The sequence below is a fragment of the Myotis yumanensis genome, unplaced genomic scaffold (genome assembly GCF_028538775.1).
Source record: "Myotis yumanensis isolate MYYU_CA2020_CCGP unplaced genomic scaffold, mMyoYum1.0.hap1 SCAF_10, whole genome shotgun sequence".
NCBI lineage: Eukaryota > Metazoa > Chordata > Mammalia > Chiroptera > Vespertilionidae > Myotis > Myotis yumanensis.
In genome coordinates, this window is record NW_027223761.1 from 27506277 (window position 1) to 28535026 (window position 1028750).

Here is a 1028750-nt window from a genome sequence, read left to right on the forward strand (position 1 = left end):
TTGGGGTGTTCCTTGTGGTAGACAACTTAACTGCACACATCTGGATCCCACATTTCTACACAAATTAAATAAATATGATGGTTTAGTTTAATCATAAATAACTAAATATTCAAATTATTGAGGGCAGATCCTTGATGGTGATGGAGGTAAAATCTCTGAGAAGTAGGAAAGATTGAATAATAAGTGAATGTTTTCAGAGAATCAAAACTTTAGTGAAATTTAAAATTCAAATATATAATTGAATTCTTTCACCAGAGATAAAAGAATCTCAAAGGAGAAGAAATGATCATTTCAAACATTAAGGCAAAATTAAATAGGGAGGGAGGGAAAAGAGACACATCAATTTGATGTTCCACTTATTCATTGATCGATTGATTGATTGTTGTATGTACCATGTTTTCGGATCAAACCTGCAACCCTAGTGTATCTGGATGATGTTCTAACCAACTGAGCTACCAGGCCAGGGCATGGTCTAACTCACTTTAAACATGGGTAAGAGTGAGGGAAGATAGGTATAAGCAAAGGGAGTACTCTCAGAAGTTTAGTTTTGGACATGTTAATTAATTAATGTTAACAAATTATAGTTGTACAGGATGTATGAGGGTCTAAAGGGAAAAAGCAAACTTCAGCTGGTAATCATCTTAATATTAGTATATCATCATACACAAAACTCACTCTTAGTTTTCAGATTCCATCAAACCTTCTTCTTTTTTCTGTGCCACATCCTAGCCAATCTGACTTCCACATTTTATTCAGGGACTTTTGTAGAAAACCATCCTCCAGTATGTCTTCTTATGAATTCCCAGAAAACCACCCTTCACTTTGCAACTCTTAGAACACACAATCCAGAACTCAATTTGAACCTTCCTTGCTGGTATGTGTTTTATTAGACTTTTCTCTGGTGTTTTCTTGTTCCCTACATTAGCTTCTGACCTGACTCCTCCAGAGCAAGAACATGTATCCAGCATGTTTTCTACTTTCCTGGGACCCCTTTGCTGTCTTCTTGTCCCTGGTTTTGTTTAACATAAGGATTATAGCATGTGTCACAAATGTAAAGAGAATGAAAAAGGACACAGCTTTCTCAGATTTTCTTGGGCAGCTTCGTACTTATCTTTCCCCTGCCTTGGCTGTTTTTTGGCTGCCTCTGAGCTTCAATAGAGGCACTACATACTGGACATTTTGCTCAGTTTCACAAGGGCAACCAGCTGCTGATTAGAGTCTTCAGTTTCTCCTGCCATGCCCACCCCACAGTGTGTGGGATCTGACTGCCACTTACCATGTAGCTGGATGATGCAAGCCTATAATGCAGGGCAAATGACTCCCTGAAAGGAAATTTTAACCAATGATAGACAGGAGATGGGAAGAATCTAGAGATAAATTCTCTATCTGTTCCTCCCTCTAATGGACTGTTTTGAGGTTTCTCAGCACAACATTCCAGAAATCATTTCAAATAGCCTGATGGATGTAGTGGCCAAGAGATCAGTTGATTTTCTTAGAATGCTAAACTATGATATGTGTCAATACTTTACAGGTTCTGAGGAACTTGGCATTACAAAACCCATTTAATCTTATATATCTTAGAAACCCCCAAATGTAGGACCACTGGACTGTGGAAAGCATTATTTGTCTCATGACATCTAATATCCTGGAACACACAGTTGGGGAAATTGTGCTTTAACTTCTGAGTCAGTCTAGCCAGCTGAGAGGAGCCTGGAGTCTCCATCACCCTCCTGAGTTCTTAGCTTTACCTCCCCTTGTTGCAGTCTGCCCAGCAGCAGCTCTGCAGGAGAATGAGAGGTGGGCAGCAGAAAGATGGGTCATGAGTCTTGCAAAGTCTGCACTGAAGCAAAGTGCTTGCAGGCAACATTGCCTGGGAGAAAAGGGTGGATTGTTAGACCTGATTCACATGTTTCTGACAGATAGTTGCTGTGTTTAGGGGCATTATTCACGGAGTAGCTTTTTAAATTTCTGGATATAAACAAGGATTCTGCCAGTTTATTGGAACAATTCTGGGCTTTCACTCCAACCGTTCTGAACAGATGGGTGTGAAAGGATGTGGTGTTCATGGGGGCTCCAAAAAGGAATTATGGCACCTTTGATCTTTTTCTGTGTAACATCCAGTGTGGATCACTTTTCACATTGCTGCTAAACCTGGTTGACAGTCTGCAGCTCCCACCTGCAATACATGAATACACGTGAGCTTCTGCCACAAAGAACACAGGAAACCCCTTTCTATTAGACCATGGATTCCTCTAGTAACCACCAGTGTTTCCCATGAGGGCCATGACTTGTAGAAGAACCATTCATCGATGAGAAAGCATTTCTTAATTATTCTATTACAACCACTTTTACTCACCTTTGTGGGACTGCTCCACTAAACATTTGGCCCCTCATTGGAAGTAGAGGCATACTTTTAATGAACCTTTGGATTTGAAAACATTAAATTTTCTTCTTTAGTTCTCAGGCATCTATGTTAAACCATGAATGGGTTTTAAGGACATTTTAAATCTTCTGATCACAGCATGATGGAGGGTGCACAGCTTGTAGCATAGTACAGAGAGAATATTATAGCAGGTTCTACCATAGAATGTTTTCAAATAATTACATAAATAAAACATTAATTGAGAAAACAGAAACATTTTTAAGGTCTGTCTCACAAGAGACAGAAATCTGTAGAAGTCATCCTATATGCTTAGCTATTTCTTAACAGTATTGGAATAGTAACACATCAGTGGTAATAATATGTGCGGGGCACTGACTTAAAAGCTATATAAGTGTGTTCTTATTTGTTCTCTCAAGCAATAATAATCAATGTTTATTTTGTCTTTGCTTAGTGGCACTGCCTGGACTACTAGACACAGGGAAACTCATGTAATTCCCATGGTGGTCTCATGAGATACCATAATTATCCTTAATGTGCAGATTAGGAAACTAAGCCACTAAGAAGTCAGTGTCATACTAAGAAGTTGTAGAGTGAGAATTCAAACCCAAGAAACTCCTTACCCATGATGCCAAACAGCCTTCTAGGTAGCTGTGAGTAGCTTTTTACAACATACAATACACTTAATATTCAACAGTTCTGACAGTCTTATGAGGTTGGGCATGGGTACTATTTTCTCCTTTTTACATAGGAAGATTCAAGTGTAATTAAATAACCAGCTCCAGCTTGCATAAGTCGTAAGAGGTTAAAGTCAAACAAACTCTGGTCTTCTTGTGTGAAACCCCATTCATTTCCTGGCATGCCATTCTGCCTCTTTTTCTTCTCTAATATTTCTAGTTCTTAAATTCGTGTCAAATAGAGGATCAGGGTTATCATGGACCCCACTACCCTTAACCCTATTCCAGGGCCACAGGAATTATTATTTTTAAAATATGTTTTTATTGATTTCAGAGAGGAAGGGAAAAGGAGAGAGAGAAATATCAATGATGAGAGAGAATCACTGATCGACTGTCTTCTGCACACCTCCTACTGGGGATTGAACCACAACCCAGGCATGTGCCCTTGACTGGAATCAAACTCGGGATCCTTCAATCTGAAGGCTGATGCTCTATCCACTGAGCCAAACCAGCTAGGGCAGGAATTCTTTAATGTACAGCTGAGAAAGATGACCTGCCTCAGCCTGGAGAAAAATATTGAGGACAGATACCATATCAAATATATCATTGGATGAAATAGGAAAATCTAGTGCTAGAAGCAGCGAGGACCCCAAGATACTAGTAAACTAAATGCCATAATATGGCAGAGAAAATAATATGCTACAGAATTTTTAAAAAGAGAAGGTCTTTGTGAGCAAAGGTGACCAAGAATGAATTCACATGATACACATCAACTGATATGTAAAATTCATACTGAATGATGAGGAGTGGAAAGGAGTAGCATTCCATCTGAGAGCTCATGTTTGCCTTTCACGTGTCCAGGCTGAGATAGCTTGTCCACATATTCTCCCAGAATGCTATGGAACAGTCACTATGGTTTAATTTTTGCTCAAACTCCCCAGTACTTAATAGTTGGTTGGCCCCCTCTAGCTTCCTCATCTTCCCCCACCCACATTCTCTTCTAGTAACCACCATTCTGTACACAGATTACATATTATAAAATTGTACACCTGAAACTTATAGTATATTGTTATTAACCAATATTAACCCAATACATTTAATTAAAATGTAAAATTAGGGGAAAAAAGCTGGTAGGGGCAGCTCTGAACATAGCTTTAAATATTCCTACTGCAGATGAAACCAATACTAACACTTTTTGTCAGGTAAAGGGTGCCGATCTGGGTCACGGGCCACAGCTTTCATGATAGTACAATAATTAGCCTCTTGGCGTTTCATTTAAATAGGCCCTTTCCCATTGCGTGTTAAGCATTATTTCATATTCTATTATCGGTGTCTGTTTGCATTTGGTGCAGTTGTTTCATTATTAATGTACAGGAGCAATTCAGAATTTCATGATTAATTTTAATGTAGATCTTTCTTCTGTAAATAATTGATGAGAAATATGATCACAGCAGTACCAAAGCAGAAGCTGATATTCTTTCTGTCAACTCCTATCTTCTCAGTTGCACACATCTTCAAATCCCCTTTGAGCACCTTCATTTGGTTGCAGATGTTTTGTATTCCCTGACTTCCTGTCACTTAGTTCTTTGGTTATATGCCTACAAATCCTATGATCGCTTCATAAAGAAAATAAAACACTATTTCCCCCCATTTTACTCCAACGATTTATAGGAAGAAAACCCAAGGCAGCAGAAATCAAGTTATTTCTATCCTCCTGGGATGTTGAGACCAGTGGCAAATGAGTTAGGAGAAATCCGAGAGAGGAAAAACAACTTACATCTCTATAGCCCATTACACAGTGCTTTTAAAATTAAAAACCGAGGTGCTAAGGCTCATAGCTCAGTAGATTGTAGGTTGTTTCTTTCACTCTTCCTCTCTTCCAGGGCCATTCTCCCCTCCCTGTTGAATTGGTAGTCACTGGCATGGGTTCTTTGCCTGGAAAGTCTTGTGTGCGCCCCAAGCATTGCTATAAGGAAAGAGAAATTACCAGCCTCTCTGCTGCTGGGCACAGCATCCTTCAAAAGCACACTGTTGTTTTCTGTTAAAGATTGAAATGGCTAAGAAGTCAGGAACTGTACTTCTTAGGCGCAATGATTGAATGACCTGAGAGGTATGTAAAGGACAACTTCAACATCCCCCTCTGGGCTGACCAGGGCAGCTCTTCCTCCCACATGGCCCTGGAGCAGGTCTCGGGCTCCTGGGGCTTCCTGGTTCTCACACTTGGATATTAGTTCTACTTGGCTATCTGCCTCTCCTTGTCCCAATTACAGTAAAGCAGGAATAAAAAGGAAAAATTAGGTTTATGGAAATTATACATTGAAATTGGTGCTGAACAGGGAAAATGAGTTATAGAGTGGGGGAGAGGCCTCATTTGTCTCTGGCTTCAGATCTGTTTGCAACAATTAATTACCCTTCTCTCTTCCACCCTTGTCTCTTCCACCCTACTCACGTTATGTGTGAGGAGTTCAGCTCCAGGCCAACATCCTTTCTGTGACCCTTCAGGCCTGGCCACAGCCTGTTACAAGGCTTAGTCTGACCCACCTCACAGGGATGCTGCCCTCCCCACACCAAACTTGGTGCATAGTTTTTTTTGGAGGGAGTTGCAGTGGTTGATTCAGCCCCCTGGACACTCCCTCCCAGGCCAGCAGTGCTCATAGGAATGGAATATCTGCCTTCCTAACTCAGGCACCTCCATTTAGGAAACTCTCTATTAGGGGCCATGGCTCAGGCTTTCTTTTACAATGTCCTATAGTTTTCCAAATACAGGTCTTTTACCTCCTTGGTTAAGTTCATTCCTAGGTATCTTACCTCTTTTGTTGTTGCAATGGTAAATGGGATTGCTTTTGCACCTCCTCATCATGGACCTTGATCAAGGCACTTTTCTCCTCTCTGATCAGTACTTTTTCATTCCTAGCTTGTTACTCTGTCCAACTCCTGTCACCTGGATTCCTAAAAGGCTGAGGCCTTCTGTGTAATGTGCCTTAGTGGTGGGCAGTGAGAGAATCCCCACCTGCTCTGCATGTCATCTGGCCCTTGTTCAGTGTTTTATTGTGGAGAAAAATGGACCCCTGAGGAGCAGTGCCTTCTCTCTGTCTTTTGTCTGCCTTGCCACACTAAGTGGGGAAAGGCTTGATTATTCCTTTCAGTTGACTCCTTGTCCTAATTGACGAATGAGCATGGTAAGCAGGGGGTCAGTTGAGCACCATGCCATTTTGGAAGTGCAATAGGCTTGAGGGTTTCTCAGAGCACTTTGTCAGTGGAGCCCGGGGAGTGCTAGCAGATTGTGTACAAGCACCTGTCAGGGTACAGAGGCACCGCTGGCCCTTCTCTCTAATTCACAACAACCTGGCTGAGCTCACCCAGTAGATCTAATCACAAAACCAACAAAGGGGCTCTAAGAAAAGTAGGCAGCACTTTCCTCACCAATGCCCATGATTCTCTGACAAGGAGGCCAGATATCATTGGAGGCCTTTAGCTAAGGTGTGCCCAATAATTCTAAGCAGTTCCCTGAATGTGAGTAGCCATAGAAGCTCATAAGAAAAAGAGGTTAGGGGCAGCCACAATGTATAGAATGGGCTAAGTGGGAAGGGAGATGGGATGTTGTCAACTCAGAGCCAGAATTACCCACCCAGACAGATGTGAGACAAGCATGCTAGTTGCTGAAGCCGCCCCAGTTATTCTTGCCTGTTGTTGCCTAAGGTTTGCACAACCACCAGCACTGGAATGTGTACTTATAACCCCCATGCCATATGACTGAGTGAGGAAGACTCCACCAAGTCATGCTCGTGCAGAACGCTATGCAGCTTTGACTAACACAGCTTCACTGAAACACGAGAAGAGGGTCTCACACAGAGTAGGTTCTATGCAGAGTTGCAAATGTTTGTTAAAGAAGAAATGAGTAAGCAAAATAATTAAAAGCCTGAGACAAAAATAACTGAGAGACTATCAGGAAGGATGTTTCTCAGTGGAATGGAATAGTAGTCTCAGTGAAAGTTAAGAGAGAGAGAGAGAGAGAGAGAGAGAGAGAGAGAGAGGAGACTGAATTAACTGGTATTGGGGGATAACACAGCCTTAAATAAAATTCAACATATTTTTATTGGAAAATTTTTTGAAAATCTAAATTATACATTATATAGTGTTTTCCAATCTTATTAAAACAACAACAAACCACTAGCCTCATTTTAAAGAGTAGATTAAGAGGATACTGATATACAGAGCACAAATTGCTTAATTCTTAAAGCTCGGTCCTCTAGATTAGTGTCTTCCATGTATAATCATGTATATGAATGAATGCATGCATATAAGCCTAACAATGGACACAGACAACAGGGGGGTGAAGGCATGAGTGGGAAGTTGGGGGGTAATGGGGGCTAAGGACACATATGTAATACCTTAATCAATAAAGAAATTAAAAAAGATAAAGTTTTTGTTAAAATGCAGATTCTGGTTAAGTAGGTCTGGCCTAAGATTCTGCATGACTAACAAGCTCCCCAGTGATGCTAATGCTGTGATGCTTAGCAAGTCAATTTCTCCTCTGAATAGTCTAAGGGGAGTGGAAAAGTACAATCAAGGATCTCCATCAGGTTTTGACTTGAACAATTGGGTCAATGTTGGTGCCATTCATTGAGTTGGAAAATCCAGATAGAGGAATTGGTGTAAAGAAGGAAATAGATTTTTTTTACTTTGAACATATTGAGTTGACCATAAGCTACTCAAGTGAGACTTTGTGATGTTGATTAGATATATAACTTAGTGAGACCAGGTTTGGGTGTATGAATTCAAGAGCCAATGGCATTGAGATGATATTAAACCATGAGACTGAATGGTATAATCCATGAATAAAATGTAAATCAACAAGAGCTTTGAAAATTAAGGGGTCTGACTTCTACATTGTGAGGTAGCAGCCATCCTAAATAACAAAAGCCTAATATGCAAATTGTCCCCTCCACCAGGAATTCAACCACTTGCCATCAAGTGTGCTGACTACCAGGCAGCAGCGCGGAACATGGCGGGCATCGGTAATGCGCTGCGACCTCTTGCCGGCTACCTGAAGGTAGGATGATGCGGATGCAGGTGCGGTGAGAATGTGGGGTGTCCACCGAGCTCGCTCTCACTCCCCCTGCTACCCCCTGGGACTCCAGAGCTCACATGCTGGGGAAGCCCCCATGCTCAGGTGCCGGGCACCCGGAGGAGCCTGCCCCGCACCCACACAGTGTCTTCCGGGTGAGCCGGGCTGCAGCTGCTGGGACCACAGGGGCCGGTTGGGCTCCCTGTGGGTTCGAACAGGAGCAGGTCTATGAGGCTGGCTGGGAGAGAGCACACTGCCCACCCTGCTTCCATGCGGTGCTGCTGTGTGGCCCAGAGGCTCACACTGCGCCTCGGCCCACAGTGTCCAGCCGTGCTCAGTGCATCTTCGTGTGGGGATTTGGGTACCATGACTCAGGTGGAGGGGGGCATGTCGGGGTCCGGGGGCCCAAGTGCTGTCCAGGACCCAGAGGTCAGCTAGGACCTGCCCTTCTATGACAGATGCTCACGCTTTGATCGCCAAGCCAAGCCTAGGGACTGCACCCTTGCATGATTTTGTGCACCGGTCCGCTAATGAAGAATAAGAGCCAATAAAGGAGGTAGAAGGAAAACCAGGATACTGAGATGTCCTGAAATCCAAGAGATGAAAGCATTTCAAGTAAGGAGAGATCAATTGTCTCAAATACTGCTGAGGACAAATGATCATTGAATTTGGCAAGATTGAAGATGTTGGTAATTGTATTAGTTATCTATCACCAGATAACAAAGTACCCTAAAAATGAATAGCTTAAAACAACAAGCATTTATTATTTGAACATAGTTTCCCAGGGTCAGCAAACAGGGCTGCTCAACTGGGTGGTTCTTACTCAAGGTGTTCCTTGAGGTTGTAGTTTAGATATTGGCGAGGGCTGTAGTCTTCTGAAGGTTCTCTCAGAAAGACCTGATGTCATGCTCACTTGTGTGGTCACTGGCAGGCTTTGTTCCTTGCTACCTGTTGGCCTGAATCATCCAGTTCCTCACCATGTTGGTGGCTTTCCTGTAGGCTGACAGCCGAGCAATCCCACAGATAGATAACATACACATCCAACATGAAACCTGCAAGCTTTATAAGCCAATCTCTGAAGTGCTATATCACTATATGTTATCAGTCACACAAACCAAACTTGGTACAATGCAGAAGGGGGCACAGAGACTAAATAGCAGGGTGTGGGGATCACGGGTGTCACTTCAGAGGCTGGCTACCATGGTGACTTTTCCAGGCCTGTTTAGTATAGTGTCAGGGACTACAGTCCATCTAGGTTATGATGAATAAAGAATGAGAGGTGAGGAAGTAGAGACTAATGACATGGATAGATCTCTTATGAAGTTCTATAGACGAGGGAGCAGAATAGTGGGACAGTGGCTGAAGGAAGATATGGAATTGAAAGAGATTTTGTCTTCCTCTTTCTTAAGCATCCTCAGTAGGACTTATTCAGAAGAGCAAGTATGGGAGGTTAGAGGTTAGAGGAATGAATCACATGTTTCTGAGAGTGATTTGATTAATTGTTAACAGAGGTGGGCTCTAGTTCTTGACCCATCACTAGCTCAGTAACCTTAGGCAAATTACTTCACTTCTTGAAAGTTAGTTAAAAATCTGCTAAAATATAAGTGCGAATGTACCTACATCAAATGACCTTATAAGGCTTACTTGCTGTTATGTATGTGAAAGTGCTTGATGAATAGGAAAGAGCTCTCCTAATGTGAGGGAAAATAGCAGCTATTCATCCATTAGCTTTTACCAATAGTCATTTCCCCAAGAGAAATCAGGTTTTATCCATAGGTGCTCTCTCTGCACAGAACTCTATCTTGATCATCCAGTTTTAGATAAAAACAGTTCTTGCACATGGCTCTTTATTCATCTTGCAATATAATTAGATGTACTTCTGGTACTTTTTATAGAGTAAAATTTCAGAGCCATCATGGCTCATTTTGCAAAATGTGGTTAAAAAGCACTATTGATGGGGCACTGACCAAAGGCTCTGCTGTTCATTAACTCTTCTCAATCATTGCTGGAAACACATTAGACTCATCTGAGAAACTTTTGAAAAAATATCTTTCTGTGGTAGTCACCTACAGAGGTTATGATTTAATTTATTGGGAATGGCATGTGCTCATTAGTACATTCTAGTACACAGTTGGGGCAAGAACCATTGATCTAAATGATATATTATCTACTTCTGCTCTCAGCTGGATCCTCAGAATTTCATTCTTGTGCTGCATCATATCACTCAAGCTCATATTCTCTCTGGTAAATTATAAGTGGTTTAATGTGTTTATAATTGGAATTATGGCTGCTAGCCTATATTGAGAGCAGTTATTTGAAACTTATTCTGTATTTAGAATAAAGACTTTGCTCATTATGTTACAAGGTATCCTTTCGTTAAAAAATACCTGGGAGGAGCCTGGCCAGTGTAGTTCAGTGGTTGAGCGTCGACCTATGAACTAGGAGGTCACAGTTTGATTCCCAGTCAGGGCACATACCTGGGTTATGGGCTTAATCCCCAGGAGGTGGCAGATTGATGATTCTCTGTCATCATTGGTGTTTCCATCTCTCTCTCCCTCTCCCTTCCTCTTTGAAATCAATAAAAACATATTTTAAAAACCACATGGGAGGAAATATGTTCTTGTGATAACAGGTAAAAGTTGTTTTTCTAAAGTCACTGGTTCATTTTCCATCTTTTGGTCACTCTGAATGATGCAGACAGTAATGTTTCTCTATGACTTTTGGTTGCTACAAAGCTTGAAGACAATTTTGCTCTCTACCTAATGCAAGTTGAGAAGTGAACAATTACTGTTTCCAACTGAGTTTTGATCCCACCTTAATTCTTTACCCTCCATTTCCATCTGCTTCAATTTTCTTCTCTATTTCAAGTTTCTAAATCTACTAAATTGTAGGCATTGCTTTAACTATCCTAAATCCTTTCGACAACAAGGTAGGCTGTTTTCAAACCAACTGATAAAACACACCAAGAAATAGTATAAACAAAAGGCTCTATTGTTTGGGTTATGAATTAAAATATCTGGTCTGACACTCTTTGTATAAATATGATGATCTGCCCTCCAGTTTCACAAAGAAATTGCATCCCTTCCCCATGGAAGTTTCCTCTTTTGAAAATGTGTTTTACATATTGAATAGGACTGAATATTGTAAGCAAGAAATAAGCCTAATGGAGATATAAATCTCTTATTTCACAAACTTAGTACATCTTCTGTCAGAAGTTTACTCTCAGAAGTGAATTTTAAAATCTAATCCTTATCTACTTCAGTCAGGCCTTCTGGAAGCCTTGGGCTAAGTCTGTTCCATGTTAACATGGCGAAATAACTGGCTTATCACCAGGTTTCCAAGCGAAGTTGACCACATGGAGAACAGTGGGTTGATTTTAGACCATCTATATATATAATAAGCCAGGGGCCAGAACACTGTAACGACTAGAACAGTGATGGCGAACCTACGACACGAGTGTCAGAGGTGACACAAAAACCAATTTTTTTGGTTGATTTTTCTTTGTTAAATGGCATTTAAATATATAAAATAAATATCAAAAATATAAATCTTTGTTTTACTATAGTTGCAAAGATCAAAAAATTTCTATATGTGACATGGCACCAGAGTTAAGTTAGGGTTTTTCAAAATGCTGACACGCCGAGCTCAAAAGGTTCGCCATCACTGGACTAGAACAACCAGTTGCTATGATTCCCACTGCAGCTAGTGAACCAACCCAATGGGGGGTGGGGCCATCTGGACAACCTCCCATGGCCCCTACCCCCCAGCCACCCCACCCCTGATTGGCCTCTCTCACCCCGATTGAGGGTGGGGCGGTTGGTCAACCCCCTGCAGCCCTTCCCCCTGGCTGGCCCCACTCCCGATGGGCCCCCACCACCCCATCAGCCTGTAGCTCCTCCCCCTGGCTGGCCCTGCCCCTGATTGCCCCCACCACCCCAATAAGGGGTGGGGCTGGCCAACCTCTTGCAGCCCCTCCCCCAGGCCGCTGGTCCCCTTTCAGCTCCCCTCCCCAATCTGGGGTGGAGCCCACTGGCTAATTGCCCACAGACCCTTCCCCCCAGCTGGCCGGGCCCTGATTTGGCCCCAATTGGGGCGGGTAGGCCAACCAACCTTCTGCTGTCTCCTCCTCCCATAGGCCCAACCCCTATACCCTGATTGGGGCCAGTCCGGCTGGATGCCACCCATACACAAATTCATGCACTGGACCTCTAGTTTAATTATAAAGCATAGCAAATGTGTGGGGGCGGGCACTGGTTGGCAAAGGGCTAGGCTAGCACTTTCAGTATAGTATCATCATTTTACTACATGTCACTGGAATGACCTACGCTCCAAAGTGAACAAAATGACACTGCAGGCAGGGAAGTTTAGCATCTGTGTTTATGGAATATGTCTCTGTGGCATGCTGAGTTGAATCTTAGGAGTTGTAGGAAAGGCATATCATAGCCTTATGCCCTACAAATCTTCCAGGATTGAGGGTGAAAATTTCTTACTCTGCATTTCGTTCTGGCTTTCTGGCAGGAGAGATGGCTGCCTGGCTGAGCAATTAGGCCTAGGGACTGAACAGGGAATCTCTTTTCATGGATCATCTAACTGGTATCTGCCAAGAAAGCTGTGCTTTCTTTTTCTAATTACCAACCTTTTCTTGTTCCTCTCTGCCTTTTAATACTCCCAGCCTCCCCCAGCTGTGTCAATTGCAGGATTTCCAATGCTCTCAACCACTGTGGTATCATCTAGGTGCCTGATGAGCATCTAGAAGGGCTTCCGGGGACCCCGGAGGAGTGCTGGGGGCTTCCTGACAGTGTCAGGAGCTGCCAGGACCAAGGCACAAGGAGATATTCTACCTTATAATTCCATCATCTTTCTGGTTAATACTAATCCACTAATGTTCATTTTTTTCTAATATAAATATTAAAGGAGCAGGCACAAATTCATCTGTTTGTTTGTTTTTCATATCTGTACTGTTATAATATAGGGTAGCCAATTCTAAGTGCTTTTTGGTAACAATTTACCATTTTAAAGGCCCCTTTGCCTGTAAAAATACCTAGTTTTTCCATACTTTCCTATGTGTTATTTATTGCTTTTAACTCTTCATTTTACTTTTGAAATTGCACAGATCTTATAGAAATCTAACAAATGCTAATTCTACACATTTATATGTGAGATCTTATAGAAATCTAACAAATGCTAATTCTACACATTTATATGTGCAAAAAGCAATCCTATTGAGAATAATTCTATTCTGGCATATTTTCTACACATATTAAGTTTATAAAGATCTGATGAACGGGGGATAGGGAGAGGTAAAGGAGAGCATAAGGGGGATAAATGGTGATGGAAGGAAACTTGACTAGGAGTGGTGAACACACAATACAATATACAGATGATGTAATATAGAATTGTTTACCTGAAACCTATATGCTTTTATTAACCAATACCATCCTGATAAATTAAATAGAAAGTAAACTAAAATAAAAAGATCTGATGAGTATTATTGATTTAAGGATGCTATTTATTGATCATCTGCTCCCCCAAAACATGTTCTAATTGTAAAAAAGAAATACATAAAGTGACAGAACACTTGCCTGAAACTAAGTAGCTGTTCAGTTATTTAAACATTGATATAGAAAACTATGTTCCCTTGACTGTAATCTATTCAAAATATGATTATTATTTTTATATTTTCTCAGTTCATTTGAGTGATATTCAAGTATCAAGATGCTGGTGGCCACCTTTCCCACATAGGCATACTAGTTGTCTGGTCAGGGAAGGACTTTGAAAAAAGTGGCATTAGAGCTAGGTACTGAATAATGAAGCCAGACACTCAAAGGCCAGGGTAAATTTCATTTCAGCTGGAGGGAATACTAGGCCCTTTAGTGGGGTAGAGATTCCTCCCATGAGAGTCAGAAGTAAGACTGGAGGCTTATAAGAAAGGGGGTGATGTAGAGGAGACAGCATTGGAAAGGGACTAGAGAAAAGCCAGGGAACAGTGTTTGGATTTTATTCTAAGAGCCAAGGTAAGTCCTAGGCAGATCAGATAAAATATTCTATTCAAGAAACCCAAGAGATAAAGTCTATTATTTAGGGTCCCATCAGAAGGCAGAAATATTCAATAGGCATGACATCACCAGGTAGTGCAGGTGACAATTTGATTAATTGTGATGCCACTGCCTGTCATGCATTGCTAGCACCCCACTTTTCTCTGGCAAGGTGCTCAACTCTGCATTCAAATTCAAGGACATTTCCAAACTAATCTACAATCTTGTCTTGGATGGTCTATTTTATGGTATCAATTTCTTTAGATGTGAAAAGAGTTAGAAATCACACCAGCAATTTTAATGGGGAAAATTTTATTATAAGGAATGGTTAACTAGATATACAGCTAACTAGGTGAGTGAAAGGGTAAAAAATAATTCTAAGATAATGATTGCAAGAAGCAGATAATCTGCTAGGATTGGGGAACAAAGGCAAGAGGTTAGACTAAAATGACTGAAGGAGGGACTAGTTGGAGCTGAAAATCAGTACTTTGAGGACTTTTCCTTGGCATGTGCTGAATTCCAAACTTCTGAGGTGGGAGGCAGGCCAGGTAGCTGCTGTGGATGTGTGGGAGAGGGCTCGAGGAGGCTGTGAAAGATTGCAAACTAGATTCAATCTGGTTCCGAGGCTGTGAGGGCGGAGAAAGATTGATGGACTGATCACCAGAAGGATGGAAAACAGAAAGAAAGGAGCAAATCTATTCTTCTCACTCCTGCAAAAATGTGGTTTGCACACCTAAGTCTGTGATGAAAGATAGAAACTTTCATTAGCTGCCCAGGACTGTGATACAGGAAAACTCAAGCAGCAGATGAGGGACTTGTAGATTTTGGCAAAAGCTAAGATCTGTTTCCCAAGACCTTCTTCACTATATGGTTCCAGGTTAGAGCCAGCCAAAGAGGAAACTGCTTGGGATTAGGAAGGTGAAGGGAAGCAGGAGCCAGTACTTTCTGAAGACTGCCATGAGCAGACCTGGTGATGGGTGAGTGTGGAAATCCCTGGCACTTTCAGCTCGCCCTCTCTGTCCTTCATGGCACAGCTAACTCATTTTACCAGCTGGCCCTGACGACCAACAATGACACACCCTACAATCAGGCACTTGGCTGTGGACTCACAACAGCAATAGCTACACAGAGGCAACAGTTTCCCATAGAGCCACCACATTGCAGCCTTACTTCAATGGCCACTTGTGCTTGGCCCCTTACACTTATCTTCAAGCTCTGATTTTTCCATCCATATCAGTCTTTCAGGCTGACTGGGTAGTGATGATTTCTCTGATCCCCTCTAAACCTCATCTTCCAGACTTTTATATTTTTCACATTTGTGTAAGGTTTCATTCGCATAGCAAATGCCTTAATTGTTTAATACTTATAATAACTCTGTTTTCTCATTTTAGCCTTAACTAACTAGGATATCTGTTTGGATGAGGTTGTAAATAACAAAACTTGGCATAAAGTAATGGCACAATAGATGGTACCTGTGATTATTATTATCTAAATGTTGTTATATATCTTACACTTATGGTGTTTCTCTTTGGGCTTCTGCCAACTGTCATTTTTATAACTTCAGCTTGTAAATGGTCTTCAGTGGATGCATTAAGCAAAATCTACTTTAGGAAAAATTGAGCTTCCACAAACAAATGGTGCTTTGGTCTCTGAGTGTAGCCAATTCTAAATTCCTAAGAGAGCCATCCGTCTTTATGCAACTGGACTCTATCAACAAGAATCACAAATTACCTGGTCCTCTGAACTAGCATGAAAATAGGCAGATCCTGGTAGCTGGACATAATCAACTTGAATACAAACTCTAGTACAGGAGGTCCTTGAAAAACATTCTTTCATTCAGTGTCATTTCATTATAAAATTAATGAGATTCCATAGGAACTTAAGTCTTGTTTATATCAATTGGCAAGTGGAAAAATTGGTTTCATTATATGTCATTTCATGTAATGTTGCAGAACCTATCAAGGATGTTAGATGAGGACTTACTGTATATGATAGCATTCCATTTTCTTACAAAGCAGACAAGCAATATAAAGCAAGCATCCTCCAGATTTTATGCAAAACAATGTGAAAGAGAAACTAAATTAAAAGTGTGACCAGTAGAGAAATTTTGCTAAGGTAGGCTGTCTCATAGAGCTGATAAATTCTTATTTTCTCATATTTTTTATTAAGGTATAATTTGCACCCAGTGAAATTAGAGTATAGTTTGATGAGCTTTGACAATTGCACACACAGGTATTCAGTGGTATGCTGGAACCAGCATTTAAGTACTAATTATTAAATTTCTAAAAGCTTTGCAAGTCATCTATTAAACCATTTGTGGTTTAAAAGCAGCCATAATGGGGGTGTTTATATCAAAAGAAAAATCTAAAATGCCACAAATGAGGACTATTTGTTGATGAAAGTCAGTTTGTCAGCATACCCCTGTAAATTCTAGATCTTATCAAGGTAGCAAACATACCTTCATACTAGAAAGATCCTCTTGCTCCTTCCCTCTCTATCCCAACACCCCAGATTCAACTACTTACTGATTTTCTTCCCTTACATTAGTTTAACCTTTTCTAGACATTTACATAAATGTAATAATGTAGGTAGTACCTTTTTGTGTGTGGCTGGTTTTGCTCAATATTTGAGATTGCGTTTGCTCAAGGTTTTTAAGATTTGTCTATGCTGTTCCAAGTAACAGTTGTACATATTTTTTTTTTGTTGCTATGTAGCATTTAACTTTTATAAATACACCAACAATTTTTAACTCATATCTTGTTGCTAGACACTTGGGTTTCTTCCAGTCTTTGCCTTTATGAGTAAAACTGCTATTAACATTCTTGTACAATTTGTTTTGTGAACATATGCTTTTATTTCTCTTGGAATCTATCTAGAACTTGAACTACTGTCTCATAGGACAGGAACATGCTTATCTTTATGAAAAATTGTTAGACTTATTGCCAAAGATGTTGGATAATTTTTTCTTTATCCTCACATGAGGATATATTTATTGATTTTAGAGAAACAGAAGGGAGAGAGAAACATCAGTTGCCTCCCATATGCACCCTGACCAGGGAGGATCAAACCCACAACCTTTTGGTATATGGACAATGCTCCAAGCAACTAAGCCACCCAGCCAGGATGAGGTTGGATAATTTTACACTCATGCCAGTAACATATGGAAGTTCGAGTTGCTCCCATCCTTGCCAGTATCTGACATTGTTTGTCTTTATTTTAACCATTCTGCTTGATGTGTAATGGTATTTCACTGTGTTTTTAATTTTTGTTTCCCTGGTGACTAATAATACTGAGCACTTTTTTATTTTCTCAATGACCATTTACATATCTTCCTATGTTAAGCAACTAAGTATTCTGCCCATTTTTATTGGGTTGTTTGTCTTTATTATAGAATTATAAGAATTTACTTATATATTCTGAATACATGTAATTTGTGAGACATATGTATTGTGAATATTTTTTCCCAGTCATGGCTCATTTATTCATTGTATTAATGTGTTTTAATGAGCATACATTTTTTTTTATTTTGATAAAATGAATTTTATAAACTTTTTACTTTTATGATAAGTCTTATTTATATATATATATCCTGTTTATAAAATATTTTCTTATTCCCAAAGTCACAAAATTTTTCTCCTATGTCTTCTTCTGGATGCTTAATATTTTAAATTTTCATGTTTACATCTACATTCTTTTATACATACTATAGGCCTGATGCATGAAATTCATGCATGGGGTGGGGTCCCCTCAGCCCAGGCTGCACCTTCTCCAATCTGGGACATCCCTCTCACAATCTGGGACCACTGGCTTCTAACTGCTCAACTGCCTACCTAATCGCCCCTAACTGCTCCCCCCCCCCACCGCCAGCCTGATCACCCCTAACCACCTCTGCCTGTCAGCCTGATTACCCCTCACTGCCCCCCTTGATGGCCAGGTTGCCCCCAACTGCCCCCCCCCTGCCGGCCTGGTCACCCTACACAGCCTGCTGTTCAGTTGTTTGGTTGTCCCTCACTAACCCCCCTGCTGACCTGGTTGCCCCACACAGCCTGCTGTTTGGTCGTTTGTTTGTCCCTCGCTAACTGCTCTGCCAGCTTGGTAGCCCCACGCAGCCGGCAGTTCAGTCGCCTGTCCGGTTGTTTCAGTTGTGACGGCCCCTGGCTTTTTATATATTAGGATACTAGGGGCCCGATGCATGAAATTTGTGCATTGGAGGGGGTGGGGGTGTCCCTCAGCCTGGCCTGCTCCCTCTCACAATCCAGGACCCCTTGCTCCTAATCACCTGGGATCACTGCTCCTTAACACTGCCGCGTAGGTGGGAGAGTCTCCCACCATCACCACTGTGCTCACCAGTCGTGAGCCCTGCTTTCAGCTGAGCAGTGCTCCCACTGTGGGAGTGCACTGACCACCAGGGGGCAGCTCCTGAGTTGAGCGTCTGCCCCTGGTGGTCAGTGCACGTCATCATCATAGTGACTGGTTGTGCTGGTCGTTCTGCCATAATGGTCGCTGGGCTTTTATATATATACTAGAGGCCCAATGCACAAAATTCATGTGTGTGTGGGAGGGTCCCTCAGCCCAGCCTGTACCCTCTCCAATCCGGGACCCCTTGGGGGATGTTTGATTGCCGGTAGTCGGACATCCCTCTCACAATCCAGGACCGCTGGCTCCTAACTGCTCACCTGCCTGCCAGCCTGATAGCCCCTAGCTGCCCTTCCGTGCTGGCCTGGTCACCCCTAACCACCACTGCCTCAGCCCCCACCATTGTGGCTTTGTGCGGAAAGACATCCAGATGGGTGTCCAGAAAATGTCTGGTCTAACTAGCATATTACCCTTTTATCAGTATAGATTATACAACATAAGTTTTAAGGTAGAATTGCATTGGTAGAAATAAAGAGACATTTCATTAAAAAATGTATATTGTTTTGATATGATTCAAATCCACTTGTTTATGACAAAAATCAAGTCTTTGAGAACAGGATTGCTTGCTCTAGCTGGTTTGGCTCAGTGGCTAGAACTTCAGCCTGAGAACTGAAGGGTTCCAGGTTTGATTCTGGTCAAGGGCACATGCCTGGGTTGCAGGCTCAATCCTCAGTAGGGTGCATGCAGGAAGCAGCCGATCAATGATTCTCTCTCATCATTGATGTTTCTCTCTCCATCTCCCTTTCTCTCTGAAATCAATAAAAAACTATTTAAAAAATAAAAGAATAAGATTGCTTTGCTATCAAAGCCAAGTAAGGTGTGTCATTCGTTGTCCCTGATGAAGTCTGAGCAGCTCAGTTGCTAAGTGAATTCGCTGGGTTCTTATCAAATAAAATCCGCGGAGAAGCAACTAAACCCACCATGCATTTAGGCTATAAAGACCGAAAGTTGGGGAGGACAGAGTGTTTCTGGGGTAGGAGACAGTGAGGGTCAGTGGCTGGGAGGTAGGGAAGATGCAGGAATGCCCAGTGCCTGGAAGTACCAGAGGGTCTGGGATATGCAAATCTGCTGGGGGCGGGGTCAGGCCCTGTGCTCTTAGAGGTCCAGTGGGGAGGGAGGGCAGGAGTGCGGTTCCAGGGAATCCCCTTCCTGCAAAGCTCCTCCTCCTCCCCTTAACCCCCTAACCCAGTGGTTCTCAACCTTGGCTGCACATTAGAATCACCTGGGAATCTTTTTAAATTCCTGATTTCTGGGCCTCATCCTCCAGAAATTCTGTTTCTTTGTTACTAATGTTGTGGCCCCACCCCATAACAAGAAACAGAATTTCCGGAGGATGAGGCCCAGAAATCAGGATTTTAAAAAGATTCCCAGGTGATTTTAATGTGCAGCCAAGGTTGAGAACCACTGCCCTAACCTGTCCATTTGGATAAAGTGGGTGGGAAGCAGGTACGCAATGCCTGGGTGGGTCCCCCCTCAGTCCCAGATCTCTCCCGGGCAGGGGAGGGGTGTTTGTATTGGTTTATTTGATTCTTCTTACACGTTGAAGTGGGTGGCAGGGGAGTGTCTGCCAGACATGGTTTCCTTCTGCTTGCTCGCCAGAGTTGCACCGCGTGATGCCTTTTCCCTTCCTTCCCTGCTGCCCCGAGCTAACGTGCATGAGATCACCAGGGACGAAACTGGGGCCCCCGTTGTATTGTGTGGAGATTGCACTCCACAGGAACCTGCCTGATCCAGGGAGGCTTGGCGTCATTCACTGCTGGAAAGGCTCCATTTAAACCAAGCCTCTACTTGCCGCCGCTTAGACAGGCACTGGCTGAGCCATTTGCAGAGGGTTTATCATTCCTCCTGGCTGTTTCCTTGGAAACCACAAACTCAAGATAGCAGAGTCTCCTCAGTCAGCTGCTGAATTTACTTGAAGGATGTAGAATAATTTGTAAATGATACTAAAGTGTGTACAATTAGGTCAAAGCATTATGCAATTGTTTCCTATTAATTTGTATGATTGAGGGTCCTGAGTGTTTGAGGATGTCAGCTCTCACAGACCATAGTGATTTTGACTATTGAATTTAACAAAGGTCTCCAGTGACTCTTTCAGCCAGGTGGTCTCTGGGGCCAGGCACAGCGTTCCTGCTCGGGCCTCCACCAGTGGCCACTTCCGCAGGGGCCGCTCCTGGGCTGCTCCTGACTGGTCGTGACTATTAAGCACCTGACTGGTCGTGACTAATTAGCATATCTGGGCTAATTAGCATATCCCTCTTTTATTATATAGGATATGTGTGTGTGTATTTCAGAGAGGAAAGGAGGAGAGAGAGATAGAAATATCAATGATGAGAGAGAATCATTGCTAGGCTGCCTCCTCCACATCCCCTACTGGGGATCGAGCCCACAACCCAGGTATGTGCCCTTGACCGGAATCTAACCCAGGACCTTTCAGTCTGCAGGCTGCTCTATCCACTGAGCCAAACTGGCTGGGGCTCTACATTCTTTTTAAATAAATTTTTGCATATGGTTTGGGATATGAGTCAAGTTTTCCTTCTTTGATAACATAGCCAATTGTTCCAGCACCATTTTGTGCAAAAATGCTTTACCTTTCCCTTCAGATATGCTTTATGGTCTTAATGAAATAACAAATGAATTTTTATGGTCAAAAGGGGTCTATTTCTGGGCTCTCTATTCTTTTCCATTGCTCTAGTTGTCAATCTGTATGCAAGTACCATGCTATCTTAATTACCATATTTTTATATAAATCCTAGAAGTAAGATAAGTGCTTCAATTTTTGATGATTTAGTTTACAATTATTTTGGCATTTTCACAACCTATCTAATAAAGAGGGAATATGCTAATTGAATGTCACACCCTCAAAGATGGTGGCACCCACAGCCAATAAGGAGGGAATATGCTAATTGGCTGCCACGCCCTCAAATATGGCGGTGCCCACAGCCAATAAGGAGGGAATATGCTAAATGGATGCCATGCCCTCAAAGACGGCAGCGCCCACAGCCACAAGATGGCCACAAGATGGCAGCACCCAGTCCCCTCAGCCCTGTGGGGGTGGCAAGCACGCAGCAAAGCCTTGCTGTGCACCTGCCTCCAGAGTCCCCCCAGTCACTTCAGCCTCCCCAGCCACCCAGGGCTCAGGTAACCAGGGCCGGCTGAGGCTTGCGCTGCCGGCAGTGGCAGCAGCAGAGGTGTGATGGGGCATCACCTTCCCCTAGCGCCAAGTTGCCTCCTGCCCCTGAGGGCTCCCGGACTGTGAGAGGGGGCAGGCCAGGCTGAGGGACCCCCCTCCAGTGCATGAATATTTATGCACCAGGCCTCTAGTTTTAGAATAAGCTTGCCAACTTTCACAATAAGAAAAGCCTGTAGGGACTTTTATTGGGATTATGCTGAATCTATAGATGAATTTGGGGTAATTTGATATCTTAAAATACTGAAATGCACAATTAATAAAAATTGTATATTGCTTTACTTAAGTCCTATTAAATATTTTATATTCTTCAGCTTCTCACACATATTTTGTAAAGCTTATTTCTAAGTCATGTATGTATTTTAATCCATTGCAATTTTTAAAATGTCATTTTTAATTTTTTTTTGTTGCTGTTATGCAAGAATACAATAGATTGCACATGTTGACCTTGTCTCCTGCCAGGACCTGCTACATAATTTGCAGAACATAGTGTCTTTCTCTGTATGACTTATTTCACTAAGCATAATACCTTTTAAGGCCATCCATGTTGTCACAAATGACAAGATTCATTCTTTTTATGGATGAGTATTCCATTGTATATTTGTACCACTTCTTCTTGTGTACTTCTCTATCAATGGACACCAAGGTTGATTCCATATCTTAGGCATTGTAAATAATGGTGCAGTGAACATAGGGATGCATATATCTTTTCAATTAGGGTTTTTTATTTATTTGGATAAATATCCAGAATTGGAATTACTGAGTCATATGATATTCTATTTTTAGTTTTTGAGAAAACTTCACACTGTTTTCCATAGTGGTTGCACCAATCTGCATTCCCACCAACAGTGTATGAAGGTTCCTTTTCTCCACATCCTAGCCAACACATCTTTGTTATTTTATTGATGATAGCCACTCTGACAGGTGTGAGGTCATATCTCATTGTGGTTTTAATTTGTGTTTCTTTGATGATTAGTGTGCTGTTGAAAATCTTTTCATATGTCTTTGGTCAACTGTGTGTCCTCTTTGGGGAAATGTCTATTTGAGTCCTCAGACCATTTTTAAATGTAATTATTTGGGTTTTTTTGGTGTTAAGTTGGGTTAAAAGTCCTAAAAATATTATGTTCACCTATTCTAATGTGTCATTAAAAACTACTGGTTTTTGTTTGTTTGTTTGGTTGGTTGTTTGGTTGGTTTTCACTATTATTTTTTAATATTTTTCTGTCTAAATTATCTCCCCATTGATGTCAATGGGGTGTTGAAGACCCATATTATGACTTTTAATTACTGTTAACCTCTTCATTTATGTCCATCAACATTTGCTTTATATATTTAAATGCTTCTATGTTGGGTGCATAGATGTTTATGAGAGTTATATTCTCTTGTTGGATTGATTTTTTTTTTAAATGTCCTTTTTTTGTCTCTGGTTACAGGCATTGTTTTAAAGTCAGTTTTGTCTGATATAAGTATTGCTATGCCAGCTTTATTGTTGTTTGTTTCTATTTGCATAAAATATCTTTTCCACCCTTTACTTTCAGTCTCTGTGTGGGTTTTGATCTGTAGTGAGTCTCTGGAAGGCAGTATATGTAAGGATCTTGTTTTTTAATCCTCTCAGCCATCCTATGTATTTGATTTGAGCATTTAGTCTATTGACATTTAAAATGATTATTGGTAGGTATGTAATTACTGCCATTTTGTTAATTTTCTTCTCTTGTATATCTCTTGTAGATTTTTGGTTTGTGGTTACCATGTGCTTCCTATATACCAAGCTAGGTTTATAGCAGTCTATTTCATGTTAATAGTCACATAAGTTTGAACACATTATAAAATCACTAAAATTTTTACTCTCAACCTCTAAATTTATGTCTTGCTCATTATTTTATACTTCTTTTGTGTGCGTGTCCATTAATTTGTTCTAATTACACACAGTTTTCCTACTTTTGCTATTTAACTAATGTACTACATTTCTAGTTGGTTGATCCACTGTTTTTACGAAGTGTTTTATCTTTGTCAGTGAGCTCATTTTTCTTTCAGTTACAATCCTAGCTAGTTTTCACAGCCATATGTTATGGGGACTCCTCTTCCTGGCACTGGTGCCCCAGGCTGGGGAGCTCAGTATGGGGTTAGGGCCTTGCTCCTCAGGGAAGACCTCTGCAGACATGATATCGCTCTTGATTCTTAATCACCACACTATGGGTAAGGCCTTGCCTGTTCACATCTCCATCCCCTCCTACCAGTCTCAACTTGGTTTCTTCTTTATATCCTTAGTTATAGGACTTCTGTTCAGCTAGTCTTCAGGTGGATCTCAGTGATGGTTGTTCTAAAACTTAGTTGTAATTTTGATGTGGTCATGGGAGAAGCAAGCACAGCATTTACCTACTCTGCCATCTTGACTGGGAATCCTCTGAATTTTATTTTCAAAGATTGTTCTGTGTATATTTAGAAGACCATATGTTTGTCCCCTCCCCCTTTTTTTTTTCACTGAGTGATTTTCAAATGTGAAACTAATCTTGCATTCTTGGAATAAGCCCTACTTATTCGTGATGCATTTGCTTTTTATATACCCTGGCATTTCCTACATAATTTATTTAAGAATTTTTGTGTCTATGTTTTAACTTCTTGAGATGAATGCTTATTGATTTTTATTTGTTATTCTTTTCTAATATATGTATTTAAAGCTTAAATTTCACAGTAGGGTCTGCTTTATACTAACATCACATTTTAATTATTTCAAAATTGCTTCAAAATATTGTATAATTTTCTCTTTGATATACTTTTCCATCTATTGGTAACTTAGAAGTATTTTACTTTAATTTTAAACTTTAAAGATTTTCTTTTGACCTTTCTATTACTGATTTCTAGTTCAATTCCACTGTAGTCAGAGCATATAGTCTGTGATTTAATCCTTAAAATTTCTTGAGCCATCATTTATGTCATAGTATAGTTTATCTTTACCATTATTAATGATAAAGATTATTAATACCTTAAGTTATTAATGATAAATTTCAACAGTGATCTATGGCTGATTTCAAAATACTGTGCTCTTCAATTAGGTTATCAACTGGAAGACCAGTAAAAATGTTTACAACCATGACTTACAAGATGAGTGTTTATATTATGAGCTAGAGCAGGTCTCTTATTCTCAGACATTTCTTTGTGATGGGTGGCTGTCCTGTGCATTTGGCAGTCTGCTTGGCTTCCAACAATTGCCTAATATCCTCTGGGGGTTAAATCACTTCCAGTTAAGGACCACTGACAAAGAAACACGCTTTTATAAAACATACATATGTTACAATAAACAATCTGGCTTTTATTGTAAAAGCATGGCTGTATGTTCAACAATAGTTACTGTTTGTGATGGAAGACATGCACAATAGTACTTGCTTAGCAAACGAAGTAATAAACAAATTGAAATATATTTTAAATAAAATCAATTTCTATAACATGAAGCTCTAGAATTCAAGGTAATGTACAAATTAAAGATGAATGACCATCAATATCCAAATGAAAAATAAATGCTTTAAAACAGCCCCCAGAGAAAGAGAGAATATATCTAAACATGCAGTGCATTTCTCCACTTCAGATTTGCCTGAAGCATTTAGGAATCCCTAAAAATTCATGGTGAGTTTATGAAAAGTTTGATTATACTAGCTAATACATGTAGTTACAAAGACTATAGCAAGTTCTTAATTATTAAGCAATATCTGTATCATCTTGGTACTATGTCCTAAGCCCTCCTTCGGGAAGTCTTGCACTAGAAAAGGGAGTATGTGATTTCTACCCAAAATGTTGATTAGATGATATGCAACATATAACAATGCCCCAACAGCTGTGAAATTTCAAACAGATGCAAAGTATTCTTACGTGTCATGGTTGGGAACCATGAGATGCACTCTATTCTATTCTCCATGCTTTGGCAGATGCCACGATTCAATATGACACTGCTTTCCCACTGAGGCCAGGTGTGTCCCCAGAATCCTTTTCAAGAGAAGAACCCTGATGTTATCACCAATAGATCAGAGTGAGGAACTCTTTGTCATCCTTGCATATAGCCTTTAGATTCTTCTCTTCATATTCCACTTCCACCCATTCAGTCAATGATCTTCACGAGGAATAGAGGGTAAAGAGCCACCATTTGCTCTCTAAAACAGCACAAACTCTCTGTTTGAGGCTACGTGGACCACCAGGTTGACACAAAGAGTTTGGGAACCCTATTCCAAACAGTGAAACAGCGACAGCACTGGGGAATAAACTGATTTTTCAATACAAATCCACTCTTCTGGTTAGAGATGGAAATATTTTTCCCACCTTCAAAAATAACATTCCAATAATGTGAGTTGTGAATAACAATTGTGGAAACACTTGTCTTGGCACAAACAGATTGTATAGTTCTGCAACACTCAAAATCATCCTGCTTACAAATAGAATCAGAAGCAAAATGTGTGCAGACTCGCCCTAACAAGTTTGGCTCAGTGGATAAAGCGTCAGCCTGCAGACTGAAAGGTCCCAGGTTTGATTTTGGTCAAGGGCATGTACCTTGGTTGTGGGCACATCCCCAGTAGGGTGTGTGCAAGAGGCAGCTGATGGATGTTTCTCTCTCATCGATGTTTCTAACTCTCTATCCCTCTCTTTTCCTCTCTGTAAAAAAAATCAATAAAATATATTAGAAAAAAAAAAGCATGCAGTCTCATGGCACCTCCAACAGGCAGAGAGAAAATGTTGAAGAGGTGGCTCAGAGAGGAGTGTATCTCGGTAGCTTCCCCTGACAGAATGCCAAGAGTATAAGAGGAAGGAGTAGGAGGAAAGCCACCATTAAAGAAGAGAGACAGAGCGAAACCCAAGTTTTGCTCTAAATCAGCACAAACTCTTTATTCAAGAATTATTTTAAAACTGCATTCCTGTATCTTGATACTCCTTCCTATTATTTTGCTAGGCATCCTTTTTCCCCCAAGAAATGTAAGCCCAGAAAATAACATCTTTTGTCACAGAAATGACAAATTGATAAGAACCCCAGAGTACTTCTTGAGTATTGTGAGGTGAAAAACAATTCTACATTATTCCAAAATAACTCCAGCAGCTAAGAGTTGAGGAAGTAATACCTCAATAATGGTGGAAAAGAAACGAGGAGAATTGTGAACTTTTTAATAGGGAGTTTTCAGCCTGAGCTCAGATATAAATATCAGCAAATGTTTCACAGTGCTTCATTGCATTCCTCCAGCGCGATTTGTTTAGTGCTTCGAGATATGAGACAGCCATATATTTTACTCTCACTGCTAGTAGCCAATTTGCAAGAAAGCAAGCAATATAAAAATGGCTATTTACTCTGTTACAAGTGGTACAGTCCATTATCACTCTCCACTGATGCCGTTACAAGGATAGCAAATCAATAATCAGTTCTCATTCCCTCACTCCGTAAACCATCTGCTTCCATTATTGTAAACCATGCTCAGTTTGGATCCAACCTTTACTGCTGTGCCAGAAGCTGATTCATTTGCAAAGACCACAAACATCACCACAGGAAAATTATTCCTTAATTACCTTTCTCCAAAATTTAAACAGTTAAGGGCAAGAGAATTTCTTTGCAATAGGAGAAACCCAAATTATAAGACATCCTAAATATATCTGCTAAGAGAAACACATTGTCTAAATTGTCATATTACATAGTTCATCTTGCACAGCTTTTCCTGAATTAAGATTGCTCAAGTAAATATTGTTTCTGCATGGGGAACCTCAGTTAGACATTTTATCCCATCCTGTAGGACATAGCTTCCAGAGCAGCCATTGAGATCAAGTACACACAGTTCTGAAAACTGAGATGGAAATTGATGAATACATTGAAGGTAAAAAAGTTAACAGCCCTTGCTCAGCCAGCATTGCTCAGTGGTTGAGCATCAACCTATGAACCAGAAGGTCATGATTTGAGTCCCAGTCAGGGCATGTACCCATTGCGGGCTCCATCTCCAGTGTGGAGCTTGCAGGAGGCGGCTGATCAATAATTCTCTATCATCATCATCATCATTATCATCATCATCTCTCTCTCTCCCTTCCTTTCTGAAATCAATAAAAATATATATTTTAAAAAGTTAATGGCCCCAAGCCTAAGTGCGTGAAATAATTTCTTTGTTTTATATAACAGTTTAATTAGTGATGCCAAGTCTCCATTCAGCCGGATTCAGAACATGTCAACCAGTAACTTCCAAGCAGATTCACTAAAATTCTGTTTTCTTAGTCAATTCACATTTTAAATTCTGTCACTGCCTCTTTCCAAGCCCACTCTTCCCCATCCTCTTGCCAGGGTTCAAAACTAAGTTCTGAAGAAGCTAATACCAATGTGGGAGGAGGGCCTCACTTGCAATTTTATCTGTTTGTTTAAACTAGCAAATTTTGAGCTGCTACATGCCCCATCTTTTCTCAAGTGTTCCCCCTTTGTCACACCGCTAATGCATCAAAATAGAGATACAGAGGCACAGAGATGGGTGAACCTTTTGTGATTTCTTGTCAAGTTCCATGTTCTGAGCCTTCTGGTCTACAGGCTCCCTCTTTGGGCTAACTTCTGTGCCCCTTCCACAGGCAGGGGAAGAATCAGTTGCGGTTTTGTGTCACCTTGAAACTACAGGTGGATCCAGAGCAAACATACATCCTGGAAATCAATTTTATGAAACCCATAGTAACTATCAACCACATCATATCCTCCAAATAGTTCTATTTAACATTTTTTAAAATTTCTCCATTCTTTTTCTTTACTTTTGCTCAATTGCTTCTAAACTCAGGCAGGAAACAGGAATGCTCATTTATGAGGGCTATTTTTACTGATAGGCATTATCAGTCCTAAGGTATCTCTTTCAATCAGGATTTTCACAATGACAGGAACTATGGGTTTCTATAAAAACAAAACCAGACATTGAGAGCCCAGGGAGGAAAGGAAAATAGGTTTCTGTTTTAGAAATTCAGACTTAACTATATAGGTAGTTTAAACTTAAACTATATAGGTAGGTACATTGTTATTAACTTAATTATGGTGCTCCTAAGACTTAGGAAGAGCCACACTCAAGGGGCCAAAGAGCCGCATGTGGCTCTTTGTAATTTACTTACTTACTATGTAAGCTTTTTCTCACTTCATTGTTATGTCAAATGTTCTCAGGCTGTCTACACAGGCAAAATGAAATATGGAGATGCAGTAACAGCTCAGCAAATTTAGACTTATAGAGAAAAAGATGCCACATTAAGATGTCCTGGAACAAATTACTGTTTGGGTTTGAGTTCTAGATTATCCTTGGAAATAGTTTACATTCCTTTGTTGTTGGTGGTGGTGGTGGTGTTAATCCTCACCAGAGGATATTTTTCCATTGATTTTTAGAGAGAGTGAAAAGGAGGGGGAGAGACAGAGATACAGACACATCAATTGGTTGCCCTCCACACACCCTGACCAGGACCTGTGATCAAACCGGCAAAGAAGGTATGTGCCCTTGACCGGAATCAAACCCAGGACCCTTCAGTCTGAGGGCCAACACCCTATCCACGTAGCCAAAGCCGTGGTCAGCAAACTGCGGCTCGCGAGCCACATGCGGCTCTTTGGCCCCTTGAGTGTGGGTCTTCCTAAGTCTTAGGAGCACCCTAATTAAGTTAATAACAATGTACCTACCTATATAGTTTAAGTTTAAAAAATTTGGCTCTCAAAAGAAATTTCAATCATTGTACTGTTGATATTTGGCTCTGTTGACTAATGAGTTTGCTGACCACTGGAAACAACCTACATTCTTAAGTGTGGTATCCTTCATAGAGGCTTCTGACCAACTGGATTGGAGACTTGTGAACTCAGAGTCTTTCAAGATGTGCTATTCTATAGCAGTTTGGATGCACATAACCAGAAATGAAAGTTCCTGAAAGTAAAATTGAATGAACAGCATCAGGTCATGATCCAGGATAATAAGGAAGCTTGGTAGGAGGGCTACTTTGTGCATTTTTTAAAAAAAATCAGGACTTCTAGTGACAGCAACACCACCAGCCACAATCAAAAGTGTAAAGGTAGCCAAGTACTACATTTTTCAGGAGGGTGAGAATGGGGCCCTTTTACTGGGTCTTATCTCAGACATTCCGAGGTCTCTGAATTACTGCAGAAGGTAACTACTACAAGAAGGTAGTTGACTGTCTGTCAAAATGCTTTAATATACTGTCTATTATCCAATAGTTCTTTTAACTCTCATACATTCACTTTATTTTTCTTAACAAATATTTGCCCATATGAAATGTTGCATGAAAGAAAATTTTGTCTGTTTTTTTCCAAAATGAAAAAATATAAATCAATTCTGCAATGAATGGTGTTGTCTTTTGGGAGCTCCTTTAAAAGTTATTAGGGGGTGAAATACATTAAGAAGTTAATGACCTAATATATCTAACCGTGGCATTGAAAGTGAGACCTAACTTCCTTAGGTCATTAATTTCCAACGAAGGTACCATTTTCTTTTCTAACTTCTCTCCATGCCATGTGTCACTGGCTACCATCCAAGGGAAAGATGACCTGTTTCCCTCAATAGTGCACATGTCTGTATTCTATGTCACAAACCCTATCTTTGAAAATAGATGCTTGACTTTCACCACTTATGAGCAAACAACATCTTTGGTTTGATTGTTAAAATGCGCTCCTCGGGCAAATGCCCACCAGCCATTTGCAGATTTACTCTCATATTTCCTCCAGTCCGTTCCCTGTTCTATTATATTTTCCAAACTTCCTATCCTCTTTCTCTTAGCTAGGAGAAAAGGAAGGAACCGGTAGAATACTAGAAGGTAGAAGGAGGGAAGAGGCCAGGGTGTTTCTCTTGTCTCTCTGCCTTGGGCAATGTCCTCACTAGTGCCTGTTTTTTCTGTGACTCCCATTCTCTCCCAGCAAACTTGCTCTTTGTGATCCCTCCTAGCAGAGCGGCTCTCACCTTGTTTCTAGCTTCTGCTGGTTCATGGCCACCAGGACCTTACTGGAAAAGTCAACACTGAAACATCTTTTCCCCACTTTTAACTTTCATATTAGATGATCAAATGATCTTTCCTGCTCCATGTCTAATTGCTCCATATATTGACATATAAATCTCTCCAAAACTTGACTCCTGCTTCCTCTTCAAATGTCCTTATCACTTTCCTCTACGTTCCATTTCACATTTCTATCCCTGCAGTATGGAAGTACTTATAGATGCCACCATATCACTTGTAAGGCAACATGGTTTCTGGTGCTCGACTGGATTGATGCCATCTTAAGAAGCAAATTGCTCTCAGTGAATGCCAATTCATACCCAGATAAGTAGGCCCATTAAATTATTTACTGCTTTGGAAAATACAGCTTTTAACAAGCACATGCCACTTGGCTTGTCCTGCTGCAGCCTCACTCCTCTTAGATCTGCAGTTCCCTTAACAAACTCAGTGTTTAAGTTGGAGTTGTCAGCCTCTTTCCTGGGTATCCTGGCCCCATCCTCCTTTGGAAGTCAGTTCCAATACACCTCAGGACATTTTTCCAACAATGACTTCTCCATGAATTTCCTAAGGTTGTTCTCATCTCTTGGGATGCTATTCCTTTGAATATTTCCAACTCAGTTCAGTCCCCTTGGGACCTTCCCTGACAACTTTCCCCCAAAAGGATGGGTTACATGCTCCTTCTTTTCATTCCTTAACATCTTATGTTTATCTCCATCAGAACCTTACCACAATGCTTTTAAATTTATCTATATATATAGAAGCCTAAGCGACCAAATGACTGAACAACTCGTCTACCGGACGCTATGACGTGCACTGACCACCAGGGGCAGATGCTCAATGTACTGGATTGGGCTCCCTCCTGTCTAGATTGGGCCTGCGGGGATCAGGCCCAAGCGGGCTATCTGACATCCCCCGATGGGTCCCAGATTGCGAGAGGGCACAGGCCAGGCCAAGGAACCCCATCAGTGCATGAATCTGTGCACCGGGCCTCTAGTACTCTATAACTACTTACAAGTTTTAAGCTCCTCAAAGACAAGGGTCAGTATTATTTCATTCTTTTCCTTTCTTGATTGACATACAATGTATAATACTTTTGCTGAAAAACAGGTCAAAACATGTGTCCCAAAAATTTTAGCCCCAGGGTTTCAATATTCTCCTAAAATCTAACTATTCAAGCAATTGCATTGGTTGTCTTTTCCTTAAATTGTCTAGATAATTGAATATGTAAGGGATAATTATAATATCTCATGCCTGCTTTTTGAATATTATGTGAGTCGCTTCCTTTTCGTGAAAACAATATGATAATGTTCACGTTTTATCTAATTCTATCCCTGGGAAAAAGTCATTTGTTGATTCTTTCTCTGCCTTATGACAATGAGTATTAGAATCTGTGTGGGATAGGAAATGACTCACCCGTTTCAGTCACTCATCTGCCATCTTTGAAAAACCAAGGCTTTATTCTCAATACCTGGCTATTGTTTTAAATATCCCCATGTAATACAGTTTATTAAATAGTGGTTGATCTGGTTGATGGATAAATCTATAGAGAGCACTTGGCAGCCCTCATGGTCTTGAACACATGGTGGAAACTGAGAGTGGATTTGTTGAAGCCGTCAAAATAACAGAAATTTGAGTCAATCTACTCAAAGTCTTCTGTATAATTTAAAAAGCTCTTTTTTGTCCTTTATTATTTGAAAAGTGTCACCCAGTATATTCTTTCTTCTGAAATTCCCTCCATTTCTTAATTTTGTGGAGGAATAGGGTGCTCTGCATGTAGCTTTAAAGGTAAAATGTTTCTTCCCTAACCGGTTTTCCAAGGGAAACAATACCCAGCTTTTTCAGCACCATAATGTTTATCAGATCAAATGACTTCAAATTACCCAACTGCTCTTTACAGTTGGATGTTTGGTCCTCTGGCCAGTAGGTAATCATTTCCAATCATTACCTACTTGCTTGCAACCACTTATCTGTAATACACCCCTTTATCATTGTGCCACTTCCCCACACAGCTTGACAGCAGAATTCAACTGCTGAGCAGTTGCAGGATTTACCTGGCTTGTTAGCAGTTTGTCATGCTTTTAGAATATTTTCCCCTGAAAGCAACTTTGGATGTTGAAGTTACTCATTCATTTCCTTGGAGGGGAAGAGAACAAATTGGATAAGCTGTGTATTTTCTTGGTGGCTCATTAGTACAGCTCAGATGTTTTGAACTCTGAAGAAGACCATGGCCTAAACCCTGACCAGTTATTTTGTAATTGCCTAAGAGGAGGAGGCAAGAGGGGGCAGGGCATAGGAAGGGGTCAGTATGAGAAAGCATCAAAGACAATTCTAATAATTTTATTCACTGAGGATCTGTAAAGTTTATGGACTTCATAAAGTATTTCCTAATCTAATGAAACCTCCTCAAGGTATGTGGTATTAATGTCTTTAAAAACACACACAAGGATGCTGCAATTTAGGCAAAATAGTAACTTGTTCAGTCATCTCAACTCAGTAATGAAACTGGGACTCAAACCCAGGTCTATCTGGCTCAAAGATGGGTGCACTTTCTACTTTATCTAGTTTATTCTAATTCTTTCACTTGCCACTGTGTTTTCTATTGTCTATGGTGCAGGTAGCTTCATTCAGATCTCTCACTATGGCATCTGAGTCTTATTCTATGACGTACTCTCCATGCTCACAATTAGACACCTCCTACATGAAAACTGTAAATCTGGCCAGGTGTCAGAAAATAGGCAGATCTCAGATGCTGACACCAACCCCCTACAAACCTGCTGGCTGCCCTCTGATGATTATGCTCCAGATCTCAGGATTGCTGTCCTAGTCCTGGTCCCCTGTACTTCCCTGTACTCTGACACCACAGCCAGCCACTGCTGAGACCCTGCTTCTTACAGTGCCTTCAAAATAGCCCACATGGCTTTTGTTCTAAACATTAGCACTTGAACGCCAGCCTTAGGAGCTTTTTTACACAGAAATGTTTTCTTTCTCAGTGGGATGCTGTGTAATTATATGCCTTTATCTGGGTGCAACATCTCTTTCTTCTGAATGCCAGTAACATTTTTTTTTCTGTACCTTGTTTGTATTTATCCCTGTTTTCCTAAATAACACTGTCCAAAATAAGTGTTCAATAAAGTAAGTATTCAATACCTAGCCTAAATATATATAAGTTCATAAATGATTGAAAGAATAAGTATGAATCATAGGCAGTTGGTTTCTTTACAATAAAGAGAGCTTTTTGAACCAAGATGTGTGTATGTGATTGGGGGACATTCTCAGGACATCTACTGCAATTCCCACTGTCTTCATTTTGGGCTCCAAAGCTTGAGCTAAATACAATGACTTGTAATATTACCTTTTAAGCTACCACATACTGCCTGTTTCAGACTGTTGCAATTGTGCATTTTGTGGGCTGTTCACAAAGGCCAGTCAAATTTTTTCTCTTGTTCTGAGTTCCTCAGCTTTACAGTTAAATTTTGTCTTTCTCACAATATGTCATTTTTTTGTGTGTTTCAAAGAATGGGCATTTTTAGTAGTTTTGTCCATTGTGGAGTGAGAATGATGTCTGATATTTTCTAAGATTGCTATGTAAAGTGACTAGAAAGATAAATCTCCCCACTGGAAAGCCGTGTGATTGAACCATCAAGATCCAGAGCAAAGAGGCAGATGATAAACAAGCTTCTGTCAGGGCAGTTCAGAAGCATGCGTTTCACAGCTCACATTGCAACCCTCCTCATAAGAACAAAGGAAGAGTTAAAGTCTGCAGAAAAGCAGCAGTGGGATGGCTGAAGACAGCTGAATGTAATTACTAACCTCACCCAGAATGAGAAAGTGAAAATCAACATCCATTGAATCATGGGGTAAGAGGGCTCTTCTAAGCATACATGTGCCGGGCACATACTTAAAAAAAAAATCAGATGTAGTGTAGCAAAGTCCTACGGAGAATTATAGTAAAAATGGCAGTTGTACAAGAATCAGAGTGAATCTCAGGTCCTGTGCAACCCGTCCAAACCACTCAGCCTTCCATAAAAGATCTGCTCTAATCTTTACTCATGTCACCGTACTCTCAGTGCCCACTCTTCTCTGCATAATTATTTCATTTCCCTGTCTTTATTCTGGAAAAGCCTCCTTGTTCTAATTCTTCAAGACAACTTAAGATTTCCTCTTTAAGTGTTTCTTGGTTACTCCATATGGCTTGTTAGCTTTAAAACCACAGAACCTCTACTAACAGCAGTGTTATATGTCAAGCTCATATCTTCATTTCTTCATTAGTAAAATGTGGATCATTATCCCCAGCTTTCAGGATTAGTTTAGGTATGAAATGAGATAACATTTGTGTAATGCTTAGTATAGTCTTTGTCAGGTAGTAAATTAATTCTAGATTCATCTTCTTGTGTCAGCTCCAGAGTTATAGAGCTTGGGTAAGTTGCCCATTAAACACTGATTTGATATTAACTGAAGTGGATTTGTTAGCTCATAGTCTACTTTCTGAGTACAAAATGCCCACATTTCTTCAAATGCCCATTTTACCTTTGAACTTAATGAAAAGAAAAAATTATGATAAATTATTTTGAGTATAATTTAATATACTCCATTGTATAATCAAAAGATACAATATAGTGCCATTAAGTATTCTAGAGAGATTTATTTTTATCTTGATGGGAAAAGGGAGATATTTTCAATACATACTCATATACAAAGCTTAAAGAACATTGGTCTCAATCTTTATCTGGAATATTATCTATATATATAAAAGCCTAAGCAACCGAACGATGGAATGACTGGTTGCTATGATGCATACTGACCATGTCAGTGTGTTCCAACAGCCAACATCCTGTGGCCGGCCAAACTCCTGTGTTCCCAACCCCCCCCCCCCCCCCCCCGCCCACCCCAACCCCGGCCAGCCAACTTCCTGTGGCTCCCTCCACCCCCCAACAGCCAACCTCCCTCGGTCCCTCACCCTGGCAAGCCAGCCCCAATCAGCCCAATTGCTGGCCCAGTGGAGGGAACCCACCTGTGCATGAATTCATGCACCAGGCCTCTAGTCAAGTATAAGGGAAAAACTTGAAATTGACTTCACAAGAGAATTAATGAAGCTACTAGGGTCAGCTTGAAATTCCAGATAAATATCTGATAGACTATTGGTTGTTGTGTGGTCATAGGTCTTTTTTAAAAAGAAAAAGGAGCAGTTAGCTCAATTTTCCATTTCTGAATTTTTGTGATGCCTGTGATGAACTGTGAATGGACACCAAGTACTGTTGACTATAGTGTCTTATGTGAAAATGAAGTAGCAATGACCTCATTACCTCCTTTTTAACTTTTATAATTGCCCTCTTAACTCCATCCAGGGTTTTAACCCTTCAAGACCTTACATTTAAGATTCTCTAGAAAACAATTGTGGATGATAGAAGTTCTAGTCTATGGGTCTTTGTAAAAATTTGGATGGAAGGGCATCTTCTCTATACATAGTGAGAAGTACACAGTCAGTATCTACTCCAGTGCATAAAAAATGAGGAATATCACAACTCAACACATAAAGGGATTAAATCAGAATTTTTTTAAAGCCTTTAATCAATGTATAGTAAAACAAATTACCATTTGTTATGTTCACACCTTAGAATAGCCCCAGAACCTGTTAATGGTATCTTATTTGAAAAGACTGGTCTTGGAGAATGCAATTAAGTTAATGATCTTAAAATGAGATTATCCTGAATTGCTGGGTGAACTCTAAATCCAATGACAAGTGTCCCTATAAGAGACACATAAACTAGAGACACAGGAAAGAGGAGACAATGTGACCACGGTGGCGGAGACAGAAGTGTTGTGGCCATAAACCAAAGACCAAGTAGAGTCATCTGAAGCTGGAGAAGGCAAGGAAGGATTTTCCTGTAGAGCCTCTGGAAGGAGTATGGCCCTGCTTACACTTTGATTTCAGACTTTTGGTCTGAAAGACTATGAGAAAACAAATTTTTATTATTTTAAGATACTAGGTATGTGATAATTTGTTACAGCAGCCACAGGCATCTAGTACACAAGGCTAGTTTATTTTTTATTATTATTTTCTGAGAGAGGAAGGAAGAGGGAAACAGAGACAGAAAAATCAATGATGAGAGAGAATCATCTATAAGCTGCCTCCTCCACACCTCCTGCTATGGATTGGGCCCTCAACCTGGGCATGTGCCCTGACTGTCAATCAAACCATAACCTCTAGGTTCCTGGGTCAACAATCACTGAGCCACACTGACTGGGTCACAAGGCTAGTTTTACTTCTAATACTCTTCAATATAATATGGGGTCCCTTTTTTACTCTCTTCAATTATAAAAAATTTCCAGCCTGCTTTATTTTTATTTATTCTCTGCATTTTTCTTCTCTGCTGAATAACAGAAAGGAATGCCAAACATTGTTTTCTCAGATGTACTGCAGCTGCCAAGATGCTCTGCCATTGTTAATGAGAAGGTGTTGTGTTTCCCTTTCTGCATCTCTGCAGATGCCACTCCAAGCTCCTGCCAGCAGGTCACAAGCTTCCTGTTGTCTTATCCTACCTGGGCTTCCCTGGTCTGCTGCATTTTATCTGCTTGTGAATCAGAGTAAGGTTGGATCCTGGGTCCCACTGTCTTGTTGTTCCCCCAATTTAAAACATCACATTTAGTCATCATTAGTACACTGTGTGAGTTAATCCTTATCTGTTGTCTTGGCAATGAGCACTTTTGATAACGAATAAGAAATTATGATTTTAAGCCTTCTGAATGAGTACTTCCTATGAGAGAAACAAATATTAATGGTGACTGATGATAGCCTTCTAAAAGTTAGGTAGGATGCTGATGTTTCACTCACCTAAGAAAGATTTCCAGTTCCAATGGAATTGAACTAATCAATAGGAATATCAATACACATACTTTGCAAAAACATGTACAGAACATAACTGAGGAAATTCTGGGGTTTAGGCACCAATAAATTAAATGTGATTAAAGTGAACGATAAATAGGAGGATGATATTAAGGTGTGAAGAAAAGTGATTCACTGACCTATAAACTTGGAAGGAGTATTAGGTAACTTCTAGCATTCCCTGTGGTTCTAAACCAGAGGTCTGTGGCGAATTGATTCTATAGGTCAGATCATTTCACAGACACATTTAGTGTGGCCTGAATGTATTATTTTAAACTTGAATGCAGTTACTAAGACTCATAGTATCATACATTAAAATCCAAGTTTGTGGCTCCTCTTATAAAATGGAAAAGTCTGGGAATACCTAGCCCACAACTTCAACTGACAACAATTGGCTGATAGTCTACTGAGACCTATGAGATACACACAACTTATACCACTGCAGTTCTCATGATTCCCTCCCTCTGACTCTGTGTACTTCTATAAATGACTTTGTCTCTTATAACATTTGATATTTTAAAATCTGTTTCAAGCTTCTGTGACCCAGATTTCTAGTTTAGTGACTCATTCCTTTAATAAGTCATTTTCAAATTTTATATGTGAAATTAAGAAAATTTCTTCCCTGGGAGTCCACAACAGGATCATCTCAGCTCTGTTCCACATGCATGATTGAAGGCAATACTTCACCATTTGTATTATTTTTTCAAGTACTTTACTGATCTTAGAGAGAGAGAAAGGGAGAGGGAGAGAGAGGAACATCAATGAGAGAGATACATCATCATCAGCGGCCTCCTGCACACCCCCTACTGGGGATTGAGCCTGCAACCTGGGTATGTGCCCTGACCAGGAATCGAACCTGTGATCTCTTAGTGCATGGGACAATCAATGTTCAACCCACTGAGAAACAGCGGCCAGGGCTAATTCACCATTTTTAAACATCACAGCATGTAGTACCCCCAGATTTTTGTTTTATTTTCTTTACAGAGTCTTCAAGTTCCCCAAGTTAAGTTAGCGTTTTATGTTTTTGATCAAAAGTATGTTTTTATTTTGCATTTTAAAAAAGACTTCCCACTTCCCACCTTCACCTTCATTTGGTTCTTTATGTTTTTTTCGCCTTTTAAAAATTATAGTTGCATGCAATATTGTATTAGTTTCAGATATACAACATACTGATTCAACATTTATATATCTTATATGATCACCACACTAAGTCTAGTAACCATCTGTCACTGTGCAAAGCTATTCAACTGACTGGCTATATTCTTCTGTATCTTTTCCATCCATTTCTCTACCCCCACCACTCTGTGGCAACCATCAGTTGGTTCTTTGTTTCTGAGTCTGTTTTTTGTTTTGTTGTTCTGATTTCTTTAATTCCACATATAAAATGAAACCATGCAGTATTTGTCTCTGAATTATTTCATTTAGTGGAGTACACTGTAGGTCCATCCATGTTGTTGCAAATGGCAGGATTTCATTCTTTTTTATTGCTGAGTAATATTGCTGAGTATAATTTTTTGTTTGAAAGTCTAATTTGTCTGATATGAGTATTGCTACTCCAACTTTCTTTTTGTTTCTAATTGCCTGAAATATCTTTTTCCATCCCTTTCCTTTCAGACTATGTGTGTGTATGTCTTTCAATCTAAAGTAAATCTCTGTGGGCAACATACAGATGAGTCTTGTACTTTTTTTCCATTAAGCCAGCCTGTATATTTGGAGCATTTAATCCATTTACATTTAAAGAAATTATTGATAGGTCTGAGTTTATTATTATTTTGTTAATGTTATTTTGTTATTTTTATAGCACTTCTCTGTTTCTTTTCTTCTCTTACTCTTTTTTTTTCCTTTTTATTTGCTGGTTTTCTTTAGTTTTTGTTCGGGTTGCTTTGTCTTTATTTTTTGTAGGTTTTTTTGTTTCTTTGTTTGTATTGTGTTGTTTTTTTTTTGTTGTTTGTAGGTTTTTGGTTTGAGGCTCATAGATATTCATCTATTTAGATAGCAGTGTGTTTTGAGCTGATAGGTATTTAAGTTCAAATGTATTCTAAGATAAAACAAATTTACTCCCTCCACTGCACTTTGCTTTTAATGTCATATTTTATATCTTCTTGTTTGTGTATTTCTACTATTTATTATAGTTGTAGCTAATTTTGTATTTTAACCTTTATATTAGCTTTTTAAGTAGTTTCACTGTGTTGATTATATATTTGCTTTTACCAGTGGTATTTTCCCCTTTCTTATTTCTGATTATGGCCTTTTCTTTTCCTTTTAATATTTCTTATAAAGCCTGTTTAGTGGTGGCGAACTCCTTAGTTTTTCCTTGTCTGGGAAACTATACTTCCATTCTGAATGATACCTATCTAAAGTGAGATTAATCAGTTCCCCTCCAGTTTATCACTTTGCCTTTTTTTCTTCTTCTTCCTGGTACTAATGTAGTCTGTAGTTATATTGCTCACTTAATTATTTTCTTGTTTTTCGGTCATATTATTTATATGAAGCTACAAATGCCATGAAAATAGAGACCAATTTTGTGTATTCATTTCTATATTTGCAGAGCCTGCCACAGTAATGTTAATTTAATGGGAGATAAATGGGTGAATGAATAATGTTATCAGAAAATAGACTACATACAGGATTACCTTTCAATACCAGATTTCATTATATTCTGAGGTGTGTGTGTTTGGGGGGGGGGGTGTTTAATCTTAAGAAAGGGAATTACTGTATTTTTAATTTTCCTGCAGTTATTTTTCTATAAAGCATGAGACTGGGGGATTGGATAAAGGACTTATTGCTATTATGGGTTTAGATATGCTGTCTGGGCTTTTAATCTGAACATTTCTTAGTTCCTATTATCATAATTTTTATAAAACAATATCACAATCAGGAGGGATATGTAACAAAGAGACAGTAAACAGATATTACAGCTCATCCATGATTGTCTTTTACTGTCACTCATTAAGAAGTAGTAAGAAAAGCTCATTTGAAATTGAAATGTGGAAAAACATTTGGAATCATTAGAAGGATGGCAAAGGGGAAAACTGCAGCTTGGGTGGTAGTTCTAGGTCTATGACTAATTAGTATGAACTTTGGGCAAGTAACTTAACATCTCTGAGTGCTGGATTTATTTGCAGAAGTGAAGGGGAGGCATTGGGTCAATGACTTTCAGGCTGTGTGTGGTTAAAGTCTGTGAGTTGTGGTGGGATGTGTAAAGGAACTCTGGTTCTACAACCCTTGTCCAAGCAGAGAAACTCTGCTGTAATCTGATTTTTATATTAGTGCTGGGGTCCAATCCCAGCAGGTCCAGGGGTCCCCAAAGGTGTGGATGGAGTCGGCGAAGAAGGAATGACACGAAGACAGCCTTCAGTTGATCAGCAGCCTAGTCAGGACCTCTAGCCAGGATCTCCAGCCAAAGTTCTGGTCGGAGTTCTGGTTAGGAACTGATGAGGATCTGATGTTTATTGTCTTGTTACATCCGTATTTATACCAGCCGATTTTAATCCTGTCAATTTCTATTACAAAGGTTAGGGTGTTTCTTATCTCCATTCCTGGGAGTAAAGATTATGTAGCTTAACTACCCGCCTGGCACTTAATTAAGGGGTTGTATCCCCTCCCTAACCTCAGGGAAAAATCCCCACCTGGGGAAACAACCTTTCTCAGAGAGGTGACCTTGGTTAAAACACATGGCGCGAAGGAGAGAAAACATATTAAGAACAATATGCTATATATGCCAGGTCCCTTGAAACATATGCTGTGCAGATGTTTCTTTCCTGAAGCAACTGTGTCAAGCAGCAAGGATGGACCGGCTTCTGGCAAATTCCCCCCGTTTTTATTTTTTAAATGATAGCACATGTAAATCAGCGGCCACCTCTCGGATTGGGTTGTTTAAAACTCGGAAGAAGACTGGCAAGCAATGACAACAAGCATAGCTATAAACATAGTGGATGGAGCGCACAAGGAGCCCTGTTCCTTAGGAGGTTGCCGGCCTCTTCAGTCAAGAGATTTCAGCTGTCCTCAAGTTGTTGGTTTGATTGTCTTTGTTGGTCTGGCTAGCGGGCAGCGTCACTGGCGACGGGCTTCCCGAAGTGTCAGCGAGTTGAAGGGCTGCATCAAAGGGTCCATCAGGGCCGTGCTTGATGGTGGTGTCGGTGTCCAAGGAGGAGTAAGCTGTGTCCTCTGGGTCAGCTGTTATGGAGGATGGAGGGTAGTAGAGAGAAAAAGAAAAGGAAGCAAAAGAACTACAAGGCATGGAAGTGTTTAGAAAAAAGAAGGAGAAGAAAGGGAAGAAGGCAGCATCCTGACACAGCCCTTTCCTTCAGCTGCCCCTTTCCCTGTGGTCCAAGGTAGAAATGGGAAACAAGTCCTGTTGCAGTGAGAGGGCAGCTTCTGTCAGCCAGTCTCTGTCTTTACCTGGGTCCCGATCTGAGCTGGGCCAAGTCTCTTTCTGTTATCTGGGTCCCAATCTGAGCTAGGTGTGGGAAGCGGGAAGCAGCCATGGGGGCAGGAGACCTCCCTCAGAAGGGGTGAGTGTTCAAGCCCCTGCATAGTTGGGGGGGGTGAGGATCTGTGCCCCACCTCTGTTGACCCCCAAGTTCTCTCCTGCTGGCCCCTCTGCGACTGTGCCTGTCTTAGGTTGTTCCTCCCTGAGGAATCTTACCCGTCTTTGACTAACCAGCCATCCTCCAGGGCCAAGCAGGGTGATGTGAGGTTCAGTTCTGTCTCCTTGGTAGCCTATGCCCCCATGGCCTCCACACCCAGCAACTGCCTTGGGATTCTCTCGCCTGCTGGCGGGGCCCCGGCATAGATCACATATCTTGGGGAACCCAGGTTTCTTCTCCAGGGAGGGCCCAGCTCACACCATTGGGCAAGAGACAGATCCTTGGTACCAGCCACCATGAGGCTTCAACCTCAGCAGGAACAGAAAGCTCAGGCAACAGTTATGGGCAATTGGATTGTAAGAAGAGGGTCCCTCTTGACACAAGGGTAAGAGGGGCCAATACAGGACAAAGGAGAGTCCCGGGACAGGGCTTTCTCAGCCCAGGATGTCAGGCTCTTGGCACAAGACAACTCGGTGGGAGAAGATGCTGGGGTCCAACCCCAGCGGGTCCAGGGGTTCCCAAAGGTGTGGACGGAGTCGGTGAAGAACGAATGACACGGAGGCAGCATTCAGTTGATCAGTAGCCTAGCCAGGAACTCTAGCCAGGATCTCCAGCTAAGTTCTATTGCTAGGTTCTCTTGCTAGGTTCTGTCTCTAGGTTCTGTCTAGGATCTCCAGCCAAGTCCTGTCTCTAGGTTCTGTCTTTGGGTTCTGTCTCTGGGTTCTGTGTGCTGTTGTCTTGTTATATCTGTATTTATGCCAGTTGATTCCAATCCTATCAATCTCTATTCCAAAGGTTAGGACATTTCTTATCTCCATTCCAGGGAGTAAAGATTATGTAGCTTAAGCCTGATTGTTCATAGTTAAAGTGATTAACTACCCGCCTGGCACTTAGTTAAGGGGTTTTATTCCCTCCCTAACTTCAGGGGAAAATCCCTACCTGGGGAAACAACCTTTCTCAGAGAGGTGACCTTGGTTAAAACACATAGTGCCAAGAAGGGGAGCAAACATATTAAGAACAGTATGCCATATACGCCAGGTCCCTTGAAACATATGCTGTGCAGATGTTTCTTCCCTGCAGCAACTGTGTCAAGCAGCAAGGATGGACCGGCTCCCGGCATATTAGAGCACTGAATGCATTTTTATTTTAAAACAGGTATTACTGCTTCAGAACATTTGAAAGCCACTAGAGTTGTTTCCACTATTCCATGATAACTTTGACACTATAATAGATAATGAATTCAATTTTAAAAATAATTAATTGAAAACCCACACTATGCAAAGCTTTATGCTGGATGCTAGTAGAATTAAATTGTACATAGCCATATCACTTAGCCTATTATAACCATAATACAAGGACAATGTTTATTAAAAGTCCATAAAACTGACATAAACACCAAACTATAAAGCTCAGAGGAGGGGAAGCTCTGGGATATCCTATATAATCAAAGGCTAATATGCAAATTGTTCCCTTGGGAGTTCAACCAACCAGGAGTTCTACCACTCGCTATGACATGTGCTGACCACCAGGGGGCAGTGCAGAAAAAAGGAAGGCCCCGGCTGGCATCTGGCAGTGGGAGGGGCGGGGGGGGGCGGGGGGGAGCGGGGGGAAGGGGAAGGAAGGCCCTTATCACTGGCGAGGCCTAGGGATCCTACCCGTGCATGAATTCTGTGCATCAGACCTCTAGTATTAATGTATATTAATTATACATAATTAACACATATGCATTATAAATTATACAGGGGTAGGCAAAAGTAGATTTACTGTGCCATTGTGATTCTTTTGAGTTACTAAAGCCGTTGTAATAATCATAACCTGCATATCTTACATACAAATAACTGTAAGCCTACTTTTCCCATCCCTGCATATATTATATATTGATATATCTGTAAAGTGTGTATATATATATATATATATATATATATATATATATATACTAGAGGCCCGGTGCACAAAAATTTGTGCACTCGGGAGGGGAGGGGGTCCCCCAGCCCGACCTGTGCCCTCTCGCAGTCTGGGACCCCTCGGGAGATAACGGCCTGCTGGCTTAGGCCTGCTTCCGGGTGGCAGAGGGCAGGCCCAATCCCTAGGTGCAGCCCCTGGTGGGGCTCAGAGCAGGGCCGATTGGGGGGTTGGGGCACTGCCCCCTGTCACACTCAAGGCAGGGTCGATGGGGAGGTTGCGGTGCCACCCACTGTCACGCACAGAGCAGGGCCCATCAGGGGGTTGAGAAGCTCCCCCCTGTCATGCACAGAGCAGGGCCGATCAGGGGGTTGAGGAGCTCCCCCCCTGTCACTCACAGAGTAGGGCCGATAGGGGAGTTGGGGCACCGCCCCCTGTCACACACAGAGCAGGGCGGATCAGGGGGTTGGGGCGCTGCACCCTGTCACACTCAGGGCAGGGCCGATGGGGAGGTTATGGCTCTACCCTGTCACACACAGAGCAAGGCCCGTGGAGGGGGGTTGGGGCGCCACCCTATATCACCCACAGAGCAGGGCCGATCAGGGGGTTGGGGCGCTGCACCCTGTCACACTCAGGGCAGGGCCGATGGAGAGGTTATGGCTCTACCCTGTCACACACAGAGCAGGGCCGATCAGGGGGTTGTGGCGCCGCCACTGTCACACACAGAGAAGGGCGGATCAGGTGGTTGGGGCGCTGCACCCTGTCACACTCAGGGCAGGGCCGATGGAGAGGTTATGGCTCTACCCTGTCACACACAGAGCAGGGCCCTTGGGGGGGGGGCCAGGGGTTGGGGCGCCGCACCCTGTCACACACAGAGCAGGGCCGATCAGGGGGTTGGGGCACCGCACCCTGTCAAACACAGAGCCGCAGGGTGATCAGGGGGTTGGGGATCTCCCTCCTGTCACACACAGAGCCGCAGGGTGATCAGGGCATTGGGGAGCTCCCCCCTGTCACACACAGAGCCGCAGGGCGATCAGGGCATTGGGGAGCTCCCCCCTATCAGGCAAAGAGCAGGGCTGATCAGGGGGTTGGGGTGCCTTCCCCTGTCACGAACAGAGCAGGGCGGATCAAGGGGTTGGGGCACCGCACCCTGTCACACACAGAGGCTCAGGGCGATCAGGGGATTGGGGAGCTCCTCCCTATCAGGCACAGAGCAGGGCTGATCAGGGGATTGGGGCGCCTTCCCCTGTCACAAACAGAGCAGGGCGGATAGGGAGGTTGTGGCCCTGCCCCCTATCACTCACAGAGCCACAGGGCGATCAGGGGGTTTGGGCACTGCCCCCTGTAACGCTGATCCCAGTGCCAGGAGGCCTCATGGCTCCGCTGATCCTGGTGCCGGGAGGCATATTACCCTTTTACTATATAAAATAGAGGCCTGGTGCATGGGTGGGGCCGCCTGGTTTGCCCTGAAGGGTGTCCTGGATCAGGGTGGGGGTCTCCACTGGGGTGCCTGGCCAGTCTGAGTGAGGGGCTGAGGGCCGTTTTCTGGCTGGTGGGTGACTAAAGCTCCCAACCGCTCCTTTTTTTCTTTTTTTTTTAATTCTGGGCCAGCTTTAGCTCTGAGGCTTCGGCTGCTGAAAGCCGGTTTCTGGCCTTTGTTTTTCCTTCTGTATTTGATACAATGTTGCGGTCCGACTGGCTGAACCTGGCTGACTGACAGCCGGTTTCTGGGGTTTTGTTTAGCTTCTTATTTGCAACATAGTACGTAGTTGCTTAGAGTTGCAGCTGAGAGGCTGGCAAGTCAGGCAGGGAACGTTGGAGTCCGCAGTCACTGGAGCAAGCAAGCCTCCCTGTTCGCTTCAGTGCATGGCTGCCGGCCGCCATCTTGGCTGACAGTTAATTTGCATAAGGATATGCTGATTAGCCAATGGGAAGGGTAGTGGTCATACGCTAATTACCATGTTCCTCTTTTATTAGTGTAGATATATATATATATATATAGATATATATATATATATTTCATATTAATAGGGAAGGAAAGAATGAAGCAAAATGTGTATATATTTTTTTGTTAATCCTCACTCAAGGTTATTTTCCATTGATTTTTTTCTAGAGAGAGTGAAAGGGAGGAGAGACAGAGAGAGAGAAACATCTGAGACAGTCACATTGATTGGTTGCTTCCCGCAGCCCCCCTGATTGAGCCTGTATGAGATAGATGCCCTTCACTGGAATCAAACCCACAATCCTTCAGTCCACCGGCCAATGCTCTATCCATTGAGTCAAACCAGCTAGGGCACAAAATTTGTATTTACGAGGTGTATCTAGTTAACCAGTATGGCTTTCATCTCTCATATTCTACTCTTCTGAAACATAATTCTGTCAGAGTATTGATAATTGGAGGGTAGCTATGTATTTGCTTATCTATTCATCATTGTTTCTTCTCAATGCATATATTAGCATCTTTATACTTGTGATGGTGCAGACAGTGGTTATGATCTGTAAGGAGATAGATTTGTCAAATACTGCTTTGGTTCATTAAATTGACATTCTTTGAAATATGATCATAAATTGGCCATAAATATATCCTCAAATAAATTCACATTATTTTTACACTGCAGATTGCAGCATAAGAGTTAAACAGATTGCATCAGGAGATTTATCACATTATTTTAAAACTAAGTCTTTTTTCAGTGTCTGAATCAAGAAGGTATTTCAAGCAGTAATTTATTTCAATAGGATCTTCTAATGGATTCAGAGATTGTCAGTACTTTCTAAAAGTGATCTTTTTACAGTAAAGACTATTTTGTTCATCCTATTTCCCTGGCAGAGTACCTCATGTATAGAGCACTCAATAGTTTTTAATGAGAAAATGTCACCAATTATTTGATAGGAAGTAAACTCCTTATTGATAGGAGCTGGCAGTAGTTTAAAGTGTGCTAAATATCAATTCCATTTTGTCATCGAGTTAGCAAAGATTAAATTTACCCCACAGGCTCTAATGAAAAGAAGAAAATAATGAGTCTTATGATTGTCCTTGTAAAATACCAGCATGGCTCTGCAGTGTAGTATAAACATATACATATATTGGATATTAGCCCCTTATTGGAAGTATTGTGTGCAAATATCTTCTCCTATTTGGCTGGTTACCGATGGTTCTTTTTCAGTGCAGAAGCTTTTAAGTTTAATGGAGTCCCATTCGTTAATTTTTTTTATATGTTACTTTGCTTGCCTTTGAGGCTAGTTCACAAAAACTCCTCAAGAACAAGGTCTGTAAGTGTAGTGCCTATTTCTTCTATGTATTTTATTGTTTTATATCTTACATTAAAATATTTAATCTGCCCTAACCGGTTTGGCTCAGTGGATAGAGCAGCGGCCTGTGGTCTGAAGGGTCCCAGGTTCGATTCCAGTCAAGGGCATGTACCTTGGTTGTGGGCGCATCCCCAGTGGGGGGTGTGTAGGAGGCAGCTGATGGATGTTTCTCTCTCATCGATGTTTCTAACTCTCTATTCCTCTCCCTTCCTCTCTGTAAAATATCAATAAAATATATTAAAAAATATTTAATCTATTTTATGTTAGTTTTTGTGTATGGTGTCAAATAGCAGTCAATTTTTATTCTTTTATATGTTGCATTTCAATTTTCTAAACAGCATTTATTGAAGACTTTACTTTCTCCATTGTATGTCTTTGGCTCCTTAGACAAAACTTAGTTACCCACATATGTGTGTCTTTATTTCTGAGCTTTTAGTTCTGTTCCATAGGTCTGTGTCTGGTTTTCTTCCCAAACTCGAATGTTTTGATTATTGCAGCTTTGTGGCATAGTTTGAAGTCGGTGAGTGTGATACCTCTGGATTTGTTCTTTTTTCTTAAGCTTGTGTAGGCTCTTTCAGGTCTTGTGGTTGCATACATTTTGAGGTTTTTGTTGTTGTTGTTCTACTTCTATTAAAAATGCCATTAGGATTTTGTTGGGGGTTACATTAAATTTGTATATTACATTAGGTAATATGGCCATCTCATGTTAATTCTTCCAGTCCATGAACACAGATTATCTTTCCATTTCTTTATGTATTTAGTTTCTTTCAATGATGTCTTATAGTTTTCAGTGTACAGGTCCATTTCCTCCTTTGTTAATTCCCAGGTATTTTATCCTTTTTATTGTAATTGCAAATGAGATTGTTTTGTTTTCTTTTCTGATATTCATTGTTCTTATATAAAAACATCACAGTTTTTTTGTAGATTGATTTGGTATCCTGAAACTTTATTGTATTTGTTTATGGATTCTAATAGTCTTTTGGTGGAGTCTTTAGGGTTTTTTTATATATATAGAATCATATCGTCTATAAAAATAACAGTTTTACTTCTTCATTTCTAATTTGGATGCCTTTTATTTCTTTACTAGGGTTCCAGTGCACAAATTCGTGCACCTTGAAAGGAACTGGGGGCCGCAAGGCTACAGTGGGCACAGGGGTGTGTCTCGGCCCATCCCTCCTGCCACAGTCCCTGGTCCCCTCTCTGCCAGCAGCCCCGCTTCTGCTGCCACCACTCCCACGTGCTGAAGGCACCAGCCCTGCTCGCACCCGCTGATGGTGCGGAATGACTGGGGCTGGCACCAGCAGTGGATGCAAGCAGGGCTGGCGCCATCAGTGGGTGTGAGTGGTGACTGCTGCCCTGATCACCCCTCAGGAGCAGGGGGAGGCAGAGAAGTCCTGAAGGGCAATCAGGGCTAGCAGCCACCATTCGCACCTGCTGACAGTGCCCAGTGATCGAATCTGGTGCCAGGCACTGGCAGTGGGTGTGAGCGGCAGCTCCAGCGCTGGCTGCGGGTGCAAGTGGAGCCAGCACTGACAGTGGGTGCAAGCACCGGGAAGGACTGCAGCACACGGGAGCAAAGAATTTTCAGTAACCACCAGAGGCTCGCCCAATAACAGCAACCTGCACCTTGCCTTAATCTGGAGCCCCCCGCTCACCTGCTCCACCATCCCGCTGTGGCTGATGCCCACCATGTTCTGCGCACACACCCCTTGGTGGTCAGCGCATGTCATAGTGACCAGTTGTTTGGTTGTTCAGTTGTTAAGGTCATTCTGCTGTTTGGTCTATTTGCATATTAACCTTTTATTATATAGGATTGGGCTTAATTGTTCTAACTAGAGTTTCCAGTACTATGATAAATAACAGTGGCAAGAGCAGGCATACTTGTCTTGTTACTGATCTGAGGAGAAAAGTTTTCAGTTTTTCATCATTGAGTATGATATTAGGTAAGGGTTTGTCTTATGTGGTCTTATAGGTTGAGGTACTTTCTTTCTATGACCACTTCACTGAGTGTTAATCATATAGGGATGTTGGATTTTGTCAAATGTTTTTCTCTGACTCTATTGATATGATCATACAATTTTTACTTTTATTTTGTTAATGTGGTATTTCACATCTATTTGTGTGTTTTGCCATTTTTGCATCCCTGGAATGAACTTACTTGATCATGATGTATGATCCTTTTAATGCATTGTTTATTTGATTTGTGAATGTTTTGTTTAGAATTTTTGTATCTCTGTTCATCAGATACTGGCCTGTAATTTTCTTTTTTTGTATTGTCCTTGCCTGGTTTTGGTATCAAGGTATTGTTGATACCAGCCTCCTGAAATGAGTTAGGAAATATTCCCTATTGTTCAGTGTTTTGAAAGATTTTGAGAAGAATAGACAATGTTCTTTGAATGTTTGGTAAAATTGACCAGTGAAGGCATCTGGCCCTGGACTTTCATTTCAATTTCCTTACTAGTGATCTATTTAGATTATTCAATTTTTCATTATTCAATATAGGAAGGTTATATATTTCTATGACTCTTTCCATTATCAAATTTGGTGCCATATAGGCTTTCAGATTACTCTTGCATAATCCTTTGTATCTCTACAGTGTCATTGTAACTTCTCTTCTGTTTCTGATTTTATTTATTTGCATCTTTTCTTCTTTCCTTTAGTAAGGCTGGCCAGAGTTTTGTCAATTTTATTTATCTTTTCAAATGTTTCATTCATTTTTCTATTATTTTTTATACTCTATTTCTTTATTTTTCCTACTCTGATTTTTAATTACACCTTTCTACTGATTGGGCTTTGTTTCTTCCTCTTTTTCTTGTTCTTTAAGGTACAAAGTTAGGTTATTTATTTGAGATTTTTTTATTTCTTCAGTTAGGTCTTCCTGTTTTGTTTTTTTTAAATTTTTTATTAATGGGGTGAATTTAATTACTCACATATGCTTTGGTGATAGGAGTTCTCACTGGAGGCTGGATAACTTTATTTTAAGACTGTTTTTTTTTAGAGCAAGTTTTAGGAACACTGCAAAATTGAGAGGAAGGTATAGAGTTCTCATATACCACCATTCATCACACATGCAGAGCCTCCCTCATTATCAGCAAACCCCACCAGCCTTGTACCTTATAATTGATTAACCCACATTGATAGCCCACCAGCCTTGTACATCCTATCTAATAATAGACAAACATGGTAATTGACCGTACCTTCGCTATGCCTCCCATTGGCTAATCAGCGTGATATGCAAATTAACCACCAACAAAGATGGCGGCTAATTTGCATATGCCAGCTGGGAGCGAAGACTGAAGACACTGTAGAAGAAAGCCAAGCAATGGAGCTGAGGTAGTGGAGATGGGCGGGGTAGGATCCGCAGAGAAGGGCGAGGTAGGAGCCACTGAGAAGGGCGGGGTAGGAGCTGCAGAGAAGGGCGAGGTAGGAGCTGCTGAGACAGGCAGGGTAGGAGCCGCGGAGATGAGCGGGGTAGGAGCCGCAGGGAGCGAAGCCCTATTCTTGCAGGAATCCTCCTGCAACAGGCCTCTAGTTTATTATAATTGATGAACCCACATTGATACATCGTGAATATTCAAAGTCCATAGTTTCAATTACAATTCACTCTATGTGTTGTCTTTGCTATAGGTTTGGACAAATGTTTAATGACATATACCCATCATTATAGTATCACAGAGTATATTCACTGCCCTAAAAATCCTCTATGCTCCACCTGTTTATTTCTTCTACCAACCTCTGATCTTTAAGACTTTTAAAAATTATATTAATTGGTCTGATATTAACAATTATGTACATTTTAAGTGTACAATTCTATAATACATCATCTGAATATTGTATTGTGTGCTCACCACCCAGAGTCTAGTCTCCTTCTATCAGCATATATTTGACCCCTTTTGCTTTCTTCATCCTCCTTCCAACCCTCTTCCCCTCTGGTAATAACCCTTATGTTGTCTGTGTCTATAAGTCTGTTGCTTTCTGTTTTATATTCCACATATGAGTGAAACCGTATGGTTCTTATTCTTTGTGTCTGACTTATTTTACTTAGCACAATATTTTTTAGGTTCACTCTTCTTGTACAAATGGTTGCATTTCATTCTTTCTTATGGTTAAGTAGTATCCTATTATATATACCGAGGTAGGCCTTTAATGCCATAAACTTCTCCCTTAATATTGTCTTTGCAGCATCCCCAAAATATTGACATGTCAGACATTCATTTTCCTGTGTCTTTATGTATTTTTAGATCTCTTTTTTTTCTTTGACCCAATAGTTGTTCAGTAGCATGTTGTTTCATCTCCATATATTTGTGGTTTTCCAGCATTATTCTTATAGTTAATTTCTAGTGTTATACCATTATGATCAGAAAATACACTTGGTGTGATTTCAATCTTCTTTTATTTATTGATACTAGTTTGTGCCCAACATATGGTCTCTTCTTGAGAATGTTCCATATGCAGTGAAAATAATGTGTATTCTATTGCTTTGGGTAGAAAGTTCGTCTAATATAAATTAAGTCGATATTTGTCTAATGCATCATTTAAAGCTAATATTTCCTCATTGATTTTTCTGTTTGGATGATCTATCCCTTGCTGTCAATGAGGTATTCAGACCCCTACTATAGTTGTATTTTTGTCAGTTTCTCCCTTTAAGTCTGTTAGTAATTGCTTTATACATTGTGATGCTCCCAAGTGGGTGCATATATATATGAAGTTGATGATTTGTTCCATTATCATTATAAAATGTCAATCTTTGTATCTTATTATCTTTCTTAGCTTGAAATCTATTTTGTCAGATGTGAGTACTGTTACACCCACTTGTCTTTGGAGGCATTTGCTTGAAGTATCATTTTTAAGCAAATGTTTGTCTTTGGAGTTCAGATGAGTCTCCTACAGGTTTATATAGTTGTGTCTTACTTTTTTAATCTAGCCCCACTATTCTGTGATTTTTGATTGGTGAGTTCTGTCCATGTAGCATGATAATTGATATATGAGGACTTAACTACAGTCATTTTATCTTTCATTTTCTGGTTGCTCTGCTATGTATCTCCACTGGTTTCCCCCCCACACTTGTGTGCTATTTTAGTTTGGCAGTTTTCTGTGACTTTTTCTTCTTTTCCTCTTTTTTCATGTTTTGCTTCTCAGCTCTTAATTTTTGTTTTATGGTTACCATGAGGTTTGCATAAAACGTCTCACACATACAACTGTCCTTTTTCTTCTGATTGCCTCTTATCCCTCTTATCTCCATTCATATGTACCCATTCCATCCTCTCCACATCTGTTTTTATGATTTTTATGCAATACTTATAATTATTTTAATTCCTTTTCTCCACCTTAAATTTTATGTTATTATATATATATATATATATATATATATATATATATGGCTAATATGCTAAGTGTCTGACCATCTGACCAGTCGTTATGACATGCACTGACCACCAGGTGGCAGATGCTCAATGCAGGAGCTGCCAAGCTACAGTGACTTGACAGCAGCAGTTCTCAGGTGACATACCCCGAAACCAGAGAGGAGGGAGCCTGATTCCTCACAGGGCTGTGCGATTCCACTTTTGGCCATGAGTTATGTTATTGTTGTGGCACTGTCAGCCCCGAATATGGTTTACTGCACACTTGCATTTGCGTTCCACACCCTGTACGACAGCAACTTTGCAGAGTGCCCTCTTGCACTCCGGGGACCCTCAGGGGATGTCAGAGAGCCAGTTTCAGCCCGATTCCTATAGGCCAGGATGAGGAACCCCTCCCCCCCCCGCACACACACCTGCTGGAGGGACCCGGCTCACTCCACAGATCCTGGGTTGGGACCTTGGGAGGTTGGCTCCAGGGAGTATCCAGCCTGACTCACCCAGTCTCACCCCGCCAGCCACCTTCTGATTAATTTCCTTTCAATGTGCACGAATCCATGCACCAGGTCACTAGTTGTTTAATAATCTATTCTAAAGTAGCTGCACAGTTTCCTTCTTCTGTCTTCTATTAACCAACTTACTCAGTTTTGTATAATTTAGTTTCTTTTTCTGGTAAAAGAGCTCCTTTCAACATTACTTGCAATGGAGGTATCATGGTGGCAAATTCTTTCAGCTTTTGTTTGTCTGGGAAACCATTTATTTCTCCTTCATATGTAAAGGATATTGCTGGATATATATTAACCTTGGCTGATGATTCCTCTCTAAATATTTTGAGTATTTCCTCCAATTCTCTCCTATGTTGTAAAATTTCTCTTGAGAAAGCTGATGGTAATCTAACAGGGTTTCTTTTGATGGTTATAGTCTTTTTTTTTCTATCTTTGCCCTGATAATTCTTTGTCATTAATATTTGAGTTTGAATACAAGAAGATCTTTTTACACTGATATGATTAGGTGTTGTATTAGCTTCCTCTATTTTCACTCTGGTTCTTCCCCAGGCTTGGGAAGTTCTCATTAATTTCACCTTGAACAGGCTCTCTGTTCCCTTTATCCTCTCTTTTCCTTTGGTTTATCTAGTTGATCTTTCTACTCTAGTCACATAGTTCCTGTAGAGGCCTTTCTTTCTATAATTCTTTCTTCTTTTCTTTCTTTCTTTCTTTCTTTCTTTCTTTCTTTCTTTCTTTCTTTCTTTCTTTCTTTCTTTCTTTCTTTCTTTCTTTCTTTTCTTTCCTTCCTTCCTTCCTTCGTTCTTTCTTTCTTTCTTTCTTTCTTTCTTTCTTTCTTTCTTTCTTTCTTTCTTTCCTCTTTCTTTCTCTCTCTCTTTTTTCTTTTTTCTTTATTTCTCTCTTTCTCTCTCTCTCTCTCTCTCTCTCTCTCTCTCTCTCTCTCTCTCTCTCTCTCTCTCCTTTCTTTCTTTCTACTCTTAGCTCACTCTCCTCTTCCTCCTGGTTCATTTATTGGTTTCTATCTTTGAGTTCACTAATTCTCTTTTTCATCTGGACTGAATTCCTCATCTTACTTACTGAATTCTTCAGCTCCAGCATATCTGTTGTTTCCTTTCTATAGTTTTAATATCTTTGGTAATGCACTCCTTTGGTTCCTGAGCTCATTGCTCTGCGCTTCTGTGCTTCTTGTACATCCTTGAGTTTCTTCATAACTGCAGTCTTGAATTCTCTGACGTGAATCACAGTTTCCCATGACTCTGAATTTGGTTTCTGAAGACTTTTCATTTTCTTTCTGTGCTTCCAAGTTATCTTGGTTGTTTGAAGCATTTGATGAATGTTTCTCTGTTGGTGCATTTGAGGTAGTGCTCTCTTTTCTTGTTTAAATATTTGTACACTCAGTAATTCAGCATGATGATAGGTATTTCCTTTTGTTTCCCAGTAGATGCTGTTGCAGCCCAACTTTTTGTTTTTTCCTCCCTTCACTAATTTGGGCCTCTGAGATCTCGTGTGGAGTGGCATCACAGCAAACGCTGTACCCATTGGTGTGGTGGGTGTCTCACTGAGTCCAGCCTGCCTCCTTTATAGGCCCTCTCCATCGCTGTGGTGGAGAACTGATTTGTGAGCTCTCAGAGCTCCCTCCTTTTTCTGCAGTTTTTGGCTTTATAGGTCTATGCAAAGACATGTGGAGGAAAGGAGGCAAGTTCCTAATGTCATGGCCCCACCTCCTTCCATTTACGGCTTTCAGTTCTGCTGTTTTATTTACAGCTTTCTAGCCACTTTTGTCATGATGGAGATGTGGGAAGGGAGGTGAAAACAGCTTCTGTCTCTCTTACACTCCAGGTTGTACTGTGAGGACCGCAGCCCGACTCCTCTTCTGCACTCACTGGAGCCATGGTGGGTGCTCAACAGCATCTGCAACCACCTTCTTTGTCTTTCGCTTTGTCCTCCCTCCCTACCCACTCCAATATGCCCACCTTCAGTTGTCCTAATGCATAGATCTTCCAGGCATGTTTGTGTGTTGAGCATGACATCCTTTGTTGAGTGAGTCTCACTCTGCCATGATTCTATTGTCAGGCTCCTAAATAGTTTTTCTTAAAAGAGTTGTCTTTTACCATGTAGAGGTTGTGTAATTTAGTGAACAGTAGCATTAGGCAGACATTAGGTGACCTGGTTACCAGTCCCAACGTGCAAATAATCAACTAGAGCTGAACAAATTGGCTGATCAAGAAATATTAATTTACTTTTCTGTAATGGAGAAATAGTAGCACTAACCAACTCCTGTTTTTCATCATAAAAGTCCCTTGTAAGTTATCAAACATTATATAAAACTAATGGACACATATTTTCTCTTTCAATGCCAAAAAAATGCATTGCTGTTTCTAAAATGACTTAAGATTTTGTTTCACCTTATCTGGTAGAGGGAGTAGGAAGTTCTTTTTATATTAATTATTTAATTATGTGTGGTCTTTCTTTATTATAATTGCTTTCAGCTTGTTTTAACTGAATGACGGGGCATCTAAGTGTGTTCAATAGTTTGAAATATTAGTAGGATGCAATTATACTCTACATGCATATTTATCAATACATTTCACAGGGATCTCAATATGAAGTATGCAGTGGATGGGACAATTTCACAACAGGCAACTTTATTTGTAGAATTTGTTCCAAAAATTAAAAATAAATAAATAAATGGAGCAGAGTCTCTATTATGTTAGTACACCAAATAAATCAACAACAACAAAAAATACATCAACGTTTACCATGGGATCATTTAAATGTATTTGCAAATGATCTGATTAGGGAAACGTGATTTACAACACGGGCAACTTCTTTAACAACCATGGACTGAAATGCACTGTACTGTAGGTCACCTAGACTAGTTAGCAAGAATGAGCAAAGTGTCAGGTCCAAGAGGCAACCCCCAAACACCTTCCTTAGATGGAGACTTTGGTAACTGTCTGTGGTAAAAATCACGCCAACTCCCGTTCTTCATCATGTTGGATGGGCATTTGTCCATTTTTTTCCCACGATGATGAGTCCATTTTAAATACCTCAGTTATTATGGAGACACTCCAAATCCACCGAACAGCAGACACTTCCATTCTGTGCAGCAAGACACAAGCATTAGCCAGTTGAGACACAGGGTATAAATAAATTAGCAGGATATACTTTTGTATTCAAAATAAGCATCTACATTTTGAGACAAACTCCATGAATGCTTTGGAGAAATTTATTTGGAAAGAGCAGGAAGGAAGAATGTCTGAGCTCAAAGCATATTTGGGACTTTCCCCCTTGTTTCCAGTTTATTCACTGGACTTATTCCAAATGAGATTGTTTGCAAAAACAATTTTCTGAAAGATAATAATTTACCATTAACAATGCTATCCAAAAGTACCTGAAGGGTTCCAGAAAGGTTGGCATATTAGGAAAAATAAACAGTCTCTCATGGTGACAATGAAGGGCAGAGTACATATTTAGGTATAAAAAATGATTTAAAAAATAATTAAAATCAATTACATGTATTAATGTAAATATACATTTACAACCCCTATAAGTAAATCTCAGACCTAATCTCATAGAAATAATAATCTATACAAATAAAAGGGTAATATGCTAATTAGAGCAGATGTCTTCGGGACGATCTTTCGGATGTCCATCCTGACATAGCTGGGTCTGGGTGAAGCTGCCCACCTGGGATCCTGGGCACCAGTGCCTGAGGCGGCTGCAGCCCAGGAGAGGGAGAAAAGCCACTCGCCCATGATCCCCTGCGGCTGCAGCTGGCCTGGGCAAAGCTGGCCCAGGTCCCAGCTGCCTGTGGCCGGCCAAAGGGAGGGAAGCCCGGGTCCCGGGTGCCTGCAGCTGGCCAGAGGAGAGAATCCTGGGTCCCAAGTGTGGGGATGAGTCAGAGGAAGTTAGGGGTGATCAGGCCAACAAGGGAGCAGTTAGGGGCAATCAGGCAGGCAGAGGTGGTTAGGGGTGATCAGGCAGGCAGTTAGGAGCCAGCAGTCCTGGATTATGAGAGACATTCCCCGAGTAGTCCTGGATTGGAGAGGGTACAAGCCAGGCTGAGAGACCCCTCTACCCCCCACATGCACGGATTTCGTGCACTGGGCCTCTAGTAAATAATAAATCTCCTGTCATTTTGTTTGCTGGGCCATAGGTACACATGGAACTGTGGCCCTTTGGCTACATAAAGGTTGATAGGGCTGTACCTTAAGATAATATTTTCTGGAAAAAAGGGGAAAAATCCACATTTATAAGACCATAAAAAAACAAGCTGGGAACCTTCCACTGGTGCTGAGGCAGGACTTGATAAAAGCAAATTGACTAGTATTGTTAATAGGCTTAATCATGGGAATTTTAAACAGATGTTTTGGCAGCAATTTGACACTGTCTCACCCCTCCGTCAGGTCACAGCTCTTCAAGAGCTTTGAAGGGAGGAAGGAATGAGTGTTTAATTTTAAAGACATAGGAGGATATCTCTTGGGAACTCCTCCAAAGAGAGAAAAACAATTAAATCCTGCAGCAGAGGGTCACGTCCCAGCATTAAGCACCGTGATAATTAAACAAAGCAAACAACTTCACAGAGTGCTTTTTTCCTAACTGTGGCAGTTTCATGAAAGAGCTGGTAATATTTTCCAGGATGAAATGTCTTTTTTGTTCCATTCTTCCTTTTTAATATATAGGTCAAAATAGCTTAAGTCAGCCATCATTGGGACTAGTGTCAATTGTTAAAATTCTGTAATTTAAAGGCAAGGGAGAGGACTATTCTATTCCATGTTCATTTGGAATTTGCCTGAATACACAGTGCAGCTATGACCCATTCAGACATAGACCTCTTGTGAGAAGTAAATGCTACCTCTGGCCCTTGGCAGCTGTGCATTCAGAAACCTCAGGAGTGGACCTCCTGCGAGTGTTCTCTGGCAACTGTGTGAGGCATGGTTATCCCCAGGACATCCAGTTACCTTGCACTTGCAGGTTGTGCAGGGAGATCCAGCCATTGTCCATACTGAGCCGCTAAGCCTTGAAACGCCATAGCTATCCAGGCAAGTTTTGCTGATGTCGTAGGTGATGCTATCAGCCAGGCAGGGGTCACTGACGCAGCGAGGACAACACTCCCCTTCCAAGGTGGCTGAGTACTCACAGCTCAAAGTGGGGCATGCGAGTGGCCAGCAATCTACCTCCCCTTCCTGTAGAGAGAAAGCCAAAAATGCCTCATCGTTGTTCTTATGCACAGTTCTGTTGCTAACGTCCCAGAGAGGGAAAGAGGCACAATAATTCTCATCATTGTTCTCACTGAATGTTCCCACTTTAGCACCATTATGGGTACAGTGTGCCTCTTCCAGGGGACTTTTGATGACCATCTGTATTGCAGCCCCAGAAGAGTTAGTTCCCATGTCTGTGTCAATGGCAGCCTGTAATTATTTTGTATTACGATAATTATCATCATTATCAATACAATTCCACAGTAAGTGTTGAGCTTTCAGGTTGTGGGCTTAGCTCAGTTTTGGTCAAATAAATGCTAATCAAATAAATGAACTGATGGTAAGGTACTGGCTAGTGTGTAAAGAGAAATTCCTTTCTTTGATGGTCAAAGGGAAACCCGGAGCCCTGTAATATTTCAACCATGTTGTAAACTGAGTTGCTAGTTTCAAATTTAAGGTTAAGGTTGGGCAAATTCAGGTGAACCCTTTCACAATGGTTTTAACTGTGCCATGTAACTAGCGGACTTCCTGTGTGACACTTCAAATGGAGTGTTCACACGTCTCAGAATCTGATCACTGGGGCTCCACTGGCCCATAGTAGAACCGTTTCTCTAGGTAGCTGCTGCTTCTGTTATCATGGCACTCATGTCTAATTATTTGGTCAGCTTCACAAGGCTATGGCCTTTGATCAGCTTCATGATGGATCGTGCTCACCCTCCAGAGTCTGGCACAGGCAAACACTTCAATGAATATTTCTTAAATCTGACCCACATTATTCTTCAGTAATTATTTGTTCAATAGCTTCAATTTTTCCCCTAAAATAGTAAACTTAGGGCTAGGGATGGAAGAGGAGACATTTCTGAAATTTTGCAAAAATTTCATGTCTAAAACTAGTACCAATTCTTCTGAATGCCTGATGATTGACATCTTGAAAAGAAAATGGAATTTTCCAGACTGATTTGCAAGCTCTGTTCTCTAGTTGTGTTGGGTTTGTTCCTGGATGCAAGTGTGAAAAAATGGCTATGGTTTGAATTTAGCTGAGTTATACTCTTCAGTAGTAGGAATGATTAAGAAGGATGTGTTCTATTAAAATTATCTGTACATTCACCAGGAGATTTTAGACAACCCAATAGAAATTTGAAGCATAATTTCTTCAAATACTTGTTTCCATATAGTATCCATAGAGTGAATCAAATAATTAACTCTGGAACGCAGCTAATAGTTTCCATTAAATTTGACTTAGTTATGACTTAGCTCCAATGGTTATGTATGACTCCACATAGAGGAAACATCATTACTTAGATAATAAAGTATCCTAACAGTCTTTACATTCTTGGAAATCTTTGTTTATAGTATAATTTAAAACAGAAATTAAGCATTTTCTCTGGACTATCTCAAATCTGATTATACCATTATTATCCCTATATTAAAATCCAAATTAGCATTTTTTCTACATGAAGGTTTAGCATCTGAAACACATTTTTTTTCAAACCAGGAAATATGAACAATAGGAATTATTGTGCAGCAGGTACCTTCTATGTGCCAAATATTATATTTCCCCTTCACCTATCCTCTATTATTCATAACAGCCCTACAAAATAGATAATGTTCATCCATTTTCGTACATTGGCATGTGTAAGAATTGATTAGTGAGATGCTAACACTGGCCCAAGTTAATCACACAGAGCTAACACAAGGGAGCACCAGGGTTGGATTCTCAGCTTCATGACTCAATCCCTGACATTTATGTTCTCTCCCATATTGGAACTTTAATGGGTATGTCCCAAGAAATGAAAGATTTGGCTCTATAAGAACGATAAGTCAAGGTTTTGAAACTTTTTATCAAAAAGGGATTTTTCATTATATGGATTTGCTAAAAAGTAGCAGTTGTGAGCTCACATAATAACTTGGTCAAATGTGTCCCATAATTATGTTCTTTCTGTCTTGCACAGTGTTTTAAATAGTGGAATCTGAGTGTCTTCAGGCAGAGCACGTACTCCTTAGCGACAGTACCCACAACTCCCTGCGCCGGATTGCAAACAGCAGGAAACTAAAGCCCACGGGCCACCCTCCAGAGGAACAGGCTAACCCCCTCGGAAGGAAGCTGACATACCAAGCACCGGCACTGCTGGCAGCTGTGCGTCCAGTTGTCTCCACTTCGATAGAGCTTGTGTCCATTTTGATCTAAACATTGACTCGTGACCCTGGTGTCACACTCCGGGCAACAGAAAAGGTCAACGCTTGGATTCTGGCAATCACAAGCCGTCCGTCGGCAGAATATCTTCCCGTCCTGTTTAGAAATGAGGTTAAGGAGGTTTCATCATGAGGGCTGCAGGATGAAAATCAAACCTCAGGCTTTAGAGAGCTCATAGGAAACATTTCTTACAGTCACGGTACGCCCCTGGCTGCCTCCTGATTTTCAGAACAGATGCACAGGTGCGTCTCCCATACACATGCGCTTTTCTTTCCCTGACCTTGCCTACGAAGTGGCGCGAGTGAAAATAGAGACATTTGCAACTTTAAAAAAAAAAAGGTCAGTATATTTTTTGAAACCTTTTTCTAAGTGTTCTTAAGTAATCATATTTCTAGAAGTATCATTTCTAAGAACAGTTAGGAAAAAAAAGAGTTATAAACAGATAAGAATGCAAATATGAGCAAGAATTCATTTGAGTTCAAAATCATGATATTGTACTTTTCCCAGTTCATAATGATACTAACACTTTCAAATGCATTCATCTAATTTATCTCTGCCTCAACTCTGGGAGGAAGTCTGACCATCCCCTTTTACAGGAGAAGCAACTGAGGCCCAGAGGGGTTAAATGTCATTCGGTATCACAGAGGTAGTGATTCTCTACGCAGCACCAGGCCTTCTGATTTCATAACAACCTGTCTTCTACAAGACAGTCTTTAGGTTATTGCCGGAGGCTATAATCGGGTGCCACCTTAACGCAGTTAGGTCCCCAAATTATAAACACAGTAAAATTTCTGCAGTAATAGCTCTGAAATTATAAAGGTACTTTATAATGAGTCAACAGCGCTCAAATATTAAGACTGAACGATTTTCAGCATATCTCTTTTATGTCGGTTGTTCATAGTAACTTTTCACCTCATGCAAGGAAGCTGAAAATGTAAGGTGAGACCTGTGGTCAACCATTTATGATTATGACTGCTTTGCTGGGTATTTACAAAACCACAGAGTCTCAGGGCCAAGGGTACCTTAAAGGACACATAATGAAAACTCTGACCTATACTTTAATCCTTCCTAAGGCAAAAATATTCAAAAGTCATCAAGCCTGTGCATGAACCTCTCCAGTCTCTAGGAACTCACTGTTATGGAAGTCATTTAAAGTATATGTCTCTGTACAGGTCCGAATGATAAAAATTGGACTTTTTGTTGCCTGTAATCATTGAGCCTTGTTCATAGCCTTGGTAATCATAGAACTACCAACCCATCTGTTACATTTCAACTCTTCTGTTTTTAAAAGAAAGCATTTATGTATCCACTGAGTGATCTCATCTCTGGATTAAAGATCTCCAATGTTTTGACTAGTTCCCATAATTTTGAAATCTATTATAGTTGCCTTCTTCAACAATTTTGAGTATTTCCAATATTACTAATGTACCATAATTTCAACACTTATTTTGTACCACACATTGTGCTATCTTTTCAATGCATTATCACATTTAATCCTAATAATTATGTAGAGTAGAAATTTATATCTCCATTTATCAAAAAAAAAGTAGCTCAATTAGAGAACTAAAAAAATTCTTCAGTAATGATCTGACCAACACAGAGTGAAGTGGGATTCATGGTAATCTTATTTTAAGTGCTGTACTTTCTTACTTACTCTGGTTTGTCACAGTGTTGACTTATATTGAGCTTAATGAAGACTAAACCCCCATTAAGCCCTATCCTATCTTGCACAGTTGCTTGTTTGGAAGCAGAAAGTGTAAAACTTGATGTTTATCCATATTGTATTTCACCTTGTTAGATCCATTTCATCTCTGCTGCCTGTCACAGTGATTTCTAAATGCTGTTTCTGTCATCCACCATATTTTGTCCTACCTCATCAATAACAATGTTGAATAAGATAGCACTTACTGATATAAGCTTACAGTCAACTAGAGTGGAAATCTTTAAATGCTTTACACTCTTTATGGAGAATGAAAAGGAAAATGCTAGCTACATATACAATAACTTAACAGGTTGAAAAATGCTTTCTCTCAAATTCTATGCATCGGATCTATTATATAAGAGATCGTAAGAAATAGGGAGTGACATCAGCATCACAGCAGAATGAGACTCCATTGTTCCTTTCCTTAACTTTACAATTTGGATAACTTTAATACAGACACACCTGAGAGATCTATGCCTCAGGACATCTAAAGATGGGTGTATTGGAACAGATGGAGGGCAGCGATGATGCCCACCATGGCTTCAGTGAGAGCAGTAGTGGGAGAGGAGTTGTCTACAGTCCTCACACTATGGTCTGGAGTGTAAAAAGGGGCAGAAGCAGTTTCCATCTCCCTTCCTGTCCTCCTCATCATATAGGAACTGGGTAAACATGGCTGGGAAGCTTTAAACAAAAAGGTGGAGACAAAAGCCATAACCCAAAGAGGGTAGAGCCACTAGATCGTGAACCTGCCTCTTCTTCCCCAAAGGCCTTGGCAAAGCCAAAAACAGCTGCAAAAGAAGGTAGCTCTGGAAGCTAGCAAATCGGTTCTTCACCACCTGCCACATTCCCCCACCACAATGGTGGTGCCCCATAACTGAGCTGAGCTTGTCACAGACAGCACACAAACCATCAAGGTGAATATGAGGCACTCTTCTTAACCAAAGCAATGCAGCTACACCAAGATCCAAGAAACACAAAAATGTGTGCTATAATAACACCCACTAAAAACAAATAAAGCACTCTCCTTACCAACCTGCTGAATTATTGAGCAAACCAGTATTTACACAAGAAAAGAGAGCACTACCTCCAAATGTACTGACAGTGAAGCAATCCATCAAATACCAAGAACAACCAAGATTATATTGGAGTAATGTAAGAAAATAAAAAGTGTCTAGAAACCAAGCTCAGAGGCATGAGCTACTGTGGTTTAAATAACAGAGAACTCAAGATTGCAGTCACAAAGAAATTCAACAATATATGAGAAATGAAGGCTTTCCAGGTAAAAGAATTTGCCACCACAAGAACTCCATTACAAGATATGTTGAGAGGAGCTCTCTTACTAGAAACCAAAGACAAAATTATTGGAAACTGCAAATATACTTCAAAATAAATTACTAAACAATTACAACATAAAGGTTAAAGTGGGAAAGAGCATTAAAAATGCTGTAACTACAGTAATTTGATAAAGAATACACAACATAAAAAGGGATACTTTGTGACAAAATCATCAAAGGGGTGGAGGAAAAGGACTGAGCAGGTACAGGTGAATGAAGATACACAGCAATTAGAAGAAAAAGGATTATTGTATGTATGAGACATTTTACACAAACATAATGGTAACAAAACAAAATTCCAGAGCTAAGACATGAAACACACAGAAAAAATGAGAGAAAAACCATCAAATTACAATAGAAGACAGAATCACTAGAGAGAGAAAAATGGAGATACAGAGCAACCAGAAAACAAAACAAAAGATAAAATAGCTGTAGTAAGTCCTCATATAGCAACAATTATCCTAAATGTAAATGAACTAAGTTCATCAATCAAAAGGCACAGAACTAAGTTCATCTATCAAGAGGCACAGAGTAGCAAGATAGATGAATAAAACAAGACCTAATTATGTCACCAACAGGACACTCATCTCAGCTCCAAAGACAAGCATAGGCTCAACAAGTGAAGTCATGGAAGATACTTTAAGCAAAGAGCCTCCAGAGAAAAGTGGGTGTGGGGGGTACTTAGACAAAGTAGATTTCAAGATACAAACAAAAAGTAACAAGAGACAAAGATAGGCAGTTTATAATGATAAAGATGACAATTCATCTAGATGACATAACATCAATATATCTGCACCCAACTTGGGAGTACCACAATATATTAAAAAAATTACTAAAGAGAGAAAGTGAAAAAAGCACAATTATAGTAGAGGACCTGAATATCCCAATGACAGCAATGGATAGATCACCTAAAAGACAGTCATTAAGGAAATATTGATCTTACATGACATATTAGACCAAATTGACTTAATTGATGCTTTTGTTGTTGATGTTAATCCTCATCTGAGAATATTTTTTCCAGTGATTTTTCTTTGGAAATGGTGGGAGGGAAGGGAAAGCTAGAGACATAGACTGGTGGCCTCCATTTAGATCAGGAATGAGACAAGATGCCTATTCTTTTCACTGTTATTTATCATACTGCTAGAAGTCCTAGCTAGAACAATCAGGCCAGAGAAAGAAATAAAAGGCATCCAAATTGTAAATGAAGAAGTAAAACTGTCACTTTTTGCAGAAGATGCAATTATAAATATAGAATATTAAAAACTATTAGAATCCAATAAGTAGCTAATATGCAAAATATATAAAGAACACATACATTTCAACAATAAAATAAAACAATATGATTAAAAAATAATTGTTTTATTTTGTTGTTGAGATGTATGAGTTCTTTATTATATATTTTCATTAACCAATGTCACTCTATTAAATTTAAATTTTAAAAAAAGGAAAAAAATAAAAACTGAGCATAGGACCTGAAGAGACAATTTTCTAAGGAGGACATACAGATGGCCAACAAATATATGAAAAGATGCTCAACCTAACTAATTATAAGGGAAATACAAATCAAAACCATAATGAGATATCACCTGTCAGAATGGCTATCTACACTAATAAAAGAGAAACATGGTAATTGGCGTACGACCGCTACCCTTCCCATTGGCTAATCAGCGAATCCTTATGCAAATTAACTGTCAGCCAAGATGGCGGCCGGCAGCCAGGAAGCTGGAAGCTAACAGGAGGCTTGCTTGCTGTGGACTCCAACGTTCCCCGCCGGCCTCTGAGCTTCAGTTGGAAACATCGTAACATTTATAGAAGATAAACAAAACTCTAGAAACCTCCTGTCAGTCAGCCGGGATCTCAGAGCTGGAGTTGCAACATTGTTTCGAATACAGAAAACAAAGGCCAGAAACCTGCTTTCAGCGGAGCCTCAGAGAGAAAGCCGGCTCTCAGCTCCAGTGACAGCCATAGGAGGTAAATAAATGCCAGAATAAAAAAAAAGAAAAAAAGGAGAGGTTTGGAGCTCCAGTTGCCCGCCAGCCTGAAAACAGCCCTCAGCCCTTCACCCAGACTGGCCAGGCACCCCAGTGGGGACCCCCACCCTGAAGCAACAAGATGGCGGCTAATTTGCATACTGAAGGCAGGCGGCAGCAGGCAAGGCTGTCTGCGGTCTGGGACCCGGATCTGTGACCCTGCCGGGCGGGATCAGAGGAGCCTCAAGGCCTCCCGGCACCAGGATCAGCGTGACAAGGGGCAACGCCCAAACCCCCTGATTGCCCTGCGGCTCTGTGTGTGACAGGGGGCAGTGCCCCAACCCCCTGATCGGCCCTGCTCTGTGGGTGATAGAGGGTGGCGTCCCAACCCCCTGATTGCCCTGCGGCTCTGTGGGTGATAGAGGGCGGTGCCCCAACCCCCTGATCAGCCCTGCGGCTCTGTGGGTGATAGAGGGCGGCGCCCCAACCCCGATTGCCTGCGGCTCTGTGTGTGACAGTGGCGGCGCCTCAACCCCCCCACGGGCCCTGCTCTATGTGAGACGGGGTAGAGCCATACCTCCCCATCGGCCCTGCCCTGAGTGTGACAGGGTTTGGTGCCTCAACTACCCCCCCCCCCCACGGGCCCTGCTCTGTATGTGACAGGGGGCGGTGCCCCAGCTCCCCTATTGGCCCTACTCTGTGCGTGACAGGGGGGAGCTCCTCAACCCCCTGATTGGCCCTGCTCTGTGTGTGACAGGGGGCAGCTCCCCAACCCCCTGATCAGCCCTGCTCTGTGTATGACAGGGGGGAGCTCCCAAAACCCCTGATTGACCCTGCTCTGTGCATGACAAGGGGGAGCTCCCCAAACCCCTGATGGGCCCTGCTCTGTGTGTGACAGAGTACGGAGCCCCAACCCCCGATGGTCCCTGCTCTGTGAGTGGCAGGGGGTGGCGCCGCAACTTCCCTATCGACCCTGCCTTGAGTGTGACAGAGGGCAGTGCCCCAACCCCCCAATCGGCCTTACCCTGAGCGTGACTAGGGGTGGCATCACAACCTCCCCATCCGCCCTGCTCTGTGCATGACAGGGGGCGGCGCCCCAACTCCCCAATCGGCCCTGCTCTGAGCCCGACCAGGGGCTGCACCTAGGGATTGGGCCTGCCCTCTGCCACCCAGGAGCAGGCCTAAGCCAGCAGGTCATTATCTCCTGAGGGGTCCCAGACTGCGAGAGGGCGCAGGATGGGCTGAGGGACCCCCTCTCCCCCCCGAGTGCACAAATTTTTGTGCACCGGGCCTCTAGTCTATATATATAAAAGCCTAAGCGACCAGATGACCAGCCAGTAGCTAGGACATGCACTGACCACCAGGGGGCAGATGCTCAATGCAGGAGCTGCCTCCTGGTGGTCACTGTGCTCCCACAGCTGGAGTGCCACTCAGCTGACAGACGGGCGCCAGACGCCAGGCTGACAGCTGGCGAGCGCCGCTGCACACCCGAGCAGCGGTGGAAGGTGCTGGGATGAGCAGGAGCAGTGCAGCACCCAGCCTGGGCTCAAGCTCCTCCCAGCTGCCTGCAACTTCAACACAGACAGCGGGCTGGAGCTGACAAGGTGGTGGGTAAGGCAGGGCTGCTTCGGCACGGAGGTCCACTGATTCTTGCAGGCCAGGCCAAGGGACCCCTAGTTATCAATAAGACAAGAAATGAGTGTTGGTGAGGATGTGGAGAAAAGGGAATCCTTGCACACTGCTGGTGGAAATGTAAATTGGTGTAGCCACTATGGAAAACAGTATGGAGGTTCCTCAAAAAATTAAGTATATTGCTACCATATTAACCAGCAAGCTCTCTTCTATCTGAACAATTGGAAAAACATTTATTTGTTGTATATATATACTGCTATGTTCATTGCAGGTTTATTAACAATAGCCATGATATGGAAACAATATCAGTGTCCTTTGATGGAGGGATGAATGAAGAAAAAAATGGTACATATATTCAATAAAATACTACTTAGACAGAAGAAAGAAGAAATATTGCCATGTGCCACAAAATAGATGGGTCTTAGAGTATCATGGTAAGTGAAATAAGTCATACGGAAAAGAGCAAGAGCCATATTATTTCAGTCATATATGGTATATAAAACAAAAAGCCACAAAGGAACAAACAAACAAACTTCATAGATACAGACAGCAGAATGTTGGTTACCTGAGAAGGGGGTAGGGGAAGGACAAAGAGGGTAAAGGGAGTTAAATACATGGTGACAGGAGACCAGACTTCAGTTGGTGAGCACACAATAGAATATACAGATGATATGTTATAAAGTTGTAAGCCTGAAATTTATGTAATGTTATTAATCAATGTTACTCCAATAAATTAAAATTAAAATGTCAAGAAATCATAATGTTCCAAAATATTACAGGATGAAAGATTTATACGTAAATGGTAGAAAGATCATTCCATGATGTGTCCACTGTCTGAGCACAGCCGGACCTGCCACCTGGATCTGAGGCAGAATACAGATTGTTTCCCTTAAATCCCCTCAAAGACAGCCTGATTGACCCCTCCCTGGGCCCCACAGGGTGCTGGTTCTTGCAACAGTCTTTTGCCTTACCCTGGGAAAGCATGGAAGGTGTTTTTCCTCTTATCTGCGGTGAGTCACACCCCAGCACCCCATCCATCCTGCCCTGTCCTCTTAGAACATTCTGCAGTGGTGCAGCTGATATCTATGTCATCTTGTCACCAAGCAAGATGAACTTCTTATGTATATTCTCTTAAGAAACTTATAATGTAATGCTGGAATTGATAGCCCCTTTCTGGTCTCTTGGCCCCTGGGGAATTTTACATAAATATATATATATATATATATATATATATATATATATATATATGCCTATATACACAAATATTCATGTATGTGTGTTTGTGGAAAGAGAGCAAGAGACTCTAAGCAATGAGTTGAATCAGAATTCAGCTAGTCTGAACAAAGAAGTGTCTAGATTCTGGGAATCTTCCAATAGAGTAATAGCTTATAGCTCATATACCATTATTTTTAGCTCACTAATATATTTTGCTCATGTACCCATTGTCTAAATTACTCCCTAAGGGCTTACTTTAATCAACAGAAGCTAAGAAAAGCAATAATAGCTATGACATGATATGATGTGGTCAGCTCAGCGGGCACAATATTACTCCCCCTCAAATACAAAAGGACCAGGCTTCAGGACCCTGCATGGCTATATCCATGAGTACCAGGAACACTTCTTTTAGAAGTGGCTGCTAAGCAATAGGCAATGAGACCCAATCAGAGTGTCAGGATTCTCCCAATGTGCAGACTAAAAGGATGAATAAGAATAAGCGAATAGCCTCCAGCTTAGTGTAAAATAAAGCAATTTCACATCTCATCAATTATGTGAAAATGCCAAATGGGCCCCTCTTAGTCTCTAACATGCTCAGAACAATGGCTATGTTCACTTTGGCTTTAAATTACAGGGTAACTGTCAAGAAAATCATTTTTAATAATGAAAATGTCACAGGTGACTTCATTAATTCAATGAGAAAGCCATTATAAAACCTCAGCTCACAGAGCACAATTGCACTAGAATCCAAATTTGGCAAGAGAATGGTTCCAACTGAGGGTGAGCAATTCTTCTTGCCATGATCCCTGGGGTCATTCTCAGAGCTTGACCTTTACCCCAGCTGGAGTGGTCAGAACAATCCCCATTTAAATGCCAAAGATGTATTTTCCAACCCTTCTACCATAGGATCTAAATGCATGTATGCAGTTTTATACTGAAAGTTCAGCTATAAACAACTAATAAGTATTGTAATATTTAAATTGCTTCTGAATTTTAAAAAGCAGGAACACACACTTCCCTAGCAAATAAAAAACTAATTTATTCTTACTCTGTATCAGAAAATTACAGATTTTATTATGTAAATTACACATTTTATTACTGAATAGTCCACACATTGATACACTTACTCCAGATTGCATAATTATTACTGGTTTTCTTTCTGCCACAGTTTCAGAACTTTTAAATCAAGAAGGTGGGCCCTAACCGCTTTGGCTCAGTGGATAGAGCGTCGGCCTGCGGACTCAAGGGTCCCAGGTTCGATTCTGGTCAAGGGCATGTACCTTGGTTGTGGGCACATACCAGTAGGGAGTGTGCAGGAGACAGCTGGTCGATGTTTCTCTCTCATCGATGTTTCTAACTCTCTATTCCTCTCCCTTCCTCTCTGTAAAAAATCAATAAAATATATATTAAAAAAAAATAAATCAAGAAGGTGGACTTAGGTAAAATTATTTATGTAAATTGAATAATAATCTAAAGCAGGATTTGGCAAACTTGCCACCCAGAGTCCAGATTTGGACAGTCAGCTGATTCGATAATAAAGTTTTATTGGAACATAGATTCCCTTATTCATTTACATACTGACTGTAGCTGCTTTCGAACAACAATGTCAGAATTGAATATGTGAGACAGAAACCTTACAGTATGCAAATCTTATCTGGCCCTCCACAGAAAAAGTGATTTGATCCCTAATATAAAGTATACAATTAGGCTTGGTACTATAGACACATCTGTTCTACCTCCTCAGATATAAATTTATTAAACTGTGATATCCAATTGTTTTATAAAATATTAATTATTCCTTCAGGTTACTCCCACAAACTAATGTTAGTCCTCTTTAATTAGCTCATAGGGTTGAAAACCTTTAGCCATCATTTAATCCAACTGTCTCACTCTAATGAAGAGGAAACCAGGCCCAGAGAGACGAAATGACAGTCCCATGTAATAACAAAACAGGAACTAGATCCCAATCTGGAATTTTATAATAACGATTTTATATCATAAGGAGGCTAGAGGGTAGGAAAAAATGATTTCAGACAAACTGAGATAAGAAGGGTTCTTGGGGCTTGGTTCTCAAAGTGCAGTCCTCTGACCAGCACCATTAGAATCTCCCAGGAACTAGTCAGAAAAGCAAACTGTGCCTCAACCCAGACCTACTGAATCACAGTGTCTGAGAGTAAGTCAGTGATCAATGTTTCACCAGCCCTCCAGGTCATTCTGGTACGGGAAAGTTTGAGAATCACTGATGGAGAACCAAAGTGTCCAGTCAATTAGGGAATTAGCATGGTGTAACCTTCAAGCTCCTGTGATGAAAAGAAAGGATTTGAAACAGCATAGTAGGGAGATGGAGTGGGGGAAATGGACATGGAGACCCTGTTTCCTGACAAAACTAGAATTTTGAGGGCAGAACTAAAATAGGCAATATGTTCATCTTTCAAAGAAAAGAAAATAATCGTAGAGCTCATACAGCCAACTTCTAGCATCAAGAACACCCTAGCCAGGAAGGTATTGACAATGCTGCATGTTAGGCTTAGAGAACAAAGAAAAGCATTTTCCTTTTAATGAGGAGGTTGCAGGATTCCAGAAAGCTAACCTCTGCCATGGCCCCAGGCACAGTCTGACTCATCCCTGTTCTGTACTCTATGAGTGTGGAGAATGGAAGGACTCTATTACTCCTTGCAGACAGGGTTATTCTCTCCTTGCCTGAAGGAAGTGAAGGAGCCCTGCCATGGCCATCTTTTCAGTTGCAGGGCAGAGACTTATATGAGGGCAGGTGAAATGGCCAGCATTCTAGACAATCTTGTGTCAAAGGTCTTCTTCACTTTGCTCGCCCCCCCTGCTGTGTTGCCACAGCAATTTGGCCCTGACTTTACTATGATATGATGGGTAAATGGTTATTTATGGTATGCATTTACCTACCTACCCATCTCTGTAATTCCCAGAAAAACTCAAGACCTGGTATTGCTCAGGTCTTCAGTATTATATTTTGTTTGGGGATGGGTGCTATTCACTTCTCTTTTTAATTAAAAAAACACTGTACAAAGCACAGAAATGAAATCTGGTCTTAGTATATTGTTCTCTTTCTCCCACTGGATTTTCCAGTTACTAATGATAGCAGTGGGTAAAGGTGTAGGTGTGAGAGTAAATGTAGGTACTAGAATACTTAACATTTATCAAGTGCATGCAAGCCTAAAGGGCAAACCCTGGCTCTTTCTCTTGTCTGTGGCACCTGAACTCTTTTCACCTAGGAAATAGGGCAGCTAAGTCTCAGCGGTGCCACTCTGAAGCTTTCTCTGTGCTCACAGGATGAAGGCACACATCATGACAGAGGCTGATTGTCTGACATCATCACCCATCAGGACCCATCATTTCATTTCCGCATTATATTTCATGTGACCTTACCTCTCTATCCATCTTTCAGGTTCTTTTCTTTACTCTCCTGAGCCTTTACTTCAGCCTATGTGATATCTCTCCATTTAGATTTGATCTCTTTGGTCTTTCCCTCATGCTGTCAATCAGGCTTTGATTGGGCCATGCCAATCCTAAATGAAAACACTCTCATGATCCTCTGCTTCCCATGGCCCAACACTGTCCTGCCAGCCTTTACCTCCAGGCTCATCACCAATTATATCTTTCTCAGACTTTACTTGCTCCTGATATTCTAATCTCATCATTCACTTCAGATTTCCTTTAGCACAACAGATATTGTTATGTTTTTGTATCTTTCTTCTAGCTGTTTTCTCTGTTTGAGATTCACTTTCCTACATCTCTAATTGGTTAAATTTCTTATCTGTTAAGGTCTTACTCAAAGGTCACCTACTCTGTGAAGTCATTCCCTATTCCATTCTGCATCCTCCCAAAATAGAGCCTACTTCCCCACCCTATGTTCCCACAGCAAACTGTTCATGACTTTACCATGGCACGACAGTTGGTTAATTGTGTTTCCATTTCACTAATCATCTCTGTGATCTCCAATATAAAAACACTCCATTTCCTAGAATCTAATAAACCTGAGATCTCTCCATCTTCCCATGTGGAAAATAAAGATGTCTTCCTAAGGTCATGGACAAATTTTTGAATGAAAGAGCCACACATGGGTATCTATGAAAAGAAGTTGAACTGTAACTAAGATTTAAGAATCAAGCTCAGAGAAGGACCATTTTTCAATCTGGGTTTCTGTGGTATGGGTAATGCTGGAGAAGCATGGGTTCTAAACAATACAGCAATCATTCTGTGCCTAATCAATTACATGGCCAAAAGGTGCACAAAATCATTGTCCCTGCCAAGGAAGCACAAAGCATCTAAACAAAAGCCCAAATCCACTGTGTCAGCCTACCTTTATCTTTGAACTCCATTCAGCATTGGACATATTTCAAGAACTTTTTTTCAATCAGCATGAAACACTAAGCTGGTATGTTGACTCTCAAGGGGAAAGTGGCCTTTGAAAAGAATGCTGACCCTGTTTTATTTGGTTTTTTGTTTGTTTGTTTTTTAGTAAGCATTGACCCTGCTTTGGCTTGTGTGATTTGGTTTTACTTGAATTTGATATGATTAAAAAGCCAGTATTTTATATCCCAACCTTGATTTTATTTCTTAGCCTCCAAAATAGTCAATTTGGCTGATTAAGTACTGGAGATTTTTTAAAATGTATTTTATTGATTTTTTACAGAGAGGAAGGGAGAGGGATAGAGAGTTAGAAAGATCAATGAGAGAGAAACATTGATCAGCTGCCTCTTGCACACCCCCTATTGGGGATGTGCCTGCAACCAAGGTACATGCCGTTGACCAGAATCGAACCTGGGATCCTTTAGTCCGCAGGCCAATGCTCTATCCACTGAGCCAAACCGGTTAGGGCAATGGAGATTTTTTTTTCTTATCAAATTAGAATAGAACAGAACAACACCTACTACTTCTAGCAGAATACATATACTGCCTATGAGAGACCCATTTCAGATAAAAAAGAACACACAGACTGAAAGTAAAAGGATGGAAAAAATCTTTTATGCAACTAGAAATGAAAAGAAAAATAAGCTGGGGTAGCAATACTTATGGGACAAAATAGACTTTAAAAAAGGGCTGTAACAGACAAAGAACGGCATGTCATAATGATAAAGGGATCAAGCCAACAAAAGGATATAACTCCCATAAACATTTACACACCCAATGTAGGAGCACCTGAATATATAAAGCATATATTGACAGATATAAAGGGAGAGATAGGCAGTAATAGAAAGATACATTAGGGAACTTTAACATACCATAGTTATCAATGGATAGATCATCCAAACAGAAAATCAAGAAGAAAGAAGTAGCCTTATTGACACAAATAGAACCTATGCACATAATTGATATTTTTACACCACTTCACCCAAAAGAATACATTTATTTTAAGCGCACATAGAACATTTTTCAGGTAAGACCACATGTTAGGCCACAAAACAAGTCTCAATAAATTTAAGAAGAATGAAGTCCTATCAAGCATCTTCTCTTATCACAATGGTATGAAATTAGAAATCAATTCTAGGAAGAAAGCTGAAACATACACAAATATGTGGAGGCTAAATAAAATGCTACTAAATGTTGAATGGGTAAACAATGAGATCAAGGGAGAAATCAAAAGATATCTTGATACAAATGAAAATGAAAACAAAACCACCCCAAATCTATGGGACACAGCAGAAAAAAGGGAAATTTATAATAATACAGGCCTATCTCAAGAAATAAGAGAAATCTCTAATGTACATCTAAAGAACTATCAAAAATAAAAAAGAACAAACAAAGCCCAAAGTGAGTAGAAGGAAGGAAGTAATAAAGACTGGCAAAATAAACAACAACAAAAAAACCACAATAGAAATATTAATGAAACCAAGAATTGGTTCTTTGAAAAGATAAAATTAATAAAACTTTAGTCAGATTCATCAAGAAAAAAAGAGTGCCAGAGTAAGTAAAATAAGAAATAAAAGATAAGTGATAGCTATCACAACAGAAATGCAATGAATTATGAGGAAATACAAACAATTACTAGTATATGTCAACAAATTGGAAAACCTGGAAAAGTTTATTAATTTCTAGAAACATACCAATCTTTCAAAGATGAATCAAGAAGAACAAAAATCTGAAGAGAATGATAACTTTAATAAAATTAAATCCATAATAAAAAAAAACCTCCCAACAAATAAAAGACCCAGACCACATGGCTTCAAGGTGAATTTTACCAAACTTTAAAGAAGAATTAATACCTATTCTTCTCAAACTATTCCAAAAAATTGAGATGGAAAGAAAACTACCAAGCTCATTTTACAAAGCTAGTATTATACAGATTAAAACACACACACACACACACACACAAAAAAAAAACTACAAAAATTTTTAGAAGAATGTCCATGATGAACATAGCTGCAAAAATCTTCAACAAAATATTAGCAAATCAAATTCGACAATACATGAAAAAGATCATATACCATGATCAAGTAGGACTTATTCCTGGGATGTCAGCCAGGATCAATATCCACAAATTGATTAACATGATACAACACATAAATAAAATGAAGAATAAATATCATATGATCACATCCATAGTTGCAGAATTTAACATTTGACAAAATCCAATACCGATTTATGATGAAAACTCTCAGGAAAGTGGGAATAAACAGAATATAACTCAATGTAATAAAGGCCATAAATGCCAAACACACAGCTGACATCATATTCAACAGTGGAAAGCTAAAAGCTTTTTCTTTAAAGCTAGGGACAAGAAAAGGGATATCTTTTATTTAACAAGATATTGGAAGTTCTAGCCATAGCAATCAGACAACAATAAAAATAAATAAATAAAAGACATTCGAATTGGAAAGGAAAAAGTAAAATTGTCATTATTTGCAGATGACATGATATTATCTATAGAGAATCCTAAAGAATCCACACAAAAAATATTAGAATAAATGAATTCAGTAAAATAGCAGGACACAAAATTAATATTTGGAAATCAGTTGCATTTATATGCACCAATAATCAATTATCAGAAAAAGACTTTAAGAAAACAATCCAATTTACAATTGTATCAAGAGAAATAAAATACCTAAGAATAAATTTAACCAAGGTGGTAAAAGACGTATACTTAGAAAATTATAAGACACTGAAGAAAGAAATTGAAAAAGAATAAAATAAGTGGAAGGGTATACTATACTTATGAATAGGAAGAATTAAAATGTCTATACTTCCCAAAGCAATACTGATTCAATAAAATCCCTGTCAAAATACTAATGCCATTTTTCACAAAAGTAGAACAAATAATCCTAAAAATTATATGGAACCATAAAAAAAACTAAATACTCAAAACAATCTTCAGGAAAAAGGACAAAGTTGGAGGTATCACACCATTTGATATCAAACTACTACAAGTCTGTAGTAGTCAAAACAGAACAGGAAAGGCATAAAAAAAATGACCCATGGGTCAATGCAGAATAGAGAAGGCAGAAAATAAACCCATGCCCATATGATCAATAAATCTATGAAAAAGGAAACAAGAATATACAATGGGGTAAAGCCAGTCTTTTCAATAAATGATGCTGAGAAAATGGACAGATACATGCAAAATAATAAAACTGGATCACTTTCTTATACCATATACAAGAATAAACTCAAAGTGGACCAAAGACTTAAATGTAAGGCTCAAAACCATAAAATTCCTAAACGAGAACATTGGCAGTACACTCTTTGACATTGCTCTTAGCAATATTTTTTTGGATATGTTTCCTTGGGCAAGGGAAACAAAAGGAAAATAAACAAATAGGACTATATGAAACTAAAAAGTTTTACACAGCCAAAGATTCCATCAAACAACCTACTTAATGGACAAAAATATTTGTCAATATTTGCCATTTGCAACAACATGGATGGACCTAGAGGGTATTGTGCTATTAAGTCAGACAGATAAAGACAAATAACATATTATTTTACTTATTGTGGAATAAAAAAACGAATATAAATAAACTAACAAAACAGATGGTTGTCTGATAGGAGGGAATTTGGAGGATAGATGAAAAAGGAGAAGGGATTAAGAAATACAAATTGCCAGTTATAAAGATAATCACAGGGATTTAAAGTACAGCACAGGGAGTATCCTATATAATAAAAGGATAATATGCAAATAGACCAAACGGCAGAACAACCAATCAATCAAAGCATGATATGCTAATGATATGCTAACGTGCTCAACCACTCGCTATGATATGCACTGACTACCAAGGGGCAGATGCTCGGAACAGTAGGTTAGCTTGCTGCTGGCGTCTGGCCAATTGGGACTGAGCGAGATGGACTGGACACATTCTGGAGCTCTCCTGCAGTCCCTTCCCAGCCCAATCGTGCACCGGTGGGGTCCCTCAGCCTGGCCTGTGCCCTCTCACAATCCGAAACCCCTCCGGAGATGTTGGAGAGCCAGTTTCAGCCCATCCTGCAGGCCACTCCCCTTGGGAGGGTGCCAGACATAGGGCTGGCAAGCGCTGATGCAGCAGCATAAGCTGCTCCTAATTGATGGGACTGATTGGGCTTGAGCAGGTTTGAGCCCACAGCAGGCACAGTGGGGCCTGGATGAGCGGGTGAGGCAGGTAGGAGCTGCAGGCAGTATTGGACTATGGGTTTCAGCCCGATCCCTGCAGGCCACTCAGAGGGACCCCACCCATGCATGAATTCATGCACCAGGCCTCTAGTACTCAATAGTAGTGTAATCACTACGTATGGTGTCAGATGAGTTCTAGACTTGCCAGGGCAATCACTTCATAAGTTATATAAATGTTTAATCACTACGTTATATACCTGAATCTAATATAGTATTGCATATAAACTGTAAGTGAAAAAAAAATTTAAAAAATCATAATGGAACACCTTCAACTATAAATATTGAAAACAAACAAGAAGGGTCACAAATAAATTCTTTTTTGATGATTATTTATAGAATTTGATTTAAGGGTCTTTATTCAGCTCATTAAATAAGACTTTCTTTATCCTCCACAACCTCCTGAAAGATATACTATTAATGAATAATAAATCCGACTAGAAAGAAAAAATATGTATGAAAAGAAATCTGCCTAGTACTTTATAAAGGAGTCAGTGGCGATGGCGCTGGCATTATATTAACAAAATAAGATTAAAAATACTGTTTATCTCCTGTGGCAACTTCAGTCTAATTCTCTTAAGACTTAAAAGGAACTCTACAAGTGAAAATTAGAATAAATCAACTTAGGCTGGTTGGGTTGTTAGCACAGTTAATGAAGCTTTGGAAAACTTTAAATGATTGATAAGTCCCATGCTTTATCATGGGCTTACATAAAACAAAAACTGAAAAAGAAATGTTAGTTTTACCCTAATCAAGATTCAACTAAAATGTTTTGCCGATTCCAGGGCCTGGGGATCTAGAGGGCGTCAAATAAAGATGGGGTCAGGTTGTGATCATCCTCTACAGTTCAGAAAAAGAATATTTTCTAGAAAAGAACTAGTATAGGAAATTTTCTACATTTTGCTTGCAGGGAGACCTAAGTGCCAATCTCTTCCATAAGCCCTACTCAACTCGTCCAATGCACAATGAGCTTCTCTTCTCTTAAAAATGTTTTCCCTTTGAATCCGTGCCACATGGTTTAATATTTGTACTTAATAACTTGAAAACTTCTTAATGGAAAATGTCCCACACATTCATTAATTTAGTACTGAATTGGGAGTTTGAGCTCAGGCAAGTTGGATTGACTGATTGCTTAATAGGTTTCACATATGCCAATTACATCACCATATCATCTGTAGAGTGTTATAGGACATAAGGCAAGATGAGAAAACTATGAAATTGGGGGCAAGCAAGTGGAATTCAAGTCCCAGCTTAAACATTTATATCTTGTGATATTCAGGACACATTATTTGCCCGGTGACTTAGAAACTCAGTTTCCTCATCTTTCAAAGTTGAGCTATATTAAACGTGATACTGTTTTTAAATTACGGATTGCTTGGAACATGGGAGGTGCTCCATAAGTGGGGGCAGTAGACCTAAGTTTGAATGTACTAAACTAGGTTTATTAATAAGCGGAAAAATGGGTGTTGTGGGTAACGACCTAAAGACCTGATAATAGGTATAGCTCTCCTAAGTAGGTGTCCCAGGTCTCTTGGAGGTATAACCGATTAGAAGGCAGGTAAAAGAATTACAGCTTTTCAAGGTCTTTTAAAACTGTTTCTAGGGAGCAGTTGGAATCTCTCAGGAGACCAGCTCTCTGAGGCTACTCAGCAAGTAATTTCTCGTGGTTCCCATGCTCATAAAGCCCAAGATTAAACAGCCTCATCCCAAAAGACATAACTATACAATGCAAGAGCTACAGCAAAGGAAACTGAATCGGCAAGATCAACAAAAACTGAAATAACGCACAAGGAAATCAAACACTTGATAGGTCCATTTTGCAAAAGCATAAAGCAAAACCATTTGATGACAGAATTTTGTTTCTATAAGCATTAAAGTCACTTCCGAACAACTTAATGTAAGGAGCAGCCTGGCGCTGAGAACAACAAAGAATGTATCATTTAAGAGGAGGCTTCCATATTATCATTATCATTTGTTCAGCATGGAGGTCGGGCCTGTCTCTGATCACTGGAGGCACGTCTCTGAGCCTTGCTTTTCTGGATAATGTCACCAACAGAAGGGAGCAAGTTCATACGGGTGATCATTTCAGGCAAAGACTAATTCTAATTAGCAAATTTGTATAAGTGCAGGATGAGGGCTCATTAAAGCTCTCGGCCGACCAACCTGAAAGGCACTGCAGGCCCTCAGTGGGAGGATTAACTGTCTTCTCGGCCCTGCAGCCCCTTCTCCAGCTCACACCTCACTTTCCCTTAAGAGCAGGTACGCCTGCCACCCAGCATCATCATTAGCTGTTGGGTGGATTAGAACAGGAGAAGCCTTTTCAGGAACCACAGGACGCCCATGGGTCAAGAGGCTGGAGGAAGCGGTGGGGAGGAAGAGAAAAAAGTACCATCACACGTTCTGCAGCATACATCAATCTTACCTTGCAGGAGCAGACAGAACACCTATCTTCTTTCAGGGTCCACACCTGCCCGTTGTGCTTCACTACTCCTCCGTGGGTGCAGTCACCGGAACAGGAGGGCCCAGAGGGACAGAGACAGTCGAAGCCCCCTGCCAGGTTGATACAGGCAGAATCGTTCCAGCAGGTATGGGTTCGTAAGGCACATTCATCAATGTCTGCAATAAAGAAAGCATAGAGCTTTCGAATCCAGCCAATTATTAGAAAATACTAATCACTTACAATAACATCAATTAACATTACTGAGCATTGACCTTGTGCAAGGTACTGTGCCAAGCTGCTCGCATGCATAATCTCATTTATGCTGCCAGGCAGCTTTGTGGTGGAGGATCTGTTCTTATCTCTATTTTGCAAATAATGGAGCTGAGGTTCATCACCGAAGTTAATTATCATGCCCACTGTCAGTTAGCTAATAAGTGGCAGGTCTGAGATTTAAACTCGCAACTATTGCACTCCAATGACTAAATTATCTGGTAGTAGCTCTGTATTAACTTTAGAATAGTCTCAAGAACTATACCATCCTTAACAGTGTAGATGCACCCTATGGAGAATTGGGTCTTTTAGCAAAGGTGTGAATAGATTAATTACACCTGAGTAGGAACAAGTGGGTAATTAGGGAAACCCTGAACCAGTAGACTTCAAGCAGATCCTGGGGCCAAGGATGAAAGAAGAGGGAACAGTTCTTGGGAGGAGCTTTCCTAATCAAGCCTCACCATCCTAATGGCCAGCAGCATGTTACCAAATGAGAAAACATCTCAGAGCTACCGTAGGGTATGGTGCTGATGGTGATGAAAGACACACATTTATTTTGCTTTTTGTTTCATTGATATCCAGGTATGGAAAAAAAACATAAATCCAGTCAGCCCTCCCCACATTCAAAGCTCAGGTGACCTTAACAATAATCCAGGGAGTTGTTCAGCCCCAGCAGGCAATCTATCACCTCACAAGGTAACCAATTCCATCACTGAATTACTCTTACAAATGTCTTCCTTAAATTGAAATGAAATATATTAAACAGTAGCTTTTACTTCTTGGTACTAGTTCTGAGACCATCCAAGGAAAGTCTTTTTCTTATGTATGACATTATTTATGCTATTGGAAGACATTGGTCATTTGTCTATCAGAGTATTCTACTCCACTGATCAGTCTACTGTCAGGCCCTTCAATTATCCTCCAAATGACAACATCGATTCCAACAAATTGTTGCCAAACGTTTGCTATGCATAAGATTCTTTGCATATGAGACATTGTCCTCATGAGACGATAAGGAGAAACACAAGTTAGAATAAGAACAATGTAAATTAGCTTATTCTACATCCCAAATTTCATATTAAATATGTATAAGGTTGCAAGCACTTGATTACGGGCTAAACTAAAAAAAAAAATTGTCATTGGTGTTAGGGTCACCAAAGGAGGGACACTCAAAGCCAAAGTGGTAAGGGGTTATAAATGTATTAGGTCATCTGGATGGCAGATGGGCTGAGCACCAAAATGGCACCAACCCCCAAAGATGGGAAGTCAGAGGTTTTAAAAGTTCTCTAGGCAGGATTTTTCTGGGCAGAGAATTCTCTGTGCAAGTCCAGATTCTGGAAACTCCAGAGGCGAGAGATTACGGTCTTTGCAAGTGGAATGTGGTCTAAGCAAGTGGAATATCCCTTGTGAAGTGGCCTAAAGGTCAGTTCCCAGGGGAGAGGGTATCAATTCAATTATTTGATCAGACCTAACAGTTGGCATTTTCCCCTAAAGTGCTCAAAGCAATAAAATGCTCAAAAGTATCAAATAATTTAACTGCTACCACTTTTTATATATTGCTTCAAAGTATTTCAAAACCTTTTTCTCATGAATTATGCCATATAATTAATTGCAAGATGAAAGAGTTATTTACATGATACAAAAGAAGAAACTAAAGTGCAGAGATGGCTAACTGGTCACACAGCTAGTCCACGTCAGAGCAAGGATTGTGTCCTGGAGCTTCTGATAGGTGCACTAGAGTTCTTCCCACTCCAAAAGTCTGTGCCACCTTTCAGTGTACTGTAATATTTTCTGGTTTGTCTACTTTCAATGATTTACCGTCTGGACATTGCAACTCATTTTCAAGGATAAGATCTTATGTGAATCTTCTTAGTATTTTTAGTTAAAATTTTGAGAATGATACAATTAGTCAAAGTTTGCTAGAATTTTGAAACTTCTGTAACTTAAAAATAACGAGAGAGACATGACCTATCTTTTCTGCCTGAAGGCAAGCACTGTATTGGTATAATACTTGGCTTCACAGCACAGGTACAAAGTAGAAGATGTTAAGGAATTCCAATAATATTTCTAGAAGCTAATTCATTCTGGGGTTTAGTTTTTTATTTTGTCCCACCAACTGCAGCCTCAGTCAAGACATTTAGTTGATGAATAATGATTTCTTCTTTGAAAACTATGGAGATAATCCTAAATTAAGATGCCTAGATTCCAGGTTAACTATAATCAGACTGCAATTACTCCTCATTGTTCCTGGTCATGCCCACATCATTGCCAAAGCATTTTACTAGATGATGTTCCTGCCTAAAACCTCTCTCATCTTCCACTACTCCAAATCCTCCTAACTAAAAGTGTGGGAGTCATATTTGAAAGCAAGATCTTTCATTTAATTGAGTGCATACTATGTACAAGTCATTTGACATATCACACTATGTGTTCTTGATCATATTATCGAGCCTCTTTGACCCCCATTTATCTCTTGTATAAAACCATATCCATTTAATCTAAGGTTGTTTGAAAATAAAAATGTAGATAACATAATAAAGTCTGACTAAATCTTTGGATTTGATTTATTGAATATAAATATTTTAGACAAAATTCAAGCCCCACCTCCTCAGCTAAGTATCTCACAATATGAAACAAATTCATATTAACCATTCACATCTGAATTCCCAACTGTAATGGCATTAAGTGGAATAATACTAAAGTGATCCATTTGCATTATTCTGACTCCCCAGTTTTTGCTGAAAGAAACAATTAAATTATTCAATCTTATACTTCTCTCATCACATTTATAGTTGAGTTTATATGTTTAGGAGATATAGATAGAGAGTAAATTGATAGCTAGACCAATGGCTCATTACATACATAATTATAACAAATAAAATTCAGATTTTCTCAAACTCTGTGTTTGCTCAGATCAACATTCTTATCACTGGGACTATTTCATTAGCCTTCTTTCTGGTCTCCCTGACTTTAGTCACTTCTCACTCTTATTCTTGGAGTTTAAATTGTGGGCCCAATCAAAAGAATTTAGTGAACCTTGAAAAAGTACTGGTGGACAGTTCCCACTACTATAGAATGATTTAATTGATATAAAGTAGCATGCAGACATCTTGGCTCTGTTCAGCCAGATGAGGATCATTGCTCTAAACACTTTCCACATGGGAGTGGTGTTTGTTCTAAAAGCAAATGTGTCCATGTCACTCCTTTGCTGAGCACCTCTCAGTGGTTCTCTGGTGCTTAGAATAAAATGTTCAAACTCCCAGCAAATCCTATAAGACCCAATCTTACACTTTGATAGTTACCTTCTGCCTTTCTCCCTTTCCACTCGAAAGCCATAGGTGATACACAGACCATCTTGTTTCCTCAGTCTGTGACTTAGAACATGCCTTTTCTTATTTGAGTACTCCTCCCTTTCCTAACTCTACTCTTTCTCAGCCCATTTGCAATGGGGTGGAGTATAAGCAATTCATTGAAAAGGTAAGCACTTCCCTTCCCGTGCTATCTTAACTACCATGTATTCATCAAAATTGTTATCAGATATCACCACCCCTCATTCTGCAAGACAGTCACTATTCACATTTTGCTTTCTCTGTACTTCATATACCATGCTGTTCCTGCATTCATCTCTCAGGAGTTACATGTTTAATATACCCACCTCCCTAGATAACTAGTAAGCTCATTGAGTGCAGAGACTAAATATTTTCGTTTTTCTCTCCTCAGTGCCAACTACGATGTAATACACTGAGGATGTTTGGTGTATTTATTTAAATTACTTAAATTCAAGAAATTTACAGGCTGACACTATTATAGAGCCTACTTTGCCAAAATTCATTCTCTGGGTTGTTCACTAAGCCTAAGACATAACCACAACCCTCTTCTTTAGGGAATACATTTAATTGTGAAGTTTTTGTGTGGAAAAGTCCTTGGGTTTGGTTCAAAGTATGATAAACACAGCAAAATAGGAACACACTCAAATAGCAAGGCAACTTACCCTCCTCCCTCCCATCCCAGTTTCTTGTCAAATGTTTGAATATAAATACAGAGGAAGGCCCATTAACAAATCACTAAATTGTCTGGGAGAATAATTTAAACAGATCCGCAAACAGTGGCTACAGAAGGATATTTAATTTATGGTCTCCTCTAAAATCTCTAAAGTGGCATTTAATGCCCAACTATAGTATGCTTTCTCAACATTTTGCATCACAAAGTTGCACACATATTGGCAGTGTTTTCCTCTCATAAATTAAGACACCTGAGCATAAAGATGAACACGCCTAGTGTGAGCACTAAAAACGAAGTGCAAAACCTGGATTTGCCTTTGTCGTTCCAGAATCAAAGGATTTCAGACTTGAATATAAGACCACATTGCCTACAGAGCTCCATGTAATTGCTGTACTTATGACACAGAAATCTCATTCTGCTTCCATGCAATTTAACAGATTTATGGAAAGCCAGATGTTAGCAATTATGGAAACTGTCATTATTCATATTCTTGGTAATACAGACCTGTTTGCTCTGCACAAAACTAACTTAATCTATTATACATGTCCCAAGGCATCCAAATGGAGGAGGCACCCTATTTACATATAGCAACTGTTCTCTGCTGAGCAAACACAAAGACATTCACCCATGATATTTACCCACATCATCAGACCAATGACAAAGGGGTGATGAAACAAAAATCAGGCAAGATATTCCACACTCAAATCTATAATCATTAAAGTATACTTGTTTTTTTTTCTTATTGTAAGTCATGGCTTCTGTAATTTTCTTGTTTTTCACTTTGTACATTCCCTATTTAAATGGTCCATGCTCAGATAAAGTTTCTTTCAATAAAATTCCACTACTAAGCTTACATTAGAGTTAATTTTCTTGCATTGACATTTTCACAATTTCTGAAAGCTATCATTGTACTCAATTTTGCTTTTAAAAAAGTCTGCTTGTGCCTAAGACTAGTCGATCTGCTTTGTTCTTTAATTTGAGGTTTTTAGATTACTTGAGCATGTAAGAAAATACAATTCAGAGCTATTTATACCAGCAGCAAGTAAACCAAGCCCAGCCTAGCCCCAAACAATCTTCCCACCCTTCTAGAAAAAAAAAAAAGTGGCTTTGCAGAAGTTTGAATAACATAACCACTGTAATGGTACCTGCCTCAGGAGCTGAAACTTCTATGAGTTCATTTCAGAGATCCAGAGAAACATTTGTCCTCCAAGTGGTTTGTTAGCGGTTAGGTCAAAGGAGAGAACTTTTTGATTACCCCCTTTTCTTTCTCTTGAGTACTTTTCACAACAATCTAGTTTTACTTTCAAACTCAAAACAGGTGATGTGTCAGAAAACAAAATTGAACTTGGGGTTTGACTACACAGCTGTGTGTTCTGACTTGGAAAGCATTATCAGACATTAGTAGCTTAGAAGTGAGCACAGAGCTGGGGGGCTTAGAAATGATAAATAAGACAGAGCACAGAGGCCTCTCCCACAGTTAAAGCAGGATCAGTACTGTTTCCTTTACTGGCAGAGAGAAAATTACAGAAAAAAATATATACAGGCTGCACATGAGCAAAGTGAAGTGAAAGAAACAGTAGAGAAATCTGAGGTCTGACGGGGCTTGCAAAATGCAAGGCTAATGAAATTTCAAGCTGCAGAGTATGTTTCAGGTCAGAACAAGAGAGGTGATAGCTGAGCTCTATGTGTGCAAGTCTTACCCCACTTGAATGTCTTACGAGCCTTTTAGAGAGCCTTTTAGAGAACAGACTATTAGGAGTGGGCTGACACACTTTGGATACATCAGAAGAGACTTACCAGCAAAGTGAGGGGCTCAAACTCATCTTGCTTTAATGACACTGAGGAGTTCTGCCTGAAAAGGCAAAGCCTGAAAGATTAATGAACTACAGCTTCATCTACTTGAGATGCTATTATGTATCTCTCAGGAGGAAGGTCCAATACCCCTCCAGTGTTGACTCTACAGTTACTGCCTCTAGTCTCTCTGGAGTAGGAAGGAACCCTGTCCTGTGGCCTTCCTCTTATTGCCCAGTGTGTAATTTTGTTATTCTCCAGTGAGTCATCCCCTTTTCCTTTAACTAAGTAGACTTTCTTGGGCAAAGAAAAAAAAACACCTTGCTTAGGCTCACTCTTTTTTAAATATATATTTTTGCTGATTTCAGAGAGGAAGGGAAAGGGAGAGAGCGATAGAAACATCAACAATGAGAATCATTGATCAACTGCCTCCTGCATGTCCCGCCCCCCAATTGAGGATGGAGCCCGAAACTCAGGCATGTGCCCTGACCGGGAATCGAACCATGACAACCTGGTTCATAGGTCGATGTTCAACTACTGAGCCACACTGGCCAGGCTTGGGCTCACTCTTATCTGATCCACTCCCTAGATGCAGGTCTTATTTCCAGTGTCTACAGCAGTTACCCACATGGATTTGTGACCCTCTCTTCAAAGCCCAAATACTGAAGGTTCTCATGACCATTAGTTTGCACAGTCAGCACCCATCACTTAACAGATATTGTTATTAATTATTTCAGTCTAAGAGCTGGCTTCTTGACCCTTCCAGGATATAATACTGCCCTATTTATCCTCTTATTTCTTCATTCATCCAGTCACTAGTAACCAATCACCAGTCAATTAACTAATTACACATATGTTTATTGAACATCTACTCAGTCTTAGACATTGTGCTATGGACTGGGGATAAAATGGGCAAAGAATACAGACATGATCCTTTAAGTATGGGCCAGATAGTCTTCTCCCATTTTTTAGGTTAGTAACATTTCCTAAGGTTCCATCTCTGGTTCTGGGTTCATTTCTCCTCAGTGGAGGCAGTATTACATACCAATTCAAAACTTAGGGTTTGGAACCCAGCAGCTATGGGTGCCAGTTAATGTGACCTGTTGTTCCAGTTTTCCTGGGGCTGTAGGGGGTGGGGGTGTCCCTGAGATAGATGACTTTCACAGCTAAAATCAGACAAAGGGGACAAATGAGTCAACTGCATCAGTCCTATCCCTGCAACTTATTGTTTGTATGACCATGGAAAACTTGCCTAATATCTCTAAGCATTGGTCCTATCATCTGAAAAATGTTGATAAAAATCCCCCCTGGGATAATCTGGTAATTTCAGGAAGTACATGCGTATCTTACAATAAAGGCTCAAAACTGATTAGCTGCTGTTCTTGTTCTTGTTTGTATGGTCTGTACACTTTCCCTCTCATAGAAATCACTCATCTCCTGAATGCCAAGGTCACATCTCTTCAGGATATCTTCAAATCTGCACCATTAGCCCTGAGCTCTGTGTATGCAGCCAACCCCACCGCTGCCTGCTAACTGGGGATTGCCACTTGAATTCTGAATTCCCACACAAATTTCCAAGGATTTGATCAGTACTTTGGGTAGCCTAAGCCAAGAATGCTGACACTCCACCTCTCTCATGAGCCTCAGTCAGTAGACCTGGGCTCATATTATGTGACTCATATTGAAAGGATATAGTTTGCTGACCCTCCATGAACTTGCCTTGGTCACTGACTGCATTTTACTTGCAGGCTGTACACATTTAGGTGTTTTACTGCAGATGGAGAAAAAGGTTTCTTCTAGTCAGGAAAATGAGAGTAAAATAAAAGCAGAACAGCCTTCTGAATTAACCGTTAGTCTGCTTTCTGCCATGAACAAATCATGCTTAAGTGATAAAAAATTGTTTAAAATCAATTCAATTCTGACCAAGGAGAGAATAAATTTTTAAAAATCTATAAATATAGAAATACTTGGTATCCAAAGAGAATTTTACTGCATAGAGGCTACAGTATTGATGCCAATGATTTTAGATTTATTCATTTTTATAGCTGCTGATAGGTGGGAGGGGGTTGTATTATTACTGCATCTGTATCACAGAGAAGTAGAACAGATATGTTTTTATAAACTAATCAATGCCTAACCCTGGGCCATATACATTCTATTGTTATATTCATTGTGTTGTTAATCTCTTTAACAAAATGTCACCCTCAACTGAAAAGAATTATCCCTCCTACTTTTATTTTGTTATTATATATCTTTATGTTGCCTTGTGTACTTAGCTGTGAACATACTTTTCTATTTTTCTTATTCATTCAAAAGTAATATTCTGGTTTATTTATCTTTGTGTCCTCCACCACACTTTTTTTTTTAAGAGAGAGAGAGTGGAAGGGAGGGGTAGAGACAGAGAGAAACATCAATGTGAGAGACACATCAATAGGTTGCCTCCTACACATGCCACCAACCAGGACTGGTGATCAAGCCTACAGCCAAGGTACATGCCCTTGACTGGAATCAAACCCAGGACCTTTCTGTCTACAGGGTGATGTTCTGTCCACTGAGTCAAACCAGCTAGGGTTCACCATTCCTCTTACAGTATATTTCACCTACTAAGAAATGGGGAAACATGTATTGAATTTGAATCTGGTTGAGCTGTGATTTAAGAAGGAACCCTGATCTTTGGATCCTCAGTGTTTTCTTTACACGACTGAGCTAGAACACACGTGGTAACAGATGAAGAGCAGGGTAGAGGTGAATGGCAGAATCCAGCTTCAGGATAACAAAGAGCTTTCTGAGAATTAAATAGCCTTCTCGGACATTCCATATTTATGGAAACATCCCCAGTCTCTCTTAGCGAGTATTTGCCAGCAGGTGCCAAAGAGAAAAAGCCCGGCATGGAACAGCGTGGTTTCCTGGTCTGCACTGCAGTGTGGGCAGTGGAATCCTTAGTGACAAATATGCAGGGGGAGTCCAGCCAGGGGGAAACCAGAACTAACTCTGGTGTTTTTTAAAAATACATTTTTATTTATTTCAGAGAAGAAGGGAGAGATGGAGAGAGATAGAAACATCAATGATGAGAGAGAATCACTGATCGGATGCCTCCTGCATGCCCCCTACTGGGGATCGAGCTCACAACCTGGGCATGTGCCTTTGACCGGAATCAAACCCTTGAGTCCACAGGCCGATGCTCAATCCACTGAGCCAAACCAGCTAGGGCAGAACTAACTCTGTTTTGACAAATCATTCTCTCAAGCAAGTTGTCAGATGAGAAATAATTTCTTCTCTCTCCCACACCGAGGAAAGGTTTTAGGCACACAGAGGTCACCAAGGAATTTCATTTACTACCAGAAACACCCTGCAACCTATGCAGAAAGCGAAGGTGGAAAAACACTGTTAGAGGTGCAATTCTAAAATCACGTCTCAATGAAAATAACAAGAGGGTCACATTACAATCCCCAAGAATTCAAAGACCTTCCATGGCTGTTATTTATTGTTTCTTTTCACCACTTCATTTTGGCCCCTGACTTCCAGGAAGTGACAAACCTCTTCCAGAAACTATCCCCGGGTAAGGAGAGTTATGGCATTGATCAAGAACAATAATTGGGACTACCACAGCCAAGAAGGGCAGTCCCTACAGAGAAGACCGAGGAGCTACAAATAAATCTTAATGGGAACCTCATTATCTCAAAGATTTTTTAGCAGGAAAATGGCCTAGTCTGAGTTGCTACAAGGTCATGTATCTAGGGATTGGCAGAAACTTATATTGGAACCCATATTTTACTTATATGTGTCCCCACTAATGGCTTTAGTAAGTCATATCACAATTTCTCAGCTGGGTGGCAAAAGAAAATTCAGACTGTACTGTTTTTCAAGTTTATGCATCTATAAAATGGGGGATCATAACAAATAGCTGTTATGAGAACTATAGGACAAATTGTTAGCACATACTAGTTTCTTAATGATGATCACAGTCAATATCTGGCTAATTTTAATGGCTTCCCTTTTAATTTTTTAGGAAAGGCATTTCAAGCAAAAGGAATCAGAGAACAAATTTGCACAGGTATATAGAAAATCACATCAATATAAGCAGAGGGTAGGAAATTTTGTCAGAAACACTACTATATCTATAGAGTTATATTTTATACTAAAATAGCTTCACACACACATATATATAAAAGTACCAACATGTTTTTACAACAAAATAAATGTTTCAACAACATTGAGAAACACTAATATTATGAAATAGGATTCACAACTTTCAACTCATCCTAGAATACAGGAATCTTTATAACCTGGTCTCTATTTCCATATTCAGGGTTCTTTTTTGTCGCTCCCCACCCACAACACACCATGCACTAGTATATCAGGAACTTCATCTCCACTGAAGTCTCGCCATCCCTGGGGCACATTTTGATTTCCTTCCTGACTCTGTTCAATCCTAGTGCTATTCCTGCCTGAAATGCTTACTTTAATGCCTGCTTTTCTTCTCATCCAATAGACTCAGTGAAAATATATTTTCAGTGAAAGAGTCTCAGACACATTGCCATCCCCACAGGCCCCAACTCCAAGAGGAGGTAGTCACTTTTTTCTTAAAGTCTTTTAGTTTTATTTATTTATGTATGTAGCTACTCTACAGCTCCACCTGCCCTACCTCCTCTCGCCCCATTCTAGACTGGAAGGATATTCTTCTCTGTGTGTCTTAGGCTCCCACATCGACGAGCACAGACCAGAACCTCTCAATAAATGCTCGCTGAACAAGTGAACGATGACTTTATGCTCAGAGTGCTTTGTTTGGTCTGAGTACAGCAGGTTAAAATCCCCTACTCATAAACCCACAGGTAAATATTTCAGAGCAACATGAGTAATCTCAACTAAAACAAACAAATCAATATTCATTTCAAAGATGTTGTAGATGCTGATCTTTGAGTTGCTGCAGAGACAGGGTTTTGGTTCTAAGACACCCAAGCCAGACATCTCTCTAATGAAATACTTGCTCACACTGTGCTTCAAGGAGGCAGGAGGCTGACAACTACATGGAATTCATTACCAAGAAGCGCTCAGAAACAAGAAAGCAGATAACTCTCCCTTGAGACCAAATTGTAGATCCCTAGGTGGAAAACATGGAGAAATTAGGTCAGAGTTGTGACTGGAAACACAGAGTCTGGATCCTGATATTTCAATAGTAGTTTCTGCATCATTGGGGTCAGTGTCATTCTGAGATCCCAGTGACAATTGGTTCTGCTTCCTCCCAAAGATGCATATGCACACATATACAGGGCATTCATGGACACCTCTGAAGGCTTTTAAATAACCCAAGTAAGTGGTTTTCAAATTTGAGTCCACAATAGAATCAGCTGAAGGGGGCTTGTGAAAAAAACAACAACCAAATAACCAACCAACCAACCAACAAACAAACAAACATCTCCAAGCCTGACCCTCATATTTGCTGATTCAGTAGGTCTGGGGTGGGGTAGAGAATGTCCATTTCTAACAACTTCCCAAGGGATGCTGATGCTGAGGGTCTGAGAATCACACTTTGAGAATTACTGCCCTAACCTCCACAGAACACTGAGTTCACAGGCACTAATGTTCAGACAACTATTTTTTTTTTAGGAATACCCTACTCATTCTGTTGTCACTCAGTTGTAACTGCCAACTACTCAGGAAAAAATTTAAAGAATAAAGTCATTTAAAACCTATAAATAAGATTTTGCAGGGTATATGCTTCAAGACACTGTGCAGAAAAAAAAAAAATCAATGTGCTACTATTGTTGCTTGATCTTTCCAAAAATGTCAAGTTCATAGTGAAAAGGAGGCCTTAAAGCAAACCATAACCACAATGCAAAGAACCTTTTAGGGAAAAATGTCAGTCATTTCCTGTGTATCAGCCACATTATTCCTCTAGTGTGCAGTCCACCCCTCCAATAAAGCCTTCCTACAGCGCCCATCTCTTCTTGCTTCCTTTTCCCAGAACTCCCACGGGGCCTGTTCCCACAATACAAAACTGTCATGAGTCCCCCTTACACCCCTAGAGTCTGAGTAAGCAACTGGCTTCCAATTACTGCGTCTGAGTTGCCGTGGCCTGAAATATAACATTACCAAGTCTCCACTTACCACAGTGAAAAGGAGAGCAGTCGTCAAAATATTATTAAATAATTAGAGAGTAGGCTGGCAAATGAAAAGGAGACAAAATATCTATTCAAAAGAGAACTACGTTAGTCAAAAACATGGGGACCTACACCATTTAGCTTAGAGACAAAGCAGCTATTCATACCGAAAAAGCCTTTAGAAAAATCACTCAGTACAGTATGGTAGAGCTGAGTGGATTACATTTTTTAATAATTAGAGAAAAAATGAAAGTAATAGATAAAAATTCCCATGTTAATAAGTTCCTTACACCAAAATGAAATGGTATTGTAAAAATTGCTGGCAATGAAAGGACAAGTAGTGTGCTTAATAACTTTTTGTTGCAGAAAAGCACACGCAACACGTCTTTTGAGCAGCTCATAATTCCATAATACTGAACAAAGAAGGTTTCCTAGAAATCCCTAGAGTAGGCTCTATTCATTCATAAGTTTTCAGTTAGTGTATGTTGTAGAGTGCCAAGTCCAAAAGGTGCCCGCCAGAAAAAAAGGGTTTTTAAGCCCAATAAATTTGGGATACTAACAATGCATCCTAAAGGCTCTGAAACTGCAGTTAATAAACTAGCTAAATTCCATTAATTTAGAATATCCCACACATATTTCCTCATAGAACCCATTGTTGAAAAATACCCCAGCATTAGTGTCCTAAGATCCAGAGTTTAATAAGTGCTCTGTTGGAGTCACTGCCCCAGCTGGGCTTTTACCACTGATGCCAACTATAAGGCAAAGAACAGGCTTCAATTAGTCAAAATCACTCTGTTGTTGCTCTCTCTCTCTGCCAAGCAGAAGCCAGACTCCACTCAAAAATATGTGGCCTGCAGTGCAGAGCTGTGCTTCTTAGTTCCCTGCAGCTGGGGACAGAAGGCAGTGACCACTCAGACCTCAGCTGCGGAGCACAGGTGAGCTAGCTTCCTCACCTGCCTGCCAGGTATGCTTGTCTTTTTGACTCATAAGCTTTTGATCCCCATGATGGTGACTGGACATCATCCTGTAGCAATATTAGACATTCCCATCATCATGAGGCTGCTTTTCCCAGGGAACATGCTGATGCACTCAAGTGACCTCTTAGATGGCCATCAATCTAGGTCATTTGTTCAGGTATGGGGTCGCCCCAGAAGGCACGGGCATGAAGCAAAACTTGAATTCCTCTGTGCACACACACACACACACACACACACACACACACACAATAAACTAAATAAAGAGATCAAGCACTTTGTACTAGGGTGTATGTACAAGAATACAATGAAGTAGAAAATGAGGCAATTAGCTGAATAATCATCACTGTTTACACCTTAATTTAATCCTTTCATAAGTTATCTCCAGTTAATAAACAACCAGCTGAGGCATTTGTGGGAATGGAAAGATACACGGCTCTTTCACACATGGCTGTGCCACCGGATGTTTCTCCTTATTGGCTACCTATCTCACACGGAGGCTCTTGTATTATCACTGGGACAGCAAGCCCTGAGCAGGTAATAAAGAAAGAAATATTCCTGTTGCTTAATATTTCAAAAATCGTAAACATGTCTACAGTCCTTAGGAAGGATGTTGAATACCATTTCCTGGAAGAAGAAATCTACATGATCACGCCTGATATACTGGACATTTCCCTGCCTCATTGTCTTTGCCCCATAAACAGATATTATAACAGCTCCCACCTGGTTGCTTTGTTCTGAGGATAAAAGGAGTTAGAAAGTGCACAACTCTTAGAAGAGTGCCTAGAACATGAAGTAATTGTTTTTTTCTTAGCTATCATTAGCATTTATTTTTATAACTATTATATACCTAAACCCTCCCATCCTTCAGGTATAATCCCCATGCAATCTGGAAAGACTGCTCTTTAGTTCTCTCTCTTCCCTAATTACCTACATATTTTACAAGGTTGACAGTTTCACAGTTAATTACAATCATATCAGAGTGCTACTGGTCAGTATGTGCATGTTGATTTTTGTCTCCAACTTGGCGTTTTACACTCCCTGAGGGATGAATTCTCTGCATCCTCCATACCATCTAGATTAGGGGTAAGACCACAGATTTATTTTTATGGATAAAATACATATAACAACACCATGATGATTATGAAGAGTTTTGTTTTAATAGTGTTCTAATTCTCCTCTTCTTCGTTATCACCCACGTTAGTGTCACCGGGACTAGACCCGAGGTCTCTTAGCTCCCCACACAGGAGCACTGCTTCCAAGGCCAAACCTGTTCCCTCTGCTCCAGGGCTGAGCATGACTGCCATTCAAAAGATGTTTGAACAACAGGGAAATTGTCATTGGAAATTTACTAAACAGGGCTGGGCGTGGCCTACAGAATAGACTCTATAGTTGTTTAATGTTCTGTTAGAATAAGTCCCCAAAATGTGTAGTTTTAGGTCTAAAGTTCAAGTGGAGAATAGCCCACAGGCCAGTCTGTGTCAGCTGGACAGGCTGAGGGTGAACAAGAACCGTGGGTTTGTGACTGAGTTTAGAGCAATGAACTCTTTCCGGTATCATTTTGTGAAGTGTTTACCACCGAACTTGAGAGTGTACATTGACCCTCCCTTAGAAGTCCCAGAATATATCCAGTTTATCCTACATGCTGAACATCTCCAGGTGCATGTATGTATGGCTGCACTTGAAGGGGAGCAGAAGGCTCCTAGAGGGTCTCATGGGACATCTGCAACGTGTGCTCATGACCACTGTCCCTTTTCTACTCTGGATTTATATCACCCGCTGTGCAGGGAAGGTACTGACATCAGCGGATAGCCAGGTGATGTTATTGTCAAGGCTAAGGTGAGATCGGATTAACTGTTAAGAACCTGCTGCCTTGACATCCTGCCCCAGCCCCAAAGCCCTGCCCCTGAGTTCAGTGGATAAAGTAACTCCCCAATGCTCTTAGACCAGACTGGATCGAGTATCTCTCCATCTGGGCCACATTCATTTTCTCTCATTCTATCCTTGCCTTATCTCATTGACTTCCAGCTGCTCTATGTAGAGTAGGGTACATAACTCTAGTGGTGGGTTTATCACTGATCTTACTTCCATTAGCATATTAAAAGCAGAGGCTTTGAGATCAAACACACCAAGTTTATGGCCTATGTGTGCCATTTATGGGCTTTGGAATTTGGAACAAGTCATCTTAATCCTTGGGCCCTTTTCTCATCTTTAAAATGGAAATAGTAAGGGGGCTTCCTTCCTACGGTAGTTGTGAGAATTCAAGTAGATAATGCATGCAATTCCCTGGCAGAGTGTCAGGCTCCTACCACAGGGGGCTCAGTTGGTGAGGATGGCTAACATTATGGGGTACTTACAATGCAAGTGCTGAACCTGCTCTTCCCATGCTAGCTTATTTAATCCTCTCAATTCTGCTGGAGCAATTATGAGGATGACACTTTTGTAAATTGCTTAGAGCAGTGCCTGGCACAAAGTTAGCTCTCAGTGTTAGCTCTCATAACTATTACTGTTCCTGTCTTCATTTGACAGATGAGGGAGCTGAGGTGAAGGGGGGTTCAATGTTGACTATTAGTACCTACTACTTGCCAGGACATTTGCATAAAGAATACTTATAGCAGGAAACATTTCACCAGCACCTATTACTTTAATTATTCTACGGTAAGGACATGAAGGCTTAGAGAAGTTAAATATCTTGCCAAATGCTCCTCAGTTAGAATGTGGCGGAGTTGGGATTTGAACCTATGTGGACTTACCACCTGCCTCTCCACTATACTTCACTGTTACCTCTAAGGTTTCATTGCCCCTCAGCCCACCTCCTCAGTGAGGTTAGCCAGGGAGCATTTCCAGGTTCCAGCCGTTTTCATCTCCGCTCCTATGAGAACCACACTCTGGGCAGGAACAGCAGGACCAAATTCTTCTCAGGCCATTTCAGTCAACCCCGACACAGCAACACGTTAAAACTGACATCTTCCGAACACATTCCCTTGTACCCTCTCCTTGCTGGTCTATGTGGCTGTGCATGTTGATGCCAGTTGCTCAGCTGCTCTGACCACACAATCCTCACTGAGTTGGTTACAGGGACCAGAGAGCAGGCTCCAGTGTCTGGGAACTGGCTTCCCACAATCCAGTTCTGTGGAGGAGGCAGTACTAGGAGGCCAAGAGGGGCTGTGTCCCATAAGACTAGCTACTGACCAATAAAATGGGGTTTACTGGGATTTGAAAATCTTCTTTGATGCCCAAATTGTATGACCAATATAATTTAATTCAATACAAGGTTATAAAGGATAGCAAAAGGCCTAAACTGCACTCTGGGCTATTGAGAACTGATGGAAAAGACAAGCCTGATATGTAAGTTTCATAAAAGAGGTACAAACATATAACTGTAGGGATATATAAGAGGGAGGCATTTTTTTATTATTAGAGAAAATCTACAACAGTGATTCTCTACATTAGCTGAATATTCTTCCTAATCATTTGGAGACTTAACACAAACAATGACCTTCATCTAAATCCTACAATAGATCAATTGAACTAGAATCCCAGATGTGATGTTTCACTGCAGGTATTTTTGAAAAGCTACTCAGTGGAACCCATTGCAAAGCAGGTGTGAACATCACTAGTTTAGGGGAAGGCCCTCATCAGGAATTTGACAAGAGGAAATGGGGATAGAGGGGTGGTCAGGGAAAAGCAGGCAAGAAAAGGAGTATAGAACAGAGAGTACAGGGTTTGGAAAGAGTGCGCGATGTATTTGAGTAGGCTTGATGAGCCACACAGAGAATGAGGGGGCGCAGAGGAGAACAAAAGATTCATGCACACAAGAAAGATCGTGGAGACAGATTGACATCCGAGGGAGTTGGAATCTATTTTTAAAATATGTAAAAATCCTGCTCTTTATACATGCCACTGTTAACTATATATCAGTTTTCATTGCCAAATGACCCAGATAATTATCTATAATAATAAAGGCGTGATATGCAAACCGAACAGTGGAACAACCTTCCGGATGATCTTCTGGACGAAGCCTGGGCTGCTACAAGGGCCCAGGCAGCAGCCAGGGAGGCTGTGAGGGCCTACCCTTGCATGAATTTCATGCATCGGGCCTCTAGTGCCAATATAAAAAAGCAATTTCTCATCACTTCTGTTAAAATAAGAATAATTGATCCCCACCATTGTGTCCAAACACAGAGTGCACTGTACCCTAAGGAACAATGAGTCACTGTCATCCTCTTTTGCAAATACCACTTGGCTAATTTTTATGTGCCCCTCTTTCCTGGAATTATAAAGATACACTGAAAAAATGACAGAGAGAAAGAGAGAGAGAGAGAGAGAGAGAGAGAGAGAGAAAGAGAGAAAGAGACACTCTGCTTAATCTTCAAGAACTCCAATTCTGTCTGTCTAAGACTAGTCATTTCTTCAATAATGTGATCTACTTTAGGAGAAATAGGCAAATCTTAAACACTTTTAGTCATGAAAGAGTAAACCTTGTGTGGTGCTGTTCTTTATGGCATCAATAACATTTGCTGCTTACAGTAACTGATGAAGTCAACAGAGCAGGTGTTATCCTCATCTAACAAAAAATGGCACAGAGTGCGTTCCACTGTTCTCCTAAAAGCCTACAACTGCCACATTTTGGTTTCTACCATATGCCATTCCTGCTATCATCTGGGGGAAAAGCATATTGCTAAAACACTTAAAACTATTTTTAAAGATTGTTTTAGTTGCTATTTTTTTGATGTAAGCATTAGTAGCTGATGTTATTAAGGGCTTATTCTGACATGATAACATTCAGTGCCATTAAGATATGCTCTTGCAATTCATAATATTTCTGGTCATAAATTCCTTAAGAATGAGATCTTACCTCTTTCACTCCCATATTCCCAAAGACTGTGCTAATGCAATGGTTATTCTCAATAAATATTTTTTCTGAATGACAATACTCACATGATTTTGTGGTATTTGACATCCCATGTATGTATCACACTCTATAAAGTGAGTTATGTTAAACTAAATAGAAAATAAACCTGACCTTGATGTGGTTTTCATTGTCTATTCCTCAATCATTTGTGCCTCAAATGCCTACTACTGCGTGCATACAGTGGTCTAGTGCAGGGGTGGGCAAACTTTTTGACTCGAGGGCCACAATGGGTTCTTAAACTGGACCGGAGGGCTGGAACAAAAGCATGGATGGAGTGTTTGTGTGAACTAATATAAATTCAAAGGAAACATCATTACATAAAAGGGTACGGTCTTTTTTTTTTTTTTAGTTTTATTCATTTCAAACGGGCCGGATCCGGCCCGTGGGCCGTAGTTTGCCCACGGCTGATCTAGTGGTTGGAGGTGCAGTGGTGAAGGACAGACAAGATCTCTGGCCTCAGGGAATTTGCATGTTTGTGGCAGAAGACAATCACACGCAGGCATATGCACAATAAACTTGAGCACAGAAAATGGTATAGAAGATGTGGAGGAGAGTGAGCGATACAATGGAACTGACCGGGGAAGGACTACTTTAGATAAAATGTTTTTTCAAGGGACCATCTCCTTGAAAAGGTGGCACTGAGCCGCCAAGAATTAAATTTAAAGAAGAACAAAGTCATGTGATAAGACAGGAGTCGAGTGTTCCAGACACAGAGAACAGCAAAGGTCCTGAAACTGGGTGAGTTCACTGTCATGTTCAAGGTGTGAAAAGATAAAAAGGCCAACATACATAGGGCATGAGTCCAAGAGTTAGCCCTGGAGGCCATGCAAAGAAGTTGAAAATTTATCTTACATTCAGTGGGAAGGTAATAGAAGGCAGAAACAAAACAGAGACATGAACTGATTTATAAACCTCTTTCACCAAGAAATAATTCTGAACCAATAGAGTTCCCTGGACTACCAAAGAAACACTAAATGGCGCTCATATTTCTGTTCTTATTAAGACTCATTTAGAAAGATATTTCTTAAAGTGTGGAAATGAAGGAGGATTCAGATGAACAATTACCCAAGTTAGAAATGCCACTAATAAAAACAACTCTGTTCCCTTGGCAAGGAATCCTGTTTGTGAGGTTTTCCTGGAAGATCAGGGATCAGTTCATGGATGAACAAAGTGCCCCCCAGGGATGCAGGAGCTTCTGACCCCACCCTCCATGCCCCAGGCATGCCCCTCAGCAGAGCAGAGAGAAACCAGCAGGTGAGGGGACATGACATCTGTCATCCTATCAGGGACATTTATGAGAGTGACAGGGAACACACTGATGTAATTGATAGTTACATAAGAACAACAGGTATAAGCAGGGACTGCCCTTGGGACCTGGGATGCTGAGTCACTCTTGACCCAGGCTTGAGTCTCCACTTGTGTGACAACAGCGATGGGCCAGGGGGCAAGGTGTCATCCTTTCTGTGACTGTGTTTCTTTACCAGCACTTGATGTGGTTGCATTTTTTTGCGTTTATTGAACACCGACTACCAAAGGGTGTCATGGGAGAGACAGAAGAATAAAAGCCTATTTCATGCTCACAGTATATATAGTCTGAGAGCACAAACATTGTGTGGTGGTGTAATAAGTCAAGATGCAGAAACACACGCCAGAAGCAGCTCTAGTTAGCAGAGGGGAGGAGTGATGACTCCTCTGAAGACATCTAAGAATGCTTTCTCAGGGTGCTTGAGCTTGATCTAGTCCTATTCACAGAACACCTGTTTACTAGAATACTGAGCTGCACATTCCGAGCTGTATGTAAAGCAGGAATATGAAGACCCAGGATAAATGCAAACTGCTCCCTGTGGTTGCATTAACAATAAAGAATCATGGATAGAGCATGGGGCAGAATATGCAGGAACATTTAAGATCATAATAACTAACGTTTATTGAACATTTAACAGATATGAATACAATTAATTCTCACAACACTCTTATGAGGTACAGACTTGCTAAGACCTTGCCCAGAATAACCTACTTAGAAGAGGCAGAGCTGGAATATGACTGCGGGGAATCTGGCTCAAGGGTCCACGCTTTTAACAAGGACACTGCAGGCTTCTCAACAGCAACTCTAAACTGTGCTAGATTGCTGGAAGCCGATCCACCTTGGCTGCTTGAGGCAGTCTCTGCAGAGATGTTTCAAGTAACCTTGTAATGGAGATGAGAAATGCCCTAGCCTTTGGAATGGAATGGATGGGATTAAGATCAAATAGGATAAATGCAGATGTAAGAGAACAATAGGGGAAGGAACCTGGCTAGGAGAAGAGAGGTTGTTTCCCCAGGTGAGGATTTTTATCAGTAAACCCTTTAACTGAGAGTCAGAGGGGTGGTTGGTCGCTTTGATCTTTGCTTGGAGTGACCTCCTTCAGTTACTTCCTTGTAGCTTGGTGGAAAAATAGAGTAACCTTTGAATGGAGTTGGGAAGCCCCCTGGCCTTTTGTATAGAATGGATAGAACTGGGACTAAATAATATATATACAGATGATAGATGACAATAGAGGTAGGTACCTGGCTAAGAGGAACCTGGCCATGATGATCACCTAAACGCTGCCTCCGTGTCATTCATTCTCCGCCGACTCCGTCCACACCTTGGGGAAGCCCTGGACCCGCTGGGGCTGGACCCCAGCACTAGATAATTCATGCTGTTGCCTCTTGGCTCCTAATTCATCTTTGCTTTAAGACAATCTCAGGGGAGAAGTTAAAAACACACACAAGTATATCCCTGTAGCGACCTTTACAAAAAGAGATATGCAATGAGCAGAGACAATGAATTCTAACTCAGCCACCTTGACTTTGGGAACCCATGGTCAGAATGCCTGCCTGCTAGGACTGTCCAAATCAGCCTTAAGAATCAGCTGAGTCCACATGACATAAAAGAACTGAACCATCCAAGGCTCTCATATCAACAATTGCATTTTTTATCAGCTGTTTGGATTTCAGGAAAGTAGTGAGGTCCTGAAGGTGATGAACTCCATTGCTAACTTCCTCCATTCAGCATTTAATAGAAGCGCAAGCAGGACAGTGATTAAAGGGGATCTTGCAAGGATGGTGGTGGCATTAACAATAATAAGGTTAATGCCACTATATGTTCGTGCATTGATTCAAGCATGTCATCTTTAAATACACAGTATCCAATTTAATCCTAACCATGCATGAGTATTACTATTCACATTTTTGCATATTTACAGATGAAGGTTCAGAGAGGCACCGTGACTTTTCTAGTACAAAAGCTCCAATTCAAACGAAACTTTGGAAGTTCAGCTACAGTTCCTTCTCTCTCACAGCTGTGTCTCCAACAGTTAAACATTCCAGCAAGCCACCCTGATGTCCTTTGGAAAGAACTAAATGTCTTAGCATACAGACCCAGACTCTGCCCTCTGACTCCTCCTGTTTCTGTTTAAAAAATCGAAATCCCCACACTGCCTAATTCCCGGCCTAATCCCTGAATTGCCGAGGGAGGGAGTTTGAAAACAGATGGGTTTAACCAGCGAGCGGTCATATTTTAACACCAGGAGCTGAAGAGAGTACCAGAGCTGGCTGCCCCTCCTGCAAAGGCCCTGAAGGATGGAGGGCAAGGCTGAAAGCTGCTTACCAACACAGGACGCCCCGGACAGTGAGTAGGTCCCATCGTCATGGAAACCGCTTCTGCACTCACAGTGGTACCACCCTGGCAGGTTAACGCAGCGGGAATGGTGGTGGCACTCAATGATTCCCTCTGTACATTCATCAATATCTGCCTCAGAGAAAAACACAAGCCCACCAGGACATTAATTCTTTTGGCACTAACCCTTCAGCAAACACCTAAATATGCTCTTGTCAACAAAGCAATTACAACTGCTCAATGACCTAAAATGCAAGTTACAGGAAGAACCAAATCCCATTTTCTCCAGAATCCAAATTGAAAGCTTCATCTTCAGATGCTTTCTCATTTATGGACCAAGGAAGGGGAGCTGATGGCCGTGGAGACAGTCCCAACTGCAAGTGCTGTGTAGGCTTCAGAGACACCAAAAACGAAACTGAGGATGTCTGGCCCAGCTCTGTTACTGCATGTGTAGGCCTTTTCTCTTTTTCAGTAACTCCAAAGTAGTAATTCCAGATATTATTTGGGATTTTCTTATCATATTCATGGACAAATAAGTTGAGTAAACTCTGGATTCACTAGTGTTAAACCAATGTTTCCTATAGTACGGTCTTAGAGGCTTAACACATTTACATACCCGGCACAGCTTCGAGAGGAGAATACTATAAATGCCCTGTTTCCCAACCACATTTGGCTGGGGGAAGCTTTCTTTTGGGGGGGGCGGTTCCTCAATATCTTGGAAACTGGTGTTCTGGGGAGCAGGGTTTGGAAACTACTGTTCTAATTATTTTAAACCTTCTGATTCACTAAAGGACTTGATTTATGACCGTCAATCAGAGATGCTCATTCTCAGTCATTCCTGACAAAGGAAAGTCCCTTGGGCTGTGTCTGCTGAGCGCTAAGAACCACAATTTTTAGCCCAGCAAACACCTGGAGCGTGCATAGGCTCTCCAGCCCAAAGGCTGTCTCCGGGCTGGAGGGCCTGACCTTTGCAGAAAGAGGAGCTGTCAATAATGAAGCCAAGTGTCAGCTCATTCCCGCCATATAATTATTTCTTGGAATACAGCCACTATTGGCTGGGAATCGTCCCCTCGCTCTCCTGGAAATATCTGAACCTTGGCAGTGTTATATGAATAGAAATCTAATTAATATTGGGATATAGCACATCATGATTAAAACCCTCTTTGCGGTCTTTTTCAACAGTTCCCTGCTGTAGGTGTCAGCTCGGGGCAATCAGCCACCAGTGGTCCTATTATCTAGACAAGTTCTGAACTGTGTGAGGAGCTATAAATGCAGCTTGAAACCTGTCACTCTCATCATGCCATTTCAGCCAAGAAAAGAGAGAAAAGGGTAGTCTTTATTCCAGGCAACTCTGGCTTTAACTTTAGCTTTAGCTTTTTCCCACCAACTGCCCTCTTCTTCCTTTATGGCTTTTCCCTGGTATGAAGGGTCCATGCAGTCTTTTGACATACAGTATCTCTTAGGTTTCTAAAATCAGTCTGCCCTCAGGACCCAGGGCTTCTATGGCGCCTTCTGCAACTGCAGCCAGGGTGTGTGGACATGTATTATAAATCTCCACAGAATGAATTTGCAACATCTACTTTGTCATTTCTAAAACTGTACAGGTGTACAGCTCTATAGGACACACCTTGGGTCACTAGAAACTTCAAAAATTGAAACAGAGAAGTGACTGGAGGCGATGTTTTACCGAGAGGCAGGGCTGACCCTAGACTATGGAGGCAGTTCTGTATTTTTTAAATATGGGTTACCCAGGGACACACATAAACAAAAGACTGATTTTCAAAGGTAACGTCTCTACATTCAGCTCAAAATACTCTCTGCAACAACAAATTCTACCTCAGGCATTTATTTCCAAAGCTCCTATGAAGGCAGTCTGGATCCCCACAGACCCTGTCACTTCTAGATCACCAAGAGTATTTAAGTAGCAACCATCTAGCCATGGTGAGTGTGGTGGGGAACCAGGAGATACCAAAGCAAAGCTTCTAAAATCAACAAAACAAGGCTATGTCCTAGCTGGCCGGAGATGGGCCTTGTTCACATATGCTGCCCTTTCACACTCAAAACCACCCCCATCTGGAGGAAAAACCATTGGAAAATGTTACCAATAATTCCTCCAGGCTTTGATTTCAAAGGCAATTCCTAGGAGGAGGAGTGGTGGCGAATGATGTGCAAATGTTGAAAAAAAATGTGCAGGTAGTTTTATTCCCAAAATGGAATGATAAGAGAGAGCAGGAGAAGCTTCCGTGGCCCAGCGGGACTGAAGCTCTCTGGGCAGGGCTCTCTCAGGGAGTGAAGAACATTACAGGAACACATCTATGATTTCCCCTCAGACAAGCAATCCCTGCGTGGCATTGAACATGAGAGAGGCGTGGAGCTGTCCCTTATCTGTGAGCTACATGGCCAGGGACTCGCTGGGAGTAGTAGCCAGAGCTCATCGCACACTGGCACCTGGTAACAAGGCTGCGCGTTGCTGATGTGGGTGCAACGTTATACCTGAAGCCAAACATTTCATTCCCCATGCAAGCAGACTCTTTGAGAGGCGCTCACATTTTCATCGTGCTCCTAAAACCGCCTGTTTCTTCTGCATAGTCACAGCAGGGTTAAAAGCAACCACCAGACTCCAATCCAGAACACGCTCAAAGGCTTTTTGGCAACATTGTGGGGGCTTTAGACATTATAAATGGGCCGTGGCTGCCTTTGTCCTCAGAGATCCGTTTCTCCTAGCCGGCACTTGCCACAGGCAAACAAACAAGACAGATGCTCTGGGAACGAGGTCTAGGTGAGTTCACTGTGGAATCCAACTCTGTCTCTCAAGGATTTCTGATAAATTGCAGTGAGCCTAGCTCATCACACAGGTTGTCAGCCATCCCAAGGGAGAGGGACAAACAAAAATAACCATGTTTCCTTCCTATTCCAAGTCCTAGGATTGTGTTTAAATTTCAGTTTAATCCAACACAGACCTGAAAATGTGGCAGAGGAAACAAGAGATGCTGGGGGGTTGAGAGTGGAACCTGTAGTATTCAGTTCTGGGCCCTCAGTGCCAAGTGTCGGCAACATAAAAACTCACATTACAGCCCAGGTCAACGGGCTAACAAACGGTGACACCGGGTTCAGAGTGACACAGGACCTACATTTGTCACTAGTCTATCAAGAAAGAAAGTTGATCCATCAAGAAAGGAAGTTTCACAAAAGATAACTCTTATTCAAGTCATATTAATTGAGCTGGAACTATGTGCCAAGGATGGTTTTTGCACCATGGTGGCTGGAAAGGTGATAGACACATGATTCCTGAAACCCAAGAACACCCAATCAAGGGGAGGGGATATACACACTCATCCTTCAAATCCCAGCCAATATCACCTTCCCCAACTCCTCCAGGTACACAGTCCCCCATCCCCAGGGACTCTATATACACACACACATCTATGTCAGCACACATCTTACTCTATATCACACCTATTTTCCGTTTGTGTCCATCTTGCAAATGTAAATTTCTCAAAAACCTAAGAGACATCTTAGGTTGACATTTCTTGTGATAGTGAGTATCAAGAATATGAAGGTGCCCCCAAAATGTTTGTGGGAATGAATGACAAAATAAATGACAATGAACTAAATGAAAGGAACAATGAAAAAGAGCTATCCCAGAGACTCAAAGGGCCACAAGATTTCCTGGTGTTTGCAAATCACAAAGATGTAATGTCAATTCACAAAACTAAATATAATGGGGTTAGTTCAATCTTTATATGTTATTTACCATTAAAAGACACCATGTGGTTTTATTTAATACTTGCTTCTATGTCTAATCTTTAGAAATTTTTAAGGAGGCACAATAGGCAACAAAAAGACATAGTTATAATTGCCTTCAAGGAAGGATCCTGACTATACCTGGAGTTTTTTATCAATATCAAAAAACAGATGACTACCCAAGGTTTTTTCATAGGATGTGCCCTAAGCAACACACTTAATCCTATTTGGAATGTACAGTGAATTTGCTCCCAAAAGCCATTTGCAAACAAATCCTTCGATTCTTGCAAAATGCTAGTGTCTTGAATTGGATGAACATCTTCCTTTACCCGATATCCTGCCCTCTCAGATTTGCTACTTGAAGATTTATAAAAGCAGACAAGTTTTTCTTAAAGCTTATTTCCAAGGAGATATTTTTTTGTATTTCATATTAATTGGTTCACAGTGAAGTACAGGCTTAAGTTGCATTTGAAATACATATTTTATCAGGATTTATGAGGAGGTGGCATCATCAGAAAAACTTTTGATACATTCATTCATTCAACAAAAGCTTATTGAGCACACATGTATAAAGGATTGTATTACACCCTGTGATACCAAGATGAAAAGGTAAGTTTCCTGTGCTCCTTACACTCAGAGTCTATTAGGGCAACCTGAACTGTAAAAAAATAACTGTGGTTAAGAACATGGGCTTTGGAGACAAACATGACTTCAATTTCCCACTCACCACCACAGGAATACATTGTTTAGATTTTTTTCAAATCTTTGTTTTCTCATCTGTAGATTGAAGAGAATAAAAATAAACTTCACAGACTTATGAACAAAGAAGACTTTTAAGCAAAATCTATTATGTTTCTTCTTTTGTATAGAATATTCACTTTGGACTCTTTATTTCTGCTAACAATGAGCAGATGGGCAAATATAACTCATATTAATTTGTAACCAGGAAACTGGTAGGGATTGCAATATGACTTCTGGATCTTTAAAAACATTCACTTCGCCCTAACCCAGTGGTCGGCAAACTCATTAGTCAACAGAGCCAAATATCAACAGTACAACGATTGAAATTTCTTTTGAGAGCCAAATTTTTTAAACTTAAACTATATAGGTAGGTACATTGTTATTAACTTAATTAGGGTACTCCTAAGTCTTAGGAAGAGCCACACTGAAAGGGACAAAGAGCCGCATGTGGCTTGCGAGCCGCAGTTTGCCGACCACGGCCCTAACCGGTTTGGCCCCGTGGATAGAGCATAGGCCTGCGAACTGAAAGGTCCCAGGTTTGATTCTGGTCAGGGGCATGTACCTTTGTTGTGGGCACATCCCCAGTTGGGGGTGTGCAGGAGGCAGCTGATCAATGTTTCTCTCTCATCGATGTTTCTAACTCTCTATCCCTCTCCCTTCCTCTCTGTAAAAAATCAATAAAATATATATTTTTAAAAAAAAAAACAAAAAAAACATTCACTTGTATTTTGAGATAATTATAATATTGTAAAACATTCAGGAATAGAATCAATGAATCTATTATATATGCCCCCGTTAAAATGTGAATTATCTCCTCCCAAAAGGGACACAAGTACACTGAACACAAACCTAATTATTATCGAATATTTGCAGAATGCCAGGATTGTACTCAACAAAACATGCATCAGAATGTTTGTGGGAAACTAAAAAGACAAATAAATGAGAGAGAGAGAGAGAGAGAGAAACTCTGTGGTAGAAAGAGGCTAGCTTTCCCATTTCCTCCTCTTCCTGGGCTCCCAAGGCTGTGTCTTGAGCACACCTCCTTTGCCGATGGGTGAGGCCATGTGAGTAAGCCAGAAATAATGTAATTCCAGCATGGCTCACAAAAAAAAAACCCTCCTATGAGCCTCTGCGCTGTTTCCACCTGCCCACAGGGGCTAAGGTACAGGGAACCTTGAAGCCACTTGTTAAAAATGGCAGCGTCTCTGTCTGCCTGGCTTCCTGCAAGACTGCAGCGCAGACCGGGCCCTGTCATGGACTATTTATGCTATTTATACGAGCAAGAATGCATTTCTGTTTTACTGGGCCAGGACACAGTTTGGGGTGCCTTATTGCTACAGCCAGCATTTTCTGTTTGGATAGACTCTTTTCCATATTCAGGGGAAAGACTGTGCTCTGGTCAGAACTCACACAGACACAAACAAGCAATCTCTGAAAGGAAAACAAGCAAACAAGAAAAGAGGCTCCGCACCAATCACTGACTATTATACTTAAGTCAAGGGCCAGATAACAACATGCAAACAAGACCACACTTTGTAGTCAGCTACGGTTGAGTTTGAGTCTTGGCTCTGTTCCTTCCTGGCGGGGTGACTCTGAGCAAGTGATTTATCTTTTTTCAGCTTCACTTTCCGCCGCTCTTAAATGAGGACGCTATTGCCTAGCTCATAGTGTTATTTTAGGGATTGAATGAGATCAATGTAGAGCCACTCTACAAAGCAAGGCAGGAAATCATTAGGTATGCGAAAATGAACATTCTCTAGTTTCTATGTCCATGTCAAGACAGTCCAAGTGTTGGGGCTTCAATTCCCTACATATAAAATGGAAGGATTGTGCTACAGCATACTCCAGTCCTCTCTAAGCTCTAATACCCTAGGACGGGAGACATGGGTTATGGGCTTATGCCTCCATCTGCTACTGACCAGCTCAATGGCTGCTATAAGGTTTAAGTGGCCTCTTTGAACCTTGATTTCTTCATTATCCAAGTTGCAATTTTTTTTAAAAAAGCATGTTTTGTCTGTTTCACAAAGAAAACTCTTGATAAGGTATGAAGAAGCTCTGGAAGTCAATTGACTGCTACACAAAGTATATGGTGATATCATTACTACTGTGTCTTCTTTATAAGTCCTGATTAGCCACTAGTCTTGGCCCATTTAAGCTGAAAGGTGCTTGTTATGAATAACAGTGGCAATGACATTGGTTATAGGACTGTCTGCCTTTTGTACATCTCTTTCTTTACTGACTTGGCACGAGAGAATCAGTCTCTTCTTGGTGTTGCCCTTTTCGTGTTATCTCTAAAGTCTTTCTTTTTTGTCTGTCTATTTTCTAAACACAGCATTGCCAAATCCTTCCATAGAGGACCAATTTGTTTGCACTTCAACTCTCCTCTCTAGTCTGCAGGCTCAATGATAAACATCTCTAAACTGACCTCTAACATAAGTTCGTATGCAAACTTGTATCACCTAAGAATTCACTAATCTCAGAGGCCTCTTCATTTCAAACTCCTTCTGCCCAAACATACAGGCTGGGGCAAAAGTAGGCTTACAGTTGTGAGTATGCAAAACATAGAGTTTACTCTTGTATTATTTATTAATTATTGTGTTATTTTCCATACAAACAACTGCACACCTAATTTTGCCCCACTCCGTATATCTTTCTATATATCAAACTAATTTTCCTCCCCAGCACTCTTCCCTAGCTCTCCTTCCTCACAATCAATGAATTAAAGGTTTAAGTTTCTATAATGGCTTATGTGTTACCTGATCTGCCTGCTCTTATCTCTTTGAATTCGTCAAACATTGTTTTTTCACCTTACCCAGGACACTACACTGATTTCCTAGCTATTCCCCAGGCATATCAGGCATATCTTGGCATGTGTTGTTTGCATATGCTGTTCCATCTTAGAATGTTCTCTCAGATGTTCCCATAGCTTTATCTCTCAACATCCAAGTCTTTACTTGCATATCCATCTTCTCTGCAAGTCCTTCCACTGGCCACCATGTCTAAAATTGCCACATACCTACTCACTTCAGCTCAAAATTCCCCATCCTTTTTCTGTATTTATCCTCTTTGCATGCACTGCCACCTAACATACTTTACATTTTACATGCATATCATATTTTGTGTCTTCTTCACCTCTCTAGAATTTAAGCCCGATGAGGTGATATGAGAACAAAACAGGACCTTGGACTTGGAGGGAACAAAGTAATTTGAGGGATGAAGAAAAGACAGAGGAAGGGAAGGAAAATACACTGGAAATTCTATCTTTGACATCCATTCTCTATATCTGTTGCCCACACCCTGCTCCAGTTTCACTTTTTCTGAAACCTGAATGAGTACAATATCTCCAGGCTGTCCTTTCAGCCACTGTCCCCTCCAACCCATAGAAATATTTGGCTACTGTTCCCAAAACCAATTACTCAAAAAATTTAATTAAAGTAACACCAGCTATTCTGGCACTCAATAGCGAATTCAGCTTGGAGATGTCACTTTCCAACTTTATATTTTAATTATATAATTTTTATAATAAGCAAAGGTTAAATTAGATCTGTATTTTTCATTCCATACTCTACAGAGCACTCTTTGGTAGACCAAGTGAATCTCAAGACGCACCTACTTGGAGTGACCATGGAGCAACTGAATGTTTCTGTGGCGTAGATCAAGTACAGTTTCATCTCTAGGAACGTTGATGATTTTAAAAGCACTGACATAGATCATATTCACCCCCAGCCTGAAAATCCTAAGATTCTGCAATGTTATCACACTGTGCTTCTCTAGTACTTACAAATGATCCTTATTATAAAAGTCTTCCACCAGGCAAAGTCAGAAATGACAGAATTCCTGACATACTCCTGCTGTTTAGCAAGCTGGATGGAAGGCTTGATGACTGGAGGTGCAGCCAACTGGGTACCATGGGGGAAATCCCATCAAATCACAGACACACAAACTGGCCTTCTAATAACAGTGCGCTACTAAACCAACCCTGCCGCCAGATTTTTTATCATGAGATAATTTAGGATTTTATAAGTAACTCACAATCACTTGAGTTTCCTGTTCCTTGCGACCAAAAGCAATTCCAACTAGCAGGATATTCTTATCCCTATATTTCAGATAAGGCACCCTGTCCCTAAGAGAGCAAATCATTTCTGGTACACAGTATGGTAGATTGAAACTTGTTTTTCTCTGATTCCAAATCATCAGTAGGTTAGTCTACCTTTCAATAGGTCACACTGTCACTCTTAACAAAGTTGATCCCTGTGGCCTGATGTGATCAGGGTACTGAACTGGCTAAGCTTTACTTTTCCCTCTCATGCCACCCTATTGAACCCTGAGAACATCAATCCTTGATTAAGACAGTGGTGAAGCCATCTTGAACAATGCTTTGTTTTCCTGCTTAAAAGGAGGAATGCAAGTTTGTTTTAAATTTATTCTTGCAGAATGTTAAACCTATCCCTTTAAGACAAATCCACTTTTTTTTTTTTTTACTTTGAGTATTTTCAAAAGCCTGTATTACTTGTAATGGAGGTATTTATGCAGACACAATAAATACGATAATTTACCTGCAAATAAAACGGAGAGCTTCAACCCCCAGTGAGAAATGGAGAATTTAAATAAGTCCTTTAGAAACCGTTACCATATTTCTGTCACCATCTGATTATACTGAGAGAAAAATTATTTCATGTTGCGTAATGGCAGACAAGCAACAATTATAATGAAAAAGTTCTTTTGGAAAAAAAATAAAAGCTTTTATTTGTCACATTTACAAAGTTCTGTGATTTTTTTTTTTTTGAAAGAAAGAAAATTATCTTTTTTCCTCTCTTCTGTGAGTTGGGGGGAAAAAATCAAAAGAGAAAAGTGAAGCGCACTCTTAGACAGAAGGCCCTGGGCTTAAGATTCCCAAAGGCATGTAGGCTGGTTTGTCTGGCCGTAGCTCCTCAGCATCCTAGATGCCTTTGGTTTGAAAATGTCTTTGCAGGACTGATGCCGCTCACATGGGACCCAGAGACCAGAGCCAGGACCAAGTAACTACAAGAGGAAACAAGGTGTATAAACAAGTTCCCTTTGAACAAACAACCACTCAAATTGAGAAAGCTCTTAGGCATCTAGAGAAGACAGGCTACCAAGAGCGTAGATGGCATGGGGTGAGGATCACTCAGAAATGAATTAGAGGATGTTATCATTGCCTGTGGTCATGTGCTTTATGTCCTTTCTTAGTGCTTATAAAGAAACAATTGCTCCTTTGAATGGTGTGATTTAGCCATTGTAATGCCTGTGATAACTAAGAAAGTCTAAATTCTATGTGATTAGAAAGCATTGAATCATAGAGGAACAGAGGAATGGAATTTTTATATGCTACCATAGTCAAGGTCATACACTCCAAGGATTAGAGGCTCCAAGCAGGCAGTCTAGTGGATGATATAGCTCAGGCTTCAGTAAACTGGGCAAAGAACATGCCCTGCCATGGGGAGCAGCTAGTACTTAGCTGCAGGAAATGTCCCCACTCCAGGCCATGTTGGAATCCCAGCAAAGACCACCTCTTCATGCAGTTGACGGTTCACTGGCTAATTCTGACTATATGGTTGGTTTTATTACTATTATTATTTTAAATACCAGTAAGGCCAACACAGGGCAGGACACATGAAACGTATTTTCTTTGAACTTGAGCCTCTGTTGGCAAATGTTGAATCCTATTACCATCCTTTTAGACATAGAAAATGTGAAGCTCAATGTAAGAGGTGATTTACCTAAGGTCCTCTACTTGGTAGAAAAATACCTAATAACATACACCATGAATCAGTTCAACAATTGTATTTAAAGTAGTGATTCCAAACTGCTAGACATACTTGGAAGGCACATTCTCTCTCTCTCTCTCTCTCTCTCTCTCTCTCTCTCTCTCTCTCTCTCTCTCAGATATTTATCACCTCACATGTACCCATAAACTTTTCTAGATGATGAAACATAAGTAAGAGAATGAACATTACTTCAATGTCTATTAAGTGCCAAGGCACTATGATTCAGTCTCCATGGCAGCCCTAAGAAGTACCACTTATTCTCCCCATTTTACCGTTAAGAAAACTGAGAACCCATGTCACCCTCCCAAAGCCACAGGACAGTCCATGAAGGAGCTGAGATTCAAGTGCAGGGTTACTAATATGAAATACTCCTTTTCCTGCTATGCAATACTACCTCTTCATGGTGCTTTCTGTGGAATCTTAGGTAAGCGTACATGAGTACATGGACTCTTTCTTTGAGAACCTCACAGCCTATTGAGGGAAACAGACTTAGAAACAAACATCTCTCTGGCAGAAGCCCTATGCTAACTACATGGAGAAACTATATAATTTTTGGGGGGGGGGGGGCACACCTAGCACCAGGTCTGCAGGAAGCTACTCACTCAGCTCAGTCAAGCTTCACTTGCTCCTCCCTCACCAACCTGCAATGAAACAAAGTGGAGATGCCAACCTACTCCCTGCAATTTCTAGAGAATGTTCCGGCTTCCCAATCAAACTCAGACCATGAGTTCCTAAGGTGTGCTTTTGCTGTGAAATGCTGTAGGCTTGGCAGCAAGAATGACCCCTTTGGCAGGTGCAGTGTGGCACCATGTCCAATGTGCTGTCAGGTGCCGTATTTTGTTTGATCCTCACACTCCCACAGTGAGCTGGGTGCGTTGGGATTCAGACGCTCCCTTCAAACATGATGAAAAGAGGCTGCGAAAGAAACTGCTCAAGGTGGAGAGCCCCGCAGACAAGTTCCGCCTCCTGGATCAGCGTTCTCTGTAGCCTTACATGCTAACTATTTAGGCACTTGGTGATAGAGGAGAAAGGATATTAGACGCAGGAAACGGAAGGAAGTTCCCCCAGAGAGAATTCGCTAACATGTTGCAGTGGAATTTGATTGCTGTCGGTGGTATTTCTATAACCTCCTTCATCTCCTGAGCTTTCACTTTTATTGCATCTTTTTGGTTTAGTAATTTTCCATCAGTTACTCTCATTTCTTTTCCTTGGTTTGCACCAAACACTGAGATTTTCAGAAAGAAGGACAAACACAATAGCCATCGAATCCCCTGACTGTTTAGGTTGAGGACCACTGAAGGTCAATACTGTAAAAACGATGCAAATGTCTAAAAACAAACAGGAAAGAAGAATGAGTAAATAATTTAAGCATCCACTCATGATTGCTCAGGAAAAGTAAAGTCATCCTTCAGTAGAGCGTTTCACTATTGTTGTTGTTTTTTATCCTCACCCAAGGATATGTTTTTGTGTGTGTTTTTAATTGATTGCTTCAGAGTGAGGAAGAGAAAGAGAGAGAGAGAAAGAGAGAGAGAGAGAGAGAGAGAGAGAGAGAGAGAGAGAAAAGAGAAAGAGAGAGAGAGAGAGAGAGAGAGAGAGAGAGAGAAAGAAACAACAACAAAACACTGATGTGAGAGAGAAACATTGGTCAGTACCTCCTGTACCTGCCCCAACTGGGATAAAACCTGCAACCCAGGCTTGTGCCCTGATCAGGAATTGAACCTGCAACCTTTTGGAGTACAGGACTATGCTCCAACCAACTGATCCACCCTGCCAGGGCTCACCATTTTTTATTATTGCTATTGATTTATCCTCAGTCCTATTCCATCTTTAAGCTACAGGAGAACTTTCTTTTAAGAAGGTTTCCATCATCCATTACCATCACCCTGAACATCGGTATCACCTTCATCTCCTAATTCCTGGCTTCTCAAGAATGAATGACATTGCCAAAGGAACAAATGCATTGAAAATCGGTCTTCAACAAAATGAACAGGAATGAAACTGTACAAAGAATAGTTTCCCATTTCCTAGGGCAGGGCTTTCTTGTCACAAAGCACAGACCTCTGAGCCAGATCTATTCTGTAGTCTCAGGACAGACGACCCAAACAGTCAGCCCTGGGAACAGAAACAGCCCATGCACATCGCATGCTTTTGCTTGGCATGCAGAGAGTTATATTTAACAACTGACCCAGGTGCCAACGGAAAGGATCTTTAGATTTCACATACAAATTTTGGATGCCTGGCATCTCTAAAAAAATCTGATCTAGCAACATTGGACCCACATTGCCACATGGCAACCACTGGTAGGAGATGAGCAGCGGCTGCTACCTTTAAAGAGGGCTTAGTCTCTCCATGCAGAGCAGTCCATACGTGGTTCACTTTACTCATGCTTGACAGGTGTCAACATCTGAATTTACGGCACCTGCCAGAAGAGGCTGCCCTCATGCTGACAAAGGCAACAGAATTTCTACACTTTCTGTATGGTGCTCATCTGATATTACAAATATTCTTAGTATACAATATCTATAGAGGCATTTTGATATACCAAATAAACACAAGAGTTAAACTAAAATCATAAGGCAAATATTTAAATTAATATAAATTAATTTGCTCAGGATTTCAAGTCAGTGGATCTGGTGAGATGGAATGTAAATGGGCTTTGTTGGTCTACATCTGTTGCAAATATTTTTTTCATGGTCATGTAGCTTATGTTTTCAGATGGTTTGGGGTTGAATTCATAGACCTGCCCTTTCCTTATTGTGTGATTTTGGATTCTTTCTCCTCATCTTCCTTACCTTTAAAATAGAGATAATAATTCTTGCCTTGAGATTGTTGTAACTATTAACTGAGAGAACTACTGTTTGTAGCAGGTGAATAAACACGCTGGTTTCCTTTTACCCCACACCTTTGTTACCAAGGTTACAAAGTAGAATTTGATCTATTCCTGCCTTTTAGGAGACACATACATATACAACTAAAATATACAACAATAATATAATATAGTTATAAATCAAATACAGTTAACTACAAAATCAGAGCTACCACATTATTCTCTCTAGCAGTAAAATCCTGAGATGGCATACTCCCTGGTAACATGAATTCAAAGATAGTATAGTTTCTGAGCGGACATTACTTCTCATTCTCTGCCTAGCCCTCATGATCAAACATAGGTCAAATAAAGTGCTTATCTTTTGGGGAGATAGAAAGAGAAGAGAAGGCGAGGCCACCAGTAAACAAAAGACGACCTTGTTTCAAGAATGAGAATGTGCCCCATTTGCCCAATATTCTTGTGGGATCCTTTCAACCAAGAGGTTACCAACTTACTAGGACATTTCAGAAAAACAGCAGCATAAACCAGCCAGGACAACCATCCAACCTCAATGTGATAGTGAGGTCTGAGGACGATCACCACCAGGTGGCACCAAATAGCAGCTCGGCTTGGGTGAATGTGGATCCTGGAGCTGGCTCATCTGGCCAGGCTCATTCCACCCCGTTTCCTCAATTTTGTTATGAAGTATCCTTGCATTTCACACAAATTAACATTTTAGGCCCATTTTCTCTTATGCATGGTTGTTACTGTATTTGGATTTTAATACTATTTGAACTCTATTACAATTCCCTATAAGATCTGGATGCTCCTTACCTCCTTACTCATCTCACACCACTTTTCCCTGAGCTCCCCACACTCCAGGCACTCTGCCTTTCTCAAATCCGTCATCTATACTGAAGACTTTGCACTAGCTGTTTCCTCTTCCTATGTTCTAAATACACACAACCTGCTTCTTCTATTATTTAGGTCGCAGCTCAAATGCCACCATCACAAATAATCCTTCCTAGACCACCTTTTGAAATAGCTTCACCTCTCCAGTCGCTCCCTGCTCCATCACACTGTGTCTCTTCTTCAACAACACTAGTGAGACTTTGACATCTGGTATATACGTTGGTGTATTACCTCTTTTCCTCCCCTGACTCTAGGCCCACCAGGGCAGGGACTTTTCTGTCTTGCTTACCGCCATGTCCCCGGATCACTCTAAATAGTTGTTGGTGGGGAGGCAAGCTCAGTGGAAGGCTTCTCTGGGTTACTACCTGGGCTTAAGATTAAGCAAATAGATTAAGCCAATTAGTAACCCTAGAGGAAAAGTACAAATAGGGAAGTTTCAGGAAACTAAGCTGGGTTGGAGGATGTAAGAGAGTATTCCAGTGAGTCCAGCTGCTGGAATGTATAGGAGCTAACATCTTAATAATAATAGTGATAACAACAACTAGTATACATTGAGGGCTTACTCTGCCAAGCACTCTTCTAAGTCCCTTTCGGGTCTCAACTCATTCAATCCTCTCAACAACCTGATGGTATAGATATTCTTGTTATTCCTAGTTTACAGATGAGGATACAGAGGTTCAGAGAAGTTATGTCACTTGTCCAAGATCACACAGCTAGATAATGGAGATGAGACCTATACCATGGTCATCTGTTTGCATTCTCTTAACTGAAACTACCATTTCAAACCAAATCATAAAAATGCCCAACACTCATAAAAGTTATTCTTAAAAGAAAGGGAAAGAATAGCCAAGGAGCTAGGAGAGATGGGTCCAAGTGTCTAGTCAACATGAAAGTAGGTCACATAATAAAGAAGAAGATCACTTGTACGGTGGTCAAAAGAACAATACATATGAGGCAATAGGGGTTGGGGGATGATTACCAAACTGCTGAAAAGGCTCAAAAGCTCAGGCTGGAAAAAACGTGTTCACACCACAGGTTGATCTTTCATGCTCCAGTAATTCATACCATCATTTAAATACGCTTTTGCCAGGCTGGATCATGACATTTTGGCAGATTTGGACAAGAGCAAATGCCTTACCATATGCCCTCTCAAGTTATATGTAAGTTTAGCCCTTAACACATGCTCATATTTTATATCTTCCATATCTACCAATCAGACAATGTGAGAAGGAAAAGACTGACACCAAGAAAAAAACTAGATTGAACTTTCCTTAGGGTTTCTACACAATTCAATTACAGGGCAAAAATGGGAATTTTCCCAGTTCTGCTTTAAGAAAATGCTGTTCAAATTCCATCGAGCATATCTAAATTGCATTTGGATTCTGTGTTCCACTCCAGCATGGTTATTTATGGTGTTTATTGAATACAGCCACTATTCTCTGCCTCTCTGCACATTTATAAATACAACGTCTAAAAGGCATCCATTAAGCTTTATGATCTATAATTGCAAACAAGATGTGACCAGTCATGCATTCACCAACATTACAGAATCATGTAAAGTCAGCCTGGCCTACTCAGAAAGGGCTGGAGAGGTCTTGTAGTTCAACACAAGTGCCCCTGATGTTAATTAGGCCTCAGCCCCTGGACTTTTCAAAAAGACTTCCAGTTCATGGGTTATCACTGTGTACATGCATTCCCTGCCTCTCTTAATAGATCAAATACAAGGATCAACGATATAATCAACAGCAGTAATCCTCAGCAGTTTTGGAATTAATTTTAATCACCATGAAGGCATTGAGAATACTAGTAGTCTTTATTGCTCACCCGTCGTTTTTATCAAATACTAAAGTAATTAAAATTATAAAAGATAATACAATAAAAGGATCAATACCCACCACCAAGTTAAGAAGATAGATCATTACTAATACTGTTGACAACACCTCTGTATGCCTGCCTCCCTGATGACATTTTCCTAGAATTAACAAACATTCTCATTGCACTTTTGCCATTCCCATCTATTCTTTTTAAAAAAAGATATTTTATTGATTTTTAGAGAGTGAGGAAGGGAGAGGAAGAGAGAAAGAGAAACATTAATGTGATAGGGAAACATTGATCAGCTGCCTCCTGTATGCCCCTGAACGGACATGTGCCCTGACAAGGTTGGCAATCTTTTGGTGCATAGCACGATGCCCAACCAACTGAGCCACACCAGCCAGGTCCCATATATTCTTTTATATATAATTGATTTTTTTACAGAGAGTAAGAGAGAGGGATAGAGAGTTAGAAACATCCAAGAGACAGAAACATCGGTCAGCTGCCTCCTGCATGCCACCTGCTGGGTCTGTGCCTGAAACAAAGGTATATGCCCTTGACCAGAATCTAACCTGGGACCCTTCAGTCTGCAGGTTCCACTGAGACAAACTTGTTAGGGCAAGGGCCCATTTATTCTTTATGTATAAATCCCAACACAATGTATTGCATTTTGAAAATGATATAAATGGCATCAGGCTGCACACGTATTTTGGTAACTTGCTTTTTTCACTCAAAATTGCTTTAATATTTACTCACATTGAGAGGAGTAAGCCTAATTTGTTCATTTTCTGTGCTATTATTTTTCCTTAATAAGAATTTAGTTCTCAGAATCCTAATACATATAAAGAGCTAGGTGCTGTCATGACCGAACAGGCGACCGGTCACCATGAAGTGCATGGAGCACTTTTCGGTCCCCTCCTTCCCCCGGCTCCTGAGCCGCTCACCATGAGGGGGTGCTGGCGGTGGGGTGGGACTGGGGACTGTTGAGCGGTGGTGGCGGGCTGCTTCACAGGGTGGCTGTGAACTTAGTGGAAGAGTCACCTGAGCAGCAGCAGCAGTGAGTTTTGCAGAACAGTGGCAGGGCAGGGGGAGTTTCACTGGAGCGTCCAGCAGCAAGCTTCGTGGGGTGGCAGCAAGCTTTATGGAGCAGTTGAGGGGCAGGGGGAGCCTCACAGAGCGTCCCAGGGCGGGGAGCTTCACATAGCATTGCAGGGAGGCAAAGGCCATGCGATGGAGGCCAGGCTAGGCCTAGGGACCATAACTGCGCTGGGCCTCTAGTTTTGCAATAATAACCAATGAAGCTATAAACATTCCTGTAGATGTATTCTGGTGTGCATGTGCAAGAGTGTCTCCTGTATATTTCTATAGGTAGAATTGTTAGGTTCCAGAGCCTGGGCACAGTCACCTTTATTAAAGTATAAAACAATTTGCCAAATGTGCTTATAAATTTACCTAAATATGTGCTGCAGCTAAAAGTGTGCAATTTTTCCTGTTGCTTCATTTCTTTCTCAACACTTGGGATTATCCTAAGTTTTGTTAACACAATAGCTGCGAAATAGCAGCTCACTGTGTCTACATTCCCCTGATTACTAGTGAAATAACATCTTTCCTCATGGCTTATTGATTTTTCTTGTTTCTGTAAATTATCTGTTTATAATTTTCCTACATTGTTTGCCTTTTTCATATAGATTTTAAAAGTTATTTATATGTTCTACATAAAACCTTTGTTGGTTTATTTCTATTACACATATCTGGTCTCCAGGCATGCAGCTTTATAATTTCACTTTTTCCAGGAGATGGTTTCTTTGATGAACAGAAGTTAATTTTGGCTCATATGAAATGATTTTCAATCTTTTGCTTTATTGTGTTTTTTAAGGGGTAGTTTCTATTGATTCACCATTAAATTTGAGGCTTGATATAGGTTTTAGTATAGGTCCCATATTTCAGTTGCTAAGATTTTCTTTCTATAACACAGTGAATAAATTTTATTGAAAGCTTTTTCTATTTGACATGATTCAATATATTTCTCTCCCTGTCTCATTTAATATAATGAATTGTATTGATATGTTAGGTATTGCTAAACCAATCTTGAATTTGTAAGATAAAAGCAACCTGTCCATGATGTTTTTAAAACACAATCTATTTTTGAGGTTGTTTTCCTTATATTTGTTCTCAAAAGAATTTTTCATCAAAATGATATTGAACTGACTATGATTTTCCTTTACTAAATTGATTCTTACTAGTTTGTGAATACATATATACTACATATATTAAGTGAAAGTGCAAAATTTACCCCTTTTGTATTACCTGGAATATTTTGTAAATATCAGTATTATATATTTCCTGGATGTTCAATTGACTTTGTTGTATAATGTTTATGCTTAAGTTGCAATATCTATGTGGATAGTTTTATATAATTGAAAAATTTAATTGTTATATATCTACTCAATTTTTACATTTCTGCTTGACTAATTTTGGTAAATTATATTATTCTAAAATATGTATATTTCATCAAAGTTTACAAATTTTAACAGAAACATTTTTTTTTATTTGCCATTTACACAATGGACTACTACTTGGCCATAAAAAATAATAAAATCCTACCTTTTGCTATAGCATGGGTGGATCTGGAAATTATTAGCTAAGTGAAATAAGCCAGTCATGGAAAGACAAATATCATATCATCCCACTTAAATGTGGAATATAATTAGCAAAATGATGTAACATACAAAATAGAATCAGAACTATAAATACATAGAACAGGCTGACAGCTGTCAGAGGGGAGGGAGTTTGACGGGCTGGGTGAAAAATAGGTGAAGAGATTAAGAATTATATATATATTAAAAGCATAATTTGCTAATTAGACCAGACAGCTGGACGACCTGGACGAAGCTGGGGCTGTGAGGGCCAAGGCAGCTGCCACAGCTGTGAGGGCCAAGCCCCTTGGACAGATTTTGTGCATCAGACCTCTAGTATATATATACATACATACATGGACAACTACGGTAATAGCCAGAGGGAAGAGGGGTGGGGGGTGATGAAAGAGGACAAAGGGGGAATCAAAGGGGTTGGAAAGATACTTGACTTTGGGTGGTGAGTGCATGATGCTGTGTGCAGATGATGTTTTATGGAGCTGCACATTTGAAACATGTATGGTTTTATTAACCAATGTCACTTAATAAATTCCATTTTAAAAAGAAAAAGAAAAAGAAAATGTACCTAAAATATTGTGTTTTTATTTTTAGAAATAAGTTGTTGTATCAGTACTTACACTTAAGTCCCCCATTTTATTCCTAATAATGACTGTTTGTGCCTTGTCTCTTTCTCCTTGATTAGTGCCATGAGGGTTTTGTTTACATAATGGATTTTTTCTAAGAAATAACTTTAGCTTTGGATGATCCTCCATTTTCATTTCTAGTTTTACTTACTTTGGCTATCTTTATTATTTGCCTCTTTGATTTCCTCATTGTTTTTCATTCTGTGGTTCTTTTTACTAACTTCATAAGTTGTATACTTTTATCATTAATTTAGCCTTTCTTCTATTCTCAGAAAAGATGTGAGGTACCTTATAAAACATCTAAGCTGTAGCCAACAAATTTAATACCATGTTTTAATGCCTGAAATATCTGTTGGGTTCCAACAATTCTCTTTTTTGAAGCCCTTGAGCAAGTTATTGAGTTTATTATTTTTCTGACTCCCATTCATATTATTTAGAGATTTTTGAGTTGGACAATTGTGTTCAATGGAGATACACCTGTGAGAACCTGGTAAGACCTGAGTTCCTCCAGAAAGAATGAGCCTTTGTTTCTGCCAGATGTCCCAGGAGGATAAAATTTTTTTTAAAAAAACATCAATTTTTCAGATTCAGGTTCTCCCCATTCACAAAAGTAGTATAAATCGAAACTTTTTGTTGTAATATGCTTTTCTTTTATATGAAGAGAAGCTATTCAATGAAGAAGAAGAAAAAAAACTGCTTAAAAAACTGAAGATACATTTTGATCAGGATTGTCCAGGCATTGTGAATTTATGGAAAGAATTTAGCAGTCCTGAGTTTGAATCCTGACTTTGCTTCCTCTGAATTATGACCTTGAACAAGTTTTTAAAAAATCTTTACTATTGAAAGTATTACTTATGTCCCTTTATTTTTTTCTCCATTGACCCCTTATATCCCGCTGAACAAGTCTTTTAGATGTGTAAGAGTATGATCCTGATTCTTTAAGTTTAAAGTGTGGGGAATATATTACATCAATAGAATGAAGATTACATACACATAGTATAATCCCACCTAACAGAGTACCTAGAAAATAATGTGTTTAATACATGATGTGATAAGCCCTGTCCTTTCTTCTTGCTTTTCTTTTTTGGGCAAGATAGACTGACAGCTGAGTAAATGAAAGGACCCCTAGTCTATTGTCTGCCTAGCCATAATCCTAAAACCATGGCATCTATTCCAGCAGTCACCAACCGGTGGTCCGCGGACCACTGGTGGTCCATGAGGTCCGAAAAGTTGGCAACCGCTGGCAACTACTTATTGACTTCATCCATGCTAGGCTGTAAAGGATAGGGTTACATGGTAGGAAATATTAGAGTGGATCTAACATCTCTCTCTAGAGCTTCACATTTTAATGGACTTAAGTTGCAAGATGTTTTGAGGTAATCACTATGTGTGTGCTTCGCATATATTATCTTCTCAAATCCCTCCACCAACCTCATAAAGTGTTTTTCCCATTCCTGATGAGAAACAGAAGTCCCAAATCACACAGTGAGAACACATCAAAGCCGGAGGAAAGCCCAGGCAATTTTACTCCAGATTCTACATCAACTGTCTTAAATAGTGGCTCCTACTAAAGGCATAAGTCATAATGTTACATTGTTTTCTTAAGTGTCTTAGGACCAATTAGGCCAGAAAATCACAGACACGTCATCCCAACCATACTGAGTGCCATGACGTGGGGTGAGTGTGGACCTATGAATTGTTGGGGGACCCAGGGGCATTACATTGCTGAACAACAGCCACACTGAGATTCTGAGTGTCTGGATCACAATGATCAGGCTGCCTTCGGTATTCTGAGAATGTTGGAGAATAAACTTGTCAATTAGCAAATGACAACCAAATTGACAATTCTTTAAAGGATAATAATCCAACCCTCTTTGGGTGTTGACCTTTCTAAAAAATATTACTTTAAGACAGCACACTGCACTAACAACACGTATTTTAACACATGCACCAGCGTGATTTTTTAAATTAGTTTTCAACCCATCTCATCATATTAGGATATTTGTATTATGAGATTCTGACATACTGATGGCCCTGAACTAACCAGATGGTTTGAGATTTTGATGTATCCACTTAGGGGAAAACTCAGAATTCCAACTTTCATTCAGTCATCAATCATTTACTGAAAGGCTACTGTGAGTGAGAAGAAAGCACAAAAGACAGACAGAGAAAAGACATGGTCCCCAAATAGAAATGTCTTAGTCCAGTGGAGGAGAAATAGACAAATAATTACAACATATTTGAAACCTTAAAGTTGAGGAGATGATGCAAGATGTTTTCAAAGAGATGAAGGGGAGCTACCTATGGGATAGAGATGAAAATTAGAGAAATGGCATAGATGAGACATCTAAGCAGGGCCTTGAAAGGCAAATAGAGTTTTACCTGATGGAGATAAAAGAGCACGACAAGGCCCAGGAAATGCCATGTGTAAAACACCTGGATGCAGAATAGAGTGCACAGCATTTAGGAAACACCGAGGTGGTCCAGGCAGATGGAGTGCAGGGCTTATGGAGGAGTGAGGAGAGGAATAGATGAGTTTATAAGGTCCATGGAATTCCTCAATGAAAGACCTTGATTTAAATCCTATGTGACGTTAGTCACCATCACATAAATAGTGGGAAATCATCCAAAGGCTTTTCAACAAGAGCCTGTCATAGTGAGATTTCTATTTTGGAAAGCTCACATTGGAGACACAGGTTAGCAAAGACTGGAGGAGGATTGGTTACAAACAGGAAAATCATTCAGGAGGCCTTAGAAGACAGATAGTCCTAATGTCAGTATGACAAGGAGGCTTTATCTCATTTCTTTTTAAAAAATATATATTTTTATTGATTTCAGAGAGAAAGGGAGAGGGACAGAGGGACAGAAACATCAATGATGAGAGAAAATCAATGATCAGCTGCCTCCTGCATGCCCCACACTGGGGATAGAGCCAGCAACTCAGGCATGTGCCCTGACCTGAAATGGAACTGTGACTTCTTGGTTCATAGGTCGATGCTCAACCACTGAGCCACACTGGCTGGGCTTTATCTCATTTCTTAAGAAAATGTATTGACAACTTTAAAAAAACAACTGTTTATTATGAAAATTTTTTCTTAACTCTAAATCCCACCATATTGAAATAATCAAAGCAAGAACTACCGAAGGTGACAGCCATAGAGTCTGCAGAGAGGAGAGATTTAAGAGGGGAATCAGTAGTATCTGGTGGCAGCCTGGGGATGAAACAAAAAAAGAAACAAAGATAATCATGACTTTGGAATTTCTGCTATGAGCTAGTGGAAGGATAAGTTTAAAATAAATAAAAACTCATTCCAATAAACATTAGAGTAGTATATATTCTCTCTGACAGTCAGAGGAAAAGCAGAAAAATGATCAAACCTACCTGACTAGGGAAAAGATAGAAAAAGAGAGAATCAGAACATTTGAAAATCAAGCTTCCCAATGCCTATTACTGGTACATCATGATGAGAATCAAGTTCATTAAGACAAGAATTACATAGGCACCCTGCAATCTCATTCACTTATGCACAAAAATTGGAGTCAGACAGGGGGAGAAGCTGTAGAAGTTGAAGAAAGTAAACAGGCCTTGTGATCAAAAGACATGATCTCCCACTGTTTACTCACCTCTCTGAGCTCCTGCCCCTACATCCGAGAACATGAAATAATAGTCCCTGCATGGAGCTCAGGGGAGGATCAATGGATCTGAATGTATTTATAATCTGCAAAGCCCTTGACAAATAGGAGGTATTATTCCGATGGTATTATCACAAGAAAAGTTAAATGCACTTGGGTAAAAGCACCCTAACTTCCAGTTACTCTGTCAAAATATTTATTGGACATTTATGTGCCAGGCCTGCTGCTCTAAACCCTGGAGGATGCACAGGTCCCTGTTCTCACAAAGCTCTCATGGAACAAGCATGCTCACAATTAACAAAAAAACAAAGTCAGAAATTATGGTATTCGTGAATTCAATATGGCTTTGGCAAGAGAAAAATTCAGCTAAATGCTTCCTGGATCCAGCATCAGGCAAGGGATACAGACATGTCTCCCAGTGATGAGACAGTGTTCATTATACTAGTATTCAAGTTGAAATCAAAGAAAAATTTGGAGGTGAGGAGGGTTCAAAGAGCAATTGCTGGATGTCAAAAATAGGAGCCCTGGCCAGTTGGTTGAAGCATCGTCCCATACACCCAAAGGTTGCGTGTTCTGTTCTCGATCAGGGCACATACCTAGGTTGTGGTTTGATCCCCGGCTTGGGACAAAAGGAGGGCAACCAATAGATGTTTCTCTCTCACATCGAATCGATGATTTTCTCTCTCTTCCATTCTCTCTCTCTAAAAATCAACAATAAAAAAAACAAAACACCTGGGTGAAGATAAAAAAAAAAAAAAAAAAAAAAAAAAAAAGAAAAAAAAAAGAAAAAGAAAAAGAGCCAAGTGCCATAGCCACGAAAGAAAATCCAAAATTTAGAACTAGATTGGGTAAGTGAAGAACTAATATATAGAGACTCAGAGAAGCAGAGACACCATCTGAAGTAGACTATTTGCAGGGTCTACCTGGCTGAGAATAGTAGATTTTACACGACTGGATTTATACTCAAGTTGTAAATGCTGTCTGCTACCCGAGAGCCCCTCAGGAAGGACCGGGGCACAGTAAGGGACGAACTCCAGCCTTGTCATAAACACAGCACAGCTTGCCTGGCCTGACCTTCCTACAACTCTCCAGACAGCTGTGCAGCTGTCCTCCGGGCTGCAGATGTCAGCCTTGGTGTGGAGGCAGCTCCTGTGCTGTCTAGAGTAGCGCTGTCCAATAGAAATATAACATGAGCCATGTGCAAAGTTTCCAATTTCCTAGAAGACAAATGAAAAAAGTTTTAAAAAAGAGGAGTTAATTTCACTGGGCTGGCAAGGCTCAGTGGTTGAGTGTCGACCTATGAACCAGGAGATCATGGTTAGATTCCTGGTCAGGAAACATGCCCCAGTTGCAGGCTCAATCACCAGTGTGGGTTGTGCAGGAGGAGGCAGCCAATCAATGATCCTCTCTCATCATGATGTTTCTATCTCCCTCTCCATTCCTCTCCAAAATCAATAATATTTTTAATTGAGTTAATTTCCATGCTATATTTTAACTCAAGTATCTAAAATACTATCATTTCAACATGCACTCAATATGGAACAATTATTAATGAGATACTGAGAAGGATGATAAGAAGTCAACAGTCACCCTACAACACTGATAATGTCTTAGTTAACATAATGTGATGGTTGAAGTGAAGTGCAGTCCTACCAAAACAAAGTTGGGCCAAAGGAAAATATCAAATATTTTTGACATTTCCATTAAATACTTAAAATTTACAAAAACAAAAAGTTGCTTGTCTACTAGTCATATTTCAAATGCTTAACTAGTGGCCAGTACTCTGGACAGCACAGATCTAGGGTTTAGAAAGAGTATTAGGACTTCAAGGGAACTTAAGGATCATCAGATTGTACTTTAACACTAGGAGAATTTTTATACCCATTTCCCAGATGAGAAAATTCAGGCTTACACCAATAGGAGGGTTTACCTAAGACACATGGCAACAGTGTGATACAAAGGAGTCACATCCAGAATTCCTGATCTTCCTTATTTGATTTTTGTTTTAACATTAGTACATCCATGTGTCTTGATCCTACATCTCAAATGATACGTGGTTTATATGGGGAGTTTCAACTTACTCTTTGGGAAAAAAAATGGCATAAACCTGAGCCTCTATTTATACTCAATCCTGTTTCTATCAATTTCCTATTTATCACTCAAGATATGCTGTGTGCGATCTCTCTTTGAGAACAAAGCACAGAAAATGAATTATTCTATAAACATTAGAAATAGCAGCCAGCTTTCCAATAACCTGCTCGAGGAGGAAAACCATGAACAGTTGTTATATCGGTTTTATTCCTTCCTTTCATAGCCACCATGTGGATATATAGCCAGAAAGGGCCAGCGCAATTTATCTGCTCACTGAGAGAAACCTAAAGCTCAAAACTCTCTGAAAGGCAAGAAACCATAATGAAGACTGTGAAAAACACGATACAAACAGGGAACAGATATATTATTGACATCACTTCCTTCAAAATCCAATTGAAAAGGATTCTGATGACTCAGGCTGCAGAAACCCCAGGAGTGCTTAAGTCCCCCAGGCCATGTGGTAAATGTGGGTGATAATACAGCTGCCAGAGTTAGGCAGAGGCAGTGGAAAACGATCAGAGTTGGAATTAACGCGATAACCAGTTTTGTTTAAAGAAAACCTGCACTTTTACGGCAGTATTTTGCAATAAAAGATTGTGGATTTGGGAGCCAGAAGCTCTACTTGAATCCTAACACTCCCTTGTCCTGTGGCCTCTCTATTCCTCAGTTTTCCCATTTAACCCTTGTCAGGAAATCAATAGCAGTCCCTCAACAAAGACTAGTTACTTATCCAGTATAGAACTCTCCTATGCTAAACTGATCATTTTCATTCGCTTCTCCATTCTTTTTGAGTTTTCATGTTACCATCCCCTACTCCATAATTAATAATATTATCAATAAGAAATCAATGCTGTGGCACATGGAGGACATTTGTCAACTCTAAGTCATCAGAGGCCTCCACCATCTGCTTTCTAAGCCGTCAGCGAGTTCTTTCCTGGGAGAGAGTTGGCAACATGCATCAGTAAGGACAGAATTTCAAAGCTATGGTCACTGTTTGCCAAAGACCAAAGGCAAGAGTGGTGCTGAGCCTTGTCCAGGGCAGGTGTTAGAACAGATTGAACCATTGGGTCTCGGAAAAAAGTACAAAATATTGGAGAAGGAGGAAGCGCAGTAAGAAGAGCTATAAAACATAAACATGTTGGCTCCTAGACACTCTTTGTACATAAGACTTACTCTAGTTAGTCCAATTTTATGCCATCACAAGCAGATCATCAGTCATGTAAATGGTGAACTAAGGGCACCCAGAGGAGAACCTGACCTACTCCATAACATCATTGGCTGAAAAATAGCTGTCGATATTGTTTTGTCATTTAGGACAGATTTGTAATAATTAGAGCAGATGGAATAGACCTGTTTAAATCCCAATAATGCACACATTAGTGCCCATAATTGATTACACATTCTTTTGTCTAGTTCATTGGGAGTGACTCGAATAGTGGGGTTTCCTGCTTCTTTGCCTTACAGCATATGCAGATGAGGAGAAATAGTAGTTCTTACAATGTTCTCCCTGTTAACAAATACCAAAAAAAAGGGCAAGCCTTCAAGGTAATTGCTCACGTGAGATTTTAAACACAGTATCCAAGAAGTATGAATCAAACTCTAGACAACATCTGGTAAGGTGAGACAACTGCCCCAGCAATTTCCTAGTACAAAATCACACATCTTCATCACTTTTCAGATTGAATAAGAAAAAAAAAACATAGGGAAACTGAACAAGTCTCAAACTCAGAGACAAAAATGTTTCTCTTCCTTATAAAAGTGTGTGAGATAACTTTAGCAGTAAAAAAAATTATTGTGTTTTCTCTCTCTCTCTCTCTCTCTCTTACACACACACACACACACACACACACATACACACACACACACACACCACATTAAAAAAACACAGATTATGCATCCCGTCAAAGTCATCCTTACTTTCAGGGCTTATTTATTTATTTATTTTTATTTTTGTTTTATTGCTTAAAGTATTACAAAGAGTATTACGTATGTCTCTCCCCCCCCCCCCCCCCCCACCCTTGACCTTCCCCGGGCCTCTCCTATCCCCCAGTGTCTTGTGTCCATTGGTTATGCTTATATGCATGCATACAAGTCCTTCGGTTGATCTCTTACCCCCCCACAATCCTCCCCTGCCTATTTATATTAAAATACTAGAGGCCCGATGCACGAAGATTCATGCAAGAATGGGCCTTCCTTCCCCTGGCTGCCATCACCACCTTCGCTCCAGCCCAGAGCCGCCTTTCTGCCTTCCCATGCTGCCCAAAGGCCTGGAGTGACTGGTGCGGTGCAGAACGCCCCCGGCCACTCAGCGCCTGCATATGCAAATTAACCCACCATCTTTGTTGGGTTAATTTGCATAGTCACTCTTGATTGGCTGGTGGGCGTCGTGAAGGTAGGGTCAATTTGCATATTTCTCTTTTATTAGTGTAGATTCTTCCATAACAACATTCATAGACAGTACACAGTATAAAACACATCTACAAACATCAGGACCATCACTGGCAAAAATTAACCCTCTACAGTGGTTAAAATATTTAAATGCTCTGGATTTTAAAATATAACACAGGGTGGGGGGAAGTAATCAACAAAAGTCAGAAAATGTAAGTTTTAGTCCTCTCTTACATTTGATAAATTTAAGTATGATGTTGACCTCATTTTCCTCATATAATGGCAAAAATAATGCCTTCTTTGCAGATTAGAAAGCAAGTTCATATGAGATTGCATATAAAAAAACACATGGTCAGTAAACTTGCACAAGTTTGCAAACACAACTAAACCATTCAACAATACTGAGAAACATAGGATTATGTCACTGTTAGCAATAAGGATATATTGTAAAAGATGTAAACATTTAAATGAAAGCTTTTGTCTTCTTCTTAAGAAATGAAAAATAATCATTAAATTAAACCAGAAACCAGGAAGATAGAATCAATTTAAAGGCCAAAATTTGTGAATTATAAATAAAAAGACAAGAACAAAAGTACTGGATCTATTAGAAGCCTAAGAAATGCAAAGGAGGAAAAAAAGACCAATAAAAGAAGGAATGGGAAAAGGCATAATCATAGATACTAAAATATTAAAATAATTACATGGGACACTATAAGTAATATGTGCAAATGCTTAGGAAATGTATAATTTTTCAAAACATTAATTACTATAATTGTGCATAAAAGAAGTAAAAATATTTTAAAAAATCTATACTTAGAAGAGTTTGGAAAAGTGAAAAAAATCTATATTTTCAAAGACTTCAAGATCACTTGACTTTATAGTCAAGTTTATCTAATTGTTAAAAAGCCTATAATCTTACATGTTTTCACATTGGAGTAAAAAACAATCGAGCTCCCAAATATATTTTATAAAGTAGCATTACTAGATGTAGATAATAGACAAATAACAAAAGCATCATTCAACTCATGTGAGAACATATGAAAATTCTAAAATAAATATTATAATATGCAAAATACATCAAGAAAAAATAAAACCCAATTTAAAATTGGGCAGAGGACCTGAATAAATATTTCTGCAGAGAAGATACACAAATGGCAGATAAGCACACAGAAAGATGCTCAACATCATCAGCCATCAGAAAAATGCAAACTCAAACCAAAACATGATACCCCTGAAAACCCAGCAGGACAACTAGAATCAAAAAATCAGCTAACAAGTGCTGGTGAGAATGTAGAGCAATTGGAACAGTAATACATTTCTGGTGATGATGTAAAATATGGCAGGTGACTATGTAAAACAGTTTGGTAGTTACTAAAATAGTTAAATATAGAATTTTCATATGACCCATCAACTCCACTCATAGGTGCATACCCAAGAGAATTAAAAGCATATATTCAAACAATAACTTATACAGAAATATCCATTGCAACATCACTCATTATAGTTAAAGAGTGAAAACAACCCAAGTTCCATTAAATGATGAACTGATAAACAAACATGGGATGTGTGTATGTACATAAAGTGGAATATTATTCACCACAGAGAAAAATAAGGTACTGATAAATGCTAAAATATGGATGAATCTTGAAAACTTTGCTTACTGAAAGATGTAAGATACAAAAATCCACATATTATATGATTTGATTAATATGAAGTATCCAGAATAGGCAAACCCATAGAGACAAAAAGTAGCTTAGTATTTGCCAGAGGTTGAGGAAAAGGAATTATTGGGAGTGACTGCTTAATGGATTCAGGTGTTTTTTTTTTTAGGTGATAAAAATATTCAAAAATTAGTTATTGATAGTGGTTGCATAACTCTGTGACTATATTAAAAGACACTGACTTACATACTTTATATGAGGGATTTTATGGCATTTGAATTATATATCAAGAAGATATTATTAATTTAGAAAAGACTAGCAATTGAATTCTACACCATGACCAAGTGGGATTTATTTAAAACACAAAAAAGATGTTTCAACTACACCAGTGGTTCCCAAACTTATTTGGCCTACTGCCCCCTTTCCAGAAAAAATATTACTCAGCCCCCCCGGGAATTAATTTTTTTTAAATTTTAATAGCAATTAAACAGAAAGATATATGTATTAATGTTTCTACCTTTTTCGTAAAATATAGTAAAGAAAGGTGTAAATTAGAAACATTGAAGTTTGAAATTATGAAACTATTTATTGAACTCAGAATAGAAAGGTAATACAAAAAAAGTTAAAACAAATGCACCTGTGGCCATCACTGCCCCCCTGGATCGCTGCAGCGCCCACCAGGGGGCGGTAGCGCCCACTTCGGGAATCACTGAACTACATTAATAAAACAATCAAAATGATTCTTGATCGATCTCAATATCTTATTATAGGTGCAAAGACAATGGATGCAGCCTTTTTATGACACTTTTTTTCCAATAAAATTATATTTAAAAGACTCATCCATATTACTGGAAATATCTAGTGTTCATTTATTTTGTAACAATCTATAATATTACATTGTGTAAATATACCATAATATACTCACCTAGTCTGTTATTGAACATTTAGATTCTTTCCAGATAAATGCCATTTTACACAGTGCTGATGATTAGATATGACTCCTGTACACATATTTATGAGCATCTCTTTGGTGTATATCTAAGAGTAGAATTTCAATGTGGTAAGGGGTGGACATATTTATTTCCCAAAATATATAGTATAATGCCATTTTTATAAAGCTGAAAAACCAGTAAAAATATATAGCATTTGTTTAAGTAGATGCATTGTGTGTGTTCAAATTAAATATCTTAAAATGTAAAGGAATAATGAATATGCAATTCTAGAAAGATTTTGCACGTAAGAATAAGGGACAGAAAGGATAGTGAACAACGGTAATATAAATTCAAATTATGGGTAATGTTTCTTATTTTTAAGTGATTTTATTCATGAGTTTTCACACTATATGCCTCCTAACATGTTTATGAATTACAAATGCTATTTTATAAGAATAATATTCTAACACAATAGATGCTTAAAAGATATCTGACAATTTGTAGTAACTATTCCAAATAACAGATTTACATAAATTAGAAAGATGAGAAAATTAGTGAACTATCTAAAGTCTAACAAAAAACAGCAGAACCAATATCAATGAATAACCCTAAAGTTAGTTGTTAAAAAATAAAGAAAAAGGCAAACATAATCACTATCATCTTTATTATTATTATTCAGGGATGTAAGAAAAATTTTAGCCTAAGACAAGACAAATTTAAAAGTTTTGCAAATATCAAAAATATTATTAAAATCTGTCTTTGTTAATAGTATATGCAAATGATTCTGTTAAAATCTATATCCTAACAAAAATATATTCTTCATATATAAGAGCATTTGTTATCCAGAATATATATAAAATGATGATTACTGATGTATTATTGGTTCTGAGAACAACAAAGAAAATGCTTATCAATAAAGAAAAGGTTGAGTAAATTGGGGTTTCTCCAAACCATCGAATATCATTTTCCAATTTTAAAATCAATGAGTCTGTTGACTTTAAATTAATATTTTGTATACCAAAAGCAGCTGAATATTAGCCATTTCATTTGTTATTATGACTTTGCATATATTCATACAGATCTGTATAATATGTAGTATATATATGTACAGATAATATATACTTACATATGTATACATGGACACATAACTGCTACATGCATGTATACCTATGTATATATATAATATAAACATATATGTAAGCACAAGCCTACACATACATAGTCTTGAAGTGTGTATTTGTAAATTTGTATATTAGATGATTACATGGAGAATAGGTCAAATTACAGAAAGAAGTGGAAGAAAAGAAAAAAAAGAAAGATAAGGAGCAAAATCTAATTGAAAAAAGTTGCCTGCCATAAAGTATTATAAATGCCTTTTAAATAACTGTATAAGAACATGTCTATATGCAAAAAAAAAATAATGCTAATGAAAATGATCACCAAAATAATGGTCTCTCAAGGTGTGCAGAGATGGATTTTTTTGCATGCTATGTTTGAATTTGTTGTATTGGCAAGTGTTTTTGTTTTTTTAGGATAAAAAACAATAAGGCTATTTTCGTCATAGAAGAAAAAGAAATACTATGGAAACCTTGTAAATTTATATAAAAATAAAACAGGGGAAAATTACTCTTAAATCTCACTATCCAAGACAACCACTATGAGCATCTGTATGCATTTTTTTTGTACAATGAAAGTATATACTATATACACCATTTGATATTTTCCTTTTGTTACTTAACATTATGCCAAAATGTAATAATGGCACAATATTCCATTATTTATATATCCTAATTTACTTAATTATATCCCATACTAAACACTTGGTATTTATAAATACTAGTTTACATGTTTCCCTAGGAAATCCTGACTCCAAATAGAATATGACTCCAGAAGTGTGAAGATATTTGAACATTTCAATACTTACTGCAGAATTGCTTTACCAGGAGTTTTACACAGCAGCTAAAGCGCTAGGCTAATTACTTCCAAAAGCAGCACCTCTACCTCAGACATTATATTAAAATCATTGTACTCATGAGATCCAGAGCTGCCTAGGTGGGTAACCATAAATAAACCTGCCTAAGGATTCATTCAGCTTGTTAAAGATGTATTTTGTAGGACGCAAACTGTGGCATGTACTTCAAATGAGAAATTTTTGTTTCCTTTCTTTGGGGTAATAGGGTAGGTGCAGACAACATTGGCTTTACTAGATGCAGCCCTTCCAACCACACTATTGCTACAGTGATCTGGCCTCTAAGTAATTAAACAATTGGAGCTCTTAATCATTAAAAAGATGATTTGATCTATTTTCAGGCACTTGAATCTAGCTTTTAGTTGGGCCATTGATACAGAACAGCTATACCAACAGGTACCTGTTAGAATTACCTAGAACACTTAATTAATGTCAAAAAGTGCAGTTCTGAATGTTATTTTTCTATAAAGATTATAGACATCTAACAGTAAACATTATGGAGTCAATAACCGTTTATCAAATGTGGTCTAGAAATCCAGAGGAATCCTGAAATGAATTTTCTAATGTTTAAAAATTCTATAATAATTTTGTTTTCATTTTTTTAATATATTTTTACTAGATGCCTGGTGCACAGATTTGTGCACTGGTGGGGTCCCTCCCTCAGTGTGGCCTGCGGGGATTGGGCTGAAACTGACAGTCCAATGCTGCCTGCCACTCCGGCCTGCTGCTCCTGCCTGCCACATCTGTCTGTCACTCCTGCTTTCCGCAGCCCTGCTGTGTCTGCCACCACCACTGGGTAGGCTCACTGCTCCTCAGCTGAGGTCTCTGGGCTGTGGCCGCCAGCCGTGAGACCTGCACCTGGTGCCCAGAGGTCAGCTGAGTGGGACTCCCGCTGTGGGAGCACACTGACTACTAGGGAGCAGTTCCTGTGTTGAGCGCCTGCCCCCTTGTGATCAGTGAGTGCCATAGCAACCGGTCAACCAGTCGTTCAGTTTGTCAGTTGCTTAGGCTTTTATATATATATACTAGAGGCCTGGTGCACAAAAATTTGTGCACTTGGGGGGGGCGTCCCTCAGCCCACCCTGTTCCCTCTCGCAGTCTGGGACCCCTCGGGGGATAACCACCTGCTGGCTTATCCACAGGAGGCCCCGATGGCAGTGGGGCGGGCGTCGGCTCGCGCCACCATGGGTCACACACGGGAGGCCCAGATGGCAGTGGAGTGGGCAGTGGCTCACGCTGTCCTGCCCCACCGCCCCGGGTCACAAATGGGAGGCCCGGATGGCAGCTCACACTGTCCCACCCCGCCTGCAGTATGCAAATTTAATGGCCATCTTTGTTGGGTTAATTTGCATACATATCTGACTGGCTGATGGGCATAGCGAAGGATGGTCAATTAGCATCTTTGTCTTTTATTAGTGTAGATAGATTGATAGCAGAGAGGAAGGGAGAGGGAGAGAGAGATAGAAACACCAAAGATCAAGCCTGCAACCTGGGCATGTGCCCTTGACTGGAATCGAACCTGGGACCCTTCAGTCCACAGGCTGATGCTCTATGCACTGAGCCAGACTGGCTAGGGCTGTCTTCATTTTTAAAATGAATATTACATAGGTAAAAAGACACTACACTGTCTCTCAGTGGTAAACTGTAACTGAGCAATATTTTTCCTAGAAGCAGAGTTAGATTCTTAAGTGTGGAGCTTGGCCATGGCCTAAGCAAATATGAAAACAACATGAATGAAAGAATACCTTCTCATTTCCCCTTCACCACCAGGATTTTTTTTTTTTTTTAAATATATTTTATTGATTTTTCACAGAGAGGAAGGGAGAGAGATAGAGAGTCAGAAACATCGATGAGAGAGAAACATCGACCAGCTGCCTCGTGCACATCTCCCACTGGGGATGTGCCCGCAACCCAGGTACATGCCCTTGACCGGAATCGAACCCGGGACCTTTCAGTCCGAAGGCCGACGCTCTATCCACTGAGCCAAACCGGTTTCGGCTTCACCGCCAGGATTTGATAATTCCTTTAAGACAGGATGATCTGAATTCCAGAGCTACATGCAGGCTTCTTTTCTCCTTTTCATATTATTCTAGCTAATTATTTGGAATATCCAGTATGAGATTGTTTATTTGTCAAATGTTCACAGTTTAAGATTCTCCAGATATTGATCACCCAAACATAACACTATGGTCTATAAACTTTTCGGGCCCTAGTAGAAATTCAGATTCCTCTTTGGCATGTAAATTTAGATAATGCAAAACCTTCTACATGAGATGCTGGCTCTGACTCTAGAAAATAAGAGATATTAACAGTTTGTTTCTGTTGGAGATGTTTGTCCTAAAAGTCAAGAAGAATATATAACTTTGCAAAAGATGGGTGTCAGAAGTCTTCCTTCCTTACACGTTTGAAAGAAGCAGGTTCTGTTATCTACATGAGAGATAAGTAAAAATATTAGAGATTGTAAAACATTTAGACACCAGCTTGAATCTTCTTGTGGCCCTTTTCCACGAGGTTCAATGTTAGGAGGATAAAAAAAATTCCAATATCATCTAAATAAATTCTACTTTTATTCTTTTCAAGATGATTCTGGAACTTTCAGGACAGGTGCATACTAGCCACCTGTCCTCTATTCTCTTAGTTCTAGTTCTGCATTCAGCTGGAATACTGACTCACAAACCTGGTTGCACCTTGTAAAAATGGCAGTGCCCACGTGCCATACCCAGAGGTTTGAATTCAAATCATTTGGTCTGAGTGCCTGGAATCCGTATTGTTTTTAACGCTTCCTTGCAAATTCTAATGTTCAACCATCATTTAGAGTCACTGACATCATTGGAGAGTCAGCAATCCCCCCTCAAGGAGACCAAAATTAGAGGAAGTTAGAAGTTATCCAGACCCAGACCCTCCTGCACAATTTCTCCTAATACTGCACCACTGCCATAGTTTTTATTAAGAAAACTAGCATTCGTCATGTTAGTATATGTCATGTGCATCAACCATAATGGTAGAATTTTACCTCCATTTTGCAAAAGATAAAAGTCTTTAGCAGGCCCTGTCACACATTCACTGTGAGTCAGGCTCTGTTTGGGGTACTACCTCAGGTCAAGAGACAAGACCACAGTCCATAGGCAGAACTCAGGAAACTGCATGAAGTCTAAGAGGCAGAGCATTCTCCAAAATGTCCAGCCTCCAGCAGCCCAGATCCTGCCTCTGACAAGTACCCAGGGGGGGTTTCTTCTCGATTCCAGCATCAGTATCTGTTGTCCTTAGCAATAGGAGCCTTTTCCCACCTGCCTGTGCTCTTAGGAGATATCTAGCAGGTCTTGGGAAAATGATAAGGATGTGTTTCTACTTTAATGCAACCCTTTCATTACTCTTTCAGTTACTTACATCAATCATGCTTGAAGACCATTATTACGTTATGCTGTAATCTTCACCTGCCCAGATTAAAGAACCTGTCTCCTCTAACCTTTTCCTGGAGGAATGCCTCCATGGACCTTTTATTGTATTCACTGCTCTTTTCTGAGCTCTCTTCAATAGTCATTAAGTCTTGTCTGAATAGAAATCATGAATAATATGTATAAACCCTTTAGGAAGGTGCCTTTGTGGGTTTGCCCTATAGGCTCTTTGAATCAGAATAGACATTACTTGCGAGGCATTCCCATTAAAGAAACATGATTTAATATTTCATAATTCTAATTCTGATTTGAACACCATTTATTGAGCAGTTACTTATGTGCTAGGCAGTATCCTATGGGACTTTCCCATGTCATCTTACTGATACTTACAATGGCCTTTGGGGGAAGGCATTGTGAATTCCCATTTTATTGAGGAATAAAACTGAGGCTCAAAGAGGTTAAGTGACTGGTAATCCATCTAAGACCATAAAGCCAGGAGCCAGAAAAGAGGCTGGGAAGAAGAAGTAAAAGGCAGCAAGCCACAACAGTAAAATTCAATTCAAGGAATATACTCCCACCCATGCAGCTCACTTAATCTAGGAGGGAAATACTAAAGAAAAAAATTAAATCAAACTCTTTTGAGAGGAACAGAATGCCATCTACACTAATAAAAGAGAAATATGCAAATTGACTGTACCTTCATGACACCCACAGCCAATCAGGAGTGAGTATGCAAATTAACCCAACAAAGATCGCAGGTTAATTTGCATATGCAGGCACCAAGCGGCCAGGGTTGGGACGCTGGCACCAGAGTGACGACGCCAGTGTCTTGCGCCCAGGCTGCAGGGGAAGGGAGGGCTGTGGACACAACACGGGGCTACTGAACTGGGGGCGTGCCCCCATGGTGGCTTCCTTTGCACAGAAGTGATGACGAAGCCCCCATGCCCGGCAAATAGAGAGCAGACAGCAGGGCATGGTGGCTTCATCACCAAGGCAGCGGCGAAGCACCCAGGCCCGGCAGACAGAGAGCGGACAGCAGAATATGGAGGGTTCATTGCCATGGTTTCAAGTGAAGCCCCCAGGCCCGGCAGACAGAGACAGAGAGTGGACAGCAGGGTGTGGTGTCTCCGTCCATGTGGCAGCGGTGGTGGCAGTGAAGCCCCCAGGCCTCGCAGACAGAGGGCAGCAGGGCGAAGCAGCCAGGCCCCACAGAGAGCAGAGAACCACAGGGAGTGGGCCGAAGGCATCAGTAGGACATCCCCTACTGATTGGAGAGGGTACAGGTTGGGCTGAGGGACACCCCACCTCATGCATGAATTTCGTGCACTGGGCCTCTAGTAACATTATAATTGGCTGAACTGCCTAATTCCCTCTCCAGTGCTATTGGTTAGGCACGTGTATATGCTAATAAGCAATTTCTGGAGGTGAGAAGATAAGTCTCCTTCCCATTACTCACACAGGAACTTTAATCAGGTGTTCTACAGAAGAGTTCAGATAGTTTCCCTGTAGACAGAGGTCTAAAAGCTCTTTTAACTCAAAGAAGGAATTTTCTGGGTAGAATTTTCTGTCAGAGACGTGTGGCAATTTAGCAGGTCTGTGCTGACACTGTCAAGCCAAATGGACAGTCTAATAGCTTCACTTACAAAGGAGTCTGCCAGGTTGTATGACATCCAGACTTAAAATTGCCCTTCTTCCCCACCCTGTTTGACCAGGTCCTGCTGCTAGTACAATCTTACACTTGACTGATTTGCATTTATTCTTGAATGTGAACAAGAGGCAATGTGTAGGAACAGCAGCCCTGGTCTCTTCTTGGTAACTGAATGGTTAAAATAAAAGTAGCCCCTGGGCTTAGAGTGGCTTCAAGTTTTGCTGAGTCCCAAACTCATAGTAAAAGCTTCAGGAATACTTCTTCTCATGATACTTCAGAAAGGGAAGGGTTTTTGTAGTTAGACCAAAGGGAGTTGACCATTAGTCATTTGTTGTTTTCTGAAGTCTCCCATTGTGTACCAATTAAATTTGAGAGACTGGGGGGAAAACGTGAATTTTATATGAGTAGTTTTCAGACAAATACAATTGTTCACACATGAGAAAAATTTTATTTGTTCTACTCACTTCTGCACCAGAGGGAAGGAACTTGACAGAAGGAGACTAGCCACAGCCCTAAACCACTCTTTATTGATTTATCTTTCCCTCTTCCTGGTAACAAGGAGTAGGACTCAATTATCTAAGACCTCCTAATAATTTTTGTTAAAAAAAGAGAGAGAAAGGCCCACAACTGTTGGAATAGAGCACAGCTGGAATTAATAATGTTTCGTTTCTATAGTTTGTGTATTTATCAGATGACCTTTGCTTTAAAGCAAGCAACTGAAACCTTTTTGGCAGTGATAACAAGTAGCCTTGTTAATTAATTTATTTAAGAGTTGAATTAAAGAGGAATTATAGGTAATTAATTACACAAGTGCAATTCAGTATCTTTACAATATCACTCCAATAAGATAAGTTCCATGAATGCTTAAGTAGTTGGCGAGATAGGTTCTTGTGAGTAGAGATTTTCAGGCAGTGGCGTGATGGCTGCTTTGTTATGATATTTTAGAGTCCCATACAGAACTCAATGGTCTCTGATGGATCTTCAACCTTGAGATTTTATAATTCTTTCCTTTCCTTTCTTTGAAACTCTATTATTCAGCTTCTGCTACACTAACAAACAAACACATTTCCCAATGAATCACAACAAAAACAACAACAAAACATTTGTTTTTTGCTCATGCTACATAAGGCTGCCAGTCAGCCCAAGCTCTGTTCCAGGTCTACTATGAATTTGCTCCACATATCTTCCTTTGTGGACAACAGGATGAGAGAGCAGCCCCTTTGTAAAGCACCTGCCTGGATGCCATCTACATCCTATTCACTCTCATGCTAACGGCCAAAGCAAGTCCCATGGCCTACAGGGAACACTGGAAGTGATGTGACAAAGGATGCAGATGTATATCCTCATTTAAGGGTGGGAGTAACAGATAGCTATGAATGACACTGAAATTTACCACAGAACCATTCAGGCAGGGGACATGTGGATCATAATTAAAATTTCCCCAGTAGGGCACAACGTCAGACATCAACACTTCCAATTAAAATGACACTGAGATCTAGACCTGCCATGTCTTCACATAATTAAAAAAGCATAGATAAAATGAATAGAAGAGCTTTCGAGGAAGTTGGGTTATAACAAATGTTAGCACGAGGTAAAGGAAACATTTATGGCATTAAGATAGATTTAGTTTTTAGATTTTATCCCTCCTTTTGTGTTTCGCATAGGCAGGTTGTAAGGCTGCTGGCCATGTCAAAAGGAACATGGATACTCACTGCAGGGACACACAGGGCCACAGAAATAATCCCTTTCCACTCTGGTTCTCTCCCTAAGATGTCTTCCAGCTCTGATATTCTTTGAACTGAGATAAGAGATGTGAAAAAAGCTTATTTTTTTTTTTACCATTATGTCAAATAATGGGAGGGAGGGAAGAAGGGATGAATCATCATTAATATTAGTTGTGTTAGCTAAAGTTAATATACTTTGTGCATTAATCAATGACTACCATGTGTTATTCTCCAGAAGATGACAACCCAGATTAGGCTTTATTGAAATGGGAAGTGAGAAAAACAAATACCAATTATAACAGAGGTATTGTAGAAGGAATGTGGTGCTTACCTCAACCTCTGCAATACAAAGGCGGGGGAGGGTTCACTACAGGGAGCACTTTCAAGGCCTTTTGGAGTACAGGGTTAGAAGCATTCTGGTTTCATTTCCCAGCTGCTTCAGTTACTACCTGGGAATCTTGAGTAAATTTCCAATCTCTATTGACCACAATGTGTTCCTCTAAAACAGGGACAGCAATATTTACCAAAAATGTAGTATATTTTGATGAACTGCCCATTATGTGCTGGGCATTGTTCTAGGCTTTGGGTATTCAGTTGTAAGCAAAGCAGAAATTTCTGTTTTATCGATGTTTACAATGTAGAGAGAAACCCAGATTATAAATAAATGTATTAGTATATACCATAATGTTAGGTGGTATTACTTAGGATGGAGAAAACTAAATTGGATGGAAAGCAGCCAAGATCAGTGGTAGAAGTTTTATGTTACAGCAGGCAGTTAGGGAAGGTCTGTTGGTGCAGAGACCAGAATAAAGAAAGAGTGAGAACCACAGGCTCTTTTTTTTGGGGGGGGGGGCAGGGCAGAGGATGACCACTCCAGACAGAAGATACACAAAGTGCAAAAACCTCAAAGAAGACATGAAGTTATTATATGAAATAATAACTTGAAGTCAACATGACTAAAGCAATTTAATGGAGGAGACGAGAAGAAAGAGGTCAGTGGAGGCCAGATTATACAGTTTCATAGGCCCAGGTTGAGACTACATGTTGATATGGATGGGATGATATGTCAGGAGACAGCTTTGTAAAGAATTAACAGCTTTGAAATAGTACATGCTACATAATGTTATTTAGGAAAAACTCTATTTTCTGTCCCTTATCCCTCACACAGTAAAGTAGAGCATCCCACAACTTTAAACCACAAGATTTGGAACAGAGATTTGTGCAATTTTAAGGGATATTTTATCATTAATGCAGAGTTAGTAGAAGAGTTGACTTCTAAGCCTGGTTGGACTAATATATTACAGGTTGCCCATGAAAATCTCATAATTTTCCCCTAACTCATTTGTCTGCTCCTCTTCCAAATAGTACTGGTTACATGCAAACTATCTTGTCCACAAAATCCAGATCTGCTCCAGGTTTTCCTGTGCCAGGTGACATTCAACAAATGAAATGCCAAGTTAGCTATGAAGACAGTCATCTCTCTAACATGGGGGAAAATTAAAAGTATTCTCACCTTCTTAAAAAAATATACTCTGATAATCTAATCCTATATGAGTAGAATTTGAGGTCATGTCTCAGAAACTCCTTCTTAAAATATGAACAAGTAACCTCAAATGAATAATATAGTAGACCAATGATATTCTCATGTAGAAAAGTCAATAGATTAGCCAGTTGGTCACGTAAAAGGCCCTAAATATCCTTCTAACACACAGAAAATGAATTTGACCTTGTAAAATAAATAAAAAAGAGTCTGAAAAGGTTAGGGCTCAAGGATTGCTGGCCCAGAGGCCCAGAGTCATGGAGCAGAAATGAGGAAACTAATGCAAACATAATATTTCTCATCTCTCTATTGTTCTATATCCTCCACCTGGAATGTTGCCCCCATCTCAACACTCATATGTTTTTTTTCTGAGTCCAGGTCAAAGGCTGCCACAGTCACGGAGATTCCCTGATTCCCCAGCAGGAAGAATCTCTCATCTGAACTTCCACAGGCCTACCTGTGTCTCTCTATGGCACTGAGCACTTCCTAACTTGGATGTTAGTTACATTTTTGCCCTGCATTTTTTTTTTGCCTCCCCTATGATTATAAAAAGAACTCAAGGCTAAGTCTAAGCTGGATTAATCCTTGAGTTCCCCCTCTCCAAGTCTGGGAGCTTTGCACAGTGCTTTATCCAAAGTAGGCATCGCGTAACTAGTAATAACACGGATGGTTTAAGTGGAAGGAAGGGAGGAAGGGAGGAAGGAAGGAAGGAAGGAAGGAAGGAAGGAAGGAAGGAAGGAAGGAAGGAAGGAAGGAAGGGAAGAAGGAAGAAAGGAAGGAAGGAAGGAAGGAAGGAAGGAAGGAAGGAAGGAAGGAAGGGAAGAAGGAAGAAAGGAAGGAAGGAAGGAAGGAAGGAAGGAAGGAAGGAAGGAAGGAAGGAAGGAAGGAAGGAAGGAAGAAGAGGAGAGGAGAGGAAAGGAAGGAAGAAAGGAGGGAGAGGGAACTTCTACTAACATTTTCTATTTGATTGTTTCCTCTTGGACATTCCTGTCACTCATCAGACATCAACAACACAGATTCCACAGATTATCCAAGTAAAGCAGAGCCGTGTCATTTCTTTCTAGGTATCGCTCCCTAATTTTTCATTCCAACCCACCTGCTTTGATTCAAATACTACACTGATCCTTCTCCTCCTCTCAGTATAATGAGAAAACAAGACGTAGCAAGTAGAGGAAATTTTTATTTTCTGAGAGGCATTTCAGAATGCGTTATTAGTAGCTAACAGCAAACCTGGCAGTGGGTAAAGGCCAGGGAGTAATTTATGACTCAATAATAATCAAAGGAGTTATGTACTCAGTGGCAGGAGTTAAAATAACGTAATGCTTCAAAGCTTTAAAGTTCAACAATTTTCATTAAGGGAAAGCAAGTTGTACTTGATAAGCAGTATCTCCTATATCTGAATGTACAATCACACTAATGATGAACGGAGCTGGAGGCAGGAAGGGGGTTTGCTAATCAGGGAAAGGAGTGAATTGAATTTTTCCAGTGACTGGAGGTGTTAACTGAACAGCCAACCACCGCTGAGCAAAGTTTCAAAAAAATACAGAGAGTGAATGTTGTGTAATTTTTTAATACTCTACTTGCAGCTTCATATACTCAGGAGTCTATATCCACTGCTTTCACTCATACATGCAGATGAACATGTCTGTATGTGTATGTGTCTGTTCAGAGAAGTGATGAAGAGCATGAACTTGGCAGTCATATAAAATTAGTGGAGTGTCTCATTATACCTTTTAATTTTGGACAAATCCCAAGATGTACAAGCCTCAGTTTCTTTATTCCTATAAGGAGAATAATGATGTATAATTCCTCGTTGAATTGTTGTGATGACTAAATGTAATAAGAGATGGAAAAGAAAGTCCTTATCACAACAGGCAAACAATAGATGGTAGTTATTATACTGTTATATCACATTCATCTAATGTTTGCAATTATTTTCAGTTCCTTAAAATCTATATTAAGGGCATCATCATGCTTCCGCCATTTATTTGCCAACATTTCTAGCTCACCAGTTAGGAAACATGGCTCTGTGAATTGGAAAGACCGAGAATAAATCAGAAAAAACACACAGACCGAAATAGTTTTATTACCGAGTGTCCTAGTGTGCAAAACTGATAAATTTATCTTGGGTTCAATTTTATTCATATTCCCCAGGTTACTTTCCCTCAACTTTCTGAATTCATTTCCAAGTCTATAATCTTTTCTCAAACATAGAGAAAGAGATGCTCAAAGAGTAAAAAATGAGTGATACACAATGTGATCCATGTACAGAGGCATTTCCCTGTAGTTTCTTGACTATAAGGATTGACAAACGCTAGCAAATGGCGGGGAAGGAAATGTGGGAAAAATTTCTCTGAAGGTTTTGTAGTCTTAATCAGATATGCTTTTGTCTTGGTTTGGGTATGATCTTTTCTAAATATAACGATGAGAACCAATGACTATGAATGTTTCTAAGGGACAATCATGTACAAAAAAACTTGCTATGTATTTAACTTTCATCATTGTGTATAATTTCCACAACAACCATGGTAAAGATAGTCCTATTTTTTTTTTATCATTTCACAAATGAGAACATTGAGGCTCAAAGAGTTGAAATCATTTGTCCAGGCGACACAGCAGTGGCTGGGAATGCAGGATCTGAAATCTAGAGTTAGAGCTACTAACTGCAGCCCAGCACAACCTCTAGACCAGGACCTTTTAACCAATGTGTCCCGAGCATCCACTCTGTTCTATTGTGTCAGATGCTGGCACTATCAGAATGTCCCTGAGGCATTCACAGGCTAGTAAATAAGAGAAACACTTAAGTGAATGTCGCTGCAGTGTGGTAACATCTGGCTATAAAGATGCACACACTGCCAGATACATATACATAGGATAGGTACCACCGGTGGCCTGAATCTAGCAGGAACTATCCTAGAAGGGGTGACACTGAAGCTAAGTCTTCAAAGAATAGGTAAATAAGAAGTTGGTATCAGGCAATTTAAAATGATGAGGACAAAAATATAAAAAGAGGTACATTTGGAGGTTATATACATATAATATATATACATATGGCTGAAATATATAGTTAAAGGCAAGAGAAGGCAAGAAATGAGAGTGGTGATGTGACCAGATCAGAGAGAATCTAAGACAGCACAAGGGGCACTGGATGTTACCCTCTTGATTGTAGGCGAAGGGAGCCATTGAGGCTTTCAGTCAGGAGAGTGATGTGATTATATTTGAATTTTAGATGCATGATGACTTTACTAGTAGATGAATCTTGGGTTTGTCTGGGTTAGAGTAAAGCCTCAGTCATGGTTAGGTGTTATTTATTTTTATGAATGGAGGTTAGAAAGCCTTAACTAAATTCTATTTTTCATTATACTCTTCAGGTGAAGAATCCAAAGAAGGGTGCTAAGTGGCATCATTGGGAACATTTGCATTCAGAAAGGCCTATTGTGTGTCCCAATTCAATTTAAAAAGGGGAGAAATCTGGCTGTCTGGATGCATAGAAAGAGACCTAATCTTTCTCTAAACACTGTAGAGGTACTTATGCTTTGACAATGTCTGTGAATTCAAAGTGCTGAGAACCGACACCCTTTATTTCCATAGTGCACCTTACTATCTCAAACAAAGTGCCACCTCATTGCATCATCAATGGACTCACTTGTCTGTACCAGGAAGACCTTGGATTATGACCAACTTGAAACCAGGTTCTCAACCTTTGCATCCAAGGTGAAGAGATTAGCCAAAGAACATCCTAGTACATGTATAACCCTTGGACACAGACAACAGCGTGGTGATGGCTAGAGGGGTGGGGAGCTGGGTGGAGGTAGGCCAAGGGTAGATGAGAATGGGGGGCATCTATAATAGTGTCAACAGTAAAAATAAAGTAAAAAAAAAAAAAACAACAAACAGCTACCTATATGCACAATCTTGAAAAAAAAATGAACATAAACTCTAAATTTAAGATACAAAAGAAGTATGCATAATAAAATAATACATACTCAATGTGTAAGAGGCTGGGCATAGCTACCTTATGAAACATACTAAGGCAGTTGGATGCTTACTCCTGATAAGTTATGATTTAAGTGAAATAGGACAACAGTCAATGATTGATTTTAATACTTTTTCTCATAGTTGATACTTTTAAAGTAGACTTAAATATATGTAGTCATACTCATATCATAACCATCAGGAATACAGCTGGCCCTGCAGAACAATGCAGGTATGACTATATCAGAACCACAGACCACATAAATTACATTGCTGGAGTGACACAATTTCCAAGATCAAGTCACAGGACTAATGTTATGCCAGGAAGTGCTCTAAGTACATGCCTTATTGGCTCATTTAATTCTCACAACATTCTAGTTAGGCACTGTTATTCTCTCCATTTATAGCTAATGAAACAGACATAGAATGGTTAAGCACCTTGGCCAAACTCACACACACAGCTCAGAAGTGTAAGTCTGTGATTAAAAGCCAGGCAGGCTGCCTCCAGAATCCTTGACTTTAACCCTTCTGCATGTCCCTTAGTGAGCAATTCCCAGTGAAGCACTTAAGAAGACAAAAAAGTACACTCTTCCTCCAAGTACCCCAGTTGTAGCATTTCTGCGAAATGCGGTGCATGTTAAAATTGTATAATAAAATGCTACTTGTCATATGTTAAACAGTGTTGGGTTCTAGGCCCAGTTACTTACAAATTACTTTTTCACATACATGACTATCTGGGGGATATTCATATAAATCATGAAAGACATGGGACAAGTCTTCAATGTCAGTAACTATCCTCCACTTTGCAAGGCATCTGACATCCCTGGCTACCACCCACTAAATAACAACAGCATCCCTTCTGATCACTATGGAAACCCACAGTATCACCAGAGATTTCCCAAACTCCTCCTAGTGCCCAAAGTCTTCCCTGATCATTAGTATCTGAACTCGGCTGACTGGAGCCTCAGAGGATGGACATCTATTCTCTTCCCAAAGTCACCCAGAGCAGCTCTGCTTTTATCCGTTTTATTCACTGGAGTTACAGGTAAGATTTTGTCTAAAAATAAAATAAAAGCTTTTTGCTACTTAAAAAAAAGTCTTCAAACTACTGCCTCAGACTAGGACTCATTTCTCATCCATTTTCACTGGCCATAATAGAAACACCTGTCTGCAGTCCCTACCATCTGCACGCGTCTTATCTCCATTTTTTTTTTCCAGATGAGCACACTGCTAATGCCCCAATCACTTGTCATAACAAAGAGTTACAGTGACAGACTGCTGGCACAGCTAGAGAATGCAGTCCCTGATGCTGCTAGCAGTGCTTCTGTAGTGACGTCCACTAGATCTTTGTGACCCTCCAGGCCTGTGTGCGCTCTTGACTTCAGCTAGTTGGGTGCCTTGACTGGTCCAATCATAGGACAGCCATGGTCTCCTGTGGTATTGGGAGCCTACGCCTCCAACAGGGTTTCATCTGGAGGGCACTGCGTTAGGCTGGATACAAAAATACACCTGCTATTGCTGATGGAGCCCTGGACCAGGGATGAGGAGACAAGGTTCTCTGCCACTAATTAGCTCTGTGGACTTAAGCATGTGACTCCCTGTCTCTAGGTTTTGGTCTCTTCCTGGGTAAAATAAGACTGGATTTCAAGATTCCAGAGTCCTTTCATCTCTGCCTCACTCTACTCTCTGATGCAGTAGACTATAGGTAGAAAGAGAGTGTGCGCAGCTCCAGGGCAAGGTCGGCTGAACAACCAGCTAAAAATGAGCAAGAAAAATCTTTTCTGGGGCTATGGCTTGCGTTTTTGACATGCTAACAAGCTACCAGGGTTATTCTGCCCACTTTACAAAATCAGCAGGAGATGGCAGCTCACGGAAATGGCTGGAATGGGATGAACAATAGCAATGATAACAATGCTTTAAGGAAAATGTTTTAGAATGAGCTTTTGCCTGGATTTTATTGTCTACTTAGTCACTGCATCCTCCTTGCCCCTTTCCTCTTTATACCAGAACATAACTTGTCTGTGAGGCTGTCCAAGGAACTAAAACGTGAATGAATGAGGCTCAGGGAAGAGGAGAAAAAACTGGGGCAGGAAGGAATTCTATGAGGTGATGATTGAAATGTCAAGAGTGGCTGGTCAGAAACAATCGGAAAGTGCTGTGGTAAGTTCTGGACAGTTGCTAAATGAGATTGTCAGGAGATGGACAGGGGAACTTCACAGCAAACAGAGGCCAATTTGCCAGGGAATCATTAGCATGTTGCATATTCAAAACAGGTCAGGCCTTGGAGTAGGAAGCTTCCAGTTGGAGTGCCAGCTTAGTTTTTAAATAATTGGGTGACTTTGGGCAAATTAGTTGGGGCTTCAGTTTCCTCATTGATAAACATGATTATTGCCAATATTTTCTATTACTAGCTGCTGATATTCTGTATCAGTAGAACTCCTTTCAAAATTTAAATCTTAATAAGAATCCTAATCTATACTAATAAAAGGGTAATAAGCTAATTAGACTGGGAGACCTGGGGCCGAGGCAGAGGTGGTTAGGGTCGATCAGGCAGGCAGACAGGTGAGCAGTTAGGAACCAGCAGCCAGGATTGTGAGAGGGATGTACAACTACCCACAATCGGATATCCCCCAAGGGTGTAGGCCGGACTGAGGGACACCCCTGGCCCCCTGCACGAATTTTATGCACTGGGCCACTAGTATCTGAAATAAACAAAAGAGGAGCTGCCCTAGGGCCCCTGCTACTTCCTCCCCACCTATCCCAAAGGTGACCTCTAAATCACCTCTTCAAGAACCTCAAAATGTTTGAAACCCATCAGATGGCATGCTCCCTAAGATCTCTTCTATTCTAAAGTATTCTGTCATGTATTCAACAAGCATTTATTGTGAGCCTCAGCTATAAGAGATACTGCTAGGCACTGAGTATGTAAAATAATCATGACATCACACCTGCCTTCCAGGGTTTTGTCCAATACTTACAAATAGTTTTCTAATTATTACTTGCTTTGTCATGCAGAATGCCTCCAGGGATAGACTGAGAAAGCCAGTGAATGGAAGTATCCCTAGCTAGTGTAGCTCTCCATAAAAATTAGTAAACTTGTATCTTATATACACATAGTCTCCTGAAACTAGCTTCATGTGATCTTATCACCAAATGCATGTAGTAACCAATACTGAATTTCAGATTTTCAAGACTATGGAGAAGATAGAGCTCAGATGACAGTTAAGAGCCTGTCTGCAAGATCTTGTAGCAGCCATACTCAAATACCCATGTGTAATATTTCCCTTTTAGGATGTGGTCCACTGGTCCCAACATTTTGTGGTAAATATTTTCAGAGGCAGCAAAGCCTCTGTCGAATTTGGAGACAACTAAAATGCATCCCATGAAGTCCAGTGATCAAAACAGCTGATGAAGCTAGGGAATGTCCTTTGGCATCCAAAGAGAAGAATGACTATAAATTGATGATGCTGGTGTTCTCCGGAGCCTCCCAAACTGGCCCTGAGCCATGACCCTGAGATATTTTTGAGCCATGAATATGTGTCTAGGTCCAAAGTAGATTGTACTAAATAAGCCATATCTATTTGGATTACTGGGATCTGGTGAAAAGGAAGTCTCATTACTTTGTGTTGCTGGTCACCAAATGTGGCAGTTTTAAAATATACTTTCCTACAAGAGGTGGGAGTGTATTGTTATCTACTCTTGATTCTGGGCAGGCTATGACAACCTCAACTTTTGGAGTATGAGCAGACCTGAACATGTGATATTGAAATCGAGGTCACAAAGACCATGCAGCTTGTACCTTGTTTACTGAAACACATGAATTTGGATCCCTGCATATCATGGAAGAGATCCTAGTACCCTTAAGCCACTATGCTGTGTGAAAGCCCAAGTTCCATGAAGATGCTATGTGTAGTTGTCCTGGTAGACATGTCTCAACTGAGCCCAGCCTTAAAGTCTGCCCAGCCTAGGCTCTAATATGTACATACTGTTACCTTCAAATGATTGCAGACCCAGCCATTAAAGTCACACCTATCTTTAGAATATTTCCAGTTGAGGCCCTACACATCATGGAATAGAGATAAGCCACTTCTGCTTGGCCTTATCTGAAGAACTGACCCAATAATCCATGGGCATCATTAAAGTGTCATTGTTTTATGCCACTAAGTGGTGGGGTGGTTTGTTAGCAGCAATAGATAAACAGAGCAGAGGAGGTCTGAGTTAGGTATCCTCTCAGGGACAGATAGAGTTCTCATCCCTTGAGAACGAAGAAGAGAGATCTTCCCGGGGCAGACTCTCTGCCAAACTAGAGATGACAGATCTGATCTGGAAATTAAAAACCTTCCCCAAACTGTCCACGACTGAGGTACTCAGCCCCTGAGGACTGGAAAGGATAACTTTAGGTTGAAACAAGGAGTCCAGAGCTGTAAAACACAGAGGAGGAGGACCCACATTCATCCACACTGTTCTGTGATCCTCACTAATGAGGCAGGTTGGTGTGAAGCTCTACTTCAATGTAGCCATACATGAATTTACTACAAATCAATTCATTAAAAATCAAACCACCAAGTGAGCAATTCTCCAAACACCATCCAAGACTTAGGCCACTCTCATTTCACTACAGAGTAGGAAGTAATAGCTAACTATTGCCCAAATGACAGAAAAGGGTGTTCCTCTTTTGGCACATTCATACTTTATTTTCTCTGCTGGATGGAGATCCACCACCATGCCTTGGAAAGGCAGGCAGAAGAGAGGTTCCTAGACCAGGACTCTGTAGTTAAGATCATTTTGGATAGGTTTTACACGATTACTCAGCGAGTGTATCCCCATTGAATTAGATCAAGAAACCTATATTGAATCTACGATGCATTCCTAGCCACACTTTTTCTGCATTAGTCCCTCTATCTCATCCAGTCCATCTTAAATGGTATCCAGATAGTGCCTGCACTAGGTGCTTGGTTGCAATTTTGGAGTTTTCTTCTTTGGCAACTTTGCCGAGTTTTTCTATGGGGGCAGGAAGGGAGCAGAAGCATCCAATTCTCAAAACTGTGTTGAGTTTGGGTCACAGGGAATATGTACAACTTGCCTAAGGTAGCAGATGAGGACAGCTTCAAGGATGCATATGAGCACAGGAGTTTGGAGGGGAGGCCGCGCTTAAGTCTGAGAAGTCACCAACTTTGAGAGCTCAGCTTCTGACAGTTTGTACATGATGAACAAGGGGTCAAAAAGAAACCAGTTCAGGGCAGGTACATTGGCCTTGGGGTGAGATGGGATGATGGATTGCTTCCTGTCCAAATGTCCTTCTCCAAACCATATGAAACCCTCTGTAAGATGAATAAATTATAAACCCCATTGTTTTACCACTCATACGGTTCCCATATCCCAAAAGGGAAGCCTTCTTAACCACAGAGAGAATGCCTGGTCTTAAAAATGTATCCATTCTAACATTCTTCTGTAAATTCACTAAGCCATAAACACTGCTAAAGTAGGACATGGAAGTTAGCTGTTAGGGTTAAGCTGAGGAGTAGACATGCTTACCCATCATGATGCAGTAAGAAGATTCCTTCACATGAAAGAATTTTTAAACTCCAAATGGAACATAGCAATGACTGCTGCCTTCCTAGATATATTTATTTGACCCAGTATGCTTCCCCTTTATTTAATTCTAATTGTATGAATCTTCACAGTGAATAGAGTTCCATGGCCTGATTTAATGAAATTCTCCCATTGAACCAAAATGTCCACCCTTTCATTGGACTTTTAAACTCAGCAGGCTTGCCCACACACAAGACCATGACTGACAGATAAAAGCAAACCACAGACAGCAGGCAGCAGCCCAGGAAAACCCCCACACTTCTCTCAGTTTATTCTCAGCTCACTGCTCCTGCTTCCGGCTCTGCTTTCGTGGTTCCCTAACTCTTTGCCCTGGCTCCCACATTGTCTCTGGCCCTTAGGAATATGCCACTGCAGAGGGCTTTCTCTTTAATTTCTTGGTCTTCGATTTCCTCTTGGCATCCACTGAACCACACAAGCTGATTGAATCCCCAGATTCGCACTGCGGTCACAGAAACTGTCTGTCTTCAAATCATCTTCTTCTGCTTCTTTGTTTTGTTACCTTAGGCAAGCTGCTGAAATTCTCTGTGCCCTTGTCACATCAATTACGGGATGGCGATGGTAACAGTATTAACCCCCAAAGAAGACTGTAAGAATTAAGGGAGACTTTATAGTTAAAAATCCGTAAGACAGAACCTAGCTTATAGTGATCCCTTAATAAACATTAATTTGCTACTGCTGTTAACTCCAACTCATGAATGACAGGAGGGGGATTGAAACCTTACATCCGTGTTTCATAAAGTGTTCTGGAGAACTTTGATTCCTTAAGAATTTAATAGGTTTTAAGGGGCAGAAAGGTCTGGCATTGAATCTATTGGGAAATGTTAGGTTAAATAAAGTTAAATTGATTTCTGAAATTCAGGGCTATCCAGAGAAACTTTATTGAAAAGTAGGTTGTCCTTGATCCTCAAAGCAGAAATGTAAGAGTTTAAAGAAAAGCTGAACTATCTTGAGGCTGAACAATGAGTGGATATTGGATACTGATAATAGGGCTGAGTTCTATTACACATATAAACTTAAGTGAATTAATGAGAACTTGCTTGGTGCCAGGCATTGTGCATTGTTCATCCAAATTTTCTCATTTATTTTTCATATCTACCCTGTGAAGCTAAACATTACTTTTGTCCTATAGATGAGGAAACTAAGGCTTAGAGAAGATAGATGCCATCTCCATGCTAGTAAATGGTGCATCCCAAGCCAAACCCAAGGCTTCTACCTCTGATTCAGCCTTCATGCCCTGGACTACCAAACTTCCTGTCACCGAGCACATCTAAGTATTTGGAGGGTTCTGTTCTCTGAACTAGTCAGTGAGCTCTGAGTTGTTTCTGTGTTTCAGAAGTGACTGATATCAATTATGGAATTATTAACAATGCTTCCCATCTGCCTCCAGTTTCCAGCTAAGAATGTTAATTAAAACACAAATCCATCCAAGAAGTTGGGGAATTTATGACTGAAGATGTTTACCAATGATTCTGGTAAAAACACCCAGCATGTGTTCAGTAAATAATACAGATATTGATTTCACAATTCACTAGATGTCGATAATTCTTCCTTTAGAAAATTATATTACCTCCAGGACAATGTGAGGGAGCTGTGGGTGTTCCTCTCCTCCATGATTCATCTAGTTCACCCATCTGCCTCAGAACTACTATATATTATCATGTTTTTATATGCACCACAGTGACATATCAGCTACAGAAATGAGGTTATATCACCTCAGAGGCTCTCCCCAAATTGTTAAAGCAGAACAATAGAACCAGGCGAGTAACAGAACTTGAGGCTTCATGCTTTTAGCAACCAGATGTCTACCTCTACATCACTGAGGACTAAGGCAATGGAAAAAATAGCGAATTCATCCCCAGCCACATAAAAAAGAGCTCTACTGTGATGGCTAGTTTTCTCAGTGGTTAGATTGTCAGCCTGCAGCAGACTAAGGGGTTGTAGGTTCGATTACCAGTTAAGAGCACATACCTGGTTGTAGGTTTGATCCCTGGCCCTGGTTAGGGTGGGTTCAGGAGGCAACCAATCTCTCTCTCCCCTCCTCCCTTCCACTCTCTCTCTCTCTCTCTCAAAAAAAAAAAAAGCTGAGCTCTACTTAAGGGTAGTTTCATCCAAGCTGCTCTATGATACCTAATTCTTGCCAAAAAAACCCACCAAAAAAACAAAAAAACCTGTCCGATAGCTACTTCAAGCCAATGATTCCTCTGGGAATGGAGAAGTTTACAGGCCTGCTAATCATTTCCAATAACCAAGGCAGAATTATTATTATTACTAGATGCCCAATGCATGAATTTTGTGCATGAGTAGGGTCCCTAGGCATGGCTGGCAATCAGGGCCAATCTGTGGGGTGACTGACAGGGCAATTGGGGGGGGAGGGGGCCCAATGGCACCTGCCTTGGCTGTCCTGGGGCTTGCGGGCTGGGGGTAGCTCCTGTGTTGAGCATCTGTCCCCTGGTGGTCAGTGTGTGTCAGAGTGACCAGTTGTTCCATTGTTGGGTCGATTTGCATATTAGCCTTTTATTATATAGGATTATTTTTGGTAATCCTCACCCGAGAATATTTTTCCATTGATTTAGGGAGAGTGGAAGAGAAAGGGAAAGACAGAAAGAAACATCAATGTGAGAGAAACACATCGATTGGTTGCCTCCTGCACAAATCCTGACCAGGACCTGGGCCGGGGAGGAGCCTGCAACTGAGGTACATGCCCTTGACTGGAATAGAACCCGGACCCTTTGGCTTCCAGGCTATGGCTTATCTTTTAAAAAAACCATCATAAAAGTTTGTCCATATCTTGCTATTTAAATACTGAGCAGACTGCTGGCTTTTACCACTGTTAGCTTCTCAGACTACTTAGGTTTCAGCCATCCCAGTTTTATGGACCTCAGAACAGTCAGTGGAAGGCACATCCTTTATGCCAGCTATCCCCAGTCACAAGCCAGAACACCAGTCCTTCCAATGAACAGCCTCTATATGACTCACATCCATTATTCTGTGCATTTTCCCATCGTGTTCTTTCATCCATTTCAGGTTTTCTTTACAGGTGCTTTCCATTATGACCTCTGGAACCCCATCTTTCAAGGAAAACAGCCTCTATCATTCCATCCTCAACTCTTCTCAGAATCCCTCTATCTCCTGGTGTGGACCACTAATTTTTGTTAAGTCATTTGTCTATATAAGGAGAATGAGTTTGCATTCAGCATTAATCGTGCATCAGGCCATGTTCTAAGCATGAGACTATAACCTTCTTCAAAGTGGAAATCCTTCTCCTTATACCACAAGGCTACAAAGTCCAGGATCATTCTCTTACTCCTCTTTGCTGACCTTAGGTCTTTATTTCATTGATTTCCATGCACACCCCTTTAATTCTTTCAAGCTTATGACATCCCACTTTCCCACCTTTGCTCAACCTCCCATTTTTATCAACTAGAGAGCTTCTGTCACTCCATTTCATCAACTACGCATTTTAAAATATGCCTCAGAGTCTGTATCTTCATTCTTTGATTTCTACATCATAGCAATGATGTAAGTACTCATTTTTTCCCACAGGAGTTTGGGCAGTTCATCTAACTATATAACCACATAACTTCAAAGTCTTTAATGTTCTTTATACCAAAAAAATTGTATCAACTTTCCACTTCAACCCTTTACACTTTATCCCTGACCCGCCTCAAGTACCACAGTCCTTCCTTCCATTTTCCTTTGCTCTCACCCCCTATAAAATTCCTGTAGATCCCATTCAGCTTCATTTATTGCTAACACCCTCTCTTTCCCTTGAAATGTCCTACTAAATCATAATTTTCAATTAATCCAATTTTCTTTTTAAAAAATATATTTTTATTGATTTCAGAGAGGGAGAGCAAAAAAGAGACAGAAACATCAATGATGACAGAGAATCATTGATTGGCTCCTTCCTGAATGCCCCCTATTGGGGATCGAGCCTGCAACCCGGGCATGTACCCTTGCCTGGAATGGAAACTGGGACCCTTCTGTTCGCAGGCCAACGCTCTATCCACTGAGACAAACCAGCTAGGGCAATCCAATCTTCTTTCTTCCCCTCTCCTACATCAAAGCATGTAATTGCATGTGGAGAAAAGAAATATAATTTTGTGATCTGGTGGCATTTCAAACAGATGATCTTAAGAAGACCCTGAGCACCATTCAGCCCTTTCTTTTCTTGTTGTCTCTAGTCAGAGTCCTCCGATTTCCCACAGTTATGATTATGTAAATTTTTAATAGATTTTTATTAATTTCAGAGAGAAAGTTAGAGGGAGGAGAGAGAGATAGAAACATCAATAATGAGAGAGAATAATTTACAGGCTGTCTCCTACACACGCCCTATTGAAGATCAAGCCTACAACCCAGGCATGTGCCAGGCCTGACCTGGAATTGAACTGTGACCTCCTGGTTCATAGGTTGATGCTCAACCACTGAGGCATGCAAGCCTGGCTGTAAGTTTTAAGTCTCTCCTTATCAAGGTTGCCCAACTCCTCTTTCAGCAGAAAGCTCTGAACTAGACTGTGGAGACACATAGACCTGGGTATGAATCTCAACTTCACCATTTCCGAGTGTGTGTAACTTCTTACCTTCTTGATGCCTTGGTTTACTTATCTTTAATAGTAGCTACTGTGAATATTAAAATATATAAAATACAAAATATGTCACAAATTAGTCATCTGTATGTTACTGATTATTGTGGGATTGTGATGAAAAAGGAAGGATTTGCCTCTCATTTAATGGAAAAAAATTAATTTCCTTTCCCACATCTATAAATATTCTTCTATTTTCCCATTTAGGTAGCAGGGTATCTCTACCTAAAACTAACCCTTAGGTAACTGTTGTGATCCAGTCTCTTTAAAGTCTACGCTGAAACACTGCTCCGTTTCCTAGTTTTTCCTACTCATTTATATATTTTCCCTTTTAAGTTTTATATTTCAACTTTCAATATTTGGGATTACTCTCTATATCCAGCTTTTTTATTTTTGTTTTTCATTTTTCACTCAACAGTGTGTTGCAAGAGCATTTCTCCCCTAATAATTTCAAAGCTTTTGAAAACAGGATGTCAATGGTTGTGCAATACTCTAAGAATACACTATAATTTGTATAACTATGCCTTATTTGTTGGACATAAAAATTGTTTCCATTTTTCATTACTAAAATTATGCTGTGATTATTACCTTTGTACATAAACCTTCATCTACATCTATGATTCTACCCACAGGGTAGAATTTCATAAGTGGACTTACGTGGTCCAAAGCTATATTTTTAAGGCTCTTTACACACATTATCAAATTGCTTTTCAAGAAGATTATATGAATTTATACACCCTCCAGCTGTGTATGAAAGAGATGGTCTCACCATACCCTCACTGTCATTAAGAATATTTCCTGTTAAATTTCCAACCTCTCTCTCTACTAGTTCTTACAACAATGGCTAAAAATATATTCAAGTGTTGTGCCTCCTAAAAATAATAATTTTCCCCCCAGTGCCTCACTTTGCAGGCCATCTTATTCTTTTCACAGCCAGGTTTCCTGGCAACTGATCAGTCTTCAGCCTTGGTCTCTATCACATAATCTTCCTATTGTCATCTTAATTAGACCCTCACCCCTCCACTAGCAAATATTTCCAGAGACCTCCTAATTACTCAGTCTAGCAGATTGTTCTTGCCATTTACTACACATTAAATGTAAGCACATGATACTGCGAACCTTCTTCTAGAAATTCTTGATTCCTTGGCTTCTGAGACACAATTTTCTTCTGTTTTTCTCTCATTTGTCCTTAAACTTTCTTTTCCAGGGCTAACTACTTTGTAGGTTGTCTTCTATTTCTCTTTACATTTCCTCCAGCTTACTTAATATATACTCATGGCTTTGGCAACAACCTATTGCTGATAAATCCCAAATCTTCACCTTTAGTCCAACTTACTCAATAAACCATAATAAGGACATTACATTTAAATGTGCATTGAATTTATTTAAGTAGATATCCATGGGAACTTACAGCCTAAAAGTCTGAAATTAAATTAATCCTCCCCTCAAGCTCCCTACTCTTTTATTGACTATATTGGTGAAGGGCACCACTCTCTATGCCTATCTTTAAGAAGAACATCTAGAAGTAATGGATTTACCTCATGGTTCCTAACCAATAGTCAATAAAATCTTACAAAATAATGTTCAACAGCACACAAATGACCCTTGCAATTGTATCTCTAACACTATTCATCTCCATTGCATTCTGGATTTTCTGCATTTCAAACTTCTCCTAGATTACAGAGCACAACAATATGACACATGTCTCTAAGACTTTTCCATTTTCTCCTATAATGTTCCATCCACATAACACATTATACCAACCTATGCAACAAAGAAATATTCAATTTTATTAGCACCAAGAAAAATTCCTTAATCGAGACTTCCTGCTTGCTCAGCTAGACTTGGCCTTTTCTTCCCCTGTGCTTTAAATTGAACATTTGCATATCTTTTCCTATTCAGACCAGAACACTTCCTTAAATTTTCTTATTTATACATTTTTCCTCTGTTCAATTGCCTATCCCTTAAGGTATGCACCATTTCTGTTTACCTTTGTAACCTTAGTTTATGGAATTTATTGAGAGTCTACAGAAATGATCCTGGCACTGTGAAGTCAATATATCAGGTTGAAGAAACTATCTTAAAAATCGCCTTCTTCAAAACATTTTTTGGTCTCTGCATCTCATGGAAAACAGGTGTATTTCTTCCTCGGTACCTCCTACATATTTCTGATGAAATTTCCACTATGCTTCTTCCACAAACCCCACCTTATTTTAAAGCATTTTTGATTTACATAGTTATCTTGCTTTTTAAGGATAGACCCAGATTCTTATTCATTTTTTTTGTTTCTATAAAGCCTATAGTAATAGATTCCCAATAAATATATGTTTATACAGGTGAATGTCAAATGTGATAAGATCAATATGAAGAAAATATCAAAAGCTACTGAGGGAATACTTTCACTCTACCCTAAAAAGAAATGCACTCCTGGATTTAAAAAATAGAAAACTAAAAAATATGTACATATTTACAAAATAAGTCTCTTAGACTATTGAGAATAGGCAGTACAGGGCAGTGATCCCTAAGAAAAAACAGGAAAGCCATATAATTTCCCCTAGCATAATGCTCAGTATCCAGGCCACAGTGCAGAGACGGATAACACCAAACAGCAGGTTAAACTTTGCAGATGATAAGTCAATAAAACTGAAGACATAACAATGGAATAAATGCACAAAGATAGAAAAACAATAAACAAAGTCTGATTGACCTAAGGGAGAATATCAAGCAGTCTAAGACACAAATTACTGAATCCCGAAAAAAGTAACTTATTTTAAGAAACAAGGGCTAAACTCATGGCCATAATTTTTCCAAAGTTGATGAGAACCATAACATTACATACCCAAAAAATTCAACAAACCCTAAGTAGAAGGACATAAAGAAAACCTCACGGAACTTTTATTAATCAAATGGATGAAAACCAGGGATAAAAAAAATCTTAGAAAGCCACCAGATTAAAAAAAATACATTATGTAAAAGAGAGTAATGATAAAATGATCACATATGTCTCTTCAAAAAACAAACAACATTCAAACCAGAAAAACACAGTAACTTTTTAAAGGATTGAAAGGAAAAACTGTCAACCTATAATTCTATATTCAGTGAAAACATCTTTAAATAATGAAAGTATAAGGCATTCTTAGACAAACAAAAGCTGAGAGAATCAATCACCAACCAACTGCAGTACACTGAATATTTAAGAAAACCCACATAAAGATGAAAGAGCTCTAGAAATGGTAAACATATGAGTAAATATAAAAGGCACTTTTTTCATTTCTTTGAGTTGGCCTTAAAGACCTAATATTTATCTATTTTGGAGTTTACAGCACATGTAGATATACAATTTATAACTAAAATAGCACAAGGGATCAAAAGGAAGGAATAAAAATTTAATGTTACATAAGATATAAAAAAATGTGATAAGGTGCTTGTTCTACATGTGAAATAATTTAATATTATCTGAAGGTAGATTGTGATAAGTTAAAGATGTGTATTGTAAACCCTGGAGCAAGATCTAAAAGAAATAAAACAGAGAGTTATAGCTAACAAGCCAAAAGTGAAGATAAAATGGAATCATAAAAAACAATCCTAAAGAAGCTGGGAAAAGAGAGGGGGAAAGAAATAAAGAAAAGATGGCATAAATAAAATACAAATAGCAATATGATAGATGAAAAGCCAACCATAAAAATAAATGTTTTAAATGAAAATACCCCAACTATTCTAATATACAGGTAGAAACTGTGAGATTGGATTAAAAAAAACAAGACCCAATTATACGCTACCAAAGTAAGTAATTGAAATATAAAGACATTGATCTAAGCTAATAAAAGAGAAACATGCAGATTGACCGCACCTCCACTATGCCCCAATCCACGCCCACCAGCCAATCAGAGCGACTATATGCAAATTAACCCAAACAAGATGGTGGCCAGCAGCCACGGAGCTGGAGTAAGAAGGAGGCTTGGTTGCCCTGGCGATGGAGGAAGCCAAGCTTCCCTCCACTCAAGGCAACAAAGTTTCAATTATAGAAAATAAAAAATCCAAGATACCTGCTTCCAGCCAGCCTCCACTGAGAGCTTGGGTGGCTGGGGGCCATGGCCAGACTTCAAACAGCCATCAGCCCCTCACCCAGGCTGGCCAGGCATTCCAGAGGGGACCCCCACCCTGAAGGGGGTGTGGCCAGTCTGAAAACGGCCCTCAGCTCCTCACCCAGGCTAGCCAGGTACCCCAGCAAGACCCCCACCCTGATCTGGGACACCCTTCAGGGCAAACCGGCCAGCCCCCACCCATGCACCAGGCCTCTATCCTATATAACAAAAGGGTAATATGCAAACTGACCCTAACAGCAGAATGACTGGGAATGACTGGTCACTATGACACACACTGACCACCAGGGGGCAGATGCTCAATGCCGGAGCTGCCCCCTGGTGTTCAGTGCATTCCCACAGGGGGAGCTCTGCTCAGCCACAAGCCAGGCTGACGGCTGCCAGTTCAGCGGTGGTGGTGGGAGCCTCTCCCGCCTCCTCAGCAGTGCTAAGGATGTCCAACTGCAGCTTAGGCCTGCTCCCCGCTGGCAAGTGGACATCCCCCAAGGGCTCCTGGGCTGCCAGAGGGATGTCTGACAGCCAGCTTAGGCCCACCCCTTGGAGAGTGGGCCTAAGCCAGCAGGTGGTCATCCCTCAAGGGGTCCCAGACTGCGAGAGGGCACAGGCCGGGCTGAGGGACCCCCCAGAGTGTACAAATTATTGTCCACTGGGCCTCTAGTACTAGTATAAAAAGTTATACCATGCACACACAGCAATAAAAATAAATCTAGGTTAACTATGATATCAACTACTTCAAAACAAGTAATAAGGAGGGATCTCTCTCTCTCTATATATATATATAAAAGCCTAATATGCTAAGTGTCCAACTGATCAGTTGACGTGTACTGAACACCAGGGGGCAGACACTCCAACTGGTAGGTTAGCTTGTTGCTGGGGTCCAGTGGATCGGGACTGGGTGAGACATCCTGGATATTCACCCTGGAGCCATCCCATGATCCATCTCCAGCCAGCCAGCTGGCCTCTATCGGCCTGATCAGCACTGGGCATAATGGTCCCTGATCGGCTTTGATCGCCTGCCCGGCTGAGGGACCCCACCCATGCATGAATTCATGCACCGGGCCTCTAGTATTATATAATGCTCAAAAGTGTCAATTAATCAATAAGATATAATGATCCTAAATGTGTATGTACATACTAATTGAGATTCAAAGTACACAAAGAAATACTGATAGACTTAAAGTTAAAACAGAATAATCTATAATTATTGTTTGATATATCAAGACCAGTCTCTCAAAATTAACAGAAAAATCATATATAATGAGAGGGTAATATGCAAATCGACTGAACGGGGAACTACTGGTTGCTATGATGCACACTGATTACCAGGGGGCAGATGCTCAACGCAGGAGCTGTCCCCTGGTGGTCAAGGCGCTCCCACAGGGGGAGCGCTGCTCAGACACAAGCCCCGCTGATGGTTGGTGAGCACAGCTCCCGCCTCCCCAGCCTTCACAGCAGTGCTAAGGATGTCAGACGGCACCTTAGGCTGACTCCCCACGAATGTCCTGCACTGGGCCTCTAGTTAGACAATATATTAGTAATGACAGAAGATTTGAACAAAACTATCAACCAACTTTACCTAACTCACATTTATAAAATCCTCCACCTAAAATTCATTTTAAGAGAAGATGAAACAATAAGTTAGATTATATGCTAGACTATTTAACAATTTTTAATAGATTTAAAAATACAAATCATAGTGACTTAAGTAATTTTTATTACAAAGCCAAAATTAAAATGGAAGTAAATAATAAAATATATTTGAAATATTCCCAAATATTTAAGAAATTTAAAATGCACAGACACGTATTAGGGGCTGGCAAATGTAGGTTTGCTATTGTTCATATAAAAAAATAATACAAGAATTAATCAACAACAATACAAAAATAAATTCTGTGTCTATGTACTCACAACTGTAAGCCTCCTTTTGCCCCTCCCTATATATCCATAGGTCAAAGAGAAAGTTACAAGTAAAATTGTAACATTGTGTGAATTATATTAAAAGAAAAACAGAAAATACAAAACTTTGTGATATGCTGTTAAAGCAGTGATTAAAGGAAGAAAGCACTGAATACTTAAATACATGAAAAGAAGAAAGATTTTAAATCAATGACCTAAAATTCCCATGCTAAAATTTAAAAAGAACAAACTATACTCAGAGTAAACAAAAGGGAGAAGATAATAAAGATAAGAGCAGCAATAGATAATATAGGAAAAGGACAACCAATAGAGGAAAAGCAATAAATTCAAAAGCTGGTTCTTTGAATAGCTCAGTAAAGCTATTAAACCTTTAGACAGAATTACTAAAAGAAAAACAAAAATAATCACTACAAATTTTAGAGATGTAAAATTGATGCCCAGAGAAAATTATGAACCATAAATAAGGGGGACATCTGCAATACATTCAACAGTAAAGATAAATAAATGAAAAATTCTTTGAAAGCACCAACTATCAAGGTCATTGAAGAAAAAAAAATAGGAGACTTCCACTCTGGCAAAATATAAATTAGGGACTAGTGTTACCCACATAATACCATAAAATTCTCTAGGAAAATACACAAAATAACTTTTTTTCATGACATTAGGCATCATACAATGAATGACAACAAATATTCTGTTATTTGAATTTTTCATCTATTAGATAAAGGAACTTCTTACCTGAGACATATTGTGGGGAGCAAATGAGGTTGTATATGTGAAATTCTCTAGCAAAACAACAGAAAGGTCAGTAAATGCTTCTTTCTTTCCCCACTTACCCTTTTGTTTCCAGGCATTACTTAACTTCTGCATGCCAAAATAATTTAAAGGCAATTATGTGTGTTACTGTGGAAGCTCTCCCCAGAACACTTCAGGTCCAAAGCAAATTCTAGGTAAAATTAAATACCACTTTTAAATGATGTTATCCTATCTCATACAAATACACAGACACACATGTGTGTACATGTGTGCCTACATATGCACAATAAAGAAATTAATTAAGGAACTTCTTAAAGAATTGTGTCCCTTAGAAGAGGAGAATCAGTCTCCCTAACACTTTTGTTAGCTCTAAACATTTTAGCATCTGTCAGGCTGAATTAAACACATATCATAATCTTTTAGTTACCAAATGTCACTTACTGTGATTTTCTGATTCTACTTTCCCAGAATCTTTTATATCTCTTTTAGTGGACTCAACATAAAAGGTATTACCAAATCAGGAGTCTGAATGCAGCCTCTTAAAAACAGCCTCTTTATTAACTGGCTTGCAGAGATTTTATAATAGTCAATATATTTGAATATTTGTCTAGGAAGAGCATGGGCTTTGGAATCATAAAATCCTGAAACTAAATTCCAGCTTCTCACACTTAACTAGTTTTCTGAGTTCCAAACCCATCTTAGCCTTAATTTCATATTCACTAAAAGGACATATCAGCTTTCTGGGGTACAAAGAATTAAATCAGAATATACAAATGAAATGTCTGGCACAGTGTATGGCACAAAACTTCTCTTCTGTTCATTCCCCACCACTGATATATACTAGAGGCCCCGGTGCATGAAATTTGTGCACTGGGGGGTGGGGGTACCTCAGCCCAATCTGTCCCCTCTCACAGTCCGAGAGCCCTCAGGGGATGTCCTACTGAGGGCTTCCCTTCAGTAGGACATCCCCTACTGGGGAGCAGGCCTAAGCCACAGTCTGGCTGCCAAGGCTCAAAGCGGGAGCCGTGTGTGTGTGTGTGTGTGTGTGTGTGTGTGTGTGTCCGCTGGAGGCCTGCCCGCAGCCGTGCCGCAGAGGCTCGGAGTAGGCACCCCATGTGTGTATGTCTGAGTGTGTGTCGGTGTGTCCGCTGGGGGCCTGCCCCCAGCTGCGTCGCAGAGACTTGGAGCAGGCACCCCTCTGTGTTGATCTCTCAGGCTCAGGGCCGTGCCTGCATGTTGTTCTCTCAGGCTCAGGGCCACCCCAGCCCCTCCTCTCTAGCTGGTCGTGACCATTATGGAATCCCAAACTCATTTGCATATTACTTCTTTTTTAATATATCTCTATATATAGATATAGATATAGATATAGATATAGATATAGATATAGATATAGATAGATAGACATATAGATAGATATATAGATATATGGTTATATAATAAAACATATGCATTTCAGTAATAAACCTATTCTAAATAAAATATCATGGAATATTGCTGTAACATGAATTCCAAAAAAAGGAACTATTCAAAATATTTTATAAGCCCTGATAGATGTAGAAGTGACCCAAAGTGCGTACAGTTCCACCCTCTCTTTTCCTGTGTATAGACATTTTGCTTTCTTTCAGATAAGTGAGTCAACATACAGCCTTTTTCCAAACCTATCAGGTAGACTTGAAATGAACATGATGGAGTTTCAGGAGGGAATTTGGGTCTTTAGTGACTTTGTGCAAAAGTAACATTTTCTATTTTCCATTGTACTTTTAAAGTTGTTGGGATTTCTGAGACACAACTTCATCATTTCACATTTCATCCAGATTGCAATTACTATCATCATAGACATATCATTTATAGCATAAATAATATTTCTATCTACAGCTATAAATATAAATGTTCACAACTATGAAGCATTTTAAAATATTGCAGACTGAGCCCAGAAGTCTTTTCCTTTTAAATTAACAGTGTTTTTTATTGTTTGTTTTCTTCTTCGTTAAGGCTTTGTAGAAAATTCATTGGACATCCCCCAGATTTTTCCTGCAGGGTTATCACAATAAAGTTATAGGGAAAAAGAGGACACATATGGTATATATATTTTTAATTATACTATCAAGTCAAAATAATCTTTTTATTTCTGGATGAATATTTTATTTTTTAAAAATCAAGTAAACAATAATAGTATAGAAATCAATTTCTACCTTTTTTCTGACCTTCCAGAAGTAAGCTACAGATGTATCATAACTATTCATTTTCATTAGTATTAACAGGTCACCAAACAAGCAAATTGAAAATGTTTTGATAGCTTTAAAAAGGATGAAATAATTTTGAAAATGATGAAGGTTTAACTCTATCTTATTCTAGGATTTATTATCAAGCTACAATGGTAAATTCACATGGTGATGGTTTAAAGAAAGACCAATAGATCAATGAGAAAGAATAGAATACAGAAATAGACTTAAGGCAATTCCATAGAGAAAGGGTAAATCTTTTCAACAAATGATGATGGAATAATGGGTGTCCATATGCAAATAATAAAATAAAAAACTAACAAACTTTGATCCATACTTTTCCTCTTTAAAAAAATTAACTCAAAATGTACCACGGACATAAATATAAAACCTACTAAAACATTAAAGTTTCCAGGGGAATACATTGGAGAAAATCTTTGTGAAATGGCTTAGCCAAACTTTTATTAGCTGCAACACAATCCATAGAAGAACAAATTGGACTTTATTAAAATTAAAAACTTCTCTTCAAAGAAACTGTTAAAAGAATGAAAAGACCATCCACACACTAGGACAGTGATGGCGAACCTATGACACGCATGTCAGAGGTGACAAGTGAACTCATTTTTTTGGTTAATTTTTCTTTGTTAAATGGCATTTAAATATATAAAATAAATATTAAAAATATAAATCTTTGTTTTACTATGGTTGCAAATATAAAAAAATTTCTATATGTGACATGGCACTAGAGTTAAGTTAGGGTTTTTCAAAATGCTGACACTCTGAGGTTCGCCATCACTGCACTAGGAGAAAATATTTGCAAAGCATATATCAGAAAAGAAATTTTATCCAAATATATAAGAACCTCTAAGAAAGAAAGGAAGGAAGGAAGGAAGGAAGGAAGGAAGGAAGGAAGGGAGGGAGGGAGGGAGGGAGGGAGGGAGGGAGGGAGGGAGGGAAAGAAAGATGCCCAATTTTTTAAATGGGTAGAAAACTTGAACAGAAAATTCACAATAAGATACATTTGAATGAAAAATAACCACATGGAAGTATGCAAAACATTATTAGTAGTTAGGGAAATACAAACTACAACCACACACACACACACACACACACACACTCACACACATGATGTATCGCTAGTCACCTCAAATAATTATCCATTGATTGCAAAGTCTAAAAAACTAATATAGAATGAGTGAAAGCAGGTAAGTAGTTTGGTTGCAGGGAAGGCAGAGAAGAGTGAAAAATAAATTACAAAGACAGATGAGGAAACTTTAGTATTGTTCAATATTTTCCCCACAAGGAGTGTGGTAATGATTTTGCAGGTACATAACTACATAAAACTTATCAAATTGTAAACTTGAAGCAGGTGCTGTTTTTTTCTATGTCAATTAGACCTCAATAAAGTGTTAAAAAGAAGATATGCACATGTTAAAAAGAATATATACACACAGGGTAGGACAAAACACAGATGATTCTTGTATTATTTATTTGTTATTGTATTATTTTCCACACAAACACCGGTAAAGTTATTTTGCCCCACCCTGTATCTAGATGAACTTTGTACATTATTTGATCAATTTTGTGCAACACTTAATATAATAATTATAAATAAATTATAATGACACAAGGAATTCTTAAGATAAGATTTTAAGACAGATTACCAGGTCAAAAAAATTGAAAATATTGTACAGACTTACTGGGTAGAATAAAATGTGAGCATAATGAAAAGAAGATACAAGAAACTATAATCATCAGATAGCACCAAATTTTCTAAGATCAACAGGGTGGGTCATTTTATAATTAGAAACATTATTTTTATCTAATTTCAAATGTCACATTAACAAAGACTCAAAATAATGACAATAGACAATGTTGGTAAAGTAATAAAATGCCATTCTCTTTCCCAGCTGATGGGAGTATTAATGAATATATCACTTATGGAGAACAATTTGTGTAATAGGACCCTTAAACTTGTGCATACCAGGGAACAATTCCACTTCCAGAAATTTTATCTGAGGACTGATGTGCAAAAAATGTGCAAAGAGAAAATACATAAGTGATCATGGCAGTTCTTATGCTAGAGAACCACCAAGTTTCCCTTTGCTGGTCAACAGTAAGAAGCAGCTTAGGGTGACAACATTGTAGGTCTGTTCTCTAAAAATATGCTCATGATAGTCTGTGAAGGGGAAAGGTTTGAAATTCTATATAGCATGATCTGTGTATCAGTTTATATGCATCGGAAGGGTGCTGTTGGGAGGAGTATGCAGGTTCATATATAGATAGAACATGTCTGTAATTATACATAAAATATTAATGTGGGTTATTGCCAGTTGGAGAAGCAAACAGTGATTACTTTTTCATTTTATGATTTCATATTATCTGCATATTCTACAATAAAACTGCAGCATATTTTAAAATCAGGGGGAAAAAAAACAACTTCCATTTTAAATGAAATAAGAACCAGAAAACCCTTCCATTTCCATTTTGAATGAAAAAAAAAAAAAGGACAAACAATCCTTCAGTTTCATGACTATCATGTTTTGCTTCTCACCATGATGTCTAAACAACTGAAGTCACTCAATAATATGAACACTGAAAATCATTCATTAGCCATCCCTCTAAAAGTGTAGAATGAAAATAAATAAAAAGAAGATAAGCACTTCTGCTTACAGGGAGGAGTAAAACTGATAGTGGCCTATTTCCCCTTCAGAGTGTGAATGAAAAAGGGGCCACATCCTAACGCTGACAAATGCAGGAGATGCCTGCATGGCAGGTCTTACAAACTCAGAGACCAAAAGAAACTGCATAGGACCGTCTCAACATAGACATTCCTAACTAATAGTGAGTCACATCCTAGGCCTGTAGCTTCCCTGACAAAGGTCAGTCTTTACATTAACTGAACCTCTCTATTGTCTTTTTGCATGGAAGGTAACATATCCTTGGAATGTTAGAGTAATTCCCTTTTCCAGACCCCTCAGGACATAAGCTCGCACCAGAGCAGGAAGCCATGGGACCCCCTCACTGTTATCTTGTCCCCCAAAACCCATCTTTGTGTGCTGCAAATATTAATTAACTATCCTATAACCAGTAACGTAAAAGAAGTATTTGTCTCTCCCTTTTACTCTTTATCCAATCTCAGGGATTTCCCCTCTTTGTTGTCTCCTGCCTCCCTAATTTATCACCAATGAATTTCATGTAATTCCTTTTATGTCTCCTCCTTTAATGGTAATCCTAATATATAAAGAGCCAGGGTCTGTCACAACCTAAATGACCAGATGGACGACCAGCGTGGCGGGAGTCAGTCTGGGTCCCGGCCGCCCGTGGTGCAGCAGCAGGAGGAAGCTGTGGGAACCAGAGCCATGCTGCCATCTTGGAATCGTGGTCCCTCTCCCCCAGCCCACAGGCCCTGGGAACCAGAGCCATGCTGTGATGGGACTGGACCCTACCTGAGGGGTCCTGGATTGTGAGAGCCTGCAAGCTGGGCTGAGAGACCCCCAGAGTGCATGAATTTTCATGCACTGGGCCTCTGTTGTATAAAATGAATGCAAAACTGCAAATCTCCAGAGCATTTTGTCAATTCACTGAGATTTTGCTTCCCAGCAATTGTTGTCAGTTTGGCTCAAATAAACTCATAAAAATTCTCTACAAGTTTGGATGGTTTTTAAATCAACAAGGGTCTTCAATTATTAGTGTTCTCATCCACTTCCACTTTGTTTACATTGTTGGCCTTGACTCTCACTTAAGCAAGCTCTCAACATACCTGATGCTGAGGTGTCAATGTCAAGTTGTGCCTCAGCTCCAGTGCTCTATTATAGACCAGCTTCTTGCAATCCTGTGTTGAGTGCACATTAGTATTATGGATCTCTGAAGACATGAGATGATTCTACTGAACCTATCGGAGGTCTATGCACATAATAGGGGCTTAATTAATATAGGTAAAATAAGTCAATAGGCTTCACATTTGAGGGACGATATTTAAACGCCCCTCCCCAAATTTAATTGAAGTACTTGACACAAATGGACGACCCTGAATATTTTACTTTCATGTTTATTAAAATTAACTTTGTTCAGCTTCCTTCCTGTTGCCCCATCACTTACTGCCTTCAAACAAGTGCTTATGGAGTGGCTCCTCTGAGGGGGTTATCGTGAGAGGAGGTGGATGATCATCCCTGATGGCGATGAACAGGAACCATGCAATCATGAATCTTAGTCTCCATTGTTGGATACAGAGGAATCAGGAAGTATTTGGCCAGGGTTAATACCAGGCTCTGAATCACAACCCTAGGCAATCAGAACAAGCTTCTTATCATATATTTATTTTAATTGACCCCTGAAGAATAAAGAGACATTAACCAAGTAAACAAAGTGACAAGGTGAAACTGTAAATCATTTTAAAAACCAATGTATTTTCTCCTCCAGTTTAGTAAGTGAAACAAAATAAGTCTTTTCTGATGACTTAGGTCAGAGTAAAGAACCTGAAGATGAACTTATGTAATAGAAATCTGTAGATATTCTTTGTTTTGCTAGTTATTTAAATTAAATTATTTATGTGCATCATTAAAATATCTAAGGGGTGATAAAAGTAGCAAAGTAAAATTACTGGTTAAATATGCATTACATTAACTCAGGCTCTTTTTAATCAAGTTTCCATTGTGTATCCAATAAAAAAACAATGTCAAAATAAATTGAATACAGGGCTATCTGTTTAGCCAAGACATTAATGAAACATCTTGAAGATGTATTGCCTACTGATGCCAGATCTGATCAATCAAACAATTGACAAGGCAAGATAACTAAATTTATAAAGAAACTAAATTACCAAACTCTTATTATACATTATTTGCATTTTCATAGCTGCTCTGTAAAGCAGGTATTTTTATCCCAATTTTATAGCTGGAAAACTGTGGCTTGAGAGTTATGATTTAAATCCAGATTTGTCTAAAGCAAAAGTTACAACATCACACAGACTTCAGTGATTGTGCATATAATATCAGTGCAGAATACTGTGAAAATACAAAGTACAAGGCAGCATCCTGACTCCAGAGTACTATGCAATACAGCTGGGAAGATAAACCAGATTGAAAGACAATTCAGAACATAACAAAGTATGCCAAGTGACAAGTGAGTGGTACACGCCCCCCCCCCCCCCCCCAAAAAAAAAATTGAGTGATGGTATGGTGGTTCAGGGTTGTCTTGAAAAACATTATAAATATAGAGATTTCAAAAATAGGCAATTTTCTGAAAGGCAAACCAGGGAGAACATTTGAGAAAGAAGAAACAACATGAGTCAAAGTTTGGTTTGGGAAAACTGTATTTTGGAGAATAGAGCCTGTTCAATGTTGGTTTGGAAATAATACTAGTAGGCAAGATGTGGGTGTAAGAAGAAAAAGATTTAACAATAAAGGAGTTTGGAATATTTGCAAAAACACAGCAGGCTCTGTGGAGTTGTGAACTAAGTATAAATAACACCTATAATCCTGCTTTTCATAAACTTTACAGACTTCAACATTCATTCAGGTAAATGTGACTGTCAGAGGGAAAGCCTTTAACATAACTCTGGTCTACAAGAAATGAAAGAGCTGCAGACTTCTTAGGAAGGCGAATAGTCATGGGACCCCAAGACTCTTAAGGGCACCAACATCATTGGTCTTCCCAGATCCCAGGACCTTTTTCTCCAAATCAACCTCTTTGATTGTGCAGTTCTGGATGCTGCCTTTCACTCCTCTTTATTTTTTTTTCCTTTTTTAAAATATATTTTTCATTGATTTCAGAGAGGAAGAGAGAGGGAGAGAAAGACAGAAACATCAGTGATAAGATAGAATCATTGATTGGCTGCCTCCCGCATGCCTCAAAATAGGGATCCAGACCACAACCTGGGCATGTGCCCTGACCGGGAATCGAACCCATGACCTTGTTTATAGGTTGACAATCAACCACTGAGCCACGCTGTCTGAGTGACTCTTTCTTTTTTTTTTTTTTTATATTTTATTGATTTTTTTACAGAGAGGAAGGGAGAGAGAGAGATAGATAGTTAGAAACATCGATGAGAGAGAAACATCGACCAGCTGCCTCCTGCACATCTCCTACTGGGGATATGCCCGCAACCCAGGTACATGCCCTTGACTGGAATCGAACCTGGGACCTTTCAGTCCGCAGGCCGACGCTCTATCCACTGAGCCAAACCGGTTTCGGCGTGACTCTTTCTTGACACACAAATTCCTCAGCTTCCAAGACACGTTACCAGTGAATCAATAAACATTTTCCCACCTACTATGTTCCAGACACTAACAATGTTCTTTCCCTGCTCTCTATTCTCCTTTATTTTTGTCATGCCTCTCTTTGGAAAAATGAAAGTTCCTTGAAGGAAAACATTATATCACATTTTTTCTTTCCCAAGAATGCCCAGCTTTGTGCTCCAAATATTGCTTTATTCATCAGTGTGTAAGGCAGCTAAACAGTGCGAAATAAGAAGAGATTGACAAAATGGGTAGTGTCTATTGCTAGAAATGAGCATAGTGCTTTCTATTTGCACAGGTATCTTTAGGGACCACATGAGAGCATCTGCTTTCACAGTAGTTAAAACCAACCACCAGGGTACTTCAAGGTGAGAGAATCATTCAGTAAATAGGCATAGCAGGAAGGTCTGAAGCCTGGATGGTCCTTCCACTCAAGAAATGTATAGCACACTGCTGTCTGCTGGTTGTAGAGGTTTTTAGACAAAGTGGTTAAGAGTCCTCAGTTTTCTGATTTACATAAAATAGAACATGATGTTCACAAGAATTCAAGACATTCTCATTATTCATAAAATACTATAAAATGTATATATTTGATTAAAATCATATAAGAAGCATCTTTAGTCAAAACAAATACAACTTTAAACTACCCCCAACATGTCAAAATATAGGAGAATAACCAAAGAGATGAAAGAATGGTCAAAAGCGTTGGATTTCAAGTCAGCTCTTAGTTGGATAGGTTGGTCAGAGATTATTTTAACAGGAAGCATAACAAGGCAGGTGTTATGTTTAGTTGTGATACCAAAAGCGTAACATCTTTGTCTTACATGCACTTGCTTCATGGACTTTTATTATCTGCCAGATACCACAAAGCAGGCCTAATACCTGTGGAAATGGATGGAAGAAGAGCATGTGACAAGTGTCTGATATGTTCCAAGCACTGCATAGAAGGTTGCTATTTTATTTCATCAGCCCTACCACTCTTTAAGGTAGACAGATGTTATTCTTATCATTTTTCAGATCAACGAATCAAAGGATCAAGGTAGGTAAGTCCTAGGATCCTTCCTGCCTCTAAACAGGAGGTACCCCTCTGAGGTTTTAGGGTTCCTGGCAAAGAGACTCTCTGAAATCTTGTGAACCCATATCCCAGGCTGGTCAATTTATCTTACAGACAGATACTGCCTCTTCTTACTATTAAATATGCAAAGGTGCCCTGACTGGTTTGGCTCAGTGGATAGAGCATCAGCCTGCGGACTCAAGGGTCCCAGGTTCGATTCCGGTCAAGGGCATGTGCCTTGGTTATGGGCACATCCCCGGTGGGGGGTATGCAGGAGGCAGCTGATCGATGTTTCTCTCTCATCGATGTTTGTAACTATCTCTCTCCCTTCCTCTCTGTAAAAAATCAATAAAATATATTAAAAAATATATGCAAAGGCTTCGTCATAAATCCAGTCTGACAAGGGAGAGTACATCATAGTATATGTTCCTCCTCAAAGAAGGTGAAGAGAGTAGCCAAAGCACATATATGCATAGCCCATGGACACAGACAACAGAGTGGTGAAGGCCAGGGAAGGGAGATGCAGGGCTGGGTGCAGGTGGGCAAAGGAGGAGAAGGGGGACATAGTGCCAACAATAAAATATAAATAAACAAAGAAGAAAAAGAACAAAGGGATTTATAAATTATCTGGTATTTGAATTTCAAAGATGCAGCAGTTCAGAATGTGTGGGTTTGGAATATCAAACTTGCTTGGAATAGCAAGTCATACTTTTGCTGGGCATTGCACTGAAATTGGGTTATATACTGTCAATACAGGATCAAAGCCCCTTTGCCTGCCATGGTTTCCATGCCTACAACACACTAGCTTCCGCATTCATATGCCAGTTCTAATAAAATCAAAAATTTCCCCTTTATCACTTTAATAGCTAAAATAAGAGACTCAGATTCAAGCACTGGATTGGAAATCAGTTAAGACATATGAATCATCTTTCATTCCTTCCAACTTGTCAGTGTTACTTTCATATTTAAGCCCAAGAGTTTTACCTAATTGTCTTAAAGATGTTTTAAAACATTTTTGACTTTTCAGTTTAATAGTAAGTGTTTTTAAATCACTATTTCAGTGAACAAAGCAATCAAATTGTTAAACCAATTTCTTTCCTGCATGAGCAAATGAAAAACACTACTTGTGAATGCAAAAGTGGAATCCACATCAGTGCTTTAAAAATTCAATGTCATTAGGAATAATAGGACCAGAGCAACAAAATGAATTGGTCTGGGACCTAGTGTTGGCTATGAATCAGACACTGCAACATGGAGGCTTATAATGGAAGTGGCCATGAGGCTCTTATTACCCACATACAAAATGCCAGTAGCAATGCTTAGCAGATCCAGAGGCCCCATGTGATCATCCATAGATTTTTCACAGATGATCACAGCCAAGCCAGTCACTGGTGCTGCTACCTTTCACACCTCTCAGAACTCCTAGATCAAGTGCATGTGCTTTAATAACCTTTGGGCCATATTTTATCATTTGTGAAGTAGACACATTTTTCTTCTCTCCCTTCCTTCCTCAGCACTTTCCCCCAGAGATCACCAAGTCTCTTCTCAACAGTGGCAGGTCAGCTAGGAAGGGAGGTCATTAGAGTTCCTTTAAGAAAGTAGAAGGTTCCTAAGCCTTAAATCTTGTGAAAATAAATGCCTCGCGGAGGTTTTCCTTTTAAGTAAATCAGGACAATTCTTGCTTTTCTATCTGAAACATTCTATCAGACAAAAATAAATAAGAAAGTTGGAGGGGAGTAAAAAATTACTATTTTTAAAATGTTTAAAAAGCAGTAACTGAATCCAAAGCCTTTGTCTAGAATAAAAATAATAACTTGATCAGAAATTCCTAAAATGAATTAATGAGTTCAGAGTACTTAAATTGGTTAGGAATGGCGTGAAAAACACACTTCTGTTTCACTCCTTTGCCAGGAAACTATTTGCATTAATGATACTCTCCATTAAAGACCTTAGCTCTGGCTCTACTAAGGACTCTAGGAAAACAGAGGACAAAAGATATTCCCCTGCAGATTTTCCCTGGAGCTCAGAATATAATACTAGCTCCCTATTAACGCTCCCTTCCTTCTTTCTCAAGTAAATTTAAACTAGAAAGTTTTTCCAAAGCCAATTGCTTGAAATACCCTATCTGTTCACTGAAAATCTATATCATTTTATCTTCAAGACAACAGTTCTACTTTTGATTGTAGGTACCTCAGGCTTTTCTACCTAGCTTCAGCACCCAGTTTCTTGAAAGCATAAACCAGGTCAAATTCATCAGGGTAACTATCACTCCCCCTTTTTTCTCTCCCCGCTCCCACTTCTTCTGACTCCCATCTACCACTTTACTAGACCTTAATTGACCAGCTCTTTCCACATGGGTATAAGATCAATTTATTATACTAAAATCCTTATTGCCATAATACTTATAATAGCTCAGTTATCTAATTCAATCCTGACTGATATATACCCCATTGATGTTGAACTTGGCTACATGCTCTGCCCAATGAAAGATTAGAGACTAAAACACAAGCAAAGGATTTAAATATTCTTGCAGAGTTGGCTTAGCTCTGTGATTCCACCACCACCATGGGTAAGAACATGTCCAATAGCTGAAAGTTCAAAGGGAATGAATAGATATCTGGAATATATCTAAGGCCAATCAGTACCTGAAGTTAATTCCAGCCAATTTTTTTGATGTACCCAACAGAGCCCTAGCTATCCTGCTAGCCAGAAGAAAAGAAATGTTTGCTATTGTAAGCCACTGTTTTTTTGTGGTTGTTTTTTTCTTTTGGAATTATTACATAGACTATTGCAATAATAATTGACAAATACACTCACAGAAGTTAATAAGAGATTTATAAAGATGGGATTTGATTCTAGGTTTTCAGAACCAAGTCCAGGATGCCTTTGCTCTGTCTTGGTATCCAATGGCTTGGTAATACTAATCACTGGGAGAGGGGGTAAATATAAATTATTTTTAAAGTATTTTATAATTGCTCTAATAGACTAAAATAGCTGTAATCGTCATAGCCAGTTTCATATCACTGCCACTTGGCAATTATTGTGAGGAATGTATCACAACTGAAGACAGGGAAGTCAACTCCAGATAGCTGGTAGTGTGATGCATATCGTGGTTAGAGACTGACTGAGATGACCATAGTGATTCAGCTGTGGACTCAACCTACTCAATGCCGTACGAAGGGACATTGTTAAAAGTGTATATAATTATGTAATACACTTAAAAGTTTTGAAGGTGAAACAATGTATGTGCCTGTATAGATATAAACACATTTCCTCAAATATGTTTCAAATACTCAATTTTCATGCAAAATCTTTCAAAGTATCTTCTTTCTCATATTAACCTGTGATTTATGATGCTCATAAAATAACAATAATGGTTATGTATTCATTCATTTTTTTAGCCAGAATTTCATTTATTCAACCACTACATATTGCCTGCCTTGAACTTTTACTAGATTCTGGGATAAGTTGATGAATGGGACCCAGAACTCAGCCCAAGTAGATATGTGCCACTGCTGTCACTGTGCTGGTACTACAGAAGCAGAGCTCAGGGACCAGTGCAGGGAACAGTCCCATGGACATAACATTATGATGTGTGGCATCCAATGGAAAACTCAATTTCAAGGAAAAGTAGAATTATTAAAAAAAAAATAGAAATGTGTAGTACATCTACACAATGGAATACTATGCTACTGTAAAAAAAGAAAGAACTCTTACCATTCGCAACAGCATGGATGGACATGAAAAGCATTATGCTAAGCAAAATACTATAAGCCAGTCAGAGAAAGATAAATATCACATGATCTCACTCATTTTTGGAATATAATGAACAGCATAAACTGATGAACAACAATAGATCCAGAGACAGAGAAGCATCAAAGAGACCATCAAACTTCAGAAGGAAGGCAGTGGAGGGGGTTTGGTAAGAGAGCAACCAAAGGACTTGTATGCATGCATATAAGCATATCCAATGGACACACACACTGGCGGGGGGGGGGGGGGGGGGGGAGGCATGTGCTGGGGCATGGGGGTGGCTGGAGAGAGGTCAATGGGGGAAAAATGAGACCTATGTAATACTTTAAACAATAAAGAATAAAACAAAAATAGAAATGGACTCTACTAGTGAAAAAAGGGTTTTCTCCTATCCTATCTCATCTCATTCTATTTCTTTTTGTGTATTTCTCGGCCTACATAATCTATAAACAGGGTTTAAAAGTATCAAGTCTTTCTTACTTCTGACTTCCAGTTTCCAAAGGCAAGCATATTCTTCCCCTTTAGCTATGTCTACTGTTATTTATGCCCATATTTGCCCATATTTAGAGATAGCTTGCTTTTAATTCCCATTTCTTGATTTTTCTAATGTTTAACTTTTTAAATTGACTTCCTTGTTTGGAAGATGAGGTCACCTTGTGCTCTCTGCTACTTGCATGTCACAACATAGTTATTACAAATTTTGTCTGCCAATATCCAGTGCTTACATTATGAATATGGAAACACTGTCTATGGTTGGTCCAAGTTGATCTTATAATTATGTATCCCGTCCTTTAAAATTTTTCTCCTGCATATAGATGCTCACTTTGCCAAATTCCCACATATTCCATGATTCCCAGCCTCAGTTTGGAGGAGCACATCTCCAGTAGCTTCCTAAGAAAGCAAGCATGGAAGCATTTTGGGGAACTGGCATCAACACCTATACTTGTCTTTATCTTCATAACAGAGTAATATTTAAGTAGCTGCAGAAACGTAGACTCTAAATAACTTCCCTCAAAAGTGTCTTTATCTTTGTATTAGTTTCCAGTTGCTTCTGTAGCAAATGACCACAGACTTAAACAACACAAATTTATCATCTTATGGTGCTAAGAGATCAGAAATCTAAAATATCTGAGGGGACTGTGCCCCCTCTGGAAGCTCTAGGGGAGGATCCGTTGCCTTCCCTTTTCCAGCTAAAGGCTGCCTGCATTCCTGGGTTCACTGCCCCCTTCTGGCAATGACATCACTCAAGCCCTTCCTTCCTTCAGTGTTCAAATCTCCTTATCTGACTCTGAGCCTCCTGCCTCCCTCTTATAAGAATGCTGTGATTACATTAGGCCCAGCCTGATAATCCAGGATAATTTCTCCTCATCTTAAAATCCTTAATTTAATAACATGTGCAAAATCCCTTTTGCTATGGAAAGTAGCTTATTTATAGGTTCAGAGAATTAGAACATGGATATCCTTGGGGAACATTAATCTGTCTACAACAATCTTCATAACTTACTGATGTTTACCTGGCTAAAGAACTGTAGACTATAATTCTCTTAAGATTTTGGACACCTTCTTCTATTGTCTTTCAGTTTCCAATTCCAGGGGTGGGAAGTCCATGCCATTCAGATTCTATATCCTTGATATATGACCTGTCTTCCCTTCTCTTCTGGAATCATTTAGACCCTTCCCCTTTCCTCTGCTATTTAAAATTTTACAATAATGTGATTTTTTAAAAAATGTACCTAGATATCTAGTGAGTTATTCATGTATGGCAACTCATGTCTGTGAGCTCTGGAAAATTTTATTCATTAAATCTTTGAAAGTGGTTTTCTAATTTATTATGCTTTCTGAAATTTCTGTTTTGAAGAATTAACCTTCTGAACATGTTCTCAAATTTGTTTATTTGTTCTCCTTTATTTCCTTCTTATCTTTTTCTTTTTGGCTTTTATTCTCTGTTCTTCAGATATCCTCAACGTGACCTTTTAACTAGTGTAATAAACTTTTGTATTTCTATCACACTTTTCTAATCTCCAAAACTTTTTATTTTGGATGTTTTGTTTTATAACACCATGGTACTGTTTCAGAAAGGCAAAGTCTTTTTCCCTTTCTGCAAATATCACAGACTTTCCCTTGGTGTTTTCTTCTCCTATTTTCTCATTCTCTGTGGGTTTCCTTTATCCATTTTGATTGTTTTGTCTCTACCTTTCATCTTTCAGACTTTCCTGGCTACTCTGTTGCAAGACATTAAAATTCTAGTATACCAAAGGGGCTTTTCTTTTGGGGTGGTCAGTGTTTTTAGAGAGGGATTCTCTAATCATCATTTTGAGTAGCAAATAGGAGAGGAAACGGAGTGGGAATGCTGTAATTTTGGAGGTTTCCTTTGATTCTCCTTCTACAACTTCACCTTACCCATTGCTATGCCTGGTCATCCTGTGTAAGATGTTTTTCTGGTACAATTTCTCCTAAGAGAAAAACTTCATATTCTGATGGGAGAAAAAAGATATAGCCTTTGTCTGCAAAAGGGAGGGGAGGGGACCTGGGCATCTAATTGCTCCTCAGACAAGTTTTCATCCAATCCTCTGTTCAGCCCATGCTTGATCTTCATCTTCAGAGGTAGCTTGTGGTATCAATAGGAATTGCATGTCCAAAGTCAAAGCAATGAGAAAGAGGTTCATATAAGCACATAAGCAGCCAGAATGAGAGACATTTTTTTTTAATTGTGATGTGATTTGTATGTGATGAAAGAATTTCTCCTAGGCTGACTGGTCTTTATCATCTACTAAAATTGTATATTTGCTATCACTTATGTGTACTCTTACTTACATCTTTCAGTTTTTGTCTTCATCAAAGTTACAACCACAGTGTAGACCTCCTCCCTCCCCCCTCCCCCCAGTACTTAGGTAAAGTTATATTCTGGAGTCACATGATAAATACGTGCATCAGACTAACTGCTTCAGGGAAAACTTCTTCCTTGGGACCAGCAACAGAGAATATTCAGAGAAGAGTGTCAGGTTTCTGAGAGAATTTCAGCACATGCCTTTGATGACAATGGTAGCTGCAAAGAAGTATGAGAAAAACTGAATTCATGACTAATTGGGACTCTATTTCTGTGACCCATCAAAGGCTCTTCCTCTGCAACATAGCAGTTTCTCTCTACTAACACCCAGGTTAATATTTATCTCAGCATTATAAAGAAAAAAAAGGCGATGGATTCCATGACAACTGATAGAAAAACTTAGCTGGTAAGATTTTTCCCCCTAATTTTATGTGGCAATTTCAGAACTCTCAAAATTGGTTTTGCAAGATTATAAGAAATCATTTGGAGCTTTTTCTTCATAAAGACCCTTTCTCTCAATTGCTTTTACCTTTACCAGGATTTTCTGCCTCTATTTTATACTTTTTGGTAGTAAGATAAGCTCTCCAAGTATGAGGGCCTTGGTCAAAGGTATTATATTACAGTGTGATGTAATGAGGGGCACATACTGTCCACCTGTACCTCAATCCTCTTCACTCATCCAGACTTCCTGGAGGAGGCCAGTGTGAGCAGGGGTCATTAAGAGGAAGAATGGGTGGGAATATTCTCTGTCTGCTTTTGGGAATTATATTGGTTATCTCAGGCTAGACATGCTACAGTAATAAACAACTCTAATAACACCTCTGTTTCTACAGCAGTGGTTTAATTCTCACTCACTGTACATGTGTGTTCAAGTGGCCACAGCTCTGCTCTAACCCTTTTCACTCTGGAATCCAGACAGAACGAACAACCTATATTTTGGACATGCCATCCTCATGGCAGAGAGAGAAAAAAAGAGATAGCTGAACCATGCAATGGGTTTTCAAGCTTCTAATCAGAGGTAACACAAGTTCCTCTCATTTATATTTCATTGGCTAAATCAAGTCATATGGCCCAGTTGGATACCAACAGGGTGGGCATATACTTCTGCTATGGAGAGAAACCCAATAAGGAATAGTTTAGCAACCTGGAAGGAAAGCCCTCCCCGCACCCCCCCCACCCCCCAAAAAAAAAGACTAAACAAAAATTTTAAACAATAATATAATCTACTTCGGGGAAGAAGGTACTGTTTTCCACTTTGCAGCCCTGGGTCCTCACTGATTTTCTGGCTCAGAAGAGCCCTTATCCTGATGAAAAGATTCTCCCTTTCCATTAATAAGGCAGTGAAACTTGGGTCTCTGATATCAACTACAAGATTTAGCAAATATAGTCTGAAAGCTGCCTACTTACAATTGGTGTCCCTGTCCCAGACTTATTCCCTTGAGAGAAGCTGATGGTTTCTTATTCATCCTTGTAATCTACGGTATTAAACTCAGTACATGCTGCAATTCAATATTTATTGAACTGAACTGAATTGAACTGAATTGCATGATACTGACCAGAAAAGACATAAATTCTACTACATCTTTATTCATGAATTTATTTATGTAAACATCATTTATTTAAAGGCCACGGAATACCTACTATGCATAAATAAAGACACAGCATCTGCCTTTATGGACCATATAGGCTAGGAGAATCAAACTTATTTTATTTCCTCTAAAGTGTGTCAAACGTTTTATGATTTTTGTGAACAGATATACTGCTCACATTTACCATGGAAAGCTGGCCTCAGGATGAGAGCCTGCAGGTAAACTTCAATTATTAAGTCTGAATTAAGTACAAAAACACATATTAAAGTGCCTCTCTTTTGTAAAGTAATAAAGGAAAGCTAGTTGTTTACATATATACTAGAGGCCCGGTGCACGAAATTTGTGCACGGGGGGGGGGGGGGGAATTCCCTCAGCCGAGCCTGCACACTCTCCAATCCGGGACAGCCCTCTCACAATCCTGGACCACTGGCTCCTAATTGCTTGCCTGCCTGCCTGGTCTCCCCTAACTGCCCCCCTCCCCTGCCAGCCTGATTGCCCCTCACTGCACCCCTGCCAGTCTGGTTGCCCCTAACTGCCCCCTCCACCAGCCTGGTCACCCCTTACTGCCCCCCCCCGCCAGCCTGGTAACCCCCAACTGTCCCCATCTGCTGGTCTGGTTGCCCCTAACTGCCCCCCTGCCAGCCTAGTCACCCCTAACTGCCCCCCCTGCCAGCCTAATTGCCCCCAACTGCACCCCCCCCTTCCAGCCTGGTCGCCCCTAACCCCCCCTGCCGGTCTGGTCACCCCCAACTGTCCCCCATGCTGGCCTGGTCACCCTACGCAGCCTGCTGTTCAGTCGTTTGGTCATCCCTCACTAACCCCCCTTGCTGGCCTGGTCATAGGCAGCCATCTTGTGAGGGATCCCAGTGAAACTAGCTACTTGGTTTCAAAGGCTATTCCTTCCATAGCTCCCTATAGTGTCCATCTACTTCACTTTCCTAAGTGTTAATAACATATTCATTTGCATGATCGCTTCATGCCCTTCACGTTCTTCCCCAGGAGCAGAAACCATGACTATTTTGTTCCCTCTTGTATATTTAGCATACCTCCCAACATAGGTAGATGCTTAATAAATGTCTGTTGAATACATTAAAGACCAACCAACTGGTTAGAGTGAAGAAAGATATCAGTATATCTCATCAGTATGAAAATAACAATGCCTAGCTCATCCAAAATTGGGAGGATTAACTGAGGAAATGTATGAAAAAATCAGCATGGTGTTAGAGAGATAGCAGGCCACTAAATGAACAGTGATTAGAAAGAAGAAAACTCCTAGGAGAAGGTATAGTTGAACAGCTGGGGTTTGGAGAGGACAGACATGCTTTGTTTTGTTGTTTCAGAGAAAATAAGGTATTCTATGTGAGGTGCGACAAAGAAGGAGTGGAGGGGGCATTTAGGAATTGGGTCTGAATCTGGTTAGAAATCAAAGGGTCAGATGCAGTTGCCCTTGGTAATGATGGAATCCTGAGATAACTAATCAAGCATTCCTAACCTATCAACTTTTTTATTCAACTTTAAAAGGCTTAACATAGGAATGCAATGTGGTAAAAGTCTGATTTAGAACAACTCTAATAGGAACATCAGAGATAATTTATTATCTGAACAGTCATGTTTAAGAGGTGAGCATATTATCCTCTTTCGGTTATGGAAGCTCCTTAAAGAAGGATTCTGAGTTTTGTATAAACCATGAGCATTGCTAATGTAAAAATCACCAAATACATGAGAAAATGTGAAACTTTCAATAATAAATGGGAACCTCTTAGTAATTTCTGAGTAAATGTCACAAAGAAGGTACTAAATACAGCAACTTATTTAATGGACAATTGTATCTGATATACCACATTGTTAAAATAAATATAGTAATAATTATTATATAGTGATGGGAGGAGGAGGAGGAGAAAGAGAAAAGGAGGAAGAAGTAGAAGAAGAAGGAAAAGAAAATAAGGAGGTAGGGAAGGGTTGGGGGGGGGGGAGGGAGGGAGAAAAATAAGAAGAACCTGCAGAAATAGAAAATACTCATATAACGTATCCTACATTATAGGCTCTGTTCTAAGTCCTTTACACATATTAACTCTTTCAATAGTAAGAGGCAGTATGTCATCCTGTTGAGGTATATGGACTTGGAGCCATGCTGCCTGGATTTGTGTCCTCACCCTGCCACTTACCAGCTATGACTCTTTGGAAATTATATAATTTCTTACTGCCTTATTTTCCTGATCCATAAAAAGAGATAAGCTCATAATTTTTTGTGAGGATTATGTAAATTAAATATATCACCAATATGAAATATGAGACAGAATATAAATGAACTAAAATGCAATTTACCCAATTGTTGTTGGGACGCAACTAAATATTGAAAGAAAACAAAGGACTTAGAATTTACTCCAAATGTGTCCCAGCAGGTGAAGATCAATGAGTCAAGTCGCCCACAAGTTGCTTCCAGTGCCATTTCCTGTCACTCGTCCCCCAGTTTAGATATATGATTGAAGAGCCAATTCCCCATTGTAAAAATCACCGCATTAAATTAACATCTTCCAGTTTAAAGCTGGGAAGATAGGAAATCCATTTATCTTGCTCTCCTCTCAACTTTCTTCAAAGAATTCTGGCCTGATTATGTGAAATTCAAAGGAGATATTTACAATCAAGAGTCAATTTCATCCCCCCTTTTCTCTTCATTTTTCTTTGCAAATGACCCATTAATGCAGGGAGTATAGGCACAGAGGCAGCGTGACATTCGAAGGGGAAGTGAATGCCCATAGTGGCCACCATTTGTGAAACCAGCCACTAATTAGTAGGCAAGTGGCCTCGCCCCAGAGTCAGAAACACTAAACTGTCCAAGGCAATACTCATTTTAGCATATTACCCGGCAATGAGTACCCATTTTAAGCTCTGACTTTTCTGAACTGACTCCCAAGCCTGAAATACACAGAAAAACTACAGTCAAGGGGTGGGGGCAGAAAGCAGACAATAATCTTGGTCTTCAGCAGAGAATCAGCATGCACTTGGAAACACCTCGCATGGAATTTTATTTTCTCTCTGAAGGAATATATTGGCTCCCCGGAGTGTTGTAGCAACAGGGCCTCCAGGAGACCAAAACATTGCATAGCTCAATTGTTGCAAGAGGCATAATTTCTTTGCAGGCACACTGCATCAGAAGTTGGTTTACCAAAAGGCTTCCTTCCCTCCTTCCCTATCTCTTCTGTGTCTGGAGAGCATGCTGAATTTTAAGGAGTGTGGAAATACCAGTTCCTGGTGGATGGAACCTAATTAGTGACAACTAAAATGTCACCATGGCTTCTACTTTTTTTCCAAGTGTTTGTGACAAAGAATAGAAAAAGCCCTCCCCTCCAACCAGTCTCCTTTTACTTAACCTTTTTTCCAGTAAAGCAACTAGAAGCAAAGGTTTAGGCAACCCTCTTTTACAGAGTAAGGGCTTACAAGCCTCAGCCTGGGTGTTCAGTTGTCATCAAAAGGAAGGACATCGTAGTGACACAGTGACTGCCCTGGACCATTGTTGTAAAATATAGAAAAATTGGGAAGAAAATGAAAGAAAAGGAATACGGAGCCAAACAAACACAAGAAACAGAGATCAATAAATCCAGTATCATCGTTACATTTTTAATCTCTACATGCCCAGATTCAACATGAAGACAGTCTTGTCAATCTGCTAAAAACCAACCAACAAACAAAAAACCCAAGATGGCCTGGTGTTATCAACCTCCAATCCTTTATAAATCCGGGAAAGTGGCACCTATCCCATCCCGTCTAAATAATTTGTTCCCCTCCAGAGCAACTGGCTTTAAGGCAGCCACAGACTGAGCGCCTCTGAACACGGCCGACAAGCAAAGGCACATTTACCTGTCTTTTTCTAATGGCTCTGGCCTTCCCTTCCATAAAATTGCTGAGAGCAAGGGCAAAGGAAGGTGGAGGAAATGATACTGAAATTGTGCTTTCAGGGATAACAGTTTATCTGGCAAATCCAGCTTCCTCTGTCAGAACTCCTGCTTAGTCTAGTTTCAGAGAGTTCTCCCAGCCCCGAGGAGTGAATGGCACGGACTTGGCATGGTTAACTGTGTGATTCGGAGGCACTTTAGAGATTACCTCAGCCCTCTGATTTTCTTCATTTCCTGCTGATGCCTTTCTTTGGGGCATTCATTCTTTAATGCCTCTTCTGAGGCTGAACAAGGGAGAGGAGAAGATGGAAACTGCTCCCAGTAAATGCAGTTGTCCATTAGAAACTCAGGAGGGGAGCGGAGAACTGTGCATTGACAGAGATAGAAACTATTCCAGAATGATCGGTGGAGTTCGTTCACCCAAAGTAACCCATATCAAGAGGGCTGATAACCAACGTCCCGTTTCCAAATAGCCCCAATCCCACTCCATAAAATGCCCCTTAACATCTAAAAGATGCAGTGAAAAACAATATATGGGAAGAAAGAAACAGTGTATTTATAAACTGTCTGGAGATTTTTCTCATTAAAGAAAAGGAGCTTGGGAGAAGAGAAAGGTATCTCAGGCCAATCACACCTGGGTTTGTCTTTTGCTGCATCCATGATTCTTAGGCTGTGGTCCATGGATGCCTAATGTCAGTGGATAGACTTTGGTCGTCACCAAAATCTTTTTCTCATTCACAAACATGTACACAAATATCTCTGGGGATATTATTTATAAGTTCCCATCAACTTCTCAAAGTGGTGAGTGTATGTGTGAATCAAAACGGTTAAACAAACAAAAACGCCCTGCATACACTATTCCCACCAGTTCTTGCTTCCTTGACCCACCACCCTGTCGCCCACCCTTCCTCCATAAAAATATTCAAATTAGCTTGATTTCCAGAGACCCTTCGCCAGAGCCAGTGGCACAGAACTCTCACGCATCTTCCACCTGCTTCAAGCTCATTAAACACATTAATTAGTCTCTGTGGATGAGCACCACGGTTGCTCAAGTTCATGAATTTCTTTTTCCCTGATCTCTAATTCTGTGTAGGTTTGTGTAGCAAGGCTTCAGAAAGACCAGCTTGTCATTAAATGAAGGGCTGTAAAGATTTTACTACCATCATGAGCAACACAAGCCTTGATCATACTGTTACTGCCTCCATAAGAGGAACGTAAACCAAAATGCCTTTCCCATGTCCCCACTGAGGCCCCCTACCTCCTGACAGCTGATGAAATATGTCCTGCATTTTGCCTCCAGAGGGACTGATTCAAATTGTGACAGGTCATGAGAGGAAATAAGTGTTGTTATCTTGCCATAGCCTCAAAAATGTTTTTGTTTTTGTTTTTTCCTACATCAGAGCAATTGCCCTGCGATTCCTTACAGATAACAAACAACTAAGGTTTGAGGAGGATGGGTGAGAAGTCTGTTCAGGTGCCTTGGACAGGTATGCAGACACATCCAGGCCGCAGTAGGGAGAAATCCTGAAGCCAGAAGTCAGAAGATTCAGGTTCCCATTTAGTGGAGTTAGTAACCCAGGGTGAGTCTCTTGGTAGTGGGATTTGATTAAAGATTTATTTAAGCTTCTCTTCATAAGCAGTAATTTTTTTTTTCTTCAAATCTAACCTTATATAGGAGCCTAATGCATGGAACCGTAAAAGTGAAGCTTCTCTAATTGACCTTGGGATAGCTGCTGAAAGCCCATTACCACATCCATTCCACCCCCAGCCACAGCATATCATCATGGGTCAGAGTGTTCTCCTATCTCATCTCTGGGAATGACAGACGGCTCAGCAATCCTGAATAGCTGTCAAATGGTGATACTCATCCTTAAAACAGTGACAAGGAGCCACTGAAAGGGTTGGAGGTGCCCTCTGAATTGGCAATCAGTCTTACTGGATTTAATAACGTTTCTCATGTGTGTTGTTACTGCCCACATTTTTATTAGCCAATTATACTAGATTATCCAGAATACTACATTCCATACACATGGGAGAGCAGGGAGAGTGTACCATGATCAGAGGCCAGGACCACTGCCCAGTAGGTCTGCAGAACTAGAGATTTACTTCCCACACCTGTGAAACCTCATGGTTGGCTAAAGGTTGCAAAGTGACACAGAAGCACTATCCAGGCTCATGCAGGTAGGGTAGGTGAGACTCGGGGGAAGACACAGAACCAGACCCAAACACTGTTCACTCAGGCCTCTGGTCTGGCCCTACATGGCCTTCCTCCCCCATGTCACACACCCTCTCATCAGGAGTCACACTGAAAAGGGTCATATTCCATCCACTGTGTTTCTAGAAGGTTACTTCTGTTTTTTCTATGTCTGGAAGCTTTTCAAAGAAGTTAAACATTTCTGAGGTTGATACCATTTTTCTTCCTGATACTTCATTTTCTGTGAACTCATTTGCCTCTAAATAAAAAGTAGAGATTCTCATGACTCAATCCTTCCCTTACTTAATACACATGAACATCAGAATTAGGTGACTGGGCTCAAATCCTACCTGTCACTAACTGACTGGGTGTTCTTGAACTCAACTTCTCAGGACCTCAGTTTCTTTACTTGTATATGACCCATGTTGTGGAGCTCATCTGAGCATTAAAGCACATAAAGATGAAATGCATTTCGCTCCTTGATTGGTATAGCATAGGCACTCAGAAATGATAACTTATTATTTATTAACAATAACATTAATTTCTATTTATCTACAAATTTACAGAATACAACCTAAACAGAATTAAAAAGTTTCTAATACCTAGATTTAGAAGAGGAAAACTTCTTTCTCTCGAACACAATTAAAAAAAATGGTTTTATTAATTTCATAGAGGAAGGGAGAGAGAGAGAGAAATAGAAACTTCAATGATGAGAGAGAATCATTGATCGACTGCCTCCTGCACACCCTCCACTGCGGATCAAGCCAGCAACCTGGGCATGTGCCCCCGACTGGTTCATAGGTCAAGGCTCAACCACTGAGCCATGCTGGACAGACTGAACATAATTTTTGATAACTATAAACTCACAGAAAATAAGTAACTAGATGAAAAAGCTGCTATTATTTTCCATCAACCAAACTGTTTTGACAATATAAATTAACACTTTCCTTGAAAAATGCAAACTTGCTAACATTGTATTAGAAAATTAGTTACCATTAAGTTTCCCTCTCCCACTATGGCCTCTGGTTAAGGTTCTTCACACAAGAAAATCTAGATGGCCACATATTCCTGTTATTGAAAACCAATGGGATAAAAAAGAACATCAATATAAGATAAGCCTCACATTATATTGATAGTCAAAGTCATTGAGTCAAGTTTGTCAAACTGTTTCTTCTCCAAAATCTCCCAACCAACACTTAAAATCTCCAAAAGGAAGTAGTTTATAAACTTCATACTTTCATTGACCTTCATACCAGCATTTTCCAACCCATGTCACTTACTGTACCTGAATCCCACTTCTGTTACATGCTCTCTTTATTAGAAACCTGGTATTTTGTTCATAGATTTTTTATATTAATTTCAATTTTAAAACTGCATTAGAATATTATTTCCTTCATTACTGAGTTTTTTGGCAACCTCTTGAATTTTGCATCTCAATTGAGTGCTTCCCCCACCTTGCCCTAGTTTCAGTGATGTTAGAGAACCCAAATAAAATTTTAACACCAGACTCCACTATTTGTACTCTCTGCTACCTCAACTAAGGTTCATCATTATTTATTGTTATTAATAGGAGCATATTCATGTACATGTGTGAACATTAAAGCCATTGCATGGAAATAAACATTCCTCAAGGTTATAGTTTCAAAAAAGGAATTCCTGAGAACTGTACAACAGAGCAAAGCCCACAAACTGGTTTACAAAACTCAATAAAACCATAAAGCGTCTCTGAGTGCTCATTTCCTCTTCCCCATCCTTCCCCTTTATAGCAGGATAGCAACACTTTTTCCTAAATGCCTACTATATGACAGATAGTACACCTGGGCATTTTCCAAGTATTGCATTTAATTCTCTCAACCTTGTAAATTAGATATTATTTTCTTCACTTCCAGATGAGCAAATTGAAAAGCAAAAAGTACTCTATTACCCCTGAGGTTATGATACTAATTCATGAGAAAACCAGTATTTGAACTTGGGTAATCTGACTTTCAAATTGGTGCTATCTCTACCACATTAGGTATATCAAGAGGAAAAAAAAATGGCCAGGTTATATTCTCTTCAAAAGATATCATAGTATATGCCATCTGTTGGAGTGGGGGGAGGTTGAAGGGGAGCAGAAATTTTTGGTTTATATTAAACTAATCCCTCCATAACTACATTGCTTTGATCAGCTTCCAGCTATAGCTTCTGTAATCCCACAGATCAGCACATGCCATATGCTCCTGTGCGGTGGGGAGGGGGGGGAGGCCTCACAGGCACACAACACCACGGGGACTTCATGGTAGGCACACTTGTATCAAATATTCTCTCTACTGAGATAAGGAAGAAGCAAATCATTTTTGTGATCAAACAGCATGAGGCTTTTAAATGGGTAGAGATTACATATTATATCTTATTGCTAAAAATCTCAATAAAGATACCATAAACAGAAATCCACACATATAACAAATCACACTTAACTGCGACTGGTATCTGATTTATATTAGGTGGTAAATTATTGAATCATGTGAATATACTGCTGGAATGGAGCCCAGAACAGGAAATGTGAAAAGGAATTTTAAAAAAAAATGTGGAGAAAAAATTTATCTCTTTTCTCTCCTCTCTTTTCCTCTCCCTACCCCACTTCCTCTCTGTTTTAAAGCAAAACCCGATGGAATCTGAAATTTACTCAGAATGTATTTCCCCAGTTGGCAATGCACTTTCCAAAATAACTAAAGGTTTCCCAGTTTACTGTGGAATGGAAATGAAATGAATGACATAAGCAGTGCATACTCGCTGCACCTCAGACATTAATCATCTTGTTCTCTCACACAGGTTTGTTTTCTTGTATCTACAGGATGGAGCAATGGAAGAGAAAGAACAATCAACATGTCCAACGTACCAGAAGAACAAAACCAGCCCCACAGAGAGAGGAAGGGGGATACCATGAAATGTAGAAAGAATAGTCATCAAGCAAGCTCTTTTCTAAACAAAACAAAACACAAAATGTTCATCTGAAATGTGTAATTATTTAAATTACTTTCAACATAAATGAGTTTTTAGTGAAATTATTGCATGTCCTAAAATTAAAAGTTCAAAACCCATTTGAATGGTGCTGTCTTTTCCTGACTTTGATTCATTTTTCTCGAATTCTTTCCTTCTTTGTGTGCTCATTGTCATGAGTGTATGTTGATAGTGGCTTCCTGGAGTGTTATGTTAGAAAGGATTCTGAGGTAGTTATTACCTGGGATTTCATAAAAGAGAGCTGTGGTGAACTCATGGTGCCCATCATGGGCACAATAATAGTATACATGCCAAGTACTTGCCACCCTATTATGTGCAATTAATAACTCTGTAACACAAGAAAAGGAAGGGGGGGGGAGGAAGCTACATTAGAAGCATGTAAGAAACATATTCTAAGGGTTCCAGAAGAAAGAGAGAGAGAGAGAGAGAGAGAGAGAGAGAGAGAGAGAGAGAGAGAATCCAATGCGAAGAATCATAAAATACTTTATGGAGGAGAGGGCATTTGAAATGGACTATAGATAGTAAATAGAAACTGAACTGGTAAAGAAAAGGAGAGGTCTTTGGGGTATAGGAAAATAGAAACAAAGTACCCAACAGCAATGCTTAAGGACTCTTTGGAGAAATAATGAGTAGCTTCCTTTATAGGAGGGAGATGAATGTATGAGAGGGATGAGACATGAGGTAGGAAAGGGAATTTGGGGAGATCCTGGATAAGGCATTGACTGCTGGTATGAAAGTATATTATCAGTCTTGGCAGGTGATGAGATCCACTGAAGAATGCTAAGGAAGAGAGTCGTGTAATTAAAGTTGGGCTTTGTAATAATGATCTGGCAAACAATTCAGAGAAAAAAAAAATTGACTGAGACCTTCACAGAAAACAGAGATGCAACACTGTGGACTAGAAGTGCTGGGAGCCTGAGCTAAAGACAGAAATCTCTCAATTCAACAGAGAATTCAGAGAATTTATTTGATGTCAATGATCAAAATAAGTAATTAAAAAAGATTCATCTTTTGAGCCCGAGTGATAAAAGTAGCATTAACAGAAATAAGGAGACAATTTAGTGAGATGGCTAATTGCCTAATTCTGAAATCAGATAGTTTAAAATGACCTTGGACAAGAAGCTCGTTTCCCTAAGCCTCATTTCCTCATCTTTACAAAGTATAATCCTGCTCACATCAGGGTGTTTTGAAATTGAGAAGTTAATGAAGATAAAGTACTAAGTAGTACCATAACTGGAAAAAAGTAATCAGTCCATAATCTTCTTCTTGTGGTAATTATTATTATTTAAAAATTCAGGAAAAGAAATGCCTTATATGGGAATAATTTGGTTGCCAGATATAAAACCTCACTTAAATTTAAGGGAAAGTATGATTATTTAAAAACATATAGAGGACCTTTAATCAACCCAGTGACAGAAAGTGGTGCTGATCTTGCCAGGAGCTAGATAATCTCAAAAATGAGCTGTTCCAGCCTGGCCATCGTGGCCCCATGGTTTAGCATCAATCTATGAACCAGGAGGTCACCATTAAATTCCCAGTCAGGGCACATGCCTGGGTTGTGGGCTCAATCCCCAATAGGTGGTGGGCAGAAGGCAGACAATCAATGATTCTCCCTCACTATTGATGTTTCTATCTCCCTCTCTCTTTTGCTTCCTTTCTGAAATCAATAAAGATACATTTTAAAGAATTTACTTTTCCCAATCTATTTAATCCACTTCTTTCTGCTCCTGCTGAAGACTGGCTTACAGTGCTCTTATTAATGCTTGCTTATAAGTTTAGTTTTCCTAGTACCAACTCTGCTTCTAAGAGCATCTATCTAATCTAATCAAAAAGAAATGCAAATTGCCTGCACCTCCGCTTCCCCCAAGCCACACCCGCCAGCCAATCAGAGCGACTATATGCAAATTAACCCAACCAAGATGGCAGCCGGCAGTCACGGAGGTGGAGCAAGCAGGAAGCTTGGTTGCCCCAGCAATGGAGGAAGCCAAGCTTCCTGCCTGCCCTGTCCAGCTGTGGCCTCCGCTCAAGGCAACAAAGTTTCAATTATAGAAGATAAATAAATCCCAGATACCTGCTTCCAGCCAGCCTCCACTGGGAGCTTGGGGGGCTGGGGGCCATGGCCAGCCTGCAAACAACCATGATCCCCTCACCCAGGCTGGCCAGGCACCCCAGCGGGGACCCCCACCCTGAAGGGGGTGTGGCCAGTCTGAAAAAGGCCCTCAGCCCCTCACCCAGGCTGGCCAGGCACCCAGTGGGACCCCCCATTCTGATCCAGGACACCCTTCAGGGCAAACCAGCTGGCCCCCACCCATGCACCAGGCCTCTATCCTATATAATAAAAGGGTAATATGCAAATTGACCCTAACAGCAGAAAGACTGGGAATGACTGATCACTATGACACACTGTCCACCAGGGGGCAGACGCTCAATGCAGGAGCTTCCCCCTAGTGGTCAGTGCGCTCCCACAGGGGGAGCTCTACTCAGCCACAAGCCAGGCTGACGGCTGCCAGTACAGCGGTGGTGGTGGGAGCCTCTCCCGCCTCCTCAGCAGCACTAAGGATGTCCAACTGCAGCTTAGGCCTGCTCCCCACTGGCAAGTGGACATCCCCTGAGGGCTCCTGGGCTGCCAGAGGGATGTCTGACTGCCAGCTTAGGCCCGATTCCCCAGGAAGCGGGCCTAAGCCAGCAGGTGGTCATCCCCTAGGGGTCCCAGACTGCGAGAGGGCACAGGCTGGGCTGAGGGCCCCCCCCCCCCCCCCCCGTGCACAAATTTTTGTGCACCGGGCCTCTAGTCTAATCTAATAAAAGGGTAATATGCAAATTAGCCATCACTCCACGACAAAGATGGCGGCACCCATAGTGTCCTGCGCCCCAAGCAGCAGTAGCAGAGAGCTACTAGTGGTGGTGGGCGTGGTGGCTGGGCTGCCCAGCAGCTGGCTTGGGTGGGCCGTACCCCGGGATGCTGGGGCCTGCGCTGAGGCGACTGGTGGTGCGGGCAACTATGGGGCGCACCGAGGCTGGGGTGCTGGGACACATTGGAATGCAGTCCAGGAGGTGAGGCGCCAGAGGACCTGGCCGCCACCGCCCCAGCATTGAAGCTGCCTCCTATGAGATGTATCCTAGCTTCGGTATGTGGGAAGCAGGTTCACGGAACCTCTCCCTTTGCAATGCCTAGAGCCTGGCTCAGAGAGGTATGGCGGGGAAAGGCCTCATTTTTTGATCAGGAGCAGCAAACCCGCCCTAGGCCGCTTCTCCTTGGGAATTTGGAGAAGACCCACTTCCAGTCCGGAGGCCGATGTGAACGTTGGGTGTGTTTTGAAGAATGATTGTTTTGCTTGGGAATATGGTTTGTCTGTAGAAGGCTGGGAAAGAACAAAATCTGTTACCAGTCCTCCTCCAAACAGACACCCTCTGGAGCTGAAAGCCTCAAGAGCAAGCGCTCTCACGCCCCCATCTCTGGTCCTACCAGCATCCGAGGCAGATCTGGTGAATAGGAGGCTGCCCTGCCTGTCTTCAGTCCAAAGGAGGCATGTCTGGGAGTAGTGAGAAGGGGCATCTTCTAAAAGAAGCTCCTCTGTCATTAACCATTTCATAAATTTCTCCACTTTGGTAACAAGACATTTACTTTTTATATATTCAGAAGTAGGATACTTCCCACATGCTCCAATCGGTAGTATGCAGCCCCTTGCTCTGCACCAGTCATAGCTGAAAAAAGATGCCCATTAACCACATACCCTTCCCCCACAAACTTCAAAAATTTGGGTTGGCTTCCTTTCCAGGGAGCTTGGACTGATTTGGGGGTCCCAGATACACTGGACCTGGACACTGTGGAGGAATCTACCTGCTCAAATTACAGGGACGGGATGAGACAGAGGATGTATTTGAGTTTTGTTCTGTTTTTTGTTTTTTTTTTCAAAATTGCCTGTTACAAACACTTCTGTAGTAATCCTCAATTGTACTCGAAGCACTGTATTTTCTCCATTTATATGCATACTCCTTTCTCCACATTTTAACATTTTTGAAACCAGATACATCTTAACAGAGAGGTTAAAAGGACTTCCTAGCTGCTAGGCATCTACGTGGAGAATATATATATATATATATATATATATATATATATATATATATTATGCAAAGTGTCCCTTGGGAGTTTGACCAGGAGACCGGGAGTTCGATCACTTGCTATAACATGCGCTGACCACCATGGGGCGGCGTGGAACAAAGGAACAAAGGAAGGTTCCGACCAGCAGCCAGAAGGCCTGATTGGCCCTGATCGCTGGCCAGGCCTAGGGACCCTACCCATGCATGAATTTCATGCACCGGGCCTCTAGTAGGACGATATAATTCCTGTGGCCAGTACAACCTTCCTCACTCAGTCACTGCATTCTGTTTTGGAAGACAGAATCCAGTTGGCTCAACATGTGTTCAGGGTCCATCCTGGCCCACTAAGTATCTTCTTAGGTGTCAGAACTTAATTTGGTTATAGGTCCCTCATTCCTGGAAGACTTGCAAAAAAAGGTGTTGCGGGGGGGGGGGGGGCACGGTGGGGAGGGGAGAAGGGCATGGTGGAAAGGAAATAAATAGAAATTTTTAGCAGAAAGAATTACTTGAGGACAAGAAAAGTTACTATGTCCATTTTTGACCAGTTCAAGGGTTCAACAAATTGAGAAACCAATTTCAAAGCAGCATGTGGATCTGCGGTTTGGAAAGGATTAGGCCCAGGAACACAGATTGGTGAGTCATCTGCTTAGAGGGTGATAATTGATACTGCAGAGGTAGTAATGAAAATTCTACAGAAGCAAATAGTACATGGGGAGAACAGTTTGTTTCGGCCAATTTTCTCATGGCCCAGAATCTAATTTCTCGTATTATCTTCGCTGGAAACATTTCCACTGACCTCAATTACCTCAGGCCATAGACCTTCATGTTCCGTTAGTACAGAACATGATGACAGGTCTGAAATAATAAGTACAGCACACACACAAGAATTAGAATCTTCTTTCTTTTAAAAAACCAAAGTATAAAAAAACCTAACCAAAGACAAGATAATCTTATATCCTTTACACAATTAGGTTGGGGCCATCGATTATAGTCATTGTTGGGATACTAAACAAGTCACTATTAAAATGAGTGATGGTGTCAGTCACGAGGAAGGCATGAAGAAGCAAGGCTGGTGCAGCAACGTGGCTTGTGTGATTGAAGAGGAGCTTGGCAGGCCCCGAGGGTCTCAGGGTAGAACCACACAGCCATCAGAAGTTCTTAGAGATCAAGAGACTCGGCCTCTTCCTGGATCTTTCTGCAAAACCTTACTCCATATGTAAGCTCGCTTAACATGCTCTGTCTAAAACAGAAAAAGGCAGAGCAGCTCTGGCTGGAGTGGGAGCGGAGGACTCAGTATTGGCTGATTGGCTCCCATCTCATCCCCAGTGAGTAGTAAGCTGACTCTTCTGAAACCCTGATGCTCCAAGAAGCAGAATTTGAAAAACATTGACAGAGACTAGATCATCTGGGCCACCTAGGACAGTCCCCTGACTGAGATTCAGGAGACCCAGGTAGAGATCAATCCCAAATCTGGGGCATACCAGCTACATTTTGAGTGCCTAAGATTCTAATCTGCATCATTATTGTTTCCATTTTACATGAGGCTATTGTGATGACTTAGTAGTAAAAAGTATCACCCTATCATGCCAGTGCCTGGCATCACTGCAAGCCCCCAAGAGAGGGGAGTCATAAGCATTATACCATTTTGAACAAGTCACAGTATGTTTGGTCTTAAATTTGCCTATAAAATGATAGTTAGTACAAGAGTTTCTAGGGGCCTGTGAAGCAGAACTGGACAAGAAATTTTAAATAAGAAAATCTGGTCTTACTTTAATTGCTGCAGTATGGGCCACATACTCCAAAGTTCCCGATAAAGCCTTTGCACTGTAGTATCTGCCCCCTAAATGCTATATGAGAAAAACTACTTGAAAAATGACAAGAATTAAGTCAATAAGCCAGTCCATTCTGAATGTGTGACCTACTGTGGATCAAGAAATGGATAACGTGAGTATAAAGCAAAAGTGTGGAAACATTATTTGTGGTCTCTTTCTTGTATTTTTTCATTCATTCCTTCCAGGAGTAGCCAGGCTCCTGCTATATTTCAGACCTGACAATAAAGTGTCTTTCAGGTCACATGCCTTTTGTGAAAACTAAGTACCACAATGAGATGGAACTAACATGTCTCCAGGGGGAGGAGCCCTGTGCTTTTGATCGCAGAGGTGAGAGCAAGAGGAAGAGAGCTCTTTTCTGCAACACCCATAAAAGGAGGGAGGAAGATGCTTTTCACAGGTAGTGGAAGCCTATGTCCCTCCTTCTCAACACCCCGCCCCCCCCCCCCAAAAAAAAAGCTGGAATTAGCAAGATAGTTGAACAGTAAAAGACAACTCTAAAAACTGGGCTCCCAGCTTTGGAAAGACTTCCATTTTCAGTGCCCAGGTAGATACTGGTTGTTTTTGCATGACCACCATCTATTCCCTAGCCTATCTAATAAAGACAGAATATGCAAATTTACCATCACTTCACAACAAAGATGGCGGCACCCACAGTCAATAAGGAGGGAACATGCAAATTGATGCAACAAAGATGGCGGCGGTCGGGCCAGGGATTCTTGCATCGTCGCCATGGCGATGACGCAGGCATTCTGCCCCACCCCGGCCACTTCAGGCCTCTGGGCAGTGCACAAAGGCAGAAAGGCAGCTCCAGTCCTGGCTGGAGTGAAGGTGATGCCGGAAGCCAGGGGAAGGAAGGCCTATTGTTATAGAATCTTCATGCATTGGGCCTCTAGTTCTTTCTATAAGATTCTTGACTTGTTTAGAGACTTCTCTCTCCCTCAGTCCCTGTGATTTGTGCAGAATAACCTATCAACACCACTTAGTCCAAACAGTGCAATGAGAGCCGATGAAGGTTACCACATTGGTTGGAAGAGCTATTAGGATAACCAGCATTTGAGAATGGGTGCCTTGTGTGGCAGGCAGCCAACATTTCACCATGAAGAGCCAGCTGATGAAGACATATATGGGAGAAAGATAATTCACATTCATTGTTTGAGCACCTTTATCTTGCTCTGCCCCAAGACCAGAATCTTCTTTGGAGTTTTCAATAGTATGGAAAACATTTCCTGTTTATAAGTAAGGAAAGTTAGGTTGGATTTGTGTCACTTGTAAAGCCTCCATTGTTAAAATGTAGTCAGTGAGCATCCCAGCACTGACCACTGTACACTATACAATATGCTCACGTTTTGTGCCTTCTGAGACTTCCTAAGACTCTCGGAAGAAACCCTCTTCAATACGGTAAATAATGAATTCCCACACGTCTAGGAAATGGGGGCTCATAAAAGAACTATAAATTAATATAATAAAAATAGAGTATGCGGCCTTTTGTGTACACCTGAATCTTTGTAGAATAATCTCAGCAGCAAAGAGTGGCCCCCACAGGAGGTCAGCTACCTCTTTCTTGATCCTGTCAGTACTCCCCTATAGATATTGATAACTGAGTCACTGCTCAAGTCTTCAGACATTAGCCAGTATCAATAGGTCCAGATAACTCTTAGCTGCTCTCACCTCTGCATCATTATCCAATTCAAACCAAGAGTTGTAATGCTCAGCTCTATTTCAGGGTGACTTTAGAAGTGAATGGGAGGAATTCAGATACATGTGCTGCTGATGGAAGACTAAGGAAGACCTTTCTTTCAGATGCTCTCTTATGTTATAGAATTGCAGTTAAACTACCCCTCACATGATGGGAGATAAAGCCTATATTTTTACTCTTTAGTAAGTGGTAGAGACCAAGGTACTAAGAACATACATCTAGATTAAAAGGTGAATTACTGAAAATACAATAATTAAAAAAGAATGCAGATTTCCATCACGCATTAGATTAGGGTACTTTGTAGCTGCAATTATTCTTCTTAATTCTGCCATTTTTCCCCAGATGAGCACAGTTGGCAACCTGATAACGGAGCAAAGAGGCTACATTTTAGGAATACCCAGATGCCTGGATCATGGCTGACACCACATACATTTGTGACACTGTCTGAGATTACACCATCAGAACACTGCTATTTCATGTCAAAACCGTAATCACTAGTCAAATTCAAATATTGTGGATGGATATTTTGCCTAAAGTCTTAAATATTTTCCAGCAGATGATGTTATAAAGTTACTGTCTTCCCCAAGTAGGAAGAGGATGAGGAACGGAGACTGCAAGAAGTATGGGAAAAGACAAAAAACAACAACACTGTTCTAGAGTTTAGTTGTCAAACTCATCTGTATAAAAATTTTAGTATGATTGACACCGAGAAACTCAGATGAGAAGCCAAGCATTACAGTGGCCAATTTTTGACAACTGGAAGGACTGATGAGAAGACAGATTGAATTATATGAACCTGCATATGCTCTTTGAGATTCTAGGTATAAATATTTAAAAAGGGTATCAGATTTGAACATCTTTTCTAACATTTAAGTGGTAATCTAACTCTTTTCCTGTTCAAAATATTCAAATCAAAAAAGGGATAGAAATTATATCTAAAACTATGCTATGGTTCAAGGCATTGTTGCACTTACTAATCACTGCAAATTTGTGAAGTACAAGTTATTATCCCATTTTTGTACTTTAAGTTTAAAAAGTTCATATGAGTCTGCATATATCACAAGGTTATTGGCAGGTGGAGACCGGATATACATCCAGGATGTAGGACTTGAATCTCACATTTCTGTTCTAGTATATTGCCTGCTGTAAGGTCAAACTTGCTTCATGTCCTTAAATCAGAGGTGCTAAGGAGCCTGCCTTGCTCTCTCTGACAGTTCAAACTTGCTACAAGCCCTTTCCTTAAGTGCAGTGAGGCATATTTCCCTGACAGCTACAGCCTAACATCCTTGGGACAATGCTGAGGTTACGAACGAAGCCTGCCTCCAGCAGGAACTCAGAATAAGTTTTCAGGTCAGTCTGCACCGTATGGGTCATGTCACCACAGGGGACAGATTATAACTTGCCTAAATTGCTGACTTCAGTAGGATGCCGAATGCCCGAGTGTGACAGTCCTTCATAGTCTTCACTTAAGGCCTTGGTTTGCCAGGTAAGCATTTTGCATTTAAGAATTTGGAAAAAAAAGATGCCATTTTTAAATCTGTCAAAGTAACAAAGTCTTCCAATTGCTCCTTTTAATGATCTGTTTCTTATCTTGTATCCTGGACAGCTTTCCGGTTCACAGGTGACTTACACTGTTTAAAATATTTTTTCCCCCCTAAGGACACCTGGCTGAAGATTTATATCATCATTCCAATAATTTTTATTTTTACATTTGCACTGAAAAGACACTTGTATATTCTATTAAGACTGCTTCACAGCAAGGAGTCTTTCAGCGTTAACTGTCAATGTTACAGAAAGAGTGGTATCATTTAACGTAGAAAGGAAGGCATAGAGATGGAATGAGGTGCTTTTCTTTGCCATATCCTGTCTATAACTGCAACATTCAAAGACACACTGTGAAATTTGTCACTGTGGCCATTACTGGGGTCTGAAATGTGTTATTTTCTGTATGACTGACACAGGACCTTTCAAAGTCTCTCTCTCTCTCTCTCTCTCTCTCTCTCTCTCTCTCACACACACACACACACACACACACACACACCTCTCCTCTTACATTCTCTCTCTTTCTATGACTTCTACATTTAGTGCTTCTCCCTGGCAGGGATGTGGACAGGAATCATTAACTATGAAACAAGTGGACAGCCAGATAGAGAAGAGCTGAGATCAGTGCAATCATATAGGAAGGTAGATGCTAAAAGGTGACAAAGTAATGAAACTGATAGTTTAATTTTTTTCCTGTGTTTGTGGTACAGACAAGACATAATACATGATGATTTTGCTTTATAATCTGGTTGATTTTGGCAGAGCAGAAATGAAAGTTTCCCTCAACTCAAAAAAATGGAGAGAGAGACAGAGGGTATGACACGTTTATAAACTTTATAGAGAAAATGAAGCTGGGAGGCAGACTGTGAAGACAGGATGGCAGAATTATGACCCAATAGGAATGTGACAGCCTGGAGCCGTAGGTCTAATCCAAAAGGGAAGTTAAGTGAGAATAAATTTAAGATATGCCACTTAGCTACTGGGAAGCTGTTACATGGAAGGAGTTAATTTCCTAATTCGTTCCAAGATGGAAAAGTAGGACGAACAGCTAAATTATACAAAAGCTGAGTTATATGAAGAGAGATTTTTTACCTGAATGTAGAAATGACTATAAATATTTGATGAAACGTGCTGCTCTAGTGGGAGTGAGTTCCTTTTCCAGAAAACAGACAAACAAGCACCACCACAACAAACAGACTAGAATGAGTTCATAAGAAAACAAGCTCTGGGTGCAGCATGGGGAATGGGGTAGGGATTGAACAAGAGAAAATGATGCTCATCCCCCATTTTGAGATGCTAGGAAAAATTATGTGACCCCCAATGAGGGTTTTATTAAAGTTGAAGAAGTGTGAAAATGAGGAGGAAAGAGACACACAGAGCTAGCTGTTGTGTTAAAGTCCTATGGAACCTCAGAGTAGGCTACCAGGAATGTGTACAGAAATAATATTCCATCTGTGAGATTCCACACCAGTAGGCCAGGAGAAAGAAACCTGCCCAGACTAAGGGCGCTAGTAATGCTCTTTCCTTGAGTTAGCACCGCTGTCTCTGTCAACCTCCATTATCAATATCACCATTACCTTCCATCAGCAGCATCACCATCATTTCTCATCAGCAGCATCAGAGCTTTCACAGAGGACACATTACCGCACAGTAACAGACAGAAGAGTGCAGTGTCTGTGAACCAGGTTGATTCTCACACGGGTCCACAAGGGGACAGCGCAGGGGCTGTTAATAACAACCGCTGTGGTCAAGGGGAATTGCAGCTGCCTGGGTTTATTTCGGAGGGGAAATGTATAAGAAAAACCTGATGGAAGCACACTTAGAATACACACTTAGAATACTGCACCATGCAGCATTGCCAATCTGAGTAAGTGGACTTTAGGGCAATCAATCTTAATTTTAAATTTATATAAAGATGTTAATTATTTGAGCCCAACAGGAGAGCCCTATCCCTGCTCTCTCCCTCCAACTTCCTCTCTGATTTGCAACTAATTCAAAGCAGAGCTGAAGCATAATTGTATTTGCTCTTGTTATCCATACAGCATTTAAAATAACCTGTTCTTGATAATTAATAAAAGGGATATTTACTAATCCATTCTAAATGGTACAGCCATAGATTAATTTCTGGTTTTACTCAAAATATAAATAAAGATGCTAAGTTTTTTAAAAGGGAAGAATCATAGTAAAATGTATAGCGTTATAACATTTAAATAAATTAAAAATGTAAAAAATGCAAAACAAAAAAAGAAACCCAACAAATAAATTCACATGAAAAGGAACACATATACGTAAAGAAACATATTAAATCATTGTCTGTGAGGTGGAATGAGGCAGGAGAATAGTGAGCAGTGTGAGAGAGAAAGGATTAAATAAACAAGAGAGAACATACAATGATAGCATGACAGTGTGCAACAACAGAGAGACATGGCTGACTCATCCTTCTGCATCTAAGCTAAATGCAAAAGTATAATCCCAAACTCCCTTGCAAACTAGATCGCTCAGCTTTCCCAAGCGGTTTCTGTAATTTCACATCACAAAATTTTGTACATGCCATTCTCTATGTCTGGAAGGCTGCTTCTCCACTTTGAGTTGGATGTGTCTGAATCATTCTTTAAACCTCCATCCAAATGCTGTCATGCATGGCCATTTTCTTGATCTCTCCTCTATTCCCCCCAAACAGAAGTAATATCTCTGATCGAAAATTCTACCAAAGCTTTTTATAGCTCTCTTACAGAATATATCATTTTAAAAACCCGAATTAATAATTATTATGTGGCTCTCATCTCCCCTGGTAGCTCATGATCTGGATTTATTTTAAATCATTTCTGTACATAGCAAGTATTTGGGAACCATTGGCCAAATGAGTACATGTGAATTCTGCAATTCACGTGAGGCCCTAGAGGCCCTAGGGGCCAGGTCATTGTCTTTTGTTAGTCCTTTCTTTAGAAAGCCGTTGTTTCACTGGGATGAAGTCTGTTTAGGCTCTTGTATCTAACATTCTGAAACCAATTCTTATTTTCTGGGTGAATTACAGATCATTTTATAATTTTGTATGTGTGAATGAGTTAAGCAATTCTATAAATGGGGTCATTTCCTTAGCTGACACTGGAAAATCGCTTTAGGAAACATTTGCACCCAATACTTGCTTCTCGCAAGCTTCAGTTTCCTATAGATTTCTCTCTTTAGGAAAAAGGTAACACTACAGGTGATGAGCACATTCACAGGTTATGATCCATTTATTTACTAATGCTTCTATGACAAGCATTGGGGCAAAAAATCAATTTATGTGATGAAGGAAGTTTCATCATCAGGTATGTGCAGGTGAACACTGCTTCTGCCATAACTTGCAACTGCATGGTCCTGGGACTGAAGACCGTGGCAGAAAGGCATTTGAAGTCTGCACCAATTGACCTGGTCTCTCTAGGTCAGATGTCCTCTCAGCTGGTGATTGGTTTTTCTTTTCCCCTAAATCAATAAATTCTCCTACTTGGTTGATTTTGAGGATTGATGTTTCTTTTTTAATATTTTTTCAGGCTGTTTCATTTTTTTGAGACTTCGATTCAGGTGTTATGTTCAGAGAGGCCAATGTAATTTCTACTGATGTCAAAAAGTAGAATTGTGCTCTTAATATTTCATGCTTTTCAAGGCTGGCTCTATGTGGTAACATGACCGGTGGTATCTCCCATACAGTGTTAAGTAAAGGCAAAATTACTATTACTATAATAATAGAAGGGATTCTATACTCTGCCTGAAGAAATTTCTCCACAATCACTGATGCCATTTTAGTGGGTGAAGTGAGCCCCAGAAACTGAATGAGTCATTTAAGTAATAGTTAGAAAGAAATATATCTTAGGTCTCTTGCCCCAGGGACCAAAACCGGGTTTTCTTTCCATGTGCTTTATCTAGCCAAATATAGAGTCAAAAGTTAGGAAGAATAGTCTTGTTACCAGTGCACTAAAGTCATTTCATAAACTGCTTGATCTCTCCCAGAGGGGACACGTGACTTTCCTAAATGTGATTAACTCTGAATTCAGACCACCTCACCTTTATTACAAACACAGAAGCCTCAGGAATTCTGATTCGTTACAAAGAGGGCAGGCATAGAGTCTAAAGCTATCCGTCACCCTAGACATCTCTTCCCACAGATAATCTTCTGGATTTCCCCTCACATCTTGCTCACTCTCCAGTAAAGCTGCCTACAGTTTATCCTTCCATTTGCCCATTTTTTAGTGTTTTTTGGTACACTTTTGATGGGGAAACTTTCTCATTTTAACTGCTTCCAAATTAAATCATAAAGTGTATCTTAATTCTCTGCAATCTACTGAATTTCTCTTACATTCTGCAGGTATCCTTATCAGCTCTAAACAAACCCGCATCATCCGGATATAGACATTATGAAAAAGAGACTCCTCCACAAATTAAAATACGTAAAGCTGCCATACATTTTAGGCATTTCACTTCTGGGTATTTATCTGAAGATAATGAAAACACTAAAAAAAAATTCAAAAAAACATATACACTCGTATACGCATTGCAACATTACTATTAATAGCCAAGATATGGAAGAAACATAGATGTCCCTCAATAGATGAATGGATAAAGATGTGGTACATGTATACAATGGGATATTATTTAACAATAAAAAAGAATGAAATATTGTCATTTGCAACAACATAAATGAACCTAGTAATGCTAATAAGTCAGAGACAAACAAACACTATATGTATGATCTCTTATTTGTGGAATTTAAAAACAAAAAATAAATGAATAAGCAAAACAAAGTATAAACAGACCCATAAATATAGAGAAGACAAACTAATGGCTGCCAAAGAGGGGGCAGGATAAAAATTCACTCAATAAAATAATAATAATAATACCAATAATAATATAATGGGGGAAATAAAATAAATTTGGTGGTCTAGTAGCCTATACACAAGAAATTGGTCATTATTTTTCTTTCTGAGTAGGGAAACTTATACCTGAAGGACAGATAGACTTTTAATGGATCTCCTTAATTAAGCTTGTAGAATATGTAAATATTCTAACAAGCATTACCTCTTAAAATATTAATTAATACTTACATTTTAAAACATGGTGACTCTTAGGAGTCTATCTAGATGACAACAGTAGGGAATGGCATTGATTATGTAATTTCTGCTACATGTTAATTAGTTAATGCATCTTCTCTCCCTAGACACATAATCAATTAACTCAGGTACAAATCGTTCTTCCTTTAAAATGATTTTGGGTCAGAAATTACAGAGGGAGTTCTGCTCACACACTTTATATACAAGATCAGCTCTGCCAATGAGAGTTGCAGAATAAAAATGTTTCTCTGCTTAGAACAAGTACCTAAAACTCTGAAGACCAAAGAAAATGTATACACACATGAGTTCTGCATATATTATTTATGCTAATATTCTATGAGAGATGGTATAACACAGTTGAAAAGAGAACCATATATAAATCTTAGAACCAGGCATCCCTTGGTTTGAATTTCAATTTCCCTATACTTATTAGCACATTTAACCTTAGGTGAAATTCTTACATTTTTCAGGCTTCAGTTTTCTTGATTGCAAATTGGGGATGAGAATAACGTCTAAGTCTGTAGGGTGAGTGTGAGAATTAAAGGAGTTAATTTATGTAAAGTGCTTGGAACAATCTTGACACAGGTGAGGTACTTGATAAATGCTTAACATCTTTTCTATGTGTGTCTTTGCATAGAGATGATTTTCATTCATGATATACCTTAACCCAGGCTACTCTCCAGCCCCCAGATCTTGGTGGGATTCTATTCTGTTGACATTGCCATTGAAATTAGACAAGCTATTTCAACACCCAGATCTGAGAGTCTTCCTACCATGAGTATTACAGGGACAGCATATAAAATTACCCACCAATCTTCCCAACTTGCCATCACATTAACACAAAGAGTCCACATCTGAAAGTTAAACTCAACGACTTCATAGTGTGTCCATTCTCAGTGGTCCCTCCCATGTCATATCATCCTCCTCATCACTTCTTTATCTTGACCACATTGATCCATTATATATGCATTCTACCTTACTAGAATGTAAGTATATCTGAGAGTTAGAGTAACTCTCACTTGTATTTGTAAAGCCAGCCTGTAATTAAATGTTTTGTGAATATTAGGCATACAATTATACTTAAAAGTGCGTTTTAAAATGAATGTTTTTCTAGAGCCACCAAGCTCTGTTCTTGTTTAAATAACTTACTCATCCGATACAAAATTTCTTTTAGCTTTACTATTTTCAAATCAGCATTAATTGTTTGCAGTTTAACTTCTATTTTTTTCATTGAACAAAGTGTATCAATTGTAATTACCCTCCTCAAGTTTAATTTTATTCTTCTGTGCTCAGAGCTATCAAAGCTCTTGACCCCCAGGTCTTTCTATATTATTTCTCAGTTCTCCCTGGTATTTGTAACTTCCACTAAGGACCATCTGTTGACTTAATTAACTTGTTGAATCCTCCTTCTTCCAGATCATTAATGAACTTGTTAAATAAGTCTGAGGCCAGTGCTCATCACTGTGGTATCTAGATGGTCCTACAACCCCAATTATGTACTACATTTCCCTTTATCTTTTCTTATTATTTATATTCCCTTGATCATTTCCAAAGTCATTGAAAGGCTCACTTCCAAATCATTTGAAATTATATTTTAAATGAAAGTCATGTGAAATAGCTCTTGATTTGTCTTTAAACTGACTTAACTATTCTTGGGAGAATGTCAATTTATAGTCCCAATTTCCCATTATGTCCTACAAATGTAAAGGGATAATTCAGATAGTTACATCTTAAATAATGCTCTATTGGGCTTTGAAATTAGAGAGATACTCTATTTCCAAGTGGGAAATGTCTATTTTCCCCCCAGAAAATATATTCTAATATTTTTTATAAAGGGTAATTGTCATGGGATAATTACAAAATAAAATTGTATCCTTCCTTCAAATCATCTTTCTTTAAAAAATACATTTTATGTAATTTGATTTCACAGTCCATTATACAACTATTATTGTATGTACATTTTCATGTTACCCAGGGTTCCTTGTGACTTTTCATCTATGGGTTAGAAGATATTTTTAAACTGAGGGGATAGCTTCCAGTTAAAAACACTAGACTAAATACTCACATTTGCCTCTACTTTCTCCACCAAATGCTAATAGAATAATATTCAAGACAATTATAAAGCCATAAACCCTCAAAGAAAAAGCACATTGGAGAGGAGACAAGAGCAACATAATTTTGGAAATTTGAAAAGAGATATATGAGTGTTAACTCACTCAGAAGACATGAAAGAAAATGATTCATAGCCCACAGTGAAGAAAGACAAGGAGCAACTTGATTTACACCACAGAACTCAGGAATTGGCAGCATCAGCTATCTCTGGAACTGTGGGGAATAGTGAGGCTAAAAGAAAAACTAATTGGAAATTAGATAAAGAAGCAGTTAAGATTCCTCAGAACTGCTCTCTCAACCCAGCCAAATTCCTGCCTTTATCCTGCTCCTGCAAAGACTGGAGGTTTATTCTCAGCAGAAGCTACCATTAAAAACTAAAAGACAGTTGACTGCCTAGTTACCATACTAAAAACAAGAAAGGTAAGTGAACATTTACATAATGAATTTTGAAAACCCTTGCTTTGTACTCCCTCCCTCCCCCAACCTGGCTCTCTCAGAATGCAAGCAAACAAGTTTAATTCTTCCAGAAATTTAAATAATTCCTTCCATTAGATTAGAAGTATCTTCTCTGCAAGAACTCTGAATATCTCAAAAGAATGAACCTAAAATCATTTACATCAACATCCCACTTAGGTAAACTAGGTTTTCAACCAATCTTTTGAGGTCTCAGCCATAACAGTGAATAGATAGCCAAGGTTACTTAGATGTTTGACAAAAAAACAAAGACAAAAACAAAGTAGCAGAAAAAAATCAACTTAGATAAAATGAACTCTATAAAGCAATAAGAAAACTTAAAAAAATTCTTATTTTATACACAGAAACATCAAAAAGAGATATACTATCTATAAGAACTGGAAGTAATAAAAAAAGAATACAGTGGGGCCTTGACTTATGAGTTTAATTCGTTCCATGACCGAGCTCATAACTCAAATTACTCATATGTCAAACCAACAGTGAATGAGTGAGACACGTGATGCTGGGCTGATGTTGTGGCATTCACTGTGACGTTCGCTGCGCCAACTAGCGGTGGGGTATCTGAAGCTGGCTTGTAACTCGAATTTTAGCTCGCAACTCAAAGCAAAAAATCGGCCTGCAACCAAGGTACATGCCCTTGATCAGAATCAAACCTGGGACCTTTCAGTCTGCAGGCCAACGCTCTATCCACTGAGCCAAACCGGTTAGGGCAGAACAGTGTTTTAATAACAGACCCTCACAAAGGTACCGCATCATCAAATATTATAACACTATGGTTTACAAAAGGAGGTTTAATGCTCCGGAAAAAGTAAAGTAGCTGTCGTACAAATGATCAAGAAGAAAATGGCACTGCATTTCTCAAAATTTACATTACAAAATATTACAATCATGTTATTCCTACAACATCCTGAAGAATAATTTTAATTAGCCTATGATTCTGTACCCACCCAAACTATCAATCTACACTAATAAAAGAGAAACATGGTAATTAGCGTACGACCGCTACCCTTCCCATTGGCTAATCAGCATATCCTTATGCAAATTAACTGTAAGCCAAGATGGCGGCCTGCAGCCATGCATTGAAGCGAACAGGGAGGCTTGCTTGCTCCAGTGATGGCGGACTCCAACGTTCCCCGCCTAACTTGCCGGCCTCTGAGCTGCAACTCTAAGCAACTATGTTGCAAATAAGAAGCTAAACAAAACCCCAAAACATTGTATCAAATACAGAAGGAAAAACAAAGGCCAGAAACCGGCTTTCAGCAGCTGAGGCCTCAGAGCTAAAGCTGGCCCAGAATAAAAAAAAAAGAAAAGAAAAAAAGGAGCGGTTGGGAGCTTCAGTCAACCCACCAGCCTGAAAACAGCCCTCAGCCCCTCAGCCAGGCTGGCCAGGCACCCCAGTGGGGACCCCCACCCTGATCCAGGACACCCTTCAGGGCAAACCAGCCGGCCCCCACCCATGCACCAGGCCTCTATCCTATATAGTAAAAGGGTAATATGCCTCCCGGCACCGGGATCAGCGGAGCAGCGAGGCTTCTGGCACCGGGATCAGCGTGACAGGGGGCAGCACCCAAGCCCCCTGATCGCCCTGCGGCTCTGTGAGTGACAGGGGGCGGGGCCACAACCTCCCTATCTGCCCTGCTCTGTTCGTGACAGGGGAAGGCGCCCCAATCCCCTGATCAGCCCTGTTCTGTGCCTGATGGGGAGAGCTCCCCAACCCCCTGATCGCCCTGCAGCTCTGTGTTTGACAGGGTGTGGCGCCTCAACCCTTCCCCCCCCCCCCCCCCACGGGCCCTGCTCTGTGTGTGACAGGGTAGAGCCATATCCTCCCCATTGGCCCTGCCCTGAGTGTGACAGGGTGCAGCACCCCAACCCCCTGATCCGCCCTGCTCTGTGTGTGACAGGGGGCGGTGCCCCAACTCCCCTATCGGCCCTACTCTGTGAGTGACAGGGGGGAGCTACTCAACCCCCTGATTGGCCCTGCTCTGTGAGTGACAGGGGGCAGCGCCCCAACCCCCTGATCGGCCCTGCACTGTGCGTGACAGGGGGTGGCGCCGCAACCTCCCCATTGACCCTGCCTTGAGTGTGACAGGGGGCGGTGCCCCAACCCCCCAATCAGACCTACCCTGAGTGTGACTGAGGGTGGCATTGCAACCTCCCAATCCGCCCTACTCTGTGCATGACAGGGGGGCAGCGCCCCAACTCCCCAATCGGCCCTGCTCTGAGCCTCACCAGGGGCTGTACCTAGGTATTGGGCGTGCCCTCTGCCACCCGGGAGCAGGCCTAAGCCAGCAGGTCGTTATCTTCCGAGGGTCCCAGACTGCGAGAGGGCACAGGCCGGGCTGGGGGCCCCCCCTCCCCCCCAAGTGCACAAATTTTTGTGCACCGGACCTCTAGTTAAATATAAAAGAAGTGTAAAAACATCTTCAGAATGCAACATTTGAACAATGTTTCTTCTACACACACTTTCTCAAGAAGCTAATGGAGTATCTGCTCGGTAAAAAGTAGGATATAATCCAAAATAAAGGAGAAATAGGCAGTATTCAGGAAATGGGCAATTGAATAAAAAGATATTATGTTTGAAAGAAGATCCAAAGAAAACAGCTGTGTTGTAGATCTAAAGAGTTTCCAGCATAAAATGGAAGAGGTCAGAAGAGTCTTGAAAAACTTTCCTTATGAAGTTAAAGTTATAAAAAATAAAAATCACTTCAAAATATTGGGGGATATTATTTGAGGAACATCTGGGGTTGAAATAAAAAACTGAGCAACAATAACAAAATGAGAAAATTGTTAAATCCAGGGAAAGCAAGCTTTTGTGTAATAGCGGAGAAATAATGATAGCTAACTCCATAGCTCATTTATAAATATCACTTACATAGACATAATAAGGCAAACAAAAATATTGATCTAAGAAAAATAGAAGAAATAAATGGCCTTAACCGGTTTGGCTCAGTTGATAGAGCGGAGGCCTGCGGACTGAAGGGTCCCAGGTTCCATTCCAGTCAAGGGCATGTACCTAGGTTGCGGACACATCCCCAGTAGGGGGTGTGCAGGAGGCAGCTCATCGATGTTTCTCTCTCATCGATGTTTCTAACTCTCTCTATCCCTCTCCCATCCTCTCTGTAAAAAATTCAATAAAATATATTTTAAAAAAAGAAAGAAATTGGAAGTGTTCATATGTGTAAATGTGTGCTTATGCCTGTGCACATGAGCCGTGGGTGAGGAGTAAAATTAACAACTAAATATTATCTTCCCTGGAGATTAATAGATAATACCTAAAATGGAGAAATCAAGAAATATTATTATTATTATTATTATAGATGTGGGGAAGTAAATGACTGACTCTGGAGAGCAGGAACGGAGTACTATAGGAGCAGGGAAGTGTTGTTGTTCTTTTCATAACTAGTCATGTAGAACTACTTGACTTTTAAAGCTATATGCATTAGAAAGAACAAACAGGCTCGATACTTAAAAGTGCTGAGGCGACTAGGCACTTCACAAAGCACTAAAATGAAATGGACTATACACATATAGCATAAGATCAACTATATTAGTCATCAGAAAAGTGCAAATAAAACTCCAACAGAACATCACAACAGCAGTATGGTTAAAATGAAAAAGACAGACAGTAAATAAGTACTGACAAAACTATGATGCAACTGTAATTCTTATTACTTCTTAGAATATAAATAGGTACAGTGACTTTGGGAAACTGTTTGGCAGTATCTATGAAAACTGAACCTACACCAACCCAGCAAATCTATTCTTTCATATACAAATAGAAATGCTTATATAGGATCACCCAAAGACACGTACAAGAATATTTATTGTAGCAAAATAACCCAAATTGGAAAAAACTCAAATGTCCAGCAACACATTTTGTCATATTCCAAAAATGAAATACTATTCCATGGGAGAATTTTAAAATGACAAATACAAGCAACAACGTGGATAAAGCTCACAAATCTAATGTTGAACAAAAGAAGACAGACACGAAGGCGTTCTTATGGTTTGATTCCATTTGCATGATGCTCGAACAGGCAAAACTAAGCCACAGCATTAGAAGTCAGGACAGTGGTTCATCTTGGTGGGGTCTTAGAAGAGGACAGGAGAGGGGGAGTCTGCGATACAGATAATGTTCTATTATTCAAACATGCTTTTAGTTTATAAAAATTCATTGAGGGGTAGAACCATGTCTTGCGTGCTTCTCTCTACTTGCAAACTTTCAATAAAAGCTCTTTTACTTTTTTTGCTTTCCAGAGCTCCTGCTTTCCCCTTTTCATTCACTGTTAGTATTATTTCAAGGCTCTAGATACCCCCGTAGATAAAAGGAGACAAAATGTGGTATTTACAAATCAAAGATCTGACTTGATAATAACTCTACTAAATATTTCACAACTGAAGATAGAAAGGGAGGGTGATTTAAATACATAATTCAAGAAATTATTTTTCAGGAATACCTTAAACAGGGCAGATAGCTAAGAACTTATGAAAACAGCAGAAACTGCCAATGGTGCTGTGGAAGCAAATTCCAGTCTCAAACCTAACAGTTTTCCAAGCCTCCATTTCTTCACCTATAAAATTAGGATAATAACAGTATCATTCCTATAATTCCTTTAAGTACTTACAATAGTGGCTGGAACATAGCCACCTCAAAAATACTAGTGATAGATATGTTAATAGACAGGGGAATAGAACAAAGGTTCCTCTCAAATGCCCAGCACTTGGGAGCTACTAACTACTAACAGGTAAGCAAGATGATTCACTTCATGAAAATGTATTTACTTGCCACTAAAATAGGTTTGAACATTAAATCAGGGAAATATCTTCAGATATATACAAAACAGACTTTAGATCTTTCCAGAAATGTCCAAATTGTTTATATAATACTTACTTGCAAACATCTGTTCAGAGATCTGGTTTCCTTCTGATTTCTAAAATTTCACTTCTGTGAGGATGTGGTCTGTCATGTACTAACTTGTAGGGGGTGTATTTTGAGAGAATATGTAATTACTAGAAGCCTGGTGCATGAATTCATGCACCGGTGGGGTCACTCATCCTGGACAGTGATTGGGCCAATCAGGGCTGGCAGGCTCTGGAGAGGGGCCACAGGAGGTTGGCTGTGGGAGTGCACTGACCACCAGGGGGCAGCTCCTTCATTGAGATTCTACCCCTGGTGGTCAGTGTGAGTTGTAGCGACCGGTCAACCAGTTGTTCAGTCAACTGGTCATAATGGTAACTTAGGCCTTTAAATATATAGACTAGTGGCCCGGTGTATGAAATTCATGCATGGGTGGTGTCCCTCAGCCCAGCATGCATCCTCTCCAATCTGGGATCCCTCGGACATCCCTCTCACAATCCGGGACTACTGCTCACCTGCCTGCCTGCCTGATCGCCCCTAACCACTCTGCCTGCCAGCCTGCTTGCCCTCAACTGCCCCCCCCCATGCCGGCCTGATCACCCCCAATTGTCCTCCCCTCCTGGCCTGATCTCCCTTAACCACCTCTGCCTTGGCCCCGCCACCATGGCTTTGTCCGGAAGGACGTCCAGAGGTCTTCTGGAAGGTCTCCCATTCTAATTGACATATTAACCTTTTATTGGTATAGATTAGTCTCTGTTGGGGTGGTGTCACCACCGAGAGGCTCACGTTGCCTTTATTTTATTTTGAGTTCAAAAATTGGGAAGGTATAATTGAAAGACTCAGATATTAGAATACCAGCTCAATGCTTATGAATTCTATAAATGTGGACAAGTCACTTTAAACTACATGAATACATTTCTTTGTCTGTAAGATGAAAATTAATCTAACTTCACAATGCTTTCTTGAGATGCTTCAAAAACAAAATGCCTTTGAAAGAGTCTGTGATTATAATGTAAATATCAGCTAGAAGTAATAACATTGCCCTCAAATACAAAAGCTGTAGATGACAGTCTGTATACTGTGTCTCTTTACAATCTACTAATTTATTATCACCTGTTATGTACTAACTGGACTTTCTCTAGTTCTTACAACAATGTTGAGAAGTAGCTGCAGATTGAAAAGTTATATAACTTGGACAGTGCCACATGGCAAGTGGCTGACCCAGCTTGTGAGGTTATATTATTCCCCACCGTCCTGTGAGAATGCCCAATGGGTAAAAGGATATTACAATGGCAACCTTCTGGCACTTTCAAAATTAAACCTCTATATTAATGACTTGGGGCCAAGAGAAATGACTCCTGTAGGAGGGAGGTTGGTTGGTGGCATGACATAATAATGAAGAAAAATAATTAAAGCATAAAATGTTAAACCACCAGAGAATAATTCAATTCCCAGCTGTCCCTCTTATTAGTGTTAAAAATATGAACAGTTTCTTAAATCTCTTAGCCTCAGTTTCCTCATCTGTAAAACTGGGATGATGATAATATATCCCCTGTGGAGTTGTTAAAAGACTCAAAGAGTGATGATATAGTGCCTGGAAAGAAGTGCTCAAAATTTGTACATGAAATACATGAAATATTACTGTTACATGGTCCCCTTCTAAGAAAGGGTGTATTAACTAAAGTATAACAAGGGAAGTTGGTCTCTCAGAACATGAGTGTGGTATAAATGAAATACAGAGGAATAATCGTGGCACACTCAGAATTTAGAGGTCAACTGAGAAAATAACATGCAAGAGATCAGCTCTGACAATTGTCAAAACCCTTTTAATCGTCTGGCCTTTTTGAGAAGGACAGCAAAGGACTGTGTTTTAAGCCTGAGCTTTGAGGTACAAAGAACTGTTCAAATCACAACTTTGGCACTTCTTCGGCCTGTAACCTTGGGCATATTACTGTATGTTCTCATTCTCAACTTATTCAATAAATGAGGAAAATCATTCAACCACTCAATAAGTATTTCTTGAGTGAATACTAAGTTCTAGGCACTAGGCTGAGGGCTGGAGCTATCACAGCAAACATGCACAAAAACCTCAACCTTCAGGGAAGGGGGACAATAAACAAGATAGAGGAGTAATATATTCCGTGTCTTAAAAGGCAATAAGTGCGATGAAAGAAAAAAAAGGCAGAGAATTGAGGTACTATCATTTGGGGCAAGATTTGGGGTTGCGATGTTAATAGAGCAGTAGGAAACGTCTCACTTCAAAGTTACATTTGAGTGGAGCCCTAAAGGAAATAAAGAAATGAGTCATGAAGATATGGAGGAAGAAAATTCCATAAAGAGAACATCAGCTAAAAACACCTTCAGTTACACTTATATACATGAAAAAATGGCCCAATGGAGTGGTATAAAATTATATGATGAAATCAGACAAGTAATATGGGGTTGGAGGATGCTGATCGATCCCAGACTTCTGAGCTGAGAGGTTTAAATAATAAGATCCAGCCTAAATTAAGGTCTAGCCTAAGCATTAAAATTGCTAGTAATTTAAACAGTTCCTTCATTATTCCTACTAAAATTTTCAGAGACTGGGGAAGTATTGATTCTGTAAGAGACACTGGTGAAAATATGTAGGAAAAAAATATAAACATCTCCAAAATGCCAATACATGAAGTCAATGGGCAAATGCACAGTGACTGTGGTATTTCCACATCTCTGGAGACCAAGCACCTGGAAAAAATAAAGCTTGCCATCATTTTAGTAAGAGACAGTGCCATAATAATTTGCTGACAGTAAATCAAAAGTGCTTACAATTGCATTTCACAGTTCAACATTTCCTAACAAGTGATTGGATAAAAAAGGGACTGCTTGGCAATTCAGAACCAGGGAAGAGCCATTTTGGGGCAGGCTTCTCAGTGTCGGGGATGGGCTATGACAGGCCAGGGCTTATCTATGAGAGGAAGGGAAGAGTTGCTTATCCTCCTGAAATGACCCATCTAGTTAGTGCATGTATATCAAAGTTTCTTCATAGATGCTAAAGAATCTGACATTCCGAAACATGTTATGCAACTCTCATAAAAATGTCATTTATATAAATTATCGTTAACACTTGGATGGGGGTCTACAGGACCAGCAAGAAGGAAAGAGATGGGAGAAAAATAGTTAGGACATATACCATTTTGGTTTGGAGATACTGTATGTTAATAACTGTTATATAAGTTAATATTTTGTATTTTGGGGAGAATAGAAATTAAACATATATGTTGGCTATGCTACAGGGATGGGTGGTAGGAAGGAAGGGAATGAAAACAGGGATGCAACAATTAAATGTGATACATTTTATGAAAGGGAACACCAGGTTGATATGATGGAACACAGGGGAGGGGACTTAACCTTATTAAGGAGCCTGAAAAATATTTCTGAAGAAAAGCTTAAGATCTATGTGAGAGAACAAAGGGAGATGGGGACTGGATGTGGTGGTGGGTGGAGATGGAAGAAGGAAAGTAGAGGAAGAAAAATCAAAGACTTCTCGGTGGAAAAAGTACCTCAGGCAGATGCCTGAAGTAGGGAGATTGCTGCTTTGAGAAAATCTGACAAAGTTCAGTGTGTGAGGACCATTGATTATAAGTGAATGAGGAAGAGGCTCAGAGTCATCAATAACTACTGAAAAGAGAGTGGAGTTTATTCCAAGGGCACTGGAAACCATTTAACATTTGTCAGCAGGAAAATAATTTGATTGCATTTGTCTTTTTAGGTATTATATTGGCTGCAATGCAGGAAGAAAGAACATTTTTTTGTAAGGGAGGAACAGGACTTGGGGTCTAGACACTTGCCTTCTGTCATCATTCCAAGAAAACACACACACACACACACACACACACACACACACACACACCAGCACCGCACATTTGCCAGTGGTTTAGACTAGGCAGGAGGATGCAGAAAATAGACTGTGGTGATTGATTAAATGGGAAAGTGAGCGAGAATGAAAAGTCAAGGATAACTCTGACTACATAGGATCTAAAAATATCAGGGATGAAGGTGTGTGATTGACAGCAATAATTTGCTCATTCTTCCCAAGACATATCATGATGACAGTAGTATGGCTTTGGAAACTAAACCAAAAACTAAAAGAGATTTTTATTAAATTATTTATTTATTCAACTTTTGGGCCGCTTCTCTGGGCCCTGGAGATACAGTGGCAGTAACACAAAAACACCTTGCCCTCATGGAGCTTATATTCTGGCAAGGCAGTCAGACCACAGACACACAAAAACATTATTGTGTCAGAGAATAATTGCTCTGAAGATAATGAGACGGTGCCAAAAATGGGGAGATGTATTTAGTTAAGGGTGAAGATCTCTTGGAGGAGATAACATCTGAGCAGAAACCTACATGACATGAGGGAACTGACCATGAAAATTCCAAGCAAACCCAACTGTAAAGGAAACATGACTAGCATGTCATAGGACAATCACAAAGTCCATTACGACTGGGAGGGAAGGTATACAAGTGAGGGGGAGCACAAGGACTAGTGAGGGCAGAGAAGTAATAGAAAAGGGGGTGCAGAGCATGGAGAGACTTATAGGCCACTGCAATGACTAGCTTTTACTGATTGACAATAGGGAGCATGGATAATTTGAAGCAGAAAAGCGACTGAGTCTAACTTATTTTTAAACAATGTTCCTTTGACTGTTACGTTGTAAAGAGGCTATAGTTGCACAAGAGTGAAAGGGAGATGAGTTAGAAGGTTTTTACATTAATCTGGATTACAGATGAGGATGTCTTGGGCAAGAGGAGTAGTGGTGGAAATCAGATGAAGATGTGTGAATTCTAGATATATTTAGAAGGTAGAGCCAGGATTTGGGGGGGAGATCTAAAAGAAAGGAGAAGTCAAGGATATCAAGATCTCCATCCAGAAAATGTGAAAGGCCAGATTTTGCCATCAACCGGAACGAGGAAGACTACAGGAGAAGTGATTTGAGAGGGGGAAGGTCAGGAGCATTCTAGATTAATGGAGATCCTCAATGACCAATATTTTCTATTATTTTTGAATTAATGTCACATATTTGTAATCAATATATAAGTCTGTTATGAACATTACAAACAAAAGCTGAGAGATTGGAAAAGTGAATGTGGGTTTCAGTGAACAGAAGTACTTTAGAACAGGCTGGGATTTGAAATGTATGTGAAGGAAAAGGAGGAGATAAAAATGGAGAGGTAGGCAGAGACCCATCGCAGAGGTCTTTAATATCACACCTTGAGATTTGGACTTTATCTTGTAAGCGCCGAGGAAGTACAGAAAGGTTTTTTCTTAGCAAAATATTCTTTACTGAAATAATCTCCCAGAATTTCCCCTCAGACTCAATCTACTAAGCTAAAATTGCTGTCATCCATAGGTAACTTCAAGTTCCTTTTAAATTAGAGAATGCTTTAAAAACCACATTAGCCCACCAAGCCAGAAGCTGCTTATGTTATCAACCACTGCAAAATGAATGCATAGATCTTGATGTTTGATTCATCATATTTTAGACACACGTGAACATTTTCAGGCAACTATCTTTTCTAATCAGTGGATCCTATTAGGAGAGAATGATGCAAATCAGAAGAGTTATATTCCTTCTCCTTCAGTCTACTGTCTTCAATTAGTCTTTTCCCACATGATTAACAGTGCAGTCCATATTCTTGGATACAAAGATTTCTTGGACAGCAGTTACTAGGGAAAGTTTATAATTTCCAGGCTCTAATTATTCATATTTTCACAGAAACATGGGTTTCCTTTCTGTTCAGCCATTGTGCTGCAAGTTACAGTGATGTCTGCATTCCCCAAGGTATAAAATTAAAAATGAGGGTATGAACCAAATCTTGACTTTCACAGTTCAACAGTAGGAGCTTGCCTGATGGGAAGGAAGAACTTCTCGTTATCTAAATATTCGGGAATTATTTTCTGCATTGCTAACTAGACAAGGTAATCCCTAATAGAATTCCTGTGTTCGACAGGGAAAGCCAATCTATTAAAAAAATGGCTTACCTTGCCTTGCTTTCTGGAAAGGCATGCTGACAAAGCTACTGGAAATACACAACATTTCTATACTATTCTTCTTAATGGCATTCTTCTGAATGGAATTTCTCTCCTCCATCCTCAATATGATATACTTACTAAAGCAGCATATTATTTGAGTCTCAATTTTACCAGCCAGTAAATTGAGGATTCCAAAATAGATATCATCTCTAGATACCTACTGTGTGCTACACACTCTACCAAGTAATTTAATTAGACTATATCATTCAATTTCACAACAATATTATGATGTAGGTAATACTAATATCCATTTTTAGTGACAAACTGAAGCTTAGAAACATTGCATATATCTCATTCAATATCACAGATTCCAGTAAACAGTGGAACTCCAACTCAAACTAAACTAGTATGGCTTCAAAGATTGTGCTCTTAAACCCTATGTTTTTACACTCTCTTCCTGCCTTAGGCACAATAAAGATATTGAAAGGAAGATAAAAATAATGTCAATAATGAAGTAGAAAAGTATGGCTCATTACTCACAGGAGAGCATCGTTTATTTGGCCTCCCCCATAATCTGTTAGGTTTAATTTGCCATGTACACAAGTAATGTGATCAAGAGGCAACTGGTATTAGAAGGAATATTTTGGATTCAGTCATACATGGGTTGGAATCCCATTTCCACTAGTGATTGGCTTACTAAACACTTACACAAGTCCTCATAAGTTTGATGGTTGCCAGATTAAAGGAGGTGGGGTGGGGTAGCTAAAAATGGTGAAGGGATTACAAAGTACAAATTGCCAGTTATAAAAATAGCCACAGGGATATAAAGTACAGCATAGGGAGTTTGGTTAATAAGAGTGTAATAACTGTATAGTGTCAGATGGGTACTAGACCATTAAGGTGATCACTTCCTATGTTACATAAAAATCAAATTACTGTGCATCTGAAACTAATATCTTGTATGTCAACTGTAATTGAAACATTTAAAAAATTAATTAGAAATAAAGGAACAGGGCTTTTAAATAGTTCCAAGTAGCTCTGAGAGTTAAGTGGCAACTCCATTTTGGAGCATGGGAAAGTGTATTAGGTCTTTAGCTCAGTTTCTCCATCACTGCTTAAAGGAGAAAGTTGAGTGGGTAGAACTGAGGAGAGGTCTTCTAGGTTCCACAGCTGAACTCATTACTGAGCTGCTCTAAAGATGAGATGTTCTTTGTGTCTGTGAGTGTGAGCTCCTCTCATGCTCCAGCACAATGCCTCTCCTCTTCCTTCTATATCCCTGCAAAGGTCCCGTGCAGGGCACAGCTCCTCACACAAATTCACATGCATATAACTTGGATAAAATTTTAAAAGAACATCTGTGTCCCTTCCTTTTTGGTGGCTTCAACTGCATGAGCAACTCAGACCTCACATCCTCATATTTCCCGTTTTAAATGATGCCACAAAAGCACTGCTTACTCTTTTCTGGGCATCTATCAGTTGCACAACAGCAACAACAGCAATGTTAATAATAGAAGCTGCCATTTGCTTGTGCCAGACAACCAGAAAGATCCTGTTGAGAAAAGTTAAATAAATCTGCAGACTGCCAAGATGTTGAAGAGGCACATGGGCACTCATCCTCTTCCCAGATGCCTTCCCCACAGTGCTGTGATGGGTGGGGAGAAAGCAGAAGAATATTTTCCATTAACAGAATGGAGCTATTATCTATCTTCTTAAAGGCTCTTATTTTTTTCCCCTGAAACAATGATGAGCAGAGAAACTGCAAATAGATGCATGCCAGTAGAGTTATCTGAAAATCAGGCAATATTTAAAAATTGGAAGAAGATAGAAGTCTTTGTTTCTGACCATTCTTTGCACCTGATAGGTGAATAATATGCATAGGGCAAACTATTACCCTCTGTCTACATATCTGCAAGTCCCTGAGGCACAGAGGAAAGAATAGAATAAATTAACTTGTAAAAAGTCATTTCCCTTTAAGAAAAGTTAAAAGATCCTCAGGAACTTTTAAAAAAATATATATTTTATTGATTTTTTACAGAAAGGAAGGAAGAGAGATAGAGAGTTAGAAACATCGATGAGAGAGAAACATCCATCAGCTGCCTCTTGCACACCCCCTACTGGGGATGTGCCCGCAATCAAGGTACATGCCATTGACCAGAATCGAATCCGGGACCCCCCAGTCTGCAGACCGACACTCCATCCACTGAGCCAAACCAGTTAGGGCAATCCTCAGGAACTTTTAAAAAGAAAGTCCTTTTCATGACTTTTATTTCCTCATAATTTTAAGCTTCAAAAAGTATCACTTCTTATTACAAATAATTTATACTATATTTACTGTAGAAAAAATAGAAAATTCAGGTAATCAAAATAGAAAAAATAACTACTGGAAGCCATATTGAAAATGCATAATGCTGGTAAACTTGTTGCTATTATTAATTTCCCAGAATATTCTTGACCAGATATTTAATACACTTTACAAAGCCTTGGGGACTGTGAGAAGTTCAATGGTTATGTGCATTTATTAAATAATATTTACATTCCAAAATGAACCCATTTTGGAAACCAATGGGGAAACGGTCAAGGTCTGTTATTTTTATAATATCAGCATGTTTTTAAACTATTTTTTAATACAACACTATGGTCTACGGCCCGCGGGCCGGATCCGGCCCATTTGAAATGAATAAAACTAAAAAAAAAAAAAGACCGTACCCTTTTATGTAATGATGTTTACTTTGAATTTATATTAGTTCACACAAACACTCTATCCATGCTTTTGTTCCGGCCCTCCGGTCCAGTTTAAGAACCCATTGTGGCCCTTGAGACAAAAAGTTTGCCCACCCCTGGTAGCTTATAGCTTGACTAATTTTATCCAACTATCCAACTCTCACTGTCTGATTCACTAGGCACTGGTTATAGGTACCTGATGTCTATACAATTGTATTTACACAATTTCTATCTCATGTAATATACAAATAGGAAAATGCAGTAAAATTAGCTGTCTGATCTATACCACCACAAATAACCATCTTGATTTATATGCAGTTGAAACTACTAATAAAAGTGACTAATTGAGAAGTCTTATATTAAAGAAAGCAATTTACAGCAAAAAAATTATCATTTTACTACATACATTGAAAAAATTATTCTAACAAAGTAATAACAAAGGATTTTCTTCTTCTTTCAGCAGAACACAAGAGTTAGAGTCACATTGTCCTTGGGTGAGGTTGAAACATCCATGTTTACTCCAACAACAAGAGGGTGAGGACATAGAACAGGCCCAGCTTCTACATCAATCTTGTCCCATAAGAAAATGTTCCCCATACAGCATATATGGATATTAGCCAGTCCCTGGCTCTTGAATGGTTAAGAATTCTCTAAATATAGTAATAAGCACTTCTAAGAATGTTCAAGAGATGCTTTAAAAATACTTGTCTACCAAAAGTGCTTATAATGTGCATGTTATCAAATACACTGAAATACATTTGCCTAATATATGTCTGTGTACACACACACGCATTTTAAAAATGTTTAAAATGCTACATCTAGACCCGGCATTGCCAAAAGGTAGATTCTGCCTCCCAGGAGACATTTGGCAATGTCAGGAGACATTTTTGATCATCATGACTGGGGGTTGGCGTACTAATGCTATCTAGTGGGTAGAGTCCATCGATGCTACTAAGCATTAAGAAACCCCTAACTAGACATAGTCTAATACCTTACATTTAATTTCTACTTAATGTTGCTTGCAAATTTGCTTAATGCCAAGTAAGTAAACAGTGTGATTCACATTTCAGAGGATAATGTTCTGCTGTTTTATGGCAGGTAACATACTTATGGATTTAGTGTAGCTACTTGATTTTACACTTGGAAAGTCTCTCAGAAGACTTTGTGTTGTTTCATTTTGTGTGATGGTTGGCTATGTATATCAGTATGACATGATATCCTTTCAGTTCTCTTAGGCTAAGAAGAGGGCTTTTGCCAGAAGCCCTTTTCTAAAGAGTAGCAAAACCATTTTTCTTACTGATTTCTCATTCATCTCTCTCATTATACATCTTGATATTAAATGTGAAATGAAATCAAAGCTAAGGGAACAGAGACAGAACAAAGGGTAAAAAGACTCAACATAATATGTTATTCAGAAACATATGTTTTCTGATCTTGAATGGGGTTATGAAAAGTTTAAGTTTACTAAAATCTCATCACCATAAAATAAATGGTGTTGTTCATCTTTGAGTTATATGGCAAACACAAGCGGGATTTTTAACTCCAGATAAGCATTTTCTTTAACAAATGATTTCAATAATTTAACTAACGGTACTTGAATTCTGAAAGGCTAAATATCACAAGCAATAAATAAAACCAGTAACTAGGGGAACCAAGGGAAATATTTTTACGATTAAATATAAGCAGATTCTGTATGGCTCAAAAGGGACCACTTAGTTTATCTTGAAATTAAAACAAAGCAAATCAGAGATTTAGTGTGATCATGCCATAGACAGTTACAATGCACTTGCATTTTTCCTTTGTGCCCTACGTCTCAAAGCATCTAGCATGACTAGTCTATGGCAAATAGCATTACTTAATGCTCACTGCTAATTATCTACATGATAAAATAATTCAAACAAGATATGGAATGCATTTTCAGTATTTATCCTATAATTTTTCTATATCCCTTGCACACAATGGACTGAAATATATGTACTTTATCCTCTCCACAAAAAATTTCATACAATTAGAATATTGGTGAAGATGACATACTGCCATTTATGACAACATAGATGGACCTTGAGAATATTATGCTAAGTGAATGAAACAAGTCAGTCAGAAAAAGCCAATATTTTACTCATGTGTCAGATATAAAACTGAAACTCATAGACACAGACAACAGTATGGTAGTTACCAAAGAGAAGAAGGTGGAGGTAGTACAGGGTAAAGAGGGCCAAATATATGGTGATGGAAGATGATGTGACTTCAGGTGGTGGGAACACAATGCAATATACAGGTCATGTATCACAGAAATGTTCACTTGAAACGTACATGATCCTATTAATGTCACCACAATAAATTTAATTAAAAATAATATTGACCACTGTGGAGAACAGTATGGAGTTTCCTCAAAAAATTAAAAATGGAACTCCCAATTGACCCAGTGATCCCACTTCTAAGAAACTAAAAACACCAATCAGAAAGGATATATGCACCCCTATGTGCATAGCAGCACAATTTACCATAGCTAAGATTTGGAAACAGCCTAAGTGCACATCAGCAGGTGAGTGGATTAAAAACCTGTGGTACATCTGCCCAATGGAATACTATGCTGCAGTAAAAAAGAAGGAATTCTTATCATTTGCAACAGCATGGATGGAACTGAGAGCATTATGCTAAGCAAAATAAGCCAGTCAGAGAAAGATAAATATCACATGATCTCACTCATTTATGGAATATAATGAACAACATAAACTGATGAACAAAAACAGATCCAGAGACAGAGAAGCATCGATCAAACTGTCAAACCTCAGAGGGAAAGTAGGGGAGGGTGGGAGTAAGGGGGAGAGACCAACCAAAGGACTTGTATGCATGCATTTAAGCCTAACCAATGGACACAGACAACAGGGGTGGGTTGGGGGTGAGGTCATGAGTGGGAGGAAATGAGGTGATAAGGACACATATGTAATACCTTAATCAATAAAGAAAAAAAATAATAGTATTGGCCAATATTAAATGGAATGGTTTTCATACTGATGGGAGATAGTATCACATGCAAAGAGACCTTGTTATTTTATTTTAATTTTACCTTAAAACAACTTTGCAAGAATTCAAGAATATGCAATGCTCAATCTTAACTTTAACTTTTACATGCGAACTCATGTCCTGCCTATCTCTGTTTTACCTTTCCCTCTGACCTTGACTTTCTCCTTTATTTCTAATGTTTCTTGTTTCAGGTAATAAAACAGAATGTAAGCATTAATTCAACCAACCTCTTACTAAGCAGAGAAGAAGATATAGTCAAATCAACAAGTCATAAGAAATGAAAATTAATTTTTCCTAGGCTGCCACCAATTCATCCCCAAGTCTAAAGTCAATGTTCTACCTCAATTCTTTATAATGTAAAAAGAATAAGAACATTAGATTAGATTATCTGGTTAAATATCACACTAATATATCAATAACTGATTTATAACAAGCAACCAGAGGTGCTTGGTCAAAGTTTAGCTTCATGGACCCTCCCCGAGATATTCTGATTGACCAGGTCTAGGTTGGTGGCCCAGGAATCTGGGTTCTAATAGGAAATCCATGTATTACTTTGAGAAACTCAGGCAAGGGTTTATAATGCAGGCTTTGTGAAATACAACTGGCATTTTATTCTCAGTTCTAATACTGACTGTAGCATTGCAAAAGTTACTTCGCTTGGCTAAGCTTTATTTTGCTATTTATAAAATAGAAGTAATAGTATTTATCTTTGTTGTTTATTCTTAATATATTAAAATATTTATTTAAAAGACCTGACACATAATTAACACATAATAAATGGTGTATCATTACTGGTAGTACCCATTATTATCAACACTATCATCATCACCATTTTTGTCCCCATTAATTCCTGTATACTCATTTTAGGGAAGCACAGCAGTGCTAGAGGACATAATGAGAAACCTTTACATGTACTTGTTTTTTCACTTTAGAAAACCTAATTAAAATCCAATGCACTGCAATGAAGGCATGTGTTCTGAGTTACCATTAAGTTTCTTTGCTTTTGGCAAGAATTCTCCAGCTCCATGTGGTAATTCTCATGCTGCTCAGAGGCAGTACTTGGCTCTTTTATGTATCTTTTTAAAAAACAAACCAATTAATTTTTATTTCATAAATGAAATTTGCTTCATTGATAATATAAAATATGGAAACAACAGTGCACATATTTTTTGTTGTCTTCCTTGTTGAATAATTTACATGTTACATTTTGAACTGTTTTTGAAAGGATTGGCTGCCTTATACAGGCAGTGCAAAGTAACACATAGAACAAGTTGGTGTAAAATAACCAGGATCATTTAAAAATGTATTATCTAATTTCAGAAATCTTTTTACATGAAGGAAAGGAAACCGGAGCTTTGCTTCAAAAGTTGGCATTTAAGCCATCCTCTCTCTCATTGAATAACAGACAAAATGACTACATCATCACATTTCCATATTTTTATGCTGTACTATAAGAAGTGTCAAGTGTGATATCTCAGACTCAGGAAAAAACACAATATGGTAATTTTAGGCCAATAAAACTTATGGGGAAATACACAGAAATATTCAATTTCGCATGACAAGCATTCTCGCTTGCATTGATATATATGTATACAGTGGCACACTGGCATTGCCCAATCAATTTAATTTGTACCCAGGTGGAAAGATGTCTCCAATTAATAAGACAGCTGATTTCACCAAATAGCATCAAGTGTAAACACTACATTTATTGCAAATAGAAGGATGCTCATAATAGAATCTTACAAACACTAAACTGGCTTCTATTATCAGGACCAGGAATGATAATGCTCCTAATAAACCAGTATTAGAACCAAATCCCAAGCACACCAATAAACCTGCTGCCAGAGTTATTTAATGTGCTTTAATTCAAGGAGCATGTGGCTCTAATCTAGATTCTGTGGGCACAGCAGACTGTTAACTCCAATAGTCCTGTATGATGCTACCCCGAATAGCTGATAATTGGGGCAGGTCAGTTCTTCAGGCTTTATCTCTCATTAGCACTAAAAAGGCACACTCCAAACTATGACAGAGAAAGACTCAATCTTGCTCTATTAGAAACATTAAAGGGAGGACAAATGAAGCTCTATTTTCAGAGGGAGGAAGCCAATTATACAATAATCAAACGTATCCATTTTGGGGAGCTACATCCCCCAGCGAGACATAGTGCATCAACTCAACCCACAATACTACTAGAAAAAGAGTTTCCCTTCTCTCTGAAACTCTCTCCCCACCCCACTCCCCCAAAAGGGCTAAGGTTACCTTTCTCACAGTGGCTTCCTGTGAATCCAGAAGGACAGACACATTTGTTAGGCGCCACGCATGTTCCACCATATCTGCAGCCCTCTTCGCAGAATGCTGTTGCAAAAGAATGAGGAATTTCTATTAGATAAAATGGGAATAAGAAAACTCATGGTAAATGGCATAAGCATTGAAATCATTCCTTCTTTGTTGCATAGGGAATACATAGTTGTGTTGACATATTTAAAAGTTTTGGCCATGAAAAGAAATAATACTTACTTCACTAATTTACATAACGTCAGTTGTGGTAATGGAGGTAAAGTGCACTGGGCTGGAATGTGCTAAATGGTAACTAGTATGAGCAGCTATTACTGTTGCTATTGCGACTTATTATTGACATATTCGAAATCAAATAGGATAGACCTAGTAACTAGAAAGAGTAGGATTGGGATAAAAGCAAAGCCAGGCATTTTAAATACTCATTTTGTAACCCCCGCCCCCTTTTTTGTCTAAACATATTTATTACAATAAAAACATTTTTACATCAACTTTAAAATAGGTGGACAGGTATAATTTTGATAACATAATAAATTCAACCACTTATTTTTTTAAAAGAATTATTTTTCTTTAATCCTCAAGGTAGGAACTTTTTTAAAAAATATATTTTTTATTGATTTTTCACAGAGAGAAAGGGAGAGGGATAGAGAGCTAGAAACATCGATGAGAGAGAAACATCGATCAGCTGCCTCCTGCACACTCCCCACTGGGGACGTGCCCGCAACCAAGGTACATGCCCCTGACCAGAATCGAACCTGGGACCCCTGAGTCCGCAGGCCGATGCTCTATCCACTGAGCCAAACCGGCTAGGGCCAACCACTTATTTTTTTAAAAAATGTAAGATGTTTCCAATATTTCTGTACCAAAAGTAATGCCTTTCCAGTATAGCTAGAATGTTTAGTACACCCCAAATTATCCCTTTAGGGAAAAGGGCTCAATGTGAAAATACAGTTTTAGAGAGTGTGGAGTTTGTTAAGCCTTTTGACAAGCATTGCAAAGTTATGCAACTCCCTCCCAGTGCTACCCTGCTAGCCTTCCCACGATGGGTAAGTTCCCCTCGTTACACACCCGAATGGCATAGCATAGCCCCATGCACAGCTCCATACACCTCTCCTTGGTAGTATTAAGTATTATTGTTTATTTATGTATGAATGCTTATCATTTCCTGTCTCACCCGTTGGGATTGTACGGCCCATAAGGATAAGTCACATACTTCTTTTTTTGCACCCCATCGTACATACAAAGCATTAGTAGCTGAGTGCATGGTAGATACTCAAAACATATTTGCCTAATGAATTAACTTATATTCTGCAGGTTGTTCTGACAGAAAAACTCTTCCTCCAACAACTCTGCAGCACTTCCATCCAGAACAACTTACTATGCAACCTTGCTGGATAACCGATAATTTAGTGTACTACCGCCGCAAAATGTCTCATTAAGGAAGACGATTGCAACTTGTTAACCCAGGGTTTCTTTTATTCACAGAAGAGCTAGGTGAGAAATTATTTTATTTTTAATTGCAGTTAGAAAATGTCAGCCTGGAAAAATGTCATGGTTATATTTTGCCATCATCACATAAATAATATAGGTTTAACTTCAAAAAAGCCTCTGAACATCTTTAGGTAGTTGAACGCTAGTTCAAAGACACAGAAATTCTCACAATATTGTCATTTTTCACATCATTTAATATCTACTATATGATTTAACATTTTGGAGCTTAGCAATTAATTGTGAGTTCCTTTGCTCCTGCCAACGGACAGATAATGGGTACCTTAGTATTCAAATACCATTTCCTCTTTCCAGCATTTAACTACCATGAGCCTATGTATACACACACACACACACACACACACACACACACACACACACACACAGTCTTGCCCCCAAAATTGCACCTTGTGGGCTCTGGTGATGGACCTTTCAAAAGTGTAGCTCCATATCAAAGTTAATAAGAGCACAGTAAACAGTAAAGTGTTTTTGAAGCTAAAAGTGACAAAAAGCTATAAAGGAAAGTTTCAAGTGGCACCAAAAGAAAACAGAGGTTTGGAAGCAGGAAGTTCAGCATGGGTTTCTTCAGTAATGTAGTCAAAGCAGCACTTGATCTAGATTTGTGTGTGAGCATACATTCAAACATGCATACTCACACACGTGTGCACGCACAGATTGTAGAACTTGTTAGGAGACTTGGTGTTGTTTCATGATACATGTGTGCTCTTGATTTATGCAACCCTTAAACAGAAACGATAATAGGAGGTTTTTGAAGAAAGCATAAGATGCCTGTGATGTCCTATGAATGTAAAGATGTGACAATGTATACCCCTATGTTCATAGCAGCACAATTCACCATAGCTAAGATTTGGAAACAGCCTAAATGCCCATCAGCAGATGAGTGGATTAGAAAACTGTGGTACATCTACACAATGGAATACTACACTTTTGTAAAAAAGAAGGAATTCTTACCACTTGCAACAGCATGGATGGAACTGGTGAGCATTATACTAAGTGAAATAAGCCAGTTGGAGAAAGAAAAATACCACATGATCTCACTCATTTGTGGAATATAAACAACATTATAAATTGATGAACAAAAATAGATATAGAGGCAAAGAAGCATTGAACAAACTGTCAAACTACAGAGGGAAGTTTGGGGAGGGTGAGGAGGGGGGGTAAGAGATCAACTGAAGGACTTGTATGCATGCATATAAGCATAATCAATGGATGCAGGGGTTAAGGGCATGTGCCGGGGTAGGGTAGGGGAGACCAGGGGAAGGTCAATGGGGAAAAAAAGGAGACATATGTCCTACTATTTGTAATACTTTAAACAATAAAATAAAAATCTAAAAAGGAACATACCTAATAAATGGGGTGTTACGAGGATGAAATGAGTTAACATTTGCCAGTGACTTTAAATTGTGTTTGGTGCATAGTGTTATAATGTGCTTTTTGAAATAAAACTAATTATAATGATAGCAATGTTATTATGACTGTGCATCATGGACCCAGAATAAATTGTCCATCTAATACTCAGATAATTAAACCCAGCCTGAAGGTGTCCATTTTCACCAAGACAAGTTGCTATGACCTTGTGATTGATGCTTGCTTTAGTTTCTAATGAAGGCAGTTGTAGCCCTTATCCTGGAACTATCAGAGAGCTGTTACTGTTTCCATTGTACACACACCGTAAAGTAGGGGCCCAAAAATCAAGTCGCCTCTAAGGCTACACAGGTAGTACAATGCAGGTTTATCTGCAATCTAATATTCACATAGGCAGGCTTCTTCCTTTTTTGAATAGCTTCATAAGAGCTAAGGAAACTGAATACAAGTTTAAAAAAACAACAATGTGTCACCCTAGCTGATTTGACTCAGTGGATAGACCAATCGGCCTGTGGTCTGAAGGGTCCCAGGTTCAATGCCGGTCAAGGGCACATGCCTTGGGTTGCAGGCTCTATCCCCAGTGTGGGACATGTAGGAGGCAGCTGATCAATGATTCTCTCTCATCATTGATGTTTCTATCTCTCTCTCTTCTTCTCTGAATTCATATACACACACACACACACACACACATATATGAAAAACAATGTGTCAAATTGCACATGTGACATTAAAAAAGGCAGGTAGGGAACTGTTCAAGTTCATGCACTTGTAATCTAACCTCCATTATGATATGAGCCTAGCGATATTTCACCTAATCTAGGCATATACTATTTTTAATGGAATGGATCTCAAGTAAAGAAGAAACTCATTGCCTACATGCACCTTACATAAAACAACAAAGTAATTTCAAAAAAAAATACCAAAAAAAGAAGAAGAAGAAGCATATCATTGCAAATTTAAACTACTGTGGGGAAATCAAGATCAACGCACATTTCTTTTGGATACCTCATAAAACATCTAAGTGTACTGTTGTATCTGAGTCTAAAGCTTGTGGATAGATCATGTGTATCTGGGTAGGTTCTTATTGGTCATTTAGGAACCTAGCAGTTCAAAGAAAAGGACTCTGATCCTCTGAGCACCTGTAATTTGCACAGCATTACTTGGCAGATGGCATGACCCAAACAAGTCCCCACAGCTTTTCTTTCTAGCGTATGAGGAGATGGGGTGGTAGAAACTACCTGGTCCAAAGCCTTGCTCTGTATGTAATAGGTCTGTGACCTACAGCAAATTATTTCACCTCTCTGGACCATAGTTTTCTCAAAAGCAAAACAGTAATGATAATAAGTATAACACCCAGGCTGTGCAGGTTAAATTAAATTACGACGGAAATGACCCAGGCACAGGCACTGCCAGTGGAATGTGCTCAAAAGCTACATGTGATTATTGTTATTTATCAATAGGACTCTGCTTTTCCGAATAACAATATCACTGTGCACTAGTTTCTGTTCTAGATTCTGCAGATGCAGTGGTGAGTCAGACAGCAAAGATCCCTGTGCTATGGAACTTATTCTACTAGTTCAGTGAGGGCACATTACCACTCCTTCTTGGACTTGATGGCCTTCACAGTGTCATGGGGCTTGCAATGGAACTTGCCCCCTCTGTAGACTCAGGAAAACTCAGGCATCCTGGTATGCTGCTCCCTTGTCAACCAATTTCCAGATTCCCAAGTATGGCTTGAATAGATTGTAGATACACAATAAGATTACAAACCTGAATCTGCCATTGGTTATTAACTTACACCCCAGGGAGATAATGGATGGGGTCAACTCTAAAATGGCTTGATTTCTATTCCTGAAAGGACTCTTCGCATTGTGTAAGAAAATAAAATCACAGAACTCAAAATTAAGGGAGAGATAATTCACAGAAAGACTACTTTTTTATATTCAATTTTCTCAGCATGAGAAATGACACTCGGAGGTTAAGGGAAACAAAATGAGAAGGTGGGTTTGCACATGTCAAGCATGTGGATGCCCAGTATTCCCATCATGTGCTCAGCTGGACAAGAATAGTTTTATACTAACAAAAAGTAATAGCCCTTCAAGTTCTAAACACTTTGCATGATCTTCTCAAAGATTTACTGGCATGTGTTTAGTTCCAAGGGACACCCTGTATCCTGATAAAATAAGAAACATACATGTTTCAGCCATCAGTTAGAAGGAAATCCTGCTTTTCACACTGCTTTCCTTGAGGAAGCTTTTTCCTTCAGATCATTTCTGACCTCTCTGCCAGCTTTGCTCATTCTGCCACTGGGGAGGTAGGGGAGATTATTCTATTGATAACTCTGGAAAATTCTATATCAGGCTGATGCGAGTCAGATGGGAAAAGCAGGAGGATGGGCTGGGAAGTGCCATATGATGAACATTTCTAGTTTATTTTGGACACTGAGGTATCGGGTGTGAATTACATTGTTAAAATAACTATCAGGATGTAAATAAACGCTGTTCACTATGCATAGTTACAGGGTGTCATGAACCAAAGATTGTAATTAATTTGATTATGTGCACCCAAAATCCCAAGGGAGGAGAAGATATTTACAATTTGGTCATGCCTAGCAAAACTCCATGCCCACCCCACTTCTTGACTTCAGATGGCATCAAGTTTCCCTCCTTCCATGGGATTGGTCTTCATTCTGTGTTCATTCTTAGCAAACTAGCTTGGTTTATAGACTTAAACTTATGTTTCCCCATCCAGCTCTGTCAATAATAGAAGCATCACCTCCATATTTGCTTTTTGGTTTATTGCTCACCTTGTTCAGAATATATTTACCATAGTTGCCTGAAATATTTTGATTGTCACAAGAGGCGTGTGGGGTCAGTGTGTTACTGGCATTTGGTGGGCAGAGGACCAGGATGTTGCTAAACATCTTACAACGCACAGGACAGCCCTGCATAACAAAGAATTGCCTGGCTTAAAATGTCAAAAGTGTTGAGGCTGAGAAACTCAGAACTTTACATAATTAAGTCTACTGAGTAGCTTCAGGAGCAAAACTATGTGATTTTAATCCCTTTTCCACCACCCCTTAAATTCTCCCCCCAAACACAGTTTAAAATATAGAGAAAAGGTCAGAGTGAAAAGCATCCAGATGGTTAGTCTTGTATACAAAACCAAACAGCCAAATGTCTGCAATGATCACTTTTCATATCTCCATTCTGGTCTTAAGCAAAAAATATAGTGCATAGTTTAATATTTAATCATTACCCCCCACCCCCAAATTACCTTACGGCTCTACTAACCATTTCCACTCTACTTTTCAATAGTAACAACAACAACAGTAGTAATGGTGATTCCATTTATCAAAGGCCCTTTAAGTGCTGTATAGACAGAATACTCCATTTCACCCTTACAGTAACTCCGTGCATTATTCATTCGTGTCGTCCTCATTGTCAAAAGAGAAAGATGGCTTCGAGAAGTTAAATAAGTTATCCTAGGTCACTAAGTGGCTTCCTGGGTTTCAAACTCAGAGTTGCAACCACATCATTAAGACATCTCCCTTTAGGGCTTGGCCACCCACTATATGCCGACAATGTGCTGGGGACTAAGAAGCCTACAACTAGGCATGGCACTGTCTCCATCCCTAAGAAGCTCACAATCGAGTAGCAGAGAGTGGCATGTCCAAAACCAAGCATAATGAAATGTGATAAATGCCATTGTAGCCGTATGAATAAAGTGCTGAGAGCATATGGGGGAAAACATGATTAATTGTGCCCAGTGAACTGAGGCAACGCTTTGCAACAATGCTGGCATTTGAGTTAGGCCTGGAAGAATGGATAGGATTTTTGTTAGGCAGAGAAGCACAGGAAATGGGACAGTTCAGGTCAAGGTTTTGTCCTGTGCAAAGGCACTGAATAGAGGAGTAAAATGAACAGGAGTTTATCAATGTTGGAGACTGAATGTAGAAGACAATGCAGTGGGCCATGCAGGGAAGCAGGGACATTTAAGAATCTGTGAGCCACCCTCTCCATCTCCCCATCTCCATCCACTTCCCGGAGTTATTAGTTACCTGAAAGCACAATAGTGTAATGCCTGGATATCTGTCTAGAAACTTCTCTTTTCTTCTGTTCATGATTCTAGTTAGCTGAAGACAGTGCTTAGCTAATGTCTTTTTTACTACACTGAATAGTAAAAAATGTTCAATCAGAAACCTTCACACACACTCATAGACATCCAGAAATATAAACCTTATTCTTAGTACATGTAATGCATTCTGATATTTTCCGTTGTATTGACTTCCATTGTATTGTATTGAATTGTATTGCATTGGAGTGTATTGCATTCTATATTATTTATAGAATGCAGCTATGATCCAATGACTTGCTTTCCTAACCCACTAAACCTGCAGTTTAAACTGTGCATTTGTTTCACACATTCTTGGTAGTTGCCATAGTTTTCTACTCCAGAACATTCTGTGATAGGATGGGGGCACAGAGTCACTTTAATCTTGTTATCTTCAAATGGAGATGTTGGTCTTAGCTCTAGAAAGACCGATAGGAAAATGGCCATTTTCTGTGGCTGTAGCTGCCAAGTTGAAATACTTACTGTGTAGGTAGGCCTGTATAGATAATCACTGTTACAGATTAACTCAATAGGGTTGATTCAGGTTGAGGAGAGAGATAATGTGTCCTTTTGCATTATTTTTGGCCTGTATACATGCTTCTCTAATTATGAGATTCTCGAGGACCAGGGTTATTTTTTTTTCCAAACTCTCCATTCCTCTATATCATCTTGAATGCTGGTGATACTAAACACATATTTATTGCCAGATTATATAGAGAAAATAACAAGTTTGATAAGACAGTCTTGTCTATAAAACTGTATCATGAAGTCTGAGATAAATACATGGCATGTAGTTATCAAGTCAGATCAATCAGTTTTAAATATTTATCAAGCATTGTCCTGGTAGGGTGGCTCATTTGGCTGGAGCATCATCCCATACACCAAAAGTTGTAAGTTCAATTTCCGGTCAAGGCACATACCTAGGTTGTGGCTTCAATCCCAGGTTGGGGCATGTACAGGAGGCAACCAATCAATGTTTCTCTCTCTCTCCCTCCACCTTCTCTTTCTCTGAAATAAATAAGAACATATCCTCAGATGAGGATTTAAAAAAGATTACATAAAAATTATCAAGCATCTACTATGTTGATACTCTTAATATGACATGATCCCTGTTCTCCAGGATCTGAGAGACTAATACAGTGTGACTCTCCCTGAAGACAATTCCCCCTCAGGGGGCATTTGGCAATGTCTGCATTCATTTTTAGTGCTTTTAGCCGTGGGAGTGCTACCAGTGTACTGACACCAATGATGCTGCTAAACATCCTACGTGCATAGAACAGCCCCCCAGAAAAGAATTATTCAGACCCAAACCTCAACAGTACCCAAGCTGAGCAAAGACAGGCAGTCATTTACTTAGTCATTCAGCAAATGGTTATTGAGCAGCTTCTCTATCAAGGATTATTCTGAGAACCAAGGCTCATGAAAAACAGCTAAAAATATTTCAAGGTATCGGTTTATATTCTTCTGGGAAAATATGAAATAAAAAAAATCAATGTGTAAGTTAGATGATAACAAGCTATGACAAAAGATACAGCAGAGCAGAGGACAGGGTTTGTGCCAGTGAGGGAGATTGTAATTAAACAGGAGGATCATGACCTGGCCGGCATGGCTCAGTGGTTGAACGTCACCTATGAACCAGGAGGTCAGGGTTTGATTCCAGTCAGGGCAAATGCCTGGGTCGTGGGCTCGATCCCCAGTGGGGTGTGTGCGGGAGGCAGCCAATCAATGATTCTCTCTCATTATTGATGTTTCTATCTCTCTCTCCCCCTCTTTCTTCCTCTCTGAAATCAACAAAAATTATATTTTGAACAGGGGGATCATGAAAGGCCTCACTGAGTAAAGGAGAATGAGTGAGTTGGGCAGATATCAAATAAAAGAGTGTTCCAGGCAGAAGCTACAGCAAGTGCAAGGGCCCAGAGGAGGGAGGAGAGTGTGCAGGTCATGAAGTACCTCACAGATCCCAGCAGTACTGCCTGCACGAGGGCAGTAGGAGGTAGACAATAGGAAAGGATTGTTTCTGCCTGGAAAGTCAAGAACAGCCCCTCAGAAGAGCCAAGGTCTCAGCTGAATCAGAACAATAATAACCAGGCAGATTGGGGCCAAGGATGTTTGAGTCACAAGACAGGGACAGTATGTGTAAAGGTGTAGAGGCCTGGAGACTCCTGGGTAGGTGGGAAATGGCTTCGGCTCTCTGGAGGATCTGCTGTGAGGAAGGAGGATCAGTGACTATAGCTGGTATTTTACAAACCCAGACTTTTGGTAATTTCACAGAAGAGCCACTCTGCTCGGCCTTTCTCACCAGGTGACTACCAGTCTTAGGAAGGATTTAGGACCGCCAATACTATCTTATTTTTCCACAATTTCAATTTCATTCAGAATAAGAGTGGTTGGCTTTTTCCTAGGAAGTCAGAGTACAAGTGTTGAATGAGTTTGTTTTTATGAGTTTAAAATCTCTGCAATGTATACATGTAAGAATCATATAAAAGAAATGGCAATTCAATAGGAAACTGCTAAGAACTTGGGAGTGAGAAATATTCAGCCTTGACTTTGTATACCAAGGCTGTGTGTGTGTGTGTGTGGCAAATGACTGACATATTATCTAAATAACCTGGTGCCTAGAGAATTCTTCCACACAGAACTTCGTGAGCAGTTAAGCACATGAATCTGGTAACAGAGACCTAGGGGCCAGTCTCAGTTCCAGCCCTTATTAAGCTGATTAATTTATTTCCAGCTTTATTCAGATAGAACTGGCATGTAATATTGTGTATGTTTAAGGTGTACAACGTGTTGACTTGATGCATTTATATATTGCAAAATAACTACCAGTATGACTGAATTTGAAAATTTACTTCATCTCCTCCAGCATCAAATCCCCTATTTGCATGATTAGGTCAATAAAAGAATCTATGTCATACAGGTATTACCAGGATTAAATGGGATAGTGGAAGTAAAGTGCCAGGCACAGTGCTCATGCATACTAAGTGCTCAATAAAGGTTAGTTCCTCTTTAATCCGTCAGCCTCTTTCTCTCCAGTGTAATTCCCAGAGTGCAGCATTTTCTTCTCAAATATTGAAACACTTTGCCATCTGCCTTCCCTAAGAAGATGTCAGAGTTTGAGAGCTGGAGGAGTACTGGAATCAATTGCAAAAAAAAAAAAAAAGATGAGGGATTAAGACAAAAACCTAAGAAGAGAGAGAGACAGAGACGAGATGAGAGAGAGAGAGAGAGAGAGAAAGAGAGAGAGAGTGTTATAGAAGCATGGAGAATCCTAGGTAGGACAAAAAGTGGTTTTCAAAAAAAGCAAACTTCAAAAAAGCTAACTTCAGGAAGTTAGGTGAGAACTCCTATGATGTAAAAGCTAAGGCAATTGTCAAATAATATATTTTCAACCAAAACTCTGAGAGCAATTCAAACTTTGGTGCTCAGCAATTATAGGAGCACCAAGAAATGGGAGCTGGAAAGTGAAAAGCAGCTGAGGAGAAAGCCAGGTGAGATGGTCAGAAGGTTGCCAGCTGCACTGTCATATTGGTGCCAACACAGCTATATTAACCCTGAATGAGAGTGGTGGCTTTTATGAAATAAATTTCAGCAAATTTTCCCAGGGAAAAGCATCCTTCTTTTTGTATGTAACCACATGAAATTAGATGCTAAACCCTGAGTGAGGCATGCATGCAAGCTGCAGTGATCCTAGCTGGGTAATGTGGGTAGGCCAGAGACCAGAGAGGGCTTCTCCACTTCCCACCTCTGTCTTGAAACCTAAGCAATTTCTCAGACTTGTAACACATTTTGTGCTTTTTTAAAAAAGTGCTTCCCAAGAACCTTAAAAGATAATCTGTAAGGATATCTTCATCTTTTGATGAATGGGGACACTGCAAGGAGAGAAGTTAGATGACTTGCCCAAGAGAAAGTGAATTAGGAAATGGACACTGAGAATTCCAGGCTCTGGGATTCTGACATAGCATCAGGTGCCTGAGCGGTGAGGCCAGCTTGAACCAATGGGAGAAAACTGTTGGGGAGTTTTAAAAAGTGGGGAAGAAAGGAGACAGGGTAGAAATAATGGAAGAGAGAGTTGAAAAGATAAAAGAACAGAGGAAAGAAAATGAAGAATTACCTTAGCAGCAAATACTGCCCCCTCCCCGCCCCCACCACCACCATTTCAATACTAACACAGACTCTGGGACATGGGCAGTCTGAGTGCAAAGCTCAGGTTCTCCTTCTTCTAGCTGTGCAACCTGGAGCTAATCTAGTAACATCTTGACACCTTATTTTTCTGATGACAGAACAGGAAGTTAAAAAACACTACCTTCTTGATATGGTTGTTTTAAGTAATAGAGGTTTCTGTAGGTTGAGCACTTAGATCCAGGTGCACTCAAAAGATATTGAGTATTATTGACATTATTATTATGATTAGTAGTAGTAATAGTTATTGTATTTGAAGTAGTTATATGCTTACATACACAGTGGGGGAACCCATTTGGGGAAAAATACGTTGACATGGGGAACTAAAGGTAAAAGAAACCATAACTCACAAGGTTATTAGGCTGTCATTTGTATTTTGTGGAAGATGTACTATTTTTCAATTTCCTGCTTAAAGATCTGAATCAAGGAATTCAGAGTTAGAATTATTAATTATCATGTTGCAGAATGCAAAGAATTCCAAGGAGCTCTGCTTGCTAGAGGATTCAAAAAACATACATTTGACCTTTCTTTGGCTGCCTTCAAAGTCAAAACGCAGGGTCCTCTTAAGCGAGCAGGTCTGATTAATGGCCGCTTTCATGCTGCACACGCCCGCTGGGCCTTGATCCTTCACCACTGCCCGGTTATCTGTCTTCCCGGATGTTTAGCAATATCTCATCTATAACATGCGCTGCCCTCATTCTTGAGCTAATGTTATTTTTGAAATATCTAGGCTCAAGTCCCTCAAAGTGTATTTCGAATTTATAGGCAGCATGGTGGAGGTAAAAAAAAAAGCACAGAGGAACCTGGATTAAATCACTAACTGTGTGACCTTCAGAAACTCACTCACCTTTTCTGAGCCTCAGTTTGCCCACTAGTGAAATAAAGACCTTAACAGCTCTTCTCTAAGCTGCTATGAAGGTTAAACGGCAGGAGAAACATGAGAACAAGTAGCCCAAAGCCTGATATATTGCCTCCCTCTCCAGATTTTTCCCTGGCCACTTTCCACCAGCAGTCTTATCCCAGCAGGTATAGTCCTCCAAACATTCTGAGGTTGCTTTTCTAACCATGTGGTCAGCTCACATGATACTGGCCATGAAGGGAGTAAGCACGATGCCCCAGCTGACTACTTCCTGAGGATGCTATATAGGAATTTGTATGATGTCCATCTTCCTGCCCTGCTCGGGAGCTATTCATGGAGAGAACTTTAAAGGATGTTCCACATATGCACAGTGTGCAGAGAACGCTGAATCTGACCAGTGCACTGATTCCAGCCGAGAAAAGACAGGTACAGAGTATCCAAGGGAGAGGGATGGAAAGAAAGGGCACCTCACAGCCCCAGCCAGCATTTTCTGAGTAGACAGAAGGTAAGAGCAAAGCCTCCCATAGAAATCATTGAATAACATTTGGCCTCCAGGACAGAGTAAGAAGGAGAAACTCAAGGGGGGGGGGGGGGGGGGGCGGGGGGAAGTACTTTGCAATAAAAACTAGCCTGTGAGGAGTCGAATACCACTGGACAGGATCCAGAATGAACCAAATCTACTATTAAAGCCACACTGATTAAGGGTCATCCTCAATTTTTTACTTGCTCATTTGTTTGTTATTTCAGTGAGAAGGCATGTGGGATCAATATCAGAATCCTCTGCACGCCTTAGAAATCTGTGTTCTATGATGCCACACTTAAAAAATTTATTTAGTATTATAATAAAGCATGAGTTCAGCTATTCTCATCAAACATTTTCATTTCTTTTATAAAGTTCTCAGTTAAGAAAAATCTAAGAATTGTTCATCCATTGACCTATCAGTTGAAATTCTACTATGCACCCAATGCTCTGCTGTGCAGTTAACATATCAAAAAACTATCAACTGAAATTCTTCAATGCATCAAGTACTCTGCTAAGCGGTTAACATACAGCAATGATCAGAGCATACCATGTCCTTGATCTTATGAAGCTTATCTTTTGGGGAAGGAAAACAAACAATAAGCAAAAGCACACAAAAAAATTTCAGATAACAATAAGTGCTATGGGGCAAACGAAACCAGCGTAGGGAGATAAGAAGTGTTTGGAGAGGAGTTACTATTTACTTAGGATAGGCCTTGGAAGGCCTTATAAATTGACATTTGCACAGAAACAAAAATGATTATAGAGTGCAGAGCAGGCAGGTATTGGGGTGATATGTGTCTAGGCAAAGGGAACATGGGACTACACCAGTGATGGCGAACCTATGACACACGTGTCAGAGAAGACATGCGAACTCATTTTTTTGGTTGATTTTTCTTTGTTAAATGGCATTTAAATATATAAAATAAATATCAAAAATATAAATCTTTGTTTTACTATGGTTGCAAATATCAAAAAAATTCTATATGTGACACGGCACCAGAGTTAATTTAGGGTTTTTCAAAATGCTGACATGCCGAGCTCAAAAGGTTCGCCATCACTGGACTACACTGACTGTACCCAGGAATTGCAAGGAGGCCAGGTAAGCCAAGAGCTGAGTCATAGGAGATGGCAACAGAGAGCTCATGGGAGGTCAGTTCTCCTGGGGTCTTCAGGACACTTAAGGGATTTGTGTGTGTTTTTGCTCTGAAAGAAATTAAGAACCACTGGAATGTTTTGTGCTAAAGAGTGACATAAAGTCACTGAGGTTTTAACAGGATTTTTCTGGCTGCTATGTGGCAGAAAATGCAGAATGGGGTGGACAGACAGTAATGAAAGTACCAGTTAGAAAGCTATTATAACAATTCAAATGAGGTCCCCCGAGCCAGTGCTACAGAAGTGGAGAGGTGAGAGAAGTTACTGATGCTTCCAGTATCTACAGACCCAACAGACTGCGTGTGTAGTAGAGGTGAAACCTTTGTCAAGAGGAGGTATGCTAGGCAAGCAGGGTGTCACTTGCCTTCTATAGAATTAGGAACCAATGAGGTGTTGTTGTTTGTGTGTGTGTGTGTGTGTGTGTGTGTGTTTCCCTTCTGACAATAATATGAGCTACATTTACATGTATTTTCTCTGCCTGTAATATTCTTCCCATTGATAAATAGAGTAAGTGCTACTTGGCCTCCAAATCTCAGCTGAAATATGTCCTGAACTGGGAGGCATTTTATAATGGATGACCCTCCCTCACCCCAGGCCTCCAGTCTAAGCTAAAAGCCTGTCTCAGTTTCTGAGGGCTGCCACAACAAATCGCCACAGACTTGATGACTTAAAACAAGTAAAATCATGCTCTCACGGTCTGCAGTCAGGTTGTTGTCAAGGTTAGTTCCTCTGCAGGCTCTGAGAACAACTGTGTTCCAGGCCTCCTCCTAGCTCGCAGTGGCTGCTAGGGATGCTTGGCTTGTAGCTTTCGAAGTCCACTCTCTACTTTCATCCTTATATTACCTACCCCGTGTGTCTCCATGTCAAATCTCCCTCTCATTTCTCTTTTAATGACACCTGCCACGTGGTGTAGGGCTCATGGTAAATCTAGGTTGCTGCTATCACTTCAAGATCCTTAACTAGATCTTTGAAGACCCTATTCCAAATAAGGTCACATTCATAGGTACTGGGATTAGGTCTTGGATATTTTGGGGGGCCACTATTCAACTCACTACAGGTCCCCTTTTTTATTCATCTTGTGAACCAAAAAATGGTGCTATAATAAATCATAAATTCCTGACTTGGAAGTTCCTGGTGGGTAATCTTTAGTGAAAGATTTTTAAGACAGCCCTGTGCATTGCTCTTGTGCATCTAGGCTAACATACCTTTGCAGTGAAATAAATAGTACCCCTTGCAGGTGTAACGACCTTCAAAAGCACACATCATAATTATCCTGTAATCCAATCCCTGCCTTAATTTCTCTCACCTTCATGTAATATTCCTTACATTCCCTCCTTCATTCCAGGTTCACAAGAGAAACTGCAAAAGTGGTCTTCTCCAAAGCATTTGAGATCTTGCTTCCTGGTAACTGTCGTCAGTTTTGGCTCAAATAAACTCTGATATAATCTCTATAGGCTTCAACATTTGTTAGGTCTAACTTCTTTGGCACACTTCCTCATAGCACTTACCATCCAGTCTTCTAATTGCCTTCTTACTGATCTGTTTGACCTAATACGTTTGAGCTTCTCAAGCAGACAGACCATGTCTTTTATCACTCTATCTCGTCCCATACACACTTCCCGGCACAATACATAATCAACAACTCCTTATTGAGTAAATTAATTACAGATCATAAGGCAGACTTGTTAAACCAGCAAAAGATTTAGCTGACTCTCACCAGGTAGTTTAAGCTTCCTATTATCATGAGAGAAGACACTCAGGTGTTGGCATCAAATACTAGACTTTTACAGATGCTTTGGCTTCCATTTCTTCTCCAACATAACGGAAAATGCAGTATAAATGACATTATGTAGCACTGGGCAATGGAGAACAAGAGTTCTTAACCATGACAACAAAGACTTTGTTCAAATTAGTGGGTTTCTTTGTTTTGTTTTGAATATATTTTATTGATTTTTTACAGAGAGGAAGGGAGAGGGATAGAGAGTTAGAAACATGGATGAGAGAGATACATTGATCAGCTGCCTCTTGCACACCCCCTACTGGAGATGTGCCCACAACCAAGGTACATGCCCTTGACTGGAATCGAACCTGGGACCTTTCAGTCCGCAGGCCGACGCTCTATCCACTGAGCCAAACCAGTCAGGGCAATATTAGTGGTTTTAAGTTGGTAAATAAAATCTACCTCTCTAGTTAAATTATTCCCTCCTTCTTTCACTAGCCATTCATAGTACTACTGTTTTGTATTTGCTGTTTTCAAGAGTAGAATCAGGAACCTTCAACATCCAGAATGATACCACATCCAATGATACTAGACCCAAGAAATTATTGGAGTGGAGAAACTGTGTCAAAGCAATGAACACAAGAGAAAACATCTAGGTAGCCAGAATAAGTGAAAGGAATTATTAACGAAAGTGTGTTTTGATTGTGTTAGGAAATTAGGAGTAAAAGTGCTTAATGACCACTATATATAAAAGCTGAGAACTTGAGGAGAGTAGTCAGGAAAGAAAGGGACATGAAAGAGGTAGATATCAGCATCCAACAACAGGAGCCATGTCAAAGATAGAAGCAGGGAGATAAAGAAGAATGATATTTATCAACACAAAGATGAGAAGAACACATGAAAAGAGAGGGTAGCGGGTGGTATGGTCTCTCAGACTAGGAGTTCCCTGAGCTCACAGTAGCAACCTCCTGGGTATGACTACAGAAATGTCCTTATCTATCAGATTTATAAAATCTGCTGGCTGTGTCAAGACAGCTGATGAAAGAACTAAGTCTTTACTTATTTCAAGAGCTGCATAATAAATAGTAATAATTATAATCTAGGAGATTGTGAATATATAATGAAAGGCCAAATCAATTTATGTTCATTTTATTGGTTTCATAGGGCCTTACTATAATCAGCTAGAGCCATACTGACAACACATTCACCAAACTAGAAACTCGGATGATATTCATTACAATAAAGTATAAAGCTAAACTGTAATCCTATCTAATAAAGATGGAATATGCAAATTAACCATCACTCCACAACAAAGATGGCGGCCCCCACAGCCAATAAGGAGGGAATACGCAAATTGACGTGACAAAGATGGTGGCAGCTAGACCAGGACACTTGCATCGTCGCCATGGCAATGACGCAGGCATTCTGCCCAGCCCTGGCCACTCTGGGCAGAATGTGCATGCAGGCACGGAGTGGCAGGGGCTGGGCGGGATGCCTGCTATGAGGGGGAGTGCGGGGGGGGGGGGGGGTGGAGGGAGCTACAGGAAGCCAGCAGGGCCAGAGGCAAAGGTGGAAGGTGGCTCCAGCCAGAGTGAAGGCAGAAGGCGGTGGCCAGAGCAAAGGCCCGGGTCCCGGGTGCCGGAGGGAAGCCGATGCCAGCAGCCAGGGAAAGAAAGGTCTATTTTTGCACAATTCTTCATGCATTGGGCCTCTAGTATAATAATATATGGAAACCTACAGTTTCATTATACATAAGTAGAAAACATAAAAAGGTACCACTATCATCAAAGACAATCTAACATACATTCCAAAACTTAAATGCAAAAATCAATTAGTATAGTTGGTTCATTGCTAATAAAAAGGGTAACATTTTACTAAGGAAATACAGTAGACTAAGTTTTATGTTTGTTTTTTCTTTTTCCCCAAAATAAAGGCATTTCAGAGTAAGACAAAGCCTTGTAGACATAAAAGAAAAACAACAAAAAATAAATAGAACACCATTAAACACCAAAAACATTTTTGAAGGGTTTTCAGCAACCTCTTTTCTTAATGTGGTACATTTCCTGAATAGTTTTTCATGCTGATAAAACTGAGGTAGATGCTTCCAGTACATGCCAAATAGACTTATCCAGGTGCTGGTGAATTACATTTTTCTGGAACCATATAGACCATGAACAGGTTGACTATTCTCAGGCATGGTAACACTGTCAGCTCCTATAAAATAACATCACTGATGAGTGGTAAATTTCATCTCACAGAGTCATTTAAACCATCACATGCATATCTCCTGCTTTCAAAGCAAAAATAATTTGTTTCTCTCATTTTTCTCTTAACATTCATCTAAGAGTTATAGGTATAATATGGAATCATCCTCCATAATTATATGCTCAAACACAGATATCCTTTAGGCCTCTTCTCTCCATCTCATCACCACTTAAAGAAGTCTTCCTTGGTGCTGGGGTCCAACCCCAGCAGGTCCAGGGGTCCCCAAAGGTGTGGACGGAGTCGGCGAAGAAGGAATGACACGGAGGCAGCATTCAGTTGATCAGCAGCCTAGCCAGGTTCTCTAGCCAGGATCTCCAGCCAAGTTCTGGTCGGAGCTCTGGTTAGGAACTGATGAGGTTCTGATGTTTATTGTCTTGTTACATCCATATTTGTACCAGCCGATTTTAATCCTGTCAATTTCTATTACAAAGGTTAGGGCGTTTCTTATCTCCATTCCAGGGAGTAAAGATTATGTAGCTTAACTACCCGCCTGGCACTTAATTAAGGGGTTGTATCCCCTCCCTAACCTCAGGGAAAGATCCCCACCTGGGGAAACAACCTTTCTTGGAGAGGTGACCTTGGTTAAAACACATGGCGCTAAAGAGAGCAAACATATTAAGAACAATATGCTATATATGCCAGGTCCCTTGAAACATATGCTGTGCAGATGTTTCTTTCCTGCAGCGACTGTGTCAAGCAGCAAGGATGGACTGGATCCCGGCAAATTCCCCCTTTTTTATTTTTTAAATGATAGCGCATGCAAATCAGCGGCCACCTCTCAGATTGGGCTGTTTAAGACTCGGAAGAAGACTGGCAAGTAATGACAACAAGCATAGCTATAAACATAGTGGATGAAGCACACAAGGAGCCCCGTTCCTTAGGAGGTTGCTGGCCTCTTTAGTCAAGGGATTTCAGCTGTCCTCAAGTTGTTGGTTTGGTTGTCCTTGTTGATCTGGCTAGCGGGCAGCGTCATTGGTGACAGGCTTCCTGAAGCGTCAGCGAGTTGAAGGGCTGCATCAAAGGGTCCATCAGGGCCGTGCTTGATGGTGGTGTCGGTGTCCAGGGAGGAGTCAGCTGTGCCCTCTGGGTCGGACGATATGGATGATACCGGGGAGGAGGAGGATGAAGTGGAGATGGAGGGTGGTGTGACATAAGGTCAGATTAGACGGTCTGGAATCCACACAGATGGGTCTGCGTCCTGTGGCAATATACAAGCATATCCTCTCCCCCAGGTTAAAAGTACATCAGGTCCCTTCCAGGCTCCTGTAAGTAAGTCTTTCCATTTGACGAAATAAGTGAGTTTCTGCTAAATGAAAGTTTCTTTTGCTGATTTACTCAGAGTCCTCAGACTTGGCTGAGAGAGTAGCTTCCACTTCCTGCTTTTCTACCATCTGTTGGGCCTCAGTTGTTAACTTCTTCAGCCGACCCCACGTTGGCACCTCAGTCCCTTGCATAGCCTTCCTTTTCTTCTTTTTTACACTTTTCTGTCATTGGGGCAACTCTAAGTCTTGGAATGATGGGACAAGGAGCTTCTATGGGTCCATTGTGGTGACGCATGTAATGCATTTACTTAATCCAAAGCAGGCATTAAAAAGAAAAACCCCAAATGCTCTCTTGTATCCATTTTAAGAGTAGGATTGGCACTTTCTGCTATTACCTGAGTCCTGATCTATCACCTCAGGGAGAGCTTTCCAATCCTGCACTTTTCCGGGGTGGAAAGGCTGCAGTGGGGTTAAGGATAAGGCTCCTTGGGCCTACCTTCTCCCATGCCTCTACATTTACCTTTCCGGCACCTTTCCTTCCTCAGAAAAGCATGGACATACTTCTTGTATAAAACATTCCGTCTGACTGGGAGTAACCTTAACTCCTCTGCTAGCAAGCATATGTGTTAAAAGATCAATACAGAGTCTTTTTTTCTTTAGACTCAGTATGGCACATCTTCTTAATCTAAAGATCAATACAGAGTCTTCTTTCTTTGGACTCAGTATGGCACATCTTCTCAATCTAAGTTCTGTACTATCCACCTTCTTACCCTACTTATCCTCTATAGGGGGGTCTGTAGCACCCTGGTGGAGTCCTATCCGTCTCGAATGTGGGGGTTCTCAATGGGGGTGGGGGGCTTACCTAGGGGAATCCTGTTCGAGGGGTTCCCAAAGGTATGGACGGAGTCGGCAAAGACTATCCACCCTCTTTCTACGGTGGAGTCCTATCCGTCCCGAGAGTGGGGCTTACCTAGGGGGATGAGGGGCTTACCTAAGGGTATGGGGGGCTTACCTAAGGGTCCCTGTTCGGGCGCCATATGCTGGGGTCCAATCCCAGCAGGTCCAGGGGTCCCCAAAGGTGTGGACGGAGTCGGCGAAGAAGGAATGACACGGAGGCAGCATTCAGTTGATCAGCAGCCTAGCCAGGTTCTCTAGCCAGGATCTCCAGCCAAGTTCTGGTCGGAGCTCTGGTTAGGAACTGATGAGGTTCTGATGTTTATTGTCTTGTTACATCCATATTTGTACCAGCCGATTTTAATCCTGTCAATTTCTATTACAAAGGTTAGGGCGTTTCTTATCTCCATTCCAGGGAGTAAAGATTATGTAGCTTAACTACCCGCCTGGCACTTAATTAAGGGGTTGTATCCCCTCCCTAACCTCAGGGAAAGATCCCCACCTGGGGAAACAACCTTTCTTGGAGAGGTGACCTTGGTTAAAACACATGGCGCTAAAGAGAGCAAACATATTAAGAACAATATGCTATATATGCCAGGTCCCTTGAAACATATGCTGTGCAGATGTTTCTTTCCTGCAGCGACTGTGTCAAGCAGCAAGGATGGACCGGATCCCGGCACCTTGGGATGCCATAAAGAGCCATAAATACTTTCATAAAGTTTCTCTCAATATTTCTCAACATGTTTTACGTATTTTACCATCAATATCTCCCCTAGAACACGTCATAGTATTTTGCATGATTTTCCAACCTGTAATGTTATTTCCCACTTATCCATTCATCCTCCAAGACCTAGTTCAAATGGCATCCTTCTATAGGGATTTTCCCAGGCCTCAAGAAAATAAGATATTTCTTCTTCCTTGTTATCCCAAACCTTTGCTGTAATCACAGGCCCTAGAAAAATCACTGTACTATATTCATACTTACTATATGCAGATAGTGCATTAAGCTCTTAATACTGTTTGTCTATTTTAATCCCTCTCTAAAATACAATAAGTAGGTGCCATTATTATTTCAACTTAAGGTAATAGAGGCTTTAAGATGACAACTTCCTTCTTAAATTTACATAGGTCTTGAGTGGTGGTGTGCCTGCCACATATTTTTGAAATTGTTGGTTTATATATCATGTATTGCTTAACAAGCTTATGAAAGAGCAAGAACTGGAAATGCTCATTTCAGTATTTCTTCCAGTATCCAGCCAAGGGCCTGGTACATATTAGATAAATGGAGAGCAGGAGTTTAACAACTGAATGAAAGGATGACAAATACAAAGAACATTATTCGATCTAACATGTTCTGTCCTATTTTTGCAATTCATCTCATGCCCAAAGTCTTCATCATACTGAAAAAAATAAAACAAGGCTTTGGGAAATAGCTTGATCATGTTTCTATCTCTTAATGTGATCTAAATGATTCCATCTAAGAAAAAAGACCTTATATTAAACAGAAAAAATAATACATATCCTAGGAGGCATTTCAACCCAAGTTGCACAGCAATACTTCACCTGGTTCTGAACTCCCAGCCATAGAGGATCATTCTGAAACTCCTTGCTCAGCCACATCAGTGTTGGCTCTCCCTGGTTAGGTTATAAGACTTTCCTCCACTCTCTTTCCAGCTCCTAGAGCTTAACCTTCTGAACCAGTTATCACAAGTCAAACCAGGACCCTTCTTCCAGACACGTCTTGTTCCAGGGGTTCCACATACCCCCGTCAGTGTAGAACACTTAGTAAGTGCTCTAGTCTCTGGCTTCCAGAGCTCTGCCTACAAAATCCTGTGCTTGGCTCAGCTCTAAACTTTCAAGAATGGAGATTCAATTAATAGACATTTCTTGTTCACGACAATGACTCAGTGCTTAATGTTATATGTGTCCATAATAATGTTGAAAGTTAAAAGTGACTATCTTCAGGGAAATGGCACCTCTGATTAATACCTTCTTATGATTCTGTTTCTTAAACAAGACAATTCTTTCCCACTTTAGGGCTTTTCCATTTGTTGTTCCCTTTGCCTAGCATATGCTCCTTCAAGGTGTTCACATGACTCACATCTTCCCTTCATTTTGATCCCCCACTCAAATGCTACCTCCTCAGAAATACCTTCCACAACTGATAACTTCCCAAATGGCACCACTGCACTGCGCCACTCCCCGCTGCCTCTGTTCTGCTTTGTGCTTCTTCACAGCACTTGTCTCTCCAAGATATCGTAGTGTCAGCAGCAGCAGAATGGCTGACATTCATGGAGCACTTAATTTTCACCAAAGATTGTGCTAAGCACTTGGCACAAATTGGTCATAGAATCTCTACAGCTAGCTTAACAGTTGATTATTTCTATTTTGCCCCATGTTGCAGATGAGGAAACTGAAACATATAGAGGTTAAGTGACCACCAAACCATCCCCATAAGAGGCTGTCCAATGCTTTGGAAACTGCAAAGCTGTGTGCAAATGTCCATTATTGTTATTGTCATCAAGAGATCCTGGATTGGGTTTAAGCTTTGGCACTCAAATTCTGTATGATCATGAGCAAGTCATTAAACTCTGGGGCTCTCATTTCAGTTCTTTCAAAGATGAGATAGAGGGGGAGATGGGAAAAGATTAATCAAAGAACTTATATATGCATAACCAATGGCCACAGACAATAGTGTGGTGAGGGCCTGGGGCGGGACAGGGGTTGGGAGGAGGCGGGTAAAGGGGGGTGGGAATTGGGGGACATCTGTCATACTGTCAACAATAAAATAAAATTTTAAAAGATGAGATTGAACTCAATGGTGTTGAATGTTCCTTTCAACTATAGCAATATTTTAGTAATTCTCCAAGTCTGCACTTTGCCTTTGTGAAAAAGAGGAAAATCACCTAAATTAACAAAGTGGCCAATTGGAATTTTCCAGAAGGCAAAATCCAAGCTACTTAGGAAGGCAAAGCCCAGTCACGGGTAAATCCCATAGCCTGTGCACCTACAATTACAGCACCGATAACTGACACAGAACTCCCCATGTTAACGCTGAACAGCGAATGGGTTAAATCTACATCGACTATTTGCTTAACAAAGCAGTCAGTGCATTGTGCAGTCTTAGAGAGATGCTTCCATAAAAAAAAATGTTAAAATTAAACTTCTGGCACTTAACGAATTAAATTACAAGGAAAATTCACTTAGAGTTGACACATCATTCCCTGGAGAAGCAGAATAATTGAGGTGTTCGTAACACAACAACTATCAATGCATGGCATTTTCCCAGCCAAAACCACTAGAAATTCACTGAGACACCGTGATGAGGCAGTCAGGCATTACCCTCATTGTAAAGATGGAAAACTCCTGATCTGATGCAACCTCACTCACATCCAAAATACACAGTTAGTATGTGGAACACGTGAAATTTGGATATGGGGTCTTTTGACTTCCAATTCTCTTTTAGGCTATATTCTCTCTGGGAATCAACCAGCCCAGGATTACTACCAGGTGCCACTGTTGTTGTTTTTTCCTTTATGTTATGCACATAAAGGAGACTGTTGAGTTTTTGGATGGGGATAAAAAGAAAGCTGTTATGAGAGATACCTAGACCTGCTGAGTGCCATTCAGCAAATTTCAGATGAGTTTGCTGTCTGGGTTTACACAACCACATACACATCAAGCAATACTACTGCTTCTAGGAGAAATTTCAGGCCCGATGCCCACATGTGTGATTGATGGAACTCAATTAATACTTCTCTCTACTGTCTGATTTGTTAGTGACACCAAGTTATCTCAGCATGCTACGGCTGCTCTGAAATCTCTCCACTGGCTCCTGCTACAATTGGGTATTGATTGGAAAATTCTATTACTGTACTTAGTTACACAGCTTTCAATAAACAGGTCACAGACCGTGCTATGGCTGGTTTCAAGGAGAGCTGAAAGACCTGAGGGCAACAGGATACCTGAAAAAATCAGCAAGAAGCCTTAAATGCTCAGGCAAAATGCAGGGATCTTCTTGTTAGAATGCCACCTGATAAGTTAGCAAGTACTGACTCACTTCTGGTTCTCAAATAAGGGACACCTGCTGTATACAAAATTTAAAAATGTTTAACAGTCACCTGATTGTACTTCAAATAAAAAACAAGAATAAACACTGGAAATGTGATTTTTTGGAGGAGCTAACACATGTCTAGTTCAATTAACATTTATTGAGCAACCTCTCTATCTCAGGCACCAAGCTAGACATGATTATCATGATCAAGAGTTGACAAACTCTAACCCACAGGCCAAATCTGGCTGGCCATCTTATTTTCATAAATAAAGTTTTATTGGAAAATAGTCAAGCTCATTAATTTGTGTATTGTCTTTGGCTGCTCTTGTTCTACCATGGCAGAGTTGAGTAAGTGACAGAGGCCATATATCCCGTATTTACTCCCTGGCTCCTCACAGATAATGTTTACTGTCATGTGGGCTAGACTAGTATAAGAGCAAAGATACTCATGGGTAATTTGAATATAAAATTCTGAATTCCTAATAATTGCACACAGTGATAAGAAACCATAACCATTAAGGAAAGGTTTCTTAAGCTTTCCTAAGGCTGCCAGGAGGAAGTGAAGCATGAGGTTTTTTTTTGAAAGAATGAGCAGAGTTGCCTAGGTGAAGTTAGATAAGGGAAAAAGAGGAGGTGAAAAACAGAAGGACCTGCAAAAGTACAAAGTCGTAGAACAAGGTCACTCATGCATGTGGAAATGCAACCTCCATAGGAGCAGCTGAACTCTACTGGTCTCAAGAGGAAGCCGGGGGTCTGCTTATGGGAAGTTTTATATGTCATGCTAGGGGGTTTGGGCTTTATATGCAGGAAATTCCAGGTGATTACAGGGATTAAACAAGAGAATACATAGTCAACTTTCTATTTTGAAGAGATCTCTCTTGGACCAAAGAGGAATATGAATTGTAAGAAACAAACTTGAAAGCTGTTAGACTTGTGAGGATATCCAATAGTCCCAATGACAGGTATAAGTTGTCTGGGCTATGGTTGTGGGGAAATTTCCATTCAATAATATCAAAAGGAGGAGACTAATGAAGAGGAATATGGGCCTCATTGATGAACTGCCTGAAAATAATGCTGACCAAAAACATAGCCAACATCTCTGACAAGCTTTTATGCATCTGATCTATATAGGGACAGAAAATCACAGCAAGACATCTTTGGTGGGTTCTGAATATAACAAGGGAAAGATGATGATTTTATACACCAACTCTCAACCTAACTTTCTGCAGGTACTCAGGTTCTAATGAGAACAACAGTTTAGACTTGGCCTTGACATCACAGAAGTTCCAGTCCATGGTACTGCTGTACACATATCTCTTAAGGTAGTGAGAGTAGAGTTTGGAAGCAAATATCAGAGTTTGAGTCAATTCCACATTTTGACCATATATATATATGGTGCCCCCAAAAATGTATGCCCATACTTTGAATAATTATAAAGGCAGTATTTATTAAAATACAATTCATTTTCAAAATTGAGTTATCAACTGTTAAAGTGTGTATACATTTTTTTGGGGGGGGGGAGGGGCACCCTGTACATAAACAAATGCACATGGTCTCCTAACTATGTTGGAAAATCTAAACAGGGAAAATGAGATCTCAATTGGTTTCTTCTAAAGAAAAAAGGTATTATTAAATATGCAAGTTTCTTTATTTGAAACTCTTAACTCTATGTGAAGTTTGCTTGCTTTTCCCCTCAAACCTGCATAAATTATACACGTCAAGTGTTAAAGTAATTAAACCAGGACACCATTAGACTGAGGTGATTCTAATGCATCTGCTGCCTGCATAGGCAAATGCAAACCTAAGCCAGAGTCAATTACTGTAAATGCCTCAAGATTAAGAAATTGAAACTTAAGAACAACCAAACACAAACAGTCAACCAACCAGGCTTTCCCAAATAAAGCAAGCACTGGAGCTATAGCCAATCAAATAATTTCCTTGCTTTATGTCCATGTCTTCTCTAAAAAAGTCTTCCCTTAGCTCCTGCTTTGGGAGGAGTGCTGCTCCATTCGAATAGATGTTTGTCCAAATAAACTCTAGTAAATCTTAATGTACCTCAGTTTATCTTTAAACACAAGAGTGGGGGTTCTAAGAGCTGGTTGGCTCTGCATTTAGCATAGTGTGAGGTGCAAATAAGGACTAAATAAGTGCCTTCTGAGGAGGATAATGGCTTGGTGTGGGGAATAGTTTCAGCTACTGGCCATGTGCACTTAGCTGGAGAAATTATATTTCCTTACCCTCCAGTATCAATTCACGCCCAATTAATACAATTCCTCACATGCACTCCAGACTCCCACAGTCATAAACACTAATTACTTCGTCTGAATTGCCAACATGGGGCCTTGTTTACAAATGCCTGAGTTTCCCACTTGAAATAAGATTCCCCTTTGCCTCCCACAAACCCACTGGTGAGAATTCAAAAATTTCCAGAATACACTAGACCTATATTTGTGCTGTTTAGAGATGCTAGGAAGCTACAGCAGAAAAACAGAATTCCCATAGTCAATAGTTTATTTTGTAATTCTGGAATCTTATGGTGTGACTCTCCTTTTACTGACCTCTATCCCAATATAAATATAACATCTGGCATTTTGTCTTAGCTAATTGCTGGGGGTATACAAATTAGACTGGCCTTGCCCAAAATCATGAGTTTGTTTTTTTTGTTTTTGTTTTTTAATGACATATACCTTTTTTTCTATCAATAAATGCCCAATACAGGGATAACCACACACATATTAAAATCAAAATAGGAGTAAAAGTAATATTAGCATAAATTTATGGAAAAAAGGGGGGGTGATGGCCAATTTAGTGAAAACAAGAAAGAGAAACGGAGAAGTGAGGTAGAGAACTAGCTGTATTTGTTTGCTAGCACTGTGCATGAAGGCAATCACATAAATTTTGTGGGGGTTTTTTTCAAGTGTGATTGTCCTTTCACACAGGAGGATTACATTTATTTCACTTTCTTAACATCTGGTCGATCAAAGTGCTCTGATGAGCATTTAGCAAATTGTATGACATGTGTTTGTCTGTTTCGGACTGCATTGTCTACATATCAAATATCTCTCAAAGACAGTGAACAACCAGAGTTTAGAAATCATGTCTGATTCTTGTATGTTCCTCAACTTAGAAACCACCTGGCACAGAGTGGCTGGGCTGGGACAAGGGAGAGGCAAGAGGAGCATCTAGGGCACATAACTCAGGAGTCATCCCTCTTAGCCTTGTACAGTAGATATAAACTTTGTTAGTGGCTGAATGAAGGGAAAACAAAAAATGATAATGAAGGAGCAGCACTGGAAGAAAGAGAGAACGAGAAGAATGAAAAGGGGGGTGGGGAAGAGCAGGGTAGCAGGACTGAGGAAATGAATCAGAGTTAATGGGTCAGAGGCATCACTGACCAAATAACTATTTGCTCTTCTACATTCCTCAGCCTCCCTTTCAACTGGCTGGGGTCATGTTATTTGTTTTAGCCAATTAGCCGTGAGCAGAAATAACACGTGCCATGATTTGATGTGTCTTGTCTATCCGTCCTTTCTGCTTCAGTAATAATGTTAAAAGCCATATGGGACACCTGGTGTAATCATCAGATGGAGGAGGCAACCCAATGCTCATCAGACTGTATATAAGCAAGAAAAATGTTCATAGCAGATGCTACTGAGATTGTGGGGTTTACTATCAGAATGGCACAGTCTTTCTATGCCAGTTAATACAATGACACATCAAATGTGATGGAATTATACAGATTTTCTTTGGTAATTTTGATCATAGGAAAAAAAGAAAAGGAAAATAGCCTTTACTATGATATAAATGATATAGACTGATAAGCACTTCCTGGCCCTCCAATGCAGGTCCATTTTTAGGAAATATTGTACTCAGTGGTCCTAAACCAAGTACCTTGAAAACTGCTCTTTCCCTGAGAAGAGCCTAGCCACCTGCCTAGTCTCAGCTTGCATGAAGAATTTTTTGCATTGAAACAACTTACAGGAGAGTTCCTCCTCCAAACATCATCTATTCTAATGATCACATATTGTTTAACTGAGCATAATACTTGCTGAGTTTTCACATGCAAAATCGGTCTCAAATTTAAACCCAGTTATCTCTTTATTTTAAGTGTTACCCTCTCGGCATTTCAATAAGATCTTCAAAGGGAATACCTTTTATTTGCTGTGATTTTTAGAGTTCAACTTGTTCTTGCTCTAATCCTTGAATGCAATAACTTCAGTAAGTAGAAGTTTTAAAGGGCCATTGGAGTATAGCAATGAAAAACAGGTAATAAAACTAAAAATAAGTAGCTTGAGTACAAAGAATGTTACGTGTGTATATTATGTGTATGTGTACGAGTCACAGGAAGTGTAGTGCCAAAAGCAACAGATTAGCAGAAAAAAAAAGATCTGAATTCTGGTGCTGCCTCTGCCTATTATTAACTATGCGCCTTGAGCAAATCAAACTATTATTTGTTTGTTTTGAAAAATTTGGAGAGAATTAAGCAAAATTAAAAAACAAGGTGGAAGATCCTAAATTCTGAGTACAACAGTCCTGGGAATGAAACCTAGCCTTCCTTACTGACTACAGCTTGGGCAAGTCACGGGCCTCTACCAACCTGAAATGGCTCAGGTGTACAAAAGGCGATGAACTTGCACCATACAGTTACTATGAGATTCAATAAGATAATATATGTCAAAGGGCTCAGCATAGAGCCTGGCATATAGAAAACACTAAATAAATGTCTTTCTGTGAGTGCTACACAATTATGGAGTGTTACTATTACTCATCATACACACAAATGTTCTAGTTAATACTCAAGGGCAAGTTTATGTCATAACCTCAGAAGTTTATAAGAAAGCGGGGCTCTGACATCACAATCACAGTTCTGATAATAGACTTAGGTCATATCTAAAGAATGTTGAAGGTTTTCTTTTTAATGTATTAAATAATGTGCATTAACTGATCTACAGCAATGACAGTTGATTTTGCATATGACGAAGACTGAAACAGACTTGGGATGAGCTGCAGTAAGAGGTGCCAGTCCATCAGAACTGAAGCACACTGTGCTCCAGAGTGGAGGCTTTGCGTCTATCACTTCTGCCTTTGGGCTTGCTTCCGATTAGCCATGTAAACTGATCTGACTAGTTATATGAACTTGGACATATTGGTTTAATCTCTATGAGTCTTAGTTTCCTCCTGTGCAAAAATGTGGAAAATAGTAGTATGTACTTTGCTAACATTTCTTTTTTGGGGGGTGCGGATATCTTAAAGAAACAATGTAAACCATTTAGCAGAGGATAGACTCAACACAATAAGTATTGACTAGGAGTCATAAAAGTTACCGTTTGTGGTAGTGTGGGGGTTATGATTGCAAACTACTTATGAGGAGCTTGATCCTGACATGTTGATTAAACTTTCTTTGGACCTGTTTCTATATCTAAAAATTGGGGATAACAATAATATCTGTTTCATCAAGTTCATGTGAGAATTAAATAAGCTAATACATATAAAATGTTGAGAATGATCAATAAGCAATGTGTGGACTATTATGATCATTAGGACAGGTTAAAAATTATGTGGTGGGGGGAGAAGAAAAGTTTTAGATATTTCCTCAGAAGGAAACAAATGGCTTCTGTTTCTCATTAGGGAATAATGAAGAGTTCCATGAAAACAGCAAGGAATTGGGAGGGGGAGGTATGAGACTCCTGTGGAAAACTTCTGTGGATATCTCATTCTGACAGCTACCCTATAGATGGGGCAAAACAGGTACTCATGGTGAAAGCAGGCATTATTAGGTCAATGAAATACTCCAAAGTTCTGTTAGCCACTCTCTGGTGCTTCAAAGGGAGTAGATCCTGTGTATCCAATAAAAATGTGTTGTGCCCGGCTGGTGTTGCTCAGTGGTGATCATCGACCTATAAACCAGGAGGTCATGGTTCCATTCCCAGTCAGGGCACATGCCTGGGTTGTGGGCTTGATCCCCAACGTGGGGCGTGCAGGAGGCAGCTGATCAATGAATGATTCTCTCTCATCATTGAGGTTTTTCTCTCCCTCTCCCTTCCTCTCTGAAATCAATAAAAATGTACATTTTTGAAAAATGCTTTGTAATCTACAAAACAAGATACAAATATTATCTTTGGTGCTATTGCTATACAACATCATGCCTGTAGAATATTGTTCATTCATTTCCAATGGATGTTTACTTATTCTTTCCCACTGTGTGCCAGACACCATCCTAGGGAATGCCTCAGTGAACATGCAATCCTGTGCTCATGAACACAGTCATGGGAGGAAATGGACATTACAAAAATATACACAAAGAAGTACAGAACTACAAGGTATGAAAACGTGATGAAGAAAGGAGATGGCACAGTGCTTAAGAGCAAAAGCTTTGTTCAAATCCTGGCCCTCCCACTAACAAAGGATGTGGCTTTGGGCTGACAACTTAACTTCTCTATGCCTGAGAAATTCTCCTGTAAAAGAAGAGAATGAATTTCTTACTTCATGAGGTGATTGTGACAAATCAAGTGAGCAAATATTACCTAGTATTATTTTAATTGCAGGAATTTCATAAAATGGCTCTTCGTTCACTCTGTTAAACAAATACATCCAGATGGCAAAAAATACAGTCTCTCTCTCTCTCTCTCTCTCTCTCTCTCTCTCTCTATATATATATATATATATATATATATATACATAAAGATTTATATATATACATAAAGATCATTAGTCACAATTATTCCTCTAATCTGTTAAAATTCATTGTGCTTTATATCCAAAATATAATGGCTTAATCAAAACTTCCCTCTCTATCTGGATGTTATGTAGAAATGGATGCAAAATTTTAGGAATGAAAAGGACCCAGCAATGTCACTGGCTCTACTTGACTGTCTTAGCAGGCAGCTTCCCAGCTGCCCTGACAGTGGGGATCCATCCACTTCTGAAAGATCTCCTGGGAAGGAGACACTTTAATCTCCATTGGCAGATAACAAATAAGTGGCACTGGAAATTTCATACCCAGATGAAGGGCAATGCTTAATCCTAAGTGATTTATGGCTTGAGTCACATGGTTATTATTGACAATTCCTTGATTAGATTTTTGGCATTTTCCCCAGTCATAGGTCTTTTTTCTCAGTTTAAATAAAATATGATCAGATAAAGTCAAGACACCAAGACAATTAGGGGAAATCAGAAAAGGGAAAGAGAGAGAGAGAGAGAGAGCGAGAGAGCGCGCAAGGGAGAAAGAAAGAGGAAAAAAGAAAATATTTGATTAAGTCAAATTGAATCCGTTTGAATTTTTTAATTCTTTTCCACTTCTTGGTGTAACTGCAAAAAAAAAATATTTAGAGGTATCTATAGGAATATTTGAAGCAAACTTTAGGATAGGCTTATAATAGAATACATCATATTCTGAATATTTTAAGTGTTTTAGGGATTTTTAAAATATCATTAAAAATCTTGTATTCTGCAATATCATTAATATTATAAGTTTTAAAAGGTAATAAATGTTCTAGTTTTTCCTAATTAAATTTGAATCCCCTTTTGGGGCCCATCTGAATAACTTAGTGTGTTCATACAGGATATTATACCTTTGATTTATTAAATACAAATAGATTTGTTTTAACCTGTGTAACAATGGAGAGTCAAAACTAACATGTTTATTAATTTTGCTCTGGGACAGTTAGACCTTTTAATTGTTCTTTTCTCTTCCCTGTCTGCTCCCTCAGTACCCAACCTCAATGGCCCTCTCCCGCTGCCTCAACAGATACAACACACTACAGTGATGGATTCACCAGCTATGCCATGGAATCTACACAATGCAGTAACTTACCACAAAAGGTGCCAGAACTTTGTATGAAAATTAATTAAAGGCCCTGGTAGGTGGCTCAGTTGGTTGGAGCCCTAACCCATACACCAAAAGGTTGTGGGTTCCATCCCTGGTCAGGGTGCTTATGGGAGGCAACTGATTGATGTTTCTCTCTCACCCCAATGTTTCTCTCTCCCCTCCTCTCACTGCAAAAAAGTACCAAAAGCATGTCCTTGGGTGAAGATGTTTTTTATAATTAAATAATTAAAGGGTTAAATCTGCTCTCAGAAAAGACAAAAGGAAAGCCAAATTAAAATATCAAAAAAGGAATTGGTAAACACGCATGCCATTTACATTTTTTAAGTTTATAGGATAGGATAAAAATATACACATAGAGATAAAAGAGATAAGTGGAAACAGAGACAGGGAGCTATCCCCCACAAAGATCCTTTAAAAGAATAGGAACCAGCTCTAACTGGTTTGGCTCAGTGGATAGAGCATAGGCCTGCGAACTAAAGGGTCCCAGGTTCGATTCCAGTCAAGGGCATGTACCTTGGTTGCAGGCACATCCCTAGTAGGGGCTATGCAGGAGGCAGCTGATTGATGTTTCTCTCTCATTAATGTTTCTAACTCTATATCCCTCTCCCTTCCTCTCTGTAAAAATCAATAAAATATATTTTTAAAAAATAAATAAAAGAATAGGAACCATTCACAGCACCTGGGTAGAGGTGTAGTACCCCGCAGACTGTATCATGTATTATGTAGTTGATGTAATTACAGATAAGCAGACCACAGCTACCACCTGTTTTTTAAAGTCCATGTGACCTAAGTGTGGTTTTTATTTTTAAATGTGAAATGTGAAAAAGACTATTGGCTCTTTGGTAAGTGCAGGGGCTCTATTTTGCCCGTTGGCCCACAAAGCCTAAATATTTACTCTCTGTCCCTCCACAGGAACATTTGCTAATCCCTGGCCCACACTGTGTACCACCCATGGTGCCTTGCACTTTCCTTTGCAGCACTCACCATCCTCACGCTCACTTGTTTAATTCTGTCTATGCCTCTAAATAAGTTCTTTGAGGGTAAAGACAAGGACAGGTTCTGTGTCCCTAGTACAAGATGCGGCATCTAACACGCAGAAATCCCTCAATGAGGATTTGATTTAAAAGTTAGTAAATGAACTCTAACACACATGCAGGACTTTCTCTGGCCCTTAAGCCAAACACCAAAATAGTAGCCAAAGAGGAGAAGGGATCTTCCCCAAACCACACAACTTAACAGTGGAGAAAAGGGAGTTTCAATGCAGTAATTGTTATACCTATTGCAGTGCATTTTCACTGCAAACTTCCATTGAGCAAAGGAGAAAAGAGCCAATTTTGCCTGATGTAGTTGGATCGTGTGTCCATGAAGAACAGATAAACTGGACAGATCACTCACTCCCCGAGTTACAAAAAGTCGGTAAACACGTTAGCCTCTGTTTCTCCCAGCCCTGCATCCCCTTCCCCCACCCAATGCTTCAATGCTTAACGAATTTGTACAAAAATCAGGAACTGAAATTGGCTTACAGTCATAACACAAATAAATAATACAATAAATAATAAATAATAATACAATAATAAACTCTATTTTGCATACTCACAACTGTAAAGTTACTTTTGCCCACCCCTGTATGGTAACTCATGGTAACAATAAGCAGAAAGAGATGGATGTAAGGAAACCACTTAATAATCATATATATATATATATATATTATATATACATATATATATATGAAATCAAACTTAGAAGCACATAATTCACACTACCCTACTTGCTTTTTAAATAAATCAAAGCCAGACCATACTCCTTCATCCTTGCCCACTTATATCACTCAAACTGCATGACCATTTTTTTAAATCTTTCTGATTTTCATCACTATAATCACAATGATAATGGCCATGGTGCTGATGTGTCAGGAACTCCTTTACCTACACTGGCTGATTTCTCTTAACTGTAACCTAGAAAGTGGAGTTAAAGTTCACAAAGGTAGTAAGTGGTAGATTGAAAATTAAAATGTAGATATTTGACTGCAAGTCTGGTCATTTTAACCATTGCCTTAAAGGAGAACTGCCCACCTTGGCTGCTGCTTTGACCCTTACTGCTTGTCTTTATATCCTCATTTCCATTTTTATTGCTTTTCAGCATATTTTATCTTTTAACTAGAAGCATACAGTATGATTTGTGTTGATCTCATAGTAACCAAGAATGACCTTCAACTCATGACAGGAGATTAATGTGCACTAATTCTGAAATAATTGACAATACGTAACAACTTTGCAGATATATATATTTAACACATTTATTTATACACCTTTGTCTACATATAATTTTAAGGAAATTAGGATAAAAGACTTACAAAACCATCTTATAATAGATACCAAAAGTAATCTCAGTAGAATAACAATTAAATAGAAGAAATGAAGCCTCCCCCCCCCCCCGCCCCCCCAAAAAAGTCCATAAAACTTAGATAAATGCTTAATCTCTAGTTGGGAAAAATTACAAAGAAAATACCAATATAAAGATGACAAAAACAATAGAAAATAAAGGCAAACTATATTTTTAAATGGCAGCTAATATAACAGACAAAGGTCAAATTATTAGATTTTTGAAGTGCCACTCAAATAAATAAGAAAAAAACAACACTAAGTTAAAAAAAAATAATGGGCAGGACTTGTACTTCCTGAGCTGACAGTTTAGTTAATATAAGACTAGTACTTCTAGACATACCTGTATTGCTATAGCTACATAAAATATATATAAAACAACTCTTTTCAGACATCACACAGTGGGAAGCACAAGAGATGATACCTCACAGAAGGAAAACAAATGAGGTAATCCCTAGGATTGCCTTAGCTTTCTGCCTGGAGGAACTTTCAATACATTATAAGGTAACCCAGGCAGAGCACAGTACTCTTGTTGAGGTTGGAACACAAAGATTAGAGTTCCAGGAAGCAGAAATGACTGGAATGTGAGGGCAGAGTGTCCCAGAGGAGGAAACCAGAGAAAGTTTAGAAAATCTGCCTAGGGTTCCCCTTGAATCTTTAAATGCAAAGCTGTGCATCCTTGAAGTAGTACTCAAAGAGGCAAGGTTAACACAACCGTGAGGCATGCAACCTGAAGAACTTACTGGACCTTAACAGGGTTGGAAGACATTTGAGTTCTTACAGTTGAGAGACCTTATTGAATGTCCAGGGCATTTAGTACAGATGCTAGAAAGGCCACATTAAGAAACATTAAGAAACAGGGCTAACTGATCCCTAGGATATAAGGCCATATATCCATATATCACACAAACTAAACTTAAGAACAAGCCTCCAAAGGCCATAAGAACAGAAAGTTTCAAAGCTCTAAAGATGCAAAAGACCTGTATTTAGAAAATTATGAGACACTGAAAAAAAGAAATTGAAGAAGATCCAAATAAGTTGACCCATATACTGTGTTCATGGACAGAAAGAATTAACATTATTAAAATGTCCATATTACCCAAAGCAATCTATATATTCAATTTAACTCTATCAAGATACCAAAGGCATGCTTCACAGAACTAGAACAAATATTTTGAAAATTTATATGGAACTATAAAAGACCCTGAATAGCCACACCAACCTTGAGAAAAAGAACAAAGTTGGAGGAATCACATTACCTGACAGCAAACTATACTACAAGTCCATAGTCATCAAAACAACATAGTACTGGTGTAAAACATGGACACATAGATCAATAGAACAGAATAGAGAGCCCAGAAATAAACTCATGCCTTTATGGTCAGTTAATATTCAACCAAAGATGCAAAAATGGGTAAAGAGAGCATATTCAATAAATGGTGTTGGGAAAATTAGAAAGATATGTGAAAAAAATTATATTAGACCACCTTCTTACACCATACACAAGAATAAACTGAAAATGGATTAAAGACTTAAGTGTACCCTGTGAAACCATAAAAATCCCAGAAGAAAGCGTTGGCAGTAAAATTTTGAACATTTCTCATAGCAATATTTTTTCTGATAAATCTACTCATGCAAAGGAAACAAAAGAAAAAAAAATGAGACTACATAAAACTAAAAAGTTTTTGCAGAGCAAAGAAACCCATCAACAAAATTAAAAGACAACCCACCGAATGGGAGAACATATTTGCCAATGATACATCTGATAAAGGGTTAATATCTAAAATGTATAGAGAACTTATACAACTCAACACACACACAAAAAAAACAAACAATCCAATAAAAAAATGGACAAGGGACCTAAATAGACACCTCTCCAAAGAGAACATACAGATGGCAAATAGACATATGAAAAGATGCACATCATTAATAATCAGAGAAATGCAAATTAAAACCGCAATGAAATATCACCTCACTTCTGCCAGAATGGCTATCATCAATAAACCAACAAACAACAAGTGTTGGTGAGGATGTGGAGAAAAGGGAACCCTTGTGCACTATTGGTGTCAATGCAGTGGTACAGCCACTGTGATAAACAGCATAGACTTTCCTCAAAAAAATAAAAAATGTAACTGCCTTATCACCGAGCAATTCCATTTCTCCAAATATATATGAAGATCCCAAAACCCTAATTCAAAAGAATATATGTGCCTCTATGTTCATTGCATTATTTACAATAGCCAAGATTGCAACCTAAGTGTCCATCAGTAAATGAGTAGATAAAAAAAAGCAGTGGTACATCCCTGGCCGATAGCTCAGGAGATTGAAACATAGTCCCATGAACCTAAAGGACTAATGTGGGTTTGAGTCCCTAGTCAGGGTGGGTACAGGGCAACCAACAACCAACTTCTCTCTCTCTCTCTCTCTCTCTCTCTCTCTCTCTCTCTCTCTCCCCCTCGGGTAAGCATTAAAACCAAAAAAGCATTGGTACACTTATGCAATGGAATACTACTTAGCCTGGAGAGTATTATGCTAAGTGAAATAAGCCACTCAGAAATGACAAATCCCATAAGATTTCACTTATATGTGGAATCTAATGTACAAAATGAACAAACAAAATAGAAGCAGACTCATAGACACAGAGAACAGACTGACAGCTGTAAGAAGGGAGGAGGGTTGGAGAACTAGGTGAAAAGGGTGAAGGGATTAAGCAAAAAAAACAAACTCATAGATGCAGACAACAGTATGGTGTTTACCAAAGGGTAAAGGGGATTGGGAGGTAGGAGATGTAAAGGGTAGATAAATGTTGATTGAAGGAGCCCTGACTTTGGTGGTGAACATGTAATACAATATATAAATGATGCATTATAGAATTGTACAACTGAAATCTCCATAGTTTTATTTAAAAGACTAGAGGCTCAGTGCACAAAAATTTGTGCACTTGGGGGGGTCTCTCAGCCTGGCCTGTGCCCTCTCGCAGACTGGGACCCCTTGGGGGATGAACACCTGCTGGTTTAGGCCCACTCCCTGGGGAATTGGGCCTAAGTTGGCAGTCAGACATCACTCTGGCAGCCCGGGAGCCCTTGGGGAATGTCCACTTGCCAGCGGGGACCAGGCCTAAGCTGCAGTAGGACATCCTTAGCACTGCTGAGGAGGCGAGAGAGGTTCCTACCACCACCGCTGTACTGGCAGTTGTCAGCCTGGCTTGTGGCTGAGCAGAGCTCCCCCTGTGGGAGCACACTGACCACCAGGGGGTAGCTCCTGCATTGAGCATCTGCCCCCTGGTGGTCAGTGTGTGTCATAGTGATGAGTCATTCCCAGTCGTTCTGCTGTTAGGGTCAGTTCGCATATTACCCTTTTATTATATAGGATAGAGGCCTGGTGCACAGGTGGGGGCCGGCTGGTTTGCCCTGAAGGGTGTCCCAGATCAGGGTGGGGGGTCCCACTGGGGTGCCTGGCCAGCCTGGGTGAGGGGCTGATGGCTGTTTGCAGGCTGGTCAAGCCCCCTCCACCCCAGTGGGGACCCTCACCCCATGGAGGTTTGGCCAGCCTGGGTAAGGGGCTGATGGCTGTTCTCAGGCTGACCACACCCCCTTTAGGGTGGGGGGTCCCCACTGGGGTGCCTGGCAAGTCTGGGTGAGGGGCTGAGGGCCGTTTTCAGGCTGGCCAAGCCCCCTGGCGATGAAAGCTCCCAGCCTCTCCTTTTTTTTTTTTTATTCTGGGATTTATTTACCTTCTATAATTGAAACTTTGTTGCCTTTAGTGGAGCTCAGAGCCAGCCAGGAAGCTTGGCTTCCTCCATCACTGGAGCAACCAAGCCTCCTGCTCATCAGCTCCGTGGCTGCTGGCTGCCATATTGGTTGGGTTAATTTGCATATAGGCTCTCTGATTGGCTGGTGGGCGTGGCTTAAGGTGTAGTGAAGGTATGGTCAATTTGCATGTTTGTCTTTTATTAGATTAGATGTCACCCCAATAAATTCAATAAAAATAAAGAGATTTTTTTCAGATAGAGAAAAGCTGAGAGACTTAACCAGTGACTCTGCACTGTATTAAAGGAAGTACTTAATGTAGAGAAAAAATAATATCAGATGGAAAACTGACTCTTAAAAAAGAAATAAAGATTACCATGGATGGTAAATATGTGGGCAGATAAAGAAGATATTTTAAATTTATTTTTAAATTAAAAAGTAATTAACAATTTAAAGAAAAATAACAATTTGAGGGTTTATAACATGCATAGATGTAAAATGTATAACAATAAAAACAGATGTTGGAAGGGAAAACATTGAAATACACTCTTAAAGATTTTCATTTAAGCATGAACTAGAATAATAGCATTTGAAGTTTGTAATAATTTAAAAATAAATAAAGATTGCCATACTGCAAGCAGTGCAACCATTGAAAAAAATAAAATAGGAAAGATTAAATGTAATAGTAAAAAAAAATACTCTATTAATCTAAAAGGGCAGGAAATAAGTAAAAGAGGAGCAAAGAACAGGTGAAACAAATAGAAATAGAGTAGATTTAAACCTCTCAAAAAACTTACTAGTAGTGTACTAGTAAGTCTTTATTCCAGGTTTACTCATAATAGAAAAAGAAAATGTAGACAGCACAAATGTCCATTCACAGGAAACTAGATAAACACATATTGGTATGTCTGTGCAATTAAATGCCATTTGGCAATAAGATGGAATAAACTACTGATATACCCAACCATAGATGAACCTCAAAAACGTTATCAAGAGCCAAGGATTCTTGTTACAAAAGCATTACACATTGTGTGATTCCATTTTTATGAAGTTCTAGGATAGAAAAAACTACTGTGAGAGAAATCAGAACAGTGGTTGCCTCTGGGTGAGGAGGGGCACAGGGAACTTTCTGGGTTGATGGGAATGATTATAGCTTGATAAGGATGGAATAAACAAGAGTAGGCATTTTTCATTGTTTGTTGGAAAGTGTAGTTTTGATGTGTGTATTTAATAATATGCAACTAATATCTCAATTTACAAATGCTTTAAAATAGGTAGAAAATTTTAACATACAAAAACATGCAAGAGACCAATACCCAAATAGGGGGAAAAACACCAACCTTCTTAGTAATCAAAAGGTTCACTTTAAAACAATGGAATATTAACATTTTACTCCAAAATTGGCAACAAATTAGGAGATAATATTCAATGCTGGCAAGGTGTGGCAAAATGAGCATTCTTATGCAATACTTGTGAGAAACTAAATTTGTTTAGCTTTTGTGGAAAGCCTTGATCTAATTCTACTTTCAAGAATTTATTCAGAGGAAATAGATCAGAGATATAGACAAGGATTAATATAAAAAGATCCTCTGAAGCATGATTTAGTACTGGGTAACATTGGAAACAAACTAAATGCTTAATAAATTCTAAGAGGAACAAGTCAGAAAACAGAATCATATATCCCACATGACAAAATATGCTATACAAAAAAAACCATGAAGTAGTCAGACTGTAAAGGAATTAACAATAGTATTTTCTCTGAAACTATAGTTGTATTTGTACTATTTTGTATTTTTAAAGTTTTCTCAAAGATGTTTCTTTCTCCAACATGAAAAAGAAACTCTTATTTAAAAATGATACACAGAGTACTAATAAAGAGAAAGTCAGTGTCAATTTACAAAAATTGAATGTAGATATGTTTATAATAAAGAAAAAGCAAATATGATTTGGAAATTCTTAGCAGACAGGAAAGAAAAGGGAAATGTAATACATTATTCTCTGTAACTAAAAGGAGAAATAAAATGCAATTCTTGGTAGAGATTAAATGTTTATTAAACCTTACTCCATAACACCATCTCTTCCTCCTCTTTCTTCTCGTCTCACCCTTAATTTTTCCTTTTACTTGCCTACTAATGTTGCCCCTTTAATTACTTCTGTAATTTAGACAGAACAACCATTGCATTTGAATGATCCTTCTTCTCTAGCACTTTGGCAAGGAGGTACAAATTGACAGATCACCCAGATTTCTCAGAACATTCAATTAACTACTGGAATGCATTTTGGTTCAGAGAAGATTCTATTTGCTTAATCTTTTTTCATAAAGCTCACACCACACTATCTGGAACCACAGGCACTTAGTAAACATTAATGTTGACTGAAAAACTTCAATCTGTTTCATGGGAGTTGCCACTAGGATTTCTCTGGTAAGCAGGTGCTTCTACCACCAGCACCACAGTTATTTGAAGAATATGCAGGGGGAAAAATAGTAAAATAAAATGTAAGACCCCTTGCAGGAATTAAGAGCACTACTCTTGAGAATCAAGATTGAAGTGACTTTACTTTAAAATTTCATTCATTAATTTTTGAAATACTTAAAATAATTGTCTACGAGGAGCCCAAAGGACCATAAGAATGAGAAAAGAAAGTAGAAGCAAATGCTCTTTTATGTGAATACCAACTCTGCCATTGACCAGCTAGATGAATTGAACAAATCTCTTAAGCTTTTAAACCTAGCATCCTCGTCTACAAAATGGGGTAATAATAACTACCTCATGGAGTTGTGGTGAGGTTCCACATAGGTAGATAATAAACGTTAATTCCCTAAATAAGATGTTGTGCTTTCCCTTTGGAGCAAGAGGTAGCAGAAGACTGGAACATTTACATTAGAAATGGACAACTGAGACAGAAAGTAGTACAAGAGCAAGTTCTTTGAGGACTGAGGAAAGTCAGCATTATTTTTTGTTTGTTTATTTGACTTTGTTTTTAGATTTTTAGTTTGGAGTTAGGGGGTGGACAGTAAACACCTAATATGATACCACATATTTTTACCAAGGCCCAAATGCAATAGGCAATGTTCTGGCTCTGGGTTACAGTGGGGAACAGATATAGTCCTTCCCTTCAGATAATCAACATGAATACAAATAAATAAGAAATTTCAGATGATAAAAGCAATGCTGTACAGTAAGAGAGAGTAACAGAGCCGAGAGACAGGAAACTAGTCCAGAAAAATGGTCAGAGAAGGCTCTTTCAAGGTGACAGTTTAGCTGAGACCTAAATGAAGAGGACAGTCCTCTCAGAGCCATGTCAGTGGTAAAATGAGGGGCACAGTCAGAAGTAAATGACCCTGGCTAGAGCAGAACACCCAATAGAGCTAAAGGTCTCACTAAATTCAAAGGTGTCTTCTAGACTGCTAAGAATGGGGGTAAAAATAAAATGGAACCCATGATGAAGAAAAATGGGGGAGAAAGCCACAATAAAGTGTTCCAGTAGGTTTGGTTAAACGACCACTTCCTTCTCCCCTGATCTTGTCAATAGCCTCCCAAGCAACACAACAGAAGTCCCGGGAGAAAGGACTCCATGGAGAGACCAGCCAGTGAGCTCAAACGTTAGCTCCTGATGCAAGGAAGTCACTGTCTGAAACCTCTAGTCTTTAGGGCTCTCAGCCTCAGTTTACAAACCTGTTGAGTAGCACAACAATTTCTCCATCAGGCAACAGGGAGAACAACTGGCTAATAATAAAGCCACGTCCCAAACTGCGAATGCTTTATGGCATTGCTGTGTACTGACAAAATATGGGTGATTATTTTTTCTCTCCAGTTAAGCTCCCTGCATTAGAGAATTTTAAAGAGCTCTTGGATGATTGAGGGAAGCAGTTTTATTTCAAGCTGAATTGGCTGATCACTTCTTCACACAACAATAGTTTGTGCGTCTATCCTAAGGGGGCACTTTCAATTCACTTAAAGGAGAGCAGAGGGTCTAATGCATCATGGAGGCAAAGCAGGAAATTGGGAGAGATTGTCTGCCTAGTTAAAGAGGGAGGAATGATCATCCCAGGGGCAATGAGGAAATTGCTCTTCAGGATGAAGATATGTAATTTTTTTAAATCTTTCAAAGCAAGCAAGAGGCAGATGCAGCTTGACCTTGGAAACTCTCCCTGGTGGTCTGATTCTATAGAACCAGGCACAGGTAGTGGGTTATAAAGTCAATATGAGGTCAACTTATTAGATCCTGATCAACACGTCTACAAAAATGAAACAATGAATAGGCTGCAATAAATGGAATACAATAGATTATTGAAGAGTATATTACATAAGTGATGGTATTTTATGAAACATTTTCCCCCTGATAGGTGTGTCTATGTGTATATGCTTGTATATTCAGTCACAATGCAAAGTGTATATCATATTATTGGTAATAATAATTTTTTTAAAAAAATTTAAAAGCCACTGTAGCATGGGGACATCCCACTCAGGACATATACCTACTGCACTCAAACTCAGAAGCAGAGCACCTGAGTTAGGACAAGCCAAGAATACCATCTATACATGTTATTTTGCAGACAGGGAAATAGCTAAAGAAGTGAAATTACTTTCCCAAGATGACACAGGGTTCAAGACATGAATGGACTTTTCTGTAATTCAAAGTATAGTGATCTTTACCCTATACTACAATTCAAGTCATAGCGTAACATTGAAGAGGAGTTGTTCTAAGAATCAGAGTTGTCCATGGATTTTCCTGCCACTGAAAAAGATGGGAGTTAACTTAGATTCTAGGAGCACAAAATCCATCATTCCTTGGGATCTTGCTGCCACACTGTCCCCCAGAAAGTGAGTTTAGTCTGACTCATTTGTCACACATCTGTTTCTTTTAATCACACATCAACAAGTGTTTATTACCAGCTCTCTTTATCTGTGGTGTTGTTTTAAGTTTATCTTTATTTTTGAAAGTATTACAGATGGCCCCCTACTTTTCCCATTGAGCCCCTCCACCCTGCACCAGCCCCCACTCAGGCCTTACTGAACTATTGTCTGTATCCATGGGTTATGCATATATGCATACAAATTCTTCAGTGAATCTCTTCTCACCCTCCTCTGCCTCCAACTTCCTTCTGAGATTCAATAGTCTGTTCTGTGCTTCTGTATCTCTGGATCTATTTTGTTCATCAGTTAATTTTGTTCATTAGATTCCACATCACTTAGCATAATACTCTCCAGGTTCCTTCATGCTGACTCAAAGGGTAAGAGACCCTTCTTTTTTATAGCTGCATAGTATTCCATTGTGTACATGTACCACAGGTGTGGTGTGTTTTTTTTTAATCCATTCATCTACTAATGGGCACTTGGGCTGCTTCTAGCTCTTAGCTATTGTAAATAATAGCTAAGATCTGGAAGCTGCTATGAACACAGGGGGGCATATATTAATTTTGATTGGTGTTTCTGGATTCTTTATTCCTAGAAATGGGATCATTGGGTCAAATGGCAGTCCCATTTTTTAATTTTTTCGAGGAAACTCTATACTGTTTTACATCAGTGTTTTTTCTTATTTTTAACTGAGTATAACTCCCTTTTTTAAAAGATAAAATATTAAATATGAGATAAAATGCAAACCTATTCAGGAGTGCTGCTGGTAGGCCTCCTCCTTGCCCCCAGCAATGACCCCTGAATCACCTCTGAGAATCCCAGGGTGGATCAGAATTCTGCAGGAAAATTACTCCCTGGGCCAAGGCCTTTCCCTCTCTCTGGCAGGATTACTGCTGAGGCTGGTAGGGATTGCTGAGACAGGTTGGAAATGAAGCCCTACAAGGAGCACCTGTCAGAGCCACATGATTACAAGTCACCTGGGAGACAGCATCCCACTGCTCCTGTATCGCACCTAAGATACATCCTTAGAACCAGGGAATTTCAGAGTTGCACAAAACACCACATCCTGTAAAAGAATCCAAGGGAGGACGGCCTGCTCTAAAAAAAAAACAAAAAACATGCAACCTGCAGAAACCAATGGCAGAGGCATGTGCCACTCTGCTACATTTCTGGAATTTATTGATGGCCCCACATCTAACAGCTTCCTCCAGGCACACATTTGCATATGGAAATGTGCAATGCTTTTTATTCGTTCTCATTTCTTTCTTAATGTTAAATTAACTGGGCCAATAAACCGCAGAAAGTATTACTTGAAATCTGACTTCAATCACTATTAACATAAAATATTTAAGTGCACGTATGGAAGGCATATTTCAGGGGGCTTGTCCTAGAGAGCAGCAAGTAGACAGAAACATCAGAATTTCATGTGAGGTAAGGGAAGGCGGTTAATGCTGCTCTCGAGCTGCCAAGGGGACCACAGGGAAGCAAATGGGAGGTTTTACTTGGCTGAGAGCTATTCGGAAGTCTGACTCTGCTGGGATAAACTGTGCAGCTTGAGCCTGTTGCTTTGGTACAGCTTCTCCATCTGTCAAACGGGAACCATACCATCTACTTCCCAGGGATGTCGTGAGGACAAGATAATGAATAAGAGAGTACACTGAGTTCCCTGCCAATACAGTGTTGTATTCACACCAAGTATTTTCAGTATTTAATGGGGAACTTCTCCACATCACAGTGAAGCTGTGAGTGCCTCTCAGGGTGATGCAAATGCACAATGTTAGGTTTTAAGTGTTTTCATGAAAGATGAAGGCTTCCCCCTCTTCCCATGCTCTCTGGGGCAGTCTGCTGAAGAGTTTGCGTTTGATTTCCAGAGGGCAAATACAAATAATTATTACAATTATTATAAGTAATGCCAATGACAGAGGCTCATTTTCAAATATATTTGCTTCGAATGGGAACCGAAACCAGTGTTTTGAGCAGAAACGTGACTGTTGCCAGCAGCGGGGGAAGAAGCAGAGAATTCCATCCTGCCGATGCTTGGCAGGGAGGCTCCAGCAGGAGCTGAGGGATCTGCAACGATTCAGGATAAATGAAGTGCCGTGATTTACTGGGAATCACCTTTGGGGGGGATTGAGGTATATCTGAGCCCCTCTGGCCTCTCCCTGCCATCAGAGCTCTCCTGGGTTCTATTCTCTCTGCTTACTCTAAATCTCATAAACTAGTTCAAATAATACCTGTTCCAAGGCACATTGGTGGCAAGGACGGGGTTTATGTATCTGTAGGTCTTTATTTATTTATTTTTTATTTTTTTATTTTTTAAATATTTTTATTGATTTTTTACAGAGAGGAAGGGAGAGGGATAGAGAGTTAGAAACATCGATGAGAGAGAAACATCGACCAGCTGCCTCCTGCACACCTCCCACTGGGGATGTGCCCACAACCGAGGTACATGCCCTTGACTGGAATCGAACCTGGGACCCTTCAGTCCGCAGGCCGACGCTCTATCCACCGAGCCAAACCGGTTTTGGCAATCTGTAGGTCTTTAGCACAGTGTTTGCCATATGCCATTCAGGCAACCAATATATGCCAGGCATTATGTTAGTTGCTAAATAAACAAGAGAGGTAAATATTGAAAATAACCTCAGCCCTCCCGGGGTTTGCAGTCCAAAGCAGTTCATGAGGTTGACAAGTGTAACAGTTACTAGTGCTTTGAAGAGTTGAACGTTCCAAATTTCTATGTCAGTTACATTTGATAAATCCTGCTGAGACCTCCCTATTAGTAGAGAACTTAGAGTCAAAGTTGAATGAGGCTCTACTTGAAAGAAGCTTCTCAGTTAACAAATCATATTAGCATGCATACTAATAATGATGAAAAAAAGCAAGTAACACAAGCTCATTACAAGTTATTATCCCATTTAACCCAAAGAACAGCCTTACAAGGTAACCCCACTTTACAGATGAATAAACTGAGGTACACAGAAATTGGCCATTTGCCATGGTCAGTCACACAGCTCTTAAGAGCTAGGGCCAGGATTCAAACCCCCACAGTTTGACTCTAGGGCAGGTACTCTCAACTATTATGTTTCAGTTCTATCAGAAACAGAGTATAGTAGGAACACCAAGGGAAGGATTCTTCCTGGGAAAATTATTCCATCATTTACTGTATCCATTTAACAAACACGTATTGAACACCTACTATGTTTTGGATGCTGGGAATGCAAAGATGAATGGGATGCATTCTGCCCTGGAATTTACATATTAGTGAGGGAGATGAATAAATAAAGAAGAGGCAGATGATATTAAAAAGAGAGGTGTCATGGGGCTAACGTCCTGCCGTAGACCAATTCCAGCATGGCATAATTTTAAGAGTTTCATCAAAAGGTTGATGAAACTTGGGGACTCAACAGGGTTGAGTCACACATGTAGTCACCAGCTGAGAATGGCTAAAGGCATTTCCTCAAACCTGATTGTGGCTGCCAGACAGTTAAAGGACATCTTAATCTACATGTTATTGCCTCCTACTGGTCAAACACCTGAACATAATTCCCCCGTTCTGACAATGGACTCTGTACCAAACCCTGACCCTTTGAAGTGTATATCTCCACCTTGCCTTAGGACAAATTGTGTTAATAAAAGCAAGGGTCCTAGGCAAGGAGGTAGTCTTCATTCCTTTAGCTGAAGGTCCTCTGACCCCCGATGCCTTTCAAAAATTATATCTCATCTCCGGACTCGTTATTAGTCCCCGGATTCCTATGTCATCTACGCACAGCCTTCTCCAGACTCCTGAACCCTTCTTTGATGCTGGGACAAGAACCCCAGCAACTTCCTTCCTAGAAGAAGGAGCACTTCAGAGGACCTTTGAAGGATAAACAAGACATTTATGGCGTGGTAGGGCCACAATGGCCTTGTTTCAAATTACTTACAAAAGTAGTAACTTCAGAAAGATGGGTTAGCCCCTTTCTAGGCAAAGGGGACCTCTTCTACGGCCTTCAAATACAAAGTTCTAGGGCGAACTGACTGTGGCTGCCTTCCAAAAGCAGCGATTTTCAATCTTTTTCACCTCATGGCACAAAGTAATTACTAAAATGCTGTGGCACACCAAAAAAAATATTTTTGGCCGATCTGACAAAACTAAAGTAGATATTATTTTAATTCACTCACACCAGACAAATGTTGTTTCGGCTACTATTATTTATTTATTTGACAATTTAAGGGAAAAGAGATCAGGGCCCCTGACTAGTCAGGTATTGCATGTTTGAAAAATTCTTGCATCACACCAGTTGAAAATTGCTATCCTAAAGCATTGCCTCCATTACCCCAAAGAGCAGATGGTGCCTACAGGACTAAGAACATGGATTTCATACTGCCCTATCTCTATGTGTCAATGTCAGATTTGGTTTGACTTACGTTTCCTCTAATTTTATAAGAAACTCTCTTTACATCAACAGAGAAAGAACACCCTGTGCTACCCAATCCAGTCAAGGTCAGGGAAACCAATATCCTCATAGGCTGGAGAGAAAACAAGAACTTTGGGGTTTTAAATTGTTCAAAACTAACATATATCCCCATGAATCATCCAGGGTTATTAATTATCTTCTGAAATTCAATAGCTTTTACTTGAAAGTATATGGACCCTCCACCCTCTACCCTATAACCAAGTGACATATTGAATATGTATTGAGATATAGAGAATTTTAATTTATTTAACTTGCATGATTATAGAACAACTAATACTAAAATTTTAAAGATGCTTATAACCATATAATCTAATCTTGTCTTTATAGCTTATGAAGTGAATGCCCAGAGAGCTAAGGTGACTTGCCCAGGGTCAAATCCCCTTGTTTGAGTCACCCAACCCACAAACATTTAGTCAAACTAAGCCCATGTTCAAAAAAACAATGGTTTTACTTTTCAACATCTGTTTTTGCTAATGTTTCCTTTGCTTAAAATTCATTCCCTCTCCCATGCCTCTTACTTCCCATGGCCAAAATTACCTATAGGATATCAAATACCCCAAGAAAATATCTAATTCCCTAAAGGAAATAGGACATCTCTTCCCTGAAAGCCAATAGAGTGCCTTCTGCCTTGTAGGCTCCCCATGGTTGCTACAGAGAGACAAAATATAACAGATCTTTTGATGGCAGTGTGAATTAAACCACTTTTGGGGAGGGGGCATTTTGGCATATATATCAAAAGCCACAGACTCCTTGCTAAACTTTGAGTCAATAATCCCACTTTGATGAATATATCCTAAAGAAAAACAAATCTGAAGCAATGAATAACAGAGCTCTATGTATCAAGATGATCACAACTGTATTATTTATAATTGGAAACAATTTACTGTAACAACAGTTCTTCATTTCATTAAGAATAATTAAGTAAATTTTAATTCATACAATCAATGCCATTTTATGAAGTGACTACAATTATGCTTACAAAGAGTTTTGGCAACAGCATTAGTAGCTTAAAGCATGAATTCTGGTTCCAGCTTCAGTTTTACCACTTACTGTGTGGTATTAGGCAAGTTTCCACAAATACTGTATAAGTGTAAATTACTATGATTATCATCATATAAGCTACCCTAAGAAAATGAAATGTTTGTACTGGATAAAATATATTAACTGGAGTAAAGTACTATCTAGGCAAATAATGATATCTTATGATCACAGTCAGAACTACATAAAATAAGGAACCATTATATCAAGATAATAATTTGTGTCCCCAGACTTTGTGCTTATGAAATGTTTTCATTACAGCTTGAGAGCTCACTCCTTTCCCTGTCCCTCCCCCACCTCCATCTGCAGGAAGAAGCCATCCCATAACCAGAGACTCAGTGGTACACGTGGACACCCAGGTATTTCTCTCTTTGCTGTCCAGTGAGGACCGGCTGCCAGCACTCTTCCTAAAAATGACCTATCATCAATGCCACTCACCAGTATTCTGAGACTTTCCCCAGACCATATCTAACTCATCTGTTATCTAAATAACTCTCCATTCAGCAATCTAGGACACTCTTTAGTCTTCAGGATTAGAGCACGAAGCCCTGGCTGGACACTTTAGGGGTACAATAATGGTGAGGACACCTGACCATGATGGGACTAGATAAAATCAGCTTGAAATTTATCATCAAGACAGGGCAGAAGCAGGTCATGTCACCCCTGTAACTGTATCTCCACCATAATTTTGATACTAAAGATCAAATTAAAGATTGGGATGAAATATATCAACACAAAAGTTGTGGTATTCTCTAAATACTAATATTTTACTATGAGTGATTATTTTTTTCCTTCCTTTTATTTACTCTTCAGTGTTTTCAATAATGGTTTAACTGGCCACATATATTCTATATAATTGGGAAAAATAAACTCTTCAAACATGTAAAAAAAATGGATGTTCCTCAGTGCTTCAAAGAAGTTTGGATAGCATGATGTCAAATAAAAGTCATTAAGTGGACTTTTTTTTCATTTTAGAAATGTTCCAAAAGAAGTCCCCTGGGCACCAGCAGATTTAAAAATCAGGGATTTAGCTGTGGGAACAGGGAGGATTAGAGCTGTGAATGGCACACAGGGAAGAGGAAGCTGGCTTACTGAGGATATTACTAAAAACCAACATCTTTTTGACACTCATATTCAGAAAATGCCCCAAATATGTACTAAGAAACACTAGGCCCTTTTGAACAAGAAATAAACTTAATATATCCATATGGTAAGAATATAAGATAATAGTTGAAAAGTCATTGTATTTGTAACTTAACTTTGCCTTTTAAACCTCTTTACAGGAATATATATATATATATATATATATATATATATATATCTCCTAAATAAAGTAATTCCTTTAACTGGCTGACTGGCCAAAAGTTTTAAAGCTCTGCAACATGTTTAAAGGGGGAAAATTCCACCACCCAATATATGAAGGAGAATGCTGTTTATTATATTCAACTTTGAGAGTGATTGACTGTGGAGAGATAATTGCAAGGCTCTAAATATTCTCCTAAAATGTAACAACCATTTACAGAGAATGTCCCAAGACCTTTGCAAATCTCCAAGATTTAGAGATACCTTCAACATAATTGAGATCACACAATGCAGTGACATCTGAGAAATTTCAGTGACCTCCACAGACCCTTTTAGAAGCATTACATTCAGTTGAATCCCATAGAAAGAGCCTGGCTTGTCTGGTATATCCAATCCTTCATCAAGTTCTGTCCATTCTTCACCTTAAACACTTCCTGGTCTGTGTACTGCTCTCCATCATTAATGCCTCTACACTATTCAAGCTACCACTGTCTTGCCTAGGTCACTGCACTAAGCAACATCACGTGGCTAAGAATATAGAATCCACTCTCAGCTTCACCACTTACCAGATGTGTGTCTTTGGGCAATTTATATTTTAATAAACTATGAAATGTTTCTCTTATCCATATACCTGCCAATATCTGTGTTGCATGCAAAAGTGTTTACTGCTGGGGCTGCTGCATGTACTGGTTAAGAGCCCTCATGCTGCACCCACTAGACTCGTCCTATAAATCATCCATTGTCAGCCAGTAATCTTTCCAAATCCTATGTAATAAAAGGGTAATATGCAAATTGACCAAACAGTAGAATGACTGCTTGCTATGATGTACACTGACCACCAGGGTGAAGACGCTCAACGTAGGAGCTGCCCCCAGCCCCCAATCACCCAATTGGGGCCTGCTGGCCAACCTCTAGGTCCCTTCCCCCGGCCAGCAGGCTCCAATCACCTGATGGTGAATGGGGAACAGGGGATGGGTGGCATCAGACACTGGCAGCACCAGGCCAAGTCTTCTGCCCTGCTGGTCGCCCCACACACAGAGGGTGACCCATGGTGGGGGGTGGGGCCAGCGAGCGGGCGGTTCCTCACCTCCCCCCCTGCTCCCCCCCCCCCCCCCCCCGCAGGCTAGCAGGCTCCGATCACCTGATGGCGAATAGGGATGGGGGGTGGGGTGGGGTGGGGCTGACTGTGGGCAGCCAGGGAAAATGACCCCAATCACAGGCCAGGCCTAGGAATCATACCTGTGCACAAATTTCGTGCGTCGGGCCTCTAGTGTATATTTAAATTTCACCTTTCCTTCTTAGCCACTTTAATGACATTCCATTGCCTTGAAGATTAAGGCTGTTACATTTACAAGCTCCGGTTTCATCTACCATCTCTTCCCTGCTTCCTGTGCTCCAATCATGCTGTTCTTTCAGCTCCTCAAACACTGGCTTCGTGAGAGCAGGGACCACCTCTGGGCTTGCTCATCATTTTGTCCCAGCACCCTGTAGAGTACCTGGAAAATGATGCACTTAATAATAACAGCTAACATTTACTGAGCCCTGACTGTGCCTCAGATATTGTGCTGAAGTGCTTTATTTATATTATCTCACCACAGCTCTTATGACATCAATTCTATCACTACCCACATTTCACAGATGGGGAACTAGGGTTGACAAAGCCAAGAAATGTGCTCAAGGTTGCAGTTAGGAAGTGACAGCGGGGATGTGAACCTAGGAAGGAGGGCACTGGAAGGTGTGCTCTCAGCCACCCCCAGAGACGCTCCATAAACCTTTGTGGAATAATTAATCGAGTAACTGTCTGTTTCCAGAGTGCCTAATGACTTGACCCTGAAATGTAACAGATACAAATCAGCACATCAGCAAAACTGAGAATTATCTCATGTTAATGGCCTTTGAAGTTGCCTGAAAATAGTCAAGCAGTTAAAGCCGTGAAAATAAGAGTCTTATTATAGGGGATTGAAGGTCATATTCCTGATGGAAGATTCAACAAGCCACATCTACTCTCAGTTTTTCTACTTCTTTCATTGAATTTGGTGCTTCTTTGAAGAAGGGGCCACTCCTCACACACTTCTCTGAATCCTAAAGGAGAGCTGGCATTGGGCGGGTCCAATGGTAAGTGCTGTATTCTGAAAGAGAGAGGACATTGGGCCTGCCCAATGCTAGCTAAGTGCCCCGGGTCAGGTAGCCAGATTGGCTGGCTTCATTACTAGGGAAGATTTTAAGAATCTCAATTTTAAAAAAGAAACCAGACAAATAATTATAGTCATTACCTGCTATTTCATGAAGATTAAATGAGACAATATGTAAAATACTTAGCATATAGTAGTTGCTCCATAAATGTTAGCTGTTATTTCCTTAGGTATCAGAAGAGGTTATTCAACTTCTTTTAATGCAGAATCATGGGGATTATACACCTTATACAGGATATGTTCAAAATGTCTCAGGGATAGCTCTAGTTTTTACACTGGAAGTTAATGTAGCATGTAAGGCATGGTCTATTTCAGAGGTTTTTAAAGCAGAATCCCAGGTACACAGGATCGTGTTATTAATATTTGCTTTAAATGATAATAAATATGTATTTAATTTAATTTTATGCCAATATGCAAAAAAAGTAGTTCCTAAAATGTATATGCCCTCAAAACCCCAATTAGACATATGCAAAACTAAAGGACAACAAGGGCAAAGTAATGTACATCTTTTCACAAGCACAGAAAATATATACTTTTGTAAAAAGGTAATTAAAGCCTTCCAATCAATACAGGCTAACAACATAAACTTCTTGAAGAAATATATTCCCATGGATTTATGCTTCCTATTTTGCTCCAATATAATTTTATAACATTTAGTTTACAAAAATTGACTAACTAGATATTTAGTATATTGCCTTGCAATGCAACATTTAATTTTACAGCATGGATAATGCATTTCTTTTTGCAAATGTATTGGTTCCCTGATAGCATCAATAAGTTTCTTCAGAGTCATTAAATTCTATGTGAGAAACCAGTAAAGCTACAGATTTTGCTACTGAAACACACAGATTAATTTTCAGCTCATAAAGCTACTACATGGGTGACTTGCCTGGTGTCTGCAGCCCACACACTGAAGTTTGAAAGGAAAGCCCAGTCAACTTGGATGACAGTTTGTACACAAATTAAACCTTTCAACGCATACTCATCAGATACTAGTAAAAAATTCTTAACATGCACTCAGGGTCTGCAGGATCCAGCCCCGTCACCTCATCAGCTTCCTCCCCTTCAGCTCCAACATGCAAATCCATCCTGCCCTTGAAACTGCACATCGGCTGTAACACCATCCTCTGAGTGACTGCTACCCTTCCGAACTACCAACCTTTGTGAAATTCCTATAATGTGACATCAACCCTAAGGGATGATAAAAAGGAACGTGTTTGACATACAGGGCATAAAGTGGTTCAAGGAGGAAATTAAACCATTTATTGTGTCTATAATTAGAAATAATGTCAGTGGTTTATGATGTTATCACAAGATATTGTCATAAGAAAATGGTTCCCCACTGCTAGATAAACTTCTGAGTAGAGTTGAAGAACTAGGAGTGAGTTGGAGAGAAGAGAGATAAAATAAACAGAAATAGGATTTTAGAGGAATGGAAGCAAAGTAAGATCTTGATGTTCCCTTTAATAACAGTTTCCTTCCTAGAAGACATAGTAATCTTAGAAATGGAACCATAAACTTTACGATAAGAGAATAAGACACTTGATTATACTTTATAGTTGATGCTGCTCCCATCACATTTCCATACCTAGATGCTCTTCACACATATTTCTTCACACCCTAACAAGGAAATCCAAGGTCTTACAGGCCAGTCTTACAAGTCTTCAGTCTCCCTGATGACCTACTATCAACCCTCTCAGAGGGAGAGTTTAGGGAAACTCATTCTCAGCTTTCTCGGTGTCTTCACTTAAAAACTAGATCGTCAAATCTGATTGCTTAGCATTTGACTTCACAAGACCTGTTTGTTTAAAGGTGTATCAGTTAATAATGCAGATTTTTTCAATAAATGGAGTTACACATATGTTGATATATATATGCGATTTGATATGTATGCTATTTTGTTGTATTGACAGCAAGCTTCAAAACTTCATATGTCAAATTTGCTGAAGGTGTTAACATCATAGATATTTTTATGCTTAAAAATGTTGAATTTCATGCCCAAAAAAAGAGCATTTGCAGGAAGTTTTAATTCATTACTTTACTTTGAAGAAAAAGTTATCGTATACTTCGGGAAGCTTATGGTGAACATGCTTCATTTCAAGATACTTGTGAAGGCTGGTATAAATGCTTTCAAAGTGATTATTTCGATGTGAAAGATAAAGAACTTCCAGGTCAATATGAACCACGCTTTGATCATAAAATGATCAGAATAGGCCAGAAGACACAGCAAAGTAATTTTGCTTCATGATAACGCACCATCACACACTTCAAAACCAGTTAAAGACACGTTAAAAGATCTTGCCTGGGAAGTATTAACCCACCAACCATATTCACCAGACCTTGCTCCTTCAGATTACCACTTGTTCTGATCGATGGCACATGTACTTTCTGAGCAGCACTTCAAAACATATGAAGAAGTGGAAAATTGGGTCTCTGAATGGTTTGCATCAAATCAAGAAAAGTTCTATTGGGATGGTATCCACAAATTACCTGAAAGATGAGGGATATGTGTAGCTAGCAATGGACATGACTTTGAATAAAGCAATTCTGATGTTTCTCTTGGAATTATCATGTTTTCTTTGATTACAAAATCTGCCATTATTCACTGGTATACCTAGTAGTTTGGCTCTGATCTATGACAAATAGCCCTGAATCCTTCTTAGGTGAAATAAGAATAGAGAATCATACTCCCTTAATAATATTTTAAAATTAATTCTGAACAGGTTTCCTTGTTTCTATCACTCACTAATAAAATTGGATCTTGGGTTCCTGACCATTTGAGTCATCCAGGCTGCTGAATTGTGGTTCAATCTGCTTGTTTAAAGAGGTTTAGCTGGACCTTTCCTTTGAAATAATATAGAAGGCATTTAGCTTCTAGCTTAGAATTGAAGCTAGGAAGCTGTGCCTATACTTAATCATAGTGTGGATGCAGAACCAGTGTGTCTGTCTGTCCTGGGCCGGTTTGAGGGGATGTGATTAGATCTCTGCCCCATTGCTGCAGCTGGATGTTCAGAACAGAGAGCCCAGAAAGGAACTACACCTGGCTGAGTTGAAAACAATTATAACTTTATTGTGATCAATTGTTCTTTTGAGGAGAGGTGTTTTGTTGTGTGTGTATCTATAAATATGTGTGACTGTGTCTGACAATGGGTGTTAAAACTTTCTAAAAAGGAGAAAGAAACTGTCCATTTTTTTTCCTGTTATTTTAATTTACTTTTATGAAAAAACACATACACATTTGCACATTAATATACAGGTGTGGGCAAAAGTAGGTCTACTGTTATTACAAATAAATTATGCGTTAATTAAGTAATCAATAATTATGCAAGAATAAACTACTTCGCATACCCACAACTATAAACCTACTTTTGCCCACCTCTGTATATATGTATTTAAGGCTAGCAGCAAATGGGTTAAATGACTGGAATATTTTCATCTATAACAGATCAAGTATAACCCAATCTATGCCACATGGATACTAACATCTGTTAAATTTTAATTAGCCAAAGGGCTGTTGATGTTGACAGCAGATGACACCTGCCAGGACAAAATAGCATCCCCTGATGCAGGATCTAGGCTCATTCCACCAGAACAAGAATACAGCAATAATGCATTTAGAGTGTCTATTTTTAGAGCAAATATTTAAAGAAACACATACACAAATTGCATAGCTGAATAGAAAATCCTGGGGAAAGGTACACTCTTTTTTTTGGGTTCTGTTTTGTTTTGTTTTATTGATTTCAGACAGGAAGGGAGACGGAGAGGAAGAGAGAGATAGAAATATCAGTGATGAGAGATAATCATTGATTGACTGCCTTCTACATGCCCCCTGGGGATCAAGCTTGCAACTCAGACATGTGCCCTTGACCAGAATCGAACCTGGGACCCGTCGGTCCACAGGCCTACTCTCTATCCACTGAGCCACACCGGTTAGGGCAAAAGGTACACTGTTAACACTCAATCCTCTGTCAAACAAACCTATAGTGAAAGCATAAGTTCCCATTCAAGGCATGGGATAAGATGAAAATAACTCAGACCTTTTTTGTGCCTGCTGACCTTGGCTCCTACTGCCCTTAAATGTTATTATCTCTCAGGGTCATAGTGGCAACGATGGGAGATATCACTACTAATAAAAAATCTTCCATAGGGTCAGGTGAAAAAAATTCCTTCTTTAACCTCCAGTGCAGTAACCTTGAACTCATAATTTCAAATAGTTTCATATCATCTCCTTATCTCTTTATCTGGCATGAATCCAACTGCAGAGTGCAACCCATGATAAATGAGCGAATGAGCTTTCTCATTTATTAAATGAAGTCGATGAGAATTTCATCTGGCGAAGGGTCACTGAAAGGAGAGAGTCAAGGCTGTTAATTTCAAGGGGAAGATTAGTCTCAGAACGTCCAACTGGAAAGGAGATAAAAGCAGTGACATACTGCAATTAGTGCAGAGGCTCCTAGTGTATGTGGAGAAGCAGCTGTTTCCTAAACTTTTTATGATCCTTATTATTATTCCTTGAAAAGAATCAGAAAGGAGGTACGTGTGAACTCATGAGCAAGGCACAAACTAGTTTGTGTGGCTTATCATCTGATTTCAGCTTTCCTGTCTAACATGAGTTGTTGGATGCATCTCTATTCCACCAGATGTTTCACTAAATTGATCCCCTCATATAGACGAAATGACCGATCATGTCAGGAGATTGACCAACTGTTCCAGTGAATTGATTAATTGCTTCAGTATATTGACAATTTGGCTTGACTGGGAGCCTTGGCCTCTGCATAGACGGAATTCTCGGTGTGATATCCAAATGAAAAACACTAGGCTCCCAGAGATGAAAGGTTCAAGTGCAGGAGCAGGTATTTCAGAGCAGAGGAAACAGTTAAATATCATCTCAACCTCATTAGAAGAAAGAAAGAAAGAAAGAAAGAAAGAAAGAAAGAAAGAAAGAAAGAAAGAAAGAAAGAAAGAAAGAAAGAAAGAAAGAAAGAAAGGGAGGAAGGAAGGGAGAAAGGAAGGAAGAAAGGCACTAACATGTGCCAATTTCCACTCATCAAATTAGCAGACAGAATTGATGCAAAAATAATTCATATCCTTTAACCAACTAATTGCATTGTGAGTATGGTCTCTTTGGAAAATAATACTTATTACAGAAAAAAAGGTGCATGAAGATATTCATTGCAATATTGGTTATGATGATGAAAACTTGGAAACTGAAATGTCCAAAGGTATGTAGAAGGGCTAAATAGATGGTTGCAAATGCTCAAAATAGAATAATATGCAGCTATTTTCTTAACATGATGCTTATGCAATGTTTAGAATAAGTGTAATATGTACATAAAATCTATATTGTCTAGATCATGCACTGTAGACAGTTTTGTAGCCTGTTCACCACATGGTTTTGTAGCATGGGTCTTTTGCTCTGCTCTTTATCATAGTTTTTTCATATCTTTTGGAAGCATCATTTTGATAAACACATTGCTTCATTTTACTTGCTAGAAAGGCAATTATGATTAATTTGGATGCATTTATGCTTGTCACCCATCAGGAATCAAATGATGTTCTAAGTACCCCTAGAATCTATGTGCTTCTCAAGTCTTTTCCAGTGTAACAATCCTTTAAATAGCAGATTTTTACTGCTAAATTAAATTTAAAATTCAATTACCATAAATAAGGAATAACACATCTGCATCTGCATCTGCACGTTTTTCTCACTGAGCGCAGAGTCTAACAGCTTTTCTTATTTCCTGGATTGCTCTTGTCATTGCCCAGGAAAAATTGACCAGACAACTGAGAAAAAAGTTAAATGTCACCTCCAAATACAATTAAGTGTCAAAGATTGTCTCTTGGAACCAAGCACTGGGCCCCTAGAATTTTGGTGTCCTAACAAGAATTGGTGACCAAACTGACTTTCTATCACTTAACAAATAAAACCTGGACTCTCATGTGTGACATTGAGGTCTGGCTCCACTGTGCATCCTACCTACAGTCTCATCTTCATCCCTCCTTGCTCCCTGACATAAATTAAACTCATCAAATAACTAAGACACCTAATGTCTTATTGTCCCTTCTCACCCCATATTCTTTATCCTGAAATGCCTCCTCCTATTTCCCACCTTCATAGCCCTTTAAAGAAATGGACACCATGTATTTAATGGAAGTCTTCTCTGTGCTGGAAAGCTTGGGAAGTACTTGACATTTATCTTTAAGCAAAGCCAAGGACAATCCCTAATTTACTGGAGCTTGTCCTAGAAATGGTGAGACAAAAAAAAAATGAAAAAATACAGAATAATATAGAATATTAGGTGATAAATATTAAGTAAAAAAATAAGAAAAAGTACAACAGAGTAAGGGAGATTAGACATGCAGAAGATACCATGTAAACTAAAGAAAATGTAGGCACTAAGTTAGCATAGAAATGTGGGCTGCAAATGTCTGTGCTTCAGAGAAGGGAGTTAACTTTTTCTTTTTCAAGCAGGAGAAGTTGATTTGTCCAAGATCACAGAGTTCCTTAGTTCAGTGCTTAGGACTAGAACTCAAGTTTCCTGAAGAGCATTCCAATATTTTTCCTCTTGCTAGTTCTGTGATACAAAAAGGTAAAGGAAATGAGCTTGAGAATCTAGAGCAGGGGTGGGCAACCTTTTTGTGAGTGCGTGCCAAAACCAGCAAAATCTCTGACTCAAAATTCTTCTGTGTGCCAACCCTAATATTTTGAGAACATGTTATGCCTACTTGATATCTCTTAAGGTGTACATATGTGAAGAACCTTGAAGAAATAATAAAATTCATTCAAGCAACAAAAACACAGTATGTGATGATAAAAAATACATTTATTTTTTAATGTATGCATGTACACTGATAGTCCGACAGAAAACTTTATGACTCCGTTTGATATTATCAGTGGGACTTTTGCTGCTGCATCACTGATGACAGAGATTTTACATCAGGTTTATATTTCGTGACCTTCAGAGATATGCACAAGCTACTACTTTCATCCGTCAGGCTACTCCTATTACGAGACTTAACAAAATGCATCACTGATAACAAAGATTCACAAGCGTATGGTGGATGAAACCAAAACACTGGTCGGATCTAGGAAGGCAGGGAGAGTTAAGGCAGAGGCATAGAAATTGCTCTTCCCCTCTCTCGTCAATCCATGTCTGTGGTCTTTAAGATAACTTGTTATGTAAAATTATTTGTTTATCTAAGGTGCACCTACACTGAATTTATCTGAAAAATAAAAAAAGTCGATATTAAGAAAAAAATTGTAAATGGAAGATTATATGAGAGGGTTTCGCGTGCCAGCAAAAGTTACTAGCGTGCCATATTTGGCATGCATGCCAGGGGTTGCCCACCCCTGATCTAGAGGATCAAAGTTCAAGCCCTGCCTCTGTGCCTTGAGCAAATTACTTAACTCTTTTACTTAAAACTTTCTTTTCTAGAAAATAAAGATAATTACAGTACCTACATCACAGACATGTACAAAGGTAAAAGGAAATGATACATAGAAGGCATTTAGATAGTGTCTGACATACTGTATGCACATGTTAAATGGTATTGTTGCTTTTTTTTATTTGTTTTTAACTCATTAGAATGCCAAACACCTTTATTATAATAAGGAACATCAAGTCTTAGCTTAGACCAGGGGTCCTCAAACTTTTTAAACAGGGGGCCAGTTCACTGTCCCTCAGACCATTGGAGGGCTGGACTATAGTTTAAAAAAGAACTATGAACAAATTCCTATGCACACTGCACATATCTTATTTTGAAGTAAAAAAACAAAACGGGAACAAATACAATATTTGTATTTGCATGTGGCCCGCAGGCCGTAGTTTGAGGACCCCTGGTTTAGACATTCAAATTAAATGAGCAACTATTTATATGTAACATTTTATATTCTTCAGAGATCTGTCATACACAAGATGAGTAGATTGAAACTTTTCATTCCAGTGTTGTGTGTGTGTGTGTGTGTGTGTGTGTTGTTGCTGTTGTTGTTGTTATTGTTGTTTTATTGGAAGCTGACCCTGGAAGATTTCAATGAAAAAAAAATCAATACTGCTTAGTGACCAAAACCAGTCAGAGATCAAATAAAGTTGGAGGTCATAGTAGCAGATGAAATTCTACTTCTTCAAACACTGAATTAAACTAGATATTAGTTCATCTTTGAGAAAAATTAACTTTTCACAAAGCCCTCTAATTTTTTGAAAAAATAAATGCTTCAATTCCCTTCATGATGTAGAAAATCATAGCAACCAAGAGAAAAGTATATAGTTTATAAAAAAGAACATGTCTTTGAAATTTATTGAGCCCTTCACTAAGAGCAATTTGTAATATATATAAGGAATATATTCTATCTACCAACTTTTGCCTATTTTTTTTTAGGTACTTACCTGGTAGCATAATATTTCTTCTAGACTCTAAGCACCTTGGGGAAAGGACCCATATCTTATTCAGTTCTTCACAGTGTTTCACTCATGGTAGGGACGCAATAAATGTCTTATCAACACATGAGTAAATACATATCTGGTACCTTAGCTTATCTTTAGTCACTGAGAAGAGTCTTACTATACCACAAAAGAGGAGCTACTTCCCATACATTTCTGTATAAAGGCAGAAGCTACGATAACAATGCTATAGGTTCTGGTGGATCCTAATGAATCTACCACCTATGTGGAGCCTTTTTCTTTTAATGTTGGACTTGTCTATATGACTTGTTCTGAGGTAATGTCATTATCAAGGGTAATAAAAGCAGAGCTTGATAAACCCTTGCACACTGGGGCTTGTATTTCTGGAATGCTCCCTCTTGGAGCTCATCTAACATACAGTAAGAAAGCCTGTCTAGCCTAATGATGGCTGAGATGTCACATGCAGGAGAACAGAGACACCCCAGCCACCTGGCACCAGCTGCCAGCCATGGGAGGAGTGAGGTGATCTTGGATAGTCCACGCCCTGATGAGCTCCCATCTGTTTACAGCCCCCTGTTACAATCCCAGGCAACAACACATGGAGCAGAAGAACTGCTCACTGTGCCCAGCCAAACTCCAAATCATGAGAAATAAGAAATCATTGCTGTTTTAAGCTATAACACTTTGATGGGAAATAACAGGTAACTGAAATATACATGAAAAGATCCCAAGAAAAGAATCAGAGAAGCATGGGTCCTAGACTCCCTCTTCCACTTACCAGTTTTGAGACTTCTGGCCCATTGAAGAACCTATTAGCATATTAGTTTTTTCATCTATTAAGTAGGTAAAGGCAATTACAAAATTGCTGGGAGGATTAAATGAAGCAACATCACACCTGCCAAGTACGCCACAAATAGCTATCACTGCGAGCATTACTAAGGTTATATAAACTGGACTTCATCTTTTGGTAGTGTTATTGATGAAAATCTCATTTGGTGGTCTGACCTGAGCTGAATATTATATCACTCTTTCTCCTCAGCTCCAATCAGATGCACATGTTAAGAAAAGTGTTAGAAGAGTCCATGGAAAAGCCTCTATTTTGGACTAGTCCCCTATTGCCCTCCTGGCCTCCACTCTTCTTCCCCATCACAGTCCCTCATCCACACAGCAGCCAAAGGGACCTGTCCAAAGGCCTAAACCATTTCCCATCACTTTCTAGCTTTAAACCTACCTATGGTCTAGCACTAAAATATTAATAAATCCCAGAGTCTGACCTGGCCTAGGACTACCTTCCTTTCTCATTACATGCCCTCCTCTTCCCCTCTGCAGTGGCCTCTCCAGCCTGACCAATCCTATTGCTTCTTCAAACACCCAAGCTTATCCCAGCTCAGGGTTTGCCTTCTCTGATCCTTCTACCTGGACCAGACATTCTCATGTCTCTCTGGCAACATTTGGAGATCAACTCAGATGCCACCTGAAGAAGCCTTCCCTGAGCGCCTATAGCAACCCACACCCCACCGTCCCTCTACCGCCAGTTGCCCTCAGTCACTCTACCTATGTTTTATTTTTATTTTTTGTTTTCTTCTTTCTTCCTAGCCCTTAGAACTTGACATAACATTCATTATTTATATGTTTCCATGCTCACTGTTTTCCCTCCTGGAAAATGAAAGTCACATGAGATCAAGGCTTCGGTCTTGTTCATTACTTAAGCCCCTTTGCCTATAGTAGTGGGTCAAAAATTATGGCTCACAGGCTTACTTTTGTATGGCACACGAGCAAAGAACAGCTTTTCCACTTTTTAATGGTTGAAAAGAATCAAAACAAAAACAGTATTAGATGGCATGTGAAGTTCAAATCATAGTATATCCTTAAATAAAGTCTTATTAGAATGCAGCTATGTTTACTATCTACTAGAGGCCCGGTGCACGAATTTGTCCACCAGTGGGGCCCCTCGACCTGGTTTGCATGGATCAGGTCGAAACTGGCTCTTTGACATGCCCCAAGGGGTCCCAGATTGAGAGAGGGTGCAGTCCAGGCCGAGGGACCCCACTGGTGCATGATTGGGGCCGGGGAGAGACGTGGGAGTTTAGCCAGCTGGGGAGAAACCATGGGAGGGCTCCAGGGCATGTCCAGCCTTTCTTGCTCAGTCCTGATGGGCCAGACCCCAGCAGCAAGCTAACCTACCAGTTGGGAGTGTCTGCCTCCTGGTGGCCAGTGTGCATCATAGCGACTGGTCAAACAGTCAAATAAATGGTCGGACATTTAGCATATTAGACTTTTATTATATAGGATGGCTCCCATTATTTTAAAATGGGAGAACTGAATAGCTGCAACAGAGGCCATACAGCCTGTGACGTGTAAAATATTTACCATTTGACCCTATTCTCTCCCCACACAAAAATTGCTAACTCTGGTCTACAGTAGTGTCTGATTTATTACAGGTGACCAATCCACATGGGTCCAAGGAACTTTTTAAAAGGAAAACAAAAACAAAAACAAAACAAAACAAAACAAACAAAAAAACATTCAACAGAAAAAACGAATTTCTGCAGACCCAGGCACAGGCAACACCTGACCAGGAATGTGCTTCTTTGTGAAAAACCAGTTAGGTTCAAGTTTGTGACAAAGCCCTTGGATATCTCCCAGGTTCTCTGCTCTTCTCCTAAGAAAGTGCATTTCTATGAGGAGCAGGACCTGATGTCTGCATTCTTAATAAGTCTTCCAATTGATCCACACACAGAGAAATGCTAAGTGAACAGCAGAGAAGATGATTGGAAAAATTAAACACAGATTTTTTAATAAAGCTGAAAATAGCTTAATAAAGCTGAAAATAGGCTCCTGGCATCCCAAGGCATGTTTATTTTCTGTTTAAATAGATGGCTTCCCATAGACTATTATCAGCTCAGAGGGGATCCTAGGAGAGAGTGCTTTCCTCCTCTTGTGCATTTTAAGCTCTTTCCCGATGAAACTCACGCAGACACTGTGAAAAGCATCTGTCAGTCTGAATAAAAACAATAATCACGGTCAAGTAAGGCTCATACTTTCAGCTGCCCATTCCTGGAGGGCTCTACACAGATCCCAAATAGCTTCAGAGGAGAAGATTGAGAGCTTGAAATCCTTTTTGTAGAAAGGCTACTTGGAGAAAGATGAGCGAATCAGGTAGAAGAGTCATAGAGTCATTCTCATTAAAAATGCTCTTTGCAGTTGGTTGGTTTATTTAGCTAAACATGGAGTGTGGTGAATGTTTTGGCCATGGGGGGATTGACGGCACTGGGACTATGACAGACACCCAGGCAGAGGCTGGCTGGCCTGTGAAGAGCTGCTCCAGACAATCAGGAGAGTAGAAAGAGGGACAGTTGAGGAGAGTGATAAATAAGATATCAAATGAACTCCAAGACCATTTCCAGAAGGAATAAGAGATCAAAATGATATCAGGACAGGGAGTTCATTCAGCAAAGAGGAAGGGGAAACGATCTCTTTCTAGAAATCTATTTCACTACCAAGAAGGCATTTGAGGAGGCATGAAGAAAGCAGGAGGTGTGAAGGAAAGAACAAAATGATGAAACCCACTTGCTCCCAGAGAGGAATATGAAAAAGAACAAACAGGCTTTGAAGAGGCAGCAACTGGGCTGAGCGGTAGCTTAAGAAAAACAATAAACCTTCTAATCACAAGAATTAGAGCCGCTGCCAACCAATAGCTATCTAATTAGGCTAATTAATCAATGTGGAGAGTTCATCATTCCCCCCAAAATTACTTCATAGAAAAATCAGATGTTCACCTTAAATCTTGAAACTCTCAGCTTATAGGAGATCAGAATCAGGGCAAGTTTTTGTAGGTAAAATGAGTTCAACAATAATTATATGCAAGATAAGAAATGATGGGGGGAAAGTAAAAGCTTTGAATACCAGGTAATGAGCAGATGGTGGCCTGTGATGACAGCTCTCCCAGCTGTCAGTGTCTTTGAACTCACCCAGAATGCCCACCCTTTCTCTCTCCTCCTCTTTCTTCTCCCTCCCTCTACCTCCCCAGTTCTTCCACTCATCCATTCACTCATTCCTAGAGAGACAGGAATGAGTTTGGGCAGCCTTCTGATTTCCCCTCTTGTGTGCTCTCATAGCACCTGCTTATACTTCCATTACAACTGCCCAAAGATTGTTGATTCCCTCAACCCCATGAGGTACTGGAAGGAAAGGACATTGATTCTTAAAGCTGCCACCTCTTTGGCTTGCAGAGCGCCAGGGTCAGCTCAAAGCAAATACTCAATGAAGATAAGCAACATTGTGTAAATGCAAGTGAACAAACAAAGAGATGAAGGTACTGTGTAAACAAGGATCTTGCTGCTGACAAAAATAAAGTTGGGGTCAAAATAACCCAATTCCATCACAACATGAATACCTTGAAAGGATCAATCCCAGAGACTTTTCTTATCCTGGAGAAAACAAGATATTTATAAATCGGGCCTTCTAACATCTCTTTTTGATGGCTTAAAGTGAAGGTCATTTTTATACCTTTTCACAGAAATAACACCTTTTATCAATCTGAAAGACCAAAACTAGATGAAGTTATTTTGGTGTGCTCTAGCCACAGCCTTAAATAGTTAAATATAATTTCATTTGAATGTCCTTTGCATTTCTTCCCACAATACTACTTGTATATCCAGATATCTCAATTTCTTCCTTTGCTATTATATATTATTGCTCAATAATTTCAAAATCTCCTTTCCTTTTCCACAGAATGTTCCATTTAGGATGTAATGTAAATGCCTAAATAAGAAGCAACCACCAAAATAAGAAAGATGATTCCCTGTTTATTAATGATAAGATCTAAATGAAAGAAAAATATGCTGAACAAAGCTGAATGACTTTGAGGAACATATTAACTAGATAAGTATCTGTGTATAATGTTTGATTAATGGATTCACTTATGCACAGGTTATTAAATACATTATTTAACAGACTATATTAAATAATAAACTAATTTAGAAATATTATTTTTTCTTTACCATGATATCATGGAATAATTTCATTTAATCTCTTCCCATGAAACTTTACTACAAGGTCTTTCCCAACCCAAAGCCATTTTTCAACTTCTTTAAAGTTTTCCAAACCTATCCCATCTGTCTAAGTTGTTGAGATAAAGCACTTTATGAATCCATGTTTGATGCTTTCATTGAAAACGTTAAGTGAAGTTGCAAAAATCCAATTGCATCATATTAGGACTACTTGTTTCCCCATTTGTCTAGTAGGTATGTTTGTGACCAAAAAACTAAACTGTCAAGTGATTTTTAAAAAGCATATATCTAATGGCAACCAATACCTGCAATTGTGAGAACACTCTCTCAAGAATAATGAGTAGAATTCTTAATTGAGGGTTTTGCCTCTTTTTAAAATTTATTCTCCTGATAATTTCTATAAAAATCCAGAAATGGCACTGCTAATGTTATTGTTTTCCTCAATAGAGTAGTTTCTTCTTGTTCAAAACAAACAAACAAAAATAAATAAAATAAAAAGCCAAGAGAATAGCTGATAATATAAAAACATTTATAAAGATTTGAATTTAAGGCAATTCCTTTTTTTTTCTGAGGAATAGAAAAAGTATCACCTTGCATTTGGACATAAATATTTTCTCTCTCTTTGTAGCAACATTCATTCATTTATATCCATTCTGCATGGACTAAATTTGCATTAAACTGTAGCAATGCTGATTGGAGCCAGACTAAAGTTTTCCTCCAAAGACACTGTTTTGACTCAGGCTGTGTCAGTTTCTAAGCATTTACAAAATTGGTGGCAAGACATTCCAACTTTCTAAATTGCTTTTGTGAAAGTAAGCCTTTTTTTCCCATTGAAATATGTCTCCTTTCCCTTTACGTGTGTTTTGGCACAATCACAAGTGCAATACATGGAGCTTCCCATATCAGTGTAAGCAAATTCATTTTGGTGTGAAGAACACTTTACCATATTGAGTTTCTATGTTGTACAAGTTGTCAGGGAAACTCCAAGGACCAAGTGCCTCTCTTCCAAAAATGTCTAGGTCTGTAATCAGCTTCCAGAAGATATTTTGCATATTCCCAATTGAGCCATTAGTAATATTATCAGTGTTTAGCAACCACAGTAATGACCCAGAAATGGATCAATTTCTTGCAAATCCCCCTCCTATTTTCAAAAGTCCGCATTGCTTTGTTTCCACTTCACATATTATTTTAGTTTATTCTCTTGCTTTAACAACACATAATTCCTCTAAGTTTTGTCTCTTTTTGTCTGCCATTACTACAAAAAAGTAATTTCACTGCTTGATTTACCATTTTTAGAGATGTCCTCTCTAATCTTGGGTTCAGGACCAAATAGTCTTATTTATCTGGGTAGTCTGCCTTTCTCATCCCGGACTATATATGTCACCCAATGTTTTGAGAAGCAGCTACAGTAGCAGTAGTTGGGACACTGGTGCCACCAGCTTGATTTTCTCCTGGCTCCACTCCCTGACTGACCTTGAGCAAGTCAGCTAACTTTTCTGTGTGTCATTATCTCTCTCTGTTAATATAATTGGTTCATGTGAGAATTAAACAAGTTAATATATGGATACCACTTAGGACAGTAGCTGACACATAACAGATGCTCAAAAATGTTAGCAATTACTTTCCCCATAGGTTACACAGGGAGAGAGTCATGGGATAATGAAAAGAGAACTGTATCTGGGATCAGAAGCACAGTCCTCATCCTGACTTTGCAATAGACTAGCTGATAAATTTGCCTTCCAGGATTAATATATAAAATGAGTGAGCATCCTAAAAATGTTTTAGTTTTATACGTCTATGGAATTATTTTCACGAGGAAACATTGATCTATGGCTGAAACCTAGTCCACTTTCCAATAAGTGTATGAGAAATTCACAATGCACACATACCCGTGATGAGGTCACACTTGGGTGTTGGAGTTCCTGCTAGAACTGGAACTCAGCACTCACTTCCTGTTACTTGTGTGTCCTCAGGCACATTTCTTAGTCACACTGAGCCTCAGTTTTTGTATCATAAGATGAGGATTAAAATAATAATTGCCTAATAGGGTTGATATAAGAACTAATAAATGCAAAGCATATAAAATAATGCAAGGCATGCAACAAACACAAAAAACTATAATCATTATCATATTTAACCCAATTTGGTATGTTTTTACTTAGTACCTACTTAATGCAAGGCACTATGCTGAGTACTACAGGATCCAGACATTGGCTAAAATATGTTCCCTACCATCAATGAGCATAGAATCGATTAAGGCTCAAGTCAAGTAGATAAACAATGAATACAAGACATAATGTGAAATGAAGTAGTTCAAAAGTCCAATAAAAGGTTTCTGAGGTTTCATAGAGAATAAAAGAAGTATCTCTGGAAGGGGATAATCAGGGACCTTTTCATTAAGGAGGTGCCATTTGAACTAGGCCTTGACTAATGGACAGACTTGAAATGGCAGAGACTCAATTAAGAATGCTCTTAATGAGAGGAGAGTCATCATGTGGGAGGTAAAGGACAGGTCATATTTAGGTAAATGAAAGCATCAATACTGGCTAGAACATATGGCATATCTAGGAAAATTAAACCCTCTAAGAGTGGGAAGAAGACAGTGTGAGCTAAAAGTTTGGAGGGCCTTGAATATATCCCCAAATGGAGGGAACATTGAAGAAAACTTAACAGGGAAAGGGCAAGCTAAACACTGCTTTCAAGAGACTTAGTTGAAGTCAATGTTGAAAATGGACTGGGATGGCCCCAGCCAGTTTGGCTAAGTGGATAGGGCATAGGCCTGTAGACTGAAGGGTCCAGGGTTTGATTCTGGACAAGGGCACATGCCCCGGCTGTGGGCTGAATCCCGAGTAGGGGACATGTAGGAGGCAGCCAATCAATGATTCTCTCTCATCACTGATGCTTCTATCCCTTCTCTCCCTCTCCCTTCCTCTCTGAAATCAATAAAGATTTTTTTTTTTTAAAGAAAATGAACTGGGATGAAGAAAAGGAATGTGAAAGTGAAAAACCCAGTTTTTCCTTTTGTGTTTAACTTGTGGTTTAAGTGGCTCACAGTAAAACAAAACAAAATATAAGAAAATGGAATAAAGTAAAATACATTAAAATCAAGCAATAATATAGAATGGAAAGAGAAAATTTCATAGAGAAAAAAAATGTTCAAGGCTTTTACCTCCATTTCCTAGTAGCCAAAACAATGTGGGAAATTGTCAATGGATTAGATACCTCACATTATCTAGCAGGAGGAGGACATAAATGCATGGTAGTCCTCAATTTTGAGAGGAGTCTTCCCTACTGGCCTTGAAAACAGATCCATTGTTCTCCCCAAAAATGAGAGATGACCCCCAACAAGATTTTGCATAGCAGATTTTGAGGGAAGCTGTTAAAAGCACTCTTCTATGAAACAAGTCTATGAAAATGATGGTGAGTAGAGATATTTAAAGGGTGATTCTATCTAGTTGTGCAGCTTTGTATTGATGCCAGAATTTGACATCAGTTAGATACCCTTTTAATAATCCTTCAGAAAGTATACTCATGAGAAATAGCACCACCCTACAGACTCATATCAAATAATTACTTTTTAAAATTAACTGAGATTGATGGAGTGAGGGAGAGAGGGGGAGAGAAAGAGAAAGGGGAGGGAGGAGAGAGGGAGAGAGGGAGAGGGAGAGAAAGAGAGAACATCGATTTGTTGTTCTACTTATTTATGCGTTCATTGTTTGATTCTTTTGTTGAATGAATTAAAAAGACAAATTACTTTTATATCACCGACACCCCTCTACAACTTTAAGGTAAATTTCTGTTTACAGAAATGTAGAAGATAAAATAACAAGTTAAATGACATCATAAGGAAGCAAATAGACAAATCCAGAATGTGAAACATTTCCCAAAACAAGTCATCTAAGTCCTTCAACAAATCAATAAAACACAGAAAAAGAAAGCAAGGGCAATAGTTCTAGATAAAGACACATGACAACAAAATGTCTTCTGTGGACCTCGATGGACCCTATTTTGAACACTGACTGTAAACAGACATCTTTGAAACAATAGGGGAAATATCTTAATAGGTCAGGGTATTAAAAGATCCATAAACTTACTATTAAATTTTTTTAGGTATGATATGGTTATATGATAAAAAAAATCTTTAATTTTTATGAGGCGTAATGAAGTACATAGTGGTAAAATGAAACAATGAAATAGAGAAAGAGAACAGATGAAGCAAGTGTAGCAAAAATGGCCCCAATATCCATGTTGCATTGAATAAATGGGAATTCATTGTATGATTCTATTTTTGTATATGTTTAAACTTTTTCATAAAAGAAAAAGTTATAAAAATAGTCAATAAAATTACTTTGCTTACCTTTTATGCCTTTTGTGGAAAGCCTCCACATTCTTATAGTAAACTTTCAGGGCTTTATATTATGGACCTAACAATTATGTTTCAGATTTCAATTGGACGCTCTAGAAAATACCTCTTTTGGCAGAGATGAATTACCATGTGTAATTTAAACTAGAATATAGTTTAAATTTATACCGTAAACACTGTGGTATTAATAAATGATTTAATAAATTAGTATATCAATTTTAAGCCATTCAGAGGAAAAGTCTGTGAACAAACCAGCTTAGATTAAGAGCTTAACTCAAATAAGCTTCATGGTGGGAAAAATGAGAACTTACATATCTCATAATAAACATTTAAATGAATGCAAGGAGGGTCCAGGATAAATTGGTGCTTCTTTCATCTTTATGTTTGCTCTCACTGTATCATGAGCAATAAATACCTCAACTCCCTCTTCTTCCAACATCCCAGTATGCCTTCACTATTTCTCCCTTCTGCATTATTTGATGTTCTTCAGCTTGGGATTCCTTCTTAATTCACCTAAATTCATCAGTCAGTGAGAGGAAGACTTACACTGGTCTTGCAACGGTATTATGTGCCCTGACCAGGGATCAACCTGCAACTCTGGCATATCAGGATGAAGTTGTAACTAACTGAGCTAGTGGGCCAGGCCAATAATCACTTATTTTAAGCCACTAAGTTTTAAAGTGGTTTCTTATGCAGCCACGGACAACTAAAGCAATGTTATTTAATGTTTACAACAATCCTATGAAGGTAAGCATTTGCCTTTATTTTACAGGTGAACAAACTGGCGATCAGAGAGGTTAAGGAACGTATTCAATGTTACAGAGCTCCTACATAGAAGAGCAGGCACAAATGTCAGCTATGCAGCCCGAGGGACTGAGCAATTTGTAAGGCCATGCACTCAGTTACTGAGAAAGAGTTAATTTAGAAAAAAACGAGACAATTTATAGTCCACATCAGGACTTTAAAGCAGAGTAAAAAAAATAAATAAATAAAGCATTACAGACGGTGAAGCGGTAAGCATGGAGTTTACATTCTATGGTTCTGTTTGTATAGCAAATAATCCTGGGTCCAGTACCTGTTAACAGGGGATTTAACCTGTAGACTCTCAAGCACAACCGGAAGGAATTTAAAAATCCACTTCCAGGAATGTCCATGTGTGAAAAATTACTCAAGTGAAAATACCCTCCTAACATGAACAAGCCCACAGGGGAATATGGGATATCTGGGAAGGAGTGAATGCACTCTGTACAGGTCAGCTTTATAGCACCTTATTTATTGTTGAGGTTGCAATCTCTATTTCACAGGCAAATTTTATTGCACTAATTAACTCATTACCAACCTCTAGAGCAGTCGTCCCCAACCTTCCTAATGCCTCGACCCTTTAATACAGTTCCTCATGTTGTGGTGACCCCCAACCATAAAATTATTTTCATTGCTACTTCATAACTGTAATTTTGCTACTGTTATGAATCGTAATGTAAATATCTGATATGCAGGATGTATTTTCATTGTTACAAATTGAACATAATTAAAGCATAGTGATTAATCACAAAAACAATATGTAATTATATATGTGTTTTCCGATGGTCTTAGGCGACCCCTGTGTAAGGGTTGTTTGACTCCCAAAGGGGTCGCGACCCACAGGTTGAGAACAGCTGCTCTAGAGAGAAGGCAGACTTCTCTGTAGGCTGGTTTCCTGAATTTCAATGACACACAGAGAAAAATCCATGTGCCAGGTTCTGGGAGATTCCTAGGACTCTCCAAACAGCTTGGATTTATTTAGTGTATCACATCATAAAGAAGTATAAATAGTGGCTTAAAATAGAGAAGAATTTCTCAATATATATACACAACACAATAAGTTTGGCAAATTTAAACAAGCAACATTTATGGCATTGATGGCATTTTAGTTTAATAGAAAAAAGACCAGATTTTTCACTCCTCTGCCTTTTCTGAGTTGAGGCAGAAGCTAATTTATTCTAGAGTCCACACTAGCCAAGCTGGTGGGGGGTTCAGAGTGAGTAGAGTGAGGTAGAGAGTGGGTAGAAAGGACTTTGGGAGATAGCTCAGCCTCCAAGGCACTGACCATTTAATTGACAGTACTAATTGGTTGACAATATTATTAATGACATCTGATGTGGTACCCTGGCCTCTAATGCTAGAGTACAGACATCTTTGTTCTGCAAAGATGCCAAGGCTGCAGTATGAATGGGGGTGGCATAGGAGTGGAGCTTGAAGTAATCCAGCATAACACAACCTGCCAGCAGCATGCCAGTAGGGCTGGCCATATTCTTATTGGCTATATCCTTGCCTGACTGTCATGCAGCTGTTTCAAACACTGCATATGTGGCACCATAGTTGGCACCAGGCATGAGGCCTGCTCCCCCAACCAACCCTGTACAGATATTACTGACAATGTTGCCATCAAGATCTGGCCCTTGAGTCTTCTGTTCACCTTCTTGTCAATGCCTCTGGGTTTCTGCTAGTTTCACTTAATTTTGACATGTCAGTCTAACTGGTGCCAGATGAACTTCTTGGTCCTCTTTTTTACATTCTTGTGTTTCATGAAGGGTCTGAGGGCAGCCATGATGTCTAGTAGGAGATGGCTTATGTTACCATCTATTTTTGAGAACTTTCTGCATTCATTGATATAATCATGCATTTTTTTCTTTTTCAGCCTGTTGAAGTGATGGATTACATGAATTGATTTTCTTTTATTTTTCAATTACAGTTTACATTCAGTATTATTTTGGATCAATTTATTTTGAAATGTTGAACCAGCCCTGCATAGCTGGGATAAATTTCACTTGACTGTGATGCATAATTATTTTTATACACTGTTGGATTCAATTTGCCAATATTTTGTTAAGGATTTTTGCATCTGTGCTTGTGAGAAAGTTTTCTTTTTTTTAAAATAATATCTTCATCTGGTTTTGTCACTAGGGAAATGTTTGTCTCATAGAAAGAGCTACATCATATTTCCTCTACTTCTATCTCCTGAACTATGTTGTAGAGAACTGGCATAATTTTTTTCTTAGATGTTTGGTAGAATTCTGTTTTGAAAGGCTATTAAATATTGATTCGATGTATACATAGGTATACTCCAGAGATACTGTGGGTTTGGTTCCAGACCATGGCAATAAAGTAAGTCATAATCAGGACCCTGGTGGAGAGTCTTGCCTTCAATTTGTAAGCATCACAACATCTATGAAACACAATAAAGCAAAGCCCAAGGTATGCGTGTACAGGACTATATCTGTTTCTTCTTGTGTGAGTTTTTAGAAATTGTGTTTTTTAAGGAATTGATCCATTTCATCTAGGTCATCAAATTTGTGGGCTAAAATTGTTCACAGTGTTCCTTTATTATCCGTTTAAAGTCTATAGGATCTATAATGATGTCCCCTCTTTTGCTGCTGATATGATTAATTTGTATTCTTTCTGTTTCCTTAGCCTGACTAGAGGCTTATCGAAGACCAGTGTTTGATTTTGCCGATATTCTCCACTGATTTTTCTCTTTTCAATTTCATCTTGAATTCTTAAGATTTATTCTCTTCTGCTAACTTTGGGCTTAATTTACTCTCCTTTTACTAGTTTTCTAAGGCAGGAGCTTAGATTATTGATTTTAGATCTTTCTTCCTTTCCATTATATATATTCATTACTATACATTTCCCTCTGAGCACTGTTTTCACTTCTTTGTACAAACTATGTTAAGTTGTATTTTTATTTTGTTCAAAATATTTTTAAATTTTCTTTTGAGTTTTCTTTTTTGACTCATGTGTTATCTAGAAATGTGTTGTTTACTCTCCACATTTATTTTTGGATTTTCCAGCTATCTTTCTATTATTGATTGCTAGTTTAATTCTCCTGTGGTCTAAGAGCAGATATTGTAAGATTCCAATTCTTTTGAATATGGTAAGGTGTGTTTTATGGACCAGAATGTGTGTGATCTGTTTGGGTGAATGTTCCATGTGAACTTGGGAACATTGTGTATTCGGCTGTTGTTGAGTGAAATAATCTATAGATGTCAAACATATTCAGTTGATTAATGGTGTTGAGCTCAGCTATGTCCTTACTGACTTTCTGCCTGTTGGAGTTGGTTCCTTTTTATTGTTGCTAACTTTTTAAAAAACTGCCAAATACTTTTCCAAAATGGCTGTACTATTTTATATCCCCACCAGCAGTGTAAGAGAATTACAGATTTTCACATCCTCACCAATACTTGATATTGTTGTATTTTAATTCCTAGCCATTCAAATAGATTGTGGTCATATTTCACTGTTTTTTATTTGCATTTCCCTTTTCACTATGATGTGGTGTCTTAGAGCTACCGACATTAATATCTGATATTTCTAGAAATCAACCAATCAACTCTGCAAAGCAGGCCACTTCTATGCTCCCCAAAGCCATCCCAACTATGCCATTTTATTGAAAATTAAGCACATCTTTAAATATAAACCAGCCACAATCCCATTCTCACTTAACTTTCAGGCACCAATGGCCCTGATATAGACTAGCAGTTGTTGGAGGAGGTAGGTGACTTATTTATAAAGACTTCCAAAGGGCTTTTAAAACCCAAAAAGATGAAGATACAGTCCTAATAGGCCTGCCATTATGGGACACTTGCTCCCCCTAGGACGCTAGACTGGATATTTTACACCCATCATCATGACCCACCAAGGCAAGCAATACAGTCCCCATTTTATAGGTGAAAAAGCTGGTTTATCACAGATCTTATAAAATCATATTATTGCAAATAAACAGAGAATGGCAATAGCTGAAGTAAGCATTTCTAAGGGTTGCTAGAGACCAAGGCCAGTGCTTCTGGAACTTGATCAACCTGTTACAGGATTCCAGGGCAGGAGGATTAGGGAAACTGAAACAGGAAAAGTAAAACAAGGCCAAACAGTGTGGGCAATTTGCAGCCAGCTTGTAACTAACAAGCCATTATCTTCCCCAGCCAAGGACATGAGTACAAATGCTTATGCCTCTCCCCCTAATGAGAGAATTCAGGAAGGGAAGAGAAAGGGGGGAAAAAGGCCATTTACTCCCTAAGCAGAGAAGTCAGTAATCTCAAGGCTGGGCAAGATAAAGTTGCCAGGTGCTTTTCATGAATTCTAGGAAGGCCACAACAAAGTAAAAAAAAAAAAAAAGGAACTTTGAGAATTAATCTATAACAAAATAGCAGAGGAATTTGAGACCTATAGACAGGAGGGTATATAACACCTCAGATCCCTACCCAACTCGCTCTTCAGATTAGCTGAGAGCCTGTCTGTACTTCATAAGCCAGATGTATAGGTTTGCTTGCTTTGCTTTTTCAATAAAGATTCATGCTTTGATTGCTATAATAAATTGGCTTTTCACAATGCAGACAAGGATCGAGGTTGGGGACAGCCCTCTCGCACTGGCTGAGGGAGCTGTCCCAGCAGATAACACCTCTCTGGTGTAAGTCAGAGGCGGCTATAACACACCTAGGTACTCGCTGAACACTGAACTGCAGGTTCGGATTCAGCAGTGCTATTGAGGAAAGGTGCGGGGAGGAGCTCCCAGTGATACAGATTCCACAGGTCCACACTTTGAATCTCAATGGCCTGTCTTTACCTCCTCACAAGGTCCTGTCAGGTCAGGATCAGCACTTGGTGTGCTTGGAGACAGCTGCTCAGAGTTTAAAAAAAAAAAAAAAGGAAGCAGTGCTGCTTTCTCTTCCTAAAAACTGATATAAAGTGGCTGCAGAGTAAGAGCCAGCTGGGTACCTGTTTGTCACTTAATATGTCAAATAAGATAGATAACAGCTGTCTACCACCAGTGCCAGAGGCAAGAGCAAATGATAATACCAGGAGAGAACGCTGGCAAAAAATGACCCGGACCCAGCTACACAATTTTGTTTCCACCAATGGGCCACCCTTACATACGCATACACTCCACTCCTCTTCCTAACACTGGAAAAGAGAAATCATTTAAAGCTATGATTAAAAAAAACAAAGCAAGCCCTGATGGTTAAGATTTTCATAGCCAGAGTGACTAAAACTATCCCTGGACCATGGCAAAAGCTCTTAACTTCAATAGAACAGAAATAAGATGCTTATTGTCCAGGTATAGGATGGCAAGACTGCCATGGTTTCCCATATATAAGTAGCAAAAGTTCAACCAAGTCTATTACAAGTGTGATATTGAGATAGTAAAAAAAGGTTTAAGTAAGAGATAGATGTAATCAGACTTGTATTTTTAAAAGAATGATCCTTTGGCAGGGTAATTTGGAGGATAAACAGTAAGGCGGCTAGCTTGGTGGCAGGTGGCCAGTTAAGAGGCTAACACTGTGGTTCTCAAAAAGTGTCCCAAGGGCAGCATCAAGATCACTGGGAACTGGTTAAAAATGCAATTTCATGGAACTTGATGAATCAGGAAGTGTGGAGTCTGGAGTTGGGGTCTAACAATCTATGTTTTAATGATTTTGATGCATGCTCAAATTTGAGAACCACTGGGCTCTGAAATGGTCCCAACAGAAAAGGATGAGCAGTTGTGCAAAGGTGGAGAATAAAGAGAGATACTTTCAGAGACATTTAAGAGCTACATAAGACTAGGCTATTCACCTGGGAGACATTAAATATTACTCTTATTTTTTTTAAAACAGACTGGCTGAATGATGATTCAATTAATGAAAATGTATAACACTAAAAGAACAGTTTGTGTGGGGGAATAGGTTAGAAATTAGTTCAGTTTCAGATACAATGTGTTTTGTAAGCCTGTTAGAACATCCATGTAAAGATGTCCAGTGGGTGGCTTAATATATAAGTCTATAGCTCCAGAGAAAGAATTGTGGGTGATTATATAGACTCAGAAGTCATCCACCTATTGGAGAGAGTTAACCACACAGGAGTGTATAAAATAGCCTCAAGCAGAAGTTTTCAACTTTTCTTCTCCTATGACAGATGAGAAACGGCATTCATATGAGACACTCCCAGGAGTATACCCAGATTGTAATGAAAACCAACATACTCACATATGAACAAAAATAGTTGGTCAAATAAAGCAGAGCTCCCAAGATGTTTTTTTTTAAAATATATTTTATTGGTTTTTTACAGAGAGAATGGGAGAGGGATAGAGAATCAGAAACATCAATGAGAGAGAAACATCAATCAGCTGCCTCCTGCACACCCCTACTGGGGATGTGCCCGCAACCAAGGTACATGCCCTTGACCAGAATTGAACCTGGGACCTTTCAGTCTGCAGGCCGACGCTCTATCCACTGAGCCAAACCGATTAGGGCCCAAGATGTTTTTATAGGTCATATTTACAAAAGCATTTTACTAGCAAATGATGAGCAAAATCATCTATTAAATGATCTCAAAACATCACTTTTGGTGAAAAATATATATGGCTAATCTACTTATATAAAAACCATGGGTGGTGTTCATCATGTCCAGAAGCACCGCCGCGACCAAGCGGAAGGAAATCAGTCCTGCAGGGGTTGTATTGGCAATGGCCGCGCCCTCCCCCGAGCTGTTTCCCAGAGCTGTTTCCGGTGAGAGCGGGGTTTGAGGCAGGAACCCACCCTTAGAGCATGGAACCACTGAATCCTGGGTCATTTTGCCAAGGGCTGCACCCTCCCCAGCTGTTTCCCATGTGGCCTGAGGGAAGAACCCACCCTCAGAGCACCAAGAGTGCCCAGCAGCAGTCAGTCCTGGGTTGCTGAGTTGGAGGCCACGGCATGGTAGAATTCTGGGTCTGGCCCAACAGGGAGCATGGCCAACCTTCAAACCAGACCCTGACAGTAGAAAGGAGGGAGCCCTATTCCTCACAGAATCCACTGTTGGATCGCTTGCTGTCAATGGCCTGCCAGCCAGGAACCCCATTCACCTGCAACCCAGACCCTGACAGGAGGGAGGAGGGAGCCCCTTTCCTCACAGAATCGACAGGTGGCCAGTTTGCTGTCAGAGGCCTGCCAGCTAGCAATCCTATTCACCTGCACCCTGGCCCCTGACAGCAGGGAGGAGAGAATATGTTTAAAGACCAACTATTGGAACAAAGTACCTCTGAAGCCAAAAGAAGCCATTGTTGGCGACAGAATAGAGAGTTAGAAACATCAATGAGAGAGAAACATTGATCAGCTTCTCCTGCACACTCCCCACTGGGGATGTGCCCACAACCAAGGTACATGCCCTTGACCCGAATCGAACCCGGGACCCTTGAGTCCACAGGCTGATGCTCTATCCACTGAGCCAAACCGGTTAAGGCAATTAATTCCCTTTTAATGTGCATGAATTTCATGCTCCGGGCTACTAGTATAATATAAAAATGATATAAAACTATTTTTTATTATTATTATTGATTTTAGAGAGGAAAGGAGAGAGAGAGAGAGATAGAAATATCAATGATGAGAGAGAATCATTAATCCTGCATACCCCCCCCCCCCCCCCCCGCGCCCACTGGGGATCGAGCCTGCAACCTGGGCATGTGCCCTGACTGGGAATCGAGCCATGACCTCTTAGTCTATGCTCAACCACTGAGCCATGCTGGCCTGGCTAAAATTATAAAGATCAAAGGCAGTCCTCTATAGTTATTATAAACAAAGTAAACATGCATTGATTAAAAAAAAAACTAATATTTTGTCATAAAGTTAATATAAGTAATTTCATTGCACATGTCATCTGGATGATCACACTACCTTTAATTTGAAAACTATAACTACAGTCTCATTCTCATTTCTAGGCTATGCAAATGTAGATGGCTACACATGCTTTCTTCATCTCTCTCCTTAGTAAAAATGTATCCAAGAGTAAATCAAAGACACAAACACAATTGAAATCCACAGTTTACAATTTATAATATTTCAAAATTGCTCTATCAATGACACATCAATAACCATAGTTTATGGATATTTTCAGTCAATATAAAATAGACTATGAATTATGGGCAATTCCCTTCCAGCTCACTCTACTTCCACCTTTCTCCACACACGCAAGCACACACTATTAAAATGCAAATGAGTAGCTGTGACATCCTTATAATGATAACTTTGAGATGAGTCTAATTATTTTAAAAACTAAATCATTCACAAGTGCTTGTAACTTAATGTTTATGAATAAGTGAGTGGTTTTGACACATGTCATGACTGACTATAACACTGTAATGTGTCATGCCTCTAAGATCAAGAACTACTAGGCTGGGAAGATGACTGTAGAGAAAGCACAGAAAAATGATGACAAAATTGGGGACCATTACTATTTGAATTATTACAGGAGGATGACTAGAAAAGAAGTGATCTGGGTGGCAGGAGGGCAATGGAGAGAAAATGTCATAGAAGCCGAGAGATGTGAAACACTCAAGGAATGAGTGTTCTGCAGTGTCGATATCTCATTGGGAGGTTAAGTAAAATTAGAAGTGACAATGATGAGGTCACTGACAAACTCCGTGAGGCTGTGTAGGTTAATGACTGAGAACATGGGAGCCAGAGCCAATTGTCTGTCATGTATGACTTCTATGACCTTGGCAACTTTCATGACATCTTTTGGAACTTATATTCCAGTGGGAGGATAAATGATAGATAGACAGACAAGTAATACATTAGTAGATCTCTGAATATCAGAAAGAAGAAATTCCATAAAATAAACATAAAACCTGCTGCCTTCAAGGAGCTTACATTCTAGGCAGAATTAAACTAAATGTACCTCCATGGAATGTGAATTGCCAGTGGATGCGAACTGGATGCTGAAGGACTTCGCTGAGACGTGAAAGTGCAGAGGATGGATTGACTGCGTACTTGGGCTATGGTGGTTAGGAAAGGGCTTACATCAAACCTTAAAGAAGGGATAGCAGCAGGTGAGTGCAGAGGAAAAAAGGGGAATTTCTGAGATGGATGCAAACTTGAAAGGCCTGTAGGGTACACTAAGCATTCCCATCCAACTGAAAGGAAGGGTTTATATAGGAAAATAGTGGCAGAAAAATGGGGAAAGTAAATTGGGGTCAGAGGGTAGACAACCTTGAATGTCAAACTAAGAAAAATTACAATACCCTGAAGGCAGAAGAGAAACATTTAAGGTTTTCTTGAAAAGAAGACAGGTGAAGGCTCAAAATTACAGGTAAACTGGAAACAGCTTATCTTTTATCTTTCCTTGTAACTAAACTTTACATCTCCATGAACAATTAAATGCTTTTCCATTACTACCTCGGCTTTGACTAAGGCACTCCAAATTCTCTCTCCCTATCTACCAGGATGGTGATCTTCCAAGGACTATTCACAAATGTGATTATAATATTTTTCTTCATTTTCTACATTTGAGAGGCTTTCCTCTTAACAGGATATGTCAAGATAACCTCTTTTGGTTAATAATGACTGGGTGTTTCAATTAAGTCCTCTCTATTATGCCAATATCGGTTTTTAGTTCAACACACACACCTACAACTACACACACACACACACACACACACACACACACACACACACTCATCCCACAACTCTTAACACCAGCTCAGGCAACCATACACTGTGGGTTTCCCCAAAAGTTCCAAATTTCAATTCACCCAAAATCATAGTCCCTATAATGCACACTCCATGATTGTTAAACCAGTGTGAACCAATTTTTATAAGATTATTATAATAATTACAAAATCTGGAAATTAGAGAAGGCTATCTGAAGCCAGTTATTTTTGTCAACTGGTTTCTTCCTGATCAATATTAGAAAGTATGCTCTCAAATGGATTCCCACCAGCCCCTCCCTTCATTCAAGATGGAAAATGGCCTTAATGTGGTACCATATCCAAGACTGTGTGGAGTATCACCTTATCTCAATTGATTAATAAATAAGAAAAGTGATATGCATAGTGGATTAATAACTCCTGCTAAGTCAGCAGAATATTCAAACTTGGGCCTCTTCCCCCTAACCTTGTGCTTCTCTCCAACACCATGCAGCTTTTCTTCTTCTGCTCTTTTATGTATCTCCATGTACTACCTTCAGCTCCCACTCCTATCCCTGGGAAGGGAAGGGAGGGTCTCACACAAAAAAACAAATCACCATGGTAGGCTGTTAGGCATCTAACAGAGAGATTGTAGTTATACAAAGTTAAAGATATCCACAAACAAAGTCCCAAGTAAAGATAACTAGTTACATGCAGGTACTTGCAAGCGCTCCTTCTTGAAATCCCATTAAATCGCATTTAAGTGTTTTGGATTTTTTTTTAAGATTGTTTACCTACAAGGACGAGGAGAATGACAGAGGAGACAACAAAACTGGAAACCGAGAGTAGATGAAGGAAGACTGACTTTGAAGATCTGAAAATGCTTAATCACAAACACTCCGCAAGAAAAGTTAAGAGACCATTTGTTTTGCACCACAGAATCTAAAACGCTCAGGAATGAGCAGCACCAGATACCTCTGGGAGTGGCAGGTAAAGAAGGTTTGAAGATCTCTTTAAGAAGTAACACCAGTTACATGACTGTCCCTCAACCAGCCTAGAAGAAGATGGAACATTTATGGTGTACAGCAGGGAACACCATGCATAATTATTGCAAGTTCAATATTGAACTCAGGGGAAATAAGTTTGTATAGCAAATAGAATGCTGGAAAATGAGTTTAGATTCCCTTGGAAGGGGTTTAGAATAGGATTTTCTAAGGAAACCAACGAACTAAAACTAAAATATTTAAAGATATTGACAATCAAGATTTTCCCAAGATAATATTCCAGATCACCCTAAAATGGATTTCACTGTTAACCGTCACATACCCATTTGTATAGAACTTCTGACTAGGGTTTTTATAGTTTAGTTCTTTCATATGAGCGAAGAGCCAGGTTCAAATATTTGAGGGAAGGTTCTAATTTTATATAATAAAACCCTAATATGCAAATTGACCGAACGGTGGAATGGCCTGCCGAACGACCAGTCACTATGACGTGCACTGACCACCAGGGGGCAGGTGCTGTTCATCCAGAAGCCAGGTTCATGGCTGGCAAGTGCAGCAGAGGTGGTGGGAACCTCTCCCGCCTCCACTGCAGGCAGGTGGTAAGGAGCGAGGGGTCCCTGACTGCGAGAGCCCCGGACTGCGAGAGGGGTGATTGACTGCCTGCTTAGACCCAATTAAGCCAGCAGGCGGACATCCCCTGATAAGTCCCAGACTGCGAGAGGGTGCAGGCCAGGCTGAGGGACCTTCCTCCCCAGTGCATGAATTTATCTAGTATCCTATCTAATAAAAGAGTAATATGCAAATTGACCATCACCCCAACACACAAGATGGCCGCCCCCATGTGGTCAAATATGGCTGCCCCCATGTGGACACAAGATGGCCACCACAAGATGGCCAGCAGGGGAGGGCAGTTGGGAGGGATCAGGTCTAAAAGAAAGGGCAGTTGGGAGCAACCAGGCCAGCAGGGGAGGGCAGTTGGGGGTGACCAGGCCTGCAGGGGAGGGCAGTTAGAAGTGACCAGGCCAGCAGGGGAGGGAATTTGGGGGGACCAGACCAACAGGGGAGGGAAGTTTGGGGCAATTGGGCTGGCAGGGGAGCAGTTAGAAGTCGATCAGTCTGGCAGGGAAAATAATTAGGGGCAATCAGGCAGGCTGGCAGGTGAGTGGTTGAGAGCCAGCAGTCCTGGATTGTGAGAGGGATGTCCCAGATTGGAGAGGGTGCAGGCTGAGCTGAGGGACACACACACACACACACACACACACACACACACACAAAGGCTAAAAAGTCAGAAAGGTATTGGGTTTCTCAAATTCCACATTGGAACCTAGTAGAAAATGGAACAATGCCTTCAAAATTCTAAAAAATATATTTACAACTTAAAACTCAATGCCTTACCCCCAGCCAAAGGACTTATATGCAAGCATATAGGCCTAACCAATCGACAAAGACAATGGCGGTAGGGGGTGAGGGCATGAACAAAATAAACTGACAAACAAAATAGAACCAGATGCATGGATGCATGGGACAGATCTTAGAGTGGAGAGGCTGGGGGTGGGGGGGAACTGGAAGAAATTAACCAAAGAACATATATGCATGTATGCATTACCCATGAACACAGACAGCAATGTGGAAAAGGCAAGGGGAGAAGTTTCTGTGGAGGGGAGGGGGGAGAAATGAGGGACATCTGTAACAGTGTCGACAGTAAAAAATAACTCCTTTAATAAAAGATAACTTTCAGAGAAGCAAGTTCCCAAAACGTGTTCTGCCATGTACACTTTGTCATGTAATTCATGAAGAATATGCTCCATCTGGCCAGAGCAGTAAACCAAGAAAGAGTAAGCCTGATGCACAGGAGCAGGGGCTACACCCCAGGAAGAGGTGTAGGGAACTCCCAGACTCGTGCTGAGGAGAGATTCCTACCACATGAGCTATAGTTAGCCTAAAAATCAACCAACATTTGGGGGAGATTTATTCAAAAACATGAAAGGGTTAATGTCTTTGAGGTATTCATACAACTGGTGGAAGTTTGGGGATAAATTATGGGAAATCCATAGTAAGCAATAAGACGATAAACTAGATGATTATTAGTGACAGGGAACAAAGAGCTGTGTAAGAAAGGAAATCAAATATATTCGATAATTCATTTATCAAGCAAACACAGTCATGATAACATAAATACAGAATATTGACCTAACAAAAAGATGTGTGGAGAGATGTGTGAAAGATGGCCAAATCCCCATCTTTTGTGATGTTAAGTCAATAAAATATGCCAAAATTGGGAACATGAAGAAGTAGCAGAGAAGCATGCTATTTAGAGATATGGAGAAAAACACCAAGTGAATCTGTTGAAAGCATGAAAGCAGTTAGTTGCCTCTGGGGATAGGAAATGAGGAAAGTTTTTCAGGGGATTTATCTTTATAAAGCCTTCTGATTTACTTCTTTAAACCATATGCATGTATATAAATTTTGTAGAAACACAAATTAAATTTTTAATGTTAAAAATTGATTTTCCTTTGAGCAGCAAAGTATATGGGTTAAAAGCCAGCAGATTGCTTGTGTTCTGATTCTGGCTCTTTCATTTATAACTATTTGATCTTGGGGAAATCTTAAATCTCTCCTTGCCTCAGTTTCCTCTCATGTAATAACATGAGGGTAATAATATCTTCCTCAGAAAGTTTTGTGAGAATTAAATGCATGCATTTTGAATAGTGCCTAGATCAATGCATGTTTATAATCATTATTATTGCTGCAAATGCAATATTTTAGGGTATTTTGTATCAGTCTAAAAATAACAAAAGAAATTAAATTACAACATATGTTAATTCATTTTATTTCAATTCCAAATTAGATATATTGGCCTAAAATTATAATTTAAAAATTCTAAGAACCAACAGACTAACATTCTAAAGAGTAACAATTTATTAAGCAAACATGTGATAACTGCATATAGTTGTTTATTCTATTCACTTGAATGCTTATTCAATAATGTATAGAAGGTTCCTTAATATTATATCCACTTAAAGAATATTTATAGCCCTTAATCTTTTAATCTTCATCTACTTAACCATTTGAGAAATTGATGAAAATATTAATATGTCTTCTAGGGGAAAATGAATTAACTTTCATTCATAATTATGTCCTTATCAAAAAAATATTTCTAAGTCTATTTCATATTTCACAAGCACTCCCTAATTTTTTAACATTTTAGGGACAATATGAGCTAAATTCATCAATCTCGAATATGCCAAGTAAAAAGAGAGGCTCCTTAATAACCCTCAAGAGGGAAGATCATTTTCCCTCAAGTAGATAGGACTCTATCTGATGCATATTCATTACTCTGCTCCGTTACCAGCTAGCAGACAGACAATTCTCCAGCAACTTAAAACACTTCTCTTTACTGAGCTACAGTTTGCTATGGAATGTCAAAGCATGAGAATGTGCATATTTAAGTGGTTAATTGAAAGTGAATGTTCTATATGGTTTTGGTCTCAAACTGCCAGAGACGGTGTTAAAAAGGAACTACATCAGGATTCACGAAGTTACTAATGAGCCATGTTTGAATATCCACAGTGCCAGCCACAGGATCCTGGGCTCCTCCAATGGTACAAAGGGACATCTAATGAAGACATTCTCATGATACTAACACAGCCTCCTGGATAGTCTTCTCTGTTTCCTAAGGAGGCTGCAATACTGCTTGTCAAATCCAATTACCAACAGAACAGAAACCTATCACTTGTCTAGTACCTTGTTAACATGTCCCCAATGAGCCAATATGAAATGAATGCAATAACAGTGAAGTCCACTGGAAAAAACCTGGGAAATATCGTCTATGGTATTTCTCAAGGTCTGAGCATCAGAAAGATTATTATGTGATAAAACTGAATATTTCCAGATAAATATGTAATGTGCTAGGTTTGCCAAAATTAAATTCAGTCACAGGTGAGAATGTGAGTGTTTTCTGTATACCTATGGTCTACTTTACTTAGGTACTACTTGATAAAATTATTTTTGGAAGGTGGTAGTATGTCTGTTCTGAATCTACATATAAAGTGAATGTATCAGTTTGTGCATCTGAAAATTAAAAAGAACATTTTTTTCTTTCATTAATCTCTTCTGGAGAAATGCTAGTTCCTCACATGTAACAGCTAACTCAACCATGGCAGTTAGTATAGTCACTCCCATGGTCGGCAAACTGCTGCTCTTGAGCCACATGCAGCTCTTTGGCCCCTTGAGTGTGGCTCTTCCTAAGCCTTAGGAGTACCCTAATTAAGTTAATAACAATGTACCTACCTATATAGTTTAAGTTTAAAAAATTTGGCTCTCAAAAGAAATTGCAATCGTTGTACTGTTGATATTTGGCTCTGTTGACTAATGAGTTTGCTGACCACTGGTCTAGTGAATCAAAGAAAAGAGTTCAGCTTACAGTGGAGCAACATGTGTACATTTAATGTTCTGTGAGTAGCAAGGGAAGTGGGTAGGGAGGGAGGAAAGGGGAGAAAGAGGAGAGATGGAGGAAGGGAGGGATGGAGGGAGGGAGGGAGGGAGGGAGGGAGGGAGAGCAATAGGAGAAATATTGTAGCCTGTTGGTGATTCTTTATGCCATTCTACTTTACTTCAATAAGTGTTTGCTATAAAATGAGAGAGTACTATATGGAAAATGGGAATCTGTTGTTGTCTAAATCAATCTGCATTATTCCTTCATGCCTATAAATAGAACTGTTATTTAACTGACATAGTTTTAATGTTTAAAAACAGTATTTATTTTTGGTTGCCTCCAATGTGGCTCTAAAATATTCATCTGGTGCTTGACTAAAGAAACCTGAATCTCTTAACTCTGCATGAAAACTGGTTGTGTTGGACTTACCGAGTTCAACAGCTGTTCTCCTTGCTTTTTTGTCCATCTCAATATATGATCACCCTTACACCTTATTGTCTCTTACACTCACACCCAGTCCATCAACAAATCCTTTGATTCTAAATTTAAACTTTGACCCAAATCCAACCACTTTCAAGTCCTCCAGTGCTACACATGAATTACTGCTTCCATTTTGCCTCCTTTCAGTGTAAAATCCTCACACAGCCAGAATAAACCTTTTAAAAAGACAAACCTAATCATGTTCCTACCCTTCTCAGAAAACCTCTAAAGACTTCCCTTGAGACACAGAATAAAAATCTGAAGCACATACTTGACCAAGACTTGCCAGTCCCTGGTGATGTGGCCCTAGATCCTCTGAATGTAGCTGCTCCTATTATTCTTGATCCCTTTCCCCAGCCAGCTAGGTCTACTGGCAGCTCCTCCAGCCTCAGGGATTTCACAGTAGCAGTTTCCTTTACATGGAAGAGTCTTCTCTGATACCTATGGAACCTTCATCCTCACCAGGTCAACTCTCTCAGGTATCACCCTATCAGAAAGGCTGTTTATGTTGAAGAACAGCCTTCCTCTATCCTTCACTCTGTAGTTTCTTACCATCCTTATTTTTCTCCTTGGTACACATCACTAAATGAAAACATTTATATACTTATTTAGTTATTTGTATAATCTAATGGGCCAGCTGCAGAGACTTAATCTGATTTCCTGCTACCCTCACTGTATCTTGAACAAATCTTGCCACTCAATATCTGCTGACTAAATGAACTGAGAAACTCTGCCGAGCTGTATGTACTTTATAGGAGAGTTAAAAGACTCAATGGCAGCCCTGACCGGTTTGGCTCAGTGGATAGAGCATCAGCCTGTGGACTGAAAGGTCCCAGGTTCGATTCTGGTCAAGGGCATGTACCTTGGTTGTGGGCACATCCCCAGTGGGGGGTGTGCAGGAGGCAGCTGATCGATGTTTCTAACTCTCTATCCCTCTCCCTTCCTCTCTGTAAAAAATCAATAAAATATATTTTTTTAAAAAAGACTCAATGGCAAATTTTAATTGTATATAAATTGCATTTCAGGGTTTATTGCCCACATATGATTCCACTCTAAGCATATGATAAGGAAAACTCAATTTAAATTCAACTTAAATACAAATCTGCTATATAGGGTGAATTGTTCCATTGATATAGGCTGGGTTCCCAAGAGCTAGGCAAGTACAACCCTGGAAATCATTTCTGAGAAACAAAAAAATAATGAACTAATGGTCTTTTAACTAAGATTGTCTAGAGAAACTCATCCCTGGTGTTTTCTATCTTCTTTTCTCTGCAAAACACCAGTGAGACCATCTCAGCTTTTGCCCTGGATACTGGCCCAGCCTATCCCTTGCACCCTTCCTGAAACTCAATTTTCATCTTCTGTTTTTCACTAACCTAGTGACCAGTATCATCACATTAAATTCTGTTCCCCAAAAAGATCATGAGCAATTGTACCTCCATATCTCTGCTCATGCTATTTATTCCTCTGCCCAAAATGTCTTTCCCTCATTTCCATTTGGCAAACTTCTACCTGTCCCCTAAAATTCAGATAAAATGTGACCACTTTTTTAGAACCTTCCCTGACCTCTTATTACAGCAAGTCATTCCCACTATGCTTTATAGTGATACCTTCTTTAAAGTATAATCCTATATAATAAAACCTAATATGAAAATCGACCGAACTGCAGAATGACCAGAACAGCCAGTCTCTATGACACACACTGACCACCAGGGGGCAGATGCTCAATACAGAAGCTGCCCCCAGCCTGCAGGCCCCAGGCCAGCCAAGACGGGTGCCAGCAGGGGCCCTCCGATCACCCGGCCGGTAGCCCCACAGATTGGCCCTGATTGCCAGCCAGGCCTAGGGACCCTACCCATGCACAAATTTTGTGCACCGGGCCTCTAGTAGAATCATAAAGTTATCTAAAGTTTACCCATCATACATTATAACATCCTCAAGGGCAGAGATGACATCTTATTCATCTTGAATCTCCAAATACTAGTGCAGTATTTGGTTTATAACAAATGTTTAAGAGTATTAATCAATCATTTTTTTTCCCTTTTTCAACAGATACAATATAAGAGGTTCTTTGTCCAAGACCAGATTTACTTTAGGATTCAATTTCTCTTATCCCAAGGATATTCTTTTCCTCCTCCCCTGACTGCTGGCTCACATTTGATTCTGTGACTATACTCCTCTGAGTTCCCTATTTCCTAAGCTTGGGTCAAATTCTTGCTTCTCTGAATGGCCCCTCATTATTAATAATTATGGTCCCCATTTCCTGAGCCTCTAACTCTGCCCATGCTTCTCAACCACTCTCACTTATTCTCTACACAGCCCATGGTGTGACAAAATAGATTCACAGAGTGGGACTGTGCTGGTTAATCTTACATGTCAACTTGACTGGACCATGGAGTACTCAGATATTTGGTCAAACATTATGTTGGTGTTTCTGTGAGGGTGTCATTGAGTTATATTAACATTTAAATCAGTAAAACACATAAAGCAGATTGCTGTCCGTAATGTGGGTGGGCCTTACCCAATCAAGTAAAGGCCTGTGAAAGAACGAAAGGCAGAGCCTTCCTGAATAAGGGAGAATTCTGCTGTCTGACAGCCTTCATACATGAAGGAAGGAAATATGTTTAAAATTCTGTTTTGCTAGCATTTTTGTGGACAAATTAAAAATAGAAAGAATTAATGTGCAATCAGGAAACACAATAATTAGATTGTTTCAGGAAATAGGGAGAGGAGATACAGATTGATTACTATACAACTGTATGAGAAGCAACTACCTTAACAATGTGTCTTCATTTCCAGTTTCCCAGCTATCCTGAGGTCCTTTCCTCCCCCACACCCTGCCCCAGATGTTTGCCCGGATGTAATCTCATCAGTTGTATCCCAATTCCCCCTCCATATCTAGTTCATAAAAGCTATTTTGCTACCAAACTTGGAGTGTAGTTTTTAGCTCTGTAGTAGATGATCCAAATAGAAAAATCTATTTGCCGTACAATATATCCTGAGGGTTTCGTAAGGAGAGCTCCTCTGTGCTTCAACTACTAAAAGAGCATGGCAATTACTTTCCTAGGAAACAAAGTATAAAGAGCATAGATGATCAACAAACATAAGACAACTTAGGTGTCAGACTGAGCAGTTCAGCTTCTGTGGACAGGCTAGATCAATGTTAAACCCCTGCTAACCATGGTGGGGGGAAATGCTGGCACTCCAAACCATTTTGCCCAGACCATCTACCCATTGCTGAGGATATTCTCACTAGGCTATATGAAAGGCCTCCAGATAGTCCATCAGGCTCTTAGTCTCTTGGTTCTTAATTTCCTCTGCAAATCAGTTCATCCTGTCCAGTTTGGCTGTCATTTCAGATCAGTGCCATTCCCTCTGCTCCTTTCCATGTCAGAGAAAAGGGAAGGAATGTGCTTCTGGAAAGTAATTCAGGGAGTGTTTCAAGGTTGCAGGGCTTGCTCAGCTGCTCTCAGATGTCCCTGAGCTATAAGCAGTCACACTGCTTCTTCCCCCCAACCCCCCACCCCAGTGGCCATCTCAGCACAGCTGGGCTCTTTCAGAAATGGCTGTGAAATGTACTGTGAAAAGAAGAGATGGTCAAGCGCCACTTAATGGCAAAAAGGAAGCTCACCAGCTAGACAGCGTGGTTCAGTTTGCTGGTCTTTTCATCAGTGACCACCAGCGTGTCTGCCTCCTTCATGGCCGTTGAGTTAGCAACAGAGACAAGCCTGATATGAGATTGTTGAAAATGGCTGGTGGGCAAAGATGAATATCCAGGGAGTTCAGCTCCCTTGGGCATGTGCCTGCTCTCCTGCTGTCCAATTTGAAAGCTCCCTTTTCATCCATCCACCCGCTTCCCTGTGCCAAGTCCCTTTTCTTTACACAGAGGAAATGGAACGTTAATATTAACCTTACTCAAGATAAGAAATTTATGCATTTGTTTTCTGGGGAGTGGTTTGTTTGTTTTTTAAGACATCTATTAATTCATTCTGATGATGCAATTTCCATAATGCAATTTTGTAGGTAGCAAGGAAATAGCCTTTCTTCCATCATTGCATTTTCTTCAGGAACATTATGAGTGTTTCATTTAGTCTTGCAATTAGTCTTAGATTTAACATATGCTGACTTCACAGAGACGCATTTATTTTCATTACCTAATACTATGAAAAGAAGTTCTTGGCATAGATCAGTGGCCAACAATTCTTAGACAATTTTGGTAGTTGGTAGAGAGGGAACAGTTCCATACACTTCTATGCTTTCTTGCTACTGGTCCACATTGCTCTTTTTACACTATCTTTTTCTCCTTTTCATCCAGGCTACCCTACCCCTCTATGCAAACCTCTGATCTTATTTATCTCACAGATGTCTACTCGCCCTCATTTGTCAGCGTAACAATAACCTATTCAGTCCTTCCCAGACCCCTCTCCCAAACTAAGACTGAGGTTTTGCTCTGACAAGCACATCTCTGGTTTTAAACATCTGACATATTCATGACTGACCAAGAAGTGCAGAGTGAATTATGACTACATGTACTACCCCAGTGTGTCTAATACGGTACTGCTATATGTACCAATGACATTAGTAATAGCTCCCTCTTTTACTCTCAATATTGTCAGTTGGATATTACAGTATCTGGTAGCCTTTATGACCAGTACATTGTAAGAAGAGTATATTCTCTATTCAAAGAATGTACATTTGACTCTGAGCCCTAGTATGTCTTTGGTGTGTGGCCTTGAACAAGTTACTTCCACTCTTTAAACTCAGTTTCAGCATCTATAAAGCAGGGTTGAAGATAATATTTCTCTCAAGGGTTAACTGGGAAATAACAAAGTGAAAATTACTTTGAGAACAGGTAAGTTGCTGCGTAAATCATAGTTACCACTCTATTACTATAGTTGTAGTATGTATAGTAGTGTATAGAAATAGCTTTGAAACATACCAGTCCAGTAAGAATGTTTTAAAATTTTTGCTTTTATTAAGGCAAAGCTTTATTATAAAGTAGTCTTAGTCATTTAAAATGTACTGTTTTTTTAAGTGCTAGCTGTTCTTATCATGGTAGGGGTGGAATGACTTGACTCTGGTGTGCCCATTTCAGTCACGACTCTGGTGACCAAAGTCACATTCAAACAGCGACCAAGTGTACTAGTAGATTACTTGTGCTTCCCAGGAAAATGTAAAACCCCTTTTTCTACATGATACAGATACCTAAAAGTGAATTTTAAAGAAAGTGAAATTAATATTTTCTGGGTTTATACTATGTGCCAAAGACTGGAGGTAAGTTATCTTACTTAATCCTCATGACAATTTTATTACTTATTTTCCTCAATAAACATTTATTAAATAACCCAAATGTTGACTAGGACATGCTCTCTACCTTCCCCAGCCAGTGAGGAAGGTAGATTAAGCAAATTAGCAATTACATCACAGCATGAAAAATGCCAAGAAAAAGACTGATATGGAAGAACACAGAGTGGGGGTGAAGGCATATTGCATGAAAGATGTAAATGTTTTTAAATTTCACTTTGAAGAATAGCAAAAAAACAAAAAACAAAAATAGGGGGACTATATTTCATCCAAAGAGAAAACACAGCAACTAAAAACATAATAGGTATAAGCACATTATTTAACCCTCAAGTCTGAAAAGTTTAAGAACCTTCCAAGGTCATGAAACTGCTAAGAGCTAGAGACCAGTTTTGAGCCCAGCAGACTGACTTCAAAAATCCATGCACTTTACCATCCAGCTATGCCATAGCAAGGAACACTGTAAGTAGCTTGACTGAAGTTTTGTTGAGGAGGAAGTGGCAGAAAATAAGGCTACCGAGGCAGGTGGAAGCTGGATCCAGAAAGGCCAGTGTCCCAGGCTAAGAAGTGTGAATTCCATCCTCAAAGTCATGGGGATGCATGGGAGGGTCTTCAGCATAGAGTCATGGAGTAGATAGCACCCACTCTATGCCAGGAAGCACCTTAAGCACTTACCTCCCCTCCTTGCACTCCCCCAAAAGCCTGTGGAAGTAGATACAATTATTTTCCCCACTTCTAAAAGTGAGGTACAGATTGGTTGAGTGACTCGCCCAAGATGGCACAGTTAGCTAAGAAGAAGAGCCAGGCTCCCAAGAAAGCAGTCTAGCTCCTGAAGCCATGCCACTCACACTTCTGTCATGCTGCTGCAGGCAGGCCATGGAGGATCACTCTGGACATCTGCTGAATGGATGGAAAAGCAGCCAAACTGCAAAATACTGGTGGTGCTGATATCTACTCCAGAGTTTGAGACATTTCCTCCATGTTCCTTAGGCAAGCAAGTCAACTCAGTGCAGTTAAGAGAATTTGCTCTAGATCACACAGTATGTGTCAGAGACGAGATTTAATTTCAAGAGTGTCAGACTCAAAGCCCTTGTATTTATAGTGTCTGAGGGCTCCACCTGCTATTTCAATTTCAATAAAATTATCACAAATTCCAAGTTATCTGGGTCTAAAATAAGAGGTTTTGTTCTCTGTAAATCCAGCATTTGAGTATGATCACACTGTGTTAAGCGTGTCAGATAATTATCCACAAAAGGCCATGTTTCCCTTCGAGAATGCATGGCTCTCCTCTGGCTAATGGCTGTGACAAGAGACTCTAGAGCATGTCACTATTTAAAGCTGATAGGCATCATTGCACTGAACAGGTCATTATGAAAAGCATTATGTCTGCTCTCTTATGAAGTGTTTTTAATATGAAATTGATCTTGAAATGCAACCAAAGTAAATGCTATAGACTTGTTTTCTTTTTCCCCTCTACTCTTTCATCTGAGTGTAATTGGAGTTTTGATGAATGCTCCTCATTTCTATTCAATATCTGACTTCATGGTGAAATTCCATCCTGAGACAGGAAATGTTATACTGTGGAAGGAATTAGACATTCTCAACCCCTGGCATATGGATTCCAGTCATCTGTTTAATAAACACAACTGTTTTTGTATTCAACGGAAAGCTGGACCTGGGTTGCTCAATATAGCAAAGAAAATCATAGCAAGTACCATTTCTTACCTTATGGGAGCCATACTTCCTCCCCAGAGACCTCTTCTGTGTGCTTAGGGACACAGATGAAAATGTGCACCATATTAATTTCTTATTAATTGAAACCTACCCTGAACATTTTAGCACTCTGAGGTAGCCAGCCCCTAGCCACAGGTGGCTTCTGAGCACTTGAATTGAGATATGTCAAATATATTTCTTCTCACCCTTGTTAAGGCAGCTTTTAGAAAAGTTAATATGTGTGTTTTATGTTATATCTTCTAATTTCAGAGCTTACACTTGTGCATGTGTATGTGTGTTTTGTTTTGTTAAACATGAAGCCAGTCCTCTTCCAAGGAATTTACTGCACCTTGCTTTTCCTCTACTTAATATAGTCATCAAAGAGATACTGTGATTGACTATATGAAGGCCCAATATCCTTATCTCTGCAAAAGGCTGCAAAAACTGTTTTCCACCTGGATGCCAAAGATGGTTTCCTGGTTTTAAACAGCCCAGGAGGCTGAATCCAAACCATTTTCCAATCTAGTCACATCTCCAAACACAGTCTATGTTTTAGAGGAATATCTACAATCCCTCCTTCACCTATAAAACAATTTATACAAGCAAAATATCCATACTATGAAATTATATTCTACATACAAAAAGGTATCTTAAACTAGTATATTACCCCTCAATAAAATTAAAAGTATAGTTTAACTAGATTTAAATAAATATTTGAATGCCTGCCTTATCCCTGCCCAATATCTTTCAGAATAAGCCACGTTTAAAAAGAGTATTATCTCCAAATGAGTAAGATGTTACAAGAACACTGTGCAAGAGACCCAATACACAATTTATTTCTCTGTTGTAAGTTTAAAAATGGAAAATTCACCAACTAGGGAAGGAACAATCATGATCATTAACCCCAGGAAGAGAACTGTCTTATTAACCAGCAGGATTCCGTTATTTAATAGAATTCTGAGAGGCCCAGGGGGCAGATGGAGAGCTCTGTGTCACTGGCAGTTCTATTCAAGGAAGATGTAATGATCCCAAGTTGTTTGCACTACTTTCAAGTGACCCATGAAGCAGTGTCTCAAATCATCTAAAAACTGGCAGGATCAGAAGTTTTGATAAGAAGTTAACTGTCTTTAATTTGATTGAAGCCAGACAGAAGTGGCGATGACATGGTTGAAAGGAATGAGTTCACTCAGCTGGAGAAAATTTTAAGCCCTGGATACGACCACAAGTGATCTTCACAGGGTATCAGCTAGAATCCACTTCAGAACTGCAAACAGAGGTTTATTTTCCACAATAATAGTTCAGCCACTTTTACTCACTTAGCATTTTATTCATAACAGCAATATTGCAGAGATGGATAGAGCCCACACACAGCTGCGCCTTCCCCTCCTTCCCAAGCACACAGACACTCTGCTCTAATGTCAGATATCACTATGAACCGAGGTCTACCCAAGGCGATGGGAGCCAAAGCATATATACCACTTTCAGGTCTGGCCAATAAAAGCCTCCTAGGCATGACCTAACTTTCCTTCCCCATCTGCCAATCAGAGTGGTGAGGAATCTGAAAACCAAGGCCTCTGTGAATCCATCCAGAGGTCACAGCCACAAGATGAAAGGCGAGTGGGTTCCTGAATTCTGTGTGGAGCACAGCCTGCACTCATCACCAGCTCTTAGTGAACAGTGATGAGTCATACATAAGAACTGATTGCTTTGGACATACTGAAAGTTCGGAGCTTGTCTATTACAGCAGCTATTGGTGTTTCCTTACCCTACACAAGCAGCTTCTACGTGTTAGCCATTTTACCCTACGGTTTTCCCATTTAGGAGCTGAGGGTAAAGTTTAAAAATGGCATTATGTCTATTAACAAATGAGGAAATGACTGACAAGAATAGGTCACATGACTGGTTCATTATCAAAGGACAAGGTGTAACCCAGATGTCCTGGCCAACAGCATCTAAAAGGAAATCAGGTTAGGCAAGGGCAATGGAAACAAACACGGAATTCAATTTGTGGTCATGTTGGAAGACAACTGTATTTTATGGACTAAACTTTGAGAAACTGTCAATAGAGCTGAGGCACTGTGTCATGAGCATCTCTGACTTTACTCTGTACAACAGAGGAGCATGCATGAGGCTGAAATGAATAAACCCATCATCGTGTAGGGCAGCGGTTCTCAACCTGTGGGTCTCGACCCCTTTGGTGGTTGAATGACCCTTTCACAGGGGTCACCTAAGACCATCCTGCATATCAGATATTTACATTACGATTCATAACAGTAGCAACATTACAGTTATGAAGTAGCAACGAAAATAATTTTATGGTTGGGTCACAACATCAGAAACTGTATTTAAAGGGCCAGAAGGTTGAGAACCACTGGTATAGGGGATAGGATGAGGCAGAAAGGCAAGGGCAAAACACAACACATTCTACTGGTCTGTACTAGTTAAGCATTCCACCAATATCCTATTAAGGAAGGGTTGCAATTAGTACTATCCCAAATTATGTGGATATTTGAGCATTATTTGTAAATGTTTTTCAACTTATCCTTTGTATCCTTAGAGTCAAGAGAAGCCTCTAACTATTAAAAAGTATCTAGGTCAACCCTGCCAGTGTGGCTCAGTGTATGAGCATTGACCCATGAACCAGGAGGTCGTGGTTCAGATCAGATTTGATTCCTGGTCCGGGCACATGCTCAAGTTATGGGCTCAATCTCCAGTAGAGGGTGTTCAGGAGGCAGCCGATCAATGATTCTCTCTCATCATAATTTCTCCCTCTCTCTCTCTCTCTCTCTCTCTCTCCCTCTCTCTCTCTCCCTCTCTCTGAAATAAAAACAAAAAACAAAAACAAAACATACTTAAGAAAAAAAAGAGGTTTCTGGGCCAAGCAGAGCCTGCAATAGTACTTGATCTAGGCTCCTGACTGCTTAGTTCTCACAGCACAATAGACATTAAAAGGGACCAGATTTATTGAAGCCAACCTTGCCTTAAAATATGGCACCCAACTAGGTACTACAGTTTCTTTGTTTTCTGTTCTACGTAAGGTGAATATGCTTTGCACAGATTCTGAGCTACTACAATGGGCACGTTAAGTATAGGTGGCACCATTCTAGAATAGTACCAGTTGTTAAATACTTTGAATTTATTGCTCCCCAAACAGACCATAATCCAGCAGGTAGCCTAGAGATTGCCTATGACATGTTTCAATAATGTTGCCTAAAGAAAGTCTCCTGGTCCACTGAGAATTGTTATTTAGAAAGGAAATACAGTCTTAAATTGATTGCTCAACAGAAAGTCGATGTTCAGTAGCCTGTTATAAAATAAAATTGACTGATATATATTTATTTGGCTCTGTTAATCTCATGAGTCATCTCAGATGTGACAATTATGGATAACAAACATCTATGTACCTCATCAAAGTGCAACCTCAAAATGCACTCAAAAGAATCAGCACTTGTCTAAGTGTCAGAACTCCACACCCTCTGACATACAGGCTGGTTTAACATGTTTCCTCAAACCCCAAGGGACATCGTTACTGTCCACTGGGCTGCAAACGTTAAAAGTAAGCACTGGCTCTGGTAAGTGATGGAAAGTGCTGTAAGTGCATCCAAGAGGCTCTTTTTTGACCAGTAAAAATGTACTTTAAGGAGAAGAATGTTAGTGGCCAGGATGAGACTATAGCAAGGTCAGCCTTGTTAAGCCAAAATAACACAACTGATATACTGTGTCCAATGCTACACAAGTTCCCTTGCCTTGCAGTCTTGTGGCACTGTTGCTGGTTTCAAGCCTGCAGTATAGATCCTGTGTTGCCTGCACGTCTTTGACAAATTGATGAACATAATGTCTCTTGATAACTCAGACTAGACAATCAGTTTCATTTTCTTGTTTCAGTCACATTTTTCAAATAAAGCATCATTAAACTTTAAGCATTATAATCTTCCCTTGGCACAGATAACTTTCCTTCTCTTAAAATTAAATCAGCATTATAAAGTGCCCCCCCCCACCTTTAGCAGTATAACAAACATACCCATGTTTAAATTTAGTGACATGTAAATATTTGTATGACGATGAGTTTGCACAAAGGTTTGAAGTTATTTAAATACTGCTGAACTGATAACAAATAATCATGGTAATATTACTACCCATCTACTTTTACAATTACTAGTAATAGTGCATCTATAATCAGCAAACATTTCTGGAGCTGGAGGAGTGGGTTGCGTGAGTCCTTATCTGCCGCATCCCTTCGGAGAAAATGGTAGTGGGATGATGGTTTTAAGCTTCTTTGTTTCTGTACCTAAGTCATAGCTTTTCCCTTTATGAAGAGGAGGGCTGGTTTGGCAAGTCTGAGGAAAACTGGTACAAGTGTGTCAGAGACCATGGCTCAAGCATGGTACAAGCCACCTCTTCTCTCAGACCTCCTGCACTCAGGCAGCGAGATCCCCAGAGTTTCCCGGCCCTGTGCCAACACTAGGGCAAAGATCTGACCAGATCTCTGCATCCCCTCTTCCAGCTTTAACCCTACGACTAAGAGGATGAGGGGCGATTCTTAAAGTGGGGCCTGATTATCCCAGAGAGACCAAGGTAAAGGCAACACTGTGATTCCCACACTGACCCACAGCTATTTTCTATTGATTCAACCCTTTCCAAGGATTGGAGAGGAAAATGGCATCACTCCAAACCTCCCGCAGGCAGTGGCAGAGTGATACTCTATTTTTATGAAACAAAGTGATCCTAAGTTTATCTATGGTTAAAAGGGTAAGGACCAACAGAGAAACAGATTCCATGTTGTATTAAATAACATAATGCAACAAAGATCTAAGCCTCATCAATGTTTTCCATTGGTCACAATGGAGCCACAATATGAAAGGACAACATCCCACTCAACAGCACATGCCACACTGGGATGGGTGAATGTCTATGAAGGTCTCGTAGGACATGAAGGACAGTTATGTCTTGAGTAACTTGTGTTTCCCTTGTTCCCTTGATTGCCCAGCATGTTAAGTGCCTTCTAGCTCTACCCTGAACCTATATTAAGATTGCCGAGTAAATAAGTGAATGAGAATCAAGAGGGTCCAAGTAAAGATTTTGAAATAGATACAAAAAATACATGCAAATGGATGTAAAAAAAAAAAGTAGCCACACCTGGGCTGCTTTGCTTCTCAATTTAGGATAGCGGATTTGATCATTTCAGATATAATTATGTTTGGTATTCATAAGATATTCAGTATCCATGTGGTACATTCAAATCTATGGGAATGAAACATAAAATAAATGTTCTACGCACAACAGATATTGTCTTTGAGCTTAAATAGCAGACCCATTGATGATTTTCTAAAACATTAAAATAGAAATAATACTATCTTTTACTTTACAATTTTAAGTTCCCTTTGATTTTCTGAATGGTGGTGTAGTAGTAATTAATACATCAAGCCACAAGAGCAGAGTTGACCTGTGTCAGAGGAACTGGCCAGTTCTCTTTTGCCATCAATATATGTTTACTGAGCACCCAGGAAGCATAAGGCCTCCTGTCAGTGGAAAAGGCTGATGTATAAACAGCAAAGTTTAATGAGGCATAATGCATTAAATACTATAATCAGAGTAGAGAGGAGAAAATTTATTCTGAGAAGATCAAGGAAAAAATAGTATTTGAGCTAGACTAAGAGGGATGAACAGAATTTCAATTAGAAGAGGAGAAACATGGAAAAAGTTGATCCTGTATATTAAATGATCCCCAGTAAAGGGAAGGGGACTTGAAATCACCTGGGCTGGCCTATTAGGAGAAAGGTTAGCTCCCTCTCCAGAGTGACTGGCGAGGTATTGGGGACAAATGACATTGTAAGAGAAGAGGCTTCAAATATTCAGATGGGGCCAAGTTGTTGCAGGGTCTTGAATGTTAAAGAGTTCATGTTTTATTCATTAGGAAACAGCTTTACTAGTACAAAATTGTGTCATCATTCTGTAGCCCACTCCTCGGGTCTATACATATTTAAGCATGGCATTATGGTTCTGAATATTCTGAACAAACCATTTCTTACCATTATATATTAACATTTGTATCCCTGTGTTAAGAACACTTTCTAATAACTGTTTGAACTGAGTTAAAATATGTTTTGTCATCCACACCCACATGAGTCTTGTCTTTATGTTTATTTGTGTGTAGTTAAATCATCTAATAATAGTAAAAAATAGATAAAGTCACATCTCTTACACTCATCTGACCTGGTCCAATTATTTCAATATGATCCTGAAAAAAATCTTAAAACACTACCAAAGGGACCCCTTCCACCTCATCTTCCACAGGTGGGAAATTTTAAGTGGCTCTAATTGCGAGAGGTATAGTCCACATTTGTTGCAAAGACTTTTTCTATTAATAGAATGTAATCCTGAGCTACCTCTAATCAACCTTCTTTTTAATTTTATAAATGAATCGGTGTAAAGTAGAACTTCAAATCCTACCTCGAAATGTTGTGAAATTGCTCTACAACCAGAGGTGCACTCTTAGAAATACACTCACAACCCTTGTCCATTTATCACTATGAATGTGTTTTTACAAAGGGCCTGCTCAAAATGGGTCAAGCCATCCTATAACATCAGTCCACTTTGCCTCCCGCCATTCTCTGTAACATTTTGTCTCTACACCTAAAGGCTGAGTTTTAGATGGAACCTTCCTGAATGCTTCCTCATTACATTAACCGCATTTGAAAACTACATCTAGAGTGCTGTAAGTATTTTTGCCAAAGGCTCTCCTATTCCCCTTGCTATTTGCTTTAAAATCCTCAAATATCATCTTCTCTGATTCACAGCCCAGCAATTTATCAATTTTATTATCATCAGTGATGTCTTATTAAAACAAGTTACCTTTCTATTCTCCCTTTCTCCCTCCCATGTTGCCTCTGAGTCTCTGGAAGCATCTTTGTGCATATGAGACGCCTATATTACTTATTTAATTCAGTATTTCATTTCCATCTTTAACATGAGCCATCACATGTGATATAATCTTCCTGTTTATATTATACAAACCTTCTCTCACCTTCTGTTCCAGATTACCTGTGTCTTTTTTGAACAATTTTCCCAGCATCCCATCAAACAGAAGCTCCTAGGAAGCAGTGTGTCTGCAGGTGCACCTCAATGTCAGCCAGCATATAATGAATGACTTCAGAGCACGTGGGATTCGGAAGTGCCTTAGAATAAGCATTCACCTATGATGCAGGAACTTTGACAGTGAACTGGATTTTATGATAATGATTTTCTTTGAAAGCCAGTCATCCATTAGCAATGCAGACTCCACATTAAAGTCAGTTTGCACAGCTACATTTGGGAGCTGTGTTTTCTTCAGGCTGGGTGGGGGTAACGCTTGAGTGGCCTAAGTGCTTCTGTGTCTCAGGAAGACTTTTTCTTTTATGTAAAATCTTCCAGATAAACCATGCATGTTCTATTAGAAAGGAATCTTGAAGTGTTCACTCATCAGAAAAATGTTGAGCATCTATAACATCTTTAGTTTTTTGCTAACTGTTGGCTACACAGAGACACATAGCCTTGGCCTGCAGGAAACAGACAAGTAAACAGTCAAGGAGAACATGGGATTATAGGGACTCAAGTGGTGTTTGGAAGGGGTCTGCTGCTCAGAGAAGGGTGGCTCACCCAGGCTGAGGTCAGGGAGGGCTTTCAGGACTTGAAAGGGAAAGACAAACAAAACTACATGGACATAAACTGTAAAGTCATTAAAGAGCCCCCTCACGTTGTTTGAAAATAAAACATTGGGCAAGGGAAGTTGAATTAATCTACTTCTCTAGAAAACAGGAAGGTGAGGGGATACTAGGCATGTGAGACCATCCACTGTCTCTGTAAATGCTGAAGTATGTTGGGCAAGGACATCACATAGCTTTGCAATAGTCTCTGGAATGACTCTTCCTACAGTAAAGACTGGCAGCAGGCAAATGGCTACTCAGATGATGAGCCAATAACACCCCCAGCTGACTCCTTGGCTGTGATTTCTCATTTAAATAATTCTGAATTTTAAAAAATGGGGTCCCTGCATATCTTTTACTTAAGAAAGAAGATGAAACTAGACACAAACATTTTGCCACTTCTTAACAGAAGTTGTTAGCAGAGTTGGGGGGGAGGTGCTTCCTTTCCACTAATCTAATTTCCCAAAGAGCAATTCCCCCTGGGCCTCTTGGCCTACCCTTTCCCTCTCCCTTGACTGATTGTGAGCTGTAGAGAGGAACTGCACATGGGTAACCCTGCTCTTTCCTCACTTGTTCCCGAGGGACCAGGAGGCCCTAAAATGTGCAGAGGAAGCCCTATGTGCACATGCTCTATGGGTTGCCTTGGATACCTGTGACTGGCTGCAGGAGCCTAGTTTGGGGATTCAATATTATAAATACTATTGACATGTATATAAGTCACATTCTTGGGCATGATCTTTATCAGTATTGATATTGATGTTTTGGTCTCCACTTGCTTGATTTGTTTCTCTGTTTCTCTGTTCAGGATGCAGGCAGGAAAATTAAGGGTATCATTTGTAGGCACTACTCAAAGCAGGAAAGCTATCATAATAAATTACTATATTGGTCCATAAGATATTAATCACCTCAGGTACCCTGAGAAGGCCAAGTTTCTGAACCTATAAAACAAGGGTCTGATCTTCAACCACATGGATGAATAACCATAAAGCAAGCTGGTAATGAGAAAGAACTGTGACACCAATCCTCAGAGAAGCAGAAAGGAGGCAGAGGAGAGCACCAGCAGCACCCCTGCTCCTGCAGTCATCAGCTCTGAAGTCCCCCACTTTTTGCCTTTAGGTTCTATGACACCTGGAAAGCTCACTAATGCTAGTAGACAGCCAACTTCAGAAGCACACGGTGTCCGACATACGGGGGTTGAAGCTCTGTGGTCACCATCTTAAAGGTCTCAGTCATTTCATCTTTGAATTTGTGTTTTGTAACAGAGGTCCCATGGGACAATGGAGCACATGATTGGGGTTTAGAGCCTGAGCTCATGTGTAGCCCCACCTCCTATTGTCTCCCTGTCTCTCTAGGATGGGTTCTCAGCTCTCCATTTCCGACCCCGGGGGCCCCAGATCCCTCATAGCCTCTCCCTCCCCATCCATCAACAACTGCCTTACTCTGTCCCCAGCAGAGTCCTGTGTACAGACACACAAGGGTCAGTTTGGGTATGCACTCTTGCTCTGGGTGTTTCCAGGTGGAGCATGGCTATGCCATCCCTGCCCCTAGCTGGCAGCACTTGGGTGCATTCTGTGGGAGATGAGGGAACTGGTAAGGAGGCTACAGTCCTCTTGCGTTGTCCATCTGCTGTGGACTAGGGGTGGAAGGAAAGCTACAGAACGGGCCTCCCCTGCCCCAGCCAGGTCAGAGTGCATAACACAGGGGAGCCCCGTAGACCGTGGGGGACGGGCCTGAAGCTCCTATGATGGTCAGTGCTCAACCCAAGACTATCCCTGTGGCCAAGGTAGAGACATTAAATAGCAATTAAAAACAACACGATAGACTGAGATAGAGACCACAGAAGAATGATAAAAGCATTATATTTTACTACGTTTAAACAGCAGAATTTTCCTACTCCTTGAACAAGGACCCCACTTTCATTTTACTCTGGGCTCTGCAAATCACACAGACACTCCTACCGGTAGAGTTCTTTGACCTGAAACCAAAGGCGTCCTAATCAACACCTAATATGCCTTTTACGTGGCCCTATATTAGAAGTAATTCTATATAAGCCTCTTTCCCTGAGATAATATCACGTTGTATATTGTTTTAGTGTGTTGAAAACCCTTGTTCAAATCCTTTTCCTACTCTAAATGGCAAAATCTCCACTGACCCTATCTTTAGTTGTTTTTTGCTCTTTGTGTGCCTAAAATTAGTCTCCTGACACAGAATTCCCACTCACCGTATGTTTATGAACTACATGTCAGTCTTATCAGTCATTATCAGTTTTCAAGGGTCATCATATCCAGCCCCAATGACAGACAAGAGCACAGGGTTAGCCTATCAGCAACTTATGGACAACTGCCTGCTTAGAGCCCACCTTCAGTTCCAGGCAATCTCAGGACTGGGGAAACAGATCAACACTTCCACAGGCAGCCCCAACCCTCATGTCGGGTTGTGTAAATCTAATTTGAAACAGTTTGCACATGTTTTCCCCACTTAACCCCAAATATTTAGCAGCAGCTACTGCCTATTTTCACAAGTACTTTAGTCTGTTTACAAAAATGTCCACAAAAATATTTTTAATTATAGATTCTCATTGCATTCTCTCTTCCCTTTTTATTTTCTTTACGGTCTTTAGTTAGAATATCAAAAGACAAGAGAGAGAGAGAGAGAGAGAGAGAGAGAGAGAGAGAGAGAGAGAGAGAGAGAGAGAGAGAGAGAGAGAGAAAGAAATATGATGAATAGCCAGGGAGGAAAAGAAAGTGAAAGCATAAATGGAAAAGAAAAGGAGTAGGAAATAGGAAAAAAAATGATGAAAGAAAAGAAAAAGGAAGGGAAGGAGAGAAAAAAAATGATGAAAGAAAAGAAAAAGGAAGGGAAGGAGAGGAGGGAAGAAACGAAAACCAGTCACACTAACTGAGTTAAATCAGATTCAACTATGTCTTATTCAGGTTTCACCTGTGAAATAGACTAGTGCTAGCAGCCCGCCGGGGATACGGTGGGAACTGAATGAGATGACACACATGAACACACCCAGCAAGGTGTCTGGCAAGTACATACTTGCAACTATTATTGAAGCTGAACTGGCATTTTCCATCCTCGTGAAAAATCAAAAACTCCTCATATGAGCATCAGCCACTAGGAAAGCCCATCTGAGAGAATTCACACCAATTAGTATTTTTGAGAAATCACTGCCTTGTGTTTTGGTTGTTAATAGAAGTGTGAACAGGTAGTCGATTCCATGAACAACATCATGTCTAGAAAAGCTCTTACACATTGCCAGAAAAAAAAAGAATTACTTCAAATTGTCTGGTGATCCTTATCCACCCACCTCTGTAAATGTTTCAGTTACAGGTGGGAAAGTCACCTATCAAATGCCTGTGCTGAAACCGAGAGACAAATTTGGGTACAGGTACACCTCAGAGACATTACAGGCTAGTTTCAGACCACTGTAACAAAGCAAGTATCAATAAAGTGAGCATCACAGGAAAGTGAGTATTGCCATAAAGTATCTTGATCATTTTGGGGGTGAAGGGTTGTCCCTTCAGTTTATGTTTTTAAATGCAACATCTGTGATGTATGATAAAGGGCAGTGCAATAAAATGAGGTCTGACTGTACTTCAGTCAGAAGGCTGCGCTTCAAGCAGCTCATGAGCTGCCTCCTCCTTCTTCCTCATCTTTGCACCACTAATAATACTGCCTTCATTTCTTATAGCATTTGATATTTTAAAACTCTCCCATACATACTCCTTTAATAAGGCTTTGCAGTAGCATTGTTGGATAAACACAGAAGGTGGTACTAACCCGATTTTACTATGTAAAAATATAGACTTTGCAACTCACCAGTGATAAAATCAGGTCGAAACCTCAATTCTCCAAACTGTTTGTCTAATTCTTCAACAACACTGCACTGCCTCCCCAAGCAACATTTATAAAACATAGGATTCTTCCACCTTACTGAGGTCAACACAATTGACCATGAAAATCACTTCAAGAAAATTATTTTCCTAATTTATAACTTTCAAGAAAAGATGTATTTCTAGACACCAGAAACATTATTTGAACACATAATTTTCCCACAGTTGAACTTTCAAATTCCACAAAGGTGAAGTGACCACTTATCACAATGCTGTTAGAGGACTTAGCAAACACAAACTCACTGCACCAGCGCAATTAATATTATTTGACAAGGTAACATAATTCGGAGACAAACGCATTAAAATCAAATCCCTGTGTTGCTCCCTCCTCAGATTTACAGCATGAACGTGCAGTTACTAGCAATGGGCTTTGTAATCTGGGGAACTCTATTAATGTTTATGTGTTTTGTGTTGCTTTGAAAATAGTTGCAGCCTTTTTCTAAAAGCTGAGTACTGGTTTCTTTATTTGCCTCATGGAACTGAAAAAAAACAACCCCACAAATATTACATACATAAATTCCCATTGTAAGAGATGCAGACAATATTGAATACATAGCAATGAGTGAATTCTATTTCACACACACACACCCATGGGGAAGACGGAGAACAGTTTGCATGTTTCCAGTGCCTATGCATTTGCATAAATGTGCGTGCAGACATTTTAAAATAATGAATTAGATATGTGAGGATGCTATATGTATTGTCCTGTAACTTGATTTTATTTATTTTTCTTTTCTTTTTTCTCCAAAATATGTCTTGGAGATCTCTCAGTATGTATGTATACGTGTGTGCATGTGTATATATGTGCACATGTATGCATGTATACACGTGTGCACATACATACACTTAGAGTTTCTAACCACTCTACTCTATTCCATGATACATCAAATAGACTAAGTTATTCCGTTACCGAGGAGCATTTGGGCAGTTTCTGGTTTTTGATGAATACAAATGCCACAAAAACATCACTGTGTTTGCATGTAATGACCACATGCTTTTCTAGAACACATTTCAAGAGGTGGAATCAAGAAAATTCCTACATTGCTCTTCAGATTTATAAATATTGATAGGTTTTGTCAAATTACCACTAGAAAGGTTCACCAATTTAAACTCTCTTATGTATGAGGCTATTTACCCCAAGATCACCAATAAAATGAAATTAATCTTTTCAAACTATCCCTTCACCTAATTATGAATGTGGTGAAGTAAGTCATTATTTCTCTCTCATCATCAGGATGTCATCTCTGTAGAGGATAATGTGCTGCGTGTCCTTGGGCAAGGTACTTAAACTTTCTGTGTCTCAGTTTTGTCACCTCTGAAATGAGGGTGAAATAATACCTATTTTTTTCTGTTTGTTTGTTTGTTTGCTTCGGGGGATGGGGAGGCTGGGGCTGTACATTTTGCCTCTTCCAACATGATTGTGTCTCCTTCCCCTTTGGTTGATTCAGTCACTTAACACTTACTTAAGGAGCACCTACAATATGCCAGGCACCCTTCCAGTTGCTGGGGACAGAGCAGGCAGACAAGACTAAGTGGTCATTCTCATGGAGCTGACATCCCAACGGGGAGACAGACAATGCATAAACATGTAGATGTGCATTATTCTATCAGGTTGTGTCAGCGAAGGAAAAATGAAGTAGGGCACAGAAGTAAGAGGTACTAGGGTGTCGTTTTAAACAGGATGGTCAAAGGAAGTTCCTGTAATGAGTGATACTGAAAGAAATGAGCCTGGGGGCTAAGGGGACAACAAGCAAAGTCCTGGGACAGGAATGTGATGGACATGTTCCAAGAATAACGTGGTCACGAGAAAGGAATGAGGGGGAGAGAAAAGAGAGAGGCTGAGAGGACACAGGGACCCAATGCTGAACCAAAGGGAGGAGTTTGTATTTTATACTAAATGCAAATGAGAGCAAAGGCACTGACCTCGGAATTTGCTGAGCTGCTACAAACACAGAGAGCAGCTGAAATTTTAGGCTTCCTCCCTAAATAGATGCCTCGAGTGTGACCACGAGCAGTGCCCACTTGCTCTCTGAGCAAAGCCTCACAGGAAATGGAGGCAATCAGAGCATTCTTCACCAGCTCAGGCCCAGAGGCAAAGCTGAACAGCCATTGAATTGTGGGACCATGCCCCTGACACGCACGCATTCCTCTTTCATTCAGCCCAAAAGGTACACTCAAAGCATGTCTCCTCTCCTCTGATGCCCAGTGCCCTTTCCAGCTGATAAACCAGGAGCAGGAGCCCTGACCATGCCAGAGTGTCGAAAGCATTCTGCACATGAGTACCAAGAGCCCAGGTAGGGTGGCAGCTCACAGCATACTCCCAGGGCAGCAAGCCTACCTCTGCAGATGGTCCCGTTCCCCACATAGCCGGGTTTGCAGGTGCAGCTGTGTCCTCGGACAGTGTTGGTGCAGATGGCATTCTCATCACAGTTGTGCTGCCCACTGCCACATTCGTCGTGCTCTGTACACAGAGGGAAAAAGAAAGAGAGACACCTTTATTTAAGTTGGAATCACCGATGTTGAAAAAATTAGTTGGGACTCCCCAAATAGGAATGACAGTGACTACCATCCGTGCACCGGGATGTTACTGTGTACAATCAGGTTTCTCTGCCTGATGTAGGTGAAATCTCAATGACTCTAAAAGATGATGTTATTCTCCCCACTTTGCAGGGAAAGTGAGTGTCAGAGAAGTCAAGCAACTTATGCAAGTCACAGGACTGAAGTGTGCTTGTCTAAGAACATTGCTTCTTCCACGTTCTGTGAAGGTTTCTGCAAAGGCAGTGGTGCTCAACAGGGGGCCATTTGGAGTCCTCTTTACCCCTTGAAACATTTGATGGTGTCTGGAAATATTTTTGATTATCATTATTTGGGATAAAGGATGCCATAAAACCTAGCGAACAGAGGCCAAGGATGCTGCTAAGCATCTTACAATGCACAGGAAAGCCCACCACAACAAAGAACTCATTAGTGTAAAATGTCAGTGGTACCAAGGATGGGAAGCCTTTCCTCCAAGGTTAGAAAAAGAGACAAACCTACATGAGAGATTCTATGGCTTCTTTCAAACAAAGAGGGTGAGACTGGAAAGGAAGACAGTTACATAGCCTGGCAAAGGAGCACTGACCAAGTACTTCCCAAAGGCTGGCACTGGTCACAGGGAATGTTGGCCAGGCCCAGGCTGTGCTCTGAGTAGAAAAGCAATTTACTCACAAGACTCTCTCTAAGGGCTTTCAGCGGTTTAATTTTCCATAGAATCAGTTTACATAGGGTTCAGAATTTAATCTCTGGTTTAAATGTGTAGTACTGTGGTTATATACAGGGTGGGGCAAAAGCAAGTTTATAGTTGTTCATATATAAAATAATACAATAATTAAATAATAATACAAGAATAAACTGTGTTTCACATACTCACAACTGTAAACCTACTTTTGCCCCACCCATATATTCAAATAGTGGTGATATCCTTAAACCACAAGATGTGTGTATGGAAGAGGGGGGGGGGATCTAATAGTACACCATGGACTAAAAGATTCCAAGTATGAAATCAAGATTTCACAGACAACTATACTTTCTACTCATAATAAGAAAGTTTAAAGCATCTAAATGATTATTTTGGAAATAAATAAACAATACAGGAAAGACTATGTCTTTTAATCTCTTTCAACATCTGCTAGTACAACATTTTAGAAATTTTAAGAAGAAAAAATCAAGTAGGGTTATTAAATCATAAAAGGTTCTAAAGTAAGTGTTGAAGTCCTAGGTAAAAACCCCAACAAAATAACACTAATTGAATAAAAATTAAAATTCAATACAATCTGTTAACTATCATGTCCTGTTCGATCAATGTAGAAATATCATCTATCTGCATTAATTTCCATTCTGAATTTCGTAACAGAGACCCAGAAATGAACTGTTTCAGTCATGCAATTAAACTAAAAGCGCACACATTTGACTGGATTTAACACCTTGGCTTTTTCCAAAGGAAAGTCTTCTTTAGGCCTCAAGACCAAACCGAACTGTCAGTGAGAAACGTGCACAGGTTAGCAAGCACTGGGAAGGGAGGAGATTTATGAGCGCACACTTCTAGTCTGCGCTACAGTCATTTCCAGCACACTCCCAAAATAGCATAAGTGGAAGTCTGACCAAATTTACAGACCTATCAAGCACCTGGTATGGGCAACTGCAATACCAGATGGTTTTAGGAACAACAACAACAAAAAAAAGGTCTAAGAGTACAGAGTTCGACTCCAAGAGCTTTCGTACCTCCTTATTTAAATTCACTTAATAAATAATTATTAGTGTCTGTACTGGGAACACAAAATGAGTAGATACGATCTCAACTCACGTGAACATTTTAATAGGGGCCACCAGACGGCCATATATAACACAAGGGAAGAGAGATAAGAGTTATAAGTGGGTGACCTCACATTTTATCATACAAACAAACATATTTCAGAGTCAAGGGGGATTCTGCTAAATAACTATACTGGAATAATAGGCACATAACACAGGATGACCTAAGCAAACCTGCAAGTGTAGTTACGCCAGATAAGAACAAAGATGGACTAAGAATTCCTTACAGGAAATTTCTGTGAATAGGGAGAAAAGTCTTCTTGTAAAACATAGTACTTGAATTAGTCTTTAAAAAATGGTCGTGATTTTATTAGCCAGAATTATCCAAAAAGGGCACTCCAGAAAAAAAGAACAGTGTGAAGAAAGGTATTGTTTATGCAACATTCCAAAAGTTTGGTCTCTCCTTTCCAACCTGGTTTTTTTTTTCAGCTTTGTTGAGGCATAACTGACAAATAAAATTCTAAGATATTTAAAGCAGCATCGAACAGACTGTCAAACTACAGCGGGAAGGCCGGGAAGGCCGGGGAGGCCAGGGGGGAGCGGGGGGGGTGAGGGGTGGTAAGAGATCAACTGAAGGACTTGTATGCATGCATATAAGCATAACCAATGGACACAAGACACTGGGGGGTAGGGGAGGCCGGGGGAATGTCAAGGAGGAAAAAAAAGGAGACATATGTAATACTCTTTGTAATACTTTAAGCAATAAAACAAAATTTTTAAAAAAACTGAAAAAAATAAAGTGTATGTTGTGATGATTTGATATATTATACATTGTGAAAGGATTCTCCCTATTGAGTTAATTAACACATCTACTGTTCCTGGTCTTATCTCCTCATATCATTAAAGCAAAGCTTCTTCTCTAATGAGGAGGCCCCATTCTGTCCTGCAAATGTTTGTGTTCATTCCCATTTTGTCATGGTGTTTCCCTGACTCAAAATATCATTTCCCAGTTGGAAAAACCTGTGTCCCTGCCTGGCTTCACACACCATTCCACACCCACACTCTTGCCATGAAGCTTTCTTCACCCGCTCCTCATACCACATGAATATTACCATCTTGAAACTTTTATTGCATTTAATATTTTTACCTCTTTGGAGGCAATCACAGCACAATATGTAGTGATACTTATGAGTTTTATCATTAATGTCTTATTAAGTAATTAACTTTGAAGAGAGGAATCATATCATATTTTCTACAACCCTGACATTTTCTACTACCATCACTACTTTACATAATTAATGATGTTGAGCCCAAAGAAATCCAAGCATTGAGTGAAACATTGTACATGCATCATTGAATTATCCCAACAATCATATGAAGTTATGTTTGCTCATTTTACAATGAAGTAACTGAGACAAGAAGACATTAAATAACCTTCCTAAAATCACAAAATTAGTAAGTAGAGGAGCTTGGATTTGTGACTCTAGACACCAGAGGTGACCTCCACATTACTGGGCAGTTGGAAGCAATTTGGGTGTGGTTGAAGCTAAGCCAAGACACAAGGGAATGATTCCATGATGCCAAAAATGAAGACTGTTTTGTGTTTTCTTTCTATACTGGCCCCAAATACCTACTTAAGATGTGATCTATCCCCAAAGGGCACTTACTAGCTTCCTGAACTTGACTCAGCCAATCTATGTCTTAGTTGCCTGATATGTACAAGTGTGCATAATAATGGAACTTATCCCCTGGGATGGTTGTGAGGATTAAATTACTACTGCGGGTAAAGCACTTACCACAGCACATCACAACTAAATGCTCCATAAGTGTAAGCTATTTTACTGTCACTATTGCTATTGCCATTACTACCACTAGTAGTACCACTTCTATACCACGAGTACTACTATTACCATTACTACTGCAATTACTTGTGAAGAGACTTCATTGTTGGGTTGTGGTAAAAACTGACTAAGAAAATGTTCTCTTTCCTTTAAGGGTGATAGTTCAGGCAGAAAGGCTGTGAATAGATATGCTCTTGAAGACAATTAAATTAGAACCCTCTGAAGATCCAAGGAAGTATTTGCTTAGATTCAATTATGGTCCCCAAGAAACAAGACTATGGATTGGGAAGGTGAAAGATGTATGCTTAAGATTGTTGATGTGTGACCCGACTTTGGAGTGTCAGACCTCTCAGGACAAAGGGTAATGATGATAATAATGACTGTTATGCTGGCTAATACTTACTTAGCGCTCATAAGCGCTGCCATTGTCACGTAGTTCCTTGCTCCGTTCTCTTTTCTCTTTCACAGGGTAGCTCAGAAGGACTCTAACTAATCCACCTCGGTAACATTGCAATCAATTGCAATCAATAGCCACTGTCAATTAACACATTGTTTTCCTGAGAAAACTAATCAGGACCCACACAAGCTACTAAAACAATCAATGCAGCTGTGGCTGCAAATGCCTCATGTGTAGGGTCTGGCTGACGTGTAGCTTTACTTCGTTCAAGGAAATATCTTTTGTACTTTACAAACATATTACAATAACCTCACTGGGATATGCCAAGCTGGTCTTATCAGTCACATTTTACAGATGGAGAAATTGGAATTTGGATCACATTAGAGGCTTTTCTTATAAGTACATAGGTAATAAGTTTTACATCTGGAACTCAAACTCCCATCTCCTCATTCCTTCTGCATTCTTTCCAAAACCCCACTTAGACCACAGCGTAGGTCATATTTACTTAAAAATAATTGAATCAGGCAGCCACGGGAAACTTAGAAGAAAAGAGCTTGTAAATTAAATAGAATCAGGTAATGATATGTTGGTGTGTTTATTTACCACAGTGACTTTGTGAGGAGAAGAGAAAGGGATGTGTTTCAGGAGCTCTCTTTGAGGCAGACCTTTTGTTTCATAAAGAATTGCTAGAGACACAGTCCCTGGACTGTGAGAAAATATGTACAAAGCATATATCTTATTAGTGCCTTGAATCCAGAATATATAAAGAGCCTTTAAAACTCAATCATAAAAATATAACCCAATTAGAATATAGAAAAAATATTTAAATAGACAATCTCCAAAGAAGATAGCAAATGGCTAATATGCACATAAAAAGATGCTGAACATCTCCAGTAACCAGAGAACTCCAAAGCAAAACCACTGCACAACCACTGAAATGGCTATCATTAAAAAGACAGACAAGAAGTATTTGTAAGAATGTGGTAAAATTGGATCCCTTGTGCATTGCTAGCAGGGATGTAAAATATTCGGGAATACTTTGGCAGTTCTGCAAACTATTAAAGACAGGATTCCCACATATCCCAGCAACTCCATTCCTAGGTATATACCCAAGAAATATGAAACACATGTCCACACAAATACTTGCACACTGATGTTCATATCAGCATGATTCACAATAGCCATATTGTGGAAACCACCCAAATATTCCACAACTGATGAATGCATCAAGAAAATGTGATAAAGTCATATAACAGTATTCAGTAATAAAACAGAATGCAGCACTGCCACATACTACAACATGTATCATGGATTAACCTCAAGAACATTTTGTTGCCCTAACCGGTTTGGCTCAGTGGATAGAGTGCCGGCCTGCAGACTGAAGGGTCCCAGGTTCGATTCCAGTCAAGGGCATGTACCTTGGTTGCAAGCACATCCTCAGTAGGGGGTGTGCTGGAGGCAGCTGATCGATGTTTCTCTCTCATTGATGTTTCTAACTCTCTCTCCCGTCCTCTCTGTAAAATAATCAATAAAATATATATATTTTTTAAAAAGAACATTTGGTTAAGTGAATAAAGTCAGTCACAAAAGATCATATGCTATGTGATCCCTTTTACATAAAATTTCCAGAATAGGTCAATCTATAGAAATAGAAGTAGATGATGCCGAAACCTGTTTGGCTCAGTGGAGAGAGTGTCAGCCTGCGGACTGAAAGGTCCCAGGTTCGATTCCGGTCAAGGGCATGTACCTGGGTTGCGGGCACATCCCCAGTAGGAGATGTGCAGGAGGCAGCTGATCGATGTTTCTCTCTCATCGATGTTTCTAACTCTCTATCTCTCTCCCTTTCTCTCTGTAAAAAATCAATAAAATATATTTAAAAAAAAAAAGAAATAGAAGTAGATGAGTGGTTACCTAGGACTGAGCTGGAGGTAATGGGGTATGACTGTTAATGGGCACTAGTTTTCTTCTTGGGGTGATGAAAATGTTCTAAAATTAGATTATTATAATGGTTGTACAACTCTGAAAATATCCTTAAGACCACCGAATTATACACTTAAAGGAGGTGGACTTTATGCTATGTAAATTATATCTCAATAAAGCTATTAAAATTATTAAGAAGAAAGTTCTGAAATAAGTTAACACATTAATCTGTGTCATGTTTTAGGACAGTGCTGTAAAGACCCAGCCGAAGTCATTCTTGGATTAATTGATCTTACACAAATGAGGATTAGAAATGTTAGTTATATCTAAGAATTATGCCATACTTCCTTACTTGAAAAACAGCATTTATTTAATAGCAATATTTTTTAGAAAAGTATTTATGTATAAAATGTATGCATCAACTACAAAATGATCTAGTTTCTTAAATGTGAAATCTGAACATCTTTGCCTTAGGCTCAAGAACATATTTATAATCCAACACAGTGCTTGAATTCAAGAAACAACTTTCTAAATCAAAATAAATACTACTCTACACACCTTACTTGCCAGAATGGACAACTAAATCTCATTCATTATCAGGCTCCTTGCCACCCCACGTAGCCCTCCGCAGGAACCCACTATAGTCCTGGAAGTCTTAGAGGAAAGCTTATGAAAGAGCTATCTGATTTGTACACTGGTTATTGCCCTACTTATAAATTGTAGCTTGGAGCCCTGCTAATTTTCTGCTAAACTCAGGTGCTGATATTTTTTCCAAGAGCAGGTCCTTTAGTGTCAGGGCCCTGATTTTGGGGAGTACCACAAATCCATTCTCCTCACTCTGGGAGACACTATGTAAAGAACCTACAGATCTCCACCTTCACTCTCCTGGGTCTAAGCTACTTTAGTTAAGACCACTTTTACCTTCCAAACACCAAACCCAAAACCCCAGTGCCTCTGGTTAGCACAGTCTCATTGAAAATGTGGACTAATTCTTTGCATTGGCTAAGAGGCTTTGGGTCCCTGGGAAGCTATCCTTGACTGTAAGCCCTAAGGAGGGTTATGGGCAGAATGATATAGTAGTAGGGTTGCAAAGAAGAAGGTGGGGATGAAGAGTGGAAGGGGACTAACTAGTTCCCATCCTTCGTGTGTGTGTGATTTGCATAATATAGTCTTCAATTTTTATTATTATGCTTTATATGCATCTTTTCTCATTTCACCACAACAGTAAGAAACAAATCACAAAGTAGTAAGTCAATCAAGAGCTTTTCTTCTCAGATACATAGTATTATGTATTAAATATGGCAAGTTATTTGTAGTATTTATTAATCACTTATATGTGATATTTGTACATATACAGAAAGTCTATAAAAAGTATGTTAAACTATTAACAATTATTTACAATAGAGGATGGATAGAGGATAAATGGGAGGTACTTATTCTATTTATTCACTTTGTACTATTTTTATTCGTTTTTTATTTTTAATTGATTTTTAGAGAGAGAGAGAGGGAGGGAGGGAGGAAGGAAGAAGGAACAATGATTTGTTGCTCCACTCGTTTTTGCATTTATTGGTTGACTCTTGTATGTGCTGATTGAACCTCAGTCTTGGTGCACTGGGACAACACTCTAACCAACTGAGCTACCTGGAGAGGACTATTCACCTTGTACTTTTAAATTTTTTACAATCAACGTGTATCTTTTATTACTGCATACTGGATGTTTTGGGGGTGTTTTAATTGTTTGTGTTTAGGTGTTCTGTTTTGTTTTAAGAAGAAAATGGTCTCCAGATATATCCAGAAAAGACAAAGCTTTAGCGGTTGACAGACTGGGATACAATTCCCAGAGAGATTTGACACACTGTCTGCGCTGCAGTTTCTGTGTGTGTAAAACATGGGCAATGATGTCATGACTAATGAGTTGAAAACTTGATTTAGTCTCTGTTTTCTAAGACCTGTACAGATTTTACTAGGGAGATATTCAAGAAGCATTTATATAATGAACATTTATGGAACGAAATTTTGTAAAGCACCTTGTATCAATTGGGGAATATAGTAGGTGCTCCAAAAATTGCTAGGCCCTCACCACCACCACCACCACCACTACCACCACCACCACCATCCCCATCATTATTATGGTGTGGTGTTGGCCTGTATTTCCCATGAACCCTTCCTTAATAATTCCAGGAAGATATTACTAGGAGCTTTGTTAGTCTCTGATGCCGGAGACCAATTCCAGCATGACAGCAGGGCTGCATCTGGGAATGGATGAAGGCATTTCCCCAAACCTGAATAGGATACATTAAATTGATTTCTTGGCTGCCAGACAGCTAAAAGGCATCTTAATCTACATGTTATTGCCTCCTACTGGCCAAACACCTGAACAGCCTTAGGCTAATTCCCCCATTCTGACAATGGACTCTGTACCAAACCCTGACCCTGCCTTGCCTCAGGACAAGTTGTATTAATAAAAAGCATGGGGTCCTGGGGACAGGGAGAACCTAAGACCTTAGACTTAAGACCTTAGAACTTAGCTCCTTTAGCTAAGTTCCTCTGACCCCCATATGCTTTTCAAAATTATATTTCGTCTCTGGACTCTATTAGTCTCTGGATTCCTACTTAACATCTGCGCACAGCCTTCTCCAGATTCATGAATCCTTCTTGATGCTGGAACAAGAGCACCAACACTCTTGAGTCCAAACCCAGCATTGTCACTTGCTCACTTTGTGATCTAAGCAAGAACAACTACTGTCTTTGAGCCCCCAAGTTGTTATCTGAAAATAGAAGCAAGAAGAGCCATTGCACAGAGCTGTTGGGAAGATTAACAGAGAGAGCTTGGGACAAGTATCTGGCAGTGTGCCAGCCAAGTAACATGGATTCGGTGACTGTTAGTTTTGTTCCACAGGGATACTTAGAAATGTATTGCTAAACTACAAAATTAATGAAAAGCAGAATTGCAGTCCACTGTCTCCGGGTTTCTTTTAAAGCACCTAGTCCAATAGGAATATCCAAAACAAGAATAAAAGAAAGAAGTGAAATTGTTGTTTGACTTTGTTTTTATAAAATGGTCACATAGCATCCCCCAAAGTGACCCTTTTTCTGAGGCCCTTTATCTCTCTACTATGAAGAGGTTGGTCTGTGTTTCTTTTGGTTCCACAACCACCCAGAGGAACTCAGAAGAAAACCATCTAAATATAATACATAGCAAGAAAAATAATACAGCGTTTTCTTTATCAAAGAAGTTTGCCATCTCCTTTAGGGGATCTTGGCATGAATGTGTTATTCTTTCCTTTTCTGAAGCACGGTGATGGTGCAAAAACAAATAAACCTAAGAAGCCTGGGAGAATGACTGGCACAGGGAAGAAGGTTCTTTTCCTCCCTTTTCACCAGTGGTTGTAACTCCTTAGTCAAGTGCTCTGGGGGCCGGTTGACGTATGAGGTCCCAAGGCAGATAGAACAGAATCAAAGGGAAACACAGAACCCTGAAAATGTGCTAGTCCTATCACCCTGCTTTCCAATACATCCTACTGATGTCTTTCTCCATACCCTACTGTGGGGGGTTGAATAGTGTTCCCCAAAAAAGTCATGTCCACTAGAACCTTAGAATGTGACCTTCTTTGTAACAGGGTCTTTGCAGATGTAATTAGTTAAGATGAGATCATATTGGATAAAGGTGGGGCTTGTAGCCAATGACTGTTGTCTTTATAAGACAGTGGTTCTCAACCTTGGCTGCACATTAGAATCGCCTGGGAATCTTTTTAAAATCCTGATTTCTGGGCCTCATCTCGGAGAAATCAGGATTTTAAAAAGATTCCCAGGCGATTCTAATATGCAGCCAAGGTTGAGAACCACTGTTATAAGAAGAGAAGACACGCAAAGTTACACAAGGGAAGAAGGCCAGGTGAAGATGAATCAGAGATGGAGTTCGGTTGCCAAAAGTCAAGGAAAACCAGGAGCCACCAGAAGCTGAAAGAGGCAAGGAAGAATTCTCCCCCAGAACCCTTGGAGGAAGCATGGCCCTACTGACTCCTTGATTTTTGATTCTGACCTCCAAAATGTGAGAGAGAAAACTTTTGTTGTCTTAAGCCACCCTGCATGCGAAAATTTGTTACAGCAATGCTAGAAAGCTAATATACCAACCTCATGTACAATTTCATACCATAAGGTACTGGGGAACACAGGAGAGGCAAGGGGCCAGGGAGGACTTCCTGGAGGAAGTGGCATGAAATGATAAGATTGACTGTGAGTAGCCAGGCAAAATGAGGCAGGGGATCACCTTTGAAAATGACTGACTCTGACACGCGAACTCATTTTTCTGGTTGATTTTTCTTTGTTAAATGGCATTTAAATATATAAAATAAATATCAAAAATATAAGTATTTGTTTTACTATGGTTGCAAATATCAAAAATTTTCTATATGTGACACGGCACCAGAGTTAAGTTAGGGTTTTTCAAAATGCTGACACGCCGAGCTCAAAAGGTTCGCCATCACTGGACTAGGTGGATAGAGAGACAAACTTAGTACAAAGATGGAAAAGTTTCCCTGGCCAGGTAGCTCAGTGGGTTAGAGCATCATCCCAATAGGCCAAGGTTGCTGGTTCCATCGCTGGTCAGGGCACATACAAGGATCAACCAATGAATGCATAAGCAAATGGAACAACAAATTGATGTTTCTTTCTCCTGCCCTTTGTTGCCTTTTCTCCTTCCAGATTAGACATGTAAAAAGAAAGCAACTCTCTTGAATAACAGGTAATTATTCAGCACATATTACCTCCCTCCCTCTGAATCCTGGCTGCCTTCAGAAACATGCTTGTAACCAAGGGAATGTGACAAAGTATATTGCATGACTTCTAAGGCAAGGTCAGAAGAAGTCTGGCAGCTTCTGGAATGCTCATTCTCCAGGTCCCCTATATCTCAGGAACTGCCAGGTTGTGAAAAGCTGAGGACACACAGCCAAGCACAAGTCCATACTCCAATCAGTGGTCCCAGCTGAACTCAACCCAGGCACAAGACATGTGGGAGAAAAGCTTCAGATTATTCCGTTTCTCAGCTATCTGATTCTCCCCAGTTCCTGAAGTCTTCCCAGCTGAGGTCCAGATATCAAGGAGATAGCAGCCATCCTTGCTGGACCCTGTCTGGATTATTCATCCACAGAATTGATAAGCATAGTAGACTGGTGCTTGTCCTACACCAATTGCTGGCCACTATACAGCAATCAATAATCAAGGCAGTATCTTTGGCTCTAAGCCCAGGGCCTGGTGAGAACCATGAGCTCTAAGAGGTCTTGCAGAACTATGCTGAAATGCAAAGACTGTGTGTGTTCCTCTGAGACAGCCTTCCATCTTAAAAGGGAGATGGATTAAGGGATGACTCACTAGCTGTCAGTTGTTTCACACTGTCTTTATTCTGCAAAGACTTCAGTTATCATCTAACATGGACGGACCCTAAAAGGAACCCAAACGAGGGCAAGTTTGCAGCAATCAAAATATGTTTTCAACAACATCAACTAAATGATTGCCTCGGGAACTCTAATGCACATGTTGATGGCACTGTCAAAACCTGTCACCAAATTCTACATCCAGTTTCCTAGTTGAAGCTGTCTGACAAAGCACTCATAGGGGAGGAAGTAGAAAGTCATAGAATCAAAACCAAAGGTTTTATTGGAAAGTTTATAGGAGGCCAGAGCATAGCTGAAGGTCAGAGACAAGGTCCTATCCTAATCGAGAACGGGGCGGGGCGGGGGGGGTGGGGCGGGGGGGTGTTGCAAAGTGCCGTGATGAGCTCTGGACACACACAGTCAGGTTAAAGTCTCAATTCTCCTGAATGACTATGTGAACTTACACTTGTGATGGGTTACCCCTCACACTGTTTCTCCTGGAGTAAGAAAGGCTGGATAAAGAGTAAATTAGATAATATATATGCAATGTTATTCAAATATTTATCATGCACCCACTGGGTTTGCACCACTCCAAGCTCAGAAAACAAGATGGTAAACAAAGACAATTTCCCTGCTGTTATGGAGATCACCCTCTAGTGAGGGAGACAAACAACAAATATTCATGCAAAGAAATATGTGATGTAATTTGGGGTAGCGATAACTAATATGGGGGAAAAGAAAGCAGGTGAGGGGATGAGGTGTGATGAGGGTACTAAATTAGACAGAGTGGTCTGGGCAATCTTCTCTGACAACATTGTACCATAGACTTGGATGAAACATCTAGGCAGAGAGAATGCCAAGAAAAAGGCTTGAAGATAGAAAAAGAAAAATCAGGAGGCCTGGGTGGCAGAAGTGGAGTGAGGAAATGGGATGATGATACAACATAAGGTCTTCCATGTAGCTGTGGGTCAAACCAAGGAGGTCCTTTTAAGCCATCAGGATTGTATTCTCAGTGCAAAGGGAAGCAATTGGTGGGTTCCCCATCACCTTCTACATGAATTGCTTAGCACAGTGCCCAGCATATCACAGCACAAGATGAATAAGCAGTTGGGTTGTCACGTTATTATGGACTAATGTCAAGATAGGGCAGCAGAGACACATTCCCAACCAGCAGGTCTGTGTCAAACCCACATTCAAAGTGAGCAATAAGGCTCATAGTGTAGGGCCTGCAGATAACAAGTGGGGCTGATATTTTTGGCCAGACACACAAGATGTAAAAACAAGGAAACAAAAAGGAGCCTGAAAACATGACAGGCATTCTGCTCTCACACAGACCACATTATTCTGTTCTCCATGAAAATCCAAGTTGGGAAGTGATGATACTTCATGCAAGAAAATATTATTATCTGCTTGTGACTGAGTCACTGAATAAACTCTGAGCTTATTTTAGCTACGACCAGGCCTTGTTTCTGCACTTCACTTAAAGACCTGGTGTCTCACTGTCTAACACAGCAGCCTCTAGTCACATGTGGGTTTTGAGCTCTTAAAATAGGACTATTCTGGATTGAGATGGGTAAAATACACACTGGATTTCAGGACTCACTTCCATAAATAAGAGTGTAAAATACTGCAATACCTTTATATATTGATTATATATCGAGATAATAATATGTTGAATATACTCCATTAATATAATTTGTCAAATTTTATTTCACTCATTATATCTAATTTTCTTAATGTGGTTACCAGAACATGTTATATTATACATGTGGCGAGCATTGTATATCTATTGGACACTAATATATCAGGTGCTCCTTAAATATGGCAGGAAATAAATAAGGAAAAGAAATATCTCTCTTATTTTTATTATTTTATTTAATTTTTACATTTTTAGCCAGAGATGACAAATTAGCTTTATCTCAAAAGCCAGGTCTTTCTGACTGTGATTGCCTGGAGTGCTCTATTAGAAAGCAAACAAGTCTCTAGCTTGTTGGAGAGATTGCTCGGATTGATTTATAATATTTACCATGTATAGAGGAGGAGAATGAGACAGTCATATACAGAGTAATGATTATTTTTATATGGGAATAATAATACCAATAATTTCCTGAGACTGCATTGTGCAGTGGACATGTGGTAGATAGTTAGTCTTACTAGATATTTTCCAATCACAAGTGTATTCCATTTTTCACAACCCTGAAAGGTGGTAATTACCATCCCTGTTTTAACTATGTGAAAAAATTCAGAAAGGTTATTTTCCTAAACTAACGAAACACCAAGTACAGGATTCGGACCAGAGCAGCATCTCTCCAAAGCTCACACTCCAATCAACTTGCTGGGACCAAATATGACATCCTAACAACAGAACTCCCTGGAATGCTGGAATCTCCATCCAGACAATATGGATCTCTATCTTCTGCTCGCTCCCAAAAGGTGGTGTTTGACTTATTCCTTGACTGGGATCTGTGCTGCCCACCTTTTGGATATAAATAATGGCCTTAGTGGAGTGCACCCTCAAACCTTTTGCCTAATTTAGAAGGTTAGTCTAGACCAGTGATCCTCAAACTTTGGCCTCCATAAGGATATGGAGAGCTATTGAAACACAGACTGCTGAATCCTACCCCTAAAAAGTTTCTGATGCAGATGGTGCTGGGTAGGGCCTGAGGACTTCAATTTCCAACATGATCCTGAGCAATGCTGATATTGCTAGTGCAGGAACTATACATTGAGATTCCTAAGTATGGATCCAGCTCCCAGATATTCTTGGGAATTAATCTTCTGAGGAATGTTTCAAATGAACCAATGTCCAACTAGCAGAATCTCAGTGGTGGAATCCAGACATAAACATTTTTAAAATCTCCCAGAATAGATGTGAAGGTTGAAAACCACTAGACTATCTGCTCCTTCTGTTTAATCCTCTTTTCTTCCTGTTCCAAAAGATAAAACTGGAAAAAAAAAAACACCCACCAAGCCCACTCCAGGGAGGGGGCCAGGCCGAAAATGTTTCACTGTGGGCAAGCACAACCTCGGGACTGAGCTCCTGCCTGAGTATTGGTGGGTAAGTGCAGGGGAGTCCGGAGGTCACTGGACATGTAAGGCAGCAGGAGGCAGAGCCCCTAGAAATGCCACTAGGCAGCTGACATTCATCTACCCTATAGAGATACTTTAATAGTGATTAAAGTTCAATATGGGCTTAGTCTCTGTCCTTTGCTTCATAGCTGGAGAATGTTCCAATGTGAAGGACACTGACATTATAACTATCATTTGGCTCAACAGGAACGAAATTGGATGGAATGGAAATCATCTACATCTATGAGGCTCCCCAAGGAGAAGGCCCAGTGCAGCTTGCATCTAATCCTATAAAATCTACAAAGCCAAGAATTTCAAGTATAAACACCATGCTATTTTTTTTTCATAAAAGTAGGACAAATCCTAGGACTCCAGAAATCTGATGTTGACTTCTCCCTTTGCAGTGCCAAAAGTGAAAACAGCTGACGGTCTCTAAAACCTTTCTTTTATCCCTGTCACTCAAAAAAAAAATCAAAAACATCAAATGACTTCTTCTTATCTGTGAAATGTCTGGTGTTTGGTAACTTTCAAGAAGTGCAACTTAACACCACCCAGCATCTCCTGGACACACAGTCCTGAAATATTTCTAGTTTAGATTCACTTACAGAAGGATTTCCTCCCTTTGCAAAGACATATCCCCTCTTTTTAAATGCTTCTTTATTGCCTTGTGGCTATGCCAAAGATGCTGACTGGATCTAAAATGCAAACACATTTCCAAATATTTATTGATTTGATTTTTCAAGACTTCTGAAATGAAATGCCTTTTACTTGCATGGTTCTCTCTATGCGGTCTGCATTCATACCCAATCTTTATCTAGTTCTTGAAAAATGACCCAATTCCCACCATTTGCTATATTATATATCAAGAGATATTTTCATTCCTTATTTCTGGTTGACTTGAGATTACTGAATTTCAAATTGCAGTTTTCCTGACCCACAGCCTTTTTAAAAAGGAAGCTTATTCTTGTAGAAAGCAAACCACTATTTGCAACATTAAAAATTACTCTGTTTACCTATCCAATCTTAACTTGTGGATTGTCACCCATTAGTAGTCAAGTAACCAGATTTTCTTCCTCATATTTCATGTTAGAATAGAGGGGTAACAAGAAATAAACTATCAGGACATGCATTAGAGTCATCTTGATTTTCATTGTTTAAATATTACAAATGTTATCACTCCTTGCAGTGGTTCTCAACCTTCCTAATGCTGTGGCCCTTTAATACAGTTCCTCATGCTGTGGTGACCCCCAACCATAAAATTATTTTCGTTGCTACTTCATAACTGTAATTTTCTACTGTTATGAATCGTAATGTAAATATCTGGTATGCTATATGTGTTTTCCAATGGTCGCAACCCACAGGTTGAGAACCGCTGCCTTAGAGATAAATGGTTTAAAAGCATTGAATGAAAGACTTTCAAAGACCTCAGTCATTAAAGACTACAAGACATCCAAATTGTTCTTCTTCTTTGGACTGAAAATTGGGGGAGTACATTTTGTGATAAGTTTGCTCTATGAGGGAGTAGAAATAGCTCAAACGCTAGACCTGATGTAACTGCTGTTGACTACCAGCTGCTGCCAACCTTTCGGACCTCTAGGGGGCACCATGGTCTGCAGACCACCGGTTGACAACCGCTGGACTAGACTATTTATCCAGAGAAATATAACCACACTCCCTTCATTGGCATCTAGTTTTAAGTTTCTGATAGGCTCCTACTAGCAAATCTAAACAAACCTCTATTCATAAAATCTCTATAGGAAGCATCTGTTTTTATTTTTTTTTTTTTTTCGCTTAAAGTATTACAAAACATCTGTTTTTAAAATCTGTCACTACAAAAGATGCCCTTTAACTATGCCCATGAATTGACTGAAAATTATGAACCTGATAACACCATATCTGCCACAGTGCATACAGCCATGTTTGTGAAAATGTAAATAGTGAAAATCAATTATAATAGCTTTATGTTGACTTTTCATTAATACACATACATGCACCTGATATGCTACTGACCTAGATAAAGCAATACTTTACAAAGCAAACAAAACAAATAAGTCTTAATTTTATCTGTTCAAATTTACCTCTGTAACTGTATATTTAATCAAGATTCACCATAAATATTTGTGAAATGTTTAATCATTAGCAAACAGTACAATTGGAACACTGCCATCCCACTTAGTGAAAAGTGATACATCTTTTAAAATACTCAAAATTTATATTAGGGGAGGTATGATAATTATATCCTAGTCAAATAAGTGATTCCTCCATTTCCTCCTCAGTAGAATATTAAGTCAATATCATTGTGCTTACATTCAGACATTAGAAGCAAGGGATGCAATTTAAAAAATAATACACATCTTTAAGATTTGGAATAAAGAACCATAATTATTAGCCCATAAATAGAAAAAGAAAATTCTATGAATATAGAACTTCTAAAAGGAAAAACATCATTCCATTATTTAGTACCAATCATTGGAATTCATACCACATATTACTCCAACAATTTCCTGTAATCAAATAGTGGTTCATGTGTAATATTTTGCCTTTTTACATACATCTTTCACAATCTAAAAAGCCCAATTGAAGTGTGTAAGTTAAATTATAACAAGAAGTTGCAGCTGAATAATACTTTAGTTAAAAAATAAAAGTTAAGACATAATTTCATTTGCTTCTCACATCAGTTCCATAGAAAAGGCAAGACCTTATTACTGCCCTCATTTGGCCTGGGACCGTAACCCAAGTCCCCTGACTTCTGGTACAAAGATTGAATCTTAACCAAGAATAAGCAGCGTGCCCTGCACAAGCACTTACATCTTACAACCAGCATGGGGGGAGGGGGGAGGTTCTACTATAACCATCATTTTGCCTAATGAGAAACTAAAGCACAGAGAGATAAAGGGCATTGTTTTGGTTTCCTATTGCTACTGCTACAAATTACCAAAAACATAGCATATTAAAAGAATGAAAAGTTAACATCTTTCCATGGCGGAAGTCAGAAGTCCCAAATGGGTCTCTCTGGGCTAAATCCGGGGTGTTGGCAGGGCTGTGTTCTTTCTGGAGGCTCAAAGGAGACTCTATTTCCCTTCCCTTCCTTTTGCAACTTCTAGAGGCTGCCTGCTTGTTTTTGCTTCATGGTCAGATTCATGCACCTTCAAAACAAGCAATATCCAGCCAAATCCTTTTCATGCTACCCTCTGTCTGGCTCTCTGTCTCTCTTCACTGCCCTTTTCCATATATAAGGACCCTTGTGATTACATGGGGCCCACCCAGATAATCCAGAATAATGTAGCCATCTCAAAGTCAGCTGACTAGCAACCTGAATTCCATCTGCATTTTTAATTCTCCTTTACTTTTTTGCCTAATATAGCAATAGCCATCAGGGATTAGGATATGGATACCTTCATGGGGACCATTATTTTTCTACCACAGCTAGGAAATGGTCCAGCCAGGGCCTGAGCATGGGCTGGCTTGATTCCAAAGCCCACCCATACTCCCAAACCACCCTATTTTACTGCTACCTTAGAATATGCCCAATATGAAATGGAAAGTCTTCCTTGCCAGGGAGACAGAAAGTGACATCTCTACTATGTTATCTCTTCCACTGTCTACATGAACTGCTAAGGCTTAGTAAACTGAGACAGCATAACAAGAGTGAAAAACTGGGATATAATCTCCTCCCCAAGCCTGAGATGCCTGAGAAATAATTGGCCCCTGGTTGTACTCTTTGCAATGGTAAGTGAGGGAATGTAATCTTTAGAGATTAATGAGGATTATTGCCATGCACTAATGACTGATCCAAGGCTATCCATAAGCACACCTTATTCAGTTGTCAGATATGGCGTTATTTATGCCAGCAGTTGCACTTCAGAATGGGAACTGAGCATACTTCCCAAGTCCTAGGGGACTCTCAAGGACCATAGTCCCTGGAGCTTCCCTCTTCCATTGTGACCCAGACCAGGGTCAGTTCCCTTATCTTGGAAGCAAAACAATGGCATTCTATGACTGGCCACCAGAGACTGGGTCTGGATGGCCAAGGCCTCTTTGGGCTGTGGGCTGTGGGGTATGGGCTGAGCATACAGCTGTATGTATACCCTGTTCCATATTCCTTTCCTGAAGCTGAGTAAGCTTGCTACTGGGTAGAACTATTATGTCCTGTGAATCTGATTGATGACACAAACTGGAAATGTGGCCTGTTTTCTTGTTCAACATGAGACTGAGCTCCTTTCCACCATTCACACAAGAGTCATTCCGGGGACTCCAGGGTCAGTACTGCTAAATACGACAAGCAAACAACTGTATTAAACTCAAACAACACCAGAATGTCTTCTTTCTTTCTCTTGGAATAGATATAACATTCTCTGCAACTAAATGATATAGCCAGAGGACCCACACTTGTAGCCAAGGCAGACTTATTAAAAATTAAAATATATCTGTATTAGTTGGGATACAGAGCACTCCAAGTAAAAAAGTAAAACATGATAGCAGACCAAATGATTTTTAAGGTACTTTGTTTCCACTAAATTTTAAAAAGGTGGTATTAGTAAATTAAAGCCCTAAGGACTAAGTAGACATTCTTACATGATAATAATTAGATGCACATATGGCTTGCCTACAATATAGGATTTGTTGCTACCAGGTTATCATATCTTTCTGATTTTTATATTTAATCCTGTATAAAGTCAAAATATGCATTAGATAAAGACAATAAACCTAGGATTCTTAACAGTTGCTGGAGCTACCAAGTAAAACTTATAACAGCAATAAACCTAGAAATAAGCAAGTGGAACTATGGTGCTCTAATCTTTAGAAGCAATTTGACAATTTCAAGGCAAGATAAAGACACATCTAGTAGAATTATACCAGTGTTTTAATTCCATTACTATTTGCCTTGTGAAAACTAGTCAACAGGAAAAAATAAGTAAATTGTGAACTATTCATGCAATGAATTACTATATAGCAGTTAAAATAAACTACAGCTACATCTGTGAACATGGATATATCTCTAAAACATTATGTTGAGTGACAAGAGCAAATGACAATTGAATATATGCAGTATTATATAATTTTATAAAGTTAAGAACATGTCAAACAGTTCTACATATTGTTTATATGTATATGGATAGACAGTAATATTATAAAAGCATGTATGGAACGAAAGGATCACATTCAAGAAATAAGCGGAGGAATGAGATCGAAGAGAGGTACACAGACACTTCAAACTCCAACTTTTCTTAAACAAGGTATATACAGCAAGACACCAACATGTTAAAATTTGATAGGATTCAATAGTGGGTATATGATTGTTCCTTACATTATACTATAAATGTTTCTATACCTTTACATAGGTGTTCTGGTTAATAATGCAGATTTTGTAATCAAAGAAACCACGATAATTTCAAGAGAAATTTCAAAAGTGCTTTATTCAAAGTCATGTCCACCACTAGCTACACTTTCCCCCCATCTTTCAGGTAATTTGTGGATACCGTTCCAATAGAACTTTTCTTGTTTTGAGGCAAACGATTCAGAGACACAATTTCCCGCTTCTTCGTACGTTTTGAAGTGCTGCTCAGAAAGTGCATGTGCCATCTATTGGAACAAGAGATAATCTGAAGGGGCAAGGTCTGGTGAATACAGTGGGTGGGTTAATACTTCCCAGGCAAGATCGTTTACCAGTAACATGTCTTTAACTGGTTTTGAAGTGTGTGATGGTGCATTATCATGAAGCAAAATTACTTTGCCGTGTCTTTTGGCACATTCTGGTCATTTCACAATCAAAGCGTGGTTCAAATTGATTATTTGTTGTCGGTAGCGATCAGTATGAATGGTTTCACCTGGTTTTAGAAGCTCATACTACACCACACCTTCCTGATCCCACCAAACACAGAGCATTGCATTCTTTCCGAAGCGATTTGGCCTTGCAGTGGATGTTGATGGTTGACCTGGATCAACCCATGATTTTGTGCATTTGGGATTCTCAAAATAAATCCTCTTTTCGTCACCAGTCATAATTCGATGCAAAAAAGACTTTCTTTCATGCTGTTGAAGCAACATTTTACTAATGACTTTTTGGTTTTCCATTTGTCTTTTCTTCAGTTGATGCGGCACCCATTTTCCTTCCTTTAAAATCTTTCCCATTGCTTGTAAATGATCAGAAATTGTTTGCTGAGTAACATTTAATTTTTCTGTAAGTGGTTTTTGAGTTTGACATGCATCTTGATCCAATAATGCTTGTAATTGTTGGTCTTCAAACTTTTTCGGTTGACCTGGACGTTCTTTGTCTTTCACATCGAAATCATCACTTTTAAAGCATTTAAACCAGCCCTCACAAGTATCTTGAGATGGAGCATGTTCACCATAAGCTTCCCAAAGTATATGATAACTTTTTCTTCAATTTAAAGTAATGAATTAAAACTTCCCGCAAATGCTCTTTTTTTGGCACGAAATTTGATATTTTCAAGTGTAAAAATATCTATGATGTTAACACCTTCAGCAAATTTGACATATCAAGTTTTGAAGCTTGCTGTCAATACAATAAAATAGCATACATATCAAGTCGCATATATGTCAACATATGTGTAACTTCATCTATTGAAAAAAATCCCCATTATTAACTAGTATAAGAATTTGTGAAAATATTATTTTTTTTTTAATATTTTATTGATTTTTTACAGAGAGGAAGGGAGAGAGATAGAGAGTTAGAAACATCGATGAGAGAGAAACATCGATCAGCTGCCTCCTGCACATCTCCTACTGGGGATGTGCCCGCAACCCAGGTACATGCCCTTGACCGGAATCGAACCTGGGACCCCTCAGTCCGCAGGCCGACGCTCAATCCACTGAGCCAAACCGGTTTCGGCAAGAATTTGTGAAAATATTATTAAAAGCACATTCTTATGGTGTCACAAAAAGCTTATTCTGGAATGGACCCTAGGAAGATCCAAGATCAGATGGCCAAGGTCACACAGCCAGAGACCTCAGATAAGATAGGTGGAAACTGGAAACCTAAACTGGAACAACTAAAATCAATCAAGACCCCTAAGTTTACCAAGATAAAGACTGAGGGCTGATGGATTCAGTCTGCAATCCAGTTTCTCTAATTTGCACACCTGTTGTCTACCCACTCTGCCTTACAGAATAGTATGCTTTGCTTTCATTTCTGGTTCTTCTTGATTAAGTGAATTTAAAACAAAAAATTAATTTGAGAAAAAAAAATCATGCTCAATAGTTCCTCCAGTTGCAGATAACAGCCTGTGTAGCCTTACAGGCTGTAAATTTCAAGACTGTGAGAATATGTAAAGGTGAGAAAAGAAAAAGCCATAGGATCATCTGAAAGTATCACCATGTCCAAGCTGGAAGGGATCACTTCGCCCAAGCTGCCAACACATAAACCTTCTATGGGAGCCAAATGCATTTGCAAAGTTGTGGATAAAGGGCTGCAGTGCACTTCTTCTTAATGGAGATGACAGCCATCTGCCTCACCTTCAAATGTCAGCCTGAGTTTCTCCCCGAATCATGAGAAGTGCCTTGTCCCAGCCCCAGATGCAGTGACTAATGGAAAGTATGCTGTTCACCTCCTTCCCCTAAATGATACCAAGTCTGGAAAAGGAACTGAAGCAAAAAAAAATATTTATTGACCCTGTAGTTCCTACTGTGGCTTTTCCTTTCCCCTTGATGTTCCTCTCCTAAGGGATGACCCCACACTTTCCTTAAATTCCACAACATGAATCAGTTCCCAAGAATGGGGAAAGGGACTAACATCTACTGACTCTTCTGCGAGGTGTTCTCCTAGTTCATTCTCATAATCATCCTTCAAGGCAGGTATTGTCACCCCAACTACACAGAGAGAAAACCGGGGTTCCAAAGGCCAGATAGCATAGCCAAGTTTATGCACTTAGTAAAGTGCAAGGAATCTACCAAAACTCCATGGCTTTTCTTCTACACCAAGGGTGGGGAACATCTGGCCTGCAGGTGATATAAGGCCCATGAAATCATTTGGTCTGGCCCTGCCAAGGCATTAGGGGTGAGTTAATTAAATGTTTGACCAAATAGAGCGGGCTAATTTTTAAGCTGATAATTTTGTGTGGCCTGTGAATGATGTTATAAATATCCAAATGGCACTTGGCAGAAAAATGGTTCCCCACTTCTGTAGTATACAATGCTTCCAAAAGTCGAAAATCTTTGGTACTTCATGTTTTCTCTAAGACCCTCAGCTTTTTCATCTGAAAATTGGGTGGAATGGAATTGTCTGTTGTAAATACATGAGTCTGACTTAAGCAACTCTGGAGCTGACACAGAGTTACAATTCACACAGAGAATTTGAAGAGCATAAGTCAGAACAGAGCCTGGGACAGGTAACAGAGTCAGCACTCTTTATCAGAGATATTGCATGAAATGTAATAATAAATAGGCAGAGATTTGAAAGGAATGTATTCAGCTTAATAGAGTACTCAATCTCCTTTTGGAGATAAGCCACATCTTCATGGATGGAATTTATCATCCTAAGTTTACTTTGATTTTATGCTTCCTGGGCACAGAAACCTCCCTAATCAAACCTCATCTCCTTAGCTTGTATCTCACTACCTACCTTCTTCCATCCTTTTCTAACCAGCTACTCTCATCTTCTTGATTTCCAGTTGTCAGACATGTTGACTCGTTTCTGCTCATGTTCTCAATCCTTTTCATGAATGCATGCCACTTCCCTTCCTCAAAGAGCACGTGGAGGCTCACCTCTTCTGTAAAGTCTCCCCTCAACTCACCACAGGAGGATCCAGTGGTTTCAATTATTTCAGATTCCCTTGTCTATTTGATGCAAGGGGAAGAGAAAATTGGGGCTGTTAAATTCTTTGTCTACTAGATGCCACAGATTCTGCTAAAGCCTTAATAAACATAAGCACAGGAAACCACACCTCATCCTGTCAAGCTAGGGATTTATTATTCCTATTTTACTGATGATTAAACTGAAACTCAGCAACATGAAAGGGACTTATCTAAGGTCATACATTTGGAAAACCATAACTGACAACAAAATCTACCTGGATCTAAATCCCAAACCAAAGTGTTTCTGCACTCAAAGACCAGAGGCAGTGTGTACAAATATGGACCTTTGCGTATTTTTCCCCTTATCTCAAATGGTGTCTAATACAATTTTTTATCCATATTCCTTGGTTTCTAACATACTAGGTCTCCCTAGAGCCAACAAGATTTGCAACCCTCGATGCCCAAGTAATATAAAAATGAAACTTACTATCCTCCAATAAATAACATTACTGTTCACCAAGGATATTGGACATAAAACCAAACACATTATCCTCTCCTTGAAACCAATCATACTACATTAGCACGCAAAATACTGTGCAGCTCTGGTTGCCACAGCTCAATAAAGACTTAACTAGACTTGGAGAAGGTCCAGGGATAAGCAATTAAAGCCTCCTAGGAGATGGAAAAGGCTGTCTTAAGAAAACAAACTAAAATCAATCAAGACCCTTAAGTTTACCAAGATAAAGACTGAGAGCTGATGGATTCAGAGTCTGCAAAAACGTTGGGATATATGCATATGCATATGCCTAATGTCATTGACATTGGTGCTTTTTTTTTTTTTTTTTTTTTTTTTTTGCTATCCAGCATCCATTTTCTCTTCCCGCTGGTATCTGGGGCTTGTTATGGGAGCTTCAAGTCCTTCGCCACTAGTATATGTATAGTGGTGGAAGGGTAATTCCAGGAACTTCCTTCCTCCTACAGAATCTTAGAGAATGGGGCCTTTTTTTAAATTTAGTTTTTATTTTTTATTGAATAAGGTATTACCTATGTGTCCTTATCCCCCCATTGTCACCCCCCCACTCATGCCCTCACCCCCTGGTGTCTGTGTCCATTGGTTATGCTAATGTCCATGCATAAGAGTCCTTTGGTTGATCTCTCCCTCTTAACCCTACCCTCCCCTACCTTCCCTCTGAGGTTTGAGCATCTGATCAATGCTTTTCAGTCTCTGGATCTGTTTTTGTTCATCCGTTATGTTGTTCATTATATTCCGTAAATGAGTGAGATCATGTGATATTTATCTTTCTCTGACTCACTTATTTTGCTTAGCATAATGCTCTCCAGTTCCATCCATGCTGTTGCAAATGGTAGGAGATCCTTCCTTTTTACAGCAGTGTAGTATTCCATTGTGTAGATGTACCACAGTGTTTTAATCCACTCATCTGCTGATGGGCACTTAGGCTGTTTCCAAATCTTAGCTATGGTGAATTGTGCTGCTATGAACACAGGGGTGCATATATCCTTTCTGATTGGTGTTTCTAGTTTCAACATGCCTCATAAAGCCAGGAGAAGTTATGCTTCATTGATGATACCTTAATATTCTCTTTTTGCCTTTTTAGTCCTTTAATATATAATTCCAGCTTGTTATATTAAGTCTCTTTTAAAATAACTGGTATGGTTTCAGTCTCCGGGGTGGACCCTGATTGCAAATTTTAGTGGAGCCTATTTCCATCAGTCTAACTGCCACAATCTGAATCTCCACCATTTCATAGTTGTATGAAGTTAGCTGGGAAGTTAGCTCACCTCTCTGTGTCTCTGTGTTCTCATGTGTTATCTTGGGATAATGGTAGTACCTAGTCTGTAAGGTTATTATGACAATTAAAAGACTCAATATATGAAAGGTATTAGAACAATGCCTGACCCACAGAAGCCATATTAAAAATGTAGCTACTATTCTCACAGGGTGAACCATACACTCAGAAGCCAGCCTCTCCCCTGCGGTGCACTAGAAGGGAAGAAATGAGGATGGTAATTTAAGGTGTTGCATGTTCTCTTCTTTAAATGAAGAACTGAGGTTGCTGCAATTCTGTTGTGATCCAGTCAAGAAAGTGAGGGCACTTAGCTTGCTACAACTGAGAAAAAACAAAGGAGCAAATGTCAACAAAACTAAGCAGAGACACTTTCCATTTCTAATTTTATAAAAATGGAAACTTCTGAGTATGTCGTTCAGAGACAGTGAGAGAAGAGGTGTAATTCCCCAGCTGTTTCCTTAAAGCAGCATGTACTCACTGCTAATGTGACACTGTGGTGGAGAGAGAGAATGAGCTTTGGAGCCAGAATTGAGTTCCAATCCCAGCTCTGCCCTTTCCTCCCTCTGAGAATGACAAGTGACTAACTCCTGAGGCTCAGATTCCTGGGAGCTGCACAGCCCTGGCTCTTCGCAGGCATTCCATGAATCACAGCCACTTTCCTCCTTTCAATAAATATTCCCTGAATAAATTCACTTTCTGGTTTCACCTTGTGCTATTTCTTCCGCTTTTCCCCATAAATACAATATGAAAGTCTTGCTCGTTCCCATATATCAGTCAAACGAAAGTGAGCAGAATTCAATGATGACTAATAAATTAGGTTTAAAAGGTCTAAAAGTGGTCCAGCTCCTGCAATGCTACCTTGGAGACAGTTTTGAGCTCACCAGAGACTTGTGGACTTTAATGGGGAAAGGCAGGCACCGGAGGCGCCTTCACACTTTCAGAAAAGCTTCTCCAACATGCTGCTGACTCTGCCTACTGCGTAAATGGGCAGAGAAATTAGATCCACAGGTGATGTACTATAGAATTGAACACTTAAAATCAACATAACTTTATTAACCAATATCACTCCAGTGAATCTAATGAAGTTTTTTAAAAAGTCCATTAAATATATGTATTTTACTAAACCTAGACTATAAAAAAATAAGAATGAGACAGGATTCAGGATTTTTCTACAAAGTGCAGTTTTTTGAGCAGATATATATTTTTTCAAATAAAGTGTTCAATTATTAGGGGAAACCACCGAGACAGCTTTGACAAAACCACAGAGAAGGCTTAGACCAAAGAAATGGGAAAAAAAGGGGGTTCCACGGACAGTAACCTCACTGGTTGATCTGATCAGAAATTCCTTACTAGGCAGGTCATGGTGGGTAGTCATGCCCTAGACCAGTGATGGCGAACCTTTTGACCTCGGTGTGTCAGCATTTTGAAAAACCCTAACTTAACTCTGGTGCCATGTCACATACAGAAATTTTTTGATATTTGCAACCATAGTAAAACAAAGATTTATATTTTTGATATTTATTTTATATATTTAAATGCCATTTAACAAAGAAAAATCAACCAAAAAAATGAGTTCACGTGTCACCTCTGACATGCATGTCATAGGTTCGCCATCACTGCCCTAGACATATAACTGCTTTAGTGAAAGTTTATTTTTTTATTGATTTTAGAAATAAATAGGAAGGGAGGGAGAGAAAATGTGTGTGTGTGTGTCTATGTGTGTGTGAGAGAGAGAGAGGGAGAGAGAGAAAAACACTGATCCATTGCCCCATGCATTTGAGGTATTGCTTCCCAACAATTGGTTCAAATAAAATCTTTAAAAGATTCTTTACACGTTTGGATTTTTTTTTGTTGTTTGTTTGTTTTTTAAATATATTTTATTGATTTTTTACAGAGAGGAAGGGAGAGAGATAGAGAGTTAGAAACATCGATGAGAGAGAAACATCAACTAGCTGCCTCCTGCACATCTCCCACTGGGGATGTGCCCGCAACCCAGGTACATGCCCTTGACCGGAATCGAACCTGGGACCTTTCAGTCCGCAGACCGACGCTCTATCCTCTGAGCCAAACCGGTTTTGGCTGGATGTTTTTATGATAACAGATTTGCAATGTGCCTTCTAGATAACCTGACCAAGGCAGTGATGCCTACACCCTGGCCTGGAGACGGGACTGGAAACACGCCAGAGACAAATAGAAGGGAGTGTGGAAATCACAAAGAACTTCTGAGAAAATTCAGAGAAAGGACTAGACTAATGTCATTGCTACTCAGCCAGGGGAGGAACAGAAAACCTCCCTTCTAAATTGAACCCTAAACAGCTCCTAGCTATAAATAAATAGAAATGGACAATGTACTTTTACATTATTTGCCAGCTCATTCTCTTCCATGGAAAGGAAAGTTGTCTACTCTTGATCTTAAAGTATTTTCTGATTGCTCAGAAATCATGTCAGAAGCCAAAAGAGAATCTCCGTGTGGGATGCTCTGAGCAGCAGCCTGGCAAACAGAACCAGGCACAAATTAGGAATTCCAGATCAGAACACTCTGCAGTCATCTGAAAATGTGTTTTCTAACCAACACTGCCTAATTTGCACAACAAAAAAGCATCTACTATAAACTCAGCTTTGGAATCCACCACAGTCTTCCAAATGATAGGATATAAATCGGACAATACAGGTTAATTTAATTCTATAAATATGCAAGCAGAGGCCTAAAATGTGTGTGCAGGTCTATTTGACTTGTCTTGCACTTGGCCTTAGCCGAAAAAACAAAACAAAACAAAACAGAACAAACAAACAAAAAAAGGCATAATTTCGCTCACCTGATGTTTATCCCAGCCAGCAGTCAGGCCCTTGAGAATAAATGATGTTTTAAGGCATGTAGATTTTTGAGATGCTTTGGATGTATCACTATTGTGGCAACAGCCAAATATTATATAATCAAACCATTCTCTCATTGTACTTCAAAACCCTCCAGACACATTATTTGCTCTATGCCTATATTTCTGCTAGTCTCCTGCTTGAAATATCCTCTCTTTAACATTTACATTTTGAAAATATTTTTTATGTTCAGGACGTAGCTCCAGCCCAACTTTTCTAGGGATAAAACTTCACTTGTTGCTCTAGCTGGTTTGGCTTAGTGGATAGAGTGTTGGCCTGCAGACCAAAGGATCCCGGGTTTGATTCCAGTCAAGGGCACGTACCTTGGTTGCAGGCTCCTCCCCGGCCCCTGCCTTAGTCAGGGCTCATGCAGGAGACAACCAATTGATGTGCTTCTCTCACATCAATGTTTATCTCTCTCTTTCCCTCTCTCCCACTCTCTCTAAAAATCAGTAGAAAAATATCCTCAGGTGAGGATTAAAAAACTTCAGTTGTTGATCTAATAATGGTTAAGACTCATTAAATATTTGATAACTGGTGGCCACAGATAAGGCCAAAAAAATAGAGAAACATCATGGGGAAAAGGAAATCCTTATGAGAGAAGTAGCACCATAAAAGACGACCCTTACTAGTTTACTGACCAATTTTAGACAACTTATATCAGTGTCTAAGAATTCAACTTGACTAGATAACATATTATCACTCCTTAAACCTGGAGTCCATTAATGTTCTTGGAGACCATTAATGTGGCTTTGGGTGAATAAGGGTCAGAATGGAGAAAGAGGATGGTAAATACTCTGATATACAATCTTTATAAGGAAAGGGCATGAGCTTCAAAAAATGGAGGATCTTGATCTAAGTCCCAATTCTATGATTCATTGTTTGAGTGAACTTGGACAAATCCATGACCTCTATGAATTTGTTTCCAGATCTTTCAAACAGAGATGGCAGTACCTACTTCATAATTCTGTAGTTAACATTAAATGAATTAAACAAAGCAGATATAAAATCATAGTATAGATCAGATTTATACTACCAGCTTAATAAATATTCATAGTTCCCTCCACTTCCTTATTAAAAAGGCAAAGTATAAAGGGATTCTGGGAGACACATAGATGTTCTCAGACAAGGCTGAGGCACCAGGGTTCATGAGGTTTATTACAGTCGATGAGGAATTTTACTAAAGGGAATCAGTAAGAGAAGCAGACACCTTTGTGCTTCCCATATTGCTGGCACCAAAACTGCCACAAAGCTCTTGGTGTTATCATTTTAAAAGTGTTGAGAACTTACATCAAAACACTAGGGGATCATTAAACTACATATCCCTGGGTCTCACCTGCCGCCCACAACTCTAAATGTCTGGGGTGGACGATCCAGAATCAGCATTTGCAACCAGTTCTACAGGTATGATTATGCCACCTGAAGTCTGCATCGCTGACATAGTGACCTATTAATATAACTCTCAGGAAGTCTAGAGTCTTTGCCAAAGCACATGGACTAAGGCAATGCTTCTTAGCTTTGAGGAAAAGGCAATGTCAGGCTAGCCTGTCACCTACCAGGGTCTCTTATTGCATCTGAAGTCAATAGCCAAACCACTAGGGGGAAAAAACACATTTAGATAATTAGGGCCAGGAAAATGGAGTCTTGGTGCTACTGTCACCACTAGTTTAACAGTATAACTTCAGGCAAATTGTATTTTATTCCCTCCTAGAAGCTCATTATGCCTGGATTTACTGTTAGACTTCTCAGTCCTGGGAATTCCTCATTCCTACTACCAATGCTACTGGAGTTTGTAAACACAGACAGAAACACAGGAGTCTATGATGCTTTAGTCATGATTCACATCAGACATTCACATGTGCTACCAGCTAAACTTCTGATTGACAGCAACCTAAGAGTAGAGAGGACCCATGCTTGCTGTACATTTATTGGGTGTGACACAGATGTAGGCAAAATGCATGAGGAAGCTAGTCTCACGTCTCTTTCTCTTTTGTAAAAAACCTTCATTGTTCTGGAATTATAATGAGGTAATTTCAGTGGAATCAAATTTAAAGGCCTTAAAATGCTGTAATGGCTATTCCAATTCAATAGCAATTACTAACTGGCTAAAGCCTAGAAGGGTGAAACCTGGCAGAAAGCTGTCACCCATTAACACCTTATGCTCAAAACCTCAGGTGGACCAGGTTTGGCTCACAGGCAGATTTTTAAAGTCCCCCCCCCCCCCCCCCAGCCCTGTGATTTTCGAATGGAACTATTATCACAGTCCCAGCATCCCACAGGAGCAAAACAAAGGGACTTTTGAGTCAAGCATCTCCTCCAACACCACAATCCCTTAGGAACAATCTTACTTCGCCTCCCGGGAAAAACACATTGTACTGCAAAGGGAGAGCTCAAAATAAAGTGAAGCTGTTGGAATCCTGGACTGGATGGTACAGAAAGTTCATGGAGACAAAAACTCCTACCTGACGGCTCTACTTAAGTAGCACTTACTATGTTCCAGGCACTCTACAAGGTTGTTTTAGCTTATTTCATCGTCACAGCAACCCATGAAAAAGATGAAAAACCTTAATCACTACCATCTGTTCCCATTCAAGGCAAATGGAGGCCTAGAATTAGCAAGAAGTAATGGGGTATTCTAATAGTGGGGGTGAAATAATGGGGTATTTTAATATCTAGCTTAGCATCCCATGTTTCCACCTTGAAGGTGAGAAATGCATACATTTTAAACCAGCACCGTCACACATTATTTCAATGGGTTCCTTCAGAATTCTATATGGGACCAATGAAGAACATGTTCCACCTGATTAACATTCATCATGAATTCTGTGGATGAAAGGGGCCACATGCTAACCTGACAAGCTCAGGTGAGGCCTGCATGGCAGTCTTGAAAACTCAGAGATCTAAAGTAACCACAAAGGATGGTCTGAAATTAAACTTTAACTAAAAGCAGTTATGGTGGGTAGTCTCATCCGAGGCCGGTATCTTCACTGACCAGGTTAACCTTTATCTTAACTGAGCCTATCTGTCTTTTTTGCATCTATAATAACATACCCTTTAAATCTCTTGGTAATTTGTAACTTCCCTTTTTCTGGACCCCTCAGGGCACAACAAATGGCACCAGGACATTCTCTCATTGTTATTGTTATCAACTGTTTATTATGTTAAACTATCCTCTATCCATCTGTGTAAAAGAAGCATATGTCCATCTTTTCACTTTTTACCCAATCCCAGAGGTTTCCCCACTTTACTTTATCCCACCTCCTTAATCTATCACCAATGAATTTCATGTAACCCACCTACGTCCCTTTCCTTTGATGGCAATGTATAAATACAGATGTAACCCGCCATTCTCCGGAGCATTATCTCAATTCATAGAGGTTCTTCTTCCTGGCATATCTCGACAGTTTGGCTCAAACAAACTCACAAAAATTCTTTACAGGTTTCAATGGTTTTTTACATTAACAATTTGAATAATAATGGGAAATATTTACAGTGATTAAGTATGCTCTGATAAAAATCCCTTCTCATATCTCTCTGTATCAGGATATAGCATATGTGCATTCACAATAAAATCGAGCTCTAACACTGACTCTTCAGTTAGAGAAAAAGAGAGAGACAGAACAAACATGAAATTGAAGAATGGTTAGAAATAGAAACCCAGTCATGTGGAAAGGCCCAGAAACTCAACAAAGGAGAAGATGTCATTTACCAGGTGCTAATGGAGCTACTGGCTCACATGCAAGCCAGAGTGTAGAATCGATAGGAAACAGCTAAGTAAATAGGGTATTTCTTTTGGAAATGAGAGAGGGCCAGGATAACCCTGCTTCCAATGTTAAACAGCAACTCAGGAAACTTCCATTTTTGCAAGATCTTTTATTTGTAGCCTGAAGCAGGATTTTCACACATAGTGCCAAGACATACTTAGCCTAGCCTGGCCTATTTGTATGAGGGATGAATAGCAAGTGATTTGCAAGTACTCAGCAATAAGGTACAAAAATTTAGAATGATTTACTTCTTGAATGTCAATAAGAAGGGATTCAAGTTGATCCTAATTACCTGTTCCCACTCATCCACTTGCTTGGAAAGGGAGGGAAAGAAGTAGAGTCAGATTACAGGGATTAATTACACACAGCCTGCTGCCTTTCTCATCTACTCTGCAGCCCATACTGAGAAATCACAAATGATGTGGAGTGATGACTAACCTGAGCAGGCCAAAGGATTTTATTCATCATGGGAACTAAAGCACAAAATCAACCAAGAACCACGTGGCTAAGAAGTCTCCCAACCTGAATGGATGAGATGAATTATCACTGCTTCCTTTTCTTTCCCTCCTCTGAGCTCCCCCATGCTGCCACATGCTTTGCCACGACCATGGCACTTTTTCTCTTTCCTTCCATCCCCATTGTCTGTTATTCACGTCTATTATTTGTGTTAAAGAATGCATTTAACCAATGATCTTATAATGTGAGAAGACAAATAGGGGTCTAGACCATCTGATAACTTCAACTGGCAGCAAGGTCAATAGCTACCCTTTAGATATCTATCTTGTATTCCACCTATCACTCCCAGTGGTACCTGACGCTATGGAGGATGGGGAAGAATAACTCTGAATGTTGGAAAACATTTTGTAAGCTGTGATAAATATTTTGAGAGAAATGTGAAATTTATTAAGCTGGGGCTATTTGGTAGTGTGGCCACACCTTTCAGTTTATCTAGAAGACTCAGTTTTTCTGCCTATTGTCCTGGCTTAGTTATTTAATAGCACCCCTTTTCACACTCAGGAATGACTCTGTTCAAATAAAAAAGATATCCTATGCAGTAATGAGGATGCTGTCTCTTGGGTTCAAGTCTTGGCTCCAGATTTGTTTGGCCAGATGACCCTGGGCAAGCTTCTTAGTCACTCTAAATATTAGTTTTCTCGATTGCATGGTAGGGACAAAAACAGAGCTTGCATCATTGTGAGCATTAAATAAATACACATACATAAAGCATTTAGAATAGCACCTGATATGCAGAAATAGCCATAATTATTACTATCATTTAAGATACAGATCATGCATTACCTACTCTAAGAACCTTCCTTGAATCTTCTCCCAACCCAAAAACACACCTCCAGACCGGGTCATTACTACACACACACACACACACACACACACACACAAACACACACAATGCTTTCAAAGCCAGGAAAGGAGGAGAGAGAGTGGATTTAGAGTTGGGATCAACCACATGATCACAGAGTAGGAGCATGTGATCGATTAAAAAGAAGCATCACAAAATCAGCCTCTGTCATTATACCCCAGTCTTGGCTGGATGAAATATTGCTTTAAAGCCCCATGAACTGCCAACATTAAAAAATACCAAGTTTTCCCTACCCTCTTTACTTAAAAATATTTAGGTTAAGCTGCAAACTGCCTTTAAAAAACAATTAAATAAGAGTTACATTTCTGAAAATATGCATAAATGGCCTCAGCCTTAAACACATAAATAAAGCATTTGGCACAGTGTGTGACATATACCAAACAGTCCATAAAGTGTTGTCTTTGTAGTAATGCCATCCTATATAATAAAAGGGTAATATGCAAATTGACCCTACCAGCAGAATGACTGTTCCCTATGACATGCACTGACCACCAGAGGGCAGATGCTCAATGCAGGACCTGCCCCCTGGTGGTCAGTGCGCCCCACAGGAGGAGCTCCACTCAGCCACAAGCCAGGCTGATGGCTGCAAGCTGTGAGCGCAGTGGCGGTGGCAGGAGCCTCTCCAGCACTAAGGATGTCCAACTGCAGCTTAGGCCTGCTTCCTGCCAGGAGTGGACCTAAGGTGTCAGTCAGACATCCCCCGAGGGCTCCCAGGCTGCCAGAGGGATGTCTGACTGCCAGCTCAGGCCTGATCCCCCTGGGGAGCCGGCCTAAGCCGGCAGGTGGACATCCCCGAAGGGGTCCTGGACTGCAAGAGGGCTTAGCGGGGCTGAGGGACCTCCCCCCTTTCCCCAGGGCACAAATCTGTGCACCAGGCCACTAGTTATTAAATAAAGGAAATAGAAAAAATGATTACCAAGTAGTCCCCGAGACTAATCCTTTAGGAAAGGTACCTATACACACCCAGGATACGACTGCAAACAAAACTATCTGGGGAATAATACCTGAAATCAAGGCTATGCTTTCAAAGCCAGGAAAGGAGGAGAGAGAGTGGATTTAGAGTTGGGATCAACCACATGATCACAGAGAAGGAGCATGTGATCAATTAAAAAGAAGCATCACAAAATCAGCCTCTGTCATTGTACCCCAGTCTTGGCTGGATGAAATGTTGCTTTGTCCCCACCAGTCCACATATGGTACAGGAAACCAGAAACTAAAACAAAACAAACAAACAAACAAACAAAAAACAACAAAGAAACCTGTGAGTTAACAAGCCTAGGCAACCCCTTGGTCTACTGATCTGGAATTCTCCTGAGGAACTGCTACTAGTTAAAATCTAATAACCCAGAATCTAGAATTTAAGATTTGGAAGGAGCTCAGGAGACAGGCTAGATTAGACATTAGTGACCTTATGGGGTTCCATAGGTAGGTCTAAAAAATAGCTCAGGGATATACTTTTAAAATGCCCTTGTTGGACTTTCATTCAAAGTAGGGACGGTGGAAAACAAATTTGAAACACAGTTGTTTGGGCCTTTGAAAACCAGATCATCATAAAATCCATTTTACCAGGTTCAAAGGAAGTTCAAACACATGCATATGTAATTTCAGTTGCCAAAGTCGTAAGAAAAATACTTTATTTTCATTGTAATAAAAATATCTTTCTCAAAAAAGATCAGTGAAAATGCAATTACAAAGCATTAAGGGAGATTGATTTAATTTAAAGAAAAATTAGGAGAGGAGACTAAGGAGGAACCATGGGAAATCCAGCTTCAGGCCCCGCAGCCCCAGAAGAGTAAGTACTGCATTACTGAATTTAACACAGGGAACTTCCATTTGGACCCCAAGAAATACCTTACAGCAACAAGGTAAGTTTCTTGAGGAAAAAGTGACAACAGCATCCTGACTCAGAAATGCAAAGGAGACAAAACCTCAGTGGTTTTAGCCTGTAAAGTAAAGGTTAAAAGAATAAAACTGTCCATGAGTTGTAAGAAATTCATGTAAATATCCAAAAATAGAAAAAATACATATAGCATTAACAATGTTAATAATTCGTGGAAGTGTTAAGTGAAAAAAGCGATTCATTAAATGTTCTATCATGGTTTTTTGTTTTGTTTTTTTTAAACAAGGGTATGTTTATTTTGTGCATGTAAAACAATAAAAGCATACATTAATAATTATCTCTGGAATCAGTTAATAATGTATATATACATATAAATATACATACCAAAAAAGTGACTGCATAGGTAAACACTACACACACACACACACACACACACACACACAGAGATAAATTAACAGTTATCTCTGGGTGGGGCTACAGATAAAATTTGCTATCTTCTTTCTGTATATTTATATCCACACAAATTCCAAGGCAAGCATGTACTTTTTATAATCATAAACATACATCTAAAATACTGGGGCTAAAAAGTGTATCTTTTAGTTAGGACCCCATACAAACTTTAATAAGATCATCCTATTAGTAGGATGAGGAAATATAGAAAAATGATGTTTCAGAATATCAGCAAAACTTCTAGAGAAGACCGTAAGGTCAAGGTTGGATATGTTTGTATTCACTAATGAAAAATGACCTAATCCAAATCCTGACCATGGGGCTGAACCAACCTGTAGTGTGGTCTCTCAAAAGCATGCATGTGACCAAATCTGCTATGTTTATCATTTTGGTCAATGATTTACATGGACATCTACATATATTAACCAGATATAGAGATGACATAGTACATGTTAGTAAGGACAAAAAGTATTAGAAAAGAGAATTTACATCCTAAAGGGTCCTAACAGGCCAGGAAGATGGAGATGAGTGCCACAGAATGCACTGATACTTGGATAAGTATAATTTTTTATCATTTACGTCTTTAAAAAACAACGGCACATATTTTACACACACACTTTCAACAATATATTTAATTAAGCTTACAAAATGCATACAGCAAATTAAAAAGACAATTTTATATATTAGGTAAACGTGACAGAAACCAAATTTAATTTGTTTGGGGTAAAAATAGAAATATATTGTTTCATAGAACTGCCACACATAAGGGTGGATCTGCTTTCAGTCCTTATTGGATTTCAAGTGATGTCTTCACAGTGTTTGTTCTATCTCTATCTCTATCTCATCTTTGTTTGCCTCTGTTTCTATTCGAATGTCAGCCAATTCTCTTATCACAGCATCACAGACAAGCAATGTGGGAGAAAACCATGTGGAAGAAAATATGGCCACCAATGGCTGGAAGCCCCCCCCTTTGCAATTATGAACCAAAAGGAAAGAAGTTTTTCCAACATCTCCAATGAGATGATTTGGGTTTATTCTAATTGGCCTCTCTTGAATCAAATGCCCACCCATGTGTTCAAGGTGACCAAAAGAATTATGATTGAATGTCCACTAAGTACAAATGGAGTAAGGGAGGGGTTCTCCAAAGATAATAGAAAAAAGGAGATGAAAAAGTATACTCACAGAATAAAACTTCAATTAGCATTGCTCATCACATAATAGAAAGTTATAAGCCATATCTTATAATTTAATGTTAAAAGAAATATGGGTATGAGATGAGTCACATCAACAGTAATAGCAGCAACAGAAAAGCATAACATATAGTCCTGCATAGTTATTATGTGTGAGCCAAATTGTAGCTGTAAGCTCCTAACAGTCAAATGAAAGAGAAAAACACAGACAATTGCCAGATACACAAAATCACAAATAAGAACAAGCCATTCTTTAGAGAGAGCTTCATCTTTTCTTCATTTTGATACTGAAACAAAAAAAAATTCTCTTAAATCTTCAGAATAAAAAAGGAGAATACTCTGTGTGGTACTCGAAATCACATCCTTAACAACACCCCTTCAACAGAAATAACACATTTCTCTTGGTTGTTCCCTATTACATTCCTCAGTATTGGTTATAAAACCAAATGCCACTTAACAAGAGCAGCTCAAAGGGAGGGGTGGGTGGGGGAGGGAGCAAGCGCCAAGGTCCCAATAGACTTTGCTCCAATGATCTGGCAAGATTAAAAGGTATAATTTAGAGCATTTGGAATGATAAATAGACTGAATATCCTTCAGGCAATCCTGAGTTTTTGATAAGGATTTTATAATAGTAGTGTCAAAGTCTTATCTTGCACCAGAATTCAGAGAGCGGCTCTACTGCATCACCAATAGAGAATTGAATCATATGCTCTGACAAATATCTGGGAAGAAGGCAGCAATAAAGTCCTCTGGCAGGACTTACAGAGTTTATCTAATGCAAATGCCCGAATGACCACCTGACCTCCGCACAAAACAATTCTCTGCCTGTTTCACCCAATAAGAAAGATGAGTCATTAAAAATACGCACAATTTTACAAGTTCATGGCCATGAGGTCTGACAGAAGCACTTGAGGAAAAATACTTAGAAGCTTTCACTGACCACAGGTTTGATTGGAATCAGGAGCTAAGATATTTTAGGAAAATTTAAGAGGATTACAGTATCTAAAACAAGGCAGGAGAATGTCGAACTCAATAGACAATAATATGGTGGGTACCACTGAGCAGAACTGACAATACATAAATTGCAGCATGATAATGGATGAGTCACTACAATGGTGAGGAAAGTAAAATTTTTGTTAGATGAGAAATGAATGGAAAATTGGGGAAAATCTAAATTTAAAGAAAACAAGATACAGAAAGGAAGGAGGGTATGATAGCTATCTTCAATGACTTAACAAATTGGACCCTAAGGAATAGAGCTAGCATCAGCATGTCTGGGTCATGATGAGACACTATTACTTAATTCAATATAAAAGGGAAGAAGGTTTGAATGGTCAGAGATAGCCAAAGATGAAATGCAGTGCCTGGGGAGATCATAAATTCCATGTCACCAGGATTCTTAAGGCAGAGAATGGATGGTCATTTGTCAGCGATGACCTTTTAATTTCCTTCTACCACAGAGATTTTTACGGCTTTAGGAACCCATTCATTTATCACTTATAAATACTTATTAAACACCAATTGTGTTCTTAGACATTTTTCTACATATTAAGCACCTAGCATGGAAAAAGATTGATATAATCTTAAGTGTTAAAATATAAAGGGGAAATAGGCAATAAATATTAAGCAAGCAAGTGAGCTATACCATTACAGATTTTGATGAATACTATAAAGGAAATTACATCGGATAATGTAAAGTAACTATAGTGGGGTCAGCGGTGGGAGAAAGTATAATTTGAGCTATTTTAGATAGCCAAAAAAAAAAAGAGGATATTTTAAAAGGGTGATTTTAAAATGAAATCTAAAGAATGAGAAAGAAAAACCCATGAGAAGTTCTGGGCATAAGAGACGTCTAGCAGAGAAAATAGCCAGTGGAAATGCCCTGAAGAAAGAAAGAGCTCAACTTATCCAAGGAATAAAAAGAAGACCAATGCTACTGGGGAATATTGAGTATTGGAGAAAACTTGTACTCCAGAAGGTCGAAGGCAAGAAGGAACATGTAGCATCTTTGAGGGCATCTATCAATTGCCAACCTCACGACTGAGTCATTCCCTCCTTCCTAACAATATCCTAAATTTTGTATTGTTGGTGTTTTAGAAGAATCCACTTTAGGAGTAAGCCTTGACTGGTTTAAGCCAACCGCAATGCTCCATCCCATTGCCTACAGTTACTGCAGAACAGCATGAGACCCAAGTCAGGTCTATTCAGGCCAACAATTAATCCCAGCACTTCTGTTTGAATTGTTCCAGGAGTATAATCTCTCTTCTTAGGAGTTAAAACTAAATATGTTGCTGTTCAGACATTCTCAGACCACAAAGTGAGGCTGTGCCTGAGATTGCAGCAATACTGTATAATTAAAACCAAGAAATGAAGCAAACGAAAACTGGTCATGATATCATTGATTCACTGAATCAACCCTCTCCCCAAATCAGTCTTCACCTGGACTTCTCAGTGTTTGATTCAATACATTTCCTTTGTTACTTAAGTCAGTTTGAGTTGTTTCCTACTACTTATATATACAAAAAATGCCCAATTAATATACAATGTGAGGGGTTGCAATGCTATCCTATGAACAAGGGAAGATATTGGAAATGTTTAACCTTCAAACAGACATGATTTTATTAACACTTTGTGTGTGTGTTTTTTAAACTACTCTGAAAGTCCTTGTATTTTATAATAAGAAGTCATTCTTTTTACATTCACTGATATGTTTCACTTGCTCCATCAAGATTTGAGATATAAATTTTGAAGTCATCAGCATATATAAAAAGTACTTGAAAATAGTGGTTTGCCATCTTTAAGAGATCACCATGACAAGGACGTTCCCACTACTAATCTAAGAAATAAACATATCCCAGGCCATAGACATCAGCAGTTTGGAATGAAGGACAGGAAACACAGGGGAAGGGTCTGCCTCTGATAATGGCACCAAGAATCCATCAGCTGGAAAATAATGCCATGCTTTCTGAAGTCAACCTTTGAAAATTAGTAACAACAAACAACTCAACACAAATAGTTAGACATGCTTTATCTTTGGGATGCTATGAATCAAAAGGACTTTTATGGTAAATTGCTTAAAATAAATAATCAAGGCTATATGAGAAATCAGTGAGAGAACAAATGAAGTAGACAGAAATAAGCAAATAAAAAAGCTCCCAGTGAGGAATGTTTGTGAAAAATAAAATCATCCAGAGAAGCACCAAGTGATAAGACATAGGTATGATTCTACTTGCATCCAGAGTAAATCTCTTTAAAATGAGGAACAAACCAAAGGATTTTTCTCTTTCCATGCAAGAATGCATCACAACAGAAAATTCTGAATGCTCCAAAGAACTGTACTTTTTTTTTTTTTACCATACCCTATTTTCTAAAGCCAAAATCATGAATGCATTTGTATAATACTATCATTTCTTTCAGAAACGGGGCCAGTGGAGCATTTTGGATAAGGATTAGAAGTGTGGTATCTAGTGTATGCAGTCTAATGGGTGAAAGCAGGATTTGCCCAGTGCAGGTGACTTTGGCTAAGCAGGTTGATGAAGAAACACTCCCTCAGTTATCTAGCATCTGAGATGGGCATACAAACTCTCATATTAGCTCATATAGGTGGAGCAGAAATATCACATGTAAAATTCTGAGACTCACACAGTTGTCCTAGTGTCCAATAAAACTCTGTTACCTTAGCCCTTTTAGCTTCTTACATTTCATAAAGTATTTAAGCAACCTTGTTTCACAACCTCTTACAAAGTAGAGCAAGCATGTCAAACTTGCGGCCAGCGGGCCACATGACTCAAGGCATGTGGCCTGCTGGCCATGAGTTTGACATGCTTGAAGTAGAGTGTGAAGAAAATAATGAAAAAGCCCACTAATAAAAATTATTTATAATTTACATCTACTTGAAATAAGCCATGGTGTTAGTCTGCTAGGACTGCCATAACAACATACCACATACAGGTGGCTTAAATAACAGAAATTTACTTTCTTACAGTTCTGGAGGCTGGAAGTCCAAGATCAAGGTTCTTGCAGGTTTATTTTCTCAAGAAGCCTCTCTCTGGCTTATAAATGACTACCTTCTCTCTATGTCCTCACATGGCCTTTTCTCTATGAGCACTCACTTCTGTGTCTCCTCCTTTTCTTATAAGGATAGTAATCCTATCAGATTAGTGCTCCACCCTTTTTAAGGCTTCATTTAACCTTAGTTAGCTCCTTAAAGGCCCTATCTCCAAATGTAGTCATGTTGAGGGTTAGGGCTTCAACTTAGGAATTTGGCAGGGGACACAATTCAGTCCATAATAGTCACCAAGCTTTAAATGTCTATCTTTTAAATAACAGCTCACAAATCCATCTTCAATGCCATTGATTTACTTCTGGCCATCATTGTCCTTTAAGACCATCTTTCTTCAGACAACCATCCCTCCCATCATCCTCAAAAAGATAGCTAAAGCACTGTGATTTAAACTCAATTGTCCAGGATGAGGTATAAGCTTCTAGCGTGATGAATGAGGCCCTGTATGATCTGAGTGCTCCTGTCTCCCCATCTTCCGGGCCAGCCACTCCTCCTTGATGCCACATACTCCTCTCAGACCAGCTTACCTGAAATTCCCTCACGTTTTCCCCTGACCCCTGTGCTTGGACTACCTTTCCCCATACCTCAAGCACCTCGTCTTTTTTCAGTAGTAGGCACCAGTGTCATCAACTAAGTAAAGTCTCACTGTCCCCTAGACAGATTGAATCCTTCCTGTCTCCATATAATCTCTTCAAATTATGCCAATATCCATTATTATACTTTAGCATTATGACATGTCTTCCTTCCTGGACTATAAACATCTTGGGTACATAGCAACTACAATTTATGCCTTTCTGCATCTTCATGACTCAATGAAACTGTTGAATGAATTATTTAAAATATACATTATACACACAAAGTACATATCACACAAATTCCTAAACTAGTGGATGTTTTCCACAGTACTCAAAAGGTGGCAAATACATAGTCTTTGCCTCTGCTCATTCTTTGGATAAGATTCTGCAATGTCTAACAGGCTCAAGATCTTGAAGGTCAGACTCTACCAATTTCACTGAAATACTAATCCTAAGCATGATGGATTCTTGGGGATATTGCTTCATGCTTTTTCTCATGGCATAGGAACTAGCCAGAATCTTAAAACATGGTTATATCTACAAAAAGATAAATGCACAAACACATTATACCACTCTAAGACAAGCCAGCCAACCAGTAAAATCCATTTCGAAGGGTGATATCTTTAAGTACATTCAGTTAGTCATCCCCAGTAGATTCCCTGCCCTCTCCTTCTCTCACAGATCTCCATCTCACCCCCAACAAATCCACACTCCACCCACGTCCACCTCCTCTCCATTCAGCTCACACTAAAGCAGAAAAACAAAACAAAGGAAGCAAAAATTCCCAGCTAAAGTGTGAGATAAAGATTCTCTCCTCAAAGGCAAGCTGGGAGAGGGAAATTTTACTCCTTAAAGTTGCATGATCCAATATGCAGCCAAATGTGACTATTCCAGATTGAGATGTGCTGCAAATATAAAGTACATACCCGATTTCAAACTTAGTGGGAAAAAAAGAACATATTTTGTTAATAATTCTACATTAATTTACATGTTGAAATTATAACATTTTGAATACAGTACATTAAGTGAAATGTATTAAAATTGATTGTATCAGGGTTTTTTTTTTTTTTACTTTTTAAAATTTGACTAAGAGAACATTTTAATTACATATGACTCTCACTATGTTTGAAAAGCACTGTCCTATGGAACCTGGGGGAGAGAAGAGTGAAGACATCAACAATTCTAAGGGAGAAAGAGGAAGATCAGGAGAAATAAATAATAACCCAGATGGAAGGGAAGCAGCAAGCCCTTAGGACATCAGATTTGGTCAGCATCAAACTGTCCTAAGAACAAAGCCTCAGGTCTGCTGACCACAGAAGCAGAGTTTCAGTCAAGCTAAAGGTAACATCTTGACTTCAGTTGTGCTTCAGTCCCAGGGCCTTGAAAACTGAAGGACCCTATGGAACACACCCTCATGAACCCAGACAGAACAGCACCATGGCTGATAATCAGGACCTACAACAAGCATGTCATACTCATGGCCCATGGGCCGCATGCCTCGTTTATTTGGCCCATGTTAGCCTTTGAGTTTGACATGCTTGACCTACAATGATCAATCACTCACTACCCTGGCCCCAACCAATAGTAGAGCCCACGACCCCAACTCTTTTAGCTATCCTAATTAGTTCTCTTTTAGCTATCCTAATTAATGACTTTCCCCGACATAACCTATACCCTGGAAGCCATCAGGGAGTAGATCTTTGAACATTGGCTACCTGTGATACTGGCATGGTGCCATTTCCTCAACTACTAAATCTTACTTTCTTGGCTACAAACCTATGTGCACATCTGATTTCGCTTTGATGAACACAGGCGAACAGACCCAGTGACAAGGGCCAGGGAACAGAGTAGAGTGGAAGGGTCTCTAAGATAAGTTTCTCATATTATTCCTTATACCTTTTTAATGTACATATCTTAAATATTTCTAAATAATTTTTAAATTAAAATACTACTAATATGTCTCTTGGCTTTCCATTTGACCCTGTGATCCCACTTCTAGGAATATATCCCAAGAAACCAGAAACACCAATCAGAAAGGATATATGCACCTGTATGTTCATAGCAGCACAATTCACCATAGCTAAGATCTGGAAACAGCCTAAGTGCCCATCAGTAGATGAATGGATTAGAAAACTCTGGTATATCTACACGATGGAATACTATGCTGCTGTAAAAAAGAAGGAACTCTTATCATTTGCAACGGCATGGATGGAACTGGAGAGCATTATGCTAAGTGAAATAAGCCAGTCAATGAAGGAAAAATACCACATGATCTCACTCATTCATGGATAATAAAGACCATTATAAACTTATGAACAATAATAGATACAGAGGCAGAGCTGCCTCAAACTGATTGTCAAACTGCAGTGGGAAGGCTGGGGAGGGTTGGGGGGCAGGAGGGAGGGAGGTAAGAGATCAACTGAAGGACTTGTATGCATGCATATAAGCATAACCAATGGACATAAGACACTGGGGGTAGGGGAAGCCAGGGGATTGTCAAGGGTGGGGAAAAAAAGAGACATATGTAATACTTTTTGTAATACTTTAAGCAATAAAACAATAAAAATAAATAAATAAAATACTACTAATAAATATGTGTGTGAAGGGTAGGTAGCAAGAGGCTAAAATCAGGTAAAATAGCATATCCAGCCTGGCTGGTGTGGCTCAGTAGTTGAGCATTGACCTATGAACCAGGAGGTCATGGTTTGATTCCCAGTCAGGGCACATGCCTGGGTTGTAGGCTCGATCCCAGTGTGGGGCAAGCAGGAGGCAGCTGATCAATAACTCTCTTTCAACACTGATGTTTCTATCTCTCCCTCTCCCTTCCTCTCTGAAATCAATAAAAATATATGAAAAAAACCCACAGCAAATCCATGAAAATTATACATGTTTGGATTAAATAGGTTATTTACAAATAGTATAGTATGATAAAATAATATTTTGCCCCAAAGTGAGTGCAATAATACACACAAGGAAAAGATGACCTTTCCGTCTGTAGCAGAGCTAAAAGAGAACATGAATCCGGTAACAAATATTGCAGAAAAAGCAATGCATGTTTTGTCTGTTTCCATGAAAACAGGGTATTAGTCTAGTTCCTTTTGCCTTGAAATAAAATATCCATTGCTCAAAACTTGCTAAAATATTCATAAATAGATTACTTTCCCCAAAAGCTCCATTATTTCCCTTTAAACAATAGAATAAGGAGATTTCAAATGTTATGATTATATACACACAGATATAAGTGCCGGTTGTAGACTATCAGAAAGATATAAATTGCTAATGGATTCTAGACTCTACCATAGCTGAGAGAATCCTGTCCCCTCGGAACACTATGAAATTAAAACATGCCACACACTGAAAGTGATTTAAAATAAAAACTCCTTCCCATTCTGAATAATTAACCTAGAGGACATGTCAAGATATTTACAAATAGCAAATATTCAGAACAATGCCCAGGCATTTGTGACAGGATCTAAAGAAATATTAGCTGAGAAAAACGCCTTCCAACCAGGAATAGAAAATAGTCCCCAGCTGAGAATACACAGCATTTCCCACATGTACAATACTGCAGTTTTTAATACTTTCCCCAAAAGCTTTCACCTGTCCTCAATTTTAAAAGGGAGAGACAGACTTAGATATGCATTCTTGGTATTCTCTGAAGAGATAAATTTGCTTGTTAATATGGCAGCAAAAGACAGAATCTCATTGCTCTTTGTATTACATGCAGATTAGCTAACAGGACAATAGATGCCTGGAGAAACTGCTAAAACCTTTAGGAATCATTGCGTTCTGATTGTTAGGTCTCGGGACATCGTCCAGTCTTGAGATATGACCACAGTTATGGCAGATGAAGAGGATCTGAGTCCTAAAACTAGAAACAGTATGTGGCTCAGGTAGGAGGGACACTATTATAAGCAATGAGAGAATGAATTGTTGGGGCTAGGCTTAACTTTTGTGTTTAAAGATGCTTAGCAGCTAAGCATCTTTAATGTTGACAATTATGTCAAGAATGGTTATAGGCAGAGCACCACCTAGCACTATAGATACCTAAGGGACAGATACCCCCCTCCCCCCACACTAGGATAGCTAAAACATGTGACTTCAGCAGAGACAATTACATGCCCTCTCTCAGGGACTTTAGCTCTTGGGTAGTGAAGCCAAGGAATTGGCCAGTTAGACCTATTCATTGCAGAAGAAATTTAGGTTTGAGACTTCAGTGGCATGATTCTGATTATCCAGCTTTGGCAAAATAAGACATTCACCTGTAAGTATTCAAGTGCAATAGTGCCATCCACAGCATCATAATCAGCCACTCCTAAAGCAATATCATGTATGTGCATTTACTCCCTTGATTCATATCTCCCATCTACCCATTCCCACGTCCTTTTAATACATTTCTTTTCTGCTTAAATTAATCATAGTTAGGTCTATTAACTTCACCCCATTGGAGAACTGAGAAGGATGTATGCATGGAGATCTAATAAGGCAGCTTCAGGGAATCTGGTCACAAGCAAAAGGAATCAAAGTCTAGGAATTCAGAGTGACTGGTAAGAATAAGGCAGGGGCTCAGCTCATGAGGACACAGAGTAATTGATAAGTTATTGAGATGGAGACACTGGCAGAGAAACCAGGCCCCAACTCCAACAGAGCTGTGAGAGCCAGGCTCTTGGTCTCAAGAATAAGGCATTAGGTACTAAAAAGGAAGAAATAAAACTACATATTTTTTGCAGATAAAAAATATGAAAGAAAGGCATTACAGCCAAGGCATGAGGTCAAAGCCAAACCAGCAACGTTGTGCATGGTATGTTGAGCACACACACAAATAAGCAGCACCATAATGTGCCCTTGGACAAGTCAAGCAACCTCTCAATTCCTCCATTTCTTAGTCTGTCAATACGTTACTACCCATATGCCCTAATTCAGAAAACAAAGGAGAGAATATACATGAAAACACAGTTTTATGAAAGAAGCAAAACACACCTAGATAACAAGGATGTATTACTATTTAATAAGTAAATATGAATTGAATAAAGACATCTGAACCAGAAAGTGTGTGCCCACTCAGTACCTTCATAAATGCAGGAAGTTTGAATGAAATGTTAGATATGATAGGAAGACTGAAAAAATATTTTCTAAATACAGAAAAAAAACCAACTATGCCATGGTAGGATGGGTTCATTTACTATGGAGATGTGTTCATCTACTATGGATACCCTGAGAAAGCCTCTGAGGAGACTAAGAACCAAGATGAAAATATGAAATGTCAAGGTGTGAGAATCACATATAGCATTCAAGTAATTATGCATTGGCATAAAGTATAATTAGAAAATTAACAATAGATGACACTCATATGGGATGCCCAGGCTCTGTTTATAAACATTAATTTAATCCTTAAAATTTATTTAATCTTTACAACTATACCATGTGGTGAAACTACTGTTACATTCATTTTAGAGTTAAGGTCAAACTACTTGTCCAAGGCCATACAGCTGAAGAGGGGTTTCAGGTAGAATTTGTACCCCAGCAACCAGGCTCCAGAGTTGACATTCTAAATTACTACATTGTATTGCTTCTCGAAGAAGATAAAATGTTATTGAAGCACAAGGACATCAGAAACATGAATTCAAAATTCAACAACCAACATATATAATCAATTTAAGATTGCAGTTTTCACTGGAGGCCGAGACAATTTGCTTTCTCATGCCTCAGCAAGAACTGTTATGCAAAGACAGATAAAGATAAGTGCATGCACTCTGTCAATCGTCAATGTGCAATTCTCAAAAATGTAAAGAAGCTGATGATAAACATGTTAATCATTCAACAAATATCAAATACCTGCTTTCATACACAATGCTTATTGTAATATGCTTGCATCATTTTCCCTTACAAATAAATATAGCTAATACTACATGTTCTGTTTATGTGAGGAGGAAAATGAAATCCTGTAGAGATATTTATATTGATGAGTCAGCAAGGACAAGCATAATACCAAAGGCACATATTTCAAAGATGCTGAGAATTTTTCTTTTTTTAAATTCAGCATATGTTAATAACTATCCCAATGATTTTACCCCAGCTCTCAGCATTATCCTAAATCATTTCAATGTCCCTGTAAAGAACCCACTAACCACTGTATATTCAAAGCGTTTTTCAATATATATATTTTTAATCCTCGCCCAAGGATATGTTTATTGATTTGAGAGAGAGAGAGAGAGAGAGAGAGAGAGAGAGAGAGAGAATGAGAGAAAGAGAGAGAAAGAAAGAGAGAGAGAGAAAAAAAAAGAGTGAAATATCGATGTGAGAGAGAAACATAGATCGGTTGCCTCCTATAACCGTGCTGACCGAGGGATTTGAACCTGCAACCTAGGTATGTGCCATGACCAGTAATGGCACCCGAGACCTTTGTGATGTACAGAATGATGCTCCAACCAACCCCCTGGCTGGGGCAACATTTTTGATCTCTTCAAATCTAATCATCTTCAACTCCTTTCCATGTCAGTGTCTTCCCATAATCATCTCCTGGGTACTGTTTGGATCTTGGAATGATTCTTATCAGGAATCTTAAATTCCAATACTCTGGTTCCTGACCACAAATTCCCTCCTCCTGGGTCTCCCCCTTCAATTGTTCTGCTACACGTGTTCTTCAAACTATGTTCCCTGGTCCCATCCCTTTTCTAGCCATCTAGCCTGGATAAGCTCCATAGTCCAGCACATAAATTCCAGTCTCTCCACATGACACACTTCCATGGCCCCAGCCAGTCTCAGTCCTACATTCAGCCTCTTGTACCTGGGCAACAGCAACTGGGCATGCTGGAGAAAGGTCATTTCCTGAGGAAGACTGACTTTGCTCAAAATTTAAGCTTTCTGATTTCATCAGGATCCTCAACACTTCTAATTAACTTTTTAAAATAATTCCTCTTAGGAAGCTTCCTTCCCCATATCTTCAGTCACATTCTCACTCTCCTCAAATATTTACCCTCCTTTGTTTTCAGCAAATGCTTTCAGTGCCAATAGGCCCCATTAATAAGTGGCCATTAGCAGTAAACTCACTCAGTCTCCTGCATTCTGTCCAACTACAGACATCCATCTCTTTGAGATACCCATAATTCCTCCTTTCCTACTGATTCTCAGGGTGAAGCAGCCCTGTTCTACTCAAGACTGCATTTCCTATGTGGACTCGATCATCTATGGACTATTCAAACCTGGCCTCTAAACTGTTACTGAAACTTGTCTTCATCTAAAGGCAGGCCCAAGTCTCTCCCAATCTAATCAATCTCAATATCTCCTCCCTATCCCCATATCTCTCTCTTGCTACCATCCATTCTCTCATTTCCTTGTACCCAAGCTCTCTGAAAAAATCAATTTACACTTGTTGTCTTCAATTGCTAATAACCCACTTACCCTTTAATAAGTCCCCAGCTCTTCCCTGGCAAGGGTCACAATTCATACCTAAATGCTAACCTGAGGGACAGTTTACAACAGTGTTACTTGCCCTGTTCCCTCCTCCTTGAAATTGTTGTCTCTTTTAATTCAAGGACACCACTTTCCTGGTGTTTTCCCTACCTCTTAACTACTTCTCAGTTTCCTTCTTCTTAAATTCCTTAAAGGTTGACTGTCCTGAGTTCTATTCTGTGTTCCCTCCAAAGTTCAGTTTATATATTTCCCCATTTTTAAATGTGGCTCTTGTTTTGACAACACTCAAACACATATCTCCATGCCCAGTTCTTTAGAGTTCCAGACACATCCATTTACCCAACCCCTAGTCATTTCTATAATAGTTTCTAAAATTACCTTTACCCAACCTGTCCAAATTCAACAAATGATCTGTCCCACTCCTGCCTGGTTTATTCCATGTCATCTTGCAAAGCTCTCCCTCCAAGGTTACATATTATCCTCCCTCCAGGAAGCTGTTCTTCAGTTCCTTCTCTCTTCCTTCATTAATCTCTCTTTCCTCTTGACTAGTTAAGAAATTTGTATATTTTTATGTTTTTGCCCTGACCACCTTGAAAGAGAATCTATACTTTTACATGTATGCCTCCCCCACTGGGCATGTGCTCCTTAAGGGAAGAAACTGTGGCTTCTCCAATCTCTAGTTCCTCAGAACTTAGCATAATGTTTCATAGATAAGAATCACTCAATAAATGTTTGATGGATTGCATTGAATTGGATTTCACAGCTCAGTTTTGCTTTCCAGAGATAGCTGCAAAGATCAATTTCCCTTGCCACAACAAGTCCTAGACCAATCACCTTTCAACCCACAGTCAATGTCCCCATCCACCAGCGTGAGAAAGTATGCATGCATTTGGTTTTCATCATCAAAAATTTCAGCAGATCTAGAAATGGTGTCTTGAAAATAATCTACCTCCCACCTCCCCCAGAAAGGAGAGGTAGAAGTTCATTAAACAGTCTTTAGTAAAGACTAACATATTACCCACAACTGGTCTCAGCTCAAGCAAACCTTTCGGCACCAGGCAGAGCCATATGGTTCATTACTCGGGCAATCTAATCCATTTTCACAGCTCTTTTCATCTTGTCCACTACTTGGGAAGATGGAAAGAACCATGAGTTTTGTCACACATGAAATCTTTAACGCTGCCCATAGCATGGTTTTCAATCCTGCTAAAAAGACTTTATAAATCAATGGCTACCTCCAGGAGTTGGAAGTAGGATTTCAATGGGGTAAGAATTCTTTCTCACCAGCTAAAGAAAGAGAGCAGTAGGAAAAGTACAGACTTTGGAGTCATATACTTCTAGATCCACCTCTTATTAGTGGTATAACCTTGGGAAACTGACATTAATCTCTGAGCTTCAATTTGTCTCACTGGTAAAATGAAAATCACATCTACAGTATTGATTTATAATACTTATAACTCAGATAATGAAGGTGATATAGTAAATTAAATTGTCTAGCAAAGTATCAGGTACATTCTGGGTACCAAATAAGTGATATTTCCTTTCATTTCCCTTATTCTATCTTTTTCCCAAAAGCCCTACTAAGGATGAAGTACATGTTTACTACAGTATCCCCAATGTCAAGTAGGGTGCTGGGTACAGAGCAAGTCCTCAGTAACTACTGATTTAATGCTGGGAAGGGGAACATCTGGCCCATGGGCCATATAAGGCCCATGAAATCATTTGGTCTGATCCTGCTAAGCATTAGAGGTGAGTTAATTAGATGTTTGACCAACTATAGCAGGCTAATTTTTAAGTTGATAATTTTGTTTGGCCCTCGAATAATGTAATAAATATCCAAATGACTCTTGGAAGAAAAAAGGTTCTCACCCCCTGATTTAATGAAATAAATTTTCTGACAAGTCTCTTCTACCAAAACATATTTTAGGTTTTTCTCAATCACGTTAATGCACACTCTCTCTCTTTCTATCAATCCACAACTCACATACACTCACACATGGAAGCGCACACACACACACAAAACATTAACTCAAACATAAAACCCCAAACCAAGCTTCTCATTTATGTGAGCTTGTCTGTCGACCCCAGATGGGCTTAATGAATGGTCCATCTGGTTATATCAGAAACATCTATTTAACACACTAGCAATTTTATGATTTATAAAATACCTGATAAAAACACAATTGTATCTCAAATGCCTGGACTAAAATCCATCTTCTCTGAGAAGGTTAAGGGGAACATAAAAAGCCCCAACCATCTAGGTGCCATCTGCATCAACAGGAAGAAGGCAGCTCATGAATTTCAGAAAAACAGTTGAGAAAGGTCATTCTAAGGGGCTAAATGGCGATATAAATGAAGATTATAAAAAACACATCTCAACTGAGATCACACTTTTCTGTGGAAAAGTCTATGTAAATACTAGTACAGAAAAACAGGGAACCCACTGAGACCAAAGTATTGAAATCATGCAGGATATAATTAGGTGAAAGCTCATGGGAATAGACAGCTTAAAAAAAGAACACAACAGTACTTCGTGGCTGAAATATTTCATTCTCATGCTCATTCTTGAAAGGGAAAAATCCTTATAATTTCTTCTTTGCCTATTTTTCTTTGATTAAAAAGAAACGCATTTGAGGAGATTCTGATTCAAAGGCCCATCTTCCCAACAGTCAAGTGCACAGATAAAAGTTGGGTTTGAGCCTTCATAAGATGGAAATGCTAATAGCTTAACAGCTGAGAGTCCATAGTATTACCATGGCTCATCAAGGTCAATAATATTATCACAAGCCAAGTTCTGTCCTTTCCTTCCTCCAACTCCCAACATGCTCAGAACCTTTCTGACAATAAATAAATAAATAAATAAATAATACAGACTGAACTTTTCAAAAATATATTTTGAAACCATGTCTCTCGGCCAAAATTGCAGTCATCTTTGCTGGTTCAGTACTTAGTATGCACCTCGTTTTGAGCAATGGAGTTGGAACTTTAATCAATGTCAAGCAAAAACTTACCACCTGTCAAATGGCCACACTGGGGAAAGCGGGCAGAGATGAGGGGTGGTGAGGGGAGAATTGGGATCAGGAAATAGATTAAAAGTATAAATTCTCTCAATCGCACGGATGCTACCTTTGCTGGACAAGAGGTGTTTTGTGTAAACAGAGAGCTGTCAACACCCTCCACCCCCTGCCTTCCTTTGCTGGAAAACATGAAATTGTGACAAGAAACAGCAGGCATTAGAAACAGGCCTGCCATGTCCTTCAGGAGTAGTCTAAACACTCTATTTGCGAGAGCATGAAATCAGGCACTTCACCTCCAGGGAGCATTGATGTCCACACAAACTTCAACACTGTCAGCCACCGTTACAGGAGATCAGGGAGAGGCAACAGATTTCTGTTTATTTGGAAGAAAGAAATCAGACAGGCCTAATGGATGGAGGAAGATGTTCCAATAAAGGGACCCTGAGAGACCTCCCTCCCTTTGTGCACCACTTTAACCTGGAGTGGATGTGTGAGGCTACTAATGCGCTTGATTTTTGACAACGCACTTAGTAACAGTGATTCCCCATTTAACTGATACAGAAAGTAGGATTCACAAGTTAAGCAAATTCATCAAGATTTTTTCACTATCCTGTAACTTGTTCAAGGGCTTGCTCTGTGCTAGCCACTGTGCTAAGAAATTTTATATACACTATTTCATTTAATCCTTAAAGTAAGCATATGAGGCTGAGATATTATTGACATTCCAAATTTTAGATGTGGAAATCAGGACTGAGAGAGGTAAAGAAATATAACTGAGGTCATTACACATGATGGATGGCTGAAGTAGTCTGCAGGATCCACTTGAAATTCACACAGAGCATGTTCACCAAAACACACATCACATCACTCATAGCCACACATACATGCTACACACACACACACACACACACAGGAGACACATACCACATGCACCCTACAAAAACCCACATCCCACTTACACCACACACATCTCCACATCATGCATACCTTGTACACACACCACACATATCAACACATTACACACATACCAGACACACCACCTGCACCACACACATCACATGCATTGTGCACTCACACCGTGGACACCTACGACATACACGCCCTTATCCCACACAAACATTCCACACAGAGCATAAAAATGTGCTATGCATATACACTACTCCATGTACACACTGTCACACCACACATACCTTATACATGTACTACATGCATGCCCTCACACTACAATATATACCGTATACATGTTCATGCATACATGCTACCATATACACACACCACACACCTGCTTGCAGGTTGCTATCACAAGTCCCCGGAATGCCACCTCTACTCTACTCTCTGAGGTAACTCTGTAACTTGATAAAGGACCACAGTTATCAAAGAAAAAGCAAATAGAAATGTGTTAGTCCAAACAAACACAGCAACTATGCCAAAGCAGCGAGTATGTCCCTACAGATCAGGGATACACAACCAAGCTGCACGGCTAGGCCACATGGTATTCCGCCTGTGCTTTAGGAAAAATACCTAAGTCTAGGTCTCATTCTAGGCTGATTAAATCTGAAATCTCTGGGTGGGAAGATGGGTCCTTGGTCTCAGCATCTTAGAAAGCACCCACCCCAGATGATTCAAACGTGCAGCCACAGGACACTCTGAGTGGCAGCCTTCAGCTCACCTGTAGCCATAAAACCAAACCAACCAGGAAGCTTCTATAGTCACCAGGTCCGAGCCTGAGGCCCCTCTGCCCCTATACCAGCCTAGGAAGCCCCTCCCTTGGCTGCATTTTTGCTAAGTGATGCTTGACAACTGTGCAGCCACAATTAGATAACAGCAAAGCCAAGGTCAGCCACTGACAGTACACAGATCCATCTCTGCTGACACCAATTCTCTTGCCTAGTTCAAATGAGCTCCTAAAGCATCTCTCCAACCTGAGCATCCCCCACTCAGCCCACTGCCCCAGGCCTTTATAAGCACTCTCCTGTCTTCCTGACATATTCTCCTCCCAGGTCTCTCCATAACTGGTTCTTTCCAATTCTTTAGCTCAAACGCTATCTCCTCAGAGAAGCCTTCCCTCACCACCAATCTCATGTGGCCCTCCCCTCAACCCTAGTCACTTGCTAGCTTTAGCCCACTTTGTTTTCTTCACAGCACGTATCACTAGCTGGCATTTTTTTAAACTAATGGTTGTCATTATTCCTACCCGAAACTGTCATAAATGAAGTAAATGAGTAAACCTGTCTACGTGTCTCCTCTCATCTCCTAAGAGATAAGCTCCACAAGAACAGGAATTCTGTGCATCTAGTGCACCTCTATGTGCCCAACACACAGCACCTGCCACATAGTAGGTGCTCAATAACTATTTGACCAAATGAAAAAAAGAATGAGTGAGTGAAAAGCAAGGACTGTCGCTTTAGGGTTTAAACTACATACCACAGTGGGAAGGGATGCCTCTAATACTACACTGTCCACTTAAACTCGGCCAGGCCACCAACAGAGCGGGGTCAAACTCAGGTCAACTGGAATGACAGAGCAGGTGCTCTCAACCACTGTTACACAGAACATAAGTCACAGAGCAGCCCTGCCTCAAAGGTCTCATGATTTTCCCAGATGCTCTTCTCTGTGTGCTGTGACTGGTGCTAGGAAGCGAGGGGATGGAAAAGAACTAGCAAAACCAAACAGATAAGCCCACTATCAATGTGTCATTATATCTCTACACGCAGGATTAATTATGTTCCAGGATCGCAACGTGGCCCCTCAGCTAATGCAATATAATGAGTTATGCCAACACAGGGTTTTCTCAGACACACGAATTTTAAAATGGAAAACTTTCTGTTCACATCCAGAGACTCATGAGGCTTCCATTTCTCTGCAGAAAGAAAATACCTCCAGTGAAACTCACCCTGGTCCCCAATCCAATTTACCGGCTCCTTACAGATGAATCAGTGTGAAAGGTGTGCGGGGCTGTTTCCTCTAATTAACTTTCAGTGGGCGAAGAGTACACTAATAGTCCCTGGGGAGAAGCTGAGCCCACACTGCTCATCAGCAACTCGAGGAGCTGATTGAAGTAAGGCTCATAAACCCCCTTTTACGTGGAAGCCACCAAGAGCAGAGCCAGTCTGGCTTCAGAAGTAAAACAGTCAGGGCCTGGCTCCCTTCCTCCCATCCATCCATCACCTGAAGGGAAACATGCTTTCCCTGCTAAAACCCTGCTCTTCCCATTTTTGCAGCTTCTCCTGCCTGTACTGTCCTTTTATCTCAATCTCTTGGTCTCTCGCTCTCTCCATGAAACCCCCACCTTCTGGGAGACCCAGGAGAGGCTATGCAACTGTGAGGAGCTTTCTTTATCTACATGCACAACCACAAGCAATTACTGAACATCCCTTGGTTCTATAAGGGGTCTTGGCATTTGATCAAGGGTGATGCGAAATGCTTTTCTGAGTGGGTTATGTGTTTCTATCCCTTTACAACAGCATTTTGAGTTCCCCAATGACAGAGATGGTGTCAAGCCCTTTCTGTAGTTTTCAGTCATAAAAGCTTTAGACGCTTGTCAAATGGTACCAGGGATGTGAACAGAGCCAGCTTGCCCCAAGGAGGCCCAACAGGAACAAGTCCAGTACATCTTTGTCAGCCCAGGCCTCAGCTTGAAAACCATTTGTACAGCTCAACTCTCCATGAGGATACGCCCGCTACTGCCAAACTAACACAAGGGAGTCACCTTCCTGAGGGACAGAGACATTTTCAATCTTGGGATCTGCCCCGAAGCCTATACCTCACATGCATTTTTTAGAGCATATAAAAAAAACCCCAAAATCTCAGTAATTGTATACCAGAACTATATCCAGATGGACAAGAACACACCTGGTAGAAAAAGGATAAGCCAAAGCAACCAAAATGACTGTTTTCTTCACTCCCATGGTCAATGATGTTTTTAAGAAATTTTGTCTTTGTATGTATATTTGCTTTAAAAAAACAAACAAACACAGTGCAGATAAATACACAAATGCATCTGCCACCAAATGCTGACCTGCGCGTGGCCACTGAGGGCTCTGACTCAGGAAGTCTGGGCCCTAGCTGCATCGGAGAAGCAGAGAGAAGACGGGAGTGGATGGCCCCTATGCTGTAACTCCCAGACCTCAATTTCCTTCCATATGTTCCAAGGATTGTTTACCCATTAAATGCTCCAAGGATACAGATTTGGGGAATGCTACACAGCTCTCACAGAGAGATTCAAAATGCCTCTGAGTTAGCAAAGGCTCTGAGAAATCCTTCAGTAAATAAATCTTCTTAATTTTGTTCAACTCAGCATTTCCCACTTTCATTTAAGCATGGAGAACTTTTTTTTTCAAGTATCAGCTATTAAAGTCCCACAGAACTACAGTTGCTCTAACTAAAAATATTCTACATAAATCCCTTCAGTACCATTTTTAGAAGCCCATGCAGTGGGAACTCAGTCCCATGAAGCAGGAAATGATGCTTTTAGATGATTAAAAAAGAGCTGTATTTTTTTTCCTTATTCTCTCTCTTTACTACTAGGTGTGGGTACCAGTGAGTGAACATTTCCCTCCATCCACCATACTCCCCCCTCTGTTCTCATCCTTCTCTGCCCTGCCCTGGGCCACCTAATGCTCTCTGCTGGCTGGCCATCAGTTGGAGAACAGGAGAGGAAGATGGGAAATTTTCCCCAGTTTCTTCCCTTATTTGGTACCACTTCCTCTGGCTGCATCTTCATGCCTCCAAGAGGACAGCTCCCACTGGGCAGCCCAGCTCCACCATCCTGGCTCTCTCTTGCCTCTGGCATCATGAGTCCCTGCCCTCACCTCTCAGACTTTAGGATGGCAAAGACTGCTAGCATTGAGTATTTCACTTGGCTTTTTTAAAAAATATTTTTTTTCTTAATCCTCACTCAAGGATGTTTTTATTGATTTTTTGAGAGAGAGGAAGGGAGAGATGAGAGAGAGAAACATCAGTGTGAGATAGAAACATCCCATATGTGCCCCAACTTGGAATCAAATCCACAACCTAGGTATGTACCCTGACTGGGAATCGAACCCACATCCCTTTGGTGAACCAGACAATGTTCAAATTGACTTAGACACCCGGCCAGGGCTCACCTTGCCTTTTACACCCTTACCCGACCCATACCTCTGTGCAGCCCCATCATTCATCTCCTTGGTTGAAGCATGTGGGGAAGAACTGTTCTGTGTCCTTCCGTAAGCCCCTGACTGGGAGAGCAGGGAAGGGAACTGACATCTATTTAGTGCCTTCTATATATCAGCACCACACCAGATAATTTTATACATATTATGTCATTTAATCCTTATGATCTTTGATGATAAGCATTCTTACCCCAGTTGACAAATGAGCAGAATGAAACTGAAAGGCAATGAAATAGCTTGCATTAGCTCATGTAGCCCAGGAGCGGCAGAAGCAGAATCAAGCTTAGAGACTCAGTCTGTCAATACTTTCTGTGAATTTACTTCATTCTAAGCCCTGGGCTAACCCCCAGAAACAGAGTGAGGAGGGATGTAAATAGGAGAGAGAAGAAACAGAGGCCTTCCCCTGGTTGGAAATTACCTCAGCCTTGAAATTCAATGTTGGAAAATAACATCAAACTCCTGGTATATCTGGCCCACCATACTGATCCTGCCATTGCTCCCACAGAGCACACTGGAGACAATAAGGTCAAGAAGGGATGCCCATAGCCATCTTCTTACTGGATCTGGCCAGTTGAGTGTATCTAAAACATCTGGCCAAGACCCAGTTTAGTTGGCTGCTAAATAGAATTTCTTATGTGATTGAATAATTAAGTGATAGCAGCACCATTAACCTGTGTATCCACACATTAATTTTGACATTTCTCTTCTGCATCTGATATCTGATTAGTTATTTCATTTTACCAATCCACATCTTTCTATCTCAATTGCTTGGTTTAACTCTTTCCCTCTACCCCGCACCAATTCCATTTCAAACTATTACAGTAGTAACTATTGTTCACTGAGCCATTAGTATGTGTTAGGCAACTAACCACTTTATATAGTTTAGCACTGGGGCTCTAGATTTGGCTTGTCTTTGGTTTAAAATGCAAACCCTCCACTTACCACTTGAACAAATTATTTAACTTCTTTAAATCTCAGTTCCTTCATTTGTAAAATAGTGATAATAAGAACACCTACTCTTGGAATTTTTATGAAAATTAAATTAGAAGTCTCATATTAAACACTGCCCTCTGTGCCTAGTACATATAATAGTAGTAGTAATAATAATAATAATCCTAATATATAAAAACCCTGGGTCTGTCACAACTGGAGGCTTGACCAACCGGAAGTCAGTCCTGCAGTCAGCACTGGATTGCCATGGTGACCCAGCACTGACTGCTGCAGCTGCAGGCACTATGACCCAGCAGTGACTGCTGAGGGGGCTACAAATCAGGCCCAGAAAGAAGCCTGAAGAGAGAAGCAGGATCTGATCCGTAGCCTATGTGGCAGCTGTTGATCAGCACTTGCCTCTCTGCTTCTCTCCCAGCCCCAGCAGCCCTGCCTCCATTCCTCTCCAGGCCTCCACTGGGGCTGCTGATCAGCTCAGCCTTTCTGATCAGGCCCCATTGATAGGCCCAATAACTCTGACTGGCATAGAAACTGACCAATCAGAACCAAATCTGGGTGAAGTGTGAGGAGCCAATGGCTGCCTAGGAGGCGGAGCTTTTGATGCTGACTGGCATAGAAACCAACCAATCAGAACCAAATTGGCTGGCAGAGGAGGGCAGTTGGGGGCGAGATCAGGCCAGCAGGGGAGGCAGTTATGGATGATCAGGCAGGGCAGAGGCAATTAGGGGCATTCAGGCTGACAGTGAAGGGCAGTTGGGGGCAAGATCAGGCCAGCAAGAGAGGGCCATTGGGGGCGAGATCAGGCCGGCAGGGGAGAGCAGTTGGTGGCAACCAGGCAGGCAGGCAGAGGCAGTTAGGGACGATCAGGCAGGCAGGCAGAGGCAGTTAGGGGCGATCAGGCAGGCAGGCAGAGGCAGTTAGGGGCAATCAGGCAGGCAGGCAGGTGAGTGGTTATGAGACAGCAGTCCCAGATTGAGAGAGGGATGTCCAACTGCCGGTTTAGGCCCTATTCCACCAGCAGTTTGGACATACCCCAAGGGGTCCCTGATTAGAGAGGGTGCAGGCTGGGCTGAGGGGACCCCCCCCCCATACACAAATTTCATGCACCGGGCCACTAGTAATTTATAACAACATAGTACTTCTATATACCTGGCATTTTCCCAAGTACTTTGCATGTATTAACTCATTTAATTATCATAAAAACCCTATATTTTAGGTATTATTAAAGCTTTGTGACTGAGGACACATAATGAAATGATTTGTCCAAAGGTGCAGGCCCGCATGTGATAAAGCAGCTCTCCTAGTAGGTCAGCCTGATCTAGAGTCAGAGGGGAAGAACAGGCGACCGGCATTTGAAGGAACTCTCCATCATAGGAAGCCCTACCTTCTCTCTGGTTTCAGTGGCCAGTAGCCTGTCTCTCCCTTGCTCTCCAATTATAGCATGTTCTGCTTCTAAAACCACAGCTCACATGTGGCATTCTATTCAGGCCCATTATTCAGGGACTCTCTCTCTCAGCCTCTGAATGAAGTTTAGCTCTTAAAATGGGCCTTAGGCCTTCCACCTGCTGTGACTGCTACCTTCAGTCCCGTCATGCTCCTAAGTCAACCACACTGAGAGCAGCAGACCTCTGGGTGCAAATATCCACTCCCCCTTGTTCCCAGGAGCCTTCCCGTGGGAATGAGGCCCAGTGAGAGGCTAGGAAGGACATACAGTGGTTCTCAACCTTCCTAATGCCGCGACCCTTTAATACAGTTCCTCATGGTTTGGTGACCCCCAAGCATAAAATTATTTTCGTTGCTACTTCATAACTGTAATTTTGCTACTGTTATGAATCGTAATATAAATATCTGATATGCAAGATGTATTTTCATTGTTCGCGACCCACAGGTTGAGAACTGCTGAATAGAAGGACAGCATCAGACATAGGAGAGTCCTGCTGGCAAAATAAACCTATATCAATCCTATGCTAATTTTCTCTTTCTCTTTCTCCTTGTAGATAGATAGATAGCTATAGAGATTTGAGAAATTTGAAAACCGAAAGCCTCACGTGTTGTTTTTTCAGAGCTTATTTTCTCAGTTGTAATCTCTAACACAAAAGCAGATGCAGGGATGTGAGCATAAATGCCTATTTTATACATTGTAAATGATTTGACTCAATCATAATGCAACACTCCCTACATTAAATATGCAAGAAAAAACAGTGGTTTGCTTCTAATTTCCTTTTCACAGGGACTTGTCCCAATGTGTTTCCTTCATCTTCCATAGCATCGTTTCCTCAACCCATCACATGGTCCACCTGAGGTTTTCTGCAAAAACAGCTAGACTGCTCTGCATGTGTCATGCTAATGCCCTTATAGATTCTCCATCCCCCCAACCCACATATTCTCCCCTGAACGCTCCCAGCATGCTCCACTGTCCTTCGCTCTCTCACTTGCTTTGAGATACCATTTTGAGTTGTAATCTGTATTCGTCCTTTCAGTCCAGACTTTATACTTTTCCTTCTCCTGCTTTTTGGGTCTACTGTTTACTTAACTTCTTATCCCCCTTTCTGGTTTTGGTGGCCCCATGGTCCACCTCCTTGCTCTCTGCCCTTACATTGGTCTTAAGAGAAACTTATTTCACCTGCTCAATACATCATTTCTTTTATCTTTCCAAATCTCACCTTCTGCTCAATTTTCACACACTGCCAGATATTGAAGTCTCCTTGAGACTTTATAATGGACATAATGGACAATCTGCCTGCAAGCAGAGAGCTCCTTGCAAAGAAACATAAGCTAATTGTCAGCTCGAGATTCCCTGACCTATTATTGCACGACTGTCTGAGTCCCAAGCCCTATGTTAGACTTAAATAAAGTCCAACAAGCTGGGGCTGAGGCACATCATTTTAAAGACTTCATTAAGCTTATGGATAGTTTTACTGTTTGAGGTACACTGTTTTTGTTTCCCATGAAATACATTTAGATGTGAAACTCAGCCCCTCCGTTGGTTTCTGAAAGAATGAAATAAAAAATAAAAGGGGAAACACCTCCATAATATGTTATTATATGAGTAGATATATTTATTTACTTTGGAAGAGGAGGGCCTTACATCCCTGCTATGCAAACTTAACATAATGAACATAAGATATCCTTGTTCTTATAAGTCCTTGGGCCATTCCATCACGGCGGATTATTCTTCTAACAGTTTCATGCCACGTCATGTTTCAACTTCACATCATCTCCTTCTCATTCTCCTTCTCCTTCTCCTCTATCAACTTCAAATCCTGTTCAAGTCTATGGCTGAGCATTCTAATCATCCTTTCCATTCCCTCAATTGCAACCACTTGGTTTATCAAATTATTTTCCTAAGCAAAGATTCCTCTCTAAGAGAAATTCTCTCGCCAGCTATTAAGATAATAAAAATTTCGCTCCGCTACACAAAGTTTATCCAAAATTGTCCTTGAGTTCTAGTGAATTGGGGCAAAGTAACCTTTGACTCTTGTGCTTAATGGCTGAACGGAGACTCAGAAGGCACTGCTAGAGGCATAAGGAGGGAGTGTGGGCTGGAAACACAAGCAGACAGCCATTCCATAAACCCTGGCCCAGATCCTCCTCTTCTCCCTGCATCCCACACAGGCTGCACTTCTGAGAATTTTTGTTCATTGGTGTATATTTCAACCTCATTTTACTTACACATGACTCAGGACCCAGAAGGAGCCACCCTTAGCTCCCACGTGCCCAGGAACAGTTTCGTCGATGCTATCGGGCTCCTTTTCCACAGGTCCTTAGGATGAGGCTCAGCAACAAGAAAGAGTGACTTGACTAAGGGCTTAATTACTGACATTTATTTCTCTCTCCTATAAAATAGTTCAGCAGGCAGGCAGTCCAAGTATGATGCATTGGCTCCAGGGTCAGCAGGATCCACGCTACTTCACTACTGCAGGTGAGAAGGAGGAGGCAAGAGGGAAAGGTGGAAAAAACACAATCTAGGCTGAACTTCCAGGAACACTTCCCCAAACCATATCGCAGAGTTGAGACACCACAGAGGACGCCGTCTCTGCCACAATCAGGAGGCTGCAGAACCAAAAAGCTGCCACCTCACCAGGACCCCCAACCAAGTCTGCCCTGATCAGGAAGTGGTCAATCAGAAAGGATCCACAAAAAGCAGGAAGCTGACACTCAACCTCTGCTGTGATTTAAACCACCAACGTGGAAGCCTCCATCATTTCCTTTCTTCCCACACCACTCCGCTCCTCATCAAAGCTGCCAAGAATTCATCTATTTGGCAGATGATGAGGCACAGTGATCATACTTGGGACCCTGAGAGGAGGGGGATTTGGGATGTAGATTTTAGCTTTCAGGCCTTAACAGAGTAGGAAGGCATGTGCCTGCAGGGGTTGGAACAGGTGTTGAGTGAAACAATCCAGTCTTTGCCACCCTAGGATAATGTTATGTATATTCCATCACCACTCAATGCATGTTTCTCGAAAGGAATGGAAAGTCTCATCCTAACAGGAGACCTTCTACTCACCAGCAGATACACTGCACCAGCAGCATCTGATGGGAATGGGAAAGAAAAACAAGACCAGAATATGGCTTCAGAGTATCTGACCTTTGAGTCATGACTCTATTCAAGAGTGATAGGAAAGAGATAAAAAGGAAAGAGAGAGAGAGTGGAAGTCATGAAATCCTGTGCCCACCATTGCTTTCTGCTTTGCTAGGTGCTTGGAGTTTGCCCTCTGTTCTAATCTACTGTCGTTTCCTTAATCATTTCTCTTATCACTCCTCCTTGGATTTATAAGGTTCAAACACTGCTGTCCATTTATCTTCAAAGATTTCTTATTCAAAATTCACTGAAGCATAATTCATCTTTACCATCTCTCTATGTGGTAGGGAGGAACTAATTTTTATTATCCCGGGCTCAGAGAGGTTAACTCCCTCATCCAAGGTCACAGGATGAGGCAGAAGGAGAAAACACCACTAGAAATGTCAACTCAACGGTATGTCCTTCCCAAAGGGCACAAGGTGGGGGCGGGGCGGGGGGGGAGGGGAGAGACTAGCTTCAGATGGTGTCCTGAAAGAACAATTAACTAATATCAAGGATTAAAAGTTATGTAGAGAGATTCTTTTTTAAAATTCTTTTGAATTTCAGATTTCAACTTTGATTTTCCAGATCAGTCGGTTTAATCAAGCAATATTTTTCCCTGCAAAAGCCTTGTGTGTGGGCACGAGATGAAATAAAAGTGAGTCCCCAATTTCTCAAAATGATAACATTAACCATTTTTCATCTGTGAAAGTTAACGTTTTCCAAAGTGCTTGGTTTCTTTCTCTCTTGGTCATAGGAGCTACTCTGTGGGGGCCTATAAAAATAGTTGTTCATGTATTTTCCCCAAAGTCAATAACAAAGAAAATTCTGACATATAATCTAGAAAAAATTCAATCAGAGACTGATGATCTGGGTTTTAAAGCAGTTCTGTCACTAACTACCTGTGTAATCATAGAGTAAATTAATTTCTTTGGGCCTCAGTTTTTCATTCATAAAATGATAATAGTTTTATGACCACTAATCTCCCTTGTAACTTAAGAGTTTCCAATTCAGCACTTATATAACTCTGAGGAAAAGGCTTCCACTAAAGAGCTGGCAACATGCTTATCAATGTGAATCTAAGCAATTCTTCTTTCTCTTTTTTAGACTCATGACCTAAACAAGAAATAAATAAATGAACAATTTTTACCATGCAAAAGCTTTATGATCTGAAGCAAATGCCTTAGGGTTAATTAACCAGACTTTCAGCACTGTGGCCAAATGCTAGTCCAAAGCTGGTGATGGGCAAAAGAGATGAACATCATAACACCCTCCCAAGGCTTCTGTGTATTAAATTAATAACAATGAAAGCAATTTAACAGCAATTATTACACTCCAACATGTCCAACAGTTCCAGTGCTTTACAAATGTGATCTCATTAAACCCACACATCCATGCTCCCATTTTAGCACAACGCACCTGTGTCTAATTGCATACTCAATTCATTCCTTCAGAAGACCTTGGGCTTGTGAAGCAAGTGATCTTTCCTATTTGAGAGGGCTTTGCAGTTCTCTCTTATCCATTTGTTTTTCTTTTTATCAATAACTTGATTTTCATTAGGGGACCCATACGACAATCCCATTCACTCACACACACACACACACACACACACACACACACACACACGTGCACACATACAAAACTCTGGTGCTTTGGGAGACACCAAGTCCACCCTAGGCTCTTGAGCTGGAGCACTGACTAAAGTTAAGCTAATCGCCACAATGCTTGGTTCTGGGAGTGGAGATATGAGCTGGGACTTTCTGGGGAAGAGCTTTCTAGCACTTCTGACAGAATTTCTAAAAAAACATCCTGTCTCCCCAGACGTGAAAGAGGACGTTGCTATTGGCACCCACCCTGGAATCACAAGGAGTCTTAGCATTGATGCTCAAACTGTGGCAGTCAGAGCAGAGAGATGGGCAAAAGAGAAAGAATCAGGTCCTTGCTGACATCCCTGTGTTTCTGTGTCCTCAAAACTGCTTGACCTCTGGATGGATGTGTACATGAGCTAGTAACTCCCCCTATTGTTTAGTCTACTTACAGTTGCATTTGTTATTTGCAATAACTGTATCTTTAGCATCTACTGTAGTGCCCAATACACAGAATATTTGTTGGTCACCTACAAAGTGAACACATATTTATTAAGTACCTACTATATACCAGGCACTGTTCTAGATGCTAACATATGGCACAGAAGAAAAATGACAAAAATCCTTGGCCTCATGGAGCCATTCTACAGGGAGAACCAGGCCATAAGTAAGGTAAGTGAGTGAAATATATGGCATGGTAGATAGTGATACATTTCAGGAGGAAAAAATAAAACTGAGAAGGGAGAAAGGAAGTGTCAGGAGGGTCTGAAATTTTAGAAAGGTGGCCAGGAAAGTCTCATTGACATGGAGACTTTTGTTAAGAGGCCTGACATAAGCAAGGGAACAAGCCAGGCAGATGTGGATGGACGAGGGGGGGCGGGCGAGGGGTAGGGGGAAAGAACATTCCAGGCAGAGGGAACAGAAAGTGCAGTGGCCCTGAGTCACTGGCCTCATGGTACCATTTCAGGCCTCACTGGTCATGATGGCACATTTAGAAAAAAGCAACTGAGAGAATGTATGAGGAAAGATCAAACTCTTAATCTAAGAAGAAGGCCCTCTCCCCTACTTTAGTGATGCATGTAGGAGGAACTTGTTCTGTTCTAGCTCTGTTGAAGCCACTCTGCATTACCCAGAGGATAGCACTCACTAAACCCTCAATATCCCTGCTGCTGTTACTCTTACAAAAGTACTCTGAAGAGGATACTCATAACAAACTGCACAATCATTAGTTGACCTAACATAAATAGAGTCCTGGAGAGTATTATGCTAAGCGAAATAAGCCAGTCAGAGAAAGGCAAGTATCACATGATCTCACTCATATGTAGAATCTAATGAACAAAATAAACTGATGAACAAAATAGATCCGGAGACATAGAAGCATGGAAAAAACTGAGGAATCTCAGAGGAAAGGGGAGTGGGGGTGGAGATTAACTTACAGGCATAAACCATGGACACAAATAGTAGTGTGGTGAAGGCCTTGGGGGTTGGGGAGGGGAGAAGATGGATAGGGTCAATGGGGAAAAAAGGGGGACATCGGTAATACTTTCAACAATAAAGATAAGTTAAAAAATAGAGTCCAATATTTCCTTGAACATAATGAGCTACATGCTGGGATCGATAGCAATCCAAAGACCCTGACTCAAGGCCACACAAAGGGGAACTTGCATGGATGCCTTGCAAAGAGGGAGGACTCCTCCATCCGGCCTCCTTACAAACAGAACTGATCACAGCTTCCTAATTACAATTGGAAAGATCCTTGACTTTACTGTTGTTTGAATGTGATTTTTAAAGTTGTTAAGCACTCTGATAAAGCATGCCTAGTCACAGTTGGATTTCAAATTTCATATTTCAACAGCACCAACCCAGCATGTCCCAAGAAGCATTCTTGTCGCATTTTATTTTAAATATTTTTCCAGCAAGGTAGGGGGCAGATTTTTGTTTTTAAGAGAAAATTTCACAATAGGCTCTACAGCCAAAACAACATTTAGGTCACAACAAACCGTATATTCGCTTTATGTTTTCCTGCTGATGTGTCTTGGGTGATCGATGGGCTGCCTCTGCTTTTGCCCTAGCAGAGAAATCATCATCTCTTTACAAATGCACAGCCTACTGCCATGGAAATGAACATGAGGTAATAAATATGTCATTATGAGTGCCATCATATCTAGTAGGTGGGTAATGACAGCACTTTGCATTTAAAATCTTTCCGGTGATTTATAAAACATTAACTTAGTAATCCCCCTCAGGCCCCAGGGAGGAGAAGGGTGGTTTTATACCAGTTTTGCAGATGGGGAGACTGAGAGAGCAATTATGAGATTTCCCCGAGAGCACTGAAGGAATAAGAATTAAATGCCATTCGTGCAGAGCTTGCAACCCCAGATTTAGTTGCTTACCAATGCCATCAGGTTCTCCCCACCCTCAGAGAGCAAAACACCTCCACAAAACAAAGTGTTGAAAATGTGACAGAGCAATAAGTGTAGACTATATTTCAAAGGTCCCTCCAGGGGGAAAACCTAATGTTTCTATAGAAAAAGATGGCGTTAGTGCATTCCTGAACATGGGTCTCTACAAGTTTACCTGGCTACCTGGCTTTCACACTAGACCCTCTTCCTGCCTCTTCCGTCTGACCCTTCCCTCCAACCTTAGAATAAAAGGATCCCATCCTCTTCTACAAGGCCAATTCCTCCATCCGTACCCTGTCCACCCACAATGACACATTCCTCTTATGTGTCTTTAATCTACTTCTCCCATGGAGCTTTCAAATATTCTTCATCTTAAAATTCAGTTTGAGGTGGTCAAATTTATCTTTCACTTGACCTTGCTATCCCTTTCAGGTTTCTCAACAATTCTTTGTAAGCGCTTGAGTGTCAAAATCCTCCAAACTCTGACAGCTGTGCAAGTTTCTATCAAAATATCTCTTTTAAAATCCTTTATTGGAGACAGCAATGATTCAGTTCTTGGAATATGGCCATTGACTCTCCTATTGTCAAATATAACATCTGCACCCTCCTGAGCCTCCCTCTGATCCTCTAGCAATCTACTGACCACCCTCTTTTTCCTTTTATTTCCATTTTATAACGGCTTTATTTTATTGCGACTTTTTAAAAAATATATTTTTGTTGATTTCAGAGAGGAAGGGAGAGGGAGAGAGAGAAACATCAAGGATAAGAATCATTGATTGCTGCCTCCTGCACACCCCCTATTGGGGATCAAGCCTACAACTTGGGTATGTGCCCTGACCAGGATTCAAACCCTGCATGACCTCCTGGTTCATGGGTAGACATTCAACCATTGAGCCACACTGGTCAGGCTTTATTGTCACTTTTAAGGATGCTTCTTCCTCCTCCCCACCCAAGGCCTCTACCTGGAGTTCTCCCCAAGAACACTGGCCTGATGCATCTTTCTCTGTACTTTGCATCAGAATGACTCAATCCCTACCTCGAATGTAATTCAGTTCTGTATTTCTATGCACTTATGAGTGAATTCACCTTATAAGGAGGGAGCAAATTTCATTGCTTTCTTTACTCCAGGCCTATTCCTCTCTCCTCTGTAAGAGTAGGGCACACCAATCAGACTGAATCATGTTCCAGGGTATCAGTTGGTCCATGTTAATTTGCAGATAAAAATATGCACCTAAAGATAGGCCCACCTAACTCGCCTTCTCGCTTCACTTTCAAGGGTTCTCATGGCCAATGAAGTTAACATACCCAGAGAAGTCTCTCATCACAGGACCAATAATAAAATCCCATTTGGCAGCTCCAAAGCTCCAAATTCAAAGAAGCTTTCTTTGGCCATCACAGCCTGAAGCACTGCCTCGCCTCTGGCCCTCTTGATCACTCACAGCACTTAGAATCATAGATTTTCAGAGACCTTAAGACAGAGTCTGCCATCCTCACTGCACCAAAGTAGAAAGGGGACACTTATGTAGAGCATTTTGTCCAAAGTTATAAAACCAGCAACAGTCAAATCTGAGACTTGAATGTAGGTCTTCTGATATTTCGCTTCTACTCTGTTCATGATCCTCCATCACCTCTTTTCACCTCCTCTCCCCAACCCACCAAGCCACTCCCAGAGGAAAGGCACCATGGGCACCCACTATCACTACACCACAAGCCTTGCCTTGCTGCTTTGGCTTTTTTGGCATCTGTTTAAACAAAAAGCAGAGTGACTATCAGAGGGGTGACATTTGCCAACAAGCATTCAAAAGTATTTACAAAACCAGGCATGAAAGAACTTCAAAGGGGAGACCAGCTGTCCACGCTGAACCTGTCTCTCTAGCGTTCCTTCCCAGAAATCCCCTGATGGCAAAGGAAGGCTCTTCCATCACTTGTATGCTAACTCCAGGTCACAAGTCAATAGTGGTTAATAAAACATCATATGGCCCAAGTCAATATGCAGAAGTTACATGAAATATTCAGTGCAGCAAACACTAGCAAAGGAGTATGTTGGTATGATGGTCACACATTGTTTGAAACCATCTGTTAAAAAGTTTTAAATATAGCCGAAACCGGTTTGGCTCAGTGGATAGAGCGTCGGCTTGCGGACTGAAAGGTCCCAGGTTCGATTCCGGTCAAGGGCATGTACCTGGGTTGCGGGCACATCTCCAGTAGGAGATGTGCAGGAGGCAGCTGATCGATGTTTCTCTCTCATCGATGTTTCTAACTCTCTATCTCTCTCCCTTCCTCTCTGTAAAAAATCAATAAAATATATTTAAAAAAAAAAAAAAAAAAAAAAAAAGTTTTAAATATAAAACTAAAAGGCACCTTTAAAATAAAGTTTTACAAATCAAACAAAATGGCAATTGCAATGTTCCACATGATTATAGACATAAATTTAAGCAAAAAAAAAAAAAAAGAAGAAGAAGAAGAAGAAGAAAATAAAAATTGGTGCCTATCATGGCAGGCACTGCAGATAAAGAGATGAAAGGTGATGATTCTCAGCTTCAAAGAGGTAAGAGTTTAATGGGCCCTCTGAAGGTATATTTATAATCTAATATTCTCCTGTTGCAGAAGATCAAACTGAAGCTCAAAGAAATAAAATGACTTATCCACGGGCATGTAGTCTGTTAGTCTGGATTAAAATAAGTCTCTAGTAACCCATATCAAATTCTTTCTCTCTACTAAATTCCCTTTGGCAAACCAATAATGAGCATTTATTGTGAATGTTGACCCAAATTATGTGCTTAATATATGGATAGTACCATTGTTTCTAAACATAAATCATCCAAACAATTAATCATCCACAGAAGCCAGCTTTGGACTTTATTTTGTATTAGAGATGTCTTTCAGAAGTGAATAAATAGGTACTGTAGTTGGGTGAGTGTGCACATCCTAGCTGCAGGAGGAAAATTCCAACCTGGCATCCCTCCTCCCCTGCCAGCATGCACTGGTTCCTCGATGCTCAGGGTGGTACTATAGACCATGTCTGCTTGGGTTGCAAGACAATCACCTGATGTCACCAGGGGTTCTCAAATAACCATTTCTCTGAGCCAACCTGCACAGCCTACCCAAGTCCACCAGTCTATCTATAATATCTTGCTGAGCAAGCCACTTAGAGACTATGACAATGTGACAGCCTTAGTTCTGTGCATCTCATACACCCAGTCCTCACCTTTCTTCTAGCTAAAAGAACAAAGCCAACTGATCACAAAGCCCAGAAGACATGCTGCCCACAAAATACAAAATACTGACCTTCTTGCCAAAAGCCTGTGGGTGTTTGGAGACCAAGGGCATAATGTATTTGTCCTCTGCATTCAAAGCCAGGGCTGGAGCATTCTTTTCTTTTCTGAATTATTTATCAATAGCAGGGAAAATGGAAAACCACAGATGTAAAAATAAAGGAAAAAGCAAGGCTCTTTCAGGTCCCTGGTTGCTGAGGGATATTGTTTAGCCCTGACTCTCCAGTTGTCACATTTCCCTGTAAAATTAAACGTGGAGGCCTTGTTAACCATAATGGGACTTGGGTGCTGAATTTCCTACATGCTATGTTCCAAGTACCCCTTCCTGAACTCTGTTCTTCTTTGTAAAGGGGTATTGTCCCAGTAATGGCTGAGGCCATTAAAGCTTTCCTTTCCATTTAAAGGAAAATATAATCACATACCATGTATCCCATAGCTTAACTTCTATCATCTCTAACTCGTAGCAAGACAGCCATGACTCAGACTGTGTGAAAGAAGTCTCTGATGCATATGATGGCCATGAGACCCATATCATTTATTCCACCAGAATAAACTAGAGACACTAGGTAGAGAAGGAAAGGTCAGAGTTCATTCATTTAGTAAACTCATTATCTATTTCTGAGTCATTCAGTAGATGGCTAGTCTGTCCATTTCCTGTTCCTACAGCCTAGAGTACTTATTTTAGAACTAGCAGGACTTGCTCCTTCGCTCCTCTCCTGTTTTCACTTATATATCCCTTATCAGTGAGATCTTTCCAGACCCCCAGATAAAATTTCACCCATTTCCCTTCCCTCACTCTATTGCTTTCCATAGTTCCTACATTCTGGCACACTTTCTACTGTTGACTCCCCTCAACTAAAACATAAGCTCCAATGATAGCAAAGTTTTGTCTGTTTTATTCACTGATGTATTGCTGACATCTAGAATAATACCTAATACCTGATGCTTAGATTCATCAATCTGTTATTTGTTTAATGAGTGAATCAATAAAATAATGAAGGGATAAATCACTACCAGAGCTATCATATAAGTTGATGCCAATATGTGGTAGGAAGCAAGGAAAACTGTAAATTATTTCTATACTAGTAGCCCAGTGCACAAAATTCGTGCACTGGGGTGGGGGGGGGGAGAAGCCCCTCAGTCTGGCCTTCACCCTCTCCAATCTGAGACCCCTCAGGGAATGTCCAACTACCTGTTTGTGCCCACACTTTTAACAGATAACAGCTCCATTGTTTTTTCTTTCTTATGCTTAAAACCATTGGAATTAGTAGGTATTCAAAGTGTGTATACATTTTGGGGGGATACCCTGTATATCTCTAGTCAGTGGTGAAAGAAACCAACAGCAGATTTGGAACCCCCAGACAGGGAACCTCGCTCATTCCCCACATGTCTCCCCACTTCACTTTCCAACTTCGTGGGCAGCAGGAGAATCAAAGTTTTCTCTCATTAATTCAGAAAAGCACGTCCTGTCACCCGCTGCCTGGCAGGAGTGCGCTAGGCCCCAAGCAAGCAAGGCTCAGTCAGGGCAGCCTTCGCTCATGGGTGCTGGCACCCAAAGTGCACATTCCTTCTCTACAGTCACCCCGACTATCCCACTGTTTCACTGAGAGGACAAAATTCCTCTCTGCCTCTGGGTTCTCGATCTTGAACACTGACCAAAGGCACCTCAGCGAGGGCCGCCCGCGCCCAACACGTGTGTCTGTCTGCACCTGCTCCTGCCTCAGCACCTGCATTAACCCCCCAGAGGTGATCTCGTAGCTGCACTGGCCTCCGTGGGAACAGGGCATCACCACTCCGCCCTCTCACTGTCATGTCACAGGCGCCCACTCTCAGCACCCAGAACACCCAGACACTCTCCAAAGGACTTGAGCGCATCAGAGGGGATGTGTGCACATCCTGTGGGGGTGTTAAGCATGCCGGGTTGATGGAAGTGCAGTGGAGAGGCGGGGGTAACTTGTGCACGCCTTGGTTTGCAACTGTTGCAGGTGCGGGAGGGTGACAGTGTGCTGGGGGATATTCGCATGCCAGGGGGGATGTGCACACCAGAAGCCTCTGGCTTTGCAGATCTGCAAACCCCGATGGTGCGGCCATGAGGACATCAGTCTGGCCCGCCACGGTGGCTGTCCCTGCGATCCTGCACCTTCTGGGCCAGGAGGCGGATCTTGCGCAGCCACTCCTGGGCACTTATGGCCTGCAGGTGCTACTTCAGCTCAGCCTGCAGGCTCTGCTTGGCGCACTCACAGCTGTCACCACCGCCATGTGGGGAGTACAGGCCGCCCTCCACCGGCCTGCCTCCCCCCACCGACCTGCCTCCCCTGTCCAGAGGCTCTCTGCACTGCTCACCTGCCCAGAGTGACTGGGGCTGGGCTGAAGCCAGGCATCCTGCCCTGCCCAACCCCAGCTGATCCGCCCCTGTGCGAGCTGCCACCCCACGGGGAAGGGTAACGGATCCGGGTCCCAGGACCGCAGACAGTCTCAAGCGCTGCCCCCCGCCTGGCAGGGTCACAGATCCATTTCTTGGTCCCGTGGACAGCCTCAAGTAGTGCTCCCCGCCTGGCAGGGTCACAGATCTGGGTCCCGGACCGCAGACAGCCTTTCCTGCTGCCACCTGCCTTCAGTATGCAAATTAGCCGCCATCTTGTTGCTTCAGGGTGGGGGTCCCCACTGGGGTGCCTGGCCAGTCTGGGTGAGGGGATGATGGCCTTTTTCAGGCTGGCAGGCAACTGAGGCTCCCAACCTCTCCTTTCTCTTTTTTTTTTTTTTTTATTCTGGGATTTATTTACCTTCTACGGCTATCACTGGAGCTGAGAGCCAGTTTTAGCTCTGAGGCTCAGCTCCAGCTATGAGACCTCTGCTGCTGAAAGCAGGTATTGGGTTTGTTTAGGTTCTATAATTGAAACACTGTTGCGGTCCTGCTGGCTGAAGCCCGGCTGGCTGAAAGCAGGTTTCTGGGGAATGTTTACCTTCTATATTTCCAACAATGTTTCTTAGAGTTGCAGCTCAGAGGCCAGCAGCAGCAGGTGGGGAACCTTGGCTTCCTCCATCACTGGAGCAAGCAAGCCTCCTGTTCTCTTCAGTGCCTGGCTGCTGGCCACCATCTTGGTTGGCAGTTAATTTACATATCTCCCTGATTAGCCAATGGGAAGCGTTCGGGGCCATGGTCAATTTGCATCTTTCTCTTTTATTAGATAGGATTTGGCTTACTAACAGGAAGAGATCTTTTCCTGATGATTATTTTTCCCCAATTTTTTTATTGTGGTAGTAAATAACATAAACTTAACCATCTTAACCATTTCAAGTTCAGTGGTATTACCCACATTCATATTGTTGTGAAATCATCACCAGAACTCTTTTCATCTTGTAAAACTGAAACAATTAATTAAACAGTAATTCCCCTCCCCACATCTGTGGCAAACACCATTCCACTTTTTGTCTCTATGAATTGAACTACCCTGGGTATCACATATAAATAGAATCACACAGTATTTGTCTTTTTGTGATTGCCTTATATCACTTAGTATAATGTTCTCTGTGGTTCATCCATGTTGTGGCATGTGTCAGAATTCCCTTCCTTTTTAAGGCTGAATAACATTCCATTGCATGTATATAACACATTGATCTGTCAAGGGACACTTTGGTTGCTTCCATATTTTAGCTATTGTAAAATAATGCCATTATCAACATGGATATTCAAACACCTCTTCAAGGCTCTGTTTTAAATTATTATGGACACACATCCAGAAGTAAAACTGCTGGATCATGTGACTTTTAATCTATTTTTAACTTTTTGAGGAAATGCCAAACTGGTTTTGCAAACAGCTACACCATTTTACAGTCCCACTGATAGTGGACAAAGGTTCCAATTTCTCCCCAGCCTTGCCAACACCTCTCATTTTCTGTTTTATGGAATTTTTTACCCTCCTATTTAACTCAACACTGTGGGTTTTTGTCATCAGGAAAAATGCACACACATAAATAAAGCTAATGTAAAAGGTAAAGGAAATAAGATTCCAGGGGGAAAGCTAGATTAACACACCCAAGAGTAGAGCCAAGAGGAAATAAGAGATGAAAGAAGAGATGGAATATATCATATTCAAAGAGTAGTGGAATAAATTCAAAACTTCAGTCGCTTTGAGAGGCAAGCATAATATGTTTGTAGTATTTTATGACTCGTCGGTTTTCTAAATCCTGAAAATAGATAGAGGACTAGGGGCACTGCTCTCTGGACTCCCTCCTGGGCTTAGTTCCAAAGTTGTGAACTACTCCAACTTGTTTTTAAAAAAGGAGGGAGCTTAAGGCCAAGCAAAGCATCACAGGGTGTGTCTTCATTCGCTTGCCTCCCCCTCATTGTAAGCCACTCAGCCTGGGCAGCTGTGACTTAGCCTTTAGTACCACACACTCTGGCTGAAACAAAAATTGGCCCCTCACACTGAAAAGCAGGGATGATGTCTGCCTCCTCCAATCAATGCCATATTTTTAATATAACCACCTGCTTGGGTTTAAAAATATAAGTAGTCTCACCCTAGCTGGTTTGGCTCAGTGGATAGAGCATTAGCTTGCAAAATGAAGGGTCCTGGGTTCGATTCCAGTCAAGGGCACATGCCCAAGTTGTAGGCTCGATCCCCAGTGGGGTGAGTGTAGGAGGCAGCCAATCAATGATTATCTCTCATCATTAATGTTTCTCTCTTCTCTCTCTCTCTCTCTCTTTCTTTCTCTCTCTCTCTCTCTTCCTCTCTGAAATCAATAAAAATATATTTTTAAAAAACTAGCCTCTTTAATGAGAAAATATCCTAAGGTTGCGGATAATCCACAAGATGTCATTTGCAGGACACCCTGCTTCCATCAGGCTATGTCATGGCTGCAGAGGATCCCAAATGACAAGACACTGGCACAGAGAGAGCAGTCTCTGGTCCTTGGCCCAAGAAACACACAGGTCAGCATGGAATTGTCCCAGTTACCTTTAGGCTTGGAGGCTTCACAGCAGTCATGTCCCAATGGGAGATTAGGGCTCTCCCCATGAGGCCTCACCTGCACGGGCATCCCACCGGCTTTCTCTCTCCATAGACCTACACATCCTACAGGGTAGACTCAGAGGCAGGACCCTTCCTCCTGGACACATCCCAGTCTCTGCTTGCAGTCCCTCCTGACCTGTGTATCCACCATCAGTAAGTACCAGGGCATCCTTTTTTCTTTGTTTCTTTCAAATATATTTTTATTGATTTCAGAAAGGAAGGGAGAGGGAAAGAGGGATAGAAACATCAATGATGAGAGAGAATCATTGATTGGCTGCCTCCTGCACACCTCACATTGGGGATTGAGTTCGAAACCCAATGTGGGGCTTGTGCCCTGACCGGGAAACAAACCGTGATTTCCTGGTTCATAGGTTGACACTCAACCACTGAGCCATGCCAGCCGGGCACCAGGGCATTCTTTTCTAGCCTAAATATAGAGGGTCATTCTTCTTCCCTCTGACTGTCCTCTGATTTTCTCTCCATTCTCCAACCATCTCTGATCACAAAAGCAGTGGTTCTAAACCTTGAGAGCACATGAAAATCATCTGGAAATTTCAACAAAAGCACTGAAGCCAGGTTACAACCCTAGACAGAGAGAAAATCCAAATCTCAAGGGACAGGTCTCAGGTGTCCACTTTTGTTGTTGCTGCTTGTTCATTTGTGTCCCAATGAATGTAACCTAAGTTGAAGGTTGAAAACCTCTGGCCTAAAGATTTAGGATTTTGGAATCCTGCTTTTGGAACTGGCACCTCCCTCCTCTGAAGGGGAAGGAGAGTAACAGAGGCAACTATCTAAAATGAGGAACAAGCCCCAGCCAGGTGGCTGAGTTGTTTGGAGTATTATTTCATACACCAAAAGGGCATATACGTAGGTTTCAAGTTTGATACCTGGTTGGGATTGTATGGGAGGCAACTGATTTCTCTTTCTCCCTCTCTTTTTCTTCTCTCTCTCTGCCCCCTATTCTCTCTTTCTCTACCCCCCCCCCCCCCGCCTTTCCTCTCTCTCTCAAATCAATAAAGATATCCTCAGGTGATGATAAAAAATAAAATCAGGAACAAAGTAAAAGGATGTACCAGCCAAAGAAATCAAAACCAAAGACAAATGTCTCATAACGATCATCGGATCTTCTAGTTGGGTTTTGAAATATCCGAAGGTACATGTCTTATTTTGACTTTTCTTACCAACATATCAATGCATGTTTTCTGGTCTCCTTAATAAAAAGGATTTTTGCATTCTAAAGCATTTGATATAGTATTTTCCACTAAAATAAAAGTAGTCTACATGCTATGTGTTTGAAAGATAAGGGTATTCAGTGGTTCATTTACTACTGTGCTCCATCAAAATAGAGACTGCGCTATTTTAGCTCCATCTTAAATGGCTCTGCTCAATGAGAAAGCACCAGGTATCTCATATTTGAACGAGTTCTGTATTTCATCAACTTTCGGAGGAAAGCCTTTTCCAGAGAACTCATCTAAAAATTTTAACAGCTCATTTTTACTCCTAAGTCTTTATACTGTTGCCTAACCTCTTTTCATTACAGGTATTTAATTTAAACCATTAAATTAATAGACGATTATATCTAACTCTTTAAGTTTGCTCAGAGCATTTCAAACATATACTTACTTCCAGCTTTCACCCATGCTAATATCAAGAAAATAAAAACCCTTTTAGCAAGGTAATAAAAATCACATGGGGTATTTGTTATCTCACTTGTTCACTTTATTTCTTACCTTCATGGGCAGTTTTTGGCATAAAAATGAATGCTTACCCATTACTGTCAAGTACCTGTCTCACTGCTGTGTGCTTTTGTCGTAAATCACAAGTATCCTCCTTGAAAGCTGCCCAAGTGCCTAATGATAACATCTTATCAAACAGCCTAAACATGAGAGTTTACATGGAGATAAATGCAAGTCGGGGACCAATAAATCAAGTAGGTTGACCATTCCAGAAATCAAAAGGCATAGAGGAGAGATTAGACCCCACACACACACTTGATTTCTGGCACTCCTCTGTTTCCAAATTCATAACAGAGCAAGAGCAACTCAGAGATCTATTATGGGAGAGAACATGATTTAGACTCACATGCATATCTCAAGGCCAAAACCTCGCTCAGAGTTTGGGAACAAATGTTTTAGATTCACCCTTTCAAAGGCTGAGGGAAACTTTCCTACCAAAAAGCACAGAGCCTCATATAAAGTAAATGGTTATGACAGGGAATCCCCAGCCCCCAGGGGGAGTAATTACATTAGAACATACTTTTTAAGAGCCAGATAATTATCCTCAATGTGATCTCTCAGAACTTTATTATCTCATGAAATACGATTGTTTTCCATTTTTTAAAAAACTTTAAAAATATATTTTTATTGGTTTCAGAGAGGACAGGAGAGGGAGTGGGAAAGAGAAACATCAATGATGAGAGAGAATCATTGATCGGCTGCCTCCTGCATGCCCCACACTGGGGATCAGACCCACAATCCGGCATGTGCCCTGATGGGAATCAAACCCTGACCTTCTGGCCTATAGGTCAACACTCAACCACTAGGCAACACTGGCTGGGCTGTTTTCACTTTTTAACTAGGAAAAAGCTCAAGTTGCTTTTCTGTTCGACACATTGCCTTTCCTCTCCAGCATCTTGCCTGGCACTCACTGTCTCAGGTGGGGTTTTTCTAAAAGGGCTATTGTCAGTGCACAGAATTGGGAAAGAGCTATTTTGGAATTCTTTCTGTCAAGGACTACAGGGGTTAGACTTTGAAAAGAGATTGATTTGGTAAGCATTAGAACAGTTTTGATGGTAAATGAACATTTGAGTTTTCTCATTTGAAGAAGTTGTGTCATGAACCTTGAACTCCCTGATTACCAAGATCATTTCCCACTAATCTCAGTGGTCATATTTCCTAACTCTCATAATTGTACATTGGATACAAGAATAAAATGATAAATGAGTAGATGAGTGAATTAATGCATGAATTAATTATTCAATAAATCAATGCATCACCAAAGCTGATGTACCTTCTTTAATTCTAGGCTCAATAATTTTGGGACAAATAGAATTTTCAACCTAACTATTGACTTCAAAAAAGTTAGTGTCAGGCTAAGTGACATACCAAAAAAAGGGGAAAGAATGATCTTGACATACTTGGAAAACCAACTAACCGGTGGCAGCAGATAATAATTGATCTGGGACAGAGATGAGAATGATCTTTGGAAATAAGAAATGTCAATAATAATAAATGCTGTGTCAGGAACTCAGGGTGAACAAAGGGTGCCTTCAGGCTTGTCAATGTCTCCCAGTAAATTGTCTTCTGGAAATGAAACACTGAAAAGACACAGCAGCAGACATCTATTATACACCTCATTTATTACACAGGCAAATAACCACTTAGCGGAAGAAGTCTTCTTTGCCGATAAAGAAATGACAGAGATTAGGGGTGGGGGCCTACTCTATTGTAGAAAATCAAGAGCACAATTAGCCAAACAGACTTATTTTCCGGACCCCAGGGTAAATGTCAGAGTTCTACCTTACCATGAAAGTGTCTAAGGGAGATCCTTGAATCTGGTCTAGAAAAGAAATAACTGCAGGGAGAATGCTTGTCTTCAAGGTCTCCTCATTCCCATCTATAGTCCCAACTGTAAAATCCTAACATCCTCCAGGCACCGCATGCTCATGTGCCTTGGGAAACACCATCAGCTCCTCTTGGCTTGTAAAACACAGCCCAAACACTCCATTCTGGCAATCAAGCAACTTTTTTTTTGTTTACCATTTTAATGAACTTATTGGGGTGACATTGGCTAATAAAATGATATAGATTTCAGGTATACCATTCTACCATATATCATCTGTATTGTGTGCTCACCACCCCAACTAAGCACATTTTCTTAATGCATTTGGCTTATACTTCCATCATAGTACTTAGTCCAACGTGCTTAATATCATAATTATTTTTTGAGATGAATTTTCCCATCATATTGTGAATTTCTGTTGAAAAAAAAGATTATTTTAATCAACAGTTCCTCATGTCAAAGGAAACAAAATTTGTTGAGAAAATATTCAGTGTCAGTCACTTTGTATTCCTTAGCTCCATTTACCAAATGTTTCTGGTTCTCTGCCCTTCTAGGCACAAGGTACCACTGCATTTTCTCACTCCCTTGTAGTTGGTTGGGGACTGGGGACTCCAGTCAATGAGTTATGGGTAGAAGGAACATATATCATTCCCTGGTAAGAACATTGACTGGCTGACACATGACCCTCCAGGCTCTCTTTTCCCTGTCTTGGTGGCCAGCAATGTTCACAATACTGATAACTTCAGCATGTAGTAGCCCAAAGTAATAATGAAGAGCATCAGCATCCTTCCTATTGACCAAGGATAGGCATAATGCATGACCTAGAAATAAAATCTTCTTCTTTTAAGTCCCTCATATTTGAGGTTGTTTATTTCTGCAAAATATTCTATCCTGACTGATCAGTGCCATGGGAAATATTTTCACGTATATAATTTTATTTTTACAATAACCAGTAGGCATAGCACATATAAACAGTATTTTATAAAAAAAATTACAGAAAGGAATATTGAGCCCCAGGTCAAGTGATTTTATTCATTCCTTCATTTAATAAATATTATTGAGCACTGCTCTGTGCCAGCTTATGTTCTGAGTAACCAAGATAGAGTAATGAATAAAAGAGAAAAGGGCCCTGTTCCCAGAGCTTACATCCTCAAAGAAAGCCACAATTTTTTAAAAGATCATATATAAATAATAAAATTTCAGATAGCAATAAGTACTGTCCAGAGAATTAAAATCAGGTGATAAGACAGAAAAATGGGTGTCTAATTATATTAATCAGAGAAAGCCTCTCTGAGCTGATCACTTTTAGGCTAATATCTGAATGACAAGAAAAGCAGATATCAAGAGGAAAAATCTTTTAAGAAGGAGAAAAAGCTCATGCAAAGGTCCTGGGGTAGAACAAGTTTGTTGGATGGGGAAAAACTTAAAAGTCAGAGTAGCCACTCCATAATGGACAGGGATGGAAATGGTACAAGATAAAGTCAGAGAGGTAAAAAGAAAAACCATATAGATTTTTATAACAAAATAAGCAGAATGAATTTAATTTCTGTGCAGTGGGATACTAGTAGTATATGAGAGTTTTAAGTGGATTTGTATAACTTCTGCTTTAAAAGTTTGCTCTAGCTGCTATGTGAAGAGAGTTACAATGGAGGAAAACTGGGGCAGAAAGTGCAGGATGGTGGCCACTGCAGCTCAGCAGGTTGGTGGTATAGGATATGGACAGAAGTGGGCTGACTTAGGATAGGTGATGAAGAGTAGAGTCAACAAGACTGTTACGTGGTCTGACAGTGGAGGAGCAAGAGAACAAAAGGAATCAAGTATAACGCCTAGCTGTTTGGCTCAAAAACTTGGTAGATGGTGCTTTTATTCACTGAGATGGAGAAAAGTGGAAGAGGAGATTTGCAGATATGGGAGAAAAAAGATCAAGAGTTTTGTCTGATACATGTTTAACATAAAATGCCTATGAAATAGCTATGTGTAGATGTCAAGTTGAATCTATGATTCAGAAGCTCAGCAGAACGATTACAACTGGATAGAAATTTAAGTGTTATTGACAAAAGTGCTATTAAGTCCTAGGATAGAATTAAAGCATCTAAAAAGAATATAAGAAGACAAACAATCAAATTACAAAATAAGCAAAGGACCTAAATAGACACTTCTCCAAAGTGGACATACAGAAGGCCAAGAGACATAGAAAAAATACTCAGTCACTGATCATCTGAGAGATGCAAATTAAAATGACAATGAGATAGCATCTCACACCTGTCAGAATGGCTGTCATCAACAAATCAACAAATAACAATGTTGGCAAGGATGTGGAGAAAAAGGAACCCTAGTACACTCCTGGTGGGAACGCAGACTGGTGCAGTCACTATGGAAAACAGTATGGAGTTTCTCAAAAAATTAAATATGGAACTTTCATTTGACCTAGTGATCCCACATCTAGGAATATATCCTAAGAAATCAGAAATACCGATCAGAAAGAATATATACAGCCCTATGTTCATAGCTGCACAATTTACAATAGCTAAGATTTGGAAACAGCCCAATTGCCCATCAGCAGATAAGTGGATAAAAAAGCTGTGGTACACCCAGCCAGAGTGGCTCAGTGGTTGAGTGTCCACCTATGAACAAGGAGATCTCGGTTAGATTCCCTATCAGGGCATATGCCCGGGTTGTGGGCTGGATCCCAGGTGTGGGGCATGCAGGAGGCAGCTAATCGATGATTCTCCCTCATCACTGTTTCTGCCTCACTGTTACTTCCTCTCTGGAATCAGTAAAAATACATATATTTTTAAAAGCTGTAGTACATTTACACAGTGAACTACTGCACAGCTATAAAATGGGAGGAACTCTTACCATTTGCAACAGCATGGATGCTAAGCAAAATAAGCCAGTCAGAGAAAGATAAGTATCACATGATCTCATTCACATGCAGAATGTAATGAATGAAATAAACTGATGAACAAAATATATCCAGAGACATGGAAGCATGGCAAAGACTGATGAATTTCAGGGGGAAGGGTGGGTGGGTAGATATTAATGGGGGAACTTATATGCATATATACACAGCCCATGGACACAGACAATAGTATGGTGAAGTATGCCTGGGAGGGGCAGGTGTGGGGTGGAGAGGGTCAATGGGAAAAAGAAAAAAACAAAGGGGACATCTGTAATGCTTTCAACAATAAAGATAAGTTGAAAAAAATAATATATAGGTGACAGAGAATGGGTCCATGACAGAGCTTTACGGCATTCTAACCTTTAAAATGCCAACAGGGGGGAATTGCTAAGGATACTGGGCAGGAGTGACCAGTGAGATAGGAGGAAACTCAGGAGAAATTATGTCTCAAAAGTCAAGAAAGTGATGTGTTTAAAAGAGGAATGTGTGGTCAGCTCTTCTAAATGCTGCTGAGAGACCACAAAAGACTTGGAAAAATGGAGTTCCCAGTGACCTTGACAGATGATGACCTTGACAGATGTAGTCTCTGGAGTGATGATATGGTAGCCTTACAGGAGAGGGTTTAGGAGAGTATGAGGGGAGTAAATGTCAAGGAGAACAATAACCACAGGCAAATTAATAAGTTTTGCTGTGAATAGAAGCAGAAAATGGGGCAGTGAGTAGAAAGGAATCTGGGATCTAACAGTTTGTGGTTTTTTTTAAGAAAAAGATCTTACTCCCAATTCTATGACTTATAAATCCAAAGCCCTCATCAAGGTCTCTGAAGTTCCTGGAAGAAGAATGTTGTGATAGAAATGCATGTGTGTATATGTATATATTGGGGGGGGGGGGGTGGGCGGGGGAGGTGGGCAGGGGAGGTAAGAGGAATGGTTACTTTATAATGGTTACCACTGCCTCTGAGGTCTCAACAGCCTATCACATGTATACCATTTCTGCTGCTCACCACTTTAACCTGCATTCTACTGAGGGAGGGTCTTACCTACTACTCAGGCTGGGGAGATGTTGCTGGCTGTTTGAGGGTCATGAGGAAGACTTGCATTGCATACTACATAGCAAAACAATACAAAGACCTCATTACACATTCCTACCCTTAAAAGTCCTTGCCGTTTTCCTTCCACTGGGCGGTCTTCACTGCCCCTCCATCCTCCAGAGAACCCAGCCTTCTGTTCCTCCTCCACCCTCTTGCTCTTCTCTCTTGTGTTCAAACTGTTCTGTTCCCTCTCAGACAAAATATACACATACAAACAAAACAAAAAAAGTGTATGCATGCATATGCGTGTGTAGATACTTTCCTCCAGAGTGGCCTGCTCTTTTTAAAGGTGGGGGGACAGGAATGCTTGGATCCCCACACCCTTGCCTTTTACTCCAGATGGTACAGTTTCCTCTCCAAAAGTAATTCTGGAGCTAGTTCCTAAAATAATCCGTTTTCCACCAGACAGAGCACCTGTCCTAGTAGGCATGCAACAAGCAGCAGCTCCCACCTTCCTCCCTCAGAGAAAAAAACAAGGGTAGAGCTGGAATGCTGATGTAATTTCCACAGGGCTTTCCACACAGCAGGGCTTGGATTAAGGTTTATTGAGTTATAGGATATGATGCCGCTGCCTTGGGAGGATATGCACGGTTCCTTCTAGTTTTAGGATTAAAGTAAGTGAAGTTACTGATTTACTATTAAGAACAGAGAGTAGTCATCTATAACAACACAGATTTGTACATTGTGTTGGTTTACAGGTCCAAAAGATTTGTGCCCCCTTAAATGTTTAGATCTCAGCATGTTGTGCTTACTAGTATACAGTCTCTCTCTCTCTCTCTCTCTCTCTCTCTCTCTCTCTCTCTCTCTCCCTCTCTCTCTCTCTCCCTCCCTCCCTCCCTTTCTCCCTCCCTCCAGGAACTTCAGTTATATTATGTAAAAGATAAATGAGATTTGGCCTTCTGTGGCCATTAGAAACCTCCATCAATATGAGCTAACCAGCCTCTTAGTTAAAGAACAGTAACTTATAAATATACAACAATCTATGGCAAAGGTATTTGGAAAAACAAACATTACTTCCCTAACTTTTAAAAAATATACTTTTTTTTAATTGATTTCAGAGAAGAAGGGAGAGGGAGAGAGAGAAACATCAATGCTGAGTGAGAATCATTGATCAGCTGCCTCCTGCACACCCCCTACTGGGGATCAAGCCCACAACCTGGGTATGTGCTCTGACAGGGAATCAAACCATGCCTTCTTGGTTCATAGGTCAACTGAACCACACTAGTGGTGTGGCTGCTTCCCTAACTTGTGCAACTTTTTATTCTTCCCAAAAGGTCACTCGGAATAAAATATATGAAAAAAGGAGTGGCAATCCATTCTCAGTGAAGAATCTGGCTTTTATATGCCAATGTTTTCAGGATAAAGAGGAAGATGCAAGAATAAGGAAAAGGTACAACATGACTAAAATCTTGTGTTCACTGGGCCCTTTTCTTATAGTTTTCAGATTGCTCATTGAAAGACATTTGACCAAGAGAAGAAAGCCTCAAAATCTTCCATCACCCTTAACCAATTTACTGTTCATGACTCCATATATGTGATTGAAAGTATATTGGAATCTAAACCAAATGCCCCACAAAGCCAGCATTACTGTCACAAAGGCACCAACACAGTCCCTGGATTCCCATTTTAGTCCTGACAGCCCAGTGATACTGGGAGAAGAGGGAGGAAACTATGAGTTATCTATCAAAAGTCTTGATTTGATCCCATATGCTCAATCCCTGCCCACCAGGTACTCCTACTTTTCCTTTAAATTTAATCCTAGTCTTTCCCCATGGGGGAACAAAGTTCATTTTCTTAGATGCAAAAACATTTCATTATGATGGAAGGAAAATAGTTTGATACATTTTAGAACTGATGTCTCTATGCCCCTCCGTGTTACTACAGGCAACTGGGACTTCAATTTCAAACCATGCACCCATGCATGCATGCTCACACCCACAGGCAGAAATACAGGGAGTGGAATTAAATTTTGCAGGTAAAATTTTTTATCACTTTTTTTTCTCAAAAGGTTAGGGTAAATAATGCAAGAGAAAGACAATTTAGGCAAAAATTGTACTTAGTACACTTGATGTTAAATGGAACAACACAGATGTGGTGCAGAGAAGGGTTGAATCAGCTTCTTTTTTTTAGTTACTTTTTATATTATCTAAAGTTTTACATATGTCTCCTTTTCCCCGAACTGACGCCCCCCGCCCCCCAGCCATTCCCACCCTGGGCAAGCCCCCACCGACCCAGTGTCTGTGTCCATTGGTTATGGTAATACGCATGCATACAAGTCCTTTGGTTGCTCTCTAACCCCCACTCCTCTACCATTTGTCTCTGGATCTATTCTTGTTCATCAAATTATGTTGATCATTATATCCCACATATGAGTGAGATCATGTGGTATTTATCTTTCTCCAACTGGCTTATTTCTCTTAGCATAATTGTCTCCAGTTCCATCCATGCTGTTGCAAATGGTAAAAGTTCCTTCCTTTTTATAGCAGCATAGTATTCCATGTGTAGATGTACCACAGTTTTTTAATCCACTCATCTGCTGATGGGCACTTAGGCAGTTTCAAAATCTTAGTTATTGTAAATGGTGCTGCTTTGAACATAGGAGTGCATATATCCTTTCTGATTGATGTCTGCTCACCTGTACAAGAGAAGTCATCCACGCGAATGTATCCCGGGACACAGTCACAGCGATATAACCCGGGAAGGTTGACACACACGGTATTGGCATGACAGTAATGCATCTTAGCTGCACACTCATCGATATCTGAAAGAGAAAAAAAAAAGGTGCAATATTCTGTTAGTCGAATTATTAAACCAGAGTGGAATCATCTTCCAATGAAATTAGAAGATGTGAATGCTCATTGAAACCAAGAGAAAAAGCAAGGCGCATTAAACACAAAAGTTTAAGGCAAATTCAGCTGGAGCATTAGATCCAATCTTGGGCAAAAAGTATTTCACAAAAAATGTAGGGTGCAACACAACAATTAAAAGCCCAAGAAATATAAAGACTAAATGTAATATTATTCATCTCTCACCATCAAGAGAGCTTGATTTAATGTCCAAAATCAAATAGTTCTGTGTCCAGTGAGTTGATACTAATTAATATTTATTAGGTATCTACTGCACATGGTATAGCCGTTATCAGCAAGATCAGGGGAATATATCCCCTCCCACTTGTGTGTCTTACTAAGACATGCTTTAATCCATCTGCTACAAAGTGATGGTACAGCCACTTTCTCTCATGTTGCAATGTGAATACAGATAGCAACTATTGTCTCATGCAAATTAATGTCTTTCATCTCTTGACCTGGAGATCTATCCCATAGAACAATGGTCTGATTCAACAACAAAATCTTTCTTTATAATGGAGGTCAGGGCATCACCTGCTTTCTCATAAAACTCCAGGATAAAAATTAAAATAGCCTAAAAACGTAAATACAGAGTTTAGTTTTTTTTTGGAGGTTGTGTTCAAAAATTACTTTATGTTCATTTTACTCATACTGCTTATGTGTGATGGCCAGAGAGAGGGAAAGATATAAACCCAGCATGAGAACCCAAGATAGAAAATGTGAGTTCTAGCTCTGGTTCTGTTAGTTACTAGCCTGTGACTTGCACGTAACCACTGTGAGTCCCAGAATCCTCATCAGCTTGTCATATGGGTCCATTAGGAACCTACTGCTTTATATATATATATATATTCTAATTTAATCCACATATAGTTCCATGAGTGAAGTATAGCATTACTCCCATTTTAAAATCTATTTATTTTAAGAGTAAAAGTATATATTCTATTCAATGTTAAAGATCTGTCAGCCTATAAATACTGTGGGCAACTGAGGCCTGGGAGAATCAGCAAGACTTCTGTAACTATGATATAAGAACAAAACAGCAGAAATTAGTGAAATAATTCATGCAATGAACAAAGTGTTCTATCTGCACAATACCATGTACTTCCACTAGTGATCCAAGACAATGCATAATAAAAACAAATGAACAACAGGAATATAAAAACTATATAAGATAACATCAAGATATTTGAGATAGGATAGTAACTACACAGGAGCATGAGATGGAAGTCAGATCTTTCTGGAAGTCAGGGCATTTGAATTCTTTAACAAGTTGGCTCCTGACGTTCCTTAAACATTTTGCTTCACAGAGGAGTGAATATCATGAAAGTCAAGAAGAAAAGTGTTTCGGGAAAAGTATAATGATCACTTTTGTCAATTGCTGCTATGAAGTTGAATAAAATAAAGGGAGAAGTAACCATTGCCTTTGGCAAGCAGTTCACTGCTAATCTTGACTTAATAAGAATAGTTTGGGGAAAGGAATGGGGCAAAGTTTGACTGGAGTCAATTAAAGAGAAAATGGAATATGAGGGAGTAGAGACAGAAAAACAAGGCAAACCTTTTGAGATATTTTCCCATAAAGAAAAGTTGAGTAGAAGCTATAGGGAGACTTGGAGATGAGAGAGAGTCTTGTTCAAAGATGGAAAAGATCACAGCATGATTGTATGCTGTTTGAAATTATTCCATACTAGTGGCCTGGTGCACGGGATTCATGCACATTAAAAGGGAATTAATTATAGGGAATATTTTAATATTGCTATTTTCCCTTTCTCTATATAGAAGTGTCAGAGTTGAAAGAAAATTAGTAAAATGTATATGAAAATAATACATAAATGTATCAATAAACAATCACAACATGATATAACAACCACAAAGACATGATATAAAAACAACAAAAACATGATGTAAAAGCAACACTGATACAAACAATGACTGATAAATTGATTAAACTTATTTTAATATCTCCCTGTATACCACATTAAGAGTAAAAACACTTCCAGAGTGCTTGACTAATTTCCCTTGTGATGAAGTATTTACAACTTTAACTTTAACATCACACGTTCTTTCGAACTCGAGAGAAAGCAGCATATAACTGACCATGTGCGAAAACAGGTTCAGGTAGGAATATTTTTACTCTGTCTATAGTTTGTCCTTGTGATTTATTAATAGTCATCGCAAATGCTGGCATCATGGGAAACTGTCTTCGAATTAATTTAAGTGGGAGGCCAGTGTCAGATGGGGACAAATCAATTCTTGGAATCAGAACAACCTCTCCTTCTGCAGATCCTGTTAATACTTCAGCTTCGATAATGTTAGGTCGCAATCTTTGGATAATAAATCTAGTACCATTACAAAGACCCCATTTACTATTAAGATTTCTCAGTAGCATGATGATTGCACCCACTTTCAATTTTAATTTATGACACAGCATTCCCAAAGGAGTAATACTATTAAAGAATTCATTGAGAAAATTTTCCTTTTCAGTATTATCTATTGAATCAATGGAATCATCACTCAAATATGTGTGAAAATCTCCATCGGGTATATCCAAAATTTCTTCATTTAATTTTTGAACGTGCTCATTTTTTGGACAGAGAATTGCACATTTAGATATATTTTTAATATTATCTATAGATATAGTATTTCCAAAGGTAGCTTTAATAATAGATCCGTTACAATAATAGTTTCCTCTCACCACCGTGCCCCAGCTAGGGCCCAGAGCTCCCTCCCGCCATGCCGGCCAGGACCCAGACTGACTCCCACCACCAGCCTGCTATTCGGTTGTCCATCCGGTCATTTAAGTCATGACAGCCCCTGGATTTTTATATATTAGGACTAGAGGCCCGGTGCACAAAAATTTGTGCACTGGGGGGGGGGTCCCCTAGCCCAGCCTGTGCCCTCTCACAGTCTGGGACCCCTTGGGAGGTAACGACCTGCTTGCTTAGGCCTGCTCCCGGGTGGCAGAGGTCAGGCCCAATCCCTAAGTGCAGCCCCTGGTCAGGCTCAGAGCAGGGCCGATTGGGGAGTTGGGGCGCCACCCCGTCATGCACAGAGCAGGGCGGATCGGGAGGTTGCAATGCCACCCTCAGTCACTTTCAGGGTAGACTGATTGGGAGGTTGGGGGACCGCCCCCTGTCACGCACAGAGCAGGGCTGATCAGGGGGTTGGGGTGCTGCCCTCTGTCACTCACAGAGCAGGGCCAATCAGGGGGTTGGGGCGCTGCTCCCTGTCACTCACAGAGCAGGGCCCATCAGGGGGTTGAGGAGCTCCCCCCTGTCACTCACAGAGTAGGGCCGATAGGGGAGCTGGGGCGCCACCTCCTGTCACACACAGAGCAGGGAAGATCAGGGGGTTGGGGCGCTGCACCCTGTCACACTCAGGGCAGGGCCAATGGGGAGGTTATGGCTCTACACTGTCACACACAGAGCAAGGCCCGTGGAGGGGGGTTGGGGCGCCACCCTCTATTACCCACAGAACAGGGCCGATCAGGGGGTTGGGGCACCGCCACTGTCACACTCAGGGCAAGGCCGATGGAGAGGTTATGGCTCTACCCTGTCACACACAGAGCAGGGCCCATGGGGGGGGGGCGGTGTTGGGGCGCCGCACCCTGTCACACACAGAGCAGGGCCGATCAGGGGGGTTGGTGCGCTGCACCCTGTCAAACACAGAGCCGCAGGGCAATCGGGGGATTGGGGAGCTCCCCCCCATCAGGCACAGAGCAGGGCTGATCAGGGGGTTTGGGCGCTGCCCCCTGTCATGCTGATCCCGGTGCCGGGAGCCTCACTGCTCCACTGATCCCGGTGCCGGGAGGCATATTACCCTTTTACTATATAGAATAGAGGCCTGGTGCAGGGGTAGGGGCTGGCTGGTTTGCCCTGAAGGGTGTCCTGGATCAGGGTGGGGGTCCCCACTGGGGTGCCTGGCCAGTCTGGGTGAGGGGCTGAGGGCTGTTTTCCCGTTGGCAGTTGACTAAAAGCTCCCAACCGCTCCTTGTTTTCTTTTTTTTATTTTTATTCTGGGCCAGCTTTAGCTCTGAGGCCTCGCTGCTGAAAACATGGATACAATGTTGCGGTCCGGGGCTGACTGAAAGCCGGTTTTGTTTAGCTTCTTATTTGCAACATAGTAATAGTTGCTTAGAGTTGCAGTTGAGAGGCCGGCAAGTGAGGCGGGGAACGTTGGAGTCTGCAGTCCCTGGAGGAAGCAAACCTCCCTGCTCGCTTCAGTGCATGGCTGCCGGCCGCCATCTTGGCTGACAGTTAATTTGCATAAGGATACGCTGATTAGCCAATGGGAAGGGTAGTGGCCGTACACCAATTACCATGTTTCTCTTTTATTAGTGTAGATGAGTGAAGAAAAATGGTGATGTAGCAGAGAGAGATCATTGCAGGAGCCAAGTTCTAGACAAGGCAGGAGGAGTTGATCTCCAGTGCACAAATGGAGAAAGTCATATTTACAAGTTTGAAGGCAAGTACTAAGGGAAGAGGCATATTTGGTGGTAGGGAGTGAAGTGATTCTTCTTTGCTTGTTTTTATTTTCTCAATGAAATGAAAAGAGGGGGTGACATCTGAGAATTGGGAGAAGGAGAGGAGGTACTGTATGCTTAAGGAAAAGGGAGAAGGTATTAAAGAGTCATTCCGGGATGAGGAAAGGAGAATTTACTAGGGTGTGTAATAGGATGGCTAAGGAGCTACTTGTGATTTTCAGTCATAAATGTAAAGCGAGAGCATTCAGCAGGGCTACATGTTTTCACCAGTCTCATTCAGATAGTTAGGACAAGTGCAGGGCAATTGGAAGGTTATAGCCAGAGATGAGGTTTTAGACAAATATGATGAGTAAAAAGAGATACAAGTGAATTGAGTGTATAAGAAAAGAGGTGATGTGAATGAGGTGCCAAGGAACCTCAGCTATTAAGGGGGAAGTGAAGACATGAAGAAGGAGGAAGACAGTTGAAACGGACTGGACATTATGGCAGACTCTGTGTTGCACTGCCTAGGTATCTCCACAGAACTAAAGAACAGTCTCCTATGATCTTCAGCTGTTAGCCTTTCAGAAAAATTGTCCTTGGTTAGAGATATAACTCACCCACAGTCACACTCCCATCCTGAGGGTAAACTACAATTAAGACTGGTTCTCCTTTATCTCAAGGATGAATAATTCTAAAGGACTGCCCCAGGTTCAGAGTACTCAATAGATTGAGCTAACTCACCCCTCTACCCTTCCCATCTCCTTTCTTTCACAGGTGTGAATCCCTATAGCACTCCCTGGTAAACTGCCTTGTATGTCACTTTCCATTTCATGGGATGCTTCCTGGGGAACCAAATATCAGCAGGGATCCTGATGGAGGCAAGGAATTATCACAGTGAGGGTACTAGAGTGTGTGAGCTGGAAAACTGGGAAATGGAGCCATAGAGTAGCATGCTTGGCATTAAGATTTTGGAGGAAATTTACTTATTGTTGATTACAAGGTCTTTCACATGACTATTGAAGCCCTGAAGAACAGATCACTGTGAGGGTTGGGGAACACCAAGAGAAGTCAGGTATTGAAGGGGGTTGCTGGCATTAATGTTATTCATCAAATACCAGTTTTCCTCCTTCTGGGTACATAATGCAACAGTACTAGCTGCTCCTTTTCGAAGTTAAGCCTGGCTTTATGACTGAGCATGAACATTAATTAGCCCTCTACTAAGCCCCACAGAAGAGTGATGAACAAAATGCCATCATGGACCTCACAGCCTGGTAAAGCACTGAGCAAAACTTGCTAAGTTCTATTGAGAAGTTAAGACTTTTCACCAGGGGGATTTGACCTACTCTTCTTAGGGTCAGAGAAGGATTCTCAATGGAAAGGATGCTCCATTTGAGACCTGAAATGGAAGTGAAAGAGGTAAAGGGGAGAGGAATAACATACCTGACAGAGAAGAATGTTTGAGAAAAATTAGAGGGAAGCAGTTTGGCCTACTTAAAAAGAACCGGAAAGAGAAGCTGGAGCCGGATCCTGCTGGGCCGGGTAAGTCATGTGAAGGAGTCTGGACTTTAATCAGGGCAGTGAGTGACACGATCCAATTTCTGTTTTTAAAATATCACTCGGTTGCAGTGAAGAGAATGGATGGGAGCAGGGCAAGCTGAAGGCTAAATCATGTTGGTATTTTACTCACAGAGACACAGCCACACTGAACTGCGTCTCATTCTGCTGGGATGCCCAGCCATTCTTTAAGATGAGAAACGAGTCAGGACTTGCCTTAGAGGCAATTCAATCTTCAGCCCATGGGCCTCCACTGCCAACGAAGCTGCTGACTGCAATGAATGTTTCCCTGTCATGGACCCTCCTCAGCTCCTCCCAGAGGGAAACCCTGGCTCATTTCCCCCAGGCCACTAGCTAACTGCTGTGAGGTGTCTGCCTCATCTAGATTGGAAGGAGTTGCTTGACTATAACAAGCTTATTTTCATTCCAACAGTCAAGCCATTTCCTTGTTTCACAGGACTCTAAGGCTTTGAATAAAAATATTTTCAAAAACTAGATGAGGAGGTGGTTAGAAAAACCCAGCGAGAATTTCTCACATAGGTTTATCCAACTCTTGCTCTCTGCAGGTCGCGGAGGCCACCCCCCACCCCCACCAGACATCCCTGCTGCTCTGCTATGTCTCTGAGTAGGTTTGTCTTCAGTTCATACCACTAGTAATTCCGGCTCTTGCATATCTGGTAATTTCCTGGTGGCAGTCCAGAAAGAGACAGCACCAAAATAAAGCAGGAAAGTTGACAAATGTACCAGAAAATTAAACTGTCATAACCTATTCATTGTTGCTTATCTCCCATCATGTAACCACCAGATATAGAAAACTACTTCCTGGTATAAATGAGGCAGAGGGGAGAAAGAACATGTGGGCGGCCTCCAGCTGGGCCCTGGAGACAAGATGGTGGAAGAAAGGAAGAAACTGACAACTTCCTCAGCATTTTGGGGGGATGGGGATGCGAGTGAGAAGGGAGGTGGAGAGGGGAGGTTGTAGGGATGCGGGTGGGGAGGGGGAAAAGGGAAAGGAAGGGGGAGAAGGAGGGGAGGTGAAGGGGAGGGGGAGGAGCGGCAGAGAGAAGGGAGAGGGGAGGAGGGTGGCGTGGTAACACATTTGCCAAAAGAAAGATTGCCTCTCAGTCCTCTGGGAAAGGCACACCCTGCAGACAGTTTCAATAGGACTCAAGAGTACTTCAAAAGTAAAACTGATTATAGAGAGAATCAAAACAGAATTGACAGCTTCAGAGAGCTGGGATATCCTGCGAAAACAATCTTGAGAAATAGCGAACAACTGAGATTGTAAAAATAAGCCTGGGACAAATACTGCTTTTGGTTCACAGACAAAAGATTCTGAAAGATAATGAATAATTACAAACAAACACAACAAAAACAAAAAACAGACCTCCCTAATGAAAGAATAAGCTGATGCTCAGAGAGAGGGAGAAAGCGGAATTGGCCCAAAACAATGAGGACTTTATAACCACAGCCCTGAGAAGCCACCTGACCTTTGCCCAGATGCTGAGAGCCCTCTGCCTAAAGCCATCTCTCTCTCTGACAATGGTCTCTGCCAGTGAAAGCCAGGAGGCCAGAAGAGGCTAAGCCCTGGGCTGAACCTCAAGGTGGGAGTTGAACATACTCAAGTTCAGGCTCAAGATAAAGGTCTGAATCAGTGGAGGAAGCTTTTCTAGGAAGAACTACAATTTAGATGACATCTACTTGAAGGATAAAAAGATTTTTTTAAAACACCTACATCATTAGGCACAGAGTGATACCAAGATGAGTAAGAGGCTAATGGTATGTGTCCTCCTAAGACAGCGGTTCTCAACCTGTGGGTCGAGACCCCTTTGGTGGTCGAACGACCCTTTCACAGGGGTTGCCTAAGACCATCCAGCATATCAGATATTTACATTACGATTCATAACAGTAGCAACATTACAGTTATGAAGTAGCAACGCAAATAATTTTATGGTTGGGTCACAACATGAGGAACTGTATTTAAATGGCCAGAAGATTGAGAACCACTGTGCTAAGACCAAGATGAATATTATGTGTCCTCCTAGGGTAAAAGTAGGAACAGGACTTGACACCTGTTTAATACTCAATAAAGAGCTGTCGTTTCTCTATAGCAGACACTATGTCTCATTCAGGTACAATCTCATCCCTCCACTTATTCTTCCTGACTACTGTAGGAAGTAGGTATCCCCATGTCGTGATGAGGAAACCGAAGCTCATGGATTATTAGGTCAGTTGCCCAAGACACGTAGTCAGTAAGCATAACAGCCTAGGTTTGAATCTGCACAGTCTGACTCAAAGTTGGCGTTGTTTTTACAAAGTTGGTGCCAGTTCTGGTCCTCAATAATATTTCAATCCTATGACTTTCAGATAATCTGATGCTATTGCAAAGTGTACAGAAGCAATGCCATCTCCAAATTCTATGTCCATGAGCTCATCATAACATCTGTTCTGGAATAACACTCTCTGCTAAATGTCAATGCTATCCCGTGCACCTCTGCTTCTTTGGCTCTTTTAAATCAATCCTAATGCTTTCACACTTTGGGCCCCAGTCACCCAGCTCCCCCAAAGAGGTAGCAGTATTCTGCTCCCAGCTGGAACCCACAGCATGATACAGTCTCTACCCTCGTTGCTTAAGACTACCAAGTGCCTCCTAGTGGATTAGAAACTAGAGACAAAAAGGCCTGGGTTTGTTTGGTGGGTTTTTTAAATTAAATTTTGTTAGAGAAACTCCTATAAACCCCACGGCAGCATATAGCAGCTCAAGTATAATGGGGCTCAAACTGTGATTCATTCATATAGATTGCTTGTCACCTTTGAAATATTAGAGCCCATCTTCTGGTGGTCTTTTGAGGTAATAAAAATACAAGATTTATGTCCCTACCCAAGATGGTGGAGAAGTTTGTTTTGTTTTAAAAAGGTATACTTATGGACTTTAAAATGAAACTCGATGTGGCATAATGATTCTTCACGTATCACCAGCCTCCATCTGCATAAGAGAATTGACAGCACACACAGACCCCAATTTGGCATCATCATTAAATTTGAGAGCAGTGTCTGGTTGCAAAGGGCGAAGCAAATGCAAAGAATTCTCTTAATAAAATGATGTGATCTACTCAGGCTTATTCATAAGAATTACCTAGAAAAAGGCAACCCATGGAGGCTAGGACCAGGGAGGCGGGGTTGGAGACTGGGATGCCCCACTCCCTGTGCACAGTTAAAAAGGAAACAAAGTAGGGAAAGAAGACCAATATATATTGAGACCGCTGTATGCCAAGCGCTGTGTGCATCTCATCTCTTTACTCCCAACCATCCCATGGCCTGGCATCAAAACCTACATGTAGAGGACCTAGAATTTCAACCCAGGTCTCTGTGACTCCAAACAAACTTGTTCCACTCTGACTATTGGACCACAAGCACTGGACTGATAGTCCAGAATCAAGTTCTATTCCTGCTTTCTCTATGCTCTAAGTACTGAGCAATCCAATCACTTCTCATCTCAAGACATCAGTTTTCCTATCGGTAAAATGAGGGAGTTGAGAGCATCTAAATAGTCCCAGGTTCTAAAGTTCATGATGCCTTTAAGTTTCTATGTCCACTCATCATAAAGCCTGACTGCCTCTGAAGCAGTCTCTTGAACTGCCCCCTCTCCCTCTGTTTTAAGGAGTTCAAAGATGATCCAAATGCCTTTCCCAAGACACAGGTCCTGGAAAATACTACCAAGATAATCTGAGTCTTCACACTGTTTCTTGATACCTTTGTCAACTGAGTTGGCATCTAGGCTGAAAATAAAGAGCAGCTATGGCTAGCAAACAGATATGCACACAAAACCAATGGGCAAGTTCTCTGTGAATCAATAAGAGAAACTGCAGAGCAATTGTGCCAGACTTTTATCTCCTGACTGCAGAAACCATGAGTTATAAAAACATGGTGGCCTGGACAGTAGTTTGTCATGTTAGAACTATCAGTTCTTTCCATCTGTGTCATACCACATATTTTTGAAAGTCAGGGCCCATATGATCTCTGATTTGTAACTTGTAAAAATCCACTGAAACAAACAAGATCTGGATCATGATGCCCCTTTTAAGGTGATAAAACGGAGGCCCAGAGAAGATAGAAATAGAGGCCCAAGGAACCCAGATAATCATAGAGCTAGTAATAGAATCAAGGTCTTCAAACTCTGGAATTCATGCTTTATCCAATGTTCCACGCTTCTCTACAATTATAGCTTTCTTCCTAAAGTTAGGAGAGAAAACCCAAATGCCTGCAGAGCTAGGTAGAAGATATACATGTAAAATATGTCCCTTCCACAAGTAAGGTGTCTCTGTTTGTCTTAAAACATATTCCTCTCCCTCTCCCTCCCTCTTTCTTTCTTCTCCTTCCAAGAACAAAGAAATGGTTCTCTCTTATAAGGGAAAAGGCACAGCACAAGGCCAATGACACATGGCATGTGACAAGAAACCTCAGTGGCGGAAAGAAGCCTCGGTGGCAGAAAGACAATAGAAAGAGTTTGCATTGCAGAAAACTAGAGCCCTGCTTTAATCATGCCATGAAGAAGCAATAGGAGATATCATCTGGACAGCACTTACTCTGTGCTAGACATAGTTGTAAGTGTTTCACATACATTAACTAATTCAGTACTCATAACTCTACGAGATACATATTACATATAATCATCTCTAATTTACAGGTGAGGAATGAGAGACATAGACAATACAGTACATTGCCTAAGGTCACATATTCCGGAGGTGTACCTGGACGGCCAGAACATGAACTCAGGCAGTGCGGCTCCAAGGTCTCTGTACGCTTCACCCCGCAGCATTTCCTTACAGGAACTGTGAGCTAGAGCTTTGATCTTTCTAGAGAAGTTGCATTGATTTAATTTTTTTTAAAGACTGACTCCATTTTTGTCAAACATTTTGAGTTTTTTCCTTTGTTGAGATAATTTACATACCATGCAACTCATTCATTTTAGAAAGTGAATTGTAGAACATTTTCATGACCTCAAAAACAAACCTGTACCCTTTATATATTACCCTTGGTCCCCACATTCCTCATTCCCTCCCAGCCCAAGGCAACCTGGAATTTACTTTCTGTGGAGGCTGAGTATGTGTGTTTTTTATTGAATTTATTGGGGTGACAATGCTGGTTAACAAATTTGTACAGTTTTTTCATCTGTACACTGTACTGTGTGTTCACCACCAAAGTCGTCTCCATCCATCACCACTTATCCCCCCTTTATTCCCCTACATTTTTCACCAAGCAAAACAGGTCTGTGTATCAGACTCAACCCATGATGTCTGTGCCTTAAAGCATGTCATCACAAGGAGCTGCAATGAGCAAAGAGACAGAAAGAGAGAGGAAAAGAATGGGAAGGAGAAGGGAAGGGAGGAAAGGAAAAGGGATGGAGGAAGAAAGGGAAGGGAAAGTAAGGTGAAGTGAAGACAACAAAATAGAAGAGGGGAAAAATGATGAGACAACCTTCTATGGACTGAAGTTAAATAGTTCCCCAGATTCATATATCAAAGCCCTAACCTCCAATATGATGATACTTGGAGATGGGTCTTTCAGGAGGTGATTATATTGAGATGATGTCATGAAAGTGATGCCCTCATGTTGTGATTCCTGCTCTTATGAGAAGAGACCACAGAGCTTGCTCCTGCTTTCTCTCTACAATGTAAGGACATAGGGAAAAGGCAACCATCTGTAAACCAGGAAGACAGCTTTCACCAGAACCCCACCATGCTGGCACCCTGTCTTCAGACTTACAGGCTCCAGAACTGTGAGCTAATACATGTCTGTTGTTTAAGCGGAGGAGTCAATGGTATTTTGTTATGGCAGCCAAAGCTGATTAATACAGGTGGGGCAAAAGTAGGTTTCCAGTTGTTTGTATGGAAAATAATATAATAATTAATAATACAAGAATACAAGAATAAATTCTGGGTTTCACATACTCACAACTGGAAACCTACTTTTGCTTTACCCTTTACATTTCTCTGTTGCCTGGTGAAATGGATTTTTACATCATCTTTTAAGATGTGTGTCAAACAAACATGTTGCCTGCCCGATCAAATATTTGCAGATTAAAAATGCAAATAACCTTTTTGGTCATCCCATGCATAGTAAAGAAGCATTCTTATACAAGGTTAAAAACACCATAAGGAAGAAGTTAGATTGCTGGTTTTCTGACATTTTTAAAGTATATAACTAGGTCAGATATTTGGAAATCCATGCTAAGATGTTTTTCTCCCTGAGGGGTTCAATTGCAAAGTCAAACAGTACTGTCATAAAGTAACACACTTCTTTGTGCCGTTGAGAATCCCAGCATACTAATTTCTAGCTGACATTAAAAAAGCATCATAAACACCACTCCTTAACTTTCTTCCCAGCCTGGAATTTCTGCCCTTGGAGAGTCTCCATAAATTGATACAGAGAGTCTACCAGGAAAGATGCATGCTGGGTGAAAGGTGATCACAGCAGCTTTGGCCTCAGATTGTGCCCCACTCTATTTGAATCTACCAGTGCCAGAACCCCACTTCAGCCACTAGTACCAACACAGACACTGATTGCCTCCAAAAAGGATCAAGGTTTTCTCGTGAGTTGTGACTTAGACCAATCGAAACACAATGGAAATATAGAAGCGAGGATGGTCTTCTCTTCCCTACAATTGGAAAAGGAAAATCAAGGTATATTTACACACTAGAGTACTATGCAGCCATAAAAAAATAAGGAACTCTTACCTTTTGCAATAGCATGGATGGACCTGGAGATTATTATGCCAAGCGAAATAAGCCAGACAGAGAAAGACAAGTATCACGTGATCTAACTTATATGTGGAATATAATTAACAAAATATATGGGCAAACAATATAGAGCCAGAGACATGGATGCATGGAATGGACTGACAGATGACAGAAGGAAGGGGGTGTGGGAAGAACTGGTGAAAGAAGGTGTAGATGTTAGCCAAAGCTAAGTGTAAAAAGCCAGAGCATGCAGAACCTATGCTAATCCAGCTGAGAGGCAATCACATGGCATGAACTTGAAAGCACATTCTGTGTTCTCCTACAGATATTAGAGGCTAATTCCAACAAAGGGGACTGGAGAAGGATTTACCCAGAAGATTTTTGTTTTAGTCTTGAGAAGGCAAGAAAGACACCTTCATAACATGTTGATGTCCTTTGCTTATTACTTTGATTGAACTGAGCAATTCTTCTCCCTCCTCCCACCAGCTTTCTTAAGATATAATTGATATGTAATATTGTGTAGTTTAAAATAGATAATGTGTTAATTTTGATATGCCTATATATTATAAAATGATTACTATCATATCCTTAGCTAACAAATTCATCGTGTTACATAACTATTAGTTCTATTTTGTGGTGATAAGATTTAAGATCTGCTCTCAAATATATAATACAGTATTATTATCTACAATCACCATGATATACATTAGATCCCCAGAACTTACTCATCTTATAACTAAAAGTTTGTACTCTGACCATCAATCCATCATTAGATCAATGGATAAAGAAGATGGTGTGTGTGTGTGTAGTGGAACATATTATTCAGCCATAAGAAAGAAAGAAATCTTGACATTTGCAATAACATGATGGACCCAAGGGCATTATGTTAAATGAAATAAACCAGACAGAGAAAAACAAATACCGTATGATACCACTTACATGCAGAATATTAAAAAAAAACACAAAGATTGATGAACTGGGGGTGGAGAAAATGGGGAGATGTTGGTCACCTATTCCTTCACTTTTCAAAGATAAAGGAAGACCATTTGAGAGTGAATGAGATAGGAGGGAGCAACACTCCAAGCAAAGCCATCTATGTCCTCTATCAGTTGCAAGTATTAATTATAGTCATAGGTAGCACTTGATGATCACTACTATGAGCCATGTTTTAAGCACTTTGCATGTTTTAATTCATTATATCTTCATAAGTACCATGCAAGTAGGTATATATAAATATTTTTTATTTTATTTTATGGAGCCTCAAGACGTTAACTAGCTGAAGATTACCTCAGGGAATATGAATTTGGTACCTACTCCGTTTTGTCTCTTTATAAGACCACCTTAACTTCCCCACTCTCAATAAGAATACCCACGTTCCTTGGTTAATTAAATAGCAATTTCCTGTAGCCTCTTGGTTGAATCATTCATTCACCACTTCCTCCACACAGTCAAAATAAAGTGTACAGGCTTTAGTTTTTTAAGATAAATGGTTTGTTGCTGGAAGTTTAGACCCAATTCACTACAGCATCAAATAAACCAATAATGAAATACACCACACTCCAAAATACACAAACAGGGGCCTGCAGACCTGTGAGCAGGTAGGTAGTGAGCACTACCTGGATTCAATAAAACCAGGTCCTATCTGCCAGCGCCTGTATGATGAATGATGACCAGCAGAATGTACCCAGGAAATGAGCTCCTTCTCTGTGCTTCCCCACCTGGAGAGAGTCCTAAGATAAAAGAGACATCTTGAATTGAAATCAACATTATTCCCAATTCCAGATCCTTATACATCTGACTGAATCCATGGACTCTAATATGAAAACCAAACCCATCAAGTGTCTAAGCTGGTCCTTCAAATACACCAAGTCCAGATGCCAATACACTGTGATTGTTGAGAAAATAAAAATGAGTGAATGGCAAGAAAAGAGGGAAAAAATTAACATAGAATAATGAGTAACCCATTTTCTTCTGAAAAAACAATCTAATGATGAACTAGAAAGCACCACTCAAAAGGTGGAAAATGTAACAGAATCTGGTTCCAAACAACCCACTGGGTTTTTAAACTATTTTTAAACAGAGGAACCCTTTCAAAAATAGTAATAGCTAACACTTATACAGCACTTACTAAAGATCAGGTATTGCCCTACATATATTGCCATTTAATCCTCAAAAAACCCTTTGAAGCAGGTACTGTTCTATAACATCCCAAGTCTACAAATAAGGAAACTGAGACATAAAGACTAAGCTACTTGCCCAAGGTCACACAAGCAGTGAGGGCAGAGCTAGAACTCCAGGCCAGGCAGACCTGGCTCCCAATGTGAGGCCTTACTCTCCACCCCACACTCTCTCACCCAGAGTGACCTCACCCACAGGAGTCAGCAATTAGCTCTTAGATGAGCAAATGAATCTTAGATATTATAAACAGTTTGCTATTCTCCAAAGGACCACAGTCCATGAATATATGTGTGTGTGTGTGTGTGTGTGTGTGTGTGTGTGTGTGTGTATCTGTGGTATTAAAATTTCATGGGGGAGTGATAAGGGAAAAGTGTCTGAAAGATAGGTTAGGCGGGTGATAACGAAAAAGAGATCAAGAAACAACTGACTGCGTCTATCTGGAATAACATCTAACTTGAAAGCTCAGATTGTAAAATAGAATTAAACAGAGGTTACGGTACAGTAAAAGCTCAGGAACACGGTTGGGATGGAGTGGAAAAAGAACAATCTACAGTTAGCTATTGTGAATAATGTTATAAGGAACAACGGCATAGGTCCAAGTACCCATTCAAGTCCCTGCTTTCAATTCCCTTAGGTATATATCTAAGATTGGGCTTGTGGCACCAGCTGGTAATTCTAAGTTTACATTTTTGAGGAACCACCAAACTATTGTCTAATTCCCAGGGGCTGGGAGGAGGGAGGAATGGGCAGTTAATGCTCAATGGTTACAGAGTTTCTGTGGGGTGATGAGAAAGTTCTAGAAATAAGAGTGATGATGGCTGCACAACATCGTGAATGTAATTAATGATGCTGAGTTGTAGACTTACCAATGGCTACAATGGCAAATTTTATGTTATAGATATTCTATCATTAATGGTAAAATAGTGTAGTATACCCAAAATCATTGATTTGTACACTTTAAAACATTGAATTATATCTCAGTAATGCTATTGTTGTTTTTAAAAAATATGGGAGCAGGGGAATAAATGCAAGCTGGCATTCTCTTTCCTGAGGGGAGAAGAAAGGTGTGCCCATGAGAAGCCGAATGCCATATAGCTTGGAAAAAAAATGTGACAGATCTCAATTCAAATCCTAGATTTGCTATTGATTTGTGTCACTCGGAAAATTACCTGATGCTTCTGAACTTGGATTCCCACACTTTGCATGCTGTCCCTGCTCTTAGGAGCTCAGGTGACCAGGAACTATGCCGGGTAATTGGGTCACAGACATGAGGCGAGTGTGGTCATGGCCTCCACAGTGAATAAGAGAAGCCAGAGGAATAAGCAAAGAGGGACACTGAAGTTGAAGGAAGGAAATATGCATGTAAGAGTCACAAGGAGGTAATGAGCAATTCTGTCTAGCGAAGGGCATGATATGAGCTATAATAAAAGATGAGGAAATGTTGACAAGATTGAAAAGGGAGAAGGCACAGAATGGGAAGGAAAGGAGTCCTTGGAAAAAGAAAAGACCCAGAACAGGAAGTAGATGCATCTGTGGCTGTGACTTCACATAACTGAAAGGTGTTGTTAGGAACCAGACAAAACTCAGGACAACATGAAGAAGGTGAGCACAGGGCAGATCACAGGCCTTGAATGCCATGCTAAGGAGCATGCACTTCATTTCTGAGGTCCATGAGCTTGCAACTGAAAGATGCTACCAAGAGATGAAAATGTATGATTTTAGGGGATCATGAAAATACAACCCCTTTGACGGTAGCAATCTGGGGTGGGGGACCAATTTAAAAAATTTTTATTTCAGTCTTAAAGAAAACAATGATGAAATGTATGTACCTGTCAAGAGCAGCATTTTTTGACTACTTCGTTTATTGTTATAGATCTGTAAATGAGTGAGTAAATTAACATAGAATTATTTAATTGCATTAAACTATGACATGATCACAGATGTATTTTTAAAAGATCATTCTGGAAACACATGGTGAGTGGGACTGACAGGAGAGCCCAGGTGGCCACATTAAGAACAGCATGAGAATGAGGGTAGGAGTCTGGCTGCAAAGAGCTGATCAGTGGGGTGAGAGGACATGAGCTTGCAGCTGACCTGTGCTACGGAGAGATGGGAGTTGGTGGTTTTAGGAGTAGAGCAGTTAAGTGATGTCAAAGATCAGGAGCATAATGAAGTGATATGGGAGGGAAGGTAATTATAGCCCTGAAGATAAAACTTCAAGGCTGGAAGTTTGCCCAGAATGATAGCTGAGCTTAGCATGGAGAAGATACCTGAACAGCTAGGCATGGAAGATCTCAGTGAATGAGGGGGTAGGGACTGGCCCAGAGATTTGTCACTGACAGCCACTAGAAGGGTTAACAGGTGTTATGAGCAGATGGCTGGGACTTCAAAAGAGAAGAGGTTGTTATAAGGAAGGACGAAATTATTCTAGATGTACCGAAGCTGTCTTTGGAGAAGCCAGGTGCTGTATTTGGGCTCCAAGGTACATTAAGTTTCAAAGAAAATGCAGCCTCCACTCAGAGCTCCAGGAGAGCTGCATCCCCAGAGGAACTCAAGGAGGCTGAGACAGAGGGACATTCTGCACAGTTTGTAGATATGAGGGCGCTTGTTTACAAGGCAACAGGAGTTGTGGAGAACACAGTGCAGTGGGAGGAAAAAGAATGGGCAGAAAGAAGAACCAGCTTAAAGGACACACAACACAAGATTAGAAGTGGGATCTACAAGAAGATGGGTGATAAGAAGACCTGGCAGTTCGGCAGTGTGACTCCAGCAAGCCCAGGGGATGATGTTAGGCAATACCCAAGGCCTAATGAAGGTGTTCAGGTGACAAGTACAGCCTTAGTTGGGGAACCAAAAGGAAAGCTAGAGAGTTCTTTCTGGCCAAGAAAGAGGCAGACTGCTTGTGACTGTAGCATGGATAACCCCCCAAGAGGACTGTACTCGGTGGTGAGAGATGGAATCTGTGTGTTATAAGGATAACTGCTACAGGTTGGCATCCGGAGTCTCAATCTGGGACTGCACCTTCAGTGGTGGGCTGTAGCTGGCTTGAATGGGCTCATGAAAGCTGACTGTGCACATATCTCCCCAAATCCATAGTCAGTGACTTAACATTAATCACTTGATGAGAGCATTTAAACCATGGGATTCAACAAACTTCACAAATCATGCTCTTGTTCCACTGATCCTGAACCAATGTTAAACACTGACTAGCACACCACTGCTTGCCTTTCCCTGGTTCTTGTACCTCCTAGGAAACAAAGTCTATGCCTCTGCTCCACTCTGATCCCAGCAGACTTCTTTGAAGGGATCTGCCTTCCCACCCTGGCTTCCCCATTGGGACTGCTCTAGGTCCTCCTTCACTTTGGGTACTCTCTGACCCTAGACCTCTCCTTGGGACTCCCAGGTGCCAAATGCTCCCACTGACTTCCCACCACCACATGCTCCAGCCATCAGCTCTGTGCATGGTGAGTATTAATAGTAGATGAGTAGAGCTGGATGCTGATTTTCTTTCTGTACTTTGCTATGTATATGAGCTTGGGCATATTCATCATCTATTTCCTCTTCTATAAAATCACTATTTTGTAGAAATAGCCTCACTGGATTTTTTTTTTTTTTTTTTTTTTTTTTTTTTTTTTTTTTTTTAGAATTGATCCATTTTTCTCATTTTCTCAAGAGGCAGATGATTATAGTAGTACACAGTACTTCTGTGTGCCAGACACTGTTCTAAGCTCTTTACATACATTAACTCATTTTATTCTCACTAAAATCTTATTTGATAGCACCATTGTTCAAACCATTTTACAGATGGGGAAACAGGCACAGAAGAATTCAGTAACTCATCTAAGATTGTACAGATAATACTTACTAGAGCCAGGATCCCAAGCCAGGCAGCAGCTTCAGAGTGCTTACTCTTAACCACTGGACTATCTTCCCAGTAGTCCCTACACCCTACTTTCTTCCCTCCTACTCCCCATGAATATTTCTAGTCTTCCTAACTTGCCAATCCAATCAAGTCACTACTGGCCAAGATCCTGAACTGCTAAGTCCTAGTAAGAGGCTTGAACCAAGAAAATAATAAAGCTATTATTATGTTTAAACAAACAGAAATAGACTAATCAGGTCACCATGTAATACTTGATGACACTTCTCACGTTGTTCTTCGATCTGGGGTGCTTTACTCATTTGTCCTTTTAGCAAATATATTCTAATCATCCAGAGCTCATTTTCAGTTTCACTCCACAAAAAAGCCTTGCCTTCCCATCTTCTATCCTTCCACTGGGTTCCCTGGGTGCCCTATTCTTACTCCTAACTTAGGACCTACCCTGATTAAGAACCTCTGAACCTCTTCAACCTCTTCTATAAAATTGACTTCTGTAAATTTAATGTATATCATCATTGTTAGTACATTTGCTTACTCCCCTACTGGCCTGATTTTTTTCCCCAAATACAGGGGCTGTCTTACATTTCCGTGTCCCTAACAACCAGCACACACAGCACCTAATATCAAACATGGGCCAGGTAACATCTGAAAGCAAGTGATTGAGGAAAAATAACTGCACTATAGCAGGATGGATAAACAACACATGCAGCAATAGAAAAGACATATGATAAACATCTTAGATATTAAAAATTAAGTGCAGAATTAAAATCATTACTGCTTTTTCTACTGCCTCGTTTCTTTGCTGAAAATTTATCAAGTTTTTTAAAATGTCTTTGCCCTCTAAAATTGAAAATGAACTTGCATAGATTATCACCCACGCCTATCCAAGCTCCTGCACATTTACTATCAGCTTTAAAAATAACCTCATTTATTCATTAAATCCTCTTTCTCATATAACGGGGTTATTTAAACCAGAATTATATAAGGTCAGCTTTCAAAGAGCTGGAAATTCCTCTAGGTATACTTTATAATGCTAAGAAAATATTCTGAGATTTTTGTTGAAGCTTTTTAAATAGCTAGGTAAAATCTACTGAGTAAGGTGATGTATTTCCCAGTTCTGGAAGAGGTCTTCAGAGAAGGGGGTGTTTATCAATGAGAAGATATTTACTCCCCAATGAACCACCTAACATTGTCTTAAGTCATGTATACATCATATAAAAACTACTACAGTTTATTAGCTACCTATTATGTGCAAGAAAATATACTAGTACATTCATTAACTTTAATCTACATGATTCTGCAAGGCATTAATTTTCAACTTTACAGAAAAGGAAATTAAGGTTTGGAAAAGTTAATTAAGTTTCCTAAGATCATGAGATTAGCAGGTGGTGGAACCAGGGTTGAAATCTGAGCCTATTTTATTTTAAAGCTCCAGCTCTTTCAAAATAGGATTCTCATAAAGAGGTTGTACCTCATAACAGGACAGTTGGTTGGGAGAAAACATATTATAATGGTATTCTTTGCACCTTTATCTGGGTGAAACTCTGCCATGTCTCCCAACAGACAAGGATACCCCAACAGACATAATCATAAAGATGTTTGCTGCCCGGCCAATATGGCTCAGTGGTTGAGCGTCAACCTATGAACCAGGAGGTCATGGTTTTATATATATATATATTTATATTTTAAAGATGTTTGTTAAGGTCCATATGAAAAGAAATCCATTTCTTTTGCAAGTGAGCAGTGCCAAGAAAGCCTAAGTTTCAGCAGACATCTCTGCACTTATGACACTGATCTCACCCCTTCTAATTTGCCAGTCCTCTCCATGAGCTCAAGGTTACACAGCTAAAAAGTGACAGAGCTGAGACTAAGTCTCAGACAGCCTGACCTAAGCTTCACTGCTGCTTGTCAGAACTATGCCTCCACACCATCCACCAAAATACCCGTCTCAGACCTTGAGAGAGAAACACTGCACAAGCAAATAAGGAAAGCTCAAATGCTTTTTTCTGTTATTTATGATCCATATCATGGCTGTATTCTGCTTACCCTCCCAGAGAGGGGTGTTAACCAGAGCTTTGTGGCTAACACCCATGCCATCAACCATGACAAACGATGCCGTTGAACACTGGGAAGATGAACTGGCCTTTATAACCCCAACTGAGACCAAATGTTTCTGGGCCATTTAACACCCATTCTTGGGCCATTCCTCTTCTTTGTGGACTCTCTTTATTTTCTCTATTGTTGTACTTCTCAAACTGCAGAAAGTGGCATGATGGAAGCTGAGCTCAAATAAGAGATGACGATAGTTGGCTCACGATTACTCCGGTTCCGTGAGAAGCCCTTCCTCCCTCCTCCACCAGTTAGAGAAAAAAGAGCATCGAGAAACTTCCTGCCATGGCAACCTCTCCCCCTCCCAAATAAGAACCAATATGACAATCTGAGCCCCAAACTGCACCCCTTCAGCCCACATTTGTTCCAGGAAATGGCCAGCCATAGAATGCCTTCCTCCCTAACACTGAACACTCCTTTCTCATTTGAAAGATGATTTTGTTCTCTGGCTCCCCTGCCAATCTTCCTGAACAGCAATTAGAAAGTCTCCCCCACTTCCAAAAAAGTCCCACCTAACTAAAATTCTTGCCAATCAGAGACCATCTCAGCCTCTCCTTTTTTTCCTATTTATTTATTTATTTATTTATTTGTCAATCCTCATTTGAGGATATTTTGCCATTGATTTTTAGAGAAAGTGGAAGAGAGGGGGAGAGACAGAAAGAAACATCTGATGTGACAGAAACACATCGATTGGTTACCTCCCACACATAACCGAGGTACATGCCCTTGACCTGGATCGAACCCGGGACCCTTCAGTCCGTGGACTGATATTCTATCCACTGAGCAAAACTAGCTAAGGGCAGCCTTTCCTCTTTTTACTCGATAAAACTGGCTCTCCTTTGTAATACCTTCAAACCCTACAAAACTAAAGTAATGGCAGATGGATTCCTTTGCTGCTGTTTATAAATAAACAGCTTTGTTACCTTTGTCTTGAGCTTGGCTTTGTTTCTGACAGAATTTATACAGTTTGCCATACCAATATGCATCCTAAATAAGGCGTTTGCCCACAAGCAGAAGCCATTAAAAGAAAAATGGTATTATCCAAACATGGGAAGAGATTCATTCACAATTATTTTCATTCTAATCTGACTCATAATTTTACTTTAATATTGTTCAAAATTTTAGATGAATTTCAAGGAATCACTACTTTGGTTACTTTTATACATGCCTTTCACCCACCTACGAATGAAAAAAAAAGTGAGACATTAATATCATTAAACCAATTTCCATATGTATTTAATACATATTTTACTTTTGCAATCCATTAGACCCAATGTTGCTATCAGTTCAGAATGAACACGAGCTAATTGCACTTGAAAATGAATAATTCTTGACTTAGCACTGCCTTACTCTGAACAGCTATGTTAAAATAGCTGTCCCTCTCAGCATTTTTGTCTACCGCCCATCCCCCATCCATCTGGGAGGGCTTCTCATCTCTCTTTTTTTTTTTATCTCTAATGCTATTACACTGGCTGAGTCCTATCTCTGTGCTGTGATATTGACTAGTCTCTCTTTAAATTCACATAGATGCTATCTTCCAATGATAAATCGTAGCAGGCTACCCATATAATTGATCTCCAATTCCCTGTGCCCCCAACAACCTTTAGCTGTGGCATTTTGAAGGACTTTGCACCTCTTTGAAAAATTAAATGCTGATGAGAATTCTGAAGGGAGTATGTCTCTCTCTCTCTCTACCTAAAAAATGTTGCAAATCTCCCAAGAAGTGTGAACACTGACCTCTAGAACCACTTTGAAGATATACTTTCAAAAAATTAGATGTGAACTATGGATAACAGTCTATGCTAGGAAACTAATATTCTCTCGCTTTACAGCTGGGGGAAAAAAATGTATTTACTTGACCTGTACATGCAGCATAAGATAGTGTCAAGTTAAGGAAAAATGACTTGTTGCTACCAGTACAAATCTGTTAAATGTGTCTGGCTTACATCGATAGCTTACCCAGAAAGAGGCAATGAGGTGGTAGAAAGGGCATATATAGATTTCAGGTCAAATTCAGATTTCAGTCTAGACTGACTCAGTAGATTTGTTGCTTTAGGCCAGTGATGGCGAACCTTTTGAGCTCGGCGTGTCAGCATTTTGAAAAACCCTAACTTAACTCTGGTGCCGTGTCACATATAGAAATTTTTTGATATTTGCAACCATAGTAAAACAAAGACTTATATTTTTGATATTTATTTTATATATTTAAATGCCATTTAACAAAGAAAAATCAACCAAAAAAATGAGTTTGCGTGTCATAGGTTCGCCATCACTGCTTTAGGCAGATAACTTCTCTGAGTCTCACTTTTCTTATAAGAAATCCTAACCCTACCTTGCAGGGTAACTGTTATAATTACTGAGAAAAAAAATATATAACATAAATCCAGACATACAGATGCACTCTGTTAACATCAATATACTTCCATCAAGATTATTATTTTGCTCAGATCACTGCTACCGTATGTATCTTTTGAAGCACATACTCTTGAGTCATGTCCCTTGAAGCATGGAGATGGTCATTTATAAACTCCTCCAGCAAGGTATATAAATATCTAGAACAGTAGACTTTATTGGAGCTACAAAAATTACTCAGAAGCACACACACATACAGTCTCTGGGACTCACAGAAAACAAGTTGCCAGCCTAGATGACCGATAAACAATTTGCCTTTTTTTTTTTGCTTGTTTTTGCTTATGACTATTTATAATGAAGTTGTAGATTCACAGCAAGATTGACAGGAAAGTACAGATATGTCCCATGTCCTCCCTCCTTGCACACAAGGCATAGCCTCCCTCCTTATCAACATCTCCCACAAGAAAGGTACCAGTGTTGCAATGGATGAACCTACATTGACACATCATAATCACCCAAAGTCCATAGTATACTACGGTTCATTCTTGGTGTTGTACATTCTATAGGTTTGAACAAATGCATAATGGCATGCATCCATCATTATGGTGAGATACAGAGTATTTCACTGCCCTCAAATCTTCTAGGCTCCTCCTATTCATCACCGCCCCATCCCCAGCCATTGGCAACCACTGATCTTTTGACTGTCTCCATAGCCTTTTCCAGAGTGTTATATAGTTGCAATCATGCAGAATGTGACTTTCTTGGATTGGCTTCTTTCACTCAGTAATACACTTTTAAGGTTCTTCCATGTCTTTTCATGGTTTGACAGCTCATTTCTTTTTAGTGCTGAATAACATTCCACTATCTGGATGTACCACAGTTTATTTATCCATTCACCTACTGAAGAAACTTTATTTATAAAAACGAACAGTGAGCCAGGTCTTGCACAAAGAACAATTTGCTGACTCCCGATCTAAAGAAAGCAGGGTACCTGGAATCAACATTTTTTAATTCCTTCCTGCCCTCTGGGGTCCAGCTCACCCTGGTACTTACAGCACTTTCACATCTAATCTGTTTCACAGAACATCAAGTTTGGAACATTCATAAATAATATCAGGGCAAAACAAAGAGGTCATATTGGTCTTAAAAGATTCATTTCTCACACATTATAACATCTTTCAGTATAATAGTGAAAAAACAGAGGATAAATATTTCTCTCTTTCAATGACTTTTGGCAATCTACTATAATTTATAACACTAGTAACTAGGAGTTTACTTCCATTATTTATTTATTATTTTCTTTCCAGATCCCGTAGGCACTAAATTTCTTAGGTATAACCTAAGGTGATTCATACAAAAAAAATATATATATATTTTGTAAAACCCCGGGGTATGAACATAAAATTTTCTCACTCTTCTTTGTTCCATACTTGATGCTTAGTGAAAATTTGATTTTGCTCCTGGCTATAAAATAAAACTAGCACTTTCGTTCTGCTGCTCCCAGTGTCAAAGCCAAGCTTTATCTTTAGTCAAAAACCACTCCATTCAGGCTCAGTAATCTACTGGTTACTCTCTCCTTTTTCTCTCTTATTCAAGATTTTTTTCTATCTACCTTTAAAATTGGTGCTTTTCATCTGAAAGTCAGTCTGAGTTTTATAGGATTTAGAAGCTATTTTAGGGTAAAGGCTGATAAAGGATTAATGGATTATTATGAAAGTGAGTGAAAGCTTCTAGGATTGACAATGATGAAATAAGAATCTCCCAGATGCAATCGGGACCATCATGCTCTCAGTTTAAGTTTATCTAAGCGACAGAAGTCCATGGGTAATAGCTGTCTACTGTGGGTGAAAACTATAGTCTCAGGCTCGGCTCAAATTTCATCTATTGGTTGCACCAATAATGACTCAAGAATTCTCCCAATTCCCCCTACTCTATACTTTAAAAATAAAAACACATTTAGTTAAATGAAAACACAACAAAAGCAAAGCTCTTCTTATTCTAAAATAGGCCATATGTCTAAATAGAAAGCAAAACTGTTTAATGTTACAAAGTTGATTTTCTTATAGATGCACTAGAGGCCCAATGCACGAAATTTGTGCATGGGTAGGGTCCCTAGTGGCTGCCGGCTGCTGGCCAGGGCCTCCTTCCCGCCCCCACCCCCACCCGCCCCCGCTGCCTGACGCCACTGCCAGCTGGGGCCGCCTTTCCCCCTGGTCGAACTCCCAGTCAAACCCCCAGTTGAGGGGACAATTTGCATATTAGGGTTTTTTTTATATAGGATAATTCCCACGCTGTCAGGAAAAGGTCTAGAAGCTAAATTGAAGGTCCTTTATCAAAGTGCCTTCCAACCTGTATGAGATAGTCCCTGAATCCTACCACAATTTATAAGGCAATTGCCAACAGAGGAGTTCTGAGGAGTCCTGTATGCCCTGGTGACACTAGTAGCATTAGGAACACAGCTAGAAGTGTGACCTGAAGCAAGAATTTTATTCTCCAAGCCACCTCTTCTTTCAGAAGTCTCTTATAAAAGGAAATTTAGCAGCCAGCTTTGGGGAGAGTGATCCTTGCCTGGGCTTCTGACCTCAGGCCATCTGCTACCTCACACAGTAACACTCTCCAGGCAATCTGCTGGCTGTCTGCTCCCATTTGTCCACTACACTCATAACCATTTTTTTCTGTCATGTCCACAGTCCTCACCGCTGACACTTTTGAACTTCTAAATGGCCCTATAAAAAAAGTACTGACAATTCTCATGTATAACTTGCTCCCTTCTCTCTACTACTCCTGGACCAGATGCCCACTCTTTTTGGACAGCTTGGTGAACATCTATCTATAATCCAAGCCTGAGAGGCTAGCTGCCCAAGATAATCCTGCTCTCTGCATTCCCATCAACCCATCTGTAGCAAGGACCCTGAATTCTCTCCATCCATGCCTTGCTCTCCACTTTTCTGAACCTCTCTCCTGCTAAAAGTCATGTTATAAAGAAATTAAATAAAGCACAGCAAAGAATGGCAATGATCTAACATCTACCAAACACTATGCCATATGCTTTCATGCCTTACATAAAGATTTTTGAAAAATTGTCCCCGAGGATATATTTATAATGTTAGAGACGGGAGGAGGGGGAGGAGGAAAGAAGGGGGAGAGAGAGAGAAAAACACTGATATGAGAGAAAAAAATCAATCAGTTGCATCTCATACACACCTTGACCAGGGATGGAGCTGCAACCCAGGCATGTGCTCTGACCGGGAATTGAACACTTCTGGTGTAAAGGACAATGTTCCAACCCACTGAGCCACACAGCCATGGCCATAAAGATTTTTAAATGCAGACACTGGAGAGTGCAAAGCATCTTAGATTAAAGAAGCTAAAAGGAGAAAGAAATCTTGAGAAAAATGTGAGCTTGTGTAAGAAAAAGCAATTCGTTCATTACTGAGAGCATGGTGTACAGAAAAAGACAGAGGTAAGTCTGGGGGGAAATGGCACTGGAACCAGATCCTAGAGGGTCTTGAATGCCAAAGTGGAGAGTGGGCCTTCCTCCAGCAGGCAGTGGGAGCTGCAGAGGTTTAAACCATGAACTTGCTGAATCTGGACTGTATGTTAGAAAGAGGAATTCGGCAGCATGGGGAGGACGGCTTGGAGACAAAGAACTAAAGGTGCTGGTCATTATGCAAACCTTCCTGGGGAACTTGTCACATAAGGACAGGGCTCCACCTCTGCATCTTTGATTACTATGATTAACTGATAAGAGGCCAGTGGGTACTCTGCAGCTGCAGAAAATGTGTGTGTGTCACAATATTATTTCTACAGACTCACCTGGGTGCTTTTCTAAATTAATCTGCATGTTCTCGGGGGGAAAGTGTTTTTGTCACACTGACTCCATATCAACAGCTTCCTGAAATATTGTGTATAAAACCATGCTCATCTGAATGGAGCCGTCTAGTTCAGGGTGGAGCCCTGATAAGCGTGTCCTAAGTCAGCTGCCTAAAACAAGACTCCCTCTGACACTGAGTGCCAGAAAAATAAATGATCCCCATTGTAAAGAATTCAGCTGTAATTTTCAAGGTCCCCAGAGGCGATACAGATGAAGTATTAAGCTGTAAGAGTTCCAGTTACTGTTAGGAGGAAATGGTACATTTCTATGAAAGAGCATTGCCTGGTGATTCAGACTATGGGCTCTACAGTCAGTCACTGTGGGTTTAAATCTCAGTTCCTTCACCCGCTTCCCTGGTGACCCAGAGTAAAGTACTTAGCCTCTTGAAGGGGCAATAGTAGTACCTACCTTATAAAATTATTTTAAAAATAAATGCGATAATCCATGGAAATCACTTCACACATAGTGAGTGCACATATGATTTCATTTCTATTTCTTACCAAGGTCACTCTGACTGCAAGGTATAGACAAGATGGGATGTGCAGAAAGGGGAAAAGTAAAGAACAGAAAGGAAGCTACTTCACTAGCCCACAAAAGAGACCATGGCAGGTGGAGAAGTAGATGAACTTGATTACATTTTCTGAGTAAACTGGATAAAACTTACAGATGGAGACTTCTTTAATGAAGTCAAGACTAACTCTCATGGCTCCAGCATTAGAACTGGCTGGGTTAGTGGTATAATATGTTAATATAGCAGGACTGTCAGAGACCTGTTTACAGTAGAAATTCAGGAGAGCCTGTTAGGACACATATTCTAACTGAGCAATTGGATATAAACTCAGAGCTCAGAAAACATTTGGGCTGGAGGATTGAATTTGAAAATACCTAATGTGAATGTATAGGGGAAAATGAAGCCAGGTCTCTTACAAAATATGAAAGGTTTAAATTTGGAGAGTAGGGGAGCCTGCAAATATGACCAAGGAAAAGTGCGCACAGTTTGGAGAAGGAAATAGAAACAGGTGTTATAACAGAAGAGCAGAGAAGAAAGTGTCCCAGCACTGTGGTTGGTGACCAGCCAAAGTGAGATGCTGCTGAGAGATCAAATACGGTGGAAACAGAGAGCTGTCCCCTGGATCTGACAACACGTGCATCAGAGTAGAGTGGTCGGGCTGGCAGTGAGACAGAAACAGACGGCAGAGTGGGAGTGACAAAAGAATCGGAAAAAACCTAGGGAGACAATTATGAGAAAAGGCCTCCGAAGGACATATGGATAGGTGCAGGGGCTGTTAGAGGATGTGAACAAAGACATTTTTGTAGGGTGAAAGATAATGGTAGCATACTAAAGGAAATATACAAAGAGAGAGAGTGAAATTGATGGTGCAGAATAAAGAGGGAGGCCCCTGGAAAGCTGAGAAGGGGAGGATGCAGAGCACAGAGAGGATGGCCTTTGATAGGCAGGGGAGCACTTGTCACAGCAGGAAAGAGGGGCATTTGGCAGCTGATGTGTGTGGATCAGAGCTGGATGCTGAGGTAGTTCTCTTCTCCCTTTTTCTACATTTTCTCAGTGCCATATGAAGGAAGGTCACAAACTAAGGGTGGGAATGACAGCAGAAGGAAGGGGGTTGAAAATTTGAGGAGTAAGAGAAAGCATGTAAGCTTACCAGTAAAACATTAGACAACAGCTGAGTGATGTTGAATTTCTAAGTGAAATTTTGTGATCCTGAGTATAAAATGCAATCAGCTTGCCTGGTTGCATTACGTTCCCTGGTAATGTTCAGCTACTGGTAAACATATGAAGAAGCTGGACAAGTAAGTTAACAAATACAATGTGGAAGAGAAGGACAAGGGCATTGGGGACTCTTTTCCAGGTGTGATTATAATGATGGGACATGGAATTCAACCTGTCCAAGAAGGAAAGGCATGGAAGGACCTAAGAATCATAGAAAGGTGGAAGCAATAGCTTAAACATTTCAGTGAAGTAAAATAATTTTTTTTAAAAAACATTTTTTGCTATGGGAGTCGTTGAGCTAGGAAGACGGAGAGAGATTTTTCTGCCTAAAGAATGGAATGATTTAACATTTCAGAGGTGTTGCCCTTTCTGATGATAAATTTTCAGGCATGACCATGGAAACCATCAGCATAAAAATATTGCTGAAACCATGAGAAGGGGCATAAGGGTCGAATGAGATAAGAAGTTCACGAAACTGAGATGTCAACATGCTGGATAGGTTCATCCAAGGAGATGATGAAGTAGTAGCTCCGTTGGTTAGAGCATTGTTCCGATATGCCAAGGTTCTGGGTTCAATCCCCAGTCAGGGCACATACAAGAATCAACCAATAAATGCATAAATAAGTGGAACAACAAATCATCAATGGTGTTCTCTCTCTCTCTCTCTCTCTCTCTCTCTCTCTCTCTCTCTCTCTCTCTCATTCTCTCCCTTCCTCTATCTCTCAAATCGATAAACAAAGAAATAATAATGAGAATTGTCATTTAAAGGACAGTGAATCAGAAGTTCCATGAATAATTTACCCTTATATTCATCTGATATAAGGAGAAATTATATCAGAGACAGCAGCAAGAGCAGGGAGAGGTTGGTATAGTCAGATAGTGTGGATCCCTAAGATGAGAGAGACTTTTGTTATAAACTCTTTAGAAGGGAAGTTACTGATATCTACCAAAATTTAAAATGCACATACCTTTGATATAATCCACATATAAGAATTTTTTCCTACAAAAGAACATAGGCATATACCATGTGCACAAAGATATAAATGCAAATACTAGAGACCCGGTGCACAAAATTCATGCATGGGTAGAGTCCCTAGGCCTGGCTGGTGATCAGGGCCAATCGGCCAATCAGACCATCCTGGCTGCCAGCAGGGGCCTTCCTTCTGGCTGCCAGCCATGGCCTCCCTTCCCTGGCTGCTGGCTGCCGGCCCGGGGCTTCCTTCGTTTCACGCTGCCCCCTGGTGGTCAGCGCACATCATAGCAAGCAATTGAACTCCCAGTCTCCCAGTCGAACTCCCAAGGGGACACTTTGCATATTAGCCTTTTATGTATATAGACTAGAGGCCTGGTGCATGAAATTTGTGCATGGGGGAGGGGGTGTCCCTCAGCCTGGCCTGCACCCTCTCCAATCTGAGACCCCTCGGGGGATGTCCAACTTCTGGTTAAGGCCTGATCCCTAAACCACCAGTTGGACATCCTCTAGCAATCCGGGACTTCTGGCTCCTAAGCACTCACCTGCCTGCTGCCTGATTGCCCCTAACCACTTTGCCTGCCTGCCTGATGCCCCTAACTGCTGCCCTGCCTGCCTGATCACCCCTAACCACCTCTGCCTGCCTGGCTGATTACTTCTAACCACCTCTGCCTGGTCACTCTAACTGCTCTCCCCTGCTGGTCTGATATCCCTAACTGCTCTCCCCTGCCAGCCTGATCAGCTCTAACTGCCTCTGCCTCGGCCCCGCCATTGTGGCTTTGTCCAGAAGGATGTACGGAAGATGTCCGGTCTAATTAGCACGTTACCCTTTTATTAGTATAGATTGTTTGTAAAAGCAAACCTGGAAACAGCTGAAATATTCACTATCCATGGTCTAGTTCAGTGGTTGGCAAACTGCGGCTCGCGAGCCACATGCAGCTCTTTGGCCCCTTGAGTGTGGCTCCTCCACAAAATACCGACTTCTGCGCATGGGCCACGAAGTTTCAATCGTACTGTATGTGCACGCCCACACGTGGTATTTTGTGGAAGAGCCACACTCAAGAGGCCAAAGAGCCTCATGTGGCTCGCAAGCCGCAGTTTGCCGACCACTGGTCTAGTTAAATAAAGCATGTCAGACCTGTGTCAACGAATATGATGTAGACAGAAAAGAATAGGTGATTCTTCACATTACCAACATGGAACTGTATCCAATGTATACAGTAAAGTAGAAAAGAGGCACTTACTATATGTAACATGCTTCCATTTGTATAAGTAAAAAGGGATAGATGCACAAATATTTACATACATATTTTCCTAAATATGCATGCCACATCGCTGAAGGACACCCAAGAAACAGGAAAAGTGGTTATCTGTAAGAAGGATTGTTGAGTCTGAGAGGCAGGAGGGAATTGATTCTAAGAGAGGCAAGAGAGAGATGTACATTTCATTCAATATTTTCTTAGAAACGTTGAATTTTTAATGATGTACCATATTACTCTTTTGAAAAATAAAACCATTACATTTTATTTAAAAAGAACAAAATAAGATGGAGACAATTACCCACTTTCTAGTTATAAAAGTACTAGAGGCCCGATGCACAAAATTCATGCAAGAGTAGGCCTTCCTTCCCCCGGCTGCCAGCACCAGCTTCCCTCCGGCACCCAGAACCCAGGCTTCCCTCTGGCCGCTGGCACCTGGGACCCAGGACCTGGGCTTCCCTCACAGAGGGAGGCCACGCCCACCCACCACAGCCTGCTAGTCAGTTGCCTGGCTTCCCTTTTTGGGGAAATCATGGAGCCTCCCAATTGATCACCCTGATAGCTGGTGGTCTGGGCCTCCCTCTGCGGGGTGATCAGGGGGCAATGGCCGGGTCCCGGACCAATTGATTTTCAAACCTGCCTTGGCTGGCCTGGTGCCAGTGGGTGTCATAGCGTGGTCCCAGATGGTCATCTGGATGGTCATCCGGACACTGTTGGGCCATTTGGTCTATTTGCATATTATACTTTTATTATATAGGATGATGAGGATTGATTGAGGTAATATTTGTAAATCATTTAGCACCAAGCTCATAATAAAAATATTTACCGCTATGATATTTTATATTGTAGTAATAAATCAGAAGCCAATATATCCAAAACCAAGATCGTCATTTTCTCCACCAGTCATCTTTTCCCCTCCTCATCCAGAAATCACTTTCAAAAGGTGCCACCCTCCCCACTACTAAAAAAACTAATATTTCCCTTATCTAACCAGAATTTATAGCTCTTTAACAATTGAAAACTGACCCCTTCAGTTTTCTTCATCTTTACTCCCCATAGCATATCTTTTGCTCTAATCAGTCCTATGGGCTACCTTCCCTAGAATAACAAAAGTATGTAGAGGTATTACTTTCCATCAAAATAAGGTGAGCTCACACAGCATCAATCTAGCAGGCAGTGCTGTATTTTCCATATTCTAATAATTCTAAATAAGTTGTTGCTTAAAATTTTAATTCTTCTTTTAGCAAATAACTATTTAAGAAATTATTTGTAATATATATTCCTGGGTAGTTAAGGTTTTTAGAACTACTGTCATTCTTTGAGAGTTTTACTGTGCCAAATGTCAAGAAGTATAGGCTAGCGAATTTCTGGGTTAGGGACTTTACTGGTGTTTTTCTATTATCATCACTAGAAATGCTCCATGAAGATTTGAAAAATAGGTATATTCTCTACAGACTGCACATTTTTAGCTATATCTATGGTCTCACTTTTATTGTTTAAAACTTATGCACATTTTTTCTGTTTTATTAGCCTCAGACCAAGAGTAGCACATTCAACACTGCCACTGTAATTATGTTTCTGTCAATTACTCCTTGCTTGTCCAACAGATTTTGCTTTATGTGTTTTGATTTGATGCTTTATTACTAAACACAGATTCATATCTATGATGTGTTTATTATGAGTTTTACCTTTTTCACCACTATTAAGTGACTATTCTCATTTCTTTTAATGTATTTTGCCTTGAATTTTATTTCAATTGATATTAATATTAAATCCCCTCCATTCTTTCTGTTCAGATTTGTTTGCTATACCGTGGCCCAATTCTGGAATTTTATTACTTATTTTTAGTTATAGCTCTTATAAGCTGAACATTGGTGATTTTCAAAACACAAGTGCAGAATTTTTGCCTTAACCATTTATGTTTAATTTCTAACATATGCTTAATATTTTGTTATCTTATGTTTGACTTTCTGTGTTTTAGGCTCCCTGGCCATTTATTATGTCTGTTTATTTGTTCGTTGTAGTAAGATGATTGTGATTAGTTTGCTTGTACCCTCTGTGGTGATTTGGAAGACTGACCCTCTATCTTTAATTCCACTAGTATTCACTTCTAAGATTTTCGAAACCAGAATCATATCCTTCTCCCGCTCACATATGTGTGTGTACTAAGTGTGTAGAGAGGGGGGTATGTGAAGAGGAGGGAGGAGAAAAGTGAATGGGGGAGAAGAATGAAGGGGTCAGGGGAGAAGAAGGACATTCTTCAGAGTCACATGTGAAATCTAAAATTTACTTTGCTTTTACTTCTGTTTTTATGGAACCTTTCTCTCTTTAGGTTATATATTGTAACTATGTACTTCCTTAACAAATGATTTATATAAAAATGATGTTTTTTCCTAAGCAGAATCAGCTTTGATATTCATTTCTTTTTAAAAAATAAAATGATTACTCCATTCCAAAGCTCCTTTTTTTCAATCACTTCCTGGTTATGTGGCGTGCCTCTTACAACGTATGAATGTTGAGCCCTTAGACGTTATGCGTCATCATATATAAAGAACAATTTGACTAGAGAGGCATTTCTTGGATCACATAATTTTCTCCATCAAAAACCAACAGAATTTTTCTTTTATCCTTTGGTAACTTGTTTTTCAGAGGAATAGTCTGGGACCCACCAGATTTTTGTTTCTTTGAGTCTATACTTTTATTATCATTTTTATCTTGTCCTCTATAGGGTTCTATAGAATTTTTAAATTACTTGTCTTTAGGGAAAAAATCATCAAAATATATTTAAGTGTACAACTGTTTATTTTATTTTCACCTGGAGTCTTTTGTTCTATGAATGAATATATGCTTTAATCTTATAAATGTTTACTACATCATTTACTAATCTATGCTATTTTCAATATTTCATTTGAGAAGCACGATTATGGTTATATCCTATCTACTACATTCTGGCCCATTTTTTTGTTGTTCTTTCCCTCCGTTTTCTAAGTCAACTTCTCATGTTTGGAATATCATCCATTACTATTTTCTACCATGGCATTCACTTCTGTTACAGTATGAAAATTTTAATTCTGTTCTTAAATTTTCAGTATTCTTGTAGCAGTTTGCCCTCTCAATTAATATTTCTAGCATCTTGGATAACACTTCAGCTTTTTATAGCATTCTGACATCTCCTTGTGATGACATACCTTTACTTCCTATCTTAATGAGATATCATCTAAAATTGCTTCTTGTTTCCTATGCTGCCTCATCTACAAGATGTGCATGTCTTCTATGTCTTTAGAATAATACTGTCTATGCTATTCTGGCGAATTTTTAAACAAGCTCATTTACTTTCCTCTATATACATCTTTTTTCATTGAAGTTATTGGAGTGACCCTGGTTTGCAAAGCCATACAGATTTTAAGTGTACAACTCAATAAAACATCATCTGCAAACAGCAGCGTGCATCCATTGCCCCAAGCAAAGTCTCTTTCCCTCTTTAAATGAACAGAGAATAAGTCAGAACTAGTGACTACTGGGTGTAAAGCACTCTTTCGATCACCACTTTTAATCTCTTGTGTACTTGTTCTTTGTCCTTCCGTATTTAAAAACTGGAAGGTAGGCTGACATGGACCAAACACAGTCCAGCTTCTGCTAACACAAGGCTCTTCCTGGCGTGAGACAGTGTCTTCTCTTATCGCTCCTGCCTGGCCCTGTAATTCTCGGGGGGTGGGGGGGGGGGGGCGGATTGTCCCAAGAAGCTGAGAGGTTTGTTGTCTTTCTACAATGTAATTCAGCCTATGAAACCATGCTTCCTAGCACATATACCATTTCCAGGTCATCTTATGCATGAGCCCCTGCCTACTGCAGCAGGTGTGAAATAACCAGTGTCCCACACCTTGTTTACTGTATCATTAAAGTATCTGGGAGCCAATGAGGGGCAGCTGAGGAAAAAACTCAACTAGATCCAGCTCAGAATATGATATCCTGTCATGTAGGGTCAGCCCATTTCTGATTGATGGAGTATATACATCCACGCTTGAGGCTAAAAGTGGGGATGAGTTGAGGTTGCTTCCAAACTTCTCCCTGTTAGCTGTGATGACCACATACAGAGAATAAAAGGCTGTTCCCACAAGCCAGGCCCATAAGGAGTCAATAAAATTTCCTCTAGACTCTGGAAAACTGTTTTGTCATCTGAAGTTAACTGTTTAAGAGTTCAGTTGTTTCTGTGTTCATGAAACCTCATCAAGAATCAGTAAGAACCCAAGAGAGATATGATCAGGGAACCTAATAGATCCCAATTTGTTCTAGGACCAGGCTTCTCTCCTCTCAGTTCTCAATAACCATGTTTCTTCTGAACTCTGTAGGAGATGAACCATCATAGGAAATTAGTAAGATCAGGAGAACACAGCAGGAAATTCAGATTGCTAAGAGTTTAAGAGTAAAGTGAGCCAAAATACTGTAGAGTTGAGACCTTGGCAAAGACTAAGCTCCCTCCTCTTGCTCATGACATTATAATAAAAACAGGCATATGTAAATGAGCTTTCACACAGGAACAGCACAGGTACTAGACATCTTAACTCACCTTGAGGGAAGGTACAAGGAGGTACTTGGAAGGATTTATACAACACACAATGGATAGATAAGAAAGGAGATTATCTTTAATTGCAGCTTTAAAAGGTACTAAGCTCATGTGTTCAGGAATTTCTTTGGGATGGCATAACTGTTGTTGCTCCTGTTGAATTTAGTCATACTGCAGCTGACATACAGGTCTAAGTACTCCATACATCATGTTGTCTCCCTAATTGCCGGTTTAAAAGCAACCCCATATAGGAAAGAAGTAAGGGAGTCTACAGGTGTATCTACCCAGCCCGTCAAATAAAATTGACATAATCCTAGACTTGTCCTGAATTACTTGTCTACCCCATGCCAAATTAATCATTAAATCCTGTTACTTCAGCCTCAGAGAATTCTTTAAACTCTTCCCTGCATCGCTGCCTCATATATCCACACACATCTTCACTCAGACTCTGCCAAATTCCAATTCTCTTGTGTCTTCCATCTGGAGAGTGTAACAGCCTCCAGCCAGTCTTCTTCCAAGGGCTCTCAAGCCTGGCTGCACATTAGAATCAACTTTAAAAAATAATCATGAATAGATAAACTTTGTGGACCGTAAGTTATATATTAATAATGCTGTTTAAAAAAATACTCATGTATAAACTTCAACCCAAACCAATTAGTATCTCTAGCCCTAGCATTGGAATTATTTTTAAGAAACACTACAAGGGATTCTAATGAACTGTCAGAGTTAAAAATTATTGCTGTGGTCTCACAACCATCAATAGCATCCAAACCTGAATTATCAGAATGTCTGAAATGTAGACACCGTAGGGTATCTCTACAACCTCCCAGCATCCCAGCAGCCAACTTCTGTTTCACCCGATCTGAGTTACTGCTCTAAAAATATATAATCCAGGTGACTTTAATTCTGATGATTGTCAGTCAGTTGGGTAGCATTGCATTACAATGGGCTGCCCACCTGAGAATGCTGCTACCTCATGCAGCAGTGCTTCTCAAATGTTGAAGTGCCAACAAACGACCTGAGAGTCTTGTTAACGTGCCATCTTCTTCAGGAGGTATGGAAGGTCCCTAAGATTCTGAATCTCTCCGGATGATGCTGATCCCACCTGTCCAAGACCACACTTTGAGCAGCTAGGTCCTGATCTCCTAGAAATGCGAACCCTCACAAAACTCACCCTCAACTACTAAGGCTTAATGACTAGCTTTCCCAGCCTTGCTCGCATCCTCTAATCTATGATTCCAACGATTTGCTATTTAGATCCCCGACTACTTTAAATCCAACAGCTACTGGAAGGAGGTAGTTCCACATTTTCCCCAGCTCAGATTTTTTTCTGTTTTGCCTAAAAGAAGCCTCTTTAAAATTACCTTCACTCTCTTTTTATATTTCATAACAGGTAATAGAGATTTACTTATTCCCTATTCAATAGCACCTAGATTAATTGGTTGAACCTAGCTACAGAATCACTTTATAGAAATATATTACTAAAATGTGAAGCAATAGGACAACTGAAATAGTGTTATTGTTTTCAAACCTCAGATTAAATGCTACTCCCCCCAGGAAACCTTCCTTGACTGTGTTTACTCATAATAAGCATTCTGTCTGTGAGTTGGTGTATTACCTTCTGACCCCATTGGGTAGCCCTTGATAGCACATGGCTGTGATGCTATGCATTGGCTTTATGCATCAAGGTCTGACCTTATCCACTAAGGCAGCCGTGGGCAAACTACGGCCCATGGGCCGGATCCGGCCCGTTTGAAATGAATAAAACTAAAAAAAAAAGAGACCATACCCTTTTATGTAATGATGTTTACTTTGAATTTATATTAGTGCACACAAACACTCCATCCATGCTTTTGTTCCGGCCCTCCGGTCCAGTTTAAGAACCCATTGTGGCCCTAGAGTCAAAAAGTTTGCCCACCCCTGGTAGTGCTTGAGATCTGAGGAGCTGGCATCTCCTTTGGCTCAACACTGAACAGTTACACAAGGACTCAACCTGAAAATCATCACCTCCCTCATTAGATGAATTGCACTTATTGACATTCATGTGTATCCAGCCACAGATTCCCAAAATTTTCAAGCTGCAATAGACCAAAATTAGTTCCTATTTGCACTTTTCTCTCTTCCATTCAAGAAACAGACCCAACCCATGCTGGAAATTACACCCTCTGATTCCCTCTTTAAAAATCTCAAGACATTCAGTCTCCAGATCATCCCTGAGTAATCCATTCAAAGATTCTTGTGATGATTACCAAAAATTATTTGCCAAGTGCTGGAGCTAATTACGGTTTGTTATCTGCCTCCAAGGTGATGAGACCAGACATGCTTTTAACATAACCGCCAGGTGTTGAAAGGCATCCAAGTCATCTTCTACCAAACTGGCAAAGAGCAGCCTACAATGTCAACAGTAGAGAGATAAAGAGAGGGGGAATGCCTCGGAAGAGAGGGTTCTGAAAGCTTTGATGTTATAAATGGAAGAAAATGTTCTAAATGGAAGATGTGGAAATAAAGAAAGAGCAAGCCAGATAAAATGGTCAGGGGCATATTTTCGGGTATTGTGTATTTCAGCAGAAAGTAAAACACATGTTAATGAAATGTGGGCTACAGCCTTACTGCTGACTAAAGATGTACACATATGGCTAATGGCACATATTCTGAATAATCAACAGAAAAAGAAATGTTTTGCTTCTGAAACAACAAAATTAGGGCATGCTATTCCTTCCTGATGTTGCCGGAGGCAGCCATGTCTCATTACGGCTCTGAAGCATACGTTCCTCATTCCTCTTCCAGCTCCTCTTTACTGATTTCTCTGGCGTGAACAGTACTTCTGTTTCTCTGTATAAATCTTTGCCAAGCTTTATGTGCTGGGTTTTGTTACAACTTAACCACCTATCTTTAGTCTGTCACTTTTTATATCTCCCAACCATATAAAGAATTGTCACTGCGTTATATTCCTCATAGAAAACGCCAAGGACTTTCAGGCCCAAGAATGCTCTTACACAATAAACTATTGATGTTTACAAAGAAAACAGGATACTAGTCAGAGTTCTGGAACTGGGGAGGGGGAGGAGGGGAAGGGGAGGATGCAATTGAGCTAAGAATTTTACATCAAATCCAGATGTTGTTCTATATAGGATAATCATAGTGAGAGAACGGTGATGTATCAAGTTCAATATTTCAACTTATATTGTTCTTTCCTTCAAGTAACACTGGAGTAATTTACAAGCATTCAGAGTTTCTATTCCAGGCCATTACACTTGTGTTTAATAAATCCAACATTTATTGACTCGATTATTGTATGCCATTTGGCTATTAGCTGCATCAGCTATCCAGAAGTTCATCATCTGCCATGGTAGAGACTCTAATGGCTTCCAGTACGAAGCTAAACAAGTTAATAGACCAAGCCTTGATAAAGGTACCTTACTTGCCAGTTTAAATTCATTCACGTCTGTCTATATAGCCAACAAGGCAATCCTATTCTCCTGATAATGAGAAGACTATGGCTTCCAATTGTCTTTGCTTCTCATCGGCTTCTGCTATCCAATTGGGCAGCATGATGAACACCTGCTTGCAGTGGTGAAATAAACGGAGCCATCAGGGATAAGGGAAACCCTACCCAGACATCAAAGGCGCCAGTCCTGAAAGAGGGCCAAATAGTTTCATTCTAAGATACCCATTCTACAAGGAAGAAAACAGAAATGCTCTCTGAGTGATCACCTCATTCAGGCACCTATTGAGCTGAGGGACGCTAAGAGCTTCCCGTCTTCTCCCCTCTTAAAATCAAGCTTTGAATCCAGGCGCCTGAATTCACCCGCTACCTGCTGCAACCTGCTGCTTCCGAGAGCCATCCTCAACAGTCGGAAACACGAGGCTAAAGAGATAGAAGTCAGGTCATCCTCAAGTTTCTGCCTGATAAAATAACAGTTGGCCAGAGACCTATCCAAAGCCACACTGGTGATAGAAAAGGCCTTTGGATGATAGGAGGATGCTTTGGGAGATGCCATTTTAAATGTATCCAGTCCTCCTTTCTGCTACAAAATGTTCTTTGTAGTTGTTATTTGGGCAAATGCAGTAACTTAATGCTAATGATACAACTATTATCATTACTATCCTCCTTACATCTTTTATTGAAAGATCAATACATGCCAGATATATTGATTAACACATATTATTCATTAATTCCCATAAGTAATATTTATTGAGTATCTGCTCTGGGCACTGAGGTTATGGCAATGTTCAAATCAGACTCAATCCCTTCCCCAGAGAGAGCATACATGCTCATTTCTTAATGTATTTACTCAATGTTCACAACAAACTTACTAGATAGGTATTATTATTTGTATTTTGCAAATAATGAAATTGCACAGAGAATAAGTGATGGGGCAGGATTTAAAAACCAAGGCACTCTAAATGGAATACTACGCAGCTGTAAAAAAGAAAGAGCTCTTACCATTTGCAACAGCATGGATGGATCTGGAGAGCATTATGCTAAGCAAAATAAGCCAGTCAGAGAAAGTTAAGTATCACATGATCTCACTCATATGTAAAATCTAATGAACAACATATGAACAAAAATAGATCCAGAGACACAGAAGCACCAAACAGACTGCCAAACCTCAGAGCGAAGGCAGGGGAGGGTGGGCAGGTAGGAAGAGAACAACTAATGAACTTGTATGCATATATGCATAACCCTGGACACAGACAATAAGGTGGTGAAGGCCTGGCATGGGAGATGGGAGGCGGGTGCAGGCAGGGAGAGGTCAATGGGGGAAATAGGGGACCTATGTAATAGTTTCAACAATAAAGATTTTAAAAAACTAACTAAATAAATAAAACCAAGGCACTCTAATTTCAAGCCACACTCTCAACCTTTTAACCCGACTGATGTTCTAAGATCCGAGGCAAACCTGGACTACATAAGATGGGAGGTCTGAAAATAAGGTTAGCATTTCGAGTACTTAGTGTCTTTACAATGGGAGACATGTGTGTCAGCTTTTAAGCAAGCAGGATAAGTAGGGCTTCCAGTTGTCAGAATGAGCGAAGAGAAAAAATCTGCCTGGTATTATCCATGGGGCAAGTGAGCTAGTGCTAAGAATCTCTCCTACTTGGAGGTGCTATTTAAGGCACCTTCGGGCTCAGATATGGTACAACGATTTTCAAACACCTCCAGAAGCAAATCTTAATGTCACAGGCCCCTTAAAACTCATCACAAACTACTGAGACATTACAGTCAAATCACACTGTGCTGAACACCAGGCTCTATATAAGATAAGAAATAGCAGGTGCCAACATTAAGAAAACAAATGGAAGCAAATCTCCCACATAAACACATTCTGCTTATTAGTATACTTTTACGAAAAATAGGAAAAGATCAATATCAATCCATTTTAGTAGCAGAATCCTTATGGAGCCCCTGGAGCAGCAATAATAGACTCACTGCTCGAGGATCAGCCCCACTGTGTCGCTTTGTAATTCTTTTGCTTCTAACTGTAGCCTCTGAGAACTCAACCTCATAACTCCATTTGAAAAGAAGAAAGAACTCTCAAGTTCATCCAATATCCTCAAACACCAAGTCTACCAATTCTAAAACCTTCCTCTGTTTACAAGGGCTTCTTAAACTCCGGAAATTTGCCATCTCTGTTAAATAAGAAAACCCAAGAGGAAAAATCATATGCACAAATATTAGTGTAGAGCCAGTTTCCTTTGAGTTTTCTTCTTATTTAACTTAGCACAATGCTGTATATTGGAATAACTATCAGTATACCCTTGGTATCAGGCTACTTCAATAAAACAGCTGGGGAGTGACCAGGTGTAAGTAAGCTCCTTGGGGTGTGAGATGAACATGCTACTTTGAGCAGAAAAATGATTTTGTCCCTTCAATTTAATTGACCAGGTTGTCCCTGACAACACCATAACTATTTTTTAGTACCTACATATCCAAGAAAAGGGGAGAAAGTGACTCTAGAGAGAGCACTAAACCTGTGTTAGGCATTGTGCCCACATAGTTCATCTTTTGAAAATGTACAATGACCTGAAAGAAGCTCATAAAGATTAAATCACTTTCCCAAACAGGGTCACACAGACAGGAAGTAGTCAAGTTGAGATGAAACCCTGATTTTCTATCTCCAAAGCCCATATTTCCCAATATAGTCTCTGGCCCTTAACCAGTGATTCCCAGCCTACAGTATCACAGTCATTCGAAGAAAGAGTCTAAAACTCTCTAAGTAATACTGCAAACAAAAAAATCTAATTTTAAAACCTTTCATAATAAACATCCGTCATGCAACCCTTTGTGCAGAAGAACTGGCTAATTAAATAACATCAGATTACACAACTTCGTGAAAGGTTAGGACTTGCCAGACTAAATATATAGATTTTACTCTCCAAGTAGTCTCCCTCCTGGCCCCTCCTCCCAGAGTAGCACCATTAGAGCGAGGTGCCAACTTCACTCCTTGAGATCTCTAAGTGGTGCTGACAGCCTCTAGAAGCCCTCGCTACAACTGAAAGGTACGGTATGTAAGAACTTTCCATGCAGTAAGCCATTAAAGGGCTTCAAAAACAAACACATCTGTTTCCACACTCTAAGGCCTTCTATTCTTGCCAAGTAGACAGAGATATTCCCTGTTTTCAATTCCACACAGTCAGAGCCAAATGGAGTGTTTCCACGAGAAAGAAAATTCTGAATGAAAGGCAGTGTCTGCTTCTGTTCTGCAGGATTAAGGTCCCTCAGAACCCCAAAGGCATGTGTACATATGTGCGTTTACAACTAATACATTCCCTCTGCCACGGCCTTCATTCAGGGGCTCACAGGGAGTCAAAAGCCTTATTTAATAAACATCAAGCACTTTAGGGGACCCTGGGGATTTCCCCTCAGGCAAACATAAGGTCTCCTAAAGGCAGTCCGGCACAATTCATCCAGCCCCAAGACTGTTTAGGTCATTTTGCCTCCAGCCAAACCGCACATCTGTGGTGCAGAATCTGTTGGTCAACAGCAGGTAGTCTCTATTGCCGGAAGACTGGCCTCATCTTTTTTCCTTCTTTCCACTCTTCAAGGTTGAGATTTGGATTGTTCTCTCAGCAGCCCCAGCCACTGGCTATACCCGTTTATCTTCAGCTGATGAGTAATCAAAACTCTAGAAAACGTGTTTTAATGTTCGTGTGTGTGTGTGTGTGTGTGTGTGTGTGTGTGTTGAGAGTAAAACCCATACAGAACTTCTACATCCATTCTAAGTCAGTCAGAGGTTCTAATTCTTACAGAACTAGCCACTGCTTATCTCATGGAGTGGGAAAAGTAGCCTCTGAACTCAGACTGGGCTGCTTTTAATCCTGGCTCTATTTATTGGCTCAATAGCCTTGGGCAAATTAGTTAACCTCTCTATTTCTGTCTTAAATAGGGAAACTATTTATTGTGAGGATTAGATAAGGTAATAAATGTAAAAGGTAAACAACAGAAAATCCTACATGGTTGCACTCCAGAATGTCAGCCATCGTTCACACCATTCCTCCGTTCTATAAAGCAGGGCCCTTGCTGCTTGCGTTTATGCTGATGACGGGTCCAGAATACACCCAAAGTCCACCAGACACCAGACTAGGAAAAGGACTTACTTACAATAAGAAAGTGACAGATTGGGAGAAAAAGAATATAGATGGTGGAGTTTTAGAAATATATCTTATTTATGGCATATGCCAAATCAAAGCTTCCCTAAGCATTTGCATTTGCCTCTCATTCATCCCCCAACTCCTTAGTTAACGTACTTTGCCTCAAAGCAGATCCTCTCTCTGCAAAACTTCTCTGTCACTTTTTTCCCTTGGTCGAAGACATGGCTGAAGATGGTGCCCTGAGCAATAGATGGGAGGTCTCGGCAGAGCAAGCCTTACTCTAATTAGAGGTAGAGTGTTTCATCCCAGCCCACACCAGGGAGACTGAGCACAACTTCAAAACACGAGACTTTCAGAAAACATCTCGCCTGCAGATGGAGGTTTCAGCTCTCTCACAAGCAGTTAGGATCTATGGCATCTGACTTAACGTGCTGCCTGGAAATCTCCCTTGATCACTTTCTCTCCTTGTACTTGTTATGGACTCTCAGGTTTAAAAACTATGATGTCACCACTAATGCCCCTACAAGACTTGAGAGCAAACCAACCAACAAACAAAAAATAAAATAGTAAGAGAATTAAAAATATACCTTCACTGAGCAAATCTCTTCCTGTGAAGGGAAGGAAGCAGCATTGTATTTAGGAACTATTATGTACCAGACAGTCTCAGGCCCTGTCTCTTTCATTCAAGACTTACTATAGGAAGAATGCAAGGGTGGAAGACCTTTTACTGTCTTATATGCCCAGTGCCTAGAACACTGCCTGGCACACAGTTCTCTATTAATACACATTGAATGACTAAATAATAGCAACTTGTCACTTACAGACCAGTACGCTCATGAAGACAAAGAGAAATAAATTAACTTGCCCAAAGTACCCAGAGGAGGGAAAAGCTACATATTGAAAATTCTAAATCCACTGCCCATATTTTACCCACTATCTCTTGTTGTCCATTTTTATGGTGCATTAAAAACCAAAGCAAAAGCAAAAAATCATCTTTTTTAATATTATAAATGAAGAACATAAAACACTTGTTATGGCCGAAACCGGTTTGGCTCAGTGGATAGAGCGTCGGCCTGCGGACTGAAGGGTCCCAGGTTCGATTCCGGTCAAGGGCATGTACCTGGGTTGCGGGCACATCCCCGGTGGGAGATGTGCAGGAGGCGGCTGATCGATGTCTCTCTCATCGATGTTTCTAACTCTCTATCTCTCTCCCTTCCTCTCTGTAAAGAATCAATAAAATATATTAAAAAAAAAAAAAAACACTTGTTATGAACAACTGTCAGTGCAAAATGCGAGATGATCAGACAATGAGCGCAATTCCAGTGCCGACTGTTAAGCTATAAAAGTGATGTCCCAGAAGAACTGGGAGAGAGAATGTCTTTGTGAAGAGGCTGGCAGCTAAAAGCAAGGTAAGAAAGAAAAAGGTGTCATCGTTTGTCATTCAGATACCCAGCCTGCAAAGCCTTTGGTTTCGTTACTAGCGAGGACTCCAGAGCAAATGAGCATAAGAGAACAATCAAATTTGATGAACTGTATTCATTTAAAAGTGGAACAAGGCATCCCACTCAGGAAAGGGCTACAAATCAGATAAATTGAAATATTCAAAAGTTTAAATGAATTAAGGACACCTAAGGCAGACATGGACGAGTTTCCCTGCAAAGGAATTAAGTGTTTATAAATGGTCCTAGCCAGAGAAGGCTGACAATAATGGGAAAATATTTGATCTTTAGAGATTGCTAGTTTGATTTTTCAACTGATATTTTCTTTCTTCTGTGCACACAGAATATCAGAACATTTAATCACATAAGCACTTATTCAGTTGACTGGGGGAAAGACATTTCTTCCCAGATTCACTGTAAATCCTCTAGCCCCTTTTTATAATAACTGAAAGTGGTTTCAAAGTTAAAATGAGTAGTGTCCCTTTAAAATTATTTACTTGACAGTTAACATCTGGCCCTATATAATATAGCTAGGACTAGAGATCTCTTTGAATTCAATACATGTAATCCAATGCCAGGTTACCAGGAAAACAAAAAGGTGGTAAAAACAAAATCAATGCTCTGTATTTTTCTGAAGCCTCCTAATAATTCTCTACACATTCTTGCTGAATCAGGGTGCAAAACAGTTCCATAGTGACATGAACATATTATGTTGTAACAAATTCAGTCAAGAGGCAGACTCATCGACTCCCAGCAAATCCAAGATCAGTGTGTCCAAGAGACACAAGGTGACTTTTGTTAAAAAAAAAAGAAGAAGAAGAAGTAGAAATTATATAACAAAAGCTAGGACACTGTCTATACTTCCCTAAAATCCTGCTTTCAGGAAGCCAGCATGAACCAGATCCTTTTAATAGGTCCTCTCAGATAACAGCTTCCAGTTATCCTGGCATCTAGGGTCATTTAATCCATTAGGCTTATGAGCCTATAAGCTTTTTAGAAGTCTATAAAAATCTTTAAGATGTAAAAAAAAAAAGTATGTGCTCAAAAATACAGAAAGAAAACTACACAATCAACATTATGTGTTGATTTGTCTACAAAATGTACCATTATATCAATTTCTTAAAGTATAAAAATGTACATCTGTAAAAATATAGTCACATTCTTTGATTTTTCTCACTTACCCTGGGTATTCATTGTGAGTGCTGAGAAATCAAAATAATTCATGAATTAAATGTGTAACCTAAGCCAAATGACTTCAAAAGTTAAACTAATAAATTCCTTTAAAATTTGTATAGTAAAAAGCGCTACTGAATAGAGCGTGTGGGGGTGTTTCAATTTATTCAACATGAATTGGTTTGGGTCCTCCAAGTATGAGCACTTAACACGTACAAGGAGTTTACATGGCCACCCCACTCCCAGCATCCTCCACTGTCTTCCCCTTTCCCACCCTTCCTCCAGAGTGATGTCTGTAAAATACTAGACTGGGAACTCGTCTGCTTATACTCAGGAGTGGCTTCACACAGTGCTCAGGATAAAATCCAAACTCCTCCCCATAGCCAGGAAGACACCCAGTGCCCAGTCTCACCTCAGCAACTCAGTCTCTCACTGTCCACTGTTTGAGGGAATCCTATTAATTCTACCTTCAAAACATATCCAGAGTCTGACCATTGTCACCACCTGCTCCACCCTACTCTGCACAACCATCATCTCCTGATTTAATGAGGATTGCCTCAAAGCAAGTGTCTCTTCTTCTATCCTGCTGGCCATAGTCAGTTTTTACCAACACAACCTGAGTGAATCTATTTAAAAAGAAGTCAGTTCATGTTAAATTTTCTACTCAAAATTCTCCAGTGGAAGAGTTTGCTCAGAATAAAACCCAAAGGCCACACAATGGTCTACACAGCCCTCCATGATCTGGTCCCTTGCTACCTCTGTTTTTCTCCTGGCTGTGTCCTGACCAGACCAGGAACATTTCTGCTTTCAGGCCTTTGCACTGGCTTTCTAGGTCAGAAACATTCTTCCTCAAGACTTTTGCAGAACCAACTGCCTCACTTCCTTCAAGTCTTTGATTCAGTGCCACTCTCTTCCGAAATTGACTCTGACCACCATGTGACAAATTACAACCCAGCATTGCCACTCCCACCACTTCAGTCTGGCAATCCCTGCCCTATTTTTGCTTTCTCTCATTACACCACCTTCTAATATCTTCTATAGTTGATTTATTTATTAGGGTGTTTTTTTTGTTCGGTTAGTGTTTGTCTCTACCCCTACTAGAATATAAGTTTCAAGAGGGCAGGGATGTTAGGTGTTCATAATATATTTCATGCTTCTAGACCAATACCTGGCAGCTCAAAAAATACAGGTTGGATGTTGAATCAGTCTCTTTCCTCTTTGAGCACTGGACTTTCAGTCTGTTGTATAACAAACAAGGTGCCCGGTCTTTGTCCTGGGTTCCTAACACAAGAGTTCTAAAACTCTTGGGATTTCCCAAGTAACAGAAGTGTCTCTGTTATTCATGAGCCCCTGGATCATAACTGAGTTTATGCTAATGGGGTGACACTTGGTGGTTCCCTAGACCAGTGGTTCTCAACCTGTGGGTCGCGACCCCTTTGGCGGTCGAACGACCCTTTCACAGGGCGGGCTCACCTAAGACCATCCTGCATATCAGATATTTACATTACAATTCATAACAGTAGCAATATTACAGTTATGAAGTAGCAACAAAAATAATTTTATGGTTGGGTCACAACATGAAGAACTGTATTTAAAGGGCCAGAAGTTTGAGAACCACTGCCCTAGACAATTTCAGGATGGGGCCTAGTCACAAAACCAACCATGTGATTAGGAGGTTGGAGTTTGGAGCCAACATGACCTCCAGAGAAAGGTGGGCTGCATTTTAAGTTCACTCACATAGCCAATGATTCGGTCATTCATGCCTACATAATAAAACCTCAATAAAAACTCTGGCCACCAAGTTCAGTGGACCTTCCTGGTGGCAGGAGGGTGGCACACCCTGACTCCACAAGGAGAGGGCATGGACACTTTGGGTCTTGAATTCTCTCAAACTTCCCCCTATGTGTGTCTTGTCTGTTCCTGACTTGTATCCTTTATAATACAACTATAACAATGATAAATTTTTTTCTGAGTTCTGTTATGAGTTCTAGTGAATTATTAAACTCAAAGAAGGCCATAAAATCCCCAGGTATGGCCCAACCAGTGTGGCTCAGTGGTTGAGCATCAGTTTATGAACCAAGTCAGGGTTTGATTACAGGTCAGGGCACATGCCCAGGTTGGGGGTTCGATCCCCAGTAGGGGTCGTGCAGGAGGCAGCCATCAATGATTCTCCCTCATCATTGATGTTTCAATCTCTCTCTCTGAAATCAATTAAACACACACACACACACACACACACACACACACACATAAAGCAGATTTGTAGCCAGTTGGTCTGAAGTGAGGGCATTGTGTTGTGAACTGTGCCTTTGAAACTGTGCTAATTCGAGATGGTTAGTGCCAGAACTGAATTACAGTACACTTGATGTCAGTAGATGTCCCTCAAACAAAATGGAGAGAAGCAGCCTGAAGTTCACTCTTCTGCGTTTGGTTTTTAACTAGTCTAGAAAACAAAGAAGAAGCATTACTCAAAAGGAATCAAAGTAATAGATTCATTCATAACTGGATTGAAGACTATGGCTTAGATCTAAGGGTAAATGGAATCTCCTACTCTCCTCATACTTCTAGACCAGCACTATCCAACGAAAATGTAAAATGAACCTAAAATCTGAACCACCTATATAATTTTCATTTTTTTTAGTAACCACTTTTTAAAAAGTAAAGGTAAAATTAATTTTAATTATGTATTTGACTTAACTCAATTTGTCCAAAATATTATCCCAAAAAGTAATATAAAAATTATTGAGATATTTTCACACTAATTGATCAAAATCTGTTTATAGCATATTAGAGAATGGAGGGGTGTTGGCCAATTCAAAAGAGCCCATCCCATCCCTGCAGAACAGAGAATAAATCTAGCCTCTACTAGTGAACTATGGCCCAGTGAATGTCTGGAAATCCCAACAGTCAAATAAGAGGGGTAGTTGGGAAGCATGAGAAACCCCAGGACCTCGATTTCTCTAGAGAGGGGATAAAAGAAAACTTTGCTTCTCTATGGCCCACAGTAAATCAAGGATATGGATGATTTTTCCCTTTCTCTCATTGTAAAGCCTTTGCAAATGTCAATGACAGCTAATGTTTCTTGAGCAAGGCACCCTATCAAGCAATTTAGGAAACATATTTCACTTAATCTTTACAACAAATCTCTTTTTCAGATAAGGAGACTTAGGCATAGTGAAATTAAATAACTTGTCCACGGCCAGCTAGTAATAATTGAATTTGGATACCAGATCTTTAACTCCAAAGTCCAACTTGCTACTAAAATTCTACAATGTAAGAGCTCTCCCCTTATTTTCATGTGGCCAGCTCCTGTGCACCCCTGAAAGCATAACTGAAACATCAATTCTCCTCCTTGAAGCCTTCTGTGATCTCCTTGCTAAAGTAGATCTCACTCCAACTCTGGCCCAATCATTTCTCTATTACTCAGGTTGATTTTGTTAGTGTCTAATCATGACTCAAAATTTTCACTCACACACACACACACATACCTATGCCATATATTTGTTCACTATATGCCTCCAAGAGAACTTAATTCCATGAGAGCAAAGACCACCTTTTCTGTCTTATTAACTATTGTATCCTCAGGGTTTAAGTCCGTGATCCATGCATGTACAGATATCTTGTTTTCCTGTGCTTTGCTTTACTGTGCTTCACAGATGTATTTTTTTACAAATTGAAGGTAAGTCCCTCCACCAGCAAAAAGACAATTATGACTCACTTCATTGCTGTGGTCTGAAAACAAACCTGTAATATCCCCAAGGTATGCCTGCAACAGGAAGAACTAAAAACCCCATCAGCAGTGTCTGGCCCATTATTAGATTTTGTGATGTCAAAGTCTCTTTAGGGATAAAAAAGAGAGAGGTCCACAAACTCCACTATTTTCAATGAAGATAAGGGAGGGAGTCCTAGTAGATAATTCAAGATTTTTCTTCTTTTATATTTCACTCTTCCCTACACTCTGGTTCATTATTCAGTACATAATAGGATTCTGAAATCAATAACATAATGTTTTACCAGATGTCAATGTATAGCAAGAACTAGATTGAAATCCTATATAATAAAAGCCTAATATGCTAAGTGTCCGGTCTACCGGTCGGCCATTCAACCAATCAAAGTGTAATATGCTAATGATATGCTAAGGCTGCTCAATTGCTTGCTATGATGTGCACTGATCACCAGGAGGCAGACGCTCCGACCAGTAGGTTAGCTTGCTGCTGGGGTTCAGCAGATCAGGACTGAGCAAGATGGGCCAGCCATGCCCTGGAGCCTTCCTGTGGTCCTTCAAAGGCTGGCCAACCTCCCGTTTCCCTCCCTGGCCCTGATCATGCACCGGTGGGGTCCCTTGGCCTGGCCTGCGACCTCTCACAATCCGGGACCCCTCAGGGGATGTCAGAGAGCCAGTTTCGGCCTGATCCCACAGGCCAGGCTGAGGGACCCCACTGGTGCATGAATTCATACACTGGGCCTCTAGTGTTACATAAAAACACATGTGCATGCAAAGACCATGCCCCATATAATGAAGGTGTAGCTAAACCACAGTTACAGGAAACCAAATGGCATAACTTACCAGTTAAGAATAATAGCTAATATTTAAAGTGTTTACAATCCCCAAAGTTTTAACATGTATTATATAACTTTATTTAATCCTCAAAATTGCGATGAAATAAATAATATCATTTCCATTATACAGAAGTTGTATTAGGGCTATCCAGTGAAACAGAACCAATAGGATATATGGAGATAGAGATAACAGGAGATTCATTATACTAGTAGGTGTTGGCTCATACAATTATGGAGGCTGGGAAGACCCACCATCTACCATCTACAAGATGGAGAAACAGGAAAGCTGATGATATAATTCAGTTCAATCCCAAAGGCTTGGGAACCAGGGGAGCCAAGCCAAGGTGGAAAACCTGAGAACCTGGGGGTCACTGGTATTAAATCCTAGAGTCTGAAGGCCTGAGAACCAGGAGATCCAACATCCAACAGCAGGAGAAGATAGACCTCCCAGGTCAGTAAGCGGCAGAGACATCACTAGGTGCTGTTCACCTACTTAGTGTGTCTAATCCCATGTGGTTGTTCATTGGCATAAAACATTCTTCACTGCTGTTGGACTGCTGGGCCCAATGCAGGTGGACTCTTGAAGATGTCATAAATGAACTAATTGTTTAAATGTAAGACTACAGGTGCAACTTCTAATCCAGCAACAGCTTACTCCACTTAGTTCATCTCAGGACATCTTCACAAGTCACTCCCTGCAGCAATGGAAGAATCATTAGTAGAAAGCAGACCTATTGATTCATCTTCATGCTCTGTCTTTCCCTGGGTCTCAGAGCAAAGAAGAGATAACGACTGTCCCCGAGATATGGGATGCCAGACATATCATGTTAATTATTCAGACCCTAGTGTACAACAGAAAGTAGGAGACACTTATTTCCCTGAGTTGTTAAATATCATTTTTTCTTTTTCTTGATGAAATAAAATTTTCCATCAGAGTAATTATGAATTGCTTGTTGTTCATATGAGATCACCTTGCTTTCCTAGTACAGGATCAGCACAAAGATCACCACTAGGGTGTCAGCAATTAGAGGCCTCAGTGTCACTGTGAGATCAGGGTAAAATGCTGAGAAGCCGCTCATGCCACTTCCAAAACAAATCTCAACGCACAGTGCAGTGAAGCAAGAAATGACACGGGTGTGCTTACTGAGAAAAGCAAAAGGAAGCAACAATTTAATTTAAACAGGCTAATCCAAATACTGGCTTCCTTTAAAGCTTGGAAAATGCCATTTCATTAAATCATGTTTTCATTTCAGGAGATGACTGTCAGACCCAAACTATTTTATTATAATAGAAGATAGGAACATGTAAAGATAATACAATTTGGATTAAGTTAATCAAAATGTATTTGAGTGCCTTTAAAAAATTTTTTATAATGAACTTATAAATTTCTAAGCCTAAACCAGAGACAGCCTTGTACAAATTTGCTGCATATAATATCTATGGACTCATACCCATACAGTTGCTTCTCTGCCCACAAGTCCATCAGTTTCATCTTATGGGAGCTATGCCCATTGGTTTAAAATCTCCTTGGAGAGAGGACTTGTCCGTATAAACAATCATGTTGCTTAAATTCTGGGATCGTCTATCTATACCCTAGATTTGAACTCAAACTCAATTTCCTTTAACTAGAAGATGGCAAAGTGACATAGAAGGTTTTAATCAACAAGCTCTCTGCATATAAAAGAAGGTATAAGGAAAAATAATTATAGTCTCTTTAACACCTTAAGCGCCCAATCAGTCACCAGTGACTGACACTATACTTTCTGTCCAGAAAACAAAACAGGCTGGGCGCTTAACGTGTTAAACTATTCATATGTCTTTGGGAATAATTCATATAACTTTTTTCTGGGTTATGAAAATAATATATGATCATTATAGAAAAATAAATATAGATAGGTAAAAATTTGTAAATCATTTATATTCTACTAGAGTCTTGGTGCACGGGATTCGTACACTGGTGGGGGGTGGCCTGTGGGGATTGGCCCGCTGTGGGAGGCACCACTCATCATGGTCAGCCAAGCAGTGCTCCCACTATGGGACCACCAACGGGCAGCTCCTGCAGTGAGTGTTTGCCCCCTGGTGGTCACTGCGTGTCATAGCGACTGGTTGGCTGGTCATTCTGGTCATTCCACCATTCTATTGCTGGGCTTTTATTATATAGGATAGCCAGTAAAGGAAGTAAAATTCCAAATATTTTTATAATTTTTCAAAAGAGAAAAATCTTACTGAACACCTCATTTGCAGCTTGCTCTTATACATGAGAATAATATATCAACTATTTATTTCTCTTTTATTGCATATTTTCTACAATATTATTTCAAAATCTACATTTTTTATCTACATGATTATACACTAATTAAATGTAACCAGTTTCTTGTAACTGGACATTGTTCATTTTAATCTTCCTCTATTTTAAACAAGTGGATAAACATAATATACTAGAGGCCCGGTGCACCGGTGGGTCCCTCAGGGTGGCCTGCAGAAATAGGGCCAAAACCAGCAGTCCAACTCCGCTTGCCATTACTGCCTGCCGCATCTGCTCATCCTGGCCCTGCTGCACCTGCCACTGCTGCTGCTTGGTAGGCTCGCTGCTACTCTGCTGCAGTCTCTGGGCTGCGACAGCCAGCCATGAGCCCTGCATCTGGTGCTTGCTGGTCAGCTGAGCGGCAATCCTGCTGTGTGAGTGCACTGACCACCAGGGGACAGCTTCAGCATTGAGCATCTGCCCCCTGGTGGTCAGTGCGCATCATAGTGACTAGTCGAATGGTCAAAGGGTCGAACGATCACTTAGGCTTTTATATATATAGATTGATGTGGTATCCTAAAGATAAATTCCAGGAGTGAAAATTGCTGGCTCACAGAACATGAAATACTTTAAGACTTGATGAACACTGACAAATTGCTATGCTGAAAAAGCAGTGCCCATCCATGTCCCCGCCCAAGAAAAAAAAAAAAAAAGTGTGAGGTGTCTTTCCCCCTTCATGCTCTGTACTTTAATCTTGATATGTTTGCAAAATTGAAAAATGGCATCTAATTATTTTAATTGGCATGAATTTGATTATCAGAAAAGTTTAACAGTTTTTAATGGACTGTGCTCTTCTATGAAATGCCTTTTTAAATGTTTTGTTTTGTGTTATATTTAAATTTCACATTTATCTTTTTCCTTATTAATTTGACACGGTCTTCATATACTAAAATATACTCAGGCATATGTATTACAAATCTGTTTTTTGGACTTCACTCTTAAAACCTTCAAACTTTGAAATTTACAACCCTCCCTTTCTTGCCCTTTTTCCTAGACATTTCTTCAATTTTTCAGACTATTGCTACCCAAATATTTTTACCATGAAAATCACTGACATTATTTAGGCTATAGCTAGATGCCAATTATTGTTTTAAATAACATTTTTATCATCTAGTCTTTGTGTAACCTCAGGAAGTAATTCACCATCCCTGCATTTCAGTTTCCATATCTGTGCTAGACAATTTCTAATATCCTTTCTGCTTCTAAAAGTCAATGATTCAATGAATTGGAAAATACTGAAATTTTCATTTTGTGTGCATTTGGTTTTAGAGGAGAATTTATTTTTAAATATAATAAAAATAAAATGGAATTTAATGAAGAGAAAAGCTTGCTAAAGCAACTGACTTATTAAAAGCATGTACTTTCTGCTCAGCATGAAAATCTAGTTGGTGTCAAATGAATGCCCATTTGAAAAGGGGTCCCCCAGAAGGCTATGTTATAATCACAGGTTGTTAGAATTCCAGAAAAGTTCCCTGAAGTTTACATAACCCACCTCTCTCTCATATGATGACCCTGAGGCAGACAGGGAAGCTGACTAATAAGTCACATAGGGAGTCATAGGAAACCTTGTACAGGGACCCAAACCTCCGTTCCTCTGAGGGGAAGTCTTCTGCTTCGGTACACCTTTAGCCTTAGAACCCAACTATTAAAAGTTCAACTTTTGAAAATTAGCAAAAAAGGTCATATTATTTACCAATGTCATGTCATACTCCCATGGCCAATATAATGTCATATGATTCACTGGAAGGGAGTTTCTTGGATATACACAGGAATCCATGTAATTCAGCTCAGCACTTAGAGGCAAGGGCTATGGAACTGCACTGGCTGGCTCCACCTCTACTGTCACTGTGACCTGGGCAAGTAGCTGGACTTCTCTCACTTTGGCTTTCCTATCCTCAAAATGGAGACAATGAAGTACCTACTCATAACTGGGTTGTGAAGATGAAATGCATTCATGCATGCTCAGTGCTTGGCCCAAAGCCCAAAGAGTTGATAGTGCTCATTCAATGTTAGGGGTTCAGACTATTGAGATTTAGATATTACAATATTCCAAAGTGTATGGAGTGGAAAGCAGTATTTTCCTCTATCCCTCTTTTCCAAGTCTCATTATTGGCAGAAGTCAAAAGGGATTATTTGAATAACTAACAAGCACTTTTTACAAAAGTTTTTACTGAGTTTCTATGGGGTGTTCGGAATGATGCTGAGCTGTGTAAGAAACAGCGATAAAAGAGAAAGGATCCATGTCCAATTGTTTCCTCTTATAAGAGGCATCCATGATCCACTGTTCCCATCCAGGCCACATAAAAAATCCCTCCTCAGTAGGTTCTCCACTTAATATGAAAGCAGTTAAAAAGTAAAGCCATAGATCAATCTCTTTCCTAAATAGGACCAGTTAGAAAAGTTAAGTGAAGTTTCTACTCATAATAGGGAACCATATACTTAAATACACAGTAACGGATTTACAAAGAAATATATAAGGCCTATAAGAAGAAAATAAACTTAAAAATTTTATTAAGGGATATGAAAGTTGACTTGCAAAAGAGAGATACTATATTCTTGTGAAGATATCAATGCTCTCAAAATTACTTACTTATAAATGTAATGCAATTTCAGTGAAAACACATCTTTTGAAATTTGATATAATTAATAGAAACACCTTTGGAAAAATCAATAAGGAAGAAGAGTCAAGCAATGTTTAAAGAAGAAAAAAAATGACAATGCTCAGTTCAAAATTTGTATAGCCTGATGTTGAAAGCATAGTGCAAAACTACTAGTACAAAAACTGAACTACTGACTTAAATATAAATATTTTTTTTCTTATGATAAAAGGCATTTTAAATTAGAATAAAATGAGTATTATTAATTAAACAGTTCTGGTATGTTTGATAAACTATTTGAAGAAAAAAAAAAACATTAGACCCCTACCTCACATCATAGGGTGAGTTAAAGCACAAATAAATAATTGCTTAAAATTAAATTGTAAAACAATGTAGAAATTAAAATAGTTCACCAGTAAGGAATACTTTTCTAATCACAAAAGCAAAGGCATTGAGCAAAAAAGGAAAAAAGAAAAAGAGAGAGAGAGAAAGAACCCATGGACATAGACAATAGTGTGGAGATTGCAGGGGGCAGATGGGTGGGTGGAAGAGGGTATAGGGGGATGGATAAATAGTGATGGGGGAAAAATAAAGAAACAAAAAGCAATGATGATGAAGATTTTAAAGATTTGATGTTAATCAAAAATCTTCTGTCAACCCTGGAACACCGTAAACAAAATTAAAAGGTAAATGACACACTTGGAAAATAACTGAACATATTCTTAAGCCCTAAAAATTTAAAAGATAAAGATGAATATATTAATAAAAAAATGGGCAAAGGGAATGAATTTGCAATTCACAAAAGAAGACATGCACATGTACAATATGCACATGAAAAACATTTAACACATAGTAATAAGAATCATGTAAATTAAAATAATAGAGAGGGATTATTTACCCACCAAATGAGAAAGACTCAAAACTCTAATATCCTAAAGATGACCTGCTTGGGCTAAAAGCACTTATATACAATATCCTATGAGGTTTGAACAGTCACACAATTTTTGAGGACTATTTAACAATATTTCACAAGACCCTTAACACAGTAGTATCTGTTATATTTAATAATTCTATATGTTTAAGAGAATTATAATACACAGAAGGTATAATGCAGGAAGCCATTTAAACTTATGGTCTTGAATATTTACGGTTAAAGAATATATTATTAAATAGCCAAAACCGATTTGGCTCAGTGGATAGAGCGTCGGCCTGCGGACTGAAAGGTCCCAGGTTCGATTCCGGTCAAGGGCATGTACCTGGGTTGTGAGCACATCCCCAGTAGGAGATGTGCAGGAGGTAGCCGATCGATGTTTCTCTCTCATCGATGTTTCTGGCTCTCTATCTCTCTCCCTTCCTCTCTGTAAAAAATCAATAAAATATATTAAAAAAAAAAAGAATATATTATTAAATAGAAAAGTATTTCACCACACAGTAAATGAAAGTATTCACATTAAAGAGAGAAAGAGATAGACACAAAAAAGAGAGAGACAAAGACAGGGAGGCAGAAATTGGAGAAGTGCATATCAAAATGTTAAATGTGGTTTATCTCTAAGTAACACAATTATGGATGGTTTTATTTTGTCTTTTGAGATTTTTCTATATTTCAAGTTTTGTGAAATGAAAATGTACTCCAGTCAAACCTCCGTATCCTTGTGTTCCACATCCATGGATTCAAGCAACCACAGAGCAAAGTTATTTTTTTTAATGTTACATGGTTGTTGACGTGTATTATGTAACTAGGCCTGGAGGCTGAGTCTGTATTAAACATGTAGAGACTCTAGTTTCTTGTCATTATTCCCTAAACTGTTCAGTATAACAACTGTTCACAAAGCATTCACATTATTAGGCATTATAAGTAATATAGAGATGACAGGAGGATATGTGTAGGTTATGAGCACACCCTTTTATATAAGGGACTTGAGCATCTGAGGATTTTGGTATCGCAGGAGGTTCTGGAATCTAATCCCCCATGGATACCAAAGAATGCATGTACTTTTAAAATCAGGGATAGAAATCATATCTTGAAGGAGATATAAAAAGTACCTACAAAATACATAGATCACAGGGACAAAAAAGCCACATTAAGTATTGTATTGCTGTTGGTATTCCTATTATTTAGATTTCATAAACAGCAATTGATTTTGACAAAGAATCTTATTTATCAGGGAGACACATTCACTCAAGTAAGGCACTCAGTAGCCCAAATGAAACCCATTGTAACCACACAAAAAATGCAACACACAAAGCAATACAAAGAAAAGCAATTTTGTCAAACAATTAGGGAAAGCTTCCGAGGCCTGACAATTACTCCAATGGCCCCTGTTCCAATGTCCACTAATAAAATGCAACCACTGGATCTCATTGGGTACAGAGTCCAGAAAGTGAAAGAAGCTCCTCCTAGAGACTCTTGTCACTGGGACCACTGTTCATCAACAGGACCTGGCCCTCAGCAGCAGTGACAGCCCTGGAGAACCAGGATGGCGGCTCTTTAGGAGTAGCTCCCTGAACCCCGAGTCTACAGAGACCTAGTCACTTGTCTGCTAGAATAGACCGGAGGCTCACAGAATGACAGTCACATGGCATCGTAGTGTCCCAGAGTCCTACCCGCTCACTTAACAGATAAGAAAACTAAGTCCCATAGAAGTTGACAGACTCTGAGGTCACCCTGGTATTTCCTAATCCCAGTTACAGGAGACAACAATCATTAGAGAAAACTTTTAAAAAATCGTTTACACCAGAAAGAGGCTCTTGTTGACCCTAAGCTGAGCCATGTAAGTTGATCAGGGTGTAGGTGTGCATACTGATGTGTCACCGCAGGTTCAGAAATAATTCCTCTGGTCGAAGTCAGATAACACTGCACATTTTAATTCAGGAAGTCCTTTCAGAGTCTGTGCTATCTAACATGCACGTGACACCTTATTAAATCAACTTCCTAAGAAAAAGCCAATTTAAAACAGACTGTCTCAAAACTTACATCTATATAATTTATGAGTTTTAAGTAATCTCTATTCAGATTGTCACTTCCAAGAATCTAATTAAAATTATTAGTATACAGAAGAGAGACAGAAGCAAGCTGGAAAAGGATAAATAGAAAAATTTGCAGATCTTTTCATTTTCCCAACTATCCCTGATACAGCAATGCTAAATAAAACCAAACATATTATCTAGTGATGGGAGAGGGTGGGGCAAGTCAACAATACTGCGACAAAGGCAGGCAATATCTTGTTTTTATTCATTGGCTCTGAAAGTATTTAAGATGCAGCAGAGCCAGCGCCAGTGCCTGACATCAACATCTGTGTTTGCTTGTGGCATCAGTTGTCAAACTAACATTGCATCAACATATACTTTATTTTTTTCCATTTAACTTTTAATGCATTGGGTTCAGGCCTGCAATGAAGAGCTGCCATGAACTACGGAGCTGTGTGGGTCTTCAAAAGACTTAGTTCATAGGCAGCAACACAGAGCTGAGATCTTTGTTGGGATGGATCTGAATGTTCTGAGACCACCACGCTGCAGGGGAGGCCTGAAAGTGATGCCAGTGAGTGGGTATCCAGCCCTAATCGGTTTCCCTCATCTGATGCCTTAGCAGGAAAACACTTAGGAAGCATGGTATTTATAGTTATAGCCTGAAAATGCAGCTCAGAGAGCTTAAACACAGTTCACTTCAGTGCAGAAGACAATGAACAGGAAGAAGAACCCACCATAATGTACAATGTGGTCCAGGCCCACCCACACAGCACACCTTCAGACAGCACCATTCCCAGGATATTCCCATATTCCATGTGACTAGTGCTCCTAGAGTTATACAACCCCCAACCCTTTTTCCCTGCTAACCTCCCTCATCCCTTCCCTAACTTTCTATTATCAGAATCAAGATACTGACATTTTTAAACCAGTGGGAACATACCCAAAGGGCAAGAACAAGGACTGTGTGCTTTCCTATAAAAAAAAAATAAAAACAAAAACAAAAAACAAGTACTTGCAGCCCAGCTGGTGTGGCTCAGTGGTTGAGCATCGACCTGTGAACTTGGAGGTCACTGTTCATTTCCCTGTCAGGGCACATGCCCAGGTTGCGGGTTCAATCCCGTGTGGGGTGTGCAGGAGGCAGCCAATCAATGATTCTCCTCATCATTGATGTTCCTATCTCTCTCCGCCTCTCCCTCTCTGAAATCAATTAAAAAATATATTTTAAAAAATAAATAAAAATATTAAAAATAAAAAACAAGTACTGCTATCTATCAGTAATGTCCTTCATTCAACTCATTCCCTTCATCCATTTATTAGTTCCACATTTACTGACAGCCCACATTTTCCTAGGTGTTGGAGAATCAGAGGATAAAGTTGAATAGGTAAGAGTTCTACATTACCAAGAAACCATATCCAATGTGCAGAACCACCTTGGACACCAGGTTTCCTGATGGCACAAGGAAAAAACAGGGAGGGGACTCAGAGCCTTGTAATTTTGCTCCAGGACATCGCAACTCCAGATTCTTGAACAAAGAAGGAAGAGGTCTGTCTCATCCTCTGAGGATGATACCTGTGGTAGATTGTTAGCAAAAATGCCCCTAATAATTCTCCTCCATATCACCAGGCCTTTGGGTAGTCGCCTTCTAACGAATTCTAATCTTGGCCATGTGACTTGCTTTAACTAATAGGACGATAGCAACCATCACAAAAATGGACACATAACAAGTGCTTATGTGTCGGGGCTTGCCTTCTCTTGCTGCTCTTGGGAACTCTGAAAGCACCGCCATGTGAGCAAGCCCAAGACACTGGAGAATGGCAGATACTCAGCTAATTCACCCCAATTTCCAGTGATCTGAGTGGGATGTTCCTGGCCAGCGATTTTCAACCAGTGTGCTACAAGAAGTTTTAAAACATGACTATTTAGTCAGGACCACTCAGCTCTTTTCTCTTAGATTGTCTAATTTTTAAAACTGACAACAGCCAACACAACAATAGCCACCTGGTGTGAATGAATCAAAATTATACCTATTTTTTTTTTTGGGTCAGATGAGCCAAAAAAAAAAATTTTTTTTGGTATGCTGCAGAATTTTAGTAATTAGTTTATGTGTGCCATGAGATGAAGAAGGTTGAAAATCACTGTCCTAATCGATCCCTTAACCTAAGAAATTATACATAATTTTGTTATATGACAGTAAGTTTCAGGGTGGTTTGTTACTTAACAAAAAATGATTGAGTCAGTACTTTAAAGCAGTTGAAACTCCAAAGATGTCCCATGACAGTGGCCCTGGTTAGCAAAGAATCCATTTATGTGCAACACTAGACATTTTAATCTAACACTCCCTAACTCAGATCTTAAGGGAATATGCTTTATGTTTGAATCATGAACACTTCAAGTCGCTAGTTTCTGGCATCACCTAGAACAGCGGTTCTCAACCTGTGGGTCGCGACCCCTTTGGCAGTCGAACGACCCTTTCACAGGGGTCGCTTAAGACCATCCTGTATATCAGATATTTACATTACGATTCATAACAGTAGCAATATTACAGTTATGAAGTAGCAACGAAAATAATTTTATGGTTCGGTCACAACATGAGGAACTGTATTTAAAGGGCCAGAAGGTTGAGAACCACTGACCTAGAAGCCAAATAAAGCCATTTGGGGAGCGAGAGGTAGCATAGGGATAACATTTGAAAACATCTGAGGCAGGAATGGCTGCTCAGAAGTTTCATCAACAAAAGGGAGTGTTGGAAACGGTAACACTGAGACTTCCTGTAATGCCTGTAGGGGCTACACTGCCCAGTCCCTCCCCAGGACTGAACACTTAAGCCTCATTCTAAGAGTGTTGTAGTTGAGTCTCTCTCTCTCTCTCTAGGAATTTCTCTCAGCTGAGGGCTCCCTTTCCCAAGGTCAAGGCTCCTTCATTACATTGCGCAAGATCACATCCAGTGACTGGTCCCTGCCCTGTCCAGTTGATACAATCCTGTTATTCTCATGTAGGACAATTCTGCTAAGCCATCCAACACCATAGCTGCCCATGGAATTGGTGGAGGTTTTTCCTGCAACTGCATATCAGTTCAACTTCTTCCTTTTCCCATCCCGCTTCCTTCCTTTCTTCACAGGCGCTGATCCTGGGAGCACTGACCAATAAAACTCCTGCACACCAGTCTCTATGCTTTGGGGGGAACTGGATCAAAGACACTTCCAGGAGGACTGCCTTGACAGATAGAAATAATAACGGGCAGTGGTTGAGGAAGTTTCCATCACCCAACAGGATGGTGGCAGGCAAGGAAAATGACAAGAAGCCATCAGAAGCATGGTATTCTAGAAGTTCATTAAAAGGGAAGAATCCCAAGGAATTAAAAGTAGTCGGTAAACAATGCTAAACCCCCTGTGACTGTGTCCCATGGTTTGTATAGCGCAGAGAAAGCAAGAAACATGTTTGGCCACAACATTCAAAGGTCAACCCTAAGTCACAGGAGCCAGAAAATTAAAAAAATAAAATAAAATAAATTAAAAACAAGTAAACCTCCTTTCCCTGAAGGGAGAGGGGCAGAATAGGAGAGTGCAGTCCTGTTGTCCAAGAGAGGACTGAAGAGGCAGGAGAGGTCAGCAGACTGAATGAGGCACAAACCTTCACAGTTAAGCATGCAAATGAGAATCTAAAGAACGACCTGAATGTCTGCAAGTTACTTGGGAATTTTCTGTGGGAATTTTCTCTATGTTAGTTACCAGCAGAACTTTCTGATGGCAACTAATGTTTGAAAAAATGATAGTGGGCATCCTGTGTGTGTGTTTGTTTTTCTTATTGGTGATTCTAATGAGAATTCTGTGTTCCAAATATTCAAAAATATTTAGAAATGTTTTGACATTTTTGTTAATTAATATAAACATTTTAAAGAAATAGACTGCTTTCTGGGAAACACATAAGCACAGATTAATTCAGAAGTATAAATTAATCTAGATCAAAAAGTACATTAAAAATGTAAAGGCATCCAATAGTGATTTTCAAAAAAGCTTTCAGACCTATTTTCACCAGCAAATGTTTCAGACTTCAAAGTTATCAATAATCCCTATGCTATGTAACAGGGTGGGGAGGAGGAGTAGATGTTTCCTGACCTGTGCTAGGGCAGATGAAAAAGTAAAATACAGAACACAAAAGAACCTAAGTATGATAGAGGAAGCCTTAGATGGTAAGAGAGAGACCTAGAGAGGTATTGGGGACTATATCCATTCACCTCTATCCTCAGCTGTTGTATAACCTTTAGACTACATGTTAACTGGTTTGGTAGACAAACCAAGTAAAACAATCTTGAACTGAGCTGCAACCTAAATCACCCCTCAGCATCTGGCTAAACTCTCTCCCTAATGCATTTTATTAACAAACCTTGATATTACAACACTAACAATTAGAAAAACAGTTCCAAGATAAAAGCCAATTTTATTACAGTACAGAGTTATAAACTACTAGAAAGTAGTTATTTTAGAAATTTAGAAATTCTAGAAATTTTAAACCTGAAATGTTAAATTACATACAACTATTAAAATGATATGCATTTAGTAATGCAAGAATGGCTTAATATTAGAAAATCTATTAATATGCTATATGAGATCATGAATTCATCTATTAATAACCAATAGGATCAAATAATAAATGCCTGAAATAAACGTGATAAAATTTGACAACAGATTATTGTGAAATACTAGGGGAATTCCCATTAAAATCAACCAAATTTCAAAAACAAGATGTCTACTATCTTTTTATTTTCACTATCATTTTTTTAAACATTAATTACCATGGGCCAGTAAACTCACAAATATCAACTGAAAAGGAAAAGGTATACTTGGTAACATTTTGCATAAAATATAAACTACATGGGGTGCTTTGTTTTATTTTACCTAGATTTCGCAAAATCAGTTGGGTTCATAGAACCCTAAAGGTTCATGGGTACATTCTCAGGAAACTCCAGTTCTCAATAGTGGTTTTGTATTTATATTTTTATATCTCTGATCATCTGAAATATAAATATAAGCTTTTTAAAAATCTACAATGGATGAATGGGTAAGGCTAGATTTGGCCTGCAGGACATAGATGATTATAATTGTGAATAATCACATACTTTAGTCACAATTGTCCCCAAGTACTACTGCTTTAATTTTTAAGTCCTCATAAGAAAAAAACAAAGTCAGACAATATATAAGTTTTTCATTTTCATCAGGTGATGGGAACAATGAAAAGTGGGGAGAGAATGAGCCTTCACAATGAACTTGATGTCTGAGGCATGCTGAACCCAGCAACCCTGCGTAAAGCAATAAGGACGCTGTCACATCTCAAGCACACTTTTGAATGCAATAAGATAATTTAAAATAACATACAGTGAATGCTGTTAATTTGACAATTATTAGTTTTGTGATTTATGATTAAGAGCTACCAGAATGAAAAGTGCATTTTTGATTATAGGTGTTGCTATTTTAGAACTGTTATTCTAATTATCCTCAAAAAATAATTTAAATCATCACAAGTTGTTCAAAATATTTTTTTTCTTTAAAAACTGGTCCAGACCTTACTGAAATTTAAGAAACATGGCCTTAGACAATCAATTAAAATGCCTTTAACACTAATAAAAAAAGTTTGGTGATAAAGACAGATACAAAGTGAATATACCAAAATCAATAGCATGCTTAAACACCAGCAATAAAATGGTAAAAAATATAATAGAAAAAGATAATCACCATATTAGAAGCACAACAAAAGATAATGAGAAATAACATTAAGAAGAAATATTAAGTCAGGACATATGTTTGGTGGTGGGGCGGGGGGAAGATTATAAAACTTAACCTAGAAACTCAAGAGTACCTGGATAAATGGAACAGCATTTGGAATAAAATTAAATAATGTTTAAAAAGCAATTATTCTGAAATTTAATTATAGGTTTAATTCAATTCAATTAAAGTCCACACAGAATTATTACTGAAGTGTGACCATGTAGGAGTAGAAAAATAAAACGGTGAGAATAGTTAAGAAAGTCTTACAAAAAGTAAGAAAGGAAGATGTGGTCAGGAAAAAAAGTTACAAAATAGAACTAAAGGTAATTAATTTAATTAAACAAGTATCTTTCTACCAGAATTTCCTGGAGTCTTCTACTTCTATCTGTTTCTGGGAAAGAGGAGTTATTGAAAGGCATGTAGCATTTACCAAGTGCATTTAAACAAACAACCAAAAAACACTTCTCTATAAAACAGTCCCTATACATCTCCAGTACAACATAAAGCACAGTTTGAGAAATGCTCAAAACACTACAAAAGAAAGAGCCTCCTGGACTCTCAGTTTCTTGACCTCTGCACCTTCCACTCTTTTCCCTCAACCCACTTTAGCCATTCACACCATTAATCATACCCTGGACTCCTCATCAACAGAAACCATACTTCCTCCAGCAATCTCATTTCAAGCCTCTTATATTCAATTCAAACCACTCTCTCATGCTTTTGACTCACTTGTATTGCTTACTTCTGCCACATCCTTCTACCTCATGGGGGCTGCCAATCCTTAATCTACTATCCACGTTCTCACTGTTCATTAGCCTCTCCCCTCTCTTTGCTTGCTCTGTATAGCTTAAATTCTGTGTCTTTTTTAAATTAAATTTATTGGGGTGACTTGATTAATTAAATTATGTAGGATTCAAGTGTGCAATTCTGATACATCATCTGTATATTGCATTGTGTGCCACCACCCAAAGTCTAATACTCTTCTGTCACCAAATACAGGTTGTCCCAAACAAATATATACACACTTTAACAGCTCAATTTTGAAAATAAAATGTATTTTAATAAAACTGCCTTTAAAATTATTCAATATGTTTATTCATTTTTGGGTGACACCCTGTATTTGACCCCATTTACCCTTCACTACACCCAAACCCCTACTCCTTCCAGTAACCACTTTTGTCTGGGTCTATGAGATTTTGTTTTTCTTGTCTGTTCATTTGTTGCTTTTATATCCCACCCATGAGTGAAATCATAAGGTTCTTGACTTTTCCTGTCTGACTTATTTTGCTTAGCATGATATTCTCAAAATCCATTCATGTTGTTGCAAATGTCAGTATTTTATCTTTTCTTATGGCTCAGTTACAGTGGAATACTACTCATCCATGTCTTCTTTTCAATCATTCCCTTAACCTCACTCCACACACACCCCCGCCCCACTGTGGCCATCAGTTCCTCTATATACTTTGTTTAGGCAAAGCCCTAAAACTTGTAAAATCAATTCTCCACTTTTCTTTGCCTTCACACAATCAATTGAAAGTTTCAAACAAATCAAATTCCCACAACCAGTTTTAGGAAGCATCAAAAGGACATTCCTACACATTCCTTTTAGCCTCTCTTCCTCACCTCTGAGAAGACTAGTCAAAACTTCTCCTCTTCCAGATTATATCTACCCAGCAGCTCTCATCTGATAACTCCACTTCTCCTTCCACAGATAAAACAAATTGCCTCATATAGAAACACTCTCATCTTTCCGCCATCAACTGACACTCCATCTGACACCTATCTTTCAACTTTGTGTTAAGAAAAAAATGAATGGCCCCCACCAATGGGCAGTTTTTCTACTTACCGTCTAGATGCCATACCACTTACCCCCTAAAAGATCCCATTTCTTGGACATCACAAATCTCTCCTCTATTGTATCTTTCCCATCCATGTTTGTACATGCTCTGATACCTCTCAGCTTAAAAAATGAACATATGTTTATACAACAAAACAAACTTCACCTGTTCCCTGATCTGTCCTCTGCCACCAATCCATTTTTCTGTTATCCTTTAAATCTTCTCAAAAGAGTTCCCTGCATGTGCTTCTCCACAATCTTACTTTTAATTCTGCCCCAACCACTCCCAAGGAAACTGCTCTTTGACAAAATCCCCAACAACTGACCTTTTGTCAAATCAAATAGGTACATTTCTGATCCCCTAATGTATCCTGGCAGCATGTGACAGAAATAACTCCTCTTTAAAACCCTTTCCTAGGCTTCTGCCTTCTCATCAAAGGAGCCTTCTATATCACTGGGCACCATTTATCAGTCTCCTTTGCTGGCTCCTCCATCTCCACCCAAACTCAAATCTTCAATAGTCCCCAGGATTTGGACTAAGCCCATATCATTCTTTCTTGATGATCACAACCATTTTTATGACTTAAAATATCACTTACATCTTGATAACTCCCAAATTTATATCTCTGGTGTGGACTTCTCCTTTGAACTTGATATTCATATGTCCAACCTCCTAGTACTTGTCTTCACTTAAATATTTCACAGATATCTCCAATAGAATGCTTGAATGCCCCCTCTTCAAAATGAAACCATCAACCACACAATTACCAAAGCCAGAAATGTTGTGATCATCCTTGACACCTTCTTTTATTTTATTCCACTATATTCAATCTATCTGTGAGCATTACCTATTTAAATGTATCTCACTTTTTCTCCACCTTCACTGATCCCACATAATCACCATCCTCTGCCTAGGGTGGTTCTCTGGAGTCCTTGCTCCACTGTGGCCTCCTCCAATGCATTTTTTATGAACAGCCACTGGATCATATAAAAATCTAGGTCACATGTTCTGCCTCTGCTTGGGATCTTTATTAGTAAATCCTTACACTAATAAAAAAATTAAAATTACTTAACATAGTTCCCAACCCCTTCAAAATATGGACTCTGCTGGCCTCCTCAATTTCATAATGTGCCCCTTTCCCCCTATTTCTCTAAGCAAAAGACACTTTCCCATTTTATTTCTTTGTTTTCTTATGTAATATCCATCTGCCACACCAAAATGCAACTTTCACAAATTCAGAGCCAGGCCTTGTCAATCTCTTTACTGTTGCATCCTCTGCAATGAGCAGGGATGGTTGGCCATTGCAGGTTCACAATAAATATATATTTTTTATTTTATTAGGGTGAGATTGCTTAATAATAGTATATAGGTTTCACATATATAATTCTATAATATATCATCTGTATATTTAATTGTGTAGTGACCACACAAAGTCACATATTTTTTAAGTTGGTGAATGAACAGAGTACTCTTTTTGCCTATACACTACTCTTACCCCAAAGAGCGCTACTGAAATTTTTGTAACCATCTTTAGCTCTTTGGAAAAGATAAAATTTTTCATAGTCATGTCCCATTTCCTCCTTGATGAATTATTCATAGCCCCATAAGCAACTCTCAGTGTGCTTATGAGAATTTCAAAAGCTGCTTCCATGCACTATTATTTCTGTGTCCTCAATTTACCAAAAGGCATATTGCTTCACTAAATATGCTAGTAGGGTGGTGTATTTCAATGAAATAAAATCTCACAAAGCTTGACCTGTGTCATCCATGCTACTGCCATGGCGATGAGCCAAATACTACTAGAATAAAATTCATTCCAATGGTGCTGAACACATGGCTTAGAATGTGTGTCAGCAACAGTCCCCTGCCCTCTCATTCACCTCTCACCAGATGTTTTCAAGCATCATCACCCACATGTCCCCCAGGCCTGCATGGCACAGAACTAGCGCTCACCAACAAGAAATGAAAGAAAGGCAGCTGCACTGAGGAAGCCGTGTCTCCAGAGCAGATTTCATTTCAGGCCCCTGGTGCTGAGACTTCTGAGTTCTCCAGGCTCAGCTTTTGGCATTGGTTTAAACTATTTGGACTAAGACCACTGCTGACTCTATCATAGATATGGCTCCAGAGCATGACTAAATTCATTAATACCTGTGAATATTTATTTTCCTAGCCCCTGTTCCATTGCCTCCAATACTCTGTCTTTCCTGTGAGCTCAAGAGCAGAGCAGTATGGCCCAGTATCCAAAAATAGGTCCATGGGACATGAGGAATATATACATGTGTTCGGGAGTCTAAGTCCTATACAGTACAATACATTTGGACAATAATCCTACCATGTTCATGTAAGTATGTTTGGGATTATTCAGATGAACTCAGTTACTGAGTTCCACTACACAACTTCTGTGCCCATTTTTGTTTCTTATTTCCAATGGGCTGTGCTATGAGATGATATTGTAAATACTGTTAGCAAAGAGAGGTGGACATGATTGCTAAAGGATGTGTTTAACCCAAGTGAAGGCCAAATAGTATTTAGAAAATGCTTTTCAAAAGAAGACTTCTGCAGCAATCCTGAGAACAAAGTAGGATCTCAATATTAAGCTATATTACAAAGCCACTGTTCTCAAAACTGCCTGGCACAAGAACAGACATATAGACCAATGGAACAGAACAGAGAACCCAGAAATCAACCCAAGCCATTATGCTCAAATAATATTTGATAAAGGAGCAAGAGCATACAATGGAGTCAAGACAGTCTCTTCAATAAATGGTGTTTGGAAAATTGGACAGGTACATGCAAAAAAATGAAAGTAGATGACTAACTTATCCCATACACAAAAATAAACTCAAAATGGATAAAGGACTTAAATGTAAGTCGGGAAACCATAAAAATCTTAGAGAAATCCACAGGCAACAAAATATCAGACATATGTCGTAGCAATATCTTTACCAATACAACTCCTAGGATAATGGAAACTAAGGAGAAAATAAACAAATGGGACTACATCAAAATAAAAAGTTTCTGCACAGCAAAAGAAACCATCGACAAAACAACAAGAAAGCCCACTGCATGGGAAAACATATTTGCCAGTGTTATCTCTGATAAGGGTTTAATCTCCAAAATTTACAGGGAACTCATACAATTTAACAAAAGGAAGATAATCCAATCAAAAATGGGCAAAGGACCTAAATAGACACTTTTTGAAAGAGAACATATACCTAGTAGAAGGACAAGAGACATATGAAAACCTGCTCAAAGTCACTAATCATCTGAGAGATGCAAGTCAAAACGACAATGAGATATCATCTCACACCTGTCAGAATGGTTATCATCAACAAATCAACAGATGATAAGTGCTGGCAAGGATATGTAGAGGAAAAGGAACTCTCGCTCACTTCTGGTGGGAATGCAGACTGGTGCAGCCACTGTGGAAAACAGAAGTTTCCTTGAAAATTTAAAAATGAAACTCCCATTTGACCAAGTAATTCCACTTCTAAGAATATATGTCAAGAAATAAGAAAAGATATATGCACCTCTATGTTCATAGTAGCACAATTTACAATAGCTAAGATTTGGAAACAGCCTAAGTGCCCATTAGTAGATGAGTGGATTAAAAAATGGTGGTACATCTACACAATGGAATACTATGCTGCTGTAAAAAAAAAAAAAAAGAAGGAACTCTTACCATTGGTAACAGCATGGATGGATATGGAGAGCATTATGCTAAGCGAAATAACCCAGTTGGAGAAAGACAAATATCACATGAATATCACTCATTTGTGGAATATAATGAACAACATAAACTAATGAACAAAAATAGATCCAGAGATAGAGAAGCATTGAGTAGACCATCAAACCTCAATAAGAAGGCAGGGAGGAGGGGAGGTAAGAGATAAACCAAAGGACTTGTATGCATGCATATAAGCATAACCAATGGATAAAGACAGTAGTGGGGTAAGGGCATGTCCTAGGGGTGGGAGTAGCCGGGGAGAGGTCAATAGGGGAAAAGGGAGACATATACAACACTTTAATCAATAAAGAATCTAATCTAATAAAAGACAAACATGCAAATTGACTGTACCTTCGCTACGCCTTAAGCCATGCCCACCAGCCAATCAGAGCGACTAGATGCAAATTAACCCAACCAAGATGGTGGCCGGCAGCCACAGAGCTGGAATGAGCAGGAGGCTTGGTTGCTCCAGTGATGGAGGAAGCCCAGCTTCCAGCCTGCCGCAGCTGGCTCTAAGCTCCACTGAAGGCAACAAAGTTTCAATTATAGAAGGTAAATAAATCCCAGAATTAAAAAAAAAAAAAGGAAAAAAAGGAGAGGCTGGGAGCTTCCATTGCCGGGGGGCTTGGCCAGCCTGAAAACAGCCCTCAGCCCCTCACCCAGGCTGGCCAAACCCCCATGCCACTGGGGTGGGGGCTTGACCAGCCTGCAAACAGCCATCAGCCCTTCACCCAGGCTGGCCAGGCACCCCAGTGGGGACCCCCACCCTGAAGGGGGTGTGACCAGCCTGAAAACAGCCATCAGCCCCTCACCCAGGCTGGCCAGGCACCCCAGCAGGACCCCCACCCTGATCCGGGACACCCTTCAGGGCAAACCAGCTGGCCCCCACCCATGCACCAGGCCTCTATCCTATATAATAAAAGGGTAATATGCAAACTGACCCTAACAGCAGAAGGACTGGGAATGACTGGTCACTATGACACACACTGACCACCAGGGGGCAGATGCTCAATGCAGGAGCTGCCTCCTGATGGGCAGTGTGCTCCCACAGGGGGAGCTCTGCTCAGCCACAAGCCAGGCTGATGGCTGCCAGTACAGCGGTGGTGGTGGGAGTCTCTCCTGCCTCCTCAGCAGCACTAAGGATGTCCGACTGCAGCTTAGGTCTGCTCCCCACTGGCAAATGGACATCCCCCAAGGGCTGCCGGGCTGCCAGAGGGATGTCTGATTGCCAGTTTAGGCCCAAATCCCCCGGGGAGCAGGCCTAAGCCAGCAGGTGGTCATCCCCCAAGGGGTCCCTGACTGCGAGAGGGCACAGGCCTGGCTGAGGGGCACCCCCCCCCCCCCAGTGCACAAATTTTTGTGCACCAGGCCTCTAGTAAATAAATAAATAAGAAAACATTATTAGTTTCAGGACACACACACAAAAGACGATGACTTACTAGTAACAGTGGTTCAGATACTGAAAGTGAAGACGAATGAGTCATCAGGCCACAGTGGGGATGTACACCTCATATCCAAAAAGCCTAGGCCTTAGGATCCACGCTATGTACACACCACCAGCATTGATTTAATTTCAGCCCAATGCTATCCTTGGTCCTGTTGCATCAGTGTAATTAATTCATGTTTTATTGGTCTGTGGTTTCGTTTACACTTCACTAGTAAATTGGTTTGCCTCAGTAGTTGTTTAAGAGCTGTAATTATCTGGAATATATACCTGAATTTATGTTTGCCCATATTTAAGAACTACTAGAATAAACATATTTAAATTAAGCTCTATGGTTTGCTTGCTTGCTTTTCCCTTTTAAAAGTTTGTGAATGCTTATGCAGTATAAAAAGCACAATGTTTGGAAAGAGATCAAAACTCAAATCCCAGCTTTGCCAGCAACTTAGCCATACTGTCTTATGGAGCAATTTACACATTCTCTTTGAACCACAGTTTCTCCGGAATGGTCATAAGCATTATGGAAGATGATATGTGCTAAGCACCCAGCCTGCAGACAGTGAGAAATGAAGTTTGCCTTCCCTGTGCTCGACTTTCTGGCTTTCTGCTTACTTAAAATTTTAAATATCCACTGACTGTTCACCCATAAATACCCGCATTACATTAGTTTTAACCCTTTATATTTTTATAACACATAACTGTGTGATAACTCATAACAATTTTGGAAGGTAAGTAATTAAGACATTATTGGCCTGATCTTGATGTGGAAAATGAATTTTAAAGCAGGAAAGAGACTGATTGAGGAACATGCGTTGCCTCATGATCAGTGATATAGCTTGGACTTGGCTCCTACAAGACTCCCACACAAATGCCACTGTTCTCTCCACTAAACTGTGTCCAGGTTACAGTCAAATGAGACCTCCTCTAAATTCTCTCAACGTAATGTTATGCTGTGATTTCCCAACAGATACAAGAAGGGGTCTGGCTATTTCATAAATAATGTACATACGAAATTTATAAAACAGAAGAAAGTTGAAAAGCTGGACAACCTTGATGGGGGACACTGATTTTAAAGCAAGGACACTGACAATACCATTTTTCCCATCCTTTAATGGTTCTGCTCACAATTGCATCCTTTTAGAATTTAAGGCCTATTACCAATTCATGCTGCAAAGAGTTTGTGTAATGGTTTTAAAAATTATATTAAGCCAGAGAACAGCTTTTTTCCCCCTAATTGCCCAAGATAATATGAATGATAAGTAGTTTAAGCATTGGCCATGAAAGCATAGGTACATAGGAATGTCCACTGAAATTAGGGGAATCACTCACTCTTGTGTTTTATCCAAGATTAGCTATAAGGGCCAAAGAAGGCAAAGACTGTCTAACATCACTGATAGTGAAATTCTGGTTTCCAAGCAGACATAAAATTCCCTAGGACCGTGGTCGGCAAACTGCGGCTCACGAGCCACATGTGGCTCTTTGGCCCCTTGAGTGTGGCTCTTCCTAAGCCTTAGGAGTACCCTAATTAAGTTAATAACAATGTACTTACCTATATAGTTTAAGTTTAAAAAATTTGGCTCTCAAAAGAAATTTCAATCGTTGTACTGTTGATATTTGGCTCTGTTGACTAATGAGTTTGCCGACCACTGCGCCTAGGAGAACACCAGATCTTTCTCTGCTCAGATCAAAAAGTGTCCAAGCCAGTACTACCAACAAATCCATGGCTTCAAGAACACAATGGTGACAGCGGTTGAACACAGGGACGCTACAAAGATTAGAAACATGTGATGCCACATTTGTATATATCCATTTAGATAACATTATTTATTTCTTTCAAAATGTAGATGAAGATACATCAAAAGATGTTTACATTTAATAGAGAAAATAATCAAAGTAACTAAAATGCCCAAACAGTAATTATATTGTTTATTCTATCCTTATGATAGGACATTATTCAGCCATTAAATTGATGTTTACAAAGAATTCTAAGGAGCCGAAACCGGTTTGGCTCAGTGGATAGAGCGTCGGCCTGCGGACTGAAAGGTCCCGGGTTCGATTCCGGTCAAGGGCACGTCCCCGGTGGGGGATGTGCAGAAGGCAGCTGATCGATGTCTCTCTCATCGATGTTTCTAACTCTCTATCTCTCTCCCTTCCTCTCTGTAAAAAATCAATAAAATATATTTTAAAAAAAAAGAATTCTAAGGACATTCTTAGAATCAATCAATAAAATTTTTAGAGGTGTATGTCACTTGATTCCATACCCATGGAAAAAGGAAACTTTGTCTGAGTAGCTGTTGATTGGACCAAGGACAGGGACTATTCCTGGGCTCCTACAACAGGGTCGTGTATAAGATATTCCCAGTCCCTAGCTAACTGTCAGGGACTCATCAGGTATGCATCTACCCAACTTGCATGTGGAGCCCAGCATGAGCTGAGCTGGGCACAGAGGATTTCCTTTCTGTTAGCCCCTGCATGGGGATGCAATAAAGCCAAACCTGCTATCTCACTACACCTTTCTATTCTGCACAAGGAAAATTGACCCAGTGGCCAATGATGATGTTTGATAGTTTTAATACAGATCTTCCTCAAAATACTGAATTTTTCCCCATCCAGAAAAAAATCATCAAGTAGTGGTAACTTTTCCTTTATAGATCTTGTATGAAATTTCTCTACAGGCACAGTAAACAAGAGCTTTAAAAATTCCTGGGGGTTTCTCTCATCTGGAACTCTCTCTCAAACAGAGCACCTCCCATTCACCTCTGACCTGCCATCTACTTCCCATCTAGTCGTACTCCAACTCCTTGGACCTCCTTGATCTTCAATTCTTCCTCAACCTCTAACCCAGTGTTACTCAGAATGGTTATGTTGAGTATGGCTTATTATAGTCTAAGTTAAGGAATTTATACCAGAATGTAAAGCAGCATGCTATTTCCTTCATAAACAAAGTAAAAAACAACTACAATACAAGAAACAAACAAAAATACCACCTGAAATTAGCAGCATACTTAGTGACTTCATTGGTTTACATTCTGGAGTATGCTCCTTTTCTTGTCATGGACTAGTAACAAACAATTTTGGAGCAGCATCAGTCCACATACCACACTTTGAGTTGCACTGCTCTACCTCTTCCCCGTCTCTCCAAAATTTTAGTTCAGACAGTGATAAACACATTGGCTAAAATAAAACAGGGCAACAAACCAGGATGGTCAAGAAAGAATTCTATTAGAAGGTGACATCTGAGTTAATAAGATAAAGCTAACCAAGCAAAGATCTGGAGAAAGAATTTCCAGGTGGAAGAAACAACCAGTGCAGAGGTCCTGAGGTGGGAGATAAAAGTTAAGTAAAAATATGTCAGGATTATGTGCTAGTGGATTTTAGAAATCACCTGGGCTAGAGTTTCCCAAAGAAGGTGCTACAGCTCCACAGGATGGTAAGTGGTTTCACATTTTCACCAAGTTCCCTGGCCAGGCAAGTTTGAGAAAAATTGAATTAATTAAGTTTAAATTGGTTTTTTTTTTAATTCAGCTGCTATTGTACATCATGAATCTCCAAGTGTCCCTGGAAGCAGGTTCAGGCATGCTGTCCAACACAATAATGTTATGAATGAGGATACTAAGGTTCAAAGACATTCGATGACTTGACCCACATCCAGTGGTGCACTGATAAATGTTTCACAATCGTTTCTCCGCCACCGCCTCACCAACACCAGCAGATAGATGCTGACTGAGATGGGCATGCTTGCTCTCAGGTGTTCATCTCCTGGTGCTCATACCTTTGCATATGCTTTCCCCCTTGAATGTGGGCACGCACAACCTCTGACTTGCACAGGTGATGGGATAGCACTTCTGTGATCAATTAACATTATATAAGAGTCCCCCTTGCTAGTGGACTCTCACTATCTCTGTTTCTCACGAATTGGCCTTTAAGAAATAAGGCCCACATGGAAGGAGCTAAGGGTGGCCTGCAGGTGACATCCAGAAAGACATCAGAGCCTTCTGCCTTAATACTGCAGGGAAATGCATTCTGCCAACAATCTGAGGGAGCTTGGAAGCAGATCCTTTCCAGTTAAGTCTCCAGATAAGAACACAGCCCAGCTAACACCTTGCCTGAGCCTCGGGAGACCCTGTGTAAAGAGCCCAGCTAATCTGTGCTGGGCTCCCAAGCCACGGAAACTGAGAAGTAATAAATGTGTGCTGTTTCATGCCAATAAGTTTATGGCAAATAATTCTGTAGCAATTCCATTAACTAATACACTCACATCTATGCATATATTTATTATAGTTCTACTGCTATATAGTACTGCTATGTAGTACTAAAAATAATAAAATATGCAATAGTCTTTATTATATATAGCCACTTGCTTCTCAAAAAAAATGCTTCTGTTGATTTTTGCTGAATTACAGTATCCATAATCTATGGTTGCAACTGATGAGTAAGTGAAGTTTCAACATGAATGTTGGCTGATATTTTTATTTACACGAATGAGCAGGATGAAAGTGAAACAACAAACACATATTTCAAAACTTCCTTCAATTGCCAGTGCTGAGAGACTTCTGTGCTGAACTGCAAAACAGGTTTTGAATCCTCAAATGCTTTTTCTTCCATTTTCGGTACTATTCACAGTGTAACTACTAAAGACATGAAAAGCTTTTAAGTTTCCCTGTATTATTAACACTTTCTCCATCACTCTGCTTGGAATGAGCCAGATGTCAAGAAACATTTTCAATAAAAAAAAAACACAGTAAATATTTTAGACTTTGTGGACCACTTATGCCTGTGGCCATATATTCTTTTTTTGTGTGTTTGTTGTTGTTGCTGTTTGTTTGCTGTTACAACCTTTAAAAAATATAAAAAGCATGCCTAACTCTCTGAATATACAAAAAATAGTCCTGGGCTGGATTTCTTTCATAGACCATAATTTTTCAAATACTCATTAATGAAACAATAAATCAAAAAAACACTGACTTGTAATATTTGCCAATTTCTGTGATATCAATACTTCCAGCATGGCCAATTTCAAACTACTGACATGATGTCACTAAATGTGGAGTTGGGGAGAAACACACAAAAGCCCACCATTTGTCTTAGTCTGCTCAGGCTGCCATGACAAAATACCAAGGATCAAGTGGCTTAAACAACATAAATTTATTTTCCCACAGTAGTTCTGGAAGCTAAGAAGAAATGGAAGCCAAGATGCTGGCATATTTGGTTTCTGCTGAGGGCTTTCTTCCAGGGAAAGGGCTAGAGAGAGGGAGAAGGAAAGAGGGGAGGGGAGGGAGTGTGAGAGAGAGCTCATGCCAAGTCTTTAATATCTCTTCTTATAAGGACAACTAATCCTGTCCTATCAGGATTCTGATGACTTCATTTATCCTCAATTACCTCCTTATCTGTCCCAGCACATTGGGGATTAGGGCTTCAACATATGGATTTTATTAGGACACAATTCCATCCATAGTACTTTTATAGAGCATTTCCATGTACAGATACAAGATCATACATAATAATAGTAAAAGTGAGAGAAATAATTAGGAAGTAAATGATGACTTCTCAGTACTTATTACCTTTTTTCTTTATATAATTTAATTGTAAATTGATATAATTTAATTTTAAATATGGACTGTGTTAAACAACTGGCTTTCAAGACTCCTGAAAATCTCCTAAGTGCCCAGTACAAGCCAGTTTCCGCCATCCCTGCCAAAGCTTGTTAGCACCAGAGCTGGTCCTAGAACCCATATTTGTAAACCTGGTGTTCTTTCTTCTCTTCCCTTCAGCAAATAGCAAGACAACACTGTAAGGACATATATTTGTTTACTATCAAAAGGAAATACAACCAAACTCTAGACTTTGTGACAACTCATTTATTTTCCCAGGTTTTAAAAGGTATGAAGACTAATAGATTTTTATCCCACAGCCTATAAATAGCTGGCTTGCTCATTAAATAGATAATTTCTACACTCATTTACTATCTGCTTTCTTGGTAGTCCAGAATTTTCTTGGTCGAACTTTGATAAAGTGCCATCTTAAAGAAATATTATAAACCAGTAGTCTCCCAAACATCTATGCATTAGAATCAACAGAGGATGCTTTATAAATGATAGACCACACAAACTTAGTAGCATATCACAATTTGGGAGGAATGGTCCCCAAGAATCCTTCATTTTAACAAGTGCTGATGGTGATTCCAATGTAACTAGGCCAGCAGCTGTTGTCCGATAAACATTTGAGAAGTATTAGCATAAATGATAAAGTTAGTCTAAAGAATGAGCCATCCAGCAAGCTCAGTGTGTCGTATTCTTTCATACACGTTTCCAGGGGTCCTTTTCAATCATATCTGTATCGATCTTTATAGCACTGCTTTGTTTCAGTCCTGCAGATAATATGAATAAGATATAATTTCACTAGCTTTCTTATAAAGGTTAATAAGGCAAAACTGTAAGCATACGATGTTTCTCTGAAATGGTTTCAACCTTTCTGTTTCCATTTCATTTCCCCGAATTCTCTAGCAAATCTGCTCTAAGGAATTAGAAATGCTTATTCCCAGTAACATGTAAATAATTAACCCATTGTACACCATAAGCATCTGTAAATGCAAGCAGCATACCTTCCCCCCATGTCACAAGCGTCTATAAAAAAAAAATTGTTTTCCTTAAGTGGCAGCCCTGACCAACTTTAAAATCATTTTTTGTGAGCTTTTTCAGCTGAAAATATTCAAGAACACCCGAATTGTGACTAATATATTTGTTTTTATAATATTCATTGCAAATTGATTTTTTTAATTAAATTCAAAATATCCTGGCATGTGGGGGTGGTTTCCATTTTGGACATGTGCCAGTTAACTGGTTAATATGGGATCAACCTCACTTTCACTCTTTCTCACTCTATCTCCAATATCACCAACAAACCCTATAAGCTTCATGCTGTATCGATCCAGAAGCCAACCCACCTCTCACCACCTTTTCCACTGGAACCCTAATAACCAGCCACATCCTCTTGTGCTGAGTAGTTAAAATAGCTTCACAATGGGTCTTCCTGCTTCTACCTTTGTCTCCCATCAGTCTATGCTTGACACAGTCAGAATTATACTTTTATTTATTTGACAGTGTTGCAGAGTGTCTTCCAATTACCAGCTACGGAGCAAGTGGGGAATGGAATGGGGACCTCTGCCAGGCTTGCTTTCCCTGCTGTCTCCGAAGCTGGCAGAATATTAGCCACTCTCCAGACACAATCCTGGGAGGTTCTGAATTATATTTTAAGGTGTCAGTAAAATATCATTCTTCTGCTGGAAACTCTTCAATGACTTCCTATCTTAGAGTTTTGGGGGAGCTGGTGAAAGAAAGTAAAGCCAAAAAACATATACAGGGTGTCCCAAAGAATGTATATACACTTTAACAGCTGATAGCTCAATTTTTGAAAATGAAATGTATTTCAGTAAACACCTCCTTGATAATTATTCAAAGTGTGTATACATTTTTGGGGAAACCCTATGCAGGTAAAACATATAGACACAGACAACAGTGTGGCGATAACTATAGTGAAAGGGGCTGGGAGAAGGGTGGAGGTGGGCAAAGGAGTGGGAGAAATGGGGATGGAAAGTGACTTTCTTTTGGGAAACGGGTGCATGATGAGGTGCAGATGATGTTTTGCTGAGTTGCACCTTGAAACCTTATGGTTTTGTGAATCATTGTCACCATAATAAACTCAATGAAAAAAGAAAAAGAAATCCATTGTCCTTACTTACTATGGCCTACCAAGAGCCTCATGATCTCTCTGCTCACTCCTACTCCTGAGCCGGATCCATCTACACAGCCTTGCCTTCCCTGACCAACTTGTGTAAAACGGCACACACCCAACATTTCCCCATCGTCAACTCTCCCACCCTCCTGCATTTATTTCTCAGAGCCCTTACCTTACTTCCCCCTTGGCATATCCTGTGTGTCTCCTCCTAGAAAGTGGGCTTTGTGAGAGCAGGGATTTGTTGGTTCTGTTCACTATAATTTCCCCATTCCTGGCACGGTGTCTGCCATGTATAGTAGTCGCTATTAATATCAATTTAACATAAATTATTGAATAAAGGTCATTATTGTCACCTTCCCACAGCTACTTCTCTTTTCACAAGTGACCTACAGTACATCTTCTCCATCTACCCTTGAGATCAAGCCACTTAGCATAACCAATTCTCTATTAGAATGGACTTTATACTTGTGAAACCCAGTGCAAAATGAAAACTTGAGGCTCTTGTTCAAAAATTATTACTAAGTATTTCAAGATCTCAACAGCAGAATATTAAACCAAGGTGAGGCCTTTCTATGCTTAGAACCCTGTGCAACAGTCCAGGTCACTTGCCTATGAAGCTGGCCCTGCTTTCAGTTCTCTGAACATAACACACTGGCCCTTGTGCCAAACCTACCACCTTCCCCTTCTCTCCTATCTTTAGGTCCCAGGCTGTCCCTCAGGGAGGATGTACAAGCTCCCTGGGCAAGACTAGACCACCTTGCATTCCCACTGCGTATTACCTCTTTCATAAAACCATCATCCTTATGATAACTGTTGATTTTGGCCTTCTCTGCTAGGCTATAATGTATAAGAAGACAATGTATTATGTAACTATATTCCCACCACCAGGCCTGGAGCCTAGTTAGTACCTAATGACTCCTTGTTAAATTGGCTAACATGAGGAACTTGCTGGTTATAGAGTTTTAGATATCAGAAAGTAGAATGAAAAGCTATTTCAGGCCCTAGCTGGTTTGGCTCAGTGGATAGAGCATCAGCCTGCGGACTGAAGGGTCCCAGGTTCGATTCTGGTCAAGGGCACATGCCTGAGTTATGGGCTTGATCCTCAGTGGGGGGCATGCAGGAGACAGTCAATCAATGATTCTTTTTCATCATTGATATTTCTCTCTCCCTCTCCCTTCCTCTCTGAAATCAATAAAAATATATTCTTAAAGAAAAAAAAGGTATTTGGGTGATCAGGGCACTCTCAGGTCATGATCAAATTGGCTCCTGTTGAAAGAGACTAGGACCCAAGCAGTCGATTGGGCATCCCTGCCTCAGGCCTGGGAAGGTGTGGACACAGGAGAACTATGGTACTAAACATTGACAGCGGTGGCAGCCTTGACAGTGAAGCATGTGACAGGAGGAAGAATAAGATGTGAAAGTCAGGACAGAGCAAGCCTGGGAAGAGGGCAAATAAAAGGCATAGTATTCCCCAATCATGTTGAACTTGAGACCACCCTGTTGGCATCTCAATTTAATACCTAAGTGGGAGTCCTGACAGCCAGCCAGGCGCGGGAGGTGGCAGTGATGTTGTCATGATTCATTAAACAGCATCGGGGGAAAGGCCTGCATAAATCTAATCCAGGTATCCCAACCTCAGAAGGGTCTGAAGTACAGTCAATAAATCAAGACTGAACACCAGCATTGGCTTTAGAGAAACCCTCTGGCATTTAGGAAATAACTAGAACACTTGGCAAATAGGTAGAAGGTAAGGTCTCCCAGCCAGGCCTTCCAGAAGCCTGGTGTTCAGATTCATTCCAGATCCCAGTCCCAAGCTGGTGCAAACAGGCGTGGCTATGGGATTGAATGGGGCTGGGGCTGCACATGGAAGTCCTCAAGGCCTACACCAGTGATGGCAAACCTTTTGAGCTCGGCGTGTCAGCATTTTGAAAAACCCTAACTTAACTCTGGTGCCATGTCACATATAGAAATTTTTTGATATTTGCAACCATAGTAAAACAAAGACTTATATTTCTGATATTTATTTTATATATTTAACTGCCATTTAACAAAGAAAAATCAACCAAAAAAATGAGTTCACATGTCACCTCTGACACGCGTGTCATAGGTTTGCCATCACTGGCCTACACCAATATAAGTGTGAAAAAGGCAGAGCTGATGTAAGTGGGACTTCTTGGCTCCCACTAATGTGACTTTCTCATCGAGGTGAGTCTCAGAAAGTTCATCTTACCAAATACATCCCAATCTAAGTTTCCAGCACACCACTGGAGCAGACACTGCTATTCAACTATCTTGATACCCATTCCCAACTCCTTCCTTGCCTACCTATTACTATAGACTCTCAAAAATGTGAGCTATGCAATTTTCCAGCATCCTTTGCAGCCAGGATGGCCATGTGATGCAATACCATCCAATGAAACAGAAGAGACTGTGTCTGTAGGAGCTTTAGGAAAAGACTTTTCTCCCCTGATGCAAGAGGCAGACATAGCTGCCACTACTTCTCCTTTCTCCCTTCCTTGAACAAGAATATGAGGTCTGAAGAACAGAAGCCATCTGGATACCACACGCAAGACTGAGGATGAAAACAAATATATGAGAAATGGAAGGAAGAAAACCAAAAGAGCCTGGATCCCTGAAAGCATCATTGAACCAGTATCTAGACATCTTGCTATGCAAGAGGCAGGGAAAACAACCTTATTGAGGCAGAAAGCACACCTAAAATGTTTATTCATACCATTGATTCTGTCATCACATAAATAAGTATGTGCAACATTAGAGAGTATTTCTAAAATGACATATAATGGTTAAGAGTCAGACACTGGAGTCTGGGTTCAAATCCCAGCCTTACTGCTTGCCAGCTAAGGTTCTCAATCTCTCTGTGCTTTTGTCCTCAAATGAAAATGGAAATTATAATGGAACCTCCATTATATAGTAGTTGAAGGGTTAAAAAAAAGAAGCTTTTAGAACAGTACCTGGAATGTGGTAAGTGCTCAGTGAATACTGGCAATTACAATGATGATGCTGAAAGCCTAAGAGAAAAGATTCAGAAAATGAACCATCACTGCTAGCGCTTTTATGTCCTATTAGCCAAACTGCAGTCCTACACTTCTCTTTCTAGTACAAATTAACTCTGGCCTCCTCTTTTTGTATTCTATAGCTGTTTTTCCTGTGGTTGCATCTAATTCGTATATGCAATTTTAAATTGAGAGGGATAGAAATAGATTGCCTACTTATCACCAATAGACTTGTCAAACCAAGATCATCTCTGCAAAACAACCCAAGATGAATACAACAAGAAAAGCTTTTATAAACTATCCTCGCTGTTTGAACCTATTCTCTCCCAGGCTTCTTGTACAGCTGCAAGAAGGGAACCTGGCCTTCATGGACTCATGACTCACATATAAATAATCCCATGTACCTCCATGCAGCTGGAAGAATAGGATGTTTACAGCTTGCTCATAAACCAAGTATGTTAAACCCTAACTATAAAAAAGGAAACAGTATTCAGTTGACAATACAAAGTATCATGTTCCATCTTTTTTATTCATGAACTTAATGGACCATGAGAAAGACCTATTTACACTCCTGTTCTGTTATTTAACTACAAACTAATACCTCTCCCCAAGCGCAGCAATAAAGGCTCCCAATATATCTGTCCTCTACAAAGAAATTAGAAAAAAAAAGACACTAATTTTCAGCCATAAGGCAGAAGAATAAATGTCCTGATAAGTGCCTATTTCATAAGTTAGTAATGTTTGATAAAAATATAACAAATTTTTCTCCAAATGACTATCTGAGCTTGCAAGAATGTAGGGGATATTTTCAGGGACCAGAAAAGAAAAGGAAACAAAAAAAACCACAAAGAAAAGATCTAAGTGACTGCTGATCAAATGACTGCCAGGTTTCAATGTTTGAGAAAAGAGAAAAGGACAAACCATCCAAAGAATGAAAACAAAATTCTTAAGTAAAGCTGGAATTCCTAAAGAATTATTCATGCACTAGTGGACCGGTGCACAAAACTCGTACACGGAGTGCGGGGCGGGGGGGAATTCCTTCAGCCCAGCCTGCACCCTCTCTAATCGGGGACCCCTTGGGGGATGTTCGACTGCTGGTTTAGGCCCAACCCCACAGGGAGCAGGCCTAAACCAGCAGTCGGACATCCCTTTTGCAATCTGGGACCGCTGGCTCCTAACCGCTCACCTGCCTGCCTGCCTGATCACCCCTAACTGTCTCTGCCTGCCTGCCTGATTGCCCCTAACTGCCTCTGCCTTCCTGCTTAATTGCCCCTAACTGCCCTCCCCTGCTGGCCTGATCTCACCCCCAAGGGCCCTCCCCTGCCAGCCTGATCTTGACCCCAACTGCCCTCCCCTGCAGGTCTGATCTTGCCTCCAACTGCCCTCCACTGCTGGCCAATTTCGTTCTGATTGGTTGGTTTCTATGCCAGTCACCATCAAAAGCTCTGCCTCTTAGGCAGCCATTGGCTCCTCACAGTTGACCCAGATTTGGTTTTGATAGGTCAGTTTCTATGCCAGTCAGCATCAAAAGCTCTGCCTCCTGGGCAGCCATTGGTTCCTCACACTTCATCCAAATTTGGTTCTGATTGGTCAGTTTCTGTGCCAGTCAGCATCTCTGGGCCTATCAACAGGGCCTGATCAGAAAAGAGGGGCTGATCAGCAGCCCCAGTGGAGGCCTGGAGAGAAATGGAGGTGCAGCTGCTGGCCAGACTGGAAGAGAAAGAGAGAGGCAAGTGCTGATCAAAAGCTGCCACAGAGGCAACAGATCAGTCCCTGCTTCTCTCTTCAGGCCTCTCTCTGGCCCTGATTCACAGCCCCCTCAGCAGCCAGTGCTGGGGCACCACGCCTACAGTGGAAGCAGTCAGCATTGGGTTGCTCCAGCAACCCAGCACTGACTGCAGGACTGACTTCTGGTTGCTCGAGCCTCGGTCGTACTGGTCATTACAACCCAGGGTGTTTATATATTAGGACTGGGAAAAGTGTGGACTAAAAATTTATCTGCTCACCAGAAAAAGGAGATGAGTAAGGAATATGCCTCTCCTGTATATATAATAATATCCCAGTGAAATTGTATAACCACTAGCCTCTAATGACAGTACCAGGATCAAATCTATTTATCTGTGTGGTATGGGATACCTCTGGCCAAAAAATTAACATAAAGTGGCCCCAGATTAGTAGTTCCCAGGTGCATCTGGAAGAAGGAAAAAAAATCAAATATTCTGTAGCCCTATGCTGTCTAATAAATTGGCCACTAGCCATATGAGACTAAATTAAATTTATAGAAATTTAAATTTAATTTAATTAAAAAGTCATCACATTAGACACATTTGAATTGCTCAATATTCAGCCACATGTAACTAGTGGCTACCATAGTAGAAGCAGAGACATAAAACATTTCCATCATTGCAGAAACTTCTATTTAAAAGTACTGGTCTTAATCCAGGCTTCAAAGGATTCCCACAGCTAACTGCTGCTGGAAATTAGTTCACAATCCACAATTACAAAACAAACAAGCCAATCATGAGTGAAAATAATCAGAAAAATAACAGTGGAATATGAGTAATAATAACTTTAAATAAAAATTTCCAACAAATACTATAATATATATATATATTATACATATGTATATTATACATATATATATACACATATATATATTAAACATTTTAATTGAAGAATAACACAAAACTATAACAATGGAAAAAGGTATTGTCAAATGGGACCAGGTAGATTTGAAAAAGAACTAAGAGAACTTCTAAACATATATAGGGCATATATAAGCATTCTATGTACTATGTATGCTTGTGTGTTTGTGTGTGTGTAATTATTAAAAATTTTTAAATTCAGTGACTAAAGAAAGAATTAACTGTCAGATACATCTAAATAAATTACCAACAATGCATCATGGCACTTTCCATGGAGAGCATGGAAATATGGTTAAAGAGACATGGACGACCAAGTAAGAAAATCTAATTGAAGTTCGAAGAGAGAGAAAACAGAAAGAACTGAGGGAGAGAATAGCTGGAAATTGTCCACATTTTAGGACAGTGACCAATGCTCAACTTCAGGAAGTTAATACTAAACAGGATAAATATAAAGAAATCCATACCTGGATAAATCAAGTAGAGTAAAAAGCATCACCCACAATAGAATACTGATGGTGATAGCAACAGCCTTCTCCACACCAATAAAGGGAACACAGAATATCATGGAATAATGCCTTCAAATGCTGAGAGAAAATAAATGACAAGCTAGGATTAAATAATGAGATACATCCTTAAGAATAAGAGTAAAATACCATTTTCAAACAAAAACTAATGTGTTTACCACTGAAGAAAATTCTCACAGATACATTTTGACAAAAGCAAAGTAACATAAAAAAAAAAAAAGATTGAGGGGTAGAGGAATGGTAAGCAAAACCATGAGGATAAATCATACTGACAATGACTAACTACACTAATAAAAGGGTAATATGCTAATTAGACCTCGTCGACTGGACATCTTCTGGATGTCCGACTTCCTTCCAGACAATGCCACAGTGGTGGAGGCTGAGGCAGAGGCAGTTAGGGGTGCAAGCAGTTAGGGGTGAGATCAGGCTGGTGTGGGGGAGCAAGCAGTTAGGGGGCGATCAGGCCGGCAGGGGAGGGTAGTTGGGAGTGATCAGGCTGGCAGGGGATCAGTTAGGTGGTGATCAGGATGGCAGGGGTGTGGTTAGGGGGCAATCAGGCCGGCAGGCAGAGCCAATTAGGGGTGATCAGGCAGGCAGGCAGAGGTGGTTAGGGGCAATCAGGCAGGCAGGCGAGCAGTTAGGAGTCAGTGGTCCCGGATTGTGAGAGGGATGTCCAAGGGGTCCCAGATTGAAGAGGGTGCAGGCTGGGCTGAGGAACACCATTTCCCCCCACCCCCACCCCCCCTGCACGGATTTCATGCACCAGGCCTCTAGTGCGATATAGAAGTAACAAAAAAAAAAAACCACAAAAACAAATTTGACCTAAAATTCTGGAAAAGTAACATGAAAGACAGAGGTGTTTGGACTTACATGGTCTAAGTAAAATCTGTTCACTATTAATTTTGTTAAGCTAACGCTGGTTGTTACAACTTGAAGAGTAACAACCAGGAATAAGGAAATATAACTTCAGAGCCAGAGAATGCTTGATGAGAGTGATAAAGACGGATATCTGGAGGGGATATCTGCAGGGCTATTTCTTTGGGGGAGGGAGGAAGAACTCAATGCCTCAACTAGGATTAGTAACTAGTACATAAAGAAACATGTTCTTTCTTAAAACAGATGTTTCCTTTACAGTCTTTCGTATTGAACTTTTTGTATCTTTCCATTTGTCTAGAGCCGTGATCGGCAAACTGCAGCTCGCGAGCCACATGCGGCTCTTTGGCCCCTTGAGTGTGGCTCTTCCTAAGCCTTAGGAGTACCCTAATTAAGTTAATAACAATGTACCTACCTATACAGTTTAAGTTTAAAAAATTTGGCTCTCAAAAGAAATTTCAATCGTTGTACTGTTGATATTTGGCTCTGTTGACTAATGAGTTTGCCAACCACTGGTCTAGAGTACTTACTAAATTAAAACCAAACAATGATATGCCCCACTTGACAATTACTGGCTGTACAAAGAAATAGTAACAAAAGCCCACAAGAGTTAAGTGTTTTAAAGTTTATAAAGTGCTATATGACTTCCATTGCCTCATTTGATCCTCACAATACACAGAAAAGGAAAGTAAGGTGTTTCATATTCCCCATTTTGCAAACAAGAAAGGAAAAATGACCCGGGCAGTGAACTGCCTTCCTAGATCATACAACTAAGAAATAGCAGAACTTGCCTGGCCAGTGTAGCTCAGTGGCTAACCGTCAACCCATGAGCCAGAAGGTCATAGTTGGATTCCTGGACAGGTCACATGCCTGGGTTGCAGGCTCAATCCCCAGTATGGGGCATGCAGGAGGCAGCAGATCAATGATCATCATTGATGTTTCTCTCTCTCCCCCTCTCCTTTCCTCTTTCTGAAACCAATAAAAACATACTTTAAAAAAAGAAGAAACTGCCCTAACTGGTTTGGCTCAGTGGATAGAGCGTCGGCCTGCGGACTCAAGGGTCCCAGGTTCGATTCCAGTCAAGGGCATGTACCTTGGTTGCAGGCACATCCCCAGTAGGGAGTGTGCAGGAGGCAGCTGATCGATGTTTCTCTCTCATTGATGTTTCTAACTCTCTATCCCTCTCCCTTCCTCTCTGTAAAAAAATCAATAAAATATATTTAAAAAAAAATAAAAAATAAAAAAAAATTAAAAAAGAAGAAACAGCAGAACTTGTCCTCAATCTAAGTCTTCTAACCTCTCCTAATCCAGTTTCTTCCCAGAATACAATGCTACCTTGAATTTATCAACAAGTTTAAAAAAAAAATTACAGAACCTGCAAGCCCTGAACAAATGGCATTGTACCTGGAAAAAATCTGAATATTAACAAAGAATATTTTTAAGACTTAAAAATATTTATATATGAATTTTATTTTATTTTAAAGTTAATTATATTTAATTTTAAACTTAATATTTCACATATTTTAATATTCAAAAAGAGTTAACTATCAAAACTTTGATGTTCCCTCAAAGGGAATAGTCAGGGATTTAAAGAGATTTACACACAAGGTGAAAGACTTACTTACACAATATAAAGAGAAGCCAGAGTATTGACTTGGGGTGGTGAACACTCAATATAGTATACAGATGATGTGTTGTAGAACTGTGCACCTGAAACCTGTATAATTAGTTAACAAGGGTCACTCCAATAAATTCAATAAAAAGGAGAAAATTTATATATAAGGTTGTTCACTGAAGCAGTATTTAAAAGTAAAAGTTAAGTGGGTGGGTAGGTGGCAAGAGATCAACCAAAGACCTTGTATGCAATTATGCATAACTCATGGACACAGACAATAGAGTGGTGAAGGCCTGGGGTGGGTAGCAGGGGTGGGCTAGAAGGGGACAATGGGGGGAAAGAGGGAACAGATGTAATATTTTCAAAAATAAATTTTTAAAGTTAATAAATAAATAAAATAGAAGTAAAAGTTGAAAATGACCTCAATGTATAATAATAGATCAGTGCAGATCGGTATGTCTGTATAATGCAATGTTACATGGCCATTATAAGTCATTTTATAAAAAACTATACCTTAGGAAAATGCTAATGGTATAATATTAAGAGGAAATATAGTATTAAAAGTATGATATCCATTTTATTCAACTATCACTGTTGCTGTATAAATTGACAATGATAAATACATGCATTTTAAGAGCCTGAAGGCAATTATGCCAAAGCATAAATAGAAATTATATCTGGGGTTGGGGAGTTGAAATTACTGGTGATTTTTACCTTCATTCTCCAAAATGAACACATATTGCTGCTGTCATCTGAATAGAACAAAATTAAATTAAATAAGTTTTAGAACTTCTTTTCTGTGAAAGCACGAGCAACTTTAAATTTTAATCTTCCTCCCTTATTGAGTTCAACAGGTAAAAGTTAACATGCTGTAAGGAAATAAAGTCAAAAGAAAATAAGCCAAAGATGCTGATAAAATGTCTCTGAAATTGATTTATATGAGGCCATAGCCTGGTTCTCATTATCACCGAGTCCAAGTTAAATAAGTTAACTGGCCTCAGCTGTTCAACCGAAAACCAAACATAGAAGGACCCTAATCCCTAAGTTTCTGGTTTAATAAGAACATTAGCTGAATATCAAAAGGGCTGGCCCAAAAAACAAACCTCAGCCAAGACATTTCATCTGTAACAGTCGTCTGTGCTACCGAAAGATCAAACTATGTCTCAAAAAGCACAAACCATCCAACCACAGAGATACATCATATCTTCAGGACCCTTCCTAACCACCCACAGCTCCTAACCTTAGACATGCAAGGATAGCAACAATTTTCTCATCGCACACACCCGTTCCACCACGTCTCTACTGCTGACCCCTAAAGAAATGTCTAATGTAATCTTAAAGTTCGATTCACAAGCCAGCCTCCACTACTACAGGCTGTCACTTTCCCAAACTTGTGCACACCTATCATCTAATGTATCATGATGAGCCTCCGATCACTCCATTTAGTTCTATACTGGCAAGCTCTCAAGTACCTATTCAGCAGGTCACTGGAGGTCTTGCTGAGGATGGAGGAATTTTAAGATCTTCAATCTTGTTTTCAGGTATAATGTACCTGCCATCGGAATAAAAGCGGTTAATGGTTTTTCCATTTCTTTTCCATTAGATGAATGGAGAGGGGATTGAAAGCTGGAAGCTAAGTCACTAGATTATTCTTCCCTTTATTTCAATCAATTGTTCTTCAGTGCCCTTTATCCAACCTCTCTCCTGAACCCTTCTTCCCTTCATGCTTCCCCCCAGAAGCCTGAGTCCAAGACCTGTGGCAGCAAGCAGTGCAGGGACAAATAAGTCTGGAGCTCAGAAAAGCAGATGAATCTAGCTCAAGTCAGTAAAGCGGAGTTTTCAGAGAAAACCCTGGTAAGTCGGGCTCTTGCTGTTTGGTTTTCCTCGTGCTTTTGGGTGGTCACAGGGAGGCTGGTGGTAGTGATGACAGGATGGGGAGAGGGAGGAGAAAGATGTGGAGGAAGAAATATCATAAGGTGGGAAACTTAGCAAATATAAACCCATGAAACAAAGCAAATATGTTCTACAAGCACTAAACTGACCCCCAAAAAAAAGTCAAAAGGAGACAGTACAGACCTAATTATGATGTGAAGTTTAAATGAAGCTGAATTTTGCCATTTACTTAAGACAAAATCCATCTCTGCCTTCAGTGCATGTCTGTAAAACACAGCACTACAAGGACATCCCCCCTATCCAAACAAGAGGTGCACAGGAAGCAAACAGTTCTGTGATCCACTTAATCCCTTTGTTTCCAAAGACAAGTACAAAATCTGTGTAATTCTAGTGCTTGGTTTCTGAAATACTGAAGTTAACACTAACAACCCCACAAAACAGAGGACGAGAAAGGAACAGTGTTAGCTGGCTGGAGGGCTTCTCCTTTACCTTGTGCTGCATTAACCCAGGAAGGAAACCTATTTCCCTTAGACTTCCGCATTTCACAAGAGGGAGAGAGCAGAGTTGGGGGATGTGAACTTTTCAAAGCAACATATAAATTTAAAACATGAGAGCTTTTTAAATTAAAAGAAATATAAACTGTCCAAAGAATTTGCTTTTAAAATAAGCCATGGGTAGCTCAATTGGTTAGAGCATCGTCCTGATACACCAGATTGGGAGTTTGATGGGGCACATATAAGAGTCAACCAATCAATGTGTAGATAGGTAGAACAACAAATTAAGGTTTCTCTCTCTCTCTCTCTCTCTCAAATCAAATCAAATCAAATTTTAAAAAATAAAATAAATCATTGGAATCATAGACAATTCCTCAATAAACACTGCTGACAAAATGTATCTCATCTTGTATGCTCATCAAATACAGAAAAAAAGAAAAGTGTAGGGGGCAGTGGAGAATAAAAATCAAAGAAGCAAAGAAAGGGAAAAAATTAGAGAGGGTGCGGATACAAATGAAAGAGAAGAGAGTGAGAGAAGTAGAGAGGAGGAAAAAGATAACTGGAATAAAATCAGATGAGGAGGCAGTCGATTCTCAGGGAAATAAATTAATGAATATAACTGGTTTTGTTAATCCCTGCTTCTCATTTCATCAGTTATCTCTGACCTTTGAAATATGGGTTAAGTCCAGCATGGCATCATTCATGCAAAGCCCCTGTGTTTCCTAAATGGTTTTATTTTACATTTTTTAGTGCTAACTGGGTCATATTTTTCGAGCCAAAGCATGACTCGTCCACAGGAGGAAATGATTCTCTTAGCACCTAGACCAGAGATGGCTTAAAGCACTGGTTCTCAACCCTGCCTGCAAACCAGAATCACAAGGAGAGCTTTAAAAGAAAATACTGATATCCTCATAAAACACAGATGCCCTATCCTAGCTACCCTGGACCCATTAAATCAGCCTCTCTCAGCAACAGCCTCAAACAAGGAAATCTGCGCTGGGTGAAAACCATTTCAACAGCCCCTCAAAAATGTAGAACGGCTTCTAGAGAATAGGTAAATCATATTTTTACATAATTACATTTTGGGTTTTTTGCTCCATTTTCAGCTGGATTCTGCAGGGAAGAAATGAGTTTCTGTTAGCATAGGCAGCTAGGAGCTAACAAGAGAAGGGACCTAGACTGGCTGAGCCTGATTAAGTCCGGAAGTTATAGCTTCAGACACCCCAGGGGAAAGCCACATCCTCTACCAAAGGGGACTTACTCCCCTGAAGATCAGCTTTCCGATCTCCCAGGGGGACAACTGGCCATTAGCTGGAATTACTGAGGGAGGCACAGGGGGAAATCTTTTGCTACGTACATGCACAGTAGAAGCCAAGGTGGTACAGGGAGAGGTATGCTCACGTGCAGTAGAAACCAGTAGGAACAGAACTTTGGGGCATGTGGAGTAAAAGCCAAGATGGCACAGGAGGAAGTTTTTCTACTGTGAGGCATGTGCAACAGGAGTCACCTTGGAGACCATAAAGGGGAGGAGTCTAACCTGGAAACCTAGGGGAAAGATTGAATTGAGAAAGTATCGGGAAAGACTGGTTAGTTTAAAAGAATGCCCCTCTCTCCCAAGCCCAAGGTAATATAATCAAAGTTTAACAAAGGCCCATCTGGGTAGCACTGGCAGCAGCATGGGCTCCAAGCGTGGGCCTGGGTGGAGAGCACTGGGGAACAGAGACTAAGCTAGCTGAATGGGGACAGAAGCTGAGCTGGGCCAAGCGGTGACATGGACTGACTACAGCAGCTTCGGACGCCCGGCCGATGCCGGGTAACGGAACATCTCCAGACCCTGGCCCTTCTCCTGGGCTTGGTGGGGACAAGGCTGGACCTCTTCCACAGCAGGACGGAGCTGAGCCACCTGGTGGTGAATGAGACACTGCGCACCTGGGGACAGTTCTTTGTGTTCGCTCCAGCTCCAATAAATCTTACCAGCGCACCTCATCCTCCCGGGCATCAGTCCCCAAAATGCTTTTCGTGTGACTCCGTGAAAGAACCCTATTTCCACTGGCAACATTTCTAAGAACCAATTTTGAAGACATGTTCTTCCTGCAGACTCAAAGCCGCCTGACTTTTTGTAACATATGCGGAAGGATTGCTGGAAAAGATAAGCTGCAGCAGGAATTCTGCCTTCAAAGGATCCTGAAGCACACAGCTCAGCCCATTCCCTCTGCTCCACCGCCTGGCCCACCCCTGCTGAACTGCCTTTTAACTGCTGATCTTCATCCCCCCAAAATGAACCTTTCCAGGGAGAGCGCTAAAATTTCAGAGCAGCGGTTCTCAACCTGTGGGTCGCGACCCTTTTGGGGGTCGAATGACCCTTTCACAGGGGTTGCCTAAGACCATCGGAAAACACATATATAATTACATATTGTTTTTGTGATTAATCACTATGCTTTAATTATGTTCCATTTGTAACAATGAAAATATATCCTGCATATCAGATATTTACATTAAGATTCATAACAGTAGCAAAATTACAGTTATGAAGAAGCAACAAAAATAATTTTATGGTTGGGGGTCACCACAACATGAGGAACTGTATGAAAGGGTCTCGGCATTAGGAAGGTTGAGAACCACTGTTTCAGAGAAACTAAACTGCCTCTTGATAAAAATCAAACAAAAAAAGGTCTTTTAGGAACTGTAAGAAGAAAATTATCTTTAAAACTGAACTTTTGCCCTCTGGTCCCATTTGAAGAATCCCAGAACCTGAGAGGTGGTTATCACTGAGACGACCCAACTCAGAGAAAACCAAAGCATTACTGTCACATAACCCCACAGACTGCTAGGAGAGTGAACAGTGCAGAGGAGAAATAAACAGGCATGATCAGCGTCAACTCTAGGCCTGGAGTGAAGAGTGGCTATTTAGGAATGGACTCCACACAGTCAAGTTATTCCTTTATTCTGCAAGTTTCAAATTTAGTTTTGTTTACTTTTGTTAACAGCCTCTAGCGCATCATTTGCTGCTAATAGAAGACATGGTCCTTGCTCTGCATGACCTTGAAAACTAGGTAGAAAAACCAGAAATACAGATGATACAGCCAAGTCAGGCTTCCCCCAAGTACCCAGGGGAGCTGCCTTGTGAGCTCTAATCAGAGGTGTCCTGTGAGACTGGCTGGCACTCTCAGATATGGTGGGTTGCTGCCTCGTAAGAACTAAAACATCTTTCCTACAAATGTCTTTTAAAATAAATGTTATTCCTAAACCTTCCCCCTACCCTCCCAACCCCTTATGCTCAGTGAAAGAAAAATAATCACTAGCCTTGCTTTTCCTCCTCTCCCCCAAAGAATGCTTGCTAATCCTTCACAGGACACCGAGTAGGAAATGTCCCAAGAGAACTAAAAATAGCATGTGTTTCTAAGAAAGTGGGGGTCAGGGATCTGAGCTGATATCAAAAGCCAGCAGATGTAATTGTTTGGAGCAGGGGTTAAGCAGACCCATGTCTAACCTTAGCTGTGTAACCTTGAGCAAGATCATTTAATATCTCTAAGCTCAAGCTTCTCATCTGCAAAGTGTGTACAATAAGATTGTTTCATTCAAAGGACCATGGTGAAGATATTTCACAACTGATTACTTTTTCATATATACTTTTATTGCTGCTAGTATTACACATATCTCCCATTTTCCTTCCCTTTCCCCGCCACCTCCTCCCAGTTCCTACCAACACCTCCCCACTCCAGGTCTTATTTTACAATTTAATAATGAATGCAAAATGCTCAGCACAGTGTCAGACACAAAGTAAATGGACAATTTATGCATTCATTCAAGAAACATTTCATGCATGTATTAAATGTGCCAGGCAAGGTTCTAGAGGCTGGGATAATAAACGCAAAAGATAAAAACCCCTGCCTTCACGTGGCTTACCATCTACTGTTAATTAAATTGCATAGTGTTTTAGATGGTGGTGATTGCTATGGAGAATACAGGGGTGGGCAAACGTAGGCTTACAGTTGCTTTGTGACATTCTTTTTTATTATTGTTTACAGTATTACATATGTGCATTGTGACATTCTTTTAAGTTGGCAAAGCTACTGAATAATCATAACCTGCATGTCTCTTTCCATACAAACAACTGTAAACCTACTTTTGCCAACCCATATATGAAAGTGGAGAAGATGGACAGGGAGTCAGGCTGACATGCAATTTTAAGTAGACCTTTCTGATTTGGGTCTTTTCAGGGCTCTGTTTTTCCAAAGTGCCCTATAAATCTAAAATATGCTAGGAAGTCAGAGCTTAAGCTTTGGGTAACAACATTTCATTGCGTCTTCTTTCCAGATGCAGGCTCTCAAAGGAGCCAGGGGGCCCTGACAGGTAACCCAAGTCGCCCCTCAGCTCAGGACCCTTCCTGGTTATCACAGCCCTAGGATTCTGCCTGCCTTCCTTTATATCTTGCTATCTATCAACATTTTACTGAGTGCTTTATATATGCCAGGTGCCATCCATACATAGCTAATTTAATCCTAGGGCAGCCTTGCATTCAGTTTCTTATCTCTATTGCATAGATGCAGAGATAGAGGAGACTTATTTCCAAGGCCACAGAAAAGTAAATGCTCAGACTCAGACCTAATCTCTAAAACTGTGCAATTCTCAATTCTCTCTTTTTCCTTCTGGATACTGAGAAGGATGAACTCTTCTGGCATCTTGCTGTCGTGGCTGGTCTTGAAATTTTTGTAATACTAATAGTTACTATAGCTCACCATGGAGGTGTGAGACAGAAAGATCAAAACAACCAATAGGACTTCAAATTTAAATAGTCCTGATTTCAAGGTTGAGCAACCCAATTTAGTAGCTGCGTATCCTGACCTTTGGCAAATCACTTTGAATTTCTGAGCCTAGTTTCTTTTTTCTGCAATTATGAAAATGTGAATATCTTCCTCAAAACTAGAGTGTTTATAAAATGTTTCATTTAAACCTGTACACTTTTGAAAGTGAAAGGGGGAGCTATTAATAAATTCGGTGGAACCACAGATATAAAACAGGGCCTGCCCTGGGAAATCATACATATGGTCCCTATAGATAACCAGGTCAAAGAACCTTGTGCATTGCCCAGCATGAAATCGACTGTGTTATCGTAATAGGCTCCTGTCTTTTCCGTATAAATGAAGCATCAAATAGCACAGTGGCTTTCTACCGGGGCATTTACCTCCCAGGGAATATTGGCACTATCTGGAGACATTTTTGGTTATCACAGTGAGGGGAGGGGATGCTACTGGCATCGAATGGGTAGAAGTCAGGTGTGCCGCTAAACACACCACAACGCACAGAAAAAAAAAAAAAGCAATCATACCAAGGTTGAGAAAGCCTGAACTTGCAGTTTTCATTAAAATTATAGAACGAAGGGTAGAGAAGGTCTGATGTTGAGGACAGAAAGTTCACTTTGCTTCTCACGGTGTTATCCTGGGTCGGCTAAAACATGGTGCTAATAAAATCAGTCCCCTTGGAATTCAAGTGAAGTGGTACATTCTTTTGATACTTTAATTACAATAAACAAACTTGGAAACAGACCTATTACCACTCTATGAACGGTACCACCTCACATCTCAGAGGCAAATTCCTAAACAAGAAAACAAGAGACCAGGTATCATGTACATAATGCAATCTGCCTGTGTATAGCCAAAGAACATCGGTTGACGAGCAATCAACACAGGTGCTTCTCTAAAGGTACGAAATTGTAATTAGTAACAACAAAGCTTTCATCTGAATTGCCTTCCCCAGGATAGGCTTGGATGACAAAAATAAGTTCAATTTTTAAGCCCCATGCTTAAAATGTAGCCACTATTTGGGGAACAACATTTCTTTGAGAGAGAATGAGCAATCATACACAACTGTATGGGCCATAATTAATTGATCACTCGCTCACATTCTCACATCTCAGATAATCACGAAAGCGATTAAAGTTCTCAAAGCTCTTTTCAGATGCACACCCAACCCTCCCTCATCCCAGCCCCAACAAGCCAAGTTCAATATTCAATGTTGCATTCAGCATGAGCAGCTTGGCTCAAAAAACTGGCTGTTAGATTGGATATGTAAATACACTTATCCCAACTCTTAAGGCAAATGTAGCTCATTAAAATACAGTTACAAGCAAAACATAATCCCCATTTCTCTGTAGGAAAGGCACTTTGTAGTTTGGGTACCCTTCTGAAGGTCTAAAAACTCCAGGAAAGAGATTTTATTTTATTTTATTTTTTGAAGTCCTAAGTTTCTCTCTACACTATCAGCTAGTCGATCCCTACCAGGAAGGGGGTTTTTCCTGATCTTGAGGGTAACCCAGTTCAAACAGCTCCCCAGACCACTGCTGTCTGGTACAATGTCCTGCTCTTGCATGGGCTCCCACACTGCGTGGCTGTATGGGGGCTTCCTACAGTGGTATCTGTTCCAAGCAAGGCAAGGATGAAAGGGGCATGTTCAGAGGCTCTCCACACAAAAGTGTCTTTTCTGACACAACCTTTTTATCAAGAAGGGAGTGATGTCTTCCTGCTACTGCAGGCCAGAGAGATGAATTCAATGGCCGTTCAGGGAGATCATGCAGCTGAGACCTGGAGAAGCTTCAATGAGATAAGCCATCTTGGGTTTAGACAATGAGAAAAATTTTCTGTTTTCTGTCTGGAAAGCCCTTCTCCCCATGTGCTATGTCATCTTTTAAAAATTAAACTTTGGAGGGAAAAAATAAATAACCTTTCTTCCCAGATGGCCTTGGATAGAATGAACCACTCCCAATTTGGAGCTCCCACAGTAGAGTATATACATAGCTCTATTACAATCAATGGTCTACACAGTAATAAATACTTACATGCCTATGGGTTCGTTTAGGGCCTTGTCTTATTTCCCACTGCTCAGCACTGTGTCTGGCACAAAGTGAAGCAGGAAGTAAAATTTGGACCAGCTGAATTAAAATGGCATGGGAACCACATAGGGATGCTACATCGCTGTGTACTGACTCTGAAGTATAGCCAGGTACATATCTGCTGAGTACCTACTAAGTGCCAAGCACCATTCTATGTGTTTATTCATTGCCATACAATATTATTATTCCCACATATTAACTGGACTACACTATATAAAATGTATACTAATATCGCCACTCATAGTCAAGTAAGAGAAGGTACAGAGAATTGCCTGTGATCACATGGCTAGTCAATGACAAGCCAGGATTCCAAGGGGGCATTCTATCTGTAAAGTCCATATCCTTAACCCTCAGGTTATGCTGATGCAAGACACTACTCCAGGGCAAACAATGGGTAGAGAAGACTCTAAATCAGGGGTCCTCAAACTACGGCCCGCGGGCCACATGCGGCCCGCCGAAAACATTTATCGGGCCCGCCGGGTGTTTTTGCCGCCACTGCCTGTCCTGCTTAGCAGCCGATTCGTCCTGGGCCCGCAGTGCGCATGTGTGGAATGTCTGAGGGACAGTGAACTGGCCCCCTGTTTAAAAAGTTTGAGGACCTCTGCTCTAAATCAAGTTCACGTCATAGCAAGTACCAGGCTCTTTGGCTGAAAACCTGAAGCAGAATTCAGGACTTGGGTCCAGGAATACATCAGAAATAGCCCTCAGTCAGGCCACTCAGAGTGCCTGTCCCCTCCCTCTGGGTTCTCTGCATCCTGATGCTGCCCGTCTAATTAGTTTGGAACCTGGAACAGAACTAAACAGGATGCATCCATGCTTCTCAACCACTGCACTGTTGGCCCTGGGGGCCAGCTATGTCTTTGTGTGAAAAGCTCGTCCTGTGCACTGTAGGATGTTCAGCACCAAGCCTCGCCTCAACCCACTGGATGCCAGTGGCACCCTCTGCCTCTCTCTTGTGGTTATAACAACCAAAACTGTCTTCGGACATTGCCAAATGTCTCCCAGGAGACAAAACCCTCTCTCCTCCTCCCCGCCTCCCCCCCGCCCCTGCCCCAGTTAAGAACCAATAACATACATGTAGCCCCTAACCAGATGAGAAGGCCTTGCAGAGTTGTACAATGAGTCTCTTCTCCTTTCTGACATCAGAGTAAATCAGACTGTACCTGGAATGGAGGGAAACCCTTAATTGTCCACCCCCGACTTGGGCCACACATAATGTCACCCTTTCTGCCCCCACTGGATGCTGGCAGGATAGGAGGTGATGGTAAAGTTCAGCAGCGTCTTAATCACTGTTTGTTCCTGGTGGAATGGCACACTCATTTAGAGGAAAAGAAATACTGGTTCTCGTGTTGCCCCAGAACTAGAAAGCATTTAATGAGACTAATACACCCTAGCAGATAAGAAGAGCAGTTGTAATCATTCCCATTTAAGAGAGCATGAACATGACACTCAGAAAGGTTAAGTGATTTGTCTGAAGTCACAAAGCTAGTTTGTGGTAGAGCTAGGAATCAAGCTCAGACCATTATGTCAAACTGCATTACCACCCCCTGCCATCCCCAGGGGAGGAAAGCTTTTCCAAGACCAATTAAAGTGGAAAGAAACGTGAAAATGCCCCAACTGGCTTCTGATGACTGAATCATCTTGAGTAGAGAGGGGGAGATGCCCAAGCATTGGGAATACTTAAAATGAAGTAGGAGACAGGACCTGAATGGGAAGCAGCCTGTGCAGATGAGAAAGGAGTAAGGGCTCTGCCACCTCCCATCCTCTTCAAACTCGTACCATTTACTAAATAATAGATCTGAGCATTCCTGCCGTAAACCCACTGGCTAGACATCTCTAACTATAGCCAGTGAAAATATACATCTTCTCTTGCACTGGCTCCTGGGGAAATCACTATGCTGATTTCACTATGAGAAATTAGGGAAGAGAAAAGATCAAGAATAACTTCAGGCTTCAGACTAGATAACAACTTTAGTTGCTGCTAACTAGTAAATGAAGACAATTCTAATCTATTCTTTGCCCAAATTCTTTTGCTCATGTGAAAAAGGAAAGAAGAAAACATGTTTAAAGGCTACTCTCTTCACTTTAATGGGACTAAAAAAATAATCTTAGTTCATGGTACTTGGACCTTGAAATTGTTCCCCACACCCGTGACTTCAGCAGCCTTCAGGGAGTGCCAAGACAAACGGATGTGAAAGCTCCCCTAATTGTGCTCTAGGGGGGCACAGCAGAGGCATTGGGGTCAGGTACTGGAAGCTGGCCTTCCCAGGTGTGGGAGAAGGTTACTTTATTAGTCCCAGGATGAAATGGCTTTCCAATTAGACTCCTACTAATACTAACATGAATGGGCAATATCCCGACCTCTCAAAATAATTTGGCTTTTCTGTTTCATAGACCTTTACTCAAAGTTTTCACCTTGATCAAATTGTTAAGGGACATGAATTTTAAATGCCTCCAGGCTCAAGTAACAATGACTCAAATAGATTGTTTCAAAACTTGTAAAATTCCTATAATAAGCTATCATAAATAAAACCAATATCTATACCAAGGGTGGGCAAACTTTTTGACTCGAGGGCCACAATGGGTTCTTAAACTGGACCGGAGGGCCGGAACAAAAGCATGGATGGAGTGTTTGTGTGAACTAATATAAATTCAAAGTAAACATCATTACATAAAAGGGTACAGTCTTTTTTTTTCTTAGTTTTATTCATTTCAAACGGGCCGGATCTGGCCCACGGCTGATCTATACTCAACTGAGAGCCTATATAATGCTTGCTTCATTCATTCATTCACTGACGTCTCTGTGCCACACACTGTTGCAGGGGCCAAAGCTATAAAGATGACAGTCACATTCATAGAGACCAAGGGTAAGCAAACTTCCTGTAGAGGGTCAGATAGCAAATAATTTTGGTTTTGCATGTAGATCCCTGTTACAACTACTCAACTCTGTCATTGTGGTGTGAAAGCAGCCATAGAAAAAGAGAACAAATGGACAGGCTGTTTCCAATAAAACATATTCAAAGACAGGCAGCTGATCAAAGCTGACCTGGAAGCTGCAATTTGCCAACACTGGTCTTGACCACTAGTTTATAAAGTGGTCAAAACCTACAAGACCCCACCCCATCCCCAATCATAAACATCAGCCTCACCTAGCAACCTATTAGAAATTCAAATTTTCATGCTCTACCATAGACCCACTGAATCAGAAACTCTTGGGCTGGGCCCTGGACGTCTGTGCTTTTTTAATAAGTTCTGCAAGAGATACTGATACATGCTCCAGTGTGAAAACCATTCATCTAGACCTGTGCTGTCCACTATGGCAGCAGCAACCAACTATATAAATTACACTAAATTTTCAATTCGTCACTTGCACTAGCCATATTTCAAGTGTTTAATAGTCACATGTGGCTGCTGGCCAGTATTGTGAACACGTTCCCTTCACTGTGGAGAGTTCTATTGGATAGCATAGGTCTAGACAGACACTTGGGCCCAAAACGGACAGGTACCATGACAGGTGCAACAATCTATGGAGTACAGTGTGGCATGAAGATAGAGATAGTCAATTCTACATGTAGGGAAGGGAGTCACTGAAGGTTTCACAATGAAGGGTGATGAGCCAGTGTATCTGCTGATGGTGCAGAGTGGGAGACTGACGCAGGGACCAACAGGAGACTGTTGTAGGGAAAAGTAACTTAAAGGAAGAGCACAGTGTGTGCGAGGCAACAGGAGGCGAGGCATGGTTTGTTACAGGATCTGCGATTTCTTCATTAAGGCTAGAACAAAGAGTGCTTGTAGGTTCGAATGGAGAAAGGGAGAGATGTAGATGAAGAAACTAAATCATGGCACACCTATCTGCCTTTCTTAGGGGCCTGGGGACCTACCGGCTGTTCAGAGCATGATTGGCTGGTGTTTACAAAGATCACCTGACCAAATACTTCCAAGGCCTAAGATAGAGTAAGCAATTTGTTTACTTATCTGATTCATCCCAAGGCTTCTCTGGGTAATTTGTTTACTTTTAGCTCCTGGAAGGGAGGATGTGGGGGGAATTAAGCCAAAACTGATTTGTCATTTAAAAGAAAGCATGTAATTACGCTCACCTTGCCCTGAATGGTCCTGTCTGTCCTAAGACACAACGGAAGTGGGAAGGCTAGACTTCTGATATATATTCATTATCTGGTATCCATCCATTAGTGCTCAGTGATGCCAATAAGCACCACAATGGAAGCGCCTCTTGCCACCTCAGGATCTGCGGGACACAGTTATGTTCTGCCGATACTAGAAGCACAAAAGGCAAATGCTATACAGGATCCTGCAGCTCAGTGTTCAGACACAAAAGCTCTATACATCGTTTCCACAAAAGGCGGGCCTAAATGGCCATTTATACGGCAAAACAGTCACCCACAAACTGTGGCGGAAGAAGGATAATTACCAGGAGGTGTGAGGGAATGGAGAGCACACTGGGTTTCCAACAGGACGTGCCTACTTAAAATGGGGCAATGGTGTGTTGCACTTGAACGTGATGTTAACACCTGTAAAGAAGAGTCATTTAGAGGGAAACACAGATGGGGCTCCGAAATCGATTCTTGGTGGGAGGGAAAGGAGAAAGGGGCAGGCGGAGTGGGGAAAGAATCTTGAAAATGGGCCTTACATTTTATTACAAACCAAAGGCATTTCAGAAGCTGCTGACCTTTTCATAACCACATTGATTTGGCCACAGGAACCCCCCCCCCCCTCAAAAAAAAGCCACAAAGAAAATAAAGTCACCTTAAGGTAACAGGTTAAAGCAAATTGTGAGAGGAAGAAAGAAGGTTGACCTTCAAAGGCTAAGACTGTCACACCAACAGAGCCTGGACAGGCATTTATCACCAAGGTCACTCCCAAGTAGCAACTGCTATCCCCGCAGGGAGCAGGTGCTCATTTGCAGATCAAGTCCTGGGCTCACAAGGAACTACAGCAGTGATTTCAACAGCAAAAATGAATCTCTTCTTCCCTCTTCTGAGGCCTACATTGACAACCTTGCTTTATTCCCACTTGGGTCTCAAGAGACTTGCTCAATCTTTATAGAGGCACCCAGCAATAAACAGAATGAATATATTAATCAAACTCCTTAATGTTAAAACTTAAGAGCAGCATCCTCCCAGAATAAGAAAAAAAAAATGAAAAAGAAACAAAACTGGTAAACAGAAAGAAAATTTGTCAATAGATGGCAATCTTAAGAAAAACAGAGTTGACATAACAAGAAAAGATGCAGAGATCTGAAGGAAGAATTAACAAAGGACCAAGTTCAAGTCAGTGGACAAGTATGTTCAATGGTAAGTGAAAGCCAAGGGGAAAAGTATCTGATAAATGCAATTGGAAAGTTTAGCTAAGGAAATCAAGAGCCAAAATCAAGGCTATTTTTTTTCAAAAGTACTTTAAGAGGTGGATAATAAAACAACTACAATGCAGCGAAGGGTTAGGGGTATATCTGACTTCCCTTAAATATCAGTTTTATTATCTAATTTGATTGTAAGATTTGCAGTTCACCAAGTTAGACAAATTACTTTTCCAGACCTGTATTCATTTATTTAATCAACATCGTTAGCCCTAACATAGCACTATGCTGAACAATAAATTCCAAATATGCCTTCTAGGAGTTCACAATGCCCTGAGATTAGAGCAATCAGCAAGCAAATTACAAAAATATAAGTGTTTAAGCCAGGAGTTAGGCACACATTGAATGATGGGCTTATCAGCCTCATAAATGTCAAACTTACCCAGGAAATAAGCCTGCCTAGTGCTAGTTTAGAAAAAAGACCAGACTACTAATACTTATTTCTTATAATGTCAGAAGCACTCCAAGTAAACAAGGGCAAAATAGCCCAGCCCTCGTGGCTCAGTGGTTGAGCATCAAACTATGAACCAGGAGATCATGGTTCGATTCTGGTCTGGGCACATGCCAGGCTGCAGGCTCGATCCCAGTAGGGGGCACACAGGAAGCAGCCAATCAATGATTATCTTTCATTATTGATGTTTCTATCTCTCTCTCTCTCCCTCTCCCTTCCTCTCTGAAATCAATAAAAATATATATTTTTAAATATAAAAAATTAAAGACCTGATCATTCCGGTCTAATAAGGCATGCCTCTGACCTATAATATTTGCTCCTGACCTTTGTCCTATCGGTGTTAGAACCTCTCCCTCTGCCCAGTCCTGCTTCCTCCCCTTTCCTTTCACAGGGATTGATCTCTAATAAACATTTTATACCCCACACTCCCTCTCCTCAGCATCTGCTTCCAGAGAACCCAACTTGTAACAGGAAGAGAGGGAACCTGTCCAGACAAGGGAGAGCACAGGAATCTGGACTTAACTGGGAAGTCCACAAAGGCATCAGGAAAAAGGAAATTCTGAAGTTGATTTCTGCAGGATGATTAGGTCTTAAGAAGCAAAGAGAAGAGAAATAAGGTTGCCACCTGTAATTAAACTAGTAAAATCCACTTATAATGGGTGAGATCAGCCGTCTGGGGAAATAAAACCAGAGAATGTCTGTAAATGCATGATTGAGGAGTTCGGGACACTGTAAACCCTAATCAAGGTGATTTGAGAGTAATTTCAAGAAAGGAGAACTGCTGTGTGATTATAATTTGCTAAGCAGAAGGAAGCCTAATCAATGGCATTGTACCTTGTTTTGAGTCTTTCTCCAAAGGAGTGGGTGGGGCAGTCACAGTGGGAAGGCTCTGCAGAAGGTGAGGGTGACATGGTGCAAAGCTGAACAAGCTAAGGACAGTTTGCTGAGGTTTATTAAAAAATTACCTGGGTCCGGAGAGAAGGGTTTGTTTGTTTGTTTGTTTGTTTCACATGCTTAAACATGTCTCCAGTAAAAAATGTTTCCCATCAAGCTTTATGGCTCTTCACTATTCATTCAAAAGAGCCCTGCAGGTCCAGGGCAAATAACACCACTTTGACTTTGAGGAGGATGGGACCCAGGGTCCTAAATTTGAAATGGTTTGTCCAGAGTCTTAGCCCTTTGGTCAGAGCATGGAGATTCCAACTGCACACTCGGCATAGTACAAACATTTCAAAGCCCACCTGAGGTTTCCTGTTAACCCTGGCTCCAAGGGCAGGGCAGGAAGAGGAAGGGTAGGCAAGGTGGGGTGGGGAGTAATTAGCCAACTGAATCCTTGTTGACTGTAAGAGGACAACAGATAATGAATAAAATTGTGTAAAAGACAGCAATATAAGCACATCCTTAAGGGAAAAAAGGAAGCAAATAGTGAAAGAAACTGCAACAGAAACTTCCTTAGGGAAGAATGGGAAGGGGTGAGCAGTAGACTGTTATTTTTCATCATTTAATACTTTATCATTAAAAAATACGCTTTATTTTGATCAAAATAAAAGTAGTATGAAATACGATGCTCTAGTAATATATATATATATATATATTTAGCCTGGTTGCTCCCAACTGCCCTCCCCTGCTGGCCTGGTAGCCCCCAACTGCCCTCCCCTGCAGGCCTGGTTGCCCCCAACTGCCCTCCTCTGCAGGCCTAATCGCTCCCAACTGCCCTCCCCTGCCGGCCCTGCAGGATCGGGCCTAAACCAGCAGTCGAACATCCCCCAAGGATCCCAGATTAGAGAGGGTGCAGGCTGGGCTGAGGACACCTAACCCGTGCACAAATTTCGTGCATCCGGGCCTCTAGAGTGTGTGTGTGTGTGTGTGTGTGTGTGTGTGTGTGTGTGTATTTGTGGAGCATAATCTGTTCCTCTAAATACTTTACACCTCAAAACATCAAACAGCCACATCCCCAGAGCACAAGGGACTGGGGTGGTAGCAGGGCCTGTCCTTCAGAGAGGGTTCTGATGATGGCTTGAGAACCACCACCTCCTGTGTACCATCCAGATGGACTGAGCAGCCTGAGGAACCTGATACTAATGATACCTTCCTCATTGCACATGCTCGTTAAGGAACCCTCTGATCACTTCCCTTCCCTTCAAGGTGAGAATATCCTGGTCTGTCCGAGATAAATGTCTGACCCGCCTGACAGTTACTGTAAATTATTGAATTGACATTCTGAGATATCGTATATAATCAAGTGCTACGAGCATGTCAAATAGAAGCCTGCCCTAAGGGAGAGAGCTCTTCTCAGCAAACTGCCAAAATCAGATTTTCTGAGACAGCAAGATGCAGACCCTGGGCAGCGGTGATTTGCACCAGAGCAAATGCCCCCTTGAGTGTGATCTCTGCATAAGCTATCACACATCTCTCTGCTTCTCCGGGAGCCACAGGCTTGTCAAGGAGATCGTATGAAGTCAAATTAAGGCCTGAGGTCTTATTTCCCTCTTCCCACTACACAGGGAGCACTGTGAACAGAGACAAAGGTGTCTTTTCATCTTCATAACCTCAGTAGGTTGCACACCATCTAATAAATAGGAGACCTCCAGTAAATGGTAGTTGAATGAATGAGCGTATGGTTGAGTGATGCTCAATGCCATGAGACTACTTAGAAGTGGATGTGAGACAACCATGGGGACCAATGACAGGGAGAATGCTGGATTGGGTGAACTGGTGTTCCAAGGATGCTGTTGGTAGCAGCTACGAGTCAGAGATGACCATTCATGGAATCCAGCAGAAGTCATTACAATAATTATAATAGTAAACTGAAGGGCAATGGGTTGGGATCCCATGAAATAAACATGGGCCCAAGGACATCAAAGTCTTCATAAACATCCACCTCCCACCAACCAAACTGCCCCATTTGCACTCTATCCCATGAACCTGTCAGAAGCCTGTTAGAGGCTATGTTCCTTGGCATTTTGAATTGCCTCAATTGATGGGATCTTGAGAACAACATTTGAGGAACTTCATCTTCCCCTCCATGTTAAATACCACTTTACCTCTCAAGGGCCCAAGGTTGGTGAGTTATAAGAGATGCATGACAAGATAACAGAGTGGTACCATAGCCCACACCCCCGAGAGAGACCTCTCAGTCTGCCTGTCACATTCTGGCCCAGGATCCACGTGAGGACGAGCATGGGTATCCTGAAAAGCCAGCCTTTCCTTACAAGCTTGTTCCTCTCCCCACCCTTCTGTTCCATAGCTTTCTTTCCTTATTAATTCTTAACCCAGACTGTTTCATTCACTTACCTATTCATTCATTTGTTCATAAAACACTTATATCAGCACCTACTACATAATTGAAAAATTGCTATACTGCAGACTTTGTGCTGAGATGCTCACAATCTAGATCCCATCCACCAGGCAGAAATCTAAAACGTTCAGATTTTTTTTTAAATTTCCTAGTATCCTTTTATTTGGGATCATGTAGATAAAATATCTGCATATTTCAATCCAACAATGAATAATTACTGGATCTTTCCACTAAATGATTCGCTTCCATCTACCTTCCAGATGGAACAGCTTTAAGATGCAGCTTTTGCCCTCAACCTATGAAGTCAGTTAGACAAGTCTGCACATATGAAACAATAAGCAAGGCAAGAAGTTCCAAAATGTGTGAGCCAGTCTCTAATTATTTGGGGATTCGGAGCTATACTAAGCTGAGAGAAGGTGAGTGGGAGCAGTTTCGCAAGAGCTGGTGAGTTCCAACTCTTCCACGAAGAAGCTCAGGCAAGTTATTTTGCTTCTCTGGGCATTTCTTTTCCCTACCCTACAATGAGAGAGTTGGCTTAAATGATTTACAAAGCCAGTGCTAGCTCTGAACTCTTTGGCATGCCTCTAGTCCAAGTCATAGGAGGTTTCATGTCGGGGCACGACCTTCATCTGAGCCTTTGCAAATAAAGAAATCTAAATCCTTCTCTTCATAGTTATAGGTTTTGCTCTACATACAACGTGTTACAGAAATTATCTGAAATAGCAGGCCACACCTTGATTTTAAAATTGTTTGTTTTCGAGTAGTCACCTAATCCTATTATCATTGTTCTTTAATTTGAGAATTGGAGGATGTGATAAAATACTCACTGTTAAATCAGAATTACACAGCATCTACAATTGCAAACGAGTGTGAATGTGGGCGCATCCCTCCCACATGAATCCAGCACTGAGACACCAAGAGGATGGCATCTGGCTGCCTTGTTTCTAACAAAACAGAGAAATCTCCAAGAGAGGGGAGAGAATGGCAGCGCGGAAGGCTGGCAGGGTGTAAAATACACATGCAAAGAGCTCCCAACAAGAGTTGCAGCAGTTACACTGAGAGCAGCCCCAGGCTAGCAATAACTTTCATCCCAATCATTTCTGCAGTCTCTCACCCCATGCCTGATATATACCCACTGCTTGTGAAGGCCCCGATCCTATCAATATGTCACATGTTATTATGTCTTCTGGGGCGACTATGTTACCAAGAACTGACATTTGTAACAAGTTTAAAGGTTCGAGTAATTTCAAAAACGCCTGCCTCCACCTCAACTTTGGAAAAACAAAATGTAACCAGACAGTAAGGGGCAGGATGGAGGATTAAGTCTGGAACAGAAGGCTGCCTTGTTCAAGAGGAGAGGTCTGTGAACTTCTGCTCTAAATCCAACAATAAAGCAGGATCAGCCCACCTTCCCAGTGCCTTGTTTTATGTAAATATATCATCTACTACGCCACCCACAGGCAGGTATTCATAAAGTTAACTCTGCCCTTAATTTTATGTTTTACCTTCCCAGTGACTCATAGTGTCAGAGTCTGCTAGAGATTATATACATTTCCTTCCAAGACCAAGGAATTGACTTGCTCAGCCTCCCCACCTCCCTATGAAGTTGTCAGAGAGAGAGAGAGAGAGAGAGTCAAGGAAATGGCAACGACAACTGAGATGCAATGGACCAAAGTAGCCAAAACTCCAAGGCGAAGCTCTCAGGTGAATGGGACGTAGGGAAGTCTTGGAATCTTGTCCCTCTGTAGCCAAGGGCATAAGAGTCCGTGTCACTGAGAACCTATAAATAGTGATGAAAGGTCGGGAAGGAGGGAAATGAGCACCAGAGAGGGCTGGGTCTGTTCAGGGGCAAGGCCTGACTCACTCACCACCTGGAGGGAAGATGAGCAAGAGGAAGGTCATGTGCAGTGACCCTACCCACTAGAAGAGGTGGCTCAATCGCTGAGGTATAATGTGACCTAGTTATATCAAAGATCCTGCTTCTTGAGAAGGAACAAGGAGGGATTTGGAGAGAGGACTCAAGACCTCCACATTCTGCATCCTCCACAAGAGTGGAGACTCTGCCTCGAGAGGCCACATGGAGAGAGCAAGAAGGCTTCTCGCTGGCTATAGTCTACAGGCAAATATTATCTACTGTCTACAGACACAGCCTTTGATTAAAAGGAGTTCTTAGAGTATCACCAGGACAATAACACACAGGACAGAGTCCATCCTAGTACTTTGCTAGATACTAGGCAAATATTGTGTTCTTATTTGACCTTCCCCTGAAATCCATGATATTAGTATAATTACATCGATTTTATAGGTAGAGAAACTGACTCGAGGTTAAGTGAGTATCCCAAGACCACTGGACACAAACTGGTGGGCTTCAAAGTCAGGTCAGTGCAAAGCCTGCTTGACTGCCACTTGGTTATACTAGTGTCATGTGACAGGCTCCTAACTTTAAAAACTGTTAGCCAAGAATGAGCTCAGCAAGGAGGCACCCACCACGTCAGCTTGTATCTCCATAGCATCCGCCTCCATTATGTCTGCCTCTGCAAACCGTGATCATTTGAGCTGTGATGAGCCAAACGGGGTGAACAGACAATATTAAAAGTGAAATGCCACGGTGAGTTAATGAGACATCGGAAAGCTTTTAACCTCAGGGATGCAAAACTGTGCCGTTAATGCCGACGCTCATGAACACCATCTTCCTCGAGAAAAGAAGAGATTGAAAATATAGGCTATTCATTCATAAAGGCAAGGGCCAAGAGGCAGCGAAATGCCACTGACCAGGCAGCGGCACCCCTTTGCTATGAAGGGGGTCCAAATGCCACCAGCGTGATGGCCCATCCATGTTCCCTTCTCAGCACAAGTTGAGAGTCCCGTTTAATGGCCACACAGTGGGAATGGCCAAAGCTCAGGACCAAACCACTGCTTCCAGGATTAGCCTCTGGGTTGCAAAGGGGGAAATCTGTGGCGTTACCTAATTTGTAAACACAGAGAAAAAGGGAATTGTCCAGGATGCTCTGGAAATCATAGAATATTAATTTAAGATGAGGTTTAAATGAGAAGTAGCAATAAAACTCGTTTTAAATCTTATTGTGGAATATCATCAAATAGATGTTTTTAACTACCCCTAAGCATCAGTAAATACCATAATAATAAAAGACAAGCTCATAAGAATAATGTGAGTACAGCTATTATTCTGAATATGAGCCCTTAGTTTCCAGGGCTGTAACTAAATAAACATGAAAAATTAGATTTGGGATATTCTGATTCCAGGACACGCCCCATATGGTTTCAGGGTGGATGTTTGTCTTGATTAAATTTCTGACACGAGTTTGTTTTCATATCATTCTCTTCCAAAGGCAGATGTGGGGGGAAAATTAACTAGTTGAGATTTTCCACCAAGGTAATGGTGATTCCCAGGCTCTGCAGTTAGCAGACTGGTAATGCTCCAAAATTTTTAGATAATGTTTGTCTTACAAATTATAGGACAGTAAAGATTTTTCTCAATACACCATATGCTGCCACTTTATTTTATAAAGGACATTTTTAAAACAAAAACATAAAGAATAATATTTTCTTTTTAATTGAGCATTTTAAACTCAATTTATTACTCTTATTTTTACCATTACTCTTATTTTTCTCATTTAATCACGAACATGTGAAAAGTATCAAACTGGCATCAGTCCAGGCCTGGTATTTAAAACCTCCATGGAGAGGTTAGAGCACTATGGCTCAGAGCCAGAACTCCTGGGCTGCAATCTCAATTCTCCTATTAAATAACACTAAATACTGCTGTCTTCCTCTAACACTACCTTCCTGATGGGTTTGATATTAGACTCAATCAGGGCAATAAACAAAAACACTGTGTAATAAAAAAAAAAGGGGGGGGGGGGACTGCATTGATGCTAATTACTATATATGTTATTACACTTAAGTCATTCTAATTAATTAGATTTTAGTATCTATCGTTTCAATGGATATATATTGAACACCTACCAGGTCCCAGTATCTGTGATAGGCTTTAGAGCTGTAGAGATAAACATACTCTTCCCTGCCACTCAAACTCACAGCACAGCCAGGAGACAGGCACGGATACGGGCAGCAAAATGTCAGTGTCACGAGTGCTACACTGGGCATCATAAGACGTGGTGGGAACACAGACGGGAGGACCCTCAGTCTGCAGGTAAGATCATAGGGCACTAGTGAGGGAGGGATGGACGAACAAGATGTCTTCTACGTAGAGAAGCTGAGGAAGGGGTTCCTGGGCCACAGAAATGTAAGAGAACATGCAGGGATCCTTCCATGTTTCTCACATCCACCACTCTACAAATATCCAGAGGAAAGATTCATCTGTACTTTGTATTTAAAAGCTTCTCTACCTTAAAATGTGAGCCTACAAAGTTTAGAGCAGGGGTCCTCAAACTTTTAAAACAGGGAGCCAGTTCACTGTCCCTCAGACCGTTGGAGGGCCGGACTATAGTTTAAAAAAAAACTATGAACAAATTCCTATGCACACAGCGGCGGCAAAAACACCTGGCGGGCCGGATAAATGTTTTCGGCGAGCCGCATGTGGCCCGCGGGCCATAGTTTGAGGACCCCTGGTTTAGAAGCTCCTAATTTATAATTTATGTAGAATGCAAAAGGAAATTTGGCTTTAGTCCTCATAGTTTGTTTCCTGGAGTCAGATATATCCCTAGAGCTGAGGATCCTCGGTCCAAACCAACCTGCAGCTTACAGTGGCAAAATCTCTTCTGGTGTCCTTGACACAAGGCTACTGGTCTCTGCACCAACATGAGTCAGAACAAAGCAGTGTGTGGAGAAGGAGCTAGAATCCTAAGTCTCACATTTACGGGATCTATGACCTTGGGCAAGTCACTTGCCCTCTCCAAGCTTGGGTCTCTGAGCCATAAAATAAGTGATCTGGGCTAGATGTTCCTTAGTGTTCCTGCCATCCTCAACCGTCCAGGCCATCCAATGCATACTATTCATAACAGAAAAATGGCATTATAGTAACTACTGCACTATTTCTGCTATGGGCTTATTCTTTGCATAGCACATTCTGATGCAGGGGTACCTGTCCAAATATGGCCTCGCCTCCTTTGTCAAAGAACCAGGGATCTATCAAATTTAAAAGAGAAAAAAACACAGCCCTATCTGGTTTGCCTCCTAATACAGCCAAAGGTTACAGAAGAGAATCCAGCACAAGTGGAAGTGGCAGGAGAGAGCATGTGACAGCTGGGGGGGGGGGGGGGGGGGGGAGGGAGGGGGGAGGAGCAGGGTTTTTAGAAGAGGAAGGACAATGTGCCTCACCAAGGTGACTCAGCAGAGGAGGAAAGTTTTCCACTGGCTGAGCGCCACCAGATCTCAGTCAGGCGGTCCTCAGACAATAGCACCTTCTGCCACACTGAATGTCATCCTTTGTGACAAAGCAGGAGGCAGGGCGGGGGAGAGGAGGGGAGTGGGATGTGGGAGGCGGGTTTGGTACAGGTCCACAAAGACTTTTTCTGAGAAAAGTTCCAAACAAAGTGTAGATCCTCCTTACTCTGCAGCACCCTGTTATTCTTTATTTGTCAAGATTAAAGCATTCTATCAAGACAGAATGGGATAAACTGGCAAGCAGGAAGACCCTCCAGCTGACCTATCCCCGCCCCCGCCCCCCCACCCCCACCCTCAGCATTTCCCATTCACTGCTGGGATGTAACGTTTACCAAAGGCAGAATGGTCAGAATGCCCAGGCACCTGCAGAGCCTTCCCTTCTGTTCATTCATTATTATGGGCAACTGTTACAGGATATTCTTGATCAGCCTCCATATTCTAGTCGAAAGCCTTTCAAGGCCCTAATAGGTGTCTAGATTCCCCTCAGAAATGCTTGGTGCGGAAATGCTGGAATGGCTGTAAACGTAAGAAGCATTTGCCCTTCCTGGTAGCCATGGAGATGTGCTTTGATCTCTCTTCAAGGAAGGCTCTATGTCAGTTGTGAAGGCACAGTTAGCTGACAGTCCTCATCGACATCACCCTGGTTGCAGCACTGGGCGGAGACACATTCTTCCTGGCTGTCCCCAGCCAGTGACTGAGGATGCAGAGGTGCTAAGGCCAGGCCTTCTGTGCCCAAGACGGGACTCCTCTAACCAACACCCTTCATTTGGGAGTTTCCCACTGACTGTCTAAGACTTCGTCGGGTTCACATGTGGTCTCAGGCTTGTTCTGTCCGGTGCTGCTTCTCCCCACATCATTTTTTACAGGAATGTCCTTCTCCCCCAATAAATCATTTGCTCTTCAGATTCTAGTTCAGCACCTGCTTCCCAGAGAACCCAAATGACATACACGCATATTTGAAATATGACTCCAGGGGGTGCAGGTCCATGCGTGCGATTGGAGCCCATTACCCCGCTGCCCAGGGCTGCCCTGGCCAGCTCTTCCTCTTCAGCTTTGCAAGGTGTGGGTCAGAGCCCAGTCTGCCATCCCTCCCCGATCTCCTGGAAACACATGAATTATCCAGGAGTATCTTTGAAGCTCTGCTCACCATGCTCTCCCATTCCCGATGATGGGAAGAGTTTGTCAACTCTGTCCAAAGTGATGCTGTCTCCACTCACCAACTCCTCTCTTCCTTCCCCAACCTTTTGATGGGATGAAGTGGGTTGTCAAGAGTTCCCAGGCAGCTCTTTGTAAGTCCTGCTTACCTGGTCCAGCATCTGACGCTGGACTGAGGGAGCTGTTGCCTCCTACTGTCTTGTTCTCTGCCTGTAAGCATCCCTCCATGGGACAGAAAGAGTCGTATTTTATCATCCCACTATTTAAAGAACATTTAAGTCCAGAAATAATGGCTATCAAAAGCTTCACACCTTCTGCTGTAGCTTGTAGAAAAGCAATTTATCTGATTTATGTAAACCCTGATCAAATGGACTCCACTGGGAGGAGTCGGTGGCATTACATTATTTTCTCCGAAGGAGTCTCCTGACTTCAAAATAAGATTTTGAAAGTTGCTAAAGCTGGCTTTGTCTTTCCTAGGTTTTCTTTAGTTGGTTTTTTTTTTTTTTTTCATTTTAAAGTATGTATGTCCATAGCTGCTAAGAGTGAGGATATTAAAAATCTAACACCTTCAGAGGACTCTGGCTAAAGATCAACAACCAATAACCACTCTGAGGCTCTAACTCTGGGCCCCGTAAAGCATGATCGGAATGACAGGACAGTTCAAACAGGTGCTCTTGAGTAGGTCACACTCAAACATTATACAAGGACCTTGAATCTCTCCACCCCTCAATGTCAGAGGAAACCAGACTGACAACTGTGAATGTCAGCTGATGAGAAAAGTTCCCCAAAGCTAGAGCCACATCTCTCACTGTGGTTTAGTCAGTCACTGCCAACACCTCATGTCCAACCCCATTCATCTGCCCTTGGGGGATCCAAGGGACATCATCCATCAACACTCTAAACAACCACCCCCAAAAAACACACACTCTCTAAGCCTCCATATGACCTTCCAAGTAATCCTATTTAAAAAAGGCTAATATGCAAATTGTCCCCTTGGGAGTTCAACCAACCGGGAGTTCGACCACTCGCTATGATGTGTGCTGACCACCAGGGGGCAGCGCGGAACAAAAGAAAGCCCCAGCTGGCAGCCAGAAGAAGGAAGGCCCCGATTGGCCCTGATCACAGGCCAGGCCTAGGGACCCTACCCATGCACAAATTTTGTGCACCAGGCCTCTAGTCAAATATAATTAGCAAACACTCTCGAGCACTGATGTTCTTTACAGAGCAGGCAGAAGACTAGAAGCTGACACTTCGATACCAGAATGAACGAAACAGCAACAGAAGCCACATTATTTGAAGCTGAGACACACTTCCAGTTAAAACAGCTTAAACCTCAAATTAAGAAAAGCCCGCACACCTAAAGGTAAGGGAAAAACTCAAGTAAGGGAAATTGAGGCTTTCTGTAGGGGCTTTAAAATTTTTATCAATGAGTGGTTTAAAAAAACAAGGCTCAGAAGAAAGCAAATATTAGTAAGCATGTCATGCTTTAAACGCCCCCACCGCCCCACTTTCAATGCCACCATCATTGTGGGATGGGGGCATCAGTACTAATTTCGCACCAGCACAGGGGAGGTGGGGTGGGGAGGGGGACTAATTTTTCAGAGTGAATGTGATGATGTTCCTCAGCTTCCCTTAAAGGCTTTACACATTTGCCTTGGAAATTAACATTGAATATAACCAAAAGGAAATTCAAAATGGGGCATAGATTTTTAGGATGGAAAGTCAGGAACCAGTTGACTATTTTGGGACACATGTATTGTGACCACTAAAAATGTCACACACCAGACAGAATACTGCCAGGATCCCAGCAAAGCTGTGGCATGGCTCGTGTGGCTCAGTGGTTGAGCTTCGACCCATGAACCAAGAGGTCACCAGTTTCATTCCTGGTCAGGGAACATGCCTGGGTTGTGGGCTTGATCCCCAGTAAGGGGCATGCAAGAGGCAGTCAATCAATGGTTCTCTCTCATCATTGATTTTTCTATCCCTCTTTCCCTCTTCCTTCCCCTCTCTCTCTAAAGTTGATAAAACATATTTTTTTTTAAAAAAAACCAAAGCTGTGAACAGACTGGCATCAGGATGAGAAGGTAGGTCATGTGAAAGCCTGATGGAGCCTCAACTCAGAAAAGAGAAGACAGAGATGGTCACGGAAGCAATGCATAGAAACAAAGCACTAAGCAGCAGGTTGCAGATTTTTTATGTACAGTATTCTATCATTTGAGGGTTTATTCCTGTCTTGCAGGCATGATACCCTCACTCTAGCATTTGATGTCCATCAGCGACTTAGAGAAGGAACACGGCATATAATGTAATATATTACAACCATCACATAGTCCAAACCTGGATGCCATGAGTCTTTTTGCAAACCTGAGTCTAGCCTAAAGGATAATAGGAATCTTATTTAATTTGAACTGTCTGGTTACATTTGTAGAGGTTACTAAATTATGGTAGGCATCATCCTTTAATCTGGTTCCCATTGAAAATGTAGATTTCATTTTAAGAAAAGCTGAGTTTACAGAAAGAAAAGTTCCATCAAAGTAGCCTTTACAAGGAGGTAAGAAGACAAGCAATTTTCATCATCCTTAAATACAGATGGAATTTAATGCCATCTCCTCTTACACAGAAGCACGCACTTCATTAGACTGCAGAGCTCATAATGCTGACCAGCGGGAAGGAGAAAGACAGTTGGCGTTTTCCTACAGGTCAACATTATTGACCAAGCCGAAGCTGTTAAATTAGCTGCTGCTTCGCTTCGGCTCAGTAGCTGGAAAGATGCATTTTGTGGAGGTGCTTACACACCTAGGAAAGAAGATTAATTTTGGTAATGACAGGACTGAGGGTACGTAACGAGAGTGGTGGGCAGTTTTAATGAGGATTGAAAATTGTCACCATCATCATTGTGAAAAAAAAATCATAAACTAAACCTGGAAAAATACATCCTTACAAAAGAAACTTTAGAAACATAATAACAACAAAATCAGCTGTGGCTAAAATAAAATTTGGGGGGGGGGAGGTGTTATCTTAACTAAATCAATTAAATTCTGGATGGCTTGATCAGACTATCAAAGGTGCTAGAAGAGAGACATTTCTTTTTATCTAAATATATCTAAAGGGCTATTTATTGAAAATAGCACACATAGATAAAACAATGAGAAATTTTTACATATCCAAAGAAAGAAACATAGGGTTTTTTAATTACTTAACATCCTTATAATTTTTTAAAATACTCTAAAAATATTCAAGAACAGAAAGTATTTAAAAATATAAGAACAAGATTGTAACTATGTATACAACAGTTTGCATTTTGCTTCTTGCTTTCTGGCTTGGTCCACAGTTACAAATAATTTATTTTAAATGAACTTTCTATTGCAGGACAATTTTAAATTCACACAAAAAGTCGCATAGATAGCACAGAGAGCTCCTGAATCCTCTAATCTAGATTCTTCTGATGTTAAAATCTTATGTCTCCACAATGCATTTTTTAAAACTAAGAAACCCATTGGTACATTATTATTAACTAATCTCTGGACTTTATTCTTCACTGGTTTTTCAACGGATGCCCTTTTTCTGTTCCAGGGTTTCATCAGGAATAACACGTTGCATTTAGCATTGTTCTCTTGATCAGGCTAGTTTGGGGAGATGAACTCCATCTCTGATCCTTGTCCTCTGGGTTGTAAAATACAGAGGAACCTGAGCCCTCGGGTGTCATCCTTTAGCTTTTTGATGATGCCCAACATCTAGTCTTATCACATCCCACACATACCACTGACTTGGTATCAGGAAACCCGAAATCTTAAAGTCCAAAGCAGTCACCACCTTTCACTATTTGATTGAATTGTAAACCAGAAAAATATTGTTGGGTCATATATTGTATTTATTAGTAGATAAATTTTGTGAAGTATTTCTTAAAGTATCTTTCCTCTTGATTAGCTAATTATTTTGTGGTGGTTTTTCTTTCCTTGTAGCTTTTCACATCGTTAAGGATAAGGGCATTTGTGTGTGTGTGTGTGTGTTTTGTTTTGTTTTGTTTTGTTTTTGCCAAAGTAAAATGGAAGGTATGCCCACAGGGTAGGAAAAGGGAGAATATGATGGAGGGAAGTTCCTACTAGACGCAAAGAAGAATTCAAAGCCTTTTCAAATGGGGCAGCATGGAGGTAGGAGAGATTAAGAAAGAATATATGATGAATGAAGGCATTAAAGACCTAATGCCCCAGATTTTTAGCTTTGTGAGAACTGATTCAAGAAGATAAAATCCTTGGAGAAGGCAGAGAAAGATGAAACAACAAACAATTTCCACTTGCCGTGTGAAGGTCTGGAAGGAGGTCCTCTAACAGTGGTTCCGAACAGGGCGGGGTTGCAGTGGAACAGAAATGGCAGTACATAATGTAGAGACAATGAGTGGTTCCTCAGATCCTGCGTGTGGGGAGGAAAGGACCCAGGAGGTCCCTGCAATGAGAAGGTTACTAAACACCAGGCAGACCTCACAGGAGTGATCCCAAGGCGGACTGCCCAGGGAGAGGAGCAGATGGGAGTGGCAATGAGGTCTCAGAGAGTCAGCAGCCCCAGGGACAGCAGAGATGGAGCAGTGGTCAAGATGGAAAAGCTCCCTGGGAGCACTCATGGGGAGACTGGACCAGGGTACAGCAAGAACGGAGACCACCAGCCAAACACTGGGCAAGATGAACGACATCTCAACCAACAGCAGACAGAGCAAAGTGGCTGGGAAGAATAATGCTCGGACCAGACACCCCAGCCCCACGCCAGAATGACACACAAGTATCTCCTTGAGAAGATGGAGTCTCCAAAAGCTGCGAGGGAGCCTAACACTTAGGCTCCCTACATGAGACTGAGTTCACCCAAATAATAATTTTCAACTAAGAGAGACCCAGTACCACTAATTGGATATTCCCACCCCCTTCTTTTACCAAGACCAAGACAGGGGAATTAGATCCAAAGAAAGAATATAAATTCTTAATACTGAATTGTATTGGTTTCAACCCCAACATAGGAAAAAGTGTAAGCCTTTGGAGATTAGGCATAAGGCATAACATGTTTCTCTTCTTCTGTCCTTCCACCCAAATCCTGTTCATTGGTTAATTCTCACCTTCTTCATGAAACCCCATTCAGTGACCTAACATTTCTCTGAAGTCCTCGTCCCCTCAAATTCTTTTGCATTCTAGTGATCCTGATTTGCTCCAAGGAGGTGCTTTAAGGAAGACACAGACCATGGCGTACTCTTCCTTTGATGTCTCACATCGCCCAGCATAGAGATATGTGCTAATTGACTTATTCATTGACACACAGTAAGGCAAAGAGACCTGGGTGAAGAGATAACAAAGGGAAGAACTGAGGTAAGAAATGAAGCCCTCTCCTTCTGGGAAGTGGAGAGTGAAGCTGATTTTTTAAAAAATGTTTTGCTCCCTCTGAGGCTTAGGCATTCACAGTTACTGAAAGTAGTAACTATTAATCACAGGAAAAGGATGAGCCAAGGTAATTCCTGGGGACAATTCACACACACTGTACCTAATGCGATCAATTGTCTTTGCGGCAATTAGGAGTGAGAAAAAGGTAACATTAAGTCTGTGGGATATCTGCCTCCTTTGTGGAACTCGCACTTCTAAAAAAATAAAATAACATTGTGTAAGTGAGGAGAAAGAAGAAAGAAAAAAGTTTCCACCAGGGTATCTTCCCTATTGTTATTTCAAGATTTCTAAGGACAGCGTGGAGGAGATACAGGAATGGCTAAAATCCATGTCTAACTCAGGTTGTTAAAATAAGATCTGATTGCCGCAAGGTTGCATTTGTTAGAAACAATAATTATTTATGGCACTTTGTTGCAACACCCTCCAAAGCATATGGTTTGCCTTATTAGAAATTAAAATAATTAAAATTCATTTCCATATAAACCTCAGCAGGATATTACACCAGAATAACTAGAATAACTTCAGGGGACAGGGAACAATTTAGTTTAGCTCTTCTAAGGCCTGACGCTTGCAATATACAATTTAAGCTAATTCACTTGCAAGTACAATGTCATATTTGGAAAATGTAGGCCATCTATCCCCTACAAGCACAGGCATAAATAGTACTTCTTTACCACTTTGAGGACATGTGAAATTTACATTTCCACTGCTTGGTTTTACATTTTTGAACATAAAAGAAGACTTTCTGTTCATTAGCAATACATTTGCTGTCCTTTCTTTTAACTGTGGATGTTTAGAAAGCATAGCTTTTAGCTGACTGGCTTTCTGCTCCTTCAACCAGTGAACAATGCATCAGGTCATAAAAATAGGTGTGCTACTGTGGGCTGTCGAGGCACTGATGCGCTACAGATATTCCTAACCGTTCGATATCACATAGGTTCCATCAAGTCTCTTTTACTGCAGCATTTGACTGCTCAGGGAATCTTCATGTTTTTTCATGATAGTGCTCCAAGCTTATTTTCAAAACTGGCCTGCTGCATTTGTATCATGATTGTTTTTTATGTTAGGCTGTGTGCGGTGGACATGGGTTGCATGTGTCTCCAAACCCGGCCTCCAAATCCTAAACAGCAGCTACGAAATGTGAGACTCCAAAACCTTTCTATGCTGTGAAAATACTCGAAAGGACATCAGACTCCTTAAAAGTTGTTTCAATTAAACAGGACATTAGTTGTAAGCCAGATAGGGATAATAGAATGATCACAGTTTATTTATCTTTGCATGATCAGCTTTGAAAAGATGAAAGGATACAAGAATCACACGTATTTTGTTATCAAACCTCATTGAGAATGCAGAAAATGGTGCATAAAAGAATAACTAACTAAAGCAAAACCTCTCATTTCCTCTGCTCACAAAATCCTCCAGACACCAAATGTGTGGGGGTGTTTTCCCACATGGCCAGTGCTCTAGACACCCGCTGGGTGCTCCACAATTCAATTCCACGCTGACATGTCTGTGGAGTTAGCATCACGTCCCACCAGTGATGGATACCTTCCCCCCCAAAAAGCCCCTGTTCAGGTGCCAATCACAAACCCGGGCCACCGTACTTCTGACTGGCTATATATCGGAGTCCCTCTGACCCCGTCCGCAATTTCTATTATTCACTAATGTATTCAGCTCACAGAACTCAGGAAGGCACTTTACTATTCCCAACTTATTACAGAGGATATTTTAAAGGATACAAATGAACAGCCAGATGAAGAGATGTATCAGATGAGGGCAGGAAGGGTCCTGAGGCAGGAACTTCTGTCCCATGGAGTTGGGGGGGTGTAACTCTCCTGGTTGACCCCCAGGAGCTCTTGCAATCCTTCAATTGCAGTTTTTATGGAAGATTCAACCTCCTGCCCCTCTCCCTTTCGTAGATGGTCAGGGGAGGGCTAACTCGCTAACCACATGTTTGGTTCTCCCGCCAAGCAGCCTCCATTCGAGACCACCTAAGGAGCCCCCAGCCACCAATCATCTCATTAGCATACAAACACACACATATCACTTCAGAGGCATTCAAAGGTTTCAGGAGCTATGTGCCACGGGTGCCAGGAAAGGGGATGGGGGACAAAGACCAAATATCTATTTCTTATTATTCACATGGGTGCACACAGATTTTTCTTTAAAGAAACAACAACAAACATTTACATATGCTGATTAAAATTATGTTTGCTGGCCACGCTAAAGGGCACTAGCCAAAAGCAGTGCGCCACTGCCAGCCTAAGTAAAGAGTGATGGCCAGCTCCCTGGCTTGCTCCAAGTCTTACCAATATTCTTGCCACAGTCCAGCAATGCTGTGTGTTCATTCAACAGCGGATACCCTAGGCTAGAGACTGCCTTCCAACAACTCAGGTGTCACTCATCATGATTATTTTTAAAAATATATAATTTTATTGATTTCAGAGAGGAAGGGAGAGGGAGAGAGAGATAGAAACATCAATAATGAGAATCACTGATTGGCTGCCTCCTGCATGCCCCCTACTGGGGATAGAGCCTGCAACCTGGGCATGTGCCCTGCCCGGGAATCGAACTGTGACCTCCTGGTTCATAGGTCAATGCTCAATCATTGAGCCACAAATACCGGGCAGATATCATGATTATTACAGGAGAATTATAATGAGTAGAATATATAAAATTACAGAGAATATCAATATCTACCCAGGAAAGTCAAAGAAGGCTTCATGGAAGTGGCATCTAAATGCAGCCAGGAATCTTATGGAAGAGTTTGCCGGGCACACATTCTAGACAGACAGAAACCTGCTTCACCAAAAGCTAAAAACTTCACAAGGCAGTGAGTGATAAGCCAAGCAATGGTCAAACAGGACACTCCAGGCTGGGGGAGTAGCACTCATTCTGACCCAGGGGCAAGAGCCCCAGACGTGGGTCAGAAGACGGAGGTTCTGCTCCAGATCCTACCAATCACTATTCCCCTGACCTTGACCCGCACCACCTGGAGGGGCCACGGACTTGTGGGTGACAGAAACAACACTTTGAATCCGGGCCTTGGACTCCTTTGGATCTATGTTCCTGATCTACAAACTATGGGGGTTGAGCCAAATAATTGCCAAAGATCTCTGCAGTCTACATTTCCAAAGGCAAAAAAGTAAAACACCACTGACAGCAGCCAAAATGTACACAGGACCATTCAACCCTCTGGCAACCTTAGCCTCCAGCAAACGGGAAAGCAAGGAAATATGTAAAGAATCCAATTTAACAAAATAGGCCAGAGATTAAAATCACAGACTAAGCAAGAAACCCAGAAACCCCATCTGTTTGTTAGCTCTGAGAGCAGAAACGGAGAGGACATTTAAATGGAAACAGTGTCCCGCCCCGCCTCCTCCTCTGCGAAGCCCTGTTTACAGCGCTGCCCGGGGAACTCTCCTTACTTACATATTCAGCAGCCTGTAACTCTGAATTAATGGCCTTGCATGTAAACACCTTTGTCTTCATAAAAATGTTATTGGGTTAAATAAAAATATTTTCAGCATTTTTTTTTTTTTTGCATCCAACACGGGCTTTGAAGGAACAAAGGAAGGACGGGGGCTGCCTGCCTTTTCCACACAATACCTGTCACCTTGGGAATGGGATTCTCCCCAAGCACAACACTTGTGGATAAAGAATAAGAGACGAGTTTAATTTCCTTCTGCCAAATTAACTTCCTCTGCTGCTGCGAGTCATGTGCATAACGAGAAGCCTGGAGAATGGGAAGCTGGTGTGGCCCAGCAAGCATGGTCCCCAGAGCGGGTTCCATGCAAGAGCAGCCGCTCCTCAGGCCTGAACAGACCATTCATGTCCGCCCAGGAGGTCAGTGCCAGGGCCAAGAGGTGTTTACCGAAATCCAGGCCAGTTCACGCAAACTACCACCCAAAGGTAGGTAGGTGCCAAAGTGCTGGCCTGGCCGGAATGCCTCCTCTTCTGTCTTTTCATGGTGATGTAGGGCAAAGAACTAAGGCTTTGGGAACCAGGTCATTTGGGATTTTAATTCTAGCCCAGGTTGTCCCCAGATTGGGCATATGACTTACACTTCTCAGGGCCTCAATGCACATCTCCTTAAATTGGGAATGGGGTCACTCAGCACCCAAAGTTGTTGGAAAAAATTAAACGATAACATGTGTATGAAGTTTGGAAGGCACTCAGTATAGGTTAATGAATTTGCCTTTCCCTTGTTGAAAGCATATCTCAGAAATCTCAGTAGCAGTTACACAGCGACTTTATGAATCAGCACAGCTCATGAATGTGCAGAACAAAGACAGTGTGTTAGCATAAAACCAATAGATGCCAGAAATGTTGTATCAGAGACTGAAATAATGAGACAGGGGAAGACATGCTGGGGCCTGTGTTCCCTCAGGAGACCAGACTTGCCTCCCCTGGTGATGGCACATGGCTCCAGGCTTTCTCACCAGGACATGGTGGCCACACTGGCCCTCTCTGGATAGTCCTCTCTCCTAGGAGTCAGAACACATCCTAAAAATCTGGGCCTGCTGGGAAGATACCAAAGTTGGTTTTTAGGAATTGGGGCTGGATTGAGACTATTGTGAGCAGAGAAATCCAGGAATGGAAAGCACCAGAAGACAGCCCCAGGGCATGGACAAGTATACAACTGGGGTCAAGACACAGAGACATCAGTGCTCTAGGATGTTGACCAGGACCTCTCCTCAGAGCCAGAACCAGCCTCAAAGATAAGGATGGAAAGGAGTGGGTGCCAGACACCCTCTGCAGGTTCTGCTCTCTGAATCACTGCAACTGCACTCCCCTCCCATCTACAGAAGCAATAGATTATGGAGCAGGGAGGCAGGAATGTGTGTCCTGAGTCATTGGCTTGGGAAGAAGGCCTTGGTCACTGAAGGATGGTTCTGAGAGATTGGGTGTGCCAGAAAGAAGAAACTGGGAAGCTCTTCAGCTGGAATGGAGCTTATGCAATGAACCTATTGATCTCCTCTGTGTCTGAACAGCGGGAGAAGAGTATTAGAGAGGAAGGGCCCGGGAGACGAGAGATCAGCAGAGGAGTAGTCATGTCAAGAATGCACGTTCCCTGTGTGTCAGGTGAACACTGGGAAAGGTAACCTTCTGCCAGGGCCACATCCACCAGTTGCCAGTTCAGTAGGGAAACCCCAGCAGCAAGAGGCTATTTGGAGGACACTAATGAATGAGGGGGACGAAAGGTAGGGGTGTTTAGACTCTTAGGGACATGCAACCAGAGGTCCCACGGGACCTGTCATAGATGGTGCACAATGATTCATGAAAGGGCCTGTCTTTGGATCCCCAAAGGGAGGCACAACCTAAATGCAACCTCCTACTCTCCGTCCCCACGACATGCCCTCAGAATAAAGCATGGGTGGTGATAAAAGGGGTGGGAAAAGAAGAGCATTAAATTGGATGTGAGAGTGAAGTCTCAAACTGGACTTTATACGTGGAAATCACTAGAAGGCTGTGGAATCTGCTGCCCAGGATGTTGTTAAGGAAACAATTGAGGGCAAAGAGTAAAGAAAAGTCACACTGCTTCTTGCTTTATACTCCAGCTGATTTCAGACTGTCCCACTGACCAGTGCCATCAACTTCTGCTGTGCAATACTGGGTCTCGGTGAGTTCAAAGCCTAGAAAGGTTAAGGTCAGGAAGATATGGCTGTGGAATAGAGAGGATAAGAGCAAAGCAGGGGAACCAAACCAATGAGAAGGGTTCGGCGCCCAGGCCTAGTTCGTACTGGTCGCCCTCCCTGTAATGAGTGGTGGGCAGCTTGATTTTCCAGCAGAGTTGGGAAGATGCCCTTACCCAGGGAGGGGCCCCACCCAGCATCTGCTGCAACCCACATGCTGGAATGAAAGGTCTTGATCAGAGAGTCCAGGCCTCATTCAGCCCACAGAGGTCAGGACCAGAGACCATGAACCGCCTCTCTCTCCAGAAACTGAAGGAAACGATAAATGAGAGAGAGGACTCTGGCAACAGACCTGGATTTGCGCTCTGCTCTGCCTCTCATTGGCTGTCTGAGTGTAGGCAAGCAGCTCACCGTTGATGTACTTCACCAACACCATGATGGAGCACTACTCTTACACATGGAGAAACTGAGGCATAGACAGATTAAGCACTGGACCTGAGTCTAAACAGTTCACTAGTGGGGCAGTCAAGTGACTCAGGTCCTTGTGAATCCATAGCTTTCTGTGACACCAGTTGAGAAAATAATAGTCTTCCCTGAAGAGTTCTGACAACCCAATAAGAAAAAGGTTCGGGAAAAATTCGCAAGTATTACAAGCCTAAGATGCTGCTATTATTCTCTATAAGCAGATGATAGTAAGGTTCGGGCGGTTAAATTCACAGTTATTATTTGCCCTGTTAGGTTATTTGATTCTGCCTCAGATGACAACGGCCTGCTCAGGAGAAGGGACCCAGTTCATCCCCATGGGAGAAAACAGCAGGGAAAGCAAAGGGAATTGATCAAATTAAGGAAACAGTGTTTCTTTACACAACAGGGATTCCAACTACCAAACAGCAGAGTGAAAATACCACATCATATTTATGTTCTCTAATGGGAGTTGCAAATGCAGCTGAGCACTCTAGAAGGCTGAGCTGCAGATGGTTACTTTGTAAGCACAGACACATCCCAATCTTGTGTGTACCTTGGTTTTCTATTTTACTGTGTGGGAAACAACATATCATGGTTTTCAAAATCACGATGTCCACAAAATACTCAGTGTCCTGGGGAAGGCAAGGCTTCCATTATAATGTGAAAATATGTGTTAAGCATTGTTCCAAGCCCTTTGCCTATATTAACTCATTTTATCCTTCGAGCAATGGTATGATATAAGTGGTATTATTATCCCCATTACTCAGATAAGAAAAAATGAGGCACAATAATGTAACTCACCCAATACCCACAGTTATTAACTGGCAGAGGGAGGGATTTCAACCTGGGTCAACTGTCTTTGCACAGATTTTTATAGACAAGAATAAGTATAACTGGGGTCAAATTAGTTGAAGAGGCTTACAAAGGGAAAATAAATTAAGCAGGTTGTGTCTACAGCAAAATCTACCCAAGTTAAAATCACTTCAACCTTTTTCATTAGAACTAGACAATATTTCAGCACAATGGGGTTTCTTTCTTATCTATTAAAAAAGCCATTTTGATGACTGCCTACCATATACCAGAGACTGTACTAAGCAAATACTGCATGTGATATCTCCAGTCACTTGTTTCATTGATGTGGGCTTAAGAAAGGTGAAAAGGCGCCCAAATGTCTAGAACTGTGATTTCCCAAGAATGTTCATGAGGGAAGGAGGCTGCATCGCCCGGGAACTTGTTAAAATGCTAAATCAGCCAGATCTCCTTGGCTCAACGGTTGAGCGTCAACCTATGAACCAAGAGTAAGGTTCAATTCCTGGTCAGGGCATATGCCCAGGCTGTGGGCTCAACCCCCAATGGGGGGGCATGCAGGAGGCTGCTGATCCACGATTCTCTCTCATCATTGATGCATCTGTCTCTCTCTCCCTCTCCCTTCCTCTCTCAAATATATATATTTTACACAAAATGCCAAATTGTCCAGCCCCACTCCAGAAATAATGAATCAGAAACTGGGGGTGGGGCCCTGCCATCCGGCTCCAGGTGGTTCTAATACAGTTTGAAATGTGTGAGCCGCTAACACCTGGTAAAACCTGACCCTTCAGGGTCCTTCAGCAGGTACTGGAGATCACAGTTACCAAGGGCTCAGAGGGAGAAGCCAGGAGAAGACCAACAGGATAAGCATCTCTAAGTCAGGGGTACTGGTGATAGTGGCCAGCTGACAGCGCCATCTCCCCTGACAATCTCCACTTCCTTCCCATCTGAGAGGGTGGCAGACATTGTTGTGGGAGAGAACTAGACCTGGGACTGGACTGAAAAATGGTAGAATGTGGCAGAAGGGCCCCCAGATCCTGAAAAGTCCTGATGGAAAGCCCATTCCTTTGACACTAGCTTTAGGTGTCACCTGATCTGCTCTCCAGGGGCTCCCTGGCTTCCAGAGAGGACAGCCAGGTGTATCCCCAGGAGGACTGGAAGGGGAAAGGTGGCAAACTAGAGACCTGCAACCTGTGCCCTGTCGGCCAGAGAGCAATGTCTGCAGACCAAATATGGCCCACAGGACACCAACTTATGACTTCTCATTCTGACTCCAACTTCCTCACGACAAGGAAGGAAGGAGGTCAAAGAGGTGAAGTCCCCTAGTAAAGCCTCACAGAGCGACGTGGCAGCAGGAGCGTGGCCCTGAATCTAAAAGGCTCCTTCTTCCAAGGAAATGCCACAATCATCCATAAAATGCATGGAGAGTGTGAATTTTGTAAGTGATCACCATAAAATGCATGGAGAGTGTGAATTTTGTAAGTGATCAGGGTTCCTCTTTTGCTCCGTAAAATAGACACAGCCCAAACTTACTATCATATAGCACTTAAGCCGACAAATTCAAGTACAAAATTCCCTCCTGTCTTATTCTTCTAGTCTAGATCTGATTATATTGCCTCATGGAATTTTATTTTAAAATTCACTTCTACTACCTAACTGTTCTTTCATATTCTGGGAAGTCACCTAAAACTCTGTATGGAAAGAAGCAGGATATCTAATAGAAAATAACTTTACTTAACCTCTTCCTCTTACTCATGGCAAATCCATTCTTCTCCTTCACAGGTACTCAAGGTTACAAGTTAACCATTCTGTTAAGTTGACCAGGCAAATAAAATCACAAAATTATTTTACTAACATTTTCATGCAAACGGAGCTGTCTTAATCAACCTTGAAGGACTCAGCATAATAGGGAGCAAACCACTCACTTGGTCAGTTCAACAAGGATTCTCTTTATCTATTGAAACCAGGCTTGAAATCAAAGAGGGTCTAAAGCCGAGATGCTATTTGGGGACTCTGAGAAGAAATTTAATCATCAAATCTTAGTAACCAAAACGAGTTAATGTACCTTCAAAACTAAGCAAATTATTCCCATCTCACTGCAAATGGCCCGTCATCATAAATGTTGGCCATTAAGGTGCCCTGCGATTCTGCATGGACCACTGGGAGGATAAGGGATGGTAATGACTTATCACTAATAAAGTGAACAGCATCCAGGAGGAGTCATGCAGATGCACAGCCCAGGCTAACAAAGGAGATGACTACAAAGATCATGAAAACATCGAGAAGAGCATCCCACCATATGTGAACATAACCCGTCCTATTCTTAGGGGGCTGGAGAGGAGGAAGAAGGAAATAATGCTAAGTCCTGTACTAGGTGGTTTACTACATTATCTTATTCGATTCCAACCTATGCAGTAGAACTACTAGCACATGTTACAGATGAAGGAACTGAGATGCAGAGAATTCAAGTAATTCACTCAAGTCAGGGAACAAGTAAGAAGCAAAACCAGGATATAAATCCAGATCTGTCTGGCTTCAGAAATCATGCATTTTTACAAAAATAAAAGATTCAAATACTTGTTCCTCATCAAATATGTCAAACACTTTAATAGGGACTAGGGATACAATGCTCAGGGGAATAATCAAGAAATCGTGCAAACAAATATAAAATTAGTATTCTGAGGATACAACGAAGGAGAGAGATATGGCTCTAGCAGAGCATATATTGAAAATCTGACCTGTGGTGAAGTAAACTGAGAAGGTCGATTTGAGACCTGAAGAAAGGATGGAAGATAAGTAAGTGAAAGTTTTAAGCAGTGGGGAAAGGATCCTGTGGGAAAAGGGACTAGCAGATTGTTAGTGAGAGATGCATAGTGTGAACAAAGAGAAAGAGAGAGAACTGTGCGAAGTGAGGCCAGAAGCAAGACCCTAAAGGTGCTCGTGGCTTGTGATAAATATGCACCTTTTTCCTCAGAGCAATGGGAATCCATGCAGTAAGACTAGAGGAATGGCATGATCAGTTTTGCATATTGCAAAGATTACTCTGCGTGCAGCATGCAAAACCAGCAGTCACAGAGATGTAAATTACAGCGTGGGGAATATAGTCAATAATATTGTAATAACTATGCATGGGGCCAGGTGTGGCTACTTGAAATATCAGGGGGAGCACTCTGCAAAGTATATGATTGTCTAACCACTATGCTGTACATATGAAACTAATACAGAATAATATGGAATGTAAAATAAAATAAGATGAGGCATTGAAAAAAAATGAGAGAGACAGAATAAAGGAAGTTAAGAGGCTACTGCTGCCCTTGAGATGAGAGACAAGAAAAGCTGGGACTGACAGGAGTCCGAGAATGTGAAGGGAAGTGGATGGATTGAAAAGATACTCGGTTGATAAAATCAAGTGAACTCAGTGATGGATTGGACACTGGGGTGAAGGAGAGGAAAGCATTAAGGATGTCTCATAAATCCGTGGCCTGTGTAACAGGACGGCCAGTGCCATCACTCACACAGAGAGGATGTGCTGGAAGAAGGGCAGGTGTTCCGGGGGGAGATGATCCATCTGTTTGGCCACATTGCAGTTGTGATGCCTTTGAAACATCCAAGTAGAGCTGTCAAGTATGCAATCAGACATGCAGGCATGGAGTTTAGATGAGAGGGCTCAGTGGGGGTCCAGTTTAAGGGTGTTAATCACTCATCCATCAGAGCCGAACAAAGCACTGATCTAGAGGAGGCGGGTGGGATGCAGGGAATGAGAGTGAGCAGAGACAACATCTAGAATCAAGCCTGGAGGAGCTCCATCATTTAATGACTGGGGCAAGGAGCATGAGCCAAGGGGGAGCAAGAATTCCCACAGTGCATTTTAAGAAGGTGCAGATGGGGTCGGAATTGAACAGTTTGAATGCTGCTGAGGGTGGTAATATAAAGCCACAGGGGATGACCTACAGACTCCCAGAGGTTCAATAGCTTGCCCAGAGTCACAAAACTTAACAGAAATCGAACCAGAATGGAAGCCCAAGCCTTTCTGATCCCCAAGTTTGTTCTCTTCCCCCTACACTAGACTCACAACAATAAAAATTAAGATTTCACCCTAAAATAACAATAAGCAGATCTGACTTTAAGTAAAGGTGGTATCTGAAAAGTGTTAACCAAAACAAAGGTAAATTGGCTGGAGCTTTTTCACTGAACAAAGAGATCCTAAATAATTAACCACAGACATCCTTTATTGAGTTTACTGAGGTAGAGAGCTCTGCCCTTTTTAAGTTATTTGATTAACAAAAAGTCCATACACAAACAACTTTTTAGAAATAGCATATCACACTGGCATATAACATCTTCCAGAGCACTTTCATGACTGCTGTGAAAATCTGGCTTCAGTGTGGGAGGCAGAGGCTCCACTTCTGGGTCTGGCCTTAGTGACTATATGACCTTGGTCAAGTCGTTTCACCCTCAGCACCAGGAGAAAGAAGGGGCTGGATAACCTTCCTGCTATCTCTCTGCCTGCACAGCAGCATCTCATGCTGTACCTTCTGTCCAACATGCAAGGAATGAAGGAACCTAGGGATTGACTGGATCACACAGTAGCAAATGGGAGATTTTAACCCAATTCCCCTAAATATCAATTCAGTGCCTTTTACACATAATCATTATCATCAGTTTTTATAGTTCCCACATCTGCAAAATGAAAATACATCACAGTAGAGGATAGCTACTGTCTTTTCCTACCCTGCAACTATCCCTCACTTCCTCTGATGCACCACCTTGAGATTCCTTCGAGGAACTGTTGCTCCCTCTCCTCTCAGGCCACATGGATTGAGGGGAGGTGACCCCTGCTGTCACTTTCCAGGCATGGGCTGCGCCCCAGGACTGGCTAATCAGTATGTCATAGCTTCCTGGCTACCATGAGTGGTCAAGTGCTGGACCCAGTCCAAAGTAATAAGACTCAATTCTATGACTTACTAAAAGGACTGGGAGTACTTGGTTAAGAAGACAAGCTTGAAGCTTGTGGTAGCAATGAGATAGGTATGCCTGTGAATAACACCAACAAGAGCCAGAGCCAGAGCCAGAGCCAGAGATAGAGACAGAGACAGAGAGAATATCCTGGTGACATTGTTTGAGTCCTGGGTCCAGCCTCACCTGATAATGGCACTGAAATGTCAGTTATTGGAGTCCATATATTTTCTTCTCTTAAATCATTTTGAGTTACCATTTCTGCCACTTGCATATCAAAGAAACTTCATCAAAACTTATGCACTGGTTCTTTACTACACTGGCTTTTCAGGGGAAATTTTCTGGCTGGAAACTTTGAATCTATTACATAGGTCATTCTCTTAGCTTACTGATAAGAGGCAAGAAATAGGAATAGGGCTGAGGCCAATGCTTTAAGCCCAACAGAGTTTGTCAAAGATATGATGATTTTGTGGCTAAACAATATTCCACTATGTGCAGATATAGATAAATAGATAAAGTCACATTTCCCTCATCCATTCATCTACTGATGATTACTTAGGTCTTTTCTAGATCTAGGCAATTATAAATAATGCTGCGATGATCATGTGGGTGCCGATATCATTTCGAGTCAGTGTTTTCATTTCCTTAGGATATATTCCCAGAAGTAGAATTGCTGAATCATATGGTAGTTCTGTTTTTAATTTTCTGAGGCACCTCCATCCTGTTTTCCATAGTGGCTGCATTCCAAGCACTGTTAATAGCCACAGTTACAAACTTAACTGGCTTCATCTCTTCCCCCTCCCCCCAGATACAATTCACATTCTAGGTAAAATAAGCCTTTCGACTGTATTTCACCATCATGCCATGCCCTGCTCTCCAGCCCATTTTCTGTCATATCCACAAATGCCTTTGATGGCCCTTGAGATACCCACAGATAATAACCCATGTTCCCCAACTAATAATTTTCCCCACTCCCCTAAAATCACTTCTAAAACTGAAAAAAAAAAATAGAATTTGATGAGTAAAGGTGTCAAAATACTTATGCCTTACCTTCTGTCTGACATCCTTTTCCCTCCCTATCTGCTTGGCAAAATACTAGTTGGCCTCCAAAACTCAGTGTCAAGTGCCTTGCGTATGAGTGGCACTTTCCAGGCAGAACTCTCACAGGTTTCGCTGGGATAACACACCGCCCTGATATCTTAGTAGCTTGAAACCACAAAGTTAACTTCATCCACATCATATGTCTGCTGCAGGTCTGGATCTCGGTCATCCTCAAAAACCAAGACTCACGGAGCAGCCTTATCTGGGATTGCTAGCTGCAGCTGCCTAAGAGAAGGAGCTATGGGGGTTCTTGCCCAGCAATTAAACACTGGGGCTTGGAAGCAACATATATTCCTTTTGCTTATAACTCCATGGCAAACATTTTGTGCCTAGCCCTTAGGGAGTAGAACCCAAAATTCTTGGTGAACTGCTCCATCGCTATGCATCAAAACCCCATGGTCTGAAAACTGCCAAGTCATGCAGTAGTCAGACCATAGGAGAGAGCACCAAGAAAGCAAAGGGTGGGGAGGGAAGAGGGAAACAGAGAGAGTTTTAAAGATAAATTGATATGCAATACTTTTAAAATTCTACAGCAGTTATCGTGAGAAAAAAATTATAGGACCTCTTTCTGCTTATTTTATAATTTTATTTTTGAAACTATGTGATTGTTTGGGGGAACGATAGGTCACAAATGTTTAAGTTGTTTGGGCCTCTAATATTTTGTGCTGGGTCTGGGTCTGGAAAGGATCCCAGGAAACAACTTCTTAAGAGGCCCTGCGTCTCTGCAACATTCAGGAGTCACAGGAATAAGTGAATAGATATCTATGGGCTGAAATGTCAGTCCTGGCCATCAGCCTTCTGGGATTTACAGCCTCGGTTTTAAAAGTGAGGATTATAAAATCTACTGAGCAGTGAACTTGACCATTAGACAAGAAGATCAATGTAAAAGCACCAAATATTTTGTGTGATGTGCAAGATGGACTCAGGAAATGTTAATTCCCTCCTTTCTCAGTAGTCCCAGCACCTAGCCAAGTACCTGGGAACTAGAAGTGCTTAGTAAACTCGGGGGGAAAATAGGAGGGAAGAAGGGAGATCAACTCTCAAAATACTTAAAACCTCAGTGGTTCAAATATGTCTATTTCAATTCATTGGATATTTATAAAAATACTTTCAAAACAATGTGCCATGATGTGAGAGATAAAACCACGAATAAGATATCCTCACGCGGCTGGTGTGGCTCAGTGTTTGAGCAACAACCCAGGAACCAAGAGGTCACTGGTTCGATTCAGGAACTTAAAGATAATTTTTCAACAATGAGGGTTCCAAGATTTCCTCCTCGGATCATCAAACATTTCAATTAATCAAAATAATGTGCTCCTCCTTCTCTGAGTACATTATGAATGAGTTTGACTGTGTTTTCTATATACCCAACTTTAAGGTGCCTGGTTTAAAGCAGTATTTCAAATCAAAGATTCTTTTATTGTTTTGGGAGACCTGGTAATACATGTGTTTTACATAGATGATAACACAAGCAGGCCTGGTAGGATTTTTTCTAACACAAAATATATATACTTGTACACACACACACACCCTTTCTAGTCAAGAAGAGGTGATACTCACAATTTCTCAGTTTGGGTAAAGCAATTTTCTTTTTATGGGAGTACGGTTTCTCTTTTTCTAAAAGAAAGCCGTGGATTTATTATGCTCAGCCCCCATCTAAATGAGCTGAAGGGAGATTTATAAAGCAAATAAACAGGAAGAGTTATGGTTCCTTTCTCAGAACAGCTAAAAATTATGGAAAAACTCATTGACCTTTGAAGAGGAGAACTTGGTTCAGTCGGCCAGAACCTAAGTGCATTGTAAGAGGTTTCCGATTAATCCTTTAATTTAAATCCTTTGTCTGGCAAAGATGCTGGGGGCCTGCTGAATCCCATGTGTTCTTTTTGAAGCGTAACTACCTGTGACCATTATAAACAGCATGTCCTGTCACGCTAAGCATCAATAATGTTGCCAATAACTAGAAAATGAGGGAATTGGAGGGATTAGGAGAAGGGAAACGGAGCAGACAGCTAAGGGGGAGCAGCTGATTTTATAGGGTAGCCTAGGGAGGACTCCTGGATTTTGAAGGAGGAGGAATGGAGGAGGATGGGAAGGTGTGAAGGTTCAGGTGGAGTTCTCCACAGGGGAGGGACTGGGAAACATGCCTGCATCTAACAGGGGCACTTATTCCTTAGCTGAGTGACCAAAGATGGTGAATTAAGTGCTGCCCAAATTGTTCCCCATCTACGGTATCCAAATTATGTTCCCAGGACCCACAAGGAGAAGAGAAAGTAAAAACAAGGCAAAACATTAAAACAAAATTCATGAAAGCCATTATGTTTCTTTGATACCTGCTCTTCATTTTTGTTCTGTTCTGCTTTTTCACAGATACAAATACAGCTTGGGCTGTGGGCAGACCATTAACAGTGCAACCCTGGGCAAGTCATTTACAGCCTTCTAGCCTCCGTTTAATGGGAATACTAGCTGTGAGAACTAAATGTAACAATGCCTATAAAATGCTCAGCACACTCTCCGTGAATAGGGGCAGTATCATCTCATGTGCCCACCACAGAGCTGAATTAGATCTGGAGAAACGGTGTGGTTTGGTACAGAAGCCACTGGAATGGCTATTTAAACAAACACAAAAATAGGTTTAATTATAACACCGGAGCCTCAATTCCCAAGATCAGGGCTAGGATTGTAGAATCAAAGAGCTCTGACTTCTACTACTTAACTATCTGGGGAACCTCGGGCAGCCATTTGACTTATCCTAGCCTCAGGTCCTCCTCTGTAAGATGAGGATAGTAGTATTTTTATTAGGGTAAAATATGAAAAAAAAAAGTTTAAAAAGTGTTTAAGGTATTTCACATCTAAATCTATAAAGTGTATTAATAAATATTAGCAGCAAAAATGACTGGGATTCATTCATTCCCTGATGCACTCAACAGTTATTGATCCAGCAGCTGGTATGACCCAGCTGAGCCTTGATGTTAGAAACTGGGCGGGGAAAACAGCCGACAAAAATCCCTAATCTCTCGGAGCCTAATCTCCAAGCTGAGAGTGCCCTGTGCGCTCAGTAAACACCGCGAGAATGTTTTAAGTGAGGACGAACTGTAAAGAGCCCTAACCCTGAGTAAGATTTCATTTATTCCCAAGTTTTGGCCCAAACTGGGAATAACCCCAAATCCATTAATGGATGGATAAGTGAAGAATACATTTCTTCAGCCTGGAATACACAAACACTATCCATACAACACAATGCTACTCAAAAATAAAAAGAATGACTACTGGGCATGCAACAACATGATAAATCTCTTAATAGTTATCCTGAGTGCAAGAAGCCAGACAGACAAAAAGAGTATATACTGCATAATTCCATTTATATAACATACTATAAAAGTGCAAACTAATCTACACTGGCAGAAAATAAGTTGGAGGTTGCCTGTGTATGGTAGTGTGGATGGGGAGGGGTGAGACAAAGGATTACGAAGAGTATAAGGACATTTGAGAATGATGGATATATTCATTATCTTAATTGTAATAGTTTCATGGGTATATACATGTGTTAAAACTTAGGAAAATGTACATTTTCAATACATGTAGCTTACAGTACGTCAATTATACTTCAATAAAGCTGATTTAAAAAATTCATTGAACTGTAAAAAAAAAAAGATTTCATTTAATTGGGTTCAATACCTAGCCCTGAACCTTGAGCAACTCTCCGAACCTCAGTTTCTTCATCTCTAAAATATTCTAAGAATGAGAATCCATACGGATGAGAGTTCATAGGAGATTAAGAAGACAATATATTTTAATGGGCTTTACAAACTGCAATGCACAATGTGAACATCTGTTGTCATCATATGTATTCTACTCATATGCACACTTAGTGGTTAATTATTCACTAACATCACACCCAAACTTTACCAAATAAGAGAAAACATCATAACGAACCAGTCTCTTACTATGATTCAAAAAAACTGGATTTATAATGCAAAGGTCAGGCAACATAAGAAAGAGAAACAGTACATTTTATAGGCATTTGCATTAAATAAAGTTTCTTAAACTTTTACAACTCACTACAGTCATGATGGAAAATCCTGACATTTGCAACATAAATATCCAGAGATTTCCAGGAATCCCCAGATTTGTAAATATTACTAGAACCTAGAATTATGTAGTAAAATACATTAAGTAAGGACCATTTTCCAAAATGTTCCACAGAAGTACAGTCTTATGGAATGATCATAAGTTTCACATGTTAATTAGGATGATTCCATGTACAAATACGTTAAATGGATGTTAGGTTAAATACAGTTTTCGAAGGCATTTTCAAACCCATTATATGCAATTTTGTTATCTGGTATAGACATGTTTCAAACATATAATTGGACTAAGAATCATTTTTCCCTCCCTTCTTAGGAAAAGTGCAATAAACATTAAGAATGTGACAGCAAATACATTGAAACATTTAAGTGATCCCTCTAGATTTTCTTTTTTTAATATATTTTTATTGATTTCAGAGAGGAAAGGAGATGGAGAGAGAGATAAAAACATCAATGATGAGAGAGAATCATTGATTGGCTGTCTCCTGCATGCCCCACACTGGGGATTGAGCCCACAACCTGGGCATATGCCATGACCAGGAATCAAACCATGATCTCCTGAGTCACAGCAAACAGACAATCCCTCTAGATTTTCAACAAAAAGGGTGCAATACCCAGTGACCAGTGCATAACAAAAAGCTGGGAGGGGATGTAGATACTGAATGGCCTGCTTATCACCCAGTAGCCAATAAGAGCCAATATGCTTTGGCCAATTACTACATGTCATAGACACTCATTGCTGACACTAAAATGTATTACAAATTATGTTCAAATGTGAAAAATCCAACCTGAACACTAGATAGATGATTGATAGATAGATAGATAGATAGATAGATATAAAGTTATACCAGAACTAATCACAATAAGTGGTAGATTTCAATTATGTCCTCGGGGAGGCCAAGTTCTTACCTTGGACTGGAGGAAAAGGATGGTAATGCACTTAGAAATATCCAAAAACACTTAAAGGAAGCCCCTGAGTTATACCACCTGCAGGAATAGCATTAGTGAATCATCATTCACTACAAATGAGTTGTAATTCATCAAAATGGATTGGGGGGGGGGGGAGAAATCCGCTTTTTGGAAATAGACTAAGATACCAGGTATGTAGAAAATCCTAAAACCAGTTATCTTCTTGAAAATCTAAGCATTTCTAACGTCACATGAAACAGATTCCTTGGACTATCTACACCTCAGCCAACTGGAGATATTGCAGCCTCGATGTGAGAGAAGTCACCCATCTCCTTTGGACTCACGGAGAGGCGCCCAGGAAAGGAGACCTAACTACTAAAGATGCCAAGAATCCTGAGAACTGCTATTTATTACAACTTGTCTGCAATTGAGAAAGAATGCTCTGTTTACCCTGCCTACTATAAAATGCTGAGCTGGTGTGTCAGAAAGACAAATGTACATTGAGAAAATATTACTTCTGTGTAGGAAATTGGTCTTAGACTAGAACTGGAGAAAATGTGTGTCCAGCCAGATGTCTCCTGGCAAAAAAGACAGTATTAACGGGAATCAAGTGTAGCTACTTTTTCTCCATAGGACTATGTGAATTACTTTTTGTGTCAGGAGGACCTGAGATGATATCCTGGCCCAGTGGTGTTAGCTGTGCAATGTTTGGTTTGTTCATTGACCGCGTAGAGAGTCAGGATGAAATAAGATAACAAGGATGTAGACCTGTGCAGCACAGTGAGTGGCACTGGACAGAGTGCCAGGGACACAGCTGTGAGCAAAGCAAGCAGCAATCCCAGCCCTCTCAAGGTGTACATTCAAGTCTTATAAACAGAACCCTAAACGAATAAATGTATGACTTTGTCAAAAGCAAAACAAAAATTTGTGCAATGCTGGAAGCATCGACAGGGGAACTATAATCTATCGGACACACCAGGTTTCTTTAGCTGGGCTCAGAAAAATTTCTATTAGAACTCTGAGGAGCCAGGTGTCAACATCAAAAGACAAAATTCAGCATTGGGCAGCAGCAAGAAAAGTGATAAGTATCCAGAAATGAATAAGAAAAAGTCCACGAATCTTTACAGCAGCTCCTTAGAAGCTATTCGCCAGCACTGGGCTTTCTGCAAATATTTTCAATATTCAAAGGAGGAGGGGAAGGTTCTTGAAAAGATGTGTAAGCCATCATTGGCACACATTTCTAGGGGGCTTTTTCCACTTTGAAACTGGAAAAGAAATGAGCAAACTCTCTATAAGATGCTAAATGTTTTACTGGACAGATGCCATAGAGCACTAGAGTTCACTCATGAAACCACACCTTTGTTTATTCATCGGTTCATCCAGAAAGTATTTGCTATGCAACCATCATGTTCCAGGCCTTGGACTGGATCTTGGTTTATAAAGATGAATCACACACAGCCCTGGCCTTTAAATAGCTCTTAACCCACAAAATATGTTGGGAAGTAATTAAGATCTTGGGTGATGGGTACTCTTATAAAGGTTTGAACAAAATGCTATCACAGCCCAGAGGAGAAAGCCACAAAGCAGGTCATTAGAGTTTTATGGGACACAGATAAAATAACAGAGAATTGATTCTAAGTTCACTCTTCACAAACTATCCAATCTGAAATCCATCAGCCAATCCCACTGATTTCACCTCCTGCCCTTTTCCACCTCCACATCCACCACCATATCTTGCCTAGATTGCTACATCAGACTAACAATCGAGTTCCTGGCTTGCTTTGCCTTCTGTCCAATCACTGGCAGAATGACTTTCCAGATATACAAATCAGATCTCTTAAAACCTGTCAACAACTTCCCACTGCCATTAGAGTAGAATCCAAACATCATAAAGCCAACCAGACCCCCGAATTCTGCCTCCCTCTACACTCAACCACTCTCCATCGCCCACCCTGGGTTCCATACAAAATACATGCTCCTTGGTTCTCTTGTACCTCCAGGTCTCCAGAGATGCTGTGCTCAACTCCTGTGTTAGTCTCCTCCCCCACCTCTGCTTTTGCTAACTCCATTTAATCATATAGTCTCATCTGGATTCACCCATAGTATTCAAGACCTCCCCATCAAAAATGTGTCATCCTCCACAGTCAATGTTGCCCAATCTCAAGACCCCTCTTTTATGCTGTCTTTCTTGCTCATTTCAATAATTAACCCTCTCCTTCCTTATCCTCACTGACACAGTCCTGAATCATATATTAAAGGACTTAATTATGTCTAATTGAACATGCATTATATTCAAGCCTGCTTATTAAAATCCTATTTTATGCAAAATCCTGCCTTAGACTGTTATGCTCACTTATGTCGTTATAGTTATTCTTAAAAGAGATTGCTAAGTGTTAGCACACTAACTTCACAAAGGGGAACTGCAGAGGGATGATGATCCTGATGAAATTCACAGAATAATGGCAGAGCCAGGATGTCTAACCCAGGTGCCCCAAATCTAAGTCAAATCTTTTTCCCATTCCTCTGCTATTTTCCCCTCATTATTATGAGTGTATAATTCTTGAATACCCAGACAAGCTTCAGAAGCCACAGCCGACACCATACCAGTCACAAAAGCAAAGGCACAGTGAAAATGAACTGAATTCAATCCTTCTCAATAGTGTCTAAATACTAGGCATCCTGGGAATAATCAGGGGTTATTATGTTTTAAGTAACCAAAAAAGTTTAAATTTACTAAATTTCCATTTAAAGCTCTAAAAACTCCCTGAAAAGTGAGCAGAGATTTTTTTCCCCCTTCCTTTTTTTGTTACATAAAAATGCTAACTACTGTATATAACATAATATATGCACACTGTCTTTCAAGGAGACACTTTAAAGTCCTAACATACGGCACAGTGAGCCAAATGATGTCTCCGTGTAGCCCCTTAAGATGAGAGTACATCACTGGAAGATGACCTCAGGCCAGGCTCAACGGCTTGGCCTCTGGGTACCTTCCAGACTCTCTGACAGATTCACCAAAGAGCAAAACAAGGAAGAATCGCTTGGGGGAAATGCCAGGCATGGGAGCTCTCAACCCTCGGAGGGAAGTAATGGCCAAAATCACATGTAACATGTCTGCAAGGATTTGAGGAAAGGCATCGAACAAGAAGAGAGAATCTTATCTTAATAATTCCAATGATGATTTCTCTCCTCAGTACCCACCGTGGCCAAGACTGAGCATCCATTCAGACACCTATTTTTTAGGCAGTGTTGCCTTATCTGGCTCCCTGCATTCAGTGTCTCCCCAGCCAATGTTGCCTCCATGTGGCCATGACCATGACCTTCCTAACATCCTAATCTAATAACATCCTTCCCACCTCAGATCGTCCACGAGATACTCTGTGGCCCATAGCACTGGTTTCTGTTTTGGACCATACATCCGTATTGATGATTTTGAGGCATATACCTCCTACATGGAAATATTCAACTATTTAATAAAACATGTACAATATAGTATATGAACATACCATGTACACTATAAAACTTACACAAAAATAAAAGGATGAGATGGAAATAAACATAAATAAAAGTTCTAATATTTTTCCATGTACCACTGTGTCCAATTTTTCACCTGTTGTGATGGCTGCATCCTACATGGGTACACACAGGATACAATGGAAACTCCTTAGCATGCGTGCAATGCTCTTTGCCACTGGACCATCAGCTGTGTCTCCATTTTCATCTCCTACCAAACTTCTATTCCAGCCGCGTGAGTCATTTCATTCTGTACTTTTATAGATGCTGACCCCTCTGCTGAAGATGGCCCTCCCTCACACCTCCTCCTGAAGAATGTCTCATTCTTAAGGACTCAGCTGAAACGTCACCTCCTCTGGGCAGTCTTGGCAGACTCCCATTGGCCAAATGCACTGCTCCCACCAGTGTACTCCCAACACTCTATTCAAATCCTAGGATGGGACAAATCCTATTGTGTTTCATTATCTTATTACAAGGCTATCTTCTCCTTTAAACTGTGAGCTCCTCAAGGATAGGAACTATGATTTAACCATCTCTGAATCCTTGGAACCCAGCACAGGACTCACCTACAGTAGGTTCTCAATGTTTTGCTGAAAAAATGAGACAAGACTCTAGGTCTGATTCTTCATTTTGTCCCTGGTAGGGCCACAATGTGCAACCTTGCAGACTTTACACTGCATAATTCTAGCAGGTGCCATTCACCTAAATTAGCACATGCAGCCTCACTTATAAATTCCGTAGTGACTAACAGAGGGCTCAGCACATAACAGTGGCTCAATATACAGTGGAACCTCGTTTCTCAAACTTAATTTGTTCTGGAAGGCTGTTCCAAAACTGAATTATTTTTTCCCATTAGAAATTATGTAAATTGCATTAATCCGTTCCAGACCTCCAAATGATTCCCTGTTTTAACCTTTCTTATTTGCAGTACATGTCCATTATACTGCTTAATCTATAAATAAGCCCTTTAAAAATAAAAAGGGTGTGAAATGTAAATGAAAATTAGAAATGTACAGTAAAAAATGAAAATTTAACAATAATTATAAGCAGCCACAAAAGCAAAAAAAAAAAAATACACAGTACAATATCCTGAGATTTTAACAATGGTAAACTGACTCATGTTTGTGCATTCTCTCCTTTGTTTGTCACCTGAGAGAAACATGACTGGTCATACAGATATCAGCATGAAAGGGTTGTTGGGTTGAGAAGGGAATTGTTCAAGATGCGAGATGTTGGAGAAATGAGGTTCCACTGTATATGTTGGTAGAGTGAGTCCAGGTTCTCCAGAGAAATGGAACAAATAGGATATACAGAGATACAGATAATAGGAGATTCATTATAGGTGTTGGCTCACACCATTATGGAGGCTGAGCAGTCCCACCATCTGCCATCTACAAGCTGGAGATCCAGGAAAGCAGGGGGCATACCTCAGTCCGAGTCCAAAGGTCTGAGAACCAGGGACACTAATGTTCCAGGGCAGAAAAAGATAGACATCCCAAGTCAAGAAAAGAAAGAACTTACCTTCTCTTTGCTTCTTTGTTCTATTGAAGCCTTTAGCAGCTTAAATGATACCCACCCACTTGGTGAGGGTGGATCTTTTTGCTCAGTCTACCAAATCAAATGTTAATCTCTTCTAGGAGCACACTCACAGACACACATCCCTTAGTAAAGTGGAGTTGACACATAAAATTTACCTTCACAGATAGATATCCAGTGTGTGTGTGTGTGTGTGCGCGCGCTTGTATCTGAACTCTGAATAGCTTAAGATCAAGCCCTAGTCCAAGTCGAAGCACTACAAATGATGACAATACTTATTGCTATTACCATGATGGATAATTATAACACACAATTATATAATTATCATCATAAACAATGTCACAGTGCAAGGCTATGCGGCTTCGGCCTTCACAAAATGCTTTCACAATCAATATCTTACTTAACCTTTCCATCCAAGTGGTACTATTTAAGCCTCATTTAAAAGTTCTATTTGCACCATGAGAAAAATCAAGACAGAAGAACTGAGTGACTTGCCAAGGTCACCGGCTGGTAAGTGGCAGAGCCAGGATCAATCAAGATCTTCTTATCCTTAGTTCAATGTTCTTTCACTACATCACTGCCCTGGGAGTTGCCAAGAAATGGAGGTAGGGAAAATGCTAGAAAAGAGGGCCATATGAGGACAGCTGACTACCACAGAAAACTTCAAGCCAGGGACAATCTGCTAAGTCGCCCTGCCTAAGAGCTCTCTCCTCCACATTCACATTGCTTTCATTTTTCATTTTCTTTTGCTATGCTACTTCACATTGAAATCTGAGGATTTTCTTAATTAACAAGCACCCTCTTTTAAGAACACATTTACCTCTGGGAACAGTTTGTGGCTATCAATCATTTACAAATGTGTGTATGCTTGTTCCATGAATTGCTTTCCTTCTAGCATGAGATGCATAACTGCAGCACATGAGGGGCTGTGAATTTTGTTTGGAAGAAAAGATGGGGTCGCTTAGGAACATAAGGTTACATTGGGGATGAAACATATCCAGGTGAGATGCTACAGCGGGAGCCACAGGGGAACCTGGAGATAATGCAAACAAGAGAGTGGGAGCAAGATAGCTTAGTTAAATCCTAGCTCGTTTCCAAATAAGAGAGTTTAGTTAAATCCTAGCTCGTTTCCAATAAGCAAGATTAGTTAAATCCTAGCTAGTTCTCAAATAAGCAAGTTTTAATACAATCAACTAAAGCCCGAGGACCATTTGGTGGGACACAGAAAACAAAAAGTAAAAAGCATAAAACTCACAGGGGATATTTTTTTCATTTATTAACTGTCAAGACTGAAAAACTGTTCATCAAAACAGATTATTTTTCCTCCCGGGCACAGAGCCAGACAGCATTTCCCAGCCTCTCTTGCAGTTAGGCGTGGCCAGTGACAAAGTTCTGACTAGTGCAATGTGGCCCAGGCTGGCCCAGGAAAACCTCCCATATATCACCTTCTATGCCCTTTCCCTGGCAACCTTGGAAGCCACATATTGCTCATGGCCGAGGCAAAGAGGGGCGGAGCCTGGGTCCCTGCATGGTAGCATTGAGGAAAGCCACCTGCCAAACAGGAACACTCATTTAAACGTCCATATGAATTTTTCAAAAAATATTTTAAAGCTTCAATTGTGTTTAGCCCCAGAGAATTTTTTTCCCTAAAAGCAGCTGTCCAAAACAATTTTTTTATTGAGGTATAATTCAGATAGAACATAATATTAGTTTCAGGTGTATGACATGATTCAATATTTGTATATGTTGTGAGATGATCACCACAATAAGTATAGTTAATATCAATCACCACACATAATTACAAATTATTTTTCTTTTTTGTCTTGTGATAAGAACTTTAAGATCAACTTTCTTCGCAATTTCTAAATATGCAATATAGTATTAGTTACTATACTCACCATGGTATTACCTCCATGACTTGTTTGTTTTATAGCTGTAAGTTTATATATTTTGATCCCCTTCACCTATTTTATTCTCTGCCCACTCTCCCTCTGACAACCACCAATCTGTCCTCCTTATCTTATGAGCTGTTTTGTTTTATTTGTTTTTTAGGTTATACACATAAGCAAGATCATACAGTATTTGTCATTCTCTGACTTATTTTACTTAGTATAATGCCCTCAAGTTCCATCCATGTTGTTGCAAATTTCATTATTTTCATTATTTTTATGGCTGAGTAGTATTCCATTAGATATACACATAGGTTGTTTCCATATTTTGACTATCGTAATGATGTTGCAATAAACATGGGGGTGAATATAGTGCATTCATTTTCTTTGGATAAATACCCAGAAGTGGAATTGGGTCATATAATAGCTCTAGTTTTAATTTTTTGAGGCTCTTCCATACTGGTCCAATCTACAGTCTCACCAATAGGACACAAGTGTTTCCTTTACTCCATATCCTCTAACATCCGAATGCCTGTTAGAATGATAGCCATTCTAATAGGTGAGAGGTGATGCTTTATAGTGGTTTTGATTTGCATTTCATTGATGATTAGTGATGTTGAACATCTCTTCATATGCCTTCTGGCCTCTCTCTATATGTCTTCTTTGGGGAAAAATTTATATTCATATCTTCTGCACATTTTTTAATTGGATTGTTGGTGGAGGGTTTTTGCTATTGGATGACCAAAACAATTTTTAAAAATTATTCTCTTCTTTCAAAAGTACAATTATTTCGAGAGCTAAAATTTCTCTTTTGCCTTTTGGTGAAGACAGTCAACCTATAGCAAGTAACAACAGTGCAGTTTGCATGGACTAAAGTGAGCAGGCAGCATTTTGGCATCCCATGGAGGGGCAGATGCTTTTGCAAAGTAGGCTTGGGAATAGAAAGGAGGCAGAGAAAAGCTAGGCTCAAGAAGAAAGCTCATCTCTATTTGCTGCTGGGTGGGAGGCGGCATGTAGTTTATTGTAGGCAAAGCAAAGGCTACAGATTTCTGTCTTGGAAAACTAGGGGATGGCGGGGAGAGGGGAATGACAGATACCTGGGTATCAGATCTCTCCAATAGTCATGCAGGCTAAATAGAGGGAATGTGTGGGGATTTTTGTAATAAAAAATACCATGAGGTAGTCTCTTAAGCATTCTGAATCTCTGGAAATAAATGGAAGTAGGAGCTTACAGTTAAGGTTTTACTAACATGAATAGCTAAGGAGGCTTTTGATGCCTGTGCTGTCCAAAGCAGGACTTCAGGAGATGACACCCAGATATGAGCATAAATCAGGTTACGTGGATCACAAGGTTCATGTGTTTTGTAAAAATGCAAAACAACTACAGTTACCTGATTAATCTTTGGATAATTAGAAGCATAATTAAGCACAATAGCCATTTTCCCAGGCATTCTCTTAATCAGGAATTTATAGTCTTGTTTCTTTGGAAGTACACTCATGCTAGCCTTTCCATCCAATAAATATCTACCCCTGAGCTATTCTGCATCTGCTTTCTCTTTGAACCTCTAACCTCTCTGCCACTTTCCCAGCCTCTTAACACTCAGAGAGTCAGACCCTTTGTCATCATCTCCACTCCGTAAAAGAAGTTATAAATCACCTTGCTAATCAGTTGTGGTGTCTTAGATATTTCAGTAGCTTTGTTACATGAAATTATTAAACTCGTACCAATACAGGTGACTTTGTTCCACAATACAGCTTTTCACTTGTGTTTTTCCTTGAATACAGCTCCAAGAGTGGTTTTTCAAGGAAGAAAGAACTTCCCCTTATAAATTATGATGCTTGGTACCTCACAGCCAACAATATGCTCCTGGCAGGGATGATGAAACCTGGTCCTCCCATCTAAGAACAATTTCTCCTGCTACCTGGCAATTCTCCCAAAAGATGTAGATGTGGGAAACCCACTTTCTCATAGTGCTGGCCTCAATGAGTACACACTCTTCCAATTCCAAGAAAGATCCTCAGATACATTAATGAAGCAAGTTGATGATAATGAGGAGGAGGATAACTGCTGTGATCCACTAAATGTTTATTGAATACCATACAATGAGCTAAGTTTTTGACATGCATTTCTCATTAACACCTTAACTAGGAAATCCAATTGGCATTAACTATAAAAAACACTAATTTACAACTTGTGATCTGCCAAATATCTATTGCCTGGTACCAGGACCACCATGGACTATTAATGATCCACACAATCTGTACTTTTTCTAGGAATTCTTGATACTTGCTCTATAAAAAAAAACTCCTTTCAGTCATGAGCACTGAACTAAAACCACAATGATTAATTCAGGCAGATATACATAGGCTCAGACTAAGTTATGCAAAGGTAACAGGAATGGCACTCTCCAAAATTTCAGTGATTTACACAATTTTTTTCTACTCATGCCACATGTCCATCACCAGACAGTTGTCACACTGTTCCATATCATCTTTACTCTGGAAGCCCAGCTCTGCTCTGTAGCATCGCTTGTTTCTTTAGAAAGAAAAGAGAATGAGGTGGAACCCTGTGATAGCTGTTAAAGCTTCTACTTTGAAATAGTACATTTCATGTCCACTCACATTTCATTGGATCAAGAGGAACAATACAACATTGGAACAGGGTGGGATGGGAAGGTAGGGCCTAACACAAGTCATAAATGAGTTGAGTATTATCTTTCTTCATTTCTCTTAGTCTTAGTGCCCACACCCATAAAATGGCATTAATATGGCCAATTAATATGGCATTAATATGCCACTTTCATCACAGGTTTATCAAGAGGCCAAAGAGCACACTATCTACAAATGGAGCTTGAAAACTTCAGAGCACTCTGCAAGTATAAAGTATATCATTTAAAGCTAATTGTTGTACTTTCCATGCCTGGCAGATTGCATAGTATATATGATGTCACATTGTTCTTTATTCTTCTAAATAACTTTTTACTTCAGGAAGAAAAATGTTTATGACACTCTCTTTATGTAGACTCCACATTCAAAAAATAAGAGCTTAAGTAGGCCTCAATTGCTATACTTTGCTCAGATACTACCTGTACCTTAAGCTAATGCATCTGAAACTATGAAAGACCAACCCATTGAAAATGTCTTCAGAAAGGTAAAAAACCTCAGCATACCAGATTCATAAAACATCAAAATCCAACAAAAGCAGCTTTCAAATCGGACCGTTCCTGTTGGAGTCAGACCAGGCAAAATGAAATGACCTCCCGTGAATTGTATCAGAGCTGACAAAGGGTCTTATTACCTTCTATTGATTGGCTTGGAGTTCTAATATCTTCTCTATGGCAGTTTCTACAGTAATCTCTGCAGAGAAGGAGTCCTTAACACCATCTCTCTGCTACTACCCCAGGAAGTAAAAAATCTGAAAGCGTTTTGTGCTTCCTTTTCCGCCAAGAGACTGAATAGGCTTTTCAAGATGGCCTGGACAATGTGTATAACATTTTGTTTTAATTTCCAATACAGTCTTGATTCTCATGGCTTGTACAATATGGGTCATTTTCACTCCATTTGCTCAGAGTAAAAAAATAACTTGCCTGAAGCAGTTCATAAGTATCTATTTCTCTCTAGGGCTCTGGTGAGACAATGAACTCAGACCTCTGAGTCCCTGGTACCCAAGTGGTACTTGGCGACCTCTCACCTTGTCTATCAGATCATCCCAGAGGGCAATTCTGAGGACAGAGCTGGGGAAATGGCCATAAACTAAATTTTATCATAAAAGAATGGAGTCAGCATAGCTTTTTGCCCACCCAAAGCCATTTCTACACTCTTTTTGTTGCCATAACCCAAATTGGTTCAGGTAAAGAACAAAGATCATTTTGCCTCTGGGAAGGGAAAACCCTACTCCACCTCCAGGGGGTGAATACAATCAGCCCAAACCAGTGGCAGTCATCTCACCCACCTTTCTCAAGCATTGGTTTAGGGGTGGAAAGGACGAAGCCCAGGTGTGAAAAACAATGTTAGTGGGAGAGCTTATGGGGGACCTTCTAGGAAGGACTTTCCTTAAACATGAAAAAACAGATCCTTACACAGAAAAGGTTTGAAACCCTGGCCCTTCTTTCCTTACTTGTTTTGGACACTGGTGCGTGGGGCTATGATAGCAGCCATCATGCAACTATAGGAAAATAAGCCCAAAGTCCAACATGCTGAGGATGGCAGAATTGAGAGAAGGGCAATTGCTCTCAATGCTGATATTCACTCAACATGGTTCTCAGTGCCTCCCATCCAGATGCCCAGTATTTGACTCCCTGGGTTCCATTCTTCTACCATAAGTGAGCTCTAATACTTTGTCATTTCTTTTTAGGTGCTATCCTTCTCTCCATAAACAAGCCCTCTGGAACTTGTGGGAAGTCTCCATGATAAGAGAGAAATGAGTGAATCCTAAGCGCATCACCATTACCCAAAGTAGTGATGCCCACTGGCCCACAGTCAGGCACATACACTAAGCTGAAAATGAGTATGTCAAAAAAAAACAGTAATCAATATCTAAAATCACTCAACATAATGAATAAAATAAGGCCTCACACAGGAGAGCAGGTTTAATATCACAAATGGCTCCCAGGAGTTGGTTCTATGGAATAAAGAAATGTATCAATGAGAAGACAATCAGAGTCCCAAAAAGTATTTGCATCAGCAATTTTCTCCTGAATCCTGCCAGCTCTCAGTATTTTTCCACGGTGAATGGAGAATAGGGTGTTTACATTTTTTTAATTTTTTAATTATATTAATTTTCTGACAAAAATAGAAAATAGCATAGAGATATAAAAATATCAATGTGAAGTATTGAAATTAATAGTCATCCAAAACTGACAATAAGTAGTATGTTATTAAAGGGTGTAGAAAAGGTTCATGACCAAAGGGACAACTTCATCCTCCCAAGTAGCACGTCTCCCTAATCAACTTCAAATCTTTAAAGGTAAGCAAAAGGAAAAAAAGGTGAAAAGGAGAGGTAGAAAAATCCATTAGTTAAACAATACTGTTAATGAGAACCAAAGCGGCAATGAAGTCTTCCAGGAGAAATGAAAAACAGAGGCACTGCCTACCACATACTAAGCCCTTGTACTGATCAGACACATTTCCTAACAACTGAAAAGGTCTTTAGTCAAAGCCAAAAAGTTAAGCAGGAGTCAACCATTTAAAATAGTAGAATGGAAAGGGATTTACCATCATTGGCACCAGTTGTATTTACCTTGAGAATACCTGACCCATGTGAGAACCCAGCAATTTGAAAGAGAGTGACCAAGACTGTGCAGCATTCATTCCATTCAAAACATCCACTTCCTGATTAACAGATCAATTAACCAAGGCTCAATATATTGTTAGTGAAGATTACAGGAATTATTGGGTCCAACCAGGACAGAGAAACAACCTAGCCATCATTTCTCCTATTAGAACCTCTCTAAAGTTAAGGAAGGGAGCCAGTGAGCACCTGAGAATGAATGGGCTCAGGCATTACAGTGCTATACACATAGGCCAGGGTCAGAGTTCATCCCTGCTCCTCTGGTATATCAAAGGAACAGGGGTGAACAATGCTCCCCATTAGCAGGGTTGAGTACTGAGCTTAGAAAGAGGGGTTCTGCTCTCTAGAGTGAAAAGTGGGGTCACTGATGCGTAAGGCCACTAACCCATAATAATGGCATCAGTCCATGTGCTAAAGTTATGTGTCTATCTATCTATCGCCTTGACTTTTAGTAGAGCTTGTTAATTATTAATCCATGAATCAGTCATTAAAACACAATTGGAAACAAATGCTGACCTTGGGAAGCGAAGAAAATGGCAGTTGGGTATACACTAGTATAAAAGCATCATTCAAAAAAAGGATCCACCACATAACATTTCACTGATCTCGGAGATGACAACATATTCAAAGAAGATAACAGAAAAGGATGTGTTTGTGGTTTTGCTGGTGATTGTTAAATACAGTGATAGCAGAACATGGGATGTGATATGGCCCGACTGCCTTCGTTGCTTTGCTGTGTTTCATGACCTCCTTCAAAGGTCTTGCTTTCATATATTTCTAAGCAGCCGAGGAAAAAACAGGAGAATAGATACCCTAGGTCAGTGGTCGGCAAACTGCGGCTCGCGAGCCACATGCGGCTCTTTGGTCCCTTGAGTGTGGCCACGAAGTTTCAATCGCACTGTACGTGCACGCCCACACGTGGTATTTTGTGGAAGAGCCACACTCAAGGGGCTGCAGTTTGCCAACCACTGCCCTAGGTAATTGACAGAATTTCTTACAGGATCCTATAGGTCCAAAGTCAAGTGCTGGCTTTCCATCTTCAACCATGTCTACCAAGAACACATTTCTCACAAGTGACTACATTACATAGCTCACTTACCTTCACAGTAGGCGGGGTCTCCCTGGACAGAGATGTAACCATTCTTGCACTCACAAGTAGCTTTTGTATTCCAGTTTTTACACTCTGAGTTTTCACCACATTTAGGTCCTTCTGCACAGAAGTTATGACCTAGAAAAAGCACATATATTTTTTCATCATAAACTAAGAGAATAAAAGACTACCCAGTAATAAATAAAGCATGAAACATCAAAGTATGGTCCCTCAAGGAGTGAAGACATTTAACTGTGGACAGAGGGTTGGGCCATAAGGATGGGTCTGTTAGAGACTGAGCTCTGGACTCTCACATGTTCTATCTTAGAAAGCATTTAGTTTTTGTCTGCAATAGTTGACACGTAAGAGTCTTCCTATCCCAGCAGCCTGGCCTTCGTACCTGGTTCCTCTCTGGGGCGATATGCCTCCTTTGGGAGGCTCCCTGGACCCTGGTCCATTGTGGCACTTTCAGTAGCACAGACTTCATGGACTCCCTGAGGCTGCGCACTCCTTCCAATGCCCTGTGCTCTCAGCTCAACAGTGTAATGGGCAGCCCGGTCACTGAGTGTCCATTTAGCCCAGGGCTGCAGGGATTTTGATCAGATGCCATCTATTGGTATGTGGAGGACCTGGCCCGTCTACAAACCACCAGTTCCTCTACTACTTAGGTACTGAATTACAGTCTCACGGAGTACCTCTTTTCCAGCCTCTTTCCCCCTCAAACACCCTGAAATCCTCTCTCTAAAACATTTCAATTACAAATTCACCTAAAATGGTAAGAAAGACTAGGGTAAAAAATCATATGACTCCAAGACTCTTTGGGAAGATTTAATTGAAGGGCATAAAATCTTAAATAGCACAAATAATCTCAACTGATATCAGTCCAGGCCAGATGACAAGGCAAATGAGCAAGAATTAAAATGACAGATAAACTCATTGGGAACAGATGTCGGAAAGAACTTTTTACCCAACACCGAAAGTTTTAAACACGCAGCAAAACCCTGCAAAGTCATTGGCGACATTGAAGATACAATTAGCGTCCATTACGAGGAAAATGAAACCCTGAGGAGTGTTTCAAGAGTTCGGGGATGGGCCAAATGATGTGTATTTTCCCAGAGGGATCCTGAAAATGCACGGTCAAGATTGTTGGCTTTTTTTTTCCTTCCCCTTTAACTGAGAGCACCAGCAATTCCTGAGCGGTCTTTTTTTTTGGCTGGGGCTCCACGCATGCTTTTATTACTTCTTCCCAGGCAGGAGCAGGGATGTCACTGCAGTGTCTACTCCTCCCTTCCCTGCCTCCTGGCCTCCCACTGAAGCAGGCAGGCTCCTGCTATATATAGCCATTACCTCAAGGTGATGATGAGGGTAAACAAATTTCATGCTGCCTCAGGCACAAACTGTCCTGAGGCGACAAAGAAAAAAAAAACGATGGCAGTGATTAGGACCTGGGCCCCAGCAATTGTACAGTGGCCTCTTCCTACCAATGTCCATCACCTTGATCCTTTTTGCATGTCCTCCCTCCTAAAGGTCCTGCAGTTCTTTCCCTAGGGGCATCCTGGCTGCACCTACAGCCCACTGGGTTTAACCAGCTGTCCAGCTGATTACCTTGTTTTTCCTCTAAAGGACTGGGATATTACTAGCTTTGAGCCTGACCCGAGGTGTCCAAGTCCCTAGTCAGGATGTAAGTTCTATTGATATGGTGAACATCTTAAGTCAGTCACAGCCTATTATTCTTAACTCTAAGGTCTTAGGTTTATTTCCTAAAAACAGACAAACTCAGTGGAAAGCTGTAGTCTTCACCTCTCTTCTTGATTAGTTCATTTGGGGTGGTCAAATATGAAACCACATAAGAAGATGGGCATGACTCGATAAAAAAAAAAGTTAGCTGCAAAATCAAGCCACGAGTTATAACTTGAGGAAAACAAGTCCTATCTCAGCAAAATGGGTTCCACCATTATTCACATGTGCATGCGTGGAGCCTATCAGCTGGTATGAAACATAATTTCATTCAAAGTCACTGACATAAAAGTAACAGAAATGTAGGATAGGAACAAATCTTCATCTACATTGTCTCCTACATTTAAAGAATCAATTCATAAAATGTGATGATTAAAACAATTGTCATTTTTAAAAAAGTTGGAGAGCTCTCTGGATATTCTATAATCAGCCAACTGGGATCAGGAAGCAAAAAGCGCTGTGCTTCCTCAAATTCCCAGTAGAAGTCTCCTCAAGTCCGGTGGCTCATCAGAGTCCTCAGGAAAATAAGCCTTGGGAAACTTCAGTTTCCTCAGCAGGTGTAAGAAAGGCTTGGACTTACTCTCCTGGGGTGATTTCCCTCAAACTAATGACCTGATATTCACAGTAAGACAGAGAGATGATAAATATGCTAATTGAAGGGCCTCCCAGGCAAGTATTGAAAGAGGCTACAGCCACTTCATTTCCCATAACCAATAATATCAGAGTGGCAGGAACCAGCCAGTGGAAAACATACACTGTGCTCATCCCTGAACCCTGCTTTCCAGGCCATCGGAGTCCCGCCTCCCTGCTCCCCTGCTGCCTGCCAGTCAGGGCTCAATCTCAATCCACAAAGCAAGCGGTGCAGCCTTCCCCATATGAGGGACAAAAATTACTTTACATAGAAATTGAGTGTTTCTCACCTTTTCATTACATTCTGTTTTAGAGTGGGGAGGGGAGGAAAGGGGGGAGAAGCACTGAATAATTCCCTTAGCTGAGGCACACTGGGCTTTCCAAGGCTCCCCAGAATAGTAATTGTCCAACCCCTCCTCTTCTGGCCAGACTCGCCTCAGAAAACATGAACAGGGAGAAAAGGGTAAAAGACTACGAGAAGTCAAAGGGGAGAAAACATCTCCCACAATATTGTGAGAGACTATTATGTTTTCTGTAAAGATACCCTGGGAAATAAGTTGGAATGAAGAGGTGTGGAGTAAAATTCACAGAGAGCGTAGTTTGAGACAATAGGCCTGTGAGCTCATCCGGATTGATTTTTTGTTAATCGTCGTATAAATTTTATGTTTTCATGAGAAAAAGAATATCCCTGCTGCCCAGATACACATGCCTTTTGCTTTCTGACTGTCCAATGTGCAAAGCAAGCCCCAGCAGGTAGACAAGCGGGCGGGATGTTCTGGGCTCCTCTCTGCCATGGGTCAACACAGAGAAAGGAGGTAATGACAGGAAGTGCTCCTGAAAAGCCTCAGTCAAAAATGTGCCTTCTTCACTCCAGTGTCTGAATTCTGGGATGGGAGGAGGAACCCAAGAGGACCCATACACTTCAATAGTTTATTCAACCCACTCCCTACAAGAGGTACCCTCCACCATATGTTTTCTGAAGACATGCTCTGATTCCTGTCAAAATGTACATAAGTAACTCTCTCTAATACGCACCCCTCCAAAAAACCATCAGCGGCCACAAAAAGAGTTGGTAGCTTCCTGGCTGAGAAGGAAGGAAAAAGAAGAAAATCCTCAATGTCACAGATTAGCCCTGGCTATGATCTCATCTCTGAATCCCTATGCCTGCCTCCCACGTTCCCTCAAGCTGAGTCAGGTTCAGTGAAAGCCGCCAGGTTGCCAGCAAGGAGAGCCTTGCATGAGTCTGGTGTTTAATGAGATGTCATGTCTCTCAGCATCTTCATTGGTGAAGAAGCACATGCACTCACACAAGTGCTAGCAGAAGCAGGAACACCTGGTCCATTGTGAATGGGTCAGAGCAATGAAAGTCCTCTTGAACTTCTGTGGGATAATCGATGATTCTGCTCTAATGAAACCATACATCAGAAAAGATTTAAATAAACTGAGTCCCACTTGGCACTTCAACTAATAGCAGCTGATGGATTTTGCATTAAACTGCAAGACCTCCCTAGCAACCGTATCAGTTACCAATAAATGCATCCCTCAGAAAATTCCATCAATTGCGAGGTCTTTCTAAAGCATCCTAGTGGCAAATACGCTAGTAACCTTGAAAGCAGAGAAGGGAAGATGCTCTGAGGGCATGGTTATCATGTTCTTGATTCTAAGAGCCATTCATGCCTATCAACATCCCAAGGTATCCCAGAATGTTTCCAAAATACTGCTCTCATGACCAACCACAGAGAGAAAGTGCAGCCTCAGCTGAAAACACCCCACGATCAAAGACAACATTTTTATGTGTCAGAAGGTGCTAGCGGAGGGGCCAGCATATTGTGGGCTGCCACCTGGGTTTTTAAATAAATTTGTACTGGAACATAGCCACACTCCTTTATTCATTTACCTATTGGCTGTGCTGCTTTTGTAATACAACAGCAGAGGTAAAGTAGATGCAATAAAAAAAAAAAAAAAAACGCCAAAACCGGTTTGGCTCAGTGGATAGAGCGTCGGCCTGCGGACTCAAGGGTCCCAGGTTCAATTCCGGTCAAGGGCATGTACCTGGGTTGCGGGCACATCCCCAGTAGGAGATGTGCAGGAGGCAGCTGATCGATGTTTCTCTCTCATCGATGTTTCTAACTCTCTATCTCTCTCCCTTCCTCTCTGTAAAAAATCAATAAAATATATTTTAAAAAAAACCTTCTGGTCCTGCAAAACCTAGAATATTTACTTTGTGGCCCTTTACAGGAAATACTATATGCCAATGCTGTACTGAAGAAAAGATTTTGAAAAAGTGAAATATGAGGTTAAATGAGCTAACCTGCTATGCTGCTGATTTTTCTTAACTATAGAAGCTTTGAAGTAAGCCAAAAGGGATCTAGCTCCCTGACTACAGTGGGGCCTTGACTTACGAGTTTAATTCATTCCGAGACCGAGCTCCTTAAGGAGCTGGTTAACTCAAATTACTCTATCAACTCAATGCAAAAAATCGGCCGAGAGACAGATGGTATCTCAAAAAATTCGTTAGTCAGGACACTCGTAAGTCAAGGCCCCACTGTATTTGAGGATGTGGTACAGGATTTGTAGTGGGTAGGCATTTGAAACAATAGCTGCCAGTTTAACTGGGTTTGTTTTTAAGGTTTCAATTAAATTTAAGGTTCTCCTAACCTCCTAATTAGACCTCCTCATGTAATTCTGCCTGGGTGAGAAGTTTCAGAGAGGAAGTGATATTTGAGCAGGGGTTTGATATATAAGAGTAAATTTTGGAAAGAAGGTAATTTCAAGAAGAGAAGGCAAACCAATTTCTCCCCCAAGAATTAATTAGCAATTAGGTATTACTTACCTGAACTGCTTCTCCTTACAGGAAATATAAATGTTATATATAAATCTATGAGTAAGGATTTACTGTAAGTCATCCTCTGTTGGATATGGGAATTGACCCATGGAAAGGGCTGAAAAAAATGCTTCCAATCTCAGTCATGAGAAATATCTATAATAATAAAAGCGTAATATGCTAATTAGACCAGACATCCTTCCGGACGAAGCCAGGGCCGTGAGGGAAGCCCGGGTCCTGGGTGCCTGCCTGCGGCCAGAAGCCCAGGTCCCGGGTGCCAGAGGGAAGCCGGAGCCCGCAGCCCAGGGGAAGGAAGGCCTACGCTTGCATGAATTTCATGCATCAGGTCTCTAGTGTAATAATAATGATGATGATGGTCATTATTGCAGGATCATTATCATTATCATAGGAACTACTGTGTATTGAAGACTTATCACATGCTAGGCACGAAGCTAGATGCTTATGCCTTATCGAATTTAATCCTCACAATAGTCCTAAGAAGGAGATGCTGCCATTATCCTCACTTTACAATTAAGGAGACTAGGACTGAGAAAGGTCATTAGGATATGTTTCTAAGTAGCAGAGCAGACTTTCAACACTTGTGCTATTATCATCACACAATTCACTCAACCCTGATGTCCCCAAAGCTACTTGTACCCTCAGCCCAAGCCCGGGCCCGCCACCAAGCCCTCTTACCTCGACAAACACTACAGCACTGACTCTCTGGGAGAATGTGATCCTTCTCTGAGCAGTTCAAAGGAGGGCATGCTTCTGTAATTTTCACTAAAACTCCACCCTGGAAATCAAATAATAGGAAAACAAAACTGTTCATTATGTTTAAGGGCCTGCAGTGATAACCAGCTACCATAATTAACAGTACTCCCAAGAATTCCACAATCATGACAAAGTCTCAAATTAAACTGATGAGTTTCCTGGAGGGGAAGATACAGGTCCCTTTCTATGCCAAAAGAGCCTCAATTTCAACAAACATATTTGAGTCTAGTCTCTGTCACAGAAGGTCACTGAAGATGGTGTGCTGAGAAATTGTAACAAGCGACTATTGGGCAAGGGGAAGAGCGGTGGGGAAGCCCTCATTTGTAGTATTTGCTGATTTCTGTGGTGCAAATACCCTGATGGTGGCAGATTTTGAACTACCAACCTGATATCACTGAACACACAGGGGGAAGGAATGTACAATGAGCTCACACGAGCTTCTATGAGCCATTTCAGTTATCTACCACATCACTGTGGACCCAAAGATAAATAAGGCATCTTCCTTGCCCTTGATCAGCTCACAGTTTGAGAGAAAAAGAAAAATAAAAAAAAAAAACACCTTAATCCAGAAACCATAATACATTACAGTAAGTCCTTAAAAATGTGATCTAATTAAGGTTTGATAATGTGCCATGGGAGAACAATTAATTCTGACCAGGTGTGGAGAAATTATGAAGATGCCACATTCCAGGAACTTGAATAATGGAATAAAAAAAAGGAAGAAAATACTTTCCCAGCAGAAGAAACAGAGGAAGAGGCAAGGTATACAGGTAAGAAAGAACTGAAGAGGGTTGTTGACATGAGTGCTAGATTTTTCCCTAGCTATAAATAAAATCACAATAAAATTTGAAATATTCAGCAGGTGAATCTTTATGACCTCACTTCAACAAAGGTAGGTATTATGAGTACCTGTATTTAGATTTGCTCTGAATTTTAAGAATTAGTCCATTAATTATTATAAAAAAGGGTTTGAGAGTCCCTCTTTTTAAATGTTCAGTTTTTCTCTCTTCTTTTTTATAAGTATAGCATATTCTCACTTGTATTTTATTTTATTTTTCACTTACAGTTGACATTCAATATTATTTTGTATTAGTTTCAGGTGTACAGCATAGTGGTTAGATAATCATATACTTTACTCTGCTTCATTCTTAAGAGGATGTTTAAGTCAATCAAAAAGCAAGCTCAAGAAAGAGTCTCATTTAAGGCCAACAAATATGAGAGAACAGGACAGAGCTGGGAGCCAAGAGGGATGAGGAAGACACTGAGTTTTCCATCTCCAGAGACTCTATCATCCCAGTGGCCCCACCATTCACTGGTTGGGCAGGAACTCCCATTCATCACGCACATCCATTCTTAGTAAGAACATAAACGTAACTTTAAATGTCAAATATAAATTTAATTTCCAACCACTCATCATAAAAATAATTTGCACCATGGCTTCTTGGCTTTTCATATCATCCTCAGCCCAGACAGTTCAGCCTCTAGCTTTCCTTGGATGTCTTTTCTTTCTTCCCCTTTGTTCTTTATACTTGATCTGCCCAAAGGCAGCTAGATCTCTTATAGCAGGCCCTAAGATCTGAGAACTGATTCTGCTAGTCACCCTCAGTTCACCTTTTCAGCTACATTCTATTGTGTCTCAAACTAGGCCAAGCCGGTGGCACGCAGCCTCAAGAGTTAGCACCAGTCTTAAGGCTAGTGTGCCTAACAGATGGACCTTCCTTTCTGCAACAGGGAATCAAACCAGTTATTACAAGCCACTGGAAGTGAGTGACCGTACTATTAGGAGCACAAGGTAACTGCAAAGAAAAACACAATGCTTAATTATTTACCACTATGGCCTCTACTTCTATCCTTCAATCTATATATATAAAAGGCTAAGCGACTGTCCTACTGGTAGCTATGATGTTCAATGACCACCAGGGGGCAGATGCTCAATGCAGGAGCTGCCAAGCTACGGTGACTTGGCAGCTGCGGGTCTCGGGTGACGCACCCCAGAACCAGAGAGGAGGGAGCCCAGTTCTGAGGTGCATCACCTGAGAACCACCCTCTCACAATCTGGGAGCCCTTGGGGCTGGCCAGGGAGGGACTGCAGGAGGTTGGCCCCAGGGTGTGTCTGGCCCCTCTTGCCCAGTCCCATTCCACCTGCCACCTTCTAATTAATTTCCTTTCAATGTGCACAAATCTGTGCACTGGGGCATTAGTATTAATATATTTATTCATTTCCTACTGCCTCTTTACATAAATAACAGGAGTGGACACTGTGGGACCTCTTTGATCAGTTCTTGGTGCTCATCCCCCAGCTTCTGAATGCTTGGCTGCTCCTGTCTCATCCCTGCCACCCTCAGAAGGTTGCCCCTGCAGAGAGCCAGAGTTACCTATAAGTTCTACATCTCCCACTTCCAAGGCCCAAAGCCAGTGAGTAACAAGCATGGGAGGCTCTTTACCCGGAGGAGAGACAATAGCTGGAGTATAATCCCGTTACCTCAAGGGATCAGGGACTGTCTGCCCTTTCACCTAAACTGCCCCCATGCTCAGTTTCTTGCCCTTCCCTCTCCTGCGTCCCCCACCCTCTTGCACTGGTTCTCCTGGGAGCTACCAGAATGAATCACTTGTACTGAAATCCTTAGCTTAGGGTCTGCTTCTGGGAGAACCCAAACTAGGATGCTAAGATAAATGTCACTCTTACTATCAAAAATAAACTATTAAAAGAGATCATCTCAAGGTAGTGAGATTCTGGAGTGATTTCCATTTTCTTCCTTATACTTTTCCCTCTATCCTGCCAATTTCATATCTTGTGTATATATCTGCTCTTGTAAAAAGATATATTAAACATGCTACAGACGACTTTTTCAAATAATCACTAGGAAAGGTTCTTTTAAGATAAAAAGGGCTTGCTTTGCTGATTAAATCAGTCAACAATTGTAATCAACCTTTAACATATTTGATGAGTAAGATCATTCCAAATGTTTAAATAGAGACAAACCCCTTTGCCTGAATTGGAAAATAATTTCAACTGTGATTACAGTCACATAAGTGCCTCCAAATCCATTTAGGCCAGCCACACAATTAGGCACAAACCTTTTTAAACTTTATTTTCAAAACTACCTCTAGCAAAGAAGTAACTCATGATTAACATTTTTTAATCCTGCTGATTACAGTATGTTATATTCTGACTCTTGGAGCTCTGCACTGGTGGGAAAATATGATTCTTCCAGTTCTTTCTAACTTAGAGCAACCATCTCCATGTCGTTGGTCAAATCTAAACACTTCCAACTTGCTGATCACTGTGCTTCAACCTGAAGTTCTAATAACATAAAATTCACATCTTTAAGTAAAACAATTTGTTGCTGGTCTAAACAAATATTGCAGGGTATCAATAATTGAACAAAATTGAGCAAGACAGCTAGAAGATATTATTCATCTTGATTTTTAAAAAATATATTGCCCTAGCTGGTTTGGCTCAGTGGATAGAGCTTCGGCCTAAGGACTGGAGGGTCCTGGGTTTGATTCCGGTCAAGGGCACATGCCCAGGTTGCAGGCTCATCCACAGTAGGGGGGATGCAGGAGACAGCCAATCAATGATTCTCTCTCATCATTGATGTTTCTCTCTCTCTCTCTCTCTCTCTCCCCCCTCCCCCCTTCCTCTCTGAAATCAATAAAAATATATTTTTTAAAAAAATAATATATTAACTTCTAGAAAAACTTGGTGAAAATATTTGAAACAAGGGTTGTTTTTCTTTGTTTATTTGTCTGTTTTACTGGTGTTGCTAAAGCTTTAAAATGAATCCAGGAAACTGGAAATGGCTGGATTTCCAGGCAGCCTCTTGTCAACTGGGGATATATATGTGTTTGAACCACAGAACACAGAAAATTATCTGAGTAATTATTTGCTCAATTCTCCTAAGGATAGCACTTGTGTAGTACCCTTTTAAATGCCTAGGAGAGAAGTTAATTCATTACATACAACAGGTGCCATAGGGCATTAGGGCTTCTATCTTGAGAAAGGCTGCCAAGGAAAGACCTGAGGCCCTCTGCTCCTATACCTATCACCCTCTCTCCCTGCTGACAACATCTATTAAATGTGTCCCCAGGCGCTCCTGTGCCCTTTTATAAATGCTACCCCTTTATCAAGGCAATCAATGAGCCATTCATTGCCTGACCAATCTGGTCTTAGACGGATTAAAAAGTGATAATTCAATCATTCTGAACTTACTCTTCAAAAATTCAGAAATGAGAATTATTTCCAAGTAAGTCTAACACCGTGAGAAGTGGCAGAGAAGAAGCTAAGAGCCAGATGACACAAGTTCAGATCCCAGCCAGTTCGCTGACTCGCTCTGTGACTTTGATCTCTTGTGCCTCACTTTCCTCATCTGTAAAATGGATATACAAATAGGACCTACCTCATAGTGTTATTATGATCTTTATATGAGATAAGATGTCTAAAATGTTTTAGTGTCTAGAAAATACTAAGTGATTGAAAATTTTAATTGTTGTCAATAACCCTTCTCTTTATACACAAAGTAAACATTTAGCAAATAACTGTAGAAATACAATAAATTAATGACTCTTTAAAGAGGATGAAATTGTTCACAGACAAAACACACACAAACCACTTGTGCAAAGACAGTAAGTAATGTCTGTCCCAACTTCTTTCTAAATTGTAAAAATATAACAACAACAACAAACAGTAAAAGGTGAACCAAAGACTATAGGGCACCTACAATCTGCCAACAACACTGGTAAATGCTATTCCAATCATCTGGCATTTGAATTCAGGTCCATATCTTCTAGAAGTCTCCAATGGTGTCTGCCTTGATCCCCTCTGCTAATAACAGGGATCAAGTCATAATTGTCACCCCACTGTTTCTGCTCAAAAAGTAAAAGGGGTTGCTAGTTGTAAGCGACAGATACATGGCAGACAATGAGGTCATCAGGAGAGTGGGCAAAATTGCCTTTAGTCATGCCAGATGTAGAAGAAAAAGTAGGGGTTTTAGAATCCAAATAATTTCCCCCTCCTTAGAAGGGAAACAATTTACAGAGAACATGACATGTGCCTTACAGTCAGGGGGGATATGTGTGGTCATGTGGGATACCAAGAACAGCTCACAGTTATTGAGGACTTACTTTGTGCCAAGCACTCTGCCAAGGTCTCCACATGGTTTATCCCATTTAATTGGCACTATGTGGTAATATGCCCGCCCCACATGGGAGACCACCCTCCAGCTCCCCCACTCCCAGGCCTGGTAGCTGGCCCTGTTGATGGAGAGATCACAGAGCCCTGCGGTCACACCATCCCTGCCTCTGCCACAGCCTCAGGAGCCCCTGCCCACAGCACCCCCCGGCCGCAGAGACCACTGCACCTGCATTTCCACCAGACTGTCTGGACCCATGGAAACTCTAGCATTCCCAGTAGCAACCAAGAAAAAGCTGCAACAGGGAAGTTCAAAGTCGTTAACCCCTGGGATCAATTCTGACCGATGAGAGACAGGAAACTAGAAAAAGCCTTCCCTCCATCCAAGTCCCTCATAAAGAACTGAATTCAAGCTTCTTGCTAGAATTCTGCAGGTCTCTAATGCCTCATTCTCCCCTATCTTTTTCCCAGCAAATGAAATAATGCAGGTAACACCAGGGAGCAATGGTGGCCTATTCTGAGACACAGTGGTTCTGGTCAGTATCTCTGTAGATACCCCACAAAAGCAGCCTTTTTGACTGTTCTGATGCTCCACTTTACATTGGTTCCCCCTCCTTTCCTTCCTTCCCTCTGTCTCTCATGCTTCCACTCCTGGGGGGGACACCTCACTCAAGTAACTGCAAGACCAACTCCCACACTTTATCCAGCACATTGTTCAAACAGCACCTCCTCAGAGAGGCCCTCCTATCCCCACTGTAGATCTCTCTATTCCTTCGCCTGGTTTATATTGTTTATAGAATTGTAGTGTATACTTACTTGTTTATTTCCTGTCCCCTCCACTAGACTGCCAGTGCTATAAAGACAGAGACTTTGTTTTGTTCTCTATTGTACAATCCTGGCATGTATCACTGACTCAGTGCATGTTTGGTGAATGATTATTGAATGAGATCTATGGTTCTGCATATCTTATTTCAAGAAACACATTGGAAGAGGCAGGCAGGAGACAAAGGCATTTTCTCACACTGTACCAGGTACTTGGGAGGAGAGGTGACAGACACTGTCCCCAGCTGGCATCGCAGACCAATTCCAAAATGACTCAAAACATGTTCCCAGGGCCACCTGCCACCCTCCCTGACTCTTAATAGCTTCTACCTCCCTTCCCCTTCTCATTGTTTCCTTAATAGCTTTTCCCAAGGCTACCTGACCCACAGCTGACCAACCACAAGCCAACCACACAATGACAGTGGCAAAGACTCCAGTGGACCACAGAGACCCACTCAGCGACCCACTCAGGCCACATGCTCCACTTCAGAACCCGACCTAAAGCTAACATGTCTGCCTGCAGTTCCCCGCCAATGAGAGGGATCCTACGATTGAAACTCACTCGGCATTCCCGACAGCTCTTGGTTAAAATCCGCTGGCCTTCTGCAAGGACTTTTCCTCCATAGATACATTTTGCTGTAATAAAACAGAAAAATGGGTCAGACAGTCATGCTATGCAACAAAATAACCTCAGAGGTGCCATCAAACTCCAACAGATTCCACAGAGCATAGATGCTCTGATTCTAAGCATTACAAATATCTTTGTCTAGAGTGAGACATGGGAATAGCTTGGGGATAACTGTTGAATACCACAGTCAGACCACAGCCATAATTATGTTTGTCATGAGCCCTTCACACCAAGGAGACACAACTATTTCCATGTTGCACTTGCAGAAGGAACTAGAGAGTGAACTGATGTGGCTAGAAGTTAAAACAAAGGGGTTATCATCTCCAGGGAGAACAATAGCAGTAGCTTTGATTCAGACACTCCAGCTATAAGACGAATGACTAGGTGAGAGGGAACTCTTAGATGCTCCATTCATCAGAATCTCAGCCACAATGTAGAATGATGCCATTTTCCCTTGAGACCATGAAAAGTGCATGTCCTTAGCCTATCTGTTCCCGAGAAGCTCAGAGACAACTGAGAAATATAAGCCAAGCCCGTAAAGTGCTTTATCAATGCACTAGAGAGACTGCTCTTAGAAAGGTGAGCTTAACAGGCTAACAGGCATGTGGAATAGATAGGGCCTGTAGAAAAGTGAAAAGAGAAGCGTACTAGTAAATGGAGCTCCCACCACTCAATTTACATTCCACTAGGACTCAGTCCTAGACTCAACCTGCTGACCCACTTTTAAGCAAGTGAAGGTGGATGAGGCTGAGTCTCTTCCCGGAAGAGAGAACAGTGTATGCAAATCCCATCAGTTTCAACTGAGGCCTGGCTGCCCCCAAGAAGTTGTTCTTGGTTTTTAACACTGGTACAATGCCTTCACCGTGTGCGTCTGTGGTGCTCTGGACCTAGACTAACACCGTGCATATGATATTCTATCTCAGTGGCCCAGGTAATTACACATTCCTCTGCCAATTGCAACCCCGTGAAGGTAGGGGTTATGTCTATCCCATATTTTTCTCACCAGCCCCAAGCTCAATGCCTCTCTGGGCTTACTGTCAGTCACAATAAATAATGTTAAAATTGATGAGCCTCTAGTTGGTAGTAAAAGCCAGCCAAATTTCCTGATTCTCAGATAAGAGTTCTCTCTGCTATTCAATGCAATTTTTTGCATTTATTTTTATTTTTCAATTACAGTTTACATTCAGCATTCTTCTTTATGAGCTTCAGATGTACAACAAAGTGGTCTCCCTGCTGCTCTAAGTACCCACTGGCCCCACACATATGCATCCCAATATTATTGACTCTATTCCCTATGCTGTAATCTACATCTCCATAACATTAAAAACAGACACCACGGTTTTCTGAACAAAAACAGCAACGATGGCAATAAACAAGTAGAGAGTTGATATAATCTTTTAGATAGCTCCCTTACTCCCCTCATTAGATAGATAGATAGATAGATAGATAGATAGATAGATAGATAATAGATAGATTGATAGATAAATGATAGATATCTGTCTAGATAGATAGATAGATAGATAATAGATAGATGGATAGATAAATGATAGATATCTGTCTAGATAGATAGATAGATAGATGATAGATAGATCCCTGATCATCTTTTATGCCTCATTTTTCTGGACAAATCATGGCTCACTGGTCCTAATGATGATGTGGATTCCCCCATTTACTTGCATGAGGAAACCAGACCTCCCAAAGCCTGGAATTCCTGTCTAATGAACTCCCACACTCCCCAGCACAGCTGCTGCCAACTTGGCAAGACAGCTCACTCCAGAGTGACAGTCCTGCTAAATGCCCTGCTGTCAAACCTGCCATCTGCTTCGTGGCCCAGGCTGAGAAGCCAAGAAACAGACTTTTCTTCCTGATTTTTCCCCTGGCCACCCCTACAATGGTAGGAGCCCACTTGCTACCCTGTCTTAAGACACAGGCTCAAGTCCTCCCTTCCTCTGATACCCTCATCCCCAAACTCCAAATCCGGAGATAAGCATGTCTTACGGTTTACATTCACAACACACGTGGACACCTGCAGCCTCAGATCCACCAGTCTGGTATAAAAGTTAAGTGTCCGCTGAACTTTACGTCCTCCCACAGCAGCGAGCTCTTGGAGCTGGCAATGAAATCAGCATGATTCCACACACCTCGGCCATTTCGCTTTGGCACTGGTGGGGACGTGTCTATGCTTATGATATCAAGTATTGTTGAAATCACCTTAGGAATGCTTTCGGGATCATCACTGGAGGTCACCAGACTGTCCCCTACTTTCTCATACTCAGCCCACTTCTCTGAGGGTACCCCTCCTTCCCTGCCACTACCCTGCATATGCCTAACATCAGTCCTCATTATGCAACCTTTTGATCTACAGCCCAAAGGCCCACTTTCAGTGTCTGAGGAAATTCAAGCATAAGGTGAGTCAGGCTCCGGTGCCTGTGGCTGGGGCATTTGGGACCCAACCAAGCCGCTGCCGGTAGGAGCAGAGATGTAAATGGATACCTGAAATCCCTCCTATCACACTGGGGACCTGCAAACAAGGATATTTCACAGCCCGGCCATGACATTGAAACTCGGCACCAACGCACACTTCTCCAAGATGTCAGAAACAAACGAACTGGGGATTTTTGCACCCACAGGCCCTTCAAATGTGAACCTGATTTCTCCAGTGCAATGATTGGAGACTTCTGCCAGTTAGGCACATACTGAATAAATGACTGACAGGTACCTCATAGCAGCCCTGTCAGACGTGGACAAGGGTTGCTCTATCTTTATTTAGGTCTTTGTGCCCTGCATGTACTCGCCATCCCTTGGCATTCTGCAGCTTAGAATACCAGAATCAGCCATCCATGTTACAGTGTAAAGGAGGGTGGCGGATCAGAAAGGCTTAATACCCACTCACCTTCCTGCCTCTATGAGCTCATTCACAAAGTGGGCTCCAGGTACCACCTATACAAGTCACATCCAGTGGTTTTGCTGTCAACACCTTTGCCGCAAGCATTTTCACCACAAACGTTTTCACCGCCTAACTGGTCATTGGCAATTTTGCCATAGAAGAGAAAATACCTTTCTGATAATTCAATTTTATTCTCCATTAATGAATCAACTACCTTCAGCTGACTTAATGTATTTAAGCTAGTTGTCAATTTCATTTCATTTCTCCACTGACAAAGTTCTCACAGTACTCCCATTTTTTTAAAATATATTTTTATTGATTTCAGAGAGGAATAGAGTGGTAGAGAGAGAGAGAGATTTCAATGATAAGAGAGAATCACTGATCAGCTGCCTCCTGCATACCCCCTACTGGGGATCGAGTCACCCAGGCACATGCCCTGACCAGGAATTAAACTGTGACCTCCTGGTTCATAGGTGGCCACTCAACCACTCAGCCACACTGGCCAAGCAGTACTCTCATTTTTATATCATATATCTTAGCCAGGATGCATCTTATACTAGAAAATGATTATATATAAGTTTGTGCAAATCCTTTGGTGACCACAGTCCTCCACTCCCACCCATCAAAACCACAAGTTTACCAAGCTATGCCAAGTAGAAAAAAAGCAGCTACTAATTTGCAACAGTCTTCGAGAGCATTAATCATTGATTCTTTAATTGGAAAATGATACCTCTCTTAATGAAGGAAGACATTACCGTGAAAAAAAAAAAAACCTGCAATGCCAAAAGTGGAAACAAATCAGCAAGCAAAACAAACAAAAACAAACCCAGAAGTGTAACACTATGGACAAAAGACTTCAAAGTCCATATATGTTCATTTTAGGCAATGAAGTCTTTGTAATTTTGTTACTGATGTTTCATGTTGCGTTATGGCCTTTAATGCCTCTTTTTAATTTTCCATCCTTTTATCTTTCATAGCAAAATTGCCTTTCCACAATTGCACAAACACAGGTGTGGCGAAGGTGTTTATGGGGAAGCTACCTAGAACCCTCTGAGCAAGACACCCACATCAAACTGGTTGCTCCTCAGCATCTCCAACTCAAACACACCAAACAGAATGTACTACTCTCTGAACTACTTCTTCCACCTGCCTTATTTCTGTTAATCACACTGTCAGTCCCCCACCAGCTCTTACTCAAAATCTGGCACCTTCTCCCCTACAGACAATCTGTCCTTGACTCATCTCGAAAAAAGAAATGCTTATGGAGTTCCTACCGTCCGCCAGTCTTTTAGCTCCACTCACATGGCTCTCTTCTCTTCTCCCCAGGCCAGTGGTCAGCAAACCGTGGCTCTCGAGCCACATGCGGCTCTTTGGCCCCTTGAGTGTGGCTCTTCCACAAAATACCATGTGCGGGCACTCACGTACAGTGCGATTGAAACTTCGTGGCCCATGCGCAGAAGTCGGTTTTCGGCCTGGGCAAGTCTATTTTGAAGAAGTCGTGTTAGAAGAAGTGGGGGTACGTTTGCTGAGGTCGACCCCTCAGATTGAGGATGTTTTTAGCAAAGGCCAGCTTAGGAGTACCCTAATTAAGTTAATAACATTGTACCTACCTATATAGTTTAAGTTTAAAAAATTTGGCTCTCAAAAGAAATTTCAATCATTGTACTGTTGATATTTGGCTCTGCTGACTAATGAGTTTGCTGACCACTACCCTAGGCAGTGCCTACCTGCCAGCCTCAACGCCTCCACCTGGGATACTCTCAACAGGGAGAGGGGGGTAGGTGGAGGTGGAAAAGGGTATGGGGGTAAATGATGATAGAAAAAAAATAAAATAAAATTTGAAATATGGTTTATACAGTTATTTTTTAAAAAAAACTTAAATGATAATGGTAACTCAACAAATCAGGATAAAATTTATCTGCACAATAAGATCCCAATAGCACACAAAATAAAATTTAAAAACTAAAATTTCAAGTGTTTGTTTCCAAGCAGTGGTATTATGGGAGATTTTTTTCCATCTTTACCTTTATTCCTCTCTGTGGATTTCAGGTGTTACACAAGACACACTGCTCTCACAATTAGAAAATCAAAAGGTTAAAACACAAAACAGCTAAAAGACAAATCTATCCCATGTCCAAACAATGACTTCTAAGAGACAGCATTCACAGATCTGTCCAGGGAGTTCAAAATAAAGGATTTAAAATATCTCATATTTTTTAAATACAAAGTCCCAATAGTTTTTCAACTTCTTCCTCTGCTGACTGTGATATAAAATATCAAAAATTGGAAAACATATCTGCACCTACTAAAAACTATCTTTCCACTATGGCATCAGATTATAATCTCTACATCTAGGCACATGAGCTATTCACTTTGCCAGATGTGATTTCCAAAGCCCCCGATACAGAATCAAGAAAGTTTCTTTTTTCAGAAAACTTCAAGTGCACTCTGCTGAGTAAACTGATGTGCTATGCCAACCACAAGAAAAAGGAATATTCAAAAGTTCCTTTTGAAAGAGTTCCACAAAGGTTTGGGCAGATGGATCAAACTAGCTCTCGCATTTCCAATGTCATATTAGGTGATATGTTATTCTTGGCAAAAGCTAGACCATTATCTTTTGAATCATAATGATGTTGGTGCTTTTCAACAGAGAAATGACCTTGAAAACTATCTGTAGGATGCCACATTTCTAACCTAAACACTCCTTTTCTAAGGAAGACCATATGGTTTGATGAGAGACTACAAGCTTTGTAATCAGACAGAACTAGTTGTACATCTCTCCTTTGCCACTCACTAGTCTTGTGAGCTTGATAAGTTAACTTCCCTAAGCCTAAGATCCCTGTAAAACAGGGATAATAATACCCCCCCCACACACACACACACACACACAAAATGAGGTGAGGATTCAATAAGCTAAGAGAATTCAAGCACCTAGAATAGTAACTGGCACATAACAAGCATTCTAAACGGCAGCTTTTACTCATTGCTTGTCTCTATGTTCCCTTCACTATTTCACCTAAAATAGTGCCCTTTGCAATACAGAAGGAAAAGGATTCTTAAATCACTACATAACTTGGACAAGTCAACTTTGAGGGAAATTGTTTTAGTATTATAACTGAAATTCATCCCAACATTCATAACAAAGACCTTGTAAGTAACAGGAAATCTGGCCAAGACCTCAGAATGCCAATACACTGAACTTGGCCTTTAGCTTAATGATCCAGGATGAGGGGGACCAAACACATGGAGCTTTGGAGTCATGACTTTAGAGATCGGATCCACCCATTACCGGTTGTTTGACCCTGTGCAAGTGACTTAATCCCTGTGAACACCAGTTCCTCTATATAGAATGAGAAGAAGTAACCAAGGTTGACGTGAGAATTTTTTTAAGTAGCCTATGTAAAGTGTCTGCCACATCACAGGTGATGAAAATACAGCAGCTCTTCTTACAATACATTTAATATTACATCAACTATGGGTATTTCGTTTCATCAGTGTTAATCTGTTGAGGCCTAAAATATAGAGGGAAAAAGTTAAGTCTCAAAGCACAGAGGGCCACTCCAACCCTCAGTGAGTACTTACGTCGGCAGACCTTACAGCACTGGCCAGCAATGTGCACGGGGAGGGAGTCTGGGGAGCAGTTGAGAGGGGGGCAGGACATCCTTCGGCATTCCACAGTGCCACTCTGAGGAAGGAAGGACAAGGAAAGGAATCTCAGAAGTGTCCTCTGAAAGCTCCCTCGGGTGGACAGAGCTCACAGCTCATTCCAAAAACCTCATCAGGGAAACAGAAGCCGTGTAAAGAATACCCTGTCTGCTCCAGGACCATACATAAAATATTTCCTCCTGCCTGAATAAACCTGTGCCACCTCAATTACTTTTCTGATATACATCACTGGCTTCATTCCACCTGCCCGTGTGGGCTAAGGAGATTAGGCAGAAACCAAAAAGCTTATTTTTTTAAGAACATAAATAACACCTTTTTCAAACCCTGTCAATCATTGTTGAGGCTCTAACAATCTGTTTTGTATTTTCTCAGACAACAATGGCAGTCTTCAGATATGTATCAAATAATTTCAACTGGACAGGGTTTACATATTAATTTGGGAAGAGGACTTTCGGAATTCTCTGAAGCAGATAAAGGAGCCCACTAATGATGGCTACCCTGAAAGTCCAGCAGTCTTGTTCTCTGAAACAGATGATGGATACCTTGTAAAATTCAATAAAAAACACTTAGGAACTAATTAAACCCCCTTTTAAAATCTGTTCTAGCAGAGAAAAGTTCTGAATGAAGCTGACCAGTAGGTTCTCTGAAAACTCAAAGGAATTCTTCTTCCTTCTGATAGTCTAACCTCCAAACTCCAAACAGTGAGCTTCTTATAAAATATTCGGTCACATTAGAGTGTGTTGTCAAGGGAAAGTGAATTTTAACTTCCAAGTATTTATATATAAAATGACACTTCTACCAGCTTCCCTTCGTAACTCATAGATTACTAAACAGGGCTTAGTAGAAAGGTAATACCTCTTAGTTAGTATACTGAAGAACCAGATCACACCATAATCAGTGACACTGCCCCGTTAAAAGTGTCTCTATTTCATTTCTTCACAAAGAGTCTTACTTTGCACGTGCAGTTCCTGCAGTGGTCGCCGTCCACCCAGGAGTCTTGGTCTCTATACAGCAGTCCACTCACTTGACAAGTCTTCTCACAATGACAGTTTTCCAATTGACTGAGTCTCGTCTCTGCATAATTTAGCTGCGAACGAGAGCGGCTAGGTGTAATTTCTGTAATTCCATTGCACGGTCCTAACAAAGCTAATAGCAACAAGAAAAAAATGCAAGTAGGAGGGAAACAATGCTCAGAGCAGCTGATTCTTAGATCTGTTTTTTGTTTTGAATATTTTTTCTTTGACATGAGGTGGAATCATTCTAAATTAAAGACATATTGACTCCCATGGTCTAATGAGCACCAAATGAGACATTAAACTGTATCGCAGGGACCTCCTGGGTGTTCAGAAACGTATGTGCTCTCAGCTCCAAGCCCACACGGCAGCACTGTAATGAATGCGTTCTCAAGGACTCATTACACTGTTTACAGGAGATCTAATGAGGAACGCCAATGCACTCACATTTATCTCCCACCTTCCTCTCCGTGTTCTGCACATACTAACCAGAGTGCCATGCTTTACAAGCTGGAAAGTCATTGCTTCCTCTCTGAGGAAAAATTCTGGGGAGCAGGGGCCTGAAAAGGGGAAAGTCATAGAAGGATCTAGTTTTTCTCCATGTCCCAATCCCCCAAACAGAATGTCCCAAGGATCCACTTTGGTGTTCAGATGAAAGTCCAAAGAGGCAACCAATCCCCAGGTGAGATCAAGATTTGGTGATGGAACCTTTTTTTCATTTTTCTAAGTCACCCAACTGTTGCCATTAACCACAGAGTCATAGAATCTTTGATTGGAAAGGGGATATACAGCTTGAATGTGTTCACAAGTCTTTGTTTACACATGGAGAGTGGTGGGACACTTATTATCATCTAAGGAAAAATTTTTGTTGTTGTTAGCTCTGGATGTCTTAAACACCCTTCTTGGGTTGAGTCCTGAAATCTCTCCCTTTTTCCTATTACCTCCAGTTTTGCCTTCTAACCATCCTGAGCAAGTCTACCTCTCTTCAAATACTTGAGGTTATCCTGTCCTCGTGCCTGCTCCTGGCCACCATCAACCCCATGTGATAGGGTCCCAATCCTCTCCTGATCACCTTCCATGCAGCCTACTCCATTTTGTCTTGAAAAAGATGGTGTCAAAAAAACTGAACTGTGGCATGATCTGGCTACAGTCACATCCATTCTAAGGAGTAACTCAAGCCAATACCAGTATTTCCCTTTCCTTACATAGAGAGTGCCTTGACTGAGAAACAAATATAACTTCCTTAAAAAAAATCATCCAATAGGCTTTCTTCTCCTTCTCAATCATACTTACACCTCTATGTCTTGAATATCTTCCCCATCCAGGAGACTAAGTCAATCCCTGATGCCACCAAGACTATTTCTAACCAGTATTTTAGATACAATGGTTGACCCTAGGTAATGATGACTCCCACCATCCTTCTACATCAACTATGACTCCATTCCACACATGACCCTCTCAATTACTCATAACAGTGCCACTCTCTGGAAATGGAATCCATATGTAATTCCAACCTTGGTTTTTATCACTTATCTCATCCTCTCTCTCCAAGCTTTTGGAATTTCTCATGAAAACTTATTTGTGGTCTGCATTTCATGGGTGATGCCAATGGGAGGTAAAAGAACAAACAGGATCCTAGACCAACTACATACACTATAATCAGCCCTGAGGAAAGCAGAGTTGACTATGCCTGAAATATTGGCTTCCTCTGACTCTTCTAATATGCAGGTTACATTCCAAAAATTCAGGGTACATTTGAATCTCCAGCCTAATCACAGAGTTTCTAGAAGTTATGATAATTAAGTTCTTTGAGAATTCTTTCAGAAACAATGGGAAAATACACTTCCAAGACTGGTGAGGTCAAGTGACCAAAACCATGTATAGGTAAGAGATAATACAAAGGAAGTGACAACATCACACATTATCTTTACTTCATTCCATAGTCCCAGCAGTTCCTACAAAGGTAGTGATTGATGTGACCTGGGATTGAACAAGAAAGTTAAACTAGATCTGCATTGCTCCTAAAACTGGCTCAGAATGGGGCACCTATGAGAAGAAATGTTCCTGCCTCACTCAGAAAAGCTGGAACAACTTTAGTGCCAAGGAAGAAACTTCTTAAAGATTAAAAGACCCAACAGGCAATTCTTCATCTTTCCCAGTTTCCAGAAAATCCAGGAGTTTGCCTGAGGATCACATTGGCAATTTCCAATAAAGTCCAACAAGCTATACTCAACCTTAAAACTCAATTCAAAGGAAAACCTTTATTTTAATATAATGAAACTATTCTCAGGACTAACTCTTATTTACCTTCTGAACTTAGCTTTTATTTTTAATATATCTAGCCTTTTCTGATAACATTGGAAAGCTCTAAACTCTAACATAAAAGTATATCAGACAAACACAAAGACAAAAGAGATATTAAAGCAAGATGCTAATTTTTCAAAGGCACTTAATGTGTAATCCTGCGTTCCCTTTTCTCCCTGCTACATCATGTTGCAACAGTAAAGGAGACAAACAACTCTGAATCAAAAATGAATTACATTTTCTGTCACTGATATTAGCATGCTGAATTTACACAAATTCGTTTTCAAAGCTATTTCTATACTACCTGCTACTTTCTCCAAGAATGCCTGCAGATCCAAAATAAGATACGGTATCAAATCTACATCTCAATTCTGTTTTACCTTTGCTTGTGCGTTTACATAAATAACCATGGACCAAATCACTTATTCTTAATGCTGCACATTCAAAGACAGACAGCAGATGCCTTTTCTGCAGTAAGAGGCCACTGAATGGCTCTAAGTCCATTAGTAAGGTGGTGGATGGCTCTTCGTTTTTTTTCTTTGAAATACTACTTATTTGGCATTTGCTAGATGGAAGGGGGAAAAAAGAATTCTTCTATTGTGTTAAACCTTTAAGCTTAATTGAAAAATCATTACTGAGCCCCTCAAAACAATGAAAGTCTCCAAATTAAATAAGTTAAAAACTGAAATGCCACTCCAAATGCTGCTTGATTTGCATAAATAGCTTTGTCAAAGATTTAAACAGAAGTAATCAAGAAATCCCCAGTCTCCAGCATCTTTTCTTCCTGAGCTTGGAGAGCGGGGTAGAGCCTGACCCTATCTCAGTGCACCTGGCCCAGGTGGTGGTGCTTCCCACAATGTCCAGACTACCTGGGAAACCTCCAGAGGAAGCCAGGGAATTAGTGGTCCCTTAGGGGACAGTTTCCTTGCACCTTCGCTGCCTTGGAAAATAGATGGTTTTGCCAGACTGCCAGGACTTCTCAAGAGGGCTCCTGTGTGCCCTGACCACTGTCGCCTGGAGGTTCATGCAAGCTGTTCCCATGACCCGTCCTGTATCAAGCAAAGGCAGAGTCATTCTCCAGCCTTCCCAGCTGAAAGGTGAAAAGGAACAACAGACCTTCCTAGACAGACTCGACCCCTGAGTTCATCTGGTGTCTGCATCTGTTTGGTTTGGTGTGACTCGGGCTACCATCCCCTGTCCAGTTTGTGCACTGAGCTTGCTCTTTGCTAGGCTTCCATGGTTTCCACTCAGACCCACGTGTGGGGCTTTCTGCTGCTTTCCAAGACCTCTTGGAACCTGGCTCTAGACCAGAGCTCTGATATCAATTCACTGCCTCTGCTAGGCTGTGTGATATAAGCCACTGGGGAAGGTGTACATTTTCTTAGGGACCGTCTTTCCCCCAGAGTTGCCTATTTAACAACAGTCATTGCTTACTGAATGCTCACAGTGTGCCATGCAGCAAACTAGACTTCCAAATCTCTCTTGCCTATCTCATGGAATCCTTATAAAACCAAGAATAATTTTTACCAATTTATATATGGGAAAATTGCAGCTGCAAAAAGTCCAATGAACCCTTGAGCTCCCACCTTGATAGCTGCCCAGGGTGCAGGGGAGTTAGAGAACAGGGTCTGCTCAATAGGGGGCGTTTGAAAGGAAACTCCTCCATGAAGACCTGGCCCCAGAGGGCTGCAACCTCAGTTCAAAACTGAACAAAAAGGAAACAAGGCTTGCACAAGGCACAGAAAGAAGGTCTTGCTGTTCAGATTTTGGCACACTGACTAGAGGGAAGTATATTCCTTGAGAATTCACCTGGCCTGCCCTGTGTTTGCAGTTTGATTCCGAGCAGTGTCTGTGATCTGAAAACCCTTAAGGAAATGGAGGGCTATAAGGCGGCCCCATGAAGTGGTTGGTGGCAGGACTCCATGAGGTGGTGGCAGGACTCAGGTTCAGACTAGGAAAAAATCCACAGATTTCCAAGGAAAACAAGTGGCAACGGCCAATAAAGAATGAGTTAAGGGGCCTTGTTTTTGCCCTGACCTTCCCCCTTTAAAAGCTGCTGGAAGCTCTATGCCCACTCTTCACTCCCAACAGGTACCATCTGAGCACGCATGCCTCTTGACCTGTCTTTTTATTGCGCATTCCTCTTCTCACTGATCCCTTCATTCTCCTGCCTGTGGCATCCACCTCCTTCTCTTCATCACTCACTCCTGCTCATATCTCTTCTCTCTCTTCCTAATCCTCTCTCCCCCAACTGTAAACTCAGTCATGATTCAACTCTCGGAATCTGAGTGTGCATCCCAGCTCTGACATCCACTATCCTAGGAAATGTTACAGGACTTTCTTGGAACTCAGTCTTCTCATCAGGAAAGAGGGCTAACACATCAAGCCTGGCTTGCAGGATGGTTGTGAAGCTTAGAGGGACAGGGACTCTAAAAAGGTGAAGCATTGTAAATAACACATAGGAAACACTCAACAAATATCGCCTAGTATGAGTTTCCTTCTGGCTTCTTCTAGATATGGGGCTGACAAACTAAGGCCCATGCCCAAATCTGGCCCACAACTTATTTTTTTAAATATATTTTTATTGATTTCAGAGAGCAAGGGAGAAGGGGAGAGAGAGGTAGATAGAAACATCAATGATGAGAGAGAATCATTGAGTGGCTGCCTCCTGCTCGCCCCACACTGGGGATCGAGCCTGCAATCCTGGCATGTGCCCTGACCGGGAATCAAATGGTGACCTCCTGGTTCATAGGTCAACATTCAACCACTGACCCAGCTGGGACCACGACTTATTTTTATATGGTCTGTGAACTAAGAATAATTTTTCCATTTTTCAATGGCTATATTTTAAATGGTTATTTTTAAATATCACAAATATACACATGATATCCTCAACTTTGCCTCTTGGCCTGCAAAACCAACCATGCACTAGCTGACCCTTTACAACAAAAGTTTGCCAACTCCTCGTCTTGCTTATCGTAGATTCCAAATTATGCAGTGAAAATGGAAGCGCTCAAGTTTTCTCAGTATAATTCTACTCACGGTTTGGAAGAAACAGACATATAAATCTTCCAAAGTGCAAGGAGTTGGGGGGTGAAACGGTGGATTACATTATTTTCTGCTTGCCACTGCCCACAATTAAATATCTCTACCTCACAAAAGCTCATTTCACACAATACTGTTTGGAGGACAGAGTGCCATGTGACTCCCGGATAATGTATGACTAAGAAAGAGAAGACTGCCATTCCCCGGAACAGGCAGGCCCGAGAAAGAAAAGGGCATCCTGGGAGCGAGGGAGGGAGCAGCCACAATCACTGGAGACCGGGTGACATGTTTCTTGTTCCAAAAGTTGGGCAGCGAGCTAACATATAATTAATGGTATTGAGATCAAGCTGCTCCACATAATATAAAATAAAAGCCTCCCTCTGCCACAAGCTGGGAAGGCAAATAATTGCCTGCATTTCCCATTTCCACTGCACTCGGCAGTGGACTGCAAACAATGCTTCAGGCTCTCCAGTCCCCGCCTCAGTTTCTTAGAAAAGTGTTCTGTCTCTCCGTTTCCAGACAAAAGGCGACGTGGCCACACACCTAGTTGGAAATAATGTACTGTCTTCAGCAGCATGATCTACGGGTCCAAAAAACAGTCCTATCTCCAAAACATCTCTCCACCAATTTTTTTCCAGGTGCCACGACTGATGGCAGGGAGCAGCTGTAGCCGCGGGTGGAATAGATTAATGTATCATTTTCACTGTTATTAAAATTCTTCCTTTCGCAGAGTCTAACGCCTCTGAGGCCCAATCTAATTCTTTCTTTGCCCTGGGCCGGAACTCATGTCCGCAACTGATGGGTATCATAACAACATAGCCACATTTTCTATTTATTCGGTGCCTTTCTCCACAAAGCTCAGGGCTTTTCATTATGAATCTAAACTTTATGAATATATATGTATATATGAAAGTCCCTAATTGTTTACATGTTTGGCTCTGCCACTCAATATGAACACCTCTGGGTGTTCGCCTGTGTCTCCTTTGTACCTGACACAGCACCTGGCAACTAGCAAATCCTCCAAAGATTCTTGTTAAATGGATGATGAAGAGTGAAAAAGATGCAGAATTATAAACTGAAGGTGCTGAAAGGCAACTTTGCCTCCCTCCCTGTGTAACTCAGGGCCAGTTCTGAAATGAATCATATATTACAAATGTGATACAGGGCCTGGCTGCGACAGTGATCTCTTCCTAACAATAGCTATTTTGCCCCTTCTGATTATTGGCAATTATTCTTACATCTGAAATGCATTAGCTTATGAGCCACCGTGGCTCTGACCATAGATCATCTCACAGTGGCACCAGTTTAATAGCCAAGGGGCAAATTCTTTTCCACTCCCAGGGAATCAGCAGTGATACACATGCCTCTTTCTTCCAAACATTTTTCAAGTAAACATTTTGATTCAGCCTAATAGTATTGAAGACAGAAATAGTTATGTTCACTATAGGTAGTGCTATTTCGAGTAATGTATTGCAGATGCCAATGCTAAAAATGTTTCCATTCGAGCACATCACTCTACGTTCCAGACAGCATGGCGATAGAAGTGAAACATCACAGGTGAAATTTAGATACCTACTTTTGCAGTCATCTTGGCCAAAAGCTCTTGTAAATCCATTATTCCTTGCACCAGGCTTAAGAAATCACTACAGGTTGGGCAGGCTCAATAAAGAAAAGATAACACCAATGTTGATACAGTGCTAATATAAAAAAGAACATTTTTAAAACAGTAGTTGTTTGGCTATGTAGAAGGCTTTTTGCTTTTCTGTTTAAGTGTTACTTTGAAACTAGCACAAAATCACAGAGGATTTCAGGTCTAGATTTCTCCCTTTTATTAATAAACCAACAGGAAGAAACAGGAAAAAAAAAAGACTGCTCACTGAAGAGGAAGACAGTATGACATTTTTAAGTTAAAACTAAACCCTTGTTTTTATTGAGAGGTGACTGTGAAAATGCAAATTAACACAGAAGAAGAAAAAGAAAACTCAAATCCAGGTCAAGCAGTTTAAAGAATAGTTTTTAAAGAAAATACAGCATAAGAAACATAGTCAAAAATACTGTAATAACTATGTGAGGTGCCAGGTGGGTACTGGAAATATCAGAAGGAACACTTTGTAAAGTATGGTTGTCTAACCACTATGCTATACACCTGAAACTAATACAAAATATTCAATGTAACTACAAGTTTTAAAAAGTTTTTAAATAAAAAAATGTAAAATATAGCAATAAGGTTGGCAACTATCACAATTAGATGAAAGAAATAGCAATTCAAAAAAGAATAGCTTTTTAAAATATGTATAATTATATTAAACACTAGTAGCCCTGCACACGAATCCATGCGCCAGTAGGTCGCTGCCGCCCTCCTGTAGCTCTCCGCCTGCTGCCCCGCCCTACTTACCTCGCCTGCCCCCCTTCCCCTTTCACCCCACCCCCTCATAGCTTGCTGCCCTGCCCCCTCCTGTAGCTCTCCGCAGCCCACTTGTACCTCGCTGGCCCACCCTCCTGCTGATCCGTGATCTGGTCAATGCATGCTTGGTTATTACGCCCCAGGGCATAACAGCTAATTAGCATATTCCTCTCTTATTATATAGGATATCTTTTTGTACCAAACTACTGAACCCAAACTGCTAATGTAATTTTTCTTACCTTCAAGTTTTAATTCTATAAATAATACATAAGCTTTTTAGAAATTCAAAGACAAAGAAGTATTTAGAACCCTTAGATAAGTCCTCTTTCACTAACCTTACCACCTCATCAGTCAACGCTGTACATAGTGTGTAGGTATCCTTCCTGACCTGATTCTCTGATATTACCAACAGAAATGTTACAAATTTACAAATGCTTTAAACTGCTACTTACTGCGATTCAGGTTCGGACACTGCGTTATGTACCCATTCGGCATAAAGATGATTTTCCCATCTTGGATGATCCCCTGGGCAACAGAAGAGATAGGTGGGGGTCAATATTACAGTTCCCAGCAGTTCACGCAGGCCTGACACGTGTTCTCTGCAGGGGAGATTCTTTTCAAACAAGACTGGAAGCCTCATTTAAAAGGTGAGTTGGCCTTAGTCTACATTGAACTACTCAAAACTGTCCTCTTCTAGGAATGTCGAAAAGTACATTCATCGTGAGAAAGCTACAGTTAGTAACCACTGGCTGAGACAAAAGACATCATAGCACTAAGGATCCATCAATAAATATTCTTTAACTATGGGACTGAAAAGTCACTGAGGTCATAAAAATTCTCTTCAATGCCCTAATCATCCTGGATCATTAAATATTCATGATTTGCAGATTTTTTTAACGTGGGAGCAAAAAGATAATAGAAACATATTAAACTAAAATGTTCCTATTGATTCGTTTAGTCAAGGAAAAATAAATTTGACATGGGAAAATTTTCTAATCAGTCTTTGCTCTCAGCTAATTAAGTGACATGAGTGTTGGCTGGTAAATCTTAAGAATGGCTCAACAACTCCCTGTGAGTAAAAAGGTGGTCATTTAATTCTGTAACTTATTCAGGAAGTACAGCCCTCATTTAAGAAACTCGTTGGGGCTGCTCTCTCTCAATGAAAATAATGACCTGGCTTTGGAGTGTGCATGTTGAATTTCAAGATTCTGTTTCTAAGTGGGTGTTTTTTGTTTTTTAACTGATTTGATGGAAGAGATATTACAGAACAGATGGTAAATGAGGAAGCTGATTCAGAATATTGAGCTCAATCTATAAATAAAATATAGGCGTAAGATAGTGTGCAAGTCTTTCAGAGGAAGTAACATTTAACACGCATGTGCTCATCTTCTAAACAGCAGATGATAATCAGTACATGCTGTTTTCTGCTTATTCTTTCAAGATAAAATATTAATTGGAAATATTAATAGAAGTAACAGGATCACAGGCCCTCTTCCTCAGAGTGAGATATATGTAGTATTGACCTCTTCCTTGTGGGGAACTGATATAGGGTTAAGCCTCGGACTGACCTGTTGGCAAAGTCACAAACAAGTCCCAGCTTCGAGGGCACAGTCCTCTTAGCATAATTAGGCTTGACCTTATAACACTCCCTAGATCTTATCTGGGAAGCTAATGGGCTGAGGGAAGTGCAGGAAGTGTAACTATGGTCAAAACAAGTGAAACTCACAAGAACTGTGTAACTATGGTGACCACTGCCCTGTTTACCTCTGACTATAAAAGGTTGGTATGGCCTGAGCACCAGTGGAAGTCCTTCCTCCTGAGTTGGACTTAGCTGTCTGGCCCCCAATATTCCCAAATTATCTCGTGTCTTTTCTCTTTCATTTGTGTGCGGCTCTTCTTCCAGATGGTGAACCCTGAACCACGCGGGACATGGGACGTGGAGGGAAACATTTACCAACACTTCCTCTTCATGGATGATGCAGTGCTTATGACTATGAGGAGGAGCCAGCCTCACCATGAGGAGGAAGTCCCTGCCTCTGCTCCTCAACAGGAATTCAGAATCTCCTGCAGGAGAATTCCAGGAAGCAATGAATGGAGTGTAATCTGAATGTATCCGCTTCTTCCCGGTGTGAAGTTGCTCAGTTTTGCCAAAGTAAATTCACTCCCTTAAGAGGACAGGGTATCTTTCAAGCACATTTGAGAACTTTGAGAGCAGCACAGGATCGGAAGTCAGAGGATCTGTGTTCAAGTTCTAGATCTGTGTCTAGTCAACTGGGTGAACTCAGACAATAAGATCCATCTTCTCTGGGCTTTAGATACTTCATCTGGAAGGAGAACTGCTGTATGCAACAGCTAAAGATCCTCCCAGCACTCAAGGGCTGGGTGAATGAAACAAGTGACCAAACTGAAATAGATCTCCATGCATTTGCTATCTTTCAAGGTAAATGAAAAAGGAAATCAAGGACACAAAAGGCTGTAGATTTCCATCAGAGAACAGATCGTCGTAGGAAACTGAATGTCACATTAGAAAACATCTGTCTAATCAGGTTGAATATGAATGCATTTAGAATGACTGACTATGTGGGTTTTCCTAGGACTTAGGGATTTCAGTGCTGAACTGAGAGAGTCCCAGGCAGACCAGGATGTTTGGTCTTCTGAGGTGATGAGGAAATGGTGAAAGCACATGACCAGGAAAGAATCAGGTACATCTATTATCTGTTTGTTGCAAGATCCTAAATCATTCTTATTTTTATCAGCCACAGAAAGGCACTCAGAAACCTGGAATACATATATGGTGGTATCAATTACCTTTCCAAAAACAAATGGAAAACCCATTTGAAAAAGATATTCCACCCACTCATTCTATAGCAACATAATATAGTACAGACAGCACTGTTGCTTTTTAAAAAGTGATTGCTGATTTTGTTCCATTATAAATTACAAATTGCCTCTCTCACACCTTTCTTCCACCTGCCTCCCTCCTCACCTCTCTCTTTTTCCGCTATGAATCTCTGGCATGCACTTGTGTGTTGCACCGGTCATTAGGTAAAGGTCAATGATGTTGACTTGAACAAAAACAGAAATAAGGGCTGGCAGCTTCTCAGTGCCCATTAATGCAAAAACTCAAAGCACTTGGTGTTTTTTTTTTCTAAGGGAAGGTCATGAGGGTCAGCCCACAAATTGCATGGAAATGTGTTCTTGCCAAACAAATCAAGATGGAATGTTAATTTATTTGACTAGGTCTAATTCCATGCTGGATTAAAAGAAGGGTGGCAATCTATTGCGCAAACACCAAATGTAACCCAGAAAAGTCCGAGTGCACGTGTGTATGCACGTGAAGACATACCTGTGCGCATATTCCAGCACCTCCCCCAGAACAAGAACCCGAAGACCTTGCGTTGAATTGCCATATGGTCTATTCAGAGCATGGACATTTGTCAGTAAAAGGGACATTTGTGAACTACGTAGCTTTCCTTACAAAACGACCCCCAAGAAGGGCATTTTATTCAGTATAAAACTACAAAGTAGCTCCATCAGCCTTATTTCTCCCAGAAAAATCATCAATGAGAATTTCTATAGATAAAAATTTGCCTTCAAGCACTGCAATTTCTCCAAAAAAAATAATGAAATAAGGGATCAAAAGGTAGAATTTCTATTATTTCTCCTTATTTAACTTCAAATGTATCTACACTTAAATGCAGTTCTGGTTGAGTGTATATTAGTTGACCTCATTTGATCTCATTTATTCAAACCTAAGCTTGATTTCATATCATTCATCAGAGCAATGTTTCTCAAAAGTTGAGTTTCTTAAGAATCACCTTGAGTATTTAACATTCTTATTCCTGGGTCAACTCCCAGATTCTGTTTTAGTGAGATAGGAGGAGGTCCAGGAATCTCCGTTTTTACATTGCTGGTTTGGTGGTAATAAACTCCCGTAGTCCTTTTTTGTCTGTGAAGCTCCTGATTTCACCCTCAATTTTGATTGATAGCCTTTCTGGGTACAGTATTCTTGGATTCAGACCCTTCCTTTCCATGACTTTGTATATTTCATTCCATTCCCTTCTTGCCTGATGTGTTTCTGTTGAGAAATCAGTCGCTAGTCTGATGGGGGATTCTTTGTAGGTAACTTTCTTTCTCTCTCTGGCTGCTTTTAAGATTCTTGCTTTGTCGTTGGTGTTTGCCAATTTAATTATAATGTGCCTTGGCATCAGTCTTTTGGGGTTCATTTTGTTTGGGACTCTGTGAGCTTCTTGTATTTGTGTGAGTTTTTTCTTCCCTATATCAGGGAAGTTTTCTGTCATTATTTTTTCAAACAGGTTTTCTATTCCTTGCTCAGTTTCTTCTCCTTCTGGCACCCCTATTATGTGGATGTTGTTTCATTTTGTGTTGTCCCAAAGTTCTCTTAGGCTCTCCTCTTGCTTTTTAATTTTTCTTTCTAGAAGCTGCTCTGCTTGGGTATTTTTTCCTACCTTGTCTTCTAGCTCACTGATGCAGTCCTCTACTTCTTCTAGTCTACTGTTGATGCTTTCTATTGAGTTCTTTATAGCAGTGATGTCATTTTTCATTTCTTCTTGGTTCTTCTTCATTTCCTCTTGGTTCTTATACATATTGTTGAATTTGTCTTCCATTCTTTTCATCTACCTTATGATCATTTCTCTGAATTCTTTCTCTGACAGGTTGCTTGCCTCCATTGCCTCCATTTCGTTTACTTCCTTTTCTGGTGATGCCTGTTTTTCTTTCATATGCGGGCTGTTTCTTTGTCTCCCCATGATCTCTCTTCTCCAGGTGTTTGGTTTTGTAGTTCTCTCTCTGCTGCATTGATTTAAAGGCACAAAATACAACACAACAAGGCACAACACACAAGGCACTGAACACAAATGTATTCATGATACTAATAACCCCAAATAAAGGTGACCACCAGAGCAAAGAGAATTAGGGGATAAGGAAGAAAGAAGAGAAAAAGAAAAAAGAGAAAGAGAATGAAATAGAAGAGGGGAAGAAATTATTTATATGGGGAGAAAACTCCAATAGAACAGCCACTAATCCCAACAAATTCCAGCAACAGATCCCTAGAGATGAATGCAAACTACAAACAACAACTAATATCAAGCGAGGCAAAAAAAATAACCAAGGGGGAAAAAAACAACAGAAAAAGAAAAAGAAAAACAATCTCACAAACAAGCATAAAAAAACCCCAATATACTCAACAATCAAGCAAACAACAACAAAACGACAGAGAGAAAAAAAAAATTGGATAGTGAAGAAAGAGAAGAGAGAGGTGTATATAGATTTAGAGCAGAGGATTGGAAATTAGATATATAAGTAGGGTTAAATTTTAATAGGGGGTAAAAAGAAGGAATAGGGAAAATCTAAAGCAGGAATAGGGTAAGAGAAACAGGACAACAAAAGGGGAAAAGTGAGGAAGAGAGTTTTGGCGTAAAGGTAAAGTTGAGGTAGAGTAAAATGATGCTAAAGGAAAGATGAAAATAGAATGTAGAACACTAATCCCAAAATAAAATAAAGAGAAAATAAAATGACACTATAAAAAAAGGTAAAATGGTAGTAGTAATAATATTGGTTAAAAATAAAAATGTAGTAATTAAAAAGGCAAAATCAGGTGATGAAAAAAGAAAAAAAAATTAGTTTCTTGAGTAAAAGGTAAAAAAAAAAAAAAAGTGCAGTAGTGAAGGTCCTTCAATTCCTCTACTCTTCTGTTTGGCATGCCTTAGTCCTGTCAGGTATTCAGGAGAGTGTTGAAGTTCCCTGTGATACACTGTTCCTCCATGTTGTAAACCACAGTCCTGATTTTAAAGCAGGCAGTATTTGTTTCCCAGACTGCCTTTATTTGTGTTTACAGAAGAGTCAGTTTGTGGTTCAGCCCCTGGGTGGCAGTGTTTCTGGATTGACCTCCAAGGCTATAAGTCCTCTCTAGCCAGTAGTTAGGTTTTGGGAGAGTTGGCTGCCCCAGAACTGGTTCTTTGATCGTTACTCCCCGCTCTGATTCCCAGGTTCCACAAAAACAACTTTCCCCTGCAGTCTCTGTGAGTGACCCCAATTGGGCGATCCTATGTATTGGGTTTAATAATCAAACACAAAGATTTAAGGGGGAGAGAGAAAAAAGAAAAAGAGCCTGAGAAGGTGCGCGAACTGGCAACCCTCCACCATCCAGCTCTGTGCGCAGTCTCTTCCACACGTCCTCTCTCCCCTGGCACTAAGCAGCCGGCACACTGGCAAAATCCGAAGCTGCCTTTTTGCACCCAGTCCAGCTATGGGCTTATTTTTAGAGTTCCCTTCTGCCAGCAGCCCTGCAGGACCCCTTCCACATTCACGGATCACGCTGGCCCCAACGGCCATGGACTTTGTGGGCGCAGAGTTCCCCCGAGAGTGTTCCTCTCTCCAACCTGGATTGCAAACCGCACGTTTAGGTGAAATCTGACCTTTCCGTGAGGAGGAGCAGGGCTTATTTGAGTCCATGTAGTCGCGCTGCTTGAGATGATCCCTGGATGCCGTGGTTCGGAATCTCCATTTTTAAAAAATGTTTCATAACTTTATTAACATCTACATTTCATACTATTAATTCATAAATTTTAGAAAGGGAATAAAGGGCTCTGATGCATATGTGAAAAAAATTTAAAACTGTTATGCTAAGGAAAAGAGACACATTAGACTACGTATTGTATGATTCCATTTACTATAGAAAATGTCTTGAAAAGATAAAACCCTTGATATAGAAAGCAGATCATTGCTTGCTGAGGGCTGGAGAGGGGAATGGGGATTGACTGTAAGCAGTCATGAAGAATTTTTTGGAGTGATAGAAGTATTCCCAAACTGGACTGTGGTGATGTTTTCAGGAATCTCCATTTTTATTTTTTTAATATATGTTTTTATTGATTTTAGAGAGGAAGGGAGATGGAGAAAGAGATAGAAACATCAGTAATTAGAATAATTGATCAGCTGTCTCCTGCATGTCCCGCACTGGGGATCCAGCCTACAATCTGGGCATGTGCCCTGATTGCGAGTCAAACCATGATCTCCTGGTTTATAGGTGGATGCTCAACCATTGAGCCATGACAGCCGGACTGGAATCTCCAATTTTAAGGCTGTCCCCGATGACTCAGATGAAAGGTCACTTTGAAAACCCCCGCTTTATTGTCAATCATTTGTTTCTTTGGGAGCATGAGGGTTCACTCATTAAAAGTTCACAGTGGTGAAAACAGCATCTAAATCCGATATATCCACTGGGTAAAATCTTCCTGATTTGAAACTGAATGGCAACCCACAGAATTACTAAATTATCAACACCATGAAGGCAAACATCATATATTTTCATCTCAGTATCCCCTGCAGGTCCTATTGTAACACACAGAAAGCACAATAAATACCTTAGAGGCATCCAACTCCTGAAAACTATGAATTATACAATATTGAACAATATAATTTTCATAGCTATTAGTCTGATATGTAAACTAGAGATACACATCAGAATTTTAGGAGAGGGTGAGGAAGGACGGTCACCATATTTTGCAAAAGCTTCTAAGGCAATCTTGTTATACCCCCGATCAGGACCACAGATGTGAGGCCTGATCTATGGCCTGATCACCTGGTCATGTGACCTATGAAAAACCTAGCACATTAATACTTTAAGTAGCTTTCCTAAATGCCACCTTAATCCTTGGCCTTAAACTATAGGTTTCCTAACTCCAACACCAGTGCTGGGTCACTATGTAACATGTGTAAGTAATAATGTATCATTTGAGAAAGTTTTAGAGCTACGGGAGCTAACCAGATGTTGCTATAATAGGTCCTATTATCAAAATAAGGTCCCATCTTAATTGTCTTAATTGATAGATACTACTCACTGTCCATGATGAACTATATGCATTAGATGCTAACAGTTCACTAAAACAGTCCATCAGTACTGGGTAACAGAGGTCTTTTTAAGTAGCTTAACACTCCCCCACCCGCCGCCATCTTATTTACTCTATTAATTTGCTAAACCATCCATCTCCTCATTATTAGTGCAATGCTAAACCTCAGCCAATCTGAGCAGCTAAATAAATCCCTAAGATGCAGAGCCCAAATAGATAAACTTTTACTATTAATACTGATGGGAAGGAGACAAATGGATGTTTCCCCCTTTGTTACATCCACCTGTTGCCACCTTCTTCCTCCCGCGCTCAGCTCACCAGGATCTGAAAGATAAATTTGCGCCAGATAGGTTCTACATGGGTTTTTTGTTTGGAGAACTAATGCCCAATTATTTCCATTGTTCGAAGAACATTTCTCATTTCACAGTAAGAAATACAGGAAGATGCAATTTAAAAAGATTAGAAAAAGTATGCTATTATTACCCTTTTATGTATGGAATAACTAAGATTAAGCAAGTCCATCTAAGACTCAGAGCTTTCTGATACAAATAAAAGTAGCTTTACCACCAAACATGCTAATTCTTTTTTAAGGCTCTTATTTCCCTGCAGATCTCTGTTTACACTGAAGAAAACGGTTGTATTTTTTTGTATGCTAAAACACTGCAACAAATTGCTTTGAAAGGCAAAAGGAAAAGGGGCGGGGAGAGTTCCTGCAGGGCATGTAAATATAGGGATGAAGACATGTTCTGTTTATAAACTGGCAAGGGCCCACACTTTGGCAACAGGCTAATGAAAAGTAAGACTCCAGGAAATTCGCAAGGAGGATTTTCAAAATGCAACCAATTATGTATTTCTGCCCCGAAGACAGTTAATAAAATATTCCAGCTTGCACAAAAAGCCAAGAAAGACATTTGTCGACTTTCATTATGATCAATAAACACTGTCAGCTCATTAGCATATCATTAGCTGTCCTGCTGTTTCCAGAGTCTTAATGCACAGAAATATTAATCTACAAATGTATAAGATTCGCCAGCTCTGCGCCTTGGACTTTCTGCATGAAAGGAAAAAACGAGAATTAGCGATGGGAGGAATCCGGCAGAGCTGTTTTTTCTAGGTGCCTCTAAACATATGTTTACCATCTGCGGAATCATGGGAACCAGCTGAGGTAAAAAAACAACAGCTGTAGCATTAAAAAAAAATGTCATCCATTTTACTTCCCCGTGACAGCTGAGCTGTTAAGGAGATGGTGATGTCCAGGTAAGGGAAAGATTTCAGACCCAAATTGACCCAACAGATAGAGAAATCGAGGGAGACACGGAGAAGAGTGCCTAGGCTCTGGGAAAGGCTTTGCCTTGTAAAATCCTGAGATCTCAGCTATTTTAACTATTTAGAAGCTCCCAGAAGACCAAACCCACCGAAGCATCCTGAACTCACTGCAATTCATCTACACTTGTTCTTTATTTCTTTACCCTCTGAAACTCACAGCCTCATCAGCTCAGAATGATCAAAGAGAAACTGAGTGGTAATCAACCATCCCGATAATGGAAATCTGCGACAAGATTCAGATAAGCCCAGCACTAAGAGCTCGCTATGTTCTCAAATGGATGCTGTTTTGAAGTGAAAAAAATCCCCAGCTTGTGTTCTGAGTCTCTGATAAAAATGACCTAATGCTAGCAGCCTTATGCCTTATGTGCCAGGCACCATCCTGTGCTCTTCAATCAGCTGCAGTTTTGTTTTTGTTGTTGTTAATCCTCGTCCAAGGATATTTTTCCATTGATTTTTAGAGAATGAAAGGGGGAGGGAGAGACACACAGAGAGAGAAACATCGATGTGAGAGAAACACATGGGTTGGTTGCCTCTCGCATGTGCCCTGACTAGGGTCAGGGATCAAGCCTGCAATTGAGGTATGTGTCCTTGAGGGGGGAATCGAACCTGCAACCTTTTGGTCCCGGGGCTAATGCTCTAACCACTGAGCCAAAATGGCCAGAGCAATCAGCAGCACTTTTACTGTGTGATCCATAAGGACCCACCAGGGTCCAGGAATTTGGGTTGACAAGTGAGGAGTTTTTGCTTTGACTTTGCCTATGAAGCAAAGTGTTAATATTTAAAGCAGGGAATAATGCTATTTTAACCTGAAAACACATAATAAGCATTTTTTTTTTTTTTGGAGCAATAAAGCAGGAGTGGTTGGACCCAGGAGGCAGCTTCTACAAGATAAATATTAAAAGCCTGAAGATGTGCTGACTCACCGGAGCAGGGCTGCCTCTTTTACGGGGGCATTAAATTGATCGAGATAATTTCTGTAATGAGACACGGACATACAGGACTCTAAGGGGAAGAGGAATTTTGAAAGGTTCCCTTCTAAAGAGCCATTAGATTAGGCTACTCCTATTGGGGAGCAAAGAGATTCACATTGCTCCCTAGGGGGACAGACAGTGTGGAAACACCATCCCTTCTGATGCTTCTCCCTGGGACCACCTATTCCTTTGAGCCGAAGCCCTTGAAAAAGACAATAGAGTCTCCCTCCACCATGGAACATGCTGGAATTACGTGAAATGTCACCACCATCTAACACAGTGACTAGCACATAGTAAGCAAGATCCTAAAAAAAATGTTTATTGAATGAAATTATTAAATGAAAGTTTGGATGAATGAGCAAAGACTGAAATAAAAAAGGCCTAAACTTAAATCCCACTTTCATCACTTAGACTGGCAAATAGCTTAATCTCTCTGAGTCCTGCAGACTGATTTATATAATTGGGATAATAACAGCTACCTCATTAGGATTTTCAGAAAGGGAAATGTAATTAACTGAGACAATATATGTAGGGCCACACAAGGTCTAGAACATGGAAAGCATTCATTCAATGATTGCTGGTACTCTCTTCCACACCCTTACAACCCACCTCTACAGCAAAATCATTGTCAAGTCTATGAACATCCTTTGTGCTTTCTGTCTTTATCAGGTATATGGGCTCTTAAGCACAAGCTTCCTTACCTCTTCAAAGAATCATGAATTCATCAAGCTGGAATAAACAATAGCACTAACTGTTCTCCCTCTTTTTATCACAAACTCCTACTGAAACAGAAATCCCCAAAAAGGCCAAAAAAGCACCTATCATTTCTATAATATAGTGTTAAGCACACAGGGAGCAGTAAACACATAAGAAAAAAGGGAGAAGATGCATATTGCAAACTTACTATGTCATCTGCATTACCATTCTGAGAGCTATCTCTGTCACTTGGCAAATAAGAAGACAAATTCATAGCTATTACATTCATTCATTTTAAGAGTATACTGTCTGCCAACTATGTTCCTGGTACTATTGTAAGCATGTGCTGAATAAAATAGAAACAGTTATGATCAAAGTAAAGCTTATAAGAAAGAGTGACCAATAATAAACAAGCAAGACTATCCTTCCCCCGTCTTCTGAAATACTGCAATGTCTACTTTCAGCTTATGCTTTAGGTTTATGCACCTGCAGAATTATTTATCATTATGTGAGCAACTCTTCAGCTTTTAAGTTTGATATTGCCTGAGATTCTACAGTTTTCTTATGTTTGATTTGGTCTATTTTTTTTCCTCCTTTGTTCCACTTCACTCTCAACATTTATGAATCCTTATTTTTTAATTGTTTCAATATAAACAACTAGAGGCCTGGTGCATGAAATTCATGCACTCGGGGGATGGGTCCCTCAGCCCGGCCTGCGTCCTCTCACACTCTCACAGTCCAGGAGCCCCACGATCAATCGCATCCCACAGAGGGGGCCTCCGACTTTGGGGCGATCATGGGGCAATGGATGGGCCCCCGACCAATTGCATTGCACCCGCCTTGGCTGGCCTGGCGTCAGTGGGTGTCATAACGTGGTCATCGGGATGGTCATTCCGCTGTACGGCCCTTCAGTTGATTTGCATATTACACTTTTATTATTATAGATATACATCAGAATTTGAGTCTTATGAATCCAATAAAATACTTTGACTTTAAGCACTGAGTGTAAATTACTTAAATCTGATAATAAATATTATGAAATGGAATTACATCTGCTGTATTATAGACAGCATTTTCTCTCCTCTTGCCTTAATTTATGTTGGCAGAATTTTTCAAGAAATTCTCTCATTTGCTCATAATTAAATTTGAAAGTTAAACACTATCTGTTTTTTCAGTGTTAATTTATATTTTTAATATGCAAACTTAAAGTCTACATTAATCAATTTCTGTACTAATTTTTCTGACCAAAACAAGGCCTTGTAACACTTTACATCAGATTATCCCCTATTATTATTGTCTAATATTTATTTTCAAAATACACCTATTTTTAATTAGACATTATTATGATTAATGACTATTATAATCAAACAATGATTATTCCGGTTTGTGTATGCTCTCAACAATGTATTCACCAGTTCTCCTTGCATTATATGTCTTTCTTCTTTAATGAAGATCTATTGGTCATAAACTAAAAGTTTTATTTGTTTATAAGGTCTTTATTTCACACTCATTCTCAAATAATAATTAAGCTGGATATATACAAATACATTTGGGAGTTATTTTAATTCAAAACTTTGAAAACTCTTGTTATTACATTTGGGTTTCTGCTTTTACTCTTTAAAGGACAGCTATTCAATCTTCGTTACTCTTTTGTGGAAATTTTGCTTTTTCTCAGTGGCTACTTTTAAGATATTCTCTGTATCTTTGGGATTCTGCTATTTCACTAAGATGTCTAGGCATGGCTGTCTTTCAATTTATCTTGATTGGTGTAAGAGATTATTAAAATGGTCAACACTGGGAGAGAAAAGATGGCGGCGGAATAGGCGGACGTGTACCAAGGCTTGTCCCTGAGCAAATAGAATGAGCAGCTGAAACGAATAACATCCACCCTGAATTGGCGAAGGAGACCCAGCTGGTGAGACAGTTTGCAGCGGGAAGGGCAGAGTTCCCCTGGAAAGGTAAAAACCAGGGATCTTGGCGGGAAAGTTTGCCAGATCTCTGAGCCCAGATGGTCAGAGGGAAACCGCGCGGCATCCAGCCACATCCCTTGGGACAGGGACAGCCTCTGACTGGGGAAAGGAGATCCGCAGGACTGTTGGGGCTGGGGGATTTGAGATCTGGGTTCCATAATTAAAATGGTCAACACTTCTCCTCTTCCTTGCATCCATATCCTTACAAAACAATATTGCAAAATCGTTCTTCAAGAGATGGAGTCTATATCTTTACTCCCTGACTGCATTTGGCCATAGAACTTGCTTTGGGTAGTAAATTATTAGCAAATGTGACCAAGCAAATAGAGCATTGAAGAGGATTAGTGCATCCTCTTCTGTACTTGAAACCTCAAGACTGCCATATGGATAAGCCTGAGCTAGACCACTAGAGGATGACAGACCATCTGGAAGAGAACTGAAGCCAGTCAACAGCCAGACTACTACCAGACCTGTAAAGAGGCTTAGGTCATCCTGCCACCTGCTGACCTGTAAATTGACTACACACATGAAAGAGCCCAGTAGATATCAGTGTAGCCAGCCAGACCAGGAAAATCATCCAATCAATGAAAAGAAGTGTGTGCTAAATAAAACGGCTATTGGTTAAGAAACCTTGACACCAAAACCAAATAAGAACACTGCAAGAAAAGAAAACTACAGGGCAATAACCCTGATAACTACAGATGCCAACATTTTCAACAAAATATAAGTAAAGTTCATTCAAGAGTGCATTAAAGATCATACACCATGATTAAGCGAGATTTATCTCTGATATTTAAGGATGGTTCAAGATATGCAAATGAATAAATATTATATACCACAATAGAATGAAAAACAAAAATCACATGATCATCTCAATAGATGCATAAATAGCATCTGACAAAACCCACATGATTTAATGATAAAAATTATCATCATATTGGGCAAGAGGCAGATACTTCAACATAATAAAGGCTGTATATGATATGCTCACAACTAACATCATACTCAGTGGTGAGAAGCTGAAAGCTGTTCCTCTAAGATCAGGAAAGAGACAGGGTGCCCACTCTGATATGCCTATTCAACATAGTACTAGAAGTCCTACGCAAGAAAAAGAAATAAAAGCCATTCAAATTTGAAAGGAAGAAGTAAAATTTTCTTGTTTGCAGATAATATGATCTTATACCTGGAAAATCCTAAAGATTCTATTTAAAAACTTTATAACTAATCTATTAAATCATTGAAATTGCAGAACACAAAACCAGATACAAAAATCAATTTTGTTTCTATACACTATCAATAAAAAATGTGACAAAGAAATAAAGAAAATGGTCCCATTTGCAATACCATCAAAAACAATAAAATTCTCAGGAATAAATTTAACCAAGAAGGTAAAAGATTTGTACACTGAATACTACAATACGTTAAGTCTTCTCACGTTTTTTATCAAACAAATGGAAAGATATCCCATGTTCATGGATCAGAATAATTAATATTGTTAAAATGTCCATACTAACCAAAGAAATCTATAGATCCAATCCAACCCCAATCAAAATTCAAATGCCATTTTTCAAAGAAATAAAAAAACAACAGTCCTGGAATTTGTATGGAACCACAAAGGACCCTAAAGTAACAAAGTAATCCTGAGAAAAAAGAACAAAGTTGGAAACATCATACTTTCTGATTTCAAACTATACTACAAAGCTATGCTAATAAAAACAGTATGATACAGACATAAAAAGACACATAAACCAAAGAAATAGAATCAAGAGGTAAATCATCAGGTGTATGCAAATGAAACCACCTGAGATATCACCTCATACCAGCTAACATGGTTAACATCAAAAAGACAATAGATAAGTTTTCACAAGGGTGTGGAGAAAAGGAAGCCCTTCTGCACTGTTGGTGGGGATGTAAATTGGTACAGCCACTATAGAAAGTGGTATTGAATTTTCTCAAAAATTAAACTACCATTTGATCCAGCAATCCCACTTCTAGGTAGATTCATATTACAGAGTATACAGCCAAAGGAAATGAAATCACTACCTCAAAGAGATCTCTGCACCCCCATATTCATTACAGCATTATTCACAATAGCAAAGACATAGAAATCACCTAAATGTTTGTCAATAGATGACTGGATAAAGAAGTGGGAGGGATGGATGGATAGATGATAGCTAGACAATGATAGATAGATAGATAGATAGATAGATAGATAGATAGATAGATGACAGACAGACAGATAATATTCAGGCACCAGAAAGGAAAACATGAATGTACTTTGAGGTGATTATGTGAAGTCAAATAAGTCAGACTGAGAGACAAATACTGTATAATACCATTTATATGTGGAATCTAAAAAGCTGAACTCATAGAGAGTAGATGGTGGTTGCCAGGGTCTAGAGGAGGAGGGAATGGGAAGAAGTTGATCAAAGGGTACAGGCTTCCAGTTATAATATGAATTCGTTCTGGGTATCTAATGTACAGACAGCATAGTGATTATAGTTAATAATATTGTGTTATATACTTAAAAGTTGCTAAGAGACTAGATCTTAAATATTCTCACCATAAAGAAGAAATAGCAATTACAAGATGGTGATATTAGCTAACGCTATGGTGTTAACCATTTTGCAATATATAAGTGTAACATATGAACAAATCATACACCTTAAACTTACATAGTGCTATAGGTTTATTATCTACACTAATAAAAGAGAAACATGGTAATTAGTGTACTACCGCTACCCTTCCCATTGGCTAATCAGCATATCCTTATGCAAATTAACTGTCAGTCAAGATGGCAGCCAGCAGCCATGCACTGAAGCAAACAGGGAGGCTTGCTTACTCCAGTGACGGCTGACTCTAACGTTCCCCGCCTGAGTTGCCGACCTCTGAGCTGCAACTCTAAGCAACTATGTACTATGTTGCAAATAAGAAGCTAAACAAAACCCCAGAAACCGGCTTTCAGTCAGCCAGGTTCAGCCAGCCGGACCACAACATTGTATCAAATACAGAAGGAAAAACAAAGGCCAGAAACTGGCTTTCAGCAGCTGAGGCCTTAGAGCTAAAGCTGGCCCAGAATAAAAAAAAAAAAAAAAAAAGAACAAAAGAAGCTGTTGGGAGCTTTAGTCACCCCCCAGCCGGAAAACGGCCCTCAGCCCCTCACCCAGACTGGCCAGGCACTCCAGTGGGACCCCCACCCTGATCCAGGACACCCTTCAGGGCAAATTAGCTGGCCCCCACATGTGCACCAGGCCTCTATCCTATATAGTAAAACGGTAATATGCCTCCCGGCTCCGGGATCAGCGTGACAGGGAGCAGCGACCAAACTCCCTGATCGTCCTGCGGCTCTGTGAGTGACAGGGGGCGGGGCCACAACCTCCCTATCCGCCCTGCTCTGTTCGTGACAGGGGAAGGCGCCCCAACCCCCTGATCAGCCCTGCTCTGTGCCTGATAGGGGGGAGCTCCCCAATCCCCTGATCGCCCTGTGGCTCTGTGTGTGACAGGGGGAGCTCCCCAACCCCCTGATCGCCCTGCGGCTCTGTGTTTGACAGGGTGCGGTGCCCCAACTCTCCTATCGGCTCTACTCTGTGCATGACAGGGGGGAGCTCCTCAACCCCCCTGATGGGCCCTGCTCTGTGAGTGACAGGGGGCAGCGCCCCAACCCCCTGATCGGCCCTGCTCTGTGCGTGACAGGGGGTGGCGCTGCAACCTCCCCATCGACCCTGCCTTGAGTATGACAGGGGGCGGTGCCCCAACCCCCCAATCAGCCCTTCCCTGAGCGTGACTGAAGGTGGCATCGCAAACTCCCGATCCGCCCTGCTCTGTGCATGACAGGGGGCGGCGCCCCAACTCCCCAATGGGCCCTGCTCTGAGCCTGACCAGGGGCTACACCTAGGGATTGGGCGTGCCCTCTGCCACCCGGGAGCAGGCCTAAGCCAGCAGGTCATTATCTCCCGAGGGGTCCCAGACTGTGAGAGGGCACAGGCCGGGCTGGGGGACCCCCCTACTCCCCCCCCCCCCCCCCCCCGAGTGCACAAATTTTTGTGCACCGGGCCTCTAGTATCTCAATAAAGTAAAAAAATAAATGGGAAATAAACTGAAGTCTCTAAATTCCTGGTATTGGCAGACATCCCTCTGGTTTTCATTTCCCTCCATATATTTGGCCCCTATGAATCTCCCTTTGTAGAAGTGCAATGATAAATCTTAAAAGATTTTGTTCTGTTTTATCCACCATTTAGAGGCATTGTGAAGTACAAGGATTGTTAAAATATCTAGTTTACCATATTTCCAGAAGCAAAATTCTGCCATTCTACTGAAGAACAAGACTATCTTAAAATTTCATGATGTTTTTAACTTCTTCAATTCATTTCAACATGGTATCCTTACGTTTTTATAAAGTACAATAATGCAGTCATTGTACTGTCCTCTTTATAGACAAGAAAATCAACACTCCTAGACACTGATATTTGTTTCCTATTGTATACCTAAACATCGCCCCCAAAATGATTTAATATATATTCTGAGAATGAAAACGAACTTAAAGATAACCTTAAGAATTAGTTTGAAAAACATTGTGAGGATCATTTATATTCTGCATCATTCATACCTGGCACCACAGTGAACTGTGTGACCTTAGGCAAGTCCCTTTACTCTCTGCCTCACAGAGAGTTTCAAAGCACCTACTTCATAAAATCATGAAGATTAAATTATTTCATTCACATCAACACATAAAAAAACACGTGTCAGAAGTAGAAAGTAGTCCTTACTTTGAATAAGCCATGCTTTTGGTTGCGCTGACCAAGCCATAAGTTGCTTCCTGGGGGGAGGTTGGTCTCAGGAGGGTCTATCACACGTTCATAAATCCTGTAGGGGCAAAGAACACGGTTACTAATAGAGAGGCTCACTGCAGAACTGAACCGTACACATGCTGCTTGAAGGACTGACAGCAATAGCTTCTGCTATGGGGATATGGAGCCAATGTGTGGCATGTTTGAAATGGCTGGTAGGTAACCTGAATGCAGACGTACGTTTCTTGACAACACTTGGTGTTATTTCACAACCTCAGGAGTCCGCTGGATGAAATTAAAAACGGGCTCCCATACGCAGAGGGCAAGGAGAGACTGAAGAAAGAGGCAGACCACTCCCAATTGATAGGTGGCAGTTTCCTTAAGCAAGAGAACTTACATAGGAGGCTTGTCTTGGGTGGCCACAGAGGAGATCTCCACACCCACCTGCCAAAATCTTAAGTTTATATAAAGGCCTTAATGGGTTTCAGACATGTATACGGTCCAGATGCCTCAATAACACACTACTCTCTCAGGGCTACATGCTTGAGTGGCTCCTAGCATGGGAACAGTGAATGGAATATATATTCTAAGGATAGGGGACAGGGGAGGAGCCTCTAAATTGCCCAGGTCCAGCCTGTGGGTCACCCAGCAGTCCAGTCTTCTCAGTGACCTCTTCTAACACCTGGACACATTACCTGGGCCCCTCGTGGCTTTCTGTCTTCACCCTTTGTCAGGGAAGGGGGAAGAGGGTAACATGAGTGTCTACTGTGAGCAAACTCTGTGAGTAAAGTACTTTTATCCATGTTACAGGTGGGAAAGCTGACGTTCAGGGAATGTAAAAGGGCCAGTCAGAGAGTAGTAGAGTTGGGATGAGAATCTCCAGCTGCCTGCTTCCAAAGCCCATGTACTTCCTTTTATACTACTTCTGCCTAGGTTGGTTTATTTAGCTGCTACTCATTTCTAAGGTAACCGGCTATACCCCTTTACACATGTGTGTAGCAGCTGCTCAGATCACAATAGGCTTAGTCTACTAAATCAAGCTCTTGAAATCATCATCCAAAAAGCAACTATTGAGCACTTTTATGGTCTGAGCTCCACATGAAGCAACAAGAGATATAGCAATAAAATACACATACAGCCCTAACTGGTTTGGCTCAGCGGATAGAGCATTGGCCTGTGGACTGAAGGGTCCCAGGTTCGATTCCAGTCAAGGGCATGTACCTTGGTTGCGGGCACATCCCCAGTAGGGGGTGTGCAGGAGGCAGCTTATCGATGTTTCTCTTCATCGATGTTTCTAACTCTCTATTCCTCTCCCTTCCTCTCTGTGAAAAATCAATAAAATATATTTTTAAAAAAACACACACACATAAATATACAAAGTCCTGCCCTTATGGAGCAAAAAGAAATAAGGTAAAATTTTGTGCATGAACAAAATCTTCACATATGATATGATAAGTGAAGACATATGACTAATACAGAAGAGACAGCAATCCCAGGATCTTTGAAGGTACCTACTAAACAACAGAATTATCTCTGCTGTCCTGCCCTACCACACCCCAGTTAGTCATAAATGTTTAGATTTGTGATCCCTTTAGATATCATCCCTGCCTCCACCAGCAGATCACAGGCCTCCACCCACCCTTGGCATGGACCTCCCAGCACCTGGGTGCTGAGTAGAGGAAGGACAAGCTTGCCCGAGAAATGAACTTGTTCTTAGATGCTCAGAAGATTCTGGGTGGGGAAAGACAGAGTGATCATCTGTGAAATTCAGTGCACCCTGATGGCCCTGTCCATTCCTTGCATTCTCCAGTTCTTACTCAGAACAGCTGCAGGAGGAGTCATCACCAGGTAGTTCCAGAGGTCTACCAGCTACTCAGTCTTCCTTGCTGAGATGGCCCTGGCTGGCTGCCCATGACTAGAGGGGGACGGGCTCCTCCAGCAACTCTCAGAGGGAAAGTGGAAGAACTGAAAGATTGTCCAGCTGTGTCAAGGCAGGTGCATGAGTGCAAGACTCTTACAGCCGGGAGCTGTCACGCCACAGCCTTGTATCTTAGCCGCATCATCCATGACTCTGCTATTCCCCACAGAAGCATGCCGTTTCCTAATTATACATGCAAGGCATTCACCTGACAAGGCTCTACATATATCAAGTCCTTCTTTACTAATTATATTTTTGTTATAAATGGAGGCTCAAGACACAAGTAAACAAAAATAAGTTTCCTTTAAAAAGACAGGCTGGGCTCTCTCCACAAGAATTCAGCCAGTATTTTGTCTGTTAGAATGAGCCGTGTTAAATAAAATAGTTTATCAAAACTGCTTTAACAAAAGAATGTGCTATACACTTCCTTAAGAAAAGTTTTTCCTAAAATTAGGAAGAAGACAAATTTACAACAGGAGAGAAATGCATAAGTTAGAGTAGATGAGCTTGATAGAATTTACTACAGTCATTAAGAGTGATAAATATGCAGGCTGTGAAATATGGGAAAGCACGTAAAATAATTTTCACTGGGGGAAAGTAGGATGCAAAATTATTTATGCACTATGGAGATAATGATGCAAAAATTATGTTCAATGTTGGTGAATTTCAGAGGCAGCCAGAGAGAAATGAAGTCACTGTGCTGAGGGGAAGAGGCAGAATTTTTGATACGGCTGTCTTACTAATCAATTTAAAATGTTGTCACAAACTATTTGAAAACATCTGCATCTGTCAGGGTGAGAGGAGTTTTCAATGCCAACACTTTTTGATTTTACAATACATGAGATGGAGAGTTCCAATGAGCAGAGCAGGCCCTTCCTCAATGTGTAGTAAGTGCACCAATGAAAGAAGAACGATCAAAACTTAACTTCCTGTCCTGTCTTCCACAACCAGAGTAACCATATGTGACGTAGAAGCAAACATCTGCGCCCACCCACTGTCAGCTAAGGCAGGGCAGTGACCCACGCACCTGCGTTAAAGAGGCAAGTCAATTTCCAGTGTCACAGTTCCCCTTAGGAGCCCTGCCTGATTGATCCCCACAAAATGATCCTCCTGGCTGCTACCTTCCCAGCAGTCCCAAATTCATTCCAAGAGGCAGTCACTAGAGAAGTCCATGCAGCAAGCAGAGCCAACAAACTAAATACGGATATAGCAGAATGTGGAGAGCTTAAAAACATTATATATAAATATATATATCACCACACCGGGGAAATCTAATCATGACGAAGTATCAGAAAACCCAATTCGAGGGACATTTCACGAAATAACTGCCTGTGCTCTTGAAAATGTCAGTGTCATGAAAAATAAAGACAGGCTGAGAAACAGTTGCTGATTAAAAGAGACCCTAGGGACATAAAAATGATATACAAGACTGGATCCTAGATTGAATCTTGGGGCAGGGGAAAAAAGTCCCATAAAGAACATTAATGGGAAAACTGGTGAAATTTGAATGGGAACTGTAGGTTATATAACAGTATTGTATTGATGCTCAATGTCTTGATTTTGAGAACTGGGTGGTGTACCTTTAAGTAAATGTCTTGTTCTTAGGAAATACACACTAAAGTATTTGGGGTAGAGGGTCATAATGTTTGCAACTTACTCTCAAATTAACAATATGTATATATGTAAGTATACACATGTATAAACACACACATTATTATTTTGAAAGAGAGAAAGCAAAACCTGGGCAAAGAGTCTATGATTGTTTTTTTGTACCATTCTTAAAATACTTCTGTAAAATTAAAATTATGTTAAAATAAAAAAGTTTTTAAAATAGAGTTAAAAGCAAAAGGGTCTATAAGTTGTATGAACTAAAAATACACACACGCAAAACAATTCTATATCTATTAGCGAAGGATACAGACAAACTTAAAGTTTCACATAAAGAATATGCTACTGTTTTCTTAAGAGAATTGGAATGGTTAAGGGGGGAGTAAATGAATGGATGAAACAAGAAAGGATAACTACACAGAGTAATGCTGATAACATATCATAAACTAAGAAATAGGATTATCACATCTGTGCTTGTACCCCTGCACCAACATGCCAGAGTACATGGCCAGCACTGGTTAGCTTCCCAGAACCCACTTTCTCTTCCTTCCAGGCTCACACCTGTGCTACATTTCCAGACTCCCTTACAGCTAAGTCTGGCCACAAAATGTGAGTGGAAGGGGTGTGCACCACTTCTAGACCTGTCCCCTCCCCCAAATTCCTCTGAGCATCTTTCACATTCTCCTCTCCCTTTCAGATGACTAGAGAAGACTGAGGGCAAAGAGGTGGGTGGAGCCACAGCTGAGGACCCTGGTCCCCCAAATGATGACTGAGAGGTCACCTGGCAGCTAGATACATTCAAATGGATGCTATATAAGCAAGAAATAAAATTCTTAAATGCCTGCTTGTGCTTTGGGATACAGTTCAAAGGAATGACAACTCTGTCACATGAAGAAGATGTAAGAGTGTGAGACTTTAATGTTAAAAATCCAAGAATGTAGGGAGCAGCTGGGGAGAGGTCAATAGTGTCCATCCTATATAATAAAAGTCTAATAAGCTAAGTGTCCTGTCATCCGGTCGGCTATTCAACCAATCAAAGCGTAATATGCTAATGATATGCTAAGGAAGCTCAACCGCTCGCTATGATGTGCACTGACCACCAGGGGGCAGACACTTTGACCAGTAGGTTAGCTTGCTCCTGGGGTCCAGCTGATTGGGTCTGAGCTAGACAGGACAGACACACCCTGGAGCCCTCCCACAGTCCCTCCCTGGCTGGCCAACCTCCTGTGTCCCGCCCCAGCCCCAATCATGCACAAGTGGGGTCCCTCGGGCAGGCCTGCACCTTCTCGCAATCCAGGACCTTTCAGGGGATGTTGGAGAGCCAGTTTCAGCCTGATCCCACAGGCCAGGCCAAGGGACCCCACTGGTGTACAAATTCGTGCACCAGGCCTCTAGTTTTATCATAACCCTCCACCACTTTAAACATTTTAAAGTCCTAAGTTTCTTTTCACCTTCCACAAATTTAAAAGCTAGAACAAGTGAATAGGCAACAGGAAAAATAAGGAATTAACAGCACTAATTTTCTGTTACTGTTTAACCTGATTCACTCTAGAGCAAACTGAAAAACCCTTGGATTGAAAAAAAAAATTTGGGAGAAAGTATACTTTCAATGACATCCTAAAATTCTAGCCATAAATTACAACCTCTTCTGTGTGAATTATTCAAAATTCTAAGCAAATGTACTATTTAATATCTTTTACATCCTTCCAAAATATATAATCCTTTGACATTTACAAAAGTTTGACTTTTGCTGAAAGTTCATCATAAACACATAAGGGCTCAGGGAAAAGGAGCTCAGGGGGAAAAAAAAGAAGAGAAGAAATAATTTATAATTTATTAGACTGTTTAAGCACACAATCACAAAACCTACAACAACAACAGATACACTGCTTTTATGGTACATGAGTAAAATATAATAGGACAATGTCCCTAACACTTTCTCTCAGTCCAGTACTGGGCACTTTCCTGGTCCATTTGGGACCATAACTGGATTTAGCCAATCCACAAGTTCCTGGGGAAATGGAAATATCATCAGTGAGCAGATGCCCTCACTCTAAGTTCTTATTTCACACTGCCCTTCATACATGTTTTATACAGTAATTTTTATACATCCTGACTGTCCTACATGTTTGTTCTTTACAGGTCTCTGAGTCCCTCCCCACTTGTAGGGCTCATCTGAATATACTCTCCAGAGTTTCAGGCATATGACCCTGGACCCTGGCACTACTCACTGGAGCCTAAGACTCTGTTCCTGGCCGGGCCTGCTTTCCCAGACCTCCCTGCTAAGGAAGGAGGCATTGGTATTTCCTGGCAACCCTGGGCCCAGCACGTTCACCCTCAAGCTGTGCTTGCACTCACTGACTGCTACAACCACTGATCACCTGCTGAGGGGAGAAATTACACCCTCACACAGCATCCCTGCAACAGCTCAGGTGTCCCCCGCCCTCCTAGATAAAGTAGCTCCTAACACTCATCACTTGCTTGTTTTACCCTTATCAATGCAAATGACTCTCCAAAATTATCTTAGCTCTTTCCTGACTGTCTGCTCCTACCTGACTGCAAAATCATCTTGAAAGCAGGGACCGTGCCTGTCTTTTCATGTTAGTATCTCTAGCATTTGGAAGAGTGCCTGGTCAGAATAGGTGCCTACTCCATATATTTATTGAAGGAATGAATGAGTGAATGAATGCTCCCTGATACTATCTGTACAATGAGAGGGCTACAGTCAGATAGTTCTACAAGCCCTGAAGTACTATGGGAAAGACTTTATGGTGAACAATTCGAAAAACTTAACACTATGCAGATAATCATGAGGGATTAGGTCAGACTTAACACTTTATTCAGATAATCATGAGGGAAATGCAGCCAATGAAAATAAGTGAAATGTGATAACCCTTTTCAACCATCTTCCTCCACCATCCCCAGATCATGAGATTTACATAAGAAACCTGAAAGGAAGAGCTCGGTGAACCCTTCTCACTGTTTTTCACCCAGAAAAGAGAGAGGGATGGCAAGTTTGAATCAGTCAGGCAGACAACTCACTAACAGGAAAGCCATATGTACAGATGTATTTCAGAAAGAGCAAGAGAAACAGTCAGCAACTTGAAAATTAATTAGATTAAGCACAGTCCTTCTGACAAGCACACCTTGTACTGCATAAGTCGACTGCATTATAATATAACATAACAACCTAAATTTTCCCCAATCCCATGTTTTCTAATACAATGTATTTACGGCACAACTATCTACACTCTACCCTTTCTCTTGGCTAAAGACACCTAACTTCCACTTCATCACGTTTCCAGGCCTTGCATTCAAAGGTGCTGCCTATTAAGCAGTGTTGAGAACATTGTGGGAATCTTGCATGCCATTAGTATCCAGTGTTATTTTAAAGGGTAAGTAGTTCATTTCTAATACAATACCATGCAAAATTAAACATCCAGTCAGCTATAAAAACTGCTTGAGAGGAATGAACAACAGAGTAGCTGACACATCCCTTGTAAAAAAGTCAGTCACTGATCAAGGGCTCACATGAGGAATTTTCTTCACAAGGTACAACCTCCCTTTATTCTCGACTTTGGTTAAGAATGCCCTCCCTAGCAAGAGTCTCGTCTGCTTAAAAACCAGTCAATATTCTACGAAGAACTCGATTTTCTGTTAAAAGATAAAACCCTCAGAGCTCAAGACAAAGCAGACGCAGTGATTCGACAACACTCCATGTAAAGGAATATTGGATTTTTATTTACCTGGATGACGAAAGGCCTCTAAAGGGACTCTGAGGTACCTTTCCCAATTATACAGAAGAATGAATTTCCAATGAAAACCATGTGAATCGACATGTGTTAGCCGCTGTTCAATAAGACAATGTGATGCCCAGATGAGATGCTAAATGAAGAGGTTTATCTTGGGCTCTGGTTGGAATTGAAGAAAAGTGTTGCCTCTCTCCCTGAAGAGGAAAGTTGCGATGACCTTCCTTTGCTAGCTGCAGCCACATCCTCACTGCCTTTTAGCTGGCACATGTGATATCAAGGCACTCCTTGGAGAAAGTCCCCCACACAGAACACAAGGCAATTCCCATTCTACTTCCCCCTCACTCACAGCTTGGTGGGTGACTTTGCACAAGAGCCTTATGATAAAAGGGGCATAATGCATCCTTCCCCCTCTGGGCCTCATTGATGTGAAAATAACCAAGTTCTTGATTTCCACCAGAAAAAACAAAAGACTTCTGTGGTGTCATCAGCATTATTCTGAGCCCTGACCTGTGTTGAGTATTCATTCCGTGGCAATCTACAAAAATGGTTCCTCAAAGCTTACTTTCCTCACTACAAACAACAGGACCAAAAAACGCTTGGCAACTGTGCACACTGATGAGCGACTTGTTGAATTTCCATGTCAATTGCCTGGCTGTTGTTAATTATGTGCAAACATGGAATACACATCACACAGGCCTTGTAGCAGAAGAGACATGAAAGGAAGTTCCCCAAGGGGGAGCTTTGCAGTCCCCGCCCACCAATCTGTTTAACAAAACCAGATAACACTTAACAAATGACAAGATTTAAAAATGTACCTCAGGTGAGGTATAGGAGAAAACAGACCGTAATGGGGAGAAGGATTATAGGGATGAATACAGTATGCCTCCAATATGTAAGAATTAAATTCCAGCCTAAACCCATGCAGAGGGAGGATGACAGACAGCAAGACTCAGACGGTTTCCAACCTGCTCCTTAGCAGCTGGCTACAGAGCCAACACAAATGCAAACAAAAAAGAGGTGAAGCTGAAATCTGGAACAAGACGCCCTTATTGTGGTAAATGAGAAGGCCAAAGTTTTCAAATGGGATTGGCAAATACTGCTGGCAGGGCAGGGGGTGAACACCCTGCAAAGAGAGAAGAGATCTTCCCAGTGAAGATCAAGTCCTAATGCAAGCTTCTTCATCCACTTAGAATACACTTATCAAACTCAGGCTTTTTCTTTCATTTTACTTTTATTTATTGATTTTAGGGAGGGAGGGAGGAATAATAATTTCTTGTTCTATTTATTTATGTATTCATTGCTTGATTCTTGTATGTGCTGTAACCAGGGATTGAACACCCAACCTTGGCATATTGGGAAGACGCTCTAACTAACTGAGCTAACCAGCCAGGACTCATGCTTTTTCTTGCTTAGCAACTTTAACTAACTCCTTTTTCTCTCATCTGGAGCTGCATACCAAGGGTACTGCCCTTCTTAGCCATAGTTAATGCCCCTAATGTCTATCTTCCACTACCTCTTACCATCTCTTACACGCTGCCTAAAGTTCATGATTCAGGTATCATCCCAAGTTGATGCTGATTGGTCAGGGTCAAAGCACCAACTCATACAAGTCTGCCCTATTTAGTATTTTACCTACGGTTTGGCAAATGTGCACATTGAATCTGCAAGAAAATAGAAAGTTGGTGTTATAGGTTCAATTATAACAGATTAAGGATGATAACATCAGGATTAAAAGAGACACTACTAGGCAGGAGTTAGGGCCAAGTGAAATTAATTAATTACCATGTAAAAATGAAAGGCCCCATGCTTAGCAACTATGCTTCTCAAAGACAGAATGTGTGATCTAAGGCTGAACAGAAATACATATTTAAAAAAATACTTAGCCGTTTTGATCAACATGGAAGTAAGATAAAGCTGTCAATAAAGGATGCTGTGATCTTAAACTGCATCATGAGAAGGGAATTATGTCATTCTACTGAGTCAATCTGCCCAGTGATAATCACATACAGTTGTAGTAACGTCTCAGATGATAAACAGACACACGTTACAAGAAACCACGCAAGACTGTAAGGGCTTCACAAGCCAAATCAAATGATGAATGGCTGAAGAAACAGAAGATATTTAGTCTGAAGATGTAAAGATTAAAAATGGCATGATAAAGTCTTCAAATATTTGAAGGACTGTCATGTGGAAGAGGGATGAGACTCGTCCTATGTAGCTAAAAGAGGGAAAATGTGTACCAACAAAGTGTAAGCTACAAGGGGGCACTTTTGACTCAAGATAAGAATTTTCTAGCCATCATAAAACACAGAGGGAAGGAACTGCCTGGGGAGCAGGGAGCATCCCATCTCTGAAGGGCATCCTGGCAGATGACAGAGGATCACTTGGCAAGGACAGTAAACCTCTTACTCAGAGACACAGAGACTGACTGCCTGAAAAGTCACAGGAGCTGCCTTGAGTGAGAACCTACTATACGCCAGAACTTTCCATGCTTCATAATCCTTGAAATAACCCTAAAAGGCAGGCCTAGCTATACTCAATTGACAGATGTTCACAAAGGCCAAGTGACTTGCCTGAAACCATTCAGTAATGGTGAAGCCTAAATTCAAATCCAGATGTACATTTCTGCCCTGACATATTTCCTTATAATAATCTGTTGATTCAGCTCTTTAAAAGTCTAATATTTAATCAGTGGGTTACATAAACAGAGTGAGACACAGAAAAATCACTGAACAAGATTCAGAAAGCCTCTGTGTGTGTCTTACTTTTACTAATTACACTTTATGACAAGTTACTGAACCTCTCTGGGCCCTCACTTTATTCATTCACCAACTTTTAATAATAATACCTAGTGCATAGGTTTTTGATGAACAGCTAAATATATAAAACAGATCACCTAAATAAAATTATGTTGTAAATTCTAAAATGCTTTTTTAAGTGGAACATTATTGATGTTATTAGGTAAGATCAATACTCTTAACTTCAAAGAACAATCAAAAAGACACTTTAATTTGAAGTATTTTCAGAAAAAAACAAAAGCGAAGCCTCTCTAAGCTGCTTGGCTCAACTAAGTAGAAAACAGTACCTAGTGTCAGCTTTATAATTTCTGTAAAATAGGAGCTTAGGGGCAGCAATCTGATAGGAAAGAGAGGAGGGTAACCACCTCCTAATTCACCTCTAGGTGTTGCCATTGATGGCACGCTGAAGCCATAGTCACTGGTCCCATTTTTCCTAGAAGTTCAGACAGAACTGTGCTAACTAACAGCAGCTGGCTGCCTCCAAAATATTTGCTGAGACTTGTGAGTAGGTGGTAATTTAGTGTAAACCATTTTATTCTTCATTTAGATGAAGACTTACCCGTTATGGTAAGTGAAAAAGACTGCAGCTCATAGAAAGCACACACTGATAACCAGGACTCTCAGGGTTGGAAAGGACATCGAAGGTCTTCTGAGCCAACCTCCATCTGCTACTTGTTATATTAATGTTAAACATCCAAAAGCCATCTGTCATGCACAGAGTGTATGCGACATCCTCACACGTTTTATAGCTTCCCAGAGCAAATGGATGTCTCCCCAAAGACCTGATGATTGACCATTTCCTAACAGCCCATGTGAAATACAACAGGGTCTAGCAGGTATGGTGAGGTACAAGGAGAATATTTTTCCCTCTCTATCTAATCCTGATGCAACCACAGAGCAGCCCCGCACAAAAACCTGGCATCCCCAAGATTCAGGGAAGGATCTGTATCCTTTGAACTGTTTTACATTTTTCAGGACCTTGGAAAGCAACAAGAAGGTCCCTTTGCAGTTCCCAAACATGGCTGCATGACATCCTAGTGAGCTTTTCAAACATACAGATTCCTAGGCCCCTCATAAAATCAGACTTATAGGGGCCAGCCTGGCCCCATTGTAGAAAAGAATCTCTCTGTGGAGGAGGTCAAAGTGGGAAAAAGAGGGACATATGTAATACTTTGAACAGTAAAGATAAATTAAAAAATAAAAAGAATCTTTGATGGAGTCCCTGTGTGACATTGTCTACCCTTAAGCAGCAAAGTCAGGCTAGACCGGGAGCTCCTGCCCCACCCACTCCACACTAGTCAGGCCAGCCTATGAAGGGACCAGCTGGGACTCAGCTTAGGGAATCACCAAGATGAGTGAGAGGCACGTTCTCCTCTGTGGGGCCGTTTCTAGAGGTTTTTCTGTTTGAATAAAAAACAAACAAGAATGCAAATACAAAGAAAACTCCTTTAGCATTCCAGATTTTTGTGGTTCCGATAAAGAAGTACAGGAGTTCTAACTATACTCCATTAATAATTGTATAGAGGAAGGAAGAGAGGGAGAGAAGAAGGGAAGGTAGGTTGGTTGGGTAGTTGGATGGATGTACGGATGGACAGATAGATTAGTAATAATACACAGCCAATTGTATATTTATTTTGACAAGAATAATATTATATCCCTGGCCTTATGGATCCTGAATCAGAGTGTAGAAGAACAACAACAAACAAGTAAACAAATAGCTTTATAATTTCATATAGTGGCAGGTGCTATAAAGAAATATAAATGAGCTGAACTGGATATCTACATTTGCCCCTTCCAGATAGACTCTTTGACCCTCTTTGTCTTGCTTTGTGCCAAAGAAAACTGGCAGGTGCCCTCTCCTGTAGATTCCAGTTGGTTTTCAGCCAGGGGGAAGTGCCAGCAAAGGGGCGGGAAGGGATTGAGGTTGGGGTACTAGTTAATCGCTATAGAAAGGACTTAGCATGGTGCTGGGCACACAGCACTCACTGGGTAATGGAAGCAGCTCCTACTAACAACACTAGTGAAGAAGGGCCTGGACTACTGAGAGGTGCTTTCTTGTTTATTTCTTTATCCCTCTCTCTCATCTCTGTCTATAGTCTTCCCAATATAAATGTGTCAATACAAACTTGATTGTTTTTTAATAATGTTTACAGAGAGGACAACTTGTGTGCCCTGACTTCTGCTTTGCAGCAAGTACAATGAATTATTCATTTAGTTTGGGGGCTCTTTCTTTTTAAAAGTAATCATCACCTCCTTGAGAGAAAATTTTATTTTTTCCATGCTATCAGTCCTGTCAGACTTTAGAAGTTCACAATCACCAAAGAAGAGCAAAGCAATTTAGATAAAATTTTCCTGTTCTGAGGGAAGACTTTTGTTATTAAATGTGAGGCATTCAATAGTAACTGCCAGCTGTTTAATCAAAAAGTTATTGTTCGCTGTGGAGGGAAAATTGGAGTTTGGAAAACAATGAGGCTACTGTGCCAAGCTCAGAAAGTGTCCTGGTTTCAAATTCTTTTCAAACTCTGCCTGAGCATTTAAACTATAATGGCCCATTTCTGATCAGGTATTTCATGGATGATAATAAGAAAATCACTGAGATGACTGAGATCGCCTACTCATTGTCTTTAATTAAGCCCTTTTGTGGTGGCCCCTTCATGTTCTGAGTACAGCGTATAAAGAGTTTTCAGAGATGTCTCAAGCCTATTATTAAGGACACACAGGTGACTCCTTTAATTCCCAAACCAAAATGAATAATAAAAGAAAAATTAAGAAGGTGAGAGAATTACAAGAAGGGAAAAATTCTGTATGCTAATAAGAGAATAAGGTTTTGAAGAAAACTAATAGATAAGTAATAGATCTAAGAGTCAGAAGGCCTCTGTTCCAAATTCTGGGTTTTACCCCTAAACTTGGGATGATTGTCACACCTTTCACATAAAGAAAATGATGTCTGGCCTGGCCAGTGTTGCTCAGTGGTTGAGCATTGACCCATGAAGCAAGAGTTTCCTGGTTCAATTCCAGGTCAGGGCACATGCCCAGGTTGCAGGCTCGATCCCCAGGAGGGGTGTGGAGGAGGCAGCTGATCAATGTTTCTATCCCTCTCTCTCCTTCCCTCTCTCTAAAATCAATAAAAACATATTTAAAAATAAAAAGAAGGAAACTATGCCTTACTTACGTATGTTTTAGGCTCAATGAGATACTGTACAGTAATTGCTTTGAAAACTGTTGCCCAATGCTGATGTGAAACTGGCATAAGTAAAGTGATATTGAGCCACCTGAAAGGTCGTTGGGTTTCCCCCAGTGACCCAACTATATCCCTTTCCTTAGGTTCACACCATGAGATAAGCTGGTAACCTTTTTACAATTTTGCATATTTTTATTAAGTTATTCAATTTGATTTCAGTTACTTACAACCTACATGTCTTAACTAACTAGAACATGTACAGGAAGATAAACAATTCTGCCCTCAAATGAACTGCCTCAAGGCTTGGGACCCCACTCACCAGTGCACATGAAAGGTAAAATTTCTGATCTTCTTACCTACATCCTGTGATGTAATCAGTGATTTATGGGCAACTTGAAAGCAGAAACCAGCTCTTATTTGTCATGGCATCCCCAGTACCTCAGCCAGGGCCAGACACAGAATATATGCTCCAGAATAATGGTTTTCATTCCGCTTATTTTTGCACTCGTGTCCATCTGATCGTTCCTAGAAGCAACCATCTCTCTCTGACTGCATGATTACCCAGTGGATGGACTGGCTTGGCTCTCCCTGCCTCTTCAATGGATTAATTGCATACTTAGGTTGATGGAAAAGGTTGAAATGCAAACTTTCAACTGGGACGATGTGTGGAATAACGGAAGCATTATTCAAGTCCAGGCCATGCTACATTTCCACGCATCAATGGAAATCTGCATGCACATTCCCTTCGTTTCCTTAACCTCCTCCTCACCTTTTCATCCAGAGGTCATGAACAACTCTCAGTGACACAGAACTGATGGCACTGCTGGCACTTAACAATCATACTCAAGAACTACCAATTAAGGGAATCTATACAAATAAAAGGGTAATATGCTAATTAGACCAGACGTCTTCCGGACATCCTTACAGACAAAGCCACGGTGGTGGGGCTGAGGCAGAGGTGGTTATGGGTGATCAGGCCAGCAGGGTAGAGCAGTTAGGGGGATCAGGCCAGCAGGGGAGAGCAGTTGAGGGCATCAGGTAGTCAGGCAGAGTGATTAGGGGTGATCAGGCAGGCAGGCAGGTGAGCAGTTAGGAGCCAGTGGTCCTGGATTGTAAGAGGGATGTTCCCTGAGGGATCAGGCCTAAACTGGCAGTCGGACATCCTCCAAGGGGTCCCGGATTGGAGAGGGTGCAAGCCGGGCTGAGGGACACCCCCTCCCCCCATGCATGTATTTCATGCACTGGGCCTCTAGTGAATAAATAACTTTATGAAATCTACGGTCTTAGTAGTCTCTGCACTTCAAAGAGACTCCAGTCTCACTGAACTATTTGCACGTCTGGAAGTTCCATAAACTCTCTAGCTGCTGTGCATCCCAGTCCCTTGGCTGGAGGTACCTTCCTAGCACTTATCTGGCTACGTAACACACCACAACTCAACTAAGCTGGAAAGCCTCTCTCATACTAGCTTTCATCCAGTTTTATTGAAAATGCTACATTTTTTCTTGGTTTCTATGTTGCTGAATAAATGTCTAATGCCAACCTGAATTTCTTTGCTTAGTAAGTGATTTGGTCTTTTTGCCTTGAAGTCCTAAGGATATTTTTCTTTTATTTAAAATTTAATAGTTTTCTACTAGGATACTAGTATATCTTAGAATTGTCTTTACATGTCAGTTTTCTCAGATTCATGATTAGCCCACTCAATTTATAGATTTGAATTTTCTTGCATTGTAATTTTTAGTAGTTTGAGATATTATTCACATACAACACAATTTATACATTTATATACTTCAAGGTTTTTGGTATATTACATAACTAATTTGTTATGTTGTGGTTAAATATATATGGTATTGTTTTAATGATTTTACATGTACAATTCAGTGGCATTAATTATATTCACAATGTTGTGCAACCACCACCATCCAGTTCGAAAGTTTCTTTATCACCCAAAACAAAAACTCTGTAACCATTAAGCAGTAACTTCATTTTTTCACCGCTCAGCCCCTGTTAACCTCTAACCTTTCTGCCTCTATGAATTGGACTATTTAATACATTTCATGTAAGTAGAACCATATAGTTGTCCTCTATGTCTGGCTTATTTTACTTAACTAGAGGCCTGACGCACAAAATTTGTGCAAGAGTAGGCCTTCTTTACCTGGTCTGCCGGCACCAGCTTCCCTCCAGCACCTGGAACCCAGGCTTCCCTCTGGTTGCTGGCACCCGGGACCTGGGGTTCCCTCACAGAGGGAGGCCCTGCCTACCCACCGCAGCCTGCCAGTTGGTCGGTGGCCTGGGCCTCCCTCTGTGGGACGATCATGGGCAATGGCCGGGCCCCCGACCAATTGCATCGCACCCGCCTTGGCTGGCCTGGCACCAGTGGCTGTCATAGCATGGTCCTGGATGGTCGTCCAGATGGTTGTTCCGCTGTTCAGCCATTTGGTCGATTTGCATTTCGCACTTCTATTATGCTTTTATTATATAGGATATTTTCAAGGCTCATTCATGCTGAAACATATATCAAAACTGCATTTCTTGACATAGCTGAATAATATTCCATTGCATGTATATACCACATTTTATTTAACCATCTGTGATGGACACTGAGTTTCTAACTTTTAGCTATTATGGAAAATACTGCAATAAACATTGACATGCAAATTTCTGTTCAAGTCTCTGCTTTTAATTCCTTTGGGCATATACTTGCAAATGAAATTGGTGAGCCGCATGGCAATTTATGTTTAGCTCTGTGAACAATTTTGGAGAGAATGTGGAGAGATTCAGATTTAGGCAAGCACCATTTTCCTAGAAAAATCAAGACACGGAGGAAGGTTTCCTGTATCCCCTCATGATCCACAAGCTAGATTAATAGCAGCATCACCTCAGCAGTCTTACAGCATCCTTTTCCACATCACAGTGGCACCTAGCACTCAGGTACAGGAATCTCTTACTTACCTGCCTGTCTCCCAACTACACCCTGGGATCCTTAAGAACTTGGACCTTTTCTTCAGTACAGGTGGTTAGAACTTCACTCTTAACTAGCTTAACCTAGTTTATGACATGACTCTGCCATTTGCCAGCAATATAGTCTTGAGCATATACGTTACTGCACCACTGCTTTCTAGTTTCCTCATCTGAAAATGTAGATAATAACAGTACCTACTTTATATTGTTCTTGTTAGAATTAAGAGAGAGAACATATTTAAAGCACTGAGAACAGTGCTCATCATATTTTAAGTATTTAATATTCTTATCTTATCACTATCATCATCTCAATATCCCAGAAACTCGTATGGGACCTAATACATAAAACACAATAAATACATAACTGAAAGGATGTACAGATGTCTCTGTCTTCTGAATTGTAACAACACTTAAAATGCAATTGATATACAGTTCAACATTGCATCAGATACTGATGTGTATTATAATCTACTAGTCTGTGTGTTGTTTTACTAGTATGTTCCAAGTAAGACCATAAGCTTCTTAGAGAATATGATATATATTAATATATATTTAATTCTATATCCCCTATAGCATTATGCTGACTCAAAAGAAAAGGTTTGACATGTTTTGAAAAATGTACTAAACACTTAAATCTGAATATTCTGGACAGATGACGGTGTGTTAGAACACACACACACACACACACACACACACACACACACACACACTAGAGCTACTTTCCTATGCCTCACTCTTTCCTCTCCACCAAGGAGATTCCAGGGCCACAATGTCCAGCTCTGACTCCTCTGAGCCTGGAGAATTTGGCACAGTTATTCAATCTCTCTATACAATGAAGTAATAGATGCCTCGTAGGTTTTATGTGATATTAAAGTAAACTATTTGTAAATCATGGGGCTGGACTTATTAGTAGCTCTTAGTACTCTTCCTCAGCCATGCCCTCCACCCCCTCCCACCTGCTTCATCTGACCGACTCCCCATCACTGATTGGGTCCCAAACAAGGAAGAGACCCAGCAGCACTTCCAATCAGGCCAGCAGATAGTTTTATTCTATATTTATTGCAAAACATCCTCACACATATCCTCTGGCCCCACAAGCCTGACTGTTCAAAAAAAAAAATCAATGCCATCTGCTTCAGTTTTTTTGTTAGATTTAGATTTGCACCAATTGCATATATAACTCAAAATGCTCAGCAACCAGTGACATAAGATACAAAAGCAGTAACATTATATAGTCCATTCACTCTTTCCTTCAACAGATATTTACTGACTGTCCAAGGTGGGCGCTGTACTAAGTTCTGAAGATACAGATATGAGAATAATCCCTGCCATTGTGGGGGAATGTAAAAAGGGGGGGGGGGGGTACTATACAAACACATAATAAGCAAACAAATACAGGAAGTGGTGGATGCAAAGAGGAAAAAAACACGGTAAAGGGGGTGGATGCAATATGGTGAGAGGGTTTCTGATGAGGCAGCATTTGAATAATTGAAGGAAGTGAAGAAGTCAAGAAAACAGATAAAGGAAAGGTATCCCAGGCAGAGCAAACAGCAAGCACAATGGCCCCAAGATAAAATGTGTGTGGAATGTTGACATAATGTCAAGGACTCATGTGTGTCTGGAGCAAAGGATGCAGGGAAGGGAGGTGTAAGGGATGAGGCTGAAGAAGTGGCAAGAAGCTCCATTACCTTGGACTTTCAGGCCATGCTATGGCTCAGTCTTTTAAGTGAGATGAGAAGAGCTTTGGAGAGTTTTGAGTAGAGGACTGTCATGATCTCATTCACTCTAGCTGACTAGTTGAGAACAGACAGGGAATAGGGACATAGCAAAGGTGAAATCAGGGACACCTGCCGCAGATGACTGCACCACCACAGATGAGAGACAGTGGTTGGCACAGGCTAACAGTTGTACAGGGAGTGGAAAGTGGTCACAATGTAGATCTATGACAAAGATAAATTTAACAGAAAGTGTGCGGATAAATTATATTGAGAGTGTGAGATAAAGCAAAGAGTACAAGATTACTCCAAGTTTTGGGTGGCCCAAAAACCCAGGGAAGAATAGTTTTCAAGTATGGAATGACCAATTATGTCAAGTGCAACTGATGATAAGATAAAGACTGAGACTGAACCCTTTGGAACTGGTGATGTGGAGGTCTTTGATAAGAGTCTTTGGTATGATGATAGGGACCCAAACCTGACTAAGGTGTATTCAAGAGGGAATGGAAGAAGAGGAAATGAAGACAGTGTTCACTAGTTCTTGGGATTTTTTAAAAAATATATCTTATTGATTTTTTTACAGAGAGGAAGGGAGAGGGATAGAGAGTTAAGAACATTGATGAGAGAGAAACATCAATCAGCTGCCTTCTGCACACCTCCTACTGAGGATGTACCCGCATCCAAGGTACATGCCCTGACCGGAATCGAACCTGGGACCTTTCAGTCCGCAGGCCAGTGCTCTATCCACTGAGCCAAACCAGTTAGGGCTCCTCTTGGGATTTTTACTGGAGAGGTGGGGGGGATCAGCTGTAGAGGAATATGGGATTGAGGGAAGGCTTTTACTAATGTATGGTGGGTTCGGATAATGTATTGCTGCTGCTTAAGATCATCCTGTTGATGGAAAATCCTGATGATTTAGGAGAGGGAAAATGGTTGAAGTGTGTCCTGCACAAGGGAGGGGATGGCCCCAGGCAGGAGCATGTGGAGAATACATTGTAACAGGAGATGCAGAGTCCATGGTCCAGGAGCAGGCCAGCCAGTAGAGGTGCTAATGGATTATCTTCTGATTGCTTCTATTCCCTGGGTGAGGCAGGAAGCAAGTTCATCCACTGAGTTTATCAACTCACAAGACTAAGTGCTGAGTGTGTGGAGACAAGAGATGTAGAATGATCACCCAGAGGAGGAAAGTATGATGGCTTTGGAGTTATCCAGGTCTGCGTTTCAAGTCCACCTCTAATCTGCCTCTTACTTCTTGGACTTAGATGGGTTAACCCTCCCCAATTCTACCTCCTCGTGATCAAAGTGGAAATAAAGATCTCTTAAGAACACCCAATCTCATAGGGTTGTTCTGAAGGTTAAATAAGACCTTTGTGTTAAGTCCCAATACATAATAGATACCTGATAAATATTTATTCCTTCCCTACTTTTTCTTTCTTATATCCACTCTCTATTTCCCCCTTTTCAACTAAAGTATATATGGGTGAGGATGAGATAAATGTCTCATTCACAATTTAGAAATTAAAGAATAGAATGATCCTTTACCTTTTCCTTTCTCTCTCTTCTAAACCCCTCGGGGCTCTTTCTAACCCTAACACCAAACCAAATCAGTCAGCCCAGCAACCAATGGGTATTTAGAACGTCTCCATGCTCAAAGGTTGTGTGTGTGTTGAGGTAAAAGGGGGCACAATAGACATGAGGTTCTTTTCTCTTATTGAAACAACCCTATAGTATAAGCAGAAAAGAATAAAAATCAGAAGGAAAGCTATCCTCCCACATGCAGCTTACACAAATACACAAATACTGTGCATCCTTCAAGCCCAGGCCTAAGCACATAACCATAGTTAGAGGGCACCCAGAGACCATCAAGTTCAAACTCCTCAGTTTGCATGATGTCCAAAGAAGAAAGTTGTGGCTGAAGGCCACAAAGGAGCAAAGTGAGAGCTAGAACCCAAGTCTTCTCAACTACTGGCTGGAATTCACTGACTTTTATTTATTAATATTTTCCTCCTCCTATTATTACTGGTAGTGATGATGATAATAATTAATATTTACTGAGTGTTTACTATGCAGCAAATATAAATCTATGTACAGGTCCCATGTAATACTTCAATTAAACCCATAATGTAAGGTCAATTATTGTCTTTTTTTTAATAAGTAAGAAAGCTGTGTCCAATTAATTTAGGCACAGGGAAACCTCTGGTAAATGGAGGAGCTGGGCATGAACACAACAGGCTGTTTCTAATCTAAAGCCTTACTCACAAACCACAGTTCATTCCACCTTCCTTATTCCCACTGGAAGTAGATTCTCCCACTTTAACAGTTTGCCTGTGTCTTTACTTCCATGTGGTCCTTATAGAAGGACCTGCCAGCTCGGCTTCAAAAGACAATTAAATTGTGGGGTTTTGCCCAGCTCTTCAATGTCATTTCCTTAAAGGCCCAGAATTTTCTCTCATGACTACCACAGCCACTTATAGCATTCCTTCCCTCATTTGTTCATTCATTCATTCATTCATTCAACAAATGCCCAAACAAGTACCCTCTCTGGGTCAGGTATCTGGCCAGGTGCTGGGAACACTGCATTAAAATAAGACAAGTTCAAGTTGCTGACACTTGTTACAGGAAGTGAGGGGTACAGATCAGGGAGCATGAGACACACAGTAAGACTGTAAACAGGTATATGATCAAGATAATTTCCCAAGTAAAAGTTCTTCAGTGGCAAACAAAGAGCACAAGATCACTGGCATTATAAAAAGTGATCGGCTAGGGTGAGTACGACATCCCTCTGGAAGCTGGGGCAGAGGCCTTCCAAAGCAATTTCCAGCATAAATACCACGGCTGTTTCTTTTCAGCAAACAGTGTCAGATTACCAAGAACACAAATAACAAGATTTACGCTTGCCAATACTGCACTCTCTGAAGAGCAAAAACCAAAAGCTAAGGGATCGGCCTTTATATCTACCTCTCTCAGCACCATTTTGACAACTTCCTCTTTTCTAACCACATAATTATACTTAGCAAAGGCCTCATTGGAGAGTCTATCTTAGCCAAGGCTAATGTCATCTCTAAATAAGGCTGTTAATTGGAAGGATCTCATCTGTATTCCACGTGCAGAGGACCTGTGGGCTGAGGTGAATGGCAAAGCAGGTCCCGCCAGCTGGGCTTCGAAGGACAATCTGTGGGTGCCATCCTCCTGTCTCCTGTTGGATATGCTTCTCCTTAACTGTGCTGGGTAAGAGGGTGAGGATGCAGGGCCCTCTCTGGAGACCTGCAGTCACCATCCTCAAAGCCTCCACTGTCCCAATTCCCACTTCACAGCACCGTTCACATGACATCGTTAGCACACTTTCTTTCTTCCTGGTGAGGTGGACAGAAGCAAGGATTGCTGCCACCCCGGTTTTATTGACGAGAAATGCAGGACTCTAAGAGGTTGAGGAACTCCCCTGAGTGTACACAACTGGGAAATGGTGAAGCCCAGGATTGATTCGGGGTTTCTGACGTGGAACCTCTAGCGGTCAGGGTCCCAGTGGCAAATAGCCACTCCAGGTATGCCCTGCTTTCTGAAAGTTTGTGTTACACGACTTCACTTTTATGAAAGGCCTGCATTAGTACACTAACGGCTTTACTGTAATAGTGAAATTCCTGTTTGGATTTCTCTTGGTTAGCGAAAACAGGTACTAATGTAAGACTTCCATAAAGATGAAGTGGGGTAATGCAAACTTTTGGAAAGCAGGGGCTAGTCTTCGCTTTATGCCATTTTTGCTTAGGAAAGTTTTCATAAGAACTCTCTATTTTCAGAGGGCAGAGGAAACCTGTATACTGAGATGTGGCAATTTGAAAAGAGAATATAGTACTCTACTCTCCCCTAGGACACGGTTTCGCTTTCTATGATTTCAGTTACCCACAGTCAAATGCGGTCTGGAAATAGTAAGTGGAAAATTCCAGAAATAAATCATAAGTTTTAAATTGTGCACTAGTTTGATAGTGTGATGAAATCTCACACTGTCCCACTCCGTCGCACTTGGGAAGTGAATCATCCCTTTGTCCAGCATATCCACGCTCTCTATACACTGCCCACCAAGGTATGGCAGTGCTTGTGTTCAAGTCACACTTATTTCATTTAATAATGGCTCCAGAGTGCAAAAGTAGTGATGCTGGCAATTCAGATACGCCCAAGAGAAGCTGTGAAGTGCTTCCTTCTCAGCTTAATAAGAAAAGGGCGGGGCGGGGGGGGGGGGGAGTGGGAAACATATGTTAAGGTTACTGAGGTCTACAGTAAGAACCAATCTCTGTCCATAAAATTGTAAAGAAGGAAAAAGAAGTTTGTGCTAGTTTTGCTGTTGCAATTCAAACTATAAAAGTTATGATCACAGTATGTGGTAAGTGCCTAGTTAATACAGAAAAAGCATTAAATCTGTAGGTGGAAGCCATGCACAGAAAATGTGTTCTAATGGACAGCAGTGCGTTGAGCCAGAGAGCCTGAGGCAACATGAAGACCTCAGCAAGAAAATGAGGGACACCAAGCCAGTTACTGCAGGGAAGAAATTGTCAGCATGAAATATTTTGAGTGAGAGAGAAAAGTTATACATTCGTATAAGTTTTATTACAGTATATTCTTATAATTGTTTTATTACAGTTTTTAATCTTTTACTGTGTCTAATTTATAAATTAAACTTTAGGTATACATGTATAGGGAAAAACAGTATATATATGGCTTGCTACTATTCAAGTGTCAGGCTTCCATTTGGGGTCATGGAACATAACCTCCATGGATAAGGTAATTACTATAAGATATTAAAGGAATTATTTACAGAAGTATGGGCAGAAAGTAGATCAACAAGGAATGGTACACTAATACAGAGTTCATACTTTTTAATAAAGAACTGGGGAATCTTTTCTTTCTTATGCTTGAAAAGGCAGGGAACCCAAAAAAGGCCACCTGATAGGACCTATCTATGGCTTACAGTCCTGCGGCACAGCCAACCCAAGTTAACCCCACAGAGAAGGAGCCAGAGGAATAGAGACCCTCTCATCCCTCCTGCCTATTTTCCCTGCTGATGACATCCAAAGGTCTCTAGGTGGCAAAGGAGCCCCCAGGTGCAGCCCATGCAGGTCAGCCTGCTAGGACACGGGTCAGCGTGCTAGGATACAGAGCAGAGTGGAGAAGAGAGTAGAGAGAAGACACCCTGCGCAGGCTTCAAAGCTCCTCCACCATCCACTGTCTCCCCCTGGAGGGAAGACTGGAGCCAATACCTAAGTACACCCCCTTCTGAAGTGATTGCTCATCTTGGAAATATCGGGTCACCTTTTTCATGTGACACTTAGCAAGCATGAGCTCTAAGGCAAGGCTCAGTCACATCATTTGTATGTTAAACAGCTTCGCGGATATGGTAAAGGTTGCATTCATTTTTTTCTCTGCAGAAATCTGGACTGCAGATTTCAGAATCACCCCCAAGCCTTAAACCCATCTGCAGATGTAGACTGCATTGCGGCATGCCTCTAGCTCCAGAGGAGGTAGGTAGCATCCTTGCCAAGCTGGGGATCCAACTTATAGTTTACATATAGCAGGAAAAATTAAAAAATCGAGATAAGGCAAGGAGTCAACATCAGGGAACTGGCGAAGGGAAGTTCTTGATCTCCCCTGAGAACAGAAAGAGCTGTCCTCCCAGGGGGATGCTGTGGAGTGGGGCTGGCAGGGGAGCTGTGAAGCTTCGAGAAGGAATCCAGCAAACCAATCAAATGGAGAAGCAGGCATCAAAAGCCAGGGATCAGTGGACCAAGAAGAGAGGATGAGGAGGCAGGGGATGTGGGAAGGCAGGCCTGGGCAAAGCTGTAATCGGGCATTGGCTGAGATGGGCCTCCATGGCACATTGTGGGAAGGGGGGCTGTGTTTACAGGACCAGCCAGAGGGCCACAGCTTCAGGCAGATGGAGAGGGACCAGGTTTCCCAAAGTGACAGCCTAACAAGAGCTGCCCCTACCAACAGGGTTGACGGATGGCAGAGGCGGGAGCAGGATGGCTTCTCCAACTGGCTCACATTCTCTCCTCCATTTGATCATGGCCTTGAAGACAGCCTGATGGCAGGAAGAGCCATGTATACTAATGACCACTGATCAACCAGATACTGGCATCATCTCCTTGGATTTTTCCTCCTGCTCACTCTGCTTCACAGAAGAAGAATCATCATGGTCAAATTCAGCAGCAGCAGCATGGAGGTGCAGACTGAACTCTAGGCATGGGGCTCAACTATTTACATGCTGGTGCCACTGTTCACAGCCTACCCAAGGGCCACTTCCTCCTCTTCTTTGCTCAAAGTGCCTCAGTTCTGTGGATGGAGCAATATGCCAGCTCCATGGTAGGAAGGATGGTTGATCTATGAGGATCATGGTGACCCCTTCCCCCTCTGCCAGGGGAAAGCATGCCAGGGATGACTGGTAGAAGGATATAAAGGATGCACAGGCCCACATGACATGTCCGAGCATCAACTCATTTCAGACACTATCTTCACTATACTTCCTGCTTACGGGAACACTATATGCCCCTAGAGTTTAAGCCTCTGTTATTTGCAACCAGGAGAGCCCTATCAAATGCATGAACATTGTCACTTTTCATTCCAATCTCATGAGGGAGGCATTACTATTAGCCATATGTGATGACTGAGGCTTAGAAAAGTTAAGTAATTTGCCAAGGGTCTATGGCAGTGGTTCTCAACCTTCCTAATGCCATGACCCTTTAATACAGTTCCTCATGTTGTGGTGACCCCCAATTTCATTGTTACAAATTGAACATAATTAAAGAATAGTGATTAATCACAAAAACAATATGTAATTATATATGTGTTTTCCGATGGTCTTAGGCAACCCCTGTGAAAGGGTCGTTCGACCCCCAAAGAGGTTGCGACCCACAGGTTGAGAACCGCTGGTCTATGAGGATCATGGTGACCCCTTCCCCCATGAAGCCAGTGGCAAAGCCAGAGTTGAAGCCCAGGGCTGTCCAACTCCAAAAGCTTGTGCGCTCAGCCACTAAGCACATTGACTCCTTGCCTGACCCGAGACAGCATCAGCTCCCCTTCAGCCACACAAAATAAGATGTAGCATGATGCCTGTGCTCAGAGCAACTGACCCTCATCACATACCCGCTTGAATCTTATAACTCCCATCTCAGCACAGGCTAATTGCCATCGTTGCACCTCGATATACGGCTGAGACAGGGCATGCTGACCCAGAGGCAGGGACACTTGGCCCCTGCCTCGTTTCTATAGTCACTGCTGTGTGTGACCGGCCAGAGGCATGGATTACAGCCCAAAGCAGGAGGCTAGAGGCCTGGAGGTGAATGTTGCTCCACACACCACCCGGCACAGAGCTGCCCAGACTTCCTACAAGAAACAGAGCAGCCCCCATTCCTCCTGAATACATTCCTGCTGCTCATCAATGGTCTATTGGGCTTTATTCTGTGAAATGAAAAAGCATATTGAAGAACAAGGCATATAGGGCTGTCTCATTATTGAAAAAAAATGTGTTTGCATATGCAAAGAAAAAATCTAGAGAAGGGAAATAAAATTGTTAATAATCACTTCCGTGGAATGGAATAAGGGCAGGGTGATGGGTATTGCATGGTTTTAAATAGCTTGCACCTTTCATATTTTTATGTTATTCAGTAATCTTATTACATATTTTATAATTTACATGGGGAATGCATTATAACAAGTTTTAGATATCCCATTACATAAAGCTAAAACATACCTATACTGCAAAAATTTTCACCCCAACCTTCACATTGTTCCTTAGAATTTCTCTTCTTTAACTTCCTGTATATGTGGTTCTTTTTTTTTTAATTTTCTGAAACAGGCAAGCACCATTCATAATTTGAAAACAAATTAAAGAAAAAAATCGGACCAAAAAAAAAAAAAAACCAGCATAGGATACTCATGAAACCCTGCCCAAAAGTTTACTAGTAATTTAATGAGTTTCAGGGGAGACCCCTCCTGTGGGCCCCAAATGCAGTTTTAAGAAGCACACCCACAGAATTTCATGATGGTGATATGTCCACCATACAGTCAACACACAAACACATGTGCCCAAAAGTGCTTGCTTTCCAGCAGAGGGGGCACGTGCCCCTCATCCTCCGGGGGATGGGCGTATGCTCCTACCCTCTCTGTAAATCGCCTCCACTCCCTCATGCCTGCCAGAGCTCCCTCTAACATGTACATTCAACTTGAGAGCAAGGCACAGTTCACCTTGTGCTGTGAATCACACTGGGAAATCACCAAAAGCCTTTTATAGATTAACTGCCTTCCTCAAAAAAAGGATAATCCTCAAAAGTTCAAAGCAGAAATGCTAGGATTACTTCACCATTCCTTTCGCTTGATATTTAAAAAGCACATTAAAATTTACAACACACATTCCCATGCAGGTTCTCATTTGATCTTCACAATAACCCTGTACAAGCAGACTGGGTAGAGGTGATGTCCGTTCTGTACAGATGAGGAGATCGAGGCAAAGAACAAGGGGAATGAATTAATGGAATCATCTAGAAGGCTGGAATCACAAGCCAAAAGCCACAAATACAGAACCCTAGGTCAGAGCTCTTCCATTTACACATTTATCCAGGAATCACCAATGTGTGTTCACTACCTGTTATGTGGCAGGGCTATAATATACATCGCAGATACAACAGTGAGCTCTCGGGGTGCTTACAGCCTATGGGAAAGGCAATCAAATGATCAAAAACTACTCTGAATAGCCTGGCTGACATGGCTCAGTGGTTGAGTGTCACCCTATGAACCGGGAGGTCACAGTCTGATTCCCAGTCAGGGCACATGCCTGGGTTGCAGGCTCGATCCCCAGTGTGGGGTGTGCATGAGACAGTCAATCAATGATTCTCTCTCACCATTGATATTTCTTGCTTTCTCTCCCTCTCCCTTTCTCTCTGAAATCAATAAAATATATTTTTTAAAAACTACTCTAAATGAAATGAACACTATTCTATAATAAAAATGTGCAACAGACAGGAGACTTCTTCCTTTTGTCATGAAAATTAAGGATAAGTTAAAGCAAACTTGACATGCTAGAACTAGCATGTACAGAGATCCAATGGCTTAAATGGACATGATACACTTTAAAACTAAGAGAACTTGAAGTCAAAGGAATGGGAAATCTAATGCAATAAAGAAACACAGACCAAACTGCAAAATTTTCATACGCTATATTAAGCATTGTGACCTTTAGTCTAAAACTAAAGGAGACCATTAAATGAGCTTATGTGAATATTGGAGTGGGAAAGGAACATGGTGACCATATTTGCAGTGGGAAGTCCTTGTAGATCACCCGTATGCCCAGGAAAAACTGCCATCATGAAAATTCCTCAGAATTCAATGTGCTCACCTACTTCCTATGAATTCCTGCAGGCTCTAGGTCTAGGATGTATCTAATTAGATAGCAATAAAAGAAGTAATAACAACAAATGCCCACCTAAATGAGGTCCCCCACCACCCGACCATTTATTTCACCACCAGTAGTTTTTAATGCGACCTTGTGATTGCGAAGTCACTTTAAGAACACAGTTTACCACCTTGAAATAGTGAATATCAAAATTTATATTGGAGCTGTGTAAAACCACCCGTGTAACACTGGAGACCAGCGTAATGCATCTATTTCACATTTTAAGAAATAGCCGAACGGCTCATTTGCAGTCAGTCATGATTTAAGATTAGGTCCTTGGCCATTACACATCAGCACCAAGGCACATACAAGGCATACAAATCATAGGAGGAGGACGGGCCGTTTGAAGGCCTGACCCAACATTATCTCTGTGGTATTGGGGTCGTGAACCTGTCGATCAACACTGTAGATTCTAGGGAAAAGGGAGAGTCTTTAAATCTAAAAATAACACCACATCAGCCTTCTAGAGACTAAAGACCAACAGTGTTGGAATGTATAATGAGGCAGAACTTGATCCAACAGGAAAGTAGCCGCATGAGGTGAGCAGCATCCCCGTCTCAGAAAACAATACATCAAACTTGGCCTTTGTTTCAGTTTATAAATGGGATACCTTGCAGCAGTGATTTTCAACTGGTGTGCTGCAGGAATTTTTAAAACATGCAATACCTTACTATTTAGTCAGGGGCACCGATCTCTTTCCCCTTAGATTATCAAATAAAGAAAACAATAGGCAACACAACAATAGCCATCCAGTGGGAATGAGTCAAAATTATACCCATTTTTGGTCAGATCAGCAAAAAATATTGTTTGGTGTGCCTCAGAATTTTAGTATTTAGTTTATGTGTGCCATGAGATGAGAAGGGTTGAAAATCGCTGCCTCAGACTGTTTTCCATGAGAAGTTAAAAGTGTTACCTTGTCACACGGGGTGCTGACAAGAGGAAGGAAGAGGAGGAAGAGAAGGTAAAAAGAAGGGGGAGGGACTGGTAGAGAATAAACTGCCTGAAAGAGAACTAAGGAAGGACCTCTGATCTCTAGCTGCCCCTGACTTACTGTGAACCCCTGGACAAGTCACTTCTCCCTAATGATGCAATAGCCCACCTCCAAGGGCTATAGGAAAGATCAAGTAAATATAGACATCATCCCTAATGACACAGAAAACACTAACCTCAACTCAGTTAAAAGCTGAGCAAAAAGTCTGAGCTTCCCTTGCAGGGTGTTGGGCTTCTGAGGACAAAATGCAAAGAATTCAAGAAAAGTGTATCATGCATTCCCCAACTCCTTCCTTGCTTATGCTTCAGTGACAGTGTCAGAGCTGGAGAGCAGGTGTTAGAAAAAGTGCACTGAGCAACCGAGTGAATCAGGTGTCCTGCTGAGGACATACCAGGACATAACACAGCTGTTTACCTCCAGTGGAAATAAAACCCCATGCGGGTCATAAGGGCACTCTGAGTGTCCCAAAGAAGCCAGCTGATGCCCTACCACCCGACCCCCGCCAAGCCTGTGAGTTCCTATGTGTGAAATTCGCTGTCAGGAAAGCAATGCCCTCAGACTAATGGACATTAATGAGTACAGATGTAGCGTGACATTCCTGGGGAAGAGTTAGAGATGGCATCACACAGGCCCTGGGAGGAGAAGGGAAATTATTTCCACTCTAATTGCCCAGGAAAACCCTCAGGTGAGGGCCCAGGCACATTAACCCACTGGTTTAATGGCTCTGGAACTACTGCCAGGAGAGGCACTCACAAGAAGTTCCGAAGGATGAACTGAGGGCCAAAAGTCAATTGGATTTGAGGTCAGAGCTGGGGAAAGAGTGCAGAGAAACTTTTTTCTTCCAAGCCTCACACCCCATCCTTACAAGAACCCCTCAAAGAAGAACAGCAGACAAGAACAGCTATAAATTTGTTTCCTTGCTTCCAACTGCTCTGGCTGTGATTATTTATAACATTAATTTAATTAAAGTTTCCATAGAGATAGATGAATTTCTTTACGGTAGTGTGCAAAATCAATTCTTTTCAATGGCAACATCAGTACCCTTGGTCTAAGTAGAAAACTAATGGATATTTGGAATTTTTTTTCAATTAAAAAGTGCTCATGGCTCATGCATTTTTTATTCCCCAATGCTCTTTTCTAATGAGTGAGGCATAAAGGAATAGAGACAACTAATATATAAATGTACATTTTTTTAAATATAGGTTTCATAATATGTATTGTTCTGGTTTGACTTTTTATTTTCTCTTTGTTTTCCTGTAAAACAAAAATAACCATGAATATCCATCACAAAAGGACAGAGTAAAATTATAACAATGAAGATGCAAGCATCGATATCTTTTCCTACAAGAAAACATTTATTTCTCTTTGAGTCTATTTCCCTTCCATTTGTCCTGTACAGACCAGGTCCATACCGACACAATACAATGCAAAATGTGTCTGAAGGCATGTATATGAAATCACTAGAAGGTTGGCTTAGAGTGAGGACACTGCTGTCTTATCTTCCTCTCTATCCTAATATAGCTTGGGCCCCATGTAGGCAATAAAGTGCCTTCTTGTCAATATACTCATCGCCTCAGGTAGCCAGCAAACCCCATGTAAAGTTTTATTCTATTGTATTTCTTTCTATTTGCAACTTTGAAAGCCTGAGAGTACAGGTTGCTAGGGTGAGATGTAGGGCACTCTTCGTCATCCACTTCAATTAATCTTTTCACCTCCTACCTCTGTCTGCCATTGAGGTCATGGTTAACCAAAGGTATATTTAAACCCATCAGGGAACAAGTGGAAAAAATAAAGGTTCTTGAAAAGACAAAATGAGAAAAGGTCTTCTACTGATGTCATTACAAGACAGGGTAAAGTTAAACTTGGAACCCACCTAAGGTGGTTGAAATTAATAAGCCACAGGGTACACAGCATGGGAAGAAGTGGTGGGGGGGACGTCAATAAAATGAAACATCCAACACAGTAATGTTTGAACAATTAACAACCACTCCCTACTTTGTCAAAGGATCTATAACTTTGAATGTATTACATTGGCTACCTTGATCTTCAGATTCATTCTCTTCCATTATTTAAATCTCTACAGTTTGGCTGCAAAGTATTTTTCCCATTCAGAGAACGTGTTATGTCTTTCAACAGTACAACTATCCATCATCTGCTGGCTATAGTACACTGCTCTATCTTGTAAGTCACCAAACTACCAAGGTCCCCATGGCCAGGGAAGCCTGCATGCCCACACCCCACCCATCCCCAAAGGCTGTCCACTGTCACATGTCTGGGGCAATGAACACTGGAGTACATGGTGGAGAGAAAAAGACACCAACATCCCTTAGCCTCCAAAAATGCATATTTGGCATTTACTCCAGCAAGGAGGATGCAAGTGAGAATAAAAGAGATGGTCTTCTAGGTTAAGTAGTCTTTGCTCACTAATAGTATGTTGCACTGTCTACCCACATTTCAATTCAGATGATTCAACCCCCCTGATGGTCTACTACAAAAGTGGCTCTGTGAAGATGGCATGCTGAGTTGCTCTCCATAGTCCTGAAGGTGTGTGGGCAAGGGGGCGGGGGAGAGAGAAGTGCATGCCCTTTAATTAAGTATCTGAGGTGCCCAGGTCAAAGTTGGGAATCACCTAGTCCTAGCCCCTTATTATATACCTAGAGAGCGAAATAAATAACTTTCCCGAGACATACAAATTTAATTTCTTCTCAGCTCAAGTTTTCAGTCCAGAATACCTTTGTGCTAAAAGCCAAAATTTCAAAGTAGAAAAGCAAATAGTGCATCTTTTATTTAGGCGACCCAGGAAATTATAACAAATGAATTTTCCCACTCAGTAAAATTTCTCCTGGCAACCTGTACTCCAGGCTTTCAAAGTTGCAAATGGAAAAGACTAAAAAGAAACACAATAGAATCATCGCTTTACACAGGGGTTTGTTGGGTACTTGCGGCCATGGGTAGCTTAACAAGCTAGCACTTCATTGCATACACGGGGCCCAAGCTATATTAGGATAGAGAGGAAGATAAGATGGCATTTCCTACTCCTAGTGATTTCATCTACATGCCTTCAGACACATTTTGCGTTGTATTTTATTGGTATGGACATGGGTCTGTCTCTCCCTACAGGCTTTCCCTCACTGCCAACTTGATACCACTCTCCCATATACACTCTTCTCTCACTGACCCTATGATGGGCTTTGTAATACTTACAAGATGAACCTCATTCCAAGTACAATTCTTATGTGACTGGCACACAATCAAATCACACACTGGCAAAACTGTGAAGCTGCAGAAATTGTCATGCGCTCTCACTTGGGGTGGTAAGAAATGAAGAGCCTCTTCCACGTCCCCAGGAGCTCTCCCTTCTGTGATCTCCCAAACCTGACTGTCTCTACCAAGAATCAAGTAATCCATCATGTATTCCCTTGTGACCTCTTACACTGTTACTTAAATTTACACACGGGGATGTCCTGTCTTCCTAACTCGCTTGTCATATCTTCCTGGACAGAGGATCTGGTGCTGTTGGGTTAGCTGGACAGGAGGCATACACTGGCTTCTCAATTTAATTTTGGTCCATTTGATGATGAGTCTTGGGCATGTGTTCCTGTTCGTGACGTGAATAATATATCAGTGCGGGAATCAGGAGATTGAGAGTCTTGGCCTGGCCCTCTTGGAAGCTGTAACCTTTGATAGTCATTTCTTAACTTCCCTCTCCTGATTGTAAATGAAAATGTTGTTATGAAATCAATGCAGTACATTATACATGTCGCTTAACTACCTTAGGGAATGGGAGTTCTAACAAGATGTTTGTAAATACTTCAGGAGCTCCCTCGAAAGTAAGATGCCATATCCTCATAGTTCATAATGAAAACCTAGAGCTACAAGCAGATGCTCACATCCTGGAGTTACTCTGAAATGTTAGACAGACACCTTGAATTACTGACTTGTTCAGTGATTTACAGTAAGTTTATTTTTCTGGTTATGCATATGCAAAAATTGAATGTGCTCCTCAGTGAAAAAACAGCATGTGTTACACAGAAAATCTCATATGTTTATTGTCTAAACTATAATCACTGAGTTAACCCCTTGTCAGAATGACTATCAACATGCAGGGGTGTGTGTGTGGGGGGGGGGGGGTGCGTGTGTGTGTGTGTGTGCACACTGCACACACTTGCACAGTCTGAACTAATGAGGCGAGAGTTCGGAGCTCGGTTGCAATGTGACTGTGGGAGAGAATTTTTCCCAGCACTGGGGGAAGAGGAGGTTGGCTTAGAGTGAGGACACTGCATATGGCAAAACGTGCTGCCGAAGGCTAGGTGAATGTACCATTTAATTACCAACACCTTTGAGTCCAACCCTTAGCTGTCAAGAACCTCAGCTCCACTGTCACTTCAAGACCAGATGCTGGGAGTGACTATTTGCAGTTCTCTCCACTGCTCAGCTGCTAATAGGCGCTGTCAATTCAGCCTGCACACAAGGCTCAGTCCGAGTCCACGCTTTCTCTGAATCCAGGGAACAGGGCTGGTCACTGCTGGGGCGCTGGAGGTTTCAGAGTTTAAAAATGACTGAATGAATAAGCTATGAACTTCTCGATAGCAAGGACTCTGTACCCTCCACAACCTGGCAGGGATAGTGCATCCAATACATTAATGTGATGGGTTGAGGGATCATTAAAAGTCACCAAATAAAGACAAGGAATGAAAATTCCTTTTGTGGTGAAGGAGAAAGAACAATCGGGCACTAATCGCGCATCAGTGGATTCTGATCTTTGAGTGATGGGGACAGGCTGCCGGGTGAGCTGGGAATGGAGAGGGAGAATCTGAGGAAGGTGAGGCCAGGTCTCTCTAGACTTTGTTGGAAACTATTAATATAAAGGCAGTAGGTGGAAAACCCACGGCAGTGGAGATAAGCAGTCTGGCCACCCGACTGAACGATCCCTTTCATGTTTCTAGCTTGAGGTAAGCTGCTACCCACACTTCGGGAGCTTTTAGTTAGGCCCAGCTAAACAGCTGAAGCTGAGAGAAAGGTGTCAGTCTTGGTAGCAGGCAGAAAGTGTTGAACTGCTGGCAAAAATAGCAGTCGCTTTCCTTTGACAATTTGTGTAATCAGGTCAAAAAAGACTCTGTTTCTCAATTCTATCCTTAAAAAGGTGGAAAATCCTGCCACACATGCAGTGCCTCAGAGCAATGGAGGTGCCTGGGAAATTATTTCCACCTATTTTCACATGTTCTTATGATCCCCGCACCTTCTGCAGCAGCTCTCCCCAGGGAAGGCTCCCTGGTGTGGCCGTGACTATGTCCTGGGAAGTACATGAGTTACACAGGTGGCATGGAGGGGTGGGGAGATCCCAGTTCAAAGTTTTGGCTCTATGCTTATTACATTATGTGATTGAGACCGAGTTGCTTATCTTCTCTGAGCCTTTTAATTCCAAATCTGGGACTAATAAAAGTGTCTCCACGTGGCTATCCTAAGGAATATCATGCTGAGGACATGAACTAGCCTGTTGTAAGTACCCAATACATGTAGGGTCCTTCGCCACCCCATGATAATGCAATGGGTTCTGTTCATAAGATTCCACATCTTACTGAACAACTCCAATGATCAGCAACAAAAAAACATATAGGAGGAAAATACTAGAAAGGAGAAAACTGCTCACACTGCACCAAGCTCTTGCCTTTTCTCAGTTCCAAGTCCAAGGCCAATGGGCCCCACTGATGGGCTAAAGAGCAGAGGGGCTAGAGCAGACACACATGCATCAGATTTAGGTCCGAATCCTAGCACTGCCACTTATGAGCAGCGGAATTGCAGACAAATAATGCAACCTCAGTTCCATCATTTGAAAATGAGAAAAATAACAGCATTGAATGTGGGGTGAATGAATTATGTAAAATGCTTAATTAGCACTGTGCCTAACACAGTCATCATGCAATAAGTCTTCTCTATCACAACACCATTGATCATCTAACAGGTAGGACTCTAGTGGATGACAGGTAGAGAAAAATAAGATAGCATAACTCTAAAGTAAAAGGAATCAAAAAGTAAGAATCTTCTGATGGGATGAAATGTATAGCTTAGAGTAAAAATTCAGCTGTAGTGAAATTCATTCTCCTGGGAGGGTAGCCAGGATTAGGAGGAGGAAACCAGTATCTCGACAAGGAAACCAGAGCTACCTCCACTCTAACTCAGCCAGTGCTGGCCAGGAAGAAATTTGTGAAGAACATAAGCTTGTTTTATGCACTAGGTACTACCTTCTCCTTAATCTTCCCTCCTCCCTACTGGGGTCTGCTTCGGGTACTTAGTTTCTGAGGGAACCCCATTTATTCGTTGCACCCCAGCATCTCCTCTGGCTTATCCCCTCTAGCTAACCTCATGGTTTTGAAATGCCAGTCCATGCACCAAGTCTCACTGCCTGCATTAAACACTACATGTAGAGCTTGCTAAAAATATGCCTTCTCAGTTTCCAGCCCTCAGGGTCTGATCCAGTGGGTCACATGGGGCCTGGTTTCCCATGTATTTTCTTAGAGGTTCCCCAATAATTCTTACATGCAATCAGGTTTGGGAACTATGTTTCTAGACTTCCTACACCAAAATCAAAATTTACCTCTTCTATGGCCCAGTCATTCTGAGCCTTTCTTTCCCCTGACCTTTCTGAAAAACTCATTTGTGTCTGGGCCCATGAATCATCAACTGGCAACAACTTTATTTTTCTCCTCCAAGATCTTACACAAAGGACAACATGTTATGGCATGAACCAAAGTATGAAAAATTTCAAGAGAAGGGAAAGAATATTTATAATCCCCTCAATCCATTCTTTATCAATAGAGCGGACCTTAGAATATATTGCAGATTCCAACTCTCCCATACTCTCCCCAACTTTCTAGGTAGAGAGGTCAAGGTAGCCAAGAAGGACATACCGTGAATGAAAGTTTGGAGACAAAGAGGCACCAGAGATGTGCAGAATAAATAATCACAATATCAACAACCACCATCTAATGAACACCAAAGGCCAAGCACCACCCTAAACACTTCACATGGATCATTTAACATTCCCATCTATGAGAATATGCTAGTATTATTATTTCCAGTTTCCAAATTTGAAAAACTGAGATGCAAAGAAATTAACGTGCCCAAATTCACACAGCTAACATATGGCTGAAGATGGGAGAAGAAGACATCTCGTGGGGACCAGAGAATTGCTGAAGTCATGAGACCTTAGCTTAGCAGAGACATAGCCTCTCTCCTCTTTATTCTACTCCAGACAGAAGAATACTGGGGGAGGAGAATAAATTTTGGAAGGAGAAAGCAAAAAATTGCATAGCAAGAAAACAGCAGTGTCTCCAGGAGTTCTCAGTTGGGAATTACTAAGTTAGGGCTTTGAGGCCTCTTTCTGGCTGAGGACATAGGAGGACATGCAAGGCCCTTCATCCACTCTCCCATTTGGGCACCATATGGGTGGTGGATGGGGGAGCAAGAGAACTACCAGATAGCCTTTGGCTCTAGAGAATTGAAGGAGATGATGAGCTCTTAAAGGTAGAAATGGAGATGGCAGCATGAGGCTGGCTTTATTCAAGCTGCCAAGCCCCAGACTGCAGGGTAAAAAGCCAGTGGTTTCTATGGAAACATTGTCCATGCACACATATTATATCTGGATAATTCTTCAGAAATCCAGAAAGTACCTTAAGTAGATGACATCAAAACGGACCAAGACTCACTTCACATGGTGGAACTTCCCTTAAAACTGACACTAGTTTCTGTTCTTTGCCCTTGTAGATCTTTTCTGCAAGAGACTACAGACCTAGAGTGGGGAATACATTAAATATCTCCTCATCAGAAGTGTAGTCTGCCCAGCTGGTATGGCTCAGTGGTTGAGTGCCAACCGATGAACCAAAAGGTCACGGTTCGATTCTCAGTCAGGGTACATGTCTGGGTTGTGGGCTCGATCCCCAGTGTGGGGTGTGCAGGAGGCAGCCGATCAATGATTCTCTCATCACTGATGTTTCTCTCTCTCTTTCTCTCTCTCTCTCTTTCTCTCTCCCTCCCTCCCTCTCCCTTCCTCTCTAAAATCAATAAAAATATATTTATTTTTTAAAAATAAGTGTAGTAGGGGGCTGAGTGACCTTGGATTATCCCTCCTTCTGTTGGGTTCCAGAAGGGAGGTTGTCCCCAACATGCCTGTTCTTTATTCTGGGCCCAAGGGAGCAAGTCCTGTGGCCGAACAGTTATTTTCACTTTGATAGTAACATTAATGAGAACTAACGATTCATGGGCAGTGCTTGCAATGCAAACATTTCTCTATAATAGGGCTCAGATCACTATCCAGAAGGATTTTCAGTGGGTTCTGGGGAGATGAAAACATTCCCCTTGACCACCATTACCCAGCTGCCCAGCTGCAAATGCTCCAATGGAGACCAATAGTCTCCTTTCTTCAGCTGGCAGTAAACCTGACCAATGACGGATATGGGGTACGGTATTTCCTTCACACCCCAACCCACCACCTCCTATGAAACCCTCAGACCTCATAAATAGTCCTGCCATCCTCGAACGAGCTGGAAGGCTCATTCCTCTGCAGAGAATGGATGGTATCAAAGATTCAAAGACCAGTCTCTTAAAAAGCCTCCATTTGGAAAAGATATTTAAGCAAAGCTGTGCCTGATGAAGTGAAATAGAATTAGCCGCCTCAGTAGCACAGGCTTCTCAGATTCATTCTGAGGCTGGCTGGCTTATTCGCATCCAAGGGGAATGAACTGAACAACAATACATCATAGTTAACTGTGATCACAGCTCCATGGAATTTCCGACGGTGCCTGCAGTACACTGAGGTGCACTTACTGTTCCCCAATCTGTAATCAACCTTTTGTACGTTTGTTCCTAATCACAGGATATGGTTTCATCCTAATGAACTGTTTTCTTAGCGTTTTACCGTTGGTCATTTCAGCACATCTAAATGGCCTACTCGGTAGGTTAAATTACCATGAGGGTCCCTTGGTTTCTGTTTCCCGGCAAAGCTGAAAGGGGCTTGATTTCTCCCCTTTCCCATGGCTCGATTTCCAGAACAGATCATGAAAGATGAAAGATCAAAGGCAAAGACGTACCTGTTGCAGTCAACATGGAGGAGGAGGTGAGAGGCGCTAACTGACAGCGCGAGCTTGTGCCACTGTCCATCTGCCATCCGGTACGGAAGGGCCTCCGTCCTGGGCTTCCCATTATGTATGTAATGATACCGGATCTCATCCCTCAGACCACTGCTCTCCAGTTCAAAATAGCTGTATGTAGAGCAACAAAAACTGGTTTTATTTTCCTTCCAGACATCACAGGCATAATCAGTCCTTGCTACTTACTAGCTTACAACCACATTACTCAGAAACTAAAATTAGTGAAACATGACACAATGAGCTACATCCCAAAATCAATGGGACCACATGGAACCCAATTCACCTATTGTCTGAGGGGCCTTTTAGTGACACACCTTGAGCCTCTGAAATGGGCATTGATCTACTGTAATGTAACTGGCCACAAACTAATTAGCAAAGTGCTGGGCAGTGTCTCTTAAATACCTAAAAACAGTTAGATCCCTCTTTCTGTTGTCTAAAAAAGACCATGTGGAATGGACTTATGTTATTTTTATTACTGCCATTTTTACTTTTTCAAGAATTAGAGAAAAATAGAAGTCATGTTGGGTATCAGGGATTCAAATAAACTGTCAGAGTGAAGACAGTGAAGAGATTAGTAAGGCTTTTTTATCTTTTACTTCTCCCTGTACAGAAAGCTGTAAGTGACCACTATTCCTAGATATGTAGAGGAGGAAACGCTGAAGCTACTCACATATGGACCAGAATTTCAAATCATCTCATCATGGAATAAAACATGCAATTGAGTTGATTCTTTGCCCAGATTGTGATCATGTTTCCAGATCCATGAAAAACTCTTAGCACCACCACTGTGGTCAGCGCTTCAGTCATAAAACACAACCGGGACTTGGGGACACCCCTCAGACACACAGCAGGGCTGACACTTTCACAGGTGGCAGACCCATCTGTCTCCTGTGTTCTCCTGAAATGTGTCATCATCACTGGGCTTAATCTCACTGTCAAGCATGGCATTGGGCCTTTAACATACACTATCTAACTTATCACCTGCAAAAACCTATCAGGCTGATATTATTTTTTAACCATTAAAAACTGAGATTCTGGCCCTGACTGGTTTGGCTCAGTGGATAGAGCATCGGCCTGCAGACTGAAGGGTCCCAGGTTCGATTCCGGTCAAGGTCATATACCATAGTTGTGGGCACATCCCCAGTGGGGGGGGGGGGGGGGTGTAGGAGGCAGCTGATCGATGTTTCTAACTCTCTATCCCTTTCCCTTCCTCTCTGTAAAAAATCAATAAAATATATATTTTTTAAAAAACTCAAAATAGAAAACAGCAAAGTCTGTTAATACATTCATAAGACTTTAAAGGGAAAAAAACTGAGATTCTAGAATTCAATAGCATACCCACGTCAGGATTTAAACTCAGGTCTCAAGTTGACGGCCTATGTACTTTCTACCAGTTTTCTGCCCATCTCAGAGGCAGGAGAAAAAGTAGTAAGGATGGTCTCAACTGGCACTATCTCGCAGCAACTCATTCATATAAACTCAAGAACTACTCGCCTAGACGGGTAACCTGGCTCAATCCCCAGACTTGGAAGGACCTACTGCTTCTCCTCTCATCCATTGAGTTGTCCTGACCCCATTAGCCAGATTGTATTTAATCTAAATCATGAAATGCACCTTCTATGAGAACCGTAATGAATATATCATGAAACTCAGCCTCTATTATTCATGACCCCCAAATCTCACATCACAGAAAAAGGCATATTTCTTGAGCATCTTTCACAGAGATCTTCCCAAGAGAGCAGGGCAAGGGGAAGCAGAGTTAAGACCAGCCTCTGACCCATTGCATTTGCAGGAGGCAAAGAGTCAGGCCCAAGGTCAGGTATACGATGGCAGCGGGTTCCTGGGCCCACATACATACTTATTAGTAATAAGAAACAATACATATTTTATAAGACTATAAAAGAAGAAGTCCCTTAACAGAGAAGATACTCATTTTAGGAGGATCCTCCAAGCAGCTAGGACATTAGAAGAATCAAACAATCAGAGAACTCAAAGATCAAGAAGACCTTATAGATTACCTGGTCATTCATTAATTTATTCAAGACATTACTAAACACACAATGAAGGACTTAAAAAAAAAAGATTTAAATATAGATTCTGTTCTCAAGATGCTTTGAGACTAATAGGGAAATAAAATATATATATCTCCCATAAAACACTAGAAACTGGCTTAAGAAAAAGGAACGGGAGGCATTTCATGAGTGACTGTCAAGCGCCAGCAGTGGGCCAAGTGCTTTCATAAACATCTCATTTCATTTCTTCAAGGGAGATATTATTATCCCTGTATTACAGAGGAGTTCACATATGATCAGAGATATCAAATACCTCGCGCAAAGGCAACACAGCTCCTAGACAGAAAATCAGCATGATTTTAAATTTGAGACCTTAACAAGAGTAACATATTGTGAGAAATCTCTCAGTTACTTTACTTCGACAAATAAGCTATTGCTGAGGGAATGAACATGACCTTGAAATGACATCAATAAATAACAATGAAAAAATAAAATAGAAATAAATAACGATGAGAAATGCTCAGAGAGGTCACCTGATGGAATCATTTAAAAAAAAAAAAAAGAGGCAGATCAATCTCACCAGATTTAATCATTATCTCTGGGGTTATGGCCTCATTGAGCAAGTGCTCAATGTATTATAAACAGATCTCTCTTTTTTACATTTTTATTGAATTTATTGGGGTGACATTGGTTAAATAAAATTATATAGGTTTCAGGTGTATAATTCTATAATGCATCATCTGTATAGTGTATTTGTGTTCACCACCCAAAGTCAAGTCTCCTTCTGTCACCATTTATCCCCCCTTTACCTCCTCCACCCACCTCATTTTTTTGATGCGATTGTAAATGGGTCTGTTTTCTTAGTTTCCCTTTCCAATAGTTCATTACTGGTATATAAAATGCAACTGATTTCTAGATATTTCTTTTGTATTGTGCTACTTTACTCAATTCAATGATCAGTTCTAGTAGTTTTCTGGTGGAATCTTTTAGGGTTCTCTATATATAGTATCATGTCATCTGCACAAACGGATCTTTTAAAGATCACTTTAGAAAGCATCGGAGTCAGTGGTCACCTTGGGGGAATCACAAATAATCAGAAATCTTCCCTATTGTTAGGCAAATGGATACCTGTGTCTTTATGTAAGTTTCTGACAGCATCACACAAATTCAGAGTGGTGTCAAACAACTTGAATGAAAATCAGGATGATGTGTTTTGTATTTTAAAAATATGTAGCTGACTGCTGAAGTGGCCCTAGGGATGACAAAGGCACTAGGCAGCTGAGTTTTATCTGGATAAAATTGTTTCATAGATGCTGGGAGGGGAATGAGACAATATTTCTGAGCAGTAACCCTCAGCTAACAGAGATGCGAGGCTGAGTCATAAGAGCAACTTGGAAGAGATGGTCATCTGGCCTGATGGCTCTGGGCTGTAGCCTTGAGGGAGGACTCGGGATTTATAGCAGAGTTCTGTTATTCAAGGTATGGTCCACAGCTGAGCAGCATCATTGCCTGTGAAAATTCAGATTCCGGGGCCCCCACCCAGACCAACTTGAATAGGGATCTGCATTTTAATAAGACCCCCAGATGATTCATGTGCACTAGAGTTTAAGAAGCACTGCAGTGAGTACACCAGGTGCTGAATCTTCCTGGCAGCTGGTCACGATGGGGAGCAGAAGCCTGATGCTATGAACAAGTGAGTTCCAGCCCTGTTGTGCTACCAAGGAGATGAAGGGCCTGGAAGAGACTGTAAGCAAGTGCCTACTGAGTTCTCTGACCTGCCTAGTCCTCTCTTCAGGCCTCAAGTGCTTTAGGGTCTTTGAGGGGTTGAGGGAGGGGGACAGCTGGATAAGTGATTAAATCACCAGCCAGATTGTGTGAGCAGCATTTCTCCCCTAAGCCTTGGACCTCAGCCATGTGTGATGTTCCAATGACCTGCTTGGGCTCCCAGAAAAGCCTGTTCATCCTGCAAATATTTGAAAACAGCAATGATTTCTATTGCTAAGTTCTCTTCTTCAGACCAATCTCCCTGGTGTCTTCCTATATATTTCTATCTTCTACCTGGAATAAGAGGCTATCCTGAACAAGGATGCTGCCTTACCCTTCTTTGCAGATGCTTCCCCATGCTGGTTCCATGCCTTAAATACGTCATCCAGGCATAAAGACACTTTCTCTGGGCTACACACAACTATGTCTGCATTCTAACACTACAGTGGCCTTTCCATCATCTGACCAGCAAGTGCTTTCACACAAAATGCTACTTGTATTAACATACTTAAATGTTGTTAAACCTAAGCCCTTGCTCAAGTGCTAGGCAGACCCTATCTAGAATCAACGGGATTGCCCACTACTGGGATAATGAAGAGAAAGCACCAAAAACAGTAAGGGCATACTGTGCCCTACTTAACATCAGGGGCTTCGTGGTCTATGTGGGGAAAAGCGATGGCACAATTTTTAAGTAAATACATAGTAGTGCAAAGAGCACTGGCCCCAGGATGCAGAGACTCAATTTCAACCTTAAACCTGTTACAGACATCCATGAAATCTTTGGCAAATATGCCCATGCATCTCTGTGCCTCAGTTTCTCCTATCCAATAAAGTGAGTAGCTCTGATCTCCTGGAAAGGGCCTTAGAATCTAAGGCAGGAAAAAGGACAGGGCAGGAAGAAGCTTCACTCTCATTGGTTCTACAAGTTGGAGTTTACCATAAGATCTCACTTGTATAAAAGAGGCACCCCCCCCCCCCCGCCTTTACAAAAATAGTCTGAAACAATGGAACTCAATAAGCTTCAAGGCCCAGCTCAGGTCTAAATTCCTACACTACTTTGCAAAGTGATAAACTCTATAAGAAACCAAATAATTGATTGGTCAGCTAGTTTCACGCTATCTTTGACTCTTCTGACAGTGCTCAGGTTCCAGGCTCGTTAGCAGCCTGGTGATGAGAGGACAGGAGATTGCAGATATAGCTGACATAGATAACATTCAGGGCCCCCCCCCCCTGCTCCCAGGGCACACATGAGACCATAGTTTCCAGGCCCCTTGACTCTCAGAGGGACCTCACAACTAGTGATGACCAACAAAACATGAGCAGAGGTGCTGTGTGTGGCCAAGGCTAGGGAGTTAAGAGGCTGTGCCTTACCCAGTCAGTTGCAAAGGGTTGAATAGCGGATTCTGAAGCCTTAGTGAGTGGTGGTGTCATTAAATGGAATAAATCTGGGTCCTTAATTAACTGTATGAAGCAGAAACACCATTCCTAACACTGAACTAGAACTAAACTAAAATAAAGTGTTAACGATAATAATCCACAGAGATTTAGTGGTTCGTAGATTTAGAGGTTATTAGATAGACAACCTTAACTCATTAAAGAGAGATACAGGAACATGAAACTGAGGAAAGGCAACAACTGAGAAGTAACCATGGACACGAAGCTATTGCTAGACTATAAATAGAAAGAAATTGCAGGCGGCATGAATACAGTCATCTCCTGTCCTGTGTAACACAGATAATCTCCATGGTGTGGACTAAATACTCTGTTTGGCGAATGGTATTTTTTAAAAAATACCCACAACATTATCTCCCACCTCACATAGTCTTCTGCAATGTACTCTTGACATTCTTCCAACTGAAAGGTGGAATCTATGCCCCACACCTTGAATTTAGGTGGTCTTGTCAGTGCTTTAAGAAAAAACATCATGCTTGGTGACTACCAAGGCTAGGCCATAAAGCATGATGCATTTTCTATCTTGTTTGCCAGAACACTTGAGCCTGTAGCCCAGAGTCACTGTAAAAAGTGTGACTACCCTGAGGCCACCATGCTGTAAGGAAGCCCAAACCAGACTGGGGAGGCTGTCTATAGGTGCCCTGGTTGACAGCCAACTGTTATCCCAGCCAACCACCAGTATAAACCAGACCTATGAGTAAATACACCTCCAGATGGTTTTCCCAGCTGAAAGCACACACTGTGAAATATAGACAAGCCATCCTTCTGGACTCTGTCCAAATTGCTGACCCATAGAATCTGTGCACATAATAAGTTTGGGGATGGCTTGTTACATGTCAATAGAAATTGGAACACTATAAGTTCACATATACATGTTTTAAACCTTGAAAAATTGAAATTATAGTTTACATATATCCCTACTAAATGCCTGGGGTCATTGGCCAATGATCAAATCGCAAAGTGCCAATTTTCTGCTTACGCACCACAGACTTAAAACTATGCCTTTTCTCCTAACATCAGAAATGGAATTCTGCCCAAATAATGCAACTTAAACATCAATAAATCATATCTTTTAAAATGCATGGATTTCCGTAGCTATTTAAAGAAATAAATATCAAAGGAATACACTGGTAATCTTTCTAACTAATCCATCCTTTCTCTTGTGTCAAGTCCCAACATTTTGGCCTCAAACTTCATGGAAGTGACCACTTCAACAGTCCTTCTATACATAAGATTATCTTCTTTGGTTTCTAGCGCTAAGTTCTCTTCCAGTCTACAGAGTTATCTCAGTTAAAGAGATGTCGTAATTTACCTGGACAGACTTCCCTTTATTTCCCAAATCTTTTTCCTTCATTTGGAGCTATATGTTGTAGCATAAAGAATAATCTAGAAAAATTGTGCCTGGTGTGCAAGAGGCTTCAAGCCCTGCCTCAACCACGTAATCTCTGTGTGGATGGAAATAAGACACATCATTTCCCTATGCCTTCATTCTCCATCTAGTAGAAAATCATATCTACTTCATAGGTTTCTTTTGAGGAAAGAAATGACCTAACATTGGTGATTATTGGTGACTATAACGCTGGTGATTATGATTACCCTTCCTTCTTCTTTCTGCATCCCTGGAAAGGAACAGCCTCTCAGACTTGTGATGCTGCCTTTGCTCACAGAAAGGTGTTTCTCCGTCTTCCCCTTTCCCTTGTTTAGACTTTCCCAGTTGATTTTATTTCCAGTTGTGAACTTCCGTATCAGTTCTCTACTCAATCCTCTTAGCAAACATCTGACAAGAGATCACTGGTGACAGCAATTACAAACTGCCTCTGTTGTTGAAAAGAAAACATTCACTGCTAAATGAAATGTAAAAATAAGTTTCTTTACACCTATTCAAAACAGTTCCTTTGCAGCCTTAAAAAGCATGAGAGCAGCCATGCTGTCCTTACCAAAGGAAAGGCTGGTGGCTAACTTTCCCAAATGTTGACAGCCCAGAGAAAGAGCATGGGACTTTGCAAAGTTAAGATAGAAAACAATTTTTAATTGGGGGAAGGAATTTAAAATAAAAGCAACCAACAATGAGCTGGTTTACTAGAACAAAGGAGAGAATGGAGCATTCGTTTTTTACTGTGAAAGCCTGCAAATACAGTTGAATACAAATATTTATTAAGCAAACAAGTAGAGAAGATGGAGCTTAGCATCACAAAGCTGCATCTTACCTTATGACTAAGGCAGAACCTCGGATCTCCAGGAGCTCAAAATTAAGATGTTTCTAAATATCAAGATTTAAGAAATAGGAACCAAAATAAAAATTATAGCTGTAGTTGTAGTTATGGCCACACACTTATCGCAATTTCTACATTTCTTCCTAAGTTTTCATACAGACTTCAAAAGAATATTATTGTTCCCAATCAAGAAATATAAAATCTTCAGTTTTCTTCACATTATTAAAAATGTTTTTATTCATGGTCCAAAACTAAATTAATGTTTTAAGATACTCAGTGAAATTTTTTTTCTCCCATCCTATATTCCATCTTCCCAGAACCCAATGTCCCTCACAAGCAACCACTGTTATTAGTTTGGTAGGTAATCCTTGCAAAGTTTTCTTAATAAATTTTTAAAAATAGTTTTAGATTGCCAGAAAAATTGCAAAGTAGTACAGAGAATTCTCATATATGCCAGTTTCCCCTATTATTAACATCTCACATTCATATGGTACAATTATTGAAATTAATGAACCAATACTGATACATTAGTATTAACTAATGTCAATACTTTAATCAGATTATCTCTTTTTTACCTAGTATCAGATTTTCCCCACAATTCCACCCAGGATACTACATTAGATTCAGTTATAAAATCTTAGACTCCTTGTAGCTGTGATAGTTCAGACTTGACTTATTTTTTTATGACCTTGAGGATTTTGAGAAATACAGATGAGGAATTTTGTAGAATTTCGCCCAACTGAGATTTGTCTTTTTCTCATGCTTAGACTCAAGTTGTGAGTGTTTGGAAGAAAGGCCACAGAGGTAAAGTGTAATTCTCATCACATTAAATCAAGGATACATGCTATCAACATGAATCATCAGTGTTGACATTAATCTTTGTGTTAACCTACCTGGCTGAGGTAGCATCTGTCAGGTTTTCTACTATAAAGGTACCCCTCCCCCTCTTTCCTTTCCCTACTGTCCTCTTTGGAGGGAAACCCCTACATGCATTTAGGACTCATTCATGTCTCCTTTTTAATCACTGAATAGTATGCCATTGTATAGATGTAGCATCATTTATTTACCCACTGACCTGTTGAAGAACATTTTGTTTGCTTCCTGTTTTGGGGTGATTGTGTATAAAAATGCTTCATGATATTTGTATGCAGGTTTGTACAAAAATACATTTTCAAATAAATTGGGTGAATTTCTAGTAGTGTCATTACTGAATTGTAGAGTAAGACTATGTTTAGCTTTGAAAAAAATTGTCAAACTGTCTTCCAAAGTGGCTGGACTACATTACATTCCCAACAACAATAAATGAGATTTGCCATACATACTCAACAGCAACTGGTGTTGTCAGTTTTATTTTGTTTGTTTTAGCAATTCTAATCATGTAATCTAAGTGTGTAATGGTATCTCATGTTTAATTTGCATTGCCTTAATGATAAATAATGAGCATCTTTTTATAAGTTTGTCAGTTAAATATCTTCTTTGGTGAACTGTCTCTTCAAATCTTTTGCCCATTTTTTTAAAATGGGTTGTTTGTTTACTCACAATTGAGTTTTAAGAGTTTTTGTATATTTTGAATATAAATCCCTTACCAGATGTGTGTTTTACAAAAATTTCTCCCAATCTGTGACTTGTTTTTTCATTCTCTTAATGTCTTTTGCAGAGCAGGTTTTAGTTTTAGTAAAATTCAACTTATCAACTTTTCCTTTCATAAATTATACTCCTGGTGTTCTATATAAAACTCATCGTTGAACCCAAGGTCATGTAGATTTTCTCCTACGTTTTCTTCTAGAAGTTTTATAGTTTTGCATTTTACATTCATGTTTATGATTCATTTTGAGTTAATTTTTGTGCAAAGTTTAAGGTCTTTGTCAAAGTTCATTTTTTTTTACATAAAGATGTCTAATTGTTTCAGCATAATTTGATAGACTATCCTTTCTTCCAGAGGTTCTAATGCTATAAAAGCAAATATGAATATATTCTCCCCCCACATCTTTCTAACACAGATGGCTGCATAGTAGCCTCACTGTTCTACACCTTAATCTTTTCACTTACTGTAACAAGAGATCCTTCTATACACAGCTTCCTCTTTATCCTTATCGTTTTTGTTATTATTTAATACGTATCCTCTCACTCAAACTCAAAATCACTTGCTTCTTTATAGCACAAATCCGGATTACAACTACTAAAAGGCCTATTTTCTCAAGGCTAAGCTAGGCTTACATACTGTGAAAGCAAGATTGAAAATCACATACAAGGGGCGGTACTAAGTGTTGAGATAAGTAAGGATCAAGTGTTGAGTAGTAAAAGACCTTTGTGTATACTTGCCTTCCTTCAGGGAATTTACATACCACTTGATGAGGTAAAACAAAAATGACAGAAAAACAGACAACAATACAATCCTGACTTTTAAAGAAAGGACGTGGGCAGGAGATCCATTCTTGAGTTGCAATTCAGAAAAGCTTCCAAAAGGAGGTAGATATAAAAGAACTACTTAGATGAAGAGAGAGGGATAGGAACGTGTTTCAAGGAGGGGGAAATGGAAGTAAGGATGTGGAAGAAGAACTGTGTCTGGTGTTCTCAGGAAACAGAAAAAGCACATGCATGAAATGGCATTTGTACAGAGCAGAGAGCAGAGGAGTTGGGAAACAGCCAAAGGGCCACATGTCAGAGAACCAATCTCTGACATATGGCCCTTATCTTGTAACCTAGTATTTCTCAAACTGCTTTCTGCTATGACAAAGAGACAGGCATGTTCACAGGCGTGAAATACTCCCAAAAGTGTCAAAATTTTTGATATGTTACCTCTAACTCTGGTCCTTTCTCCCTCCTCTCAGCAAGCACATCAAATCAGTACTCTAATGTACCCTGACTCCACTCTGTTAGATATATCTCCAGTCTAGACCTGTCTTCTAAGCTGTATACTTGTATAGCCAACTGTCTACTCAACATCTCCACATGGATCCTTCACACTCAGTAAGCTCAAGACATAACTCCTGATCTTTCATCCAAAACCTGGTCCTCATCTATTATATCCTTATCAAAATTAAAGCTAGAAACCTAAGAATTGCCTTTGTCACTTTTCTCTCCCATGACAGATGTACAACCCATCAGCAAGTCCTATTGCTTCTGCTCCTAGGTTATCTGTATCCATTTACTCCTCACCTCCTCCACTGCTACCACTCTTATCTAAACCGCCATCCTCTTTTACTAGCAATTGCATAGTCTCCAAACTGATCTACTTGAATCCTCTCTCGTCCCCTCCAATCCATTGTACAGCCAAAGTCAACTTTTTAAAACAAAAGCCTAACCATGTCATCAATCCGTTCCAACCACCTCCCACCCTCAAGCTTGTAATCCAACAATGACTTCTCATTGCTAATTGAGCTTATGACTAGAATTCTTAAACCACATGCTCTGGTCCCGCCAATCTTTGCAGCTCGTTTATGCACTCTCCACTTTGCTCTCTGCACAGCAACCTTCAGTCAAATCTTCAAACATGCCACACTCCCTCCCACCACAATGTACTTGCACATTCCACCCCTACTGTCTGGAACACTCTTACTCCCATTCTTTACCTAGTTAACTTCTACTCATCCTTCATTCACCTTTGGTGTCACCTCCCAGGAAGACTTCACTGATATGAATGCCCCTCCACCACCCAGGATTTTTTAATGGGATGATGTTCCTTTCCTTCCAAGTATTTATCTCTGCTCCTACTTATACAGAAGATCTGTCTCTCCCACTGATTGCAAGCTCTACGAATATACAGACCATGTATGGTTTTGCTCATCATTGCATCTCAGGGCCTAGAAGATAGTAGAAACTCAATTATTTATGGGATAAATGACTATATTATTAAATCTCTGATTTTTATTAATAGTAATAAATTATAAATGGCACATCTTCAGCTGATTATGATATATCAAATTGCTTTGACATTGAAATTGAGAATCACTCTTGTAGAAGAAAGTTCCTTATCAAGGAGGTAATTTAGTAAAGACACCATTTAAATAATATATTATTCATAAAAATTACTAACATTTATCAAGTTCTCACTATATGCCAGCCTGATAAGTGCTTCATGTACAATATTTCAGTGAATTCTTGAAACAATCCTATGAACGGGACCTAGCATTATCTTCATTTAACAAGTGAAGAAACCAAGTCACATAGGTCAAATGATTTGACTAAAGACAAAGCTAGGACAGAGATGCCTGAGCCAAACTCACTCACATGAGAGACCATGAGAATCAGCACAGACTTACCTGTACATAACTGAAACTAACCCCCAAACTGAAGAGTCACTGGGAAGGCTCTTAGGAAAGTTGCACTGCGAGGAGGCAGCCACTCTGAGCTGGAAATAAGTGGCCCAGAACAGACCCCATATAGAAGCCTCCTCTGTCCATGGTGCTGATGGTTCCTCAATACTGGAGGCTGAGCGTGAGTGCCTAGGAAACATAGTCGGTCTAGTGATCCCTGGCTGCCTGTTAGGAAGACTTGAGCTCTCACTGAAATATATAGTGAGGTATAGTGTATGGAAAGTACATACCATAACTGGATTGCTGTAAGAACTCAATAAATTTCAACTATTAATCTTATCACTATTCAAATGTTTCTTTGACAAGGAACTTTATTTTCTACAATAATTCTCAACTTAAATGTCATACTAATTTATGTGTCGCAATAAGCTGTGAGGTGTGTCATATATAATATATTACTGTTAATAAAAACCAGAGGTTCATTAACTTATTCTTTCATTTACTCCAAAAATATATATTAAATCTCTATTATATGCTGGGCCCTATGCTAAGCTCTGAAATTGCAATCATACGCAAAAACAGACATGGCCCACGCATTCATAGAGCTTGCTATCAGTAGAGAGACAAGCATTAACAATATAATCACTCTACTAAATGTAAAGTTGGAAATAGAGAAGTACTGTGAAGGAGCATTATAAAGTATCTCTCATGAGTGTGTAGGGTTGCTGAGAAGAACTTCACTTAGGGAAGAGCCTAGAAGATGGGCCCAGATGGGTTTAAGAGGTAACATTTGTTCATAGCAAGACACCCAACAGGGATGGGCTACATGTTAACTCTCTCAGTGGGTCATTACAAAGACAAGTGTAGCAAGTTCCCACCTAGCCCACTGGCCATTACGAAGCTTCCTGATTTGCCATTACCCATGCTAGTAGAAGTGACTGAACATTTCCATGGTGAGGTTATTGCTACTACCTATTCTGAATTCCCTGTCCCCTCCTCAAAAGTGGACACCCACATAGGGGCATTTGTCTAAGATCAATTTACCTAGGGCTAACGTATGTAAGTGAAAATTTACTAAAGCAGCTTTATCTAAAACCAAATTTGATTAAAACCACTTTGCCTTCCTATCACATGTGAACTGTTACAAATTTTACAAACATGAATTTTATGTGAGTACTAGAGACCTGGTGCACGAATTCGTGCATGGGTGAGGTCCCGAGGGGGTGGGGGCCGGGACATAATTGGCCCTTCGGGCGGGTGGTGGGATGCCCTTGCCAGCCCGGGATCCAGAACCATCCTGCTGATGTTTGCACTGGTTGTCGGGAGCCACCTGGCAGCTACTTTTATATCCTTTCTTCTTTGCAGAGCATCTAGGGAGGGGACGTGGCCACCGTGCCCAAGGCCAACTTCCAGGAGGCCAGAGGTGCTGTCAGGATTGTGCCCGTGGCACTGGTCTGTCGGTGCCTGGCCCGTTCTCCAGAGATTGGACCTGCAGGTCTACTGAGGGAGGGAGTGGCTGCCACCGAGCTGGTGGGCCGCCAGGACTGGTTGGTTAGCTGAGCGGCGCTCCTGCTGTGGGAGTGCACTGACCACCAGGGGGCAGCTCCTGCGTTGAGCATCTGCCCCCTGGTGGTCATATGTATCATAGCAACTGGTTGACCGGTCGTTCTGGTAGTTTGGTCATAACAGTCGCTTAGTCTTTTATATATATAGATTATATTAGGGAAAATTATCTTTAAGTAAACTGTCTGTTAGGTAAACTGGTTTTAAAGTAATTCATGTTGGGCAAACATGGAGCATCTAAGCCTAATCTCTGACAGTTCATAAGGCAGATGAGGGGCTTCAGGGCTGCCTCTTGCATTTGGTAAATCTTTAGGAATCTAGTGTAGCCAGAGTTCCCTCACCTTCCACAAACACTAGTAGACTTTAAAATTCATCCATTCTTACTGCACGGCCCAGGCTCCTGTTATGTTCGCCATCTCTACCATGCTCACTCTGGATGCTTCCTGCCATCACCATCCTCAAGTTGCTTTCATCCAATCCCTGACCAGCTCAGATCACCCAGGCATCTGAGAGGTGGAGCCACAGAGTATTTTAAGGCCTGGCCAGGTGGCTCAGTTGTTTGAAGTATTGTCCTCATACACCAAGAGTTTGAGGTTTGAATCCTGATCAGGACATATACCTAGGTTGCAGGTCTGATCCCCAGTCATGGAGTATATGGGAGGCAACCAGTTAATATTTCTCATCTCTCTCTCTCTCTCTCTCTCTCTCTCTCTCTCTCCTTCTCACCCTCCCTCTCTCTCTTGCGCTCTCTCTCTCTCTCTCTCAAATCAATAAAAACATATCCTGAGGTGAGGATTTTTAAAAAGTGCTCCACAAACTTTAAGGGTCATGTGAGTCCCCTTGTTAACATGCAGGTTCCAATTCAGTGGGTCTGGGCTGGGGGATACTGCACCTCCAATAAGCACAGGTGATGCTGCTCTGCTGGTCTGCAGGCCACACCATCGGTATCTAGATCTTACATGTGGAATACAGCTGTTAGGACGTGAAGGTTGGACTGGAGGTGAAATGCACTGGGAAGCAGGAGGCATTTCAGAGGTCATCTTCTCTGCTTTTGGAGAAGAAGGCCAAAACAGGAGACCAGAGATTGACTCATATGTTCTTGGAGTCAGAAACTGTGCCTAAAACTTTTCTCTGCAACCAGAGAGCATTTGCTACGTAATTTCTTTCAAAACGCCAAGAAACTTTAAAATCAAATCTCCTGCCTTAATCGGTTTGGCTCAGTGGATTGAGCGTCGGCCTGCGGACTCAAGGGTCCCAGGTTCGATTCCGGTCAAGGGCATGTACCTTGGTTGTGGGCACATGCCCAGTGGGGAGTGTGCAGGAGGCAGCTGATCGATGTTTCTCTCTCAGATGTTTCCAACTCTCTATCCCTCTCCCTTTCTCTCTGTGGAGAATCAATAAAATATATTTTTTTAAAAAAATCAAATCTCCTAAAAGATGGTGAAGTAATTGCTTTCCATACCGGGAATTTCACAGTCACATAAAATATATTCCTGCCTACCTTGGAAATGCATGCTAAAGAAGAGTTCCTCCTTTCCCATCACACCCGGAGGCCTAGAAAAACTACATTTCGTGCTAAGCATGTCCTTTAACAGACCTTGCAATGAAATATAAAAAGAAACTCTTCTGGCCTACTTAAAGCACAAGGAAGTTAGATAAGTGAGGTGAAGAAAGAGGTTGGGGAGAGCAATGGGGTTAGGATAAGGCTACGTGTTAATCCCCATCCTAGTCCTTCTTCCACAAACAAGCCAACAGGAGCACACCTTCTCATTCCAATGACTCAAAGGCAGTCTCCCATTTCAGGCCTGGGAAAGACCTCTGTGAATTACTGCTTCCTTTAATTACAAAAAGCAAAATGGAGTTTTACAGGGAAGAAAACTGCCAGGCTCCCTTTAACCAATGGATTAAGGTTAACGTGACAGTAATAAGATATATCAACACCAGGAACTCCTTGGCCATAGAGAAGACATAACATCACTTCTATAGTATCCTTGCCCCCAAAATGTATCACAATCACAAGAAAATGTCAGAAATTCAAATTGAGATATATTCTATAACAAAACTGGTCAGTATTCTCCAAAAGTGTCAGTCATGAAAGATAAGGAAAGTCGGAGGAATTGTCACATTTTGGAGATTAAGGAGAAATAGTAACCAAATGCAATGTGTGATCCTGGGCAAGATCTTACAATAGAGAATATATATGTGTGTGTGTGTGTGTGTGTGTGTGTGTGTGTGTGTGTGTGTGTGTGTTTATGGAGAAACTAGTCAAATTCAAATAAAGTGTGTAATTTGGTTGGTTCGTAGACTGGCAGCAATGTTAATTTCCTGGTTTTTATAATGTTTCCATGGTTATGTAAGATGTTCACATTACAGTACGCTAGGTTAGGGACATACTGTACCACTTTTGCAACTTCCCACTAAGTCTAAAATTAGTTCAAAAGAAAAAGTTATCAAATAAATTAGTTTGCTCGCCCAAAAGGCAGCGCCAAAGAGGCCATACCTGTGGTTGACATCTCAATGGAAAAGTAACCTTGTTTGTACTTAGGGAAAAGGAAAAGCTGGATCCTCTAGACATTCTCTCTCAAATCTGTTTGGTTGTTTTTTTTTCAACAAAACCCTGGTTCTCAGCTTTTCCTCATCTTCCTCTGGCATTGGACCATTCTTACAATAAATCAAGGGAAGCCATAAAGTCACCCTGATTCCAACTGTCAAGTCCACAAGTCCACTTTCTGCCTGCCACATAGTTGCAGAAAAGCAAAACCTTAAGAACAACAGCTAGAAAATAAGCTACTAAAACTGTCTGGTAGAAACTTTCTTGGGGGGGAGTGGTGAGAAAGGGATAAACACAGCAAGAGGAAGAAAGTAAGGGTTCTCCTACCTGAGATTGGGTAGGCATCTGAAAGTAGGGAAGGTCTGAGGGCATGCAGAGGGCAGTAACCAATTACTAAGGAAGAGGAACCCCAAAATAGTTCCATAAAGCCCACATCTCCAGCCATCCCAAGCAAGGCATGAATAGGCGCAGGCCTCTATTCTAAACCTTGGGAAAGAGATAGGCAGATGGCTCATTAGTCACAAAGATAATGACAAGCTATTATTATTATTATTATTATTACTATTACTACTACCATTATTAGTTCTTTTCTGGGTCTCTAGTATTTGCAAGTTAAATGCAGAGAACAGATTTCAAATCTGAATGATTTTAATAAGTAGTATTGTAAGAATAGAACACACAAGATAAAGCAAGACATTAAAAACAATTTAACCCATGCCCTTTGGGCTTAGAAAAGAAAGCACAGTGGTTATATAATAGTAATAATAATAATAATAATCAACAACCACCAATTATTAAATGCCTACCATGTGCCAGACAGCATCTCAAATCCTCAGAATAAGCCCATAGGGAAGACATTATACCTCATTTATAGAAGAAGAAGCTAACATTGGAAGATATAAAGTGATCTGACCAAGATAACTAAGATCTGACTAAGTGATGGATCCCAGATTTGCATCCAGGTTTATATCACATTAGCAATGACCTTTTTGCTCCATGGAACTGTGTCTAAGATGCTGTGCAGGACATAAAATTGCTGGCAACAGCAAAGACACACACAGACTGTTGGCACTGCATTCCATGAAGGCCTTACATGTTCTTAATGTACTATTCCCATCACAACAGATGGCAGTCACTTAAGCAAAGTTTATTATCTTTCACAACCACACCGCTCTCCTCACAGAGAAGAAGGTGTTTTCAAAAGTAAGAAAGATGCTACATATACACTCAGCATGAAAGAGACTGTTAGCTTATCATCAAAAACCACATACTTCTCTTGTTGGCACACAGCTAAACTAATTTCCTGACCTCTTGCTGTTAAGTACAGCCATGCACTTGAATTCAGAAGAATGTAAACAGAAGAAACTAACTGATATGCAGCAGGTCCTTGTTCGATGTCATCTCATTATAACTCTGATGAGATGCCATAGGAACTTAACTCTTGTTTATACCACTTAGCCTTCGGTAAAATTAGTTTCATTACAGGTCATTCACTTAAAGTCATATAACTTATCAGTGACATTAAGAGAGGACTTCCATTATGCTGCTTCCGATTGTCCCTAAGCCTGCCACATGCAGTCCTTCTCTTTCTGGTTGCCGGAATAAAGATGACCCTCAGAACAACCTTGAGTACCACATGTTGAGAGCAGAATGACAGAGTGACTGAAGCTTGGGTCTCTAACTTTCCACTAAAAGATCTTCCCAGGAGAGATGAGAATCCAGAAATACCTGCATCGGTCTATTATGTGAGTAACAAATTAATACAGTACATCCCTAGCTAAAACTGTCCATGAGAAAACAGCCCCCTAACATAAGCCCCAGGAATCCCTCTGAGCCATGCAGAGAGCTTCCTGCCACTTCATTTGATAGCATAGTAAGCACTGACATTGTCTTTAGTGTTACAGATGTCTCTTTGAATTTAAATCATCATATGAATTATGCTAAGTGAAATAAGTCAGTCAGAGAAAGACAAGTATCACATGATCTCACTCATATGTGGAATCTAATTAACAAAATAAACTGATGGACATGAACGGAGTGGATCCAGAGACATGGAAGCATGGAACAGAGTGCAGAATCTTGGAGGGAAGGTGGAAAAGGGTGGGTGGGAAGTAATCAACCAAAGACCTGTATGCATATATGCATAACCCATGGACACAGATAGAGAGGTGGTGAGAGGTGGCGGGGGGGAGGCGTGCGTGGGTGATCTGGAGAGGGTGGATGGGGTAAAAAGAGGCCATATGTAATACTTTTAACAATAACAATTTTGTAAAAATTTTTTAAAAATCATCATATGAATGAAAACAGGCTCTTTAGATCATAAGACAAGATAAGGGGTTTCATGAAATTGGAAATTTTGTATTAATCTTAACTGGTACCATTAGAATTCCCATCCTACAGATGAGGACAGTGAAACTAAAATTACCCCAAACATGATTCCTTCTCTCTGTGCTCTCACCCCAAAACCAAGGCCATTTCTTTGCAATTCTAGCATAAGCCCCTCAGGAAAAAAGGGATAGTTAAACTAAAACTGCCAGTAAGCAACAGATCCAGGTTTGAAATTCAGATATTCTGAATGGTTATAAGGTACCATCCCACATAGAATGCAGTTAACTCCCAAAAACCATCCCCTCAGCAAATCTAGTTGCCTCTGCCTCCACTCAGCCACAAATAACCTAACTCGAGACCCGCACTCTCTCCCTCTCTTTTATGCAAAGGTCATGTTCACAGAGACAAGAAAATGTAAGTTGGATCAGTCAAATACTTAGGAGGGCTCCCGCCAGGGCCCTTTCTTGCTTGGAGGAGTTTTATGGTGAAAACGTCCAGGGAAGCCAGCTTCCACCGCCAGCCTTTGGATAATTATCCTGGAGGGTTATTACTCCTTCCAACCAGCTCCTCACCCAGAATTGTGAAATAAAAATTAATTCTCCAGGAATTCACACTCACGGGCCCAGAGAGGAGTCCAGGACTCTCAGCAAAGGCCTGAAAGACTACTGCAGGCAGAGAAAGTCAGCTGTCCCCCAAGGTGCACTCTGCCCTCCTTCCTTTAGCCGTGGAATCCCAGTGGGGCACATGACCACCCAGAATAAAGGCCACATTCCCCACTTCCCTGCAGCGAGGTGTGGCCATGTGACCAAGTTTCCAGCCATTAGGATGTGAGTGAAAGTGGCATTAGGAGAAGAGGAGCACGCTTAGTGAGTCACCATGATCCATGGGGCAGAAGGCAAACCCTAGAGATTTCAGGGCCATCAGACAGAACAGCCTAGTTCCCTGACCCTGTGAGGTTGTCACATAAACTCTGGGCTGCCTACATACCTACATTCAAACTGCTGCATGAGAGAGTTAAACTTTCATCTTGTCTAAATCACTATTATGTTGGTCCTTGGTCTCTGCAGCCAAATCTGTTTCTAATCAGTATAGATTCCTCACAGCAGGCACTGAGAGAGTTCTGAGGGATTTTCATGAGCCTTGGCTTACCTTCCAGCCCTGGTTGGACAGCTCTTTCCTCTCTCTGGCCTTTTGAGAGCATAAGGCATAGCTGGAAATTCCTTACAGCAATTCCCACACCTTTGTCCACAGAACGTTTGCATTAGAATCACCTGGAAACTTATTTAAAACTGAGAGTCCTAGAGCAAATTCCCATGAACTCAGATTCAAGATATTTATAACAACTCCTAAAATCTGTATTCTAAAAGTTCCCCCACCTAATTAAAATATTTAACCAGGTCTTCTGTGGCCTGCAGTTCATGGGGATGTGGGTGTATGTGCAGAAAAGACCTCACTACTTCCTTGAGACCCTTCCAGTATTCCCTGCTGTGGCTTCCCCTCAGATCTTGTTTTTTTTTCCCTTTGGTGAAGTATGTTCCTTTACAGCTCTATTATGATTTATATCCCTGGGGCAAAGCTGTTCTCTCCAGCTTTCCAGGTCAAGCACCTTAGATGCACCTCAAGGGACCATCTTTACACTGCAAACTGAACCTGCTTTAAGCCTCTCTACCCCCACTGCCTACATGAAAAGCTCATCATTCACTCATTCAAGTCCAAGCTCTTCAAAAAAAAAGCCAAGCATACAAGATTCCTAATGACACCAGCAACCTTCCAAGCTTTCATGTCCAACCTTAACCTGCCCACCCGGCATTTGTAACTGCTCTTCTTTCTTTTTTTTTATTTCTTTTTTTACATTTTTATTTTTTAATATATTTTATTGATTTTTTACAGAGAGGAAGGGAGAGGGGGATAGAGAGTTAGAAACATCATCAGTTGCCTCTTGCACACCCCCTACTGGAGATGTGCCCACAACCAAGGTACATGCCCTTGACTGGAATCAAACCTGGGACCCTTAAGTCCGCAGGCTGATGCTCTATCCACTGAGCCAAGCCGGTTAGGGCATGTAACTGCTCTTCTTTCACCTCTGGATACCTAACCAGTTCGTACCCATCCTTCAACACTCCACTCCAGCATCCACAGGATGGACCGTGAGGGTGGTTACTATCCTGACACTGGTTCCGTGTCAAAGTCTGCTGGAAAATCCAGCTTCACAATTCTCCTTTTAAACAGATGACTCCATTAACACCTCTCTGAGGTGTTTCACTCTCTACATCCACACGCCCTGTGCAGACCTACCTTACAGGTGACTCTTGACCTAGAAAAAGACTTCCTTTCTCAGGGGGAAAAAAGTATCTCATTAATTCAATCAACATATATTAGGCATTTATGCCATGTTACTCCCTGTTATGGCCTGAGGACAGAAGATTAAATTACCTTGCTGCTAATGGCTTACATCTGCTATACTATTTGATTTCTCTCTATGAGGGATTGATGTCCATTACCCAAGTGCTCTCTGAGTTCTGATTTAACCCGTTTACTGAGCCATTCTCTTGACCTTGACCTCTTCAACTTCTGTCATGCTACAGGGAGTCTTTCTGCTTGGCTTCCAACCCACTAATCTGCCTAATAATCCAACTTGTGTGTGCTCCCTGACCCCCAGTGTAGCCTCACTACCAACTCATGACCTGCTCCCTTCCACTCCCATCTTGGCCTGGCTCTCTCCTCTCTCGGTTCTAACTTGGGGCCACCCAAACCTGCTATGGACCTGACTAAGCCAGTGACCCAATTAAGCACTTTGATACCCGAGGAATAAGCCTCTTTGAAGAAAAGAACTCTCCAGCACAGAGTTAACAATGCTGTACTGTATACTTAAAACTTTGCTAAGAAAATAGATCTTGGTAAGTATTCTTACCACATACACACACAAAATAAATTAGTAATAATGATAATGAGGTGGAAGGAAACTTTGGAGGTGATGGATATGTTTATAGCACAAACTGTGGTGCTGGGTTCACAGATGCATACTTATCTTCAGACTCATCGAGTTGCATATGCTAAACATGTACAGCTTTTTGTATGTCAATCATATTTCAATAAAGTACATTTTTTGAGAGAGAGAAAGAGAGAAGGAAAAAAAAGCATCGATGTGAGAGAGAACATCAATTGGTTGCTTTCCATACATGCCCTGACCAGGAATCAAACTTGCAACCTTTAATATATGGGACAATACTCCAACCAACCCAGCCACACTGGCCAGGGCTCAATAAAATGCTTTTTAAAGGAAAGGAAAATAGAAAAAATCTGGACCTCTTATTACTGCCTACCCAGAGAGAGGCCCTCAGCTCATCTATTTGAGGTTGTTTAATAACTTTCTGATGGCTCATCCTCCTTTGCTAAGCAAGTGTTCCCCAGTGCACATAAAGGAACAAGAGAACGGCCCTGATATTTAGATTAGCAATACCTAAATCGCTCCAGAATCCAGGCTGAGCCTGTTGGTATCTCAGTTATTGCTGTCCTTTTTAAAAATTTAATTACAGCGTTTGAACATTATCTCATTTTAAAGATCTGGCTACAGAGGCTCAATTAAAATTCCAAGTATCAAAGTGAGAAAAAGCCCCAAGTGGAGATCGAACTTCATCCTGAGTTTTCAACGTATGAAAACAGTTGGACATTTTACAATCATAACAAGTCCTTTTGGAGATGGACATTATTACCCTACAATCAATTCAAGATGTTTTACAATCCCTCTGCCAGGATGTGAAACCCCTGTCTACTTCATATAAAAAGCTGGTTATAAGCTGATAACGCTCCCTGCATTAGAATGAATACACCCACCCCTTCCCCAATCTCGTCATAATCATGCTTAAGTTCAATCAGGCACTTGACACATCTTACTGTAGTGTGGGAGCCTGAGAACAAGATACTCGGTGGTAAACCCTCCGAGAAATAATGCTAGCTAGTAATCTGCATGCTGGAGGCAGCCAGAGGAGGGAGGAGAGTAGGAGGGGAGATTAATGCAGTATGCCTTTGCTTTTGTTGACATGCCCAGAAATACCTCGGTCCCTCCCTCTCACCACCTACCTCCCCAACCCACACTTCCTCCACCAGGCAAACTCTCACTCCTGCTTCAAGTTCCAGGTTAAATGCCACCTTCTCTATGAAGCCTTCCTTGACTGTCCCTGGAAGAGTTAGTGGCTTCCTTCTCTGTGTTTCAACAGGTTTAATTTCCCCTTTTATTCATTTAATAAGCACTGGATGGTGCCGGGAACTGTTTATGGTGCTGGGGATATAGCAGAGAAGTTTCTGCACGTGAGTCGCTTAACTAATAAAAGAGAGGAGAAACAATTTGAACATATTGGTGTAAGATGATGATAAAGTTTACCAGACATAAAGCAGGGTGATGGGGCTAGAGCATGGCAGTGCACATAAAGGCACATAAAGGCTTCTCTAATAAGGTATAAACACGTAAAAGGATTTGAGGGAAGTGAGGCATAAATCCTTCAGGGGAAGGGTGTTCCTTTTTTTAAAAATATATTTTATTGATTTTTTAGAGAGAGGAAGGGAGAGGGATAGAGAGTCAGAAACATCGATGAGAGAGAAACATCGATCAACTGCCTCTTGCACACCCCCTACTGGGGATGTGCCCACAACCAAGGTACATGCCCTTGACCGGAATAGAACCTGGGACCCTTGAGTCCGCAGGCCGACGCTCTATCCACTGAGCCAAACCGGCTAGGGTGAGAAGGGTGTTCTTAGACAAGGAAAATGAGTGCAAAAGCCTTGGGGCGGAGGCAAAACAGCTAGACAAATATGTGGAACAGCAGGGAGGCCACTGTGGCTAAGCCAGTGGCAGTGTAGAAGGGGCAGGAGGTGAGAGCTGACAGGCAGGCAGGGGCCCAATCACACAGAGCACTGGAATTTTATATTGAACCCACAAGAAGCAAACAAAGGGTGCTGAGCAAAGGCACAACATGAAATGACTCGCCCCTCCTATAAGTCTTACCTGGTGCGTTGTAACTGTTGATGGATCTCAACCTCCCCACCAACTAACACAGCACTTGGCTTATAAAAGGTGTTTGTAACTCTTCAGAGATGTAAAGTAGAGAGCATAGCAGGCGGAAGGCGCTGGACCAGCCGTGGTTGCACATGGCACACAGCACTGGCTGTCTTCCACGGATCTCTCTCGGGCGGGGCTCTGCCTCCTGAGTTCTGCCGCTACCTTGCATCAGGCTTTATTCAGAAAACTGTTCCCCAAGCACGGAAATAAGCAATGATTCTAGTCTCCCAAAAACTACAGAGCACCAAGAGTCGAGACTGAAAAAGGTTGTTCAAAATATCTGTAACCAGACTTCCTGGGCCATCAAAAAGGCATTGACTACTGTCCTAGGGTTCAAGTTCCAAGGCTACTACAATCTGAATTGAGAGCCTCATCTTGCCCTCCAATAATACCCACCACACATCTTCCTAAACAGTTTTCCTGGAAAGAGCTCAAGGGAGCAGGTGGATTATCTCTGCATCCCTGAGGCACCATAAAGCCACAGTAAATAAGTCTTCAAGTCCCCCAGGTACTCCAAAAGATGAGAAAGGAACTTATTTCGAACTCCAGCAGTTGCTATACTTACCATATTTCAGAGCCTTTGCAAAAAGAAGTGGGAAACGATTCTTATAAATTCTCGTGGCTTTCCTCAAATGTAAAGTGTCAGGGTTTTACCAGCCAATCCATTCATTTCTGGGAGCCACTCTGGCTTAAGGGAATTTGACATCAAGAAAGCCCATGAGTTGCATTTTTCATTGACCAGACAGCTCGGAATGATTTATCTAACCTTCATCTGAAACATTTCAGCAATCCAAAAAGTCTCATCTGACAATTGAGGCTGTCCGGCCCCATCTGCCTGCCTCTGAACCTTGCCAGATGGAGAGAGCACCTGGCATTGCCCTCAGTGCATCACCAAAACCTGGCTGGGCAATGGGCACCATTGCAGCATTTGGACAGCAGGCACTGCCCACCACAGAAAGGCAAAATGTAAGTACCAGTTACTAAGGAGACACCTTAACTTGGCTCAACCCCATCACACCTCACATGACCTCTTACTGCCAGTTCCCTGACACCTCACCCATTCCACCATGTTCAGGGTTCCAAGACTCTCCAAACTACTTCTTTCTAGACCAACAGCCCAGAGTGGCCTTGAATCAATGTTGTGTGTGCATTTCCCAGTGCTGAGGGCTAATTCCAGCAGGTCATAAATGCAAGAAGTTCATCAAAAGGTTGGTGGACCTTGAGGCTTCAGCAGGGCTGAAGATACATATTGCCTGCTGGAATAGCTGAAAGCATTTCCTCAAACCTAAAGATTTGCATACATTATTGCCTACTGCCTGACAGTCGAAGGCAGTTCCCCCAACCTGACAATGCCTACTGTATACCAAACCTTACCTTTGATATGTATATCTGCTTTGCTTTAGGGCAATTTGTGTTAATAAAAAGCTAAGGGCCCAGAGATTCAGAAAACTTGGTTACTGAAGCTAGGTCTCCTCTGGCTCCCCAAAATGCCTTCCAAATCTATACTTCATGTCTAGTCTCTTTATTAATTTACTCACAGCCCTTCTCCAGATTCCTGAACCCTTCTAGATGTTGAGAAACACCCCGGTATCCCAGTGTTTGTTAGAATGATAATTCAACCAAATGATATTAAATAACACTCCCCAAAGCACTGCATGATAAAAATAAGTTTGGGAAATGCTACAGAAAGCAAGTGTAAGGAAGCGATACACTAGATTGGTTAAGAAAATGTGCTGAGGTGCCAGATTTGACTGGCTGGGTTTGACTCCAAGCTCCATCATTTCACTAGCTGGGTGACCCTTGACAAAGCAACCAACCCTCTATGCTTGTTTCCTCATCCATGAAGTGGGACTAATAATAGAACCTACTTCATCGTTTGTAAGGACACCATTCAACAATGCTTTTGTAGTGCTTAACACAGTGCCTAGTACCTTATTACATGATTTTAAAGAGCCTTTGATATGCTAATATTAATTGTGATTCTCCAAGAGAGTGTGTCATCTTGCTCAAGTTTATTTCACCTCATAACTCTTGTTCTATAAGACTATCTTGTAGGCTCAGTGGCCTTGAAACCTGCTGGGGGGATCCACTGCCAGTCAGTGTTATGTGCCCTGAGGCAGGCTTGGATTACATCAATCTCTACATGTCCAACTCAGCAAGACTGCAATTCCTCACATGAAGCTTACCAGAGGTGAAAAACGATATGTAAAAATAAGGATTGGGGCCCTAGCCGGTTTTTCTCAGTGTTTAGAGATTCAGCCTGCAGACTAAAGGGTTGTGGGTTCAATTTCGGTCAAGGGCACGTACCTGGGTTACAGGCTTGATCCCCGGGCCCTGGTCGGGGCATGTGCGGGAGGCAACCAATCGATGTGTCTTTCTCACATTGATGTTTCTCTCTGTGTGTCTCTCCCCTTGCCTTCTACTCTCTTTTAAAAAAAAAAAAAAATCGAAAAAAAATATCCTTGAGTGAGGATTAACAAAAAACAAATAAATTAGGATTTGGGTCAAAATCCTTAAGTACCCTTCTGGGTCATATTTCAAATTCTTCAGACTTGGGCTTTGTATTCTGGCTCTGCCATTTTCTATCTACATAACCTTGGATGAATTACTCAACCTCTCTGACCAGCAGGTTCCTGATCTCAAAGATGGAAAAATAACACCTATCTTATCTTGGTTGTGATGGGGACAAAAATGAGATAATGAGGTCAAGCATCTGGCACATTCTAGGTAGCAATCAATTCTGCCTCCCTTTCACTGTGTGTGAGAAGTTCAAAATCAGTCTGACATCTGTCACCATATAAGTAAGGGTAGCCAGACCAACAGCTCCAGTTTCCAGCCCAAGATTTTTCTGTGAACAGTGCTGAAATCAATACCAAACACACTCATCTGCTCTTTTACAAAGTACAGTCATATCCTGAACGTTGGAAACAGTCACCACACTTTCCCACCTCTTATTGATTTAAATCCAGATAAACTCATGACACTGAACATACAATTACCAGAAAGAGATAGTTTATTCCTTTTTCCCAAGGACATGCATTCTTCAGATGTCCACAGTCTCTATCTATCCCGATTGTCTCCCTATCACTATGAGGCCATGTGTTAGTTGCTGGGTGTTTTTTTATTATTATTATTAATGTAGCATTAGGAGAAAAGTGAAATGCATGTACCCATGTACAAAAGAAGCTGGAAAGTTGAATTTTAGGACAGATCACCCAATTTTTAAATATTGGAAAATAATTCATGATTATTAAAAATTTTAAACAAAAAATACTCTGGCAGCCATTTCAATGTGAGCCAGCCAAATAAAGCACTTCTGCAAGCCAATGACAGGCCTCCAATTTCAACCTTTATCTTATAACAAAGTCCATGCCCATCCACAAACCCTACAAGGCTACCTCTCATAAACAGGAGCCTATCAGTATTAATGCCCCCTGCAGGCTGCACTCCAGCCACAAACTCCTTTTCACAGTGCCTCATTCCCACACACCACATTCTCCTCCAGCTCCGTATCAGGCCTGACTTCTGGGGGACGAGGCCTTCCATCTCTCAAGAAAGGCTATTACTGGCTAAAAGAACCTCGTTCTGGTTGTTTCCTGATGAACTGATAACGCTTCCGATGGTGAACTGTGAAATCACACCTATCAGGCTATGATCATTGGCAACCAATTCCATCAGTGAAAAGTAGGAACAAGAATCTGAAGAATTAAAAAATAAAGTACTGAGCTTATGTGTTCATTTGCTCTAAAAATTGACATAATTATAAAATCACAAATTAAGAAAGTATTTTGATTTCCAAGGAACAATTCTGATGGACGGGTCAACTTTCTTGGCAGATAGCTGGTGCTCAATAAGTGATTTGAACCTGAAATGATATAGCCTGTGTAACTATCACACTTGTCATTTCTGAAGCTCTCTCCCCCACACTGTAAAACTGTCAAGGCAGCTATTACTGTTAGCACCTCACCTCGAACCACTCCTCTCCTATCCTCACTCTCAACTTGCAAAGCTCCATCTACACCAGCCCTCCCTCTATCCCTGAGCACACCAGGCAGGATCCTGCCTGAGGACCATCAAGTTTAGCGTCTCCTCTGCCTGGGACACTCGGCTTTCTGGTTGTCTCATGGCTGGCTCTTCCTTGGATTCAGTTCCAGTGTCCCATCCTCTCTGGCCTATTTTCCCCACTCATCCCTGTTTTATTTTCCTGCATGACATTTATCATTTGGTTTCCATGTGTCCATATGTATCCTCTGATTCTCCCCACTGGAATGCTAGCTCCCTGAGGACAGGCCCCTTGCATGTCCTCTTCACTACAGCAGAATTCACCAATGCGCCTACCTACAGATTCGTGTCTGACGATGGTTAGTATCTAATGACAAATGAATTTCAATTTGACAGATAAGTACACTGAGGTACAGGGAGGAGTCCGCCCAGGGTCTCCTGGGTATTCAGTGACAGAGCCAAGACTCAAGCCCCTATCTCCTGACTCCCAGCCCAGCATCCCAGCCACTGCACCACTCGCATCTATGGACTGACAGTCTGGGTGCCTTCCACCTAGAACTCAATAAATGATGGGTTAAATCTTTCACCAGTGACAATGCTTGTCCATCCACCTTTCTCTCCACAGAACCAAATATTCTCCTGATATGCGGGTGTTTCACAATTACTAATTCCCAAGAAGGTCAAAGACGACAGTTTCTTTTTAATTCTCTAGAAGAATTCCACTGAACTTAAATGATTTAATGCATAAATATTAATGAAATTGGGATTTTTTACTAAAAAGTAAAGGTTAATGGCTACATTTTCTGTTTTTCTACTTCTCAAACATTAAGCAATCCAAAATCTTACATGCATATTACAAGCAGGAGCAATTTGTTCAAAACATTACCCACTATTGCTGTGATACTTCTTGTCTTCAATTAAGGTCAAAAGTCATCTGAACAGCTTCACTTCTTCTGACGAAGATTTAAAATTTACTTAATTAGTGTGTTTCTGAAAAACTTCATTTTCATGACATGAGATCCTTCCGTTCATTTTCATCAGTCTGAAAATTGCTTTCTTATGCACACTGCAGCCTTTACCCATGGCCTTGAAGCTGTGTTTACACTCCGCTAGTCATAGAGATAAGAAGGATGGAAACCCAGATTCCAAACCCATTTGGATGCATCTCTGGAGGGGGCACATTTTCAGCTTCTAGCTGCTTCCTTCTTCAAGCAGCAGCCTTGATCCAGAAGTAAGTAATTCCATTCACCAGCGAGTTATTGCCCGTTCTTTGTTACCCTTTTCAGCTCTTCTCTATTGGGTTAATTTATTCAACTAAAATCTCAAAGTAAATTCAGGGAACCACACTTTGTGACATGAACCACCCCACCCTTCATCTCAGGGCATAGCACTTCCCATAGCCTGAGCCAGAACCCTGGGCATCACCTTTGACTCCTCCCTCTCCACCCTCCAACATGCTGCACAGAACTACAATCAGTTCACTCCATCTCCTGATAATCTCTTAATCAACTTCTCTCCATTTGCACCATAATTATCGGACCCACTGGAATGCTAGCTCCCTGAGGACAGGCCCCTTGCATGGATGAGCATGGACTTTGATCATAGCCAGGACTCATCCTCTTAGCTAGAGTCTAGATTCTAGGCAGTAGCAGCAACCTAACTGGGCCCCTGTCTCCAATTTTGCCCTCCCCATGGCATTCTCCACTAAGCAGCCAGTGCCATCTTTCTAAAACACAAATCTAATCATGCCACACCTTCACTTACATCTCTTTTATGGCTGTGCACTGACTATACAGCCATTCATGATCTGGCCTCTTGCCAAACCTTGCCCCTTATTCCCTACCTAGGTTCTCCCCACCCTCCAATAACACTGAATTTGTCTTCAGTTCTTTTAATGCACCTGATCTCCCTCATCTCGCGCCCCCTCACTCATGTTGCATCCAGAACCCTCTTCCATTCATCTGCTGGCTGATTTCTACTTGTCCTTCTTTGCATAATAAGCATAACTCTCAGTGAAGGACTTTTGCATTCCTTTGGGGTAAGGCCAGGTACGCTGCTCTGTGCTCCCAATAGTCCTCCTAGGGGACTAACCATCCATGTGTTGTGTCTCCAGCACTCTATGCTTTACAATGGCAGCCCAGCATCCATCACCACACATGATATTGGGTAGGTTTTCATGACTACTTCCTGAATGTTGATAAGGGAGCTTACAGATTAATCAACGCATAGTTCTAAAACTAAATCCTCTCCATTTATGTGTAGAATGTGGGGACCATTTGAAAGAAGCATGAATAGATCTGTATTAGGGTAAGATTCCAATTTCAACTTTGCTCCCATCCTTCCCAAATATAAGCAATTTAACAACAGAAAACACCTACTTTTTAAATAATATAAGCCTTATATACTATATCTCCTTGAGGAAGGAATTAAACTTCTAAATATATATAAAAGATTTAATTTCTAGGAATGTACTGCCTTTTTTAAATAAATGCATTGGGATGGCATTGGTTAATGAAATTATACAGGTTTCAAGTGTACAATTCTCTGTACATCATTTGTATATTGATTGCATTGTATTTACCACCCAAAGACAAATCTCCTTACTGCTAATCACCCAAGGGAAAAGTTCTTTCTTGGGTTGGCTTCATCAAACCTTATGACCCTCTTCTGGATTTTCCCCCTCACCTCCTACCCTTCATTCTGATACTCTTCAATAAATTATCTGATAGTACCAAATTATTTACATATAAGCTTAAATAATTCATAATTAGAAAGGTAAACCTGCTGTTTACCGAATGCATTCCATTACAGACAGCCCTTTTTGCTTATTAACTATAACAAACTCTTGATATGGAAAACCTAATTGCCATGCCAAGTGGTGAGAAGAACCACTTTTCACTTCTGAAGAACTGGGGGAGAAATTAAGAAATACTGAAAGAAGCCACGAGGAGAAGGGACATGGCATGTGTTGAGTGCCTAATACATAGGGTGTGAGGACCCGTTCACATCCTTGCTCTTGTTGACTCCTCCCAATTACTCCCAAGATCCTGTAAACCAATACTTTCATGTCACATGAAGGTTACACTGAGGTGAGGTAAATTAAGAGCAGTTGCAAAAGCTTACACTCTGGCGACTGATAAAGCCACAAATTGAACCCAGGTCTATCTGGCATCTAAGAGGGAAGTTCTTCCTACCACAAGAACTCAGAAAACTGAAGAATATCTTTTTGAAATACAAAATTTTGTTTAAGTAAAAGAGATGCTCCCTTAGGAAGCCCAAAATGTCCTCTTCATCTTCTCACAGATCTGTGCAACAGAAGGTTTTTTCTTAGACCCCTAGATTTCAGCTTCCTATTAATTATGCTTAGATTTCATTTTATCCATCATTTAGGAATAAAATAAAAAAAACAGAAAATTTACCATCATATCTTTTAGAGTTTGCGTATACTGGCAGGACATTCCATTATATTTAATCTATGTTAATTAAGCTTTGCATTTTAACAAAGCCCTATATTAACACACTTGAGTTACAAAATATAAACATTAAATCTGCAATGTCATTAAGATAGTTCAGCAAGACAGATTCATCTTTGTTGCTCTTCCAATGTGCTCTATTGGTACTATTAAAAAAATCCATCAAATTAGAAATATAGATTAAAATAAGAGTGCCCATCCCATTATTTTAAAAAGTCTATTTCAATTGCTATTCCTAGGTACATTTTTCAGTTATCTTTATACTTAAGTTTTCCATTTCATTTTATCTATTCACTTAAGATATCCATGGGAACCCGATTGGCTCAGTTACTAGGAATTTTGCAGGTATAGCTGTGCCAAAAAGTTCACTGTGGTTTAAGGAATCACAGCCTCTCAAACCACCCACCTCTGGCTGCTGCATCCCCATCAGGTGAGAGAGATGCCTGCCTTTGCCTGGAAGGGAACTCAGCCACTGAATGAACTCTCCTGCCATTAATTCAATAATGGCCTCGTCTGAGAATAGCCAGAAGCCTGGCAGAAATTGGAAACAGTGATTTCCAAAACAGTCAATGTCATTTTTCTGGATGGCAGCTGTGGGAAAGGCAGTTGGATGATGACTTCCTGTGGTGCACATGAAGGCCAAGGCGAGCATTCAGCTCCCGGAGTGCCATTCCGCAAGTTTATCAGCAGAGGGGAACTTGGACTGGAAACTGAATACAACCATAAAACTGGGGAGATACTCATTTCCCTCTAACCACGGAACTAGAGAGGAGTGACGGCTGCTTATCTGGCCACTTCTCAGTATCCTGTTTTCCTTCAGCATCAAATTTCAAAATCACCACCAACACTGCCACCAACATGGCCAGAACCACCATCACGGCGACTGCCACCAAGGCTTTTTTAATGTCAATTTAAACTTAAAAGGCTTTTTCATTAGGTTCCCATTCTGTGCCAGGTGTTTTACAAATATTTCTAATACTTACAAAAATCTCCAGGTATTATTTATTTCAGCCTCCAGATACCAACACCTCTGCCCTTTTCTCTGTCCTGTGCAACCTCTACATGTAGTACATCCAGGGCAACCTCTGTGCCTGGGACAACATACGCCATGACACTAGCCATGAATTTCTGGGCAGCCCTAAACAGAGAGGAAACATCTCAAACAATCAAGACAGAAACTGCCTAGTTATTCCAATATCCATGTGCTCTCAGCCTTCACCCACCGCTAGACCCAATTTCCCAGGACTGGTCAATGAAATGGGGTACAAGTAATGCATGACATATCTAGTCCTGCTGGCTCTCAAACCTACCCAAGGGGAATGACAAAATTCTCATCACAGTGAAAGTTATTAATCAACCTCTCTCAGAATGTCATCATTCAAGTAAAACTAAAAACGCATAGGAGCCAGATAACTGAACAGTACTGCATACAAAGTTGTATCTGTATGTATCTATATACACAATAGCTACCCATTCTTTGAAAATGTGCCCCCAAAATTAAAATATTGAGCGTGGTACACAGCCACCATTTCAGCAAAAACCTAATTTCAGAAAAAATTTTTCAGCAAAATAGAAAGTCTAGGAGTCTTAAAGCACATTTTGATGTCTGTAAATAAAACCAGGTCATACAATAAATAATTATTTTAGTCACTTTGAAATTTTTAAACACTCCCCTAACTTGGATCAAAGAGGATGTCAAATTGAAATTTAAAACTATAGAAAGGTACAGAAAATGAAAACATTATATAGTGATATTAATGTGCTGAATTCAAACTAATACAAGAAACAGCACTCAGTAAACAGAAAATAATGAAAATAAACGAACATTCAAGAAGCTAGTAAAATCACTAAGATGATTGAAAAGGAAATAAGCAGAAATCAATGAACTTAAAATGAAAAGCAGTAGCCTTGATCAACAAAACTAAGAACTGTTTCATTTAAAAGACACCAATAGATTACACAATCCCATGATGAGCCCAGCCAAGAAAAGAAGGAAATATATATGTTTTACATTACAGATTTTAAAAAAATCACAAGTATAAATGTTATTACATAAAATATAATGTCCAACTCTTTGCTCCAAAAAATGCAAACATAATGAAATATGATTAACAAAATTTAAGTTTATCCAAAGAAAAGTTTAAAATTGAATAGAATAACATGAAAGAATTAGAAAATGAACATTTCCAATAATAGATTTCCCAGTCTCCCCAAAATGAAATTATCAGCCCATAATATAGTCATGCTAATCCTATCAGAAACATTTATAAACAAGGTATTACCTATATATTTAAACCAGTCCAAGCATTAAAAATTTCAAAAATCCTTGAACTCACTCACATCCTCCCCCCCAAAAAAAACCCTACAGTATCTCACATATTAATGAGTTAAAATATTTTAAGTGTTTAATATTTTAGTGTAAATGTTTAGAACAATGGTTGGCATTGATCAGTGCTCAAAATAACGTTAGTTACTATTTTTACCAACCTACCTGTTCCGTCTCAAAATCATGGCAACCTCTTTCTGGGATGTTGTTCTTCTGATCTCTTACTCCTTCCCATTCAGCCTGTCAAATATCTACTCACTTTTGTCCTTACACAACCATCACCCTTCCTGAAGCCTTTCGTGGTTTACCACAACCCATTCTGAGATTAACCACTATTGCCTTTATTTCCTAAACACAGCGTATTAGCATTGCACCTATAATGCTCTGTGATATTTATTTGTCCCTCTTCCCCATTAACTTAGGTGATCCTTAGAATAAAAATTCCCTATTATTCACCTTAATATTCCCAGTGTCAAGCACAGTTCTGCACAATACACACTTATTAAACGTTACTGTTAAATATTACTCATTAGCTTGCGTGATGATCTAAATATGATGGATAGAATGTGGTTTCATATGAGCAAAGTCCACCAGAAGCTAGAGGTCGCTCAGAAAGATACCCGTGAGCGGTCCTTGGAGAGCAAACAAGAAAGCCGCTTGGCCCACAGTAAATTCTTAATGCAAAGTAAATGTACTGATGTGTTCAACAGAAGCAAGGCCTCAGCCAGCTGCATGTTCTCTTGGAGCTACCACCTCTAAATCCCCGGGCGTTCTGTGCAAGTGCATTCCTCCTACCCAGGTTTCTAAGATTGAGCTTTCTTACCTGTGTTCCAGTTCCCGAATGGACAGGATCACTCCTGACGTTGACGGCTTTTGCTGTACAGTGGCCACAAAGGTGAAGTCACTCTTGTTTCGGAACAGCTGAATTAATTTCTCACTCACGTGAGGGGCTGCATGGATCTCTCTGTGTGTGTCTAGGAGTCAAGAAAGAAGAGCGGGAGAAACAGGAGTTGGGGGGGGGGTGAGAAGAAGGAAAGAAAAAATGCAGAAGAAAAAAGAGGAGAGAGAACATGAGAAGGAAGAGGAGAGAAGATGCACAGTTAAAAATGCCGTGTCCAAAGGATCCAGGTTGCATTTTTCATTTCCCCCTCTTGTCAATACTTTTCATTTTCAGACGCCAGCCACCACTCCATACAGCTCGCTCATTCAATGCAAAACCCAGAAATGCTATCCCGGCCACCGTGCCCACTTGTCACTTTGACACGTTCACAATTGGCCAGGGGTGTTCTGATGGGAATTTTGACAGGACACTGAGCAAGTTGGCCTGCTGCAAACAGATTAAGTTGCTGTAAATAAAGTGAGAGGCAGGCAAATAAATGGGGCCCTAACTCCAGAGAATCCCGAGTCTAGCAGGATCCAAACGCCACTCCACAGACTTCAAGTCCACTTTTGCCATGGGCTCTGTGACCTTCTCTCCACAATGCACCTGGGGAAACCCGTTCTTGCTTTGTACCCCACCAAGATTTACTAGCGCTAATAATACCAGACAACTCCGCTTTGCCTAGAGAATAAATACAAGGCATGCTCGTGATCCATACACGTGCCTGGAATTTCTCTGCACATATGCAGTGGGTGACTTTCCTCATGAAATATTTATTCAAGTCCAGGCCTAGAGGTGCGAGAGCCCGGACAGGAATCTCTCTCTCTGCAACATCCGCGTATGAGAGACATTCATCACTTCGTACGCGGACTCCCCCTTGTCATGGTAAACCGGGTATTATCTCCTCATTTTACACTACGCTGCCTGGCATCAGAAAGTGGCACCAAGGGAGCTGAGCTGGAGAAAACTCTTCAAAGAATGACAAATGAACAGCAAAGGGGCTTAGTGGGACTCGTGGTTCCCAGACCGCGTCCTCTGACTGTGTAACTACCCGGTTATTACTCGGGGGCTGCAGGAGGAGCCTTTGAAAACACAGAACACAAAGGCTACACCGCTGCGCTGCCCACCAACACCCCAGACCTGTGTGCAGACCTTAAAGCATCTCAGCTAAAGAGTGGCTTCTGACAAAAAGAAAGCCTTGAATTCTTGACCTTAGTTTGGCCTCAGTCCCTTCATCTGCAAAATGAGGGTATGGACTAGTGGTCAGCAAACTACGGCTCGCGAGCCACATGCGGGTCTTTGGCCCCTTGCATGTGGCTCTTCCACAAAATACCGACTTCTGCGCATGGGCCACGAAGTTTCAATCGCACTGTACGTGCGCGCCCGCACGTGGTATTTTGTGGAAGAGCCACACTCAAGGGGCCAAAGAGACGCATGTGGCTTGCGAGCCACAGTTTGCCGACCACTGGACTAGGTCATTTGTCAAGGCCTCCTGAACTTAACCTTCCATAATCCTATGAGCAGCTGGTTTAAATTTGCAGCACAGAAAAGAACACCATGGTCTACCATCTACAAAAGTCAGGCTAGGCATGGCATGAAGGTTGGTCCTCCCAATCCAGGGAGATCACTCTACTAGCATAACCCTAGTTGGACATCTGCTTTTCTGCCCAAAAGAAGGCCTTCACTACTGTACTGGTAGGTGACCTGCTGTCAGCTTTGGTCAAGGGCTGAGATAAGGAGAAGGTGTGCTTCCAGAATACCTTCTCTCTCCACTCTCCACACAGCAGCCAAAGAGCTCTTTAAAAGCATAAGTCAGAATCATTTCCGTTTCCTGCTTGAAACCTTCTAACGGCTTCCCACTGCTCCCAGGGTAAAATCCAGGCTCTTTAGCATGGCCTGCAAGGTAACATAGAAATTGACTCTTGCCTACCTCTCCCCACAGCATCACACTCTTCTCAGTTGCAAGAGGAGCTCCCCAAGCCCACTCCTGCCTCAGCGTCTTTGTCCTCTCTCTCTACCTACAGTGCTCTTCTCCCACTGTTCACATGCCTGGCCCCTCCGCCTTCAGCTCTGGCTGCAAATGCAACCTCCCGGGCCGTTCCTCCAAAACAGGCTCTCCGCAAATGTCTAACACACCACTCTGGCTATTCTCTCCATCTCACCTTTCATAACATATATATTGTGATCCATTTATTATTCCCTTATATCATAATCTTATTTCATATTCCTTACCTAACTTCCCTTCTTTTGCCACGAGACTATAATCTCCATGAGGGCGGACATATTTATTTATTCACTGTTCTATCTATAGTTCTTAGTGCCTGGCAGAAGACAGGCAGCCAATAAAAACATATTGAATTAATGTATTTTCCACTTATTTTTGTCATTTACAGTGTTACTTCAAGGAAGCACACATATTAGAATATAGGAATGTCGTTTGGAAAACTAGGGAATCAATGGGTACTGCTCAAGTGCCAGCAGCCATGGAATTAAAGAAAAGGATGGTCAGCATCAATTCAGCCCCTCCTCTTTGTAGGACACCCCATCTTCGGGTCTAATACATCCCACCACACCTGCTCACCCGTGGGAACATTTCTTCAGCCAGCTTTTCCCACTTCTCTGTGAGAGCGACTGGCACGTTGAAGTAAAGACCCCATTAGCGCTCAGCAGAGTAAAATATAAAAATATCTATTTTGATACATTGCGACTTTATGTACATTTTCATTCTCAGAAAAGCTCTTTTGAGTAAATGTTTACCATAATTCAGCCACTAAAAAAACACACGGAAATATTCCCACTTCTTACAGTACAGAGATGAGCAAACTGGACCAGGTTTCAAGGGACTAAGGACTGCTCTGAGTTTAGCAGACACCTCGCTGTGCCCCTAGCATAAGATTCTTTACCCCTCTGAGCCTCACCCTCCACATCTGAAAACCGAGGACCGAACTGCACAGTCTCCAGGTTCTTTCCTAGTCTCACCATTTTGTTTAACCCATCATAGCAAAATAGGGTATTGAGGCTATTTAAACACCCAGATTTTTTTTATCATTTTTCTCCTCTACTGATTTTCCAGATCACCATAAATGTAAAGCTGTCAACTACTGAATATAGTGAGATGTCACCTACTTTGCAGTAGCCTGCTTTTATCCTGGAGTTAAAAGAGCAACCGATGAAAACCAATTGAGAACCTACAGTGAATATTATACTTCCATATTCAACCACTATAAGGTATGTTTGCTATATTTCAGAATATTCAATTCTGCTAAAGAAAAACAAGTGGGATGGATAAAGCTCATAGGACATGTTAAATAAAGATAGCAAGTTAGCAACCTGTGAAACGTGTTAAACATAGATGGAATAAATGAAACATAAGTGTGTTGAACACACATTAAAAAAGGATTGAGTAAGAGTATGACTTATAAATAGAAAGGGTGGGAGGACCAAGTCATTATGTACAAATCGTGACACCTTCAGAGTGATAGCTATGTCATCCCTAAATCCGACACCCATCTTTGACACTCATTGCATTCCCACTGTGGCCCCACGTATACTCTGAGAAATGCTAAAAAAAAAAACCCACTGCTGATCACCAAACTAACAGGTGAACTACAGCTGTAGACAGATGTGCTTGTCCCTGCTTCTCTCCAATAGATAAAGCATGTTGGCTCCAGGCACCTCCCATCCACTGAACCTGTTTTTTCCTTTTATCCACCCCAAAACAGATACTCTAAGCTGACCCAGTCAGTTGCAGCTTAGGAACTAGTCATCCAAAATGCTTTTCTGGGATGTATCATGGTCTTAGGTGGGTGAGAAGAGATTTTTTTTTTAATTTAGGCAATACATTTCTATTTGTACTGTACCCCTTTTTTTATAACCTCAGCTCCAATCCATGTAACCACAGCATCAGCAACAAAGCTGATAGGGCAGAGAGGAAATTTGAAGAATATGACCAGTGGATAAGCCAGGAATCCAGTGGTGTCTCCTATCCTCCCCCCACTCCACTTGTACCCTTTTCTAAGTATATCAGCCTACTCCATCTCTTTCCCTTACTTCTTCCTGGATATGTTTAATTGATTTGATAAGCGAAATGATTGCAGCATTTTAATTTGGTCTGTCTGTGAAGCTTTCTGTTTTGTGACCTCTGGGGGTGCACTTGAAGTCTCTCACTTCATCACAGTAATTTCCCACACAACCGCCGCTTTCGGTGAACACTTTACATTTTGAAAAGAGGGGGAAAAGGAACGTAGTTCCAGATACTCGAGGTGTTGCATGATCTAGTTAAGAAGTGCTAACTCAGCAGCAAGGGTTAAGTGCTTTTTCTTTCCTGGGATGAGGCAGCTCTACCTAGTCATTTTTAAAGAAACACTAAAAATGCTAATGTAGTGATTATGCATCAGTAAAACAGTGTTGAGTGAAGAAGGAAGGAGATTAGGCAGTAGAGAAGAAATTAAACAATGGTACTCGCACTCTTCTCTAAGATACAGGCAACTTCATTTATCTTTTCCCTGATTCCTAGGGTGCAATGGGTATTATTTTCATTGTGGACAAGAATACACTTGTGTTTCCTTTGTGCCAAGCACTGTGCTGGGCACCAGGGAAGTGAAAGTAAAACTGCAATTTCTGCCTTCGAGGATTGCTTCCTGAGCAAGACGTTACCTGGTGACAACAGGTAGAGTGGGGCAATGCACAAGGGAAGGAGGGAGCCTGTGGAGACTGGGAATGACATCTGTGGAGGATGGGTCTTTGAGCCTAAGTCAGAAAAGATGAATGAGCATTTACCAAGCAGGAGAGAGGGGGAGAAGAGGGCCTTCGCTGAGGGATCGCTCTGCGGATGTGAACACCCACGTGCTTCCCATTATCCTTGTTGCATTTTTCTTTCTCTGCAAACATATCGCTCACTCAAAGTCCAGCAGGAAAGCATCTATTCAACCGATTCTTTTTTTTAAATGTATTTTTAGTGATTTCTGAGAGGAAGGGAGAGAGGGAGAGAGATAGAAACATCAATGATGAGAGAGAATCATTGATCAGCTGCCTCCTGCACGCTCCCTACTGTGGACCGAGCCCATAACCCGGGCATTTGCCCCGAAAGGGAACTGAACCAGGACCTCCCGATTCATAGGTCAAGGTTCAACCATTGAGCCACACCTGCTGAGCTACTCAATCTTAAAGGGAACTCTCCAACAATTGATGAATTGAACAAGCAAACACAGCAGCAACCAGAAACATGCCAAAACAAACACACCAGGGCAGCCCACCTCGGCTCTGACTGATGGGGAATCCAGGCAACATCTTAGCGATTATAGCATGTTTATACCAAGAACCTCAACCCAAGGCAGAATCCTGATATAGGACATGGCACAGGCTCCTGGCCTGAGGCCCATGTAAGCTGGTGGGAAGACTGGCCCCAAAAGGTAAAGCAACACTTGTTAATTTGAAATGGTTGTCGGCTATTCATTTCTGAGTACAGGGGAAATTTGCCACTTCAGAACCTGCCAAGCATCCATGGGCGAGTCCTGTTGTCAGGAGGGAAGGGGACATGTGTCCCACTGTTAGGTCCTGCAGCCTTTCTTTGAGAACGTCAGGTGTTATTGATCTAAGCCACTTGCAAAGAAGCAGAAATCACAATTAGAAACTGGTGGGGATGCCAGGAGACTCCCACTTAACAGGTAGGAATTTCTATCTCCACTAACAAGTTCACAATAGCATCCCATTAAACCGCCATTAGCTCCAGAAGCCAGAATGATAAACAGCAAACGTGTATGGCTTATTATGCTGCCAAGTGCAAGCTAACTGTTTTGCACATATCATTTCCCTTACAATACTTTATTCCTCTTCCTGTTTTATGGACAAGAAAGACTAAGGCTTACAGAACTGAAGTAATTTTCTGAAAGACACTGGGCTAGGAAGCCATGGTGCTGAGATCCCAATGTGGCAGGCTGGTTCCACACACCACTTCCCTGTGCTACATCTGCTAGTCACCCTAGTGTGTGATCTTGGTGCTAGGGTGTGGAAAAGGGACAAGTCACCATCGTGTACCCAGGACCTGAAACATTATATCCACTCAGGAAATATTTATGAACAGTCTATTTGTGTAACACTTCTGTGAGCTAAATATCAACATCTCCCCATTTTACAGGTGAAGAAACTGAGGCGCAGAGAAGTTTTATGGCTTATCCAGGCTCAAGGTAAGCAAATGAAGATAAAACTGACTCTCGCATGACACTCCATGGCATTCACCTGGCAGCCCTGCTTACTTTTTAATCATCTTTTCTTTCTGCTTCCCCAACCCCCTCGCACTCCACACTCCAGCCACACAAGCCTTTTCCTTCTTTCCAGGGTCGTGCTCCTCCCCACCTTGGTGCATTCCTATCTGCAGTGACCTCTCTCTTATTTTCCTCTTCTTCGGGTACAAGCTTAATTGTCCCTCCTTTGGGCTTTCTCTGACTGCCCCAGGCCAGCTCGGGTTCCCTGAATTGTTTCACTGTATTTTCATCATCTTCAAGGTTTCATGCATATAATCAGGTTATTAATGGCTACCATGCCCACTAGACTGGATATTCCACCAGGAATGGTTTCCCAGTATGTGCCACTGCCGGGCACATGGTAGAGCTTTACTAGATGTCTATTACATTAATAATTAATATGGCTTGACTCCAAAGTCTGGACCACAACACAGCAAAAGAGGTTTACCAAGGACACTCAACTACAACCCCAACTTGTTGACAAAGAGTACATTAAAGTAATGAGCTGCCTAAGGAATAAACAAGCCAGCTGAGCGTCCCCAACTCCTCCATCAGGGACTAAACCTAAGGAACCCTGTGACACATGATAGTAATCAATTTTTGTAATTACTATGTTATTCAATCAAAAGAGATTGCAGCACCCCCATAATTTTACTAATTAGGCAGGCCTGGTGAGGCAGCTGAGCTCTGATCATAAACATTTAAAATGCCAGTTAGGAAAAGCCACACTTCTCCCTGTCACTAAGAAATTAGCAAACTGTAGCCACTCCTCTTTAGGCTGCCTCCGCACATCAGTGATCAAGTCGCCCCCTAACCCTCATCCCTCCACCCCCATCCCAGCTAGATGCCTCTGAATACAGAGAGAGGTAAAGCAGGGATGCCAGCTCTATCTGAATTACAGGGCAGGAGAACAGAAAAGGAAAGACTGGTGAAAAGATTGCATAATAAGACTGCATTGCAAATGGTACAAATTTCCAAGTCATGGGGGCATAATGTATAACACGGTGCCTAGTGTGAACAGTACTGTGCTGTGTATTTGAAAGATGCTAAGAGAGTAGATGAACCTCTGTCTCTCAGCCCCGTCCATCTAGCTCAGCTCACCCAGTGTTTGAACGCCAGCTCCCCCAGGGAAACTGGGAGATCTTGGATAACTCAGCTTCCTTCCTTCATGCATGAGTTGCCTCACCTGTAACACGGTAGTAAACCCGCCCATCCTGGAGGGTTCAGTAAGGAGGAATGAAAGCATATTTGGACCATGACTAGCACACAGCTTGTGCTCAATAAGTATCTCCCCTCCCTCAACCTCGCTTTAGGACATTTCTGAGAAACTCTGCAAAGGCGGCTCAGAAACCGACACCCTGAAGTGTGAGCTTTAACATTTGCCAATGTGTTCTCACACATGATGGCATTTCATGTTCATAGAAGCCCATTGGATAGGTACTGAGAGCCTCACTTGAAAGATAAGGAATCGCTGGCTTATAGAAGAGGAGTGACTTGCCCAAGGTCCCACCTCCAATAAGTAGCAGAGACAGAGCTTCTGACCCCAATTTTGCAGCTCTTTTTATATATTTCTGCGTGGCTTCTCTAATCCCCAGGCAAGAAATAATCCTGCAGCTTGTCCACTCCATTTCCACGCCAACGCCAGGTCTCCCTTACCTCAGGGGCACCCCTCCTCCAGGACCCAAAACTCTTCCATATGTTAAAGTTTGTTCTCTAGCCTACTTAAAAATCGAAACGGTGGGCCCTAACTGGTTTGGCTCAGTGGATAGAGCATCGGCCTACGGACTCAAGGGTCCCAGGTTCGATTCTGGTCAAGGGCATGTACCTTGGTTGCAGGCACATCCCCAGTAGGGGGTGTGCAGGAGGCAGCTGATCGATGTTTCTAACTCTCTGTTCCTCTCCCTTCCTGTCTGTAAAAAAATCAATAAAATATTTTTTTTTTAAATCGGAGCGGTGGGCTGACCTAATTATAATTACTTCCCTTTGGGGCACAGTCCTAATTCTCAGGCATGAAAGAGATATTTTAAATGTGGTATTGGCCTTGACCTTGCCACATCTACTCAAATTCAATAGTAAACAGTAGGGTATCATGTTAACCGCCAAGCTAATTCATGATTATTCATTATAAATCATTTTCACATGTTACTTCAAATGCTGTGTTTCAAGAATAAAAATCTGCCCGCATTGAAATGCACAGTAATTTTAATATGTAAGTCTCCTACAGAGATGATGTCTCATTTTAATTATTGTTTCAGTTTAATAGGTTTTCATTAAATTAGAGGATGGAGCAATTACTGGGGTGAACAGCTAATGTTTCAAAGGTAAGCTCCCGGGGTTCGTGGGCAAAGATGGAGAAGCAGAAGGTGACTCTTCGGGGGAAACAGCGCTGGCTACTTCTTTTCCCAGCTTCAAAGCAGAGCTGGCATCCCTCATGGTGACATGCAAACAGCTTAAGTGTGTGTTTAACTTAAGGCATCTTAATTACATAACTTTTCTATCAGGAATCCGGGCTCCCCTGTCATCAGAGTAGGAAAAAATGCTCTTAAAAGTCCACAACCTGCAAAGCTAAGGTGTCAAACCACAGGAAAATACTCCTGATGAAATTGTCTCCTCTCTCACATGCAAGTAATTTAGTTGGTTTAGTGAATTAATGTCTGACTTTCCACCCCTGGGAAATTGGTTCAACTTCAACACAGGCTACAATGACCAAAATCATATTAATTAGCAAACTGTCTGAGCCTCGATGAGAAACTACTTTGGTGGCCTCAGCGATATCTTACCCTAGAAACTGCACAAATTTGGCACTTGGGGACCAAGAGGGCAGCATTACATCTCAGACAGAGGTGAAGGAATGAATGAGAAGTAGGGAATGAGGGCAGGGTGGGAGGTAAAATCTGCTTTCTTGGGGTCCCAGGGGTCAGAGGTGAGGATGCTTGCGATTACATTGAGGGTTTGTGGGCTCTGCATTGAAAAATCTGCACCCAAGGAGAAGGAGAGGGCTTGGCACGCTTCAAATGGGCAATTCTTTTCTCTCCAAATGAGCTGAAGGAGGACAAGAGGGCAGCTAGAGGGGATGCTTACAGAAATAAAAGGCCTATTAGGTTAGGGCAGGCCTGGTCACTATATATGCCAAGAAAGTAATGTGGGAATCTCTCCCTATGCTATGGGAAGGGGGAAAATATTTTCCACAACTTTCCACAACAGAGGGTCATCACAAAGCAGCCTCCATCCCAGGTAAACCAACAGTAACCAAGTGGTGAACAAGGTACCATCACTGCTCACCACCACTCCATCCCCAGCCTGATACTGACCACAGGTTAGGACCCACGCTGGCCACGGCTGCTGGAGGAGGTTCTTTTCTCTATCAATGCTAGTATTCTGAATATTTCCAACAGGATTAATAATGTGAAACTCCTCAATGCAACGCTTTCTTTGCAGCTCCTTTATATCCGCTGTCCTAAAAAGCACATCATCAGCTCTTACCTCACATGCATTGATCTAATTACACGCCTTGTTAGCTAATTAGTTCCAGAGTCACTGCCGGGGAGGTCTCCCTAGCTATCTATCTATCTGTGCTGGCCACAGGGTGTCTGTGCTCTCAGCTGCTGGGGAAACTGCAATTACTGGCCTTTCAACCCTGAGCAGGGGAGGTGCAGTAAAGCTCTCTGGACACCTGAGACTCCGGGCTTTGAGCGGAAAGGGAGGGAGCTACGGGTGTGATTTCTTGCAGACTTGAAAACTGACCTCTTCATTAGAGATTTTATTCCAATCAACTTAAGCATTAATGTCACCCTTAAAAAGACTCATTGGAAGTGCTGCTTCCTCCTAAACTCAACTGCCAATGGCTTCCTGGCTACTGGCTCCCTATCCACCAATTTCTCCCTACAGCCCTCCCAAACAAGATCTACAACCAAGGGCAAAAATGACAATCCCCATTTACTGAAGCTTTTTTAAAGTAACGAAAATTTCAATTTGGGGAGAAATTGGTCTTTGATCATTCCTGCAAGTAACTTGGCTCTTGTATGTCCTATGGCAGGGGTGGGCAACCTTTTTGTGAGTGCGTGCCAAAACCAGCAAAATCTCTGACTCAAAATTCTTCTGCGTGCCAACCCTAATTTTTAATATATTTTTTTTATTAATTTTTTACAGAGAGGAAGGGAGAGAGATAGAGAGTTAGAAACATCGATGAGAGAGAAACATCGATCAGCTGCCTCCTGCACATCTCCCACTGGGGATGTGCCCGCAACCCAGGTACATGCCCTTGACTGGAATCGAACCAGGGATCCCCCAGTCCGCAGGCCGACGCTCTATCCACTGAGCCAAACCGGTTTCGGCCTACCCTAATTTTTTGAGAACATGTTACACCTACTTGATATCTCTTAAGGTGTATGTATGTGAAGAACCTTGAAGAAATAATAAAATTCATTCGAGCGACAAAAACACAGTATATGATGATGAAAAATCCATTATTTTTAATGTATACATGTACACTGATAGTCTGACAGAAAACTTTATGACTCCGTTTGATATTATCAGTGGGACTTTTGCTGCTGCATCACTGATGACAGAGATTTTACATCAGGTTTTTATGTTTCATGACCTTCAGAGATATACACGAGCTACTACTTTCATCCGTCAGGCTACTCCTATTACGAGACTTAACAAAATTCATCACTGAGAACAAAGATTCACAAGCGTATGTGGATGAAACCAAAACACTGGTCGGATCTAGGAAGGCAGGGAGAGTTAAGGCAGAGGCATAGAAATTGCTCTTCCCCTCTCTCGTCAATCCATGTCTATGGTCTTTAAGATAACTTGTTATGTAAAATTATTTATTTATCTAAGATGCACTTACACTGAATTTATCTGAAAAATAAAAAAGTCGATATTAAGAAAAAAATTGTAAATGGAAGATTATAAGAGAGGGTTTCGTGTGCCAGCAAAAGTTACTGGCGTGCCATCTTTGGCACGCATGCCAGGGGTTGCCCACCCCTGTCCTAGGGTAACAACACTGAATCAGTGTTCAGTAAATTAAATAGTGTATCAAACAGTGTCTGTGATAATTCATCTCAAAGGGTGTCTGGTAGATTCTCAGGGAGTCTATGTGGGTATGATCTGACTTAACCAGCAGATACTCTTCTCCAGTAAAGCCCTCTCAGGCCTCAGGGTGAGCTCACTGAGTGCTGGGCACAGGTGAGAAGCTCCATGGGCATGTAATCTCATCTCACCTCCTCCACACCTATCCAAACCCTACCCCATCTCTCAAAGCCCAATCCAACACCTCTAACTCTACAAAGCTTCTGGAGCCCTAAGGGTGATTTTCCCTCCCCACTTCAAAATTCAGTCATTCATCCATGCCAACACATTTGCAGAGCACATTCTCTGTGGCGGACTCCGTACCGTGGTGAATGAGACAGACTCGGTCTGGAGAGAGACATCCAGGCAGTATTGAGTACCCAACCATCTTACAGCCTGAATCGTGCCAAGTCCAGTGGCCAACTCTCTATCCTCAGCCTAACGGACCTCTGGCAACCTCGCAAACAGAGTTCTTCTCTCTCCTTTTAGAAGCACTCTGTCTTTTTGGCACTTTCTTCCAGTTTTCCTCGTAGCTCTGGGACCATCTTAAAACTCCTTCATGTCCTCCTCTGTCTGCTCCCTAATTCTCAGGGTGCCTCTGAGCACTTCCATTTATCAGCAAGCCAGAGTGCCACCTCCATCACCACTGTGACCCTCAATCCTCTTGACTACTGTAATATTGCAGCAAACACCGTATGTCAACTTGCTTCCACTCGTGTCTTTCCTCCTCTCCTCCCTTCTTCTCTTCCCTCTTCTCCCCGCTTTCAGACTCTCTGTCCATCCCATGTATCAATCAGAGAATCAAGGAGACCTTTTTCAAAATCAAGTCATGTATCAATCACCTCATCCCTTACTTTATACCCTCAAATAACTGCCTGTATTAATTTCCTGATGCTGCTACAACTATTACTGCAAACTCAGTGGCTTAAAACGACTTAATACATAAATGTATTAACTTACAATTCTGGAGGTCAGAAGCCCAAAATGGGTTTCACTGGACCAAAACCAAGGTTGCACAGGGCTGCACTCCCTCCGGAGGTCCTAGAGGAGAGTCATTTCCTTGCCTTTTCCAGCTTTCTTTGGTTGTATTCCTTCCTACATCTTCAGTGTCAGCAGCCAACATCTCATAACCAACCGCCCTCTGCTTTCACCTCCTCTCTATCTGACCTTTCTGTTTCCATTTCATGAGGACACTTTCTATTACATTGGGCCCACCTGGATAATCACGTCATCTCCCCACCTGAAGATCCTTAACTTAATTACATCCACAGTCACTTCTATCATGTAAAGCAGCGGTTCTCAACCTATGGGTCAAGACCCTTTTGGGGGTCGAACGACCCTTTCACAGGGGTCGCCTAAGACCATCGGAAAACACATATATAATTACATATTGTTTTTGTGATTAATCACTATGCTTTAATTATGTTCAATTTGTAACAATGAAAATACATCCTGCATATCAGATATTTACATTATGATTCATAACAACAGCAAAATTGCAGTTATGAAGTAGCAACGAAAATAATTTTATGGTTGGGGGTCACCACAACATGAGGAACTGTATTAAAGGGTCGTGGCATTAGGAAGGTTGAGAACCACTGATGTAAAGTAACATTCACAAGTTCTAGGGATTAGCACATGGTTATCTTTTTTTATTATTATTGATTTTACAGAGAGGAAGGGGGAGAGGGAAAGAAAGAGAGAGAAAGAGAGAGAGAGAGAGAGATTAGTTGCTCTACTTATTTATCTATTCATTGGTTGATTCTTGTGTGTACCCTGAGAGGGGGACCCACAACCTTGGCCTATCAGGATGACACTCTAGCCAACTGAGCTACCCAGCAGGGGGGACATGTATGTCTTTAAGGGTAGGTGATCATTATTCAACCAACCACACAGCCTAATGCAATTTGAATAAAACCCTAACTCCTTAGCATGGCCTGAAAGACCCCTTAGACTCAGGAGGGCAGCTGGGGCTGAAATGGAGACCAAGCTTTGACTCTGGCCCTGGCTGAGCTCTCTGGCCCCCTTGGGTACCTCCACCCACACTGACCATCCTTGAGCCCCTTAAACTTTTTTGATCCTAAGGGCCTTTGTACCAGTTATTCCAAGAATGTGGACTCTGGAACAGAACAGCCTTATTCAACTCTTAGCTTTGTCACCTACTGGACCTAAAACCTTGGCCAAGGATCTAACCTCCCTGCACCTCGTTCTATAAAATGGGGCTCATAATACCCATCTCCCATGCAGGATTAGTAGGGATTACTATAAGGATTAAGTGAGTTAATGAATATAAAGAACGTAATCAGTGCTCAGTACATGAAAAGTGTTCATCATTAAAAATGCATGGCCCTGGTCCAGTAGCTCAATTGGTTAGAGCAGTGGTCGGCAAACTCATTAGTCAACAGTGCCAAATATCAACAGTACAACGATTGAAATTTCTTTTGAGAGCCAAATTTTTTAAACTGAAACTATATAGGTAGGTACATTGTTATTAACTTAATTAGGGTACTCCTAAGGCTTAGGAAGAGCCACACTCAAGAAGCCAAAGAGCTGCATGTGGCTCTCGAGCTGCAGTTTGCCAACCACTGGGTTAGAGCATCATCCCAATGCACCAAGGTTGTGGGTTCAAACCCCGGTGAGGGCACATTCAAGATCCAACCACTGAATGCATAAATAAGTGTAACAACAAATCTCTCTCTAAAAAATCAATAAGTAAATAAAATGTAAGTGATCATTAATAATATAATCTTTGCATGGCTGACTCCTTTCTTCAGGCACAAGCTCCAACATCACCTTTGTGGGGAAGCCTTCCCCAATAACCTTACCTAAAGTCAATCCTCTCCTTTTTTCCACTCTATAGTATGGCTATTTTATTTCCTTCATAGTATACATTGCTATCTAAAGCTACTAACTTATGTCTCATATAACTACTTGTTTATTGTGATTGCCAGAACACAGAATTCATGAAGACAGAGTCTGCCTTTTCTCTGCTACATCTCCAAGACCCAAAACAGTGCCTGTCACATGGCTGTACAATAAATCTTTGTTGAATGAATGAGATATATTGCTGGTTCTCTCCTCCCTGCACCTAGACCAAGAGCCCCTCAAGAGGAGGATGTCTGTCAAATTCTTCTGGTACAATTAGGACCCAACAGTGGCCGCCACACAGCAGCAGGGCAGACTCTCAGGCAATACTTGCTGATTGATCAATATGTAAATGAGCTCTCAGAACATCTTTCAAGATAAAGGCCCCAAAAAAGAAATGATTTTTCTCTAGTCAGTCACTCAAAGATTGAGAGAGAAGGGATTCCAAAGTCACACGTTTTTAAAAAGAGAGAATCAAAGCAGGAGTCCCCACACACACTGAAGTCCACACCAGTGGGCTGGACAGGCTTCTATTACGGTGAGATCTTATTGAAATGAAATATCAAAAAAGAATGCTATGGCCAGCTTAGGCATGAATTAGGTAGCTAAAAGCCAAGTGCTGCGGGAAACTGTGCCAAATACCCATCACCCTGTGTGTCTCCTTTCCAGTGAAACCTGTGGTTCATACATGTTGAGGCAGGTGGAGGCCTTCTCCTATAAGGTGCCTCACCCCGAGACTTGGGGGAAAATCATCTGGGTTGAAGCCAGCATTAGCATGTATTTGTTTATCCCAAATGATGTGACAAGCAGCTGAGAACTGGGTCCTGCGTGGTGTCCTGGTTCCAGGTCAGCAGTGGCAAACTGACCAGTCTTGGGCCAAGTGCAGCATCAGCACGTTGGTTTAGCCCCCAGTGCTGTGTGCGCTCTCCCAACCTACACACCAAAGTTCATCAGGTCCAAGGTACCATGGACAATAAGATACACCAATATTTTACACACTCTAAGGAAAGAAAACCAAATGCTATCAATTATAACTTCGAGACACTATTGATTATAAGACCATCTATATATATAAAAGGCTAAGTGTCTGTCCATCCAACCGGTAGCTATGATGCACACTGACCACCAGGGGAAGACACTCAATGCAGGAGCTGCCATGACACACACTGGACATTTAAAAATAAATGGCACCATGACCATGGCGCAGAGGAACCAACACTCGGCTTCCCCCAAGTGGGACACAGGCCCTGCTACCACCCTAGAGCGACACCCCACCAAATCACAGCCGATGCTGCCAAGACCCTGTGGCACAAAATGTGACCCTCAGCCCAGCCCAGCCCAAAATGGTGGCTGTGGCTGCCGGGTAATGACGTCACGTAGCAACCCCTGGCTTCCTCTCCCTAGCAACTAGCCTCCTTGGAGCTTCTTCAGCCCAGGAACCCAATTTGCTTTATAGCCAGATGCAAACATTTTACAGTTTAACCAAATGTTTGTGAAGCATTTTCCCATGCGTCATCTCATTTGATCCTCACAGAAGTCCTGGAGTAGGTAGATAGGAGACTCGGTAGAATCCTATTTTCTTTTCATTAGCAAGATGCAAATAGCAATATTAAAATATTTCTTCTAATTAATTTCCTTTCAATGTGCACAAATCCGTGCACCAGGACACTAGTTTATTACATAATTATGAAAACATGAATAGGTGTGTGTGCCTTGGAGTCAATGGAATACAGTATAAAAGTTGGGAGATTTCACATAAAAGTCCAGTAAAAAATTTGATGACCTGGCAACACAGAGTCCACATTCCCACAGGCAGTATGCAGTGAACACTGGCATTGAGGAGATGGGCACAATGCATGACACCACCAACTGCTGGCATTCTCTTGCTAGTGCACACTGCTCAGCTGTTACCGGGCTGACCCTCTCTGCATCTGGACTATGGCTGCTCCCCAGCACATCTCTAGCTTGTGCTAATACCACACACCTTCTATATGCAGGCCTCCCCCACACACACTCCTCTATTCCCTGCCCTCCCAGCTCCTTCCTGGTTCACCCAGGCACTTAGAAGAAGCTGCTGGGCCCTGGTAACAATAGGTCTGAGGTTTGGATCCCCTCAACCTTTCGAGTGACCAGCCAAAGCACTTTTGGCAAAAATAGCCCCTTTTCCCCCCAGTATAAGATATACATATAGCCGTGTGTGTGTGTGTGTGTGTGTGTGTGTGTGTGTGTGTGTGTGGCATGCTCTGAAAAAGTTTGGGTAACATTGCCCTGTGTCGATGTGGAATTTGGGATCAGAAGATCTGGCTTCTACCATTGGTTCTGACACTAATTATCTGAGCCACAGGTCCTATAATCCCTCTGAAACTCACTTTCTCCTCCATTCAATAGCAACTAAGATAAAGTAGATGTCCATATCACAGAATCTACATGACAAATACATGCCATCAACCAATGAGCAGCTTTGAAAAGATCTGTCACTGTCACTTTCCTCCATCATGAGAATGGGGCACATGCAGAGACTACAGGGGGAAGGCTTTCTCTCACCAGCTTTCTCAAGTAGCTCATAATCCAGCAGTGTCCACAGATGGGTAGAATCCAGTGTGATGAAAATAAGTCCTGAGTGAATAAATATCTTACACTAAAACCATAAGTAATTTGGAGTAGAGAGGGTTGGCCATGAGCATAAGTCGTGGGTTGATGAGTGTCTCAGGATAAATTAGTTAATCCATGAGGAACAGTCTAGCCCTGTGTCAGCAGAGGAAGCCTAGAGAACAACAGTTGGTCTTTTTGGTTGTGTTGTTCAGTGAGGTTGATGTATCTTTTTTTTTTTAAGTGCTTCAGCTTACTTTTCCAATTCATGATGTGAACCCACAGCTTCTTTCCTAAACTCTTTGCTGCTGTCCCACATCGACAGGGCATAGGCACACTTTTAAGTGGGCTTTTCCTGCCAGGATTCCCCCCAACCTCTCCACACCAATCCAGACCCCACATCTCATAGAAAAGGTTAAAAACAGGAGAATGCACTCTTTTGAGCAACCACATAGTAAAAATGTGAGCATGATAGATGCCAAGATGCCTGTCAGCGTTTCTATTTCTATGTAACTACTGCTGGGGCCTCTCCTTAATTATGCTCATATTCACCATATGCAGAGTCTGTCGGTGTGGGTCTGCGTGGAACTGAGCCCGGGAGCCCCAACCAGCATAAATACACGCCACACACCCAGTCATTCGCGGCAACTTTTTCAAAGAAATTATTATAGAGACTTAAGAATTCTTCAAAAATGTCACAATAATCACTATTTTATCTTTTCTTATGCCATGATGATGATTTGGAGCTTTGCTTTTCTTATTTCACCCAGGCACACCACAACTCATGAATAAAATATGACAAATTTGATAGCAGCTATTGGAGAGGGTTCATCCGTAACCAGAGACGTGCTTGGTGTACAAAGAGCTTTTGTATTCTGACAGCCTTTGTTTCTGGGATAGGCTTTTATCTCAAAGGACCACATGGGTTTTCCCATCTTTCCTGTCCCCCTCCCAACTTCCCGTCATTCCTGCCTTCGGCTCAACACCTGAAACCGTGTTTACTTTATCTTTTAACAAGGACATTTCTAAACAATTAGGGAACAAATCAAAACAACCAAAGAGCGCTCTGCTCACGATGCAACTAGCTTGAAACCACACGTCAAACAATTGACTCAGACACAATCAGAACCACAAACTAGTGCATAAAGTATGTAACCTGACATCTTAAAAAATCACTCCTGTGACTACACCCGCCTGGCAAGATATTTAAAGCGCTCACAAGGTGCTCTTTCGAGAAGTTTCCTCTCCCCAGCAAAGGCTGCCAGGCCCCTTCAAAGTTCAGACCCTGGTCTACCTCACGAAGAAATAAATGTGAAAAGAGAGGGAAGGAATGTGTGGCTCCGCAAAACTATCACCATTTATCACGTGGCCCCAGGGACCTCTGTCCTCAAGTTTCAAGGTTTCATTTTTTAAAACGAATCTATAAGCAACTTGTTCTATCACACATGCAGCTGGCTCTCCGAGTTTCCTTCCAAATAGGATTTCTCCCTCCTTGCCCCCCCCCCCCAATATATTAGTTTCAAAATATTTAAAAGCAAAAAGACATCTTAAAGCCATCGCTTGCCTAGAACTCAGAGGACTGAGATTTCGACCTCCTGGATGAGCTATTTGCCAAACGTCCAAAGTTGTGGGTTTGTCTGAGGAGCCTTGACAGATCAATCGATGATTAAGCTGAGACAATGAAACATTTCTAGCACTCCTCAAGAAAATGAACCCTGGTATCAGCAAGAAAATCAGAATGCAGACGCTTAAGCATATGTTGATTTCTTGTGTTCACTGTGCAGATGCACAGTGATAACTATTTTGGGAAATTACAAGTCTGGGTTGTTTTTTAACTTCACCCAGATACTCCAAGGTACCAAGGAGAGTTGAATTGTGACCCCCTTCTAGCAACTAGAACCAATCTGAAGCCCAGGTGGCTACTACATTGAGGCTGTAGGTTCTGACGGGGTCAATTTGGTCATATGGTTTTATCTAATCTCATGTTGCATTCAACTACACCTCACCAACGACTGACACGTCATGACATCAGGCAATCCATAGGTGATTAGGTGCAGAGGAAAAATATAATTCTTCTTCCATTACCACTCCACGCCCCACACTCACACTCGGAAGCCAGACATGTTTGCAGTTGCAACAATAAGCTGAGTCTGAATCTTTGACCGATAAATAAGGCAGCAGCTTGAACACTCATGAAAAACCGCTAATTTTTATCCCCACAGGACAATACACCATAGCAGCATTTGGCACTCTGAGGAGCTGCTCTTTGAAGGGGCTGAGCTGAGCCTTCCTTCCGTCCTTCAGACCTGATATTTCGGAGGCCAAATGAAGCAGGGAATTTGGCAACTGGCATTTAAATCTTTAACACACACTGTTGAGTGGGGTTAGACACCAAACTCTGGGTTTAGTGTAAAAACAAAGAAGGGGGATGAAAATATCCCCAATTCAGGCACATGTCTACCACTGTCCACAGTGCTTGAAATCCTGAGAAATAATTGCCTTTAAGTCAAAGGATCTCAATGGGGAACTCTCAGGGTCTTGCCTGGTAGATCTGGGAGCAGAGTTCGGTCACTCTGAGCCTAAATGGGTCACCCCCTCTCTCCTCCATTAGCCGGGCATTCCCTTCCACGCTCCACTTGCCTCCTCCCACCCAGACCTTTGAGGGCAGAGACAGCACAACACTCTTCAGATCCACTTTTCCCCAGATAAAGTCTGGGCACTCATAGCCTGGGACATAAGACTGATCCGCATTTGTGCCAGCAGCAGTGTGCACCCAAATGTTTCTGGGGCTCTCCAGCCACAACTCTGAACCGGCTGATCGGTGGCACCCTAGACCCACCTGAGCAGCAGGGAATTAAACCCATCGCACTAGTCAAGTGAACCAAAAGGATGGGTCACGTGCACTTGAGAACATTAGGCTACATGCACTCCAGCCTAAACCTTTCCTTTTAATGGATGGTACAGAAAATGTTGACATTTCTCAACAGAGAGGAGTGTTACACCTCCTGTCTGGTTGGTGTAAGAGGGCCTGGTGGTCGGCTGAGCAGAGGCCCAGACCCCACAAGTAAAAGCAAGTCCCCATCCCCACCCCACACTATGTATGTCTGGGACTTCTGTTTGGCAACTGGAAAGGAAAACAGAAGGGGTTTTGTTGTTATTGGGACGGCAGCCTGAAGATAGAGATGTCTGCTGATGTCTGCTCCCTCCTCCACAGGCCCTTGGGCAGGGTTTGAGCTTCTATGTCTCAAGGGATAAGATAACACAAGAGATGGAGTATTTTCTTGAGAGATTTTGTGGATTCTGGGTGAAGCAAGGATAACTAGGGGCCATGAGGCAAAGTGTGAAGTAATTGGAATAACAGTCGTCCTCTTACTTAAATGTAGAAACACTCTGCTCCAGCAAGGGGCTGGGTCCCCGGCCACAGCAGGGGGGCAGCTCTGTCTTCAACCAACCATTGCGGGCACCTGCTGGATACCTATCCACTAGCATCTCTGTGGCCCATCAAGCACAGAACCTGACCATGATGGCACCCTGATCTTGGACTTCCCTGCCTTCAGAATGGTGGTGAGAAATAAATGTTTGTTGTGTAAGCTGCGGTTCTTGTTATGGCAGCCCGAACCAACACAGCCTGTTAAGAAGATGCAGAAGGAGCTTACCAAAATGTCAAGAAAGTGAGGGCACGGCTCCCACACCAGGTGCTGGAGGCAAGAGACATGACCATAGTCTCAGGTGGGACAATGAGCTTTAGAAATAAAACAACAACAACAACAACAACAACAAAACATGACCCTCTAAGACAAAGCCTAAAGGAGAAGTAATAGTAATAGGGTGAAATTCTGGAGGGGAAAGAGCTTAATAAATTCATATTAGGTAAACTCAATTTGTAGTGATACAAAGACAAGATTATAAATAGTATCACAGGGGGATAATGGGGTGGGGCCAGATAAGAACACTGGAATGGTTTGGAACACCTGCTGGGAATATGAAGGCATTTAGGGTGTGTAGGCATTTAGGATATACATGAACTGAGAGGAAACAGAGCCCAGCTGAGACCTGCTAATAGGAATCCGAACTCAGCAGCCAAGTCTCACCATCCCTGCTGAGCATGGGGGGTGGGATTCACCCAAGGGCAGGGACCACAGCAAGGCTCTGTGCCCAGTGATGGGGCAGAAGGATAAAACTCAGTGGATGCTGTCTGGAGTGATGAAAATTTGTGGAACAGCAACAGTGGTGGTTGCACCAGTGCTGCCAAATTATACACTTAAAATGGTGAGAATGGCAAGTTTTGTTATATATATTTCATCACAATAAAAATCTATAATAATAAAAGCATAATATACTAATTAGACTGGACGACCTCCTAGACAAAGCCGAGGCTATGAAGGAAGCCCGGGTCCTGGATGCCAGGGGGAAGCCGGTGCTGGCAGCCGGTGCGGGGAGGAAGGCCTACTCTTGCACGAATTTCGTGCATCGGGCCTCTAGTAGTTATATAAAGTTGATGGAAAGGTAAATGAAGCCAGAGAAAAGGAAAGGCGGGGGCAGGGGGAATGATAGGGAAGAGCTACAAAGAAAAATAAATATTGGAGGAAGAAAAAGAAGAGAGGAGGGAAGGATTTAGAGCTGGGCTGTCCTTCTCCAACATACACCATCACCCAGTTCTTCTCTTCCCATCTAAACACTCCAGTCTAAATATTCTCCAATGTTCTAATGACAAGGCTGCTGTACACCTCCCCCTGGTCCATCCCACTCCTCCAGACGTGGTAACCCAGTGTGTGACTGTCCCTCGCACAATGGAGAGCCCAGAACCAAACACAGCTCCCCACGTGGCATATGCAGAATAGTGGCTCTTAACTAAGGGCATTTTGCCCCCTCCCCTGGGAATATTGCACAATGTCTGGAGATCTTTTTTGTTTTGTCCTGGAGGGTGCTACTGGCAACAGGTGGGTTTAGGCGAGGGATGCTGCTAATACACAAAACACAAGAAGCCCCCACCCCCCAAAAAATATTATCCATGCAAAATGACCCTGCTCTAGCCCATGATCTGGACATTACATTTCTATTAAGGTGGCCTGAGACTAATGGCAGAGGTTCTTCATGCTCAGTCCGAACTCAAGTCCATTAAAAGTCCCAGCCTTTACCACATGGACTGCCCTCATCATAGGCCTGTTCTCATGGAGCTGAGCTCCGAACCACTGGGAAGAACCTTCTATTAATCCCTGTGAAATCCCAGTTCCTGCTTCCAGCCCATGGAGCCACTGAGAACCCAGGGAAGGAGCTGTTTCTCCAACAGCAGTTCCTAAATAGGGAACTTCAAACAGGATCTGGGATGGCAGGGAGTGGGAGAAGGAGGGTTTGGGTTTTTCCCTTTCATCCCTCTCAGCTCCTTTCCTGCCTCCCTCACTCGAGTCGATCAGGGCCTTTGCCTGGGCACCCCAGGTGGGAGCAGCCCCCTAGGTGAGAGCATCCCTCCACACGCAAAACATCCCTCCTTCATCTGTCAGAATCCTTCCTGCACACCTCAGCACCAGACACCACAGCTTATTCCCTGCACCTGAGGAAAAGAAGGCAGAATGTCTGCGTGTGTCAGGCCAGATACGTGTGTGTACGTGGCTTAGGCATGGGGGATTTGCTTCCCAGCCTGTATACTGTGAAATATTTTAATCAAGTGAAATAGCATTAAGAGTATTTCTCTTGCCCTAGCCGGTTTGGCCCAGTGAATAGAGCGTCTGCCGACAGACCGAAGGGTCCTGGGTTCAATTACGGTCAAGGGCACACACCTCGACTGAAGGCTTCTCCCCAGCCCTGGACCTGGTCAGGGCTCATGCAGGATGCAACCAATTGATATGTTTCTCTCACATCAATATTTCTCTCTGTCTTTCTCTCTCTCTCTTCCACTCTCTCTAAAAATCAATGGGAAAATATCCTTGGGTGAGGATTAACAACAACAAAAAAAAAGAGTATTGTTCTTCTATGTTTTTCAGCAGAGCTCTGTGAATCCGAACTTTCCACAATGTCTGAAAAAAACCAATCACGCCCAAGGCTGACATTAAAGCTCTATGCTATGATGCACTGTCAAATATAAATCTACAAAATGACAAATCTATAGAGAAAACCACAGAAATTACAGTCATTGTCATTTTGAAAATTAAACTTTCATGTTGCAATTTTTGGGGTGACGTCTATTACATTATTTTCTTTTAATGTCAGTTTGAGGCAGTCTATTATTCTTTCTTGGGAAGGGCTGTTCCCTATGAGATATGTCCTTCCTCCTTTTTTGATATGAAAATATCTTAATAAAATATTGGTGACATGAATAGATGGTAGTTATTATATTCACATCTTTACACTTGCCAAAAATAAAAGTCGAAGATCCTGTACCAGATCCTAATTTTTTTTTCTGCAAATTTGCCAGATTGTGAAAACCAAAATTCCAGGAGCCACAGACTTATAGGATTGGTCTGCTAAACAGTGCCAGCCCAGGACTGGGTACAGAATCAGACAGCATGGCCCTGGGTCAGCACCTTTCCGGTCAACATCAATTCATGAATCAACACTTTCAGGATATGTTTGTTCAGCCAACTATAACCGCATCCCTATATTAACAGCTCACATTTAAACATCTTGCCCAAAGATCCTGTGAGACTGCTAACGGCCCCAATGAAATCAAAACATAATTGTCTGCGAGATAATAGATGAGCTGATCAAGAACCCAGAGGTGGTTTGGCTCAGTAGATAGAGCATTGGCACTCCCAGGCTGCGGAGTGGCAGCAAAGCTCAGGGTGAAGTGGACAGTGTGGACTGGGAAGCCAGGCTGCCAGGACCAGCTCCACCACATCCATGTGAGTGACCTTGGACAAGTGACCTAACTTCTGAACAGTGGGGTTAGTAGTACCAGTATGCATCTCGTGAGGTGGCTCTGGGGCAGAGTGGACCAGGACAGTGTCTGATGTGCAGTTAGGACTCAGGAAGTGTCGGCTCTTCCCTTGCAGCAACAGAGATGCCAAGCAGACCAGGGCGACTGGCTGTGACTGCCTGCCACCAGCGTGGTGAAGGGGAACTGCTCAATGAATATTCCCTGCGTGAAAGAACTGCTCTCTCTCTCTCTGAATCTGCCTCCTAGATTAAGGCTGGGGCTTCAGGGTGGAGTGTCTCAGAGCTGCTGTTTCTTTGTCCTGTTGTCTAGCTCTGGGGGAGTCCAACCTAGGCCGCTTGAGTTTTCTGGGCTTTCCACAACTTCCTTTCTCATTCCGTCCCTCATGGTCTATCAAGCAGACAGTGAGGGGAAGTCACTTTTTCTCTCTGTGCCCAGGGAATGACTGAGTGGAAGGAGTTGGAGGGAGAGGTCCATTAGCATGACTGGCAGTTACCCAGCTGAATCCCATCCAGATCCCACCACACATCAGCTGGGCGAGGGGCCCCTGTCATTTTCACTTTCCAAGGTTTCTGAGGAGGCACTGGCAGGGGGATGACAGAAATGGAAAGGGGCTTTTACCATGCGGCAGCTCCCAGCCTCTACACCTCAATAGAAAATGCAAATACAGCCAGACAAGTGGCTGGTTATTGCCTGCAGGGAAGTTAAAGAGCTGTACACAAAGCACAGCAGGAGGCCAAGAGAAGCATTCATTTCTGGTGAGCATTTGGCTCCCCCGAAACAACCGCACAACGTGGTGTGTGTCCCACCCAACCCCAAAGACAGCCTGGGGGTCAGGATGGCCTGGATGACGCATGAGTCCACTCTCACCCAAGGGCCTCCCTGGGCTGTGTCAGCAAGCCCTGGACGGTGCCGCCAAGCCACAGGCATCCTCTCAGCGCTCTCTGCGACCCCGTGGCCTCCCTCCCTGCCCCTTCCCAGGCAGCGCCCCCCACAGAGTTCTCTACAATGACTGCTGTGCCGTCCAATACAGTAGCCAACACAGCGTGACTACTGAGCACTTGAGATGTGGCTACTGCAACTGAGAAGCTGAAGTTTTCATTTTATTTAATTTTCATTAATTTAGATTTGAATACCTGCAGTGGCTTATGGTTACTGTATTGAGCAGCCCAGCTCTAAGATGATAAAGGAGGCCTTCTTGAACCTCTGGCCCCAGTTCTGACACCTGAATAAGTTGCTGCTTCAAGAAAAAAACCACACTTCCAAGAGATACATTAATTGAAGCGAAGTCTGGCTCCGCTTCCTGGGGTTAAAGACCAGGTGCAGTGCCACCTCCGAGGGATAAATAAATAAGCCCATCCCTCACATCTCCACCACTCCTACTAGTTTACAAAGTTCTCCCCCAGACGTTACCTCACTGGCAATTCATAATACCCCAAGAAACAAGTGGGACATGGCCCAGGGTCATGAAGTTGGTCACAGCCAAGCTGCGACTGGAATCCAGGTCCAAGGCCAGAGCCCAGGCTCTTATTCAATTTTACTGGAGAAAAACAGGGCGGGGTTGGGGGAGGAGGAGCTGCCTCTTTGAAAACAGCAAATTTTCTTAGAAGAATCCAAGCAGCAAAGTGACCCCAATTTTGATTCCACAGCAGCTCATTCTGTTCTCTCCCAGAGCCTGTGTCTACTGAGCTCAAGCTCCTGCTTAAACCAGCAGTGATTGCCATCACCTGCTCTCTCTCCGCAGGCCCGAAACCCAGCGCCCTGACAGCAGCTCAGAGCCTTTCCCTTTCATTCACTCTGTCTGTGGGCACTGAGCACTCCTAGGCTCCAGCGCTCAACATAGAATGTCTCCTGCCTGCTTCTCAACCTGATGAAAGACCCGCATCCACCCAGGCTCAGAGCATCCTCTTCTGGGATGCTTTCTCAGAAACATACACACATGCATTCATACATGCATGTCATGTGCGCGCACACGCACACACATGCACACACACGCACACACACACACCTCCAACCCCCAGCAGAAATATTTGCAATCCTTACAATCCTCTACATTATCTTTTCTCACACTGCATATACTTTGTATAAATACCTCTCTATATGCTACTCAACTGAGTGCTTTTCATTACTTCATTTATTTAACAAATACTGTCCCAATTGCTAGGATATAGTGGTTGAGCACCACAAAGAACCTAAATTCACGGAGCTTATACCTAGCATGGAAGATCAACTTTGAACAAATTCACGTATGAATATAAACTATAATTCCTGATGGTTCCAATTCAGAGCATTGCGTGCTGCCTAGATAACAGTAGCTTCAGTACATACTTGATTTTTTTCCACTTTGAATTTTTACACTTGGACTATTTACCATGGACTGTTTTAAAGCAATACATGGAAATAATATGAATAACAATGTTAGTCATGATTGACACTTACTAAACTTTACATGCCAATCACTCACTAATCTCTCTATAGGACTTCTATTTCTTAATCTTTACAACAGTTCTATGAATTGGATACTAGTGCCTCCCTGTTTTACTGCTGGGAAAATTGAGATTTTTAACAAAGAAGTTAAAGAATTTGTTCACAGTCATAAGTCATAGTCTTTTGAGCATTATCAGATATTATTGCAATCCTCCTCCTTCTAGCCTCATCTAACTGTCTCTCTCCAGAATTTGAAGCTTACTCTGGCCACCGGTTCCAGGGGCTCCAGCTCTCTCCTCCTCTTTCATTCAGCTTCAAACAGCAGCCCAGTACCACATGGGGACCCAATCGAATGATGTCCCCATGTGGTTCAATCTGCACAACAGAATCTCAGCAGCTCATCGCCCAGGGGCTGTGAGCCACGCAAGCCTGGCAGCTCATCACAGTGGGAAAGGACTCACAGAGCATCTGAGCCCCAGGTGCTCCCGTGGAGGTGCAGACCGCCTCGGGGAACAGCAAAGCTAAGCGGTGTGGGTGTCGAGTGCCCCTGCTGGGCCTGCAGCCGAGGACACCAGACAAGCCAGGCCTGGACACACCAATGAACTCACCACTGGCCTTCGGACCTCAGGAGACTTTCATGTGTTTAGAACCACAGAGAAAAACTGTGACCAAAGGAAGTGTTGTGAGGTCTCTGTGTCCTTCCCCTGATTTCAGACAAAACCACCCACAGCAGATCCCACTCTGACTGCTCAGGAGATTTAACACCTCCTCTTCAGTTCCCCACTCTGAACGCAGGAAGGTCCTCCTTAGGTGTGCACGGCACTCCTCACGCAGCCACGCACGGGCTCTTGTCTCTGTGGACACAGGGACACCTGCCCACCGTCACCCTCGTCATGCACATTCAGGGACCCACAGGCAGGCCGCCCTTAGATGGCTGCTCTCCAGGCCGAGGAGCCCACGGCTCAGGCTTCGCCCTGCAGCACTGACTTCCTGTTCCAAGCAGCTTCCACACAGCACTGCTGGACACAAATCAGAGCTGGGGGAATGCGCCCGCCATTGCTTGCCTCGGTTTCCCTTCCCAATGCTGCGGGAACACACCGTGGCAAAGTGGGCCAAGCATTTGGTTTATGGTCAAAGAGGTCTGGGTTCAAATACGGATTCTGCCACGTAACGTCTCTGAGTCTTAGTTTTCTAATCTGAGAACTATGGCTGCTGTGAGGATGAAATGCAGTAAGTAGAGTGATTAAGTGTGTGGGGGACTGCGTACATTTTTGAGAATATAATCGATCAATACACCCTTTTGCCAGAGAAATGCATATGCACATGATTTGCATGAATTTCAGGCTGTCCACAGAGTCAACAAAGCTCATCCATGAACTCCAAGTTGAGATCGTGGAGGTATAACAGGTCCCTCCTAGCCAAGCACGATGACCGTTAGCTATTACTATTCATGAGATAATATTATTAATAACCTTTTACGTGTTCGCTTATCTTCCAACTACACTCTCACCTGCTAGCAGATAGGAGGCGTAACATGGACCTGCCTGTAATTCAGTTCCTGCACAGTGCCTTGCAGTTTCTGAGCCACCAGGCCCTTGGATGGTTTGGTTCCATGAGGAGACCGCATCTAAGGTACCATGGGATTCAGAGAAGCCAGGGGTCCTCCTTGGAAATCCCTTTTCTCCCTACATTTCAGAGCTGCTGCCAATACACTGCAGCTCAAGCCAGAGATGGAACAGCTGCCTTCCTCTTCCCTTGGCCTGGACAACCTCAGTCCTTCCAGCTATCACACGTCCCGTGTGCATCCAATTTCCTCCCCGTCGGCTCAGCTCCACAGACAGTTTGCCTTCCCACCCTCCACAGCAGATGAAGCATAAAGTCAGGAGAAAAGGCAACTCACAGTTCTTCTCTCCCAGTCCCCATTCTCCTGCGAGAGGTGCCCAGCACAGCACAACATCAGATACAAGGGAAGCCTTCAGTAAATGGCAAACACAGAGATGATGATGATGATGATGATGATGATGTGTGTGTGTGTGTGTGTGTGTGTGGTGGATTGATGAAAATGAGCTGAAACTGAACTGGAGATCAGTTCATATCAAGATACCTCAGAACTAACGCTTCAGAAGACATGAATTTTAGTTTCCATTCTGCAACTAAATAAATTGTTTTCCCACTGGGCATCAGTTTCCTCACCCTTAACAGAAAAAATGAGACTAAAAGGGTGATTATGTTTATAAGACACCCTAGATGCACACACTTTGGATTTCAGGCCAGGGAGGGCCCTCGGTGGCCACTTGCACTATCCCCATGGCAATGCAGCCGGCCGCAGCAGCTACCACCAACCACTGCAGACTCACAGTCTGCCTTGCAGGTTGCTCCCAGTTACTCTTGTTGCTGACGTGGATGCTCCAAGAGTTCCTTGCCTCCTTTCACGCCACGCTATCATCTCTTATTCTGGGGCCTCCCCTGATGCCCCTGAGACAGGAGCTGTCACAGGACTCATGTGGCATCCGTCCGGGCAACGCAGAAGTCTGGGAACACATGCTTCACAAAGGGAATCTGGACCCAGAGCCATTGGGAGTCAACAGATACATTCTTCTCTCTTCCTCTGACTGCATGGACTGTTCGGAGATACAGTGACTATAGATGACCTCCAGGAACACATCCTGAGAGACTGGACAACCTTGTCAGGAAAGGTGTGCCCCGATTAGCAATGACCTCCCTCTCTCATATTTTTTCTTCCTCTTTCTCTGCTTCAGCCCCCATTTTCCTGACTCTGGCTTCTTAGACTTGTAGTCTCCAGTAAATTATTAGTGCAGTAAGTGATTATCTTGTATTTACTGCACGCTCACTGTACATCTGAGACTGTGGCTAACTGAAACTACAATTAAAACAATTCTCATTTATTGAGCATTTTCTACAAGCCAGGCAATGGTGTTAAGTGTTTTACATAATTACATCCTTTTTAACAATCTTACAAAAAACATACTAGTGTCTCTATTTCACAGATGAGGAAACTGGGGCATGTGTAAGTTAAGTGCCTTGTCCAAGGTTGCACAGTTACAACGTGGGGAGATGAAATACCCAAAACATTCCTCTTAGATGGGTGATAGTGCTATCCCCTTTGACAGATGAGAAACAGACTGAGAGAGGTCAAGTAACTGAACAAAAGTCACACAGCTACTAAGTGGGAGAGCTGCAACCTGAAGTTCTGGAATACAAAGCTTAATATGTTCCCGCCAAGGATTCTTACATGTTAACCTGTTAAATCTCTGATAAAAGAGATTCTGGCGCTAACTCCAGTTAAATCTCAGTACCAAGGCCAAAGTCCTTCTCTTCACCCCTGTCTAGTCTTCCCACCTGCCTAGTCCCAAGGGGTCAACTTCTGTCCACCAACTCTCTGAACTTTTCTAGAAATATTCAGTCTACTGTGCTAGCTGTAATCATACTCACAAATTTTTCCTGCCCCTCCCCACCCCTCAGCTAATGGAGAATTGTACTCTCTATCTCCTTTGACTCGACGCTTGGCTATATGACTTGCTTTGGTCAAGTAAACTTGAGCAGAAGTAACACATCTCACTTCTCACCCGTAGCTTAAAGAGCTAGTGGCTGCTCCCCCTTTCTTTTTCCCTTTGTTCCAGCACTGGTCAGCCCACTGATAGACTTGGCACTGAGTCTAAAGAGAGAAAAATGTGAATGAGTGAGGTAGCTAGTCTCTGATGGACAAGTGGCATGAGCAAGAAATAAATTCTTGATACTGTAAATCATAAGGATTTGATGGTTGTTTATTGCCACAACACCCAGCCTTCTTGTCAATACATAAGTTGCTATAAGAATTGGGATGCTACCATAATAATACAACAATAAACTAAAAATATTTGGCATCAGCTTATGTCAGGGGACAGAAGGAAACTGTTATTAGATGCTGGGAAGATGTTTATTCACTGGAATAGTTGGCAAAGCTGTCATCTGAAATAAACTGGAAGAGAAAAATATACCTAGTAAGCTTGAAAAACAACAGGTTATATGTGTCTTCTTGTGTTCTGCAATGAATTGCATTCCCCCAAAATTCACATGTTAAAGTGGACATATTTGAAGTTAAAGATCTTTACAAAGCCAACAGGTTAATATGAGGCCTTTAGGGTGAGCCTTATCCAATACAATTGTTGTCCTTGTAAAAAGGGGAAATTAGACATAGAAATGCACATAGAGAGAAAATAATGTAAGAAGACAGAGAGAAAACAGCCATCTATAAATCAAGGCAAGGGGCATGGAACAGGTCCTTCTTTTGCAGACCTCAGGAAAAAAAATAACTCTACCATCACCTTGATTATACACTTCTAGCCTCCGGAACTGTGAGGCAATACATTTCTGTTGCTTTAGTCACTCAGTCTGTGTTACTTTGTTATAGCAACTCTAGCAAACTAATACAAGGGTTGGGCGGGGGGGGGGGGGGGGGGGGGGGGGAGAATTGGCCATCTTGTAGCTTAAAATAAAAGGGAACAGAGTCCAGACATTCCAGAACTTGTAGAGTTGAAAGAGGTAAGTTTTTCTATCTCCAAACAATAAAAAAGGTAAAACTGAGGAATACTTTCAGCAGGCCAATCAAAACTCAGCCTGAGGCAAGGATCAAATCAAGGGTTCGGATGCTCTACCCCTTGTTAAAACATCTGCACAAATTAAGGTCATGCCAGTGCATCCTCTCAGCTGGAAAAAAAAATGGCTCAGGCTCTGGCTCATCCATGAGAAGCTGATAGGTTCCAGGTGATCAAAATTAATTGTGAGGGTGGCTCTTGGTACATTACACTGACCAGAATTAAATCAATGAGAAAATGACTCAGTATTATCCTTGCTTTATAGGCAAGGAGCCATACTATCCTTCCTATATAATAAAAAACTAATATGCAAATCGACCAAATGGGGGAACGCTCAATGCAGGAGCTGCCCCGTGGTGGTCAGTGCACTCCCACAGGGGGCATGCCACTCAGCCAGAAGCCAGGCTCACAGCTGGTGAGCGCAGAGGCAGTGGTGGAAGCCTCTACCACCTCCATGACAGCGCTGAGGATGTCCAACTGCCAGAAGCGGGCCTAAGGATGTCCGACTGTGGGGAGTGGACCAAAGCCATCAGTCAGTCATCCCCCAAGGGCTCCTGGACTGAGAGAGAGCACAGGCCGGACTGGGGGAACACTGCCCCCCCCCCCCCCCCCGGCCCCAGTGCATGAGTTTTGTGCACCAGGCCTCTAGTCTTAGATAAAAGAGACTATGACTTTTCTGGAAACAAAACAACACCAGGGCCCCCCACCTCCTACGGGGAAGAAGTTGATTGACAAGCTTTTCAGCTGCCAAAGAGGATCATGGGAGAGAAGGTGAAACCAAGAGCCATGGGAAACAACAGACTAGAAATCTATATCCAGGGAGCAAAAGAACATGCCCACTCCCTAAAGGCTTTTGTAACAGCTCTCTCATTAAATTGCCAAAGCGTTGTGATTGTGTATCTTCCATTCTCCCCCTTTCTAAAAAGATTTAAGTTATTCTAGCCCTGTTATAACATTGTATAGTGGGTAAATGAGAAGCAGATCACCTGCCTTTTTAGTTCATGGCCACCTGAAACAAGAGGGGACAAAGGAGCATTCATCTGTAAAAACCCAGCCCACAATCCTTGGCCATTCAGTCCACGGCAGTGACTGGATCGGATTTTTATATGGTCTCCCGAGACAGAGGCAGGAGTGTGAGTGTGTTTTGTAAGCTGAAAGGGACTGAACCAAATATTTGTGATGAGAAGGGAAGATGATAATAAACTGTATTAACATTCACAAATATTTGCTGCTGTTCCCTGGGGAAGACCACTTCCTTGCTTGGTCATGGAGGTTGCTTTGAAAAGTAACATGCAGAAGCTTTGGAGGCCAGCGTGGGCTGTGCGTGCTCTCTTTCCCTCTGTCACACCCGGCTATGTTCTGCACAAGGATGCTCGTCAGCCTGTTCATAGGCCCCAGACATCCCTTGAGTGGTTCTCAACCTGTGGGTCACAACCATTGGAAAACACATATAGCATGTCAGATATTTATATTACGATTCATAACAGTAGCAAAATTACAGTTATGAAGTAGCAGCGAAAATAATTTTATGGTGGGGGTCACCACAACATGAGGAACTGTATTAAAGGGGTCGTGGCATTAGGAAGGTTGAGAACCACTGATAGAGAGACACCAGCTCTTGCTGTTATTAGTCACAGTGAAATCCAGCCATACTGAGTGACACAGCCATAAATTTCCTCTGCCTGGAAGGGTCCAAGCCAATATTCCCTCAACCTCAGAAACATTTGGCTCCTCATTCTTCTCCTCGCACTGGGGCTGAATTCCAGAGTCTCAAGTTCTAGACTCTGGATAACTGACCAAGACTACAGATGAACATAGGACTGAGCAGCCCTGGCCAGTGTGGCTCGGTTGGTTGGAGCATTGTCCCATGAACCAGAAGGTCGCAGGTTTGGGTTCGATTTCTGGTCAGGGCACATAACTAGGTTGCAAATTCAATCCACAGTCGGAGTGCATACAGGAGACAACTGATTGATATAACTCTCTTACATCAATGCTTTCTCTCTCTCTCTCTCTCTCTCTCTCTTCTTTCCCTCCATCCCTCTCTAAACTCAAGAGAAATCCAATTTGAAGACTCATAATACATTTTTCCAGGAAATAAAGTTCATAGATTATCTTAATGCGAATGCAGGTTTGACACTATTATACAACAAATAAGACTATGTAACTGATTTCCTGGACCACCATGCGTCAGGCAGTCGTTCCTACTCTGGGAGGGAGGATTGGGTTACATCACAGGAAGTGGAGGCCTTTAGAATAGGCAGGAAACCTCCCCACCAAAGTGGAACTTTAACCAGGCTTCTCCCCAGCTACTTCTCAAGAAGGCACTTACTCTCCCCTGGACCAGATTCTTAACCCTGACTGCCAATTAGTCACCAGTGGAGTTCTTACATGACTATCGAAGTCCAATGTGGGCCCCACATTAGATGCAATGACTCCTAATCTCTTAAAGATTGGTCCTCAGCATCAGAATTTTTAAAGTTTCCTACATGATTCTAATATGAGAGCAGGGCTGGGACCACAACCCCAGGTAGGAAATCCCTTGAGAGCAGGACCATGACTGCCTTCTTCACAGCTGTATCTCTAGCACCTAGTACTGTGCCTAGAACATAGGTGATTCTCCACGAGAAAAAAATGTAAAAGAAAAAATCTATTAAATAAGGAAAAGAAAAAAAATTAAACAAATAAAAAGCACTGAGTACATGAATCCTGGTCCTGAACAGGCCATTCTAACCCCTTGTTTGCTTCCTCCTATATTCTATACATACAACTTCATCTTTTAAAACTATGATATGTTTTCTCTAGAACTGCACTTCCAATAGAGTGTCCATTACGTACATGCAGCTACTTAAATTTAAAATACATAAAATTAAATAAAATTTCAAATTCAGTCTCTCCATTACACAAGCCATAATTCAGGTGCTCAAGTCACCTGTGGCTGGTGGCTACAGTGCTGCAGGGTTGCTATAGAACAGTGATGGCGAACCTTTTGAGCTCGGCGTGTCAGCATTTTGAAAAACCCTAACTTAACTCTGGTGCCGTGTCACATATAGAAATTTTTTGATATTGGCAACCATAGTAAAACAAAGACTTATATTTTTGATATTTATTTTATATATTTAAATGCCATTTAACAAAGAAAAATCAACCAAAAAAATGAGTTCACATGTCACCTCTGACACGCGTGTCATAGGTTCGCCATCACTGCTATAGAACATCCCCATAATCACAGAAGTTCTACGGGACAGTGCTATTCTGAAATAACCAACATCATTTATTTAAATATATTTTATTGATTTTTCACAGAGAGGAAGGGAGAGGGATAGAGAGTTAGAAACATCGATCAGCTGCCTCCTGCACACTCCCTACTGGGGATGTGCCCGCAACCAAGGTACATGCCCTTGACTGGAATCGAACCTGGGACCCTTGAGTCCGCAGGCCGACGCTCTATTCACTGAGCCAAACCGGTTAGGGCCAACATTATTTTTAAAAGCTGCAAGTGGCCTTGGTGATATAAGCCAACCCTCTCCCTTTATAGATAGTAATGAAGTTTAATGGTAATGAACATAAGGACATAAATGTGGGTACAAAAACAACAACTGCATAAGATTTAAAAAAGGGGAGAAGTCAGAGCTTAGCAGTGACATGTAAAAACGACATACAAACAAACCTCTGTGGGATCTTGGTGCACATAAGTTTAATAAGAATTAAGTATGTGATGGGTCTGGACAAATGACCAGGCATTTGAACAGACAAAATAATGTCAGAAATCTGAACCAAGCCAGGTTTCCATCAATAGGCAAATGGATGAATACAGAGTTATGTTTGAACTGTTATGGAGCATTTCAAACTAATAAACTAGATGTATATGTCCTCAGAGGAATAATGGTGAGTGAAATGCTAAGTTTCACAAAGATCCATACTGTATGATGCTATTTATATATTTTGTAAACCATGCAAAGCAATAGCTAATATGCACTGAATGTTCACCGTATTTCCACTAATACACTGGAAATACATTTTATATGAGTCAACTCTCTTAATCCAGAGAACAATCCTATAAGACAGATGATTTATAATGTTTATATCACACATGGGAAAAAGGAGCGGTTAAAGAAATTGCCCAAGGTTACACAGCCAGTAAGAATCCGAGCTGGGATTTGAATCTAGGCAGTCTGGCCCCAAAGGCTGCCCAGTCCGTCACTATACCTATGCCCTCTCTCTTCTACCTCTTCTATATGCACACATATAAACATATGCATGTGGTAATGTATAAGTGCACACACACACACACACACACATTCACATGAACTGAATATTCATCAACTATGTTAGTGATGGCCTTTAGGGAGGTTGGGAGAGGAAAGGATCTGGGAGGGGAAAATAGGGATTTCAACTTATTCTGTACTTTTTTTTAAGGTTCTAAGCAAATAGGATGAAATGTTAACATTTGTTGATTCTCGGGAACAGCCACAGCATTGTTCCTTTTGTAATCCTCTGTGCTTGTCTGTATTTGCCTTTTGCTTTGCAAAGTAATTCCTTGTCAAGCTAAAAAATTCTGACTTTAAAGACCTGAGGCCCAGAGAAGTTAGGTAATATACCCCGAAGTCAACCGTGAAGACCGAGCTAGAACCTGGGTCCCCAGGCCCGCGGCCCCACGCCTGCTTTGTAACCCTGTGCTGCCTTACTTGTTAACAGACTGTGGGCATGAGAGCTGAGCCAGCCTAGCTTATCAGGACATCTTGGCTCCACTTCATGCACTGGCTGCATCCATGAGAAGTTGTATTTAAATAAAACATTTGCATATCAAATCATATTATTCCACTTATTTGCATTATAATTTTAGAGATGTGTCCCCACAGAAAAGAATTTATTCCCAATGTGTTAAAATAAATCCCAATTAAGAATCACAGCATTCATCAAAGAGCATCGCAGTCGATGCCGATCCAACTCTCCCACAATGCTCTCTCAAGAAAACCCCGGTCAGCTGGCCACGGAGACTACATCTCCAATGGATACATATTAAAGTGTAGCCTTGTGTATTAATTCTGATTTTCTGGCCTGCTCCCTCTAGGCAGCCAAACAGATTACCAGGTATTCATCCACAGGTATTCAGCAGGCCCCTCCAGGGGAAAGAATCATAAAATCCTATTAAACGGAATTCACCAGCTGGCAAGACACCATCTGTCCTGGTTGATTTAAAATACCTGCCAAGAGATATTTGGCCAGCTGTCCGTCGGTTACTCTCAGAGAAGCTACATCTCTATCACATTGCCCGTATTTATTCATTCCCACTCTCCTGAGTTAGGAAAACAACCCGGAGGTGGCGTGGGGCAAAGGCAGGCTCTGCAGGTGTAAACTCCTGAGTTCAAACCCGAAGTTTGCCTCCACTGACAGTGTGAGTGAGTGAAACTCCCTGGGTCTCCAATTTCCTCATCGGTACAATGGATAGGAAACCAGTGCATACATAGGCGTGTTAGTGGAAGAATTAAAAGGCAAGTAAGTTTTAAAAGTTGAGCTAATCCTCCTTTTAAAAAAAATCCAGTTTAGACAAGTTATCCATTCTCATTAGGAATTAAGTATAGCGGTAATTACAAGTGTATATACACTCCTTTAGAAAAAACAAAACAGAAAGTTTCCTGAACTTATAGACATAAGTTTTTTTTGAGTTATCTAAACTAGCTTTACACTTATTTGCTTATTGTCTGTTTCACCTTAAGAGCCAGACTTTGCCTGATTTGCTCATTGCTTATATTCCTTGTGCTTGAAAGAGTGCCTAGCACACTGTAGGTGCCCACTAAATATTTATTTAATGGGAAAAACTGTATGCTTTCTGAATAATACTCTTAATAATAATAATAATGATTAGCATTTAAATTTCATTTTTATCACTTACAATCTACAGACAGTCCTCGGGTTATGTCAGACTCGATGTACGTTGTTTCATGGTTACATCACCATCTCCCATTTATTTATTTATTTATTTAATAATTTTTATTTCTTGAAGTATTACAAAGAGTATTACATATGTCTCCTTCCCCCCCCCCCCCCCTTGACATTCCCCTGGCTCCTACCCCCCAGTGTCTTGTATCCATTGGTTATTCTTATATGCATGCATATAAGTCCTTCGGTTGATCTCTTAATCCCCCCCAAACCCTCCCCAGGCTTCCCACTGTAGTTTGACAGTCTGTTCAATATTGCTCTGCCTCTGCATCTACCCCTGTTCATCAGTCTATACTGGTCCCCATTATCTGTCCCAACCTCACTGGAGCAGTCCCAACCTCACCAGGGCCGTTTCAACCTCACCGGGGCTGTCCCGACCTCACCAGGGCCGTATTTATAAAAAAATAAAAAAAAAAGTTCCATCATTTTGATGTATGTACATATGTGTTTTATGTTTTTTATTATTTATTTACCACAAGTAACGGTCAGGAATTGTTATCTTTCTTTTAAGTTTTTTTACTGTTTCACTTCATTACTGCTGTGTATGTGCTCCATGTGAGTGACATGGGTGCTTATGTAGGTGGGTTCGGACTTACGGCAAAAATCACGTTACATGGCACTGTAGGAATGGATCTCTGACATAACCCAAGGACCTACTGTATATATATAAAAGCCTAAGCAACTGAATGACCAAACAACCAAATGACCAGTCGCTATGACACACATTGACCACCATGGGACAGAAGCTCAATGCACAGAACTGGGCTTCCTCCTGTCTGGATTGGGCCTGCAGGGATCGGGCTCCCCCCTGTCTGGATTGGGCCTGTGGGGATCGGGCCAAAACTAGCTATCCAACATCCCCCGAGGGGTCCCAGATTTCGAGAGGGCACAGGCCAGGCCGAGGGACCCCACCAGTGCACAAATCTGTGCACTGGGCCTCTAGTCTAATATATGCCTAAGTGACCATTCAACTCTTCAACCATTTGACCGGTAGCTATGATGCGCACTGACCACCAGGGGGCAGATGCTCAATGCACAGGAATGAAAACATGGAACAGACTGATGAATCTCAGAGGGAAGTGGGGAGGAAGGAGGAAGAGAAGAGATTAACCAAAGATCTTATATGCATACTAGAGGCCCTGGCCTGTAGGGTTCAGGCTGAATCTGTGCAGTGGGCCTCCAACATCCCCCGAGGGGTCTTGAATTGTGAGAGGGCACAGGCCAGGCTGAGGGACCCCACTGGTGCACTAATCTGTTCACCAGGCTGCTAGTAAATTTATATTTTCAAAATTAATCCTTAAAAATGTCTGTATCACAGACATTACATTATTACCCAATATAAGGGGTAATAATGTTTGAAGAGGAAACAAAGTCTAAGAAGTAAAGTGATTTGCCAGTGATCAATTTGTTAGTATGGAATTGGCTCATATACCTAACAGTTTCTAAAAGAATGCTTATTTTTTTATATTCTCTGCTGTCTCTCTCCATCTCTGCTTTCTTTACTGCGCTATTTGATGGAGAAGGAGAACGACTGAGAAAATAGACTCAGTGCAGATGTTAGAAGTGCTCAGATTTGGGAAATAAATACAGAGTTTATTTGCTCTATGATATACACTTAGTCACATAACCACTTAATGATTTTCCAAAACATGCCAGCGCAGGTGTTAATTTGCCCAAGAGAGGGACTTGAAAGCCCACTTCACTCTGGCAGCCTGCTCGAGTTTTATTTTGGCAAGAGCAAAAATACCTATATTTGGGAGATGCTGGTATGTGAATTGAATCACCCCACTAATTGATTAAATGCAAAGTTGCACTAAATCACTCCACTCAAAGTGAGGTTGACTCATAAATGCTCCCAGAGGTAATTAGCAACGAAGCGCATCCAATCAACAGGAAAAACAATTCAGACTTGAGCAACGGTGGGTGGCAGGAAATCTGGAAGATCAGCATTAAAGGAACCCTTTGGGTAGCTCCATCTTACTCAAATTTCCAAGCATTAAGAGCGATAGCTCAAGCTTCAAACATCGTTTTGTGAAAATGATTACACATGGGTAGTGCTCCTGTGCAACAGAAACCACATATTTAATTCCCATTCATCTTTCAAGGCCTCGTTCAGGTGCCTCCTCCCTCAAGGAGCCTTCCCAGGGTTATCCAGAGAGAAGAAATTACATACTCGGGACTTTACCCATACCCCACTGCAAGCCAGTTCTATTCTCCTCCACATTAGAGTGTCTGAGGGCATGCAGTGTCTGCCCTTCTAGACCCGAACCTCACTGAGGTCAAGATCTTCACCTTATTCACCTGTGTCTTACACAATATCTAGCTTAAAAGCCTAGCATGCCAACAGGTGCTAAAAATCTCAATATTCTCCTGGAAGTATCCCACATTAGCCTTTGTTCTATCTTGTCACATAAAACAAGTTACTTGAAAGATACTATCTACTTTTTTTCTCTTTAGAAAATCCTAAAATAGAACTCCTGAAAGGTAGCACTTTCTTGAAGGGAAATAATCAACACAAAGGATTTGCACTCGTGCATATCCTAATTCGCTTTTAGAAATGAAACACCAATAGACAGACACAGCCTCCCAACTACATGACAGTAAGGCACTGTTAGTCAAGAAGTACTGCTCCAAACACTCAGATCTTCTGGGTCCCAGTCAAGGCAAAGCAGAAGTATTCCAAAATGATTTTTAAAACTCTAATGCTGGGTTGGGGGAGGAATGGAGAAAAAAATCTCATGGACATGAACAACAGTATGGTGATTGTGAGGGAGGAGGAGAGGGGAGGAGGGTATTGTGAGGATAAATGGTGATGGATGGAGATTTGACTTGGGGTGTTAAACAATACAGTTACATATGATTTAAAAAACTCTAATGCTGGTATTTAGGATGTTTTTTAGCTTACAGAAGATGGATACCAGACTTAAACACAGCCATTCATTCTCCCTACCCCTGCCCCCAATCCCTAATACAACATAATTTGTTTCAGGCAAGAAAAAAATAAAAATCTTATTTAATTTTGTGCACTATACAAGGACAACAATAACAAAGACAACCTTAAAATGCTGGCTACCCCAAAGTAAATCCTATCAAACTTTGGAGTTTGGGTTAGAGGAGTATTTCCAGTTAAGTGAGCTTTCTACTTAAATTTATCAATATTATTAATAGGCTACTATTGAAACAAAGGGTTTCACTCTCTTAATATATGTCAGCTTTGAGCTGGACTTAGATGGTGAAATATGAGAAGAAATAAAAATTAATGAAGGAAAGAATAATAAATTTGTTTGTTACACTTTATACTTTTCAAAGTGCTTTCTCATTCACTGTCATTTACTTATTGCAATCAGTCAGTATATTCTTCCCACTTCCGGATGAGAAAACTGATGCTTGAAGACATTAAGAGACATGTCCACTGGCAACCCTAAGTACTCCCTCAACGTATTTTCATTTACCCATTGATAAAAGGCAGCAATAATAGTACTTATCTTATATGGCTGTAGTGAGGATGAAATAAAGTAATACATATAAAGGACTGAGCCCCAATCTTCTGCCCACTCTCCAATCTTCTGCATTCCCCACTATTTCAATCTATCTCTGCAGGTTAAAATCTGACATTCATTACTAACACACTAGACCAGTGATGGCGAACCTTTTGAGCTCGGCGTGTCAGCATTTTGAAAAACCCTAACTTAACTCTGGTGCCGTGTCACATATAGAAATTTTTTTATATTTGCAACCACAGTACAACAAAGACTTATATTTTTGATATTTATTTTATATATTTAAATGCCATTTAACAAAGAAAAATCAACCCAAAAAATGAGTTCACATGTCACCTCTGACACGCGTGTCATAGGTTCACCATCACTGCACTAGACAGTTGATACCCCTAAGAGAAGTAGGCCAAAGTTATACCCTATAACTTAAAAATGTATGGACTCACATTCAATGAGTTAGGGTTGGGATTAGTACTGTTGTAACACTTCATATGTATTAATTTATTTCACCCTCACTATAACCATATACAGTAGTACTATTACCACCCCATTATCAATGAGTTAATGGTGGTAAAGAGCTTAGGTAGCTTGCTAGTTGTTATGATATATTAACATTGAAAGACAGGATTGTGTAGCCTTCCCATATTAACTGAGTAGTGGTAAAACAATACAATCTGTGAGCCTCTCTGGACCTGTGCTGTCCAATATGGTAACCCCTAGCCACATATGTCAATTGAGCACTTGAAATATGACTTGTGTGGCTGAGGAAATAAATTTGAATTTGAATTAATTTGAATTTAAATGTAAGATGCATATTCAATGAGACAGCAGTTTTCAAGACACTGGATATGAGTCAATGAAGGGCAGTGATCTCTGAGAGACGGAAAACAAAAGAGTTGAGCCTTACAATTACCCAAGCTTACTGCTCTGATAGAGTTCCCAGACTGTGGAATGGGGAGAAGGAACTGAGGTAGAGCCCAGTAATCTCCCTGAATTGAAGTGAGGAAGCTGAGAATCTGGGGAGACCAAGGCACCAAGATTTCACAGGACAGGATTCATAAGAGGAGACCCCAGCACAGAGAAGAAAAATATGGATCTTTCCGACAATCAGTATTCAGTGGAGTACTGATAAGTGCATGCGTGTGAGAAAATGTCTCAAGAACAAAGAACCACCATCCAAAAGGTAACAGTGCCCAGTAGATATTCAGGACTGAGAACAGTACCTATTCCCACCAGTTAAACTTGAAATCTCATGATTTTGAAGGATTATAGAAGGATGGAAAATAATTGGCTCTATTCTAGCTATTGGCATAGCATTGCCCTTGGTCATCTAAGAAATATTGAAAGTATGATCCAAAAAGATCAAATTGTTTTCCAGTAACTTAACTGTGTTCTAGAGCAAAAGTCAATAATATCTATAAGAATACAAAAATATCCAGCACCAATACACAGAGAGAAAGAAGGAGAATTTTTTAAATGACCCAAGTATCATTGAGCTGTGGAACAACTTCAAGCAGCCTAAGATATATGTAATTGGAGTTCCTAAAGAAGAAGGGGGGGGCAAAAAAATTTGAAGATATAATGGCCAATTTGTTTTCTAAATTTGATGAGGCTCAATAGATCACACACACAAGGAATATGATGAAAACCCACACCAAAATACATTATAATCAAATTGTTTAAATCAATGAAAAAGAGAAAGTCTTAAAAGCAGAGGGAAAAGTTGCATTACCTACAGAGGAACAAAGATAGGATGACAACAAATTTCTCTTCAGAAACAACACAAATGAGAAGACACTGGATCAACCTCTTCAAAGAATTGGGGAGGAAACTGACAACCCAGTATTCTATACCCAGCAAAAATATATTTCAAAAATGAAAACAAAATAGACTTTCTTAGACATACAAAATCTGAAAGAATTTGTCACCAGTAGACTTGCACTCTAGTAAATGTTAAAGGAAGTCCTTCAGGCCGAATGAAAATGATACCAGATGAAAATGTGAATTAACATAATGGACTAAAGAACACAGAAAATGATAACTACATGAGCAAATATGTGACTGATTTGTTATTAGCTATAGCTGTTCAAATGATAATTGAGTTATTACATAAAAATAACAACAATGTATGTAGTATGGGGTTTGTAACCTAAGTAAAAATAAAGTGTATAGCAATAATAGAACAGTGGTCAGGAAGAGAGAAGTAAACTATTAAAATGTTCTTATAATACAGATAAAGTTGTATACTATCACTTTAAGGTAGACAGTGTTAAGCAACTACTAAAATAATGAAACAGAAAGTTATATATAGCCCACCCAATGTGGCTCAGTGGTTCAGCATTGACCTATGAATCAGGAGTTCACAGTTGGATTCCCAGTCAGGTACATGCCTGGGTTTCGGGCTCGATCCCCAGTAGGGCGCATGCAGGAGGCAGCCAATCAATGAGTCTCTCTCATCATTGAGGTTTCTTTCTCTCTCTCCCTCTCCCTTCCTCTCTGAAATTAAGAAAAAAAATAAAAAGATATATATTTTAAAAATTATTAATTTGTATACTTCAAATATGAACAACATATTATAAATCAATTATACCTCAATAAAGCTATTTAATCTTTAAAATCTGATAATTAAGTATGTATGCAATAACGTGGCAAATAAACTTTTCAAGTTTGAATTTTATTAAATCTAATATAGTGCAATTATTTCAGGTGAAAATTTTGCTTCCAAATTAACATACATTGTAAACATAATATATAAACTAGATGTTCAAGACTTTGTAAAAAATTGTAAAATATATATTAATAATTTTTGTGGCCATATTTGGAAATGATAATATGTTTTACATACTGTGTTAAATAAAATTAATTATATAGGCCCACCCAGATAATTTAATTTAATTTAATTTCACCTGTTTATTTTTACTTATTTAACATAGTTACTAGAACCCACAATGGGTTCTTAAACTGGACCGGAGGGCCGGAACAAAAGCATGGATGGAGTGTTTGTGTGAACTAATATAAATTCAAAGTAAACATCATTACATAAAAGGGTACGGTCTTTTTTTTTTTTAGTTTTATTCATTTCAAACGGGCGGATCCGGCCGCTGGCCGTAGTTTGCCCACGGCTGGGTTAGACAGCTGTAGGCAGGAGCCAAGGAGTGTGGCAGCCTCAGGACGCTGGAAAAGGCAATCAACTGATTATACTGTGGAGGCTCCAGAAGGGACGCAGCTCAGCCAACACCTCGATTTTACCCCCTACAGCCCATTTTAGACTTCTGACGCCCAGAACTGTAAGATAATAAGTATATTTTGTTTTAAGCCACTAATTTGTGGTCATTTGTTATAGCAACAATAGGAAACTAATACAGATTTTGGTATCTGGAAGTGGCTCTGTGGAGTAATACGAGACTGAAACATTTCTGAAGACCACGGTAGAAAAGCCTAACTGCCTTGAACATACTGTTAGTAGAAATCTGGGTGATAAGTGAGGACTCAGAATGAAGTACAGAGCGTGGCCTAAAAAAAGAACCTCTCTATTTTCTTAGAGAACATCTAAATCATTGTCTACAGGCTGTTAGAAATATGAACATTAAACATGATGCTTATAAAAATAACACTGCCTGCGAGGGCTAAAAAGGAAATGAAGAACACATCCCTGGAATTGGAAACTGGAAGACACGGGATACTGGTTACATAGCGGCAAAAAACTTAGCCAAATTGTGTCCTGTTTTTATAAGGGAAGCAAAACTTATAAAAGATGAATTTGGACATTTGCCAGAGGGACTTCCAAGCAGGTGCCGTGTGGGTTCGCCTGGCTGTTATAATGAGTTGAGACTTTTGGAGACATTAGGAGGCACCAGACATGAATTTAGGGGGACCAGAGGGCAGACTTTGTGATAAGCAAAATAATGATGCCCCAAAGACGTCCACATCCTCACACTGTGTTTCCTGCCGTGGACCAATTCCAGCATGCCGTAATTTCAAGAGTTTCATCAAAAGGCTGATGAAACTTGGGGACTCAACAGGGTTGAGTCACACCTGTAGTCACCTGTTGGGAATGGCTAAAGGCATATCCCCAAACCTGAATAGTAAACCTGAATAGTAAACTGATTGTGGCTGCCAGACAGCTAAAAGGCATCTTAATCTACATGTTATTGCCTCCTACTGGCCAAACACCTGAACAGCCGTAGGCTATTGGACTCTGTACCCTTTGAAACCTTACCCTTTGAAGTGTATTATCTCCACCTTGCCTTAGGACAAATTGTGTTAATAAAAGCAAGGGTCCTAGACAAGGAGGGAGTCTTCAGTTCCTTTAGCTGAAGGTCCTCTGACCCCCAATGCCTTTCAAAATTATATCTCGTCTCCGGACTCTTTATTAGTCTCTGGATTCCTATGTCATCTACGCGCAGCACCTTTTCCAGATTGCTGAACCCTTCTTGATGCTGGGACATGAACCCCGGCAGTTTCCTTACATAGCCAAAAGGGACTTCGGCCTATGTGATTAAATTACCTTGAGCTGGAGAGATTATCCTGGTTTACCGTAACCAGGTAGGCACAATGTAATCACAACGGTCCTTACGAGGACCTCAGTCAAATTCCCATAAGGAAGTTACTTTTCCCACCAAAGCAGCTGAGATCCCATCCCTGTGGCTGGAGCCTGGTAGGTATCCCAGAGGCAGTTTCCAAAGCAGAGAACACAGCAATTAGAGAGCAGAGTTCTAGCCCACGACGCCCACACTTGTGGGATAAATAAATGAGTGAATAGTGAGGACAGCAGGCAAATATCCTCTTATAGAGCTCACTGGACAGAAGACATTTCTTCTTCATTTCGTAGTTAACTGCATTATGATAAGAAGTTTTAATTCAACTCAAAATGTCTATGTGCCATGCTGAATACAGGCCCTGGAGCTGAAGGGAGTACTGGAGAGGCACGACCTCTTCCCTCACAAAGCTCACAGACAGGCCCGGCTCCCACAGCAACCCTGTGGACCAAGTGTCAGCAACTGCCCTGGCGAAGAATGTCAAGGTCTCGAAACAACACCTGCGCAGATCCACAGCGAAGAGGAAAGGACTCGTCTGTATTCTCTTCACCACACCCAGCGTACCTCCCTCAATTCCTCAGTGAGACTAAGTGGAAATGAATATACCTGTCATCTTCTCTTTTTTAAATTTTTTTCTTTATTGATTAAGGTATTACATATGTGTCCTTATCACCCCATTGCTGCCCCACCTCCCACTCATGCCCTCACCACACCACCACCCCGTGTCTGTGTCCATTGGTTAGGCTTATATGCATGCATACAAGTCCTTTGGTTGATCTCTCCTCCTTACCCCCACCCTCCCCTACCTTCCCTCTGAGGGTTTGACGGTCTGATCGATGCTTCTATGTCTCTGGATCTTTTTTTGTTCATCAGTTTATGTTGTTCATTATATTCCATAAATGAGTGAGATCATGCGATATTTATCTTTCTCTGACTGGCTTATTTCACTTAGCATAATGCTCTCCAGGTCCATCCATGCTGTTGCAAATGGTAAGAATTCCTTTTTTTTTTTTTTTTTACCTCAGCATAGTATTCCATTGTGTAGATGTACCACAGTTTTTTATTCCACTCATCTGCTGATGGGCACTTAGACTGTTTCCAAATCTTTCTAGGAATATATACCAAGAAACTAGAAACACCAATCAGAAAGGATATATGCACCTATCATCTTCTTATGTGTCATCACGTAATAACTGAATGCTTAAGCTATCTGCACAGTAAATATGTAAATCTCACCCTATCATGCCGGTTCAGTCACTCTAAAACAATCCTTTTGTTATCTTCACAAAAGGCTCAGAAAACATAAAAACACCCTGGCAGGCATTTCCACAGAGGAATATCCAGGCTGGCCGGCCACCACCTATGATCGGGTCACTCCCTGCTCCAGCCTCCACAAAGCCCCGCCCCCACCACCACCCACCCCTCACCCCACCCCCACCCCCCCACGCCTGGCTCTGAGAGTAAAGTACAAAACCACTAACCTGGCTCCAGGCTGGAGTAATATTTATAACAGTCGATAACAAAAACATCCCGCCCGCCTATCAGAATGGACACTGTGCCTATCAATCATCAGTCCCCCACACCCATGGCTATCAGCTAAATACCAGTTCTGCCCACAGGGCCCAGTGCGACCCCAGCTCCTGCCTACCTCTCCAGCCACTCACCACCCTCAGCCATGCTACTCGGCTTTCTGCCTTGAGACCTTCACACATACCACTTCCTCTCCCCCAGTGCTCTGAGCCCCACCCCTTCCTACATCAGGTTTTCTATTCATTTTTCAAGAGACATAGCACTTTTTGAGGATACCTTTCCCTGACCACTACCCTCTCCCCACGCCAGTTAAACCAAGTCTGACTGCCACTCTCATTTGACAGTCTCTATGTACCTTCATTGTTAAGTACAAACCACTGGAATTCAAGAATCCCTGTGTAATGACTGTTTTCCTCACTCTGTTTAGAGCAGGGGCTGTACCTCGCTTATGACTCTTGCTGGTAACCCTATTAGCATGTAGCCTGGTTCGCAGTAGGAGTCCTGTAATAATAGCGAGTACTTACTGAGGGGTTCCTACGTGCCAGCACTGTTTTAACCACTTCGCTTGATTCGCTTCTTGCAACAGCCTCACGATTCTTTCAGATGAGGACACAAGCAGAGTCAGGCTAAGTAATTGCCCAAAGCCCAAAATCTCCAAGCCTATAAGTGGAAGGCTAGGAATCTGATCCCAGGCAGTCAAGCTCTGGAGACCATGCATGTAAGAAGCACATGATACTGACTTTGAATGCTTGTGGGATGATTTAGTGAACTGCAGTCAAATGTAGTGGGCATAACCAACTACACAGCACCCCCAAGAGAACGGAGCCATAAAACACCCTCCGTGCTCATGATCTGTCCATTTGATGAGAGATGCGGGAATAGGTGTAGTTGTAGGTAAATATGCAGATAATAAAGAACAATATGGCCGGCAATGGCTTTCAAGGACTTTGCAGATTCATTCCACTTTACATCCTCACCAAAATCCCCAGAGAGCCCAGCTGCTGTGGCTCAGTAGTTAAGCGTCACCCCATGAACCAGGTCAAGGTCACATGCCTGGGTTGCGGGCTCGATCCCCAGTGAGGGGCATGCAAGAGGCAACTGATCAATGATTCTCTCTCATCATTGATGTTTCTATCTCTCTTTTCTTCTCCCTTCCTCTCTCTGAAATCAATAAAAACATTTTTTTAAATCCCCAGAGAAATTTTTCACTGCAAACCAACTATTTCACCACCATGTCCTGTAGTGCCCCCTCGCACCATCAGAACACCCCTGGGATATCTGAACACCCTCAGAATTTCTGAGCATTCCTTATGACAATAACACAAGAGACACAGCAGAGGTGATCTTCCAACAAATACACACCAGGTGAGCACCCCCCAGGCGGCCCTCTTCCCCACGCTCTGCCCTGTGCCAAGGAAGAAGCGCCTTTACCTTGAAATAAAAATGCTTTGCTGGCATTGTGCAGTCCAGACACCTGCGTGACACCCAGGGTAGTGTTCATGAGGTCAAGTTCGGTGATAATATCCATCTGAAGGTCGGGATCCATCCCAGAGCCCAGCACTGAAAAGGAAACAAAGAGCTGTCTTGACTTGAAATGCAGACGGCTGGCAGAAACGTGGAACAGAAATCAGAGAAGCCAGGAGTGGCCGGGAATACGAGGAAGCCAGTGATGGTGCTTGGGGTGCTCTCTAGCTGGGCAGAAAAGAAGGCACCTCTGCTCCATTATCCCCCTGACATTATAGGTTCTTGGTCCCTTTTCCCACCCAAACCCCCATTTGTTAAAGACTGATAATCCCTTGTCCTAAACCCTAAGGGCCTAATATAGTTCAGATTCACAATGTAGCATACATTAGAAAGGTAATATAATGCCACATGTTATGTAACATCTTCAGCAAAACCTGAATCAGTACCCCATAATCAAAAACAGTATTTCTGGAGCAAAAAGTGTGACATTTTCCTCTAATTGGCTAAATAAAAACTATAAATAGCCTCATATCCATTGAGGTCAAGTTTCACCACCAAATGAGCACAGCTCAGGGTAGGTTTTGCTGTCAGGTGAGTTATGGAGAAACACTGGGTTTCTTTTGTTCTTAATATATTTTTATTGATTTCAGAGAGGAAGGGAGAGGGAGAGAGAGATAGAAACATCAATGATGAGAGGGAATCATTGATTGGCTGTCTTCTGCACGTCCCCTACTGGGGATCAAGCCCACAACCCGGGCATGTGCCCTTGACTGATTAGAACCCAGGACCCTTCAGTCCGCAGGTCGATGCTCTATCCACTGAGCAAACCGGCTAGGGTGAAACTTTGGGTTTCTGAGCTTTTTTAGATCTAGGGTCTGTGGATACAGAATTGCAGCCCTAAGAATCGTGGCATCAGAGACAGATACAGCAGCAAAATCTGACCCCCTGTCACCAGTGAAGACCTCAGCAGAGCGAGCCCTATTCATCAGGCTCAACCACCTGTGTAAAGAGGAGGGCAATGGAGAGAGATCCTGTCCCTGGTGGAGAAGGGGGGCAGAGGGACTGGCCAAAAAGGAGGATCCCTGGGACAACAAATAAACAATTCCATCCAGGGGGCTCCTGACTAGAAAGTTAGACACTGACTACTGTTGGAGAACTTTAATGCACAGAAACATGGCCCTGAGCCCCCTATTGCCCCAGCTAAGAAATGGCAAATCTCTAAGGCTTTCTCAGAGCCACCCCTACCATCACCCTCCTCCCCTGGGGGAGGGCAGTTCTGCAGAATGATACACGCATGGCTGCCAAGTGACTCCCAATTATATACATTAATAAGGCCACATTAATACATTAATAAAGTCACTCGAAGGGACTGTGTTTAAGGCATTCATAAAGGCTGTGTCTGTCTACATTTAGCATCTCAATAGTGCGATTCTGCTTTCACAGTTGGGAATGTTTTAATCAGCAGCAGCTGTCAACTTTTGTCTTAATGGTAATGCAGTCGCTGAGGCAAGATTTGGAGAGCCTGAGCCCCATGTGTCCCAGAGAGACTGAGTGGATGTTCATGGGGACATCATGAGCTATTACAGCCTCGTCTGTCCTCCCTCCCTCAGCCCGTGGCCCACAGATCTGGGGAGGAAATCTACCCTCTTTGCTCTTCCCATGAGCAGCAATCAGGGCTTCTGTCAACAGAAGGTAGGTCAGCAAAGGGTCTCCAGAGATAAGGCCTGTCACGGCCAAAGCAGACCAAGGGTTAAGTTAAAGACACAGTGCATGTAACTGCCTGCTCAGTTTGTGTCAGGCTTCCCCATGTCCTCTGTCCTGAAGATTAAAGGTTTCCCCTTGGCAATGCAGCAGATATAAGACCGGTTTACCCAGAGACCCCTCTTCCATCCATCCATTCATTCCACATTCATTCATTCATTCAATACTTTTTCAACAGGTGTTACTGGGGCTTACTGTGTAACACGCACATTGCTAGGCCCTGGCGAGCCCTCACTGAGCGTGCATTCCTGGGGCAGGGGGTGAGGAGCGGGCAAGAAAGAAACAAGATAATCTGAGATAGCAGTAAATGCTAGCAGAAAACAAAACAGAGTAATGAAAGAGAAAGCAATTTAAATGGGGCTTTAGAAAGGATGGTCAGGGAAGGTTCTTCTGAGCTGAAACTAAATGATGAGAAGGAACCGGTGATGGGAAACCTGGGGGGAAAGCTCTCCAGGTTTAGAGAACAGCAAGTGCAAACAGAACAAAGCCGGCATGTTCAAGGACCAGAGAAAAGCCTCGTGTGGCTGGAGCAGAGTGGGATGGTGGAGGGAAGAGTGGTAGAAAATGAGGCCAAAAATAGGACCTGCCTTGTGAGCCCTGCAAGGGGTGTCATTGGAGGGCTCTCAGGTGTGTGTTTAAGGGGCAGAGGAGTGGGATATGCTGATTTACAGTATGGCCTCATTAAGTGTCCATCCTGCCTGCCTGAACCTGCTCATCCCTCACCAAACTCAATTCCCAAAGACTGACTGAGTACCTACTGTGTGCAAAGAAGCACTGAGCTAAATGGGTGTCTACCGTCCACCCAGAAAGGGTTGTGGAGACAACACTAAACTAAGAGCAGCGTGGGCCTCCTGTTGGGAGTGGTGATGCTTTTCTCCAAGTGAGCTCAGTTAGCAGCAGTTCTGTAAGCTCCTTGAAAAGGCCGGAAAGGAGCTAATATTTCAGTTTGACCTATCGTGTTCCACACCGATATGGCAGAAATTAAATCAAGAGTGATCTCAGCGGACCTCCATGCTGGTCTTCCTCTGGACAGGAGTTTGGAATGGATCCTTGGCAGGACATGAGAAGAAGGACGCATCCCTGTAGCCCCAGCGCCTTGCCCAGGGCCTGACATGGCAGGCCCTGAATTTAGGACCCAATTAATTAACTGATAAGTTGATGCACGATCACCGCTCTGGGTGCAATGACCTCAGAGAAATATGCATATCTGGGGAAACCACGAGAGGACGGGATGGCATTCAGGCCAAGGAAACTTTCTAAAAGGGCCGTGGTTGACTAAATTATTGGCTTCAAATCTCTACCCCTCCCATATTCACAGCCTTAGCTGTGTGGCTTTGCAGTTCCCTCCACTAGGGTGGGAGTGAAGCCCCCACTCTTTGACTTTGAGCCTGGCCATGTGACTTGCTGGGGTCACTGGGAAGCTAGCGATGTCACACAAGCGGAGGCGTGAATGTTCTCTCGTACCTCTGCACAAAGATGAGAACACAGGGCCCTGCTGGTCCACTGGTCCACAGAGACTGAGACAGGGGGAGCAGATACCCTTCCTGAGTCTGGAACCACGCCCAGCCAAACCTGGCCTAGATCAGCCAACAGCAAACCAACCTACAGACACGTGTACCAAAATAAATGTTGTAGCCACTGGGTTTTTGGTAGCTTGTTATGCACATTATTGTGGTGACAGACGGCATGCAGGGACTAACGACCCACCATGATGGTCATCCTTACGATGCCCAAATCTCTGAGACTAGGAGCCCTGCAGCTGGACAAGCCCAAGAGGCGCCCAAACCAATTCTGTGAAACTGACAGAAGACCCCAGTGGGTGCCCGTGGATCCCTGTCCCCAAATGAGAACACAGCGCCCTCAGCCCAGAAAGTGTGGAGACAACGCTAAACGAAGAGCAGTGTTAACCCTACCTCACCCCCTGACTAACTCTGTGCCCTTGGAAAAAATCCCTTCACCTCGGAGCCTCAGTTCCCTCCTCCATAAAATGGGATGATCACACCTGCCTCCCAACCTCGTGAGGTTTCCGTGATAACTATGTGAACACTCGCGGCACATCTGGCACGTGCTGCATCTGTCTTTCATAAGCCCAGCTCTCCAGGCCATTCCAGCTCCCTGGTCCCACACTCCATGGACACGTCCAAAAGGTGCAGGTGGCCCCCTTCCTCCCAACCCCTCCACTTGCCTAGCGACCTAGAAAGGCTCTCGCTCTGGCTTCACTTTGTAAAATCTATACATCAAACCTATATTCACTCCTCCCCCTACAGCCTTTAAGTGAAGGGGCTTCCCTGGCTTTAAGATAATTCCTTTGCTCTTGTCATGAAAACACCCCACAAAAACAGAACAAGAGACATCAGTGAAGCTTCCAGATACGGTTCTCTTCTCTTCCTTTAATCGGTCCCCCTCAGGATGGAAATGCCTCGTGCCGACAGCAGCATGTGTAAAAGGCAGCCCTTTGCACACTGCCTGAGGAATCAGAAAATGTATTAATGAGATAGCATTTGCACGGCCTCTCCTGGACCTTGCGTAGTCTGAGTGTGGGTCCCATGAAAAATAATTCTACTTTAATGTTTCTGCTTCTTGTCCGAGCATGGAGCGGCTGCCCTTTTCCAAGGAAACTCTATTAAAGTTTTCCACTTTGGCTGTAAGTGCTCTACAAACGGCTAGAAATAAGAATTGGCATTAAGCAGGATAAAAACCTTCTGTGGGAGAAACACGTTTTAAAAGCTGGAAGGCAGAGTGTCAATGTCTCAGAGGCACTTGGGGCCTGGCTCTGGGATTCGGAACGGCCACCCTAACCTCCCTCATCTCCCAGGACACCTGCTGCTGCCACTGGCCCAGCCCCAGCCCTGCCCGGGGAGTACTGAGGGCCAGAACCTACTCAGTCCACTTCCAGGGTAATAGGCCTAAGCTCCCAAGCAAATCCTCCTGGGTCTGGCTCACTTCAAATCTAATCTGGCTCACTGTCCATGATGGCAGCTGTTCTCCCCTGGTCCATGCGGAGGGATATGATGCTGCAGAGATGCTCCGAGACCTCACTTTACAGCAGGATTTCACAACCACCTGATAGAATGTGGGTCCCTGGACTCCTACAGAAGTCGTTAATACCCCCAAAGGCAATATCCTTGCAGAATATGCTCTAGGCCGGTTCCACTCAGCCAATATTTCACATGCTCACTGGAGGCTGAGGGCTCTGTCCACAGCTCCATTCAGCTCATAGTTCATCAGCAGCATAGGTGTTTCAGGAAGGAATCTCTCCTTTCCAGCCGGTGGCCCCTGGTCCACCTCCGCCCCCTGCCTGGCAACTAAAACACGCTGGAAAGCCAAGGGGGAGCAATCACTGAGTTGATGTCATTCACGCTTGCAAGCCATTGGAGAAAACTCGTGGACAGGATGTGGTATTACTGCTATGATTTCAGCCTTTGAATTCTTCATTATTAATAATGTACCTGGAAGTCCCAGAATTCACTTTCACCCACAAAAGACTGGAGAACAGCACCTCCCACCTTGACTCCACTTTACTCTGTAAAACAAGTTCTCTGCACAATGGGCGGTTCCAGCAGCTTCCAGTGACACCTATCATTACATTTTCTCCTGTGTAACTGCGACTGCGCTGCAGCGCTGCTTTTAATTAAAATGTGCCTGATATCATCTACTCATTTCCATTAAAAGGCAGGGACATCTGAGCAGCTCCCTAAATGGCCCACATGTTTATTTCATCTTGGACTGTTAACAGCCCAGACAACAATTGTCCCACTTGACAAATAAACTTCCCAGGCGCCTGTTTGGATCCTGATAAAGTAATCACAAGCCAGCCTCTGCTACCTCGGAGGATGGATGTGTGAGGCAGAATTGATGGTCAGGGCAAAATCAAAGAGGCTGCCCCCAGAAAGCTGCTAAGCAAACCCCCTCAAGCGACAATAAGTTCTAGTGAAAGAATTGAGATATAATTCCCTTACCCCGCCCCTCCCCGCCCGCTTCTCTGGTTCTTCGGATGATTTTTGCAGAAGACGTGGCCTCTGGTGTTGGAGTGGTGCCAAGTGGCACTGGAAGCCAGGCTCCCTCAGCAACTGCCACAACCATGGGGGCAGACCCTGTCATGCTCCCCTGCCTCTGCACAGCTGTGCCCTCTGCCTGGAATGCTTTTCCCACTTTGTCCACCTGCCCCTACAAAGCCTGAAAGACCACTCTTGATTGTCGCCTCCTGATCACAGCCTTCCCTGACCACCAACCACCCCTCCCCAGAATCCATTCCTACGATTCCTCCTCCGTATTTCCTCAAGACAAACTTATACTCCCACCACCTAGCCTCCTCCATCAAACTGTAGAATAAGAATAAAATACTGCGGGGAGATGAGAGGATAAAGGGAGTCAAACATATAGTGATGGAAGAAGACTAGACTTTGGGTGGTGCAATATACAGACAATGCAATATACAGATCACGTATTGTAGAATTGATACCTATATGATATTGTTAACCAATGTTACCCCAATAAATTTATTTTTTTAAAGCTTTCCAGTTTCTATCTGGATTCTCAGCTAAATTGTAAGTTCCTGAAAGTCAAGGACCAAGTTGTTTCCTCTTCCAGTGGTTCTCAACCTTCTGGTCCTTTAAAAATGCAGTTCCTCATGTTGTGACCCAACCATAAAATTATTTTTGTTGCTACTTCATAACTGTAATGTTGCTACTGTTATGAATCGTAATGTAAATATCTGATATGCAGGATGGTGACCCCTGTGAAAGGGTCGTTTGACCGCCAAAGGGGTCGCGACCCACAGGTTGAGAACCGCTGAAGCAATCCTGGCAGCCAGCAAGACACTCAACTGCTTCCGGAATGAGTAGATAATCTTCCCTACAACAGAATGTTTACAAGATGTGAAGGAGTTGGTGTGAGGAAGGGGGAAGACCTGTTCTTAAAGATCTAACAACCCCTGCCCTCGCTGGTTTACCTCAATGGATAGAGTGTCAGCCTTCGGACTGAAGGGTCCCAGGTTCGATTCCCCACAAGGGCACATGCCTGGGTTGTGAGCTCGACCCCCAGTAGAGGGCGTGCAGGAGGCAGCCAATCAATGAATCTCTCTCATCATTGATGTTTCTATCTCTCCCTCTCCCGTCCTCTCTAAAATCAATAAAATAGGTTTTTTTAAAAAAGATCTAACCCTGGAGGCACAGTCCACCTCCCTATGGAGGCACTTTTTGCAGACTTTTCGAAGGAGTAATGAGAACAAAGGAGTCAGGCATGTTCGGTGGTGATGTGCACCTGTGGATGTGAAATGAGCGGTGGGTGCCCTCCCCCGCCTGGTTCCTCCCACGGGCTCCTCTGTAAGATGCCCAGCAGCACCAGGTTCTCTGCGCACAGGGCTGGGAGCCCACACTCTGCACTAGCCTCTCCCGTCCTGATCTTTCAAGGGCGCATTTCTCCCAGTTTGTTGCGGATTTTTTTTTTTAGACGAACGCAGCCTGATGGGGCCTGAACTCAACAAGCGACTATTCTATACTAGATCGAGCTTTGGCGCCTCCGAAGCCTGGGAACCGCGGATGCAGACAGGAAAGGGATGGAAACTGTTTGTCCGTGAATAAGTCCACATACGACTCTTCGGTTAGCAAACGGAAACCTGCTGCCCGGGTCTGTCCTGGCAAGAAGAGCCGGCGGGAATCTCCTAGACGCCCAACTCCAGTCTCCCCGGGCGGGCGAGCTGACTGCCAGAGGGGGGCGCCGGGGGCCAGGAGGAGGGAACTTTTGAGCCAACCAAGACCAGGCCCCTCTCCCAGCCCTTCCGGATAAACTTGCAGTCTACCCTGGGAAGGAGGCCATGCCTCCAGGGGTGAGGACGAAGAGCGGTACAAGAGGAAAAGATAAACGGACAGGGAAGGACTCCCCACCAGTTCTGGGGCTCAAAATCGGCAGCGCGTACCTAGGTCGGCTGGGGTAGGAATAAAAACTCGCCCCCCCCCCCCCCCACACACACACACTCACCCGAGAGCCCTAATTTAGCCAATTTCCTACTCCATCCTACCCCATCCCCATCTTTCCACACCTACTAGCCTCTGGGAGAAGGCGGCTGACAGCCGGTCTCCAAACCCCAGCGGGGGGCGAGTGGAAGCTGAGGATGGAGGTGCCCTTAGAGTCCTCACAACTACGTGTCTGGAGGCAGAACGAAGTAAGGACTTCAGAAAATTACACAATTAGCCTAGCCCCCACCCCACCCCTCCACAACCTCCAGCCGCAATTACAGCGAAGGGAAAGCTGGTGTGGAGTCTGAGAACATCGCCCCGATTGTCCCCACCGCTCCAATCCCCAAGAATCGTACTCCAGCACTTGGGCACAGGGGCATGGGGAGGGCGGGGTAAAAGGCTCCTGGAGTTCCCCCGGGGAGAGCCAGGAGGGGGCCAGAGGAGAGCGCGGAAACGCGGGTTCACACGCAGCCCGCAGCCCGGGCCGCGCCCTCCGGGGCCCCCGCAGCGCCCGCCGGCCGGAAGCGCTCCCTCTGCGGGTGCGACTCCCGGGGCTGCCCCTTCTCGGCCGGCGGGCGCAGAGAGAGCGGTTTCCAGCGAACCTTCCAAGTTCTGGGGTGCGGGCTCGCGGGCCGGCCCTGCGGTGGGTTTCCACCCGGAAGCCGGTTCCCAGCAGCAGAAGGGTGCGCTCCCGCGGCCGCGCCCCTCACTCCGGCGTCCGCGAGGCTGCGTCCCCCTGGAAAGGGGCGCTCCTCGGGGGCATCTTCCAGCCTGGGGGTCCCACTTCCCGCCCTTCCACCTGGCGCAGGACAGCGAGGTCTGAGGGACCTGTCCACGCTGCACCGCCCTGACCCGGGGGTCGGCTCCAGGTCTCCCGGCGCTCGTGTGGGCGCGGGGCACAGCGGAGGGGCTCCCCCTTTGCCTGTATCCCTGCGAGCGCCCAGCCGTTCTTACCTGTCCTGGCGGTGCACACACAGAACCACACAACTAAGATCACATCCATCGGCATCGCTCCCGAGGGTCCCCGAAACGGGGCGTGCGGAAGGCAGGAGAAAAGCGCCTGCATCCCGAGGCGCGCAGGGCTCGGAGCGGCCAAACTTGCTAGCGGGCGGCGGGGGAGGTGGCTCGGCTGCGCTCGGGGATCGCGCCCAGGAAGGCGGCCCCGGCCGCCCCGCCCCCAGACCGCCCCCCCACGGCGGGCGGCGACGGTGCGGGGCTCCGACAGGCCCCCGCTGCGGCTGCGCCCGCCTCGGAGCTGGCTCGGCCACTCCGGCAGGTTGCCCTCCGCCCTCCGCGCGGGGATCGGGCTGTCCTCCTGCGCCCGCTAAGCTGCAGGCGCAGCCGCCGCTGCTCCCGGGCGCCGGAGTCCCAGGACCTGCGGCCCAAGGGGAGGCGGGAGGCGCCTGGCGCCCTCGGTTTCACAGGCTCCAGCCCAGGCGAGCTGGCCTCGCCGCCGTCGCCGCCTCCGTCTCGGCGCTGCGGTGGGGGCTCCCGAAGTTGCCACAGATCATCCCGGCCGAGAAGAACCGCGGAGCCCTCGCGCGTGGGCTTTTCTCCGGGCAGAACCCTGACGGAGCAGGTGCCACGGAGCGCGCCCAGCGCCTCCCGGGAAACAATTAGTCGGGATTCGCTCCGGCAACTGGGTGGGGAGGGGCGCGTCGGGACCTGCGGGGGAGGATGGCTGAGTCTTGGCTCCCCACGTGCACCTCCTGCCTGCTCTCTCCGAGGGCCTTCAGACCCGGCGCACGTGAGGGAGGCGGGGGGGGGGGGGGGGGGGGCGGGTAGGGGGGGCAGGGAGAGGGCGCTGAGGCAGCGGGTGCAGAAAACAGGTTCCGGAGCCCGAGCGAGCTGCGGATGGGGTCTGGGGAAGCTCTCTGCAAACCTTCCGGTTCTGCAGGGCAAATGCTGCCACATAGGGGAAATTCCTAATTATTTTATTTCCCTTGGATGCCTTTCTGGGTGGTTTTGTCAAAAGCCCTCTTCTGCATTCCTAGTCCCATTTCGGGCCTCTCCCTCGGTTTCTCCAGGACCCTTCCCCACCCACCCCCATCCCAACCCCATTCTCTTAAGAGAAAAGCTGGGCTTTGTGTTCTACACGCGCCGCTTGCAGGGAGAGAAGTCCTCCCTCTCTGTGGCACCCCCTCCAGGCCCCTGCCTTCTCGGTACAGATCTCCGGGTTGTCTCACTTCCATCCAGGAATGCTATTTATAACTAGATGCAAAGTCATGAAATCAGATGACGGCACCTCTGATTTATAGCAAAGGAGCCCCGCAGGCTGTGACGCCCCCCAGTGTGCTCACACTTTCTCTGAGAGCCCACAGCGCCCTTCCATACACTCAGCAGGGGTCCCAAAGGAGGAGAGGAGAACTTCCTGGAACAGCCCTCCCTCATGTCCTGGGAGCCAAAGTTCCAGAACCCACTTCCTTGATAACGATTGTCTGCGCTTGTCACCTGTACAGCCCTTCTCACCTCACATAGTCCTAACCCCAGGAGTCCCCACTGGAAGCCATCAACGGGCTAGCACTGCTCATTAGGAGAGAGGGCTTTACTTGCGTGTCTGCTCTCTGCCCTATTTTTCTGGATATTTCTGTGTGCAAGCCACTGTCCCACTTGGCCCTTTCCAGTGTGGCCCTGGGGACGATGAGAGAATGAGAACAAGCACGTCAATTCCAGCTCAGGCAGCGGAGGTCGAAGGAAGGAAGCCGACCAAGAAGCGGGCTGCCCACTCCAGAAGCTGAGCAGAGAGAGTAAGAGATAAACTGATGTCCGCCTGAAAGGATTCTCCATGTTTCCTGGGATTCACCTCAAGCCCAGGAGGATCTGTCTGCCTTGATTCTGTGTTTTCGCCACAGCGTGGGCACTTTTTCCCAGGCACTTTCCTGGAGCCTATTACATTTACAGCTAATAGTAACATCACACATCTTGAGGAAAACGGAATTCCTCACGTTTAGTTAGGCCTTGTGAATGGGACACCATAACCCAGTTCTGCTGTGAGAGGCATGCCCCTCCCTCTGCAGTTTTTTTAAAATATATTTTTATTGATTTCAGCGAGGAAGGGAGAGGGAGAGAGAGATAGAAATGATGAGAGAGTACCATTGATCAGCTACCTCCTGCACGCCCCCTCGTGGGGATGGAGCCCACAACCCTGGCATGTGCCCTGATTGGAATTGAACCTCCTGGTTCATGGGATGACGCTTAACCACTGAGCCACACATGGCTGGCTCCTCCGCAGTTTTTTAAATAAACCTCAGCAGGAGCAGCTTTTAGTCGCTTTGAACAGTTTATTGAACACAGACATCCCAGGATCCCTAGACATCCCAGTGACCCCACAACAGGAAAACGTGGTCTGGGTAAGACCCTTAGAGCTCTATCTTAAAGTCTCTGTATAATTAGTTGGTCCTGTGGGATGGGGCTTTTAGCATGTTCCATTAAAAAAATAAAGCAAGACATATGTCCCGTCAAAGCTTTGCTGCATCGCACCCATTAGCAGTAACAAGGGCTAACCTCAGCAAGGTCATAAATCTTCCCAGATAACTGAGCACTTCAATCTTCCTCCTCTAAGTACATTTCTTGAGTGGGGACTCTATAAGTGCATTTCTCCAGTGGGGACTTTGAATGTGTCAACCTGTTAGGCTAAGGTTACCTTCATAGAGTTGGCCCGGCAACAAAGGGACTACATGACTGTGGTCATTGTTGGGATGTTGTAATGGGACCTGTACTCGGTGGAAGCAGCAATGAGACTTGGTTTACCCAATGCCTTATCCCATGTCTGCCCTGCCCTTCTGAATGGCCGCCCTCCACAGTGCCCCCAGGAGCCTGGAGCTCCTTTGATCATCTCTTTGTCTCTGTGCCCTCTCCGCTGAATGTTGGAGAGCCTTGGGGCTCAGCCTCCCCTTGTCTGCCAGCCACACTCACTCCTAGGTGTTCTCAACCAGCCTAGTGGTTTCAGCTACTGTCTGTATGGATGATTCTCAACTGTGTGTCTGCAGCCCAGCCTCTCATTTGAAGCCCAGGCTTACATACCCAACTTTTTTTGGGGGGGGGGGGGGCATCTTAAGTGTAATATGGCCACATCATCAAAATTAAAGACATCTGCACTTCAAAGGACACCACAGGAAGTGAAAAGACAACACACAGAACCAAAAAAAAGTATGCAAGTCATATAACTAATTGAAACTTGTACTTATAAAACTTGTACTTGTATAACGTGTAAGTTATAAAAACAATTATAACTTAATAATAAAAGACAAATATAGCCCAATTTTAAAATGGGTAAAGTCTCTGAGTAGAGTTTTCTCCAAAAAAAAATATATAAGCAGCCAATAAATATACGAAAAGATGTTCAACTTCAGTAGCCACCTGGGAAATGCAGATCAAAACCATAGTGAGCCTGGCGTGGCTCAGTGGTTGAGCATTGATCTATGAACCAGGAGGTCACAGTTCGATTCTCAGTCAGGGCACATGCCCAGGTTGCAGGCTCAATCCCTAGTGGGGGGCATGCAGGAGGCAGCCAATCAATGATTCTCTTTGATCATTGATGGTTCTATCTCCCCCTCTCCCTTCCTCTCTGAAATCAATAAAAATATATATATTTTTAAAAACCATAATGACAAATCACTTCCACCTACTATGGGTGGCTAAAATAAAAAAGACAATAAGCATTGAGAAGGAAGTAGAGAATTTAGAACCCTCATATACTGCTGGTGAGAATGTGAAATGGCTCTTCAGACAAAGTTACCATGTGATCCAGCAATTCTACTCCTGGGTACATATACGAGAGAAATGAAAACATATATCTGTACACTAAGTTGTACATAAATGTTCACAGCAGCATTGTTCATAATAGCCAAAAAGGAAAAACAGCCCAAATATCCATCAACTGATGAATGCATAAATAAAATGTGGTATATTATACAATAGAATATTTTTCAGCAATAAAGAAAAATGAAGTTCTGATACATGCTACAACATAGAGGAACCTTGAAAACATTATGTTAAGTGGCCGAAGCCGGTCACAAAGGACCACATAGTACCGTATTATTCCATTTACATGAAATGTCCAGAATAGGCATATCTATCAAGACAGAACGTGCTTGCCCAGGGCTGGGGGATGAAGGATTAGCAGGTGAGGGCTAATGAGTACAGGGTTTATTTTGGGGGTAATGAAAATGTGCTAAAATTGATTATGGCGACAGATGCAAAACTCATGGATAATCACAACATACTAAAAGCCATTGACTCCTACACTTTAAATGGGTGAACTGTATGATATGTGAATTGTTTCTCAATAAAACTTTCTCAAAAACTTCCTCAATGATCATGAAAAAAGATCTAATATGACTAAACAAGAACTCTTGATTTTTCCCTCCTCCCAAACTCTCTCCTAAGTGTGCCAGGCTTCAGCAGGTGCTCTAACCAAATAACCTAGGGCCAGCCTAGACTTGATTTGCTGATGCCCCATGTCTGAGCCGTCAAGCGCTTCAGAAAACCTTCAAGAAAAATCCCAAATCAACCACTTCTCACCAGCCCTCACTACTCCTGCCTTCCTCCACTCCATCAGTGTCTCTTCCTGGGCTACTACCCTAGATTCCCATTGTTCCCTCTGCCTACCCTTGCCCTTGACAATTTAGCCACACACACACACACACACACACACACACACACACACACACAACCAGCAACCATAGTCTCCATTTTAAAACATCTATCAGACCACATTCCCTTGCTCAAAATTCCTTCTGCACTTTTCCATCATATTTTTTTAAAAATCCAAACATCAAACAAGGCCTTTGCCCACCTTCCCACCTTTCTCTCCCTGCCCGCCCCCCCTGCTCACCCCAGATCAGATTTCTCACTTGTCCTCAAACATTGTCCTCACTGTCTCCCTTCCCTGGAACATTCTTTCCATAATCTTTGTGTGTTTCACCTCTGACATGACTCAGATCTCTGCTAAAGTGTCAGCGCCTCTAGGAGACCCTGCCTAAAGAAGCCTCTCACTTCACCCTGTCACTCTGCCCCCTTTTCCTGCTTTAGTTTGTATAGAGCTCATGAGTATCAGAAATAATGATTTACTCATTGACACTTATTCCGTCTCCCCCAATATAAGGTAAGCTCCACAAGAGTAGGATTTTTGTCCTCACTCACCACTGCTTCTCTCCACCTAGAACAGGAGCTGGCACATTGCAGGTGCTCACTGATGTTTGGGGAATGAATCGATGCATGCCATGCTCTCCCAGGAGGCAGCTTGGAGAACTTCTTGTCGGCCTTCACCAACAAGCAGTCTGTCTTGTCCCACTGGCCCCCAGCTGTTGCATTGCTGACTTTATGTGGGGCAGCAAATTCCACAGAGGAAAAGCAAATAAAAGAAAGAAAAGCCTCCTTTTTTGGACCCAAACCAACTTCATAAGCGAGAGGCTGTTCCAAGGCTGAGAAACTCCCCATCTCACTCAGTGACTCCAGTCCCCTTTCCTAAGCCACGCAGCCTCTCAACTGCCTTCACACTGTGGGCACACAACTAGTTTCCTTGTAAAACGGGAGCGGGTAGGAGAGGGATGAGAGGATAGTGAGTGCTATTATGGATCAGATTGTGTCCCCAAAATAATATATGTTGAAGTTTTCACTCCCAGCCCTGACTTAACTTGGAAATTGGGTGTTTACAGATGTAGACAGGCTAAGATGGGGTCATTAGTGGGCCCTAATTTCAGCAGGACTGGTGTCCTTACGAAAAGAGGAAAATGCCATATGAGGACAGAGACCTGCAGGGGAAACACCTGTGACACCCAGGGCGGACGTGAAGTGCTACAGTGGCAGGCCAAGGAAGCCCTGGGCCCTGCCAGCACCTTCATCTCAGACTTCTAATCTCCAGATCTGTGAGAGACTCAATTCCTGTTGTTTTAAGCCTTCTGGTTTGTAGTGCTTTGTTATGGCAGCTCTAGGAAACTAATAAAAGAACAAATTTACTGGCAGAGCAGCCCCAATGGTCTTGGAACTGTGCACGCCTGACCTGGGGGCTGGGGTTCATCTCCTGGAATCTGCATGCAATCAATCATAAGGAGGGGTGAGTGAGTATATCCGTGTGTGTACCTCTGTATTTATATAAATGGATGGGTGAACTCTACGTGGAAAATGGATTCTCAACTCTAATCAACTTCAATGGCATCCAAATCAGAGGGGTCCATACTTTTGCTAAGTTAATGACTGTCCTTCTCTCTTGCAGCTTCAAACACTTTTTAGAACAAAGCTAGGTATAAATATGTAGGAAGGCAAATAGAAAAATCTGCAAACATATAGATAAAGGCATCTCATAATTCTTTGGATGAAACTTTCCTAACCCATAGCATCTATAATCTCAGATGCGTTTCCAGTTTCTGATGACAAGCACCAAGGTGTGCACGTGCCAGGTTTTGTTAAGTGTTATGTGTGCACATGTTGTCCATTGCTGTAGACCCTCAAACCAGAGTCAGCTCAGCCAGGCTGTCGTCAGCGGGGCACATGTGCTCCAGGCCAGTATGGCTGAGCTGATACCACTTCTCACAGCTGGTCTGTGTGTCAGTTGAGCGACTCTCTCTGACTTGTCTTTCCTCTTCCTTGGAACAGGGGCCCAGCGAGGACAGGTTCTTCTCATGGCACAAAGGGACACAACTGAGCAAGTGAAAATAGGCCAGGTCTCCTACGATCTAGACTCAAAGCTGGCACATGGACACTCTTCTCACAGGCTGTGAAGGTCCAGGGGCAAGACGTGCAATCGCCCACAGTGAGCACAAAGCCTGGCTGGGACTCAGGTGGGGCGGGGGGCGGGGGGTGTTTGAAGACGTGCAGTTCACCGACCATGCCTGGCGGGAAGGGAACTGGGAAATATCTCATTGTGACTAGGTGCCAAGCCTCGCTACAGTCAGAGGTGTTCCTGAGAAGGAGAAATCCAGGCTCTACAACTCTCCCTCTCTGCAAAATGCCAGTACTGGCCAGTGCAAGTCCATCGTAATTCTTCTCCTCACCTCAAGACACCGGCTGTGTAGATTTATGAAGTACTCGCAAGAAGGCAAGAAAGGAGAGAGAATGTGCATTGAGAATGCGTGGGCCCTCCACTTCTGAGCAGGGGGACAGAGTGATTTTTTTTTTAATATGGTCTATCTCAAAGCCCTCAGCCAAGAAAAAGCAAATTCATGCAACCTTAAAGGTAGGGCCCAAAGCTCTCCTTGTGTGTGTCTCCCCAATACCAGCATGGGGTGCAGATAGCAGGCAGTCAGAAGGCAAATTATGCAAATTGAGTATCCCTCAGAAATAACCACAGAACCCCTCAGCCTCTGCTTTCTGAAAGGACAAGGCAGAGGAACCAAGTAATGGGATACAAATACCCAAGCTGAGCCCCCTGAGCCCCACCTGCCCCAGCACGTCCTCTGGACTCTGAGAGTTCGCAGAGATCCACAAACATGGCAGCCCCTGCAAGACAAGGGTCTCCAATGAGTGCTCCAACCTCATTGCGTGTCCTTTCCTATTAGCTGGTGCCACTTCCATACAGACTGCTTAACTTTTAAATATATATTTTTTATTTATTTCAGAGAGGAAAGGAGAGGGAGATAGAAACATAAATGACGAGAGAGAATCATTGATCAGCTGTCTCCTGCACATCCCCTATTGAAGATCGAGCCCATAACCCAGGCATATGCCCTAACCTGGAATTGAACTGTGACCTCCTAGTTCATAGGTCACTGAGCCACACTGGCTGGGCACATCCAACCTTTTAAAAAGGCTGGTTTCTTGCACAATCAAACCAGTGTTCTTACTTCAAGTGTCTCCCCACTATGATTCGTCCTTGGCACTGCGACCTGGTCAGTGTTCCAAATGGACAGGTCTGGCTCTAATGGAAAATACCCAACATTTATCTGCATACTAATTTCTGTGCAATCCTCCTGGCAGCTGTGTGAGATGGGCACCATAGCACCAGCTCTATAAAGGAGAAAACCGAGACTGTGTTCCTGAAAAACAAAGCTGGAACGCGAACCTAGCGCCTTGTGTCTGGCACCCTCGCTGCCTCCACCAGGAAACCTTCTCCACTTGGTTCCCTGTGGCCTGTCAGGCAGCGTCTGAACTCTTCCTGTTGGCACTGAAGGTCTTTGACCATCAGGTTCTAAACTACATTTTCAGCCTTCGTTCTCACTCCCACAAGCATATATTCTACCCTCTAATTCTGTCCATCCCTCTTTCTTGAGATGGCCTGTCTCACCCCCATGCCAACACTTACTTGCTCTCATTCACCTGTAAAGCTCGCCTCGTAGTGAAAGTCCTCCATGTCACTATGTTACAACGTCCTGCCTAATCCTCTGCAGAAGACCTTCTCCCTCTGCACCCCCTTTATATGTTCCTGTTCTAAGTCCTCCTGTGGCCCTCGGTACTTTCCACCGTGTGTACTTCTGTCTGAAAATTCCCCTCACTCTGAGAACCTGGAGGGAGAGACCTGGTCTTACCCATGTTTTTCTTGCACATTATAACATTCAGCTCTGCTCGCTGTACAGAGCTGATACTCAATATTTGCTCATTCAATTTAAAAGTGCATTTATTGAGTATCTACTATGTGTCACAAACTGTTAGGTAATAGAAACATATAAATAATTGAGACACTGAGTAGAGCATAAGAATAAGTAAATGAGTGAATGGATCAATGAATGGTGAAAATGTGGATCTACACTATATTCTAGTCATTGTTTTATTTCCATACTACACATATCTGAAGAAGTTTCCTGGGAAGTGGAATAGCAGTGGGTCAAATGACTTGCAGTATCAAAATGCTCATAAAATTACAGATTGCACCAAAAGGCAAGAAAGGAGTGGCCCAAGCCACATACCGGCTCTGTTTTACAGAGAAGAATGTGAAAATCAGAGGCGTGAACCCAATTTTTGTAAAGCTGAGCTACTTTAAAGGCACAAGAGGAGTTCTCTGTTGTCAAGATCCTCCAGGGTGCCGCTTTTAGACAGTTATTACTCATCTCACATGCATCTCTTTGTAAATCCAGCTCCCACAAAACAAGCTGCTATAGAAGAGTTTGCATATCAGACATGCTGGAATGAAAGACGTTGGACTTCTGTGCAACTGTGAGGTTCTGAATCTCTGGTTCCAGGAGGGACATCTGGGAAGAAGGAGGAAGGAAGCATAAACAAAAGCAGAGAGGAATCAAAGGCAGCAAGAGTAACTCAGTAAGAAAATCACTGCCCAAATGAAAACCAGATGAAAGATTGGACAGCAGAAGCCAGGGGAGTTATCAGAGCAAACACCACATGACAGGCCCCGAACCCCTCTTTACCTGCCCAGAGGAGGTTGGTCCTGCTAGTGATATGTGAGCTCAAAACTTTCCACATTTTGTCATTGTCCTCACTTAGGGAAGGACTATCCAAAAGGGGTATAAAAAATACATGTTTGATGTGAAGTACAGCACAGGGAAGACAGTAATATTGTGATCACAATGTGTGGTGTCACATGGGCACTAGACTTATCAGGGGATCACTTTGTGTGTATACAAATGTCTAACCATTTTGCTATTCACCTGAAACTAATATAACATTGAATGTCAACTGTAATTGAAAAATTTTAAAAATAATTTTAAAAATCAACAGCTAAGAGATATGAAGAGAAACACACACATAACAGCACATTTTTAAGGGAAATTCCGTGATATCTGGGATCTGCTGGAATACACTCCAAAGAAACAAAGTTTCAGCTCAGCATGGGGAGAGGGCACATGAAATAAACTTGGACAAAAGTTGATCATGGTTGAAACTGAGTAATATGGGCGTGGGAGTTTATTACTCTCTCTCCGCTTGTGTGGATGCTTGAGTTTTCCAAACAAAACATTAAAAGAAAATACAACTGAGCAAAGGGACCTCAGGGCGGAAATTGAGGATGATGAGCCGGCTCTGAACTCGGGTCCCACAGGGCAAACTTCTGCCTCTTCCAGCGTAGGGTTGCGCTGTTTGGTACTTGCTGCTCAGTCTGCCTGTGGAAGGGGGGTGTATGGACAAGCTTTGGCATGTGTGCAAGTCCCATTTCCAAGGAATGGACACGGGGGCTCTTGGCGCATGGTTTACAACATCAGAGGGGAGGGCATTCCTTTTCCCACTAAAGGCAGCCCAGCTCATCCTGCCATCTGGGAAGCAGAAGATGGGGGCGGGGGAGTGTGCCATGTTCATTTGAGAACAGCAGAGACAAGCTTCATGGTTGACAGAATGAAATAGGAATGCCCAGCAGCCAGTCTCTACACAAGACACTGGGGCTGGGGGCTCATCTCTGGGCAGGAAAACAGGGTCTCCACCCACTTAAAAGAGGAGAGATGGCATTGACTGATTTGTATGTTTGTTTAAAATGAGTAGCCTTGCCCTGGCCGTGTTTCTAAGTGGTTAGAGCATTGGCTCATGTCCCGGAGGGTTTCAGGTTCGATCTCCGGCCCAGGTTGGGGCACTTGCGGGAGGCAACAAATCAATGAGTCTCTCTCACGTTGATGTTTCTATCTCTCTTCCTCCTCCTCCCTTTCTCTCTTCCACTCTCTCTAAAAATCAGTGGAAAAAATATCCTCAGGCGAGGATTAACAACAACAAAAAAATGTATATGAGTGGTCTTATTACTAGTCTCTGAGTCCCTTGAGATCTGGGGCTGTTTTGTTTTTTATTCAGTTTTGCCTAGGGTCCAACTCAGTGCGGGAACTGCGCACATGTTTGCTAAAGTAAAGTGGAATTGAAGATGGACAACATGATCGTTAATACACACCTATTAACACACTGCCCAGTCCCTCTGCTCAGGTTCACTCTGACTTTCTCCCCCTACCTCTTTGACCTTCCCTAGAAGGGGTAATGAATAATTCAGCAAACAATAGCGTATTCTGGTGGTTAAGAATATGACAATTTAATTAATACGTGTTTCTTCAATAGTGCCAATCTCATTTACCCAGGAGAGCAGTTTTCCATTTTTGTTCCAGGTTTCTCCCAATAAAAGAGATCAATCCTGCAGTTACCTGAAGGCCATTGATTAAGAAAGGATGTGGGTTTGTAATAGACACAATACTGTGATCATCATGTTTTAAACACGGACATTTATTTAGGGTTTTGTGAACTCATACATTATTAGGATAAATTCTAATTTATATCAGTATATAATAAGCAAATATAGAATACAATAAATTGCATTTGTGTACATAAATACAAACTTTGAGGTAGGGCCTCAAGAATAATGACTTCTTAAATGAATAGTACACAGTATCTAATATGTACTCTATAAGATATATATATATGGTGCATCATTTGTAACATAATATATTTTCTTCATGTACAGTTAATGAAAAAATAGGACCTGATTAGCGAACATATCTTTATTTATAGGCAACAGTACTACATTTAGGACATTAGCCAACTATGCAATTTAAGAATAAACCTATTCCATGATAGGTCCATAATAAAGTGCAAAAAAAGACCCCAAAAATGAGAGACAAAACAGTTCCTATCAATTAGTAAGTATCATCCTAACAATAAAATACACCTATAAGGCAAATGGTTACCTGAAGATGTATTTAAGCCGGCAGGTAAATCAGACCACTGCTTGCTTTTCAGTCCATCTGAACACACTTTCTCTTTGGCTGCAGGTTGCTCAAAAATGACCGAGCAGAGACCACAATTCAAAACTACTCGGTCTTCCTGTGCAACTGAAGCAAAATCTGGGAAAGCTAGGAAGCTTCACCTTCACTAATCCTAGGGCCACTTTGGGGAGAAATTAGTACCAGGATTAAATCACCCAAAGCTTTGCTCCCAGCCTGGAAGTTTTGCTCATTCATTGACCCTGAACTTTTTTCCTTGTAAGACAACCTGCCGCACAGCATGCCTTCATGCAAGTCATCTGCCATGAAGAAGTGTGTCCCAAGCCCAAACATGGGTGTGACAGCAGGGGTATGATCCTGGCATCACACAAATGTTAAGCAATAGTTAGTGCCCAAGTCTCTGGGAAGAGGACAATGGCAGATGGCCAAGGGGACAAACAGGGAAGAAAGTTCTCAACTTCAGGCATGGGACAACCATGCTGACGGGTGGAGGTTGTCAGGAAGCACTGAGGCACATGTAGATAACAGAACAGATCTTAGAGGAAAACTCAACTCCAATCGGCAGAGAGACAACCCAACTCTGGTATCTATTTAATGCTCACTGTGTCAAATGTCTTTTTAAAGTGCTGCTCACTGGAATACACGTTGATTACACTTCTTACATACTAAAAACACATGGGAAATTTCAAAGACATTGAGGTCATTGATTTGCATTGACCACAGATTTCATGCAATAAATAAATAGAAAGGAGAAAGGAACAAAGACCAGCTTGGACACATTGATACACGACAAACACATAGCCTTAAAGACTAAGTTACTAATATGCTAGACAAGTATTTGCAGAAGTAGCCACAACACCAATAGTTAAGACATATACATGTTTTTCTCCTTTAAGGATATTACAGGGTTACTGTTTTTAACATATGGCTTTTTTTTTAACTCAGAATGGACTTCTGGCATTTGTTGGTGTTAGGAAATAATCTCACAGGTGGAAAATACCCCACATTCTGCACAGCGAACCAATAAAGTCTTTTCTCGGCAACTTGGCTTTCTCCTCGGTTTTCGGGGAAACTCTCGAGTGGCAGTTTACAACACTGTTCATTTTCTCTTTATTCATTCAATGTTTTTTTCTTCCAATTGACTGCATTTTAACACAGCATGGAAACACCCCTCTGGTCACATGCATCTCCCAGCTCTCAGCGTTCCAGCCAAGTCTGCGGGAGGGTAGGTGCGCCATGACTGGGGGTAGCTCAGACACTGGACACATCTGGCAAAGAGAGCCTCGAAGTGGAACATAACTACAGAAATGGGCAAAACCACCTCTCCAAGGTAACTGTTTCCAGCTAATTTCAGAACCCTTCACCTTTAAGGAAAGTGTATATAAAACTTGGAAGTTGGAGGGGAAAGGGGAAAAAAATCCAGCTGCTCAGGGACCAGCTACTGGGTCCTAACTGGACAAATGGTAATTAACACCAATGCAGCTGCTCCGAGCCGCAGAACACCCTGCCTGGGGAGGAGGACCCACTCTCACCAGATGTTCACCTTCCGTTTGCACAAAGCAGATATGGCAGCATCCAGATTCTTTTCATCACAACATCAATAATTAGCTGAAATGCAGTTGGCACCCAACACAAGACTCAAGCTTTAGCCAAGAAGCGAGAGAGAAAATCCAAACACCGTTCATCCTGACGCAAACATACAGATCTCACGAGAGAATGCCAACTCATTTCAGCTCTTTTCTTCAACCTCCAAGTTGGAAAGGCTGCCGATAATTTCCAAGCCTAAGTTATTCCTCCCTCTCCCATTCCACCAGGTGTCAATGGCAGAGGCGGAGGTTGGATACCACTCAGCGAGATCTACTCCCGTAATGGGGGCCGCTCGTCAGCATGGCTTTCTGTGGAAAGCAGTGTTCGTGGCAGACAGGCCACTACGGGAAACACTGGGGCAGGTGAGGCCACAGCTCAGCTTCCTAACGCTAAGTCCAGGGGGAGCTCAGTGCTTAGTCTCTGTGAGAGAGTCTAGTAAGTTCTAGCTTTGGGAGCTAGACAGAAAGAGAGACCGGGGAACAGAGAGAACAAACATGCATTGCACACCAAAGAGATGGAAACCTCCAGTTCAAAACCCATCCTTTTCTAAACCTTTCCTCAGGGTGCTCTTGAAAACTGGAAGTTCGCATCTGTGTTTGGCACATGGCAATGCTATTTGCCCTAGAAAAGGGGACAGCTCAGTAAAATGACTTGAGACTGTTTCTTTTAACAAATGAAGTCCTTTTTTAACCAATGTTACATTAAGGTCTGGTGTTGGGTCCCGTTGCTGTTGAAAGGATAAAAATGTCACGTCAATATACAAGATTTGAACTGAGAACTTTGCCTGAGACCCTGTAACATGAAGACAAATAAGAAAATGATTGAAATGATCTCCCTGAAAGGGAACAATTTGAGGTTTTGAAATTCTTACCATCAGAAAACAGAAACCCAGACTACACTATTCTAAACTCACTTTCTCTACAATGATTTCCAAGATATTTTTAAGGACAGAAAACATCACTAGGGGTACACACTCTATGTGACCAAATATCACATTTGAAAAGTTTCATCTACACACATTCAGGATACAAGAACTTAATGAAGTTACAGCTTCACCAACCTCTACAGACACGTGATTCACTCTCATTAGAGTGTGGTTATGAGTACTGTGAATTGGGAACTCTTAAAATTGAATTAGCTAAATGTAGTCTTAAAGGCTATACTTAATTGACTCACTCACTACTTACCTAAACTGTATTTATCAGGAATTTCTGTAAATACTGTGACCTAAAAGCACAGTGAATATCATGGTTGTTTTCTATTAAACTCTTCATCTCCTTGGTTTCTCTGTAACTACATTTGGAATTGACTGTGAATGAAAAAGTTGAGAGTAAAAATTGAGAAGTTATCTGTCTTTTAAGAGTTTGTTTCTTACATATAGAATTTATAGACGGACCAGGGTAAGTCTCATTGTCCCAAAGGCTGAGAGGCAAGGTATCTGCAGCTTATAGAAGGACATGTAGAAAAGAAGAAACACTGGACCATGACATTAAACCATGGTGCTAAATGTCATGTAGAAACTGGAATGGAGCTCTACTATGAACATACAAAATTAGGCACAAATTATAGGATGGTTTCTTGTGGAGGGGTGGAGGAAATGACCAAAGAACTCACAAATTGGGTTATTTTTTAAAAGACAGCAGTGGGAAGGGAGCTGACTCTTCATTGAGGTCCATGTGCAGAGTGAAGTATCTGTGTCCCCGCACACTTGAGACAGTTGTTCCATATGAAGGAAATATCCCCAATTGTGAATCAAAATAGAAACTTAACCACCTTGATGGTGCCCAAACCCGCTGGCCTTGTCTTGCTCTAACGCATGTCCTGACCACTGCTGATCCTCCAAGTGTACCGTGCCCTGGTCTTTCTGTGTCTGAATGAAAGCTCTGTACTGCTCAGCTCATCTCTATGACACCCATGAGTCCGAGTTAATGGTCCTGTGATTCTGCCATTCGGTAGATGCTTTACGGGCACCACGGATAACACACAGCATATATTTTTCCGTTGGCCAAATCACACATTCCTCCTTGTGACATCACCAGAAAGTGCTCACCTAGCTGATCCGCTCCTGTGGGGTAAAGTGCGTGCTCAGCAGACCAACCCTACTGCCAACGGACACCACGGAGATGGGTGAACAGCGCTTGAGGAGGTCCATCTAGCTCTTCACTACAGCATGCGACACTAGGTCCTATGGGACCACTCTCATGCACAGATACGAACTGAGAAGTGGGGAGAAAGCAGCAGCAAAATGGGAAGAAAACTGGGGAAACCAGTAGGGGGAGGCAGAGAGGGAAAGCAGGATCAAGTCTGGGCCATCTCGTGCCATCAGACTAGCACTGGGTGCCCAGTTCCAAATCCTTCACTGGCATTTTGAGTCCCAGGGAGGAGGTTCCCAAGGGGTCGATCATGTTCTTGTAACGCTCCCCACGGTGCTTAGCTAAGAATGGGCCCCAGTCCGGCTGCGGCGAACACACCAACTTTAGCCTCTGCAAAGAAGCCAAAGACACACAGGGTCACGGAAGTACTGCACCTTCTTCCCCAAGGTACCACCCCGCACCCCCAAACTGTGTGCAATCACATTTTCCAGGTCCCCTCTTGAGCCAAGAGGTCCCCTACCAGGAGAAGCAGGTGGAAAGATCAGCCATTATTTAACCAAGCCACGGTCTCATTAAAGAGGAGACTTAGTTTGGTTCACTTGAAATTATTTACATCACCCTGAAAGCAATATTACAATTGCTTAGGATTTGCCTTGCGCAAGATTAATAGAGGAAAAAGGACCCAGATTTTAATTACACATTTTTCCCTCCAAATGAACAGAACCCACATACTTCTCTCGACACTGCCAAACGCAATTTGCAAGGGACACGTGTGCTCTATTACTTTTGCTCTTTAGTTCCAACAGTGGGTTGCTACATCAAAATAATTGGATTTTGTTGAGCATATTTCCCCAAAGTATATAAATGGCCAGAAAAAAATATCCCAGCCCCAAAGAGACATTGCCAAGAGTGAGCAAAGATTTTAATTATCTGTTGACAAAAATATATGCTTCTGACTTGGTTCAGCAGGGTTGGGCTCTTGCAGTCAAGCTGCAAATAATAGGGCGTCTCTAGTCCTTCAACCGAACTTCTCACCCAAAACATAATCTCACTGAGACATATTTTAGAAAGAGGGAGGAAAGAAAACATATTTCTCACTACATAAGAGGGAACAATTATATGTTTATTAACTATTAAAGTGAAGCTGCCTCTTATAGCTGTTAGTTTAATCTCTCCTTAATTATCTGTTTGCAACCTCTGTGTCCCAAATCAACCATAATAAATTTATATAGCCAACTCATCAGTTTAGAGAATTTCAGTCTGACACAAAAATAGTAATGCTAAGCCATCTTTTGTTCAGGGGGAAAGAGATTTCTGGGTCAGCTGGTGGAGAAGTTCATCAGGGACACCAGCAAGCTTCCTGGGGGTCAAGGAGGCCTCGGTACTAACCTCCAGGGGACAACAAATAGTATTTCCTGACAAAAACTGGAGTAAGTCTGCCTGAGTAAGCAGACTTCGACCTCTCCCTTCGCCCACTCTACCTCCTCCTTTAGTCCAGCGAAAACCAAGGCTACCTCACAGCACGTGGACATCTGGCTACACATTTACTCACAGGCTTTATTCCCTTCTCGCTTCTCCCCTCCGGAGCCTCCATGGACATCCCAGAGACCTCTCTCCTTCTCTTCTCAGCCTGGCTGACCCAGAGCAAAACCCTGACAGCTGCTCAGCACTGCACTCTGTCCGCAGGTGTTTCTGCCCCTTGCTCTAATCCATTGGTTCTCAACCTTGGCTGCACATTAGAATCGCCTGGGAATCTTTTTAAAATCCTGATTTCTGGGCCTCATCCTCCGGAAATTCTGTTTCTTTGTTATGGGGTGGGGCCACAACATTAGTAACAAAGAAACAGAATTTCCGGAGGATGAGGCCCAGAAATCAGGATTTTAAAAAGATTCCCAGGCGATTCTAATGTGCAGCCAAGGTTGAGAACCACTGCTCTAATCCAATGCCCCTCACACGTGAGTGCACATTAGAATCACCTGGGGAGCTTGTTAACTTGTAGACTCCAGGGTCTCACTTCCCCAAGACTCTGGTTCCGTGGAGCCACGCTGGAGTCTCATCATCTGCATCTCCAACGAGCTGGTCCCTGGGCCAAACCCTGAGGAGCACGGGTCTGGTCCAAAATGCCAGGCCTCTGGCTCTCCAAGACGGAGTCCGAGCTGCCCTATTCCCAGCATGTCTGAGCAAGTGACTTGTCATAAATAACAGCAGCCTGGCCACACTTTACTGGTGGCCCAACAAGTGGCAGTCAGCCCCCTTCCCATCCACTCTGGAGTGAGTGTGTGGGTATTTTTATTTTTGTTTTGCATTGTAATTAAGAAATAGGTCCAGCATGGGATTAACTGACAAAGAAGGACAGGTCTCATCTCTACCAGCCATGCTCTGGACCTCTTGTTACATTCTATGAGATAGTGACATTTTAACCAGCCTGGACCCTGGCCATCCCTAACCCAGGCACAACGGAAGGGCAGTGATTTTTAATTTAATGGTAATAGATGCTTGGAGGGAAGAGCCTTAAACAGAGGGGAACATTGGGAAGCGAGGAATCTGATGTGTGGTTAAAAACCAAGCACTGGGCTTTAAACCATGGGTGAGAGGGGAGGAGGCACTTCTATCAGTCATTCCCCAGAGCTGTCAACACGCTGAGCGATAGCATAATAACAGCTCAGCCTGCGGATTGGCTCAGCGCCTCCATTAGAGGAATAATACATAATAAAAATGGCTTTAATAGAAACGCTGGCAACTGTAATCACTTAATCATCAAGCCTCCCTTTAGAATCAGTTTGCCGAATCTCTTGTTTTTAATGCACAGGGCTCTCGGGGCTTCTCCCTTGAGAGGGGATGCCAGGGGAGAGTAGCGGGCAGACTCACCTCAATAAATCGGCCAGGAGCCAGATGCATTTTTATCACAAACATAATTGGGATCCATATAACGGAACAGGCTAGCATTAGCCATCCGAGCACCATGGACCAGTTAGGGTAGCGATAAGAGCCATAGGTCATGGGCTCCCACTGGTAAAAGCTGAAGCAGAGGATAAACTAGGAGGAAAAGAGAAACACAGGCATCAGGGTGGTGAGGTATCCATTCATCCCACAGACACATGTTGAACCCCAGCTCTGAGCTGGATGCTTACATATCTATGATGTCATTTTATACTCATAACAACCCTGAAAGGGAAGTGTCAGTAATCCATTCTCCAAATGAAGAAACTGAATCTCAAAGAGGTGAGGAGAACTCGCCTGGCTGCTGACCCTGGGTTTGGCCTCTCCCGTAGGAACGTAGGAACGGAGCATTGCACCTGCAGGTGTGGGCACAGACAGGCTGAGAAGTCAAGTTCAGAGGGCATACAGCAAGGCGACTGGTGGGTGGAGGTGGCTGGGGGTGTTTTTAAGGGGTTGTCTGTACTTTCTATGATGGGTCATCAGCTTTTGTTACAAGAAATAAACATGTTAAGTTTATGTATTTTGTTTTTTAATAATTTTATTTATATATATATATGAGAGAGAGAGAGAGAAACATCAATGTGATAGAGAAACGTTAATTGGTTGCCTCCACAGGTGCCCCGAGCAGGGATCGAATACACAATTAAACCTGCAACCTGGGTATGTGTCCTGACCGGGAATCAAACCTGCCACCCTTTGGTGTACGGAACGATGCTCCAACCAACTGAGCCACACTGGCAGGGCTATATTTTAATTTTTAAAATGTGAATTGAATCACTACGTCTTCTTATTAAACAGGGAATGCCTGCATCCAGGAGCTGGCTATAAAGCTGGCTGAGACCCTGAGTGGTCCCCACGTAGTGCCCGAGCCAGAAGCCTGGTCCGATAATAAGCTGTGGGACAGAGAATGATGCACAGCCTCCCTTTCAACTGACTCAAGGTGAAGGGCCTCGTCACTGAATGGTGGGCTGAGAGCCAGGAGACCAAGAGGCTAATCTCAGCTTTCCCACTAATTAACTGAGGGACCTGCTATAAAACGGATATATTTCACATCCTATGCAACACGGGAGTTTTCTGGGGATGATAGTCTGGTATTTACTCTAGAGTCTCCCTTATTTTAAGAGCGGTCAAGATTTATTTTCTGCCCACTATCTCCTATCCTGCACACTTCCGCTGGCAATGGCAGTGAGAACCCTCTGAAGACTGGTTAGTGCCGCTGAAAAGGAACGAGGGGAGATGTGTGCTGAGAAAGAAAGCACCAAAAAGACAGAACAGGGGCCCCAGCTGCTCTGGCCAAGCCTTTGGGGACACTGCCCTGAGAAAAGCGTGTTATTCCCTGGATTCGTCCTGCATCAGCCTGGAGTCACGTACATGATGATAATGACTAAGTTCTTCCTTCCTCCTCACCTTTCTTCTTCTATCTTAAGCAGTAAAATAACTGCCCCAAAATGATTGGAGCGAATTATGTTAGGAAAGAAAACATATGGAAGTGTTTTGGGGAAATCGTGAAACACTGTACAAATGTGTGACATCTATATGATTGCTGCAAAGCCTAGGCTGCTAGGGCGTGTGAGTATTTCAATGCAATAATAATTCAATATTTCTATTTGAAGCAACATGAGCCTGAAGACAACTGTTGAAAGAAACTGCTCTTATGGAAAGAAATGCTTTACTCTAGGCCCCCTTTTAAATTCGCCCCTAGAGTTATAAGCTTTATTAACCCGTCTATTGGAAGTGTGGCCTAATGTATTTATGGTAAGTTGCTCCATTTCATTTACTATATAAACAGCAATACATCCGCTTATGTGTGCACATAATTCAGTGACGTGATCTGACTATGTATACAATGATTGCACGGAAAGTATTTATATAGCCCTATAAATCCAGGAAGGCACATATAAAAATGATCCATTTTATTTCAGGAGTTTTGAAGTAATTTAAACCCATAATCTTAGCTCGTCTCAGCATGACACAAATATCCATTTTATAGAAGGGCAAAATATAAGAAGTGTTAGGCTTGGTCCTTCGACACCCATTTCCAGTTGGACAAATATCGTATCAAAGTTATTTGCAATAAACTCCCCTGGGCCAAGTCAGCTTTGATAAAATGCTGCCCTCGGGTAAGGCTGGCCCTCAGAGATGGTAATGTAGCCACGGAGTCAGGCCTGCTCTGAGCTTTGCTGATATCAGCCCGAGACGGCCAGCAGAGGGCTCGTGGTTGGTGATGATGGCATTGACCACTTCTGCTTGTCTGTCGCTTCCCCAGAAGGGGACTCTGGTTCTGGGTATTTACTGGGACCTCTCCACAGGTCTCTGACAGGAGTTTTATAATGGAAATCAAGTAAAGCACAGCATAGTTGAGGGACTTCCTCAAAAAACACAGCAAGTTTCTAGAATTCCTGTTCCCTAACATTCTGCTCACACAAAAAAAGACTTTTAAAATCCCAAACTGGGATTAAACGTTTGAAAAGCACTGGGCGTTTAGAATGTATCAGTGTGGCCTAGACAGCCCTGAATTCAATGCTTAGCTCTGCCACCTGCAAGCGTTGGGGCCCTGGACAAGCACCTTCGTCTCCCCATGCCTCAGTGCACGCAGGCGCAACAGGGGAAAGAATCACCCCCAAGCGGGGTGGGCAGGAGCTTCAGAGATGGTGTTCGTGCAGTGCCTGTCTCTCATTGACCTCCACAAATAGCATGCTAACTGTTATGATGTGGTGTTTCTGCAGAATATAATCAAATTCTTTGACACTTAATCTCTTCTGGGACTGGAGAGAGAGGTAAGGAGAATCTAGAGCAGATTCTAACTTGATTTCGCCCAAGAATAAGTCATGTACAGCAGTCACTGGGGCGGGGGTGGGGTGGGGGGGGGGGGGGGAGGTGAGTAAAGCGCAACAGAGAGGAAAATGCCAGAGGCAGGAGAGTGTTGCTCTTTCCTCCCACCAATTAGGTAAGTCCGAGTTCTTCACACACATTTCGGTCCTGAATTCAAGAGACTGGAAATTCTATCTTACTGCTTTTCAGTTCTCATGCCCCAAGTCTACTGGGACTTTTCAGGCAGATAACAGCCTCTAAAATGTGAGTACAGATGGGGCCCCAGAATGCTACCTGTGTCCGTCCATGCAGAGGGAGATAAATACTGAATAGTTTTTCTGTGTAAACGTCTGTCTTTTTAAAAGGAAGTTGAGGTGTTTTGATTAAAACTCTGTGACATTATTTTTAAAAAGGGAAAACATATTTTCTTTACAATTTTACTTCCATCCTGGCTTGTTTTCCTTGAGAAAGGTTGGTACTGTGGAGTAAAAGAAGGGTCTTAATCTGGTTTCTACTGCCACCTGCTGGGTATAGGCGGAACTACATCTGGCTTCCTGCCGCCTTGCTGAGTAGACACCCACCTGCCTCAGGCCAGGGAGGAGAAGGGGGAAATGCAAGGTCTCCATCAGCTACTGTGCTTGGAGAGTAGATTGAGGCAAAGCCTGCGGCCTATGGCACAGTAAAAGAGGTGACGGGACACGCATGTAAGTCCCTATGCAGATTTACTGATACATGAAGAGCTCTGATCTTTCAGATGAATATCAGATGATCTCAAAATGTCATCACCACACTTGAGGAAGACAAAATAGTTCTCAGAGCAATAAAAAGGAACAATTGAGTGTCTGTATTGAGTAGTGGTTAGGAATAAGCGTTTTGCAGCCAGACTGCCTGGATTCGAACCCAGGCTGTTGCTGATCATTGGTGTGCAATGCTAGGCAAGTCACAACACCTCTGGGAGTCAGTTTCCTCACCTGTAAAATGGAGAGGATTTAATGCCAACCCCACAGAGCTGCTGTGGGAGAGCTGAGGTGAAACACACAAAGCCCCTTGAACAGAGCCTGGACCTTAGTTAGCAGTGGGGACTGTGACTGTTAGTGCACGAGGCAGACTGCTACCGTGGGAAACACTCCATAAGGATGCCCCCAACTGTGCATGAGTCCAGCTCTGCACCCAACTGGCTAAGCACCTTTGAGCAAGTTGCTTCACCTCTTTTCCACATCTGAAAGGCAAGACCATTAATACCCATCCTACCAGCTTCCCAGGCTCTTATGGAGGCCTAGTCCTTGTTTACGCACAAAGCACCACATACGAGGTCCCATCTGCACAATACAGCATGCGGTCCTTACAGTTAAAATGGTTGGAGTCACAAATGCCCAGCAGACTTTCCAGAAAATGTTTGGCTGAAATCCGATCATCATCTCTATGTCTTCGCAGAATCTCTGCAAACCTGCGAACAGACAGGTGGAGGCCGAGCATGAGGTGCGGTGGCAGTAAGGGGGAGGGGCAGCGCTAGAGCCCCTCCCTTGGGTGCCCTTGGCCAGGGACAGCCCCAGCCTGGTGTCAACATGACCCCTATTATGTAGGAAACTATCAGACAAATGTTGCTGGAACGCAAGGGACTGTGGCTTCTTGATCACTGATCAACTGAAGCAACATGCAGAGGAGACACTGGTCGCACGGCCACACATAACCCCCATCCTCACACACTCTTGGTTTAGGAAGGCTTCTACACCACTCCTTGAAAGAAAAAGCCATCGAGAATGTTTTCAAATCGAGCAATTTCTTGCATTGTTTCCTGGGCTCATCAGAAACAGGTTTCTCAGGCCTGTGGGCTCGCTGAGCTGAAGGGTCCTGAATGACTATGAAGCTCCACTACAGTCAGCCGTTCTAACAAGTGGACCGGCAGTCTCAGCTTCATTCTTCTCAGTCCTTCATCCTCTGGGTCATTTATGTGGAAAGTGGCACCTCTGCCATCCCCCCTGCAAAGCTCAGGCTCCTTCCCCGAGACCTCGACCACATGCTCCTCCTGCTTCCGAGCTCATCCAGCCCCCTTGGATTTCTGGGTCCTTAATCCCTAACGAATGGGGAATTTAGACTCTGGGGGCTCCTCTCCAGCCTTCACTCACCATCTCTCACCCTTTGCTACCACCTCCCTGTGTACCACCTGCACCAGCTGCCTCCCCCTGACCAGAGCCCCCGGCTCCCAGCCCGGACTCCTCCTTCTGGACCTGTGTCCTCGGCGCCTGCTCTCTGCTACAAGAAAGGGGAGAATGATGCAATATGAGAAGACAATCTCTTGCTGGGGTAGAAAGCAGAGATGTGGTATTCCTTCAGGGAACAGAACAGTTCATTATGTTATGGCAAAAAGTCCAACGGAGCCACCACAGACAAAATAATGGATCCTGAGACTGGTACTGGCCCTCAGGTCCATGCCAAGCTCAGACCCAGGATGCTGCCAAGCCCATGGCCTGTGCTGAGAACAGTGTGGGGGCTCACCGAAGGCCTTTCCAACTCACTCTAACAGTTCTCAGGTCGCAGTGAGCTGCCTGCTCTACTTCAAGGTCAACTACAATGCTGCAGAGGGAAGCACCTGACCAGCAGTTAGGGACCAGAGTTGAACACTGTTCTGCCTCTAACTCCCTGTGAAGCCTTAGGGACAGCATTCCCCTTTCTGAGCTTTGCTGAGGGGACTGGACCCCAGAAACTCTTAGGGCCCTTCCAGGGAAGTCAGTCCATGGTGAGGAGAGGTTCCAAGTTTCTTTTTTGTGTCCACAAGCAAGAAGTGTATGCTTTGAGCAGCGGTCCTGCCCATCTGTGGATGGTAGTTTGTGTATGTCCTTTAATGCTATTATATCTTCATTGAATGGCCTCCTTATGCTAGAACAGTGGTTCCCAACATGGGGCACATGCCTCACAGGGGGGCAATTTGTTTTTTAAGGGGGGCTATTCGAGAATGAGTTATTAACAGTGCATTTTTGCATTTCTTATCGTTCTTATGGTTTTAGGGGCCTCATATGCAGTATATAAATATATATTGTGATATATTTATGCATTTAAGTTCTCTATGTTTTGAAACTTTATTTGCTATTTTTTCATATCATTTCATATTATTATTATTATTTTAATAATTTCTTAGTGATTTCTTCCTCAGTACTTCAACTGTCCTTTCGTTCTTTTATGTTTCTCTTTCATGGATACCATGTTCTTTGGAAGCTTGTTTAGAGCAAGGTAGGGGCCTTTTAGGCTTTCTCCATATGAATAGGAGTTCACTTTTTAAATAAGAATTATATGTCATGGGTGGGGGAGCATCAGGATTTTAGAGATGCTTAAGTGGGGCGTGACCAAAAAAAGGTTGGGAACCACTGCGCTAGACCCTCTGGGCATATGGGAGGGGTGAGAACCAAAAGAGTAGAAGTTAAAGCTGTTTCTCTATTAACTCTGCCTCACAGAGGTCCTGAGACAAACTTGGAATAAAGATGCTGCTCTCCTACATCTCTTAGGTAGCAGCAAGTAAGCCCCTTCACTGTCTTATTAAATACTAGAGGTCCGGTGCACAAAATTCGTGCATGGGGGGGGGGGGGTCCCTCAGTCCAGCCTGCACCCTTTCCAATCTGGGACCCCTCGGGGGATCTCCTAAACCAGCAGTCAGACATCCCTCTCACAATCCAGGATCGTTGGCTCCCAACCACTCGCCTGCCTGCCTGATAGCTCCCTAACCACTCCCCTGCCAGCCTGATTGATGCCTAACTGCTCCCCTGCTGGCCCAGTCATCCCCAACTGCCCTCCCCTGCTGGCCTGGTCACCCCTAACTGCCCTCCCCTGTCAGCCATCTTATGGTGGCCATCATGTGACCACATGGGGGCAGCTATCTTGTGCAAGGGTGCGATGGTTGATTTGCATATTACCTCTTTATTATATAGGATGGAAACCTGCCTATCTACACGAAGTTCTACCACAGCAGCGGGCAGGATTGTTCCCTTACCGTACACATAGGAGATCCCCACGAGCTCAAAAATGGCAATGATGACGAGGGCATAGGAAGCAGCGTATGTGTCCACCAGCTGAAACATGTAAATCCCACCCTAGCAGGGAAGAAAAACAATTAAGATCAATGGGCCTGACTCTAGGCTCTGTCCCATTTCTAACAGGAGAGGAGAGTCAGGTGCAAACAGGAGTCAAAGGATCTCCCCTCCCTAAAGCTGATCCAGCATGCAAGCTGGAGGCCTTGCCATGTTGGCAAAACCTCCCCCAAGAGACTTGAAGCCCATCAACAGAAAAAGCACAGAAAATGACCTAACATCTTACTCTAAGAAGGCCAAGATCAGCATCTGAAGATGTGCATGTGAGAGCAGCCAGATCATTTTGTTTTTGCTTTAAGCAATAGATGAACATTTCTACCCATACATCTGCATTTGATTGACCTTCATATAACCTTGAGGCGTCTTTGGGCATTTCTCCTGCATCCCCCTGCATCTTGATCTCACTCTGTAAATCTCTCTACAATCGATGAGGCTGAAAGGTCATCTCATTCCAAGCCATCATTTTACAGATGAAGAAACTAAGGCCCAAAGTGGTGACTCGCTCAAGGTCACACAGAGAGCAAAAGCAATAGTATACTGAGTGAGCTAACACTCCATTTACCAAGACCTTCAGGCTAGAATGACCTCAAGTGGCTGAAGACACTTGTGTATGAGGAGTAAGCAACTGGACATTTCTCTGGTCAGTAAATTTGGATTTTCTTAAAGTAGGACACACCTGCCTTGTTGGCTCAAGAAGGCTACATCTCAATTAAGAAGATGTAAGAAGTGCCATGAGTAGCCAAGGTGACATATTTCCCTCTGTGGTCAGAATCCCCAATAGCCTGGGGCTATATGCACAGAAATGCCAGTGACTTGGCTACTGTTATATGATCTGAGCGCTAAGGGTGAAATGACAGACAGCCATGCAGTCCCCACACCCAGTTACCTGAGTGATCATCGGAAAGCCCATGATGAAGAAACAAATGCAGCATCCCAGAGTGAAGACCGGCTTGTGGGTACGCAGGTACTTGGGGAACTCGTCTGAGATGGAGGTCACTATGGTCTCGATGGTGGCAAACTGGAATGGAGCCAAGGAAAAAGGCGTCTGAGATAGACCACACCATCCTGAAGGCTCCAAAAAGCCCTCTGTGCTTCCCACAGGGACCATGGTATCTGTATCAGGTTTGGCTTTTAGGACTGCCTTCCCTTAATGGGCCTCAAAGGCCTTGTTGGGTCCAGTCCTCAAGGCCAGAGAGGGAATGCAAGCAGGATGTGAGCTTTAGAAATTACCTGCAGCCCTGCAGAGCCTGCACTCATACTCACCCGTCAGGGTAGCTGAAGCTGCACTTTGTATTCATGAGATGTAAATCCTCCTCCAGTTTACCTGCATTTGATCTTCTACTTTAGGAAAAACCCTCTTTGTACCCAACTCCTAAACTCTGAGCACCTGTCAGCATGATGGGTAGTAGCCTCAGCCCCAGAGCAATTCTCCTAAAAGTGACTTGATATTATTCTCCCTTATCCTGCCCCACAGAATTTGCTTTGGCAAAATGACACCAAAGTGGTAAATACACTGGCTAAATCATGCACAGAAAATGGAGCAAGGAATAAAGGAAGAGAGGGCCGCTCCCTGGCACCATCTCATGAGTCCCTCACAAATGCAAGGTTATCCTGAGTCCTGGACAGGTGATTCACCATCTCTACATAACTTGAGAGAAAAATGCAGGTACCACTGCAGGCAGAATGCAGGACCCAGGAGAAGGGGGTCTTCAGAAGGACCCTGGGGCAGGGGTGGAAGAGAGGGGCTCACCATGGTGTCAAGTCCAAGAGTGAGGAGCATCAGGAAAAAGATGATGGCCCAGAACGGAGAGAGGGGCAGCCTGGTTAAGGCTTCTGGGTAAACCACAAATGCAATGCCTGGCCCTGGAAAGAACAAGACAAATGATTGCAGACAGGCCCCCTCTTCCTGGAAGCCCACCGGGCCTTCTCTCCATGGAAATCTTGAATTGTTACTTACATGCTGCTCCCACTGTTTTTTGCTTGTTTGGTTGATTGGTTTTCTTTACTCATTTCTACCCATCTCCCCAGTTAGATCTTAAGCTCCTTGAGGGGAAGAACCAGGGGAATTAGATCCATATCTTGGGGAACTGAGAGGAGAGGCCCCCAAATAATGCCAAGACAGAGACTCAGACCCCAATGCCAGGCTGTGTCCCATGCAAATAACATGAAAAACCCATCTTTGTATGGATGAGTAGGGGAAGAATATAACAATTATCCTCTAGAACAGTGGTTCTCAACAAGGGGTGATTTTGCCCCCAGGGGACATTGGGTAACGGCTGGAGACATTTTTTAATTTCACAATGGGGATGGTGGAGGATGATTACTGGCATTAGTGGGCTGAGACCAGGGATGCTGTTAAGCATCCTTCACTTCACGGGGCAGTCCCCACAAGAAAGAATTATCCAGCCCAAGTGCCAATAGGGCTAAGGTTGAGAGCCCTGTTCTAAAGGCTAGAACACGCCCAGAATGGCTTCATTTCAGGAGAAGCCATTTACATAAAATGTAAATCCACCTAACACAGTTCAGATCTTGCCCTACAAAGGCTTGGGAATGATGGGGGTATGTCAGTCCACGGAGAATCAGCTGGGGGAAAGGGGGGGTGGGGGCTGAAGCACAGTGTGAGTGTTAAGAAAGTTTGGGTTCTAATGGTCAGGCAGATCTGGGTCCAAATTCACACTCCATGACTTACCAGCTGTGCAACCCTAGACAAGTCATTTCATTTTTATGAGCCTCAGTTTTTCCCATCTGTGCAATGGGAATAACAATAGTACCTCACAGGGTGGTTCCGGGGAACCGATGAGAAAATGCAGGCAAAGCACGGAGACCAATGCCTCACTTGGAGAACATCAGCTTCCATTATGAGTGAACAATGACCTTGGAAATCAGCATTTCCGATTCAGGTTTTCCCAAGAACACCACATGCTCTTGGTGGAGGACTCTGAGTTGCAGTTTTCTCTACCATCATAAAGCCCTGCCAGGGGTTCCTATCTGCCTCAGCCTCACTGGGAGGATTACTGTAACCCAGGATGGCTAATGATCAGCAGTTGTGAATTTCCTTGTCAGTAGAAAAATAAATGATAATGGACAGAGACAATGCCGGGTAACACACAGCCCACACACGTCTAGGAACCAGAAGTCACAGCACCTGGAGTTTTTACAACTCAAGCCTAACAGCACTTTTAAACTGGAATTTATCGGGTTGCTTGTTCCGAATGATGCCGAGGGCCTTGGGGTATTTAAAGCATAAAGCCCCGAATGCCTCAGATACCCCCTGCTTTATGCATTTATTGAACACACAGCAGAGCCAGCCTCGGAAGGCTCCCTGTATGAACCATAAAAGAAAAGGCTGTATTAAACTTCAGCTCCAAATAGGTCTCGAATGCCGAACACTGAGGAAGCAGCAGCGCTCCGGCGACAGCTGGGCCCATAAAGTGGGCAAGAGGTCTTAAATGGCCACTTGGAGGACTGGGGCTGATGGCCGTGGCAGGATCCAGCCCTTGGGGCTTTACTGCTCTTTCAGGATGAAAATGATTTCATGTGTGGCCTGCTTCTGTCTCAGCTGCCTCCCTAAAGTACGAGTGAAGCATCATTTTCGGCAAACTCTGTTCTTCCAAGAGGGCAGGGGAGTGGGTTTTAAAAATACATTGTTTATATTACTTTGTAAAGTTCAGATTTTTTTTCTCGAAAGATGGATTGTCTGAGCCACAGTGGAGTTTCCCCAGATGAGGCCCTTAGGGCTGATAGAGGCCCGGCATCTCTCCAGTCCCAGGGGAGCCAGTGCTGCCCGGTAGTGGGGTGCAGGCTCCACAGCCCCGTGGATTGGAAAGTGGGACTTGGTGAGACTTGTTCTCTCTGCACAAACCTTATCGATGGCATGGAGATAACAGTACCTACCCTCATCAGGTTTCTGTAAGAATTAAATGCGCGGATACAAGTAAAGGGCTCAGAACAATGGACACTGAGAACTCAGCAAGCATCAGCCATTATTGGTCTTCCTATAAGAGGGGATCAGGGGCTCTGTGTGCCAGCAACCTGGACAGGCCCCCAGAGACCTACAGCGATGGCACCTTTATCCTAGAGTCACTTAAGACGCAGCCAGGGGCCCTGGTCACACGGGGAATGGCCGCTCTGCTGGGAAACCTATTAGGATGGATGAGTTCTTAGAAGGGTAAGGGCTGGCGCCCAGGTGATAGTCAGATGACTGCTGGGCAGGCCTGTTTGAGGGTGTTCATTTTGATGAGCCAAGTCTCTGAAGTAATAGGGGAGAGGAAGCGCTTCCTGGGGGTCTGGTGACCTGGCAGTTCCAATACACAACTCGCATTTGTGTCCATCCTCTCTGGTCTGGCACTGGTTTCCTGCTGTGGGGGGAGCATCTTGGTCAGCCCGAGGCTGAATTCTCACCAGGAGTCGAACTCCACAGGCAGCCATGGAGATGGTGCTAACAGGCTGGCTCCCCAGGATGCTGCTTTGGTGGAGTAGACGCCTGAGAAGGACGCGTCCCTTCCCTGTGCTCACTGCGAAAGGAGAGCCCAGCACAGTCTCACCGCCAATCCCACCTCCAGGCCCCAAAACTCCCGTGTGGCTGAGATTTGGGGAAATGTCCATGACAAAAATGCCTCCCTCAGAAGGCAAAACAGAGTGTTGTTAGGTCACTAAAAAGAACCTAGTTTTGACTAAAAACCTAAACATAGTTACTAACATTGGGTCGGCAAAAATGTACTGCATGTCTATATGCCGATCCTGCCCAGCGAGGAGGGAGTGGCCAGCATTCAGTACGGGCCCGACCCCAGATCTCCAACCTGTGTCCACAGAACCTCTCCTGTACGGGAGAAGCCAGACAAGCCTGCAAACCACACAGAAGCAAGCCATTCAGACGAGCAGGGCCAGCTGCCCACGGCTCGGGGAGAAGTCCTAGGGGCCACTGCCCCTCCCCGGGGAGAATGAGGCCCACTGTCCCTGTGCCCAGGATCAACACATGTCAGAGCAGGCTACAGGGCTCTTGTTGGTAAAATCAGAGGGCAGGAAAACAACCCGGAAAGGGGAAGTTTCAGAGAGAAACCTGGGCAATTGTCTGATGTAAAGGAAAAGCAGAATTCCATTTGGGTTTCGGTGATATGTACCCCCAAATTCCTTTCCTGGGGCAGAAAAGAGCTCAGATGTGTTAACTAATGTGGCTTGGCCACTGGTCACAATGAGCACGATCATGTCACAAAAATAACAAAATACACCAGGTCTGCCAGAGGGTGGGGCAGGACCTTCCCTGCCCCAGCTGCTCTGCTGGGAGAGAATGAGGACAGCTGGGGTGGCACGGGCACCCCTGAGGACAGAGCAGCCCACCAAGAAAGTGACACTTCCAGGGCTTAGTTCTCTCAGTGCTGGCACCTGAGCCATTCGCTGAGAACTGCAGTGAGCTCCTTGAAGAAAGGTAAATGCATGGCGAAGCCGCTCTGGATTATCTAGGGCCACAGTCATGTCCCTATAGCCCCTGGCATGGCCCCACACTGAGGCATCCCCTAAACGTCCGATTAGAGAATGGTCATAATGATAAGCAATAGCCACAACGAAGTCCCTTAATCCCCAAAACCTACCAAACACCCGAATTCTTTGGAGAACAAGGCTGGATGGAAATCAACAGTTAAATAAAAATATTAAGCATACTCTCTCTCTGCAAAATGCTGTGCTAGGAATATGGATTAAATAAGATAAAAATGTAAGCTCTCTGCAAACTCCGAAGTGCCACACCAATGTTAGCCATGAGCATAGGATGACTTGGGTGGAGAGTCAACATTTATTCTACATCCCTCCCACCGCCACCATCCAATCTTTCCTCCACTGGGGAAAACTGCAGGTCTGTCTTGCTGACTAAGCAGAAAGCCCTGAGAGCACATGTGACCCAACAACCAGGAAAATGCTTCATCAGGAAAAGGCTGCTCTGAAGGCAATGCTCTTGTGAAGCGAGCACTCAGGTCCTAGCGTCCTCTACAAGGGACACATCCTGCAGCCACCTGTGTGCACCTCAGCCCTGCTGCCTTGCCTAATGACTCCTCTACCCACACCCATCAGGTGTGACAGGAGCAACCTTCCTTAGGCTGGAGCTGAGGTAAGAGAGGAAAGGAAAAATGGAGCAGAGGAGAGGGGAGCAAGACAGTGGCTTTTATAGCGACCCCTCTGACTAGGGCCCAGCCAGCTCTGACCCTGTGTGAGCTTCTCCTGGGGATATATCTCTGTCCCTCCGCAAAGGAGAACGCAGGTGCCCAAGCTTCCGTCCTGTTCCAGAGGCCAACTTCCTAGCAGAGCATAACTTAGGGTCTTGTGAGGCGAGCTCGGCACCTGCCCTGCAACAGCAGGGTGACAGCAACACTGTACCTTGGTCCGCCACGTTCTCAATGTTGACCTTGCGCTCGTTGGCCATGAAGCCAATAACTGAGAAGATGACAAAGCCGGCAAAGATGCTCGTGGCACTGTTGGTGCAGGTGACAATTAGAGTGTCCCTGGAGAAGAAATGAGAGTTGGTGGTTAGATGTGCCTGGTGGGCAGGAAGAGACAAGGGGAAGGACACAGCGTGTGCACACACGTGTCTGTGTGTACATGCTATTTCCATACATGCATTTGCTGCAGGCTGGCCTTGTTTTCTTTATTCACAAGGACAGGAACAACCAGTCCTGACCACAGACTCCCTTGGGCTGAACTTATAACCACCAAAGGCGCAAACAGATCTCCCCTAACTGTCCTGTCCTGGGGCCTCTGGCTCCACATGCTGTGAACTGGCAGAGGCAAGTCTGTCCATCAGAGCAGAAATTGAGGGGGTGGGGCCTTTGGGGGACAGGAACCATGGATGAGAGAAGAGAAGGCAGTGGGACCATGAAATGCCATCCAAGTATGAGGACACCTTGGATTGGGGTACCCAGGCTGAAAAGGGCAAGGGGGAGCAGAGAGGAGAGAGACCAGTGCCCTCTGCTGGCAACAGGCTGCAGTTTCCCAGCCTGCCCTGTCCAGCCATCCTAGACTCAAGAGAGGTCACAGCTAGATGGAGCCTCAGGGCAAGTCACTTCTTCCCACTCTGCTTTTAAATGGTGGCAATGGCCCTGCCTCCCTCACAGCTGTTGTGAGGACAGAAGGAGATGATTTCCGCACAGCACAGAGGCCGGCACAGACAACTGCTCAGTAAATAACCCGCCTTGTCCGGCCCCTTAGTTTACTGATGAGGAAAGTGAAGCCCAGGGGAAGGCAATGGCTAATTAAGAGTAGGTCAGGATTTGAATCCAGACTTCCTGCCTCACTGTCCGTGTTCCTTCTGCCACACCACACTGCCTTATTTCTAACAAAGCACAGAGCAGCCGAAACCGGTTTGGCTCAGTGGATAGAGCGTCGGCCTGCGGACTGAAAGGTCCCAGGTTCGATTCCGGTCAAGGGCATGTACCTGGGTTGCGGGCACATCCCCAGTAGGAGATGTGCAGGAGGCAGCTGATCAATGTATCTCTCTCATCGATGTTTCTAACTCTCTATCTCTCTCCCTTCCTCTCTGTAAAAAATCAATAAAATATATTAAAAAAAAAAAAAAAAAAAGCACAGAGCAATGCTTCCCCCTTGGACGGTATGCAGACTGATTCTCAGTTACAAGTTAGTGAGCAGCAGTCAAAGAAGTCCGTACACCATAGCTGACACCACAGTTATGGGCTGAACTATGTGCCCCTAATATTCATATGTTGAATTCCTAACCCCCAATTCCTTAGAATGTGACTCTATTTGGAGACAGGGTCTTTAAACAAGCAATTAAGTTAAAAAGAAGTCATTAGAGTGGGCCCTAGTCCAGTGTGACTGGTGCCCTTATAAGAGGAGAAGATTAGGACACAGATAAAGAGGGGGAGGACCATGCGAAGACACAGGGAGAGGACAGACATCTACAAACCAAGGGGAGAGGTCTCAGTCTTGTCAACACCTTGATCTTAGACTGCCAGTCTCCAGAACTATGAGAAAATTCTGTTGTTGATGTCACCCACTCTCAGTATTTGCTATGACAGCCCCAGCAGACTAATTCCAAAGGCTCTCTCCAGCCCCCTGGGCACACCATCAGCTCCAATCCCACTGCTCCTGCCCCATGTCCCTGTCACTCATTCCCACTCATCCCCACTGCTAGCTGTCCTTGCTACCTGCAAACATTTCCTCCTGCCTGCACCTGTTGAAATTTGGCCCAATCTAGATCTCATTCCTGTGAGGCCGTCCCAACCATCCTAGGCCACAGCTTAACTACTAGTATAGTCATTTCTTCTGGGTTCACAAAATATCCCATACTTTATTAAAAACTAGAGGCCTAGTGCATGAAATTCATGCACAGTGGGGAGGGGGGATCCTTCAGCCCAGCCTGCACCCTCTCGCAATCCCGGACATCCCTCTCACAATCTGGGACCACTGGCTTCTGACCGCTGGCTGCCTGCCTGCCTGATTGCCCCTAACCACTCTACCTGCCTGCCTCATCACCCCTAACTACTTGCCTGCCTGACTGATCACCCTCAACCACTCGCCTGCCTGCCTGATTGCCCCTAACCACTCACCTGCCTGCCTGATCACCTCTAACCGCCTCTGCCTCAGCCCCAGCCGCCAAGGCTTCGTCCGGAAGAACATCCGGTCTAATTAGCATATTATGTTTTTATTATTATAGGTAATAATAATGGCAACTGCCATTTAGTGAGCACCTAGTATGTGCACAACATTGCTCTGAAAACTTTGCATACATCATCTCTTACCACTCAACAAAATATAATTGAATTTTATAGATGAGACAGCAAAGGCTCAGAGAAGTGGCGTAACTTGCCCAAATCTTGGAGTTTTAGTAAATGGTGAAGCAAACTTAAATACAAGTCTATCTGACTCCAAGATACATCCTTCTCTCCATCCTTCCTTCCTTCTTTCCTCCCTTCCGCCCTTTCTCCCTCCCTCCCTCCCTCCCTTTCTTCTTTTACCTCTCCCTCTCTCACTTCTTTTCTCCCTTCTATCCTTCTTTCCTCCTCCTTTCTTTCTTCCTTTTTTCCTTTTTGTATCAGCTCCCCAAGAGAATGGGCCTTATTTTCCTATTGCTTGTCATAACATGTCTAACTTTCAATATCATCTCCTGCAAGAACTGGTCAGGCTCTCTTGGGGTCTTTGGGTTCCACAGCATCCCTAACATCACACTATCCAAACGTCACCGTCCTTGACTCCCCTGAGGATCTTGCCTGGATCTGTAGGTTCCTGGGCCTGCCCACCTCCAGACATTCTGATGAATAGATCTGGGAGGGGAACTCAACATTTGCATTTTTTGCCAGCTTTACTGAAGTATAGGTGACAGATAAAATTGTATTATATTTAAAGTGTACATGATGATTGGGTATATGTAGACATCATGACAGGATCCCTACCATCGAGTTAATTAACGCACCTATCACCAAGGTGCTCTTTTCTTATAGGGTCTCTAGAAAAACATCTGTAGAGTGACTGAATGACCAGACTTCACCAGTGACTCCCATACGACTGGACCCAGGGACTGGGCCGCTGACAGAACAACCATCCCAGGACACGGCTCCCTGCACACAACCTACAGAAGGGCTCGGCTCCATCCCAGGTGCCAGGGTCAGCAGAGCAGTCGGAGTGCAGGCCACCGGAAGCCAGCAGCCAGGCCTGAGCAGGGTTCACCTGTGCCAAGGCAACTCTCTGGCTCTACTAAGGTGCAGGGTGAGGGTGTGGCCTCAGTCCATTTTCTGTCCCCAGACCCTATTCCCCCTCGCCAGCTGCCATTGGGACTTGAAAGGCTACAACGTACCTGTAGCAATTGTTGTGGAATTTGTTGTAAGAAGAGAGCGTGATCAGGCCTCCCCAGGCAGCAGATAAAGAGAAGAAAATCTGAGTGGCAGCGTCTTTCCACACCTAGCAGGCAAAAGGGGAGAGGGGTCAAGGTCACTGAGAGCGGCTGACCCAGGCAGGGGAGTCTGCCAGGCCCCTGGCCTCACCCCTGCCCTAGGCAAAAGCGGTCAGAGATGAGATAAATTTGACATCGATGCAATGAGAAATATCCTTTGTGCCAGATGCCAAAAAGGCAGTGAATTACCTGGCATATTTCAGCTCCATTCTAACCAAAGGAGAGGAACTCAATAAACTACGTACACATTTCATCTTCTATTTCCTACCATGGAAAACTCTACAGAAGGGAGAGCCCCTTCTTTAGCTGCAATCACTCTCAAAAAACAATTTGCAACAGCAAGATATGTTGGTGGATCCAAAATATCAACCTTTTAAAATGAACATTTCTACAGATTACAACTGCTATTAAAAATCTGAAACTCTATGGCCCCCTTTTGTAGCAAAGCTGCCTCTGCCACAGCGGAGGGGGTTTTATAAGCCACGTGCTTCTTGAACTTGGCTGACATCGCCTCTGTTCTCTTGGTGATTTCTCTTAATTGTCCCCATAAAACTCCAGAAGGCCACTCAAGAGTGTGAGCTGGAGATTTATATGACTCATATGATGGACCTGCCATCATTTTTGTAAATTAAATCCGGTTTTAAAATTGTGCTTAAAATATGCAAAGAGAAAGTTCAAAGCTGTGGTTTTATTTAAAGGCAGTCATTTGTCCAGCTAAAGAACCACCTCCCAGCATCAAGGGGATATGCAGCTAGAAGAGGATAATCATAGTATTTAGTGTCCGGCCAAGGGTGTGAGAATCAAGTGTGATGTGGGACGTCTGGTGTTTCCGTACTTTTAAAGAGTGAGGGTGCCTATCTCTACCCCTTTCCTCACCCCTTAATGCTACCTGGAATGCTGCTATGATGGCTGGAGCTCTGGCAGCCACATGGAAGCTTTCCCTAAAAATGGAGAGGCAGAAAGACAGGAGCCTGGGCCCCTGAAGACACCTGCAGCTACCCAGCCAGTGCTTGGCTATCTACCACTGGGCTGCTTCAGCGCATGCAAGTGAAGTCAACTCTTACCTGGGGGTTTCTGTTATGTGCAAACTCAATCCTAGCTATGTGTTCTTAATATATTCTGGAAAAGCACATATTTCTTTAAGGTGTGAAAACTCACTTCTTATTACACAGACACCCCTCTTTTGGAGGTTTGTTCTGGGAATTTTAGAGTAAGAGGTGCCTGTGCAGAATATGCAAAGAGAAGGTGCAAGCGTGTGCTAGCCCTGTGGCATGTGTTGGAAGTATTCAAATGCATCTGGGCCCTTTAAAATAGAATTGTCTAAGTGCTATTATTTTCCAACCAGCAAAACTCCATCTCCAACGCACTATAATTAGTAACAGATAAGTGGTGTGAGGTGGCCCAAAGCTATTAAGGGGATTTCATTCTTCATTCTGGCCTCTGCTGCTACCCCAAATGTAGGACAACCATCCCCGGAATCTGAAAAACCCCAGTTGCCCACTTCTCATTAAAGATTTCCTGAGTGCGTACCATTCCCAGATTAGCAGGACTTTGTAAAGGGGACAGTGAGATGCCCTGTGGGAGGAGGTCTGACCCCTTCTGTCAAAGAGTGTCCCGGCGTGGGTCCCCTCCCCATGTGCCATTCCCCCCGGCCCCCATGTGCATCATAAATGAAACTGTAAGCCCACCGTGGCATCCGTGAGCTTCTCCCACTTCGGTGTGATGAAGTACCAGATCCCATCACCAGCTCCGGGCAGGGTGACCCCTCGGATGAGCAGGATCACAAGCACGACATACGGGAACGTGGCCGTGAAGTACACCACCTGGAAAAGCCATGCGACAGAGGGCTGGGTGGGGCGGGCCTGCGGCGGGTGCCTGAGGAGCGTCAGCAGAGGCAGGGTGGGACCTGCCCCTGGACACGGGTGCCCAATGGGGAGGGCATCAGGTAGTTTCCCCAAACTCTGCTAGGGCTGGGGACACGGGGAAGGCACTGGGACCAAAGGTGATCCAGCGTGAGTCAGCCCCCAGTGAGTATGGCTATGGGAGATCTCACCCCACCCAGCAGCTGAGTGGACAGCTGCCTCCCTAACTCCTACCCTACCCTCTGCTTGAGGCCCCAGATTCTACCATTAGAGATTAATCCTTTTAGCTTAAGCTTCCCATCCTTGTTCTTAGACGCCCTATCGGGTGAAAGACCCTGATCTGACGATCAGACACATGTAGTTCAAATGGAATAGCATCCCTGGCGATGCTATTCTGAGGAGCCACGAGAGCCCGGACAAGCTACTGAGACTACTGAATCTCAGTTTCCACCTCTGTAATAGGGACAAGGGCATCTTTTTTAAAAATAAGTAATTGTGAGGACCAAATGAACCTCTAGCATAGTGTCTGATTTATAATAGATGGTCACTAAATACAACTAAGTTCAATGAGCGTTTACTGAGGGCCTACATGAGCCGGGCACTATGCCAGGCAATAGATGCATAAGGATCCAGGGACTCATGACCTGGAAGACTCAGAGACAGCGTCTGAATAATGGGCTAAACCATATGCCCAGGACATGGTGATGTCCGGGGAGGGCACGGTGCTCAACCTGGGAGTTTACTAAAAGGTTCATGGAGATGATACAGGAACTGGATCTGAGAGGCCAGTGAAGCGAGGAGAGGGGGGAAGGCAAAGGAAGTGAGTGGGCAAGCAGATGTTTGAGGGCAAAGCTCTAATCACTGTTAGGACAAAATAAAAGGTTGAGGCTAAGAGTGTTGAAGAACTCCTATGTTCTTGCTTCCCATTAATGCCCCTCCATGGACCATGTGATCACTCCACCTTACAGGAGGCCTTGAATAGCAGCTGAAGGATGTTCCCAGATTCTGGAGGAGAGGGAGGGGCCAGAGGCAAGAAGCATTTGAGAAGTAATATGAGCAGAACTTGGGGGCTGCGGTTGGATAGGGATGGGGATGCATGGGAGGTGCTTCCCTTCCTTATCTGTCAATCAAACCTGGGATGGAGGAAGGGCCTGGGATCAGGACTTGGTAGACAAGAGAAGAGCAGGTGTGAGACAGGTTCTACAGTCCCACGGGCCTAAGTTCAAATCCCAGCTCCTTCACTTATGAGCTGGGCCACCTGGAGAAGTGACTTAACCTCTCTGAGTCTCGGTTTCCACGCCTGCAAGTGGTGATAACAGCAGCATATTCCTCACTGGGCTGCAGGAAGAGTACAATGGGACAATCCATTCCAAGTGGCACAGGCCTGGGGGCCCTGGAAATAGAAGTGCCACTTGGTCTTGCCTGGGTCTCACCAGTCTTGATAACACTGACAACCTTCAGCTCACAGGCCAGTTGCAACCCAAACGTGCATTAAAAAACACCAGGAAGGATGAGGTTAAGCTCCCATCCTGGCCCATCAAACCCTCTCTGATCCATGGGGTGGGCATGTACAGCCGCTGAGTGAGCACTGTTGGCTCAGAGCCACTCCAGTCCCACCTGCACCTTCCATCCTGGGCACCTGCCCTGGGAGGGAGACAGAGACCCCACCATGCACTGGCTGCACAGGCTCTCAGGCCTGGCGAGGGGGCTCCAGGATGGCAGGGACTGGCAGACACTGGGATCTCAGGGATGAGGACTGATTTGGGAACTTGCAGGGAATGGGTTGGGGGGTGAGATTAAGACATAACTCTTGGGATCATTTCATTAAGCATGTGGGGTAAACACAACAAAGACCCCTACCCTCAAATAGCTTACATTCCAGATGGGGAGACTGGCAACCAGTAGTAATCGTAACATCATTCGCGGCATGTTAGAAGGTGATGTGTGGAAAAGGGAAAAGTAGAGCAAAGCAAAGGGGGTGGGACATACAGGGGAGGCCTCATTGAAAAGCCCGGATTTGAAGAACGTGAGAGTGAGACACTGGCATCTGGGAGAACACTGGAGCCTGGAACAGCTGGAGAGGCCCTAAGAAGGGTTGCACCTGACCCAGGAACAGCCAGGAGGCCAGAGTGGCTGGGGCAGAGCGCAGCAGGAGAGGCAGGCAGAGAGCAGAGGGCAGCGGGTATGGGAGGGGCAGATCCTGCAGAGCTTTTACTCAGTGGGGAATAGGAGCTGCAGTAGGAATTGGGGCAGAGGAGTGAGGTGCTCTAACACTGGAACTACACACCCAGTGGCTAGGTGGCTAGATGGGAATACACTGCAGGCACCAGGGCAGAAGCAGGGGCCGCTGTTGGAGGCCATGGCTGCAATCCAGGCAGGGGAGGGTGATGGTTCCAGCCAGGGTGTTTCACAGGAGCTAGGAGAAATGCTTTGCAGGACGAGCCAACAGGATTTTTTGACCCGTTTACTAATAATGTGGAATGAGGGGCGGGAAGCGGGGAGGCAAGGATGACCCCAAAATTTTTGGCCTCAGCAACTGAAAGGGTGGTGTTGCCATTTGCAGAAATGGGGCAGGATGCAGGTTAAGGAAAATGAGTTGTTTCTTCCTTCAAACCCAGTTACTCATCAAGGCCAACCTCTTTCGGTCTGGCTAGACCGGGAATGGGCTGGTCTCCTTTCTCTGCACAGCTATCTCTCCTATCAGGGGCCTCTTCCCTCCCTTCCCTCCATTCATGCCCCCCCTCACCCTCCACAGAAGTTGCCCCTCCATCCTGCCCAGAAACTCAGGGGTTGCTAGGGGCTTGGGGGATGCAGGCCTCCCTCCTATTCCTGCCAAACCTGCTTCTCTCCTTCCTCTTAAGGAAGCCCTTCTACACAGAAGTTGTTATGAAATGAAAGGTATCTGACATCTCAGGGGAAGACTGCCTGCCCCGGGCTGCCCTGGCTGTCCCGCCAGCTGTCAGATGGGGCTGGGAGAGGAGATGCTACAGGGCAGGGCAGGGCCCTGACCAGTCTGACCGCCCCACCCCACCAAGACAGCAGCAGTCACCTCCTGACCACATGGGCTGGTGGGAAGTGAGGATGGAGAAGGCAAAGGAGAGGACATGACCCAGACAGCAGGTGGCAGGAAGAAAACCCCAAGGCTGGTACCCGTCTAACCGGCAGAGACAACTCTTCCCATTTCACTACTGGAGACTGTACAAACATGACCCCCTCTGCGGACCAGCTAAGAGGAAACTGAGGCTCAGGTCCTGTCTTGAAAGGGGTTAAATATCTCACTCAAGGTCTCCCAGCTGGAGCCAAGATACAAACTTGAAGCTTTCTAACTCCTATGTTCTTCTTTCCCATTAATGCCCCTCCATGGACCACATGATCAGAAATGTATGAGGCAGGGCCAGGGTTAGGAAGAAGCAAGGCAAGCGAGGTGCTGAGAATCCAACATTTAAGGAGGCACCCACTCTCAGGGTCCAACTGGCACCTGCAGGAACCTGAGAGTGAGAGCTGCCTTAAATTTCACACCGTAAGCACTTGCTTGCCTCACCCAGGTCTGGGCCCATGGTGTATGGGAGGATGCGATCACTCTGTGGATTGTGATCTTGCTGAACTAAAAGGGCCCACAGTTTGGCTTATAAATCCTGGGCACGCCTAAGTGTGAGTCGGGTGTGCGTGGGGGCTTTGTGCCCATTGGTCCCCTGTGCCAGGGCAGCTTCAGGATGCACCTGTTTCAGAAAGTACTGTTAGGGAAGTGGGGAGGGGCTCAAAAAAAAAAAAAAGAAAAGAAAGTACTGTCAGAGGAATTAAACTTGAACATTAATGAATTACACTTGGCAGGAGTGACAATGACTGGTTGGTCTGAGCCTGCTGGCCCAACACCTGACATCTGGCCGCAGCCTCCTCACTGAGGAGCCCTGAGCAGGTGGTCAGGTGAGGCCCCACCAGCCTGGGCTAACTAATTAGTTAGCTCCTGAGGAGAAGGAGACATTGCTGCTTAGAGATGGCAGTGTCCATGGAATTTCAGTCACAAAGGAGCTCGGGCTGCATTTGACCTTCAGGCTGCCTGTTGGTCACCCCTGCCTCTGGAATTCTAGCTGCTCAAAAGGGAGTGTGAGCCCTGGCTCTGCGGTGGCCCAGGTGGTTGAGCTGTGTCCCATGCACCAAAAGGTCACTGGTTAGATTAGCAGACAGGGCACATGCCCAGGTTGCAGGCTCGATCCCCAGTAGGGGGCGGGCATGCAGGACGCAGCCAATCAATGTTTCTCTCTCATCCACATTTCTCTCTCTCTCTCTCTCTCTCTCTCTCTCCCCCTCTCCCTTCCTCTATCTCTAAAATCAATAAAAATATATTTTAAAAAAATAAAAGGAAGAGTGAGATCTCATAGGAAGCAATGAGCCAGTCTTGTCTCCAGGGCCCTGAGCAAGAGGAACTGAGCTTATTTTCCTGCAGGAGGAGGACATCGCTGCTTAGAAATGGCAGTGGAAATTGAGTCACAAAGGAGCCCGGGATGATAAGAGGCCTCAGCCACCATTCACCCAGGCTTCCAACCCACGCTCCATGATTAACGTCTGCACGCTCCAGGCAGTGTCATCATTTTTGGTGGTATTCCTCATTTTAAGAAAACTAATCATCAATTCCTAGTTGGCAACCTTTCTCAATGAAGTACATCTAAAAGAAAAATCTGCTCAAAAAGCCCATACAATCTACCACCAAGGGCTACGTTCTAAACCATCACAAAGAACAGTGTGACCCTCCGGCCGTACCCAGCGTGTCCTGAGGGTCCAGACTCATTGCCTTCAGGCCCTGAGCTTGGGGTGGGAATCCCATCACCTCCAAAGGGCCAGCCGAGCAACGGCTCAGCAAGTCGCCAAGTATCTGCTCAACCCAGATCCCACTGTGGGACTGTCAGTGTTGGTGCTGGGGACACATGGGGCACATGGGTTGGGGTTGGAAGAAAGGCATGAAAGGCTGAGAGTGTGGTGGTCGGGGTTGAGAAGAAGGGATGGCTTCACAATTTTTATCTTTTTCCAGCATCGTGGTAGCAGCAGTCACAGCCTGGCAGCCAGACCAAGAGGCAAAAGGCTAGCAGCACTCATCTAGCTCAGGAGGGTGACTGAGCCATGTCAGGGAGGGCCACCCGCTGAACAGAGTGGTAGCCCTGACAGAAAGGAAGGAAACTAACCGTAGTGCCCCCAGGAGCTCTGTGCACATCTGTCTCATTTAAGCCGTAAAAAGCCCTGAACGACAGGTGTTATTATACCATTTCACAGACAGGAGTGAAGTTACTCCCGAGGCCCACAGCTGCCCAGGGCCAGAACCTGAACAGCACCCACCTCTCGGGACTCTCCTCCCAGTGCCCTTTAACCTGCTCGTGACACAATCACCCCTGGGTGTCCCAGAGCTTTCTCGTAGGTAAACCCAGTTTCTTACTTTTCCTGAAGACTTGATTCCTTTTGCCAGAGACGCATACACAATGACCCAAGCCAGGAATAGGCAGAAGGCTAGCGGCCACCTGATCTCCCCAGGATATTCAATCCCCGCAGAAATCTTCAGCACAAAGTACCTGTAAGTGGGCAAGAGAAAGGAGGGAGAGTGAGAGTCTTCCAGATCTAATCTCCCAACAGAGCCAGCAGCTTCAAGCCAACTCAGCAACCTCACCTCCCATCAGGGACCTGACCAGATCAGGTTGTGAGGGATTCTCTGCCCCTGGCTGTCTGCAGAGACCAATGGGATAGACCCTATTGCTCATTATGTGCTGGGGAGGCCCCGTATGGCCCCGGGCAGGCTCCATACAAGACTATGTCAGCTCCACTGTCACCATGAGATGCCTCAAGAGAAGGGCAACAAATTCCGGCATTCAGGGGTCCCAGCACAGCCCCCGCACGGCCTTACCAAGGGTGGTGTCTTTACAGAAGGCCACATCACAAACAGAAACTCTAAACTGTCCAGAATGGCTTTAGTGTGTTTTCTCTGCTGTTCTACTCTTTTATGAGAATGCATTCCAATAGTGTTTGCCTAGATTTAAATGTAAAAATCAGTCCAGGGTCTGTGTGTGCTGAAGAAGTCACCACCTGCCTGGAGACCCCACATCCCTGGCAGTAGCTGGAAGCCTGGCCGAAGGTGGGCAAACAGCTTCCCTCCTGGGGATGGGAGGCAGCTATAGGACAGTGAGTTCTAATAAGAGTCGAACCATCCCTGCAACTCCGAAGCAATCCTGTCATGCCTCCTGGATAAAGGGCAGGGTTGGTGGTTTTCTGTGACCTGAGCAAAGGCCCAGCCAGAACCCACAGTCTACGGGACCGCAGACATGACAGCCCAGAGCTTTCTGAAGGCAGCAGCACCGCCCCCCTCATCCCCCCAGTCACCTAGTGAGTGATCACCTGATAGGCTGTTTTGCAAGGCCTGGCCACACTTTCTGAACAGGGGTGGCCATGCTCTGGGGTGACAGAGCCTGTTTCAGTCTCAACGACTGAGGCAACCTGGGCTCAAGAGCTTAGGGGAAGTGACCAAGGGGAAGTGAACTGGGCTCCCAGACCTTCCCTGAGCAATGAAAGGACCTCCCCATGTTCAAGGGTAAAGCACTTAATTCCACTGCACCTCGGCCACCTCAAATACTCCACCCTTTAAAAAGGGCTCTTGGATGAAACTCCTAATAACATTTCCTCTTGGAAATGAAGACTGGTCCCAGAGGACTAGTGAAAACCACAGAAAGCTGATTCACAAATATTTAACAACACACTCAACCCCGTGGATTATGTGGTCAGACCTCCTCTAACCACCAGTCAGACTCAGTTTCTCAGTGCTCCGGGTGAGTCCACACACACCCTCACTGCTCCTATATCATCTTCAAAGGGATTATTTCATCTCTCGGCCTCACTCCCCCTTCTGTCTGCAGGGACAACCATGTCCCCTCTGAGTCTGCACAGAAGAGAAATCTGACACAGAAATTGACGGCAACCAGACAACTAGTAGAGATGTTAGTGACCACTTTTTATCACAACCCAGGGCCCCACTGATACTGCATTTTATTTTATTTTATTTGTTTGCTAACATTTAAAGTGGGAGACACATAACAATTCAAATTTTACCTCCGACTTCACCTGTAACATGGAAGCTTAGCTGCTCTGCCCACACTCCCACAGACAGGGATGTGAGGCCGAGCACCAGCAGCCGCCCTTGCTCTTGGCTGACATCCTCTCCAGGTGGCCGCAGTCCCCACTCTTCTCTATCATCCTGCTCATCTGTACTTCGCTCATTAGCCTGGCGAGCAGGCAAACGCCAAGGCCCTGAGCAAACGAATGGACAACCCCCAACTGGAGGCCTAACTAGCGAACATTCTTCATGTACCCCCTGCTGGGACGCTGCCTACACTGACCTCCCTTGCGAAATAACTCCATGAACTTGACTAAATTGTCCTGTGGGGGCAGAGGATTTTCCAGTGTCCCTGGACGTCAATCCTCAGCATCTCTCAATACTGATGTAGAAAGTACAAAACTGGGTGAAATTGTTCTTTAAAAATGATTTCGTTCTTTACATCCTTGGCCATTACTTGGTTTCTGACGTTTTGCCTCTCTTTCCTTCTCAAATGCAAAAGAAAAAAAACAACAACTAGTCAACAGAAGGTCTGCTTGATCACAAGCGTGCAGGTTTTGCAAAGTGTTTGTCACAACATCGTGAATTATAGCAGCAGCGATTCTGTCCCCACCAGCACTCTGCCAACTCTCACCTCCAAGCCCAGAGGCACAACAATCTGCTCTCAGAAGCCAAACGGGGGACTGTCCCTTCCTCAGTGATCACTTGAATAGGCAGGGAGGGTGCAGAGGGAGGCAACCCACCCCTCGGGCCCCCACACCTCGGGCCCCCACACCTCCTCCTTCTGCAAGTCGAGGGTTCATGAACTCACTGGGCTTCTCTTAGAAAGTAACACAGAGCCATCTTACTTGAAGTATTCTTCACTCCCGCTGACAAACGTCTTATTGGCCTGGCTGGTGAAGTTAATCATGGTCAAGTTGGGATAGGCAGTCATACAGAAGGTTGAGTTCTTGATCTGGATTTTGGGATGGTCAGTGATGACGCAGGAATCTGTAGGAGAGGACAGGTTGGAAACAAAGTGGCATCTATGCAGAAAATATACCCAGGGGTCTTAGCAATTGAAAACCAAAAGCCAAAAAGATTTGCCAGGTATTGAAGAGTAACTTCGGGAAAGTGTTAGCTGAACCAGCCTAGATGGAGATGAACCGCAGAATTACCTTTTATGTGTCACGGACCCCAGAGCCTTAGTTGTACAGATAACAGTGGTTCTCCTTTAGAGACACTCTCCGTGCGGTACACGCTGCACTGAGCACTTCATATGCAGGCATTATCTCACTTAACGCTCACAACAGCCTATGCAGTGGGTACTATTACCACTGTTTTTAAATTGAGGGAAAAGGCTCCAAGAGGTTAAGTTACTCCTGAAATCATACAGCTAATGAGGAAGAGATTCGAGACTCCAATCCAGGTCCTCAGAACGCCATAGAAAGTAAATGGCTTGCAGAGATGAATTTAATTAGACATAAGCAAACCTCCTGAAGAGCTACTGCCACAGAAGGCTTATTTACACATTCACCTTGAACCCACAGCCTGGCAGGATGAATGACACATAGTACATACATATGACATTGTTTCCTACACACCCACACGGGCTAGTGGAGGCAGCAACCATGAGGTGTGCTTGTGACAGCAGGACCTAACCTAACCCAGGGGTTCCCTGGGGATGAATTTGTTAGTGCCAAATGTCTCCTGCAAAAGCTCCTAGGGCTGAGAACCACTGCTCTTAGCGTCTTCAAAATGCCTTCTTATTCACTGTTTTGTTCCTTAGTCTAATCAAATAACAGAGTTCCAGGAGGATTCGGAACTAATAACTATCAAATATCGAGGAAGCATCTGTTTCCCGCAGCAGTGACCTGAATGCAGACACTTAAAGCACCATCCACATCCCTTTTCTCTCCCTAAACACAGTATTTATCTCTTGCCCTCCTGCCCAAAAGTACATCCACCCCCTAAGACTGAAGAGATCCCTAACATGCGGGCAAACGCCAAACTGCTTGTCTCCCAAACTGCCATTGTGAAGCACAAGCACGAAGGCAGCTTCCCCGCTTCCCCCAGCGGCGTGTCTGGGTCACTGCTGCCTGCAGAACCAGGTCACGCGCTCCTGCGGCACTGCAGCAGGGCTCCCGGCAGCCTCCTGCAATACCCCTTCTCGCCGCCAGATGGCAGAAGAGTGCTTCCGCGCTGTCAGGTCGGGCCCGCCGAGTCATCAGAGAGCTCTGCGGCCCAGCAACCCTGAACAAAGAGCGGCGATAATGATCATTCTAAATTGGAAGCTGTTTGAAAGGGATTCTCTTTACTCGGGCAATTATTAATAAATGAAAGCAATGAAAGGCTAGGGAGAAAAGGAGTCATTTAATTAAAGCTCTAATGAAAATTAAGCCATTCCAGAAATAGAAATGGTATTTATGTGGTTTCCGTTTTAAATGGCCCAGCTAAGCTCCTAATTTCACAGAACAGTCGCTGGTCTCACTTGGCAGGGCATGGATTATCCGTGTTCCAATACAGATACCTGGGTGGTGGAGTCCCCCTAAGGAAGAGTCTTTCTTACAAAATACTAGTACACCTTAGAGATGTGTGGCAAATGGCTTCTACCCATGATCTGGGGCTGGCTGGGGCTGGTCTCTGGGGCTGGCATGGGTACCTGGTCCCAGCATCTGGATGGTGAGGCAGGGCTCCTGGGCAGTAGGTCCCTAGCAATTCTGAGAAGGACCTGAGTTAAATACCTCCCTGCCATGGTTGAAGGTCACAACGGCAGCGATTCATCCCTTCTCTCCTGGGACTAGCTGCCTGCTATCACAGGGTAGGGTGGTTATAGGGTTGTGAAGGAGAGGGTGAGCTTGGGAGGTTATTTGTGGAACACTGCATCGGGGAAGGAGTGGTTCTGTTTTCTCTCTCAGAGTGGCCCTTTGGGAGAGAGCCTGAGATACCCTTTGTCTGGACTCCCGACTTGTCCATCAGAGCAGTGGGGCTCTGGAGCCGCCTGTGTCTCTGCAAGTCAGACCATCATCACCTTTCTACATCACCCCAGGACCCCAAAGGACCAATACTACTTCTGCCTGGCCCCCGTAAGGGAACATGCACGTGTGTAGAGAACAGAGAAGAACAGAGAAGCACACACACACACACACACACACACACTTGCTTTTTAACAAACAAATGAAAATATTTTCAAATGAGATAAGATCTGCCCAGCCTGTCCATACGCTCCCAGGGCGGGAAATGTCCATTGTCTCTCTGCTGAGAGCTTGCATAGTTTTTCTGGTTTGTACCAGTCCACTAGGAGCTTAGCTGTGCAGTGTCTTTACTCTGCCTTTAAAGCTTCCTGGGTACTGTGAGCCAGACTGGAAACTCCACAAACCCAGGGATACCCCCATTCACGTGCCCGGCCTAGTCTATGTGCTCAGCTTGCTTTAAAAAAATAACAAAACACATGCGTACACATACAGAACCATAAAATAAATACATGTCCATAACAGATAATGTAGGAAAGAAAGAATGGCCCCAAATTGCCAGTGAACAGATTGTGTATCATCTTCCTATATGTCTTCTATCCATGCATATTTTCTTAAGAATAATAAAAGTACACTATAAGTCTGTGTCCTATTTTTACATTTAACACAATATGGTGAGGATTTCTCCATATTTTATGAATATTCATTTTTAATGACTATAGAAAACTTCATCGTATGGATGCACTATAATTTATTGGAACCATGGAATTATCCAGTAATTACTGAATTTTTATCACATGTGTAAGTGTTTCTGATATTTTTCCAAGACTGGAAATGTGGCTGCAATGAACAATCATGTATAGTCCTTAACTGTGTCTCTGACTCAGACAAGCTTCCTTTTTACCCCATAGAACCTCAGCCACAAATAGGTAAGGAACACCTGGGCTGAGGTCACCCTGCAGGACTGAGGGGGTAGAACAGGGGTGGGCAAACTTTTTGACTCAAGGTCCACAATGGGTTCTTAAACTGGACCGGAGGGCCGGAACAAAAGCATGGATGGAGTGTTTTTGTGAACTAATATAAATTCAAAGTAAACATCATTACATAAAAGGGTACGGTCTTTTTTTTTTAGTTTTATTCATTTCAAAAGGGCCGGATCCGGCCCGCGGGCCGTAGTTTGCCCACGGCTGGGGTAGAACCTGCTAGGACTCTTCGGGGGCCCTGGCTGAGTAGAGAATCAGGAGTCATGAGACCCAAACCCTATTGCTGGCTGTACCTTGTGACTCACAGCCTGACACTCCCACTCTCTGAGCCTTCGAGTCCACTTTCTCACCTGCAAAACAGAGGTCATGTTATCTGCCCCTTGGAACTCTTGGGCACTTATTAGGAATAGCAGGGCCATCATTTATGAAGCTACTTTATAGATTGGGAAGCAGTTAGCATGGTAGTTAGGACCAGGGTCTTGGGAGGAGGGTACTTGGGTTCAAATCTCAGATCTACCACAGAGCTATCTCTATGACCTTGAGCTCCAGTTTTTGTCACCTGTAAAGTGAAAATAATATTGCAAGCCATATGTTGGTTTATTTTTCATGTTAACACTGGTAATATGAGTAAAAGGGTTTAACATGGCTCTTGGCATGTAGTAAGTGATGCTGGGTATTATTATTAAGTGTTAAGGTGTGGCACAAATATTGGTGGATGTTGTTAGTAGAAGAGAATGGTGTTGCTGAACTACTATCCCTCCCAGGGGACAGCTGCAGGCACCGATCACTATGACCCACATGGTCCCTGAGGGAAGTCTCCAGGGAAGCTCCCACAGACACTGAATCAAGGCAGCAGCCCTCCTTCAGCAGGCACTCCCCTGAAAAGCGACTCCCCTCCCTGGAACAATCTGGAATGAACAAGCTGGGCTCTGGATGTCGAGGTATTTCTCCATTCCAGGCCCCACATCCTGGGAGATGCTCTTTGCCTACCATGGCCACCATCTTCAGAGAGCCATCTGGCAGCTGGTTTTCAGTTGTGAATCTGGGGACAGCTGCCCAGTGGGGTTCTCTCGACAGCAGCTTTGCAGAGGTGACCACCAGGATGTGGGCAAACTGCACCCTAGTGCCTCCTACCCTTGGGTGTATCTGGGGAACCTTAACAATATGGACTCCTAGGCTCCATCCCCAGATCATCTGAATCCATTGGTCTGGCATGGACACTAGTGACGGTTCAATTTGTTAGTTCCCCGGGTGGATTTTATTTATTGGTATATCCCAAACACCTGGAGTTGTGCCTGGTACACAGTAGGTATACAGCCGATATGCAGCAGCTTGGGAAGAAAACCACTGCTCAAACCTAAGAATACGTCAACATGGAGATTACATAGATGAGGACACTGAGACCCAGAGAATCTAAGAGACACTTATTCCTGCTCATACCACTAGTGAGCCCCACACCTGAGAACTGCCACAAATCCCCATCCCCATTCCTGAGCACGTCCAGGTGCACAGGGTTTGAATTTCATGGGCACGCATCCCTAGTTTTAACTATTCTCCAGTCTTACTCAAAGCCTCTGCGGGGGGAACTTGTACATGATCATGTGTGTGAAAATACTCCAGTGTGAACTACTGTATGTGCCTGTCTCTGGGGGTGTGGGAGGGAAGGACGCACCTTTCTCTCTTAAACACACCCCAAGGGTTAAATAATGTCCAAGTTCTGCAAGGGCAAAAGAGCTGATTTGGGGGCCAGCAATAAGAGCCAGTCTATAGAGATCACAGGATTCTGCCCTCAGCACAGCACAGCTTAAGGGAAATGACAGATCGCCTGGGGAGAAGACACCACTTGTCTATGGGGCCTGTTAAAAGGACCAGAGCCTTGGAAGGTGACTGATAGAATTAGAACCTTCCATTTGTAGAGCTTTATACTTTTTTTTCCAGCTGCCATCATCATATCCTTTCATTTCTTTTCCCCTTGCAGCAATCCCATGAGGTGAGCAGGATGAAGGACATTGTTGCTGTTTCTATTTTGCAAATGAGGGAAACTCAGACTCAGGGAGAGAAGTTACGTGACACAGATACACATGTCCTTGGGGCTGGGATGTTTTATGGACCAAGAAGCCTTGCCCACGAACCAGCCTGTGTCTCCTCACACTTACTACTTGCCCTTGACCCAACAAGCTGACGCTTCTCCCAAGTCCTCATGTGCCCGTGGATTTCAGGTCTGAAACCCCAGGAAACACTCGCTTATCTCCCAGGCAGAATTCCTCTCTTCTACTATTACATTGTGCACATTTCTACCAAGGGCTTTAGTTGAAGTGCCTGTTCTCATATGAACAGTATTTTGTAAAGTGTAGACCCAGAATCACTTGTATCACTTCCCTAGACTCTAGGACCTCATTGCTTTTCAAATTGTACTATGCATACGAGTCACCTGGGGACCTTGCTAAAATGCAAATTTCCCAACCCTCCCTACCCCAAATCTAATAAATCAGACTCTGGTGAGCCTGCAAATCTGCATTTTTTAAAAACAAACACTCCAGCTATTCCTGAGCACACAAAAATTTTATGACCCCTTTCTGGGCCATGAGCTCCTTAAATATTAGAATTAAATATAGTTGGTGTTGCTGTTTTTTAAATCTCTGTGCCTCCAGCACCTAGCATAAGGAAGGCAAACACAATATGTGCTCAATTAATCTTCATTGAATGAATGAATGAATGAGTACTTCACCTAATGTAGGTATATCCAAACTTACCTAATAAAAGTCTGGTTTTATCTTTGCAGTCTGGCGTGTTCCAAGGATTGTTGCAGGAGCCCCAGGGCAGCACAGCCACAAAGGAGGCAAACAGGTAGAAAAGTGTGTAGCAAATAATCACATTGTAGTATATGGCTATTAGGACGGAGATGATCAGCATTGCAATGCCACAGCCTGTGGAAGCAAAATTTCCAGGGATTTACTTCATCCCAAATCCTACGGATTTCTTACAGTGGGGCCGGGTGGGGACAGGTCTTGGTTCTCTTGTACAGAGGGATACACTAATAGTGGTGACCTGTGTGTTTACAAAGGGCTTTGAGGCATTTCTGCCAGGAATGGAATGTGCCAGAAGTGGTCATGGGTCATACTTTAGTGGGACCCAGAGGTGGAATTGATCAAATAAAGAAGGAAGGAGTGAGTTCTACTGATCAGCAAAGCAGGTCTCCCTCTGTGACCGGAGGGAGCAACGTGAGGCTGGGGGGGGGGGGGGGGGGGGCGGCTGAGAGGCAGGGGGACTCACCTTGCAGGGCTGGGATGGCCTTCCACACGGACACTGGCCCCTGGCTGGCAAACTGACCCAGCGACACTTCTAAGAAGAAGATGGGCAACCCAGCCAGAGCCAGCATCATCAGGTAGGGGATGAGGAAAGCACCTTGGGAAGAGAGAATGGGGAGTGAGAGCCCTGGGAGGCCAAGGCCGGGCTTGGGCCCACTTTCCCCCTCCTTTTCCAGAGAGCTTTTGATGGTCCCGCTCAACCACAGGCACCCAGGGACATTGAAGACATTTCACTCTTATAAAAACACAAGGGTTCCCTGCAAACACACTCCTTTTCTCAATCCCCACTGGATGAGTTGCTAGGATTGTGTGCTGGATGGGTTTTAGTCTTTTTTTTTTAATTGTAGTACTTCAGTGTCCCAAAATTAAGTCCTTCCTGTGTTCCACAAGTCCATGCCTTTGACTCATTGCTGGAGTCAGATTTGGTGAAATCTCATCATCTCTACAGCACCCCCACCCTCCAAGGACTTAACATTTGGGAAGCGAGACTTTGGGAGCCCTCCTTGGCTTACAACCCAAGTTACCTGGTTACCTGCACACCTTCTACCAGCCAAGGGGGCCCGCTCTGACAGATAGGTGGCCAGGCACCCATTCCTCTCCCACCACCGCAGCCATTACAGACTTCTCAACTTCCCTCTCCACATAAGAAGTCCCTTCCATTCCTCAAGGTCAACTCAAATACCTCCTCCTCCAAGAAGTCTCCCTTGTCTCTCCCGCCAGGCCCTGAGCACTTGACAATATGTATGTGGGTATCTCATCTAGACTATGGCTTTCTTTCCTTTGGAAGATTCTGTGGGAGTTTTTTGAAGGCTTGGGGAATAGCCATGTTCTCTGAAAAGGTTTGGGCCAGGAAGCACTGCAGCATGGGTCAGGCCAATTCCAGGACTTGTGGTGACAGAGCCCAGAACTCTGTGCCCAATGGAATGAAGCTGATCTTTCCTAGGGCACTCTTTCTGTTCACCCTCCTCCTAACTTCCTGTCTGGAGGAAAGACCTTTCCTGTCAAAGGGGGGTCCCCAAAAGACTCTCCAGGCCAGGAAGGCTTGGTGGCAAGCAGCAGCACTGGGCTGCGGAGGAGTAAAATTAGGGGTCATGATGTGGTTTGTGCAATCCTCTTCTGCTCCTGGGAAGGAGCCGGTGAGCTCTCCACCCCATGCTGAGGGCTTCAGAGCCTGGGAGCCGCAGTGCGGAAAAGTGGGGCTCTCCTCCGGGCCTGGCTGGGTGCACAGCTCAGCTCCACAGCAGCTCTGGAACCTGGGCATGTGCACTGCCCTGCAGTTTGCAGATCCCAGGCTTTGCACTTTCACTGATCAAACTGGCTTGACTAGAACTCATCCCTTTGTGATCCTGTGTACCCACTGCCCTTCCTGTCACTGAAAGCTTTATTAGAGCACCTTCCTTCCCCCAGTTCCTGCACCCTGGTCTAGGGACTCCCTGAGGAAAACAGCAGAAACCTGGAAACCCGGCTGTGGTGCCCTTATTTGAGTGGCCACTCATTTTTTTTAGTTTCCAGGGCACCCAGATTGCAAATTCTCTGTAATCCTCAAAAGTACTTGTCACCTTGTCCTAATTTGGAATTGGGAGGAGGGGCATTAACATATTTTTCCCTTTCAATTGTCCTGTGGTGCAGTGTGTCCATTGTCCCTTTGCACCAAATTCCGCCTGGAGCTCATCCAAGAGACAAAAACAAAACAAAACAAAACCCAAAAAACAAACAAAAAAACAGAACAAAACAAAACTTAAGCTGCCTAACCTGATGGGGTGAGAGGCAAGTTTAACAACTGTGGGAGGGAGTTCCAGGTGCAAATTCCTATTATAACAACCAGCAGGGGGGCAGCCACTGGCCCTGGGCACCTCAACATCCAGAGGGCCAGCCAGGGTCCCTCCTTCAAGGGCACAGAGAGGTTCAGCAGATCCTAGAGGCCTGGCAGCTGGTGCTTGCTCACTGGTGTCCTCACCGTTTCAGAAATGCTTGTCTTTCAAAAGCATTTCTTCCACCCAGTTAGGGCAAATGAAAGGAAACCCACTTTGACTAAAGGATTTTGCTAGTCAAACTGTGCCGCTGGTGTCCAAGGGGATGTATGTGTGGGGATACTTCTGAGAGTGTTTTCAGAGCACAGCTCTTAGCCTCTCTCTGCTCACACCTGGTTCGCCAGCAGCCAGCGTTCAGCACCACCCAAGTGCCCATTCCCAAGGTCTCCCGTGTAGGCTGGGATTTCCAAGTCATACTCTTAAAGCATCCTGAATTTGGTATCCAGCACCACACAGAGTCTGGACTTCCCTGCATCAATGCCCACTTGGCTCAGGACCCTCCTCCCCGCAGAACCAGTGGGGGATCGAGGGCCCACCTCTTCCCCAAACTCTCTCCAGGTAAAAGCCTCTTGGATCCAGGGTGAAACAGTTACTGAAGCTCCTGCCCTCTGGCTTAGCCCTGTTGCCTCAGGGGATGGGGCTGGAGTGTGAGGAGGTTGTTCTGAGCCTCCCCTTGGGGCCCATCCTAGGGCTCTGGCTCCCTCCCCCAACCCCCAAGTGCCCACCCCACAGCGCCACAGGCGGAAAGACCGGAAAAGCCATACCTCCCCCGTTCTGGAAGGCCAGGTAGGGAAACCTCCAGACATTGCCCAGCCCCACTGCATACCCCACCATGGACAGGATGAAGTCCAGTTTGCTGGACCAGTTCCCTCGGGCCTTATTCTCATCCCCTTGCTCGTCCTCCTGGGGGCGGAAAAGCACATTGTCGGATAACAGCCCCAGGTTGGTCAGCAAGCAGGTCCCCTTCCATCCCCCCCCCCCCACCCCTGCTGAGGGTCTTCCCCAGCAAGCAGGCTCCCACTTTTCAACCGAGGATGCATCAGCAAGCAGGACCCCAATTCCGAAGAGGGAATGCACCTACAAGCAGGAACCTCACCCCTCAACTCTACACTGAGACTCTTTCGGCAAGCAGGCTCCCAGCGCTGATCTGAGATCCACCTTAAACAACCCCTGAGCCCCTCTTGCCCAAATCCTGCAGTCAGGACACACCAGCAAGCAGCTTTCCCCAAACCTTGAACCAGTTGGTTGATGCAAGCAGGTCCCTCCATCCCCAACCCCTGACCAAGAGTTTATTAGGCAAGCAGGCCCCCAATGTCATGCCCAGAGTCTCCAGCAAGCAGGTCCCTAACCAACCCACCCCTCCCCATCCCAAACCTCTCAACATACCCCTTCCCCCAGCTCTTTCTCCCTCTGGAGCTTGTGCTAAGGCCAGAGAGAGAACTGCAATGCCTGAAGCCAGCCAGAGCCCCTGCCTCCCTTTCTCTGCCAAAGCCTGCAGGCAGAATCTGCCTGGTTGGTTAATTTAGGGGAGGGGATACTTTCAGCATGGGGGTAAGGGAGATGGGCAGGAGGGAGATGTGTGGGTCAAAAAGGGGGGATAATAGAGAAGTGGATATGTAAGAGATAGGACACCTAACACCTTGAATTCTGGTCTAAATATCACCATTAGCCAGCTATATAGTCCCCCAGGCCACTTGCTCTATCTGAGCTTCTGTGATCCCATCTGTAAAATGAGGGGCTTAGAACAGCTATCCCCTGAGCACTTTCCAGCTCCAGCTTTGGGGCTCACCTCTGCAAACTCACACTAAGATGCTTTTGGGGGGCCATACCTGATTCTGGAATGTCTAACTACTAAACAGAAAAGCCACCTCAACTAAAACTCTGAAAATGTTCAGGACACCAGGCACCCCATAAAGCTTCTAGGACCCAGCCACTGCATGGCTTTCATCTCCTCAGTCACCATCCACCTCTATCCTAGCAACCCAGGATGTCCCACCCTGGTCCACAGGCCGAGGAGGATGAAAAAGCAGCTATCAGGAGGAGAGGAAGTGGTGGGGAGAAAGGCAGGCTGAAGTAGGTGTCAGAAAGGCAACAACAAAAAGATGGGCAGAGCTAAAAATAGGCAAATGCAGGGCTTGGTCTACACTGAACATCTTTAGCATCCCCCTACACTCCTCCCCACACGTACTAGCCCCACCCCCACCTCCCGTTCTTCCAGAGCTGGAAGGGTGGGAGTTCCAGCGGCTTTTGCCGCAGTGCGGAGGTTAAGAAGACATGAGAAACAAAATTCTGCCTCCATCTGGGGTTACACTGGTGGGCACATGCTGTCAGAGGCAGTTAATACACACAGACGAACACTCCAGAAGTGGCCCCCAAAAACAAGGACAGGGTGGAAGAGCCAAAGTGTCTGTTCGTTTCTAATTACTCTAACAGCTGAGCTGCTGCATGGGTCTGTGGATAACTGTGTGTGTGTGTGTGTGTGTGTGTGTGTGAGAGAGAGAGAGAGAGAGAGAGAGAGAGAGAGAGAGAGGAGAGAGAGAACACGAACGAGAACAAACATTAGAGTGACTACAAACAGAAGGGCTATATAAATCCAAAATCTCATCCAGGTGGATGTTCTGGTTTAGGCACCCACCACTGCAAGCCCAGGGAGGAGAGGAGATAGTGGAAAGGCAGGAAGGGACAAGCTGAAGCGGGTGGAATGGGACAGAGGAAAGAAGAGATCAGAGGAAGGAGAGAAACTGGGGGAAACTGGAAGAAGACGAAGCCTATGTGGGAGAAGGGGCCACTGGGAATAGTTGCTTATCTTTCACCCAGGATTGGGGTTTGCTCTGTGGGGTTTTCATGCCTCTGGTTGAGCATAAAGGATCAAATGCAGAGCTGGTTCCAGGTTTGTGGAGCACGAAGCTTATACAATTGAGGGGGGGGGGGAGGACCCATACAAAATTATGATGACAAAATTAGGTACCAGATTTTTTTTTTTTTTTACTTATTTTTGGAAAAGCCCTGAAACTTAACTTTCAGCAGCAGGCTCCTGTGAACCCAGCTCTCATCAAATGAGTTCTCACATGATAAATGGTAACTCACAGTGAAAAGGCTACAAAACTTAAACGAATATTTATTTCCTCTGGGTTTTTCTCTTTTTTTAATTAAGAAAAATAATTAAAGACCCAGTTATTGACAAGTGAGGGTTGTATCTTCATAAGGGGGTAGGAATATATCTGCCTCAATTGCTTAATCAGGCTGTGCCCGGTTTCTGCTCCCACTGAGGCTGGGAAGGGACAGGGAGTGGCAGGTCCTGAGGTGGATCCCTCGGGCGGGGCAGGGTCACTACAGCCCTCCTGCCCTGAACTGGAGACCCCAGCGCAGTGCGAGCTTCCGAAGCCCCAAAGCTGCTGTCAGCACCCATTATCTGACACTGCCAACCAGTCTCCGCATCAGCACACGTGCACCCGCCACTGCCCGCTCCCTTCGCGCGCCTGGGGAGCAGGAGGCTGCGCGGGCTAGAGCGACCTGCTTACCTGGGCGGCAGTGGTCGCCACGCTGCCAGGCAGCACAGATGTGATTCCATCCGTGCCCAGCACCACGGTGCTCTGGCTCATATTCACCCAGCCCACAGCTGGGGTATTGTTCCGCTCCAGGGTGCCCTTGCCCACACTCACGTCCGCATCCTCCTCCGGGCCCCGAAGGGCCGGAATCTTACAATGCATCGCGTTGCCTGGCCCTGCGCCCCCAGGAGGGGCAGCCTGCGCGCCATGAGTCTCGCTCAAATCCCGCAGAGCCACGGAGGGGGCTGGCGGCCTCGGCCTCGGGCAAGCCCCCAACCCCAGTCGTTCAGCCTCACAGGCTCGGGGGTCGAGGGACTGGAAAGTTTGAGCGCCGGTGGAAGCCGACCTGGGCACACTGGGCGGCGTGGCTGAGGCTGCGGGAAGGTCCTGCTCCGGGCTGGTCCTGGGCGCGCGTGAACCCTCGTGGTGGCCCAGCACTGCCGCCGCCTCCAGGCTGTTGGCTGGTTGTTTATTCATTTCCTTGGGAGCACCGCAATCCTGCACATACAACGTGAAATAGGTGCAAAAAAAAAAATCAAGGCAGCTTTGAAATTAACCTGTGTCTACATATAGAGCTATGTTCACAGCTCAGGTCCAAACACAATATCTAGGGAACAAATTGAAATCTGGATTTTTCTTTCCTTTTCCAGGAAAAACTGCAGTCCGTATTTTTCAATTTGCCTGTCTGCTCAATAACCAGATGACATAAGGAAGCTAACGTTCTCCTCCCTGACGGAGTGGAACTGAGAAAAGAGGCAGAAATGGTTTTTTGGAGCGGTAAAGGGGAGGGTGGGAATAGCCCTACAGCCATGAGCTCCCCGCCCTCTTTGGATTTCACATCACGGCTGTAGGGTGCCCATGTCCCCATCGCCATTGTAGAAAGATTCTTTAATTTTCCGCCCCATTTCCTTTGTCATTCAACAATGCACATTGCCTCTTTTTTTCTCCCCATAAGCGATAGACAAGCTGCGGCCACAAAGCTGATGCCCTGGCACCTGCGAGGATTTCAGGCGAAATCGTTGGTGCGAATCCCAGTGATCCAAAATCCACCCCTGCCCGCCAGGTAGCATAGGCAGGGATAGCAACAACAACCCAACAACAATGATAAACCACACTTAAAACACTGGACAGTAACCAGGTTTGTTATCTTACACAATCTACATTCACTCCCAGATTCCCAGATTCCCAGATATGTAAAAGAACATGCCAAGTGCCGGCCTCCAACCCAGAATACCTATTCACAGAAGTCTGATATCCTTCATGGACCAAAACTCATGACTAATTTTCATTTGCTTTCTCCCAATTGAGGTTCAAATTAAAAGAACTACCAGCAGTGGTTTTTCCGTCCGCTTTCTTCCTTCTCATTATCTTTCAAGGTTTCCTAAACATTAGTACTATTATACTGTGAGAATAACCATATTGTCTTCAGCTCATCCACACACCACTCATCAAATCTTCTCGCACAAGTGCACATAGCAGAACTCCTTAATTTGCACCAATCTAAGTACCTTGACTCCAGCAAGCATTCTTATCTCAGCCTCTAGGACCCAGAGCCACTAGCCTCCTACGGGCATCCGATTTCAGCACCAAGGACAGTGCTAAGAATCTGCAGGGTAGGTGTTAAGAATCCGCAGGGTAGGTGACCCGCCAACCTCTCAACTCCATACCTTCAGAAACCTCTTTTGGACCTCAGGTGATGTTCACAAGTGCAAATACTACGGCCGTGACGACTGTCCTCCCTCCTTCCTCCAAAATGTACAGAACATTTCAAAAAGAAGTATTCAAAACGAATCTGGTCCTCCTAACCCCGCAGCCCCCTCTCTGAAAAGAACAACAAGAAAGCAAATACTCACCATGTCTGACACCGGCAGCAGATTGAATAGGTAGAGAGAGTGAAACCAGCTATTGACAAGACTGGGTTCGGCTCCAGCAAGAGAGGCGCTTTCTATATCTCCTTAGGAAAGGCGAGGTTTGCGTCAGTGCAAAGCAAGGTGCCCTTCGTTTGACATTTTCTTGATAATACAAGTTTGATAAATCATTACCCCCATGGATTCGAGTTTTAAAGGGACAACAGCCGTGAGTACGCTGGCCCGCTGTTGTCACTCGGGAAGGAGGGGGGCTGCGTGTTCAGCGTGACTCATGTGGGTCTGATTACTAAACCGAAGCCGGCGGCAGGAGATGACAGAAGTTTGCCTCTCCCTAATTACGGAAAACATGGGAAGGACACGTCCCACTGCACCCAAGGCGAGGCAGAGCGGATTGGGCTGCCGAGGTGGGCGCGAGGGAAGGAGTTAAATCACCCTCATGTTTCCGTCTTTCTCTGCTACTACATCCATAGCTGCCTCTCCAAATCTGCAAGCAGCGGATTCCACAATATTACCCCCCAAACGATCGAGGGTCGGCTGGTAGCGCCACAGCTCTGCGATGGCTGCTGCTCAGGGGTGCTGCTTGGATAAGGGTGTTGTACCCACCTGCGTGTACCCGGACTTAGATTCTCACAGCCCTACAACCAGTGTTAGAGGGATCCTGCACTTTCGCTTAAAAATCGAGGTCTACCATTTGCATTCCTATTTTATCTCTATTGACACAACAGAAATCCCTGGGTAAAATTACGATTGCTCTCAGTGTATTTGTTAAGCTCCTCTGAACATATTTTAGGGAAATAAAAAGGAAAATATCTTCAACACCGACCTGGTTCTTAGTCACTTTCAAAGTCAAAGGAGACCCATGTTTTCTTCTAAGTCCTCTCAATAAAAACTCACCGCAGCTAGGCCTGGCTTGGGAGCGTGACCCCCCACCCCCACCCCCACCCCCACCCCCACCCCGCAGCCACGTGGCAGGGCTGGCTGTCCCGGAAGCCGTGGGAAGATGTGCTGCCCTACTCCAGCTGGGTGGGGGTGGCCGTGGCGGTAAAAAGAGGGACTTTACTTTGGGTGCAAAGCAATGGCTATCATCAAAACAGGGATAACACCTTTACAAAGAAGGTGTAGTTTGGAGACTAGAAGGGGATTTGTAGGTAAACCGCTTCCCCTACCTCCTTCCTGGGGGCCTGGTTCGGGGAACCCCTGGCCCCCGGGATGGGGAGCTACAGAAAGCACTCAGTCCCTTTCCCGCGGCCATGCCAGCATCCCCACCCTCCGCCTCGGGGTCGGCGCGGTTGCACCGGCTGGACCGCCCCCACGCAACGGGAGGGCAATGCGGGGGCCGGGACGGAAGCTGCAGCGGCAGATTGTGGTGGGTGCCTGGGGCGCCGCGGAGGCCCCTCCCGCCACCTTCCAGTGGCTCTCTGGCGTTCCCACGCCTCTGCTCCCAGACTCGCCCGCTGGGCCCGCTGATGGAAGAGGGTTGGGGATCTGAGGTCCACACTGATATTGAGGGAGGACAGGTTCCCTGAAGAGGCACTCCTGGAGAGCTGCCTTGCGGGTTCCAGGCAGCGTTTACTGTAGTGTTGAGTTAACATGTACTAAGTTCTCAACATGGAACCACTGTGCAAGAGCTTTCCATGAAATATATCATTTAGCATTGACAACCTTTGGGAAACTTCCAGTTTTAAAGCTGGGGAAACGGAAAATCATAAAACCTCCTTTGACCCTAGAAAATCTCCCAGCCCCTTTCACAGGGCCGGGCAAGGCGGGGAGAGAAGCACCTAATTCTCCCCGGAGGCCCGCTCCGCTCCGAAGGAAACCAGGCTCGTGAAGGAGACAGGAGTGGGTCTGGTGGGCTTTGGCTGAGGGCGGGTCAGGAGCCCAGAATCCTTGGGCGCGAGCTTGGACTCGGTGGACGCTGGCAAACACCCTGGACTCTGGGAGCCGCGGGGAAACCTGGGGAGAGGGGCCTGTCCAGCGCTTCATTCAGAACAGATCCGTTTTCATGGAGCCAAACCAGGATGCGAGCACTTGAAGGGGCGGCCCAGCAGCCCTGGCCTCTGCGCCACGAGGTGCCCCCCCTCCAAGGCTCCGCGGGCCCTGGGCCAACTTCCACCAGTCACGACTACGAAAAGTTCTGGCCAGTTCCCTCAATTTGCATTTGAGCCACTCCCGCAAAATGCCGCGTGATCGTTGTGCTTCCACCCAGCACGTCCACGTTCTGGGCGCACAGATGTCCCAGGCCAGCGCCCCCGGAGCAGGGAGAACGCCCCCAGCAGCGACTCTGGGTCCGAGTGACGCCAATTCCCACTCGGTCCCCAGGCCTGACGTTTAGCCGGCGGGCCCTCCCCAGCCAAGTGCGCACTTGGGTTCCTGCGTGAGGCCCGCGGTGCTTCTGGCCCGTCAGAGGTGGTTGACGCAGGAGGAATGCAGCCGCCTGGGGAGGGGGAGGGCTTTGGCAGGAGCTCAGCTTTGGCTCCCTACCTCCCCCCCTTCCCGCCGCAAGATTCTAGAAAGGAGGGGCCCGCATGGAGAGTGGTGGGAGGGTCCAGCAGCCCTAGAAAGGTCGTTCTGAATCCCAAGCGGGGGCGGAGTGACGGGCACCAGCCGGCCGCAGGGTAGGGTTGGCGGGCTGGAGTGGGCGTGCTGGGGCGGGAGGCCAGGGACAGCTTGTGCACCGGGCTGTGAGTCCGTGCTCGGTAAGTGCCAAGGACAGAGCCTCCGAGTTAAAGAAAAGAATTAGAATAAAAGGCTCAAGTCCTCGGGATGCGGGCCTCCGCCCCCGCCCTCCACCGCCGCCTGTTTGGAGTGATAATCGGCCCGTTTGGTGCAACGCTGCCGCCGCCGCCGCCGAGCAGGCCGTAAATCCGCATCCATCACGGCGCGGCCATTCGGGCGGAATTAGCAGTCACTATGGCCTTAATTACTTTGTCAAAGATGAAAAATAGTAATTGATTTTGCCCTCGATCATTTTGCCCCCCCCCCCTTTGTAGATAAGCAAATAAATAGCTATTTTTGAAAACCCGTGTCCATCCCGCAGTATGGAGGGGGAAGAGGTAGTCTATTGAAAAACAGGCCATCAGTGGCAGCCCTGACGCCAGTGTCTGTCCCAAGACAGGAGACGAGAGAGCCGTAAGAGGCGGGGGAGCAGGAGAGGGCCTGAAGGGCAGACTTTCGCATTCAAGATGCTGCCCTCCTCCGCACTGGGGACGGGGAGAGGAAGGAGAGGAAAAGGTATCTATCTGACCCACTCCTTCTCTGCTGTGAGGGGGCGCTTGCAGCAGGCGAGAAAGAGCTGCAGGGCCAGGTTGACAGAAAAGCGAGGAAATCTGCCTAAGGTCAGCCCCCAGAGTCAGGATTTGAGCCCAGGCCCGTTTACTCCATTCCACCCCACCCAGCGGATTTAATGTGCGCACCTGTGCGGGTGCTCAGATGGTTTTGATGTGGGAGCCATAAACACCGAAAACCTCTACAGCTAATGGATGCGAGGCCTCTGTGTGGGTTTAGGGTGGCACTGCCAAGAAGCCATGCAGTATTTCTGTCCCACTTGCCCACCACTGCCCAGTTCCACGGCAGTGTCATTTCCTACTGAGAACGTGGGTTCTGCAGCACACCACCTCCTAGCTCTGCACCCACAGGGGACATTCTTGATCTATAAAATGAGGATAATAAGATTAACCTACCTCAAGGGTTGTTCAAGGATTAAATGAGATATGTACGTATGTAAAGTGCCTAGACTGAGGCTGGCTGGCTGCCTGCCTAGTATGCTTTCCATCAGCAATCGTTGTTATTCAGTCTGGGAGAATCATCTCTTTGAAGCTCCTCAAATTTAGCAAATAAAACAGTTCTTTCTCCTTGGTCCAGAGGGTTTAATATGGGGCAACATGCACAGAATAGAAAGCCTTACCAAGTAGATACTCATTGTGCAACATTTCTCCTCCTCATTCAGTGGTTTAGTCAGGCAATAATCAAGTATGCATCTTCATTAAAAGAAAATTGGGAAAAAAAAAAAAGAAAGAAAATTGGGAGCATTCTGAAAAAGTGCTCAAACACAGGCATCTATGAGTGTTTCTCAGGCACCTTTTGTTTAGATCAAGGTAAACCTCAACATAAACGACAGAAGCTTGGAGCTTTGCAATCAGCTGCATTTTCCATTTCTCATCTGGACCCTGGTGTCAGGGAGACAAGCTGATCAAGGCAAGCTTCCCTCACCATAGCATTTCAGAAAAGTTCATACTTAGAAATCAGTGATTCAGCTTAGTACCTAGTCTGCGTGCAGAAAATGTACATCCAAAATTCCAAGAGTGAGACAGGCAGGATGCGTGTCCCTGAGTCAGCAGTAGTGATGATCCTCACTTCACTGCAGCAAAACACAGGACAGGGAGGGCAGGTGCAGAAGCAGAGTTTAGAATAAGCTGCAAAGGACAGTCAAGGTCACCTGCTGTAAGAGTAAGAAAACAGAGGTCCAGAGAGGGAAACTGAGTCTGCAAGGGCACTTGTAAGTCAGAAACAGTCTAGCAGCATCTCTTCTTTAAAAGGGAAAGAGAGAAAAGAACTATGCTATCCTTTGATCCAGCAGTCCCACTTTTAGGGATCTATCCGTGGCACAGTGCAAGAATGTTTATTATGGCATAGTTGATAAATGAAAGCCTAGGTAAAGAATATCCATATTCGGTCAATAGTATATCCTAAAGCATGGGATAATTTGCAGCTGCTAAAAGAATAATTTAGAGCAGGGGTGGTCTGGCCCTGCCAAGGCATTAGGGGTGAGTTAATTAAATGTTTGACCAAATATAGCAGGCTAATGTTTCAGTTGATAATTTTGTATGACCCATGAATGACGTTATAAATATCCAAATGGCCCTTGGCAGAAAAAAAAGGTTTCCTACCCCTGATTTAGAGCCACACAGTTGGCTTGGACAGATTTTCATGAAATATTGAATAAGAAAATTCAGATACATGAAAATGTGTATAATATGATTCCAGTGGGTGTGTGTATGTTGTGTGTGTGAGAGAGAGGTCCAATAAAGAGTGGAAGCACACACAGTAGGTAGCACCTGGGATTATTGGTGGGCAGTATGGGCATTGATATGGGCGGAGAGGAAAGCTGAGGAAGGAGAAGATCTAAACGAAAAAAGAAAAAGAGAGGGAAAGACTGTACTTTAAAAATGATTGTAATTGTCATATTTATAAATTTATGTAAAACAAAAAAAAGAAAAAAATTAGTACTAGAATCTACTACTTTAATTAATGAGGCTATTCACCAAACAGAGTAGTTTAATTAGGAAATCTTTCTCTGAAGAGTAGAGCTCAGGAAAAAAAAAAAAGTCAGTTAATTAAGGATTCAAGTTCCCAATATTTGGCTAACCTTCTTTCTAAAGCCTCGGTGTTTCTGTCTCCAAGCTCTGCTGGGCTGCAACCAGGGCCTGATCAAGACCTTTACAGGACAAAGGCTTGAAAATATGACCATGCTCTGCTCCCCCATCCCCATTCTTGTTATATGCATTAAACTATAAAATGAACTAAAATTATACTAAACTGAAAATTTCTGATTTCTAATTTTTCCATAATGAGAACATTGATGCTTTTCTGATAAACAACACAGTCACCTCTTTCCTCTGCTTTCTTTTCTTATCATTTTTTGGGTAGCTCTGCTTTACTAGTTGCAAATGTTAGGCATAACTACTTAGTAAGCTCTTTCTATGTTTAAGTCTTCTGTGTTTGTGCATCTGCTCAAATTTCCCAAACCCTAATGGGAGATACTAACTCTGAAAGAGAAATTAGGTCTCAAATATATTCCTTATTGGCAATAAGAGATTTCTAATACATGGGGTATAAGGAAATTGATATTTTATGTCTACAATGTTCATAAAGGAGATTCCCTCCTTTTTTTTCTTGAATGCCCCTTTCCCCCTGGCTTTCTTTTTTTTTTTTTTTAATATATTTTATTGATTTTTTACAGAGAGGAAGGGAGAGAGATAGAGAGTTAGAAACATCGACGAGAGAGATACATTGATCAGCTGCCTCCTGCACACCTCCCACTGGGGATGTGCCTGCAACCAAGGTACATGCCCTTGACCGGAACCGAACCTGGGACCCTTCAGTCCACAGGCCGACGCTCTATCCACTGAGCCAAACCAGTTCCAGCTCCCCCTGGCTTTCTAATACTGAGTTCAACGTCATGCAAACCTAGCAGAAATTCCCACAAGTAGAGCAGAACAGATGTTGGGAAGCTTCAGTATATAAGCAGTTGATGGAGTTAACCAATGCTATTGAGTCAGATCTGAACAGGGTTCAAAAAAACACAATGATGAGGATAATGATCCAGGAAGTGGGACCTTGAAAATTCAAGACCCTTTATACCAGTAGGAACTGCCAGGCAGCACAGATAAATTTCAGGATCTTAGGATTTAGTCACAGGGTGATACCCTTATAAATTGGGCCTAAGGGGCTATGGACATTGACACCAAATTTGGTACTGTTGGTTCTAGTCATCTGCAGCATTCAATACAGAATGAAACCATATCAAGCAATGGCTAGCCCACTCTATCATCTTTGATAGACAACCCAGAGTTAACTAATCATGATGATAGCTGTCTCCTGAGATGTAACCATTAGAGTTTAGAGATATTTTAACATAATCTATTAGGGTCTGCATTCTATTTCAGAGTGTTTCTGTTTTCGGTGTAAATATCTTCCTGGGTGCGGGTAACATGAGATAGTAGAAATAGGGCTTTTAAATTAGACATAAGTCAAGAGTTTGGATGCAAGTTCTGCGACTTATTAGCAGTGTTTTGGGGCTTTTACTTATCCCACCACTCCAAAATATATCCTATTAACATTTTGGATATAAGGCCTTCTAGATGTTCATGTGCACAGAGATGTAGTTTTTGTTTTTACAAAACGAATATCATGTTGCTCATAGTCATTTGTAATCTGCATTTTTCGCTTATATTGTTGATACAGCTCTGCCCAATTGCCCTGAAACCTGCATTATGTTTAATTGCTGCACAGATTTTCATAGTAGAAATACTCCACAATTTAACCAATAAACAATTATTTTACATTTGGATTGTTTCAAGTATTTCTTATAAATAGTACTGCATTACAGGTCTACACCTATCTATATTTGTCTTTGGCCACATCTCTAATTTGGATTCTTACCATAGGTTCCTAAATATGGAATTAGTATGTAAAGGAATTGCACATTTTTGAGAATTGGGTCCATTTTATCTGGTCCTGTTTTCTTTTTATGTCTGCCTGAAATGCAGACATGGAGCTGTACGTGAAGATGCACCCCAACTCTGAGCCGAGGCTGCCAGCGCTCTGTGCTTTGTTTCCATCCCTCCTTCCAACGATGCCCAGCAATCTGTGAATGCCTCTGGCTATAAAAAGCCACGAGAACAAATATGTTTCCATAAAGGCTAAATCTGTTTTCTCTTTAGCATAAAGGAATTTTTTTAAATGAAAAGAATATTATTTGGTAAATACAAATATTTGTAAATGTCACTATGCACAATATCCAAATTTTCTAACTATTAGGACCAAACAAATAAGCTCATCTGTTTACACAGGATTTAATTAAACAGTTGTGAGAAATAATGCAAACACTGTCGAAATGTGTGCGGGATTTGTAAATGATTCCTCTGCGGTGGCAACACCTGATTCAGGGTGCTCTCTGGTTTCTGCCGATTATATGGATGATGACATGTTTTTCCAAGTCATTAACTTGGGCACAGCTTTGGGGCCAAATGAGAAGCTACATTCAAACTATTCTACGAGTCTGGGTGATTGGTGGAGCTGACAAAGGCAAGACCCTCTGTCATTCACCACTGTGGGAGCATTTGGAGAGTGTGATTATCTGTGACGACTCATGGTTCAATGATCCCATTGTTTCCTGAAGGCCTGGTTTCACTGATATTAAGAGAAAAAGGTGCACTGTGCCCCCGCATCGGCTATTCAAGGTGACACTATTAAAGACATTTCCAATGTTGTTGTTTTTTCCTTTAGAACATTATTCTGTCATATTTGGCATCAAAATGTTGTGTTTTTTCTTTACAGAAAAATATAAGCAAAAAGAAGAAAATAAACATCATCCCACCAGGACTCTTTCAATTGCAATGGACAGAAACTCAACTCAAAATTAGCTAAAACTCAAGGTATCAAGTAATGACTAGGTCAAGGTCAAATGAAGCTAACCTCAAGGTGGGCTGAAGCCAGGCTGCCCACAGCATCAAGATGCTATCTCCGAGTCTAAGGCGCTGTCTGTCCATTTGTCGCATGTTTTCAGATTCTCATGTTGTAGAAGTCATGCCACTCAGAGTTTTGGGTTTCCATGCTCACCATTATCATCCTAGGGGAAAGAGATACCACTTCAGTTTGGGGAGTTTTGGGAAAGAACTTTAATAGGCCAGACCCTGAGAATAAGGCCTTCAATTCAGATAGATTATTTGGGAAGGGGTCTCAACTGAGGAAGTGAGAAAAGTGAGACAGGGACAGGAGCAGAATCAATAAAGAGACTGTTAATGAGTGAGCTCCACTGTGGGCAATCCGAGTTCAGGCCCCTGGGGGTCCCTCTGAGGTACCATGTAGAGAACATGTCAGAATTCTTCTACCACCCACTTTGAAATTCCACCAATTCAAAATTCATTTAGTATCATAACCAAGTTTTTTTTAAACAAACAAACAACATACTCCTCAAATAACTAATTACACATTAGCACCCTGGTGTAAAGTTTATTATATTGCTTTCCTCCTTACATCTAGAAGAAACTTTCAGTATCCAGAAATGAGAAGCCTAGTTAGTGAAGAAAGGAAGGGAGACAGTGCTATACCACAGGCTATTGTGGTGTAGAGATCTGCATTGCCAGAAGAGAACAGGACATTTCTGGATTTTGGAGAGGTCAGAAGAGAAAAACCAGACACTGCAAAGATCCCTGAGGAAAGTCAACTTTCTTATTTTTCAACTATTTTCAATCACTATTTCCCAAGCATCATGAATAAGAATGAATAAATTTGTTCCAAATGAATTAAGTTCCAATTTCCGGTCCCCCCCCCCCCCCCCCCCGCCCCGGCCCCCATGGATCTAGATCAAGCATGTCAAACTCAAAGGCTAACATGGGCCAAATAAACAAGGTTTAAGTTTATGTGGGCTGCAAAAAAACAAAAGCTTCAATTTTCATAGAAACATAGGCTTATTTTGAAAGAGACATTCTGAATACAAAGGGCTGAAATAAATGAGTTATCATTAACATAAAATAATAGAACATTTTAACAAAAATTATTTTTTCTTAAACATTAACTTACCAGACACTGAATAACTGCACAAAATAATAAGCATAACTCAAATAAACCTATTTTTCTTGTTCTCCAAAAGCGAAATATTTCCTGTTGCACATATCAAACAAGTCAGTCCAAGACTAATGACCTGGCAATCAGCTGCTAAAATACTCATGGCTAGTAGTAGTGGAGAGAAATGGTGAACCTGTAAGGCACGTAAGGGAAATGAATGCAACACGATTATAGTAATCAGTCATTAGCGAGCATTGTAGTTCGTTATTAATAACTAGAGGCCTGGAGCACGGATACATGCATGGGTGGGGTCTAGAGGGGGTGGGGAGAGGGCCGGGATGTGATCGGCCTTCCAGGTGTGTGGTGGGACGCCCTTGTGGGCCAGGATCAGATCCATCCCGCTGACATTCACAGGAGCCAGCTGGTGGCTGCTTTTATATCCTTTCTTCCTTGCAGAGCATCTAGTGAGGGGAAGTGGCCACAGTGCCTGAGGCCAACTTCCAGGAGGAGGCGGTGCTGCTGGAATCCTGCCTGGCCTGTTCTCCAGAGATTGGACCTGCAGGACTACTGAGGAAGTGAGTGGCTGCTGTTGGGCTGGTAGGTTGCTAGATGGGTTGGTCAGCAGTGAGAGCGCACTGACCACCAGGAGGCAGCTCCTGCGTTGAGCGTCTGCCCCCTGGTGGTCAGTGTGTGTCATAGGGACCAGTCATTCCGGTCATTTGTTTCGTGACAGTCACTTAGGTTTTTATATGTATAGAATTATGTATAATAGGATATTGTAAAAATTAAGTTATGAAATTTTTATTAAAATGTTTCTTATGTACTGTTATATTGTCTGGGCCGCAAAAATATTCGTTGTGGGCCGCATGCAGCCATGAGCCACAAGTTAGACATGCTTGATCTAGATGGAAGAGAATCATTGATCAGCTGCCTCCTGCACACCCCCACTAGAAATGGAGTTGCAACCCGAGCATGTGCCTTAACTGGGAATCAAACCGTGACCTCCTGGTCAGTGCTCAACCACTGAGCCATGCTGGCCGGCCAAAAAGCCATGTTCTTATACTACCTAGTTTGTAATGGTTAATGTAAAACTTTTCAGATGAACCTTGTTTCAGCTTTTCTTTCTTCCCCCTCCCTTTGCTTCAGAGGTCTGAGGCATCAGACTAGTCCAAAAAACTGGCCACCTCTTCCCCTACCGGTTTGGCTCAGTGGATAGAGCATTGGCCTGCGGACTCAAGGGTCCCAGGTTCGATTCCGGTCAAGGGCATGTACCTTGGTTGCGGGCACATCCCCACTGGGGAGTGTGCAGGAGGCAGCTGAATCGATGTTTCTCTCTCATCGATGTTTCTCTTTGTCCCTTTCCCTTCCTCTCTGTAAAAAATCAATAAAATATATTTTTTTTAAAAAAAACTGGCCACCTCTGAAAGATTCCCCTTCTAGAACATGTGGACACTTAAGAAAGGTTTCTTTTTTTGAAGAAAATAGAGGGAGAAATAGAAGTTTTGGGTCTGTGGCACACTGTGTCTTCAAACAGTTTGGAGGAATGAAAACCTGGAGATTTAAAACCATGAATTAAACATGAGTTAAACATTCCAGTAGAATGTAAAAATGGAATATGCATTGCTCTTAACCTTGAACATAGTGACTTGGAGACACTGTTTATCAGTTTTGCCAATAAGACCGTGGACTTCCTGATTGTTGTTGAACTTCTGGGTCAATCTCAAATGAGGTGAATTTTGTCTATAAAGGGTTTATTTGCTAAGAAACAACTTAATAATTCTGAAATAATACAATAATAGATATCAGTACAATTAATTCATATGTTTAACCATTTAGTTTGGGGCTCTGTATTGCTTGCATGAGCCTTAAATCAATGTAGTTTTTTAAAAAAATATTTTTTTATTGATTTCAGAGAGGACGGGAGAGGGAGAGAGAGAAAGATCAATGATGAGAGAGAATCATTTATCTGCTGCCTCCTACACGCCCCCCACCAGGGAACGAGTCTGCAACCTGGGCATGTGCCCTTGACCAGAATTGAACCTGGGACCCCTCAGTCTGCAGGCCAACACTCTATCCACTGAGACAAACCAGATAGGGCAAATCAATGTCGTTTTAATGAATGGTTTGTTCTGAATGGTTGCTAATACTGTAGATAACCTACTGAGGGCTACCAACATGAAAGTATGGTATTGAACTTCAGGTTTAACTGTTTGAAGCATTATAAACATTCAATTTGTAACTAGGTTGTATAGGGATAGGAGACTTACTGTTATTTTTTTAGTGTTAAATTTATTAAATCACCATTGCATTCAACAGGCATGTGTTGAAAGAGCATTGTCATTGGTATCAGTGAGGGAATGTGTTCCTTCATTGTATTTGGGCCTTTTGTATCATTCTCTTGATATTAAATTAGAGGTGCCTTGAAACAGAAATAATAAACCAGAAATGAATTATTAAAAAAAAAGGAAGGTCACTTCCCTAAAGAATGGAGTCCATGAGTTTTCCATTGATAGGCCCAGAATGGAAAAAAGATCCCATGAGTTTGATGTACTAGCTGTCTTCCCCACTATTTGTTCTCTTCTTCTTCCATAATAGGTGAGTCTAGCTAAGCACTGGCAATCCATTTAAAGATGACAATCCCAAGCCTTTACAGCGTGGTGAGCCCTTGGTCACTCCATTCTGGCCAATGGGATATGAATGAGCAAAAGCCTTAAGAAGCCTGAGCATATGCTTTCCTTTCCTGCTGAGCAAGTGGTTGTCCTTGTTGGCTGGGAGGAGGAGAATTGCAGCTATTACTTTGGACTGACAAGGAAGAGCCACGTGTTAGGAATAGCAGAGCTGCCTACCAGTACAGTACCTCTTATCTCTTAACTATGGTATAAATAAGAAATGAATTCTTATCTAGTTTAAGCTGCTGTCATTTGGGGTCTCTTTGTTACAACAGCTTCGACTGCTCTAACTAACATACTGGATGTCTATACAACATCAATTTGAGCCCACCCCAGGTGGGTGCAAGGGCCTTTTGTCAAACTGAGGCAGTGCCCATGCAACTAACTTAAGGGGAGATTGGAAGACCAATGAGCAATTTTTCTCTAATACCCTCAGACTAGACCAATCCTGACAATGCTCTGATTTCAAACTTTACCCTCTAGAACTGTGAGACAACAAATTTCTATTGTTTAAGCCACCCAGTTTGTGGTACTTTGTTATACCTAATAGATCTGGCAAACTAATACACAACTACACATATTCACCAAATTTTACATACAAAGTCCCAAGAACATCCATGGACCCCTATTGAAGGACCACTGCAAAATTGTATTTCCTGAAAATATTCCAATGCCCATAATAATGATAACATGAAAACAAAAAATACTGTTTTAAAGCACTGTTTCAAGGGCTTTTTGTGTATTAAATCATTTAATTCTCCCAATAACTCCAGCAGTCACAGGAAACTAGAACATATTTTGGTACCTAGAAATGAGCTGTCACTGATGTTTTTATTGCTGTTATTTCTCTGTTATGGAGTGATCTCTGGAACTGACATCCTCCCACTACTGTGGCTTAAAGTCTGATTGATCCAAAGACTACAAATATTTTTAAAGGTAAATTCTGCATATGGCTCCAGACCTGTGTTATCCAAAGAATTAAATTCCAGTTCCCTTCTTCAAATTCTTCCTGCAAAGTAATAAGTGAGAATATTAAATAAATCCAATTTTCATCCTTCTGGATCTCACTAAAATGCATACCTTTTCCCCTTTCTCTTCTCGTTCCCTCAGCTCTACAAGTTATTTTTAAAACATTTTTAGAGAAGAAAAGTGGCCAGATTTGTAAACCAGTTTTCCAATTACTGAGCTCTGCAAAGAAAGATGCCATAATAGCTTAAGGTAAAAGGAAAGGAAAGAGATAAAAAAGTAAATTACCATGCAGATCAATGGTAGAAGTTTTCTGAAGACCATGGAGTATTTTCCCATTTTACCTGTCAGCACACATGAAGGAATAAAAATGCACACTCATCAGAAGATACTTGTGTGCAATCACTCTTGTGTTAGACTTTCCCTCTCACTTTTACACACACACACACACACACACACACACACACACACACACTACAAAGAATAACATTGTCATGAGCTTCTAGCTCAAGTGAAGGATGAGTTGAAGGTCCACAGAGAAGGAGCTGACTTGCTGACAATGTGAGTGGCAAGAAAAAGCATGGTGAATCAAGTAGACTGGAAGCAAATAGGAGGGAGCAGGTCTTCCTCCAGCCCTCAGTGTCCCTCTAATAAAACCCTCCCCATCAGCAGCACTTCCCAGGGAGCCAGCTGACCAAGGTGAAAGGGATTTTCAGAATCTTGGCCTCAGCATCACAAAGCAGAATATAGAAGTATGGATTTGCAGCTATGAGACAATAAGGTACTAACTGGCACACCCCGATTTTATCTCTTTTGATTGATCATTGACCCGGATACCACCACTATCAACAAAAAGCAACAGAGACATGATCATATTAATTGGGAAATATGGTAAATGTGCTTCAGAGGTTGTGGTAGATGGTGGTACTAATGTTCCCCAAGGAATCTTGTGTAACTTTTCCCACATGGAATTTGGGCTTGGCCACTTTCTATGACTTGCCAATGTGAAGCAAGCAGAGGCTCATGCCCTGGGTTTTGTTCTCTGGCTGCTAGGAATCCTGAGACCACCCGGTGAAGAAGTGAAGGCAAGCCTCCTGGATGGTGAGTGACCACATGGAGAAGCTGTACCATCCCAGCAGAGCCTAGCCCTCAGTCACTCCAGCTACCCACTGACTACAAATGGGTGAGGTTGGTTAATCCCCGTGGAATATCCACCCACCTGAGCCCAGCCCAAATCACTGACACACACAACTGTGAGCAAATAAAATGACTTTTTTTTTTTAAAGCAACTAAGTTTTGGGGAGGTTTGTTATGCAAGCAATAACTGACACATGGATGGTACATGGAAGTTTTCTCTGTTTCCTTTTCATTTATAGATCACACAGAGCAAAACTATGCTGTTTTTTTTCTATGTGGCTTTGTAAGTTTACACTTATTTTTATCCCTTCATTGCCATTTTAGCATGGTTTTGGGAAGTAGGAAAAGTAAACATACATGTCACTTCCATCACATTTAATTGGAAGTCTCTATCCACTTCTCTTTCAGCAGCCCAAGAGATATTTATTGAGTATCTTGTAGGTAACAGCCCCAAGCATTTGTAATGCACTCTCATTTAATCTTTACAATAACACTCTGCATTAGGCACTGGTTTCCCCCTTTAACAGATAAGCAACCAGGATTTAATAAGGTTAAGCAATTTGCTGGAGGTCATACAATTAGTAAGCAGCATTTGTAGTTAGAATTTGTGCACAAAGCCCCAAAGGTTCCAATACACTTTGTTGAACCAGGAAATAGGCAGTAGAGATGCAAAAATTGGGAGGGATGTAAGACCCATCACTGAGTAGACTTGACCTGACAACTGACTGGATATGAGACATGAAGAAGAAACAATGTCTGATAATGCCCCCTCCTGTTGATGCACCTTTGATCCATGAATGCTGATGGAAAAGTTTGCTTCCAGGGGCTATCTTGGATATTTCTCTTCCTTCACCTCTGCATCTTCAGATTGAAGCTCTGCAGAGCATGGTTGTCAGCAATGTTTACGTTCTTCTTTTATTGGGGAAGATTGGTTGGTGCTACTTACAGGACATTTTCCCAGGGTAAATGGTAGTTTCTGATTGTGTTCCTCGGTGGTGGGTGGGGATCTAAGCCCTGTGAGGCTCAATATGGTTAATGGCTGTCGAATGGTTACAACTCCCGGCATTGCTTAGAAAGTATTCCCAGGAGACTGCCAATGTCTTTTGCACTCTGTGTAAGGAAAATTAAGTGCCAAGAAAAGTGTGTTCAATTTAGATCCATCTGGTCTAGGTTGCTTCTTTCCCTTCCTATTCTCCAGGAAAGAGAACTATTCAAAGAGACTTTGTGATCACTTTAACCTGGTAGGAAGTGGGGATGTTTCTGGCCCAGCATTTGAAGAACAAAAAAGAAAGAACTTGGGAGGAAAGAAAGGGTGTCTGGTTTTGAGAACATTATGTTTAGAAGAATGAAGAAGTGGCCCTTGCACGACAATGGTCTGTTTTGGTACCTGCTAGTCAGCATGTGAATACCAGAAGCTTCGATGAACAATGTCACTGTATTCCAAATAAAACCCATACCATACATTCTGGATTTCCCAAGGGCCCCCACTTCACATACTCCTTCTGAGTATTAAACCATGAGTTTGGAGTAACTAGTCAGTGAATCTATAAACCACCTAGGTACATAATAAAAGGGCAAATCAAGGGTAAAATACATTTTCTTAAAATAGTTTTATTGAGTTGTGACTGACATACTCTAAAATTCACTCATTTTTAAAGCATTATCAATAAGTGTTTAATCACTTCATTGAATTTAGTAATTTGCTAAGTTGAGCAACCATCACCACTGTGCAGTTTCTCAGCATTCCCATCACTCCTCACAGTTCCCCTGTGCCTGTTTACCATCAATTCCCATTCCCACCTCCAGCCCCAGGCAATCACTGATCTGCTGTCTCTACAGATTTGGCTTTTCTAGAAATTTCACATAAATAGAATCATACAATATATAGTCTTCTGTGTTTCCCTTCTTTTACTTAGCATAATCTTCTTTGAGAATCATCAACATCATGCCCCGGTTCATTAGTTTCCTTTTATTGCTGAATGGCATTCCATTGCAGTATTCCACTTTTTTTTTTTTTTAAATCCATCACCAGTTGGTAGACATTTTGATTGTTTCCATGTTTGGCTGCTATGACTAATGCTACTATGAGCATTCCTGTTCAAGTCTCTGTGTGGACATATCTTTCCATTTCTCTGGGCACGTACTTAGGAGTGACATTTGCTGGGTCTACATTATTATTATCTAATCAAGAGTTGTTTATATTCTTTTGGAACTCATTTTAGTAAATCAACACTGCTCATGGTATATGAGTTAGCAGTACAATACTCTTGCACCCACATGCATTTGGAGCTGCTGCAGTTGCATACATCGAATCATAGGTGTAGGCTTCTGACTTCATGATATCTCTAGTGGGGTTGTACCCAGACATTTATATAATGAAGTATATATTATTTCTAATAAATTATTTTTAACAAAATAGATATAATATGGATATTATAACAATTTTTTAAAAATCAAAGGTAGCTTATATTATTTATGAGTTTCATTTCAGGATAGTAAAGAGGGTATTATATTTTTTATAGAAAGGGAGTCTTGAGACAGATTGAGAAGGACTGGTGATTTTAAGGGCCCTGATACCTGTGAGTTTTTAATCCTGTGCTTAAAGAAGCTTAATTACAAAGGCAAGTAGTCATCCTGATTCGAAGCAAACAGCAAATGAAAGCAATTGTCTTGCACCAGTTGCTTTGATCATCAGACTGTGGCCCAGTTCTTTCAGGCCAGAATCAGAGATGGAGCAGGATAAGCAAACCCAAGAGAGCCATTATGAAAAGGTACAGAAAGACCTTCAGGGTCGAATACTCGCCCTGGGTTCAGAATGAATCACAGACTCACAGGCTGACCCAGCAAGCTGGGTCCTGGGAGACCCAAGCAGTCCAGCTCCACATGTACAAATGCAGAGAGAGGCCTGGGGTGAGAGGGGGGGCGGGGTTGACAAGCTACAACACAGCCAATCTGCTCTGGGGGATCAACCTAGGAGCCTGACATTAAATGTCTCTCCCATAAGATGTTCTTTACTAATTTAGAGAAGAGACTGAGCCCTGCAGGTGGTGGTGGTGGGGGAGGTGTCTGTGTGTGGGGGTGGAAGGCTGAGACTGAGAGCACAGAGGACAGAACTCAGTTTCCTTCCTTCCTGCTCAAGCAGCTCTGGTCCATGCTTCCCTGTCCCGCCCCCACCCCCTAATTAATGTGGTCGACTTTCCCAGGGTGAGAAGGCAGCACTTACCTGTTGTTACTCAGGCCGAAGTGTTGGGGAGGTCTCACTACCTCCATCCATTTCAAGTGGTTTATCAAAGCATGTCTGTGGTACTTGACTTCCATGGAGTCCTGGGAAACACAGTGACTTCCATCCCATTCTGTGCTTTTTTGCCCCCTCCTTGCAGGGACTGGAGGTAGTTGATTCACCCCTTGTTCTGGCTCCGCACCTGGTCAAGCTCTTACCTCTCCTGGGCTCCCATACCACTAGAGCAGCAAATTTAACTCTGGGAGATTAGGCTATGCAGGAAGGAGACCCATACATGGTCCTGGGACCTCCTCTGGATCACCTGTAAGTTTGGTGTGGGCAGAGAATCCCAAGGTTGGGCTCAGCACCCCAGGGGGGTCACCCCTCACTGGAAGGGGGCATGTGGAAGGGGCAGGAGTCAGTGTTGTTTTGTCACCTCAGATGAGGTCATCATATAACTCTGGTTTTTAGATTTTGAATTTTTTAAAAACACAAACCCAGACCTTGGCAATATATTCATGCAAGTGCTTGTTATCTGTAAAGGAAGCGTCATTCCAAAGGAGCCTGTGGTGTCCCTTGGGGGTCCCTTGAGTCATGGAGACTGGGAAGCACTCCTAGAACACAGCAGCACTGTGGCCTCACCATGGAGCAGGAAGCAGGCTGGGAACTGGGCAGGACCGAAGCCTGGCCTTGCCTGTTGGGCTGCCCACATGATGGAGGCCCAGGTGCCCAAATGGAGCTTGGCAGTACTTGTCCAGTGCTAGGCACCACCCTTCCTTACACCTTACGTCCATGGTAAGCTCCAGAGCTGGCCTGAGGTTTCCCAGTTGTAAGCACACCAGAAGCAGACACTAGGGCCTTTCCGTGCAGCCTCTGTGGGGCTTGGACTTCGGCCTGAGCTGCTGCCTGATAGTAGCATAGGGCTGGCCTGATAGTAGCATTGGGCTGGGCCTCCAGTGTCGCAGGAAGGGGAGGGCTGTGGAGAGGTGAGCACCCGTGCAGTGCAGGCTCTGTGGCCAGGGCAGTCTGCTGTAAAGGCCGGGCCTGCACAATTTGTTGTCTCCCAACTGCTCACTACATTGCCAGAGTCATTTTCTCGTGTTTATGACAGAGGAATCACTGGCTGTGGAAAAATTACTGTGTAGCAAACAATGCCTTATGACTGGAGGTGAGAGAAAAACAAACAGCAGGCACTTTGAAATCTGGCTTCTTTAGGGCTTCTGTAGCAAATTTGGGTAGTGGCTGGATTACAGATATTTACAAAAGAAAAAGAAAAAAGAATAGTTATCCTGGTTTAGATAAGAGGTGCACATCTAGCCCTTGGGAGCCAGGAGTGTGTATCTTACAGGCAAATCGCAGTACCTGTCTGGGCATCAAGGAAACTGAACTCGGGGCTTAAAAAAAGACATGATCATACTCCCTGCTTTCAAGAACTAGAGCAAGAAATGATACATGGGTTATTGAACTAGAGCAAGAAAAAATACTCAGTTACATGCTCATGGCTGATTAAGCACTTTCCTTGCACACAGATAGATTATAGAGAAAGCAATAAAGAATGGAGAAAGTTAGGCAGGACAGAAAGAGGTAAGGACCACAGGCCTTGTGTTACAGAAAAACCGGAGAAGAACCAAGCAATGCTTAGAGAGATGGAGTTACATTTATTATTATTACGCGCGGGCCCAGAGGAAAATGTCTCTCAAATTCTGGGCAAAATCACACAGGAAGTTTCCTGTATTTATACCATTTTACCTTCTTTGTCTCCCAAATATGGGGTTTTTCCGGTTCCCTTTGCAAGTTCTTAAAGAGCCCCTATGTGCTGGGGCTTTGAGACCTCGACCAAAGGCTTGGCCTGACGCCAGCACTGATAACTTCGTCTGGAGAAGGTTTAATGGCCTCTCTGAAATGGGAGTAGTCTTATTTTCCTTATTATTTAAGCCAGCAAGCATTACAGAAGCCAAAATGCAGGGTTAAAATTTCAAACAGCAGTTTTTATATAAGATGGATGCTTCACTTGGAGTCCAGCTGTGTTTGCATTTGCATCTGATCCCTCAACTTCCTGTTTTTGTAATCCTCCGATCCTCAGTTTCTCATCTGAGTTTTTCATCTGAAGACTCATAATGCTGTTATTAGATGAAAGCCATGAAAAGTGCTTAGAACAGGACCAGGCATATGATAGTATCTCATCCAACATTGGTAGTTAAGTGCTTGACCACCAATTTTCATATATGGTAGCTGACTTGTGAATTAGCTAATTTTTATAGTAGGGTAGTGGGATTTTGTCACTGCCTACAGGCTAGGTTACCCAGCTCCTCTCCCTCTGTTGTGCACTAACATGAACATGGGCATTTTTCTGTAGGGACACGCTCCATTTCAGCACGTGCTTCTATTCCATAAAACGTTAAATTGGGCAAGATCCAAATATATCATCTTGTCCAGATGATTTAACTTTTTAAGTGTACAATTCAAACGTTTCTCATATATTTACAGAGTTGACCAATCATCACTATAATTTTAAATCATTTTCATCACCTCCCACAAAAAAAGAACCTGTACCCATGAGCAATCATTTCCCATTCCCCCTCCAACACATCCTCTCCAGCCTTAGACAACTACTAATATATATTCTCTCTGAAGATTTTGTAAAAATAGAATAATATAATAAGCAGGTATTATTATTACACTTATTTTAAAGATGAGGAAAATGGTGTTCGGAAAGCTTTTAAAGTAATGTGTTCAAAATAACACTGTTAACAATAAGAGGCAGAGCCGAATTTTAAACCCAGGCTGTCACTCTTCTTGTAAGGTTTCCCTATTAGAAAAAACTAATGATTATGACTAAAACCCTAATAAAGGGCCTCTGACAAGAGAGGAACCGGCTGATGACATGAACTAGATTCCAACTGTCATGCCCATTGCTTGTCACATCTGTTGGTAATTTCTCTTGGTGGGGCTGGCTTGATTTGCAGTGGGGAAAACCCAGCCACCACAAAGCATCTGGGTTGCCATGAAGTCCTGATTCTTTTTCTTACATCCAATTTTCCACTTGGTTTGGCTAGGGCAGGAGGATGTCAAATTCTGTGGCAGAGGTCAGTCCTATAAGGTGTTTGTCTCTATTTACATAATGCATTGGAACATTTCGAGGCGGGAAATCCATCTTCACTGACATCAGCCTTGGGAACTCTCCCTGGATGGGAGAGAAGCAATCCCAGCCTTGGATTTCAGTGTTAGCCACTGACAGAGGTCTAAGTTTGCTTTTCCAATCAGGCGTATTTATTTACATGTGGAAATTCCCAGTGGGAAGCTGAAGAACACAACTTAGGAGTGGTCCCCAAGTGGGAAATTGAACAGTACACTGAGCTCCTTTTATTTCCATTTAATTTACCATCAGTATCATTACCATTATTTTGTTAATCATTTCACTAGCAATGATGTAACTGGGGACCAAGGTAATTGCAGCCAAATGGGGAAGCTGCTTCTCTGCAGTATTTAGTTAGCAAAGACTTTCATTCACCTTTTAGGGGGTGGGTATAAGTTCTTTCCTTTACTCATGGAGCCTAGAGCTGCTTTAAAATGCTGAAGATATTAAGTGCCCCCTGGAGCTTAATGAACTCTACACTGGGTTGAAGAGAGCTTTCTGTAATTTTCAACTCCCTGCTGCCTGAAACTGTATCTCACTGCACAGGAAAGTGGCTTCCTGACACACTAACAAGGCCAAGTGAAACAGACCACACGGGCCCCAGGGTCTGAACAATATGGAGTAAATGATCAAGACTTTGCACTCAGAGACCTGGCTCTACTATTTGATAGCTGTGTGACTTTGGGTAAGTTACTTGTGCTCTCTGAGTCTCTATTTTCTTATTCAAAAGAAGGTAATACTATTTACCTCACAGGTTGTTGGGCAGTAAATAAGATAAGATGGGTAAAAGGCTCAGGGCATGCCTTGGCGTATAATAGGAATTCAATAAATGTAGTTTCACCCTAGCTGGTTTGGCTCAATGGATAGAGTGTCAGCCTGTGGATTCAAAGGATCCTGGGTTTGATTCCCCAGGTTTCGGGGTCAATCCCCAGTAGGGGCGTGCAGGAGGCAGCCAATAAATGATTCACTCTCATCATTGATGTTTCTATCTCTCTCTCCCTGTCCTTTCCTCTCTGAAATCAATAAAAATATATTAAATAATAATAATAATAATAATAATAAATGCAGTTTCTTTCTTTAAAAAGTGCTGGTGTGGAGGACCTTTCTTCTGGGTCTCAAGATTATTTGGGAACCAAGTGGATGGAAAGTTTTGAGGAAGTAGTGACTGGATGGGAGGTACATTTTAGTTGGCAAGAAAGAAGATCTTGGAGGGGCTATGACGTGTTCTTGATGGGACTCAGTCTCCATGCTCACCTTGAGACCCCAAGTCTTGGTTTGAAAGCTAGAGATCCTGTGTGACCTAGCCCTGCCTCCTCTGTACTTCACCCTGTGGCCCTCCTCTCAATCACTTGTCCTATCACTCTCACAGACTTCATTTCCACTCATGTGCTGGACATCCCCTCCTCAGGGTCTTTCCATAGGCTACTGCCTCTGCCTTGTCTGCCCTCTTCCCTAGCCCCCTTCACTTGGCTGAAGCCTCCAAATCACCTGGCTCTTGGCTTCTTTGTCATTTTCTCTGTCATGTCCTTGCTGGACATGCCCCTGATAGGCTCTGATGGACCACTCTGTGCTTCTCTGCACAGCACAGGTTGGTTTGTAGCCAAATGGGCTTCTGTTTGTGTGGGATTTTAATTTAAAAGACCTCCCACCACCAGGGAGTTTTTGAAGCCTGGGTCTGGGAGTACTTTGTTTACACCATCTCCCTAGGAGGTGTTCAGTAATACCTGCTGGGTAAATGAATAGGGGTCTTTGATGCTGACTGCTGAGCACTATTCTTGGTGTGAGGATACAGCTGTAACAAGGAGTCTTTATTCCCCTGAGTGTACAGCCTTGAGAAGGGACAAATAACCAATAAGTATGCATTTAGGGGCCTCCATGTTACCCAGCCTTGCTGAGCTGGTCTGCACCTAAGCTATCTATTACCTCATTCATTCACCTGACAAACACTCTGAGTGCCTAGAAGTGCCAGACTATAAACTGGGAATTTCAAAGCAAGACAGTCTGTTTTCAAGATTTAGCCAGACTAATGGGAGTGTCAGCACGAAGAACAAAGGAATTATGTTGTTACTGCTACCCTATATAATAAAACCCTAATATGCAAATTGACAAAATGGTGGAACGACAGGCAGAACGACCGGTTGCTATGATGCGCACTGGCCACCAGGGGGCAGACGCTTAATGCAGGACCTGCCCCCTGGTAGTCAGTGCGCTCCCACAGGGGGAGTGCCACTCAGCCAGAAGCTGGGCTCATAGCTGGTAAGCGCAGTGGCGGTAGCCTCTCTTGCCTCTGTGGCAGCACTAAGGAGCAGTGAGCCAGTGGGCAGTAAGGAGTGAGGGGTCCCAGACTGCAAGAGGGTGCAGGCTGGGCTGAGGGACCCTCCCCCCCCCACAGACACACACACACACACACACACACACACACACACACACACAGTGCACAAATTTCATGCACCGGGCCTCTAGTTAGTAAATAATAGCCAATCTTTTTTGGATCTAAATTATGTACTAAGTCCTTACAGATAAATCATTTCACTTAACCTCACAGTACCCCTTTGCAGTATGTGTTATTTATCTCCATTGTTCCAGTCAGGAAACTGAGGCAACACAGCACTTCCTCAAGGTGTAAATAGTGGAGCCACACCGCCTCCCCACGAGGGAGTGACAGGCAGCCTGGCTGTGGGGAGAGGCAGGCATGTCCCCCAAGCCTTTGGACTTTCTGGCCCCCAGTGCCAATGGTAATTGACCTTTCTCTTAATCAGACGCCTCCCTGTATTAGTTTTTTAAAGTCATGGTGGCTACATCAGGGAAAGATTTTGACTCATCTTCCTTGGAATCTGAAAACCTGGGCTCACAGTCTGACTCAGCCACTCAGCTGAGGGTGGGGAAGTTGTGTTAGTGTTACACATCAGATTCCCTGCTGAGCCTCAGTTTCCTCCTCTGTAAAGTGAAATGATCAGATTACAGCAGCTGTAAGATAACTTCTGTGTCTGCGACTTATTGATATGAAAGATAATTCACATTAGTGGATCCAAAATAATTGAAGACAGAGATAAAGGCCCCCATAGGCAAGATACAGGAAGCAAAATCCTTAGGAAAAAAAAAAAGATTGATATATTGGACTATTTCCAATTAAAAATTTCTCTATCCTAAAAGATACCATAAATAACATTAAAATAAAAACACCTGGGGAAAAGTATTTATAAAACACACAGAGACAAAAGACACCTGCTTAGACCCAGGGTCGGCAAACTGCGGCTCGTGAGCCACATGTGGCTCTTTGGCCCCTTGAGTGTGGCTCTACATAAGCTTTAGGAGTACCCTAATTAAGTTAATAACAATGTACCTACCTATATAGTTTAAGTTAAAAAAATTTGGCTCGCAAAAGAAATTCCAATCGTTGTACTGTTGATAGTTGGCTCTGTTGACTAATGAGTTTGCCGACCACTGGCTTAGCCTACATAAGGAATTCCTCAAATCGATATGAAAAAGTTAACCCAGAAGAAAGATGAGCAGGTCAAGAGTAGGCAATTTACAGCTAAGAAAATTCAATGCAGCACAGAAATATGAGAACACACTCAAATGTACTAGTAACAAGGGAAATGAAAACTATAACACGAATGAAATGCTGTTTTTCATCCACTGGATTGTAATACATAAATATTCAGTATTACCAATGATTGGCACACATGTAAGGAAGCAGTGACTCTGTTGGTGGGAGTAGGAGGGCAATTTGACAATATCTGGTAAAATGTAAAACATTCAAATACTGGGAGTCAGCAGTTCTCTTCCTCAGTATGTCCCTTAGAAAAGCACCCATACCTGCCTTGGGGAAGGCACATATGAGAATGCTTCCTTCAGCACTGCTTGTCATCACTGAGAAACAAAACAACAAAACGGGAGGAGAGGAAGCAGCTTAAATGCCTGTCTACATGAACCTCATTAGTTGTTATGTAATAATATGCAAAAAAAATTAAGAAGAGTGTGGTGGAGTTATGTACTAACATGGAAAAGTCCATAGGATATACCAATGAGTGAAAAAAAAGTAAGTTGTGGAACAATACAGAATATGATACTATCAGAGGAAACAATAATCAATTGTTCCCATAGAAACTGCATAAAAGAGTGTCTGGAAACAAATGCCAAATTGACAACATGAGTTAGTTCTAGGGAAAGGAAGAGAAGAATTAGTGTTGGGGAGGCCTTATCTATACTGGTTAGGTATCTTTAGAAGGACAATCAAGCTTGGCTGGTGTTGCTCAGTGGTTGAGCATGACCCATGAACCAGGAGGTCATGGTTTGATTCTTGGTCAGGGCACATGCCCAGGTTTTGGGCTCAATCCCCAGTATGTGTCATGTAGGAGGCAGCAGATCAATGATTCTCTCTCATTATTGATGTTTCTATCTCTCTCTCCTCTCCCTTCTCTTTGAAGTCAATAAACATATATTTTTAAAAAGGACAATTTATTCATGCCATTACTATGTAATCTTAAAGATTAGTTTTTTACAGTATTAAAAAATATTAGTGGTTGATTGCTGGCAGGTTCCCTTTTCCCAACTTCTAAGGAATAGAATTCCTATGCCATAAATTATAGGTTCATCCTGAACCAGTCCCTGCTCTCACCCATCCCCCAGCACGTGCCTTGCCTGATTCTGCCCTGAAATGATCCTGTGTCCCCCCGCAGTCTTAGAGGCCAGGCACTCATCTTCTGCTTTCAAAGATCCCATTAGAGTTGTTCACAGTGCTTTGACATTTATTCAGCCAGAGCTAACTGCAGGGCGATTCAATGATTACAGTGGTATTTATTTTTATATTTTTTTCAATAAAGAGAAAGGTTGAACATGTAATGTTAACATTCAACCCGGTGTAAAAACATTTCAAAAACTTTGGAAATTGATTTTTTTTGTGGTGAGCAACCTGGAAAACATTTGTTAAAAGTTGCTTGTGTTCAGTTCAACTAGTTGGCAAGAGGTAGCATGGGGTTAATTTAGAGCAGTGGTTCTCAAAGTGTGACTCCCAGGTAAGCAGCAGCAGCATCACCGAGGACTTGTTAGAATGCACATTGTTGGGCCCCACCCCAGACCTGCCATCAGAAACTGCAGATAAGTCCCAGCAGCCAATGCATTAACAAGCCCTCCAGATGACTCAGGTGCAAACTCAAGTTGGACTCTGGTTGACATGGCTAAATACAAGCTGCCTCTGGGAGAGCTGGTCTAGGAATCTACAAAGTAACAACCTGAATTAAACTCTAAGTTTCTATTCATCCCTCAGATGTCAGCTGAATCATCATTTTCTCAGGAAACATTTTCTGATTCTATGCTTACATAACCCCACGTGCCTCTTCCTTCTGCATTACAGGTGTATTTTACACTTATTTTGTGATTATTTGATTATGAATTGTTCCCCGCCCCCCCCCCCCCCCCACCACCCACCATCATCTACTTGAGTATATATACTACAGTGCCAGGCACATAGCAGGCACTCAATAAATAGTGGTAAATGAATGAATGAAAAACAAATCTTTCCTAGAGAGTTTCTCCCTGACTTTTCAACACATGTCCCACAATCTACACTAATAAAAGAGAAACATGGTAATTAGCGTAAGACCGCTACCCTTCCCATTGGCTAATCAGCGTATCCTTATGCAAATTAACTGTCAGCCAAGATGGCGGCCGGCAGCCAGGCAGCTGGAAGCTAACAGGAGGCTTGCTTGCTGTGGACTCCAACATTCCCCGCTGGCCTCTGAGCTTCAGTTGGAAACATAGTAACATTTATAGAAGATAAACAAAACTCCAGAAACCTCCTGTCAGTCAGCCGGGATCTCAGAGCTGGAGTCGCAACATTGTTTCGAATACAGAAAACAAAGGCCAGAAACCTGCTTTCAGCCGAGCCTCAGAGAGAAAGCCAGCTCTCAGCTCCAGTGACAGCCATAGAAGGTAAATAAATGCCAGAATAAAAAAAAAAAGAAAAAAAGGAGAGGTTTGGAGCTTCAGTTGCCTGCCAGCCTGAAAACAGCCCTCAGCCCCTCACCCAGACTGGCCAGGCACCCCAGTGGGGACCCCCACCCTGAAGCAACAAGATGGCGGCTAATTTGCATACTGAAGGCGGGCGGCAGCAGGCAAGGCTGTCTGCGGTCTGGGACCCGGATCTGTGACCCTGCCGGGCGGGATCAGCGGAGCCACGAGGCCTCCCGGCACCGGGATCAGCGTGACAGGGGGCAGCGCCCAAACCCCGATTGCCCTGCAGCTCTGTGTGTGACAGGGGGCAGCGCCCCAACCCCCTGATCAGCCCTGCTCTGTGGGTGATAGAGGGCGGCGCCCCAACCCCCTGATTGCCCTGCGGCTCTGTGTGTGACAGTGGCGGCGCCCCAACCCCCCCACGGGCCCTGCTCTATGTGAGACGGGGTAGAGCCATACCTCCCCATCGGCCCTGCCCTGAGTGTGACAGGGTGTGGCACCTCAACTACCCCCCCCCCCCCAACGGGCCCTGCTCTGTATGACAGGGGGCAGCTCCCCAAACCCCTGATGGGCCCTGCTCTGTGTGTGACAGAGTACGGAGCCTCAACCCCCCTGATGGTCCCTGCTCTGTGTGTGACAGGGGGCAGTGCCCCAACCCCCTGATCGGCCCTGCTCTGTGTGTGACAGGGTACGGAGCCCCAACCCCCCTGATGGTCCCTGCTCTGTGTGTGACAGCGGGCAGCGCCCCAACCCCCTGATCGGCCCTGCTCTGTGCGTGGCAGGGGGTGGTGCCCCAACCCCCTGATCGGCCCTGCTCTGTGCGTGGCAGGGGGTGGCGCCGCAACCTCCCCATCCGCCCTGCTCTGTGCATGACAGGGGGCGGCACCCCAACTCCCCAATCGGCCCTGCTCTGAGCCCGACCAGGGGCTGCACCTAGGGATTGGGCCTGCCCTCTGCCACCCAGGAGCAGGCCTAAGCCAGCAGGTCATTATCTACTGAGGGGTCCCAGACTGCGAGAGGGCACAGGAAGGGCTGAGGGACCCCCTCTACGCCCACCCCCCAGTGCACAAATCTTTGTGCACCGGGCCTCTAGTTTAATAATAATGAAGCTTTCATCATCAAAATTATCACTATTTTTCCAGATTTGAAACCTTGGTGATTTTTTTAAATCTGTCACATTCATTCATCTCCAGGTACCAGCCATTTGCCTAGTCCTGTGGATCCTCCCACTGGAATGTCTTCCCTGCCCATGGGCATTCTCCTGCCAGCCCTTAGCCAAGCTCTCATCAGGGGCCTCTTATCTCTCAGTCAACTCCAATCTCAGCCCACCCCATCAGTTTTATTTAAATATGGTGCTCACTAAAATTGTAGGTTACAACTATAGTGTTTGATTAGAATTTTACTGTTTTCAAGGTGCTTTTACAAAACCATATTAAAATAGTAGCAAACAATTTAATGGTAGCTTGTGTGCCAGGTACTGAAATGATTCCCCTGACTATGAGGAAAATATTTATTACTTATTTTATATTATAAATCCAGGGCTAGAGGAGTCTAAGTAACTGGTACATGATTACTCAGCTCCTAGGTGCAGATGTAGAATATGACCTCAGATTCTGTGACCTCTCCTCTGTGATAACATCATCTATCCTTTATCTGTAAGAGCTCCCATATTGGGGTTCCATACCTGGTACCTCCTTGTCCCTCATCCACGTCCCTCCTTCTGCTGAAAACCATGCAGTGAGAATAAGGCTCTGAACTGAAAAGAAGATGGACTCTGACGACAGACCTGGGTTCAAATCCAAGCTGTGTGACCCACAGCCAATTATTTACCCTCTCTGAACCTCAGTTTCTTTCTCTGTAAAATAAGGAAAGGTAAAATTATGACCTCATAGAGGTGCTAAGAGAACTAAACCAGATAGTTCACTTACTAGCGTACTCAGAGTAAGCTATAATCATTGTTAACTATTATTATTTCTATTTCTAGTTCTTTATATATCAAAATCTGAACTCTATCCTCCTGTCAAGGCTGCATGTAAACTGGGCTCCTCTTTTACTCTAACTGCCTTTCTCTCTCTCTTTCTTTTTTTAATGTTTGAAAGCCACAGAACTACATTTAAAAAAAAAATTTTTTTTTTCAATACATTTTATTGATTTTTTACAGAGAGGAAGGGAGAAGGATAGAGAGTTAGAAACATTGATCAGCTGCCTCCTTCACACCCCCTACTGGGGATGTGCCCACACCCAAGGTATGCCCTTGACTGGAATCAAACCTGGGACCCTTCAGTCCGCAGGCCGATGCTTTAGCCACTGAGCCAAACCAGTTAGGGCCTGCCTTTCTCTTTATTCTACCAAGATGTGTCTTCCTGGAATCCTCTCGGTACATATCATAATCATTTTCATACTTCTAATTATAAAAAAGATGGATGCTCTTTGAAAAATGAAATCAAAGAATACACAAAACTACAGAGTTAAGAAAGGAAATTTCCTGACCCCACCCCCCAGAAATAACCACTTCCTTATATCTTTGTGTAAGTACTGTTCTGAAATCTAATTTCTTTCACTTAACAATATTGAATAGACATATTTCCATGTCAGTGAATACAGATCATATCATTATTTATAACAGTTGCATAGTATGGCATCACATATGTTTTCTTGATGGAGTGTATTAGTTAATACTGCTCCATAACAAATCAGCCCCAAGCTCAGTGGCTTAAAATAGTTTTTATAAATATTATATATAATATATACTCTATGTAAATGATACAGATCCTATATAAATTCCTTCTAGAGCAGTGGCTCTCAACCTTGGCTGCTACTAATGTTGTGACCCCACCCCATAACAAAGAAACAGAATTTCCGGAGGTTAGGGCCCAGAAATCAGGATTTTAAAAAGATTCCCAGGTGATTCTAATGTGCAGCCAAGGTTGAGAACCACTGTTCTAGAGCTACAGATGGGTATATACATCACATGTCTGCAGATTGGCCAGAGATTGGCTGACGTGGGCTGGCCTCAGCTGAGCAGGACTGCTTTACTTCTTACCTGCTCTGTCGAAAGGGTGGCAAGGGTGGCTCTCCTCAGTGTGTGTCTCATCCACTTTCTAAGGCTAAGGAACCAACTGGGACATGCTGTGGAGTTTACAGAAACACAAGAGGGAAAGCAGAAACACTTGAGGCCTCTTAAAGATTAAGCTTAATGTTACTTCTGCCCACAGACCACTGCCCAGAGCTTACCACATGGCCAAGTACAAAGTCAGGCAATGCAGAAACAGACTTTGCTTATGACCAAGACATGTGAGTTCAAATTGGGGTGAAGAGACCAACAATTCAATCTATCACACAGATAGTTTGTTTCCATTCTTTAAAATTATGAGACATCTTGAACCTCTTTAAACATACACTGTTGTTTACTTGCCCAAATTTATATTCTTGTGATAAATTTCTAAAGTCAAATTGCTGTGCCAAAGGGCAATGCATTTCAAATATTGGTATATATTGTCTAATAGTATGCTAAAAAGGATCATATAATCATTAGCAAAAATAACAGTGTAAGAGAGTGCTGGTTTCCTCATACTTTTACCACTACTAAAGTTTGTTAATTAAAAATAAAATCTTTGCTCTGATAGAAGAAACATTACTTAACTATAGTTTTATTATTATTAGTGAGGTTAGAAATATTTTTATGTCTGTTGGCTTTTTATTTTTGAATGATCTCTTCATGCCCTTTACTCTTTTAAAAATAAAATCAGATTTTCACAAAACTAGGATGAAGTCACAGATAGCTTCTCTTAACCCAACCTTTGTGGAATTCTGTGTGCTGTTAACTCACCACCATCCCTTTTCCTAAGGCAGAAGGCAATTAGCTAAGTTGGAAAGAAGGCAAAGCATTGAAGGGATTCGTGCCCTTCACTCGACTGGGAGAAGCTATGGATATGACAGTTAGAAGGTCAGAACCTGGAGCCAGTCTTTGTGAATAGTGACAATTCCTGCTCCTGAGGATGCTGACTCAGAAGGAAAAAGCCTATTGCAAAACCACTGCTATTTTTTTGATGACAAGAGAAAATATCTACTTACGGGCATGGGCATCTAAATGGTTTCTAGTTAAGGGTATTCATATTTAAATGTATGCACATCTAAAATCACAGTCCCAGTTGGCAGGTTCTGGTCAGGAGGGCAAAACCTAAATCCTCCTAGTGTGGCTAGAAATGCTTTGAACTCAGGAAAGAATGTCAAGAGACACTTCTTTCCCATTCCTTTGCCTTCTTCCATATCACTTGACAGGGAACCTGAGAGTCAAGGACACTGGCATGATTGGGCTGCAGGGCAAGTGGTTATGAGGATAACAACAATGATAATAACAGCTTACAGGCATATAGGAATTCCAGGTGCCTGGCATTGCTCTAAACACTTCACCTATATGTCAACTCATTTGAGTCTTGCAACAACCATATGAAATAGGCATTATTATTATTATTGTTATTTATTATTCCTATCTTATAGCTGAGGAAGTTGAGACAGGAAGTTTATATTTGCCCAAAGACCCACAACTAGTAAATGGTGGAGCCAGAATTCAAACTCAGATATGACTAGAGTCAGTGCTTCTATCTCTTTGCTCCTGCAGGATGCTGACTGCTATTATATGAGAAAGGAAAGTTAGGTTTGAGGTTAATAAGGTCTCTACCTCAGCCCTTCTCAGGACCTATAATATGCCAATCTACATGGTGGGTTTTACAGAAGAAATTAACCATGCAGCATTTCCCAAACATATCTGAACCTTTACAATTTTGTTTCAGAAAAAAATTTTAAACAACGTATATTCCACAGACCACATGCTATTAAATACTAGCATAGAGAGCTTTTGAATCAGGGCTTGCATCAGCTCATTGAGCCAATTGTTAAATTTGCAGGGATTATGAAACCCAGTTGTTAAACTCAGTCATTATTAAAAACAAGAGGCCCAGTGCATGAAATTTGTGCACAAGTAGGGTCTGTAGGCCTGGCCGGTGATTAGGGCCGATCTGTGGGGCAACCAGCAGGGTGATTGGGGGGGGGGGGGGCTCCCCGCTGGCACCTGCCTTGGCAGCTCCTGCGTTGAGCGTCTGCCCCCTGGTGGTCAGTGGGCATCATAGCAACTGGTCGTTCTGCCGTTTGGTCAATTTGCATATTAGGCTTTTTTTAAAATATAGGATTAAATTATATAAACTTACAATAAATTATATAACCAAGGTAATGAATACTCAAAACTTATCACTTCTTAATTATTTTACTACACTTTAATATACTCTATGCTTTTAAGGTTATTTATGTCTATGTCAGTGTCTACATGGTGGAAATATCTATATGCTCTTGAGCATCTCTTCCAAATTCTATGTTCAGTGACATCATTGTTGTAGCTTGAAATCAGCCATGGTGAGTATTTATACTACCGTAATTGGCAAAGGCTCTGAGTCAAAGCTCCATAGAGGGGAGGAGTTCTGTTTTTGGAGAACTAGATGTTAAACATTTAACAGCACCCCACTGCAGACACATATGCTTAAAATATTGATGTCACTGTAAGTGCAATTTTTGAAAAAACAACTCAATGTTTTTAAATTTTGGTCTTCTATTTCTTAAGATTGCTTTGAGGGTTACCTAAACTAGACTGGATTATAGCAGGGGTCCCCATATCTGTTTGCATATCAGAATTACTAGACTCCTGAATGCCACTCAAGACCTATAGCATGAGATTCTCCTTGGAAGGTGCCCAGGGACCTGCACTTTAAATAAAGCTTCCCTAGAAATGCAGACCTGCATTTGGGAACAAGTGGTTAAAACCACCAGCAGAAAAAAATATGTAGACTTCTGGACTAACAAACTCTGAAGAGTTGTATTCTCTTCCAGCTGCAGCATAAGCAGCAAACACAAAATCAAGATTTCTCTTTCCAAAGAGTGACTTATTACATAGCTGAGGCAGAGAAAGGCCCCCCGCCCCCACCAGAGTTATTTGGTGTCTATATTCTCTACAGCAGCAATTTTCAACCCCTTTCATCTCATGGCACACATAAACTAATTATTGAAATTCTGTAGCACACACCAAAAATATTTTGCCAATTTGACCAAAAAAAAAAAAAAAAAAAAGGTACACTTTTGATTCATTCACCCGGGATGACTATTGTGTTGGCTATTGTCATTTTTTTATTTGACAGTTTAAGGGAAAAGAGGTCAGTGCCCTAAATACTCAGGTATTGCATGTTTTAAAATTCTGGTGGCACACTGGTTGAAAATCACTGCTCTGTAAGTAACTCGACAAGGAGAGGACCATTTTTCTAGGCCATGCAAAGGATGTGGAAAGAACTATTATGACATCACACTTTGTAATGCTCTTTACTATCACAAGCTGTCTTGCATCCTCAAGACACCTGGGCCACTGCAGGCTGTGCTAACCCTCTTGCTCATCATCCATACCTGAACAAGGCCAATGGCAAAAGCTGACATACTGCATCAGACCCCTGAGTCAGACATTCCAGACCATGCTCCACCTCTATCCAGCCCAATTCCACATCTCAGACCATGCTCCACCTCTATCCAGCCCCAAGGCAACTATCCAAGGGGTCAGATGGGCACTAGTTTTAGTTCAATTTAAAATGTTATATATATATATGATCAAATCAATGAATACAAGGGATCATAAATAAGAGTCCCTCTATCCAGTCCTCTGTAACCTAACTCCTACCCAGAACGAACCCCTTTTAATTTGTTAAACAATTTTTTAAAATTTTCTCATGGTCACTTTTACATCTCTAAATAATGTTTATATATCTACTTTTTGGTGCATCCATTTTAGACACTGCTATCTTTCTCTGATTGAATTTTGCTTACTTTTACCACCCTAAACTTCCCAGTATCTATTACTCTTATTTCCATAACTAGAGGCCTGGTGCACAAAATTCGTGCACAGGGGTGGGGGAGCCCTCAGCCCAGCCTGCACCCTCTCCAATCTGGGACCCCTTGGGTGATGTCAGGCCTAAACTTGAAGTCGGACATCCCTCTCACAATCCAGGACCACTGGCTCCTAACTGCTCACCTGCCTGCTTGCCTGATTGCCCCTAACTGCGCCCCCCCCCCCCCCCCCCCGCTGGCCTGCTCACCCCCAACTGCCCCCCCTGCTGGCCTAGTCATCCCCAACTGCCCACCCCCCCCGCCAGCCTGGCTGCCCCTAACTTCCCCCCTCTCCCGCTGGCATGGTCACCCCTTACTGCCCCCCTGCCAGCCTGGCTGCCCCCAACTGCTGGCCTGGTCACCCCTAACTGCCCCCCCCCACTGGCCTGGTCACCCCCAACTGCCCCCACCCTGGCCTGGTTGCCCCGCAATGCCCTCCCCCCCCCCCGCCGGCCTGGTCACCCCCAACTGCCCTCCCCTGCAGGCCCAGTTGCTCCCAACTGCCCTACCCTGCAGGCCCAGTTGCTCCCAACTGCCCTACCCTGCCAACCATTTTGTGGTAGCTATCATGGACCACATGGGGCAGCCATTTTTGTGCAAGGGCATGATGGTCAATTTGCATATTACCTCTTTATTGTGTATATATATAGATTGGTTATTGTAAACATTTCACATGCACTTTTATCAATTATTCCATCAACACTAGGTTGTTTCAAGTTCTCACTTCATAGGAAAAATTTTAGGGTTTTTACTTTCTTCTCTGCTTTTCCATTTCCCCTCCCAGCTAATGTCTTCTGTCTCTACATTATTAATGCTAAATGGATTTCTGTGAGAGGCAATCTGCCCAACCATGCCTGAGATTTTGAGACTAGGTGGCTACTGTGATCTTTCTGGCTCAGCATATTCAGGATTGTCATCAAATGCCGGTCACAATCAAATGGCAGGAAACAGAACACAATTTTTAATTCCCTCAGCTATCCTTTTGTCTATTTAAGGAAAAGACAGGCTTTTTTTCTTTTCTGGATCACAGGAGTTGTCTCATTAAACCAAATACCATAGAACAGCATGAAGATAGGGCCAGAGGAAGGTGTAAGGGGAAGAAATCCTATTAGGGTTCCCAGCAGGAGGGTCATTGGAGACACACACACTAATGAAACAGAGACCTGGGGCTCCATTCATGTTCCTGTGATTTCAGCTCCAGTTTCAAAGAGGGAAAAATGTGCTGTCTGCTTTCAGAAATCACTCCAAGGGCACTCAAACCACACAAAGAGTTTGTTCTTTCAAAAACGTTAAGGATGGAGATGAGGATAAAAATACCACTTAAAAAAATCCTTGCTGTTACTAATGTTATAAAACTATTATCCATATGTATAAGTAAGGTTTTAAAAAATTATTTGATCAAGATTTCTCATTAGCTAAAATATTCCTAATTATTGACATTAGTTTATGAAGTTATATGTTGAATATTTTTGGAGTCACTCCTAATTTTGTCCTTGTTTCCTTACTGTTTAATTCATAAAGAAAGAAAATATTAAGTTTTATAAACAATTTGATTTTTAAAACAGTGTATCTGTGCAAGCAATTTTCACACCTATCATTACCCTTTGCCAATTCTAAAATATACCAAATTATTTACTTTGTGAAAAGGATCAAGTGCAAGTAAATTAAAAACTACTTAAATGTGTATATGTTGACTAAATGATCCACCCATATGTAAATCTAGGGTTTTTATATGGGGTCAAAACCATTTGATGGTCTCAGGCTGTGAATTTTAAAACATCAGTGGTTAGAAAAAAATAAACATTTAAACATGTACTAATATATTAGAGGTGTCTTAATTCAGAAAGGCAAAGTAAAGTAATTTATAGATAACGAAATAAGTAATTAAAGAGGAGAAACTGCCATAGTATCATTGGTTAATTATAGCGAACCACCAGTCTAGATTATTGGCCAATACCCTTCAACAGATATTGACTAAACTCCTACTATATGCCAGTGCACAATACAGCAATTAATAAAATGAACAAAAATCCCTATCCTCCTGGAGCTCACATTCTAGTGGAAGGAAAAAGGAATAAAAAAGACAAACTTGTAAAATACAGATAGTACACTAAATAGCAATAAGTGCTAGGAGAAAAGGAAGAGGGAGGGGGATGGAGGGGGAGGGGGAGTGTGGGTTTTACAACTTTAAATTGGACAGAGAAATCTCATTGAGAAGTAACTTTTTTTTTTATTGATTTTTTTTTTTTTTTACAGAGAGGAAGGGAGAGGGATAGAGAGTTAGAAACATCGATGAGAGAGAAACATCGATCAGCTGCCTCCTGCACACCCCCTACTGCGGATGTGCCTGCAACCAAGGTACATGCCCTTGACCGGAATCGAACCTGGGACCCTTGAGTCCACAGGCTGACGCTCTATCCACTGAGCCAAATCGGTTAGGGCTTGAGAAGTAACTTTTAATGAATTTTTTTTCAAAAATAATATTTAGTAAGAGTAGTGTTATTTAGCATTTTTACAAATCTCTATTACCTGGTTCAGTAAAGGACACAGCTGTATTCTTATAATTGCTTCTGCATTCAGTCTATTTATGTTTTGGTTGAGATTCCTAAGGAAAATATAGCCTCATATAATCTTCTTGAATACTAAGTCCCAGCTTGACAGGTAGTTTCTTAAAGGTCAGTGGCAATGTGAAACCTAAAACTTTATCAATAAACTTTTATTGTTTCATTAGAATCCAGTAATTTATCTTGTACTTTGAATGGATATTTGTAACATTACACATTTTTTTTGGGGGGGGGGGAGGGGGGAGCAGGATATTAGTTCCTTGAGTGATGCAGATCTTCAAAATGTTGATTCATCTTGTCATCCAGGATAAAAAAAAATCACCAGTTATTACTGCTGACCAGGTATAGAGCATACTACCACAAAATACAGCAACTTAGCATACTGAATATTTCAAGCTCAAGGAATGTGAGGAATGAAAGATGACCTTTTCTTTTTCTCTTTTGTTAACTCTTCTTATGACTTGTTGCTTCCCTGTAAACAGGTGAACCCAGTGTTCAACAGCCACCATGAGAACATATATTTGATCTGTCTGTATGATTCCTCTCACCTTCATGAAGGACTTTCTGACCTTCCCCTGAAGCCGCTCATAAAACCCTTCTGTGAGAGGTGCCTCCCTACACCAGCAGGAAAGGAGTATCTCCGAAAATGAAGGGACAGAGAGGAATCTGAATTATCGGGCCTTGCTAAGTTTGCCCCTATTTACTATACAGACCTCACCTTTTCCTGTCACATCTTCCCATGACTTGACACTCTTCAGCAAATCTGGCAAAAAAGTCAGGTGCAACTGTTTCTTCAGGTCTTTATTTCCTTCTGAAGGCTCCTGTGTCATGTAAAACTTCTATTAAATGCATTTCTCTGGCTAATCTGTCTTTGTTACAGAGGTTCCAGTTGAGAGAACTTAAAAGGGTAGAAAAAAATATTTTTCCTTCCTTGTATGACTATTTTTAGTCTTTTTAAGAGCCAGCAAGCTCACAGTGGTGGATATATGTTTCCCGAAATTCTAATTTGAAAACCTGAATCTTCTTAGCGAAAAATTCTATCGTTGTTTTATTTGAACAAGCTTACTCTTTTCTTTTGCAGGACAATGGCTATTACCGATTGGATCAGAATTATTTGCCCTACGCATCAGACATAAATTCTTTAAGCAATAAATGAGAGCTCCATGACTTATTTGTTCCTGGCAGTCTGGGCTACTTTGGACCACTTGTGCAATGCTGCACACCTGCAGAGTTGATTTCTTGGAAGACTCCTTCCAAAATGCTCTGTTCAGAAAATACTGCTCTACTCAAAAGAGATGACTGTTCTACTTGAATGAACTCCACATATTACAACATTATAATGTTAATGTTCACAAAGTAAAATAGGAAAAAAATTTATTTTCTTAATGGAAATAAAAGAGAATCCTTGGGACAGAGTAATTTGCTATCAATAAACACCCATCTGTCACAGCATGAAAGGACATTATGTTACCTCTGTCAAGGGTGACAAAGTACTTATTTTTCACAGCAGTTCAATGGCAGAAATTCCAAATGAAGAGCTAATATTTGGACTCTGAAATTTCCATAAAATGTTTAGGTACACAAACTATGGTTGGGCTAGTTATAATTAGGAGAAAACAATCAAGAGCCATTGGGTAAAAACCCCATGAAAATTAAACAATAGTTTTGAAGAATAATCATTTTTGATAAAACTTTTTTAAGTAGCAGAAAACAATGGTTATGTACATACAAGAAAGAAAAACAAAATAAAAAATTAGATAGTTTTTGTTACTTTAACAATCTATTAAACTTCTTACAGGCTTCCTTCTTTTTGTTTTATCACCCCACCCCACTCAACTTTGTTCATGAAGCCATTCCAAACAAAATTGCAAGTACTTTGAGCTGTACTATCTGCACCATACATTTCCAGTAAGGGTCTGAATACAAATTCACAGTGAAAACAAGCTGGCTGATTTAACCCAGTGAAAAGAAAAATCATGCTCATGAAGAATAACTTAAGAGACTATGGTCTGAAACACCATCGTTTGAAGGGTTATAAGTCCAGTTCTCTAATAAGGACCAAAAGACAATTTCTTTTCAATACAATTTTTGCTATATTAAATATTAATTTCGGTTGTAATCTTCCCACCCATTCATGTATTAGGCTAGTTTTTAATGAGGTTGACAATTCTCCAACTGAACTAATGTAAATGTCATATATTCTTTGGAGGGATTCTTGACTATGATGATGATGACACTATCACTTCCATGGACTGTTTCCAATGTGGTAACTACTGATCTAAGTAGTTGAAATGCATTAACTCATGAACTGGCACATTCATGGAGGGAGAGAGACGTTAGGAATGTGACTAAGATCACATAGCAAGTAAGACCCAGAACCAAGGCTTCAACCTACACATTGGCTCCAGAGCTCATACTTCTTACCACTGTGGCCTTGCCTCTGTTTTGTTTTGAAACAAAACAAAAAAAACAAAATGCCAGAGATTAAACTGAAAAGAAGCATGTGACCCACCTCTTTAAAAATCCCTATTTTTTTAAAAACAATTCCTTTACGACTTGTTTATCAACATCAAAAAATCCCAAACAACCCAATTTAGAAATGGCCAACAGACATATGAACAGATGCTCAACATCACTAATCATCAGAGAAATGCAAATCAAAACTACAATGAAATATCACCTCACACCTGTCAGAATGGCTATTATTAAAAAGTCAACAAATAACAAGTGTTGGTGAGGATGTGGAGAAAAAGGAATCCTCCTGCACTGTTGTATAGAAAACAGTATGGAGATCCCTCAAAATATTAAAAACTGAACTACCGTAAGACCCAGAGATGCCACTTCTGGGTATTTATACGAAGAAAAGTAAAAAACTAATTTGAAAAGACGTATGCGCCCCTATGTTCACGGCAGTAATATTTACAACTAGAGGCCCAGTGCACGACATTCGTGCACTGGGGGGTGGAGGGATGTCCCTCAGCCCAGCCTGCACCTTCTCGCAATCCGGGACCCCCTCGAGGGATGTCCGGGGCTCTCGCAGTCCGGGACCCCTCGCTCCTTACTGCCCACCTGCAGCGGAGGCGTGAGAGGCTCCCACCACCACCACTGTGCTCGCCAGCCATGAGCCCGGCTTCTGGCTGAGCGGTGCTCCCCCTGTGGGAGCACACTGACCACCAGGGGGTAGCTCCTGTGTTGAGTGTCTGCCCCTTGATGGTCAGTGCACATCATAGTGGCCAGTCGTTCCACCATTTGGTAGATTTGCATATTAGGATTTTATTATATAAGATAGCCAAGATATGGAAGCAACCTAGGTATTCATCAATAAATGAATGAATAAAGAAGATGAAGTATATACACACAATTAAATATTACTTAGAAATACAAAAGAATGAAATCTTACCATTTTTGACAACATGGATGGACCTAGACGGTATAATGGTAAATGAAATAAGTCAGCTAGAGAAAGATAAACACCAGATGATTTCACTTATATATGGAATCTAAAACAAAACCAGATTCATAGATACAGAGAACTGATGGTTACCAGAGGGGAGGGGGGCAGGAAGAATGGGTGAAAATGGTGAAGGGGGATGAGATATAAACTTCCAGTTATAAAATAAGCCACAGGAATGTAGCGTACAACACAGGGAATATAGTCAATTACACCATAACATTTTATGGTGACAGATGGCTACTAGACTTATTGTGAGGATCATTTTATAATGTTTATAATGTTGCATCACTATATTGCACACCTTCTGAAACTAATGTAATATTGTATGTCAAGTACTTTAATAAAATTTTTATGCTTCTGATTTTATAAAAGGCCTTAATATTTTGAAATGTCATTTTATAATGCTAATGGCTGTTGTATACATTTTATTAAATGTTTTCTATTGTGCGTTTCAAACTGAGTCAACGATAAATGATACAATTGTAAAGAGTGATAGATCAACAGTTACACATTTAGCTTTGCACAAAAATCTAGTTTGAAGAAGGCATTATGTTAGTAAATAAGTACACATTTATCCCAAACTTTAAAAACTTTTGTGAAACCTATAATAAACATATTGAAATTAGATTTCCTGGGCAATGCTAGAAAATCAAATGGCTAAAGAATATTTGCAAAGCTACAAAATGAAAACTACAGCACTACAAAGTAATCATATGATTTGTGTGATGCGCTTTTCCATATTTTAGTCCCTTACACTTGGTCTTGAATCTATTATATACTGATATTCTAACAAATACTCCTCCTCAGAGAGGAAATCTGCAATAAAATGTGCAATGCCTTGTGTGTAGTTACTAGATTAATAAAACATTACCCAAATAACAACTAAGTACTGTTTAAAATTTATGATAGGAAACTTTTAAACAATAACAAAGACCATGTCTGTTCCATATTTAGGCCAATTTAAATGATTTTCAATAAAGCTAAACTTAATGTAGGGGTCACATTTGGTTTGGTTAAATCTCACCAACCAGACTTCCAAGAATGTGGTTATGTAGGTGGATCACTAGGACCAGTGGATTCCCTTCCTTGGCTGTATTACATTGGATTCCTGCCACAATTCTACTGAGGAGACTCATTAGGAAAGGATCAATCATCCATGTGCTCACATAAAATTGCTCCCCCTCCACCCACAACGCTCCCACCCCCACAAAAAAAAACAAAACCGGCAAGTTAGTTGTGCTTTCATGGCATTTTCACTGGAGACCATAAGTTTGAGTTGAATTATTCAATGTCAGGGTCACAATGAGAGAACGTGGATCTTTCTTATTCTTCTGGACCGTGATCTTTCCTTTCAAGGATTCACCTATAGAAGAAAGGCAAAAAGTATGTTTAAGAATTCAAGGAAAACAGTCCTAACAGAAAAGTAATAACGTACACCAGTATTTCTGTTTTGTTGTTGAGATGTTTCACTCATTTTCAAAAACTTTTAAATTGTCAAATTTTTGAGAAAGAGCAAAACTTCAGTGGTCATGTGGGATTGGGGAGTAGTTTTATTGAACTCCTGAATACGAGTTCCTATGGTGAATCCTGAGCACACAGAAAGATACAAGATATGGTTCCTGCCCTCAAAGAGTTCACATGATATCCAGGTAAAGGGAAATAGCTACACCAATAATTACACAACAGGTTTATGTCTAAAGTATGCTGAGAGTGAAAATTGGGGATGGCTGAAAGGCAATAAAAGGCATGTTTCACAAGAATTTAATAAAAGAATGACCAGAGGGCTAAAATCATGGTTAACTTAAGGAGTACACATGGAATGGCATTTAAGGGAGAAAACACATGTTATAGAGAGCCTTCAGAACATGACATTCTCAGGTACAGAAAACTATAGTTGAGAAAACATAAATTTATATTTTATAGAGTCACATGACAAGGCTGTTAGCCTTGAAGGTCCCAACAGTGTAAATGGAAAACAAAACCTACACAGGTGAAACAGTAAACACAAAAAAACATTACATATTTGTTTTAAATATAAAAACTGATTCCCTAAAATCTTATACAGTATGTTCCAAATTTTATTTTATTCCAAAATGAAATTATATATTATATCTATGTGCTTTTCTGAGTACAAATACTTCTCATTTAAGTTTTTTTTCATTTATTTACCAAGAGCTAATTAAAAATAACAAAAGAGATTATTAAGTTGTAACTGATCACCATTCCCTGCTTTAATAAGAGTAAGATCACCCCCAATAGTAGCAGGTATAGCTTCACCATCTGGATGAACACACAAAGAGTCCATATAAAGTGGCTAAGAGATCTATATAAAACTATCCAAGGACTGAATTTTTTTTTTTTAAATGGGTGAGAATGTCTTTATTTTTATAGTTTCCTTTTTTTAAATATATTTTATTAATTTTTTACAGAGAGGAAGGGAGAGAGATAGAGAGTTAGAAACATCGATGAGAGAGAAACATCGATCAGCTGCCTCCTGCACACCCCCTACTGGGGATGTGCCCGCAACCAAGGTACATGCCCTTGACCAGAATCCAACCTGGGACCCTTCAGTGAGCAGGTCTACGCTCTATCCACTGAGCCAAACCGGTTAGTGCCTGAATAAATATTTTACTTTTTTTTTTTTTTAACTGCAAATCCCCCAACATTAAGAGATAATGAATCTGGATGTTTTTCAATATGGTAGTGAAACAGCACAGTAAAACATATCAAAACCATCTAATAGTTAGATTTATTTTAGAGTATAAAGATATCATTACTGATACATTCTATATATCCTACAGAAATGGTAAAGCTGACATAGTTTTCCATCACTAGACATATCTATCTATCCTATCTAATAATAGAGAAACATGGTAATTAACCATAACTTCGCTACCCTTCCCATTGGTTAATCAGCAGGATATGCAAATTAACTGCCAACAAAGATGGCGGCCGACAGCCACGCAGCTGAAGCAAACATGAGGCTTGCTTGCTCCAGTGATGGAGGAAGCCAACGTTCCCCGCCTGCTTCGCCCTGCTCTAAGCTACACTCTAGGCAACAAAGTTGCAATTATAGAAGCTAAACAAGCTCCAGATACCTGCTTTCAGACAGCTTCATCCTCAGAGCTTAGAGCGGCAGTGATGGCAACAATGTTTCAATTATAGAAGCTAAACAAACCCAGCTGGCAACAATGTTTCAATTATAGAAGCTAAACAAACCCAGATACCTGCTTTCAGCCAGTGCCAGCCTCAGAGCTGGAATAGGCTCTCAGCTCCAGTGACAGCTATAGAAGGTAAATAAATCCCAGAATTAAAAAAAAAACACAAAACAAAACAGAAAAAAATGAGAGGTTGGGAGCTTCAGTTGCCCGCCAGCCTGAAAATGGCCCTCAGCCCCTCACCCAGACTGGCCAGGCACCCCCGTGGGGACCCCCACCCTGAAGGGGGTGTGACCAGCTGCAAACAGCCATCATCCCCTCACCCAGGCTGGCCAGGCACCCAAGCGGGACCCCCACCCTGATCCGGGACACCCTTCAGGGCAAACCGGCCGGCCCCCACCCGCGCACCAGGCCTCTATCCTATATAGTAAAAGGGTAATATGCAAACTGACCCTAACAGCAGAAAGACTGGGAATGACTGGTCACTATAACACACACTGACCACTAGGGGGCAGACGCTCAATGCAGGAGCTGCCCTCTCGTGGTCACTGAGCTCTCACATGGAGGAACTCTGCTCAGCCACAAGCCAGGCTGACGGCTGCCAGTACAGCAGTGGTGGTGGGAGCCTCTCCTGCCTCCTCAGCAGCGCTAAGAATGTCTGACTGCAGCTTAGGTCTGCTCCCCGCTGGCAAGTGGACATCCCCCGAGGGCTGCCGGGCTGCCAGAGGGATGTCTGATTGCCATCCTGGCCCAATCCCCTGGGGAGCAGGCCTAAGCCAGCAAGTGATCACTCCCGAGGGGTCCCAGACTACAAAAGGGCACAGGCCGGGCTGAGGGACCCCCTACCCCCGAGTGCACAAATTTTTGTGCACTGGGCCTCTAGTCTATATATAATAGAGAAATATGATAATTAACCAGGACACTGTAACGAGTTGACCGTACAGGAGGAAGTTGCGTGCATAGTGTCGGGGGTGGGGTGGCAGGGGCCTCCACCTGCCTGCGCTGGGGGAGGGCCTGATCAGCAGCAGCCACGGCTGCTTCAAGGGCAAGAGAGGGAGGCAGGGCCAGACCAGCAGTGGCCATGGCTGCTCTGGGGCCTGGGGAGCGAGGCAGGGCCGAACTGGCCACTCAAGGGTGGGTGGCACCACGCGATTTCAAATCACACGCTGGGCTCCTAGTCTTTGTGATAAAAGAAGAAACCCTATTAACTAAGAATTCAATATCCAGCAAAAATCTTTTAAAAACGAAAGAAAAATAAGGCCTTTTTTTCAAAGAAATAAAAGATAAAACTTTTTCCCAGTAGACCTGCACTACAGGAAATGTTAAAAGAAATTCTTCAGACAGGAGAAAAATGGAATAAAAAAGAAGCTTGGATCTAGACAAAGGAATAAACAAACAATGCCCGAAACGTTAGGTAAGTGATAAATATAAGACTTTTCTTCCTTTTTCAAATTTATTTAAAAGGTAATTGACTGTTTAAAGCAAGAATTGTAACAACATATGTGGGATTAAAACATTTAGGGAAATGTTTTATAACAATAGCACAAAAGATGGAAGAGGATAAATGGAAGCCTATTGCTGTAAGTCTTAACTACAAATTAAGTGGTGTAATATCATTTGATGGTTGTTTGTAATAATCTAAAGATGCAGGCTGGAAACTCTAGAGCAGCGGTTCTCAACCTGTGGGTCGCGACCCCTTTGGCAGTTGAACGACCCTTTCACAGGTGTCGCCTAAGACCATCCTGCATATCAGATATTTACATTACAATTCATAACAGTAGCAACATTACAGTTATGAAGCAGCAACGAAAATGATTTTATGGTTGGGTCACAACATGAGGAACTGTATTTAAAGGGCCAGAAGGTTGAGAACCACTGCTCTAGAGCAACCATTATAAAAACAAACCCAAGAGGTATGGCTAATTAGTCACAGGTAGAGATAAAATAAAATAGTAAAGAATGTTTAATAATAAAAAAAAGAAGAAAAGAGGGTTAAAAGACAGAGGAGATTAAAAAAAACAAATGGCAAACAATAGAGTTAAATTCAATAACATTGGTAATAATATTAAATGTAAACATGTCCAACCTACTTTACAAAGATATAGGTTAAAAGTAAAAGAAGAAATTCTATATAAACATTAATCATAAAGAGGTTGGAATGGCTATAATAATTTCAGACAAAGTTGACTTCAGGAAAAAAAATACAACCAGAGATAAAGAGAGACATTTCAATAGAATAACTTGTTCAATTCATAAATGACACATCATAAATTTTTGTATGCACAGAGCTTCAAACTGCATGACACAAACCTGAAAGATCATAAAAAAGAACAACAACAGAAAAATCTACAATTATGGCTGGAAATTTCTCCTCTTCTTTGTTGATAACTGTAATAATTAGATAAAATCAGAGAGAACATGAAAGACTTGAACTATTACCAACATGACTCGATTGACATCTATAGAACCAATATAGATCATAGCTGGGTCATAAAAAAAATCTTAAACAATGTACAGAAAGCATACATAATATGTTCTCTGACCAAAACGTCTGTTCTGACCACTTTTAATTAGTATTCTATTGGCTGCCCTAGTAAGGGCACTAAGGTGCGCGAGAAGAAAAAAAAAGGGATATAAATTAGAGAAAAAAAGACATAAAACAATCTGTATTTGTAGATCACATTTCTTATATATAGAATATTTTAAAGCAATATGAAAAAAAAGCTACTAGAACTGTAAGATGGTTTAGCAATGTCTTAAGATATAAGGTCAATATAAAAAATTTAGTTTTATTTCTATACATTAGCAATAAGGGATTAGAAATTGAAATAAAAAACCAACATAGCATTTACAATAGTATCGTATAAATATACAATACTTGAGATAAATGTCACAACATATGTGCAAGATTTAGAAACATAAAACTATGAAAGAGTGCTAAAGATGATCTAAAATAAATTGAAAGACACATTTTGCTTATGGATGAAAGACCCAATATGGTTAAAATGGCAATTCTTCCCAAAGTAATACATACATTCAACACAATCCCAATCACAATCCTAACAGGGTTTTTGGGGGGTGGAAATTAACAAGTTGACTTTAAAATGTATATAGCAATTTAAGGGTTTTAGAATAACAAAACCAGTTTTGAAAAAGAACATACATCTAGATCAATGGGACAAAATAGAGCCCAGAAACAGACCCATCTATACACATATGGTCAATTAGCCAAGGTAATTAAATAGAAAAAGGACAGTCTTTATAAGAAATGATGGTGGAACAACCTAATACACATTTGGGAAAAGATAAACTACTAATATTAAAATTAACATAAAACATACCATAGACCTAAATTTAAAAGGCCAATTATAAAAACTTTTAGACGAAAACATACAAGAAAATCTTCGTGATGTTAGGGTAGCAAAGATTTCTTAAGATACAAAACTTCAAAAAAACATTAAGACCATGAAAAGAAAAGCTGGGAATTGGAATAAATATATTAGCAACACAAAGGACTTGTATCTATATAAATAAAGATTCTGACAACTCAATAAGATGACAAACAACCCACTTAAAAATTGAGCTAAATATTTTAACTGAAACATCACAAAAAAAATGTACGAATGGCCAATGAACATATGAAAAGAGGCTCAATATTATTTGTCATCAGGTAAATGAAAATTAAAAGCATAACATCACTACATTTACAATAGCATGGTTTAAATTAAATGAACTGACTTTTTTTGTAAGTGTTGGCAAGGATGTTGAGCAGTTGCACATACAATGGTGGTAGATAATGTTAAATAGTACAGTCATTTTGAAAAAAAATTGTCAGTTTCTTACAGTTAAACATTCACTTACCATAAGACCTGATAATTCTACTCCCAGTTATTTTCCCAAGAAATGAAAACATGTCTGCACAAAGACTTTTAGACGAATGTTCATAGCAACTTTATTAATAATGATCCCTAACAGAAAACAATCCAAAAGTCTAGCAGCAACTGAGTGCATAAGTAAATTGGAATACATCCATACAAAGGAATACTACTTGTCAATAAAAAGGAACCAAGTACTGATACACAGATGAAAGTATGCTGAGCAAAAGAAGCGGGAGTACATCCTGTGTAATTCCACTGATATAAAATTCTGAAAGAATACTAATACTTTAATATTAGTGATGCTAATTAGTAATGTTACTATACAGTAATAGAAAGCAGATCAGTGTCTGCCTTGCTCTGGGTACTGGAGTTGGGGATGTCCACACAAGGGTTGGAAACTTTTAGAGTGATGGAAGTTTCCTTTAATAAGGAAACTTTTTAGAGTGATGGAAGTATTTTATATTTTTACTAGAGGCCTGGTGCATAACATTCATGCACTGGGGAGGAGGGGTGTCCCTCAGCCCGGACTGCACCCTCTTGTAGTCTGGGATCCCTTGGGGGATGTCCACCTGCCAGCTTAGGCTCCCTGGGGGATTGGGACTAAGCCGGCAGGCAGACATCCCTCTCGCAATCTGGGGCTCTCACAGTCCAGGACCCCTTGCTCCTACTGCCCACTTGCAGTGGAGGCAGGAGAAGCTCCCGTCACCACCACTGCGCTCGCCAACTGTGAGCCCAGCTTCTGGCTGAGCAGTGCTCCCCCTGTGGGAGCGCACTGTACACCAGGGGGCAGCTCCTGCATTAAGTATCTGCTCCCTAGTAATCAGTGCGTGTCATAAAGACTGGTTGTTCCGCTGTTCGGTTGATTTGCATATTACCCTTTTATTATATAGGATAAGGGTGGTGTATATATTTGTCAAAACTCACCAAACTATACAATATAAATGTGAATTTTTATTGCATGTAAATTATAGAATAAAAATGTTTTAAAAATATGGTGTTTTAGAATTAAACACAGATACATATATAATGTAGAAAAATTTAAAAATCTGTTAGGAGATTCAGTACATGGCAAGTTGGGCATTTGGAACTACTGAGGAAAAGGATTCAATAAAAACGTGTAAACATAGTAATGTTATATTTTAAAATATGAAACCAAAGTCAGAAACCAAAAGGAAAAGGTTGAAGACTTGACAATACGAACAAAAATTCCATAAAGATACTTTAAAGAAAGGCAAACAAATGAAAACAATGTTACTTTCACTTCTTAGAATATCAAAGAATAAAAAATAAGTCTGAATTTTGAATAAACTCCTTATATTGTATTACCAAAAGTGGGACACCTTAATAAAAGGCACAAATGTTCATTTTACTCTGCCATTGTCATCAACATTGGGTGTTATTAGAAACCAAACCATCTTCCGCAAGTCCACGTGGTGGCCCCATCAGCTTTGCCAGCCTCCCTCAGAGGGAGATGCCAAAAGAAAATACTACCTGTTGTCTTGTCTCCCACTTCAATAAGATACATTTTTTATTACTAAATAAATGAATAAATAAAGAACATAAAACAATTAAAAACACCTGATATTGAGATAAACAATCATCAGAATTGGATTGCTTTGATTTGCATGTTAATGATTATCTGTGGTGATGAGTATCATTTAGAATGTCTAACCACTATCTTAAAAAATCCTTTGTGATCTGGCTGTGGTGGCTCAGTGGTTGAGTGTCGACCTATGAACCAGAGGTCAGGGTTCGATACCCAGTCAGGGCACATGTCCAGGTTGTGGGCCGGAACCCCGACGATGCATGTGCAGGAGGCAGCTGATCAATGATTCTCTCTCATCATTGATATTTCTATCTCTCTCTCCCTCTTCCTTCCTCTCTGAAATTAATAAAAATTTAAAAAAAATCCTTTGTACATTTATTTCAGGGACTTTCTTGTTGATGTGTGTTAGGTATTTTTACAAATATTTCCATTTGGTATGTATATGCTAATGATTGCTTCTCTTTGATTTAAGTTGCCTCCGAAGTGTTAAAAATATCTAAGTTGGCTTGTTTGTAAATGTTCTTTCAATCCTTAGTGTAAGGATTAAAGAGGAATGTTCCAAGGTGCTTATAAAGCAGGTTTTCAAGTTCATTTCAGGTTTAGAGGATATGCCTACAAGAGCTCTGTGCATTCCTCAATTTAGACATAGAGCCCAAGTCAAGAAAAACTATTAATGGATATTTTTGTTAAATTTTCACACAAAAAATTTTAAGCATCACTATTAAACAAGCAAAACATCTGAATAACTTAAAAGGCAAAACATTGCCTTATAATCTCAGTATAATTTTCATGTCTTAAAGTGAAATACAAGTAAAATAGCTAGTTTTACAATAGCCTTAATTTCAAAATGAGGGTGCAAATACCATCTATTTAAGTTAATTAAATAGCAGGAAGGGTCACAGTAATAAATACATAATTCACACTGCTGAACTCCCTTTAATTGTTTAGGATAGTGTCTGTAGCACCAGAATAGATCGGAGTAATTAATCAGTGTCAAATAGATATAAAATGACTGATGTTGTTGAGCGTGTATACTGTGGTGAGAGCTGCAAAAGACATTCTCTATGGAGCTGAGCTGTACCACCTTGTTTAATCATCGGCAGACGGCTATTAGGATACCACAAAGCAGTGCTGCAGTTCAATCAAGAACAAAATTAATTTCATTTCATGTGGTTTAAATTCAGTGGTTTTTAAAAGTTATTTTCATCCAGAGCAATGACATTTCATTTCCCCAGAAGGAACAAAAAAATTCATTATTGTCACTAGTAAAGCTTAGATTTAAAAAAATAAAAGAAAAAGTAAATGGATTCTCCATTTAAAAACTTACTAGGTATATACAGAGAAAGAGAAATAGCCTGATTTTAATCATATTTCCAAAGCCAAATAACACAAAAATGATCTGGGTTTTTTAAGTAAACACTCCCACATAAGTTTGTAAAATAAAATTGTACATTAGTATTTTTAAAGGAAAAAGAAAAACATACGACCTGACTTTAACATTAAAGTAAGTGTTCTCTAACTCTTTTAAGAGTATTCATTCTTATTCCCACAATGCTGGAAAGTGCTCAAATGTTTAGAGCACTTCTTTTGGGATTTTTTTTTTGAGTTACATTGTAAATAAAATAATAAACAAACAAAACAAAAACAAATTAGACTCATTATTATACAGTTCCATTTTGCTTTTAGCCAAATGTAGAATCTTAGTCTGGGAAAATATTCACATTGTCTTTCCTTACTTTTTTATTTTTTTAAATTATAAAACGTATTTATTGCTTAGAATGTTTATCTTTTTAAAAAAAATTGTATTTATTGGGGTGACATTGGTTAAAAAAATTATACAGGTTTCAGGTACACAATTCTGCAATACATCATCTGTATATTGTTTGCTACTGTTGACTTTGTGTGGATGCCTTTATCAGGTTGAGGAAGTTCTTTTATTTCTAGTTTGCTTAAGTATTTATCATGAATGGACATTGAATTTTATCAAGTGATTTTTCTAGTCATTGGTGTGATCATGTGTTTTTTTTTATTCTGGTAGCTTGTGGATCACATTAAATGACTTAAAAATACTGAATAAGCCTTGCATTCCTGGAATAAACCCCTCATATGGTAATGGCATTGTTCTTCTTATAATACTGCTGGATTCAACTTGCTAGTATTTTGTTGAGGATTTATGCATCTATATTCATAATGGGAATTGGTCTGTAGCTTAATTTTCTTGTACTATCTTTGTCTAGTTTTTGTTATCAACATAATACTACTCATAATTTTAGCTCTCTTTATTTGAAAGAGACTGTATAGATTTTGGTGTTATTTTTTTTTTAAGTGATTGGGAGAATTTGCAATGAAGCAATTGTGCCTGGAGATTTGTTTTATGGAAAAATTTTGATGCTGGCTACCTGTTTTTGTAAATAAAATTTAATTGGAACATAGTCACATCCACTCACTTACCTAATAGTGTTTATCTGCATCTACTAAATTCAACTTATGCATCAACAGTGAAATCAAAACTGTAGAATTTTATGAAATATTTTAAATGTATAGAGAATATAATGACTACCTGGGACCCACTACTCAGCTTTGTCAAATACTAACATTCTCCTACAATTCCTTCAATATTAAAAATAAACAGTTCAGATATCTGGCACTAAACCCCCTCCATAGCCTTCCCTGATCTTCTTTCTGTCTTTCCCCAAAGGTAACCACTACACTGAATTCAGCGGTGATCATTCTTAAGTGTTACTTCTTACCTCTACTATGTGTGTATGTATGTTTTTAGAATTCACATAAATGGTATATCGCAGGAATCATTCTGCCACTATTTTTCTGCAATGTTGCTTTTGATAGACACACATATATGATTTATCTACTATATTTTATTGTATGCAACTACCAAATTTATCTATCTTCTACTGATGGACATTAAGGTTGCTTCTAATTTTTCACCTCTACAAACCACTGTTGTGAAAGTTCTTGTACACAGATTGTGGGAGACACTGTCAAAACACATGCCTAAAAAAAAACTGTGGTTGTAGGGATGGTTCATGTACTCTTAACTTGATGGTATCAAACTGTTTTCTAAGGTTGTTGTACCAATTAAGACTATCAGCAGCAGAGTATGTTATATTTGTCTACATCAGTGATTCCCAAAGTGGGTGCTACCGCCCCCCGGTGGGCGCTGCAGCGATCCAGGGGGGCGGTGATGGCCACAGGTGCATTTGGGGGCGATGAGTAACTGCTATTAAAATAAAAAAAAATTTAATTTCCAGGAGCTGAGTAAATTTTTTCTGGAAAGGGGGCGGTAGGCCAAATAAGTTTGGGAACCACTGGTCTACATTATTGTCAGCACGTGGTGCTGTTAAATTTTATGTATTTCCCATCATAATGATGAATAAGAAACAGTGTCTTGTCGTTTTAGTTATCTTTTTCCTGAGTTACTAGAGATGTTGGATAACTTTTCACTGAAGTTTGTTGTACATTCAGCTTTCCTACAGTTGGGGAAGCTTTCAGAAAACTGAAACAAGAAGACTTATGTAATAAGCAGCTTAAATTAAAAAAAAAAAAAAAGGTTTTATAACCAAACTCTAACTTTTGGAGCTAAATGTGTAATATGGAAGAACTATGGATGCTCATATAAGTGAACGACCAATGAGATATAAAACAAAGGAAGGTAGAAGTGACCAGTCCTTGAATACTGTAGGATTTGAGGAGTTAGAGACAATTGAGTGAATTCCAGACAAATATATTTTGAATATGCTAACTACTGAAGAACATTCTCCTCTATTTATACTTTACCTTTATGGTAATATTACTCTTTAGTCAGTTGGGAAATGAAAATATTATATTTTCTTTTGGTTATATTTGCAACTTAGTAAATACTAGTTATCGTTAAAGAAAAGTTTTCTGAATTCTTCTGTGGTACTCAAAATAATAAGTACATAATATGTGACATACATTTTAACTGGCAGATATTAGATGTAAATATAAGTTTTCTTTTAAATTACTTCTTTAAAAGAAATCTTACCCTTAGCAACAGTATGGATGGACATGGAGAATATTATGCTAAGTGAAATAAGTGAGTCAGAGAAAGATAAATACCATTGATTTCACTTATATGTGGAATTTAATTAACAAAATAAACAAATAAACAGAAACAGACTCATAGATATAGAGAACAGACTGACAGCTGTCAGATGGGAGGCGGGTTGGGTAAAAAAGATGAAGGGATTAAGAAAAAAAAAATACATAGACAGTAGTGTGGGGATTGCCAGAAGGAAAGGAGGGTGGGGGGAGGTAGAAGAGAGTAATGGGGGGGATAAATGGTGACAGAAGGAGACTTGACTCTGGGTGGTGGACACACAATGCAATGTACAGATGATATATTATAGAATTGTATACTTGAAACCTGTATAACTTTATTAACCCATGTCACCCCAATAAATTCAAAAATTTTAAAAATTACTTTTTTAATGAAATGATATGCCTGCTAAAATTTATGTAGATGGTAAGCTCTAAGAACATCTTATTTTAGCATCTATTATACTATTATACTCCTTCAAATAGAGTGGGCACATAAAAAGTGGTTGTAGAATGAATGAATATTATATGCTTCAGAATAAATAAGACACTTTACCCCCTTTACATTTCTCTCTCACCTGCTTTAACTGAAAATGGCTTTTCCAATAGAAATATTGTTTGTTTCCAGTGTGTTTCGGTACTCTGGGGGCCTGTAGAGAACACGACCTGCAATGGTGGAGTTCAAAAGTATCTGATGAAGTACAAGATATTTAATATCATGGTACATTAATCTACTACATCAAATACAAGCTCCAATTGCTTACAATAGCAAAATGCTTATGATCAAACATCTTGGGGCACAAAAATAAAATGCAATGTATTTCACATAATTAATTCTTATGAGACAACTCATAATACTTACCCTGTTTTGGCAATTCCTCTCAAAATATATATCAAAGTAGCCAGCAATTGCCTGTTTTTAAAAATAAATGAAATAAATAAATAAACAAACAAACAAACTAATTACATGACATAATTTACTATTCAGTCGTTTAAAACATGGCAAATAAAAAACCATTTCAAAGACCAGATATCTCTTAAACTTATGGCAGGTCACCATTTTTTCTGGAAAAGATGTTATAAGTAAAAATAAAGTAATATAATTTGGCTTTTCCCCACAGAAACAACACAATAATAAGGGTAACAAGGCTAATCAAATAATCAATATGTTTTATTAGAGAAATGATCATGGTAGACTACTGAAAGGTGAGAGACTATAAGGAGAGAGAGGCTCAGCAGCCCTTTGTGGGTCCAGACTCTCCCGCTGAGATGCTGCCATGCGAGGTAAGGCATCCTGGACCCTGTGGTACTAGTCAGGCCTCCAGACAACTGCAGCAGCTCAAGAGACCCAGGAGAGACCAGCAGAAAAACTAGTAGATAAGTCCAGTCCAGACTGCAGAATCATAAACCATAAATCTAAGTGATTGTGACCTCAAAGCATTAAGTTTTTGGGTAGTGTGTTACACAGCAATAAAGAACTAAAACATACTTTTATACAAAGACAGCTCATTAAATTTCATCTGATATTATTATGCATCCAATTTTAAAGCAAACCATTATGAATATTTTTGCAATGGGATTATGGAATATTTAAATGTTGTTTTTTTTCTTCTGAAAATAAAATAAAGATCAGTAATAGTACTCAAATAAAACTTATGTTTAAGCAAATAGCCAAAAGAGAAACTCGAAATAACTCTAAGGGTTACTATGATAGTACAAAAAGGTCTCTAAAAGAAACTAACATTCAGATGAATATAGAGTTTTCATTTGTTTAAACTTTAAATACCATTCCTTTTTCTTTCACTACTGGGACTAGCTTAACTTAATCTATTTTTATAACTGGCATTAAATAAAGCTCTTAAAGTGTTAAAAACAGGACACTGCTGCTTTTGTTGAGAACGTGAAGTTTTATTGATCTGTAGGATTAATATGGATTGAATCCAAACCAAATTCAATATTTAACCTTCAGGTTCATTATACTTTAGATACCAAGAGAAAAATCGAAACACTATTTATAATTCTGTCAAATAGGATTATAAAGCAATGTAGTGTTCAGCTACAGGTTATTACAGAAAACCATGTAGCTAACGAGAACATTTCTAAAATATATAACCTTTTTTTTCAGCTGATTTCCTGATACCTCTCCAATGACTAATTTAACTGTTTACTTAAATTTATTCCTATGTCTATCATGTTCACCACCATATCCTTCATGGCCAGAGCAGTGCCTGGCCCATAGAACACAATTCATATTTGCTGAGTGAATGTGCTATGATATACAATTTTATTACAGTACTTATCATCTATATTTTAGTTTAGTTTGCCCTATCAGACTGTAACTTATTTATAAGCAAAGCCTATGAGTAATTTATATTTTTATGCCCTTTAACCAGCAAAAATCTGTTATACAGCAGGTTCTTAATAAATTTTAAATTAACTTTTTTAGTCTTCAGTTTCTTAAATTAACTAGACTCATTATATAGTGCACTTTATAAAATGATTGAATAACAACACTTAGATGGACCTAATAATTTTCAACTCTGAAAAAAATGGAGAGTGTAGATCAAATGAGGAAGAAAGAGAGCAGAGAATACCCTAATTCTATGTATAAAGCTGCACAACTCTCAGCCTAACCCCCTGAGCTACACAGCTCAGGTGCGATCCAAACCAACATAACAGAGGCTGAAAAAAATTGAACTAAAACTTAAATCACTGGCACAAGTCCTAGGATTAAACCTTGAATAAACATGTGTGAAAAAAACCCCAAATCAAGTGGCAAAGGCTTAGAGAACTGAACTAAGATTTGAAAAACCTGTACAAATCTAAGACTAATTCCTTATGTGCATATGCAGGAGAGACCCAAAACAATGTAACATATGCTTAGAGAATGACTAAGATTTGATCCACTCTCTGCACAGACACTATTGACAAAACTTGTGTTTTGACTTGAATTCGTCTGATTGCCTGCAAACACTAAACATGAGCATTATCCAGACAGTTATAACATTACGAGAATGACAAAGGATGTACAACATCTAATAGAACACACAGTAAAATGAATCAGAAGACAGGAATTCTCATAGAAAAATAGAAACTATCTACACTAATAAAAGAGAAACATGGTAATTAGCGTACGACCGCTACCCTTCCATTGGCTAATCAGCGTATCCTTATGCAAATTAACTGTCAGCCAAGATGGCGGCCGGCAGCCATGCACTGAAGCCAGCAGGGAGGCTTGCTTCCTCCAGGAACTGCAGACTCCAACGTTCCCCGCCTCACTTGCAGGACTCTCAACTGCAACTCTAAGCAACTATTACGATGTTGCAAATAAGAAGCTAAACAAAACCGGCTGTCAGTCAGCCCCGGACCGCAACATTGTATCCATGTTTTCAGCAGCGAGGCCTCAGAGCTAAAGCTGGCCCAGAATAAAAAAAAAAAAAAAAAAAGAAAACAAGGAGCGGTTGGGAGCTTTTAGTCAACTGCCAGCGGGAAAACAGCCCTCAGCCCCTCAGCCAGCCTGGCCAGGCGCCCCAGTGGGGACCCCCACCCTGATCCAGGACACCCTTCAGGGCAAACTAGCCAGCCCCTACCCGTGCACCAGGCCTCTATCCTATATAGTAAAAGGGTAATATGCCTCCCAGAACCGGGATCAGCGGAGCAATGAGGCTCCCGGCACCGGGATCAGCGTGACAGGGGGCAGCGCCCAAACCCCCTGATCAGCCCTGCTCTGTGCCTGATAGGGGGAGCTCCCCAATCCCGATTGCCCTGCGGCTCTGTGTGTGACAGGGTGCAGTGCACCAACCCCCTGATCGGCCCTGCTCTATGTGTGACAGGGTGCAGTGCCCCAACCCCCCGCCCCCACGGGCCCTGCTCTGTGTGTGACAGGGTAGAACCATAACCTCTCCATCAGCCCTGCCCTGAGTGTGACAGTGGCGGTGCCCCAACCCCCTGATCGGCCCTGCTCTGTGGGTGATAGAGGGTGGAGCCCCAACCCCCCTCCACGGGCCTTGCTCTGTGTGTGACAGGGTAGAGCCATAACCTCCCCATTGGCCCTGCCCTGAGTGTGACAGGGTGCAGCACCCCAACCCCTTGATCCGCCCTGCTCTGTGTGTGACAGGCGGCGGTGCCCCAGCTCCCCTATCGGCCCTACTCTGTGAGTGACAGGGGGGAGCTCCTCAACCCGCCCTGCTCTGTGCGTGACAGGGTAAGGAGCCTCAACACCCCTGATGGGCCCTGCTCTGTGCGTGACAGGGGGCGGTGCCCCAGCTCCCCTATCGGCCCTACTCTGTGAGTGACAGGGGGGAGCTCCTCAACCCCCTGATGGGCCCTGCTCTGTGAGTGACAGGGGGCAGCGCCCCAACCCCCTGATCGGCCCTGCTCTGTGCATGACAGGGGGTGGCGCCGCAACCTCCCCATCGACCCTGCCTTGAGTGTAACAGGGGGCGGTGCCCCAACCCCCCAATCAGTCTACCCTGAGGGTGGCATTGCAACCTCCCGATCCACCCTGCTCTGTGCATGACGGGGCGGCGCTCCAACTCCCCAATCGGCCCTGCTCTGAGCCTGACCAGGGGCTGCACTTAGGGATTGGGCCTGCCCTCTGCCACCCGAGAGCAGGCCTAAGCCAGCAGGTCGTTATCTCCCGAGGGGTCCCAGACTGTGAGAGGGCACAGGCCGGGCTGGGGGACCCGCCACCCCGAGTGCACAAATTTTTGTGCACCGGGCCTCTAGTCTATATATATAAAAGGCTAAGCAACTGCCTGGCCATCCGACCAGCTGGTAGGTATGACGTGCACTGACCACCAGGGGGCAGACGCTCAACACAGGAGGAAGCCCAATTACTTGCAGGGCTGTGTGATTCCACCTTCGACCATGGGTTATGTTGCTGCTGGGGCACTGTCGACCCCAAATCTGACTTACTGCTGAGCTGCGGTGACCGCAGATGCCCTTCGAGCCACAGCATCACCCCAGGTGCAGCCAGCCGGGGAGGGACCATGGAAGGTTGGCTCCAGGGTGTGTCTGGCCTGTCTCACCAAGTCCCGTCCTGCTGGCCACCTTCTAATGAATTTCCTTTCAATGTGCACGAATCCATGCACCGGGCCACCAGTCCTATATAATAAAAGGCTAATATGCAAATCGTCTCCTCAAGAGTTCGACTGCTTGCTATGATGTGCGCTGACCATCAGGGGGTGGCGCAGAATGAAGGAAGGCCCCGGCCAGCAGCCAGCTGACAGCCAGGGGAAGGAAGGTCCCAGCCAGCAGCCGGAAGGCCCCGAATGGCTTTGATCGCCGGCCAGGACTATGGACCCTACCTGTGTACGAATTTTGTGCACGGGGCCTCTAGTAAAAAAGAAGAAACATAAGGAATATTGAAAACTAAAAAATAATGGAAACAAAAGAACTCCCTGGGCTGAACTGCAGAATGGAGATAATAAGGAAAAAAAATCAGTGAGTTTTAAGATAGATCAATGGAAATTATTTAATTTTAAAAACCAAGGGGAAAAGTTTGAAATAGAATGCACAGAGTTGCAGGGAACTATAAAGCTAACATACATGTAATTGGTGGTCATGATGGAAAAGATAAAAATATTGAAGCAGGAAAAAAAAACAAAAAACCCTTTACATTTCTATATCCAGAAAAAATATCCTTCAGGAATAAAGGTAAAATAAAGACATTTTCAAGTAAAGGAAACAAAAATAATTCACTGCCAGTGGACTTTTTAGAAGAAATTTTAAAGGAAGTTCTTCGGGCTGATGGGTTATAATACTAGAAGGAAAACCTGAAACATCAAATATAATACAAGAACAACAACAGTAATAAATAATTGGGTTTTACTTTTCCCTTCACAATACTTATAATATGTAAGGCAAAATTACAACATCATCTGGTGGGTGGAAGGGTAGGAGGGAGGAAAAGTGAAATCCCACCAACATATGTAAATGTTTACCAGTATAAAATCTGGAACTGAAGAAGGCTTTTAAAATGCTACACACAGGCAGACTTAATATAAGGGAAATTTAAAACTTTCGTATCAAAATTGAAATGCAACAAATCTGAGAATATTTGTAATATATATAAAACAAAGGGTCACGTGTTCTTTGTACATTAAACTTCTAAATTAGTAAGAAAACAATATGCCAAAAGAAATTAAGACAAAGGACACTTCTGAAAGAAAAATCAACTGATTAATAAGCATGTGAAAAAAGATGTTTGACCTATTTAGAGAAAAATGAGTAAATTAAAACAACCATTTCCTTGATCAAAACTTTTTAAAATGATAATAACCACAGTTTAGTGGGAAACATGGCACTCATTGTGGGAAAATAAACTGAAATAACCTTTCTAACGGGAACTTAGCAATACATATTAAAAGACAAAACATTTGATCAATAAAAACAAAAAGACAAAACATTTGTATTAGAAAGAAGTCATACATGAAATAGTACAAATGAAATAATTCCATTTATATAATTTCAAATGATATAATTCCAGAATATTCAAAAACAGCAAAACTTATGGTATTGTAAGTCAGTATATTAGTTACCCTTATATAGGGATAGAAACTGAAAGGGGTTACATGGTGGGCTCCTGGTTTGCTTTTAATATTCTTAAGCTGAGTTGAGTACATGGTGAATATTCTTCTTTGGGCAATTTTATCACACTACACTTATGATTTCTGCATGTTTTATGTTTTCTAATTGCCATATTTACATAATGTATATATTCAATGACCCAGGAATTCTAAAAAGTATTCTATGGAAATTATTAAGTATGCCTGCAAAGATTTAGCCATAAGATGTCAATTTTAGCTCAAATTTTCAACAATAGGTGACCAGTTAATAAATCATAATATCTCCATACAATGAAATGCCATTTGGCCATCAAAAGTAATCCTATAGATAAATATTTATTAATTTGGAAAAATAGTCACAATATACTATTTTATAGTTCCCTTGAAAATGCATCATAATATCTTCAGCTCCTCATGCAGTTCCCTCCTAATGATGTTTGGTTGAGGGTAATGTTAAGATCAGTTCCCCAGCACACATTAAGCAGAAACATGAGGAACATTAGGAAGAAATTCACCAGAGATTAAAAATTATGTGCAACCCTGGCCAGTGTGGCTCAGTTAGTTGGAGCCTTGCCCCATGCACCAGAAGGTTATAGGTTTGATTCCAGGTCAGGACACACATTTAGGGTGTGCATTCCATCCCGGTGAGGCACATAAGGAAGGTAACCAATCAATGTGTCTCTTTCACATCTATGTTTATCTCTCTATCTCTCTCTTTCCTTTCTCCCTCTCTGGTATCAATAAATAAATAAATAAATAAATAAATAGGTATGTGCAGATAATCTACTTGTCAATTAGCATTCATATAACTGAGAAAGTGAAAGACTCTTACTCTGAAAAACCAAAGGGAATTTCTGGTTTAAAAAATTGGTAATTACCTTCAAACACAAGCAAGACCTAGAATGCCACTCAAAGAAAACAGTTTTTAAAAATATATATATTTTTTGCTGTATAAGTGCTCCTTAATAATTAAAATAGAAATTAGGAGAGAAAAAAAATCTTAACCTTGAAACATAGTTATATAAACCAATTGAACTATGACTAGTGTTTTTATTTCTGCAAAGCCATTATAACCAAATATGTCAGTTGATTTGGGAACAAAACTATTTTGCTTCAGAATATGAATATGCCACCTTTTTCTATTTATAGTTTCACTACCTTATCATCATCATGCCAGGGTATCTCTAGATCTTTTAAATGTCAATTTCAATAAATTTATCCTTTCTCTGTGTATGTCATTCAACTATAAGAAAAAACAAACAACAAGCATAGGAAATTGAAAATGAAGACTCATAGACAATGGTAATAAATAACTGCAGCACAGCTTGACATGTGCTTGAAAAAGATCAGATATGTTAAAAGACCTGACCACAGAATAAATTCCTCTTTTGTTCCACATATATATCTTGTCAGGGGCAAAAGGAACAGCTGAGGGGGAAAAAAAGCATTAAAATCAAATATCTCTAAGAGCTGAGTTAATCTGCAAAGGCAAGGTCACAATTAAAGTTTCACTGAATTATACAACAGTCAGAAAAAACTTAGTTATAAAGCCCTTAGATTGAGAGAAGGGAAAATGAGTGGTAAATAAGAACAATACTAATGATGATGGGGAAAAAAAAAAAAACAGAATAAAAGGAAAACACATGCGTACAGTAAATTTCTGGAACAGCTTGATCATACTTGTAATTTGTTGAAAATCCTCCATAATTACTTTGAAGTACATAGGAAAATAAGACATGTAACTTTATTGTGCATCTTAAATATTCCTAACCATCAGAATACAGTTTCAGAATGATCTGTTCGTCTCTTTGTGCATTGCACAAAAAGGGAAAAAAAAATTCACAGCATTTTAAATCGAATCATTTAAAAATCTGTTTTAAGTCACAATTTGCTTGTTTATCCAACACATATAAAGGTAGATGCAGCTCGTTTTAAGAACAATGCTCATTTGAAGAACAATGATTTGAAATAAAAATGAATTACTTTCTCATGTATTTTGGTGCAATGAGTATTTCTTTAAAGAGAACGTACTGTGTATGTGTGTGTAACAGGATGGCAGCCAATGAAATAAGATCAGACTAGACCTTATGAGAAAGAAGGAAATTAAAAATTATCATTATCACTATCACCTGCAGGGAGTAATTTATCATTTCTGTTCTTCATTGGTATCATGTTCCAACAGCGTGTGGTTACAGCAGATACAATTAGGCAGCTGTCCACAGAAGTAGGAGGATAATGTGCTTTTGATGGAGTTTATCCAAGCATGGAGACAGAGTGCTTGTAATCCATGCAGGAGAATCACTATAACAAAAATACAATTCATTTTTTGTGGAAGTATTTCTTTCAGAATCTTAAAATGGAATTCAAAAGCCAACTGCTAGGTCTAAAGTAAGTAAAGAAAGAGTAAGAAGATAATGCATAAAAATGATTATTATAGCTTATATCTCTGTATATAAACCAACCAGATGAAACTACAAACAAAAGACATACAAGCTACTGCAAAAAAACATGAATTCTGCTAGTGATGACTGGCATTAAAACTAAGAAAGCATAATCAACAAATATGAAAATTATATATTAGAATTTTCTCCCAATATTAATTATACCTTAAATTATGAACTCTTTCTTCTTCAATTAATTTTCTATTTTATCCCAAGAGAAAATTTGCATCTTTTCTTTCTTTCATAATTCCTCTAGGGAACAATACACATTAAGTGCCATATACTTCTCAAGGGATATTGCCAAATTGAGTACTTTAGAAACAGACCTAGCAATATGGGAAGTAGCAAAACAGACAATAGGTCTAAAATTTCTTAAAGGTACTTTTACTGAAAAACTCAATGTAATTAATTTTTATCTACTTGAAATATTCCCAGATTATAAATAAATTTTAACATTTATGTGGATCACTCCCTTGTAATTTCAAAATTGCTTATTATAGTGATTTTAGGAAGCAGAAGGAATCACCTCTTTAGAGCCTAAAACAGTACTTTAATCCTGACATTTCATAAATTGATACCTTACATGCCCTAACTACTCTACATTTCTTCCTAGCTATAAGCATAAGATATTGTTTTATACATTTTATATTCATTGATATTTACCAATATTTTCTCTTTTAAATATAGCTGTGAAGCCAACACCCAGATCAAGAAATAGAATCTCCAGCACCCTAGTAATCCCCCTTATGTATTTAGCTAATCCTAGGCACCTTAACCCCCGAAAGGCATCTACTATCCTGATTTTTTCTTTCAGCTTTACTGAGATATAATAGACAACATTGTGTAAATTTAAGGGGTGTAATGTGTTGATTTGATACACTTAGATATTGCAAAGTGATTATTATCACAGTGTTAGCTGACACCACCATCAGAATCAGACAATGATCAATTTTTTTGGAAGTGAGAACATTTAAGATCCATTCTCTTAGCAACTTTTAAGTATATAATATAGTATTATTAACTATAATCACAATATACACTAAATCCCCAGAACTTATTCAACTTATAACTTGAAGTTTGTATCCTTTGATCAATGTCTCCTCATTTCCCTCAGCCACTGGTAACTACCTTTCTACTCTCGGTTTCTATAAGTTTGGCTTTTTTAAAGGATTCCACAAATAAATGATATCATACAGTATTTGTCTTTCTTTGTCTGACTTATTTCATTCAGCATAATACCTTCAAGGTCCATCCTTGTCACAAAAGCAGGATTTCCTTCTTTTTATGGCTGAATATTCCATTGCATCTATATGCCACATCTTTATCCACTCACCTGTTTGACACTTAGGTTGTCTCCACATCGTGGCTACAATGAACATGGGAGTGAAGACATCTCTTCAAGATCTTATTTTAATTTCCTTTGGATATATACCCGAAGTGGGACTGCAGGATCATATGGTAATTCTATCTATAATTTTTTGAGGAACCTCCATACTCTTTTCCATAGTGGTCGTACCAGTTTACATTCCCAAAACAACGCACAAGGGTTCCCTTTTCTCCACATTCTCACCAACACTTACGTTATCTCACTACTATCCTGACTTCTAAGAGCACAGATTAATTTTCGCTATTGTATGCTTCAACTGAACAGTTATTTTCACTGTTTAGGTAGAATACCCAGGCATCTGCTTAGGCAGTGAGGATATGGAGATGACCACAGACATGATGAGAATGCCCTGAAGAGCCTATAGGAATCCACAGCTGAACACAAGACACTGAACGAAAAACATTATGAGTATGGTGGGTGTTATTACAGGGAGTGCAGCAACATTTAATAGATTTATTAGAATCTACTCTGGGATTAGAGAAGGCTGCCTAGGGGAAGTAACATTAAACTGACATATAACAATTAAGAGGGAAATAGTTTAGAGAATGGGGAAGTGTTATAGACAGAAGACCTTAGGGAGGAAAAAAACAGCACAGTGAAGAATTTGGCTCCTGTAGTGGTGGACTACATAAAATATAGTGACCCTTTTGCTGAGAGCAGCTATAAGAACTGAAAAAATATAAAATACTATGTGCTTGAAGGCATCAGAGAGATAAATTAAAACATTACCAAGGTAAGACTCAGTAAAGAAAGAAATTAAAAAAAAAATGAGACACATTTGGGACTGCTTTTGCCTTACAGGCATTTGCCAGTTCAGAGGAAGCAGCTAAAAGACTACTTGTGCAACCCTTTTGACAGCATCACATGGGTAGGAATACAAAAATGGGGCCCTCATATTCTCAGTTTGGCCCATCCCATATCCATGGGGTTGGATGCTGAATGAAAGAATGAGGATGAGAAGAGAAAAGAAAAATCAGACTGCACACTATGGTGTAAACTTTGGGGAGAGGCAGGACATATCAGTTGTTAAAAAGCATTCTGTAATAGTTATGTCATTGTCATAGTGACCTACAAATTAAAAATGTGACTGCAAAACTGTAGGCAGAAAGTGATTTTGCTTTGAGAAACAGCTGATTTGCATAAATGCAGCATTTTGAAAGAAGATCTCATTTCTCCACTACATTAGGATATTCAAGTATACGAATAGGTCAAAGAGTTTTCACTGCATATCTTTGCCTATAAAAAAAACTAGTCAGTTCAATGCTGATGGAATAAGTAAATTCATCTATGAAATCACACAATACTAAATCCTCAAAAGCAAATGCATGTTAAAAATAAACTTGAACAAACAATTCTTTCTTTAAGGCAAGACAGGAAAGCGAATGGTAACATTAATTAGATCATTTTATGAGCATTTTGTATGTGCCAGGTATAGTGGTAAATGCTTTTACATATTATCTCATTTAGCACTCAAAATAATACCCAGGAAGTAGGTACTGGTGTCATTATCTCCACTTTTCACATAAAAAATTTGAAGTCCTAAGAAATCAAACACCTCTTCTAAAGTCATATTGGTAAACTGGGCCCATCAGAGCTAAAGCTTTTAATCACAGTGCTATATTATCACTGTTTAAACTCTCCTCTTTGATTTTAATCACTTTCAGAAAACTCCCTTATATTTCTAAATTGGTCCTTTTCTCATTCAGTCTTCTAGAAAAGCAAAAAATTGACTGGTTTTGGTAAATATTAAGTTATGAGACAACTGGTATATATAACAAAGTTTATTTTTCCAATTATTGACTCACTTTCCCATGAGGACTAGTCCTTCCTGTGAATACACAGATATACATATATCAGACATCTGGAAACATAGGTACTTTAGGATTTTTAGAAAATCTGGATGGCAATATTTACGATGGTTTGTACCAGAGCATTAAATCAAAGGAAATCTGAACTGGGAAGATTACTTCCTTATAGGTCATTACACTAGAGAAAGTGCCTGAATCAAAGAGGAAAATACCTGGTCAAACTCATTTATTATCACAACCTAATAATTCTAATTGACAGTCTCTGAGATAAGTCTAGGAGAACTCCCCTGTCATCTCTAATCAAGAGTCCACTCTTATTGATTATTTGATAAACCATTCTTATGCTTATTGCTATGCTTGAGATAAGTATTTCAGTCCTGTTTGAGTGTGATTATTTCTCTCCTAAATATTTTGACCCTTGACATTCTGATTTCAAGTATAACCCTATACATATCTATAATTAAAGTATGATTATAATGTAGCTTAAGAATTTCAACATTCCACTCAGATTATATTTTAGAACAATTTGATATTCAAGTCCTTTTTAAATATAACTCAATCAGTGTTAATGAATCAATGTTAATGAATTTTTTAAAACGCAGATTCAAAGGGGCTATAAGCTTGGCTTTCAAAAGAAGATTAAGCATGATTAGCTTATGTTTTAATTTTAAAACACAAAAAGGCCATCAAGAGTGTTAATATTGGTAAGGGTGTGAAGGAAACAATGATCACAGGCCACTGAAGAGATAGGAAAACTGTTTTTAATTTGGATAAAGAAAAAGCAATTAGCCAGTGACAGCATTTTGGAGGCAGAGATATATGAACAAACAAAGATGCTGCATTCTGACCTAAAAGACACCCTTGGATCTATAGAGTCAATGCACTCCCCATTAAAATACCAACGGCATATTTCACAGACCTAGAACAAACTCTCCAAAAATTCATCTGGAATAAAAAAAGACCCCGAATAGCTGCAGCCAGTCGTTCTCAGCCTTCCTAATGCCGCGACCCTTTAATACAGTTCCTCATGTTGTGGTGACCCCCAACCATAAAATTATTTTCGTTTCTATTTCATAACTGTAATTTTGCTACTGTTATGAATCGTAATGTAAATATCTGATATGCAGGATGTATTTAGGTGACCCCTGTGAAAGGTTCGTTCGACCCCCAAAGGGGTCGAGACCCACAGGTTGAGAACCACTGGCTGCAGCAATCCTGAGAAAGAAGAACAAAGTAGGAGGGATCTCAATACCAGATATCAAGCTGTACTACAAAGCCACTGTTCTCAAAACTGCCTGGTACTGGCACAAGAACAGACATATAGACCAATGGAATAGAATAGAGAACCCAGAAATCGACCCAAGCCATTATGCTCAATTAATATTTGACAAAGAAGGCAAGAACATACAATGGAGTCAAGACAGTCTCTTCAACAATTGGTGTTGGGAAAATTGGACAGATAGATGCAAAAAAATGAAACTAGACCAACTTACACCATACACAAAAATAAACTCAAAATGGATAAAGGACTTAAACATAAGAGAGGAAACCATAAAAATATTTGAGGAATCCACAGGCAGCAAAATCTCAGACATATGTTGTAGCAATATATTTACTGATACAGTACCTAGGGCAATGGAAACTAAAGAGAAAATAAACAAATGGACTACATCAAAATAAAAAGCTTTTGCATAGCAAAAGAAAGCATCAACAAAACAAGAAAGCCCACTACACGGGAGAACATATTTGCCAATGTTATCACTGATAAAGGTTTAATCTGCAATATTTACAGGGAACTCATACAACTTAACAAAAGGAAGATAAACAACCCAATCAAAAAATGGGCAACGACCTAAACAGATACTTTTCGAAAGAGGACATAAAGAGGGCCAAGAGACATATGAAAACATGCTCAAAGTCACTAATCATCCGAGAGATGCAAATCAAAACGACAATGAGGTACCATCTCACACCTGTCAGAATGGCTATCATCAACAAATCAACAAACGACAAGTGCTGGCGAGGATACGGAGAAAAAAAGAATCCTCGTGCACTGCTGGTGGTAATGCAGACTGGTGCAGGCACTGTAAAGAACAGTATGGAGTTTCCTCAAAAAACTAAAAATGGAACTCCCATTTGACCAAGCGATCCCACTTCTAGAAATATATCCCAAGAAACCAGAAACACCAATCAGAAAGGATATATGCACCCCTATGTTCATAGCAGCACAGTTTACAATAGCTAAGATTTGGAAACAGCCTAAGTGCCCATCAGCAGATGAGTGGATTAAAAAACTGTGGTACATCTACACAATGGAATACTATGCTGAGGTAAAAAAGAAGCAACAGCATGGATGGAACTGGAGAGCATTATGCTAAGGGAAATAAGCAAGTCAGAGAAAGATAAATATCACATGATCTCACTCATTTGTGGAATATAATGATCAACATAAACTGATGAACAAAAACAGATCCAGAGACAAAGCAGCATCAATCAGACCATCAAACCTCAGAGGGAAGGTAAGGGAGGGTTGGGATAAGGGGGAGAGATCACCAAAGGACTTGTATGCATGCATATAAGTCTAACCAATGGACACAGACACCAGGGGGGTGAGGGCATGAGTGGGGGAAGTGGGGGAGCAGTGGGGGGGATAAGGACACATGTAATACCTTAATCAATAAAGAAAAAAATTAAAAAAAAAAGACATCCCTGGAATGAGGCTAGTAGGTGGTTTGATAAATTTTAGAAAAGTGATTATTTATAGATTGAACAGTACATAAAAATAGCTGATATCCACTTCATGTACCCCTAAATGGGCCCATGTTTGCTAAATAAAATGGAGGGTACAATCATCTGCACTATTTAAAGCATTATTTCTTTCACAGACTCTTTTTTTAAACATGAATAGTTAATTTAGTTTAAGTTATAATTAGTACATGATGCTATTCCATTGGATTTGCTCTTTATTTTAGTTTTAAAAAATCATTTGTACTTTTCAATTAGAGTTGACATACATTATATTAGTTTCAGGTATGCACACCAGTGCTTAGACATTACATAACTTACCAAGTGATCTGCTGATAAATCCTGTACCCATCTGACACCTTACATAGTTATTAGAATACTAGAGGCCCAGTGCACGGATTTGTGCACACTAAAAGAAATTAATTAGAAGAAATACTAGTATTTTAATGTCACTATTCACCCTTTCTCTATAATAGAAGTGTCAACCAAATTCATGATCGACAATGACAGATTGAAACACACGCGTGTGACTGGCGCCAGGGAGAGCTTTATATATATATCGTGCATGCTCAAGTCAACTTAGCCTTTTATATATATAGATAAACTTGCTAAATTAGACCTGCTTTCTGATTTAGCTAAACTTTTTCCAGCCTGGTGAGGCACCCCAACTTCTCTTTCAGGTAATTGTCAGCAACACAGCAGTAAATATTAACATGAAGCAGATTATTGTAGATCACGCAGGGAGAACAAAGAGTAAAATATTTAGCTGCAGCAGTGTTTGACTATATTCTGTGCAGTGAGAAAACCTGGTCATTTTCAAGGTCTACCATTTCTTACTTCTTTTCAGTCAGGTCAAGTTTCTAAACTTTCCAAATCTCCGTTTTCCGGCTAATGAAAAGAAAATAGGATTCCACCGAATCTCTTGTCTACCTACTCCAGGACTTCTGTGTGTATCAAATGAGATGAGGCATGGGAAAATGTTTCACAGACATTTGGTTAAAGTGTGAAATGCTTGCACCTGGCTATAAAGCAAGTCATGTTCCTGGACTGAAGAAACTGCAAGGAGGCTAGTTGTCGCTAGGAAGAGGAAGCCCGGAGTTGCTACGTCACGTCATTACCCAGTGCCCACAGCCACCGTTTCTAGGCTGGGCTGGGCCATGGGCAACATTTTGCGCCATGGGGGTCTCGGCAGTGTCGGCTGCAATTTGGTGGGCTGTTGCTCCAGGGCGGTGGCAGGGCCTGTGTCCCACTTGGGGGAAGTTGAGTGTTGCTTTGTGGGTGCCAGGTCCACCGTGCCGTTTCTCTGTAAATGTCCAGTGTGTGTCATGGCAACTCCTGCGTTGAGCATCTGCCCCCTGGTGGTCAGTGCACGTCATAGCGACTGGTCGGATGGTCGGACATTTAGCATATTAGCCTTTTATATATACAGACTAGAGGCCCGGTTCACGAAATTCGTGCACGGGGGGGGGAGGGGGTGTGTGTGTGTGTGTGTGTGTCCCTCAGCCCAGCCTACACCCTCTACAGTCTGGGACATCCCTCTCACATCCAGGACTGCTGGCTCCCAACCACTCACCTGCCTGCCTGCCTGATTGCCCCTAACTGCTTCTGCCTGCCAGCCTGATCACCCCCTAACACTCCCCTGCCAGCCTGATCACCGCCTAACTGTTCCCCTGCCAGCCTGGTCCCCCCTAACTGCCCTCCCCTGCTGACCTGGTCCCCCCTAACTGCCCTCCCCTGCTGACCTGGTCGTCCCAACTGCCCTCCCCTGCAGGCCTGGTCCCTCCCAACTGCCCTCCCCTGCCGGCCACCTTGTGTGTTGGAATGATGGTCAATTTGCATATCACCTCTTTATTAGATAGGATTATTGACTATATTCCCCATGTTGTATTTTATATCCCCATGACTATTCTATAACAACCAAATCTTTTATATTTTAAATCCAAAGTGTGTTTATTGGGATGGTTCCCCGTTTGTCAGGGTGCTTTTAGTGCTGCTTCTTTCTGAAGGAGCACCCTCTGTCAGCCTTGCTTTTCCTCCTGTAGGCTGAGACAGGACAGTGGAGCAACCAACACATAAAACTACCGTTTGTGCATGGCTAACGGTGGTGATTTTATAGCATCCTGGGCACTGCACACCCATGAAGTAGAAACTGAGACTCTGCACCAGGCGCTTTTTCTTGTGTTTCCTTTCTCTCCTGGAGAGGGATGAAGGAGATCCTTAGCAAGATGTCAAGAGGAAGCTGTCACCGCTGGAAAGGCCAATTTGTACTTCTTAATCCCTTTACCTTTTTCATCTATCCCTTAACCACCCTCCCATCTGGCAACCTTCAAAATGTTCTCTGTATTCATGAGTATGTTTCTGTTCTGCTTGTTCGTTTATTTTTTTATATTCAATTGTTTATAGATATGTACTATATGTTGTAGCATACAGTGAAGTTCATCTTTTTTTTTTAAACCTCAAAATACCCTTTAATCACAAAAACCCTTTTGCGCTGTCCTTGGGAAATCAAGAAAAAAATGAACTCGTTTTTGTTTTATGACTCAACATAAACAAGACTTGCTGGAAATAGTGCTCATTGCTTGCACTTCATGCCAATTTACACTCTTGTTAGATCAGTCCCAATCCTACAGTCAAAAGTCCTTGTTAGAGCAAGAAAAACCACTCCTCTCAGGACTAAGCCCCGAAGGTGGAAGGACGTCTTCAGTGAGAGAACTGCCTGCCGTCGGAAGACTTCTCGCTAATGTGCTTGGAAGATTTTGGACTTCTCCACTTTCTTGGGCTTCTGGTAGCTGAATCCACCGCCGCCTCCTCTCTTCTTCAGCTTGTCTTCATTGCTGTTCAAGTTCAGATCAACAAAAGGAGGCAACTTGAAGCCAAATGACAGAGCAACGTGAGGCAAATTTAAGTTATTAACGTTAAAGATTTGTTTCAGAGAATGGGAGTCATATGCTCAAATGTACGACTTATATGCTTCCTGGGCTGACTTATGAAGGAAGTAGTTCTTTTCTTTCTTTTTTTTTTTTTAAATATATTTTATTGATTTTTTACAGAGAGGAAGGGAGAGAGATAGAGAGTTAGAAACATCAATCAGCTGCCTCCTGCACATCTCCTACTGGGGATGTGCCCGCAACCCAGGTACATGCCCTTGACCGGAATCGAACCTGGGACCCTTCAGTCCGCAGGCCGACGCTCTATCCACTGAGCCAAACCGGTTTCGGCGGAAGTAGTTCTTTTCAATCAATTTTTCAAGCTGAGACTGAATGTCAGAAATTTTGGACCAGGAAAACACAAATTCACTTAATGGGACCTTGGATTGCTTCAGGTAATGAAGAAAACCCAATTCTTCAGGACGCAAAATGAGCAAGGCATGCCCCCTTTCGTTTAGGCCCCTGGCAGTTCTTCCCACTCGATGAATGTATTCCTTGGGGTCATCTGGAGGGTCATACTGACCAATCCAGTTGACTTCAGGAATGTCCAGCCCTCTAGCTGCCACTTCCGTGCACAACAATATCCCCGTACCCGCATTGCAGAACTGGAAGAATGTGGTTGTACGCTTATTTTGCTTCTGTCTTCCATGAATGGCCAAGACAGGCAAATCGATGTAGTTCAGCAACTCAGTGGTATTTCACGGACATACAAGATGAGAAGAAGACCATGAGTGTCCTCTTCCGGTTCTTCTTAAGGAATGTGAAGAGCAGGAGGAATCTTTTCTCGGAAGGACAAACAATATATCCCTGCTCAAGACCATCCACTGTTGCATTAGTTTTATCATCATCGATACTAACATACAATGGCTCCTTTTTCAGAGAAATCCTTGCCAGGTCCTCAGCTCTTCGAGTTTGTGTGGCAGAAAAGAGCATGGTCTGCCTGCATGTTGGCAGAAGTTTAATAATTTGCTTTAACTCCTCTTCTAACCCAACATCCAAGATATGATCAGCCTCATCAATAACCAGACACTGCAGGTTTTTATACATAAACCCTGGAGTATTCTGCATATGGTCCAGGAGGCGGCCTGGTGTGGCCACAATGATGTTGATCCCATTAGCAAGCTTCTGTGCCTCAGCAGACCTGTTGCTGCCGCCCATTATCAACCCGTATGTGTGAACGTGGTGTGTCATCAGCTCTTTAAGAACACCGAAAGTCTGCATGGCCAGTTCCCTAGTAGGGGAGAGAATAAGAACTCCTGTTCCTGTCAGTCCCAGGGGCAGGCTGGGCACCTCGCTCTCCTCTTCCCCATCGCCTGGCTTCCCCACACTGGTTTCGGTTTCTTCAGGGGCCTGGGCACCTTCCTCTGGCTCCACTTTGTCTTCTGTTTTTGCTTTTTTGGTATCAGGCCCAGTATCATCCACCATTTTTCTCTTTTTCTTTTTCTTCTTAGATTCTGAATTGGGTGAGTGCATTGCTGCTTCCCTGTTGGTTAATATGGTAGATTTCTTGGGGGACTTTTTAACTTTTACATTTTCCACTGTTTCTTTAGATATATCTCCATTTTGGGCTTCTGACAGGCCCTTATTCATAGACGGCTTTAGGGATTTTTTAACTTTTCCACCTCCCACTGTTTCTTTACATGTATCTCCATTTGGGGCTTCTGACAAGCCTACATTCACAGATTGTTTCAGGGATTTTTAAATTTTTCCACTTGCTACGGTTTCTTGAGACACATCTTGATCTTGAGTTTCTGACAGGCTCACATCCCAGGCCCCCTGCAGCTTTAGGTTCCTCTGCCGCAACTTGAGGTTCCGCTTCTCGATTTTCCTGCGCAGCTGAAGTTCATCATTTTCATTGATGTACACTACTCCATAAATATACTATTACTTATCCATTTTACTAATGATGAATTTTTTGCTTGTTTCCAGTCTTTAGCTACAATGAAGAGTGCTGCAATGGACATCCTTACTCATGTGTTTTGGTGAACATATGAACACATTTCTTCTGTTTAAAGACTTAAGTGAGATGGTTAAGCCATAGGGTAAACATGTGTTCAGCTTTGATAGCTACAGCAGGTAGCTAAGTTGTATAGAAATAACTTATCTCAATGGAATACCTTTGCCTTATCACTCTTATGCATTTCTTAGAATACTTTCACTAGTATGATTGTTTTTAAAAAATCCAACTATTAAAAATTTTAAACACAGACACAAGTATAGAAGCTCTAAGTACCTATATTCAACAGTATTTGGCACACTTGCTTCATCTATTCTTCCTCTGCCCCCTGCCCATGCCCGTATTTGCTGAGCTATTTTGAAGCAATGCCTGACATCATGTCATTTCTCCCCTGTATACTTCAGTTTATATCTCTAAAAAGTATGGACATTTTCTTATATAACTACAATGCTTTTATCACATGGAATCAAATTCTTAATAACTCTTTGGTTTATCTAATATTCATAAGGTGAATTTTAATATGTCTCCCCATTAATGCCTTATGAATAGAACTGTCTGCTTGGCTTGTTATTATATTCACAATGCCTTGCAACTCTTAGCACATAATACCACTCAAAAAAAAAAACCAGAATAAAAGAAGAGATTTAAGTATTCCATCACCATCTAAGGCTAAATAGTCTGAAAGAAAAAAATTCAGGATCATGCTCTAGATCCTATGGTCATTCATACAAGGAGAAACCTAAAACTGGTTATAGAGGTAGAATCACATCATTAGAAATACTCTCCCCCTTCAAGACATAAAATTTACTTAATGGAGCCTACTGAAATATATACCAGATGTCCCACTAAAATCTACGATGCAAGTTCAAGACAAGTCTTACTATTTCTAAGCAGCACAGATGTGATTTAATAATTAGTTTCTTTAGCTGATTAGCTTTGCAAGGTCAAAATTAGGTCAATATACACCCCAAAGTACTAACAACTGATTTAATACTCAAGAATGAGTTTGGAATTAGTAGGTTTCTATTGACAGAGATTTTCTAAAAGCCTTGAAAGAAGACTTAAAGAAAACTATTACAAAGAAATAGGCTCATTTTGATTTTTTCTTAAGCCATTGGAAAATTTTAAAGCTTAATTAAAAAGTAAAATGAAAACAAAGAGTACTATGAGTAAGGAATCACTAAAAATTTGAATTGCAAACATTTAAGTTTCTTTTCATAACATCTGCATTAACCTTAGAAAACAGTAACTCAAAGACTTGTTTTTACTCCATTCAAAGATAAATTTATCTTTTGAGTACTTATCAAGTATATGATTAAAAAAAAAAAAAAGAGGCCCTAACCGGCTTGGCTTAGTGGATAGAGCGTCGGCCTGCCGACTGAAGGGTCCCAGGTTGGATTCCGGTCAAGGGCATGTACCTTGGTTGCAAGCACATCCCCAGTAGGGGGTGTGCAGGAGGCAGCTGATCGATGTTTCTCTCTCATTGATATTTCTAACTCTCTATCCCTCTCCCTTCCTCTCTGTAAAAAATTAATAAAATATATTTTTTAAAAAAGAGGAAAAAAAACAAAATGAGAATTGGGAGGTAACATACAATTTATTACTGGTTCACTAATAATTTTTGTTTATTTTTTACTTACTTTTCCTAACTTTAAAAAAGACTCCTGTTTCTAGGGAAGATGTAACAGAAAGAAAACACTCATATTTTCCATGAAAACCATCGAATAGCCTTGGAAGAAAATAAATTTAAATAAACAATTTTCAGAGAGGGATGAGCCCTTTCTAGTTGAGCAGGCAGAAATAGTGGCTTTCATACCTGAGGGAATTTATCCAATGTTGGGTCCAAGGGAAAGGAAGAAAGAAGGAATAAATGAATGAATGACCATAAGCACAGGAACGTTACTTGAACAAGGAGAACTCAGCCCATTTTTATGGTCAGGTCTGGGCTAATATGGTGCACAGGAATTTAGAGAAGCCTGAAAGGTAGAGCTAGTCCTCTCTGCAAACTGAGAATGTAGATGAAGCTGGTGGCTATGCTCCAAAAGCAGGAAGAGAGAGGTTTTCCTTCAGTGCTTAGATACCAAACCCAAAATCATCTGCAACTACACAGTTCACCATCATCATTAATATCACATTATTATTCAACTCTCTGCTATTCCAGAAACTCTTGCCCAAGAAGAGATTCCTTGTTTCAGTCACTCAAAAAAACCTATTTATATAAATAAGAGACTTTTCAACTAAACCTGTGAGTAAATACATTTTCTCAAGAACAGATGACTTAGCTAGACTACTTATTCTTCAAAATTCACTCAGAAAGCCAACCCTCACAATGTCCACCAATTCTCAACTAGATAAAGAACCATGCCAAATCCAGACCAGCACCTTTCCTATCCCTCTAACCCCTTGCTCCACACTGAAAGACTCACCAAAAATCAGATCTCCCAAACCTCATAAAATCCTGACTTTGTCTTCTTCCCTAAAACCAGCTTTATTCTGATGGTCTTCCCAGGAAATTGGCAAGAGAAAGAGGCCTAAACCTGAGCTTAAGACACTGGAAACTAACAGTGGTACAAACCTCTGATCAAACTCAACTCCAGTTTAGATAAAAGAATCAGCCCTTTATTCTAGCTACCTGGCAGGTGAGTTCAGGCTCTTCCAGGGAAAAATATTAGCTACTACAGTCTGTACTAGTCTTTTATACTAGTCTTTTATACAATGTCTAGCATAAAATATAAAATTACAAAAACAAAACATAGTGCCTATAAGTAAAAGAAGTAGACTTACAGAAAGCTGAGGGGATTGGTAAATAGATCCTAAAAATTATAAATATATTAAGGAATATAGGTTTTTAAAAATTGATATAACTAGCTAAAAAGATGAAAAATGATAACTCAAAAAAATTAAAATAGAAATCCTGGAACTAAAAAACATAGTATTTAAAATAAATTATTTATTAGCTATCAACAGCAGAAAGAATACAGATTAAGAAAACAACAGTGAGCCTGGCTGGTGTGGCTCAGTTGTTGACCATCAACCTATGAACCAGGAGGTCACGGTTCAATTCCCAGTCAGGGCATGTGTTCCAGTTGCGCTTGATCCCCACTAGGGGTTGTGCAGGAGGCAACCAATAGATGATTCTCTCTCATCATTGATGTTTCTATCTCTCTCCCTCTCCCTTCCTCTATCTAAAATCAATAAAAACATTTTTTTTAAAAAAAGGAAAACAACAGTGAATTAAAAAACACATGAATTGAAATTATACGAAAGTGAACTTATTAAATGGTCTTTCCTTAAATTTTTTTTTTTAATATTTGGAAACAGATTAGGCTTCTTTGTTTGAAATAAAATCTTTTTTTTTTTTTTGAAGGGATAGAGTAAATTTTTTTCTTCCTCATGGAATATTGGCTATAAAATTTAATGACAAACTAATTTTTCCTCCAGAAAATATCTATTTTCTGTGCTCCCAGTCCCAGACCAACCTGTACACATCTCTCTTCATATCGTTATATTCATACTGAAATGTTCTTAGCACCTACCTCCTTCCTCTCAATTAAGTGCCTTTTTAAGACAAGAATAGGTTTTATGTTTATTTTGTGTGTGTGTGTTCATCCACAGATTTCTGACCAGGCACATACTCAGCATTTAATATTTGTTTAACAAACTAAAATAGCCATTAATATAAATGTTTTATTAATATACAAAATTTAAAAGTTGCAATAAAAAATTAAATAAGTCAAATGCCACTGTACTAATATCTATGAATAGAATCTAAAATAAAAGTTTACTGTAAGAGGTTTTTAAGTACAAATATAAAAACATCTACTATTCATAAGGTATATAAATGACTAATCACTATGTTGTACACCTGAAATTAATATACTTTATGCTAACTATAATTTAAAAATAAATTTAAAAGTTTTAGAAAAAATTGTTTTTAAGTCTCCTGTTTTTTTGGTTTAATTCATTGGTTCATCTTTAACAACTGTAGTAAAAGAAAAATGTCTAGGAAAAATAACATTCTTTTTTAAGTAAGGTTTAAAAACATATTAATGAAAGTTTATACAAACTGAACACTGCTGTGTCAGTCATTATCCCAATGCAGGTTAAAGGTAGAATAAAATAAAATATAATGCTGAAGTTAAGATATAAAAATGATTGCTTTAAGAGATAATATAACAAATTAAACTCTTTACATGTCAAAGTTATTATTTATGTACATGAGCATATAACCTGATAAAACTATCTTAAATCTTTTCATTTTAAAGGTGAACAACGCATTCTAGAAAAGGCAGTATAAAAAGCTATTTAATATATACCTAAGATTATAAAAAAGGATGCTTGTCTCTATCTTTAAGAAGCTTAAACAGATGCTAATATAAACGCTGATGGAACATAAAGAGAACATTACACAATTACATAAATGACATTAAAAATAAACTAGAATTCACAAGATAAAACATGTTAGTTCCAAATTGTATAGCCTTAGCCATTTGCTTTTGAGAACCTATAAACTTTCCATTAAAATAATGGACTTTATTGTTTATTTACTGTAAGGTTAGGCAGGCTGATATGACAAAAGTCAGTTGCTAACTAAGCCTTCATACATCACCATAAAAGCAAAGGTGAAACTGTCAATAATACAATATAATACAGTAGCAAATGCTCAGAAATTACTATGCATGTGTTACTAATATTCATTGGAAGATTAGCCTTTAATCATTATAGACAACCAAACTCAAGATATGTACATATAAATATCACATGTTAACATAAAGTTTGTTAATGCACAGCATTAAATTAAGAATGCTATCAAATTTCTTCTTTGGTGGGTGTATGTGTGTGTGTTTCTGTGTCTGTGTTGGGGAAGGACATCATTAAAGATTCTAATAAGCTTAAGAAAGTTGCCTAAAAACACTATCAGTCTATAGCACACATGCTATTGAAATTAAATGCAAAGGGGGTGTTCTTAGCATCTTGTTAATTTGAAAAATCCAATTTTCTCTAATATTTTAATTAAGCCACAAATTTAGAATCCCATTAAGAAATAAATGGTTATGTATATACTTAAAATGGCCTTAGCAACTCTGAGATTTTGTCCTTCTTATTTTTAAGCTATGCATTCAAGTTTCAAGCACAAGAAAAAAACATTTCATATATCTGAAGGTTTGTACTTAGCAATACAAAACTGGATACTTCTTTCTTCACTTCATCTAAAAAAACCACACCTCTTCCTCCCCAAAGTAACTTCCTCCAACTTTTACCAGGCATTGTTTTTATTTTCACTAATTCTTCTAACTACTATGAGAAAGTTCCAATTAGGCACTCATCCTTTTTAATACCTTTGTTATGAATTATTCCCAAGTAACCGGGGAAATAATCTATCATTCAAAAGTAGGCTTAGAGATTAGGTTTGCAAAATAATTAGCTGCAGACAGTCATAGAGGAAGAGTATAAGGAGTTGGCACCAAAAATAGCTGGAGTGGATATGGGTGGATAGTTGGGACTCACAAATAATGAAAATGTACTAAAAGCATTAGGCAACAAACTCTTATTCATGTCAGGCTCACATTAGAGTAAGTATGCTGGGAAGGAAAGGAAATTTCTAAAAAAAATATATATGCTTAACCAAATAACTACAAGCTTACTCTGAAAGTGTAAAGAAAAAAAAATTCAAGGTCTACTTTTCTCTGCTACAAAGAGGGTATGTGACTTATTTTATCATATAAATCTGTCAATCCTATCGCTGAGGAAGAACACATTTTGATCATACACATTCCCGTACCCTTTCCCTTCCAACAACTGATAGACTATTGGCCAACAGTAAAATTTTTCAAGTCTGTTTTAAATGTAACTTCCAACCTCGTTTTTTCCACACCTAGAAAATCTCATTCATAACATTTCTTTATGCTCCTTTAAAAGTTTGTACATTCCACTAAGAAGGGGTTTTTTTGGTCAGAAAAGAGTAAGGATATTTCACAAGTAAAACTTTACAGTGATTTTTTCTTCACCCATAAAATGGGGAGTAATATTAGTACCCACTTCAAATGGTTATTATGAGGACTAAATGAAATAATGCTTTTAAAGTGATTAGCACATTGCCTGATATGCAAATGTCAAATGACTCTGAGATATTATCACCATGGGAAAACAATTTATATTGACTAATTATTTCACAGAATAATCTCAGAAGAGTTAACACTGACTGTTAATTACTAAAATTTACATCACCAGTGCCTGGCATGCACCCAATAAATATGGTTTGAAACTATACATTCCTCTCAATGTGAATTACTCAGCAGTAATCAGACATATACAAATCTACTCCCACTTCCTGCTACCTCCTCCCAAACTCTAGGCCTGATTCATTTCCAGAGTTTTATACTAAAACCATTCAGGCATGTTAGAAATAAAAATCTGTAATAATAAAAGCATAATATGCTAATTAGACCGGATGTTCTTCCTTCCAGACAAAGCCGCAGTGGGCGGGGGCCACGGCAGAGGCCCCAGCAGCAGAGACCCCCAGCTGCAGAGGTGGCGGGCAGGAGCCGGGGTCAAGGCCCTTGCACAAATTTCGTGCATCGAACCTCTAGTGTAAATATAAAAGGTTCTTTACACCTACAAGATAACTTTGTTTCTGATTCTTTTTCTTATGGAACTCTGATTGTATAGGGACAAATGCAGCAAGTACCTATTTGATACATTATTCTTCAGTATAAAATATTTTATAATCTTTGGATTAAACACACTTCATTTTTTTGTTTTGTTTCTATTTTACTCTTTCAGAATAAAACTAAGATCATCGAAAGATAAATGCAATTTTTTAACATAAAGCTTCTTGTACTCTATCTATAACACAACACTATTATAGCTAAAACTACTTTCCAAGACATATTGATAGCCAGGGAACAACACAACCTAGGTTCAACCAAGCAGATGTGCTAAATGAAGATGTGTGTAAGGAGGAACTAGACAGCCTGAGTTGGTAGGAGAAGAACAGGTAGTAGAGTTTTATTCATCTGGGGTTGTCAGTGGTGGCTACCACTTACTGAGTGGGTCAGGAGCATTAGAGTTGGTAGCTTGGTAGCAGGCCAGTGCTATGGTGTAGTTCTAGTTGTTTCTAGAAATTTAAAATATAATCTTTTCCTTTAGCTCTCCCAATATGTCTGGAAATTATCTCATTCTTTTTAGTAAATAAATTCCTTTCTGCTTAAATAAGCTGATTTGGACTCTGTTGTCTGAAACTAAGAACCCTGACCAATATCCAGAAAATAAAGAACATACCAATGAAACTCAATAAACTCATCTGTCTATATAAATTTCAAAAACATGCATAACTAAAAACAAAAACAGTGCTTAAAAGTCTTCATTACAGTTTTACATTTGTGAAGGTAACTGAAAGTAGATTTGAAACAATATTCTACACTAATAAAAGAGAAACATGGTAATTGGCGTACGACCGCTACCCTTCCCATTGGCTAATCAGCGTATCCTTATGCAAATTAACTGTCAGCCAAGATGGCGGCCAGCAGCCAGGCAGCTGGAAGCGGAACATAAGGCTTGCTTGCTCCAGTGACGGAGGAAGCCAAGGTTCCCCGCCTGCTGCCGCCTGGCTCTGAGCTCCTGAAGCAACAGCTCCAAAAGATACAATGTTTCAATTATAGAAGCTAAAAATGGCGGTTAATCTGCATATACCAGTTGCAAGGGAAGACTGAGGACAACATGGAGGCCAACAGGTACAGAAGGGAGCTAAGTAGAGGCCTCGAGGACAGAAACGGACCCAAGGCTGCAGAGGTGGGAGGTGGGAAGTGGGAGGGCAAGCCCAGCCACAGCGGCTGCGAGGAGGGGCAGTGGCTCGGAGGGGAATGGGCAGCGCGTGGGAGCGGGAGGGGAATGGGCAGAGCCTGGGAGCGGGAGGGGAAACCCGCCACAGCACCCGGGAGCGGGAGGGGAAACCCGCCACAGCGCCTGGGAGCTGAGGGGAAACCCGCCACAGCACCCGGGAGCGGGAGGGGAAACCCGCCACAGCGCCTGGGAGCTGAGGGGAAACCGGCCACAGTGCCCGGGAGCTGAGGGGAAACCAGCCACAGCGCCCAGGAGTGGGAGGGGAAACCCGCCACAGCGCCCGGGAGCGGGAGGGGAAACCGGCCACAGCACCCGGGAGCTGAGGGGAAACTGACCACAGCGCCTGGGAGCGGGAGGAGAAACCGGCCACAGCGCCCGGGAGCTGAGGGGAAACCCGCCAAGGCACCTGGGAGCTGAGGGGAAACCCGCCAAGGCGCCTGGGAGCTGAGGGGAAACCCAGCAGGAGTGGCTGGGAGCAGGAGGGGAAACTGGCCACAGCCCTGTCACAGGGACAGGCGTCCTCTGGAGCCAGGCCACTCTGAGCCTGTAGGCCTGTGCATAGGCCCTGAGTGGCCGAAGTCCGGAATGCCGGGCCTACGCTTGCAGGTGCCAAGCGGCCGGGCTTGGGGTGGGAACATCCCCAGGACCCAGGCACTCCAAGCTGGCGCACACCCAAGCGGCCAGGAACGGGGCGGGAATGTCCCCTGCAGCAAGTGAGCAGACAGCAGGGCCCTGCTTGCCACTGGCCGTGGCAGCGAGGGGCAAGCAGTCTCTTGCAGGGCCCCCACAGAGAGCAGACACCAGGGCCCTGCTTGCCCCTGCGGTGGCGAGCCAGAGAGAAGACAGCAGGGCGCTGCTTGCCCCTGACCCCAGGGGTGAAGGACAGGCAGTCCCCTACAGAGAGCAGACACCAGGCCTACGGTGGCCTCAAGCAGGCAGGTCCGCAGAGAGCAGAGGACCATGGGGAGCAGGTCTAAGCCGTCAGTAGGACATCCCCTGAGGGCTCCCAGATTGAAGAGGGTGCAGATCGGGCTGAGGGACCCCTCCTTCCCTGTGCACGAATTTCGTGCACCGGGCCCCTAGTACTTAATAATATTGGTGATATGACAACTAATTTCTTTTTTTTTTTTTTAAATCTTTATTGTTCAGATTATTACATTTGTTCCTCTTTTTTCCCCCCATAACTCCCCTCCTTCCAGCTCCCACCCCACCCTCCACCCTCACTCCCCACCCACTGTGTTCATCCATAGGTGCATGATTTTTGTCCAGTCACTTCCCGCATCTCCCACACCCCTTTTCCCCCCCAAGAATAGTCAGTCCGTTCCCTTTCTATGTCCCTGATTCTATTATAATCACCAGTTCATTCTGTACATCAGGTTATTTATTCACTTGATTCTTAGATTCATTTGTTGATAGATGCATATTTGTTGTTCATAATTTGTATCTTTACCTTTTTCTTCTTCTTCCTCTTCTTAAAGGATACCTTTCAGCATTTCATATAATACTGGTTTGGCGGTGGTGAACTCCTTTAGCTTTTCCTTATCTGTGAAGCTCTTTATCTGACCTTCAATTCTGAATGATAGCTTTGCTGGATAAAGTAATCTTGGTTGTAGGTTCTTGGTATTCAGCACTTTGAATATTTCTTGCCATTCCCTTCTGGCCTGCAAAGTTTCTGTTGAGAAATCAGCTGACAGTCGTATGGGTATTCCCTTGTAGGTAATTGAGCCTCTTTCTCTTGCTGCTTTTAAGATTCTCTCTTTGTCTTTTGCTCTTGGCATTTTAATGATGATGTGTCTTGGTGTGGTCCTCTTTGGATTCCTTTTGTTTGGGGTTCTCTGCGCTTCTTGAACCTGTAAGTCCATTTCTTTCTCCAGGTGGGGGAAGTTTTCTGCCATTATTTCTTGAAATAGGTTTTCAATATCTTGCTGTCTCTCATCTTCTGGCACTCCAATAATTCTGATATTAGACCGCTTAAAGCTGTCCCAGAGGCTCCTTACACTATCTTCACACTTTCGGATTCTTTTTTCATTTTGCTTTTCCAATTGGGTGTTTTTTGTCGAATCTTTGGTTTGATTCTTGAGCTCCTCTGGTCTGCTATTGGGTATAATATTCTTTATTTCAGTCCGTGTATGCTTACTTTCTAATTTCTTTATCGTAGCATCGAGGGTCTCATTAGTTTTCGTGAGGCTCTGCACAAATTTATGGCAAGCCCTCAAAATTGCGATTCTTAGCTCCATATCCTCCATTTCTGTCATGTTTTTTTTGTCTCCGCATCTTTTATGCTTTCTTGGTGCACCCCCTTGTGGTCTCTGTGCGCAGTCTTGTTCTAGCCAAGCCTTAATTGTTGTAGTTAACACTAGAGGGATTTGACCACCAGGCGGACTGGCTGTTGGAATCAGCTGTGCGGAAAATGTCTGTCTTCTGGGGAGGCGCTAATCCAGCCTTTGCCTGAGGCGATCGGCAAATGGCTGTGCGCAGAGCTTGGGCGGGCGGGATCAACAGGGTGGGGGGAGGGAGCTGCTATGGCCGCTCTCAGTCCGTCCCCAGGGGGGGCCGTAGCCAGACAGTCCCGCTTCTCCCGTTTGAGTCTGGGTCCCTAGAGACTCGCCCGGATCTGTAGCCCAGAGTCTGAGACTCACTCCTGATTGAAAACGACAACCGCGCCCTCAGCCGCCAGCCCGCTTTGCGCACGCACCACCTCACCACCGCACCACCATACCTTTAAATTTTCCACACTACGTCTCCTCTGAGCGTCGGAATGCTGTTGTTTTTGCTTCTAGTTGAAGAGTCTCTCCTCAGCCAGCCTTCCTGTGGTTCTGGTTGATGTCCGTTCCGTCTTCTAGTTGTATTTTTAAAGTGGTTGTTTGAGGCAGCAAACTCCGGTGTTTACCTATGCCGCCATCTTCGATCTCTCTATGACAACTAATTTCTATGTAAGAATCCCTTGCAGGATTGGTCAGTTGTTATTAATCAAACAATGGCAGCAGTGGGGGCGGGGCCAGCTGCCGGCAGCCATGGGAAGAAAAGCCCCGATAAGCCCTAATTGCCAGCCAGGCCTAGGGATCCTACCTGAGGGGTCCCGCCCGGATTGCAAGAAGGCGCAGGCCAGGCTGAAGGACACCCCCTCCCATGCATGAATTTTGTGCACCAGGCCTCTAGTAGGTAATAATGAATAATCTATTAAGAAAAATCATTATGGGAGAGGGAAGCAAGATGGCAGCGATATAGGCAGACGCGTCCCAGGTCTTGTCCCGGAGCAAACGGAGTAAGCAGCTGAAACTAATAACACCCACCCAGAACTGGCAAATTTGCTCAGCTGGTGAGACGGTTTGCAGCCGGGAAGGGCAGAGCTCCCCTGGAAAGGTTAAAAATCAGGGATCTGGGCAGGAAAGTTTGCCAGACCTGAGCCCAGAGGGTCGGAGGGAGACCGCATGGCAGACAGCCGCGTCTCTTGGGACAGTCACAGCCCCTGACTGGGGAAAGGAGTTCCGAGGGTTTGCAGGCGCCGGGAGATTTGAGATTTGGATTTTGTGATTGCGGAAAACTGAGACTAAAGGGGGCATCCTGAGGAACTGACCAGACCATGCAGTGCTGGTAAGAGAGGAGCGTTTTCCAGATCATTCAGTGCTGGTAAGAGAGGAGCATTTCCCAGACCGGTAAGAGAGCGTTTCCTCGGCCGGCCGTCGTTTGTTTGTTTATTTGTTTTCACTGAACCCTGCTCATAGGACAGTTCGGATACAGACACTCACCTGTGCTGAAGAGAGGGCGAAGGTGCGGACGAGTGGAATCTGGGGAGAGGCTGAGGAGAGAGAGGGAGCCGGGGGAGGTGGCAGTGAATTGAGTGCTGAGACACCCCTGGGCCCAGGACTGGGGCAGCCATTCTCTCCAGTGGGTGGAATTCCTCCCCCCCAGCCCCTCAGGCAAGGAGCACAGCCACACCCAGATTCCACCCTGTATGAGATAAAGGATTAAAATAAACTGATTAATCCCTGGGAGTTACCAGGGTCTGGCCTATAGAGGGACTTTCAGTCCCACAACAACACAGAGAAGGGTAACAATTAAAAAAGGATAGAGAAGCTGTATAGCCTCAGAGGCCAACCCAAAAACACTGCCACCCAGAGGCTGAGCCACAAACTGACTCTTAGGTGAATACAAATTAAGGCAGACTGGATCACAAATACGGCCTGCTTTAAAATCAGGACTGTGATTTACAACACGGAGGAACAGTGTAACGCAAAAAAATTCAACACTCTCCTAAATACCTGGCAGGACTAAGGTAAACCAGGCTGAAGAGTAGAGGAACCGAAAGACTATCACTACTGCAAATTTTTTCTTTTTTTTTTCTTTTTTCGCCTTTTTACTAAGAAACTAATTTTTTTTCTTTTTTGTCTTTTTCCATCACCTGATTTTACCCTTTCAATTACTACATTTTTATTTTTAACCAGTATTATTACTGCTACCATTTTACCATTTTTTAAAGTGCCATTTTATTTTCTCTTTATTTTCTTTTGGGATTAGTGTTCTCCATTCTATTTTCATCCTTCCTTTAGCATTAATTTTCCCTATCTCAATTTCACCTCTTTGCTAAAACCCTCTTCCTCACTTTTCCCCTTTTGGTGTCCTGTTTCTCTTACCCTATTCCTGCTTTAGATTTCCCCAATTCCTTCCTTTTACCCCCTGTCTAATTCCACCCTACTTATATATCCTATTTCCAATCCACTGCTCTAAATCCTTATACACCTATTCTTTATCCTTCTTCACTTTCCAAACATTTTTTTTCTCTTATCTTTCTATTGTTTTCTTGATTGTTGAATATATTGAGGTTTTTTTTGTTTGTTTGTTTTGTTTTGTGTTTTTTCTTTTTCTTTTTTAGGACTGGTTGTGAGGTTGTTTTTCTTTTTCTTTTTCTTTTTTTTTTCTGCTGGTTTTTCCCTTCCCTCCGCCCCCCCCCCCCCCCCCCCGGTTATTTTTGTGCTTCTGTTTTCCCTTGCCCCTCTTGATATTATTGGTGGTTTGTAGTTTGCATTCATCTCCAGGGATCTGTTGCTGGAATTTGCTGAGATTAGTGGCAGTTCTATTGGAGTTTGCTCCTCATACAAATAGTCTCTTCCCCGCTTCTACTTCATTCTCTCTTTTCGCTCTTTTTTTCCCCCCTCTTTTTTCCCCAATTCTATTTTTGCACTCCTCTTTTGTTTGTTTTATTCTTACTTTTCTTTTCTTTTCTTTTCTTTTCTTTTCTTTTCTTTTCTTTTCTTTTCTCTCTTTTATCTTCTTCTCTTCTTTCTTCCTTATCCCCTAATTCTCTTAATTTGGGTGGTCACCTTTATTTGGGGTTATTAACATCGTGAATATACTTGTGTTCAGTGCCTGGTACGTTGTGCCTTGTTGTGTTGTATTTTGTGCCTTTAAATCAACGTAGCAGATCCAAGCAACAGCAGCCCCCTGATCACCGCAGCCTCCTGATCACCACACCCTCTGTCTGAGGAACAGCAGCTGTATGTGAAGCCTCCCCCCACCAGCCAGAAGAGCCACCAAAGCTGTGAACAGCACCCACCAGAGGAGCTGCTGCCAACTGGGAAGCAGCTGCTACCACAACCATCCGAGCAGCAACCACGACCCAAGGAGACCCTGCCACCCAGGGAGCAGCCACTGAATGACAACATCTTCATATGTCAGCGAGATCAAACATGGGTAGGCAAAGAAACCCCCAAAGGAAAGAAAAGGAGGACTCGCCAGAAAAGCTGCTAAGTGATACAGAGGCATGCAACATGACAGAAAAAGAATTCAGAATAAGGGTACTAGAGTGCATACACCGGACGGAAGAAAAAGTCAACAACTTATTCAAGAAGCAAGAAGAAACAGATGAAAAAATCAACAGCTTATGCAAGAAACAAGAAGAAACAGAGGAAAAAATCAACAGCTTATGCAAGAAGCAAGAAGAAACAGATGAAAAAATCAATAACTTATGTAAGACCCAACAAGAAATGAAGAGTGATACAGCTGCAATAAAAAACACCATTGAAAGCATCAACAGTAGACTAGGAGAAGCGGAGGACCGAATTAGTGAATTAGAAGACAAGGAAGCAAAACACACCCAAACTGTACTGCAACTGGAGAAAAAAATTAAAAGACAGGAGGAGAGCCTAAGGGAGCTTTGGGACAACATGAAGCGAAACAACATACGAATAATAGGGGTGCCAGAACAACAGAAAGAGGAACAAGGATTAGAAAACCTATTCGAAGAAATAATATCAGAAAACTTCCCTGAGGTGGGGAAGAAAAAAGTCACACAAGCACAGAGAGTCCCAAACAAGGTGAACCCGAAAAGACCCACACCAAGACACATAATTACCATGGCAAATGTTCAGGACAAAGAGAGAATCTTAACACTCCGGTGTGGGGTGAATTTCCCGCCAAAATATAAGATGGCGCGGGCAATTATTTAGGTTTCCCGCGCATAATCAGGGATTTTTATGATACCTATTACCCCAATGGGTATGAAACGGTTCGCATACGCAGGTAGGTATCTTTGTGAACGGCAAACAAACAAATATTTGGTAATACGCAGTTACAATCGGCCCGAGTTTACACATTTCCCGCACTCCACCGCAAATCTATATGAACCGAGTTAAGACGGCTCCCGCGGAGTACGCGCAATTCACGCGAGCCGACTTAACTCGTTTCCCCCACTCCAAGTGTTAAAGGCTGCAAGAGAGAGACGGAAAGTTACATACAAGGGATCTCCCATTAGACTATCAAATGATTTCTCAACAGAAACACATCAGGCCAGAAAAGAATGGACGGAAATTTCCAAAGTGATCAAAGCAAAGGACTGAATCCAAGAATACTCTATCCAGCAAGGCTATCATTCAAATTTGAAGGGGAAATAAGAAGCTTCACAGACAAAAAAAGGCTAAGGGAGTTTATCAGCACCAAGCCAGCCATGCAAGAAATGCTAAAGGGACTGGTGTAAAAAGAAGAAATAAAAAGCTCAGAAAGAAAACAGCCACACACAAAAAAAGAAATGGCTACAAACAAGTACCTTTCAATAATAACTTTAAACGTAAACGGACTAAATGCTCCACAACCAAAAGACATCGAGTGGCTGAATGGATAAAAAAAACATGACCCATACATTTGCTGTCTACAAGAGACCCACCTCATTAGAAGGGACTCACACAGACTGAAAGTGAAGGGATGGAAAAATATCTTCCAGGCAAATGGAAAGGAAAAGAAAGCTGGGGTAGCAATACTTATATCGGACAAAATAGACCTCAAAGTGAAGGCCATAACCAGAGATAAGGAAGGCCACTTCATAATACTAAAGGGATCAATACAACAAGAAGATATAACCCTGGTAAACATTTATGCACCCAATGCAGGAGCATCCAAATACATAAAAAAACTCCTGGAAGATATCAAAGGAGAGATCGACAACAATACAATCATAGTAGGGGACTTTAATACACCACTGACATCTCTAGATAAATCCTCTAGACAAACAACCAGCAAAGAAACAGCAACCCTAAATGACTCACTTGATCAGATGGACTTAATTGACATCTTCAGAACACTTCACCCCAAAGCCACGGAATGTACATTCTACTCAAGGACTCATAAGACATATTCAAAAATAGACCACATATTGGGTCACAAACAAAGTCTCCCCAAATTCAATTAGATTGAAATCATACCAAGCATCTTCTCAGATCATGATGGCATAATATTAGAAATGAACTACAAAAAAAACAACCCAAAATACTCAAACACTTGGAAGCTGAATAGCATGTTATTAAATATTGATTGGGTTACCAATGAGATCAAAAAAGAAATTAAAAGCATCCTGGAAACTAATGACAATGAAAACACAACAATCCAAAACCTATGGGATGCAATGAAAGCAGTCCTGAGAGGGAAGTTTATATCTCTACAGGCCTAGCTCAAAAAGCAAGAAAAAATGGTAGTCAATCATCTAACTCTACAACTCAAAGAATTAGAAAGAGAGCAACAAGAAAACCCCAGAGTGAGCAGAAGGAAGGAGATAATAAAGATTAGAGCAGAAATAAATGACATAGAGACCAAAAAGATAATACAGAAAATCAATGAAACCAAGAGCTGGTTCTTTGAAAGGATAAACAAGATTGACAAACCACCCAAATAAACAAAATCAGAAACGATAAAGGCGAAATAACAACAGACCCCACAGAAATACAAATGATTGTTAAAAAATACTATGGACAGTTCTACTCCAACAAACTAGACAACCTGGAGGAAATGGACAAATTCCTAGAAAAATACAACATTCCAAAACTCAATCAGGAAGAATCTAAAAATCTCGATAGGCCAATAACTATGGAAGAAATTGAAGCAGTCATCAAAAAGCTTCCAGCAAACAAAAGCCCAGGACCAGACGGCTTCACAGGGGAGTTTTACCAAACATTCAAGGAAGAACTAAACCTATCCTCCTCAGACTACTACAAAAAATTCAAGAGGAAGGAACACTTCCAAGCTCATTCTATGAAGCCAGCATCACCCTAATACCAAAACCAGGTAAAGACAACACAATGAAAGAGAATTATAGGCCAATATCCCTCATGAACATAGATGCCAAAATCCTCAACAAAATCTTAGCAAATCGGATCCAGCAGTACATCAGAAAGATCATACACCATGACCAAGTAGGATTTATCCCAGGGATGCAAGGATGGTACAATATACGCAAATCAATAAACGTGATACATCACATAAACAAACTGAAAGAAAAAAACCACATGGTCATATCAATTGATGCAGAAAAAGCATTTGACAAAATCCAACACCCATTTTTGATAAAAGCTCTCAGCATGGTGGGAGTAGAAGGATCATACCTCAACATAATAAAAGCCATATATGATAGGCCCACAGCCAACATCATACTCAATGGACAAAAACTAACACCATTTCCCCTAAGAACAGGAACAAGACAAGGATGCCCACTCTCACCACTCCTGTTCAACATAATCCTGGAAGTATTAGCCATTGCAATTAGACAAGAAGAAGAAATAAAAGGCATCTAAATTGGAAAAGAGGAAGTAAAACTGTCCTTATTTGCAGACGACATGATATTATACATATAAAACCCTAGAGACTCCGTCAAAAAACTACTAGACTTAATACATGAATTTGGCAAAGTAGCAGGATACAAAATTAATGCCAAAAAATCTGAGGCATTTCTATACACCAATAGTGAACTTGCAGAAAGAGAGATTATAAAAACAATCCCATTTACCATCGCATCAAAAAAATTAAGCTATCTAGGAATAAGCTTAACTAAAGAGGTAAAAGACCTCTACTCAGAAAACTACAGGACGTTGAAAAAAGAGATAGAGGAAGACATAAACAGATGGAAGAACATACCGTGTTCATGGATTGGAAGAATCAACATCATTAAAATGTCCATACTACCCAAAGCAATCTATAAATTCAACGCACTTCCCATTAAAATACCAACGGCATACTTCACAGATCTAGAACGAACTCTCCAAAAATTTATCTCGAATAAAAAAAGACCCCGAATAGCTGCAGCAATCCTGAGAAAGAACAAAGTAGGTGGGATCTCAATACCAGATTATCAAGCTGTATTACAAAGCCACTGTTCTCAAAACTGCCTGGTACTGGCACAAGAACAGACATATAGATCAATGGAATAGAATAGAGACCCCAGAAATCGGCCCGAACCAATATGCTCAATTAATATTTGACAAAGGAGGCAAGAACATACAATGGAGCCAAGATAGTCTCTTCAATAAATGGTGTTGGGAAAATTGGACAGATATATGCAAGAAAATGAAACTAGACCACCAACTTACACCATACACAAAAATAAACTCAAAATGGATAAAGGACTTAAATGTACGACAGGAAACCATAAAAATTCTAGAAGAATCCAAAGGCAACAAAATCTCAGACATATGCCAAAGCAATTTCTTCACTGATATAGCTCCTAGGGCAGTTGAAACTAAAGAGAAACTGAACAAATGGGACTACATCAAAATAAAAAGCTTCTGCACAGCAAAAGAAACCATGAACAAAACAACAAGAAAACCCATTGCGTGGGAAAACATATTTGCCAACGTCATATCTGATAAGGGCCTAATCTCTAAAATTTATAGGGAACTCATACAACTTAACAAAAAGAAGATAAACAATCCAATCAAAAAATGGGCAAAGGATCTAAATAGACACCTTTCAAAAGAGGACATTCAGAAAGCCAAGAGACATATGAAAACATGCTCAAAGTCACTAATCATCCGAGAGATGCAAATCAAAACAACAATGAGGTACCATCTCACACCTGTCAGAATGGCAATCATCAACAAATCCACAAACGACAAGTGCTGGAGAGGATGTGGAGAAAAAGGAACACTTGAGCACTGCTGGTGGGAATGCAGACTGGTGCAGCCACTATGGAAGACAGTATGGAGTTTCCTCAAAAAACTGGAAATGGAACTCCCATTTGACCCTGTGATCCCACTTCTAGAAATATATCCCAAGAAACCAGAAACACCAATCAGAAAGGATATATGCACCCATATGTTCATAGCAGCACAATTCACCATAGCTAAGATCTGGAAACAGCCTAAGTGCCCATCAGTAGATGAATGGATTAGAAAACAGTGGTACATCTACACGATGGAATACTATGCTGCTGTAAAAAAGAAGGAACTCTTACAATTTGCAATGGCATGGATGGAGCTGGAGAGCATTATGCCAAGTGAAATAAGCTAGTCAATGAAGAAAAAATACCACATGATCTCACTCATTCATGGATAATAGAAACCATTATAAACTTTTGAACAATAATAGATACAGAGGCAGAGCTGCCTCACACAGATTGTCAAACTGCAGCGGGAAGGCTGGGGAGGGTTGGGGGGCAGGAGGGAGGGGGGTAAGAGATCAACTGAAGGACTTGTATGCATGCATATGAGCATAACCAATGGACATAAGACACTGGGGGGTAGGGGAAGCCGGGGTATTGTCAAGGGCGGGGAAAAAAAAGGACACATATGTAATACCCTTTGTAATGCTTTAAGCAATAAAATAAATAAATAAATAAATAAATAAATAAATGCCATTTAACAAGAAAAGAAAAAAAAAAAAAAGAAAAATCATTATGTAAACATCATTTCCTAATACTTTCTCTTCTGAACTAAACTAACTTTTTAAAAGTCTACTGGCCTATTAAAACAGATCTGTTCAATAGCTTAACCAAGGCAAAGATAGACTGTCAAAGGCAATAATCTTTTTCATTTATCACAAGAGTGGCAATTAATTTATTAGCTTGACAATCAACTGCACTGCTAGTTATATTCGCAAAAGTCAAATGACATAACTTACCGTGCACAAGGATGTCTTTGTGATTTTCAGGGTAAAATCTGAAGAAAACTCCAAATCTGAGACAGACGTTTTATGGCAATCTATATGCTACCCATTAAAAGAGTGAAGAGAATAATTTAGTAAAAATATTAAAAACAAAACAAAAATACAGATAAATACTTCCTTTTGTGCAAAAAGGATTACAGTAAACTAATGTTTTGAAAACTTTAATCATTTACACCCCACTTTTGGGATTGTTTCCAAATTTAAGGGTTACTAGCACTATCATTTAGTTCATTTTTAAAAAAAAATCAAATTAGTATTATTTACTTGGACTTCTTGTAAGAATAGTGTAGTGGCTCAAATCATGGCTCTGATGTGGTAAAGTTTTTTCTTAAACATAATAAAGTACTTTCAAATAAAAAATGTTTTCCAATTAAAATTGTGTATACCACTAGTGGAATACATTTGCTAGAAATTGTGTGATAACAGTCATTTCTTATAGGAAATGCCAACTTAAAAACATATACTCTCTCTATATAAAAAGCAAACAACGAGAACACCATAACGACCAGAACGACTGGTTACTATGACGCCCACTGCAGCCAGTGAACCGGCTAATCTGGGGGTGGGGCCAACCAGCCAACCTCCTGCAGCCCCTCGCCCCAGCCTGCCCCACCCCGATGGGCCCCCACCACCCCGATTGGCCCGTAGCTCCTCCCGCCAGCCGGCCCCGCCCCTGATCGGCCCCCCCACCCCAATCTGGGGCAGGGCCCACCAGCCAATCACCCACGGCTCTTCCCCCCCAGCCAACCCGGCCCTGATCAGGCCAATTGTGGCGGGCTGGCCGGACAACCTCTTGCCGTCTCCTCCTCCCAACAGGCCCGGCCCCAATTGGGGCAGATCGGTTCTGGGCCAGCTAGACCCCACCCATGCATGAATTCATGCACTGGGTCTCTAGTATATAATAAAAACCTAATATGCTAAGTTTCCAGTTGTCCAGTCAAAGAATCAAAGCGTAATATGCTAATGATATGCTAAGGTCACTTAACCGCTCTCTATGATGTGCACTGACCACCAGGGGGCAGATGCTCCGACCCATAGGTTAGCATGCTGCTGGGGTCTGGCTGATTAGGACTATGCGAGATGGGCGGGACACGCCCTGGAGCCCTCCCATGGTCCCTTCCCGGCTGCCCAACCTCCCGCATAACCTCCCTGGCCCTGATCATGTACCGGTGGGGTCTCTTGGCCTGGCCTGCGCCCTCTCACAATTCAGGACCCCTCAGGGGATGTCAGCCGGTTTTGGACCGATCCCGCAGGCCAGGCCAAAGGACTCTACTGGTGCACGAATTTATGCACCGGGCCTCTAGTACTAATGAAAAGAACAGAGTGATTTAGAATTCATTTTGTAATGGCAGCTGAAGATAAGTTTGTTAGATATTAACAAACCAACTATGAAGATTCAACTAAAAAAAAAGTCAAATATTCTTTTATTCCCAATCTTCCCTGGTTCAAGTCCTTTTCCATTTTATTATGGAGAGTAGATGGAATCAGTTATAGTAGTGTGACCAGAGTATGTTGTAAGATTAACAATTGACTTTACATGAGTAGATTATAACACAGTAGACACAATTCATATGATTATATACCTGAACCATTACTCTATTTTAGATAGTTTTAGAAAATTTGAAAGTTGCAAAGTGGCTGCCTTTTATTTGTAGGGGGATTGGGAGCACAGAATGAACTGTATTTACTTAAACAAATAACTGATTAATGTTTAAAAAAAGAGAAAGGGTATACTTTTTAAACACCTTCATCTTTCAGTCCTAAATTCTGTATTTCCACTATTTATTCATAGCATTTTTTGGCACTAAGCAAAGAGATCACTAGGGTGAGAAATTAGCCCTTCCCTCCCCCCACGTAATCCTCTTCCTTCTGCTCAGCCTTAGGGCTGAGTTGGCTATAAATGTATACTCCTACCCTGAGCCAAAGTATCCAAATAAATCCCTTACTATCAGTACTAGAGCACTAAACAGTCCTATAATCATGAAGCAGACTGTATTTTTTTCTTAAAAGCTGAATGCAATTTTAATAAGCTTGCTCTTACTGAAAAACTTTACATGTTTATTATTCTATGCTAATTTAAAATAGTTTATCCATCTAAGAGAATTGATAAACATTTACTGAATATATTCTTTGTGTAGAAAACAATTTTTGATGTTATGAAAATAATAGTGTGAGTAAAAAGAGGAAACAATGTTTGAACCAAACACTAAACAATCTATATTTATCTAATTGAAACAAACAAATTAAGGAGTTATAAGAAAGGCAATATGTTATTATTTAACCCATGTAAGTTTGACATAGCAAAATTCATAAAACTGGATATTTACAAGGTGAAAAATAAGATATTAAAACACTAAAGAAATTAACTGAACATTCTGAACATAGTTTAGTTCAGTGGACAAATTCACTGTACTTACTCTGCAAGGGATAGAAGAAGTCTAAGTAGGACTAGCTAAATTGTGTGGAATATATAATATGAATGAATTATCTGGCTATTAAAGGGAAGCTAGAATAAAGCCAGGAGGTGGTGATGAAGCAGAAATGACTATATAGCAGGACAGGACTTTTTACCTTCACTAAGTCAAAAGTAAATCACTCAACTCCTGGAATATAAGAAACTTCAATATATCAAGAGAAGTGATTTCAAAGAAATGATATAGTCAACTGGTACATATTATGACTTTAAGTTGTTTTAGACTGATTAAAATAGGAAGAATAATTACTGTTTAAAATCTCACATATAAAAATCAACATTAATTTCAAATACTAATCTCAGAAGTGAAAACTAAGAAATGTGGCAATACTATTAGAGAAAATAAAATTGGTAAAACACCTACCTTAATACTATAAGCGTCTGAAATAAGAGTCTTTGGATCTAAAATTTCCACAACAGCTTCTGGAATAACTGCTTTCTTCATGCAGGACATGTTGAAGCCATAGACATCATCCCAAAAAGCAATCCTATCAGCATGTTTATTCACATCACTTACTGCCACAAGGCTGATAGTGCAAATATCAGGGTAGACTGCAAGAAATAAAATATCCAACAATTTAGCATCATCTCCCTTTATTACAAAACAGAATTTTAAAAGGCTAAATATAAGTATCAAATCCATCAGTATGGCTCACTAGCAATTGATTACTAACAGTGGGGGGTTATGAAGGTATAGCTCATGGAAAATAACCAAGTCCCATCGTGTAGCTCCCTTAAAAAAAAAAAATTTCCATTATTGTGATGGTAAGATTAAAATAAGGATTTCACCAATGGGTTGCTATTAAAATAATTAAAAGAGGATGGCATAATTAGGTAATCCTGAAATGAACATATTTATTAAACTTATAGTGTGATGACTTTTAAAAGGTACCAGATCTTTATATATAGCTTTGAAACATGCAGAGAGGGACAAATCATTTAAAAAGATAATATCTTAAAAATTCATGTGATGGAATATTATAGTTGTGTAGAAGACCACTTCATATCACTGAGGGGATATATTCAAGGAATATTTAGGAGGTCGAATTCATAGTACTTTAAGACTGGCTGGCTATGGAGGTGAGGAAGAGGAAAGAGTCAAAGATGACAGTTTTTAGCTTTATAACTGGGCAGAATGTGGTACTAACCATTATAATATGGAATAAATAAGGGCAGACTCAAGAGAAATATGAGAGTTTAATGCTTATGAGACAAATGGGTAAAAATATCCACTAAGCAGCTGAATATAGGTCTGAAATTCAAAAAAGAATCTGGGCTCAAGATATAAATTTGGGACCATGAGCATATAAATGAAAATTAAGTTATGGGAGCTCATGAGGTTCCTAAGGAGAATACATGATGAGTAACAATTTAAGAGATGTGTAGAAGAAAAGGATATTGAAAAAAAATGGCTGAGAACCTGGGGTCACAGGAGTAAGAGGAAAACCAAGTGTTAAGAGCATTAAGGGAAGAGAATGATTCAGGAAGAAACTCTCCTCTGATAACAAGCATAGATCTTTATAACAAAAATTTTTAAATAATACTGATTTCTTTTTATTAATAAAAAATGAACTTTGTCTTTCAAATGAATCAACATGAATTATCACATTATCATAAATTAAAATATAAATCACATTTTCCTATAACAACAAATTGAAAGCAAGTTCATATGTACCAAAGAAATGCACAAAAGAAGTAATTTTATGACTATCACTTAGCCTTCAGACTTAAGCAGTAGAGAAATAACTTTTTCTTTCCCCCAAACTTTGTTTCTATCCACAGCCTTAGGAATTTTATTATTCAATGACAACAGCACTAAATTATCTTCCAAATAAAGCCCGTGATAAGATCTGCTGGCATTAAAGCAATTGCTTCTTCCACACCTGACATGTGAGACTCCAAGAATAAATACTTGGTGCTATGCCACTGATAAGAAGTTTCTCCAGTCCTCCTTACAGAGGCCTGTCAGGCAGATATGAGAATTGGGCTAGTCTACTTCCATGTAAATTCAGATACTTCTACTCTCCTCCACAGACTTGGTAAGCCTCTTGCCTGTGCTTAAATTTTGGATTGATACAAATTCTTCCAAGTAACTGATTTGTTACTGAAAATGCTAACCGAACAAGAATATCAGCTACATGAAAGTATGTTTAGTTTCTTACACCAGATCTTTAAGATAAGAAACACTGAAGAAATAGAATTCTGAAGCAACTTTAGATATTTGGAAACTTCTTTATGCATTCTTTCTGGGATTCAGTATGACAATAGTAGAAGCTTTCCCACATTATTCTGCCACAGACAATCCTATATAATGAAAGTGTAATATGCAAATCGACTGAACAGCAGAACAACCAGTTGGTGAGGGGTGGGGCCGGCAAGCAAGAGGCGCCAGGTCAGCCAAGGCACATGCCAGCAGGCAGAGGTAGGGAATGGCAATGTGAGGGAGCGGGGGGGGGGGGGGAGTGGCGGTGACCAGCGGTGGCAGAGAGGCGGCCAGGGGCCCACCTAGCGGCCTCCCGCAGAGGGAGACATCCCCTGAGGATTCCTGGACTGTGAGAGGGTACAGGCCGGGCTGAGGGAAACCTACCCCCCAGTGCATGAATTTTTGTGCATCGGGCCTCTAGTACATAAATAAATGAGCATGGCTAATGTTCCAATAAAACATTATCTACAAAAACAGGCAGCAGGCCAGGTATAGATACCTCTGATATAGAGAAATGGATGAGGGAGATATCAGGGCCACCATATTGTACTACTTCAGAGAGTGCCACTCACACTGCAGTCTATGGGAATTGAATATCCTCTGGAGTGCACAAATATTCAATTCACTTAACATGGTTCATAGAGTCCTTCTATTTTAGAATATTATTTTAAATCTTAGTGAAATTTAAAAAATATCATCTCTTTATCAGGAGTTGGCAAATGACAGGCCATGGGTCAATTCAGCTCACTGCCTGTTTTTATAAATAAGTTTGATTGAAACACTGCCATGGTCTATGGCTGTTACTGTGGTAAGGCTGAGTAGTTGGGACAGAAACTGTGTGGCCTATAAAGCTGAAAATATTTACTATCTGCCCTTTGGTAGAAAAAGTATGCTAACTTCTGGCTTTGTATCTATTAAGCAATATGATCCTATACTGATATAATAAAAGCCTAACATGCATATCGACTGAATGGTATAACGACAGGTGGAATGATTGGTTGCTATGACGCGCACTGACCACCAGGGGGCAGACACTCAATGCAGGAGCTGCCCCCAGCCTGCAGGCCCCAGGCCAGCCAAGATGGGTGCCAGCAGGGGACCCCCCAATCGCCCTGCCTGTCGCCCCACAGAGGGAAGTGACTGGCAGTGGCGGTGGCGGGCAGGGCCAGCAAGTGGGTGGTGCCAGGCCGGCCAAGGTGGGTGCCAGAGGGGGCCCCCCAATCATCCTGCCAGTTGCCCCAGAGATCAGTCCCGATCGCCAGCCAGGCCTAGGGACCCTGCCTGTGCACAAATTTTGTGCACCCGGTCTCTAGTTTACTAATAATTAATTCTACTAAGAATTTTTTTTTAAATATATTTTATTGATTTTCTACACAGAGGAAGGGAGAGGGATAGAGAGCCAGAAACATCGATGAGAGAGAAACATCGGTCAGCTCCCTCCTGCACACCCCCCACTGGGGATATGCCCGCAACCAAGGTACATGCCCTTGACCGGAATCGAACCCGGGACCCTTCAGTCCCCAGGCCGATGCTCTATCCACTGAGCCAAACCGGTCAGGGCAATTCTACTAAGAATTAAGGATAAGTTTTTCATAAGGAAAAAATGGTATCTCACTAAAATAATTTTAAAAGTTTTGAAAATATGTTGATAATAAAGAAATAAACTAAAGAGGAATATGATTTCACTTTTTATAGTGTTGAGCTAATCATATTTCAAGCTAATCACATTTCACAAAAGTACAGAAATATCAGTTTTTATATCTGTTAGAATTTAGAAATGAAATTATCTTTTAGTTATTAAGTTCTATGAGTATTCATAAAGGACTTGTAATCAGTGTTATAGGTGTGTTTGGTTCTATATCCACCTCCTCACAGCTGGCTAAAATGTTGGGCCACCTGCCTGAATCCTGACTAACCCTTTACCTTCACATTCTGACACATCTGTCATTTGATTTTTGTCAGATAGAAGCATAATTGAATAATTATTCCTCCTTGTAGGTGAAATTAACAAAGCGCTGATTGGACAAAAGCACCCTCTTAACAGACCATTTATAAATTCACAGCTTTGACATCTGTGTCCTTCTCGATTCATTGCCCAGAATTCATTTGTCACTAGAACAGCTCACATTGTGAATAGATAAAGGTGGGAAAGCCTTTATCCCTTAGAAATGCCTCACAAACTTTTGGACACTAAAGGATAAGACTGAGCTGCATAAAGAAACAATTCCAGTAAATACTAGCATCATTACTTGTTTAGAACAAGAGAATAAAAAGTTTAGAACTAAAGGAGATAAAAATAAAAATAAACTGTCCTTTTTACAATACCTATATATAAAAGCCTAAGTGATCATCCGACCAGCCAACCATCTGACCAGCTGAACATCTGGTAGCTCTGATGTGCACTGACCACGAAGGGGCAGACGCTCAATGCACAGGCATGGAAACATGAAACAGACTGATGAATCTCAAAGGGAAAGGGGGAGGGGAGATGGCGGGAAGAGATTAACCAAAGCCCTTATATGCATACTAGAGGCCCGGTGCATGGATTTGTGCACTGGTGGGGTCCCTCGGCCTGGCCTGCAAAGATCGGCCTGAAACCGGCCCAGTGTATGAATTTGTGCACCAGTGGGGGTTCCTCAGCCTGGCCTGTGGGGATTGGGCCAAAACCAGCTCTCCAACATCCCCCGAGGGGTCCCAGATTGTGAGAGGTCACAGGCCAGGCTGAGGGACCCCACCGGTACACGAATTCAGGCACCGGGCCTCTAGTAGAGAAATATTCGATTGAAATAATAGTCAATTATAAAATTATTGATAGGCAGAAGAAAAAATGTAGTTCTAAGTCACTAAATCAGTAAATATTTTGGGAGTTGAACAAGCCTAAAAATTGATTTCCAATTTACATAATAAGGGTATCTTAAAAAACTTAAGACTTATTTGGAAATTGGAAACATTCCCACCATTAATTTATAATAGTGACTAAGCCACTAAAACTTAGCTAGGCTAAAATGTAGAGTTGCAATATGTACTGAAAAATTATGTACTAAAAACACGTAGAAGTTAATATTACTGCAATATCACTGGAAGAAAACAAAATAATAAATCTGAGCAAAGCAGATCTGATGATGAGGAAGCAGACAGCAAGTTCTGGAAACACTAAAGGAAACCTCAAAGCACTATGAACCACTGCCACTAGCTGATGGCACACTGACATAAGTTATGCAAAAGTCAAGTGCTATGTAAAAGGCAGGTGTTAATACCATGATTGCTTAAATTCATTTCCCACTCTTATAAGGTAAAAACCTAACACTAATCTCTTGTTTACCAGCTGTAACTCAGGAGGGAAATTAACATTTATTGAGTAACTATGTTATATCAAGCCATTTAGACTTTTGACTGATTCTATAAAGGTGGATTACAGATTTTTTTACAGATAAGGAAACCAAAGTTCACAAAAATAAACTAACCTGCTCAAATTACTGGTGTTAATCAGCTAACTAGATAACTAGTTAATTGACAAAACAGGGATTCAATTTATGATCTATCTGCAAAATCTATGTGCTTTCCATTATGCCACATTTATGTTTTTCAAAAGGAAAACAGAGAAAGAGGAACCCCATTTTCCTAAGGACACTTACTGGAAGAGGAAGAGGAGAAAACGGTTGAGAAGAATTGGAGATTAATAAAATTTCAGGGCAAAATGAAGAAAATGGAAATGTTCAGCTTTACTCGGTCTGAGTTTTTAAAAAAATGAGATGGACAAAAAGAAATACTAAAAGGGGAGGAAGCAAGATGGCGGCGATATAGGCAGACGCGTCCCAGGTCTTGTCCCGGAGCAAACGGAGTAAGCAGCTGAAACTAATAACACCCACCCCGAATTGGCAAATTTACTCAGCTGGTGAGACGGCTTGCAGCCTGGAAGGGCAGACCTCCCCTGGAAAGGTTAAAAACCAGGGATCTGGGCAGGAAAGTTTGCCAGACCTGAGCCCAGAGGGTCGGAGGGAGACCGCATGGCAGACAGCCGCGTCTCTTGGGACAGACACAGACCCTGACCAGGGTAAGGAGTTCCGCGGGTTTGCTGGCGCCAGGAGATTTGAGATTTGGATTTTGTGATTGCGGAGAACTGAGACTAAAGGGGGCATCCTGAGGAACTGATCAGACCGTGCAGTGCCCATAAGAGAGGAGCGTTTCCCAGACCATGCAGTGCTGGTAAGAGGAGCGTTTCCCAGACCGGTAAGAGGAGCGTTTCCGCGGCCGGCCGGCGTTTGTCTGTTTCTTTGTTTTCACTGAACCCTGCTCATAGGACAGTTCGGATACAGACACTCACCTGTGCTGAAGAGAGGGTGAAGGTGCAGACGAGGGGAATCTGGGGAGAGGCTGAGGAAAGAGGGGGAGCCGGAGGAGGTGGCAGCGAATTGAGTGCTGAGACCCCCCTGGGCCCAGGACTGGGGCAGCCATTCCTCCAGAGGGTGGAATTCCTCCCCCCAGCCCCCCAGGCAAGGAGCACAGCCACACCCAGATTCCACCCTGTATGAGATAAAGGACTAAAACAAGCTGATTAGTCCCTGGGAGTTACCAGGGTCTGGCCTATAGAGGGATTTTCAGTCCCACCAACAACACAGAGCAGGGTAAGGATTAAAAAAGGATAGAGAAGCTGTATAGCCTCAGAGGCCAACCCAAAAACACTGCCACCCAGAGGTTGAGCCACAAACTGACTCTTAGGGGAATACAAATTAAGGCAGACTGGATCACAAATACGGCCTGCTTTAAAATCAGGACTGTGATTTACAACACGGAGGAACAGTGTATTGCAGGCAACACTCTCCTAAATACCTGGCAGGACCAAGGCGAACCAGGCTGAAGAGTAGAAGAACCGAAAGACCATCACTACTGCAAATTTTTTCTTTTTCTTTTTCTTTTTAATTTTTTCACCTTTTTACTAAGAAACCAATTTTTTTTTCTCTTTTTCTTCTTTTTCCATCACCTGATTTTACCCTTTCAATTACCACATTTTTATTTTTAACCAGTATTATTACTCCTACCATTTTACCATTTTTTAAAGTGCCATTTTATTTTCTCTTTATTTTCTTTTGGGATTAGTGTTCTCCATTCTATTTTCATCGTTCCTTTAGCATTAATTTTCCCTATCTCAATTCCACCTCTTTGCTAAAACCCTCTTCCTTACTTTTCCCCTTTTGGTGTCCTGTTTCTCTTACCCTATTCCTGCTCCAGACCTTCCCAATTCCCTCTTTTTACCCCCTGTCTAATTCCACCCTACTTATATATCCTATTTCCAATCTACTGCTCTAAATCCTTATACACCTATTCTTTATCCTTCTTCACTTTCCAACCATTTTTTTTTCTCTCTTATCTTTCTATTGTTTTCTTGATTGTTGAATATATTGGGCTTTTTTTTTTTTTTTAAATTTGTTTGTTTGTTTTGTTTTGTGTTTTTTCTTCTTTTTTAGGACTGGTTGTGAGGTTGTTTTTCTTTTTCTTTTTCTTTTTCTTTTTTTTTTCTGCTGGTTTTTCCCTTCCCTCCCCCACCCCACCCCAGCTATTTTTGTGCTTCTGTTTTCCCTTACCCCTCTGGATATTATTGGTGGTTTGTAGTTTGCATTCATCTCCAGGGATCTGTTGCTGGAATTTGTTGAGATTAGTGGCAGTTCTATTGGAGTTTGCTCCTCATACGGGGAGTCTCTTCCCCACTTCTACTTCATTCTCTTTTTTCGCTCTCTTTTTTCCCCCCTCTTTTTTCCCAATTCTATTTTTGCACTCCTTTTTTGTTTGTTTTTTTCTTATTTTTCTTTTCTGTTCTCTCTTTTATCTTCTTCTCTTCTTTCTCCCTTATCCCCTAATTCTCTTAATTCGGTTGGTCACCTTTATTTGGAGTTATTAATATTGTGAATATACTTGTGTTCAGTGCCTGGTACGTTGTGCCTTGCTCTGTTGTATTTTGTGCCTTTAAATCAACGCAGCAGATCCAAGCAACAGCAGCCCCCTGATCACCGCAGCCTCCTGATCACCACAGCCTCCTGATCACCACACCCTCTGTCTGTGGAACAGCAACTGTACGTGAAGCCTCCCCCCACCAGCCAGAAGAGCCAACACAGCTGTGAACAACACCCACCAGAGGAGCTGCTGCCAACTGGAAAGCAGCTGCTACCGCAACCGTCTGAGCAGCAACCACAACCCAAGGAGCCCCTGCCACCCAGGGAGCAGCCACTGAACACCTCAACATCTACATATGTCAGCGAGATCAAACATGGGTAGGCAAAGAAACCCCCAAAGGAAAGAAAAGGAGGACTCGCCAGAAAAGCAGCTAAGTGAGACAGAGATATGCAACATGACGGAAAAAGAATTCAGAATAAGGTTCCTAGAGTACATGCACCACATGTTCAAGAAGCAAGAAGAAACAGATGAAAAACTCAACTACTTATGCAAGAAGCTAGAAGAAACAGATGAAAAAATCAACAACTTAAGTAAGTCCCAAGAAGAAATGAAGAGTGACATAGCTTCAATAAAAAACTCCATTGAAAGTATCAACAGTAGACTGGGAGAAGCGGAGGACCGAATTAGTGAATTAGAAGACAAGGAAGCAAAACACACTCAAACTGTACGGCAAATGGAGAAAAAAATTAAAAGACAGGAGGAGAGCCTAAGGGAGCTTTGGGACAACATGAAACGAAACAACATACGAATAATAGGGGTGCCAGAACAACAGAAAGATGAACATGGATTAGAAAACCTATTCGAAGAAATAATATCAGAAAACTTCCCTGAGGTGGGGAAGAAAAAAGTCACACAAGCCCAGAGAGTCCCAAACAAGGTGAACCCGAAAAGACCCACACCAAGACACATCATAATTACCATGGCAAATGTTCAGGATAAAGAGAGAATCTTACAGGCTGCAAGAGAGAGACGGAAAGTAACATACAAGGGATCTCCCATTAGATTATCAAATGATTTCTCAACAGAAACACATCAGGCCAGAAAAGAATGGACGGAAATCTACAAAGTGATGCAAAGCAAAGGACTGAATCCAAGAATACTCTATCCAGCAAGGCTATCATTCAAAATTGAAGGGGAAATAAGAAGCTTCACAGACAAAAAAGGGCTAAGGGAGTTTATCACCACCAAGCCAGCCATGCAAGAAATGCTAAAGGGACTGGTGTAAAAAGAAGAAATATCAAGCTCAGAAAGAAAACAGCCACACACACACACACAAAAAGAAATGGCTACAAACAAATACCTTTCAATAATAACTTTAAATGTAAATGGACTAAATGCTCCAACCAAAAGACATCGAGTGGCTGAATGGATAAAAAAACATGACCCATACATCTGCTGTCTACAAGAGACCCACCTCATTAGAAGGGACTCACACAGACTGAAAGTGAAGGGATGGAAAAATATCTTTCACGCAAATGGAAAGGAAAAGAAAGCTGGGGTAGCAATACTTATATCTGACAAAGTACATCTCAAAGTGAAGGCCATAACCAGAGATAAGGAAGGCCACTTCATAATACTAAAGGGATCAATACAACAAGAAGATATAACCCTGGTAAACATATATGCACCCAATGCAGGAGCACCCACATACATAAGAAAACTTCTGGAAGATATCAGGGGAGAGATCGACAACAATACAATCATAGTAGGGGACTTTAATACACCACTGACATCACTGGATAAATCCGCTAGACAAAAACTCAGCAAAGAAACAGCAATCCTAAATGACTCACTAGATCAGATGGACTTAATTGACATCTTCAGAACACTTCACCCCACAGCTGCGGAATATACATTCCTCTCAGGTGCTCATGGGACATATTCAAAAATAGACCACATATTGGGTCACAAGCAAAGTCTCCACAAATTCAAGAAGATTGAAATCATAAAAAGCTTCTTCACAGACCACGATGGCATAATGTTAGAAATAAACTACAATAAAAACAACCCAAAATACTCAAACACTTGGAAGCTGAATAGCATGTTATTAAATATTGATTGGGTTACCGATGACATCAAAGAAGAAATTAAAAACATCCTGGACACTAATGACAATGAAAACACAACAATCCAAAACCTCTGGGACACAATGAAAGCAGTCCTGAGAGGGAAGTTTATAGCTCTACAGGCCTATCTCAAAAAACAAGAAAAAATGGTAGTCAATCATCTAACTCTACAACTCAAAGAATTAGAAAGAGAGCAACAAGAAAACCCCAGAGTGAGCAGAAGGAAGGAGATAATAAAGATTAGAGCAGAAATCAATGAAATAGAGACCAAAAAAACAATACAGAAAATCAATGAAACCAAGAGCTGGTTCTTTGAAAGGATAAACAAGATTGACAAACCCCTAGCCAGGCTCACCAAGAAGCAAAGAGAGAGGTCCCAAATAAACCAAATCAGAAATGATAGAGGCGAAATAACAACAGACCCCACAGAAATACAAATGATTGTTAAACAATACTACGAGCAACTCTACTCCAACAAACTGGACAACCTGGAGGAAATGGACAAATTCCTAGAAAAATACAACATTCCAAAACTCAATCAGGAAGAATCTAAAAACCTCAATAGGCCAATAACTATGGAAGAAATTGAAGCAGTCATCAGAAAGCTTCCAGCAAACAAAAGCCCAGGGCCAGACGGCTTCACAGGGGAGTTCTACCAAACATTCAAGGAAGAACTAAAACCTACCCTCCTCAGACTACTACAAAAAATTCAAGAGGAAGGAACGCTTCCAAGCTCATTCTATGAAGCCAGCATCACCCTAATACCAAAACCAGGTAAAGACATCACAATGAAAGAGAATTACAGGCCAATATCCCTCATGAACATAGATGCCAAAATCCTCAACAAAATCTTAGCAAATCGGATCCAGCAGTACATCAGAAGGATCATACACCATGACCAAGTAGGATTCATCCCAGAGATGCAAGGATGGTACAACATCCGTAAATCAATAAATGTGATACATCACATAAACAAATTAAAAGAAAAAAACCACATGGTCATATCAATTGATGCAGAAAAAGCATTCGACAAAATCCAACACCCATTTTTGATAAAAACTCTCAGAAAGGTGGGAATAGAAGGATCATACCTCAACATAATAAAAGCCATATATGACAGGCCCACTGCCAACATCATACTCAATGGACAAAAACTAACACCATTTCCCCTAAGAACAGGAACAAGACAGGGATGCCCACTCTCACCACTCCTGTTCAACATAGTACTGGAAGTATTAGCCATTGCAATTAGGCAAGAAGAAGGAATAAAAGGCATCCAAATTGGAAAAGAGGAAGTAAAACTGTCCTTATTTGCAGATGACATGATATTATACATACAAAACCCTAGAGACTCCATCAAAAAGCTACTAGACTTAATACATGAATTTGGCAATGTAGCAGGATACAAAATTAACCCCAAGAAATCTGAGGCATTTCTATACACCAACAGTGAACTTTCAGAAAGGGAGATCAGAAAAACAATCCCATTTACCATCGCACCAAAAAAATTAAGATACCTAGGAATAAACTTAACTAAAGAGGTTAAAGACCTCTACTCAGAAAACTACAGGACGTTGAAAAAAGAGATAGAGGAAGACATAAACAGATGGAAGAACATACCATGTTCTTGGATTGGTAGAATCAACATCATTAAAATGTCCATACTACCCAAAGCAATCTATACATTCAACGCACTTCCCATTAAAATACCAATGGCCTTCTTCAAAGATCTAGAACGAACTCTCCAAAAATTCATCTGGAATAAAAAAAGACCCCGAATAGCTGCAACGATCCTGAGAAAGAACAAAGTAGGTGGGATCTCAATGCCAGATATCAAGCTGTATTACAAAGCCACTGTTCTCAAAACTGCCTGGTACTGGCACAAGAACAGACATATAGATCAGTGGAATAGAATAGAGAGTCCAGAAATTAGCCCGAACCAATATGCTCAATTAATTTTTGACAAAGGAGGCATGAACATACAATGGAGCCAAGATAGTCTCTTCAATAAATGGTGTTGGGAAAATTGGACAGACATATGCAAGAAAATGAAACTAGACCACCAACTTACACCATACACAAGAATAAACTCAAAATGGATAAAGGACTTAAATGTACGACAGGAAACCATAAAAATTCTAGAAGAATACAAAGGCAACAAAATCTCAGACATATGCCAAAACAATTTCTTCACTGATACAGCTCCTAGGGCAGTTGAAACTAAAGAGAAAATGAACAAATGGGACTACATCAAAATAAAAAGCTTCTGCACAGCAAAAGAAACCATCAACAAAACAACAAGAAAACCCACCTCGTGGGAAAACATATTTGCCAACGTCATATCGGATAAGGGCTTAATCTCCAAAATTTATAGGGAACTCATACAACTTAACAAAAAGAAGATAAACAATCCAATCAAAAAATGGGCAAAGGATCTAAATAGACACCTTTCAAAAGAGGACATTCAGAAAGCCAAGAGACATATGAAAACATGCTCAAAGTCACTAATCATCCGAGAGATGCAAATCAAAACAACAATGAGGTACCATCTCACACCTGTCAGAATGGCCATCATCAACAAATCAACAAACGACAAGTGCTGGAGAGGATGTGGAGAAAAAGGAACACTTGTGCACTGCTGGTGGGAATGCAGACTGGTGCAGCCACTATGGAAGGCAGTATGGAGGTTCCTCAAAAAATTGGAAATGGAACTCCCATTTGACCCTGTGATCCCACTACTAGGAATATATCCCAAGAAACCAGAAACACCTATCAGAAAGGATATATGCACCCAGATGTTCATAGCAGCACAATTCACCATAGCTAAGATCTGGAAACAGCCTAAGTGCCCATCAGTAGATGAATGGATTAGAAAACTGTGGTACATCTACACGATGGAATACTATGCTGCTGTTAAAAAGAAGGAACTCCTACCATTTGCAACATCATGGATGGAACTGGAGAGCATTATGCTAAGTGAAACAAGCCAGTCAATGAAGGAAAAATACCACATGATCTCACTCATTCATGGATAATAAAGACCATTACAAACTTTTGAACAATAATAGATACAGAGGCAGAGCTGCCTCAAACTGATTGTCAAACTGCAGTGGGAAGGCCAGAGAGAGTTGGGGGGCAGGAGGGAGGGGAGTAAGAGATCAACCGAAGGACTTGTATGCATGCATATAAGCATAACTAATGGACATAAGACACTGGGGGGTAAGGGAGGGTAGTGGTTTGTCAAGGGCGGGGGGGGGGGGGGGAAGGATACTTATGTAATACCCTTTGTAATACTTTAAGAGGAAAATAAAAGAAAAAAAAAAAAAAAAAAAAAAAAAAAAAGAAATACTAAAAGGAAAACAATTAAGCAGCAATTAGAGAGGAGTACATAAACTGTACTGCTCAGTTTTCCAGCAGCAAGGACAGCATATTTGCAAATCTGGAATTTATAAGAGGCCATTTTTTATTAGTGTAGATCAGGCTTCCAATCAAATTATTAGTACAATGTAAAACCTTTGTGTAAAATCTTTGAGAGGCACAGATCTATCAGAGAATGGTATATATCTTCACTCTATTTTGCTGCCCCCTTCTGAATTACTTGTGAAATTCCCTGTTATGAGACAGGGCCTGCTTCCCTCTACAGAAGCTGAAAAATGACAGAAACTTGCTTTCCCTCCCTCCCTTGCAGGTGAGGCATGTACACAGAAGCTAGGCCCCACTAATGACATGCATCTAAAGCTCTGTCTACCTTTCAGAGGCCGCAAGGCCTACTGTTAGCGAGATCAGCATTGCAATGTGTCAGCTAGTCCTCAGCATCAGAAGTGGTATCACTTCTAAATCAGTCGTATGAGATAATTTTAAGCATCGTTCCTAACTGTATAAACTTACAGCCTGGTTTTCTCGTTCTCATGCAAACTTTTACTCTACCCTATTGTCTTAATAAATTCCTTTTCTGTTGAATAGCCAGGGTAGAGTTCAATTTCTTCCAACAAAAACCCTATTAATGCAGAGGGAAACATACATTGTAAATAAATTCCTCAAACAGGGCTGTTCCACTAGTTTTGGGTTCAAAAGGCTCTGATGTGGGGCTTGAACATACATTTTTAACAAAAGGTCCATAGAGATTGTGTTGGTCTGTCAATATTAGAAAACAGTGAGTTAGGAAATGGCTATTTTAGTAATTTTATGTTGTATTGGACATTGTCCTCAACTTTATAATCTCAATGGTTATAACTCAAAGAAGGTATATATTCTGAAGGACTCCATTAAAACTTTGAGCTTAGTTCTGACTATGTGTGTGTGTATGGAGGAACCTTTCATTTTGCTTGTAATGAAAGGCAGTGAAAATGACTTTCTTTCCTAGTAATGTGGAAGATGTCTCCTTTAATGGGCCCCTAAATTTTCTATGAAGCAATTGTGAACTCAAAAAACTACTACCAGCTTTATGAATTAAAAAAATGAATTATTTCTATGTGCTCCTATCTGCTCACAATTTCAATATGTCCCATTCCTGAGGATGTCAACCCTGACTATATGATCAAAGTGGAGTCTGCTAGGCTTCTACACTGGTTACTCTTTTCCCTTTTGTAATTAAGATAGTTTGTGGGGAAGTTTTTTGAAACTAGGTAAATGTCCCATTCTTAATCTAACTTTCAGATTATTCATTTATTTATTTCTCAACGGGATTACTATTTTTCAGCTTTAAGTGATACTCCATAAATTCTTGCTGCTAAAGATAAAGCTACTGAAGTATATGCACTTCCTTCTACTTGCCCTCAGCATTCCCTTTCCAATTTTTCTGAGATGTAGTATGTGACATTGTTAGGATATAAAACATTTGAATTCTATTTTGTCCTCCTATGCTTTTGTCTTAATTCTACCTATAAAACTATGCACTGATTACAATCAAACATTTTCATAGTTTTCTTCCTCATCACTTTGTTGTTTGAATGCAAAACACTACAATTCCTAACACATAATTAGCATTACTAAATCTTAGCTAAAATTAGTATAAGCAGTCTTTAGTAAGCCCAATTTCATTAACTATACACAATTATTTCTATTAGTAGTAATAGTAATAAATGAGTACCTCTAAAGTACTGTGGAATTTCTTGGTGATAACAAAGAGAATGAATACTCAAGTTATTGGCTGACTATGTTTTTATAAAGGTTTTATTTACTCTATGCCATTATATATATGAGAATAAAGTGAACCCTAATATAAAAGTAAGCCGTGGTCCCTTCATGCATACATGGGTCTTCAATATTCTCCCTCTCTCATAACTCAATCATCTTTCTAAATTCTTTGCACTGCTAATTGCTTAGTAAATCTTTCTGTTAGGAAAACGTAACAGAAAACTCTATTTTGCAATAGCAGAATGTGCATCTAGTTGATTTGGTGATATTCATCATCAAGGCATATTCAAATGCACAAAATAGGCAAAACCACTTCATGTTACTCACTTCTGACTTCTTTTCTCTTGATTGTGTTAACAAATAACATTCAACAGCACTGCTTAGGCAGGTAATGCTGACCTCTTTTCAGTATACCTCCAGATTATCTTAGTGCTAATATTAGTCATAAAAAATATAGAAAGAGCTAGACTTATGAGCCTCCATTTTACTAGTAACCCTCTGATGCTGGGAAAAAGCTCTGCCACTACTTCAGCTACAACCTCATTATTCACATGCTCTAAGTTCTTAATGAATTTCATCAACAATTCAATTTAAGTGCATTAAGTTGCTGTCACTCCTTCAGTAAGATCAATGAGAATCATCGAAGGAGGTATGGAAACAGTTTTCTGAATCTTCCCTAGAACAACTCAAGGCAAAAATCAGATTCAATAAAATATACTTTTAGTAGGGAAATCATGAATAGTGAAAAGAAAGATCCAGCAAATCTGAGATTAAAAAAAAAAATCAAGGCCTGACCTCTTAATATGTGTCATCCAGGTCACATTTGTTTCTAAAACCTCAAAGAGCTATTGTGAGGTTTACATGTAATAACATAAGTAAAGGTAGAGTATATTATTTGGTAGCTTGTATAGACAATCAACAAATGGTAGATAATATTAATTTTTAGTCATTAAGTGTGGTTCTCATTTTTTTTTAAAAGCCACTGCATTTATAGAATGATATAGCTAATAAGTTGCAGAGTAAAATATATCTAAAAATTCTAGCCAGGTTCATGTCAGAGACCAGGGACATATCTTAAAATGGTTGCAGAAAATATAGTGATGAGAGCATTTTGAAAAAAGAAAGGCAATCCATTTACATGCTATTAAAAAAAAAAGGACTCTACTATACTGGAGAATTTTCTCTGTGTTTTATGTTTTGGCCTTATTGATTTCTATTATACCATTACTACCAAAGTAATTTCATAGACCACAGATCAGCAAGAGGCATAATATGGTCCAGTGCTTTATGTCACCACTTTCAAATATCTCCTTTTCATCTATTTGTATATATACTTTTAGCACTTGTACTCTGATCATGGATACCATTTGTTGATCCTGAAGCTTTGAGGAAGGGAAGGTGCAGGGAGAGGTGAATGAAGGGAGACCGATGCTATTCAATTCAGTTTTAATGATTCAATTCAGTAAACATGTATGATGTTCTACCTATGCTGCAGGAGCTAGGGAGCTCACTGAAGAGTCAAAGATGAGCAAAACATAGTCTCTGCCCTGAAAGAGAACATTTTGTTTGTATACAACTCTACCCAGCAGAAGGCCTATAAAAACCTAATCTCACTCTGAGTAAGCAGAGTTAACATGATTAAAAGTTAATAAAAAGAAAGCCTTCCAAATTTATTGGGGTCCATTTAAAAATACTGATTGGGTATGTTATGTTTTAACAACTTAGTAGAAACCAGTCACTATTTAAATCTTCTCATTAAATCACACAGAAACCAGGTTTATATATTTAGTGAAGTCATGGAAAATTTGCCATTAAAGTGAACAATCTCCAATCTAGCATGCAATACTCTTTTGGAAAAAAGAAAACTAAATGTCATAAAGATTAAAAATAAAAAACTTTGTGACATTTTGACTTGAAAATCAAAGAACTTCAAAATCTAGTCCTTAATGTATTTACAAAAAAGTGTTCTTGAGAATATCATTAACTTTGAGTCCTGCATATCTATACTACTAAAAGGGTAATATGCTAATTAGGCAGACATCTTCCAGATGACCTTCTGGACATCCTTCTGACAAAGCCGCAGCAGCTGCAAGGGCCAAGGCTCAGGCAGCCACAGGAGGCTGCGAAGGGCAGAGGTGTGGCTGTGAAGGGCCCAGGCTCAGGCAGGCAGTGGCAGCAGCAGTGGGGTCATGGGGGCAGCGCCTTCCCCTGATCCACCAGGTCGCCTCCTGCAGAGGGAGGCCAGACTATGGCTTAGGCTGGGGGCTGAGGCAGAGGCAGTTAGGGGCAATCCGGCTGGTGGAGGAGCAAGTTAGGGGCGATCAGGCCAGCAGGCGGGCAAGGTAGGGGTGGTCAGGCCGGCAGGCAGGTGAGCAGTTAGTAGCCAGAGGTTACGGATTGCAAGAGGGATGTCTGCCTGAGGATCGGGCCTAAACCAGCAGTCGGACATCCTCTGAAGGGTCTCAGATTGGAGAGGGTGCAGGCCGGACTGAGGACACCCCACCCCCGTGCACAAATTCCGTGCACTGTGCCTCTAGTCTTATATAATATTCTACTATCAACAGTATACTGAACGAATGTCTTATAGCTTCATCTAATGGAAACATCTTTCATCTCTATTGGGAACTTTCTCAGTCACGCAGTTTATTTGAAATCTAAAGGTTCATTTGGTTCTGTCAGACTAAAATAGGTTATTAAAACTAGAATTTTATACTTACCTGATCCTCCTTTTGTCAAGTATTTGTTCTTTGCATAAAGAACAGAATCTAACATAGATTCGAAAAGAAGAAAATAACCCTGCAGAAAACAGAAAAAAAATTGAGTTTGGAAATGTGTAATATCCTTACAGAAAGATCAGTTTAAATATCTGCCTACTCTTTTAATAAAAATATATATACTTTGTCTATGCCACAAAATATTCTGCAAATTTTGAAATTATTTTTTGTAGTAAGTTCTCTACATAATAATTGTTAGAAAACCAGGCCAGGGTATAAAGTGAATCCAGAAAATTTATTACGGTAGAATCTACTGAACCTTTTTTTTTTATCTGAGCTTCTACTTTCTAGACTATTGTTTCTTTCTCATTCAAAGAAATATTTGAAAAAATATGTGACAAATTGTTGACAAAACCTGTAACTCTCCAGAATATTGCAAAATTAATCTAGAGTGGTTCTTAAGATTTTGCTCTCGGGGGACGTCTGGACACATTTTCATTGTCACAAATGGGGATGGGGTGGAGGGATGCTACTGGCATCTGTAGAGAGAGCCAAGGATGCTGATGAGCATCCTATAATGCACAGAAAAGCCCCCATAACAAAGAACTATTTGGCCCCAGATGATATATCCTGGTTGATCTATCCTGGTCTAGAACATCATTTTCCAAAGTTTCCTGCCCCAGTGACTTTCTCTTTGGTTAAAAAAAAAAGGGGGGGGGGGGGAGAGTTGGTTTTAATAAAAGAGATTTGAGAAAGACCAGATGCTAGAGATTCATAGTGCACATTGGCACAATAAGAGTTCTAAGAAGTGTTAAGGTAAAGAGCACTGAGGAACATATTTTAACCACTCTTCGACTAGACACCTCTTTTTTTTTTTTCTATTTAACAACTATCAACACCTTGCACAGCTAGTGTTGTTTGAAACACAGCCCCAATACACTCCAGATTTTAGAGAACAGTAATGAATCCTCTGCCAAGAAAGGAAAATCATAGGTCAAAAGAAAAGATAACTTGTCCCTACTGGTATCACAAGCACAGTGCATTCAGTTAGTCTTTCTCCTTCTAGGGGCCCATCTGCCAACAGCCCTGATAAGCAAGGAAAATTAAGTGCTTGGTGCAGAGCTTAGCACATACTATATCTATTGGTTAGGGTGAACCAATATGAATTTTACCCTGATGTTAGCATTCTAAATCAAAACTGTTCTCACTCATTTGCTTTGTGTACAAATAACTGTTTGACAGGATAAATACAACTGCCTTTAACAACAATAAAGTTTTTTTAATGGTTTCTCTAGAACAAGAAAATGCAAATCCGAATGGATAATCTTCCCAAGAGATTAACAGCAAATTTAAATTACAGAAAACACAGCTCTCGTGTTTGAATCACTTATGAAGGAAGCTAATTAAATTGCCGCTAGCAACTCTACTTTGGCATTTACCCTCAACACACTAATTCATTGATAAGAAAATAATTGCCTACAAAAGAAAGATTTTGCAACAAAGCTTTACCAATCTATTTACATTAGGAAAATTAAGGATCTGGTGGAAAGTCTTTCTCTAGATAGATTTCTTCAGTAATATGTCTAACTCTTACAAATTGGTTCCCCTTTAACATCATTTGTGTATTCAAAGCATAAGAGATTTTTGGAATTCAAATAAATCTTTATCAATCTGACATGACATGCAGATCTATGCACACAAATGCTAATAAATAAGCATTCATCAACTGACTAAGGTGAATAATAATTTACGCTAAGAAATTATTAAAAGAGGAGGCATCACCCTGGCGAGTTTTGCTCAGTGGTTAGTCAGCCTTCAGATCAAAGGGTTGTGGGTTCGATTCCAGTCAAGAACACATTACCTTAGTTGCAGGTTCCCCTACTGGGGTACCTGGGGAGGCAACCAATCCATAGATCTCTCTCCTGTCAATGTTTCTCTCTCTCTTTCTCTCTCTCTCTCAACATCCTCCCTCCCTTCCACTCTTTCTAGAAATCAATGGGAAAAAAAACACATCCTGAGGTAAGGATTTATAACAACAACAACAACAAAACAACAAAAGAAGAGGCATCCATTTGCCCTATGAGGAAAAGATCAGCTGATAAAACATGTTAATAGGCTGAAAAAAAAATGGTTCCTATTTGTAAGAGTGCTGAAGGTTTAAAGAAAAAAGAAAATAAATTCACATTTTGGTACAAATTAAGTACTCATTATATTCCAATCATTTTTGGAAGGGGGTATTAAAAACTGTTACTGATTTGGCACTGTGTCAAAACTGTTTCTAGTATTACTCTTTCAAAGCAGTTAGCTAAATCTAAGTATTTTGCTTCCATATGCTCAAATACCATTTTACTTTCATGTACTACAAACCAAAAAAAAGTCTTTAATCAATAGGTGAAAGTACCTCCTTCTAGCAACACGTCCTTTATCGAATTTAAGATAAAGATATTATTAGCCATTCATCAGAGATTAAATTACACCTATTTTAAATTGATATTATGGTCAATACCAATGGTATAGTGGTTGAGAGGATGGATTCCTGAATTTAATCCCAGATGAGCCCCCTTTTCTATTGTCTAAGTTAACATCATTATGCCTCAGTTTCTTCATCTGTAAAATGACAGTGACAATGACATTGTATTTCATACAGTTGTTGTGAGGATTAAAATGTTCATACATGTAAAAGGTCTAGAACAATACATTTACTAGCCCAGATGAAAAAAATTAAGAGCTATGTACAAAAACATATTTGTAAAGGCTAATCAGAATTTTGAAATTATGTTTAATATTAGAGAATAAAGGTTTACCAGACTGTCCAGATTGATATAATAACATTTATTTAGTGAAGAGTCTTATATTACAATCCAGAGTAAGAAGTAAAATTTCTTTTTCCCCAGGAGTTAATCAGAACACATTTTCTTGTGTCACTTCTTTTTTCACATCAGCCAAGACTATGTGTATGTATATACACACCAAAATATGTAGCAATATATATATCTATATATACATCTACTAAAAAATTATTTAAAATTAATAAAATTTTAAAAACCCTATCAAACAACTTGATAAAATTGGACACATTAGAGCCAATTCCGAGATTCTTCTTAAAAAGATAATCACAGGGATTTTTCCCCTCCCCAGGACCAAAAAATCAATTTTACGTAATACTCTGAACTGGTATTGATAGCTTAAGACTTTCCCATCCATTTGCTTTCATTTAATATAATAAAAACCAATAGGCATTTTCCTACTTACCCCTTCATGATTACCTTAGCTAAGATTAGAATCCTGATAAGATAATATTAGAGATAGTTTCTAAAGTTCTAACTATTTAAAACAACCTAATTTTCAGATGAGAGAAATCAGTACTAGAGAGGTTAAGTAACTTATTTTAAGTCATGTTGATGGAAAAATAACACTGGACAATTTTTAGCATCTCTTACAAAACAGTGGCCTTAAGATTCAATTCCCAATACTGCTAAACTCAATAGTGAGATAGACTGCAAACAAACAAAAGAAAGGAATCATCATCCCTGGCACTAAAAATACCTTCTCATAAATGCCATGTCTTTGCTTCTCATTTTTTAGAATCAGCCAACACAATAGGGTCAGAGAATTTATGAAAGTAAATGATCAAATGCTCTTCCTGATATATGTAAAGAAAGCATTCAGCACAGTGCCTGGCACAGAGTTAACACACAGACCATATCACAGAGCTCTTTAATTCGGTGGAAGTCACTATATGGGAGTCAGCTACTAGAAGGTAGAACTAGACTAAGTTATATAGAAGCAGAAGGACACAGCAAGTCTTTTCCCATTTTTTAATCATTTTTGCTCTTCACTGGTGTATAATTAAAAAATACTGCCTGGCCGGCGTGGCTCAGTGGTTGAACGTCGACCTATGAACCAGGAGGTCACTGTTCAATTCCTGGTCAGGGCACATGCCCGGGTTGTGGGCTCAACCCCCAGTGTGGGGCATACAGGAGGCAGCCGATCAATGATTCTCTCTCATCGTTGATATGTCTCTCTCTCTCTCTCTCTCTCTCTCTCTCTCTCTCTTTCTCCCTTCCTCTCTGAAATCAATAGAAATCTTTAAAAAAAAAATACTTTCATCTGGTGGCTGTTGGTCAGTGGTTGAGCATTGACCTATGAACCAGGAGGTCACAATTCAATTCCTGGTCAGGGCACATGCCAGGTTGCGGGCTTGTTCCCCAGTAGGGGGCATGCAGGAGGCAGCTGATTAATGATTCTCATTAGAGAGAGATAGATGTTTCTATTTCTCTCTCCCTCTCCCTTCCTCTCTGAAATCAATAAAAATATATTTTAAAAACAAACAAAAACCCCAATACTTTCCTCTAGAAAGTATGTGTTTTGCTTTCTAAAATTAAAAATCTCGAATAATAGTGGTGATGACTGTTAAAGTTCATTGTGTTAAATGTCTTTATATGGATCATCTTATTTTATTCTTCCCTAAAGCACATTATTATTTCCATTTAACTGATAAGAAAACAAAGATTAAAAATGTTAAATTACAACTTAAAATAAGAGGACTTAAAAAATAGCTCATAATCATGGAAACAGCTGAATGAACCAGTATGTGAACCGTGGTGTAAAAACACAGGCCAAGTTCTGAATCATTATTTTATGTTGCTTCTTAAATTGATTTGCTGGATTGAAAATGAGATTTAGTATGTGCGTTATACTAGTTACAATTAAGTACTCAAATGTTCTGAAATAAAAAATTTCCCATAGAGCATATTAAACAAGAATTGAATTTACAGTAGATGTATGATTCATAGTATTTCAAATTGATAGTTTAGTTGGCAACTATTACCACCATTTTATTGTAAAAATTATCAGTTTAGAAAAATCAATTGAAGTACCAGAATATATGTACAATCAATATATGACATTTGTGAGCTAAATTAATATGCCTAATTAAAAATATTAACAGATGAGAAGATTCATATAGTATTGCTAGTGGTTATTGTCCTTTCTCTCAACTTTCCACTTTGCTAAACTTCATTTTACTATAGGCTCCCTCCGTGACAGTATAGCCTTTAATTTCCTGGGAATTGTCCTTGGTTCTGACCAAGTCATTCATTACTGATACCAGAAGGCTTTGCTCCAAATGCCCTGCTCAAGACTAATTTCACAGGCTGCTGCTTCACCTGTAGGGGTGCCATCTGGAAGAGAATTATACTTGGTATTTTCTCCCCTAATGCTCATGGGGCATTCTTCTGTCCAAACTGACATTTACTTTTCAAAATTAAAGTATGCATTTACACTTAAAAAATTAATTACTAAAAAAGGAATACATTGATTAAATCTGAACTAAAACATTAACATTAGTCATTAAAATGAAAACCTTATTTCCCAGTGTCATATCTTCTCGTAACAGAAGAAACTTGTGATATCTTCAGAAAAAGTTTCTTTTGTTGTCTTAATTTTTTCCCATTCAAATAACTGAATTACTGATATACCCCTAGGGTAGAATTAACTATTTAAAAGAGCAAGGCAAGGGAGAAGCACAGGTACAATGAAGAGTGAATCTGTAGAAAGTTTAGTAACAAATAGTCAATAATCTTGACTTAAAGATAAAAATAAAAGATTACTTCCAATAAATAAACAAGCCTACAAAATCTAATTCCTAATTCTTAGTATGTTTCTGAAGTATAATCAATATTCGGGTAACATTTTTTCCAATACTATTATAAATTCTATAAGATTTACTGTAGATAGAATTTTATCCAATTTAATTAGGACTACTAGTCATTTGTTAGTGGAAAACAGTATACTTTAAGTAAAAATATATAAATGCAAATTTGTTTAACAGTACCCTCTGAGCATGGATCCACTGTTTGGAATCCTCACCATCTTCCTTGCATAATAAACCTCACTCAAAATGAATTGTAAATAATTTCCAGTTTGGGCTATTTTAAAATAGAAAAAGACTTATTAACCAATGTCACCCCAATAAATTAGATAAAAAGTAAAAAAATAATAGAAAAAAATCTGAAGCCATTTGCCAAGTGAAGAGTCCCTGAATTTTATAACTCTCACCCTCCCACACCTACTTTTTCACAATTTGTTTTACTGATTATTTTATTCAACATTTTTTTACAATCCTGTTCAATATTTATGTGTAGTATTAGCTGATTTTACATAAATAAGCAGGTAAACAATGCAATAAGCTCTTGGTAAATGCATAACCCAACTGATAGGACCAAAACAGGAACAGCATACTGAAGGTAACTTATTAAATTTTAATGTTTAAGGTAGCCATAAGAATCTAACAAGGTGTTATACAAAATTAATGCAGAACATCAATTCAATTGCATATCCATGTGACAAAAAATACTATCATGATTTCACCTTTCAAGGAAAGTGTTCTTTGATGCCCAAGATTAGGTTAGGTGGCCTTTATAATATCATCTAAATTGGAGGCTGTTATTAACAATGCATAGAAATGAGATCTTTAAAGCAGGGTTTCTCAATCCTGGCACTACTGACATTTGGGGCCACATAATACGTTATTGTGGGGACTGTTCTGTACATTGTAAGATGTTTAGCAGCATCCCTGGCTTTACCTGCTAGAGGCCAGCAGTACTCTCCTCCTGTCGCTACCCTTTCCTTCCCCCATTGTAACCTAAGATGTTTCCAGACATTTTCTACTGCTCAAATAACCATAGGAGCGCAAAATTGGACAGCCTCCCTCCATGGAGAACCACTGCTCCAGAGATATCCAAAGAAGTAATTAGATAAGCATTTTCTCCCATCTACAGTGTTATTAGCTAAAAATGTACAAAACTTAAAATTTTACAGGATGTGTCTGATCTTGTCTGATCTCAGAAGATTTTATAAGGATATAAAGTAACCTCTTTTTATTTCACTATTATATTTATAATAGCCTTAGATATTGAACACCTGAATTGCAAAGAGTTTTAGTGATTTCCCCAGTCTATAATTTGATGCTTTCAGTTGAAAATGTACTGATGCTAACCACTTCATCACAAATATGATAATGAAGTTACATGAGTTTTAAAAGTAATTATGCAAAAAAAAGGTTATTAATAGGAAGAGTTATATGCCTAGCTATATATGTATGCAATAATGTAAACAGAACACATTCATATCTGTTTATAAATGCTTAGAATAGTACACAATTCTAGTACACAATTACTTAGAAAAATGATAAAGTAGACTAAAGAGCCCAAAATATTATCTCGGAAAAAACACAATACCTCAGAATAAAAAAGAGGCCAAGCTTAATCAAGATTAGATAACAACCCTAAAACACATAAAAATATCTGATGTGCCTGGCCAGTGTAGCTCAATGGTTAAGCTTCGACCTATGAACCAGGACCTAGTCATGGTTTGATTCCTGATCAAGGCACATGCCTAGGTTGCAGGCTCAATCCCCAGTAGGGGGCATGCAGGAGGCAGCCAATCAATGATTCTCTATCATCATTGATGTTTCTATCTCTCTCTCTCCCTCTCCCTTCCTCTCTGAAATTAATAACAAAAAAAATTTTTTTTAATCTGATGCAAAAACTGACTATTGAAAAGGGAAGCAAACAATTCCTATAGGAAGAAACTGCATTATTATTCTTTTAGTACTTAATAAAACAAGCAAACTTAATACATATTTAAAAGACTAAATGATCCAATGGACAATTATTATTTCACTAATCACTAGCTTCAATGCAAGAAGAATGAGAATAATGGTAATAACTACCACTTATTAAGAGCCTATTCTGAGCACTTGCTATTGTCCTGCATGATTACTTCCTTTTCCCCCTCTCATCCCTTACAACATACAGTTCTCACTTTTCAATGGCATGGACTTGTGGAGAACATAACTCAGAACAAGAGCTAATTTCCTCTGCATATTCTAAGGGTTTGAAACACATTTATTAGTTTAAGTCGTTCCTCCACTAGATGGCACTCTCAGTTAATCAACAAAAGACTGACCAGTCAAATTAGCCCTTTTCCCCAAACTGCAGCTAACTGTCCAATCAGGAAGTTTACAAAAAAAGAAAAAGTAAATCACCTGGAGATCTTTCCAAATGTACATGACCTTACTCCAGAATCACAGAATCAGTTTCCAAGGACAAGGGTAGAGGATGAATGTGTTTTTCTAAAACAACTAGCCAGGCCACAGATTCATCCAGGGCATGTCCGGCCCGCCAAGCCCAGTCCCAATCAGGGCGACCGGGGCCAGCTGGAGAGGGGCCACAAGAGGGCTCTAGGGCCAATCAGCTGGACCCCAGCAGCAAACTAACCTACTGGTCAGAGTGTCCTGCCCCCTGGTGGTCAGTGCGCATCATAGTGACTGGGTCGAACAGTGAAATGAATGGTCAAACACTTAGCATATTAGGCTTTCATTATATTGGACTAGAGGCCCAGTGTACGAAATTCGTGCACTGGAAGGGGGGGGTGATCCCTCAGCCCAACCTTCACCCTCTCCAATCTGGGACTGCTGGCTCCCAACCGCTCGCCTGCCTGACTGCCCCTAACCGCTTCTGCCTTCCAGCCTGATCAATGCCTAACTGCTCCCCTGCCGGCCCGATCACCCCCAAGTGCCCTCCCCTGCTGGCCCGGTTGCCCACAACTGCCCTTCCCTGCCAGCCATCTTGTGGCTGTGGGCACTGCCATCTTTGAGAGTGGGGCAGTCAATTAGCATATTCCCTCCTTATTGACTGTGGGCGCCACCTTTGCAATGGCATAAGGGTCAATTAGCAGATTCCCTCTTTATTAGGTAGGATTCCCAACCCCCACGGTGGTTGATAAAAATCATTAATTATAACCGGATATTCTCTTAAAAATACAATTACATTATTAGATAGCACTTTATTACAGAAAATGATGTTAAGGTACCCATATATAACAGAGTGATTCTATAATGCTTATAAATTATATACTTTTGAGGCTACAGAAAAGATGAACAACATTAACAGTCTGCTTCAGAATTTAAGAACAAGATCTCATTCCATTTCCAGCAACAATGCATTTCAGGAGCTAATGATCCTCTAAGTACAACAAATATGATAGAAGAAATAAAAAGAACATCTTTTTAGATGCATCAGTAAGCTGGCTTTCAACCTTGAAAGCATTTGCTAAACCTAGTGAATGAACATAGGAAAACAGGAGACAAAACCCCAAACTGGATATCCTTCAAAAGTCAAATGGTTAAGCCATGGTGCATCCATATCATGGAATACTACTCAGAAATAAGGAACATACTATTGATAGGTACCATAATTTGGATGAATCTCCAAGTAATTATATTAATTTTAAAAAGCAAATCCCAAAAGTTCACATAATACATGATTCCTTTTGGACCACATTCTTGAAGTGACAAAATTATAGAAATTGAGAACATATTACTGGCTGCCAGAGATGAAGGGTGAGAACTGGAAGAGGTAGGTGGTGTGGCCATAAAAGGACAACAGGTGGGATCCTTATAGGGATGGAACTGTTCTGTATCTCAACGGTATCAATATTAAGATCCTGGTTGCTCTACTGTGTAATAGTTTTTCAAGATATTCTCATTGACAGAAACAAGTAAAGAGTATAAGTGATCTCTGCATTATTTCTTATAATTGCATGTGATAATCTATAATTATCTCAAATAAAAGCTTAATTGAAATAAAAAATTTATAAGACAGATAACCAAATGCAATATGTGGACCTAACTCAGATTCCTGATTCAAAAAAATGAAGTGTAAAAACAAAATAAAATTCATGAAACAATCAGGGGAAATGTGAACACAGACTAGATATTAAGGAATTTTTCATGTAACATGGAATTGTGGCTACACTGATAATTTTGTTAGGCTTCACAATGGCATAAGGAATATATATATATTTTAAAAGTCCTTATCGGTTAGAGATAGCAAGAAAAGGGTAATAGCATGGAGACAGATAAAACAAAAAAAAAAGGGCAAATGCTGATAAGTTAGATGATGGGTGCATGAAGTTCAGTGAAACATTCATTCTATATTTTTTTACATTATAAATGTTCCTTAGTCAACTATTTTTATAATATTAAAATTAAATGCAATGGCTTTGCCTTTACTATATCATTATCCCAGGTACATGGCAATACGGGGGGGGGGGGGGGGGGGGGGGGGAAGTACGAAATCATTTAAGGTAAAACCCAGGCATCAAAAAATTTCCACAGATAATTTTCTTGGAAAATATATAGCATAACATTAAAGAGTACTAAACACTCAAAACACACAAGAACAAAGCACCATGAGTGAGGGGCAACAGAAACAATAACAAAAGCAGCCCTCTGTCTAATACTGCAATCAAAAACACAAAATGTAAAATAAGTATGTTATGATTCATTAAATGAAAAGAAGCTTGAAGATAATAATAATAAGCGTGCAAAGTTTTAAAAGAACCAAAAAAAAATCCTAAAACAAAATTGAAATAAAAAACTCAATGGATGAGTTTAATTATTAGAAATAACTTTAGAGCCCTAGCTGGTTTGTGTCAGTGGATAGAGTGTCAGCCTGTGGACTGAAGGGTCCCGGGTTCGATTCCAGACAAGGGCACATGCCCAGGTTGAGGGCTCAATCCCCAGTGGGGGGCGTGCAGGAGGCAGCCAATCAATGATTCTCTCTCATCATTGATGTTTCTCTCTCTCTCTCACTCTCCCTTCCTCTCTGAAATCAATAAAATTTTTTTTTTAAAAGAAAAAAAGGAATAACTTCAGAAAGAATTAGTAAATTGGTGGACTGAAATGAAAAAAAATTATCCAGAGTGCAGCCCAGAAAGTCAAAACATTAGAAACTATAAAAGAGGTTAAGAGGCATTAAAAAATCAACACACTGTTTCATGTACAAAAGAGTAGCAATGATGACTGTCACTGGCTCCAGATTGGAACTTAACACTACATTAAATCTGAACATTTCAAAATCTCCCTGAAACTCCAGCTATTCGGCTAAAATTATGTTTATTCAAAATTTTCAGTGGTGATGAGGAATGGCTTCTTGGTGGTAGTGCTGGCAGTAGATGGTGGTGTAATTTTTTTGGGGGGGTGGGGGGGAGGATGGGCAGGAGAGAGGAGACTGAGTCCGCAGGTCCCTTATCCATAATTATAAAATAAAACAGATTATTTTTAATTTTTTTGATAAATTCATTTAATGAAAATATATGTATCAAATACAGTTGTTGTTTTTTTGTGTGTGCGTCTTTTTAAAAAAATATATTTTTATTGATCTTAGAGAAGAAGGGAGAGGGATAGAAACATCAATGATGAGAGAGAATCATTGATTGGCTGCCTCCTGCACCTCCCTACTGGGGATCAAGCCTGCAACCTAGGCATGTGCCCTTGTCCAGAACTGAATCTGGGACCCTTCAGTCCGCAGGCCAATGCTCTTATCCACTGAGCCAAACCAGGTAGGGTTGTTTTGTTTTTTCTAAATATATTTCTTTTATTGATTTCAGAGAGGAGGGGAGAGGGAGGGAGGGAGAGAGAGAGAGAGAGAGAGAGAGAGAGAGAGAAACATTAATGATGAGAGAGAATCATTGATCGGCTGCCTACTGCACACCCCCCACTGGGGATTGAGCCCACAACCCAGGCATGTGCCCTTGGCCGAAATTGAACCTGGGACCCTTAAGTCTGCAGGCCAATGCTCTATCCACTGAGCCAAACTGGCTAGGGCTCAAATATGGTTTTTTACAAAAGCTTAAAACTGTCTAAATGATAAAAATTTTATCTATGTAGAAATACTATATACCTTATCTTTGTCGAATTGGCATATCAATAAGTCAAATCAGTTGTCAAATAACATTAGTTTTACTTTACACATTTAAAAATAAATATTCTGCTTTGACTTATTTCCAAAGTAAATTATAAAGTTATATAGTGTACCTTAATTCTATTATTTTAATAATGCCAATAAATTCTACTTTATGCAATAGAAGACATTGATAGTATGGTCTAACAAATCAGAAAGACAGGACATTCAGTATGATAGCAATAAAAGCAACATCATGTTAATTTTGATAAAACAATACTAATAAGTCCTTACTAGTCTTTGGAGTCTTTTACACAAACATATTTAGGTCTCTAAAACTTAGAAAGTAGAAAAATAATACAGTAATTCTTTATTATGACTTTAAAAGTAAAAAAAAAAAAGTTGATTTATGCTTTTTCAAAAAAGATTATGAATGGCCAGTAAATAAGGGCTATTTCAGAATCAAGTACAGTGGGGCCTTGACTTACGAGTGTCCCAACTAACGAGTTTTTCGAAATACGAGCTGTCTTTGAGTTGCGAGCTAAAATTCGGGTTAGGAGCCAGCTTCAGATACCTCACTGCTAGTTGGTGCAGCGAACGTCACAGTGAACACCACAACATCAGCCCAGCATCACGTGTCTCACTCGTTCCCTTTTTGATTTGACATATGAGTAATTTGAGTTACGAGCTCCATCAAGGAATGAATTAAACTCGTAAGTCAAGGCCCCACTGTACCAAAGAAAAATTACAGCTGCTTTTAAAATAATGCCACCATTCTGCCATTTATCAAATAAAATTAAATGCAGAAAACTGCTATCTTACTGGGGTTTTTTAAACCAATAAAAGCACTTTTTCTACCAATACTTACCATCCACTCAGATATAATAACATCCACTTTTTCTACAGGAAGATGAACTTCTTCAATCTTTCCTTTAATTAGTATGATAGTATCTTCAAGTTTATTTAGTCTGAAAATTACCATAATGAATTAAATTAATATGTTAAACAAATTCTGAAAACTAGTTAAATTACATAATTTCTTGACAACTTTTCAAATTATTTTGTGGAACTGAAAGTATATTCAAAGTTTATTTCCTGGGCATATAATTATTTTTTGGTCCCTTCATGAATGCCCAGGATTATTGTTAGTTAATAATGCAATATAGTGAACCAATGTTTAAAACTTCATCCTGAGCCCTGGCCGGGTGCCTCAGTTGGTTGGAGCGTTGTCCCCTACACCAAGAGATTGTGGGTTTGATTTCCGGTCAGGGCACATGGTCAAGGCACATACCTAGCTTTCAGATTGTATGGGAGGCAACCAAATGATGCCTTGATCTCTCTCTCTCTCTCCTCTCCCTTCTTCTCTTTCTAAAAATCAATAAAAACATATCCTGAGGTGAAGACTTAAAAAAAAACTTCATCCTGAAAAATTCTAATTTTATCAAGAATACATGTCAATAAAGTTACAGGTCTTTTGTTTAAGGGAAGGGTGGAGACAGACAGACTAGCCAACAAAAGTATGTTTTAAAGGGAAGTGTGTCATATTGAAGAGAGAATTAGAAGCCAGAAGCCCTTACTTTGAATCCCAGATTCTCTAGCACTTGTCAGCTAAGTGATCTTCAGCGAATTATAATAACCTCACAGAGCCTATGTGCTCATGTGTAAAAGAGAATAATGATACCTGCCTATACATGTCACGACTTACTATAAAGATCAAATATTTATGAAAGCTATATATATCTTCAAGCACTACATAATGGTAATGATATCATCGTAATAACAATGTGATGTATGCTGTATAAAACTTGAAATTGTGCTCCAATCATAAATTAATTTTGTCCAATGACATTCATTTGATATTTTTACATGTTTGATCATAATATTAGCACAGACTTTTCACCCTCTCTTTTGTAATATGAAATAAGTAACGGAGTTAAAGAGATCATATCAAAATGCTAAAAGCAAGCTACTAAGTTTATAACTAGTTAGATAAATTCTTAATCATCAGAGGACGTATATGTGAATTATAAAGGATTTTTTTCCCTGCTAACAAAAAGGAATTTCCCACCTCAACTTCATCGAGGTATTTTTAACATAAAATAAAATACATTCATTGTAAGGGTAAATTTTGTTGAATTTTAAAACTGAGATACTTGGGTGGCCTCCATCATCATCACTATATAGAACATTTCTATCTCCTCGAAAAGATTCATAGGTGCTCCTTCCCAGAAAATCTTCCCATCTACAGGCAACTACCGATTTTCTTCCCTTCCACTATATCTTAGATTTGTATTTTGAGGAGTTTCATATCAATGGAATCATACTGAATGTATCCTTTTGTGTCTGGCTTCTTTCAACAGGCATACCTTTTAGATTCATACATATTTTTGTGTATGTAAGTAGTTCATTCTTTGTTATTGGTGAGTAGTATGTCACTGCATGATAAAATACAATTTTATTTATCCACACCACTGTGAATGGAATTCTGGACTGTCTCCAGCTTTGAGCTATAAAGAATAAAGCTGCTACAAATATTTGTGTGCAAGTAGAATTGCCCTATCGAATGGCAGTGTATAACTAATATTTTAAAGAAATTGCCAATTTGTTTTAAAAAGTGCATGTACAATTTTACATTCCCACCAACAATATATGTGCATTCATGGTTATTCAAATCCTTGTCAACATTTAGCATTATTAATATTTTAAATGTAACTGCATGGTGAGATTTCACCATTGCATTTTCCTAATGACCAAACATATTTTTAATATGCTAAATGGTCATTTTCCTGTACTGTCTTTTGTGCAAATTTTTTGCCCATTTTAAAACTCGGTTCAGTTGTAACATTATTATTTTATTTTATTTTATTTTTATTTTTTTTTTTAAATGTAGTGGTTGAAAGTAGTCTCTCTTGAGGTCTTCTTTTTTTTTTTTACTTATTTATTTTTTATTTTATTTATTTTTTACAGAGAGGAAGGGAGAGGGATAGAGAGTTAGCAACATCGATGAGAGAGAAGCATTGATCAGCTGCCTCCTGCACACTCCCTACTGGGGATGTGCCCACAACCAAGGTACATGCCCTTGACCGGAATCGAACCTGGGACCCTTGAGTCCACAGGCTGACGCTCTATCCACTGAGCCAAACCGGTTAGGGCAAGTTGTAACATTATTATTGAGTTTTAAAGAGTTCTCTACATGTTCTGGATAAAAACTTTGTCAGATTTATGTATAGTGAAATGGAGGTGGGTGGGATTCTAAAATAAAATAGATTCATTATAGTTCTTGTTAGTTATGCATATTATAACATATTTTTATGTTTCATACACTTATTGTGTGTTATATTTCACACAAAAGTTTAAAAAAGGATGCCTATATCATATTTAAGTTTTTTCAAGGGAATATTTCATATAATTCTTTCTGACAAAATTGCTACAATTGCTTACTATTGACTGAAACATTTATTAAGGCTTTAACAGTTACAAACACTTCAAAGGAAACAAAAGCAAGCTTCTTAAAAGAGAAAACTTTTCCCATTGCCTAAAAATATCTTCAGAATGCTTATGCAGAAACAAGATGTGCTCTGTAAGAGGCCATCTGCTCAGGCTGTTTATTGTCTCCTACAAGTCATAATCCTATTTGCATCAGTAATTACTTGTTCAAATATAAATATAGCGGGAAAGATTAAGATTTCAGGGACTACACAGAAAATAAATGACAAAGGCCATAATTCCCAGTAATTCTGTATTAAAATAGCTTAACACAGATATTATTTACATAGATAACCTCTTTCAGGAGTCTATTTACCTTAATCACCATCTAATATCTCATTCATGAAAAAAACTATAGATTTTACTTACTGTTCTCAAGCAGCTCCTCACTTAACCTTACTTTAGCATAAAAACATTCTAAATGAATTCTATCTCTGGAAACACCTGCTCAAATACTACCATAGCTTTAATCTATAGAAATATGACATTGCAATAAAAAAGGTACCTTAAGTCAAACTCTTAACTAGTCCAATAGGCAAAGAAATTACTAATTTTTGAGTGTAAATTTGTTAGAAAAATCAACACTTTCCTATCTCATAACAAGATCATAGGTAACTGTCAGTTCTTCTCTATCCTCTCTTATGTCTTCTTAACATAAAAACATCTCCCCTTTCTTTAATTTAAAAGGAAGGAGAATTGGGTAGGGAAGTAAAATTGGCTGCACTAGAGAGAATGAATGACAGAGAGCTGCGGAAGGCAAAGACAAAGAACAAATAACTGAGTCAGTTACATGCAGATGCATTAATTCAGGTGGGAAATGTAAGAATGTGAATTAAGACATTCACATAGTTATTGGGTAATGATGCTATCTATTCCATATACCTGAAGCCATGAACCAAGATAAACCAGGAAGACAGCATATTTAAAGTAAACATGAAGATTCCTGATGTGCACCTGGTATCTGACATGGATTTACACTACAACTGGTCACAAAGCAAGTATGTGCTGCCTATGTGACCAACCCTTTGAAAACTATGAACTATAAAACTCAAGCCAACTTCCTTGGGAAGAGACATCTTACAAGTACCTCTGAAATTCACAGGTACAGAGAAAAGTACATCTGTACTCTTACAGAGAAAGAGGGATTACTTGGGAGCCTGTACATGACCTCTTTCGTGATGGCTCCCCTTTTCTTGCTGCCCCTGGACTATATCCTTTGCTGTAATAAATCTTAGCTGTGAATACAACTTTATATTGAGTCACTGAGTTCTTCTAGGGAGCCACTAAACTAGTTAGGTAGTCATGGGACCCCCCAAGACAGGACCACTGAGTGAACAAGAAATTAAGGAGTTGGTAGGGTGGGAGAAGAAATGATTTTAGCTTCCTTGTAAGGTGTCTTGGCAACCTTCATTAGAAATCTGTGTCTTCTGAGCAGCAAAATATTTTTGTCATTTTAGCCTCATCAGTGGTTCAAAATTCTGTTCAGTTTAAACTCACTTTTCTGTAATTTCTATTAAATTTAGAAACAAAGCTCTAGCTGGTTTTTCTCAGTGGGTTGAGCATCGACCTGCGGACTCAAGGGTCCCAGGTTCGATTCAGGTCAAGGGCACATGCCCAGGTTGTGGGATCAATCCCCACTGGGGAGCGTGCAAGAGGCAGCCAATCAATGATTCTCTCTCATCATTGATATTTCTATCTCTCTCTCCCTCTTCCTTCCTCCCTGAAATTAATAAAAATATATTAAAAATATTTAAAAAAATAAATTTAGAGACAAAATATAAAGGAATATCCCTTACTTTAAGAATTTTATCCTGATATATTTTGGTCTCTTGTTCCCCATCATATATATATATATATATATATATATATATATATATATATACACACACACACACACACACATACATATATATAATATCACAACTTTTTAAATCATTATGTTGTTACTTTATTCTTCTAAAAAGCCTTTACTCACCATCTAGCATGTATCAATTTGCTAGGTGTTAGGGATAAAAAGATTAAGAAGATAAAGCTCCTATCCTAGAAACTAAAGAAGGACACATAAGCATAATAACAGATCAAAATATTCTCTTGGCTTTTCTTAATGTTTCATTTCTAACAGTATCCTAGACACAGGCAATATAAAATATTTCATCTTTAATGTCATACTGAGATTGAAAATACTGCATTGCAGCTACATGATAGATCAACCTTCTTACGAAAACTCCTCTGCAATAACATTCAAAAGTCTGAATAATGAGCAAGTCCATGACAAAGCTGATGAAAAACAACCAAAATAATAAAAATATTACCAGAAGCTACCTCTGCTTCCTGAGCGTGAAAATGTACAATTATCTGGCGACTGAATGGCTTTACTATCCTTAGGTAAGTTTATGTTTCTGAAATGATTATTCACTGCAGAGTTCCAACTATGACAGCAAGAATAAAAAACAATTTCCCATTCCTTCTGTGTATAACATTTTCTATTTGGTCCTGCTAATATAACACCTTTGAACATCTACATTCTTCTTTATACATGTCTGCCACCTCAGAACTATAAGTCTTACCTTCTTCTTTTTATTTATATTTAATATATACTATACATATAAGCCCTAAGATATATACATATATATATACATATATATATCAGTTTATTAAAAAAACAAAACTTACTCCATTCTAAACTCATTTCTTTAGAGATGTTAGATCTCTTTTCTAAACAGAGAAAAGTGATAAAAATTATTTTGAACACAATTCAAGGATTGTAAATGGAATACTTTTAAAAGAATAATGAAAAATGCATTTAAAAAGTATCCACCTTTTAGCATGTCAAGTGTTTTTACAGATGTAACCATATGGAGTTTTATTGAAATTCTGCTCTGTACAGATTTCCGACAGAGAAAGAAGCTTCAGAAGAGCTAAAGACAACTCACAGTCTGCTAACTGGAAGAGCTGTTTTCACTGAATGATGGTAGTTCTAGGAAGCTACAATTTATAATAATAAAAGCATAATATGCTAATTAGACTGGACAGCCAAATGACCTTCTGGACATCATTCCGGACGACCTTCCAGACAAAGCCGCGGCAGCGGGGGCCAAGGCAGAGGCAGCTGCAGTGGCAGGCGGGGGCTGAGGCAGAGGCAGTTAGGGGCTATTAGGCAGGCAGGCAGAGGCGATTAGGGGTGATCAGGCAGGCAGGCAGAGAGGTTAGGGGCAATCAGGCAGGCAGGTGAGCAGTTAGGGACGATCAGGCAGGCAGGCAGGTAGAGGGGTTAGGGGAGATGAGGCGGGCAGGCGAGTGGTTAAGAGCTATGAGGCAGGCAGGCAAAGGGGTTAGGGGAGATGAGGCAGGCAGGCGAGTGGTTAAGAGCTATGAGGCAGGCAGTCTGAGTGGTTAGGGGTGACCATGTAGGCAGGCAGGCAGGCCAGTGGTTAAGAGCCAGCGGTCCTGGATTGCAAGAGGGTTGTCTGACTGCCGGTTTAGGCCCAATCCCTGCAAGGGGTCCCAGATTGCGAGAGGGTGCAGGCCTTGCTGAAGGACCCTCCCCTCCCCCGCCCCGCACAAATTTCATGCACCGGGTCTGTAGTATGCAATAATAAACAACTGTAAGAGACTTTGAGAGCAGATTTCAAGGGAGGAGAGTGAGTACAGAATAAAACTGGCTAAAGTTTAAAATTTTATAGTGTAAGAGAATGGATTTAATCCTTATAAGAATCTTATGAAAGATACTACCATGAACATTATAAATGAAGGAACCAGGATTTAAAGAAGTAATTTGTCCATTATTATAAAGCTAGTAAGTGAAAAAGCCAAAATTAGAAATTAAGTCATGTGATTCCAGATGCTGAGAGAAGTATGCTATGCTACCTCCTAAAATGGTAGAATAATGGGCCAGTATATCCTGGTGATATTAATAATAAACTGTTTCCTGCATATTCTTTTACAGATGCATTCGCAAACAGAATACCAAAGGTTAATTCACTTTATAGTGTAAATTTCAAGTTTTTGAATGGAAGACAAAGAGATGCTTATGAACACAATGGAAATAGCTATCTTTCCACAACATAAGAAACAAAGGAGAACATTGCTGAAGAAACGGTACAATGTTGACTTATCCAAACAAAAAGGCGTGATTTTCAAAGTCTATAGGTTCTAAGTAAAATCAAACTATTGAAAGCAACAAATTGACTATGAAGATGGACGGTGGGATCAGGCTGTCTGGGATCTAACACTGGCTCCATTACAAATAAGGAGAGTGAAACAAAATGGAACAAAACAATATAAATAAAATGAGTGTTATCACTATTCTTTTTCTTTTCTTCCATAAAGAAATTAAAATGAGAGCACATCTGGTTTTGCCTTATAGAAATAAAAAAATGACAAATTAACACATAGACACGGTCTTTCATAAAATGAGAACTTATAATAGGAATTCTTACCATAATCTTATTATCAACAATACATTTTTGATACTCCTCTAAAACAATCTCTTCTTTGGGACATGGTACTCATATTGTTTGGATAGCAATGCACAAGCAAGTGAGGATGCTCTTTATGGCCACCCCCCACAAAATGATGTTATACTAAATGGTAGTGTAAGAACTAGAAAAATTTTTTTACTAAATTATGGAACTGCATATATATGTGTATATATATACACACACACACACATATATACATACTCACATGTATATATATAAATAACCACATATGTATATGCATATTCTCCAAAATGAAAATCATAACCACAAACCTTTATCTATGAATAATCTAAGCAAGATCAATATAGTTTTCTTCATTAACATTAATTTGGCACTTTTTAATTAACAGTAACATTAGCTAACTTTTGAATACCTACTACGTGCCAGGGAGTATGCCAAAAACTTGTATGTATACTTCATTCATAACTTATTTACCTTACTCCTAACCAGATGAGGTAGTCATTATTATTTTCATTTTGACAGTGAAACAATATTTCAAAAAGGTTACATATAATGTAATCAAAGTTCAAATGGCAGAGTAAGAACTTGAATCCAAGCCTGACTCAATCCATGTGTTCTTAACCACAAATCTATACTTTTATATCATGACATAAAATCCAAAAATTTAAACATTTTACATAATCATATTTAAATGTTATACTACCCAGAAAAGATAAATGTTATTCAATTTTAAAAATAGAACATAAGTATCAGTGAAGATCATTTAAGAATCGCTGTTGGGGGTCTAAGGTACAGTGCAGCATGGTGATTACAGCATTAAGTACTTAAGCTTCCTAAGAGAGTAGATCTTAAATGTTATCACCACAAAAAAGAAATGGTAGGTATGTGATACAATGGGGGTAATTAGATAATGCTACGGTATAATCATTTTGCAATACATAAATGTATCAAAGCAACACACTGTATACCTCAAACCTACACAGTGCTGTGTGTCAATTCTCAATAAAGTTGGGGGAAAAAAGAATAGCTAAGGGGCCTCCTATTAATTATCTATCCTGAAAATTACTTGTAAGTTCCAAAAGTAAGGTGCTTTTGTTAAGTACATAGCTAAAGAAATCTAGTTCTATATGCTGTAGTTCAAATAAAGGTCTTTTTATTAGGACATAAGCCAATTGTAAAATCAATCACCTAACTAACCTCCTCAAAGAGAGGAAGTATTTTTAGAGAACAAAATTAAGTTTTAGAGGAAAAATTAAATCCACTCTACTGTGTTTGTAGCCATTTTGGAATTTACATATTTTAATGTGAAGGAATCTAATACCATCAAAAAGAAAAGGATACCCTTAGGGTTTAATCTAATTGCTGTTTACTAAAGGAAATATTACTGATATGAATATTTAGTTCTGTAGAGTCCTCTAACAATATTATCATGTATGCAAATTACTTCTAATTTTATGTTATAACTAGAGGCCTGATGTATGAAAATCATGCAAGAGTAGGCCTTCCTTCCCCAGGCTGCCGGCACTGACTTCCCTCTGGCACCCAGAACCCGGGTTTCCCTCCGGTTGCCAGCAGGCACCTGGGATCCAGGCTTCCCTCTGGCCGTTGGCTTCATCCAGAAGGACATCTGGAAGGACATCCGGTCTAATTAGCATATTATGCTTTTATTATTATAGATTAGCATACATATAGCCATAACTGGAAAGACAGAAAGTTATATAAAAATAATTTTCATCGCCCTGACCAGTTTGGCTCAGTGGATAGAGCATCGGCCTGTGGACTAAAGGGTCCCAGGTTCGATTCCGGTCGAGGGCATGTACATTGGTTGCGGGCACAACTCCAATAGGGGGTGTGCAGGAGGCAGCTGATCGATGTTTCTCTCTCATCGATGTTTCTAACTCTCTATCCCTCTCCCTTCCTCTCTGTAAAAAAAATCAATAAAATATATTAAAAAAATAAAATAATAATTTTCATCAATGAGAAAAGTGAAAAGATTATTCATAGACCACACATGTCTAGCTCAACTTAAAATCTTATTATTCTGAAATAAATTTTTACTAAAAGATAAATGTCTTGAGTCTGCATTAGACAGCTACTAAAAACAAGAAAACCTGTTAATCATCAAACTTAAAAATAATCTTAAGTCAAACTTTAAAATGCATCTACCTTATGATATCCATTGCCTGGTAAAGGATTTCAGATTGATCAACTCCAAGAACCTTCTTTGCCCCGGCTTTAGCAGCAAACATAGAGAGAATTCCAGTTCCACAACCAACATCCAAAACTACCTAGTGTGATAAAAATTAAAAAACAAACAAACAGATGTTATTGAAAAGATCTAATATTTTAAATTCTATTTATATAGTATGCTATTTCTGACTAGGAATTGATCATTAAATTTTAAAACTTTATCAAATATGGTAATTTCTAAGGATATCATTAAAATGGGTTGTTTTACATTCATAACAGTGTATGTGGCCATAGTCTGTTGCAATCAGACACAACAATGTAAATTTAAGAGGTGTTTTATATGAAATAAATCACTTCCACAGACTTCTGAATAGAAAAGTATCTTGCTTTTAATTTCCTTATTATACGCATGCACTAATTTGGATTTAGTAATTTAACAGAAATAAACTATCTCAAGTTTGAATGGCAGGAATTAACTTAAGCATGATAGCCTGATTCAACAGAATTAAAAATGGTCACAAGAATCCTATATAATAAAAGCCTAATATGCTAAGTGTCTGGTCAACCAGTTGGCCATTCAACAAATCAAAGCATAATATGCTAATGATATGCTAAAGCCACTCAACCGCTTGCTATGACATGCACTGACAACCAGCAGGCAGGCAGTCGACCAGTCGACCAGTTGCTATGATGTGAACTGACCACCAGGGGGCAGTCTACCAGTCACTATAACGTGCACTAACCACCAGGGGGGCAGATGCTCCGACTAGTAAGTTAGCTTGCTGCTGGGGTCCAGCTGATCAGGACTGAGCGAGACGGACTAGACATGCCCTGGAACCCTTCCACGGTCCCTCCCTGGCTAACCAACCTCCCACATCTCTCCCTGGCCCTGATCGTGCACTCTCGCAATCCGGGACCCCTTGGGGGATGTTGGAGAGCCGGTTTTGGCCCGATCCCACAGGCCAGGCCAAGGAAACCTCTGGTACACGAATTCATGCACCAGGCCTCTAATCACGGATATAAAATATTACACATCCCCTCCATTTCCAAAATTAAATATTGAACTCATTTTAATAATACAGTTACAATAAAAACAAGTTACCATCTAGAATTCAGTAACTTGAGAATTTAAGTTTTAAAAATGATAATCATTATCATTTGTAAAAGTAATAGAGAATTTTTATGCATATACAATGCAATGTCTTTGTTTCCCCTTTTTATAAATGGAAGCATATTATGCCCATTGTGCTACATATTGCTTTTTTAAAATTTAACAATATAAAGATCTTTGCATATCACTTTACAGAACATCTCTTATGTAACTGGATTCCATATTATGGCGGTAACATAATCTACTAATACAGTTCTCTATTAATGGGGCATTTGAATAGCTTTTGAAATTTTACTATGACAATGCTGTAAGTAACCTCATATCTAACCCCATTCACACATGAGTAAATCTATAGAATATATTTCTAGAAGTGAAAATACTGTCAGAGAGTGTATACATATTTATAACCCTGCTTACCATAACCAAATTGCCCCATCACAGGGAAATTGTACTCATGAAGACTCCAACCAGCAATGTCTAAGTGCCCATTTCCTCATAGGTGAGATTAGCCCATGGGACAGATAAACTCTTGTATTCTGCCAATCTGGCAAATGCAAAATAATGAGATCATAATTTCCATTACTGTGGAGTTTAGCATCATTCTATATATTGTAGTGCCATCTGTAGTTCTTTATTATGTGAACTATCTACTTATATCCTTTCTCCATTGTTCCACTGAGTTATTAGTCCTTTTATCAATTTTCTAATCAAATATTTCTTACCAAGTCTTATCAAATAAGAGTTCTTTGTAAATCAAGGAGATTATACTTCTACAACATGACTTGCAATGTTTTTGCTCAGCATATATTTGTTTTTGATTCTGCTTACAGTGATTTTTTTGCTATGAAAAAATTCTTTACTAACAGTCAAACTCATTACTCTTCTTTTATGAATTCTGGGTTTTGATCATAATTAGAATGATCTTTCCCATGTTCTCTCCTATTTCATCCTTATACATTTCCTTCTAGTACATTTATGGTTTCATTAATACAGTTTGTTTTCTTATCATGGTATACACTGAGGTATGGTTCCAAAATTACTTCTGTTCAGAAGGCTAACCAATTATCCCAACATGTTATTAAAGAGCCTGTTTCCCCTACTGATTTGACATATGGTTGCTATAGTCTGAAAGTTTGTGTATGCTATTCCTCCCACCACCAAAATTTATATATTGAAATCCTAAACCCCAAGGTGGTGGTATGAGAAGCTGGGGCCTTTAGAAGGTGATTAGGTCATGAGGACAGAGCCCTTATGAACGGGATTAGTAAATTTATAAAAGAGGCTCTCTCTCTCTCTTTCCTTTCCTGTCTCTCTAAAAATCAATAAAAACATATCCTCTGGTGAGGATTTAAAAAAAAGAATTACCTCTAAGAAAAACTGCTGAGTGATAAAAGCTAAGTACAAAAGGATATGCATTATACACTCCAATTAGAATTTGTATTCTTTTGTAAGACTATCACACACACACACACACATATATAATATATGCATATATACATATAATTCTTATTTAATCCTCATTTTGCAAATGAGGAAAGTGAACTTCAGAGAGGGAAAGAAACAGGTCCAGGATCATGCAGCTGGTAATTTGTAAAGCTAGCATTCAAACATAGGTCAACCTGTTTCTAAAGCCTACAGTACTTTAAATTATATTTTTAATTGTATCTTAATTATCTATCTATCTATATAAAAGCCTAAGAGACCAAATGACCAGTCGAACGGTGGCTATGACACGCACTGACCACCAGGGGGCAGACGCTCAATGCACAGAATCGGGCTCCCTCCTGTCTAGATCAAGCCTTCGGGGATTGGGCCTGCAAGGATCGGGCCTATGGGGATCAGGCTGAAACCTGCTATCTGACATCCCTGGAGGGGTCCTGGACTGTGAGAGGGCACAGGCCAGGCCGAGGGACCCCACCAGTGCACGAATGCATGCACCAGGCTTCTAGCTTATTATATCTAGCTGGGAATTAGATAAGTGAGGAAATAAACTAAAACTTGATAGAATCAAAGAGGTACAAATGATAACAGAATAAACTAACACATAAAATCATGGAGGAATTTGATTCACTTTTTCTAAAAAAAAAAGAAAAAAGTGGATTTTAACTGTAGGCAATAATTAAAAGCATAAAGGAGGCACCTCACTGTGAATTTTTTCAATGGACCACAAATGGTATTAATTACAAATGGGTGATAACACAATTAAATGTCACCCAAAGTTAAATTAAATCTGAGAAACCATATGGCCTCCACAGGAGCTATGAACTGAAACAATATTAAGAAAGGAATGAAGGGAAAGTGGCAGGAAGGGAGGGATGGACAGAGAAGGGAAGGAAAGGAGGAAGGAACACATTTTTAAGTATAACATTTTTTTGAAAAATAAATCTCTTCTTGCACTATCTATCTATCTATCTATCTATATATAAAAAACCCTAATATGCAAATAGACTGAACAGCAGAACAACCGAACTGGTTGCTATGACACGTGCTGACCACCAGGGGGCACACACAGAACATGGCGGGCATTGGCTATGGTGGGATGGTGGAGCAGGTGAGTGGGGGCGCCAGAACAAGGCGGGGTGCTGGTCGCTGTCATCGGGGCGAGCCTCTGGTGGTTACTGAAAATTCTTTGCTCTTGCATGCCATGGTCCCACAGGGTGCTCGCCCATGCTGCTGTCAGCGGGTGCGAGCTGCGGCTGCTGACTCTGATCGCTCCTCAGGGCTTCTCCATCTCCCCCTGCTCCTGAGGGGCGATTGGAGCAGCAGCCACCACTCACACCAGCTGATGGCGCTGGCCCTGCTCGCACCCACGCCTGGCACTGGCCCCAATGGCTCCACGCTGTCAGCATGTGGGAGCAGCGGTGGCGGAAATGGGGCTGGGGCAGACAGGGGATCGGGGGCCATGGTGGGAGGGGCTGGGTGGGAGCATGGAGCATGGGCCGAGACCCACCCCTGTGCCCACTGCAGCCTCGCGCCCACAGTTTCTTTCAAGGTGCACGAATTCATGCACTGGGCCCCTAGTGTAATATGATATAGAAGCTAGTGTTGTGAAAATAAAGTTTGTCTACCTAATGGAGATAAAGCAAACAAAAACAATGGTAATAAAACTTAGGAGAGCCCTATATCATACATTTTAAAAGAATTATATTTCAGTAATTTCTTGAATAGAAACTATATGACCTATATAAAAAATAGTGTGACTTAAAATATAACTAATGGATGCCACCCTAATTACTCATTCTATTTCAACATAATGGTACTAAAGTGTAGTGGCATAGGGTAAGAGCACTAGACTAGGACTAAAACGCTTCATGTTTGTTTATTTTTAATGGCCTATTTTAGGAAAGTCAATTACCCCATTGGCGTCAAGATTCCTCATGTGTGAAATGAAGGTAAATAGAATACTGTATAGAACAATGAGGCAACATGTTTGAAAGTAACCTATAAATTATCAAATGCTAATTAAATATACAGTAGTATATTTTCTAAATCTGTACCCATAGTATAACAGAAAAGTATCCCAAATCATTGAAAAATATGAAAGCCCTAGATGTAATATTTTTAATTACATAAAATCATCCCCTGAATGTGCTTTAAGAAGTTAGAAATTGATGCATGTAATATTTTACACTATAGTATATTTTTGAGAAACCATAAATGCCAAGCAAAACTAATTGCACATCGATAAGTTAAATAAAAGCATCTTAAGCAAAGAATGAAAGAAATATACTCCCAACTTAATAATAAGCTCTTTTCTGACTTTGGCAAATTTATCTTCAATAAGAGCAGCAAACAGAACACAAGATAGTATAAACATTCTATGTTTTCCTCAGTCATGTATTTTGTCTGAAAATATATATAATATATACAACATTTCTATAATACTATTACAAATAAAAAACAAGCTGCAGGAAGTGACTGTGTATAAGGTCTATGAACCCAGTAAGATTTGCTCCATATACAAAGAAATATTCGTAGTTACGTAATTTTTCAATGATTAATCTTGTGATGCTAACTTACCTTCACTTAAGTTCCTATGTTATATATACATATCAAAAAGTATTAAGAGCCCTAACCGGTCTGGCTCAGTGGATAGAGCGTCGGCCTGCGGACCCAAGGGTCCCAGGTTCGATTCCAGTCAAGGGCATGTACCTTGGTTGCGGGCACATCCCCAACAGGGAGTGTGCAGGAGGCAGCTGATCGATGTTTCTCTCTCATCGATGTTTCTCTATCCCTCTCCCTTCCTCTCTGTAAAAAATCAATAAAATATATTTTTTTAAAAAGTATTAAGAAAAGATAAGTCAAAGAGAGACAATGATGGTGCTTTTATTATAACAAAAATAATATAATTTTAGAACCAAAAGGGCTTTAAAAATCATTTTACAGATGAGGCTCAAAAACATTCACCACTTCTTTAAAATTATTAAATAGCTAGTTCCTGAGAAGCCAGGCAAGACTAGTGATTCCTAGACCAGTACATACTTAGTTTCTATGTTCACATATTAAGAAAAATAAAATAAAATTAAAATCTGAGCATAATCTAACTATAAATATAAAGCAAAATTTCTAATGGTAACATAACAGCTTCACTAAAAACAAAGTGTTTTCTTAATTTTTAAAAATATTTTTTAATTGATTTCAGAGAGGAAGGGAGAGGAATAGAGAGATAGATACATCAATGAGAATCATTGATTGGTTACCTCCTGCACGCCCCCTACTGGGGATGGAGCTGGCACCCCACCCAGGCATATGCCCTGACTGGGAATTGAACCATTCATAGTTCAACACTCAATCACTGAGCCACAATGGCTGGACCGAAGTGGTTTTTTTAGACACATATATTAAATAAAATTTTTCCAGCACCTGCATGTAAACAGAAAAACTATTAAAAAATTCTGTCTTCCTCAGCAGACATGGCTTAGTGGTCGAGCATCAACCTATGAATCAGGAGGTCACAGTTCGATTCCCTGTCAGGACACATGCCCAGGTTGCAGATTTAATCCCCAATAGGGGGCATGCGGGAGGTAGCCGATCAATGATCAATGATTCTCTCGCATCGCTGATGTTTCTGTCTCTCTCTCCCTCTCTCTTGCTCTCTGAAATCAATAAAAATATATTTTTAAAAACTCACAAGGAAAAACAAATTATACAAATTTCAAACATAAACACACAGTGTGAAAGATCATCTTTGAAATAACCTGAGGCAGTACGAAGATTAATTGTAAAATTTAAAGTGCCTCACACAAAGGAGCAAATAAATGAAGTCTTAAAAGAAAGCACATGATATAAATTCTACCTTACATTATTTGTCCCTACATACCAGTAACTTAAGATTATTAATTTTTAACTAAATAACAAGCTGGAATATTAATGAAAAGTGTGCTTTGGTATGGGGTTTATCAGATATTTGAAATTCACAAGAAGCACAGTAAATAAAAAATATGGTTTAGGCAATATTATCTGGATAACCAAAGTTTAACTAAGCTATGTCACTGTAATTAATGATTTCAGTTAAAAAAAAGAATACAGTAGGTCCTTGGGTTATGGAGATCCGTTCCTACGGTGCGACTTAATGCGACTTTCGCCATATGTCGGAACCCACCTACATAAGCACCTACGTCACTCACAGGGAGCACATACACAGCGGTAATGAAGTGAAACAGCAAAAAAAAAATTAAAAGAAAGATAACAATTCCTGACCTTTACTTGTGGTAAATAAATAATAAAAAACTTAAAGCACATATGTACATATGTTGAAATGATGAAACTTTTTTTTTTAATAAATAAATGGGAGATGGTGATGTAACCATGAAACGATGTACATCGAGCCCAAAGTAACCCGAGGATTGTCTGTATACTGAATGACAACAGTACCAATCAGCATTTCTGTTATCAGTATTCTGCACCACAGAGCAACATCATAAAAGTCTCCCATGAAATAAAGCCAGAGTACACTAAATCAATGGCTATCACAATAACTCAAGAGAGGATTTCTACTGGCCAAGATCTGCATGAAATGTACAATTCTGTAGCCTATGACACTCACTTTGTCTTTGAAGATATGTGGATTTTGGTATATAAAATCTCGGTAACTTTCTGTTCGTATTTTGTCCTATGGTGGAGAAAAGAAAACTTGTGTTTATAGAATAGTCTAAACAAATAAAAACATTTTTAGAAAGTTATTTGGTATTTTATTACACATTATTAGTTTCCATAGCTACTTTCTGCCTGGAAAACCAAGATTAATTTTACTTTCCTAAAAGAAAACAGTAAGAACAAAAATAGCAACAAAACATACACAAAGTTTAAGAATATCACTGAAAGTCAAATAAAACCTAAGTTCTTAAAAATGTACACATTTTCATCTTGACATGCATTATCATTATAAGACTTCAACCTTCAACTGATAGTTAAAGTTAATAGAAGATAAAAATGATACTTTGCTCCTTTAAATAGGTTCGGAATCTAGAACCTGGCTCCCTGTATTAGAGTTATTGTAAAATATCGAAGAAAAAAACAACAAAATCGGTAACTGTAAAGTTACATATGAAAAATGAAGCTTAAAGTAAGTATGGTTTTTCTAAGAAAGTCATTTGTCAGCACCTATCTGATTTATAATCCTGTCTTGCTTCTACAAATGTCTGTAGTAGGAAATGATGCTTAAAAGTAAATCATTTGAGCCCTGCAGCTCACATGCTGAGACTTCTGCACTCTGGAGTCTCACATGACCTGTGACAAGGCAGGTACTGAATGCTAACATTTGTGTTGGTTCATGAACAGAGCTGATTTCCTTTTAAATTACCTCACCTGAGATACATACAAACAGCAAAGTAAGCAGCAAAGGGCTCTGTTGCCAAGTGAGTAAAATGAGAATGAAAAAAATATCTCAAACTAGAAATTCTAATTTTGGGTTTCACACTAGGTAAATTAAAACAAAAAATAGTTACACAAAATACTACAATATAAAATTTATAGAAGGCACACAACCCCCAAAAAAATTTTATGCGAATATTATGATTTAAAAACAACACACAGAACATTTAAAGGAAGCTTTAAATTAAAAGAAAAGTTGTTTTACTTAAATACTGGATCTAAAAAGGGGGAATTCCATAATTAATTCCACACTTTTTGATGGTTATTATTAATGGCTTTTTAAACATTTTAAATCAGGTTTGTTAAATCTTTCCCTGAAAGATTTTAAGAATTATTAAAAAAAAATATCTGTTTAAATACGTTTACACATATTAACTAATTTTAAAACTTAAAAAACACAGCATTTCATACACTTGTGCCATTTTTATACTCTTCTTATACCATAAGCAGTAATTTTTGCTGACACAATAAAACCTACAAATGGGAACATCAGTCAAGAAGCCAGTGACTTGGAAAGCCCTCACCAATCACATTGCTTCACCACTGCTCCAACTTAATCATTACCATCCCAACTTCTGTCCTAAATTCATGCACTGCTGCTCTGCTCAACTATAATCCTTCATCCAGGCTCTTTCTATATATCCATCTGTTACTGTTCATATGCTCACCCTGGTGCCATGAAATCCAAAGTATACCTAACATAGTGCCTCAGACAGAGCAGTTTCAATTTAATAACTGAAGCTTTAAAGAAAAATCCACTGAATACGAAAATGCAAGCATATAAGACTAGCCCTCATAACCATTTCTAAAAATACATTCCATCAAAAGAGTAACACTTAATTGCAAAATAAGGTACTAAACAGAAGTTAAAAAATCATCTTTTGCACCAACATACTGAAACCAAGAAACACACAAAAAAAAGAATAAAATTGGAGCTCCAATACTACAAAGCAAGATATTGTTTTAAGACTAGTAAGAGTCAAGGAATTATTCCTATGACTATTTAAAAAAAAATTTTAGACTCTTCTGGGTAGCTCAATTGGTTGGAGCATTGTCACATACACCAAAAAGGTTGCAGGTTTGATCCCAGTCAGGGCACATACAAGAATCAACCAATGACATAGAAGCATTGAAGAGATCGTCAAACTTCACAGGGAAGGCAGGGGAGGGTTGAGGGAGGAGGGGTGAGAGATCAACCAAAGGACTTGTAGGAGTGGCCAGGGAACGGTCAATTTCAGCCAAACTGAAATTGGCTTCAGTTTGGGCAAATAATTCCTTGGTACAAAATTATAAGTAATTTTCAATTGTTATAGCATAACTCTTTTACATTTGAAATCATTGATATATAGAGAAATTTTCTAAATTGGTTAAATCAGATATTTAACCAATTTTCTAAATTGGTTAAATCAGAAATTTTCTAAATTGGTTAAATCAGATATTTAAGTTTGGCTGGTTTTAATTTTTATAATAGTAATGTAAACACTATAGCTATTTAAAACACTAAAATTAATCATTTCCTTTGTACACTTTAAGGCAAACAAATAATTTATTCATATTTAATAGTTGTTCTTGAGAAGACTAAAGCAGTTGTTTTTTTACCAATGTTCTATTTAAAGCAAAAGTAATTCCATAACAAAGATTAATAATGATCTTAAACAGAAGTTAAATGACTTTGATGCTTCTGCAATCTTTTTAATACAAGATGAGCTATCAAGCATCAAAGAGATTTGAAAAGCAGTTATAAAAAAACAACAACAACAAAACACCAGAAACCAGTTTCCTATAGCATATGTATTAAGGACTTGTCTTATTAAAATTTTCCTTATTTATGGATTTGGTGCATTTGTGCTCTTTTCTAACCTTTAGCATTTCTTCATGTATCCCATAATGCCCGTATGAGCTGAAATAAACACCATCCTCATCCTCCTGAAGGTCTGCAATGGCAGTAGTAGATGCCGACCAGGTTCTGACATCTGCGTTCATCACAAAATCCTGAGCAAATTGTCTGTAATCAATTTGAAATACACCCTTGAGACAGGTTTATTGGACCATGAAAAAGGGAAGGCTAGAGGTTGAGGAAGAGGGGGGGGGGGGGGCCAGGAGTGAGTAGAATGTGATGAGCTTTCTAAATAATTCTATCGTAAGCAACTGAAAGCTCCCCCTGCTGGATCTCAAGCAATGGCATATTCAAACCCAGTTGTAAGCATTCCTTCTGCAAACCACAAAGCCCTGCCAACTGCAGATTATAGCTGTTTATATCTTTCAACTGAATAAAATAAGCACATTACCTTTATTCAACTTTATTATTCTTAATATTCCAAAAGCTTATTTTAGTAGCTGAATCAATGTAATACTATATTCCGACACTATTAATATTCTTTAAAACCTATTATCTCATCAAAGGGTTATATGGGTAGAAAGTGGACCCAAATTGAGATTTACATACACCAACACCATCCACTTCAGCTCTAAAATTTAGTTCCCTCTCTGATCATATATTAAGAATCTGTAAGGTATGCATGTGGAAGAAGTGTAAAGATGCAGACAGTAGAGTTATTGGTGGTTAGTAGGTTACCCAGCATAAAATCTCAGAAACAGGCAAGGGGAACTGCGATCAGCTATACTGTCCTTCCTACTCAACATTCTGGCAAACGATCAAGTGGGTACTCGGGCAACAACCAAATTACAAATCCAGAAGGTAAAGCTAGAGGTATACTTGGTAAAAAGGCCGAATCTCACCCTACTTGAGACCTCGTGAATCAGAATCCACAGTTTAACAAGATCCCCAGGTGATTTACATGCACATTAAATTCTGAGAAGTACTAAGCCAGTAGAATGCTAATTTACTCACTGGAGAAAACCATCATAATTGTCTGGTGTTCTGATTAAATACTATACCATAATTATATTTTGATTCTTTAAAAGCAAACATTTTAACCCCGTATTCCTCCCAAACCTAAAAATATTAATCCCACCACTTTAAAAGCCTGGGAGAAGAGCCCGGCCAGTGTTGCTAGAGCATTGGCCCTCACACCAAAGGGTTGCAGGTTCAACCCCAGCCCCCAGGTTGGGGCATGAGCAGAAGGCAATCAATCGATGTGTCTCCCTCACATCGATGTTTCTCTCTCTTTCCCTCTCCCCCTCCCTCCTTCTCTTTCACTCTCTCTAAAAATCAAGGGGAAAAAATATGCTTGGGTGAGGATTAACAACAACACAAAAGCCTAGGAGAGGAAAAGTAAAATGGAGAAATCTATTAGAAATAGGGTAATTCGAAGGAAGGCAGCATCAAAGAACAAAAACACTTAAGAAGACAACATTTTGTGCAATGCCACTTTTAAATGTAAATATAAAAAACGTTTACTAGTATGCAGAACCAGCCACTAAAATTATACAATCTAGTTTGTACCTCAAAAAAAAAAAAAGAAGACAACATTCCCCAGAACAATTATCATTAGTATAAAATGATAAAATATATGAGAACTTTATGTTAATCAACAATGTCACAATGTATAAAAATAGTGTTGCATTGCTGTAATATATTAAAATTAAATATCTACATTGTACTTTCCAGTATATAAAATGCCTTACCATATCCTATTATTAGTTGTATTATTTTTGTTGGGGAGGGGTCTAAACAATTTTTTATAAGACTGATAAATTACCTCATTTTTTGAAGATCCTCACGTGCTTTAGCTAATGCAGCTTCAGCAGACAGTGCCCTGGCTTCCATATGTTTCAATTTTTCAACAACAGAGGTATTTTCACTGAGTCCATTGGGGAATGAGAATGGGACTGACACTGGTTCATAAAGATCTTCTACATCTAAAGAAATAAATGGACATTATCAGGCCATCTTATAATAAATATATAAATATGTTAGGAATAAATACATACATACTAAATGCCTATTATGCAGCCACTTGAAAAAAATTAGTAAAAGTACTTTAAATCAATGTATAAATCCAAACTGCTTCCATTTGAATTTAAAGAGCATGCTGTTAGTCTATGTTTTTCATTAGTTGGCTAAATTAAAAACATAAATAAGCATTAATTATACGGAACCAAATGCCAGAAGAAACAAAAAAGTGGAAGGAAAAAACCCTAATATTTATTGATTATCAGCTACCTTCCATGTACATGTATTACATCTCAGTTAATCCTCAAAGGAAAGTTAAATTGTAAATAATTATCCCTGGATTAATGCATGGGAAAAATAAATTTTAGAAAAATTAAGCAACTAGCCCAAAGTTATACAGCTGTTTAATGAAAGAACTAAGATTCAAACTCATGCCTGCCTCAATCACTTGGTTGTGGTCTGCTGGATTCCTCCACTGAAAAGTTTACATCTCCTTTGTAATTAATAAATTGCTTGGGCCCTGGCTGGTATTGCTCAGTCGTTAGAGCGTTGGCCTGTGCACGGTTTTGGGTTTGATTCCCAGTCATGGGCACATATCTGGGTTGCAGGTTTGATCCCAGGCGTGTGGGAGGCAACAAAATGATGTGTCTCTATCATATTGATGTTTCTCTCTCACTCTCCCTCTCTCTCTCTCCTCTCCTCATTCCCTCCCTTCCACCCTCTCTAAAAAAAAAAGAAAAGAAATAAAAATCCATGGAAAAAATATCCTCAGATAAGGATTAACAAAAATAAAAATAAAATAAATTTCTTGGGACAATACTTTGAACTATGCAAATCATGTTCCACTTTAAATATTTGTACACTAGTAACCCTCAAAACTGTCAAGGTCATCAAAAACAAGGAAAGCCTGAGAAACTGTCACAGCCAAGAGGGGCTTGAGGAGACATGGCAACTAAATATACTGTGTATCCTACATGGGATCTTAGAACAGAAAGGGGAGAGTAGGGAAAAACTAATGAAATCTGAGTGAATAAAATGGAGTTTACTTTTTATATATATATATATATATATATATATATATTTTTTTATTGATTCTTTACAGAGAGGAAGGGAGAGGGATAGAGAGTTAGAAACATCAATCAGCTGCCTCCTACACCCCCACTACTGGGGACGTGCTCGCAACCAAGGTACATGCCCTTGACCGGAATTGAACCTGGGAACTTCCAGTCCACAGGCCGATGCTCTATCCATCGAGCCAAACCGGTTAGGGCTGGAGTTTACTTTTTCTTTAAGTACAGTATAATATTTGAAACATATTCCACAAAGGATGTATTCATCTTACCAAACTGAAGTAAAAGGTCATCTTCTAATACTGGCTTCAAATACTCTTCTTTTTCCCAAGGCACTGGATTACATATGGAATTCATATACTCAACTGTAGGATTCTGGATGTAAAATTAATTGCATGTTTTTTCAATGCATATAATCATAAAATTCCCTTAGCAAAAACTAGGAAAATTAAACAAAAAAGGAAATCATGTTGACATTACACAAAATCTCTATTTAAGGAGTCTATGTTCAATTGTCATGTCCTTAACTTGATTGGATGACGGCTTAATCAATGGTATCACTGCACAATTTTATATTGTTGGGATCTGAAGGAAGTGGCAATATAAATACTCATTTGAATAGAACAGAAAGAACGAAGTATTTGAAAAATAGAACAAAGAAAGCAACCACAGTACTTGAAATCACACTAGAAATTATTTCTGATTTTCAGAAACTTTCAGTATTTCTCTTTATCTGACTCTGAATTACTTTTTTATATAACACTGATGATTCATCTCTTAGATGCAGTTAAAAATGACACTTATTAAGCATGGTGTGCATCCATTTACTTCAGGGGTGGGGAACATTTCACCCTCTGGCCTCTAAGGCTCGTGAAATCATTTGGTCTGGCCCTGCCAAGGTATTAGGGGTGAGTTAATTAAATGTTTGACCAAATATAGCAGGCTAATTTTTAGGTTGATAATTTTGGCCCACGAATGTTATAAATATCCAAATAGCCCCGGCAGAAAAAAGGTTCCCCAACCCCTCATTTACTTGGTCCTGTATATTGTGGCATTTCTTAATATCCATGATTCCAATATGATGACTGACAAATTTAAAACAGTTTCTTGTAAAGTAGTTTTTCATATTCTTTTAGTCACCACTGGTAGCAGTATTTCTTTAGTTTCAAAACAAAATTGTAAATTAAGCACCAACTTACCTTAAGCCTAATAAAATTTATTAGTTTAATGTATCCATAGAATTCAAGTCCTAAAGGGGGAAAAAAGATAATTTACCAATTTTAACATGAGTTTTGTTTAATTGACCTGTTTTATAGAGGCTTCTCTGGTTAGACAATAAAACATTTCTGTCCTCTAAATCAGCGGTCGCCAACCTTTCGGACCTCATGGACCACCGGTTGGCAACTGCTGCTCTAAACTAAAACTTATAATATTTTTAATTTCTTATTAAGAACTAGAAATAGTATTTTGATACTTCTGAATATTGTAATTGAGAAACAGCTAGCATACATGATAATTAATATTTTTCTTGCATTTCTAAAACATGGAAAATTAATTTTTAGAACTCTTCTCATTTCTAAGAGCATTACAAATCAGGAAACTTAGGTCATAGACTTTGCCAAATATAGGGCAGTTGATATTAGAACTGAAAGTTCCTACATCCCAGTTTTTACAGTGCCTACCAAATTATAATTTAGCCAGAATCTGGAATATACGAAGTATATTAGCTTTAACATTAAGTTAAATGATGCATATTGAAAAACAATGAGGCTTGTTATCTGGTTCTCATATATTTCCAGAAATGAAACAGCATTTAAAACAGGGGAAAACAGCCTTGGCTGGTGTGCTCAGTGGTTAGAGCATCAGCCCGAGCACTGAAGGGTCTTAGGTTTGATTTCCAGTCAATAGCATATCTAACAGCTCTCTGCTGGAAAATGTTGTATAAGGAACATAATGGCATACAAAATGTTTTTATGTGCATAATCTATAATAATAAAAGCATAATATACAAATTGACCAAATGGCTGAACAGCGGAATGACCGTCCAGACAACCTTCTGAACGAAGCTGGGGCCGCGAGAGCCAAGGCAGCAGCCAGGGCGGCTGCAAGTGCCGAGGCAGCCGGGGCTGCAAGGGCCTACCCTTACAAGAATTTCATGCATTGGGCCTCTAGTAGCAAATAAAAACCCCTATGTGGTAAGAAAAAAATCCTATATAATAAAAGCCTAATATGCAAATTGTTCAACCGGGAGTTCGACTGCTTGCTATGATGTACACTGACCACCAGGGGATGGTGCAGAACATGGCGGGCGTCAGTGACATGGTGCTGGCAGCAGGTAGCAATGGAGGTGCTGCTGACCTTAATGGGCCCCGACGAGAATGGGACTGCAGCAGGATGGTGGAGCAGGTGAGCAGGTGGCGCCAGGCCAAGGTGGGTGCGAGCAGGGGACTGACCACCCTGCCGATCACCCCACAGATGGCAACCAGCGGCGGGGGGCAGGGCTGCCACCCGGCTCCCAGGTGCTGAGGGAGCCAGGCAGGGGCCTGGCCCAGATTGATCACCCCGTAGGTGGGATGGTGGAGCAGGTGAGGGTGCAGCACCAGGCCACGGCAGGATGCCAGGCTGGGTTATGGGGCTGCAAGGATGGGGGCATAAGCTGGGGCCCGATCCCCGCAGGCCACCCTGAGGGACCCCACCCATGCACGAATTCATGTACTGGGCCTCTAGTACAAAGTTATATTTACAGTATGATTCCAAGTCATAATTTAAAAATGCATGTTAAAAACATGAAAAAAATCCAATGAGACTAAGTTATCCATGCCTTTCAAAAGTAGTTGCATTTAAATTTATAAATATATTATGTCACATTTATCTAATGCCCTTTGCAGCTGTTAGTAAATACAGAGACTAAAAAAATAATTCTGTATTTAATTTTAGTGGAACAGTGCAGGTCTTCTATATCCATTTAAAGAAGTGGAAAGCTTTATTAGTAAAATAGGTATGATTAAATGCAAGTCTCAAAAGAATCATCTAAATATTTTACTTACCACCTTAATTTCATCAATCCTTTTTCTATAATCTCTTACCAAACTTATAAAACTCGACCTTGTATGCCTTGAATTTCACATGCTTTTTCACATAAGTTGTCTTTTTTCATAATGTTACACCTCCTTTCCCAAGTCCACCTTTATGCTTGCTCTCATTAATTCTAATATATTCTCTTGCTCTCCTTAATTCTAATATGATAAAAATGCAATCATTATATTGACTTCCTTTTGAGTTGTGAAGTCAATATAAGCTTACAGTGAAATCCTATCTAGAAGAATCACTTATATTTAATCTTTCCCCTAAGGCCACTGCCAAAAAAAGATAGGTTGTTGCTATATATTTCATTATTGTTTAGAAAAGGAAAGGTCTGGAAAAACAAAGTTTGAACTTAAATTTCAAAACTAAAATTTTCCTTATTCTAAAAAATACTCACCATGTTTATGGACCATGGTATCGATATTAAATTGATGCTCAGACTTACAGTGCGAAAACGTTTCTTCAGCAGATGTAAATAACCTGAAAAATCAAGCAATAAATAGCTTCATGAAAAAGTCTCCAAGAAGTCTAAATATTGATTTTATGTTAAACATACACTCCCTTTACCCCCCAACCTGCTGGTTTCTAGTTTTATTCCCAATTAAGAACAAACATTCTCTGTAGAGTCAGGAACCAGAACTTCGCAGCGGTTCTCAACCTGTGGGTCGCGACCATCGGAAAACACATATAGCATATCAGATATTTACATTATGATTCATAACAGTAGCAAAATTACAGTTATGAAGTAGCAACGGAAATAATTTTATGGTTGGGGGTCACCACAACATGAGGAACTGTATTAAAGGGTCGCGGCATCAGGAAGGTTGAGAACCACTGTAGGGAATCAGTTCTTCTCAGTTCCATTTTACACCTAAAACAAACCAACTCCCCATTAAATGTCAAAGGTAATTTATTTGCCAATTAAAAGCACCGAATTTACCAAAAGGCTTTTAAGAAAGAGAACTCCCTTTGACAGATTCCGTTTCTCTCAAGATATGAAAATTCCCCTCATAAGACTTTTCTCTCCTCTAAGTGTCAATTCTGTTTTTGGAGGCTTTGAACTGGCAAAGCTCAGAGTACTTTCAGAAATAAAGCATACAATGTAATTTTACAGCTGGCATATTCCCTAAGTGCTGTACTTCAAAGGTGACCTTGTAGTGTTCCCAAAGTACTTGCATTACCGACACTGTGAGGACCAAGTCTCTCGGTGATGTGACCTGCAAAACTGAAGGATGCAAAGCAGGCACACACAGCACAGAAGCCGTGTGCCTCTTTTCTATGCCTCGCACAGCGCCATGCAGCAGTTAGCTCTCAACAAATGTTTACCAAGACCCGTCCTTTTTGCAGTATTGATGCAAAAAAGTCTGTCACAGACAAGTCCACCCTGATGCTCCACAAATGTCACAGTGCCTGGAGGATATGTAGACATTCTACAGTTGCCCCAATGAGGCCACAGGTGCGAACAATGATGAATCCAGAGGCGCTAACCTACCACCAAACCTGCACCATGCCCAGATTTAAGGAAAACTGGAAAATGTTTATTCAGGTGACCCTGGCAGATGCCACAAAGGCCTCTTTCATGTTCACATGCCAGGACAGCAGCCAGAGTCAATGCTTGTGGAGATGAAGAGGCAGAATTGTATGTGGAAAGAACGTGGGTTTGGATAGGACAAACCACAGCTGTGTGACCTTGAGCAAGTTACTGATACCGGAGCTTTTTTTTTTTTTTTAACCTAAGTGAAAAGGCATCAATTCTTTCCCCTTCAATAGGAGGGGAGCCCTAACGAAAAAGGGTTACTCTTTAAACTAGAGGCCTGTGCACGGATTCGTGCACCGATGGGGTCCCTCAGCCTAGCCTGTGCCCTCTCTCAATCCGGGACCCCTCGGGGGATGTCAGACTGCAGGTTTTGGCCCGATCCCTGCAGGCTGGCCTGAAACGGACAGTCGGCATCCCCTAAGGGATGTAGTAGTGCCCGAAGTGGCAGGCGGCTGGGGAGGAGCCCAAGCCGGGGCGGGCACCACACCATTCCCGCTCATCCCGCCCCGTTGCGCCTGCTGCCTCCTCCGCTCAGTAGCACTGCCAGAGGTGGGGGAGGCTCCCGCCACCAAAGCCGGGCTCACCAGCTGTGAGCCAGGCGTCTGGAGCCCGTCAGCCAGCTGAGTGGCGCTCCCCTGTGGGAGCGCACTGACCACCAGGGGGCAGCTCCTGTGTTGAGTGTCTGCCCCCTGGTGGTCAGTGCACATCATAGTGACTGGTCCTTTGGTCACTTAGGCTTTTAAATATATAGATGGTTCAAATGAAGTACTGGACCTGAGAAGCTCTCTGCTGGTCAGTGTCACAGAGTGGTAAAGCTGGAAGGGTCCTCCAGAGAGATTATTGTTCAGTGACTCTGAAACTTGTTATCGGTTAGAGTCACCTGAGATCGGGGCCTTTATTAAAAGAGATTCCTGGGTCGAAATCCTGACCTAGAAGGACTGTGATGCGGAGTTCTGCATCTGCGTTCTTTCCTAAGTGTTTCAGGTGACACAGGTCCACAACCAGGATTGGGAACCACAGATCCAGTGCAAACCCCTCTCCTGTTACACAGGGGAAACCGAGGCCGCCGAAGACGACCCGGCTTCCAGGCCACGGCTCCTCCCTCCATACCACCTGGGGTCTCCCTTCTCCACAAGCCCGCGCTCCAAACCACTGGCGGGAGAAGGCGAGGGCAGGGCACGCGGACCCACGTGGCCCGGGCACCGCCGGGCGCGGAGCGGACGAACCTGTCACAGAACAGGCAGGGCGTCTGCTGCTTGTCGTGGGGGAGCTCAGCATCGTCGTCGTCCTCCCAGGCGGCCTCGTCCCCGCTGTCTGACAGGTCCGGCAGGTCCTCCTCGTCCTCCATGGCGCCCCGGCCGCCTAGCACACGCAAAAGTCAGCCCCGCTTCGGACGCCAGGGCCCGCCCGGCCCCGCGCACGAGGAGGTGGGTGGGGAGAGGCTCCACTGCAGGGGAGCGCCGCCCGCGTCCCGCTCCCCGGCACCTCCCGCACCCCCCTCACCCCCAGCAAAGCCCTACCGCCCGGCTCCGCGCCCCGGAGCCTGCAGGGGAGGAGAGGGTCTTTCATCAGCCCCTGGGCGGCGCGGGTTCTGAGGGGCCGGGAGTACCCACCGGTAGCGCCCGACGCTAGCGAGCACATGGCTGAGATGCCCCGGGAGCCCGCGTGCTGGGGGCGGGGACCGGGCTGAGCGGCGCGCGCGGCCGTCGAGGAACTCTCGGACCGGGGCCCAGGAACGAGCGCGCGCACGCGCGCAGCAGGGAAGGAGTTGGGGGCACTTCACGGGCGCCTGGACACGCGAGAGCGCGCGCGCGGGCTAGGGAGCGCTTCCGGCCCCGAGATGGCGGCGCTGGTCACGTGGGCCGGGGGCGTGGCGAAAGCCCGGGTGGGCGGGGCTGCGGCCCGAGCTCCGCCTCCTCCCGCCGCAGTGTTGCCGCAGTGCGCCCGGAGTCAGCGCGTTGAGAAAAGGTTTGAGAGTCTCAGTCTTGGACAGACTTTGGTTTCTTCCTCCGGCTGCCACAGGCTTTAGCGGAAAGTGCTCGCCCGCAGCCCTGTGCCCAGAGGTGGGTGGGGAGACGCCGAAGTGGTTTTGCAGTCGGCACCCCGCCCTCCGAGCTTCCCCCGTTCTGGGTTCGTGGAGGGGAGAGCGGCCCGCGGCGCCCTCTGGTGGCGGAGGAGGCAGAACACAGGCGGGAGCCGGCCTCCTTTGGTTCCTGGGCTCCCCCCGCCCCCCATCCCCCTGCGGTGAAGCTGGGGGAGAGGGAACTGCGGGAGCCAGCGTGGGTGTACTACAGACCAAAGCCTTGTAGGCTGCTTTAGGGATTTCAGTCTTGAATGTCCAGTGGTTAAGTGAAACATGGACTCCAGAGCCAACCTACTTGGTTTGACTTCTTCTGTCACTTTTCCATGGAAAGTAACTCCACAGGGTGATCAACCCCAGGCATGTACTAGTAACTTTTAGTAAAAGGTTCATCTTTGCCTTAAGCAAGCCCTGTCCATTGTTTCTGTGCATCTGGGTTAATACACCTTTGAAATTAACCATAACCACCCTCAAGAAAGCACAGAACCTAGTTAACTATCCTGTAATCCAATCCTGGCCTTGCTTTTTCCCATCTTTATGTAATCTTCCTTACATTCCCTCCTTAATTTTAAACGCATGAAAGAAACTGCAAGACTGTTATTCTCCGGAGCACACGAGATCTTGCTCCCCAGCCTATGTCATCAGTTTGGCTCAAATAAACTTATAAAAATTCTCTACAGGTTTGGATGTTTCTTTTGTAGACACTGCCTAATTCTATGATTTTGAGCAAGTTACTTGACATCTCCCTACCTCCATTTCCTCAACTACAAAATGGAAATAATGCACTAACCACGGGGTTATTGTAATACATGTAAAGTGTTTAGACATAATTGTTAACTTTATCCTCAACAACGGTAAGCAGTTGACCTGTTTGGTTAAGCAAGGGAGTAATACTGTCAGATGTATTTACTTATTTATTTTTATTTTTTAAGTTTTTATTTATTGATTTTAGATGGAAAAACATCAACTTGTTCTACTTATTTATGCACTCATTGGTTGATTATTGTATGTGCCCTGACCAGAGATTGAACTGGCAACCTTGGTTGTATCAGACAACACTCTAATCACTTGAGCTACCCAACCAGAGCTGTCAGATGTGTTTAGTACAGCGATTTTCAACTTTTTTCATCTCATGGCACATCAACTAATTACTAATATTCTTCGGCCCACCAAAAAAATATTTTTTTTTGCCTACCTGACAAAAAGAATAGGTATGATTTTTTTTTCTTTCTTTAATCCTCACCCAAAGATATGTTTTCATTGATTTTTTTAGAGAGAAACATTGATGTGAAAAAAAACATCCATGGGTTGCCTCCTATACACACCCCGACTGGGAATTGAACCTGAAACCTCGGTGTGTGTCCTGACTGGAAATCAAACCCACAACCTTTTGGTGTATGGGACAATGCTCCATCAACTGAGCCACCCGACCAGGACAAAATAGGTATAATTTTTATTCATTCACATCAGACGGTTATTGTGTTGGTAGTTGTTATTTTTTATGTGACAGTCTGAGGGAAAAGAGGACAGTGCCCCTGACTAGTCAGGTACTGCATGTTTTTGTTTTTTGGTTTTTTTTTTTTTAAATATATTTTATTGATTTTTTACAGAGAGAAAGGGAGAGGGATAGAGAGTTAGAAACATCGATGAGAGAGAAACATCGACCAGCTGCCTCCTGCACACTCCTACTGGGGATGTGCCCGCAACCAACGTACATGCCCTTGACCGGAATCGAACCCGGGACCTTTCAGTCCGCAGGCCGACGCTCTATCCACTGAGCCAAACCGGTTTCGGCAGGTACTGCATGTTTTAAAAAATCCTGTGGCACACCAGTTGAAAATCGCTGGTTTAGAAAGTAACTTTCTGGCTGCTGTGTGGGAGGAACACAAACCTTTCTATGCCTCATGTCCTTCTTCTCTTCCCTATACCTATTCAAACCATAGACTGCTTTGTTAGGTGGGAGTGGAAAACAGTAATTTCGGTAGGTAATGTCCCAAACTCTAATCCCAGAGGCTAGCATGCTTGTGGCACATGTTTCTAAAATGAAATTGACTACCATGACTTACCAGGCTCTACACAATCCTGCCTAATGTTCCATCTCAACTCAACCATTCATCTTGGGCCCCATCCTCCAGCCTTTTCTTTAGACTCATCATTTTCCCACCTCAAGGCCTTTGCTAAGAATACTCTACAAATAGGTAGATATTTTTTTGTCTCAGCAGAAAGTTCCTCACACCACTATTTCTAACGTAGGATCCACTGTCATTCCAGCAGCCTCCTGTTAAGTTTCTTAGCACCTACCATTTGCTTGTTTTTCTCTTTTTTTCTTCTTTGTTACCTACAACACTGTTTGCACCACGAGGGTAAGGCCATGTCTCTATTTCATTTCTCTGACACATAACACATGGCCTACTTCATAATAGGTAGTCAATAAATATGTTGAATGAAACAGATGCCTTGTATTATTATGAAACTCTTCTGCATATACTTCTGTCCCTTCACTGTAAACTCCAAGAGGACAGAATTCATCAACTATTAAGTTTGCAGCCCCTTACATCGTAGGGCATTGTCAGAATAGTTGCTGGCTCCGTTGGGATAGACTCTACTGTTCACTGATATATCCGCACTGCCTATGTGCCCCATGGCACATCAGAGGTATTTAATAAACTGAATGAATGCATAAATTCAAGGCCTTTCATTACCAAGGCCCACCCAACTTTTTCCTTCATCTTTCTGACATAAACTCTCCAGCAAGAACCATCTTCTCCCTGTCAGTATAACATTTGAAGGGAAGCCTGCTAAACCCCTTAGTGACACCCGGCCGTTCAATGTTAACAGTTAAAACAAAAAAGTAACACCGAGTTTAGAGGGGTGACTGGATCAGAATTTTGTCCCTTAAAGTTTGTGCCTCACCATAAAGCTAGGCTTGGGAGGGAGTAGCTCTTTTCTCTGCTCTAAAGATGAGCCCAGATTCTCCCCTATCTTCCCACTCACTATTAAGACCACAATAGAGTGTTGAACAAGGCCCAACAGGTTTGTGGGCAAGGAAATAATATACAGAGAATAACTTAAAACTGGCCACTGGATTTAACTGCCATTACTTTCGGCCTTGCTTCTTGGAGCCCACACTTGTTGTCACCCAAAGACACAGGCTCTTCAGAGTCTGGCCCCAAAGGAACCCCACCTGGCAGGAGGAAGATGGCCCATCTCCTTCCTAAAGCCCACTGGCCCTGGTGCGGGGTGGGGGTGGGGGGACGATCCACTGGCCTTTATCTTCCAGTGCCCACAGAAACTTGAAATGAACTTGGCATCCTGTAGACCCTGTAAAAATTGACTGAACCACTCAAATAACTTTGCTTCCCCCGGCACAAACGTTAAGACAAGTTTCACCACCACCCTTTGTTCCAGGATGGAAATTATCACTGTGTGCTCCTCTTCACGTTGACCCTTCTGCCTTTCCCCTTCCTTTTCCGTAGTTTTTAAGTTGCAGCACTTTGAGAAGTACTTTCACTGCTATGTGAACATTTTGTGGTTAATCATTATAGGGAGAAACCCAAATAATTTTATTTAATTCACACACAGCACGTACTGATCCAGCAAAAATTGACTGCAGCTTTCTGGAATTATAGAAATAGTGGATGCTCTTACAGAGTGGTTAAAAATACACATCCTGGGATCAGGCTGACTAGGGTTAGGATGCCGGCTCTGCCATTTCCTAGCTTCAGGTCTTTGGCTTTGGCCCCTTGGGCAAGGCTCTTAATGACAGTGAGCCTCAGTTTCCTCCATCTAGGATATGAGGATGACAGTGTAACCACCGAGCCTGGTCCTATCCTGTTTCTAACAAGACCCGGAACCAAAGTTTAGACCTGGAATACACCATTTACGAATAATACTTGTGAAACACCACTCACCAGCAACACTTGTGAACCCTTAACTGCTACTCCTTAAAACCCACCCAGAGCCCGGGATGAGACAGATTTGAGCCTTGCCTCCTGTCTTCTTCCAGCTGACTTGCGAATAAAGCTCCTTCCTTTTCTTAAAGATAAGCCTGTGCCATAGTTTGGCTTCTGTGTGCTGTGGGCAGTGAACCTTTGTTCACTAACAGCAAGTACCACCTATAACCATTGCAAGGATTGTTTGGAGGGTTCAAGGACAGACAGATAGCATATGTAAAGGCTGACACTTAGCAAGCACTTGATAAATATTAGCTGCTATTATATCATCCCATTGGCCAAAATACTGCATATTACCACTGATACTTGGGCATTTCCTAACAATCTAAGAGGTGCCCAGGATTTGTCCATTTATTTTTATTCCTCTATTTAATTAGGAATTATAAAAGCTCAGTTGTATAATAAATTTTATTATATATTCTAAAGAAGTAGTAAGGCACAATGTTCACTGACACAATTATATGCAGTCAGCACTGAGTATCTTGGAGACCCGAATGTCAACAATTTTAGAACAGAACTCATCTGCATGCTACATAAGGTCTGCACTGCTGCCGTCACTCTGCAGACAAGCACTTCAGAGCTGGCCTCCGCACCAGTGGCATCAGATTCACCAGGGGAAACTCACACAAAACAACAGATTCCTGTGCCCATCCCCCCAAAATATTGGATTCAGAAGGTCTGAGGCAGACAGGGCCTGTGAAGCCCCATGTTTGGAAAGCTCCCTGGGTGCTTACAGTTGACCCTGGAACCACATGTGGGTTAGGGGTGCTACCCCGGTGCAGTTGAAAATCCACATATAACTTTTAACCCCCCAAACTTTACACTCTGCCCTTCATAGCCACAGGTTTGACACCCACAGATTCAAGCAACTGTGGATTGGAAACAATATTTTCTATCTGAGGTTGGGAATCTGCAGATGTAGAGGGCCAACTGTACTAATAAGCGTACCGTTGACCAGAAGTCTTCCCAACAACATAAACAGCACAATAATACATATTTTATATGTTATATGTATTATATACTGTATTCTTGCAATAAAATGAGCTAGAACTTGATTTCCCCACCAAAAAAAAAAAAATAAGCTAAATATTAATAAAGCATAAGGAATAGAAAATACATTTGCAGTATTTATTGAAAAAAATCCCCATATAAATGGAACTGCTCAGTTCAAACTCATGTTGTTCAAGGGTCAACAACCAGGCTCCCAGCTGCTGGGGCAGAGCACAATCATTTTTTAATTGGACCCGGATGGCTGAAAATAGTGAAACCCAGTTAAAGCATGCTTTTTTTTTTTTTTAGACCTTTAAATTGGCGATTAGGTGATGGGTGCTGAGTTTGACCAAAAAAAGCATTTCTCAGGTGTGATCATGGCTTAAGAGAGCCGTCGGCTTTCCCCAGGTCGTGGATGGCCTTGTTGTCCAGCAGTTCCTTCTTCTTGTCACTTGGTGTCACTGCGTTGTTCAGCATCGCTCTAACCACAGTCACCACTGGTACAGAATGCCCACTGGCCCAAGATTCTGGTAAGGAGCCAAAAAATTTCCTAATCAACCATTCACCTGGGCGAGATTCTTGCCTGTCACATAACAGAACTCTAAAGAGAAAACAAAAAAGCAGAGGGAAGGATGGTAAACTGCATTCAGACCAGAGAGTGTGATGGACTAAGCTGTGTCTCCCCTAAATTCATGTTGAAGCCCCAACCCCCAGTGTGACTGCACATGAAGACAGTGCCTTTAGGAAGGTAATTAAGGTGGGATCCTAAACTGATAGGACTGGTGTCCTTACAGAAGGGGAAGAGATATCAGATATCAATCTCTCTCTCTCTCTCTCTCTCTCTCTCTCTCTCTCTCTCTCTCTCCATGCCCACACAGAGGAAAGATCATGCAAGGACACACAGGAGCCTATCTACAAGCCAGGAAGAGAGACCTCACCAGACACTAACCCTGATGGCACCTGGATCTTGGACTTCTAGTCTTCGGAATTGCAAGAAAATGAATTTCTATTGTTTAAGCCACCCAGTCTATGGTGTTATTCTGTTATGGCAGCCTGAACAGACTAACACAGTGGGTAAAAGGTTTAACTTGGTGCATGGAAAGGATTTTTTTAAAGAAGCCAGCAGCCGAAACCGGTTTGGCTCAGTGGATAGAGCGTCGGCCTGCGGACTGAAGGGTCCCAGGTTCGATTCCGGTCAAGGGCATGTACCTGGTTGCAGGCACATCCCCGGTGGGGGATGTGCAAGAGGCAGCTGATCGATGTTTCTCTCTCATCAATGTTTCTAACTCTCTGTCCCTCTCTCTTCCTCTCTGTAAAAAATCAATAAAATATATATATTTAAAAAAAAAAAAAAAAAAGAAGCCAGCAAAAGCCACTCAGGAAATTCCACACTATTCTGAACCTGGCACCACCAACTGTCCCACCCCTTCCTTCAAAGCCAAAAGGTGGGCTCTTCAGAGAATAATCCACCCTAGACAACTTCTTTCCTGTCTTAGGTATCTTAGTTGACAGCCTCTTCAAATGAAAACTCCCTTCCAGGGAATAGCCAGCAGTGGTGTGTTCTTAGGTAGCGTGAATACTCACCCAGGCCTAAATATGGAGTAACGATCAAATTTTAATTCTTCCACCCTATCTTCCACTTCTCCCTGTTTAAAAACACACACCACAAAAAACAAACCACAGTTTTAGTATTTAATCAAAACCAACTTACTATAATGCTTGAGAGAGAATAACTGGGTTTTGAAGATAATCTGCTTCTGTGGGTCTCAGTAGAACTGACCCTTAGACAACATGGATTTAAACTGCGTGGGCGGTTTTTCTCAATAGACTCACACAGTTCAAACTCACTCCAAGGCTTCAAGGAAATCCACATATGTGAGGGGCCAACTGTAGTTATACGTGGATTTTTCCTCATGTGAGGTCAGGCACCCCTAAGTCCCACCTTGTTCAAGGGTCCACTATACTTGTAAATACCCTTATCCAGATGTATCCTTAACTTTCCAGAGTCTGGGACATTAAGGAAGAGATCATTTAATCTTGACATGCAGTAGTTTTTAAAAAAGAAAATGCACTGAATGAACATCTGCATAGTCACCTAGCTTCTCATTTGACTGATACTAACAGACCCAGAGAGAATACGTGACACAACCATAAAGAATAACCTCCCATTAGTCCAGAATTAATGTTACAGGCTTGCAGACATAAACCTTTTCTGGTTTCCAGGTAATTCCAGTGGGTCAGCAGATCCACAGACCCCTCTATATTATTCATTTCCTAACAAACCCTACCAAGAAAGGTGAGGTTAGAGACAGTGATATTACATCTAGATCAGCGGTTCTGAACCTGTGGGTCGCGACCCCTTTGGGGGTCGAATGACCCTTTCACAGGGGTCGCCTAGATACAGCCTGCATATCAGATATTTACATTACGATTCATAACAGTAGCAACATTACAGTTATGAAGTAGCAACGGAAATAATTTTATGGTTGGGGTTCACCACAACATGAGGAACTGTATTAAAGGGTCGCGGCATTAGAAAGGTTGAGAACCACTGATCTAGATAATGCTTTAAATAAAAGTTGTTAAAAAAACCATGGATTTTCATGCCAGGCATCTCCATGAACAAAAATGCCAGAGGAGCTCAGTAACAGGTACATCTAAAGGACGGATGAATTAAGCAGCATGCTCCCCTCCCCTTCTTGGCCTGTTCATGCCATTCATTCGGCACTTCGCCTGTCACATCCTATAATCTTAGGTAGCCTTTTTTTTTTAAAAATGTTTCATCTTTGATGGTCTTATGCTTAAATATTTTCTAATTTTTTTTAAAAAATACGTTTTTATTGATTTTAGAGAGAGAGGAAGGGAGAGCAAGAGAAACACTGATGTGAGAAACACCAATTGGTTGCCTCCCACACGCACCCCGACCAGGAATTGAACCCGAAACCTAGGCATGTGCCCTGAGTGGGAATCGAACTGGCAACCTTTCAGTGCATAGGATGATGCTCAACTACCTGAGCCACTCCAACCAGGGCAATCTTAGGTAGTTTTTAAAAAATATATATGTTTTCTATGCCATAGATGGTTTGGCTAGGTCCATATAGAGTCGGCCCGTGGAATGAAGGGTCCTGGGTTCAATTCTGGTCAAGGGCATGTACCTTAGTTGCAGGCTTGATCCCCGGCCCTGGTCGGGGTGCATGCTGGAGGCAACCAATCAATGGGTCTCTCTCACATCAATGCTCTCTCTCTGTCTCTCCCCCCGACTTCCACTCTCTCAAAAATCAATGGAAAAATATCCTCAGGTGAGGACTAACTAACTAACTAACTAATGTTTTCTAGTATATTCACAGAGTTTTGTCCACTTCACCTGCTATCTTAGAATATTTTATTACCCCAAAAAGAAACCCAGTACCAAATAGCACTCAGTCCCACCCTTCCCTCTGAGCCTTAGCCAACGACTAATCTTTGTCTTTATAGATTTGCCTATTCTGGACATTTCATATAAATGGAATCATACACGTTGTGTCCTTTTGTGACTGCCCTCCCTCATTTAGCATAATGTTTTCAGGTTTCACCCATGTTGTAGCATATATCATTCCCTTTCGTGGTTGAATAATACATTTTGTATGTATATACCGCATTTTATCCATCTAGTCATCAGATGATGGGTATTTGGGTTGCTTCTGGCTCTTAGGAATAACGCTTCTATGAACATTCAGATAGAAGTTTTTATGTGGACACGTTTCTCACTTAGCTTTTTACAAAGATGTGCTTTGTCTCTGTTAGCAGGGTGCTTAAGAGTTAACCCAGCAGGCTGAGACTGCTATCTCAGAAAAGCTTGCTTGCAAGGTTGGCCTTTGGCTTGGGAATTTGGATTTCAGGAATGGTCCCATCATAACCTAATTCAGTGGTTCTCAACCTTCTGGCCCTTTAAATATAGTTCATGTTGTGACCCAACCATAAAATTATTTTTGTTGCTACTTCATAACTGTGATTTTGCTACTGTTATGAATCGTAATGTAAATATCTGATATGCAGGATGGTCTTAGGCGACCCCTGTGAAAGGGTCGTTCGACCGCCAAAGGGGTCGCGACCCACAGGTTGAGAACCGCTGAAATTGATATGGGTCGTTGACTGTGCTTACACTATTTGTACAAACAATGTGGTTTGTGCAGAACACTTACTTTCCTTCTGGAAGTCTGTAATTGTTTCTAAGCTGAGGGTGCCTATGGGACTGACCCCCGTGAAAACCCTGGACTCCTGAGCCCAGGTGAATTTTTCTGGTAGACAATATTCACAACTGGAGAAATTAAGCACATGCAACTCCACTGGGAGAGAACTCTTGGAAGCTTGTACCTAGTTTGCTCCAGACTTCACTCCATGCATTTCTTCCCTTTACTGACTTTGCTTTATAGCCTTTCATTGTAATAAGTCATAGCTGGGAGTATGACTATATTCTGAGTCCTGTGAGACCTTCTAGCGAATTACCAAACTTAAGGATCCTCCAAAACAAGCATATTACAAATTCCTTGAGGACAAAAACCATACCAATAAAATATCATCTACTCTGGAAAAGTCTAAGAGTCACTGCCTCAAAGTCTCTTCTAATGTTAAGATTCCATGCTGATAATTCAAGATCAGAGCTGCTATATCTCATTTCAGGATTACTGGGTCCTCAACAGGGGGGAATTATCTTTCCAATCACTCTGTTTACTAAATATATCCCTGCAAACAATGGTCCCTGTAGCTATAAAAATGTGTAATCTAATGCAATTAGGGCATTTTTGTAATATTTAGCATTCTCTATTATTTAGCACTGCCAATTATCTAGGGTTCCCCAAAGTATATATAAGAGAGAAACACGCACAAACCTTAACTTGCAGATACAAAAAATTGCTCGACTTGTCAGCTCCTTTAGAGGACAGCAGGTTGAAATGTTTGCACCCTCCAGCTTTTGCCAGCTCTGCAGATTTCAGGACATAATCTCGATCAACACGAACAAATCCCTCCTGAGGGGGGAACAGAAATAAGTTATTTCCAAAAAGCTGTGAGTTCATCTTAAAGATTACTACTCAGCCTGGGTGGCAGGCTAGGAGGTTTGATGGGGGTAGAGGGGTGACAGGATCTAAATAAAATGCATCTAAGCAATGCATGACTGTTGGTCTTAGACCTTGGGAAAGGCTCCAAGTGTGATCCTCGGGATAGACTACCAGCTTTAGCAGCAAGGCCAGACCGCAATGAAAAACCAAAGCCCGTGGGTGAACTGTTGTTTTTCTTGTTTCAAAAACTTAAATAAAAATTAAAAAACAAACAAAATGGCATTGAAACACAGACACCAAACAAATCATCAAGGAGCAAAAGTAACAATGATATCAAGTTGCAAGACTGTTTTTAGTCACATGGTTCTTTGTCTTTTAACAATTTTACACCTTTACAGTTCTTCCTGTTTTCTCTATTCTGTGTCAACTCTAGCATGGTAGGGTCTCAAAGCAGGGCTGAGAACACTGCCCAGGCACTATGAGAACAGTCTATTTAATTTCCAACTTTGTGTATGTTTTACATATTAGTAAACAGTGCATCCTCCATTTTTTTTTTTTTTTTTTTTACTAAAAGTACATGATCAAGAATGTTTGGAAATCCCAGTCTAGACTCAGTCCAATGAGGGTAATGGTTGGGTCTTTCTTCTTAATTCAGATCTCAGCATCAGTACATGCCCAGCACATGGTAGGTGCTCCAAAAATACTTGAAAGTGGAGAAAAGGCAAACCCAATTAGAAAAGAAAAGAACTCAGAGGCGATAAAAGGAGGAGGGGAGAGAATGGTGCAAACAGCATAATATAAGACTCATTTCCAGGGCCTCATAAGGACACGTGCCTGTCCCCAGACAAGGAAATCCCATGTAGTAACGCTTCCTGGGATCACCCAAAATCTGGCATCCTCAAACTCAGACAGCTGTTGAGAAGTCTAAAGTCTCCTCAATCGGAACTCCAGAGGTACCCACAATGATGTAAATGAGGTTTTATGTCATAAGGATTGTAAATCTGAAGGCTGACTGCTGCCCCAGTGATTTTTTAAAATATATTTTTATTGTTTTTGGAGAGGAAGAGAGAGGGAGAGAGAGATAGAAACATCAATGATGAGAGGGAATCATTGATTAGCTGCCTTCTGCACACCCCCTTCTGGGGATCGAGCCCACAACCTGGGCATGTGCCCTTGACGGGAATCAAACCCCGGACCCTTCAGTTTGCAGGCTGATGCTCTATCCATTGAGCCAAACCAGCTAGGGCTGATCCTAAACGTTTTATTTCATATGGAGATGTTAGAAACACCACCTGAGGAAACATCACATCCCACGTTTCCCCCCCACCCCACCTCCGCTTATAGAGCTGTGAAAACAAGACTCAGTGGTCTGGTGAACTGCCGGCTAATAAGTGAGACAGCTGAGAGCGAAGTGCAAATTGTGGACTCCCTGAGCAGTGCTCTCTACTATACCCATGTGCCTTCTTCTCCCACACTATCTCCACCAAACAAAAATGACTAATTCATGCTTTCAGGAGGCAGACCAGTGGCCCCTCCGAGATGTCCGCGCCCTAATCCCCACACCTGTGAGTAGGTTAGTTTCCACAGCAAGATACAGATGACTGCAAAAATGGAGAGAGGGACTGGGGGGAGGGATGGGTGAAAAAGTTGAAGGGATTAACATATACTAGTTGCCAGATATAAAAACAGTCATGGGATGTAAAGTATAGCATAGAGAATGTAGTCAATAGTATTAAACATTGTATGATGTCAGATGGTTGCTAGACATATCAAAGTAATCACTTCATAAGTTATGTAAATGTCTAATCACTACGGTGTATACCTCAAACTAACATAATATTGTATGTCAACTGTAATTGAAAAAAAATTTATGATTAAAAGGGGAAATTGAGATTCCAGGTAGAATTAAGGTTACTAATCAATCAGCTGGCCTAAAATTAAGATTATTCCGTATTATCCAACTGGGCCCAATGCAATAACAAGAGTCCTTAGAAGTAGAAAAGGAAAGCAGAAGGGGTTTGAGTTATTCAATGTGAGAAGCCCTTGATCCCCCACAGTTGGCCTTAAAGATGGAAAGAGGGGACCATGAACCAAGGAATGCGGGTGGCCGAGAGAAATTGGTAAAGGTAAAGAAACGGATTCTCCTCTAGAGCCCTCTCAACACCTTCATTTTATCTCAGCAAAGTTCATGCCGGACTTCTAACTTACAGAACTGTAAGACAATACATTTACATTGTTTTAAGCCACTAAATTTGAGGTCATTTGTTACAGCAGCTGTGGAAAACTAATACCTGGGGCAGGACAGGAACTGGGTGGAGGAAAGCAATAGGAGAGGTGGGGGAAGGGGAACGTCTGTAATACTCTCAACAATAAAGATTTTTTTTAGAAAAAGGAAGGAAATTATCCTCAAAAAATTAAAAATGGAACTCCCATTTGGCCCACTGATCCCACTTCTAGGAATATATCCCAAGAAATCAGAAACACCAATCAGAAAGGATATATGCACTCCTACATTCATAGCGGCACAATTTACCATAGCTAAGATTTGGAAACAGCCTAAGTGCCCATCAGCAGATGAGTGGATTAGAAAACTGTGGTACATCTACACAATGGAATACTACACTGCAGAAGGAACTCTTAACATTTGCAACAGCATGAATGAAACTGGAGAGCATTGTGCTAAGCAAAATAAGCCAGTCAGAGAAAGATAAATATCATATGATCTCACTCATTTGTGAAATATAATAAACAACATAAACTGATGAACAAAAATAGAGCCAGAGGGAGAAAAAAATATTCTAGAATATAATAGAAGCAATCCTGTTATTTGCAGATTTTTAATATTTCCTAGAACTTTTGTGATATCAGACTATGTTAGTACAGTTTGGGTAATATTACTTTACTTAAAATCATTTTATTCTTGAAATATTAATGTTTATTGCATGTAACATTATCATATTTAAAATTGTTTTTTGAGATATTAATGTTTATTGCATGTAATATTATTATATTTAAGATCATTTTCTTGCCCTAACCGGTTTGGCTCATTGGATAGAGCATCGGCCTGTGGACTGAAAGGTCCTGGGTTCGATTCCGGTCAAGGACATGTACCTTGGTTGCAGGCACATCCCCAGTGGGGAGTGTGCAGGAGGCAGCTGATCGATGTTTCTCTCTCATCTCTCATCGATGTTTCTAACTCTCTATCCCTCTCCCTTCCTCTCTGTAAAAAATCAATAGAATATATATATTTTTAAAATGTTAAAAAAGATCGTTTTTCTTGAAATATTAAGGTTTACTGCATGTAACATTATTATATTTAAGATCGTTTTTCTTGAAATTAAAAAAAAACTGAAAAAAAAGGAAGAAAACTAATACAGAATTCAATTTGAAAACAATAGCCCCAAGCAAACATTTTTAACTTTGTACTGAAGTAAACCATAAAAGAAAAGTAAACATATTGTAAGTATAGGGCTTGATGAATTTTCATAAACTGAACATTACTCTGCAACCAGCTCCTAAAATCAAGAAATAGAGCCCAGCTGGTGTGGCTCGGCAGTTGAGCATATACCATGCACCAAGAGGTCTCTCTCTACTTCGATTTCTAGTCAGGGCACATGCTTGGGTTGTGGGCTCGATCCCCAGCAAGGGGCGTGCAGAAGGCAGCTGATTAAAGTTGATGGGATAGTTGTCTCTCATCAATGTTTCTATCTCTCTCTCCCTCTCCTTTCCTCTCTCTAAAAATCAATAAAATATATTTAAAGAAAAGAAATAAAACATTACTATCACCCCCAAAGCCTCTCTTGTTCTCCTTTCTCATTGTTCCCAGCACAACAGCCTCATTTTTCTGCCTTACGTTAGGGAACATAAACTTAAGTCTTAACTAATGAATGAACACCATCTCTTTTTGTATCTATACTTGGACATTCTACCCTGACTTGACGACCTGTCCTACATACTGATTTGAACATAGGTTATTGCTTTCTTAAATCAGTGTGAAGCAAACCAATTTTAATTCTCAGCACATCCTGAGAGAGGGAGGTGATTCTCCTCCGAGCCATCCTCCGAAATGAGATTTTACATGTGCTGATAGTGTGCCAAGAAAAACAATCCAAAACTACACAGAAAAATTCTAAAACACTCACTTTCTCTTCCAGGTCTATTTCTTCCCCTCACTGCAATTCACCAGAACTCGGATTTTAATAACAGGTTCGTTGTTCATAGTAAAATGACATCGTTGACTGGTAAAATAAGTTTCTTTTTGTTGTGGCTGTGGTTTTATCACTATTTCTTGGAAGGTGCATTATAGTTGTCTCTGTTAAAATGCTTTTCTTTCATCAGCTTCTTTAAAAAGAAGGGAAAGATTCAGCCAATCACCAGTCTCTAGACCGACGCTGTCTCTCTCACTTAATCCACAGCCAGTAGAGGGATAATTTGATTAAATTGAGACCCTAATTTATTTGGCTTTAGTTCTGGATCAACCTCTCCTTAATAGAGTGCTGTCGGCTCCAATTGTTTGATGAAAATTAAAGTGACATAAATACCATGGGACTTTTTCAATCTGATTAGTCAGCTAAGGCACATCAATACCACCCCAGCCATCAGACTCTGGCGTCCTTCCTTTCACTGGCCTCGCTAACAACTGACAACCGCTCCTTGAAGGAGGAGCACCCACGCTGCTTCGGAGACCCCCACGCTTAACCCATCATCCCTGCTCAATGGGCCCGCTTGACAAGGTGCCCATACCTTTCTCCATCGCTGTTCTCCGGACAAAGCTAAATATTGTTTTATTAGCAACCAATGGCTGTTAATCCAAACCGATTTCACAAATCCTCTGAGCCCTCAAGCTGATTATAAATACGCATTTTTTCCAGGCCCACAAATTTTGAATTTCACTTCCCCCACCCTGATGCGTGCCTTTTTAGCTGGTGAATGAAATTCAAAAGCAACGGGGTCAATGGCTTTCAAGGACTTAGAAACCAAACGTAAACGTGGATCCTGCCAACTGACTCAGAGACATCCGCACACATCAATTTCTTTAGAGTGAGGAAGATTCTATTGATAGATAGAAAGGAGCCATCTTTAAAATCTTACTAACACCTTTTCTTATTCTCTAGTGGCGCAAAAAAATAAAAAATAAAATAAAATAAAAAATAAAGAAAAGCAAAGAAAGAAAGAAAAACAAACTAAAACAAGCTTCTCCATATCCCAGAAACACAATTTCTGGAAAAACTGTATTTACTTTCCCTAACCATAGGGCAGGAGAGAAGACGTCTCTTCTGAGAGCATGAAGTTCATTATGCTAATGTGTCTTTATGATTCCTAAGTCAGTGTAGGCGACTCTAAGCTAGAAATCAGAGTTCCTTCTAGAAAAAGGAATTGATCAAATACGTTCCCACTCTACATCTCCTTTCCCAGTTCCCACTTGAAAGAATAAACACAATGTAAAACGACTCAGCAGAGGTATCTTCATAGGCTCCACAAACATCAAGGGAGACAAACTCTCCAATTACTATTTATTCAAATCTTATTAAAATCCAAAGCTACTAAGTATTTCTTCTAGTCTTCTTTACCAACGCCTGAAAACTGGGAACACTGGCTTAAGAACAACTCTCCCTAAAACAGTATTTCAGCATTGACTGATGAAACCAGCAAGCATGCCAAAATGACTCAAGGTCAGGGGGGTCCTTCTCCAAGAAGGGCAGATCTATCGTTCTGTAAAGGGTCCCATTTAGCCATATTTTTGCTTCAGATTCTTTCCCCTTTTCTCCAACCCTATCGATCAGACTAGAAAACAGAGATGCCGATGAACAACAAATGCTATCATCTGACACCCCAGCTGTTTGTATCCTGGAGAGCACCTCTGTATTTGATGTGCAGTGATGGAATCAAGATCTTGGTTAGAGGAAGAGCTCTGGGTAGAAAAATAAAGCCAAACAGGTACTGAGGATTCATGAGTAAATCTCTATACTCTCACAGAATTTTCCCAGTTGGGAATTTCTTTTCTCTGTGTTATAAAAATCAAAGAATTCTGCGGGCCAAACGGGCTTTAGTGGTCACCTGCCTCTCAGTACAGACAAGGAGGCAGCGGTCCACTGGAGCTAAGCACACACCTGGGGTCCCACATCTACCTAGTATCCAGAGCCTATGATCTGGGTCCCTCAAACCACCTAGGACCTTGTCACTTCACATGTCCCCTCCTAGACATCAAATACAACAGTAGAAATTACAGTAGGGGTGGGCAATCTTTTCCTGTAAAGGGTGGAATGGTAAATATTTTCAGATTTGCAGGCTTCTGTTGCAATTACATGGCTCTGACGTCATGGTGCAAAAGCAGCCATAGATAATAAAGTAAAGAGAATAGCCATGTTCCAATAAAACTTTATGGATACTGAAATTTGAATTTCTTATATTTTCAGGTGCCACAACATATTATTCCTCTTTTGAATTTTTTAATCATTTAAAAGTATAAAAACATTCTCAGATCAGGGGCTGTACAAAACAAGGGCTATATTTGGCCCACAGTATGTAGTTTACAAGCCCTTGGATTAAAAATTGGCAGCTTACTTTTGGTCACTATCACCTTAAACCATTTAGCCCTAACTCATTTCTGAGACCATCTTTGCCTTAGTAGTCTTTCTCCTGTTTACTTATTTATTATGTTTGTCTTTTCTTTTCAAACTGATTTTGGAAAAGAAAAGATATTGAGCACACTGAGAAGTGGGGAACCAAATCCATCTAAAAAAATGTTCTAAATAGGAAAGTCACCCAATGCCTCTGATTAAAATTGCATTACACAATTTGGATGCAATAAAGCAATTTCTTCTTTCCCTATGAGATTTGCCTTATGTCATGAAAATCAACTGCTCTATGCCTAATGCAGTGTTTTGTTTTCTGTTATTTTTGCTGAGTCACCACCAAAATCAGGTTGGCACTTCAGACAGACCAAAACTTTTTGAATGCCTTTAGAGGACACACCGCTTGTGAGTATCCCTGGACAATGAAGACTGCACTAGCCACTGAGCAGGAACATGACCCTTTCTAGGAGAGAGAATGTGCCAAATCCTGGGACACTTCTCAGCACAGAGCTCAGAACCCAGCTGTCTTCCAAAGTGGACACGGTAGAACTGCAGAAGATTTGGAAATAGATCCCTACTGAAAGCATACATGGAATTATTCTTTAGATCACCAGGAGGCCAGAGAAATACAACTGAGCCTAACTCCTTGGTTGATATTCACCAATAGTCCTTTATTTTTATTTTTTTCTTTATTGATAACGGTATTACATATGTGTCCTTATTCCCTCATTGCCCCCCCACTCCCCCCACTCATGCCCTCACCCCACTGGTGTCTGGGTCCATTGGTTAGGCCTATATGCATGCATACAAGACCTTTGGTTGGTCTCCCCCCCTAACCCCCACCCTCCTCTACCTTCCCTCTGAGGTTTGACGGTCTGATCGATGCTTCTCTGCCTCTGTTTTTGTTCATCAGTTTGTTGTTCATTATATTCTACAAATGAGTGAGATCATGTGATATTTATCTTTCTCTGACTAGCTTATTTTGCTTAGCATAATGCTCTCCAGGTCCATCCATGCTGTTGCAAATGGTAAGAATTCCTTCTTTTTTTACCACAGCATAGTATTCTATTGTGTAGATATACCACAGTTTTTTAATCCACTCATCTGCTGATGGGCACTTGGGCTGTTTCCAAATCTTAGCTATGGTGAATTGTGCTGCTATCAATAGTTCTTAAACATGTGTTCTCCTAATAATTCTGATGCATGGACCTGTTTATAAACCCACAATAAGCCCCATGGCGGCACTGTGGTCATGCATATTTAATGGACATGTTTAGCTCCAGCAAGTAAATTCTGCTAGAGGGACAAAGTATAAGTAAGATGTATTAACACTTGCTCAAGATCTACACAGTAAGCTATGACTTCTAACTATGTAGTAAACTATGACTTCTAGATAAGGGCAATGCAATTTAGAGCACCATTAAAAATAAAATAAAATGTGCTGGAACAGTTCTGCGTCAGTTAAGGCTGAATCACTGCTGGGGTTGAATCATTGCTGGGGCTGAGTCATCACTGGAGGCTAGCTGAATCGTGCCTCTGTTCTGATGTTCTATCCCAGAAGTTTAAAGCTTGGCACAAAAATAGGTTGAAGAAAATCACTCAAGTGAGAGAGAATGCTTTAAGTTTAAAATATTTATAAAGAAAAATAAAAAAAAAAGCTTACTGTTAATAGCATGAGCTAGTTACTTTTATTCTGCTATAGCGGGTTTAGCCAGGGGATGTAGTGACAGCAATATTTGCAAGACGATGTAAATACGCACACAGGCCTGAACTCAAGGATTACTTTGAAGGAAAGATGAACTTATCACTGCTATTCAAAGTACAGCAAAGGCGAGGGCAGCATATGAAATTTTCAATGATAAGGGCTTATTTACAATTAAGCACTGCAAATGTAAAGAAAAAGAGTAAGTAAGAAAGGAATCTTTGACAGTACTGGCCAATGAACAGGGATATGGATATATTTCTTCCTTACCGCCCCGGCTTTTTTTCTGGTGGTACCCAGGCAACAGAATCCAACATCATGACCTTGGAAGGCAGAAGCATAGTCGTCCAGCTTTTCAAAGTCCACCACTTTTTGATTCTAGACAACAAGGACACAGCTGAATAGAACTTGATGTCATTATTTTAAATAGCCCTCTACATTTGAAGAATAAAATTACAGAGCATTAGTGAAGAGTCTGACCACTTAACATCAAATTTTGCAAGCTCATTTTCTCCCACCAAAACCCAATTAATCTGAATTTCAAATCAACAATGCACTAATACAGCCCTGGTACACATAATTGGACTAGGGGTGATCTAGATCTCTAAAGTCAGGTTCAATTATAATTTTCTCTTTGGAAAAATAAGACACCTGTCTGCATATTACCAGGAGGGATACCAATGCAATGAGGTATAATGTGGGTTAAGGATGGTGTTTGGAATCTCAAATACCTACATTGGAGTCTTGGGCCTGCTACTTCCTAAACATGTAATTTTGGCCAATTTATTTTTATCATATGCCTCAGTTTTTCAGGAGTAAAATGCAAATTATAATCTTTCCTTCAGCCCAATCCATGAACCACCTGCACTAAAATCAGCCAGTGGGTGGCTTGATAAAAGGGCATATTCTTAGGTCTCACACCAATACTTCTGAGTCAGAAACTGCTCTTTTTAAACTAACACTCTTAGAAATTCTCATGTTCACTAAAACTTAAGCACCACCATCTAACCTAAGTTTGTTGTGAAACTTAAAAGAGAAAGTTTGAGAAGTTCTCATCCATCATCTTGGAACTCAAATAAAATGCTGCTTTCCTTCCCTACCATCACCTCTTTCAAAAGGATCTTCCTGGCACTGTACACAGCATTGAAGGAAAATGTTTGCATTAAGTGCCTGACCAAAAGATGCACCACCAAAACTAGACTATCAAAGCACAGACTCGATTTCAGTCTCTAATCACCAGAAGTATCGGGCACACCCCATGAAGCCAGACTAGGAAGGCTACATGTTACTGCCTGCAAAGATGTCCATTTTAAACAGAAAAGTCCTGAGGGACCAAAGACATATGCAAAATGACCTCAACTTGGACTTGCAGGAGTCAAGAACATTTATTTGTGAGACCATTTGTTATCCGAAATGTTCCACCTGTGAAACCTGTGGGACCAAGTTCTATTATTAGGGGGTCTCAGGATTACACTATAATTTACTGAGTTTCACAAATAACTCAGGACTCTCCACGAAGCTCAGACTTCAAATATTTAGGGTGTTTATACCACACTCAAGTCTGGTGTGTTGTTTGGTTAACCATGAAAGTGTAAGTGATAGTGAGGGGAAGGAATATTTCACTTACAGACACAACACTGCAGCCCTGGGAAGTCAGGCTGGGCAAATCCTTATAGGTGAGCCCTACTTTCAATTGTAGAGACTGTTTCTGCTGTGCCAAGCATTTCCCGATTCACTGACAAGGTTAGTGTGGAGTGAACAGGGAGACAAAACAAGCAAAGTGGACTGTCTCTAGAACTCAGTTCAGCAATGCTGTTCTGTCTCCCTAGCTCCCATTGCAATCTAGGCCCTGCCTTAGACTGCGAGGACTTTGCCCAAGGCCATACAGTGAGGGGAGGCCCGCCTGAACTTACAACCCAGGCCTCCAGCTTCCAGCAACTGGGCTCTCCACAGACCGACCTTGGCCACATTTTGATCACCTCTTGCAGCGCCCACCACTGACGGGCCATGTTCAACCTTAAATTAAACACGAAATTCTGTCCACAAAGCTGAATCACTGCGGGTGCATTTTGAGTCTCAAATACCCACCACATTTTTATAAGCTTCCTCATCAAACGTCAGCTTCCTCCGGCCAATGACTGTGACCCTGGAAAACAGGCGCTGCTCCAGCAATTCCTTTAAGAGCGCTTTGCCTGTTTCCCCGCTGGCGCCCAAAATAAAGACGGATTTATTCTGCATCCGGAAGTCTTCCCGAAGCTTGGGCAGCGCCTCTGTCGCAGCCATGCTACAGAAATAACATCAACAGGTGCGGATCTTAGGGTGTGTAAGAGATGGTCTGGCTCACCCTGGGGAACAAGGAATGTGTGTTCGTTCTGGAGGAAGATAGTATTATTCTCCGCAGCCTGGGCCCCGGGGAAAGTGCTGAGTCACCTGCAGGGCGGGGTGCCAACCCACCGCTCGGAAGGGCCCACAAACTGCTGGCACCAAGCGGCCCCGTACCCCCTTGTTACCCCAGGTTCGGATCCCTCCTTCCTCCGCAAAAGGGTGCGGGGCCCAGCTCTGTCCCCAGAGCAGTGGGTTACCTGGAGCCGGCCCCCGGCCCCGCGTCCTGGCATCGTATCAGGAGCAGAGCGGCCACCAGCGCCGCAACCGCAGCCACTGCCCCCGCGCTCAGCGCTGTTGGCAGTTGCATCCGGGCATCCCCCCTTCCCAGGGGTTCCGTGTCCCCTCGCCCCCGACTGTGGGCGCCCCTCCCAGATCCGCCTTGGGGGTCGGCGGCGGCCACGCCCATGCCTACCCGGCTTCTTCTTCCTGGTGACTCGGTTGCGTGGCGCCCTCGCCCCGCCTACAAGGGCGGGACTTGGGGAAAAAGGCAAAGTTCTCACTGCAGCCTGGATGCTGGTCCCGTGGGCGAGTGGGCGTGAGAGCATGTACGCTGCACAGGGGGCAAGGGATGAGGCCCTGACACCTCCAGGACCCGCTCCCCTGCGTTCTTCTTCACCCCCTGGGCTGACCTTACCTATATTTGAGGTCTCAGCCAATAGACTTGACTTTCTCTGGTCCCTTTCTAAAACCTGTAATTTCAGTTGGGCATTGGGAATTTTCATCTCAAATTCACCCATGTCAAAATGTAAACCTTCCCACCCAACCACCCCAAAGAAGAATAAAACAAAGCTATTCCTTGCCTTTCTCGGGTGTCACTATTCCTCTGCATTCACACGCTCCTCACCCCTCCCCTTTGGGCCTCCTGGTGATCCAGACCACAGTAATCATCAGCCTGGAAGAACCTTGCTCTGGGAGGTAAGACACCACATCTATCTCATTGCTGTAACCCCAGCTCTTGGGACCGTGTTTAGCACTTAATAGGTGCTCAAAAAATTCCTTTACATGAAAGAATTTCTCTGTAGTCTATACCTTATATATGAGACCTAGAAGGAGAGTAAGGGGTCACCTTGTCAAACATCCTTACTTGACAAATGATGCTCAAGGATGCGGTATGACTTGTTAAGTCTCAGGCATGTTCTTTAATGGAGACAACATAGCAAAGGGTCTTAAAAAAATAAAGGAAGGAGAAAACATGGCCAGTAACTCATGGGCAAAGTGCCCTGCCCACAGCACCCCCCTGTCCTTCAGAGCTCATCTTTTCCACATCATGCCACCTCAGAGGACAGTTCCCTGCTGAGCGGAAGTCTGCTAAGGTGGCATGTCTTCTTTCCAACGTGAGGGAAGGTACATAAAGGACATGAAGGTCCCATGTAGAAGACAGTGAAGGAGCACCAGGTAGGGCAGAGGGTTTATTCAAGACAGAGGTCCGGATGAGCAGGGAAGCCACACATGGCATGAGCCCTGAAGTCAAGAAGAGGTGTAGAAATGGTGTATTCGTGTCCTAGGGCTGCCATAACAAATTACTACAAACTAGGCAGCTTACAACAACGGAAACTCCTTCCCTCACAGGTCTGGAGGCCAGAAGTCTGAAATCAAGGTGTTGGAGGGCCATGCTCCCTCTGGAGGCTTAGGAGAGAATTTTTCACTTCTTTCAGTTTCTGGAGGCTCCAGGTGATCCCTGGTTGTGGCTGCAAGACTCCAATCTCTGCCTCTGTCTTCAAATGGTCTTCTCTTCTGTGTGTCTGTGTCTTTTCTCCTTTCTCTTATAAGGATACTTGTCATGCATGCCCTAACCAGTTAGGCTCAGTGGATAGAGCGTCAGTCTGAGGACTGAAAGGTCCCAGGTTTGATTCTGGTCAAGGGCATGTATCTTGGTTGCGGGCTCATCCCCAGTAGGAGGTGTATAGGAGGCAGCTGATCGATGTTTCTCTCTCATCGATGTTTCTAACTCTCTATCCCTCTCCCTTCCTCTCTGTAAAAAATCAATAAAATATATTTTTTAAAAAACACATCTATAACAAACTAAAAAAAAAAAAAGAATACTTGTCATTGGATTTAGGGCCTGTCCATATAATTCAGCATGATCTAATCTGAAGATTCTTAGCTTAATTACATCTATAAAAATCCTTTCCCACACAAGGTTACATTCACAAGTTCTTGAGGTTAGGAATGTGTATATATATATAAATTGGGGGGGACACTATTCAACCTACTACAGATGACAAATAGTACAAATGTTAATCGAATTCTAAACAAAAGGGTTGCTTGATGTGCTACATTTAGTGATTTAGTGGGTGGAGCTGGAGCTAGAAGTAGTATGCAGAGAGCAGGTAAAAATAGAAGAAGGCTTTTGGTTTAAGCTCTTGTCAGAGTAACCTATAGGATGAAGGCATGGGCCAAAGCAGGAGAGAGGAAGAGGTGATGCATATGAGAGACCTTATAAAATAACTATCATACTTGGTTACTTAAAGTTCTCTGCAACAATATGGGAAGAGCATAGAACTTCAAATGATAAGACCCAGGTATAAGCCCCAGCTGCTACATTGACTACTGTACATTTGGTCAAGTTTTTAATTTTAGTCTCCTCATCTATACATTGGGGATAATGGCAACACCAGCATACTGCACAGATTTATGGCACAGCTCAAATTAAATACCAAATGTGAAGGCCATATAGGTTGGTAGTTAAGTATATAGGCCATGGCACCAGTCCACCTGGTTTAAAATCTTCACTCCATCACCAGCTTGCTAAGTAAGTGACTTTGAGCAACTTCCTTAAACTTTCTGTTCTTTGGTTTTCCCATCTTTAAAGTATGACTGATAATTATTACCTAAATCTTGGAGTTTTTGTTGGAGGGTTAAATAAAATGATCCAAATGAAAGCACTTAGATCTAGTATGTAGTAAGCATGGAATAAATATTATCTTGTTATGGAAAATAACTTGGTAGGTATGTAAGTACTATAGCTGTGACTTGCAAATCTGGCTCCCCATGGGCATCTCTTGAAGCTTTAGAAAAATAAAGATGACGGGGCCTTGCCCTAGTCCTACTGAATCAGGATCAGTGGTTTTTAAAGCTCTTCAGGTGATTCTGCCGCACACAGGAGAAATTCACCAATGCAGGACATGTTATTAGGATCCATTTCCTGATAATATTCATAGGGAGAATAAACATGGTCTTCGCCTCAGGGAAACTGTATAGTGACCTGACACATCCTGAGCTCCTCTTCTTTCTGTTTTAGAAGCACTTATATAACCCTTAGTACCATTAGTCACTCTGTAAGTATTCAGTTGTTTAATGCCTGCAACTTCCTTATGAAGCAGGAATTATTTTTATTACTGATAAGGAAACTGAGGCACAGAGAGGTTAAGCAGCTCACCAAAAGTCACCCAGTTAGAAAGTGGTAGAGTCAGCACTGGAACTACAGTCTTCTGGCTCAGAGAACTACACCAAATAGATTCTTTCAAAGCTGTAGTGTCTCTCAAAGCAGGTCACCTCTTTAAACCTCACTTTCCTTACCTGTAAAGTGAGGATTATAACATTACTGACTTCTTAGGAAACTTGTAAAAATTATGCAAAGTGCTGCATGTAAAGCACTCAGCAATGTCTTTAGTACCTCTGAGCGCGAAATGAAAGTCAGCCACTACTGTTAATAATCTTAACACTATCACTAATTACTCAGTTTCATGGAAACATAGTGTAGGTTCCAGCTTAAGTCTAACTAAGAATCTGAAACACCTGAGCCTGTTTGTCCAGTGGCTGGGCCAGGACACCTGATTCAAGCCAACGTGGGATCTGACACTTGCTTTCACTTCCTGAGCCTCTGTTCCTGCCCAGTGGACACGTGAAAGAGCCCTATAGTGCACAGGGAGAACTGGGAAGCTAACGGGCCATTTCTTGTGAACAAGCAGAAAGCTCTTCAAGACATTGAAGAACAAGGGCCCTTTTAAGTAAAGGAAAAGTGAATGCTTACGTTTTCTTCTTCCCAGAGAACCTGCTGCTTTAATTTCTCAAAGAATTCAGTCTTGGAGAGAGAGAGAGAGAGAGAGAGAGAGAGAGAGAGAGAGAGAGAGAGAGATCAATGAGAGCAGTTTTGCCAGATTACACATGTGACACATACTTCCCCAAAACGCCTAAGTGCGTTTTATAAGTTGTGTGAGTTTCAAGGAACAGAAGTGGAAGGAAATTCAAACTGATAAGGTTCATTACAGCCTAGTGGGACTGGGGAAACCCAGGTGACAGAACTTTTTATAATTCCTGACACAAGCACTGATTAGAGTAACATGCAGAGAGGGAAAACAAAAGTTTAATCTGTAAGAGTGTGTGTGTGTGTGTGTGTGTGTGTGTGTGTGCGCGCGCACGCGCACGAGTGCAATCTGTGTGTTTATGTAGAAAATAAATTCAGATTCGGTTTCCTGGAAGCATCAGCACTCTTAATTACTTTCCACCACAGAGCACAAGGGGGCGCCAGACAAGGTGGACTATTTTGTTTACCCTGGAAACCACTTGTGTCAGAAAATTCTCTCTGATTTTTTTCTGTGAAGATCCTTACTATTTAGTTCTCTTAATTTTTTTTTGAAAAATGAAACAACTATGTGTGTAAGTTTACTGACTAATACTTTCGGGCGAGGTGGGTAGCTCACGAATGAAAAAGATAAAATAAGTAAGCAATGTTGGAGAAGACAGAGGGTAAAGGAAATTGCTAGTGATGAGTCCATTCCTTTGTCAAACATTGATGAGTTGCTTTCTGTGTGCCTACTAGTTAGATGCTATGGGTGCAAAGAGAAATGAACCCACAATTCTGTGTTGAACTCATTAATAACATCAGAAGTAAAACTTTTCAGAATACTTTATTATTTGCAACTCTCCTTATCCTCTTCATCTATTCACCTATTAACATCTTCAGAGGAAGTCTGTGTAATAGTTAAGCACAAAGGATTTGGGTTCAATTCTCTCTTTTTTTGTGGCTTTAATTGTTTTTTTGCTTAAAGTATTACAAAGAGTATTACATATGCCTCCTTTTTTCCCCCCGCCCTTGACAATCCCCTGGCCTCCCCTTGGGTTCAATTCTCAGTTCTGCCACTTTCTACCTATTAACCTCTCTGTGCCCTAGTTTCCTCATTTGTAAAACCGGATGATTATAATACCTACCTCATTGGGTGTTAGGAAGATTAAATGAGAATCCATGCAAAGTGCTTGAAACCATGTCATATTTAACAGCTCAGTGTCTATTAATTATTATTCAGATACTACCCATCCTTGGAAATCCAGCTGAAATGAGAGAGGGAGAGAAAGTGAGCCTTTATTTGATAGAATTATTCAGGCCAATAGATGATCTTTTGTTTCAATGACTTGCAACAGAAAGAATCCTGACTGATAGAGCAGCTATATTTCTTACTGTCCTAATTTGTGTCAGTTACTGTGATGAGTGCTTTCCATATTTTGACTGTTATCTTTTAATCATCACAATAGCTCTATGAGGTAGAGATGAGGTAAATACTAATATTATTCCCATTTTACAGATGAGGAAACTAAGAGTAAAAACCATTAAGTAACTCATCTAAGATCACACAACCAATAAATAAATGGAAGAATTAACACTGGTCCAGACTCTGGAGCTTCTCTGACCCCCAGCTTTGTCAGGATTACCACCTAACAGACTCCAGGACTCACTGGCCACCAGAGGACAGAGGGATAAATATGAGGAACACTAGCCAGGACCTTTCTTCTCCTTTCCAGGATTGAGAGTTTCTTTCCTCCAGCCATCCTCTTAATCTTATCATTGTCAAACCTTCTTACTTTATAGTAAGAATGGGTCCCAGAAAGCAGAGAACAGGTTCTTGGTATGTAGGACTTGATCCTGTCTTTGGCCTTGGACCATGCTGCTACCTGACCCTCCAGGGTTTGACCCCTAGCCCCAGTTCCCCTTGATAGGTGGACTCTGGTACAGGGACCTGCACTTGCTAAGGTTTCCCATCACAGGGGCTAGGACAGGAATTATCTCAACTCCTCTGGCATATGAGGGTATTGGCCTAATCACGAGGAATTCCTTGCCCTGATTCCTTCCCCACACTCAGAAAAATAGCTCTCTAATTTTGTTTGAAAGAATGTCCTTAGTGTGCATAAATAAATAAACATCTTCATAACAAAACAAACTGAAACAAGCAAAAAAGTGTTACCACTATGCTTATTCCTATCATCATAGAGTGAAGGATATTTCCATTGTGTAAATTGTAAATTAGTAGACAGCTACACTACCTTTTGTGGAAAGAAGTAAAGGCCAAAAAATTTTTATTTAGAAGTCTTAACTGACACGGGAGGGAAAGCAGAGAGAGTGATTAAAAATTACTAAGAATTTGATCCTGGTGTTTAGTTATATAATAGATTTAGTTATATAATTGATTGACACAGGAAACCTAGTGTAAGGACTTCATTTTATGATCATGAGTTTAAATATAGATGTATTGTGTTAAAATAAGAAAAGACATCCATATGCAAGTAGCCATAGAAAACTGGATTCCTTGCATTTATTCATGAATGAAGAAAGTAGAGGTGAAAACTTTGAAATAAGACATAAAGGACTCAGATGTTTAGTGAGTCAGACAACCTGCTTCAAGGAAATCAAGGAAAATGTGGGGTTGGAAACTCTTAGTTTTATGACCTAAGTATCCCTAATATGTTTGCTGGTTGAGAGTAAGCAATTTGGGAGTTAGGGCGAGTTAAGGCAAAAATAAGGAATTAGGATAGAAAGATAGTGATTATGAGATATTAATTCTTAGATAGTAATCATTTAAAAGAAGGGATGTGGTTTGAGGATAAAATGGCAGCAGCAAGGTTAAATGGTTAACTCTGTGTTAATTGTTCAACAGTTTGATGAAATTAAAAGTTACAGCCCAGCTGGCATGGTTCATTGGTTGGGCTTGGACTTAAGAACCAGGAGGTCATGTTTCGATTCCCAGTCAGGGCATGTGCCCAGGTTGTAGGCTTGATCCCCACTAGGGAGCGTGCAGGAGGAAGCGGATCAATGATTCTCTCTCATCATTGATGTTTCTCTCTCTCTCTCTCTCTCTCTCTCTCTCTCTTCCACTCTGAAATAAATAAAAACATATTTAAAAACCCCCACAAATGTGGGTTAGCTTTTCTTTTTTTGTGGGGGGAGATTTTTTTTAAATGTATTTTTCTATTGTTGATAGTATTACAGCTATCTCCCATTTTCCTTCCTCCCCCCCCCCCCCCCCCCCCAGTGCTTTTCTTAACCACATTGGACATTGTTTCCCTCAGATTCCACAGCCACCCTCTGTTCTAGGCTCCATCCCTAAGGGCAAAGCAGGGTTTTATTGTTGTGATGGAATTGACCTAGAGCTATAAGATCTGGGGTCTCATACTGGTTTTGCAACTTGCCAGCCATTCGGCCTTGGACAAATCCCTTGGCCTCACAAAAGCTCCATTTCCTGGGGTGTAAACTAGAAATAATCTCCCAGTTTTTTTGTGAGGATCAAATAATATGGTTATGAAAAGACTGGAAAACCAAACATGTATATAAGGGAAGAAATAAATTGAATTCATATCATTTCAGTAAAAGCAGTTTAATCATCTCATTTTGATGACTGCATTCCTTATATTGATTGGCTTGTGTGAGTAGCGTAGGATTTGGCTGAATGCAAATTGGAAACAATTTGGAAGAAAGCAATTTGGTTGACATTAAGTGTGTTCATAGGACAATTTGGTCAAAGTAATATTTTCATTAAGAAAACTTAATTTTCTCAGTTATTGGTTTTACACAAATGGTTATTTTTGTTTACTCTGGGAGAGTCTTTTTACATCTTCCAGCATTTTTGTCATTTTAAAGAACCCAGAGTTTTTTTTTCTTTTTCCTGTCTACGTGAATTTTAGGGATGGCTTTGAGTTGGGTTTTTCAACTGTTTGGCCATTTGTCAAAACGTGTTTGCTCTCAGGAGATCTGATTAACATTGATTCATTATTTATAACTGGGAATTCATAATTAAGTAATAATAAAAAGAAATTACCAGAACACAGTCAACTTCTCAGCTCGATAAATATTGCAGCTTCTCTTTCAAACATGTGAACTCTTGGAAACCAGCTGCGTTGGGGTCTTTTTACCACTTATATGCAATTTACTGTTGAGAGAAAGCAATGAAGGGAAGAAAATCTTGAGTGCAGGGGAGGAAGCATTGAGGATTCCAGCATGGACAAAGACACCATTATCTGCTAAGAGCCTTCTAAAACCCCATTTACATTTAAAACTAGCAGGCAAACTCAACTGTTGAAGTGGAAAAGGGAAGTTTGGGTGGGAGGAAGGCAGTGAAGGGATTCGTAGTCTTGATGCTGTAAACTCAGTCAAAGCACAAGAGGGCACTGCAGTGCTAAATATCTCAGCACCAACTGTGAAATCTTACAGACTGGCACCTAAACAGGACCCTAAGGGGAACTTCTGTAATACGATCGGCAATAAAAAAGATATATTTTTTAAAAAATTAAAAATAAAGTTGAACTCATAGAAATAGTAGAATGGTGTTTGTCAGGGACTGGGAGGTGGGAGGAATGGGAAGGTTGGTCAAAGGGTATAAACATTCTGTAAAAATGAAGGTTTTGGGACACGGGGTTCTTGGGACAATGATTAAATGAGACAATGTATGGGAAGCACCTGGGATATCATAGCTGCAACATAACTGATAACAATTATTATCACCAAATTTTATTTTCACATTACTTACCATTTCTGAACAAGACAAGTAATACACAATCTGATTACAACAGCAAACAATTCATTTTCATCCTCATCATGGGTGAAAAATATAATTAGGTTAGCTCTGCCACATTCATTCTCATGATGAAAAAACCATTTCATGACTATGGAGATATGATAATATAACTCATTCTAATACAGAAATTGAGTTCTTACAGAACCACAACTAATGAAATTGTCCTATTATGTGTTAAGATGATGTTAAAGAAAGATTTATGAGTAGAGTCTGGCAGGTCAAGAATTTTTCTTGTCAAAACCCATTTTTCTTGTGAAATACAAGTACCTGATTGAATAACAATAGTAACTAGTAATGATAGTGGTAGTCCTTACTTTTCCAAATGACAAGACAATTCATTTCATCTTAACTAAAAAAAAAAAAAATTTACCTGGGTATCCAATAGTCATCCTGCCATGATGTCAATCATAATAATATTCTACAGATAAATCACTCAGCAAATAAATGTTGCCTGGTGAGAGTTTAATATATATTTTCTAGAGATCCCGTACATGGATTCGTGCACCGGTGGGGTCCCTCAGCCTGGCCTGCAGGGGTTGGGCTGAACCGGCTCTCTGACATTCCCCAAGTGGTCCTGGATTGTGAGAGGACAGTTCTCAGGCGGTGTACCCCGGGAATTGGGCTCTCTCCTCTCTAGTTCCAGGTGTGTCCTAGCCGGTTGGCTGGTCGGTGGTCACTTAGGCTTCTATTTATATCTATCTATCTATCTATCTATCTATCTATCTATCTATCTATCTAGATTGATTTCAGAGAGGAAGGGAGAGGGAGAGAGAGAGAGAAACATCAATGATGAGAGAGAAGCATTGATCAGCTGCCTCTTGCACACCCCACACTGAGGATCGAGCCCGCAACCCGGACATGTGCCCTAACCAAGAATCGAACCATGACCTCTTTGTTCATAAGTCTACGCTCAACCATTGAGCGACACCAGCCAGGCCCTAGTGAGAGTTTAAAGAAAAGAGCACCAAAGACTCAAAGGAGTCACTGAAGCTCCCTGATCCACTAAAGATTATTGTGCGAGGCCCTGGTTGGTGTGGCTCAGTTAGTTGGGCATCATCCTATGCACTGAAAGGTTGCTGGTTTGAATCCCTGTCAGGATACATGCCCAGATTTTGGGTTCCATCCCTAGTAGGGAGCATGCAGAAGGCAGCTGATTGATGTTTTGCTCTCACATCGATGTTTCTCTTTCCCTCTCTCTCCCCACCTCTTTCTCCAAAAACAAAACAAAACAAAACAAAACAAAAACAAAAAACGCACAAGAAAATCTAACATTCAATAGCAGTAAGTATTCTGTGGGTTCAGAAAGAGTTCTAACCACCACTAATGGCCTGGACAAATTCAGTCTGAATCAAGAAATCATTTAGGAATTGAAAAGTGGAATGATTTAAGGTCATTCCCAAATTGTATATAAACAATCAAAAAGAAGAGAATGAAGTTGTCTGATAGTAGTTTAAGTTTCTTTTGTTGATCTAAAATACACTATGTATGTACATTTTAAAAATATTACTTTTTAATTAAAATATAGCATTCTGCCTCATATCCTTTTTTGGCACAAATTCAGCTAAATATAAATAAATGAAATAAAATAAACAATAGTAATTTAACATTAAAATAAACATGTGCTTGTGTTAAAATAATTACATATGCTTTTTAAGAAAAAAAAAACATCCAAAATGCAAGTATTTATTTGAAGATAACATAATTTTGGCAATAGTTTTGTTATGCTGATACAACAAAAAATAACCCATATGCCTGTATGTTACATTGAAGATGATTTGCCATCTTCCCCAGTAACTTTAAAAACATCAGACTTAATTAACTCTGCTTATTATAAAATCACCATTCAGTTTCCTAATGTGCTCCAAAATCACCATCTTAAATGTATTATGCTTTTGTATTGAAATGCATGCTGCAATGATCTGAGTTGCAACAAAAAGGAAAAAATGTGTTCTTGGTAGGAAAACTAGTGATTTAAATCCAACCTATTCTAACAATTATAATAATAATAATAATAATATCAACCCTACTTTAATTCAAAGAGAAGAATGGTTATCAACTGGATAACTATGGTTAGTGGCCATATGCATAACTTCATCTGCAAACCAAATTCCTCCGTTTAAAATTGGATTGCTCTTTCTTTTGGAATTGCATGGAGATCACACATTTTAGACAGGGCCAACATGAATTCATTCGGTTGGTATTACTCTCTTTCCCTGGGATAAGACGGACTGCCAGAGAACATTAGTTCCTTCTGTGGTCATGGTTTAAAAGTGGAGTAAATTGTGAGTAAAATATGCCAATTGTCAGAAACAGATGCTTTAAGATGGGTAAGTCATTCTTGACAAGGTAATCAAAGCTCTTGGGATGATGATATGCCCTTAAAATATGGATTCCAGAATTTAAGAGTTGGATGAGCCTTTAAGTCATTTAATTCCTTCTGCAGCCTTTGTTCGATTAAGTTAGAGACTCTTCTGAGCTTGTAAAACTCCCCAAAGATGAAGATTCTACTCCTATCTTACCAATTGATTCTAAGTGCTTACTAACACAGATGTTTAAGTCCTTTCTTAGAGTTCAAAATGAATCTGATATTTTTTTTGTAGTGGTTCCCATAAATGTCCAAATATATACACCATACTGTTGTATAAACAGCTTTGAACTTGAGATCCAAAGAGCTGGACTTGACACGTCATAGTTGGCCATCAACAAGTCCTTTATTCTTTCTGGGGCTCAGCTTCCTTATCTGTAAAGTAAAGCTGAAAAATCCTCACCTATCTCTGAGGAGGTTATGAGAATTTAATGAGCTAAGGCATGTGAAAATATGCAATAATTATAAAGCTTCAGACTTTTATCTTAAGCCTTATGGTATGTAGAAAGTTTAGAAAGAAATAAAGATTTAAGATTTAGTTCTTAAGTGATTATGCTACTAGGAATTTTGGTTATGATTGTTTTCAGTACATTAGACATACTACTCACTCAGGGGTTTGACACCTATGCCTAAAATCTACAAAATTTCAACATCTATCCATTGCTCTTAGAATTTTTTCAAGCACTTTGTGAACTGCGAATCATTGTACAAATTAAGCTGTTACTAAAGTGACTAGTGCTATTATACTAAGAGCCAGTGAGCCACCGGTTTCAGAAAAGCCTGAGGCTAGATTATTTAATAAGGGCTGGGCTGAGGAATTTTTTTTTCTTGGAACCCACAAGGCATATCCTTTATGAATAAATCTGATTTCCAAGAAACTTGACTATCCAGAGGATCACAAGATCCCAGCATGCTAGTAGTCAGCATCCCCAAGGTCAAAAGACCATGGTGACCAGCAAAGTAGCAAGAAAAGTATTTACTGTGTTATATAGTGCTTCACAGTTTTCTAAGCTCTTCCACCTATTACAAACCAAATGTGTAATATGGCCCTCAACATTTCAGAGGTGGCAACAAAAAGGAAGGAAGGAAATGTCAGGAGTTAAACCACTTATATGTCTTAAAGCAAAACTTATATATCTTAAAACAAACAACAGTTTAATGTAAGCTCTTAACTTGTCTTCAAAGAATAATGCTTTGGCCCAGCCAGCATGACTCAGTGGTTGAGTGTTGACCTATGAACCAAGAGGGAGCAGTTGGATTCCTGGTCAGGGCGAGATCCTCAGTGGGGGGTGTGCAGGTGGCAGCTGATCAATGATTCTCTCTCATCATTGATGTTTCTATCTCTCTCTCCCTCTCCCTTCCTCTCTGAAATCAATAAAAATTAAAAAATTAAAATAATGTAAAGTACACAGATGTATATCAAAATTAGCTATAACAATAATATCCATCAACAGATAAAGCTATGCCATTTATACAATGAAATGGAGATTTGTGCCCATGCAGTATTCACCCCTCCCCCGATTTCTAGTTGTCTGTAGGAAAATATCACTCATTCTAGTATCCATGTACTTTGGGTGGTATTGACCTCATGCTTTGGTCTTGGGGTCAGCCCTAATCACTCTACGCGTCTGGATAATCCTGACCTTTGTTGTTATTCATAAGTGGTCCAATCACAATAAAACTTAGAACTTTTGTTTGGAGGATATTAGAAGCATCTTTCTTCCTAGGATGGGAACTAGCCCAGCATCTTGCTGACAATCATTTTAAGACTAAAAATGAAGCCAATCTGATGATAAATGCATCCAATTGGAAGAGCAGAGTAGAGGTGTGTAGTGAAAAGAGGTGAAGCCTAATCCATCTCAGGGGTTTACAGTTAGGAAAGCCAAGACCTATAGTGGTTAAGCTACTTTGAAATTGATTTTCTTTTCTGGCCACACAATTCGTTCTAAATGATATATTTACAACATAAAGTACTTTTGCATCATATATTACATAATTGGACACACACAATAACTCAGTGGAGTGGGTGTTAAGTGTCATCTCCATTTTACAGAAGAGGAAAGAAGTCTCATAGGTTCATGACCTGCCTAAGGTCCATACCAGGTAAGAGTTGGAGCCAGAAATACAATCAGGTGTTCTAGTCTCAAACAATTGCTTCCTATCTATCATGTCATGCCAAATTTGACATGCCAAATTAAGGGCAGATTTTTAAACTTTCATGACCTAGGCAACATATAAGCTTTTGTAACTATTAATGTTAAGACATGATAGGCACATATTACAAAATTTAGAATCTCACTTTGTGGTTTTCAGCAGTGGTTGGATTCCTTAAATTTTTCATCTTTCTGACATATGGGCTCTAACCTGTGGTGTGGGTATGCTTTAACTTTCACTGAGTGTATTGCAGTTCTTACTTTGTACTATACAACAAGGCAAAAATATGGATCTTGAGTTATATGAATGTTGGGTTATGCACATCTCATGGTTAGTGCTACTAGTACTAATGTTAAGAGTGCCCAGTGGAAATATTTGAATTGCTCTCAATTTCAAAGCATTATTTTTATTTTTTATTGATTTCAGAGAGGAAGGGACTGGGAGAGAAAAATAGAAACATCAATGATGAGAGAGAATCATTGATCAGCTGCCTCCTGCACACCCCCCACTGAGGATCGAGCCCTGACCAGGAATTCAACTGCGCCCTCTTGGTTCACAGGTCAACACTCAACCACTGAGTCATGCTGGTTGGGCCAAAGCATTATTCTTTGAAGATGAGTTAAGATCCTACATTAAACTGTTGTTTGTTTTAACAATGTTTCCCCAAAAAGCCCATTCTTCAATGTCATTGGTATGGGGTCTTATTGTAATAGAAAGGTTCAATTGATATGCATTCATTTGTTTGGCAAAAATTTATTGAGGACAAACTATATATCAGAAACTACTAGAACTCAGTTACATCTATGAATAAAACTATAGTTTATTCTACCCTTAGGGTTACCTGTTCATTTATTTTAATTCAGTCAGCCAATTAGCAATTATTGAGTGAGCATCGGGACTGTTAAGATGTGGCCTTTGTCTTTGATGAGCTCACAGTAGAGTTGGAGAAAAAAATAGAAATACTGAAACATTAAACTATTTAAGAACAATTAAATTATATGTCTGTAGCACTGAATCTGTTTACAATTGGTAGCCACACAATGAATATCACTGTGGGCCCAATTTTCAGGAAAGACTTCAGAAAGCTAGTGGAATATGAACCCAGTAAGAATAGGGGCAAAAATACTATTTTCCCTAAAAAAGGGTTCTATTAGACCTACCTCCAAGAATCTGGCTCTAAAATATGCTTGATTTAAGCAAGGAGTCCAGCTCCTTTTAGTTGGTGTCAGAATCCACAAAATAGTAATAAAACTAAAACCTTGTTCATGGGTGGTTATGATTATTCAATCATATGATATATGAGACGAAAAGTATTTTTATATTTGTTAGAATGCTTTCTGTTTTAAATAACAGAAAATCAATTTTAATTTTGTTTTAAATCAGGGGTGGTGAACCTTTTTTTCTGCCAACGGTCATTTGGATATTTATAACATCATTCGAGAGCCATACAAAATTATTAACCTAAAAATTAGCCTGCTATATTTGGTCAAATATTTAATTAACTTACTCCTAATGCCTTGGCGGGGACAGACCAACTGATTTTGGGGGCCTTAGAAGTCCCAGCGTGAGGGCTGGATGTTCCCCACCTCGGTTTAAGTAATACAAGGATGTATTCTCTTTCTTAAATTCATAGCTTCAGGCACATCTTGATTAGGGCTCTACTTTGTTTCTCTCTGAATTTCTCTAATATCTCCTTTTGTGTGTAATGGTTTTATCTTCAGACTGGCTTCCAGCACTTTTCAGAGGATGGCTCTGAGACCACGCTCATCAGAACAGTCTATTCCAGATTTTCCAATCACAGCCTGTAATGATTACAGGGCTTTAGCTAACTACTTAGTAGAGCCCAAGTCTGTTTATTCTTATTCCAAAGGCACCTAGAGGGAAATCGAAGTCTGAGACTCTGTGATGTTTATCTCAGGTCTCTCTTGCCTGTGTCCTTCCCTCAGACATTCGACACATACACCATAGTCTTCACAGGGGAATCTATAGAGGGAGAAGCAGATGGAAAGTGAACTTGCAGACAATATCATCAGGATTTTTATTGCAGCAACATAACTGGCTCTGGCTTTGTTAGAAAAAGAAAAGAAGTTCATAAGATAGATATGTGGTACTCACAGAATTGACAGGAGGCTGCAGGACCAGGTCAGGAGACAGTCAAGGAAGCATGGGAGACCTGGAGGGTTAAGCATCAGGAACCAACCCACAGGTCTGGCCACAGCAACAGTCTAGTCCAAAGTCTGCTCTGCAATGCAGATGACTTCCAACTCTCCTGAATGCTTGCACTATTTACTCAAGATTTAAAGCCCCTGGGAGATGTTGCCTGATCAAATGGAAGTCACACGTCTGTTCTGTTGTACATGGGATGGAGCGGGAAATATGGTACTTTGGGCGTCTGGGATAAGAGTTAGTTACTACCTCCTACCAAGACTACACACAAAAGGGAAGTGTCCTGGAAGGAAATAAGAAGTGGAACTATAGCCCTAACCGGTTTGGCTCAGTGGATAGAGCGTCGGCCTGTGAACTGAAAGGTCCCAGGTTCGATTCCGGTCAAGGGCATGTACCTTGGTTGCGGGCACATCCCCAGTGGGGGGTGTGCAGGAGGCAGCTGATCGATGTTTCTCTCTCATCGATGTTTCTAACTCTCTATCCCTCTCCCTTCCTCTCTGTAAAAAGTCAATAAAATATATTAAAAAAAAAAGAAGTGGAACTATAATTCAATAGCAATCAATCAATCAATCAATCGGTAAATAGGCAAAGAGCTTGAATAGACAGACATTTCTCCAAAGAAGACATATGAATGGCCACCAGGTACATGAAAAGGTGCTCAACATCTCTAATCATCAGAAAATGCAATCAAATCCACAATGTGGTGTCAACTCACACCAGATAGGATGGCTATTATAAAAAACACACAAAAAATAGTAAGTGTTAGCAAGGATGTGGAGAAATTGGAACCCTTATATCATATTGGTAGGAATGTAAAATGGTGCAGCTTCTATGGGAAACAATATGGAGGTTTTTCAAAAAAATTAAAAATAGAACTACTCTTTTACCTAGCAATTCCACTTCTGGGTATATTCAAAAAAATTGAAATTATGATCTGGAAGAGATATCTGTACTCCCATGTACAATGCAGTATTATTTACAATAGCCAAGATATGGAAACAGTCCAAATGTCCACCAGCACACCCCCTACTGGGGATCGAGCTTGCAACCCAGGCCGGTGCCCTGACAGGGAATCTAACTGGTGATCTCTTGGTGCATGGTCTGATGCTCAACCAACTGAGCCACACCCACTGGGCTCTACACTATTTTTTATCATTTGATCCTTTACTCTATCTCCCAGCACTATGGTAGGTGCTGAGAATACAGCAGCGAACAAGACAAACACGCTCTGTGTCCTCGTGGGACTTACAGCCTGATGGACTTAGGGCCAAGGGCCATATGGTGATTACAATTTTTTTTTTAGTCCATTTTTACTGAATGTTCTTTCTGTGCCAGGCCTGGGCTAGGGATATGAGGATTGAAAAACAAAAACAACTCATCCTTGCTTGCAGAGCACTCACAGACACATAAACAAGCCGGTAGAATGATGTGTTAAAACTGCTAGCATCCGAGATGCCCTTATAGAACTACAGGGCCCAGATAAAGCTGCTACTACTTCTCACCGGGAAGGGGGAAGTCAGAGAAAGCCACAAGGAAACACTGACATACGCTGAGCTTGAAGGACAGAGTGGACTTCCCCAGATGGATCTGTGAATGCTGGCTTGAGACTTACTCCTCGTGCTTAACATTGGACCATTTATGATATGTAGCTTTAGAAAATACTCAAATAGAAACAACTGCAGCAAAGTAGGTTTAGGCTTAATTTGATTCATTTACAAGCATATCTATTTAAAAATTAGCTTTCCTCCTGATTTTGCTAAATGTCCTCAGTGAGACCCAATCATCAGTTATGTACCACTCTGCACAGAGGGTGTTTGTTGACAAGTTGGCACACAGAATATCCCACTTATTTCCCTATTTTAACTTTTAACTTTATCTCTCCTAAACACTGTTTACCAATGCTGCTTACTAATAAGCAATGACAGAGTGAAAGAAAAAAAGAGAGAAAGTGGGGGCAGAAGGGGGGCAATGGGAGAGGAGAAAGAGAGAGAGAAAGAAGGAAAGTGGGAAGAAGAAAGGGAGGGAGGGAGGGAGGGAAAGAAGAAAGAAGGATTGAGATTGATTCCAGGGGCACAGTTAGAGCAGCGATTTTCAACCTGTGGGTCGCGACACCTTTGGGGGTCGAACGACCCTTTCACAGGGGTCGCCTAAGACCATCGGAAAACACATATATAATTACATATTGTTTTTGTGATTAATCACTATGCTTTAATTATGTTCAATTTGTAACAATGAAAATACATCCTGCATATCAGAGATTAACATTACGATTCATAACAGTAGCAAAATTACAGTTATGAAGTAGCAACAAAAATAATTTTATGGTTGGGGGGTCAATACAACACGACCCTGTATTAAAGGGTCGTGGCATTAGGAAGGTTAAGAACCACTGATTTAGAGACTAGAATCCAGTATAGAAGAGACACTAGTTAAAACACACACACAAAAAACAAACAAACAAAAAAACAAACCAGCATGGCCCTGCATCCAATAAGGTGTGAGAGGAGCATTTTGAAAATCAAAAGAATAACAACCAAATAAACTGAGAGGAATAAGTGAGAAAAGAAAGGTGATGGAGCAGCACCCAGCAGAGATGACCTAATTCCAAAACCAGGCAGAGACTAGGCTGTTACTCTACTTAAGAGGAAAAAGGGTGAAAACCTTTATCCCTGTGCACACAATCACCTAAAAATAAAGATTGCTTCAGCTGAGGGAAATGAGTCAAAATGGGCAGTTTGCAGAGAAAGAAAATACAATTTCATATCCTGTGTTGTGAGCAGGCTGAAACTGTCTCTCCAGAGCCAGCTGAGACTGTGTGCTGAGGGTTGTTGGCTTTAAAGGCCACCATGGCAGGTGGTTTCCTGGCCCTTGATCAAGCCTTTGGCCAGAACAATTTCCCACTTTGTTAGTAATTCCTATTTGTCACTGGCTCTGGTTCCACTAAAACAACCTTTTCCAGCTCTTTGCAAGAGAGCAGTCGGAATAGACTCCTGGGAAAGGTGACGAGGCCATCCTATTTCTTTCTTGCTTTAAAAAATTTTTTTATTTAATCCTCACTCAAGGATATTTTTTTCCATCGATCTTTAGAGAGAGAGAGTGGAAGGAAGACAAGAGGGGGAGAGAGAAAGAAACACTGATCTGACACTTCTGGTGGGAATGCAGACTGGTGCAGCCACTGTGGAGAACAGTATGAAGTTTCCTCAAAAAACTAAAAATGGAACTCCCATTTGACCCAGTGATCCCACTTCTAGGAATATATCCCAAGAAATCAGAAACACCAATCAGAAAGGATATATGCACCCCTATGTTCATAGCAGCACAATTTACCATAGCTAAGATTTGGAAACAGCCTAAGTGCCCATCAGCAGAAGAGTGGATTAAAAAACTGTGGCACATCTACCCAATAGAATACTACGCTGAGGTAAAAAAGAAGGAACTCCTACCATTTGCAACAGCATGGATGGAACTGGAGAGCATTATGTTAAGGGAAATAAGCCAGTCAGAGAAAGATAAATATCACATTATCTCACTCATTTGTGAAATATAATGAACAACATAAACTGGTGAACAAAAACAGATCCAGAGTCAGAGAAGCATCGATCAGACCATCGAACTTCAGAGGGAAGGCAGGGGAGGGTCGGGGGAAGGGAGAAGGTTCAACCAAAGGATTTGTATGCATGCATATAAGCATAACCAATGGACACAGATACCAGGGGGGTGAGGGCATGAGCGGGAGGTGGGGGAGCAATGGGGAGATAAGGACACATATGTAATACCTTAATCGATAAAGAAAAAATATTTTTTTAAAAAGAAACATTGATGTGAGAGAGACACATCGACTGGTTGCCTCCCTTGAACCCTGACAGGATCAAACCCGTAACTGAGGTATATGTGCCCTTGACTGGGAATCGAACCTGAGACACTTCGGTCCACAGGCTTCACTCTAACCACTGAGAGAAACCGGCCAGGGCAAGGCCATCCTATTTCTGCTTGCTATGGCTGACTCCCAGAAAGTTCCATTCCTTGAAATATCCGGGTCCCAGGCAGCTGCACGGGACTTGATTTTCAAATAGAGTCCTGGGACCATCAGTTCCTCGGGGGTTTGCCTTTTAAGCTGCAGAGCGACAGGCATCAAATGATACCCATCCTGACACTGGGAGCCCTTGGAGAATTTTTACGTTTCACAGCTGAACCAAACTTCACAATGTGCTAGGGAAGAATTGGTAAAAGGTTAAGCTAGAGCGATGGTCTTGAAATTGGAATACTAATGATGACCTCTAATGAAGCCTGACAGTACAATCTGTTTCTCATTGTGGCTTAAGTGCCGGCTCCCAAGCACACCCCAGCTTTCAAGGAAGGGACAGACTGGGATAAATGGGCCCTGCTGGTGAGCAGGCCTGAGCACAGCTGATCTTTCAGCCGGGATTAAATTAATTAGAGTGATTCTCTCGGCCAAAGAATTAGGCTTTTTATCTGTCGTTATTGTATTGTTTATTAATCTCCAATGAAGGCTAATTGGTATCTGGGCTTTTGGGGGGCAAGGGATCTTGAAGTGATAGGAATGAAATGGTCCTGATTTGGAATGGGAAGAACAGGAAGGGTTGTTTTAGTACTAGATGTGAAATGAGCTTGTTAATTTATCAAAAGGCGACAACAGCCCAAGGCAAGAACAGTAAGGCAAAATGAACCTAGATGGAGCAAGATTTAGCTGGGCTGGCTTTGCCCCACATTAGTAATCAATGGAATAGTCACTAAGCATGGCATTGTGCCAGGGCATTAGAGGGGCCCATTCATATGCCATGGTCCTCAAATAGGTACACTTTAATGAATGAAATGCTGAGTCCTGTTCCCCAGACGAAACTGGAAAAATCTTGGATACTCATCTAGTTTGAACTCTTATTTTAACACTTAACAAAGAAATCGCAATCAGTAGTGATGAAGCTTATCAAAGCTACGCTATTTCTGAGACTGAGAGAAAGGTGCCAGGCCAGGCTGGGAACGTTACAATGTCAGTTGGGTTCAAAGATAATTCAATCTTTTTTTGTTCTCTGCTTTCAGTTTTACTCTTAGGGCCAGGATGAACTTGGAAGGATGACCCTTGGGGCTGGGAACATATGAGAGGAATATCTATCTACAAACGGCATCTTGCGACAGCACAGCCAGCAAAAGAGAGAGCCAATGTTCTGTTTGTATTGGTAAAGGCTTTTCAGCTGGCAAGTGATGGAAACCCCATTGTCCTTTGCCTTCATGGCCACTCCAGAGGGATATATTTGAGGGGACATTCCTATTCTGAAAGCTATACTGCTTTAGCAGTTCTCACCTACTGGTTTGAGTTCTGGCATCCACAGATAACAAAACAAGCTGATCAATTTCAAGACATTATTTTGCAAGCTCGGGATGTCTCTGGCCGTTAGTCTGTTAGTATTCTGCCTGTGACGAAGTGGACGAAGGCCCAAAGTCAGAAATCTTGTCTGTGATCCTTGCACGTAGACACCACCTTTGTGGTGTCCGTCTCTCTGCAACAGTCTTGCCACTCTATTTCCCACTCTGATCATTAGGTGGCACCTTGGCCTCTGCTATGCAAAGTAATAGCCTGAGGTGGGAAAGAGTTGGTGCTCTTTTGCCTCCAGGCTGCATCCAGTGGGTGGCTGTTCACAACAGAGCCAGATAAGGGGGTGCACAGGACTAGAGAGGTCAGGCTCCCCTGTTCCGTGGTTACACCCAGATCCCTATATTGTTTTCTATTCTGTATTCTGTCTCCTTTCATATGCACTATCTATAGCAGTGATGGCGAACCTTTTGAGCTCGGCGTGTCAGCATTTTGAAAAACCCTAACTTAACTCTGGTGCCGTGTCACATATAGAAATTTTTTGATATTTGCAACCATAGTAAAACAAAGACATATTTTTGATACTTATTTTATATATTTAAATGCCATTTAACAAAGAAAAATCAACCATAAACATGAGTTCGCGCGTCACCTCTGACACGCGTGTCATAGGTTCGCCATCACTGATCTATAGGGTGGATAAAGGTTTCGGCTTTCTCCACTTTGGCCATGGCAGGAAGAGTATCTCAGTAATGCGACTTTGTTGCTGATGCTCACCTGGTGGATGTCAGAAACTTACAAGGGCTCAGCCCTGGAGTGGTCACCTCCACCCTGCCAGTGTTGGAGGCAGGAGGCCCCTTCATTGCTGAAGCTCACCTGGCATCTGGTGGGGAGAATCCCAAGAGTTTCATCCTACAGGGGCCACTTCCACCGCTGCTGCCACCAGTGATGGGGAGGGGAGGTCGGCTGTTTCCTTGCTGGAGTGGGTCAGGGGAAGTTAGAAGACCCCTGTCCCATAGGATTCCCCCCTCCAAATCCTCTAGATATAAAGCATGTGTTTTTCCCAAAGGCTTTTCTTACTGTAACCAAATGTAGTTCTAGGTTTTAGGCTGCCCTAGAGCCTGACAAGGATATGTAGGAAGGAAAAGGAGAAGCAATCCAGGAGATTCACTGCTGGGGTGTCACTCAAGTCCTGGGCTTCCTACCCAGTCCTCCTGCTCCTGTCCCCTTCCTGGAGTCCCTGATGGTCACTTCATTCTATCTTGGGTTTTTACTTGTAGCCAGAGGGTGTGACAGAGTATAGTATACTTAATTAAGTTGACCAAAACTAGAATTCTTCCAAGCCTTTTAAATTTTTTTCTCTTTTTTTTCTTTATTGATTAAGGTATTACATATGTGTCCTTACTGCCCCCCCCCCCGCCATCGCCTCCCGCCCCCCCCCCCCCCCAACTCATGCCCTTAACCCTCTGGTGTCTGTGCCCATTGGTTAGGCTTATATGCATACATACAAGTCCTTTGGTTGATCTCTCCCCTTTACCCACACCCTCCCCTACCTTCCCTCTGAGGTTTGAGTCTAATCAATGCTTCTCTGTCTCTGGATCAGTTTTTGTGCATCAGTTTATGTTGTTCATTATATTCCACAAATAAGTGAGATCATGTGATATTTATCTTTCTTTGACTGACTTATTTTGCTTAGCATAATGCTCTCCAGGTCCATCCATGCTGTTGCAAATGGTAAGAATTCCTTCTTTTTTACCTCAGTGTAGTATTCCATCGTGTAGATGTACCACAGTTTTTTTTAATCCACTCTTCTGCTGATGGGCACTTAGGCTGTTTCCAAATCTTAGCTATTGTAAATTGTGCTGCTATGAACATAGGGGTGCATATATCCTTTCTGATTGGTGTTTCTGGTTTCTTGGGATATATTCCTAGTCTTATTAACATGTTTCAAATTCGCTTTGAACATATTCTTACTTTTCGTTTCAACAAAAATATTCCAGGCTCGCCCTAGCTGGTTTGGCTCAGTGGCTAGAGCATCAGCCTGCAGAATGAAGGGTCCCAAGTTTGATTTTGGTCAAGGGCACATGCCTAGGTTGCGGGCTTGATCCTTAGTAGGGGACGTGCAGGAGGCAGCCAATCAATGATTCTCTCTCATCAGTGATGTTTCTATCTCTCTTTCCCTCTCCCTTCCTCTCTGAAATCAATAAAGATTTATTTTTAAAAAATGTTCCAGGCTTATCTTCTATTTTCCTTGTCCCAGCCCTTGAATCAGTCATTTCTCAAAAGAGTGCTAGTTCCTTTTTAGCAGAGAATGGTATTTAGGAACCAAGATCTGGGCTCTAGATTGTTATTTGCTATTGCTAAGCTTTGGGGTTTTCCAGGCCATTTCACTGCTGTCAGGTGTTTGCAGTGGTTAGACCTTAAAAGAAATAGCCATGATACCACAGAGACAGTGCTACCTGGTTATTTAAATTTAAAATGAACAAAATTTAAAATTCAGTACTTTAGTTGCACTAGCCACATTTCAAGCGCTCAACAGCCATGTGTGACTAGAGGCAGTCACATGGGACATTGAAAAAAATGTGTGAATATCTCTATTGCTTTGCTTGTGAAAATAAAGCATAAAGCCCAGATAAATTGTTTTTGCAACATCTACTTACAAAATTAAATATATAATACCAATAAAAGGCATGTGCTTTAGAGGATGATCAATGTCTTTAAACAATCAAATTGTTTTCCAGGCTATCTCTTTATCTGCATCAGTCAGTTTTAGCTGTCTCAGGGGACCAGACATTATAACTCAGAAACTGCTCAAGAATTCAGTCCAAGATATATTACCATCTAAAATGAGATATTCCTCTTTATTTTCATTCCCCAGTTGTGTATTTGTCCACTGAGCCACAGAGGGAGAGAAGGAGGCTAAGTAAACACATTGTTGATTATGAAAGGCATATCCTGGCAGTACAATTCATAAGGTTCTTCCTCTCTAGTGGGCCATTATGGAGCCTTGGGTGTTATAAGTCACAATCTGCTGACAGTGATTGGCTATAGAAAGACAGAGGGGGGAAATATTCTCAAAACTGTGTCATAGAATAAAAAATGAGAAAAATATACTAGGCATTATATATATTATTATAATATATGATATAATATTATTATCCTATATAATAAAGAGCTAATATGCAAATGGTCATCATGCCCTCCTGCTATCACATCATAATGGCTCAGACACTCAACACTGGGGAGAGAGGAATGGGGACCAGCCAGGCACAAATGAGCTCATGAGAGAGGAATGGGACCAGCCAGGCACAAATGAGCTCATGAGAGAGGAATGGGACCAGCCAGGCACAAATAAGCTTGCAAGAAAGGAATGGGGACCAGCCAGGCTGCTGCCTGGAAGAGGGACAAGCCGCCCACCCCGTGGTCCTGGGCGCCTACGGCTGAGGCCTGGGAGAAGCCACCCGCCCATGATCCCCTGCAGCTGCAGCCATCCCAAGCAAAGCTGGCCCAGGTCCTGGGTGCCAGTGACCAGCCAGAGGGAGGGTAGCCTGGGTCCCGGGTGCTTGCGACCAGCCGGAGGAGGGAATCCTGGGTCCTGGGTGTGGGGCAAGGCAGAGGCAGTTAGGGGTGATCAGGCCAGCAGGGGAGCAGTTAGAGGTGATCAGGCAGGCAGGCAGAGGTGGTTAAGATAGATCAGGCAAGCAGAGGGGTTAGGGGTGATCAAGCAGGCAGGCAGGTGAGCGGTTAGGAGCCAGTGGTCCCAGATTATGAGAGGCAGTTGGACATCCCCCGAGGGGTCCCAGATTGGAGAGGGTGCAGGCCAGGCTGAGGGACACCCCCCCTCCATGCACGAATTTCATGCACTGGGCCTCTAGTAATGATATAATTGAGAGGATGCACATACAGAGCTTAGTATAAGATTCAGCACAAATAATTACATTTTAGCAATCCATTTGATTCTTTTTTTTTTTTTAAATAGAAGTTAAGTTTCTGAGTACAAGTATACTTCTCTTCCTCCCTCTTCTCCTATGCTGACTAATAGTAATTCCACATCACCCCCTGTTGGTAAGCACTCAGCATATATAAGCTCATTTAAGCCTCAAAACAAACCAGTGAGGTGGGTACCATTATTATTCCAAGTTCCAGAAAGACTAAGTAACTTGCCCAAGATAACATTTCTTGCAAGGAGTAGAAGAGAAATTTTGTGCATGGACTCTTAATTCCTGAGTAAGAAATACCAAAACCAATCGCAAAATTCTTTTACACCAATTTATTCTGTGGAAAGGTTCAGAAAATATTGATCCAAAACTACGAAGCCCTGTACATCATAAGACACATACCTAGCATTCTAATACCTAGTGAAAAAAGGAGTTAAGGATATAAATTTAGAAACAATGACAATGACGAAGATGAGAGCAAACACATATAGCCCTTACTTTGTATCAGATACTGTTCCAAGCACTTTAAATATGCTAACTCCTTCAATTTCCACAATAATCTTTTGGCAGATAGGTCCTATTATCATTCCCATTTTTCAGAAGAAGAAATGAGGCAGAGAGGTTTAGTGACTCATCCAACATTCTACACAACTTGTAAGTTTTGGGCATGAGATTGAAACTCAGGTAGTCTGACTCTGAGTCCAGTCCCCCTACCCACCATACTACATTGTCCTGAATGGTGCTAACACATTGCTGGTAATGTTGACTACTGAAAAATTCATCCAACCTCAATAACCACTGCATGGCAAACTAAAACTTCCCAAAAATTGAGGCTACACAGTCTTTAGCCTTATCTTTAAGATGGTAAATCCAGTTGCTGTGCATATCCTATTCCCATTGGCTAATGGATTCTTATTCTCTACCACCCCACTCACATATTTTCTTCTTGTTTTTTTATCATTCTCATACACACACATACTCACCTTCTTTAGAAAAACTCAACCACTATGTTGGTCTTTCTGAATTATTCTGACTCTTCACACTTGAAACTTGTAGCTCTTTGAGCTGCAATGTGCCTGAAACAAAAGACAAGATCGGTTGAAAAACATGAGTGGATTTTCTTAGAAAATGGCATGCTTCCATCACAGGGCCGCTGCGAGGATCAAAGCAAGAACACGCATGATCTCAGTTTGAAAATTCTGAGGACCCTCAGAAACGTAAGGGATCATTGCTGTCGCCATACTAAAAACAAAAACCAAACTCTTTTCCCAAAACAATGGTCCCAAACACAGAATCAATGGGAAGGCAGGGCTTGTGGTTCACAGTCTTTTTATTGTGTTGGACTTGGAGTTTTTATGTTGTAGTTAATATTCATTTCACTGGGTTGCACAAGACTTGCACAAGCTCGTGAAGACTGTGCAGTTAGATTCATTTATGGATTGGCCAACAGATAACACATTTTTTTCCAGGGGAATTTGCATTTGCCATTGCAATCATTAAATTCACTGCTCAACACATGAGTCAATTCCTCAAAGAAGTCTTTGTGTTGTGATTCGGATTAAGAGTATTTCTTTCTGTCAAAGCCAGGCCAATTCTGTCTGAAATGGGTTTCTTTTTGTGGCACACTCACACACAAAATAGTTGGTAAAAAGATGCTAAGATAATCCTTTGGATATCATGACCACACTTGAAACCAATGTGCCCTTTGGCCTGAGTAAAGCCACCAAATTTTCTCTGGACATCAGTTTTCCTAGCTACAAAATGGGGAGGGTGGACTAGGATTGTGTGATCCCTTTAGACTCTAATAGTTTATGATTCTGTAATTATTCCCTTCCAAGGTGCTCAAAAAATTAAAGAGAAGTGCACGTAGGCCCTAACAGTGGGTAAACCTTAATGCTCCAAAAGGAGATGTGAGGCTTCATTGTAACCAAAAACATATACCTCTTGCCCAGTCGGTGTGGCCTGGATTGCGGACTTAATCTCCAGTGGGGGGCATGCAGGAGGCAGCCAATTGATGATTCTCTCTCATCATTGATGTTTCTATCTCTCCCTCACCCTTCCTCTCTCTGAAATCAATGAAAAATATATTTTAAAGAATATGAACCTCTCACTTTATAGTGAAAAGTATTTTCAGATATTTCATTTCATTTGATCCTTATCATAAGCATTTGAAGTAGCCATTTTCATTCCATTTCAGTTCCACGATGGAACTGAAACTCAGAGTGAGTAGGAAATGTTTCTTCCAAAATTCCACATTAATGAGTGGCAGTGAATTCAAATTGTAAGTTTGGAGTATTGTAATCTCTATGATGCCTGGCAATTTAATAAGGTATTTTTACTCCCTCCATATGGTTTGCAAATGTTGGCACTGAAAATTATGCCATTGACCCATATATTCTCTCATGAAAGAATAAGAAACGAATTGAATACAAAAGTTTGAAATCTTATTGGGCCTATTTCATAAGCATTGTGAAGACAAAAGTCCCATGACAAAACTGAATGCTGTATCTCAACTTTCACTCACTCATTCATTCGTTCTTTCATGAATTCAGCACATATTAGTCATTTTCAGGCATGGTGTTGGGAGATACAGCACTGAAGAAGGCCAAGTTCCTGCTCTCATAAAATGTATATCAGATGAGAATTGCTCTGAGTGCTCTGAATGCTACAGGAGCACAGAGAACAAGCTCACGAGTGCTGGCTTCCCAGAGGACATAGGGTCTAAATTGAGAACTGGGGAAAGGGGAGGGGATCAGTGGCTATGTAAAATGAATTTTACATAACCTTTCCACATGGGAGATGTTCCATGTAGAAAGAAGACCATGTGCAAAGGCAATCTTGCTTTGACTTTTGTAAAGATATTGCCTCTTTAAAATGTTTCCAAGATTTAAATTTTTTTCTTTTTCAATTATAATTGACATACAATATTATATTAGTTTTAGGTGTGTGACATAGTGATTAGACATTTCTATAATTTACGGAGAGATCTCCTGAATAAGGTTAGTACCTTCCTGGCACCATACATAGTTATTACCATATTATATATTGACTATATTCCCGATGCTATACTTTACATCCCCATGACTGTTTTTATCTCTAGCAATTTGTACTTTAAAAAAATCTTTATTGTTGAAAGTATTACATATGTCCATTTTTCCCTCAATTGACCCCTTCTAGCCCACAATTTGTACTTCTTAATCCCTTCCTCCTTTTTCCTATCCTCCCAACCCCCTCACCTCTGGCAACCATTAATTGGTTCTCTGTATCTATGAGTTTGTTTCTGTTTTGTTTGTTTATTTATTTTGTTTTTTAGGTTCCATATGTAAGTGAAATTATATGGTATTTGTCTTTCTCTGTCTAACTTTATTTCACTTAGTACAACACCTTCTAGGTTCATCCATGTTGTCCCGAATGGCAAGATTTCATTCTTTTTTATGGCTGAGTAATATTTCATTTTACCACATCTTTATCCATTCTAAGATTTTTAAAGTACAAAATTGAGTGAGTTCTGTTATATTAAATAATATAAAGATCTATAAAAATAAGTTCATATTCTCTTTATCTCCATTCTCATTCCATTATTATCCAAACAATATGAATTATTTTTGTATACAGTCTTCCTTCCTATCATATTGTTATGATGTAGCTAATTTGTTTTAATATGCATGGATCCAGACAGTGTGCTATTATCTATGCATTATTTGGCTTAAATTACAAACCAAGAATAGTCAGTTGCCCTAATCCAGATGTGACTACTAAAACTGCTTCAGCAATCTTCATCTTTGATTGACACAAGGACACTTTGTTGATTTGTACAGTAAATGTCAGAAGTGGGCTTTTCACAAGTGAAGTTAGTAGCTTGTTAGCATGACATATGTTAGAAATGGGCTCTCACTGATGAAATTGGTGGTATCCAATTTACATGGCTTATCGAAACTCTTTTAGAGATACTCCACTGCCCTGCATGGATGGAGTTTAAGACTCATTCAGTTTATAGCCTACTCCCTTTGGGATGGTATCTGAGACGTTATCCTAAAGCGTTCTGGTCCTATTTGTTTTGAGGGATTTCCAATGCCCTGATATAGATCATAAGGGAAATAGAACCCTGCCCCTATAGTGTCACATCTGGCTCAAGGGAACCTGTCATGCGAGATAGTGATGAGTAATGCAACGAAAAAACAGAGCTGGACTTAATTGTGCTTCCAGAACTGGTGATATGACCTGTTTGTGCTTGTTGCTAATACATGTTCATATATGCAGCAAAATAGAGACTTATTTTTATTGCAGCCCAGTAGTGAGATTGCTGGGAAATGGCTAAAACTTTTAAGAGTTTAATATTATTTACCAACATGACCCTAAGAGTGGTCATGACTAAAATGGCCTAGAAAAGTTCACAGCACACACACACACACACACACACACACACACACACACACACTTGTAAAGTTTAAGAAAGTAAAAATGTATCATATCAGATTCATTTCTCTTTTTTAACAAATATGTCATGGTCTATCTGAGTTAAGAGACAAAGAAATAACTTTGTTTAGATGCTGAAAAATATTCTGTAGAGTAAATACACTAATTCATTTTATCACTTACTATATACCACTATTAATGAATCATTTCAGTTTTGTTTTATTTTTGTTTTTATAAGCATTGCTATAATAAGTACCCTTGGACTTAGAACCTTATTATTGATGTTTTCATTTCTATTGAATATATTTTCTAAAGTACTATTGCTAGGCTAAATGGAAGTTTAATACATTAAAACAAAATCTATTTCAATATATATTACCAGATGACTTTCCAAAAGTTTCTAGTAATTGACAAATTCCCACGTCTTATTAGTTTATGGGATGCCAGCTTTCTAGCATCCTCTTCAATTCACAACAGTATTGCTCATTTTATGTTTTGCCGATTTGATGGGTCAAAGTGGTACATAGTCATTACTATATTTGGCATCTTCCTGACTCCTGAGATTAAGCCTTTTTTTTTTCTTGTGTTTTAGGACTTTTAGGTATCCTCTTATGCTTTTTAATTTTGTCATGGTGTATGTTTCCATGTTTAAAAAAACATGGCTTTTCCTTCATGGCCTCTGGGTATCCTGTGATTAGGAAGGTCTCCTATATAACTGGTTTCTACAATATATTTTTATACATTTTCTAAATTTCCAATTTTATTTTAAAACATTGAAATATTTAGTACATCTTTAAACATTCTTTTTCCATAAGATGTGAGTTAAAGGGTCTTTTTCTTGCGAGAGGACAGCCAATACTATATATAAAATGAACCATTTATTTTTACTGATATAGTATGCCATATCTTATATTTTAAGTTCTCAAATGCACCAGATCTTCTTAAAGATTTTCTATTTGGCTCCAATGCTTTGTTTTTCTTTTATTTTTCTATACTCTTGGCAATCCTATACTGTGAGAACAGTAGACTTATGGTGAGTCTCACTTTCCTTAGTTCTTTATTGTTTATTAATAAAAGCGAATTAATCAAGTGAAAAAAACAAATTATTTAAATTTTAGAAACTTATTATTCAGGTGAAAAAAAAAAACAAAACTACAAGTAAAAACAGGCAATAAACCAGTTTTGCCTAACTGAGCAACTTTGAAAATCTCCTTTAGTTCCCTCAACTTCAGTTTGTTCATCTGTAAAACGGATATTTATAATTGCCACCTACTTCATAGGTTATTTGGAAGGAGCTAAGGAAATTAGACATAGAAAATAGCTGATAAATTCTAAAGGGTGTTACCAATGTCAGTTATTATTATTCACATAAGTTAATATGTGGGAACCTATTTCTTAATGGCATATGTCTGAATATGTAAGCATGATGACATAAAGTGTCATGAGCCTGGTCTTGTTTCTCCCACTCAGAACAGAGGAACAGTTGACAAGCATTAAAATCACACGCATTTTCAAAGCCCTGGAAACTAATTGGGAGGAACTATAGAAAACAAATGGTGATGATGAACAATGCAGAGTGGCAAAGCTGCCTCCCCAAATCCCCATGTTAAATAGACTTAAGCATCCCACATTGTGGCCTCGCCTGCGGAGGATTCTAAGAGGATCATTCCCCCATGGCAGGCTGGGTAAAAGGTGAAGGGTTAACAGGCCAATCCCAAGACAAGGTGTTGGCCCAAATTAGGTGTTTAGAACATTTGCTGAAGGACTTAGTCTGCTGGGTTTTTATTTCCAACAGCAAAAGTATTTAGGGAACAAAAAAAACTTTTGTGTGGAAGAATTCAAGAAATTTAGTTGGGTCCCCTCTTCTTTATAGAAACCAAAAAGGTAAAAAAATTTCTCCCTATTTTAAGGAGACAATTACAGATAAAACACACTAAAGCTCATTTTGTATCCTGAGAATCAACATCATATTGGTATGACTTCCTGTTCAATACTCTTCATTGAAATGACTCTTCCATTGAGACCAAGCAGAACCCCCAAGAAGTGCATACAGTTGCCTGGTACTCTAGCATCTAAATACATCCAATATATGTTCTCTTTTTCTTTTTTACTTTTTAGGGCAATAATTCTCCAATGAAATCTAAGCTTGAGGCAAGGGCAAGTAAAGGAAGACAAATTTAGAGTTTGACGAAAGAAATATAATTGTACACCTGCCTCCGCCCTTAATCCCACATATTCCAAGGCCAGAAAAATTTCTTCAGTTATCCTGCAAAATACTTAAGCATTGGCTTTGGCTATGTTGTTATCCAAAGATGGACATCTATAGCAATGGGATCATACATCTGGAAAACGGAATTTTTGAAGGAAGAGAAAAACATTTCCTGAGGCATTTGTTTAACATACTCTGAAAAGGCTCCTGGTCACTCTAATCTAGCACCAGAATGCTCACATCACTTTTCTGAATTCCGAAGATGTTGGCATTGATGGAATGTAAAGGATTCACATTAGCAAATTCATATGAAACTGGCACCAATTAAATGTGTTTACCTTAATTTTGCAAGGATAGGCCCAGACATTTTTAAATGCCACTAGCATTTTAAAAACCAAACTACTGCACATGAAACTAACTTCAAATGCTATAAACTACAAAATTTAGAAAATTAAGTATATGGATCCAGATAAAAGGTCATTGGAGGATGGGGGGAGTAATGGTGGCAATTATTTAATCTACAGAAGGAATTGCCAATAGAATTCTTTTGCATAGCAAGATGACTAATGCATTTAAATTACAATGGCATACAGAAAACAAAAATGTGAGTCACACACCTCCTGCAGGAGATAAAATAAAATGCCACAAAAGCAACGACAAGCCTGAAACCCCAATCACATGAAATTCTTCTCATGTGAATCAATACAGTTTGTCTATCGGTTGCTCTGACAAATAAAAAGGGCATTTCATGAAAAAGCAGCTAGTTCAGCTCAGTGACTGTGACTTGAACCTTACCTTGAGGTAACCATCATGCTTTGGTAGGAAGAAGTGCTTTCTATGTACTTCCCAGGGTATCGCACAGAATGTTAAAAAGTCATGTACTCAGGGTCAAGAGTTAATAAAATTAATAATTTTTACTGCTTCATCAAGGATATTTGTAAGAGTGCCTGAAACTTTTTATTTCCTGCAAGTGTGCGGTGGTGCAGAACAGAGATTGTGCTAGGGTGCCACACCTTGATTTGTGCTAAGCCTCCAGATCACCAACGTTGCTTTTGCACCATCAGTGCAAATGTCAGCATGGTGGGGAAAAGGAAGTAGCATTTTAGTATAAAGGGGAAATAGTTTTGACCTTACAGACCCACTTTGAGAACCACGGAGCCTGACTGTAAGTTACATGAGAACAAGACCTGTGCAGTGGTACGCTGGAGTGGCTAGTATTGGCTTGCAAGAGCTAACTGTTAACTTTTAAGGTTGCATGGCAGCTGATGTTACATTGGCTGTTTGATATCAGCCTTGGCAGGAGTGTTTACTCCATGGCAATCAGCAGGCATTACAAATCAGGGTCTTCTCCCCTTCCTCCCCCCTCCCTCTGCCCCTGCTGCTACTTAAACATCTACCAACACACCACGGTCCGTGTCCCTGCTTCTGTGTGAATCGGCATCTTCCACGGTGCCTGCCACGTTTACCTATTCAATGAAAATTTGTTAAATAAATAACAGTAAAGAAGTAAGTCCACTATTGCTTGATTGGCTCTGGGCTAAGTGATTATTCAGTTCCTTAATTCCTTTTCTGAAACCCTTGGGCTAGATATGTTTCCTGATTCAGATTTTTTTAAAAAGAATCTGAGAATGATAATATCAAACATATAACCCACATTTACATAAAACCTGCAGCAGTGTCTACAACAGCATCTCAATGAGATGAAAAGGTTATATGAAGTCTCACATCAGTTCATGCCAGGTTTTTCTGCCAGATAACTTAGGGAACACAAAACAAAACCCTTTGGTTTTCTGAGCTTGGAGGATTTCAGAATTGCAGAAAAAGAGTGTGGACCTCTCTCAGGCTTTGAGCTGACATTGCTGGGAATTCGGCCCTGTCTGGTAGTGACCTCTGGGTGGAACCCGCCCAGTGGAAGCCCAGTTCCACAGATAGGCTGTACAGGGTTCATGCTCTATAGGTGGGAAACCAGGTCATTGCCTCGGGCCACATAAAAACAAAAAAAGATGGGCTTGGGGACATCTGTAATACTTTCAACAAAAATTTTTTAAAAAATTAAAAAGGTGGGGAAAAACACACACAAACGATGGGCCAGGTGGGACTCCCAGAGTGCGTTGGCCTGACGGAGTGTGGAAAGGCAGCAGTAGGTGGAGACTGACACTGACTGCAGTTTCCCCTCCCCGCCCCACTGCATTTTCTCAGGCCCTCTCCCTGCGGGGGAAGAAAGCAAGCCCCTCTTGCGGAGCTGTGTCTGCCTAAACGCCCAACGGCTGGATTTATTAACTTCATATCTTTAGCGAGGACTTCACGCCAGACCCACCACAGGCCTGAGGGTGGCTCCCGCTGGGCCCCCCAGGATGAGGACAAACGGTGGGGCTAAGAGGGCAGTGGCGGCGTGAATAGGGCCTGAATCAGGCCGGGCCTCATAACGCGTTTACTAACACCTGTATGAGTCCTCCATCACTAGGGGTGAACTGCTGTCGGACAAGCCATAATCCCGTAAGCTTTTCATTTGCATCTCCCTCATTAGCTGATTAAAACTCGAGGCAGGCAGGTTTCTGCAGCTGCTGGGCCCATTCCTTCACACCGCCTGCCTGGGTGGTTTTGGTAATGAAGTCATGTGGGTGGATGTGAGGTTCATATGTATGGAAGGGATTAAGAGTCTTAGAATTTGTGTGAGCTGATGTTGCCATATTCTCTCTACTGGAGCCCAGTAATTGGATGGGAGGAGAAATGGCAGACCCATTAGTGTGTCTGTTTACTCAGGAGCGGGGTGCTAGAGATTCAATTTTGCTTTCTTTGGCTCCCTCGCCTTTGTGAGGCGGGCCTGCTTTGTCTCCTTGAGCCCTGAGCACCTCCAAACCCCAGCCCCGCTAAGGCGATTCTGTCACAAAGGAGGGACAGTGGTGACTAGGGGCCTGGAGAGAAGAAACGCAGGCCCGGCTCAAGTACTACTTGAAGGCAGCCCCATCCCGCCTAGTCCAATCCTGGGCTAGAGAGCAAGAGATAATTGAAATTTATCAACACTTCTGGGTCTTTTCTTATTATTATTTTATTAGTTCTCCACATTTGGGATTAACCATCCTCAGCATCAAAGGCCCCGCAGGCTCCTTATTTGGGAAGTGAGCGGTTAGACATTTCAGAGGCTTCACAAAGCAATTGTTGTACTTGCCCGGTTTGCATAATTTTAATAGAGGAAAAATAACACGAAGAAAAAATCCATTTCCTGTGCTGTTTGTTCAGCTGGAGACAGAGCTCCTTGTGCCTGATGATGTAAGAGATGCTCCATTGTCTCGCCCCTCACCCCGACAATGAGGGCTCACTAATGTCGTTAACAAAACCGGACCAGGCAATTCTGAACACTTTGAAGCTAAACATTGTCTCCAAAGTGTATGGGGCGCCGCAGACAGAACGATGTTTATTCATCAGCAGACCCGGGGTTTGCAAAGCCCAGAGACGAGGACTCGCACCAGCAAAGAGTGAAGAACGGAAATGCGGACTGATCACCAGGCCAGGACCTTGAAGCTGGAGAATATAGGGGGGAATGTGAATTTGGGAATTTTCATTTTCTTTCTTAAAAATATTGGAAACATAGAGGAGAATATTTCAACTCGAATTTTGTGAAAGTTTATCTTATATTTTTAACTTTTTTACATTAAAAGCCACAGCACCGTTCTATTCGGGTGGCTCTGATGGTTGGAGCATCGTTCCATACACCAAAAGGTTGTGGGTTTGATTCCTGGTCAGGGCACATAGGGGAGGCAACTGATTGATATTTATCTCTCACATTGGTGTTTCTCTCTCTCTCTCTCTCTCTCTCTCTCTCTCTCTTTCTCTCTCTCCCTCTCTCTCTCTCTCTCCTTCCCTCCCTCCCTCCTTCTCTCTTTACAAATCAATAAAAATATATCCTTAGGTGAGGATTAAAAAAAAAAGCCACAGCCCCATTCACAAATTCTAATGTGAAACTTACTGTGCCAGTCGTTGTACCACTTGTTGAAATATTCCATTTCAATTGCGTTTATGTTTTTAATGTCTTTACTGAAGGAACAAATTAAATGCAATCAAATGCAAGACTGAATGTCTGAGTTAGGTCATTTGCAGGGATTTTAGTGGAATCTTTTAGTGAGATTAAGGGATTCAAATGAGACCCTTTTAGGCAATAGCAGAGAAACACAATACTAGTCATTACCAAAGTTTCCCACAGTAAAATCAAATTTTTAAAAACAAATGAACAAAATACAGCAAGCCAGAAAACCAAATAAATAAATGAAACAGTACAATAAACATCCTATGAGTATGCTTATGTCGGTAAAACAAAATTTTTCCATTTCTATCCCCCTCTGCCTTTATTATTTTAATCATTTTTCCCACTCCTGGTAATAATGTCAGTAAAGTGACTGGATCCCCTCTGCTTGGTGCTGATTCAGCTAACATTTTGGAGCCCCTCCTCTCTGCTGTGTTTAATTTAGAGATAGAAAGAGCTAACCCAATAAAATACACCAGATTTTAACCACAACCCAGCATTGACAGTCAGGATTAAAGGAAATCTGGTTAGAATGATAGTGAGGAAGAGAAAATAGGCTCAAATAATGATCTTGAAGCCAGAGATTCATTGGATCTGAAGAGTAGAATGATCCTTAAAGATCCTCAAATCCAACGACGCAATCAACATTCTAAGTCAAGCAGGTCAAACTGAGGCCCACAGGCCGCATTCAGCCCACAATGAATATTTTTGTGGCCCAGCCAATATAATGGTATGTAAGAAACGTTTTAATAAAAATTTCTTAACTTAATTTTTGCAATATCCTGTTATACATAATTATTAATAATGAACTACAATGTTTGCTAATGACTGATTAACTATAATCGTGTTGCATTCATTTCCCTTCCGTGCCTTCTGCACAGGCGCACCATTTCTCTCCACTAATACTAGCAGTGAATATTTTAGCAGCCCATTGCCACATCATTAGTCTTCGACTGACTTGTTTGGTGTGCGCAACAGGAAATATTTCACTTTTGGAGAACAAGAAAAATAGGTTTATTTGTGTTATGCTTATTAATTTGTGCAGTTATTCAGTATCTGGTAAATTAATGTTCAAGAAAAAATATTCATTTCTATTAAAATGTTCTATTATTTTATGTTAATGATTACTCATTTATTTCAGCCCTTTGTATTCAGCATGTCTCTATCAAAATAAACCTATATTTCTATGAAAATTGAAGCTTTTGTTTTTTTGTGGCCCACATAAACTTAAACCTTGTTTATTTGGCCTGTGTTAGCCTTTGAGTTTGACATGCTTGCTCTAAGTCGATGTAACCCTCTAACTTGTTCCAAACATTTATGACCCATCACATTCTGAAAGTTTGTAATCCTGATCTACAAGCTGATCTTCTGGCCACTTTGCATCCCTCTCAAACTTTACGTAATCTTTACATAATATATTCCTCAGGGGAAGGAAATTAACATTTTTGAGCACCTACTTACTAGAGAGCAGGTACCATACAGCTTAGTATGCTAAGTGGGAATAATTATTCTCATTCACATAAGGAAACTGAGGCTCAGGGAGGTTGAACAGCTTACCCAAGGACACTCAGCCTCTAAGCAGATGAGCCACCCTGGTCTGACCTCTTGCTCCATAACAAACCACGCCAAACTATGTGGTTTAAAACAACAACCATTTTATTATTTCTCACGAGCCTGTGGTTTGGTTGGAGGTATTGCTGGACTGGGCTGGTGTGGCTGGAGCTAGATGGTCAGGGATGGCCTCACCCAGGTTTGGCCTCAGCTGGGATGGCTGGGACAGCTGGCTCTGCCTCTACATCATCCTTAAAGAGGCTAATGCATATGGCGGCAGTCTTTCAAGAGAGGGGGAGCAGAAGCTGCAAGGCCTACTGAGATCTAGGCTCTGAACTCGGAGTGACTTCCCATCATTCTAGTGACCAAAAGAAGTCACAAGGCCAGCCAAGGCTCAACGGATGGGGAAACAGATTCTGCCTCTTGATGGGAGGAGCTGTAGAGAATGTTTGGCCATTTGCAATTGAACACATGGCCTCTTGTCTATGCTTTCAACTCTGGAATCAGTCCATATTCAAACCTTGATTTTACCAGGCATTAGCTGTGATGCCTTCAGAAAGTTAACTTACCTCTTCCTGCCTATTTCCCAACCTGTTAAACAAAGATAATGACAGGACCCTCTTCTAAGGGTAGTTATGAGGATTAAGTGATTATAAATTTTTCACTTAGAATACTGCTGGTATGAAGTCTGCACAATACTGTAAGTATTAGTGACCATTATTATTGTTATTTTTCTGTTGTTGTTAACTGATATGGTGTACTATCTACCTCAATATTTATTAATGTTATGTGCTATGACCTGGGCACATAAAATAAAGGAGTTGGGTGGGAAATATTTGATATTTTTTACCACCTGTTTATGTAGGCTCCATGCTAGGTGCTTCACATGGAGTATTTAATTCTTACAAGAATCCAATAACATAGGTGTTATTCTCCCTGGTTACAGGTAAACTAAGGTGAATAAGATATGGTCTCTTATTTTTCAAAATGCTCATACATTAGTGTGGAAAACATTACTCAGAAAACGACATCTGTTTTGTTCTTTTACAACACACTCATGCACATTATTAACTCACTAGAATTCAACATTTTTGTTACCCCTAGTAAGCAACTGAAGAGACTGATGTGCAGAGAAATTAAGCATCAGAGAGCTCCAAAGCTAGTATGGAGAAGTGCCTGGATTAGGTCTGGTGTCTTCAGCCACTTTGCTGTGGGCTCCTCCATGATGCCCAAGGTCTCACTTATTTAAATCAGCAAATGTCATATGAGGAGGGAAAATGTCTCCAGAAATTGTTAAACACTTGACTACGTGAAGGCAGAACATTCAAAAGAAGCGCAAGATGGCTGTCCCTGATACATTCCACACCCTGCCATAAGGCTTCCAGGTATTTACTGAAATCAGTTTTGGATGTGGTATGCCTATTAAGCAGATATGGCAACACTAATGCACCATGTCCTTCTCAGGACTAGATTTATAGAGCCCAGTTCATAGCAGGAAACAGTTCCACAGCCGGCTTGGTTTGTAATCAGTTCGCAGATGCAAAACATGAATCGAAGTCCAGGATGGCCAAAACTAGAATAGCTTTAGAAAACTGGGACCCTCCACTTAGTTGACAATTACCTCAGATCTCAGTCAGGGCTAGATTAGCACAGGTGGCTCCTTTGCATATTGGAGAGGACCAATATAAGCCATCAGAAAGAGCAGGGGCTGGAGCCAGACAGACTTAGCTTTTGATCCACACCGCAGGCAAGTCCTTCACTCTATGAATCTTGGTTTTCTCATCAATAATAAAAACACTTTTAGAGAAGTGTAGTGTGGACTGTGTGAGGTCCTGCACATAAAATGCTGACCACAGTGCCTGGTACATGGTAACCTCTTCTAACTGGTAAAAGATGAATTCATAGTACCCAAGTGAGGAACCCAGACATGCTCAAATCTTGCCCTGTAATCACCCCTTCTTTGGAGGGGGCTACACACATGAGGAACAGAAGTGGAATGGAAATCAATGTTGAATTTTGGCATCAGCTGCTTGCACACCCTTGTCCCGAGTTCTGGGAAAGCTATACATGGTTTTAGTTTGAAGATGAGGCAGAGCCTTTGCACTCTCCTCCCAAATTTAAATTTCAGAATTGTCTACCCTCTGGTGGATTCATGGAGGAATAAGGTCAAAGAAAAGAGGAAGAAAAAGTTGGAAAGAGAAAAAGTAAAAAAGGAGAAAGAGGAAGAAGATGCAGAAGGAGGAGGAGGCAGAGAGAGGAAGATGAATAGTTGGGCCCATCTTGATGTACTGGGCCCTGTCTGGATCTGCTCTTCACACAGAGGTAGGAGGAAATGGTAGGGGTTTAGTAACACAGTGACTCTGTCTATTGGTAACCATGTCCTATTCAATGTTTTAGATTCTCATAATTCAGATTAGCAGCTCTTCATCCCTTGACAGTGGTCATGGAAGAAGGTGAGTGAAAGTAGACCCAGCATTGAGACACCCGGTATTGGAAGACTCACCTATTCTACAGCACATAATTGTAACTACTGTCATTGATGTTGTTGCTGTGGTTACATTCCTGTGATTCAGTGTCCCCACTATTAGAGAAGAGGAAACTGAATAGCGAGGACTATGGTTTCTTTCAGCTCTGAATTAATAATAGTAATATTTCCGAAAAACTATACAGAAATAAAAACCTATAAATCAAAATTTACTTTATTACGCTAATAATGCATTGAGAGATAGTGTGGCATAAAAAGAGCACAAAGGGTCATACTTGGGCATATTATTTAACCCTTCTGAGTCTTAGTTTCCCTATCTGTAAATAAAAAGTAATGATATCTCACACCTGTCAGAATGGCTATCATCAACAAATCAACAAACGACAAGTGCTGGCAAGGATGAGGAGAAAAAGGAAACCCCCTGCACTACTGGTGGGAATGCAGACTGGTGCAGCCACTTTGGAAGACAGTATGGAGTTTCCTCAAAAAGTTAAAAATGGAACTCCCATTTGACCCAGTGATCCCACTTCTAGGAATATATCCCAAGAAACCAGAAACACCAATCAGAAAGGATATATGCATCCCTATGTTCATAGTAGCCCAATGTACCATAGCTAAGATTTGGAAACAGCCTAAGTGCCCATCAGCAGATGAATGGATTAGAAAACTGTGGTACATCTACACAATGGAATACTATGCTGCTGTAAAAAAGAAGGAACTCTTACCATTTGCAACAGCATGGATGAAACTGGAGAGCATTATGCTAAGTGAAATAAGCCAGTCAATGAAAGAAAAATACCATATGATCTCACTTGTTTATGGATAATAAAGACCATTATAAACTGATGAACAAAAATAGATACAGAGGCAGAGCAGCATCGAACAGACTGTCAAACTACAGCAGGAAGGCCGGGGAGGGTTGGGGGAGGGGGGGAGGGCGGGGTAAGAGATCAACCGAAGGACTTGTATGCATGCATATAGGCATAACCAATGGACACAAGACAGTGCGGGGTAGGGGAGGCTGGGGGAAGGTCAAGGGGGAAAATAAAAGGAGACATATGTAATACTCTTTGTAATACTTTAAGCAATAAAACAAAATAAAGAAAATAAAAACAAAAAACAAAACACCAAAAAGAAAACCTAATGATAACTACCTCCCAAATTGGGGAGTTTTAATGAGCTAATCTATACTAATAAAAGGGTAATATGCTAATTAGACTGGAGAGACTAGACATCTTCCAGACATCCTTCCAGATGTCCTTTCGGACAAAGGCACAGTGGCTACGAGGGTGGAGGAGGGCCAGCGGCCAGCAGTGGCAGCAGCAGTGGGGTGATGGGGGTGGCGCCTTCCTCTGATTGCCTGCCTGGCCATGGGTGGTGGCAGCAGTGGGGCAATTTGGGGTGGGGCCGGCCACTCGCTGTCCCCAGATCTGCCCATTGGAGTTGCCTCCTGCAGAGGGAGGCCACCAGCTGTGGTGGTGCAATGGGGGGCAGGGCTGGCCACTCGCCACCCACGCTGTCCCCTGATTGTCCTGCCTGCCAGTCGTCTCCCACAGAGGGAGGCCAGACTGCGGCCCATGGGAAGCGGGCCTAAGCCATCAGTAGGACATCCCCTGAGGGCTCCCAGTCTATGAGAGGGGGCAGGCCGGGCTGAGGGGACCCCCCCCCCCCCCCCCCCGCCGCCCCGTGCATAAATTTTCATGCACTGGGCCTCTAGTATGGAATAAAGTCTTGCATGTGGTCAAAGTTCAAGAAATGTAGTTATTTTTATTACTGAAAATATGATATAAGATTCTTTATTTTATCAATTCTGATCTTTATTATGCTATTCAATGAACTGCCATTTTTTCAGCTTTGAATTTGTCATTCCTTATCCACCACCTCCCATCATCATTCTGTTCACCCACAGACCATGCCCAGTTGGAGCCCTGTAATAGAAGTAGCTTCAGATTCAGATTCAGAAAGAACTAGAATTGAATTGAGGCTCTATAATTTTAAAATTTTATGACTTGGGTCCTATAATTTACTTTCTCTGAACTGTCTTCTTACTTAGTTAATAATTCTGTGGCAAAATTTCTAGTTGTTGACCCCAGTATCTACATTTCCCATCTTCCTTTGCAGCTAGTTGTGGTCACATGTCTAAATTTTGGCCAGTGAGATATAATTAGGAGTGTCATATAGCCCTCCTTTAATCGTTCTTATTTCTTGGAACAAAGGCATGATGGCTGGAACTCAACAAACTTCTTGGCCCCTGGGGATGACTTAACAGAGAGCTAAAGGAACCTAATTCCTGCGATAGTAGGGTTCCCATTCCAGCCCAGTAATGTCTACCTCTGAACATCTCATGAATGATTTAAAATAATTATCCTTGTTTAAACTAATCTTATTTTGAGTTTTCTGTCACCTGCAGTCAAACCTACATAAGATAATGAATTTTGAAGTTATTGGCATATTATAGGCACTCAATAATTTTAGTCTCACTCATCTTTCCATCAAGTCCATTCCTCTTATTATAGTGAGAGAGCCTTTCTTAAAATCAAATATCAAACAAGAAATTCCACAGAGGTGCTCACATTATCCCCATTTCAAAATCATAGTTGGGGTTATGAAGAAGATCAAATGAAATAATTCTGTAAAAATATGTGTAAAACTCTATCTAAATGGGAAGCATCAAGATCTTTCTTGCTAAGGCCACACCCCTTCTGACTACCCTTATTCTTGCTCTCTTCTCCTGCGGAATCCCAACCCCTCCTCGCACATACCTCATTTTCCAGTGACACAAAACTGAACACCTGATACCCAAGTCTCAAACTTTTCTACTGATGGCAGAGAAGAATAAGCACAGGCCCCAGGGATATCTGGAAACAAAGCCTGAGCAGCCTTATGGAAATACCCCAAATTTCTTGGAAGCATTAGATCTTATCTCAAAAAATTAATTTGGATTTTAAATATCCTCCTATTTACATTAATAAGAATATCCTGTTTCAATCCCTCAACTTTGAGTAGCCTATGGCTTTGAGAACTCCCCAGATCCAGATCTGGAAAGGAAGCCCAAATTTTCCATATCTTTGTGCTGTTTCTTCTGCCTGAAGTGCCTTTCCTTGAACTTGACCCTCATAGCCTCCTCTATAAAAGTGCTCATGATTCCTTTAGGCCAGTGGTTCTCAACCTTCCTAATGCCTCGACCCTTTAAAACAGTTCCTCATGTTGTGGTGACCCCCAATGTCATTGTTACAAATTGAACATAATTAAAGCATAGTGATTAATCACAAAAACAATATGTAATTATATATGTGTTTCCCGATGGTCTTAGGCGACCCCTGTGAAAGGTTAGTTCGACCCCCAAAGGGGTCTCGACCCACAGGTTGAGAACCGCTGCTTTAGGCAGACCTAGTCACTCTAACATGTTGTACATCCCTCCACTGTAGTATTTAAGAGATTATTTCTAAACTGGTTTTGTGGGTGGGGACATTCAGAGTGGGATGGGCTTTCTTTTTCATTCATCTACAATATCCTCCCGGGAAAGGACTGCAATTTTGTACCATCATCACTACTACAATTACCATACCCCCCCCACCCCATTAGAGCCTAGCACTGTGCCTACTCCATAATAGATGCTCATTAAAGTTGAGATTGAATGGATAAATGAATGAATGTTCAACAAATAACTCAAAATTAAGAGGCAACTTTGTGGACCTTAACCTCAAATTTCACCCACATGCACTGTCTAGTTTGGTTTGGGTCAATGACAGCAGTGACCTCTTCCATGTATGTGGCTTACCACACTTCTAAATTGGGCCCTGAATCCTTCTACATGGACAATGCAAAGATAAAGGCAACTACCTCTAACTCAAGTCACCCCAGCCAGGAAAATCCACTGCCAATGTCCCAATGGTCTCCGAAATGTCAATACTATGAAGGTTGACGCTAAGCTCCGCACACCCCACATTATCAAATGGCCGTTTGCTTCATGTTTTGTCTGGACTGTCAGCACCATTTAATGCTGAGCGGGTCCCTTATCTTTATTGATCACTTAATTTATCTTTTCTTAACTTCCCTTGCACCGTCTGGTGCCGTGTGTCCGTCTGTTGAGGCTGTCATGACTGGTTTGCTCTTGAAATAATAGGGGCAGCAGGTGGTGTGACTAAGTCGACCCTTCGCAGAATGGGGGACCATTCCCAGTCCCTGTCTCAACCTGCCAGTGTGTCTACACCCTCCCAGCTGTTCCACATTAAAGCAGTCAACTGTGACTTTACAGTCCGAGTTTTACACAACTGTTTTACAAACCGGGAAGAAGGTCTTTTGTGGCAAATCCTTTGTCAGGAAGTAGAAGGGGGTGGGGGGAGAGAAAGCCAGTTCCAGACTGGGTGCATTTTAATAACTATGCAGATAGATGCAGACTTCTTTACTTTGGTGAGAAAGGGCTATGGATGGGAGTGGGAGGCTGACTGACAGGAGAGAGAGAGCAGACCGACTACTTGCTCTTGGGACGATTTAGCAAGAAGAGCAACTGCTCTTTTAACACTAGCTTCAGCTTCAAATGGACTGTATACTCCATGAAAGCCTTCATTCCTCTTGTAGAGTGAAAATAAGGGCAGTTCGTTAGAGCCCTGTGTCCTAGGGTCAGTACTCTGGGGACAGGTATTATGCAGTTGAGAAAATAGCAAGAAAATGATGCCTTTGGGACTCAAAAGCCAAGTTTAAGATTTGGGGCTTGTAATCACATGTGAAAAGAAATGAGACAAAGTGAAAAGAGCACAGAGTTTTGATTCAGACAGATCCAGGCTCCAAAGTTAAGTAACTTTGACATAGTCACCGTTAATGATATGGTATATTAAAATTTCTATTTCTTAAAACAGAACTCTTTCAGCCCTGCTGATCAAGGAAAAAAGAGGGAAGACACAAATTACCAAAATTAGGAATGAAAAAGAAAGCATTAATATATACCCTATAGAAATTAAAAGGATAATAAGATAATATTATAAACGTCTTGTGCCAAAAATGTTGATAGCTTGAATGAAATGGACAAATTCCTTGAAAGACATAAACTACTCAAGAAGAAATAGATGATCTGAATTGTCCTGTATTAAAGTAATTAGATTTATTATCAAAAACTTTTCCACAAATAATACCTCAGGCCTAGATGGGTTCACTGGTGATTTCTACCAAATAGTTAAGAGAGAAATATGACAATTTTATACAAACTCGTACATAAGATAAAAGAGGAAAAAACATTTTCCAAGTCATTTTAGAGGCCAGCATTACCCTGAGAGTGAACCTAGAGGAAGACATTATAGGAAAAGAAAACAACAAGCTAATATCCCTCATGACACAAAAATTCTTAATAAAATTTTATCAGAATTCATCAGTATATGAAAATTATACATCATGAGAAAACAGAATTTATCCCCAAAATTCAAGGTTTATTCAACATTTAAAAGTTAATCAATCTAACCAATCAGGTAAATGAACTACAAACAAAACGATATGGTCATATCAATAGATACAAAAATAAATTGACAAGATCCAGTATCTATTCATGATGACATTTTCGGCAAGAGAGGAATAGAAGGGCACAACCTCAACTTTAAAAAGGCCATTTATAATCCTCTATTAGAAAACTGTAGTTAACATTATATAAAAATTTTAAAAATCAAAACTATAGGAACAGGGTCAGGGTTGTCAGGGGCTAGCATGAGGTAAGATTTTGGGGATAATTGGAATATTTTATATCTTGGTTGGTTGTTGGTTACATGACTGCATATACAGTAAAACTCACTGAACTGTACATCTAAAAAGGGTGAATTTCCTGGCTGGTGTGGCTCAGTGGTTGAGTGTCAACCCATGAATCGTCCACTGGTTCAATTCCCGGTTAGGGCACATGCCCAAGTTTTGGGCTCTATTCCCAGTAGGGGACATGCAGGAGACAGCCAATCCATGTCTCTCATGGATGTTTCTATCTCCCCCTTCTCCTCTCTCTAAAAGCAATAAAAAACACATTTAAAAAATAAATAAAAATAAAAATAATGAATTTTACTCTATGTAAGTTGTATCCCAACCAACCTGTTTTATGTTTTAAAAGTATGATCGCCGATGCCTCCTTTAAAAGCTTTGAAACAAAACCAATGTACAAGTGAGTTAAGTCCACTTTTTAAGGAATAAGTATGCTTATGCATTTATACTGTTATAGAGAACAGAAAAAACATGAAGTTTCCCAGTGTTACATGAAAATAGCCCAAAACTGATAGGTCAACTTCACAAAGATAGCAGTTAAAGAAAACTCCAATATTGTGATTATAGATGGAAATATATAAAATATTAGCAAACCATTGGAGCAATATTTGAAAAGAATAATACACCAGAACTAAATAGGATTTATTCCAAAATTGCAAAAATGTTTCAATATAAGATAATCAGTGTATTTACATTGATTCCTAATTTTGAAAAAAAAATCTCAATAAACAAAAGGTAATAATGAACTATTATGCAACTAAAATAGAACATTATAAAGAATTATTTGAAATTATCTGAAATAGCAGAAGAAATAAAATATAAAGTCATAAAAGTAGAGATGAAGTTACAATTAATACAGATTATATAATTGTCCAGTTGGAAACCTCCCAAAAACAAATGCAAAGAAATCCTATCATATGATACCACAAGGATGAACCTTGAGAACATTATACTAAATTAAATAAGCCAATTACAAAGAGTTAAGTACTGCCTCATTCTTATATGAGGTATCTGAAGTAGTCAAGCTCACAGAAAGAGAAAGTAGAATGTACTTACCAGGGTCTGGGGGGAGGAGGGAATGGGAAGTTGTTCCATGGACACAGAGTTTCAGTTTTGCAAGATGAAAAAGTTCTAGAGATCTGGTGCACAACAATGCGCATTTAGTTGACACTGCTGCACTGTACACTTAAAATGGTTTAAGCTAGTAAATTTTATATTATGTGTTTTTACAATAAAAATACTATTGGAACTACTTAGAATTTTTTCTTTTAAAAATAATAATCTATGATTGGAATGCTATAGAAAATTAGCAACCAGTTAGAAAATATAATGGAAAGACAGTGCCAAAATGGCAAGACCAACAATATAATACCTTGGATAAACCAAAGCTTGCAGAACCTAAATAAAATAACCATAGGCCCTAGCTGGTTGGTTCAGTGGATAGAGCATCAGCCTGTGGACTGAAGGGTCCCAGGTTCATTTCTGGTCAGGGACACATGCCCGGATTGTGGGCTCGATCCCCAGTTGGGGGTGTGCAGGAGGCAGCCAGTCAGTGGTTCTTTCTCATCATTGATGTTTCTCTCTCTCTCTCTCTCTCTCTCTCTCTCTTTCTTTCTCTCTCCCTTCCTCTATGAATTCAATAAAAATATAAAAAGAAAAAAAGAGAGTGTGTTGTTAATATTGAAAAAAAATCATAAAACTTTACTGAGGAACTAAAACAAAAAACTTGAATAAATGGTGAGACCTAGCATGTCCTTCAACGATAAGGCTGATTTTTATAAAGCTGTAAATTCTTCTCAGAAGTAAATGATATTTCAATAAAAATTCCAAAGAAAAAATAAAAATTTCAATGATATATTTTAAAAGTACAGCCAGAATGTAAAGCTCTGAGAACAGTCTAGAACACTTTAGAAAAGTATCATAATTAATCAGTGTGAAGGGCATAGTGTTAGTTATGCTAGATATTAGATATCAGAACATATTATAAAACTACCATAATTAAAACAGTATGTCATGGTGTACTTTCATTTTCAGAAAAGACAGGAAACTTTTCTGAATTAAAAGGTCAAAAACATACTTAAGCATATAATAAATTTAATACGTGATAAAGGTGACTTTTCAAAATAGTAAGGAAAAGGTCTAAGGTCCATTATTCAATAAATGAAACTGGGACAACAGGTTCATCACTTGGAGGAAAAAGTTACATATATGTTTATTCCTTATTATATATCCAAATACATTTCAAATGCTTTAACTATTTAAATGTGAAGGGTACATATTCAAATAATCATAGAGTGGAAAAGGATAATTTTCCAGAAGAGCCCTACTGGCAATATTCAAATAATCATAGAATGGAAAAGGATAATTTTCCAGAAGAGCCCTACTGGCAATTCTCAACTCTTTCTGAAATTGGTGTAGAAAGAATATAATTGGCCACATCAAACCCCAACATGAAGATCCTTCCAGTTTTAAAAGTCTAAGATTCTGTCAGGAGTTCATTTAAAACAAACTAGCAATGCTCAGGTTGGTTGGTTGCCAAGGTCTAAGCACAGAGAAGTCTCCTTACCCTAGTTCTTTTCCCCTTCAACTCATCAATGATTACAGATCCCTACTCTCTATATAGCCCCTCCTCAGCTCTATAATAGGGAAAATAAACAACATAGAGTCTGTGCCCTCAAAGGATTTATAGCTTGTCTTATAATAAGAATTGCTCTTCAAAATGATCATCCCAAAGATAGTGAGATCCAGAATTATCAGGAAAGGTTCAACTGTGTTTCCTTCCTTGGTAACAAAGTGGTGTCAAAGCTGAGAGACCATCTCCATAGAAATCTATGACCTTCTAGAGGGCAGAGCCCAGCTTTATCCTTTGCTGTATCCCCCCACAGCGCCCAACTTGGTTGATCTCCCAACAGTCCCTCCACAAATGTTACATGGAATGACAGAGGAGCTTGACATGTCATCTTAAATGCCAATAAGCCCTTTTGACTAGTTTCAAAGAAAGCCCAATTTGTATTAAAAAGATTTTATACTTAAACAATAGTCAAAATTAGATACTGCAATAACCTTGATTTTGTTATACTAGTATCTCTGTTTTCACCCTTTGGTCTTAGCTCTTTTGCTTAAAAATTTTCTGCATTTATTTGCATACTTATTTATAGGTTTTTTTCAGCTGAGATAATAGACATAGCATTCAATTCCTCTGGTGTGTTGATATTTTAATCAGTGGGATGCAACGTTTATATAACATTCCTAATTTCCAGGTTTTTTCTCTGCTCAAATGGGAAGGCCAGGCCCTTAAGAGATAATGATCTAAATAATTTTCACTTTGAGACTAAGTTTAAAACTCAACCATCTATAAAAAACTCCTTTACAGATATTTTTCCAGGAAAAAATCTGACTCTCCTGATAACCTGCACACATCCATTTATTATAAAATGGGAGTTGTGCAATTTATCCTATTTCTTTTTGGTTTAAGCTAAATAACGTTGTCTCTGGTTCACAATTGCTTTCTCTATGTAATTTTTTTTTAACCTCTCATTTTTGAATGTCTTACAATTTTATTTAAATTGCCTCAGAACTTCTCTGGAAATTAGCAGGTATAGAGTACTAAAAAGTAAACTGATTAAATTAATAATGGCAGTTTAAGGATAGAGTCTTTTAGGTCCTTCCTCTCTTTTCTCTCCTATTTTGTTTAATTACTTAGATCTTGAAGTCTTTCAAGGGCTTTGATTGATTTCCTTTGAAACCCATGTAGTGATATAATCAGATTGGATGCTATTTATTCTTTCTCTCATAATGAAATCAGAAATGACTTCTTTGGTTGCCAAAAAAGAATTTTTATAACAAAAATAAAAAATTTAATGAGCAACCAAAGCCAAGTAGCAGGCAATAGTATTGTCCAAGAAAATACTAGTATGAAAATCTGAAATTCTCCTTGAAGAACAAACATTCAAAACGATACACAAGACAAAATATTGGCACAACCCAAATAATAAGCAACATGTTTTCTTAAAGACAGTAACACAAGCTTTAACCAATAATCAAAATCTGGGGTTCAGGTGTACCCCTGAAGACGAATGTCCTCAAGGATGATCACATTTCCAATACACCCCTGCATCAGAAATAAAACGATGTGAGAGAGCCGCTGACATGCCTGCCATCACATTCTGGAAGTTGGACTTTCTCTAAACATCTTCAGTTAAAAGTTCTCTAGTCGGCATTATTTACTGTGGGCCAGGCAACCACATAGCGGGACCCGTCACCTCAAGGACCCAGGGTGTAAATTAGAAAGAGTGCACTAGTGAACGGAGTTTGGTGGTCGTTTGAGACCCTGATGGACATTTGTCTACCTCACAAAAGCCTCCGTACAATTGGACACAATTCGTCACAACTGACAGTTCTTACTCTGCGGAGGCCCAGACCTAGAATGGCACAGATGTCCTAGTTTTTCTCCTTTCTCAGTTTGGATCACAGGGACAAAATTCACCCAACAGATTCAATAATTCCAAAGCAGTTGCTCTTTTTCCCTATCTCTCTGATGTTCCGAATTTCCTTAGCATGAGAGAAGCAGCCCCTTGGCCATTGCCAGACCCAACCAGCAGGAGGAGACCTACAGGGACACAATCATTTTATGAACCATTATAAAGGCTCTAAAAACCACAAGCTGAGAGACCATCTCCATAGAAATCTATGACCTTCTAGAGGGCAGAGCCCAGCCTTATCCATTGCTGTATCCCCCCACAGCGCCCAACTTGGTTGATCTCCCAACAGTCCCTCCACAAATGTTACATGGAATGACAGAGGAGTTTGACATGTCATCTTAAATGCCAATAAGCCCTTTTGACTCAAGTCTCCCTTACACTAGTTTCAAAGAAAGCCCAATTTGTAGCCAGACTCTACAGCAGGGTCATAAGAAGGTACAACTGCAATAAATCCTTGTGGCAAGCATCATCAAACTCTTGTGCCTTTTTTTTTTATTATTATTATTCCCAGAAAAATGACAGAGGAAAACAAAAAAATTGTTGTGTAGGCACCTTGCAGGGAGTACAGTTTCTATATAATTGTCTTAAGAGTCATTGAAGCTGTCCTTTAACAACTCACAAATTATCTCCTGACAACTTGAAATAATAGACCTTTTTGTTAAAAGGAGAAAGGTTACGGAGACCAAAGGTTAAACAGGTCTTTTCATCATGATAAATCACTGGTTAATGAGGTCACTATTGTTGGGTATTATAACCATTCCCTTTAATGCCATTACCTCCTGGTTGTAAAGCTGACACTACTAATGGCCTGCATTCTTTGAACTTTTTCACAATATTGACTGGCTTTTCTGAACAGATGTTCCTTGGATGTGATTGCAAAAAGGTCTACAATTCTTAGTCATGGAAAGAACTTTAAGAAAGCTCATGGAATCCAGGCAGTCTAGGCATTTGCAGAGAGGCAGTAAAAGGCAGCATAAAGACAAGAACAAGCTTTAATTCTGTGATAACCACATCCATTTGCTGTAAGTACCTGAGGTGATACAGTGTGGCAACTAGCACTGGAGAACTTAATGAATGGTCATTAGTTAGAAAGAAGGTGATGGGTGCAATTAATATTTGGGTTACTCCTTATGCATTGCAATAAAATACATCTCACTTGATCCTTAAAAAAACTCCCTAGCCCTACTCGGTTTGGCTCAGTGGCTAGAGCGTCGGCCTGCAGACTGAAGGGTCCCGGATTCGATTCTGGTGAAGGGCACATGCCCAGGGTTTCAGGTCCATCCCCAGTAGAGGGCGTGCAGGAGGCAGCCAATCAATGATTCTCTCTCATCATTGATGTTTCTCTCTCCCTTTCTCTTCCTCTCTTAAATCAATTAAAAATATATATATTTTTAAAAAGTGATCACTAATCTATTAAAACAAAACAAAGCTCTAAGTTCCATATCTGATTATCCCTTTTAGATGGGGGGACTGAGAACCTGTGGAGAAATCGTTTTCCTAGGTCCTGCAGATGTTAGATGATGAGGAAACACTAACTCCAAACCTTGTGCTCTTTCATACAGTCATTACCACCAGGAGAAGTAAGTAACGAATTCTGCATCAGACTCTGTAGTAAGCATCAATGGCCACAGATATTTCTTTTAGAAATGACAATTCCATGACAGAGTAGTTCTCCATTGTTCTTGATGACTGAACAGAAATAGAACTATATTAGTTTACAATAGAAAGATTTTAGAGATCAGTTACATAGGGAACAGAGGCCCCGAGGCAGGCAACTAAGAAACACTCCAAAGCAGAAAATGAATGAATTATAATTAATATCATATTTTTCATTCTTAGGGCAGAATGGCTTCCAGGGCTCATTTTCAATTTTTAAATCACAAAATCTCTCTTCCTTTATTTTGTTGTTGTAGCATTGTTTTTTTGTTTTTATGTGGATCAAAAATGAAAAACTGGATTAGTAATCCAGATATATAGCTAATATGAAATCAAATATGCACAATGCCCCCCAGATATACATAATTAGTATTGTGCAGACAGGACATCCAGGTATTTTAGCATGAATCATACATCCCATTCAACATCTGATGTCCACTGCCCTTGTGAAAGAAGAAAACAGTGGAACAATGCAATTGCAGTCATGAGAGAGCTGATAAGCACTCAATAAATATGAGTGAATTAAACTGAAAAATGTGGATAGGCTTATACTGTGCTTGTTTCATAAAAAAATTGAAGCATTGAAATAATTGAAATGTTTTACTTTTTGAATTGTTGAGAAAGAACTTTCCTCTTAGGGAAATGCAAGAGAAAAGTTTATGTCAAGCATACTTGTCACTCATGAAGGGCAACGACTAGTTTTATGTACTTTTCTACCTGTCAGATAGTAGGCATTCAATACATGTTTATTGAAGAAATACATAAAAATACAAATTATGAATGAAAACTTTACAATACACATTATAGGTAATGGCTGAGTACTTTCAAGTTCCCTTTTCAAAGCTGGTTCACTTCAAACATTTAAATTGTCATTACGACTTCCATGGGCCATTTAAGTAGGGAAGGATTTTGTCTATTTTGTCAGATGGGAAAATAGATTCACAGAGCAGACTGCAAACTGCCTAAAAAGGAAATATTGATGTCAAAAGGAAATCATTTTTTTTAAATTGCAAAATTTTACTGTCCAAAGTAAAATGGATAAAGTTAATGCAAGAAGAGGCAGTCTTAGTTGTGTACATTCCTGAAAAAAAGGAAAGAGATTCCCATCCTTGGAAAAAGAGTCTTCCCTTTTGCACCACAAAGGGTAAAACATGGTGTTGAAACATTAAGTTAATCTCCCAAGTGCTTTGTTCTGAATCACCAAAGACTCTGAAATAGGAGGAACTCTCACTGTCTGCAATCTCATATCAAAGCTTTAATAATTAGCTGTTTTCCACCTTTTTTTTTTTTTAAGTACACAGCCCTGGATCCACAGGGGGGATTAGGCAAATGTTAATTAGTAGGGCTTAATTTCCAAACCAAAGCTCAAACCAGGCCTATTCAACATTGAGATGAAATGTGAAAAAAGTCAGAAACACTTTCAGGGTGTTTTGAAATACAGTATATGGATATTAAGTCCTGTATTGGTGAAGCAAAAATTCTGCTTAATTTTATTTTCACCACATTCAGGTATCACAGAGAGTATGAATTGAAGATTAAACCTATTCTCTCACTTTCAGGGTTTATAGAGCCCCAATTATTAAATTAACTTGAATAGGTGATTTCAAGAACCTGGGCACAGGTCAACAGACAGACATAAAGAGAGGATGACAATTTCCATTTTGCCTGAACTTGTTAGCGTTGGCTGGTATCATTATTTCCATTTTAGCCGAGAAAACAGGATCTGAGAAGTGAAATTAGAGGCTAGTATATAAACCTACTAGGTAAAGACTCCTGCCTCTCTGCTTCCATGATTCTGGAACTTTTCCTGCTGACAGCTCAGGTCAGTGGTCAGCAGTATGGGATCATAATGTCTGCAGTGCTTTAAAATGCTTTAGTATAATTGTGTGATAGTATGGATGGGCCAGGTAACTTAACTGTAACTCCAGGGGTAATCAGTTCACAGGTTGTCAAGAATATACTCTCCAGGAGCCATCATCTTAATACTATCTCAGAAATGATGCACTCTAGTGAGGGGCAAGGCATCCTTGATCAATAGCTCACACTACTGCTAAATTGCATACATGGTGTCAAAGGGGGATATTATTAGTGAAACTAGTATCCTGTTAAATAGTACAAATGCAGCTAGAAAATGGGCTCTCATGGGTGGAATGAGAGGCATTCAAGACATAAAGATGGCTAAAATAGTTTAGGGACCCTTCCCATGAACAAGGTATAAGAATCCACTGCTTCTATATTTTGAACTCTTTAGGAATGGCACCACAGGGGCAAAGGGGAAGAGATCCAAAGACCCTGAGAAGCTTGCTTCCAAGGAGGGGTAGAAGACAAGTACATAATCCATCAGACCCTCCTGACTCACCACTGTTATCATTTAGTACCTATGTTGGCCATAACTTTGTCCCAGTCTATAGGATAAATTCTTTTTTATTTAAATATGTTTTTATTGATTTTAGAGAAAGAGGAAGGTAGAGGGATATATAGAGAGAAACATTGTTGTCAGAGAGAAAAATCAATAAGTTATCTACTGCGCACCACCTACTGAGGACTGAGCCCTGCAACCAGGCACGTGCCTGGACTGGGAATTGAACCGGCAACCTTTTCGTGCATGGGACGACACTCAACCAGCTGAGCCACACTGGCCAGGGCAATAGAATACATTCTGACCTTCAATTTCTCAATGAAAGGAATCCAGGTCACCTTAGTCTAAAGTTTAGGGTTAGAGCATCATCTCCATTCCTTCTTATCTAGTCCTGACCTTGGGCTGTCGAAGTTTGATAACTTGGCTTCTGCCTTCTTCCCTGGGACTTGGTAACTTGGATGCCTGGATGAGTATCTTCTTCAACTGTCATACCAGGATTTGTGTCCTGCTCTTGAAACACAGCCCAGTGGGTGAGGTCCACTAGGATAGTACAATCTTCATCAGTTTGCTCAAGACAGTCTCAATTTATGCCTATTGATACAGTGTAATTCTTAATAGCATTCACTCTAAAAATGTCCTAATATGCATAAGAAATTATCTGGTCACTCTACGTGTGAGAGAAGATAACCTCTTCTTCAGCAGTACATTCCCGTAGTTAGCAAAAGGTCTGGCAGAGAGATGGGGTTCAATATGTGTTTGCTGAAAGAATGAATGAGTAAATGACAGAATATGTCACAGTGTGTCACCTGGGACCAATCTTCCTTGGTATTATTTCTGCTGATTTAATTTGCAAACATCCCTTTCCTTGCCTTTCAAATACATTATTACATTTTCCACAGCCTTTTAAATTGGGCAATGGGTTGAATGAAAAGTATGATTAAATCCATAATACAAAGTGATAAAATATTCTAAAAAAAAAAAACTTCATTTGCAATCTTTGGAAGATCCTAGGGAAACAATTCATTAGTATAAAAACTGGTAAATAAAGAAAAAGAAGTGAGCACTGATCCTGCCTTTCTTATAAGACTGGCTGTATCTTACCTTAAGCCATTAGGCACAAGAACTCTAAGATAGTACCACTGGGGTGAATGTTAAATTAATTAAACAAGGAGGCCATTAGACTGCAGTGGCTCTAAGGCCATGGCAGTCTTTATCAGCAAACCAAATCTAAGCCTATACATGCCTCGAGGTTATAAAATCAAAACCCAAGGACAACTAATCAGAAACAGCCATCTCAGCTTGAAGCTATAGCCAATCAAATAACTAACTCGCTGGACATCTGCCTCTCCTTTACAAAGGCCTTTCCTCTAGTTCCTGTGGGCAGAGTACTCCTAGCCACTTCAGGTTCAAATGGATTTTTGCTCAAATAAACGCTTAAAGTTTTTAATATGCCTCAGTTTATCTTTTAACAGGAGGGAAAGACCACGTTCCTCCTGACATAAGAAGTCAGGACAGGCTGCATGGAGGAGGAGGGGGCATTTGAATCAGAACATGAAGAGAATGCAGAAGGTTGTGACAGATGGAAAGGAAGAAGATAAAGTAGATGAACAAACAGGCAACCAGTGATAGAAGCTACATGGGCAAGGGCAAAGGCTTGGAATCAGGTGAGCTCACAGCCTGGGAAGCTTGAAGGAGATCTAGGAGGTTGACTGAGGGCAAAGAGAGCTCACCACAGCTTGTGTAAGTGTTTTGTTTTTTTCAAAGAACATGCCTTATCATTCATGTATCATTGGCTTGTATAGATCTGGTTAATGCAGGCTCTTTTCTAATCTTCTTTCCTTTTGACACTAGAGATAATACCTATCAGCTCCCAATATAGACCATCCTCTCCTCAAACGGGGGTGGGGGTGGGGGGGAATATTAGTTTCCTTTCCACGGGGACAGCCACTGTATTATTCCCCCAAATGTATAGGACCCCAAGTTGAAGGTCAGAAAAAAAGAGATTGCAAGGCCAGGTGCATTCTGCCAAGTTCCCCCAGCCTGCAGGCATTCCTGACCAAGGCCGCACCAGCTGGGAGCTTCTTCTGAGGAGTGAGGCTGCTCAGGCTCCCCTCATTTATCAGGTTTCCAAGTGAAAGAAGTAAAATTTGTAAAAAATGCTCTCATTTCATGTACACTGATTAGCATAAAATTGCTCCTTTGTCTCAGCTGCAAGGGAAGACAATGGTGCTGAGAGTTCTGGCTGGGGAGACTGTCCCTCTCCCTCCACCCTGAGCTCAGCAAGCCACACCCAGGGAACCAGCATCAGCCACACTTCCAAGTGGAAAGGCTAAAGGCTGGGTGGGGGCTGAGTGTGGCGGGGTGGGGGAGGGGGGGGAGGGGGCTCTGGCCCAAACTCTTTCATCTTTGGGTGAAAATATAAAACAGGACCTGGAGAACTTGGATGGGACCAAAAATATTCCTCCCCAAAGTGTGGTTTCTACATTCCTTTGGGAGTAGTTTAAAATATCAGACACTTCATTCACTCATTTACTCTTTTCTATTTATGCAGTGGCTACTATGCCCCAGCGCAGAACACTGGCATCTGAGAAAGAGATGAGAAACAGCAAATTGAGTGATTGCTTTTTCCAAGAAGAATTTGGGAAAATTCATTGGCCCTATGATGCTGAGATCGAAGTACATATATTTGATTCTAAAATGCACAATTTTCTACATTTTAATCTCTCTCAAATGGGGATAAGTTCTATAATTAATAGCACCCTAATGTTAAAAATGGCAGGAATTTTCTTTCTTGGTGCCACATAAAATAATGATGTCTCTAATAATTGAGGGAATCTTGGATTGGATAAAAATTTTACTGTGAAAGTCAATGAAAGAATGTTTGAAATTGATAAACAAAAAAGTCTTGTATTGACAAGCTCTGGTCTCTTAAAGGAATTTTCTTCCCCATCCCAACCTTCCAAAGGAATATTTTCCAGGAGACAGAATTGTATCTTATCAATCTGAGATAATATACATATTATCTTTGAGATATGAGATTGTATATTTAAAATTCCCTAGGTGTTCTGGTCCCTAACAAAACAGCCTAGAAACAGAATCAATCTTAGGCAAACAGACTTGGTTCTAAATTGCATTTCTAGTACTTATTATACCCCTTCCCCCCCTTTTTTTTGAAGCTTCACTTAACCTGATCTGTAAAAGGCAGATACATGTTCCTAAGGTTATTGGGAATTAAGTGAGATAAAGAATGGCATGTAGGACATGCTCAGTGAATGTTGCTTCCCTCTTTATACTGGAAATATAGCTCCAAAAAAAATCCCATTCAATCTACAAAACTTGCCCATCAGATCTGAGGAACTGATAACTTGAGCAAGGTCACACTGCTGGTGAAAGAGACAGAGCTGGAATTTCTGAACAATCTAGTGCCCTATTTTCTATATAACAGCCACCTCCATGAAAATCCTCCTCACGGGCCACAAGCCCTGGTCTCTGGCTCCTGAAGAATCACAATCCATTCAAAAAAACGAAGCTCAGAATAAACAAATCCAGCGACCGACGTTAAAATGACTAGGCTATTTGTAAGACATCGATTGAATCTAGCGAACATCTGTGTGAGTTATTGTGTTAAAAACACAGGGGTCGTAATTAGCTCTGATATGATCCAATGCCTGTGACCCTCTCCCCTTGACATCCTCTGGGGGCCACCAGTTCTGGCCTGACACAGCTGCTCTGCTACCCCAGTTTGCAGCTATATTGACACAGCCATTTTCATGGTAGGCCTGTTGTAAATTTGTTGTTACATGGTGCGTCTGCCCCAAATTGCACGGTGTACGTAAATTTTTGTGTGTGTGGTGGGGCTGGCACGGGGGTTGGGGGGGTACCGGGGCTGAATGGAGCGTGTGATGGGGCAACCCGCAGGAGACCTAACCCTGATAAATTGTTTACTTGTTAGTGATGGGGCTCAAGAGCGGGCCAGAGGCTGCAGGCTCAGCGGGACAGACGTAGAAGGTGGACCCACGCCAATTACCAGCCATTGTGGTGCCCCATCCCATGATTGACACCAATGTCTCCCCTCTCACCATGGGTCCTTTTACTATCCCAGACCCAACACAAGCCCCACTGTGCTAATACC

The 1028750-nt window shown here is 41.1% G+C and overlaps 4 protein-coding genes, 1 non-coding gene and 2 pseudogenes across 14 annotated transcripts; all 7 read right to left on the reverse strand.

The window, feature by feature from the left end:
* Positions 1-55895: 55895 nt before the first annotated feature.
* On the reverse strand, positions 55896-739168 carry NELL1 (neural EGFL like 1). Of its 2 annotated transcripts, XM_070428154.1 has the most exons (20): positions 738808-739168; positions 730103-730231; positions 682445-682595; positions 648566-648736; positions 611102-611198; positions 593957-594029; positions 592677-592759; positions 585691-585825; positions 584655-584757; positions 578120-578193; positions 571527-571626; positions 565649-565777; positions 416329-416454; positions 331527-331649; positions 224771-224866; positions 101254-101394; positions 79552-79745; positions 60585-60761; positions 58232-58456; positions 55896-56369 (listed from the first exon to the last, which is right to left on the reverse strand). In XM_070428154.1, exons 1-20 carry the CDS (start codon positions 738917-738919, stop codon positions 56319-56321), a joined length of 2490 nt encoding a protein of 829 aa, XP_070284255.1. In that variant the 5' UTR covers positions 738920-739168; the 3' UTR covers positions 55896-56318. The 2 variants fall into 2 exon arrangements, with proteins under 2 accessions (XP_070284255.1, XP_070284256.1); XM_070428155.1 differs by lacking the exon at positions 101254-101394 and having other exon boundaries at positions 738808-739166.
* LOC139019128 (small nucleolar RNA SNORA7) lies at positions 494714-494853 on the reverse strand. The gene has a single exon (XR_011473024.1). It is a non-coding gene; the product is annotated as a small nucleolar RNA SNORA7 (small nucleolar RNA).
* A 10690-nt stretch (positions 739169-749858) lies between the features above and the next one.
* On the reverse strand, positions 749859-797437 carry SLC6A5 (solute carrier family 6 member 5). 3 transcript variants are annotated; one of them, XM_070428157.1, is made up of 16 exons: positions 797234-797437; positions 795354-795878; positions 792597-792735; positions 789987-790118; positions 789467-789640; positions 783628-783769; positions 781118-781250; positions 775519-775653; positions 773735-773838; positions 770305-770429; positions 765689-765801; positions 764825-764956; positions 763842-763941; positions 761206-761306; positions 756977-757144; positions 749859-754498 (listed from the first exon to the last, which is right to left on the reverse strand). In XM_070428157.1, exons 1-16 carry the CDS (start codon positions 797234-797236, stop codon positions 754343-754345), a joined length of 2382 nt encoding a protein of 793 aa, XP_070284258.1. In that variant the 5' UTR covers positions 797237-797437; the 3' UTR covers positions 749859-754342. The 3 variants fall into 3 exon arrangements, with proteins under 3 accessions (XP_070284258.1, XP_070284257.1, XP_070284260.1); XM_070428156.1 differs by lacking the exon at positions 797234-797437 and adding an exon at positions 796889-796934; XM_070428159.1 differs by lacking the exon at positions 797234-797437 and adding an exon at positions 796709-796717.
* An 8075-nt stretch (positions 797438-805512) lies between these two features.
* Positions 805513-950063, reverse strand: PRMT3 (protein arginine methyltransferase 3). Of its 6 annotated transcripts, XR_011472968.1 has the most exons (19): positions 949865-950055; positions 949478-949613; positions 947112-947194; positions 944830-944879; positions 943903-944005; positions 942367-942526; positions 940565-940709; positions 937878-937943; positions 930697-930818; positions 921471-921570; positions 908856-908934; positions 891149-891336; positions 888267-888353; positions 850077-850127; positions 849793-849880; positions 836502-837918; positions 826663-826748; positions 825304-825474; positions 805513-805598 (listed from the first exon to the last, which is right to left on the reverse strand). XR_011472968.1 is itself a non-coding variant. In XM_070428160.1 (16 exons), exons 1-16 carry the CDS (start codon positions 949890-949892, stop codon positions 837809-837811), a joined length of 1596 nt encoding a protein of 531 aa, XP_070284261.1. In that variant the 5' UTR covers positions 949893-950055; the 3' UTR covers positions 833236-837808. The 6 variants fall into 6 exon arrangements, 2 of the variants coding, with proteins under 2 accessions (XP_070284261.1, XP_070284262.1); XR_011472967.1 differs by lacking the exon at positions 805513-805598 and having other exon boundaries at positions 825187-825474; XR_011472970.1 differs by lacking the exons at positions 805513-805598; positions 825304-825474; positions 826663-826748 and adding an exon at positions 816198-816648.
* LOC139018004 (small ribosomal subunit protein eS27-like) lies at positions 865972-866303 on the reverse strand (annotated as a pseudogene).
* Positions 866342-869093, reverse strand: LOC139018003 (ATP-dependent RNA helicase DDX18 pseudogene; annotated as a pseudogene).
* Positions 950064-955398: 5335 nt separating the features above from the next.
* HTATIP2 (HIV-1 Tat interactive protein 2) lies at positions 955399-971425 on the reverse strand. 2 transcript variants are annotated; one of them, XM_070428163.1, is made up of 6 exons: positions 971385-971425; positions 970676-970871; positions 968858-968965; positions 960143-960280; positions 956859-956920; positions 955399-955875 (listed from the first exon to the last, which is right to left on the reverse strand). In XM_070428163.1, the coding sequence occupies exons 2-6, from the start codon at positions 970868-970870 to the stop codon at positions 955650-955652; spliced, it is 729 nt and encodes a 242-aa protein (XP_070284264.1). In that variant the 5' UTR covers position 970871; positions 971385-971425; the 3' UTR covers positions 955399-955649. The 2 variants fall into 2 exon arrangements, with proteins under 2 accessions (XP_070284264.1, XP_070284263.1); XM_070428162.1 differs by lacking the exon at positions 971385-971425 and adding an exon at positions 971170-971349.
* Positions 971426-1028750: the final 57325 nt, after the last annotated feature.

What these genes read in the sequence shown, in the direction of transcription:
- NELL1 (XM_070428154.1), bottom strand. Translation starts at nt 738,919, where the DNA reads ATGCAGGCGCTTTTCTCCTGCCTTCCGCACGCCCCGTTTCGGGGACCC. An exon ending in CTCCATGTTGACTGCAACAG is followed by an intron (nt 611,199 to 648,565) that starts GTACGTCTTTGC and finishes TTGCCCCTACAG; the next exon opens with GATTTATGAACGTGTGATAG. An exon ending in GTGCTGTAGTGTTTGTCGAG is followed by an intron (nt 565,778 to 571,526) that starts GTAAGAGGGCTT and finishes TGCTTTTTCTAG; the next exon opens with GTCATAACTTCTGTGCAGAA.
- SLC6A5 (XM_070428156.1), bottom strand. An exon ending in TGGCGACCACTGCCGCCCAG is followed by an intron (nt 792,736 to 795,353) that starts GTAAGCAGGTCG and finishes TTCCGCCCCCAG; the next exon opens with GAGGACGAGCAAGGGGATGA. An exon ending in AGAAGCTCACGGATGCCACG is followed by an intron (nt 773,839 to 775,518) that starts GTGGGCTTACAG and finishes TTTGCCTGCTAG; the next exon opens with GTGTGGAAAGACGCTGCCAC.
- PRMT3 (XM_070428160.1), bottom strand. Translation starts at nt 949,892, where the DNA reads ATGTGCTCGCTAGCGTCGGGCGCTACCG. An exon ending in GCTAGCGTCGGGCGCTACCG is followed by an intron (nt 949,614 to 949,864) that starts GTGGGTACTCCC and finishes TGCGTGTGCTAG; the next exon opens with GCGGCCGGGGCGCCATGGAG. An exon ending in CAAAGACATCCTTGTGCACG is followed by an intron (nt 850,128 to 888,266) that starts GTAAGTTATGTC and finishes TTTTAAAAACAG; the next exon opens with GCAATTGCTGGCTACTTTGA.
- HTATIP2 (XM_070428162.1), bottom strand. Translation starts at nt 971,279, where the DNA reads ATGCAACTGCCAACAGCGCTGAGCGCGGGGGCAGTGGCTGCGGTTGCG. An exon ending in AGGAAGCTTATAAAAATGTG is followed by an intron (nt 968,966 to 970,675) that starts GTGGGTATTTGA and finishes CTTGTTGTCTAG; the next exon opens with AATCAAAAAGTGGTGGACTT. An exon ending in CCAGAAAAAAAGCCGGGGCG is followed by an intron (nt 960,281 to 968,857) that starts GTAAGGAAGAAA and finishes TTCCCCCCTCAG; the next exon opens with GAGGGATTTGTTCGTGTTGA.